Raw genomic sequence first — 1,153,433 nt, 5'->3', positions numbered from 1 at the left:
TCTGCAACCAGCTTGTTCACACAAATGGGTTTTTCTGTCTGTTATGATCGTTTCTGTTACATTAGATGCTACAAACCTGAAATGGACAAACACAGCCAGACTAAACATCTAGTTAGCTAGCTACCTAGCTAGCAAGCAAGCTTCACACTGAGGTGATACAACTACATAAAACACAACCAGTGTTGGGTTATGTTACTGCGTTACATACTGAGAAAAGCAATGTGATTTTGCTTAATCAATAAATTAAAACCCCTTTATTGGTTATATTGTCAGGACGATGTGTAGCCTACTGCACGTCTACCTTGCATTGACTCTACTGTCATTGCATAGCCGCGTTTACGGCCCATAATTCAACTCTGCAGCCTAATAACAGTAATGACAGACGCAATATATACTTTACAGCTCTTTATTATGCTAACATACTGACAGCTGTTTCAATGAAAACAATACAACACAGGCTCTTAGTCCCACCAGTGTTGCGGAGCTGTGCTCAGCTTGCAGATGCTGCTTCAAATTTGAAGTAGAGCTTGTTGCAGCTGACAATCACTTATTACTTATACGTACGTACGCAGCTACCTGCCAAGAAGTAGGTGAGAAACAGAAACAGTGCTTCGGGGAAATATGGCAAATTTTTTTGCCAGATTACTTTTTATGAATTGCAGAACTATAACGCGTTCCTTTACTTGGATAACTTTGTAATGTGTTACCATCAACACTGAATACAACACACAATACAACAGTAGTACCCCTCACTAAAGGTGGAGCAGTCCAATAGATGGTGATATTTCCTGTTTCCTGGGGGGAAATGACAAAAAGTTGAAGGAATCTTTATAACCTGAAAGATACAAGGCTTCTGGGATAAGCCCCAAACTGATGGAATCCGCTTTCCATAGTTTAAACTGTGAGTGTCTGAAAAATGTTGCAGGTGATGTTGTTGCCTGAGGGGTATGACCAAATATCCTGTAACACATAAGCAATACAGCTGCTTTTATCCACGATCTTTATCTTTTGATTACCGCCCAAATTGTGTTGCCATTGGTGAGCATCTCCCTCAGCACAACGGTTCAGTACAGCATCTGGTAAACTGCAGGTAATGCCAAACAGTGATCTCATGCTCCATCCCTTCCCCACTCGTACTTATAAATACAATATTGTGTTCTTGTTTTTTAAGCTGCCTGTTATTCACCTGCTATCTGGGGCAGAGATTCAGTGCAGAGGTCACAAACTGGACCTTCTGCACTCCTCTGCTGTGCAGCAGAATTACGACTAGAACTGGTGACAAGGCACGGCCATGACAGAGCTCAGTAGTCATTGAGAAAGCTCTCAACCTACTGCTGAGGAAACAGCTTTCCCTCCGGTTACACAAGGACCAGATGGCTTGGAGAACGGCCCCAGAATCTCACACTTACTCAACCACAAAATCCAACTGATTTCTGTATGAAATGGTTTGACTCGCCATGTCAGTTCACTGACACTGAGGATAATGTACACTCACCCACTTTATAGATACACTTGTGCCATCTAATTTAATCTAATACAGCTCTGCCGTGAACTTTTACAAAGCTTATAATTATTCAGTTGTTGCAGGTAGAAATATGGGGTGTATTAGAAACAAGTCTAGTCTTATGTAGTTCTATTTATATTTATGAATTACATTATAAAAAGGAAGAATTTATGGCAGAGTTCATGTTTAGTTTAGTTCAGTTTAAGTGTAGGTGATGTTTCTTCTCATAAATAAGTCAGCGGAGCTCCATAGAATAATGAATATAAAGGAAACATCTACCAAACACACCTAAAAAATCGTTAAGATTGTCATAAGCTGTTGCCATGTAGGGATAATTTACAGTAAGCACTTTGCTATCATGAAAAAGAACCCTGACAGGATGAGCAGGACACGAAGCGGAGGCGTTGTCTCAACCTAAAAGGGTTCCTCTGCTATCTGCGAACTGTACATTATCCCACATATCACATGGTTACTTACTAAAGAAAACAATAATATACATACATTTACATACATTTTGACTTGGAAATGCTTTTGTTAAAGCGGTAATCTCGAAGATCTTAGTTTCGTTCTCTTTGGCCGCACCTATGACGGTAAACAGTAATTGCGGGAGCACACTTCCCAGATATCCAGACAGTGTTGCATGTGTGAAGTCCACGGTTGGCTCCCTTTGTTAAGCTCACTTTCCTCATCTGAGCGTCGAATTTGAATTTTTCACTTATTTTTGAAGTTGTATCTGTAGTCATCCATCTTTTCTTTGTTCAGCCATAGTAGATTACTGTTTACTCGCAACACTTGCAGAGAGCGGAAAAGCAGCCGCTTAGCTCCGCCTACCCTCTCTGGCAGACCAACCACTGCTGGCTGATGGAAAACGCGTCACTAACTGGGCGCCACTTGTGATTTTTTTCCACCACCGACACCCAGTCTGTAATACTGCAAATGCAAAGGCTTTCATCAGTGGGCCAAAGGCTCAGTCACCAATGTGTTACCTCATTCGGCGATAGATAGTGACTTAAAAAATCTTGAAGATTATTACTTTAATTTTAAAAGGATTATATTTCTTCTGCCAAAGAAATAGTCCTTTAGACTCAGTGGTTGGAACTGCTTGAGATGGTAAACTCTAGAGCTTTTTTAAAATCACATTTCCATTGATGATGAAGTGAGACAAGGTGAACACGACCTACGTATCTATCAGTCTGTTGCCAATTTCTTTTCCATTCACCAGTCCTCAAACACTGTCATATCCCATATCATATTCCATTGAGTTTACTTTATGTACCTTCTTTAACTTGTCAATTATCAACCAGCTTTTTATGTCATATAACCCACTGTCTCTTTTCTTTTTTTCCTTCAGTAAACTGAGGCTGACATCAAATTAACTGGACTTCTGTCTGTGGATTGATATACAAATTGTGTTGCATTGTCTGCGACCAGAGCTGCATCCCAAGCAAAGGTCTGTTCCTCATAGCAGCGGTCTGCAATAGAGAAATAGCACCCCTTAGAATGCTGTAACTGACCAGATCAGAATCAAGAATTCAACAGACACATTTACTCACTTTACTTCAGCCAAACCTAACTCCAACTTTCATATTGCTATTCTAAAGGAAAGCTAAACACAATTGGCAACTGCAGAATGCTGTGTGTCTACATATGTTTGGTCGGACTCAGGCTACCAGAGTTTTGGGCTGATTTATACTTAATTCATCCCCCCAGAAAAATGGAAGAGAAATCTGCTCTGGGACGTTGGTAGTTACCAATGTTCAGCCAAGACTATCTTGTTATATGAGTGGTTTATAGATCTAGTCTCAGCTCACGGATTCATTGGGGCCGTCAGTGTTTGACATATGGATTTAAGATCTTGATTATTATGTCAGTAATACCCACAATACCTAATGAGAGAGACGTCTATAAGGAGACAGAGCCACTGACGTTTTTCCAAGCAATAAAGATTGCAGCCCCTAAGGCAAGCCGGGTTGTCGGTCTGTTTACATCTGCTTCCCTGTGAGATCAAGTGAGATTTTAAGAGATCATACGAGGTGTTACGTTACTCCCACTGGCACACACAATAATATCCTGTACTTTCAGCATTTTTGAGATTACTGAGAAAAAAATGTCTGTCAGGTTTATGAGTGATGCAACCTGATTTTTATTGTGGTTAGGGTTTTAAAACTCATGCAGTCTGAGCCCGGCCTTACCTGATCTCACATTTCCATCTCTTGCCACTCAGACTTTCTACCAAGTCCACCCTCCCTGCTTTCGGTTTATCCTCCTGGCCTACACACATACTAACACACAAGCACACAATTGCGCTCTCTCTCTCGCTTGCACAGGGACTTGATGAGACAGTGACTGCAGATGAAGGCTTGACACCAGGAAAATGTGTGTCTAACGCCCCACAGGGGATCTGGCTGTGATCAAAAATGTATCAAAGGGGGGATAAAACTTGAAACAGCAAACTTGAAAAGACCTCATCATTTTGTACCTGATCACAAAACCTTTTCTTCAGGTTTTTTGGGGGCAATGTAAGCCAACTGTTCACTAATAACAGTCACTGGTTGTCACGTTTCTCAGCTTTTACCCCAAAATGTCAGTGCCATTGTTTAAAAGCCTATTAGCCTGCATTTCAAAGTAATATTAGTCATGCAAGCTGCTGTCAACTTTCTCTCTGTGGGGTTGCCCTGATGCTTGAGTTGTCTAGGACAAACTTGCATGGGAATAGCAGGCAGTTGCTGTGACTGCATTTACTTGAATGTGAACCCAAGCTGTGCTGTCATCTCTCTTTTAGTGCCCTGTCTGTCAACATGGACAAATGCAAATATAGGTGAGCGTGCACCCAGAAACCTAGCGTAGCTGCACAAACCTCTGCTCTGGTCTGTGTTTGACTTTGCCTCGTCTCAGACCCTGCTAATGGCTATAAAGGTCATTAACATTGCGGCGCCGACCTCAGCCGACCTGCCACTGTTCGATGGGATCGCCCAGGACCTGACTTTGCTGCGGCAAGGTTAGTCAAAATCAGCATTCCTGCAGAGAACTGTTTTTCTGTTCTGACTGCGATGCATTGTTATTTCCTCTTTGACAGCATAATACCAAGAAGGTGAATCCCCGTTTGAGCAGATAGATACAAAATGCACACAGTTCAGATGTAGTTCATGTGTCCCAGAAAGGGTCCTGTGAGCTGTCAGCTAGACTTAATATTCATTGTGGTACTAAAATATACATAAACACCTCTTACCATCGCTGAAACTGGAATGCTCAGTAGAGTTAGACACCACTGCTGTCACTGCAGCTGCTGTCTAACTTGTCCCGGCCTCTTTGCCTGTCTGTCTACAAGGTTGTTTCTTTAACTCGCAGAAGGTTGTGCGCCTGGGTGTGTTTATAAACACAGGTGATGACTGATAGCCGAATGAATGGCTGTGCATTATCACTCGCAGAGCGCACGCAGGCTAAATTATTTATGCAGCTGTGATATTGCGTTTTTCTTCTCTGCTTGGTTTCTCGTCTCTCCGTGCTGTGAAAAGCAGATGGCATATTTTGAGGTGGCAGTCATGTGTGCAGAAGGATGGATAGATGGATGGGAGAATTTATCAGTCCATCCTTTTCTTTTTCTACTCGGCAAATTTACCCCTCCCTATAAATGCAACATTAAGGCTGTGTTTGTGTGTTTGCATGCACTCCTTGTCAGAGGGCAGACAGTGTGTGTGTGTGTGTGTGTGTGTGTGTGTGTGATTATGTCTGTATATATTTTTGCAGATGCAGGGGTGTGCATGTACTAGTGTCTCTTTATGTGCTAGCGTGCGTGCATGTGTGTGTGTGTGTTTTCGTGCATTCCGGTCCACACAAAGACCCAGCTAGAGTCCATTGGCTGGGTAGGAGCGCGTGCAGAGTAGTAATGAGGGCGTCATTAGTTTGGCTGGGAGGCTCCTCCACTATTAGCTAATGGATTCTCAGCCATCTGCTCTGACAGGCTCCACTGGTTACTCATTTCCACCTCGATCAGAGTGTGCTACTGGAGATGTCTCTTCTCTCTGTGTGTGTGGAGGGACTGAACTCCTCCTGCTGTGCGGTTCAACTCATCCTGTCTGTTTATCTGGCTCACTGTGAGGCAGCTGCCTGTCTGTCTCTGTTGCTGTTATGCCTCAGTCAGCATCTGTACCATTTCTTTTAACACACAGTCTACATTCTTTTTCTGTTTTCCCCTGCTTTCGCTTTAGTTTGCTTAAAATAACACTCTTCTAAAATACAAAACGAGTGTTTATTTTCTTAAATAATAAACTATAGGTGATATATTAATCTGCCAGTAATATTGGCCACATACATTAAACATCAGACTGACCATTTGAGTTTAAAATGTGTTTTTATAATAAAGCGATAGAACAGAGCAGTGTGTCTGGTCACCTTATTTTCAGTTGTCTCCTATTTATATAGTAAATTCACAGGGAAGTATATCACAGGCTAGACCCCGATCGATTTATCGGTCAGCTGATTTTATTGGCCGATATTCTTATTTCGCAGATATATCGGTATCGGCGTATATGTCCACCGATATGCTCCGATATTAATGACTTTGCAATGTTGTGAGAAAAAGCCATTACACCTCCTGACCAGCAGAGGGCGAAGTGATAACTTTGACAACATGCGAGCCACACTCTTAGGGTGTGTCCGAAACCGCATACTATCATACTAATCATACTAACCGTGACGTAAAATTGAGTATGTCATGCGTTCCCATCTCATAGTATGCAATTTTGTGTATGTGAGAAATGCAAACAGTACTACTGTTTGAGTATGTAGGAGGCAGTACGTTAGTATGCGGTTCCAGACACAGCCTTAGTCTTTCTACAAAAATACAGCTGGAGTCAAGAATGTAACCTCCACCTCACTTGTGTTTGCAACTATAAACCAGCACAATAATGACAATTACCAGCATATGCAGAACATATGTTCTGAACAGACACATTACACAATTATTTTTTGCATCTTGGAACATAAATAGCAAATTTAACAACAAACGACTGTCAGCACTAGGCGGCAGGCATGATGGGAAATGAGGACGTCCCTGTCGCTGCCAGAGTGGCCATCACAGCTGGGCAGACACAGGAGCGAAGGGAAGCATGATCTTTCCCACACAGAACGAAACACTGTGAACAACATACTCATGTTTTTTACTCCCTAATATCGGAATCGGCATCGGCCCCAAAAATCTAGTATCGGTCGGGCTCACAGGCTGTTAAATGTGCACAGGAGGAACAGGTAACATAATAGTGATGTTCACTTTCACCCAAAAAGCATAAAAGCCGGGTTGAAAACAACAAGTTCTTGAAATGTGTGACCTATCTTGTCAGCTTCACTGGGAGCTGACCTCTTTCTTCCATGCAGGTCTGATCCAGAAATAGGTTGTGGGCCTATTGCTGGTGGGTCTCCACAGGACACAAGCTGTAATAGGTTTTAAACAGACTGGCTTCGAGGGCTAGAGAGAATAAACTTGCCACCTGGGACCTGTTTGGAAAGTGAATATAAAAACCTGGTTTATTTACCTAATTTATGCAGTGGTGGGTTGCAACTGAATACATTTACTAAAGACAAGTTCTCTAGCTGACAAATTTGAAGTCTCTTACTTTATACTTCTACTCTACACTTAGTTACAGGGTGAAGTGTTGTACTCTTTACTTAGTAATTTAGTGAAAAGTCACATCTAGGGATGGGTATCGCTAGGAGTTTATCAATACCATGACGACACCAATACTGCTTATCGATACCGATACTTATGGATACTCTTACTGATACTAGTCTCCATTATTTGGTGCAAAAAAAAATAAAGCCGTCTTTATTAGGGTGCCTGATAATGTGCCTCTGGAAGGGGGGTTGTGACTGGGGTTAAGGCCTGTGAAATAGTTAAAAATAGTTTTCTGGCTGTCATGGCAACTTAAAATTCACACTTAGGCAAGCTATCCGTTACTACCGTACCTTAACCAACTGGACTTCACTGCAGTACAGTAAATCTTTTACAACACACTTGCCGACAGAGCTGCAACATTCTGCGGTTTGTTCTTGTGTCATTCAGCGATGGTGAAGGGATTTAACTTGGGTGTCTGACTTCTGTTGACGTTACCCACTGCAGATGAAGCTGGGGCTGCTGCTTTGACTGACGCTGTCCATGGGTTAAATTGGAACATAACTTAGAAGTGTTAATAACCAAAGCTAGCTAACAACAGTGACTGAATAGCTACACCATGCGTTTTGACTGCATTTTTAGTTTGGCTAACCCGTCTGCAGCAATCCCATCGAAGCCACTGGGAGTCTGAGGCAGCACTGTGGACATACTAGCAGTAATGCTAGCAATGGCATTAGCATTAGCCGCTTGTATGTGGTTGCTGGTGTTACCCCCTTTAGACGCAACTACCTTTTTACTTAAATTGCATGAAGATGCACCAGAGTTAAATTTAGCAAAGTGAGCCCAAACTATGGAACGCTTTTCTCTGTCCAACATATAGACCTAGACTTTCTTCAGCATGAGACCACAACAATGCAACATCATTGCCCGACGCCGGCGGCTTCATCATCACTATGGGACAGATGGCAGCTACATTAGAATTGTTTTGAATGAGGTCAGGTCGGTACAGTCTCGGATGTGTTGGGGTAGAGAGTTCCAGAGGGAGGGGGCAGGTATAGAGAAAGCTTCTGGTTCTGAGTGGCGGAGAGAGGAGGATTGCATCAGAGGAGCGGAGGCTGCGGGAGAGAGTGTGACGGCGGAGCGGGTCTGTGAGGTATGGAGGGGCCTGGTTATGGAGGGCTTTGTGTGTGAGAAGAAGGACGCAGGAGCAGGAGTGAGTGAGGAGGCGGGCAGCAGAGTTCTTGATGTATTGGAGCTTATTGAGGACTTTGGAGGATGAACCATATAGGGTGCTTTTGCAGTAGAAAAAGGCAGTCCTGGTGATTTGATTGGCGTCTTGTTCAAAGCTGAGGTTGCTGTCGAAAAATGACCCCAAGGTTGCGGATGTGTGGCGATGGGGACAGAGTGGAATTGTCAATGGTTAGGCAGAAGTCGTGGGTGGTTTTAGTGAGGGGTCAGATTTGTCACAGTTGAGTTGGAGGACGTTTGTTTGCATTCATGTTTTCATTTGAGTTACTCAATATTATCTTTCCTTTTGCTTCGTGGACCTCTGTGACAACGGGCAAGTTCAATGTTTGTAAGTGGTGCATGTGCGTCACGATGTCATAGTCAAGTAATGAACATGACCCGTGCATCTGCTTCATCCATACACCACAATCTAGTTGTCACATAGACAGTGTAACACAATATGAGACAATACACACACACACACACGTTCAGTATTGATCTGTCCCCGCTCTGTCATGCAGATTGGCTGTAGATTACAGCTTCTATCATCAGCTCAGAGTAAGTGTCTGTTTGACTAATAGTCTCTATTTGTATTTATCTGCCTCTATTCCCAATTCCCCCATGATCCTCTGTCTCTCTCTGTCTCTTTTAAACTGTCCATCCATTTCTCATTTACTATGAATATCACAACATCCGTCCCTGAGGGGCCCTTCCAAGAAATTACACACCCTTCACTTTGACACAGACGTGTTGGAGCATTTATCACACCTATCAAGATGCCTCGTCAACATATGATCGCATCCGCCGTCTCTGGGGGGGGCGTAGCTCAACCCACACACACACACCCACACTTAACACACATTATACACTGACTGCCAAACATCCAGATGTAACTGTCAACCCTGTGGCACTCATCTCTCTCTCACACAGACATCCACGCATAAAGTTAAGATATTACAAATCTTCACAGTTTCCTCTTCCTACTGGTTTAGCGTGGCTCCCTTGGGCACAAGTAGAACCCTTTCCTGTTTAATTGAGTGTATCGCATCATCTGCAATGGGCCTTCCCCCCTCTGATGAGTTTTAAGAGCTCCTTTGCTTTCTACCACCCCTGATGCTTTAAGGGAGTCTAGCACTGTGCGCGTGTGAGTATTCCTGAGTGTTTTAAACTGATTGGGTGGGCTAAGTGAGGAGGATTAAAGCACCAATGCAAATCATCTTGTTGACATGGAGTCTAAGAAAGTCGAAGTGAGAGAGGAACTGGCACACCTTGACATAAAGTGAGTGAATGAAATGGGGATGAGAATTTGCCTCTAGGTGTCAGGAACGCCCTGAAATGTACCAGTGAGAGTAAGGGTTTGCACTTTCCCTTCAAATAAACACCGTGTTTCCTGCACAAAGGAACCTGCCATATTTTTGGTTTCATTGGTTGGACATGTAGTAGGACTATGGGCACAGATACAAATCACAAATAATAATTGAATGGTACTACTTAGTTGAAGTTGATCAGTGTATGAATGTGTGTGTGAATGGGTGAATGTGATATGTAGTGTAAAAAGCAGCTTTGAGTAGTCGCAGCTTTGAGTAGTCGCAAAGACTAGAAAAGCGCTATACAAGTACAGTCCATTTACCATTTACGTCCCTCATGAGTGTCCACCATATGATGCATGGCCTCAGCAGAAAGATGTCTTGAAGACAAAGGAACCCCCCGGGCTACCATGTTGGGATGCTTTGGGTTACTGTCATCATCCAGGATACAAAGCCCAGTGTTTTTCCCATCTAAGTGCGTCTTGTCCTGGGTGTATGAAGTAGAGCCTCCGCTGGGAGATGATGTGGAGGCAATGCAAGCTCGCAAGCTCCAATGTCCAATGACAAAGTCATCATGAACTTTTTATCCAATAGCAAAATATCTGGCAAGGTGCATACTTAATAGAGTATACCCTTGCCTTTGGGTTGTCCTTTAGTATGCGGGTTTTTGAGTGGAAATTGTTGTACTACAGTTTCAGCACAGTCAGAGATGTTCCAATAAGAATGTTTGAAATAAGGTATCTCTTTCTTTTTGATGATTGGTTTTGGAAGATTGTGGTTGTTAGCCAGCAATGATCAAATGTTAAAAGTAAATGTGTTTGTAATCCATAGTGAAGCGTTCAAGTATTGAAGGCCACTGTTTGCAGCTCTTTATAGAATAGAAACCTTATTAATATATGTGTATGTGCATTATGGCACTATGGTTTGAGACAAGCAACACCTGATATAAGTGCCTACTATAACGTGCCCACGATCTAACGTTTCCAGGTCTTGTGTTTAAGGTTATTTTAATTCTAATGCAAGACTTACCTGTCCATCTCGCCAAAAGGGCCTGCTCTATTTTACCCTGTCCTTTTCTTGAATCTTCTTCAGAAAAGGTTGAATTTTTCTTGGTTTAGTTATAAAATAGTATGTTGTCAAGAAAATCATTCTAGCGTTTAAAACAATTAGACAGAGAAGATAGACTTACCATTTTCCCCCGACTTTATTCAGTGACAGAGGCGGCAACAAAAAGCATCTGATGTTTGGCCTTGTAGTTGCAGAGCGAGGTGATTAATATGGGACATGATTTCACAACATTTGCAGTCACCTTGTTGTCCCGAAAAAGCACCTGAATCCTTCAGTTTATTTGCCGTCTGCATAAATGACAGAAAGCTGATGCCACGCGTCTTACGCGCTCTCCAGCACATGGCCTTGGTTCTGCAAGTAAACAGCATTATGCAAGAGAAGATTTTAGTCTTTTGCTGAAATATCCACCAAAGCTAAGAAAAGGCATGTTGCAGACGACCTCTGACAGAACAAGTTTACTATTCACAGGATCTATTCTCTCCTTTGCAGACGGCTAACATTCAGTTTGTGTCCAAATCAAGAATGTTTGCTTTGCATTGGCGTGATTATGTAATAGGTCAAGTGTCAAGCATTGCACATGAAGTTTACAGTATGGGATGAGATCAGATTAAAGTAGAGTAGGAGCACTTTATGTTGATGTCATACACTGTTTGTCCTTTATTTAATGTTATTAAAAGTGTCCATGTGGATGAGATCATTGGCTCTTGCAGGCTGGCGAATGTGGCTCACTGCATTTTCTGATACATTCTATTTCAACATTTTCGCTACTTGCCGTGTAGTTGATTAACAGCATTATGTTTCTAATTTAGTCAGCATTGCCTTTCACCCATAGCTGTTGCAAATCAGTTGTAAATGAGCGTTATATCTCGGTGACTGGGTTGCCCTGGGGATGCTCTGAAAGGCGTGTATTGTCTGTTTTGTCCGTCAATTGTCTCTTTCTACTCTAACAGTGTCTCTCTTTCATGCTTTCTTTCCCTTGTCTTCCAATACTCTCTGTTTTTATTCACTGCTATGATAGTCACATATGGTGATCCAGCTTTATCTGGATGTTTTGTCTCTTTGGGCCCTGAGACAATCAAGTCACACACAGATACACCTGACTGGATGACTGGGATGTCTTGTAGTGTTTTAAATGGACCCCAGAGATATAGCACAGGCAGACAATTGTCATATGCATAAGCAGATACACACAAATGAATAAACACATTTACATTATAAGTATATGCATATGCTTATGCAACAGTATTGTATCAATGCACAGACACACTCACATGAAGACACATTCCTAGCAGGCCTCGTTTGGTTAGAAAATCTCTCTCACCTCTTTTACTCGAACCAGTTACTATATTAACATATTAATTGACAGTTACCGCTGCCACACTGTAACTGCTTGATGTTTTGATGTTACTGTAGGTCCAAGTAAGCTGCTTGAACTATATGTGATGCCTTTCAAGTGCTAAACACACACACACACACACACACACACACACACACACACACACACACACATTGATGATGATGAGAATGATGAGGAGGAGGATGATAATGAGGATGAGGATAATGAGGATAATGATGATGAGGATGATAATGAGGATAATGATGATGAGGATTATGTTGATTAGGATATTGAAGTAAATTAGGATATTGATGATGATATTGATGATGTTGATGACTTATTGTTACTTTTATTGTCACATTTAAATTGTTAACATTTATCTTAAAGATGCTTGACTTTAACTGCTTTAATTAGTCTTCCCCACTATCACTATTATTGTTGCTAATGGCTATAATAGACCTGTTGACTTCAACTGTTCCAATAACAATTGTCTATATTATTTTATTTTCTTATTTCTATGCTGTTCTTGCTAATATTCCACATTTTTACTATCATTATTATTGACATTGTAACCATAAGTCTCTATCATGCAACTCCCTCTATCCCACTTTTTGGCCCATCCTGTTGCTCTTTTTGTAAAGTGTCTTGAGATGACATTGGTTATGATTTGGGGCTATACAAATGAAATTGGATTGATTGATTGACGATGATTTTTTTGGCACTTTACCGTTGTTCCCTCCAGTCTAAATCCTTGCTTATGTTGCACTAACTCATAGATGTATGTCGCTTTGGACAAAAGCACCTGCTAAATGAAAATGTACCATTGTAACATAGTAACTGTGTTATGCATGGCCACCAATGTCTCCTCCTTTACTTCATCTCGGTGTTTAGTCACTCCCTGTAATAACTACGTGGGGTTCATAACGGGGTGGGAAGAACAAAACGAAGACAGATAAAGGAATAATTAACCCCCTATGTGTCTGAGTATTTGTATTTGTATACATCTGGAATGCATACCAAGCTAAGTGCTCATCTCTCATGTTGTGTTTCACCTGCTTAACCTCCACCTCCATTTCTGTCTCTTCTTACTCCTTTTATCTGTGAGTCTTTTATAAGTCCTCTTTGCCCTTGCTTTCTCATTCCACATTATAAAAGTGCATTGCTGCACCACATATGCAAAGGGATTGTGTGCGTGTGTGTCCCTGTGGTTCCTGCTGTAATTCTGTATGCTCTCAGCTTGTTCTAGGTTCCCAGTGTGACTCAACCTTAAAAGTCTATTTGTGTCTCTTTCTCCCTCTCTCCGTCTTCTTACTCCCCACATCTTGCTCTAAGTAACTCCTTCCTTCCTTTCATTCTCTAACAATTTTACCCGCATTTTCTCTCACTCTCCTTTATTTCACACTCAATTTTTTTTTCTCATTTTCTCCTCCGGCGTCTCTCTCAGTCCTTCCATCTTTCTCCATTTTCACTCCTCCTCTCACTTTCTCCTTACTTCACTCTCTCTCTCTCTCTCTCTCTGTCTCCTTCCATGCCTGCCATCTCTTCTTTCATTTTCTGACTCAACACCTTGCTCTTTGCATGTCTATTTCTGGTCTCTATCTTCCTCTCCCCATGCTGGCATCACCTCCCCCTGGTTCTCATTATCTGTCTCCTTCTCTTCCTCTCTCCTGCCTCTGTCTCTGCTCAGATACCTTCTATTCCCGAACCTGTCCCACCCACCCGCGTTCGTGTGTGCACACGTGCACCCAAACAGATACACACTTGCACACACAAGCACACAACGACGCACGTTTTTAAAGCCACTGCATCCTTGGACCAGTCATTTTCTTTTGTTTTTATGTTTTTGCCTCTGGGAATATGAAAAACATGCTAAAACTACTTGTTAAAAGCAAATGTTACTGCAGTGTCAAGACAAGCCTCGTAAAGGACTGTTTTCCCTCCCCTCTTGCACCAAATTGAAGGCCTTCACTGAGCGCTGAAAGATTTCTAAAACTCAAATATTTTATGATTAAAGGAAATTAAATTTGCACCAGGTTGTATTCCCATTCTTTGACGGTTGTCATCGCATCATCTGTACCCTGTCGGAAACATGTGAGGTCTTTGCTTTCAATATTATCCACCTCAGCAACTGCAGGAATCAAAAATAAAAAACGTGGAACCAGACGGCAACCTGACACTGAAGTACAGCATCTGTTCCAGAAATGTCTTTGTATTTTTATTTGAAGCGTAAATCAGTGATCCCGTCTGAAAAAAGACAGTATGTTATTTTGAATCTGCATTTAATATTTTCCTTCCTGCCTGCCCTTTGTTCATTTGCATCTCTGTTACCATGAACTTGTGTTTTTGTCACTAATGATCCCGGCGCCGTGCAGCTTGCAGACAAAGCAGAGCAGATGTTGCTCAGAATGCTGTTGGTAAATTATTGCACATTACATTTTTTGTCATTCAAACCTTTGTACCAAACAAACAAGCCAGTCGTGAGTGATATGTCTGGGCGGAAACATCTGTGTAAAAGTCTCTACGTCTCCCCCTCAGTTTGCAGTTTTGCAATTGAGAAGCTTCTTCGGTGTTGCAGTTGTAGGTCAGGGACAGAACCTATGCAATGGCAGACAAGGGTGGTGGTTCCCATTTTCAGAAGATGAATCATCACACTAGTCAGACCCTGGGAAAGAAAAGCCTCAGTAGCTGGAATGACGGATCTGTCCGATTGTCGATCGTCAGATACAGTTACCCTCGAAGGATTACTTGGGGCTCATAGGAAGTTGCTCATCCAGTCCACATGTGTTAAGTGGGCTTTGAGGCCTGTGACTGTGTCCCTCTGTGGGTTCTTTTGTGGCAAGCCTTTCGTCCTTAAACAGTGGACACAGTGGACTGTGTCGTTAGTCTTGGCAGAAAGTGAAAAGCATGTTTGCTTGGTGTTTGCCTCAGCAAGGATTGTCCCTTGTTACAGATTTTATTGGTGATATCCTTGAACAGGATTTCAGGGCACAGCTGGGAGGAGGAGAGCGTCTCTTCTTTTTTGCAGATGATGTGGTTCTGTTGGCGTCATCAAACTGTGACCTTCTGCATGCACTTGAGCAATTTGCAGATGAGTGCGATGAGTGATGAGATGAGAATCCGAACCTCCAAGTCAGAGGCCATGGTTGACTCTGTGGGAAAAAGGTTGATTGCTCCATCTGGATTTGGAGTGAGTCACTGTCTCATGCAAAAGAGTTCAGGTATCTCCTGTTCACGAGTAAGGGGGAAAAAAAGGACAACAGATTGTTACTGCATCAGCAGCAGCCCCACCCGAAGCTTTCGATTACCACTTGATCGATCTTCCAACCCTCACCACTGGACATTAGCTTTAAGAAGTGATGGGGTTCCTTTACAGAGTGGCTGAGCTCTCCTTAGAGAATGGGTAAGAGCTAAGAAAAACAGAGAGAGCTTAGAGTAGTAACTTCTACTCCTTTACATCGACGATTCAAGCATCTGATCAATATGCCTCCTGGGCGCCTTTCTTTGAAGGATTTCCAGGCCCGTGCAGTTGGTAAAAGGCTCCACTGTAGACCGAGACTGGAGGGATTACATATCTGGCCTTGAAATTTGTTTGGATCTCCCAGTAGGACTTGGAAAACAATGCTGGACAGAGAGACGTCTGGACTTAGTCTGCTGCCATCGGAAATTGTCCCCAAATAAGGATGGATGGACGGATGGAGTTTGCAAAGTCAATTTAATTATAAGTTGCACATTCAGATAAAAATGGACCAGCTGTGTGTTGAACAGCGAACGTGTCATGCAAACCTTGATGGTAAGGAAACCAGAATGTGCCTTTTCATCTGTTGCTAGACTGTTATTTCTGTATAGCTGTGTCCCAATTCGAAGGCTCCTTCAGATGCGGCCGACAAATGCGTCCTCCGTTTCCCCGGCTGCGAAGGATCCATTGGGTGCATCCTTCGCAGCCCACCATATCCCAAGATGCATTGCGTGTCACTTCAAATGAAATAGCGGACTTTTAAACAGCCAAGGAATACACTTTGAAATGTAAAGGTTTTTGGTTTCAACTCAATCAAATAACTACGAAAGGGCCCTTGAAACAAATCATCTTTAAAATAATAGGTTAACTTACTCAACGTTAGTTATGCTATCTAGTTAGCCCGCTAGCTACCTGTTGCTAGGCGACAGGAGCGGTGATCGGTGACGCAAGGGTACACCAGACCGTCTCATTTCAGTTCGGCTTTAACGGTCTACGCAGGCGTCCTCCGTGGACCGCCTCCGTCGAAGGCAGCAGGTTGGGATTGAGACACAGCTTAAATATGTGTCCCACCTTCCGTGGGCACTTAGTCACCATGCACTGTGGCTCTTTCCATATCATCTTTGCCAGTTGCCAGTAGGACAGTGGGAGTATCCACTGAACTCTATGACATGCGTCTTGGAAAGCTGTGCGGAGACAACAACCTCTTCAGCAGTGAGTGAACCGACTGAGTGCTTTCTTTCCTCATGATATCAGCCTGAACAGGCACGGATACTAGAAACACACAGCATGGTCCACACTACAGGCCATGTCCTACTGAACAAACACTTACAATACCCCACTCGTATTAAGAAATGCAACTCTTTGTCATACTACTTTTTTAACGAGTCTCAAATTTACATGAGGAAATAAAATCCTCTGTGGAAGCACCTCATGTTCAGACACGTTTATCCAGCTTCTACTGCACACACTCGAAACAGACCCTCGCTGTATAATCAGAGCATCTAAAATTATCATTTACAAAGCCTAATTTTCTTTGTCTCACTGTGCAAACCAGGATAGCAGTTTGTATTTGGCACTAGACCCACAGGGCTTTTGTTGTCAGGACTATTATAATAACATTCAGAATCTAAGTAGAAAAAATCCAGTCCGAGCACAAAAGTGGGCTACTGGTTCAGTAGCAATTTCTCATCAAGCTTAAGCTGCGCTCGTAAAGCTGCTGTGAAAATGGACTGATTTTATCCAGCATACAATAGAGAAGCTCAAATATGGTTCTTACACGATGTAAGATAACCACTCACACACTAATACAGATAAAAAAAGTTGTATTAATCTTTTTCTTACTTGTAGATGCCTCTATATCTGCTGTAGAGGCTTCCACATGTTGGGATCTTTAGGGAGCTATGGTGAGCTGTTCATGTGTGAAATGCCTGTGCTGCAGTGGTAATTCTAACGGGCCCTGAGAGTCTACTTGAAAGAATGAATACTTGACCTCAGCTACAAATACAATAAAAGTTAGTCGGATAATGTAATACGTTTATTTGAACTTGTTAGCCTTTAAAAGGGAAAATATTTTACATAGAACCTGATACATCCTACACAGTGATGAGCTTATCCATATGTTGTCCACTGCTGCTGTAAGAGCATTTTACTGTGCCCAAAGTGTTTTCAACAAACAACAATGTTCTAAATTTTTTAAATCAGACAAACTCAAAATAATGAAAATACTTTCAGCTGTCTCTCTCTCTCTCTCTCTCTCTGTCTCTCGCACATTCGTTATTTATCTTTTTACGTAGCTAAAACAACTTGTTCAGACCTGCTGTAGGATAAAATAATGTACCTAGGATTAAAAACAGATCTTATTCTGTAAAATCAGTGCAATGTTATTAGTATTACCAACTATAATATTATAGCTGTTTTGGAAATTGTAATCCCTTACACCAGCGGGCCCCAACCTTTTTAGCGCCACGGACCGGTTTAATGTCAGACAATATTTTCACGGACCGGCCTTTAAGGTGTGGCGGATAAATACAACAAAATAAAATGATACGACCGGCATAAAAACTGTGGTATTTTCTAATTATAATAATAAACGTGATTCCACTGTGTACTCGTATGCAACTTTATTAGCAGCGTCCTCGTAACATCGCGCCAACAACACAACGTGAGTAACATCCTCTCTGCCCCCTGGTCGCTATGGTAACGTTTAAACATGCCTTCAAATTAAGATACACCACAAAAACAAGTGCATGAAAAATACAACTCACCATAAAGCGTTGTTGTCTCAAACATACTTTTAAGGCCGCCGTCATTTGGGATCTCCAGCAGTTGATCTTTGGGTTGGGTTCAATTTTAGCGGTAACGTATCATGAATCACGTGCGTCAAGAGTGAGTCATAGACGGATGTAACGGAGAGAATCCGGTCATTTCTCAAAATAAAACATCGTTCAGATTCAGATAATAAATAAAACGGAAATAATGGAAGTTATTTATTCTTTCTGTGCGGCCCAGTACCAAATGACCCACGGACCAGTACCGGTCCGCGGCCCGGGGGTTGGGGACCGCTGTCTTACACCACTCCTTACTTTGTAAGTTAATAATATGATGCATTACTGCTCTACACTGTAATAATAACTTTTTCCCTACATGATAGTAATGCAGGAAATCGCCACAGCAGTTAGCTGTTTCGGTTGTGTTACACTCTCCCGCTGAGAAGATGGACGAAATGAACAACTTGCTGGTGACCACTGTGGAACATTTAGTAGTTTAAGAGCCAGATATTTCCCTCAGGAGTTGGAGACCAAAACAGAGTTATCATAGAGTGATAATTGGACGTAATTAATGCTAATGTTGATCCACATAAACTGGAGCTTGTAATGCTGCCCAGATGTGAACAAAAGAAATCAATTGATAGAGTTGTAAAGAGGGCTTGAAAACATGAAACCAAGTAAGTTCTCACTAGTTTAGTTTTGTCTGGTGCCAAATATTCCAGTTGAAAAGTTTTTCCAATAAAAATATATATAGACCTCTAACATGTTTAAGACATAGATGCACTGCAGTGCTGGGCTGGACAGTGGACACAATGCTTCTCCTATGAAAACACATGAAGGGATTTTCCCCGTCATGCCCCGGTGCTAAACAGAAAGCGATCTGAGCTCTGGCGGGTCGGAGAGGGGAGCAGAGTTCAAATACAGTTGTGCTTATACTGGTTTATTGTCAACCGGTAATGCTGTGGGGAACATACAATGACATTTGAGATAGACCTTTGAGCTCTTCTGAAAAGATTGAGAGATTTCAAGAAAGGTGGAGAGAGGCAGACAGGGAGATAGATTGAGATAGAAGTAGCATGTCGACTGAAATTGAAAGTGAAGAGTACTTTCGACACACGCACACATACAAACCGTAACCATCTGACAATCTGCTGAAGAGTGTGTGGAGGGGAGGCATCTTTCATACAGCTGTGTCCTGTTGCCCATCAGAGCTATCTGCCCCCTCCTGCTCTCCTTCTCTCAAAACCGTGTCTCTCTTTAGCCCTCACACATCATTAGCTGGAAACCCCATTGCTTTCTCCTGAGTCCTTTCTTTCTTAACAGCCTTTCTGTCTGCCCAAACTCATTCCCCTCTACACGACAGAGCGGGGGAAAGTAGCAGGAGGTTGGTGAGTCAGAGGCGAAGTGTCTGACAGCCAGCCAGGCAGCTCAAGAAATTTCTCATCCACTACCTCCTGCGTTTCCTTCCCATCCAACGCTGTCTCCTCGCTCCGTTTAGGCCCAGCGCTGCTCACTGGAGATACCAAGACCCTCAGAGGAGGGCCAAATCCCGCTTTGACTCTGCTGTTCAAATCATTGTTATGCCCTTTTTTCTACCCATTATCATTCTCCATCACCCAAACATTTTCTTATCATTTGTCTCTCCTTTTGCTTTCAAATTTGATGCCCGTGCCAGCCAGTGTTTCCACTACAGGCCCTGATCAGGCTTCCCAAGCAGCACACCGCTGGCACACAGTGCGCTCCTGGGACGCCAATCACAAATAGATATGTTACTATCGCCAAATATTCACTCAAGCAATCATTTTCCAAATACTCTACATAAAGATGCACATGGACTCAAAAACACACACCGCACCACGAGCCAACAGAGACGGTGTTTGTTTGTGCTCCTATTTTATGTCGTTTTTTTATCATCAAGTGTATCCTGTCGAGTGTTCTTTGAGGAAGCAGCTCTCTCTGTTTACACCTGTAGACTGGTTTGTTGTAGCCGGCTACTTTTCTGACACTGATTTGCCCTCGCTGTGTTTCCTCAGCTTTTACCGCTGCAGCTTGTTACTCACAGTGGAACCAGCCACACGCAGACGGCGCGTGAAGAAACACACACTGTAAAATCTGTCCATCTTTAATATTGATCTGCGCTAAGCCCGACTTCTCTATCTCTTCAAGGTCGACATTCATCCAACCTGACATCTACAAATAACATCGTCATCCTCGCTTTTGAAAAGATTAGGTTTGCACAATTTTCCTTCCTCTCATTATCTAGTTTTACTAGATGTCCATCTGATAGCGCTGTAGCTTAAGATAGCAATTCCATCAGCACTTAATTCAATGTCGTGTCTCAAAACAACGGTGGGCTCTCAACAGGTACCAGCTGAGGTCCCTCTCAAATGGATTCTCATGTTGACTCTGTTGCACATGTAAAAAAGAAGGTGTCAGCTCTGTGGTAACATCCCCATGCCCTCAAAAAGAAAAACAAACATTGTAAAAACTTGAAAGGATTTGGCGATATATTACTCATCAGTAAAAGAGAAACATAGGAATAACCCAAGGTGTTTCAGCACTGAAGCCAGGCTGACAGAAGATCATATCTCCATTGCTCGTATAGCACCCCATTGCTGACAACTTAGTGAGCTTCTTTAATGATACAATTAGTTATTAGACAAAATACTTAACCAAAGGTAATCTTGTTGTCAAGCACTGGTGGATTCATGTTGGGCCTCTGTAAATAATATAAAAAGAAGAGATGATATGATTCGGCGATATACAAATAAGAGTTGAAGGATTGATTGAAAAAACAATTGAACTTTATTTTCTCCAATCTTTCCTCAACTTTTCTAGGCTAACTTTAAAGACATCTTGATCTTGATTGTCTCTGAGACCCCGCTTAAGAAGGTCTTACCCATCGTGAGCCCCTCTTTGATCAATCTGACTTCATTAACAGGCCTTGAAGTCGATGTATATGGTAAATGGACTGTTCTTATATAGCGCTTTTTTAGTCTTGCAACCACTCAAAGCACCTTTACACTACATTCACCCATTCACACACACATTCGTGCACTGATGGCAGAGGCTGCTACGTAAAGTGCCCAACTGTCAATCAGTCATCACATTCACACACCATTGGCTATGCCACCGGGAACAAATTTGGGGTTCAGTGTCTTGCCCAAGGACACACATCAGAAATGGAGGTCGTCTGTCTGATATTTGTGCCAATTTTGAAAAAGTTAAGGCAAGAAAATCATTAAAATAGTTTCTGATACTTTAAGAGGAATATTTACTGGATTAAAGCAACATAAATGAGCTAATATTTTTAAGCTAATTTTATAGTAAAATCGTGTAGAAAATGTGTGTATATCAAATTAAATACATCATTTTGACAACGCTTCACCTTCTGACCCTGGCACGTGGGATCATTTGTCAAGTATTTAATTCACTCTAAAAGCAGGCTTAACCATGTGGTTATTTTATATACACTCATTATGTGTTAAATTACCAGAAAGCATGATATATCGTGATATATATCGTTATCAAGATATGAAAAATCCTATATCGTGATATAGGATTTTGGCCATATTGCCCAGCCCTAGTTAATACAGGGTTAAGTGGCTATATGCCAAATTTCCCCCCCATTTTTTGAGCAACATGTCCAGCAAAAAATTACTATTAGACTATTCATATTAGGGCCAGTGCAATTTGCATGTTGTCACTAAACTTCTGCTTTATTTCACACATCAAGGATCATTGAGAAATTAGTTTAATATCTTCAAAATGATGTAGCAAAAAAGAAATGTAGTAAGAATATAACGGAAAGCACTCAGAAATCACGGCTTGGACCCACTGGTGGACCCAATCAGAAAACAAAAAGTGCATCATTTACTGGACTAGTTGGTGCAAGTTTACAATTTTTCTAAACTTGGAATACCAGCTCTTTGTCTCTACTAGGGAGGGAACACACACATATGTGCTACCATCGTGACACACATACACACACACACACACACAGCCATCCATTCATCGTATTCATCCCTTTAACACCCCTTATTTCCTCACTCCTTTCCTCTGTTCCATTTCCCCACCTCTAATTGCTCTGCTGGTTTCTCTTCCTTCAAATTCATTGCCTTTCATGCCTTCCTCCTCTTATCACAGTGACTCGATATTTATCTCTGCACTGTTCTCGCTCTGATCACCTGTTCCCTTTCGCCTGCTCCCAGCTGTGTTTGTGCGCTGCATTTCACGCGCTGAGAGGAGACGGCTCTAACAGCTGAGACAAAACCACCAATCTATCTATAAATCAATCATGCCATCACCTGCTGCCACTTCTGTGTGTATGGGTGTGTGTGTGTTGCATTCAGGGACACGCCTCCATTTTTCATCAATAACTTTTTTATTGAGTTTTAACTCTCAGGTTTGTGAAGCAGCTTAGTCTTCTCGGTGTATCATCTGCTTCTCATGTGAACCGACACACAAGCGTATATGAATGTATGCGCACGTAAGCGTGTGGTTGCATATGTCTGCTTGAGCGCTCGACTGCTCCTCCTTTCAGCTCGACTTGTTTATCTCTCCCTCCTACCATTATTTGCCAAAAGGCTGAGTCCCAGAAGGGTTGTGACAGTCTTACTTGTCAAATGTGCGTTTGCATTTCCTCCTCCGTGTCTGTCTGTCTCTGTCTTTTCGTCTCTCCCTGTTGTTGGTTTGTGTCACTCACTTTAAAGAAACTATTACTTGTCTTGCTTTGAGATGGAACAGACTGGAAATACCACTGTTAGGAGACTGATAAATAGATTCCCTATTATTTACAAAATTTTGAACCTATTGTGTAGGATACTAAAATATAAAAATGTTGGCTTAAACTGACAATCTCAAAGATATCAGTTTCATTCTCTTGGGTGCCACCTAATGGCGATCTACAATAATTACAGGAGGACACTTACAATACTTACAACTTACAATTTTGGACGCTTGTGTCCAAAGCGACGTACATCTGAGAGTTAATAAAACACAAGCAACGATTGAGACAGGAGGGTACAAGTCAGTAAGAGCCAACAAACAGCTTCCAGTGCGATCAAACACTGGTGCCAACAGGAAGTGTATAGTAATAATCATCATCAGCAACATCAACAAGATCAGTATAGTCATCATGAAAATCCTAGTCAGCATAAACTACATCCTCGATGTCATCATTATCAACCGCATCAATATCATTAAGGTCAGAGGTCATAAAGAGCTGGGTCTTTAGCTTCTTTTTAAAGGTGAAAGGGACCGAGTGGAGTTTGGTAGCTCGTTCCACCACCGGGGGACGACTGAGGAGAAGAGTCTAGTTAGAGACTTAGGGCCCCTGTTGTGATGGGAGTACCAGGCGCCTTTCATTGGCAAAGCGTAGTGGGCGGGACGGAGTGTAGACCTGGATGAGGGCGTTCAGGTAGGCAGGAGTCGTTTTTGTTGCTGTTTTGTAAGCGAGCAACAGGGTTTTAATTTGATGCGAGCGGCGACTGGGAGCCAGTGGAGTGACGTGTGCCGTTTTGGGTTGATTGAAGACCAGTCGCGCTGCTGCTGGATCATCTGCAGAGGTTTGAATGTGCATGCAGGAAGGCCTGCCAGTAGGGAGCTGCAGTAATCAACGCGTGATATCACGAGAGCCTGTAGCAGCAGTTGTGTTGCACTTCTCAATTTAACCAGACCTTACCGCTGGCTCCTTTTGTTACGGTTGTAACTCTTGATTTTCCTCGCTGACGGTCGCTTTCCTTTTAAGACTGTTTGCCTTCATCTGAGCGTCGAGTTTCTTTGGATTTTCACTTTTTTTGAAGTTGTATCTGTAGTCATCCATCTTTTCTTCGCTTGTTCAGCCATAGTAGATTTCTGTTTACTCGCAACACTTGCAGAGAGCAGAAAAGCAGTCGCTTAGCTCCGCCTACCCTCTCTGGCAGACCAACCACTGCTGGCTGATGGGAAACGTGTCACTAACTGGGCGCCACTTGTGATTTTTTTCCATGAATGTCGCCACAGACACCCAGTCTGTAATTCTAATATATCCTGCAAATGCAAAGGCTTTCATCAGTGGGCCATAGGCTCAATCACCATTGTGTTACCTCATTAGATAGATAGTGACTTAACAGACATTTATTTACATGGAAATTTACTTGACATTTTACTGATTCCTAAATCACCAGTTTTGCAAGTGACCACTCCTACGTAACACAAAGGATCAAAGGACAGCACGCATACACCTTTTTAAATTGCTTTCACAAAAAAAGTGAAATCATAACTGGTGTTTACCTTTTTATTTTTCTATTAAGGAGTCTGTACTGTGTTTGATAGACCTTTAAACCCACTGTGGATGTGACAGCTCCGTCACGGCTACAAGGCTCCCACACTCGGGTGAGAATAGGAACCTGACCAGCACACTGTAGACTGTGTAAAGTCCCAGGTTTTACAACACAGTGCATTTCCAAATAGAAGACAGTTGACAGTCAAAGTGAGAATTCACTGGGTAGAAGTTGTTGTCTTCGGGGCAACAACTAAAGCTTTCCCAAAGGAAACAAACTGATGCAATTTTAGTTTCTGTCTTCCAAATCTGACAAGGCTAAGGCACAAAGACGGGCCGGGATTAATAGCTTAAAAAAGGAAAAGAAGACGGAACATTCAAGTGGCTTGATCCATTTAGCTGACAGTCTGGCTCACATAAGAAATGGAGTAAAGTGACAGCCAACAAATCAACACCATGTTTGTGTGTTTTACATGATTAAATGATGGAGGGAGAATTAAATCAAACTCATCCCGCCTGACAAACTCGCTGGCTTAAAGACGTCCCTTTCTAAATTAAATAACAAGCGCTCCACATGAACGAGCATTGACCACATGTCGTATTTATAAGTTGGCACTGAATGACAATGGGTCGTCAAACAGCCGCTGTCATCTTTTGTTTGGAAGTTAAATTAGATTGTCGCTATTATCTGTTTGTCATGTCTGCACCTTAGTTAAGTTACGTTATTTGTTCCCTCATGTGTCATTTTATTTTGAAGATCTCTCACCCTTGTCTCTGTCCCTTCCCCCGTCGTGTGCTCACCTGCTCCTGATCTGTCTCTTCCCCGGCTGTGTCTAATCGCTCCTTATTCCCTCCTGTATTTAAACCTCATGTCTCCCAGTGTCTCGTCGCCAGTTCGTTGTACCTTGCTGTCACGTTCCAGCATTCTCATTCACGTAAGCCTTGACCTCGTTTGTTTTTGTGATCTGACTCTTGCCTCACCATTTTGACACTGTGTCCTTGTAGGATTGATTACGCATGTACCGAACTTTGCCTGTTATTTAACCTTGCTTAAATCTGCTCCTGAGTCAAGTCCGAGTCTTGATACTGTTGCATTGACCATAACAAAGCATGTCACATGTCAAAGTGTCCTTGGGCAAGACACTGAACCCCAAATTGCTCCCGGAGGCATAGCCATCGGGTATGAATAGGCATAGATGTGATTGGAGATTGGCACTTGGGCCTTTGCCATCAGTGTGCGAGTGTGAAAGGATGTGACGTGTACCATATAACCCTTTTTTTCTTGGTACTCTTGCTGTCACCTTTTCATCAGCTCCTCTCTTCATGGCCCTTTCTACAGGCTGAAGTTGACCATTTACAAATGCTCGTTAGACTTCATCTTCCTGAGCTCTGTGGAGTCGCCACCGTCTGTCTGCATCCGGCTTTTCTCCGTGCGGAGGAAATGACACGAACATCAAATGTTTGCTTTTCACCTTTTATGCTATTATTGTCATTCTCATGTCGCTGTCTGCTTTCTTGAAAACTTGGAGAGAAGTTAAACTTGTTTTGTGGTTAAGTTAAGCCGTGCATATGAGAAGATACTTTTTGCTTCATAGCCATGCACTTCTTTGTATCCATGTGTTGTGTGTGTGTCTTTGATCCCAGCAGTGGGTTAGTAGAAGTTGGAATACTTTGGCAGTTCAACAAAGGCGTGTTGAAACTCTTGAACTTCTCAGTTTTTTCTCGGCATGAGGTGCTCTATTTGCATGGCTCTGGAAATATGATTCACATTGCAGCAGCACATCAAACACGACTGTGATCCCTTTTTGTATATTAACAGTGAATCAAATAGGTGCTCATAATGGCAGGAAGCACAAGTAATAATTAACCCGTGGAGATTTATTCATATTATAATAAGATTTGTATCATCTCCATGACACATGTTTGGGTGTTGTCCCTTATAGCAGTTGGGCACCAGGAATAAAAGCTGCCAAAGGGCTGGTGCTACGCTGCCAAGCGAGAAACCGTCTGGCCTTATGTACCTAACCCCAGGTGGTGTACGCGTATATGTGCACCTGACACTATATACAACCTGCCAGCCACCTGGCACCTGGCTTGCTCACACACAGTCACAAAGCTTACCAACACACACAAAATGACTTCTGTGTTTTTTATTTTTCTGAGGCAGAGGCTACGCAGCGAGACAAGAAAAAACGAAACCAAATGTACAGATATACAGTTAAAAACAATTACATACCCATTCTTAAACACATATACATACCCAGGCTGCTTCCTGTATGCCTGTGTTTGTATGTGAACTGAATGTAAAATCTCTTCCAAGTGCTGTTTAGTATAATTTATTATGCAACTGTCTTTTTTTTGTCAGCTTCCAATATGTCGTAGTAAAAGATTAGCAGTCACATCCTACATTATTTAAATACTGTTGGGCTTTGACCAGGGCCGTGCACTAATTCCCACCCAGATGTTGTCACACCACCGCCATCCTTACCATAAATTCTGTTGATAACATGGGAACTGTTTATATTCTACTGAACCACATTATTCCACAATGAAGCCACAGATTTGACCTGTTTGCATAATGCAGTCACTCACGCCTGGATCCCACAGGATCCGTGTCCCGTGCTTTCCGTCTGCGCCGCGGTTCTGGTCCATCAGACGGCGCAAGCCCTCGCCCAGAGGAAGTGTGTCTGATCTGCAGCGCAGCGGAGCGCTGGCCAAAGCAGCTGGATTCATCATAAGATCTCGGGAGAATTGCGAAATCACGCGATAACATCAATGTTACAACACACAAACAACCGTTCAGTTTGCACCTCCGAGGTTGATTATCTGCTCATTTGGAGATCATTCATGATTTCTGTGCATCTACCATGGCTGAGTACACTACTTAATTAAAAGTGTTCTTTTTTCAAGATTTCAGTGTGTTGTTGTTGTTGTGAAAACGGAAAAAACGTGAGTCTGTACCGGTCTGTACATGGTGTTTTAGTTTGAAATGACCGGACGCTGTATGCCAGTTTCGCGTGTGACTTCCTGTTTGGAACGATCTGCTCTGTTCAGCTTGGCGCGTATCTGTAGCGGAGCAGAGCGGAGAGACACTTCTGGGATGCGCCGGAGATGGACCGCAGCGCGTGCTGTGGAATCAGCAGCATTGACTTGAATGGGCGCGATCAACTCCGAAGGTCGCGGCGCACACAGAATGCACCAGAGACGGATCCTGTGGAAGTTGAGGGTCCGTGTTCAGTTGTTTAGACGAGTTCAGTCTCACTCTCAGTCTCAAAGACAGTTAGGAAGGATGCAATTATATTGCATTCAAACCGATCATACCTTTCCAGTATGTACACTTCCTAAATGTGGCATGGTTCATGCTCTACAGATTGCATCACTTTGTCTACAACAGAAATTTGCACAGAAATAATTGGAAAAGTCAAGACACGCTGAAAAGTTCCTAAATTGATAAGGCATATTATTCATGGATATTAATTTATATTAGATTTGTCTTTTTCTTTCCTTCTTTTTTTTTTTTTAAATTAAGGGCACTTATTGACTGTGGGGGCACAAGGGCAGCGGCTCAAGCCCCCCTTGGGTGCTATCTGTGCACGTGCCTGGTTTGACACTTTGTTAACAGGCCCATTAAGAGTCTGATTGACTTTGTCCAAACTCAAGTTGAGAAACGGACACAAGCCTGTAAGAAAATAAATTACAAAATAGCTTTTTCATCACAATTTCTTTTTTCGATCCTTTACCCTTCAATTTTCTGCGATGGCTTTGCTTCTGTTTTGCCTGTAATAAGTTAAAAAAAAAAAAAACTTTGATTTTCATTGTACGCGCTTAAAAGTTTTGGTTACTCAACAAAAATGAGTGACTCAAGCTTTGTTTGTTTAAAGTGTCAGCTACCTTTTGAAATTGTTATAAAAATGTTTTTGTTCAACTGATTTGACGATCTTTACTTTTGTGTTCAGCCATATTCAGTCTGTCAGTTGTGTCGTGTTGTGTAGCGTGTGCGCTTGTACCCTTTTCACCCCAGTTTACTCATTCCTCTCTCATCCCCATATGTATCAGGCTCCTCTCCCTTCCCTTCCCTCCCCTCACCCCCTGTCTCTTCTCCTGTTATCTTTTCCTTTTTTCTCCTTCCACCTTACATCTCTCACTTCGTCGTGTCATCCCTGTTACCCCCTCATGCTTTCATGTGTCTCTCTCTATTCTTACCCTTCATCCCTTATCTCTTCTGTCTTTCTCTCTCCTGTCATGCTTTCATCCCTCCCCTCTTATCCTTCCTGTCTTATCTCATCCCACTTTCCGCTCATCCTTTCATCCATTTCCCCATCTGTCAGTTTAGTTACTTTACTGACTGCTTATCAGAGACAGTTTTGCGTAAACAGTGTGCAAAATGTCACTTTCAAAACCAACCAAGCAACAGTTTCTGCCGTCAAACCACACTGAGTTTCTTTATATAAAACGGATGCAATAAGATCTAATCACCAATATCTACAACACATCTATTTATCTTTACCCTCTGTTTTTTTCCCTGCAGTGCTCCAGTTATTAAATTATGAATATAGGACACAGTTTACCCAGTTTGCTCACATTTTCTGGTTGAGGCTCTGAGGTAGGGTCAGCACCTGTGGGCACAGGTAAAAACTTCAGTGGGCCAGGATGTTCTGAAATTATCTGATAACGTCACGTGGACTGTACACGTTGGTTTGTGTGTCTGGGACGGTTCTATAGATGCACATAAATCCGCCCACATATGCACCGGCTAACGCACACACATAAAGCTTCCGATGAGCCGCCCTCCCTCGCGGTATAAGATGCAGCCATGCAAAGGTGAATGGGTGCAGGTGATGGGTGTGCATGTGCTACTTCTCTCCGTGTTTGTGTGAGCGGGAGCATCTGCCGTCCGACCACGTGGCGAGTCTGAATATAGCCTCCATCTCAGCGTCACTACAATTAGAGTAAAAGTAACGCATCGCTCCAAGGCGCCGCAATTAGGCTGAGTCACATCAGCGCTGGACAGCAGTGATGAAGGGCTATTAGAGGAGCCAGGGATGATGGACGCACTCAGCACCCCCACCAACACCTTTACCACCATCGCCATCATCACCATCCGTCGTCACTACCCCCCACCCCGTCCTCCGCATCTATCACCATTAGAACCAAACTTTCCCATGCAGCTACTCCGAGCAAGAGTCATTCTAACCTGGCAGCTCTCTCCCTGCCATTTTTCCCCCCTCTCTTTTCTGCATCTGTCTCATTTCCTGCCACCGAATCATATATATTTCGGGATAAGTGCTCTCAATGAATCTTACACCTGCTCTCCCTCTCTCTCGCTGCCTTTTCCAACTTTCTGTCCTTCATCCACTCTCCTTCCTTCTGTTCATCAGCACATCTATTCATCTTTCTCTCTCTAGTCTCTGTGAGTGCTTCGCTCCCCTTCTTCCTTCCGTTTTTTTTTTTTTTTCTCAGAGTCATGCACCTCTTTTAATAGCTCAATTTCTCTTCTTCTCTTCTTATCTTTTCCAATTTGATGCATTTCACCTGGCTTGAATCATTTTGCTCGTATTAATCTATCTCCTCCTGCCTGATGTTTTTCGTACTCTATTATTTTAACACCTCACATCAAAGCCTCTGTTTGTCTCTAAAAAATGAATATTTAACTCTCACCCGAAACAGTATTATTTTAAACCGAGAGTTTAAGGTGATGTATAGTGTCTTACAGAATTAGTAGTCGGCTCTGGGAGAAAATCCTTTTTGTTATTCACTGTAGGTTTTCTTACATAATACTTTCATCTGGTGACATTTAGTAAAACTAAGCAGTTTAAGGTCTTGTGGATTAAGTGCTGTGTTAGACTCTTTTTAATGTTTGAATGCAGTTAGTCACAGCTCAAACAGTTCACGGTTGTGATAGGGATTTGGTATCATGCTTACTAATGCTGGTTTAAAAGGCTATATTAGCCTTTATTTTTTGACATTTGTGGTATAATAAATAAAATTACAGGTGAAAAATCTCATTAAGGAGCATGGACAGATATAATGTTATTCATGTCACAATTTGAGGTTAAGCAAAAATGGACCCAGGTGCAGACTTATGATTTATTAAATAAAACAAAACGCAAAATCCAAAATGGCAGAGCAAGTGAAATACTACCTAAAACAAAAACTCTGAAACGCTTACTCAGAGAGGCCCGAAGATAATCCAGTCAGGAAACACGAGGAACAAATTCACAGGAGGAAAGACGACAGGTCACGGACATGGACAGGCACAGAAGGGAACACAGAGGCTAAATACACACAGGGCGATCAGGGACAGGTGAGACTAGTCAACACAGGTGAACACAATGAGGGCAGGGCACACAACGAAAAAGGCGGAAAACGGAACAAAGGAAGAAACTACAAAATAAAACAGGAAACACTGAACACCAAACTCTGCACTTAGAGGACTACAAAAATAAAACGGGAAACACTGAACACCAAACTCTGGACTTGGAGGACTACAAAAATAAAACAGGAAACGCTGAACACCAAACTCTGCACTTAGAGGACTACAAAGATAAAACAGGAAACACTGAACACCAAACTCTGCACTTAGAGGACTACAAAGATAAAACAGGAAACACTGAACACCAAACTCTGCACTTAGAGGACTACAAAAATAAAACGGGAAACACTGAACACCAAACTCTGGACTTGGAGGACTACAAAAATAAAACGGGAAACACTGAACACCAAACTCTGGACTTGGAGGACTACAAAAATAAAACAGGAAACGCTGAACACCAAACTCTGCACTTAGAGGACTACAAAGATAAAACAGGAAACACTGAACACCAAACTCTGCACTTAGAGGACTACAAAGATAAAACAGGAAACACTGAACACCAAACTCTGCACTTAGAGGACTACAAAAATAAAACGGGAAACACTGAACACCAAACTCTGCACTTAGAGGACTACAAAAATAAAACCGGAAACACTGAACACGTAAGTATTAGTCTTTATATTTCATAGTAGTTAATCAACAGCAGTAGCCTAGTTGCAGTAGCAGTAGGTGTAGTAAATATCTAAAAAACAGACAGAGTTTTACGATCTGGGTACGACTGTTGTTTCAACAGGATCATTGACATAAAATGCTTTCTGTTTTTCATTGCATCGGCCTACCACAAATCCTTGTATTATTATTCTGTCAGTACACTGCCGTCACTTTGTGATGCCCTGAAAACTAAGATTACTGTTATTAATACTGACTTTGTAAGCCTGGTAATTGTGAATGTCCAACTTAATTAAGGCCTCATACTAATTTAAGCAATCTATCTATTTTTTACGCCCTCTGTCCGCCATTCACCCTCATCCACCTCCTGTGTGACTGTCTCTGTGTGCTCTACCGTGGTTACACCAGGTAATGTCCTTGTTCTTCCTGTCTGACATTTTATCCTCCTCCATCACCCCTTGCCATCCGCCTTTCCATCTCCCCACACTGGAATTACCCTTATTATGATTATAGCCGTGATGATAATGATAACCACTGCAAAATTGCACTCTCTCTCTCATATCCAACACCCAGGAGATTATGATTGACTGAAAGGCTGCCTGCAAATGTTCCCGTCTCATTTTTCTGCTTTCCTCAGCCTCTCTTTGTTTCTCCCGTTTTATTTATTTTTTTGTCTTTCTCATACTGTTCTTTCTTTCTCCACTCAGGCTCACTCCCTCTCCAGCTCACCTCTTGACTCTTTTCAGTCTTTTTCAATTTTCTGGCAGTCTTTCATCTCGGTTGTTGTGCTCCTTTCAACCTCTCCTGGTCCGTCATACCTCCGCCACTTGTCCCCTGCTCTCTCCTTTCTCACTTATTTGTTCTCTTTTCCCTCCCTTCACTCTTCTCTTCTCCTGCCTTCTTATTTTACTGGAACAAAGAAATCGGATAAATTTACATATTGCATTCAGGAAACAATAATACCGTTGTCTTGCCTCTTGAATATGTGAAGTGGACTACATGATAGGCTTTATTACTCTCTGTGGGAGACGAACTGTGTCTATATATCTTGTAGTTTTATAAATAAGGAAAGTTTATACACCGATCAGCCAAACATTATGACTACTGACAGGTCCAGTGGATAGCATTGATAATCTCGTTACAATGGCACCAGTCAGTGGGTGGGAGATGTTAAACAGCAAGTGAACAAGTGAAGACAGGTTCCGCTATGGGAAGAAGGCAAGCCGGTGGAGAGCGTGATGCTTTGGTCAGTGTTCTGCTGTGAAACCTTGGGTCTTACCATTTATGTAGGATGTTACTTTGGCACGTACCACCTACCTAAACATTGTGTCAGACCAAGTACACCCCTTCATGGACATGGTATTCCCTAAAAGTAATGGTAAATGGACTGTACTTATATAGCGCTTTTCTAGTCTTTGCGACCACTCAAAGCTGCTTTTACACTACATATCACATTCACCCAAGATGTTTACATGTATCCTTGTCCAAAGAGCAACCACAAAATAACTCCAGTCCAGTCCAATCCTTACACACTTAAATATTATGAATAATTTACTTTTCTGTGGAGATGAAGTCTTTGGTCGGTGGACTGTCAGCCTACCTGTCTTCCGGTTGTCTCAAGGGTCTGTTGACACAGGACAAAATACACCATCAGTACACTGGTTCCATAAGTACTTCAGGTAAGCAGCATCCCTGTCTCTCTCTTTTGTATATCGTCTATTTTCCCACTTCCCATATCAGCTGGATATTCAGAAACACTACTCGGAGCAGTGAAATCCAATTTATCTTTAATGAAATATTTATCAACTCTATAAAAAAGGTGTGGTGCCACATATTATAATGGCTATGGAAAAACTTGTGACTCAATTGCAATCCATTGTACAGTCTTGAATGCCTTTTCAATGTCACATGGAGGTCTGGGATAGTACCTGTGGAATGGCAGACTGGGGTGGTGGTTCCTATTTTCAAAAAGGGGGACCGGAGGGTGTGCCATAACTACTGGGGTATAACACTTATACATTTATAACAACTCAGCCTTCCAGGGAAAGTTTATTCCAGGGTGCTGGAAAGGAGGCTCCGGCCGATCGTTGGACCTCATGCAGATTCCGACCCGGCAGTGGAACAGTGGACCAACTCTTTACCCTTGCAGGGCTGCTTGGGGGACCATGGGAGTTTGCTCATCCAGTTCACATGTGTTTTGTAGACTTGACAAAGGCATACGATTGTGTGTCACTGCGGGAGTATGGGGCCGTTGCTACGAACCATCTGGTCTCTGTATCACCAAAGTGAGAGTTGTGTCTGCATACTAGGTACAAAGTCAGACATGTTCCCGGTGTGTGTTGGCCTCCGCCAGGGTTGTCCCTGACTCTGTTGTGGTTCTGTTGGCTTCATCAAACTGGGACCTCCAGCAGGCATTGGGGCGGTTTGCAGCTGAGTGTGAAGTGGTTGGGATGACAGTCAGCACCTCCAAGTCTGAGGCCATGGTTCTCTGCTGGAAAACAGTGTATTGCCCCCTCCAGGTGCGGATTGAGTCTCTGCCGCAAGTGAAGGAGTTAAAGTATCTCGGGGTCTTGTTCACGACTGAGGGTAAAATGGATCGTGAGATTTACAGGATCGGTGCAGCATCAGCAGTATTGCAGGCGTTGTACCAGACCGTCGTGGTGAAGAGGGAGCTGAAGGCAAAGCTTTCAATTTACCAGTTGGTGTACGTTCCAACCCTCACCTATGGTCATGAGCTTTGGGTAGTTACCGAAAGAATGAGATCGAGGATACAAGTGGCTGAAATGATTATCCCCTGCAGGGTGTCTGGGCTCAGCCTTAGAGATTGGGTAAGGAGCTCAGACATCCGGAGGGAGTTAGGAGTAGAGCCGCTTCTCCTTCGCATCGAAAGGAGCCAGTTAAGTTGGTTCGGGCATCTAATTAGGATGCCTCCTGGGCGCCTCCCTGTGGAGGTTTTCCGGGCACATCCAACCGGGATGAGACCCTGGGGTGGACCCAGAGCTCGCTGGAGGGATTATCTCTCCCATCTGGCCTGGGAATGGAAATAGGTTCTGGTTGTCTCAGACAGTAATGATAGAGGGTTTTATTTTGGTCTGCAGTTTTTTTTCAACAACAAGCTCTCCATCATGTGCGCTCATTCTGATGCACGCTCTCCCTAATACACACACACACAACTAAGAGGTACATTTATTATTATCCTCAGACATAACTACCTGTGGCACCAACAATCGTGCCCACAGATATTAATACACTGTCCATTTTACGCATGCATGTGAGCATACAGCCATGTGATACAGCAGCAACTATAAGTAAATAAACATTTACAGCCGACCTTTCTTTGATGGTCAGCACACAGAACTTTAATAAACATAAGATCCTGTTCGGACATGACGGCGTGTCTGGAGTTTTAATAATGTGTTGCCTGCTGTGCCTCGTGTTTAAATGTTAAGTTTCGCTTCTGCTCAAAGACAGTCAATACGTAAACAACAGGCCATGTAAACTTAAAATAAATAAATACTCTGTTGGAGACAGTTTGTCTACTGGTTTTGGTGAAGAAATAGCAACATGTGGACATGCTGTAGGGTTAGACTTGTGCGCAGTCTGCTGACTGTGAGACCCGCCGCAGAGAATACGCTCTCAGGCGTTAACGATGTCCCAGGAGCAGAAATATGCAACAAAGCTTTGTTCATTTTTTTAACTGTTTAACTGCTCATTTCATTTTTCTCTCAACAACAAATAGTGTGTTTCCCAAATATAATATAATATTAAGAAAATACAACATTTTATTTAACCATTTAACTGGTAGTATTAACCGGTTAAAATTCTTAACGGTCGGTTAACGGTTAACCGGTTAAAGTGCGCATCCCTACCCCCCTTATCTATCGGATCTGTTTTCCGTCTTTTTTCTGTCATGTTTTTATAATTATAAATAAGTGTTGATTTTGTGCCTCAAAAATATGGTGAAAACAAAGCACAGAGTCTTGTATTGGTCAAATAACAGACTGAAATTCTGCTGTCAGGTCTTTTGCTCTGTTTAGGATTATTTTTCATTGCCGTACAAAGTCAAACGCAAATGATCATTGAATAATTGTTGTGCAGAGTTTAAAAAGTTTCAGGTCTTGAAACATTTGAGATCTTACCGAGGACATTACTTTTAGTAAGTGTTTGGTTTACACTCCTGGATAATGAAGATCATTTGTCAAGCTGACAAAGGTTTCGTGGTTCATTTTTCATTAGTGAGTAAGAGCTCTATGTTTTGGTAAAGCTGTTTTTGAGACACAATGGAGAACGAGACAAACGAGAAAACATACAGAATATGAGTGAAAGATTTTCATTTGGTTTTAAAGAGCAGCTAGAAAGTTGTGACCTTTTGGCTTGTGTAAAAACGTAATTACAGTCATGACTTTACAATATAGGACCCTCATTTAAAACATTAAGGCAGTGTTGATGTGTAAACCCAAACTTGTATTGTTGTAGATTTCAGGGTTTTCTCAGTTCTGATTTATTGCTTTATTGAGAAAGAACTGGTCATCTGTCCCAACAAGCCAATAGTTGTTTCATTTATTGAACACAGTGATGTCATGGTGTACAGATGGCCCCACGGATAAGATGATGGATTAAGGGATTGGCTGCGCTTTGATAATCGTTTGAGAAATCGATCAATTTTACCATCTTCGCTGACAGATTGATTAATACAGCAGGAAATACGAACGTTTTCTCGCCTTTGTGTGCGTGTAGGATGATGTTGGTCTCGAGTGTCAGAGGACCTTCTTGGCGTGGAGGGTCTCAAGAAAAATACGGCAACCCACTTAGTTCCAATGAGCCTTGTGCTTTCCCAAGATCCTATTGGCAACGTTGAAATTGCACACACGTTTAAATCGACACACAGCACAAACAATCCCCTGATACATCAAACCCCCTCAGAGTCACTTCCACCTGTCACTCTCTGTCCAGTCAATCCAGTACATTACCACAATCAATATAAAAGGTCCTCATCTGCTGTACTCTGATGTGTCTTTGCTGTTCACTGTTTGCCAGTTTTATGATTCAGGCCCAGTTTGAAGCGCCTTTGTAAAGCGCAGCGTGAGGAGCAGCTAAAAGCTTCCCTGTAGTTGAAAGAGAGAAGGCCTCTCAGCACCAGGCTCCGCTCTCTACACACTTGCTGTCAATGTGCCACTTTACCACATGCCACTGCAAATCAATAGCACCACATTACTATAGAAACAACATGGATCAACACTACACTGACAGCTTTTGTGTACAGTTTGTGCTGCAGCACACTTAGTTTGTGCATAGCTGCTGAAATGTCTTTTTACAGATGGTAATTTCCATTAACACTGACGACGATCAATGGGAAATCTGTACTGATTTTGTGAGTGAACGGTTGGCGACAATATCACTCAGATTGAACGCTGATTAAGAAAATGTAGGATACTGTGTAATTGCAGTCTAGCACACTTTATAATGCAATCAGGATTATGTGTACAAGGACTGAAGCTTCTACGACTACATAAAGTGGTGGTGGCTTTTTCGTGCTGACACCACGTTACAATGCATATGCAAAGTACCGTAGGCGAATAAGAAACGCCTTTTAAACGTGATTGATGTTGTGCAACGGTCACAGTAGAACCCATCGGTTAGCCAGCGGTTAATGATAAAGGACTTCCAGCAAAGACTTCTTTTTCTGTGCGCTGCATTGTTTACAGTCCTATTAGCAATTTAAGAAGCGACCATGTGGGGGTCTGCTGATCGTTTGGTGCGTGTCATCCCCCCACTCTTTCCTGTCTCTCATCATCTCTCCTATAAATAAAGGCAAAAGAAGCGACCATGTGTTCAGATCAAAAGTGAAGCAATATTTGCCCCTCCGGATACGTCTGCAAAACAAACGCCGTCATTTCCCGGTTCATTACATCCCCAACACAGAGGCTGCACTCTGGTTTGATACATTGGTATGAATCCAAAAAGAGATTTTCTCGTGATTCACTTTAATTAAATGGGTCTTGTGTTTGCCGAAACAACGTTTAAAATGCTTCTTTGTTGAACGGAGGTCAGATCGAGAATTTCTGATGCATTCCAGGAAGTCAGAGAAATCTTGACGCCGGCTTTCGCAACAAAGCAATACGCTAATTTGTTGCTTAAATTTTTCATGTGGAACAGATTGATAGCTGAAAATGCATGCAGATATTAGTTTTCAGAGACAAATAAAAAGTTAAATTGTCGTCAGGATGGCATTACAGCGGATTGCGTTCCACCTTCTTTTGCTCTCCACAAGAACTGTTTTTCCTTCATACACCAAAGCCTGCTGATACGTGATCAGTCAATACTTCTCTTACGACAGAAACCAGAACACTTCCCATTCTAAAATCCGGTCCCGCACCTTCTACATTTTTATTTACACTGTGCAATGCATGGGTTGGGTTAAAACAAGTATTGTTATCAGTATGTGACATTACATAAATGACAAAAGTAACGTTACATTCCTGACGATAAGTCATGCGCTCGGTCCTGTCGATTGCCCTGTGCAACATCAGGAAGATCAGACCCTACCTTTCAGAGCATGCAACACAACTGCTGCTACAGGCTCTCGTGATAGCATGCATTGATTACTGCAGCTCCCTACCGGCAGGCTTTCCTGCATGCACATTCAAACCTCTGCAGATGATCCAGAACGCAGCAGTGCGACTGGTCTTCAATCAACCCAAAACGGCACACGTCACTCCACTGCTCATATCCCTCCACTGGTCGTCGCTTACAAAACAGCAACAAAAACGGCTCCTGCCTACCTGAACGCCCTCATCCAGGTCTACACTCCATCCCGCCCACTACGCTCTGCCAGTGAAAGGCGCCTGGTGCTCCCATCACAACAGGGCCCTAAATCTCTAACTAGACTCTTCTCCTCAGTCGTCCCCCGGTGGTGGAACGAGCTACCAAACTCCACTCGGTACGCAGAGTCCCTTTCCCCTTTAAGAAGAAGCTAAAGACCCAGCTCTTTATGACCTCTGACCTTAATGATATTGATGCTGTTGATGATGATGACATCGAGGATGTAGTTTATGCTGACGAGGATTCTCATGATGATGATGACTATACTGATCTTGTTGATGTTGCTGATGATATTATTACTATACACTGCCTGTTGGCATCAGTGTGCGATCGCACTTGAAGCTGTTTGTTGGCTCTTACTGACTTCGTTCCCTCCTGTCTCGATCGTTGCTTGTGTTGTATTAACTCTCAGATGTACGTCGCTTTGGACAAAAGCGTCTGCTAAATTAAACTGTAACGTTGTAAAATGAATGAGGCAATGGGAATTTGAAAATTGGAAATTCCTAACCGCTGGCTGCAAGTCCTGTTTGTGTGACTTATCTGTCACCCCTGCCACGCTGGATTCATGTCATTCATACATGAAAAACCCACACTGACTTTCCATCTGTGTTGTTCCGTGGTGCCAACACGTGAATTAACATAATTTGTGCAACCCCCACATCGTGCTAAGAAATCATTCCACATATTTCTGTGAGTATACAAAAAAAATCCTCTTCTAGCATTCATAATGTAAGTAAGAGCCCTTTGTGAGTTGTATAAACAGCCACGCTACAGGCACAACAGGCTGGGGAAAAGTTGCAGTAGTATTTTGTGCTGTTTAAGTATTAAATCTCCGTTCACAGCATGAAAGGCAGAATTTTGCAGATACATTTTTCTTTGGCACTTGTCCCTAAAATGAGCATGATTCAATATGCATAATTTTTTCAATGGCGTGCTTGCTGTATCAGTGTGTAGGTGTGTTTTACAGTCAGTTGGGTGAGCCTGTCTATGGGTGCCAGGCGTTCCAGGTAGAGGTCATCACCGAGCAGCACGGCAAGTGGGAGTTCAGGCAAGGTGAGATCACACACGCATACCGGGGCTACGTCAGTGTTGCACAGTCACTGATGTTCGAGAAAGAACACGATTATATCTGATGTCTTCTGCTGAGGAAATCGCCCTAACCTCTGAGAAATTAAAACAAGGAAAACTGGAACCGAAGACGGAAATGAAACGAGATTAGATCAAACCATGAGCTCATACAGCTTCCATCAGTCTTCTGCAGACCAGACCACGCTACCACTCGCACCGTCTTCATGCTGCTGTGTCTTCACTACTTATTGAACTGCGATAGTTCTCTTAAAAGTAAGTGGCATTATCAAAATCATAATTAGAACAATAGTCTCTATAAAAGAATTCCATTCGTGCATAATTACAGTGAATTAAAATTGCCATGACTGTCTGAACATTAAATATTAATTGTTTCAGACCGCCTACTTATGTTGCTGATCTCCACTAAATGGAACACTTTATGCAGACGCTATTTATCACAGTTATTTGCTGTCATCTCATGTTTGGTCCCCAGCTAATAGTAGCTTTCTTCTTCAGCTTCTTTGTTCGAAACTGCAACATCAACAAAGTGACATTTTTAATGTGAAGGCAGAGGTAAGTCTTATTTATAAATCCCTTTGAGATAACCAAGCTGTCTGTTTTCCTTCAACTTTTATTTATGCACAAGGTTTTACTGAGCGATCCTGCATTTAAGCAGCAGGTAACCATGTACCTCAATCCATCAGCTCTTCTACCATTGGAGGTGTTGTGCTCCCAGGGTCCGAAATTAACTTCTTAGTCTCCCCGTCATTGGCCATGTTTTTATTGCAGGGCTTTTGCTTGTGATGGAGTATTTGTACACTCTGATATTACTCTTTTTCTTGAGGACTTATTTCACCACTGCAACAAAATAAACTTCATTAGGGCAGCTTAATAATCCACTGCACAATGAAACTTGCAGTAGTACTGATCAAGCACTCATAGCTCTCCTTCCTCTCTCATCCGACAAGCCCCTCCGTTCTGCTAGTGACCGTACTGTAGCTCAGCTGTTAGCAATAGCCTCTGCTGTCTCCTGCTAGGTGTGTCAGGTGTTTAGCTTCCCCTCGGCCTCCTGTAGTGACGGTGGTACACGTTAATACCAGGGGTCTCAAGTCTCGCGCAATGGCCGACGCATGTAAGCCAGTTCTCGCGGTCTCACGCCACACATTGTATTTCTCACGCTTAAATGCACAACACAGAATTACGTGGGGAGTGAGACCTCTGCACTGACTTCATACTATCCCGAGTTAGTGCCCAACTGCCAATCAGAAAACAATACTGTTGGATGAAACATCTCCGTCACCTCTGGCTGCTGCTGCAGGACAGGTCGTCTGCTTAAAGCAGCCTCCTTAAGTGCACTCAAACATTGTAGCAAGTCCCGTTAGTTAAAAATAGTAATCCGATGTTGAAATACGTGTTGAAATCCGCAGAATAAAAACGAATTAGCGAACTAAACGAGGTGCCATAAGGTTATATTATGATGTGTTCAAGGTCGGCTCAGAAAAATGACCATTAGGCGACAGTAAACGAAAAAAGTCATCATGGTGTGTTCAAATGCAAATTCTAGAAAAAGAAAATTTAGGTAGGCAACAATAATATAGTTGTATAGTGCACTTTAATGATAAAATTAAAGCAAATATATAAACTGATGTAAAACTTAATTTTATACAGTAATAATCACTTTTACATGGAGTAATTTATAAAGTAATTCAATAATTTGGGGTCAAAGTGTTGTCTGTTCATCTTAAAATGTAAAAGAAAACAGTTAATCAGCTTTGTGCTTGTCAATTATGAACAGTATGAAAAATTGAACTAGTTTTTAAATAGCAAAAATAATTGGGTGGGGCCGAGGGGCCTCTGGGGTGAAACTACAAAATTTTGAGTCACTGCAGCCTGAACAGATGAAATCTCACTCTGAGCTCTTGATGAAACTTGAGAGGTCTGGTTAATACTGTAAGGCTAAGTGAATCGGAAATGCGTCTCCACACCGTGGAAACTCAATAATTAGCTGCTTAGCTAGAAAGACCCCATTAGCCGGTGTGGGCTGCTAATGTCACATCAGTTCCCCATCCTGAAGCCCCTGTAGAGCCGCGGCACAACACTGGGAAGCCTGAGTGGCTGTGTGTAGCAGTAAGCAGAGGAAGCCCACGAATCGCTGCCGACTAGTTCACTTATTTAACAGCTGCTACGTTAGTAACTTACTTTCATTTCAGGCGCACCGGTGCAACCAGTGAAAGTGTAAACTCATACTTGTTAGATTGTTGACGCACTGGAGCCCTGCGCGAGCTAAATAACAGAAGCGTGAGCGCACCGATGGTGGTCAGGGTCAATTAAAGGATTGCGATACACTTATTCATGGACACACGGCAGCAACGTGCAGTCGTTGCAAAACAAAACTATGTTTTGAAGTGATGGGAGACCCGCCCCTGGCGCCTGACCTCATTTATTTTAGTCGCCAAATTAGATTTTTACCTGCATGTGGCGAATGGCGGGTGCTAATTTTGGACCTTGTGTCTGAATCCTTTCCAGTCGTCCGACTTGGTTTTAGGTGCAGTCTGTCAAATCAAAAATTTCTCCTTCTCTTTTGTAGAAGATCTGTTAAAAGACTTGCGAAATACAGTAGACACAATGACTTCCTCAATATTCTGTTAGAAATCAGGATAAAGAAGTTTGACTCCCAACTTGATGACCTGCATCTGCCTTTTTACAGTTGGTTTCTTTCAACCAAATAGTGCTCCATTTTACCCATTAATAAAAGAGGAGCACTTCTTGGTCTGTTAGTGCAATTAACCACACAGCAAGCCATGTTTTCATGAAAAATTCAATATTTGCATGAAAAATGTACCAAAGGGCACCGGCACCACAAATATGGCCAAAATGTCAAGTTGCCATTTGAGGAGCATTTTGGCTCTTCTATTTGGGCTTCATGTTTATTCAGCCCTGAAGGCTGCCGCTCGTGGACGACACTCTGTGCTGTTTTACTAAAGACTAAAGTAGCCTTAATTTCCTGGCCATGCCGTTTTCAGACCGTCATCTTGATCAACTGAACAGACATCATATGGTGCTGTAAAGACGGGATTTATAATGTTGCAAGTGTTTCTTGGCTACTTTACAAATACACTGCATGCATAAATGAAGAATCACATTGCATTAAAAAATATAAAATGATCAAAAACAGCTGTGCACACATTTAAAAGAATTCCATCTGAATTTATATTAAAATTAAATAAAATGAACCTTTAATTTCCATTTTTTGTCAATCATTTCTAATGATTAATAAACGGGACGAACTAGGACACAATAATTTCCTGCCTCCCCTTTTTACTCCTCACTTATCTTCTCCTCTCTTTGAGAATCCTGTTCTCTCTTGTTTCACACTGTTCTGACCTGTAGTCCTCAATGAGTACATTACCACAGATGAATAGCCCTGCTTGTACAACCATAATTAGAGCAGAAAATTTCATCCACTAATGTGTTTGGCTAGGTACTCACTGTGCTCACACACCAACTTCCAGGCCGTCGACACACACAGGTTTATGAAAAGGAGCACGGTATGAATCACAGTGCTGTGCTTCTAAGCTGAAGAGCCTCAGCTCTTAATGGCACTCTTCAGCTTCCCTCCAGCAGCCGTATATGAATTGTTGCCTTAACAACAAGGGATTAGATGCAGGTATTGTATATTTCTGATGCATTGTGAAGCACTTTTATAATCCTGTAGAAAAAAAAGTGTACTCACAAGTAAACTACTCACAACGTATAGGACATAAGGGTCTGCTGAGTAAAAAACAGCGCGCTCAAAAGCCTCTCGGCAGCTTTGGTTGCGAGGAAGGTTGAATGATGTCTGCCGCCCCATGGCGCCGTGCCACATTGTCGTTGTAGCTGGAAAGGCGCTGGTTCTGAAGAGCAACAATCTACAGCTATGATTAGTTACAACGTTTAGATGTAGATTCAAATTAGCAGGATGCTTTTTGATGCTCTTTTAATGTTGCTAATTGTCATTTTTATCTGCTGAAATTCAGCAGGCACTGCGACCTGATTACATGATTACATACATAACCTTCAATTTTATACTTTTATATATGTTTTGGTGTTTGCAGCCTTTGTGTGTAGGGAGTGGCCATTTTCTAATTAGGTAGGAATAATAACCTTTTAACGATAGAAGGAAAAAAGATTAAATTGAAATACACTAGTGGTCCTACATCCCTCAAATGCATGTAATTATGCCTTAAAGTTCCTCTAAGCAGCTCTTCAATATTACATTGAGGACAGTGGGTCATGTCTCACCATGAATCAGTGTGTTAATGGCTGATTGACGCTTGGTGTCGAGCAAATGAGGTCTTGTAAGCCGGGTGATGCAGCAGCACAGACCTGAGGCTCCCTGTAATTGGAAATGACAGGGTGGATGCTGTGGCAGAGAGGGTCAGCTGTCTGCACGCTGAGACATGGCACACATGCGCATGCACTCTTCATTCTCTCTTTTTCTGGTGTCACACACACACACACGCACACGCACACACACACACACACACACACACACACACACACACACACTTTCTCACAGAGCCCTGCTTTCCCTTTGCTTCTTCTGATTCACTCACTCACACTCACGGCCTGGTTGTAATTAGTGGCATAGGGTTGTGGTCACACATAATGCTGCTAATTGGGCTGGCAGGCACCATTACCCGGAGCTAATCACCATTCTCTGGGTGATGAGGCATCCTGGCCCTCTGACCACTAGCTGCTAGCACGATCCATATCACACAGCCAGAGCTCTGGGAGCCGTGCTTCACCAATTAAACTGCTAAACTTACTGACTTCGACTGTGGGTCTTTAGCATACTTTACATTATTAAGGCTGTGCTTGTGAATTGAGTTATGCTGCTTAAGGTGAGCCAGTGTTTTAATCTATGACATCTAAGCAACTGCTGGGTAGATATACTTCTGAAAGTATCCTTGAGTAAGACACTCACCTCATCGCAGGTACCACTGGAGCGGCTCAATTCACAGGGCTATAAAGACGATCATTATCTCTGTTGTTAACATGAATCAACTCTGTCAGTACCCAGTGCTATTTTAACCCAGGTCATTAATGAGTGAAATGTTAACAGTTTAAGAGAAACTTTTATTTTCGGCAGATTAAAAATCTAACGATGCAACTAGTAGCCAATCAGAGCGGCTTCTGTGCAGGGAGCAGGCTCTACAGTTAGACGAGCACTGAAGAGCAAAGAGCTGCTGCAGGGCAGCTGCGGAATCTCTGTGTGAAAAGGGCTAAAGTTAATTCAGGCATCATATATTGGCTTATTAGCTTTATTTTCTAAGTGTTCTTTTTATATGTCGCCTATATTGTCACATGAACTGAACATGGCAGTGAGTTTGTAGTAATGCCATAGCCTTTAAAGTGTTTTGAATGCTCAGTAAATGTTTCACTGTTCATTGTTGATGGTTAAGTACGACGGAGTATTAGGGCCACATTGACGAAAAAAGAATCTGTAAGATTTCGAGAATAAAGTAATAATTTTACAAAAATAAAGTCGGAATTTTATGAGAAAAAAGTCGGAATTTTATGAGAAAAAAAGGCGGAATATTACGAGAAAAAAGTCGTAATTTTAGGCTATGGTTAGCCTGTATCTTATTTTGAAGGGTAATATCAGAAGAGCAGCCAGTCGCCTGCGCTAAAATAACTAAGATCATGAGTCATTTTCAAATAAAATTATTGTTGTATTCATTTGTGAAACCTATACAAATGTATTGATATATAGCTGTTTAGTGTGCTTGCGCATTACTAGGCAGGTGATCTCACATGTTCTCGCGAGGTACATGTGTGCTATGCTTCCATGCTACCGGGTGTGTTCAATGAAGAATACATAAATACAATAAATACAGCTCCAGCTGAAGTTGTGTTAAGCATCCTGTGCAATAATTTATACATAACATAACTTTACAAGATGTCCACTGTGAAGTTATACTTCACACGTTCTTCATTTTAGTGCAGGCGGCTGCTGCTCTTTTGATATTTATAATATTTAGGCTAACAACAGTCTAAAATTACGTCTTTATTCTAATAAAATTACGACTTTATTCTCGTAATATTACGACTTTATTCTCATATTTTTACGACTTTATTCTCATAATATTATGTCTGTTTTCCCATAGTCTTTATTTTTTCTTTAATGAGGCCCTTATACTCTGTCGTAGTTAAGCAACTACTTGGTTACAGTAGTCATCTGCACCAGACCGGTCCTGTGAATGGCCCAAAAATGTCCTGCATATGCCCTCAGGTTTTAGTGGCGGGTTTTTCTTACATAAGTCTTGTCTCATTATCCTCCCTCTGACATGATTAGGCCTTTCAAAGCACTATGAAATGTATGTGGCCCATCAGAGCCTTGAGAATAGCTATCCTATGAGCGAAGCAGCCTTTGAATGGGAACGAGAGAGAAGGCAGATTTCTGTCTGAAATGAAGGTAGCCTGTACATGGCTAAACAGGGAAAGAGAGCTTTTTTCAGCTTTCCACATCAGGAGGCTTTCATTTGTGTGCCCATTAAACATGACCTTCCTCTAATTGCATTTGCAAGCCTCTCGACCAGACCTCATTTCAAATTAGGGTTTGGACGCCCTTTTCCACAATGCCTGACTTAGCTCTGGCTCACTTAAAATGTTAGGGAGCAGAAGCCTTCCGTTTTTATTGTTCTCATAATGTTATAATTTTCATAAAAATTATTCAATGTTTTTTTTAAGCGTACATTTGAACAAATGAATGTTCATGTGCTCAGGATGGGCGTTGTTATTCTTCCAGTAAGTTTTGGGTATTTCCATTTGTTATTGTTACTCAAGTAACCGTTTGCTACAGCGCACCTAGCAAGCAGGTTTCCTGGACCCTGTTTCCCAACATGTTACAGTGTTACAATTTCATTTAGCAAACGTCCACAGCAAAGGACATCTGAGAGTTAATGCAACACAAGCAACGATCGAGACAGGAGGGAACGAAAGAAACGGCTTCAAGTGCGATCGGACACTGGTGCCAACAGGCAGTGTGTAGGGCGTTTGTTTCTTTTTAATAATAATCATCATCAGCAACAAGATCAATATAGTCATCATCATCATCATCCTAGTCAGCATAAACTACATCCTCAATGTCTTCATCATCAATAGCATCAATATCATTAAGGTCAGAGGTGTTCATAAAGAGCTGGGTCTGTAGCTTCTTCTTAAAGGTGAAAGGGACTCTGCGGACTGAATGGAGTTTGGTAGCTCGTTCCACCACCGGGGGACGACTGAGGAGAAGAGTCTAGTTAGAGACTTAGGGCCCTGTTGTGATGGTAGCACCAGGCGCCTTTCACTGGCAGAGCGTAGTGTAGACCTGGATGAGGGCGTTCAGGTAGACAGGAGCCGTGAAGTGAGAAGTGGAAAGCTCTTTAGGTTTTATCCCTGTATTAACTATGTTTGTGTTTTTGTTTTTTTTGGAGACATTTTGCAGTGAAAAAGTATTTATCAAGACATTGTTCCTCATATAACCCCATGTGAAATGACACATTAGCTATAACTTACTGGCTGCTGGTCATAACTTTACAATTACCATACAGACATGAGAATTGTATCAGCCTTGTTGCCCTTAACAACAAAGAAAAAACAAACAAACACGGCTCTTATTTTAATATCAGTTGGATTGTGACTATTGCATCAATAATAATATAATAAAAACACTGTTTTAACTATTCTTAAAGATGGTCTATAACAGAGTAAGAGGCACTTGTGAACTATCATCTTTTCTAAGAGGATTCAAAGTAAGTAAAACCCAGCAAATGTAACAGGATTCGGACAAAGTGTTTCATGGTCAAATGAGTCTTTTTAATCCTCAGTACCCAACCTCAATGTACAGGAGCTTAACTGAACTTAAACTACCTGGTCAATCCAAGTGTGGATGTTAGTCGTCATTTAATAATATAATTGGGTGACCTAAAGTCTCACTCCTCAGCACAAAGAACATAGAAGAATCACAAAATCAATCTTTATCTCCTTTTACTCTGCCACTTGATTTCTGTTAATCTTCCTGAGTGGATAAAGCTCAGTCTGACTCTATTAAACACCTACTTCTGTAACAAAGGCTGTCACTCATCTGATATTGTGTGAGACAGATGCTGATGAGAGAGAGAGCGAGAGAGAGAGAGAGTGTCCATCCAGGCTGAGAGATGTAGTGAGTAAGGGGGGCAGGAGAGCAGGCTCTGTATCACCTGTTCAAGATCCTTGACACAAGGTAGAAGGTGGAGGCCATGTCTGCAGAGCTGGAGGAGGCCAAGAAGCAAGTGGCCGAGTTTTAGGAGCTGCAATAACAGCAGTAGCAGTAAGTGATGGTCTATTTGTCCATCTCTTTGCGAGTTCCAGTATAAAATATATCAACAAGTGTTGGATGGAAGTTTAGCATTTTTACATCCATGGTACCCAGAGGAAGGCTGCACGATGGTGCAGTGGTTAGTGCTGTCGCCTAACAGCTAGAAGGTTCCTGGTTCGAATCCCGGTTTGGACACAGGAGTCTGGCGTGTGGAGTTGCATGTTCTCCCAGTGCATGCATGCGTTCCCTCCAGGTGCTCCGGCTCAGATGAACTCGTTTTGGTTGTTTGCTGACTCTTAAATTGCCCGTAGGTGTGAATGTGTGCGTGATGTGGTTTTCTGCCTCTATGCGTCAGCCCTGTGATCGTGTGATTGACTGGCGACCAGTCTATAACGCCTCTCGCCCAGTAACAGCTGGGATAGGCACCAGCCTTCCTGTGACCCTGAACAAGATAAGCCGTATAGATAATGGATGTATGGATGATCCCCAGAGGATAAATCCTCATTACCTTTATCTAGCATTACCAGAAGGTCAAAGTGTGCACTTATTTAGAGAAATATCTCAACATCCACCAGCTGGATCGGCACAAAAACGAATTATGTATGCTGATGACTTTTTGACCCTGAGACTTCAGCTTTAGCATTAATGACTTTAACGTCTGCGGTAGAGGGAATGTGTAGATGAATTTGTGTACATGTTTCCCAGAGAATTAACTGTGTAAAGTGTAAAAGTATTCCCTTAAGTTTTTATTGTGTACTTTAATCAGATCAATTTAATATGTTTCACTTTGTTTAATGACCAAATACCTGCAGTTATCAACAGGGACCTGTTAGGCTCAATTCCAGATCATTATGTTAATTTGGGATTCCACCAGAGTAGCTTTGTATGACTCACAGCTGTAAAAAAAATATTTATTTATTTACCCTCTGTTTGAAAAAATCTATTTGAGCCCTTGCCCCTTTAAGGCCCCTCTCCCTAAGAACCAGGTGGCTATAGCTTTTCGGACACCTACCTCCATGAGCACCGATTAAACGTTGAAACTTGAGTAGTTCTGTGCAGAGCGGGCGGAAAACATCCGAGACAAACTGAGTGGGATGGAGCTGGACTGTCAGCTAGTTGAGCAAGAAGACTAAAAAACCTTAACTTTCTTGAACTTAACTTTACCGCAAGTCAGCAAATATTAGCCAGCTTACACGTTGAAAGAAAAGATGGTAAACATGGAAAACGTCATATTAAGTAACAACAGCTTTGTTGTTGTGCCCATGTTACCATAAGGGCCCGATCAGACAGAGCGCATTTTGCAGGCTGTAAAACGCAAGGCGCACCGCACTGCCTTTTTTGTTGAAGCCTACGGTTAAAAAAAAAGCAGCCTTTTTTTTCTACTGTTGTTAAGGCAACCACCGAATCATTAGCTGTCATTAACCTAACCATTATATTATAAACTGACAGAAGGCCCGCCTCTCCTTTCATGCGATTGGACTGTCAGAAAAACAGCAATGATGTCGGGCGCTTTACTGCTTTGAGTTGAAGTTTTTTCAACTTGAGGCATTCAGAGCGATTCCTCAAAAACGCGAGGCGCACAGAGCGAAAAAAAATGAAGGCGCTCTGCAATGCAAAAGCAGCGCGCAACAAGCATCCCACTCTTTGAAAACAATGACAAAAAAGCCCCCAGCTGCTAAAACGTGTTCTGTCTTTTCATGCTTCACCAATGTTGCCTCATCAGTAAAATGTTGCATAGACAAAGAAAGTGATTCAATGTGATAAAAGACGATAACATGTAAATGTGAATACTGTTACTTTTTTAACCATAGATTAAAATGTGCACTTACCAAGAATTGTCTTCAGTTCACATGTTTTCTGTGCTTTTCATTAGCTATGAAATCTATGAATGAAAAGAACACGACACGGATCAAGACCCGTGGCTTTCCCCCAGCGCTGGTGGAGACGGTGACGCAAGCTATCGTGATCCTCTGGGGCAAAGAGCCCACCTGGGTGGAGGCCAAGAGCCAGCTGGGCGAGAGACAGCAGCAGGATGAAGGGATGAATAAAGGAAGGAAATTGAAAGGAAAGATGCCACAGAGCCATTTGGGCTTTACAGACGGGAGACTGGGAGTGTTGCAAAGAAATACGAAGAAAATAGCCCTTAAAATGAGGACTAACACCTGATAAGTACAGTAAGAGTGTGTACAATCGCACCGTGCTGGGAGAGAAGCAGGTGGGAAAGATAGGATCCTTTGTGGTTGTTCATCCTGGAGATTATTTTTCACCAACTCATTTGCATTTAAGGACAAAATGCTGAATTTAGGCGATTATCTCTGTAGTATTAGATGCAAAAATTAGGATTGCATTCATAAAACATTCAATAAACTGGTTTATTAAATGCAGATTGCGGTTTGTGAATCTTTGCAGGAGAGACAAAAAAGGAAATGCGTGTTTTATCGTTGTCTTTTCAGTTAGCCTTAATGCTAAAGCTTTCTCTTTACACATCTCCCATATATCTGACATATTTCTTTAATATTTTGTTTGTATTTTCAGCCTACGGTTTGAGTCTTTCCAACCCCGCAAGAGGAGTAAAACCTTTTGTGTGTTTTATAGCTTGTCATAAAAAACAGGTGAATGTTTGCTGTGAAAATGTTGAGATTTAAAGTCACACATTTATTATAATATCACCTTAAATCATTTTTTTTAATTAGATGCTGCTTACGAAGAAGAGGTTTGATTTGTGGGAAATAATTTCCGCTGGTTTGCTCGTGTACAGCTGAAACGTCTCCCCTCTGACTCATTAAGCTTTGTGTTATCTTCACGATCACACGCCTGTAACGGCAGAAAACACATAAAACACAATGACAGGTGATTTGGCAACATCTCAAGAAAATTAAGGAAATATTTCTCTCCTTATGAGATCGACAGATAGAAAAAAAGACACTGTATCCCGGTCTATTCTTAATACTTTGCAGATGAGGTAAACTTTATTAAATTGTAACTAAACCTACTAAACAAGGACAATATGTTGGTCCGTATGTTAAAGATAATCATCCTGAAGGGTTTGTTTTCATTGGACAGCCACTCAGATCATAGATAACACATGCACACATGTTGCACATGTAATGCCCCTTGTTCTTAGTCTGCCTTCTCCTCAGGTACAGGAGGGGCTCACTGAATCACCGATCAGTAAATGTACACAAAGGAGGTTGTTAAGGTTCTTTGACTGAGACAAGCTGTAGTCCGGTGAGCAAACTACATCACAGACGCTTAGAAAGACCTCCACCTTCCTGCATTTGTTTTTAACAATATGACTCAATGATGTCAAACCAAAGGTACAGCCTCCTTACTGTTGGCATCAGAGTCCTCAAACATGCTGTAATATTCTGATATTTTCAGTGCTTCATACACAAACATTAGTTGCCTCCTCTTAGTAATGTAGATTTTTAACTGACTAACTTTCTTCCCTCAGGGCCGAGCTTTTAAGTACATCAAGAATATGGAGATGAAGCCTTGACACAGCTGGTCTGATAATTGGGACCGTCTAGACATCACTTTTGTTCTGTCTTTAATGTTACATTGCTGGAACGAAATCCATCCATCCATCCATAAACATAAAGACAGACATCCTTTTTTCACTCACACCCACACCTATGGGCAATATAGAGTCACCAATTAACCTAACAGCATCTCTTTGGACTGTGGGAGGAAGCCGGAGAGAACCCACGCATGCACGACGAGAACATGCAAACTCCACACAAAAAGGCCAACTTTATCCAAACCGGGTTTGAACCAGTGACCTTCTAGCTTTGAGGCAACAGCGTTAACCACTGCACCACCATGCAACCCTAGAACAAAACCATAGCATTTAAATGTACAGGAAATGAGTGTTACTGAGTGACAACTTAGAATTTCACCAAAAGATTTGTTAAGACTGAGGAATGACTGACTGAACAGACTTATGCTGAATGGGTTCCACAATAGTACTATGGACACTGTTGTGTTTGAGCAGTGTAAGGAGCAAGTCGCTTTTAGAAAGTCACAGCCTCACTGTTCTCTTTTTATTCACTCAATTTCTTTAGTGAAATTTGTCCTTGTATTGTTAATATCGATGTATCAGAGCGGGAGGAACGAACACAAAAAAGTTGAAAGCCTGAGGGCCCGATCAGACAGAACGTGTTTTAGCAGCTGGCCGTTTAGCGTCATGGCCGTTTTTTTTCTCATTGTCCAATCGGATGAAAAGAGAGACGGGCCTTCTGTCAGTTTACAATAAAACGGTTAGGCACTAACTAACGGCTAATGATTCGGTGGTTGCCTTAACAACAGTAGAAAAAAAGGCACAGCGAGCTGCTCTTTTTCTAACCGTAGGCTTCAACAAAAAAAGGCAGTGCGATGCGCCTCGCGTTTTACAGCCTGCAGAACGTGTTCCGTCTGATAGGGCCCTTACTCATCATGCCTGCTTGATTATACATACATCGAGGCATAAGCCAATCCACTTTTGTGGGAACTGTTTGCCCATTAGTCTATCGTGGGTGCCAGCTTTGCTTTACATCCAAGTCAAACTGAAGTACTTCTTTTGCTCCCTTCTTTTACATGCTAAATTAAATCCTATGTATCTTTGCCTTTTGATGCGTCATTCCTTCAATTTATGCAGTTTATACCTCCTTTAAATTTAGATTTGTGATGGATTTTCCTACTAAAGACAAAAATATGTAACACAAGTATCTCTAGAGCTGTCTTATGTATTATTTTACAGCAATTTTCACAGCCAGAAAAATGCTTAATCTAGTTCACGGTAATAGCGCAGTCAGAGAGTGAGGGAGGAAATCCGTTTACAGTTTACATGAGCTAATATAACTTGCAGCAAGTAAACGTAACAAAAACTTATTCGGGGAAAAAACAAAAAATCCCTTGTCCGTGTATTTTTAAGAAAGAAGACAACATCTCCCACTGTCTCCCACTACTTCATGATGTCATCAAACTATATCTTTGTTATAGTTTTAATTAAGAGGCCCTAAAAGCATCAGTAAAGCTCTATTCATGTGCGTGTCTGTGTCCTGTGTGTCTGCAGCTGCAACATTTGCATGCTGTGGTCTAAATCAGTGATTCTTCTTGTCAAGCACTAAACCATTTCTAGTTTACTTTAGGTGATGCAGGACAGATTACTGTGGAACAAGTTAACAGGACAGTTTGAAGCCATATCTGTGAACCAAGTGTAAAGAAGGAGGTCATCTTACCACTGAAAAAAATATTTAAAATGGATTTATATTCTCTTAACTCTAGAAACAACACAACTCCAAATGTGGAGCACCACCGGGGACGGTACTTTCCCCTGTCTTGTTCACCTTCTACACCTCTGACCTCCAGCACAACCCCCGAGCTCCGCCACATGCAGAAATACTCTGTGATCGTCGGCTGTGTCGGGAACGGACAGGAGGGGGAGTACAGGAGCCTGGTGAGGTGGTCCAAGTTGAACCATCTGCAGCTGAACACCTCCAAAGACCAAGGAGATGGTGGTGGACTTCCGAAGGAACAGGCCACACATACAGCCAGTGTCCAGATGTGAATGCTACTGGATGCCTAAATTTCCTTCGGGATCAATAAAGTATAATTCTTGACATCCTCAATTTGTTTACTACAAAAATTTCAACTGCATTTCCCCACAAATTAGCAGAACTGTAGATTTAGGATTCAGTTTGTGTCACATTATGTTCACAAAAGGTTCTGACATGTATTCTTTTTAATTCTGAATCGGTTCTTTTCGGTAGAGGTGGCTGCAAAGATGTATAATATCAAAGACAGAGAGTGCGACGGCTGGGCAAAGGAGAATGAGTTACCTCACAATTTTTTTCCACCCTGATCTTTAGGTCATGGTTCTCATCCTCCTACCTCTTTTCAGAATGTCCTTCAACTCCACAGAACCTCTTCTTTCGCTCCTTTTATTTTCTCCGGACCAATTTCTTCCCAGCGAGGGCCATTCAGACCATTTCTTCCTCTTTCGCCTTTCTGACCTTTCATTCTCTTTCTCTTTCTTTGTCACTTGGTCTTTGCTCTGCTTCATTGCTCCCACTTCTTTCAGCTGCCACTTCACAATGTAGCCACAGCGTGACATTTAGGGACAATTGAGTTGTGGCAGTTATAGATTGCGACTGCAGCGTTCGGAGTGACGTATTTGTCTAATAGCCGAGTCGTCTGTTCCTTCTGACTTGCCAATAATCAATATCCCTCTCTGTCTCTGTGTCCATCCACATACCCATCCATTATGGTAAGAGTAGTTGTAGAATTATTCCTGCAACTCCCATATAGCAAAATGCATTTAAACAGAGTACTTATCCAAAATATTAAAGTCTAATCCATCTCATGTAATTATGAACACACACATAATTAACACACCCTCTGCGGTACTTCATATTATCTTGTCTCATTGAGGATTATCCCTCATTTCAGGTCTTAATCGAATAAACACGCCTTTTTCAGTAGCGATGAAGCAAATAGCCTCTCAAAGTTCTTTTGTACGTTTGTACGGCTTGAAACAAAGCTTGCAGTTTGATATTTTGAAGCAAACATTTTCTGGTGTCTGTGACCCATGCTGAAAGAATTGACACACTGTATCAGAGCAAACCCATCATAGGAAAGATCAACTTGCTACCAGAGAGGTCAGATGTAATGGTGAAAGAATTGATGGAAGCTCGCAAGTAAGGTATGGGGAGAGGAAAAAGATGCAGTGCATGGGTCAAACAAACACGGGCCATTAACCAAGGAAACCAATATCTTATACACGTGATCGTACTAAGTGGAATACTACTAGCATGCTAATTTCAAACCATGCTAACCAACTTTCTCTAAACAGGTAGTTTTGTGCCTAAAACCAGACGCCAATCACATGTGGGGCTGATACGCATGTTGCTCTTTGCTGTTCACCTTACCCAAGTCCTCTCAGTTAATCCACCGGTCATATATGAAACATTTATATATGTTGTTCAAGAGAATCATTATGTCTATTGAACTATGGATTGGTGACTTCTTAGGGAGCTATATGCTTTAAATTGTTATATTTTGGGTACTCGGGGTCGCCTGTGTCTCAAACATATGGTGTGTTCCATTTGTACTCGGAAGTCGGAATTTTCTAGTTCCCAGTCAGATTTCAACAGGAAACGCCCCCTGAAGTCGGATTTCCGACTCGGAAAGTCGGAAAAACCTCACCAACCCTGACCTCATATCTCCGTGCATCAACAGTAAATGAAAGCTGTAGTATGAACTGTTTATTATTATTACTATAGGAAGCTTTTAATAGTGCATAAGATATTTTGCCACAAAGAATAATGTAAGAAGCACCAAAGATTTAAGAGTAATGTAAGTAGCCTATAGCTCACAGATGAAAGCCTTTACATTTACAGTATAATCACAAGTTGCGCCCAGTTAGTGACACGTTTTCCATCAGCCAGCAGTGACTGGTCTGCCAGAGAGGGTAGGCGGAGCTAAGCCGATTATTTTCCGGTTTCTGCAAGTGTTGCGAGTAAACGGTGATCTACTGTACCGGAGCTAACCATGGACGTCACACAACACTGTCTGGATATCTGGGAAGTGTGCTCCAGCAATTACTGTTGTGTCGCCATAGGTTAAAGAGAAACTGAGATCTTCAAGATTACATCTTTAAAATTAAATAACTTTTTCTGCCCTCATTGGGCACAAAATACAGCTGATGAAGGTTTTAAGTAAGGCGTGATGTTCTAATGATGCAATGGGTTCTAGAAACCCCGACCTCATATCTCCGTGCATCAACAGTAAATGAAAGCTGTAGTAGTAACTGTTTATTATCACTTCTGTCCTATTTGTGTCTCAATTAAATCAGCCGTACTCACATGTCTACAGTGTCACATGTCTACAGAGCCATAAATCATATAATAGCAATTCCAAAAATATTTTCTGTGACATGTAACAGACACATGTTTATCAGCGTGAATCTATCCACAGATCAAATAGGAACGATTATGCAACATGTAAATATGTGTTTCTATCTTTATCTTGTGTTTCTTGTCAATGGATCTGAATATTTTGCATTGATGCTGTGAGATAAATAAACTCACCTATAAAATAACCATAATTCAACCTTTTAAAAATGCGTAAAGCAAACAGGAACTGTTGACAAAATAAATGTAAAAGACATGCAAGGTCAGCTGCCCAAAGAATACGACCAAAGATTCTGAAGAGAATGACTATTTAACACGACAGGGTATTGGAGAAGTGCACTGTGGAGGTGGAGAACAGACTAGAGCAAGACTAATTTCCACTGCAGCAATGCTGACGGATGGACTAAAGGAACCTTATTTTACCCTATAAATTTTTTATTCCTAGATCCTCCAAACTATTAGCTGCTTCCCCTTTGTTCCTTTCCTCTGCCTCCCTACCCTGCGTTTGTTCCCCTCAGTCAACCTCTCCTATAAAGCTCTCTGCCGGGATCAAACTTTTAGAGCAGCTCTGACTTTGTTCGAAAGTCAGCTTTTTGTTAATATTACAGAAATAAAGCTCAGGCTTATAACTTGGTAAACAGTTTGACAGTTGAATTTGCTCTGATTTACTTTTTGTAAGTTCTACGGTTTTATTGAATCTGTCAACAATGTCTTTATCTATTTTACCATTTGTCATTTGCGTGGGACTGGGTTGTGTAGCAGGTTCAGTTTGGATGAAAAAACATCAAAGCATAACGTAAAATATTTTAAGGTTTATTGCTTGAGATTGTGTAAATGTGACATGAAAAGAAACAAACAGCAACCTGGTTTCTTTGATGAAGAAGTTTTAAGTGAATTGAGATAGAACTCGTAAAGTCATATGAAAAAGAAGAAGTTTCAGATATAACCTTTGAACTTTGGAGCATAATTGTCTTCTCTGATCTTGGTTACAATACACCATGCCTTTAAAGTTACAGAATAGTCTCTCTATGTTTTGAGCCAATAAAATATGCCTTGTCATTACAGTCTGGTTCGGCAGTCTCGACACACTCTCCCAGAAGAAAATTACAGCGCATCATTAACAGAGCATCCAAAATTACTGGCTCACCCCTACCATCCCTTGAATCACTCCACCGCAAACGGACACTGCGGAGAGCCCGCAAGATCACCTCTGATCCCACTCACCCTGCACACTATGTCTTCCAGCTATTGCCCTCTGGGAGGCGCTACAGGACAATTGCCTCCAAAACAACCCGCTTCAAAAACAGTTTCATTCCCATTCCAATAAACATTCTAAACTCTGAATGCTGAGGATTAAGCATGGCCCTTATGCATGAAACATGACAATATATCTATGTTATATGTTTAATGCTGGAACCTGTACCAAGGAGGAAACAAATTCCACCAGCCTGGCTGTGTGGTCATTAAAGAATCAAGCAATCAATCAATCTTTTGAAGAGATGCATGTCACTCCAGGACATTTTGACTTGTGAAAAAAAAGTCTTCTTGGAATCCCTTATTACTGGCTGCAAATGTCAGTAAGCTAACAGGTCAAGCAGAGACTGACTGGCATTTAGATGTACATGTATATTCATGTTAGTAAATTTAAAGATTAGAGAAAAGCGTTAACAGATTGTTGTTTTTCGATTCATGTTACTATAGGTAGCACTGTGTGTATATCTTCTGCAGGTACACGTGCCGTGGTTGGTTTGAGGCCCACGTGCTGTGCCAACTCAACACGGATGAGTCCAGCTTCTCCCTCCAAGGAAGAAACCACAAAAGATCTTGTTTGATTCTAGATAATCTTATAAGCAAACCTTTATTTCAAAGGCTTGGAACAGACTTAGTGCCCCTAAAGGCATCCTTCTGTGAATTCAAATGTAGAAATGTGTTATACTTTTCCTCCAAGACCTCCCTTCCCTCCATCATTCACACAGCTGTTGTTCGTCTTTGTCGTAGAAGTTAAAAGATCTTTTCCGTAGCTAACTACCAGGATTGTTGGGATCACTCAGCGGTTCAGATGGACAACAGTTGTCGGAGCATAATAAGCTGCCCAACTTCCACATTTCCATCCCATTTCTTCAAACTGTACCCCTCAGGTGGAACACATTGCTTTGCCACCAGTGTTGTATAAAGTGTTTGAGAGTTTTTTTCATTATTCTCCTGCTGCAGAGAGAATATTTCTCCCACTACTAACAATAAAGTTGAGGTGAAGTCAGGAGTGAGGGCAGGTGTGTGAGCTGTGTACTGGAAAGTTTCAAGGTTTTGCTGTAAGACACTGATGGTTGTGAACAACTGTATGCTTTCTGTATTTGATTAAAAAAACAATCCCCTGCAGTGTGTGTATTTTAAACCCCGGTGATGATGAATGCTCGTCTTCCTCGTCTGCCTGACAAACGAGAATCTATTCATGGCAGCTTTACCAAAAGAGGAAGGAGAGCAAGAGAGTGTGTGGGTTTGTGGATATCTGTCAGTCACTTCAGTTGCTTTATTCTATCAGAGGGAATTACATTTGACAAAGTTGAGCTCAATTTTAATGTGATCACAGGAGAATTTTGCTGCTGCCAAGATTTCTTCTCCCCTCAGAGTGGAGTGTAGTGTTTATCTAGCTAAGATAATGATGTGGGGATCATGATTCATGACTTATATTTACCCATCCAGTTTGACGAAAGTTTCAATGTTGCACACTTTGAATAAAACTACACAATAAGCCCTACTTTCTTACCTATTTATCCAAGCTATCAGCAGCGCCAGGCAGACACTACATGTACAGCAGAAAAATATTTCACTCCATAAATTAAGAATGAAGCCTCTGATGATTTATAACAAAGCCATAAAGATTTGAGACAGGAAGCCGATAAGATCACATCACATTTGCTAATCTAAAACTCTAAATGCTCGCATCATCAGGCTCCTCAGGTGCTCAGTGGCCTCGTCGTCCCACTGAGACTATCAGGCTCTGTAACACGCGGAGCATCTAATGGAGATTGTAAGGTGCCCTCTCGTAAGTTATCACTTGGACGAAGCGCCTTATCCGTTCAGGGGATCAATATGTGGAACGCCTCACCTGCAGAGCTCAAACTGGACCCTGACTGAGAGCGTTTTAAACTCAATCTGAAACCGTTTTTGAAGAGGGCTCAGTCTTGTAGTCATGTATGCTTTTGTGCTTCCTGTTTTACATCAAGTTTTATTGTAGGATATTTTGTATCCTGTATTGTTATATCTGTTTTATGGATGAGTCTGTTTTGTCTCTTGTGCATTTGTCGTTGATTTTAAGTATTTTAAAGGCCCATCTCAGGACGGGCATTGCAAATTAGCCAAGGCTATAAATGCTGTAGTGTGTCGCATCGGTTTCCTTGCTTCACACTTGTCCTTATTAGGGATGCACGATATTATCGGCACGTAATCGGTATCGACCGATATTGGCTTAAAAATGAACTGTCGGACATCGGCCAACGCGCCGATATAATTAACCGATAAAATAATGACTGCTGCGTGTTGTGGAAGTTTTTCAAAGTGTCCGAAATAGATAGCAAAACTGCTATTTGCAATGACTGTTCAGCTTCGGTGATGCGAGGAGGAGCCAAGGCAAAGTCTTTCAACACTACAAACTTGGTTAACCATCTCAAGACCCGTCACCCCGACCGTTGTAACAAATGTGAGTATCACCATTATACTGTACGCTAATTCCAATACAGAAGAGAGTTGATGATCTCTTGCCACAGCAAGACATGACTCTTGCTAAGCTGCCTGCTACCTCTTTTTGCATTGACAAAAGTAAAGCGGCCCCTAATCAGCCAATTAGCTTTATACAAGAGGACGTCTGGACCACGTATCACTCCTCCTCAGCCAGGTGTTCTACATACTGTTCATTAAAAAATCACGGTGTTTCTCTTGCTGAATCAGAATCGCTCTGTCCCACCAAGATTGGGCCATATCCTCCTTATAGTATATATTCCCGTCCTTTGTTTCCTCTCATTCCTCACCTGAACTCACCTGCTTCATATCCATTCATTTCTCCATGTTTTCTCGTATCTGCTTTCACCCTTTCTCGCTGTCGCTCCCCCAACGAGATGAATGGAAGCTTAATTGTAATGAGCACCAGAGAAAGTTGATGTTGTGAGCCTCCTGCATCAAAAGCACATCTTCTTCTGTCACCCTGTTTATTGTGAGCATCATCTGTCCCTTTGTCGAGCTGCCCCGCTCTTTAGTACTCTAAGCTGCGAGTGTCAGCTGTCATCCCATCAATCCCTGTTTCTTCTTCTGTCTTGTTTCCCTTCTCTATCCTTGCGGCTTTCTCTCCCTCTGTCGTCTCCCTCTGTTTCTGGACTGATCCTACCCTGCCACCCAACCACACTCCGCCATAAGCCTCTCTTTGATTGACTCTGATGGATAAAATAACTCCAGAGATTGTCGGTCCTGTATCACCCCTAAATTAAATTAATGTGTCATGCATGAGTCTTCTGATTCTGTTGGAACGTAGCTCACTGAGTCGCTAAATGCTAACACATTTAAGGCTACTGTTGCATCATGTTGGCTCATCCATTCTCACTCTCTTTGTCCTCTTTCCGGGTTCTGGAGGAATCTACCTGCAAGACTCCTCTGATCTTTGTTCTGTCTCCAGAGTCGGACCCCACAGGAGCCCTGCTGCAGCTGGCTGAGGCCTCTGGCATGAGCAGGCATTTACATGCTTTCTCTCTGGGTCAGTACCTGGAATCAGTTGCCATGAGCGTGGAGGGCTCAAGAGGGCATTAAGAACTGCACAAGAGCACGCTTGCTCTTTCTCCCTGCTTCTGTCTCGGATTTATTCTGTTGCTTAGCAGAGTGTTTCCCCCTCTTAACTGTTTCTTTTAGGCTCTAGTGTCATTTGCGCTTGACAAAGTGCACAAAATACTTGATGAATATTTGATTGATTTGGTTTATTCAGATGAATCTTTCACTCCCCGTATCGACCCGCTGTTTCCCTGTTCGCTCACGCTCATCAGCATGATTTGTTGCTATTTATTATACCAGTAGAGGCCTGACTGTCAGTTTCTATGGTTTGTTGCTTTTCAGACACACCTCTCTGTAACTAGGGAAATGTCACTGTCATACATCAAGCAATTTGTTTGTTTGGGGAAGTCAATTTTTATATGCTTTCTTCGATTCATTTTCATCCTTCCATGTCCTCCCTTGCCTTCGCCTCAGATGCCATATTGCCCACTGCACAAGTGGCACACAGTTAACGGCCAGCGTCATACATGCTACCTTCATAGCTGCTATGTAAGAAACAAATCATGCCCATTCTGTATTTTTAAATTGGATAAAATTAGATTTAATAAAACATACTGACCCCTCAATCCTACAGGATCCGTCTCCGGCGCGTTCTGTCTGCGCCGCCTTTCTGGTCCATCAACGGCGCGAGCCCTTGCCCACAGGAAGCGTGTCTGGTCCGCAGCGCAGCAGAGCGCTGGCCCAAGCAGCTGGATTTGCGAGATCACAATTTCGTGTGTGACTTCCTGTTTGGAATGATCTGCTCTGTTCAGCTTGACAAGTGTTTGAAGCGGCCTCCGTCAAAAATAGACCCGGCGCCGGGGCCGGGGCGCGTGCTGTGGAATCACTATCATTGACTTGAATGGGCGCGATCGACTCCGGAGGTCGGGACGCACACGGAACGCGCCGGAGATGGATCCTGTGGAATCGAAGGGTTATGGTAAAAGTCAGCTCACCAACTTGGACCAGGCTGAGGTTTGGTCACCCCATTTATACCACACACTGTACTTATTTGGCACTCCTCCCTTTTTCTCTCACTCTCACGGCGAGGGCAGGTCAGTCAAGGGCCAGGTTCGTCCTGCCAAAGCAGATGCAGTGCAGACAGCTTTTTTGAATTCTTCCGATTACACAGCTTTGCATGAGCAGTGACCTCACTTCCTGTGATATACTGTACATTGGTACTTGTACTCTCTCATTAAAGTAAAATCCTTCACATCCCCGGTAATATCGTGCATCTATTTGACAATATAGGCCCAAAAAAAATACAGAAAATTCATTTCTTCGTATTCTTATATCAAAATCCGATAATTTTTTCTTCCGGTAAAACTAAGTTTCACGCGTGCTTACGTAAGTTAGCACCAAACAATTTCAACCAATCACTCTGCAACATTTAGCCGCAGAGCACCAAGAATGCTCGCTCAGTTAGCTAGCTACTGTGCTGTGGAGAACGTCTGTCTACGCCCACTTCTCAACGATCAAATCAAATCCCTCTAATGATATGTCCCGCCTGCGCGTCCTGTTTCACTTGGAAATACGTCACGATACGGAAGCTAGATACTCTCTAAATGCTGTTTCAGCTCGACTTTGAGTTTAAATAAAGTCAAAGCAAGCGCCTACCTAAAATACATCACCTCATTTTACTCAAAACAAACGTGAGAAATGCTTTGTTGTATGTCATACCTCTTTAATGCTTCTTTTGTTTCCTCTTGTTCATCTCTTATGTTTATATTAGAAGCCTTTTCAGCACTCGATCACCAAGAGGTTCAAAAGTCCAACTTCAGACTCAAACGGAGGAGATGTGATGTCCATATCCCCAAATAGTCTTTAAACTTCCGGCTATCATCCCTCAGGGTGTGAACAAGAACGAATACAACTGTCTCCTCCTGTTTTTTTTTGCCCCCTCATCTTGTTGGAAAGGAAGAAGACTCTGCAGCTGGGCTGCTACAATTACTATGCCCTCGATGGTTTTGTATTTGACGTCAGAGCCTCATCTGGTACTATAGGAGACATTTAAGCAGTGACAGTTATTGGCATATCTGCCATCAGATAGACTGTCATCAGAGCAGTGAAGTCATCGGCGGTGACAAATGCTACAATGATCGAGTAGCTATGATGAGGTAATGGTTATGGCTGTGACAATGGAGGGGGGGTTCTATCATTGCTGACGCCTTTTGTCAGTAATCTGCACTAAAACACAATGTAGATTTAACTCGACAGAAAGGCAATTTGATACTCTGTCAGAGTGAGGGCCAGTTAGACAGAAATAATGACATTCTAGTTGAAGGCTGAATCCTACTCAGAGCCTTTATGAAAATGTATGTATCTTTTTTTTTTTCTACTGTTTTGTGGACTTTCTGCAGCTAACAATTTTGACTCGCCCTTCATCTGTACAATTAAAAGTGTCATTGATCCCTGCTGTGATGCTCCCGTACGTGAGAGATCATGCGTGGAGCCTGTGTGAGGTGATTCCCTGGGATGCACTGAAGTACCTCATCGCTGGAATCAGACATGAAGGTCGTGTCGCAGATCACCAAGATAGATGGCTTCTGAGCACGTGCATCGATGACTTCTTTGTGAGGCTGCCATTACCTTCCCCTCTTCACGTTAGACACTGTGTGACACACAGAGACACATTTTTGTACCACAGCTTAAGTTTAAGCGCATATCATTTGCATATTTATATTATGCTGGGATTATTACCCTCTAAGCAAATACTTTTAAACTACTACTTTTTATAACTTTGTCACCAGGCTTAAACTGTGCTACAGAACATATGATTAGAATAAAAGCATAAAAGTGAATTTAAAACAACACTGCTTTACTTTATATAAATGGTAAGTAAGTGTCCAAATGCATTTAGTCCAGTGACTTAAAAACACATCTGTTTTTGGAGGGAGCGCACTGCGGCTGCACTCTCTCAAAGGCCACCTCGACACCCTGCCAAAGCACCTCACGGTCACAGAGCTCCGGCACCACCAAGTGGACAATCGGAATATTGCAGCCTGGCAAATATAGACGCATTTGCACGCTGATGAACACTGACAGGAACAGTTAGTCCTTGCTTTCTTCATTTAACCACTTACAGAAATGCACACAGGCACCACACAGACATTCTCAAAAGACTCAAGGTTGGGGCGCGCTGATGGTAACAGACGTAATAGAATCACTGATTTACAAAAAGCCAGCTGAGTTGAAGGCTTCAGGATTTTTTTTTTGAGGTCACTTGGTCTAGCTTTCATGAAGTGACTGAGGTATCAACCAACAAATGACACCATAATATTTAGACTGTACCCCGGCAGCTATGATTTAACTTTTCATATTCATGCTGCAAAGAAAGGTGAGAAATCTCAAGAATGTCTGAATACTTAATTTAAATAAAAAGGTAAACATTGATTAACACGGTTGTGTCTCTGAGAAATGCCAACAGGGTGCATCATGGGCAATGTGCTTCATTACTGCTTATTAAAAAGAAAATATTGATTCATGACTGTACACGCTGTGACGACCCCCTCCCAGTCTGTCTGCCCGAAGCGTTTGCGTGGTCATTTCAGGTACTGGGAGTTGCCACGTAGGTGGAGCTGTGAGGGTCGTTAGCTGATCCTGCCCGCCTGAGCCGGACCTCCAGAAAGGCAGGAAGCTCTGCTGCGTCCTCCTCAACCTCTTTCCGTTGTTTGGTTTGCTGTATGCGTCATACAACATTTCCACTCATCCACACACTTCACACATTACGCTCATATTCTCATATCACATTAGTTATCTGATTGTTATTTTAAGTTAAATCAAATCTGTATCTGATTGCTTCATCTGTGTTTGGCCTCCCTTTTTGTTACCGGCCCTGAGCCAGGCGGTAACAACGCAATCAAATGTCTACTATTAGAGGGAGTAATGATGACAGATCTTGTGTTTGTCCCTGGTGAAGCTTGGGGAAGTAATCAAAGGCTAAGGGGTGACGTCTATTAGTTGCAATGGCTAATATTTTAGGTCTTTCTGGTGTAGCCAGCGGGAATCAGGATAACTGATATAAGACATCCAGGTCAAGACCTCCTCCTCTGTCAGCTGGTCGTTGTTTACAGACTGACGCAAGAATGGAGTTGTAGATGCAGATAACGTAATAGCGATTACTGCCTCCATGCTTGTGCATCGACACTGTACAAGAATCTCACAACACATTCCTTCTATCATTATCTTCCATACTCAGTTCTTTCAAGGCTACGTTCGTCTTTTAGTGAATTATTTTTCATATCTTAACCTGTGATTCTCTTCTTCTCATACTGACGCGCTCCTTTACTTGTTGCCGTCTTCTTTCACAGACTAGGATGAAGAAGTGCTTGGATCAATAATATTGAGGAGCTACTCTTTGGAGAATGAGTAGTATTGAATAAAACAAGACCCAAAAGCCAATGCTTAGTCAGGATTAAAGATGAAAAGAAACAAAATGAAGGTTGCAAAACAAGACAAGTTACAGCTTTGCTTACAACTAAACCCTTCTCTTTTGTAATTCAGTCTAACACCTGCAGGACTGTCTCTGCACTGACTCACTGGTCTGTTATTAAAGGTGTATTTATCCATCACTCTGCCTGGCTGCTCACATTTACACTTACACTTCTCCTCTGTCCAACTGCAGACACACACACCATTATTGGGCTCTGGCAGCATTCCAGCAGTAATTCTGTCCAAACATCCATCCTGGCTTCATTATCACCAGACCTCTTTTACAGTGTGGAGAGAAGACAGGGTGTTGTGTGCTGGGTCAAGCGGTTAGAATACGTTCTGGCTACGACTGGGTGTGTGTCTTTGTGTTAGTGTGGCTGTGAGGTCATCCAGGGCCAGTTCATCTTCTAATGTCTGATTCCAGTTATGGGCTGTGCATGAAAGTGTGTGTGCAGGTGCATGTGTATGTTTCTCTGTGAATGTGAGTATTTGAGAGTGGTTGTTTATCAGGTGAAGCCTATATAAAGTCAGCATCTATCAACTAATCTTATTGTAATAAGCAAAGTAAACCTTTCAAAGCCCCCTTGACTTGAGCTCATTGTGTCCCATGTTTCAGGGAAAGAGTTGGATGAAACCAATGACTGTATATATAGACGGACGACGCGCCTCCATCTGCTCCCATTGTACGAAAGTGAAGCCAAAATAGCCCTGTGATAGGCGCTGCCATCTTGCAATGGTGACGTCATTTGGAGCCAGAGTCTGCGCAGTAGAGATCGGCGGGTGGTGCCGCCGTAGCCACTTCCACTAACCGAAACACACACTAAACTTATCGACAAAACAGCGAGGATCCCGCACACCGGCGTGTTTAACAGCAGAACAGCTTCTTTGTGTTGGTCTGAGGTTAACGTTCACAGGTATGGAAACTTCAATGACTGTAGTGATTGTTTTAGTTACGTCCATGTGCACATCTATAGGCCAGCGGCATCATACTTGCCTTTTCAGTTCTGCTCACAAACCATTATTTTTATTCACTATGGCGGGCATCATTAACCAGGGAAACTTTGCTTGCTGGCAGGCAATCCCCGACTTTCACTTGATGTCAAAAGGAACAATTGCAACTGGTCATTTTAAAAATCTGAACCAGAGAAATATTTTCATGTTGTGAAAATGACATTTTTGATATGATAAACTCAGATAGGCAGAAACAGTCACAGCACACATGCAGGCACAAATGCAAATAAAGCAGTCAATCAAAGGGGGGTAAAGAATATTTTTATGCTAATACGCAATTTCGTCAAGCTGAAAAAGAAGAGGACAGAGAGACTTAAAGAGAAATTAACCTAGTCAAAGAAATGAATTCTAATGAGGCATTCCAGACAAGACATTTGGATTCGGTCAGCGTTGTGAAAGAAGGCCAGGACTTCCCCACTGAAAAGATCTCGAACTCCCGAATGGGAGGGGGAGAAAAACAAAAGAAAGACCGTGGAGAAAGTAAGCCAGGAGGAAGAGTGGTCCAGTAATGATAGAGAGGAAACAGGGGGGGCTGAGTTCAAGGTTGTATTCAAAGGTAAGAATTTTCTCCCGAAAGGCCCCAAACAGACTTCCTCAGGGTGTAAGAGTCTCTTTATTATTTCCATTTCTGTGTGTGTGTGTGTGTGTGTGTGTGTGTGTGTGTGTGTGTGCATGCGTGACTGGTGGTCTCTAGTTGTGTGGCGAACAGAGGGGGTAGGCAGTCAAAGCATCATGATAAATTCAAATGCAAATTAGCCTATTCACGTGCCTGGTTGTAACAAAAAATGTCAGACTATGGATATATTTTTTATGGATTCAAGCTTCAACTGAAATGAACTGGTCACAGACTAAATGCATTATTTATAATGGGGTGGTGTGAGGGAACTGGAAAGCATCCCCCTCATGAAGGTGAAAAAGAAATGCACCTTGACTGTGAAGTTGACTGTGGACACCAATACAGGAAATGCATTGTTGTTTTGTTGTCATTTGATTTGTCATTTCTCTCTTCCAGGTCTACTTCCTGTGGGCGTGTTCTCATGCAGTGCACTCATGGGAATGCGGCAACAAGGCCTCAGCAGCTGCCAGTTACCTTGTTAGGCTGAATCGATTCTCAGGGAAGAGAGTTTAGCTTTTGTTTATTTCTAGAGTTAAGGTTAATTTGTAAGTATATGTTTTAAAACGTGTGGGAGTGTCTCTGTTTCACTGTGTAATGGGAGGTGGATACTAAGGTTAGAAAGGCAGGTGAGGATAAGTGTGAGGGAAATAAAGGAGGGGGCAAGTTAAGTGTCACTTCTGCTCTGCTGCTGATGAGATGGGCCACACCTGTGAGACTCCTTTGTTAGCCAGCAGTCGGCTGCCTGTTTGGTAAGAGATGTTGGACTTGTTGTCCACTGTTTGGGGATTTGAGTAAAATTCAGAGCTCTGGAACCAAAAACCCTGCTTGTCTGATGCCCTCATTTCTACCACCACGCTTTACACCTTCATTGCTGCCTGTTTCCATCCTGTTTGTAGAGGCTCACCACCATCAAAACCCTACAGGTAGTAATTCATTTTCTAACAAATTAATGAGGATTACGTGTCTCAGAATAGGAAAACAGTCTGTTATGTGGCCATAATCCTCAGAAAGTGCCACAAATGATACAAATCTGCCTCCTTTAGCACTTTGTAAGAGGCAGTCTCTAGACTGTGATGTCTCATCGTAGGTAGCATTTTTCCGGTCCATTGAAGTAGTTTTACTTTTTGAATGAAACCGTCAAAATGTAGTATTTGCCAGTAATTCAGAGTCGGAGTCTGTGAGTTTCACAACAGCTACATTTTACGCAGACTCTTAGACTCTTCTTGCAAATCTGCATCTGTAGGAGGTTAAGATGGCATGTTTGAAATGGTAAATACACAATATGAAAACACTGAAGTTAGACAAATATGCAATTAAAGCTAGCCATCCCCCTTACATCACCCTCAAGAACCCCTTGAAGCCAAATTAATTGCTTGTTTACTTCATAAGTCCTCTTGTACTTTCATTTTTGAATGAACCTAATATTTCCCAACATGCTCTTGCTCAACTTTTTGGTTTCTAAGGATCTATCTTTGCTTTTTAAGCTAATGAAACACGCACCAACATACATATATGGATCCATTAAAAAGAATAGAGTTTGTTAGTGACTATGGAGGTAGGCAGTTTTTGTGGTAGACAGAATATAAATCTGCAAAAGCAGGAAGGAATGGAAGATGAGTCATTCAGTAAGGTCAGATGAAACAGTTTTCAAGGACTGTTGGCTGTGACAACAGTGGACCATTTCATGGTAAGAAATATTTATCACCAATAATATTTTGGGGCTACTGTCGATGCCTACAACCACACAAAGCAAGGACAACCGAAACTGCTGATATAATATTAATGCCTAGATTTGTGTGCATCATTTAGATAATCATTAATATAATCTTTAGGCCATGTGAATGAAGAGGTAACATCAGTAATGTGGCTATCCATCATGCTCTCCTCATGGCTGAACAAATGGAAGGAAACAAGGAATAAAGGAAATAAGGAAGGATGGAAGGATGGAAGGAAAGGGGGAATAAAGGAAACAAGTAAATATGTAAGGAAACTAGGAATAAAGGTATAGCAGCCATTTTTGTTGTTTTTTGTTAAAGAACTACAATTTTCAGTCGAGCTAAGATGACGCAATTACCCTGCGTCCTCATTATTAGAATGAGACACAGGTGTGTGATAAGAGGATACTGAGAAGAAATTGTTTTCCTACCGCACCGTGTGCGCGCACATACACAGGCTCGAGATATGCGCTAACATAACTTTTGAGTTTGAATATTGAAGTTTATATTGGTTAGAGTACATTAATCTGCAGGTTTGACGCGTGTATCAAACGTCTTTTCGTCCGTTTTGTGTTACTTGCATACGCTTTGCTCACTCGCATGCACTCACACCACATTCATTCTCTGCCCTGCTGCAGTCTCCGCCATAGACCTTCAATCAACCAACAACCTCAAGTAAGTGACATTGTCAAAATTCATTTTGAAGAGCTTTGAAAACAATTGGCTGTCCGGAATTAGGCGGCCATATGCTTACATTTGACTTTAAAAGCCATAAAAGTTGAAAAACATTCTGAGGACATTTCACTGGATGGATAATGACATGCTTTTTGGTGAAGGACTCAGGGAATTATATCGGACCCCGGAGCGGATTAGCGAAGTTGGGATGGGCAATACCAAACTTTAATATTTCTGTTCTCTCTGTTGGGATAATAAGCAAGCTCGGTTGGAGCACTGTAAAAAGGAATGATGGAAGGAAACTAGGAAGGATGGAAGGAAACAAGGAAGGTTGGAAGGAAACAACAAATAAGGCAAACAAGGCAGAAATGAGGAAAACCAGGAAGCAAGGAAACAGGGAAGGATGGAAGGAGATGAGGACTAAAGAAAACAAGGGAAGATGGAAGGAAGGAAACAAGAACTGAAAGCAGCACAAGAACTAAAAGACACAAGGAAGGATGGAAGGAAATGAAGAATAAAGGAAACAAGGAAGGTTGGAAGGAAACAACAAATAAGACAAACAAGGTAGGATGGAGGAAAACAAGGAAGCAAGGAAACAGGGAAGGATGGAAGGAAACAACAAAGCAAGGAAGAAAATTGGTAAAGGAATTGATAATGCACCTTGGATATCAAAATCAAATTGAGAGGTTCCAATTTAATTTACATGTGTGAATTGAACTGGCAAGCCGTTCTAAAGCACTGCAACTTTCAAGCACATTTTGGATTTTACATAAATTCATATTTTTATATATTTAACTGAATTAAATAGTGTTTGGTGATGTGAAAAGGGTGCGAAATATCCTTTTTGAAAAGTACAGTTAAGGTAAAATTTAGGACTATACTGTATTTGTTTCACAGACCTACTTCTTCCTCTTTTGTCCCTGCAACACTTTAGTCTTTCTCCCACTAGAGGGCGACCCATGACAACTATGGTTTAGTAAAGTGAAACTTTAAAGAATGCAGGAAGATGTCGGATCAGAGTTGTGATATGATAAACACAAATTATAACAAATACAAATTCAGTAGATTTCATTCAATATTTCTTAAGATGGATTCTAACACACTGGAAACACAAAACATGTCCTTATAAAAGTGACTAATTTTCAATACATAAGCCAAGTCAATAATGTATTAACATTTAAAATCTTTAATTTCAACATATGAAGCATAAGTAGGCCTTTGTGTTATTGAAATTAAATAAATCTATTTGTGTATCATATTTATTATAATTGTATGACAGTGTATTGGAGTGTAAAGCACACTAACAGCTGAATGTTGTGGTGTTTATAATGGGGTAATTCCCCAGAGCCTCCACGCGCCCTCCAACTAAGCCACGTTACCATGGAGACATGTACACTCAGCCCCAGGTTTGACTTAAGGTACGTAAAATAGACGCATTTGATGAGTAGCTATGGCAAAGACTTTTAGTAAAATTGCTTTTTATCAGAATGCTGTTGGGGCGGACCCGTAAAATAGAAGACGTTATACTTTTGCCTTCGTCGCGAGCTTCAGCGTGTGAAGACTTTCATACATGCGACTTACTTGAAAGGTGTCCAAAGTATTTGCTAGCTTGCCAACGCTACATATTTTAAGCTAGTTTTTTTTAAAAACGCATATGACCCACTTTTATACGTATGCTCCCAGTCTAATCAAGATAGACATACTGATTTGTATTACTAAACGTTCGCTACAGGTAAAGAACAAGAAAAGAAAATACGTTAACGACATGACCGTTAGAGCCGTTAAAGCTCGGAATTACAGCTTGTTTCTCGATATGTCAATGTTTTTGTATAGGCTGTCTGAGTGTGCTTACATGCCTCATTCACTACAGAAAAGTGAGTTGAAGGTTGGAAGAAATGGAAGACGAAGAAGAATACTCTAAGACCATTCGTCAGGTAAAGCTGGGTCATTGATCTCTCTTCCATTTTACTCCGTCTTCCATTAACGTTACTCTTCAATAACTTCACCATATTTGTCTGTCCCTCATTTTCTCCTATGACCCTTTTTTCTAATTTCCTTATTTCACTTTAAGATGTTTGTCCGTTGTGTGGCTCTTCCTGGTGTAACGGAGGAGTTTTGGACAGAGGAGAATCAGAGGGCTGTGGATCAATTCATTGTGGACGCCACAATCACAACCATGGTGGTCTATGTAGACAATGACCTCAAGCTGCGGGTGGAGTACTCGCTACTCATACCGGTAAAGCTAATTTTACTATGCACATTCAATCCTAAAATCCAAATACTGTTAATATTCTTTGATATACTTTTAATATACTTTTTTTTTATATGTACAGGTGGTAGAGCAGCTGTGTTATTTTAACCGCATGCCAGGAGCCATAATCACTGCAGAGACGTTTGATGCAGTTATACAATTTGGCACACTGCGGGGTAACCCCATCCAGAGCCTGCTGCATGACATGACCTGTTTGCATGCACCCGCAGTTGCCCTCCTAGCCTGCAGCCAGAAGAGCGTTATGGACAACTATGCTACCGACATGCACTGCTACCTTGCCAGTCTGTCTGGTGGGTACCTCTGAGGAAAATTAAGCGAGGCAGTTCACCTTTTAACAAGATATTGATGTTTTGCCAATATGTGTCAACCTCTGTAAAAGCGTTTTCTTGTGTTATACTCTCTATGGCTACTCACTATGATTTGATTCTGAGACTCTTTGGGGGTCTTCTCTTTATTTATTTATTTTTTCAACAATGTCTTTATTTGTGTTTTTTGAAGCATTAAAGGGTCACTTATTCTCTGTCTCACATTATAAGGGTTGTATATTTTTGTCACTCCATACCAATACAAATACAGGATGGATCATTAATTGATCCCCAGAGGCAAATGTGCTTAAGTAATTTTACTATATATATTTCTGATTTTTGCAGATGATATGTATAAGAAGCTGGGCAAGACAGTGCTATACATCCCAATGGAAGGCCTTCAGTACAGCCCTGAGCAGGCTATAAAGGACAAGAAGCTGGTGCAGAGAATGGAGAGTAAGCCTGCAGATCTTGGAGTGCCTTTATCTCTCCATCTTTCAGTTTTGAAGTTGTTTATTTTCTTTTCCCTTCCTGTAATCTTTATTTTTCCATAGCTTTATTTCTACTAAGTTTTTCTTCCTGCTATTTTAGTTGTTATGATCCACTGGACAGATCAGATCAAGGAGCTGTTAAATGATGAAGAAATTACGGAGATTTGGGACTGTGGCGTGCTGCAGGAGATAGAATTTTGGAAGAGTCGCTCTGCTAAGCTGTTGGACATCAGCCAGCAGCTGCAAAAGCCTGGTGTTAAGCACATCCAGGAGATCCTGCATCTCTCGAGGTCTATCTACAAAGATCGCTTTTGCAAACTGGCCAAGAAAATCCAGGTACAAGAAGCCTTCAGTCTAAAATAATTTCCCAACAAAGGCATAATAGACATATATGATTATAATAAAACCTTATCCATGAGATTAAAAAACAATACAGAGTCATGTTGCAAAATATTGTAGTACTGTGTGACCAAATATATCCATTCTATGCTGGCGGAAGGTAAGATTCCTTTTTACTCAATAGCCTCTTTTTTCTCACTGATGCCCACTGTGCTACCCAGTACCTTCCTGTTATTGATCCCCAAAGGGAAATTAATTGTCTGGCATCTCATCTACCATTTACTAAAGAATTAAAAGTTATTAAAAAGTTATTCAAATTTAAAAAAAAAAAATTATTAAAGGTAGTGGGTAGCAGAAAGTTGGAAAAAGGTTGATATTAAAGCTTTTATTATCAAAAACGAAGCATTGTAATTATGATTATAAATGTTAAAAGAATAATAATGGTAACTATTAAAAATGGCCATTTAATTATATTTGTGTGTGTGTGTGTGTGTGTGTTTCCCAGGATTGTTCTTTGCAAGCCCAATCGAACTTGTCCTTCCTGTCGATACTGAAGAAGCCCTGTGAAGAGCTTGCCAAGCTCGAGCCTAACCAAGTTGTTCCTAAGCTGTCTCACATTGTGAGTCTCATTCACATCATTGGGCGCAACTCAATCCACTACAACACCACAGAGAGGATCACTGGCCTTTTCCGCAAGGTACCTACATTTTACTACATCAGAGTATTGGGGACTTGTGTACTTAAACCATATTTTTTTTACTGACCCTCTTTTGTCTGACTCGGTATAAAAATGAATCTACTGCATCCTGTTTTGCAGTGAAACTCAAACTTTGGAAATGTGGTCGAACTCTGTAGTACATTTTCCCTATTAGCCTGATGCATTTCTGTAACTGGTCTCCCACTGCTTATCATTTTTGACAATTGCTATGCCTATGTGTTGCAGATCAGTAATGATGTCACTCGCCTGTGCTTCGAAAGTATCTCTTTGGACAAGATTTTTGAGGGCTATGTGTTATCCAGCAAGAAAAACCTCAATGACTGTATCCAGTGCTGCTTGTCCTGGAAGGAAATTTACCTGGACGCCTTAGGCATTCAACTCATGTAGGAAAAATCTCACTTGCATAAGTATTCTACACACTGTCATCTGAGTATGTGTTAGCTTTCAAAGATCAAAATTCATTACTTCAGGGGTGCTGTTTTAGCTCAGTTTGTAGAGCAGGCGCCCCATGTACAGAGGCTACAGTCCTCAACACACCGATCACAGGTTCGACTCCCAGTCTGCTTATCATTTGGTGCATGTCATCCCCCACTCTCTACTCCCCACATTTCTGTCAAACAGAAAAGCATTGATTTGAGAACCTGAAAGATTTGGAAGGTTTTTTAAATCATAAGCAATGCATCGTGTGCTTTAGGGCTCTTCATCCAATGGTTTGCTGCCGTAACAACTTCCTTTTTTTTTTGCTGAAAATTTTAAATTTAGTGACCGCTGTAGACCCAGTTGCAAAAAGCAGAGGTGCTTTTTTGACTCTATTCTTGTGACCAACTCTCTACCCCCTCCCCTCTTTCTCTGTCCTCCTTTTTTGTGTTATTCTCCCATTTGTCAGGTTACCAGCAACAGGGTGTCTTCCGGACCGAACCCCCATCTTTGTGGTGGTTGATGCTTTCATTCAAAGGTTCAAAGACCTTCTTGAGGTACATTTTTCCCAGTATTATCATTTCAATCTTCCCATGAAAAAACAATTGTGATGAGATTTGACTCAGGATTGTCCCACAGAAGTTTTCAGAATAAAATTGAGGCCACGTGATGCTCTTCTGGGCTTAAGTTGGCTTCTAAAATGGATCTCATCCAGTCACAGCTGCTTCCTTTATCGGTTTTTTGAACCTCTTTAAATTTAAACAAACTAATTAATTTGTCAGCATTTCTCTAACAGGTTATTGAACTTGGTTTAAAACTGAAGTTTGCTTTCAGTGTCTCATTCAAAACAATTATGCGGCCTCCAATGACATTCACTGAACATATCCATTACGATATATTTTCTTTTACTTTTGTGTCATGTCAAATGTTGTCTTGGATTTATGCCAAAGCAAAACGGCTTCTACATTAAATTTATTTAATGTAGCCTCTTTTTATTTTATTATACTTTTTATTATATTTATTTTCCTCTCGTGTTCTCCCAGATATGTGACTGCCAGTATCAGTTTGCCCGTTGGGAGGATGGTCAGCAGAGGGCCCTGCCATGCTTCAGTGGTGTCAAGGGTCCAGAGTTCACCCAGTCCCTCCTGGAGCTAGAGGGCATCTTCCACCGTGGCTTACAAAACCTGCGCTCTGTTGACAAGAGCGTCTTTGAAATCGAGAACACCATATGGTTAAAAGAATTCAACAGGTAGGTCTCTTGCTCTTTAACCAATTCAAATAAGGGCCTTATCTTACACCCGACGCATAGCAAGCAACGTAAGGCGTGTGTGTCATTTCCATTTTCCGCTGTTGTCATTTTCACACCCAGCGCCCACCTTGTGCAAATAGCAAATTCCACAGGTATTCCATTTGTGAGGTTGAAGGTCAACGTCCCTCTATCCTCTCAAAGAATGCGTTTGGCCATGACTCAAGAATTCATACGGTCATTGTGATATAACAATATCCTGGATAAACACTATTCTGAGCATTATTCATGTTGGACAAATTTGGCAAAAACATCCACTTGGACTAGTGACCCCATGTCCATACCATTTTCATGAATGCAATATCTCAGGAAACCCTGAAGATTTTACAACTGGTTAAATTTTTAGCGATAGATAAGTGGAAAGTTACCCCTTGCATCCACTACCCAACACCTGCATTTTTACCGCAGGTCAGGTCAGGTCAATTTAGGAGACTATTGAGCCTAAAAGATGCAGGGCTGGTTCACTTTTGCAGACTGGAGAAAAAACACCCTTATTTGGCCAAACATTTTGTGGCATTTCACACAATTACAATTGGAAGTGAAAAAAATGAACTGAAAAATCCTGTTAACACGAATAAAAGTTTCAGTTGCATTTTGACTTTTTGTTTACAATAAAAACTTCTCCAGAGATTTGATGGAGCCAAGTTCATCCAAATGATTTCTCTATTAAACTTTGACTCTTACTATTCACTCAGTATTCTCATGTTTAGAAAAACACAGAAAATAATTTGTTAGATCCTGACCAACATTGTGTCTCTGAAGGTGTTTAATCATCTACACAGAAAAGATCCAACATTCTATAAGTTGGAGTGGGAAACTCAATCATGACACAAAACAACGGTGTAAGTGTTTTTGTGGATCTTAGAATTAAATTCATGAGGACCTGTAAGAATCTTTCTCGGTTGCATCCATAAAATAGCATTTTACGCACATATCAATCTAAAGTCTATGTGTACCAGAAAGAAAGAAGAGGGAATGTGTCTTTGATTTTGAAGAGGTTATTGTGCGTGTGCCTCTTAAGCCCAGAGCCATTCTGATAAGAGTTACACTGAGGTGGTTTTCATAATGTGCCAAAATGAGCACCATAATTGCACTGTGCCATCAAATCAGCATCAAAACAGTGTCATGTAAGCTTCTTCTCCAACCATGGCACAAATACTGTATGTTGGTTGGTGCACATGAATTACATGAGAAAAATTGTAGGAAATCTGTTTTTTTCCTTGCACTGGCTTTGTGCGTAAAAGAAAATAGAGCCCTACATGAGTATTTGATTTTGTGCTCCTGTTCCACTGTGCTTTTGTTGTATTTATCAGCTGATCATAAGCTTATGCATTATCATATAACGGTGTGTGTATGTGTGTGTGTGTGCGCACAGGTTTTGTGAAGTAGTGACGGATCTGGAAACGGGGATGCAAAGCCTGATGACGTCAATATTTAAGATCGTGAACACAGTTGAGGAAGGAGTTCGGCTGCTGGAGATTTTTAGACCTATATCTCCTCGAGAGGTTACTCCCTCACTCTCACACACAAAAATGCTTACGCAACAAGTCAATTCTGAATTCTGTTCTTTGCTTACGGAGCTTTTCATTCCCCCTGCTCCCCCACTCAAAGCTACTCAAAGCTGCTCAGCTCAGTATTGCTCATCACTCAACTCAGATTGCGGCCTGCTATACTCAAATAAAGGCTTGTTCCTTAAAAAAGGGATGAGCTGTGCCATCTTTTAGTTTAAGACTCTAGGTAGACAACTTTAGAGATTGACAGATTGTTCCTGTTCCTTCTCTGGCTAATTTGAACACATAATATTTTTCCATTTGAAATACTACAACAACGCACCTCAACCCAAACTTATTGTTGTTGACTTGTTGTCAGTCAGACCATAAATTATGAATCGGAATTTTTTTTAATTAAACTATCAAGGTTTATGAACTTTTGAGTTTCATCTTTCTCCCTGTGTCAGACCTTCTCTTTGAGGGATGTCGCAGAATATAAGGCAACTTTTTTATCTGTAGATTTATTTATTTTTTGGTATTTTTGCCTGTAGCGATCAAGAAGCCTAAGAAAGAAAGGAAATGTGGGGAAGAGAGAAAGGGAATGACATGCAGCAAAGGGAAATAGTTTCAATCAAACCAGCAGAGCTGCAGTAAGGACTGCTCTGTACATGAGTTGCCCCAAACACCAACTATTTAAAATCTACTCTGCTCTCAATCCACAATCCTTCAGCTTCCTCCTCGCTTGCGAGGCGATCCACTGTGGTCTTTAAAGTCTTACATTTTCCTCCCTTAAGTTCTTCAAGAACCACTTGGACCACTTTAGTATAATTAGAGAAAAAAACAACTTGCAATATAAGGCTGGGTGCAAAGTTCCTACATTGTATTAAGAGTTTATTGAGAATCCACAGTTCTTGGGTTTTGCATTCAATTCAAGACCCATGCCATGCTATCTTTCTTAATTTTCCTTTATCCCAAAACAATTCATTTTCTCACTATCTTGATTATATTCTTCTCAATCCCAGGGTATTAGGAGCACCACAGAAGAGAAGGTAGAGGAGGTTTACAACATTTTTCACAAGGAGATCGAAATGGTCAAAAAGGAACTAAATAAGAAGACATGGCCTTCTCTTGACCATATACCCCCAAAAGCAGGACAGGCCCACTGGCTGAGGGCCCTCAGACATCGCTTAGAGAGACCTATGGAGGTGAGTCTATTAGACTACACAGTAATCAGTTCATTTAACCCTGCAAACTGCTTACTTCAAGTCATCGCAAAACCTATGTGTAAAGCAAAGGACTGTTGTAAAAACTATTGGCTCTGCTTCTTGGTAGGGAACCCTCCCTCTGGAGCTCCTTTCTTGACTTTCATTTTTGTCACCTTTCTCTCGCCTACAGTTGATTCAAAAGGCCCATTTCATGCATGAGTCACATAGCCACAAGCAGGTAGTTTTATCTTATGGCCAGATGGTGCAGGTCTTGGATGACCTGGTGAGGGAGACTTTCAGTATGTGGAGCCAGAAGCTGGATGTCCAGCACATGAAGAAGCTAGAGCAGCCACTCATGGTGCGCTGCAAGGACAAGATCCCCAAACTGGACCTAAACTTTGACAAGTGGGTTACACACACACTTACCCACAAAAGACACAAAGCATTTGCTTTAAAGTATACATTTCTGCAATGTCTTGTTTGCATACTGTTTATGCAAAATACCCATACTTTCTGTATTATCTCTGCATCCATGCTCACACAGGAGACATACTGTAGATACCCACAGAGATATAAAGATTTGCTCATACACCATATCATCATTACATGTACATGTGTTCTTTATAATTTTTTGTTTGTATGTTTTCTTTTCCAGCAACCTGTTGAACCTGTTCTCCGAGGTCCAGTACTGGGATCGACTTAAGTTTGAGATTCCCCAGGCTGTTATTTGTCAGGACGTGGAGGAAATCAGAGGCCTGAGAGAGAGAACATTGCTGCTGATCAGGGACTATAACAGGTTTAACACGCTCACAAACACTGAACAATGGGCATTGACACTGAACATTACATTTACAATAATATCATGATTCAGGAACTCAGCAACAGCCGCTTGTGTTTCCTGTGTGGGTGTTTGTTTGGGGTAGTGGCACATGATTTAAGCAATGGAAGGTCATGTCAATGCACTCTTGCTTTTTGTGAATTCGGTCATTTGGAAGCCTTTACTTTTTGTTGACTCTTGTAAACGTCATTGCTTTTTCTTGTCGTGCACACATATCTTTCTGTGATTTTTATTTGCTGGTCTGCAAAAACACTAAAAGTCATGCCCTTGTGTTTAGCACTGGCTTGGAGGACGGACTACTGTACAGAAGCCTGTTTTTGCAGCATTGTGACAAAATGAGACTCTATTACAAATATTCATGTGTTTTAGCATGAAGCCGAACATATATTTTATTTTCAGGAATTAGAATTTTAGCTTCTCTTAGCTGTTAAATATTTTAAATTGAAGTGATGTTGTTGTTGTAACTGACAGTTTTCCTTCCTTCAATAGCACTTAACCAGTTATAGAAACGTGTGTGTGTGTGTGTGTGTGTGTCAGGATCACCGGAATGCTGTCTCCTGACGAGTTGGGTCTGTTTCGGGAAAGAATTCGTTCCTTGGATCAGCAGATTCAGCCAGGACTGACCAGGCTCCTGTGGGTGTCTAAAGGAGTTTCAAACAATTTCATCCAACAGTGTCTCCTACACGTTGAAAAGGTTTCAACAAAGTTTATCACACATTGATATGGGCATGTTTTTTCTGTGATGTCAGTGGTGGCCTAAAGAGTCGGTAAAGGAAAGAAAAGTGAATTGAGAGATGTGTAGATTAAATCCCCTAACTGGCTGGAAATACGTGATCGCCAAGAGTCACCATCATTTGTTTTAGAGTTTGGACAGAATTGAAATAAATATATTTTCAGAGAACTAGACCAAGGTAGTTGAAAGGGCCCTCAATAGATCTGGAAACTATTCTTGGTGCAGTAAGAAACCAAATTGGATGTAGCTGCTAAGTTGCTCCTCTCCTTTCCTCTCCTCTTCTTTTCTCTTTCCTCATTTCTCTACAGGTCAAGTTGATAGTTAATGAATACAAAGTATCCAGTCTATCCATCTCCAACCTCTGTCGCCAGATCAGTGAAACATTACTGATTAGACTGGATGGAAAGACTGTGTACAGGTAGGACAGATTTGTGACTTTTTCCTCATGCATAGAATTCATAAAACAGAAATTACACAAAAAAAAAACCTGTAGTGTCCAGTCACTTCTCACGTTTTGTTTCATACATTTAAAATTATATGTATTTCTCTAAATGTGTATTCATTAAGTACAGCAAAACAAGGTGAAGTAGTTTTTTATGTATTATAACATCACACAAACAAAACTGTATTCTTCCTACAGATTTCCCTTTATTTTAATCACATGTTGAGGTAATTAACTAGAGACCTACAGACACAGTATTTTATCAGGCCACATTGCTTTCAGCTAACTGAGGATAAACAGCAAGCTTCTCCACTTCTTTACATGGTCTTAAAAGATGGACATTGGATGCAGTCTAATTGTAACTTAATGGCGCACATTGGTTTTGTTTGTTGGTTGTATCCCGCTTGTTTCTCCTTTTGCAATTTCTTAGGAACCTGGAGTTTGAAGATGACCAGAAAATTCACCAGCAAAGCCAACTCCAAATACTGCGCTCAGCACACCAGAACATTGTTGATATTATGACCCGCATTCACAGCACCTTCTCTAAGGATGGACCTGAGGTATGTACTGGGTTTTTCTGTCATTATTTCAGTATTGGTGGCATTCCATCAGTTCCTGTTTGTGCTCTATAAAAAGACACTTAACCTGGCACATTTATAGGGTTTGTTACTTAGAATTGCTCAGCCAAAATTTTCAATGGTGTGAAAACTTTTTTTAAAATTTTGGTGTTATAAGGTCCAGGAGCACTGGGGGAACTACACAGAGAAGGTGGACCACATGGTAGAGGAAGCCCTAAGGAGCAATATCAAGCAGTCCATGAAGAAACTATCCAGGGCCATCAGTGGAGACAGCAAGACATCGCCAAATCCCTTGTTCAAAGTCCTGGTAGTACTGCACCAGGCAAAACCCGAAACCACACCTAAGGTAACCACTCTTTCACTAATTAGATCATGTGACAATGATTTGTTTACTCTATGTAGAATGTGTACACTTATTTAGCCGTAATATTATGACCCGTGAAGTTAATGGCCCCTGTCAGTGGGATATGTTAGGCAGGAAGTGAACATTTTGTCCTTGAAGTTGATGTGTTGAAAGCTGGAAAAGTGTAAGGATGAGAGCGACTTTGAAAAGGGCCAGATTGTGATGGCTTGAAGACTAGGTCGGAGCATCTCCAAAACTGCAGCTCTTGTGGGGTGTCCCTGGTCTGCAGTGGTTAGTACCTACCAAAAGTGGTCCAAGGAAGGAACCGGTGACGGGGTCATGGGCAGCCAAAGCTCATTGATGCACGTGTGGTCCGATCCAACAGAACAGTTACTGTAGCTCTAAAGTTGGCGATGGTTCTGACAGGGTGCCCATGCTGACCCCTGTCCACCGCACCTACAATGGGCATGTTGGCATCAGAACTAGACCACAGACAAATGGAAGAAGGTGGCCTGGTTTGATGAGTCACTTTTTGTTTTACATTATGTGGATGGCCAGGTGCATGTGCATTGCTTACCTGGGGAAGACATGGCACCAGGAGGCGCTATGGGAAGAAGGCAAGCAGGCGGAGGCAGTGTGATGCTTTGGGCAACCTTGGGTCCTGCCATTCATGTGGATGTATGATAATGCACCCTGCAACACAGCAAAAATGGTCCAGGAATGGTTTGAGGAACATGACAAATTCCAAACTCCAAATTCTCTAGATCTCAATCCAATCGAGCATCTGTAAGACAAACAAGTCCAATCCATGGAGGCCCTACCTCACAACTTACAGAACTTAAAGGAACTGCTGCGTCTTGGTGCCAGATACCACAGCACACCTTCAGAGGTTTAGTAGAGTCCATGCTTCGATGGGTCAGGGCTGTTTGGTGGCAAAAGGGGGACCTTCACAATATTAGGAATACAAGAAAACCAAAACACATAAACATACACTTTTGTCTCCTTTGACAGATTGAGTTCTCTCCGACACTTGGAAAGCTTGCTCAGCTAGTGAACATTTTGCCTCAGCTCATTAACACCATCTCAGAATTTAAACGACTGCCTGAACTTCTCATCTGCAAACACTTACAGGGGAATCCCATACACATCAACTTGGGTGAGAACAAATCATGATCTAAACATGCTTTTAGCTTTTTAGTTCTTCGTCCATTAAAGAAAGACTACCAGTGTGCCCCTGATGTTTAAATAAAATGTTTGTACATTACAGAATTACAGGCATCGATACAACACAGTTGTATTTTCACCAATTCTATCTGTCCCTGCTTCCAAACTGGTCCCCTTTAATCCCTCAGAACAAGACGAGGAGATCAGAAAGATTCAAGCTGCAGTTGCCACAGAGATGACAGCCAATGCCAGCCACCTACAGGCCTATCTGAAGACCTGGGACAAATACAGAGATATCTGGCAGACGAACAAGGACTCTTTTATACGACGCTACCAGAGACAAAACCCAGGAGTCACCGCTTTTGATGGAGATATACAATGGTAACTTAATTTAACATCTGCCACTGTGTGCTAGAGTTAATACAAACTTTTATTAATCACCTTGAAAGCTTATTTTCACCTTTCATCCGTTGTTTACCGGCAGTTAATTTAATAAAAAATGCCCATTCACACAGACCTATAATGAAATTTTGTTTTATTGTCATAAGGCATTCCTTTAAATATGTTCACCATATTTGAAGAGGGATTCATCTCCCTTCTCTATATTTATCATTTCCTTTCCTTGGTTCATCCCCAGGTACACAGAGGAGACCAAGAGTATTGAACAGGAAGAGGCTGTATTGGCCATCCGCTTTGTCACACTGGACTGTTCACCTCTCAAGTCTTCCTTGGTGCAGCACTGCACTGAGTGGCAAACCAAGTTCACTCAGCTGCTCAGCCAAATGGCAAGCACCCGCCTGAAAGAACTTCATGCCTCATTGCAAGACAATGCCAATAGGTGGGGACTTTATTTTGTTTTTTTAAATTTTTTTACAAGCATTAGAATTGACAAAGAGGGAGAGGGGTCTCACAAAGGACAAATATTTGTGGTAGGCAAGTAAACCCTATAAACTACAGTCAGCGTGCTTTATTTACAGTTGAGGTTTTGCATGTGGAAAGCTGGCAGGTTGTATGTAGAAAAAGGGCCATAGAAACTTTTTTTTTTGTGTTCATTTGTTTTATCATCCTTATTTCTAATTTACATCTTTTATTGATGTATTTATACACAGATTGTTTGTGCTCCGGAACTTTCACACAGGGATGAATATAGCTATCAAGCTATAAGTCTGTCTTTATCAAAGAAAGTTTGTATCAAGCAGTCAATTCCTACTTTCTGTCTATATGGCTCTACATACTTTGTTGGGGAGTGGGCGGGGCTGCTCGTCCGCTGTCCTCACCTATGTCCGCAGCGTGCACCTGCTTTCAAACATGATGTCATCAGCCTCATGAGGACAGTCCTTGTAACACATTGCCCACAAAAGCGCACACTGACCTGATGCGGTCAGCCACATACTAGGTTTTGGCCTAGTCCTGTTTTCAGTGATATGCTATGACTCAAGAAACATGTGATGTCCTAAACCATGATTTGCCATTGCTGTTGCTTGTTGCCCAACACCTGCTGCAGGTTGCTGTGGTTGTTGGACTATAGGCAGGGCCACAGTGCACTGACATTTAATATTCAGAACACTTCAAACTGTCTTCACACTAAGTGTAAACGTTAACGTGGTGTGACTCTTTTTTTTGTTTTTGTTTGTATGTGATTAGGCTAAGACAACCCCCCCAGACACTGGCAGAGCTTGGTGAGAGCCTGAAGCTCTTGGAGACTCTTCAGGGCAATTTAGCCAAGACAGAGGCTCAGATTCCTCTCATCCATGACCAGTTTGCTATCCTGGACAAATATGAAGTCGCTGTGGAACAGGCAGTAAGCACCTATCTCATCAATAAACAAATGTTTACACATGCACAGTGGACATGATAAAGGATTGTATGTACAAAAAACACGTACTGTATACCAACAGTATAAAAACAGTATATGATTAACGATGACTTTACCTTTGTGTTTGCTCTGCAATGCCCCAGAGGTTTTCTTTCACGTTCACTTAGTGGAAGAAAGTTTATAAAGCATCGGCAGAGCTGCCATCATTTTTATTCAAAATTTAAAAATGTATGCAATCAGCTTTGAATTCTAATCATCAAAATCAAAAGCAGGATTGGCAATTCTCTGTGTTTTTTCTCTCCATCCCAGCCTATTTGCACAGGTCTGATGAAAACAAAGAAAACCTAGCCTACAGGAAAATCTGCTAATCTTTCAATTGTGGTCTCCACTCTTCGTTTGTGTGTGTATAGCTTAGCCATGAGTCAAAGTGACACACAGTCCTGCACGCTGTTGGCTGGAGGCTACACACCACTGCCCAAAAGTTGACACCCAAACACAGCAGCAGAATATATAGTCAAAACTCTGAATTCTCTGGGATCATGGGTACTGTATATCCACATTCAGAACATTCCTTCTCAACGTTATTCTGGTCTCTTGGTTCACCCACAGGTGCAGAATATGCGTGAGGAGCTAAATGGAGAATGGGTGTGGTTCCAGCAGGTGTTGATTGACAGTGAATACGCACTGCAAAAGCACAAGGAGAAGTTCAAGAACAGCCTCACCCTCTCCTCTGAGGAGTTAAAGAAGAAGGTCCAGAGAACTTTGCAGGAGTTCAACAGCACAGGTCCCACACTCTCTATCTTATGTTCTCTTTCATACACTCATTTAAATTATAACTTAGTGTTTCGTCCCCATTGGTACACAGGGGTGTCTTCACCTAAGAAAACAACAACACATAATGCATAAGGAACTTTGTACTGTTCTGATAAAGACATAAATAGTGGTAGTGTTCTCTATCCCTCCCATTTCTTGTACTTGTGCACTAGTTACAGAACGGACAAATCCACTGCATCCTGTCAGTAACATAAAGTAATATTTTTTAACTGCTGGTAATGTTTAGATGATGTCTGCAATCTTTCACTCGCCTCTTAATTCTTCTCCTCAAGAACTCGCTTTGTAAAGTAACTGCTTATTTAGATTTTTCAAGCCGTATCCGCAACATTACACTAGTCGGGTGTTATGTTATGGAAAACTTAATAAGAAACTGGAAGCGCTTAGATGTTTAAAGAAACACAAAATATCAAAGCATTGCCTTACCTAGGCTGTAGCTAAAAATCACAAGTGTTCTCTGTGAAAACTTTTCACTCCTTCTTTCACTTTGTTCTTCCTCTTTGGCAGTTTTGGCAGCGCCTTTTCCACTGCTCTGAACTGATTATGATACAGCGGCGCCACCTCATTGGCGTAATGCCGTAATTGCAGTTAGAAATGACAAATTGATCAAGTGCTGTCCTTGTTGGAAAACTGCGTTCTTCATAAAAAACACCCCTCCATCATCCACCAATGAGTGGTCCTCCATTCCAATGTAGCTGAAGCAAATGTGCTCTTCACGTCTGTTGTGGAGTCAATTTCAGGGACTCTGAGGCACAAGTAGGGTGTGTGTTCATTTCTTTAAAGCCTCTTGCAACTAATCTAGTTTTAGGTACAACACCATCTGGTGTTTCCTTGAGTGTGCAAACACGCCTTGTAAAAATGCATATCTGGCCCAGTGTGCTGCAGATTGTAGCATTTTGAGTGTGTTCCTGTTGCCTTTCCTGCCTTGCTGAGGATTTTCCCAGTGTGTTCTTGGCCACTACAATTATACTCGTCCAATTTTCAGACTAAAGCTGTCTTCAGGGTCAAGGGGTTTGCCATTTATAGCAATCTCTTCTTGATTGACATTTTCAGTGTCAGAAGTATTATCAGTGAGCTCAGATTCTGCAAACATGGTATGGATTTCTCCAGATTGTCTGTATCTCTCAGCACAGTTTGAGGGCCATCTACCTTTCAAAGCCTGGAGTGATGTACACGGACATAGTTGCAGCAATCCTTTACAAATATGATTGCTCCATCGTGGCTGATGACCACCTTTTCATTCTGTACAATCATTGTTTACGAAGGGCTCTTCAGATCCTCTCAGAGCATTCCGCTTCTGTAAATGCTTCACTTGCAGCCTGGAACACTGCAATGTTATTGGCTATCCAAGTGCTCATGCTGGTGCCCTCTAGAGCTGGGGGTTCAGTAGTGAGCACTGAAGGCAGGTTTGAGTTCTACCCAAATGACAGCTGTTAGGGACGTCAGGCACATCCGTTGTCTCTTGCAATTTCAATACGATTTTATTGAGTGATTATGTCTCTCTCAAAGGCTGTTGCTCCATGGCTGTTGGCTGCAGTTGTTTTCGCTACAATGTTTTTATTGTTGGATTCTCCCCCATTGTCCCTGAACAGTCTGTATGGGGGACCTTGAACACTTCAGCAGTGAATAAAGTGCTTCACGTGCTTCAGTTTGTTGTGGTGATGATGCTCCCTGCACTGAAACATGTGAAGTGGTCAATGGCATGCAGATACCATGCTGCTGGCTGTAGTTAATGCAAGTCCACAGCTACAGTTTTATTATAGGTGGAATTGTGTTTCATTCATCATCATTATTAACTTAACATGCCAGTAGTTTTTGTACTGTGTCGACCAAGGAATGTCCTTATTGCTGTAGTTTTAACTGAACTCTCCGTTTTTCCTGTGTTGTCAGGTTTTTTGTGACAGTGAGAATTTCATCCTTATTTTGGATTTCGCTTTCATCTTTATTAATATTATCTTATTTTGACACAATAATGTGTAACAAGATTACCTTGGCCTGATATAAAGTTGACCATTAAAACAACAAATAAAACACGGAACAGGAAAATGCAAAATGTGAACAGCTGAACAGGCTGAAAAAGCTTGGGCGAGTAAGGCAGCATCATGCACAGTAAGCAACAATAAGTACAAGACAAATGCAGACATTCAGCACAAGCTGTTAAAACATGACACATAAGATCACTGTACAAAAGACATGGCATAAACAGACAAGCAGCATAAATTGTTAAAACGTGACGCATAAAATCACATTGCGAAGGATGTCACACAAACAATCAAGGGCAAGCATGCAGTGGCTAAGTATGGTGGCAGGTCTGGTTGTTTTTTAGCCAGGTTTTAATATTATGTACAAAAGAGCGGTGAGACTCACTACTTTGTTTAAAGGGAGGATTTTTCAAAACTGGGAAGTTCAAGTTTGACTGGTTGCTTGAACATTGTGGCTTTGTCATTTTCAATGTCTAAAACTGCGCCTGCTCTTTTTAGAGTTTTTGCTTCATTACAATGACTTATCAACTGGACAACTTCTGTTTCAATTTGACATTTTGTCTTTCCTGTCATGGCTGGGATTTTCACTTTCTTTGTAGAATAAATAACTCTCCCATCATCAAACTTTACAGATCTTTAACTCTGTGTTTCCCCTATTTTACAGCGACCCACTCTGTGTTTGTCCATTGATGTAGTGATTGAGCCATTTTTCTCCACACAATTACAGCTGATCTTAAAGACTCAACATTGAGAATTTCTGAGTCGGACAATAATTTTTTTTTGTCTTCTGTCAGTTTTGCATGTTCATTTTTTTAGGCAATCCTTTGCCCAGTGATATGTGCTCATGGGCACATGCATTTGCATCTTGTTCTTCTCCCGTACCTGTCAAGTGGATTTGCACCCTGCTCGGTTGCTTGAGTTATAGTCATTCTGTCATCCTTATTCAAGTCCTCTGCAGCGATTTCCAGAGCACTGTTACTCGCCCTTCCAGTTAGCGACAAGGCCACTGCCAGGGCTTGCTTCTTCTCTGTAACTAGCCTCCATATTTCAGCTTAATTTTTCCAACTTTCGAAAGACTTCTTCTCGTCAAACGGTGGCGGAACTTTGTAATTGCCAGCAGCCATCCTCTGTTAGTTTAATCAATATGAAGACAAATGTGCACAAAACATACATTACTCTAACTGTTATGTCTGTATGACTCTCAATTGCCTCCTTGTCTAACTTTGTTCGTCTTTTATGATCATGTGTGTTTTCATATGATTATGTTTGTTTCTGTGATTTGTGTTTTAAATGTGTATATTTCTCCCTGTTTTCTTTGCATGTGCACATCCAGGTCCATTTGACAGTGCGCTGAGCACTGAGATGGCCTTAAATCAAATAGCAGAGCATAGCAGCCAACTGGAGGCTCTTAAGCAGGAAGAGACCACCATCCTTCATGGGCTGCGCTTCTTCAAGATGGAACAGCCCCCCAACAAAAGCATCCGCACACTGGAAAAGGTCTGCGAGGCACTGGGCTCATAGTCCTTCTATACTGCTGTCCTGCACTATACTTACAGACATAACATAATGAGCAGTTATTCCAGTTAGTTTTTTTCCCAAGTGCGAAGAAAATGACCTTATGTTTGTTCAAGTATTTGTGTCTGTATTTTTGAACAGGACATAGACCACCTGCAGCACGTCTGGGAGATCACAAAGGAATGGAATGCCAAATGGAACACCTGGAAGGTCGGTCAGTTTGCTGCGCTGCGGACGGAGAGCATGGAGAGCACAGCACAGGACATGTTTAAAAAATTCCACAAACTCCAAAGAGAACTAAAGGTCAGTTCTACTTTCTGTAATGGATACAAAGTCTTACAAGACATTACTAACATTTTTTTTTATTATTATTATTTTTATTTAGACACAAACTTTGCATAAAATGGATTGAACAGTGTCTACTAAATGTGTGGCTCTACCTCAGGATGCACACAATTCGTTGCACTTATCACCTAATGCAGGCTTCCTTAAAATAACCATGCTCTCACATTTACAGTATACATTAGTGAGGACCGGATTTCTGTTTGTTTGCAGGATAAGGAGTGGGATATAGTAAATTTCTTCAAGAACAAGATTGAGCAGTTCAAACAGATCATCCCCCTCATTGCTGATCTGAGGAACCCCGCCATGAGAGACAGGTACCAACTTAAACCCAAGTATCTGTTGTCCGTGAGCCAGGAATAATTCTCATAGTGATTTTTGGCAAGGTATATACCCCTAGTGCTAGAAAATATATGATAGCATTGCAGTGGTGGTAGCTTTCTGGGTGTTATCACTCGATTTATAACCCCATGCCAAAACACACTTTTCAAATCTATACAAAAACAGAATAAAGCAGAACATTTTTTGACCCTTTCTGCTATTTGACCACCAGATGGAGCCAGTGATCATAGTCTGAGAAATAATCACGGTTTCACAATTATTACGATTAATATGCATATGCATTAATTTCACAACATTATTAATGTACAAAATCACATGAATCACATTCTTTAGAAATGTTAATGCATTAATAATACAAGATTAACTTGATCCCAGGGTACATGTTTACTAATATGCGTAATGTGAAGTGTTTTTGTCATCAACTGTCATCTATGCCATCTTTTAATCATCTATTTTTAATAATTAATCTAATCTTACATGTGGCCTGAGAAAATCCTGACTATAATTGTTGCTTGTTTGAAGTTTTGGTAAAAATGAGCTTCTCTCATGCTATATGTAAGATTTTACATATATTCATCAATCAAATATCATGTTTTATTGCCAATGTGTGAAGGGATAGCAGAGGAACTGATAAATTGAGATCTTCCCCAACTTCCTCAATCGGCCATAACAGCCTGTTGGCTGATTTTTATGTAAAGCACTTTTTCCGGGAAACAAGAGGATGTGACGTATCTGCGAATTCGCAAGTACCTCAACTGAGAGCTCGTTCTACGCCACTACAGTCAACAGTGTGCAACACGAGACAACGCAAGCTGTGAAATGGAGACTGATAATGCCAACAAACAACCGGCACCCACAACAACACCAACACAAAGTACACACAAGAATAAAAAACAAAAAAAAGTTTTATCTAGTGAAGCCCGTCTGACCAAACAGGAATGTGATCGACGTTAGGGGGAAAACTAGAGTCAACATCGGCGGGGCATGCAAATCATCAGGACCTTTGATTGCTTTTGGGGATCAAAACAGACCCACAACTTATTGTTGTCGTAGAAACAAAACCCGCGTGCAGTGTTCTCTCACTAGGTGCAGCGTTTATTCTCTCAGCACAAGTGCTTCATCCCAGCTCTCTCCAGCCGCCCTGCCATGCCTGGCTAATGTTAGCTGATGCTTGTGATGATTTGCTGATTCGCCGGCGTAATTTGCTGTTTGGTTACAAAGCAACATGCCGGAGTCGTGCAGTGTATTTATGTTAGAGCTAGTTGGCTAACCTTAGCATGCATGTAGATGTGCAGAAAGTAAGCTGGTATTTCGATTCAGAACCATGATTTCAATGCCACTTATCTTTCAGACACTGGAAGCAGATCTGCGAAGAGCTGCAGAGCTCTTTTGACCAAACCAGCACTGAATTTACCCTGGAGAAAATGATATCTCTTGGCCTTGACAAGTATGCTGAAAAGATCTGTGAGATTTCTGGAGCCGCTAGCAAGGAACTCTCCATAGAGCAGGTCCAGTCTCTTTCTATGGTCTATGGTCATTATGTAACATCTCAGTCCCTCCCGCCTACGGGCCTGCTGTTCTTGGGCAGCAGAGCCAACTTGTGTGTCTGACTGCCAACTTTTCTCAGCATCAAACCTTAACCTGACCTATCCATACTGTATACTGTAAATGTCCATCTCTGGTGTATGCAAGCAGTAGAACTGAAAGCTAAGATTGTTTTGTGTAATTAAGAAGCTATCCATGGTAATGTATACCTTGGGGATAAGGATATGAATAGAAATGTTGCCCTCTTATTTGTCTAACTTTTTGTGTTTCATATTTAAGAGCCTGGAGGGCATCATCAAGACTTGGGAGGATACAGTGCTTGATATAGGACCCTACAAAGATGGAGGCCACTATCGGCTGAGGTGAGAAGGCGAGCCCTGAAGGCCAGGTTGGGGGATTTTGTTGTGTCGGTGGGGGAGTTCAAACTGCATCAAAGTCATAGTCATAGATTTGTGTTTTCATTATGCCATTTTGCAACGACATAGAATTATTCAATATCACAAGCTCAAAATGTCTTTTCTTACTAGAACTAGTACTAGACTTAGTCCTATACAATCAAATAAGTAATATGCATATTTAGGATTTACCCCATTATGTTTACACAGGGCAGTGAATATTCAAACACTTCTCTATATAATTTAGTCAAAATATTTAACAACAGCCTCAAAAAATGCTATCAGGGTGAATTAAACTTGGTTACGTTTGAATAAAACTGAACATAATAATCCTTACTGAGATGTCATTAATTTTAGAGATTATACAACGGTTTGGATTTAACTTAAGTCATTAGATATCTTTATTAATCTCCTTTGGAATACATTATGAGCAATCATCAGTCAGCAGTCATGTTAAATTTGTACTTCCTGTCTCTCCCAGGGGCACAGATGAGGTTTTCCAGGCCCTGGAGGACAACCAGGTTGTTTTGTCCACAATGAAGGCATCTCGGTTTGTCAAAGCATTTGAGAGAGAGGTGGACTCCTGGGAGCGCCGGTTATCCCACATTCTGGAAGTCATCGAGATGATCCTCACTGTACAACGTCCATGGATTTATCTGGAGGTACACTCTTTATACACTATATAAAACAACTTATGTATGGATTTATGGCTAGTTTTTCATTATTGTTGTTGAGAAAATTCATCTTTTTATGGAGTACACATTTGTTATCTGTCATTTTTGCTATTAGAAAGTTTGAGTTTATTTCAGGAAACTTGATGAGACTTGATTGTTTTATTCTAACACATTAAAGAGTTATTCCCACTACAGCAATCTTTCTCCGTCACTGCACTGTTCATGTTTTATTTCATTCAGAATATTTTCCAAGGCAAAGACATCAGGGAGCAGTTGCCGTCTGAGTGCAAAGAGTTTGAAGATATTAGTTCTAGTTGGAAAACCATCATGGGACAACTCCACAAGGACAACAACGCTTTGCAGGGAACACACCACCCTGGTATGAAAAACATCAACAACAAAGTTCCAGTGGAATTGAAATAGATGTTTGTTTGTTGTTATCACTTATATATTGTGCTGATTTTCACCTTCATGGTGGCATCCTATATCTGTGCCAAAAATGATATATTTTAGGTATTCTTAATTATATTCAAGTTTTTACAATGGTCATTTTGCATCCAATGAAATGCTTTCTTAAATTGTATTGCCCCTCTCCGATGACACAGGACTAGTAGAGCAACGTACAAAAGATTCAGAACAGGAACATTTTCCTTTGTTTCCTCATGACATACAATTAAACAAATATGTCTCGAATCAAATCTCTTTGTTTTGTACAGGGAGAACAAAATGCCATAAAATGGTTCAACCACATAGTAAAAAAAAGAAACAAAATACCTCTCAAAATTAGTTAAAGATTTGAAAAAAAACCACCAGTTAATGCTAAAAGGCATTTAAAGTGTATATGAATAAAGGAAATACTCAGATTTTAGCCTTCAATGCACTTTTATTCTCAGGCTTACTGGAGAAGCTATCGGAGATAAGCGCCAAGCTGGAGGATATACAGAAAGCCCTGGACATGTATCTGGAGACCAAGAGGCAGATCTTCCCAAGATTCTACTTCCTGTCTAATGATGATGTGCTGGAGATTCTCGGGCAGTCACAGAAGCCAGAAGCCATGCAACCCCACCTGAAGAAGTGTTTCGACAACATCAAGAGCTTGCAAATCGAAAAGGCAGGACACCAAAAAAAAAAAATCAAACACAGACAAAGAAACTCCAGCCAGTACTATTACTACTACTGAGATAGATTCATCTAAGGCCATTTAGTCAAGATTAGATCACTAAACACTAAACGATCAAGACAGACCAAGTCCACACATTACTGAGCTAGCTGCTAGCACCTGAAAGCTACATGGATTGCACTTAATTAACTGCAGTTATTGTCCTGTCTCAGAAATGTTTATATGCTGCCACTATATCTGTATGTCCTCTATAGGTGGGCCATACGTCAGAAGCATCCGGGATGTTCTCTGCTGATGGGGAGTATATTAAGTTCCGCATTGAAGTGAACCTGGACAGAGCAGTGGAGGTACAGCAGTGATAGTTATAATCATGATTATAAGAGTGTTATGTTATATAAACTCGAGTAACTTGATAACATTGATGCTATGTTGATGCAATAAAGAAAGCAATGGTGGAGAATATTTGCACCATTTTGTTTTGTGTCTATAAAGGTGTGGCTGTGCGATCTTGAGAAGACCATGCGTGTTACACTAAAGGACTCTCTGAAGAACTGCCTTGAGGCTCTGAGGAACAAGACAGCACAGAGAAACAAATGGGTCAAAGAATGGCCAGGACAGGTACGTCCTTCCTTCCATCTTTGGCTTTTTCCTCTTTAATGCCCACCCTGCTTTTGCGTCTTTTGCATCTAACGATCAAATTGACTGCCTGACACTAACAGCTGACATCCTCCATATTAACTGTGAATGATGATCATGAAAAGAATTGAATAGCAATTTATAAACAAGTGTTCAATAGCAATTACTTATTACCCTGTTTCTAATGGTTTTTACTGTCAAGGGGTTATGGGATATCTTGCTTTAAGGTATAAAAGCTGTTTATCCCGTAACATGTCTGTGAAGGTTCTCTGTCATCCAGGTCATGGTAATTCTAAACTTAATCCAAAAGGCAACTGGATTTGGTTGAAGTTCTTGAAGACGTTTCACCTCTCATCCGAAAGGCTTCTCCAGTTTTGTTTTGTTTTTCAATTGAAGCATTCAGTTTTTCCTAAATATGTTTTCTTCCTGTTTTAGATGCTTATCACAGCCAGGCAGATCCAGTGGACCGCTGATGTTACAAAATCTCTCACTACCAGCCAGGAGAGCTCTGACAAGTCCTCCCTTAAGTCCATGAAGAAGAAACAGGTTTGGTCAATTTTTGTTAATTACATTTTCTGAAACTTTATACGTACATTCAAATATGTCAAAGATTTTCACAAAAAAGCAAAGGAGAAATGAAAACACACTAAGAAATATTTGACTAGCCACTGTTCAGTGTGCAATGTGGCCTTCTAATTGCGAAACGTGTCAGATGACTACATTAGTCTCTCAATTGTTGGATATTTTGCTAAATCAGCAGCTATATTAGGAAGGGCAGAAAAAATATTCCCAATCCTCTATAATTTGTTTAACCTTGTACTTTGTACACCTCACACACATTTTTACTTCCTTACATCTGTTGCAGCAAACCACTGATATAATATCCTCGGTGACTTCCCTTGCCAAATAAATTTCAAAATCATTTTATCCCACTCTATAAAGTCTTTGTTCATTAACTTCCCTGGCTGGGTCTGGAACAGATACATTCACCTTGACGCTAAATTAATTTTAATCACCTCAACTTTTGAGGTGAAAAGCAATAAGACTCAATCTTCCAATAACAGACTTTATTCTAGTGAGTAATTAGATTATTATTGATGGATTACTGACTTGTGTTTTCTGGTAGATTAATTTGAAGACACTTTAATTTAATTGATTTAAATCTGTCAATTACCCATCTTCCTCTTATGGCTTTGTTTGGCCTTAAATATACAAACCTGTGTTTTTCCTACATTTATATTTAAGCAAGATTGCTGACCAGAATCTGTTTCCCAGGTCTCCATGCTTCAGAAGGATTCAGAGACAATCCGCGGCAACCTCTCTAAAGTGCTACGTCTTAAGATTGTAGCGCTTGTCACCGTGGAGGTTCATGCTCGAGATGTCATTGATAAGCTGGCCAAGGCAGGCTGCAGTGACATCAATGCCTTTGAGTGGCTCTGCCAGCTGCGGCTATACTGGGAGAAGGTATGTTCTTAGAGAGGTAGATATGAAGATAAAGAGAAAGACGGCCATAATTTCAGCAAATTTTTGTAGTGGCTTTGTAGCTTTTGCAGGTGGTTGATGATATTTTCCCTATATTAGGAAGCTGATGCATGACTCTTAATACTTCTGTAGGCTAGAAGATCATCTACTAAACTTATTTCTTTCCTGTTTATTTATTATCTATCACTAGGATGTAAATGATTGCATAATCCGACAGACCAACACACGTTTCAAGTATGGATACGAGTACCTGGGCAACTCTGGACGGCTTGTCATCACTCCACTTACTGACAGGTTGCAATCCATCAGTCAGTCAATCAGGGCACGATCCAACAAATGCACCAATAGTTCATCAATCTGTCACATTTTAGTCAATATGTAAATTTGTAATAACCAACATATTTATTATGTTTTATGTAAAAAATTCTTTGTTTTTTAATGTTTAATATTCATGCTCAGTATTGGAAAATGACAGTAGAGCAGACCTATTCTGACATAAGCAATGTTACTGTATACATACACAAACATACAAACTAACTTGGCTCTTGCATATTCACAGGTAAAAGTCAATGTAAAAAGTAAATAGTGTGCACATCTTAATGTTTCTTACAGTGGGTAGATTGGTTATTGCAATTTTGTAGACCATGAGTGGTACACAAATTCTTCTTTATTTTGAAATTATTCTGACCATATCTGTATGGTCAATGTTTGATTTGTTCAGGTGTTACATGACTCTGACCACAGCACTCCATCTCCATCGGGGGGGCTCCCCTAAAGGCCCAGCTGGCACTGGGAAGACAGAAACCGTAAAGGACTTAGGCAAAGCTCTGGGCATGTATGTTATTGTAGTCAACTGCTCTGAAGGACTAGACTACAAGTCCATGGGACGCATGTACTCAGGCCTGGCACAGGTAGGGAAAAAAATGGCTTACGATGATGATAATGATTATAATGACTGTGATGATAATGATGATGATTACTATAATTGAAATTATAACAACGATGATGATTTATACCAACCTAAGTAGAAGAATATTCTTTTTTCATACGTTTGAAAGATGCCATGTGAGTGAACATGCTGTTTGCTGTTTCTAGACACTTGGGTTGGTGAATGTGTGTTAGGGACATCATATTTTTCAGTAAGTTGTTTTCAGAACACTGCTCTCATGCTTGCCAAGTTTAAAAACGCTGTAGTTCAGAAAGTAGTAGGTTGCTCTCTCTCCATATTTGTGGTAACCATGTGCATTTTTACAATGATAGACACAAGGTCAGTGTGTGTGAAACATGGCATTTGCTTCGTTATCAGGCTAGGGAAGAAAATCAGCTATACAAAACATTTGTCTAAACTTTTCTGTTTATTCTGTTTTTAATTACCCACCCTGAATAGACGGGAGCATGGGGCTGCTTCGATGAGTTCAACCGTATCAACATCGAAGTGTTGTCGGTAGTGGCCCAGCAGATCCTCTCCATCTTGTCTGCCCTTTCTGCTAGACAAACCAAGTTCAATTTTGATGGACAGTGCATACGTCTTGTCCGGTCATGTGGAATTTTCATCACTATGAATCCCGGTAGGTAAACACTAATGTGCACCTGCACATACCTTTTAAGTCACCATATTTTAATAAAAAAATCAACGTATGAATCATACTGAGTGTTAATTTAAGCTGAAAATATTCATTGTGTTCCAGAAATAGTTTGAGACATTCTCAGTAGATGTTTTATTATTTTTGCTGTCATAACTAATTCTTAGTTTTTTCTAATTATCGCCTTTTCCCTCCATTTTTATTTTGTCCTAGGTTACGCCGGTCGTACCGAGCTTCCAGACAACCTCAAGTCCATGTTCAGACCTATCTCCATGGTGGTGCCAGACTCTACTCTAATTGCTGAGATAATACTATTTGGAGAAGGCTTCAACAACTGCAAGGTAATACCACTCAAGGGAATTTTATACTGGAAACTAGTATAAAGGATCAGATGAAAGAAGACAATAGTACAAGTAATGTTCATCTTAGTCTAAGGGATAAACTAGCATTTGTGATAGCAAATACCATTTTCTGCTTTGGGTTTAGGTAAAGGTACTTTTGTTTTGGTTGCTTTTTTATCCTGTACTAAAATCTGGTGATCTTAAACAGGCAGTCCTTGTTATTGTACTGTAGGTGTTATTCAGAAAAAGACGTTATTACTAGTGAGATGTTTGCATGGCTAATAAAATAAATATTCCACTTTACATGAAGCTATGCATACACCAATTATCACCCCTTTTATTTGTTCAAACACCTTCTTATAAGGTTGGTATTGCAATATTTGCAAATTATTTTTTTCTAAATAGATCATGTTTACATGACCAATATCAAATTTGTGATCTATTCATATAGGGAATAGTATGGGAAGTTAGCTAAATGTAAACACACTTAGTGTTTGTGTGTACGTCATTCCAACTCCGTCTCTTCTTTGTCCTCATAGCTCCTGGCTAAGAAAGTTTTCACCCTGTACTCCTTGGCAGTACAGCAGCTGTCTAAACAGGACCACTATGATTTTGGCCTGCGTGCTCTCACCTCTTTGCTTCGCTGTGCCGGAAAGAAGCGCCATTCTTGCCCGAACGTTCCTGATGAAGAAGTAGGTCTCTCTTTCTGTTTGTGCAACTCCACATATGCAAAATAGGCTCATTGGATGCCTCGATGTAAGTGAAAAAACAAACAAACAGGCTATCTGTGTAAACACATTTCACACTAATGGCAGGCTGTTGCTGAAGGTAGTAAGCCTATCAGTAAGCCTTTGTCTCTGACCTCAGATCCTGCTAATGGCTATGAAGGACATGAACATCGCCAAGCTGACGTCTACTGACCTGCCACTGTTCAATGGGATCACCCAGGACTTGTTTCCTGCTGTTGAGACACCCATTACAGACTATGGCAATGTAAGTCATTGGTAGAGATGATCCAGTCTAGCGTTAACATAAGTGTTTGCATTGACTGTATGACAGTGTTCATTCTTCTTTGATCCCAACAAACCACAACATTAATTCATTATATGTGCAAATGCATCTTCAAGAAGTGCAGTTCAGACGTAAGAGAGTTGCAGACGTTGTCCTGAGAGCTCTCACCCCCCCTCTATATTCATTGTATCTCTAATATCACTAATATAAGGTATTTCATTATGTTTGTATATGAGTGTGTGGGATATCATCATCACTGACTATCTGTCTAACTAACTGACTAACTACCATTTTCTGTGATATTGTTGCAGCTGAAGAAGGCTATAGAGGTTGAGCTTCATCAGAGTGGTTTGCAAGTGACTCCATTTGCCATGACAAAAGTCATCCAACTTTATGAGACCAAAAACTCTCGACACTCCTCCATGCTGGTGGGAAAGACTGGCAGCGCTAAGAGTGTTACCTGGAGGACCCTGCAGCGTGCTCTTACTGCCATGCACCACAAGGGAGTGCCCGGCTTCCAGTTGGTCCAGGTGGGTATGGATGGGAAAGGATTCACTGTAATTTATTAGTTAATACTGCTGGTTTATTCAAAGGGGAACATTCTGATGTCTCTTTTTGAGGGCTGATGTCCAGGTCAAATTTGCGCAAACTGGCAAATAACAGCGAATCAGGTTTATTGCCAAGCAGGTTTACACATACAAGAATTTTCTTCATGGTCTAAAGCAATGATTTCATTGTATTGAGAACATTGCTCGTGTAGAGGGCTCTAATATAATAATAGGTACACTTGCCCCCAAAGTAAAAAGTGTTAAGTGTTAATTACCCTACTGTCTACCTTTCTCCAGCTGTATTCTATTTGCTTTGTATTTGTTCCCAGAGTAAAAATGAAATTTCCAGTAAGTTAATAGCTTCCTACTAACCACTATATTTTTACCCCTGGCTCTGTCTTCTTCCTCCTTTTTCCTCTGTGCTCTGTGTATATTTATTTCCGGTGTCTCTCCTCGTACCACCCTCAACTCTCCCTCGCTTTCATTATCTTTCTCACTGTTTTGCTCTATTGCCCGTCTCTACTGAGATATTGCACCTTCTATTTCTGATTTTGTCTCATTAAGATGTTCATGAAACACAATGTACTCAACCAGAGATTAACACAAACACATGGAAAGTGGAAACCTGTTGAAAGGTGATTGCAATATCACCGTGTGCCTTTTCAAAGATTCCTCAATTATCCCAATTTCTAGGATTTTATGGATTAACCTGAAACAGAGGCCGGTGAAACAATACACTGAACAGTAATACATTTGTGAAAACATTTAAGATGATTAAGAAATTAAAAACCTGTTTCTACTCTTTTGACAGTATCATCTGCATAATAGAGGTGTTACGTGATATTGGCTGGAAAATGTAAACGAATGCAGCGTAAACATAAAAAAAACACATGTTCCAGGAAACGTATTGCTCTAATGTGTTCCTTTCATTTCAGCTTTGTAACTCAAAAACAGTATTCAGTTATGATCAGCCATTATAATGCACTTTCTTTTATCAACTTGTTTATCATTTTCTCTTTCATGACTTCGACCATGTGGCACAACAGGATTATCCTCTGAACCCCAAGGCAATGAGTCTAGGAGAGCTGTACGGAGAAAATGACCTCTCCACCAATGAGTGGACTGATGGAGTGCTTTCTACTCTCATGAGATCAGCCTGCACAGGTCCTGACTCTCAATAACACACATTGCTGCACATAAAGTATTAATAGAGACACACAAGGGACTGAAGATTCTTCCTCTGGTCATAACCACAACCCATTCCCATGTCTAAACTCCAGCACAATGATAACATATTTTACATTATCTTATAGAGAAAAGTGCCTTTAAAGAAGTAATACTAAACAATGAAGTGCTTCTTTGGTACCTTCCTCACTCTTTCTTTGCCATTATTACAACTGTCTTTTTGAATTCTCAGTAAATCATCAATTACTGGCAGAAAAATGTAATGGTGGTTTGAACGAACACACGACACTGTTGTTCCAAAATGTTTTTTTCATAATATTTCTTTAAGTGCAGTACATACACACAAGCACGTAAGAAATACAGAAGCGTACAAACTCTTTTGTTAAGACTATGGTCTTTTTGTGGTCAATGTTTTATTCTTCTTTAATAGAAATATCATCATGTTGTTGATATTTGTGTGGTTGTTTGTTTTTTTACATTTATCTTTTTAAGTAAAAAACCTGAACCTTGAACTGAACTTTTTTCTGTGCCACTCCGCACCTGTTCTCCATTCTTTAGATGAGAAACCAGACGAGAAGTGGATTGTGTTTGATGGGCCTGTTGACACACTGTGGATAGAGAGTATGAACTCTGCTATGGATGACAACAAGGTGCTCACACTCATCAATGGAGAGAGAATTTCAATGCCTGAACAGGTGAGAACAGAACTGGAAACCAGACATCTTGGCTTTTCATAGTTGGAAAAGCACACATTTCAAAAAGCTTTTTTAAATGTATTAATTGTTCAGAAGTAAACATTGTGCTAAATAATGTCAATGGATTTAAGCTGATCATCTTCAAACCTCAAGGTGTAGGCACTGTCAACTTTCATGTTTCCATATGGAAAGCAGTGCACAAACATAGTTTGTTCTGTGCACCAACTTCACATTCAACATTTAATTGCAAAAAGGCTCACATAAGAAATGTAACAAAGTCACAGCCAACAAAAATCACCACCATTCCTGTGTGCTTTATAATAATATAAGACTAATCTTTCAAACTAATGAGCTGAAAAAAGGTTAGGTTATTTCTTTGACGTTGATTTCAGTCGTCTGTAGGGTACAGAACATATCACTGAACTTAACCTTTTATAATAGCAGACATCTGGTACATATTGTTTATAATCCCAGATAAATAAATGTCTCACCTTATATTGTTGTATATTGGTAAACCAGTAACTTGATCATAATAGAAACAGTAAATATGAATTCTTTGGTCTCAGGTGTCTCTGCTTTTTGAAGTGGAGAACCTGGCAATGGCCTCTCCAGCTACTGTGTCTCGCTGTGGGATGGTCTACAACGATTACAATGATCTTGGATGGAAGCCCTTTGTTCAGTCCTGGCTAGACAAGCGGCCAAAGGTAAAGTGGACTCAGTCATAATAAATCATAGCCATAGTCTAAAAAAATGTTTACAATGTTTAAAAAATGAAATAAAATATAAATGAGAACAAAGACAGACGCTTTTGTCCAAAGCGACGTACATGAGAGATAAAGAGTTTATTAGAGGAACACTAGAAACACTCCGTTTATTCCGTTATTTTCTGGTGCCCTTCCTCTGTCATATTTTGACCTCAACATTGCTCCTTTTCTCTCCAGGCTGAAGTGGATCACTTAAAGCGTTTGTTTGAGAAATATATAGAGAGCACACTCAGCTGTAAGAAGAACAACTGTAAGGAGCCCGTTCCCATCACTGAGCTTAATGGAGTCACCTCTCTCTGTCGTCTCTATGACTCTCTAGCCACATCCAGCAATGGGGTATGAGAATAAGAGTTTCATTTCTAACCTCCATTCTACGTTCTTTTCTTTGACCTAAGCATCATTTTCTAGCACACCTTTTATGTTCATCCTAAATTGTATTGTGTGTAACTAACTGAAGACTTGTGACTGAAATACAGCCATATATTATCAATCTCTTACTGATTACATTATATAGAAAAGGCTTACAGTATCTCTAAAGAATCCCCAGTGTAAGATATGTTTTTCTCCCTTTCTCCAGGTAAATACTTCAGACACAGAAAACTTGGGTAGGATGGTGGACCTCTGGTTCGTCTTCAGCCTTATCTGGTCGGTCTGTGCCTCTGTTGATGAAGATGGACGCAGGAAGATAGATTTCTTTCTACGGGAGATTGAGGGCACCTTTCCCATCAAGGTTTGCTGTTGATAGGAAGTGACAGAGCTGTTATTCTGTTGTTTTTATTCTGGTTGTTGGTACTGGTAATTTGATACCATGACGGTTTAAAAAGTAGAAAGTGAGATATAACATTCTCTGAACTTTCCTTCAGGACACAGTTTATGAGTACTATGTGGACACCAAGAACAAAACCTGGGCTTCATTTGAAGATACACTTCCTAAGGGCTGGCGCTACAATGCCAAGTAAGTAACCAAGCTGTCCAATGTAAGCTGTTGTTGGCATGTATGTGTGAGTCTTGATGTTTTATACATCCCACTCTAACTTTTACTATCGAATCTGTAATATAAAATTATATAATATACTAATAAAATATACATTACATCTTACTCTCCCTCTGCACTCTCCTGCAGTGCTCCATTCTATAAGATTATGGTTCCCACAGTGGACACAGTTCGCTACAACTTCCTGGTCAAGGCTCTGGTGTTGGGTCAGTATCCAGTGCTGCTTACTGGGCCAGTGGGCACAGGTAAAACCTCCGTGGCCCAGAGCATCCTGCAGGGCTTGGATAACAAGTGGACTGCCCTCACTGTCAACATGTCTTCACAGGTTGTTGCCTTTGCATGGTCTGTGTGTGTCTGCGTATACCATTACATTGCTTTTGTTCTTTTAACCAGTGTGCCTTGAGACGTTTTTTTGTTAGAAATTTTGCTGATGGTTGATTTTCTTAAGTCAAATATGAGCTTTAAACGATTAAAGCGAAGTCTTTCATGGTTGAAATGGAAGGAAAAAAGTAGCCTATAATATCTTTAGTTGTCAAAACAGGGTTTGTCTTATTATAAATGTACTCCAAATGAAATGGCTCTCTTCTGTATCTTTGTCTCTTTCTCTGCGTCATCATCTCTCTCCAGACAACTTCTAATAACCTCCAGGCCATCATAGAAAGTCGCATAGAGAAGAGAACCAAAGGGGTATTTGTGCCAGCAGGTGGGAAGCGCCTGCTTTGCTTCTTGGACGACCTCAACATGCCAGCCCAAGACCTCTTTGGCTCCCAGCCACCACTGGAACTTATGCGCCTCTGGATCGACTATGGCTTCTGGTATGACCGCCAGAAACAGACTCTTAAGTTTGTCAAGGTGAGAAAGGTCATTTTGATGAGGGCAGTGGGATTAAGGATGTTTCCGCCTTTGTGGGGCCTCCTTCCTAATTGCCTCTTAATTTCCATTCTTTTTACAGTATGAGAGAATAGAGCTTTACATGTGAAAAATTTGTAATTTCATAGTTGAGCATTACTAAGAAGTCCTTAAACACAGCCGTTGTGGTGTTTGTATGTATGTGTTTCCTTCTTTAGGACATGTTTTTGTTGGCATCCATGGGGCCCCCTGGTGGAGGGAGGACTTACATTTCTAGGCGCCTACAGAGTCGATTCAACCTCATCAATATGACTTTCCCTAATGTAAGTCCTGTTGAAAATGTTCCTCCCCTCTCCAGCCAAGCCATGCCCTGTCACCACTGAGGACTAAATGTGATTTTTTTTTATTTAAAGAAGCATTTAAATTACAACTGTACTCCTTTCATCCTCTTTTCCATCTTTTTTATGTGTTTTTGTTGTGCCTCTCGACTCCTCTCTTCAACCTGCTTTTTTTGTATTGCTTCAAAAAAAGTAGACCTGACAGTTGAGATACCCTCACTCTCGAACGTGTGAAGCAGATGCAACAGACCCATATGTTTGAAATGTATTTATCTTAATGACATGGTTGTATTCTAAACAAGCTGTGCCAGAAGTGAACACCCCTATGCTATCTTTATGCAGGAGTCCCAAATCCGACGGATCTACAGTACCATGATCAACCAAAAGCTACAGGGGTTCAGGGAGGAGGTGAAGCCCATTGGAGAAATTCTGACCAAGGCCACCTTAGAACTGTATTATGCTGTTTCAGCTCGTTTTCTTCCCACTCCAGCCAAGATACACTACCTCTTCAACCTCAGGGATATCTCCAAGGTACAAATAATACATATAGATACATAGGTAAGGGTGATATAAGTAACTCTGCAAACCCATACAGACAGTATTTAAAATAAGTTAAGGAAAATATAACCAGATTAGATTTCTATTACCATTTATAATGCTTGAATACTCTGCAAATTGTAATATTAGATGACACTTGTTTGTTTCTGTTCGACCCTTTTTAGGTGTTTCAGGGTCTGCTAAGAGCTCACCCAGACTTCCATGATACCAAAAATAAGATAACTAGACTTTGGATCCATGAGTGCTTCAGGTAAGCACGTTATTTTAAACTTCATATAGCACTTCTAGCCTCCAAATGACAGTGTCATTAGGCATTATTTCTCCTTAACTGAATCTAAAGGTACTGTGTAATTAGTTGTGAATAGATTTTTAACTTATTTTAAATAAGTTAAAGGATAAAAGTGCTTTTGTTTTGCATATACTGGATCATTTTGTTGTTTTTCTTTTGTCATTAAGAGTTTTCTCAGACCGACTTGTAGATCGCAGTGACATGGAGATCTTTACTGCTCTGCTGGTTGAAAAAGTGGGCTCACTCTTTGACCTCACTTTCCACAACCTCTGCCCCAACAAACAACCTCCAATATTTGGTACATTTACTATAGTCAACACATATACACGCACCCAACAATTGACAATGACTGATTGACTAATGCCACCCAAGAAGCTATGAATGTGTTTACTGTGTTCATTTCTCTTTGTATGGATCAGGTGACTTTCTGAGTGAGTCTCGTGTGTATGAGGATCTTCTGGATGTAAAGAGACTTAAGAAGTTCATGGAAACCCAGCTTGAGGACTACAACTTGACACCTGGTGTAGTGCCCATGAGCCTGGTGCTCTTCCGTGATGCCATAGAACACAGTTAGTCAACACACCCTCATACACATATTTGAGTGAAAAATACTCTGTGCATGAAATTGTCCTAATGCATTATCCCAAAGCATCAATCCCACTTGTCACATTCTGTCCAGTCATTACCACAATTAATATAAAAGGTCCTTATCTGTTGTACTCTCATGTGTTTTCTTTGCCATCTACAGTTAGACAGTTTTATGATTCAGACACGGTATGAAACTCTTTAGTGAAGCACAGCATGAGGAGCACTTAAAATCTTCTCTGCAGCTGAAACTGAAAAAGGCTTCCCAGCAGCAGGCTTTGCTCTCTATACTCTGCTGTCAGAGTGCCATTTTACCAAATACCACTGCAAATCAATAGCACTACATTATTTTATAAACAAGTCGAAGGCCTTTAAAAGTTGGAGCATGTTAAAGAAAAACAGGGAGCAAAAGACAGAATGTACAAAATCAGGCTTAGGAACAACGTTTTCTGTCTTCAGTCCGACAGTATTTTAACAGAGATTTTTACTCTGCCAGGAAGAGAAAATCGTTAAGCTGTAGTGTGTTCTGAAAGGTTTATTCCATGAGCAAGGTCCATGACCAAGACAGCAGCATTAAAAGAATAAAAACAACAGCCTTGCATATACACAAATAACATCAAACGTCTTTTCAGAGCATTCAATGGCCAAATATTCCTCAATCCAGTTTTTATAATCTCCCATGCTATTTAAATAATCCAGTAAAAGGCTACACTGTAACTTAAAACTAGCTGTCTTCTTAAGCTTAATAAAGACAAGGAAACCAGGTCATAAAGTACACAGTGATGTGTATGGTACAATATAAAATATATATATATATAAATATACGATATAAAACTTGAGCAAGTTTAAACAATGTTTTCCTAACTGGTGGGCTAAGACAGGCCCTATGTGTATAATATAAACCAAGCAAAACCTTAAAAGACAGCCTTTCATCCACCCAAGTATCCAAGTACCCGAGGAATGATACTCTATTTCAAGTCCAAAAATATATATATATTATCCGGGTAATATTTGTGTGCTCTCTCCACAGTAACCCGTGCAGTACGTGTGATAAGTGAGCTCAGGGGCAACATGCTGCTGGTTGGTGTTGGAGGCTCTGGTAGACAGAGCCTGTCTAAGATGGCTGCCTTCATCTGTGAGTACCAAGTATTCCAGGTGGAAATCACCAAGCAGTACCGCAAACAGGAGTTCAGAGAAGGTAAGATTAACCACACACTACACTCGTATTACATGCATTCACAGATGTTCCAGAAAGCTAAAGCATGACCGAATCTAATGCATCCCAAGTGACCTTGTGGTCTGGTAATGAAAACATGGAGCGCTCAATCTGACAAAATTAAACAAGATGAAAACAAAAATGGGCTAACAAATATTCATTGATTTTCAGTGTAAGGCATCACAAGTTAAGGTCCTGGCTGATTCACCTGAGCTCTGCCTTTGTACAATCTGTTCCCCTTAACCCCATCTTCAGGCTCCTGCATTATTTTCTGTCTTTGCTTTCAGACATCAAGAAACTGTACCGTTTGACTGGTGTTGACAACAAGCCCACAGTCTTCCTGTTTAATGACACCCAGATTGTAGAAGAATCCTTCCTTGAGGACATCAATAACATCCTGAGCTCTGGAGAGGTGCCTAACCTCTACAAGCAGGATGAGTTAGTTGAGGTCAGCATTGTCTTTTTCCCCCTCCTGTTTATCCAACCATGTAACTCAAAACTCAATTACAAAAATTATCTAGGCCTTGGTTTAATTCTAAATGTTTACAGTTATTCAAATCAGAACAGGATTCTTACACAATTTAAACATTACTTATAAATATTATTTTTTAATAAGTAACATAAAGCTTCCAATATGTATTAAACTTACAGTACATACACTGAGATAATGGAAAACTTTACATCATTAAAATATATTTCAAATACATGTCTGAAGTTCTAACATGAACCTTTCGTTGTTCATCTCCAGGTATGCAATGCTCTGTCAGAGTCTGCCAGGAAAGACAATGTAGTTGAGACTCCTGATTCCTTATTCAGCTACCTGATAGAGCGCGTCAGGAACAACCTGCACATAGTTCTCTGTATGAGCCCAGTGGGAGAGCCCTTCAGGTAGAGTCTTCTATTATTTCATGTAGCTCACTGTGTCTTATAATCCCCACTTTAACAATATGTTTCTCTTCCCTCTCCCATCTCTGAGAATCTGTGTTCACTTTTCGTCAACACCCAAGTTTATGGAAAGTAACCCAGTATGATTAACATTGCAGTCTCTACAGACTGAAGAGTCCATCCATGTAGCATCCTCCTTCTATTATCTGTGTATACATTGTGTATACAAATGTATTTGCACTTGTTTAACAGACCCTGTGTCAACATTTTTTTCAGCAAATTATACCTGTTCAAAATGAAAAAATGTCTCTTTGTCAACAGAAACCGTATCCTACAGTACCCAGCGCTAGTAAACTGCGCCTCCATTGACTGGTTTTGTGAGTGGCCCAAAGATGCCCTGCTGGAGGTAGCTGAGAGGTACTTGGATGGACTGGACCTGGGCTCCTTGGAGGGGGTAACGCATCCGTGCACACACACATACATATGTAAAAAAAAAAACCAACAACATGAGGCACTGGATTTTTTTTGGAGGGGGCACTGCTTTACAAACAGCGACAATCAATGCATTTACAATAGGGACATACAATAGGATTGTTTACATTGCGTAACAGAACTGCATATGATTGTGTGTGGACAGAGAGCGTCAGATGTCGGACCCTCTTTTGCCGTTAGAACACTGTGAGAGGAGTAAACTGGTCCCGCTGTTTATTTGGTTGCCACGACTTCACGTGTGATTGATGTCCTGTGACTCCTGTCACTGTGTCAGTGCTCTTCCTCAACGAGGAGAGCGGCCGAACAACCGATTCATTTTTACTTGTTACTATTTTATTTTAATTTAATTTATTTCCAAGTTGCTGTTTAAACGTGTATAGTTATCTATCTTTTGCTGTCCAGAAATAAATTGGGATCTCATTCGACCATTTTGGTGCCAAGACAGCACATGAAAAAATGTAACACGTACATTTAAACAGCTGCTTCTATTTTATTACAAAGTCTTTCTGAAAAGTTTAGTAGAACTGTAAAAAATGTTTGAGAAAAGTAAAGTTTTGGGTACTAAACTTATGAACAAGAATTCAGAATAGATGGTAAGTAATGTGACTAGGTTGTATTCCTTTTTTACATGTACTGTGTGATGTTGTAGATCCAGACAAAGGTTGCCAGTATCTTTGTGACCACACACCAGTCGGTTGCGCAGATCTCCCAGAGGATGAGGCTGGAGCTGAGGAGACATAATTATGTAACACCCACCAACTACCTAGAGCTTGTGTCTGGATACAAAAAGTAGGAACTTTTAAACTTTCTCCTTCAATGATTCTTGCTTTTCCTTTCTTCTCCTTTCACACAACTTATAATGCCTATTGTGTGTCTTGAGAGCCACAAAGATGGTTAACAAAGATACAACTGTTTTTAAGAATCCTCTCAGTTGTACTCAATTCAACTTTTGCTCTTTTAACAGTTTTTGACTCTGAAAACATAGCTGCAAGGCTGCTTGTTGAACACACACACAATTTTAAAAGTACTTTTCTGGTCTGGCCAGTTGCCCTCCTCAATTTCTTTAAGAAGCGCAAGCCTCCTACTTTTATGGCTTGATTAAAAAAAATAGAAACAACCCTGGGTTTCCGTTTAGCACTATTATCCAGCAAAAACTCCCCATCTTCTATCTATCTACAGTATGCCTTGTTGCTAAAAACTATGTAAAACTGTATAACATCTATTTCTCTGGCAAAACCCAGACACCTGAATAAACCGGCCTTCCTCCATGATTGCTTAGCCACCATCAAAGGATGTCTATTAATGTCTATCAGTTTGTGTCTGTCTATTTATTTAATTTATTAAGATGTGATTGTCTCTGTTACAATCACCTAGTCAATCATCTGAGTGTCCATGTGTGTATGTGTTTGTGTGTCAATCTAGGCTGTTGTCAGAGAAACACAGTGAATTGGGTGAGCAGGTGAGCAAGCTGCGTAATGGCCTATTCAAGATCAGGGACACACGGGAGAAGGTGGAGGCCATGTCCGTAGAGCTGGAGGAGGCCAAGAAGCAGGTGGCCGACTTCCAGAAACAGTGTGAAGAGTTCCTGTCTGTCATTGTTCAGCAGAAGATAGAGGCTGATAAGCAGCAGAAGGTAAGCCAGTATTAATATGTGCACATATAATAAATTGATTAAAGTAATAGTTTAAGACATTTGAGTGGTTCACATCAACCATGAACTACTGGTTCATCCCAGTGCTCATCACAATTGGCTACCGAGCTCTCTTAAGACACGTCCTCCCGCCAGGTATGAATCAACTACGTCAGCATCCAGGAGGGTTCTGCTTTCATAATCAGAGCTGCACAGCTTAAGTACCTGCGCATGTGCAGTCTTCTTTTTTCTTCCTCTGTGGGAAATGTTAAAAACAGCTCCCTTTACAATGTTGCTGAACCTTCTTGTTAACATCACACAGTCCATAAAGCGCCATATTTTAGACTTATGTATGAAAAATAAAATGTCACACTTTCAACGCTAAACACGATGAGGATGCAACCACGTTATAGTGGGCTGAAAATTGGTTGTTTGATTTCACCTTTTTTTAAAACAATAATCAACGTTGAAATCCCAGTTGGTGCTCACTTGGATCCAACTACTATAGATAAGACACAGTTTACGTAAGTGTTTGATGTTTTGAAGTGTCTGATTATTGTGTCTGTCAATTAGCCGTATACCACAGTGACACATTTGTGTATGTTTGTGTGTCTTTTGTTAAGACGGTGAGTGCTAACAGTGAGAAAATCGGGACAGAAGAGGTACAGTGTAAAGCCATGGCTGAGAATGCACAGAGGGACCTAGACACGGCTCTTCCTGCCCTTGAAGAGGCCATGAAGGTAGATGTCTGTCCTGTTGATGTTAAACTTGCCAGACCCTCAGTGTGTTTGTAATTTTGTCTTTACTATATGTACTAACGTTCATTATTATGTCTTGTTGAATTATTTATTTGATACTGAATGAGTAATGAACCCTGCCCTTTCTGTATATTGCTCCCCGTGTCTTCTCCACCAATGAAAGCAGTTGGGGCTTTCTGTTCTAGTGTTGCATTATACATGACTCAGCAAGCAGTATACTCATCCACACATTCACAATTTATTGTATTTTGTTCACAAAGGCTTTGGAGTCTCTGAATAAGAAGGATATGACAGAAATCAAGTCGTATGGTCGTCCTCCAGCACTGGTAGAGACAGTAATGCAGGCTGTCATGATTCTTCTGGGCAAAGAGCCTACCTGGGCAGAGGCCAAGAGACAGCTGGGTGAGAGACGGCATAATAAAGTACAAATATAGAATGTGTAAATCGATAAGCTGAAGAAAGTTATTATTAAGTTATGATGATTGTTTTTAATAGTTAAAGATGAATAGAATAAAAAGATGTATTGGGTGGAAAAAAAAGTGAAATTAGTGTTTTTTTAACCCCTGAAATGTTTCTGGCAGGTGAGGCCAACTTCATCAATACATTAGTTAACTTTGACAGGGACAACATATCAGACCGTGTGTTGAAGAAGATTGGACGGTATTGCAGGCAGGTGGATTTCCAGCCAGAAATCATCGGCAAAGTAGCACTGGCTGCCAAGTCCCTCTGTATGTGGGTCAGAGCCATGGAGGTAAGAGGTTGTCTGGTGGCTACCAGCACACAATTACACACATGAGCACATGAGCACAAATTCATAATGAGCTGTATGCATTCGATGCATTGCTGTAGCAGCAGCTGTAGATGGCATCAGCCAAATAAAAGGACAGCAATCGCGCAATCACAAAACAAAGAGACTTGTATTTGCTATACATATATATGTATATATATATATATATATATATAAACAGGGAAAAACAAAGCAGAACTGGATACATGAATGTGTGCAATGCTCCTCCAGGTTTATGGGCGTATCTACAGGTTGGTGGAGCCAAAGCGGGCCCAACTGAACACAGCAATGGCCCAGCTAGCTGAGAAACAGGCTGCACTGGCTGAGGCCCAAAACAAACTTAGAGAGGTAAGGAGCCCATTGCATCTATCACCCTGGTAGATGTTTAGACTCTAGCTTAGGCAACTCCAATTTATATTAAAATGCAGTAGTAGTATTATAGCATGCCTAATTAACATAGAAATATCAATGTATTATTTTGATACGATAACTGTGTGTGTGTGCGTGTGTGTGAGAGCAGGTGGGAGAGAAGCTTGAGCAGCTCAAAAAGCAGCACGAAGAGAAGCTGACCATGAAGGAGAGTTTGAGGAAGAAATCCGAGGAGATGGAGGTGCAGCTGGATCGAGCTAACAAACTGGTCACTGGACTTGCTGGAGAAAGGGTCCGCTGGGAGGAGAGAGCTGCTGTAGGCCTTACACATGAACACACATACACACAACACGTACACACAACCCCATCTTTTGAAGGGGCTTGTTTAGGGCAATTTAGAAACAAACTGATTACACAACACATAACACAGATGTACATATGTATGTGTGTTTGCTTCAGGGCCTTGAAGAAAACATGGGATACCTGGTAGGAGACTGTCTGCTCGCAGCATCATTCCTCTCCTACATGGGACCCTTCCTTTCCAACTATAGAGATGAGCTGCTCGCTATCTGGATGAAGGAGGTGAGAAACACATTGAACTAACAAAACCAAAGCCACGCATACACATATGACCTCATAAAAACATATCCTGAGGTGCAGGTAATTAAAAATCCATCTATTTATTTGTACTCATTCTACTATTACTAGCGAGTCATGAAGGAGAAGTGTCCTGTTTGAATGTTAAACTGTAGTTTTTCTAACAAAACCCACCCGTTGTGCCTCCTTCTACTCTCTCTTGCTCCGTTTTTCCTCCCCTCAGGTAAGGGATTTACAGATCCCATGCACACCAGGGTTTAGTTTTGCAGCTTTTCTGTCCAGACCTACAGCAGTGAGGGACTGGAACATTCAAGGTCTGCCCTCTGACTCATTCTCTACTGAGAATGGAGTTATCGTCACCCGTGGAAACCGGTCAGTAAATGTCACGATTTCTTCAGTGTTTAAGAAAGAGACAATTTAGCTTCTTAATTTGGACTTGGTTATTTTTACTGGGCAAACCATGTTCTTCATTCTGTAAATAAAAGCTTACTTTTACTTCTTTACCCTCTGACAAGATGGCCGCTGTTGGTGGACCCTCAAGGCCAAGCTCTGAAGTGGATCAGGAATATGGAAATGGAGAGAGTAAGTTTTGACGCAGCCAATCTGTTTCTGATTCCTGTTCAATTATTGAGTTATTAGAGATCTTGACTGTAGTAAAGCTACTTAATTAAAGTTAGGCTGGGTATAATATGTCTCTGTCTTTCCTCCTGTGTGTGTGTGTCCATATGTGCAGGGTCTGAAAGTGATAGACTTTCAAATGCCAGACTACCTGCGTGTGCTGGAGAATGCCATCCAATTTGGGAATCCTGTTTTGCTGCAGAATGTCCAGGATGAGTTGGAACCCTCTCTCAACCCAGTTCTTAACAAGTCCCTGACACGGATAGGTCAGACACACACACACACAGTTAAATTCAGTGAAATATACTGTGTGCAGTGTCATAATCCATTGTGTGTATGGGTGGAAATTGTTTGCGCCTTTCACAGGCGGCAGGCTGCTGTTGAAGCTGGGTGATAAGGAGGTGGAGTACAATCCAGAGTTCCGCTTCTACATCACCACAAAGCTTTCAAACCCCCACTACACACCAGAGATTTCTACAAAGACCACCATAGTCAACTTTGCTGTCAAGGAGCAGGTCCGTGTGTGTGAATACATATGAGTCTTCTCCAAGTTTGGCTCTGGTTTATTATTTTATAGTGTGTATCTTCATTTGTGTGCACATACAGTTTGAGAGTATGAGTAGTCTGTGAATGGTATTTGTTTGTTTGGCAGGGTCTGGAAGCCCAACTACTGGGAATTGTAGTGCGTAAGGAGCGTCCAGAGCTGGAAGAACAGAAGGACTCTTTGGTGATCAGCATTGCTCTTGGAAAGAAAAGCTTGCAGGAGCTGGAGGATGAGATTCTTAGGTTGTTTAACTGACTGTTTCAGACACACTGTGACATTTCTTATTTTTCTTTACAGAGCAGAAAGTTAAGATGAAAGATCCAATCTTTTATTGACATTAGTAGTAGTCGTAATGGTAGTTGTAGCAGTTATATTGGTAGAATTTGTTCCTCTTCTTATATTTATAAGCATGTTGGCAAGATTTCTTTATATCAAAGACTTAAAATATAGAAAATTTTTTCATCATGTGACTGATCTACAACTTTAATATTTCTTTTACTGTTGCTTCTACTATTTTAAATAAACAGGCATCAAGATATATCGTTATAACTACTGTTGGTCACTTATCAGTACCTCAGTACTTTGCTTAGAACCCACCCTTTCCACCGTTAAGTCTCATCTGAAAACGTTTGTGTAGTACTTAACAACCACAAGTTGTACAATTTTAAGGTAAATTGCTTAACAGCAAACCACCAGCACCACAGCAGCCACTTTTCTGCATTTTTATCATGAAAAACTGCTTAACACTGTTTTTTAAAGCATGAAGTTAAACTTATGTGTTTGTGAAAATTTGCTTTGGTTTGTTATGCTTAGTAGGTATGGTGGCAGTATTTTGAGTTGTTACGTTGTATTAATATTGTTTTTTATGTTCTATACTCTTCTGTGTCTACTCCACAAGGCTGCTGAATGAGGCAACTTGTTCACCACTGGAGGATGTGCAGCTGGTAAACACCCTGCAGGCATCCAAAGTCACAGCCACTGAGGTTTCAGAGCAGCTAGAGAGCAGTGAACGGACCGAGATCGAGATCGACTCTGCTAGAGAGGTCAGGTGCATGGATGAATGATTGGGGAATTGGGTCATAAAACTTTTGATGGGTTTTGTTATTGTTATAATATGCTGAACGAGTAATCAACAATAATTATTAAGTTCATTTGAATATCACTTTGTGTGTGTATCTAAAAGCGCTCTCTCTTAACAGGCATATCGCCCATGTGCCCAGCGAGCCTCCATCCTCTTCTTTATCCTAAACGACATGGGCCGCATCGACCCAATGTACCAATTCTCACTGGATGCCTACATTAACCTGTTCAACCTTAGCATTAAAAACAGCAAGCACAACCACAAGCTGGAGGAACGGATAACCAACCTCAATGACTACCATACCTATGCAGTATACAGGTAAGCAAGGACGCATCAAAAGAGTCCCTTTACATAACTCATAAGGTACAACTAAGCTATTTAAGTGTACCGTGTAAAATGGTAGATGGACAAACTACACTAAGGGGGGATTCACTAAAGGATTACGCAGCTTTTGCGCCCACTAAACCTGTGCAAATGACACAAAAAGACTCATGTGGAAGCACACGCAGCACTAACAGCACTGTGCAGTGAGAGTGAAAATATTTCTGTCGGCAGAGAGTTGGCGGTAACTGCGGCACAGTATTATAAGGGCTGTCAGGCTGTGAGTTTCCACTGATCATGACACAATTCAACCTTTTTTGTGATCAAAAAATGTATTTGTCTGTAAAAACAATCTGTCAATAATATCATTATTGTCATTATTATTATAATTGAGTGGCTGCGAAACTTCATGGCCGTGTTTGCGCTTGAATATCATCAGTGCGCTTTGCTTTGTGAATCGGACCTTGAGATGGAGTTCCACGCAAATGATCAGTGATTAGTGAATTCCCCCCTTAGTGCGCTTTTCAACCAGAAACAAGCAAACAAAACATCTCACAATTTGCCTCGATCAGCCATTTAAACACAGATGGTGATGCAAGTGCCATGCAAGATCTTGGCCTGCTCATTGAGGGCAGCTGAGGTTCCGATGTCCTGCTCTAGGATGCTTTTATGTAGACTGTAGGTGCCAGGAAAACTCGGTCTACATCCTGAGGTGTATCCCTGAGATTGAAAACTGTAAGGCACACTATAACTCAAAATTGTCAAAAAATACTGACTGAGATGTATTTTAGCACAGTACATACCAAGCAATTGTGTCTTTCAAAAACACATTTAAGTCATTACATTAGTTAACTTATAAATCCTAATTGGTGTTTGATGAATCAGAAACACAGACTATATTTATTGCCATGCTCTAGCTAACAAAGTGTGTTATCCTCTGCAGGTACACGTGTCGTGGTTTGTTCGAGACCCACAAGCTACTCTTCAGCTTTCAGATGTGTGCAAAGATCCTGGAGGTGGCTGGCACACTAAACATGGATGAGTACAGCTTCTTCCTTCGAGGAGGACTTGTAAGAACACAGACAGAGACAAACACCTTGTTTCATTTAAGATAAATTAACAGCTATAAAACTTGAAAATGTAATATTTATCCTATCTTCCTTAACTACTGAAATTGTTATTATACTTGGGATATTCCTGACACTGATGAGTGATTTTATTGATTGGTTGTTCAGCTCATACTCTGATGGAAGCATAGTTTACCTACAAATTACTGATTGATGTGTTTCTAGGTACTTACTAAAGAGGATCAGATGGACAATCCCTGTACCAGCTGGCTGGCAGACTCCAGCTGGGACAACATCACAGAGCTGGATAAGCTGCCCAATTTCCATGGCATCATGAACTCCTTTGAACAGTACCCCCGAGACTGGAATCTGTGGTTCACCAGTGCTGAACCAGAGAATGCCACACTACCAGGTGTGTATGTGTTATGGGACGTTTTTCTTTTACTTTGGTACTTTTTTACTAAAGATGGTTCTCCCAACAAGCAGGACAAAGTGTTTCAATTCTTTTTTTTTCTTGTCTCAGACCACATATTTATTACATTGACAGGAAACAAGACGGGGTGTATAGACACTTCTTTGAATATGGTACATTATCATATCCATGGAGAAGACAGAAAATTATAAATGAGTATGCATCTTGTACCAATAACAGTCTAAAAGTCTAAGCCTTATATTCATTAACATGGACTCGAGTGTCAGAAGATGGCTAGTGAAAGGAGCCATAACATAACTACACATCTGGAGAGAAAGTGGTAAAAGAAAAAGGGGGAAAAGAAATAGATAGAAATCAAGTTACAGGCTTCACATGTGTGTAAATAATTACAGTGAGGTATTTGGACAAAAGGATAAAAGAAGTAACAAATGTTATTCGATGAAACATAATGGATGTTCCTTCATTTCAGTATCTTAACAAAATCTGATATCAGAGATTTGACATATAGCACCCACTTTTCCAGTGTGATAGCAATATGTCCAATTTCAGATTTAAAGAGAATGCAACCTTTTCCACCCTGTACATCTCCTCTGTTACATCTATCCAGTTTTTTCTTTGTAGGTCTGACATGCAACATCCATCTTTGGTTAGAGCCCTTTTCCCTGCTGCCCAATACATTTAACTACAGGGGGAAATATAACCTAAATATATGGTTTTGAAATCAAATGTTTTTGTGTGTTAAAAATGGTCTGAATCGCCTGAATGTATTTCTTTCCAGTAATTCTGTATGTTTTGACATTCCCAAAAAGTGGTTCAATTTCTCCGACACTGAGGGTTTCCATCATCATACTGTGCCTTCCTATAGAGAGTGATAAAGTATCCAAGATTTAATTCTGTCATCTAATTTATTAGGTGTAAAATCTGAATCATATGCTCAGAATTCAGATCTCATCCTCCAATTCTTTTTTTTTTTTACCTTTTAGGTGATTGGGAGAATAACTGTAACGAGTTTCAGAAGATGTTGATACTCAGGTCCCTGCGTCAAGACCGTGTCTCTTTGTGTGTAACCTCCTTCATTGTCAACAACCTGGGCCCTCGCTTTGTGGAGCCACCTGTTCTCGACATGAAGTCTGTGAGTGTTGAATCCATTTCATCTTTCTTCTGTCTTTAGTATTTGTTTTTAATCCTCAAATATGAATTAAACACATTTTTAATAATCAAATCTAATCTAATTGTACAAAGCTCTCCACAGTGTTCCTTAGACTTAGACTTAGACTTAGACTCAACTTTATTGATCCCTTTGGGATGACTCCCTCTGGGAAATTCAGTCTCCAGCAGCTTATACAGTACAATACAATAGGAAAGAATCAGCACACAGAGGGTAAAAAATAAAGATCAAAATATATATATCTATCGATATATATATATATATATATAAAAAAGTACAAAATTAGATAACAAAGTATATAAAATATACACTCTTAGAAAATGTACAAGTAAACCTATAAGTTCTCATGTGATTTACAACCTTTTGGCTAATTCATTCTAATTTTTTTTCCACTCTCCAGGTTGTAGAGGAATCCACCTGCAGGACTCCCCTGATCTTTGTTCTGTCTCCTGGTGTGGACCCTACCGGAGCCCTGCTGCAGCTTGCTGAGGCCTCTGGTATGAGCAAGCATTTCCATGCTCTCTCTCTGGGCCAGGGGCAGGCCCCGATTGCTAAGAGCATGATAGAGGAGGGCGTCAAGAACGGTAATGCACCATCTATGCTCTGACTGCCTGCCTGCTTTGCTGTTTCTGACATTCAAAACACTTTTTTCTTATTACGGTAAAACAACTAGACATCTCAACTTTACTCAAGCCAGCTGTTTCTGTTTCTGCCCAGGTCACTGGGTGTTCCTTGCCAACTGCCACCTCTCTCTTTCATGGATGCCTGAGTTGGACAAGCTGGTGGAGCAGCTACAGGTGCAAAAGCCCCACCCAAACTTCAGACTCTGGCTCAGCTCTTCGCCACACCCCGAGTTTCCCATTACCATCCTGCAGGCCGGCATCAAAATGACCACTGAACCACCAAAGGTGCACATGCTCATGTATATGGTTTCCAGAAACGAGGGATATGCTATAGATAAATAATATATAGGACAACAAATCCACCTTGTATGTTCTTTATATATAATACTCCTTTATATATGTTACAGTAAAATATAGTAAATCTCACAATGAATACCTGCCACAGTGTTAACACTGTCCTCTTTTGTCATCAGGGTGTAAAAGCCAACATGAAGCGTCTGTACCAGCTGGTGACTGAGGAGCAGTTCAACCGTTGCTCAAGACCCACCTTATACAGGAAGCTGCTCTTCTCCCTCTGCTTTTTCCACAGCATCCTGCTGGAAAGGAAGAAGTTTTTACAGCTGGGCTGGAACATAGTCTATGGCTTCAACAATTCTGACTTTGAGGTCAGAACTGAATGTGATACTAAAGGAAACTGTGACAAATGTTGGGGGGAAAAAAACAAGCAAAAACTGGGAAATAACACTTTTGTTAAGTCCTGTGAAGGTGTTGGTGCCGACAAATAGTATATGATACAGTCAAAATGACTGTGCTGAGGTTGTGGGTGATGTAATAGAGGTTATGAATGATGGAATTCATTCATCTTTCGTGCCATATTTGTCAGTATTCTTCTCTGAAAAATAAATACAGACTTTACTCATTGGGAAAGATTGTCAAAGACCCTGTCAGGGTGAGGGCCAGGTAGACTGATGAATATTGACAACTTAGTTCAAATGCATGAAATTGAATACTCGTCCTTAATCTGTTTCTTAAATCATCATCTTGATGCTCCTTAGGTGAGTGAAAGTCTGTTGAGTCTGTACCTGGATGGATATGAGGAGATTCCCTGGGATGCGTTGAAGTATCTCATTGCTGAGGTCAACTATGGCGGTCATGTCACAGATGACTGGGACAGACGTCTTCTAACTACATACATCAATGACTACTTCTGTGATGCTGCCATCAGCCAGCCCTTCTTCAAGTGAGACACACACACATCTTGCTATACTAGTTCCAATGTAAGCACTATAAATCTATAAAAAGAAGTTTCATTCAACAAATGTTTGTATTGTTGATGTCAGATGCAAAGAAGTTTAGATATGTTTGCCTGTAAACTTCAACACACAGAAAATTGTGGCTGCATTAAGGTGGCAGAAGCCATTCAAACTTCTAAAGTCAGCTGTCGAGAGCTCCAGCACCACCAAGTGGATGATGAGAGTACTCACCTTAACAAAAAACAATACACTGAAACGTACACTTGAGCACTGTCAAAAATCCTTAGTCCTCAGTATTGTTATATTTATTACAGGATAAATGCTGTGTCTCCTTCCTTTATGTCTGTTCATATATATATTTAAGGGACAATCTCTATATGAAAATTTAATTCATCAGCTCAAACCGTCCTATAACTGAATGGGTTAGATTGACATGTGGGAGAATGTACTGTATGTCTATAAGTAGGTTAAAATGTGCTCATGTACATTGCTCACACTGTTGGATGTATCTATTCAGAAATATTCAAAAAAGAATATGTAGATAATTTTCAGTTATTGTTATTCATTATATCAACAATTTATTAACACTACCTTTAAACATTATATGTCACTGGCTTTGTATTCTGTCTTCCCTCCTTATCTGTTAGGTTGTCCCCCTTAACCCCCTATTACATCCCCCGCGACGGTCTCCAGTCCTCATACAAGGATTATATCAGCACGCTGCCATCCACAGAGCACCCTGAGGTGTTTGGCCAGCACTCTAATGCCGACATTGCCAGCCAGATCGCGGAGACCAGGACACTGTTTGACACCCTACTCTCACTGCAGCCCCAGGTCAACAGTCCCACTGCTTCAGGAGTCAGGCCCAGTAGAGAAGATAAGGTGAGGGGGAAGCAAGGTATGGGAAGGGAGGGAGGATTCCTAAGTAATAATATGACTTCATAGAATGTTATAAGATAAGAACAACAATTTTATTTTCACACCATAGTTGGACAGTAAGGTAGAAACAATCTGTAAATGATGTACAGATACATTTCAGTATAATCATGTTGTTATAACTTTTCAAGTCTTTCTGTCTACTTTAAATATAAATATAACTCTCATTTTAGGTCACAGGCAGTAAGATCTTGATAGCACGACACAGTAAGGCCAGCGCTGCATGAAGGAAATATGACTAAATTATCTGCATACTAACACAGATGATTATCAGAATATATTCTCCAAATATGCTTAAATGATGTAGAAGTCATGTATGACATTATTTTGGTGTTAGCTTATTAATGACTTGCATAAATCATAGTGTTGATATGCAGCCAAAGCATTACTTTAGAATGGTGAGCAGGTAGCTTCACCAGAGTTAACACCCTGCAGCCAGTTGGAATCAAGTATTCACCCAGACCATGTACATACTATTATACTCCTCTCTGCACTCCAGCCCCGTCTGATAGGCGTACCAGTACATTAAGCTAATATTTAGTGGTCCCTCTGACATTAAATTGTGACTATATTTTAATGGTTGATATGATTAAATCTAACATCACAATATCACGTTACAACGCAGTAATAACAGCACTAAGGTCATGGTCAGATTTAATGTAATGAACTAGAAAGGTAGATTAAAGCTGCAGAAAGAAGTTCTTAAATTCATATATTAGATGTTAAGCAATAAGGCGACATTGTCATATAGCTTACATAAAAATGTACAACAATTCTGCAGACTTAACTATCAAGCCTTCAGTGACACCAGCAACAGTAAATACTATTATTTTATGTTAATGCTGAGGTAAGCCATATGTTCATTCAAGCGAGATTTAATATGCAAAATTTGCATGACTGATCTACAACTTCAAGATGGCTTGAAATTAAACTGTTCATGAATAAAAAACAAGACTTATTTATTTTCAAGAAATGGCCGCAATGGCCTCGTTCACTCTAAGGTTTTGATTGCTAACAAGAGTCTTAGTCTGAACTATTATAAGTCCTCCGACGCAGCTTCATTATCTGATTTTAAACCTTATTAACTATCAATATTTCTGTGCAGTGCAATTGTCTGTGTCTCATCTGCTGTTGTAAAACCTTGGTGTTTCTAGGTATTAGAGCTGTTATCAGATGTTCACGGAAAAATCCCAGCATTAATTGACTTCGAGGGCACCAGGTCGCTCCTCCAGGACGACGCCTCGCCTCTTAATGTGGTCCTGCTGCAAGAAATCCAGAGATACAACGCTCTTCTGGACACCATCAAGTATGAACATAGTGTGTGTGTGTGTGTGTGTGTGTTTGATTGTCTTTATAAGTACTGTATCTCTATGTGTATAGATGGCATTTAAAACTTTAATTTAAAAATGATTTCAAATGGCATGGGGATATGTGTGTGTTGCCTTCATGGGGTGTCAAATTTGGGCGTGTAAACCAATCACTAAAGTCTATTTGATTGCAGTGCAGAAATCTAAACAAACAAGTCATTTTCTTGGGAACCCTGCAACACAAGAAGACACAAAAAATGTAAATCAGCAACAAGCACCACAACAACAGGGAGTGGAGAAAGTCAAATTGTCTGCAAATGTCCTGGCAGCCACAACTACAGCAAACTAGAAGATTAAAAGAGTACATCATAACTCTCACTGTGTTTTTGTGTGTTAGTTCATCCCTGGTGGAGCTGGAGAGAGGGATCAAAGGCTTAGTGGTGATGTCATCCAGCTTGGAGGAGACCTTCCATTTCATCTACGACGCCCGTGTACCACCGCTGTGGGAGAAGGTGCAAGACACACATGCATACACACACACAAACAGCCACACTAACACACAATCTCACAGGGCTAACCAATGTACATAACTGCTTTAATGTATTCTCTGAACTCTGGTTATCTTTTCTCAGCTTGAGGCACTTTTAGTTTGAGAGGTGAGACTTCCTGATGCTACCTTCCTATTATCTTACCTTGATAACCTTTGGGGCGGCTGTGGCTCATTGGTAGATGATCACGCATATTAGCTGTAGTGTCCAGCGTTTTTTTCTGTTGGGCTACACCAGTTGATAATGTCACTGAGGTGTCTTCAGGCCCTCAACCCAGGCTGTGCATCCATCTACTGCAGGAAGGTCAAACAGATTATTGACACAGGAAGTATAACATATGTGAACAGTTACTTATTACACTCTTGTAGATCTTGTGAGGTTCTCTACAAATCACGTCAGGAAAAGTTGTCATATTAAAATTTAAACGTGACTATGTTCACACCTAACTTTCACACATTACGCCCACATCACTCCTGCATCACACTTCCTGTTTGTGAAAGATTTCAGTAATACTGTACTGAACTGAACTGACTCCCATTCTGAGTAGCTGCCAACAGCTGGAAGCATGAAATGACTATAGATTTGTCTCTTTTTTGCTCACTCTGTTTGTGTCTGTCCACTAGGCATATCCCTCACTGAAGCCCCTGGCAGCTTGGACCAGGGATCTTTGCCAGCGAGTCAATCAGTTTGCACGCTGGGCTGAGACGACCCAGCCCCCCAACTTGTTCTGGCTCTCTGGCTTCACCTTCCCGAACAGTTTCCTCACTGCTGTTCTGCAATCCACTGCTCGACAGCACAATGTGAGTGTTCAAATAACCCCATGCCTATGCCTGTGCAGAAAGACATTATAAGACGATGTATTATAAAACACTACAGAAGGAAACACTACTGGTTTTGTCTCGCTTGGGATTGATGGCAATACATTTGAAAGTTTATCCAGTAGAATATTATGGCCAACCCAGCCATAATACTCTGCAACATACTAACCTGCTGAACTCTCTTTTCTCACACTCTGTTGAGCCCATACATTTATCTCAGCCACAATCGATCCTACAGCCAACAACCATGAAATGTAATGTCAGACAGGAAGACACTTGAACTTATCTGATAATATGTATTTGTGCCTGTTTATTTATTTTGCAGATATCAGTGGACACGCTGTCTTGGGAGTTTATAGTTTCCACTGTAGATGACATCCACCTTCTTGACCCACCCAAGGTGACTCCTTATTATTTATTGATGCCTTTATTTAGAACCACAGACTACCATGAGTGTTATAAAAGTTAATAAAATAACTTTAAACTTGGATCCCCACAATGAAGAGCACCAGAGAGACGACTTTTTTCACACCCATGCAGCACTCCATGCATCTGCTTTTTTAATTGGCAGAAAAAGTTTTAATTTGACAGCAAGAGGCGCAACATCAGAATTTCTGTTATTGTTATTGTAACTCATAACTTTACCTCCCTGTGCTACTCAATCAGTGCACACGTCCAGCCCTTCCTGACCTCTGTGCTGCTCCCTGCTTGCTTCTTCTCAGCTTTGGCTATTTCTCTCTGCCCAAATTTTCTTTCTTCGTATGTGCATTACCCTCCTCACTCTTCTTTCTTCTACCCTTTATGTCCTTTGTTGTCCTTTGTTTCTTCCCTCCTCTTCCATCCCTTTTCCCTCTTCTTGTTGAAGTCACACTACCTAATTGGCTTGGCTGGTTTGTCATTGAAACTTTTTTTCTGTGCCTATGTCACCTCTAAACAAGCATTAGCCTTATTCTTCCCTGATTATCCCCTCCTTTTTAATCCTTGTTTTGCTGCTCATCCGCACCCACTCTTTCAGGATGGAGTATTCGTCAGAGGTTTGTACCTGGAGGGGGCTGGTTGGGACAAAAAGAACTCCTGTCTGGTGGAAGCTGAACCCATGCAGATGGTCTATCCCATCCCCACCATTAACTTCAAACCTGTGGAAAACCGCAAGAAGATGGCCAAGAGTGAGTCGTCATTCTGTTTTTCAATGAGTCAGGCCCCGTGGTGTCCCTTTGTCAACCCTGTGTCTGTATCCCTTCTGTTTGTGTTAAGGCATGTACCTCTGTCCATGCTACTACTTTCCGGTTCGATCGGGCGGGGCAGGCCGAGCTTCTTTTGTGGTCGGTGTAGAACTCAAGTCTGGAGCTGTGACCCCAGACCACTGGATCAAGAGAGGGACTGCTCTTCTCATGAGCCTGGACAACTGAAGGCCTTAAAAGCTGTGAGTGTGTTAAGGCTACAAAGCCACAACAGAGAGTAAATGACAGTTAAACCCTGTAACCTCTCTAATGCATTGCTTAATAAAAAGTATTTTTCCCATGTAAGGCTTTACAGTACATGGTCTGAGTCGCTCCTTGACACTTTGAAATTGGTCTCACACAATTCTGGTACGGTCTTTTTTCTCTTTTTGTTTATTTCTATGATGTCAGCAAACCAATAACTCACCTGTTCACAGAGGTGCGTCAGTATGTCCATGCTGATATAGACTCTAACACACATGCACTGGAAAAAGTCTCCTACTGCACAGTGTTGTTTTTCTCTCTGAAATATGGATCAAGTGTCTGTCCTCTAAGTGTCTGATGAGCTCAATGAATTTCTTTGTAATCTGATAAGCTGTCCGTTGTCATCTCTGACAAAGCATTTGACCAAAGGCAGATATTTGCAAAATATGTGCTCAATAACATCAGTGAAAATGAATGCTACAGTTAAAACAACACTGAAATGGAGGATATATCACTTCCTGGCTTTGGCACACCTTACACACCAGACAGTCCCGGAAATACAAATCAATTAATATGTTTATTTAAACAAAAGCCTGCAGTTAGTGGTAGTTTTACATCTGTAAGCCACAAGTGATATTTCTAATTTGTGAAAATTAAGATAACATAAGATTGTCCTTTACTTTACAGAGGGGAAATTCAGGTGTTGCAGCAGCACAATGACAAAAATAAACATGTAAGTAAATACAAATAAGAATTGATAAATAGATTAAATAAGAGGTGTGTATATAACTGGTACACAAGGAGGAGTCAAAGTGACGAGTCAAAGTGACTAGGAGCGGCTGTGGCTCAGTGGTCAGTCAGTCATCTTCCGTCCCTCAGTCGTACATGTCAAGTGTTAGTGTTGGGCAAGACACCAGGTATGCCAGTACACCATTAGGTATGCCTAATGGTGTGTGAATGTGATGACTGATTGATGTCAGAGGCTACATCATGCTGCAGCTATGTCAGTGTATGAATGTGAGTGTGAAAGTGCTCTGAGCAGTCGCAAGACTAGAAAAGCGCTTTGTGCAGTCCTTTTTACAGCGGTAGAGACAGATCAGATACGGTACAGTAAGTATAGTATAATATTCATATACATATACACACACAATGTATGGAGAGAGAGAGAGAACGAGAGAACGAGAATGGTAAAATGTAATAGTCTCCTTAGCAAGAAAAGTCTGCTCTGTCCCTCCCTGAAGAGGGCGTTAGTGTGAGAAACATGCAGGTCTGCTGAAACACACTTCACATCAAGCCTGAAGACTCACCTGTTCACAGCTGCTTTTTATTAAGCTATTTTAATAACTGTTCTAATTATTTATATCTGCACTGTAGCTTTTACTCCTATTTTTTTTTATATTTTGGCTTCTGTTTTAGCTTTTTAATGTCTTGTTTTATGATGTGTTTCTGAGCTGATTTTTCCTCATTAAATTGTCCTTTTTCCCAGACATTACCAGGAAAAAAACAGGAAAAATGGAGAACACACATGTAAACGGTGAAAATGTTTATTTATATGTTTAAAATATAAAGTGGGTAATACATTCAAAAAGATTTAACAAAAACAGAGGATAAGTTGGTCCACGTACCAAAGCAGGATAAGAATGGCTCAGTCTTTTAAAGATTTGTTCTGGCCTTTGCCTTTATTGGCTGGACAGTGGATAGAGATGCACATGTGGGAGGAGAGAGTGGGGATGATAAGCAGCAAAGAGTCGGAGGCCTGTGCCTCGATGCGTGAGGCGCGTGGTTTAACCACTGAGCTAAATCAATCTTTAAGCAATATCTTCAATAACTGATTTGCAAACTGATTCCATCATCATTAACACATTGTAACTTTTACAGTGTGTGATATGACAAAGAAACAAAAGCTGCGGTATATTGAAGAGGGATGAGCAGGCTGATGGTTTAAAAGGAGCTCTCGTCCACATGCTTCATGATGCCCTCGACCCAGGACAGGTTCGGATCCACACAGATGTTACGACCCTTCTTGGTGACCAGACTGAAAGGAAAGAGGCGACAATGTTAAACTGTGATATAGCGGAGTACTACAGAAGATACCTCCGTTTGATTGACCCTGCTCTGCTGGAAATGTCTGTCGCTTGGTGAAATGCCATCTTTATTTCTAATATTTATTTTTACTTACTAACACATTTTTGATCAAATGTTTTATGTCACAGAATTTCCTGTTTTGTGAAAAATCAAAATAAACGTTTAAAAAAAAAATCCATGAATTGCAATTGAATAATGAAATAATAATCACACCAATTATTATTCAATATATCTCATTAGGCCGTTGTAATAATTATTATAATAATCATAATAATGATAGTTTTTCGTATGGCACCCTGCATACAGGAAATGCAGCTTAAGGTGCTTTACAATATGGAAATCAATGCATAGAGGGCTTCACAAGGAAATAGGGTTAACATTAAAAACAAGGATACAGTGGCATAATTATAAGAAGAAAAAAAAATTATATGAACAGTAAAAAAATCTAAATAATATAAAATAGAATTCATAAGATAAAAGGTAAAATTTAAAGCCACTTTTTAAAAATAGAATAAAATAAACATCTAAATAAAATTCAAAGAATGCTAAATGAAGTGCAATCATGGACACTTACATGGCTCCAGTCTTGGGGCAGCGGTAGTCCGTCATGTAATAGGAGCGGATGAGGGTCTTGTTCACTCTCCTCGGGTAGAATTTGAAGCAGCAGTCGTCAGGGCCGATTTCGCCTGAAGAAAAACATCACAAACCACAAACATGAAGTATGATTATCACACATTAAATGTGTTTCAATAACAAAGAGTTTTCTTACTGCTGCAGAGGACGGAGGAGAGCAGGGCAGCTCCCAGCATGCACAGCAGGAGGATGTGGCTGGCCCTCATGATGAAGATATTTTTCTGGATGCGATGATGAAGATTAATAAACACACGGCTGCTCTTCACCTGCAGTGATGGGGCTTCTAAACGAAAGGTGGTGCGGTGTTCGTTTATCAAGACAAAAAAAGTGGTGTGGGAGGGGGAGCTGCTGTGGTTTCTAAAGTGCTAAGCTGTGACAGAAACTTTCCACTAGGTTTTTACAAAGGTTGAGCGGTAGACTGCAGGAAATGCAGCTGTGGTCATTTCAGATGTGCAGCTCAAAGAGTCTGAAAAACAAGAGTCTAATATTTCTGCACTCGAGTCTTATTAAAAAAAAAAAAAGGGAAAGACCCAATTACGCAATTTTTTTTTTAGTTTTTATAGCAGATAACTCTTTCTCGCACATTTTTTTTGTTTGCTATAAAGGGGAATTTAGTTTAAATAAAACGTGTCAAGTTATTGTCATTTTTTATACTTAGTTTATTTAAATAAATACATTTTATAATCAAGTTAAACTGGATTGAATCAATCTGATCGAGATCGCCAAATCTGGATTACCAGTGCTCTAAATGTGACTACACACGTTGTCCACAGGGGGCGCCAAAATCCACGCAGAATAAAGTTCCTCTAGCCCTTTTCACACTGGTCAAAAAAACCCACTAACACCCGGCTTTTTTGCTTAGTGGGAAAGGCTGCAATCGGCATTCAGAACCGGGAAATCGATCGACATTGATGGGAACACAAAACCCAGGTTGACACGCTAATCTCCGCCCCCTTTCCGGCGTGATGCTACGCTCTGTCGGTGACTTCTGCGACTCCTCGTCATCTCATCTACAAATTCTGCCCGTCTCCGTCCGAGCAGCGCTCGAACATCGTTACAAATTTGTGGGCGCCGAGTTTCATTCACAGACTGAATGAGAACTAGATACATTACAGACCTGACCACCGTAACATCTTCACTGTTAACTAACCGTATTCGGCGCGTTTGTGACGTCAGACGGTGACGCAGCAGAAAAGAGATTGAAAGGAGTATACTCACCTGGCATCATCATTTCCATACCCGCTACCTTGGGGGTGAGGTCTTCTGGGAAATGTAGGCATTCACTAGCAAGTCAAAGCTGATAAAACAAGGCGAGGGTAAAAATAAAATGTGTCCCCTAACATTAAAGTGAACAAAGGAACGCAGCGCGGCTCGTCTGTTGAATATGTACAGCTCTTTATTTTAATAAAACCGTTGTTTATATACATTTCAAGTGAGATACAGCTGCATGTTAACCCTCTGCTGTCTCCACGTTTGTCATCAGTCCTCTACAGTACACAGGTCTCTTCAGGAAACACAGAGCAGATGATGCAAAACAAACAGAACCCAAGAAATTACACATATACAGCAAAATCAACAAAACATTTTACATTTTAGATTTAAATTCGGTTGATTGACTTTTGTTTGTGTTTCCAGTGTGACAGGAAGCATGTAGTGTTGGTAGAGCTGGATAGACAGGCCAGCCTTTAATGTAACAACTAACAAGTAACTCACAGATCTCAAAGTGGGAAATTAACCACGCATACACATAAAACACACATTACAGCCGGTATAGTCAGCTGGACACTACTGAAACACAACAAAAACAAAGGATGGAAAACCGACAACCCGTTTAAACCTGTGAGCGATGACATGAAGTGATGATGCCAGGCACAACTCAAAGGCTTACATGAATGTGCAAAAAGCTTTATTGCAGTCCTGCGGTGCGTCACCACATCGGGGGAAGTGGGGAGGGGGTGGGTGCATCAGATAGAGCGATCAGAAAGTCTGCAGAGCTGATGCAGACGCTGAGACACACACACAGCAAGTTGGTTAGCAGCCACGAGGCGACCGAGGTGATGATTTACAAATGACAGGCGCTTCCTGTTTTTAAAACACAGAGCATTTAGCCTCAGGGGGCCAAATGGGTGCGTAAAAAATTTAACTCCATCACACGCAAAATCAGTAGCACAACACATCGGATGAAACAGCGACTCAAGCAAAAACAACAGGGCTTCCACTGATTTAAGATTGTCGGCTGATAAAGTCTGACAACTTCACAGACGTCGACAGCCAATAAGATTCCTATGAACTCCTATTTCATTTGATGGACAGGTCTGTGCAAAACAGGGCAAAACATATATTAAACAAACTAAATCTGATTATCAACATTGGGGTCTAGCTATGTTAAAGGAGAACTTTAGTTTTAAACCCCAGCTTATTTTGCCACAGGTCTTAATGGCAAATTAGAGCCAAAGGTTTTCGAATTGTTCTAGTTCAGTAAACCAGCTATGATGGCGGTGTACCCGATCAATGGCGGGCTCGGATTAATATTCTAAGCGTCTGACAACATCACAGAAAGGATTCCTACAGAGATAAACCGTTTTGTTTTAGAGTAGGATCCCTTTTTTGAAACCAGAGACTGCCGTTGCATCCTCTGTTCAAAGCCACCAGACTCCATTTTCAAACACACGAATAGAGGCAACAGGTGCACCAGCAACTACCGTATTCTGCAAGGTTAAAGCGAGTAAGTATGTTTGTGTTATCCTGTTACTTTGGAGTTTTCAGTTCTAAGTTTGGATCCAAAACCATGTTTGTGCAACAGACAATAACACAAACGAACTACAAGCTCCCCTGATCTGCATGAAGATAAAAGTACTGTTTTGTCAATGAAGTCTGGTGGCTTTGAAGAGAGCGATGAAACGGCTGTTTGTGGTTTCAAAAAAAGCACGTTTCTTCTTGAAATAAAGAGTCTCTCTGTAGGGACACTTCTGTCAGAGCCCGTCGTGGGTAAAAACAAGCACTTAAGCGGACACACTTTTAATACAGGACTACTGCAGCAGTGATGGCTCATTATGCAGCTGCAGGCTGAAGCAATCTACTGGAGCAATTTCAAAAGTTTTTTAAAAAGCCTCGATTCAAAATTGCAGGCCCACCTTTAACATACAACAATGCTATTTATGAAACATCCGCCTCAGCCTCGACCTAAATGCTGTCCCCACCCACGAATAGGTCAGGATGGAGCGACACATTAACCACAATGTGACTGCAGCCTCGAGGCCCCCTGACAGTGACAACCTCAGGGAACAGCAGCCACACGGTGACACGTGAGGGCCAGCTGACCACTGTTGTCATGTGCATCACTGTGACAGTCTGTCATCCTGACACCACTATTAACAACCAGCAGGTTTCATTTTCAATTAATCCTCTGATTAATCCAAACCCTCCACAATTTAACTGAATGATGATTTCAAATTGCTTATCCAACAAACCCCAAAATGCATATTTCACTATCAGGTAAGACAGAAAGCAGCACAACTTTACATTTGAGACGCTAAAACACGGTTGTGGAAGGTGCTGGTGTTCTTAATACAATATGATGTTAGCTTTTGTTGTTTTGTCGCTTCTTAAAAAGGTTAGCCATGGAGGCGATTAAGCTTCTTTCACCTTAGAAATTTGCATCAAAAATTGCACTTCATCTCTGAGTCATAACTCTGAACACGCAGGTATTTTAGACGTGAGATTATAGATTGTATATAATACGTGGACGTAGCCTGAGGGTTTGAAAAGTGCAGTCAATGCAAAAGTGTCTTATGGTCCCATTTAGAGTAAAACAGACGATACAGCAGGTTTATGATTGAGGGCGTGGCTACCTGCGATTGAAAGGTTGCTCACGGCGACCTAAAAAAGTGTCTTGTTTATTGTTCGGTTGTATCTAAAGACACTCTGAGGAGTTTTTCATTAGCCAGAATTAGCATGCACCTTGCTAACCCAGCTAGCTTTAGCTGGCGGCTTAGCATTTGATGGTAGCTAAACACTTTGGACGAAAGGGCGGAGCTGGAGAGGAGCAAACATGCTCACGTCTGTCTTGATGCAATGCAACGTGTGATGTCACTGTGGCTACGCCCACTTCTTATGTACAGTCTATGCGCTATATTCACTGCGCCTTATGCTTCAGGAGTACACATCCGTCCATCTGCTCAGAGATCAAAGAAGCAGCTCAGAATAAATACAGAACTTGCCTGAGAATCGTCACGTTATTACGTCTTCAAACTAATGCAGCGACACTTCATGCGTTGCATTTACGTGGTCCAAAATTATCTCCACATTGCCACTATATTAGCCTAACCTTCATAAGTATTGTCAAGTTCAGTTACATTGACAATATCCTAATTAATCCTTCTGTAGTGGACACACTTGTTAATCCTTCAGGTGCACAGGTAAGTACATGAATAATGCTGCAAACTCCCGCTTATGCATACATGTTTAAATCAAATGTACGCAAAGAAGGCTGAGCAACAACCCTTCATTTCACCGGTCCCGTTCGTGCCCCACCTTCCTCTGATAAATATTAAATAAATACAAACTTTAAAGACGCTCACGCTCAAACACGAACACGCTGAGATGTAGCTCAAAGGGAAGGGAGGTCCATGTCAGCAAACAGCGACACATGATTATTTACTCCAGTTTCATTGACATAAATATTCTGCAAAAACATTTGACAGGCAGCTCAGGTCCTCTTTGCAGAGGGTTTAAATTAAATGTAACAACGTGGCGCTCTCAGAGACACCAAACCTGTCGAAGGTTTTGCGCATCTTCATGGATTTTAACTCACGACAGAGATGACTTCAAGGGAATGGTTCGGAAAAACCTGCCTGTAAGGACTGAAAATCAAACTTAGGAAGGAATGACAGAAAAAAGTGCAGAATTAAAGAAAGACAGAGACACAGACACGAGCTCGAGTTCCACCTTCAATCATAGATCTGACTCCACAGACGTCGTGTTAGGACTTACTTCCCCTGACTCGTACCGATTGGCCAAATGTAAAGAAAAGCAGGTGGAGTAGTCGTGGGAAAGTGTGCTGACAGCAGAGAATTAAAGTCTAAGAGGAGGAGGTTGGTTTCCACCCTGGTAGGTGCATGTGTGGGAGTGTGTGATACATTCTTCAGCTACACTTTCCAGTCCTCTGCTGGGCCTCTGAGCAGAGGAGGGGGTGGTGGGGGATAAATAAGGCCTCGTATTCCTTTTCACACCCCCTCCCTCGCCAACGACAGATCCCCTCCAGGCTCTGTTTCGAGCAGAGGCACGGCTCTCTCAGGTCCATCCGGCCTGCCGAGTTTTTCCGGTTGAGTCCATTAGTGCGTGACGGTTCTCCTCCGAGGTGATCTTAGCTCAGCGCTTCAGCACCGGGCTGCATCGCTCCGGATCCTTCTGTAACGCCTGCAGGACCTGAAGCAGAAGAAGGGGCAAGAAAACCGATGTAAGAAATGGATTGGCCAAAAGCTGTAACGTGTAACGCTGCTTTTTAAGTACTTTGGATTGATCATGTCAAGAATGTAGGAGAATCTAATAAAAAGAACTTCAACCTACTTAAAATAAATAAATGACGCAAATTAGCGGCAGAGTTACGGGGCCCAGAGCAGAGTCCGTCTACTTGTGTTTATCAGCGTCTTTTCATTGACTAAAATCCATCCCTGCTCCTCCCCATATCGTAGATCATGTTGGGAGATGTTAGTTATTATCTTACAGTGAACTGAAGATCCTGTGCTGTGACATCAACAGTCCAGTGTGTCTTCAATTATCTTTGCTTTTGGTCTGAACTCGTTTTATCGGTCTGTGACGCCCTACCTGCCCCCACTTCCTGTTTCGGCTGGTCATGTGAACGGAGGCGATGTGCTGGAAGAGCTGCTCGGCGGGGATGAGGTCGGGCAGGCGGGTGAGGAACTGGGCCATGTGGATGAAGTCCATGCAGGTGAGGACGTCCTGGTAGAGACGCAGCAGGCCCAGCGCCGTGCGGAACAGGAACTCCTCTCCGTCTCTGCAGAACACGTCCCACACCCGACACGCCAGGTCCAGCGGCAGAGACTTACTGTACAGAGTGAAGATCCTGGAGGGAGAGAGACAGAAGCATACAACCCCAAGGCTCATTTCTGCTTCTACCAACCAGTCAAGTTTTAGTTCTCACCTATCAGGAGCTGTGTCTCAATTCGGGGGCTGCAGCCTTCGAAGGATGAGTCATTCGTAGCCTGTGTAGACGCAGAACCGAAATCTGTTCTACGGAAGATTTCCTGTTTGCATCACCAACTGGTTCCACTCTTTACCTTGCGAAACCAAAAGCAGCTCCCAGCTCCTAGCAACAGGTAGCTAGCAGGCTAACCAGCTATTTGTTTAACATTTGTATCGCAACTATCCGAGTGAGTTGAAACGAAAAACTTTGTTTCGTTTGAATTTCTGCGCAATGAATCTCGGAATACGTAGAGAGAAGGATGCACCCAATCGATCCTCCATGGCCTGGGAAAAGGAGGAAGTATTTGTCGGCCACATCTGAAGGAGCCTTCGAATTGGGACAGCCTCCGACGGGCCGCTGTGACGCAGTCTGCCTTCAGATAGTTCCTCCAAAGGATGCAGCCCCTGAATTGGGACACAGCTTGTGTTTCCAACGGAATCACAGTAACTGTGGCAAGAACAGGGGATAAACAGTATTTGTATATGGAAATTATTTTCAATATCACTAGATGTAACAGAAACTCCCTCCAGTCCTTGATTACATTTGTTATTCATTATAATACGACATTGAGTTGACCTTTCATCCTTTTTTTCATTCGTGTAAAACCTCGTCATATGACCAAAAACTTTTTTTGAGTGACCTTGACCTCTGACCTTTATCCACCAGATTCTTATCAGTTCAACCTGAGATAACTTTAAAAAAATAATAATTTTCGGAGCCTCTCCTTCGTCCTGGAATGAACAAGCTGTTTTGTCATTCAAAGGTTAGACCTTAGCCACGATTGGCTGACGGTATTAGTAGTGACTGAGTAGCCGATCCCACGTGGGGGAGTGGCCGCACTGCACTGTCGCTCCAAAATGTTGGCTATTCAGCCTTGTATGTACGAGCCAGAATCACCAGGAGGTATCAGAATGGTGAGCTGAAATCTTAGACTTGACTACAAGCTAGTGCAAGAAGGCAGCCTGAGGTGAACGACGCTGCATGATGATTGGTCGATTTCAACGAGAGCAAGGTGCTACATAGAAACCTGCAGCTGTTCTGAACGGCCCATTTCAGAGGCTGTGACTGACTGACTGAGTGAGTGGGTGAGTGACGGTTCTTTCAGAGCCTCAGAGAGCTAGAGTTGCAACATCGCAATCGCGGATCATGGCGCATATTGGACCTCCACTGACGCGACTCTCTGTCTATACGGCTCTGGACACTTTGTTCGGGGAGTAGCTGCTCCCCTGCTGCTCATCCTCTGCTACGTCCGCAGCGCGCACTTGCTGTCAAACACGATGTCATCGGCCTGATAAGGACAGTCCTTGTAACACATCGCCCACAGAAGCGCACACTGACCTGATGCGGTCAGCCACATACGAGGTTTTGACCTTTGAAATGTGAAACACATGCAAAATATGAGAATATATCCATTCAATAGATACGGCCCCTTTAACTGAAATGCTAATTTTAAAATACTTATATATTGCCCTAGCCACTCCCTTTATAAGCTGGGTGTATGCCAGTGATATGGGTAAGAGTTGATGAGTTGAAATGAAAATTTCCACTGAGAGTGGGGGGAGACCACCAACACAGACCCACAGCCCATCTTGTTTTCTCAGAAACACACCTGAATCTGAAACTGTGACGACCTTGAGAGAGCAAAGTGTTAAAACAGGATGGAACGCAAAAAGAAAGCTGTGAAATGACTTAATGGCAAGTCGTTCAGACGGGTACTTTTGAAAAGTGTGGTTTGAAAAGTGTAGTGAAGAGCAGAAGCAACGAGACAAACGGCGCAGAACGTGAAGTAAAAGAGGCGGACTCACCAGTCGATTAAATAAATATCAGGGGTCAAGTTGTTTTTCTTGAAATGTGCAAAGAGCTTTGGTAGATTTTCTTCAAAGAACACTTCAAATGCCGAGAAGTAGGTCAACATCTGTGAAGAGAGAGGAGAAGAAACAGGAGCATTAACACACAAAAACCACATTGAGTTCAATAAGCAGGGCAGTGAGTCATCTGTGGGGATGGACGAGCAACTTTTGTGGTGATTGAAAGAACTTCTTCTACAACTGCGCGATGATACATAAACACAAACTGATCAAAGGCACAGGTAGACCAACGACTCCTGTGTCTGGTGGCTTTGAAGAGCCGTGACATCCTTTTCTGGTTAAACATAAAAGGATCCTACTCTTTAAAGAGCAGCTCCAGTCATGTTTTTAGACATATGAAATGCTACGCTTATGTTTTTTCTGCACCTGCTTCCCTCATTAAAAATTCCTGAATCTGCATTGGCCCCGCCCACTATGCAAATTTCCAACCGCCCCCTCAAAACATGTCTCGGCCATCATTTAGTGGCAACTTTTCAAGCTAGCTTGAAATTTAGTAACCAGTAGTAGTAACGTTAACATTAGTAGTCAGCTGTCTCGCGCATCGCCGAAGTGGTTGCCATAGGTTGCGCATAATGATATGCATAGCGTCACCCCGTCCATTAACGGGATTGGCTCCTTAGGTTTGTGACATCACAAACCTGCCAATCTGAAAACGTGTTGTTCAGCCTGTCCTTGGTACACTGCAGTTTAAAAGCAGACAGGCCCAGCCATGGAGATGACTGCTGATGTTGTCTTGTAGCACATGGAGATGTTTACAAGGTTAGATTCTCACTAGAGGGGGTCTTTAACAAAAGGGTTCGTCTCTGCAGGGATCCTTTCTGTAATGTTGTCAGACACCACCTGAGCCTGTCAGTGGCATTTTCCCTGAACGATGAATGTAGTGGAGATAGAAACATTTTTCAAACTGAATGCTACCGCTGATCGTTATGTTTCACCCTTTTCTGACATTTTATAAAACGTGATTAAACCAGGTGATTGCTGAATGAGGTTCACCTGGTCTAAAGTGCTCAAAAACCCCAGACATGACATCTGAAGACGGAGACTGCTGTGGTTCTGCCTCACAGCAGGGATTTTGTGTTGTGTTGAGTTTGTCGGTCCTCACTAAATTATTTGGTTGTTTACATACCTTTAATAAATCCCATGTATTGAGTGCTTTAAGGTGTTTCACGTGGTTATTTCTGGGTCAGACTGTGGATAGTTCTTAGCCCCATAGGGCTGCCTTCGGTTAGGGTGTAACAATGACCTATCTATAGTGTATAGCACTGATATCCAGGAATATATATATGTGGATTTATGTGTGTGAACGTGTATGTGTGTGTACTGACAAGGCTGTGGTCGACTCTGAAGAAGGCCATCTGACAGGGCTTGTTGAGCAGGTTGGCAAAAGCTATGAAGGCATCAGCTGTGTCCAGATTCAGGATCAGCACTGCTGCGATGAACGACATTCCCTGCACCTGCACACACACACACACACACACACAGAACAAACATGTTACAACACTATTACAGGTCGGGTTGTAAGCTTGAATAACCTGTGTTATTATGAAACATACTCTGACTCAGGCAGCAAGTTAACACCTGCTGAAGCTGATAAATCTGTCATCAGAACGTCGAGCTTCAGTCGGGACACAGAGATGAGATACTGACGCAGACAGATGCAAGGAACATGCAAAAAAAACACCCTGCACTCAGAGATGGATGCATATACCGTGTGTGCAGCATCTCATGGGTTGGGGTCAGTGCAGGAAGTCACACTCATTTCTACCTCAGTTTAAACAGCGTGGGGCTAACCGCAGCATCTGACAGGCACAATGTGGCTACGAAGAGATGAAGTGTGCTTAAAGTTGCAGCATGATGCCGAGAACATTGACTTCTTAATTTCAAGTTTATGCTTCAATCTCCACGGTTTGATTCAAAAATATGACAGACAAAAAGCATCAAGAGGAGAATTCGAGAGCACAACTGGAGTCTGGAAGGAGGCGGCACAAGATTAGTAACTCTCCTGAGAGGGAAGAGGAAGGTGTGTTAAAGGTTTGCGTACTCGGAAATCACACCGACACTCTGCATGAATGTCCAAACCACAGGGCAGAGATGTAGAGAGATGATGTGCTGCAGATGTAAACATTCAGAAGGACTTGACGCTCATCTTCGACAACCACTCAGCCTGACTGCTGAGGCTCAGACCTTCTACTGTTAATAGTCATGTGCTGAACACAGTTTTGTGCTTTAGATCTGTTTCATCGCTCCTAATCTTTTTAAACATGCATGTGAATCTGCGTATGAAAGCAGAATGTGTAGGTGTAACAACCTTTCTGAGTATGTATGGGAACACAAGGAGACACAGAACCCTACCTAAGTGGAAAATGTGTTTGGCAAGTTGTTGTCAGACGACGAGGTTCCAAAATTGATTCCTACACACCTGTGTCTGATGTGACGTTAGAAACTTATTGATATAAAACTTTCATGCTGCAAAATTAATTTGAATTGAACAGTTAAACATTTGTGTGAAATGTAATTAAAATAACTAAACTAAACATAAAAGGAGTTATAGACTACTGTAATGCAGGCTAAGCAAGGTGACCCAAGCGTCCCTCTCCCCAGCAACGTTTTCCAGCTCCTCCTGGGGGATCCCGCGGTGATCCCAGGCCAGACGGCTGTTTGGACGTGCCTGGAAAACTTCCAAAGGGAGGCGCCCAGGAGGCAGCATAATCGGATGCCCGAACCACCTCAACCGACTCCTTCTGATGCGAAGGCTCTACTCCGAGTTCCCTCTGGATGTCTGAGCTCCTTACCCTATCTCTAAGGCTTTCAAAGGACCCTGCCTGCCTGCTATTGGTACATAACTAACTGTACATTATTAGTATTGTATAAAATCAATAAATACGGTAATTAAAAATTCTAACCTACCTGAATAACTATGTGCAGAACAGTTGTGAGCCATGTTGTCTTACATGCACAATTCATCATTTAACTACGGAGTCTAAGGGAGTCTAGGGAAAGCTAAATTGCTTCTGGACATAAATCCTGACCCAGAATATGCTGTCAGAGGCAAATGAGGTTCTGTTACTACAACTACTATTTAAAGCAAATCAAAACACTGCTCTGAATATGACCCTCGACACAGAACATCAAAATATTTGGATGAAGCGTGTTTGGAGTCTGAAGAACCCAACGGCTCTGACGGAGCGCAGGACATCTGATGTGTGATGTGTTTCCAGTCTGGAAGGTGAAAAGCACCTAACGTTCCTTTAATGCAGAGTGAGACGATTTACTCTCAGGCTCAGTGGAAATCAAATATGAGAAGCTGTTAGTCGTCCCAACCGCAGTCAAACTTTGGTTGCATAAGATAATAATAGACTGCGTAGGTGTTACGTGGGAGAGCCAGCTCTGTGCCCTGTCATATTTAACCTTCATAATACACAGGTAGTACTACAGTACAGCTACTCTGGCCTGTTTACAAATGGGCAAAGGAGTTTCATTCCTTACTATTTTATATTAAAATTATATTCACTTTTTTAATGCTCAAATTTTGCCCATCATTATTATTATTATGTGTAAAGTCTATTCATTGAAAAAGTGAGCGGATGAGCCACTGAATTCATCGCTTACTGTTAATCGTTACACCTGAAGTGCACGTACAGTGTAGTGTTTGAGTGACAGGCAAAACAGCACAGCCAGCTTTTATTTTGAAAAGCTACGATCGCTCTGATCCTCTGCTCTTTATTATTTCTTTAATCATTTCCTTGTCATTCAGTTTGCTACTACAATGATTAAAGCATGAGACAGGAAACAATAAATAATGTAATAACATAATTTCTGACATTTCCTGCATGCAAGTAGTTGTGTTGTGCACACAAAGGTAATAATATCTATAGAGGACTGGCCTAAGTGTTGCAGCCGCTGCTTTAAGGCTGTGTATGTTACATATTAAACAATGTTAATTCTAATAAATTTTATCTATCTGTAAATGTAATTTGTAGTTACATTCAGCTCCTTAAATGTTCTCCTAGAGCCCTATGTGCTGTATTTTGTCTTTTGTTTAATTAAATATTGACACAGAGCTACAGCGTATAAAAGAGACACATGAATCACACATGAATGAAGATCACACAGTGTTTAACCTCTTTAACTCTACCTGTGTAAGTAAACTGAAAGGGTACAACACCAGCGAGCACAAAATGTGCTGAAGTAACAGGATGTGATGCTGTGTTATGTGTGTGTGACTTACGTAGCCAACGTCTGGCCGGTAACAAGTGTATGCTCCCAGAATGCTGTGCAGCACGTCATGATATGGCCCGCCCTGATGATGAACAAAGGAGCAATGAGGACAATGGAACAAACACACACACAATTCCCGAAAAAGTTTCAGTGTTTGATTACAATCGTTACTGAATTTAAAGGCTGAATGAGACTAAGCTCGTCTCTCTGACCTGCTGGAAGATACACAAGTGTGGAAAAGTTCTCGAGATGTCCAGCTTGATCAGCTCCAGACTCGACTCCCGATCTGACGAACCAGCATCTGGAAGACGTAGCAAAAGAGACATTTTCAGAGGGGAATTTTTTTATTAGTAGTCATGGAATTACTTACGTAGATTGCTTCAGTTGGCATCTACAAAACAGGTGATGTTTGCAATAAAATTAAGCGGGCAATTCTTTCTAATATTGCCTGTTGCCACTGATATGCTCAGATTGCTATTAAAGCTATCGCTGCAGACATGTTATGGTAAGATCATTTTTATAAACCAGAAACAGCTGCTACATTGTTTTCTTTAAAGCCACCAGACTCCATTGAAAAAAACATTAATTTTACCCTGCAGAACTCAGGAGCTTCTAGTCTACCGCTGCCTTGGCTGTTTGTTTTGTTTGTGATGTTGAGTGAATTTGGCGTGTTAAATGAATACCTCATAGCTACTAAAATAAGTTTTAAACACACAATAACACAAAAAACTAAGTGATTAAGGCAGCGGTAACTCATGTTCTGCTAGGTAAAATTACTGTTTTTGTCAATGGAGTCTGGCAGCTTTGCAGAGGGCAATCTAATGGCTGTAAAAAAAATGAACAAAGATCTCTTAAGCAAGATATATTGCTGTCAGACTATTAGAATATCCATCTAGGCCTTATTTTTACAATATGAATATGGCCAACAATATGAGGAACATCCACTTAAAGTTCTGTCGTGTCTCTACCTTCAGTTTCGGGCTCTGAGGCAGGTGCTGGCATGTTCTTCCACTTCTCTTTCGCCCGGGCCAGACAGATGCTATACAGCTCTGCAGGGACACATAACAGCACAGCGCAACAGTCAATACGAGAGAAAGGCAGGGAGACAGAAGCACTGAGACGCTGAGAGGAGAACATGATGACTGGACAGAAACCGCTTCAGGTGATAAAAGAGGTTCTGCTCTTCACATCACTCTGCAGCAGCAACACTCGAGGTGATTAAAGGAAACAGATCTGCCTCCATTTTCAGAGAGACAGTCATTTTGCTGCAGTCGATTAAACCTCCCAGCGTGCGTTTTGACCTGGCATCGCCCTCTAGTGATGAGACGCTGGATGGAAATAATGAGCTTTCCGAGAAGAGCACGGAGCTCTGCACTGGTGATCTTGACCTTGTTCAGTCTCACCATCACAAGCAGATTCATATTTACTGCAGAGAGCGCAGGCCTTGCTGACCATGTGAACTGCAGTTTATAGATATCTCAGCATATATAGATAAACGGGGAATTTGGGCCCTAATTTTACATGTTTTGGGGTTTATATGACGAACAAAATGAAGGTACAGAAAGTTTTGGAATTGTTAGAGTAGACTGCTTCAGGCTGCAAAATAATCCCTGTGAGCAAATATGCAACAAAGTACCTATTATATACTATTTATTCCCCATCCATATTGACCATTTATGGCAACACTTAATGGCTACTTATAATGAATATTTATGGCAACATGTTGACAAAGTGAACCTCACCTTACATTCTGTTTCATGACTCTTCCTGGCCACGCCCTGAGGAAGAGTCATGATGAGGGTCAAAACCGGTCAGCGTTATGTCTTTGATGTTGGTGTCTTTTACGAGAGATGCCCTGATTCAACTCGGTGCGAGTGTGCCTGAAGAAAGCCAGGCGGCTTCCCTCCCTCGACAAAAAAAAAATCACTGATCGAGGCTGCAGTAGACCAGGGTTATTATAGTTAAAGAAAACTAAGACTAAAAGTAGAGTTTTCAAAAAAAACTAAATAAAACTACAACAAACAGTGCAACACGAATTTGTGAAAACACTTTGTCCTATTCTGTTTGATGAGAGACACTGGCCGAATAAGAAGAACCTAGAATGAAGATGACACAGTAACAAACTAGTTCCAGAAGGTGGCAGCAAAGCAACATAGCGGATGTCGGCTCCCGTAGAAACTCCAAAGAAGACGATACTTTATGTGCAAACTAGATTTTCTCAAAATGGCTAAAGTAGCACGCACCGTCCTATATGGAAATACTTTAACTACGACCCGGTAGTAGACAAAAGTTAATGTATCGTGATGAAGAGCAACGGCGACATTTGTGGGATGCAGCTGAAAGGGAAAAATCCCACTAATTTGAAAGTTCATCTAAGAAGCTCTCACAGAGAAGCACACGAAAAGTTCCAGCAGCAGTGGAGGGAGCAGGAGACTGCTAACGGAAGGTCACAGTCAGAGAACTGCATAACAGCTAGAGATCATATTTGATGTCATGCATCCTTTCGAGCTATAAAAACTATAATAACTCCGCAGTAGACAAGTTACTTCCATCTTCTGCAAAGTACGACTCCTATGTACTGTCACTGGAGTCGGGTGGCTTTGAAGAGATTTGGTTTAGCTCAGTTGGTAGATAACGGCTACGGTACTCGACGCACTGATCGCAGGCTCGACTCCCGTCTGCAGATCATTTGGTGCATGTCATCCCCCACTTTCTACTTTCCACATTTCCTGTCTGTCTTCAGCTGTCCTACATAATAAAGCCAATAAAAGGATCTTAAAAAACCAGAAGAACAATCTGGGCCCTTGTGCACGTGCTTTGATTGGGCGCTTTGACCCACAGCGATTGCTTTGCAGCCACTACAACCCCCTTCGGCCCCAGCTGAAGCAATCTGTTGGAGCAAATCTTAAAACCTGTTAGCTCTTTAGAACCCAAAATATGTGAAAAATAAAAAAAATAAAGCCCTGTTTTAGCAGTAATATAGATGTGTGATCAAAGTATATGAAGCCTCGGAACCAGTAGCAAATCCAGCAATGGTAGAAATGCTAGCAGTAGCATTAGCAGCAGTGATGAAACTACTTTAGGTAAAATGGGGCAAATCTGTAACTGAGCTGCTGCTTAAGAGAAGATGGACAACTTTGAAGAGCTTTGTATGTATGCGTGTGTGTGTAGAGTGATAATGAATATGCTCCATGTAAAAGGCTGAGCAGCACAAAGCAGAGTGGGCCAGCTCAGCAGTCAGCCAGCGAGTGCTTATCTGCAAGTCGCCCTGAGGAGCTTAGGCTGGGCGATTTGAAAGTGGTGCTCCCATAGAAAGTGTGTGTGTGTGTGTGTGTGTGTGTGTGTGTGTGTGTGTGTGTGTGTAATCACCATTCAGACTGGAGAACTCATTGAAATGCTGCACGTCTCTCATGTGCTGTAGGGAATCAGTGGACCATGCTCCCTCTTAAATGGACACACTCTTTCGTTCTCTATTACTGTCTCTCACTGTCTCTTATTTTTAATTATCAATTACAAAAACAGCGAGACAAATTGACTGTGTCTGTATGTGTTTAAGAAGTGTACTATCCTGTAGATCATACTGTTTTTGTTTAACAGTCACGTCACAGTCCAAATCAGGAATTTACAATGTGTAGTTTTTGCAATTAAAGCAGCTACGAGGAGTTTTTAACTTACTATTAAACATTCTCCGACAGAGACAGAACTTCTTAACAAAGAGGAAGATGGTTCTTTAACCAGAAACATCCGTTACATTGCTCTAAACACAGCCACCAGACTCCATTGACAAAAACAGTAATTTTACCTTGCAGAAAAAGAGAGTTGCTTATATCCTCCTGCCTTGGTCAGTTTATTTTTTGTGTTATTGTGTGTTAGACTTATTATGTGCTGGATCAAAAAACAAACAAATAAAGAAAAATTTACACATTAACACACGCACATACAAAAAAACTAATTGAGGCAAAGGCAGACCTGTAACAAGTAAAATATCTGTTTTTGTGAATGGAGTCTGGTGGCCGTTCCTGGTTTAAAGAAAGAGACACAGGAGGGCATTTCATTTTGTGCTCAGTGTTGCGTTGGTAACAGACGTAATGAGCCTTTTCTTCTCTTCATAAATCACACACACACACACGCACTCAGATACACAATCACTCCCATGTACCGTGTGTGATGTTGAGCTCGTTGCCCACAGCCAGGCTCCACACTTTCCCTCTGACGCTGGGGGGGATGCCCTGCCACCAGAGGTCCCTCACTCGTCGAGAGGTGCACCTGCAGGCGGGTAAAGAAGAAGAAGTTGCTTAAAATAGTTGTGAGGAAACACTTGCTTCAGAGTAAGGGAAATGATTAAGCCATACATGATTAACTCCTCGTTTATGCTTCACAATGCCCCACTTGTAATTCACAGTACTCTATTTGGATTACTTTAAAAAAAAAAATCAATGTGCTGGACGGAAAAGGAGGCAGTTACGCCTGTAAAGCAGGTTGTGTTTTGTTAATCTCTTAAATGATTTGTTGGTATTCCCTCCCGGCAGTGTTGCCCTACAGCAGCTTCTAACAAACTGCCGCTGACTTGACATCCCAATAAATCATGATGCGATGATGATTAATGTACTTGAAGGAAGAGTCTTAATAACTCTGTCTACATCTGACAGACGATTTATTATATACCTCTCACACACTTAAAGATTTCAAACAGTTTAGAATCGACACCCTCTTGCATCTAAAGACATTAAGACAGAGACTACAAGATTTGCCAAAGACGCTCGAGAGTTACTTGAGTTAGCATTAAAGCTAGCAGGCTGATAGCGGGGCCTTTGCCCCTACTTCAAACTTTCACTCACGCTAACTACTGGAGCTAACCGTGCTAACACTGTGTCCTAACCGCAAGGAGACTTTTTTGGATGCTGGATTTTCATACTTTTTGCCAAATCAGTGCATTAAATCTGACATGCGGCGCTTGGACACTTTAAAATGTTACTCAAGAAGTATTTATTTTAACTTTGTACCCACATTGTACTCCAGTTCGGCAAGATCTCCTGGTTCCAGGTCTGGGCGGCCGTGCCGATGCTCTCCTCGAGCTTGCAGCGATCCTCCAGCTGCTTTTTTCTCTTCTGAGCATCCTTCAACTCTGTACATGTGAAGAGAAAGGTGGTTGGACACAGATGAGGAGGACACCAGGCTAAAGACAGTCTGGTTGATTTCAGAACTCCAGAGAAGAGAGAAGAGTTTGTGAAAATGGCCTCACCTCTCTTCTTGGCCTGGGCCACCATCTCCTCATACTGCTGTCTGTGTTTCTGAGCCTCCTCAGCTGGCTTGGCGGGCAGATTACTGCAACACACAAACATCAACCAAGAGTTAAGGACCGTGTGTTCTCTGAGCTTTAATTACATTATTCATGGTGAGCAAGCTTGTGTGGCATAACGAGAAGAAAGACAGAGGAACAGGAGCCTATGAAGTCAATTGTATTAGTATTGTTGTGTACTGTGCCTGCATTCTTTCTGTTCTGTACACTGATTATACTGTAATGTCTTAGCCCTCATTTGTTTTATGGCCTCTCATCCAGCCCCACTGTCACTTAACATTACACAAATGTTAAGTCTCCAAATCAGGCTCTATGTGTTACATTAACGCACACTGGACTTTTTATATTGTCTGTTCACATACTTGCTTTTTGCACTCACTGATATCCTGCACATACCAGCACATCTGTACAGTTTTTAATTACACCTGTTCATACTTTGTATTACACGTATTGGTTTGTTATATTTTTATGCTCATCTTATTCTACTGAAGTTTTTTACTGTTTTTATTCTAGTTCTGTTCGAATTGTTCTGCACCAAAACACCAAACAAATTCCTTGAAAGCGTAAACCTACTTGGTAATAAACCCCAATTCTGATTCTGATAAAACAGAAAATTGAAAAAGAATATTATTTTGACAAAGAGCACTATCTTATCGATCCATACTGATGAGCTCTGACAACAAAAGGTCCTTCTCTGCCTTATTCCAGGAAGCAGAGCAGACATATTTAATCTCCTTTTCTCTTATTCTGTTTTATGCATGGAGACAAATATCAGTAAAAAATCGTGAGGGTGAAAATGATTTCAGTTTTTACACGTTTGCACACATGTTGGCAGAAATACAGTAATGGCCACTTGCAAGTAAATAAAACTTTACTATTGCAATTTTACTTTTATATTACATTTTCACTAATGATTTAATATTCCTTCTCATACTACATTATATACATGTACTGTAATATACCACACTGTATTTATTGCCACATATATTGTACTATATCTTATACCTCATATCACACTGTATAATCTCATTCTGCTAATATGTTGCTATTACTCATACATGTCACTTTATCTCATAACTGTCACTTGATTGTGACTTTAACTTGTCACTTACTCCTACCTGTATAACAGTTGTATATACCTCTTATTTTATTTTATTTATTTGATCTATTCTTATTCTTATACTGTATTTACTTACTTGCCATTTGTCTTTGTATTGCTGCAGCACCGGAATTTCCCCACTGGGAATCAATAAAGGATTATCTTATCTTATCTTATCTTGGGTATAATAACTTAATTCTTCCATTCTACAAATACAGATGGATGGTGCACTTACATTTTTACCACTGTAAGCAAATACTGCAATAAGTTTAACAGTATTTGGAGTTTTCTTAACAATGTTCACCAGCAGGGGGAGACGGTGAGGAGGGACAAAAGGTAGGAGGCTGCAGCTGAACTTTTCCAGGCATGAACTTAGATTAAACTTTGTTGTGTTCACACAGGAAATCTGATTAAATCACACTATCGTTTTCATTCACTCTGTCCCCTAACAGAAGCTTTTGTTTGTTACTACAAAGTGTAAAAAGTTAATAATCCAGGGTGGTAGAAATGAGGCTTGAGGAGGGCGATTAAACTTTCAGCAGCGCTTCTCTCTCACCGTCTAACAAGCAGGGACAGAGCGAGAGCTGGAACAATACTGAATGGAGGCTAATGATCCGACAGAGGGCTGATAAAGAAGGAATGAAGGGAAGAAGGAGACAGAAAGACAACAGAAGAGGCTTTATTGTCTGATGGAAAAGGGGAGAAGAAAAAATGTGGGCTCCTCTAACAACTCAAACATGTGACAGTGTGTCTGTTTACATACGCAGGTCTGTCCTCCAGTATAAGTGCGGTGGTGGAGAGGGGCTCAAAGTCCAGGTTTTTCCTCACACTCTTCCTGGGAGACGTCGGGTTGCCGGGTCCAGCTCTGCCACTCTTTGTTTCATATTCCTGAGAAACAAGAACACACGATTTACACGACTTAAAAGTTAAGTTAATTAAGACAGCGTTACAGGAAAAAACAAACTGTCTTGGAATATATTGAATTTCAAACAGCCGCTGGCAATTAAAGCTCTGAAAAGCTGGTGGATTTGTTGCTTAAGACTCCTTTTTCAAAGAAGTTATAGGACATGCAAGTGGCTCCAAAGCAAAACAATTCTGACCTGAAAAATACTCTTGGTCAGATGCAGACTGCTCGTATCATGTTCTAAGAAATTACGAGATTAAGGAATTGTGTGCAACACAGAGTCATTCTTGTATTTTCACTCCTGAGCCATATAGGGTCTGAATGAGTTTTGAATTTGCTCCAGTAGATTGCTTTAGTTGGCAGTCGTGAAACAGGCTTTAGATGCTGCAACACAATCCTACACCTGAAGCCTCTAAAAGTGCTCAGGTGGTTATTCTAATTACAGGAAGGATCCCTACAGAGACAGATCTTTTTGCAAAGAGCAAGATGCTCCTGAAAGCCACCAGACTTGAAAAACTGTAACTGTACCTCATAGAGCACAGATGTCGCTGCTGCCTTGATTGATGAGGTTTTTGTGTGTTATGCAAATAGTGTTTTGGTTTTGAGCAAACCATCATAAGCGCAAATGTCACAAGACAATGAAAACAAACTAAGTGAAACCTTTTGTTACATAGTTAGACGCTTATTTTGAAATCAGAAACAGCAGATTCTTCAAAGCAACCAAACTCCATTGACAAAAACAGTAATTTTACTTTGCAGAATTGAGGAGTTGCTGGTCTACTGCTGCCTTAATCAGTTACTTTGTTCGTGCTATTGTGTACCTTTGGTGTTATAGATTATAAATCCAACTCAATATTGGCGTAAAAGAAACGACAAAAACTAAAAGATGAAGGCGGTGGTGGACCAGCAGCTCCCTGTTCTGCAAGGTAAATCATTGGTTTGTCAATGGAGTCTGGTGGCTTTGAGGAGAGCGATTGTTACGGGTGTTTCTGGTTTTTAAAAAGAGGATCGTACCCTCACACGAATATGTAATATATGTATATAGGGTCCATGTTTAAAAACACAAACACAATATTCCTTGAAGTCACACAGAAACGCAGAAAATCACTTGACAGCCGTGTGACGCTGCTCTTTTGGCCTATGAGCATGTGTCAGCTGGTGTCTAATGACTCCGCTGCACCTCTGGGTGTGTGTGAAACCGGCCTACAGAAAGAGGAGGCCACGTGACTCGCCGCAGCTGAGGCCTCAGAGCAGTTTAACAAAAGGTCAACTAGCAGCTGACTAACAGGTTGTGTGTGTTTATGTGTGTGGTAGCAAACCTGACTTTCAAACCAGAAGTCAGCTTAAGGGAGGACAGATAGTTCAGAGGAGATAGTACATCTTCTAAATAGTTAATCAGGAAGCTACTGTAAATAGGGCAAGTGGAATATGAGCACAAACACGAACCAATGCGCGTCCAAAATGGCCTCCAGAGTGTGTTAATAATGCAGGCTGCAAGCAATCAGCTTAACACTGTGCTGCTGCCACAGGAACTTCCACATTGATCAGCACAGGCCACAATGCAAATAGGAAAATCTGTTCCTACACCAGGAGTGTGCGTCTTTGTGTGTGTGTACACATGGCTGTAAAGTGATGCAGCCCATGTTATTAATCTGTCTTTGTGCTGCCGCCTGCTGCACCAGAGCCCGCTCTCTATTAGGCCTTGGGGACAAATAAAGGTAATTGAATCACATTGAATTTTGTGCTCGAGGAGGACAGGGCGCAGCAGAACAAAAGTGTGAGGAGGGACATAAAAAGACATAAAGCCAGCATGAATTAATGATAATAGCCGTAACCTTGAATTATCGAGCCGTTCAGAAAGCTTAAGTTTTTACAAGATCGATAAAACAGCCAGAAGAAAAAGAAAAAGCATCAGCAGCTGTTAGCGGCTCTGCGAGGCTGTTCTGAGGCACCACGGAGCTGAAATGCTAACATGCTAACTGTCTTGCGTCTAGCACGTAATTATAACAATGTTCACCATCTTAGTTTGAAGGATTAGTCTAACATTGTTGCTCACTTTCTTTCTTGCCAAGAGCTCCACGAGAAGGTCAAAACATCTGTTAAAAATGATGCTAAGAGATTATAAGCTAAGCTTGGTATAAAACTGGTAGATGGGGGGGAAACAGCTAGCCGGGCTGCTATATTTGAATATTTTTGCCCTACTTTTGCCGCTACATTTTGGGGTGTAAATGCTTCGGTAGACGCAAAACTGGCTGAGCAGGCAGCAACTTAAAACCTGTTTGCAAAGGCGCCTGATCACAGCACAACCATGTCTGACAACATGATTGAAATGGTCCTTACAGAGATAGATCACGTTGTCAAAGAGTAAGTACTTTATTCCCAACCAGAAACTGCTCTCATTGCTCTCTTCAAAGAGACCAGACTCCACTGACAAAAACAGCAATTTTACCTCAAATAAAATGAGTTACTGGTCTACAGCTGCAGCTAGTTTGTTGGTGTTACTGTGAGACTTTAGGGGTTTAAATGGTTAGTTCAAATCCAACACAATATTTGTGTAACACTCCAGTCAGTGGAGGCAACTCCATTGTTCTTTGAGGCACAATGTTTGTCAGTGGAGTCTGTTGGCTTTAAGCAGACAGCAAAGTAACAGCCGTTTCTGGTTCCAAAAATTATGGCACTCTTAAAAGGGATGTGTGTAGGGACCGTTTCTGTAATGTTGTCAGACACTTAGAATAACAATTGAAGTCTGTCAGTGGTTAAAAACAAGAACTTTTACTTTGCTCGGATGTATTTACATTCCAAAATGTTTCCCACTTTTGTCATTTAGACAACAAAACATGTAAAAATAGGACCCGAGTTAACAATATTCCATCCTAACTAACATGTACTACTTTGTTTAATTGTACAAAAAGCAAAGAAGCAGCCATATCTACTTTGCCTTTGAATGACTCAAAACAAGCTCTGAAAGTCGTTGCAGGGCATCATCTCATCTGCACATAAAAAGGAAGCGGCTGATGTGCAAAAAAAAAAGATTAAACAAAAGAAATAGGAGGAGCAGAGTGATGTAAAAGAGGAGATGGGGAAAGCCGGAGATGAAGCGTCTCATGCGGATTGGGAAGTGATGGAGGAGGAGAGGTGGGATGAGTGAGGCAGGAAGTTCAGAGTGCTAATGGAAAACTGAGAGAGGAGGGGAGTCATGGGTGAGATGGGCAGCAGCAGGATGAGAGAAGAGCTACACAGAGGGTGAGTCACCTCTCTCTTACGTGTGTGTGTACTTTACCCTACTTTTCTTTACCGTCCAAGCAGAGGGGAGGATTCAGAGCCCGATTTAAAGGCTTTATACTGACATATGTAGCAACACAAACAAAGCTAGAGATGCCCTCAATGTTTAGGAAACACCCACGTCATTTATGAGCTTTAATACTTGGGTAAACAAAAACTGACTCAATTTGAATTTGTGTTTGGAGAGCAGAAACTTTATGGTTTATTTGTATAGCTCAATGAATTATGTCATCTACTTCCGTCAGTGACACTACACACGCTGACGCTAGCATGGACAGAGAATGGATGTCGAGATATTTGGGGAAAACCCGTCCTTATAAACTTCACAAAATGACTTGTGTTACAGTTTTGTTATTCACATTTTATCTACCATTGTACCTGCAGGTCGAGTAAAAAGGTTAGCCAGAGCTTTGCACCCTGAGACTGGATGAATACTGCAGAGACCGGGGGAGGGAGAAGAAGAGGAGAGGGAGGCAGACTTGGGGGGGAGGGGGAGAGGGGAAGAGGAAATCTGGCATCTGTTCAGCAGCTATGCAGGTGCTTGCAACAAGGTGAAACATAAGGCAGGATGAGTGTGAAGTGAAAGGGAGCAGAGAGGCTCAGACTACAGTTTCGAGCCGGTTTCTATCAGATTTAAACCTCCTGAAAATCTGAATTAAAACTCATAAAAGTATTGTACAAATGCCAAACATGTTTGATACCTTAAAATCTCAATGATAACGCCAGTATTTTAAAAGCGATACCACAAAAGCCTATGAAAGAGAAGTCTACAAGAAGATAGAGGTAATAAGCTTCCTAATCTTTATGGTTTACTTTCCACTAACACAAATGATAGTAGCAGAGCAACAACACAAAACAGAACCTGTTGTTTCCTATGTTACGAAACCCTTCCTGTCCCACTTAACGGCTTTAACTTTACTCTTTCTGCATGTTGGGTTTGAGCTTTTAGCTGGTTGAATAGCAACTGCATCCCATAATAACCTGCTGCAACAGCAACCTGCTTTGTCACGCCGGCGTTCGGTATAGTTCTTCAGTTTCCTGGTAGTGATGTAAGAGCTCTTGGCTGCACTTGACTGACTGTCATGCAGGCTGCTCTGCTAATGGCTCCTATGATTTAAAACTAGAGATACAAGGAAGCAGCAGTCTGTTACTGTTAGTAGCATCACAAAGTCTCAAATAATTATCCTAAATGCAAACTCAACTGGAGACAAATTCCTCCTGTGCTTCCTCAGATTGGTACCTATGCATCACATCCGCATGAACACACTTCTGGCTTTCTCAATCATGAAAGCTGCGAGATGAAAGGCCACAGCAGGGAGCTTGGTCTTGTTCCACTGCATGCCAAACTCAGCTTTCAACTAGAAACCGCTTTAGGCAGCCCCAGAGTATTTTTCACAGCCCCTCAAGCGCAGAATCAAGTCTGCTGTTGGCAGAAGGCAGGTGTGTTCGTCTGGCAGGTTACAGGTTCACTAATCAGTCAGTAACATTATGTACAGATGACATTAAAAGTAATAAAATAAAGTGTCCTTAAAGAGGCACCTTCACATGTTCTCAGGGTTGTCTGCACAGGTCTCCTCCTCTCCAAAACAAACTGAACCAGTGATTAAAACCAGTAAAACACTGAATACAGTACTTTCATGTTAGAAATCAGTGTTTCTCAGATGCCCTTCAGCAGACACAGGGCGTCAGGAGGGGCTGCGAGCCGAGCTGTTTGGTTGATTATTTGGATAAAGTATTGTCAATGTTGATTGTTCACAAGGTTTTTACCTGGAGCAAAATTATCCACAGGTCTCCTCTGGTGATTGAAAATGTTACGCAAACTAAATAAAGCAATCGTGTAAAAAATTGGTGTCTCTACGACGTTTTTTCGTGACACTTCAGGGGCTGTGCACCGAGCTGCCTTTTACTTTAGCTTACTAGCTGGATAAAATCCTTTATCAGTTAAAAAGATGTAGTTAAAGACCATCTCCAGTCATGTTTTAGGATATCTAAAATTCTCTGCTTGAAATAATAAATTGTGTCTGATGAGTTTGTTCTGCAAAATTCGTTTAATTCCCTTGGAAAAATCCTCCCAAGGCATCTCCTCCTTCTCCCTCAGTAAAGATTCCTGAATCAGCCGAAAACAAAACACGTCTCTGCCATCGATTAGCGGCAACTTGTTGAAGCTTAGCTAGCTCGAAATGTAGTCATTATGTGCTGAAGTGGTTGCACATAATCATACGCATAGCGTCACCACGTCCGTTAAGGGGACTGGCTCCTCAGGTTTGTGACATCACAAACCTGCCAATCTGAAAACGCGTTGTTCAGCCTGTCCTTGGTACACTGCAGACAGGCCCAGCCATGGAGATGACTGCTGATGTTGTCCCTGACATGTCTTGTAGCACATGAAAAACACCACATGGAGATGTTTACAAGGTTAAACGCTGGATTTTCACGCAAGGCTTGGGCGTCTCAGGGGTTAAAAAAGGCCTGACCTTCCTCACTACATCTCCTATATGCTCTCCACTAACATTGTTCTCTCTTAACACGTATAGATGAGGGTGTCACACTGAGAGCGCTATTTTAAAATTCATGACCACAGATTTCACCATGTTACTCTCAGCAGTGTAATGGTGCCTTCAGGTTATTTCTCATCTGAAGAGAAATCAGTCCAACATCCAGAAATGATCTGATCTCAGTGTGCCAGAAACATCTAGAACTGAAACAGAACAGTTTGTTTCTAAACAGCAACAACTGGAAAGCTTTTGGTGGTGGAGGTGTAAATTCAACCACAATGTCCTTTTATGTAGCTTCACACACATCCTTTGAACAATGAACCACATCATCAACCAACACCACTGCGTGCAGGTCGTGGAAACGCTTCACACCATGACCATATCTGGTTACACAAACAGAAAACTGCAACTGACACCCATTTAAAGACGTGATACAACACTGCTGAGGTTACTTAATATAACTGAATGAATTTCATACAGGGATTTAATTTCTATGACCTATTTTTAGGCAGCAGAAGCAGAAGAACAGTTGATTACAGTGACCACATGGGAGTCTGCTAGTTAGACTGTAATGATCTGGCAGCGTTGTGGAGACAAAATGAAGATAATGCACAATATACAGACAAACAGATGGAACTTAGAGCAGTGAAACGCTCAGATATAATCCTTTTCCTTTTCTAGAACAATCTGTTAAATGAGCCTCGTCTCTTTAACTGCAGCAGAGACAACAGCAGGAGGAAATCCCTTGACATCCTTCAAAAAGCCAAAATAGAAAAGGGACGTCGCTGTCACACTGCTGCACGTGCTTTTGTTGCACTGAGTTGGTTGAGTTACATTTAAGATCTCTAGGTTAACATCCATCTGTCAACACAAACAGAAAACCTCATTCATCTTTGTAGAGACAGAAACATCCCGACTATAATCATCCCGGCACGAAGCGCAGATCTACAACAAGCTGAAAGAGGCTATTATGTGAAACCCGAGCCGTCCTCTTCCTCCGCTGCTTCTCTTTCACGCTCCGGCTGCCGATGCCCTCTGATTCTGCCAGACAAGGAGAGAGACAGTGGGTCGCCCGCTTGTCCTCAAGGTGCAAATGCTCACTCACCATGAACGCTGCAGTTCCTTACAGACGAGCAGTCCTCCAGTGGGATGGGGGGGGGTGTTCGTTTCCAAAACCCTAGCCTAGCGTCATTGCTGCTCCTGAGGGCTCACTCGTGGCAACCGGGCACACAGGAGCGAGAAGACGAGGAGGAGGAGGTGAAAAAGGAGGGCAGAGGGACAGTCAGGCGGCCGACAGAGGGACACACCCCGCATTGGAAACGATGCAGCAGCATGATACCCCTCTATCACCTCCACCCCCCTCTGTCTCTCTCTCTGAGCAGTGACGCTACAGCAAGCTGCTCCGCATCAGGTCTATCTCTGCTGCTGCTCAGTGTGTGTGTGTGTGTGTGTGTGTGTGTCAGCAAATCAGCACCGCCGTGTGTTATTAGTCACCATCCCCGCACTGACAGAAGCTCTGCGCTCTGCTGAGTCCTGGCAGACGTTCTAATCAACCTCAGAGTAATGGATCAGGTTTCAGCTGCTCAGCTTTCCGCGCTCTTACAGCAGTGGGGATTGAATCGAGTTACACGTCTTTGCTCATTGGATGATTTTTGAGAAAGAGTGTTTGTTTGTTTTACAGCTTTTTAGTTAAAGTCAGTAGCCAAATAATCAGAAGAAAAAGGAAAGTACTTGGAAGTTCAGTTGGCAGTGAAAACAGTCAGAGAGGGAGCCGTTTGAATCTGTTTGGAGTGAGGTGCTTAAAGACGATTTACACAATAGGTGTCGCCAAAGAGAACTAGCTTGTCTTTGTTCGATGGCTTGTGACCTCCATCTTCCTCTTGATCACATTCAGGAGGTTGTGAAGGCGGTTCAGATCTGGATTGGGCTGGGCATGACATGCAGAGCGAGATGCTGATTTAATGAGCTATACATGTTGAAATTAGTTGAGCAATTTGCTATTCGGCAAAGCTTTTGTATCGTCAAAACATCTTTTCATATTCGTCAGTAATTTCGCAAATCAATCAGCAGGACTTTCTTATGGTTGAGTTTGTTTTCAATTTATTTATACACTTGAGTTTCATTTTGTGTGATAATTAGGGATGCACGATATTGGATTTTTTGCTGATATCCGATATGCCGATATTTTACAATTCATTTAGCCGATAACCGATACCGATATTTTTTTCCCGCACACCTAATTGCAGAGATCATCAACTCTCTTCTGTATTGGAATAAGCGTACAGTATAATGGTGATACTCTTATCACACACATGACGTCATCACGCTGCGCCGCGCAGGTCTTCTTCGCGCCGGGAACATTGCGCCGAGGTCGGGCATTTAATCAAGTATGCAGCCGCCCATTATTTTATCGGTTCATTATATCGCCGGATATCGGCGTGTTGGCCGATATCCGATAGTTCATTTTTAAGCCAATATCGGCCGATACCGATAATGTGCCGATAATATTGTGCATCCCTAGTGATAATGAATAAATTCTTAAAACCACAGTATGGATTATAAATGAAGACACAAAAAAGGTCAGAAGCTTGAATATCGCAACGGTAGGAGTCTGCGACTCCGGTGTGTGGGACCCAAGAGAATTCTGGGAATTCTAAAAACTGATGACTTATAATTAAAGAGAAAGTTAGTATACTATAGACGTGTTCGGACCAGACCTGAACTTATATCTTAATACATGTTTTTTGTATCTTGTTTTTCTTTTAATGTTCTTAATGCTCTGTTTTTAACTGCTTTATGTATGAATGGTGCTCTATAAATAAACTTAATTAACGCTAATTCCTGCGTACAGACTGTACAAAAAGAAGTGCTGTGATCGTGGATGTTGCAGGGACTTTGATGATTACAAATGCTACTTCCACTGATTTGATTTGTACACATATATAGAGTTATATTTTAACTTTTTCCATATGGTGGTATTCTTTATACTATGACACTATGATCGGAAAACATAGCCTTGTTTGTAATATACAGCAATCTAACGAATGCTAAAAACTTTATGGTGGTTTATCTTCAGAGTGTTGCTGATACACGGATGGTTAAAACAACCTTTGATATGATAAAATGTACTTTGTCCTTTTTATTATATAATTCTAAAACACTGTTAACAAGTTTCTTTTTACAACATGTTGATCGGAGTTCACTGCTCTGTAATTGTCATCGTCAAACAGAATTTTAGCTTCACTTCAGTGTCTCATAAAGAGCGATATGTTGTAAGCTCTGCTCAGAATGGAGACGTTTCTGAAGCAGCTTTTGGATCACTGTGACTAAACGAATTTAGACATTAAATTAGTTTTAAGGTATCGAATACCGGCACAAAACATTAACGGCCAGAAGCTTCGGCTCAATTTATGCACAGCCGTGTGCATTAGCCTTCAAACACCCTCATTTATTTCAGTCTAAAAGAGCTTTAAATGATTCATCTTTCAAATTACAACTTCTGCGGGGAATCTTTTCCATATTTAATTCCCCGTCCCCGCACTGAGACGTGTCTGGGCTGCCACACAGTCTGATTTACAGGCTCAGCAGGTCACAGAACAATTACTTCTTTAGCATTGTGCAGAGGCCTCTTGATGTACCGAAGAACCAGGTCGCCAGACTCACAGCGATGCAAAGTGGTGTAAATTACAAAATAAAAACCTGATTCACAGCGTTCCTCTGACAGGGGAAAGGTTGCAGGTGGAAATAGCACACAGGTTATTGTTCAGCTGCTATGAAGCACACTGAGCAAATAAAGCACTCCACACACACAGGGTTTACTGACTCCGCCTTCAAATGGCAGCATCAGAGGAGAGACAAAAGCGTGAAAGCCGAGCCTCGTTAGCCGACTCCTCAGGTCCAATATAAGGTTACAACCACGGAGGAGATGGACTTAAGATATTAAATACATGAGGGTGTGTACACAAGTGTTTGTTTGTGCACCTGCACCTGTGTCAGAGAGCCTTTCAATCCTAGGGGTCTGATTTCAAGATATTCAACATAACAAGCTGTTTTAAGCCAGTGTGACATGTTAAAGAGCTGGTATGTAAACCCTATGAACTGCACAATAACAGGTTTCCACAGACTCTAATTACAGGCTGCCATCCTCTGTTTTTTTTTTAACCAGTAGAGAGCTGTCGTGCTGTTTAATTGGGACCGTTTCCTGTCTGCCTTCTGTATGGAGGTGGGAGATTATAAGCGTGTTCAGGCACCAGCTGGCTATCTAACAAAGCGCTCTCAAAGACCTTGACATTTGAATTTCAGCCTGCTGAGCGACATAAACACTGCATCACACGCTGGGCGCATGTTACTGCTACACTCATGTTAGACTCTAACTCACAACAATAGAGCTATTATCAATTTAATGCTGGTCACCTGTTTGATCTGGTACTGAACTGAACTGCTAACAGCTAAAATGTCAAATACTTGCTGGTTCCGGCTTCGTAACTTTGAGGATTTGCTGCAGTCTTTGCATTTTCAACAGTTTGATGTAGAAAAAGAAAGAAGCTACTTAAAGAAATAATCTCTCATTAAAATAAATGTCTGTTAAATCACTATCTATCGCCGAGTGAGGTAACACAATGGTAAATGAGCCTATGGCCCACTGATGAAAGCCGTTGCAGTATTACAGATCGGGTGTCTGTGGCGACATGAGCGGCGCCCAGTTAGTGACGTGTTTCCCATCAGCCAGCAGTGGTTGGTCTGCCAGAGAGGGTAGGCGGAGCTAAGCGGCTGCTTTTTCGGATCTCTGCAAGTGTTGTGAGTAAACAGTAATCTACTATGGCTGAACAAACAAAGAAAAGATGGATGACTACAGATACAACTTCAACAAGAAGTGAAAATCCAAAGAAAAAGAAATAAACTCGACGCTCAGATGAAGCAAACAGTCTAAAAAGGAAAGCGACCGTCAGCGAGGAAAATAGTAGTCCAACTTTCTCAGGTAACTACATAGAAACAATATAATAATTCACAAGAAGGAACACCTCATGTTAAGTAACATACTAAACAAATGCTCTCGTGACATTGCCGGGGAATGTCAAACAATTGTCTCTGGGATAACGGTTTCTGTAATGTCACGCTGCCGTGGTTGGCAGCTGATTCTTAGCTTGAGAGCTCCATAGACGGCTCTTATTTTGAAAAACCAACTATGATTATACAAACTGCTCGGGCACCAATCACTGCTGGGAAATGTAGTAACACTCACAACATTTGCAACCATTGTTTTTACTGGATATTTACAGTGTGTTTTGGCTGTTTTGTGTTGTATGTCAAATAATTACTCTGTTCCATGTACAACAACCATGTTTGAATAACATTTTCTTGTGCTACTTTTATTTGTTTAAAACTCAGACAGTAGCTAATGGGGCTACAACCTAAACTTTACAAGAAGTTGTCAAGCTTTAGCAACATCCCACGCTTGTTGGAACTAGATAAGCAGTAGAACAACATCGATACTATTTCACAAGATTAATATTTGCTCTTGAAGAGAAATGTAGCTACAAAGCTTTCTGTAGCGCTAAGCTGCTTCTCGTGAAATAATATTTTACTTCTGGAAACTTAGCTTCAGATGCTAACTACAAGAATTTAAAAATAGTGCACATCACGTTGAAAGCAGCAGCATGTTTATGGAAATACATGCAAAACACAGCTGGAAAATGCACATGAGCAGCAACACTAACTGCTGCATCACTTCTTGTTACACGTGGCATTGCTGACAGGATCCATTATGTTTAAATAAAAATGCTACTGAGCGAGTGGCTCTCTGCTTCTCAGCATGTGTTGCTCTAAAAATAACCAGAGAACATAAATGTCACTGATGGGGAGTGCTGCGGGCATTGTGCACCTGCTATTCAAGAACACACCTGAGTGTACTCAGCTGAAGTATGCACCTTCCTGCTTAATGTAATTGATATTTACGACTAGTACTGCTCCACGAGTCATTGCATAATATTTTGTATCTGTTATCTGCTCTGAGCGAGAGTCATAATACTTATTACTTATTCTGTCCCATGGTGCAGTGATAAGCTCGGCTAAAAGGCATTAATGCACCAAGAGCCTGTTGCTTTTCCATTTGACCTTTGAACAGCTGGTGCAGCACCATTTGAATGACGCTGTAAAACAGAAAACTAAGTGCAATGCATTGGAAATGCACAAAACTTAACAATATTCACATAATTTATGTTATCTGGGGATTCAGAAAGTCAAACTTCACATTTCAGATTTTCAGTTAGATACCATCTTGCACCATCTGGCAAAGGACAAAAAAGCTGGAAAAATGAGGAGACACGTCACCACAATCATAGCACGTCACCGGCAACTGCCTGTGTGCGCACAGTGCTGATGGAGACAGAGAGCGAGAGACACGCTCTGCTGATGCTGACAGAGACGACTTCGAGCAACATGCACCGCAATAAATGACAAATCCTGATTACTGAATTACCGAGATCTGGACCTCAAGGACATCAAAGCTTGCTACAGGCTTCCTAACAAAGACGTACAGACACAAGCGCTAAAGTAGCAAACCTGTGTCTAAAGCTTAATTACGTGCAAATCACGGCAAACCCCATAGTGGCACAACAAGCCTGATTAAAGTTAAAGCTAAAGAACAGGGTAAAGTAATTAAAAAGATAACCATGTTGTATTACAGAGCTAAATTAGAAGTTTATGATGCTGCCATTAATTGCTTAACAACCTTAAACTATCTGCACTACCTGTGCATGCGGGTCATATATTTGTCAGTCTACCAGACCAAGAAGCAACTGCGGTAACAAACACAACTGAGGCCAGATAAACCAAACTCAAACACGTGGAGGGTTTGTTTTCAAGGTCGACTGTGCTCCGCTGATGGAACCTGAAAACATGTGAATCATTAGAACGTAGTTGAGTGATAATAAAATTGAATAACAAACACATTTTAAAGTGATTTTTCTATGTAAGAAGGTTAAAGAAACTGAGGAAACTTTTGGGTTCTCTTCATATCAGTGCAACTTGTTTTATAGCCTTTCTCATATGATTAAGGGTCCTAAACATCCAGCCACATAGCCCATTAAATATCAATGCTTCGAAGGACTATCTTGGATTTTAAAAAAGTCTTCATACACCACCAGAGGGGATCAGAGGAGACAACTCTTCAGGCCAAACCAAGTCAGGAAGGCAACAGTGTCTGAGACCATCCCTCAACAAATGGTCTGCAAACAAACAAACCTTTTGCTGGTTTAAAAACTAATATTGAATCAAGGGTAGAAGAAAAAACGCTGCTGAGCGGAGCTTCAGATGTGGCTGTGTAAACAAGTCAAGGTTTGCTTAAGGCAGCAGTGTGCGGCTGATTATGAGGTTGTCAGTGGAAACACTGCTGGAGTCAAACAACAAGAAAAGATGCATTTAAGGGTCGTTATTATTTCTATTTATTTAATATTCTAATAACTTATTGGAAGAAAACGTTTTGGAGTTTCTCTAATAGATTGGAGCTGTAATGTCTTAAAAGTGCGAGAAGTTTTATCACTGCATTGTTTAATAAAAGTGCAACTATGCCAGAGAGTTTTTATTACCGACCCTTTGTGGTTTTAGAGAAATCAGATCATGTTAAACATGCACCCGATTCTTTGCCTACTTTCTAACAGTAACCTGGCGTCCCGAGTGTAGCTATATGTAGCCAATAAGGTGGTCTGTGTTAATATATCATGTCCCAATGCTTTGAACCCTATAATTGTACCTTTTGTATCCTCTTGGGGTCCTTCGGGGGGGCTTCCCGTGGTGGGACTTTCCCAAACAGCTTCCAGCCTGGATCCCTCTGCTCCACTGGTCGACTGTCCTTCACCCTCCTGGCAAACAGGCTCCTGAGAGACGAAAGAAAGGACAAATAAATTAGGTCATCATACGGAAGAACAAAGAGAGCTATGATGGCAGTGTTCACTGGGTCACTGTCAGGGCCTATGGAAGCTAAGCTATGCACTCGGTTACTCAGAGTGACTTCCTCCATATCCCTCCTGTATTCATCCTGGAAGTCCAGTGTGTGTGTGCGTGTTGCTATGGCTGGTGATGGAGCGGTCAGAGAGGACAGCAACGATTGCCCGCCTCTGTTCAACAAGGCGTACAAACATTTCATAAACGAGTTCCAGGGGGTTTTACAACAGGGCCCTGTGGTGAAAGTGTGCCACGAAGGGCAACTGGCCGCTCCCACGATGCGCTCTAGGTTAGGGACAGCCTTGAAACCATCACTGAAAAAACACTGCTAATATGTGGGGCTCTATATTCTGCTTTCAATGTAGTAGGCCTATAGATGATTTAGATCAGGGGTTCCCAACCTTTTTGACTACATGGACAATGGACAGTAGCAATATATTTTGATGGACCGGGGGGGTTGACATGCATGCGCATAAATCACGGTCGCACGCCTGGAAACACAGACAGATCGTGGCTGTATTTATTCAGTGAGCAGACTGCATCTAACTTTTTAATACGGGACAAGCTGATGAGAGGGCGCGGGTCAGAGATGATCCTGATCTGTGTGTTTCTCAGGCTCTGCCCCTGAGACTTAATAGCGTTGCGATCGGTCCCCTTTATAAAGCATAAAATAAGTCTTCACACGCTGTGACTGAGATGAGCCGGAGGTGATCCACGCGTAGTTTCAGTTATCGTGCCGCGCGGGGAGGAGACAGACGTGAGGAGAGGAGCAGATATGAAGCAGACCTGTGTGTGTTTTGATGCTCATACCTGAATCAATAACGTCGGGATCCGTCCGTATTTCTGCGCACAGTTAAAGTATAAACTTCATCTCCACAGGCTGTCACATGCCCATATGCTGTGCAGCTTATATATTTCAGTGATACACACTGAGCTTTAGAGGGGCATCGGGCTTCATGATCAAAGTATCATGGGATGCGAAGCCGGGGTTGCAAGGTCCGTGGTTTTTACAGCTGAATTGGGCGACTTTTAAAGTGTCTTTAGAGGCGCGAGGCCCTGTGCGGCCGCACACTTCACACAGCCCACTCGACGGTTCTGACTGCGCGTATGTTTGGAATGTCACAGACAACTTACTGCCAGGTACCGGTCCGCGAACCGGGGGTTGGGAACCCCTGATTTAGATATTCAGATTTTAAATATTTTAGCCCAAACCTTGAACTTTTTCTATACCTGACCAAGTAGTTCGCTACCTAAACATAACCAAAATGTTTCACAAGGGACACAACAGCCCCTGGAGTGGAAGATAAACAGCATGCAGGGCTACTTCCTGCAACCAGCCTGCCCGCTCTGCGCTCAAAACCTCAATATTTTAAACGGCCTGGTGTTTCGATACCACATGCAAAGCACATGAAAGGACTTCCTCTTTTCAGCAGGGTTCGTTGTACCATTTATCCAGCGCTTCCTTTCATTTGCTCTTACTGAGCTGTTAGCAGGGGCTTTAATCAAAAGCCTGAATAGAGCCTAGCCGTGAGAAGACATGAATAACTGGTCAGATAAAAAGCCTCTTCTGACCAGGTCATGTGACATCAACCCGAGCTGTAACTTCAAAGGGTGCACATCCTGCTGTTTGTCTCTCTAGGCTGAATGTCTGCTTGATTTGGAGACTCGAACTTCAGGATTAATAGGACAGACGCCATAAAAGTAACATGAAGAAGCCTTGCAATAAACAAGTTGTGTTAAAACCACTTGGACCCTGGAGAGGAGGAGGTTGTCTCTCGATCTGACCTTTGACCTGCTGACTGCTGCACAGCCCATCCTGCCCTCTCTGGTTGTCTCCAGGGGGGTGATGACAGGAAGCAAGCTGCCAGACACTGAGCAGACGCAGCTACAAGCTACAGACTGAGGACTTAATTCACTGATAGTCGACTGTGACTGTTTTTGTATCGGTGAAGGCTTAGAGTCGGAGAACTTCACAGCTATACATTTCGTCTCTTGCTATTCATTTTTTAAAAGCAGTAATATGACAAAGTATGACAAATAATTCTGCACATTTCACTAACATCTGTGTGCTATAATAAAAAGGATAGGGAGAGCAGGGATAGGGCTCCAAATCACACGTATAGCAGTTGTGCTTCCCTGCCAATCATCCCTGTTTTCAGGTCAGAGCTCAAAGAAGTAGCCACCAGTCAAATACTACTGTCTGTTAAATGCACAAATCCCACAGAAACAGCATCAGCAGCAGTTTGAAACAAAGCACGGTTATGCATTTAAAGGTTGTTTTTTTTTTGACCGGTTAACCAACAAGATTAAAATGCACTTTTTGGATTGGTGATCAATGCAGACACTCTGCCAGCGAGTCCCCAGGTCTCAACCACAGCAATTAGCATAGTCACAAGGTTGTCAGCTGTGTGTCTGGCTGCCATACTCTATGGGGCGCCCTGGAGGAGCAACTTGTTTTGGTCGTTTCTGTACGATATGACAAACAAACAGTATCACTATAGAGACCGAAAAGCCCATTTAAGAAGGCATATCGGCCGGACACTAAATGTTGCTGGTAAGTGCTTTTTATAATTACCGGTTAAAATTCTGAACGGTTAACCGGTTAAAGTGCACATCCCGGAAACAAAGTGAACATTTATTAAAATAAACATATTTAAACGTGCAAAACAGAAACGTATCCCTGCAAGGAAATACCACAAACTCCCACAGCTAACTAGCTAACCTGGAAGTAAAGTTTGTTCATGCATTTAAAGCAAAGTGTTTGCAAAATAAAGCTTTGACAATTAGCTTTTATAGCAGATGCATTCAAAGAAAATAATTGACTGTTTGCACGTTGCAGCCCTGCACGAGCTTGTTATGCAATGGCTGCTAGAGAAAAGCAAGAGTCTGCTGCAGTGTTCCTGGTCAAAGTCAAACACCTTCACCAGCTGATCACAGCCTGCTATATGACTTATGAAACTGACTGCAGACAAACATTGACAACATCTTACTGCTGTATGTGCAGACATGAGTTTATTAGTAACAAACAAACAAAGATACAACAACCTTGTCCCTTTAGTCCTCTGAATAATTTATAAGTGAGTCATACCTAACTGTGTCTATGTCTGTGTTTGTTCAAAAAAGGTATTCATACTTGTTTGCAGTAAAAGAGCAAGCGGTTTCTGCATACAATGTTAACACCCCCCTCTTGTTCTTCATAGTGGCATGTGTCACATCACTGCTGCATTGTTTCCACTCTGCATACTGAGGCTGTATGTGCACCAAGATAATGTGGGAGGTGTTTCCTCATTGCGTGGCTGACTCAAGGGTTTAATGCAGAAGTTGGATGACACCACAGATATTAGATGCCGGCGCCGTGTAACGTGTGTTCTGACCGATTGTGAGAAAGCAACCAGCAGCTTTGTGGGGCAACTCTTTACACTACCATAAGGAGCTAACAGAAGCTGTAGCTTTAATAGTGTTTATGTCTGCTGTGATTAAAGTCGCCCGGTGACACCTGAGGAAAGGAGGAGTTTTTTATTCTGCTTAGTATTAACAGTAACGTTGATGACACATGCTCTAACTTCAAGCAGCCTTTAAGCTGGGTGTTTAAATTTCATGTCTGTGCATATTATTTTTGCGCAGATGACATTAATAACCTACTCTTAATGGCTCGTTCTCTTGCAGGGCTGGTTGTCGCCGGAATGCCGGAATACAATTAATGGCGTTATGTAATTAGGATACCCAAATAAGACTGTATTCCGTTACACTTAAGAGGTAATTAGAGAGATACATTTATTAAAAATGGGGATTATAATTTTAAAAAATTACGAAATTCCAAATCATTTTGTCTTCAAACGGGGACAATAGGAGCAACATCGTAGTACAGTGCAAGTTCTGTCTTCCAGCTGTGGATATGATGTCTTTATCGAAGGACTCGACATCTAATTTAAAGAAACATTTACAGGCAAGACCAACGGCTAACGTTAGCTGCACAGAGTTGCAGGTAAAAATGTTAGCTAACCTGTCGTCTTCCACTACTACTGCTGCTGTTTGTGACTCTGGTGACGGCCGCGGCCGGAATGGTGTGGGTAACAACAAAAGCCCCAGACTGGAATATGTTTATGGCAGTTTACTTGAAGTTTGAGTGTGAACAGCAGACTTAAAGTACATTTAAATGTACAGCTATTAATTTAAACAGGTATTCGCGCATTACAAAAGTATTGTAATTTATTTTCTCTTGTCTTTATTTGCAGATATAGTGTTGAAGTAATCCAAAAGTAACTGAACAGTTAGGTTACTTTAAAATTGTGATACTTGGATTAGGTTACCGATTACATTTTTTAACAGGTAATTCATAACTGTTTCAGAATACATTTCTTATGTAACCCTACCGACCCCGGTCGCCTTTCACACTGAGCTGAACTCAAACAAGTTCATTAACTATATTACTAAAACAAACATTTCCCATACTGCATTTTGCTCTCTCTCTCTGGTGTGTAGCTCAGCCCCTGCTCTAACACACAAGCTGCCAAGCTGAGCAACACGTTTGCTGCACAGAGCCTCACTTTTCATTTAGGTGTCAATGTCAAGAGGTCAGAGCAGCCAATCAGCCTGCAGCTTAGGCACAACTGCACTGACACCTCATCTAACAAGCAAAATTGCACTTCTCACTGCAATTTCAATGTCTATACTTGTAGAACATGTCAGACATGAAAACACTTGCTTGATTATTGATGGTCATTATCACATGTAAACTTGATGTTAAAAAAACAGGACTGGCAGCAGCAGCAGCAGCTCATTAACAGTGCTGAAACGATGTCTTTGAGAACGCCACAGGCATGCAAGCTGCAGCAGTAAAGCGAGACTGACGTCACATACAGGTAGGTAGATGTTGTAGATCAGGCATTGGAGAGTTGTGCATGTAAGAATCACGAGCAAAAATACTTGTGTGACAGCTGAGGGGGGAAAAAGTATCAAATCAGGCGCGTTGTAGCGGATACTGATCAGTAAAAAAAATGCCCTGACCGGCTACGATATCAATCTTTGAGATTGGTTTAAGACAACTCTACACGTGATGACAACGGAGCCATCTCCAGTACAACTTGGCATACTCTATCTGCTGAACAAGCACACTGAACACAGTTGTCAAACTACTATTTCCGATCAATCATGAGCATTAAAGCTATAACAGTGAAGTTATTATTAAACTTTAAAGTAAAAAAGTACAAATTTGATAACATCTAACATCAAATTTACTTATTTTTGACTTAAATAAAACCTAATAGTGTCCAAAAATATCAGTTAAGATAAACGGTAACCTGTCTGTGAACTACAGGGGAGTGATAACCTTCAGTAACCCGGTGAGCCACCATAAATACAACGCTGCATAGTTTAAAGTGCAGAGGACAGCTGAGCGCAACAGAGCCTGACTGAGACTGAACTTTGAGCACACTAAACATGAGATTTCACAGAACAGTTCATCAGTAAATATTATTTTCCGCTTTCCTGTATGCCACCAAACAAATGTGCACAAAGCAAAAAGCATGATTTGCATTCAGTCCGACCGAATGTGCCTCACCGTGACAGCTGAATGGCCGCTGCTATGGTCGACTGCTCAAGTGGAACAGCTACAAAATCCAAGAGGTGCTTGTTCTGATGTTTGATCCAACCTTTGGTTCGTGGTCAAGTCTCCCAAGAATATTTCACGACCCTTGTGTTCAGTCTTGTGTGTGCAAGAAGGTGATAAGGTGTCCCGGTTGGCTCATGTATGCTTCAGCTAACAAGTGAGGAGCCCTGGCGCTGAAATACCAAACAAGCTAGTACAAGAAGAGGGTAAGCAGAGTACACTGTGTTTTGTCCTATAATAAAAGAGTGTAGAGCTCTTTTAGTTGAACAAGAGACCAGGGTGTTTCGTCCAAAATGTTTTTCAGCACAAAAGCCACAACTTTAATTCTTATCTAATGTAATGCCTGTTTGCATACAAAAAACAAACTACAGGCAACACGTGAAGCATAAAACTACCTTTTTATGTTATCAGCTGGTTTGTGTTTTCCTACCTGTCAATGTACAGAAGAAGTGATGGGGCTGCCATCCTCAAAACCCTGATTCAAAATCCTCCTCTCCCAAAAAGCAAAAAAAAGGAGATCCAAAAACTCCTGATGAAGTCAAAGCTCTCCTTCAGTCCAGATTAAGGCCAATAGATTCCATAGTTTTAGATCCAGAGAGAAAAAGTAGTCCCACACAGACACTATGTTCAGACAGACTGTGAAGGAAGAGGCAAAGAGAGGCCTGACTTCACAGATGGGAGGGAGGAATGAGAGGAATGGGTGTGAGGAGAAGAAGTCTGAAGGGCACTGAGGGAATGAGTAACTTCTGTATGTGAGGGAGGAGCGATAACAGAGATAACGACGCAGAAGAGCAGAAGGAGGGGGAGGACTATTTAGCACATCTTAAATTAATTACTGTAGAAGAAAGTTGTGAACGACTGGGGGCCAACTTCTCTGAATCTTTTCACCCAGGTTTTGTGTGATAATGACAACCTTAGAGAAGTCCAATCAGAGCAGAGGGTGTGGAGTAAAAGTAATTGAAATCAGCAGTGATCTGTTTGACAAAGTCTAAATGGCATGGCATCTTTCAGACGGACAATCAGGAGAATCTTAGTTCAAGATAAAGTTTATGTCTGAGCAACATCCTGCAAACCAGACCTCTGCTCTTTTATGATTGCTTTAGGGCTTCAGGTGTAGACAACAGTTAGCACTGCATTGCGTACAGTCCGACTGGCAACTTGAGAACCATTGAATGGTGACGTCCAAAAGCAGACTGCGTGCGAAGATTAATTAAATCTGTGTGTGATGATCGCAGACGGTTGTCGGGATTACGTTACGGCTGATGTGTTCCGCTTCTTTAGGTTTCCACATGGACCAGCATGCAGCCAAAGCTCGCTGACACACAAGAGGACAATACTGCTCGGACTACAAACGGAAACCAGAGCACCTCCGACAACCAAAATCTTTCTTGTATGCCTATTTATTTATTTATTTATTGGAGGGAAACACCGAAGGCCATTTAAGAGACAGGACACTTGCAATTGTGCAATGTCTCAACTTAGTATTGGATAATCTTCACTACGCTACTCGTTTTTGAACAAAAGTAGAGACAATGACGTAATAGCAATTCCAACAAGTTACTACACAAGCATGCTAACAAGCTAACTTTTAGCTAGTATGATTTTTACCACGTTCATAATGGTTTTTTTAGCATTTTAGCTTCATGACGTTTGCTTTTTAGTAGGGATAGACCGATCCCTACGGCCAGGCCGATATTCGGCATTTTGACGCATATCGGCATCGTCCTTTTTTTTAAATCCGACGGCCGATAACAGATCAATTTAAAACTGGGTTACTTTGGCTCTGATGCAGCTGCGTCTCCAGCATTGTCCCACCCACAGCACTGATTGGTTACACGCAGAGCCATGGCACAGGTAACAGCCAATCAGCCGTGAAAGCTGTGCATGCAGAGTGCTCACACACACGGCGTAGAGGAGAAAAAGTTCATTTGTTTGCAAATTTTATTAAAACTTTGTTTTATTTACTTTATAAAACTTCAGGAAGTTATTTATTTATTTAAATTTTCCGTGAACTTTATAAAAGATGCTGTTGACCCTGGGAACTGTTGGAGTTTGTATTATTAAAAATTATTATTATATATAAAAATTTTGACGCCAATATTTTTACTTTTACTGCAAATGAATATCGGCTCCAAATATCGTTTATCGGCCTCCTTGACTACTAATTATCGGTATCGCTATCGGCCCTGAAAAAAAACATATCGGTCTATCTCTAATTCAAACCTTTACAGCAGAGGATGATGAGAATGTCATTAGATTTCTTATGCATTTGGTTAGACTGACATGTTGAACTTTGACCGGCTGGTGGTGCTGAAACAGAAAACGCAGTCCTCATCCTGTGGGCACTGTGGATATACAAGACAATCCATGCAGCAGTTCTTGACACAATTCAGTCTGACTGACCAACACGCCCATCCAGAGAGCCACACCACTACTGTAGACACACCATTTGTCATTATTGGCATCTCTACAATCTAATCCTCCATTTTTAAACTACATATAGTAGCACCTACTTTAATATTACATGGAAATCCTGTATATCATATATCCTGAATGTGTCCAAGTGTTCCCTCAATAAATGTCAAGGGTTTTACAGCTTAATTTTCTAAGATTTATTACCAGCTCTGTAAATCTAATAATGTTATCTAATTATAAAAGCATTTGTACAACCTTGAAGAAAACCTTGAATCTCGTCCAACCGCACGCACGCATTATATATTAACACAGCAGGGCATCAAGTTACAGCGGTGAAAATAATTTACCACCAGCAGCCTTGTCCGACATTAAAAACGTGAAAGTCTGACGAGCGGCTGGAACACCTTTTCTCACATAAGGAAACTCTGAGTAAAAACTGGAATGTGACTGAGCAGGAATCTAAAGGCCGACGTGAAGATTCTTTTTGTGGCTAAACGTGACGAATGAGTTTCAAATTCAAGGAAGTTCAAACTGACTTTGCGCAATTTTTCAGTACAATCATAATGTGCTCATCGGCTGCACCACAAACGCATCATTGTGTTTCAACGTCGACACAGCCCAAGAAAAGCACAAAACGACTGTATGTAAATGAATGATCTAAGAGGTCTTTGTGTGTAAACAGAGCCTGCTAATGAAGCATCTTGTGCCTCTGTGTGATCACTATCTACAGGTCATCTCTACAGGTCACATGCTCCTCTGGAACAATCTACAAGTCAATTTCCGGGAGGCAGACACCCTCTCTTCTTTTAAGAGTAGACTTAAAACTTTCCTCTTTGATAAAGCTTATAGTTAGGGCTGGCTCAGGCAATGGTAGCAAGGACATATGTTGTTGTTGTAACAAAAACATATGTTGTTGTTGTTGCTCTCTTTGCCTGTCTCTATCCTGCATCTCCTTCTATCCCATTTTCGGCCCATCCAGTCGAGGCAGATGGCTGTTCAACATGAGCCTGGTTCTGCTCGAGGTTTCTGCCTGTTATCTGCCAATGTGCCGAATGTCGCTAAGTGCTACTCATGGTGATTCATGTTGGGCCTCTCTTTCAATAACAGACCAAAGAGTCGGTCTGACCTGCTCTTTTTGTAAGTGTCTCGAGATAACGCTGGTTATGATTTGGCGCTATACAAATAAAATTTGATTGATTGATTGATTGATCTTACGACTAAGCTTGCTGCTCTGTTCCTCTTGCTGATTGATTAATGTTTTCCTTTATTTTAGGATATGTCTCTTAGTAAAACATTGAATGCAGCTGTCTTTAATATTTACAATCCCTTGTTTATATACAGAAGAATATCTTAACTATGACCTGAAGCTTCTGTAAATAAAATATAAGCCTTTTTTATGATGAATTTCGTTCTCTTTGGTGACACCTATGGCGAGAAACGGTTATTGCAGGAGAAGTCTACTACGATCACCAACTTACGATTCCTAATGGAGAACACAGACAACGTGCCCACACTCTTGACCTACTGATATATTTATTAGAGATAGACCGATATGGTTTTTTCAGGGCCGATACCGATTATTAGTAGTCAAGGAGGCCGATAACCGATATTTGGAGCCGATATTCATTTGCAGTAAAAGTGAAAATATTGGCGTCAAAACTTTGAATAATACAAACTCCAACACTTAACTTTGTGTAAATGCCTTTAAGCATATTTTTATTAAACAAACAAACAAAAAGCGCAGGGAGTTCCCAGGGTCAGCAGCATCTCTTATAAAGTTAACTGAAAATTTAAATAAATAAATAAATAAATAACTTCCTGAAGTTTTATAAAGTAAATAAAACAAAGTTAAATAAAATTTGCAAAGAAATTAACTCCTATCGGCCGTTGGATTAAAAAAAAATAATAATAATAATAATTTTAAAAAATTTTAAAATTTTTTTTTTAAAAAAGACCGATGCCGATATGCGTCAAAATGCCGAATATCGGCGCTGATAATCGGCCAGGCCGATAATTGGTCTATCCCTAATATTTATGAAAGACATGATGGTATGAGTGTAAATGATATCTGTGTAAGAGGAAGGAACATCAACAAACAGAGAACTGAGAAGGAAACTTGCAACAGAATAACAGCATCCTCTTCAGAGACACGGCGACTTGGGGTGACTTGACTAAGCTAGATTTATAAAGCAACTTCAGGGAGTGTCTATTTCTGTAAGGCTACAACGAGGCTTTAACTAAGGAGTCTGAATGAACAGGACAGGAAGGACCGAGAGGATAATAATATAATGAAGCTGCCAACAGTGCTCCTTTTTTACTTTAGCCACTCGTGGCACCATGTGGTTTTTTTTTTACAAAGGAAATGTTGAACATAATATCCTGATTATTAAATGTGCAGATAAACAACTAAGTGCATTTTTTTTGTTGTTTTTTGTTAGGGGCATAATTCATCTGAGACTGGAACACGTGATTGTTCACCCCATAAACAGCAGCTTGTTACCATTAGCTGTAAATGTGTTTAGGCCAAAAGATGTTTTTTTTTACAGATGAAGTCACAAAATATTTTTACTTTTAAAGAGAAATTTTCACGACGTGTCGTAAAAGCCTTTCCTTAAAGTGATAATCTCGAATATTTTCATGTAAATAAATGTCTGCTAAGTCAGCATTTATCACTGAGTGAGGTAACACAATGGTGATTGAGCCTATGGCCCACTGGTGAAAGCCTTTGCATTTGCAGTATTACAGACTGGGTGACTTTCGTGGTTTCTATCACCCAGCAGTGGTTGGTCTTCTGAGAGAGTAGGCGGAGCTAAGCGACTGCTTTTCCGCTCTCTGCAAGTGTTGCGAGTAAACAGTTATCTACTATGGCTGAACAAACAAAGAAAACATGGATGACTACAGATACAACTTCAAAAATAAACAAACTCGACTCTCAGATGAAGCAAACAGTCTAAAAAAGAAAGCGACCGTCAGCCAGGAGTTACAACCAACACTGACGCTCACCAGAGAAAGATGGACAGGCGCTCCACAGCTGAAAGGAAACACTGTTAGACTGTCCCGTGTTTTTTGTGTGAAAAATGGGAACAAAAAAGTGTTGATTATATTTCTGTTTTATGTATTCTGATTTTATGATTTATTCATTGTTTAAGTTTCCTTCTCTAAGCTTACAGGTCATCGAATCGGGCTCTGATCAGCGTCAATAAGCTGGAAGCAGCAGTAAAGTTATCCTCAGCTGTATCTGCACTTACCTGTTGAATAAGCTTGCCAGAGGTCCCAGTTTCTTTTGCCTGCCGTCCCCTTCCTGGTCCATGATACCCGACCCTGGACTCCAAAAGTCTCCGGGTCTTCCTGGTGACGATGACAGGGTCACATCTGAGAAGTGAGAGTCGTTGCCGACATCCGTCTCTAACGTCACGATGGCGCTGGAGTCAGAGGTGACGGTGAAATCCAAGATGTCTTCGTTGGAGACCGATAGCTCGGTGCTCATGCTGGACACGCTGCACACAGAGATGTCATCGCTGCGGTTCAAGACTCCGCCCCCAACGCTCATTCCCGTAGTGGTGGATAATCTGAGGGCGGGGCTGAAAAGGCGGATGGAGTCGTACCCACTGCGAGGGAAAGTGGAGGATTTCCGGATGGTGTTGCCGTCATCATCCAAAGGTAAAGTAGCAGGGGAGTCGTGAGAGGAGTCCAGGATGAGGCCTCCATCACCTGAGCGTAGGCGGCTGTGGAGGATCGGCTCCGGAGGGTTGATCTCCAGAGTCGGGATCCCTGAGTCCTGAGAAGACAGGCTGTGGCTGTCCTGGTTCAGGTCTGAGCAGCTCTTCTGGGGGCTGCTGTAGTAGATGGGGGTCGAGGAGCAGGATGGTGTGAAAGTGGGAAGGATGGGCTCGCTGTGCATGCTGGGAACATGGCAGTGGTGGCTGGTGTGATCGTGGAGGTCAGAGGCGGTCGGGTCTTTAACTACGCTGCCGTTCTCCACTATGACACCTCCGGACACACCTTCAAAAAAGAACATTTGCTTGATTTAAAAACATTTTTACGACAGTTTCTTACTCCAAGATTTAAACAACTACATAAATGGAGAGTAAAACTAGACAATAACAATATGAGAATACTGCACATTAACTATTTTTCTATATATCATGGTGCGTAGGGAGATGAATTTGCATACAAAATTCTGTCGAAACACCCTTTTATAATTGCCATAATTCCTGGTTGGAAACGGCAGCAGAAAAAAGGCAAAGAGAATTAAATAACAAACATTTCCTACAACTCCAAATCACTGAACTCAACAGAACCTGATGTAATCTATAAGGGAACCAGGACACTCTTTATTTGAACAGTCTGTGCTAGCTGCAGCACTTTCTGACCCAAACAGCCGTCATGAAACACTTCACGGCATGCATCTGAAAACAATATCCTCTTGTCTGCACTGTGAACGGCACTTCATCTTTTCCATAATATTGTATTTTCTTTATTTGTTGTCTCTTCTACAAACCGCTGACCCAAACAGCTGATCCGACACCGTGCGCTGCGTGCGCAGGCGTACAGGGGCGATGTGCAGAGTGAGACATAGTGCAGAGGAAACGGGTTGTCTGACGTCAACGTGAAGCAAAACAATAAAATACAGCGTACACTTCAACTGAAATAATGTTTGTATATTTGTAGGACTCTTTCAAAGGAGGAATTCGCCACTGGAAAAAGCAACTGCCAGTCAAAGCTGGTGTTCTCTGTAATCTATGGAAGCAATAACGTATGAAATTGCCACCATAGCTGTGGAGAAAGTTGTACAAACAGCTTGTGGTTTCTACATTCCTACAACACCCAGCATGCACTGCGCTCCTCCCTCTGAAAGGAACGGCCCAGCGAGAGAAGCTGGAGTGAAGCTGGAGTGAAATACTACCATTTTCCAGTCAAGGACATTGCTCACTACAGTCTACATTTAAACCTGACGATTTTGGACGAGACATGACATCGGAGGCGGGCGTCCTAGATTGAGGAAGTATGCTTTAGCGAGCTCCCTGGCCTCCGCCAGATGACATGTTTCACGTCGTCTGGCGGAGTTTTTGCAGGGCCCATTGGAGAAGCGGATAGCGTCCTCCAAAGGCACAGAGTGAAATTGTCTGCTGCGGTGCTTAGCTTAGCTTCCGTGTACGAACTCCGGCTTCTCCTAACAGGAGCCGTGCAGACTGTTATCTACTGTACATAGTAAACTCACTATCGATGAGTACCTTGTACAACCCCACTTCAAAAAATCCAAACTATCCCTTTAAGCTTCTGCTATTACTAAAAATTACTAGTTGCCACAGGTAATACAAGCTCAAACAATCAATTTAATTGACAATGTCGGCTCTAAGAATTCAAAATTACTAAATGTTTCTTCTAATCGATGTTGGCATCTAAGAAAATGGGTGTCGAAGCCTTGAGAGGTGAAAACTAATCCCACAGTAACCAGGCTGTAACTGGAGTCTGTGTTGTAATGTGAACTGGGCCGCTGTGAGGCTACATCACACTTTAACACCAGCTGGGAAGCTAAGCTAAAGCTAGTGTGTCTAAGCTCTCTAGCTGCACTAATCAAGCTCCTGACTCTTATGGGCCGATACATTCACTCTATCTTACAGTTAGAATAACATGGACCCTTCTTGTTATTGTTATTCTATTCTGACAGGTATATAATGTAACACAAACAGGAAGGTTAGAGGAAGTCGAGCACAAACACAGAGCTGAATGTTTGACACACAAAGCCAGATTCTTAGCTGAGCTCTAAACCCTAACCTGCGGGTGGTCATGTGAGCCCGGCTGCTAGACTTTGTCCCAAAACACAGCAACAGGTTGTTCCTGTGCCACTCTGGAAATAATCTACAACCAGAGCTGACACAATATATGACAGAATCTGTACAAACTCATTATTATTACTATAATGCACTGCTGGGAAACTGCCTAGCAAAGTTATACATTTTAATGAACATGCAGAGTCACCAGTCAGGTATTAAATCACTTAGCATTAAAACATTAGCAGGGAACCATAAGGCCACACCAACATCAACATGCGTGCTCTTGTTCTTATAAGTCGTGATTAACGCCAAGATTGTTGTTTTGTTTGCACCACCCATTTGAGTGCACAAGAAAATCTTGTTCTGCAAGTCCTTATTATCATTATTATTAATAGGCACCATGAGGAACGCAACGTCACTTTCACTGAATGTAGGAAAACTTGACAAATTTTGAAATGTTGGAAAATGCTTTACAAAGTGGTTCATAATGAGAGAGACAAAGAATGCATGGTGTAATGCACATAATACAAGGCACATGACGTGAAAAATATTGAAGTCGTCCCTGGTTTTCTGGCCTATACACTCCTAAGCCTCTCTTCAGTTCAGCTGTATTGTACTGAACACACCCAAGATATTATTTTATAAATACATCTGGTGTATTAAACTGATGCCGAATTGAAGAGTATTTTTAAATGATGACACGCCATTGTTTATTAGTTGTGTAAAGAATCAATATTCAAGGATGTATCAAACTTAAACTGTTGTTCAATGTAGTTTGGTTTGGTTTAATGTTGAATTTCAGACCTTTCAGACCTTAATTGTATGAAATGTGTCCAAAATGTAAGACGGCTTTTAAATTATTTACAAAAGGCAACACGTTTTGGTTTAACAGCTGTGGGAAGTTAATATATTCAAAGCCGGATTTAACTTAGAATACAGCTAAATGTACTTTTTGTGCTTTCATGTTCATTTCTTTTAATCTTACCTTTAGTGCATAAAATATATGCCGAATTGAAGACTGGGTTTAAATGGCTCATAAATTGCTTCCTGTTATAGTTTATCTGCTGATTAAAATTACAATATTTAAGGGAGTATTTCACTTAGCGTAACGTTAAACGCAGTTTGGCGTGGAGAAAGAACAGCTCGTGCAGAACCAGGGCAGGGAGTTCATGTGGTTTGTGTGTAAACCATGGTATACATTGAAAACCTGAGAACAGCACGTAACAGTAACCTACCACATTGGCTGTCTCTCCGGTCCTGGGTACCGTGGTGGGTCGAGTTCGCCATGCTGCAGCCGGTTGATGCTACAGGTGGGTGGCAGGTAGCCGCCGGTGGCCGGGGCGGTCCATGATGATGCTGTGAGTTACTGCTGTACCACCATCACCTCCCTGCCTCCTCAACGCAGCTTTATGTACACAGACAGCACCAGCGTAAAGTCATTAGTCGGTAAATACACTAAAACATTCACCTTTAAAGGCTGGTAAACATAAACAGCACGTTGAACTGGACTAACTCGCAAAGTGCACTTGCTCCTGACGCCAACTCACTGATTTCACGAGCGCTTCCTCAAGTGAAAGCAAATTTATTTCAAATACGAGAGACATTTTTTTTTATCTCCCAGCGTCACTACAGAAGAGAACATACTTTCCTAACACTTAGAGAATAATACAAAAAAGCATATCTTTAAGTTTATCCGGCATCGTTTACATTTCATACCTGTCTCGAAGCTTCCGCCGCCATTTTAAAACAAAGTTGTGCCGTGAGTGCGGTGTAATCGAGCCTAGACTGTTCACCATCGATGGATTCACCTGTTTGGTGACTGGACCGAAAGGCATTAATAATCGATCCCGCAACCTGTGCAGACTTATATTATGGAACGTTTTAGTAAGAAAAGTAAATACCCCGGAACAACAACTGATTCAATAGTTTTTGTTTTGTTGTGTTAACAATTCCGTTAAAGGGAGAAATGTTGGATATTTCTGTAAATATTGAGTCAAAAATTGTGTTTTTTTGTGATTCATTTTATGAATACTCGTCCTAAATGTACAAAAAGTAAAGGAGCAGGTAGAATTCAAATGTTTATTTGCAAAATATTATGGCCAAAATATCATAGTGAATGGTTGTGTGTGGTCAATATAAGAAAAGAGACCATACTTAATCATTTCACTGTAGACAATTGTTGCCATTGTAATGTAATACTATATTTTTTTTAATCGGGCAGTTAAATAATTCAGATCCTGGCCCACCTGTTCAATGAAGTAAACGCTTCTAAAAGTGTAAAGAACAGGTAGAATAAAATATATATACTGTGTAAATATATAACCAGAGCTGTATGGCCAAAATAATAGAGCATGGTTATAATTGGCAACGTCACAAAATTGAACTCTTTGGAGAAAAAAACGTGAAGAATTGTAAAACTGTCCAAACAAACATTGTCATGGCAATGTCAGACATCAATTTGATACTGACATTAATCCAAGAACACAAACTATATATTTGATTTACTTTACAATATGTCAGTACAAAAAACCCCACAAGTTTGTTAGATCGATAACCCTCAATGAATATCTACAAGATACAGCCCTAAATATATTGTACAGCTAGAGAAATGCTACATTTTGAGTAATGTTTTACAACCCAATGGTTGGATTCTGTAGTTTCAATGTTTCCTAAAATGCTTAAAAGCCTTCATTCCTAGATTATCAAGAATTAGCAGAAAAATAATGACAAAAGCCTGATGTGATAACTAAAAGCTTCCTTACGCTGCCCTCTAGTGTCAACGTGAGGTATTGGATTTATACTAAAAGACTGAGGATGCAAAAAAAGACAGGCACGTCTACAGACTGAGGTTTGGTTTATTCCTTTATTAGATGTTAAGAAAATCCACAATGAAACAAAATAATTTACTCAGGGTGTACATGAAATTAGAACAACAGAGCTACTCGGGACAGATGGGATTCAGGAACATAGAGGAAAGGAGGGGAGGGTGAAGGAGCGTCTAGGTGGGAATGAAAAGACGAGGAAGTTTTCAGTGCTGGATATGTTCTTCAGACCACAGTGCAACTGAAACTCTGCGACTCCTTTCAGTGTCGTTCCAAATGCATATATACCCTTACTGAATGCATTTTCTCGTCATATATTTGTTTTGTTTTCTTTCTTTTTTTTTAAACACACTGCCTATCAAAATGGAAGAATCAAATGAAGAAAGGTGTAATGCATTCCTTTCATCTCCTAAGTGCTTTTTTGTGACACATTCACTCACAGAATCACACACTCATAACATTCTCTCAATCACTGATTTAACCTCTTGAATATTTTTAAACTAAAATATTTTTTTAACCTAAAAGAAAAAGATGGAGTGTGATGTTTGCATGCTGCATTTTTAGAGACATTCCTTTTTTTCTCTCAGATGTCCCTCACTCAAAATCAATCAACATGCAAAATTAACTAAATGACTTCTCTCCATATATTCTTGAATGTTTACATGCGCCAAGGTATTGCATAGGACCTCTTGTGTTCCTCTCCACATTGCTTATGCAATCCACGATGGCTTACTTCTGTTTTTTTTCTCCCCCTTAAACTATAAATTAATGACAGCCACCTGTGTGGTTTGCTTTGAAAGAACTCCTGTCACTTATTTCTGCTCTACAATCAAAGAAAGATTTTTACATTAATGCATCAATGCACTGTCACAGGTCTGAGTGTAAGATTATGCATTATGCTTGTATTAAAAAATTCCTGAGTGTCTGATGACGGTCAAAGAAAGGTGACAAAGACCCTGAAGTTGGACTACCTTTCATTCAGCTACTTGGGGGTCAATTGTGGCGGCGTTGGATTGAACAAACCTTAACATACAATCTTTACATTTTTGTTTCTAAAGGAGGAAGCCTTTTTAAAAAAGCCATGGCACACCTTCACCTGCGACAGTGCATTACAGCGGGTCTGCTCACACTGCTGACATATTTTTACATTTTGAAGATAACAGAAGGATCATTTTTAGTTCTCTGTGCTTCAGTTTCTCGGGATAATGTGACAAATAGGTCACCCTGCTACCTTCCTCATAACCTTTTTAATTTTTATAAAGTATAACAAACAAAAAAACAAAACAAACAGCAGGTATTGAAAAATTCATGTTGCAATAATTAGAGCCCGACCGATAAGAAATTTTTGAGCTGGAATGAAAATAGACCTTTTCTATGTGTTTTTTTCAGACAGCTGTTTTCTTAAACAAATACATCCATTAAAGAATATTTACCAAAATACAAGATCAACCAACGTCTGCTCGGCTCTGATGCTCTGCTATATGTGCAGCAGACGGTGCTATTATTGAACTATAGAGACAGAGCGCAATTAAATCATGCCCACACCGGAGAAGAAATCAAGTCATGGCTGTTCGCTGACGTTGTATTGCGACAATTTGCCCTCTCTTAATTTTCGTTTGCTATCAAACAACAGAAGATGCTGAAAAGCTGTTGTGTCGAGACAACAGAAAAACTGAACCTTAAAATAAAAAAGTGAATACAGGCAAAGAATGCAGAATTCTAGCACTCAGTAATTTAACTAGAAAACTGTTGAGATGGAAGCTAAGCTACGCACGGCCTGGTTTTAATCGGTTTGGTTAAATGGAGATCTAAGCAACAATATTTAGTCGTTTCCTCTGATAGGCATGGACGCAAAAATAAACCTCTGACATGCTGATATCTTGCGTTTTTATTTAGTTAAAGGTATAGCGTTTCAGCAATTTGCTGCATATTGTGGAGCTTATTTTTTCCCCTAAGCTGGGTGTGACTTCAGAGTGTAGTGTATGGTCTATCAGAACATGCAGATACAGATATATCAGCCAATATGGGCCTATCACTGATATATCGGTGGGGCTCTAGCATTCATCTGCAGATGCTTCAAATTATTGTTCTTTTAAAGCACAGGGCACAAAAAGGGCCAGCCGACACACCGAGGGTTTTATAGCTTATTTGTTCAGGGTATGTCTCAAATTTAGGGGAAGCTAATGCATTTACATTTTTTTTGTGAATGTACGTCGCTGCACACATTCACATTTCTCTGAGAAACTTGTAATTACACTCATTCTGAACCAAAGCCTTCACAAGTTCTGCAGCCAACACTCACACACACACACACACACACACAGTGAGACATTACTTAATATTTCAACAAGATATATTGTAAACCAAAAAAATAAAAACACACCTCATATGGGAAAAAAAAGCATTTGTACCTTAGCGTAATTATGCTAATTATGTTTTTGGTTTGACAACTGCCTCGCCGCTTCTTTTGTTGTACATTTGTTTAGTCGCAGCATGAACAATTAACCATCTGTCAATGCTGATTTTGTCCTTTTCGTTGAGGGGACAATGGACTGAAAAGGTGCGTAGAAACGTGAGACTCAAATACCTGCAAGTATTTCTGCTTCAGTTGTTAGGGCCTGACAACTGAGAGTTTTTCTTAAAATAAAAACCAAGCCACATTAAGCAAGAAACTTTTCTCTTCTTTTCACAATTTTCAGCAAAAAGATATTCATGGAGTCTGACTTTCTGGACTACAAACGAAACTAGGCTTCCTACTTATCACAGCCGTATTATGGAACTGCAACTTCAAATTGAACATATTTATAGCACCAATAGTCTGTACCATAGAAATTACAAAAAAATAAAACAAAGTTTCATTCAGTTGCAACACGGGTGTCTGCAGAAATGGCTGTAGATGTCTTTTCATGATGGGGCTTTACTGCAAAACACAAACTTTTTTTTCTTTTTTTCCCCCTCAATTCTTTTACAGCATTGCATTTCAAGTAGATTATTAGTATTTTTTCCAACAAAACTCATTTTTGATTTCCTGTTTTTTTATTTTTAAAGGATTTTTTTTTTATTTTAGCCTCACAAACCATACTATGTCTACTACTAGCTTTTGTAAGACTATCACCATTCAAAAATCAGACTCATTTATGATAACTTTTCACACATGGGGAAGTTTAGGGATACTTAGAAGAAAGCTGCACACATTCTCTACTTCACATTCAGAAAGTCGTCCAAACAAACTATTTAAATTAAACTCTCAAATTCTTACACAACTCAAAAACCTCAACATCCTTGTTTTTATCTTTCTGAACACGAGATGGAAAGTAGAGGATGCGATAGCAGTCATTTTCACACAACGTCAGGTTCAACTAGAAAAAGAGGAGTGAGACTGGCTGGACGAACACACATGCACAACCATTCAGACACCAACAACTACCAGTATCCTACTTCAAAAGCAAAATGGTGGGAACAAAACTGACAAGGATAGAACAAAAGATTGTCCCAACTATCTAACTGTGAGACTTGAATGAGGACCAGTGTACAGAAGAATCAAATGAAACAAATTCTAAAAACGCCTAAAATGCATGTCCGCACATGGCATCACTCAAAGACAGAACATATTTTTTGAGTTTTCCTATTTTCACTCACTTTTTGTTGATCTGATTGATTACACAAGGTTTTAAGTTAGTAAATGAAAACCAGCAGGGTTATGTGTGGGGTGTTTTGGATGGGTGGTCTCAGAAAATTAGCCTACATTAGGTTTTTCCAGCTCTGAGATGACCCTGAAACTTTGCTGGTAGAGGTCCAGTCACAAAAGGAGAGGAAGGTTTCCCCTCTACGACAGGTGTCCTCTGCAAAACTGGAGTATTCAAATGTTGCTGCTCCCTGGAGAAAGAAGTCATGCAAATAGTTAGATTGTTGCACACGTTCATATACATGCTCATCCTACTCTTAACTGTACTGTTGTTTCCTTTACCTCCTACCTGATATAAGGCAACAGGCAAAGGCTCCAGTGTCTTTACAGATTTTGGGATCAAAATAACTTTTTGTACATTAAAGTTTAAAGTACAATTTTGGTATTGATGTAGATTGAAGCCCCCATCAAACTATGTTCACTAAAGCCCTTTTCACACATACGCTGCACTCCTGACTTCACCCGGGTGGGCTGCATGTGTGAACGCAAACGGACGATTTTTTGACCCGACTTCCTCCCGTCAGCGACCTAGCATCATGTTGAGAGAAAGTCCGGGTCGCCCGATGTGTGACTGCAGCAGGAAATACTCAGGAACATTCACTGCCAGCGAGTGACGGGGGGGGAAGGGAATTCTATTATAACTGTGCTTCATTCTTCTCCACCATGTGTTTTTGTTCACAAAACTACTTTAATCTGCTCACATTGCTTATCTTCAGTTATTTCTCCTCACACACCTTCACCTGCTGTACCTGCACACAGCAGCTCTTTCTGCTTCTCTCTTCCTATCCGTCTGCTCTGTTTACATTCATCATGAGCTGCACGTTTTATATTTTTCACCCGGGATCTCATTTCCACAGCAGCGGGCTAGCCGCGTGTGAGGGAGGCTCGTTGTTACATGTCCAAATGATCAAACCCGACTAATGAGTGTTTTAAATCCCAATAAAAAGGTCAGTATTGAACAGAAAACGTTGCACCTCAATCAATGCATTTACAGGAGGGACGTAACGCTTGTGTGTTTTCTGCTGAGCTTGTGGGAGATGCTGCTGCAGGTATGAGACAGACAGAACGCAAGGAACGAGTGTCCAGCAAGTTAATCAATCCTGGATGACGGTCTTTTTGACAAAACATGTCAGAATTAGGTGCAAAACATATGTTTGTTAGGATCAGAGCTTACCCTTTAAAACACCAAAGTCACACAATAATACACACAAACAAACCGGTCGGGGAAGCAGGAAACCAGCAGCTGTCTTGTTTTGGGAACTAAAATGACTGTGGTAATGTGGCACTGGGGTAATGCTATACATTGACACCTTATTGAGATGTTAAACCATTTGAGTGGCAACATTTGGATCCCGTGAGTGCTGCTGTTGTAACAGAAATGTAACATTTTCTCATTTCCATCCTGGTTTCCTTTGTTAGTGTGGCTTTAACCAGTTTAACTCAAGAATACACTGACAGTTAATGACCTCTACATTGACATTATGACTAATATTGCTCCTATGAGTTGAATGTGAAACTGATTTATTACTTAATCACCAGATGACTTTGTTTTGGAGAGGATTCCTCTGCAGATAATTTAGCTTTAGATAAAATAACTGCTTAAGGTTCATTTTGAGTTCATTTTGGTTTGCAAAGTAAACAGCCTGCTATGCTGATGCTGCTGCATCGCATACATTGATGCTGCTAAGAAACAACAGTGCAGATACTCAACTGACGAAATGTAAGTCGGGGTCTTCTCATCAAAGGTGCAACAGCTATTGCAGTTCAGCTCCAGACTTCCATTCAGTACATTATCAAAGTAACAACTCTGAGATAATAAATTGATCAATGCATGGTGCAACATTTTTAGCTTTTTGACCAGTTTTTAGCCTCTGCTCAGCAGTGGAATAGATACGCACAATAGACGTTGTTTAATTTGGGCGTGGTAGAGTTCCAGAAGTTGTATGTTGCCTCATAACAACCCTTACAACATATTTGTTGACACCAATCATATCTCTAATAGGACAAGAACAGCAACTATTTACAACAACTCTGATGTGTTGCAAGAAAGTGTGTGAATGAAAAAATAAAGCTATGTTTTACCTGTACACTGAGATCCAGGGAAAAGGGGGGAACAGAGTGTGTTCTGCCACCAGCACTCATCTTGCTGGTTGCCAGTTCCTCCCTGTCCACTTACATTTAACAAAGGGAACTAAACGACACAAATGAGAAGTGGTTAGTGTTTTTAAGTAAAAAACGGTCTGACACATCAGAGGTGGAACTCATTTTTTGGCTCCTGACTAGAAAACACTGTGTGCTCGGACAAATAGATCTGTTACAATCTGAAGCACACTGATCACAACATAATCTTTGGAGATCATTTAAAAAAACCCTCACCTCTGGCACATCTCCAACAAAGTCATAAGCGATCCCATACTTGGGGATCTGACCTGCAGGTGCAGATAAGCAGGACTGTTTTTCTCCTGAAGATTCCTCCTTTTGAATCTTGCAAACCGAGGCGCCCGTCTCTCCACCTGCATTCGAAGCAGCGGCTGCCGTTTTGCAGTCTAAGCAAATCTCTTGCTCAGCGATTGGCAGGAGGGTACTGGAACCCTCCTGTGAATCCAGAGAGGTCTGGGCACTCTTCTCCATGCCAGACTTCTTTAATCTGGGTAAGAATTTACCAGATTCCAGTTCTGACTTCCCGTAATAAGGGCCCTCACATTCTGCATCCTCCTCGAGAGGTTTGAGGTCGGCCTGAGGATCATCAAAGACGTCCACCGGCGCCAGGACGGGAAAACTCATCTCCTCTTTGTCAGTGTCAGCCTCTGAATCACTCACTCCACCAGGAGACAGCTCTGAGGCCGATATTGGTCGGAAATGAGTCCTGGGGGAAATACGGATGGCCCTGTACTGTGTCCTGTTGATGCCATATATTCTAGGGTGGAAGGCTTCATTCTCAGAGTCCGAGCAAAGAATAGATTTGGGCTTGAACCCCGGACTAAATGAGGCCATGTCCTCAGGTTCAAAGGAACACTCAACATGGAGGACTTGGGAGAAGGGATTGTTCAGGTTGAAGGATGCAAACGGATACTCTAAACCTTGCTCCTCACTATGCAAGCCTCCGTAGGATCCGAGCAAATCTTCATGGAAGATGAAGGAAAATCCCTTATTCAATCCGTCTCCGCCTCCTTTAATGGTCTGGTCACTCTGCCCAAATGACACGAGAGGCCTCCACAGGGGCTTGTGCCCAGGAGCAAAGCAGCTGCCAGTGTTCATGAACACATCTGTGCCAGTGATGGTGAGCATGTCTGAGCTAGAAGCAGAAGCAGCTGCAGCGGCACAGGTTAGCAGACTTTCTTGGGTGTCACTTGGCGGCACAACAGCCCAATTCTTATCGCCAGTTAGTGTCTTCAACTCTCCATACACCCCTCCCAGGATGAACGATGTACTCTCCTTGTCAGAGTTCAAGTCCCATGGCTTGGACGGAGTCATGTAATCCCCGGCAGCATCCACCTTGCAGAGTTTGTTTTTGGCTAAGTCCTGCTCTTCTTTCTTGCCTTCCCACAGGTGATACTCTGACCGCTGCACTGCTCTTTTCTGAGGTCCCTGAATTGGACCTCCTTTCGCCTGCACCTCCAGACAGCTGCAGCAGTAACCGCCTGACTCATCTGAGAATAGCCCATCACTCGGTTTCTCTGCCCCTTGCCTCGACATTACAGATTTGTCCTCTCCTATTGCAGTCCAAATGTCCTTTATTATCCCTGAGCTGTAGTCATCACTGTGTTGGTTTGTGTTGTCCGAAAACATGCCAGTGCTGTACTGTTTACTCTCGTCCTCTTCCAATGCTATACCACAAATGGACTCCAATTTAGATTTTTTGGTGAAGGTCTGATTGGATGGTGTATTAACACTGACCTCCTCACACTTGCGGCCTGAGTCTTCTTGCAAAAACTCCAAGATTTCGTCCTCCAGATATGTACCAGAGAGCGGAGGGATTATACAATCAATCTCTTCGTTGCCAATATGAGCAGCATCCTGTGTCGGAACATTTCCTTGCTCGTTGTCTGAACGAGTCTCCTCCGAATGTGACCATGGACTGCAAGTTCTTGTTGAAAGGTTCGAACAGTGTTCAGTTTCGTCAAAGGCACTATTTTTGGTCCATATTAGCAAACGAGACTGTTTATTAGAATGGGGGTCGAGACAGCTACTAGAATCTGTGTTGTTTTCGTGACCAACGGTGAGTGAGTCGCGGGGAAAAGGAAAAGGCGGGCTGTCATACTGCAGCTCGAAAAGAGAGAAGCAGGATGAGTTCAAACCAGATGGTTCACTGGTGGCTTCAGGAACAGGCGCCTCCTCCAGATGACCTGATAGTTTGCTCAGGGTGAATGACACACTATCAAGGAGGGGGGAGAGCCGGATGGGAGAGTCTCCTACAAAGCTTTCTCCATCTATATCTTCTGAAGTAGATGGTGAATAACATCCCCACACTTGAGCCATGGTTCCAAGATCCTCCATTAGGAATCCAACAGATCCTGAAGCGTCCTGTGAGTCTGCCCGTATTGCACTTTTCCCTTGCTGCTCAAGGCCATCTAACACTAAACAACATTCTGCCTCAACGTCTCTTTGCTCTTTGCTTTTTTGTCGAATCATGCTTAGGATCCGACTCTCTTGTATGGAGTCTGAGGCACTAGTATCCAATATGGATTGATAAATATCCACTTCATAGAAGTGAGTGAATTCAGACAGATGCTTGTCATCTAAATCTCTACTATCCTCGGGCTGAGGGCAGCTTGAGGTCCCAGTGAGTTCAGCAGTTTCATCTTCTGCCTCGCCAGGCCCTTCCACAAAGTGCCCATCCACAAATGAGCCAGCTGCTAGGTATGCTCTCTGGTAGCTCTCATTGGCAATGCAGATTCCCTGGATTCTCTCCGGCAGCCTCTCCATGTCGGCTGACAAAGCAAAGCCATCAGGTGAGTCTACCTTGCTTCGATATTTTGTTTCCAGCTTGCTTTGTCTGCTGCTGAAAGGTACAAAATACTCTGTGATGGGCTCAGTGTACCAAAGTGGCTCCTCCATGTATTCCTTTTTGTTTCTGGCCTCAACTCCGGACTCTTTTGCTTCCTTCCAGCCTGGATCTTTACGAATCTCCTTCAGCGGTCTTTTCCCCTTTTTGTAAAGCTGTGTTTGTTTGGCAGCGCCTCCGGCAGCACTGCTACTGCTCCCTCCTGCATTTCTTCGCTCCTCTTTGTCGATTACCTTCACCTGAAGCTTCACCTGCCCACTGTTGCGTGTTCTCTTGTTCTTTGCAGCCTCCCTGGATTTGTGCCTTATTCTAACTGCCTTGCTTCTGGATGACTTGGAGTCACCCTGGTTCCCACTTGAGCTTGAGCCCGCTTCACTAGAGCCAGAGGACCAGGATCTGGGTCTGTATTTGCCCTCAGATCTGTGTCTGGTCTGTCTCTTGGAGTGGACGGTAGACTTCTCCTCCGCTGCTGCACCATGGTATCTGTTTTCTTTCTCCTTCTTGCTTCGTCGCTGCTGGCCTCTCTCGTTGGTCACAGTAGTGATGGTACCACATGCCTCCGGGTTTCGCTCCTTTGCAGCCTCACCTTCGCTGTTGCAATCTTTTGGGGAGGAGGTGTCTGTGCTGGTCTGTGGGGCTGCAGAGGATGATGAACTTGAGTAAGCGCAGGCCTTAGCCTTGTTCCACACCGTCATGATCTCTTGGAGACAAACAGGTTTCTCTGACAAAGGAGGGAAGGCTTCATAATACCTGCAATAACAACAGACAGAGACAGACAAAATTTAATTTAAATACATTCATAGCAGCAGAGTTCAAATGACTATGGGTGTGTTCTGCTGCCACCATTTGTAAACACATACTCTTGGATACTTACATTTCCACCTGGTCCTTTGAAGAGGGGGACTCAGCTCGCTCTGGAGACTGGGCGCCATCAGATTTCTTTTGAATCTGTTTTTCCTCTGTAAAAAAAAAGACATGAAACTCTTAATTCTCAACATCTTTACTTCTTATTTTCTTAAATCAAAAAGTTTTAAATTTGAAAAATAAAAAGCCAAGCCGAACCTTTCTGTTTGTTTTGGAGGTCCTTTAGTTTAGAGCAAAGCTCTTCAACCAGGCTCTCAATTCCAGAGTTCTGCAAAACAAAAAGACAAGAAAGAGATTTTTGAGAACTCAAACTTAATACTATAAACAGCTGATGTCAATTTTATAACATGCAAACATGTAGTTGTCATTTGTGAACGTGACAAATAAAACTCTCCACTTGAACTATTGTTTGAAATGGACAGAGCAATCTCCAGCATAACTGACAATGATGTATGCCTTTGAATGTGAATTTTAACATTTTCATTTAACATTTTACACAGCTGAAAACTCTGTTAATCTCATTAACTGACACATATTATTACATTACAGGAATGAATGATGACACTGTCAATAACATGGTGAAGTATTATAGCCCGACTGATATAGGATTTAAGCGATTGATACCAATTTAAGAGAGATATATTGTAGGTAGGGTTGTCAAAATTTTCGTTACTTTGATACCACTTGTTTTAAAACGGTATAATCTCTGTTTATGCTCTAAACAACAATCATGCCTACACTGCCACACAACCCGCAGGAAAGTACAGGATTTTGTTTATAGGCCGAAGTCGCCCTTCATCCTGCCAACTGTGCGTGTCTGTCTGGTCCACCCTCAGTCACACCTGGAGCTCTTATACAGCAACAACACAGCGGACTGTTCTCATTCACAAAATGGCTAATTAAGACTTTTCGTGAGGTCCCTTTCACGTCTTATAAAGATGAAATCGTAGGATAGCGTCTGTTGCAGACAGAGAGCAGAGCAGAGAGACAGCCATGTTATCTTGGCGCTATGTTTTCATTTCGTCCCAACCTGAGGACTGTTGGCTGAGCTCCAGACCTCTGCCCAGTGATTGACATCCAGAAATGTCCCAAACAGGGCAGTGTAGTAAGAAAAATAGAAACACAGACGAAGGGCAGATCCTGTGCAGATACAGACACCACCTAACACTACTGGATTACGACTGATGATTAAGAGGGAATATTTTTTAATATGGGTCTATATAATATTTTTGGGAAATATCCTGCTTCATTATTATTAACAGTATTTCAAATGAGCCTCTATGTGTTAAGTGATTTTTTTTTCAGTACCAGCACTGTGTTAAGTTAGGAAATTAAAAACATTGTAGTAAAGTTTGATATAGTGACGACCCTAATTTTAGGGCACAGTTGACAGAATGAGGCTCAGGAATTTTAAGGGGGGATAGTAAGTACCCACCCTCAAAAATGTTGCCTGACAGGATCCTAAGGTAATAATGCGAAACTCCCAAAAGCTACTATGACCCTCAGTGTGACCCAAAAGAAAAAATGAAAGGCACGGGGTTGAAACAAGTCAAGCCAGCTGACTTATGACAGCTTAGGCATGCTTGGTCTATGAGTGTGCTATATTTAGCTATGGTTCAGAAATACCATCAAAAAAAATAAAGATAAAAAAGGCTGAGCACCAGCGCAAGTGATTTCTTCGTGATGTTCTAAGGATTGAACATTTACTACACATCCTGATTAGGTAATTTCTTTCTCAAATTGAGCAATATGAAGGTGAATGTCATATAAACAAGAGATAAACAAGACAAGCATGATCAAATGCTTGCTTAGGCCAAGTAAGCACTGTCAATCCAAATAGCCCCATACCAAATACCAACATTGCTGATCCTCAGTGCCAGTCCTGCCACACTCTTTAGCTCACTCACTTCCTGCTCACGCTTCCAGAAAATGATAATCCTTACCATGCCACCTGACGAAAAGCAAAGCAAAGTTCTCTCCAGCCCTGTGTTTCCTCTTGCATCATTGTGCTAATGCCGGTCAGCTGACAGCCGACCGACTCTGCTGCTCACTGCTGCAATCCTGTGCAGCGTGTGCTGGTTAAAAAATAGACCGCAGAGTCCAGTCCCCAGAGAGGAGCTCCACACTCCTCCTCTTGCCTTGCAGACCCTTCCCCCTACCCTCCCCCTAGCTAACATATTGTGTCGTTGTTAACTAGAACACACCCCCCTTACTACTTCTGGCCTCAGGTGAAAATGTCAGCAAATCTCTTAGTAGCCTTTTCAATAACATAAAGTTATGCAACACAATAAATTTAATTCTAAGTAAGGATAGCACTGTATTATGTAAATAAACACATTTAAAAACTAACCTCATTATAACCTTTCCAATGAGGACTAATTGAAGGCACCGAAATGAGATGACAACATGTACAATGACGAGCTCCCCCTGTTCAATGATTTATCCTCCCACACTGATACAGCTTCATTCAGTGTCTATTCACCGTGATTTATGCAATTAATATCTGCATGACTGCACCTTCACAAGCAACAAGGAATACAACAGAAACAAATTCCTGACATAATTAGACCAATTACACTCTCATGGCTTCTGTATTGAGAAGGCTTTTCCTTCAAACTTTCAAAAAAGAAGAGAGAAAGCTCCTTCCTAGAAAGTGTATTAGTTTAATGGTTTTATAATCTACATGAAAAATAATAATTAACACCACTCCACCATGCTTACTTCATCAGATGCAGACCGGAGGCATTGCACAGCAGCTTGCTTCTTCATTTCCTCGAGACTCAGGTCAGTCCCTCCTTTCTTCTTACTCTTGCCCCATTTCTTCCCAGTTCCCTTCTCCCAGCCCAAGAAGATGTCATTTTCCTTTAAGACAAAAATTGACAGATGTCAGTATTATAAGGACAAACAAGTGTTTAACAACATAAAAAACATTTCTATGATGGCTTAATATATCATATTGATTTGCATGCACATACAGAAAAAAGTCTTCTCAATAAATGATATAAATAAAAGAGTTATTCCGATACTAATAGGAGAAATGCCTTTGATACAACCTTAAATGCAAGTCCAGATATTGGCAAGTAAGCCGGTCTTTGTACAGATCAGATATCATATTTTTTTTAATAGGGAATCAACTCTTTGTTTCCGTGCCAAAACAGTAGCATTCACAGCAAAGAGTTCTGTTCTGCAACCAAACACTGTTCAGACTTTTGCTGAAAACATACATGTTATATTATTATTATGGTAAGACGAACTGATTTCAACTAAGTTTTGGTGCTGGTGGCACTAATACTCAGCTTGATTTTACATATTTAGGCGTTCAACATGTGTTTTTAACATGAGCCAAATTAACCGAAGAGGTCTCTCTGACGCTCTTTGGCAACACAAAAGTTTGTTTTTTTGTTTTTTTAAATCGGACTGATAATCTCGATAAAAAATGTTCTTGGGCATTACATTTCTGTATTCATTTGTTCATATTTGTTCAGAGTGTTTAATCTCAGCAAGGAAATACAATAATAATTACAATCATATAACATCAATAATATGTGATTGGTATACGTCTTTTTTATCCCTCTGGTATTGAGTTTGGTTCTCGGTATCTGCCTATTCCCAAATTCATTCAGGTACCTGAATGAGTAACAGGAATGAAGAAAAAGATACCAGTGCATGTCGAAGAGATGGAATGAAAAACTGCATAAATCAAAAGGAGGGTGTATTCACTGGTACTGTGCCATGACAGGAACGGAAGACCCATTGTTAACCTGTCCTGGTAAAGTGATGTCTTCCTCCAACATGGCTATCATATTCACACACTAACTTCCCTTTTACAATAAAACCCACTTCCCACTCATCTGACAATGCTTTAGATAAACAATGACAAAGAAGAAATGTTTGCAGCTTTTTGACTTGACTGAAATTGGAAGCCCACCTGGTCCTGCAGGTCGTAGTCGTAACTGTCATGCAGGAGAAGGCTGAGGACGTAGCGGGTGTAAATCATGGCATCAATCCCGCACTTCTCAAGCTCCTGGCCAAGCCAGCTTTGCACTGGACCCAGCGACTGGAGCAGGGACATCTCTGAGGCAGGCAGGGGGCCCACGAGGGGGTAGGGGCAAGAGAGGTTTTCAGGAGGAGCAGGACCGTCTGAATCGGTGCTCACTGGACGCATGGGACCTCAGGTGTAGGCCATTCTCAGGTGGAGCAGCATTGTGATGGGTAGTTACTGAAGGGTGGTCGGTGGAGAAGGGTACAGAGAAAGGGGTAGGCAGAACCTTAGGAAGAGGGGGCAGTCACTCCAGCAGGACGCACTGAAGGGGCTCTACATGGGGAGGCATGTAGGATGTATTTTTTTATTGCTTTGAGCAAAAAAAGGGGGGGTTTACTCGTCAGGCATGGCTTATGCTGCAAAACACAAGATGTGTTTGCGTCTCAGTTGGAAGGGTCCATACTGGGGCTACGTCTTACTTCACCGGCACAACCTGAAACAGAGAAAGCAGGAATCATTAATATATATATAATTTTATATGATTTAATAGAAAAAAGACAGGGGCACAAAAGCACAGACAGATCTTACCAAAGCATACAAGTTTGGTTCCTTATCCCAAAGGATTTTAATGACTGTTCATAGCCTTGTTTATCAAGCTAATGGGCTCCTAAGAGAGTATGAGCTCTGTAAATAACGCAGACAGCAGAAACAATAATGTCACATTATAATGATGAGCCCTCTTTTAAGTGATAAACTGGTTAACATTATTATATTGACCACACTCTACCAGACAAATTGTTTTAAAAAAGAGGATGACTAATACTAGAAACTTGAGACTTATCTATATTTTAGAAGGGAGAAATTCAATGATTACCAATAATGATGGCTTTTAGAGAATTTCTGTGCGGGAAAGAAAATATAGCCTTTCTATGTGGATTTTGCATGGATGTGCAGATATTATGGACGAAGAGAAGTATGGATCTGGCTATATTTTACCTTAAAGTATCTTAAATATATAACTTTTATTAACGCCTGACTGCCAGCAAGACTTAACAATACTCCGACAACAGGAATCTCTTCTTTACTCATTATTACATAACACTGATCATCTTTAACAACCTAAAAAAAAGCTAAAAAAAAAAATAGCTGTATAGTTTCAATTGTAAGTTATATATAACATATGTTCTGGTGTCTGCCCATAAAACAATAATAACGAGCAACTCCGTATAATTGTGCAGGCAGAGGCAGGGAAAACGCTTGCTGTCAACTGCAAGTGTGTCATATGGCAGTGGATTAGTGAACCGACGTGAAGAGCAAATGGAGGCTGCACCGATTTGATTGGCTGGCCCGGCTGTCACTCAACAATGGTATATTATAGGTTGCCCGTAAGAGACGTCAAAAGGGCAAGATAAGAAGCTTAGCTGTATACAACCATACCATCTCAGCTGTCATGTAGTTTTCGTAGAACAAAACTGCCAGATAAATGAACACAAATGTACAACAGCTGAAATGTGAGCTAGCTTCACCAATGATTGCTAAATATGGCTGACCAGTGTCTACAACCCAGCTGTTTCTTGTGTGCATACTAGCCCCGGCAGCTAGCTCGTGACTGCACTGTTCTCAACTGTATCCTGTAAGCCATTACTGAAAGCAACTACTCTGATATAGAGGAGAGCAAAATAATGCCATTTGTGCAGTGTTAACTAGTGTGCAATCTACTTTACTTCGGGTGTGATGTAACGTTGTGCAAATATGTAAGTTTTACTGACATCACATTGCTGGACAATCGAGTGCAGCGACTACAAGGCAGCCAGGGACGTTCTTGACAATTTAGTATTAAAGTCGTTGTTATGATAACATGCCACACAATCAGTGACAAATGCCGTTGCACTGACTTTTTGTATTAACGTTGGTTAGCTAGCTTCACTTTGCAGTCAAATGGCAAGGTTAGCTGGACCACCGACCTTTAGCTAATAAAGCTAAGTTAGCCAAGTTAGCATCCGAGAGCTGTTCGCCTCCTGTCATTAGCCAGTTAATATATGTTTGAACGTTTACCCAAAAGACATGAGATATTACTCTTACTGACTTAATCCTGGTGTCTTCCCGTCTACTGAAGACAAACGTTAGCAGGGTAACGTAATATGTCTGGCAGGTGAACCGCGGCTGCTTCTACACGGTGACATTAGAGCCGTTTAAAGTTAGCGAGCTAACAGCAACTCACGAGCGTTAGGCCGAATCTCAACGTTCGATCGGAAACGTAGAATTAAACCACGTCAATCGAATAGTACGTTAGCAGAGATGTCCCACTAAAATTGAAACACACGTTAGCTACCGTTAGCATTCTTGTTGTTGTGACCGAGGGGGAGGAGGCTGCCCCGGTAGGTTACCAGACGTTTTCCCTTCAAAAATGTACGCCATATCGTCACACAGCGAAAGAGTTCACTAAACACGAAACACTTAATAGACAGACAAAAACACAACAGTGCTATAAGAAAAGTCCTTGGTGGTTTGCGGGTTTACTTACCTGCCGTGCGCTGAAGTAAAGAGGAGCAGCGAAAGGGGAGCGGCTATTTCTCTCCCGCTGCCGACCCGAGCTCGAGCTCTGGAATCCGCTGCGGTAGCATCGCGTATCATGGACGCCGACAGAAATGGCGCTGTTTTCACATCCAGTGCTGCTTCAACAGCGTCAAGGAAACCGGCGACATTCCGGTTCAAGTAGCAGTAAGGTCATTCCTCGATGACAATAAATACATAGAGCCACAATGGCCGCTAACGAAAGCCAGTTTCACTCAGTGAAGGACTCCCGAATGCGCCACCCTCCGCGTTCGTATCTAGGCAACAAGACAAACCTCTGCCTTCCTACTAGCCTGGATTTGATACCTCCGCTCGGGTATTGCATCAGAAGCATAACTAGTGCTTTGTCATTTAAACTCAAACTAATGATAAGTAAAATGATGAATGATTTTGACTAGGTTAAACTCATCCTCTCTGAAAATTAAATGAGGTGTTCTCATCTGGATTTCAGTTTAGTGAAATTTATACCATAAAACCACAAAAATTACTATGACAACTATTACTATTACTACTAACCACGTAGTATCTCTAAATACAAACAATGTCGGGCTATGTATTTGGGTCATTATTATTTATTCTTTATTTATTCTGGTATTTATGCAACTTAAGTACACATTATACCCACCTAATCAACATAATCACTACATGTATAATTTTAACCCAAACAGGAATAGCATGTCTGTCCAATTGCCATTTGTATGACTAGCTTTGAGTTTAAGGCCTCTTCAACAAACAGAAGCAGTAATAACTTCTCCTAAAATGCCTTTAATGATGAGTGTGTGACCAACACTTTATCATCATATTTGATATCCCATTCAACTTTGATAGGGTAACATGACACAATAGGAAATGCTAATGTTATTGTCTGGTAGCTGGCAGGTTATGAAATATGTTATTATATAAGATATACGACCTTATGTCCCGCTAAATTTTCAATACTTTTGGTCTTTTTACTTTATGATCAACCAGGAAGTGGGGAAATGCTAACACATTTTCAGATTCCCCAGTTTTGATTTCTCAAAATCCTGGAGAATTTTTTCCCCCTAATGTGGCCCTAATACTCTGTCGTAAAATTGTCTTGGTACGCTGATTTAGTTTCTCTGGGGACATTCTGTTCTTTATTATAGACCACATTAGACCAGTCCTCCGGCAGCTTACTTTATTTTGTTTAAACTTTGAACCTAGACATACTATCACTACTTTCAGTGTTGCTCCTGTTACTGTTCTACCTCTATTAACTGCTCATATTATTACAACTTTGGTGTTACCATTATCAGTACTATTTATAGTACCACTAATCCTCAAGCGCAAATGTAACATGAACCAGCAACCTCTCCCTGGCTCTTAAAGCCTGTAGGTTACCAATAACCATAAAGTGTCTGTGTGTGTAGTATGGGGGTGGTGCTTATTATTCTGCCTGACCACCTGCCCCCAATCAGGGGTCTATAGTGGCACACTTCATCTGCCCTCTGACCCCACGGGTTATGACCTCTGGGACGAGATGAGTTGAGGCCTATTGACCAGCTGTTTGCACTCCTAGCTGTGGAACGAGTGTGAAATCTGTCCATGTGCTTATGAGAGCAAAAACAAAAGAGAGGGAGGGTGTGTGAGGGGTGTGAATGCAGTGTGTGAGTGAAACAGAATGGTGTATCCAACAGCTGACGGGGTTTAAAGCCTATAACTGTGGAACTGTAGTTTTACTACAGCTCCCAGGTTCCCTCAGGGCCAGTTTGCGGACTTATATTGAGTTCTGCCTTTATGTAAAGCCAGAGTGCTGCAGCCAAAGGCCAAACACAAATTGACCCTCTGCCGCATAGAGGTCTGATCGATGAGGAAGTTGTGTGTGGGTTTTCACCATCAATATACTGCGCAAAACATCTTTTTCATTAGGTCACGTAGTAACTAAGACTAGCAATTGTATTTCGAAAATGTCTGATTAGTAGTTAGAAATCCAAGACATGTTCATAATGTAGTTTTACTAATCGCTTTCCTAATTAAAGATACCTACAATACAATTTTACCATTAAATGTCTACTAGTAATATAAACCTTACAAGTTTATTTGTTAATTATATAACTTGATTAAAACAAGTAACTCTAACCATTGACCTCTATCCAAACTTAATAACATATATCTGAATTTCATTTTCAATTAATTATAATTCCAAGTCAACATAATGTCATTTTGACGTGTTCCAATTCTTAAAAAAGGATTGTCACAAGTATCTGTTGATTGGAACCATCCAATTTTAGATGTATGACATGACATGCTATAAATGTCCTGATATTACTGATAAATTGAATTTTTGATACTTAAAATTCATTCTAATTTTTCTAAATTGAATTATCAATATTTTAGCTTGGGATTCTAAGTAATAGGTAACTGGTATGGTAAGGCCTTTGAACATTTAATCAGTTGGGGTAATATCAGTTTAAGATGCCAATAATGATTTTGACTAGTTAGAATTCCAAGCCAAGGTGTCCATAATGATATTTTGACAAGTAGCAATCCTATACATGTTTATTAAATAAGAATATATAACTTAATTCAGACTACTCAACTTTAACCATTGGCTTCTATTCAATCTCAATCACAGATATCTATAATTAGATTTTGACGTGTTAGAATTCCAAGTTGAGGCATCCATAATGTAGACTTGACTACTTGTAATTCTTATTAATAATATATTTAACTTAATTCTCATTAGTCACATTGTTAATTATTGTTACTGACGATTCAATTTGTAGGTCCAATGATCATTGTTGATACAAATGTTACATAACAGATATCCATCCATCCATCCATCCATCCATTATCTATACTGCTTATCCTGTTCAGGGTCGCGGCGGGCTGGAGCCTATCCCAGCTGTTACTGGGCGAAAGGCAGGGTTACACCCTGGACTGGTCGCCAGTCAGTCACAGGGCAGACACACAGAGACAGACAAACTTTCGTACTCACACATATGGGCAATTTAGAGTCACCAATGAACCTAATGAGCATGTCTTCGGACTGTGGGAGGAAGCCGAAGACCCCGGCAGAACCCGGGCATGCACTGGGAGAACATGCATACTCCACACAGAAAGGCCCACTTTGTCCATAACAGATATCATAAATGGAATTCTAGAGATTTAAAATTTAAATTCTTGGACTTCACATTTGCTCTTTGCTCTGACAGCTTTCTCATTTGCCAGGGTTAATTGAGAGTCAATTTGGAGCAGATGGCACAGTTAAAAGATGCCCTGTAATCCTCTCCCAGCAAGGGGGTTAAAGGGAGATGGGGGGGAGGGAGAGGGATAAGAGGCCTCTGGGTGATTTCACTACACGGTTGTGAAAGCAAAATGTTTCCCACAAAGCTTTTGTTTTGCTTTACACCTTAGCAGAGAGTTCACATGGGGCTATCTAAGGCGATGCTGGTTATCACATGCAGGGTGGGTCATGGCAGGTAAATCCTTTATTAGTCACTGGAGCTAGATAACTATAGACATGTGGCATACTCTACACGCCTTCTTGTTTACTATGTCCCTGCTTCCTTACACTACCTCATAAGCATTTTCATACTGCCATAATTCAATTTTTTATGCTTTTATTGCCACAAAAGGCCAATACCATCCATCTGAATGTACAACACGGTTCAATAAGTAACTTTTAAGGTCCTCATGAACACTTGATTTGCAATTCTCTGACTTTCGATTTGACCATTTTTATTCAAAAGACAGTCACTCAATTCCCTTACAAGATAGTATAAAATCTTTTCACAGTGTATCATTACAATCAAATCAAGCTCCAGGATTGTCCCGAACAAGTTGTTTGTAAGTCTGTTACTACTGTGTGTAAAGCCCTTCTTAAATTCTTATAAACAATCAGCTAGTGATTTAGCAAATCTGGTTGCCCAATTAAATCATCAAGAATGTGTTAGCTATTTAAGCTTTAACTGCTGTATTTTTCTTACAGTTTTAATGTAGCAGCAATAAACTTAACAGCTTATCCTTTCTAATTGAAGGTATTTAATTTCAATATGCCAACATGGGGCTATGTCTGTTTCGGAGTATACATGCAGTTTAGAATAGGAGGGACATATCAGATGATAACCTAGGTGAAGTTTTTTGTTGATCATTTTTCTAAGTCTGTTGTGTTATATTTATGAATTGTACATTAAACTTTTGCCAGTTAACATCACAATGAAACAGCATTTTGTCAGGTATAAGGTAGACATTTCAATCAATCAATCAATCAAATTTTATTTGCATAGCGCCAATACATAACCAAAGTTATCTGAAGACACTTTACAAAAAGAGCAGGTCTAGACCGTACTCTTTGTTATGTTATTTAGAGAGAATCCACCATGAGTAGCAATTTTAACAGGCTGAAACCTCGAGCAGAACCAGACTCATGTTGAGCAACCGTCTGTCTCGACTGGTTGGGCCGCAAAGTGGGATAGAAGGAGATGCAGGATAGAGACAGGCAAAGAGAGCAACAACAACATGTGTTCTTGTTACAACACCATATGTCCTTGCTACATCAACAACAACAACTACAACATTTTTCTTTCCTTATTTATTTAAATTTGATTTAACCAGGAAAAGCCTTTTACAAGAGTGTCCTGGCCAAGACAGCAGCAGAACATAAGAATTGCCTTATAATTAAGTCTACGGTCGGACAATGCAGGCCAACCAACTCGAGCATACAGTGAGCAATGATGACTTGAATGAAGATTTGTAATAAACCTCAATGCTCCATGGTATACAATGTCCAGAGAGTGAAGTTATGAGAAGGGGCATGCATGTATAAAACATCGCCGTAGTCAATCAGTGGCATTAAAGTAGCAGCAACAAGTCTTCTTTTCGCAACATGAGTTGTTTCTGAAATAGAAGCCCAGCCGCAGCTTCAACGTCTTTACGAGTTGCTAAACATGAAGCTTAAAAGATAGCGAATCATCAAGAATCCCAGGTATTTATAAGAAGATACAGACTCAATCACATCGCCCTAAAATGTAGCAATGTCAACTATGGCAACGTAACGCTTTTGTCAGATAGCTCACTTAGCTCATTGAGAATGCCTTAACTAGCTTAGACTTCAGCTGTTGCATAACCTCCAAAAATGAATTTCAGTTTTCCTTGGGAAAGGATTTGTTAAACTAAAATCCGCTTATCCTTTGGAGTAGTTATTGATTTTTTTATTTATGCATAGAGCTATGTTGTAGCGTAATGGTAGGCTACTCATAGGCTACGGTTTAGTTTTGGAGGGAAATGCTTACCTAGGTGATGTTATTAGGTTGAACAGTCAGACTTACTGAACCTAAGATTTAGTAATTTGATGTTTGTTGTGTGGTAAAAATGTCTTTCACAATTTAAATGATTATAAAACCTAATTTTGTCAACTGTAAGGAAGATATTTTGACCAAATTTAGCTTAGTAGCCTAGCTAACATTTTGTCAGATAGCTCGTTTAGCTACAACATGTGTTAGCCACACAAAATTTACACCAGGCATAAATATTCAGTAAAGACTTTACGTTAAAAAATAACTAGTTGGTGTGATACAGTGTTTGGTGCATAAATGTCCACATAACATATGTTGTAGCTAAGTTTAAACTTACAAATAGCCAAATATGTTAAACTAGCTAACGTTGTGTGGTCATTAATTGATTGGCTATGCTAACTCATTTTAGGTATCATCATTATTCAATCATTTTTTGATTGAATAATGATGATATGAGTGATGATGAGTCTCAGATAATGTAGTTTATATTAGCTTCCTTTTTTACTCTTCAAACTTAATTAGCCGTATTGGAAAGCTACGTTTGGTTTTGCTAGTTAGCTAAGCTAGGTACACAAAAGTTACGCCTTGTGTTCTACCTTATATTGTTTTTCAGGCATGGTAAAATATTTGATTATTGTTACTAAAACTAGATTATTAGAAGAGAGCCGTGACACGCATTGCTGAGAATGTCACAAATCATGTGTTATCCAGATGATCTTTTCCCTGAACTCATGAAGCTTATTCATCACCACCACCATTATCTAGACAGTCACACGTCTGGATTCATCATATGAGAGACTGATGTATTTATATGTGTTAAACAGCAAACCATTCTGGCCTCATGTTAAGTTGACACACTTCCCAAGACGCTAATCCTTTTACAGAATTTAAATTATTGCCCCTGAAGTGACCAATCACAGCTTGAAGCATTAGATAAAGACACCAATGAGGTTCTTTTGCGGATGAATCAAAGCCCGCCCAAAACAAGGCCACATGACTTTGGTTCTTCTTTCTTGTCTGCAAAGCTGTTTACCACTGTCTGCTCCCTGTCTGGACTCTGCATGCTCGCCTGGCTGCATACATGCACACAGCCTGTTGTGACACTGACGATGTTGTTTCCTGAGCTTACTGTTACGCAATGCTTCCACTGGCTCCCTGCCAGAATACCATACCTCACCTCAGGCCATTTAGAAAGATAACCAAAACAAGCTGCAGGCTGACGCTGATGAACATAATAAATAGGTGCTGAAAAAGTACTCAGCTCGTCTGGTCTTCTTTTTTTACTTGTAACTGTGGTCATGCTGTGTCTTGCAGAGAAAAGGGAAGTGGTGAAGTTATGTGTTAGTTTGAGGATACATTTTTATAATCTTAAGTATAACAGTGGATTCATTTGTGGATTTGGATGCATTCCTTTGCAATTCTTCACTTATTTGCCTCTACTGTCTGCGGTAAAGGAACACAAAATGTGTTTTCTGTCTCTCTGCTTCACATAGATGAATCCATAATAAGCTATATGCAGAGCATGGTTTCAGCATTTAAAAAACTATCCTAGTCAATTTTATTCATAATAAACATGAAGATGCTATGTTGTGTTTCCTTTGGAATTCATTCTATTTCTCAACTTACTACAGCTTTCCAATCACTTAGTACCTCTATTCAAGTGATTAACCAGCAGTAAACAACGTCCATCATACAACGACAGTCACTGAGTTCTTACTGTTTGACCCCAATCTGACAGACTTGTGTACATTAAAAGGTCATCTCCAGTGCTAACATGTATGATCCTCTTCATCTTTGTTGAAGAAAAAGTCATTAGCACACAACCTAAAGAGGCTGATTTCTCTGTGACTTAATTATTACACCGACAGAGAAATCAATCAGTGGGTCAGTCGAGACAGATCAATCAGTCTGACGGATCAGGGCCACTGGTCTCTTCGCTACAACTAAACATAACCTGGGGGTCTAAAAGCTGCATTAAACACCACTCAACATTTGATTAGGATCAACACAAAAACTGTAAAGACAGTGGTTTTGAATATAATTCATATAATTCCATGTATATTCACAATATACACATGGGGGACATTTTCCTCTGCTGCCATACTCCTGTATTCCAGTTGCAAGTTGTACAAACATTGTGAATCTGAAAAATAATTATCATTTAACTGCTTCCACATTGACCAGCAACTGAAAAGACTATGCATAGTTAAAAGGGATAAGGTGCCATATTTCAAGTTAAAACAACTTTGAAAACTCATTAGCTCAAGTTAGAAAACAGCAAACGTTAGCATCAGCTACTTCCTAGCTGAAAAAACTCTGGGTCATGAAAATCCAACAAGATAGGGTCATGTTTCAAGTTCAAACAAGATATTTGATAACTCCAGCTCCAGATAGACACTAGCTAACATTAGCATCAACCACTTCCTTGCTAACATTGCTGTTTGATTGTGTTACATGATACAATATGAAGGGTGTAACTTATTAGCTAACATTACAGTTAGCTACTGCAGTTTTAGCATGTTAGCTTGCTTACTCGGTAGGTTATGCCGAATTTAGTTTGCCAAAAAGTAAGATAATAGAAAAAGTGCAAATTACTAGCTTACAGTACTGTTAGCTAGAAATATCAGCCTTTCCTCTTGGACTGACTTTTCCTAAATGTGTACATAACATTATTTAATAAACATATAAATATACATCCATGTAGCTATTCGCAATATATATATGGCGACCATTTTCCTCTGCTGTCATACTGCTGTGTTCTAATTGCAAGTTGTATGAACATTGTGAATCTGAATTGTGAAAAATTAATTAGCTCCAGAAAGACATTAGCTAATATTAACATCAACCACTTCCTTGCTAACATTGCTGTTTGATTGTGTTACACGATACAATATGAATGGTGTAACTTATTAGCTAACATTACAGTTAGCTACTGCAGTTTTAGCATGTTAGCTTGCTTACTCGGTAGGTTATGCCGAATTTAGTTTGCCAAAAAGTAAGATAATAGAAAAAGTGCAAATTACTAGCTTACAGTACTGTTAGCTAGAAATATCAGCTTTTCCTCTTGGACTGACTTTTCCTAAATGTGTACATAACATTATTTAATAAACATATAAATATACATCCATGTAGCTATTCGCAATATATGTATGGCGACCATTTTCCTCTGCTGTCATACTGCTGTGTTCTAATTGCAAGTTGTATGAACATTGTGAATCTGAATTGTGAAAAATTCATTAGCTCCAGAAAGACATTAGCTAATATTAGCATCAACCACTTCCTAGCAAAAAAAAAACTCAAACTGAAATGCCTATGGGTCATGAAAATCCAACAGGACAGGGGTCCATATTTCAAGTTCAAACAAGATATTTGATAACTCATTAACTCCAGATAGACATAAGCTAACATTAACATCAACCACTTCCTAGCTACTGTTTGATTGTGTTACATGATACAATAGGAATGGTGTAAATTATTAGCTAACATTACAGTTAGCTACTACAGTGTTAGCATGTTAGCTTGCTTACTAGGCAGGTTATGCTTAACTTAGTTTGCCAAAAAGTAAGATAATACGAAAAGTGCAAATTACTAGCTTATAGTACTATTAGCTATAAAATATAAGCCTTTCCTCTTGGACTGACTTTTCCTAAGTGTGTGTTTATTTCATCAGCACTTTGAACAAAGACGTAGGCTATGCATTACAGCATTTTCATGTTTCCTCCTTTTTCCTGCTCTCGAATACAAACGTCACCGTAGCTTGGCAAGTTTTTTCCCCCCTATAGAAGCTAAAACCTAGCTTTAGCTTTGAGCTAAAACCAAGGAGAAAAATGCCCCCGAAAGCCCACTTAGAGGGATATTCTTTTATTCTTTTGTTACAGCATGTTTTTGTCTACTTCAGAATCTTTTGCTTTTTAAATCCGTTTTCCCGCGGTTTCACGGAGCCCGGAGTGGCCACGGAATAAAAAAAATGTTTTACTATTTCTCATGAGAACAGTAAAAATGACTTCTTTGGCAATCGTTTATAAAAATTCAGGTCATTTAAGTGTAATCAACTAACATTATCTTACTTTATATTCTAAAACAATTCAAGACATTTAAACAATTTTTTAAAGATAAATTGAGTTAAGTGAAGAAAATTGGCTTTAAAATAAAAACAAGATCTTAACCCTTTATTATTTAAACTCCTGATTTTAAAGAATGTTGACTTTGTTCCTGATGTCAAACCAATAGAAAAATCAGGGGCATTTGGCTGCATTAAATGATTTCTATGGGTGCTAACGGCATTGCTTCCAGATACGTGCTGTCTGACAGTGAAGGCCGAGATAACTCCAACAATGTGTAAATGTGTCTGCGCTGACACACTTCTGTGGGGCTGCTGACGATAAAGAAGGACAAAGTCTCCCTGTCATGTGTTTCACTGTGCGCCTGTGTGTGTGTGTGTGTGTGTGTTGCATGTTTGTGTGTGCGTGTGTGGTGGGCGTGTGCAAGTGCTTGAATAAGACAAGAAGACAGAGAGCAGGCCTGTCTGCATTACAGAGACCCTGCTAATTTTACTTACGTCACAGACAAGTGTCTGTAAAAGCAGGAAAATGTTGATTACATCATGTGGTCACAGTCCATCCACAGAGAGCCTGTTATCAGCACAGTGCAGGCATGAATGTGCTCTCAATGCAAATAGCACGGCCTCACAGCTCACTGTTAACCTGTCTGCTGTCTGCAGACCATGAATGATTACTGACAGTCGGTTCAACAAGTTGTGCTCCCTGTTTTGTTTCTTTTTTTCTCCTGCAGCCTCTGTTTGCTTCCTTTGATCAGGGCCTGTTTAACACACAAAACACTTTTAAGAAGAGATAATTAGGTTGGGAAACCAATCGACAGAACATTTATCCATATTTTATGAGAGAAAGCTACACATTGTTTGATTGTCAGAAAACCTGGAAGTTAAGTGGCTTGTACTTGTTATATATTTATTTCAAACTCTGCCCATCCTCTATGTTATTAAAAAAATATCACTTCTTTTTTTGTAATTGTGTTTATTGTGCCTCTAAAAAGAGACTTTGAGAGACAGCAGACACGCTGGAAAATATCAAATCTTAGATCAACATGATCTTTTCTTAACTCTTATCTTAAACTAGAGTTATGCTTCTCTTAGCTGCACGTAGGCACTCATATTTCTGCCCACAACACATGCACGCAGTTGGTGTGGATAGATTCACGTGTTCACCTGTTTCTTTTAAACTTCTGCTACATTAATTTTCAGCCCGTTCACACCCTCAACTCATCAAATAAGGCAGCTTGGATAGTGACCCAAAGCTTATAGATATGACTCCGTAGGTAACTTACCTGCATAGGTTCTGGACACTGTCCTCTAGCTTAATGTTGAGAGGTGACGTTTAAGTCAGTTAGCATGGTATGAAGAGCACGAAAGTCGTCTTTGGGTAGCGATCGGATGCCATGGATGGGCTAACCAAACGAGGGTATGGTGATGTAACATATGGTCATTGGTTTTATTAGCTACGCACATACATATTATTTCTTAAGTTAGCTATGTAGATTAGCTACGAAAGTTAGCTACATAAGTTAGCTACGTAGATTAGCTACGTAAGTTAGCTATGTAGATTAGCTATGTAGATTAGCTACGTAAGTTAGCTATGTAAGTTAGCTACGTAAATTAGATATGTAAGTTAGCTAAGTAAGTTAGCTATGTAAGTTAGCTACGTAAGTCCCTGATATGTCTTACCGTTTCACATTAACAATGTGTTTATTATTGTTCATGTCCAAAACTCATAAAATGTGAAATATTTCTTGGCAAGCTTTATTTTGAAGACTAACCAGAAGTTCCTTATCAATTATCACTTACTTGATGGCTTTATTTTGAAAGTCTAATCGAATGTTGCATGTGTGTCATTGCTAACTTTAGCACGGAGCCCTGCAAGTGCAAAAATGACACTAGAGGGGTACCTATATTGTCATATTTTAAAAAATAGGATTTTACAAGCTGCTGTTTACAACAAGGTAGAGATGAGGGAGGATTTTCCAAAGTTTTAAGATGCATTTTGTGGCTATGAATCAAAGTAGATTTTTGTTTGTAGTGGAAGTATTAGTGTTTTTTTGTCTTGATTACCACTACATAAGTAAATAAAGTTCTTCCTTATGGTTTCACTTTCAGGTGCTAACATCAAATGACAAAACACATATCAAATGGGATCTTTGCCGCAAACTTGGGCTGGACAGTTAAAAAACTTGACACAAACATTTGAGTGTTGGAGCAAATAAGCTGCAAACTAACAGAAGTTTGTGTACAAGGAGCCTGTCGCACCATAATCCTGCTTATCACATGTGTAAGTCAGAGGTCACAGAGCTGAGACTCTGACTGGTATGAGCAAGGCCTGTTTGTTGTTTCTTCATCCTCGCTTTGAGACCTCAAAGCTCCCCTGTCATAATGATAAAGATAACACAACAAATCTTATCAGTAAGTTACACAAACTGTCTAAAAAGGCATGTGGTAGGTCATAAATCAGGAACCAGCCGTGCAGACAGGACTTCAATGTTTAGCGCAGACACACTCCAGCATCCTGTTTGAAAGAATCGGCCTCCGTGACACTAAGATAAAAGGAATGTGTGGTATGAGAGGAACTCCCTGCGATGTTGTTTAATCCCTGGCAACTGTTTGTTAGCCGACAAACAAACCTCCAGTCCGCACACAGTCAACAGGTCGATCAGGTTTTTTAATCACACAACCATAAACATAATTTGTAACATGGTCGCCTCCTTTTAAAATGAAAGATCGACACACAAGTTATGCCAGTCATGCATAATTATAAAGAATGACTCAGCATCTATTTCTGTAGTGAGATGTCTCACGTGGCTTTGACTGCTGCCATTTAAAGGGCAATTTCATAGACTTTAAAGCTTATAAAACTGAACTTAATTGTCTTTGCGATCATAAAGTTTGGTTTCACTTAAAGTTTAATCTTGACATTGATCACATGATGAGCACATGCTGACATTATCAAAAAGAGTGTTTTAAAATTGTTATGGTGCATGAAGCAATTTGGACCCAAGTTTTTCATTGCAACATTGCAGCACCCATAAAGGTTTAATTCACTGAAAGGCCACATAAGTAGACTATTGTCCCTTTTATGGACTGTGGACTACTTCTTTTGCACTTTTCTAGTCTTGTGACCACTCAAAGTGCACTTAGACTACATGCCACATTCAACCTTTCACACTCATATTCACTCTCTGAGTGCCAGTCTCCAATCAGGATCAATGGACATTCATATGAGCAATTTGGGGTTCAGTGTCTTGCTCATGAACACTTCAGTTTGTGACCGCAGCAGGGATCGAACTACTAACCTTCCAATTGAGAGACGACTGACTCTACCAATGAGCCACAGACGCCCCAGTTATATACTTTATAACTGTAAAGGTGAAAAAAAAATCAAGTGCAAAGTATAAACAAATCAATACAGTATGCTATGCCGTACAAATGTGTCTTGTTTGACTAACTTTTTCTTCCTTGGCCAACCCAATTTCAGGATTTGATCCAATCCAGTAGCCAAAATTGTATCAGATAACTTCTGAACAACTGGGTCTTGATGATGAAATCTATTAAATTATGAATTAAATTTTAATGAATTATTATTCCATGGCCTTAGAATTGTTTTAGCTGTTGTAAGTTGTTCTGGTCACATCAAGTGTTATCTATGGAGCTATGACGGTGTGCTGAGGCATCTGGCACCAAGACGTCAGCAGCAGAAGTTCTGTAAGATGCCAGGTGGGGCCTCCTGGATCGGACTTGTTCGTCCAGCACATCCCACAGATGCTCGATTTGATTGAGATCTGGGGAATTTGAAAGCCAAATCAACACCTTGAACTCGTGTCGTGTTCCTCAAACAATTCCTGAACCATGTTTGCAGTGTGGCAGGGCGCATTATCCTGCTGAAAGAGGCCACTGTCGTTAGAGAATACTGTTTCCATGAAGGGGTGGACTTGGTCTGCAACAACGTTTAGGTACATGGTACGTGTCAAAGTAACATCCACATGAACGGCAGGACCCAAGGTATCAGCAGAACATTGCCCAAAGCCTCGCACTGCATCCGCCGGCTTGCCTTCTTCCCGTACTGTATCCTGATGCCATGTCTTCCCCAGGTAACGGCACACACGCAGTCCAGTTCTGATGCTCACGTGGCCCATTGTGGGCGGTTTCGGCGGTGCACAGGGGTCAGCACGGGCTACACAGCCCAATACACAACAAACTGCAATGCACCTTTCTATCAGAACTTGAGCTTCAGTAGCTCTTCTGTTGGATCCGACCACACGGGCCAGCCTTCACTTCCCACGTTCATCAATGACCAGGAACACCCCACAAGAGCTGCAGTTTTGGAGATGCTCTGACCCAGTCATCTGGCCATCACAATTTGTACAAAGTTATTTTATGAATTTACTTATTCAAAAATATTACTTGCCATTTTGATTTCCCTATTATTTTGTGTATAAAGTGTGTGAATCATCAAAGTTAAAATGATCAATATTCAAACTATAAGGGAGTCAAAGTAATAGTAAACTACCATTTCAGACATACTTGAGTCCCTCGGTGAAACCCAGAGACGCCTCAGGGCACCTCCAACGACAAAAAAACACTCTGGATTTAAGTGTGAAGACAAAGAGCATCACTGTGTTTATCGCGTTTCTCCTGCTGAGAGTCAGGCCACGAGACGAGCTGGACGCCCCATCAGCTCATATGACCGGAGATGTGTGGCTCTAACACAGACTGAGGTATTCATAAGTGCTCTACCTCCTCACGTGGACCGGGCCGAGCAGCGTGTGAGTGTTAGGAGTGAACCTGACCACAAATATCTCACATTTGACACAGTTTGAAGCCTACGGGAAGACCTTTGCTCCAATATTCATCATTAATACACCTAACTAGACAACACTTTAATCTGATGATCGTGTAATTATCAGAAAGGTTTCTCTTGAAGTGGAGGCTGAATTATGTAGATGTTATTATCATATTGCATGTAGTACAGTAACAATAGGACAATGTGTTTAAAATATAGGAAAGAGGAGTAGACACACTACTGTCTACTAACGTTACTACTAATTACTACATTTCAGCTAGCTAAATTTCAACAAGTTGCCACTGAACGATGGCAGAGACGTCATTTTTTTCGCGACGGAGGGGGCTGTTGGTCATTTGCATAGTGGGCGGGGCCAATGCAGAGTCGTAAATTTTTAATGAGGGAAAAGGAGGAGACGCCTTACAAGGAAATTAAACGTGTTTTGCAGAAAAAAACATCAGAAGAATCGGTAGAAATACAGCACATCAAAGAAACTGTGAACCTTGTTGTTATCTTATCCAAATTAGTCCGTTATAATGGGAAAACCAGCTTTTTATTCCCGAGATAATAAGAAAAATAAGTCAAGATCTCGTGGAAACTACTTGTTAACACGGGGAAAACGGAGTAAATAAAATGTATGGCTGCATGTCCGCTAAGGGCTTCCGTACATAACCAAACTACAACCATTATTTTCTATTCAAGGAAAGGTAAGACCTTATCATAATGGCCTCAAAAGATGAGAAAAAAATACTTTGGCTGTTTTTGCTTTTGAGGGAAATTTGTTAGGATGTCAGTTAATTTGATTCTTCCTATTTTTTCCAGAATAAATCAATGATCTAATGTGTCTGAACTTGTCTAAACAACTGAAAGATTGACTCATTTTTCAAATGTCATATTTGTGGTTTCTTTAAATGCAGCATATTATAAACAGTGTTTCATAGTGTGTAACTTTGGGAATTGGAATAGAGCATGTGTGCATTCTTTAGCTTGATCCTCTGCCCTTTGAATGCTTTGTGCAGCAAAGTTTATTTCTATAATGAAGTAATAACACATGATAAGACAAATAAACAAATCAAAATATGCGGTGGACAACACAGCATACATTAACTCCTCATCTCGCCACACTTTTTCTTCCCACCTGTATCTCCTGACTCCAGAGCTACATCCTCCTCCACTCTGGTCACCTAATCCCCATAAGCTTTCATAATGCCCCGGACAGAGAGAGGGAGAGAGAGAGAGAGAGAGAGAGAGGAAGTGGAGAGAGGAGAGTCTGAGCTTAATGACCTTGCAAGCCGATTACAGAGCGGCCACGTTTCACAACCAGTGCCGAGCAGAGGCCTTGGACTCGGCCTGCAGACACATTAACTACAGTCACACAGAGAGGGGAGGTCATGAATGCAGACATAGCGACTCGTTTTAAATGATAATAATGAACCCCTGCAATACTTTTACTGTTTACGGAACGCTGTCTTGAATGTGTATAAATTACAGCCACTAGAGGGCAGCAGCGTTCTTTTATTGCATAACTGCCCCATCTGGAGAAAGTGTGTCACTTGGCCACCACTCTCTGCTGGTGGGCTAATAGAGTGTTGACCTGACCCACAGACAGAAAGTATCAGAGAGGTGGATTAAGAAGCAGCTGCTTCCAAAAGTTTCCACTCCATTGTTTTTCAATCTCCAAACTCCACTGTCTCTCTCCGTCTTTGTGATGCTCCCACCTCAGTCTAATCAGAGGCTGTGCTATGAAGACAGATTAAAGGGTTAGAGAGGTATGTCGAGAGTTTTAAGTATGAGGAAGTAGTAGTGTCAATAATTTATGCTTCACAAGTAACCTGCTCTAAAGGAAGTTAAGTTCAGATTTTCAGCTATTAAGAATTAAACTTTTACTAACTCTTCTTCTGACGACATTGTCGATGTACGATATAGATTCTCAGCATATATGTAAACTTGTTAAACCGTAGTGTTACATTTGTAATGCCACAGAACGAAGCACCGCAACAACAGCACCACAAGACTCTCAATGCTTCCCTGTTTCTTTCAGGTAATCCATCGTATCTATACCGCTTATCCTGTTCAGGGTCGCAAGGGGGGCTGGAGCCGATCCCAGCTGTCAATGGACGAGAGGCGGGGTCAGGGTTACAACCTTTCACGCTCGAAATCACACCTACAGGCAAATTTAGAGTCCCCATTAAACCTATTGAGCGTGCCAGGGGCTGGATGGGCTGAGAAAGTGAGAGAGGGAGATGGATAGACCATAGACTGTATGACGAATACGGCTCCTGCAGCCGTTCCGTTCGATATTAGCAGAGTAGAGGAGGATTAGTGAGAGGAGACGTAATGAAAACAATCACTACAGTCATTGAAGTTTCCATACCTGTGAGCGTTTACCTCAGACCAACACAAAGAAGCTGTTCTGCTGTTTAATACGGCGGCATGCGGGATCCTTGTTGTCTTTTTTGGCGTGTGTTTTGCTAAGCTGAAGTGGCTACGGTGGCTCCACCTGCAGATCTCTTCTGCGCAACTCTGGCTCCAAATGACGTCACCATCGCAAGATGGCAGCGTCTATCACGGAGGCTACTTTGGCATCACTTTCGTACAATAAGAGCAGATTGAGACGCGTCGTCCATCTACATACAGTTGGTGGGATAGAGACAGACAAGCAGACAGGGAGACGTTCACGCAGCAATATAAACAACCACAAATTATACAGACTTTTGGTTACAAAGCCATTAATAAACACTTCTGGTTGTGCAGCTACAAAGCAGATAGGAAAATCATTGTCCATTGAGAACATATTTAATAACTCATTTAATTTTACTCTGATTTGTCCAAAGTTTTCTCCACATATCCGCCATTACGGGACAGTTTCGGACCTACATTCAATTTTCAACCACACTGTTGAAATCATGCGTGTCATAATCGAAGTTAAAGAGTTCTACAATGTGCAGTTGTCATGTTAGAAATACACAGGATCACTAAGAGTGCATTGAGAGGTAACATACACGCATCTTCTGCAGGACTTTTTTTGCAGCTGTGTTGCTTTTCGCAGCAATAAAAAAATTTCTGTTCTTGCAGCTCTTTTGGTGTCACATAAGAGTCAGATGGCGAATTGAACACCCTTTTGATGTTTTGAACGCACACCACGCCTGAAGCAGAAAGCCTGGCCTTTTTTGTGTGTTAAACTTTCTAAATAACACACCCACTAAGGTCTGAGGCCAAATAACAACAGCATTTAGACTAGGTGCGAAATTTACACTTCAAAACTGTTGTGTAATCCCCCGTCTTTCATTTGCTGGAGTGTAATCCTCGTTGTTTTTGTGTTTATTACCTCCTGGACTTAGAAACAGCCTTCAGTGTGGCCGCTGAGATGCAACGTGGTGGCATACTTTGTGCGCATGTGGCTCATTCTGTTGCGACACACATACAAAGCCACCGCTCTGACCACTCGCTTGTGATTTTGCAAGCGTCCGCTTCTGCTGCAAAGGAACGCTGACGATGTTGCAGTCAGCTGCGTGATGAAACCCTTTCTATCTCCACTATTTCATCTTTTTTGTGTGAACATATTTGTTCAGGTCTTGTACCTTTGGTTTCACATGCAAGCCCCTTATGTTCTAGTTAAACAGGAAGGCTAGCGTGACCACCTGCAGCAGCGCCTGAAATAAACATTCTCCGTCCTACAACATTTACCACAAGAGATGTCACCATACGATGTACCGTGCAAAAGTCTGTCTGTTAATAGCTTGTGCATGTTCATTCTCCGTTGTTTTCTGCTTAACGTGTGTTAATATTCTTCTGTTTCATGAGCAAAATTCTGACATGGTTTAAACATCTTTCTTCTTTGTCTTAGTATGGCTGCGGTTAATTTTATACAGTGCATCTTGTTTATCATGTGTTGTATGTATATTTGCCTTTATACAGTTTTAACCCTAGGCGCTATAATTGCACATCTCAGGACTTGTTCATGTAGATTGCTTCAGCCAGCAGCCATGAATCGAATGTAATGACAACTAGGGGAATATGCGCTGTATTAAAGTGTTTCACAACATAACAGAGGGATTCCTACAGAGATAGACCTTTTGTCATAGAATGGGATGCTTTTTTAAAAATCAGAAACAACCATTGCGTCGCTCTTTTGAAAGCCCACCAGACTATTTACAAAAACAGTAATTTTACTTTGCAAAAAATTTAAGAATCTTTTCTACCTCTGCCATGTTACTTAGTTATTATTCTCTGATTGTATGTTACTCAGCCCAACCAGTATTGGCATCACATATCACTGCACGCCAAAACAACAAGATACAAAAAAAATGCTTGTGCCCACAGGCTGTCACTCTGATGATTACTCAAATATTGTGTTGACCCTGAACAAACCATTCTCACTAACTCCAAGCTCACCCAATAACACAAACAAAACAACCTATTGAGGCAGCAGTAGACCAACAACTCCTGTATTGTGCAGGGTAAAATTACTGTTTATGTCAATGGAGCCTGGTGGCTTTGAAGAGAGCAATGTAACAGTTGTTTCTGGTTGAAAGAGGATCTTACCTTACAGGAAGGGTCGGGTAATTAACCATTACGGGGAGTCTTTTGCCGTCATTAAAGAGGACAATCATTGGGCATGCCTACCTATCTATCTGCTACAAAAAGCTAAAGCTAGAGACAGAGGACTGTGTTTGGAGCCAGTGGCTTTGACGTTTCTCTGGTTGGATGTCAAACTCTAGTCTGCTCTTGCTTGTTTCCTTTCAGAGTTGCCAACCAAACCTTTAACAGAAATGTCTCTCTCGGCAATTCTGTTGCAGCCATTTCAGACAAGCTGTGGGCTGAAGTAGATTTTAACTTGTTGCACACACTGGTCCTTTTGACCCTAAAATTGTTAGCCCCGATTCAAATGTACAGGAAATACATTTTGAGAAAATAAAAGCAGGGGCTGACAAGAAGAGACAGACAACCTTTCATGCACACACCCACACCTACTGGCAAATTTTTTTAGAGGCACCATTTACACTGACACGCATGTCTTTGGACTGTGGGAGGAAGCCGGAGTACCCGGAGGGAACCCACATATGCATGGGGAGAACATGAAACTCCACACACAGAGGCCCACTTCCTCCAAACCGGGGTTGGAACCTTCTGGCTGTGAGGCAACAGCGCTAACCACTGAGCCACGCATGCAGCCCCTGCCATTAACTCATATTCAAAATCGTATCCTGTACAAAATATGAAAGTAGTTATTTTTTCAGCCACATTCTTTACACTTTTCTTATCAAGAGTATTTCATTCAAAGTAGTTTTTTTAGGTACAGAAATGGCTATTACTTAATGTTAAGGCAGAATGTAACAGATAGACTTTAAAATACTCAAAAGTTTATTTACACAAAATCTATACCTTGACAAAACATCCAAAATAGTCCCAAATAAGTTGTGATTGGAGGTTGTCTAAGCCCAAAAACTGTCAGGGTTTGATTGTACAAACTTTTCCATAGAGCGACAAAGAGACCGAAACTGGTACTCAAAAACTTGGATAAATGGTAAAAATAACCAATTCTCAGTGCTGTTACCACCACAGTCTGTGCAGTTATTAATCCTGAGGGATGTACGGTACCTGCGACAAAGGACCCATTTGTTCCTGCAGCATTTTGATGAGCTCATTTTTGGTTAGGGTCGAATCACTGCCCTCAACAGCAGCATATTTATTGAAGATGTCGATCAGGCGACCCATGGTACTTATCAGCTCGTTCATGTCCATGTTTGCAGGTTAAAAGGTGGCTGATGTGGTGGAGAAGGAAAATGGTTGATACACAGGTCGACAGAGCCGTAGATTGGTATGGAGCAGGGCGCAGGCACCTCCTTTTATACCCTTTGAAAAAACTGGTCAGTGATAATACGCTTTTTAAAGGTAGGTAGGTTGTGGCTCAAACTGTATCAACACTGACAACACCCAGTGTACATATTTGTACTTGTTGATTCATGCAGAGGTACTGTACTTATATAGCGCTTTTCTAGTCTTTGCGACCACTCAAAGCTGCTTTTACACTACATATCACATTCACCACATTCACCCATTCACACACTGATGGCAGAGGCTGCTACGTAAAGTGCCCAACTGTCAATCAGATACCACATTCATACCCGTTGGCTATGCCACCGGGAGCAATTTGGGGTTCAGTGTCTTGCCCAAGGACACTTCGACATGTAGCCTGAGGGAGCTGGGGATCGAACCTCCGACCTTCCGATTGAAAGACGACCGACTCTACCACTCTACTCTACCACTGAGCCACAGCCACTCATTACTGGCTCATTACTTAACCACAAAGATGGGTTAAGTAACGAGTGTCAGAGATTTAAACCCAGTGCTGCTGCATATGCAAACTGAAATGCTGCTGTGTAAGACATGAACCATAATAGGTACATGACTGTTCATTTCACACATTTTTGTTTTTTCTGGTTCCTCTGAACTGCCTTGTAGCACTACTCTGGCTGCATTAGAATTGAGAGGGAAACATTATAATATAATTTGAATTAAATTTTGCACAGAATGATTAAAAGTAATCCTTTATTGATCCCCAGGGTGGTGTATAACTTAAAGAAAATGTATCTTTAACTGTGGCCATATTTTTCACACAGTGAGAGGTCCAAATGACTTAAAGGTACAAAATGTTTTAGAAGTGCTCCAGTAGATCAGAATCAGATTCAGAATTATAATTATTATTAGCCAGGTATAATACATACAAAGAATTTGACTCTAGTTTAACTTTGCTCTCTATGTACAAGCATTTAAATATTAAACTAATATCTACAAGCCGACGTGAGACAAGCGATGCTGAAATATTTATGATTAAAAAAATATGTAATTATGTTACAGATGGGTTCATTTACACGAGGTAGATAGTTTCCAGTATTTACAGTGAAATTCCTAAATTATCTGAGGCGGAAAAGTTGTTTTTTTTTGTACTTCAGACTTGTCACTACCGACAAAATGTTTTTGGTTACCAGTTTTGGTCTCTTTATAGCGCTACGTAAAAGTCGAACAATCAAACCATGATAGTTTTTGGGCCTGGACAACCTCCAACCACTTTTATATTTTGGATGTTTAGTCAAGGTAGATTTAGTTGTAGCCATTTCTGAACCCAAAGAACTATCTTGAGCAAAATACTCTTGAAACTAAAAGTTCAAAATGTGTCTGAAGAAGGAGAATGATTGTCCTCTTTAATGACGGCAAAAGACTCCCTGTAATGGTTAATTACCCGACCCTTCCTGTAAGGTAAGATCCTCTTTCAACCAGAAACAACTGTTACATTGCTCTCTTCAAAGCCACCAGGCTCCATTGACATAAACAGTAATTTTACCCTGCACAATACAGGAGTTGTTGGTCTACTGCTGCCTCAATAGGTTGTTTTGTTTGTGTTATTGGGTGAGCTTGGAGTTAGTGAGAATGGTTTGTTCAGGGTCAACACAATATTTGAGTAATCATCAGAGCGACAGCCTGTGGGCACAAGCATTTTTTGTATCTTGTTGTTTTGGCGTGCAGTGATATGTGATGCCAATACTGGTTGGGCAAGTTCGGATTGCGAAACTGGCTGTAAATTTCGACACACTTCCTACATTATCTGAGGCTGAAAAGGTTTTTTTTGTACTTCAGATTTGTCACTACCAACAAAATGTTTCTGCTTACCAGTTTCGGTGTCTTTATTGATGGCTTGTTTGTGCGAGGTGGACAAGATTTGGTTATGTGCCTGAACCTGCACCTGCCACAACTTCTGTTCCAATGACTGAGCAGGGAGATCAAACGCTGGGGTGGGCACATTCTTGTGCAACTAGCTAGCTAGTTAGCTTTAGCTTTTTGAAGTAGAAAAGCAGATAGGTTGGTAGGCATGCCCAATGATGGCCCTCCTTTGTGACGGCAAAAGACTCCCTATAATGGTTAGTTCCCAACCCTTCCTTTATGGTAAGCATCATTATGTTGATAGTGTCATGGTTTTAGTTATACACCTGCAATATTCATTCTGGTTGCCTGCAATATTCTGTTTACTTGTTCTCCTGTCATTTCAGACCCGGTCATCCCCATCTCTCAGCTCCCCTCACCCCGCCTCCTCTCCAGTTCCACCTCCTAACCACTCCCACCTCATCTAGACAAACCACTGCACCTGTAGTTTAACCTCACCTGCTCCTCATTCCCTAATCACTCCCCACACTATTTAACATATGCTTCCCCACTCACCCTCTGCCAGATTGTCATAGTGTCTCGTACCTATACCTTCCAGCGTTTTTGTATCCTGCCTGATTACCTGTTTTTGATCCTGATCCCTCATACTTGGTTTGCCTGCCTGGATATTTTTCCTTGTAACTCTGTTGTTTCAGTAAAGAAACTATTTTTTGTGAACTCCTGTCTCTGAGTCGTGCATTTGGGTTTGTTTCTGGTTCTGACTTGTGACAGATAGACACTGAAAATAACAATCTGGGCCTGTTAGCAGCAAAAACCAAGTACTTCAAGTAGACTTAGGCTACTTTTATAGGGTGCATTTGCATCCAAGGACACCCCAAAATATTCAGGAACACAGCTCAGTTCTAAATACACAAATTCTATTTCACGTTTGGTTTTGAAGACCTAACTTACAGACTATATGTGGATAATAGCAAAAGCAATGCACAGTGTACTGTTAGTGTCTTGCATCAATGTGGTAAAAGTGGAATCCCACTGTGTAGTGGTTAACACCTCTAGCGGGTAACTGTATTTGGCATCTCAAAGTATGTGAAGTGGTTCACTGTTTTGTTCTCACCAGTTAAGGTGTGTTTCCTTATTGGACTGAAACAAGCTGACTGGATTTTAATTAAAGTCTTTCACAATCAACTGGCACCCATTAGACTAATATTTAATTACTTATTACCTAGTCATTACTTTGCCAAAACACATTAATTATGTTGCAGTTATTATCGAAATCATCCGTGTCACAAATTTAATTCAGCTTACTTTCTTCTCTGCCCACATCTGTGCTTGTGATGCTAGCTAAAGTTGCTAATGTAGCTGACGCTTCTTTTCTCTGTGTCAGCTCTGCAGCAGCAACTGTAGCACCAGTTTGCTAACACACAAACTAGCTAACATCAGTGGTAGTAGCCTACTTGCTGTGTGTTTTTCTTCTCTACTGTGTTACCATGGTATTTGTACATATAACATTAGCAAAAGGTTTTATTCTCTTATCTCTTGGCTGATTTTGTCCTGTACATGCACACAAGTGGTGTTTTTTTGTTAACAAAAAATCAAGTTCAACAAGCAAAAGTTTCAGACATTAAAAATAAATATATACAAACAATCCTGTCGCTGATGGTCTGGTTTGCTTTTGTAGGTTATATAGAGTAATCCAAATTAATTTCAGTCTGTTTCATAACCAGCAAAAAACTCCTCACAGAGGCTTTAAAGTCGAGCTGAAACGGCATTTTGAGAGTATCTAGCTTCCGTATCGTGACGTGTTTCCGAGTGAAACAGGACGTGCAGGCGGGACATATCATTAGAGGGATTTGATATGATCGTTGAGAAGTGGGCGTAGACAGATGTTCTCCACAGCGCAGTAGCTAGCTAACTGACCGCTTTGATATAAGAATACGAAGAAATGGATTTTCTGTATTTTCTTTGGCCTCATCCTGGTCATTTCACCTTGACTTCAAGAAAAATAAACACATGGTATTGAGGTATTTAGCATATCTTTCATGGCTGATAGGTCAGTGTTTTTAATGCTAGTTGAGTAGCCTACAATAATTTAACTTACAGTACGCTGACACTTTAGCACCTTGACTAAGAAGAACTAAAATCTCAGGCTAGCCATGTTCCTCTGATGTTAAGCTGTTAACAAGTCTTCCATGTTGCATTCTTATAAGCATGAGAAATCCAACAAATCACTATCCCAGCTTACCACAGTTTCTAGATTGATTAACAACTGATAAGACAACAGACGGCTCAGAACTAGAGGGATGTTGGCCCATATTTTAAGTTAAGAGAACATATTTGGTATCCTATTAGCTATTGTTTGACAGCAGCTAAGTCTAGCATTCAACTAGGGATGGTATGCTCACAGTGTGTCGTGTAACACTACCAAACCAGAAGCCAGGAAGTGGTTAAATGCTAATATTAGCTGTAACCCAAAATGGCCGCAGTGTAAACATGGTGATTTACACCAATCAGCCATAACAGTTTGACCACCTGCCTAATATTGTGTAGGTTACGCAGCCCCATATGTAACAAACTGCGATGCACTGTGTGTTCTGACCGTAGACTATATAAAAAGATGGACGACATCTTCAGCTCCCTAAAAGTGAAGCCAAAACGTTTCCAGCGCCCCCTGCTGACCGGTTGCAGTATAGGTGATAAAGCCCGCCTCCTCCATGTTAACAGATGGGACATGGGTCAAACTATGAAATCAATACACGCCAAATACATTTTTCTCACACATGGTTTCTGTCGTTATAGTTAGTTCTTATCATGCTGATTTCATTTTTCTGACAAGTTTATTTTTAATTTGTTATTTGATGCTGTTAAAAGGATGATTGACAGGTCTGATGACAAATTAGGATCCTGCAACCGATCTGTTTAGCAGAGTAGCGGAGGATCAGCCAGAGGAGATGATGTGTGGGATCGTTGCTGTTTGTTTCGGTAAGTTGGGTGTTTTGGTTAGTGGAATGGCCACGGCGGCTCCACCCGCTGATAGCTACTGCGCAGCTCTGGCTCAAAATGACGTCACCAGCGCGAGACGGCAGCACCTGTCACACAGGGATTTTTGTACTATGAGAGCAGATGATGACACGTCCTCCATCTAGTGGTCTAATGTTGTTGATTTGTATTTTAGTGTTTTGATATTATTTCCTGTTTTACCTTTTCACTTTGTCTCTCATCGCACGCATTGTCTGGAAACAAGGTGGGCCATTAAATCTAATAAGTAAAAAAGCCGACCTGCAGCATGTATTTGTGTGTCTTACAGTGTCTTACATATTTTAAGATAAGATAAGCTTTATTTAACAAACTATCAAAAGTCAGAAAGGCATTAATGTAAATCATTTGCGAATATTTAATTGTTGTCACTGACAGATAAACGTATTTGCGGTTCCCGTCACCGTCCATGCTCGCTATGAACCCTGGGTAAGTCCCTCAGGAAAGTCTGCAGATATGCGGACTCACGGAAAGTCCGTAATTTGGCGTTGTAAAGTCCGCATCAGAGCCCTCACACAATCTGTGATCTGACAGTGTCACAGCACTAAGCACTCACGCACTTACCGGGAACGCGCCTTGAAGTCCGTGAGTGTGGAGATTTGGATTGGGCCCACGTCTCTCGTGTTGGTCCACTTCCTGCCGTTGTGTTTCCCGCTTGTTTGATTACGTGCCCTGCCCTGATTGTTTTCACCTGCCCTTGATTGTCTCACCTGTGTCTGATTAGCCTCACCTCCTAGTTTATTTAGTCTCTGTGCTCCCCTGTCTGGTTGCTGGTTCATTGTCGTGCTACCCGAGGATTTTTGTCCTCTGTCCATGTGCATCTATCGTGTTAGTTTTACTCGTAGCTCCTCATGTTCCCTGGATTTGTTTGTAAGTGTTTTTTGCTCTGCCTTTTGTTTATTAAACTCATAATATCCAAGTCTGCATCTGGGTCCTCAACATTTTGTGAACAATGAACTGTGACAGACACATTTCTAACAGAACAAGCAGTAACTTTTTCAGCAATCTGAGCTAAAGCTCTTCTGTCGGATCGAACCGCACGGGTCAACCTTCACTTTTGGAAGGTGCAGACCGGAAACACCCCACAAGAGCTGTAGTTTTGGAGATGTTCTGACCCAGTCCTCCAGCCATCACAATTTGGCCCTTGTCAGAGTCGCTCACATCCTTACGCCTGCCCATTTTTCCTGTTACCAACACTTCAACTTCAAGGACAAAATGTGTGACAGGTGCCATCGTAGCGAGATAATCAATGATATTCACTTCACCTGTCAGTGCTCATAAATGTATGGCTGATGGGTGTATGTTCAGAGACAGATTTTAGCGCTAACCTCAACTTACACTTTTTTGTTTTTAATGAAAAGATTTTAACTGCATAGAAATGGTAGAAGGAAGGGAAGCATCAACACAATTCAGCGCTCCTGTATGCACTCTTTTAGTGTAAAATGAGCATGTGGGCTTTTTCTAAGCATGTTTAGGTATGACTACAAAAAGCAGTCCCAGCTAACTTTGTGCTATAAATGATGCTAACTGTGTTTAACCAACATTGTCTCGGGAATTTTTAGAAAATGAACACACAATCTAAGATGCAAACCGCATGTATAGAGAGACGAATGGTATGAATTTAATGATAGCAAAAACCTGGTCACATCAAAATGTATTTTCAGTGAGTCAGTTGCCATTTTAGAAGCTCTGTATCAGTTTTGTGGCTTGTGAGGTAAAAATCAACACAACAAGGCCGGAGAGAAACACTCCAACTGTCGCAGGCGCCTTTTCCACTTCCTGCCATTGACCTATTATGCTGCGGCCACGTGATACCACAGTTTCCACTTCAGCGTCCTCACAGTGTCTTGAAGTCATTGTGAAACTGCATCTCTGTTTAAGATCATTACCACTCGCAAAAATCGACCTCAGACTAGCTAGTAGCAATGAAGAGACACAATTAAAGCAGCTTATTTTCCTATTGTACTCTCATGCAAATAAAACTGTCTATAAATGCACACAACATGTCGGCAACGAAATGAAGTCGGACCACATATATGGATTTGACTGAGTTTATAGAAAAATATATTTAAACTCACATTAAATTATATACATAATTCAGGTAAGTAACGAATGTACATTATATACATACATTAAATGTTCAGTTTATACATTATATACATTCTGTAAGGTAGGAAACAATATTTGATCCTTATCCGCTTTCTTTGTCTTGCACGCGTTCAAAGTAATCGAAGGATTCATACACTGGTACCTGACACTGAAAAACACAGAGAAAAAAGCAATTATTACAAGCATGTATCATACCGTATGAGTATATATGACTATATCAACATATCAAACAAAAAGAGCCTGACGGTTCAGTGTGCTCAAAGATGACCTTTGTGTAGAAATTCAACAGAACACTGAGTAGGCGTTAGCGATAGGCACAATTAGCCACAAACAGGATGTCTGTTATATTTCATGATAATGTCTCAATAATGGAAGTTTCTGTTTTACAACCTTTAAGTCTCAACTCTGACATTATTTCTTTACACTGAATAACCAGAGTGGAGAGGTATTTCCGTGTGCTGTAGTTTAATCCAGTACAACAGTCTTGAATCTTAAACCCGCCAGATTTTTTATCAACTGTTCGATTGTTTCTGTCGAAGTTTATTAAGACTCATGGGGATAAAAGTGTGCAGCCGTATGCCCCAAGCAGCAACAGATTGAAACAGAAAAATTTCCCCTGCTATTGCAAATTGCTTCAAGTATCCTGTTTTTAGTGATATATACAAGATATATAAAGGTGAGATAAGCTGAATGGAATCATCTCAAACAGTGGACCTGATATTTCATAAATCTCTGTCTGAAATATAACACTTGGTGCATATTTCCAGCAATACAGCACATGTCAACCCTCAGCCCTCAAACACAATATTCAAATCTAATACAAAGCAATTCTGGAAACAGTTCGGAAAGTTTTAGTGGGTTTTTTTGAAGGCTAACTGAATTTCATTTAACTTCTCTCTATTCAACTCTAAACAGTAGATAAGACTCAGTTAGACTCACCCACTGAGAAGAGCCTCTGGAGGAGCTGGTGCTGTGTTTGTCCATTTCTGCCTCCTCAGAGTCAGTGTGGGGAACCTCGTAGATCACCCTGGCTGCTGAACTCGTGGGTCACATACATAGACACACAATAAAATGATAAGAATTGTTTCAGAAAATTCTGTATGGAAACATATATAATTGCCATTTAGGATTGAGATTTTTTTGCTATTCCAAATACTTCTGTTGGTCTCTACTCGTTTACTTCTGCTACAAGTACTACTACTGTTATTACTAAAACTACAAGAAATCTTTTGAAATACTCATCTCATTTTGTGCAGAAATAAGCGCTAAAAATATAAATATATTGTATGTCATATTCATTCTTAAGAGGTAGCGCCATTGAGCCATGAAATTCATCATCATTTTCAGCCGACATCAATGTGGCGTACCACAAGGTTCAATTCTTGTGTCAAAACAGAGAAAGCATGATGAAAACATGAAAACAGCTCCAAATGTGAGTAAACGACAGCTGAGGAGCAGAGGCGCTTGTCGACCGGCGCGGAGAAATGCGAGTCTGGTGTGAACGGAAGTGCTCCGGCTCACGCGCGATTTTCGTTGCGTGGCGCTTCGCAGCGCTTCGGCATCCAGTGTGTCCCCGGCGTTAGAATTGCCTTTGCAGACATGTGTGGTCAAAGTAATTTAAGGTTATGTGTTTTGCATGTTAACATCAAACATAAATAGGGTTCCAGTGGGGTACAGGATGGTGGGGCACAGTAACACTTGACATATAATAATACATCAGTAATGTGGGCAGTTGTGATTTAGGGCGATCCACTTTTGCGAGTCACGCGGCGCACAATCTGGGCGCAAAGTGAGGTGCAAGGTGCAAAGAGGTTGGTTTAAGTCCCTGGATTATTTATCGGTGTGTTTTTAGCATAACATGAAGGATCAGAGTGTCAGCTCTCATTCCCTTTAAGAGCCAGGTGCGGCTGCAGGCAGTCGTGTTGCTATTTACACGGCGGTCACCGTATGATATATGTTGATGCACGGATTGATGTTAAAACCACTGACCAATCCCACCATTAAAAATTAAGAGAGGCGCTTCGTACATGTACGTACGGGGCACATCAGTTTAACTTAATTAATTATCGAAATCTCCGACCATGCTGTCAGGATCAGACATGATCTTATATTTATTATAGTTTTGTGTGCTTACTATCAAAAAAAAGTCTGCTACAAATGTGTATTTACTTATTTTTGCTGCAGGATCACATGGATGTATTCTCCAGTGCGTGCGTAATGGGCACTATTGCGCCATAGTTTGTTTGCCGTAGTCACTTTCTTCGTCCTCAAGATAGCAACGCGCCCCCCATTTGCCTGACCATGCGTCATTTTACTTTCAACCATTGAAAGTAAGAAAGTTTACCATTTTCTGTAGATTGTTTGACAAACTAATACAGTCAAGAAATACTGCTGTTTTTTTAATAAAGTTTTCTTCCGTTGCTGTGACAAAATACTGTTTACTTCCAGGAAACTCCAATTCAAATTGAACAAGAATCACCTGTGTGTCTAGGTAGCACAACTGGTTAGTAAAAAAGTAGGCCCATGTGTTTTTTTTTTGCCTTTAAAATGAAACCAGCCATTTTATCATAATAAATGCATCCATTCAGTTTCTGATGAATGATTAATATCGTAGTATCGATTTTTCTTGTACCGTGTGTCCTTCGCAGAGCGCAGAAACAGAGGAGACTGATGAGGAGTAATGGAGCCAGTACAGCCAGGGAAACGATCACAGGAATAGGTAGAAGACTGCTGGCAGAATCCTCATGCTTGTCTTTTGCTGGAAAAGTAAAACACACAAATTACAATGACAATTAAGGGATTTTAGGCAAACCTTTAATGCGACACTGTCAAGCTGCCAACGTTTTTTTTCACTTACATTCTCCTGTGTTGTTCTCTGTGGTCTCTCTGTCTGTAACTGTGATGACAGTACCATCTCCTTCAACCTTAGTGTAATCTGGTATCTCCACAGAAAACCTGCAGATGTACCTTCCAGAATCCTTTCTTGTGATATTCGGAAAGGTTAAGTTCAAACAGTTGGATGTCTCTTTTTCCAGAGGTTTTTGAGAGTGATTCTTCAAGATTAAAATCTCTGTGTTAATACTTGTTCCATTTTTCAGCCAGGTAACTCTCCCTCTTTCAAACTCCCCTGTCCAGCAGCAGCTGATGTTCAATGTCTCCCCCTCCATGACAGAGACATCAGGACTCTGGGTCACAACAACTGTCCCAGATGAAACACCTATGACGAGACAGATAGTTAATCACCACATCTTTCGCACATGTAGCATCATTCAAAAGCTAAATCTAGTAAGTTAAATCAGATTTTTGCACTCGACAACCCAGTAAAGCGATGATAAGCCAACAATAAAGTAGTTGTCATATTTTTAAGCCATTTTTAACAGAAGTTTTTTTTTTATCTATGACCGTGAAAACCACAATTATATTTTGATATCTTTTGTTAGTTGTTAGTCCCTGATTTAATTATGCGTTGATCCATAATGGGCACTCCTCAGTCATTTTTTAGCTCAAATTGGTTGACGCCGTTCTCAGGACGTCATCCATGCATGCTGGTATGGTATGACGGGTGGATTATACACATCTTGAGATAATAAAGTAAGATTTCTCGGGACAAAAGGAATGATTAAATTGTGAACTTAAGGTTTCAAAAAAACAATTGTAGCACAGCAGTTCTTTTTACTTTTATTATCACACATTTATCAGCTTGGGTCAAATAATGATACTCAGGATATAGACGATGGCATGTAATCCGCATGTCAGCATCTATTCCTCGATTAATCCGAATCAGAAATACTTTATAGATCCCGGGAGGGAAATTTGGACCTTATACTAACATGATGGTGTTTTTTTTTTTGTTCGTTTTTTTGTCACTTACTTTTTAATTCTTAAAAAACATTTTTTAAGGAATGTTAGCATGGCCCTTCTCTGCTCCCGTACAATTTCCATTTTCTTTTTGGACAAATTTAAAAGTTAGAAGGACTGAAAACGTTTGTTCAAATCAAAAGATATTCCAAATGTGAAGAAAATGTTAACATATACTCTTTTGTGAGTGTTAGCCAACATGATGACATTGCAAATTTACTTACTAGTAATTTACAGAAAATAACATTAAAATAAATTTGCAAACATGGCTGTTCAGCGCCTCAATACATTTATTTTTCGACACATGTTTTAGTTCAAAAGACTGAAACCGACCAAAAATGTTTTGGTCCAATGATAAGATATTCCAAATGTAAATGTAATTATATAATCAGCATGTTACCATATACTCCTCAATAAGTACAGTATATGCTAGCGTGATTATATATATTTATTTTATGTAATGGATAAAAAAATTACATTATCTCCAAAACAACTTAAAAAAAAAAGATTGCAAGCTTGGCAGTTCCAGGCTTCCGTACAATTTCCTTTATGTTGTCTTATTTAAAAGATAAAAGGCTGCAGGGACGATAGTTCATGTTTGCCATGCCATGTATACTATTAAGCAGTTGGGGTACTCTGTCAGTCATTTGAGGAAATCAATTGTTTTTCATACAGGGTTATTTTACAAATCATGCCAATTATCTGTAACTACATTACTTTGCTTCATCCAGGTCTTACACTCACAAGGACACAGTGGGATCATATTGAGCTACCGATGGCTAAGATACAGACGTGGTTATAAACTAGTGGCAACTATCAATTTTCAATATAGAAAAAAATCAGGAAGTTAAAAGTCTAAAACCATTTTTATGGTGCAAACAGTAAGATATTAAACATTTTATCACAGGTACATACTACTGTGTAACACGTGCGGTTACATAAACTCATCTTTAAAACAGATGTGATACGAAGTCGTCATTTTTACTTACTCCAAGATGACAGTGCGCAGAAAGAGGCAAGTAGCAGACTGCTGAGTAGAAGCTTCATCTTTGCACACTGATTCACGACTGACTGCTGACACTCGTCTTTACATCTGCTCTAAGTCCTTCCCACAGACACACACACACACACACACACACTGGGCATCATCTTTTCTTCTGTGTTCCTTTTTTCTGCTGAAAAGTGTGAAAACCACATTGTGCAGCTTTGGTTCCTGTGAGTGAAATTCACAAGATTAAATCTTCTCTGTTCTCACAGTGTAGTCTCTGTTTTTTAAGCAAAACACAGAAAAACTAAAAGGATGGACGACAGAATAGACGTTGACCAGAGAAGCGGTGTTCGGCGTCAAAATGGAGGAATTAAATTAAATTTAGAGTTATAGCGCGGTTGTTTTTGACCACGTGTTTAACTATCCTTTGACTAGTCCTAAATATTAAAGATATATATTTTGTTTTTGGATAAAGTTAGTTACAAAGCATCCAGAAGTTTAACCTGCATTAAAACATTGTTTGATTAACTTTGTCCCCATGTGTATACATTTTAGTGTTATCTTCTGCATTATTCTGATGGTAATCATGGTAATAATTCTTGTCTTTACTTGTGGTTGTAACAGGAAAGGGAAGTGTTGCTGTTTGTTGTTGTGTCTTTTTCAGCCCTACCACCAGGAGTCCCCAAAGTCCAAACTTGTGGCTGTAACCGACCTCACACTACAGAGCCATGCGTTTAAATCAGGGGGTTGACACTGTGGTTTCATTCTTTTGGGGCAGCAGGGTTCTGTATGCAGGGGTGTGTCCAGGGAGGGTGGCCTAGAGCAGCAACGCTCTGATTGGCCACCTGAAAATACTAAACCATGATGAGCTATTTTCCCACTTTACCAAGCGCGGGATTTACTTTCATACAAACTTTATGGACTGTGTTGTACCGTCTTATAGTAGCTTTTGTCACATTTTACTGTAGCACAGTTTAATTTGTTGGAGATTTTTTGGGGGGGTATTTAAATGAGTAAGCGTGTAAGATTTATATTTCCACTCGTTGTGCACAGAAATATAAGAACTGTTGGTTAAGTCAATGTCAGGAGTTAACGGTATAATAAGTAGGATTTTCCTTGAAAAATAAAATACAGACTTTTACAAATATAATATAATATAAATCATCACTTATGGGCCTCTGTACATGTGTGTTGGTGAGTGTGTGTGCAGACCCTCATGAGACCCTTCCCTCTGCATCTGAGTATTTTGTATGGGTGTATATACGTGTGTGTGTATGCATGTGAAATTGTATATTGTTGTGTGTTATATTCATAATCTGTTATATCTCTTGCACTGTTTTATCTGCCGCTGTCTGTAAAGCTCTTTGGTCTGTTACGTTGTTTTAAATGTGCTATACAAATACATTTGACTTGACTTGTTTTGCGTTGCACGGGACGTTTTCAGGAGGGGGGCGCTGTTGTGGTTCCCTGAGCCAATCACAGCGAATAGGTGAGTGCGGGGAGTGGTTCACATTAGCAACTGGGCCCCATTCAGACCGGCGAACATGGCGAAAGAGCGATGCAGTTGAGTTGGCCTTCTTTCTGTTGGACAGGCAGGTGCCTCAAACCTGGTAGGAAAATAAAAATATAATATAATGCAGCATAAAGGTAATGAGGAAATATGTCTCCCAATGCAATATTTCAGGTCATCTCAGGAAACACAGGCCTTGAACTGGTTTCCATTTAACAGGATACGTGCAGCTGGAGTAATTAATACCTGTTTGGTACAGTTCCCTGACTGCAGGCTGAAAGGCTGGGCAGTGTAACTCAAGAGTGTTTGTAACATCACTTTTGTAATATAGTACTCAGGGTACAAAAAGGCTCAGGTTTGTAATAACATATATTTTTTTAGGTCAGAAGAAAACACTTACACATGTTTACATTTACATCATTTACAGGTATATTTTCATGCCAGCATTCAGAGCACAAGAGAGATTTTTCCAGTCACGTAAGAAAGAAGAGCTTCAACAGTCCACTCAGAAGGTGATGAGAGCATAAATAGCAGTTTGCAGGTTTTTTGAACATGTCTTAATAAAAGCAGCTTAATGATCAGTTTTTTTCTTCCTTAATTTATATTTTGCCTCTCTTGTCTATTCTACATCGTCACTTTCTACTTGTACTTCTCTCTCATCTCCTTCCTCTTCTTCTTCTTCTTCTTCTACTCTTTGGGTTGACTGAGTTTTAATTCCAGGAGCATCTGAAACATGAAGTCACTGATTGATTAGTCACAGTTTACTGTAACATTTAGCTACCATATGATCATAATGGATATAAAAAGGAAAGTTGTTATGTACCTTGTGTCTGTTGCTGAGCTTCCTTTCCCCACTTGTTGATGCAGAAGAAGGTTGTGATGAGAGCCAGCAACGGCAGGCACCTCAGGACATGAATCCACATGACCTCACTCTGAGAACCTGGAAGTTTAACCACAGAGACGACAGCTTGGACTGGGAGTCGGGCCTGCGATCAGTGTGTCGACAACAGTAGCCTCTGTACATGGGGCGCCTGCTCTACCAACTGAGCTAAACCAATGACTGTAGATGGACAACACGTCTCAATCTGCTCTCATTGTACAAAATTGAAGCAAAGTTGCGGCTGTAGAGATTGGTGGGTGGAGCCGCCATAGCCACTTCCGCTAACAAAAACGCACACTTAACTTACTGAAAAACCCTCCAGCAAAGATCCCACACATCAGTGTTTTTAACAGCAGAACAGCTACTTGTGTTGGTCTGAAGCAGACATTCATAGATGGGAACTTCAAGGACTGTAGTGATTGGTTTAGAGCAACAGAGCTGTCAATCATTCTTTTTACACCATCAAATAACCAATTAAAAGTAAACTTGTCCGACAAATGAACACTTGGACGTAAATCAGCATGATAAGAACTAATTATAATGTCAGAAACCATGTTTGAGAAAAATGCATTTGGCGTGTATTTTGATTTTATAGTTTGACTCATGTCCCATCTGTTAACATGGAGGAGGTGGGCTTTATGACATACTGCAGCCAGTCAGCAGGGGGCGATAGAGAGGGTTTGGCTTCACTTTTAGGGAACACTTTTAGTGCATGATTTGATTGTATTTTTTCTAATCTTACATAGTTTTCTTTGAAGCCGTATTATCAGAATTGGTTGCTCATTTTTAAAACAAACATATTGAAAGATGGTTCAAAATGTTATAATTTAATTTTACATTAAAACCTGTGTTTTTGTGATGCTCATCAGCAAGGACTAGGAGCCTGTGCACCAAGCTAAAATCTAATCAATAGCTAACGTCCTTCATTCAGTTGTAAGACAAAGTTGAAAACAGTAAAGTGATTTGAAACACCAAGAAAGTAGCCCCCTGGATGTTTTCATATGATAGGCCGTGTTCTGGAAAGTCTAATAAAAGTGTATTTTACTGGTAAACAAGTCTCATGTAGACTGATATAAAGGCTGATAAGGTCAGAGTGTCATATAACATTTTCGTACAGCACTACAATATATCATCTACATCCTGTCACAGTGTGTGTGTTGGATCACTAGTGATAAGTCACGTACCATCAGCTTTGATGTTTTCTGTGTTCTCTTGCTCTGTAACTGTGATGACAGTACCATCTCCTTCAGCCTCAGTGAAACTTGGTATCTCCACAGAAAACTTACACATGTACCTTCCTGAATCCTCTCTTGTAATATTTGTAAAGGTCAAGTACGAGCAGCTGGAGGCCTCCTTTTGCAGAGGTCCTTGAGAGGGATTCTTTGAGATGATAATCTGTGTCTTAATTTTATTTCGATTTTTCATCCAGATAACTCTCCCTCTTTCAAACTCAGCAGCAGCTGATGTTCAATGTCTCCCCCTCAGTGACAGAGACATCAGGACTCTGAGTCACAACAAGTGTGTCTGAAAACAACATTTGATACTAAATACTGCCATCAAACGGCAGCTTACAGTAATGTTAGCAAGGAGGTGTTTTTTTTTTATAATTAATTTTTTAAAATTCTTTACATTGTTTTATTTGGAGCCAAATTATCCAAAGAGGCTCCTTTCTAAAACAAACATACTTGGTTAATAAAATCTGTGTTTCTGTGAAACTGTTAAAACTGTTTTATAAATTAATTTTACGTTAAAACCTGTGTTTTTGTGATGCTCTTCGGCAAGGATTAGAAACCTGTGCGTCAAGCTCAAATTTGATCAATAGCTGACTGACATCCTTCATTCAGTTCAATGACGAAGTTACAAACAACAGTTAATTGATTTGAAATACCAAGAGAGTCGCCGCCTGGAGGTTCTTCACTCTGATGAATGTGCGTCTTACAAGTAAAACAATTCACATACCGTCATCTTTGATGTTTTCTGAGTTGTCCTCTGTGGTCTCTCTCTCTGTAACGGTGATGACAGTACCATCTCCTTCAACCTTAGTGTAATGTGGTATCTCCACAGAAAACCTGCAGATGTACCTTCCAGAATCCTCTCTTGTGATATTCAGAAAGGTAAAGTACCAACAGTTGGATGTCTCTTTTTCCAGAGGTTTTTGAGAGTTATACTTAAAGATTAAAATCTCTGTCTTAATACTTGTTCCATTTTTCAGCCAGGTAACTCTCCCTCTTTCAAACTCCCCTGTCCAGCAGCAGCTGATGTTGAATGTCTCCCCCTCAGTGACAGAGACATCAGGACTCTGAGTCACAACAAGTGAGCCTGATGAAACACCTGTGAGGAGACACAGACAAAAAACGTGACATTTTTGGCTAGCCAACGGCTGTCCTCTCTCAGGTTCTTCCCAAGCTGTAACCTCCAGGCTAGAAAATGAAGCCAACATGGAAGTGAGCGGAGTTTAGCTAATTTCTCTATCCATGACAACTACACAGAGGATTAACTTCTAGATAACTTTTTATCAAGGCTTTAAGTTATACACTGATTAAGGAAGTGGTCTCTTTGAGTGACAGGTGGGTGGTGCTAGCTACGTCAGTAACTGGACTCTCAAATGTGTTTGGGTTGTTTGTCCCATTTATTATTTCATGCAAATATCAGACAAGTATGAAGGGTTGTAGTGTGGTTAACAAGACATCCAAGAACTCTGTGCTCCCTCCTTTTTCAGACAGTGAAATAATTGTTTATTTAAGTTAGGAATAATTAGCGGGTATCCGTGTCTGTGCTCACTATTCCTGGCTTTTAAGGAGACAAAACACAAGACCAAGAGGACAAAACACAAGACCAAAGGGACAGCAGGGAAGTCTTAGGTTATATTACGTTTCCTGGTTCATGTTCAGCCACAAGCTCTCTTAGTTTTTATAGTCCAAAGAACTTGTTAGCTACAATCACAAACAGTCATATATGGAAAAAATACTCTATTTAAAAAGCTACTTGCTTAATTAGATCATGAAGTTTATATGAAAGGTTATTCATTACCATTTTTCTGACTCTGACGTGCTGCTGCTGCACGCTCAAAAATGATAAGAGCTGCTGCTAAATTAATCACTTGCTAAAGCACAAACACCACACACAATCATGTAGTCTCTTTCCACTTCTCTCAGTAATTGCATTATGATAAAAAACAAGTAAATACAAAATACTTGCTTTGTTTGAATCCTAACGCTTTTTTGTTTCCTTACAAGCATTAACTTGCTTAATGATTCCTTCTGAATAACTAGGCCTAACTTTACAATATCTTAATACAATGCTGAATAAGGAGCAAAAAATTGCAGATTAAATTCATTTTACTTACTCCAAGATGAGCGAATGCAGAGACATGAGAGTAACAGACTGATTACTAGAAGCTCCATTGTTTTACACTGCACATATCAGGCATCATCCGCTTTTTGAAACTTTTCAAAGTCCTCAAAGAAAACCACACCTCCTTAATCCACTCGATGGGTAGAGGGCAGTTACAAAGCTCCAGATGACATGAGAGATGTCACCAACTCCATAAAAGCACCTATTTATTTTCTCTTTGTATGACATATGGCAATATTTAAAGTTAAAAAATATTTGATACCAAATTAGTTACCATCAAAGGTCAGCTAATGTGTTGGTTGTGTTGTACGATACGACATGCTAACGGCGATGTTAGCAAGGAACTGGTTGAATGCTAACATTAGCTGTTGCTTGATGGTTGCTAATGGGTTATCAAATAAGTTGTTTTTACTGAGACAAGTATGCTTTTGCCTTTTCTATCGCAACCAATAGCACTATGAAACAGTAATGTTAGCATTCAGCCTCTTCCTAGCTAACAATAATATTAGCAAGGAAGTGGTTGAATGTTAGCATCAGCATTGGTCTGATGGTTGCTAATGGGTTAGCAAATATGTTGTTTTTACAGAGACAAGTGTGTTTTTTCTTTTCTATCGTAACCAATAGCACTATCAGACGATAACGTTAGCATTCAGCCTCTTCCTAGCTAAAAGTAATATTAGCATGGAGGTGGTTCAATGCTAACATCAGCATCGGTAGGATGGTGGTTAATGGGTTAGCAAATATGTTGTTTTTACAAAGCTGAGTCTGTTTTTGCCTTTCTTATCCTATTTAAACACTTTCAAAAGGTAATGTTAGCATTCAGCCTCTTCCTGCTAAAAGCAAATACAATATTAACTCTGTCCCATCCTCTAATGATGCGGTGTCAAACACGTACAGTAGCTTATTAAATATTAATAGACTATCAAATATCAAAGCTAATCCCTTTCCACTTATTGCTATATTAAAAAAAACATGTTCACAGAAGTGCTCTGCTCTGGACTGTAAGTGTCACGAGAGAAAAACAGGAAGTACAACCACAAACCACTAAAGTCTTCACACCTATGACTGAGAGCCTTTTGCAGCCCTGAGGTCCTCTTGTTTGTGACATGTAGTATTGTACAAACACAGTGACTTATTCACACTATTGATTCTTTAGTCGGTCTCTTTGGCGTCACTGTATTGACAATATTTCCTTTGGGTCTTTCCGCTTCTGTTCTGTTAGGGTTATCCTCAAGTTAAACATATTGGTTTAACAATAAAATAGAGTGAGAATTCCCAAGACAGAAAAGGTGAAAATCTGAAGGGACATCGACCCATTTCAAGTCTAAACATCATATTTGATAACATTAGCTACAATCAGAAAACAGCTCAAATTAGCCTAAAGCTACTAGTTAGCTAGGAGTTGGCTGAAAGCTAACCCCTTGATACTGTTACACAATACAGAAAGGCAAAATACAGACAACAATACAGAAAGGCAAAAATTCCTAGCTAGCCTTATGTTTGCTAGTTAGCTAGTGGTTAAGTGCTAGCATTAGTTGTTGTCTATGGTAGCTAATGGGTTATCAAATATGTTGATTTAGCTCTTTAGCTTTTGCACAATGTCCCTCCAGATTTTTACTTTCCATTTGCCTTTCATACAGGCGTTATTAAGAAGGCTTGCTTTAAGAAGCAGAATATAAACATTATTAAGAAGCAGAATGTGGACATTATATTAGCATTTAAGCTTCCCAGCCAGAACGCAACATCAGAGAACAATGGCTGCCATGTTTATACAGTGAATGACAATAGCTAACCTTCCACTGATCACAGCAACAGTAAAACAGCCTGTTACGTGGATATACACATTTATTTGCTGCATCAGGATGTAGATGAGACATCAGTACAAACATATAAATATATAGCTACAGTTAGCCTTAAAATGTTTTATGCTTTAGTCTGAATTTATCAGCAGCAAACAAACTTGCCAGGGAAACTATTGCAGCCACATAATTATGTCGATAACATTTACACCAAATACGCATAGAATTAATCCAATTTTGTGGTGGCATGTCTGGTAAACTATTGCAGAGGTCTGAATACGACATAGCAGCCAATAAACAGCTGTCATTATTAATTAATGATGACTGTGTTCCTTATACTTAAATGGTTATTCTGGTATTTTCAAACCTAGGTCTGACCAACAAGTAAAAAAGAAAAAGGTTTTGGAATAGCTCCAGTAGATTGCTACTGCCGGGCTGTGAAAAGGCTAATGGCGGCAAAGTAATCCTTGAGGACAAATGCAGCGGTCCAAAGTACATCAACTAAAAATGCTTATTTTTGCAACTAACAGGTTCAGATGGCTACCAAAAGTGTCTGACAACATAGCAGAAAGGATCCCTACAGAGATAGACCTTTTGTTAAGGTAAGAGCCTTATTTTTTTTTTTTAAACTTAAAACAGCCATAACATCGCTCTCTTCAAAGCCACCAGACTCCATTGAGAAAATCTGTAATTTAACCCTGCAGATCACGGGAGTAGCTGGTGTGTCTCTATCGGTTGGGTTGTTTTTAATTATGTAATTCTGGTGTTTTGAATGTTTATAGTTCAGATGCAGCAAATTATTTGTCACAACCTATAACAAATTTTGTCTTTAAGATATAAAATAATCACAGAGGCACCTATTCTGAAATTTCTACGTATGTAAGATATAAAAAACATAACTTTATATGTGCCAACACTTTCATCTATGCATTTAACATTAGTTTTGTTTATTAATGTTCATACATAAATGTATTTCATTATCAATTAATGATCTTAATTTAATCTTAAAATAATTTGGAAGGATTTTGGGTCATGTTATTCAATGTTCATTTTCTGTAGCCTTGCTCTAGAACAGGACTGACAGTCAGAGAGTAATGTGATGCTAAGAAATAATGCTCCAATGTGATTTAAATAATAGAGAAACCATCATCAATTCACAGTGTATAATATTGAGAGTTCAATGTCAAGGTTGTGCCAGCAGAGGGCACACTACACCAGAAAATCAGTGGTAGGCCTACCATTAGAGGAAAGCAAGTGTCCCCTAAAAACAGTATTAAGACCAATTTAACCTTTTGTGATTTTATGATGGTGATGTGATTATGTTATATGTTATGTTATATATGTTAAGACACTGGTATGCTCGAAAATTTAGACAGAAACAGAAAATAATGCATAAAGTGTCAAGGTTCAATGTTTTAACAAAAGGGGAGAGGACCCTGATGCAGACAGTGATATTTAATATAACAAAAATAACAAGGCAAAAACAAATGCTTACTGTTCAAAATCAAGGGAAACAAAAGGCAAAAGAATATCCGACCAAAAGTCCAACTAAACACAAGGAGCCACAAGGAAAATTGAAAAGAGTCCAGGTAAAAATCCACAAGAGAAAAACACCAGACAAAGGTTTTAAAAACAAATGGTTTCACGGACAAAGACAACGGACAACCTAACACTGACACAGGGGAGCACAAAGACTAAATGAACTTGGGAAGTGACGCTAATAAGACACAGGTGAGATAATCAAGAGGCAGGTGTAAACAATGGCGGGGCACGTAATCAAACACACGGGAAAACACAGAAAGGCAGACAGTGGATCATCATAAGAGACAAGCTGTCAAAGTAGGAAATGATCTTTAAATAAATATTTAACAAGACTAAATCATAACACAGAACAAACATGAAAAATGATCATCAGGCGTACTAACTAGAAAGTGTATATCCTGAAGTATTTATTAATCCAGAAACATCTACCCTCAGTTAGGCTATAACATTGAGACTATTTTTAAATGCTTTCTCACCAATCATAATGTAAAACTATGTTACTCAGTTAAGTTTTAGACGTTGTATGCCAATAATAAACAATTTAAGTGTTATATGTGCAAAAATAAGTGTTATAATAAAATTGACTCTCTTATGAAATCCAGAAATAAAAATATAAGATAAGATAAGATAGAATAGATAGAATAAAAAATAGATAGGATTCCCATCATTAACCTACACCAAACAAAACCGGCTTGTTTTTTGCACTGCAGACGAGTGGGGGAGGTGCAGTTATGGCCACCTGCCCCTTGTCAAATACATGGAGAGGAAACATAAAAAAAGCGGGGGTTAGCATGTTTTTTTTCCAGACACCGGAAGCTATTCTACTGTGACGATTCAACCATACGCTACGTAGGAGCTCACAGAGCTGATTTATAAACTGCCGTGGCCATTTGTACATTCCCGCCACGTGTATGGACGACGAATACATATAGCAGCTATAATTTCACTTTAATGTAATCATTTTGGACCATTCTGGCATCACAAGTGCTTGAATTTACCGAGGGAACATTATGAAAACACAGTGACAAGAGCAACATCTTCTTCCAAGGTGAGTCTTCCTGTCATGTTAGCTAGCACTAGGGTTATGTTCACGGATGGCACTAATGTTTTACGTGGGTAACGTCGTCTTCATTAGCTGGACAGAAGTGGTGTTTACTTCACTGTCGACATGGTGATGAAGGGAGAAAGGGGCTCTGGTTTCCTCATCTGCCTTTGGCAACGTTTGGCTTCAAATGGGGGCGTCAAACTGAGCAAGTGTATTATCAACGGGATTTAAACTTGATTTATTTAAAAAGGTACTATTATGTGCTATATTGTGCTTCTTTACTAAACGAAACAGTTGTATCGTAATGCGACATAGTGTCCCTGGCTTAATTACTATTACTATATTTTACGGAATTGTGCAAGTAATGATGATAATCCAAAACTGTCTGTGTTTCTTCCAGTAACATAGCACTATACTTATATATTTAACTCTTACTACACACGTTTTTTATCATTTGTTTTGTTCGTTTTCTTTATTCAACTTACAAAGAAACGCATATTAAGTAAACTACACAATATTGGCGCTAAAGGTACACATGTTGCTCAATCCTCAGGAAAACAACAAAATAATATCTCTATTTCTTGCATTTCTGAATGAACCATTGCCAACAAAAAGTATTATAGATAAATATTTTTCTTGTATTCTGGGCTTTCAATATAAATCACACACCACATCTTGTTAGAAATATGATCAATGACCAAAGGATGAGAACTAGTAAGGACAAATTGCTAAACACCTGTGCTAAACTGTTTGTGGTTAACTTTCTGCATGGGGTGATTGGAGATCAATTTTGAATAATTTTGAATGTCTCCATGGTAACCTTATTAATAATAAGCTTTCCATACTTTTTCCAGACTTTCTTTCATTTACAAAATGATTTTCCTGTTGTTGCTAGCTACATGGCCTTTGGCATCTCATGCGCACGTGGTCGGTGTGTCTTACTCTGGGTAAGGTTGACTAATCCCTTTGTCTCGGCTGATGAATCAGAAGCCCTCTAGGGGTATATCTGACACTTTTGTAGACTTAGACTTAGACTTAGACTCAACTTTATTGATCCCTTTGGGATGACTCCCTCTGGGAAATTCAGTCTCCAGCAGCTTATACAGTACAATACAATAGGAAAGAATCAGCACACAGAGGGTAAAAAATAAAGATCAAAATATATATATCTATCGATATATATATATAAAAAAGTACAAAATTAGATAACAAAATATATAAAATATACACTCTTAGAAAATGTACAAGTAAACAGTGGGTAATAGTTCAATTAAACTAAATTAGGTTATTGCACTGTGGTATTAGGTTATTGCACTGTGGTGAGAGATTATTGCACATTGACAGATTTTTATTGCACATATGACCCTTTGAGAAATAAATAAATATTACTATTGAATAAAAGAAGATAACTACTATTAACTTTGTGAGCTGAATTAGTGGCTACCTACTGTAAGTGGTAACGGGAAAGGTGTGGAAAAGTTGGCACACAATCAGCAGTTAATGGGAAAAGAAAATAACCCAGTAGCTGAAGTCCAAAGGTTTTTATGTGGTCTTAGTGATCTGTAAGGACATTTTCAGTGTAGGTCCACTTTGAGTTAACCTTTCTAAATCAAATCTACTTAATGAACAATGGCTGTTTTTACTAGATTTTCTCATTACGGCTTTCACAACATCAACACTCTGGAAAAAGTTTTTTAGTCTGATACTGGACTTATACCATTTTAGATTATTCTAAACAGTCACTGTGTAGTTAAATATTTAGTGTTTTATAATAGGTTTCTTTGGTCTGTATACATGTTGTTTCCCTGCAAGTATATTGTCAGAACAGTTTCCAAAAGCCTCAGTTGACATGCCAAGTAAAAAAAAAAAAAAAGGCAGATTTAAGACGATTGGTTTAGAAGATTAAGAAGATTAATTTCTGTTACTGAGAAACAAAATCCATGAGTGTGTGTTTCTTAATTACTTAAGTAACTCACACACTCCAATACCTCCAATAAGAACCCATTATGGAAATGAGTGCGTAGTGGAAAGTATAAATTAGAGTGGAGTGAGCAGGATTGAACTTTGGTAGTTCGCTGAAATGGATGACGGTTTTTCCTACAGGAAAGGAGACGCAAACACGTATTACTCTTGGGACCAGTGCACTACATTTTTAGCCTTGTGTTTCGGCAGCTGTTAAACGTCCACTTGCTGTCATCTCCCGCCTAAATACCTTCTTGAGAAGCCTTAAGCTAAACAACCGGTGTCTGCAAAGCAGCTGTATTCTAATTCATAATATAGCTTCTGGATGTAAACCTCTCTTAAGAGCTTTTGTTTGTAAACTCTTGCCTTGGAAAGCGTTCGTTCAGGACATAGACATTTTTCTCACGTTTTTCTCTGAGGAGGTGTTTTTCATGAAACAATGAGGCCACTTATCCTGTCTGCCCCGTGCATTTTGTTGTTGAAAGCAGGGGTCAAAAGAACAACAAATATGCACACAAAACAACTTGGATGTCTGAGCTATACTGTGCAGAACAATGTATGCACAGTTTGACACTAAAAGCCTGTTTTTTTTTAACATTCATTTGCTGCAGCGGGTAAAGTTTCACTGCGCCCACTTGACTGTTAGTTTTATCAAGCTGTTTGTGGGATTTTTCGGACGACACGACTTGATGCACATAAAAAGATTCTACATTTTTATAGCATCTTAATAAAAACGTACAATCAAAATCAATGCTGCAGAAACACCGATATTATATGTTATTATACTACGCTTTCTTCTTCCTTGTCTTAAGCTAGCGCCTACAGTACCCACAGTGCAACTCAGTGTGCTTATTGGTGTGTATTTGCAAGAATTTTGGATATAATGCACCTCACGATACAGGGGTTAAGACTCAATATAGTGCGACATTGTAGGCAAGGTTATAAGTCTTGTGTCTTGTGGCCTGTGTTTGTGTTTTGGCCAGCTGAGGAGCAACAAACAAAGGATTACCCTCTGACATTTTTGTCTCAGTCTGTTCTTTTAAATCACCTGACACCTCTGCTACGAGTCGAGTTCAACATTCCCAGGTCATCTGGATTCACTTACCCTGACACAGGAAATCGCACTAGTTGTCAACTTAATAAGTCAACCCAGGTTTTCTCTGAGCACGCTCACATAAAAGGATGGAGTCTGCAGTGTACGACCAGTGTACGAGCAGCACAGCGGGGGGGTTTACAAACTCGGAGCAATATATGATATAAGGAAAATATTAAGAAGTTGAAGCATAATCCAAACTAAATATGAGAATGCTTAAATCCAGGCTTATAATATCACTTTCTCGTAATAGTGAACGGGTAGATGTGAGTATCATAACACTCGTGTATTCCATAGAATTAATTGTTTGCTGATATGTGTTGTGGTGGCGACAGTTTTACCTTACGATTGGGTCCAATATACTTTATTGTTTTGGACCAAATGCATACATTTAGCTGCCTTCGCGATAAATAAATTAAATGAAATAAACAAAAACAGTAGAGAAAACAACAATCAACATGTAAGCACAAACCAATGGCAACCACAAGCGTAATAATAAAGCCCTCTGTCCTACTGATTGGGTCTTTTAGTCTCTATGTGTATGTGTACACTATGTATACATGGAGTGTATCTAAACTATAGTAGGACTGCACAGCACACACGTCAAAGGACAGGTTTTTCAAAATAAAAGCGCAGCATCGACTTTTCAATCAGCGACCCAACAGCTCAGTGACCCACTTTTGGGTCCCGATCCACCAGTTTAGAACCAGGGATCTACGGTTTAAAAAATGGGTTTGCAACAGTAAACGATCCCCCCTGTGGACAAAGCTGTACCTCCTTATCTCTCTGCTGAATTTGCACATGCTTAAGTGGTGTTTTTAATCTGTCATCCTGCTTTCTTTAACAGTCACATGTATCACTCACTTTAAAAGTTTGCCCTGGAAAATGTAAACAAAGGCAGCGTGCAGTCTGTCTCACAGGAGCTCTAACAAGAATGAACGCACAGGTCGTAAACATATTTTACCTATTCGAGCCTCTGTTACGTGTGTTTTGAGCTGCGACCTTGCATAACCCCTGCTGGGTTGACTTCACTGTGTCCTTGTTATGAACTGAACATACAGACGTCAAGCACCTGACATTTGTTGATATTAGATGTTAAGATAAAACAGTACAGCCTGTGTTGGGTTAATTCTGTTAGTTTACCTGAGGCTGTTTTCCTCTCAGTCAGATCAGAAGAACAGCGACTCGGGGGGAGCTTTTAGGTTGCAGGCAGTACGTTTATAATTGATTTTTTTTAACCATCTTAAGCTTATGACCTGCTCGTTTTTACTTCCTTAATAATGTTTTTACTGAAACAGAATGATTTATGTGACCTGTGTGTCCACATCACTTTGCCTTTGTCCCTGATGTGCTGGCTAAATATAATTAGTTCTGCTCAGCTGCCTTGAACATGCTTTCTAGTAAGGGTGTAATGACTTTTGACCGTGCGGATTTACTTTGAAAACCATGAAGGTCTCGCTGACTGTGCAACCAACTGTCTAATCGTCGGTGTGATTTCACAGAAGTGAGACTTCTGTCTTTGAGTCTATGTCACAACTGTTTGCTGTTGTAACAGGGAGTGGTTGCTTTACAAGTTTAAGAGCAACCGCCGGCAAATAGTAACCAAATACCTGCGTGTTGAAAAGTGACGAGTCATCTGAGTCAGTGGAAAAAATAATTGGTCGCAAGGCCACATCCTCTTTGGCAGCTGCGAAACAAAGCGCCTTATTTTTCCCCTTGCATGTTAGACTGGTTTTGTGGGTGTTTATGAGCTGTATTTGAGGACCTACAGCAGACGACCCGAATGTAGGTTAAATTTGAGTCCAGCTGTTATGAGCTCTCGTGTGTCTGTCCTCATCCTCAAGTTTAAACAAGTTACAACAAAACAAGTTAAAACAAACAGCTGCTGTTTACTGGTTGCAAGGCGGGTCAGTACTTTCTCAGCGGTGGTGGTGACTCTGTGGGTTTGGTTTTCTTCCCTTTCACCGTGTAATCCACTGTTTGTGTGTACGTAGGGAGTGGACTCAGATTCCAGACTAATGCACACGTTTCCCAGCATCAGGGGGCCGATTTCTATAGAAGAGCATTAGCGGCCAGGCGTAGGAATAATAAGGAGACAGGAAGGTCTTCTTTCAGAAGAAGTGCAAAGTGTAAGAAAGGATACATCAGAGGAGGATGGAGCATATTTTTTCAATTTAAGAAGTAAGCCTAAATGTTAAGAATAAAAATGTAAATATGGAGATAAAAGTTAAAGTAATAATCTCAAAGATTTTCATTTTAAATAAATGTCTTTTAAGTTGCTAGCCCTTTTTACACTGCGGTAAGCGCCGTAGCGAAGCTCCGCCGTCATGCAGCCTTTGCATAGCGTTCCAGCGTTGCGGAAGTACGGAAGCCAAACGTGGCAGAACGACCTCGCCCCACCATTCTGCCAAACGTAACAGAGGCATAATAATCCTGTCTTGAACTAGCAGTGTATAAGGGGATACTACCTATCGCTACCTAAATGAGGTAACACAATGGTGATTGAGCCTATAGCCCACTGATGAAAGCCTTTGCGTATGCAGGATCATAGACTGGGTGTCTGTGGTGGATAAACCCAAGTGGTGCCCACTTAGTGACGCGTTTTCCATCAGCCAGCAGTGGTTGGTCTGCCAGAGAGGGTAGGCGGAGCTAAGCAGCTGCTTTTCCGCTCTCTGCAAGTGTTGCGAGTAAACAGTAATCTACTATGGCTGAACAAACAAAGAAAAGATCGATGACTACAGATACAACTTTAAAAATAAACAGACTCGACGCTCAGATGAAGCAAACTGTCTAAAAAGGAAAGCGACCGTCAGCGAGGAAAATCAAGAGTTACAACCGGAGCCAACTGTGGACGTCACACATGCAACAGTCTGGATATCTGGGAAGTCAATGTCAAAGTCAAAGTCACAATGTTGAGAGTAGGTGTGGGATTCTTCAAAGGCCCAATGATACGATATTACGATTAAAACAAATCACCTTTTTAGAGTTGCAAATATATTTTTAAGTTCCTGCTGTTCTTAAGTTTTTAGAGACTTCATTTAAATGAAAAACTCAAAGGTATATGTAACATACCAGACGTCCAGGATTAAAGAACTCATTATCGGACTTCCGTGACTCCCAGACACACATAAGGCCCCTGTCTGCATTCCTCTGGACAGCCTCTACCCAGCTTCTCACGGCCTCGTGCTAGAATGCAAATGAAGTCTTGCATTACATCAGCCGTGTAGCCTCGGCATAGAAACCAAACTAGTCCCCTTGTGATGTTTGTGGATGATGCTGACCTTTCTTCTCTCTTTCTGTTTCCCTTGTAGTTTCACCAGATCTTCCTACGCCAGGATGAAGGAACGACGAGATGCTCCTCAGGACCGGTGAGTTAAAACCAGGCGAAAGTCAACAATGAAACTTTCACTTCCCGTCGTTTGCTCTCGACCAAAGTTCCTCTGATATTTTTTGCTCTCGACCACAGTTTCTGTGTGGTTTGGACATTTTGTTTCTGTTGGTAACAAGCGATGATACAAGAGTTTAAAGCTTTTCTTGATTGAATTCAAACTGCATTTCCACGTCCTCTGAGCAGTGTTTCGTCTACATTGTAATCCCTAATATTCAGTCCTGGTTGAGTTGCAGACACCCAATGCCACTGGTGTTAACTAATACTACTTGGCAGCATCTTGTTTTATTCAGCAAAGCCGATTTCTAATAACACCCTTTATTTACCCTCCACAGGGGCTGCATGGTGGGGATCGTTTTCTTCATTCTGGGCCTGGGAACGCTGCTACCATGGAACTTCTTCATGACGGCCTCATTGGTAAAAACATGACAATTACTTAACCCTTGAAATAAAAAATGTGCCACTTTGTGTGTGGTTTTTACTGCCAACTAAATGAGACAACTGATAAGAAATAAAACATTTAATCGCGTCATCATTTTCCAGTTCCTCGCAAGGAACTTGTTTGTCCGGCTCTTCACTTGCACTGCTAGTTAAACTTCTTGTACGATCACATGCCGGATGGATGATGTCAGTGTTACGGACAATAAGCTGTTTATTCCATTCAGGCGTATATTTTCAAAACAAAAAACCCCTATGGTATGTACTCTCGCTGTTGGATTTAAAAGGTCATGATCTAAAGGTTGACCTTAAATCCCCTCAGTCAGTCATATGACTGTGGGTAACCATGTGAATCAGTGCGCGTGTAAACATGTCTTCACGTGCTGGGGAGAAGCTCGCACATGCTTCTTACCTGCGACTCTGAGCACTTTGGTTCCTGCTGGAAGCTTTGCCGCTTCACAGTCAGAGCTATTTTAAGCAGCGTACTGACAGAAAATGGAGGCGTTAGAACAACTGTTAGTGTGAGGCAACGAACCAAATATGGGTAGTAGTTTTGTGAAATGCTCTTTTACGCAATACTTATCTGGCTCCTACTTATTATGAAAAATGCACTTTTAGTTAGTTTAAAGTCACTGAAGTTTGCATGTTCTCCCCGTGCATGCGTACTCGACTTTGGGGTCAAGTGTACTTGGATCTGAGCCTGGGTCCCTAATGTGAAAGCCCCTTTAGCCTCTCAAGATGTTATGTATTCGCCATTTCCCCCAGGTTCATATCACATGCGGGTTCAGAGTCCATGTTCCACACTTGCAAGATTAACTTTTGCAATCACTGTTCCAAACAAAACAGCCACAACTTTGAACAAAAAGGAGGGAATTCACAAAAGGATTGCGTGACTTGCATGACTCAGAAAGACTCCGCCTCATTCTTGAAGCACACGCAGAGGGTTGAATGCACCCCAAAGGATGCTGCAGAGCCAACCGCATCTCCTTGATCTGGTGCCGTTTGCGTGTATTGAAATGAGTCTTGCAGACATTGGGTGCGAATTTGGCCCCTTTCTATGCAGATGAGCCTCGTGGCAAAAAGCACCGAATCTATAAACACCAGCGCTAGTCGCAGTGCACAGTCAGAGTGAACTTATTGGTGGTAACTGCATGCAGAATGATAAGGGCTGTCACGCTCTGAGTTTCCAGTGATCACGACATCTCCCTCTATCCAGTCGAGGCAGATGGGTGTTCAGCGTGAGTCTGGTTCCGCTTGAGGCTTCTGCCTGTTAAAAGGAAGCTTTTCTGCCACTGTGCCAAATGTTGCCAAGTACTGCTCACGGTGGATTCATGTTGGGTCTCTCTCTAAATAGCATAACTGTTTGTGTAAAGTGTCTTGAGATAACTTTGGTTATGATTTTGCGCTATACAAATAAAATTGGACTGACAACTATTCCACTTTTTTTGTGATCAAAGAATGTACCTGTCTGTAAATACATTATGTTAACAATCATATATTGTCGTCATTATTATTATTATTATTATAATAATGGGGAGACCAATCAGTCTGGGGCTGTGCGAGGCTCAACCTTGGCACACGGGCACACTTTGTCCACATGTCTGGAGACGATCCAGCTGAACTATCATGTTCACTCTTCAAATATTAATTCCAGACCTCATTTAGTTCTACATTCAGCTCGTCTGCCAATGCTTGTTTGAATCCTGATGTGTTCAACAGAGCTCTGTTATGTAGGATCTGAATCTGAAATGTATGTAGAGCCTCTAAAAGTTACAAGGAACGTTGTTAATGCTACTTTACAGACAAACATAAAACTGTTGTCACGAGCCTTTAAGATATTAATTTATTTTGGGCAGGCATAAAGCGAGCTGCCCGTTAACAACATTGCTAACAACAAAAACAATGATTCTGGACTGGAACGACCAGCAAAGAAAACATTTTGTGAACTTATTTCTTCTTAAAACATTGTTCCTCCCCTGTCTCCTTCATCCTTAACCTTGCTAGCACCAAAGAACAGCTAGCCTGATAGATTAAGTCTTTACTGATACTTGGCCTAATGTTGCCTTTCCAGCTTCAGTTGCATACGTTACTTACAGGACCATCTTTCTTGCAGAGAAAGGCTCGACCGTTAACACAACAGAAAAGTTTAACAGACGGCCCTAAAGCTTGTAGCTTGTAACTAGAGCCCGAGCGATACTGGATTTTTGGGGCTGATTCCGATATAAGGAGTGAAAAAAATTTTCTTTTTTTTGCTTGTTAATAGACGTAATAACACATTTTTACATTTTATGTTCTCCAAAAATTCATACATTAATATCAGCTCATATCAGAGGATATATCCGCTGATACCGGTGTATCTGAGATAGGCTTATGTTGGCCGATAAAATCGGCTAACCGATATATCGGTCGGCTCTACTTGTAACGTACCAGCAGCTCCCCGTTGAGTTTTAGGGATAAAGTTTCCTCTCTACAATAAACCGACCAATGAAAGCTGACTACGACTCTTCTGATCCACCAAATGTTGGCCACTTACAGGTGGCAGCTCTGCCAGACACCCGGCTTATGATGCACTTTTATGGTTGCTACTGCAGCAAGATAAATCAGAGATAACAAAATTGTTATTGCCCTCTTTAAATTCTTTTGTGTGCTGACGCACTGTAGTGATTTCTTATCCATATTTATCTTTTTTATGTACACTTTATCACAACATTAAAAGTCTTAATTGTTTTACTTTGTTGCATATCAGATACAAAAAACAAAAGTTTTCCTTCAAGCTGCTCCAAATTCTTTTGTAATAGTCTCTTAATTTTCTGTCGAGAAATGATAAGAGAGGCCACCACTAAATGCACCAAATGTTCTTAACCAACCCAATCTGCTCTTACCCAGGTGAGCTGAATGATGAATCCCACTTGATCTCAAACTGGAGGGGCATGGTTGTTTTTTTTAATTAGCATAGGTAACACCCCTTAAACACCATAAAAGGGCAGGTGCATGTTGTGCCGTGTGCAAATCAGGCACAATGAGAAGAAGAAATGCCACCGAAAAAGGTAGTAAGAAGAGGAACTACAGCAGTAGCCAATCAACTTAAACAAAGTAAATGTGTGATCTTCCAGAGTAATGGTGTTACAGGTGCATCAAAAATGCAGCAATGGCAAAAGATCTGTGATGCTGTGAATGCCGGGTCAGCTGAGGGACGCACGGTTACTGAAATTTTGGTTTAATATGAAGATGGAAGCAAAAAAGCCAAGTGCTCCATGACACCAACTGGAGGAGGACAGGAGGAGGTGGTGATCTCGCCAACAGACCAAAGAATCCAGGAAATAATTGGAGAGGTGGCAGTGGTCCTATAATTATAATTCCCCTAAAAAAATAATAATCTAAACTGGAATTTTGGGATGCATTTTTTGTTTCTCTACATTCATAGGACAAACAATTTGTGGACTTTTTTTTCTTATTTTGATTAGAGATAGACCGATATGGTTTTTTCAGGGCTGATACCGATTATTAGTAGTCAAGGAGGCCGATAACCGATATTTGAAGCCGATATTCATTTGCAGTAAAAGTGAAAATATTGGCGTCAAAATTTTGAATAATACAAACTCAAACACTTAACTTTGTTTAAATGCCTTTAAGCATATGCATCAGAGCCAAAATAACCCAGTTTTAAATTGATCTCTTATCGTCCGTCTGATAAAAAAAAAAAAAAAAAATGGCCGATGCCGATATGCGTCAAAATGCCGAATATCGGCGCTGACAATCGGCCCGGCCGATAATCGGTCTATCCCTAATTTTGATAAGAGTGCTCTCCACCAATCGTAAAATTTTATGTTACCTGAGGGAAAAGCAAAATTAAGAAAACATTGGCGAATCCCGAAAAATCAATGGGTACGAACAAAATAAAAAAAGCAGATAAGATAAAAAATAAGTTCTTCATATATCGCTTCTTGCATGCGGCCCAGTGACACTTAAATGCCCTTTTAAAGTCTGTTTGGTTGTAGCAAACAGGTGCACACTAAGAGACTTTTTTTGTACCAGTTTTATTAAAGGAAAATCTAATACTAAATGTTGCCTTTACAACTTTTAAAAAAAATGGACAACAAAGTTATGTGTGAAAATATAAGACTTATTTAGCTTGGTTGGTTGATGTAGTAGTATGTGTTTATAACACACAACATGTTTTTGTATCTAAACTTGCAAAGGGTGGAGCGGTGCAGGACGACCTGTTTGTTATAATCCAACATCTGTCTTGCTTCTTCTTGGTTTTTCAGTATTTCCAAGGTCGCCTAAACACAACAGAATGGAGCAACGGCACAGCGGTGGTCCGTAAGGAGTACTACTTTAACAACTGGATGACCCTGCTATCCCAGCTGCCCCTGCTGCTGTTCACCCTGCTCAACTCCTTCCTCTACCAGAGGTCAGTGACCGTTTAATTAGCCTCAAAGTATGTAAGCGTCCTTACCGGGCAGTGTGCCAAAGTCCTAAGAAATGAAGGCTTTTAACTCGGAAGAATGTCACGTTTTCCCTCAATATTCAGTGAAAGTAATGAAGGTAATTAGTGTTGGACATTTGCTCGATGTGAATCCTTGACCTGAGGTAAAAGAGTATGAAAGTATAAATGACTTCAGTGGTGTTTAAGCCATAGAAAGGTGGACTTCAGCAGTGTGACGTCACCCATTCATAAACTAAAGTTTTGAAGCCTTAATTTTGGCATTTAGCCTTACGCCAGCTTGTTTTTTTTGTGGCCAGAAATGACCATATTTGGGTAAAATGATGGAGGTGATGAGGGAGTGGTTAGCAAACACATAGGTATTGGCGAACGAAGGTGCTAGCTGGGTTAGCAAGGTGCTCAGAGTACCTTTTTAGTACAGTTGAGTGCTGACATTTTTAATGATGCTGTGGTAGGGTCTTCTCAATCACAAGTGGCCTCGCCCTAAAACTTAAAGGTCCAGTTCGCTGATTTTCAACCTCAGTCCTATCATGCTATTATGGGGAGCTAATGCTATTATGGTAGAAAAAAAACACAATTCTGCTCTGCTCCGCCAGACTACGTAAAGCGCATCATGTGGCGGAGGCAAGGGAGCTTGCTAAACTACACTTCCTCAATCTAGGACGCCCGCCTCCGGGTCTGCAGATTTTGAACAAGACATGACATTGAAGTTTTTTTAGACGATCCACCAGTATATTCTTGAATTCTGTCCCGCTCTGAGCCATTGTCTGCAGCGAAAAGGGTAGTATTTCACTCCAGCGTCTCTTCCTGGGCCGTTCCTTTCAGATGGAGGGGCGCAATGCATGCTGGGTGTTGTAGGAATGTAGAATCGGCGAAACCACAAGCTGTTTGTACAACTTTCTCCACAGCTATGGCGCCAATTTCAAACATTATTGCTTCTATGGATTACAGAGAACACCAGCTTTGACTGACAGTGGCTTTTTCCAGGGGTGAACTGCTCCTTTAACTTGCTTCGAGAACTGACCCAGACCCTGATTTTACATCCACTATATACAGTCTGTGTGTGTCCAGTGTGTTCTTGGTTAAATAACTGATGTACTGTTATCTTTTGCAGGATATCGGAAGCGATACGAATCGGAGGGAGCCTTGTGTTCATCCTGCTGCTCTTCATCTTCACTGCAGTGCTTGTCAAAGTGCCTATGGAGGAAGACTGCTTCTTCTCTGTCACCATGGCAACTATCTGGTTCATTAATTGTAAGTCGGCGTGAGCGAATTTGAAAAAAGTAAAAGCCTGAAAGAAAAAGCGGCTGAGAGCGCTGCGTCTGTGTGTGAATTATAAATAAACGGTGCGTTTCCTCTGCAGCGTTCGGTGCAGTGCTGCAGGGCAGTCTGTTTGGCCTGGTGGGTCTGCTGCCTCAGAAGTATAGCGCCATCTTCATGAGCGGGCAGGGCCTCGCCGGGACCTTTGCTGCTATTGCGATGCTGATAGCCATAGGCAGTAAGCCACCCACACACACACACATGCACACATACACCATCAGGGAGCTGAATCCCCAGTTTCCTAGTAACCAAAGACATTTAAGATGACAGTTGAGCAAATGTAGTCAAATCAGCATGACGCCACCCCCCACGCAACACACTCAGCTCATGCTGTGTCCTTTTAAACACTGTTTTCATGATCTTGTCCGTCTCTCTTAAAGAATTTCTAGATGGTTAATTGTGTGTGTTTGTCCCTCAGGTGAAGCCGACTCTGAGACGGCAGCGTTGGGTTACTTCGTCACGCCGTGTGTGGGGACGCTTCTTACACTCTTCAGCTACATGCTTCTGCCCCGCCTGGTCAGTCTACACCCAGCTCTGCCACACTTCATTACCCACAATCCTCTCAACCTCACCTTCCCTACAGTATCTCCCTCTCTTTGTTAAATGTTTTGAATTATGCCTTCCATAAACCTGACATCCTCTGGAGACGAGTGCACCAGCTGGGCGAACGCCTGGGTGTAACGTTACGCCCGACTTAGAGCTGACAGTTACGACAGGCTTTAAATTGCGCCCTGTGCGCCAGCTAGACTTAAGCCCCGTTTGCGTTGCACCCGGGTGTATCTGTTACGCCGAGGATGGAGCAGGGTTAAATTTAGAAAGTCAGACTTAAACCCACGGTAAAACAAACGGTAAAAGTAACGGTCAAAGAGCTCTCCCCTCAGCGACAGCATGTGTCTAAGAAACGCGGCACTGTCCACGCCCTGCAGGTGCTGACTGCGCTCAGATTTTATGCCAGTAGGGCCTTTCAAAACACCAATCAAGACATGATAAATGTGCATCGCACAACGGCATGCTTGATTATTGTTATTATTGTTTTTGTGTGTGTTTTCTGTCTTGCTGTGAGAACATTTTTCTGTTCTACAAACAACTCTGTCTTTCCTTATTTCACAAATTTCTTTTGCTTTTCGTTTGTGTTGTGCATATCTTTTAAACAGAATTTGATGGGAGAAGTTAGCGAGTGGAGACGTGTGTTGCTTGGCAACATTCACCGCTTTTCGAGTGTTCATGTGGACGTGCATCGTAAGACCAGGCACAGCTACAACCGGTGTCGGTTAGGCTTGGTGCACTCGAATCAAGAAGTCAGTCAGACGTATTATTATTATTATTTGATTTTTCAAAGACGCTCAGGGTCACTATTTGACTACAACTAATTTGATGTTGAGATTATTTCCCATCATGCACCAGGTGGATATATGTACATAAAGAAAAACGATGAATTGAGCAGGAATAAGAGCAGCTTTTGGCCTCGTGTGTGAGCAGTGGTTTGTGTGATCTGCGGTGATTGAGGTTGAGCTAGCAGGCTGCCAGCGAGGCATTTCTTTGAAAGCTGTACTCCACAGCACGCTCTCTTCCTCTCCCCAGAGTCCCCTCCATGTTCACTATCTCAGAGATTTATTTCCTGTTTAGTGTGTTTTCATGAGCCAAAACTGAAAACATCCGATTAAAGTCAACATTTAGATTTTATCCGAAATGAATGGCTTCAGACGGATTTGCCCCCTGAGTTTTTTACCACCTTACATCAGACGGCTGAGACGACAGGAGTCAAAACTCAAGCAAAAAAGTGTCTCCACAGAGAAATGGCTTTAGCAGTGGCTTGTTAAAGGTCAACATTAGTAAAATAGTTGCACATACTTTCCTAAAATCCCACTAAACACAATCAAAGAGGTTGTAGCCCAACAGAATGATTGATTTTGAATTTGTGTGTTCTGTGTTTCCATGCAGGATTTTGCCCAGTATCATCTGAACAAAAGCAGCAAGTACGAGGCGGAAACTACAGACGGGCTGCTGAAAGGTGGGATTTTTCCTTCCACAAACTCTTCTTTTATACCTGTAGAGTTTAATGTCATCAATGTCTCCAAATTGTCTTTATTACCGCGACTCTTTGAAGTTTATGCGCTTTAAAATAAGTTTGATTAAGACAAAAAAAAAACTTGCCTGGCGGTGATTGAACATCTGAGTTTCCACCCTCGCTGTCTGGTTGAATCAAATCAATTCAGCGGAACGTTATCTCGTTAAGTGAGTTGACCCTCCAATTTATCCCATTAGAGTCCTGACAGTGCCGGAGGGACAAAGACAGAGCCTGTTAGACCCACACAGACGCCCACACAGGCTCTCTCTTAGTGTTTTCTATGAATGCTACGAAGCCCAAAGAGGAGTGCTTACTCAAAATTACTAAACCACTTCTTCAATTTCTGATAGTTACATTGTTAAACTTAATTGTTGCACTTGTTAAACAACTTAATTCAGTGAAAGTAGAGGAGTGTGGCCTTAAATTTGACGTGCACAGTTGTTACACACACGTTTCTCCTGCTACATAAATGATAAGGACCTCATTACATTTGGCGAATGAAAAACTAAACACGCCTAAGAAATATCAAAAGGGTGGCCGGCTAGAAAACCGGTTAAGTAAAACTTAAAGTTATTTGAAATTAAAATTCAGAGGTGTTTTAAGAGTCTTCACTTGTGTTTGTATGTCGTGGAGCTATAATCCAGCTAATTTAATTCTTAATTTTTCAGGATGTGAGACCGTAGTGAGATATAACCAAGGTAAGAAGCGATAAAAATAAACATCTATTCAAAAGACAAAATCAGCAACAGCTGCACACTTTAATAAACAACAAAATAACAACTAATAAGATGACAAGACCCACACATTAATACATGTTGAGTGTGTCCAAGCATGTCTGTCCTGTGTCATCATAGTTTTTACATTTCATGCTAATTCATGCTGCTGTAAGGATCGTCAGAGCATGGGCGCGACACTCATTTATAACACCTTACATCTTTAATTGCTCATAAATGTTGGGTTTTTTTGCGTTCTTTACATCTTTCTTTACATTATCGGTCGATACTCAATTATACTTTAAATCAGATACATTTTAAGTTTTCTTTTTTACTAATTAAATCTATGAAATTCCCCAATTATGAAAATGTTATATATATATATATATTTATATTTTTATATATATATATGTTTTTTTTTTAAATATATATATATATTCTTTTTTAATATTTTTATATACATATATATATATATTAAAAGTGCGTCTTATACAGCGAATTTTATGGAAGTAAAAGTAGAAGGGAGAAAAATGTTCAGTAATGGGGACTCTGCCTAACTTTTGGCCGTACTTCATTTGTTAACTTAACTAACTTTGTTTCAAAAAAAAAAAAAAATCTTTGCTCATGCTGTTATAAGCTGTGACATTAGATATTGTTCACTTTGGGTTTAATTATTCACATCTTATTTTCTATAATAAATTGAAAAACTTAGTTAGCAGACACATGTCGGTCTTACAGTGAAAAATGTCTTACTTAAATAAAAACCTCAAATACATAGAAAAAATCTATTAAGATTTTCTCAACAGGGTTGGGATCAATCGACAATGTAAAAGATGACAGTGTAAAATAACCCCAGATAAAGAGGTGCATAAAAATAACTAATTCATTAATGAATGATATTGAAAAAAACAAATCTTCTATTTATTAACATTTTTGCTGTCTTAAAATTTTAGCTCATGCTGTTTCAAGTTGTAACATCCTCACAACTTTCTTCTAAAATAATTTAAAACCCTTATGTGGTGTGTGACAGCACATGTGGGTCTTTTTGACTGAACATATCACGTATGCTTTTCTGAAAAGAACAACATTTTTTTTTGCCTTGTTACATCCTTAGCTCCTGCTGTTCTAATCTCAAAACTCGCAGTTGTTATGAAAGCAGGCACATTCAGGTTGTTTGTGTGTAAACATTACAGGTTAATAAAATCTTGGAGTAAAGGAGTAGAAAAAGTCTAAAACTTATGGCGCCCCTCCCTAATGTTAGATATATATTTTATTGCAGAGAGCGGCACAGTGGAGAACGGCAAGTTGAACGGCCACGCTAACGGCTCGACTGCTTGCGGCGCGGATGAGGCCGAGTCGGACCCAAGTTCAGACGCCACCAAGCACTCTTTCCTGTCGCAGGAGCAGAGCGAGAAGGCCTCGGTCATGGAGGTCTTCAAAAAGGTGAGCCCACCGCTTCGACTGAACGAACAATTCAAGGCGTTTAAGTCTCGTTAAATGTTTAAATTATTTTCTAACATTTTCAGATCTGGGTGATGGCGTTCTGCGTGACGTTTGTGTTCACCGTCACTCTGTCCGTCTTCCCTGCTGTCACTGCAGATGTCAGAACAACTTTTCCAAATAACAAATGGGGTATGCCCTGTCCGCCCTTCATTCAGTTAATAAATCAGCTGCATACACCCAGTACACTTCACATAAAGACATCCAGTGAGTATCTCTTGTGTCAACTGTCTTATGTGTGGATATCTTGCTGTTCTCTCCTTAGAGCGCTTCTTTATCTCTGTGTGCTGCTTCTTGATCTTCAACATTAACGACTGGCTCGGCCGGACCATCACCACATGGTTACAATGGGTGAGTTTCAAATGAGATTGTTTCTACACGTGACACCCGAAAACACTCGTACCCACACCGGCGGAAGCATAAAAAGGCGCCTATGTGTTAGGATGGTCAACTTGAGAATTTATCAACAATCAGGTGAAGGTCAACTGAAGGTCCGCAGGAAGTCTAGTCGCAGTTGCAGCCGTGCCAGCAGTAAAGTTACAAGGAGCAAAGATCTGAGAGTATCTTCACAAAAACTAAAGTTGCAACTCAGTGTGAGGTCTGCTGTAGGTTTAACCTTTGAGGTTAAAGGACCAGTTCGTCGATTGTCAACCTCAGTCCTATCATGCTGTTATGTGGAGCTAATGCCATTATGGTAGGAGAGAAATGCAGTTTCGCTCTGTGACTTTGGAGGACGCTATCCTCTTCTCCAATGGGCCCTGGAAAACCTCCGCCAGGCTACATAAAACGCGTCATCTGGCGGAGGGCAGGGAGCTCGCTAAGCAACCCTTCGTCAATCTAGGACGCCCGCCTCCGATGTCATGTCTCGTTCAAAATCGTCAGCTTTGAAATGTAGATTTTTTTAGACGATCCACCGGTATATTCTCGTTAAATTTCCGGATTCTGTACCGCTGTGAGCCGTTGCCTGCAGCAACAGCAGTATTTCATTGCAGCGTCTCTCGCTGGGCCGTTCCTTTCAAAGGGAGGGGCGCAATGCACCCTGGGTGTTGTAGGAATGTAGAATGGGCAAAACCACGAGCTGTTTGTACAACGTTCTCCACAACTATGCCGCCAATTTCAAATATTATTGCTTCTATGGATTTGAGAGAACACCAGCTTTGAGTGACAGTGGCGAACTGCTCCTTTAATAGAAAGATAAGGTCAAAAAACAACATTTAAAGGTTATTCTTGCTTATCCAAAAACACATACAGCACTCTGTGTGATGCAGGGTGACATGCAATGTTTTTAGGGAGTCTTGTATCACCATAAAAGAGTTGCTCCTACTACAACAAAAATGTTGAGTACCAGAATGGACAGGGTTTGAGTAAAAGTACTTAAAGCAACTCAAAAAACCCGTATATATTTATATTTCACCGCCCCTTCTTGCCGTCAAACAGCCCTCTCCTTGGCACTAAGTTTTTAACTGTACAACATCTATATTCCTATGAATTCTGCACACTGTTATCATTTCCAAACTTAAAAGGGATAGCACGAGTCTAACACCGTTCTGTTTGGATTTCTGCAGCCGTTTTCGATAGAAACATTTTGTTCAGTTGTTAATTCTTTTTTTTCTCACCTTATGTCTTCCTGCAGCCGTCTAAAGAGTCTCGTCTGTTCCCGGCGCTGGTCGTCTCCAGGATTGTGTTCGTCCCTCTGCTCATGCTCTGTAACGTCCAGAGTCGCTCCAACCTGCCCGTCTACTTCCCCCACGATGCTGCTTTCACTGTCATCATGGTTCTCTTTTCTCTGTCCAGCGGCTACTTCGTCTGCCTCTCCATGTCCTACGCTCCACAGTAAGTGCAAACCTTAGGCTGTGTAAAAAGATTGACGAAATGTCGGCTCCCTTTAAAGTGAAGCCAGAACCTCTCTATCGCCCCCTGCTGACTGGCTGCAGTATAGGTCATAAAGCCCGCCTCCTCCATGTTAACAGATGGGACATGAGTCAAAGTATAAACAACACATACATTTTTCTCAAACACGTTTCTGTCATTATAGTTAATTCTTATCATGCTGATTAATGTCCAAGTGTTAAGTTTATTTTTAATTAGTTATTTGACGCAATAAAAAGGGGGTGTGGCCTCATGATTGGCAGCTCTGTTGACAAATCCGGCTCCTGCAGCGTTCGGTTTCTGAGCAGCAGAGTAGAGGAGGAGCGGCGAGAGGAGACGTAACCAACACAAGAAGCTGTTCTGCTGATAGATAAGCTGACATGAGGGATCTTTGCCGGTTTATCAGTAAGTGTGTGTTTTGATTAGTGGAAGGGGGGTACGTCAATACTGTGCTACTTCTGGGCGGACTCCAAATGTGTAAGATGGCAGCGCCCGCCTTGGGGGTATTTTGTCTTCACTTTTGTACAACAAGAGGAGATGGAGACGGGTTGTCCATCTTTAAACACAGTCATTGGTGCAAACCAGTTCATCCATGATGCTGAATAGAGGCAACAGAAATCCATATCCCTCCACAATGAAAACTGTGGTCGGTGCTGTCTGGATATGATTCATGATGACTTTAATGGCTGGGTACACAATTTCATAACATCCTGTGTTTTAAGAGCATGGACTTTTTAAACTTGTGATGTTAATGTCAAGGATCCTCTAACAACAGAATGTTTAAAGTGATTAGCCTAGACTGTTGTAGTGTATAATAGAGCTGCGGATCAAATGACAACAGCTTTTAGCTATTTTGATAATCTGTTAATCTTTTCAGTGGATTTTTTCAATCAAAAATGTAAACTGCGAGTTCCAGATTCTTAAATCTACAAATGTACTGCTTATCTTTTTGTCACATTGACTCTGGGTTTGTTGAAACCCTAGTAATCTATTGCTACAGCTTAGCGCTTAGGAGAGTGATATGCACAAACTTCAAGGGACAGCTGGTGAGTTGAACAGCACAGAATTCACCATAAAAGGGGTTGTTACAATTTGATGGATCACAGCTTTAATATAAATTGTAGCTCATACTTTGGGATCTAAAAGACTTCTTGGTACAAAAAGTTTTGAAATTGCTCCAGTAGATTTCATCAGCTGACTGGGCTGTGATCGCTACAACACACGTCTACTTAAAGTGCTCTTAAGGTATTTTTCTAGATTGTTATTCTAAGTGTCTGATACATAGAAAGGGTCCCTAAAGATGTAAGATTCCTTTTTAATTTAACCAAAAACAGCTGTTAGAGCACCTTCTTCAAAGCCACCAGACTCCATTGACAAAAACAGCAATTTTATCTTGCAGAACACGGTAGTTTCTGGTTTACTGCTGCCTTGATTTTAGTGTTATTTTATGACTATGGTGTTTTTAAATGGTAAGTTCAGATCCAACACAATATTTTGGTCACACGCATGATCAAAATAAGTAACAGGTTGTGGCAGCAGTAGACGAGCAACTTAAGTGTTCTTCCATGTAAAATTACTGTTTTTGTCAATGGAGTCTGGTGGCTTAGAAGGAAGCGCTGTTTCTGGTTAAAAGAGGCATCTTACTCTTAATGAAAAGGTCCATCTCTGTAGGGATTCTTTTATAATTGTGTCTGACACTTACACCCCTTTCCCACCTAAATTTAGCACGTTGATGCAGGTTTTTCAGATCTGGGAAGACCCACACATAAATGCCGATTGTCTCTGTTCCCATTGCCGGTGGAGTAGACTCCTGTCGGTCAAGCGCTGCTTGGACAGAGACGGGCGGAATTTGTAGCAGAGATGACAAGGAGTTGCAGAAGTTACCGACGGAGCATAGCATCGCGCCGGAAAGGGGACGGAGATTAGCGTGTCGACACAGGTTTTGTGTTCCCAAGTCTGAATGCTGATTATAACCTTTCCCACTAAGCAAAAAGGCGGGTGTTAGCGGGTTTTTTGACTAGTGGGAAAGGAGCTTTAGAAGCTCAGATTCAGACCTCTTAATTATAAGGCCCAGTTTAAAAAGACTAACCCTTTAGTAAAAGCTGTAGACCGGCCTGTGACCACTTAATCTGACATGTCTGACCTTCTGCTCTCTCCTCAGGATGGTGGAGTCCAAAGACGCAGAGACTGCAGGAGCCCTGATGACTTTCTTCTTGGCTTTGGGTCTGTCTATCGGAGCTGCAATCTCCTTCCCACTCCGAGCTTGGGTCTAGTCACACATACACACACACACACACACACACACACACACACTTAGCACTCTGTGTTACGTATTTTCACACACACACCTGGAGGGGAAAATATGATATGACTCATCAGGTTTATTTTATTCCCATGCATCTGTCAGGCCCTGTTTTTGTGACAACATTGCAGCCCTGACAACCGATGACTGTGACTCTGTTGAATGGCAGCTCATAGAGCCATAGTGGCCATAAATACCTGACAGGATACTGTGTGCAACTCTGAATGAGTGCCGGCGACGTTAAATGCTGCTAACCTGAAGAAACGGGTTAGAAAAGTTCTCCTCTCTGGTCATAGGACTGGTTTATTTTGGACCTTTTCAATGTTGACATTTTTAGGATTATTTATGTTTAATTTAGGTAAGTAGACATGGACTCTCCTCAACTAATAATATGTAGATAAAGGGAAACCTTACATAGACTGATTATAGTTTACTGTCATATGCTGCAATTAAGAAAAACTATGTAAAATAGAAGTTATTTTTGCCACCTTTGTGTTTACTTGGTTTTTGAATGATTAGAGTGAATCTACATTTAGTTTAACATTATATTTTTGTTTTTATTCCTTGAAATATTCTGTATTTTCTAATGAAATAGCTCACGAGTAGAACAAACCGATACTTCTTTGTACTATTCCGACTGTATGTAACTAATGGTTATTTAATGACATGCGTTATGGGGCACAGGTGGATTACTGAACAGGCTGACTGGGAATAGGCAGGGGTCAAAGGGTTCAAAGGGTCCATTAAAAAAAAACAACACAACCAACCATTAAGTGTAGAAAATGACCACACAATGGGCCTCATTTACGAACAGCGCGTACGCACAAATCTGTGCTTGAACTGTGCGTACGCACGTTTGACGCACAAATCTGGGATTCATCAATTTGTTCTTACCTAAATTTCTTCGTACTCTGCGAACAAATGTAGAACTCCCTCAGACCATGCGTACGCACAAATGATGAAAGAAATGTCCTAGAAAATGTTAACACACCCTTTTAACTAAATGCATACTATATTAAAACTTCATTTATTGAAAAAAAAGGCTTTAATAGACAACAATAATTGAATTTACTAATGTATCCTCATAATTTATTGTCATATAATTAAAATCTTCAATTATAGCAGCTGAATTAGTTAATTAAGTTTACAACAGAGTAGACCATATGAAATGTAACACTATTAAATTGTATATTGGCCTTGCTGGAAGATATTGCTTCCCGTGCACGCTCTGGAACAGTGTGCCACAATTGTTTAAATTTCTGCTGATGGGAAATTTTTCTTTCTACCTTTTGAGGCCATCTTTCACGTTCTTTCAGCTTCTCCGTAACACCGCTCTCTTCATGTTGCACTAAACAGATGTCGTTATATAGAGAAATAGAGGCGTGGCAGTATGCTGATTGCAGATCGCGGACACGCGCCTGTCAATTTAGAATGGTTCTGACTTACTAACATACGCACGGTGGTGAGAACAAAATTGGCTGCTGCTGCTCTCTGCTGGTCGAACGACGTCAGTGCTGCAGAGTTTCATTTCACAAACTAACAACCTCAAGCATAAGACACTGACACTGAGAGGACCAGGGCAGGTGTCTTGGGATCAAGGCCAGGTGTGGATATTCCAGCAATAATGTGGAACAAAAAAAAAATGCTGACTAATTCTTGTATTAAGTATTGTATGGATACTGATATATTCTGTTTTTGTTTTTTACACATTGTAAGCAATGTGCCATGCACTCTTTGCATTGTCGTGCATAAACAACCTCACATGAATACATGTAGGAATTCAGTTATTGCTTCAGGTTTATGTAGTTATGTTTTAGCCCTAGACCCGTGTTCGCAATCACTAATCTATGTAGACTGAAACTTCTTTTTTTTTTTAATGCTCAACAAGCCTTGTATTTTATAGCCATTATATAAAGTGTGTCTCCTCAGAGGTTGTATGAGATGGTTAATCGGTTTTGTGACCGCTTCTGCTCAAATGAAATAAGGGCTGAGTCCTAATGGAGGGAGCAACATTAAACGGGACTTATTTTATTGTTGATTATTTTTCAGGTATGGCTTCATCTTTGCTGCTTTCACTTCTAATGGAAATTTTCTTCACCGTACCCCTGATTGTTCTCAATATGAACCAGACACGCATATATCGCAGAAAGGATATCTACAGAAAGACAGATGATCCCTTAATTCAACCAGAAACGGCCACTACATCCCTCCCTTCAAATCCACCAGACTCCATAGACAAAAACAGTAATTTTACCTTGCAGGACAAAGGACTGGCTTAATACCGTTGCCACAGCCGGTAAGTTTGTGTTATTGTGTGATTGAGTTTTAAATGGTTAGTTCAGATTAAACCCATTATTTGTATACCACACAATATCACAAAAAAGTATCTTAAGTGAGGCAGCAGTAGACCAGCAAGTCATGTGTTCTGTGAGGTTAAATGAGTGTTTTTGTCAATGGAGTCTGGTGACTTTGAAGTTAAGTTTCTGGGGTCTTACCCTTTGAAAAAGAAGGTCTGTCTCTGTAGGGATCATCTGTGTAACACTTGAAAAACAATAACAACAAAAAAATATATATATATTTAGGGATGCATTTGCCCTAAAGACTTGTGTTGCTGCCTTTAAATCCTGTTCGAAGGCTGCAGGCTGAATTTCCTGGAACAGTTTTTTTTAACTATTCTTCACTAAGACTCCAAATTATGTAAAATAGGGCCTTGGTTAAAAATCATAACTATTAGTATTTTTTTTTTAAATTGCGAGGTCTGCCAGTCCCAAAGTTCAAATGTAGCCAAAATTGGAACAATATCCTTTCAGCTGGAAACTGAAATAAACCATATATCCTGCAGCATGTAAATGCAGCATAAGTAAAGTAGATGATGTGATATTTTTTTTAACTTTAATTTGTTGTATGAAGAATGTTAAATAACAAGAGACTAGATATGGGTAGTTAACAGGCAGTGTACAGTAAATTGTTGCAGGTAGACAGTTTAGTCATACTCATCCTTCACACTAACAATAATAAAAACTCGTTTGAAATGGTTCATGTTGTGTTCATAATTGTAGATACAAGCTGTTGACTGACTCTTGTGGTGATAAGTCTGTGCTTGTGTTGCAAATTGAGTGAGCAGCAGCAGGAAATCATCCAACAAAGTCAACAAAAACAGGAATTAAGGCCCCTAACATGTCGTCCTGTTTACTTCATGTGTGCACACAAACGACCAGACCGTGTCTGTAAAGGGAATTCATGCCTGTGCATGTGAATATGTCTATAGATTTCACTGTCAATAAATGGCTGGTGATAACAAGATGCGTGATTGTGGTTGTTGAAATGTTCACGTGTATGATAAAGTAGAAGTAGACATACCCCTGCATCACCGATGTGTTTGACTATTGTTTTGCCATCTTGTTTTGTTGGAGCTAAAGGTGACAAGGTGACCATATTTGGACAAGAGGATTGAGCTGGAGGAGAGGAAGGGGTTGTAAAGGTTATGAACTAATGCTAGCTTGGTTAGCAAGATGCACCTGTAATTCACAGTATGCTAATTTTGGCTAGTAAGTAAAATGTACTTTCTGGAGAATCTAGGCAACCAACTCTTCAGATTGAACCAAACGCTGATTAAAGCTTCACTAGAGTTGTATTTTGTTGCACTAAGTTGTAACGTAGCCTAGTTTAAATGTAATTTCTGAGGATGGAGTTCACTCTCTACTAACTGAAGGGTTGCACCAGCTCACACTGAGACACTGGCCCAATAAAATAAAATGGCTTTGCACAATATGGGACTTTTAATAAACAATGGTTTTGTAAATCATATTTGATGTCATGCATTCTTTCATCCTACTTATTCAGCTTCTTTAAATCAAGGTTTTCCTCAGGATACCTGAAAAACTAAACTAAAAACTTAAACTAGTCAATTTTTCATAATAAAAATAAATGGACTCGTAAAACTAAACTGAAATCAAAAACCTAACAGACTAAATAAAAGATCAAAAACTAATGGAAATTTCAAAACCATAACAACTCTGGAATAAGCTAAATATACAATATGTTGTATTATAACATATTAGGAAGACAGACTAACCTCAACATAGCAGGTACCTTTGGTATAAGAGCTAGCAAAGGCTGTGAGGCGACAAATTGCTTGTTAATGCACTTTTTGTCATTGTTAGGTGTTTATTAATGTTACCTATTTTTAGACGTTAGCCTCCGCGGTATGACATGCTAATGTACAAAGACAACTGAGCACAAGATTGGCCACAGAGGTAAAAACATTATTTTTGCGTGAAACTATTATAAATGTTTGGTTTTGTGTCGACTTTTTAACCTAATTTAGGAGCTCAAGAACTTATAAGTAGCTGGTGCAACAGAAAACTGTTCCACATCGGACAAAAGCCTTGACCCTGCTCTTCAAACATGGCTTTAAAGCTGAGGTAGCAACTTTTGAGACACCACCCAAAGCAGACGATCATTTTCTGGCAATCTAGAAAAAAACAGACTGGTCATTGTGAAATCACAGACCAGGGGCCTCATTTATAAAAGAGTGCGCAGAATCTAGACTAAAACTGTCCGTACGGAGCAAACCCGGAAATGGCGTTCGCCAAATATAATTCAGATTTATTACACCGCGCGCACGCACGTCCTACGCCTGTTTCATTTTGTAAATCACAGTCCACCTGGAAAATGTGAATGAGCCTCTTATTCCGCCCTCTACACGCCCGCACTACACCATAAAAGGTCAAAGCAAAGCACTTCGTGAATGGAAATGCGTACCAAGGAGCCGGCTGATCACAGGAGGTTGTTTACGATGACTTACGGAAACGACGGAGAGGAAGACGGAGGTGATGAACTTTTTGACAGCTCGAGGTGCTTGTGACGGGGGTCACGGGGGCTGACAATAAGGTGTGGTTACAGCCTTCACGTAGTTCACCAGCGGTGAATCCATCAGCAGCATTACGCACGATATCTTTACAGAAACCACATTAATGACTTCACATTATGACTGAATGTTCTCCTCTGCTCCCGGATATTATCTGATAGAAGTTTGATCAGTGAAACACGAGCTTTTAAGTGATGAATTTGGCCTGCTCGGTGATTGGGACTGAGGATATTCACCGTGGCGGTGACAGGTGAAGGCAGAGTGTCTGAAGCAGTCAGCGCCTGATGGCACAGTCGCGATCATTGCAGTTAATTAACAATATCTTTATTAAAGCTAAAATTCATACTTGCTGCTCTAATCACAGCATTAAAAGATATTAATAAAAACTATTGACGCTCTGTTCTTCAACTCTTTAACGCTTTTTGATGTAATTTTTGGATTTCTACATCCGAGGACTCAGGAGACGGTCTCTCCTCTTCGCTCCGGGGAGTCTGTGAAGGTGAGACAAGCGCTGATCAAATAATAAGACTTTCATTTAATATTTGCTTATGTTTTTATTTTATTTTAAGGTGCTTATGGAACACGTCTCACTACAGGACGAGTACAAATAACACTGCTGGTATGATGTTTATGGTGACATGGCTCGCTCAATAACGCTTGATATTTAGTGACGATAAATGTTTGAAAGGTATCAATTTACAACCTGGCTTCAGTTCACCACCTCACCATCTGCGTCGCCAATTTCCCCTGTCTCAAATGCTCGTACGCATGGGTCAGAGCTGCCGTGGAGGACCGCACATTTTCCCGTCAAGTTTGTTTTTTATAAATTTAAATCTGAATCTTTTATAAATGAGGCCCCAGGTCATGTTTTAACGGCTTGGGTTTGGATGCTGATGTTTAGAGATTTAAATGTTGGCATGGTTGAAATTCCCTAATAGGAGATGAAGTAGACGATACCCCAAAATAAGCCCCACAACAGGAGTTTTAAAACAAATTTATTGCAAAGTTACAGTAAATCTATAAAAATCTATGCCTACCCTGAAGACCCTTGTGCAGACAACTTATCTTGTTTGTGTAGCAGTTGTACTGTGCGATGAACCAGGCAATCCGTTTATTCTGCTAGAAACAGAAACATATTAAGTATGTCACAGCCACCTTTGTGGTAGTAATACGCTCTAAAACAGCTTAAACACAGAATGATATATTCAGCTAACTGTGGGTAAATGAGCTACACCGCGGAGATTAAAGATGAAGCTACGATTTAGCTAGCAAAGCATAATAACGTCGTGAGCCTCCTCTGAGAATCAACATCATCACAAAAGCGTTTGATATTGAATTCAGTGATTCTCTGAAACATAATATATGGATAAATAGCACTTTAACCCAGAAAACGAACTTATTTTAATGTATTTTAGCAGAGCTTATTACAAACTAACAACATGGGGCGCATCCCTCGTCATGTCTGCAGTGGCGCCAGCAGAGGGCGCTCGTGTTGCAAACAAAATGCCAGTCCCAGTGTAATGCTAATGAGAATACATTATAAACATTATTTACGCAATTAAATTAGCAAATTACTGACAATATAGAGGAAAATAATGACAGATAATGGCAAGTGGAATCAATATAATAATAACAAGATAAAAAAATATTACCCTTTGGGACTTCAGAGGCTCCGTAGAATCGCACTCTGCATGTCTCGTGTTTTCTTTTGCATCATGTTGTGGCGAACCCGAAAATTGACCGGTCCACCGGGAGAGTTTTTCAAGCAACAGTGGGCTGAGTTTTTACAGTGGACGACCCAAAAAAAAAATGCCCTTGTTCCTTATCAGGGATGAAGGAGAAGTCAGCGAGATAGTGTTTGGTAAGTTTAGCACAGTTTTTATCACCAACTCTGTCAAACTAGCTTTATCTGCCATTCTTGTGCGTGCAGCTCGTTAGCTTCAGCTTGTGGAAAATTTCAGCCCAAATGGAATAATTGGATTGACTGATAGATCCTGTAAGAAGAAGACGCAAAAGCTTCCCCCTCTCAACCCTTGTGCCGTTTACAAGCCAGGTAGAGTCTGTGTCAATGTCTTGGGAAGTGATTTATCTGTAAGAACCACACACACGCTGATGGATTTATTTCCTGTATTATTTATTGAAAACCCAGCAGTCGTCAGTAATACCTGTTGTGCCCGTTCAGGCAGGCAGGGGGGGGGGGGGTAAGGAGATGTGGTAAACTAAACTAGCTGTCATTCTGTTGTCAAGAAAATCAAAGGCAAAAAAGACAAAGACAAAAAAAACACACACTCCGATATGCTACAGAATGACACCTTTGTATTGTTTCCTTATTTTTCTCTTTTAACACTTGTTTTTAAAAATGTTACACAGATGCAGAGAAAGAAAAGGAAGTGAGGAAGAAGTGTGACAGCAGCTCAGAGGGAGATCAGAAAGAAATTAAATATGAAAGATGGGTTTGGGTGTGTTTGTTTTCTCCTCTGCCAAGTGTTGCTCCGGCTTCTTTGTTGTGTAGTGAAAAGCCAACATCTCTGCAATCATCCCTTCCTCTTCTCTCTGTCGTTCTCTGCGTCTCTTCCTCCCTCCGTCCTTCTTCATCGTTTCTTTGGAGGTTGGGCTGTGCGGGGAGGAGTGACGGGCCGACCCGAGTTCATCCCTCCATACTGATACTTTGCTTTCTTCTCAGACGGCTTCAGGATCTAAGGAAAGACACAGGAAGGTCCCTTTTAAATCATAAACAAACCTTCAATTTTACCTACAAAAAACTGCATTTCTATAGTTTAAAAAAGGACTTCTAATTTCCTACCTGGAAGGAGCACATCAGGGTTTCATCCACGCTCATCATGCCACCGGCGTTGTCAAACTCTCCACAATAGTTTGGAGCCGAGAACAGAGTCACCAGCTGCCGCTTGGCAAAGAACTCATAGCCATCTTCTACCACCTGGGGGCGCCAGACACACAGTGAAAAACTTTACCACTACATAATGGTTTGTTAGAGAAGGCTTTGTGCATGGATGTTTGCTTTTTGGGAAGCCTAACCGATCATAGAAGGGAAGCCATTTGTCTCTCTTAGAAGAGGATTCTGTTTTGTCTTTTTTTTTTTAAACCTGGGCCCTATTATTAAGTATTCTGGGGTCTAAATGAAAAAAGTTTTGGAATTGCTCCAATGGATCGTTTAACCCAGCAGCTGCGAAAAGAGTTGTAATGGCTGCAGTGTAATCAATGCCATCAAATGCCCCCAATCGAAGTATGTCCACTAAAAGGCTCAGATTGACATTTTCAGTGACTAAAAAAAGGTCCTCCCACAGTCCAAAGAAATGCTCATCAGGTCAATTGGTGACTCTAAATTGCCTGTAGGTGTGTGCGTGAAAGGTTGTCTGTCTCTATGTTTCAGCCCTCTGATTGACTGGCGATCAGTCCAGGGTGTAACCCCACCTCTCGCCCAGTGACAGTTTGGATAGTCTCCAGACCCCACGCGACCCTGAACAGGATAAGTGGTATAAAAAGTGGATGGATGAATGGATTAAAAAAGGTCTATGTCTGTAGTAATCCTTTCTCTAATGTTGTCATGCTTTTTTTGCAACCAGAAACAGCTGTTGCATAGTGCTCTTCAAAGCCACCAGATTCCATTGATAAAAACGGTGTTTTTACCCTGCAGAACAAAGGAGTTGCTGGTCTATCGCTGCCTCAATCGCTTAGCTATTTGGGGCACTGTGTGGTATAAATTTAGTGTTAGATCTAAATTCTCAATTTAAAACATCAAAGTAACACAAACAAACTAACTGATCGAGAAAAGCAGTAGACCAGCAACGCCTGTGTTCAGGAAAGTAAAATCACTGTTATTTTCAATGGAGTTTGGTGGCTTTAAAGAGAGTGATGTAACGGCTGTTTCTGCTTTAAAAAAAAGGATGTTGCCAACTCAAAAAGTCCTCTCTCTGTAGGTATCCTTTCTGTAGAGTTGTCAGACATTTTGAAATTACAATCTGAGGCCGTTAGTCCAGTCCTGTTTCATTCAATTAAGATCCTTCTCAAAACTCAAATCCGTTGTCACATGCCGACCTGGGAAAAGTTATTCACACGCTGATCTTTTCTCGACTGTAACTCCCTCCTTTCCTGTATCACCCATGAATCACTCTCTCGCCTCCAACTGGTCCAGAATGCAGCAGCTAGGCTTCTTCTAACAGACGACATCACATCACTCCTATCCTAGCATCCCTCCACTGGCTCCCTGTTCGTTTTAGAATTTATTCAGATTTTACTTAAACATTTTTTAAAGCTCATTTGGGTCTTGCCCCTTAGATCCTCAGGTGGGGGCCTTATGGTCGTTCCAAAGTCGAGGCTCAAATCTAAATGTAACCGTGCTTTTTGCCATCAGGGCCCCTCGACTTCGGAGCGACCTGCTTGAGGAGATGAGGCGTGCAGACTCAGTGACGTCTTTTACATCACTTATGTGATGTCACCTTTTTAAATGCTTTTAATCCATTCATCCGTTCCTATTCTTACCTTCATTTACTGCTTTTATTTTACTTTAATATAGATATTTTTTTACTTTATTTATCTTGTAATTATTTTACTGATCCAAATCTTTTTATTTCTTTTACTCTGATGTGATATCATCTTCTTATCGTCTTTTTTACAACCTTTTATTTCTTTATCTCTTTATCTGTATTGCTTATTGCCTTACCTGCCTTTGATTCTGTTGTATCACTTTAATTGCTTCCATTTGCACTTATTCTTGTTGACCTTTCGTGTTTGCATCGAGTTCTTGCCTCGTGCTGAATTTTCTAGACGACTGTGGCCTCATTGTTGAAGGTTCTGTAATCTGTTTTGTAGTCTGTTATCTTCCTGAGTTTCGGCCTTTGCTTTGTGTGTCAAAGCACTTTGTAAACATCTGTTTCTAACCTTTAAATAAATAAAGTTCTTCTTATTATTATTATATTATAGTAACAAAAACACTTAGCGGACAAAGTTTGATCTGGTTTATTTGTAGCCACAACAGGTTGTTCTTTTTGTACCTTTTAGTCATGAAGTCCCTCAAGTATTTTAAAAACAGGGCCTAGGTTGAAAAAATATTGGAATTGGAGGTGTGTGACGTACCTGGTGGGCCCGGCAGATGAGGTCCAGGTCGTGGCGGTTGAGGAACTTGCTGACCACATCAGCTCCGAACGTGAAGGAGACGCCGCGGTCGTTCTCTCCCCAGCCCTGGACGTCTTTGTCTGGGTCCGACCACAGCAGATCACACAGGAGGCCTGGAGGGATAAACACATTAACTACATCTCATCAAACACTTCACGCTGCCCGGAGAGGAAAGTCAAACCTGATTCATCTCCATGTTTGACCCGATATCAAACATTTAAACCCGGCTCACAGCACGAAATACTCTTTGTCAAAGCAGTGCAAGTCGGTTTATGTCACATTTACATAACGTCATGCATTACAACACTTTGTCTGCCCTTGTATATACACACATTCTTCACATCCAGACACTCAGAGTCTCTGTTAAAGACCATAAGAGGATCTGAGAGACAGCTGCTGCCGGCCGAACACTGACGGCCTTATAAGGACAAGAACAACTGGGTCCAGAGAAGAGGGGGAAAGACTCCCGTGTCCTCTGGTTCACTATGACTCTAAACTACACATTTCTTAAAGGGACGTTGAAATCTAAGGAATATATGACATTATAAATACAGAGCTCAAATCCAGCTAACACAAACCGGGAGCTGTATCTTTCAACAACCTCATCGTCTTATAAACACATCTGTCCTCCCTCGGAGTGTCGTGTGAGTCTCTGTTGATATTCGGGAGAGCGGGAGGTGGTGTGCAGGCAGAGGAGGAGTCATTTCTAAGTTAAGAAAGTTGAGTTTACTCCCAGGGCTAAAAGTAGAAGCAAACCTGCGTCACTCCTGGGGATTTTTTTTGGCCGGTTAGGGTCGATTTTCTGCTCCGAGACGTTTGATAAAAACAGGCCTGGATTTGTTTTGACCATTAACCGTTCACATGTGTAACCTGATGAGACACGGTGGTAAACACTGTTCAATAAGTCAGCTGGTGGCTGAATGTAACCTTTATCACAATGGGGATGTTTGGATCAGGGCTGCAACTAAACCTTTTAGTCTTCAAACTGTGTGACTAAGGCTGATTACAATTTCTAAGAGCGAAAACTTTTGTCCAACAAAAAAGTTCAAAACCCAAATACTTTGCTATTTCCTTCTCCGTAACCTGTGCGGTATTCATGGCGAGGACAGCGGCAGTGTGCGGATGTTGTAGCAGGAAAACTTAGACAGGCTCTCCTACGCTAAGTTCAAGTAGAGTTCCTCACCACTTCAGATGTGTGCCTCTCTGCCAAGGCCCACTGACTCACACCGTCATAGCACCGACTGAAACTTCTGGCTGCCGCTTTTTGTTTACTTTCTGTGCTCCTGATGTCAGTATCGACGTGATCTCTGTGAACAGACATCTGGATACAAATGTAGAAGCTGTACTGCTCGCATATCGTGGGCTTGATCCAAACACTGAATCTCCTAAAGGCACAACAGGAAAGCCCAACAAAGTCCTGTAGAAGTTTGTCACAACAATGGCACAAACCAAGGGGCGGTAAAACAAAGGCTGTGCCGATATCATCGGTGGTGGTAGCGAAGGTCAGACAGGATCGCAAGCAGAGACCAGTTGTCTTCCACTATTTTTGATCCATGTCCGACGTCTTTCCTCTCGAGTGTTTGGCTTCGGAAAAGTGAAAAATATGACACTCCCCTCTAAACTTTGTGCATATGGAGTCTGACAGCAGATATCCTCAATTTTTGGCATTTCTCCTTGTTCTGAAAGCTTGACAGGCCTTCTGCGCCTAGTTACGGTTGCTAACGTAGAATTGGACAGTGGCCGTTCACGGGAGGGGCTTAGCGAAGGGTTAATTAATCTATTATTTGAAAAATAAATGTATCTTAAAAAGTTAGCAACCCTATTTTTACAAGCAAAATGCAGCTTCTTACATGTGAGGATTTGCTGCTTTTCTTGTCGTTTAAAACTACAAAATAAAAGTCTTTGAGTTTTGGATAGTTGGTTGAACAGTAGCAATTTCAAGACATCACTTTTGGCTCTCAGAAATTGTGATGAGCATTTTTCTTTTTCATTTTATAGACGAAAAGATTAATCGATGAATTCTAATTTAAAAAAAAAATGTAATAAATGAGTATACATATAAAGCATACTTACAGCACTGACTGATTGACCAGTCACTTTTGAGCAGGCTTTTGTTGTTGGAGTTGGATATCGATCTAACTGATAGGATGTTTTCAGGGCAGGTGTATCCATAAAAATTAGGGATTGACCGATTATCGGCGCCGATATTTGGCATTTTGACGCATATTGGCATCGGCCTTTTTTTTTTTTAATCCGACGGCCGATAAGAGTGCAGAGTGCTCACACACACGGCGGAGAGGAGAAAAAGTTCATTTCTTTGCAAATTTTATTTAACTTTGTTTTATTTACTTTATAAAACTTCAGGAAGTTATTTATTTATTTATTTAAATTTTCAGTTAACTTTATAAGAGATGCTGCTGACCCTGGGAACTCCCTGCGCTTTTTGTTTGTTGGTTTAATAAACAAATGCTTAAAGGCCTTTAAACAAAGTTAAGTGTTGGAGTTTTTTAATTATTCAAAATTTTGACACCAATATTTTCACTTTTACTGCAAATGAATATCGGCTCCAAATATCGGTTATCGGCCTCCTTGACTACTAATAATCGGTATCGGCCCTGAAAAAACCATATCGGTCTATCTCTAATAAAAACAAAACAATCTAAAGTAGATTCAGCTTTAAAGTCTAGCTCCAGTCATGTTTTAAGACATAAAATGTTCTGCTTGAAATAATAAATTCTGTCCGATATGTTTTTTCTGCAAAATACATTTAATTAATGCTAAAATGAAGGTTACAGCCGGCTCGTGCATCGCCGAAGTGGTAATGATATGCATTAACAGGATTGGCTCCTTCGGTTTGTGACGTCTCAAACCTGCTGATCTGAAAACATGGTGTTCAGCCTGTCCTTGGTACGCTGCAGTTTAAAAGCAGACAGGCCCAGCCATGAAGGTGACTGCTCATGTTGTCCCTGACATGTCTTGTAGCACATGAAGAACACCACATGGAGATGTTTACAAGGTTAAACACTTGAGTTTCACTCTTTAAGTGGCCTATAAACAAGCTCTAGCGTGATCGATATATTGGTCACCTGATCTGTCTCGGCCAATATGGGTTTATCACCGACAGATGCCTGTGCATGTTTTAAGATCTGCACAAACATAAAAAGTTACTTACTGAACATTTAATGCAGAAAACATTGTATGGAGTGATTTTAAACTGCTGTCATCCTGCAACCAAAACCCGCTCTAATGTGATGGTCAATATTACCCAGACAACAAATGCACACCCACACCAAATATCACCTTCATGGCCTACAGAAGTATAAAGTACAAGTGCCTCAAAATTGTATATTTATGCTCGAAAAAATTCCCTCTTGACAAGAGATAATCTTCCTGTGCTGACGTATGGAGAAATAAAGTGAACGTCATGACTAGACAACCACCTGGCAGAGTGTGTCATATCTGTGTGTGTGTGCGTCTGACCAACCTGTGTCAGGCACGTCTGTCGGTCTCATGATGCGTCTGATCTGCTCCATAGACTGCAGGTCCGGAGAGAGACCTGCGGGCGACACAATGACACATCAGATAGTAAATCTCTTTATAAATCTCTGTCCTGTGCCTGTGCAGGTATTAACCTGCATCCATGAACTTTCTGTGACCCATTTCCTCTGCATCAGATTAGTGAAACAGAAACACAAAAAGAGCTTAAATATGAATTAAACCCAGAAATGCAAATATCAAAACTTGTAGTTCAAAACTCCCATCTGGAAAAGTGCAGATTTAGTCAACGTGAATACCTCCGTGACAGCAGAAGATCTTCTCGTCCACGATGGCAGCGATGGGCAGGCAGTTGAAGCAGTCAGTAAACGTCTTCCACAGCTTGATGTTAAATCTGCGTTTACCTGCAGAATCAACAGGACGGCGAGTTCAGAGCCATATAAGGATATTTGAAATGATTTTACGAGCTCAATGTTGAGACAGATGTATCTGGAATAAAGTGCGCAGACCTCCTTCGCTTTGTTACAGCTTCTACTACTGGGAAGTTTATATTTCATATACTTTCAGATTGAGATTTAACATTAAATACAGAAACGTTTATAAAATACAACAGCTGTTTAAAGATTAAACCAGTGAGAAACACATGTTAATAACTTGTGAGCCCTTTCAAGAATACAGTATACTATACCATCCAGTTAGAGGTTTCAGATGTTCAGATTGTTTTGTTCTTTTAGTGTCTCTACGGATGTTTTTTAAGGTGTGTTTTTTCAACCAGAAACAGCTGTTACATCACTCTCCTCAGTGTCATTGACAATAAGGTAAGTTTACCTTTCAGAATACCTGGAGTAGCTGGTTTACAGCTGCCTCTCTCAGTTTGTATTCTTCATAGACTGTATAAAAAGGTAGACTCCCTAAAAGTGAAGCCAAACCCTCTCTATCGCCCCCTGCTGACTGGCTGCAGTATAGGTCATAAAGCCCGCCTCCTCCATGTTAACAGATGGGACATGAGTCAAACTATAAAATCAAAATACACGCCAAATACATTTTTCTCAAACATGGTTTCTGTCATTATAGTTAGTTCTTATTATGCTGATTTATGTCCAAGTGTTCATTTTATTTATAAGTTTATTTTTAATTAGTTATTTGATGCTATAAAAAGGATGATTGACAGCTCTGTTGACAAATACGGCTCCTGCAGCCGATCTGTTCCGGATGAGCAGAGCAGAGGAGGAACGGCGAGAGGAGACGTAACTAAAACAATCACTACAGACACTGAAGTTTCCATATCTGTGAACGTCTGCTTCTGTTAAACACGCCGGCGTGCGGGATCCTTTTGTCCAGTAATTTCAGCGTGTGTTTTGGTTAGCGGAAGTGGCTACGGCGGCTCCACCCGCCGATCTCTACTGCGCAACTCTGGCTCTAAATGACGTCACATTTTTCGCATCAATATAGTACAATGAGAGCAGATGGAGATGCGTCATCCATCTATATATACAGTCAATTGTATTTTAGTGTTATTGTGTGTTACACAAAGATTTTGTTGGATCCAAAACTACAATTTAAAACACTTACGTCACACAATAACACAAACTAACTAACAAATTAAGGCAGCGGAAGACTCGCATGTCCTGCAAATTAAAATGACTGTTTTTGTAAATGGAGTCTGGTGCCTTTGAAAAAGAGATAACAGCTGTTTCCTGTTAACATAAAGGTTTATATCTGTAGGGATCATATTTGTTATGTTGTAGAACACAAAGGAAAACATCTGAGCCAGTTGGTAAGCACCTTTAGTCTTTATACTCTGATCCAACAATAGGATTATGTTGCAGCAATCACGGCCTTTGTTGTGGCTGCCGGCCGAAGCCATCCAGGTTTGTGGAGGTTTGATGGACGTTTGTGGGTCTGCTTCTCTAATGCAACGCCTGTTCCGATCACGTGTTTGTGTACTGATCCGTACATAATGGAACAGAATCGACCACAATGGGAACTGAAAAATGGAACTGGCCGCACTTCAGCGTCACTAAATGATAAGAAGTAAAACTCACACTCGTCGTAGAAGCCGTAGATGCGGTTGATGGAGGCACACTCGTGGTTGCCCCTGAGCAGGAAGAAGTTCTCGGGGTATTTGATCTTGTAGGCCAGCAGCAGGCAGATGGTCTCCAGAGACTGCTTCCCTCTGTCCACGTAGTCGCCCAGGAACAGGTAGTTAGCCTCCGGGGGGAAGCCGCCATACTCGAAGAGCCTCAGCAGGTCTGTGTACTGTCCGTGGATGTCACCTGCGAATGCAGGGAGGGAGAGGAGGCCATGATTAATTGAATAAAATCGTAGAATAACAAGGCTGAATAAAACATGAGGTTACTGACCACAGATTTTGAGCGGAGCCTCCAGCTCCAGAAGGATGGGCTGACTGAGGAAGATCTCCCGGGATTTGATGCAGAGGCCGCGAACCTCGGCCTCCGTCATCTGGACGATCTTCCCTGGACGACATCCTCGCACTGGGGGAGGCAGAGGAGGGGGAGGAGAAGCATGAGTTTTATCTGCAACATTATCTAGTCTTTCGAGGCAGGATTTCGTCAACTGACAGAGGATGGAAACCTGTGTGTGTGTGTTGAACATCATTAAGTTATCAGCGTACACTGTTTGACCAAGAGTGCAGTTGTTCCCTGAGTTTTGCTGAATGTCACAAAGTCATAAAAAGCATCTCCCACAGTTTGACTTGTACATTAAATTCAAGTGAAACACGTGAGGCGGGGTTTCATCAATAGACAGGAAATAAACACACAGGCCGTTTCCATCCTCGATGTTGTCGGGGCCGTTTTTAAATGCGCTTCCTGTTGTGTAACAGAGGAAAAGGGGAGGGGGGAGTCGCTGTGGTCACAGGACAAGGGGCTAGATCAGAGTCTTCTTGTTTTAATTGCCATTAGGTGACTTATTATACTGTTTTAATTACTTTGCAAATGCACAGTGTGATCCTATTTTTTTGTTTGCACACAGTTGAGTTAAAGGGCAGAAGTTATTCATCAATCAGTTATGATCTCTTACATGTTTTTATGCATTTCCCTCACTGAGCCACATAAAGCCCATTTTTTCTAAACATAATTTTAACACAAATTATCATTTAAACATGTTTCAATAAACGTTACTAATAAATATACTTTTCAAATATGTAAAACGTTTGTCTTATTCAACTCAAAGCAACTGTACAAAACTTTGGATTTGCACAAAAAGTTTTAAAATCAAGAAACAACACAAACAAATAAGTCAATAAAAAGCTGACAAACATCAACGGCAACACACAAGGGTCACATTAAAGTCAAAAGCATTAAAGTTTGACTAACAGATGGATTACTGAGCCAGCTATAGTGGTTGGAGCACAAACAAAAATGTCTCTGCAGTTGCTTATGATTTCTTCCTCTGCAAATAAAATCAAAATGTGTAAAACTTCACACGTGAAGAGACAACAACACGTCGCTTAACCTGTTTGATGACACATGGAGCAGGTTAGGACGGCCTCATTGGGTCAGTGAGCCTTTCACTTGCTTACTTTGCTTTCAATAAGGAACTGTTGTGTGAGCAGAGGTATAAGAATATTAAAAATATGATATTTAAAAAGGAGCCTCTCCTTCCTCCTGAAACAAACAAGCTGTTTTGCCATTCAAAGGTTAGACCTTAGCCACGATTGGCTGACAGCATTTGGAGACACCACGTAGCCACACTGCACTGTCGGTCCAAAGTTGTATAAAACATGGCTGCTCTAGGATCGGTTATTCTGCCTTATATGTACGGGCCTGAATCGCCCGGAGGTATCGGAATGGTAAGTTGAAATCTTGTCGACTTGACTACAAGCTTGTGCAAGAAGGCAGCCTGAGGTGAATGACGGTGAATGACGATTGGTCGATTTCAGCGAAAGCAAGGTTCGACGAAGAAATCTGAAGCCGTTCTGAACGGCCCATTTCAGAGGCCACCTTTTTAAAAATGTCATTCTGGAAAAACACTTTTTAACTGTGAACAAAAAACACCCAAAAATGTGAAACTCATGCTAAATATGAGAATATCCATTTTAAAGATATGAGCAAAAAAAAGTTATAAAATCAAGAAACTAAATAAAAAGATAAGCAAGTTAGTCGAGTCGAGCCAACTATAGTGGATGGAGCACAAAAAGTGTCTTTGCAGTGTATTAGAGGATGAGATGGTTTTAATTTCTTCATCGGCATATTAAATCAAAGTGTGTAAAACTTCACGCATGAAGAGACAACAACACTTCGCTTAGCCTGTTTGACGACACACGGAGCAGGTTGGGACAGAATTCATCTCTATGGTTGGGCAAAAGACACCTTATTAGCACAGATTACACAAAATTATATATAAACAAACCAGAAAGAAGATCATGTAAGGCGAAAAAGCAGAAAACATTTGGGAAGAAAGAAAAGTTTTCTGTATCCTGCCGAGCTACATACTGTTCACCGTCAGCATTATAAAGTCTAAGTATGTTAAAGCGATGACATCTTTGCAAATAAAGCACTAAAAGGTTTTCAGAGCGCTAAAACATTTTGCAGAGTGGTCACCTTACAAAGTGAAAAACTTTGCAGTATTCATGAACAACACTCTCGCTTGTCAGGCACAAACTTCCACACAGAACTTCAGCGACTGTCAGCCAGATTTTACAGCTGATTCGTGCAAACCAGCAGTGACAACAAACCCCATAAATCCGCCTGTGGGATTTGCGTTTTTAACTTTCCCTGCAGTATTTCCATGTTCTGCCACTGCCCTACATTCCCCCCCCTGAGCTCAGATGAACAGCAGCGTCACAGACACCACAGAAGTGGGCCAGCGCTGACTCAGACTGCTGCTGTCAGATGACACCACACGGCAACATGATGGAAATCCTCGCAGGCCTCAAACGACACTTAATAGGCGAATCAACCAGATGAGGGCGGAGGAATCCTGCAGCTACACAGGCGGAGGAGTTCGGGCTTCAGGTGACTCCCATCTGTGCAGATCTGGAGGCATTTAAGGTCTAGCTTTAAAGGGACAACAGCAGTGTGTGCATGTGTGTGTGCAACATGAGCCTGCTGTTTCTGCCAGGAGACCTTTGACGATAAACACGCGCTCCTGTCTCGTCCGCTGCAGCCAAACACAACCTGTGATCACACACCTGAGAGGTCACTGCTGCTATATTTAGACTGAGCAAAGGTGGAGATTTTACAGGTTCAAATAAACAAGAAAAGAAGAGCCAAAAACATCACATGGAGGTTTTTTTCACTGCAGAACTGAAGGCCATCATGTCCCGGTGTGGTTTGGATACACAAACACGTTTTACTGTTGGTCTTTAAAGCAAAGGAGTGTCCACTGAAATGTGTGTGTGTGTGTCCGGAGTGATTTCACACCCCTCCCTTTCAGGCCAGTGATGACGCGTTTGCAGGTCTGTGCTGGCTCAGCTGACAAGGAGGGAGGCCTGATATAGGACGCACACACACACACACACACAGATGAACAAACATCATAATCAGAACTAGTCTCACTTGCCTGGGAGGATCCCCTTTCGTCTTACGGTTAAGTTAAAGCAGAGCTGGGAATACACACACACTTATTCCCTCACACACACACACACACACACACTCGGAGTGACCTTGACTCCAGATCGTACCACTAGGGGCTTGCGGGGAGGTATCCCAGCATCCTTTACTCTGTCACCGACGCACTGCAGCTTCCCCACTGAAGAGAAAGAGTGAGAGATACCAGGAGGTAGTACCCACATCTGATCACCATGGCAACCCGGCAAGACCAATTTTTCCCGCCTGCAAGGTGTTGGTGAGCGGGAGCTGCGTGTGTAGATGTATCTCGAGGGAGAGGGTTGAGGGGCTGATTTGCTGATAAAGTGGCATCGCCGACAACCCACGCCCTGCATACTAATGTGTAGTGAATGTGACAACAGAGGCCCGCGCACGCACACACACACACACAGTTTACTGTAGAAGCATCTCAGCTTGGAAGAAAAGGTTCTCCTATTTCCTTATTATATTCTAATATTCCTATTAGTTGAGATTTAAACATAAACAGGAAACCATAGAAGATATTTCGGGGTTTGAAGGCGTCTCGGACTAAATGTGCCTGAGTTCAAATTCTGAAATCAACAAGTATATTTTTTACCAGAAGCTTTTAGTTGTAGCTGATGCAAAAAGTTAAGTTTATTGACTTTGTCAATAACTACAAAGAGGGCTCTCTCAAGCACCAACCAGGAAGTAGGCCTGCACGAGAAAACTGCAAAGTGCGATTACGTTTTTCAATACTGCGATTAACTCATGAAGTGCGATGAATAAACAAACATTTAAGAGCGCATATTAGCTATAACTCTACTCACACTTTTTATGTCTATGTGCTAGAGATGCACGATATTGGATTTCTTGCCAATATCCGATATGCCGATATTTTACAACTCATTTAGCCGATTACCGATACCGATATTTTTTCCCCGCACACCTAATAGCAGAGATCATCAACTCTCTTCTGTATTGGAATTAGCATACAGTATAATGGTGATACTCTCATCACATGTGTTACAACGGTCGGGGTGACGGGTCTTGAGATGGTTAACCAAGTTTGTAGTGTTGAAAGACTTTGCCTTGGCTCCTCCTCGCATCACCGAAGCTGAGCAGTCATTGCAAATAGCAGTGTTGCTCTCTATTTCGGACACTTTGAAACACTTCTACACCACGGACATTTTGGCTTCTAACTCTCTCATGCGGCAGGTAGACACACATGTGACATCATCACGCTGCGCCTCGCAGGTCTTCTTTGCGCCGGGGACATTGCGCCGAGGTCGGGCATTTAATCGAGTATGCGGCAGCCCATTATTTTATCGGATAATTATATCGGCAGATATCGGCGTGTTGGCCGATATCCGATAGTTCATTTTTAAGCCAATATCGGCCGATACAACCGATAATATCGTGCATCCCTACTATGTGCTGTTCTGTTTTAAACAACACCTGTGTTTGCAACATGTCCCTAAAAGCTGTTATTTTTTGAACCACTAACAGAAACCAAATGATCTGAGGGGAGCTGACAGCTACTAAGGCGTCATCTGATTGCATAAAAACGGCTAAACCGAGGGCTCCATCCAACAGGGAAAATGTGCATGCTGAGTGAGAGAGCATGGCTTGTTAACATACAATCACTGTTGTTATTCATTCAGGCTTTATTGCTCATGCTCCTGATGATATTGTGATTTATAGCGTGACCCTACAAATACCTTCTTAATCATTGAGGTGTTTTACAGTATGTGACCAAAGACAGGGTGTCTTTCAGTGTTTTTAGTAGAAGCCTTTAAGGAGACTCAAGTCTGACCCGCTCTTACACAAAGGCTAGGAGACTACAAACTGAGGCTGTGGTGTTTGAAGACTATATCCATTTACCAGGCATGGAGGGTTTAGCTATGACTCATTGTCAAGTTGCATTAGGGGAATAGTAGGATACATTCTTTGGAGCACTTTTGAACCACACTAGGAACGAACATTCAGGATCTCTCAGCCTCTACTGAAACAAAACTCTTAAATCTGTCAATCTCAAGTCCCTTAAGATTAATTTGGAAATAAATGTTATCGATCTTTTCAATATGTTTTTAAGAAATAAAAAAAATCACTTGTACAAGCCCTGTAAATATTAATATTTGTTAGCTTTCTTAGTTATCTATGTGTTGTTGACGGCTTTCGTAGCCGAGAACACTCGCCGTAGGACTCCGAAGCAGAAGGTGGCAGTAATGCACCTCGTAAACAAAGAGAAGAAGAGTATCATCAACTACGTAACATTGTTTATGTTGTCGTTCCAGTGTAGGAAAGCTTGTGAATCGCATGATCCCAAGCCCATACAATGGAGCCGACCTTTGCACTTTGCCTACTATTAATCATATTTTGGAGAAAATCTCAAGAACGACCCTCTCACCTACATTCCTACAGTATCAGCCATGGCCGTGCAGTTCAGAGGATGATAATACAGTAGCTTTCACGCCTGACGTGTACCGTACCAGAGTACACATAAACGGATCTCGAGACCGCCTTTTAAAGCTGAGTACGGTACACAGTGTTTCACATTAATCAAATGAACTGGAATTAGGGGTCAAGTATACTTGGATCCGGGCCCGGATCCCTCATGTAAAAACCCCCTTAGGTATTAGCCTAGTAAAAACCCTGCTTCATTACACAAGAAAAATGTATAAATGTAAATGTTTATCGACAAAATATTTTGTCTTTAATTTGACCGCTTTGGCAAATAATGGCCTCCACATCGACCCTCAATTTCTGATAATGGACACCTTGTTGAGTGTTATCCTTTATAAAACTGAAAATATGTCACATAGGTTTTATTCTCTGAATGACAAATATAAAACACTGTACTGCAGCCAAATATACTCTCACTACTTGATCAGTGTCGGGGTGGAAAACGAGCCAGGTCCTTTGCTGTCTGGTTTGTGATGTTCAGCTAGCATTTCCCAGCTGGTTTACACAAGATTAGCGGAAATCTCTCCCTCCAGAATCGTCCCATTCATCTCACCTAATTTGGTCAGGGTCTTGTATCTGTCGGCCTGATCCTTTAAGTTTAGGTTTGGTCACAGTCTGATCTCTTCAGACTGAATGCTGAGTCCTTTTTCTCGCTAGATCCAAAGGAGATCACTTCAAGCAGCTTTTTCTGTCTTTCCCAGACCTCCTCTTCCTCTTCATCTATTCATCCTTGAGTTGCTTTCTTAGCTGAGCCCGCACCCCGGGGTCATCGTCCTCCTCCGCCTTGCCAGTGAACTGTGCTGACGTCAGAGGACAGATCTGCCCGGTGCCCTCCCAGAGCGGTTTTACATTCCAGACAGCTCACAGACCCCAAAGACCTAAACAGCTCTGACTGTTTGGAGCTGAGCAGCCGTACACTTGTATCTGCAATATGCATCAAAATCCTAACCTGATATCTTATTAGGTTGCAAGTTAAAAAAGAGATTAAAGGATTAAAATCAGTCTATGAAACTATTTACAGTCCAAAACTCTACATTTAATTAACTTAGTGATATTAAAGAAAAAAGAAGCAAGTAGCCACATCTGAGAAGCTGTGATCACAGAATACTTTGGGCCTGTCACCTAAACATCCATCATTTGAATTATAGTCTAATTTAAGAGGTCCAAAACTTAACTTGCACCTATTATTATTATTATTATAAACACCATTATTTTTTACAATTAAACAATTGGTGGATCAATAAATAATAAATGTTTCTGTTTTAGTCCTCAGTTGGTTGATACATTTTTTTTTAATCCTCAATATTCATAAGAAAAGGGGCGCTGGGTTAGCTCAGTTGGTCGAGCAGGCGCCCCGTGTATAGAGGCGACAGTCCTCATCGCACTGATTGCGGGTTCGACTCCCGGATTGCCGATCATTTTGTGCATGTCATCCCCCACTCTCTACTCCAATGACTGTTTATATAGATGGACGACGCATCTCCGTCTGCTCTCATTGTACGGAATTGATGCCAAAAAAGCCCCCGTGACGAGCGCTGCCATCTTGCGATGGTGACGTCATTTGGAGCCAGAGTCTAGCAGCAGAGATCGGCGGGTGACGCCGCCGTGGCCACTTCCGTTTACCAAAACACTCACTTAACTTACTGAAAAAACAGCAAGGATCTCGCACGTCAGCATATTTAACAGCAGAACAGCCACTTTGTGTTGGTCTGACGCAGACGTTCACAGATATGAAAACCTTCCTTTAGTCTCCTCTCGCCATTCGTCCTCTGCTCTGCTAATCCGGAACAGATCGGACACAGGAGCCATATTTGTCAACAGAGCTGTCAATCATCCTTTTTACATCATCAAATAACTAAAAATAAACATTTCAGAAAAACAAACACTTGGACATAAATCAGCATGATAAGAACTAACTATAATGACAGAAACCATGTTTGAGAAAAATGTATGTGGCATGTATTTTGATTTTATAGTTTGACTCATGTCCCATCTGTTAACATGAAGGAGGCGGGCTTTATGAGCTATACTGCAGCCAGTCAGCAGGGGGCGATAGAAATCTTTAGGCTTCACTTCCATCTTTTTATACACTCCATGCTCGACTCCCACACATCCTGCTGTCTATCAAATAAAGCCAAAAAGCCCAAAAAAATAAAAATAATAATTGTGCTACATTATCATGATTTTTTTAATCTAATCCTTTTTTTCCCCAAATAAAACCATTATCAAAATAAAGACTTTGTTTATTTACCCATCCACTACTATAAAGCATGTTTGCATTATATTGGGAAAAATCTGCGATATGCAGTTAAATTGTTCAAAGCTTAATTTCTGTCTATCTGCTTTCTGCATGTTTTACGCAACATGTCCGCCTGAAACCAAAAAAATTAATAAAAATTCCCACCACTAAACTGACCAATTAATGTGAGGGTAGCTGACAGCTGTTTGGGCTTCATCTGATAGCATTAAAATGGTGTGAAAGCATGGACACTATACCCAGGGCTCCATCCAAAAGGTGACATTTACACAGGCCTAGTGAGTGAGAAAGCATTTAACATTGTTGTTATGTTAACAGAAAATACTTTTTCTACTTCATGCTATAAATTCAGACTTTTGCAATGTGTTTATTGTAAATGCTCATATTGTGATAACGATAACATCTTGATTAAATTAATTGTGCAGCGCTACGATAAAGAAGAGACAGCCCATTATATCAGTTTAAAGCACAACTTCTCACTATCCTCTGTGACAGTAGTTTATACACGCAGTATAAGAAAGGAAAATAAGTTAAAGAAACGTGTAGCCTTTTAATATAAATGACATGTAGAGGGGGCAGGGGGAAGTCATCATTTCATCTGCCTGACTGTTTGAAAACCACTCACTAAGGGTCAACAAGGTCAACTATTTTCCACGTATTTAAAAGGAGCAGTGTTCACTTCAGTAGTGTGCGTGTAAGAGCCCAAGAGACGGAGGCAAAGATAAGTGGAGAACACACGGATTGCCTCTTGAAGGCATTACCATATATGGGCGTTACTGTACAGAGGAAGGAGGAAGTAGTGCGCGTCAGTCAGGACAAAGAGGGAGCGCTCGAAGGCAACAAGTCAGAGGCCAGAGCTCCGGCAGCGGGGGAAGGTTCACAACAATGCGGCTTGTCAGACCGGAGCTGCGTTCAAGAGCGTTCAAGAGCGACAAGGAAACACACGGTGATGTCAGAGCATCATCATCAGCTTAGAAACAGGAATGAGCCTATGAAACACTTTTCAGAGTTAGTTTCAACAAATTGCAAACTACATTTTCAGTAAGTCTAGTTCTTCTATTTTACAGAGGTTCTTTTTAAAAGCATATAAGATCTGTCCCTGCAGAAATTCAGTCTAAAATCGGTTGATTATAATATTTAAAAAAGATAACAAACCTAGACTTTCAATACTCTGTAAGACACACATAGTTTTGGTGATTTTATAAGCCACTTGTTGCAGCACAACAAGCTATAAACGTACACCTTGCATAATGTCTACCATCTGATAGCTTGTGGTGCAAACATGTTAGCAAACTTTTAACAAATGCAGTGCATCAGACAAACTTTACCAATAAGAATGCCACAGGGAGCTTAACTCAATTAAGCAGTTTCATGTTAAAAATCAGCATTTCTCCGATGTTTCGCAAGACACCGCGAGGCGCTGTACTTGTTGTCTCGGCAATGCTCTTAAAGGAGCAATTCGCCTCTGAAAAAAAGCCACTGTCAGTCAAAGCTGGTGTTCTCTGTAATCAATAGAAGCAATAATATTTGGAATTGGGAAAAAACTGCTCGTGGTTTCGCCCATTCCACATTCCTACAACACCCAGCGTGCATTGCGTCCCTCCCTCTGAAAGGAACGGCCCAGTGAGAGACACTTGAGTGAAATACTACCGTTTTCGCTGCAGGCAACGTCTCAGAGCGGGACAGAATCTGTAACACGACGAGAATATACCGGTGGATTGTCTAAAAAATCTTCAGGTCTGCAGCCTACATTTCAAACCTGACGATTTGAACGAGACATCGGAGGCGGTGTCCTGTCTGAAGCTGGAAACAAGGCTGAAACCATCGTTACAGTTGCCAGCTTCTACATCAAAATGAGCTGAAAGATAAACGCTACAAAGAGCTGAGGGGAACTGTATTGGGTTGGGTCTGAGGGTTTGTCACAATGCATATAGCAAATATATTGTGTTTTGGAGCTTTCATATTTTTCAGTTCAAATGGCAAGTTCAGCAAAAAGATGATTTTTGTTTTTCTCTGTTTGCCAAACAAAAATATCCAAAGGAACTTCTAATGGTTTCGAGCTGAGCCATGAATTTCAAGCAGGTATGACTGTGCATGATTTAGTCACTGCTGCACCTCACAGCACCAATAAAGATGCCCCGTCAGACCTTTTTTAGCTCTCCACCTCCATTCTCTATTCTTTCCAACTGGGCAGGAGGCCAGCCGCTCCCCTCCACTCCTCCGTCTAACCCTCTCCCACACGGGGCCGGTGGAAAACAGTGACCCCTCAGTGAACGAGAAACACAAAGTAACTCTGGCGCGGAGCGAATATTAAGGCAGAAATCCCGACTGCTATGGCATTTTCTCTGCAGGCTTTGCATTTTCTGAGGACGTTTTGTTCGCCTCTGAGTGCCCTGCGTGAATGGCCGTCTTTGTGGGGCAAAAGAAAGGGTGAAATTGAGAGGAGAGACTGGGGGAGAAGTAAACAGGAGGCATGGGTACAGGCACAGAAAGTGGGAGAGAAAGAGGAGAAAACGAGAAGTGCAGGGAAGTCGGAGTGGGGGAGACGCAGAAAGCGAGGGAGTGAATGGAAGGAGAGGGGAGGGAGGGAGGGTTTTATTGGAAAGCATTGCTGGGCAGCTGAAAAGCCAGGGTGAGATCTGTGCCATGTTTGGTGCCAGGGGGTGAGCGCTCCCCGCCACACAGGCTCCACGATTGTTGTTTCCATAACACGAGTGCCACGCCAGCAGCCCGATCGCCACGCAACACAGCCGCAGTGCTCCACGTCCGACCAAAACAAGGAGGGCGACACCGACGTAAAGAGCAACAACAACAACAGTGCTGTAAATACATCAATTTGGAAATGAGAAGTTTCTCTATCTGTTGTGTAACTCTTTGGTGCAAATGGCGGTTAGCATTTGTCGGTGTTATGATTATGAGCGGGTCCTTGGAAAATGTTCTCTCTTGTAAGAGGTTTGAGAACCCCCGAGGTAGCTAGTTTCCATAGATACCCTATGTCGTAAACAAGCCTGCTCCACACGCGTCTCACCTGCTTTTGTAAAGGAAAAACAAAAGAAATGGTGGGTGAACAAATCCAAAAAGCAAAGTTAGTTTTTTGGATGCCCGTACAAAAATAACTGCAAAGTCGGAGCTAGAAAATGTCAGGGCAAAATGCTTCGTGCAGTATAAGAGAGCAGAGGTGTAGGTGTGAGTGTGGGGAAAAGAGAGGTGGAGGAAAGTAAACAGACGCTAGTTAACATTAAAATAAGCCTACAAGAAAAACTGTAGACTGTCGTGCCTGAATAGAGAATACCTCTACTTTTGATTGTACCCTGCCGTATCCCTTAATCGTGCCGTTCTGAATTATTTAGAAGCATTTGACAACTCAGAAATTAAACTTTCCATCCTGATGTACGGAGCCGTGGTGTTGATTGTGCCACATAAAGCCTACAGGCCACCTGTGCTGGCACACCAGACAGAGGGCCTGTTGTGGCTGAAGCCCAGACCAGTGTGGGCTTAGCATGTGCCTGCTGGGAAAGCTGGGGGCCTGTAATAGCTGCTTTGCTGGATCGCAGCACACAGAAGTGCAGCACTAAAAGTAATGAGGAGCAGAAGGAGGGTCTGTTATGCAGAACACAACCATGAAACAGAAAAACACACAGTCGGTTCAGGCGAGTTTACACAAACATGCATGGAAGGAAACGTGTGTGTGTGTTTGCCGTCTGCTGTTTGAAAGCACTTCTGTAAATACTATGAAAGATGCAACATCAGCTCACACCAACTGTATTTAATCTGCTGTGAAATCTGAAACATGCTACTGAGAGATGTACCAAAACACGACAACTGATTTACAGCCAGGCAATGGTAGTATTGATTTGTTCTCACCGCAGTGACCCCACGATTAGACACCTAACCCCTAAAGACGACATGTCCTCACACCTAAAGGACAGAGTAGGTCGGTTGCCAATGTCTCCCAAAAAAGACATAAGACTGTTGGAGAGTAACAGGTGTGCTGGACAAACATGTGGAACATGAGGTTAAGGTTGTCCTATGGGAGTAGTTTGGTTGGATTAAGGCACAAAACCACCCGGTTAAGTTTAGTAAAAGATTAGCATGTTAGCTCTGTAAGGTAACTTGGTAGTATATGTTAGAATAAGTCAACATCAATCATAAAATTTAGGTTATTAATGTTGTATGAAGGAGGGTGTCCAGGGTGGAAGTCCATCCTGTTCTCTTTTGTCAAACAGCTATACTTTGTCACAGCCCTCAGCAGCTCAAAGAGATGCACAAGGTACCCTTCAGTGCTGGGGTCTCCAACAGGTAGCTTGCGAGCTAACGGTAGCTTGGGGCCTGGATTTTAGTAGCTCGTCAAGAGGTTCACAAAAAATCGGAAAACAATAACAATTGCCACTTTACTTATGTACGTAACTTAAGCATGGTAATCAACTTACTTCTGTAACTTAACTTAGCCAACTCTAATGTAAACTAATCCGTACATTAGATGCTCAAAGAATCTGCTTTAGCCGTCCAGCATGTGGGAAGTCAGGTGATGTAGCAGAAAGACCAATATAGTCTGCTTTGGGTGATGGATGGGTCCGAATACAAGACTGAAAAAGTGGAGTCATCTTATATGCGGAGTCTACAATTTAAAACGCCAATATGCGTTCAACAACAGTCGACGGCGCCACTAATCTGTGAAGCTAATGTACCCGTCATAACTGAGGCCAGCTGTCAGTCCCAACTACAGTGCCAGGGGGATGAAAGATGGAGAGACACACACGGTGATTGTCCGGAACAAAGTGGCTGAAAAGTAGGCCAAGTTAACCAACTACTGAGGCGCAGTTATGATGCCAATTTTAAGATGATGGTTATTAATGCAGTAGAGTCTCTAAACTACTATCAAGCAGCCAAGAAATACGGTGTCACAAAGCGTAATGTCCGAAGACGGCAAGCCCAAAAAGCTCACGGGCTGCCGTAGCGCCGCTTGCACCGGTGGCTGTGGAGCTCCATGCCCCGTCCTCCTGTGCAAGGGACATTACCTTGTGCGTCTAGCCCAGGGGTCTCCAACCCTGACCTTAAATGATCTGCTCGTTATCAACCAACTGAAACGTCTTAGGGGATTGATAATGCGCTAAACATTTGAATCAGGTGTGTTGGAGTACGGAGAAGCTAAAAACATGCAGGAAGGTAGCTCTAGACGAACTCACATTGCTTTTAACCCATACACACTTTAATTTTCACTTCTATTTTTGTCTTACTCTTATGTATCTTACCTTGAACTCTGCTCTACTTAAACGTAAAGAACATGAACATGGCGTAAATGCCAAAGTAATACCTGCGGCATTCAGACATTGGCACAACTTGCACCCCTGCAGCGCATGTGTGAAAGGGGCTTATGTGACGCCAAAGGGGGACTGTGATAAGAGTGTCATTATTTGATCACCTGTGATGAGAACTCTTTGGAAAGTCTTGTGTTTGACTCATCCGTCCACCATGATCTCCCCTGTAGGTGGACTTACTGGCTCCTTAAACTACTCAGCCTGACTTCCTCCTTTCCTCCTTTCAGACTTACTAAGGCCGCCTAACAAGAAATATAAATACGGGTCGTAACAAACTGCCTACACAGACAATCTGCACGTCTGTATTACCGCCTTGCTCATTGCGATGAGGACAATAATACACTCAATCCCACAACAGGTGTCATATTACTAAAGGTGTTACAGTAATGCTGTTGCTCTTCTAAATGGGCAAACTATATGCGAGTCCACTGCGTCAGAGCTTCTAGTCCTAATGTGAACCACTGACAGGACTGAACAAGTGAAGCCAACTTGTTCAGGAGACTCAACAAGCAAACATCCAGACAGATAAACACAGACACACAAATGCCATTTTAAATTACACAGACAAACGGCTTTAATATGTTCCTCTATGCCCCATTGTGCCCCTCACCTTTAAACTCTGACTCACAGGACTGGTCACAAGACAGAAAGTGACATGTCATTGTATTCAGAGTGACAAATGAAACCAGAGAGGCCAGAAAGCCGCACACTGAGGCCGCCGAGGAGCTTCAGTGATTGTAAACCATGTTGTCAGTCGATCTGGTTTAGCCTGTCAGCTCGACAACGCCTGTCAACCCCGCCACCAAACAAGGGCTGAAGGACACGTGCACTGTGAGGGCGTGTGTGTGTTTGTATCTTTAGATGTCCACACACTTTCAACCTGATCCTATACTCACAACGTATCTGCAAAATAGTAATGCAACAGGAAAACAGTCAAATTATGCTTCAAATAAACAGTTATTAGGAGTATTTGATTAACCTACATAAAGGCACACCTGTTGCAGTACTTAATCAATGTGCCGCTATTAAACTGCAGGTAAGAATAGCGACACAGAAGCAGAGCTGAAGAGCTTAGAGCTAATGTTATTAAAGCAACCAATGAAAGAAGAGAATTCTATAATTTAATTTAATATGTACTTGTTTCATTAACTTAATCTTTACCAGACAGGAGACCTGACAAGTAATTAGAACTTTAGAATGGACGTCACAAAGTTGGAGTTTTACTCCTGAATTGTTGGCACGGCTGCAACTGCGACTACTTCCTGCAGATTTTCAAATACCATGTATGACCATCATACCTTTATCCTGGAACATATCTACCATGAAGCTAAAATATATTGACATAAAGATGGACTAAGTTGTGTCCAATAGCAAAAATCTACTCAGATAAAGTTGTCTGTATTCTGATATCAATACAGTCTGATGATTATTATTTAAGCCCAAAACATGATCTTTTTATAAGCATACAAAAGCTGTGTCCCAATCCAGGGGCTGCATACTTCGAAGGCTGTGTTTTAAGGCAGATTGCGTCACAGCGGCGCTTCGAAACTGTCCCAATTCGAAGGCTCCTTCAGATGCATCCGACAAATGCGTCCTCCTCGATGGATCCACGAAGGGTGCATCCTTCGCGGCCCAATGTATCATTGAGATTCATTGGACGCCAGTATCATTAATTCATTTAAGTCATCATTCATTAAATGACATAGGCGGACTCATACGCGGCCGAAGAATAGACTTTTAAATGTAAAAGTTTTTGGTTTCAACTCAGTCGAATAGCTCGCATTACACATGTTTAATAAAAAAAAAAAACGAAAGGGCCACTTGAAACAAATTATCTTTAAAATAATAGGTTAAGTTACGTGACGTTAGTTATGCTAGCTAGTTAGCCCGCTAGCTACCTGTTGCTAGGCGACAGGAGCGGCGTTTGGTGACCCAAGTGTAAGTGCGGCAACAAGAAATCCTCCGTAGACCAGACCATCTCATTTCGGTTTGGCTTTAACATCTACGCAGGCTATGAATGGCGCATCCTCGGTAGACCGCCTCCTTCAAAGGCTGCAGGCCCTGGGTTGGGACACAGCTAAAGTAGTCATGGCGACCAAACCAAACCAAACCAAACCCTGACTTATGTTTTGTGAAGCTGTCACAGTTTTGTTGGATTAACACACCAAACCTACTTAGAAAAGATATTAAGTTAGCATTTTAACTTTAGCTTGTTCAACATGAGCAAGTTAGCATTGTCATTGTGAGCATGTTAGCTTGACAAGATAGCATTTAGCTCAAAACACTGCCTCACACAACTGCTAGCATGTCTATAGACGGAACTATTCATTAACTAACTTGCACTTAATCAATAAAACGCAATAGTGCCTATTTGATTGAAGGTTAAGCAAAAACATATTGAATGGAGTTTTAAGCATATCAAATATTTTAATGGAAAATGAATTGCCTAATTTCAAATCACAATTAAACATTTTTGAAAGGGAAAAAAAACAAACAACTGACCTGAACATCTCCTATATTACTGCAGCCCACTCCCCCTCCCGTGCGTGTGTGTGAGCGTGTGTGTGTGTGTCTAAAGGGGTCGGTTAATTTCTACCAGGAACAGCTGTGCCTGTTGACATTTAGTAGGAGATCAGAGAGCTCTCCATATGTGCGCCTCTGTTGTGCATGAGTATGTCGGTCTCTGACTGGCACCAGTCCTGATTCAAAAAGTGAGACATTTACCTCCTTCTGAAGTGGTTCAGGAAATCCTGTCATACCTTAGGAAAAATGCCTTCTATTCATTTAAAAAGGTAAAAAAGTGAGTTTGGCAAAGAGAAAACTTCCTGAGCTGCTGACAGGCCATTTAGCAGACGTCTAAATGAAATCAGGCTGTAGATGTAATCTTGTTAAGTAAACTAAGATATCAAAGGTTCATCAGGAAGCCTGTCAGAGGTTTTTTTGTGTTATCAAAAGGTCAAGACTGAAAATAAATGCAGCACCAAAGAAGACAAACTGATACACAAGCGATAGTCTGGATGGGTGTATTTTTGAATATGATTTAAACACATCATCTTTACTTAGACTAAAAGCAACTTTTGATGGCATCTTTTGTTTGCAAATATATTTTTTAAATAAGCAAATAAACTATTTAAAGTGATTTAGCAATGAGCTAGTAGACAGAAAGTTAAAAAGCATAATTCTGATAACTAAATGATCTTTTTTTTTTTCATCACCTTATTGGTTTTGTCCTGCTTCTCAGACAAAACATGTAATTTGAATATGTAAGTTGAGTTTAAGATAGGTGTGAGGAGCTATTTTAAATAGACCCAAGACTTATCAGTTAATTAAAAACAGATAGGGGTGGGAATCGCAGGGTAACTCACGATACAATACGCGATATGTGGCCCACGATGACGATAATATCACGATACACCGATAATTAATATATTGCAAGACAATCATATAGGCTAATGATAAATCACTAGATCTGATTAACTGAAGAATACATAATGCCCCTGAAAAGGTAAAGTACAGTTTTATAGTATTTATTTACAGCAATTTGGTGTCAGTTTCACAGATTTTGACAGAAAATCAGATGAACCAATGATGCGGTGAGTCAAACTGGCAGGGAAATCTGATTGGAGCGCTGTATTTCTAAAAAATTTAAATATCGATATTTGGCGCCAGCCTTTCGATAATTGAATCGTACGAGTCAGGAAGACGATATATTGCTGTATCGACATTCTGTCCCACCCCTATTAATGAGAATCAAAATAAGAAATACTTTATTAATCCCCGGGGGGAAATTCGAGGAGCTAATCAATGTTAAAAATAACCACAATGAACAGTCTTATTTTGGCCCAGCATTTGTGATCTTAAATGTTGCCAACATTAAACATATACCATTAGTGTTTAGCCTGAATCCTGCCTCATATTTTCACACCAAAAACGATCCGGTCCGATCAAAACTAGTTGTCGAAGGAAAGAGAAAGATGGTGAAAAAAATTGGATGGTTGCATACATTCACAGCTCACATCTGGAAGCCTTTAGGCCTCCATCCCTCCAATTTCCTCCTCTGAGGTTTCCTGGTCTCTGCATTAAAAAGCAACTAAATATGTAGCCTGAAAACTAGCTGCAGTAAAGCCTTACCCAGTTGACAACACAGGCTGACACACGGACACGCAAAGCAAACAAGCAGCATTATGTAACCAGCCTCAATCAATCCAGATGATTAGGTTATACTGACATGTTTACCCACAGTGTGCTCGTTCATTAGCATAAGCTCCCAAACTGTGTACGTTTCTATGGCTGTGTGATTTTTAGCACACTGAATCTGTATGTGTGTGTGTGTGACAGGCAATCGATCATAGATGTTTGTTCACCGAAGCTTCAGTGTCCGCATGTTTACTGAAGACACAGAGGGACAGTGTCTCAATGAAAGGCCAGAGACAGACAGACAGATCGGCCCATCACCTGTGTCAGGATCCCTTATTTAGCACGGCTAAGATAATCATCCACTGCTACCCAACACATAACAATGGTGAAGAAGCAACAACAATGCTTTCTTCGAAAGTACTGTGGTTTGCTTTTGCCCTGTATGAACAGATTAGGACTAACAAAACAGACATTATATCCAAACTTGCATATAAGCTACCTAAGAAGACAGAAACACACTAAGATCCCGAATTATTGTATAATACATGTGTGGAGATTGTCCAAAAGTTGTACCAAAAGTTGCATAAATGTTTAAATCTTTGTAGGATAACAACACAAATCTATGAACCGTTGGGATGGGGGGAAAAAGCAACTCTAAGATTGAATATAGTTCATACACAAATCTTAAAGTTAAAAAGTTGTTTTTTTTTATTGCTAACATGACACAAACTTAAAGTAGTCCTGTGGCTTGTGTAAACATGACCATTCAGCAGTATTCCCCACATAAACACTACAATACTGTGACAAACCTCAGCTGAGACCTCTTACGCCAAATCCCTTTGGAAAACTTGACTTTTTATCTTATGACTGCGGGAAAATGATATATATGCATGCTGGAGCCACAATTTTAGCTTGAACCAAAGACAACAGGAGTGTGCTGAAATATTCGACACACTTTATTCACCGAACTACAACTTGTTTTAAATGAAATGACAACTTATAGGACTGATAAGCTACCGCCCACCATGGTGACTTTTGTTGTTAAAAAGATTGTGGAAACATAAGCCGGGTCGTTTATATGATCGAGAAAAGTAAAAGCTTACTGCATGCCTAAATGATGACATCAGTAATGGTGTAATACAAGTATTGCGACATTATTGAAGGATAAATTTAATTTCTATAGTTAGTCCCCCCTCATACTCGGCTAGTCGGGGCAAAACAACAGTCCAGTAACTAAAAACTTTGTCACAATTCAATCAAAAATGCACACTTTAACACATACAATTCAATATAAAACAAGTTCATAGTGATGATTTGTGAAATCGTGATAACTTTACTAAAGGTGTGTCTGTGACTTGTATTATCGACAGACGGGACTGGTCCTGTCCACTCCTTCAGTACACCGGGATAAGCTAGCAAGTGACGTTAAAGCGGGTCTTTTTCTCGTTAACTCGTGTCAAAACGACACCTAAATAACCAGCGAGGCCTAAACCCGCAAACAACACGATAATCGAAATGTAGTACGGTCACAAACTCACCCTCTAAAAGCCTGGAAATCAGCGAGTCGACGTCCAACTCCCCCTCCGCCATTTCTGTAACGTACAGCTCTGCCCGCCGCAGTCTGGAGCTGGCAGGGCAGGCACCGCCTCACTGCACAGAAACGCACCGCCAACCTCCTCCCACTCACGGGCCTCCCATTTAGGACTATTATGCTGCATTCGAAGCACCTCGGATAGTCTAGCTTCTCCTTCTTCAACTTCTACTCAAACTTTGTAACAGTAAGTGGCCTTCAATGACTGTAACACTGAATTGAAGTGATAGGTACGTATATAAAGACAAAATTATGATTTTAGTTTCACTCACTAGTATTTTTTTTTCTTCCAGATTTCCTAGGGTGTAAACTATCACCACGACGTAGGATAGTGTTGATATCATACTTATCATTGTCAAGTGCACTCAGTTGGAACATTCTGAACAACTGAACAGACACATACAACAGTCACATCTTTATTATTTTCAATACGAATAAATATTGTGTTGCTAATATATTAATATCAACTGATCATGAATTACTAATGTCAAATATTTGCAATATGATCAATATGATTACGTTTCCCCATAATATGAAGCCCAGATTCCCGATTTCTTTATTGCTTTTTGTTCTTGTTTCTCTACAAGATTGTGTGAATTCCGACAGTACCTTAAGGCATCATAATAGGCAGGATTTTTGCAACAGGTTACTGTAAAATTTAAAATAACAATAATAATAATAATGATAATAATTATATTAACAATGATAATAATTATATTAACAATGATAATAATAATAATAATAATAATAGTTAGTGGCTGGGAAAATATATATATTTTTAAGCTATTATTAGTGTTCAGAAGCCAATTTCATGGACATAAGAGTAAAGTGAGTTGAAGAAAATTGTGGAAAATATAAAAATAGTTCTGATTAAGGCCAAGTCAATAAATACAAACAAGAAGAAAATGCAGTGTTTATAACGACAGCAGGTCCTGATTTGTTTGCATAAAGCGCCCTCTTCTGGTCAGAACATGTCACAATGTGGATTCTATGACAGTGAAAGTTGTTAGGATTATTTTGTGATTTTAAACTAGCAGGATTCGAGTTTCTTCATTTGAATTAATATAGTAAAAACTATTTTGTATCAAGAGTTTGGAGGCATTCATGTTTATGTCACTGGAAAAATGCGTGGGCCATTATAGCTAATGAACAGTTTAATGTGGGCCAACAGCGTAATGAAAACTTTCAGTGTAGGTCAGTTTGTGAATTACTTTTTTAATATAAACTGAAGAACACAATCCAAGCTGGATCTTGTTTACAGAAGAAAACTAACTAGTAGTTGAAAACAGACAAAAGGTGGATCGAGTCTGAAACTTTCTTCCAGGTCATGACTAAAGCCAAAAGTTATGTTGTTGCCTCTCCCACTCGCAACTTATTTTTCTGCTCCTTTCAAGTGCGTCATCTGGGTATTTCCGCGCTGTTTTGTGTGGGTGGTGGCAAATTGCATTGCAGAGGAAAGGCGACAGAGTGCAGCTGCATCAAGCTAGCAGGTGCACAAACCCGGAAACACGTCACGTTGCTCTTCAAAATAATAGCGTGAAGTTGCTTTAAAAAAACATTAGCCGTGTAACCATTATTGCTCTATAAATGCGTTAATTATTAATTCAGTCAAAGATTTTGCTTAATCTATTGTAAATTAGCATGGTACATGAAATATAACTACATTGGGGTGTACAAAGTAGGTGAAAGATAAATGAAGATCTTGAGACATATTGGCATATTTTAGACAATATATATAGATATATATGTATACATATATATACAACTCTTCATTGTGACAACACTGAATAAACTAAAAAATATCCTTACTTAAAAATTCTAATTAACTTTACTAATTTATTGTAATAATTTCAAAAGAATCAGCAAAGAAATGTGACTTAAAAATAGAGGAATTAAATAAATATCAAACTGAGTGGGAGGAGGACAAGTTCATGTAAACAGTGTAGTCATCATGTTTGCTTTGGAAAGAAAGCAGTGTTCATTACACAAAAAGTTACACAACAATCTTCAAATAGGAATCCTATTTGTGCATTGTTCTTACCGGAAACCTTGTATTATGCGTTTACACTAGCTTTACTACCTGCACAGCCTTGTACACAGATGTAGGTGGAGCAAAGCAGGCGAAAGAACAGCCCTGTCAAGAAGTTTTTAGGCTCCCCGCTGTCGCGTTTCCAGTGTTTAATATCTGAAAAAAGATAACAAAGTTACAGACTCAGAAAGGTGAAGACACAGGAGCGTGAGTCTGACTCGGACGCAGCCATGGAAGGTAAGCTGGATATATTTGCTCGGCCTGTTTACTCAGCATAGAGGCAGGAGGTGAAACTGTAAAACGAACTGTTGTGCGCACTGGGGAAAGCCCCGCTACCATTGGGTTTATGCGCTTACTGGAGGAGGCTGCCGTTCCCGGAGGTAAACTAGGGTAATGCAGGAAGTTTGGTATAATTTCAAGCTGTCATTGGTTATCTAGAGCGAACTTCAAAGTTACGTTAATTGTTTTTATTCCTCTGTGAGTGGCTATCTCACCTGGCACGGTTGAATCTAACCGTGTCAAGCTGCCAAGAGGCCTGTTGGGTTAGTCCACCTCAAGGATTTCCTTAGAGCGACGGAAAATACCAAACCTCATTCAAATATCTGTCGATTTTAATATTCTGATTGTTTATGTGAGTAAGCGTTGTAAAAAATAAAATGTCAAAGCTAAACTGTCATTGAGGATAATGTCTCTTTATATCGGCTAACATGTAACCAACTTGGTAGCATTATTAATACGTCCTATTATGGTTGGTGCACGCTGCTCCAAACCGCCCACCTTTATTCAGTAAGTGGACAAGTAATGGAAATATCACCCCATTTGTGGTGAGGTACGGGCTGTGTCGTGGGACAAATATATGCCGATGTTAATAGTTTCTTCTGCCGATGTAAAAACTGCCCACGCTCCTATTCTACATCACATGTACCTTTGCCTGCAAGTCAAAGAATATTAAATAGCACGATTTTATAATGGGGTTTGGTGCATTATAGTTTCCATTCTTTTTCCACATCAGACCGTCAGGAATAGGCTGATATTGTTTATATTAAAGGGAAAGGGGGAAGATTAATCCATGTTTCAAAAAGTCAACAGCAGTAGCAGTCATAAAGAAAACATGACGGAGCAGTGACCTCTTTGTTTTGTTAATAAGAGTGAGAGTGCCTTACATGCCACAGCTGTTTATTAATATTAGTACATTTAGGCATTTATACACGCATTTACTTTCACTTTCAAAACATCAGGCCAATATAAATAGTAATGAGTGCAAGTGAACCTTTTCTATATTCATTTACAATAATCTTAAAATAATAGCTAATATAACTTTGGACAATGAATTGGGGACTTTTTGCTTTCTGTAAGTTTGCTTTAAGGCTTGGAAGCAGGCATGTTCCAACTTGGAAAGCATCCGACCCATGCTTTTTAAATGAAACAAGTCCTACTAGCTGCTGGGTGGAGCTTTGACCACCTGATATTGTGTCACACCTGACTTCTTTATATGAATCTCAACAATTCACTAACTCAGAGCCTGAAACCAGAGCGCTGCAGCCCTCCTGCTCTTTGAGGCGGGTAATCTGATACTGATATTACACCCTGCCTGTCATTGTTTGCTCTGTTCTGCACTTCTTCTGCTTTCTGAGCTTGGCGGGTCAGTTTATGATGAGTGATTATATTTAGCTGGGAAGCCCTTGTGTCTCAGCGACCTTTGACCTCTTTGGACGCTGCACTGTTTTGTAGATTTCCACTCTGATTGTGTCACAAATGACAAACTCTTACTAAACCACAAATATGTGCTAAAAGCAGCTTTGGTTTTTGTCATCTGTGTGCAATGTGTCATGTACTGTAAATGTAAACCACTAATTGCTTTAAGCTTTTTTCTAAGTGTCCTTTTATGTCCCTACAGGTGTGTATGGATGGGGCCTGCCCCCACTCAACCAAGGTAAGATGCTGTTTCCTGTGAATTATCAGAGTCTGTAGAAATACGTGATCATATTGACTGTTTCCTGAGCAAACATTTCAACACTCTGTTCTTGAGGTCAATGTACAGGCAGCGTTTCACAATCTGTGTTTCTGTATTTTTAACAAATGTATTTAAGTCACGTTTTACTTTCAGTCCCGACAGGAAGCGCCTTCATAGAGATCATCGAGCAGCCCAAGCAGAGGGGGATGAGGTTCAGGTACAAGTGTGAGGGGCGTTCAGCGGGCAGCATCCCCGGAGAGAAGAGCAACGACACCACCAAAACCCACCCAACCATCAAGGTGAGCGCGATGCTGATTACTTAACATGTCTTCTAGCTGTAAACCATGCTATTTAGATTCAACTTTAGCATTTAAGGGTTAATAAATGCTGTAATTGTTCCGACTGTGCTGCACACTGTGCACAAAATAATCAGAAAAGGTGTCATTGAGGTCAGATTCAGTAGATGACATCGTGCGATTGCTAAACATTGCTAAAGCTGTGCAGGAAATAGGCTAAACCACAAAGGCAGATTGACACTTTCGTAACTATTTCAGAATGATGAATGAAAAAATATTATCATTTAATAATTAATTATAATAATATTCTTTAATCATGCTCCACTATCCAGCTGTTATATTTATATAGCTATATTAGGAGTATTAGGAATACAAGTTTAAAAAAAAAAGTAGAAGTATTTTTAAACTCTTTTTGAGTAACCAGAAACAGAAGTCTCGCTCTGAAATCCTGTGGCAGTTGAGATGCGTGGATTTGTTTGTTATTGTTGGAGGACTGGCAGCAAGAATATTTTTCAAAAGCCATGGCTGAATATTTCCCTTATTTCGACGATGAAGATGAGGCATTTGAATTCGATGGCCGTCCCTTTTTATTTGAGCCAGAGTATACGGATGAAGAGCCCATAAAAATTGAAGAGAGAACAAGGAGAGAGAGAGGGGTAACAGGCAGAGGAGGATAAAACACATACATTAACCTACGCTTTCTCTACACCAACACAACAATCTCTACCAGAATCTCTCCAACTCTAAGTCATGTTTCCACTGTCCTGTTCCGGTAACATCTCACCAGCCGCGGGATTTCAGAACGAGACTTCTCCTTGAGCGAGACTTCTGTTTCTGCTCAAACAAAAAGGATCTTACTCTTTAAAAAATCGATCTTTGTAGGGATTATTTCTGTAATGTTGTGGGACACCTGGAGTAACAATCTGAGCCTGTCAGCGGCAAAAACAAGCACTTTTAGTGGACGGACTTTGATTGGAGGCAATTGCCCCAGGGGATGCAGCCATTGTGGCTACGGCAGAGGCCATCTACTGGACTGATTCCCAAAGTTACTATGAGTCATTTTGACACCCAATTTTGAAAAAATAGGGCCCAGGTTAAAAAATACCGAACTTCTCCTTTAACCTACCAACGTGTAAAAAATTGTGCCCCGACTCAAAAACATGGGAATTCCCCTTTAACTTTTGGAAACTATTCCGTCCTAAAGTTTTTTTTCTGAAACTTTACCACTTCTCCTTTCACTGCTCCGGTCCTGTTGGTTGCTAGGATTCCTTCCAGCAATGATAACAGAAAATATGTAAATCATATGTATTATGAGCTGTCATATATGACAATGGGAATGGGTCCTTTGTTACATATCAGACCTATAGGTTAGATCAGTCCTCAACTCGTGGTCTAGTCGTCCTAAAATTGACATGTTCCTTGTACAGGTGCACAACTACAGCGGCCCCCTGCGTGTTCGCATCTCTCTGGTGACGAAGAACGCGCCGCACAAGCCTCACCCCCACGAACTGGTCGGGAAAGACTGCAAACACGGATATTACGAGGCCGACCTGCAGGAGAGGAGAATACACAGGTAGAGTGGAGAGTGAACAGTTGGCTCACATGTGTAAAGACACCTTGTTCTCTAGAGAAAGTAGAGGAAATGATGCGTGTTGCTGCTTCATGTGAGTGTTTAACATTACACTTAATAACCTTAGGGGAAGTGGCAGCTCAGATTTTAAACAAGGTGGCCTGTGTTTGAGATTGACTCAGATAAGGATGGATGTGTTTACTGTCACCTTGGTAAAAACAAGCCGCCAGTTTCATTCTGGGTTTCCTCTTCCTGGGTTTGGAGATGAGTAAAACATTAACAGCATAAACAGACGAAACTGAGGACGAATTTGCCTCCGCTCACTTGGCCGTCTTTCAGTCTAGAGTCCTGTATGACAATGTTTTTTTTTAAAATATTTAAACTTTATATTGCGTAATTTAGCCTATCAGTACAGAGGGGACCGCGCGTATGTGTTGAAATTCAAACAGACAGTGTGTTCTGCCCTTAACTGAAGTCTTGTGATACACAGTGAGTAAGCGTACTGGTTTTTTATTAGTCATTTGTTTTTGTGGAGATACAGATGATGCAAAAAATGTTTTATTCATTGACTGATTTTTTTTGATTAATGTCAGTTACATTACAAAAATAGAGAACAGTTGATAATATGGTACAGAAATTCCTCGTTAAATTGTTTCTTATTAGCATGCATATCAATAAGATAATGGCTCTTTGTTAGTCTTTATAAAGCACTTATTAATGCCTTATACTGCATGACCTTATTTCAAACTCCTGTATGGCCTTTATGGCAATCAGCCAAGAGTTTTCCATAAGACCAACCCTTATTGCTGCCTATTAATAGTAAGTAAGGACGTTGTTGTACATGAATTACGATCTTACTAAGCTTTGTTCTGTATGAACCTTATACTGTGGTACAACAATAAGCAAAGCATATTATGGTCATAATTCATGAACAACTTCCTAATTTTCTCTTAATAGTAGCAATAAGAAGGTTATTGAGGGAAATAAAACTTAGTTATTGGCCTTGTACTGGTAGAATACAGTCACGTAGTATAAGGGATTAATAAAATAGCTAATATATAGCTAGAATGCATGATAATGAGGCAGATATGTGTATGACTTTTGAAAGGCAGATCAATAAATCTTCGATTACAGAGTAAAAATACTTACTGGCAAAATGAAATCTTAAAAGTATCAAGGATTTACATTGTATATCCTCAACTTTGGTTGTGCACTGGAAACAAAGTATTTTTCCGCCTACACTCTGCTCCCCTAAACTGTCCTCTTAAGTTGCGGATGTGGTCAGTGGCCCACGGTGATAAAGCTTTATTATTTTAAAATGTGGTTTTTATGGGAGCCAGAGTGTCCAAAGTGTAGGTGCAAAGAAGTTTAAAACACTCGTGTTTAAACAGAAAAAGTGGGTGTTTGGCAACAGTTATGTGTTGGTACCAGAGAATATTGTCTCGCATGAAAAAATACGTAAAATCTAACTTCTACAGCTATTATGAATGAGAAAATACATGCATGCTTGTGGTTTCTCTCTGGTTTCGCTCTTATGACTGTGTGTGCTTTCAGTTTTCAGAACCTGGGCATTCAGTGCGTCAAGAAGAAGGATGTGAATGAGGCCATCGTTTGTAGGCTGCAGACCCACAATAACCCTTTCAACAGTAAGTAGCCATGCTTAAAGATGAATGTACAACACAAAGCACCTCCTGTCTTCTTGCCCTTTCTCTGTTAAATCCCTCATTATAGTGTGAAAAGTTATTGGGCAGTATGTGGTGAGTCCCTAAATGTCCTACTCAACTAAAATTACCACTAAAGCTACTAGAAATACTAGAACTTTGCAATAACCATTTTCGTTAGCTTAAATTAACTTGCAAGGCTATGTTTTCTGGCTAATGTCAAGCTAGCAACTGTTTTAAATAGATTCAATGGATAGGTAGTATCTCTACTCTATAATCACGTCTCTGTCTCCTACTATTTATAAAGCACATCATCTTTGTTGTGTTCAGAACTAGCTAGCTGGGTAGTTAGTAGTTTAGCCTTTTAGCTTTGATATTTATTGTGCGGAGAATTAGCTAACTGGGTAGTTAGCAGGTTAGCTTTCATTCTTTCTGTGTTAAAAACTAGCTTACTTGATAGTTTGCAGTTTAGCTTTTGTCTTTGTTATATTAAAAGTTAGCTAACTAGATAGTTTGTGGTTTAGTTTTCATTCTTTCTGTGTTGAAAACAAGCTAACTGGATAGTTAGCAGTTGAGCTTTTATGTTTGCTGCGTTAAGAACGGCTAAGTGGGTCGTTAGCATGGGTAATGATAGCCACTATGGCTTAATGGCTCTCTATTGAGTCCTCTCTTCAAAATATACTTTTATCAAAGAGTATTTTCTTAACCTTAACCTGATTTTTATTTTTTTTAACTGTTAAATATTTCTTTAAAAAAAAAATGTATTTCTTAATATTTTCCACCGCTGTATTGATATCTATTTTCTTTTTATTTATGATTCGTCTGTTTTATTTTGCTGCTGTTTTTCAAGTGCTCTATAAATAAAGGTTATTGTTATATAAAATCCGAAAAAAAATTATGGAAAGTCTTTCCATAGCTGAAAATCAAAAAACACAAAAGTATGTAGTTACAATAATAACCGGATGTGTAATTTGCTACTTACCCTTTACCCTGATGTCAAAATACTGATAGCCTACATATGACAGGATGCAGGGCTCTGCCAGACTGCTGTTGTTTATTGACTGATTGTGCGCCCCACCCTTTCCCTGCTGTGTCTCGGCTGCAGTTCCTGAGGCGAAGGTGTGGGAGGAGGAGTTTGACCTGAATTCAGTTCGGCTTTGCTTCCAGGCCTCTATCACTCTGCCCACAGGGGAACTAATTCCTCTGGAGCCTGTGGTATCGCAGCCCATTTATGACAACAGTGAGTGCACAACACATACACGACATACCGCTACATACATTCACAGTATTTTTGGGTTCAACTAGCTGATTTTGAATTACTGGCATTGATACTTTTGAGTAGAAGCTGCTGATATTAAGTAGAGCTGCAATTCTCATATTTTAGCTACTTAAAATAGGTTATTTTTTGTTTTTTACTCCTATTACAATATGCTGAATACATTTTGGTCAGGACATTTGAGAGTGTCATTCTGGGCTAAGGGAAACTGCTCAACATTTGTCTACGTTTTCCATCATTTAGTGGACAAAAGCTGATAAAGCTATATTGGACAATGCTAGTCTCAGTGTAAGTGAAGCCTCACTCCAGCCTAGTCATCTTCTGCAACACTGATTCCCTAAGGCACTCTTTGTTCCTCTTTGTATTTAAACTTTTCTTGTCAACCTTGACGTATTTAAAAGAATTACACAGCACAGACATCAGGTGGTTAACTGTCACTTCACAACAAGAAAAGTCTTGTGGCTGGGCCTTTTTGCATGGATTTGTCCTGTCTTCAAAAACACATATGTTTTATATAAATAAAGTGTCCCTTTTAACTCAAAAACTTGCCAAATATATATCTTTATATAGAGTATGAAAGAGAAAGTGTATAAAACTAAGTCTATCTTCTTAGAATATAGTGATTTCTAAATGTAACATCAACTGTTATTACTACTACTAAATTAAAGCTTTTTTTCAAATAAGCAGCAATCATAATAAATCAACTTAGCATACTTAGAATAGAATAAACAATAGCAATATTCTAATAGCTACATAATCAAAAATACACATGGCTGCCTAAGGCTTGTGTTATTGACTTCATTCAGCGTTAAAAAGCTGTTTGGTGTTAATACGTAGCCTGTGTGCTGTATTTATTTGTTTGTTTGCTTATTCTGTCTTACAGGGGCCCCAAACACAGCCGAGCTGAAGATCTGCAGGGTCAACCGCAACTCTGGAAGCTGCAAAGGGGGCGACGAAATCTTTCTGCTGTGTGACAAAGTGCAAAAAGGTGAAATGACAGCACTGTATGTGCATGGAAACACGCTGCACTGAACATCTACTTTCATATTTAACAACCCATAAATAGAACTCACAAATGACTAAGCAGATGCAAAATTTGAATGCATCTAAAACGGAAGAGGTGTAAAGCGATCCACACCCACAATGTATCAGTGAGAGTCATTCTGCTGACAGAACTCTGAACCTTTTTGAACAGGTTAGCTAATGTTAGATCTCTCAAAATAAAGTGTACTACGTTCTGCGATTACTGAGGTGTTCATATTTGCACACTTGGCTTCTGCGTTCTCACAGTAGAGAGGAAGAAACACATACAACCCTACAGAAACAGTACAAATGAAAGGGATATGAGTAAGACAGGTGGTAACATTTACAGAGCATTTATGAAATAAAACGGAAGGCTGCTTGAAGAAATGATACTTTGATTTTTCTTGAAGCAACAAAGTTAAGAGATACTCATTTATATCAGTATTTTACTTGACTTATAATGATTTGAGTAAATGGTAAATGGACCGTACTTATATAGCGCTTTTCTAGTCTTTGCGACCACTCAAAGCTGCTTTTACACTACATATCACATTCACACACAGATGGCAGAGGCTGCTACGTAAACTGTCAATCAGATATCACATTCATACCCGTTGGCTACGCCACCGGGAGCAATTTGGGGTTCTTGCCCAAGGACACGTCGACATGTATCCTGAGGGAGCTGGGAATCGAACCTCCGACCTTCCGATTGAAAGACGACCGATTCTACCACTGAGCCACAGCCGCCCCCGTTGTGATAGATTAAAATAAAACATTTTCCTCCCACACATGGAAAATGACATTTATAGACATTAAGCACACTTCCTCACTTTGAATACACCAACGAATAACCTAGTAGCTAATATTTATTCTTGTGTAATTAATGCACTTGAGTCAATTAATTACTTGTGCACATTGTGTTACATTTTACTATTATCCAGTAACTGTCACCTGTGGCTACAGAGGACCCGAATAAAAACGTGTGGTGCTTATATTTGGAATTATGTGTTATGTGCTATTCAACGATTATATTGTTTGTTGGAGATTTCTCTCAAAAAATTGACCTTTAAAGCTGCACTAATTCATATTTTTAGTTTAAATATAGATCCAACAACTATGTTGTTTTATTCAATATCTTTTTACAGCTTTTTTTAAGTCATTCAAAATGCAATAAATCACAAATTAAGTACTTTCATGTACATAAAAAAACAAAATATTCATTATAAAATCATTTTAAGACTCAAAAAGGAATAAAATAAATAAAATACACTGAACATCAATAAAATATAATAATGATAATAAAGTTACAAATAAATAAATAAGAAACTATATGATATAGGGGGTCAGTTTCACCTAATCTCTATTTACAGATTCTACATAGAAATGCAGAACCTGTAGGCAGGGATGTGGCTGGTTCTGGTTTCTGTTTCTAGTACGCTTGTAGTCTGAGGAATATTGACCAATCACGTATCAGCAGGCTGCGGCATATGCAGGGAAAACAGTCCATGTAGAGAGCAAAAGCAGGCGGAACATAATGCGCCGTAATGACATCTCAGCTGACGACTTAGCTTCTTATTAATCTCTACAAACGGACATCTGCCGTTCAGCGTTCAGATTTCCCAACTTACATGCATCAGAAATAATGGATCCGACCTCCGTTCAACAAACGAGCATTTTAAAAGTAGTTCCCTTCTCCGCTTGAGACAGGGGACAGACCTGACAAAGTTGATGAAGCTTGAATCATGATGCTAGCAAAGTTAAGACCTGCTAATTAATCACAAGAAAAACTTTTTCTGTTAACAATGCAGCACGCGGAAAAGGTGGTCTTGACTAGAAGTTGTTTATCGCTAACGGCTGGCTTCACGTCCGACATGTTCCCCAGAGGCTTTAATAAATCTTTAATCATAGGTGTCGTTTCTAGTGTGAAACCTCCCTAGAGTTTCGGCCTACTTAAGCACATAGTTTTTGATTTCCTGCCTACAAATTCTGCCCTTACTGATCTATGCTCTTCTGACCTTGTTTCTAGCAGCAGCAGGGAACTGGTTTAGCGTTTAGCAGCTAATGAGCCACATATTTTTATTTAGGAGTTTGTAAAGACTGAAACTGAGCTAAAAGGAGGGACAATATTGGTCTAACACTACGTGTGCTAGGTGGCCAGACACAAACCTGCAAATTACTCACCATAACATTATAATGTAATTTATCCCAGCCCAATAAAGAGATTGAATGCAGCTTTAAGTTTGCATCTCCGATAACTCATCATGCGTACAGTGCGACGTGATATTTTTGGTCATCATTTTCACACGTGAGGTTTCGTTTTGTGTCAAAGTATTTGCGTGTTATTCAATGCAAAGCAGTCATGTTGAGTGACTTTTATCACAAATCAACAGCTGTCTTCCTCTATTAGGATGTCCACTTCTCATTTATCCTCCTTTCTAATCATTTCCTAACATGCTATACGTGTAAAGTCACAATTAAGTGCTTACCACTGAGGTTACCACTTTGGGCCTCGTTAATCCATGTAATGAAAATGAAATAGATTCTTGTTTATTAATTTGTTTTTTGCAGTTACTCACGAGTTCACACCAGATGACCACCCTGCATGGGTGCTGCTGCTGTTATAAAGTCCAACCCTTAAAACTCTTAAAACTTCCTGCACCTCGTGAAAAAAAAGTTACGTACGGTTTGATCATTGCATGCACGTTGGCTATAAACTATTTGCTTTTTTGTACATGGACGTTGTGCAACGCTCCCCTGAGTAATTGATGGCTCAGCTTAGGGTGTGATTCTCACGTCATTACATCATCGTGAAAAAAGGCTGACTGACAGAAAGGATCTCTACAAATATAGACCTTTTTGTTAAAGCAAGATCCCTTCTTGAAAACACAATCAGCAGGTCACTCTCTTCAAAGCCACCAGACTCAATTGAAAAAAAACATAATTTTACCTTCAACTACTTGAAATTTCAAGGTCTACCGCTGCCTCCATCTGTTTTTGTGTTATTGTGTGACTTTGTATTCAGATGTTTGTTTGGTTCTGATACAGTATTTGTGTGACGCACAATACAACAAAATACTGAACCGTTAGAGGAAGTGATTGACCAGAAACTCCTGTGTTTTGCAAGGTAAAATAACTGTTTTTGTCAATGGAGTCTGGTGACTTTAAATTGTGCACTGTAACTGCTGTTCTTGTTTGAATGAAGCATATTACTTCTTAACAGAAAGGTCTATATCTTTTGGTATCTTTTCTCTATGACTGAGAAAATGTACTCCAATATAAGGCACTTAGAATAACAATCAAACATTGTCAGCTTCAGTATCTCCTTACGTTTCCTGTGTTCTTTTCCCCCGCAGAGGACATTGAGGTGCGTTTCTTCCAGGACTCCTGGGAGGGAAAGGGTACTTTCTCCCAGGCTGACGTTCACAGGCAGGTGGCCATTGTGTTCCGCACTCCACCATACCGCGACACAAATCTCTCCGAGCCTATAAGAGTCAAGATGCAGCTCCGCCGGCCCTCTGACCGCGAGGTCAGCGAGCCGATGGACTTCCAGTACCTGCCTGCTGACCCAGGTAAAAGGCAACCATCCTGTGTTACTGATAGAAGCTTTAACCTGAGAATATTTGTGTTTATGACTTTACAAACCCAGTCTGATCAATGCTTTTTTTTAAATGATCCTGTAGATGAGTACAGGCTGAGTGAGAAGAGGAAGCGTACAGGCGACATGTTCCAGAGCCTGAAGCTGGGGCCCATGCTGTCTAGTGGTACGTTGATTACATTTTTTCTCTCACTCTAAAATAGGGTAAAATTGTGGGGTGCAGTGTTATATGACCGTGTCTGTTTTTGAATTTCAGTGTCCATTCCACAAGATAGACGGCACATAAGCCCAGCAAGGAGAACCGTCACAGCCAAGCCTCCATCAATGAGCGCTCAAGCCAGTGAGTGTTTCATCCTTTGAAATGTTCATTTAAATGTGAGTTATAACTGCAGTAAGCAAGTTTTAGGAACAGTTGTAACTGTAGAATGTAATGGACAACTGACAGCTGAAGAAATCAAATCATTTTTCAATCAATGAGATCAATTAGAATTCTACAATTTGTGTCAAATCATTATTGTTTTAGTAAGAAGCTGCGTAATAAGAGGACTAATGTAACGATGAAGGACCCCTTCCATTTGGCATCACTGCTTCACCCTGTCAGGGTTTATACCTATATGTCTAAAAGTAAACTAACAGGTTCATAAAATTACAGAAAATTAATAAGTAACTTCAAAAATGTGAAAAAAGAATTTCTTTTTTACTGTGAAAAAATGTAATTGTTTGTTGTGTTTGTGTTGTGTGTGTCTCCAGCAGGTGTAGTGCCCCCTGGTGCCAGTGCTGCCAAACACCAGCCCCCTTACTCCTACAGTCAACCGGGCCAGCTCTTCTCTGTCCAGCCCAAAGTTGAATCCTCCCCCTCCATCTCTGCTGCAACCACAAACCAAACATGGAGGATCATGGAGAGCCTGAGCTTGGGCAACCAGCCCAAAGCCACTCCGGTGCCTAACTTCACAATGGGCCAGCCACAAGCCCCCTCCTCTTCTGCAACCACATCCACTGCCAACCAGGACTACTCAACAGTCAACCTGTCAGACCTGCATGAATTCTTCCCCAACATTTCCTCAGCCATGGCCCAGGAGCCGGCAGCTCCTCAGGGAGGCACGGCCTCCTCCCAGACCGGCAGCTCCTTCACCCTTCAGGGCCCTCAGTACCAGGTGGACTCCCCACTTTTGGGCGACGATGTCACAGAGTTTCCTAGCTTTGATGAAACCCAGGCCCGAGGCAATCTGGACAGCCTTAACATGGATGACTTTGAGGACCTTCTGAACCCCTCTCTCATGGGTGATAGTGGAAACAGCATGGTTCAAGCTGCATGCCACCAAGCTGCCTCAATCTCTGCTGCTGCCCAGAACGGTGCAGCCGCATCCCAGAACTCCTCTGACGCTGCCAACATCCCGGGAAGCACCTGGATGAATTACCCCAACAGCATCGTCAGTTTGCTCCAGAACGAGGTCATGATTGACATCGCACCCAATAACATCAACCACCGACCAGCTGTGCTGGATGAGTGTGACGAGCTGATGTCGGCCGATGAGGATCGTCTAATTTCCATTTTTAACAGCGGGAGCCAAGCCAGGTTTGTCTCAGGACACCCGACTTAAAGTTAGTCTGGTTATAAATAAAGTTTTTAAGTTTGATTGATTTTGCCACGGACAAATTCACACAGACCACTTGTATCTGCCCCTTTTAGCCTTCAGAACTTAAACACCTTTGTTACTAAAGGAACAAAGGTGGATATGAAGTGCTGAAAGAGGCAGAATGTAGGAAACTGCTCACTGTGGATATGGAAAAACCAGCAAAGACTCTTTGCAGTGTTCAATAAGTTTTTTTTTCCAGGACATATATTAAAAAAATATACAAATCATGGGATTGAACATAATCTGAAAGCATTGTCCTGCTAAGCTCATAGTAGGAATCTATCATTTACTTTTTTAACCACTGTGTCAACCTGATGTTATCCACTCACAAAGGCTTGTTTTTATTGAAACAATCACATCACAGGTCTGTTTCAGAAAGCAGGTTTAACAAACTCTGAATCTAACCCTGAACTCTGAGTTGACTTTAATCAGGGTTTTCAGTTCTAGAACAGGAGATAAGAGTTAGTTCAGTCAGCTCATAAGTGGGGAATTAAAAAAACATCAATTGACAATATTCACTTGGAGGCCATTTTCCTCTAAAATGTCTTCATTCAGGTACCTTAATGTCCACAGAAGAAGAAGGACGAAGTAGCTTGTACATTTTAATCCAAGTTAAGGATGAATCGGCAATGTTTTATATTTGAATGTAAAGACAGACGACACAGTTTCGGTCCTAACATTTATGATAACTTGGTCATAAAAGTGTAAATCAAGAAAGGAGTTCAATGTTTCGTAAACTTCCGTTTCCTTCTACTCACTTAACGTGCATTCTGATGCATAAAAATATAATCCTGTTGGAGTTATTGTCTAGGAACATGTTAAGCATGTTTTAGTTCTCTTATTTGAACAATTTTGGTAGCTGGTCAGTGTTAAGTTTGGTCTTTGGTCATATTTCTGTTCTCAGTAACCATATAATCTGATTCGGAGGTAAATCTATGCAAATTATGCCCATTACTGGTTTTATTACTTGTACTGATGTGTTATTTTGGAACCTATTACAATGTTTTAAACTTACTGAAGACCAGCAGTAACTGTAACTAGAGCATGACAAGTATATTGGATGGCAGGTATAGGCTTATCACAGGTATATCAGTATCGGCTCGTTGTTTCTTTTAAAGGTGCCTTGGTTGAGTGTCAGTATAATGTAATAATGTGTAAAGAACCAAATGAAGGTCTATGTGTAAATAATTAACAAACAAGCATCATTAATAAGTAAATGCTTATAGCAGAGAAGAGGTTCATGGAGCTTTATCATGTTTTTTGTGTCTGGAAAAATAATGTACTATGGTCTCTAATCAGTTTTCTTTTGTTATTTTATGAATAACGGCTGCAGCTAAATTTGATGTCTCTGACATGTAGTCAACCCGCTAAACTGTAGTAAAAGATGCTGTATCAAGATGAAATGTTTTATACTGATACGGTGTAAGCAGATTGTACAAAATGTTTTATTTTGCAATGATTGTAATTTTTTTTTTCCAATTCCTCAACACTTCTTGCAATAAAACCCACAACATATTAAGATGGTGTTCAAAACAGACTTTATTTGGCAACTCTGTTGTCCTGGTTCAGCTTAAACCAAAAAAAGAAAGCCAAACAAGTGGAACAAATGTAAACTGCAAAAGAGAAATTCTTCATTGGATGATATTTTTTCCTCAAATCAACAAAGAAAGGACTTCTTCAGACACCCTGTCCATCAGGTAAGTGTTATTGTGTTACAGGCAGAACCTCAAGAATAGAAATACTCATATGACTTATGAATACAATATATAAAATACAAAAAAGTGACAATACCTCAGGTCACTTTGAAACGATCATAGAATGAGAAGACTTAGTGCTTTTTTGCCAAAAAAGGAAGAACTCGAGTTCAAATTTCAACAACTGACTTTCAAAAGGATTTAAGTCATGGAGTTGTACTGCACAACCCAGCTCATGGTACACACAGTGCCTCTTTATTTACCCGTCCTGCAAAACTCCTCTTGTTCAGACAGTCTTATGTTACTTCAAGATTGGTAACTTTGTTGACAATATGGGAACGCCTGGGCACGCACTCCAGGTCAAACTTGCTTTCATATATGGTTGGACAAATCTTCCAGCGGTTGCTTCGGTAGATCCCCAGGTATGTGTACACATCTGGCTTGTAGGAGAGAGGACATTTGACCCCTGTGGCACGGATGACTGAGTCCAGCCTTATAACCTCATTCTCTTCAGTGAAGTTCTGGTTATAGGCACAAATCACCTGCTTGCCCCCTCCCTTGGGATTATGCGGGCTGACTTTAACAAGGGAGATCTTGCCATCCAGAGCTGCTCTGGCCACACACTCCCAGGCGTGGTCCAACTTGAAACCGGCGTCCAAGTGCATGAGCCACTTGCCTGAAAGCACGCTGTGATTCAGGGCCAGCTCCTTCACTGTCTGGAAGCTGACAGGCCGGCCACTGGCCAAAAGTTTCTCCCAGCTCTCCTGGAGGCCCGCAACATCCCCACCACTGGGGCAGTGGTTTGTGCCCAGCACAGCGATCCACCCCACAGGGCTACCACCTTCCTCATCACCAAACCTGTAGACCTGAGAGGGCCTGTTGCTCTCCAGCCAGCCGTCAAACTCAGACCTGGGAGTTCTTCTCGAGTCAAACACAATCCAGGGGTCCATGTCTGCAGCCATGGCTTCAGCTGCATAAGTCTCTGCAGCAAAGGGGGTCTCCACCTCGCCTTCTGCAGTGGCCTCCTCCTCCTCCATAATGCTGTCAGTATGAGGCTATTAACTGGGTCCTGGAGCGTGTTGAAAGGAGGAAGATGTTATACATTTTCATTTTAGTGCTGAAACTACCAGTGCAACAACTGTGCTAGTCTATAATATGTGTAAACCCAGGCCGAATTGGACAGCTTTATAGCCTGCGGATGTTTACAATGCTGCTAGCTAGCCTTCTACATTAGCAACACTTGTTTAACACTTAACGTCTGTAATAATTTTTTCTTTTCCAAAAACAATTAGCCACTCATTCCGTTTGTGTATCGTCTACAATTTAAAAAAAAAACATACAAATTAAAATACACATCGAATTATTTTAATTGCCTGGCTCCATGATTATTGGACCTATCCGGCTAGCTAGCCATTTCACCAACGGTCTATGTTCGTCTTAATACATTTGGAGATTCTCCACAAGATTATTTACAGCCAACTGTACCGTTCAAATGCGCGTACTATTTATGAAGACAATATAATTCACTAAAATTAATGGAAAACTTCAGGCTTGGTACCTACAGATGTGGAAGTTTGTCGCGCTTCCGCAGAGCGCTGCCTCGGGTCCTAGCTGCTGCTTCTTCTTCTTCTTTGGTGTTTAATGGCAGTTGGCAAACCAGCCCAAAGGTGCATTACCGCCACCTATTGGACTGGAGTGTGGAGCGGTAGATTGTTAGGAAAGAACAATATATGACCTAGAATAGCAAACAAAACCATCTGCGACGAGATTTATTATTTCTGTATAGTTATTTTTAATGACTGAAACCACTGACGGCGGGTAGTTGTCAGACAAAGCGATTAACTGCACGCTGCCTTTGTTTACATTTTCCAGGGCAGAAATGTAAAGTGAGTGATACATGACTGTTAAAGACTTTAGCATGTATGTGTGGACAAAAGCAACAAAGTTATAAGAGGTATGGCTTTGTCCACAGGGGGTGCCAAAATCAACTAAACCAAAAGTTCTGCACAGACAGGAGCTTTAATTACTTGACTGGAAGACTGTGAACCTTACATGATGTTTTTCCTAGTAGATTCCCCAATGTAATATGGCGTTTTTCATGACTTAGTTCTAATTTTAATTCCCTTCATTGCTCATCATACCCTTTGCAATCTATGTGTAAAACTCCATTCAACTGTCCAACAGCTGAGGTAACGTTATACTGTATTGCTTTGCCTATGGACTAAATCGCATACAACGGAAATGGCTTGTTGTTTTGATAAATTAGCTGCACAAATAATGTGGAGAAGTTATGTCGTTAATAGAAATACGACAAACACCTATTGTTGAAAGGGCTATATTTAGACATGCATCCATATGGAGTAAATAACATTTATTGATCCATGTCCGCGTAGGAAATAAGTGCTATACAAATAAAGTCTGATTGATTGATTGTTTTTATGCAATGCACCAGTCTTGCATGATTAGCTTAATTTTAACATAACTCTATTAACTTTACTAACTAACTTTATTCATGTAAAAGCAGCAGGACAGCCCATTCTTTTAGCTTTAACCCGACGGCGCTGTGACCATGCGGAACCAACCTGACTTGAAAGGTAGAAACCTGCACTCAAGTTGTCCTCGGATGCTCGGAGTTCCCGTTTTGGAAAGTCCTTCTTTCGACTTTAAGTCGTAATGTGGAAACAACGTGGAAGCAATAAAAGATGTATTATAGTTTTCTAAACTACGTAACTCTGCTAACAACTAGTTACAATCCATTACATTCGGGAAAAAAATGCCAAAAAGTACATTTCCAATACGTGAATTAATAAAACGTTTTAAACCATCAACCTAACGTTTCCTTTGTCCTGCCATGTTTTTGTGAAACATAACGTCAAATCAGTTTTCTCGGTGTGTCGGGATGCAAAGTCTTTTTCGACTTTCCCAGTAGTTGTTGGAAGTTAAGGGCGCCTTCACGTGAATTTCCCCAGTGGAGAACTCACTTTTCCGATTATTGTGGCACCACGTGAATGCAGGGAGAGAACGAGTGACGACGACGAAGTGCTAACGAGTTAGCCGGTTAGCTACCGCTATCTAAGTGTGTGTGCGCGGTGGAGGTGATTTATATATGATATAGAATAATATTTCAGGGTATATTGCGTTTTATTTTAGCGTTGCCATCCAGGTTAAATAATTATGCCCAGCAAAAAGAAGAAATACAACGCCAGATTCCCTCCGGTAAGTTCAAACTTTGCTGAACCGGTGTTAATGCTCGCTAGCGTTAGCTAACTGTGTGATGGGAAGCTAACTTCTCTAGCTAGCTTGAATGGGATTCGGCCTGTTTTGTTGCCTAGATGGCTAGCAACCAACTAGCCAACGCATTTACCACAAAATGTAAATTACCATAAAACCATTACACAAAAGTTGTTAGTATCCTCTAATTAGCCATCTTACTTTACATCATATAGATTACTGTAGTACATTTAAGGCGTTCAAGTTAGATAGCTAGCGAGTTAACTTATTAACGTTGTTTTTAGCATGACAAGCTAAGTTGAGCTATCAGTTGTCTGTAGGTGTACATTTACCAAACTTAACAGGTATTTGCAGTGTATACAAAAATCTGATCAGCATGTCCTTTTATCATGATGTTTCAAAAATATGTTGTTATATTCCTTTTATTGTGATAAAAACAATAATAATGCTAACGGGCCTTGGGTTGATGCACAGAAAGTGAAATCAAAATGACGTAATTATTGTATCAGTATATTCCCAAGCATTGATTAACTGTACATACAAACGCTAAACTAAATGTTTTCTCCTTACAGGCAAGGATTAAGAAGATTATGCAGACAGATGAAGAAATAGGCAAAGTGGCTGCAGCAGTACCTGTTATTATTTGTATCCTTCCCTGCACAAGTTCCAGGTTTTCCATCACATGCATGTGTTTTAAATGCAAAGAAGGAAGTTAAATATGTATCACCTGTGCCATTTGTGTAGTGAAGGGACTTTAAAACTAATGGCCTTATTAAGAACTCAAACAACATCATTTTAGGTAAAGTTAGCATTACATTTGCTGCTTCAGACTTAGAGTTGGTTTTGTTTTAGATGTGATGATTCGATCACAGTCAGCCCAAGCAAACTATGCCTGTTTTTAAGATTTTTGTTGTCAATGTTTTTGGCCATACCAAATGAGTGAACCTGTTTAAGTAAATGACACAAACCTTCAGCTGCACCTTCTTCTCCTTAACTGAGACATCAGCGAGAGCCCTGGAGCTTTTTTTGGAATCATTGCTTACAAAGGCCTGTCATGTCACCCAGTCTAGGAATGCGAAGACAATGACAACATCACATCTGTAAGTTTCTGTGTGTGTGTGTGTGTGTGTGTGTGTGTGTGTGTGTGTGTGTGTGTGTGTGTGTGTGTGTGTTTGTTGAAGTTTGCACTGGATAGTAACAGGAAGTCATATAAGTTGTAATATGACTTTGGATAAATGTAGCTGAGAAGGTGTTATGTCTTAATTTGGGGTATTGTGATGCTCATGTTACCTTGACAGGGATGCTGAGTTAATGTACAACACACTTTCAAAACCCCTTGTATCTGAAAGTGTCTCTGGCTATGTGTCTAGGTAATGTTACTGTGTGACTGTTGAATTGAATATCAGAAAGCAGCATACTGATTTTTAAAGTTGTGTGTTCGCAGAAAGCAATGCATCGAGCTGGAGCAACAGTTTGATTTCTTAAAAGACCTGGTGGCGACCGTGCCGGATATGCAGGGCGAGGGGGAAGAGAACCACACCGAGGGGGGAGGAGAAAAAGTCCCACGCAGGTATCTTTCTTTCTGACACACATCATGACTACCAAGGAATTACTTGGTCAACAAGTTGAGACCAGGAAGCTCAGATACTTGCACTGTCAAATCACTGTATCATGCAGCTAGAACCCTTTTCACACAGGATTACTATTATCTGGGGAGCTCTAGTAATTTCTAATCACGTGGTAGCCTATTAAACATCACTTTAGGAAGTGAAAGCTACATAGGACCATTACATTGTATCACAGGGATAATGTTGTAAATATGAGTAGAATAGATGTCGGTTAATCAGAGATGTGATTTTTCTGGATTAAATTGGAATTCAGGATTTTCTAAACTGAGGTGACCCGTGTGAATCATGCAAATTAAAAAAAAAAAGTATTTATTAAAACCAACAGCCATGTTGTGCTTGTACTTCACAGTACAAGTGACCGTTTCCCAACAACTAACGACACAAAGCTACAAAAGTATGAGCCAGATTAGCAGCTTTCCCACTGGTCAAAACCCCCGCTAACACCCGGATATTTTGCTTAGTGGGAAAGGTTACAATCGGCTTTCAGACCCGGGTCAAAGGAGTCTGCAGTAGACCCGGGTAATTATCGCCTCATCTCCGATCACCAATCATTGATGGGAACACAAAACCCGGGTGACATGCTAATCTCCGCCCCCTTTCCGGCACGATGCTATGCTCTGTCGGTAACTTCTGCTACTCTGTGTCACCTCAGCTACAAATTCCTGAGATGTATAACGGTATAATCAGGACATCGTCAATTATTTCTGTGCCTTGTAAAGTGCCCATCACATGCCTGATTAATGCACAAAACGCACCTCAGACGAGGGGGCGACTTGTTAAATCACACAAGGTCCCCAGGTAATTCTAGTCCTATCACATAGCTCTAAAGTTTGACTCATGAACCTTGTTGTCATTTCCAATTAATACATGCAACCACAGTGTTATACTGAAGACATGAATCACAAACGGTAAAAGACTCCTTATATGGACACAAAGAGGGCAACGGTTGCCTTTTCCAGGAACAACTACTAATGTAATTGGAATTGACTAAAGCAAGGTTTGTTTTGTGATTATAGATTAATTACAAAAAAGAACACCACCAGAGAACACATTTTTTCAGCTCTAGAGAACAAGAACTAATTATTCAGGACTGTAGAGAAGAAAACGCTGTATTGACTGTCAAATCAATCACTGGCACCGCAGCTGAATTGAAGCAGAGAGCTTGGCTGAGAATTACACAAATTAAATGAGCAAGAAGACTTTTTTTCACTAAAGTGTGGCTGATTCGATTGTGATTCAATTTAAAGTGGTTGTAAGCTTGGAGGATTCCGAAACTTTTTCTCAGCTGTGGGAATGAGACATACAGACGCACATCTTTGAATATAAATGCCTAAAAGTAAATTCTCCCTGTATCAGATTTATGCTGCAGGACGACTTTCAGACCAAACAACAAATATTCTGTAGACTCTTGTAGCATGACCGTGACTGAACCATCTCCAAAATCTACTTCCCACAAATGCTGAAACAGCAAGTTCTTTGCCGTAACATTGGGTTCTTCTTTGTTTTCTCTCCAGGGGTCGAAAACCAGGGTCAGGCCGCAAGAATGGAGGAGCCGGCTCCAAAGGCAAGGACAAGAAGTTGTCTGGGACAGAGTCAGAGCAAGAGGTGGGAGTTAAAGCTTGTCTTTTTGCAAGCACATAATACTTTGAGGAGAAATTATAATCATGCAGGTATTAATTTAATTGTACATCTGAGAGTTAGTACAACACAAACAACGATCAAGACAGGAAGGAACAACATGAGTAAGAGCTAAAAAGCAGTTTCAAGTCCGATCGAGCTCAGGTGCTGACAGGCAGTACACAGAGGCAATGCACAGTGTAAAGAAGCATTGATTTATTTGATCATAATCATCATCAACAACTGCGTCATTGTTGTCATCATCAGTAGCATCAATATAATGTAGTGCAGAGGTGTTCAAGAGAGTTGGATCTTTAGCTTTTTCATAAACCTTGAAAGGGACTCTGCAGACCGAATGGACTCTTGCTAGTTATTTAGGGTCCTGTTGTGATGGGAGCACCAGGTGCCTTTTATTGGCAGAGCATAGGTGCAGACTTGCTGTCTTAGTAGGTGGCTTGCTAACTACTGCCATATTATAGTTTGAGTTAGTTGGCAAAGGTGATGGATGGTTGCTATATACACGGATTAGAGTTCTCCATCGCTACGACGGTTTTCCATCAGTTTCATAATTGCAATATTTGTGGTCAGTCATTAGGATGGGAGAAGACAAATGCACAGGGCACCTAGCAAAATATGAACGTAATAAATAAAATGTATATCGGTTAATTAAAATGAGCACCAGCTTTATCAGCTGCAACAATAAAGTGGTGGACACATTAATGCATCAGTAATAACAATAATTAGGGATAGACCGATTATCTGCATTTTGACGCATATCGGCATCAGCCTTTTTTTTTTTTAATTTAAAAAAATATATATATATATTTTTTTTTTAATCCGACGGCCGATAGATCAATTTAAAACTGGGTTATTTTGGCTCTGATGCATATGCTTAAAGGCATTTAAACAAAGTTAAGTGTTTGAGTTTGTATTATTCAAAATTTTGACGCCAATATTTTCACTTTTACCGCAAATGAATATCGGCTTCAAATATCGGTTATTGGCCTCCTTGACTACTAATAATCGGTATCGTTATCGGCCCTGAAAAAACCATATCGGTCTATCTCTAACAATAATATAACATTAAATGTTATCATAAAATGTGTCATTTTACATAAAAACTACTTTTTTCTTTAGATCCAAAAATATAGTTTGCTACTTTTACTTTTACTTTCAATGCAAGACTTACACTTGTGGGAGAGTGTTACTGTACTGATAATCTAATCTCAAAATGCTCTAAAAAGCTTAATTTGCTTACTACACTAACAATGTTTTTGTTCTGGGGGAGAATACCTCCTGACACTCTTACCTATATTTTAAGTTGTATATTTAAACTGTATATACAGTTTCTAGGACACATGAAAGCAGCCACGAGTAATGTCATATCTGTTGCACTAGTTTTTTTTAATAGACTGAAAACCTTTTCGAATTACGAAGGCTCATGTGGGGCGGTCCTCTGTAACTTGTGTTTTGCTTTAATTCCTGTATATAGCAGAGGCGCTGCGATCATTCGTGCGTATAAGAGGCAACTTTAAAGACCCAGGTTGAGGTTATTTTTGTGGGGATTTTTTTGTGGGATTTTTTTTGTTCTAAGTATTCACCATGTGACAATAATTTCTCTACAAAGTGCATTGGAATTTATTATGGATATTGTTTAAAGAAACTCGACTCACTGGTGTGTTTCTTGTGCTGGAAACAGGATGACTCTGAAGACAGCGAGACAGATGGCGACGAGGAGGACGGCTCTCAGTCAAGCACAAATCTGCAGGCTACATCCAGGTTCCACAGGTAGAGACACCAACATATGTGTTTAGATACTGTATGTCCAGAGTGAGTCTAGATCCACTCGAGGCTGATTACAGGCCACATATCACAGGGTGTATTTAGAGTATACTTGTTTTACTTTGCAGCGACAGACAGGCAGAGGGCGCTGTTTTACCACAAGAAACATGGTAAAAGCATTTCTGTTTCCACACTTAGTCGAATCATGCTTTGAGATTACAGATGTTCACACTGTAAAAACGGTAATATATAATGTACTTAGAACAGTCAGTATGCTGTTCATGGACAATATGTAGTAGCAACGATCCTTAACCCTTGGAAATACACATATTGGTCTATTTAAAGTCCCAGTTTGGCTGACATGTAGTCGAGCATATATTTCATCATTTCTTGTTGGTATAAAATGGTAAAATTCCTCTGCTTGTTCCCCCGCAGCGCAAACGCACCCCCGCAGTACATGCATATGGGCAACATGGTCTCAATGGGCAACATGGCTCCAGCACAGCCCCACGGCGGCATGGCCTTCGCCCCCCACCCCTCCATGATGAGCGTCGCACCGCCTCCCCCAGCCCCCGCGCCACACAAAAACGAGGACGACGATGACGAAGACTATGACTCTTAGCTCCCTTTGCCCCCCCCCTCCTATGACACACACACACACACATACTCTTTCAACATTATTTTTTGATTTCTTAAGATGATCTTGCGGCGGGCGAAAGACTCTTCATCACAGCCCTCGGGAGCCGGCTAAGAACGAATCCGCCGCAGGAGACAGGAACCTGGTTGTATATTCTGTGTTTTAATTTTCTTTTTTTAAAAAGGTTTTATTTTATTGTAGAGGAGAATCCAACAAAGATGTTTTTTAACAAGTCGGTCGTTCTATTTTGACTATTAAAAATGGCAGTCGTCAATGTTTTTTGCCGTGAGCCCCCGCAGACCGGATAGGTGTGGTTTGTGTTTCCTGGTAGATTTTTTTTTTCTTTTGGCACTTTTCTTTCCTCCCCAATTCTCTTTAGTAAACATAATGAAGTGAACTCAAACCCTCAGGTCGGCTCAAAGAAATCTGTAAGTGCTTATCAAAGTCTTATCACAGCCTCATACAAAAGCAACAGTATTTGGACGTGTAAGAAAGGCGATCGGCTCTCGTCTTACAGAAAGGAGCTCATTGTCTCTGTTATCGATTGGCTATGAAATGCTGCTGTTCACATGTGAGCCATACTTCCCGGCTTTGTCGCGACTCGCTGCTCAGTCCAATTGTCAGGCTGTAACGTAAACAAGGAAGCAGGTGTATTTTTACTATACGTTAGCTGACCACAGCTTTTTCTTTGAATTAGTTTCTCATTTTAATTCCCGTTTTTATCAAGAGAACTGTAAACCTCTCACGACCACAGCCCTTCATATCGTCATTCATATCAGCAGGATAATGATTTACAGTGAGTTTGTTGTTGTTTTGACGCTGTGTGAGTGTATCTGCTCTGGCAGTTGTATATTATTTTTTACGACCAGTAAATTGCCCTGAATTGCCCATCAGAATGATACTGTGACTCGGACCATAACTTTGTTTTTAAAGTTGTTTGTCTCTTTTGTCCTCCCTAATTTCTCTTCTGGCCACCCCTCGATTTCTGACTAACTTTCTCCTTTATTGTCAATATTTTTTCCCCTCTTTTAGCTTGTTTTAAATCTATCAATTGAAAGCAGAGATGCGGCTCCCCATTTATGTGTCAGTCTCAGTATGAAATGTTTCCAAATAGGCAGTTGACACTGTATTGTAAACTTTTAACATTCTTTTTATTTTGTATGGGTGAAATAAAGTTCATATTTCAATTAAAAAAATCAACTCCTGTTTGGGTTTGTTGAGTGTGAAAGAGTACGAGGGCCTTTTGTAAAAAGTTAATTGAAAGATTGATTGAAGATTTTAGTTCATATTATTTTTCTTCTGTTAATAAAACTCAATTCTCTGTGTCCTCATTTTAAAGTCAGAATAAAAATTCTATTTATTATACAGATTTTTTTTAATTTTGCAAATTAAGTGATAAAACTTTTCACACTATACATTTTTCCTTGTCGATAGATAGGAATGGGATAATTTTTATGCACAGAATATTGCACAGCCATTTAAAAAAATAATAACACAAGTGCTGTGTTTGAAATGTCCCACTATACTAGCAGTACGTACTGATTTGACCTAAATGGAGTACGCAGTATGCAAACAAAAGCAAAATGTGCAGTATGCCAAAAATGCCCGGGTGTCGTACTGATTCTGAAAAAATCTCCAGTATGCATTGGACCAGTCTACCTCGCCTACTGTATCCCACAATGCAAAGCGCTGGAACGTCACAGCGGTAGTTGAAAAGATGGACAGCAGCAGATTCCAGCAGAAGGTGGCGCTATAGCTAAAGAAGCAGCGGTTATTGTTTACTTCCGCCTGGCGTAGCATACTGCAAAATTAATCTAAAAAGCTCCTCCATACAACATACTACCGCCGAACACAGTATGCAGTTTATAGCATGTAATATATAGCATGTAGTATATAGTACAGCATTTCGAACACAGCCATGGTGTGTAGAAATTGTTAATAGAGTTTAAACTCAGAATTTAGAGTGAAAGACCAAAGACAAACTAGATAAACAATGATAAGCTTCTATTATACATTTTAAAGACCAGCTCCAGTCACGTTAAATCTATTCCAGATATTTATTTTCTGCAAAATATGTTTAATTACATTGTAAAAATCCTCCCAAGAAATCTCCTCCTTCTCCCTCATTAAAAATTCCTTAGCTCTTAGCTTAGAAACGTTGCTAGCCTGAAATGTAGTAATCAGTAGCAGTAATGTAAACGTTAGAAGTCAGTAGTGAGTTTGCAAAAATGACGATGAAAATGGTTGTCTTAGGTTGCACATAATGATATGCAGTGTCACCCCATCCGTTAATGGGATTGGCTCCTTTGAGACATCTCAAACCCTGTTGAGACAACGTGTTGTTCAGCCTGTCCTTGGTACACTGCAGTTTAAAAGCAGACAGACCCAGCCGTGGAGATGACTGCTTCTGTTGTCCCTGATATGTCTTAGAGCACATGAAAAACACCACATGGAAATAAAGACAGGCTTTAAACTTCAAATTCTGACTTTATTTTTATTTATCAGATTATGGTTATTATTAGCCAGAATTTTACTTCTGCAAACAAAGTCAGGATTCAGAGTTAAAAATCAGAAATACTTCTCTGACATGTGGCCCTTATCATCTTCCATATTCATGTTTCCATTTCAGAGGTAATGGCTTGAAATCCTTTCCACATCAAGCAAAATCTGCACCCTCCTTCTCTAGCTTGTTGTTCACTAGCTGCAGAGGCAAAACCTGACTCCTGTGTCATCTCTAAGCAAAACATTTCAAGGTGCTTCCCCCGTTCATATTTCGGTTTCACAGCCGTGAAGCATCATTTGTAGTTCTGAGTCAAAGCTGTGCCTCCCTGCAGCTTTGATTTCTTCCCCCTCTTTACTTAGCAAAATATGAAGGTTTCCCATGGATGCATCTCATGTTGGCCAGTGACTCATGCAACCTGAAAGACAAGGGCTGCTATTTATCCTTAACATTGCAGCCTCCTCCTGGTATTTGCATCAGATAAGTACAAGACGGTACAGGTTAGTGGAGAGATTTTCACAGAGAGGTGATTGTTACCATCATGGACACCCACTCTACTTGGCCCTGAGTGTGTGTCCAGCCCCTTTCCTCTTCCTCCTGCCTTCTGTGTTTTTAAACAGTCCATTTTGTCGTGTAAATGCAGCCGCCTCTTTTTTTTTTTTTTTACTCCCCCTCCCATCCAACGAAGCAAGCAACCCTGAGCCGGGGCCGCAAAAACAACTGCATCCTTCCTGCACAAGCGTTGACTCAGCGGACTGTGAGGAGGGTGGGGTTTGCAGTGTGGGTTAGTGTGTATGGGCGAGGGAGGGGGGGTTGTAGGTGGTTGACTTTAGGAGGTCGGTGTCCAAACAAACGGCCGCCGTGGGGCAGGGAAGGAGAGAGGGGAGGGGGGAGCCATCAAAGGGCTAACAGAAGGAAGCACACTGTTTCCACACAGCAGCCGGCAGGGCCAAAGGTGGCTCTCTGATTCCCATCCACTCCCATGAAGCCACTGACTTTTAAGAGCTCTACGCTTCTGAAAAAAACATGGGAAAATGTGGCCAAGAGGAATTCCCTGACCTTTTTCAAGAATAAAAGCCTTTCATAGCGAGGATACTTAAAAAGCACATGTTTAAAATGCACCTTGTGTTTTAGCCTTGTACTGACGCACACCAGGAACCAACTCATTAATATCCTCTCAGATCTGTCCCCGAGGCTGTTTGTTAAACACTGTCTGAGCATTATGTGTCCCGCCTCACCACTGATGTTGATGTGTGGGATACGCAGACTTATCTGTACTAATGAACACAATAAAGTAGAGCATGCAGTTACATATTGCACGCTAAATAAATCTATATATTTAGAACTTGTTAAACATCTATGGAAGAGTATTTACTAAAATATACTGAAGAGAGATTATTTTTAACCCTGGCACTATTAATGAATCGATTTAACTCTTAACTTTATGACTTTATTCTTGGAATGCAAGATTTGTTCTCCTACCCCCCTTTTTAAAATTTCATAACGTTCTTAATACTCTTCGATAACAGGAGAAATACTTTTAAGGTCAAGATAGATTTGGCAATAAAAGTAAATTATTCAGCTTTTTGACCTTTTTATCTGTGTTCTGTTTTACATCAGAGTTGCTCTTGTTTTAATCAGTGCTTTAATTTTACTGAGGAATGTTATGGTGAAGCCAGTTTCTCCAAAGAAAAGAATAAACATAACCCTTATGTGCAATAAAGACAAACACACACAATACTTCCAACTATAACTCAACATGTAAACTTGTCTCATAGTTTTGAATAAGCATTATAGATTCCATTCCTGTTTCAAAGGAAGTGTCTTAAACCAGCATTCTACTAATTGCCAGCAGGGGGCAACTCCAGACGTCACAATGACTGTAAGTCTTTTTGAAAATGACCCTTCTTGTCACTTGTTTTAAAAGGGGCCGTATCTTTTAAATGGATATTCTCCTATTTTGCATGAGTTTCACATTTTTGGGTGTTAATTGTTCACAGTGAACTGCATAATTCCGTGTTTTTCCAGGATGACTTTTTGTAAAAAGGTCGCCTCTGAAACGGGCCGTTCAGAACAGCTGCAGGTTTTTACTTAGAACCTTGCTTTCGCTAAAATCAACCAATCATCATTCACTGTCATTCACCTTAGGCTGCCTTCTTGCACTAGCTTGTAGTCAAGTCGTTGTTAAGATGTCAACTTACCATTCCGATATCTCCTGGCGATTGTGGCACGTACACGACAAGGCCGAATGACTCCTATGTTGTGTTTGAAATGCTGTACTATATGCATACTATACACTACATGCTATATACTGCGTTCGGCAGTAGTATGTAGTATGGAGGAGCTTTTTAAATTCATTTTGCAGTATGCTACGCCAGGCGGAAGTAAACAATAACGTCACTTCTTTAGCTATAGCGCCCCCTTCTGCTGGAATCTGCCGCTGTGATGTTCCAGCGCTTTGCATTGTGGGATACAGTAGGCGAGGTAGACTGGTCCGATGCCTACCACATTTAGACCAAATCCGTACATACTGCTAGTATAGTGTGGTATTTTGAACGCTACACTAGAGTCCTAGAATCCTAGAGCAGCTATGTTTTCAACAACTTTGGAGTGACAGTGCAGTGTGGCCGCTAACTCACGTGGGATCGCACACTGACTGCGACTGAGAAGTTGTGACCTGAAAATGTCTGTATTTTTTGTTTTTTGGAAAGATTCTTTTTTGTCATTTTGCCTTTATTCAATAGGACAGCTGAAAAGAAAGTGGCAATGTGGGGAGGAGAGAGTCCAGCAGAAGAGGGGTGGAGCCTGCTATCAGTACGTCGAGGACTGTAGCCTTTGTACATGGGACAACTGCTCTATCAACTGAGCTACCAGCGCCCCATTAAGTTTGTTTAATGCCTATTTTTTCGCTAGCTGCAATTAACATCTATTACTATCACATTGAAATTCAGATGCACTTTGCTAACCAAGCTAGCGCTAGAATTTGCTGTTAGCTAGAGTGCTTGCTAACCCCCCCCGGTCCACTCCAGCTCCTCCCTCTTCTCCAAATATGGTCACGTCTTGCTCCAAAAACCAAGATGGTGGCTGCCAAAATACCCTATTAAAGGCTTCAAAATAGCAGTTTATGCTAACCATGAGAACATGTATTGAACTTTTTATGCATACATTTTCATCCATTGTTGTTTTTTCCTACCAAGTGGAATTTGGCTCCCAAAGACGCCATTATTGCTCATAATAAACAATATAAAAGAAAGACCAATTAGCAGGGGTGTTTTTCCATCAGAAAGTGGTTATTAGCAAACCAGTCATGGGAGTGAATGTTTATTAAACCTCTCTGGATTAAACTTTTAAATGAGCTACGTTTGACTTTATCTTAAGAAAACAGTAAACGTAACTTCAACAGCTCCTCCACCTCAGCGGGGGTAAGTAGGCAGTCAGATAACATAAAGAACATTAAAAGTTGTTGCTTGAACAAAAGCTTGGAACTCCTTTCTTGTTCAAAGTAACACCACATTAAAGAAAATCTTCCACAAGTGTCTCACAGAACACAAACAGCAGCACTTTATCCTCTTGACTGTGGGGACCGTTTATAATAATGTTCTGTCCTTGAGTGTTTTGACTGAATGTCACTAAGTCTCATCTGAATCAACACTAAGGAATGTATCTGTTTTTGTAGTAGCAGATATGAGTAAAGACACAGAATGTAAGCAGCAATAGATGTAGTAATTATCATTATTAAGTTATTAGAGCATCTTCCAGGAAATGGTAATTTTAATAGACAATTTGTGTCATCTACAAAACCACAGGATTTGTCTTAAATGTTTTTTTCATCTTTTTATTCCCCAAGGTTCATTAACCACCTGTTAACACAAACGTAAAGTGAGACAGAACAAACCCAAAACATGTAGGTGGAGTTTCAAAATAAAGGCCATCTCAAACTTTGCTGTATGGTCAAGAGGGATTTTTAATAAATATAAAATAACATGTATGTTTTAAAAAGGGTAGAATCACTTAAAAGCTGAAAGAAAAAACGACTATTCTGCTTATTAAAACGCTACAATAGCCAATTAGAGACCTAACACATTTTATCATTTTACTTTGAAGGCACCCACTTCCCCTTCTTTGTGATTTTTATAGCTATTTTCTGCGAACTTGACGAAGCTCCAGCGTTCTCGCTCGAAAGCAGTGTGAAGTTGGCAGCGAAATAATCATTAAAATACAGGAAACCAGAAATTAAAAAATAAAAGTCAAATGAAAACATAATGAACAGTTTGAGTGCAGATAAACAGATAATTACCAGTACATAAATACCACGTTGAAATGATTATTTTCTTTTACTTAGATGTTGAAATAACTGCTTAACTGAATAACTTGTATATAAGGGTTATGATTTGATGTATTGCAATATTAATAATTTCAATAGTTATAGTTATAGTTTTCGATTATTTTTGCATCACAACTTTTATAATAATGATAATTTCACATATAATTAATTCTAAAGCAAAACGTTTTCAAATGTTCCTAAGTATGTGTCTTTCAAACAAACAAGAAACTGTCGTCCGACTTTTATTTTGATAGTTATAACCGGAAAGATAATTAGTTATTACGCCTAACTTGACCGTTAGCTGATCATCTGACTCTTTTCCTGTTGGGAGAGAAAAAGTTTTGAAACCCCACCCTCTTTACTGACTGTAAGCATAGACGTAGAAGTGGTTCGAGGTCCTGACGAGTGAACGCCGACCGAGGAAGAGGAATATGATCACAAGTTATGATGGGGTTATTGCGCTGTTTGGATACCGATTGTAACAACGCGACCACCGAGCTGCACCGGGCCACGCGCTCAACTCCACTTAGGAAGTAACGGGATTTCTATTTTTTTAACTGCGTGTTTCTCTTTGGAAACTACAGGTTTGGATAGCTCTTCCTGTTACAAAGTCGGCGGTTCCTTAAGTTTTTAAGTTGTGGTAAAAGCCCAGCTCGTCGCGTGCTTCTGATAACAACGTTAAGTATGGATACTCTCGCGCAAAGGGATGTGGGATTTCCTGCGGGAGCTCAGCAAAGTTGCGTGCAGGAGCGGTTATTGGTGATTTGGGCTTAATATGCGAACTGGTCAGCCCTGAAACTTGTCGTAAAACACTGGTTGGCTGGACTGAATGCTCCTTTTCCTGCTATTCTTCTCCACTTCTCAGCGCTTCCTGCTTGTGGTGGCCACTGCACTTAATGGCTAAAAATACATAAAAACTCAAAATGGACAGCTAAATGTGTTGGGGAACTTTTGCTCCGCTATGAGCATTTTACAGCAAGCTTTGGACAACTTCATTTTTGTCCTTCCACACTGAGTTTTCAGAGTTAGAAATCAACAGGTGGCAATTTTGAATGAGAGCAGAGAAGAGCTAATTTCCCTTAATGAGGGGATTCAAGAGCCTCTTAAATACAAGCTAGTGAAATGATATTGTGCTCACACCACGCTTTGGGAAACCACATCACTTGAAGAAGGAGAGATTCAGTGAATACAGAGCTGCCTGTCTGAGCTTTGAAAAAAACTTAATCAAACGAAAGCAATCTCTTGACTGATTCTGCATTTTGAAATGGAGAGCTTTTGCGTTTCATGTCAAGACGAATGAAAGACACTTGTCAGTCAGTCATCTTCGATTCCTCTCCTGAAGCCCACTTGTTGGTCAAGCTTTTGAACACATTTCACTGGTCCCTGATGAACAAACAAGAAAGACAGGAAAGGGAGCGAGGCGCAATAAAGTACTCCTTTGTACTTTATTTTCAAACCCTTGGGGTGCAGAATCAGATCCAGTCAAAACATCTGCTTGAGGCTCCATGGAGCCGCTGAAGAACATATTCAGTCGGAACTGGAAAAATTTGGATCAATCACAAAAAGGGAACTTCACGAACCCTGTGTGGACCGCCTTATTCGACTATGAGGCGTCCTGTAAAGATGAGCTCACCTTGCGTAAAGGTGACCTTGTGGAAGTCCTGTCTCTGGACTCAGAGATATCAGGTGACGAGGGCTGGTGGGCGGGAAAGGTCAACAACAAGGTGGGCATCTTCCCATCAAACTATGGCTCCTTCAAGCCAAATGGATACGGGAATCTTCCAGGCAGCGCTGTGGTGGGCGAGCTCAGCCCGGCGGTGGTTGGCGAGTTTGAACCTGACGCAGTGGATTTTCGGGAGCTGAGTTTGGAGGAGGTCATTGGGGTCGGAGGGTTTGGAAAGGTGTATCGTGGTACATGGAGAGGCGGGCTGGTGGCTGTGAAGGCCGCCCGGCAAGACCCTGATGAGGACATCAGCGTAACGGCGCAGAACGTCAGGCAGGAGGCGCGTTTGTTCGCAATGCTCACCCACCCGAACATCATTGCCCTGAAAGGCGTCTGCCTGCAGGAACCCAACCTGTGCCTCATCATGGAGTATGCCTCAGGGGGGCCGCTGAGCCGGGCGCTGGCAGGGCGTCGCATCCCGCCGCATGTCCTGGTCAACTGGGCAGTGCAGATAGCCAAAGGGATGTTGTACCTGCACAGCGAGGCCATCGTCCCCGTCATCCATCGGGATCTCAAGTCCAACAACAGTAAGTCTATCAAACCTGCAGTACAATTCTTTTATCAATCAAACCAACTAATCAAATATGTCAGTGTCCGTAAGCTTTAAAATATGAAGGTATCACTTTAGCATTAGCTTTTCTTGTTTAAGGCTCTGCGGTCAAGTTAGCAATAATAAATATACAGTGTCTGGCCTAGCTTTCAAATTTAAGTTGACATGTCACCAAGCAGTAATTACAAACAAACAAAGTTGAGCGAGACTTTCAAAATAAAGCTCCTAGTCCAAGTTGGGATAGAATTGGGCACCAAAACTTCTTTGTTTGGTTTAGGAAAAAGATCGAGGTTTGGATGAAAGTCCAGCCATAATTGACTCTGCGCTCTTCTAGGACATGAAAACAAGCTTGAGAACAGAGTCCAAAAATGATGCTACAGCTTGATATTTTGAAGCACTGGGCCTCTGACCAGGCTTCTGTGACAACTTGGGAGTGTAAACAGGAAGGTCTGTCAGTGTTAGATTGATGAAAATAAATGGTACAGACATGTTTACCAGGGCCCAGTGGCAGTGATAGAACATGGTGTCCTTATTTCTATGATGGTGCTGAAGGCTCCTCATAGTGTGTACAAGGCCATATCTAGAAAATAGGCAACCGTTTTTACTCTCTCATCAACATCTCATTCGTCTCGGATCTGATATCAGGTCAATAAAGCATTAAGAAATTAGTTTAGCTCTACGAAATCACCTCCTTTTCACTTGTAGCCCAGTCATGTGACTCCCTAAAAGGTAGGACAAGGCGGCAGAGGCTGAGAGGCCTTCGAATATGTGTTGTTGATAGCATAAAATGCCACGCTTCGCTAGCAAAGGTCAGGAATTCAAGAGGAAGCCTTTCCTCTCAGCGCCGTCACAACTCACACTTTGGACTTTGATGCCTTTCGGGGGCTGTGGGGAAGTTTCGCTTCAGTGTTTCGGGTCCTCGCGGCAGACACGTAGGCATTGGACCTTGTCATTAAAGCCACACTGCAGAGAGATGTATTGCTGATAGCGCGTTCTGTCTGCCTTTCTCAGCTCTAACAGTGCTTTTAGCTAACCTAAACACCGAGCCGGCCCTCTGTTATTATCATTCTTGTGATGCAGCGTATAATCCCTGTCAGCTCTGCAGATGTAACTGTTGCGCTCCAAAAGTTTCCCAACCTCCCTCAGCTCATCCTGTGTGTTACGGCCGATCCTGATCGCCAAAGAACACCAGAGTAGAAGGAGATAGCGGTTGCTCCTTGTTTAAATGGGGACTACAAAAACATTCAGCACCGTAGCCTCTTAGACTATTATATTTGTAGAAAGCACTAGAAGGTTTTGAGGGTTTGTTTAAAGGAAGTAATAATTCCTTTCTGCCGGATTATTTTCCTTGATGATCAACCTTTCCTCTTCCCATTCCCTCACCCTCTTCTTCACCAATGTGTCCAGTTCTTTCCTGACCTTTGTCCGCTGGAAAAAAAATGTCTCCCGTAGCGCAAAAGAAAGTGGATTGTGTGTTAATATAGTGTTTGTATACGAGGCAGGCCAAAGCCAACACAATCCCTCTCTCTGTGCACCGAGAGATCATATCGCTCTCCTGCCTCCTCCTGCTTTTTTTAATTCTCCTCTGAATCTTTGTCCCTGGCCTGCCCCTACATGTCTCCATACAGCCGTAACCCTGTTGTGCCACTGAGCAATATCCTGTTGTGGCGCATGAAGAGGAGGGGGGGGGGAGAGGTTGGGGGGGTCATTTCAAAAGACGCTCTGTCAGTTTGACAATAACGTGCGGGGCTGTGAGTGAAGTGCTGACAGGTTTAACGCACAGGTGCATAAGCATCTCCGCATAAAGGGAATAGTAAAACATCTCATTCAGGGCAGTTTGGTTTGACAGAACAAAATGTACTAAAGCATCAATGGTGAACCTCGGATTATGGTGTCAGTTCCTCAGAATAATGATGCAAGTTCTTCTTTCTGAAGCTGCCATTTTGCGCCGGCGACTCTACAATCAGTCAGTGAGAAATCGGAGAAAGAGGAGGCGGAGAAACTTAACTGTAGTTTGAAGTGGACATAAGTACAAGCGGCAATAAGATGGAATATGTGTACGGAGGAGGTTAAGAGAAAGGGAATTCCCCTCTGTTTTAAAAACTACAATAACCATAAGAACTCTGCAATTAAAATGGTCCACCAGTGCGTATGTGGAATGTAATTTCAAAAGAGAGCATACCGATACAACACAAAGATATATTTATTTAAACATTAACATGCCTTTTTAAAGATCACAGGCTTCCTGCACATTCAGTGCTCCGATCGAGCTGTGCTGTGACAGGTATATTTAGCCAATTAAACATTATTCAACATAAACATGTCTTTTCAAGAAAGCTGAAGTCTGTTATACTCGGGGTGAGAATCACTCTCTCTCCGGCCAGGCTGGGATTTGAATTCTCCGGCATCATTACCACATGCCAAAAGATGCTCCGTAACCAAGTCAGCGAAGACGGAATCGCAGGGTAACTCACGATATGCGATTACGATAATATCACGATGCAGTGATTTTGCGATAATTGATATATTGCAAGACAATTAAACAATGCAAGACATTCAAAAAATTAAATATATAAACAATGTTACGGTGACTCAAATTGGCAGGGATTCAAATATCAATATTTGGTGCCAGTGATACATGTGAGAAGTCGCGAGATCACGCAAGGGCTCGTGAGACAGGCGCGGTAGTGCAGATTTTTTCATATTGAATATTAATTTTAATGACCGAATATCCGCTTTTTATTCGTTTATTCGTTTTATATATTCGAATTTAGAATATTGGTTGACAGCCCTACTATCTTCAAATGCTTTACATGCCTAGAATCTGTACGAAAGGTTGTGTACATCAATAATAACTAGGGATGCACCGATACCACTTTTTTTTAGACCAAGCACCTACATTTGGGTACTTGCCGATACCGAGTAGTGATATGAGTACTTAATATTATCATTACAGTTCTCATAATGACTTGAAAGGCATGTTTCATTTTCATCAGACGTTCCTCACTTTCTGACTGTTCCAACTGCGGCTGACTTTGTTTTTACTTACCAAACAAACACGGCACTGCCACACATTTTACTTTCGTCTAACACGTTCTGTACACATACATATACTCGCACATGAGTAAGTGCTGTCTGTGAGGACTAAGCCTCTTTCTGAAAGTGCTTCTTCTCCGCCTAACTGCCTAACTAACAGGAGTCTAACGTCAAGCCCTGAAGTGGTATTTGGGTGCGGTACTCTTCGTAGTTTATGAGTGCGAGTACTTCAGCTCTCATACCACCCGATGCTGGTATCGGTATCGGTGCATCCCTAACAGTAACCCTAATAATTAATAAATAATTTAAATAGTATCTTCAGTATTTTCAAAACTGAATAAGAACTTTAAAAACATATCGAACCAAAACAATGCTAGACATTTTTATATTTCCATCTGCAATAGAAATACAGTACGTATATTGGTAGTTTGGCTTATTGTGATATAATTTCTTGGATTATGTTAAAATGCCATCACAGGAATGTGCATGGCAAGAATGCATCCACCCTTTACTGCCTGCACTTCTTCATCACTTTTGACATTGCATGTAACGTAACATAAAACACCAACGCATGATCATTGATGACATGAAAGATGGAGGTCATAGCCAGTCTTTTACATCAATTTAAACAGGATTATGCAATAAAAAGAGACAAAAAAAGAACATTACTTTTGACTATTAGAACTGGTACAGTATGGGATTAATGTGAATATCTTACGACCTGCTTTTTTTTGCTGATTAAACATCATCTTTGAAGACAGTGCATGGTCGAACCAGAAGCTATAATTAGACTTCCACTGAAAGTAAACAGTGAACAGAAAGTTGGGGATTTTTCTCACCCTGTGCACCATGTCTTTTTTAAGACTAGTGTGTTCTAGTATCTCACAGTTATCTTAAAGAGGTTTCAGGGCTTTACAGCTCTGTAAGCCACTTCGTTCTGCAGGAAACAAAGCACATTATTACTACAGAATGTCTGCTTTGTAAATGATATGACCCTTTGTATGTGCTGTACAATTATCAGCTCTCATTTAGTATTCAAAATACTGTTGTTTTTATGAAATCATCTCATTCTCACCCACATTGGGCAACACAGACTGATAAAGACAGCGTCAGCGGCTCAAACCACAGACTTTGAACCGCGACCCACATTAGCTTTGCCGCTTCTTATCTACAAACAAGGACACATGTCTTACGATACACCTCGGCATGCAAGCAGAGCAAATGCTGAAGGAAAATATAGTGCTGACCTCAGTGGTCAGATAAAATGATAATTACTTTGTAAGCTCTTGCACATTCAACGCCGTTATACCAGCTAACGTCAAGATTGGTGCCATTGTCCCTATCCCTCAGTATTTTGCGATACAGTTACCAGTATAAATTTGTACATGTGTCTCACGTGTTTGCCTCCTCACCTGCCAATCAAGCTAAAATTTGTAGTTGACATGCGTTTTAACAGCAAAAAGCACGTCTACTTTTTGTAATTTCCAGTGGACTTTTAAGTTCCTGTGAACATTTTAAATTGAGTCCTGTTTAATTCCTCATATTTACCCGTTATCTTTCAAAACAGACGGCTAGGAAAGACTTGTGTGACAGATATTGATTGGCATTTGCCGTAGCCAATCAGCCTTTTTCACAGAATGTCACAGTAGGCAAAGCGCAGGTTTTTATAGCAGCATTAATGGTGGCTGTATTCCATTTAGCTGCTTCAATTTCCTGCTCCTGGTCGTGTGCATGCTGACTGCCTGTCATGGCTTTCCCAGACACCTGAATATAACAGAACCATTGTTAAAGTTATTATTAACACCTGTTCTTTTCCTCCTGTCAGAAGTCAAAATGTCCGCTTTGAAAAAAGCCCATAGTGCATGACAAAAGCTTTTGCTAGCATGGGATGCTAACCTGTTAGCTAGCTTGTAGCTCCTGTAACACAAGTCAGAAAATTTACACTCATTATGCAGAGACATAAAACATTTAAGAAAGTGTTACATAAGATGCAAAATTAGTTAACTCCCTCATGTGCAGTATGACGTTTTTTGTTTTCCACGACAGGACAAATTCTAAAAGATTATCACCGTTTTGTCATCGTTGGGAAAGATGTTAGCGTACCATCATTTCCTTCCCAGTTGTGATACTTGTGCAATCAGATTGACTGTTGCATAAATATAGGAACAGCTGTAGGCCTATACTTCTAAACCTGTATGGCAACGCTAGAAACTTGAACCTTGCACACAGAACTCATTTTTGATAAGATAGATAAGCCTTCTTGGTCTCACAACGGGCGAAATCTTTCAGTGGTACACCGCAGCGAGAGAAGAAGCACACAGTGGCACAGTAAAAAAATAAGAGAAGAAAAAACCCGGGCGAGAGCTAGAGAGGCGTCATTTCCTCTGTTAAATATCATCAAACTGCTGACTAAGTTTACATTTTCTTCCAACACCAAACTGTTGTTGTTTGTTGGCGAATTAAACGGACAAGGCAACGGTAGACGAGCAACTCCTGTGCTCTGAGAGGTAAAATTAAGACTTTTGTCAATGGAGTCTGGTGGCTTTGAGTAGAGTGGTTTCAAAGGCTCTCACGTTTGACACACATCTGAGCGTGTCTGTTGCAAAAATAAGGACTTTTAATGTGTGGACTTGATGTGATCACGTACATTTGCTCCAAACGGTTACGTTGCAGATTCGCGGCTGATGGCTTAAGCTGAGCAACTGCAAAACTTTTGAACACCTTAGTCAGCTAGATTCTGAAATAAAATATGAATACCTTTAATACGCCTTCAAGAGTTATTTAATTTACGTATTAACTCATCTTCTTGCTGCAGTTACGGCCTTCAAAAGCTCCTCCCGTCCAGCTGTCGTCCGTTATCTGCACAAAGCCTTCATAGACCCAAAAACAGCTATAGGCATCACCACACGCCATAAAACTGTGCAGGCCTTTAGTTAGAGCTGGTGGGGAAAGTGCCAAGCTAAGCACTTGCTGGGCTGGAACTCACAGGCCTTTTTCAGGAAGAAGCCACAGTTAGATCTTGGATCAACATGTCCTTTTTTTTCTCTTTTTTTTTTTCCACGAGTGGACAAACATCTGATACATCCCTCTACCAGCATGTTTTCATTCAGGGCCCCACACTGCAGCGCACTCATAACATCCCCTGTGTGTGTGTGTGTGTGTGTGTGTGTGTGTGTGTGTGTGTGAGTGTCCTGGGTGTGTGATATGTTTGCATGTGTGTGGTGAACTGCACTCCCGTTACCACTGCACACACACACACACACACACACAGACCGCCATTCCTCTGTTCACGAGGGGGAATCATGGGGGCAATTTAGACCTTTTAGCCAGAGAAGTGAAGTGAATGAGGGGATTTCAAACGTGATAAAAGTCCCATCATGCACCTGTATGTTGTTAAGTCTACTGTATTATCTTTTTCCATTTATAGTTTCACTGATAAGTGAGGTTATAAAGCAGTTCAGCCAGCTATTGGGTGAAAGAGCACTATAAAAGTGCTATCTTAAGATGTAGATGTAGCAGTGAAGAAAGTCATTACAGCGTGACTTTGGTCAGTTTGCCAGTCAAATCTTTTATTGGCTGCTTAAACGCTGCATCGTGTGTGTAGACCAGTTGTACGAACTAATTTAAAAGAGAATGAAGACGTTTTTTTTGTGAAACAACATGTTTTTTAACTCTTTAGTTCTAGTGCATAAACACAGCGACATATCGTGAGAAGATACAACAAGAATAAGACCCTTTAAAAGCTTAAAATGAAAACACAGTGACAGAGCAAACAAATACAAGTAGTCCAAAACAACACCAACCCCCCTCAACAGATTTCGGTACGACAAAAAATCATCACAATAGCAAGAAAAAAACAAAACCCAAAAGAGTGTATGTATGGGTATACAGGGTTTCAGGTGTGTATGTGTGTGTTTATAAATAAAATAAACAGAAAACAAGATGATCAACTGAAGCAAGATGGAGGTCAAAGGGCTGAAATATTTCAAAGATATAAAGATGATAATCTCGGGGATAAGAGGGCCATAGACAGATAGAGAAATAAAAAAAAGAGGAGAACGATGAGGAGGAATACATGAATATAAAATGCAATCTAACAAGAAAAAAAGTGAAAAGTAAAGTTAAAAGCAAAATATACAAATGATTATTTATTATCCAAATAGAATCAGCCAGCATGATAGCATATGTTTCATGCTCCAGTCATGTTTTAAGACATAGAAAATGCTCAGCTTAATAATAAATAGTCTGATATGTTTTTCTTTGTTTCATAATACGTTTAATTACCCTGTAAAAATCTTCCCAAAGCATCTCCTCCTTCTCCCTCATTAAAAATTCCAGAATCTGCATAGGCCCCGCCCACTATACACATTTCCAACCACCGCCTCTGTCGCGAAAACAAAACACGTCTCTGCCATCTTTTGCAACTTAGCTAGCTTGAAATTTGATAATGAAGATGGCGGTTACAGCTGGTTCGCACATCGCCGAAGTGGTTGCCATAGGTCGCACGTAATGATATTAACGGGATTGGCAACCTTAGGTTTGCGACGTCTCAAGCTTGCCAATCTGAAAACGTGTCCTTGGTACACTGCAGTTTAAAAACACCACATGGAGATGTTTACAAGGTTAAACACTGGATTTTCACTGGAGGGGGTTTTAATAAGCTTGTATCCAAAAAATGTTTCTTGAAACAACACTCCATGCTGCATTTAAATCATATTTAATAATCTTGTCCACTCAGATGTCCATGTTGTGACTCTTTTACTTTAGCTTCTAAAATCCAAGGTTCAGAAAAGCTTTCATAACACTGCTCAGTTTTAATCGTGCATATGGATGTATTGTTCTCTGCTGTCGTGTTGGAGCTGGAGCGGAGCAGTGGGTGGGACTTTGCTTGCCTGGGAGACCTGTCAATCAAGGATTTAACAGCCTCTTAATGATTTTAGGGATCACTGCCAAGACAAACTGTGGAATAAAAGGAGGTTTAACTCTTGGGAAAGAAAACACTGAAGCCAACGTTTTACTTTATGTCCATTAGAGGAACTTAAAACACTTATGCATTGGCTCAAACATTTAGCTTTTAAAGCTGCTGCTTATTCAAACTACAAGAGACCACCCACACAGATTTTAGAGGGCAATTCACAAACATGCAGGTTTTCTTTCATCTTTATCCATAAACATGTCAATTCATCTTTTATCTGGATACATCCAAAGAGACATGCAAGAAAAAAGATAAATCAGCTGTTAGTTCAGGTCATATGTGCCTAATGTGAGCAAGGTAGCAAAAAGTTATACTTCAATAGTTTGGCCATTTTATTTTGCCGTTATGTATTTTTCATCATCTACCCTAGAACAGGCTGCACGGGGGTGTAGTGGTTAGCGCTGTTGCCTCACAGCGATGAGGTTCCTGTTTTTTTATTAACCCTTTGAATACAAAAATACTGTAAAAGTAGAACATTTTTTATGTCTTTAGCAATTTAGCTTAAAGGTATAATAAGTAGGATTTTTCCTCGCAATTTGTCAACAACACATTCAAACTGGGCCCCTCCTCCTGGGCTCTTCGTCACCAGAAGCTCACCTTCACTCCCACCCCGCCGAGCTAACACCGACGGCATTAAGGTTACCTTTGCGTTAGGATGCTAACCACCGGTTACCGTTGCTCTAGCATGCTAACGGCTGGTTACCTTTGCGCTAGTATGCTAACCACCGGTTAGCTTGTCCTACCCGGTTTGAGGCTCCTACCTGTCCAACAGAAAGAAGGCCAACTCTGCATTGCTCTTTCATCATGTTGGCCGGTCTGAATGTTGCTGTGATTGGCTCAGGGAACCACGACAGCGCCCCTCCTGAAAACGTCCCGTGCAAAGCAAAACAACAGAATAGATGCAGAAGGGTCTCACAAGGGTCTGCACACACAGAAAATCCTACTTATTATACCTTTAAATAGAACACAAAGATGTCCTAATAAAATAATGCAAAATATCATAAATTAGATATGACAAAAAGAAAAATGGCTGCCATGTGGAACGTCTGCCATGTCTCTATTTCTTAAAACATATTGGGCTGCAAACTGTACTGTAAGTGTAGTGTGCTTTTTTGAAACATTATTGTTACGTGTCACACGGGCTATATGCTGTGATTGACTTCTGGGAGATGCAGGGAAACAGCAGGAAGCTTAAAACCAAAAGAAGGAACAGGATGTAAATAAAAATGAGACAATTCTGCATTTTACAGAAGCACACGATGAATACATTAAAATATACAGGACTCTAAAACAATGAGCGTCTGTAAACTTTACGGAACTTCCTCTCCACTTTTGATCCCGGTCCCCGTAATGAGTACATTTATTCATTAGCTAAGTGTTTTTCCCAGCAGAACCTGGAATGTCAATGCGGCAGAAAGTGCATCGTCATGAGCTAACCCATCCATAAACATGGCTGCTTGCTGACTCCCACATCTGAGGGGTGCCTGAGGGGTCCTGGCAGGGAGAGGAGGGGGTCACCTGGGGTGGAGCTCAGCTGCTCTGCTGCCGGCTCAGGCTGAGTGTCTGTGGGTGATAAGGCAGAGGGGAGTTTGCTAGCGTTAGCGCGCAGTCTGGCTGACATCCTTTTTTCCCCGCAGTCTTTGTTTTAGAAGAGACAGACAGGCAGAAAACTAAACTCCCCTCTGACTGAAGAGAAGACGAGGTCTGGAGTTTTAGGGGAAGAACTCGGCTGTAGGTTTTTCAACGCTGTTACTGACTGTACATCAAAGCTTCTAGAAGCTAATCTTAGAGTTTTTCTCTTTCATCCTAAGAATGAAAGCAAAATAGCTACACCGTTTTGCTATCACAGTGTCATGTTTTATGATACTGCATCAAAACTAGAACCAGGAGGTGATCGTTGTAGCTTAGCCTCAGCACTGGAAGGAGGGGCCAGCTAGCTTAGCAATAGTTTAAAAAAGAATAAAAACACATGCCAAATCTACTAAAATTTATATTTAATACAAAGATATGAGAAGATATTGATTATTTCATCTTATAAATGACAAAAAGCAAATAAGTGCATTTCCTTAAATGAAATATTTCTTTAAAGTCCTTCAGCAGAGCAGTGTGTCGCTCACACCCTGGGAAGATACACTGGGGACAGCCCGGGTATGTCAAAGGCTGCCAAAGCATCTATTGTGACACAATTAACATGTTTTTTATTATTCTATGGAATAGGGGCGCAGAAATGTCGTCAAAAATCATTGACTAGATCAGTTGCCAACAAATTTAATTATCGATAATAGTGGTTACGTCTTTGTGCGTGTTTTTCCATGCTGTGCGCGGACATAACATAATTTTCCAGAGCTGAATTTGCTGAGGGGTGACTCATCTCGCATCCTTACTATATCTGCTGAGAGTTGCGTAATACAGAACGGCGACCAGGACTCATCAGGTAAACAAAACGTAGCAAAATGGCGGCGACTGATGCGACACCATCGGGACCTAAATCTTCTTAAGTCTGGGAGCGTTTTACTCTCAACGCTGCAAAGTTGCCCTGCATGAGCACGTCTGTAATGCACGAGCATGTGAAGAGAGGCACGTTGGAGTTGTGTTGATTTGATTTATTTTTAATATCCGCACTTTGTCTGTCCTTGGTTTTAAATGGACAAAACGTGTCTTTATTGTTAATTAGCTTCAAGTAAGAGCTAAATAAGAGCCATTAAGTCGTTGTGCAGTTCATTATCTGATAAGTCAATTCATTGTTTTGGTAATCGATGATTGGTCCTACTATAGACGCTCTACCTCTTTCTGTACCTGTTTGTTCTGCTGTTGAAAGACGGGTCTACTGACAATCAATCCCCTTGTCAAGCAACCCCCCAATCCCTCCTGTGAATGCACTTATCATTCATTCATTTTGGTTAGAAGCTCCAACCAATGTATCAATCATCAATTTAGCTAGCTATTAACTTAATAGATGAGATTTTATAGATATATATTAATAAATTGTTTTAGTTCTTAGTCTATTTTCCAGAATACTGAATGTCATGCTGAGATTTAAAAATGAAGTGATCATTATAATAATCTCCGCCCTGTGACCTATGCCTTCACATACATGTGTGTATAAATACATGTACTGTAGGCACAAAATGAGTTGTGCCCACCCACGCTTGGTCATGAAAGCAGCAGCGTATGTGTGAGTGTGTGTAGTCAGCGCAGGATGAGTGTGGGGGCAGAACAACAGCAGGCAAAGAGGAGATAAAAAAAACAGAAACGCAGACACTGGAGAGGGTCAGAGCGGACAGGAAGTAGAGACGTTTCCAGAACTCAGCCGGAGCGAAATCTGTTGTTTTTTCCTTCTCTGGTTTGAGCCACACACGCAGATCACAAGACGGCTCCCATGCACAAAAAGACCTTCTTATCTGTTTTTGTGGAAGTGAATATTGTTATGAGGGTCAGGATATATTTATTCTGGACGGCACAATGCAAGGAATGTTCTTTGGTGTAGTAAAGGTGGCTGGTTTTGATTAAGCCGACACGTTGGAGAGGATAAGGTGGTTGCCTTTTATCCTTAAAGGAATAATATGTTCAAAAGGACTCGTTAAATATTTAAAGTTTTGTGTAGTTCAACAGTGAACTCTTCCTCCTACCTCTACCTTGTCACCTCGACCTCAAAGCATCCAGAGTCAGCCCAGTAATGACCTGTCTGAAGGAGATGTATAATGAAGGTTAAATATCAACGCGTGAGAACTGGAGGCTCGTTAATAAGTGACTGTTTTCAGGACCTCACAGGATTTTACCTGGCACCAGAGTCTTTGCACAGGGAATCATTTATAACCCCCCTCTGACAGCGCTAATGTGGATGCCCAGAAACAGAACAATAACTTGTTTGTGCGAACGCGTTAGAGGGTATCACATATTGTCTCCTGCAGATCAAAATCATGCACCAACACGATGCTGAATCTAGCCGAATCAGATCCAGGAAATGCCACCATTGAACATTTACTTTAAGGAAGATCTGTTGTCAAACATCTTTTTTGATAAAAGAATTGTTGCTTTTGTTCTCCTTGAGTTTTGGAGTCACTACAGAGACTATTTTAGGACGTCCCCCTGGGCTCAGAACTGTTGCGATGGTAATTTTACACTACAATCTGACTATTTATTGCTAGGCTTCTGTATTTGCAAGACTCTGGCGATTTACAAGACTGGCAGCTGGAATACATAACTGATTTGCTATGGAGCTGCACGGATTACAATAAGTGCTTAGTGATGCTGTACTGTGCAGGATTTTAAGGAGGCTTTCACATTAGGGACCTGGATATACTTGACCCCAAAGTCCAATACTTGGGTACAGTACGAAGGAATCGTACCGAATGTGAAAACCTAAGACTTGGACGCTGTCTCAGACTTATTTATTAATCTGTATTATTTTGTTGTATAATTCTCTGCTTGTTTTTGACACGTGACATGGCCACTGTTTGGTTATCTTTGTATTGTACTGGTCTGTATTTGTCTGTGTGTTTCTGATACCGTACTGCGTATAGAGAAGTGCGACACTCTGACGCTGTCTGATGGAGATGCGATCTTCCCCTATGTCTCTTGTATGTGTCACACAGGCCTCCCTTTTGATACTGTCTGAACTGTTTTCTGTGTATCAGAAAAGTTCAATAAAAGTATTGAGAAGAATTTGATATCACACTACATGACTATATATCGCATTAATTGCGATATTGTAAGCAAGGCGATATATTGCGGCATTTATGACTCCCTTTTTTAAAGGCATGTGTTTGAATATTTGCATTAAAAATCAGTATAATTTTTGTAGTAATCCGTACAGTATTACAACACATGGCATGGCAATACTCAAGTGAATTGCTATGTTATTACAACTTAAAGTTGTTATCACGAATCTCAGCTTCGTTCTCTTTGGCGACACCTGTGGCGATAAACGGTAATTCCAGGAGCACACCTCCCAGATGTCCACAGTTTTTTTGTGATTTTCCTCGCTAACGGTCGCTTTCCTTTTTAGACTGTTTGCCTTCATCTGAGCTTCAAATATACCTTTTAAGTTGTAAACAAGTCAACAAGTTGAACTAATATCGAGAAGAGAAGAAAAAGATTGTATTTTTATTATTTGTGCACACACTCAGTCACACACTGTACAATCCTACAGTTTATGGCAGGAGAAGAGAGACCAGAAAAACCGGATCAGTACCGGCCAATAGCAGCGCATGGAGAGTGTTTATTGTTCATATTAAATGAGTCATTTTAAGTATTAAACACACCTCACCATGCAGAGTCAGTCTCAAATGAATCAAACAGAAGGATCTTTAGGTTTAACTAATGACAGCACTGTGGTTTAGAAGGTAAACATGACATCACGACTTTATCTGTACATACATCAAATGAGGAAGAAATGCCACGTCAGGGCGATTGTAGAATCTGTTCATAGCTATCAGTGAGTCGAGGCCTGGTTTGTTAACTCACTGACGTTGCTTAATTCCTGCTCTCAGTCAACAACTTCTGAGCTGAGACGAAACTCCCGGCCGAGTGAGCGCTAGTTTCATCCTCCGCACTATGATTATGTCCTATCACTCTCTTTCTCTCTCTCGCTTTCTCTCGCTCACTCACTGGCGGCCTGGTCAGAGGTTGCCAGACTGTCTGTCAGCCTATGGCCTCGTCCCTCGGGGGACAAAGCTCCCGTTCTTCCTGGGGAAAGCCCCCACCCTGCCGGAATTCTCCCTTCGCCTACGGGTGCAGAGCAGGGAGGGGGGGGAGGCAGGAAGGTAGAGAGAGCATAGAGGTTGAACCAGTGTGGGTATTTAAAAGCCAATACAGATATGTTTTGCTTTGGACCGATATTGGGCACCTTTTGAATGTGATCGTTCCCAAGCAGAGAATCAGGATTTTTTGTAAATTCTTAGTGTTATTTGTTGTGGCCGACTAATATGGGATTTATTTTGCTATTGGGTAAATTTACAAAAACCGATAAGGCAGCCGATACAGCAAAAATTTGACCTGGAACGAAAAGTATTTTTTTGATTGTCAAATTTATTAAATTAGAAGTCATTTGTATAACTCGACTGATGTGTGATGTTTGGTTTGGTATGGGGAAAATTCACAATGACCGATATTTCAGACGATACAGGAAAAAAGAATCAAATTTAAAAGACAACTTTTTCTCTGTTGATTATCTACTACGTTTCTCCTTTTGTTAAATTACACACTGAAAACAAAACACGTCTCTGCCATCGTTTAGCGGCAACTTATTGAAACTTAGCTAGCTTGAAATGTAGTAATTAGTAGTAGTAACGTTAACATTAGTTGTCAGTAGTGAGTTTGCAAAAATTACGATGACGGTTACAGCTGGCTCGCCAAAGTGGTTGTCATAGGTTGCGCGTAATGATATGCATAGCGTCTCCCCGCCCATTAACGGGATTGGCTCCTTATGTTTGTGACATCACAAACCCTGCCAATCTGAAAACGTGTAGTTCAGCCTGTCCTTGGTACGCTGCAGTTTAAAAGCAGACAGGCCCAGCCATGGAGATGACTGCTTATATTGTCCCTTATGTATCTTGTAGCACATGAGAAAGACCACATTGAGATGTTTACAAGGTTAAACACTTGATTTTCACTGGAGGGGGTCTTTAATTATCAGACCTTGTAATGTTAGACACCGCTGGAGCGTAGTGTCTTTGTTGGCCATGTACCACTGTAAACACTACTTTATAACACGAGCAAAGAAATCACACACGTTTTGGTGAGAAATGGCTCCTGATCAAGAGATAGCTGCTAAATGTAGCTGTGTAAGCTACGGATCTCACTTAGACGTGTGGCTAGTGGTACTTTTAGATGACTTCTGCCCGGTGTCAGGCTCTGAGTACAGTGAAGTGTTGGTGTTCACGCCTCAAACAAATCAACTTAATTATTATATCATCTGAATGTATTTAAGTTGGGCTATAAAAATCTAAAATTGAGTCACATAAGCCAATATCGGCCCGATAAACTTGCACACTGATACATCAGTCCAGCTCTGAGCCCGGAGATTGTAGAGGGCGAGGAATGAAAGCATTCATGAGAAATGCGGTGAGAGATGGAGACGGAGCTCCAGCATCAAATTCTAGAGAGAACATAATTAAGTGAGGTGCAGAGTGAAGAGGCAGAGAGCGGCTTTGTGCTGCTGACTTTTGCATCTGGCATGTTACCATGACAGGGCTGGATGGTCAGGGAAAGACTGTACTGCAGCTGAAAGGTTACGGCCTCTATCACTGCATGTACTGTATGTTCGGCACCGGCCACATGTCCTTTCAAATGTCCTTGAGCAGGACGTTGACCCCGCACAGGCTTTTGCTTTTGGTATGTCCACAGCTGTGGATGTATTGCTAAGCCCCTTGAACTTGCCGTTGCTACGCCTGTCAAATGTTCCTTACGATATTAACAACAGCTGATTTAACATTAAAATTCTTAGGTAGTTTTTAAACAGTGGGTCCTTTATGAAGACAAAAGCATGTATCTCACTTAGTCACAATAGTCACAGGCAGATTTTGTCAGGTGTAGCTAGGTTGCATTTTAAGCTAACACTAGCTCCAATATTTGGTTGAAAACACTTCAATCTGTCCAGAAAATGTTACGTTTTCAGCTGACTTGTTAAAAAATAAGAAAGCAGTCTTAAATTTGCATATCCAGTTGACAAACATGATTTTATCCTGAAGAAATTGCATGGAATCAATGCTTGGTTGGCTAACGTTAGCTAAACAAGTTGGTTGAAAATTCTGGATCCTCTGGAAAGTTTTTGGTCAGTCTTTTTAAAACATGCATCTTTAAAAGCTGTCATAAGTTACGGCTATATTCACGATATTGTGCCAAAGGACTTGACTTGAAAGTAAGACTTGGTTACTAGTTTGTAAGCTAGTTAGCAGGGCATGCTAATAATTGCTGCCTACGTTTGAGTAGATAAACATGCTGTATGTTTCATTTTGCGGAGGGCAAAATTAGATATTGCCAGTTCTACTTAATTTTGTAGATGCTTACTTTAGCAATTCTATCCTTTGCTTGGTAAGTTTTCCTTCTAATTTAAGGTTGCTACTTTGCTACATGACCGTAGCAGTGGTAAGGTTTTATGTTGGTGTAGCTAGCTTGGTGTATCAAGCCAGTTGGTTGAAAAGACTGCATCCTGCCGCCACTCCTTAAACATGCACATGATGGCTACTTACATAATAGGCTCACTTACTGATTTTATAAGCTAATTAGCAAGATGTGCCAAAGATTGCAGCTAATGTTTTAGCAGATACACACTATTTTTTCGTATATTTACACCTCACCTTGTGCTTTTCCAGAGAGAAACATGAGCCATCCCAAACCATTTTGTTTTGTGGATTTGTATTTTGGCAATATTTGTATTTTTCCGCTATAAATTCCTCGAAAAACAAGGCAAATGTTGTCAGTGGAAGTTCCCTGAAACCATTTTGATTCATTTCAAATTTCACCGTTCGTTTTTACAAGAGGTTGAACTGGTTTTGCATATAAAGCTGCGTTTTATTCAACTGTTGTGAAATCCAAATAGGCCTGCGGCTGTAGTCCGTGTTTTCCCAGGATGGATACTTTATACAACGTACGTTATACTTTTATCAGTCAGGTAAGCTTGTGCTAAATCATTCCTGGAATGTCTAATGCAAAAAAAATCCCTGACACAAGGATTCTAGGTAAGCTAACTGTTGAGTCAGTCCCCGCACCAAAGTCATGTGTAGGCCGCTGCTGCGAGGAGTCACATCTGAACTGACACGCTCTTGTCTCTGAACAACAAACAATAGCAAACAGAGTCCTGTTGCTGTGGAGATCTGTCACGGTGTTATTGTGGCGACATTGTTGGTTTCGCTATCAGGAAGGCGGTCTGTCTGGGCAAGACTGATCTAGTCATGATACTCGCCGTTATCCTTGAAGGAGACTCTGTTTGCCACTTTTGTTAACACACCTCCTCAAAGTGATACCAGGTGGGCGATAAGAAAGGATGCCCTTTATTTATAAGCCCAGTACACTTCAACTTTTTAGGTCCAAACTTAATTTGTTGACTCAAATCTGGACTAACACAAGCATGCAAAATACCTCAAGCAGTTTGTGTAAGTGCTGTTTCTTTTGCTCTGAAGGGTCATTAAGGGTGTGAGTGTTTTCCCTCCACAGTACACGTAGCTTACGCAGACTTCTTGTAAACTTTTTGGTACAGTTATGAGCAGCAGACTCAGTGTTATGTGGGTCAGTATGTGTGTGTCGCAACATGCCGTCCAGTAAGAGCAGCTGACTAACACGGTACTCGTTGTCAGTGTGATGGAAGCCGTAGGAAGGAGGAGGAAGGCTGGACGGGGCTGAACTGTGGATGCACTCTGCCTCGGCTCAGGAAGTGGAAGAAGAATGTGGTCGTATGTGTGCTGAGACTGCTAAAATGCTCGTGTCGATCTGCATGTTTGTTTCTGTGCTTTGATTGCATGTGTGTGAATGCTGAGACGGTTGTGTGTACAGGTGAGGCAGCCTATTTGTCCTATCAGAGCAGAGACATTTATATGCATGGGTTATTTATTACATATGTTTGCGTAATGAAACTGTCAAACCCTGTTATATATGAGCCTGTGGGCCTTTATCATAAATCTGTGTGTGGGTGAGTGCGTGCCCAGTGGCCTGGGGCTAGGCTCTATTATTTTTCGCCTTTCCCAGCATCAGTCTGTTCTTAAAGCTCATAACATCACGGGATCGATATATTGTCTGTCAGACTCTTGACAGTTTATCCTAGGGCTACAGCTGATGTGGCCAAAACAGTTTTAAATGTCTTTACTGTTAAAAAAAAAAGAGAAGGAAACAGCCTTACAATGTGTGTGATAGAAAAGTTAAGTACAAGCTCATAAAATATGTGAACCTGATGGTTTCGTTAGGCTTCCATCATTATCAGGATAGTCCTCCACGTTTTCCAGCTTGCTTGTGACACAAATATAATCACTAGTGCATCTATTTTAGAAGCACAAAGCGGGTACAAATATACCTATCATACATTATTTGTAAATCTAAATATCAATATGTCAGGATGGCGATATATTGCCGTATTAATATCAGCATCATATCAACAAGGCCTGGTGATAGGATACTTATAAAATGTTTTAGCAACAATAAGATAACATATATTGCAATGTAGTGCCTATTTTCAGCTGCAAGTTATATCCCCAAAGAACACTTTGTCAACATCTTACATAATAAGAGGCAGTTTTCAGTCTTATCATCTCACTCCAGTGATTTTTATTGCAGCAATATGAGATTGTCAAACAGTCTAACACAGTCGTAAAAAACCTGCCATAAATGTTGCTGTTTTAAAAGATGTTAATTGTAGAAAAAGCGGGAACCTGGGAATACACGGAAGTTCACAAGCCTCCCTACAACATCTGCATGTTTGACTGCAAGCCGTCCTAAGAGTGGGTCCTTTTCTACTTTTACTTTCTATGTCACTTTACTTTTGACAACCATGTAAAGGACATCGAGGTAATCGGCTGCTCGAACAGTCGTGACGAACTTTAACTTTGGAAATAAAAAGTGCACAAGCCTTTACGTCATTAAAAGTCCCCCTGTGTGAGACCGGACACTTTACACAGACTCACTGACCATGCAGAGGATTAAGATGTTCCTCAGAAGTGGATAAATAATAAATATAATAGCTGCATATGTGATGATTAAATGCAGCTGTTTATTGATTAAGCTAACTAGCTAGTAGAATAACGTTACGTTACACAGCAGTCTTCATCACAAATATCTGGATGGTGGTCATTTATTTACCTCTATTTCTCCATTATGTTCAGGCTGTTGTAACCGATGTCTAATATGTAAAATCTGAGTAATGTTAAGATCGCCAACCCTCCACTGTGTGTGTGTGTTTGTGTGTGTGTGTGCAGGGATGTCTCACACTCTGCTGCTTGTCTGCAGCTGGGCGTTTTGCTAAAATATGGACACAGAATGTGAGCGTTAAGTGTGTGTGTGTGCGTCAGTTGTCGAGTGTAGAATGAGCCCTTTGTGTGTGCGCGCACCATTATCTATCACTCTGCTTTCTGTGCCCGGGCAGACGCTTTTAGCTGTCCCCCGTTTCGCTCCATCATATGATAACCATCAACATTCAGCATCTCCCTCTCTCTCTCTTTCTCTGTCACTGTCACCTCTGCTCGCTCCACCACAGCACCTACACTTCTCCTCCCGCCTGTCTCTCTCACTGTCTGCTGCCACGTGACCCCTCTTAACCTCAGCTTCCTAAAAATAGCGCTCTGCTTATTGTGCACAATGAACGGCAAGCGGCAAAACGAAAACAGCTCCTGCATTTTGTTTTTTAAAGAGAAGCCGTCGCCACCGGAGGCTAGTTGGCCGATACCGGCGTCACTTCCTGGAAGTGGGGTCACGGCGCAGCGAGCGAGCGCCCGGGCGGAAATAGGGGTGACTGACCGGGGCTTGTTTTCACCAGACGCTGACCGTCAGCCGGACAAAAGAAGTGGAGCAAGGGATCAGGGCCTGTTGCAGTAAATACCAGCACCCCCCTCTTACTCCACCACCTCCACCTCCCTCAGGGTTTGTGGAATTGACAGAAACAATGACTCAGCCGTAGAATGGACAGAAATTGATTTTCTGCAGAAAGGTTAAATGAGGGGGCGCATCTTTCTCCTCGTTGTGGTTGTTTTTGTTTTGGCCATCGGCTACTTGTGTTTTATTGTTTGTGACTTCTTCTGGATGCAGAAGTGGATTTGAAACTTTGTGATGGACCTACCAGGGTGCACTTTTAACCAATTTAATCAGTTGTTTGAAAAAAAATTAGGCTGTTAAGAATGTGAAGGAAAAGTCTTACTGTCTCTTTTTCGTGTCTGTCATCGTCTTACTTAAGGTGCGTTTTCGACCAAAAGTTCCAGGAACTTTTAGCTCCAGGAACTTCTCTTCAGGGAACAAGATGGTTCCTGTGGCCCATTGTTGTCTGCGTTTCCACAGCGGCCTTAAGTACCGGGAATCTTGTACAATTTCCTGTATTTTTTAATATTCCAATAAATATTGCAGAACAAACCAAAAGGTATATATATATATATATATGTGTTTTTCTCCAATATCATGCAGCCCCTGCGTGTGAAATAAAACGCTGTGAGTCCTCAACCAGTCAGAAATTATCAGCACTGCAGGCCCCGCCCTGAAAGTTCCTGGACCTTGGAAAAGTACTACCCCCAAGCAGGGACTTCCCTGGGCCTAAATTTAGACCCTGGTTCGTGCTGTCGAGTTCCTCAAAAGGTTCCTAGTTCCTTGGAAAAGTTCCTGCTGTTGAAAAGCACCTAATGAGTTCTTTCAATATAGATATCCGTGTCGGAAATGTCTAAAATGTGACATCCGGTATCTGCAAGTACGTAACTTAATGCACCGATCCCACACCGTCTTTTAGTAGCTCCTTGTTTCTTCTTCTCCAAAACAGTAGCTCATAAAGCAATAATGATATCATACGGCTGCCATGAGCAACTTATGATAAATCCTGCAAAATATCAGCAGTCTTTTTTTTCTAATCACATATTGAAAGGCTGTATTTTTTTTATTTTTAAGATAAGTAAAAACATTGAAAAAAGCTGCCTCTCTCAGTGAATGAATACGGACAGAATAGGCGGTACTTAAAGTGGCCCAGGACACGTGCGGACACACTGCCAGACATATGTGGATAAATGCGTCCCGGACCACCTCCGCATGTGGCCTGAGTGATCGGATCTGAACGCGTCCTCAGTCCGTCCTGGGTTTGGTCAGTCGCTTGTGATCACGAAAAACCACATGTTGATACCGGGTCTGAACAGGGTGTCGGATGCTCTTTTGTGGATACAGGCCATTAGAACAGGCCGCGAGCTGAGCTGCTGCTAACGTTAGCTTAGCTTGTTCCCAGTTTACTCATACACTTAACAAAAATGAAAGCATATTATTGCACTTGTATCAGAGGGGTGCTGCAGAGGTGTTACTGGAGTCTCTATATGCAAGGATAAAAGTGGTATTGAAACATCTGGTTTTACTGTATGTGGTTTTTAAGCAGAACTGGGTGCAGATATTGTTTTGCATACATTATGAAAGAACCGAGTCTCCTATTCCCTTCGATGTTCACACACACACACTCTCACACTCACACAGAGCAGACAACACAACCTCTTGTGATGCATTCCTTTGTGACGTCAAACTCGCTGCCTCTGGGCTGCGAGGCACAGCACAGGATGTATGAGAGAGAGACACAAAGAGACCACGGAGAGAGAGAGAAGCGCTCTTAAGATAAATTTCATATTTGTGCGGTTAAAGAAAAGAGAGACTGGAGATCTTTCAGAGAAAAACAGTCAAAAGAAAGAAAGAAAGAAAAAACCGGAAAAGAGCGCCAAGCCCAGAAAGTCGGAAAGTGCCTGCAAATAGCTGAAGTCCTACTTCCCTATAATAAGTCGAATTCTTTGCTGCTTCTCCTCCCTGTGTTTGACGGCCAGCCGTGCCCTGAGCGATGCCCGGCCTGCCAGCAGAAGGGGAAGAGAGGCATGGCTGCCGATCATACTGAGACATGTGATGCAGAGTCACACCGCAGCAACCCACATCCTCAGCATTATATTCTATTTTCATAGAAACAAAGCCTTCCAACACAGCATGTGGTTGCATAACACTGGCTGCTATCCAAGATGTGTTTTCTTACAGCTTATTACATTTTACAGCTTGTAATTTTATGATTTTTTTCCACTTCTGTGTTGACATCTTTGTTTTGAGAGATATTTTGCTGCTGTCAGGGGTCTGTCAATAAGATCTGAATCAGGATTTTTCTTGTGTGAGTCAGAAGAAGACGAACCACAAATTAAAAGCATTTTTCTGCAGGTTTTATGAAGCGTGTTTTTTGATAAAAGGCGTCTGAAACTGGGCTAAATATGCTCACCATCTTTTTTACAATGTTACATATTGAATATAGTTTTCTTTTTTTCAATTCTTTATTTAGTGAATGGTTGAGCTGTGCAGTTACAGAGAGCATAAAGGGTCAGCAGTGAATGATAAAACTACAGGTTTGTCTGTGTTTACTGGGGGCATCTGATTTATAAAAACTTTGGTGATTCTTTTTGGTTGAAGGTAAAATTACTGTCTGGACACTAGCAATTTCCCCCCCTTTTTTTTGGCCTTTCATGCCTTTATTATGAGAGAGAGAGAGAGAGACATTGAATAGTCTCAGAAATGGGAAGAGAGAGGGTTGATGACACACAGCAAAGAACTGAGGGTAGGAGTCGAACTCGGGGCTGCCGCATCAAGGACTGTAGCCTCTGTATATAGGTTGCACGATTTAACAGCTGGGCTAAACCAGCGCCGGACATTTACAAGTTAAGTCTCGACTGTTTTCCTCCTGTTTTGTTGAAGTTGGACTATGGCCCGGGGACGTCAAAAAACATGGCACCTTCCTACATGTATGATATTCATTTTGCTTGGGAATGACACTAAGGATTTTTTCTGCTCCGCCGTATTGTAAAAACAAGTCTAGTCAGGTCACTCTATCTATTTATATAGCACTTAAAATACAACAGTCCAATTAGATGGATTATAAACACCCTTAGTACAGGTATACACAATTACATGAGCAACTTAAGGTCACAACACATAATGTAATATAATAAAACACATGCAACACAAGCACCTTTTACACTGCCAGTTCAAGGCGGAGTGGTGGGGCGAAGTCGTTCCGCCTCTGAGCTGGCATCGGAGGTAGTAACAGAGGCGTAAGTGCAAATGGCGGAGCCGGCAGGGCGGACCAGTGGCGTGTGTATATGTGAAGCACGCGTTTGTTTACACCTCGAACGCTGTGTAAAAACACACACTGGGGTGGCTTTACGCCGGCGTTGCTTGGTGCAATGTAAAATGGCAAAGGACGCATGACGGCAGAGCTTCGTTACGGCGCTGTGGCAGAATTGCAAGAAGTGTAAAAAGGGGCTACTGAGAAGGCAAAACAAACACTGATGAAACAAACACCAGAATAAAATGCAGTAAAAGCAGAAATAAGCAAAGAGTGGACTTGATGTAAGTTACCTCGGGCACAATATGAAATTAGCCATATCAGTACTGTTTGTGGAGCTAATCCATTTAAGGCAGATTGTAAGATTATAAAATCTATTCAGTATTTCACTTGTTACCGATTGTCTTTGTTTAAGTCTAGCAGCTGTGTTTTCTACAGTCCACTGTACATACACACACTGTGCCAAAGGTTGATGTTAAAAGAAGTGTTGTCTGTAATTTGGAGGGAATGAGAGCAAAACACTCATTTTGATGATGCATTTACTGGGAATGGGAATTACTGCTTGCACGGCTTGACTGCATGCCATAGTAACACATACCTGTGTGTGTCAACATCTGCAGGATGAAATCTGTTGACTTTCGAGCATAAATTGATTTTTTTTAATAGAATTTAATTTCTATTTTTCATGTGCTACAGGGACAACATAAGCATGGGCCTGTCTGCTTTTAAACTGCAGTGTACGCTATGCATATCATTATGTGCAAACTATGGCAACCACTTCAGCGATGCGCGAGCCAGCTGTAACCGTCAGTCATTTTTGCAAACGTTGCCACTACTAATAACTTAATTGCAAGCTCGCTAAGTTTCAACAAGTTGCCATTAAACGATGGCAGAGACGTGTTCTGTTTTCGGCTTTCATTTTACCAAAGGAGAAACGTAGTGGGCGGGGCCTATGCAGATAGGGTAATATTTAATGAGGGAGAAGGAGGAGATGTCTTGGGAGAGTTTTTACAAGGTAATTAAACGTATTTTGCAGAAAACAACAGACATCATTTATTATTTCAGGCAGAACATTTTATATGTCTTAAAACATGAAGATCAGTAGAGGAAGAAAACCCAGTATGCGTAACATACAGGAGGTTATATGACATAAAAGTGACAGCAATCTAATAATCACATGATGTGTATAAATCTGTTCATTTAAGCATCAGAATGATTTGTGAATTAGGGGTCTAAAAATCTTTGCCAAACCGTTGCACAGTGTAGTGTAATCTTGATTTACCATATTTTTGGGTTATATAAAAGTTTAAAACAAAAAGCAGAAGTTTCAAAAGTTTCATAGTAAAAATAATGAATGCAAATCAGTCCTGCAAGTCAGTCCCTGCAGAACAAGAGAGAACTTTTATTTTGAAAAAAATTGTCCTACTTTTTTTGCAAGAAGTAGAAGCTAAATTAACAGAGCCCATAACCATGAATAGTTTATATTTTATAACTCCATTCAACTACAACCACTTAAAGGTTTGTTGCCTAATTACGTGTAATTGGTTTACTTTGTTCTGCATTAAACTGCATTATTGTAATTTTCTTTTACCTCAAGTGAAGTCATTTAAAACACCAAGGTTTGCCTGAGACAGAATGTAACAAGGTCTAAACTGTTTTGTCAGACTGACACATTTAAACGAGCTGCTTTTGTTTGCTGCTTTCTGTCTCTGGTTGTAATGAGGGCATATTAGGATGCACGGCGTATTTCTTTGTTGCTGTTGTTTGTTTCTCTGCTCTGAAAATATGAGAGGTTGATCAGTGATGTATTCTCAGTGCGTCCTGTGATACTTATTGTGTCTGCTGTCAACAGAAGCTGTGTATCTCCTTTGTTTCCGTTCTAAAGTCTGTGATTCGATACATTTTTACCTCCGAACAAGCCTCAGACTTTTTAGGACTGAGCGTATAGATAACAGATATAATAATGTACCTGTACCAAAATAGGAATCGCAAGAGTTATTATGTGACAGCGACGCACATCCGACACGGAAAGGTAACCATGAGCACATCAGTTGTGACATGATGGTAGTCTGCAGGTATGAGATAAGACGCAGGAAAGATGACTATCTCTGAGCTCGAAGGAAATAATGTTTTTGGGGCATTGGCTTAACAGAGTTGGCAGATTTATGTAAGCTAGTCTGAGTAATTATTTTCATATAAAGTCTGGATATTGCACTTTGTGGTGAACCCTGAGCTACAGTGATCAGAGCCTGTAACACAGGTCGAGATGGATTCCCAAATTACTGGACGTAACGTTCAGTATGGCCCTGCAAAGTGTCAATAGTAAATTAATAAATGCTTAAATAAATAAATAACGTAGGCTAAATATATAGTAAAATAAAAATGATTTAAAATACATTGGAGAAAATATGTTCCCCTCTTCTCGTGCTGTGCTTCAGGTAAAATTAACACTCTGATTTTAGGAGAACACCCATACAGGACGATGAGGAAAAAAGCATCTAAAAATTGCTTCCTCGCTTCTCATTTATAAGGTCTGTCTGAAACAGACAACCGATGTTGCTCATTTTTGTGTGGAAAAAGCATCGAATGACGTGTGCCCTTTTTTCTGCGAGCGCGCACAGAGCCTGCAGCCGAAAGCCTGGGTTAAACAGAGAAAGATCATAACCACCATCATGATACCTGTTATCTCTAACTGGTGCTTGAGGCTTTAAAATATCATGGATTTTGAGTGTCCAACAGTCTACCACACATTTTAGTTCCATGTCGTCTCTTTAATGAAAACAAAGAGTTTTTATCAACCATCTATTTTTAGCTCGTCAACGTCATGGAAAAGAGACTGTTAACCAACATAATTTGACGTGTTAATGAGATTAATACTGAATTTAAGCATTAATTTTCCAAATATTGCATGAAAATAATTATAATTAAACTAATGTTTTTTCTTATTTTCACAATAGTATTGCTTTATTTTGGCATTTCCCCTTTATTTCATACTGTTTTCATGAGCCAGTACCAGATTAAGCTAACTAGCTCTGCTCCAGTTAGCTAGGGTAACAACAATGCTCACAGTACAAAACACAAAAAACTAGCATCTCCTTTTCCTGTATTTATTTAGTTTAACAAGGCTGCACATGCTAACGACTTAGCTAGCTTACTTAACAAGCAGGGTGAAGAGCTTCCCAGTAGCTAACATTAGCTAATTTAACATTACTTGCTTGAACATTGGTTTGATTTAAAAGATGCTCCTCAGAGAAATACAACACTGTGAGGCATCAAATGACAGACTTCCTCTGTGGTTAGCCTAGTAGAGCTAGCCAATGCTGCTTAAACTAGCCCCTTAGTTACTGAGTAATAATCTAAGCTCACAACCAGCCCAGCTAGTTAGCCAGCTAGCTAGGTAGCATGTAAAGCCTTGTTAAGTTAAGTTAAGCTAACAGGAGCACGTATGTGGCTGCCTATAAGATGAGTGGTTGCTGACTAATTAAAGCAGCATTGTCATTACAAGGGCCTTAAATAAAATGTTCTTTTCATTTATTTAACGTTTAGCACTTCGAGGCTCCACAGTCCTGTAGCTGCTTCACAATAAAAGTCTGAAAGTGGTTCTAGTGGGGGGGAAAGCTTTTATCTTGTAGCAGCAGTGGTAAGAAGAAGTGTTTTGCGATTCATAACACAGCAATTACAGCAAAAGAGACTCAGGAGCTACTGACGTCTCAGCATTCATTTTAAAAATAGTGCTTCCTGTCTCCAAGCTCATGTGAAACATGCCCAACTAGATCCGGTGATGACACAGCTCGTCTCAGAGCACATCATCTCAACTTGCCATGCTGTTTGCTGAGCTGCTCGTAATAATGTTTGTTTGAAGCATTGCAGCTAATTACCTCCCAGCGATGCTGATGTTTTTAGGCATTGACATTGGTTGAGATTTATGTATTTACATTAAACAGTCAAGTTCAAACAAAGCCTGTCGAGGGATGTGAGGAAATGTGTTTGTCAGTTAGTTTGCATTGGAGGGTAGTATAACAAGAAAAAGAGGAAGTGAAAAATAAGCATTTGCTGAGTGTGTACTGAATATTTTGTCAGTTACAAGTTAACTCTACATTGTGTTCAAAACCGAGTCTTACCTGTTCGTCTCTCCTCCTTTCCTCTCTCCTTGCCCACCTGTCCTTCCCTTCTGCAGTCCTTCTGGCTCAGCCCATAGAGAACGAATGTATGGAGGGTTTGACGTTGAAGATCACAGACTTCGGCCTGGCGAGAGAGTGGCACAAAACCACCAAGATGAGCACCGCCGGCACCTACGCCTGGATGGCCCCTGAGGTCATCAAGTCCTCCACCTTTTCCAAAGGCAGCGACGTTTGGAGGTGAGTACTTCTGTAAAAGTTTCTGCGCAGTTTACAAAAGCTTGGCGAAAACAAATCCAGGAATATCAAGTGTGCAGTGTAGTTTTATGGCATTTATGTTATCAAAACGCTGTCTTGCCCTTCATAATTTCCTTGAAGGGGGACATGGATTAAGTCACAGTGTCTTAAAAGGTTGTTACTTCAACATTTTGGTAAGCTGGTTCAAATGTACTGGTGGCAATTTACTTTCTTTCTGAGAGTTAGATGAGAAGATGAAAGCCACTCTAATGTCTGCATGCTAAATTTGAAGCTAATTATAGGCTAAGCAAGCAAAGCTAATCCTCAAGTCTAACTATTCCTTAAAAGGATAAAAATAGTTTGAGGTTTTCTTTGTTGCCTGATAAGTACCACGTTGATCTGTTTGCTGGTAGAAGAGCCTGACGGGTTTTGGATTTTTGGGCCAATATTGATTTATCAGCCAAAAATGGTTTTATATGTTTAGAATTTGTTGTCTTATGTTCAAAATGAGTCTTTGTTACTGGTTGTAATGTGTCTCTGCAAACCACAGGGGCCTATGTCTTGGGTAATAACCAGGTTTTTACAATGAATGAGGTGGGAAGGGATATTCAGATTGTTATTAACGTGAGGTATCAAGGCAAGAAAGAACAAAATTAATACTTAGTAAAAAAATAAAGTAGGTTTCGCAATTTTTCTTTATGTGTTGGTGCATAATTATACATATAGAAATAAAAAGCGAGAAGTCCGCTCTCTTTGTAGATAAAATTTCTATTCTTAAAGTGTATAAATGAGTTTTATAGTCTACAGGAATGTGCAAGAAATTGCTGATTGGTCATCCAAAGGTTGACAGTAAGAAATATAAAGAAAATCTATACAGTGATAATAATTCAGTAATGTAACATAAGGGCATTTTAACACCTCCTGCTTTAATTTGAGTTATTTTCTTTTAATATCTCTGCCCAGATGCCCAGTTTGAATGACTTTTGAGTTATACAATGGAGTCAAATGGCGGTCAAAACGATTTTGAGCTTGTAAGATAATGTTCACAAATTATTTCACACTCTGCAGTTAATAATAAAGATTTTACAGAGTCTGAATCACACAAATGTCCATTTGCATGTACGAATCTGTAACGAGCTGTGAGTTACAAGCACCAATATTGACCATCCATGACCATCCAATCAGAGGAAGTTAAACTGTCCAATCAGTTAGCCTTGCAGCTAGCGCTATTACTCGCTGACTCTGCCTGGTGTGGAAGCTCTGACCACGGGGTCTGTAAGTGGCCCCCACAAAATACACCTGCAAAACCTGTTAACACAGTCATAAACTTTAATGTATGAGGACAATTTTTAAGCAGTCACAAATTAGATTCTTACATGCAATTTTTTTTTTAACATGCACACAAAACATGAAATACAACTGCCTTCTGCAGCCTCGCTGAAAAATAATTTCAACGTCGGTGTCTTTGTGTTCGGGCAGTTTGTAGCAAATCTCTGCAGCTCTACAGCAGGATAGCCGGCCTGCTGCAGGGCTCTGACAGACAACGTGATGGGGTGAAAGTGCAGAGAAGTGATGGTGGGAGACTGTGACGAAGAGATGGGGTGGCGGGGGGGGGACAGAGTGATGGATGGCAGCAAGGCCGCCGCAGCCATGTGATGGGGTCCCTTCAAAGAGCTGCTCTGTGCTTTGTTGTGGGACATGTGTACTGCACACTGTCCCATTGTCTTCAGTATAGACACAGAAGGAGGCCGCACAGCAGACCTAACCACAGCCCTTTATCTGGGAATAGCTCAGTGTGTGTGTGTGCACATATCTGTGTGTGTGTTTGGCCACATCTACACAGAAAGAGAGGAGTCCCTTGATTCTGGTTTGTGGTTTTATAATAATGACTTAAACGATTTGTTGAGCGGGGATTCGTGAAAGCTTTTAACTGCTGTGTACGAATTAGCATTGCATTGCAGTGAAGCATGCTGGGTGCTCAGAGAAAGGAAAAAACGTAATGTATTTATTTAAACAATGTACATTCATGCCTTTGCTGCATTGTGGCTATAGCAGTCGGTCTTATATGCAATGGTTTAATTTTAATCCCGTGGATTTGGACCATTTCATCCATTCCTAAATGGGTCTTTGCAGCCGCGTACAGAGCCTATGTTAAACCAATTAACTATGCTGTTACATTAACCTTTTTTGAACGTGTCCTTGAGAACACAAGAAAGGATTCTGCTATGGTGCAAGCTACTTAAAGAATTTTCTGGTACTTTAAGCAGCCCTATTTAGTAAAAGTTTACAGTTTCTAGCTTCTCTAACGAGCTGAGTGTCATCTCACTATCTCACACACATCCCCTCAGTTTCCAACTCCTGCTTGTATCCACAACAAACCCACGCAGGCTCATTTTCACAGCAATCTCTGCACAATCTGGAAAACAGCAAAATGAGCGAGTAGCAGGCAGGCGGGCGGGCAGGCAGCCGCGCTCCAAAATGAAGGGTAATCTTTGTTCTACTATTCTTTCTCATCTGTTCCCGGCCGCTTGTCTCCAAAGCCGCCACGCGGAGACGACAACCGCCTCGGGGCGAGCCGGCGAGCAGCGTTTCTGCACAGTCACAGTGTGTGGAAGTTGTAATTAAAGAACTAAATAAAAAAAGGCTGCGGCCTGTGCTCTCCACTTAGCGAGCCTCCACTGTGCGTTCAGTCAGGTCCGGGCGAGGGTTAATTGACAGTGTGGGAGATCCAAGTCCTGCGCCACGCTTCATCTTCTAGGCACACAGGGCTGCTCCCATTGTGTGGGCTCTAAAGTCCTGTGTGTGTCTGTGTGCGTTTGTGTATTTTGTGCACGTTTTGCATGCATGAGTTCACATTGCTTTGCAAGCACGTTTCATCAAGCAAAAATATTCCACTGCACAATTGTGTCTTAGTTCTGTACTGTATGACCTCTGAAAATGAAAGTGTAAGGTATAATGTGCTGAACAAAGCAAGAAGTAGAAAATAGTTACATGGAACTTCACCATAGTCAACCTGCGATGCTGTCATTTCAGGTCAAGTTCAGGGAGTAGCTGTTGAACATAGTGTTGTATTTAACTGTTAAAGGGCCAGATAACAACTGAATACTTGTGCTGGACGTGGAAATAAGCAAATATTAATCTTAACGGCTTTAAATCATAGACTGTATGAAAAGATGGACAACATGACAGCTCCCTCAATGTGAAGCCAAACTCTCTCTATCGCCCCCTGCTGACTGGCTGCAGTATAGGTCATAAAGCCCGCCTCCTCTCTGTTAACAGATGAGACATGAGTCAAACTATTAAATCAAAATACATGCCACATACATTTTTCTCAAACATGGTTTCTGTCATTATAGTTAGTTCTTATCATGCTGATTTGCGTCCAAGTGTTCATTTTTCTGAAAAGTTTATTTTTAATTAGTTATTTGATGCTGTCATAAGGATGATTGACAGCTCTGTTGACAAATCCAGCTCCTGCAGCCGATCAGTTCCGGATTAGCAGAGCAGAGGAAGAGCAGCGAGAGGAGACTTAACTAAAACAATCACTACAGTCATTGAAGTTCCCATACCTGTGAACGTTAACCTCAGACCAACACAAAGAAGCTGTTCTGCTGTTAAACACGCCGGCATGCAGGATCCTTGCTGGGTTTTTTTGGTAATTTAAGTGTGCGTTTTGGTTAGCGGAACTCCGGCTCCAAATGACATCACCATCGCAAGATGGCCGCGCCTGTCACAGGGGCTAGTTTGGCTTCAATTTGAGAGCAGATGGAGACACGTCGTCCATCTATATAAAGAGTCATTGGTTTAAATCCATACTAGTTGCCACTGAGATTCCTATCACAAGTGAAAGATGCTTTAATCTTTTAATAATTTGAATTAGAACCAGCTGTTACATTGTTCTCTTCAAACTCTTTACCTCGCAGAAATCATGAGATGCTCGTCCACTGCTGCCAAAACCAGGAAGTTAGTTTGTATTGTTGAGTGAATTTGATGTTTTAAAGATGTAGCTAAGATGCAACACAAACTAACTCACCAGTCAAGGCAGCGCTTGACAAGCACTACCCAATGGAGTCTGGTGGCTTTGAAGAAAAAGGATCTTTCCTTAAAGTATATTTTAGTAACTATGTAGTGAGACATTTTTAATAGTAACAGTCTGAACCTGTAAGTGTTCAAAACAAGCACTTTCAGTGGATGCACATTTGCTCTGAAAGATTACATTGCAGCCATGACAGCCTATTTCATAACTGCTTGCGGAAGTAACGGAACATTTCCAAAACTTATTTTTAAAATAGTTATTTAGACCACAAAATATGTCTTAAAAAATGGCCCATGTTTAAAAATATTGGCAATCCCCTTCAAAGAAAGATTCACCTTTATTATATTTAGTAGTGGAAGAACTGGACTGCAACAGCTGCAGGAAGTATAAAGGATATACTGTAGTATTTAGGATATATCCTGTGTTTAGTTTTAGTCTGGTTGTACAGTGTCATATCTTCTCTGTTTTTTTACCCCTCCAGCTACGGTGTTCTGCTGTGGGAGCTGCTAACAGGAGAGGCACCCTACAAAGGGATTGATGGACTCGCTGTCGCCTACGGAGTCGCCGTCAACAAGCTCACCCTGCCCATCCCTTCCACCTGCCCCGAACCCTTCGCTCAGCTCATGGCAGGTGAGACTGGAAATGTTATCAATGCACTTGTAGGCAGGGGTTTCTCAGTTCAGTGCTGTGAAAGAGCTCTTGCGTGACTTCAAATCGGTGTCAACCATGCCATTTCCCCAAAGCTGGGTAGAAATTGAGAAAAACAAATTCCTGTATGTTGTTAATACCGTGGCTGCGGAGAGGAAGTGTTTGTGTGCGGAAGCCACCTTGTGCAATATGTTTTTACCCTTCTTTATTTAGAGTTAAAAAACAAGCGTCACCTGGGTACTGCCGGCCTTTTATCTGCCTGGCTCATGACATACATTAGGAGTTTACAGTTCTCCCCTCTTCTCTTGGTGTCAGCTTGCTTGTTTAAAAAAAGAGATCAGTGCACAAAACCTCTGATAGCCACCTCAGAGGATTAATTAATTATCGGATTGTTTTTTGATCTCCTTGTAGGGCCCAAAGCGTCGCAGCAAATTATGCAAAACCCCCCACAGCAAGTTAATTAAGCATAACACTTTGAATAAGTGATCAGCTTGACTCTAGATTGTGCTCACACTAGTGCCTGAAGTATGTGTAAATAGAAATTAGAGGGAACGCAGAACAGTCTTTCAATATGGAGTGTAGAGTGCACAGAAACATCTACCTTTTCACCTGTGTTGAACTCTTTTTCAGTGCAAAATATAACGTCTGATGTTGACTGAGACTTCCTTCTTTCAGGTCTCTTGATTCAAAAGTGTTCAAAAGAAGGAAACAAGTGAATTTTGTTGCACATATTTTCCACTGATTTTAAGGAAACGACCTTTGATTTTTTTTTTCCCCACTTGTATTTTTCTTAATTTATTTCCTGCTCTTCTTTAGTGCACTACTTCCTCATCCTATGATGTCTGTCTCACTGTGAGGACAGCCTACAAGCTTAAAAGTTGAAGCAGTAATGGCTCTCTTTCTGAAGTGGTATCTTAGTATAAGTGTTTATCTGAATGTGTCTGACTGTGTGTGTGTGACAGAGTGCTGGGACCAGGACCCCCACCGCAGACCCAATTTCAGCTCCATCCTGGCCCAGCTGACGGCCCTGGAGCAGCAGGTGAAGGAAGAGATGCCGCAGGACTCCTTCCACTCCCTGCAGGAGGACTGGAAACTGGAGATTCAGGACATGTTCGATGAACTGCGGGCTAAAGAGAAGGTGGGAGGCAGTAGAGTCACCATTTATGTACTGCTTTTTATACATGTCTTCATTTATCTATCCAGGGTTTGCATTTGTTGTTTAATTTCGGTAATTTTGCATATAAGACACAGTCTGTTTTGGGGGTATTTTTCTAGCTATTTATTAATAAAACCGTGTATACAAGTTATTTCAACAGTATTTCAATGTATTTTCATTTGACGCACATTCAAAACACACACAAATTACAGTGTTTTTCCTCCATGTCGAGTTTGCAATCCTGCTAGCTTCCAGTGCTGTAGCTAGCAATAGCTGGCAGCCTGCAGTAACGTTGATTGTTGTGAGGGTGGTGGCTGCAATCATGACGGAGCGTGTTCGTGACGAAGCGTTAGCAAACGTTTGCAACAATTCAAAACAGCACTGCAGCATGTTGTGAATTGGAGACGTTGTAGCGGCTTGGACCCGGAAACTGTTTAATGCGGAGGTGTGACGTCACCACTTGATAACGTGGATAGCGCCACAATAACAATAACACAATAACATACCTCTCTTTGCATTTCATACTGGTGTATTTGTTGCCCTGGTATATAGGACGCAGCCCACTTTTTATTTACATATATATATACAAATATATATATATATATATATATATATATATATATATATATAGCCTTTATAAAATAGGACAGCTGAAGAGAGACAGGAAACACGGGGAGTAGAGAGTGGGGGATGACATGCACCAAATGATCGGCAGACCGGGAGTCGAACCTGCGATCAGTGCGTCGAGGACTGTAGCCTCTGTATATGGGGCGCCTGCTCTTCTGACTGAGCTAAACCAGCGCCCTGCAGCCCACTTTTTAGATGAAAAAAAAAAAAGAACTAAAAGTGCGTCTTACACATCGAATTTTACAGTAACTCTTTACAAAGATGAGCCATCAATGAACATCCTGGACGGTCCCTTAAAAGTCGACAATTCGAATCAAACGTCGAGAAGACCCAGAGTTGACTTATTCACTCAAATCTCTACATATCTCTAGTCATACTACACAGAGCAATGCAAAAGCAACAGCATGACAGACTGTACCCTTGACAAACCAAGTCTCAAAAGGAGCCTTCAGTATTCATCACTCAGGAGTTTTTTTCCTAAATTATCCACAGAGGTCTCCTCCTCTCCAAAACAAAGGGACCTGGTTATTTAAAAGAGCAAAAACTCTGGATTAAGCAGTTTCTCGTTAAAATTCAGAGTTTTTTTTCCTACACTCTTTGACGGACACAGGACGTCAGCTTGAAATGTTTGGTACTGAACAACCAAACCTGACTCGACTGACCAAATTCAAATTTCTGGGTCTAGTACATTCCTAGTATTCCCGGGCAATTTGGCCTCTAAAGGAAAAGCATAAACGTAGCAATATGTGTGGTATTTTAAAATGTATAGCTGTAGTTAATGTAAGATTCCAAGAGGAAAAAAGCCATAAACTGCATACTTTTCAGTTCCACCAACACCTTAAGATCAAACAATGTTTATTCAGACAGCAGGTGTGGGAGTTCATACTGATAACCTCCATCACACACTCCATCCTCATTTCATCCTGCTGCTTCTCCTTCCTCCTCCACTAGGAGTTGAGATGTCGCGAGGAGGAGCTGAAGCGAGCGGCCCTGGAGCAGAAGTCCCACGAAGAGTTCCTGCGGCAGCGCGAGCAGCAGCTGGCCCAGTGGGAGCAGGACGTGTTCGAGCGCGAACTCAGCCTCCTCATCCAGCACCTGAACCAGAACCAGGAGAAGCCCAACGTCAAGAAGAGGAAGGGAACGTTCAAGAAGCACAAGCTCAAGAGCAAGAACGGCGAGAAGATCAGCATGCCTCAAGGTGCGTTTGATTCAACTGTTTTTGAGTAGTTTGTCACAGATTGACTATAAACTGGATTGTGTCAGCCAGCAGTCTTGTGTATAAATCCTGTTTAAAATGCTATTTTCCATATTTACGGTGTGGAAAGCTTAAATTTGTTTATCAAAAGGATAATGTTGTACTGCCGCAACTTCAGTGCAGTGAAAAACTGGAAGGACATTAAGCCAAGTGTCAAAGTAAAACCACTTATTTGGTTACCTGTTAGCTAATATTAGAAAACAGCTAATCTCTATTGTAGGCAGGGACGTGGATTTTAGGGATTCTGTTTGTACTACGTTTGTAGTCCAATTGATATTGACCAATCACATATCAGCAGGCTGCGGTGAATGCAGGAAAAAACAGTCTGTGTGGAGAGCAAAAGCAAAAGTAATGACATCCAGGCTCCCATCCGCATCACCTGATGACAATTTACCTTCGTATTAATCTCTATAAACAGACATCTGCAGCAAGTTGAGCTAACAATCTGTAAAATCCAACCTGAGATAAATTCCCTGACACGGTGTCACTAAAGCCGTTCAGCGTTCAGATTTCTCGACTTCCTCAAATGCATCAGAAATTATGGATCCGACCTCCGTTCAACAAACGAGCATTTAACTAGCTGTTTTCAAACAGCTTACTTTAGCATTTAACTACTTTCTTGTAAACATTAACGGTTAGTAGTGGTTTGTTACAATTGCACAGCTACCTGGTTGATCTGCAACTGAAAAGATAATGTGTTGTGAAAATCATCAGTGCCATATTTGAAGGTAAAACCACGTATTTGATAACCCATTAGACACCATCAGACTACAGCTAACGTTAGCATTTAAGCACTTCCAAGCTAACGTCACTGTCTAATAGTGATTGTATCATCATGTACCACTATCAAACGGTTACAAGAAAGCAGTTAGCTGTTTTCTAACATTTGCTAACTAGTTATCACACTTTTGGTTTTACTTTGAAATTTGGCTCCATCTCCCTCCAGTTTTTCTCCAGTTGCTAATCAACTGGGACGCTGTGATATTATAGCGATTTGTCAGATACCTTGCATTAATACTATATGCAACCTGGAACGCTGCAGTACTACATTAACCTTTGGATTAAATCAATTTAGCTTCCTACCCTCAGTGTGACGTCAGAGCGGCTGCAGTTAAAACAACAGTCACAAGAGCAGCAAAGAGGAAGTGAGTGAGATAGTTTTGTGGTGCAACTTTTGATATTTCGTAGCTTGGCTGTATTAAGGGTTTCTGTCGGGGCTTGGAGGCTCATATTTAGAGGAGGAGGCTGTGAATACGTGCCACTTCCTGCTGTGATATAACATTTGAAATTGTTCATCAAAAGTGACAAAACATTTAACACTTTTATCCTGAAAAAGAGCCAGGCGTAATGCATGATGTGTTGATCCTGCAAAAGGTCGATCACAGGGCTGCTCCTGTTTTTTTCCACTTACACTCTGCTGTGTATCCTCTCCTATCACAAAGTCACACAGCCTGCTGCAGTTCACATCCAGTGTGTTTCAATGTGTGTGTGACTATATTTTGGACTGAGCAAGCATGCGTAAATGCAGTCTGTGTGTGTGTGTGTCTCTGTGTGTGTGTGTGTTGTGGTTAGGCCTTTCCCAGCAGCAGCAGGGCGGTGATGTGGTAGTGGAGGGGGGGTTGATGAGAGGGGAGAGTGAGCCAACCACGCCTCGACACTTCCTGTCCATGGACGCATTGCTGGCTGGCCTCTCTCACTTTCTCGCTCTCACTCTTTGTTTTTAGGCATCCCTCCCTCACCCGTTTTCTCTCGCTGCTCTCCCCTCCAGCTCTGGAGTCAGTGTTTTTAATCTCCCTCTAACCGTATCTCCCTTTTCTTTTTTCCCCTTCCTCTTTCCACCAATATATTTTTTTCCCTTCATCCTGTGTTGTTCTTACACTTACTTGCCTCTGGAGTAGGTTAAATATTAGCCTTAATCCTATATATTCCTAAAGCAGATATAAATAACAAAATGCTAAGGATGTTCTTATATAGGATTTAGGATTTATTTGTCACATACACAAAATGTGTGTGGTGAAGTGCAGTGTGGCATACCCTGTAGGCTGTGCTTAAAGAGTAGTGTGAAATAGAAAGGAGAAATACATACAAATGTACATATAATGTAAAATGTAATAAGTGTGGTGGCTAAATATTCACAAAAACAAATAGGCTAGGTTAGAGAGCTAGCTGAGCCTAATTGCTGTTTTTTGTGGCAGTCTTTCCAGTATAAAAGTGAATATTATTGTGTTATCAAAATCTGTCTAAAGTCAGCTTACTTAACCTAGACAAAATATCAGCTCCTATTTAAGCCATCTTGAAAGCTAGAATAGCGAAACTCTATTCATGTCAACAAGCAGGGATCTAGCTAATGCTAGTAGCTAGTGGCTTTATGTGTTAATGGAGAATTCTCAGCTTCAAACGAGTAATTAATTTTTTTAAATCAAGTCAGTAGTTTGCAAGTAGCTTGAGTCAGCTGTGTTTTGCTGAAGTAAATTTTAGCTTCTTTTGCTAGCTACCCAGAAAGCTAGTTTAGCAAGCTAATGGTACTGGTTACTACCTAATATGTGTCAGAGGGGAAATCTCTTCCTTAAAAGAGTCCCCTTTTTCATGAAAATACAAATTGCAAGTCTGTCATTTCTACTTTCTAACACTCTGTAGCTTGAGTCAGATTCATCCACCTTAGTAACATATTAGCTAACAGTGTAGCTAGCTAAGCTCAGCTAGCTTGAAAGCAAAACACAAACTATGCCAACAAGACAAATCTCGTAGCTGTTATTTGAGGAGCTATATACTGTGTGTATCAAAAGGGTCTTCCAAATAATTAGTGATTTATGCTATCAGATTACAAATCAATCAGTTATTTAGGAACATATTAAAGTAATATGAGAACACAGATAATTAATTAAAAGCAAGGAATGAAGAGAGCTGAGGGTAAAAGCACCGGGGATTGAGTGAAATAATAAAATTTTAGTGCACTTTAATTTGAGGTAATGATTCATAATTTGAGGCCATGAACGACTTACTCTGGGATATAAATAATCAGAAGATTTCCCTAATAATAGTATTGTTCTATGATATAAACAGCATGTAAGAACTAGCTTGTTACTGCTTCTACATGCTAGTATTTACTGCCAGCAGCTAATTACTAAGTTGCTCCTTTAATTAAGTGTGATATATGTTTCCTTAAGTTTACAATTTCTGCCTCTGAATTAACAAGTCATGGTAGTGTAGCTTTACTGCCTTTATTGCTTTTGAATTAAGACTTTTATTTGGATCTACTTCAAGGTTTTAATGCTTTAGCTTACTGTTGTACTATTCTGTACGTTGTTTAACAAGATACAAGTTTTGCTTTATGGTTATAAATGATAGATGCTGCCTTTTTATAAGCCTGAGGCAGAGGCTAAATTAACTCATGTAATGGTCTTACAATACAACAGCACAGCTGCTAATTAGAAAGAAAACCTGTAAAATTTAAAGACAGACTACAGACCCCTGCCAAGGCCAATAAGTGCGTCTTTTTTAATAGGCAAATTTGTAACCACTTTATACTGGATGTGTGCATTTATCGAAATATCGTTACGCTTTGTTTAAGCCTCATAATCTCAGTTGTGGATTTATTTTTTAAAATGTTCCCTCCTGACACCTCTTAGGCTCTGTGGCTTGTTATTAGCTGTCGTTAGCTAGTAGCAAGTTGTAAGAGAAGCATGCTGGTAGCTCAGGTAGTGGTTTATAGGTTTGGGTCATTAATTTCAAATATTCGAAATAGCCAATAAAAGCTATTATCTCATCTTAAAAATCGATTTTTCCATTGTTTTTACCGGCGCTTGGTCATAATGTCGTACTACCACCAGACTGTGGCTGTAGTGCATCTGAAAGCTGTTTGCTAACCGCCATTAAATATCAAAAGAAGAAGAAAACATTAGCGCCAGGTGCCGGTAAAACGGGTGTTGCGCTGTGAGATTCAGAACCGGAGAAAATGCAGACTTCTGCAGCCTTCAAAGATGGTGGCGGCGATCTCCGGATGATGAAAACGAAATGCCCATCCCTAGCAGTCATTTGCTAGGTTGAAGATGAAGCTGCCAGTCCCCACTCAAACACAGCATAGAAATTAGCCATGTATCATTTTAGGTCATAAGTTACTAATTATAGAGAAAGATTATTTAAAATGTTTTCCCCTGACACCTGACAGTCCCTGACGCTTGTTATATGTAGTATTGACTTCTAGCTGTAGCTGTAGCAGTTGCATGATGTTAGCAACAGGTAGTAGTTGCTTGCTGAGTTGAAGATGAAACGTCCAGTTCCCACCACACTGAATTTCCACTATCGTAAAAGTCAGTACAAGATGTTTAGTGGTAATAAGGAGGCTAAATAATTCATAGGAACCTTCAAAACAGCTGACAACTCTTCAATTTATGAGTGTGAAGTCAATCGAGGAAACTTGGAACCTTGTGCTTGCATTCTGTTGTCTGCCATCCAGGTGCTCTAACATCTGTTGTATATGTCTGTGTGTGTGTTTGTGTTGCAGATTTCATCCATAAGATTACGGTGCAGGCGTCCCCGGGCCTGGAGAAGAGGCGCAACTCTCCTGATTTGGGTTCGGGCTCTTCACCCTCCTTTGGCCCACGTTTCCGTGCGATCCAACGTGAGTGCAGCCATTTATCCCCCGCATAAACACACAAACGCACAGGTAGAAATGTACACAGGTGTACACATGAGTATTATTCAAGGGACATTTAGAAAGCAAAAGATGAAGTCTCATTATTGCATGCACACAAAGATGTTGCAACATTAGTTCTTTTAGTTTCCAAATTCTGCCCTTTCATGTGCTCCCAACCACCCACTCGTCTTTTTTGTCTTCCCCCGTTTCCCTGTGGGCCCCCTCTCTCGCTCTCTCTTTCTCCCCCTCCCTGCCTTACTGCTTTCTCTCTCACACACACCCTTTTCCCTTTTACACAGTCTGTTCCAGTCCAAATATTATCTGACTTCCTCTCAGCAGCGATTTTCCACTGCAGCCCTGCTGCTCTGCTCCCCCCTTAAACTGCAGCTTCCTCACTGCTGCAGTGGGGGGCGCCATTGAGCTGTATTCTCAGGCAGAAATACTACCCAGTTTTATATGCATGTAGTGGCTACAGTGCGGTTTGCTGAATTAAAAATAAGCAGGGAGGAATTCATGGCTCCAGGAGAAAGGGTTGAGAAGGGTTGCAGTAGCAGTAGAGATTTACAATACTCCTCTGTCAGGCTCTTAGACAAACGCCTGGAGATTGTTTCCCTTTGGAGGGAAATTGTAGCCAGCAGGTCATGGGGCGTCTTAATAAAACCCAAGAGGAAATTTGTGGTGTAGCAACAGGCCATGAAAGGGATTTTTTAAAACAATTACCAGCGGGTGTTGACATGAAGCACAAATTGCGGTGAAACATTTATCTGTTAAAGTGGTTAGTAAATCCTAAACATCTGCCAGCTTCATTTAGCCATCAAACAGAGGGCTGGTTTTCTTTTACTTCCTAATGACTTTCCTTAATGGCAATCACTAAGCCATGAGTGTGTCTGCCATTAAAATGTGTTTAGTGGATATTTATGCTTGCCCTCTCAGTAGCAAGCAGAGATTTATTGCCTGGGCCTCCCAAACTTATTTGTCTAGGCGACTGGCAAAGTGATGTGGATGAGTTCACAGAGCTCCATTCAACTAGATTTAAGTCTGATTAACGCACAAGTGAAGGGGGGCACAATTAAAGCTACAGAACATCCTAGAAGTATTTTGTTGTGCCATACCTATTCTAGTGTGTTAGACAGAAAATAAAAAGGAATTTCTGAACTCTGGGATTGTAATAGTTAGCATTTTAGCATCTCAGAAGCTGGTTTGTATAATTAGCTGGTAGCTTATAGATACTGCAGCCCGTGTTTATTCGTTCTGTCTGACGGGCAGGATTAGTTTTGGTTGCTGTGCTCCTCTTCTAGTCTGTTCGTCATTCCAACTCCAGTACCTGATGTATGTTTTTCAACATGTTTGTATGACGATATCTATTATAGCCATGCAGGTAGCATAGCTTTAGGGATGGCAGTGTTGGTTGGTTGGTTATTTAACCACTTTGGTTAGGACTGAAATATCTCCCCAACCTTTTAAAAGATTGGGATGAAATTTGATACAAGAGTTCCCCTCAACATTCCTGCAGTGTGACCCCCCTAATTTCCTCACTCATCCAATAAAGTATCTCAACATTTACTTGAAGGATTGAAGCAGAACTTAGCACAGATATTTCTGCCTCTATTGATGGATTGTAATAATTTAGGGGATTTTTTAAAAGCGTATTTATTCTAATTTAATTCAGGTCAAAATTCTGACTTTGCCAACACTTTATTTTTGTTTTGTGTCAACTGCAAATTTTCAGTTTCTGGGCACAGGTTTAGCTCAGCGGTTAAATCTGCAACCGTATACAGAGGCTATAGTCTTTGATGCGGCGGCCCTCGGCCCTTTCATCCCAACTCTCTCTTCCCCCATTTCCGCTACTATCCACTGTTCTTTCTCTAAAATAAAGGCATAAAAATCATAATCTAAAAACTGCTAATTTTCCAACATTAACATGCCAACACACTAAACTAACATGGCGAACAGTGATATTTCTTTTATCACACTAGAGTTCTGCCTAGTCCGACCCTAATGTCCTGTGACTGGTTACAACCAGGGTGCCGGGATGGGCTAGGCAAGACGACATCCAGGAGAGACCTTGTTCATGGTGTCCCATGTGAATCTAAATGTCAATGTTGACTTAATGTTAAAACAAACTATGGTTCTTTCATAAACCAAGATTGTATATTTTGCCTACACCTTATAAACTTGTTGCAGTTTGGTTAAAGTAAAAATCTTGAAGATTTTCATTTAAAACATTTCTGTTAAGTCACTATCTATCGCCGAATGAGGTTACACAATGGTGATTGAGCCTATGGCCCACTGATGAAAGCCTTTGCATTTGCAGTATTACAGACTGGGTGTCTGTGGCAACTTCACACAAGCGGCGCCCAGTTAGTGACGCGTTTTCCATCAGCCAGCAGTGGTTGGTCTGCCTGAGAGGGTAGGCGGAGCTAAGCGGCTGCTTTTCGGCTCTCTGCAAGTGTTGCGAGTAAACAGTAATCTACTATGGCTGAACAAACAAAGAAAAGATGGATGACTACAGATACAACTTCAACAATAGTTTGACGCCGCACATGCAACAGTGTCTGGATATCTGGGAAGTGTGCTCCCACACTTAACGTTTATCACCACAGGTGCCGCCAAAGAGAACTAAACAGAGATCTTTGAGATTACAACTTTAAGTTTAGGCACAAAGAAATGCTTTGTTTATGTTTGGAATTTGACACAGGACAAGAACAGTGGTGCAAAGCCCTAAAGGTTCTGCTTGAGGGAATGCGTACTAGCCGCAGTTAATAGTTTGATCAAAACAACAAAAGAACTGCTGAAAATCTGCATGTCAGCGTTGCCATTGTGAGCATCTTTCTTTACTGACATTGGTATTTAGCTCAATACTCCGCTGGGCTCAAGTACAGCTGCAAAGAGCCACCAGCATGACTGAGGACTCCTTTTTTTGTTGTTAAAAGTAAATGAATGTCACCTTGGTTATTAATCTGCATAATAAAAGTAACCCACTTCTCTGCATTTCCCTTTTTCAATAGCATGGGAAATATTGAGTCTGCCAAATACAGATGATCTGCTGCAGCAATATAGGGAAAATGAGCAAGCTGTGAAATATACAGAAATAATAAAAGCATTAAGATATATTTACTCTGACATGATGCAGAGGAGGATGCTGGGAAAGCGGAATTTTCTGATCTTGATGAAATTGCAAGACTGACACCGTCACCTGACTCCTGCGCTTGCTTTGTAAACATTGTGTTGGAGAGTGATTGGAGGCGATGGCCTTCAGTGCAGAAGAGGCCACAGAAATATAACAACATGTCCATTCAGAAACATGTTTACTTTTCCACGCTTCTGAAGCTGAAACGAAAGGACACGAGCGAGGGAATCACTGGACACAAGCTGCACCCGTACACACAGTGAAAGGAAATATGAGGTTTGCAGGGTGATGCAATGGCGTCTCTCCTCCTGACTAACGTGTCAGGTGTTATGTTGAGAAGGCTCCGCAAGTCTTTTTAAAGGGTTTGATGGAGTCTGCATGGTTGGAGGTGTTGTGGCAGCACGCCCGGCATTTGCATACGTGTGTGAATGAAAACCAACACGACGTTCGCGCACGCTGTGTTCGCAGTGGTGATGGGAATAGTCGGATGGGATGTGGTGCAGGAGCCAAGGAAAAAGTGTGAGAGACGCAGGTGAAATTTTAACTTTTAATAGCACTCTGAGCTTCCTCTCATCTTCTCCCTGGGTGACTTTGGCGGCTTCTTCTATCACTTTCTGCTCTGGGAAGCATTCGGGGGGGGTTTCTGATTAGACTATAGTCACAGGATGTGATGTTAACACTGTGTTTAGATTTAATTAGGAAGGCTGTGGCTCAGTGGTTGGGTCGGTCGTCTCACAATCAGAAGGTCGGGGGTTCAATCCCTGGCTGCTGCAGCCTACATGTCAAAGTGTCACTGGCTTAGATCGTGATTGGAGATTGGCATGGTCGCCTTTGCCGTTAGTGTGAAGGGTGAAGTGAGTGGTTGGAAGACTAGAAAAGCGCTATATAAGTACAGTCTATTTACCACGTATTCAAGGTCTCACTCGAGCATCTTCTTTTTGAGACAGAGCTCGGGGATGTGGTTTAAAGTCGCTCATAATCGATTACAAAGGCAACCAGAGTCCTCTTCCAGCATACGGTCAATTTCAAACAAATTGACATGGAGGTTTTTTATAGTATACAGGCAGACTTGAAGCCAGGGCTGCATCTGTATCGACCCTGGAGTCAGAGTCCTGGTTGGAGTATGAACTGGCTCTCCTCAGCTGGTTCACTTGGAGTGCCTTTCACTTGTCCCCTTGCCCTGCAACCGTTCCCTACTCGGTCGACCCCTGTCATCTGGATTGGATTGAAAACCTCCTCCTCCTCTTGGCGGTCCAGCGGTGTCAACACAAACATTTCCCCCAGCATTTGGAGCTTCAAGTCTGGGCACTAACTGAGCTAACTGGCCAACGGCAACATGTAAACAATCTGTCCATCAGGAAACTTGAAAAGCAAAGAGAGTTCAGCCGGGGAACATCAGAGGGAAAAGCAGAAAATACATAAGAGGAAAATATGATCCAAATTTACTACATTAGTGAATAAAGTATTAACTGTGTTTTGTACAGTAATCAGTGAGACGCAGCCCCCAGAAACACGCGAGTAAAGTTCATAGACTTTGAACCAGATCTGGAGGATGACGTGTCCAGCTTCTACAATAATCATATTACTTAAAGGGCCAGTTTGCCTATTTTCAACCTCAGTCCAATCATGCTATTATGTGGAGCTTAAGCCATTATGTTCGGGGAAAAAAATGCAGTTTCGCTCTGTGCCTTTGGAGGACGCTATCCGCTTCTCCAATGGGCCCTGGAAAAGCTTGCTAAACTACACTTCCTCAATCTAGGATGCCCGCCTCTGATGTCATGTCTCGTTCAAAACGGTCAGGTTTGAAATGTAGACTGCAGACCTGAAGATTTCTTTAGAATATCCACCGGTATATTCTCGCCTTTTTTCAGATTCTGTACCGCTCTGAGCCATTGCCTGCAGCGAACAATGTCCATGCCTGGTATTTCACTCCAGTGTCTCTCACTGGGCCGGTCCTTGTAGGAATGTAGAATGGGCGAAACCACAAGCTGTTTGTACAACTTTCTCCACAGCTATGGCGCCAATTTCAAATATTATTGCTTCTATCGATTACAGAGAACACCAGCTTTGACTGACAGTGGCTTTTTCCCGGGGCGAATTCCTCCTTTAATTCCAGCTTTTTTCAACTTTCAGCACAAAATTTAGTCCTGTAATTTCTCAAAACATATTTTGTGTGCGGGGCCTCTGTTGTGCAAAATTATAAAAGTAGAAAGTTTAATGAATCCTACCTTCCGCAGGAGTCAATTAAAGGTCGTTGTGTTGAGATGATTGCAGAGTCACGTCGATTTATTGGTGAAACCTGCCTTTTAAAAATGCTCACCTCATTAGAGTACGGCTAAGCAGTTTGCATACTGATGATGTGCGAGCTGATTTTAATTTCACAGTTCTTTTCTCTTGCTTTTTCTCCGCAGTCAGTCCCAGCGACAACAGCAGGACGTTTGGTCTGAGCTCGGTGTGGCCCCACGACGCCCCTTCTCTCAAACAAGCCAATGGAGACTTGAGGTTGGGCCCCCACTGGAGGCCCCAGAGCCCGAAAAGTCCCAAAAGCCCAAAAGTCCTGCGCCTCAGTCCCCAGGAAAGCAGGTACAGCAGGACTTCCCTTCTCCTTTTACATGTTGACATGTTCGGATTTTGATTGCACTAAACTTAATTCAATGTTTGTGTGCACTTTCAGTCTGTCGATGAGGGCCAAGCTCCTGGGATCAGACAGCAACGAGAACGGAGAATCTAAAGATGACTTTGAGGAGTACAGGCCCACCACGCCAACCCCTCCTGCTTCTCAGAACGGTATCTGCTGCCCTCCATCAGCAGCCTAACTGCCAGCTGCATATCTTCCATTAACCGCTGTTACGATTCACACTGACACGACTGTGAATTATAAATAAAGCTGAATGAATAATAAATGTCTCGTCTCTTTCTCCTTCTGTCTTTTTAAAATTAAAGAAAAAAAACCGTTTTCCTCTCTCTCTGCAGGCTCCTCAGTGAAGGACAGCCTGCGGCTTCCTCTACCTCAGCGAGACTCCAGCAGTGAGGAGGGGAGTTCCTCCCCGGCTGGCTCCCCTAGGCCTGAGAGGGGCTCCTTTGGTGGTCTTGTGAAGAGCACCCATCGGGCCCTGCTGGGTGGTGGCTCCCTCCTGGCCTCCGTAGGACTAGGTCGCTGCCTTGATATTCCCCCACGGGTGCCCCCTAGAACTAATGCCTCTTCCCTAGGGGACCGCACACCTTCTGAACCAGAGATCTCCTCTCCTAAGCCCCTCATTTCAGACCCCCCAGTGGTGGACGATCTTATAACTTTCTCCAACTCTGAGCTGCTCCCCAGACCGCTCTTGGATTTAGCTCTGCAGTACCAAGAACTTAAGCCGCTGCCCCTGACGCCACCTCCGCCAAACCCTCGCGAGAGGAGCGGGCACAGGACGCCACAGATGCCGCACAGTCCGCAGACCCCCAGGACCCCCCTGCAGCACGGAGGAGGCAGCCCGGGGGAGTGGACCCCGTGTTCCCATTCGACAAATGGGGAGCTTGGCTGTGAGGCCTGGGAGCACAGAGCCGACAGGAGGAGGAGGTCCAGCCAAGGCCTGCACGCCTCGCAGCTAGGTGAGCCTGACTCTGTTCTTATAAATTTAAAGGGCCATTCCCCGTGACACTGGGCTTATACATACTGTTTTAAGAAAGCCTGTGTCACTAACTCGAGGTTTACAGTTTGAAAAGAAAGTGTAATTTTACCAATCAGTCAGGGTTAAAAAAAAGATTATGAAATAATGTTTGCAAGTCAAGGTGCATAAAACTGCAGTTCTGTAACTGTCCACTTGAGGCTGGCTCCAACAGCGGGTCAGTCCCAAACGGCGACCTCCGCTGTGAAGACGGAAGTGCAAAAATCTGCAGTTCCTCGAGTGGCCACTTGAGGCTGACTTGTTTGCTTTTCCCCCGGAGAGATTACAACGGACCGTAGTGATGAGAAGACCGGTCATTTTACACTTCCTTCGCTCTACCGTCGCTAGCTCACCGGGCGAGCGAGCGGGGAGTCCGCTACTTGTTTAGTCTGATAAATAAACACCTGCTGTCAGTCACCAGCACAAGCAGAATCTCCTCTGTGAAAGTTAAACTAGCTAGACTGTCTAGCTTTGATAACTTTGGCGTTTTACAACCACTTGCTTTTCTGCAGCAACACCCTCTCATCCAAATTTGGTCACTTCAGGCTCCAGTAAACCAACATGGCGGCCATATTTCGGCTTCATTTACACAGTCGAGAAACCAGTGGGTGACGTCACAGCGGCTACGTCCTTTATTTATACAGTTTATAGTCAATCCTCATAGAGCCCCATGTTAAATAACAGCAGAAATAAACATGTTTACAGCCTGGTACAAAAAAGCAGTTTTGGTCTCTATTACTCATTTCCCCAATCATAACAACTGTAGATGGCTGAACCCATCTGCTAACATTATGTAAAGGCTTAAACTAATGCATGATAAGGGACGTGGCCACTTTGAGTGCCAGGTAAATGGTGCTTGCTGTCTGCTAGGTGTCACCTCGACTGCTTCAGCTCAATTTGTCTTTTAAAAATCCGCCAACTATATGAAAGAGCATGACAAAGTCCCCGTGGTGCCCCTTTAAATTACTGTCTCCTTCCCAGATTGGAGCCATGATTCTGTCGGTCGGTTGTTTTATCTGCATGATTCATCCACATTTTCTCAAGAGTACAAAGCATGTTTTCGGAGGCCCCACGCTGAATCCGGATCCAACTTTTCCCTTGAATAATGCAGCTCCTCAGCATGGCAACGTTCCCCCTCACAGTTCTGCTCATTTATTATTTTGCCTTTTTTTTTATAGGCGAGATCTTTCTTACACAAGGGAAGCTTCAATGCAGCACAAGCTTTTTCATTTACATCAAAGCTCGTCTGCAGCTATTTGCATATCTCAGGTAACAGCTGGCCCTCTGTATTTCACTGCTAATTCTTGCTAAGCAAAGCTAGCATCCAATCTTCTGTTGTTTTCCCTCTTTCAAGCCAGTTTTCTTTTATTGCAAAGTTGAATGCAAAACATCCGGCGGCACAGCTGAGGCCACAGAGACGGAAAATAGTGGATTCCAAATAGCTAATAATCCAATCTTGTCCTCACAACAAGCACAGGGTCTTCCTGGCCTGTGCTGCCTAGAGGTCACCAGTGTGTCTTTGTGTGTTTGCGTGGATATCTATCACACTACGACGGAGTGTTTTGGTTTTGGTAAGAGCTAGGTGCGTGACAGTGGGGTGGTAGAGCGAGTGAGAGAGAACGCAAGTGTGTGTGTGTGCACGAGGTACAGGAAGTGTCGGGGACCGGAGCAGCGGAAGAGCAGAGGATCAGTAGCCGTATAAACAACAGAACTAATGTACAGTTAAGGTATGCTGCTGGTGCGTAAAGTGACAGGAGATAGTCCAGTCCCAAGGCTAGTTACAGCTTCGGCCTTGGAGCAAAACAACAAGTCTCCACAGTGCTTTCTGACTACGGTCGGGTCGCTGAAGCAGGAAAGGTTAACAATGGCTTGGTTCTTTAGTTTCCTCTATTGGTTTGTAAACGTGAGAGCATTCTGGGACTCTGGAAAGCAGATTACTAATTTATTTGTGGGCAAGCTTCAATTTTGAATTCAATCACATCGTTACAGTTCGGACTGTTAATGTTTCGCCAGGTTCGAACGAAAAAGTGACAGCCCTATTATACGTTAACACAGTCTTTAGCGAAACCTCGGGGACTGTGAGATCTCACATATTCTCGCGAGGTTCATGTATACCTGCTTTTATGCTACCAGGTGTGTTCAATAAATATAGCTCTGGCTATTAAGCCTCCCGTGCAATCATTTACAAGTAGCCTATAACTTCACAAGATGCTCCAAGTTATTCATTTTAGCGCAGGCAGCTGGCTGCTCTTCTGATATCCCCCTTCATAATGACATATAGGCTAACAAGAGCCTAAACTTTTGTCTTTAAATAGTTCCTTGTCTTCGCTCTCTGACGCTCTTGCTGCAAGTATAGATGGCGTAACTTAATTCCAGGGTAAATTATGTATGATTAATGCTGAAAAAAAGGCTTTTTTTGTTTACTAACACCGAAAGAAAGTAGTGTTTATGGACTGTGCAGGTCCCGTTAAAGTGGTCCTTATACATCCAAACAAAAATCCCATTAACCAGAGACATGGTAAGTCCCGTGCGCACTTTTGTGTTCCAGTGTGAGCATCATTTCATTTGGAGGCTTGACAAATGTTTGCCTGCATGCCATGTGTAAAGGATGCACACGTGAGATATGATAAAAGAAGGATTAGCGTTCATATTCCTGCTGAAAATTACATGTTGAACTTAGCCTTTATCAATCGTTGTTGGGCATATTTACACTTTTGTTTTAATTCACGTAAGTATCACGCTACCAAACATGATCTGCATATCAGCCACACTTTCATTTACGAGATGTTTTTCCGAAGCATTTACACAGTTTGGAGCTGTAATGACGGGGGCGTCGGTATTGCTTGTTTGAAGAGCGAGAGCGGGCTTTACGGAGGGCTTTAAGAGTCCCCTATGGTAACATTTCACACTCTATATCTGGTCCGTTTGACTCACAAAGCCTGGGATTCTCCACAGAGAGGTTCTCACGGCTCTGCCTGCAGGTACCGAGCAGACATGCCTCGCCTGCTCTGCTTCTTACAGCCGTAATCTCACAAACGGCATGCTCTCGTTACATCGGTACATGAAAAAGGAAGGTAAACAGATAATTAAACGACAAGTGTTTTAGCTAAACATTATATTATGTTGACTGTAATGACTGGGGTGATACATAGACTGCCCCAAGGTCGCCGGCGGTGAATGTGTGCCTGAAAGAGAGAGATGAATGCCGAGGATTCCTGCTCTTGTTTTTCCTCTGCTCTCATGTGACTCCTGATTGCTCTTTCTTGTCAGCTGAAAAGCTCAGCAGCCCGTGAGAGTTGCTGTTGATGTAAATAATACCATTTGGCAGACACATCACATTCGGAAGAAGCAAATGTTCATTCGAGCTGATTTATTCTGAGTTTAATGCTCTTGTCAGCGCTAATTTACGCTCGCTGTTTGCTGTTGTCGCAGCTTTGTCAACTAGTTACACGGCGCGATGTTGTGCTTAACTTACACTAATTGCATCAGCGTTCTGTGCTCGTAATTGTCCTTCTTTTTTTTGCAACAATCATGTACCACTTTCTTCTCTTTGCACCGTTTTTGTCGTACAGGTTAATGTGCTTTGCGGGATATTAGACAGCAAATGCTTTTGAGATATGAGGAGGCTCATAAAAGAGCAGCAGGGCAACACTACAGCAGTTTGCGAGTAATTTGAAGATTAGCAATTAAAGCAGAGCAAGATGGTGAAGGGAAGGATGATGAAGAGGTTTAATATGTTGAATATTCAGGCTTCCTGCTATTGTGTGACTTTGTTTAAAGAGGAGGGGGAGCTTTACTGATCTTCCTTTTACACATAAAAGTCAGTTTACTTAGCCTGAGGATTATTACTCAGCATGTGAAAAACAGTGGTATAATTTCGTCTGCGCCTCTGAAGGAGCTTTCTAAAGTCAAGAAACATCCCTGTTAGGGTTTCGACTGAACATCTTTAGCAGGAGACCTGTGTCGTAAACGATGAGGGAATGTAACGGGCAGGGATGGTCTAATGAAGGGTGCTATCCAGTTGCATTATGGGAAATATTCCAGTGTTTTTAAACCACATGCTAGGTGCCACTGGCTCAACCTTACTTAATGCGATCACGTGATAAGAGAACGCTTCAGACTCTTTCAGTTTATAATTGTAACGTGTCGTCAGACTTACACACCATGTAACCCCTTAAACACAGCCAGTTCAAGGCGGGATTATTACGCTCCATCTTCTATGTAAAACGCACGGAGGAGGAATGGTGGGGTTAAGTCGTTGAGCCGACATCGGACGTAGTAACAGAGGCGTAACAGAGGCGTAACGGAGCTGTTAGGGCGGAACAGCGCCGTGTGTGTGCATGTAAAGCACGCACTGTTTGTTTACACCTCGCACCCGTTTTGCTTCAGCAACGCTGGAACGCTATGTAGAAACACACACTGGATCGGCTTCACGCCAGCGCTGCTTGGTCGAATTTCAAAATGGCAAAGGCTCCATGACGGCAGAGCCTCGTTACCGCCCTGAGGCGCAACTGCAGTGTAAAAAGGGCTACTGACTACCTGATACCAGGGCTTACAAGTCATGATATCTCAGCCACTGCTTGTTAGACTCTATTCGAGGTATCCGGTTACTTGTCTTTTAAAAGTCCCCATGAGTGATTAAAAAAGGCTGTAATGCTCTTTCTGTCTGTTCCTTTCAGTTCTGGACCTGCCCCTGTGCCAAGACACACAGGACCCTGACGACAAGCCATCGGTGCCCTTTTCTCTTCACCCCAACCCTGCCCTCTGGAGCCCCAAAACCCGCCGCCTGGAGGTCAGCGTCATCCCCCGTCCCCGCCCCTCCCCCATCCGCCCCCGCATCGACCCATGGAGCTTCATCTCAGCCGGCGGCGGGAACTCAGGTGGCGGCCGCAGCCCGAACCGCTCGGACGGCAACCTCCTGGGCTTTCAGCCCTCCCCTACCAACCCTTTCCACAACTGCGACCCCTTCCCCTCTCCAGACTGCGACCCCTTCGCCCTCAAGGCTGACCCGTCATGCGGCTCGGACTCGGCGTCACCATTTGACCCCTTCTCCGCTCCCTTTCCCACTTCCCGTTCTGCCCCGTGCTCCACTAATGGCTCGCCTACGCTGCCCACGTTCCGCATAGCTCCCCTCAACCCGGCCGACTCACCCCTCATCGACCTGGGCTGGGCGGCCTGCAGCAAACCCCTGGACGGCACCAAAGAGAGAGTTCATCCCCGCAGGACACTCGGGCTCAAACCCTTCAAGTCCCCGACGCAACTCAGAGACGACAGGTTCTAAATTAGTGGTTTTATCACAGGAACGCAGTCCAGGACGTCTTCCACTACTCTGTCCTTAATGAGGATCTTAACCATCACTCAACCCACTGAGGGGGGTTTCCCTTAATCATTGCAGGTGCTGTTTGTTGCCACCTTGCTGCTTTGGAAAGCAGGTAAAAGGTGGAACATTGGATCGTGGGATATCTGCCTTTGAACCAATAGCTGGTGCCCATTTCATTCTCCCTCTCTATCTCTGTTTCTCTATCCCTTTGAAGGAGCCGAACACAGATCACTCGTCCCATCTTCAGATTCTATCAGAGCGCTCATATCCCCCGCTTTCATCTCCCCCCCTACCTTTGAAGCATTGCGACAATGCAGAGGTGGATAAGGCGACTTGCACCGCTTCATCTGCTTCTACCTCGCTGCAGACTGAAAGCATTCGGGACAATGGGAAATTGGAGTGCCATATTTCGTGAAGTGTTTTTAATATATACCTGTTAATCCGGGGCGTAGGGAAAGATGCTACCAATTTGGCTTCAATTTGAAAATCAGCTTAACAATTCCCTGGAAGAAAATGTTGGACTTTTGTAAGGAAAGCTTTTCAAACGGCATCTGCCTGTTGCATTATGGGAAAAAAGCGCTCACAAAATCCAAGTCAAAACCATGACCCAGGCATTCCACTTGGAAGCAGATAACATTCCAGTCACATTCCCCGGGAAATGCCAGGGATTTGGGCAGATCATCGGGCTGGCAGGCGACACAGCACAGGAAACAAGACGAGGGAGCCCTCTGCATTCCCTTCTTATGCCAAAGAATGTGACAGTGTAAGGGGCTGGGACAAAGAGTGTTTGCAAATCAATTGTTCTTACCTCCACGGAGTGTCAGACGAGTGGGGGTTCCCAGCACAGAGAGGCCAGACAATCACAGGGAGTATTTAAATGGTAATATACTGTTCTGTGCTCACTTTCTTTCACACAGTTTCTTTTCAACGCCCGTCTGATGCTGTAGGAAGGTTCAACCAAATGCTTTCAAGTATTTGCAAATGGAAGGTTCGTTACATCGCAGGTGGTGGTCGCAGCCTTGCAGAGCCAGCCCACAAATTCACAGTGTCCCGGAACACATGATTGACGCTCTTGATTGGACAGACGTGCCATCGCTAAGCTGTCATTAGTCCCTTTATTCCAGTTCTTTAACAAATTGTTATATTAGGGATTTCCTCTGCATTGAGTGTTTAAAAAAAAAGCCAGAAACAGGATGTGAAAAGTGACATTTCCTCATTATAAAGAAATCGGAATAGTTATATGACACATGGCTGGAGTATTGCATAAAGAGGAATGGGACAGTTTAGCCCGCCTCCTTAAAAGCCCTCTTCCTTCTGATTGGCCAGTTTATTTCAGTCGACATGGTTGCAGAAGTAGAAACTTTTTGTTTACCTCATCTGAAACTTCAAGTTGAACATCAGACATTGCAGCATTTTGAAAGAAAATAAGAGAAGCATCATAGATTCCCTTTAGCAGGGACTTCCTGGATTTTACCGTCACTGCGAGGCGAGCCTGGTATATAACCCTTAGAAGACCTCATGTAGTTACATGCTTCAATTATTGTATCTTCGCAAAATATACGTTTTAAATGAGTGAGCTTTAAAGGTGGTCTATTTCCAGTCATTGTGCCAAGCTAAGCTAAGCTAAGCTAAGCTAAACGTAGAAGAGTTTGAAATGTGCAATAACAAAAAACATGCCCAATCAAACCTCAACATGTGTTCCAGACTTGTGCGCTCATGAGGTGTAGGCTGGCTTTGTAAGACTACCACAGCAAGGCTCCTAAACTCTGCTCCACGCTCTGGTTTGTTTGCCAAACAAAATCCATCCTAAACCATTTTAAAATTGCGAAAAAGAACTGGAAGGATCCTGTCGAGTCGTGATGAGATACTCCTAGAACATATACAGCAGACAAGTTCAACATTGAACGATAATGCAGGGAGAAATTAATAGTAGAGATGCTCTTGTTTTGGTGTTTTTTGACATACTTTGCGCAGGTCAAGCCCCTGAAAGAGACCCACTTACCCGAAGCCCAAACTTGCCCCGTCACCCTCGTCTTTGCTGAAGCGTAACGAGGTACAAACACCGACTGACTTCGCCTCTGACACCGTGTCACTGGAGGACAATGACGACTTTGTTCCGACGAAGAGTGAAAGCCTCGTCTCTAAAGGGGAAAGCTTTGTGATTAGCCTAATAATCCTGAAGACGAACAGAGTAGGCTGATAGCGATAATTAGCCTCTTGATAAGAGCAGAGAGCATTAACGCTCAGATATTTGGTTAATTAATTTGCCCAGACGTTCCAAAAAAAAAAATAGGCCCCCGTCTTCCCTGCAAGGTGTATCGAGCCGCTTCCTTCATCAGCTTACGTCTTGATTTAAACCCTTTTTTATGCATGAAGTTTCAAAGACAGTCTGAGCTGTCTTTCCAGCATTTTCTCCTCTGTGTTGGTACAGGCTGCTCAGCTGCTGACCGGGTGAAATCTCACCTTTTTCTTCGTCCTTCCCCCTCAGGTGATGTGGGAGATATTCGCTCTTTCTTTTTCTTCTCACTCCTACTCCTTTGCTTCCTTCTTCTGTGGGAAGTTTTCTTCAGGGCGGTTTTATCCTGAAACTGCAGAGCATTCAGCTCAGTAACAGCAAGGTTTCTATCTACTAGAAAAGGACAGATGCACTTCTATCTGTAATTACAACAAGGGCTTTATTGTATATTTATTTTGCACATGAATGTGTCTGTTTATCATCTACTGGACAACCAAGTAATACTCAACACTGACAAAGACACACAGTGCTTCAAAGCAACTTGTCAGCCAATCGCATCTTAAATGTTTGTAGCCTTCATTCGGCCACAGTGTTAGACGCTGTGACAAGCAACGCAGGAAGTACACTCGGCTTTCAAGCTAATTTGACTCGCAAACTGTGTAATTACAACCTCAGGGTCAGTCATGTGATGCACACTGGCCTACAAAGACACCTCTAAATCAGCTGAGAGATAACTTTACTGGCCTTTTAAGCTTATATTGGGAGAGAGAGGACAGTGGATAGTGTTGGAAACATGGGAGGAGAAAACGGGGACGGCCTCTGCACATGGACTAAACCGGCGCCCTGCTGAGAGATTCCAGTATTAACACTTTAATAGCCCTTATTTAAATCATCACCTCTAAACAGAAACTTACTGCTAGTCAAATCAAGAGTTGCATCACACGGGTTGGGGCCTAGCTTAGACGCTTTTCCAATCCTCTGATAATAATAATAATGACTTAATTAAGACTTAATTGCCTGATTGCTGATGCTGTAGACACAAAGGAATATGCAAGTGAATAAATAACATTCAGTAAATGATGATTATGTTACTACAGTTTAGTTCCATGTTGCGTGTATGAAGGGTACGTGTGCAAACGAGTACTTGCGAAATAAATCCTAATTGGTTACAAAATAATCGATTATATTTTTTCTACATTTTATCCAAGTAAGTTCCCTGTGTCGTGTAGGCCTATAATTGTTATCTGATAAGCTATCACGCTTGTTGCTTTCTGTGTTTTAAAAATAATCCCCATGGCAACGCACGCAGGCCGCTGTAGCTAAAGAATCCTGTGAAGAATCAGCTAAGAGCTGCTTAGCCCACATGCTAAAACTAGCCATCCCAGCGCCCTGTCGATGCCTGCAGCAGAATCAGATGGCCCTCCCAAAGCACAGCCTTATCCAGTGTAGTAGAACCCGCTGTTTGTACGCCTTGTTGAACAGAGGTGGGCAACCGTTCAGCGACAGTCTCCCTTTCCATTGCTGATTAAGTCACACGCCACCGGGTGAGCAATGTAAAGGGAGGCTGTCTCTGCATTGATTCCATTGCGCAGCTTTTGTAGACTCGACTGCATGGGGGAAAAAAACAAAACGAGCGATAACTCGAGTAATCGTTTAAGCAGTGGGACGAGTCATGGGTTAGAGAATAAGCTGAATTTCTGCATCCCTAATGAAGGGTGGTGGTCCATTTCAATATTTCAATCACTCCCCCTTGTAGCGCCGTTCACATGGGCCACTATCCGGTTGATGGCACTCCAGAAAATTAGGGAAGGGCAGTGCGAGGGACACTGACACTGTTGGAACGTGTTACATGGTCGGCAACATACCGTGTACCTTGAGCATTTAAAATATAGAGAACTAGAATATAACTAAAAAGCGACCCCAGCTCGAAGCTATAGGTTTAAAAAGAAAATGCATCTTAAGACACGTACTGTTAACTTGTAATAGAATACATTAAATTCTCTTCAGACAGATCATACAACATTTGTTCTATGTTGACCAAATCTACCTTCACGGTGTGCAGAAGTTTGAGCTTTATTACAGTACTCGTCTCTCTCAGCAGTGTTCCCTACCTTCCCTCGCTCTCCTGCCGGCTCCGCCAACATTTCACAGACGTGACAAGTGATGAGTTATTGCCTCGTCTCCTCGTGTCAACACACAAAGCCACAAGAGCTCTCCTCTGATAGTCATTAGGCTCGGATAGCTGTTATTGTCGACGGAGCTCTGCGAGGAGAGAGGAAACATGGAGGAAATTGAGATGATTGAAACGTCTGGCAGATTATTTCTGTCACAAATTCTGTGAGTGTGTCAAGTCTCCACTCCAGCCTGCCACTCATGTCTCGTCTGTTTGGTTCGCTCACTTCTAGGCTTTAATTTTTCCTTCATACCTGATGTTAAAATGTGCTACCTGTCGTTCTCCATCAAGCCGGCAAACGTCGAGTGATTTATTAAATATCACTTGCAATAACAGGAAGTCACTGTCCCTGTCGCACATGATAAAGTTATTGCCTATTGTCAGAGTTGGAGTGCGTTTCCTTTTGGAAGTGGTTCATTTAAACTCCCAGTTAAATGCACAGTGATTCTTTGACATACCTGTAAATGTATTCTTGTTTTTCAACAATAACAAAATACTTTTGCTCCTAAAGCAAAGTTTGAGTCCTGGAGAGCTGTAGTTTGGTAGCTGAGGGAATACACGGGACACATTTTAGGAAGTCTTTAGCGGAGAGGGATGTCCGATTTTGGTTTGTGGCTGTCAGATTTAAGAACCATAGCTGCCACTCGGCCGCCGCAGCTGACAGCAATAAGAAAGTCCTGATGAGTTGTTTGTGACGCTCGGCTCTTCCAGGCGTCGCCCACATCCGTCACTGCAAATCAGGGTCCCCGAGTACAAACTGACAGCGAGAAATGGAAGTGAATTCTCAGCAGGAGAGACCAATATCTGGCCACCGGTGATCCACTCTCAGCCCCACTGTGGCAGAGAGCAGGTCTGATTGGATGATCACCGTTGCCCCTAATCAGTGAATGGCAAACGGTCAATACATTACATGAATAAAAGCTAATGAGACAGCACAATGGAAGACCCCGAAGCCCTGACCCTCATCAGGAGAGAGGCCACTTGTGAGCGGTGGTTGTGTTTCAGAATTTCAGGGGTAAAAAATCAGAGCTATTATCCAGAAGATAAAAAAAACATGTAGCAAGCTGGTTATTTACAGGCTTTGTGATAGATCAAATAAGAACTTAATTTGGATATGTTTACATGCTTATTAATTAAGTGATTGCCCCTGATTAAGCTATTGATCAGCTGTAGCAGAAGTGATGTAAATGCCTTAAGGATTTGCGTGGTCTTTTGTGTTAAATAATCTAAAATAACATTAGAAATAATACCTTGTAAAGCTGCCAAATCTGCTGTTTTTAAATCAAGAATTTTAGGGCAAATACCTTCATTCTGTTGGAGGTTGACATCCCCTGATAGTTCTCATTTATGCCCCAAAACGTCCAAAATACAAACACAATATCACTGAAAGCAACAAATATGTGATAATTGCAGCACACGGGTCGTTATTGCAGGAATAAAGCACGGCAGGAAGATGGTGGATAATGGAAGTGTTTATTTCCAGTATAACGGCACGCTTGCTCTACATTATCCCACTTATTGCACAGATTATTACTAAAGAGCCCGTAATTTGACTCAATAATTTTTATTTGGAAACAATTTCAATGATTAATTTAAAAAAAAAGTAGTACATTTTTTTGTTTGGAATCGCGTCCATAGCAATGGTTAACTCTGTAACCTTAAAGTTAGCATATTTACTTCAGCCTCACCTCTCTTAAAGGTAAAGTGACACAAGTGAACAGGACCATATGAATGAAAAGGGAACCTGAGATTTTCTGCCCTGTAACTTTCAGTCTTTTGATATTTTCTAACACCACCACAGCCGATAGTGTGTTCCATCTCCAGTGTTGTCGATTTCTTGTCTTTCCTTTAACCTCTCTTGCTTTTTCTGCACTGTTCTCTTTTCTTTTTCCGTCAAGTATCAATGCTCTTTTGTTAGATTTACCAGATATGAGTGGACGTGGTCCTGAAAAGTCTGTTATCAGGACTGTGTCCGAGGCAGCAGTCTGTTATTGTCGGCAGCGTTCCGTTATTCAGAAATAACAGCCTGTTAAATCCTCAGTTCTGATTGGTCAGCACCAGCATTTGACAGAGTTTTGTAATTATTGATAATATTGTGTGCTTAATAATTAAAACAGGATGTAGAAAGAAATATAAAATTCAACAAGGATGGTGGGATAAACTCAGAACACATGTTTTTATTTTTATTGATGGAATCTCACCTTGGCGGGTCAGTCGGGAGTAAATCCTAAAACAACAAAATAGATGATCTGACATTTCAGTGGCTTTCACCCCATTTACCTTTGCTCGCTCCTGTTTGTGTTTAATTAAGTGGAGGTTACAAATGTAGCTGGTTATCAGCCTGGTTTCAGCCAGCAGTCAGCGCCACGTACACATTACTGCTCTCTGGCTCGTATTAAACCCAAACACCTGCCCAGGCCTTTGTTTGGCATTAACAGGCCGAGACTAAATGATCAAATACGACCTTTCATTGACTGTACAGGAATCGCACATCCCAATAGGGACGCGGACAAAAGCCATGTCTGCACGAGGCGCCGCCAGGTGCCTAAATTAACGCTCGGCCTCCCAAAGTGTGAATATTATTCCTCATTCTTTTCGGTCTGTGCGTCCAAGGTCACCATCTGCTGTCCTCCTTTTCTGTAACAACCAACGCGGAATGAATGAGAGCCATGAAAGGAGGGCCGGTTCGTTTCCAAGACCACAGTGACGGCTCTTGGAGAGGGCTGGCGATGTGTTTGGAAAATAAAAATGCATTTGTGTTCGAAAATGTAATTCGATTTTTTACATATACATATATATATTCACAAATCTGATTTTTGAAAGTCTATGTATCATTGCTAAAAAAGCCGTGCAAAACTGACGCAAGGGGGGATCATAGAGTGTCATATTTCTCATTTTGGTGTCAGAGAAAGTGGAAATTTGATTCTCTTGCCTCACAAAAAGTAACAAAAACATTTCAATTAAGTCAACAGTAACACTCCTGTTGTTGCCTACAGTTTCAAATGTCCAGTAATGTAACAAATGAATGCTTAAAGGACTAAAATTCCATCAAACAGACATCCAGACTAAATAGTATGTTGCTTCTGGATCAGGGCTAAGTCCCGACTGACACTTAACCTGATTAACGTCTTCCAAAGCACTAATAAAATTCAGGCTAAAGTATTTGACTTGAGCTTGAGGGTATTTACCAGCAGGTGGTCTCTTTCAGGTGCTAATGCTTGAGCTTAAATAAGTGAACTCTAAATGATCCACAGAGGCAATTTAAAATGGTTTGGATGGTACAAATCCCCATGACTCGTTGGTCACATCTCTCTCTGTGCTGTAACGGGCTTTCCCTTCTCACGGCTTCCCACCACTCGGCTAAGGACGCTCACACAAAAGGGGGGGGATATTTATAAATGGCCATCGTTTTACACACTGGATCAAACTACTTCTAGATGGCCATGGACGCAGTCTACCTTAGGATGATGGATTGATTGCTTCGAAACATTTTATAGGTTTTCACTGGAGTATTTAAGATGTATGTATGGGTGCTTCATGCGCGGCGGTAATTTTTACATTCCACTTCTTCAATTCGACCGATCATTCCTCGCCAAGCCCCGGCGTTTGTGTGGAGCAGAAAATTGAAAAGAATCGCCTCAGCTTGAAATCAAGTTATTTGTGTACATTCCAGAAAGCTCTCAAACCTAAAATCACAGTTTAATGTCCCCTTGGGGCACCCATACCGATTTTTATGTGCATAAAACTGCTCGATAGAGTGGAGGATTTTTGTCACTACTATAAAGTGGAAGACAAGTTCGACCTCCTCTCTGTCTTTGTATCTATTTGCTTTTATCGTCATTGTTCCAGATTCATTTCCATGTTTTATTTTGTGTTTTATTACAACCTAGGCGATGTGATAACGCAATCGTTGCATTGCCCTGGCAGCCATTTTTACATCTCTCTCAGTCGTCGGGCTTTGAAAATTTTATTGCATTTTTGTGAAATCTCGCACTGGGCTGGGCCTAATCAACTGTTTTTATTGTTTTGTGTGTCAAGAGGACTATTTCTGTATACAGTATGTGAAAATGTTTTTATTTCTCTTGACTATTATAATGGGTTTTAACCTGTGGAAAAAAAAAACAAAGGAAAAAGCTCAAAAAGAGATAAGACCAAATAAAATGTAACACTTCAGACTTCTTGTGACCTTTTTTCTTATCGTAGTGGACATTTTCTCTCTGTCTCTGTGGGGACTTCAGTCAACAATTGATATTTAAGGTAATTAAGTTGTATTAGTAATTTGCATGCACTTTATTGACTCACAGCCTTGTTTAGGCGCCAATTAACAGAGTACAAAACCTTTCAGCGTCCTATTATTGTCTGCTATGGAAGCCCGGAGAGGACATGCATGTAATTATCTCATTTGTTCTGTTTGCCTGTGATGCCAACTAATCATTTTTTGATCTCAACATCACAATAATTACTTCTCTGTGGCCGCGAGGAAAGCTCTGATGGTATTTGGTTAGGAAGGACAAAATTGTTATCATGTGATTTTGAGCTCCTCAGGTTTGCATCATCGTGTCTTATGACACCAAATACAAGACCAATAACAAATCAATCCGACCTGCTTTTCTGGCGCCGCTCGTCATTTCAAATGACCTTCATCTGCAAATGGATTTTATGCAACAAGGAATTTTAGACTTTCAAGTTTCCGTTTCTTTTAGCGCTTTATAAAGACAGTCTTGTAGATTTTCTGTCCGGTTATTAATGGAGACCAACCAAATAATGGTTTCGCAGAGGACGCAAGTACTTCTTTCTGATCTCTGCTGATTTGTGATTTAACAAGTACTATGTCATGCCCAAAGACTATATATAGATAGACGACATGTCTCCATCTGCTCTCATTGTACGAAATTGATGCCAAAATAGCCCCCATGGCGGGCGCTGCCATCCGCCGTACACACTCCCACTAACCAAAGCACAAACTTAACTTACCGAAAAAACAGCAAAGATCCCGCATGCAGGCGTAGTTAACAACATGAAGCAGACGGTTACAGATATGGGAACTTCAAGGACTGTAGTGATTGTTTTAGTTACGTCTCCTCTTGCCGTTCCTCCTCTACTCTACTACTCATGAACAGAACGCTGCAGGAGCCCCATTTGTCAACAGAGCTGTCAATCATGAGGGTACACCCCCTTTTGACTGCATCAAAAAATGAATTAAAAGTAAACTTGTCAGAAAGATGAACACTTGGACACAAATCAGCATGATAAGAACTAACTTTAATGACAGAAAACAACATTTAATTGGCGTGTATTTTGATTTTATAGTTTGACTCATGTCCCATCTGTTAACATGGAGGAGGCGGGCTTTATGAGCTATACTGCAGCCAGTCAGCAGGGGGTGATACAGAGGGTTTGGCTTCACTTTTACGGAGCTGTCATGCTGTCCATCTTTTTATACAATCTATGAACTAAGAAAGAAAAGACCTGCTATGATGAGGTCAGACTAGTGCAAAGCAAATTTTTCCCTTGTTTGACTCACAAGACAACAGGAGTCGATTAAATACTACTGGCGTATATCGGCCCTTTCAGAAAGTTGTGTCTCGGTTCATTACATCACTGGTGGATGCACACAGCTCCATTTATTTCACAGCCTTTTCCAGAGACTGTGTCTGGACTCACTTTCCAGGTACTTGAGGTCGAGCAGTGTGCACAATTTATTTGCACAAATATGCAAATTAGGTGGAATTGGCAAAAAGCCCATTTAGTACTCAAATGGAGCTCATATCACACGATCTACACTTTCTATCTCATTAATGATTGACTTTTTGAGTGACAAGATGTTCTCCAGCAATTCTTTTATTGTCTGTCAAGTCAATCAAATTATTACATGTCGTCATAAGTGGAGCATCAATATCTAATAGCTTTGTTTTCCAGCGTGTGGAGGCCGTTTAATCTCTAAATCAAAAGTGTCTACCTATTGGTGGCAACAGTCACGATCAAGGGATCACCAACATCATAAGGAAAATCTGTGCGAACTTAAATAGTTGAGACATTTACCTTTGGATTCAGAAGTAAACATCCATTTATACTCACTGTATCGGGGAATGTCCTTTCCGGCTTTCCATAGTCACCTCTAAAACTATATCAATCCTTCCACAGAAGCAGAAAGAAACTCTTAAAGACATCTTTTTACATCCTTCACAGTCCATAAAATGAGGATAAAACTACCACGGTTCAGTGGAAAAACAGCTCTCTCCATTAATGCGCGTATCTTCAAGGTAGCTGAAGCTGCTGTGTCAGCGGTGAGAGCGGGTGTTTTGCAGCTACATGACAGGTGTTGACATCCCCTGGCGTGTTTTCCTAAACAACACAAATCTCAGGTCACTCATGCAGACCCCTGAATGCACTCACTGTGTTTTTTTCTCGCTGTGTTAGAGCCTTGTCAGAGCAGCTGTTCTGTCTCTCTTGCAGCGTGTGCGTTGACATCTCCGGTGCAGCAGAATAGATTATGAGGGCCTCTCTGATTTTTTTTGACCCACATTAAACCTTTTAGTCCTCCAGCTCGTTAGATGTTCTTTTTTACAAGACTGGGAAGATTTTAGGTTTTAATGATGAGGGTGAATCAGTGAAACTTTCTGGAGAATTAAAAAACAGCAGAATTAAGCTGTTACTCATTTTGTTAAGCACAACCTACTCTAAAAAGAGACATATGATAAGCTGTGTACCAATCCAGGAGCTGCAGCCTTCGAAGGCAATATTTGAAAGCCTGTTGTGTCACAGCGGCGGGTCGAAGGCTGCTCCTTCAGACGCAGCTGACAAATGCGTCCTTCTTTTTCCCATCCTGACCTATCCCGAGAATCATTGCACGCCAATTCAAACGAGAAGTATTTCGTTTCAACTAAATCGAATAGCTAGTGTTACACATGTTTAAAAAACGAAAGGGCCCGTTGAAACAAAGTACGTGACGTTAGTTATGCTAGCTAGTTAGCCCGATAGCTACCTGTTGCTAGGCACGGAGCGGCGTTTGGTGACGCAAGCAGGAAATCCACCATAGACCAGACCGTCTCATTTCAGTTCGGTTTTAAGGGTCCACAAAGGCTATGAATGGCGCATCCTCCGTAGACCACCTCCTTCAAAGGATGCAGCCTCTGGATCGGGACACAGCTACTGACTGTACAAAAAGATGATCGACATGACAGCTCCCTAAAAGTGAAGCCAAACCCTCTCTATCGCCTCCTGCTGACTGGCTGCAGTATAGGTCATAAAGCCCGCCTCCTCCATGTTAACAGATGGGACATGAGTCAAACTATAAAATCAAAATACACGCCAAATAAATTTTTCTCAAACATGGTTTCTGTCATTATAGTTAGTTATTATCATGCTGATTTGTGTCCAAGTGTTCAGTTTATTTTTAATTTGTTATTTCATGCTGTAAAAAGGATGATTGACAGCTCTGTTGACAAATCCGGCTCCTGCAGCTGATCTCTTCCAGGAAGGGGCGGGACATCGTTACTGTTGCTCCACCTACAAATCTCTGCTGCACAGCCTCAGTGCAAGATGGCCGCACCCGCCTAGGGGGTATTTTGGCTTCAAATAAGTACAACGAAAGTAGATGGTGACGTGTCGTCCATCTTTATACACAATCATTGGTTGGACAATTCATCTCAGCTGGGTGAGCTGCCACTCCACATCAGACAGGCCTCTTCACTGTCGCATTTTAAATCTCTTCTTAAAACCGACCTCTTTTCTCTGGCTTTTAATACCATGTAGCGTGTTGATCTTATGTTTTTATCTTATTTTATTACTTTTACCCTTTTGTGTCCATCGTTTTATTGTGCTTCTGTTGTGTTACTTATTGTGTTTTTTATCTTGCTGTGCAGCACTTTGGGAACCCTGTGTTTGTTAAAATCGTGCTATATAAATAAAATGGATTGGATTGGATTGGATTTTTGCCACAGTTTGCACAGTTAACCTTTTTCAGCTTGAGACCAACACAAGAAGCCGTTCTGCTGCAGACTGAGCCCACCGGAGGGCTCCAACATGTTTTATCTGTAAGTTAAATCTTTTGTTTTTGGTAGAGGAAGGGGCGGGACATCAACACTGCGGCTCCGCCAGCCCATCTGCACTGCTCAGACTCTGGATCCAAATGCTCAAGATGGCAGTGCCGGCTCCAGGTGGTATTTTGGCTTCATTTTCGTACAATGAGAGGAGGTGGAGACGCGTCGTCCATCTTTATATACAGTCAATGATGCAGCCATACAGAGTTAAGGCTTTTCACACGTCTGTATATTGTTTGGTTATTAGAAAAATGTATTATTAGGCTCTGGTCTGACATAGGAAATGTACTCTGCACCCACTGGCCTTTAAAAAAGTAGTGGAATACGCCTGTAAACTAAGATATCCATCACTGATATGTAGGTGTGTTTTTATGCATCCAGACTGCAAAAAATGTCTGATATGATATGTCTTGTTTGTTTGAACACTTTGCACCAGCGCTCCTCAAACTGAAAATGGCTCGGAGGAAATTGCAGCCCATCCAGCGCAGCAGCGAGCTCACTTCAAATGTGAAATTCCTCCAGAGAGAGGTCATCATCTCAAACATGAATCTGTTTGAAGAAGGAGAGGAACAACGTGGGGAGGTTGGGTGGAGGGGAGGGGGGTGTGGACACACTGAGACATGGCTCCTCACTTTACTACAGCTCTCTCCCTTCTTATCAAGCCTGTCAGTCATGTGGATAACACAGAGAATGTGGAATCAGCGGCGTCAGCGAGGACGTGATGGAGAAACTCTCTGCAAACAGCTGACCCTCCTCCACCCGGGGAGCCAGTCTCTGAGGCTCCTGTTGCCTTGGACACGACGAGAGAGAGCCTGTGAAGTGAGGTGGGGTGGCCCTGCAGTGCCCTCACACTGAGCACTTTGTGTTTTTTCCTTTTACACGGTCAAATTAAACATATCACTCATGATTTATTTTACGGATATATTCCATTTGAATAAAGGGAACAGAATGTTTTATTACTGTATATACAGTAAGGAGAGTTTCCTCTATCCCTTAGTGAGCATACCCACAATATAACGTGTTCCTGCTTTAGGTGAAAATAAGCTAATGATAGTTTAGAAACATCTTTGCAATATAACCTTTATAAGGTAGTAATATGTCCCTGTTGTGTTTACCATCATAACCTTTGAGTAGGGGAGACCGGGGTTGGTTGTCACATTTTTTACTCTTGTGTGAATTACTCACGATGAACACATCTCACAGTGCTCAAGCTTAAGGTCTTGCCCATCACGGGGTTGGTTGTCGCTAGAGGCACATGTGTTAGCATTAATGATGGCTGCATACCATTTAGCTGCTTCAATTTCATGCTCCCGGTTGTGTTCGTGCTGACTGCCTGTCATGGCAGAACAGAACCATTGTTCAAGTTATTAATAACACCTGTGCTTTTCCTCCTGTTGGCTGTAAAGATGTCCGCTGTGAAAAAAGCCCATAGTTATCAATGGGAGTAAAAAAATAAAGTGAGTTACAACATGTGTAACTTTTTTGTTTTTTAGGCTAGAGACACCAAATCCAATCTCTTTAATACTCATCAGTGTGAGACAACCATCCCCACCTGACCTCTTGACAAAGGTTTTATGCTAGCTACCACATGGCTTTAGCTAGCTAGCTGAAACTAGGCTCAAATCAAAGCTATTAGCTTCTACTTTTTAATAAATGTTTGATTGCAAAATGACTACTCAAATTTTGTATACAATATTCTTGTGCTCCCTTGTCTTGTAGGTTCCTGGGGATCGGTGCTGCATACCACCTGCTGCTGTGGACCTGCTCGAGTGCAACAACTACTAACATCAGTCTCCCCCATAGTATCATTATTGTTGCTGCTAATGCTAATAGTAGACCTGCTGACTTCAACTGTTACAATAACTACAGCCTGTTATCATTACTATGCTTCTCTTGTTAATTTATTATTTGCTAATCTTCACACTAGTGTACCCCTGTTAAGGACATATGTTGTTGTTGCTCTCTTTGCCTGTCTCTATCCTGCATCTCCTTCTATCACATTTTTCTATCACATTTTTCGGGCCGTCCAGTCGAGCCAGATGGTTCAACTCCCACCCTCGGCCCTTTGCCATGTGTCATCCCCACTCTCTCGCCCCCTGTTTCCACCACTATCCACTGTCTGCTATCCACTGTCTGCTCTAAAATAAAGGCATAAAAAATTTAAAAAATAACCTTATTAAGCCTACAGCCAAACGATTTGGTGAAAGCAATTTTGTCGATAAAGCCTCCTATCTAAATATCAATAAAACAATAGCAACATATAGCTCCATAGCAAGGCAATCATCAATGTTAAGTAATAAGCAAGTTGTTTTATGGTAATGTCTAGCGTGACCTCATGAGACTAAGATATACTCGTACACAACTGGCTGCATCCTATAGGAAATAGTTCACATACTTGGCTTTGCACTACACGTGTTACTAAAGGATACCTCAGCTCGGGCTGTATGCAACTACCGCATGTGCAGGATGCAAACAACAGACATGGCAACACTCGAGGAGGTTACTATTATGTTCATTCTGAGACGGCAGTAAAAATGAGACAGAACACACCGTCTGCACCGCCCCCGCTCTGTTTCTCCAACATGTTCCTCCGTGCACGGTTTCCACATCGACTTCTAAAACGGAACTTATCTGTCTTTAGCTGTTTTGACAGGCATGTTGGTCGCTGTGCAGTGGCAATGACACATCGTGCAGATGTGGACTTGGTCTATCAGCTTGTCTTCAAAACTTACTGCCATTGTCCCTGCTGCTGTGTCACATCCGTTCATGTGCATGCTGCATCTTGCGTCAGATGCGGGGCACTCGGGGCAGCCATCATGCACACACAAACATGTAGTTAAAAGCAAGTATATCTCTATATAAATGTCTAAATCAGTAATAAAACAAGAGACATATTAAGCAAACAAATCAGCATGGGAAGTAGTAGTAGTTTAAAGAAACATCTCCTTTGGCTTTGAGAGGCATCAGTGGTAGGATGGCAGGATAAGACAGCACTTCAGTCTTTAGGATAGTGATTTAGACTAAAACTCAGAGGTCCCATGTTTGCCTGTAGAGTAAATCGTGTCCTGATCAGGAGGGATTACAGAAAAGAAAAGTTGTTGAATTTCAGAGCACTCGAATTGTCTACACAAGTTTGTGTAAAGTCGCGGAGCAAAGGATGAAATCCAGCAGCAGTGCTGTGCTCTTGATGACAGGTTGTTCTGCAAAGCTCCCTGCAAGAGCACAATACAGATCTCAGTGTGACAAATCTGCAGCCTTACAGTATTTCTGAGAGTCCAAGAAAGGAAAGTCATTGAACAAAAGTCGACCAGGATTTTTCACAGTGAACAATGTTCTGTGGACGGATTAACTTTTTTGGCAAGAAAAGATTTCTGTGGTACTTTTTGGGAGGAAAAGCAGCCAAAAATAAACACCCTAACATCATCCTTGTTGGCCTCGCTGTAAAACAACTCACAATCAATAAAGTTGTCGCAAGAAATACTGCATTTGATTATCAGGGACATAAACAATAGAGAGATGAATGGACGTTTACATTTGTGAGAGGCTGAGTCTTAGAGCAGGCTGATATCTTACGGTAAAGATAAGGCTCTTGGATGGTGCCGGAAACCTCAATTCATCCTAATAACCGCGACGCTCAGTTGTAATCTTCCTAACCAATCGAGAAAACATTTAACCATGGAGAAACACTCAGATATACTATATTTACACTGAGAGAAAAGGCTAAAGCTTTTTATAAGTGTTGATCTTCAAAAAATAATCGTATAATATTTTCTGTAGAGGTCCACACACATAAAGGAATTGTCAGGCCAAAGATAGCGAGGAAAAAGTCCCATTTGACAACTGCAAATTTGGCGGATAAGTGACACTGGATAATCAAGCAGCAACAATATAATTCTTACGTTTAAATGCACCACATATTCCTGTTTTGCCACTTCAACTGCAATTTTCTACTGAGCTGTTGACATGGCCAATCAAAACAAATATTCCACTAATATACACTTACAGCCGTGCACACTGTGCCATGTACCGATACAGCAAGGCCTCATAAACTAACAGAACTGACCGTTAAGTGTGCAAATTGTGGTAAAAACCCAGCTGAGATTAATTGTCCAACCAATTGACTGGATGACTAGATCTACCCCTATTGTACTTATGTGAAGCCGAAATACCCACGAAGCGGACGCTGCCATCTTGCACTGGTGGCAACGCGTCCCAGAGGCTACGCGGGACTCCCTAGAACACGGTATTTCACCTGGATGGGCGTGGCTTTGCAGGACGTAACAGTGCACGCGTCGGCAAGCTCTGTTAGCGTGGGTTAAATGCTATAATAACTTCAGCAGTTGGTTGTTGGACATAATTTAATGTCTAAATGTCAATATAGTTTAGCACTATTTAGTTGTTCATATTTTCCAGTATAACGTTATGATGGTCAATTTGAGAATTTGTCAACAGACAGGTAGAACTCATCTGAAAATCTGCAGGGAAGTCTAGTCACGCTTGTAGCCGTGCCAGCAGCACAATGAACTAGAATCTAATACCTCTGTGAATCAGTGATCACAAAGAAATAAAAAATCATCTCTGTTTGAAGTTAAAAAAAAAAAATTCCGTGTTTTTAGGGAGTAGAGATTGGCGGGTGGAGATGTAGTCACGATTGTCACGCCTCTTCCTGGAACAGATCGGCTGCAAGAGCTGTCAATCCTCCTTTTTACAGCATGAAATAACTAATTAAAAATAAACTTGTCAGAAAAATGAACACTTGGACACAAATCAGCATGATAAGAACTAACTAAAATGAAAGAAAAATGTATTTGCCGTGTGTTTTGATTTTATAGTTTGACCTATGTCCCATCTGTTAACATGGAGGAGGCGGGCTTTATGACCTATACTGCAGCCAGTCAGCAGGGGCGCTCGACTTTTGGGGAGCTGTCATGTGTCCATCTTTTTATACTCTCTGCCATACTGCGCACACAAAAATGCGGCAATAAAAACATTTATAATGTTACCATATTTACAGTAGCGTTTATAACATACCCTGCCCCTTAGAAAGAATCTCAAAAATAATGCCATACTTCCCCATTTGTTTAATTGTTGATCCCAGTAGATTGCCCTTGATTTCATATGATAGACCATCGTCCCCAGTAACGGTCGCCCTCCCACCACAGGGTGGCACTGCTGCACGCGCAAGGCGTAATCAGCACAGCGCGTGTCCTTGTTTACAATTAGAGCTCAGGTAGGTGGCTGGCTGGCTGGCTGGCTAACCAAACAGAGTTTCATACATCATGATTCAAAGTTGACATATTGAAGGAATTTAAACAAGATGATTAAACCGACCAACTAGAACAAAAACAGAGAGACGGACGTCGAAGAGGCAGATTCTGAGGATAACATCAAAGAGGTGGACTAACTGTTAGAAGCCGCTAATGAGGCCACCTGCTGTGCGCGCTCGTTCTCGTAGTTTGGACCGAAAAAAAACGGAACGAAAAACCCGGAAATAATCTTGGAGACACTGGACTGGAATGCATCGCCTTGGCGTAAGAAGAAGGAGAAGAAGTAAAGGTAAGACAGCTTGACCTGTTGTGTTTTGCTATTTGAATAAGTGTTGCAACAGGTTACTGAATGTTTTGCTAAATGGTGAGCCAGGCAGTCAGTCAAGAGTGATATTTGAAGGTGAGCCTGTGTAATTCAGGTCTGACTGAGCAGCAGGCTGATGGATTTGGATGAAAATGTGTTATGCAAGGTTAAGGGAAATAACTGGTGTGTGGTGAGCACAGTGATGTGTCTCCTCTGATGTTCCCTTGCAGACGATTGTATTTTTATAGATTCAACCCTACTGAAGTAAACTAAGCTAGGCCCAAAAAAAGTGGTCAAAGGGTTATACTTTGCCAGTGTAAAATTGCAGCTCTGTATTATAGTATTTGTCTTTTGTGTTTGGTTGCGTACAGCATGCTTTTGGTTGTTTTCTTAATCCGTTGGGATGGACACTGCAGAGATGAGCTGGTAATAAGGCCTGTGTGTGTTTCTGTGCTGGTGTGTTCATTGCTGCAATGATTTGGTATGCTACAATTATGAATTGAAGATTTATAGATGCTTTGATTAATTGCTTGTTTTAAAGGATATGAGAAAATGTTGCAAAATGACTTGGAAATTCAAGTGCCGGTCAATTTCCTTTCACAATAGTGCACATTTACAATGTTTAAGCTATTTGAGGTGCTACCAAACACCTTGTTGTTGTTGTTTGGGAACTATTACTAATGACATGCATATTTTAAAGTGGCTATAATCAATATTTTAAGGCAACAGCATCAGTGATGAACCTACTGACAGTTTTCACATGAATCTACACTGTCAGTCAAAGCTGAGGGTTATACTACGAAGCAGGATTTGCGGTTATTGAGGTAACTTCAGGGTTAACGCCGAGTTTTCGGTACTATGAAGGTGGTTCACTTCTTACCTGGTAGATCACCATGGTACCTTATGATGAACACCTACATGATGGAGCAGTGATATTATTATATTTGCACATTTACACAGCCTTCCTTTCTGCATTCAGCAGCTGCAACTGAGCAGATTTTAGTCTGGATTATGTGTCATTTCTTCATACCTTTATAAAATCATAGTTTGCTCTTAGTTTGTAAAATATGCAGATCAGCTGACGGCAGACTTGCCCGTGTTTAGATTGGTCATTTGCTCCAAATAATGCCCCTTTTATGTGAACGCGCTCATAGAAACCCTGGGTTGAGGAGTTGATAACCCGTGTCGTGTGACAGTTTAGCACAAGCTCCTTTGTTGGTTAAGTGAAGCCAGGTCAGGAAAAGATACCGTGGGTGTGTTGAACTCGCTTCGTAGTATCGGCCCATGGTGTTGTCTGTGATCGATAGAAGCAATAATATTTGAAATTGGCGCCATAGCTGTGGAGAAAGTTGTACAAACAGCTTGTGGATTCGCCCATTCTACATTCCTACAACACCCAGCATGCATTGCGCCCCTCCCTCTGAAAGGATAGCGCCCTCCAAAGGCACAGAGCGAAATTGCATTTTTTTTCTTGCCATAATGGCATTAGCTCCCCATAACCGCATGATAGGACTGAGGTTCAGCGAACTGGCCCTTTAAGACTCGATGCACATTACTTGCAAAGAGTAGTTGGGTAACATAGCTGAGCATTAAGCTGCTAAAGAGCCTGATATTATTAGTAAGATCAAGTTTAAAGCATTACAAGACAAGAAGTGCAACAGATCCTCACAATTGAGAGGCCTAAACTACTTTGAAATTAATGATCAAAATATCCAACGATTATATTATCCATCAACATATTGAATAATGCACCAAAGTGTTTCACCTCTTGAATCAAATCCAATGACTGTAGCTTGTAAACTGTTTTGAGTGTGAAGAGATGAATTTAATTTATTATTTTACCGGCAGCAAAAGAGGCACAAAAAAAGACATCTTTATAAATGTTGTCTTTGCTGTTTACATACAAGCTCCTCCATCTTTTATACTCAGCTGAGACAGCCCCGCAGCCTCCACTGCAAGACATCCATGAAATGTCAATGAACTTCCTCTATTTAAAGCTTCACGTGTAATTCAACCCAAAGCTATCCGTGCTTCGCACAGTTTCTTCAACAGGCCTCGGAAAAGCATTTTCTGCAGGTAATTCTCAGGAGGTCACAAACTCCTCTCACAGAGGGAGTGTTTATCGAATCAGCAGCCCGATGTTAAATATAAACCCAAATGAAAAGGTTCTAATTAGTTTCAGAAATACTTTCTCAAAGGCGCCTTTCTGCACTGAGAATCACAAAGTTAATATTTTCTACATATTTTATGGTTGAATTCAGGCTCTCTCTTTGGGCGATGTCTCATGAGCCGCTTCTGAAAGGGCATTAAAAGTAATGCTTTTCTATGTCTGGGTGCTTTACCGTCCATCAGTGTGTTTGGACTTGCTTTTTAAAAAATTAGGGGCTCCCGCAGCTCTGTTAAATGCTGTCGGGAGCATTTGGCTGACATGCTTTGGGTCCTCTTTAATGGAAGGTCCGTGACAGATCAATACGAGGTTTTCTGAGTGAGCAACTTCAGTGTTCTGCCGAGTAAATACACTGTTTTTCTTCATGGAGGCTTTGAAGAGAGCCATGTAATGGTTGCTTCTGGTTTAAAAAGCATCTTACATTAACAGAAAGATCCGTCTCAGTAGGCAGCCCAAACACTTTTAGTGGACATACTTTCGGTCGCGTTTGCTAGAGGTTAAATTGTAGCCATTAGAGGCCCTTTGAAGCGGCTGGTTGGCACGATCTGCTCGGGTTATTCCAAAACTTTTGAACCCCTGAAACCGTATTTTTGTAAAATAAATAAATAGAGGTAGTTTAAAAATATCAGAATGAACCTGAAATACAATAAAATGTTGGGCTGCCAGACGTATAAACATGCTATTACCCCAAAATATGACCAGAAAATAGATTTCTCCCTCCACATCTGCTGTAGTCTTGGTGCAAACTTTAAAATGTCAAACATTCACGACTCAGGTGGCCCTGTTCTGATCATAATTATGATTCCTGCAGCCTGTGCATGCCCGAGAACCCAACTATTTTCATAATAACTTAAGCCATAACATCTCTATTTCCAGCCTCTTTGTTAGAAAGTCTCAGAACCCCAGGGTTTAATTTGCAATTTGCCAATCTGATGTATGATATGTGCTCACACAGCCAAATTACACAAAGTCCTTTTGAGGGGTAACGAGTGAGCCAGTAGCCTGATAAGGCTGGCTTATAGCAAATTGACTCTGGAACAATGATGTCCCCACTGCCGTAATAATGGAAAACCAAGACATCACAAGCCAAAGATAAGAGCTCATTTTTTCAGTAATACTGAACCAAAACTCAGGAAATGAGCCAATTAGATCTACCCATTCACATCCCCACACCCAGCCAGAACACAACAGAACTTTTCTTGGATGACTAGACCTTTGATTAGTGTCATCTGACTCCAACCAAATGCACAGACTTATTTAACTAGATGTCTTTAAGTTGATCACAGTGTTCAAACTAGTATAAAATGAGCTGCAGTTTCGTTGTCTTTGGCGGCACCTATGGTGACAAACGGTAATTACGGGAGCACACTTCCTAGATATCCAGACATGTGTGACGTCCACGGTTGTAACTCTCGATTTTCTACGCTGACGGTCGCCTTCCTTTTTAGACTGTTTGCCTTCATCTGAGCGTCAAATCTGTAGTCATCCATCTTTATAGTGATATAGGCGGTTGCCTAGGGCGGCATGTTCTGGTGGGGGCGCAGGTTTGAGACGCAAACATGTTTAATGAAGCACTGATGTTAAATTAAAGCCTACTGCATGATGAAACTGTAACTTAACCTCTCTCTCTCCTCACTTCTGCTCGCATTAACCATCACTCTGCCGCTCTCTCTCTATTACTTCCTCAACCACTCACTCAGTGTGCACTTCCTGACACAAGTAACAATGAGAAAAGAGGAGAGATGCGTTCAGGTCCAGGTGGAAAAACTCAAACTCGATCTTTTGAGAGAGGGGAGGGTAAGAGGTGTTGTAATGTACGTCCTGTTATTTAATTAGCTCGCCCTACTCGTCTAATCACACGTGTGATACAGACATAATGACAGACAGCATATAAAAGAAAGGAAGGGGACGAGAGAGAGAGCAGCATGTGATGGAAAGAGAGAGAAAAGAGACAAAGAAATCTTAACAAGTTTATTGTGAGTGTCCATGAATGAAGACAAACCCTGATAATATCACAGTAAACTAATGGTAACTCGTGAATTTCACATTTTTCCAAGTCTAGTCAATAAATGTTAAATGCTAGCAGTTCAGGTACATTTTTAAATTTTCAGTGATTACTTCAATGTAAATAAAGAGTGCATAAAATTGCATCAAAACAGAGCTTTTTATAAAATGATTCCTGGGGGAGAATCCCCCCGACCCCCCTACTGGGGTCTGAGGCCCCACAATGTCCTCATATCCCAACACATTGTAGTGAGCTGGATCGATCTCTATCGCAATATCAAATCTAATGATCAGGGCTCTTCTGGATAACTGTGTTGCACACTGGCATGCAAAATATAAAACGATATTGTGTGGCAGATAAGTGATATTTTAGCATTTGCAGTTGGGGCGCCAAATTTTTTAAAGATTATGTTTTTGGTTTTTGTCTTTATTAGATTGGACAGATGAAGTGAGGCAGGAAATGTGGGGAGTAGAGAGTGAGGGATGACATGCACTAAATGCACCTGCTCTACCAACCGAGCCAAACCAGCGCCCCTTAACAGACATTTATTTGAACGAAAATCTTCGAGATAATTATTTTAAACTGTGTTCAAATTCATAATGAGATGTTGTATTACTTTTACATGTCAAAATATCTTATTAAAAATAAATAGCTTTTATTTAGAATAGTCGGGGATCTTAAAAAGTAAAATGTTTAAATGTATTGTGAAAGTTCATTTAGTATTAAACATTCGTTTTTTAATCAGTACTTTTGTTAAATTACAAAAGAGAAAGTAGAAAATAAACATCTAAAGCATGACTTTATTTATTAATATGAATCTAAAATTCATAGAAAATTAAACACACTAATTTAACTGTTAAAAATGTTTTCTGAAACTATAAATTGTACATTTTATAATAAATATACACTCATATTTTACTATTAGTTAGATTTCACTTAATGTTTAAAGCAGAAATCCACCATTATAATATTTTTTTGTGTATGGAACACTAAAGAGTCAAAGCTATTTGTCGTCTAAAGCTAAAAAAGGGGAAATATCCCTGGATCTAAAAAGATAAATGTCTCTATATGCATTTATCAGGCTGAGGAATCCAGTCGGTTCTGTGAGTGCAGATTTAACCACCAGAGGGCAGTGTGTAAGTGCACAGCCACCTCCTGGGGACAGCACATATTGGTGTGACACTCTAAGCATTAATCTATTCGATTAATTATCACTGTAGCCTTCCAATTTACCACAATCATACATTGACTGGGAATTGTATATCACCAACACCTCATGTCAGAGGTTGGTCCTGTGTCTCCTCTCCCTCACTCCTCTGCAGCTCTTCCTGACGAGCTTCTGTCAGGAACATCTCCGCACGGCGGGGCTGACTAATGATGTTTTTAGGGAGAGCCGGTCCTCCCACCGCAGAGAGCCGTGCACGTAACCGAGGAGCGCTGATTGACAGATTGAGCTCATGGAAATTACAGACAAAAGGTCTTTATGGAAATGTATGCAGAATTAAAACATTACACAGTCTCCAGTCCTCACTCCTTATCATAACCGCTGGAGTATCAACACAAGAAGAAAAGGAAGCATGAAGAAGCCTTTTTGAATCCCTGTAATTCCCACTGCTGTTCTGGGCTTTGGAAAAACACACACTTATTAGAGAGGCCTCACTTCAGACATTGTGAGGTGGTGATATTTGCTGCAGCACTGATCAAAGATTCATTTTGCAATTCGTCTCAACATGCTTCACCTGTCCCCGTGCCAAATTGCCCACTGTTCATGGTTCGCCTTTGACAAGCTTACGTGGCTACATTAAAAACTAGATCATGCGCCCTCCTCGTGCTTGATTTCACAAATAACCCGCTTCAACGGGAGCATGTCCGAGATAGGACTGTGAAGTGCGGGCCAGCAGTGCACAAACAATTACACAGCACAACGCCGCCACAAAAACCTGGCTGTTTTGTGGCACCTGATAAGAGAGCGCTGAATAAATGTGCCTGCATGCATGAAAGACTCGAGAGCGGAGAAGTGTTTGCAGGGTAAATATTGCGGCTGGCCTTCGTGCATGTGTACAGAACAATTACATGCTTCATTGTCGTGACAAAAACGGGCCGAGACAGCAGCTATTTGCTGCTTATTTAGCTTGAGAAGTCCCCAACTGTGGGGGATAAAGCTCATTGGATACTGTATGTGAGCAGCTACGCTCTGCTGCAGGCTGTTAGAAGCACAAATCTTTCCAGTGTAATTCTATAGGATGATGGATAAAGTGGACGCATGGTTTGGTCCTAGTACTCTATAGAGGATCCATTATAGATTATTAGATCTTTAGATGAACTTACTAATGGATGTGGTATAAAAATATTTGGATTAGGCAACAGTTTACAATAAGGATACCAGTGTTGTGACCAAGATCCAGCACTCGTACCTGTAGTATCCGGTCTTTATAAAGAGAAAACACAAGGTGTTAGTAGCTCTTCTAATAATGATATTATTGGCCAATTTATATAACCTGTTGAAAAAGTATGACAGCGAATTGTATCTGTATTATCTTGGCACAGACGCAGCCATGATGATGGTCTGCTCTGAGACCGTATTGAGGAGTAACGAGTACGACCGATGAGGCTTCTCTTTGGGGGCTTTGATGGTGCGGGTTGCCATAGTGAGGAGTTTGACTGACAGCCAGTCATCCACTCATGACAATCACATACCGGGGAGCTTTTTGAGTCGTCCAGTCATGATTCCCAGTTTGCTCTCCAGACATACTTGATAGTTAGACAGAAACTTGACAACATTGAATTTTACAGCTTACATTAAAACTAACGAACACACGCAAGTCATCACAAGTCAAGACTCAAGTCTCAAGTCATTAACTTGCAAGTCCAAGTCGAGTCTCAAGTCATCAAAACAGTGACTCGAGCCGACTCGAGTCCAAGTCACCAAGTCTCAAGTCCATGTCTCTGAAGGATACAAATTAAATATAATACTTATAGATAGATAATGCACAATGATTTATTTCATACTGTTGAAAAGAAATAGGAATATAAATACAAACAGTCAAGAAATCAAGACATAAATCAATCATGTACGTATTTGAAATCCAGCTTACTTGATGCATATTAATTTGTGAAGTAACTGTGAGTTAAGATTCCTTAACTGATGGTCCAGGAAGTGTAGGTCACATAATGTCATAGGACTTGATAATTAATTAACGGTGAGCAACAGATAGCAAAGATAACAAATAGCTAACGCAGATACAGCGTGCATTGAATACATGCTTTCAATATTTGTGTTAGCCCCGCATTAGTTTAGTGTTACTTCATTATTTGTGCCCTTATTCAGGGTTCCCGTGGCTCCTTAAAAAGTCTTAAAAGGTCTTAAATTAAAATCAGAAAGAGTCCGTCTGCGATCACCAATGTCTCCGTAGTAGGCGCAGTAAACAAGTCTGGGCATGTCTCCCTCACTGGTGTGTTTCGGAGGGAGTCATGCTCCATTCAGGTGCGCTTAGAAACATGACCCTTTTTTATAGCGGAGGGTTATAATGTTGCTCACTATGTTGTGGTGACATGATCCCGCTGCCTGTGACCTAGTATAGCAGAGCAGGCAGTGAAATTTGAACTGTAAAAAGAACGTCTCTCGCCTACGACTCCGTTTGCACCAAAGAGGCGTTCAAAAGAATCGGATCGTTTGCGAACGCCACAACACTAGTAACAAGTAAAAGATGCTCTTGGATGTTTACACAACACTGCAGACCTCAGGGGGTTAATATTTTGACGATCAAGGAAGCAGAAAAGTTGCAGCAACTGGCCAAAATTGCAAGGTCGAGAAAAAGTTGTGACAATTGGTTGAATTTGTGTGAATTTACGACTTTGCAACTTCCTAAAAGTGAAGTATGGCACTCTGTTACTGCACGTGGCAGGCTTCTTCAGTATAGCCTTATCTTTACTGACAGCACAGCTGAAAAATAACCTTGTCATTGCTCTCTGGCAGACAACCTGTGAGATTTTCTGTTCCTACAATCATATAGTATGCAACACAGCTACAAAATATAATTTGAAGTGCGACTGAGACTATCGAAAATATTTTTTGTGCCTCTGTCTTCTGCAACACTCTTGTTATGATATCTGTGATAAGCTAAAATCGCTCCATGCTGATCGATTTTAATTTGGAGCAAATATAAGCCTTGGTGTTAAAAAGCAGAGTGAGTTAAATAACAAAATTAAGAAGCCTGATGAAGAATATAATATCTTTGATTCTTCTAATACCAAAGTCTTAAAGTCTAAAAATAGGGAGTAAGATGATATCATCACGAGCAGCAGGCTGCACTGCTGCAGAGGGCCGATGGTGCAGTTCATTTTTCTCCCTGAGACTCTGTCCCGGTGGATTTGAGCGTCCGTGTGGTGATTCATGACCGGCAGTGGTGCGATTGAACATTTTAAGAGGAAGCAGGGGTATACAGTGCAGCGTAAAGCCTTAATAAATGGTGTTCTTAAGAGCCATTCATAGCCTGTCCTGAGCACCGGGAAATGATGACGGATCGGTTTTCTTTGCTCTGCCTCATTTCTTATCCAAATGAAATCCGGGAAGTCCATTCATCCCGTTTAGGAGATAATAAATTGGTTGAGTTGTTGGCTGTATATAGACCTCATGAGTTGACCCACCGTGCTGTGCTTACTGTGCTGGTGTCCTTTACCTTCCTCCTCTACACCTACCTGCCCCCTCCTTCACTTTGTTGTCCTCATTTCTTGTTTTTCACAAGTATCACTTAAAGCATAGTTTACAGAGGAATAGCTGAGTCATTCACATAAACAAGTGCATACATACAAACAGAATAAATGGCCAACTACACCCGGCGCTCCTCCGTCTTACTTATAAGACTTTATATATGTTTTTAGTGCTTCTCTTTGTATAAATCATCCGTTTTCTACCTCAGCTTACCTTGCTCACTGTTTCAGGGAGCTGGACCCTATCCCAGCTTTTATTTGGCAAGCCCCCATTGCATCAATACAAACACTTGTAGTACTTACAAAGCTGCATCAAGGCCACTTTTTTCCATGTTAAAATCCAGACACTTAAAACCCTAGTTATAAATTGCAACGGACACAAATTCACTGTTTATCACTGGAGGCAGAAATAAAGTTAAGTACAAAGCTAAAACCTCACATAAGCCAATTACTTTCACTTTAGGGCTTTGGAGTGCACTTTAGCTTACCTGTTTTAGAGGATACTCAAGTACACTGATTTGCAACACTGGCTGAATACGACCAAGACATTGCAGGAACATCCTTATTTCATCATTCGCAGCCATGGTTTTTCCCACTGTTTGAGTAGGGTACATAAAGGTGGTCGAGGGAGCACGTCGTCCGCCTGCTGCATGACGCTGTTTGTAGTTCGATTTCAATGTGCAAGCAGCATCGGCCTCAGGTAGCCAGCAGGAAGCAGACAGGTTACCACGAGGCAAAGCATCCTGGGATGAAAGTGAAAAACATACCGTAACATCCGGATTATAAGACGTATGGAGAAACTGTAAAAGTAACTGCAATTCAACGGCAGTCCAGTAGGTGGCGGTAATGCAGCTTTAAGCTGGTTTGCTAACCGCCATTAAAACGCAAAGTTATCATGAATTGTGCGACACTACAGCTAGCCTGTTAGCATGGAGAAGATTCAGCTTGTGCTGTGTTTGATCGTGCTTTACTGCATTACAAATGGAGAGAGCGCGAAAGCTCGCGTCTCCTACTTCCTGTTGACACACAACCTCACGCTGTGTGTGTGCTGTGGGCCTTGTCAGTACCCGATCCGTCCCGGCTGCCCGATCCATTCTGCACATGCGCATACTTATTCCTGCTTGATTTGTACCTCACATGTGAACGTTTGACGGCAGCAAGTCATTTTTTAAATAACTTTATTAACAACAAAATAACAGTACGTGGACGTTATTAGCCAACATAAAAGCACAGAAAAGTTGCACAACTGCTTGTTTTATTAACATAGATTGTTAAAAGAACTCTGTATCATACATACTAATTAGCTAATTTGGTAAAACTAGCTAATTTGACAGCCAACCCAATGACACAACTCCCTAATCTAATATTACACGCCAATTCGACCGCCAGCACGCAAACACAACTCTCTCGAGTCGAGCGATGCATGGGTGGAACAGATCGGGCAGTGTCGTAAAACAGTTTCAATTCTGCGCATGCGCTGACTTTTGCGCATGCGCAGAACGGATCGGGCAGCCGGGACGGATCGGGTACTGACAGGCCTAAACACTCCGCGGCACGTCCGCTCCGTAAAAAAAAAAAAAACACAAACCGAAAGTTCCTCACAGGAGCTTTAAAGCAGAGACACCTGTAGCAGGGTTTACGTTAAAAAAGAATCTGTGCTGGTCCATATGTGTCCTGGAAGCTTTCAAAGTTATGGACAAATGGGTGAAATTATGATTAATATATTATTAAAAACAATTGATGGGTAGGTTTTATCAAGGGTCTAGAACTGACCCGTGAAATTACTGAATTGTCCCTACCAATAATTTTGTCCAAAAATTAATACATGATGCACGTAACTGTTGAACTTTCAACCTGCGGAGGAGTCGTTTATGAGACAGCCATCACTCTATCTGTCTCTGTCCGCGCTGTCCTCAGCAGGCTCTCTCCCTGAGGGAGTGCAGTTCGTTATACACAGGGCCTACTAATATTAATAACTATAAATTAATCGGGATGCAATCGGGAAATCCCTGATGAGGGAAGCTGTCATCTCGTACGCTTGTGGCATCGATGAGAGGGGCTGGTGCTGCTGACTCGTCCTCGCCGGTAAATCCTTTGCCAAACTGACCAATAAGGGTTCGGATGGCTGGTTTAGCATATTCCTGAAGTGCCGAATGAATCAGTGATATTTCTTTTTGTTTAAAAAAGGTATTATTTTCACCTGACATTATGACTTTTACCGGTAAAAAAACGGCAATCACCGGATAATGGAATCCCTGACCTACAGACAGTGCGGATGACCATCTGCTCAACTGTGATGCTCTGCAACATGCGGCTGCAGACTACATAATAACACAATTTCTAAATCAGTATTTGTTCAGTAAGAAGGTTTCTTATGTTTGGACACAGCTGTGATCGCCCTGAATCAGATGCTTATTGGCCAATAAAATCGATCCGGCTCAGTTTGATTGTCAAAGCTTTGCTCGTGCTGAAAGAGGATCAATGTCTGAGCTGCCATCCACTCCTGTGATATAGAGGAGCGTTTCTGTCACGACGTATATTTAATTATTTATTGTTAGAATAAGTGTTTGATCCTGTAGCTCCTCACTGATGACTGTGACAGCAGACTGTACATTATATCGCTCTCATTTCACAATTAATGACTAATGAAGCTCAAATCTGTCGCCGTGTGAGCGCTGTTATTAACATGCAGGGAAGCGTGTTGTGAAACAGCGATTTAAAACAAATTTTGACTCCAGTGAGTTTAATTATGTTTGTGCTGTTATTAGCTGTAATAAGCGTACTCCGTCACGTTGGTGACAGCAGGTGGAGGAGCCCGACGGTTATACATTCTGGGAAAGCTCTCAATTTAAAAGACGGTGATGAAAATCAGGCAGATTGTAATTAAAAGCTCTCACTCCTTCATATTTTGTATTTAGCATGTGACTATCTGGTGTTTACATCTGCAGGTGAAAAACAAATGAGATCCCAGGAGATCCATCGCAAGGCTTTTATGTTTATTTCCACTTGACGGACGTGAGGCTGATAAGTGTTTTAAAGTTAAAGGACGCAGAGCTGAATAATTTGACTTTGGTTGGACTGAAGTGTGCATAAAAAAACTCACTCTAACTGCACGTTATAGCTGGAGTCAAGAGCTGTTTCTGTGAGGCTTCATCCTGGGATTTTTTACACTTTCCGAATGTATGATGAGTTTATAGGATTTACATATCCAGCGAGACACAGGTGTGAACAACAAGAGGTTTGTTAACTGTGACAATAAGAGGTGCTATGTTCCTGTGAGTGACAGCTTGCTGATGGCTAGAGGCAGTTTGTGATTTTTATTGGACACTTTGACAAAACTGACAGCGGATTTATGGGGAAAAGGCTGAGTGAAGTTCAGCTGTCACCCCTAAAAATATAATATATTCTTCTTTTTGAACTTCTTCTGTAACACTCCAAAGCTTCAGCATTACCTGATATAAACTGAAAGAGAATTAGCATGCATAAGACGTGTTAGAGTAACAAGGTAATTAATACAATTCCTGTACAAAATCATGATGCAGCTTTTTAGAAATATATCTCGATAGGCTTTGTCAGGTCTGTCTTCAAGAGGAGAAGAAAACTACTTTTAAAATGCTCGTTTGTCGAACAGAGGTCGGAGCCATCATTTCTGATGCATTCGAGAACGTTGGGAAATGTAAACGCTGAACGGCTTTCGTGACACCGCGTCAAGGGAATTTATCTCAAGTTGAATTTTAGATGGAGAACGGATTGTTAGCTGAACTTGCTGCAGATGTCTGCTTGATTAATAAGAAGCTAAATCGTCGTGTTAACTCTTGGTTCTTTAGTTGGAAGCCCAAGAACAAGTCGGAGTAATCTCTAGGTCTCAGATGATCACTTTATTCTAGTCAAAGGTAAAGTACAACAGCGCTGGACTCAGAGTGACAGAATTCTCGCAGGATCTCAGTCAGAGTGAGCCCCGATGTTCAGGTGTAGTTGACAGGTATCTTCTTGGGCTGGGTCTGCCCCATACAGAGGTTGGACTTGCACGCAACCGAGTCTCGTTGGCCAGTTATTTCTGACGTGAACAGGTCAACCACTGTTCATGGTCAGGAGCACATCTACTCCCTTTTATTCATTTTATTCGCAACTTTGAAGATAATAAGTACGAACTGTCCATGAGAACTGGAGCCTGCTGATACGTGATTAGTCAATATAACTCGGACTACAAGCGTAGTACAAACGGAAACCAGAACACTTGCCTTCCAGGAAATCCACGTCCCTGCCTACAGATTCTACTGTGTTAAAAAAAATAGATTTCTAGATTCAAATCTTTCTTGATTTGAATAATCTCTTTACAATTTATTGAATCCTGGGATCGGTGTCGTAACTAAAGCCTTTTCCTGCGTTCAAGCATTAAGCTTTAACCCTGCAGGAGACGGGAGGCAGAAGCCCTGCGAAGCGCTGAGAGATGTGTAACTCCTCCACAAGCAGCAGCCTGGCTGTTCACAGCAGAAGTGCATTTCTCTTCTCCGGTCAACAAGCGATTCTGCTCCTCTGCTCTTTTCCAATCACTCTTAGACTGACCTTTATATCATCTCTGTCTGTCTGTATGCTTTATCTGCTCGTCGTTCTAGCTCTGTGTCAACAGAACTGTAAACAAGTTGGTCAAATACATGATCAGTGGTGATGAGTTAAGTGGATAAGCAGCAATTTGATCATGTGTCAGGATGATAATCATAATCAATATTGAATTGAAGAGGGGTTCTCACTCTGGATTGAATTTATTCAGGAAATGAGTGGCAGTACCCAGCTCCAGGGAATACGAGATAATAATGAAACCATCAACATGTCTCGGGCAGCAGGCACGTAACCTCAGCTGTAGTAGTGGAGTGAGGAAAGAAGCCGCTTTGGCTGCAGACAACGCTCCCACTCTGACTTGTGAAACGCTGTGATAAACAGTCCCACAGTGAGGAAGCAGAGCAGCAGCGATACGTCTCGTTTTTTAAGGTGTAATATAACGTGGCATGCTTTTTATTTTCCTCTCTCCATTCTGCTCGTGTTCGCGATGCATTTCAATTTTATTCACTCATGCTCTTCAGTGAGACCGTCTTGTAAATATAGAAATGTTAGCTCGAGCCATTTCATCTGCCTCTGCCTGCGGTAATGTAAGTGCTAAGTAAACATAGTGATGCAGACATGGAAACAGCTTCGATCTCACACCTATTTATTAGCTCGCATGGTGATGCACAGTGACGGGATCAAGGACACCACAGAGATGCTCGTGTAAACAGATATACTTGACTGTATATATCGCACTTATATGTGAATACTCACCTACACAATCACAAGCAAATGCTTGACTTAAATACCCACAAAGTTGCATTTGTTTTTTATGGGTAATTATAAATGATAGAAACATTGATAACGATATAAATCGTCACAGTATGAAGTAACCTTGTTGGACCACGTACTAATAATCACAGAAACAGTCTCAATGAATGCACAGCCACTGTCTTCAAATAAGCATAGCAAAATTGTTAGCTTAAACTGCTAATCTCAAAGATCTCATTTTGGCTCTCTTTGGCGGCACCTGTGGCGATAAACTGTAATTGCGGGAGCACACTTCCCAGATATCCAGACAGTGCTGCATGTGTGACGTCCACGGTTGGCTCCGGTTGTAACTCTTGATTTTCCTGGCTGACGGTCGCTTTCCTTTTTAGACTGTTTGCTTCATCTGAGCGTCGAGTTTGTTTCTTTTTCTTTGGATTCTTTGAACTTTTTGAAGTTGTATCTGTAGTCATCCATCTTTTCTTTGTTTGTTCAGCCATAGTAGATTACTGTTTACTCGCAACACTTGCAGAGACCGGAAAAGCAGCCGCTTAGCTCCGCCTACCCTCTCTGGCAGACCAACCACTGCTGGCTGATGGAAAACGCGTCACTAACTGGGCGCCACTTGTGATTTTTTTACACAAAAGTCGCACCAGACACCCAGTCGGCGTTGAAAGACATTTATTAAATGAACATGATTTTGTTTGTGGTATCAATAGTAGGAAACTTTGACAGAAGGGATGAGCCCTTCCTCAGTAAACTTTTGACAGTTACCTTAAAAGACCTAATGTAGATAAACAAGGTAATCTACATAAACACAGTGAATAATAGTGTCAAACTTGACTCTGGTACTAACAAGCATGTAATACATACTGTTCACTAAACTGAAAAATGTAATGGATAATAGGATTTTTGGCCGATTGCCCATATTGAACATTGCAGATATTTTATATATTATTACAGAGAACAAGTTTTTCCTGTATTTCAATTAGTATATTATTATGCTAACATAAGTTGGACTTATACATTCAAAACAGTACCCAAAATCCCTACAGCTAAGTGTCGATACTGGCATCTGATACAGCCTGTGTGTCCAATATTATAGCTTATTAGCTTCCCCAAAAAGTGTACAGGTTTCAGGTTAATCATCGTGTGACAGTAACACACAACAATGCTAATAAAGAGTCTAAAGTTCTTTAAAGCAAGCAGAATGCATCATTATCTTTTGCATCACACCGGAATCTGACTTTAGCCTTAACAGGACGCGCATATAACAGACCATACACTTATCTGTGTGCACATGCACACACACCGCCTCAGCCCTACAACTGCCTGCTGCAAAGCATCCTAACTTTAAATTTCATTTCTTACCTCAAGTTAAAATGTGTGCGTGCAGCTGTTGATGTGTTTCAGATGTAACACTGATGTCACTGCATCCTAAAAAGCCTGTCACACACACACTCATCAGCCCAGACAGAGTGCAGCCTGGTAATGAGTGGATCCTGGTTGCGTGATAGAGCTGAAGTGTCTTCTCAGGCAGCGAGGTCAGCTGGATGCTACTTCGCTGCCAGTTTAATTAAAGCTCTATAATAGAGCCCTATCTGGAATGGCCCTTAATGAGCACCTAGTCATTCTATGTGTCCTTAATTTGTTCCACATAACTGAGGCTGTAAATAATCTCAAACTGTGAGTGATTATTGGCGGGCCGGGAGGGGGTGAGACGAGGAAAGGGATTATGGGTGGGAGGGTGTTTCAGCTCTGAGGTGCGGACAGTGCAGTTTCTGCAAGCCCTGCCCGTTGACTTTACATTCCCCAAACACAGGCACACAAGCATAAGGGATGATGGTTGCCGTGGCAACTGGGCAAAAATAGTAAGGGGAGGGATGCCGGAAGGTTCTCACACTCGCACAGACACACTCATCAACACACACACCCCTCTCAGAAGTGATTTTTTTTTTTGCAAACTCCCTCTCCGTTTGTCTCTCTGCATCTTTTGTCCCTCACCCCTCTCTCTCCTCTCTCTCTCTCTCTCTCTCCCTCCGCCGCGCGCTCTGAGGGCGTGTGTGCGTACTGTATGTGTGTCAGACGGTGTAATCCGCTGACAGCCAGATTGATAGGTAAGTGCGGTGTGTTTGTATGGCTTCATTCTGGCGGCGGCAGTTTGAAAGCAGCTACCTGTTCATCCATCATCCTCCTTTCTGCCCCGCAGTCTGGATTTTCCTCCGCAGTGACAGCCACTCTCTCATACACACACACATGCACACACACTGATGTCCCTATATATTTATAATACGCACATGCACGGGCACACCCATCCTGCCTCCTGTATAAAAACCCAATTTTGTGGCTGCACATATTTTCTCACACATGCATGCCTCTACACCAATGTGTTCACGCTGCCACAAGCAGCAAACACTCACACATAGGGACAGAAACAGACTTTAAAAGGCATCACACACATACACAAGCACGCTTGTTCTCAGTGTAGAAGGCTTCCTTAGTTTGCTCAGATCCCTCTGCCCCATTTTTAGCCCCTGCTCACCATCTTGCATCCGCTTATTCACCCTCCTCACCCCCTTCCTGTCGCATCCGCAGCTCTGCCTGGCTCCCTTCCACTTACGCTCCGCTCCTTATACATATTTGACTTGTAAATTGTGGCTCTATTTGTGTCATGCCCAAGAGGTGCTGTCAATTAGTCTAAACACCGTGACGCATCTTGTGGGGAGAGAGTGAGAGAGAGGGAGGAAAAGAAGGGAGGGTGACAGTGGTGGCAAAAGCGTAGAAAAAGAAAAGAGACGAGGAGAGACAGAATGTGCAGTAAATACAGTTCGGGAGAGACGGAGGCAAGTGGGAGTCTTTTGTCTGGTGCAGCACCATAGAGGGACCTCCCGGTGGTGGAACAGATCCCAGATCAGCGAGAGTGTCATCAGACAAAACCCTCTACTCCAACCCACTGAGCGTCTTGGCAAGAAACGCTGATCAGACAGACTCACCCCCGGAGAGAGCTGCCGAACGCAGAGGGAGTGTTTGGATTCGCAGTCGAGAGGCGGTCCAGCATATGTTCGAGGCCTGCTGGGCGAGACGTACACTCGCAGGAGGACGCAGGCACACACTCAGCGACACACGCGCCCTGTTATGAATGAGTAATTACGTGATGCGCGGTGGAAGGACATTATGCTAATTCAACAGATGTTTGGAGAATATAGAAGCAGTATCGTACAAGATAAGAAATTAAAGTAGATTAAGATAAATACACAAAACGACCTCCAACAAGAACTGTAGCTGTCAATCATTATCCTTAATCTAATTCATATTTTATTATTCCTTATTAACTGCTATATGCAAATTATACGTTCTAATTTATTATTGACCTGTAATTCATTTACATGTACCTTAACGCTGTATACAAGGCATATGCCTGGCCATTGCTATCAACATGTGCTGTTATAAAAGTGTCATTTGACAAATATTAAGTATTTTACAATCTGAATTATTTTTTTACTCTTCGAATATGTTCCAACAGCCCAACCACAAACAGCCTCAGGGAAGCTGCACTCGTTGGTTAGGCCTTCTTAAACCAGATAAGCCGGGATGCTGCTGCACAAAGTGGCCGAATTGTGATGTGAACTCTGTTGAGAACACGGCTGATTAGAGCTGGGAGCTTTATTTTATCGCCTTAGGGCTGTGCAAAAATATCACTACAGTGCAGAATCATGATATTTGTTTTCATGAGACTTTATTGATTTTTTAAAATTTAAAATGTCCTTATATTCCTCTAAGATCGCGAAGAGGCGGGATCGTGGGTGACGATTTCGGACAGCTAAATAAAGAAACATGACAGCATGGATCGGCTAATATACTGGGGCAGCAGTTATCATCTATGTGTGGGAAACACTTTGATAATATATCCGTTTGGTGACTGTTTATATGCTCTTTATTTTAGTTGGTCGTCTAGTTGGTCGTCTCTCAGATGGAAGGTTGGTGGTTCGATCCCTGACTACTGGCTACTATGGCGCAGGGAAAAGGACAAAGTTAAGACTATTGAGAGGCTGAAGGAGGCTATATCCTTGCCGAAGCCAGCTACTGATCTTGCCAATGATAAGCCAGCGCAGGTAACCGAGAGGCCGGTGGTGGTCAATGAGAAGCATTCGACCATGGCGGCAAGTAATGCGTCTGACATAGCAACCCATTGGATCGGCTACAGGCTAGGCTGGTCATTAGCTTCCTAGGCTGGTCATTAGCTTCCCAGGCCGGTGACTAGCACGCCGAAGCTAGCAACCCACTGGATCAGTTAGGCTGGTCATTAGCTAGATAAATCCCACGTGTGTCCAGTTGGTGGCAGTAACGCGGCACATCGGGCTCCAGTATGGCACTAAAATACAACAGAAGAAAATGACCAGTCAAATCATTGGCTAATGTTGCTAGCTTCGGCGTGCTAGTCGCTGGCCTGGGAAGCTAATGACCAGCCTATCCAGTAGCCGATCCATTGGGTTGCTAGCTTGTCGAAATACATGTCGAAACAGTAGACAAAGAACCCCTTAGCTTAAAGTTGGCTGTATATGTAAAGACGGAGCCATTGGGCCAGATTGGGTTCTATATTGCAGCCAGTCAGTTTCTGGCTTGAAAGGCTGTCATTATTGACTGTTCCGTCCACTTCCTGTTTCCTCCAGTTATTCAACCATAAAATATCTGGTTTGCCAAACTGTGATGTATTCCTGACATGTCCTCAAAAGACCTTTTTCACTGCACACTTTTTTTTTGTACCTTAAAAAGAAGGTAGTCCTCAAGAAAAAACTGAAATGAAGGAAGAGATGGGGCACAGCATGCAACATAGCTACCCAGCTGGTCTCAAGCCAGGGAAGTCAGGGTCTCTCACCACCTGACCAGCTAGCGCGTGGTGTGCTAAATGTGCTACCAGACTACATTCAAAAAAAGAGTGATTTTACTTTGTCTTCTGCTGCCTCAGCTGGTAAGTTCTTTGTGTTATTGTGTGAATATGATTTTAATATTTTAGTTTGCATCCAATAAAATATTTTTGTTGCACACAATAACACAAACAAACAAAACAAACAAGACAGTGATAGACCAGCAACCCCCATGTTCTATAGGTTAAATAAGTCCAACTCTCATTGGAGTCTGGTGGCTTTGAGGAAAGCGATTCAGTAGCTGTTTTAAGCTGATCTCTGTCCCTCTGTATTGTTATCACACTTACAGTAATAATCTGAACCTTTCAGTGGTAAAACAAGGACTTTTATTAAAGGGCCAGTTCGCCGATTTTCAACCTCAGTCATATCATGCTATTATGGGCAGCTAATGCCATTTTGGTTTGGCTCTGTGCCTTTGGAGGACACTATCCGCTTCTCCAATGGGCCCTGGAAAACCTCCGCCAGACTGCCCATCACCTGGCGGAGGCCAGGGAGCTTGCTAAACTACACTTCCTCAATAGGACGCCCGCCTCCGATTTCATGTCTCATTCAAAATGTACAGGTTTTAAATGTAGACTGCAGACCTGAAGTGTTTTTAGACCGGTATATTCTTGTCGTATTCCTGTCCCGCTCTGAGCCATTGCCTACAGCAAAAACGGTAGTATTTCACTCCAGCGTCTCTCGCTGGGCCGTTCCTTTTCAGAGGGAGGGGTGCAATGCATGCTGGGTGTTGTAGGAATGTAGAATGGGCATCTAGGGCGGCAATTTCAAATATTACTGGTTCTATTGATTGCAGAGAATACCAGCTTTGACTGACAGTGGCTTTTACGAGGGGCAAATTTCTCCTTTAACATTCGGGAGGATTATGTTGCTGCCATGACAGACGTTTTGCGACTGCTGACTGAGGCTATCTACAGGAGAAATTTACTACAGCTGAACCTTTACTGACCAAAACATGTAGGGCCCGAGTTCAAAAAGATTAGGATTCCCCTTTAATATTATTCTAACAAGTCTACTGTGCATTGGTCTCGTAGTTCCCTTTAAGGTTGTAATCTTCGAGCCTCAGCACAGTGTGCGTTCTGCAGGTGTCTGTGGACTTGCTTTTAACACATGGTCCCAGGTGCCTTTACACAAATCCAGGTGACAGAATGTGAAGTTTACCTGCCTGGTTGTCTTCTGGGACTTCACACAAAGTCTGCTTCTGCAGGGCCCCATCCATTGTAAAGGCTGCCTTTGGGTGCGTGATCACACACACGATTAAACACTGAACACCCCACACGCGTCCAGACACACGAGCTTCTCACAGCCCATTTGAGCTTTAACTCGGAGAGGCAAAATAAACAAATTGAGTCTGGAGCTGCATCGCTGATTCTTGCACGTGCACGGGTACACACTCAAGCACAGTGCTGATTATTTGTGTGGCAGGAGAGGCTGCTGAGATTGTGTCATAGCTGATTGTCTATCTAACCAGTGATGTCATATTGTTTGTGAAAGCCGAGCTCTCGGGCATGTTAACAAAGCTTTCAGCCTGTAGGGGGACGATGCTTCAGCTTTGTTTTGGCTTTTTTTTCATCTTTAATTTGATGAATGTCGAGCAGAGCGGGGCGGACACAAAGCTCTCCCTCTGGACGAGGTGAGGAGGTCATGGCGTTTTGCCCAGGAGTAGTTGAGATGTCCTCTCGTAGTGTGAGCCGTGCATGTGTGCACATCCCATTTTTACAGACTGGTACGTAAACGGGAGAAGCGGCCATGGGTTGCAACTCACAGCTGGAGATTGGCTGATGAAATCGGGAGGAAACACCACACTTTGCTTCCTTACCTTCACTAACCTCTGCGCCAGATTTACGACAGTGCTTTTTGATTTGAAACTGTATCTCTTTGTGTATATGCTGGTTACATCCCTGAGAGGGAGCTGCAAAGACTTTAGTCACCTGATTGTAGAGGAATCTTTTTATTATAGGGGGATGTAGATACGCACAGACTTAAAGCATAACTCACATGTATTACAAAGACAGACGATAGAACAAAAAGTTTCTGCCCCCTGCTGCCTGTTGAACTTGATTGCCTACAATTGACATCTGTTGGATTTTCTCTCATGCATTAGATCAGAAAACCTCAGGTTATGTTAGGTTAGGATCCCTCAGTCTTAATCATTCACATGGTTTTTATCGGGAGCTTAAATTATTTACAGAGGTTTCCTCTTCAAAACAAACAATACCATAACAAGGCTATTTGAAACCAATGAACGCACGGAATAAAGCAATTCAATCAGTCGCCCTTTTTATGTTGCGGTTCTGCCACAGCGCCGTAACGAAGCTCCGCCATTACTCCACCTGAACCAAGCAATGCCGCCGTAAAGCCGCCCCATTGTGTGTTTTTACACAGCGCCCCGGTGTTGCAGAGCGAAAGGCACGTGCCATGTAAACAAAAAGTGCGAGATTCACACACACACACTCACGGACAGTTCTGCCCTGCCACGCTGTTTGGCCTCTGACCCCTGATGCCGGTCCGCTTAAGAGGCAGAACAGCTTCGCCCCATTATTCCGCCTCTGTCCGTTTTACATAAAACATGAGGTGTAACAGAGGCGTAGTTATCCCGCCTTGAATTTAGGGCTGCACAATTAATCGAATATTAACCCCGATCTCGATTTTGGCTAAATAACTGATTGATGGCGAGATTTAAAATGCGTTCTGCAGTTTAGAGTGGAAGCGTTAACAACAGAGACCGGTGTTTCAGTTCAGCGAGTGACCGTGTTAACTGGCGACTTTCAGCCGAATGAGCTGCAGCAAAACGTGTGCGGGGTGTAAACAAACAGCGCGTGCTTCAAATACACGCAACAAGGTGCTGTGACGCCCTGCTGGTTTTGCAGTTTACACAGACGCCATTTCGCCTCTGATACTACCTCCGAGGCCGGCCCACAATTACGCCTCTGTGCGTTTACATAGAAGACAGAACGTAAGAGAGGCTTAATAATCCCGCCTTGAACTAGCAGTGTAAAAAGGGCTTAAGATTGCCATTGTCATAGTGTTTTGGCTGAAGTAATGGATACAAAAAATTATAAATCTGTACATTAACTCTGTCAGTGCAGTCTAATTTTATTTAATTTGTCAGGACTTTTGTCATTAGCTTATGGACATCCATAAGCCTCTTTATGGTGGACATCAGCATTCTTGGGCAACATGTATCATGTATTTCAACCTCTGCCATCTGTGCAGCATGTCGAACTGTTGCACATGGGAGCTGTGGAGTCTAGCTGTGCGGGTAATTGATTTATTTTGGCACTTTCTTGTATTTTTGTTTTTGCTACATGATTTTGCTGCAGTTCTAAAGGTCACTCCATTTCCGAGAATCCTGCCGTGTCTCTGCGAGCAGTTGTGCCCACACAGTCCTCCTAAACCCTCCCCGGCCACGCTGCTGTGTTTCCTCACAACATTCTGCTTCAGTAGTCATTTAGATATGCTTTTAATGTGTGGTGCGGGAAGTACAATTGGTCTGTCATTGAAATCAGCTGTCATTGGTGAGTGTGGATCAAATGTGATATTTTTTACGTTATATTAAAGATATATTTATTGTGGACCCAGTCAGTAACACCTGTTGGTACCTGTGTTGAAAATACTCAAACTGTGTGTTGGTTAAAAAATAATGCCCTGAAAAAATGTAGTGCCGTATGTGTTGCCAAAAAAAGCTGTCCGGAGCCGAACCTGCTCAGGAGCCGGTTAGCTGTGCATCATTTATTACCATGACGATGTACCCAGGTGTAAAGTGAACTAGATTTCTGAAAAATGGAAAGGCCCAAACACAGCTAGCTAACCCCGCTACTCTCTCTCTCTCTTTGTGATCCAGGAGGGCCCGGCAGCTCGAGACGCTGACATGCCAGTGTGTGATCCACTTCGCAGGGCTTCTTTTCCTGCAGCCTCGGCTCCCACAGATTCAGCTTGGAGGAAAAAATGTGTACGGTAAGTGATTCCTGAAAATGTTTGCTAACACCTTGTAAGGTTGGTACAATAAGCCAATGGCTTAACATGAAATGCATTTTCTCAGATAACGGCCTTTCTTTACCTCCCCTGCAGATACAGGGTGTTAGCAGAGACAGCACTTTAAAGTCAGTCAGTAAATATTATTGTACTTTCTTAAAAGCCCACCAATACATTTCTTGTTCTAACAGTTAATTAGCATTTAGGCTCATAATTTAAATGATAAAATAGTTATCAGTCTTAAAAGTGTAATGTTAAGAGTAAATCACCACTTCAACATAAGTGCACCCACCTCAGCCTCTGTCTTTTTGTCTGAAACAGGAGTAAGGTCGCGCTGACTGCATGTGGTGCTTGATTGAAGAGGTGTTGAGGACTGCACTCGAGTTGTGTGATTGCTTTTCACAGTTGGGAGCATTAGCGTGCTTTCACATATTTTATAAACCATCGACCAAACTGATTGGATACTTGTATGTATTTTCCTTTTAGAGGTGTGAAGAAGGCTGTTCAGGAAGGCTGAAATCAAACTGATGATAGTCTTGCATGTAAATTTCTGAACGTGTGTTTTTCCAAACGTCTTCATAGAAAAAAAAAGAGAGCGGAGGAAACTCATCGGAAGTGTTTTCATTCAGTATTCTCAGTTTGTTCAGCTGAAAGTAATTTATGTGTGAAATTAATCAGCAGAACAACCAGAAAAACATTTTAGAGGCTGAAACTTGTTCACTCGGTGGAATTAAATGAGGTGTTTATGGTTTTAATATACTCCTGTGGGGTCATAACCAAGCAACAGCAATAGAATAAACTTCCTGACTAAACATCTGTGAATAAACAGCTGAGCATGACCAGTGCAAAATGACCAAGACCTCTAAGATGGCATTACGTGGTTGCGGCATGTGAGCACCTAAGGCAAACAATGGTGAGCCTTGTATACCGTCTGCTACTTTCTGTCGGTGTACCTTTCTGTGCAGGTGTAGCTGTTAGAAGTAAACAGTCTGCGGCACGTCTGCTCCGTTTATGTAGCCACAGCGTTAATGTGCACCAGGATGAGGTGCTGCTGATATGGGGAATACACACACTTATAGCCACCGCACTTAACTGCACGTCTGCCTCGATCATCCCGCAGGTGCATGTTGACACTCTGCGTGCACAGCGGTCAGTTCACTCTGTGCTCTCATTAAACAGCTGCACTAATGTGATATCAGACGGACTTTTCCTGTTTTTCTATGCGTGGGAGACACTGCTATGGGTGTTGCGAGGGGAAGTAAATCTCCCTCGTGTGTGTATGAAAACTAAAACGTGTTTATCCCGGCAATGACGGTATTGCAAAATCCATGCTGTGGCAGAACGTGCCAACTGTTACCCTCTTTCCTGGCATTTGACCAGGAGTAGGGGCTTTTAAAAACATTTCACTAGTCCGCGGTCCACTAGTAACGCCAATTAGCGTGTTCTAGAATGACAGTTGCTCTGTCGCGTGTGCAGCGACTAGTGTGTAACATGTTGTTGACAGCAGTAGCTAAAGTGCCTGCAGTGATACTGATAATGGATGGAGATTACCGCCATCGGGACTGTGAATCCTAGGAGGGCTACTATATTGTGTACATTGTGGGCTTGTGGTTTCTGCTGGCACACTGGGCCAGTTAAATACTTTATCTACTGGCCCGGCTGGTTACAATCATACCGTTGGACCACCAGGCCAGTGCTTATGTCGAGCCCTGTATATGTATTTCAACATATGCTGGAACCTAAGCCCTCTGACAACCTGGGGAAAACCCTGATTATGTAGTTGTAGGTTAAAATAAGTAATCATGTCAGTTAAGTTATGTCATGTATATTTTTTTACGAAGGTGGAGAACAACTACTTGGTTATGTGTCGGTACCAAAACTACGTGGTAAGGATTACAAAAATGTTTGTGGTGATTTACTTATGTTAGTAAAGTTACATCACATACGTTTAATTATGTACTACTTGGTTTAAGTTAATGTAGTTTGTGTTAGTCATCCGTCACCCCCAACAGCCCCCTTAAGCAGACCTTCAGTCTCCAGTCTTCAGTCTTATTTGACACCAACATGTAATACCGTGTTTAAGAAGTGATGGTCATTTCACATGTTTCTGTGAGAGAACACTGCCTTGGCGTAGGATTTGACATGATCTGGTGACTGTCCTTTTGCTTCACAGGGACAGCGGTTCTCCGATGCTGATGTGTCCTTCATCAATACATGGAGTCCTTACCTGCTCCATAGAAGCTGTGCTGAGGCTGATCCAGACCTCTTTGCCAGGGTAAATGGTAAGCATGAGCTTTGTACGTCTTGGTAGAGGTAACAGTTGACAACAAGTGTTTGAGGAGCTTAATTTATCCGGCCATGGGTGAATAATAGTTAGCTTTCTGTACTCTGATAATATTTGACATTATTAAGCTGATTCCTAAGATGTCTTTGACCTTGTATTTTACAATCCAAAACCATTTCTCGACCGATTAGTGGGAACGACCCTATGCAAATTATTTTTTTATTTATATCGGACTTTCAGAATGATCGATAACATTTTCTGTCGTTTTAGTAAGATAGTAAAGAGACCACACGACACAGGTAGTAAGAAGTATATAACCAAGTGTATTCCCTCTGTTAATGTACACATATTTAGAGTCATCTCACTGGAACACTTTACAATAACATTTAGAAAGAACAGGAAGATACTGGGAGGAGTATGTTTGGAATGGAGAAAGAGAGAAACCAGACAAACATGGCAGGAGAGTCAATCGATGGAGCCTGTCAAATGAAAACGATGGCCGTCTTGTCTCCAGCCGTACGGACAAAAATAGATACAAAACAAATTTAAAAAAGAGCCCATGGAGGATGGATCGAGCCTGCTTTCTCCACGGGGTATGGGGACGTACAATCTGCCATACAGAGATAAAGGAATAGATGCAGGACAAAAAACTGATTTAGGATGACAGATGGGGGATGGATTAAAAGGAGAGGAACTTTCCCCTCCCGGAAAAGGAGAATGGGTGGTTTCATGTTCATAACCCAAATCACATTTGCTCAATTACCAAAAGAAAATACATAGAAATTTCAGTTTTCCAGAATCATATGGTCATTTTTTTCTCAAACAGGAATGGTAGTAGGGAAAACACATTTCTCTTAGTAATGGGATGAGAGTCAAATATTTAGACATTTCACAAACTTTTTTCAGGATTTTCTTTTCTTTTCATGGTACAGTTTTCTTTTTTTAATAGAGTTGAGAAAATTGGAATACTAGAGTTCTGTTGTACATCTTCCAAGGGAACTGGCGTTCACCTTTTTAATGTGTGTGTGTGCTCTTCCCACAAAGTCTGCTTTTTGTGCCCATTGGCTGCCATCAGTCCAGTCAGGCTAAGAGAGAGGAGGCGAAAGACACAGTCGCTTTTTTCAGCAGCAAGGTATCTCTCTCCACAGTGGAACTCCAGCAAGAATGAATTTCCCTAAAATGTCTCTCATTTCTCCAGAGAAAAGAATAAAAAAAAAAAGAAAAGAAAAGAGCAAACCAAAGTGGCTGAGTCTTGCAGCAAGGCATTGCGTCAGCCGTACTGTTCATGAGAGGGGTCGGGTCAGGGAAACTGGGGTTGGTGAAACTGTTCCGACGTCAGAATTCCTTAAGTCCGTCTTCGCTGCGCAGTAGCAGCATACTTTCAATTTCCTCACGTCTTAGGTCCATAGGTGTCTGCAACGTCTATACATATATTTATAATTATATAGAACAGAGTTCATCTGGTTTGCTGGAGGTTTTTTTCTGTTTTCGGTTATTAGTAACTGTAAGGACGTGACGCAGTTTCTCTGCTGGCCCACTAGGGGGTGCCTCGGAGCCCCAGAAACACATGACACAGATCTGCTGGAACAAAAGGACGACCAAGGGGTTTTTGGCCTCGACAAGTTTTTGGCGGCTAAACGTACATAGTTAGCATCCATTAGGTCGGAGCGGTGGTTTCTCACATAGTTGCTACGTTTAACGGTTGTTATGATCATCAATCATCGTCATATTTTTTAAGTTTTTTAAACTCCACAGAAAGAAAAATTTCTCTTTTTCGTAAATGAATACTACATGCTTGAAACACGGCAGAGTTTACGTTGCATCAGCTGCAGAGCACCGTAGACAAAGAGAGAAACAGAGTGCGCGAGCGAATGAGAGGAAGAGAGAGAGCGATTTGACGAGAGGGTAGAGACGTCTTACAGAGGTGGGAGAGTGTTCCTGTAAGCTGGCAGTAGTATTGATTTTAAACAGAGGGATGTTCGGTTGCTAATTGAAGCCTAGCTGGAAAAGAATATGTTGATACTGTCTAAGGTGACGGCATGCACCACAAGCTCGCCTCAAAGTGACGTACAGACCTTGACACAAATACTGATGATGGTGCTTTCTTACAGTACTCGAGATATTAAATAACCTGTCATGTGTTAATCCATCAGTCACTGTTTTATCAGCAGTTGGTATACATTGTTGGCACAGTATGTGTTGAATCTGAGGTGTAATAGCTTTTCATTACATCCACAACATTTAATCAGAAGTCAAATCAATCACAGCGCGATGCTCAAAGAACGTGATGTTGCCTTACCGCCTCCCTCTGACCAGACTAGAATTGGAAACATGTATGGCCACCTGACAATACTGAGTATGAAATGAATTACCCTCTAAGTTATGTTTGCCATTTTCCCTCTCTCTCATTCTCTCTCGTCTCTTTCCTTCTCTAAGTGCGTCTGTTGTCTGTCTCTGTGTGTCTCGGCAGCGCTCCCTCAGACGTAGTACTCTTTATCTTTGTTCTTCTTGTTCTTGGTGACCGTCTTGGCAGTGGTTGGCTGTTTCTCCTTTACCAGGGCTCCGTTGCTCTGCGTGGCTGAGTTGCTAATGTAGTTGCGGCTCTGGTCCACCTGGTAGGAGCCCTCGTCGCGGTTTCGGTACTTGTACATGGCGTAAAGCAGGATGAGAATGCAGAGGGCGGCGGCTGCCACGATGCCGACCACCATTCCTGTGGTGCTGCTGGACTGCTGCACTTCCACGGCGCCCGGGAGCCCTCTCTCTGGAGACGTGGGGTCTGGAGTGGGAACATGGGGGAAATTTGGGGGATATGTTATACCTGGGACTCTGCGGTGGCCAGGGTCTGAAGAGGGGTGGGCTGGCGGCAGCAGCACCTGGTCCCGGGTGTTCATTTTCCCGGCGGGGATATTGTTGCTACTGCTGCTGCCACCGGCAGCCGGCTTGATGCGTGGGTTGAGCTGGTCGGGATTGGCCGTTGGGGTTGAGGATAGAGGTGGGCGGTGGGAATTGGGGACGCGGGAGAAATGACGGTCTCGGGGGTTCTGGACACCACCCTCAGCGGCTGGGGGAGGAGGGAGGACAGTCCTGTCGGTGACCAGGGGGGAGTTTTTGTAATAGTCCTCGTCATCCGACTCGGTCATCTCCCCCGAGCCATACGCCGACACCTCGATGGTCTCCTCGCAGTCCTCTTGGTCCAAGGGGCAGGGGGGCCGGCCGTTTGGCAAGGGGAGGGACTCTTTGGTGGTTTCGAGCAGGGTGAGGAAAGGGCGGTAGGTAGTAGGGGGTGGGGGGATTACTGGGTAGCGGGTGGCGATGGATGGGGGGTCTAGGGAGTCCACCGTTATAATGGGCAACACTAATTCACCTCCTAGGACAAGAAAGAGACAACGAAGGAAAGAGTGTTAGAGACCACCTGAGAACGAGACCACCTTTAGGTCAACAGAAGAGAAGCAGTTCAAATTAATACAGCAACACCAGTATTAGAACAGCACTAAAGCTTAACATGAGGTTAGTTATATAAGTTTAGTTAGTCTGTTCTATTTAAAAAGTTAAAATGCTGACTAACTCTGAACTGAGCTAAAATACAAGCTGAAAGAACATTCTGCATCCTGCACCTGTTCCTGACTGCTCTGACCTACACCTACATGATATATCACTAACACAGGAAAAGTAGACTATAAATTACACTGAACAACTTAACATCTATTGTACTAAACAGCCTATCCTTCACTGCTAACTTGCTATCCTTTCCTATGCTTGCTACGCTAACGCTCAGATGTTTCTTGCTGCTGTGATTGGTTAAATAAGATAGCAAACCACGAGGTTCAGGTCACTTACATCAACAAATTGGCCGCATGATTTTTGCATGAAAAAAAAATTACAAAAAGAAAGCTGTGTAAGATTGTTCTTGGATAGTGATAAACAACTTTCCCCCCCTTCTTTACCTCCTTTCCTTTTGTTTATTTACTGGGTGGAAGATAATCAGAATCTTGTTGTATAAATCTTTTTTTTCTCATGAAAATTGTCTCAATCCCACTCCTCCCCTTAGGCATGGTTGGCTCAATTCTGATTAGCTTAATCTGTATGCAAACCCGTTAGGAGCCGCTGTAGGAAACCGATGCCCCTAATTTCTAACCAAAACTCTCAGTGCACTGAGAGACAGCATTAAACAGTACTGCTCCCTGATGCCCACTTCCCTCCCAAACACCACACATAAACACGGGGCAATGATGTCTTTCTTAAGCAGCCACTAAACACAAGTGAACACTTTGTCTTAATGAGCCAAAATCGGTTGAAAAGCTTCAGTTATGTTATCTGATTTTAGGCCACTGTGAAATGAACATCCAAATTAAATCATTGGGTGTTAATACCATTTGTTGTAATTCCAGTTGGGAGTAGTTGGAGTTAAAGGATAATTCCAGTACTTCTGAACCCAGGCCCTATTTTAATATGTCGGGGTCTAAATGACTGATGGGTACAAAACGTTTGGAGTTGCTCCAGTATGGTGCTTCAGCCGGTTGCCACAAAATACCAATGCTGATACCAATGGTGACTCCGAAGTATGTGCACTTTTGTGGGCAATGTGTCACAAGAACTGTCCGTTTGAGGCCGATGACACGTGTTTGAAAGCAGGCGCGCGCTGTACGCGGACGCAGGTGAGGACAGAGGACGAGCAGCGGAGGAGCAGCCCCGCCTACTCCCCGAACAAAGTATCCAGAGCCGTATAGGCAGAGAGTCGCGTCAGTGGAGTTCCAATATGCTCCGTGATCCGCCATTGCGATGTCGCAACTCTCTCTCTCTCTACTATGTGTAGGGCTGACCCCGGCGGTCAGCCAAATATCATGTTGATCTATTATAAAAAGGTCTATCTCTGTAGGGATCCTTTCTGTGATGCTGTCTATAAAAAGACTATAAAAATAACAATCTGGTGGTGGTACTTTTATACCCCTTTCCCACCGAAATTAGAGTGTTGATGCAGGTTTTTTAGACCCGGGAAGACCAGTGGAGTATCCTGCTGTTGGCGCCTAAAAACGCGTCAGAGACAGGGTTGGTGAACAGTAAAGATGTTACAGTGGTTAGGTCTTTATCGTATTGATTACTCATTCAGCCTGTGTATCAAACTCGGCGGCATGTCGACGATATTTGAGCGCTGCTTAAATAGAGACGGGCGGAATTCGAGATGACAAGGAGTCGCAGAAGTTACCGATGGATCATAGCATCGTGCCGGAAAGGTGGCGGAGATTAGCGTGTCGATGCAGGTTTTGTGTTCCCATCAATGCCGATCGGAGCCGAGACGATAAATACCCGGGTCGACTGCAGAGTCATTTGACCCGGGTCTGAAGGCCGATTGTAACCTTTCCTACTAAGCAAAAAAGCCGGGCTGAAGTCACCTGCTAGAACAATTTAATTTTGTTCCTTTTAGTCATTTAGATCCCAAAATATGTCCAGGTTCAGGCCCGGGTTTAGAAATACTGGGATTCTGCTTTAAGGGTTAAACATATTTGGAGTACGTTAACAGAACATGGAAGAATATCAGCTACTATAACAGTCTGTTAATACACTACATTTGACTTCATAAAACTTCACTCTTCAGTCTGGAAAGTGTGTAAGGGTCAAGTGTCAACAGTCAAGGAAACATTTGAAAAACATATCAGGGAGGGATTAGATCATGGCACATCTTTGAGGGAGAAAAAGGGAAGGTAACAGCAAAAACATGACCAAAGAAATGCCAACATCACCAGCATAAAATCATGACTCTGGCTCTTTGTTCATTGATGAGGTAAATCAGATTGACTCAGAGGTAGAGGGGGTTGGATCAGGCAGTTCGGGGATACTGGGGAGAAGTTTAAGGGGAGGTGCTGGGATTGTAAGAATTCCCCAGTGGCCTTTAATTCAGCTCAGAATGGACCCCCACAACCCTGAGCCCCCCAACCTGGTCAGTTATACAACCATACATTTTCACTCAAACATTGGCAAAGGCTTTGTTGCAAAGGGTGATGCATTGAGTTAACAAAGCCACTAAACATGTCAGTATATAAAACAACACAGTTCAGAGAAACAGGCCTTGGAATGAAGCAAAATGTGAGAGCTGTGAAGGAAAAAACTTAGTGATTCTTTCAAACCTTTACTAACTTCTTAGTTCTGTACCAGTGCTGGAAGGGCTAGTTTCCATGGCAATGATATTTCTCTCTATTATATTTTCTTTCTTTCCGCGTTTGAGGGCTGTGTTTCACCTTGAAGGCTGAGAGGACGGCAGAGCGTGGTGGCACATTTGAGGAACAAAGACCTTGTAGGATTTTGCAAGTTTAGTGCGGTCCAAAAAACCCGTCTTTTTCTTTAACTTTGACAAGTTATTTCACTAAAAACTGTTTTTCGGGACCTCTGAGATAGTTCCTCAGAGATCCAGGACATATGCCTGACTGAGGGTTAAGGACGAGATGGTAGCTTTGCTATCTTTACTTTGCCATCTGCCTGCACGGCAGAGATGCTGCAAGTGCAATTTCAAGCTTTCTACCTTCTGCTCGTTGTGCAGCCCACCAATTACTGAGGAGAAACCTCCACTCACTGTGTGCCCCACTTACATGTGGCTGACTTTGCAAATGGATGGTCTTGTTACGGTAAACACTTTCTGTATTCCTTGCAGAATTGGGAACACTGCTTTTCGGTCTAAAATCGACCAGAAGATTGCTTCAAAAGGATTGTTTAGATTGAGTTATTATAGAAGAACGTTTAAAGGATTGTTCCAACAAATCACTCGCATCACTCTGCTGTACAGCCCGAAGGGGGTATATCATCATCCCAGTGACTACCAGAAATATAATGAACCTCAGCCCTCAAACACGGAGAGCCACGTCTCAGCACCCTAGGCACATATCAAGAGAGCCATCTTTTCATTTCCTGTTGTGTGACCCAAACCCTACTGCACCCGCAGTTTAAACCAATCATGAACTTCAATTGGCTCTCCCCTTCTCCACGACTGCACCCTCTTCCCTCTGCATGCAGCTCTGATTGTTCAGCGAACACCCACAGACAGGTCGCAGACAGGCCAAGAGAGTTGACTTGAATCGTCACGAAAAAACGTTCGTTCACAGATGTGGTTTCCTGCTGAACGCTGCCAAGAACCACGGACTGATTTTAACATGTAGGACATTGATGAGGTGTAACAAGTATGGGAAATGTCTTCTGACCACTCAAAGCTGCTTTTACACTACATGTCACATTCACCCTTTCATACTCACATTCACACACTGATTGCAAAGGCTTAAGTGCTAATCTCCAATCAGATCTTTGCCCATTCATACCCCATGGCTGTGCCTTCTGGAGAAATTCGGGGTTCTGTGTCTTACCCATGGACAAATCGACATGTGACTGTAGCAGTCAGGGATCGTTCCGATTGAGAGACGCCCGACTCTGTCACCAAGCCACAGCCGCCCCAATCGGTGACATGAAGCTGATAATGAATAAATGTTGACACAGACCATGGTCACATTCCAAAGGGAACAAATAAGACCAATGTCATTTGTTTTGCGACCAAAATCTGAAGTTTTTCAAAAGCCTTAAGTCCTTGGTTCCAACTTAGGGGATTGGCTAATACCAAAACGCCCATCCCATGAGATTCTTATGTCGTGGACATGTTGTTCACCACTCTAATATATAGAACAAATCGTAGATACTACTTTGCGACGCCAACACATTGATTTAGAACGGTGGGGGTCAGTTTTGCAGAACTTATTAAGTGTGGGCATATTTGGGACACACTGCAGCAATTTGAGAATTTAGCACAGACCGTACATAACAAGCCAATGCAACAGCGAATTAAACTTGCATTATTTCTAAGTAGTAGTAGTAGTAATTTATGTATCCACTCTCTCCTCAAATATGGTCCCCTCTGGCTCTAAAAAAACAAAGATACCATGGCCAAAGCATCACTGTGGCTACGTCAACTTCTTATATCCACTGATGGTGTTCACGCAGACTAAGACATCAGTATTTGTTACACAGACGCAGGCTATGTTTTATCTTAAATCCTGCACCATGGATTGACCAGCTTTGATGCAGCCTGTGCTGAAGTATACATATAGCATGATTCCAGTGTGTGGGTGCCTCTTTTTTCAGCACAGTCATTTAAGCATTAAAGCAAAAGAGACTCAAAGATATTCTGCCTGATTGATTGAGTTTGACTCCATTGATTTGCGCATCTGAGGCGGTGGAACCAGGTTTAGCCCGAATGATGAAATTTTCTTCTTTATCTTTACCCACACGCCACTCCACATCGCTGCCAGTGTGAGTCATCCTCTCTCCATTTATTCAAAACGAGAACAGGGCAGATGGATACTGATGCATCTTCGCCGGCCGCCTAACAAACATCGTTACTCTGCCGATCACGTCGCCCCGCTCACATCCATTTGAAATATTTAGAGCAAAAAGGTTGTTTGGAGTTTGAGTGTTCTATAATTCAGCTTTGATTAGACTGCAGATGGAAAATCCAACAGCATGTCCGTGCATTATATATTTTCCAGTGTTTGCTTTTAAATCATGCAACACAATAGGTACAATTACTGCCATATAATCTGTGCAGCAGGGGAAAGAAACACATGCGACTCCATAAACTGTTTACAACTGCTGCATTTGCTGCCGTCGCTCTCAGGCACAGTGATTCATGTTGACACAAAGGGATGATGCTCTGCTCGTATCGTGTCTCGCTGAGAGTCACATATTGGCTGCAGTCAAAGTCACCTCCCTGCAGCTCATCAGCACCTGGATCGACTCCATGAAGCTGGCTGGATTTGTTTCCTGGCCCGGCCCCGTGTTTCCAGCTCACTGTGGTATAAATAAATCCCAGACATGCACAGGGAATTCAGAGATATCAAAATCTACTACTTCACCACCTCCCTGCTTTTGCTTTCTCTCTACATCTTTTTTTTTGACTACCAAGGTGCTGCGAGCAGGTATATCTGCTCCACGTCTGCTTTCTACAGTAAGCCTTCCTTTGAGTGCATTTGTTCAATCCAACAGCAAAGCCAGCTCGCTTAAAAAAAAAAAAAAAAGTGAGGAAAAAATTAAGTAAAAGAGAAACTGGGTTAGCTGGTGCAGACAAACTGTGAACCAGCGTTTCTCTACATGCTCCTGGGAGAAACTCTGATATTTATTTACAGTTTGAAGAGTGAGCAGAAAGACGCCCTGCTGAGAAAACACAGGCACGAGGGGAAAAAGAATCCATTACTCGCAAACGATAGTTTGCAGCAGAAATTCTTAATAACAAAATGCATCATTGACCAGTTTTGAAGGGAAATGGTTCCAAGGCATATGAATAATGTTGAATAATGTTTTCTGCAGATGATGGAGCACCAGGCTCGACATTCATCTTACTAATGTAAGAACTGAATCCCCTGACTTACCTCTGTGGAAGCTCTGTTTAGTCTTTATTGTTTTTACCAAATGAAGACAGCACAGTGTGAACATTAACTAAAGCAGCTGCTTTCACCTTCTTTAATACCAACCGGAAATAAATGCTATCCATTTGGCATCATTACATTGTGTGTTTGGTAATGACATCATCATGTTACATTACATCAGTGGTAGGGCTGCACGATAAATCGTTCAACCATCGCAATTGTGATGTGTGCTTGTGCAATGGTCACATCGCAGGACGTGCAATTGTGAGGCAAATTATCTGCAACATGTGAAGCTGCTACTTTGTTGTTGCTTAGTGCAAATCTACAACAAAAGTCTGCCTGATTTGACATTAGTGCGGCCCTTTATGAGAGCACAGAGCTGAGCTACAGTGTCTGTCTGTCACCTGCCTGTAAACAAGCACGTGACGCTCATCTGTGGGATGATCAAGGCAGGCTTTCAGTCATGCGTGGCGACTTTTCAGTGCGTGTATTTTCAGCGGCACCTCGTCCAGGTGCTCGTGGCTACACATACGGGCTGGTAACTGAGCGGACGTGCCGCGAACTGTTTACTTTTAGCAGCTACGCCTGCAGAGCACACAGGGCGCGAGGTTGTGTGTGTGTGTCGACAGGAAGTAAAAGTCGTGAGCTGTCGTTTCCAAAGGTTACCGTCACCGAGCTGGTCACGCTGCTAAAACATACATTTGAACACGTACGTTAGAAACGGAGGATGACATCATAACACATCAACTACTATTTCCTGTTTTTTTATATCGCAAAGAAATATCGTCAATATCAATGTCACTTTTTTCACGTATCGTGCAGCTCGAGTCAGTGTAAAACTGGGTGATATCAAGCAGGTGACTGATGGGTGGCAGATTGTTGTTGCATAATTGTGTTTAAATTGATCTGAATACAATCTGTGACAGCCAGAGCATAATTTGCCTAATTTACATAATGTGTTGGTTGTACACATATTAGGGACATGAAGCATTAGAAAATATAATTGCAGCACAACGAGCTAAAGAAAATACCAATTCAGTTGCTGTATTTCTAATGCAGATAAAATATAAAAGATGAAGTTATGGTAAGGAATTTTGTGCGTCTCTACGTTCAGAATTCCTCCCTATGAACATGTTTTGCCTATTTTGCAAAAATGTTATGTAAAACAAAAACTTCTTAATAATATCTTAATATGTAATCCAACTCCCACACTTTTAAGTCAGCATCTTATAACCCATATTTTATACTTGGTGCGATTGCCAACATTCCAGCCTCAGAGTGGCCCACATATCCCTGCGAGCGAGGACTTCCTGTTTCCTTCGCCTGCATCTTGAGACAAGAGAATAGAGTAGAGGGATGACATCTTGATTGTCATCTGCATTCATATGCAAATATAGATAAAGAGATTAAAATAAAGCTAAGTCGTCATCAAGCTTAACCCACATGGACTGTTCCTGCACCCAAACATGATTGGTTACTGCTCAGAACATAAATCTTGTGTTAATATAGATCTATAGAGAGCATTTCCACAGATAATCAAGCATTGAACCAATCACTTTAATCTATCAAGACTTGAGTGAAGTTGAGCATGCATGTTGAACTGTTTAGAGATTATCTAAAGTACACAGGTCCACGCTTCTACTATGCCAACATGTGTGATGAAGTTGGGCCGTTTTACTTGTAGAGGGACGGTTAGCTAACAGATCAATAAAGTATCACACTGACAAATAACTGACACCCAAAGCGATCGACCGATGCAGGTTTGATCCAATGTGAGCCGTGACTCACGTCGGGTGAGGGGGAGGGGGGGCTCAGCGCTCCGGGTCATCCCTCATCTATCACCCAATCTCTTAGTTTCGCTCCTCGACCTAAAAAAGAACACTCGCAGGTCGTCTCTATAGCGAGCGCGCCGTCTGATGAATTATTGAGGAGCTCCTCAAAGCTGTGATCTTGTCAAGAGTAAGACCGATATACAGCCTACAACATCCTGGGACTGATAAGTAGCTCGGAGGTATGCAAGAGAGGGAAAGTGAGGTCGTGCTGAGGTAGAGAAAAGACAAAGTGGAATATGGAGATATAAATTAAAGACATTTAATGAGCGGGGCTTGTTGTTGGAGGAGGAGATGTTAGAATATCTTCTATAACCGTGTGTTACTGTGAGAACAGAAAGTTTTAGGAGATGACGAGAAATATGGTTTTTCTGTTCACTTTGTCACTCTACTGTCCCCACTAAGTTCCATCTTTGTAATCCACTTCCTGTGTCTTGTCACCCTTCTGACGAGAGGCTCATTAACAACCCCGAGGATCCAAACCAAAAGCTTTAATTGGGTGATGTAATTAAGGCTCCCTAACAAAGTCAAAGTTTAATTAGCCTGGTGGGAAAGGCAGGAATCGTTCTCGGGAATTTCCCTCCGCTCCCTCTCTCTATTTTGCATCCTCTTCCTCCTCTCCTTTGTACCTCCTCCGTGTCTCTCTCTCTCTCCCTCCTCTCCCCTCCCCGTTTCTCCTCTCCTGCTTTGAGCGCAGAGGAACGTGACGCAAATCTCAATGAGGGTCAGTCCTTCACAGCGCAGTCCTCCTTCCAGCTCTTTCCCCGCTCATCTCTTCCTCAGGCTTTTCTCTCTCTCTCCCCGCCCTGCACTTTTGTCTATATGGCATCCACTCTGAGCTTGTCAGCAAGTGTGCGACTGCGGCTGCCCTGCAATCATTGTAAGGGGGTCATCATTTAGAGCTAGACAGCCCCAGAAAAGTTGTGGATGGAAAGCTGTTGTGAGAAAATACCCTTGAATTGGCTGTTGTGGCACTAAGGCTGCAGGTAAACATCTGTAAAGCGGATAAAGCTGCACCGGCTGTATGTACTGTAGGAAGGGCTTGTATCGATCCCCATGTATTCACAGCAGTCATATCTTGCTCAGCTGTGCTTAACATTACTTCTCCCTCCTAGAGGCAGTTCAATAACACAGAGTAATTGAAAACACAGGGAATGGGTCCTATCATACAGCGACTACAGGCCTGTGTTTGTGGAGCAGTGATGGAGAGGGGACATGTTTTTTCGGACGATGTTGATTCTTCCTCTCTTTTTTGTCCGCAGCTTTCACCGAGGCTTATCCGACCCCGCGGGCTCGCCTGGCTGGAACTCCTGTGGCATCTGGAAGGTGCGATACGGAAGCACGTGCGCGGGGCCGTGTTTGTTGTTTCTCGGGAGAGAGAGAAGTTTACACCCACAGAGCAAGAGAGAGACAAGTGTCTGTCTGGAAAGGTGAGCATGTCTGCCACTGTGTGTGTGTGTTTGTGTGGGCATACATGAGAGATGGAGAGAGAGAGAGAGAGAGAGAGAGTTGTGTTTCCCCACGGGAGATTAAGCCTGGGCATAGCATCCACCGAAAAACTCTCATTTCTCCTTTCGATAAGAAGGGAATTGAGTCTCTATTTCGGTCCCAGCCACCTACAGAGAGAAACCGCAGGAGAATGCTGCACTCGAGTTTCTCCACACAGGTTCAGATCAACACACAAACACACCGATTGCTATAATCTCCTGTCATTTACAGTCCAACATATACTCTATTCAAACCTCTAATCCCTGTTCCGGAAATAAAACTTAGCCCAGGAAAGAGACGCGCTTTCCACAGAAACAGACATAACTTTGTGTTTTCTTGTTAACTCAAAGTTTGCTCTACCCTCAGCACAATCTGGCCTTCATGTATAATTCATAATGGATCTCTGGTAAGATAGGTGATTCATTTTCAATGTTGTTATTTGCATTTATTTCTACATTAAAAAAAGAACCCCAACTGAACTTTATATGCTCCTGCTTGCTTTTTGGGTTTTTGCAGAAGCTGCTACCAAGGATGGAGATCTCCAAGGGTAAGAAAGATGCATTAATGGTGCCTAATGCAAAAAAAGTGCGTAGTGTGAAATTTAGGCTTATGTCTTAAGAAGAGGTGAGGCCAAGTATGTAAGTGGTGACGTGACATCTCTGCATTAAGCCGCTACAACGTCTCTTATTTACAATATGCCGCAGTGCTGTTTTCCCCGCAGTTATAAGGGGTGGGAAAACTAACTTGATTGTTGCTCCATCATGATTGCTGCCGCAACCCTCACAACAATCAACGTTGCCGTAGGCTGCCAGCTTCTTCTAGCTACATCACCGACTGCAAACTCGACATGGCGAAAACAGATAGTAGGCTGTAATTTGTGTGTGTTTTAAATGCAAATAAATTAAACAGTTTTTTATTAATAAATAGCTACAGAAAACCTTCTCCTCTGGGATACCCCCAAAAACAGACTGCGTCTTATATTCTGGATTTTTGAATATACTATTTATATTTCCATAAATTCTCAGGCTCCTACACAGAGATGTGAACTTGAGACTTGGTCTTGAGTTGACTCGAGTCACTGTTTTGATGACTTGCGACTTGACAAAAAATACTTGAGACTCGACTTGGACTTGCAAGTTAATGACGTGAAACTTGACTTGAGGCATGATGACTGTTAGATATAAAATGACATAATTCAATGTTGTCAAGTTTCTGTCTAACTATCAAGTACGTACGCAGCGCAAACTGGGAATCATGATTGGACGACTCAGAAAGCTCCCCATATGTGATTGTCATGATTGGATGGCTGGCTGTCAGTCAAACTCCTCGCTATGGCAACACGCAACATCAGAAGCCTCATCAGTCTTACTCGTTACTCCTCAATACACTCTCAGAGCAGACCATCATCATGGCTGCGTCTGTGCCAAGATAAAACAGATACAATTCAATGTCATACTTTTCGAACAGGTTATATAAGTTGGCCAATAATATCATTATTAGACGGGCTGCTAACACCTTGTCTTTTCTCTTTATAAAGACCGGATACTACAGGTAAGAGTGCTGGATCTTGGGTGGAAAGAAAGTGACATGACTTGGGACTTGACTTGCCTTAACTAAGGACTCGACTCGACTTGACATAACCTGTGACTTGACTTGACTCGCCCAAGAAAAAATGACTTGAGATTGATTGATTGATTCTGGAACAAAACCCTGCTCATACTCCTCTCAGAATGTCACACAAGTAAATATAATGATATTAAAACTTCTTTTCAACTGAGACTTAGAATTCATGAGATCAAAATTCCTCATTACGTACAAAGACGACGCAAATGCTAATACAGAGACGACATTGCTTGGCCTTTTGCCTCAACACAGCTCACAGCTTAGAAATTAAATGTGATCTGCAATCTGCAAATCAAGTCTGCATTAATAAACTATTTGTTATTTTAGGTGAAGGTTTGGAGAAGAACAATTTCTACTACTTTAATCCTGTCTCTATTGTAATGATTGTTATAATGGTTTTCACCCAACCCACACCACCGTCATTTAAATCTGTAATGCCGTTTAACAACAAAAATCGTATCTTAAATATGATCAAATGTGGATCTGCACATCTATTACTGTAGTAATCATTTGAATCCCACTGCTTCACACTAACATGGTTCTTGGCAGTCTTCAAAAAAGGTCAGCTTAATGGAGTTAGAAACCACAGAGAGAGCGAGTTAAAACACGCGGCCTTTAACTTCCCCCACCTGTCACGGTGTCAGAACAGTAGTTGACCCGCTGTTCACACTCGCAGCGCCTCAGCCACCGCGCCTGCCATGCTGCAGCTGTGTGCCGCACAGCACAAGCTGCGTTACCACGTGGAAACTGTCCTGCCTTGTTAAAAATCGGGGCAGGAGATTGGTGCAGCAGCTGGGTAAATGCCAGAAACTACCACTCGGCTGAGCAATTGATGGACAACAGTGCCGCTGCCTGCCTGCTGCTTTGAAAACCAATAAGAAAGGGTGCACATCTGGCCAATCAGAGCTGCATACAGAGGGAGGCGCAGTCACAAAGTGTCATAAAAGTGGAGTTAGGGTTATATCTACTTTTGCTTCTAGGCTGCACTTTGTTTCTTTTTTTTCACCAAGTGCTATGAAGACAGAACTCCCTGAGTTGACTCACCATTTCCAGGCTCACACTCCTCCAAATCTTCGTCATCGCTAGGACACTCAGCTGATGCTACCAAGAGGTCATCCGCATTCTGGAAGAGAAGAGAGAGAACGCAGAGGAGAGTCAGGACACATTTTATCTTTGTGCAGGAAACATAAAACATCCAAGAGTGTTTAGAGTCTCCGGCTGCAGACTTACACACAAGGTTAAGTCTGTAGGTTAGAAACTCTTTCTGTGAAGATTTATTTTTGAGAAGGTTTTTGTTAGTTGTAGTACATTTGTCGAAAATACGGAGGTGTGTTTGCTATATGAGTAGCACCCATGTGTATTTATGTAAGCAAAGATGTGAAGCTCTATCTGAGCAAACACCGAGCAATCAAAGAGGTGCAGCTCGTCTGTAACAGCGGGCATGCTCCATCGCGTGGGCGCGGAGGTCAGACAGAGAAAGCACTATTGCACAACGATCATTTAATTTATACTTTTGTTCTGTAGATATATTATCTGTTTCTTTATCAGGAATGTTCCTGTTTTCACTCAGCTTGTGGCAACTTCTAGAGCTCAGCTGATATATCTGTCTGCCACTAAAATGTGGGCCTGTTAGCACATGTACTACAGAAGACAATGGTTAGGCTGATTTAGAGATGGTGGCATGCATAGTTTGTCTAGCAGAACTCGCTCTACAGTTTACAATACTTCTGATAATAATGTATGATAAGACATAAGTAGAAAAGGTCTGTTCAGCCGCTATATCTGTCATCTGAAATTTTTTCCCCTTTAAAGTTGTCATCCCGAAGATCTCAGTTTTGTTCTCTTTGGCGACACCTATGGCGATAAACGGTAATTGCAGGAGCACACAGATATCCAGACAGTGTTGCATGTGTGACGTCCACGGTTGGCTCCGGTTGTAACTCTTGATTTTCCTTTTTAGACTGTTTGCTTCATCTGAGCGTCGAGTTTGTTTCTTCTTCTTTGGATTTTCACTTCTTGTTGAAGTTGTATCTGTAGTCATCCATCTTTTCTTTGTTTGTTCAGCCAAAGTAGATTACTGTTTACTCGCAACACTTGCAGAGAGCGGAAAAGCAGCCGCTTAGCTCCGCCTACCCTCTCTGGCAGACCAACCTCTGCTGGCTGATGGAAAACGCGTCACTAACTGGGCGCCACAAGTGTCGCTACAGACACCCAGTCTGTAATACTGCTAATGCAAAGGCATGGAAATCTTCGAGATTATTACTTTTAAGATCATATTGTTATTGGTCTCAAAAATGCCATAAAGGTAAGGCTGTCCTTTTTACAGTATAATGCATGTCTATATCAGGAACTCCTCTTTTTGACCCAGCTTGTAGACATTTCTCCTTTAAACGTGATAAAGGAGTAAGACGATGTGGAGTCAGTTGGTGCAGTTTAAAGGTTCTGCATGTACAGCAGGTAGAGCAGCAGGCTCTCTGGCTGAAAACAGATTAAACCGGACAAGGTCCTTCTAATTTAGCAGCCAGGGTTTGTCCGCACTCCTGCATGACTCACACAGCTGCATGTCTAGACAAACAAACCCCCCTCCCCCCTCTCTTTTTCAGCCTCTGGTTGTTATTCAAGATGGGGTCACTCGATAGAAAATGGGGGGCTTTTATCGGCCTAATTGATTCAAGCACCACAGTGCCGCTCAGCGTTTCCTCTCCGTTATAATCCACGGGCTGCCTTGTGATCATTTATTAATTACATTGTGGCAACTTTGAGTGTTCACATCACCTGGCTCTGTCAAATGGGCCTAATGATGCTGATTCTTCCGTTTCCCGGCAACATCTCCATCAAACGTGCACTTCGATTTCTGTTCCATCCATGCAATCAGCTGCCTCGGCTTTCCTAACTCAATTTAAAACAGCACATGATGAATGCTTTAAAATGCGCACTTCTTTATATTAAGTGACCGAGGACGTCAATGAAGGCCCATCGGAAGGTTTGCTCGAGGCCATAACTGACAGGAATTGCTGAAATAATCGGATGTCCTGCTGAGTGGCGCTGTTGTAATTTCGTGCAACATCTGTGACACACTTGTAAAGCCCAATTCTCACCCTCCCTCCCTCCAGCATCTAATCATCCCACAACATCAGTGGTGCCAAGTGTCATTTACTAGATGGAAAACTGTCACATGAGGCCCACTAACCCAGTGCCAATAACTGAAGGAGAAACTCCAGTTTGACCTGGCCAGAACTTTTCTCATCAGCCTCCAAGTTGAATCCACGAGGAAAGAACTTCTTATTACTCGAATCCGTCCTGACAAATCAGAGAGAGAGATCACACGCACCTGGGAGAGCAAGGGCGTAGCGTTGTGATCTTAGTTTTATAACATCCTGACACCAAATTCGGGTCAGAGCGAGACAAGCGATGACTCCGACTGTTTCATGGAAACCCTCGGTATCAAGGGGGTGAGGGGAAGAAAAAATCCCACACACATCAAAAGGAAGATCTTTTATTCTAAGCATCAAAGCGCATTATTCCACTATGATCAAAGCTGCAACACGTTGGGTAGCTCAGAGCTGTTGGAGAAATTGAAATTTGGGTTTCCGCTCGCTTGCCTTCCGCCGCCCCGGCCTGCTCCTGACTCCGCTGTATCCAGGCAGGTGCTTGAGATATTCATTAGAGCGCTGTAGTTCCTGTTAGCTTTGCCTATTGCGGTATTTATAATGTTATTACTGTGTTTGCTTAGCAGAGAATAACACCACAGGCTTAATGGGATGGTTTATTAACTACCCAAAGGAGTATGCAAATGTATATAAAATATATATGTGAGCGTGAGGTAGAAATTAGGTGGGCAGCAGTTCCTCTTACGACCATGTGACTAATATAACTGATGCTGGGCCGAGAGGTTAATTAAAAACATCGAATCACCGTCGACATCCTCTTATAGGTCTTGTGTGCTCACTGGCTGCAGTTACATATGCCCACGTATCAGCACAAATCCCTGTCCTTATAAGGAGTTGTCTGTATTTTGCCAAAGACGGCGGGTGTACTGTAGAAACAGGCAACATTTCATCTACCAAACGATGCTACAAGCCTGTTAATCTCTGCGTTTGTTACCTGTCGTTGAAAAAGCAAGCTTTGGCTGCTTGGTTGGGGAGCCAGAGCTTGAGCATCACTCTGGCTCCGCGGGTCTTTAGTTACCAGCTTTGTGTTCGCATGTTGCTTTTACAGGTGCTTGGTTATATTCCACGTTGTGTTCACAGCAATGTCTGGACACAGTTTGCACTTTACCGTTAAATTATTGTCCTTTGACGCAACAAATTTAATGTAATGTCGATATCTCCATTCCTCAAATGATGCAGGTCGCTCTGCCACTTTGCCTCATCTCTGTTTGGACTATAGCCAAGTCATGACGTGAAGCGATTGTTGCGCGTCTCTCCTTTCATAAAATTACAGCCAAAAACAAAACACATCTCTGCCATCGTTTAGTGGCAACTTATTGAAACTTAGCTAGCTTGAAATGTAGTAATTAATAGTAGTAACTTTAACGTTAGCAGTCAGTGGTGAGTTTGCAAAAATAACGTTGACGGTTATAGTTGGCTCGCCGCATCGCAGAAGTGGTTGACATAGGTTGCACATAATGATATGCATAGTGTCACCCTGTCCATTAACGGGATTGGCTCCTTAGGTTTGTGACATCACAAACCCTGCCAATCTGAAAACGTGTCTTCAGCCTGTCCTTGGTACACTGCAGTTTAAAAGCAGACAGACCCAGCCATGGAGGTGATGCTGATGTTGTCCCTGATATGTCTGTTAGCACGTGAAGAACACCACATGAAGATGTTTACAAGGTTAAACACTGGACGGGGTCTGATACCCATAATGCACATAATACAGCAAAACGACTCATGGTTAAAGCCCCTTACTCTGAACTTTAATAGGGATTATAATGGAAATTTGCATCTTGCTCGTCACTTAATTTGCTATAAAAATAACAGTCATACTGCTACATATGTGCTGCTCTTTTTTTTAGCTGTTTCCAGTGATTATCTGTGATTTTAATTAGTTTTGAGTTTCAGTAAATGGCTACGCTACAGACCACCTGCTACATGCTAAATACCCTTTTTTCCCCTCCTGTTTATTCCAAACTGCTGCTGCCATAGATATAAAAAGCAAACAGCAACACTTCCTGTGTACCACCAGCTCCTCTCCCAGCACAGAGGCACCAGACGCTGAGTATTTAGAAGAGCAAATATGAAAGATTTCACACACTGTCTGCTGCCTCTTAGCAGTTCTAAATCAATGTTAACCTCAACCTTTAATGACTGTTTGATTTATTTTACTTGACTACAAATGTGTCTGACAATTTGAGATAAATATGTATTTTTTCCCTTTACGTCACTGAACCACGTCTGTTGGATTTTCTCTGTCGGAGAGAGCGGACGAGCTTGCCAGGGCTTCAACACCTCCTCGCAAAATAGAACAAAATCCAGAATTAAAAATATTGCGTCAGACTGGGACCATCTGTATAAATGATCAATAATATCGCAGCCAACTGAACACCCTAATAAGGCTTTTATGTTTTTGTGCATATGGCACGATATTGCATATTATATCATTAAACTACGCGGATGGGTGACTCATTGGTAGTGTCTATTCATTCTCTAGCACACATCCGTAACGCTATTTCAGGCTGTTGTGACGATATACACTACGTTCAGCTAGATGCATGGTAATAATAAAGAAGGAGCTGTTAAATTGCGTGTACACTATCTGAAAAATAGATTCTTAGCAATAAAAAGCACTTTAAAAGGTGGAACTGGGCTTTTTTACGACCCTACATAAATGTCAGTCAGGAAATGCAGTTCACATTAAAGCTCGTAACATCGGAGAAGCACTCAGAGCCCTTTCGCTATCCTAAAATGGTCCCAGATAATTTATCAAATGGCCGTCTATGGCTGCCAATTTCACATCACAGAATGCTGCTATACAAGCTCATTATATGCTGAATAGGGAGGAATGTTTCCGCCAAGAGGTCTGGAGGCCAGAGATAAGATATTGAACTGAGTGGATGGCTACATCTGACATCATGGAGTCAAGTTTCATTGGTGTCACGTTTAGAGAGGAGGCACACTGAACCACACAAAGCGTTCTTCTAAATAAGTCATGCCGAGTGGGAACACTTGAGACAACGTCTGCAGAGAAGCTTTGACTGACCTTTAAGTCGGGCGAAACATGGAAGTCTCAAAACAGCTGAAAGAAAAGTGCATTTTTTGTCAGCTGGCATCAGAGCATGACTTTGATGGAGCTACGGAGGACTCATTAAGTGACTCTTTCTAAATGTTCGAAAGAAACAACAAATAAACAGGAGGCCAAACCAATTCTCTTTGAACTGGGTGTTTGCAATACAAAGTGGCATGAGTTGAGCTGTTCTCCTGTTATCAACTGTTTCACCTTGACTTCAGTCTAATTGGCTCTGCTGCGTTTACTCAAAATTAGACACATCGGACTTTTAAAGGATGGGATGGAGATGATGACAAAGGGACAAAGCATGTGCTGGTCTCAATATTCAATATTCTGAGTCTGCTTATCATGGTTGTCAGGGACAAGCTTGATTGGCTTGCTGACTGATCTCAGATACGCTTCTGTGGACATGAACAACACCGGATATAGATAATTGGCACCTTCGTGTTTTTTTGCGGCATCTTAAAAGTTTGGTGTGTAACATATGAAGTACAAGGCTTTTAAGTAGTTATTGTACAGTACACAGTTACAATAACATAAAATAGCTGACATGATGTCCTACAAGAGCAGAAATCCCATCCTACTGTGATGTAAGATACGTTCCTGGATCTACATCCCATACAGCAACCAACAAGTACAAGACCAAGTACAGCGGTAACAAAATACCAAATACTTTAAGTCATCTCTAGTTAAATTTATAGTACAGTATGTAATGACCGCAGGATTAGTGATGAGTTTAACATGCTAACAAGGTAAACTAAACTAGAACCAAGGTAAGCAATACATTTATTAAAAGATTCATAGGAACATATCTGCTTGGCTAATCATGTTGCGTGTGTACTCACTGCATCTATGTTTGCCTTCAGGGTTTCTGCAAGGAAGTTATTTTAGCTAGGAGTACAGTAGCTGTTCGTAGAAGTCCACAATGATTTATTGTTTTCACCCTAAACCATGATCTTTTCCTGAACATGACCAAGTAGTATTGGTGCCTAAACGAGGGTGACCACACGTATGAGCTCATGGTACAATTGGAATTTTCATCATTTGTTTGCTCGTTTTAACACGGCTTTGTATATCGGCATTTCCACCAATGGCGACTGAAAACAGGCACTTGCAGTGTGTGCAAAACGCAGTGGTACTTTTCGAAGGAAGCAGTAACTCTCCTGGAGCTCCTTGGAAAACGCTAACTTCCTTTTTCAGCATGACAGCTAGCCTACCTGACGTTATGCAACAGCCGCGCACCCAGATTGATTGACACATGTTCAAAGAAATCAGTATTGAACTTTGACTCGTGGAGCATTACTGATGTTTTTCTATTGGTTATACATATTTGTCGGGACATTCCTGGTCAAAACGGGACGTATGGTCACTCTAGCCTAAACTTCACCAAACAGCGACCGTTTCACAACATGAACCACACACTTAGCTAGGTTAAAGCATGAAAACTACTTGCTTAAGTTTAGGAAAAGATCATGGTTTGAGCTTTAAAAAAAATCTAGTCATTGTTGACTTTTGGTTTTACAAAGCACACAGCCATTTCCGGGGGGCAGGTGCTTTCCTGCTAGCCAATCACAGCACTATAAGGCTGAACTATACGGAGCTCAGTTCGTAGAAAAAGAAAAAAGGCCTTCCAAAGGCTGGCTCAAACTTTTAAATGAAATGCAGCAAGGTCTTTCTGCAGAACACACAGATTGCTTCTAATGATATGGGGAAAGAGCTAGACCATATCACCCCTGGAGCCTGTTATTAGGTCTTGGTATGAGGGCTGGGTTGACCCGCCTCTTCCCTCTTCCAATACGGGGGCAACAGAGCTAATTGTTGCTTACAATGATGGTGATAGCTACACTTAGTATACGTGAACAATCGTCAGACCATAAATCATAGCCTTTCACACAGATGCTAAGGAGAGACATAAATATAGGTTTATGGCGCCCTAAGTTGTTGTGCTTCTGCAGGATTTCCTTTGCATTTCATGTTCCTCCCCTCCTCCGCCTTTCACTGATATGTCTGGATGTGCTTTAATTTCCAGCATCCTACCACGTCTGGAGTTTAGTCAGCCATGTCTTCTTGGAGCAAGTCAAAATTGCAGGGCTGATTGGTCTAATAGGACTAGCCACAAAAATGTGTTATGCGACTCTCTCTCAGACTGAGTGCTGTTTGAACGTCTTAATGTGGCTGAGAGCAACAGAAGGGAACTCACGCCAAACTCTGACATTTGACCTTGCAGCTGACATTTGATTTCTTTTGCAATCTACTCGTCCAAGAAGGCCCATCTGGTTACCTGGCTGGGCTGATTAATCTTTCAGATATTGTTTTCGGCACTTTGATATATTTCAGCAACTTTAGAAAGCCAATTAAAAGTAACTGGCAATGTTCCTTCACAAGGCACCGCACTTGTTTGTCTCCCCGGCCCCATGACTCAAACACCAGCCTTCTTTTAGCTGTGTTGTGTTGTTTAAGCTGCTCTCTACAGGCCTATTAGATCAGTGATTTTCTGCAAGACAACCCATCTCAGAACTTCTTAGGCCTGTTGATGGTTACATCTTGGACAGATCTTGTCAAGTCGCCAGTGGCTGGTTTTAGAACGCCAGGCATTTCACCTGTTCCGACAGCCAATTAGCTCGCAGCAAGTTGTCAGCTGGTCAAGTCAGATACAAACTGTCAATGAGGTAGAGTTTTGTACCGGGGAAAGAGAGGATCGCCTCAACGTAATGATTGAGAAACAACCACCAGATTTGTTATGAATTCAGCCAAAGAATCATTTTTCTGTGTCTCTCTGGACACTTTGCTCTCTATATATTTGTGCAGCCCAAGCACTGCCCTTGGTCAAATGGATACAGACCCGCAACTCGATGCTTTTGCTACGTCCATGACAGGAACAGTAAGCAGACACGATCGTGTGTTGTCCAATTGGTGTAAAGACCAACGCACTGCAAATAGTAGTCTGTTTCAACACAAATCGTTTGTCGTAACTGGCCTGTAGACTCATGTAAATAAGTTCGGATAGCTTACCTGTGTGACACTGTCCCTCATGGTTGGCGAGCGCTGCTTGCGGGTGGTGGTTGTGGCCATTGTGGTGGTTGTCTCCATAATTGTGGTGGACATATCAGCCAGTGGTGTAGTGGAGGTGGTGTCAGTGGTGAGCACTGAGGGTACATCACCCACCAGCCGCAGGTTACCCTGGGTCTGGACATTGGGGTCGCCTTCAGCTGCCAGTTTAAGCACCTGCAGGCCATTGTAGTACAGGCCTGAGATCTGGCCCTGGAAGTGGCGCCCCTTCTCTCCACCGCCACCAATTTTGATGAACGCCTGGCTGTTGAAGATAGTCAACTGGCGACCTGATACGTGAGAGATAAGGAAGATGAAGAAATGACCGAGAAGAGAGAGAGGAAGTGGATGTAAGAGAAGATGAGAAACCATGAAAAGAGAGGAAGAGGAGAGAAAGGGCACAGAATACAAATCAGTCATCGCCCCTCGGTGAGCTTGCACATGAAACACAAAGTAATACACGGGCACAGTGTGAAACAGGGGAGATAGAGGGACTATTTCAATCACATGGGATTTCCTGGGCAACACTTTAGGAAGATTGGACCCTGGTTTGCTGCAGGTGGAGCCATTATGGGGCTGGGCACGTGCCACTTCCTCGGAAAGGCAGCGTGAATGTGGCAGTCAAATAAATTGCAGGGGCAGTTGCAGCTTGACCCTGAGACTGAAGGTTCACAGTGAAACGCATCTCATTTGCCCCGAGATGGAATATATTAGAACAATGCTGGGTCTGTGTCATTGACCTCCAATGCACCTGAGCTGCACAATGATAAAGTACCTCTGCCAGCAGAGGAAAAACGTCACCCCACTCTGCCATCCAAAGGAGGAAAATAAGATCCTCATTGGAAGGAAATGTTTAATTCAGCAGGGGCCGTCCCTCTCTCTGTGGTCATTACCATTCATCTGGATGGATAGATGGATGACGGGAGGATAGGGTCGACCATTTAACCAGGGCCCAATACTAATGTGTTGCCAGGATTGTGGTGAAGGGGTGGAGTGCTGACAGGTGTAGTTTTTCTCTCTGCATTTTCTCCAGCTGATGTCAGTTTGTACTTTTTCCTCCACATATTTACATCTCGTCCGTCCCTGGGGACATCCCACCACACTAGGAGGACTGATGCGAACTTTGACCCCCATTATGAGAGGATATGAGGGAAGATGGAGAGTGGAGTATTATTGCAAGCTGCTGTTGGAAGGACGTGGGTTAAAAACAGACCTCATGAGGTAATTACTAAGAAGAGAAGGAGGAAGAAGCCAAAGAGCTTTTTTTACGGATAAATCAATTCCTGTAAGGAAAGAGGCAGTGTGTTTGTTTGTGAAACAGATACTACACTAATGTGTGCATGTGAGGGAAAAATATAGACTCTCTAGAGACGGTGTGCAGCAGACCTCTGAAATGAGAGACCCCTTCAGGCCTGATAGGAGTGTATGTGTGGGTGCACGTATGCAGATTTGTTGCAGTCTTTTTACAGCAGCTTCTCCCAGTGCATATATTTGCACATGAGGACCTTATGTCATTTGCTAATACTGGCTTCTGTGTGCGTTTAACGATGACAGATGAATCCTCTGAATGTTGCTTTTGTTTCCTCTGTGGGCCAGCAAGGACAGACTTCCACTCATCAACATGGAGACACTAGGGACAGGCCAGGGTCCCATTTGTTAGCGATTAAGAGAGCTGAAAGGGTGCTTCATCTCTGTAATTATGATTTACACTGCCTATTGCCTATAGGGTGGTGCTCATTCTGTATGTGTACCCACCCAGGTGGAAGGGACTATCAGACAAATGTGGTCTATTACTGCAGATGCATGTATGTGTTGGCATTAAAACCATAAAATATGAAGTCAATGTAGACACATACTGATTTGTGGACTTCCCTTTTTGACCCTCAAGTTTGGCATCTCCATCTTGGACTCCTGGAGACCACATTTGGACGACCACATCTCGTCAATCCCCGTTAGCCGTACACTGAAGCATACCCCGCTTTATCATCTATTTTACTGTACATGGTACCAGAATTTACGAGCGAACATCATGCTGTATTGAGGAAGATTTGAAACTAGCGATCGAGTCCATAAACTCATTAGGAAATTGTAAACTCAAGTGAGAAGTCAGAATTCTTTTTGAACAACTAAAGTTGCCCCCTGCTGGCCATTAGAGGTAATGCAGATTACAGGCACTTCTGTATTAGCTTCACTTAGAAACCAAGAGGCTATGTCCAATTCTTATATACAGTGTAGTAAAACAGCATGTACAGTGTATCTCTAAGTTTTCTATAAGTGCTGGAGAGAAGAATCTATTCCACTGAGACGGGCCATTACATGCGTCATCCCATTATCAGATCATTAGGCACGTCAAGGGCCCACAAGGGAGCCAGCTCTCGTCCCTTCACTTCATAATGATGAGACTTAATGTCTGGCATATGCACTGTTGACATAATAGCTGAGTCTCACTCTATTATCTCATCGCTAAGCACGTTTGATGTGGGAGGGAAGGGAAATGGACAGATTGTGAAATCGGGGACATCAGCAAAGAAAAATACAGGAGAAATAACCATGCTAGTGTCGTACGCAGAGAACCTTGAAGCATCACACTTTGTAATGCACATTAACATTCTCAGCCCACCTTATGCCCCCCCCCCGTATCACTTTCCCAGCGTCCTTGACAAAAGGACACATACATACACACCCACACGTCAGCCCTGAGGGTCTCCCATTTCAAGCAGCCCCAGCCGGGCCCCCACTCTCCAGTAAAAAGGTGAAGGAGTGCAGAGAAGTTGGAGCCACACTTCGTCATCTAAATTCCAGTGTACGATCCCTCCTCTTGGTTTACCGGACTGATCGAGTTCCTTTTAGAAAAACGCCCAACTTCCTGTGTGTGAGCAGCAACTCCCAAAGTCAGAAGATGATCTGTGCAGACGGGACAGTTTCCTCCCGAGGAGTTTAGGGGTATTGGTGTCACAGTGACACAGTCATAAGTAAGCTATATTGACAAGAGGATTATGATGCAGAGTAGGGGGGATTAGTTATACCTCTGAAACTGTGCGCACGTGCTTCAGCATATAGTGACATTTTTTTGTCCAAGCATCCGTGGGTTGACCTATTTAATCTTGCACTTTTACAGCAGCATGTGACGACGTCCTTCTTCATTACAAAAAAAAGACGAGTCTTGAGCGCAGCAGAGCATCATTTATGTGTTCGTCCCGTCTGAGAGAGAGACTGAGCCAAAAAGGAAAGGAGAAAAAAAAGCAGAAAGGTGCCCTCTAGACTAGATGAAGGGAAATCAGTGTTTGTTTTTGGAGCTGTCTGCTCGGGATGAGACTCTAACAGGGCCTGATGAAGTTATTGTTTCAGGGTCTGCCGGGTCAAATCAAAAGTGACATGCGGTTTTAGAGCCAATTTTGTCGGCGGGCATGAGCGGGGTAGGTTGGAAGGGTGGGAGGGGGGTGTGGGGAGAGAAAGAAGCCTCCGCATGACAAGCAATCACAGCGCTTAATATGACAGAGCTGGATGTGGTGCAGCAGAGGAAAGGGTGTGTATGTGCGTATATAATGACTTATGAAATATGTCAGTGAAATGACCTTTATATGTGTGATAGTTGGCCTTTTCAAGTGGTGTGTATTCGCCCAACATTTATTTACATACGCCTTTCCCTTTGTGTGCGCTTCTACAGCTTACTGTTTGAAGTAGACAGCACAGCACACAGGGTTTGCACATTGATGAGGATCTATTGGAGCAGTTTGGTGGGGATTGGGTGGCTGCTGCCTTTGCCTCTCTCCCCAGGGTTGTTAAGGTGATAGGCACTTAATGGGTAGAGGCTTTGGATCGGACGGGAGGGGCTAGGTGGTGGTGGCGGGCAGCCAGCCACTCATTATAACAGGCATTCACGGCTGTACACAATGCCTTAATTAACCGCAATGCAGAGAGCGTAATGGTCAGGCTTCTACAATAAGCTGCTGCAGAGCTAAGACTCAAGCCGTATACATCTATCCTCCTATCTGTTTATCCCTCCATCTCTCTGTTTACCGTCCTATTAGGGCTGAGAAAAAATATCAGAATTTTCCCCTGCAAAACCTAATTAAAAGATAAATATTTAGTCGTTATTGATGAGGAATAATGATCATCCAATACCCATTGCAAGGCTGTCAGTGTTTTAGCATGGCAACAATTGCTAATTAGCGTCAGGCAGAAAGTACAGCTGAGGCTGACAGGAATGTGATTAGTTTTGCAGGTGTGTGTTCAGAAACATGGACTGTATATAAGAAGTGTGTGTAGCCACCATGAAGTCATCCACTGGTTTGCAGAGCAATGTTTTGAAGCCTCAAGTTTGACTATTTGGGCGTCGACATCTTGGATGAGAAGGTGGATCATTGTTGAGAGTTTGTGGTCCACATGGGACCAGAATTCACAAAATTAGCATCATGCTGTAATGAATACTTTAACGCAGCTATTGAGAGCATAAACCAAAGAACAACTGTCAGGCAAAGCTGGTGTTATTATTATAATATTTGGAATTGGCACCATAGCTGTGGAGAAAGTTGTTCAAACAGCTTGTGGTTTCGCCCACTCTACATTCCTACAACACCCAGCATGCATTGTGCCAGTCCCTCTGAAAGGCACGGCCCAACGGGGGCTTGGTTACATTGGGAAGTTATAGGTCTGCGCTAAAAGTCTGTTTGTTTTGTTCGTTCTTTTGACCAGAACAGTTTTTAAAACAAGAGTTCTACTAAATATATCTACAAACAAAACAAAAACAGAGGATCATGGCGTCCACCTGCGTTGTACCGAAGTCTAAGGAGAGCAAGAGGAAGAGAGACGCTGGAGTGAAATTCTACTGTTTTTTCCAATGAAGGAGATTGATCGCTGCAGGCAATGGCTCAGGGCCGTACAGAATCCAAAATATACCGGTGCATCGTCTGAAAAATCTCCGGGTCTGCAGTCTACATTTCAAACCTGACGATTTTGAACGAGACGTGAGGACGGAGATTAGCAAGTGTTTTACGTAGTCTGGCAGAGGTTTTCAAGGGCTTAGTGGAGAAGCGGATATCGTCCTCCAAAGGCACAGAGCGAAATTGCATTTTTTTCCTACCATAATGGCATTAGCTCCCCAGAATAGCATGATAGGACTATGGTTGGAAATCGATGAACTGGCCCTTTAAGTGAGATTTTTTTGGTCAACTTTTGGACAGTTTGTCTACTTTTTGCTCCCTGTTGGCTTCAAGGTAACTCTGTATTTGTTTCACTTTTAAAAGCAAGAGGCTACGTCCACTTCTTCTAAACATTCAGTGGTCATAAACCACTATATTGAACAAATTACAATTTACCCTGCAGAGGAGAGGAGAGGAGAGGAGTTGACCAAAGTTTTTACAGGTCATCCTGAGGGTTAATGGATATTCATGCATTAGTTGTTTAAATATTTTATTCTGAACCATAATGGCCAGTTTACCTCGCAGCCATGCTGTCAGAATGTCTTAACATACATATCATTTATTAACATATCAGTTAATGCTAATGACTGTCAGTATCAGAGGCTTAAACTAAATAGATTATGTGTTGTGGCATTGATCGAGCTGAAAGTCTGCACACTAATTCATGTGCTTCTTCTGCCTTTCTTTCTTAACATCATCCTTGTGTTGGCAGACATGCACTAGTTAGCATTAGCTACATGGCTACTGTCAGATTTACAAATGGCTCAGACTCCCATGGGTTCCCTTTCAACCAGAGATGACACCTCGTTAACAAACAGAAACCCAGATCAGCGGCCAGAGTCTGTTTTTAATCCCTTTCCTACATGCAAACGTTTCTATCTGAGATTGCTAAGAGACAGCTCGCCACCTGGAGTCATTAAAGTCCCATAAACTGCAGCAGGTCCATCTATATATCCATCCATCCCTCCCCAGAGATTAAAAGTTCTTTTAGTTCTGTACATTCCTCCGCCTAACTCTGTCAGTCCCTGTTACATTAAATCCATACAGTATGTTCTTATAAAGTCCATAGGGGAATATGAAATTCACAAAGTAGCACACAGTGCCCTCAAATTTGTCACAACAAAGCAGAGTAAAAATAGCTCTGGGTAATGAGGGGATATGCATAGAAGTGTGCAGGAAAGTTAGAGTGAAGAGACATATAGACGTGGAGGAGGACTCAGCAGTCACATATTGTACTTATAGTTGTTTGAATCCCAAGGCTAAGTTTCCAGAATTGATTGTAGAGGATTTTGTGTCTTATTCTGCTCTTCTCAAACTGAAAAATCGTGCTTCAGGACTGCCGCAGCTTGGTTGGTAAATCTCTTGTGCTACAGCCGAGAAATACAAAGTATCCCGCTTTTGATACTGTACTCTCTTCGCCGCTTAAAGTGGCTAAAAGAAGGTGGGCACGATTACTTCTGAAGGCATTATCGTCGACAATTAAACCCGCCTTTGGTTGGTTCACCCCGGGGTCTTAGTGGCTGATATCTTAGCAGCCGTCGTGGAGGAGGGAGAAGCGCTCTGACTTCAGTTTCCTCGCTGAATCATTGCGGTAATGACCCCTGCATGTCACAGCAGCATCTTGTGCAGCTTGAGGAGAGTGTTTATTTTTACATTTTTAATGCGCGGTGGAATGCAGGCCTCCCCCTCCTCCAAAAGTAGCTGGCAGGTGATCAATACGAAGGAAGATGCAGACTCCCTCCTACTGTATATCTCACACCGGCCTGTCATTTTCTCATGAGACTTTCCTCAGCACACAGTGATACAGTAGGAATCAGTTACATTAGCTTTGCCTGTTCAATTTGGTGATACAACTATTTGCTTGTGTTGTTTTCAGTTCAAATAAAGCTTTTCTAAGCAACTGCTTTTGAAGCGTTTAAGGTCACCGTTGTTTTAACTATATCATTAAACCAGATGCCGAATTTAAGTCATCTGAAATCAACCAGGGTGCCCGATCACGTGTCCTGGAAGCTTTCAATGTTCCGGACAAATGGGTAAAACTACGGTCAAATATTATCTACATTTATTAAGCGCAAAAACATTTGATAGGCAAGGCTATATCAACCCAATATAATTGGGTAGGGAAATTACTGAAGTGTCCCTACCAATAATTAGGTCCAAAAATTAACCGTATCACTTTCATCCTGCGGAGGAGTCGTGCACTTCACTACACGGAAATTCGTACAGCGGAACAAATGTCTCATGCTCAAATGACCACTTTATACGCAGCGTCCCTGCTGTCCACATGCACGCGCATTCTCTCTCTCCCTGAGGGAGCGCAGTTTGCTATACATACTAATATTAATTAATATATATTAATTGGGATATATTTCACTGTCATCACAGCGCTGGCATCTCGTGCCCTTGTAGCAACAGTGAGGGGGGCTGGTGCTGCTGACTCGTCCTCATCAGTAACGCCTGGATCCCACAGGATCCCACAGGATCAGTGTCCGGCGCGTTCTGTCTGCCCCGTGGTTCTGGTCCATCAGACGGCGTGAGCCCTCACCCACAGGAAGCGTGTCTGATCCGTAGCGCAGCAGAACGCTGACCCAAGCAGCTGGATTCGCGAGAGAATTGCGAAATCACGCGGTGTTTTATTTTGAAATGACCGGATGCTCTATGCTGTTTTCGTGTGTGACTTCCTGTTTGAAACGATCTGCTCTGTTCAGCTTGACGCGTGCTTGAAGCGGCCTCCGTCAAAAATAGACTCGGCGTGTATCTTTAGCGGCAGCAGCAGAGCAGAGAGACGCTTCTGGGACTCGCTGGAGACGGACAGCGGCGCGTGCTGTGGAATCACGAGCATTGACTTGTATGGGCACGATCGACTCCGGAGGTCGCGGCGCACACGGAACGCGCCAGAGTGGCATTTGAGGGTACATCCTTTGCCAAGGCAAGGCAAAGTTAAAGATGGCCATAGCTTGTCTGGTGTTGCCCATTCATTTTGGAAACGGAGGGATCTTTGCAGACTTGGCTTTGCAAATATGTAATGAACGCTAAAAGCTTTACCTTACATTGATGGCGGCTAACCTCGAAGCCCCTTTGGATGTCCTGTCTTTGCCGAAGGTTGTCTCAAAAACAGATATTTTTAAAGTGAAGCTGTAAAACCTAAAAACCTTGTGAAAGATGAACACTGAAAGGTCTTTTTATTAAGACTCTTTTGTCATCTTAACAGTCTGCCATGCTGATGATCCTGCGCTGCTCTGTGAACAATGATGTGGCTAAAACACAAAAGTGCAGGGATTCAACTGAAGTACCATTTTTGGGGCAGCCCTACAATAAAGTTACAAGAAATCCTCCCTATTAAAGAAAGACTGATTTTTTCTTTCTTTCTTCTGTGCTGGCCACAGGGCAGCTCCTGTGTTATCTATCCAAAGCCTATGAGAGTGAGACGATAAAGAAAAAAGTGGTTGGACAGGGAGTGAGAGAATGGGGACATGAGAGATGACAGGAGCAAGGGAGGATGACAGACGAGCAGGACAGAGAAAGAGCGGGGCCCGCATGAGGATAGAATGTCAAAGAGACAGAGCGAGGGCATGGAGGGAGTGGATGACGGGCTTGATAAGAAAGAACAAGAGGAATAACGCAGTTGGAGACGGTGGCTGAGGGAGAGAAAGACATACAGTAATGCACACTAGTGGGATAGTAGAAGGAACAGAAGCGAGCGAGTGAGACGAATAGCAAAGGAAGGCAAAAAGAGATACAGGAAAGCACACTGAAGGGCTTACCATGTAGAGGACATGAGTCACCTCTACTTTCCCACCCTCATTCTCAAATGCAGTCATCTAATCACACGGTTAAGCCTGTGATTGTGAGTGGTTGATAAAATGTAGCTGCTTTCATCCGAGCCTTGACTTCCTGCCGCTGTTGTTTGACCAGGAAAGATGCTCGTACAGAGGAGGAGGGTATACTTTTCCTTTTCCGTGAAGGATTGAAAAGAAAACTTGAGCTAGTTAGAAAATAGGCCTTGTGTATTTAAAAGTACAGATTGGTGACTTATTGTGTCACTATAATGGTACTTCCCCAGCTTGCCATGGTGGGGAGGCTTGTGTGCTTCCATGACTCTGATTGCAGCACCGGCGGGGGTCATACCCTCAAACGGGTTCAACCAAGCCGGGCAGGTTTCAGGGTAGAGGCCGCCAGATTGGGGTTGAGCGTGGGGCTAACACCTCCACCCCGTAAAACACCATCTTGTTACAGAACCTACGACGAATGCTAAAACCACGGGCCCGACAGTAGACTCGAGCTAACTCAATGGCATTATGACCACCCGGCATTAAAGCGTCCAACAGGAAGTCAGGAGTGCGATGGACAGTCTACTTGGGCCCAAAACAAATATCCGCCTAGAAGCGTTGAATGTCCGCACCATGTGTGAGACATCTGAACTCGCCCAGGTCATCAGTGAGCCAAAAACAACCGGGCGGAGAACTGTGATCTCGGAAGTGAAAACAGCAAACCTAACTTGGGGCGAGGCACAACATGCTGCACAGGGTAGGACCAGATGGAAGCAGATTGTTGCAGCCTTAAAAGAGGATTAAGTACGTAAGTGTTGCTAGTATTTTGTAACAGTTGGCATTAAAGGAAATCCTCTGTCTATCTGTAATTAACACTTTGTACTCTTAACGTTTATTGCGGAAAATACTGGAAAATATGACATCACAAAAAGATGTCTGACAGTTAGGAAACTGGGATTGTGAACAGAACCCCAAGTTAGTAACTGATCAAGGCAACAGTAGACCAAACCAACAGACTTTTCGCTTAACCCTAACCCTATTTATAAGGCATCACTTCCTGTGTGCATGAGGATTTTGCCAATGAAAGATCCATCCTCAGATTTAAAAGGCTTTATCTGTTGGGTACAGATTGCATCACTCCTCCTGTCTGATGTCAGTGACCACTAGAGAGCAGGACTCTATTTAGATGACTTCTTCAAGCAAAAGTAAGCTGCCCTAAAAGCTGCAGCAGAAACAGGAGTAATAGCAAGTTTCCGGTTGCAGCTTCGCATCGATGCACCGTCCTCTTCTGCTTTTTTTAAAATCTAAACAGAGAGAAACGGCTTGTCTCAGATGAGCTGTGGTTGGTAATTACAAGCTGAGCCGAGCCAAGCCGGGGGAGTGGGCTGGGCTGGGGCCACGCTCGGCTTGCTAATGCACAGATTGCTTGTCGGGGGCTGAGAAATAATGGCTACATGTATGCTACAACCTCCATGTAGGTGGAGAGGAGGGGAGGGGATGGTGGCTTGATAACGCGCTCTCACCAGGTTGAACCCCTCCCCTGGCTGTGAGAAATGAAGGAGGAGGTGTTTGTCAAAGGGAGATTGGAGGAGGGGGTCAGGAGGGGTATGGATGATCTAAGTTTACGCCACCTGCAAGGTGGGGATATGAAAAGGACTTCAGCTAGATGGAGCTGTATCTTTCTCCCTCTGCCGTCATCATTACGCCTCTCTCACACTCCTTTCACTGCTGTTATCTCACAGAGAGGAAGGATGCCATATGGTTGTGTGAGGAGCTTCTATCTGAAACTCTTAGCCGAGTCGCAGGGTGGGAGGGATGGCCCAGAATTCACCTCTGTCAATTCACTGCTTTGTAATGTGCAGAACAGAAAGTTGGACCATTTGCACGCACAGCCTTTGAGGGGTTTGTGGCCGCAAATCCTTCATGCGCCTGCAGAGTTTCTAGCATGTGTATATACAAACAAGAAGTCCATCCCATTTCCATTTTTACTCTATGCCGAAAAAAAAGAACAAGAGAGGAGGAAGTCGAAGAAGGAGCACGATTGGGATGGGGGTGGATGCTGACAAAGTCGATTATAAAGCGCTCCCAAGTTATCTCCTCGGCACAAGGCTCTCTTTGGTAATTAAGTGCATTTTGCTTTTTTTAGTCCTCAGAAGTTGGGCCGGTTTGGGTAGAACACTATGAATTAATTGTGTTTGACAATGGAGATGAGGGGCCAAATGCAGCATGAAGCCGGATTCAAAGCCTTGTGAGGCAGCTCGGAGCCCCGAGGTCCTTGAAGGCAGCTGAGGTCGCAGAGAGTCTGACGGCTCTGACTCTCGAGATAGTAAATTGGATTAAATCATATGTGAACTTCTCTCTGATCTTATATCTGTATTCGGATCTTTTATCTCAGGTGATACAGTGGTTAGGTAGGTACACTCCTCTCTCCTTTTATTCACTCCAGCTGTGACTGCGCTGTATTTAGGCTATTTCATGGTTGGGGACCATGAAATAACAGTAAAGTGTCCTTTCTTTCTCGCTGCGGAGCTGCTTTCCTCGCAGCCACTTCTCCACTCATGAGCAAGCACGTTAAAATTCAGGCCGTTTCCCCTCCAACTTCCCTCAAACATGGCCGCAATAGTGCAGCGAGATCAAATGAGAAAACAAGATAGTAACTCAGCGGGATGCAAAGCTCATCATGGGGCGGCTGAAAGACGAACGGATTTGCTCTGATGCAAGAGAATCACTGAAATGAAGCTGGGGATCACGAAGAGCAGATCTGGACCAGCGCCTGGCCTGGAGAGTTTGATTTGGGCTCTGGCCCCGCACCAAGTGGGAGGTTTGATTGCTTTTGATTAGGGAATGGGGGGAGCTCACACCAGTCCATTAAACACTGAACATTAAACCTGGTTCTCAAGCTTGCTTTTTGAGGCCGCAGAGACCCGGCGTTGTAGTACTCCTCCTCCCTTCCTCCGTGTAGCTCAGCTAAGAGCTTGATTGCAGTACTGCTGGAGAGCTGCAGCCGGAAAATCTCCTCGCCAGAGGAAAATATAAAGCCCCAATTCTTTACGAAGCTTTATCCACTTCCTTGTTCATCTGCTAAAAGGAGAAGCTAAGGGAATTGATTCTTGCTGGTTATTTGTAATCTTTATTTTCCAGAGGAGCTCCCTGATGAGATCAGGAAGCCGCAACACATTTTTATTGTTCCTAAAGAAACAGGATACACCGACCTGGGATGATGCTTGCCAAGTTTTTATTGAAGCCTGGCATCAACGGTCAAGAAGAAACAAAGCAGAATAAGGGGCAGGAAGGGAGGAGAACGAGCAGAAAACCTCGGATGACAGACCCATCACCAAGCGAGAGAAAAAGGGGGACACATCTGAACAAGTTTTGGCTGGGATAGAACTGTTGAAAACTTTTGGCACTTTGATTTTTACCCTCCATTGGCTCCCTGTAATGGCTGCCATTTTGGATTTAGTCAGCAGGCACAGAGTCGGACAGAGATGCTCACTCTGATCTGCCTCACATACAGCAGCCCAGATAGGATAAAGGCTTCAGAGTGAGACGCAGTGCCACAGCGCAGCTCTCCCCTAGGACACTGACGGCTCCAGTGACTTCCTTTAATTCCCAGTGTGATGAAAATACTGATTTGTGAGCGATTTGGGGGACTTTTTTTTGTGCACAAGTCTTGCGATTAATGGTGCTATTGTAGTACCAATGATATCTGGAAGATGGGGAGGTTTTCCATGAGATTGTACAGAATTGATGAAGCAGTAAAGGCGCTTGCAGAGGAGACCCACAGGGCATTAGTGTCATAAAATCAGCAGAACATGGAACCCCAAACCCGGTACTTGTAACTCAGCCTGGACCATTACAGGTGAATGATCCAGACTGTTTACCAAACCCAAGTCCATACACCGTTCACCCTGCATAGAAAACCACACATAGAATACATTGCAAACATGTTTCTTACTGGTGAAAACAATAAATGTTAAAGGGACCTTCATTTATGTCTCCAAACACAGTTTGTGTCAGAGATCCAGTCTTTTTTTTCAATTTGGCGTTCAGTTATTTTCTTCGTTTTAACCCTCTGAGTTTTGCGTGACATGGAAGTGGAGACAAGGGGGAAGAAAAGTTAGAGATTTGTGTCTTTTAGAAGGATTTAGAACTTTGTTAGCTTTTCGTTTAGTGTTTGTCCCAAGCGATCGCCGCAACCTGTCCAAGTTCTTCCAAATGTGGACATCGAGGTCCGAAAGGTCGAGATGATTTATAACATGGTTAGAACTGAGGGCTCTCGGAATTTGCCGCCAGCAAGAGGGAAAGCTGGAAAAGGTTCAAATGGTTGAATTCACGGGGTAGCGGTGGAAGGCAGGGGGGATCGTGGGAGAAGCCCTCAGTAGTTAGTGTGGGTGGAGTTTGATTTGCTGTTAGGTGGTTAGATTCTGCTTAGAGGTTTCTTCGCTAGCAGCTTCCTTATCAAAGCAACAAACAGCTTTAACCCTTTGAGCTCGATAAATGTCCGCTAATCCCCTCATTATCTAGACTGAAGGCTCAAACATGCAGTAAGTATCTTAGTATCCTCAAAAAGCCCTTCGCCTCTTTCGCACTTGACATGTGCACGAATGTCTTTAACGAACCAATCAAATTAACAAATAAGAAACCTTGCACATGTTTCTGATCAAAGCCCTCACTTGAGATTTGAAGGGTATTCTTTGTTTATTTCGCTTTCCTACTTTTCTCCCAGTGCTGTCATCTTAATGATTGCATGGCTGCAGCCTCATTTCAAACTATAGAAGAAAGAGAATAATACATTCAGTTTCAAACTCATTCTCTTTAGAGCTTCATAGCATGCACAAATCATTTTCTAAGTGGGTAAGTCATTTTTTATTGATCCACTTTTTCATTCAACTTTTATCTTCCAAGTCTTTTTTTTAATTCTGATTTGTGTCCTAGCTTCCCGCTGCAGAAGCGGAGGAGTCAGTTCGTATGAGCTGGAGATGAATGCAAGGAATGTTTTGTTTCCATGAAATAAATATGCATGCCCTTCATTTATCCTGGTTGCCTGTTGCATGAATTCTTTATTTTGCTCTCGGCGACAAATGTTATGTTTTAGATTCATCCTTGCATGCATACTGTTTCCAAGGAGCCCCTGGACGCTAATTAGTTACTAATGATTGAAACTCTATCTATGATAATCTCCTTTGCAACTAGAAAAGATGACGCAAACCGAGCTATCTCTGTCTCTTTGGACCTTCGCATAATCTACAACAAAGCATTTAGTTTACGCAAATATGCACTGCAAAATTAATTACTCAGCTCATTAAGCTGTGTTTATTCCTCTTTTGTTTTTTAAGAATCAACCACCTTCAGCAGCACAAACACACGGCACAAGACAAAGACAAAGAGGTTGGGACATTTGGCACTCAAAGGGTTAAAGAATCATAGCTTTGATGCGACCACATTCGGCACGAGCCGTGCCTCAGGTCGGGCGGAGAATCGCGCCCACACGCTGCAATGAATACTGAGGAAATACTTCAACAGTCCCTTTAACTTTTAGTGACTTTCATGGGGGTTTCTTTCCTTAAAAATTCAGTGACAAAGTCTTTTTTTTTTGTTTTCATGAGTGATTAAATATAGTCAACATTCAGCCAACAAAAGACACAGGAAAGAAGCAATAGGCTGTTGTGGTCAGGTTATTAGGGGGTTATGTTGGGTTATTTGGGGGGTTATTCCTCTGAAGAGATGCAGCCCCAGTTAAAGGTGCTTTAGATATGGTCCCCTTGACATGCAAATGAATAAAAATTATAATTGAATTTTAAACATGTTAAAGTCTAAAACTCAGACAGATGTATGAATGAAAACAAAGTTAATTTCCCAAAGATGCCTGATGTCCATGTTGGTTTCCAGACACAAATTTTTGTCATGATTTTTTGGATTAAAGGGGACTTACAGTTCTGCTACAGAGCCAAATCAAATTCACCCCGTTGCGTGGCACTGCACCTCTTCCAGAGTGGTGGTTAACGGTAGGTTAGGCGGTGAGATCATTAGTGGAGTTAAAGGGATTTTATTACCTTTGTCGAGTAGCCACTCGTCAACTACCCGACCGAGTCGGTATGGGATTCTTTGTCTAGCAATAGCCAGGCGCTCATTATCAAAGTTCCCTTTAAGAAATTTGGAGAAGACAAATTAAGAGACGTTACAAAAAGAATCTGGAAGCTGAAAGGTTAGAGGTTAGAAGGGCAACATGGCAAAAGTTTAGCAAGTTATGTACTTTAAATCAGCTTTAGTTAGGACAGGAAGAACTTGAGGATGTGTTTTTGGGCTGGTTTGTTTGGTTAGACATGTTAAAATCATTCTAGTTACCTTGTGTTTAAGTGTTTTATTTATTTACTTACAAGTTAAACAGATTTATGAATTATTTAGATATAGCATGATTGCATTTGTAGAAGTGCGGATGCAGTTAGCTAGAATCGCACACAGTACCAGCAAAAACAGCATTACTACATTTGAATGGATAAGGCAGGAAACACATCTCAGTATCAGCAGTAAAACATTTCACATGAGCATCACACAGTACTTAAACACATTTCATGGTTGTTTCAAGGAAGACATATTTGAGTTCCCATTGCAAGCGTTTGTGATTAGAAAATCACCACCTCATGAATCAGACAACAGCATGGCATCACTTCACTCTGAAAACGACTACTTCAACCAAAGCGAAAAGGATTTCGGGAAACTGTCAGCACTCAGGTTCATTCAGGTTTTTTTTCCTCATGCATTAATTGAGCACTTCTCAGTGGCACTTGGCAATTAGCATCACTTCATCAGCGTGTCAAAGAAGTTTCATCGCCGCTGTGCAAACTTATTATCCCTCACTTCACTTCAATCAACCTCGGGGTCATGCTGCGTACATCTCCGACGCTGCCAATGGAGACGGAGCTGGAATTAGGGGAGACGAGGGCTGATGGTGGCCGGGCTGGGGGTTTGATGAAGTGTAAGTTGGCAGCAATGTCAGAGGCTTAATTAGGAGTTATTGTCTATGTCAAAAGGCAATCTTTGCAGATTATAGGCTAAAAATCAGGCAGCTATTACTCGCACAGTGATTCCCCAAAACGGGGTCAGGGAATCCCCAGGCGTCCTTGAGGGGGGGACAAATTTCTGAGGGCGTTTCTAGAAAATGAAGAACATGCTATTATCACTAAAATTAGCTACAAATGATCCACCAACAAGCTCATGTTTAAAGTGTATTTAAAGTGTAATTACAACATTACAAGAGCACAAAGGTACCAGAATCAGCCACTGCTCTCTTCAAAGCCACCAGACTTCATTGACAAAAACAGCAATTTTTCCTTGAGTTGCTGGCCCAAAGGTTACTCAGTGGTAGAGTCGGTCATCTTTCAGTCGGAAGGTTCGATCCCCAGCTCCCTCAGTCTACATGTCTACATACTACTTGCTCCCTGTGGCCCAGCCAAGACTGATTGACAGTTGGGTACTTTACATAGCAGCCTCTGCCATCGGTGTTTGAATGGGTTAATGTGACATGTAGTGTTAAAGCAGCTTTGAGTGGTCGCACGACTAGATGGTGCGATGGTGACGTCATTTTGAGCCTGAGTTACGCAGTAGAGATCGGCGTGTGGAGCCGCCGTAGCCACATCCGCTAACCAAAACACATGCTTAAATCACCATAAAAAACAGCAAGGATCCCGCACGCTGGTTTATTTAACAGCAGAACAGCTTCTTGTGTTGGTCTGAAGCAGACGTTCACAGATATGGAACCTTCAATGACCTCTCGCCGTTCCTCCTCTACTCTGCTAATCTGGAACAGATCAGCTGCAGGAGCCGTATTCGTCAACAGAGCTGTCAATCATCCTTTTTACAGCATCAAATAACTAATTAAAAATAAACTCGTCAGAATTTTGATTTTATAGTTTGACTCATGTCCCATCTGTTAACATGGAGGAGGCGGGCTTTATGACCTATACTGCGATAGAGAGGGTTTGGCTTCACTGTTCGGGAGCTGTCATGTCGTCCATCTTTTTACACAGTCTGTGGTAGACCAGCAGCTCCCGTGTTTTGGGGAGTAAAATCGAAGGCGTCTGTCTGGTTTCTCTAATGGCTGGTTCTGTAAAAAAAAGGATCTTCCCTTAACAAAATGCTCTTTCTCTGCAGCAAACCTTTCAGCAATAATGTTCGAATAACAATCTGAGCCTGTAAGTGGCAAGAAGCACTTTTAGTTTGCAACCATCACAGCCAGTTTTGTGGCTACCAGCTAAAGCAATTGAAACTTTTTGCACTTCATTTAGACTTAAAGACTTAAAAATACCAGTATACCCCTTTAAACCCCCCCAACTATCCAAAGCACTAAAAAACAAACACACAAGATTCCTCTGAGTCTCACTGTAAAGCCAAAATGCACCGGCTTGCTTTGAAATAGATGTTCTTGTTATAAACAGTAGCTACGTTTTCCTCCAAAATCAACACTGAACAAAAAAGTCTCTGACAGAACAAAACTGCCGGCTTACAACAGAAACATTTGACAACCAATTGTAAAGCTGTGATGAAACTGTCTGCAGAGAGAGACGCGCGCTTAAAACCGAAGGAGAGTTTGGGACCAACATCTAAACAGTAAACAGGAGACGCTCTGAAGTACATCCTAACTAGTATACTTTGATTTCGCCTCCCCCCACTTCTCTGTGCTGCTGCAGTGATCTAAAATAGACCACCTCTCAGCTCTGTAGTACCTACTTCCACTCCCCAGGGGTCTCTCTACCCACGCCTGCCTGCCTGCCTGCGCAATCATGCCTCACACAGGCTGAGGAGGAGTGCGTGAATGTGCGTACTGTATATGAGCAAACACTTGTTTTTGCATGGTAAAAAAAGGGGGGACCACCATGAAAAAGATGGTGAGAATTAAAGTAAGAAAGGCACAGGCGGAAGGATGGGATGAATGCTAGTTGGCAGATAGAAGGATGGAGAAGCATATAGCAGCATGAGCATGTAAGAGTAGGTGGTTCCAGCGTACTATATGACTCAGTGTCATTCATATGCAGCACCTGTAGCTCTCTGTGTGCCGAGAGCTGACTCACAGCAGCAGGAAATGACAGACGAGGCGGTTAAATTGTTCTAGATGTTTTGATCCGTCCATAATATATATAATAGCTGGTAATTTCGTTTTTTATTGCCTGCAATAATTCCTCAATTAACCCTACAGGGGGTCGGGAAAAAACCCGAAAGGTGCAGCCTTTTTTCCCCTCCTATTTTCCCCCTGTACTTTTTAGCGATTTGGAACTGTAGTGCAAACTGTTCTAAATTAAGAGCATTTCATGTTAGTGGCACCAATTACATGCATGTGTTCACATTGCACTTAAGATTAGCTAGGTACTACTCTGCCTTCTGGAAAGGCAGTGCAGCAATTACAGTGCACCACACACACACACACACGAGTGAATCGACATGGGCACTCTGCAGCAATCACTGAATTAGGGAAGGAGAGAGGGATGCTGCATGTACGGTGAGAGGAGAGGGAACGATGGATAAAAAAGAGAGAGGGGTGTGGTGGCTGTTGAGAAAAATAACAACACGGTGAAAGAGAAATAGTGGGAGGCAGCAGTCCTTAGTGAGATGAATCAATCCTGCTTGTTCTTCTCCTCCCGCTGCAGCTGCTCTCCCGTCCCCAAATCCTGACTTAGCCTCCTCCTCCTTCCTGCTTTCTTTTCTGAATCACACCGAGGAAGCCACGGCCAGTAACGCCATCCTACGAAGGCTCCATTTTATCACGGTGATAATACATGTCAACTGGAATGACGTCCCTCTAGTGGCAGCCGTTTGAAACTGCAGCAAGGAAAGGAAACGGTAACCCTTCCGCCTCCCTTTATGGAATGTTTCCCTCCTTTTTCGCCTCCATTACTCTATTCTAATCCCTTTTTCCCGTCTTACTCACTTATTCATTCCCTCCCTCCCCTCCAACTACTCGTCTTCTCCGCTTGTCCTTCCCTTGTTCTCAAACGATCATTCATCCACACTTCATTCTGTCCTTTTTCTTACCCTCCTGCCAGAGTCCATTTCCATGCCCCATTCTCTCCTTGCACCTTTACTCCCTTGTCGCCCAACTCCCCCTTTTCCATTATTTCTTCTCCATCATTTGCTCCCTTCTTCCTCCATCTATGTCCTACTTTACTTTTGCTCTCTAATTTCTTCCCTCCTTTGCCATTACAACCGGTATTTATTTGTAATTTGTTTCTTCCCAGTTTCTCCTCATTTGCCCCCTTAAATCACTGTTTTTGTTTTGTTTACCTGCCCTTCATTTTATCCCTCCATCCTTCTTAATTGCCTGCTAACAGAGCGGCTATATTTCTAGGAGATTAAATGTGGCACAGGCGCGTCGCCTGCCTAAGTGTGTAGTGGGGACAGTTATAAATACTGAGAGTGAAGCGTGTGTACAGTATGCAAATGTCTGTGTATCCTCCTGTTCCTGGGAAACACTCCACTCCATCCAGTGAGTGATAACTTAAAAACTGAAGGAGGAATGAACAAACTAAGTGTTGTGTATCTAATCAGAACAAATCAGTGGACATTGGGGAGAAGAATGGTGGAGACTAGAATGATTTAAAGTTTAAAAAATGTACGTCGAGCCACAACAAAGTTCCGTCGGACAGGTTTTTATGTGATCTAAACACAGAAAATCTAAATTCCACTGCGTCCTGCCTGTTTGTTTGTATCTGTTTGCGCTCCACTCCTCTGAGAAATAAGTCATTCTAAATGAAACTCTGAAACTTTCCCCTTCCTCTCTCCTCCCCACCAGCTGAAGCCTGCTCTGCATGAGAATGGAGGGGGATAGATTAAACAGCTGGGCCCTTGTCTTCTCCCTCGCCGCCATTATCGCGCTCGCGCCGCTCCCAAGACTATTCCCTTCCGCTTGATGTGAGAGACGGTGAAACAATGCTATTGAACCTGGCGCTCAAGGAAATCTGATATACAAGAGAGGGAAAATAAACCAAATAAATCAAAGAGCGGCTGAGCTGAGCTGCTGAAACAGATATTTGTCTTTAATAGGCGACCTTGACTAACCGACATCAATGGCTTCCATATACTTCGTGAGTGGTGGGATCCTACCAATTAGGGAGAGAGTGTGATGATACTATTGGTTGCATTGACAGCATCACAGCAAAATTGCTGCATATGGATGCAGTAAACTGGATTGAAGCCGCTTGATGGATACAATGAAACTGCAGCTCAAACAGACATTACAAGTAAAACAGAACGGCAGCACTTTGCGTCCACATCCTCACTCAGAGCCGAGCCGAGCCTGACCTAGCTCACAGGCGGTCAAATTAGACACCGGTCAATCTCAGATGGCTGGAAATGACAGTAAAGCTAACTCAGACACAGTTCTTGCTTCTGTAGGTCACACAGAGACATCACAATTAATTTCAGTCGGTTTCATAACCAGCAAAAAAACTCCTCACAGGAGCTTCAACTTTTCAAAGTACTTTTTTTGTAGGTCCTGATGACGTTTGTGCGCGGTAAACAGAGCGAACATTTAAAACGATACGAATCATTCTTCATTTAAAAACCTCAAACATGGGCTGAAGACACGGAGAATCGTCTTCCTTCTCTGCCGTAGCCATCATTACCGCCACTAAATGAACTGTCTGGTCCTGGGTTACAGGTACTCCAACCTTTTTTCATCTGAGAGCGACTTTAAAAAAATGAAAGTGCCCACCTTCATTGTCATAAATCTGGCTAAACAGGCTAATGGCACCGAACTCCTCACGTAAGCTCAACTAGCATACGGCATAGCTGACCCGACCTGTCAATGGAGGTTGCTGCATCGTTGCTGTGATTGGTTAGGTTCAGACAAACTTGCCAAGAGCATCACCGTTTTTTTATTGACAGCTGATCGGCCTGTCCTATTATTTTGTTTGTGTATTTGATTGAATTGAAGTGGGAAGAAGCTTTCAAGGTACATTTATTGTCGTCGTATTCTTTGTGCAGAGTCTGTGAACTTCGCGAGCTACCTGTTGGAGTCCCCCGAATTATACAAACCACACGCAGAACGACACGAACAGTTTGTCTTTTGGATTTTAGAAAAGAGAAGAAGATTCATCAGCCGATTTCAGAGCAAACGTAGCGAGAAACAAGAACATTCATACAAATGTAGCGGAGTCAGAAGTACGATATTTGGCTTTCAAATGTAGTGGAAGAACAGATACTCAAATAATGTACTTAAGTGCAAGTAAATTTACTGTTACTGTCCACCCCTGCACATGACCAACTCATGAGACACAACTTACAAAATAAACTTTGCAGATGACGGACACTAAAATAAATGATCTATTATATCTGGAATTCTCTTAAGCAAAAGGCACACTGTATAACTGCTTGTCATATGGGCAAAAAGCCTGTGTATTGTAAATGTAGGTAAATAAGAATTGCTTATTTTGAACAGAATGTAAGCCATGTATGAGCTAAACCCAGCAGACTGTGAGGATGTAAACATGGGAGGCATGACACTTATCCACACTGGACATGTGCATGTGGGCAGCCAGCACGCCTGCGGCTCTCGACCCCCCCGAGGCTCTGAACGTCCACCCTGAAACACGGGTGTTGTCTCCACTCTGGAAGCCAGAAGCCTGTCTGTCCTCCCCGTGTTCGGCGCCTGGAGCATCGGCTGGATGAGCAGCCATGATGGGGCCTGTCCTCGGCAGGTATCACAGCTGCTGAGCTGGGGGCAGGGCAAGGGCACGCTGCCTGACTGGCACCTCAGGGAGACACAAAGCAAGGTGGAGGACGAGCAGGAGACCTGCGTGCCGTGCTTCGAGGGTAGAGTGTCTGTTTCTACGTCTGGATTCTAGTATCCTGATAATCCAGCATATGAATCACACACTGTTCGGCCTCGCTCTCTGTCTCCTTCTGTATCAGCGTACATGTGCACGTCTGTGTGAGCACATGTGAGTGTGCGGAGACTCTCCAAGCAGCCAACTGTATATCATGTAGCTCTGCAGGCAGCCAGATGCCCTTGTACAGGACACCCACATCGGAAATCCATCCACAAGAATGGAGATTACATTGGAGACGGTTGGCCAGCGGCCATCCAGCTCTCTCTCTCCCTCTCAGAAACCTCTCTCTGTCAGACTAGCCTCATTCCGTTTTTCATTAGGTAACTTTAGATGGATTGCTCTCATATCCACTGGGTGTCTTGATGGGGAAAGGAAACCACTGCCCTGTGCGCTGTAACCTTGTGCTACTGAACGCTTCTTTGCAGTAATTTCCATCTCATCAAGCCCGATTTGTCTGTTGTGATTTCCTAAAATGTCTTATTTCTTGATTGAGAAACGTAAAATGGAGCGACAGCCCCGAGAGGCAAGTGAGAGAAAAAATTCTGGTGTTCCATTTTCTTAATAATTTTTTTGTGTGACTTAAACTGCTAATCTCGAACATCTCAGTTTCGTTCTCTCTGGCGGCACCTGTGGCGATAAACGGTAATTGCAGGAGCACACTTCCCAGATATCCAGACAGTGCTGCATATGTGACGTCCATGGTTGGCTCCGGTTGTAACTCTTGATTTTCCTCTCTAACGGTCGCTTTCCGTTTTAGACTGTTGGCCTTCATCTGAGCTTCAAATTAGTTTATTTTTCTTTGGATTTTCACTTCTTGTTGAAGTTGTATCTGTAGTCATCCATCTTTTCTTTGTTTGTTCAGCCATAGTAGATTACTGTTTACTCACAACACTTGCAGAGACCGGAAAAGCAGCCACTTAGCTCCGCCTACCCTCTCTGGCAGACCAACCACTGCTGGCTGATGGAAAACGCGTCACTAACTGGGCGCCGTTGCAGATGCAAAGGCTTTCATCAGCGGGCCATAGGCTCAATCACAATTTTGTTACCTCATACGGCGATAGATAGAGACTTCAAGATAACTTTAAGAACAGGTGGGATAAAGTTTTTGCCGGCAGAATATTTCCAAGAGAAAAAAAAGGAAAGCATCAATGCTTGCAGTCGTATTCACAGGACGAGGTAGTGACACACTTCTGCCTCTTGTGGCCGTAAAGAGGATTACAAACACCTCTAAAAATCCTTAATTATCCAACAAAAATTTTACTTAAGGGTTTGAGTACCATGTTAAGGTTTTCTCGAAAACAATAAAAATAACTAACTAGGACAAAAAAAATAAACTTTTTTCCCACCTTACAAAAGGTGCTGTTTCACAGATGAAAAAAAAAAGATTAAAGAACTATGGAATAATTATGCAGGCAAAACATTTTTACACCTGTTCAAGACTTAGAAAATGGATCACCACATTTTTTTCAGGGCCTATAAAATAGATAATTTAAATTCAGAATTTGTCAAGTTTCCTGAGAAAAAAAAAACATGACTTTGAAAAACTCTTGAAATAAGTTTAAATAATCTTTAAGGGCTCAAACATAGAAAAAATGTTCTTTTCCAGCGTTTTTTTCATGCAGCTCTTTTAACCCAAAGATTGTAGGAAGTCGTGTTTCTTCATGTGAACCTCGTGGGAAAGAGAGAGCGATTTTACCTCCCCAACACACTGCTTTGTTCTGTGTAAATACTTTGCCCTGCGCTCGTGTCGGCATGCCTTTGAAACAGATGAGATCTCACTGTTTTAACTGCTTGCTCATCTTTCATCTATGCAGCGGTTATCAATCCAGGAAGGCACTCGCTCTTATTTCCTCCTCTCTCTCCTCTCCTTTTTCGACAGGATCCTCGCCACCTTTCATCTCGTCCACGGTGGATTTGTGCGCGGTTGGCTGCCAAAGTGAGTCGTAGAAACCCCCACCCCCCTCCACTCGTGGAAATCAAAGTTGTCACTTCTCTAATTACCTAAAGCAATCTTTTCCCTCTCCTGCTCTGCACTACTTAGCTGTGCCCCCCCCTTCTCTCTCTCCTCATCATGACTTTTTTTCCTCTGTTTCTCTGTTCTCTCTCTCCATCATCTCATAGCCACAGGCCAATAATTGGTGATACCTTCCAACTGTGCAAGATCCAATCAGAGGGAGTCGCAGAGCAACAGAGGCCCAATAAGAACCCGCAGAAAGAGGGGAAACTGTCACAGGTGACGAAAGACTGAGCTGGATGTCCTCAATTAACTTTCTCACTTCTTTTGCAGCATTTTGCTGAATGTAAAGGTGAATCAAATAAAAAGAGAAACTTTGACAAACGTCAGTGATGCGTGTTATCACATGAATGCTCTCAGAGGACGGGTGGATGCACTCTTTTAACTCTGGGGAGTTTTTAGACTCAATTCTCAAGTCAATTATCTCAACTGATGAAGGAGAAGTTTAATGTATGTGTAAATGAAGCCATCCGAATCATTGAGCTACTTCATTGTAACAGATGCACCCATAACCCGTGTCCCAATCCACGGGCGGCAGCCTTCGAAGGAGGCGGTCCACGGAGGACGCACCATTCATAGCCTGCGTAGACCGTTTAAGTCGAATTGAAATGAGACGGTCTGATCTACCCTTGCGTCACCAAATGCCACTCCTGTTGCCAAGCAACAGGTAGCTAGCAGGCTAACTAGCTAGCATAACTAACATCACTTAAGTTAACCTATTATTTTAAAGATAATTTGTTTCAGGGGCCCTTTCGTTTTCTTAAACATGTGTGACACTTGCTATTCGAGTGAATTGAAACCAAAAACTTTTACATTTTAAAGTGTATTTCTCGGCCGTTTAAAAGTTTGCCATCTTGTTTGAATTGCTGCGCAATGCATCTCTGGATATGATGGGCCGCGAAGGATGCATTTGTTGGCCGCATCTGAAGGAGCCTTCGAATTGGGACAGCCTTCGACACGCTTCTGTGACGCAATCGGCCTTCAAATACGGCCCTCGAAGGCTGCGGCCGCTGGATTGGAACACAGCTGTGGACACTGCTAACTTGTCAATCACAGATAGCCACGCCTTAAAGCTGACCCTGCTTGCGTCTGTGCTACTCTAAATGTGACCATAACTTACAAAATGAACATCATGCTGTGTTGAGCAATGCTTGAAAATAGAGGTTGAAACCATAAACTCATAAGAAAAATGTTTACCGAGGTAATAAATAAAGTTATTTTCTGGTAGACTTTCATACCATCAGACTTATATTTGCAACCCCTGAAGTTGCCCCCTGCTGGTCATTCAAAGTAATGCAGTTTCAAGGGCATTGGCTTCAACCATGGACTGTATAAAAAGATGGATGACATGACAGCTCCCTAAAAGTGAAGCCTTGAAGTTTCCATATCTGTGAACGTCTGCTTCAGACCAGCACAAGAAGCTGTTCTGCTGTTAAATATGGCAACATGCAGGATCCTTGCTGGGGTTTTTTCGGTAAGTTAAGTGTGTGTTTTGGTTAGCGGAAGTGGCTACGGTGGCTCCACCCGCCGATCTATACTGCACAGCTCTGGCTCCAAATGACGTCACCATTGCAAGATGGCAGCGCTCGTCACGGGGGATGTTTTGGCTTCAATATTAGTAGAGTATTTATGTTTTTTTGTAAGTAAATGTAGCAATACTGCCTGCATTCAAACATTTACTATAGTGAAATAAAGATCTATAAATGTAAGAGTTTTACAGCTTACTAATCTATAATGCATTCTATGTATTGCATGATTTTACAATCTAAAATCTTCATTCAGTAAAAGTAGTGAAAAAAAGTAGTAAAGAACTTCAGCACTTTGATGTAGAGGTGTTAATTCAAAATAACTTAAAGTTATGGTTTGGCAATTTTCCTCTTACAAAACCAAAAACCTCAAATCAAGTTAAAGTAGCACAAAGTTTGGCTTGATTACAGAGCTGGCCGGTATGTTGATTGCAATGATTCGACTCTGTGTATGATTCATACTTTGACCACTGCTGCTGCAACAGCGCACACTGCAATTACCTAAAGCACCCTTAGTGACAAAAAGCACAACAAGCTAAGCTAGCTCACAGGACATAGAGACGCTCCTCCTTAACAATAAGACAGAGAAGATGGTTTCCTGACACTAGGCCACGCTGTGTCCTGTGCTTCACCCTGTACACTCTTCTATCATCTTCTGCTCCGTGGATCATTAAGTCACACAGGACTGCTTTGATACTCCTCGCCTGGAGGTCCGAGCCAGTGAAGTGAAATCTAGTCCACGCTCAGCTTAAGTCCACAAGCCTCCAAGCATTTGTCTGACTGTGTTTTCTTGTATAGAGTGCACCCCTCTGCTGTCCAAATCCTGCTGCTCTCCCCTACTTTTACCATTTTAACTGGCACCGCTGAGTGCTCTCATATTGCTTTTTGCCAAAGGGAACAGGGAAAGCAGAACTTCTTGGCTGCCACAACCTCCCCTCCTCTCTTTGTCTCTTTTATCTTCAGCGCTTATTCACGGTTGGTTTTCCTTTCCCTCGAAGTGTGGAGGCCGCAACAGACAGAGATGGATATCTAGAAACAGTTGGGACAGAGAGGTGATGATAAAACGGGGCAGGAGGAAGGAAAGAGAGCAGCCGAGAGAGCTTTGTTGACCCCTTTTCTTCGACCATTTATCCGAGGAGTAAGAACATCTTAACAGCTCAGTGGGAAGAGCAGGAGATGACCTCGCTGGCACAAAGAATGCCTTCTCCTCTGTCTGCCTTTTTCCTCTCTCTAATGGTCAGCCTTCACGCTGAGCGGATCTCCTAAATGCCTTACGGAACGGAACTGGGAATGACAAAAGCCCTCTTTTTGTACTCTATCTTTCCTTCCCCGTCCTTGATTTATGCTGTGTATTAAGTAGCGTGTTGGTCTCACAGTCGCCGTGTTTGAGCGCATTTCAAGCAGCAACAGTAATTTTGTCAGTAAGTGGCAAGTGATGTGTATTATGAAATTATTCCTGGCTCCTCTAAAAACGCTACATTGTGTGTTTGTGTGCACGTGCTGCATCATAACGTACCGGCTATGTGTAATCTCCCCAGCTGTGATGCAATCCAATTTGTGAAGTGCTTATTATTCAGTAATGTGCAAAGCCTCATCCATCATCGCGGTGACAGCAGCTAGCTTCCAGCGTGCATACTGGATTCGCCCGCTACTCCCTCTCTTCATTCCTCTCCTCTGTCACTCCATCATTTCTCAGCAAAGCATCCCAAGCACTTTGCAGCAGAGTACTATTGCTTTTCCCCTGCAGTCAACCTCTCCATCCATGCATTACCACCCCACCCATCGCTACTTCCTTTGTCTAATTCTCCTGTACTGCAGCCCAGTGAGAAACTAAAGCAAAATGACAGCTTCAAAGATCGACTGCCTGTAAATACTGCGAAGAGAGAAAGGAACAGTAAGTGTGGAGGAAGATGGAGGCGCGCTGTGCGCTCTCGTTGGTCATAATGACACAGTTATGAGGCAGCAAAGTATGGTAATCGCAGCCAATACGTGGCCATGGTGACAATATAACTACTGTTGTAAAATGCATAATGATTATCCAAAGCTCAGGGGGCACCGAAATGAAGCCCAAATGCCAAGTGTGGTATAAACCCACAGGAAACGGACGGATTTTTCCAGAAGCTCCCTCCTTACTGTAATGTCATAATTTACTGTGGTGAATAACTATAATCACAAAAAGAGTTAATGTGAGGCGATTTGCAAAGATGGAAGATGATGATGGAGGGGGCGAGCGAGACAAAGCAGAGAGAAAGGTTGGCTTTAACTGAACAACAGCGTCATACACATTCACCGGCGCATCTATTCACTGGATAGAAGGTGAATGTATATACACGCATAAACGTTTATTCTAACAGGAAGGACCTTGCATAAAAAGCCACACAAAACATGCTCAGCAAAGTCAGCCATGAACACAAACACACCTCCCTGTTTCTGCCCTCATTCTTTTGGTGGCAGCAGCAGCTGAGAGGGGGGTTAATACTGTAGCAGGCCCCAACTCACTAACACCAACTCCCCCTCAAAGTGCCTGAACACCATGATCACTTAGGGGCGAGGGAAAATTGCATGGCATGAAGAATAACATATTTCTTTACAATTATGTTCTTCAAAACAAAGGTCAAAAGGTCAAACACTGTCCTCGCTGCATGATAAGCAATCATAAGCTCTCGGTGAATCATAAAGCAAAACTAAAAAAGGTAAGAACACAAAATGTTCAGGCTTCTCCCTACTGTCTTACTTGACCTGGCACGATCTTACACTGACTAATGTTCAGTTCAGTCACTTCCCTGTGACTGTGACTCTCTTCTGCTCCTGTTACAGAATAATTTAACACAAGCTAATAATTATCATTTGTGACTGTTATGTAGCAAAAGGAATAAAAGAGGGGCGCTGGTTTAGCTCGGTTGGTAGAGCAGGTGTCCCATGTACAGAGGCTATTTCCTGTCTCTCTTCTGCTGTCCTATCAAATAAAGCCAAAAAAAAAGGGCCCATAAATGAAAGCTAGCTAAATGCCAGCTACTGTGACCACAAGCACACATCACAATATGATGGTTAAACAAGAAATGATTAAATGAAGTGTAAAAGTAGAAGGTATAAAGAGGGTCAAAAGGTTCCAAAATGACAAAGTAACATCCATTACACAGCAACATATCTGTTAGCAAACCATATATACTGTTTGACGAAAACAGTCAGTTCCTACTCTCTAGTTTCCCTGCTGTCATAGTTTAAGTATTAAAGTCATAATCTCAAAGATTTTCATGTAAATAAATGTCTGTTAAGTCTCTATCTATCACCCAATGAGGTAACACAATGGTGATTGAGCCTATAGCCCACTGATGGAAGCCTTTGCATTTGCAGTATTACAGACTGGGTGTCTGTGTCGACTTTCGCGGAAACAAATCACAATCAGCGCCCAGTTAGTGACGCGTTTTCCATCTGCCAGCAGTGGTTGGTCTGCCAGAGAGGGTAGGCGGAGCTAAGCGGCTGCTTTTCCGCTCTCTGCGAGCGTTGCTAGTAAACAGTAATCTACTATGGCTGAATAAACAAAGAAAAGATGGATGACTACAGATACAACTTCAACAATAAGTGAAAATCCAAAGAAAAAGAAACAAATTCGACACGAGGAAAATCATGCAAGGCTGTCTGGATATCTGGGAGGTATGCTCCCGCAATTACCGTGTATCGCCATATGTGCCGCCGAAGAGCACGAAACTGAGATATTGGAGATTACCACTTTAAGCTAGATACCACGGCTGTCATTGTGACAATTGTTTAGCAAAAGAATCATAAAGTTTGCCTTCACCAACTACTGTGACAAAAAGTGGAGATAATGAACAAAATAATGTTAAAAGTTCAAATGTAGCAATAAATAAGAGTCAAAAGTTAGCGAGTTAGCTAGCATGAGCTGACATTAGCCATTGTGGCCTCCCACTTCCAGGACAGCTGTAGCAGCAAACAAGCGGAGACAGAACACAGTTATTCCTCATGAATTTAACTTTTATCAGTAGGAGGAAGAATGTGTCATTTCTTGCTTTAATTAAAAGTTTTTAAGAAATACTGTATGACGTGCTTAAAACCCAAGCAGACGGCTGTTTGTGTGTTAGGATTCGATAACTAGATGAGTCAGAGAGGATTATTCCAACCTAGGTCAATTGCCATATTCTAAAAGTATGAATGTTATTTTAAAGCTTCCTTTCAAAAAGAAGCTTTAGTCTGGTAACAAACCAGACGCCCTTCAGCAGTGAGATTTTATTCATTATTAGTATAAGGATGTCGTGGTGGTGTGTTTATCTGAATATGAAAATCTATTTGCTTGTGGAATCAGAAATTGTTAAAAATAAACCGCTGGAGACTTTGGCCACGTCGTATCTGCTCCTCTGTCAGCAGATGACCAGTAAATAAAGGGGATCTGGTGTGAAATGGTACAATTACAGTCCGTATGGCACTGCTGCTAACATCTGCCTGTTTATCTGTGGCCAGGTTGAGCTGCTCAGCGTGGCACAGGCGTGTTTTTATTGAGCCAGTCTGCCATTTTGGGAACGTGGGAGGTGTGGTGGGCCATTAACTGTTGCTGCAGGAGCCACCGGGGACACCTGACACTCTGGATTAGCCGGCCTGGTGCTCCTCTGACACTTTTTGTCTGTTCTCTGTCCATCAAATAAATACATGACCAGAAAAAAAAAAAAAAAAAAATGACACACACAAGATGCACCATGTCGTGCACACAGATAGACGCGTGCTCTGTTGCAACGTAGAACGAGACAACACACACACTCCCCGAGGACCACAAACATCACATCGCGGGGCATCAGGAGACGTGTTGCTTCGCCGTGGAATTTGCCTGACCCGTGACGACCATGTTTGCTGTCAACATCCTGTCTCTCCAAATCATCACCTCGCAACGGCCCTTCTGTTTATGAGGCTGCTGCTGGCGAGCCCAGGCCGGAACTGAGGCCTTGCGTGGAAAGCAATGCAAACACTTAACAAATATTTTGGCCCTCGTTATAGTGTGCATAAAAAAATGTCAGAAAAAGAAACCTGCCAATCTTTCCTATTCGATTTACATCCTCTTTTGTCCTTGTGCTGGTCCACTGGGAACTTTAACAATTCTTAGGGCACGGTCTACAAGAGGATAAATCCCAAATGTAACACTCTGTTTGCACAAAGCATCAGACAGGGCTCAAAACTGCAACGGCATCCTAGCGAGACCGCCTGATGTGGGTCACTGCAGTCCCTTTGGGGAGGGGAGATTTCACAGGGAACTGTACTTTTTTGTTGCGTTTGAGGAACCAGAAAAATGTGGCACCTGTATCAGCTAACAGAATGCTTCCCCTGTGGTATCTTTCATGATAACTTTTTCAAACTATTTCTTCTAAATCTGGCAGCATGGACGTTTTTAGATTCAGTGTTCTGCTGGGACAGCATGGCGAGGATAATGCGTAATATACGCATCAAGAACAAGAGGCGTTGTGGTAATCTGAAGATGACTAAATCTCCAAGAACTCTTTCTTTCAACAAGGGAGCCCCCTCTCTCATTTACACACATCCTATCTCAGTTAGAAGTTGCCTTCCTCACATCCCCGCACATTTGCTCTTCCCCCACGTATTCCTCCGCCCTTTTGTGCCTCTGCCTCATCCGAGGTTTTTGCTTTCCTAATGTGTAACATCTCTGTTTTCCCAGGACGCCGCCCCGCCAGACTATGATGACTGGAACCTTCAAAGCGGGTGCCGGAGCCTTCAAAGCGGGTCGCCCAAAAATAGTGCCAGTGTATCTAGCTCACATAAATGAATCAAAGCTTCTTTACACACCAGCCACGTAACAACCCCCACTTCTCCTTCATCCATTTCCTCTCCTCAGTCCTGATAACCTCCTTAAACTTTAGACGGGCTTCAGCCCCCGGCAAACAAAAACTCATCAAGTAAACTAACAAACAACAAAATAAAAGTCTTCAATCCTTGATCAGCGGAGGAAAAAGGAAAGAACTGTTTGGCACCGACAAGGCAAGGAGGGCGGAAGGGAAGAGGAAGAAATAGAATACAATATGGGCCGTGCATTCATGTTTCTTGATGAAACAAAACAGATTTGGATGATGACACTCGCTTGCCAATGTTAACAGGCTGCTCTGCTGCTATTTTCCAAATGGTTGGAGCTATTGTTAGATGAAGGCTCCTCTCTTTGGTGTGTGTGCCGTTTGAAAAGGGCTGCATTTCCATCATAATAACAACTGAAAAGACTGAACTGTCACAGGGTGCTTCCTCTCCCGGCTGCGATGCGTGCCCCTCGGTCCGGCCTTGCTGCGCTGACGGATGAGCGAGAGAATACACGTCCCTCAATGCCAAAACAAAGCCTCAAAATACGGGATCACTGCTGTGACAGAGAATGTCACAGAGCCATTGCTCCATATGTCAACCAGAGTAAATATCAGGGCCACATTAGCAGCACTCTCCCTGCTGTTTGAAACAATAGACGGTGCTTTTACACATTGGTGATGACGCATCGGCTTCGGTGCGGATGGAGATTTACAAATCAACGAGAATAAAGTCCAGAACAAAAACACTGCTGATAAAAACAGAGCTTCAAGGCTTAAGAAATTTGGTATTCAGGGTATTAGCGTTCCATGTGATCATCATCACCTAACACCAGCAGGCAGCAGAGCCTGGCTTAGCCGGGTGTTTCCCAAACTCATGACGGGTACACAAAATGTCTTCCTTTGAACAACCATGAACAAAAAGGGAAACACAATGGAGAGAGAAATAAAGTGAGAGCTTCTGCGCTACCAAAAATAGCTTCATAATTTGGGCCAAAATAGAATATCATGATTATGGTTAAACAGCGAGCGGGGGAATTAGCACGCTCCCAGCAGTGACTCATTGGGTGTTCGCCCTCGTTTAAAGTCTGCATGTGTAATGATGTTGCGTCTGTGTTTATCTTGGAGCGAAAGGCATGACTTACAAACACCTCCACATACTTCCCCAGCGTGAAGTGTCCCCCCCCTCCCTGCCTTCTGTATCCTGCCCGTTGCTCGTGATCACCAACCATACCTGACTGGCATGCTCATATTCTGCTGGCCTCGATTCAGTGCTCGCTTTCACAGCGCCACAAGCTACAATGGTAGACTAACTGCAGAGCTGGATGCTCTTAGATGGAAGATTGCTTGCCTCGGGAAGGCTGTTTGGCTCTTCCTGCTTTTTAGACCAGAACCTGACTTAATCGCCTAGAATAATGCAGGCACGCTCTAAATATGAATGTCATGATAAATAAAGCACAGCCCTCACAGAATGTTCTTTAAAAATCACTTTCAGTGAAACATGGAAGGCTGAGTCGATGAATAATATTCCAAAGCTCCTTCTTTCTCTCTCCACTGTGTTTCCCACGTTATTAAAGACTTCAATACTTTCAAGGTTCAAACAGTAAAAGCTCTCATCCCTCATCCCAGTTTCCCAGATTGGGGCCCTTGTTCCTACCTGATGGGAAGCGTTCGATGACCGGCTGGTTGTCCACCTGTAGAGTGGCGTTGCCACCACTGCGAGTGAATCGCACCACATGGTATTTGCCGTCGCTCACCATCACCGCGCTCTCCTCGATGATGATGTCGTCCGTTCCCACGTTGAAGATCACGCCGATCTTTCCCCGTTCCTGCAGACGGAGAAGATAGAGAACACCATGAGAAGAATTCTCCCACATGAACAAAATAGAAAACTTCACAATTATAAGTTAATTAAAAGTTGAATTTCTGGAGTGAGTATATCTAAAAAGTTAAACCAAGTCATAACTAGTTTTTCCTTTCCTCCCACTCTATTAAATAAGGCTGCTCTTCTCTCCATAACAAACAGCCCAGGGGTTATGTGTTAGAATGCCTATTTCACCGGCTCAATGTCACACCCTAAAATCCCTTTTACCTTAAAAATGATATTTAGTTTGATGGCAATTCAATCGACATTTCGCTAAGTCCTGCCCCCCTTGGTTATTGTTGCTACGCCTGTCAAGCTTTCGCGCCGGCATGTACATATTATGCCGTTTTCAACTATAGCAGTGAGAGATGTTCCAAGGGAAATAAAAGCTACTATCTGGAAAAATAGTTCCCAAATATCAGAGAGAAGTCAACAGAAAGGACGACAATGCACATTTGAAAGCTACGTCCAGAATATAATCTGTCAGCGGAGTGTTGAGAATGAAGAGGACATAAAAATGGAGGCAAAAGCTCGCCCGTCTCAATGCGAGCGTCAGGCACCCCACGTCTTGACAATTCATGTTAAGGATCATATACAGGGACAACAATGTTCTTGCACAGCAGGGGAAGCCAATATATTGTTTTATTTTAAGCTAATGTTTAGTTATGACTCCCTGTAACTTTCATTATCTAATATGTTGTAGCCCGTTGCTAGCAAACCTACATAATCCCACTTTTTCATTTTGTTTATATTGCTCGCGTATCGTGGGCTTGATCCAAACACTGGATCTCCTAAAGGCACAACAGAAAAGCCCAACAAAATCAAGTTTGCCTCAACAATGGCACAAACCAAGAGCTGGTAAAACAAAGGCTGTGCCGATATCATTGGTGGCGGTAGCGAAGGCCAAACAGAATTGCAAGCTGAGACCAGTTGACTGTCTTCCACAATTTTTAATCCATGTCCGACATCTCACCTCTTGACTTTTTGGCTTCGGTAAAGCGAAAAATATGACACCCCCTCTTAACTTTGGGGAAATCTGCTGTCAGACTTCCATTTGTACACAGTTTCGGCATTTATCTTTGTTCTGAAAGCTCGACAGCCATCCCGCGCCTAGTTACGGTTGCTAACGTAGGATTGGACAGTGGCCGTTCAAGGGAGGGGCTTGGCGAAGGGTCAAATATGTAACCTATGAATTAGAAAATTTAATAATTCGGTCTAGAGCATTTCAGACTCATATTATTTACTAACCGTTCCATGGATTGTCTTGGAATTTTGAGCAGGCATTCATTTTCCCAACAGGTTGACTCATGCTGTCTTTGGTGGTGCTCTGACTTTTTCTCTCCATCTTGTGCCATCATCAGTTTGAAAATTGTAAGTAGTCTAATACCATGGTTTCTGACTGAAAACCTGCAAAACTAATGAAGTACCACGAGCCTTGTCTCTACTTTGTGTTTAGTGCTAATAAGCCAATGCTAGCATGCCAATATGTCAAACTGTAAAAGCTAATTCCTACTTAAATTAGCATGTTTGTCATCCCAAGTTGCATTTAGTTCTGTACCTTAGTACATTCCTCTATCTTCTAGCTTTGTCGGTGCTACAGAGAAGGGTTGTACCACCCCAAATAGACTCGACACAAAGCCTAAAGCACATTTCATGACGTAGATGGAGCTTCTTTTGTACTCATCCGATTTGGTATGTTCATCAACACCTGCCTAGTGTGCCAAGGTTGGAGCTCGGAGCTCAATATGCGGATCCAAACAAACAAGCCATTCATTGTGTCGGTGTGTGTATGCAATTATCTGAATCAATTGAATTGCAAACAAAGCAACTAGTGTTACACTGCAATGCAATTACACTGCAGTCATCAAGCCAGAAAACCTGCCATGCTAATGCACACGATAAGGTTACTTGATGGCTGTCCTATAGCAGAAATCAAAAGATGTATCGCATGAGTCACCAAAAAGGCCCTCGCCGCCTGTAGTGTGATGACTCTGTAAGCATCACATCTCACACACATCAGCCTGGTACAGAACAGAGTGCTTGTTGAGGACTCAGGCACCTTTAGTATTCATCAACCCGCTGACCCCCTCCCCTCTCCCATCTATTAGTGTTGACAGCCGCCCACTGCTTCGAGTTTATTACAGTCAACCGCCTACTCTACTCTCATCTCCCGCCATCTCTCTGCTCTCCCTGTGCGGTTCCTGTCCTCCGTCCCAGGAAAGGTCAAAGTCATTTACAGAGTTACAGTCTGCCAGAGAGAGAAACAGGCAGAACATCGCAGACGGCACCATTACAGACAAATTCTCTGTCTGGCAGTAAATCTTCTGTCGCAGTTTTGTTCTGCACAGCCATTAGATAGCTTTTTCCCACCGCACCATTGGCATGAACACTTCCTGGTTGTCACTTCGGGTCAAGCTCATTTACACAAGGGGTCACTTTTCTGCCCATAGCAGCAACAACCCCATTGATTCAATTATCTCATTAGCTATGTGCATCTATTTCGCCACCTTCCGTACGGCCAGAAACTCAGAGGTGAACGCGAGGCTTTCGCTCGCGGCGCTTTTCAATTATTCATGGCTGATTAAGTATTTAGAAAAGGAAAATAAAACACCCCAATGTTAATAGAACTTAAAATAGCAAGTTAATTGAGTAAATAAGTGCAGAGGTTGTGCAGTTAGTTAATGAGCGGTATAATCACAGCTAAATTTATGTGCATCCCAACCAGTCTTTGGTGCTGTGTAAAGCAGTTACAGTATTCAGCCAAGGCCACAGTACGGCCACGCGCTGATGACAGCGGCGATTAGGGTATTAATTGAGCATGCTCAGATGGCGGTGGGAATGGAAGTGCTGGCGGCCATGATTAATGCCACAGAGGGGAGATATAAGAATATAAGACACAGTTGGAAAATAAGAAGAACAATTTGGCAACAAGATCTGAATGGAAGATGCATTGCAAGCAATCGTCAATTATGCATTGTGATGTCATTCACAGGTGCCACTGTACACCAGTTAGACTTAAACCAAGGAAAAATAAATGCAGAGAGTTTTTGTTGCCCTTGAAAGAGCTCATTGGAAAATAAGTTGAATGGCTTCATTGATGCTTACAAGAATATCCCAAACTGTGTCTGTAAGAAGAAAGATCCAACCATTAATATCTTGAGCTGAACTTCACACTGACAGGCTTCATCACTACAGCCAGACTTAAGCTGCGTCTCCAGCGCCTAAAAGGTTCCCGTACTCTCAAAAGGTAAAGGGTGGGCTCTGCACTACTGAGCATTAGCATTTAAAGTTACATGTTCCTCGAGTTAGGACAGAACTGGGAAATGTTTACAGACTTGATTTTAAACCTCCCAGCCTCTATTTGTAATTGTTTCACACAAGTGTACCTTATTTGATTACTTGTGTTTCCCATTTTAATCACTGAACTTACTTAATTATTATATACACAACGTTTTTTTTATGAGAATATATCCCCTGTTCAGTGATTTTAATAGCCTTTTTGTCAATGTGACGTCTGGTTCTTCAAATGCTTTGTTGCTTGTCTTTTTAATTGTTTCTGTAATTAACTCAATATCATTGTAAATGAGGGTTGCCCCCCCCAATGACCTCTCGAGTATAAATTAAGGTTGATTGATTGATTGATTGGACTAATGATTGAGTGTTTTTTTTGTATCAACTAGTTTGCCTGATCTTCACAGGTCCTCAGACCTCGGTGGATACGCAGACAACAAAGGGCTAGAGCAGTGGTTCCTAACCTGGGGTCCCTGCACCCCTTAGGGGGCCGCCAAAGATCGCTGGGGGTGCGCGAGGCTTTGTCTGCACTGAGATTGTCAAGATTAGATTTGCACGTTAAATAAAATCATTTAAGAAAACACGTCCTTGATAATCAAAAGTCTGTTCACCTATTAAAAAATATATATATTCATCCAAACACACATGTATGCACACAGATATATTTTTGATAAACGATTACATTTGCAACTAAACACTGCAGACGTCGGAGTTGGGCGTCCTAGATTGAGGAAGTGTAGTTTAGCGAGCTCCCTGGCCCCCGCCAGATGACGCGTTTTACGTCGTCTGGCGGAGGTTTAAGGTTAGGGTAAGCGTAATTAGCTCCCTGACTAAATACTACGTCATCTGGTGGAGGTTTTCCAGGGCCCAACGGAGCAGTGGATAGCATCCTCCAAAGGCACAGAGCGAACAAAGCCTTAATGGCATTAGCTCCCCATAATAGCATGATAGGACTGAGCTTGAAAATTTGCGAACTGGTCCTTTAAAGATTTAATTGTTTGTTACAGCATTTGTTTTATCTTTTCATGTCTTATGTTAATCTGAAAAGAATAAAAATGAATCAAAGTATATAAAGCACGACAGGAAATGAACACAGCTCTCCTGAAGGTCAGAACGTAGTTAAACCAGGATGAGTTTCTCAGAGTGGGTCTTGATGGGCCGCTAAATAATGATCACATTCTACAAAGAGAGTCAAACCTCTCAAACAGCAAAGTGCTTCTGAGGCACTTAATCAATTGATTCACGTGATGGACTGACCCCTTGCAGTCCTTCCGCCCGCTCTCCTGGTGCATCCTGAAACTGATATCGATTGCGAGACATGAATATGAATTCTGTCTGAAGGCGATTAGCGAGGCGCACATGAATGAGAGTGTAATCAAAGCTTTGACGAGTGATACCTTTGAGATACTACAGCAAGACAAACAAAAAGGTGAGGGTGAGTGAAATGCTTTCGGGATCATCTCCATTACAACCCACGCAGTCGGAAGCTTATAATAATCAGAACACCTTTTGCCTGGAGAATTAATTCAATTTGTCGGGGCAGAGCAGAATGAATGCACGCTATTATGACTGAAAAGCAGAAGGGAGAGTGAATTTGAGTGATATTTACAGAGAGATTAGCATTTGTGTTCCGCAACATTAGGGTTCTTCCCGGTGCCGAGGGAATGTATCGAGCCCATTACGGTGGGAAGCCGCTGGGAACCCGTGCTTTTTTAAAAATGATTTTTTGTGTAGCGGTAATGACATTTTAATGGCCATTTCCCTTAAGCGAACATATCTCTGGAAACAGAAGTTAAAAAACCCTCTTTGAATGACTGTGAGCAGTCAAGCCTGCAACATTGAAATGAAGGGACTGCTAGGTAAGTGACAATAAGCCCTGGCTGCTCTTTAAACACCACCGCTTCTAAAGTACTGCTTAGCAGCCTTTAATCTGCTGCAGCTGTCGGCTAATGTCAGGAGAGAGAGCGCTGAGTTTTTGCTCTTTTATTCAGAGGTCTTACTTTCTTTTCTGTGGGTCAATCACGGGGTAGGTGGGGGGTCCACTGTGGGCGAGAGGGAAAGAGTTCTGCTTTTTTATTTAACACATTTTCAATTATATCCTTTTATACCCTCAAGGTGCCAGATGAGGACGCCTCTTTGAGCTCCTGAATTCAGTACAAACAAACATCTTCAATGTAACTGTGGAAACAGAATTATCGTTCGAATTCTTTATTCATCCAATTTGTTAGTAAATTGGGACTCTAATTCTCTAGTCTCTCATATACCGCATCAAAACTACATCACATAAATCCCAACACGCCAGACACATGTATCAAATGCCCCTTGTTTGCCCAAGTGGTGAATTCTGGGTATTTATCCAAGCAACTTTTATCACCAAGAAAAATAGACTTGCGTCTCCTACAAGCTCAGAGAACAGTAGCTATAAGATGGAGAATGTAAACAAACTGCTTGCTAATGATCAATAAATCCAAGGACTAGATTGGGGGCAGGGCAACTGGGATAAGATTAAATGTGCAGCAGTGATTTCTGTATTTACGAGGGATTTGTGTTGTTTTTTTCCACCTAATTGCAGAGAACATCAAGTCTCCCTGTAGTGGAACTGATATCATGCCTACTCTTATTGTAGCGGCCAAAAACTGCCACACCGCAGAGATCTTGCACCCCAAGAGGTACAAAAGGTCATGTGTCTGATCACTCACGTTTCTGAGCGCACCTGAATGCAGCATTGAATGAAACACAGCAGCGAGGGAGACATGCCCGGACTTGTTTACTGCACCTACTACGGAGACGTCAGTGATCGTCGACGGACTCTTTTTATCGCGTGTGCGTCCATGAATATGTAAGTTACTTTTGCACTGATGTTTTAGTCTTTATTTGTATATTGTTGATAACTTTGCGCAGGCAGTGCGAGCGCACACTCGCGCCGAGTTAATGTCGTAGCATTACGTGAAGCTTTTTTAGGGAATCATCGAGCATTTACGCAAAATTAAAGCGTTGTTTTACTGGCGGAAATTACAGGCAGAAAAGATACTTACTTAAAATTAAATAACTCTGCCGATGCGTCATTTTCACGCCATAATCTGTATCCATAGTAATTACTATGCATCAGTATGTTTGCTTCAAAGTTTCCTTCGTTGGGTCTCATAGAAACCTCTCCTCGGATTGCTTTATGGTCTCCTGTTGCTTTAAGAATACGCTTAGCCCAGCACGAACCTGGTCGTTACCCGTTTTTTCCCTCCTTCAACTCTAAATATAATTCTTGGCAGAAACTCACTCTGGTCAAAACGAAATTCTACAGCTTTGTTGTGAACTTCTGTCTCTTCAAACTCTAAACCACCCACAGAATTGGACATGAGAACGCATAATTTCAGAGGGCGTCTGTCGGAAACACCTTCAGACTAGTTTCAACTTCATCCAAAATCAGATTTGTTTATGTTTCATCCAGTTTCATCAAGAAAGGGTTTATCGGATAAGGAATAAAAGTTAGCAGAGAGAAACTTCCTCTTGAATAATATTATAATTAATCAAGCCCAAACTTGCTGTCCTTGACAATTATCTAAGAACTCTGTACAACAAAATAAGATGTTTTTTGCAGAGCAGAAACTGCTGATCAGCTCCTCACACAACAGTAAGTTGACGGCAGAGTTTAGCAGCAAACAAGAAAAAGAAAGTTGTGTAATCCTCTCATTAGAGTCTCTCCTTCCTTTTTCTCAAAGACAAAGAAAATTGGCTTTGGAATTCCGTGCAGCAGCCACAGTGCTGGAATTACGCAGAGCATTTCCGACTGAAATATTTCAACATGACCTTGCGATGTGTGAGAGCGTGGTGAGGTAAATGCTGCCGGCGAGAGCGGAATGAGAATGAGGCCGCGCTAGAACGAGGCTGCAGTTGACGCACGCGCCCGTGTGTGTGCGTGTGTGTGTATCAGGGTTATGAGGCAGCCTCAGAGAGCTCGCGCTGATCACGCCGTGCAGGAAAGGGAAGAGGGAGCCGAGGAGGAGGAGCAAGGGGCAGAGAGAAACACGGCGCGATAAAAGGACAGAGGGAACCTTGATGATCCTCCAGGGCCTCAAGGTGCTTTGAGTTCAAAGCGTCTTTTGAAGATGTCGAGATTCTCACTCTGTTTTCTCTGAGAAAAATAGACAAAGGGGAGAATGCAATTTTGAAGGATTTGTTTCTTCATTTAATTTTTGTGCAGACAGCTCAATCATGATGCGCTTCTTCTCTAACAACCCCTCTAGCTTCATCTCCACGCGCGCATTCTTCTCCTTGATCTATTTGCATTTTCTCGAACGTCTTCCTGCATTTCCCTTTTAGATCTGATACAGAGGCGCCCAACAGTGCAAATCAGAAAGAGAAAACAACAGAGAGAGAACTGCAAGATGGACCGGGGGGTAGACTCGGGAAAGGCGCTGACAGATACACGTGCGCGTTGTTTAAATCATTTGAGGTGTTTTGCATTTTGCTGTATCAACGCGTCTCCGGAAAAACGGTCCAGAAACGAGGCTGACCGGTTCACGAATTTGCTGATGCCGATGATTCCCTTTGACAGACTGCATATTAACAGTCCTGCGGGTGGTGGGGATGCAAACTATTCATCAGCCTCGCTCTCATTTCCCCGATAATGATCTATCACTGCCTGTATCTGCTTGAGCCTAACTTGACATACCCTTGTAAGCATGCAGGGCTGCAGCATTTATGATGTTAGGAATTATCCAGTGGAGCAGCGTGGACACAGAAATTACTAATAAATGGATTTTCACTGGATGCAAAAGGGAAAGCAATTTTCTCTTCTTCTTCCTGTTCTTCCACACATATGACACTTCCACGTGACGTTTGGCAGCTTAATATTTCATATGGTGTTACAGCTGGATCTTTTTCCACTAATTTACAATTTTCACGACCGACTTGCAGTTCCACATTAATTTTTTAGCAGAGACATCCCACAGGCTTCTGCAACTGAGCCAAATACATCATCATATGCTATCTCTGCATCTCCCTTTTCGGGGTAACTCCAGCTCTGCGCGGCTAATCAGCTTGTCAACATGTACGCATGATGCCTGCGAGAGGAGATCGGCTGTGGCATCTGCTACAAGGAGTATAACAGTATAGCGGGGCTAATCTTCCACTGTGAGACTGCAGCGTTATGTAAGGAGGAATCTGCGGTTGCATAACATTCAGACTCCTCACCGGCTAAATCGCCCACTGTCCGCTCACCTAATGTCTTCAGAGCGTCTTACAGACAGAAGGAAAGACTGAGGGGCAAGAGAGTCGGGTTTTTTTCGAAGCATGAATGCCGTTGCTCGGATTTCATGTTTTATTTAAATTCCCGTCAGATGGCACACGGCTCCAGACACACAGAGCTGCATGAGCGCCGTTTCGATTTGGGCGGCAGGGGAGAAAGAGGAAGGCGGTGACAAAGCAGTCACTTTGCAGAGAGGATATGCTCCGTTTCATTTACAACACCTTCCCTCTGTTTCTGCTCTGCCAACTCATTTGTATGTGTTTGCTGTGATCTCGAGTCACCTTGAGAAAGTTGGCCTCCCATCTCTTCATCTTAATAGCACTTTATCTCCCCTCCCCGTCTTACTTCCCCCGACAAATCTGTCTTTCTTCGCCTCTTATTTTCTAGCGACAGTGGTCACGACTATCTGTTCTTTCCCGCTCTCACGGAGAATCGGATCTCATTGAAAAATTGATGAGAGATGTGTGTGTGCGTGCGTGCGTGTGTGCCTGAGTCTGAATCTCCCATCTGAGCATGACTCACGCTGGGCTTGCCCATCCGTCCCTTAGTACTCTCACACACTGGCAGTGAGCCAGAATACCGCAGAGGCAACCAACATTTATGCTGAAGAAGAAGAGCGGGAGGGAGGGAATAAATCAGCCGAAACATCATCAACTATAATCCTGATTACGCTGTCAGCTCGCACCAAAACTCTTCATTCACTCTGATCATTAGCACCGGAAAAACAACATAAACACACAGCAGTTGACTCCAGCATGATTTACACCTCTGAGACTGCTGATGGATGGCGTCCTTCAGCACAATGACCATCAGACCTGTAGGTTTGAATCCCGCCTGACCCGCCCGCTCTCGCTATAAACACAACACGCTCTCATATGCTAACATGAGAGCGTCCTTCAACGAGGTTACGCCGGGCCCCCCCGCCACACACCGCGGCCTTGTTTACAGAGCTGCGGAGAGCTGATGGACACACACACACACACACACGCGCGAGCGCGCTCAGTGGGACTTGTGCATGCGTTTGTTCTAGTGGCTGCGTTCCAGCTGATTTTACAAAGCGTGAAGTGGAGTGTTGCTGCTTTGTTTCCGATGAACAATTGAAACCATGCACAGTCTAAAGTTGGCTTTTGTGTGTATAAAGCTCATGTTTGCTTCACACCGCTGTTGTGGAACAATCGTAGAGCAAGAAATAGGCCACAAAAATCACACTAATACAGGCACCAGTGAAACATGGAGAGCTGCACACTCTGGGAGGGAATGACCATTTTCCATTCCCTGAACAAGAGGTGTATAAGAAGTGGGCTTAGCCACTGTGGCACCACCCATTGGTTCGTAAATCCCCTTTTTGAAGCCTGAAGTTCGGCATTTTGGCCGTCACCATCTTGGTTTTTTGGAACCAAAAGTGACCATATTTGGGCAAAAGGGTGGATATGAATTGTTTAGTCTCAGTCACTGGTAGCCACGCCGTAGCCCTACAGAACACCCTAATTTATAATCAATTTTATTCAAATGGGGACCATATTTTATGGAATGAACTTCATACCGTATTTACAAAGACTCAGTTCAGATTCAGTTCAAATTAGTTTACTTCATTCTTCAGATTTTCAGTTAAATAAATGTCCGTTAAGTCTCTATATCGCCGAATGAGGTAACACAATGGTGATTGAGCCTATGGCCCACTGATGAAAGCCTTTGCAATTGCAGTATTACAGACTGGGTGTCTGTGGCGACTTTCGCAGACACGTTTACCATCAGCCAGCAGTGGTTGGTCTGCCAGAGAGGGTAGGCGGAGCTAAGCAGCTGCTTTTCCACTCTCTGCAAGTGTTGTGAGTAAACAGTAATCTACTATGGCTGAACAAACAAAGAAAAGATGGATGACTACAGATACAACTTCAAAAATAAGTGAAAATCCAAAGAAAAAGAAACAAACTCGACGCTCAGATGAAGCAAACAGTCTAAAAAGGAAAGCGACCGTCAGTGAGTTACAACCGGAGCCAACCGTGGACGTCACACATGCAACACTGTCTGGATATCTGGGAAGTGTACTATTTATTGCCATATGTGTCGCCAAAGAGAACGAAAGTGAGATCTTCGAGATTACTTTGTAATTTTAAGCTTCTTGTCTGCAAACTTTATTACTGCATTACCACCTTACCACATTGGGCCAACAAGTTACAAACACTTGCACATCCAGAAGACAAGAAGCAATATTAGCATTGAAGTGGAATCCAATATTCCCTCCACTCAGTGCAACATCTTTACATTACGAATAGTCATAAGGTCTGTTGTCAAATATAGATACGTGCAGCAGAAAGCTTCTCTGACCACCTTTTATAAAGTCCCCTCTCTGCTTTGTGTTCTGGTTTTTACAGTTAAGAAGTGCTCCACTTGGAAAGAGATCAACTGGAGAGATTTTCTCTTCCTTATCAGAGGAAAAAGGATTCATCTGAAGGCGGTATTAAGGGATTAAGTCACCGTAGCACACACGAAGAATCAGCGTTCTGTAGAGCTGCGTTAAGACAAAGTAAATTTACCAAGTGAGACCTGAACGTTGAAAAGAGCAAAGACGCTTCATGTCAAGGGCCTCCTCGAAAACGCTAACCAGAGATGTATGGAGGAGATAAAGTGTGAGAGCGTCAATATAAACAAAGCAGAGAGGCACGACTGTAGAAAGGATATGATGAGAGAAACAGCAACAAGAAGTGGAGGTAAACACAAGCAGAAATGAGTATTAAAAAAAGAGCAGAATGAAGGGTAGGGAACCACGAAGCCGGAGCTGTGGAGGCGTATTCCTTGAGGCGAAGCCAGAAAAGGATCTCTGTTACCGCGGCGGTCGAGATCGATGTCCATCCGCCCACTCTTCATCCCTTTCCCAAAAAGCCTTGGAAGGCCCAGACGGCGGCAGATATTTGTCAGTTTGGGTGACTTAATACGGGACAAAGAGGCTTACAAGACCAATAAAGTTTCCCATCCGCGTCGTTTGATCCTTTTTTCCTTTTATTCAATTATCCTCCTCCTTTACCTACTCCACATAATCCTTCATCAATTCACTAAACAAGAAGATATGGCAATAATCTGCCACCAAACCTAATTATTCCGACTACCTTTCTTTGGACAAAGAGGTCTGATTGACATTTTATCAGTGCTTCAACACACACAATGCTTCTTTATGTTACTTTGTCTTGATATGACTCGTGTCTTTCTTTGCCAATTTCCAGCCCTCGGAATGGCTGCCAAAATATCCTCTCTCTTTTGGCGATTGGAATAGTAGATACTAATAAAGTCAAACAGGAAATGCGATCCAGTTATCAGGTCAGTGCTGCCTATTAGAACAATAAAGGCGTCAATATCAATGTTGCCTTTCCTCGCCAACGCACCGCCTCACCTTCAGACGTCCTCCATTATCATTTCTCTCACTTTGCCGTTTTACCTTCCCTTCGCTTTTCCGCCAGTTTCCTCAATTTTCTAATCCGCCCGCCCTCATCACCGGCGCCCTCGCGTCCCCAGAGGCTCATTACTATGTTGACTGGAGTTGCCGACATTGGTTTGGTAGCATCCAATTGATCCCGCGCGTTCTTGTGAGTGATCTGAGAGAACGAGCTGATACACGGAGGGGCTCTGGGGCCGCTGGAGAAAGGTGCAACAACTCAACAGCAAAGCACGTTTGTATATCATTCCTGCCTGGCAGCGTAAATCTAGTCAGCAAACTGTGAAATGAGATAGCTGAGTCCTTGAGTATTGTGCTTAATCTGTCTTTTGTTTAGTAGCTTTGTACAGTAATAATCCTTTCTGACATTGTACGGGTTAACTCTGTGGCGCGGTGTTAACTTTGTTTCTTACTTGATGCTTGAATTAAGCCAAAAAATGTACAAATGCGTGAATAAATTGTGCTTTTTATCCTAATGGAGACATAAGAAGCGTTTTTTAATTTGAAACCACAGATGAAATGAAACAGTGGAGCAACGTTATTCAGCACTTTCCTAATCTATAAATTCTGGGAACAGTGAGACGAGGTCTGAAGTAGACCAGAAGATAATTAGACCTGATCCAAAATGAGCTCGACCCTAGCAGACAAAACACAAGAGAGAGGACGTTAATTAACAGGAAGCCATTTTGGAAAAGTAAAACACTACAATGTCCTGAAAGTTTCCTCCAAAGATGCTGAGCCGGGTGAGTTCTCAGCAATGAGGCACGACTCCCGACGTACAGGCCTTAGACTTGGTGGTCAGCCCATCCATTTCTGCAAGAGGTCAAGCTACTGATTCTCAGTCTGAAGTATGTCCAGAGGCATTGAGTTAACTTTATTGAGTTAATGACGTGCTTCTGGGTGAATTGAAGGCGTACAAAGCACCAGGGTTCACATTCGGGCCAAAGATACATTGCCAGGATGTATAATTCATGCCTGCAACATAAACAGCATTCGTAAGTAAGGGAGAATGGTATAAAAAGCAAGAATGTGCTGGATCATACTACTCAGGACTTTCATCCAGGAGACCAGGGTTTGTGTTCGATGCTGGACCAAAAGATCAGGTAAGTAACGTTACTTTACTTCTTCTAAAAGTATCTTTAAAACACTGTAATTTAAAGACCGAAATGCTCTGCTTAAAATACATTTTCTACATTTAATTACCTTGTAAAAATCCTTCCTAGGCATCTCCTCCTTCTCCCTCATTAAAAATTCCCCACTATGGAAATTTCTAACCGCCCCCCTCCGTCTCGAAAACAAAACACGTCTCTGCCATCGTTTAGCAGCAACTTGTTCAAACTAAGCTAGCCTAAAATGTAGTAGGTTCGAAAAAATTCCAATGACGGTTACAGCTGGCTCGCCGCATTGGTTGCACATAATGATATCCATAGCGTCACCCCATCTATTAACGGGATTGGCTCCTTGGGTTTGTGACATCACAAACCCTGCCAATCTGAAAACGTGTTGTTCAGCCTGTCCTTGGTACACTGCAGTTTAAAATCAGACAGGCCCAGCCATGGAGATGACTGCTGATGTTGTCCCTGATGTGTCTTGTAGCACATGAGAAACATGTTTACAAGGTTAAACACTCGACAAAGACTTGTGTGTTGCGTGTACAAAACAGACTTTCACTTGAAATATATAAAAGTCTAAAATTGGTGCTGAAAAGAAAAATAGGGGACAAATCTATAGATTATAATTTCCTGATCTGCAGTGAGGCTCGTTGCTGAAGTAACTGATCCCACTTGGACGTCATCATTCGATCACTTTAATATAAAGCTGCCAGTGCATGCCAGACTTCAACTAAACTGCCTTTGCAAACATCCCAAATTAAATTGCATTTGAGAACACTGCCAGCCCGAAGTTATAATCTTTTAACTGTTAGATTCTGTTCATAAACTGTTGCACAAAGATTAGACTGTGCAACTTTGTAAAAACCTGGAGGGACTGAAAACAAGAGATGAGCCGGTTTGTTTGAGCAAATAGTCTGAATATTGTGTGAGAGAACGGGGCAGAGGCTCCTCCGCTGTCTCTTTTCATCTACAGTTTGAAAATACAATTTGTCATGCCTGAGTGTACTCTGCGAGAAAAAGCTGAAACGGGAGATTACTTCTTTTTGTCTTTCTCTTTTTGATGTTTTTACACTCTGACTGTGTGACTCTGTGTGTAGCTATAGGCGAGACATGTGTATTAATGTTTGTTTCAGCGCGTATGTGTGTGTGTGTGTGTTCCGGAGGAGCCGGTTCCTCTCCGTTGAGAAGAAGCGAGGCGGACAGCGGGCCGAAATTGAAGGGAATGACTGTGACCTTCGGACGAAATCAAGAGCAAAGTGTTTTCTGTCTCTATTGTTTTCTGTGCTCTTCTTCACTGAGGTTCATTTTCCTTCTTTGACTCTATTTTCCCCTCAGAACAGAGAATAAATCTGTTCCTCTTATTCCTTTACCTGTTTCCCCCTAGCCCTCTGTGTTTCCAGCCGTCCTTTGATTGTAAACAGCTTTGCTACGTACTGGAGCCTGTGGTTTGGACCGACTTAAACAGAGCACTTTCCTGGCAAGATAAAGAAACACTCTTTCAAAGTAGGAGCGGGAACATAAGTGTCAAGCTGGGCCTCCATCAAAAGACTCGAAGAAGTGTGCCGTAAAATGCAGCATGAAAAGCTATACATACTATAAGTGTTCAAACATGACCTACGCATCAGTATGCTGCAGCTGCACTCGTAACGGCCTCTTTTGATGTGGACCGGAGCCTGTCAGATGGTTGCTCAGATTGCCCTCTTTCTATCTCCTCCTTTCTCTCACTCTCTTTACTCTCTGTTCAAGCTCTCTTACCTGCCTTTTGCTTCTCCCCATCTGTTCCCCTCTCGTACTGTTTCTCTCCCATTTATCAGTCTGCCTGTTCCCTTTTTTTCCCCCTCCTGTTACTCTCTGCGGGCAGGGTGTGAGGTTAAAGCCCAGTAGAGAAGAACGGCTGCCGAGCACACGGCTAATATTTGCCCTGCGCTAAACTGAGCAAACACGGATAAAGCGAACACAATCTCTGTCTGTGTCCCTGGCTGTCTGCCTTGTTGTCCTTTCATTCTCGCCCCGTCCTTTCCGCCGCTGCTGTAGAGCTCGCCGCTGGTTAACTAACCCACACAGTGTGCACAGGTTGTTTCCAAGCAAACCACTGGCTGAGGGATAAATCTGATACCATAATCCCTGTCTGGTGTTCTTTCTACGGCGGTGTACTTATTAGGAACACCTGTGCAATCCAACAGGCCTGCAACAAACCAAAAGCTTATGTTCGCTTCATCGCAGCATTAGGAAAGTTTCCAACAATATAAGAATTAAGATCAGACAATTCTGCACGTCATGAGCAGGGCCGTGCACAGACATCTTTGGGGGCAGCGGCTCAAGCAAAATAGAGGGCAAAGGTCAGAGAGGTGAGAAAGAAGTGTTTCGCCTTTCATTAGATGAATGTGTATTTGTCTCTTCTAGCAGTGTTTATGCTGCTTCTTATGTCCCAATCAAAATGTGTTTACTGACTGATTGAAACTTTGATTTTAACACTGCAGTGCAACTGTGACCTGCCCAAACAATAATACACTTTAAGCATCACGCTTTAAAAAATAGAGAGGGGCTGACTAAAACTATAAAAACCATGCAAAATGCAACTACCTGCTTCAGAAATTATTTGCATATTTTCATGATAGAATAAACATTTGAACAAAAATTGATAGAAATAAAAAGAAAAGAAAAATTAAGGGCACTTTTCGACTCTGGGGGCACAAGGGCAGGGGCTTAAGCCCCCCTTGGGTCCTATCTGTGCACGTGCCTGCTCATGAGTTATGTCCAAGAAGTCCAAGTAGCACTGTTCTTGAAGCTGAAGATTTATTTGTTCCTCATACTGTAAGTGTGACTCTACTCTCAACATAGCCGACATAGTTAAATGTGATATAGAATACATTAAAAATCTGTTCTTGAACAGAGTCCCAAGTTCACAGAATCATCTTATATTGAAAGTTTAGTTTCACATTTCAATCTTGTGCATAAAAATAAAGGTCACTTTAGGTAAAAGTATTTATTTTTCTCTTAAAAAGAAAAAGAATGCAATCAAGGCTGATGGAGACCGATTTCCGAACACTGACGTAGTCGCGACGAGGCGACAGTTAGGTCAGACAAATCTGTTTCATTGAAGTCGAGAGCAGCATTTAAATGTCATGAGACTTTCTGTAGCTTGATTAATGCAGCCTTAATTATATTCACTGATGTAAAAAAGCACTAATTCAAAGTATTTTCGAGGCTGGAGTCGTCTTATTTGAAATGGGTCCTTACCTGGTAACCCATAACATGCCAACTCATATCATATTCCTGTGTACCAGAACACCTTCACCCCTGAGCACCTCTATTACAGACAGAACCGCTCCCTCGGGTCGTCGGACTCACATCTGTCAACTTCTGCTGAAGGGCTTGTTCTGCTGGTGACAGCACCGGCCACCTGGAGCACAGCAGGCCTCAAACCAATCTTTCCACTCTCTCCACTAGTCTGTTCAGAAAGGTAATATCTAATCCAAAACCTTGTGGGCGTCACATAATTTACTTGAAGATTCCCCCAAAATTCCACATTTGGACATCTTTCTACATGACCCAATGGGATCCCCAGAGGCTATATCAGAATAAGACTATATGATGAACATGCCGGTTCATGAGACTCCCCGTGCTGCATTGTTTACAGAAAAAGAAACTATATTTTTTTTTACATCATGATTTGTAAAAAGTCAAAATGAAGAATTGTCAGGTCTGTCCTCAAGAGGAGAAAAACGACTTTTAAATGCTCGTTTGTTGAACGGAGGATGAATCCATCATTTCTGATGCATTCGAGGAAGTCAGGAAATCTGAACGTTCAACGGCTTTCGTGACAAAGCGAGAATCTATCTCAAGTTGACTTTTGAATTGAGAACAGATTGAACGTGCTGCAGATTAACAGATTTCCTGCATACGCCGCAGCCTGCTGATACGTGATTGGTCAATATTACTCGGACTACAAGCACATTACAAACGGAAACCAGAACACTTGCCGTCTGTAAAATCCACGTCCCTATTTCTATGCAGAATCTGTAAATAGAGATTACACATGACCTTACCACAGACTGTGTATAAACAGTTGATGTTTAAGCAATGGTTTGTGATCTACCATGTGATGTTTAAGTTTTTTTCGAACGCGAACCAACGCAAATCTGCGGCGAGATTCCATACAAAGTCAATGCAATGACGCTAGTAGACATGAATTCGCATTGGGCGGCACGAATGACGCAAATGATCGCATGAAATGAAATTGAACTTCCTCGGCGAATTCGCGTCACGTGATGTAGCAAAAGCCTATCAACATCGAGATTCTCTTGACGCCGTTGGAAACCATGGAGATAAGCCCCGCTTCCTCTCCTCCATTCCGGAAGTGAAGTTTAAGTTATTTAAACGCAAATTTTGATCCGGCGATCAAACTCGCGGCAAGTAACGCAAAACGAATATTCGCCTCTAATGTAATCTAATGCACAGTAAGGACTAAACTTTTTTAAATCCCAGCGTCTGAACCAGAAAGTAAAGATGCTAACATTTATATAAACACTTTGACTTTCCTATTCCTTCAGGCTCTTGTGCTGTGTGGTATTTACAGCACATGAAGGTACTTAAAACAAGCTGAATTCCTCCACTTCACAGCTTTTTCTCAGGGAAACATAACTCACTAAAAGCACAAATGATACATTCTTTATGCTAATGTTAACGATGCTTACAGACTGCATAGCGTTCTGTGGGTTTTGTGTTTATAACTCCTGTATTTTCAAAATAAAACTGCTTTTCAGATCAATAAAGACAACAGGATTAAAAAAAGAGACAAGAGCGGCTAAAACAAATCCTGTCTGATGTGGTAAATTTGGTTTGCAGATAAACTGTCTAACAAGTGAACTGCTTAATAAAGTCAATTACTCTGACTCCTCAAACGTTGCTCAAAGGGAAGAGTAAAACTGACAAGAAATTAAAGAGGTACTCGTGTTCCCAAAATTATTTCATGCAAAAAAGCGATTATTAATCAGCGCTGTAGATGATTATGACGCCATTTATATTCTAGCTGCTAGATCAAAATAAATTGCTTGTTAAAACCTACAGAAGCATATGAAAATTCAACGAGCTATTAGAGATAGCGTTGGAGTGCTGCAGCCCATTATCTACCTGAATAACAAGAGAAACAGAAATGATAACACTTCTGAGTTAATCCTAATGAAACTGATTGTACAGTCCCAGCAACATTAACTGTCCATGCACATTAATTCTCCATAAATGTTGCAGCTTAACCTCTTTAAACTTCAGTGAAGAGGAAAACATTAGCGGCAGTTGCAGGTTAGCTGTAAACTACAGTGCATTGTTAATGGCGGCTAATGATCTCATATTCTGTATTCTCCGAGCTGAGACTTGTGCACTTTAAAAATGAAACATCTGGCACATTATCCTGCAGCAAATTGCAACAGACGATGAATAATTAAATGTATAAATTGCTTTCTTCTAACCTTTACCCCGTGTGTCGCCAGGGTGGAGTGCTTCCACAATCCACACATCATGTGGATGAAAAATTAACACTGCATTGTTGCAAGTGTTCCTGAGTACAAGAACATGCATTAAAATTGTAACATACATGCCTCACATGATATTCCATGTACATAATTTGTGCCATGAATGCCAGATGATTAAGGTGGTGTTTGTGATGTTTCAAAGGCAGAGGTAGAAACAGCCGAACGCAGCGCTCGTGTTGTGCCTGAATGCATGCAAGCGCTTTAAAAAACCCCATAGTGTTTCTTTACAAGTGACAGCTACAAAGTTGCTCATAAAGCATTGAGGCCGTCTCCTGCAGTGACGGCTGTGTGCGAGTTTTTGTTTACAAGGCGGCTTTGCAGTCTTCAAAGAGCTCTGTTTGAACCAAATGAGGAGAAAGGAGAAGAAGAGCTGTTTCGCTCCATTTTTCTTTCCCGAGACGTACAGCCGGTGATGACAGGGTGCAGGTTTTCTCTCTGGCAGAGATTACACGAGGATGAAGTGACAACGTGACAGGGCGAGACCACTGACAACCTGCTTGCACCTTCCCCGTCATTAGCAATGCTTGAGTTAATCGCTACTGAGCCCTCATACTGTCCCCGTCATTGGATACCTTGTACTGATGTTCTTAGATAAGTTTGAGGACAAGTCTGGTATAATACTGTCAAAAACCAAAACCAACAATGTTTTTAGCTGTTTTTCTGTACTTTTAAGACTCTCCAGCCCGTCTGCGGTTCTCAGCCAGCTGTATTGTTCCTGAAAAAGCCAACATATGACTTTAAGGACTAAAGACGACAGAAATATAGCTTTCTGCCAAATTCAGCTTATTTCAGCACCATGGACAGAGAACAGGGGTCTAATTATCATTTGCCATCAGTTGACACATAAAGAAAAGTATAATTATAAGATTATGGGGTACGGGATTATAAACAATGTTCTGAACACAACGCAAGGCAAAGTGGGCACAAAATATGCCGTTCCTTGTAGATTCAAAGTGCTCAATCACTCAGGCTGATTTCAGTGTTCAATAACAGTGTTCAATAATTCATTCTTGACAGGAAACGCCATGTAAGCAGGCTGTTTATCGTATCTAAAGCAAAGCTGCTGTGAAACATGGTACATAATACGTGCACAGACGCCACAGTCCTTGATGCACTCATTGCAGGTTCGACTCTCGGTCTGAGTGAGTCAAATGCGCCTAGACCTAAATCTTTCAAAATAGGTCACTGATATGTAGTTTTAGTTTTTTATTTGAAGTACTATGCATTTATTTTCAGCGGCGGATTTTGAGTATTTACGGCAGCAGAATGTCGAGTAGATGTGAAATTGAGTCAACATAAAGTTTGTTGGAGTTTTTGGACAGCAGTGGAGCTCCATGGCACAGAGGAAGAAGCTCTTCATAGACATGTACATACATAGATGGATTAGGTTTGTATTTAGAGGCGATGTCTGTACAAATAATAGTAACCCCTTTCTGTAGATACAAGAGGTAACCGTCGGGCTACTCCCTCCTCCTTTGCTTATGTTCTTTAGGTGCTGCACTGATCTAAACTCTTATTTTGAAAGGTTTTTCCATCTGATTGACAGATCGCTCCTGCTCCTGTGTGGGTGGTCAGCGTGCCAGGTGTGACCTGGCTCCCCCAGCAGGTGATAAACACTGCTGTCTCGTCCGCCGCAGGTGATGTTCCCTCTCTCGCTGTATTGCCATAGCAACCCCTGCCGTGCCCGATCCAGAGCGCTGCCGGCAGCGGCCGTCAAGCGTGATGAATCATGCGCCAAGAAAATGATAGGCCAGTGATATCGAACACTCGGGGTCTAGCTTTCAATTTGTTTCTCCCCTCATTTCTTTTATTTATTTATTTTTTACATATACTGTATGTCTGATCCGTGACACACACAAACACACCTTTAAACACACATGCACACACACGGAATAGCTGGCTATGTGCTTACTGGAACATTAAAAACAAAGAGCAGGAGTGTACACCAATTTTCTTGAAGTGCCAGTATTTATCACACATCACACACACACGCACACTACAAACACACACTCTGTTACATTTTAAACAAGTATAACACAGGTACACACAAGCATACAAACCACACATACACGTGCATGCACTAGTATCCTCTCTGCTAATACCTGCGCTTAGTGTTTCTTTACTTTCTCATTTCAAAGGCTCAGAAAGTAAATATGTATTTTCCATTAGCATGAAAACATCCTCACTTTCTAAATGCCCCCTTTAACTCAGTGTTGTGAAATCTGTAGAATCAGTAGATATTTTAATGTTATTAACTCGCTTCAACTCAAATCTTATTGGACTTCTTTTTTAACACCCTCAGATCCCCATTAGCAGCTGAAATGTTAGCCAGGGGCGCTACTTTCCATTATCTATTAATTTGTCAAATACACTCATGATTAATCGATTCATGTTTAAGACTAGCAAATGTCTCGACATTTTCCAGAGGTCAAAGTGACATCTTCAAGTTGCTTTTCTTGTCCAATCAACGGTCAAAAATCTATAAAAAATGTTTATTTACTTTCTTAAATAAAGTAAAGAAGCAAATTCCTACATTTGAGAAGCTGGAACGAGCGATGTTTGAATTTTTTGCCTCTAAAATGTCTAAAACCATTGTAATGGGCAACAGTACAGGGCATTTGTATTTATATTTGAAATAAAAAGTAGCAGGATCTTCATCCTTCGACGACCAGCTGAGCTGCAAATGTGTCTCAGCTCAAACACAGGAAACTCTGCACACAGCGCGTGTCATTTCCTCCACCTCAGACCCCCCCCCAAGCAGCAAATATCCTGTGTTATCTGCTTCTATTGTGGGCCTTGACGCCCTGCTTGTGGCTGCCGTCTGATTTCCTGTGCCAGTGGGTTAGCCCACCTCGGTCAGGTCACTGGAAGGATGCCAGCGTTAGCTGTGCGCACACATGCCCGGCTGACCTTTGAGGAGGGACGGAGGGTAAAGCAAGGAGGCCAGAGAGAGGTCACATCCCTCTGGCCTCTGGTTTGTACTCAGGCACACACGCGGGCACTTAACGAACATGATGTACAAACGGATGGGAACTGAGCTCTAGCACGGGTCATTACTGACTCCTCCTCCGTGCAACAATGATTAACATTGGTCACAGGTTGGTTAGCTTAAGGCAACAAAAGTACTTGGTTCGGCTTTAACTGTGCTACAAATAGTGGCATTACTAGTTTAACTACACTTTTAAAATGTCAATTTTTTATAAAGCTACATCAAACCAATACGCGTCTAGAAATGACAGTAATATTTTTTAAGTCTTGGGCCAAGGAGAAAGGTGCTGCTTATGATGACTTGGGAGTGAGAACGGACCAGGACTGGGTGAAATTAATCAGCTCAGATATTACACGCTGATACACTTGCACCAACAGCTGCCCTGCTGGCCTCATGGATTGTATTTATATGTGCGAGTATGAGAAATTCTCTCTTTCTCAAACACACACAAACACACGCACGCACACACAGGAGGATTTATGAGGTTGTGTTGCTGGTTATTTACAGGTAGTGCTTTGCTCTATTTACCGTCCATAACTGCGGTCTGTTGGCCTTGTTTAGCACTACTGGGGCAGAACCACTTACTGTACTATCAGAGCGTGTCTATCCCTGTGTGTGTGTGTGTGTGTGTACACAAGTGTGCATAACGCCAACCCACCTTGCAGCTACGACGCCCCCCCCCCCCCCCCTATAAATCCAACATGATTTAACGTGAGCCCTTATTTACTCTCACTGCTCGCGTGTGTCGCCTGCTTCACTGGTACAACATAAATACCACGCCACTTCTCTCGCTCAAAGGCTGAGAAGAAGAAAAAAAACAAAAACCTGAATATAAAAAAGAAATCACACATAAAATATCAATCGCACGGCACCCCAACAGCTTCCACTTCTCTCATTACCGCTACGAGGAGCATGGGAGCGCATACAAGAGCTTCCTCACTTGATACTCAGAGCCCTCGCCCGCTCGCCGCCTTTCCCTCCGAAAACCCTAACCAGACATCTTATCAGCCAATCAAGCAGACAAACCTCCCTCAGACTGCACACCTCACCACTCCCCCCAAATAAACGCCTTCAGCTGCGGCGGAGAGACGATGGATGGATGAAGAGAGGGAGGGTAAAGCGAGCAAATCGGACGAGGAGGGCAGTGGCAGAAGGACAATGAGAGGGAAAGGATTGCTTTTGTAAAACTTTCACAAGTCCACAAATACGACTGATTTAAACTCTTAAATGAACATTCACTTCTAATGTCTCCGGCTATGCTAAACGAAGACGAAGGGCATTCTAAAGTGAAGGAAGTACAGCAGTGCTTCTGCCCTTGAATCAGACTAATGTAAACTAGCTGGAGAGCTGAAATACCTTGATGTCGCATATATCAGCAGCCTGTTTCAAAGTCGTCAAATAGGACGGATTGATCTGCGGCCCAAGGCTTTCAAATATGTAGGTACCACTGTGGTGTCATTTCTGGATTCTGTCCTGTAGAAGAGAGCTAAATTCCACCTTGGGTACGTCAGTTTGTTGTTACTTAATGTACTTGCAGCAGTAAAAAGACAGAAATACAGAGGCCTCACTAAAATTATACTTATGATGGTGAGGGTTAGGTTTTTGATTCCGGTAACAGATCAGGGTTTTAGCAACTGGAAGCCTGCTCTTTGAGTAGGACAAAGGAGGGATTGACCTTGCCTTCTTAAAGGGCCAGCTCGCCAACTTTCAACCTCAGTCAGTCAGTCGTCAGGCAGATTTCTAGAAGATCCACCGGTATATTCTCGCTGTATTTCAGATTCTGTTCCGCTCTGAACCGTTGCCTGCAGCAAAACGGTAGTATTTCACTCTTGCATCTCTCGCTAAGCCGTTCCTTTTAGAGGGAGGGCGCAATGCACGCTGGGTGTTGTAGGACTGTAGAATGGGCGAAACCACAAGCTGTTTGCACAACTTTCTCCACAGCTAGGCCCCAATTTCAAATATTATTGCTTCTATTGATTACAGAGAACACCAGCTTTGACTGACGGTGGCTTTTTCCAGCGGTGAACTGCTCCTTTAAAAATGATGAGTTCTGCTTTACCTCAGTCTTATCATCAAGAAGATTCTGGTAAGTGATTTTGATGCCTCATGTCCAAAAGTCTTAAAATGTGAAATGTCTCTTTGGAGGCTTTATTTTGAAAGTCTCACCGAACCTGTTTTATTTATTATTTTTTACTTGAGCACTTTAAGTCTTACTGGATGATGCATATTGATTATTTTGGTGCCTAAACATCAAACTGCGACCGTTTTGCTAATGGCTAGATTTCTGAGGTATCACTAATTTGTACTAAAAGTATAACTGGATGATGACTGAACTTTGGGTCCCTTCATGTGCAAAACTGACGCCTTATAGGTACTTAGGTACTCATATTTTGAAGCTTGGGGCCGCTCACCAAGCTGCCCTATAAGTTGGGAGTGGGGATGGGACACAAAGACAAACACAAAAACGATTAACTCAGGTTCCTGCTGTGTGTTCTCTCTTATTCAAGGCACTGCATTTTGACCGAGTTCATGTAACACACGCGAGCATGCATGCGGAAAATTTTTACACGAGCTTGGTACGAGAGCTCATCTCCGTACGGCCTCACACACAAACAACACGGATGCGATGACAGGCCGTCGCCGTCTGTGCACTAATGTGGGCCGTGCACGGCACAGCGTGGAAATCCAAACACGCAAACATTACCTCAGTGTGTCACGCCCGGGCTCAGGGCTCAGGCACTGTGCATGCTCTCCACTGACATCCAAAGTAATTGAATTAGAGACCCATGAATAGCTAATATCCCACAATACAACAGCCTCTCTGTACGTCTGTGTTAAGGCCATGCATGGGCGATAATGTGCCGGCCGTGACTACAGTACAGTATGTGTTGTAGAAGGTGGTGCAGAAACACAAACAGCACGGCCTCATTCAGATCAGCGTCGGCTATGATGCATCACACAATAATACACTCAGCTGAGCCGATTGAGTCTCATGACAAGTGACAGGGCTTAAGAAGATGAGCGATAGGTTTTTAAAAGGACGCCAAAAAGAATAACAGCTACAGTATGGATCCCAAGGGAGGGGAGTGTGAACTGCAGAACCACGTGTGAGCTGGAGAAAAAAATGAAACAGGTATAGCCTGAGGTGATATTTGATCAAGTGGAATAACAGCATGCACGTGTTTTGGAAGTAAAAAAAGATGCAAACGAGGCTGCAATCGAAAAACTCTCTGTTTTTGTTTACCCATCCTGTGAGGTCATCCGCCGGGGTCATGTGCTCCGTTTTGATCCTCATCTGAGAAAACATGCCCTCCTGGACCGCTAGTGATCTACAGTACAAGCCTGAGCGTGTGTTTGTGTGTGCGCGCTGCAGAGATGAAGACGGGAAAAAAAGTGGGAATAGACTTGAGCCGACAACTTCGCCACCACGCATCATCGCCTATCTTACACAAGCACGTAAGCGACACCTGCCCCCCGCTGCAACAGCCACCACCCCGACACACACCACCTGCTGCCTGCTCACACGCACACGCGGATGTATTAACACAGGAACACAGGGGTACAAACAGCGTGTTTGTTTCGCTGTACGTATAAGGACCTTCTGTTGAAGGCTTTTATTTTGTAAAATGGGCACATTAATGGAAGCCTGCTTTTAGCACCAATAACAGTATCATGTTGCCCCCTGAGAGTCAAGTTGTAACCATTAACCGGCTGCTTTGACAGCCAAATATTTCAGAACATACTGTAAATGCTCCAATAAAGGATTAAAAACCCATCAAATTACCCGTGTAAGAATGACTCACAGGTTAAATAAGCATTTCATGTCATAACATCGCATAGCATAACTGTTTTAATTGTTTCTGCTTTGACGTTTTGTCAATCAGTGTTCAGTTAGTTTCAGTGAAATTCAACACTTTCCCATTAAAGGTCTGCCAGGAATGGGAGGGATTACGCCCTTCAGGAACTAAAAGGCTTTTAATGTGAAAAAATGTTTCACTGGTGGTAGCTTGAAATACATTTCAAAATTACAAAGAGATTGAATATAAAAGCCTCTTGGTTTGAAAAGTTAAGCCAACTCGGAAATGCCTTAAAGACGCCCTCCAGTGAAACTCAAGTGTTTAACCTTGTAAATATCTATTTACTATACTACTTTACGCTATGCATATCATTATGTGCAGCCTATGGCAACCACTTTGGCGATGCGTGAGCCAGCTGTAACCGTCATTGTAATTTTTGCAAACTCACTACTGACTAACGTTACTACTACTAATTACTACATTTCAAGCTAAGTTTCAACAAGTTGCCGCTACACGATGGCAGAGACGTGTTTTGTTCTCATGACGGAGCGGGCGGTTGGAAATCTGCCTAGCGGGCGGGGCCTATGCAGATTCAGGACTACAGGATGCCGTGGGAGGATGTTTACAAGGTAATGAAACATATCAGACAATTTATTATTTCAAGCAGAGCATTTTATATGTCTTAAAACATAACTGGAGCTGCTCTTTAAACCTGCATTCTTTCTGCATACCAGCAGGGGGCGACCTCACAGGAATCAAGATTTGATGGGAGTTTATGAGAAAATAGCTCACCTGATTTATAACCTCATTATACATTTTCTAAATGAGTTTATAGCTTCAATCTCTAGTTTCTAGTCTTCTTCAATACAGCATGACGTACATGAAGGTCCTTTTATTATATGAGTTAAATAGATGATAAAGGGATGCTGGTTTAGCTCAGCTGGTAGAGCAGGAGCCCCATATACAGACGCTACTGTCCTCGACACACTGATCGCAGGCTCGACTCCCCGTCAGTCGATCATTTGGTTCATGTCATCCCCCACTCTCTGCTCCCCATGTTTACTGTCTCTCTTCAGCTGTCCTGTCAAATAAAGTGTCAATGCGTATAAATCCCTTTAAACATATGACCAGTTCTGGCTCCAAAAAAACAAGATGGCGACGATCAAACAGCCAAACTGGTGTATGATTTCAGATAAAGGTAACAAGTCACTGTAGTCACTGTATTTCCACTGTCTTTCAACCACTGTGAGAAGTTTAGTTCAAAGAGGAAGAACACAAAGCCACGCTCGCGCTTGCACACATCCTTGTCCCACTTGTGAGTAGCCTACATACTCAGAAGGAAGGTGAAGGCTAATGGGAAAGCTTCAGCAAAGAGTGAAACGAGTGTATTTTGAGAGCGGGGGTGATACAAAGTGCCCAAAGGCGTATTAAAAAAAGAGGAAGGATGCAAAGAGACAAGAAGTCAATGAGCGTCTCGTCATGACCGCACTCTGCTCCCTCTCGAGCTCTCACAGAACAACAAACTTTTCTCCGGCTTGTTAATTGCGGTGGCGTTGGCAGACGTGTGTGTCTCTTTCTCATTAATCCATTTCTTAATTACAGAGCAGAAGGAAAACGCAGTATTGCTTCTGCCCAAATTTCTCCTAATGAGCCTCCCTTTATTTCTGCAGACGTCTGTCCTCTCTCTGCACCTGTGTCTGTCTCTCTCCTGTTGTTTCATGCAAGTGCCAAACACATTCTAGCCAAACTTTAGTAACATTGAGAGTTGATATGGAAATTAGCTGCATTTATATATCATTGGGGTTGATAATAAACTCTATGTAAAGTCTACATCATCATAAACAAAGCAATGCATGGCAGGCCTTCAGTGCTCATCATTCTAGAGGAGCTGAATTATCCACAGGTCTCTTTTAAAGTAACCAGGTCATTAAAGCTGGTTAGAAAAAACCAAAACAATAAAATAACTAATATATATAATATATATATACATTTTAGGTTCAGTTAATCCTTCATAGCTCTAAATAATCCACTAGGTACTTAAAGCTCCTGTGAGGAACGTACGGTTTGTGTTGATTTTGGCGCCCCCTGTGGACAAAGCCGAGCCTCTTACTCTTTGCTGATTTTGTCCTGTAGATGCTTAAGTGGTGAAAAATCGCACCCTGCTTTCTTTAACAATCATATGTATCACTCACTTTAAATGTCTGCCCTGGACAATGTGAACAAAGGCAGCGTGCAGTTAATCTCTTCGTCTGAGACCTACCCGCTCCCTGCCAGCAGTTTCAGGCATTAAAAATAATCATATAGAAATAATCAATCTTGTCGCCGATGGTCTGGTTTGCTTTTGTAGGTCATATAGAGACACCAGAATTAATTTTAGTCTTTTAAAACCAGCAAAAAATACAATTAGTTTTCATCCTTGTACATAAAACAAGACTAGGTCAAAACCTAGTATGTGGAAGCGTGGCGTGTGCGTGGCAGTTGCGGGACGTCTTGCACGAAAACAGATGAGTCTTCACAATGCTGCCGTAACACGCGCGACTCATGAGTCAAAAATGTAGAGAATAGGGGGCTCACCTATTTAAGTAAAAGCCTGATCTGGAATTCTGACTCCCCTCATTTGTGGAAGTGTTTCCCAGGCCGTTGTTGTTATTTTTTTTTTAACTTTATTTGGCTCTGAACTAACCGTCACTCACTCAGACATGTGTAGGGCTGACCCCGGCGGTCAGCCAAAAATAACACTGACATGAAACACTCAGAGAGTTGAGGTTGACAAATGTTTTATGTGCGGCTATGCAGCCGACAGCCAGCGTGCGCGTTCAAAGGCTGATTTGGCACTGAACTGAAAAGTGGAATATAGTCGAGGTAGTTTATTTTTTTGCCTATTTTTTGGGGCATTTTGCCTCTACCTATAGGACAGCTGAAGAGCGACAGAGAGTGGTGGATGAAATGCAGCAAAGGTCCGAGGGCGGGTGTTGAACCTGCAGCCCCTGCGTCGAGGAGTGTGGCATCTAGGGCACCTGTTCTTCCCACCAACCTGAACCCGCCTAATCTGATGTGACTGACTAAAGTCTGAATTGGGGCACATACATACTTTGAACACACTTTTCTTTAAATAAACACACATATAGAGGCCATACAAACAAAGTGTCTTAGCTTGAAGTGACATTAACACACCTTTCTATTATAAGCTTACTTTCTTTTCTTCGTTTGTCGGGCCGTTTATTCAAACCTTTCTTTTCTCCTTATTTATTTTAATGACTGCTTAATACAAATCTGCATAAACACCACCCAGCTGGTCGTCCTCTGCTTCTCTTTGTTCTCATTATTATTTGCGTCTCTCTTGAACTCTTGTCCTCCTCTATTTATCTCTCGTGCAGCCTCGGGCTCGGTCACTCCCCTCGTTTCTGCTCCTCTCCCCGCACTGTAAACATTAAATAAGAACTCTGCCTGCTTTGGTGGCAGAAAATAGCATTCGCAGCTCAAAGCAAACAATATATTCTTAGCTGGAAGAGTTCGTGCACTATCTTTAGTCTTTCATTCGGCTTCAGCAGACGGTTATGGATTTGCTGCATCAGTTTGCATTGTGCTATTCATTTGGTCTAATAGACGCTGAACTCAATTGATGCTGATGAGTGTGTACGCGGGTGTGTCTGTCTGTTCGCTCCTTGATCACGGAGATTAAACATAATGGAGATTGATCACTGCGGCACTGATGCAGGCAACTGATCTCATAGGTTAGTGTGTGTTTAGCAGAGTTTCTTCCACATGTCAAAGGCCTGGTGTGCATGTGTAGTAGCTGCTCGGTAAGGCTTTGACTTTTGAAAAAATGTCAGTCAGAAAGAAAAGAAAAGCAAAACACTGATAGCCGCTTCACCTTGAGTCTGTCTGAGCAGGAAATAAAGCGACCTGTGCATACAAATAAGAGCACGTAGGAGATCATGCGCTCATCATGGCAGCTGGAAATGTAATGCCCACACACACACACACACACACACACACACCGTTCTGTGAGGTGGTGACAATCCTGAGATAAAAGAGCGTACACCAGATAACCCAGCTGCCTCAGATCCTGCACCGTACTGTAAGTGTCTTGACAGTTGACAGTGCGAGTGTGTGCGTGCACGTGTGCGCTTCTTTGTTCGCGTGTCACAGATAACGTCCGCAACGGCACGATATCAAAGATGTATGTAAATGCATCGGTGGAGTGTTTTTGCCCTTCAATCTGTGTGTACTGCACGTGCTGTGATGTGTGTACGCGTAAGTGTGTGTGCGCCGCATTTAAAGGGCCTCTCTCCTTATCTTTCTATGAGGATTAGAGTGCATAAGCTAAGCCTGGGGGCTCTGATTCCGCGTATCAAACACCATCAACTATCGCTGGACGCCGACACTGAGCTCTCTATTAAAGGCCTCTCAGATCCAACAGACAGCAATCTAGCAAAGGTAATGGGCCATAGATAGCGGGCTGATTTGACGCTGCTGAAATGGGATTATTCAGCTCCATTGTGAGCGTCGGAGAAAAGGGGAAACAAATGGGCTTTATTTGTAGCTTGTGATCATTTGTCATTTTGGGTGGCGATATTTATCCACAGAGCCTCCCCATGAATGCATTGAAGGCGTTTTGAGTGTGGGTAGCCTCAATATCTAACTATGACCTCAGTGTGTGCGTTACAATGTATCTGAAAAACTGATGAATTACCTGTATTGTAGGGAGCAATTGTGTCCCCAGCGTCTCTTGCTGGGCCGTTCCTTTCAGAGGGAGGGGCGCAATGCACGCTGGGTGTTGTAGGAATATAGAATGGGCGAATCCACAAGCTGTTTGTGCAACTTTCTCCACAGCTATGGCGCCAATTTCTAATATTATTGCTTCTATCGATTACAGAGAACACCAGCTTTGACTGACAGCGGCTTTTTCCAGAGGCGAACTGCTCCTTTAAGCTCGACAGAAATGTCTGTTAAGTCACTGTCTTTTGCCAAAGGTGACTGAGCCTGTGTTCCACTTAGTAAAGCCATTTACTGGCAGTACTTTGTGGTAGTAGAAACTCTAGTCACCAGTGGTGCACATCACGCAGCAGTGGTTTGTCTGCCAGGGAGAGTAGGGAGAAGCTACTGACTCCTGTCTCTGCTGTGCTGCAAGTCAATGATAACAACTGCAGGATATGCTAGAGAGAAGAAGTGTCCACCATTGTAGACTATTTGAATTTGTAAGTGACTTCCTGCTTCACCTCTAATCTAACTCACAGTAGTAGATGTAATATAACACTCTGGAAAAAAATAAGAGAGCACACCAAAATGTCTTTAAATCAGCATCTCTCTCTCTTCATGCCTCTTCAGCCCAATCCAGATCTTATCGAACAAAGCTGCTCGAATTGAACGCCACCCAACAGCACTGTGGCAGACTGGTGGAGAGCACGCCAAGATGCATGAAAGCTGTGGTTAAAAACCAGGTTATTCACCAGATATTGATTAGTGAACTCCTCCTGAGTTAAAACATTCGTACTCTGTTGTTTAAACATGAACATGACATCTTTCCTGCATTATTTTCGTGCGTCATTTTCTGCAAATAAAGGCCTTAATTAATAATTTTGTTGTTTTCCTCACGAAATGTCAGATAATGAGCTCTTATTACTGACATGTAATTGTGCGAGTGCAACCGGATGGGGTGGTCAAATTTCCAGTAGTTATGGCAGCGACTAATTGAGGCATTTTTAAGGAAGGAAGTTGCATGAAAGAAGACGTTTACACGATATAAATCAGAAATCTGCCAATATAAGCGTCCTTCAGGGCTCCTACAGTGTCTTAAAATCAATGTGCAGAGCACTTATGAGAACTTTTACACTTCTTTCTGTACAGCTTACAACAGTTCAAAGCAGTAGGAGACTATTGAGCCATTTCTTTGTGACAGAGGGAAGCCGGAGCGCTGAAAGAAGTTGCATTCAGTGGAGGTTAAGTTGTGAACCCAGCACAGCACCTCCTACAGGGGCCAAAGTGATCTTCACATTACTGTGATTCAGGGGGTTCTTTCTTAACTTAATATTGCCTTCAAGCAACACCCGGGGCCTTCGTGCCCAAGGCGGAGAGAGAAAACAGGTCTGATTTAAAGATAGCCTTTTGGTCTAGAGAACACCTGCAGTATGACCCTTTTCATGGACAGACGATGTTTCAGAACAGATTGAGCGCAGAGACACTTCAAAAAAGAGGTGAGAAAGGAGAAGGAAAGTAAGTAGGGTGGAAGATAAGGTGAAAATGCTGGCTGTAAATCCCCCGGGGGGGGGGGGAGATGTTTTTGTGAAGCCGTCTGGGCCATAAGGGGAGGCTGACAAAAAAGATAACTCCACTCTCGTCGATGGCGCCCGTCTGGGACGAGCTCCCGCCTGATGAATATTTTAGCACAGCTGTAAAAGGTTGGTTTGCCGCGCACTAAACAACTTTTAGACGGCCTTGTTTTAGTGCATTCTGTGTTGTTTTTTTGGGAATCTTTTTATACGATGACTTAAACTGTCAGAGTGAGCGACGTGCTTTGCATCACCACTTCACTCTTACGCTAAAAAAAGTCAGAGTTTGGAGGGATTGGGACAGAGTGAGTTGGATAGAGCATTAAACCCGGGGGAATAAACGCAGAAGTCGGGGGATTTGGGTTAATTTGGACGCTAATATGCTCTCATTACTAAACTCCCAAACAATCCGAGGTTTAAACCTATATTTTTTACACTCTCTTCCAGTCTGAATGAGATAACGCAGCATGCACGCACTCTTCAAATGCTTGACTAAAATAGGCAGAGTGCGTCCTGCCTGCAGATATAAAAGGTTGCTTTGATGCAGCTCTTCCTGCACACATATTTCAGCTCAGCCTGAGTGGCCGTTAATGTGAAATTGAATGTTATTTTTCCATCTGCATTATGATTCTCCTGGGAAGCGCAGGTCCGGTGATAAATGAACAGCCACCTGGGAGATATTGAAGCCGATGGGAGCCATTTTGGCTCCATTATTCTCAATAAAAAGCAGGTCAACATGCCTCCTCTCCCTCTTGCCCCCACCTCTCTCCTCCACGTGTGTCATTAAAGGGGCCCCGGTGAGCGGAGAAGGGGAACATCATTAGCTCAGAGATGAAAGAGGGGCCGTAATGTCCTGAGAGGACTGAGAGGAGCGATGGATGGTGCTTATGAGAAATAAAAGACTCTGGATTTGTTTTGGAGTGAGAGCTCTTGTGTGTCTGCATGTGTGATCTATGAACTGAGGCGGTTGAGGAGCGTTTCGGCTGGGAGCTGTTGTTCAGAGTTTTCTCACTTCAGATGCACATTTGTGTTGAGTGAAGGGATGCTTCTGGGGATGGGAATTCCCACTCTTTTTAGCGAGCCAGAACATTTGGTTTCGACTCCCAAACAGCTTTTTATTTAGCGGAATCTTTTATCAAATATATATTTCTGCTTTGCTTTTGTTATCACACAAAAGTCTCACGATGCTCAGCTTTCAGACATGAGCCGACTCCCCTCGTTCACTCAAAGGAGCCAGACTTTGGGGCAGACTCCGTCCCAACCCAGTTACCTCTTCATACATTTAAAACACACACATCGTGCTCGGTGCATCCCCATTCAACCTGTTTGTCTTTGTTTACGGGCCTCAGCGCTGCCGCGGTTCTTTCCATCGCCTGCATGTCAGCGGTGGTGAATTGTTTTCCCTCCGCAGCCCGTCTCGCTCCGCTGTGGCTGGAGATTGGAGTCTTGACCCAACGTCTTGAGGACGCTCTCTATCTCATGCTGGCATCTGGCAGCCAATAATGAAAGCATTTGAGGTCTTCATCTCAAACCTCTTTCCCTTCCTGCCTTTCCTTTTTTTTTTAGTTTCATCTTCCTCCTCCAGAGCCTGACGTGCTGTGTCTGTCCATCAGTCTCCAGGACCCTTAACTGCATCCTCCCCGATGGAACGGTCCATCTCGCTAAAGTGTTGGCTATCAAAGAGGAGCTCTCTGTGTGGTCGACAAGTGATGGAGTGTACTATCAGTGCCAGAGCGTGCTGCACTCTACTTCTGGACACCTTCACTTTGTGCTGAGGAGCTGTCTCCTGCTGTGGCCTTCAATCTCTCACTCATTTACTGCACTCAGCCTATATGTTCTCATGCAGCATATGTGCACGTACTCTGTTAAATCTATTAGCTAAGGCTTTTGGATTACAGCCCTGATGTACATAACGTATATAATAGATCATGCTTCAGAGAGCTGCAGTAATGTCTGGCATTATTCAAAGATGCTTTCAGAATCCAGCGGACAAGCCAGCGCTGGCTGCTGACAAGCATCCTCCACGGGGAGAATATCCCAGCAGTCCCTGCATTGTACTCTTACTGAAGGAGACAGGCTACAATTGGCAGAAGACAGATCACCTGGCAAGCTGAACTCCATTCCGACTCATTTATTTACTCTGCACCTGTCTGCACTACAGAGAGCCTGCAGTTTATTCAATAACATCAGAAATACAGGCGGCTTGCTCATCCTGGACACCGTTTAAAGCATCAAAAATCTGCCTTGAAGCGAGCACAATTTCAGAGCGGTCCTGAATTATGCTGTGGTTTTAAAAGTCAGAACAGTGAATACTTTAAGCTTCGAAGGGGTGTTTATTTATTTAGCAGCTTTATCAAGCTGTCAACTGTGATCGGACAATTAAAGCATTAAGTCTCTTTTCTGAGTAACAGATGCATCTGTATAATTATTAGCTATTAGCGCATGCAAACTGTGAAACATGGAAGGGAAACGTCTCTCAAATCTGACATTTTCAAGTCGTTTCATTTCATCCTCACCCAAAACAGTTTGAGCTGATAATAATTTGAAGGATGCTCACTGCAACTAGCAAAAAGTGTTTTCTTAAATAGAGGTTATAAGCAAGCATGTCCCTTCTTAAAATAAGTTGGTGATTAGCTTTTAGTGTCAAATAATCTGTTATGTTCTAGCCAAGTGATCCACGTTGTCAAGTTCAGTAAAAACGGCGTCTTGTTGTTGGGCAACAGCTAACATGCTAGCAAGCCAGGAACATCCTTGTATAGGTCACGGTAGCTTTCTTAGCTAGCAAGGTTTTTGTAAGGAAGCTTGTTAACCAGCTTGTCAACAAGGCAGTAAAGTCAAAACAGGAAATAGCAGATAGCTACCTGCTGAAAATATACAGTAGAAGCAAAATAAGCAATCACTGGTAAATGGTTACAGGCTGACCCACCCACAGATAACTAGCTTAAAATCATTGGGTTGCCTCTGAAATCAGTCATGTAATGCAGAATTGGTCTGTTTAGACGAGCTTGTGTGACCAGAACTGTGTTGCACTCGCTAAGTTTTGTGTATGGACTGTACTTCATCATGTCATATTCACCCTTACACGCTCACATTCACACACTGACGGCAAAAGCTAAAATGCCAATCTCCAATCAGGATCAGTGCACATTCACACACCAATGGGCTTGTGTCTTGCCCAAGGACACTTCGACATGTAGACTATAACAGTCTCCATTCTACCACTGACCCACAGCCACCCCCAAATGTACTAATACTGTATTTAGCCCTTTGACAGCAGGGATAGGCTCCAGCCCCCCCAACGACCCTGAATTTATAAATAGTAACATAAACTATTAATTTCTGAATTATTTCAAAGTAAAAATTAAATGTACCACTATGACTTATCCTAACTATAGTGCAAAAGGGAATACACTTAATGAAATGACTTGATGCTATGTGGCAAAAAAGAATATTTTTTACAATAACCGAGCAGAACTCTGAGATATTCTGTGATTACCATCGACCCTCGGGGCACTTGCTGCATAATCTTAGTAACAAGTAAAGAGTTACAAATGATCTCTCTGGTACAACCACTTTTATTTTAGCAATGCATAAATTTTCTCTGGCAAGCACCGAACAGCAGAGAGACAAAGTTAGTAAATAACAAGTGAACAAAGGAGAGCATTGAGTCAGTGCTCTGCTACTCGCAGTAGGTTGGCTTTGACTGCACGGCGTCACTACGACATGAACAACTCTTGACTGAATGGTTTTGTATCTGTACGTTGGTGCGGCAGCCACGTTCCCTCGGCTTCATTTCCAAACACCTCTGTGACAGCTCCAGCTCCCAACATGTTGTGCTCCCATGTTTTGCTTATGTAATGACCCCCCACCGCCACCACCACCACCACCGCCACCACCATCACAGCCTAAATGCAATTATCATTTGGCTGACACTAAAACGCTTTTTCTCACCTTTGGCCACTCATTATGCTATTTAGAATTTCTCAACTTCAGGCGGGGGAACGGTGGGGGGAGAAAAAAGCTTTCTTTCCTTCTCCCGCTCTCCTGTCGTCCTACTTTTTCAGGGGGTGAGACGGAAAGGAAAGGAAGAAGGGAAGAGCTACAGGAGAGAGGAGAAGGGTGAAACGTTGGAGGAGGAGAGGATGCAGGAGAGGGAAGATAGAAAAAGAGAAGAGGTTCTGGGAGGATGCGATAATGAGGACAGTTAATTCAGAAGCAGGGTGTGAGAGGCAGAGATTAGCCCGCTAGCGGGGCGATGCAGTCCACAGATTTTCTGCTCTGAATGGCTGTCAGTGAGGGCTGGGGGGCTGGGACGGGCCACCGAGCCGGGAGCAGAGGAGCGACAGTTTTAATTAAGGAAATGTTTGGATAAATATATATTTCCAGGTCAACTTACACCGCGTGAGAGGCAGACAGGAGGAACAAACGGAGGGAAGAAGGATGGTGGAGTGGTTAAATGTTATCAGACTTCCTGCATATGCTTTAATATTTCAGTCTGTTCTCACTCTCAAGTCGTCTAATACGGCTCGGTCAGTGGCCCCGCATTTCTAAATGTGATGCACTAAGAATCCCTTTAGCGTTATCTTTGGAAGCGGTCCTCCAGCTTTAGAGCATGAGGAGCATGAAAGTCTGCTTTGGGTGCCAGTAGGGGGCGATGGATGGGTAAAAAAAACCATTTCATAGGAGACAGAGGATTAATGACTGTCTGAAAACACCTTTTCTGCATGTAACGTGCATACATAAGTTAAGTTACTATATGGTATGCAGGTAAAACACAAAACAAAAGAACAAGGGACTTCGGTTAAAGAAATAGGTCTAATCTCTTACTTCGGGCTTCGCTACGATCGACTTCTTAAATGGAATTTACACCGAGTGCACTGAACTGACACCGGTCGTAGCTGCGCCTAGTCTCTTGAAGTGCATCCACATGAACACTCGAAAAGCGGTGACTGTTACCAAGCAACACACGTCTCCACTCGCTAACTTCTCTCATCAAATGATTGACAGAAGATATGGATAACAACAAGTCAAGAAAAATACATTTTACGGATAGTGAAATGAGAGAACATCAATAATCAAGCATGCCATGGTTCGATGTACATTTATCATGTCTCCCTCAGTCTGTTCTGAAAGGCCCTACTGGCACAAAATCTGAGCTCAATCAGCACCTGCAGGGCGGGGACAGCGTCGCGTTTCTGGCCGACACAAACAAGGCTTAAGTCATGCTGGTGCAGAGGGCGCAATTTAAGTCCGTCCTAACTTTCAGCTCTAAGTCGGACGTAAGGTTACGACCAGGCGTACGCCCAGCTGGTGCACTCGGCTCCAGGAGACTAAGGATTTAATCCTTTGGGAAACCAATACTTAATTATTATCAAACGTACAGTAGTTTGGTTTTAAGTTTGGTTTTAAGATTTACTTACATGCAACATTAGTAAACTCAAATTATGATCTGTTTGATGTTCTTTGTTGTTTTAGTGCCTACACCTAACCAGTTACCAGAAACAGCAGTTGTTTTATTATGAAAGTCTAACTGGACATTAGTCATTTACTATTGCTCGGGGCGGCTGTGGCTCAGTGTCGGTCGTCTCTCAATTGGAAGGTCGGTGGTTCGATCCCCAGCTCACTCAGTCTACATGTTGAAGCGTCCTTGGGCAAGACACTGAGTACAGTCCATTTACCTTTTGCTAACATTACTATACTTTATTTTGAAAATCTAACTTTGTGGTTGGATATTTCTTACAGCTAACTTCGCCCGTAGTCCTGCATGTGCACACCTTTTAATGTCTCGTATTTTGTACTGTAACTTTGGTTCCTTGAAAATAATACATTTTTATTTTATCTCTTTTTGTATCCTTCCGTCCTCATTGACCTAACTGAACCTTCTCTATCTTTCTCCTCTCCTACAGTTTTGTGTTTCCTTTCCTTTTGTGACCTGCATCCACCAGTGGCAGAAAAATTGTCACCAGAAGCTGAGCCAGCTGAGCCAGCCGAGCCAGCCGTGCCCGCTGTCATCACACATGATTCTAGGACAGAAAGCAGCACGAGCCGGTCGGATGTGGGGGACATTTTTAAAGCCTGATCTTTTATTTACTGACGAGGGGGGGTGGTGTTAGATGCAGTAGATTTTAGGAAATATGCATGGTTCTTATTATTTAATTAAGGGGAGTATGAAAACACGAGTACTCTGTGTTCTGTAGTTTCTGCACTTTATGGATGCTCCTTCTACAACACACCTTCCTATAATCGCTGTTTTTTCACACGACAACTTACGACCTTTATCAGTGTTAGAGGGCAAGCGTGCGCCTCTCACACATTCCTCTACATCCCCCACTTCATCCCTTTATCTCCAGCTCAATCCCCCTCTGCTCTTCTCTGCTTATTGTCCCGGGCCTGTGCCTAAATGCAGCTCTTTCATCTTTGTTTTTATCTGTCAGATCAGTGAGGCGCTGGTCCCACTCCACACAACTCCTCAAAATATAAAGTTAGAAAGTCTCCCAAATCTGGGCAGATCAATGGATAAGGGTTGGCAGGCCTAGCTAATGGAATGCAGCTCGTGCCCTAGATTAGGATGTTTTCTTTTTCGCTTGGCTGTCCTCAAACCACCATGAAGCCATAAAAAATGTTGGTGGTGGTGGAGTGGGAGGAGGAGGAGGAGGAGGGGGTGCAAACCGCAGGCTGGTTGCTTGCTGAGACAGACAGGCAGATGGGCAGACTAACAAGCAGATAGATGGGCTTTATAAAGTATGAAAGGACTGTCAAACAGCCAGGAGAATGGCAGCGTGCTTTAACAGCAATAACAACCCTGATGATATTAATGATCTTATCTGTGTCGCTCTTTCCAAAGTTACAGCGTAAGACAATAAAAACTTTAAGAATAACAAAGCAGAACGTGTAAAAGCAATGAACTTGTCATCTCTGTGAGTGATATGCTCTGTTTGTTGGAATCAGTATCACACAAACTAACATCAAACGATGTCCTTCTTCAATGTCAAACTGTAATGATGCATGGGGAAAAGGAATATCATTATCTTGCTTTGCTTTTTAACGAAATTTAACTCAAAGGTAGCTGTAACTCGGCAGCACGATGACAATGCTGTGGCTGTAGCCCTATTCGCTCGAGACACATACTACCTGGGGACCTCGAGGTCATTTGTGATCTTAAACTTAAAGAAATCTGTCTTGTCCATCATTCTTTAAGGGAAAAACTCCTCCACCAAACAGGTCTTGTGTTGATATTAGTCCCATATGAATCTGCCTCTATTCATGCTGAGAACTACGGAGGCTGAGAAAGCTTTGACAGCATTCCGGGCCCATATTGAGACGGTTTATCTCGCCACACATCATGGTGACAGATTTGCAGAAAAAGCAAATTCAATGCATCAGAACAATCAAATCTCAGTTATATTGTGGAAGCCTATTGTAGTCACGCTATGAAGGGAAATATTACACCCAGGCTTGACGTCACATCTGGCGTATAATGTCATGTAAAATGCAGACATCTAACGCTGGTCCCCTTGGAATATGGTAAATGCACTGTACTTATTTAGCGCTTTTCATCTTCCGACCACTCAAAGCTGCTTTTACACGACATGTCACATTCATCCATTCACACACTGATGGCAAGGGCCTAAGTGCCAATCTACAATCAGTATCTATAACCCTCAAATTCCACAGGATCCGTCTCCGGCGTGCGCCACAACCTCCGGAGTCGATCGTGACCATTCAATTCAATGCTCGGGATTCCACAGCACGCGCCAAGGTCCGTCTCCAGCGGGCCTATTTTTGACGGAGGCCGCTTCAAGCACGCGTCAAGCTGAACAGAGCAGATCATTCCAAACAGGAAGTCACACACTCCCATTTTTTTTCTGTTTTCACAACAACAACACAGTGAAATATTGAAAAAAGAACACTTTTAATTAGGTAGTGTATTCAGCCATGGTAGAAGTACAAAAATCACAGAATGATCTCCAAATGAGCCGATAATCAACCTCAGAGGTGCAAACTGAACTGTTGTTTGTGTGTTGCTCTGATTAACAGTGATATTATTGCATGATTTCGCAATTCTCACACGATAATGTAGTTCTCCTGTGAATCCAGCTGCTTGGGCCAGCGCTCTGCTGCGCTGCGGATCAGACACGCTTCCTGTGGGCGAGGGCTCGCGCCGTCTGACAGACCAGAACCGTGGCACAGACGGAACGCACCGGACACGGACCGCTCTTTGTAAGGTCAGACTGAAACAGAGGACACTGGATTGTCAGAAATAGTGCCTTTTCCCCAACTGTGTGCGCGCAACTGCTGCAAGTATGGCCAGTTATGTTTGGCATAACGGCCTTATTGGACAAAGACGTTTGCAAAACCAATGGTCGTAAAATGGTGACTATACATTTTTCTGAATCGCAAAACTCCAAAATTAGTTGTTTTTATGGTGAAAATTTGATTTAATGGGCCCAATTAAAAGTGGTGGTCGCAGAGGGGGTTCAATGCAATTCATGTTTGCTGGAAAGTTTTCATTCATGATCAATTGCAAAGGATGTTACAAGAGAAACTTTGGCCGCTAGTTTTTTTGTTTCAAGTTTCATTAATGTGAGTTATTTTTACAGCCTGTCTGATCTGATAGTTCAGCTGTCTCCGTTTTGGCAAAACCCCTGATGCCTCACTTTCAGCAATGTCCCACATCAAATCAAATTATTTGGAGAGCACATCGTTGCTGTAACTATTGGAAATGATAGGAAACAACAACCAAGCTCGACTGTAATAAACTGTAGGAAGTGTTAGGTCAGCTCCCAGGACAGACTGCATGTTACTGTGTGAATGTGAAGCAGAGAGTTCCTAAAAAACATCTGACTTCCCCTGCAGAGACAAATGAACATGCAGCCAAACCCAGAAAGAGACATGCAACGAGTAATCCTCTGCAACACGAATGGACAAGCACATAGGTGTCTTTCCTCTGAGCACCGACGGGAGATGAGAAACTGAAGATCTTTATGATGTAAGAGTGAGCTGCTGAGCCCACACAGGAAGCGAGCGGACCAATAGGAAGTCCAATGGGCTTTTTCTGATTACATTTTTGCTAAATGGGATTAGAGGAGAGGGTATACGCTTGGACGCACTCCACAGAAAGCCCAGTGGAAGGAGTGGGAAACGCTCATAAAAGATGGATCTCTTTCTTTCACTCCATCTCTCTCACTTCATCTCGCCAGCTAATAGCCTTTTCAGGCATCGCGCGAGCAATGAGCGTACCGTTTCTCCTCTGCTTTGAGGCTCAGAAGTTAATAACCGCATGTGCTTGTGAGGCAGAGGTCTGTCTAAGAGCACAACAGAGAACATCAGTGCTGTTAAGACAAGCCAAAATAAAGCATCTTAATGAGAAGCACAGTCTCCTTAAAAGTTCAAATCTCACAAAGCTGATACATTTTGTACATTTTCCAACGCAAAGTCCCAAACCTCCCAAAATAGTCTTAAACAAGTTTGTTAGCTTGAGGAGACACAGGGAGAACTTTCAGAGTGAGAACTAAAAATTGTCCTCTGAGTGACTCTGAGGCTTCCGCTGTATTAATTAAAGCTAAATTAAATTTGGGAGATCAGAAAAGAACAGCATGCCTTAGTGAGCAACGCTGATGGGAGAGAAAAGACAGTTTATATAAACATTTTTGAACAGTGATTGGCAGGAATCTAGTTCAACAAAGCGTACACGATGCGACGTGTGGTGGTTAGGGGCAAAATAGTGCAAATGAGTGCCAAAACACCCCACAAGGACAACTTAGCAGTGTTAAAAATACTCTTGGGAGGGTGCACTGCATTTGTAAGAAGTATGGTCTCCAGTAGCGTTCCACACTGCGGCCATTTTCCTCTCACGTCTCAGCGTGGGAAGCTCAAATGCTGTTATAATGTAGCACTGCTGCGTTACAGGTTGTTTGTCGTATTAAATGTTGATTGAAAACGATTGAAAGGACAATAAACAGTGAAAATCTGGAGGGAAATCTGCTCATATTTCAAATTAAAACAACAGATTTGATAATCCATTAGCTACAGTCAGACTACAGCTAACGTTAGCATCCAGCCACTTATTACATAATAGCTGTGTCCCAATCCACGGGCTGCAGCCTTCGAAGGAGGCCGTCCACGGAGGATGCTCCATTCATAGCCTGCGTAGACCGTTAAAGCTGAACTGAAATGAGACAGCCGGTCTACCCTTGCGTCACCAAACACCGCTCCTGTCGCCAAGCAACAGGTAGCTACCAGGCTAACTAGCTAGCATAACTAACATAACTTAACCTCTTATTTAAAAGGTAATTTGTTTCAAGGGCCCTTTCGTTTTCTTAAACATTTGTAACACTGGCTATTCGATTGAGTTGAAACCAAAAACTTTTACATCTTAAAGTGTATTCCTCTGCAGTTTAAAAGTCCGCCATTTCATTTGAATTAGCGCGCAATGCATCTCGGGATACGGTGGGCCGCGAAGGATGCACCCGATGGATCCTTCGCGGCCGGAGAAAAGGAGGACGCATTTGTCGTCCGTGTCTGAAGGAGCCTTCGAATTGGGACAGCCTTTGACGCGTTTCTGCATAAATTCGGTTAGCTTGGAACAAATAACTTGTTAGCTAACTTAATGTTAGCTAGGAAGTGCTTGAATGCTAATGGGTAATCAAATATGTTGTTTTACTTTGAAATACGTACTTATTTCCCTCCAGATTTTCTCTATCAATTCTCTATACAGTGTAGAACCTGGAATACAGGAGCGCGATGTTATAACAGCATTTTAGAGTCCCAACCTGAGCGTGAAATCAGAGGAAAATGGCCGCCCTGTGAATATGGTGAATTAACCTGAATTTATGGCACTCTGCTGAGAAGTTCCAAAGATTTCAGCTTCTTAGTTTTCAAAGAGTGTCAAGTGCTCTGTGGTTGGAGTGGAAGGCCTCCTACTTCATGATGTCAACGTCTCAAAAAAGCCCCTCAACTACCCACAAGGATAGCTACCTACAAGGATTAAAAGGGATACAAATCGTGTGTGAAGAACACTCTCGCCAAGGTGCAAAGCCACTTGAGATTTTGATCATCATACCCAATCAAGTAAACTGCTCTTCACTGAAGAGGCTCACATTGTCTGACATGAAGTGATGATGGCAGAAGGCAGGCGGAGGCAGGGGGAAGTGGAGGGAACAGAAAATGGAAATTCTTAAAGGAAGATAACAAGGAGCGGCGACAAAAGACTCCTGGAAAGTGTAGTTGGGGAATTCAGAAGTCTGTGGCAGAGAAATTTAATAGAAAAGTGGGTAAAAGAAATCAAACTGAGAGGAAGGTTGAGTCACTTCTGGATGTAGGAAATGTGGAGCAGAGCTGAAATTTTGGGGAATATTGTGACATTTAAAGTGCAGCCTTCGTTTTTCAGTGGGTTCCACTCGTACGGATGTTACTGAAGAGTTGAATTAAGGTCTACAGTTTCAGAAGCTTTTCATTAGGCAAGAAATACTGAATATTAATTGGTTTATTAAATGATATGTATGGCATGTTAGATCTAATACTGGCTACTGTATTGGGGAGGCTGAGTCAGCCGTCTCTCAACCGGAAGGTTGGGGGCGTCCTTGGGCAAGACACTGAACTCCAAACTGCTCCCAAAGGCATAGCCATCTGCTATGAATGTGCATAGATAGTTATTGGAGATTAGCGCTTAGGCCATTGCCATCAGTGTGTGAATGTTTTTTCCGTTTTGCATCAATCTCAATTAAACACTATGATAGCTAGAGCATTCATTCTTTTCTCATTTGAAAGGCAGAATTTCCTTTTTTTGCCTCACTACATTGCATGTATGTTACGTACTATGTCGTGTCACCACGTTACATGCTGTGTTAAAGGAGCAATGCTCCTGGTAAGAGCTGCTGTCAGTCAAAGCTGGTGTTCTCTGTAATTGATTGAAGCAATAATATTTGAAATTGGCGCCATAGCTGTGGAGAAAGCTGTACAAACAGCTCGTGGTTTCGCCCATTCTACATTCCTACAACACCCAGCATGCATTGCGTGCCCTGGAGTGAAATACTACCAGTCAGAGTGGTACAGAATCCAAAATACGATGAGAATATACCGGTGGATCGCTGAAAAATACTTCAGGTCTGCAGTCTACATTTCAAACCTGACGATTTTGAACGAGACATGACATCGGAGGCGGGCGTCCTAGTTTGAGGAAGTGTAATTTAGCGAGCTCCCTGTTTTCCAGGGCTCATTGGAGAAGCAGATAGCATCCTCCAAAGGCACAAAGCGAAATTGCATCTCACCACCTGATCTAAAATCACTCATAATAGCGAGAGAATAACTTTTCAGGTTAAACAGATTTTAGAAATATGAAACATTTGAAGGTACTCAAATGAAGATCCTCATAATGACATCAAATTAAGCTAAAAAGCACCAAAAAAAGAGGTACTGGTGGACCCTCTCTCAGGCAGAGTTATACGGGTTAATCCTAAAATGTTAGTGTCGGCGACATTCCAATCTAAAAACACACCGTTACAGAAGTCAGTCACAGCCTCCATCAGCTCCACACTGCTGTCGGCTTCACATGCAGCTCCGTGCAGCTGCTTTTTGGGAGTGTGGCAGGGTAAAAGCCGGAGTAATTACCCCCAATATTTTCATATCAATATTTCCAAATCCCAGTGATATAATTTCTAACGCTGATATAAATAGTGGGTGAATTCTGTTATGAATCCAGCAAAGTGCAGCTGCTGTGCCGGGGTGATAAGATGAAGCGCTCAAATCATGTCGCTAGAATTAGTCAGCACAGCTGTCGCACTGACTGGTGAGAATGAAGCCATTATTCTCAGCCTATGGAGCGCAGATGGAGCAGAGAAATGGTGATCAGACTGTCCTGAAAATAATTTTAAAATAAAGCCGGCAAATTAACAAAGTGTTTGTTAGCCATTTATATCGAATTTTTCCCTCCATTTCTGCTTTATTTTGGTTTCATAATTAGGCTAAATCTTCGCTTTCTGTTGTGCCAATAGGCCTGCTAAATTTAGCTCAGGGCATTTGTTAGAATTTGTTGTTTAGTACATATTTGGCTCGGCCATTCACGACGCAAAAGTGTTTAAAAATGTTATTTAAAGCTGAGAACATTTGTCTGACTCAGTTTTAAATAAAGCAGCCATAAAAGATGACTGTCCCTCACATGGACCCATTTACATTTGTAATTAAAGTTATTTTCGGATCAGAAATGTAAAGTGCCCTTCAGTGTTATAAAAAGATTTTCTAGGACACCAGTTTGTGAGACAGTGACGCATTTGATGTGTTCATATCCTGCTTCACAGTGACGATTTAGAAGTATACGGAATTACTCTGTTCCTCATGTGGTGACATTTGAAGTAGTAAAATGACTTAATATTTTAACTGTGAGATGGCCACGTGATCAGGAAAGTGTGTGTTTTGTGGCCAAACCAAACTCAATATGTGAATATGCAGATATAGTGTCATATAACAATTTCTTAATGCAGTCTAATCACAAGATAGCTACATACTCTATAATGTGTGTTAGCAACATAACTGTCATGTATTACTTTTGAACATGATTAAAACAGAGCTGCACGCTGGCGCTGTCGCCTCACAGCTAGAAGGTTCCTGGTTCGAGACATAGTGGGCCTTTCTGTGTGTGGTTTGCATGTTCTCCCCGTGCGTTAGGTTCATTGGTGACTCTAAATTGCCCGTAGGTGTGAGCGTGAATCTGTCTCTACGTGTCAGCCCTGTGATTGACTGGCGATCAATCCAGGGTGTGACCCCGCCTCTCGCACAATGACAGCTTGGACAGGCTCCACCCACCCCCGCAACCCTAAAGAGGATAAGTGGAATAGATAACGGAGATAATGGATGGATCGATGATTAAAACATGAGGTAGTGGTGCACTTCAGCCTCTTGTGGCTGATTTGAGTATTACAACATCGGACACTTTTTTCTTCCACCACCCCAAAAAACAATATTTAGACATGTTTTTAGACACTAGAAGGACTAAAAGGAAGATTATGCTAGCAAAAAAAATGTTCACCTTCACACTTCAGTCTAGAGTTATCCAGTTTTGTCTCAATTGCCCCAAAGGACTTCCATATACATGTGTTTGAGGATGCAGACAGGTGTATATACCAGTGTGACTTAGCAAATTAAGTTAGAAAACATACTTTCTGTTGCTTGCCCATCTTAGTTTCAAAGTTCACACAAAAAAGCACTAAACAAAACTCTTATAAATATGTTACTGACACTAATGTGGATAAAAACAGGGAACCAGAGCATTCTCAAAAAGATCAAAACACTCCCGTCTAGCTCTGCCCCCACAGCCCTCGTTCCACCAATATTTTATGTCAGGAAATAAGAGCAGCCCTTCCCTGCCCTCACCCGCCTGGATGGTCATCATCATGACACCGAACATGTCAGCCATCTTGTTTGATAAGTAGTTTGGAGCAAAACGGGGGCAGACAAGAAACCCCTCGGCTGTGTTGTCTTTGTACTTCGGGGAAGAGCTTCTGTCAGCGCTGTAAGATTCGGGCAGCGCACTGACACAGCAGAAACATCATTTACATTTCAGGCATTTAGAAAAAGCTCCCACACTGACCGAGTGCTTCGGAGTAATTACAAAATAGTACCTGTGATGTTTGTGTAATTAGACAGACTCTCCAGGCGCATCCAGACACTCAAACGGACCTTTAAATACAGCGGACAGCATCCTGTCCCAACAGTAGACGCGGTTTACTTCATTTAAAGCAGAAGCAGCAGGAGATAAAAGATTAGTCACCCTATAATTTTCAGCTGCCATGTTCCTTTCAAATTAGTCTTGCTGGATTTGACCGCAGTTCCTGTTTAACAATTGAATACCTCGTTTGTCTGAAAAACAAACTCCAAGTGAACACTTAATTAAGGAATGTGTTTTCTGCTTTCTTCCTGCTATTCGACATCGGCATCATGAGACTTCAATCAAACTAATTGCAAACAACAGATCAGGCTAAAAGCCAACATATTAAAAACAAATCAATTAAAGAAACATCCTCTAAAGTCTGACGCAGAGGACATGCTGTGGATATTCTCTTAGAGGATTTAGTCTTTGTTTTTTAAAAGAATCATCCTCTTTTCATTTGTGTGAGCATAAAAGACGTGGTTCGTCAATTTTCCTGAAAGCCTTTCCAGGGAGTGTTTGCCATAATTATAACGTATTTATCTTCCTCGGCCACAAATCCAAGCAATGTATACCTACACATGGGAAGAGAAGCTTTAATGCTCAGTAGGAAAGGCTCATCGTTTTCTGAGTGGATGTAAATGGCATTGATATATTTATACATAATGGGATTATCACCCTTGGGGCGCCGTTCACATTTAAAGTAAGAGTTGGAAAGGTTACAGATTCACCACTGAATGAATCGTCCTAGTCTGTCTCTCCTCCTGACCCGCCATCCCGGATCCATCTATCCAAAACTATCAATCAAAGTAATTAAAAAGACATCACTGAAATGTCAATGTGCTATAATAAAGCTTATTAATGGGGCCCGAGTTATGTGTCGAAGCCGTTAAATGATGGAAGGGCAGGTGTTTGTAGCCAGAAGACGGGCGTTTAAAAAGGATCTGTGATCACTAATTGAAAGGTCCTGCAGGCTTTTATTTTGTAGCTGAGACTTAAATTGAGGAGAAATGATACCGATCAGTCGCTTCTGGTGGTTGAATGACGGAGGCGTTCAGGGGGAGGCAGGTGGGGGTAAAAGAGAGGTGGTGCACCTTTTCCAGGCCTGGCGTGCACCTCCACACATTCTCCTATCAGAACGTCCTTCACAAGAAGGGTGGGCGCCAGTGATCAGACTACCAATATCACTCTGACAGACTCAATCTGATAGAGAGAATCAGGCCTCCCACAGGAGAGGCGGAAAAGACGGGGGGGCTGAAAAAGGGGGCGATAAAGCAAAAAAAAAAAGTGAAAAGAGAGATTGACTGCAAGAACAGAGAAAAGATGATAAGACCAAAGTGCTGGGGGCAAAGTCAGGTGTTATGAAAAGGTAAATCGCTCATCAGTCCTCAGATAGACAGTTGGAGTGACTGGATGTCTCTAACTGGAGATAACTCAGTCATCATTTATTCAAATTAGACCGGACTGTGTGTGAACCCTAATGCTGCAGAAAACGTAGCATTATGACTTTATAAACCACACCCACTGGAGGGGAAATCATTCAGAGCAAGAGCTGAAATGCTAACAAAAGGCCTGCAGCTAGCTAGAGAATTCTAGTACCCCATGTCTAACAGTGTTTTCTCTATTGGGTAAGAGCAGCATTTAACTTAAAGAGGGGGTATTACGCCGTTTCACATTTTAAGACATATATAGAAATTTACAATGTTGGATGTCCAGACTAAACGTGAGTGAAGTTTCAAATCTGTAGGTAAAAGTATGTCGCAGTAATACCCTGGCTTCTCAGCTCAGTCTGCAGGCTGCTGTGAAACACAGTTTCACACAGTTTATTTTCTACACGCTTGCCTTAGCAGGCTTTGGAGAGCTGGCCAATCAGAAGTAGGCAGGCTTGTAGGGGCGGGGTTTCTTAGTTGTTTCAGGCAGGGGCTGTCTGAGGGCACCCTCCCTTTAAGAAAGAACAAAACCAGACCTTGCATAGCATCAATCTTTTCAATATGTCCTGCCAAATTAGCAGGAAGTTTCCCTACTGATACCCCACATCTAATTGTATGTATCCACTTTTGTCCACTTGCTTTTTGAAAGCTTATAAAACCTAGTTCTTGTTTCTTTACCCTGTTTGTAGACTGGAAAGGACTTAATTGCTCTATTAAGGACCCAAAGCGTAGGTAACTAGATTCCTACCACTCCTGTGTGAGCACTCAAGGGGGTAATGGCTCTCCCAATCACCTAACACCCCTATGTGTGGGACCAATATGGCTTAAACTACCAAATAAACCTAATATAGGCAACATTGTTAGAATTACAGCAAGTGGAAACCTCATTAATGGGCTTCTCTAATAATGCAATGTGTGTGCTAGTCTCTTTAAATGCACTTTCAATTTGCCTGGAGTTTTAGGATGTAACAGCCGCAGAGCCACTGAGCTGGTTGGTTGTATAAGGTTTAACACAATGACTGTGACTGCTGGATGAGTCTGTTGTTACGTGCGTGTGTGTGTTTTTGTTTGCAGGGAAACAAACACTTCCTCCGTCGCTGCTACTTTTACATTCTAATTTAATAAAAGATCTTAACCCCGAACCTCCCACGAACCAATGAGGAATTCTATGCTTTGTAAATAGCTGTTACTCATTAGGCAAGAGACATTTCATTGTGTAATAAAAGTTACTCATTCAGCCCCCACATGGTGGCGATTCAGTCGCCTATTCTGAGCCACAAACAGGATGTTATGCAAAAAGAGAGTCATTTGGTTTTACTGGAAAAGTGTGCATTGTCTGCATTTAGGTTTGACACGATATGTTATGTAGGGTTAGAGTTAGCAAACACCTACATTTTTCTCCCAAACATATACTAGCAAATACTAGTTTCCATAGGGCTCATCCTCCACACACACCTGATGCATACACAATGTTGTGCTACCCCAATTACTGCACTGGTAAATATAACCGTCCTGCAGCCAGTGCTCAAGAGGCCACAGCCAGATGATTCCATTTTGGCAGGGATTGAGGACAGGACAAAAGCATGGCGGACGGCGCCAAGCGGCATGATGGGAAAACAAGAGCCAGGAAGAGGTGGGAGGGACGGGGTGGGTGGGCACATGATGCTGCCTCACTGGCAGACCACACAATCACGAGAATGGACCTGACAGATTTAGAGCACGCTGATAAAGGTCGGACAACAGTTGGATTGTACAAAATAGAAAATACATATAATAGGACTCGACCTGCTGGGTTAAAAATACATTTACAATAAAACAACATGTGATGTCGCCTCATGCAGAGAGATATTATTCTGTACAGTAGGAGCCATTTCTATGTCAGTTGTTGGACCTTCTCCATTGTGTGCTTGTGTATTCTGCGTTTGCGCGGGCGTGACAAACGCTGCAGGGCTCTGTCATCAGGCCCTAGTGTCGACTCGCTTCTGCTCTGTAGTGACAATGGGCTCTCAAGCAGCACACATACGCATGCAAGCATTATACACAATGCTGTCCCTCTAAACTATGGATACAACACCACAGGGATGTGTAAACCAGCACACCATGAATTGCACCTACACAAATCAGCTAATGAGCTAACATTATGGATTTTCAAACCAACTATTGACTTTATTTCTGCACATGAAATGAATCTTGTCTGCACGCTCCAGTGCATGAATATAAGGCTTGAGGATATGCCAAAATATATGATCATGTTCGATATATCATTATAGTTTTTCATGCATGATATGAAATGTAATAATGCTGCCAGTTTGAAGAGCATCTTTTAAGCTGAATTATCCACAGAGGTCTTCTCCTCTTTAAAACAAATAGACCCGGTGATTTAAACTGGTAATATTAAGACTAAATAAAGCCCTTTATAATGAACATGTTCCTCAGCTTTGAAGGACAACTCGAATTATCTTGCAGAGTCAATTTAGGCCCCTTTAGTCCACATCATTTTCTAATCCGTTTTCCTTTTGCTTGCCTTTCCTTAGCTCTTAAAGGGCCAGTTCGCTGATTTTCAACCTCAGTCCTATCATGCTATTATGGGGAGCTAATGCCATTATGCTATCCTCTTCTCCAAAGGGCCCTGAAAACCTCCGCCAGACTACGTAAAACAAGTCATCTGGCGGAGGCCAGGGAGCTCGCTAAACTACACTTTGTCAATCTAGGACGCCCACCTCTGATGTCATGTCTCGTTCCAAATCGGTTTCACCAGTATATTCTCGCTGTATTTCAGATTCTGTACCGCTCTGAGCTTGGCTGCAGGAAAAATTTCACTCCAGCGTCTCTCGCTGGGCCATTCCTTTTCAGAGGGAGGGGCCCAATGCATGCTGGGTGTTGCAGGAATGTAGAATGGCTGAAACCCCGAGCTGTTTGTACAGCTTTCTCCACAGCTATGGCGCCAATTTCAAATAGTATTGCTTCTATCGATCACAGAGAACACCAGCTTTGACTGACAGTGGCTTTTTCCAGGGGTGAACTGCTCCTTTAACTGTTAGCTCAAACAATGCATTGCACTATGAAACAGGCTTGTACTTAGAGGTGCAAGCGGACGGGCTGGTCTCTTACTTATTTCCACTGGGTGCTGTTAGATCTGTCCATACTGAAGAAAAAAGTTCACAGTTAATGTTTGTTATTGATAAAAATGTTACCTTGATGCCATATTGAGATACCTATATCACCCAGCCCTACATGACTGGCTTACTTCTGTGTGAGGGGCGTAGTAACACATAGAGCGGAGCTTGCAGAATGAATATCCATATACGGGTCATATCAAATATATTTTTATAGATAAGGGAGAGTAATATAGTAACACTACAAACGCTTGACAGACGTCTTTATCTAACTCCCACTATGTCCTTTTTGGTGTCACATATTCATTGAGCCAAACACTGAAAACCAGCAACATAAAAAGGTAAATGAAGTTTAACTATATTGTAAACTTGCCATTTTCATAGCACTCCAGTTCAAAGTGGTATCATTGCTTGGTTAGTAAAAAAAATACGGCAGTGTAGATACACACAGACAGTTTAACGTCAGACGCTGATTGCTTAATCCATAGAGTGAACGTTTGGGAAACTCGATGAGATGTCCATAACCGGCATTTCCTGGCAGGCCGGCACTGAGATGTGCACTGTAAGCGTTCTTGGAAGCAATAAAGGATCGTTTCAAACATACAGCTCACTTAAAGTCGAGATTCAATTCGCACACTTCCTTATTCCCTTACATCTTCTGCCTTCCTGCAACACGTGCAAAGCATGCAGGTAGATGTCACGCACAAACAGGAATAGCAGGAGCTGCACATGCACACACACTCGAAGCAGGAGCATGCACATGCCCACGGCGCAGTCCTCCCCGACAGCTCTTATTAAAGCTTGTGTTATATCTGAGGTGGCAGCGGTGAAGTCGCAGCCCAGGGCTCATTTATTTAAGAGGGAGAATAATGAATTCTTTGTGGCATCTCATCTTCCCATCACTATTAATCTGGCTTTCTGCAGGTATCTGCACCACGATCCATACTGCATGGGCCTCCAGACTGCTGCCTCACACACTCAGATGCTTTACAGAATACAGATTTACAGCCGCTCACCCTGAGGATGCTAATTGTGTAGTTTTACAGCCGCCCCAAGATGTTAGAAAGTAACATGCATGTCTTCCTTTGCATATTGTCTCAGCGGAGTGCACAGTTATGGTTATGTTATAGCATCCGTCCATCACTGCTCCAATTTCGCTTTCGCTTCCTTTGCTCTTCCTGTTTAAGTACTGACATATGGGAATACCTGCAGCCTACTGTCGTGTCTGCCTGCCATCATTTTTCTTCCACAGCGAGCGCGACACAAACAACACACATTCCCTAAACCAATTTGTGCCACAGGCAGACGAAGAAGTAATTTAGCCTCCATTCAAAGTGTCTAAAAAGAAAGGCAGGGATTAACCACAGGCCAATTACAGAGTTGGCTTAACCCTGTCTAACTGGAACAAATACGTGGCAGCGCCCTGGCTCTTTGAACAGGCATTAAGTTGACCATCTTCAGAGGAAGGTGAATAAAAGAAGGATGGGAAAGAGTAAATGAGAAGGATGGAAGGGAAGTAAAGACAGAGGGAAGGCAAAAAAGATGGGAAGCAGGAAGGTTCGATAAAAAACAGCTGCTATGTGAACTTTTTTACTTCAGTATAACGATCTCCTCGGTATATTACACAACCTGGCCCGTCTTTAAAGAAAAATAAGAACCAGAATTGATAGTGCTGCAGCATGTCTGTGCATTGATCCTGTCTGAGTGTCGATGAACCTTTGTGCTCACAGCAAGTGGTAAAATTTTATTTTAGCCATTGGCCTGTTCTGGCCTGAAACAGCCAACGAGCTGCCGACAACAACATAGGCTTGAAATGCGGTGCTTTTTTAGCTAATGTACATTTCTATTCATATCACGCCCTACCTTGAAGTGATTGGCGACTTGGTCCCTCAGAGTTTGCCTTCATGGCTTTATGCCAGAAAGCTTTTTCATCCAGTAATACAACGGAGCTACAACTGTTTGTGTCCCGTGTAAACATCCAAAAGGACTTTGTTGTTTTAAGCTAAGCACGGATCCTTTTCTAAACGTAACCATGAAGTGTTGGTGCCTAAACCTGACCAAGCCATGGTAGTTTCACAACGTTAACCACTTAGGCCCTGTGTCTACATTGCGCCTTTTTCTGTTGCTAAGTTGCTCCTCCATGTTTGGTGGTAACCAGGGTGACGAGTGGCACCCCATCTGATTGGTTGTCTGAAAAAAAGCGGCGGTGACGACACCAGTGCCTTTCTAAAAAGGTCAGAGATTTTCAGCTCGAAGCGCTTTGAGCGGCCGCACAAAAAAGGCGGAGCACTCTTCAAAAAGAGACGCTGGGTGCAGCACATTTTCTCTAGGTGGCCGCGTACGCTCTGTCCTCATCGGGAACAACTGAAAAAAGACACTGGCGCTCAGAAAAAGGCGCTATGTGGACATGGGGTCTTAGTTGCTGTGATTTTGTAAGCAAAACAACATGGTTTGGTTTAGGAGAAGATCAAAGTGTTGTTCAAAGTATTAAGTCAAACTTGACAGTTGATTTCACACGGGACACAAACAATGGCCTCCTGGGTATGGCCTCCTATCACAGCACAGGGATACTAGCCAATCACAGCTCAATAGAGCGGGGCAAGGCAATACTCTATTAAGACAGAAAATAACACGTCTCTCTCCAATTCCCTCAACATGTCTCTTGTTGCATCTTACCTATGGAATGAGCAAACGATCAAATGCAAACATCAGTGGACTCTTAGAGACATCTATTGTGCTAGATATACGCATTGGGGGAGAACCTTTGAAGATATTGGCAGTGAGGTGAAACATGGAGCGGATCAACTCTGATAAAAGAGAGAAAACAACTGGAGAGACAGATAAAGCCGAAAGATCCAGATGTGGTGAGACAGTGTGTCGGTCAGTGACTCAAGGCAGGTTGCATCCATCCTGACTTTGATACAGACTGAAAGGCTACATGACACCCTGGCCTTGGCTGACACTAACCCACGCCGAGTGACACCGACAAGGTGAGAAAGGCCTCGTCTGAAGCCTTGCTGCGGGACAGTCTGGGCCTCGACGTGTTACAAACACACACACACAGACGAGTGACATGAAGGTCAACGACAGCTGCTCTGCAGAAGACGCTGATTCGGGCTGTGTGGGGGGATTTCTGTCTGTCTGCTTATGTTTATAACATGCACCATATTCCGGCGCTCAGAGACTGTCCAAGTCGAGCCTCTCTCTCAAACGCAGGTAATGTCCTCGCTTTGACAGTCTAGTCGGCTTATGTTTGGATGCAAGCGGAGACAGGACGGATAAAACGAGAATGTGGATGCTTTCGTCTCTTTGCTGAAATGCATAACAAGGGGCGGCACAAGAAAGGATGCATTCAGGGGCTGCTGTTTCATCAGATGTTGCTGCTTTGACATTACATGATTCCCATAAGATTCAAAGTCAACTCTCTCGACATTCCTTTCCCTCTTGCAAAATAGCTGCCGTTAAACATCCGAGAGCCCACGGCCGGCGTCTGTGACGTCACTTCCAGTAATCAGAGGGGATCAGCACCATCACAACAAGCACCGCTTATATCATCGCTAATAGCATCAAAGCAACAGACTACAGCGTGCTGCTGTAGGACACTGGGAGCAAGTTTACAGTATAATTAAAGCTTCTTTAACTTTTGTGTTTACTGAGGGAATTTCTCCACTTCACTAGCCAACAGGGAGCGCACGACGAGCGCTGCATCTTAAACGCCGATAGTAAGGAGACACTGGCATATGTTAACATCCTTTTAGAATAAAAGCAATATGGCTGCATACATTTATTAGTTTAAGTGTAAGGGAACGCACCTGGAGGATACTTTAATGAAGTGTTTAGATTCTGCAGATGGCGCTTTTCAGGGAGGCCTCCTCTGAGGACCACTGATTGTAAAACGGAATGCTTCGTCATTTATGTCTCTTGACACTTTAATGTATGATTAGGAGACTTTGCAAAAGGGTGTCGCCTTAAAGTATTTGTCCCCGTCTGTCTTAGACCGGTAGAACACTAAATACAACAGAGGTGTCTGTGTGTCTGTGACCACACCCCTCACAATACCTGGCCCTATATAACCGGCAGATTAGTGCGACCTTATCTCGCTTTATCAGTCCAGACAGGCATTAAACTTTCTAATACGGCTGAGAACCGAGCAGGGGGGGATCTCATTTTGTAAATGATTGGCTAAATGACCCAGCCGCCGCCACGGCTATGATTCCATCTTTACTGTTTCTGTTTCATTTTCATCATTCCCGGGGATAATTAAGAGCCGGGGCTCGGTAATGCTTGATGGGGAGGTGCTCACCTCCTCTCAGCTTCACAAGGAGGCATTTACACCCTTCAATGGCCAATCACGCCATCTTAGTGTTAATGTGTGGCCTCTCATTGTACTTTAACAGAGAATTAGGAATTAAGGGGTAACTTTGCCCCCTCTTCATGATATTATGATGCTTTCTAACAGATAGGGAGCATACTTAAATCTTTTCCTGCATGACGATTTGGCCCGGAGCAATACAGTCAACGCTTATTTAAAGCTGCATTACATCCAACGACCAGCAGGGGACTCCACTGTTTGCAAAAATAAGTTAGATTTTATTTAAGTCTATCAGAAAATGACCCGACTTCTCATTTGTTTTGTCACCTAAGCAAATATGTCCTAAACCGTTAATTGCCTCAATAACTACTTTCAAATTGTCTTTAAAGTTGTAATCTCGAAGATTCGTTCTCTTTAGCGCCATCTGTGGCGATAAACGGTAATTGCGGGAGCACACTTCCAAGATATCCAGACGGTGTTGCATGTGTGACGTCCACGGTTGGCTCCGGTTGTAACTCTTGATTTTCCTCACTGACACTCGCTTTCCTTTTCAGACTGTTTGCTCCATCTGAGCGTCGAGTTTCTTTTTCTTTGGATTTTCACTTCTTGTTGAAGTTGTATCTGTAGTCATCCATCTTTTCTTTGTTTGTTCAGCCATAGTAGATTACTGTTTACTCGCAACACTTGCAGAGGCCGGAAAAACAGCCGCTTAAATCCGCCTACCCTCTCTGGCAGACCAACCACTGCTGGGTGATGGAAAACGCGTCACTAACTGGGCGCCTGTCTGTAATACTGCAAATGCAAAGGCTTTCATCAGTGGGCCATAGGCTCAATCACCATTGTGTTACCTCATTCGGCGATAGATAGTGACTTAAAAGACATTTATTTGCATGAAGATCTTTGAGTTTTAACACAGCAAAGGTCCCAATTGCAGCTTAAAGTTGATGCTGTGCTTTTATTTTGAAGGACATAGGTTTCCTTTAACATGTGTACAGTAGTAGTCTAGTTTAGTTACCCTCCATGTATTCACTAATTGGGTAATCTCAGCTACAGTTACATTCCTGAAACATGACGAGCCCTAGTGGTTGCATTTATGCTGCAGTTTTTAGCATATTTAAGTAAAGGGAATATTTTCCCCTTATGCTCTGCCACCATTTTTCTTCACTACTGTACTGTTGTCTTTTGTGAGGCTGACATACTGTGATGTTTTCGCTCCGTCTCAGGTCCAAACTGCACCATTTTTCATTAAATATATTTGAGTGGTTGAAAAGAATCTGAAATTTGGGTCACGATTTGTCCCAAAAGGAGGTGGTGGTGGTTCCTGAAGCGAGGCCAACTGAGAGCCACTGCTCGATGGCATGGTATAAGATTTAAAATCTAACTTATTAAAGAGAATAAAACATTACTTACTCATGTGTTGGAGGTGTATGCACTAAAATACCATTAAGTAAGACCTGCTCTCTCTGTAGTCAGAAAAATAGTTCTTTAAATGGACCCATATACGGACAACTTAAACTCTGAATAGCGTCAGACATCTGCACGTCTCAATTACACCTAGGCTCAACCACATGCACCAGCACCACCTCTCTCTTTCTTATCATAACTCTCACCCCACCCGACACTCTTTTTATATCCATAAACACACCCACGGTCACACCGACAGGGGTCATGAGATGTGAAGGTAGGTTACATCACAAATATTATTCAGCAGGCATGTGAATCTCCTCTCTGAAAGCAATCTTCCACCAACTCCCTGATACACCTGTGCTTTACTAATCACTGAGCCAATTACCAGAATAACCTTTCCTGCTATTTGTTTCACCCGGCTGAGCACGGACAGAAAGAGACGATCGTGACTGAAATTCAGTGAAATGTGTGCACTGTTGGTTTACGTGCAGATCTGACACCCTCCCTGTACAGCTGAGTCTCACACACAGCAGCGATCATTTACTGGCATCAGGACTTGTAGGTGTATATTCAGGCTATTTGCCACACGTTTCATTTAACAACTGATTCAGTGGCTAACTTTCAGCCACCTCTGACCCCCCCCCCCTCTCAGACTGCGCCCACTCGTCCAGATTTGCACATTAAACACCGCTGGTGCTGTACCAGCTGTCTGGCCGGCTCCCTCAATCACCGAGCCAGATGTGCAGCTAATTGTGGTGGCAGGCGTGGCATCGATACCCCGCCGTGACAGCCTCCAGCATGGAGAGATTTATGAAGCATGTGTCTTTATGCGTGTTTGTGTGTGTATGTGATGTTGAGTGTGTTGCAGACTTTCCTCTAGACCCTCCAACCCCAGGGATACTGGTGTCAACAGTAATGTAACTCCGTTGAAGGTCGTGTCAGCGCTGAGCGTTCTCCATGTTAGATGAAAGAGGCATGCTAGTTTTGAGCCTTAAGCACCAACCAATGAAGGCCAGACAAAGTGCAGCGGGATCCCTCACACACAGCTGCAAACCTGGCGGGGGGGTAACCAGAGCTGAGAGGCGCCACCCACGGCCATCTGACCCAGAGAGCACTCACTGATCTGGGCCATGTTTAAACAGCAGGTGGGGGCCTCAGAATAGCTCCTGGGTGTCTGCGTCTTCTCTGGCATCACAGTACTCAGATCGTCCCTCCCAGGTGGGTTGCAGTGTGCGAGTCTGTTCCTGTGTGTGTGTGTGTGAATGAAAGAGAGAGACAGAGTCCGACTGGCCAAGAAGTGCTCGTTGTTTATGCATCTTATTTTCTCACTGATGATAATACATCTGCTGCTTTTGGAAGCAGACCGCTGTACGCCATTACATCTGTTGATTAGCTGGCGATTGCTTTTGATCAAGTGAATCCAGTGGAAGGCATTACTGATGCTCAATACATCTGCCTTATGACTGCCAGTGTAAACAGCTCTGGAACGCTGCTGTAAGCTATTGCTGTTAATCCATCAGGGAAATGGTCTGCTCTGCCTCCACTATTGCCTTTTTCTAATTATTGGGACTGCCAGCTTTGATAACTATGCCCTATCTGTCAGATGCGTATGGATTGCGCCCCGGTTGACTGAGCAAAGATTGCGTGGGGATGTAAACCAGCGAGCAGGTGGGGTAAGCAAGACGAGGGAAAAAGCTTCATTTGTCAACACAGATGACTGTGGTCTGCCTCCGCGTCCATTTATCATGCTTCAGTAGCAGTGATGTGGATCGTACAAATCTAACAAGCTTTTCTGAATGTTACACCCCACAAATGCCCTGTAGATGACTCAAAGAGCAAACTGACATCCAACCTGGTCACCAAGAGAGGGGCCTTGACTCAGCAGAGGGGCTGCGAGAAGCTAATTTTCATCTGTGTATTAATCAAACAGGCATGTGGGTTCAGCTAATTGCTCTGGGAAGGCCTCCAACAAGCACGCCTTTTTTTTTTTTCTCCTCGAGTTGGCCCAGCTCTTTGCAGAGCAGAGGAACAGCTTGACGGCTACTACCCCAGTCTTAGTTGAGTGGGATGGATCCACATGCCCGTAATAGTCACAGTTGTTTCATTCCCAATTCCACCTCTTGGCTCTGCCCATAGTTTAGGATTGTCCTTGACTGCGTGGTGGCCCGTCAGAACAGAGCTAGGGGGGTTGGGGGGGGTTCAATTTATAGCAAGGAAATGGGCCACTTGTCTGTATGAGGGAGTGAAGGTAAATGCACATTGCACAATGACGGTCCAAGTAGGATCGAAACATTGTGAGTATTGAATATTTTTGTTGAGGCATGGAGTAAATTTGCTGTGATGATGTGCGAGCCGTGAGTCAGTCATTGGAAACAAACAACTCTTCTACTGACTCGGGAGTCACGAGTCCTCATCTCCACTAAGTCATTTCATCCAAGTCTCAAGAAAGTCTTGAGTAATTTTTTCTAGGGACAGGTTATGTCAAGTTAAGGTAAATGGATGGTAAATGGACTGTGCTGATATAGCGCTTTTCTACTCTTTGCAACCATGTCACATTCACCCATTCATCATACACTGACAGCAGAGGCTGCTACATAAAGTGCCCAACTGTCAGTCAGTTAACACATTCATACCCGATGGCTATGCCACCAGGAGCAATTTGGGGTTCAGTGTCTTGCCCAAGGACACTTCGACATAGCCTGAGGGAGCTGACCCTCCGACCTTCCAACTGAAAGACGACCAACTCTACCAAGTTAAGGCAAGGTCAGTTCCAAGTCAAGTCACTTTTTTTCCACCCAACATCCAGCACTCTGACCTGCAGTATCCGGTCTTTATAAAGACAAAAGACAAGGTATTAGTAACCCGTCTAATAATGATATTATTGGCCAATTACCTGTATAACCTGTCCAAAAAGTATGACAATGACTTGTATGTGTATTATATGAAGATATATGAATTAGTCAGCTTTCTCATATTGAGAGCTCTGCTATGCCATTTCTGGGTTAGTCCTCTCCCCAACTCCCTACTCGTCTACTTATCATTACATGATTTTTTTCTTCCTGATAGTTTTTTTCTTCCGATATGGAGCTGGATTTGGTTTGGAATATTGAAAGTGATTTTCAGAAGTAATTTGCAAAAGAAGTTGTTTGAAAGAACTAAACCAGTTAAAACCAAAATGTTTCTTGGGTGTACATGTCTCCCTTTTATTGATATTCAGTGAAATAAATGTAATCAAAGCAAAAACAAATAGCTTATTTATTTAATATTCCCTCCCCATCACTTTTTGGGCTTTGTTTTGTGTGTGACGTTGTCGTCTAGCTGTCAGTATTTCGCTGTTTAAAAGTGATGACTCATGGCACAGAAGCAGCCATAATGATGGTCTGCTCTGAGACCGTGTTGAGTAGTAACGAGTACGACTGATGAGGTTTCTCTTTGGGGGCTCTGATGTTGCGTGTTGCCATAGCGAGGAGTTTGACTGACAGCCAGTCGTCTAATCATGACAGTAACTTAACAGGGAGCTTTCTGAGTCGTCCAATCATGATTCCCAGATGGCTGCGTACATACTTGATATTTAGACAGAAACTTTTTATATTTAACAGCTAACATTCAAACTTATGAACACATGCATCATCTGAGTCATCATGCCTCAAGTCAAGTCTGAGTCAAGTTCCCTGACCTGAACTCGAGATACACAAATCACTTACTCAGTCACTCACTCAGTACCAGCTCTCCCGACGCGGGTGAGGGCACACCTCGCTTTACTATCAGAAATTGATCAATCAGAGTGTCTAGAAGAGCTGCACGATTAAATTTAATCTCAATTAATGTTAGCTGCGTTCTAAATTACTTACATGACAATTTTTAAATATGTGGGCTACTTTGCCAAGATAGAGAACAATTTTCTGAAGTACAGGGCCTCAATTTGCAAAGCATTTTGGGAATTTTCTGTTTGAAATTGCATCTGAAACGATCCAACTGCACGGCCGTTTTGAGGGCTAAATGATCCCAGAAGAAACAGCACACTGTTCACTACGGGCAAAATGGAGGGGCCAAGTGGTTAGGACAAGCGGGGTAATTGGGAGTGGTCCCAAGTCTTGTAATGGACTTCTTGTGCAACCAAAATGAGCCACTGCCAAGTATCCTCTTTAACTCTACAGATACGGTAGAAAATGTCAGATTATCTGCCGCTGCGGATACATTTGCTAATCTGCCCACGTCTCTAAACGTCTCACATCACAGCTTTTGCTGAAATAAAGTCAGCACATTTCCCTTTTTGGGCGCTCTATAAAAACTGTTTCCTACCCTCATTAGAGTCAAAGTGGAGACTTCTGCCTGCCTTACTTGCACCAACTCTCCCTCAGCCCTTTTGCTACATCAGCTACAGATATAAGGGTACTTATTCAGCACATCATTCTGAAGCCTGGCTCTATGTAAGTACAAGCACTGACTCAGCAAAGAGGGAGTGGAAGAGAAGAAAAAGCGGATGAAATAAAGGCATTAGAAACACAGAGAGTGGGGAAATGAGGGAACAAATAAGAATAACTATAACCAGCTTGCAGCAGCTATCAATTCTCCCTGCCAAATTAAAATTTTAAAAGGAGCTTCAAACACTTCTAATGATGTCCACGTTCTGCAGCTCCTGGTTGCCGGATGCAATTTAAGCTCACAGCTTACTTGTGGGAGACATTTTTTCTTTGTCTTCCGCCAGAAAATTATGATCAAATTCCTTTTTCATCCAGCAGAGAAGCTTTTAATTTGCACTCAAGCAATTCGTATAGGAGGATGGAAAAGCAGAGCGGGTGTGGTTATAATCCAAATGACTGAAGGCTGTTGCTGATTCTTGCGTCTGATTGTCCCGAACCCACCGGAACAACCTGAGAAATGGCGGCAGACTCAATTCCCAGAAGCAGCAGCCAATGAATGAATGATGAACTTCCTTCTCCTCCTAAATTGTGCAGGAATAATTCGCTGGCACCAATCTTTCAATCACTTATTAGAGGTTCCTCCCCTGTGGCTTTACTTCCCCTAAATATAAAGTGTGTGCGAGCGTGCGGCTCGGTGGCTCACAGATTCCTCACTCGTCTAAATGTCATCGCTCTGACAGTTTTTTATTTTGTTGTGTTGCTGATTTCTTTTTTTTTTCACGTCTCATAAACGTGTCACAAAAGAAATGATCTTCCTCGTCTTCAGGTCCTCGATTCACGCAGCCCGTGTGAATGCAAGCTAAAGAAAACAAAAGCCTTTTTTTTTTTCATTTTTGGGAGACATTTGCAGCCTTGGCTTCTCGTGTAGATCCCCTCCGACTGACCCCCTCCCAAGGGGGAAGCGTGAGATGCTAAACGGCAGCCGAAATGAATCAAAGTCAATGAGAGCTACACTATTTTTTTCCCCCCACCCTTCCCTTTCCATCTGTGATCAAATTCAGAGCCAATTCTGACACAAAAGACACAAAAGAGGATGCGGTCGATGAATATGTGCCGTCTTGCAAACTGACAGGCAGACAGATTGTTGTTGAAAGGAGGACGAGGAGGATTGAGTGAGAAAAGAGAGCACTTAGCTGCTGCAAAATGTATGAGTATTTATGTCACAATAACTGATATCTTCATACTGTGATACCGAAACACTGAACACGCCATACATGAAAGAGTGAGGATGGATCTATACGAGGGAGTTATTGTGCGCTGACAAGTTAACCACATACATGTTTCCACACCTTTCTCCGACTCCATCACCACTTTCCCTTCAAACCGACCGAAAAAAAGAGTCTTTACAGCAGATTTACCACAGCAATACAGCAGCTGCAGCAAACGGATCCTATTTGCACCTTATCGGGCGGGATGATAGCGCATGAAAGATTCAGAAGTGAACATCCAAAGGAAGGCCTCTGCGACAGGTTTGCACAGACCTCGGGGGCCATCATGCATCGGTTATCGCAGGTCTGACAACAGGATTTCATCTCTCGGGGAAAGGGAGAGAGGGAGGCAGGACAGTCGACTTCTCTGGCTGCTCGCTGAGCTAAAACCTCAGTCGCTCATATCTGCGGGGATGGATTACTGGTGAAACTACTCCTCGACCCATGGAGGAGAAAAAATTGAAAAGAGAAGAGGTTGATGGGCTCAGTGTGAGCGATAAAGGGACATTTTCCTTTCTTGCTTTTAGATTCCATAATACTGTCTTGGTTTTGGCCACTAGAATCACCGAGTTATTGGATATTCTATTCTCTTGGCTAAGAGTTTCAAGAGTCATAATCTTCAGGGTCAAAGCAGCGATGTTGACCTCTGCAGCACTATTGTTCTGTCCGTGTTCTGCTCCTTGCTTCTCTTTCTTTCACGCAGCAAAAACTGGAAGACCAAAACTCACCAGAATTGGCAGAGGGGTGGCAAATTACATCCACTCAGTCACTTAAAACGACTCATATTTATCTCAAGGAGGGACTGTGACAGTCCAGTTTATGTTTGGGCAAATAACTATAAAATTGTTCCATCATTAGACTTCTTCTTGTTCTCTAAAATTGTTACCTTTTGCGAGTCCTAGTACAGAACAAAACCGTACAAAACCGTTGACCCAAATGTTCTGAAACGCTGTAAGGGTCGTCTACCGTAATGGCTGCAGCGTGATCCTTGCGGGCGGATGCGGCCGATCAAAGTGCCTCTCCTAAAAGTCTTTGTGTTTGCCTGAAAGGGTCACATTGTTTTGTGTCGCACAAGGATACAGAATAATGGCTACAGAGACGGAAATATTTGGGCAAGACATCAGAAACGGCAGTAACATATCTCTCTTCAAAACCACCAGACTCCACTCACAAAAACAGCGATGTTTTGTACGTCGTGCATCATGGAGCACTGAGGTTCATCACCAGTCTTAAAGCCCTTACTCATCACTGTTTCTATATGCTTGTGTTGGATGGTCTGCCTTGTCCACACGTAGACTAAAACACTGTCTATTGTAGGTATGCGTCCCTCTTACCTTCGAAACTACATCAGACAGAAGAGTGCAGGAGCTTACAAGCTTCAGTCACAGGACCTGTTTGTACCGTCTGTCCCAAAGGTCAGGACTGAACTGGGGAAAAAGGCGTTCAAGTTTGCTGCTCCCTTCACATGGAACGATTACAAAAAAGCTGCCTGTCTTGTTCATTTTTAATCTCAAGAGCTTTTTCCTGGTCAAATAAAGGTAAAATATTTTTTTTTAATGGTCACTTCCAATCCAACACATTATTTGTGTAACCCTTTTACAGACAGAAAGGATGCCAAACCACCAACATATGACCCGTAATGTGTTTGACACAAAGACACAAATTGCGTCATTTGTTCTTTTTAGTCTCCCACCTTTGCTCTTCTGTCCCCCGTCTCCTCATCCCTCTTCAGCTTCTTGTTCCCTCTCCAAGCAACGGAAATTAATTGGCAAGTGACCAAGTGCTCAAATAACAGTTAGTACTTGGCCTGTGGACCCTGCACACCAACACTCACACACAGTGCATGTGGCAGCACTTGCACACCTAATGACACGACCAAGTCTGAGCCCAGTAAATGAAAAAGAACATCGCGGCGCAGTGACTGCCGTGTTCCTGTTCTTACAGACCGACTATTATTCTTCCTTTTGTGGAACTTAACTGACTGCTGAACACCAGCTGTGCCGTCTATTAAGAGCTCTTTTATTCCTCAAAGGGAATTACAGTCGAAAAAAAGAAATGTGTTCGTCTTATCTCCGCTCCACAGTGGTCGCTTTTTAAGATCTCCACTCTCAGTTCTGACCAAATTTATGCTGACGGCTGCGCGCATTCATTCTTAATGGCGTTCATTTTCCGAACAACAAAAGCACTGAATAATGAAGTGGTCTGCCAAAAGCGGAATCGTTGATGGACCCGCAAAGTTAAGAGTGGTGACTGAGAAAGGATGCATTCATGATTGCTGCCTTGAGTAGATAACCGAGGGCTCGGAAACACAGACATGTGCGCTCTGCATGGTTGAGCAGATGTAAACATCTTTGCTGCCTCTCTTGGCCTCCGAGACATTCTATCACAGTCCATCTTCCTCTCTCCGGCTCTTTTGCTTTTCCTTCACCTCAGTCGGTTTTTCTTTGTACTTATCAGTTTCCTGCTCTACTTTCAGTCTTTCCTTTGTGTTCGGCCATGTTCAGCGTAGAACCGTCCTCCCCGAAGCACTCAACACGGAGATAAGAGCAAGAACAAATCCAGAAAAAAAAGATCTCTGGGTTTAAGCTGACCACCATTCTACGAGCTTCAAAGCAGTTCAAAGCAGGTTTCTCGGAGTCAGCACTGAAAAGTCTAACTGTGTTGGTTTTTCCTCGGAGCAACACTCAGATTTAAATTCTTCTTGTTCCAGGAAAGTGGGCCAAAAGTGATGTAGGATGCTCATTTGGTGGTCGATTGATATATTAAAGGGGGGCATGGACTCATAGCGGTTTTACAATCAATAGAAGACATAAGCTTTATTAAAAGAGTACAGAAAGTCGATGGCCAAACTTTCACTGAAAGGGCAGGGATGAATTATGGATGGGGTGCTGAATCAAACAGGAGAGGAGACGTAAGGGTCAGCCAAAGTCCAAAAAGTGTGAGCTAAAAATGCTAACAGGCAGCTTTTAATGAAACTAAGTACATAATTAGAAATGTCTTACATCAGGAATCTATGAGTTTGCATACAGGCGCTGCGGGAAATAGTTTGTTTAAGGGTAATTCTGCAATTCACGCGCGTGTCAGCACTACGAGCAGAGTTGTTTTAATGAGAGCATTCGGAGCAGTGCAGACACCTGTGCATTCACACAGAAAATTAGTGTATTAGTCACAGAGAATCATTAATAGCAGCAGCAGCAGAAAGAGTCAGTTTGGACGAATCAGAATGCAAATGAAGGCATAATTTATAAGGAGTAATGTTGGGATGGATTCAGAGTTGCGTTGAATAAATGGGGTTGTCCCGTCTGTGTTTGCCCGCCGCTTATTGCAGCGAGCGCCGGGAGGCTCAGCTAAAGTGGATCCGGAGGGAGCTGAGGGCTGGATGTGCAGCGGGTGACATTTGGAAAGGACCTCAGTGCTCGCCTCCTCAGGGCGACTCACTAAAGACAAAGTACACTGGATGAATGTACTCTTCTTTTTTCCCCCTCTCCATCTCCTCACATACTCAATGTCTATCTGCCCTTCTTTCTCCTGATTCCTTGCTTCTACTACTTCCTCGTCTTCATTTACTTGAATATTGGGATTGTTGGGATCTATTAGTATACATATTTTTCTTAAAGACCAGCTCCAGTCATGTTTTAAGACGTTTAATTACCTTGTAAAAATCCTCCCAAGGCATCTCCTCCTCCTCCCTCATTAAAGATTCCTGAATCAGCATAGTCCCCGCCCACTATGGAAATGTCAAACCGCCCCCTGCATCGCGGAAACAAAACACGTCTCTGCCATCATTCAGTGGCAACTTGTTGAAACTTAGCTAGCTTAAAATGTAGTAATTACTAGTAGTAACGTTAGCGTAGTAGTGGCTGCCAATAGGCCTTTTTCACAGTGGACAGTTTTACATCCAACAATAGGAAAAGCACAGGTATTTATAGTAGCAATAATGATGGCTGTATACCATTTAGCTGCTTCAATTTCCTGCTCCTGGTTGTGTGCATGCTGACTGCCTGTCATGGCTTTCTCAGACACCTGCATAGCACAGAACCATTGTTAAAGTTATTATTAACACCTGTGCTTTTCCTCCTGCTGCATATAAATATGTCCGCTGTGAAATGAGCCCATAGGTTGCACATAATGATATGTTTAGCGTCACCCTGTCCATTAACGGGATTGGCTCCTTCAAACCCCTGCCAATTTGAAAACGTGTAGTTCAGCCTGTCCTTGGTGCACCGCAGTTTAAAAGCAGACAGGCCCAGCCGTGGAGATGACTGCTTATGTTGTCCCTGATGAGTCTTGTAGCACGTGAGAAACACCACATGAAGATGTGTACAAGGTTAAACACTTGAGTTTCACTGGAGGGACTTTAACCTCCTTCATGTAGTAATATTAGAGTAATGTCTTTATTCCGAGGTTAAAAACACATGCAGGAAACACAACACGCTGCACATGAAATGTTAATTGACACAAGCAAAGAAGACAACACAGTCAGTGCAATGCATCTCAATGCATATGAAAACACAACGTATGCATCATGTTAGTGTATGCAGCTGTTGCAGTCTGCAGTGGTCCAAAATCCTACAAATGTTTACTATGTTCTTATCCCTGGTCATTAAATACAGATGCTTCACACGCCCCCTTTTTGGTCTCATACAGGCAGACAAGGCAGCACGTATCTATTTTCTGTTTCAATGTAAGCTTTGGTGTTTATGTTAAGGTAGCTTTAAGCAGGGTTTCCTTTGGTTAATGTTTTAAGGTATCCTTTCATACCCTTGAGCGCCTGTTTCAGGTTACTCCTTAGTGTCTACTGTAAGTTACCTTTAAGCATCCTCTTTAACATCTGCTTTAAAGCAGCAGTTTAGTTGCCGTATAAGGTGCCAGTTAGCGTCTGTCTGTAAGTCTGCTTTCATCTGTTTTACCGCGTGGTTAATGGTTGGTTTCGTTACGTTTAGAGACAAAAACTTCCTGTTAAAGTTTGGTTTAAATATGAACTAAATCCTTCACATGGGAGTTGCATCACGGTCGCCTGGGTGAAAGTTCTGCATGACCCATCCATCACCCCTGACTACAACCCTAAGCAGACCTCATTAGTGTTTCTACAACATTACCTGACCTCCCCTATGCGAGACAGCTGGAGCAGTGACTTTGGGTGTCTAATACAGCTGCAGATGGTTGCAAATTGTCTCTCAATTAAGTGGGATATATAGGAAGTACAGTTTAAATACAAACAGTGAATGAGAACAGCCTGCAGAGGTGGACAGGGGATACAAAGAAGGTGGAAGACAATGACAAGACAGAATAGAAGCAGGGTAGTTTTCTTCTTCCAGGTGATCATTAGAGGCTGGACTGAAACCGTACAGACAGGCCTGCTCTCCCGGACCCTAATAGCTTATTGATCTGGAAAGCCCATCCACCACTTTGCTCTCACAGGATACATACTGTAGCCAGTGTGAGCTACAAGTACAGTGACCTACAGGCAGTAAAGATAGCAGAGGCCACCTTGTTAACAATTATTATGTATTTTATGGACCTATCATTAGTTAGCATCACACATGTATTTAAACTATAAGCCAGGATTGCTTCTGATTTAATGATCTCAGGGTGTTCAGCTCCTGTCAGTTTCAAAAGACACACCACCATTTGATGTGTAACTCTCCTTGGACAAAAGCCTCTGCAGATGGAGGCTAGCCTAAGCGAGTCCACAAATTGGAAGGATTACATTACGATAAGTGTGCAAACCAAACTGGTGTCCTCAACTGTTACATCTCTAATGTGAGATTTCATCCATTACTTCTTAAGTGCATCTTTTTCAAGAGTCAATCAGGACTGTATCATATAGGCTGCTATTTTCTGTGAGAGTTTTAAATCACATTGCGCTTCAGACCACACATCCATCAGGTACTCTTCACCATAACACCACCACAACATTGCTTGTTCTGGTATGGGTAAGTGCAATCTCGGATCCCATCGGCGATAGTCTGACGACGATATAGCCTCTGGGGACGACGGTGAACGTGCCGGGGCGTGTTCGGTGTAGCCAGCGTTGGCGATTAACAACTTCCAGTTAACACTTCCTTTTCCGTGTGCTGCATTGTTTACAGAAAAAGAAACTTGTGATTGACTTTAATTAACGGGTCTTAAGTTTGCCGAAATTTCAACATCATCACATGGGTAATGGGTAGAAGAACCTTGTGACATTTTAGTGGCATGAAGAAAAAGTGGGACGAGTTGTAAATGGAGATGCCATGAACTAATAGAGAGTGAGGAAAGGTGCGGGTTTTTCAGATTTGCTTCCATGAACATGATGGATTTAGCATTGCAAGGCGAACAGTCATAACTGTAGAGCATTAAAGCTGGCAAGCTAATGGTGTTAGCTTTACCCGGCAAAGAGAGGGACACTATAATATATGACTAAAATAATCACTGTTTATGGCTTAATGTTTAGCAGAAGGTGTGGGGCTGAGATGTTGCTGCTAGCAAAGCATTGTAGTAAATAGAATAAGTACAGCAGAAACATCAGATAAGTTCGTTTCAACCTTAAATGTAGAGCTGGAAATTACAAAAGAAATAAAGAAGTTTATTTCTGTATGATTTTACATAGTTATGTATATCTATCTGCAGTTATTTACCCAGAAGTGACTGCTGCTGTTAGTGCAAAGTCACAGTGATTAATCCTATACAGTATGTACTTGAAATGCCTCAATCCAGTGCAGTGAAGCAAGACTTTCCAATAGTTTGTAATCAGTATAGATGTACCCTTTTGTTCCCTCAGCTGCTGCACAGTCGGCTAAATAAATTACCTTCTAATAGGCCATTTACATTTAGATCTGACAAACTAACAAAGCCACATAATGAAGTGAGGCTCGCTGCACACTTCAGCTGTATTGAGTTACTTCTTTGATTTGTGAAGTGCCTTGCATCTAAAAATCAAGACGAATGACCAAACAGGTGCGAGCTGAGGGACTGCGTAAAAATGGTCATCCGAAGAAGACTGATGTGTGCTCAGAGTTAGGCCTCCGAGGCAACGATTAAACCCACGCTGAGTGCTGCCCTCCACAAGAGTCGCCAGTCAAGTGAATGGATTTCAGTTATGAACGGTAAGATATGAAGTAGGTGGGATTTACAGGAAGGTCTAGCTCCTAATCCCCTTGTCCATCCAAAGTTAGCCACCCATGATAAAAACCTCCAAGGTAGAATCACCCCCACATTCGGCTCCCGTCCTGTCGCGCCCCCACCCCCCCACCCACAGGGACAATTAATTAGTGATGCGAAAGGGAAGGATTAATCGATATGCTGTCAGGCTCCCGCCGGCTGAGGAGAGAGACCCTGCCAAACCCACCAGGACCCGATCTCATTACTGACGGCGGCCCACGCTCCCCTTTGCGAGGCAGCTGCATTCATCAAAGCAATGCCTCCCGTTCTCCCTCAATTGTTCTCCACGCTTCATCCCTCTGTCCCTCCCTGCATGTTTGCCTTTTACCCTCTTGACAAGATGAAGGGGCGGAGGATGGAGAAGTGACACCTATTTAAAAAAAGGTGTGGGAGAGAGGGTGGGATTAATAAGGCGCTTTATGCAGAGATCCCCCATTAAGGCAAACAAAAGGCACAACATTGAGCAGGCTTTGCTGATGTATAAAGATCCAAATATTGCCAGCATAGTCTGCTCCAGTGTGTGCTTTATTCGACAGAAGGTGTGACATCTAAGACAACAGCTTCAGCGTCTAGCGTTATGTATAAGCAGTTATCACTCCCAACATGTCAAAACCTGCTCTTTGGTGATTGGCCCAATATGCTGCTCTACGTTATTGTTTTAATGTGGCGTTTAGGTCAGATAATGTAGTATAAAGAGCGCTAAGGCCCGCTTGGGGTAGCAGTAAGGGGCTACCTATGGGTCATGACTTTCATTAACGAAATCCAGGGTTCGACTCCGGCATGAAACGTATAGTACATGTTGATTTATTTTAAGAATTTGGGTTCTTTTCAACTTATGTAACATACGTAAATTATGTAATGTTCGTATGTTAGTTACATCATATATGAAGCGTTAGTTACTTGACGTAGTTGAAGTGACTTAACATAATCAAACTGCAGCTGTTTCTCATCGTTAACCACCTTTAAATGATTGCTGCATATCCAAAAGACATCTTGCACCCTTCTTCACGCTTGACGGAAGAGGCGTTGTACAAAAGGTCACGTGTCTGATCACTCACGTTTCTGAGTGCACCTGAATGCAGCATCCGCCCGAAACACGGCAGTGAGGGAGACATGCCCGGACTTGTTGTTGAGTTAATGTCGTAGAATTACGTCAAGCTTCTAGGAAATCATCGAGCATTTAAGCAGAATTAAAGCGTTGTTTTATCGGTGGGAAATATCGGCAAAAAATGACATATCTGCCGATGCCGATGTCATTTTCAAGCCATAATCCGCAGATATCGATAACGTGCCGTTAATATTGTGCATCCCGACCAAAAGTCATAAATATTTTTAGGCTACCTTTAATTTGAAAATCTAACTATACATCGCTTATCCATTATCGCTTACTTGGTACCTAGAATGTCATACTTTGAAGCCTAGCTACTTTGTTGATTTTGGAGTGAGAACGTGTTGAGTAAAATGCTTAGGGCAGCGACATTGCAAAGAAATGGTCCTTCACCATCCCTGTTGTAAGGCAGCTGATCTGAGCCTCTGTGTGTGGTAGAGTAGGGCTGCCTTTGTAAATTGTGTGGTTGTATTAAAGTAAGCACCAGGGCTTATCTTACATGTCCTGTGAAGGTGTCCTTGCAAATGTGCAAGTCTGGCAGATAGCTGGCACCTGAGAGCAGCATGTAACTCTTTTTGCTACTGACATCTAGTTAGGAGCAAAGGGGTAATGTGTGTGTGTGTTTGTGTGCATTCACACATGCATCCCTCTGTGTGCAAATGTGTGTCTGTGTTACCAGGGGGCGGCGAGTAGAGGATAAAAGCCTCTGCATCTCTCTGACAGTTTTATCCGCATCACCATCTGCCTTTATCTGACGCCAGCATCTCTTGGCTCCCCACTCACACCCTCAAAGCTCTCCATCCAGCCCGTTCCACTCGCCACTCATCTTGTCCCAGGCCGCCGTCAAACGTCAGATCACATTTTTCAACCTTATAATTAAAGAGTTGCTGGCCTGAGCCTTTGACAGATAACCTGTGGTTGTCAGGGAACGAAAAAAAGTGAGGGTGGTGCTCGTACATCCGGAAAAAAAGAGTAGGTTTTTGTCTCATTAGCAAGCACTGACACGAAAAGAGATCACGGGGAAGCTAATGAAGTCAGATACTGCACTTCACCATTTGACCGTGGGGATGCTGACCAAAAGAAGCCTGTGTTGAGAAGCATGAACACTCGACTGTGCGGTCCCTCTCTATTCCACTCCCAGTCAGCATTTGTCACATGCAGGTGGAGGGGTAAGGCTAGGGTCAAGAGGAGAAAATATAGTCCCTTTTGCTATCCCCTCTCCCTCTCTGCTCAAAGTGGACAGTTGCAGTGAAAGATGGCTCCCTAACTGGTAATCAAAGGCAGCCCTTATTTAATGCTATGAGCTGGGATCGGACAGCCAGTGATGGAGGTACTCGGCGAGGCGCGCTGTGCGCTGTGCACCGGCCCATAACTGCAGATGAGACACTTCCCACAGAGCAGTTAGTGCGACAACTTGCCAGCCGTAAATGTAATGACTGTCAAATGTGAGCGGTGCCTGTGAGAACGGCAATAAATACAAACAGACATTACTAAAAAAAAGTATATTAAAAAAGATTGTACAAGTCTGCAAGGTGCATCCAAACTGTTACAACTTTATGCAGCCATCTGTCAGGCTATTTGGAAAGTTTACGAGGAGCTCATGAAGAGAATGGCTCTGATATTTGCTCCTTTCTTCATTAATGACTCATCTCTCTGTGCATAACAAATAACCCCAATTTGCCGCTCAGGTTTCTTTTTTTTGTGCCTTTATAGCCGTGGGTGAGAACAGCTACTTGAAAGACTGAGTCTTAAGAAAGGAATATTACTTCTGTTTGGATTAAAGGACCTGCATGGTAATTTCTATTTATACCTGATGAGTCATAAAGCTGAAGATAGCTAAAGTTTTGTGCGAGGGCCCTCTAGACAAGTTAAATTTATAGTCACTTAACTCTTTTGGACAAGGGAGAATTACAAGGTATTGTAACAAACTGAAAGAACAGGCTGTTGCGAATCCCGCACATTATGGAGACCGTGAGGACTGTATTGTATTTTATTATATCAGTTACTTAAGCAAACAGAGGAATCCTGCACAGTAGTCAAAGGCAATGTAATATTGGAGTCTCTCTCTATGTATATAAATACAGCTAATGGATGCTAGCTGCCACTCTCATTGGCATTTGGCTGGCTTATTACATTCCTACTGCATGAGCCTATTTCTGTTTGTAGCTAATGTGTGATAACAATTTTGAAGCCTTTTATTCATCATTGAGCTGGAGAGGATGTTTATAGTCACACGTACAGTATGTGTTTTGAGTGTTTCTATTTCAGTAATTGATAATTAGTTTAACTCCACCTGGTGACTCTCTAATAGGAGCCCTGTAGGGGCCAATAATCATTATACAGCTATTTATACAAGGTTAAAATCCAACTAAGGCAGAACTTCTTGCATGCCCAGATTTCTAATTTGAAACCCCCCCAACTTGGACGGATCAAGGCAGCGCAAAAGAAGTGCTTGTGTTACCTTCGCTTGCGTATGATTGTGAGGAAACACATCAGACAAGACCACACAAGTGCAGCTTTCACACCACCTTCTGGTAAGGATAGGGCAGGTGTGTGTACACAACGTTCATACTGACCAGTGCACCACCTATAAAATAGTACCACACAATTGTATCACTGTTGCCAACATTAAGCTACAGGGGGACATGTTTGGGCTTCTTAGGACACGTCTTGGGTCACATGTAGACCCAGTTTTGGTGTCAAAACAGCATTTTGTGGATCATCAACAAATACTGTAGGCTGTCCCATGATGAAAGACAACACATTTATCGAATACAAATGGCATTCTTCTTTAAAAAAAATGATTGACAATAGTTTCATATGGTTTTATGGCAGAAAAGTCCCAAAAAGAAAAAAAAATGGGTTCCAAGGTCTTGCAAGGACATCTACCTTTTCCAGCAACCGCTGATGGAAGATTTAGCTATCAGCCCACCTCCATATCTGTCTGAACCTTTCATTCCCTGAATCTCACACCCCAGGCCCTGACGCTGGAAATGTCATGAAGATTGGCAAAAATGATGTCCTGACCTCCCAAATGACCATTTTTTCAGTCCTGCAGAGCTAACATCCCGTGGAAGACATTGTGGAGACGAGGGGCCATACTTAACACTAAATCAGAGACAACACTTTTTCTCTGAAGTAATACAAGTTGTCTATGTTCTTCTTTAATGGGGAATATTCAATGTTTCAATACTGACTCCAAAATTGACAAAGTTTTACAGTTCCTATCCTCGGAGACAAAAAGCTAATTGTAAGGTCCACTTAAGAAGCTCTTAAGCCCGGGAGTTTTCAAACAAGTCTCTCTTAGTTCCTCAGACGACAGATTAAGGAGTAATCACTTGACCAATGTACCTTGGATCTGGACCATGGTGTTTATAGGACAGAAGACAAGAACAGCGAACAACATTAGCTGGTTAGCAGCCAAACTCATTCACCAGGAGCCAGTGCTAAATCAGAGAATGTTGGGGAAGGCGGTACACATCCAACACCATAGACCACCGAGGGTCCAAAGATCTTGACCCTGAGCTTTCAAACAAAGCCCGCAGCCTCCAACAGAAAATGGCACTAAGTTGGGTGACTTTGACCAAAACACCTTGGAACTCACCTTAGACCATTCACATCCAAGACAAGAAAACACCCTTGAATAAAGATCAGGCTTGACCGAGGTCCAATACTTGGGAATGAATTGATGTATGATGCAAAAAACCAACCACAGTCATTGCTTATTCAAACCAATGCATAACTTGGGAGTTACGAGCTACCAACACGTTCATCTGAGCATAGTAAGTAAAATGCAAATGGTGGAGTACTCTTGAAAATATTTCCCCATTCATCCAAGAGGCTTAATGAGTTCTACCGACTCTCGGGGAGTTCTGTGGTATTTAACTTCCGTGGGAGATTAAATACAGAGGAACTCCCCACCAGTGTGCAGAACTGATGAAGTCGAATGGATGAACAGCAAATTTCATTTAAGACCAGACTGCTAATCCAGCTGTTCTTGCTTTACTAATGTTGGATATTCCCTAACCTGAACAACAGAGAATCCTAAGAGACTTATGAGCAATACTGCAAAGCAAAGACAATATGCACAGTCATGCTTGGTGTGCTCACGATGAGTCATTCCCATGGCATATTCCAAATAATGAGATCTCAAAGAACTCGCCAAATGTCAACAAGAAAGTTTTCAGCACTTTCAGACACACCCACAGTAAATAATTAGGGACGTGTATCAATGTCTTCTAAGGAGATGGTATGTGCTTTCTCAAGGACCTTGTCCTAGAACTTCTGCAATCCCAGGGTTTGATGACAGCATGTGAAGAGGATCTAGCAAGCAAAGTTGTGCCAGCTGACAGAAATGAAGGGGGTAGTGGCATTAAAGATGTGGAAGCCTAGTAAAGCAGAAAGAGAAGGATGGTTTGAGAGGTTTGGCATGTTATCATCAGTTGCGCCAACCAATGCCAATATTGGTAGTTAGATGGACAGAGAAAGAACCCATGTGGCATGTCATATCCTGTAATGACAGGAAGCTGGTATGATCATAAGGTTTGGGCCGCTGACTCAACAAAACAATCAACTTGACATTACATAAAAACTTTAGTGTGATGGTTGATGTGGAAGTAATGTCTGCTCTCAAAGTGCGGAAATCCAGGTAATCTCAGCAAAACAATACATTATCTCAGAATTGTTCATAACCACTTAAAACAGTGTTAGTGAGCATAGCAATCTTTGAAATCCCATTACAGTCCACCTAACAAGCTAACCTGGAGTGAAAAGTAAAATGCTATTTGTGAACCACTGGCCAGCGCAATGAACAAGGCCCCAGGTATTGAACCCCAAGGCCACCATCACTGTTTGAACGTAACGCTATTTTGTAGTTTGATTGGGTCCGCGAGGCCCCCATCAGGTGAGATGATATGGGGCCGTGACTCCCGGGTTCTCAGGTCTAATTTGCCTGTACTTCTCCCCTCAAAGAGAGATGGGAATAATTAACATCACCCAAACACCCACCACGGGCTGAACAGAGTCATTTAGGGGAGCGACTCGGGAGGAACGGCAGCAAATGAAATGTAATTGGAATGGGAGCAGAGGAGCCGGGCTGGTGAATCAGACTTGCTGATGTGTGTGTGTGTGTGTGAGAGAGAGAGAGAAAGAGAGAGAACGAACGGGCCAGACATGAGGGAATGAAGGAGTAAATGAAAGAAGTTAGATAGAGAAGATGCAGCTGAGAGAGGAGCAAACAAAACCTTGATTGATGAGTGATCGTGAGCAATGGGCAGATGCAAACAGAGTGGAGGCATGGCTCACCTCAAACACTTGAAAAGATGAATGTAGGTTAAGGATCAGGTTAAGGTTAGGGAAGTTAACATCTGGTGGCATATTTCCCCGGGTTTCTTGGGACAACCCAATAGCTGGAGGCTAGTGACATTTTTGTTTGTGGTGCTCACAGCATTTATAGCACACTGAAAATTCGGCAGATATACCACATTCCAGTAACTGTCTCTTGTTAGGACAGTTCTATTGGGAACTATTTCTTAAGGTTAAAAGTTGCTCCAGTAACAGAGAGGTCTGCAAAAGAAGACTGCTGCAATGAAATTCCATTAACTTCCATTGTATTTGTTGTGGTGGCAAAAGTCTCAGAGATGGTCAAACTTAAACAATCTACATGGAGAGAAACTAGAGGTCAATGAGGACATATGGGCACTTGCTATTCTATGATATGCCACTGATATTTCTATGGCCCATTGGTTTAGTCACATGTGACCTTCTAAACAACACTTTGGATCTTCAGACGCTACAGAAATGTCACAAGAAATGACAGTAATTGACCATTTAATACTTTTGAAGTTGAACTTTGCTACATCAACCCCGGCATCATTCGTCATGCCCACTGCATTACAAAATGTTATCTTCCATCCTTACAGACATTATCATTATGTAACCCGTTCATTAAGAGCATTCAAATCGGCCTTGACCTACTCGATCTACCTACCAGTCCATGCACTCTTTCACCTATCCCTCTCTCTTTCCCATCATCCCTTGCTCTGTCCCTCTCAGTTTACGCAGCAGTGGATGAGAAGTGACCTGAGGTCAACCATGTTCCTGTCGCTTCCAGGCATGGTCAGACCAAACAAATTGGGGTCAGTGGGATGTTGGAGTGGTTTGATCACACACATACGCCTTTAACACACTTGCGCAGATGGCAGAGTGTAGATCAGTGTAGACAACAGTGATAGTGTCTTATCGCTGCGTACTTTAAGATAGTGTACTGCAAGAATCCTTTCGACCAGGTGGTACAGTACAGCACTGTTGTTGTGAATCCGTTGATGTACAATTGTGTGACTCCAGCAACATGATGAGTGTAGCAGATTCACCAGGTGTGGTCGTAGTTGGCAATTAACAGAAAAGCCCCCATTAAAATGAAAATGAATGTAATATTGGGTAGAGGAAGCACAGGGGTCAATGAGACAATTAGAGCGAGCGTAAATGCATTTTTAAATGCCTGCTGTCCCTTAATTGCCATTTAAAGCTATCATTAGAGATGGTTTTAAATGACCTTTAAGCCTAACATATGAAAGCAATAAACGCAGAGATGAGGCTAATAACTAGTTTGACAGGGGATAAAGAGAAATGCTGTCGGGTGATTAGTAATTTTCTGCACACGCGGATTCCTCTACTTGACCCCTCGCCCTTTACACACGTAAAAAAATGTAAATGCCATTTGAAGAAAATTCATCAAATTCATCAGCTCTCAGACGGGATTTAACGACACCCTGTCATGAACCAAATTATAACCTTTAAGGATTGTTCCAAAACTCAAATTTTACTTTACTTTTTTTTGGATTATATTTTATTTTACCGGATTAAACCGCTCTACTCTCATATTTTTTCTCAATTGAAACTACACTTGCTGCCCTGCATCTTCAGACTGTCTTCCACAAACGATCCAACGATTGAGCCCACAGCGACATTTTGATGTCATCGTAGGTGCGCTGAGGTAAATTTCAGGATTGTGTGTCCCAAACAGAATTTTACTTTTAATTCAAACTCCTGTAATCTATTAGAGTCAATGGAAAAAACATCTTAGAACATCACCTCAGGAGTGACGCATCTTTGTTATAATGGATTACAGACATGTCTATGTTCAGATAAAACACATATATTTTAGATTTTGTCTTTACTGCTTTAAAATTAAAGCCATGACTAGATTAACTCCCTTTGCGTCCGAGGTTGTGAGTTCGATACACATAATTCAATGATATTTTTAATTTAAGTAATTCTGGCGCTGGCAGTTGTGCTGATGGACCCTCATGTATTTGTGGGTCATTCTTTCATCATCTCCATCCTCTCCCTCCTTCGTCTTCAACACGCCCGGCCCTGACTCACTGCTGAGCAGCTATTATAACAAGTATCTACTCAAGCTTCCTTAGACAGATTACCTTAGCGTACACCTGCACCCCACTTTTTAGCCGTTTCACCTTACCTAATCTCTGAACCCATCGGCTATAGTCTGATGACTGATATAGCTTCTAGGAGCTAGAATGGCAGACATGTCAGGCATGTCCGGTTTAGCCAGCGTTTAGCGCTTGGTAAATACTACTCAGACTACAAACGTACCACAAATGGAAACCAGAACACTTCCCGTACTCAATCCAGTCGCGAGCCGACAGATTACACCTTCCCAGATACTTTTCTGTCTGGGTTTTCCCCAGTGATTCATCTGCCTGAATGTAGCAAGAAAATGCATTCCCCAATCATTTGATCCCCATCAGTATCCCCGGTCTCTTACTATGTGCAGCTCCAGGTAATCTCCCAGTCCTTTGGCGCTCTCTACCCTGACCAGAACAGCCTCCTTCAGCTGCGTGCTGAAGCCCACTGCCAGCCGGTCTGCCCGTGTGCTCGGCCGGTCGTTGGGTGGCCAGGTATATGTGATGAGGGCTCCGCCTCTCCCGAAGATGTAAGTTGTCCCAGCTGCAGAATAGAGAGGAAAAAAGGTGGTTAGAATGAACACACATTTTTAGCTTCTTTGTTGAAGTATTTAGCGAGTTTGATTTCCTGCCATCTATAGGAAGCCTTCCATAGCTTTGGGGGGGGAATTGACGAAGGCTGAATCCCTGATTTTCTGTTGGATGTTACTCTTAATGTCCACTAATCCAGCAGCAGATGATCACAGTGTTCCTGAAGGCAAATAGCTAACGAGAGAGTTCGCAATGTAGCTCGCTCCATGCCAATGAGGGCTTTTAAAGTTATTCTAAATATAACCGGAAGCCACTGCAGAGCAGCACTTGAACACTATTCAAACAAAGCATGATAGATATGATTTAGTGCTTTAAATATGAGGAGGATTCATAGCACTCCAACGTCACCAACTGACAAACATCATTGGTGACGCATGTGACACATGAGACTATTCCTGGATAATAAAACAAATGTGTTACATGTGGTAGAGCAGCGTACATCATGGAGTCATGTGCAGCTTTAGCACCAGTTACTCGCACCAGCGCTGGCTGGCTGTCGCTCCCCTTTGAAGTGTTAATCCGCCGAGCCACTGCAGCTCCAGTTGCCCTCAGTTGCCTACAGATGCGGTGCATTCAAACTAGGGCAAACTGACAAACTTTGTGTTGGCTATGCTGTCACTATAAACCACCAGGCCTCAACGTCAACAAAAGAAATTCCTCAGATCTCCCTGTCAAAGAAACTTTGCCTCAACAGTATTTTGAGATCCAGCCTTAAAATAATATAACATACAGCCGGCTGGCGCGCTGAGCGGTTGCATGTTTAAACTGTAACAGAGGAGTTGGGACTTGGCTTTGCTCCAACAAGCCGGTGGTGAATGAGAAATGACGGGCGTTGGCTGTGATTAGCATAGAGTAATGAAGCCACGGTGAACTGCTCCCAACCCTGTGTGCTGTCTATCATAAATACATATTAAATACAGGCTGTGAGGGTATGAGGCAACGCATGTAGACACTTAACTTCAATCATATCTCCCAACCCACAGAACCAAGAGGTATGCCGTCGTACCTCACAGGAGGTTTGTTCTGTAATTACAAGTTAAACTCTCAATTTGTTTCTAATGACTTTAAATTCATGTTTCTGTTTTGATTTATGTTTCTTTAAATGCCAATGTATTGGTGTCTTTGGGGAAAACCACTGAATTCAGCCTACATGCAGTTTTTATAGTTGGAACTTTTCATTAAGTTCCTGTTTGCCGTGGGCCGTACTGTATGAGGGGGCTGGGAGGTTGCACTGTGTCAGTCATACTTACAAAATATTAACTTTGCTAAAATAAAATACAACGTTTACATAATTGTGTAGAATGTTTTAAGACGAGTTAATAATTTGCTATGATGGTTAATTGTAGAGTAGTCGATTTTTGGTCTCCCCAATAGGACTCCAGGGTGAGGCTTAAAATGCACAAACATATAAACTAGCAATTCAGATATGCAGCAAGCATTGAACATCGGGCTGCCTACATGCACACAAATACAGAACATTTTGTACTGCAACTACTGCAATAATGTCACAGTTTTAAGGTCAGTGGAGGGGGGCCTGAAAGGGAGTTTCCAGTCTTTGTCTACTATAGTGTTAGTGTGTACTAAAGGGGCGGCTGTGGCTCAGTGGTAGAGTCGGTCGTCTTTCAATCAGAAGATTGGGGGTTCGATCCCTCGCGTGTCGAAGTGTCCTTGGGCAAGACACTGGAAAAACACCAAAACATTAGCCTACATGGAAAGTTGCACTCTGTTGCATGTCTCATGGCTGCCACTGTTTTTCAGGGAAAATAACTAATTTCAGGTCATTTATCAAGCCTGCAAACAACAACCGTCTGGTGCTAGCAGACAATGTAACATTAGTCAGAGCTTGCAAAATGTCACCGTTTTGGCAGTATCTTACACGAGAGAATCCCAACAGCAAAACTACAATGTGTACAGTATGCAAAGCCTTCGCAACTATTGCTGCCGTAGGGGGTTAGTAGTACAGGCAGAGAGGTGTTACATAGATCATCTTTTATACCCGACAAGGGTGTTGTCTGGTTTGTGATCTGCAGAGCCTCAGTCACATATGCACGATCATGCATGCACAGCATGGGTTTCCACAGTTACCTGTGAAAGCACACACACACACACACACACACACACACTCCTGCCCTTGTTTTTTTCCATGCCCTACAAATCTCTCTCTAGGTGTGCTCCGGTTTAGAGACGATGGAAAGCAGAGGCTGTGATGACTGCAGGGCCAACAGGCCTTCAAACATCCACAACAACAGGCCACACACACTCTTAGTCATACACAGAGAACAGGCAGGCTGATAAAGAATGGAGACATGCAGGCTTCTTTCACACACACACACACACACTCCACTACTCGACACTTTCATTATCTAACAATCCGCTGGTAGCCATTCGAAATCGGCTGACACTCACACAACTCTCCTCCCTCTCTCTCTCTCCCTCTCTCTCTGTGTCTTGCTTCCTCTCCTTGGCTCTCATCATCCCTCCCTCCCTCCCAGCGGAGCTAAGCCCTCTGCTCAGCTCTTGTTGTTTTCTCGAGGCTGTATTATTTTAGCGCTGACTAATTATCGCAGCATGGCAAGGAGGGCTATAAAGAGGTTGTGTGCCAGAGGAGGGGGAAAAAAGAGAGGATGAAGAAATACAACAGGGTTGGGAGGCAGAGTGTGGAGAGGATGGTGAAGAGAAAGTTGGTGTTTTCCTCCCCCCCTCTTTCTTTCCTGTGTTTATTAAAAGAGCAGCACCGGAGCTTCGCAAAAGCTTGGTGGGAGACAGCCGAGGAGGAAGAGGAGAAAAGATTTCTAAAATGGCCGACAAACAGAGAGGGAGGGGAGCCATGTTGTGTTAGATGAGTGCAGAGCCACGAGGGGGAAAAAGGGAATGTTGATGGGAGCTGCGCATGTTGAAGGGAATTTCTACGATGTTTCATGTGGATGTCCAATTAGTTTTAATGGTAAATGTAGTCAGTTGAAACGATAAGTTCCCCTGTGCGTGCAATACTGTCAGAAAAGCTGAGTTCCACTGCTTGCACAGCCGTGTTGGAAGTGCCTACATGTACCAGGATGCACTACAGACAAACTGCGACTCAGAACTGTCAATCACGATCACAACGTAACGCTCATCAAACCCAAATGTGGTCTAGTTCCAGAAAACGCCAAGCTAGTGATGCTAAAATGCTAAATGGAGGCTTCAAAGACAGTAGCTTAGAAACAAATAGGTGGCATCACAGTAGCTATAGGTCTACTTCTTATATATGGTCTATGAGAACAACATTTTGCAGCTGCGCCCCAGAGACAGAGAAGATCAGTAGCAATGGCAGGTGTGGCAGAGAAAGCGACTGAGAAACAAGGAAGTGGTTTAGCAACCAAAATTAAACTTAAAAGGTGCACTCCACACATTTTACAGGTGAGTTTTCTTATCAGAGGGAGAAATACTCAGCTTGTCTTTTTAAAGGAGCAGTTCGCCCCTGGAAAAAGCCACTGTCAGTCAAAGCTGGTGTTCTCTGTAATCGATAGAAGCAATACTATTTGAAATTGGCGCCATAGCTGAGGAGAAAGTTGTACAAACAGCTCGTGGTTTTGCCCATTCTATATTCCTACAACACCCAAGGTGCATTGCGCCCCTCCATCTGAAGGGAATGGCCCAGCGAGAGACGGTGGAGTGTAATACTACCGTTTTTCGCGTTTTTTAATCTAAGAAATCTGCAGTCTACATTTCACACCTGACGATTTTGAACGAGACATGACATCAGAGGCAAGCGTCTTAGATTGAGGTAGTTTAGCGAGATAGAAGATGACTCGTTTTACGTCGTCTGGTGGAGGTTTTCCAGGACCCATTCGAGAAGCGGATAGCATCCTTCACAATGGCATTAGCTCAAATCGACATTGGCAAATCGACGAACTGGCCCTTTAACTTGATCCACATTATAAATAAAAGTCAGCAAATTGTGGCCATTCTTTATTTAATTTGTCTTTTGTAAGATCCTATGCAATGTTCTACGGTCCATTTAGACAAAGTTTGACTGGTCTCACTCGTTATTTCATGGCTTTTATTCTGTATTTCGAGAGCTTGTATTCCCAGGTTAAATAAAAGTTAATTTAGAAATAAATTAAAAAAAACAGCAGCAAAAGTTGTGAACTTTTATTTCCTGAAACAAATTAACGATATGTTGGTGAAAAACTCGCCCACAGCTGTGTAGTTTTAATATTATTTCCAAGTTGATTCCGGCTGTGCGAAGAGTTGAAAAAAGAGCTGAGAAATCAGCAGGTGTCCATGTTCGTGAATACAACAAATCCGATGTTCCAGGAAATAACACATTGACAAAAAAACAGATAGCCCCTTCAGCCCCCTGTTAACTGCTTAATGCTGCTGCAACACAAAATGGTATCTTCTGATTAAAAGTGATTCAGCAGATTGATGTGATGCTGTGAGAAAAAAACGATCTAAAACACCAGGGAGAAACACACTCACACAAAGCTAACAGAAACTGATATCTCACTCAGAGAGCGTCACAAATAAGACATCCAGCATGTAATTTCGCTGCATATCTTACTTGTGTAATCACAGTGAACTAACTCCCATCAATTAACACCCCTCTCATGCAGAGCGTCTTCCATATGCTTCGCCTTCCCCTGAGTGTGTCGTGCGCCTGATGCCACAGTCACACTTGTCACTTTTTACTTCTGTCTTTATCACTAGCACCTTCGCTTTACTGTTTCAAACGCAAGTGCCAAAGTTAAGCTAAAGAAAAAGAACTTCTTCACTCCACTTGGAAACTTCTCTTGTTCCAACATCCATCCAACGAGCTTTGACGCTTCCTGCTTTGATTTGTCCCGCTTGTAGTAGCCACCTGCTGCACTGTGCGCTCGCGTACGTGCCAGTGTGCGTTTGTGTGTACGTGCGCTCATCTCTCCTCTAAATGAGGAGACAAAGGAGGTGCAGAGTCTCTAATGAGAAGCCTGACAGGGTGCATCCATGTGTCACTGTTTCTCCCAGCAAACACCTGCTGCTCTGGATGAGGCACAATCTAGCGAACACTGCAATGCAACACACACTAAAAGGGGGCGAGATGGAGCGAAAAAGAGAGGGAAGAGGTGTTGATAAAAGCCGAGAAGACACGTCTGGAGGGCACTCTAACCTGGCCGTCTTCAACAGAAGAACATCAATTTGAGATTCTCTGTCTGTTGCATAAAGCACGTCACCAGGAAGGACGTCACAAGAGCTTCTACAGGGTCAGACTGGGGACAAAATTCAGCCCTGGCAAAATTCATTTGGGCTGGACCCGTTCCAAACCCGTCTCCTCATCTGTCCAACTTTATTATTTCTCTTCCTCTTTATTTGCTGCAGATGGACTGTTGTCACCGCTTCGGTGAGCAGGAGTTTGATTGGCACTGGCACCACGGATGAAAATGTTGTTTTTGAATAATAAATTTGAAGAATCAAACTCCAAACTTTTCCTCCACATTTGCACTTTCTCACTAACCCTCACCCTCCTTTCATTCAGATCTGCACTCTGTCATGATCTCTTTTGAGCGTTGCCTGATTGACCTTTGACATTAACCTAGATATATCCTAATGAAGGGGTTGGGGGAAGTAACAACGGTTGTCACTTCGAGTATAGGTAGCCTACTAAAGAATTTAGGGTCCATGTAACCTCTTTAGCACAAACATAAAAGCAGTAACTCTTTCTTAGTGAGCCCAACTATTGAGCTGGTTGTCAGAGCCGACTTTGTGAAACCAGCTTTGGCCTTGACAGCAACAGAAGAGTTTCAGGGCGCTTTCACACCTAAAGTTTGTTCGATCTGAAGCAAAGACCAGATTGTTACAAAGTTGCATTTTGCCTCGAGTTTGGTTTGTGTTCACACGGCAGCTTTTACCAGCAGACCAACAGTTTTGATGCGCGGGGAAACTGCTCTCTGATTGGTCAGAAGTTCCACATGGGAAAACTCCCTGAAGTAAACAAAGAGAGAGAGCACACTCAACATGATCACGGCCTTTAATGTTGTGTTGTTCCACAGATCGATCAGTTCTCTTCTCATTTAGTTTTTCACTGAACACTTTGAATACCTCCGTGTTTTTGCGCGTTTCCAAAAGCATTTGTGAAATTGTTTTTATTTCTTTTTCCCCGTCGCTCCTCCATGTCTGTCTCTGCAAAACTATATTTGGTCCTACTTTAGATCTGCTTGTTCTCACCAGAATCAAACCGGACCGTTCATTTGGAAACAGACTGACCCCGGCGTTCACACCAACCTGAACAAACCGCACCGAGGGGACGAAAGCTCCAGGGTTTGGTTCAATCGGACTAAACAAGGCTTGCGTGAACCCGCCCTAAGTCTGCTTTGCAAACTGGTCAGCACTGAAGTATTGTCGTCCGATTTGCTGGTATTAAACAGACTGTCCTCACTAAATAAAACGACAACCTCTGTTTTACTCTTGACAGTTTGAGGTTGACTTTGTGTTAAATATCCTACTAACAATACATATTTATAGGCTCAGTGGTTAAGGTGCAAGCCCCATGTTTAGAGGCTCTGTCCTGGACGCTGCTGCCCCGGGTTCAACTCTGACCCTCGGCCCTTTGCTGCACATCATCCTCACTCTCTCTTCCCTCACATTCCCTGTCTCTCTTCAGCTATGCTATCCAACCCATCAAGGCAAAAGCCATAAAATAATAATTAAAAAATGGGGGCTTGTTGCAATGTATGCCTTTATGTATTGTCTCGTTAAACCTGCGTTTAAAAGGTTGCATTTGTGGGCATCTGCAGACGGAAGCACGTGCAAGTCCTTGCGAACAGAAACCGTTTGACTCTAATGAAAACTGCGAGTTCAAAGTAAATCAGTGCTGCTCTGGGAGTTGTCTGCAAACAAAAACCTGGCCGGGGATGGATTTTTCTGACCTTCAGCCCGCCGTGGTCTAATCAAGCAATCTGCCTGCCCTGCTTTCACTAGAATAACAATAATGATGGAAACGCTCTGCTGCACTCATGTATTTCCCTGCCCGTCACATACACACATCCCCAAAAAAAAAAGAGGCTAAATATTTATTACTTTCGGCCAATTAGCTCTGGCACCATCGATCGGGCCAATCAATCCTACCTGTGGAGCCAGAGGTGGAGAGAATGCAAAGAGATGAATCATAAGATTGCGGGACGCCCTGTGAGTATTATTTTCATTCACACGGGCCAGCCGGTAATTTGGTTTGAAGAAGGACAGACTAAAAAATACCATTTTCCTTTGTCCGAGGATCCGTCGGAACATAATCAGAAAAGAGTCATGAATCAAAGCAGGAATGAAAAAGATATTGATTTCGATTTTTTGCACCCCCTCACGCTTTTTCTTCATTCTCTCGTCTCTATATTCAGGTGAGAGAAGAGTGTATTTAGGACTGAGTTTGGATGCTTCCTCTGCGAGGGTGCATTGATTTGGGAAAGTGAGTTCCAGGCCCCTACCGTCTACAGAGGGGAATAAACAGGTCACATTATTACACAATAAGGCCTGCGGTCAATTTTGCGGTGTCAAACGCCGGCCCAAAGTCTCATGGGAGCTGACAGCATGAAACCTACATGACAGTCTGGCGATAAAATGGAAATTTGCTGGAGAAAAAAATGAGCGATGGCGGCGATGAAGTCAAATCTTGAGAGGCAATAAGCCTCAAGGCGCACAGGCACAGCACGCCCACGGAAATATATACACACTTCTTATTTTAAACTCGCAGACAGGCTCTCAAACAATAACTCAATAACACACAGATGGTTCCTCCAACCTTCATGTATTATTGCATCAGCGCGGACTGATTTCTTTGAAGCAGTTAAGGAGAGAGACAGAGCTATTGATTCCTTTAAAACGAGAACCCTTTTCTGCTACTTTTTTTTTTGACACAACATATATTTCGGAGGCACTTACAAAGGGATGCTTAGACCGGGAGGAAAAAAAAAAGAGGCAGAGATGAGACATTTGCCAAAAGTTTCCAGACAGCTGTTGATCTTTGAAGTTGCAGAGTTACATACACACACCCTGACAAGACCTTTGAGAGCGCACACATTTCCCTGGCATTTTAAGAGTCTTTCCATCTCTTCCCATCACTTGTGCATGCACACAAACAGCCTCTGATGCGAACACTCCCTCTTCGTAGTCTAACTACCTCGTCAACATGGTCGCCCTCGCTCTGATAGCTATTTCTCAGTGGCGGTGTATCAGAAAATATAGAAATGGCATCCCAAAGATTGGCTGCATCTCAAGAGGAAATAGCAAGTCATCCCCCTCTGATGTGGCTGGATAATGTTCCTCCTCTATCTCTGCTTTCTGCAAGATTGCTTCCAAGGATGAGAGGGACCTTCCTGTTTCATGAAGTGAGACGACACTTTCACAGCAGTTTGCAGCACTTTCCAGATTCCAGTTAGGGACCACACATGATGTGTTAACCTGTTATTTTCTGGAGACATGGATTTGTTTTAAACAACAGGTTCTCACTCAAAACTTGTAAAATATAGCAGAAACCATGCTTGATATGTTGCTGTAGATACCGATCTAAAGTCACTTTTTCACAACCGGGACTTCAAGGTAAAGTTAGAAATCTGCTGCCCTTTTTATTTATTTTTTTGCCCCTGCCCCTCAAACAGCCACTGAAGGTGGTTGAAGTTGCAAAACGGCCACAGTTTGGTTAAAATGAATCAGGTTCTAAGAAATATGTCAACAATGACTATTGTTTTACAAAGGGATCAAATCCCAGTGTAGTGGATCATCTATCCATATACCCTAATTGCCACCCCATACAGACTTACACGCGCCATACTATGTCAACGGACCTCAACGGTGCATTAATTACAACAAGCAACAAGCTCAGTGGTCGAGTCAGTCGTCATTTAATCGGAAGGTTGGGGGTTCAGGGCTGCACGATGGTGCAGTGGTTACTGCTTTTGTCTCACAGAGAGAAAGTTCCTAGTTGGAACCCCTGTTCAGACAAAGTGGGCCTTTCTGTGTGGAGTTTGCATGTTCTCCCCTTGCATGCATGGGTTCTCTACGGGTACTCCGGCTTCCTCCCACAGTCCAAAGACATGCTCTTTTTACAGATATTACCATTTACAGGACAGCATTGATAAATGACCCTACCTGGATACCATAAGGCCACTGTCTAAGCTGCTGTATTTTCTGCAAAAAAAGACTTAAAGAAAGTTTCTGAAACCGACATTTTTATTATACCTGACATATCTCATCGTTTTGATTTGGTTTAACACCCGTTTCATTCCTCAAGCAATTTCAAACTGTCTTTTTTGAATCTTAGTTTGATCTCAGCAGAGTGATAAGAGCTCCAGTCTTAATTGTGTCTTCAGAGTTGCGCGGTACGAGCTGGGAGGTGGGGACACTGTGCCTCTGTAGGTTGGACTATGTTGGAGAGCAGTAATTGGACTGACCTTAAACTTGAAAAATAATTGGGCTGATTATACATATTTCACATGCTGCACGTTGCCTCGACTACATCACCAAATGCAGAGATGAAGCATCTTCCTTTGAACTGCAGTTGTAAAGTATGAAAAACCTCCTTGAGTTAAAGTATCAGCAATTAAAAAGCCTAAATCTATCTGACAACTTGTCGATGTTAGTGTACATGCCATTTAATCTTCATAATGTTATATATCAGAGTAAGAGGCCACTTAGAGCAAGCATTTAGGCAGCTAGCATTCTGTACATTTTGTACACTTAGAGACCTTCGCTTAAGAAGAACCAATGAGTTGAGATATGATCTGCTCCTAAGATCACAATGAACGTTCTTCCATCTTTGATATGCCCATTCACAACATGCTGTGCTTATTGTCATTGTTAATTGCACTGCTAGCCTGGGGAGGGCGTTGACAACCACATGCCTACCCCTGCACACTTCAACAGAACGGTGTACCACATGCAGAACTCCATCCTCTCCCTCCTCCCAGGTGCTCAGGCCTACTGCCAAACCAATCAGGCGACTCGTTGGAGTTGCAGGACTCAATGGTTGGCTAGCCTACAGCAACATCAGGCCCATGATCTCTTACAGACTTCTCATTGGTGAGCACAGCTGGTGGTACTTGTTAGACTTTCCATTGCTCAGATTGCAATGATTGTGTCTGAACATCTGCAGTTTTGTCGGCACATTCTTAGGAAACAAGACTGACGGGAGAGTCATGGATTTCCTTAAAGCTAATGGTGCTTATTTGTTTGGAAGATGATAGTAATAAGAGGGGAATAATAGCTCAGCCATCTCTTTCTAAATCAAATTACAGGCTGCAGACAAAACGGTTTCAAACTGACTTCAATGACGGAGAGTTACCCGCTCAAAGCTTCGTCTTAAAATCCCATTTTCTTCTGTCGAGCTTTAACGATCACAGTATAGATGGAGATAAGTGACAAGGAATGGTTTGTGTGTTTTGCATGACTTGCTTTACTTCATTGTTAAACATAACTTACTTACAGATTACAAAAAGACTGGAGTCTTCTCTTTATATGATGGTGTGCAGTGAGCCGTCTATGAATCATCCCTCAGACTGCCGTCTGTCAGCTTGGGATCATAATTCTACCAGCACTACTTCATACACAGCTGTACCTTTTACAATTCAGGAGGATTTAGATGTTTCCCCCATTTTGCTTTCGACACCAACAAGGTTCGTTTGAAACATTTCAAAAATGCTTGTTATGTCCCTGGAGGCGATGCTACTATCAGAGAGAGATTTTTGTACAAATACAATTTCTCAGCGAGAGTTCTGCTGATGCTCGCGTCTCTCTACAAATGTCTTTAAATGGAGGGACCCAGAGGGAGCAGCAGAGGGGAGCTAGAGGGGTTAGGCTGTGAGGGACAAGGGGAAAGGGTGATATTGGGTCATGCTTTTAGGCTGTTTTAACATCGATAAAGAAGAGAATTGTCTTTGGGAAGGTTGCAAGGCAAAGGCAGCACATCTGCCCGACATATATATCATCTAGAGAGATTATTGATCGCCGAAATACCCTCCTCTGTCTGGTAGCCTGCTCAATAGTCTGGCAAGGTTGAGACATGTCCAACAGAGCTGCTGATGGCAATTTTCAACTAACAGAGGCGATGGCTTTTTATCCACTTAAGGGGCTTTTCGACACTTCCCAGGAACTAGGAACCTTTTGAGGAACTCTGGGGTAATTGATTCACCCCCTGAAAAGTGCCTGCTTGGGGGGTTAGTACTTTCCAGGCCCAGGAAGCTTTACGGCGGGGCCTGCAGTGCTGATCGTTCCTGATTGGTCCAGCACTCGCAGCATTTTATTTCACCCACCATGTTTAAAAAGTCTGCAGCTGCAAGCTCACTGTTATTCTTGAGAGATTGTTTATGAGCGTGCTTTGAGATGGAGTCAGAGAAGACGAGGTGCAGGCCCTTTCCTGAGCATATGTGCAGAAGCGGACATCCAGCAGGATGCCTACTGGACTGGCGGTGTAGTACAGTTACTTTTATTGCTTCTCCATACGTCATTGGCCTGATTTGCATAATCTTCCCAGGACTTTAGGCAGACAACAATGGGCCACAGGAACCATTTAGTTCCTTAAAGAGAAGTTCCTTGAACTAAAAAATCCTGGTACTAATTCCTGGTGTCAGTTTCTAGTGGGATAATTGAATGTTTCATCCATTCTTTGAAAAATAGCAGCATTTTTTGACCAAATATATCAAATTGCTGGTTTGAAAGCCAATTGTCACGACTAAATTTACTCACCCTGATAATTTTTGTGTGTGTTTCCAGGGCCACTACAGAAGTGTGAAGAGGATTATGAAGCAGCGCTGTGGTAAAAGGAGTATTTCTATTCACAACAAGACAACAGCACTGAGTCACCGTGGTTAATTACTGTGCTGTCGTGCACGTAACTGTGAGGGGGATTCAATGTTGGGAGGAAGATGTGCAGAGGTGGACAGTGAAAACAGCAGAAAACAGAAAAGATCCTGGTTGTTGTGAACTGATTGAGTGTCGAACACAACCAAATTGAAACTATAAGAAAAGTTCGGAAAAGTGGGGTTGGGCGATTGGGGCTATTCCTGTAAAGCAAAGCATATAACTACGCTCTTTAATTTGGTTAGTCGCTGCATGACGTTTTCCACTGTCTGGATTTAATGTGCATTGTTCACACATGAACGCCATTTCTGTTCAACACTCTGCTCATACAAGAGGGTATCTGACACTTTAAGACCCATTACTCCCAAGCACAGGCTGCATATTCACACACAGCGACACGCATGAACACATCAAGCAGCATCTTTTCACATTAACTTTCCTAATAACATGCCAGTCAAACAGCAGCGGCAGACAGACGTGACTGTTTCAGCTTGAGGCGCTGCCCATGCGATGCCTTGTTTAATTATTGACCATGTTTGGAGGGCATTGCCACACTGACCCCACCCAAACCCACGACTGTTACCACCCAAATGCTAAGCCTGCAAAATATGGGGAAAGCAAATGACACACCATGTCTGACAGACTGTGGCTGGCGTCTATGGATGGAGGAGCTCGGAGAAAAAGGGAAGTCTGAGGAGGCACATGGACGCTGTCAAACACTGACATGTGCTGCATGAAGAAATAATAACAGACCAGCTCCGAGTAACAACCGTATTCCTCACACAAAGTCATTAAGCTGGGATGTTCTGAAAAGGTCAGACTGTTTTGTTGCTGCTAGATCTATGGGAGGACAGGTGTGTGCTTGTGTGTGTGTGTGTGCCAAGCGGGTACAAATGTGTGTACCTCTTGATAATGTTTTATAGCCACAGACCCATTAGTGTTAACACCATCCTAATTACACTGGAGGGGACTTCACAGCACATAAACAAACACCGGCTAAAGCTGGTGTTAGCCATTCCATCCCTGAAGTGGTGACCTTATGAAATGCTGGTTTAAATTGTTAAATTACATGAGCGGAAATAATTTGCATGAGCTGTGCTTACAAGGCTTTTAATGGACAGAAATGAAATGGATACAAAAAGGGAGCTTTAAAATGGTTTCATGTGCAGGAACTCAAAATTGAATTTCTGATCAAAAACCAATCGGTACAAAGAAATCTAGTTTGTTTAATACTTAACACGAACGCATACTCCTATGAATCTCCAAAGCATCCTCATCCCAAGTCAGGACATAGCAATCCTTTATCATCGTAGCTAGCTTCCTTTCAAGATACCTGTTATTTTTGTCTTACATGCGGTTAGCTCTATTGTTAGAAACCTTTTAGCATCCATTGTTTATAACTACTACCACCTTCCTGTAGGTCAATACAATATCTCAATGTTGGCTTGACCCCGGTGTCCGAGGTAAAAGTCCTGCTTTGTTTGACCCATCCAGCGACCCTGACTGTCAGCCCACATTAATTGCTTTTTCTTCTACAGCAGGGGTTCCCAACCACCTGGCCGCGGACCAGTACCGGGTCTTGAGTCGTTTAGTACCAGTTTCTGATACATTTCCAAACCTTCATCTCTCACACCAGTACAAGAGGACAAACAACGAAGAGGACTTTAATCACATCTCAATCTATCCCATTCTTCTAGATTAAAGTTAAGGGAGAATACCTGGAACTTGCCACAATCGCATCGACATATTTTCAGCTCTGACCGCCACCAAAACAAGGCTCCACAGCAGATTGGGTGTTAGAAACATGCTGCGCTTGTCACTCACAAACATAACACCATGCAACGACCACCTTGTCTACCTACCCACCCACCGTAGTCAAAATGGTTGGGAGCTCCTGATCTGATGCCTAGGAAAGTTGCTTCGACCGTCAGATGGTTAAAATTTGAGTTAGTGAAAGTCGACAGCGCTTCATGTCGACGCCGAAGGATTCTGCGTCTGTATCAGATGCCAAGGAGCGTGAAGCATCAATATTTTACGATTAAGAGATAAGCTGTAACTGAACGAGCGGTAACTCCTGTCTCCTTATGAAACCAAATCCAAATAACCACTTGATTGGATATTCTAAACCACTCTACAGTACAACTCTCAAATAAATGAACCACTTTCCAAACTACCAGAGCTTCCGAACTCCCACTGGATAAAATTAAAAGTCTTCAGCCCGCTACAAGGATGTAATGGCCTCTCGGAAATACCTCTGGTCAGAAATGGAGCGAGCAAGCCAACACCTTGCACAATCAGTTTGTCCAAACCAACTAGAGCTTCACATGTAACTGACCCCTGCAGCCCACTTCACTGGAGGTTGGAGCAACATTCTAAATGGTTCTTTAATGAAATGAGCTGAGTGCGCTGTAGAGCTCAGGTAACTTGTGGTATGAGAGGTGTAGGAGTGGTTGGAAGAACAATGCGTACGGCTGCGGGGATAACGACCTTCATTTTGGATAAAGAGAAAAGATGGTTTTAATGGATGTTGACGGAAGGACGGAGCAAGAGTTGGGGGGAGGTGATGGTGTGTGTGATTGAAGGCTACAGAAAGAGGCTGAGAGAGACCAAGGGGGATCAATGGCAAGCCTCTTCCAAGGCGCAGGAGCGCAGATCCACTCTGTTTCATTCCCCAGGACTGTATTACTCAGACTCCAGGGTATCCCACATCAAAGGCGGAGGCGGATGAAGTGGAGAGATGAAAGAACGACATAGTCTGTACTGGATGTGTGAGGTGCATGCATTAAATATTGTGTGCATGTGTGTTGAATGTGTTCAGACATGCACGTACGATGAGCCAGCGCGGGTCAGTCCCCGCAAGATTTCAGGACCCTGTGAAGCTTCTACTCTTGTTGACACATGAAAGCTGCTGGGTGGGATCGATGTTGCACGACGGCATATCCATTTTATGCCCACATAGAAGCTCCATTATGTATTCACTTAGCCATCATGAGCTTGCATCTATAAAGAGCCTTGGAAGGAAAAATGGAACAGATATAAGCCTGTGTCTTTGAAGACCAAAGGTGGTCGAGAACCCCTCTGATCTCTCGAGGCTTACAGTTAAAATCTGCCACACTTTGCTGCGGTGGTTATAACACAGAAAAGCCAAATGCTAAAATTGCTTTAAACCCAGCAGATACAGCAGGGTGTAGTTGCAAAGAAATATCCACAAGCCAGCTCTCCGAGGACCCTGGGTATGCATCTGAAATGTCAATGGTGCCTTTGTTCTCTAAAGTCGAATGATTGTAAAAGTGCCCAAATAAGCAGAGAAAGTCGTGTGAATTCTTGTCGTCTTTCCTCCCTTGTCTCACAAAGCTCGAGGGGAGTCCTGAACAGGGGCGACTGTCTGAGCACGCCTGTCACAGAGCTGATATTTCATATGCGGCGGGAGCCGGAGAGACCGTCAAGCAGAGCGAGGAATGGGAGACACTGAATAAATGACTGTCTGGACTTTCTTCAGAGAGCTCCTTCAATGGAAAAAAAATTCAAGCCGAACCAATAATGTGACGAGTCAAAAACACCCAAACACAGGAGAGAAAGAGAGCACAGAAAAGAAGATTTGCTGTGCCGTGTCTGGAACCACAACATTTAGCTAGAGGCGCGTCCCTTACTCCTTCCTATCCTCTAACTGCCTGCCTCTCTTTCCCTCATTCTCTCTTCTTAATCTTTAACCCTCCCTTTGTCCCTCCATCCTCTCTCTTTCTCTGCAGGTTGGCAGTCAAACATAGCAGGCTGTGGCCGTTACATAACAATCCATTTGTTGGCCGGTGCCGAGAGACTGCTTGGCGGCCGATGCACAAGCAGCAAGCAAATAGGGCCCTTAACTGGGGGGAATAAGAATTCACAGACGCTTGCACACAAACAAACAAACAAACACAGACTGTAAGAGGATGAAAAACAAACACTGGGGTTACTGGTGGAGGCCTTATGTTCTTCTTCGCTGGTGCGTCATGTAAGCTGAGGAGCCAACTGGACTCCCGAGCAATCTGTTGGGTTTAATAATGTTTTGCTGAAGTCAATGACACTTATCCCAATGCGCTTTAATTTGGGTTGTATACAAACACACTGAAGGCTTTTACAAATCGGAGCTTTGTGAGTATTTTGCTTAAGGAACTTACCCTGCAAGCTCATTTCATGAAAACTGCACACGCCTTCACTTTGCACATGCACGAGCCGTGAAATGTACATCTCTTGCACTTTCTTTTCCAGCATGATGTGCACAAACAAGTCATCCATTAGCTATAAATATATCTAAAGGAGAATGTATATAAGAAGTCCATGTTGTTTCTGTGTATGAAGAGAAGCCACGTAGGAACGCCTTTAACCTGCATTCTTAATAATGTCCAGCAGGAGGTGATTGTATAGAAGTCTATGATACAATGAGCCTACTTCTCACTTCATTTATTGCCTGAGTAAACATTGCTCTAAAGAGGTTATGGTCTCTATTGTTACTTTGAATCTTCTGCTTTTAAGCATGATGTTCATTTTATAAAATGGGTTGGCTATCTTATGATTGACAAGTTGCTACCATCGTGTTCAAAAGTGTTCTGACGAGTCGGCTGCTCATTTCTTGCTCAAAGATTATTTTGTTGTTGCATCCTAATTCATCTCTTAGTGAAGAATATCTGCAACTCTAACCAAGCTAGTGCCGGATATATATGGAAATGGTAAATGGACTGTACTTGTATAGTGCTTTTACACTACATGTCACATTCACCCATTCACACACTCATTCACACAATGATGGCAAAGACCACACATTCATACCGGGAGCAATTTGGGGTTCAGTGTCTTGCCCAGGGACTGTGACTTTAGTAGTCAGGAATCCAACCCCCAACCTTGCCATTGACAGACGACCCACTCTACCACTGAACCACAACCGCCCCGATATAGCTGAAAGTATTTTCAAACTCCTCGCTCCTCTTAAAGTCGAGGTGAAATAAAAAATGTCATTTTAATCCTTTTAGATCACATCCCCGGTAATATTGTGCATCTATTTGACAATATAGGCCAAAAAAAATACAGAAAATCAATTTCTTCGTATTTTTATATCAAAGTCAGATTATTTTTTCTTCCTGTAAAACTAAATTTCACACGTGCTTACGTAAGTTAGCACCAAACTATTTCAACCAATCAATCTGCAACATTTAGCCGCAGAGCACCAAGAACGCTCGGTCAGTTAGCTAGCTACTGCGCTGTGGAGAACGTCTGTCTACGCCCACTTCTCAACGATCAAATCAAATCCCTCTAATGATGTGTCCCGCCTGCACGTCCTGTTTCACTCAGAAATACGTCACAATACGAAAGCTAGATACTCTCGAAATGCCTCGACTCCAAGCTCTTGTATAAATAGATTCCCTTCCGGCTTAAAGAGCACTGGCTACCTCCACTTTTATATACAGTCTATCAAATATAGCCATGTTTATGTCTATAGTTCAAAAGCATTTGTTTTAGAGGGCTTTATTTTCCATACAACATGTAACAGTCTCCTGTTGCCTCAAGATGAAAGCAAACTCCTCAAGACAAGTCAAAAAGGGGAACTCTAATCTTTATTGTCGTTCCATAAGAAGGAAATCCAATCTTTGTGCCTAAACAAAGCCAAACTACACAGCTGTCACACTGAAAACTTGTTAATTCTCTTTTTTAATGGCTCTTTAAGACAAATGTTATTGTAAGTGTTAATGGTATCTGACCAGAAATCCTGTACGTTTTGTCTGCAGTGAAGTTAAAAGCAGAGTATTCAGAGGACTTATTAGGTAAGGAGATCGGTCGATACCACATAGGAGATACTGAGGTACAGCCTTATCAATACTGCTCACTGTACATTCACTCCACAAACTCGACAATGCAAACCAATCACGCCTCACTTGTTACCCAGCTGGACCTTTGACAAACGCTGTCCTCCATATTTAAAGTAGCAAAATGTTCATTTAGGAAGAGGCTGCACTGAGTTTAAAGGAGGCCTCTGTGTGTGTAGATGGCAGAAGGTGTTTAACTCTTTGTTCATGACTTTGCATTAACCCAAATTTATCTCCACTTACATCTCGTCATGGATTTTGCTGACTTTTCCCAGCATGCTCGGAGCGGCCTAACCTTCAAACTGCACCACTCACATGTAATTTCCTCCACTTGCAGCCTGGAGGGCTGCTTGAACCTAAGCGGTGACGATGAATACAAAGCCGCTGCATTTTCATGATGGGAAGGAACAGTAGGGAAAAACAAAGGCAAGTGTTTAGCCGCCGGCTATTTCTGAGCGTGCTGAGAATGTTTGGACAACGCATGGCAGCACTGGTGAGATGGGCCGTGGCTGTTAGGAAGCCATTAACAATTCTTAAATGTCACAATGGTGTAATTCTGTAAAGGGAGAAGAATTAATTCAGTTCTGGGAAAAAATGAACTGTGCCTCTGCGGTGCGAAGACATTTGTTCTCATTGCATGCTCATTCATGTGCCTTTAAGTACAAAGGACTGTTCACGCTTTCTCTCTAAGTGAAATGAGACAGGTTATAGAAATGAATTGGAGCCAAGATGGCTGAAAGAGACGCTTGGAGGCAAATAAAGCACAAATCTTATTGCATCTTGTCTTATTAACAGAAAAAAGGCACAGTTGCCCCCAAAACAGAAGCAGAAATGTGATTTGATGCAACCAGGCAGCCGTTCCAGTGTCCGCACACTCCAGTGGCGTCGCAGCCACCACAACGCCAGTACCTCAAACAACCCACACTCATTTCCCCGGCTCACACTTAGCGTGTACGCCGCGGCTGATGAGGGGAAATTAGACAAATAACGAATACAGTTCACCCTGGATTTCAGTCAACACATCTCAGACAACAGCCAATCTGGGGGGGGCCGCACAATGGCAAGGAAATGTATTGTTTCAGCCAGTTCTCGCTGGTAAACAAACAGCAAACATTTTCTCTGTAATTAGCTGAGCTCCGCTGCCAAAGCACGGACAGGAAGCGCTGATTACAGCGATCACAGCCATCTTCCAGAGCCTTCAAGATGTACGACATGCACGCTTTGTGAAATGATGTCGGGAAGATTCTGTACCCTGCTATCGTTTCACAGCTCTTCTCTTTCTGTGTTCTCTTACTGTCTCTATGGGCCAAGTTGATGTAACATGTTTTGGCTGGCTGAGCATAGGAGTACGGTACAAGATATCCAATCGCCTAGCTAAAAGGACACACAGGGAAGGACAGTAAAAAGAGAGTGAATCCATAGTTTAGCTGTAAATTAGTGCTATAAGCCTGAGCCACTCTCGTCCGTGCACAGTGCATCGACTCTTACAGGGTGTGGGAAATGTGATGTGAGCTCCAGCCTCGCACTAAACGATGTCTGTAAAAAAAAAAAAGGATTTGCTCAGACATCACGGCTGAATGCCCCTCTCGGCAGGACCGAAAGACGTGCCAACAACACTCAAAAAAAAGAAACTAAGAGGATAATTTTCAGACTGGAGCTGATTTTGTACACAAAAAACTCCTGCAGTACTTTCTCCCCTTCCCTCCTTTCCTTCCCCATTTCCGTTCCCTTCCCCATCACTTTCAGTCGGCAGATTAAAAAACGGGTTTCACGGATGTCAAGAAGTATTAGCTTCTTGTACGAGGCAATGAGGATACAGGGATAGACCTCCTCATCTTCTGCTCTCTCCCTCGCTCTCTCTCTTCCCCTGCATCACTCTTAGTGCTCACAAGCAGAGGCCCCCTACCTCACACTCAGTGCCAGTGCAATGATGTTCATTTAAACACACTGGGTGCCATTTTTCTTTCATGAAGCTCTGTCAACTTGTGGAGAGTAATTAGATAAGTTGCATAACATGTGCTTCCAAAAACATGGAGTTAAGAGGAACCGGGGCTCGTTTCATCGGGACTATTTCTTTAGACAAAAGTGCTTCCACTTAAAACTGTGGATTATCAAGACTAATTGGGAAGCTGTGGTTTGCAAAGATACTTCAAATGCAATCTTTTAAAGCTGCACGCTCCACACAGTGCATTTAATTCACCTCATCAGGGAAACAGAGTCATTAACAATTCATTCACAATACAAGCTGTCAGCGATACAAACAGAACAGCTCCCAGTGTGGATTTATTGAAACCTGGACGCCTTTTAATGATACTGTCAAAAGCATACCCTGCACTTATATAGGGGTGGCGCGATTAGTCGACATTGGCACAAAAATGGATGACAATTAGTTGCAAACGATATAGTCTGAAACGCTGTGCTCGGACATAACATCATTTTCCGGAGCTGAGTTTCCTGAGGGGTGAGCCATCTCACATCCTTACTATCTCTGCTGAGAGTTGAGCATGCTAAACAGCGACCGGGACGCGACAGGTAAACAAGTCATAGCAAAGCGGCGGCGGCTGATGCAACACCATCGCGTCTGAAAACTTGTCTGGGAGCATTTCTGCCTCAACGCTGCAAAGAAAAGGATCGCCTGCAGGATCTGAAAAACTGACCTTGTTGATCGCGGGAGCACGTCGGTGATGCGCGAGCATTTGAAGAGAAGGAGCTTTTTCTTCCTCCTTTTATTCATCTTTTGTATCAGTAGGAGCCAAATTATCAGCAGTTAGTTTATTAAAAGACATATTTTTAAATGAAGAACTCATATTTATCGTCTTTATTGTTAGTTAGCACACGCTTTAAAGAACCTCTGACTAAATGTAAAAGCTGAGAGCTAAATAAAAGACATTAAGTCAGCACTAAATAATGTACATGTCAGGAATGGTCTGCAACCGTTTTGGGCCATATTGGACTCATGTTGAACATCACACAAATACACGTTTGTTTTACGTGCAAAAGTTTGCTTTTTGTTTAAAGGGCCAGTGCACTGATTTTCAATCTATCATGCTATTACGGGGAGCTAATGCCATTATGGTTGAATAAGAATGCACTTCGCTCTGCGCCTTTGGAGGATGCTATTCGTTTCTCCAATGGGCCCTGGAAAACCTCCGCCAGACTATGTAAAGGAGGCCAGGGAGCTCGCTAAACTACACTTCCTTAATCGCCTCCGAGAAAGGGCGTCCCGACAGCGCGTGTCCACAAGGCTGCCAAAATGTCCCACCCTCCTCCTTATTTAGTTTTGGTCAGAAGAAGCCTCTACAACAACAATGGCGTCAGAAGATTTACAATAAATGGATGAAGAGACTTTTTACTGTGTTGTTTTAGAGTCGAGATCCAGGGCTACCTATTCAAGCCGGAATACAGCGTCGGGGAAATGCGGCTAATGGAAGAGGAAGAGGCTGAGGCAGCAGTTGAGAGCTGGCAGTGACTGGCGGTGTTTGTTGTTCCGGCAATGGAGACAGATTTGGAGTCATTATGTTGCCACAAATTTCACCGTGCACAGTTTCTGTTGGATGAGACGGCAGATGGCAGCGACGAAGGAACAATATTATGTGTGACTACCCACGCGAGCTTTGCCGCAAATATGGACAGAGGCGTGCTCCAAACTTATTTCAGGATTCCTAAAATCAACTGGAAAAAACAACCTAAGCTAGCGGGAGGGAGGGGCGCAATGGATGCTGGGTGTTGTAGGAATGTAGAATGGGCGAAACCAGGAGCTGTTTGTACAACTTCCTCCACAGCTATGACGCTAATTTCAAATATTATTGCTTCTATCGATTACAGAGAACACCAGCTTTGACTGACAGTGGCTTTTTACAGCGGCACTGCACCTGCCTTGGTCACAGAATGTATACATTGCACAGGCACATTTTTAACACACCCTGTATATACTGCCATTAAGCAACAGTCTGGGAGCCGCATAGAGTCGGGTCAAGACAGATGTGGCTTTCAGTCGTAGCCAGAGTAAAAGGCCTGTGTGAACTTGTCACAGGGGATGAAACAAGAGATCTCCCCTCTCCGCAGAGTCTCAGCCAGCGGGTGAGATTTATGGTGAGATAAGACGACGAGGAGGGAGAAGAAGAATGAGCTGGTGTCAGCCATGACACAGCCATGTTAGTAGCGGGTGCAGATGGAGCATTTTGCTCCCCATTTTCTCCCACAGCTGCTGCTCCCAGCAGGCGAAGGCTGAAGGAAGGAAGGGAAGAGACCGAAATGCATTGACAGAGACGGCTAAAACAGTGCGAAGGGAAGGAGAGGATGAAAAGAAGTGATGAAAGATTGCTAACCAGCACCTTTGCCTCTTCTTATTACTTCTCTCCCCTGCCCTTCAACTGCTGCTGCTGCTGCTAGACTCTCCTTCTTACCTCTTCCCTCACCTGCCTCAATCTCTACCCTCATGTTTCTCCCCCTCCCCTCCCCGCATCTCTTCAGAAGCCGACACAGGCCGCCACTCCGCCGGCAGGCTCGTCCGAGGTATGCGGGAGGAGGCCTCGCTGTTTCTAATGAGATACCCTCTGTGAGATTTCAAACATCCAGCGCGTCCCTTGCCTTCAGCAACACCGGCACAAAGTGGTGGACAGGGAGAGGTTAGAGCGAGGAGGGGAAGGATGGAGGGATTAGGAGGAGATGAAGCGTGAGATAGAAAAAGAGGCGCAAGACGGAGGGGGAGGCGAAGAAGGGAATCAGGCGTCCAGTAAAGTCACATCCATCCCGCTGTTTTTATTATTGTGAAAGTTTGGCGACAGCAGCACCTGCATGAAATGCTTAACATGGACGGAGCGTAAGAGCCCGAAGCCGACCATCTCTCGTGTTAAAGATGTGAGGCTGCACACCGGCTCAGAGCGGGTTCATAAGTACATGATATATCTCAAGGGCGGGACCTAATTGCGCTTGAAAAATTGATCAATGAAATCTTAAAACTAATCCTCCAGCAGGCAGACAGTGAAGACAGGCCATAACTAGGGGGCTCTCTCTGTTTAAATCTGGCTGCAGCTCCTGCTCCAAAAGAAACGAGGACCGAGAGATTTGTCTTTTCTGTTCAAATGCGACGCTCAAGCTCGAGGCTGTAGGCTACTGGAATCTTTAACAAGCCAATCTGTGTCCTGAAATGTGTCTTTCCTCAAAACAAGCAGAGAAACATCAGACGACGAGATGAAACAATAGCCGCTGATGTTCCACTGCAAATCAACTTATTACAGGAGTTCAGAGCTATTGTCTCGGTACAACTGAGGCCTTTTCGTCTTCGCCTTATTTGCTGTTGGAAAACAGAAATGCATTTTTATTGTCTGGCTCTTTCAGGGACAAAATAAGATGTATTACACAACAGAATTACATTTCAGATGCACATAAAGATGTCTCATGTATTTTGAACGCCCGGAGAGGGAGAGTGTTATTATAAAGTGGATTTGTGTGTGCAATATCAGGTGGCTTACAATGCTAAATAAAACAGTGTTTAATTATATGATCCGCGCAAGCTGGGCGAGCGCGCGCGACCGAGTGGGACGGCTTCTGTGAATAATGTAACTGCTCGCACAAGCAAACACAGAACAGAGCTGCTCCGCTCTGGAGAGGAGCAGAGAGGGGAGGTGGGGGCGGCTCTCCCTCCGGCTTCATTTGGTGAAAAGCCGCTACATGCTAATAGTAACTCTGCAAACCGCTCACTCCACAGCCATCACACGCTGTCTTCTTAACCGAATGCTTGACTTTGAAATCCTCCCGTCACTTGTGTCCCATCCTCGGCATCTCTTGCTGATTCCCCCTCCTTTCCTTTCTTTCGTGGAGCTTGTTAGCTTCGGACAACCGCTGTGCGGCCCACTCAGATCGCTGCGTAACTAGCGCAGTTGCCGGCAGGCAAATGAGGCGAGATTTAAAGCATCCTTTTGCCCGTTCCGTCCTCCCACCCCTTAGTGCATCTGGAGCTTCAAAAAGTCACTCATATTACACTAGCAAATACTGCTGTCTTTAACACTGCCCTGCAGGCCCTGAAGTATGCTAACGCCCGAGCTGTTCCCGCACAAAGGGACCACACAGGAAGTTAGAGCATCTGCTTCTTCTTCTTCTTCTTCTTCAGCGCTGACTGACTGAGGGAGAGCAGCTCACGACTATCCGAGGGGCTGAAACAAACTGAGTTTAAGTCTTATTAGCTGTTATTGCCATGGTTAATAACAACATCCCCAATCCCCTAATGTGATAAAAATATTTTGCACGGCACAGCATCAGCCCGCTCGCTACCTCGTCTACAGCCTCTTGCAATAAATCCACTTAATGCAATTTTAGAGCCTGGAACAACAGCGAGCTGTTTGCAATATAAACACGATAATACAGGTGTACACGTAGAAAACAGGGCGTATGTGGAGGAGACAGGAGTAACGCCACATGGAAGCAGTGATTTACAGTGGCACACAGTTTTGCAGTGACCTACTTTAGATTTGGCAGGAAGTGAGACAGATCTTTAATAAATGCATCGCAGGCTCACACTCTCATTTCCATGAGGTTGGTTGCAACAGCCAGAAGTCTCTCCGCTCCTTACGAGACTTCACTCATGTGGCATTCCGGAATAGTTGCTGACAGGGAACGCTAATTTAATTAAAGTGCAGGGAGGAAAGTCAAAACTGAGATTTCTCAAAGACGCTGGCATTCATGCAAACATCCCTCTGAGGAGTTGCACAAGCAGCGCGTCATCAACGCGACTGGCCGCGTTCCAGACGAGCCCTTTTCACTCATTTTCATCATTTCACTTTCTGTGTCAGCTTTCACGTGTCAAGCTCATGCTGCTGTTTTTTATCAACATATTTTAGGTCTGCAACGGAGACGAGCTGCCGTGAGCCCGGTGCATGAAAAGCTGACACAGGAGTTGAAAGGATGAAAGGAGGAGTGGGCCGATCCCTTCTAAACAACAAACAGGGGAACAAACAGCATGTGAATCAGAGGGTGACATGCACAATGAGACGGTGACAGAGTGAGAGAGCATTAATGACAAAGAGGAGAAACACAAATGTCAAACAGAGTGAGTCAGAAGATAACATTTGAGAGCATTGTGTGTGTGTGTGTGTGTGTGTGTATATCAAAGACTTTATAAATAGGGGCTACAGCCACGGTGACGTCAATGATTGGTTTCAAGTTCTGTATTTTGGTCATCGCTGTGTTTTTATTTGGCAGCCAGAAGTGACCATATTTGGACAAGAGGGAAAACTGTGTCTGTGGCTTCTTCATTAGCTGGCAACTTTTTGCTGGTTATGAAACAGACTGAAATTAATTCTGATGTCTCTATATGAGCTACAAAAGCAAAGCAGACCATCAGCGGCAAGATTGATTATTACTATATAGTTATTTTTAATGCCTGAAACCACTGGTGGGGGGTAGGTGTCAGATGAAGCGATTACCTGCAAGCTGCCTTTGTTTACATTTTCCAGGGCACAAATTTTAAGTGATACATATGACTGTTAAAGAAAGCAGAATGACATTTTTTTGGTAAGAAACCACCACTTAAGCATGAACAGGACAGAATCAGCAGAGGTAAGAGGTGAGGCTTTGTCCACAGGGGGCGCCAAAATCAACACAAACTGAAAGTTCCTCACAGGAGCTTTAACCTCTTTACGGTGGTAGCTGAGCAGGACGTGTTTATTAGCCCTATACAGCTGGGTCGCTCAAATATCCAGAGGGAGAGCGAGCGGAGGTAAAACTTAAAGTAATAATCTCAAAGATTTTCATGTAAATAAATGTCTGTTTAGTCACTATCTATCACTGAATGAGCGGCGCCCAGTTAGTGACACGTTTTCCATCAGCCAGCAGTGGTTGGTCTGCCAGAGAGGGTAGGCGGAGCTAAGCAGCTGCTTTTTCTGCTCTCTGCAAGTGTTGCGAGTAAACAGTAATCTACTATGGCTGAACAAACAAAGAAAAGATTCGTGACTACAGATACAACTTCAACGAGAAGTGAAAATCCAAAGAAAAAGAAACAAATTCGCCGCTCAGATGAAGGCAAGAGTTACAACCTGAGCCAACTGCAGACGTCACACATGCGACACTGTCTGGATATCTGGGAAGTGTGCTCCCCGCAATTACCGTTCATCGCCACAGGTGCCACCAAAGAGAACAAAATGAGATCACTTTAATTTGGGTGTTTTAACATTGTGCCTAAAGGGGATCGACTCACTGTTGGAGCCTCAAGTGGCCATAGAAGGAACTGCAGGTTTATGCACTTCTGCGTATTGGCTTCACTTCTCAGGCGGTTACTGCTGCTTGTATTAATGTAAAAAATGTCTGTTACAAAAGTTCTATACGTAAATTAGTATATGAATTAATGGCTAGACAGAAAAAGAAGAAAACTTAAATCTCCGTGTTGAATCGATCAATCAGTCAATAAGTGAGTCACACAGTCTCTCTCTGTTCCATCTCCTCTGCCTGCCCCCCCCCCCGCCTCACTCACCACAGCCCTCCACACCACTTGACTTGTCGTTAGTGTTCCACTAATCAACCAGCGCCCATTAAAATCCATTCTCTCCCGAGTGAAGGCACGCTGGTGACAGGAGCAGAGGAGGAGTGATGGAAATTGGCCTTAATAACCAGCATCACAGTGTTTGCCGCGTGTCCACGCTGAGAGAGAGGAAAACACAGAGAGCGTGCAGGAGGAGGAGGAACAATGAAAAAAAAGTACCTTACATGGAGCCAAGCACAAAAAAACACCGCTGACCTTTACAAAATGGGGACGCTTGTCAGTAAGAAAATGGTGGCTGATGCAACTAAGCCTCTAATCTAGAGGAGTCTGTGTATAAGCTGCCTCAAAAACTCAATTTACAGCGCTCAATTTCAGGGGACAAAGTGACGCGATGACTAATGTCCGACTAAATATTATGAAGGTCAAAGTAATAAATCATATCAAAGTAATAAATCACTTAATGTAGGCCGCTAAACTATCACCTCAGAGTCCTGGGGCCGGTGTGAATGTGCACTTTCAGTGGATGGACGCTGGGAACAATACTTAACAATGAAAATGCTTCACAGGTTTAGCTTAAAAAGTGTCAAAAATAAAGTTGTTATTCTCTTACAGTGACGTTAAAAGGTTCAAAAGGACATCAAAGTCCATCATCCTGCAGAATAAAACGCTGGCTCTCCGAAGCTTGCATCATCTCATTCTTCACAGAACATTAAAAAAACAAAGCCTCCCTCTTCCTTCACTCTTTGAAAGAACAGAGCGGTGACAGAGGCAGCCATTTTGTGCCTGTGTTTCCCCCCCCCGAGCATAAGTGCTGAGTGAATAAGGAGAGGACTTGGGACGGGAGCCAGGACAGCGTTTTGGCAGGCGGAGACGTCCGGGCCAATGCATGACAAATGAGTGTGTCATGCATACTGTTGAGCCCGGGCAGAGAGACCGGCCCGGCTCATCTGTTCGGTGAACACGGCACAAGTCAATTCGACTACAAAAGACCCCCTCGCTGCCGCTTCAACCCCCTCCCTCCGCTCCTTCTGTATCTGGATGAGCAAGCAAGGAGCCGTCTTTGGCTCCGAGGAGGAGGAAGAGGGACTGAGGGGATGGAGGAAAGGTGCGTGGAGTGATACTGGGAGGAAGAGATGGAATCCGAAGGCTGGCAGAGAGGGAGAGAAATGGGCAGCAGGGGAGAATGAACGGAATCAGGGAGTGACACGCACGAGGAGACGGGGATGGAGTGAGAGAGAATTAATGGCGACAGAAATGGGAGAGAATCAACAAGAGGAAGAAATGCAGCCAGAGTCACAAGTTTCAATTTGTAAGCTTCAGCCACTATTTCCCAACTCTGGGTGCTCCGATATGATTTCATGTTTTAGAAATAGTCCTCGATAGAGGCCACAACTCCATCAGAGCAGTATGCATACAGAGCAGAGCCCTTGTTCTCCACGCGACGATAAATCACCCCCTCCTGACTGTTTTATGCTCGGCGAAGCAGCAGCTTTGACGACAGTTCATTTCATGCCAATTGTTCGCCGCTTTTTCCTTTCCTCCTTACCCGCCCCTGCACCCCCCCTCAGTCAGCCCCTTCATTCTGCTCTCAGACTCCTGCATGCGTCTGATTAAAAAGCTTGCTTTGACAAGAGGCGAGACGTTGGCTGCTGCGGCAGGAAATCAATGGCAAGAAAGGCTCCCTATATTTTTGTAAGTGTGTTTAAATTTTGATTCGACCAAATAAAACGTTGCGCCTGCAGAACTGACTGCACAGTTTTCTCTTTAGTTGAAACAGGTATGCCTCATATTGCTTGTTATTTTGTTTACATTTGACCATTTAGTACTTAAATGCTTTGGCAAAACTGTTCCTGTCACTTTAATTAAATTAAAGCTTTTAAAGGAGCAGTCCTGCCCTGGAAAAAGCAACTGTCAGTGAAAGACTTCTTGTACAGTCTGTTAGTAAAATATAACGCACAGCGAGTTATGTTATATAACCCAAATTTGCATGAAAAAGTCCTTTAAAATGCATCACATCCAACACATACACAAGCTGACTGGAATGAGCTGAGGTGACACCTGGCAGACAAACCCCCATTGGTCGCTCAAAGTTACCCGACCCCTAAATATGCATAACTTAAAGGTCGTAAAGGAGCAGTTGACCCCTGGAAAACTGTCAGTCAAAGCTGGTGTTCTCTGTCATCGATAGAAGCAATAATATTCTAAATTAGCGCCATAGCTGTGGAGAAAGTTGTACAAACAGCTCGTGGTTTCGCCCATTCTACATTCCTACAACACCCAGCATGCATTGCGCCCCTCCCTCTGAAAGGAACGGCCCAGCGAGACACGCTGGAGTGAAATACTACCGCTTTAACTGCAGGCAACGACTCAGAGCGGGAAAGAATCTGAAATAGGGGTCTGCAGTCTACATTTCAAGGCTGACGATTTCGAACGAGACGTGACATCGGAGGCTGACGTCCTAGATTGAGGAAGTGTAGTTTAGCGAGCTCCCTGACCTCTGGCGGAGGTTTTAAAGGGCCCATTGGAGAAGCAGATAGCGTCCTCCAAAGTGACACAGTGAAATCGCTTTTTTTCCTACCATAATGGCATTAGCTCCCCATAATAGCATGATAGGACTGAGGTTGAACTGGCCCTTTAAATTGAATTCAGTATTTGATAATCTTCTGAACGATGAAGTAAAAACAAATGACCAATAACAAGTGTGTTGACCAGCATGACCGAAACCGCAAGATGATCACTGCTTAAAAATGGCAGCCCCTTGAAACCAACCAGACTGTTCTCTGTTCGTACAGCCTCTAAACACTCAACATCTGAGGAAACGAACACAAAGCAGGGCTCAACAGAAGATGGAAGAGTACACATGTGGCGTCCCTGCTGCTGTTAAATCACTGCTGCGCTTCACAGCTGTCTGCTTGTGTTTTCAGAACGGCTCTTCTACGTCGTGTGTTATGCGTTTGTGCTGTGCAGAATGCAGCGAGCTAAAGAGCAGATGCCGACGCTCCTGCGATGGGAGATGGTTGTAAATCTCCTCTGCAGACGGCGGACACACAACAATCCATTATCTGTGACTGCAGCTCTGATCGGCAGGTTGACCCGGGTCAAACGCTCCTCACTCCACCACTCCATTTTGTTTACAGCTTGAGTCACGGAGGCTCAGGGGTTGAAGGGTGCAAACGCATCACCTGCATTTCTTCAAGTGTTTCTGGTGAGTATTAGACATCCATTACTCGTCCATCTCAAGGAACCAGATACGCTTCTTTTTCTACAGATGTATTTATCAAGACTAAGGCAGGCAAACATGTGAGGCTTGTACATGTAAGTTGTGAACATGCCAGTGAACCGCAGCACCAGGGTCATGGTCGGCCATTGGCCAGTGTCAGCTAAATCCACATCCTATTTTTTGTAGGGTGTCCATTTTTCATGAGTACTTGTCGCCACTTGAGTGCAGCAATGTGCCAATTGATCAAGTTGAATCAGCTGCAGGGCCTATCGAACACTTAAATTGATGAGTTTGGCTGTTCAGCCAGGTAAATCAGTGCACAAGGAGACAGCAAAAAGGAGGAAACCAATGCAAACCAATGGCCCTTTCTTTTTTTATAAGCAAAGACAGTCAGGCTTGCAACGCCAGTACCATTTGCAGACTTTCATCAGACATATTTTAATTGCTGCTTTGTTTGAAGAGTTTGAGTCCAAGGTCTTCCTGTTTCCTGTGAAGCATCAGCCGCCCTTTGTCTCACAGGGTTCTTGTTTGTTAGTCTGTTCTGTCTGGGATATTTGGGGAAATACAACCTTTAGACAAAGCCAGGTTTGCTAAGGCAAGCTTGCTAATAAGTCCCTGCTAGCTCTAGTTCATGAGAGTCGTATTGATCTTTCTGTATGTGATTAAACATATCTACCAAAGAGTAAAACTATTCTTTTAAAAGCTCCCTGTTGAGTTTTTGTCCTCTAGCAGAGCTTCTTTTTCTATGAATAGATTAAGGTTTTGTCAAGCACACAGACGCACATACATGTGGGTGACACAATACACAGTCCTACCAATGGTTTCACACTTATACACAAGTGCTGATATGCCACAATATGCCGGCTAAGACACAGAAAAGATGGCTGTCATCAAGTAAATATGGGTGCCAACAATGCCAATGAAAATCAAGTGTTTAACCTTGTAAACGTCTCCATGTGGTGTTTTTCATGTGCTACAAGACATAAGCAGTCGTCTCCATGGCAGATGCAGTGTTCAGATTGGCAGGGTTTGTGATGTCACAAACCTAAGGAGCCAATCCCGTTAATGGACGGGGTGACGCTATGCATATCATGACTAATTACTACATTTCAAGCTAGCTGAGTTTCAACAAGTTGCCACTAAACGATGGCAGAGAAATGTTTTGTTTTTCGCGTCGGAGGGGGTGGTTTGAAATGTGCATAGTGGACGGGGCTTATGCAGAAAATTGAGTTTTTAATGAGGGAGAAGGAGGAGATGCCTTGGGAGGATACCTCACAATTTATTATTTCAAGTAAAGCATTTTATATGTCTTAAAACATGACTGGATGATGTTAAGTAGCCTTCAAGGATACAGACAAAGCATAAAGGTGATGACCACTATATGTACCAAAGAAACCTTCTTTAGGCCAGCCCACCAAGGCCCTCAGCTGTACTATAAGTTTTTCATGGACATACACTGAGAGCTAAGGTTGGAGGGGGAATAAAATAATTGAATATGTAAAAAGTAAAGTCTTATCTCCCTGCTCACTCTTTCTGAAGACTACTTCTAAATATTCTTTGTCCATTCAACTCCTGATATCAGCGAACCGGGGTGGAGGACAGTGGCAGCAGTGAAAAGGTCAGAATGAAAGTTGTTAGATGACGAGCTTAAAGGTGTATGTGGCCTGAGATATCCTGTTTAAAACACTTGAAAAATAAAGCGACCTACTGTATATTATTAAGGACATGAACTGTAACGCTTTCATACTCAAACCCACCAGTGGAAAAAAGGAGCAAATAGTAGCTGGATAAGGGACTCATTTAGAACGTTTTAAGAGCAGTTTAGCATTTTTTATTAATCCCTTATTGAGCATCGAGAAGTTCTTCTGAATTTTTGTGGCTAATTAAAGCAAATCCATGCCGTCTCTGGAGGGGACTGTGGGATTAAAGCTGATAAGATGACTTATTTGTACTTAAAACTCTGTCACGTGCAGCCCCTGTTGTCTTTTTTCAGTTTGCTTTTCAATTTCGCGTCTCCCTCCCCCTCGTCCCTTTCTTGAGGTTTTTAAACCCTTACAACGCAATTAACTTCTGCCTGTGTCATCTCCTCAATCAGCTCCCTCATCTAATCTCTGCTAATGCAGGTCATTGTCATTGGAGGGGGAGGCTCTTGACGGTGTCAGACGGCATAGCAAAGCACTAATGAGGCGCCGCCAAATTAAATACCTGTAACTGTAATCCCAGCAGATGGGAGGCTTAATGTAGCGTTGCCCCGAGACACATCAGCCTCGAGACGTTAGTTTGCCGACATCAGGCGCTGAGTCACCGTGTTGTCACATGACTAACCAATGAGAAATAAAACGCAGCAGGATGTGCATGCACTTGGGTAAAAGGTGAGGAGTGAATTAAGGAGGACAAAAAAAAGGAAATAAAATCCCAACGCTTTACTCCCAGCTCATCAACACAGCCCTACGCTTCAAAATACGACTATCTAGGCGCCCCTCTACTGTCTGTTTCATATCTGAAGGGCTAGGTAAGCGATTAATAAATGAGAATCATCCAGCGAGACTTTCAAAATAAAGTTTGCTGGGTAACATTTTAAATTTTGGATGTGCAACAATAATAAACAGGAAGTTAATGTTGCAAGGCCAGTTTAAAGTAGAGGACTGCATTAGGATCCATGGGACCCATAGCAGATCTTGCAGGTTGGGCGGTTTAAACTTTGCAGCGGGTGGGAGCGGGCAAAAATAAATAACTGGATTTTTGCGGGATGAAAGTTGTCGAAATTAGTCCCTTTGTGTCAATGATCACTCCGTCTTGAAATAACCTTGCTATTAAGAATTAAGTCCTCTTTGCCTACATGACTGTGAACTACTGAAACCGAGCATTGGCGTTGCCATGGATATGTATACTAGTACGACAATCATTTCGCAAAATTATATCCACAAACTAATCAAACTGTTTTGTTTAAATGCAAAGGAGGAGAACACAATTTTGTTACGTCATTACCTACAGGTATACACAGTGCAGCTCTCTTTATTAATACAATAAAATAACGTTTATTCCCTGCAGGACGAGGAGACACAAAATCAATGGAACTCTATTGTGCAGGCGGGAATGGCCAGAACTTTTGCAGGTGGTGGGCTGGAGTGGAAAACACATATTGCGGGAGCGGGCGGTAATAGTTAAATCCAACAGGAGCAGGATTAAGAAGACAGTCTCTAAAGCACTGAAACTACTCGGTTTGGTTTAGAAAAAAGACAATGCCTCTAGTACAAATAAGTACCAACATATTTACACATTTAACACATTGAATATTATGTACCTAACGTGTTACCTTACTAAAAAAGAAGTAAACTTTCTAAAAAGACTAGAGTGACATGAAAAAGATCAATGCTTTCCACAACAGATGTCTCCGGAAGATATGTCGCATCTTTTGGCCAGAAAAGATCTCACACAAAGTGTTGCAATGTGTTGCTGGAAATCAAACATCAAACGCCTCTGATGGCTTGGTCTTCAGAACGGACCATGACCGCATTCCTGAAGTAGCCTTGAGATGGACTCCATCTGGGAAGAGGAAACAAAGGGAGGCCAAAAACGACCTGGCGGAGAACTGTGATCTCAGAACTGAAAACAGCTGAGCTAACTTGGGACGAGGCACAACATGCTGCACAGGATAGAACCAGATGGAAGCAGATGGTTTGACACAGGAATCAAACTGCGATCTTGTTGTCAAAAGTGGACTCTCTCTCTCTCTCTCTCTCGTGGTATTAAACCGCCGGGCCACCGACCAAGCTGCTGTTATTTAGGAGTTAGGAGTAAGAGCGGGCTGATATCCAGACTAGTTCATGCTCATGAAACACAGAGTCACATCAGCCGTGCTCAACCACTTCACCACCTCTTTCCCCGTCAGACATGAAGAGGAAAATTCAGGTTTGAAGAGCGTGCAATCTATTGATGTCACATTAAAGGATTTTGGGGTAATGAAGTCCTTAAAGAAAGACTGAAGCATCCAGGGTCGCCCATAGCCTCCGTCATCCCAAACCGTCCTATCTAATTAATCAAAGGTTTCAGCGCAGGGACCGGCCTCGAGGTAAGTTAATTAACAACACTTTTTTTTAGCTTCAGGCTGTATTAAGTCTTTACCTCTGGAAAAAAAAAAGGAAAAAAAAGTTCTTGACTTGCCTCTGGCCCTTCAGAGGCATAAAGTGAAAAAGCCAACTGCTAATTTAGAGCTATTCAAGGGTAAGCGGATTGCACAGAGTGAGGCTCGAGGCTTAGTGCAGATTGCAGGGCAGTGTGTTTAATGCAGGAGAGATAGCCGGGTCATTTAAAGCACCACTGGAACCAGCAGCTCCACTCCCTGCAGCACCAAACCTCTGTCGTTTCTGCACGACGCCCACTCATCTGCTTTGGTCAAGCCCAGAATGTATATTTCCTCTGATCTGATCTGAACTGAAATGCAGAGAAAACAATAGCTCTCCAAGGACAACACTGCTGATGACATAGACGATGGACCTTTTAATTATGACTGACTCTAATGTCGTTTCTAAAGATACAGTCTCTGAATCTCTCTGACCTCGGTTTGCTCAGATTCGAGCAGCCCACACAGTTTTTTTTTTATCTTTGAAGAAAATGTGTGTGGGTTTTTCAGAAGTCACAGAATTAAGAGCTAAATTAAAGCTCGGGATATTTTTACGTTATTACACTTGACACCATCAGGAACATGATATCACGGAGAGAAATTGTGGTGCGCTATCGCATAAAGCGAGTGTGAGAAACTCGAGTCAGTCTGCAGTCAGGAGGATGATGAGAGCCAGCAGGATTTGAGAGCGTGTCTACAGAGAGCACCGGGAAGTCTCCAAGGACATTTCCTCCACAGGGAAACGCATGATTAAAGATGAGGGCAGGAGCACTTGTGTCTGTATGTGTTGTTCTGTTTATCATATTTTGACTGTATCAGCATTTTTTTTCAAGGCCGAACAAAGCAGGTCGTCTCCCGATGTCTCCTTTTGACTGTCAGTCATGCTGACAAATCCAACAGCTGAGGATCAGAGCAGAGAACACTTGCAATGCCTGTAATACGCATGGTCATAGAGAGAGCAGGAGATGTGCTGCATGGAGAACCAGACATCTTGTAAAAGAAGAAATCGTGCACGCTGCATAATCTGCTCAGCATCACGTTTTAAATTCACATGGACATTTCAGTCCATTAGGAAACAAGTGTAACACCAAGATAGATCATTTAATATTTCCACAGATTCTATTCTTAATGAGTGAAAGCGTGGGTGTGCAGATTTCCTACAACCTTCAAAGGATGGAAGGATTAAATGAACTTAATGCCAACTGGACCACATTTAGTCTAACCCTCAAATTCCACAGGCTCTGTCCCCGCCGCGTTCCGTGTGCGCCGCGACCTCCGGGGTCGATCACGCCCATTCAAGTCAATGCTCGTCATTCCACAGCACGCGCAGCGGTCCGTCTCCGCTTTGCTCCGCTAAAGATACGCGCCGGGTCTATTCTTGACGGAGGCCGCTTCAAGCACGCGTCAAGCTGAACAGAGCAGATCGTTCCAAACAGGAAGTCACACATGAAAACAGCATACAGCATCTATAGTTCTCCACCTCCCCATCACCGGCCAGTCTTCATCATCAGCTTCATCATCTCACCACCACTGACTCCATGGGGGATGTAGATCGATCAGCCATAACATCATGAACGGCAGGACTGCTGGTTTCCAGAAGAACATTGTCTTCCTCCCCCTTGTGCATCCTGGTGCCATGTCTTCCCCATTGTAATGACTGTTTTTCACTCCACATGTCAGTGGTCATAATGTTATGGCTGATCGGTGTATCTTACTGCTGCTCAGGGCCGACACCCTTCAATCACCATATCTCCCCGTAGAGTCCAAGCGCCAACGACTTCTGACCACGATTCATTACCACATCCTCATTGTAACAGAAATGTTCTTCCTTACTTCACTTACTGGTCTCTCCTGATTGAAATCTCAGTCCCACTTGACGACGGTCCAAAGGGACTAAAATGTAGGAGTAATAAAAAAATGTAATGCTGAGCAGGTTATGCAGTGTGTGGGATTCTCATTTCTTTTCAAGACCGCAGTAACATTTTCCCACACCTCTCTATCTGATATATTTGGATGTTCTTGTGGAACATAATAACTGGCTGATCTTTAAGATGCAAACACTGCACGACCAACGAAAACCACATTTCTGGGATATTGAAGCAGCATTACAGCGCAAACATGTGACGCAAATATAGAAAGGGCTGATGCTGAGACGTACAGTAGCTGCATGCACACGTTTTTGTCACTCGATTGAAGATTTTGGGTCAACTGTTTACATGAGGTGTGATCCATAACGCCAATGCATTTAATCAGAACAACCTGCATACTGTCTATGGAGTCTTAGTGAAAGAAAGGCGTTTACCTGGCTGTTATATACATCGTTCAAGCATAGAAGAGGGTTTAATTATGGTTAGGCTACTAAAAACGTTAACTAAGGTGAGGAAAGTAGAATCCATCCACCACCCTGATCTCCATATCTTTGAAGCTTGCATGTCTACAAAAACAGCACTCTCTGCTTCCTGACACTGCACAATAAGCGGAAGTACAAGCTGTACAGTATGAATATAACTCCTTAGGGAACTGGACTACACGCATCACAAGCTTTGATTAAACGAGCAAACAGAGGCTCTGAAATCATTAAAATATTACAGTCGTTATTTGGATCTAAAAAACGGACAATGTCTCCGTTAGTGCTGATAGAGAAGCTGCGAGACTGCAAATGAAATGTTTGCTGAAACATTAACAAGTTAGCCACAGGCGCTAAACACATTGTTAAAACTGTTGTCAGATCACTGAGATTCTATAATTTTCCTGAACGGAGCTTTCTTTGACAGCTCGGCAACCAGAGGAGTTGTTTTCTCTTCATCCCGCAACCTTAATGGCGTCTGTGAAGAACATCCTGGCTACGTGCAGAAGAGTAATCAACAATACACGGCTCGATTGCTCTCTCCCGGTTTAAGGATGTGATAGTGCTACAAGGTAACAAGGTTGTATCCAAGAGTTTTTCAGTTCAAGTATCTTTACTCTTTTAAGCCTTAAGAAAAAATATGTCTTCATCTCATTCCTGCTGCCAGACCTGTTTGGAACATCACTTTTTTCTGTATCCCAGATGTGTCCTACTTCACTCGCAGCAAAGCCCTGATCTATTATTACCTGTCTCCTGGCTTCTCAACTCTCACACGTCACCATGCTTCTAGTTTCATCCGCCCACACAATAAATAAGTTAGACTGATGTTGTGGGTGGTTAAGCTGGTAATTTGAAAGTTTTACCTGTTAACAAGACCTGAACGAGCTACAGGAAGTGCAAATATATAAATTACAACGTCACAATATCTATCGCCAGATGAGGTAACACAATGGTGATTCTCACAAGCCTCACAAGCGGCGCCCAGTTAGTGACGCGTTTTCCATCACCCAGCAGTGATTTGTCTGCCAGAGAGGGTAGGTTAATACTATTAGTTAGTATTAGGCCTAGGTTACATGAATTAATTAGCAGGTATTGTTATAAAAAGAAATGGATGACAGTGACAGGCTCGCAATGTTAGCTGTACATTGATTCATCTATGGTGAAGACGGAGAGTTAGGAAAGAGAGGATCTGGAGACGTCAGAGACAGGCTACGCCAATTTATGCTGTTTCCTGATTGGCTGAAGTGAACATCATTCCGCTCTAAAACTGCATTTGGAGATTTGACAAGTCGGATTTTTTGCAACTCCAGGCATCGGCTTCAGACGCTCTGCAACTAACCAGTTCACACGGCGGCAATTTTCTCTGCAACATTCTGAAACCGCTTCGTCGCGTTGTGAATCATTGATCTGAAGAGGCCTTAAAAGCCCTTTAAGTGGTCTGAAGACTCGAAAAGCGCTATATAAGTGCAGTCTGTTTAGCATTTTAATACGTCCACCCACTGTTACAAAATGTTCAGACTGAAAACATCAGACAAATACTTCAGGCCTTGCTCAATGCTTGCTAAAAGATAAATAAATTAACTACATTAAGGATCACCTGCCCTAGGTATTTTATTTGTATACAAACTACAGAACAGCTAGCAAGACCAAGCACCAGGACAGTACCACTGGAGGCCAATGCATTAAGCATTAGACCAGCTCAGGAGGACGAAATGGTGTGAGCATTGGTGCACTCTTTGTGTGAAGCATCACTGGGGTCTTTGGTTTGGTTGCACCGATCCCTGGTTTCTTCCTTCTGGTTGTTACAGATTCTTATGTTTGGATTTCAATTTTACAGAGAAGATTTTGCAGCACAGCTAAGCTGAAATAAAACTAAGAGTGGCTACAAAAGCAGCTGCCTCTTGTAAGTTAAGACTTTTTGCCAAATGCCAGGCTCTATAAACTCACAAATTAATCTCTTGTTCACTATCAGCCGAGGGCAGAGAGCAAAGAGTCTGTGATTAAACCGAACTAGTAGAACGCAGCGTTGTTGATTTTCTTGTGATGTCTGAGATCAGTGGCCATTTCCACCCTCCCACTCGCACTGAGTGTATTGTTGTCACCAACGAGCTAAGAGGGCATCTTCAAGAAAATGTGTAAATGATTCCAATTACAGAAAGCACTCCATCTGACCTCATGAATTTAAACAGGCTCATGTATTCCAAATAAAGCCGTTTGACAAGATCAAATGGGGAAATACAATTCAAACACACGAGCCGCCGATGTTGAGTAATACCAAAGCCATCATGCTCTTTTTATCTCGCCTCATGACGATATGTGTGTGCAGAATAACAGCACAAGACGTGCCCGCTCTGATAGGCATCATACGCGAGAGGGAGCGTAAAAGACAGCAAAGATGGTTCTCTTTATAATGAAAGAGACAAAAGGAGACGGAGGGGAATGATGAAAAGACAGAAGGGTGGAATAAAGCCAGAAAGACAGATGAGCAATTTGCCTTTGTGCTGGTGAGAGAGAGAGAGAGGGGGGAGGGTGGTGGCAGGATGCAACATGGAAATGAAGGGAGGGCGAGACAAAATCATGTGCTGTCTGTAATGCAGTCTGCTGTGAGCATTAATAAGCAACTAGTTAGGCAGGGGGAGGAAACTTAAAGAACACTGCAATCTCCTCCAACTGGTGTGATATAAATTGACCCATCAACAGCGCTGTTGTGACGGCGTGGGCTGCCCTCAGCCACACTTACAGGAGGCAATTGGCCTCCGAAAACATCTGCCAATTGCCCCATTTTATAACCACCATATGTATTAATATTGCAATGTCCCCTGACTATTAAAATATGATACATAGAGGAATAAAATTAGTTAGTGGTCGGAGAAAAAGAGACGCACAGCAATCCACGAGTCTATTAAAATTTAATGCCACCCGAGCAGACTCTCTGAAAACTTACAGTCAAGGCTTCCCCCCATTTGAGCTAAATATGTGATTAAAAGCAGGCAGCCGCCTGAGCCTGAATAACTGCCAGAACGACAGCACTGAGTTTTCCTAACTGTACAAGAGTAGCCGGCCACAGAAGAGCCTTGTACGTCCTTTACAACGGATCTACTTTACAAGCTTTCCCTTGCTTCTCAGGTGCATTGATACAGTATGTAAACCTTTGTCATTCTCATTCAAAAGGGCCAGAATCCCATTAAAAGCCTCCAGTAAGTGGAAATGCCTCACGATTGAAGAATCCTTGAAGCTCATTTTGCATCTCTTTTGTACCTGCTGCCTAAGCTTCTCACAGCAGCCTCGTCTTTTTTTTTTTCTTCCAGCAAAGAAAACGAACCAAATAACTCAATTTGACAATTTTGTGTGCAAAGAGGGATTCTGTCACTTACCTGTTTCGGTTGTTTCCAAGGCGTCGGTGGTAGCAGGAGGGAGAGCATGAGGGAGGGAGAAAAGAGAGGAAAATTCTTAGTTCAAACGCACCTCGACGAGATGTAACATTCATCACATACTGATAAATTCATCACTCATTTATCATACTTAGCCACGGCTTCTCTGTAGAGGGTGTAATAAATGCCGTCCTTTACACAAAGTCATTCATCCAGGACAAGAGACTAAATCCGAGGCACAGATCAAGAGCAGCACGTTGAATAAAAGCATCAAGGCGTGATGCAAAAGGAGCATTTTATCCAAAATATGCAGCAATATGTTTGCAATGTTGTACTCAAATCCTATTAAAATTGTATGTGGGTCACATTTAACACATTTTGCAAGATTTTCTGTGGTAAAAATACTTTTTTCAGCATAGATTACCCATACACTCCAATTTCAAGGTCTTCTGTCCTAGTTTAGGTTTGGCAGAGCGATGTATAAGCAGGGCACACACAGTCCTGTATTCTGACAGTGTCTCCGTGCCCGACTGTTGAATTGAAACATACAGCCGGTGTCTGGCGATGGAAATAGATCGCCTCGCTCTGAAGGGAGGGTCAGAGAGAGATTGAGGCTTTCCGGGTGAAATCACAGGGATAAGAAATTGGTATGAGCATTCGTTTCCTCTCCGAAAAATGCAAGTGAGGTACGAGTCTGTCCCAGTTTCCGTGCAAACACAGACGAGATACAACCAGGAATTCTGGTGTCAGACACTCGAAGTAACTCTTATTTTGCAGAAGATACAATACCATGTGGAAGTGGAAGAATATGCCATCGCCTATCCAGCTGCATAACAAAAGGCTGGTCCGCAAGACCGTTGAAAAGAATTTAGATTCTGCTGAAGTCATGTTTTTTCCCATCGCCTCGCTTTTTGCTATCTAGGTCAGCCAAGAAAGATATTGAGAGAAAGGCGGGAGGGGAAAAAGACAGTAAAGCAAAGGATGTGGTGGTGTGTAGGGTGTGTTTGCCTTTCCAATTCCTTACTTTGAGCAAAACTGCGCAGATGGACGAGCATATTGACAAAAAAAGGAAGAGGCAGCTCTCCAAATGGAAATTTGGCAAGTGGCGGAGGTTATACTTCATTGTTTATTAGCAGCTATCCTCAAAATTTCCACATCAAACGTAACTGCTTCGCTGAGCGTCATGGCCTTCTTTCAAGGTGGTGAGGAACCTGGTGAGGGAGGCGGAGGGGATGGGTGGTTGTGGTTTGGGGGTTGTGGGGGTAAATGTGCGTTTGTGGGTGTGTGATCGAGAGGAAGCCATGTTAAGAGAGTGAGAGAGATCTTCCGTCACAGAGGGTGTGGACGGGGAACTGTTCCATGTTGCACCTCTTTAATTAAACCACCATCACACACACGCACACACACACACACACACACACACAAGCATGAAAACACACACACAAACACCACCTGCTTTACTTTCCCCGCCTGCATTAATAGAATCAAGTCTGTGTGCTATCAGATACCTGCTATTTTCTCCTGCTAAATCCAATTTGCAGATATTTCCAGAATACCTCTCCACCTCCCTTCACTTCCCTCCCTTCCCTCCTCTCTCCCCTCTTCCCTCTGGTCCATCCTTCTTATCGGATTGCAAACAAACTGTCTGGCTGTGTGCGCCCTGATTAGTAACACACTGGCGTGAAGATGGGAGGGTGGAGAGGGAGAGAGGAATAAACAGAAAAGGGGATTGAGTGCATCTTTCATAATTCACTGTATTAACACAGCGGCCATTCTCCTCTTACATCAAACTCGGGCTGGGAAGCTAAAATGCTACTGTAATATTAGAATGTTGTACAAGCTGCAAACTATATTCAGACATATCATTTCATTTCACCACTCTTCTATTGATTAGCACCTTAAAAGACGACAGTAAAGAAATCTCTAGGTATATCTATATCTAAGTTAAACAATATATTTGATAACCCACACGCTATGACAGCTAAGGCTAGCATTAAACCACCTCCTAGCTAACATTACTGTTTAACAGTGTACACATTGCTGAAGGAAAGGTCTAAATTCCTAGCTAAGGGTAATGTCAGCAAGCTAATGTTAGTTTGGACAACATTAGCATTAACATTAGCATTAACATTAATGTTAACATTAATGTTAGCTAGGAATAATCTTAGCTAGGAATTTACATGTTGGCCAACGTTAAAGGCAAAGCTAGCAAACAAAAACATTAGCAAACAGTAATGTCAGCAAGCTAATGTTAGCTAGGACAACATTAGCTAGGAATAATCTTAGCTAATGTTTTCGTTTGCTAGCTTTAACGTTAGATGCCTTTAATGTTAGCTTTCAGTAAGTTAGCTATCGATAGATTATTAGCTAATTGCTGATCAATAAGTAAGTGGTGAAATGAAACTAACTTGTCAGATCCACTATCTACCTTTTTTTAAGACTTTTAACCTGGACGACAGCAGGAAGACATAACAGCATTGTTAAGCTAGCTGTGACATGCTCTAAAGGAAACTAGGGGCATGTAGGTTAGGTGGTTTTCTCTGACACCATTGAATAATCAAGTGAAAACAATTACACTAAATAAAATAATTCACCATATGCTGTGTAGTCTTCTACACAGTCTCTTGCACCTCTCTGCACTGCAGCATCATATCCCGATTTCCTCTCCAAACCAACACCCCCTCATGTTAACTTATCACCCTGCAGAGATGATACGACTCCATGCCAGGAGAGGCCCTGTGTGTCCCTGCCAGTGCCCACAGGCTTCAAAATCACAGCAAAACACCACCCAAACAAAGTGGCACCAGTGGGGCACGGCCTGCTCCATCTGTGTCATGCCAGGAGGGAACATGAAACCATAAGGGATGCTGGGATTGCTGCAGAGCCGCTACCATTTACTGGCATTTGAGAGAGAACAAGGCGGGAGGGGGGGGTGGCGTGTGTGTGCGTGCGTCTGTAAAACATGGTTAGCATGCAAATCAAGATGTTGTTTAGTGTTCATAGTGAGGAAATTATGTTAAGTGTTGGTGCATGCTGCGTTGGCAACTGGTTTTCTTGCTTATTTTAACCATTGAAAGAAATTAAATAAGAAACAAAGAGGGAAACATAGTGCTATACGTTTACAAATTGCCAATTGGCTTTAGGAAATATGTAGTGGGTCAGGTTATGCATGGGTAGTGCTCACTGGCAACCTCTTGAGAGTGATATCCTTATGGGAGGGTCCTTTTGGTAAAGTGCATTTGACAGACACAGTACGTGCAGATAAATTCAGAACAAACACGTTGCTTTGACAGTGGCACAGTGTGCATATACATTCAATGTAAACATTGTCTTGGCATGTTATTGCCAACAGGGCGGAGCAACCACAGGAGGGCTTGTGGCTGTTTAATATAGCTGGGCTAGTTTATGGATGCTTAGTGTAAACATTACGTATAAGAGAAGCATGCAATTTAAGAAACTGTCTGCTTCCATATTGCACACATTATGTCCTTCCTCGTGGGTCAGATTAAGCTTTGTGCATGGTATTTATTGTCAGTAAAGCAGAGGAAGTGCCCCTCAGAGCCCAGAGCCCAATTAAAGCTGTAAAGTGCTACAATCTAATACAAACATGTTGCAATTTAAATGTACAATCAAACCTACGTCACAATTAATAATAGTATTTGAGAAAAATATTATGACAATTCCGCTGCCTTACATATTATTGTTCATAATAGCATGAAGAGATGCGACCAGCACAGTTCTAATCGACGCCCTAGTTAGACCTTACATTTTGCTGAGGGCCTTCAATGTGTGTGCAGCACAGCATCAACTCTACATTTTTTTTATTAGCCTGTGGCTGAGTCTCCGACAGGCCGCTTCACACTCGCCTTGAGCGAACTGAGGTCACCAGCAGCGCCTCAGGTCCCTGATATCTCGCTAATGACCAGGAAATTGCTCAGCAGCTGTCCATCGCCCCTTGACATTCTCCTCTTAGCTTGCTATGCAGCTCACATCTGACATTTTGCGTACCTTTTCCACGAACACCCCCTTTCTACAGCGCCATTTACAAGCCTCCCTCTCCCCTCCCTAGCACTAGCAGACACACCCCACCCCCCCCCCCCCCCTGCTGCATCTTTATCCGTTTTAGCCACCGCTTCATGCCCGCCCCTCACCCAAGACTTTCCCGTTAAATGTCAGGAGAAGCCTTCTGGGGAGTAATGGTGTTTTCATGCCAGAGACGGAATAACTATAAACCCATTACAATGCAGCAGTAAAAGGGTGCACCATGCTCCCTCAGGGCATTAAAAATGCAATTAAATGCTAAGATGATAATAACAAACAGTGGTAATTTTGTGTCATTGCTAAGCTTTGTTCAGTGATAGCTTGCGAGGTTATGTGAACATACATCAGGACTTTTGATAACTGCAAATTCGGCAGGGTATAAAGCAGGAGGAGGAGGACAGGGAAAACCAGCACGAACACTGATTCTTCTCCACTGCTTTTGGATGTTAGTTCTTGGCCCAGGAGTCAACTTTGCCCCCCAGCTTACCTCGCTACTCGGCTGTATGTCAAGCAAAAAAAATTTGAAATGAAATAGTAATGTAGCCGGCACTCCCGTAAGAGATGAAACTAAAATGGCCTTTGTCTGTGTGTGCAGCGAGACAAAGAGAACGTCTGAGAGTGTGTGTGTGTGCATGAGAAGTAGAGGACTGTGCAGTGCGTGTGTTCTTTGAGGTGAGCTGGTTAATTATTTACGGTCTCAAACCCCCGCCACTGCCGCCACTGTGCTGGGGAGAGAGCCAGCGCCTCAGGCAAACAACCATCCTCTCTTTTTTTTTTAACTTCTCTACCTGTGTGTTTCCTGTCTCCTTCCTTCTATGCAATCGTTCTCACACCGATATCTCCCTCAACCTGTTGTAAGTGTTGTAGCAGATAGTGCAATGTGTTGATTCTCGTGATGCCTTCAAGTGCTTCTTGGAAAACTGAGCTTGGAAACAAATGGTCAGCAACAATGACAAATACTGAAGAACCAATATAAGAGAACTATCTCGCTGCTGTAAGACCAGCAAATACTAAAACAGCATTTTTGAGTAAAACAATGATTATAGACGGATTAATAGAGCGCCTCAACTGACCATTTCCCATCTATCTGTGACACCATTACAGCAAAGCACCTCTCTTTCCCTCTCTCTGCCTCACAGTTGGCACAAGAAACCCAAGAAGTGGAGGAGGAGTGACGCCGCGGTACAAAACGAGAAGTGGGGAGGCGAAGAGGCGACCAAGCGAGTCTCCATGTTTCTCTTCCAGGCCTTTGATGTGCTGGGAGACTGAAGAGAGGAGAATGTAGAGGAGGGGATGGAGAGGAGGAGGAGGAGGAGGAGGAGGAGAAGGGCAGTGCTGAGGGGTAGGTGTGTGTGTCGAGGAGTTGAGGTGGTTTCATTTCTTGCCAGCGTGAGGCTTCTCTCCCAGCAAATTGGCTCCGGCGATTGAAAGTCAGTGAGGTGAGCGAGAGGGAACAGGGAAGCTGAGGTGCCTGCGAGATGGGGCGGGAGATTTCCCAGGGCTCTTTTCACTCTCTCTCTCTACCTTCTTTTAGTTTCTATCACCCTTCTAAGCATTTTTTTTTTTTCAAGATATAATACCGCAGTAACATCATACCCCTTTCAGTGCAGGATTGAAAATAACAGAGCTCCCCAATTGGTTTTTCCTCTACAACGTTTAAGACTCATGCTGCGTTTAATAGCATCAGACAAGGATGTGCTGCAGCGCGGCCGGCTATCACCTGTTACAATATCATCTTAGTGACCAAAACCAAGCCGTGTAATTCAACGTGAACGCCTCCTTTAGGTTCTCACATAGTGGTGTAAATGCTTCTAGACATTTTAGCATGTTTTCACAAAAGGCTTCTTTGACCTTTGACCTAAAACTTCTTTAACTATATTGTCTTCTAAGGCAGTTCTACACTCCTTATCTTTTCTGCACTGCAGGATTTAAGCAAAGCTGAAGGAGTAAAAAAAACATGCAAGCAAACTTCAAATATGAATCTCCAACTTTGAATCTTCCTATCAAAGTTGTGACCTTTTACACAGCTCTTACAATCTTCTGCGCATCCCGTATTCATTTTGAAAATGTCAAACGAGGCAAACTTTAAGCAGAAATACTGTGTGGTTGGTTGTCTCAGGGGCACTTTAAATTGGAATTTGAGCAATAAAGTTAAATCTTATGTTTATTATAGCACGGTGGCATTCTGGAAATCTATATTAAATGTGAAGACTTTATAGATTATCAGTTATTTCTTCAGGGAAAACTTTTAAGTTTAAGTAAAAAGGAGGACAACAAATGTGGATACCTTTTACACATTAAGAAGCACATTTCCACTTGAAGTGATGGATACAATGATCCGAATGCATCTGCCTTTGAAGCCAGGCTTCAAAACATCACTCTGTTAGCTTATCAGCTGGTGAAGCAGCAGAGCAGCAGCTGTCCCAGCAGTGGAGGAGAGATCCTTGGTTTCAGCACCACAGACAGCTCCCCCGGGCTGCTGCAGCTTGTTCACACTCGCCAGGCCAAACACAGGTCTGGCCCGGGATAAACGCCACCACGGAGGATTGGCCACATCTCTGAGTGTTTTCAGTTCAGCAGCCTTACTCACAGATCCCTAGCATGCCTGTTATGTGTTTCCGCAGCCTGAACGAGGCCCTGGGAAAGATGACACGGCTTTTCCATTAGATGAAGTAGTAGGGTGGCATATCGAAACAACAAATCTCCATCAGCTTTGAGGCAGAATTCAGGGAAAGGAAGGCATGACTTATCCTGTTACGTGATGCTCTGAATCTTAGTCGGAAAGGGTTTGTAGCATACCACTAAGTTGCACAATCAGGGTCAGAAGGGTTGTAAACAACCCTCGGGATTAGCAAAATATATTTAGAGGAGAAATATGCAGCAAATTCATAACCCAAAGTTTTGCAAAAAATCCTCCTGGTTAGACCTGCTTCTTTTTCTACTTTGACTTTCTGTACTTCTGTCCAATCAGCGCTGATGGTTAATGCAGTAAACTGAAACAACAGATTCCTCAGTGTGTGAGACTGACTGAGAAAGCTCCTGCTCAAGGAGCCATGCCTGCGGTGCCTACATGTACCAGGATGCATTGCTCGTGAGCAGCAACGGCCTCTGCCTTCCTCCGCTCCATTTTGTTGTAACGCATGCTTTGTTTTTTTCTTCTGTTTTTTCGCTCCAAGGATGGGCGCAGCTCAGGGTATTTTTTTAAACACTGGTGCAGAACGTCCTGGCAGCTTTCAGAAAACTTCTCGCTCATCATCTGTTTGTTCTTGAGGAAGTCTGCTGCTTCAAATCTTGTCGTGTGCAGCATGTCATATAGGCAATCTAAATTCACCCTGTTGTCAAAATATGGTCACTTCTGGTTGCAAAAGAAGAAGATGGTGACAGCCAAAATGCCAAACTCGTCGGTCTACAAACTAATGTGAGCCAAGGAGGCTATGTCCACTTCTTACACCCAGTCTATGCTAGGAATACAAGCTAAATATCTAACTCACTTCCTTTGTGGAGCACGTTGACTAGCTGTTTAATCACTCATGTTTCTGTTTTAATATTAGCAGTATTACCAGGTTCAGATCTCAGCAATTAAGATAATGGTCAAAATAATCCAGAAGCTGCAGGAGGAGAGTTCTCTTCCTCTTACAAAAGAAGCTACTGAAATGTCAGTGAGGTCAAAGATCAGGCAGGGACACTCGGGGACTCGGCTTTGAACGAGAGAAAGATGATGTGTTCAACTACACGATCCAAAGTCACTTCCTGTACACGTTTCAGACACCATGGGCGTGTTTCATGCATTTTAAAAAGCGATAGGAGCTGCTGTCCTCATGCTCTCTGGTTGCCGCCTGTATTGTCTGTGTTGGCCTCATGTCTCTTTGTCTTCAGACCTCTGCACATGTAGCAACCAGCTGTTTCTCGGTCTCTCACTTAGTCGATACGTGTCTGATCTCTCCTTCTGCCCATCTGTTTGTAATTCAACACGTCTATCTCCTTGTCTTTTGCCAGACTAAACACACATTCGCACACACACATTCGCACGCATGTTCAGTTTCATTAAATAAACCAATGACAGGATATGACAAGCTCTCCCAGCTTTTTAATTTAGCGCCGGTGTCCGCCCACATCCTCAGAGAGCTGGTCTAAAACCTGTCACTGCCAACTGTCGAGGGATGACAAGGTAATTAATAGTGTTTCACTACAATGCAGCCAACTCTTTTTAGGAGCCGGATGGCCTGGATGAGCTGAAAAACAGGGAAGCGAACGGAGAGAGGAAGGATTAGGAGACAAAGATGAGCAGAAAATATCGACGGACGCAGCAGGAAGCAAGAGGAACAAAAGCAGCTAGGTAAATCAGACGGATGTCCCCTCTTGACATTAACTGCTGGATGTAGAGGATGCAGATAGAAATGTTTCAATAGAGGAACAAACACGCACAAATCAGATTCAAATTTCACCCTTTCCCGAATTTCCAAGTGATTGAAAAGCTGCCTAAAGATGAGGGTAGCTGTGGATCTTTTATGAAGCCATTAATCAGCAGTGCAAGCACCCTCAGAAATATTTAGTATCTCTAGCCCAAGCCTGTTTCATCCATCTCTCCTGATCAAGCGGTATCCAGTGATGTATAGGGAGTATATATGCACATTCTGCAGAGTTGAGAGATCAATGATGCTAAAGGGCTGTCCTCAACATATTTGATAGATCGCTGATGTCGCTCATAAAGCTGGCTGCCCAAGCTAAAACCAATTCCGCATGAGGGAGGCCGCTGGATTTTGGTGGTCTGAGGCCAAAAAGGCGTCAGCTCAAAGGAAGGTCGTAAATACAATTCACTTACGATAAAGATAGAACAACCTTGGAGTTTTACGCCACCGCCAACGAGTCAAGTTGTAGATGAAATCGATTGGTGTTTCCAACCAAATGACAGAGGGATACATTTGTATGTTGAAAGTACTTGAATGGTATAAGTTGGCATGCATTAAAGGAGCAGTTCACCTCTAGAAAAAGTTCTCTGTAATCGATAGAAGCAGTTGAAAAAGTTGTACAAACAGCTCGTGGTTTCGCCCATTCTACATTCCTACAACACCCAGCATGCATTGCACCCCTCCCTCTGACAGAAACGGCCCAGGAAGAGACGCTGGAGTGAAATACTACCATTTTCGCTGCAGGCAACGGCTCAGAGCGGTACAGAATCAGAAATACGACGAGAATATACCGGTGGATCGTCTAAAAAATCTTCAGGTCTGCAGTCTACATTTCAAACTTTTTGATTTTGAATGAGACGTCGAGGAAGCAGTTTAGCGAGCTCCCTGGCCTCCGCCAGATGACAGGGCCCATTGGAGAAGCAGATAGCATCCTCCAAAGGCACATTTTTTATTTACCACCATGGCATTAGCTCCCCAAAATAGCATGATAGGACTGAGGTTGAAAATCAGCGACCTGGCCCTTTAAGCAGGAGAGGTCCAACCACAGTCATTTACAAGACAGACAAAATAGTCGTCATTTACTCTTACAGGTCCTCTAATGAAACGCATATAGCACTGTTCTATCAGTGGCAATAAGTAATCACCACATAATGGAGGGATCATGTTCAAGAGAACGTGGTAGGCCTGGGGTTCATCCTAAGGATAAGCCCTCAAAGTGTTCCTGAGATATCGTGTGTCGCATTTTGCCATGATAATGTTTCTCTGGACACTCCTGAGATATTGCTTTTGCAAGAAAACAGATATGTGTGCACGCACAGACAGCTGGTAAATATAAAGCTCTCGGCCTCGGCAAACAAAACCATCGAAGAAAATAAACAAAAGTGGAGAAAGATACAGAATTGAAGGCTGAGAAATGCCAGTGTTATATCTCAATTGCCACAAAAGTTTCAAATGATATTGCTGGATTGCTTTGTCTTGATGTCCCATGTGGTGTGCTGACAGTGCTCAGAAACTCAATATGGGAACATTGTGTATCATAGTAATATTACAGTCTTTCCCGGCAATGACGAGAGAGATGATTTACTTACTTCCCATACCCGGGAACCATGCCCTGATTTGATTTCCACTGTGTTCTTTCATCATCCCAAATAAGATGAGAAACGTCTCTGTGGGTGAGACAAATTCGCACTTTGTTTTAGTCTTTTCACTTGAAAGAAATCAGAAGAATGTTTCACATCAAAGTTATCTGGTTTCCCTGGTGACCCCTCGAGAAAGCAAATCTCACGATGAGTCATCCTACACGTTGGAGGGACGACAGAATGGTATTGCTGATTTTGGCAAATTGACACAAAAGCAAAATTACTACATGAGTAATAAATTAATCAAAGTACTAATGCTGCTAATTTTATCATTGTGTGTGACTGCGTACACGTAGCAACCTACGTGCCTCTGACAACGTCCCCCACAGACACGCTGCGCAGGGTTGCAAACACACATCCGCGCGCACAATCTCCCCTCCAAATGTCACAACATCATTATCATGCAGTATTGATCCCGGCGAGGGTGATCCATTTGAATTCCAATCAGGATGGATGCGACAGTTCTTTGGCTGCCTCGCCGCTGCTGTCTTGGCTGGTCCCCGGCAGTAAACACGCTATCGTTAGTCTTCTCACGATCACAGATGGCCGCAAGACGCTGGAATCTCCCTCTAAAACATCCACTGATTACAACCTGAATACCTGGGCTCCCTGCGTGTGTTTGTCATGCCCCGCTAGTCACCTCCAGGCTGAATTATGTGCCTTTGTTTCAGTGGATCAACTCAGCTTAAGGATGTTTCTGATGTTTATGAGTCTGTATTCACAATGCTGAATGATGTAGCTATTTCGACTGTATGACGGCGGTTGCTGTGTCATATTTTGTAAAGAAATTGGTCATAACCTCCCCCTCTAGCCTCCCACACCACTCTCACAGCTGGGAGCCCCTCCGGGCATGTGGAACTGGCATGTGGATGGCAGAAAGGACAACACAAGCGGGGAGCTAATCATCCCCAATTACATCTTGCTGCAGCACGGAGGAGTGGCAGCCTTGTGTGTATGGCCTTGGGAACACAGTGCTAGATCATGCCATCCAACAGGCGTGATGTGTGTGACCTTTAAGCTGGCTCACACAATGCCTGTGATCAAGGTTCTTTCCCTTTTGATCAAAAGCATGTATTTAAGGCCTGACAGTTCTCTGTGCCGTGAGCATGAACTTACTTCTTCTCAGTAGCTTTTCTTTCCTCCCTCTGATCTCAATGCAAGAGCAGATAATCAGAGATAATCTCGTCTCTTCTCTCAATCACTGTGATCTTGTCTATTCATTGTCATTAGCCTGCCAGACTCCCCTGTTTCCTTCAATCAATTTTACTTTTTCAATTTTCTTTTTCTTCTCTCTCTCTCTCTCTGAGCAGAGCTTTAGCAGCACAAAGGTTCAAGCGCTCTCCTTGCCCTCCTGCCTGTCTCCTCTGTCTCCTTCAGTTCACCGCAACCTCCCAATAGCAGCCAATCACGGGCCAAATGAGATTAAACTATTGCAAGGTAACAAAACATGCACAAAAGACTCAAAAGTGAAGTCAATACCAAAGTGCCTTCAACCTGCATTCTTTCCAATGGCCTGCAGGGGGAGCCTCTGAAGAAGTCTGACAGTGTGAAACCAGATGGGAAACATTTCATGGTCTATTACGGTTTGTTTTGGTGGTATCAGTGTTTTATTGCAGTAATACAAAATGAAAACATGGTTGTAGCTCTTTTTGCTCCATTGTTAAAGTAAGGGAACACGTCAATGTGTTTTCATGTACATATAAACAATTATACTTTTTATTTGGGACTCCAAATGTATGTTTAATCAGCGTCAGAGTCTCTATGTACTATGCACTATGTGATATCAGACGGTAGAACGTGACACCAGTCATGGTGTGAAACCGGTATACCACCGACACCTCCAGCATGATGTTCATTTTGTAAATCATGGTCCCATTTAAATAGAATAGACAATAAATCAGGGTATCCTTCAGGGTGTAGCTACCTAAGTCAATGCCATGTTGGTCCTTAAACCTGATAGGGACGTAGCATCTGTCATCCAAATATGGTCCCTTCTGGTTCCAAAAAAACCCCCAACAATATTTCAGCGGACAAAATGCCGAAATGTTCAGCTTCAAGACGACACAAAATAACAAGCAGTGCCCTCCAAATGCACATTTTAATCAACACTTCTATAATTCCTTGTCAAGCCAAAGCGGCAGAGAGTTAACACTTTTCTAATTCTTTTTGACCTTTTAACAAGCTTTGTATGAAGGTAAAACCAGCTCTTCAGCTGTAGGAGAAAGTTTGCTTCACTGTGTAGTCTGCAGGTTTCATTATACAGCACATAATAGATTGGCGCCATGCAGGCTCTTTGTTCCCACCAGACTGCTTATTTTAATGAACCTTGCTTTCAGGGGAAAAATGAGAAACATTTTTGGCTTCCGTGCTACAGCTAAACTTGTGTGTTGCGGGTGACATATTGTATTTGGGTAGCAATAACAAGCTGCTAATGAAAAATGTTGGCGAGTAATGTCGGGCATATTAAAAATCAAACAACTGCGGCAGTCTGAAGCGAGGCTAACCCATAAAAAAGGAAATATGGATTGCTGCATCTGCTTTGCATCAAAGGCCGAAGCGCGGAGATTCTCATTACAGCTCCTCTTCCGTTTCATCACTTTCATCCCAAGGCCATCCACCTTCCAAACACAAGATAACGGAGGCACCCCAAATATCTCCTTTAAAGGAACTACTTAAAAATCCACAGTCAAAGAGGAACAGGGGGGCTCTGAAGAGTGTGAGGATCCTCTCAAATAATTAAGGAGTGGGCCATGCATCTCAGATAATGAGTTTCTAGCATCACTGGCTACACAGTATTCCCCTGTCTTATCACCTGCTGCTGTCACTCACTAATGAAGTTGCTATTTCCAATTACTGCTCCCTATTAGGAATCATTATTAGGCCTGGGCTGTTATTGTGGCTGCTTCTGAGGCTGGAGAGGGAGCGCGCGCGCACACTCTAACACAACACATCAGTCAAACACGGGCCTCATAATAAAAGCTGAGTTATTAAAATATTACAGAGGCTTTCAGGAAAAAAGGCGACGTGTTGGCGTCAAGCTTGTGTGAGTGCTGGGAGCGTGAGTGTACAACACTGGCATTCATAGACTGATGCACGCTCACACGGGAGAGGCAATAATGCATGTGTAGTGTGAGTCATATAATGGAACTATACTTGATTCAACATAGGGGAGACTGGGAACAGATGCGCCATTTTCTGATTGGACTAGACCGACCCATCTGTTTGCTAATGTTCTATACCATTTAAACATTACAAATCACACACTCAATATCAATTTGAATGGAATCAGTCAGGTGTTGCTACACTGATCAGGTACAGATGTTAGATGTTAGTAGAATACCAGAATTTCAAGGTTTCAGGATCTGCCCTTCATCTGCGTTTCCAGTGTTCTTACTACTCTGCTGTGTTTGGGGCATTTCTGGACGTCAATCACTGGGCAGAGGTCTGGAGCTCAGACGACAGTCTGCAGGTCGGGACGAAATGAAAACGCGACAAGGTGACATGGCTGTCTCTCCGTCTGCAACAGACGCTATCGCAAGGTAAGCATCTTTATGAGACGTGAAAGGGACTTCATGAAACGTCCATATTTACTGTTCCGTGAAGAGCGACTTCGGCCTATAATAACTAAACCCTCTACCTTCCTGCGGGGTTTACGGAGGTGTAGGCGTGTTAGTTTGTTGTTTAACCGCTGTGAAACGGCAGTCGCTCTCTTCACTTCCTGTCTATGACGCTTGACCGCAGCTGCTCTCTCTCTTCTGCTTGCGGCAGCTTTGGGTTGAAAATCTGACCGTAGATCTGTTGTGCTGTGCAGATGTTAACAACAACCCAATCAGACATGACAGGTGGACTAACTGAGCATGTGTACAAGTGACATCTATCTAGCATGTTTGCGATTGGAGGAATGAGACTTGTCGCAACCGTCCCCCGTCTCCCCTATATTTATGCTGAAGCTACAAAACTCTGGATAGATATTCCTCTGTCACTTTAAACTCCGAACCTTCTGTTAAACCTCTCTCAGTATTTACCATCATCCTATATTTAACAACAAAGTTATATAACCGAGCGGTAAAGCGGGGAGAGATCCCCCAGGATGCTGCATTTTAATCTGTCACTAAAGCTTCTGTTTCTGGGCTCATCCTTTGTTTCTCTGTCACTTTTTGAACCTCCCCGATAAACCGACCTAAAGGGCACAGTGTCGCTTTGAGTCACTTGCGCTGCAGCTATAATAGAGTTTGATAGCACAGGTTTTGTAACATAACACTCAGCCTCTTTAGAATGGTTCATGCCCCTCATATTACAACATGTACAGGAGGAGGTGCAGCGCAGGAGAGGCAGGGACAGAAGCGTCACTCTGACAGTCGAGAAGATGCGATGCAGCTGAACGGGTTAAAGTTTGATTAAGAGGCCTATTTTTATTTTCTTGGAAAAACTTTAAACGCCCTCATTCTTACTCACTCCCTCCCTCATGTGTGGGTCTACATACTGTTCTGTATGTCTATTGATCAAAGACAATAATATCTAAGCATATTCTTAAGCCTTGCTGTGATGTATGATGGTGATATTTACAAAGGGATGTAGCTGAGACCAGATCCAGTTCGCTAAATACCACATTATTTTCGCCATGGGGCCACTCTGAGCTCACGCGCAATCTGCATCTTTGATGTCATGCATCACTCATACAGATTTACTCCTTTTTTAATGTGTTTTAATTAAACTTTTAAGAGGAAAACAAGGCTGTTATTCACTCAGTGTTTTTTATCCTCCCTCCAATAGCTGAAAATTATTAGTTTGTTCATTTAAACTAAAACTCATAATTACCGTTTATGGTTTTTATTTTGATACTGGCAGCAGGACATCAACGTGAAAATAGTAATTTGATCAGCTTTTGTTGGATAAAATAGGCACTTCATTTAACTACCCACGATTCATTGCAACTGGGATGAGACATTTATAAAAACTCAATCTCGGATCCCAACGGTTACAGTGTGACGACGATAAAGCCTCCGGGGAGAGCGGTGAACATGCCGGGCGAGTACGCTTGCTTGTCGAACGGAGGTCGGATCGATCGTTTCTGATGCATACGAGGAAGTCGGGAAATCTAAACGCTGAACGGCTTTCGTGACACCGCGTCAGGGATTTGAATTTTTGATACAGAACAGATTGTCAGCTGTTAGCATGCAGATGTGTGTTTATAGAGATTAATAAGAAGCTATCGCTCGTCAGATGACGCTGATGGGAGCTGGGATGTCATTACGGCGCGTTACGTTCTGCCAGCTTTTGCTCTCCACACGGACTGTTTTTCCGGCACACGCCGCAGCCTGCTGATACGTGATTGGTCAATATTACTCGGACTACAAGCGTACTACAAACGGAAACCAGAACACTTCCCTAAAATCCACGCCCCTGCCTACAGATTCTACATTTCTTTGTAGAATCTGCAAAAACTTGACTAATAAATCATCTAATTGGCACCAAATATTTCATTTTTAAAGCCTTGAATGGACTGCCACCCCCTCCTCCTGAGCCTCTAAAAAACCTCCAGGCCCCTTAAATCACCTGAGAGGTGCTTCCTCAGGCAAGCCCCCTCGACTGTGGCCTTCCATCCTCGATCAGGTCTGCCCCCTCTGTAAAGTCTTTCAAGGCTCGCCTCAAAACATGTGAATAGGTGGCCTGTTCTTTTCTGTATTGGTTTAACTTTTTTCTGTGTTGTTTGTCATCTAATTTTTTTTTTTTACCGTTTGTACTTTAATGCATTGCACAGAACTTTGATCAGCTGCTGCCGTTTTTAAATGTGCTCTGTAATAATAATAATCATGATAATAATAAAAGACTTATAGTGTTCTTGGGAGCGATTACGTCAATTTGATCCGAATCGACTATTTCCACTGTATCCTCAGAAAGCGCGACCGCTAGGTGTGGTCTTGTGTGTGTTTGGTGCACTTGTGCTGTAGCGTGTATAAATCAGTGTTTGATCTGACCACCTGACACGTGTGATCATCACTGTCTGCAATCAGCGGCCTGTCCGCTCTGATGCTACACCTGATCAATCTCTATCCTCCGCTCTGACATGTAACATTCATTGCAGGAAGGGGTCACAGCACACGCACACACACACACACACACACACATACAAAACAGGCTGGAGGCTGGATGGTAAAAAAATATGCTTCAAACTTAGCAATCAAAGTGTCGTGCTTGCAGCAGCCATGTGCGTAGTTACTTTTTGTGCTTTATACTGTACACATATGCTCGTGCTTATGGATTTGTATCTCCTTAAAAAGCTGTTGCACTGATACTCAGCAGAGTTGCATGACCGCCAATTTTCAGTGCCAGGAAAGCAGAATAATTTGCATTAAAAGTGCACAATGTGTTGGCTGGTGGCTCCTGTATCTGTTGTTTTACACTCACAGATTTGCAAAGTCCTATTTTCCACATGCATTGTTTGACTAAAAGTAATGTGCGTCGTTTATCAGGCGGAAACAGAGCAGCGCCGTGTGCGATCCCTGCATCTCTCTCCTGCATTTAAACATTGTATTGTGCACATTAAAGAAGGCAAAGATGCGATCAGGTTGGTGTTGTGCGCGTTCTGATGGATTCACGCGATTTGCGAGACCGTTTTGCGTTGTGGTGGGAAAATTCTGCCTCTAAAAACGAGGTGTGAATATGTGCAGGGACACTAACAGGTGGAGGGAATTTAAATTAACCTGCATTCCCTATAAATCTCAGTGAAAGGTGAGAGTGCTGCAGGGGAGCTACAGTAAATTAGCAGACAAAGCATGGCTACAGAGACACGAAAACTCCGCTAATAATCAATCAACATAATGTAACTGCTTTATCACTGGAAACAAAGTGCAGTCTGCGGTTGCCGTTCATGCAGTTGCTAATCCAATATGGCGATAGCATTAACTGGGAAGAAGTCCTGGTTGCTGATAACGTAATTAGCTGCCGCTTAAGTAAGTCAGACCATAATAACATGAACAAACAGGAAGAAAAGAGCCAGCCTCAGTTTGTAAGCTGCTTTTTCATGGATGGAAATCTGCTGCAAGTGTTCCTGAGTTCAGACTGGAGAGTTTAAAAATAGACTCTCCAAATCACGTCTACAGTATCCGTGCCTTTTTTTCCCCCCGTGCTTTTGTGTTTATTATTCCATTTTATGTCACACTGTTTTTCATAGATACGACCCAGAAAGAGACGTTACCAAACCTGAAAACCAAAAAGAGCGAGGGACTAAAAGGAGAAGAGCAGTGAAAGGGAAAAGACAAAGGCGAATTCGCCTCATGAAAGAAGATCCTTGGGCGATTCAGAGTAAATGTTTCTCATTCAACTTGACACGAATACACACACTCAAACGTCTATATCGCATTCTATCACGCCAGAGCTAAAAATTGACCAAGGAGAAGTGGAAAGTAGCGCAGGAGCCGGAACGTGTCGGGTCAATGCAGCACTCTCGGAGGGTTAACGCTCTCCCTGATATTCATTCCTCCTTTGTTTAAAAGACAGAAGGGAGATGGAGTGAGAGACGAGCGGTGAACGAGGCTGTGTGACTGTAGTGATGCATGAGTGGCTATTTCTGCTCTCGGTGCCTCCACCTCCCCTGAAGGACGCGGTGGAGGATGTGGAGTGGGTGGAACGCTCAAGGAAACCAAAGAGAAGGCTGTAGGACAGAGTTGGATCAGTAAAAGACGAAGAGAATGAGCCATTAGACTTTTATTTGATTTAACCACTTTTATAGGAATAAAGAATAACAGCATTTTAAGGTATGCTTTATGAGAATACATGGCGTATCAAACCATCTGGCTTTACCACCGTTGTCAGCGTTGGCTTCCTTTAATCGTGATCTTGTTTCCTAAACCTCAACCAAGTATTTCATATTATTCCACTTGAGCTGGAGCTTTAGAAAAGTCTTGTTTAAAGCAAGACAATGCAATTAAGGAACTCGATAGTAATTTATTCATTGTGTATGCTATCGTACGTTAAGAATTAATCGAACTGCTCATTTCCACAGAGAGCACTGAATCAGTGGATCTATTTTAATTGGGTTCGTATGAGGTAACAGATGGGCGAGATTGGTGTTTGAAAGTTAGTTGTCTTACTGGGAACTCCTACTAATGTTTTATGATACCAAAATTAATGAATGTATGACTTACTCACACAGTATAAGGGCTCCCACAAGAATAGTTAGTGTGAATGAAGTTGGAAAGAAAAATTTGCCAGTTGCAATAATGCATACTACAAGGATTTTTCTGTGCATTCACTTGCTGTCAAAAAAATTGGGAAAATGCAGACTGCCAAAATTCAACTGAATACCCCCTAAAGTCGGAACAACGACAGACTTGATGGCATATTACCCAAAACATGGCCGACAAATGTAAATGTTGGATTGATGTCTGTTTCTAAGCTTCATCCAAAAGGCAACTGGACTTGGTTGAAGTTCTTGAAGACGTTTCACCTCTCACCCGAAAGGCTTCTTCAGTTCCAAACCGACCAGTGGACGGAGCTAGAGATATAAGCCTCTGTCGGTCATTAGTATGCTAATAGATGTGTAATCAAGGTAATCAACCCAGTATCACTGAGAGTCGTTAGTACCCTCTGGTGTTGATGGGTTTTTCCAGCTTAACATAGATGACTTCCTTGACACCTCCTTCAAACCAGCGGTCTTCTCTGGTTAGGATGTGAACCTTGCTGTCTTCAAAGGACAGCAGGAGGCACACCAGAGGTTTCTAACGACGCTCAGTGACAGTGGGTCAACATCTCGAGGTAACGACTCACCCTTGATTACACAACTATTAGCATACTAATGACCTACAGAGGCTTATATCTCTAGTCAGTTTGGAACTGAAGAAGCCTTTCGGATGAGAGGTGAAACGTCTTCAAGAACTTCAACAAAACCCAGTTGCCTTTTGGATGAAGTTGCATTGATGGTAAAACGACTATAATTTAATGCATTGCATTTACATTTTTGGCTCATTTGTTATTTGGAATATGGTATTAGCATGTGACCATTGGTTGTTGCCCACATAAAGTGACCGCTTTTCATAGCATAATACATCTTGTTTTATACCATCCCTGTTGATTCCAGATTACAACTGAGAGACAATGGGACATGATTGCTGGGTCAGTGTAAGCTGTTTACATCTAAGATAACACAATCAAATTTAAGAATTAAGATATCAGACAGGGTTGTCTACCTGTGAACAAATTACATTTTTCATGTTACTCACAGATTCAGAGCAATCAGTTTGAAATCTGCACTAAATTCTGCCACATTCTGTTTTTGCTCGAATGAATGATTTTAGCTTCCCATAGAAAAACCTCATTTCTGTCCAGTTGAGAAACATTTCTGAGGGAAGCACATCACATTTTTTTGACTTTTTGACAGGTTAATGGTCTGACCTAAAATATTAAGTATCAGCGTCAAATTATTGCCTCGAGGCACCTTGAAACTCGACGCTAAAATATTGATGCTGACTTTTCGAAAACCCTCCGCAATCTCAAGCAAGCACTTGTGAAGGCACGTCGGTAGTGTGTTCATGCACACCAACAAAAAAAAACACACATCCACACATTTAATCTGCAACACTCCATCTACTCCAAAGAGAAAACACTTAAACAATAAAACAGTGATTACTCTGAGCTAATTCAATAAGACCGGGCTAATCATTCGTCCCCAATCTCTTGCCCTACAACGTGTTTGAAAGAACGATGGGTGTGTCGCTGAAAGGCACCCGATGCCACCAAGGACGACTGCTTTGCTAATTTCTCAGAGGGGCCCCAGCCCATCTGCTGTGTAGCCACACCGCTGACGACAATAGGATGACCTCAGCCAAATGGAAAAGCACTACTGCTCCGTCTCCACTCCCATTTAACGCACTGACAGACACGGAAGTCTTTCGCTCTGGGGAACCAAAGTGTCCTTGTAAGCAGAGGAGAGACTGTCTTTAGAGAGAAATAAAGGAGATGCTTCTTTTTATTACCCGACGTTTCAAAAACTCCTTTAATATACAACCTCAAGTTTATAAGGCAATTATAAACTTATAAATCTGAGATGTTTCCAGGACAAGGGAAACACATTAAGCTGCCAAACTGCATGCAGCAGTCTCCATTTGATACTGTGTACGACAGCTCGTTCTCCCTTTCCTCCCGCCATCTTCTCCATGTTGGGATGTCAATACAACCTACATGCATGACTGACTCTTCCACCTCACATTGTATCATTTGCTTCTCCGGCAATTCAATAATCATTTATACCTGCGATGGCATCAGTCAAGGGGAGCTAATAACCCAGTCAATACCAGTGATGAGTGTGGCCAACACTGGGCAGCTGTGTTTGCCAGCAAAATCAATGATAGCCAAGTGTTACGATAGGTGTCCATTGAGATTGGAAGCAGCACATAATAGAGTCTAATATCCACAGCTTGTATGTTCTGGAAGAGTTGGTGGTCAAAGATTTTTGATCAGGTTTTTTCCCCCCTCTTTAGGTCTTTGTAAGTATCCTTTCTGTCAATGACTGCGCCCAGCATATAAACTACAGGCCTGGACCAGAATACAAAACACATCCTCTACAACCTTATACAGCCAAATACAAACACACATCAATAGAGATTGACCTGTGGGAAGTAGCACTTTGCTAATAAGCAGCCCACCTGTGCTTCTAATCTCCTTGTTGCCAAACCCTGTGATGAGGTGCTTTCTGAATTAGTGCCCCATTGATTTGACCTCTCCCTGCTCATCACATCATCACACCTCTTCCTTTAGTAAGCTTTGCTTTTCATCTCAACTGAGTTTCCATTTTCCTTTGGTGGTAAGGTGCTCTTGAAAAGGAATGATGGTTCGAATTAATCCAGTTGTAATAAATAGAGTTTGGTTTCTCGAGACAGTCTTTTGTAAACTAGTGCATCAGAGTGTATTTCCTTTAGCTTCTTTTATCTGTTTAGCTAGCAGCTTAGTGCTAATCAAGTTTCCCAAAGGAAGCTAATCTGAGCATCCCATTGGTTGGATCTCTCTGACATAGAACACATATGTTTGGTGTTGGTGGTTTCAGAAGAAGACGACATCATTAATCCTCGAGGGGAAATTACATTTTTGTCATGCTACGCACACAAAGGCCCGAAATGCACAGAAAGGACCCCGTGGACATGCGCTAATGAAGCAAGTGCCTTGCTCAGGGACACCTCGACAGTACCCAGGAAAGGAACTGGCACCTCTCCAGCTACCAGCCCCAATTCCACGCTTGGTCCATGACTTGAACCGGCCACCCTCTAGTTCCCAAGCCAAGTCTCTACAGAGTTACGGTCTACCTTTCATTGGAGTTAGCTTAGCACAGCTTACACCTGTTGTTTATCCTCTTATTTCCTGTTGACCTGATTGTGCAATGAATAAAAACTCCAGCCACAGACTTTAGCCACCTAAAAATTCTTGAATGCTAAGCATGCATCAGAAGCTAAATGCTAATTTAGATTCCCTCCTGCCATAAGGTGTCCTTAATTAATTCTAAGCTTGATAGCCACTCGCTCCACTGCTTAGCCGCGGTAACTTTCTGGACTTCAACAGCTTGTCTGATGGCACACTGATTAGCAAGACTGTATTTTAGACTCATTAGAAAACTTCTGCAGTCAGGGTCTTATGATGATAGTTAACAAGCTATTTCTGTGCTATGCTACAATAATCACATCATGAAATAAATAGATGTAGCTGTATTGACACATCTTTAAGCTGATTATTATACGGAAAAAATATGTTCAAAGAATATGTTGCACAGGAAACACAAAATGAATGAGTTTAATTTTAGAATTAAAAGACAGACGCAGCTATTAAGCTATATTAGGAGTGAGTGGGCACGCGTGTGCTGCGAAGAAAGAGAATCTGAGCACACTACGTGGTGGGTGGGTGTACTCCAGCAGTCCAACTGTGTTTGTGTGTTTGGCTTGCACGTGTGTTCACCCAGCACCACAGCCTCGGGGAGCCTCACCGTGGCCGAGTATACGGGGGAAAGTGAAAAGCCTGCCTCCCACGCTTACAATAGAAAGACGCAGCACTCTGTTGTGCTGGCTATTGACTTTAATGGTACATCCAGACACTTCCCCCTTCCCTAATTTCTTCACCTATGCAGAGCTATGCAAAACACACTGCTGATGCTGTCTGTACACAAGAACTGAGGCTTTAATGAAGCAGACATAGACAAAGCCTCCCGTGATTGCTTTCCCCCCGCAGAGGTTATGTGCAACTTTCCTCTCTAATCGCCTGATACTGCTCCATAAAAGCTCTATTTCAAATATGCTTTTCATCCCTTTTCTCCCCATTACCTCCTTCATCTCAAGAGATGTTCTCGGATCATTTGTCAGAGCTGTGTTCCAGCTTGAGTCTCAACAATATTGCTTCCTGCACAAGCTAGCTAAAACGTGTCCCTGCCTCCTCGTCTAAAAACTCCATGAGATCATGCTATATCTTTGCTAGCCCATGCTAATGAAAGCAACATGAATCCTCAAATTCCAATGAATTACTAGCAGTGTTGTTTAAAGTGGCATATTTTGGTGTTGTCAAAATGGAACTACAGGAAGGGAGATCAGAAGAGCAAGAGCTAACTTAAACTACAGGAAAAACAGCAAAGTAAAGGGTAGGTAAATCTAAAAGGTTAGTGAGCATGGGATGCTAACTTGTTAGCTAACTTGCGTTGACGTTGGACGCAATATTTGTAATCGCCTCTAAAAGCATGATAAGTCATCATTCTTTAATGTTACCAGGGAATAACAAACTCTGAACCACCATTAAGAATACCTACAACATTACCTTTTTCCATTGTTGGAAAATAAAAGCAAGACGTGATTAAAAAACAAACACCTATTTTGATTTCATGGGAACTTTAATGGAAGTCAGAGCAGAGAGAACCTGCAGTGCTGTGTGTATTAGCTATGGCTTTATTAGCCACCTCGGGCTGAAAACCAATGAAGTCTAAAAGTGAGGTAGCTCTGTCGGCCTGTAGCCGAGGGGAAGAGAGGGCAGCGGTGAATAATTCACCAGGAGGCTTCGGAGTTGAGTCAGTGGCAGGAGTTGAAGGGAGGACTTTGGCCAGAACTCTGCTGCGTTTGGCTGAATTATTGATGCCTCCAATCAGCAGCTGACAAGGCCCTGGGTCAGGCCCACACAAAAGCGATACATGGTAAATAAAAGAAGATGCGAGACGACAGAGCAAGGAGGCAGGTAGAGTGAAATAATAGGTGAGATATAGAGGAACATCGGGTCAAGAGGGGAGGACAGTGAGGGAGGCAACGGGACTGAACGGCTCAGATTATGATGTGCTTTCCTTCTGTGCTTTATGTACACACATCGAGCTGGGAGCTACCCCGGAGTATTTCATCTCTGCTTTTACAGTTTTCCCCATTTGCAAATCAATTTCCCTTTTTTACACCGGAACATTTCCTGGTTTATGGGAGCTATGAAGGTGAAGTATGGCTGAAGGGTAGAGGGCCCCCCTCTTTCCTCTCCCTTTCTTGGGACGGGATCAAAACCCCTTCAGGTCTAAACTGGTTGTATCTCTTACTTCTCACTTATGAAGACGTGTTCACTTCCAGCTTGTTCTTACCTGCAGCAAGACTACACAAATCTATTCCTATATGCAGCTTTTTGTCTATGAGCTTTATAATAAAATCTACACCCGTGTAATAATGGATATGATATCCTAAGCTGCTGCCTCAGTACCTCCTGGTCTCCCAAAGCACAAACTATTTTCTATACATTTCCTTCCTCCAATTGAATTTGAGGGCATGTCTATTGATTGTTGTGCTATTCTCAGCTTTTCCTCAATATCCTCACTCTGTGATCCGCCGTCCCAACCTTATTGCGTCACTGGTGTGTTCCGGACGTGAGCTGTGTCCCAATCCAGGGGCTGCAGGCTTTCGAATGAGGCGGTTCACGGAGGACGCTCCATTCATAACCTGCGTAGACCGTTAAAGCTGAACTGAAATGAGACGGTCTGGTCTACTCTTGCAACACCAAACGCTGCTCCTGTCGCCTAGCAACAGGTCTTATACATGTGTGACGCTTGCTATTCGACTGAGTTGAATCCAAAAACTTTTACATTTTAAAGTGTATTCCTCAGCCGTTTTAAAGTCCGGCATTTCGTTTGAATTAGTGCGCAATGCATCTCGGGATACGATGGATCCGCGAAGGATGCACCCGATGGATCCTGGCTTGGGAAACTGAGGATGCATTTGTCGGCCGCATCTGAAGGAGCCTTCGAATTGGGACAGCCTTCGACGCGCTTCTGTGACGCAATCGGCCTTCAAATATGGCCTTCCAAGGCTGCGGCCGCTGGATTGGGACACAGCCTTGGATAGCACGCAGAAACTGAATGCAGAATGATATGTGTTGTCATGAGGAACGGAAGGATGGAAACATGGGATTAAAGAAGTGCTATATGCCTTTAATTACTGAGCTTTGTTGAGAAAGTAATGGGAGGGAAGAAAGAGAAAATCAATCAATTTGATGTCATATAGCACCAAATCACAAAAACACTACCTCAAGATGCTTCCTCACTGACTGGCTAGACTGTAACTACCATTTTTTTTGTCAGAGACCAAAATAAATAGAGCTAATGACAGAGAGAAAACGTATGCCCAGGCTAATCAGCCAGCTGGGCTGGGCAGATACTGCCACAGTTTAATACTGTTGTGCAGTCCAGTGACAAATATGAGCTCATCCAACTAGGTCCCCAAAGAAGGCATCCACTGGAAGGTATCTACCAGCACCGACTGCTCAATTACACCTGTGCGTCTGACAGCTAACGCTAAATAGCTACATACCAGTAAAACGGGCGACATATGCAAAGTAAATGGAAAAAGGAGAAATGCTAAAATAACAATTTGAGTTCTTGTCTGACCAGGAGGTTGTTACATCACCCAACTTGTCAGGTGGTTTTAACAGTGGTAAAACTGTCTGCCTTTTTAAAAGGTTTTACAGAGCATCTGAATGTGGATGGATGACAGTGCACACAATGGCTTATGTGCCCAATTACCTTCATTGACAGGCAATTTTGCCTGGAGCTGGCAGCTATTAGCGAGCCATCACCTTCTGTTGGCAAAGACCGTTTCCAAATAAAGTTCCCCCGCAGAGATAGAGTAAGCGCACTGACCTCCAGTACACTCAATTATGGAATCATAATCCAGGACGGTGGGCAGCCCTGACTAACTTCTAATTGGTGGTCTTTTTATGTATGAGGTTGGCTTTAAGACGGAGCGACGGCGCTGTGGGGAAATCAAGGCCTCTCGGCAGGCCTGTCACTCAACCGGAATTGCTTAAGACTGAATTACTTTCCATCCTCAAACAGATTGGGCCATTGCTCTGTATTACTTCTCCACTCTTTCCATTGCCAATATGCTTTAAAGAAAAATTACAGCAGCGGTAATTAATTTTTTTATGTCGAGTGTTTAATACTGATTGATCATTCCGGAGCAAACTCAAAGACAAAAAAAAGGAAAAGGGATGCTAACAATATTACAATCTTAAATTGGCAACACTGCTGTCGTGCTTTCCGTCATAATGCAATAGGCTTCACCAGCAGGGTCAAAGTTTATCTCCTGATGCTGCACTGCTCGGCCTGTACACCAACTGGGATGGGAAACACACATCTTGTCTACCATTACAAACTTTGGTGTAATAGTAACACCTTGCACATAGTAGTGTGATTTCTAACAAGTAAAAGATGTGATACTAGAACTCAATGTACTCACAAATAACTGGAGGAGAAAAGATTTTATTGGAGGAAAATCACTATCTGTGAGCTTCCCTGCATGCAACCATCTCCCACATCACTCTTTTTTTCACTATAATGCTTTTAAGCTACCGTTAGTGTTGCAGCGTTTCTGCTGCTGACAGAAAAGGACAGGATGCACTCGCGTTTTGTGTCGATTGATCGGCTTGTTCGGGCGGATATCACCAGCTTTATGCTTTAGACGTGACTTCCCAACAATCATGGTTCTATTTGAAACCTCATAAAGTCTAAAAAGTTTTGCTCTTGAGACATTATACAACATACAGGAGGATAGTTTTTCGCGTTACAGAAAGTCCTGAAGTAATAAGCACTCCATGTTCAATTTGATGCTTCTTTCCTCTGAAATTCCCACTCCTCAAAGTTAATAGTATTTCTAGCCTGTTCACACTCCCATGTTGTCACATACGACAGCTTTTTTAGTGGCCTGACACTTAAAAATATGACACTCTCGGGTGCTCCCCTCCAGTGTCATGTCTGGAAGCTGTCCTCTGGCTTCTTGATTTTTTGTGCAGTTGAACTCAGTAATTTACAAAATTTACATAACTAACAAATGCACCTTTTTTTTTCATAACCTAACCAAGTAGTTTTGCTGCCCAAACATAACCATAATGCCAATGTCGGTTCCCATCTATAGTCGGAGACGATAAAGCCTCTGAGGACACCGGTGAATGTGCCGGGCGGCAAGCGATACATTTCCCGTCAAGACTTTCTTTTCCGCACGCTGCACTGTTCCAGAAAGAGAAACCAGCTTCTTGTGATTAACTTGTTATTAACGGGTCTTACTTTCGCCCAAATTTCAACATCATGATGCAGATTTGTAAAAAATTTAATTGTTTGTTGAACAGAGGTCGAATCGATCTGATGCATTTGAGGAAGTCGGGAAATCTCAACGGCTTTCGTAGAACCGCGTCAAGGGATTTAATCTCAAGTTAAATTTGAGATCTAGGGCGGATTGTTAGCTGTTAGCATGCAGATGTCCGTTTATAGAGATTAAAAAGAAGCTAAATCGTCGTCAGATCACGCTGATGGGAGCCGGGATGGCATTACGGCGGATTATGCCTGTTTTTCTTGCATATGGCACAGCCTGCTGATACATGATTGGTCAATATTACTCGGAGTACAAGCGGAACACTTGCCTTCCCGGAAATCCACGTCCCTGCCTACAGATTTTACTGTGTAAATAGAGATTACTATAATGCAACTGTTTTTTGCATGTGCAGAACAGATGTTAGAGAGGTATTTTAATTGTCAAATCATGAAGCATGATGTCACGTCAAGTCAAGCAGCTGTATTTCACAAGTTGGGACACTACCTTAACGTCTGCTGTACTATAGGCACATCCATTCCCATTAAACTGTGTGTCTAATCAGGATAGCAACAACAGACAAGTCACACACTTCCAAGAGAGGTTGTAGGTGATTACTTTAAGGTGAATTCTTGCAGAGACATAAGTCTGATCAATCAGTGATGGAGAAAAAGAGGAGAAACCTGTGTGGAGCCTGGCATGTTAGTGAAGAGACTGACAGACTATCAACACCGCTATCCACCAGGGAGTCGTTCTAATACACCTAACCGCCCAGCTAATGGAAACCATCAGACAAGCCAACCAGGGATGATTCCATGTATCAAGAGGAGGGTGGGAAGGCGAACGCCAACAAAATGTCAGCTTCAATCAAATGTGAATGGCAGCCTTCGGTCTTCCACTGACAGAGCTTACACTTACAATAACCCAGCCAACCTGAGCCGAGCTATTCTCATGCAGCTCACCGGCAGCCGGAGAAAAGGATGAATCCGTTTGCCACAGGTTTTTTTTTTTTTTAATGTCGTGTTTTACTCTTATCCTCCACTTTGCTACAGGGCAACTCCACTGCAGACGCTGAATAATCCGTGAAGTGCCACTTGGCAGTCTGTAACCAACTAGCTACTTGAATGTAGCCACTTAAAGCTACGCTATGGCTGAAAACAGCAGTCCTTGAAGGGAAAATCCACTTCAAAACAAAAGTACCGTATGGCAACAAGGGATTTGCTGTTTTTGTACATGAAAAACTATCATTTTGAAGTCTAATAGTTGAACAATTATCTTCATATTAAGAGTGTAATGTTGTTTCAGTTGTTTGGAATAGACTTCCCTTTTACAGCCTAGTGTCCTCCCTGCGTGTTCACTCCCCAGTGTCACAGATAAACATGGACTAAATTATTGCGCCATTATTAATTCAACTGAGGAGATTCTATTAGTCGCATGCAGTGGGGGGAACAGCTTGTTTATCAAACACCACGCTGAGCTTCAATTAGTCTAAATAGCCCAGCCTACCAAGAGATATACACCGCATTAGGCCACAGGCTGAGTCCTCCCCTCCATGTTATTCTACACGTGATAGATCTGGGTAAAGCGCAGCAATACAAAGGCCATAAAGGAGTTCATTTTCGAATTAAGCTTAGTTAATACAGCAGTGCTTCTGACATTCCCAAGTAGAGGGGACAGGTGATGACACGCACCACGTGTCTTAATGCAAAGGCCTGTGGCTCCGTCCACATGCCTTGTGGAACTCATTGCCTTGGGTTAGACGTACATACAGGTGTCGAGTATGGAAAAATAACAGTGCTGTACAGGTGGTTTTTATTATATATACTTGCAAAATGGTAATGATCTTCCTAGTCTTTGCGTGTGTTGAAGAACGATGTCAGCAAGATAGAAGCGTTTATGTTCAGTATCATTTTTCTGTCCTGATTGGTTTCACAGTCATGCGCTTCGTGTCAGTTCGTTCAAAGATTCTCCATAACAAAGATGTGTCATTACAAGCTATGCCACTTCCTGTGTCCAAAAACAATAGAACAATGATTACATGAAGATAATTTTCAAGCAAAGACAAAAGGATTCAATCAGTTTTTACTTTTGAGTCATGCTGTCCCATGGGACACCAATAGTGGAGCATGAACAGGGGAAAGAGCCATGTCCACCAACTCCTGAGAAAAGAAAATCTGGGTTGCCAGATATTGGGAGTGTGTTGCTACGACATAAACAAGTAAATTTTGTCTTGATTTGTCTGTCTGAAAATGCTATTTTTCTTGTCCAGAGGGTATTATGGCTATGAAATTGGTTCAATATTTTGTCCTGTGACTATAGGGTAAAAGGCAGTGTTGTGACCAAGTCATCTTTGCTCAGGTCCCAAGTAGGTCTCAAGTCATTTGGTCCAAGTCTCAAGCAAGTCTCAAGTCATTTTTTCTTGGGCAAGTCAAGTCAAGTCGAGTGCTTAGTTAAGGCAAGGCAAGTCCCAAATCAGTCACTTTTTTTCCACCCAAGATCCAGCACTCTTATCTTTAGTATCTGGTCTTTATAAAGAGAAAACACAAGGTGTTAGCAGCCCATCTAATCATGATATTATCGACCAATTTATATAACCTGTTCACAAAGTATGACAATACTTAATACTCTGTATTATCTTGGCACAGATGCAACCATGATGATGTTCTGCTCTGAGACCGTGTTGAGTAGTAACGAGTACGACTGATGAGGCTTCTCTTTGGGGGCTTTGATGTTGCGTGTTGCCATAGCGAGGAGTTTGACTTGCAGCCAGGCATCCAATCATGAAAACCCACGTCACACAGATACAAGAAACGACTCTCAAGTGTACAAAAGAGGAATAACAGCATCAGAATTTGATCAACCGAGATAGATAAAGATATTATTTTTCAAAGTAAAAGCCTATCAATAAATAGATTTAGGGCCAAGATGGGAGCTGATACTGCACAGAAGGAGATCCATCTTTAAACCCCTAAAATAACAAGTACAGCACAATAACAAATGAGTGTCAAAATTGAATCTCCCACAGAGGGATTAATACAGTGCTAAATTAAAATATCTTATGAACAACGGCGTGCAAAAAACATGGCTGATCAGGCCATTAAGAGTTTCATAAAGCTCTGAGCATCTCGGATGATTCCAACAAAAGAAGCGAGAATGCCATTTAGGTGAGAGCAGAGTGAATAAAAACCTCTAAATTAACCAGTCGTGACGAATCGGGTCTCTTTTGTTAGTATCCCTCTGAAGCGGTGACACAATGCACAACGACAGCGCACTTCCCTTAGGTGTGAACTGATGTCCGTGTGTAGGAGGAGCAGGTTTGCAACTAGCATATATATGGCACCTTAAATTTAATTAGCTGCAATGCGTTGCGATAAAGCTGTCAAATGTGTTGGATTCATTATATGCATGTAATGATATTGAACGCATTAACTATAAAAGATGTTTGTTTTTGTCTCTTAGTGGAGATAGACACGGAATAAAGGACAGACCAGGGGATTGTGGGTAAAATCCTGACAACCTGCCAGGTCGGCCTGATTAACAGCAGCTAATGTTTCTCATAAGAGAAGCACGGCTGCACAGAACCTTGCAGTGCACTGAGGTTAAAGTGTCATCAAAAGTTCAAACGTGTTTTTCTGCTGCTACCTCTCTTTAGCGTCCCTGAAATAGAAGCGCAGATGTTTGTGTCACGGCAGGAACAATAAGACAGGAGGCGGATTGAAAGAAAAGAGAGCCGGGAGAATGGGGGTGAAGTCAGGTGGAAAGCAACCGCTAACCGCTGGCAGGGGACCGCGCCAAGCCTTGGCCTGGTACATCAGCACGCGGATTTATAGGCTGATTTACCTCGCTCCTCGTCGCTGCATACGCCATTAAGTTTGGCTCCCTGTCCTGCCCTCCGCATCCAATTTACTCGTCACTAAATCTGTCTGTGTGGCGTTCACTGTCACTCATCTGAGTCTCTCATGCCGTAATATTGACTCTGTGCTTTCTCTATTTCTCGCCGGCCTTTCTTGACCTCAATCTTCACGGAGGAGCTCATTCTTCTGTCATTTGTGTGCTCTACATGTAAGAGGCAACACCAGGTCACATCTTTTGGGTTAATATTGTAAAGATATAACAGTTATGAGTCAAATTGGACTAATTCCAGAGTGGCAGGATCTCATCAACAAAATAGCAGGATTCCTTCTTGAACATTACATTTCCAGCAACCGCTCGGCCACCACCAATCCCAGCTCTCTCACCCCTTTCCAAGCCACCCCCAGGTGCCCTTCAGGTCCCGGCGGGGAGACTCATTACCGCGACGATGGCCCTCGCTGCTTTTTATCAAAATGAAAACGTACGAACTGCTGATTACAGAGTCCTTCTGGAAGAAAATCAATTCTCATTTGGACGGGAAACATTTGTCTTTGCGCCCGGGTGGCCCCGCGGAGGACTGACAGTGAAGTTTAAGCGTGTGAACAAGGGGGTGAGGCAGAGAGGGGGTGGGGGTAGCATGAGAGAGGACACCGTACTATGAAGGTATACTTGCGTGACAGTTGTCTGTGACATGAAACAGGAATCAGGGGAGGTGAGGAGAAAGTCCCCCATCTTTTTATCAATCGGGTGAGGACCACGAGGGGCTGAGGACCCTCAGGCAAGGCAGCGGACTGGAGCCAACATTCAGTATCTCTGTGAGTATATTAACAGAGGATTCACAGGGAGGGAAAACTCTTTGACATTTAACGTGACATTACTGCTTCGCAGAGATGCGACACCAACAAAACACTCCCAGAGAGCTTCCGAGTTTTCCCACATTTAAGTGGACAGCATGCTTGCACTCTTAAATAAGAGGTTATTCTTTCTACGTCCTTGTTTTATGTGGTTTATTAATTCCTAAAAGCTGTACACAAGGCTCGGATCGCCTGTAAAAACCCCAACATTTGAGGCCATTCTTTAAATTTTGCTGAAGTTTCCGAGAGCGAGACAATCACTCCTTCTCATCTCTAGGACTTCTTGGGGATTTGGAGGGTGAAATTAGAAAGAAATTTCTCTACATAGACGAGAAAGTGTAATTGGTATTGATCATGAGCCCTATCTGCCCCCTGCAGATACATTATGGTCATTTTGTGCAAAGTAGAAATTTCCACTTTAAGTGGCTCATTATAAAAAGAAAGAAGTCAATGAGGCACTTGGTGTTTTCATAGGGACACCCACAGAGCAGCACATACAAGACCCTCGACGGGATGGGGCTTCGCTTAGCATGACAAGACCAGCTGTAAGAGAAGCTTTTATTCTGACAGGAGAAACCACCAGATTTTATCCCTGGGTCTGAAACCATCACAACACCGGCAGCAGGGGCAGCAAAGAAGAAATAACAAAAGCAGAGACTAGACGATATGACAGCTGCATTGGTGCCAAGCACAGCGAGAGATATAGTTTGATTTTTTTTCCTTTCTCCGCTTTGGCGTTCGCTGGTTCACTTTTTCCCCTCAATTTAACTGTTGGTGGCTGAAGCACAACAGAAAAAATATTTGACAACAGAGATCTGCTGAACCGAGACCGACCTGAGCTGCCTGGCTCCTGGCGGGAGCCCTGGGTACACATTTTGAAATAGTACCTGCACACGGACACACACACAAAGGCGCGCGTGCACGAGGCTGCCAAGAAACCAGAAACATATCTAACATAGACTCTAAAACAAACTAAGGATGTCACATCTAAATGTTCCTGGCCTCTTTTAATGAATCCATTTCACACATATAACTCCCCTTTAGCTGCATTCATCCTTTATGTATTCGCCTGGTTGTAAAGGGGCCCTGGCTACATGCTTCCGACAGATCACACCAGCCAACAAACACTCCTTTAAATCTCCGGTCGTATGCATTACACTTTGACAGTGCACTTTTCTTTGCATTGGCTCCCCCCTGCCGTGAAAGTAAATGCACTTAAACGTAGGTGAAAGGGAGACAAAGAAATTCTATTGCAGCATAAATGAATAGCCGCTCTTACTTTGCACGATATACAGCGGCCTACATTTATTGCTGCCTCTCTTACCTTATCACGCCTGCGTGTGTGTGTGTGTGCAGGAGAGGAATAACAGACTAAATTGGTTGCATCGGCTTAGAGTAATAACTTATGTCTGCAGAACAGTGGGTTCAAACCTGACTATATCACAAACGAATGAACAGCGATATCGCGGGTATACTCCATTATAATGTATGTTATTAGCCCGCCGTGCATCCTGGCAAATCCAATATTTGAGTAATAACGTCTGGATGTGAGCTTGAGTCTGGCTGCTGTGTCTTAGGAATGAGGAGGTAGAGTGTTGCATGCAAGAAGAAAGTCACTGCTTTGCATAACGAGTTGCACAAGTGGTGCTTATGTTAAATGGGTGCTGAAACAAGACATTAATCATGTCATATGATAAATTGTGAAATTTGTAGGATATACTGGCTCCTCGTGTGGTTGTGTTTTATAAATCTTGACATCTAAACACCCCTCCATCGTCACCACCAGCCAAAGAGGCAAAAGTGACACATACAAAGGCAGTAATACATCTTCTTCCCTAAGATGTGTTAATCATAAGCTCCAATCAGGTCAGCCTGTTAGTCAGTCTAAAGATGCTACCTCATGTTTACAAGTGAACCTTGTTGGCTGAAATGATTTTTTAAATCAAAATTTCTTGTTCCTACACGGAGTCAAGAATGTCTTCATTTGTTTATCAGGTTTGTCCCAGAGCTGACAGGGTCCTTGTATTTGTCTTATTCACTCGTCCTCCAGGATAGTGTTTGTCTTGACTGCAGTTTTTCATCTAAGAGTTACAAGATAGTTTCCCTGGAAGCTTAGGTATTTTGCAGATTGGGTTTGGAGCTTAGTTCGTTAGTAAGGTAGAAGTAGAAGAAGTAGAAGAAGGAGAAGTAGAAGTAGAAGTAGAAGAAGAAGTAGTAGAAGAAGAAGAAGTAGTAGAAGAAGAAGTAGTAGAAGAAGAACAACAACAACAACAAGTAGAAGTAGAAGTAGTAGAATAAGAAGTACTAGAAGAAGTAGTAGTAGTAATAGTAGTAGTAGTAGTAGTAGTAGAAGAAGAAATACTTTATTACTTCAAAGTTTTCACTCTGTATTTCGGGCCTATGTTTGTGTAGCATGTTTGTAATGGTGAACATGCACAAGCAGGACCCTATGCTATAGTGAGGGGAGCTGCAAATGGACATGCGCCCCGAGCAATTGGGGGATTGGATGCCTTGCGGCACCACGACAGTGCCCAGGAAATGACACGGCACCTCTCCAGCTACCAGCCCCAATTCCATACTTGAACCTGGCTGCCCTCCGGTTCCCAAGCCAAGTCCCTACAGAGCTACTGTCTACCCAAAATAGGCCATTCTAGGTATATTAATCTTGCAGCAGTGTCTGCACATTTTATTTGACCAACATTTTCCATGATGTGAGCCTCCAAACACTTTGACTGGTCTTTAAAGGGACAGTTCAGACACTGTGTGCTGCATGCGTAGGTACACAGGGCCGTGGTGCCGAGGGAAAGGGCTGTCTGACACCAAGCAGAAGTGTTGACATAAGAAATACAGCGGAAATAGAGCGGACACTTTTATATGTAGGACTCTTGGACCCGTCTGCAGTGGTACATAGCTTAGCTGCCGAGTGGGAAAGCTGGCCGGGCTTCTCCTAACAGGGGCCGACACTGACGAGACTTACTGCTGACAAGTACCTCATACAACCCCACTTAAAAAGAGAACTATCCCTTTAAATCTCCCCGCTAAATGACTGAAAGATACAATGTGATGACAAACAGGATGAAACTACTCCAGCAGCTTCCTTTAACAGATATAACAATACATTTAAAGCTATACAGCTTTGCTATACTATGCAATTTAGAAGTTTATATGCTGTAGCTTGTAAGAGGAATGATGTAGAGAAGGGTAAAGAAAAGCAAAAACAGCGACTAGTACAAAGAATATGGAGACGTAGACATGATGGAGAGGAGGACGTTTGCCTGCATAACAGACAGCCATCACATTTCCAGAAAAATTAAGACCCAACCTCCATCCTGAATGTGTGTGTGTGTGTGTGTGTGCGTGTGTCGGATTATTTTGGGATGCTCTGAACGTGCCTTCTCCGTGGGTAACCTGCAAACACGTCGTGCGCCGTGTCATCTTTGGAATATAGAAGCTGCCAAAGCCGACTAGAACACTTGTCCTGCATCGAAATAAACAGGCAGTATGGAAAACACATTTAGCCTGAGGCGCGTACAACATCTGAATATAGACACGGTGGATTTCAGATGGTGAATATATCCAGTATAATCTCAAAATAATGAGCGAAAAAGCCTAAAAACTTTTATTCTGAAACTGTGATTACAGTTTAAAGTCTCTCAGGTGCGACTCTTTGGTGGGGAGTGGTACTCGTCCTCCTCAGCTGTTAGCTGAATGACAATATCTGTAATAACTTTATTTAAATTTCAACTATTCTTGTGAGTCCACAAACAGAGAATAAGGGAATCACTGCGGCGCACAACTCAGGACCAGCGCTGATTAAAAACAAAGATAATCCCTGTGGAAAGACATCCCACTCGGTGGCAATTTCGTGAGCACAAAGAGTTTGTTTACACTTGGTACCAGTGGTGGTGAGAGACACGGCGAGGGTACTAATAGAAAAACATATTCCAAACTACCCACATTAAGAGGACGTTATTCTTTGAATTTCAACAAGGTGAGTTCAGGTTGCCCAATTATATTTACCCAAAAATCTATAACAAGTTTTAAACTCCTTTTTACACTCTCTCTCAACAGGCAGCTAAATAGGCATATTGCTAATTATATATGTATATCAGATTACATGAATCTTTAAAAGTCTAAACTGGGTTGCATGCAACAAAAAAGCAGCAAAATTAGCATATTCTTGTCTCACGTTTTGAACACTCAAAACACAATATTGTAGTGTCTGCATGCAAAACAGGCATCCACTCATCCCCCCTCAAAGCGCCCCCCCCCCCGGCTCTAATGGACATGCTTTTGTAGAAGACACAGCGCTAATTGGACACATGAAAGGACTAGTTGCGCCCTTGCACCACCCCATCATCTTCCCTGATAGCACCTGCTGTGGCTGTCTGTGATTGATCTACACATATAGGTACAGTATGAGCTGTGCGTCAGGGAGTGTAATTTTTCATTCTGTTGCTCTTTCCTCTGACCTTTACTTCAACCGAGCGCTTTCCAGCACTAGTGGATGCACAGGAAGAAGGGATATATAAGAGGAAGAGGAGCGAGTGTGGTTGTGGATTTGGGAGAGGAAAACAGAAGGGTTCATCACCTTTCCTCTTTGCGTATCAGCGAGCAACTTCATCCGGGGTTAATTGAAAAGACGAGGATTTGATGTCGAGCCGTGCGGCCACACAGGGGGTAAAATGCTAAATGCTAATGGGCTGTGAAAATATTTATCTTTTTATGTGTTTATGTGTTTATTTATTAATCTGTTTGCTCGGTTTGTTGTTGATTTCATTTTTGAAGGGAATTCAAAATGTGCGGCTCGTACGACCATTAAGCTGCAGTAGGTTGGATTGAAAATTTAAATGTGTTTTTCCGAAGAGACAATTTTCTAAAAAGGCAATATTTTCATCTTTCCCGTTCAGACAACAAGATGTTGACTGCATCGCTATAAGCTGCAGTAAATTAAAATCTAGAGAGTGTTTGTGTTTTTATCCAAATTGAATCAAACTTTGGGGAAATAGAATGAGCAATAACTTTATATGCATACAACAAAACGTATGAATGGGTATTTCTTGCATGAATAGAAGCCAGACCTAAAGGTAAGTGTAGGTTGGACAAAAACTTAAGCACGCCAATAACACAACAGAGAGAAGGGCATGGATAAGCCACTGTCTGCAAACAAGCCAACACCTCTCAACACACTCCACTCCACGCCTGTGTAACCATCCACATGCCCAGCTGGGTTCCTGGAGGCTTTGGCTACCACAAGCAATCTGACTGGTAACAGGATCTGTTGGACCATTCTGACCCGGCGTGCCAAACCCTTGTCAACACTTGGACCATTACTTTTCCCTTTTCTCCCGCCTCGTTCCCGGCCTCGGCAGGTGCCTCCTAACATGGATGGACGGGCGGGCCGTGCGGCATGGAAACAAGCAGCCGTTTGGAAGAGAGAGGAGAGTGAAGATGACATGGTGGCAGGAGCGGGCCAGAGCTGGTAACAGTCTCTGTTGGACTCATTAGGTGGATGGATGGATGGATGGTTGGTTGGGTGATGGGATATGGAAGAAGATTTGATGGCCAGCTCCCACTTTGCCTTCTATTTATTGGACAGCTGAAGAGACAGGAAACGCTGGGAGGAGGGAGCGGGGGACAACATGCACCAAATGATCGGCAGACCGAGAGTCGAACCTGCGATCAGTGGCCTCTGCACATGAACAACCAACTGAGCCAAACCAGCGCCCCCACTTCGCCTTTCACTGTGGCGTCTAATTTGTCCCCTTCTCTTTGTCCATTGACCTCCCCCCATCATTCAATAGGATTCACAGCTGATCCCTAACCGCCTTCACAATCTGCAATAATAAGCCTGCGGTGAAAAGGAGTATGCAGCAAATATGGTAATAATTGGCACGTAGAAAATTAATGAAGTAATAAGTTGCAGACTGAGAATGAGAGAAAACTCACTAAAAAGGCTAAGCAAGAGAAGTCAAACATTTTCCCAATTACTCCTGTTGGAATCAACTAAAAAAGCTGATTATTTATGCAGCTAGAACAAAATGTACCCATCACAGTTGCACTGGAATATATGGAGGCATTTTTGCATTTTTAAATTCTGTCAATGTTGAGAATAAAGTGGAAAAATCAAACACAAAGTTAAAGTGACTTTATTGAAATGTCTGTTAAGTCACTATCTATCGCCAAATGAGGTAACACAATGCTGATTGAGCCTACGGCCCACTGATGAAAGCCTTTGCATTTGCAGTATTACAGACTGGGTGTCTGTGGGAACATTAGCGGAAAAAATCACAAGCGGCGCCCAGTTAGTGACGCGTTTTCCATCACCCAGCAGTGGTTGGTCTGCCAGAGAGGGTAGGCGGAGCTAAGCGGCTGCTTTTCCGCTCTCTGCAAGTGTTGCGAGTAAACAGTAATCTACTATGGCTGAACAAACAAAGAAAAGATTGTACAAATACAACTTCAAAAATAAGTGAAAATCCAAAGAAAAAGAAACAAACTCGACGCTCAGATGAAGGCAAACAGTCTGAAAAGGAAAGCGACCGTCAGCCAGGAAAATCAAGAGTTACAACCAGAGCCAACAGTGGACGTCTGGTTAAATTGGGACACGGCCAAAGAGAACAAAACAGAACTTTTAAAGTATACTTTTCCCCCCTAGGACTGGCAGTAGAAGTGAAAATGTATTGTTGTACTGTAATGTAATGTCCAAATGCAACATAACAAGTATCTTCCTCCACTAACTTTCCCCTTTGCCTGCCTTAGTACTCTTCTGTAAAGTTGGCAGCAGAAGTCTCACAATGGCTCAAACTAAATAAAACCTAAATGATTTTGCATAATAAAATGTTTCTGTGTTAAAATGGCCGAAATGCTCGGCACAAAAAACCTACACAGTGCAAACACGGATTGATTGTGATTCTCTGAAAGCCTCTGAAGGTCCGTGATGCAATTTTACAAACATTTCTTTTCATATCACCAAGAGAAACATGATGCATGAATATATAAGAAATCAATACTTCTTCTATTGTCAAGATGATTTCTGTAGGTTATTGAAAATGACGTTGCGATTGTGCACGTCGACAAACAATCTGAGCAGGGAATAAAAAAATCTATTTGATACTAAGCAAATAAAAAAAAAGCACAAAGACAGGAGTGATGGAGCTACCCCACAAAAACAAAGAGCAGTTTCTCAGTGGTGCATTAGACTGTTGTCACAATGTATTTGGATCATGGGTGGAAAGCTCTGCCTCGTCGAAGCCTGAGCTGTGCTAAGCAGGAAATTGTGTGTCGGGGCTGGAACAGAAGGCGCGGGAGGGCCTGTAACCGAACCTGGGGAGGTGGCATCGGTGTATGACTGGAAACAAGGCAGGAAATGACCCCCCGCCCTGGAGTCTGGGTTAGGGTTAATGAGAGACCTGTTAGAACCACCAGAGAGGGGACAGATAAGAGGGAGGCAGAAAATTACAAAGAGAGATGGAGGGTTAGCTCGCCACCTCTGACACGCTCAGGATGATAGGTGTAAGTAACTGTACAGCTTGTTATTAAGTTGCATTGCATGTGTGTTTCTCTTCAGGATACTTGTCTCTTAGGTTAGATCTTCTAGCAACCGCATAAAAGATGGTGGTGCCCAAAATGTCAAACTTGAGGCTTCAAAAGCAGCGTTCGCGGACGCCTCCATGGCTACGTCCACTTCCTATATACAGTCAGTGGTCACACTATAACCTACCTATCTGCAGTGGTTGCTAAGGTAACTACATTGAAGATTCCTCATGCATCCAGATGAAAAGCCACTTCAAAGGATTACGCTTCAAACATGCATTGCAGATTCCTTAGACGCAAAAATGTTCCGTGTTGTCCTTCATATCACTTTGCTTGTAGCAGCATGGATTCTGTTCCCTTCTGCTCAGCCACTCTAATGCTGTTTGGTCATTCGATATCTGATGCAAAAGCCAATTAGAAATCCAATTGGAGCAGCTAGATCGTCTGCACAGAGAAGCATCTGATGGCGGCGCCCAAAATGCCAAACTTGAGGCTTCAAAAGGAGGGTTCACAGACGTCACCGCAACTATGTAGTATATGGTCATAACACAACCCACCTATAGGCCTATGCGTTGGTTGTCGAGGTAATGACGCAACTACATTTAAGCGGCTCTCCATCTGGGATGCATGAGAAATCTTCAAAGGATTACGCTTCAAACATGCATTGCAGATTCCTCAGATGCAAAATGTTCTCTGTGTTCTCCTTCACACCGCTCTGCTTGTAGCAGCATGGATTCGGTTACCTTCTGCTCAGCCCCTCTAATGCAGTTTGGTCATTCGATATCTGATGCAAAAGCCAATTAGAAATCCAATTTGAGTCTACACATGTCTAAAATGTCGCTTGGATCCAATTTACAGGGTTTCTTTTTCCTTAAATGTATCTGGATATGCAAAAAACTGGATTTCGGCTGGCAGCATGAACAAGGCCTCAAACGGGGGTATAATTCAACTGACTCATTGGCTGCCCTGATACAACACTTCGAAGTATATGCATCTGCTATTATGACTAAATATGTATGTGCTTGACTTTGTATTAACACCAAGCTCCCGGCCTTCGGAATCTCTCTTAAATCTCAACTCCCAAAACACCTAACAGATAACAGAACAGAGCGGAGGGAGGCGCAGAGACTGGCGAGCATTACTGCAAAGAAAACGTCTCCATATTTATTTATACCATCAGCCCTGTGGCCTAAATATTTAGCTTCAAAGGAGGACCCTCAGAAGGAAGGCCAAGCTACCCCAGGCTCATACTCTGTACATAACATTAGTCGAATGGTAGAGGAGGAAAACACTGATTGAGGAAACGTTTGGAAAACATAATGTGGGCAGAAAGTTTAAGTCTTAACAGTGATGTCAGCTTCTGTTGGTGTGATGCAGGAAGGTGTTGCGGCCATCATTACCGCAGGAACAGCAGAAGGGGGGACTTGAAGCCTCTGGAAATTTGGCTTTAAATAGATAAGAAGTATAGTGATAAGATAAAAAGAAAAGTGAATCTAAGGTGGGCAGTGAAATTTGGGCCAAAAAACATTTGATCTCCAAGATCCAGAGTTTCATACTACTTGGCGGTACCTTATGGCGATAACAGCAACAATGGGAGTACACTTCCGAGATAACTAGGCGTCCACGGTTGGCTCCCTTTGTTACGGTTGTAACTCTTGATTTTCCTCACTGACGGTCGCTTTCCTTTTTAGTTTGCCTTCATCGGAGCGTCAAATTTGTTCCTTTTTCTTTGTATTTTCACTTATTTTTGAAGTGTATGAAGTAGCAACACTTGCCAGAAAAGCAGCCGCTTAGCTCCGCCTACTATCTCTGGCAGACCAACCACTGCTGGGTGATGGAAAACACGTCACTAACTGGGCGTCGCTTAGGATTTTTTCCACGAAAGCCGCACCAGACAACCAGTCTGTAATACTGCAAATGCAAAGGCTCTCATCAGTGGGCCATAGGCTCAATCATCATTGTTACCTCATTTGGCGGTAGAGACTTAACAGACATTTATTTAAATTCAGATATAAGAGATTATATCTTTAAACGATTCCTCATGACTGTGGAGGCGTGGTCGATCACATTTGATTGAACACAGACTCTTCCATCAGTGACATCATTTAAAAGAAGATTTTTCTGCAGGCTCTACAGGTTTGATTGACAGTAAAACAAGATGCACTGCCTTGTTTCATTTGAATATTAGCACAACTCGGCCCTGGTCATCTGAGTTGACATTATCGCCTGTGTTTTTAAAGCGTCACGCCTCATCGGTTGTTCGTGTTCTGTAAGTGTAATTAAATCGACGCATAATTATTTGGGTGTGGATTCAGGACAGCTCAGCGTTTCTCAACAACTGGCTACTGAAGTGCACCTTTTTTGCAAACGCATTAAGTTCAGCAGCCTCTCTCTTAATTAGTTACACACAAAAAACAGGAAGCGGCGAAGGTTGTTTGCTCACTTTTAATTAACTCAAAGCTGTTTCTGGGGACTTTCCTGATGGCCTTTGGATAATGGCCAGAATGTATTGAAAATACAAACCTTTATTCTACATACCAATAAGCAGACTTTATATAAGTTGTACTTGCTAATAATGACCAATGCTAAATGAGTTTATGCTGTGAAGGAGGCTAATGCTACCTCAGGCAGTTTCTTATCACTTAATTGAACAACTTTGAGGCCCTGCAGCAGAATAAGAAGGGAATGCTATAAACACATTAAAGTAATGTATGCAATTCACAATGCATACAACAACTTAAGGTTGCATATTTCTGTGGATGTATGTAGAATGCAGCTTTTGCTCATTATTATTTTTCCATCCTTCATCTCCTCCCTCTCTTCTCGTCCCATTAGACCTCTGCGATGTCTTGACTTCACACTTTCTTTCCGTAATCACGTCCTCCCTTTCTATCCTGATTCACATCGCCTTTCTTCATTCCCCTCTTCCCGTCTCTTCCTCCTTGCCTCGCTGGCTCTTTTGCTTTCTTTCCTGGCCCCGGAAAACTCATACATATACAGGTCATCGTCCCCACAGAGCGCCAAGTGCATTAAGCACAGCTTGGAAATTAATGGCCCCCGAGCAATGCAGCGGTCCCAGCATCACCACAGGCACTCTTTGGCTGAGACGGTGGGGAGACTGTTAACAGTGGTGAGACATTTGATGGAAATGGAGGTAAGTGTGTATGTACATATCTTTAAACTATAAGAGATTAGAGCCCAGTTGTAAAATAAGAGCGCCACCATTTTAGAAAGAAAGGTAGTCAATCGATAAAAACATGCCATGGCTGATGATCTTTTAGAACTCTATTTTTTGTATATTAAGTCTAAATGTAGTTTTTCTTATCATGTTTGTGTTGTATAATTTACTACTTGCACATCAACCATCAAGCAAAGTAGATTAGAGCAGTTGCTTGTTTTGTGCTATAATACTGCAGCGCCTCGCAGACACGTGGGAGACATCACCCAAATTGGATATGTCAGGAAACATCAGCGAGCGTTCAAAAGCATCTGGAGAACACTATAAATAGCCATCCATCCATAAATGATGACACTTATCTATACCAGCGTGTCACTTTCACAGCATCCAATCAAAGTGAAACTCTCTACAGGGTGTTAACACACTCCCGTGCTTTGAGGGACACACTAACTGGAGTTTTTCCATGGTGACCATTTCAATGGATGCATGACTATAGGTGGTTTGTGACAGAAACAAGTAACATATTTGGTTGTCTCTGCACAAATGTTACAATGCTGTGGGAATCCATCCATCCATTATCAATACCGCTTATCCTGTTCAGGGGAGCCGGAGCCTATCCCAGCTGTCAGAGAGATGGGGGACACCATCAACAGGTCGCCAGTCACGAATTTAACTAACGAAAGTGTCTTTGGAGGAAGTGGGAGTACCCGTAAGGAACCTACACATGCACAGGGAGAACATGCAAACTCCACACAGGGACAAGCCCTCTAGCTGTGAGGTGACAGTGCAAACCACAGAAGATTTAAGCAGGTAAGCTGCTGAGAATGTCAGCCACTTGGGGAGACAACCTTATCTTAGAAGCAGCAGAAGGTCAAGGACAGTGATTATTGCTTAAAAAGTCACACTCCACGCTGACGATGTTGTGTAATATATCACACCCATTCGGCATAAATACCTTCAGAAATAGGCGACAAATATAGAGAGAAGAAGAAGCGTTGCGTGACCTAAAGTGTAAGGGTAGCACTGGGTCATAACTGAAGACGAGAAATAGAAGCGAATGCAGGAATGGTTAAAAAAAGAACATAGGAACACGGCCCATACAGTGGGCTCACATGGGCTGGACCAAGTCAATATAAAGCCAGAGTCGGAGTTAGACATGTGATGAAATAAACATCACACTTATGAAATATGCAGGCCTAATGCGAGTGAAACGCGCTTGGCGAGCCCGGTAGCATGGCACATTAGGCTAAAGTGCTCCTTTTCTTTTTTGTGCTCCACCACCTTTATCTATGTACTTTAAACACACACACACACACACACAGAAATTCCCCCAGTCCACATTTGATTTGCCCAACTGTTTCTGAAATAACAACGAGTGATGGCAAAATGGAGCCCATTGAAAGGGAAAGTCTTTTCTGAGTGAATGAGTGTCCACAAGAACTCCCCCCTCTCTCCCCTGCATTTCCCCAGAGTCCCCTTCTGAATCTATCCAGCCAGACTGAGGCCACGGTGCTTCCATTTAAACATTATACGGGAGAATATTATAGCAAACATGACTCCCTCTCCATCATCGACTTCTTTCTTTACCCAGTCTCCTAAATTCCCTCGGCGGCAGCTCTATTTCTTACAGAAACTGAACCTTTTTTTTGGGTGTTTTGCAACCTTCCCATTTTCCCTTTGTCTCTGTTTTTCTTATCTCCATTTTTTCACTCTGCTTCTACCCGTCTCTTTTTCTCTTTCATCTAAAACACAATCAATGAGAGGAATGAGCCAAATAAGATACAAGAGTGGCACTTTAGGATAGACAACAAAACATCTTTCCATCTAAAACGGCACACACACAGACACCCACCTCACCCGCAGCAACCCAAATATGTCTGCATGTGGCTCAGAGATAGCGACAACACAAACACAGCCAGCTCTGTTCGAGCTTTCCTGAGACCGATAAACTGTCTGTTCTTTTGCCCCAAAGTGATAATTGCCTTATTAAATCATAAAAAGTGACACTTTAAGCCATCAGACGCACTCAGGAAGAGATACAACCATGAACAGATCCTTCTATTTCAAGTCGTTTGCAACGCATGCATTCAGAAACTAACGTTTTGGCAGTCAAATGTCAAGAGAGTGATTGTTGCGTGTTGACCGTCTGGGGCATAAATAAACACCCTGTTGACTTGTCGTCATTATCAGGCGTTAGCAGCATCACTAAAACGCTGGCAGAAATGGCGATGAGATTACCGGGCCTGTTGAAAGAGACGGGGCCAATTTGCCCTGCCAAATTAATCGACAAAATCAGCAAGAGCTATATGGCTGTTTGTATAGATAAGACCGCCATGCATACCCGGGTAGGACCTCGCATACATGCTTAATGCATTATAAATGTAAAATACTATAATATTAATGACACCAAGGCAGTAATGGCTGTCTTAGCTAGGAATCGCCTTCCCTTTCAAACCCCCACGCTTTCATATATAAAAAGAAAGCTAGCGTCTTAGTCACGCACACTCCTACCTCACACACATCCGACAGGTCTCAAGCTGCGAGCGTCAGCACTGTGTCAAAGGGAGATCCTTTCCCCGGTGGTAAGAGGATTGGCCGGCTAAAGACCAGCGACTTTGAAGGCTGCTGATGTCCTTACGGGGGGGCTTCGGGAACAAAGAGAGCCGAGTCAGTGCGGACGGGATGCTGAGAGAGAACCTGAACTGGGTTTAATAATCATCTTAAGTCAGCTATCCAACACAGCGGTAGGACAGGCGGCTGGTTAGCGTGCTGAGTGAAACTTTATCTGCAGGTGGGGCCTTTGCCATGAATCAATCGGCAGCAGAAGGTCATCACTTTCTTTCTTCAGGCTGTGCAGAACTACAGAGCATTCCCCACTATGTTTCTCATCTATAAAGACTTGAAAATCGCAGCAGAGAGGCATTTCTTTGTCTGTTCGACAATAACGGAATAATCAAAGAGAGCGCTTCACCTTTACACCACTTCCTCAGGTGGTATCATTTTCCAGTGAATGCCACCATCAGAGCAGAGATGAGACTCGAGCTTTTAAGACAACTGAGATGGATATCCTTCAGTATGAAATTTGTATCTGCAAGACATGAAGGTGTCCGCTGCTTTTTTTCCCACACTGTGAAGTTCAAAGGGAGGAATTTGGGAAAAAAGGCTTAGAGAAAGGAAGTGTGAATGTGGAACTTATCCTTCTAGAAGTTAAATGCAATTAATTCTGTAATTTTCCTTGTACACAACATGCACGTACGGATTCTTACTCCAGCGATCGCCGAGCTCGGCCCCACCCCACGTGCTCCTACAGATGGGTGGTTAGCGCGGCCAAGCATCGCAGGCATAAAAGAGACAGGTACAGATCCACTCCCACAGGAGCGCTGAACCATTCCTTCATGCCATGCACTGCTGAACTAACATCTTCTTTCTGTGCAAAGTGACTCCTAGCTGCATGCATATACACAAGGTCATGCATTGTATTTGAGTGGAATGGATATCTCATATTGTACGGATAAGAAGCGGTGATTATGCATGTGTTTTAAGATCCCTCAAGAACAGAACTCGCCGCTGTTTGTCTATTCCAGACCGACACCAGCAAAAGTTTCATGCGACAACTGGAGGTTTGACAGTAATTATAGTATGTAGCATTGTCGCTAGCTGTAAAATCAGAAGAGAGAGAGACGACAAGCCTTCAATTAAGACAAATATAACGTGAAGCAGAAATCATCTATGAAAAAGCTCACTTGATTCTACTACAACCCTTAGGCCCATTTTTATCCAAATACATCCAAAAATGCACGCCATTCCCACATATCCATATTTACAATTCTCCACAGATAAGACACAAGAAGGCTCACATTACACCCAGATGTGTCTCTGCAGAACACCATCTAATGTCTGCAACACAGCTCGGTGCATCCCCCATCAACCTTCCTGCTCCATATGGTTATATCCATCAACTACCTGGCCATCGATCAGCCTTGGCGTTACTTTCTTCCGTCTGCTTGCTAGGTCGAGCTCATAAAACATCCGAGACATTATTGTGCATTAGACAATAAAGATGTGCTGCAGGGAAAATCCATTAGCTTCTATAGAGAGAGGTGGCATGAATAGAAACGTCTAAGGTCTTGACTGAGATGATCCATCTTGCTCTCTTGGGCCCCAATGCGCAACAGCTTTTGTGCTTTAGGTGAGTGAACACGTGTTACAATGAGCGCCGACTTTCCCGGGGTGGATCTGCATATGAGCGCGTGGGAGAAGATAACGTCATTATACGCCTTAGCATCATTAATGCGACATGGGAGGAAGGCACTCGGAGCATTTTTCTCTCAATGTAGTTCTGCCTCTGCGACAGTTTCGGTCCCACACACACACACACACACACGCACACACACACACACTCGTGTTGTGTCTAGATGTTGTTTACAGTTTCTCACCCTGCCAGCGGTGAGGCTTCAGGACATCTGTAACTTCATTACTGAACATGACATCTTGATCACTGTAGGTTTTATGGCCTTGGATCCCACCTGGCTTTTCTCACACAATTTTACGCTTGACCAACATTTTGGTGCTAAAAAAGACATCAAGGAAACTGTTTGTAATTACCTTGTAGCAGATTTTACACGTCTCTAATAATGGTGAATCTTTGGTGTTGTGTTGCTTTTAATTAACCACATAGACGAGGAGGCTGCCAGCAGGGCTGCAGACCTTTAGTCCTGAAAAACATTTATTCATGCACGGACGGCCAACCGAGCATGCGTGCTCTTTAACAGCAATACAGTGACATTCATACAGCTCTACTGGGAGCTGCCCAGAAAGCTCAGTCTGCTAACACTGGTTAGCGCACAGATGCACTGCAACAGTTGTTTATAAGCTTCGGCTGCCTCTCCTTTGAGAGATAACATTGGTATTCTTCCTTCTCTAACACAACCAAGATTCTTTAACCTCAAGGTTAATGTGTGCGCCTACTCACTTTCACTGTCAGCTCCTATTCATCCAGCTGGCTATTCCTTCCATCGTTACTTTTGCCAATATTCCCTCTCAATGGCTCCCTGCTTCCTCCTCACTGCCGTCTTGTTCCAGCTTGAATATAAAGTCGTGTATGCTCTTCGCTGAAACAGTGGGTGGTCTCCGGGGAAGGGTGCTATTGAAAGGACAATACACTCCATCTACCTCTGGTTTATATCTTTTTAATGACCTCTTCTCCCTTTATCACAGTTTATTCATAAGGCCACATCTGGAGGAAGACTTAACATGGAATTCAAGGAGTGCCTATTGATCTAAATATATAATGTGTATACATAATGTGTAGACTATATATAGACTGGACTGTTCGGCGTATTGGAGTATTTTTAATTCATACAAAACATATTTGTGCCAATGCTTAAACCTTACGCTCAAACGGTAAGACAGAACCCCTTTATTTCCCCAGTTCCTTTGTGTGATAGGTTGCACAGAAGTCATTATTTGCTGACGATAGTTTGTTGTTCATGAACAACGCCCAAACTTCAATATCACAATTCTTGAGCCCTTTCCAAGTGGTCAGTGCTCTGTTGGATTAGGGAACAAACTGGTCAACTGGAAATCAAGTCATTACCACAGACACGCATTTCTCCTCCTTTTCACAAAGGTTGAATTGTTAAACCCCAATTAATAACTTTTGCGGCAGAAGGTTAATTGGCTTGTAATGCAGAATGGTAGGGCTATTCTAGTCCGACCACTCAAAGCACGTTTATACTACATGCACTTCGGGTGGCTGTGGCTCCGTGTCAGTCGGTCGTCTTCCAATCAGAAGGTCGGAGGTGCGATCCCCAGCTCCCTCAGTCTACATGTCAAAGTGTCCTTGAAACACTGAACCCCAAATTGCTCCCGGTGGGCCATAGCCAACGAGTATGATTGTGATAACTGATTGACAGTTGGCAGCAGCCTCTGCCATCAGTGTAAGTACAGTCCATTTACCATGTGACATGGCCCTGTAGACAGTAGAAGGGTACTGATGCCACATTGGTGGGCGGCAGGGATGACAACTGTTGGTCGCAGTGAGGGTGGTTATACTGATACCCTTTTTGGGTTCATTTCCACAGTACCCACCATTGTGCCAATAAACTGGCATTTTTGCTTTTATTGAGGTTCATCTTATGAATTCTGCCAGTAAAAGTCAGATTTCAAATGATTTACGAGGCAGTAAACACAATGGGTCGCTTGAGAACGGAGAACTTTGTCGCCTCACTGTATCCCCATGCTTCTTGTTAATTCTTTACTGCATCTGATAAAGGCAAAGAATCATAAATGTGATCGTAAACGTTTACATTATGGAAAAAACAATACAATCCATTCACTGCATGATTTAATTTAACAATGGATCAATGCTTCCCAGTGGATCAGCTGCAGCTTCAGGGCATCATTTACTGTACGTCTCTCACTTTGATTTAACAGTTTCTTTCTACCACATCCTCTTAACTCCTTCTATTCTACCAGGCACCATGTTGATTCCACAGTGGAACAGCCTTCTGTCCACAAGGCGCCATTTCAAAGGAGCTTTCATTCCCCTGATCACAACATACAGAGTTTGAATTCCCTTTCACGCTCGTGCCCCAAACTTTGACCTTTACGTCCACCATTCCATCTGTTGTGTCCCTCCCAATCACACCTTCATCTGTCTCCAGTGGCAGCTTCCATCAATCTCACTGGTCACCGTGCCTGTCTGTCTACCCCCACCACCACTCTCCTTCTGGAGACCCCTGCAAGCTGCCTTACTAACCCCCGCGTACATGCTATGAGACCCACAATCACTCGTTTTCTTTCCACTTCCTCACATTTGAAGACTCATTTATGTCTCCAGGTATCCATTACTTACTACTGAAGCAGTGTTTTTTGTATACTTACAAAATATTCAAACAGTAGAGGATAAAAAACGTGTGCTGTAGCTCATTATAAAGCAACAGTCTGTTAGGTTAACATGGCTCAGGTACGAGCGTTAGACTACAAGCTAGGTTCAACTAATGAGTAGCTGGTTTGGGATTACTCAAGAACCTACTCTGCATTTGTTGCATAGTTATTGGGAAGCAGAAGATATGCCAGTTGCATGCTAACTTCACAGAAACAATGGTTGCTGTGAGAGCCTACAGAGCCTCATTGTGGCATGATACAATGGTTGTTAACTTTAAGCACAAGTAATAGTTTGGCAAAAATATTGAACGCAAACTCAAGCATATGGTGTTTTCCAAACAGCTTGCTCTGACATCTGTGACTGTTGGAGAAAAAGTACATTGATATGTGCTGCAGTTAAATGTTGCCAAGTCCTGTAACCTCACTGACCCTTAGTAAAAGGAGGAAAAAGTTTTGAAAGTTTTAAAATAACTCTACTCGCAATTATATTTGTGGCAAGGCATGCAGCGTGAGAGATTCCAAGCTGCTGGTCTTTAAATTCCTTTAAGTTACGGCTCCTGTGCTCGACAGGTAAGTGAGGCAGCTCTCCTGAAAACCTACATTTAAAACCATCAATTTAAAAAATCACGTTCATCATAGTTGGAAGAAAACCCTCTCTAATGTCACATTTTGTAACCAGTGTGCCTTAAGTGCACGCTGTTCGGTGTTTGTGTTGCTGCCACAGCAGGTACGTGCTGTTGTGCCCTAAAATGCAGGTGCATCAGAGCAGGTGTGCACCTGCTGTGTGTGCACTGTTTGCTAACAAGAACAGACACGGATGCATAATTCCATTGCCGTGCTATGAATACACGTGTGTGTGTACACTTGGTGTACAAACAGCCAGGCCCAGTGACTGTATAATTCAGACTGCAGGATACCCGAGGGCGCAGGCCTCTCGCCTCGCTCGGTTACTCACCGGGAAAAAAGAGGGAAATACACCCCCGATGCTGTGGCAGCAAGGAAACAAATTGAGCTAAAAGGTCAATCACCCCCTACCCCTCACCTAACTTTAATTAACAAATCAGATGAAAATGCCAGGGAACCAGAGGCTATGAAAATATCACACCGTAAAGTTGCTTCTTCTGTGACACTCGGCGCTAATTGGGTAGCATTTAATAGACCAGTGAATGGGTGTTAATCATTAACTAATACACCCAGGCTTTGTTACAGTGTTGGCTCTTATGTCCTTCTTCTGTTCAGGTGAAGTTCTTGTTGCTAATATCAGCACACTGTTTGTTTCTGCCTGAACTAACATCATCTGTCAAATCACAATCATTAAATGATTAAGTGAGCTCAACAGGAAAAAGTTTGTGTGTGTTTTCAGTGCAGATTCTGCACCGACAGCCGAGCTTACCGAATAAACTTTGCAAAAAAAATCATAAACACTGCGCCTGCCAAAAGGAAATCTCTGATTTATGCTGAGACACAGCCATTAGTGAGATTGGCAATGCTCTCTGATACTCAAGTTATCCCCTCCAAACCTCCCTCATTTTTATTCGCTCTTCCATCCCCTCATCCGTTTTTCCCCGTGTCAACTTGCGTCTCAATTACCAGCAGGAGAAACAGAATCTCGCTTTTTATTTGTTTGGAGTCCCACAACAATGCCACCTAATCAGTCTGGGCTGGACTAAATGGGTTGAGGGGAAGACGGGGGAGAAAAAAACAAGAGTACTGGAATTGCATTAGCTGTAATGAGGGGAGCAGAAAATAAAGATAAAGCCTCCTTTCAGTGCAGCAGCAGACAGAAAGAGAATGGATGAAAGAAGGATCGTACAGTTAGAGATTGTGGAGGAGAGGAAACTAGAAGGATAAAAATTGATGGAGGAAACAGCGGAGGATGTACAGAGGGGGTGAGGAGATCTAAGGATATAAGGGGCATGAAGGGGTGGATGGCAAAGCTGAGAAATAAAAATGAGAAAGTGGGAGAGGAGAAAGCAGATGTCTGATTTAAAGACTCATCCTTCTGCTCTGGCACTGAGCTGCACAAAGCCAGCAAGACTGACAAAAAAGAAGATAAAGCCACAGAAAAGATGGAAGTATATTAAAGCGAAAGATCACGATTGATTGGAATGAGAAACTAAAGAAACGGAGCCAAAGGAAAATGACTCGGTGTGTGGGACACTAGATCAGGATGCTGAGACACAGTGTTTCAACCATGACGATGGAAGCTCTCAGCTGGGAGATTGCTGTCGAGTTAGCATCTGGTAATAGAACAGAGTATGCTAACTTTTTGTACGTCATTGCTTTTACTAAAGACAAGGATAATATGTTTTAAACAGTTTGTGCTTCCAAATGTGCACTTTCTGTTTGCCTAGTTACGATGTGTTTCTTGCATTAGGGTGAATTTTGGAGCATGACAGATACAACTGAGCCGATATTACAGGCCGATATGGGCCTATTACAGATATAAGCCCATGTAAAAATTTCTTGACAGAACATATAAATACATAAAGAATGCTTTCGATCAGGGGTCTACAACATGTAGCTCGCAAGCTACCCTGGATTTTAGTAGCTCGCCAAGAGGTTCACAGACTGTGTACAAAAATTCAGACGACAATTGAACCTTGAAAGCCGCTTCCCACTTCAAGTCAATCAAATTGATATAAAATACTAGGATGGGCCGATCAGCTGTCAACGTCTGAACCTGACCAATCGCAGCAATGTAGCCGCAACCTCAATCTACAGGTTGGGTCAGCTATGCCGTATGCTAGTTGAGCTAAAGTGAGGAGTTTGGTGCTGTTAGCCTGTTAAGCTAGATTTATGACAGACAATGAAGGTGGCCACGCCAAGAAAAAGCAGAAAACATACTATTTCCACGGTTTCAGTCGACAAAAGAATCAACATGGGGCGCCACCAGACATTACAGTGATGTAATGCAAGCAGCTCTTGGCCACTTTTATTATTTCAAACTCGCTCTCGGATGAAAAAAGGTTGGAGACCTCTGCTTTAGATGATTCAGAAATAGAGCAATTGCATTTTTAGACTTCATAGTTTTAGAATGGTCTGCAGCACATGTAGCATAGCATTATAGCTGAACAACCCGAGGTCCTTATACTTTAATAAAGTCATGTGTTTAAGGAAGCAGTCGACCTCTGCATCGTCATATTGATGCATAATAGGTGCACAATCATTGTAGAAAGGGCTGTTTCACTGAGGCAGCTGCCATATCAGTAAAAATATACTCCATTAAGTTTCGAAAAAATGGTTAAAATACCTTAAAATGAGTATTTATTTGATGTCAATATTATATCCCCTTGCTGTATGAAGCACTTCTAGCAAACCATTGCTATGTTGTAAACTGACTGCTCTGTGATAGAACCGTAAAGTTAACGTTCCTGATCACAAACATAACTATGAAAAGCTGCAAACACCATCAGATTCTCCATTTACAAAGACATTCCCTGGCCTTTAAAATAAATACTCATGTCTCCCCCTGAGTTAAGTACAGTACGGCAGCCTAGAGGCCCATTCAGTGGCTTTTTAACTAGGCCTGGACGGGCTCTGGTTCTCTTCAGCATGCTTCCACAGTAACAGTTCCACCAAGAGGAACCCCCCCTGGGGAGCCAATTAAGAGTGTCCGTTGTGTCGGTGACAGCTGCTCCAGCCGCAGCCCCCGAACGCCTCCCAGCTCCACTTCACTGAGGGGGAAATACTGCAGAACTGGTGGGGGAGGAGGGGACAGGACAGAGCGAGTCAGAAGGGGAGAGGGGATCAATGAAGATGGCAGTGGACCTGAAAGTATCAAGAGGCCCCGGAACACGTGATGTGGGGGGGTGAGGGTCATCGTTTGTGGCCAGGTTGTGACGTCAGCTGTGCAGGGTGAGTTTCATGAGGCTGTTGGATTAAACCATCTGTAAGGTAGATAGTTTGATGGTTCGATTATAACCTTATTGAGCTGTTAGACCAACCACTCCTTCTAAACAACCCATCATTTTCTTCCGCTGCTCGTCAATATCTCTTATTCCGTTGCACCTGCTACTGTAACAATCATTTTTCAAAGTGAATGAAGCACCAAACAAAAAAATTCTTCTTGTCAAAGACAAAAGAGAAAAGATCGCGGAGGTGAGGAGAGGCAGAGTAAGCAGTGTGATGTTTGCAGAAAACAACAATGTTCCTGAATCAGGGGGAGATTTTAATTGGAGGCCTCTGAGATAACCCTTATGATGCACATCCTCAGCAGGGGTGGTGGTTACTGCAGTGATTATGCATTCCAAGCCGCATGCGTGTCCTCCCACTTGCATACTGTATCAAGCGAGCCACGTTCCTGCCCCATTTCTTCAGGTGTTTGCTTGATTTAAGATACAGTTTCCTCCCATTAACAACAGAGTTGTTCCTGAAGAGGAGGGTAAGAAGAAAGCTTTACCATTTTTTCCCTACAGTGTTCCCACATGCTTTCTGTTCTTCACCATTGATTGCTTAATGCAACACAAAGCCTCTTGGGATTTTATTGGGTCTCGCTAATAGATTCAGCGCTGTGGCTTGCGGGGGGAAAGTGCCTGAGTGCCGTGGCCCTTTTTCTGCTACATTCTGGATTTCTTTTTTAACAATGGCTATTTTCTAAAACTTTTTGACAGGGGTGCTCAGCCTAGGTGCCACCGGCGTCAGATTCAGTCACGCTGGCAGCCCCCCGTGGGCTGGCTGCGGAATGAAAAGCTCCCTGTGTCATGTAACCGGACAAGGCAGGCCATGGCAGCACAGCACTGCATGATATACAACTTGAATGTCACCAAGTTCTTCAGGGCAGTTTTCAAATGTCTGCTCACTGTGTCCGGATTTGGCTTCACCAACTTTTGGGAAATGACTGTTTTGATCAAATTATATGACAACACTGACGGCCTGCAGGTGCCAAACACTCTGTAAGGTGAAACAAGCCCTTTCTGTGAAATACAACAATATGGTGTGTCGCTATACGTTCATCACAAATGGCGCCCAGTTAGTGACGCGTTTTCCATCAGCCAGCAGGGGTTGGTCTGCCAGAGAGGGTAGGCGGAGCTAAGCGGCTGCTTTTCCAGTCTCTGCAAGTGTTGCGAGTAAACAGTAATCTACTATGGCTGAACAAACAAAGAAAAGATGGATGACTACAGATACAATAGACGCTCTGATGAAGGCAAACTAAAAAGGAAAGCGAAGAAAACGCAGCACTGTCTGGATATCTGGGAAGTGTGCTCCCGCAATTACCAGCCATCGCCATAGGTGACGCCAAAGAGAAAAAAACAGATCTTTGAGATTATAACTTTAAGAACTTAACCAAACTGAACTCAAAACTAACTAAAAGTTGCTTATTTATTATAACCACCTTCCCTGATTGTTTCTATTTACACAGATAGTATACCTTAATCATCATACTTTGAAGTACAATGACACTGATTTGGTGTCGCTATTTGAAGTGTAGGGAGAAAGAATGTGTTCGTTGACGTATACCTGTATGGCCAGGAAAGCAGTATGTCTACAAAGCTTTTAGATCAAATCACCCCCCCTAAAAAAAAAAAAGGATTGTTGAGGTTTGAGCTGCTCCAAAAAGTGACCTCACAGAGCAGCTCCAGTCATGTTTTACGACATATAAAATGCTCTGCTTGAAATAATAAATAAATTCCTGCAAAATATGTTTAATTACCTTCTTCTGCATTGTCCCCGCAAATTTCAAACCGCCCCCTCCGTCGTGAAAACAAAACACGTCTCTGCCATCGTTTAGTGGCAACTTGTTGAAACTTAAGCTAGCTTCAAATGTAGAAATTACTGGCAGTAACGTTAACGTTAGTAGTCAGTAGTGAGTTTGCAAAAATGACGATGACGGTTACAGCTGGCTCGTACATCGCCCAAGTGGTTGCCATAGGTTACACATAATGATATGCAGAGCGTCACCGCGTCCATTAACGGGATTGGCTCCTTAGGTTTGTGACGTCTCAAACCTGCCAATCTGAAAACGTGTTGTTCAGCCTGTCCTTGGTACACTGCAGTTTGAAAGCAGACAGGCCCAGCCATGGAGACGACTGCTGATGTTAAACACTTGATTTTCACTTTAAAGTTGGTCACCGAGCTGTATTGTATAAAAAGTACTTACTTCAAATACTCTGTTACAAGTTAAAGTCTCTTCACTCAGAGTCTCCCGTGGCAGAATAATGTATGTAATCAAAGCATCACAATTATCGATGCCTTAATTTAAAAGCATCACTAACGTTGCAGCTAAGAAAAGTGGGACTAATCACAGCTACTTAATAGAAGGTTAAAGTTTTAATGCCTATTAAGAGTCAATCTCCAATTACTCTTTAGATTATGCAACTTAAAAGTGTCTTTAATGAGAAGATACAACATGATAAAGAGCCATGCTTTACCACTTAATGCGAGTTTAAATGTAGAGCTAGGTTAGGCACAACGGAGTAGCTTATAGTCGTCTGATAAAAAACCTCCCTGCAAGGGTTGTGATTCTCTGCTACTGTAATCCCTTGTCTTATTGCTTCTCCATTGTGTAAGACGTCCTTGAGTCTTGAGTAAATATGAGGAAAAGATTATCAGTTATCTCTTGCCACACCTGTAACAAGGTATCAGTTCACTTCAAGCGTGCAGAGCTTAATTCGTAATCAAATAGCAATGACACGCAGACGGAGTGGAGTGGATATTCTCCTGCCAATCAAACCTCTGCTTCGACTGTTTGTTTGGAGTGAAAGTCACCTTTCCAGACGCCTGAATGCCAGCTCCTCTGCCACCCACACACAAATACACGTGCATTATACATAACTGCACACATACCTCCTACTCTCTGCAGTGCGGGGAACCTTCTGTCACTTTCCACTCGTCAAAAGGTATTGAGGTGACACTTAACAGAGCATTTCTAAATGCAATCAATGTAATATGTGTTGCATGACTCCCTAATGAGCTTGGCAACTGATTCCATTTCACAAATTGTACTAACATGCACACAAACACAGATGCACACCAACCCGCGCGCTGCCACTTCCTACTTTTTCTTCAGCTCCCTGCCTCTTCCACAAAGCCTTACAGGAACGGCTTACGCAATGCAACACACTTCGGCCTTGTGCAGTTTTATCTGACACACTCAACATATTTACGTTGTTCGATTGTTTTCCTGCAGACCTTGGAGAATCCCACCGGCGAAGACGAAGGAATCGTTTAAATAACAAAACACCAGGTCCATGTCAGGCAGCTTAAGTCAGTCGTCCCCAGTCACATCCTCGCTTCCCCCCGCCTTTCACACTTGACAAGCCTCTGACAGCCTCCCTTCCAAAAGGGACCATCTTGTCAAATCTGACATTTGCCACCATTAAACTCCAGCCATGGCTTCTTGCTAGTTGAAAAGCTTGAACGTGTGATTAGAGGACGGGGTTCACTCATTTGATGAGCATCACCAAGCAGACAGATGATGGCGTTGAAGGTAGAGAGCGGGAGGTCTTGTAAAAAATGGAAATGCAGGGTTGTTATCTGATTGGCAGGTCTGACAGGTAATTACGGAGGGGGCGAAGTGGATGAGATGGGGGTTCTCTTTAACTGGTAAATTGCCGCGTGAGTGACAATCACGGATGCAAACTGCCCCACTCATCGAGAGGAAAGTCACGTCACCGCTGGGTAATCAACCCCACTGACATGTCAGTGCATTATTTGAGGAGAACCGTCATCCATCCATACACGTCCTTTGGTGCCATCTTGCACATATTTGCTGTCACTGCTTCTTGCACTGGCGACAGTATGAATCAAACATTTGCCCTGGTGATCCACTGGACAAAGGCACGTATCAGGTATTCCTGACGGGCTTCCTAGCTCTTGGCCTTACTCCCGCTTTCTATAAAAAGCGGAGTTGCAATAAAGAATTTCCGCAGGGATCTCATTTTCCTATGAAAGGCTTGAAATGTTTGAGTCTGGAAAAAGCAGTCCCTTCTGGAGCGGGGTCAGCTAACAATGAGAGAGGATCATAGGTGACATCCTGAGGGAGGAAGCCCGGGACGGGCTGGTCCTCTGCTGAGCCTGACAACAGTCTGATTAATACATGTGGCAGATCAGAGAGAAACAATATATAAAAGGATAGCACTCCTTTCTTTACTGCCTTCTTGTGTACTGCCGGCCCACACACCAGACATTAATCAAGGAGGAAAAGAATTGTTTTCTCTCCACGGCGCGGCACAAAAAAATAAAACTTCATCTGCGTCTGGGCCGAGGGGAGGGGTAATGTTGCGTGACATTCTCTTCATATCGCTGAGCTAGAGGTCACCTCCCGGCACTGAGAAAGAAGAGAGAGGGAGAAAAATAACGCTCTCCATCTCTCACCTGCTCGCCCACTGTGCCTGCATTCATCAATCCTCTCCCTCCTCTCTCTGTTCCTGTCCTTCCATCTATCGGGCCGTGTGTGACACATGCGCATGAGCACATATTGCTACATTTGCCTTCAAATTGACTCACACGGCTTCAACACTTTGATTATGACGCGAGCTAACCAACATTTCCTTTCATGATTACCGCAGGGAGCAAATGGAACTGCATGCGAGCCGCCTGAACATGCAAACAGCATATCAGAGCTCTTTTATCATTACCCAGCATGCCTTGGTGGTGTAATTGCGCCTTAGCTTTGACACCACACACCCAACATTTGGCAAGGTAAATTTACACCCTATAATTAATTTGATTAGTGGAGGATTAGCGAGTGAAAGGCTTCATTAAAAAGGTATGTCATTTTTAAATGTTATGAACACACTCGTGTTGAATGTTCCAACAGAAAAACACTTGTATTAAATATCACTTGTTTGCCGGAGTGGATGTGATTGCTATTTTTTTTCCTGTGTTAGACCAACAGTTACATTTGCGCAAATGGAGTGAGTCACAGTAGATTGACAGAAATACAGTGCACTTGCTTTATTTATCTCCCCGCATCAGAACTTGTGATTCATCAGCATAATTTCAGCCTCTCTGAATCACTGACATCTTACACTAAAAATAATAATGGAATCCCACATCTTCCATACGACAGTGTGACAGGATGATGTGAGCGAAAATAATGTGATGCGTTGCAGGAGCGCAAAACCTAAAAGCCTTTCAACAACAGAAAAACGCATTTCCGGTGAGTAATAGAATGTGAACACATTTTTTCCTGTGCAACAGTGCATCCATTATCTACCACTTAAAGCGCTTGACCAGTGCAAAACATCTATCTTAGGTATTTCTCCTCAATAGCTCCAACCTTTTGATCCTGAAAGTACGCCTTATGGACAATAGCCTTTACCTGTGAGTGAGAGACGATCAATACCTGCAGAGCTTTAGGTTCTCTGCGCGGTATGGGAGGCCACATCCAGAAAGGAAGATGGAGGATTCTGAATGGAGGGAGGAAACTGACAAAGCAAGACAGATGACTGACAGGTAGGGAGCACACGCTCTCAACAGGGGAAAGGATTCAAGTCAAGTGCAGTGCTGGGAACTCCACCTCTGCATACAGCCAAACACATATGAAGGCTATACATCACGCTGGCCAATCCTTGCAAAAGTACTCTTTATCTTAAGGGAAAGGAAAGAAGGTGGGAATTAAAATACGGCGGCAGCGGAATTGATTTTACCTGGACGAGATAAATGCTATGCTGGATCGCATTGGAAAAATACTAAATCATTGGCAAACAGATCAAGTCTCCGCTGCAGGAAATGTTTCTAAATGCAGCCGCGAAGACAAGCGGACGGCGGAAGGTCAAGCATGTTCGACAGCGTCTGAGAAATGGTGTCCAGGTGGAGGGCGTCTATTTGGCAGCGCCAGGATGTAGCCTTAATTAGCTTCATGCCCGCCATCCATCTACCTTGAGCCAGATACGCCTGGCTTCTGTGCATCTAAATGTCTATCTGTGTAATTCCTCAAATGCTAAATGGCTTCTGCAGCCTCCCAGAATTTATCTTGTTGCGATTTGTTTGTCTTTGACATGATGCCAGGGTGTTTGTTTGGTAACTATGGAGCAAGCAGGGCTGTAATTTGATCATTACAGGAGCCGGCATGACTAAAAATACAACCCAACAAACGCAGGGCTCACTAACGGTACTATTGTACTTTGTTCTTGTAGGATTTAGTTTCATGATGACAGTTAGTTGAAATCTAACCCAGTTTGTGGGTAAACTTAGCCTTCCATCCAAGCCTGAAAGGGCAGGACTGCGTGTGTACTGGACAGCCATTATCCTGACTGATGAATATGCAGTAAGATAGCTCGGCGCTGAAGAGAGCTCCAAGGTTTCAGGACACAAGATAAATGAGATTCAACGAGTCTAAATTACTTTGGAGAGCCAGATTCAGAGTGAATTCTCAGTGTTCGGGCGAAGTGTTCAATGCCAGTTTCGATTTATGAAGCTTAGGGGCCGTCTAGTCCTCCAGCATAAACAAATAAGCAGAGGCAATGTCATGTTTCTCCCCGTTATATTTTCCAGGAAGACATCCTACACTTAGCTGTGCTGTTTAAAAATGGGAAAATTCTGTGGAAACAATCTATTTTCAAATTCCTTGCCAGACTGAGCCTCTTAGGCCGCCCACGTGCCCTGCCATTGGCGGTCAATAATCTGCCCAATGAGGAAACATTAGCTGGCATGTGGAAGAAGAAGACGAAGTAGAGGGGGAGGTGGATAGAGTGAAGCTCTGAGAGGATGGGCGACTGAGTGATTTGCCTTACATACAGGCCATGAGATAAGCCTCTTGGTTTTCTCCTTGGCAGATAAAGGCCCCCACATTACAGTTATCGTTGCAGACAGATTATAGACTCCACTCTCTCTGTAAGTACAGGATGCCGCTGGATAGACCTTTCCCTGCACAGCTACCATTAGGAATGCTCTGCCTGCACACTTCTCCTGCGCAATCAATCTCGTTTACAGCCACTTCGAGTTATCGCTTTCACTTGACTCACCGAGTAGATATTGACCTAAACTGTTCCACCATCCCGTGAGGGAACAGGCCGCACCTGGTCCGCACCAATCTGAATGTCGTGCCCGTTCTCACTTCAAGCTCTTCAAATACAGCTGCTTGGACCGTGGACCAATGCTTGGAAGTATTGTGGTAACCCTCTCGTGTCACTTCTGGACACTGTCCTCTGGCGTATTGATAAGATGTGCCATTAAAATCTATGGACCCAGTATGAAGAGCTCTCTAGGTTTGGCAGTGCTGGCTAATGGATGGAACCAATTAGGCCAGTAATATTCTGAGGTATAGGGTAACGGATCAAGGTGACGTAAATGGTAAATGGACTGTACATTCACCCATTCACAAACTGATGGCAAAGTGCCAATCTCCAATCAGATCTACTAATTTAGGGTTCAGTGTATTGCCCAAGGACACTTTGACATGTGACTGTAGCAGCCTTCCGATTGAGAGACGACCGACTCTCTACTCTATATCTGCCAAATGGCTACACAGCCAATGCTTCTGTATCCAGACCTTTTCCACAACTCATGTTTAATGCACTGGTAAGTGATCAAGAAAAATGTCAATGCACATTTCAGTTGTGCCATGGCCAGAGGAGCGACTACTCTGAAAAGGCAGAGGTTTATGGGCTCTGTGGCGCAGAACTGTGAAGATGAGCGAGGCTTCGGTTTGGCCCCAAATGGGACCGTCACCTGGGCGCACTTCTGAATAACCTATTTCCGCAGTGAAATGACTGATGGAGCGGGATAAGACGGCAGCGGGACAGAGCAGAGAGGAGCAGAGTGGAAAGTAGCGGGGGTTCGCCTATCTTTGGTTCTGCTCCAGTAGTGCCTTGGTTCATCTCTACAGCCCCCCCAAAGGCCCTGGGGAGCAGATTTAAGTGTGTCAAGGCTCTGTGTGCAAGAAGATGAGTTAGGGCTTCAAACACACACCGTACCCAGACTCTATCACTCTCTGTAGTTCTCTCTCTCACTCTCCAACCTTCCTTTGCCTCTCCTGCTGTGCAAGCTCCCCTTCTTTTCCCTTCTCTATTAATCTCCACTCTTTCCACCATTCTTCCTCATTTCCACCAGATATGTCATCTTCCCCCTACTTCTTCCCTGGGTATGGAAGCAGCACGCAGAGATGACTTGTGGGCACATTAGGGGTAGTGGCAGGCGGAGAAGGATTGTGATGGATGCTGTGTCAGTCAGTCATCAGAGCTCTGACACAGATGTGTCAGATGAGGATGCTGGGATCTTTGAAGTTCTCTTGCACTCTGCAAAGTTACTTTCTGCCTGAATAACGCATGTGGGCGTATGCGTGTGTGTACATGTGTATTTATGTGCTATGGTGTATGCACAGCAGGAGGCTGCGTTCTGTCAAGCTCCTTTCAGAAAACCGTCATTTTCCCCGTCGTGGCGTATTATTTCAAACAGTGAAAATGCATGTCTCTGCTCAAGCAACATATCACATTCTCCCCGGTGCACTTGATCCTCTCCAGAACAACACAGTGCAGCTTCAAGGAATAATTAAGCCAAGAAATCAGCGGTCCCAAAGGACTGCAGTAAAAATAAATCACGGGCATAAAACAAGCGTAGCCAATACACTGCCCTGTCCCATGGGCTGCTTCCACTGTCAACTAGATGGTATAAACAAAGCTGACAAGGAAACCCCAGTTGACATCCTCCTCGCTGTGAGTGCTCTCAGACAAGGAATATACATTTATTTATCCGAGGCAATGCAACCTTTTTTTTCTAAACGCAAGGAGATGCAGAATGGACCCAGCTGCGCAAAGCTAGTTCAATAGATAAATGTCTAATGGTCCATGAAGTGTTCACCATAGGTGGGGAGAGATGAGACAAAGAGTGTTTTTAATGCAGCTCTGATTAGTTAGCTAACAACACTGACTTCCACTCGAGTAGATAAAACCTTTCCTAAGATATTCTCTGTAATAGATTTTTGTATAACACCATGGGACACTGGCAGATTTCTTAAACATGTGTCAAACACCAAAAAGAATTAACCAGGTGATTGACGGTACTGTGAACAGGAGTCATAATGCTTGTCTGCAGCAGCGTAACTCGTTCTGATAATCCTTTCAAGAAGCTGAAATCAAACACTTACAAAGTGGATTTAAATCATCTCCTTCATGTTGGTGAGTCAGGTTTATTGTAGATACTTTTCGTGGTTCCCTCTATGATGCAACACATCAAATAAAGTGTACAGATTTGGGGGGTTTATTTGTACGCTAGTGAGTGGATCATTGTACATTTTACAGCTTTAACAGCACTGACCAAAGAAGTGCCTCAAATTAGCAGCTTGATTTTCACTAAATTCACACAGCAGCCATTTTTCTCTTCAGACATGATCAAAAGGAGACATTTCAGAACAGCTAACATTAGCCTTCAACCAATTCCTTGCTAACAGTACATTTAATAGTGTAGTCTTGCTAACTAGTGAGTGGTTGGATGCTAATGTTAGCTGTTGTCTTACGGCTATACGCCACAGGATCTGTGTCCGCCGCGGTTATGGTCCATCAGACGGCGCCCTACCCTACAGGAGGCGTTTCTGGAGCACTGGCCCAAGCAGCTGGAATTGCGAGATCACAAGATAGCGGGAGAACTACATAATCGTGCGGGAATTGCGTGGGTCAGTACACTAATTAAAAACTACTTAAAATGGGAGTATGTACATGGTGATTAATTTTGAAATGACCGAATGCTCTGCGCTGTTTTCGTGTCTGACTTCCTGTTTGGAACGATCTGCTCTGTTCAGCTTGATGCATGCTTGACGCGGCCTCCATCAAAAACAGACCCGGCGCGTTTTAGCGGAGATGCGCCGAGACGGAACGCGGCAGACACGGATCCTGCGGGGTATAGCCGTTACAGTTCCTATAAAATAACGTTGCTTGATCTTGGAATTCTGTCTTTCAGCTGCTGATCAATCAAACAGGAATACAACATTATAACAGCATTCGAGGTTTCCCCAGTAAGTGTGATGTTTGAGGATGCTGTGTGAAAATAGTGACTGCCTAGCTGTGTCTAATAATAGTCCTGGTACAAAATGTTAAGCTCAGTTCATTCCCCCCAGCACTGCCTGTGCTCGTAGAAAGTCATGCTCTGAAATTTCTGCACAGATCAGTACAACCTTGAGCAGTATATAATATTTAGCAGTACTTTGTTGTTAAACTGTGCAGGAACTTGTTGGCCCAACTGACATCACTTGCCTCTGTAAAAGTATGTTTGTGTGAGTGTGTTCGTGTCATTGCAAAGCTGATGAAAGCGTTTCCCTCCGCCTCCTAAAGCTCCTTCGGGTTGGGCAGAGTGGCAGAGGTGGCGGTTTTTCAAAGCATCATTCATGCATAATACAAGCCACTTTGTTTATTAATGGCGAGCGCTCCCAGTGGAGACTCAAATCCTTGGCGCGGACACCCAAGTTGCACCGCTTTAATATCTGATGGCTGAATAATTAAAGCGGGCTTACATCACCACACCCTCTGAAGATCTGGCCTCCTCGTCTCTGCCGTCTACAAAGCCGAGGCGTTGCCCACGCCGCGATCTACTCCCACTGATGTGCCTGCGGTGCTTTCATGTGCCGTAGCGGGGGGAAGGTGGGTAGGAATGAGAAAACATCCCCACCGCACACTACAGAGTAACCATGTCGCCTCCCCTGAGCTGAGTGGCAACTTTTAACAGATCTCAAGGAGGAAAGCGTTTGTTGTTAAAACCCGAGAGAAACTGTGATTTAACTGCACCTGCTGCTGCAGATAAAGGCTGCAATTTAGCTGGTAAGAGTAAATAAAGTATTTCAAAATTAGATACATTACTATTTCAATACAAGACAGTCAGTTACTTGTAAATCACAGGATTGATGTCATTTAAATTCACATATGTCTGTTTGTGAAATATGGATTGGTCCAATGCTTCTCTTGCTTCAAAGCGGCATAAATCAAACTGGAGGCGGAGGAGGATCCTCACCATCTCGTTCAGGCAAAGTGCTATCTTTGCTCTCCTCACTCTGACCCTTTTATTTTAATAGAAAAACTGTGAATGGCTGCGCACGGCGGAATGCGTTCATCTAGTCCCCACGGTTGTGTATGACACCTTATTTCGTGTCAGCGGCCAAACACGCAGGAGCAAGACGGGGCGAATCAATTTGACTGGCAGGCAGAAGATGTGCTCGCTATAGCTAGCTTGTTGCATGCTGGGAGAATGCAGAGGTGATTGATAACCTGGTGTCAAACTATTATGTGCTTTATTTTGTCTTAAAGGAACAATATGTAATATATTCACTGGAATTTATCATAAAATGACCATATGTCATCAGAGATTAAGGAAACATGCGTAGTTGAATACTGGCTTCTCCGACAACAATGCTGCAGCCAGTATGTTCTCCTCCTGAAATTTCCGTCCCGGTGCAGAACGTCTGTGTGTGTTATAGCCTGCGCGATCCCGCCCACTGCCCATGTAGTCAGCCCGGGTTGCCACATATGAAACAAATTGGCGCACATGACTCGTTGCTCGTCACGCCTTGCGCTCAAGTAGGTTAGGTTAGACTAGAAGCGTAGAGGTGTGAGTGGTGGAGAGGTGAGTGAGAGAGACAGGAAGTGAGCGTGCGCATGAGTTACGAGAGAGTGTTATCGGCAACTGATAATAACACGACTGTACAATGAGGCCGTGTGTGTAATAAAGACTGAAGCGGCGCTCCCGTGTCTTGCTGCTGCTTGCTGCTGTGTGTGTTAAGTTAGCCCCGAAGCTAGCGGCAGCTTCGGCCCAGGGCAGACCGATAAGTCTCCCCTGTGCGTTCCAATCACGGTCGGCCCGCTGAAGCAGGAAAGGCTAACATTAGAAGCTGCGGAGGAGGGGGCGGGGGGAGACAACGCTCTACAATATTTTGAATTTGGACTGCAGTACCCTTTTTAGACGCTAGCTGTCAATGTTACATATTGTTCCTTTAACAACATACCCTTAAGAAATTGCACCAGAAATAAGATATACAGATAATCTTTTAGTTGTAATATTTCCACCAAAAATTTCACGAGCGTTAGATATTATTAGTTTGCTTTATCATGTCATTTGAATATAATAATTTTTTAGTTTGCAATTTTAAACTTTAGTTTTGCCTGAAAAAAAGAGGCAGTTTTGAATGTGTAGTTTTATCTTTTGAGACAACTTCTATGAAACTGTTCAGTTACACATGCTGCTGTATGTGCATGCCGGCTGCCTGTTGGCATGCTGACCTCACATTTTAGCTACAAACAGTAGCTGCCATTCTGAAATAGGCAACCACAGCCAAAACAAGAGGACGACAAGCCCACAGGGCCCACTTCAGCCCTCGCCTAGAGGTGTCAGAAGAGCACAAATACTCATGCAGGAAAGCAAGACAGCCACCAGAGAGACTCTCAAATGCCAGTGGGCTCATACATATAAACTCTGCGGAATAAACTTGGAGGGTGCCGCTGGAGTGTTTGTGGTGTCAGAAAAAACGGGGAATGTGGATTAAAACTGCTGCAGAGAGCTGCTTGATACGCCCACTCTGCTGAATTACACTTCAGAAAATGTCAAAAATGCACCAACCTGAAGCCAAGTACCAGGCAAGAGACCAAGAAGTTATTGAAAAAAGAAAACCTGTTAAACTAACTCCAGCAATGGTGGGCTCAACACTCCAAAAATCCCTGAACTAACTGAAGTGGATGACACACTCGCCCCATGTTCGGTCGTGGCAGCTTTTCTGGAAGAGCCTGGCACACTTATATGTCTCCTTTCACGGCAGCACAAAAACTCAGGTGTAAAAAAAAAAGGGGTTGGGGGGGGGGGGGGGGGGGGGGGTGAGGGGGGGTGACAGGGGCAGGACGGAAAATGTCAAACCAGCAAGCTTATCTTAACTGGCCAGAACACCTGAGGCGTCCTTTCTGTTTCCCATCACGATGTGCGTGTCCATGCATGTGCTTGCGCGCCTTGCACTTGGTGTGGAGGGAGAATAATGAATACTAATGGTGTTCTGTGAAAGAGAAGGGCTGTGACTTGATTCTCAAAGGAGAACGCTCTACATCCCTTCACACACACACACACACACACATTGCACCTGACCTCCTCCTGCAGCCCAGAGATAAAGTGGTGATTATCAAACATAGCAGCTTGCCATTAGCGCAGTAACCAGTGATAGAGGCCACTGGTAAAAGAAAAAAGGACAGGACTTGAAGAGAGGGCCACACACTGGGCTGTTTTCTCAGTAAAGACGGTGATGGACCTCGGGATTCAGAGGGCCAGCGGCCCGTCTTGTCGAGGATAGGGCGGATGGATGGGTGGAGGCAGCAGCTGACCTCATCAGTATGCGTGTGGTCAAGCCAAGCAAATAACGAGATACAGAGGAGTACAAACAGAGACTGTTCTCCGGCAGGAAGCGGAGCAGGGTTTATGAAAAAGGCTGCACATGAAAGAAGCAGGTAAAAAGAATCTAAAAGGATAATAAGGCCTGGAATAGAATGGAGGTAATATAAGTGAATAAAGACGACAAAGAACAGGAAATAGAGCGGTTCAGAAAAAACATTGACAATTGAATTAATCGGGACGGTATTAAAGGTAAAGAGATCCGTGCCAGAGATGACAATGGGAAATTTCATTCATACAAGGAGGTCAAGAATATCACTCCAATTACTTTAAGGACACTGAGCGGTAGGTCACCGTGATAACCACGGCGACCAGGTAATTAACATCAGCACACAGAGAGTCAATACGAGCCTGTGGCTGCAGGAGGTTTTACAGCACAATGTGATGTGGACACCCACTGATGCATTAATGCATATCACAACATGTTTTTATTTTTCAGTTTTAAATGTTCTTTTATTAAATCTAGCAAAGAAATATTATTGTCCTTTCACAATAAAAGCCTTTCTGCAAACAAAGCGTTGTATCAGAGATAATGTTTTGATGCTCAGGTTGCAGGTCGTGTGTATAGAAGACATCTTTGTGACACGTACATGCACACGCTACACTGGAGTAAGACGGCCCTGGTAATGTGCAAGCAGTTGTAATTACAGTCTTGTCTAAATCTTTAAATACCTGCCGTCGTTCCTTCAGCCGCTTGTTTCTACAAACACACCTGAGAGTTAATCTTCTCTTGGTTTCCTTGGTGACCAATTATAATGGGCAGGACAAGAGGAGGATGATGCTGACGAGGAGACGTTTCCAGCCGGAAATATTAAGTTATTTCTTTTGTTTGAAATAAAAATCATGCTAACTATATTTTCTGTTACCATGCATCAACAGATCTGCTAACCTAATGGAATTAATAATAAAGGTGGTAAAACCATTAAAGTGTGACTTATATGATAATGTTAAGTACAACATACAAAGTAAGGCAGAATATCCAAGTACGCAGAATATGGCGTTGAAATGGACTGATGCATTTTCACTCTTCATGAGAACAACATAAATAAATTAATAAAATTATTTATTATTAATTACTTGGGTTAGAAAATTTGTAGTTCCTGGAAATTACATCTTAAATTCAGAATGGAGTGGAAAAAATATGTAGCAAGCCACTGAGGCAAACACAAAGACACACGGCGATATTCAAATGTAATTTTTTAATGACTTGTGTCAGCTCCTTGCAGGTCTACTACTGGTGATTTGGACATGGCACTTCAGCTTAAATGATGCAAAATTGCATCCACAAATATGTCCATTGTCGTGGAAGCAATGCATGAAAGGGCTGGAATAGTCCTGTGAACGTGTCCTCATTAGAAGGCACACGTGTGTACACACCAGGCCCTTTCATGGAAGCCCCCAGTGGATATATCCTGTCCACTGCCAAGGACAAAGTGATCCACCCAGCAGTAAAATCTCTTGGAAGCCCTCCATCTTAAACATCAAAGACAGCCTGAATCAAAATTAGCTTTTTAATCCCTTTAGCCCTATGCAGCGAGGTGTTCAGGTATGGATTACCTTGCAAGGCAAACATTTTCTTTATCTCCACTCGAGAGTCGTGAAAAAGTCTGCTTAGGTGTGTGCATGTTTGCAAGCACAGATGTGTTGATAGACGAGCCATGAACTGAGCCAGGCGCACCAACAAAAGCCGGGCCGTGCCACTGGTGCGAAAGAGTGGTGATCGCACGTACAAACAAGCCCAGGGCAAAGCTCATTGGTTTATATGTGACATGATGGAGGCTGTTCACACCACAGGGCTATCTCCCTCTGTGATAGAGTGTGCCTGCGTGTACAGTAAATATCGTTAAAGGATCATGGGAAGACATTTAAGACTCATCACAAGAGAGTCGTGTCTTTGTACAAGGCCCATCACAGTCCCCACGGATCCAAGTGAGAAGCCAATATGAGCCTAGCGAGGAAGCTTGGATGCGTATGTGTGTGTGGGGTCACTTGTCACCGGGCAGACAGCCCAGTGAAATGCCACAGTTCAGCGGTCAAGACTCTCCAATTAGTTGTAATCAGAGCAATGTGTGTGAGACTTTGCAGCATCTGAATAGACAGTAATGAACTGCTTTACATATAGAGGCCTGCAATTGGTGGCTGTCTCGTACGAACAGAAAGGGCCTTCTAAAGCGGGCAGCGCTTCATCCATCACAGCGTATGATGCAACAATGGAGATCTTTAATCAGTGGCAAATGCCGGGTCCCGGGCTGTGGCCCCGTCATACTTTCTGAATACTGATACAGTATATAAGGCTTGGGTGTACTGAATGTCCTCTGTCGTTTATGGAAGTTTCTTAAAGCGATAATCTCGAAGATTTTCATTTTAATACATGTCTGTTAAGTCACTGTCTCTCGCCAAATGAGCTAACACAATGGGGATCGAGGCCCATTGATGAAAGCCTTTGCATTTGCAGTATTTCAGACTGGCTGTCTGGTGCGACTTTTGCGGAAAAAATCACAAGCAAAATTAGAATATTATAATAACTCAAAGTTTGGTCTCAAAAGTCCTCAAAATGTAACTGTTAGCTTGAAATTTGCTTAAGATGCTAGTTTCAATTTTTCTTTTTTCTTTTTATTTTGGACGATTTATTATATATATTTAGACTTTACTCTAATAGAATAGATCATAGATCTGTAATCAGCAAAGTCGTCTTTTAATCTAATGGCCTAAGATCAATTGCTCTGTCTCCACCAACGTATCGGGGGAAACTTCGTAAACCAAATCCAACTACTGATGTCCCGAAGGAAACATCACACAATTAATGCTAAAAGTTAAATGCTATTGAACATTGTCATTCTCTTAAATGAAAGGAACATGAGGTTCTAATAGATTAGGATGCAATTTTAACAACCCTGCCGGCACAAATGACGGACATCGGGAGTCTGATGCGACCGCTGCGTATTGGTAACCATCACGTTTAACACATGAAGATGATTCATCACAACAACTGAGAGATCACGGTTCTACCAACGCACACGCTAGCCAAACCCTATTTAGTCACAATATGTGGCAAACATGCAACATGCAACTTCAATTAATTTTAATTTCAGCCCGTAGGACTTCGCAAATTGCTTCGCGACATGTCTTCAATGTTGTTAAAGAGCAATCATTCTATCTGCTGTGCTGTATGTGTGTACTCATAGATAGGTGCCAGCCAGTGAGAGCAGCGAGGCCCTGCAGGAGCTCATCCAGACAGATGTAGCATAATAATGACATTGTGGGAAGAGAGCAGCAGATAAGGCCTGAGCCTTGAATCTCAGCAAGCCGATATGTTAAAACCCAGGGGTGGGTTCAGGGCCACAGCCGCGGCTTAATGGAGGATAGGTGCCTTCCTCCCTCGCAGGCAGTAACACTTGCTTGGCATACTGTGCGCAGGCAGGTGGGGGGCTTTTTAGAGGCTTTCCGAGCTGACAGGGGGCTGACCGAGCCTGTAGGAATGTTGTTTCAAACGTTGCGAAGGGTCTGCTACAGTGTTGTGACAATGATAACCAGTTGAGAAACTGTGTACAGAAAAAGGCTCGGAAACAAGTGGGCTCTTATCACTGAGTGGGGTATTAGTGCTGGTAATAAGCTGCGCCACTTGGTTGACAATACATGGAGAGCTGGTATTTCACACAAGGACCTGATACGGCACGCTGCGATGGAAGAATTTACGATGGCGATTGAAATTGACTCCTCGCACAAGAGCGAGCATCCTAATGTGCGTGCGCTGTCTTGTAGTAGATAATGAAAATGCTGGAAGTGTGCTTCGAAAAACAACACAAATGAAATGACAAACGTTTGCTGTGTAGGCGTGCATTAGAAACTGCTACAGCATAATGCAAAGGGAAAACAGAACAGCGATTACAGTCCACCAACCAACCAAATAACTTCTCCATCTTGCATTAGCTTAGCTGCTTTCCCACTCAATGTGAACTCTATGCAAGACCGTCACGCTTCCACTGTGCGAGAACACAGTAGACTGCCAGGCAGGCCTTCCCTTCGCGAGGCAAGCAGTCAATTTCTCTCGCAGGCCGATATCTTCTGACAGCCATAAATCCAGAGAAAGAGAGAGAGAGCGCCAGAGAACATTTTTATGTTAATTATGTCAATTTAAATAGCTTAGCAACTCGAAATGTGAGAGGTGCAATCCAATTATCCAAGCTAGACGGAAGGAAGGAGGCAAAATATAAAGAATGAGTTGCCATTTTAGAAGATAAAGCTGCCTTTGTACTGTTACTTCATGTTTCGTGCTGATGAACGAGCACGAGTTTACTTTAAAACAACAATATGTCTGATAAATGAGTGATCTACGTTCTGTTTCAATGCTAAAACAAACACAGAGAGGGTGCTTGCTTTCACATTGACCAGGTATTGTTAGGACCAATCCCACTGCCCCCCCTTAAGGCATCTGAAAAGGCTTATGGCTGTTCCGCTGTCAAATCCTAAAGTTCACAAGGGTTCCCTTACTGGATGTTCGAGCTCTTTGAGCACACTTTCCTCAAGTTCACATTCCTGCAGACTTCGCCTGAGGGTATAACCCACAGTTCATAGCGTTGTGACGTTAAACACGGGGGGTTCCCAGGGTAGAGAAATATACGGAAGAAGAAGTGGTACATGGGTGTTCTGTTGGACTGTTGGGCACGCTGCATTAAGTGTGATTCAAGAAAATACATGAAAGCAGAGGAATACAGGAATAGGCTATATAAGACACCTGATGAATTTTGGTGTCATCACACGCCATTCTAAACTAGCACCATTGTTAGGGTTTTAAGGAATAACTACGTTCATAAAGGCTCTCTTATTGATCCTAATCCCAATCACCGACAACACAGTCCCCAATGGTCGCCACAGAAAGGTGAACTCATCAATTTGTCATTAAGAACATTCCCTCATGTCACCTCTATGACACAGGTTAGCCCTCATTTGTGTGCTCAGCCACACTTAAACTGGGAGGACTTGTGCTTGAGCTGTGGGAGAGAACGTGGACGGCCATAAATTCAATGCAGTGCTGAGCTCTGGGGAAGAGGTTGTGCGCCGATAACGTCTATAGTGGATCACCGCAGCCAATTGGCCGCAGAAGGCTACTCCTCTGCCCACCTGAAATCTGATTGATTGATACAGATTGTAAGCTTACTGAGGCAAGAGAGACAGGCAGAGAGAGACAGACAGACAGGAAAGTAGGGCTTGTTGGAGAATCACTAAGTGGATGCAAATGGAACAACATGAGCATAAACATGCTGAGGAATCAATAAATGCTATTAACATCTCCTGTCAAAGTAATGTATATAGAGGCTGTTGAAAAGAGGAAAGGGGAAAATATACAGAGAAGAAAAACTGCAGTTGAAAAAGCTCGGGCAAGGGAACATCAAAGGAATCATCAGTGTGAAACTCTGCCTTGTCCCTGACAGCTTAGGCTAAGAACAGCGCAGCAACTGATGCACCACAGAGCACTGAGCCAAAGACATATACTGTGGAAAGTAGGACAAAATAAGGAGCGCTCAGGCAATTATCAATGGATTTTCCCCCTGTACACAATGTACCATGACACACAGCATGTGAGATTTAGCATTTCAACAACCACTTAAGAGCATTCTCTTTTAGCGGCTGCCATCATGCGTCCACGATTACTATGGGTGGTGATTACATGAATTTAAATTTGCCACAGTTCAACACATCAGTAGACCCAAGATGGCTGCTGAGCTTGAAAGGCAAGTAACAGGACCCAGCTGGCTAAGGATCTGCTGCAAAAAGCCCAGAAGGGAACGGCTTCTGGAAACATCATCTGCCAATTCAGGGACATGAATCAAGACACTGGCCTATTGGGAGCTGAGGCAGTGAGGTTGGTCGCCCAGGCCTGGCTCCTCTCAGTCTTCCCAGAGATGACAGAGATCAATAGATGGATGAACCAATTGCCTGGGCTTATGTACTCAACTTAGAGCTCATTGCCACCATAAATCAACCCCTTGAAGAGAATTAACTCCCATTGACCCCTTTAGTCCATGTCATTCCTCTAAGTCACACTCACATGTGCACTTTTGCATGTCACTCACTGGTCAATCATTAGCCAATCAGTTCCAAAGGAGAGCAGGAATAAAGCAACAGAAACAGGTGATCTTACCATGGCCCCCACGTGTAAGAAAGGGCATCCGGTTGATGGCAATGGGCACAGTACCATGCTTGTTGTGGAAGTGGTGGACGTGGTGGGTGGTACTGAGGGAGGAGGAGACTCTGGCGGCCACAGCTGGGCAGGGAAACACCAGCAGCGCCAGAGATAGTACCAGCCTGAACAGGAAGGCCGGACTGGCCCACACCACAGGTGACGCCGCCGATTGCCTGGGAACCAGTAGCAGCCCACCACCATCCACCTCCACTTCCACCTCCTGCTCCATGGGGGCGGGGTCTGAGGGAAACAGAAGGCCCCTCCCCCTCATACGACACAAACAGGAAGTAAACATCTCAAATGAATCCGGGGCCCATGATCCCCCTGCTTTCCAGCCAGGGGAGGAAAAAAATGTGAAAGAAAATGCAGATTTAAAATAAAAAACAAAAAGCCAAGAAAGAAAAAAAAAGATCCTTGTTTGAAAATCCTCCAAAAAATTGGACAGAAAAAAAAATACAAAATCCTTCCTGAAAAGAAAGACCCCAAAAAATCCTTACACCAGTCTTATGTCGATATCCAAGAGCTTCTGACGAAATCCTTGAGAACCAAAACAACTCCCACTCCTCCCTATAACAAGCAAACCTTTTATATTAAACTTAACCTCTTTTTTTTTTTAGCAGGCAACTTCCTTGGCACCCTCAAACCAAAATCGCAGCACCGATTTAGCAAACACACGACTCCATCTTAGCTCCTTGAAAAATATCTTGTGTAAAGCTCTTTGAGTTAATTTTTCGACAGGGCTTTCCTTCGCCTTGGGGAGATCTTCAGAGGGCTTCTCCACCCATAATCCAAGCCGCCATCACGAAGAAGAAGAATCCCAGCATCCCTTCTGAGCTTTTCGGAGACAACTTACACGGGGAGCAGAAGGGTAGAAAAATACATAGGAGTAAAACCAGGGGCGCAAAAGGGAGAGGCAAAGAAAGAAGAGCACAGGCAAGGGTGCTGTGATGAAGGAGCAGCCAAATTCCTGTTTCAGGGCTTCAGATCCCTGAAGGAGCTCCGAACCTTTCAGTCTGCAGCCGAGAGCGGGAAAGCAAGGCAGGCATAAATAGAATACAGGACTGGCAAGAAAAAGGGCTTGTTGAGAAGGGGGACGAAACAGTCGGTTATTTCCAAGTGCGACGTTGCTGGATTCCCTCTCCTCTTTTCTCACAAAATAAATCAATGTGGGTCATGGAATGAAAAACAGCGCCAAGAAGACACCTCAACAGGATTAAACCATAACCAAAGCTCTGAACCAGCATCAGAGTGGTTGATGTCCAGTTCAACAATCCCCCAATCCTTAGACTTGTAACAAAGCTCCGTCCTACTTGTGATTGCTCTTCACCCTTTGAGAATGTGATTCCTTTCCCTCTGCTCCTTCAAACACTGCTTTCCAGGGTGGGAGGCAGATGAGAAGCAGCCACCGGTCCTCTCGGTGGGGCTCCGACACAGGGTGCTGCCGCTGGCTTGCTGAGAGAGTCTGACGATGCTGCTGCCGCTACTGCCGCTGCTGCCTCTGCTGTGAAATTCATGCTAATTGAATCAGAAGCTGCAGCAACGAGCGCATCCTTCCTGCCCGCACAGTTCTCCCTTCTGCTTTTCCTCCGATCAAGTCAGCAAACCCCCCCCCCAGCAGCACACATGCACGGTGCTGCGCCGGGCAAGGCAAAAACCAAGAGTCAATGGCAGAAATAGAGCCAGAAGAGAAAGGTGGACGCACTCGGATCCGTTGGATGCACAGACGGTGACTATGATACATAGGGCAGAGCAGAGACAGAGAAAGAGAGAGAGAGAGTGTTTGTGTGTCTGGTCGGAGCAGCGAGAGACGGAGCGCACACGAGAGAGAGAGAGAGAGAGAGAGAGAGAGCGAGAGAGTGGGAGGGGAATGAGTGGAGAGAATTGAAGGAGAGCACGCACACAGGAATGATGGAAGGCACACACGCATGTTTGTTGTTTGCACACAGATGCAATTGCCACGTTTTTTTCCTTTAAACAAATAAGTGCGTTGCCACCGAGCACGTCCTCTGAGCAGAGCAATGACACATTTCTAAACGTCGGTGAGTGTTCGCAAGAAACACTTCAAACTGGCACAAGCACAGAATAATTCAATCAAGGATTTAAGGTCAGTTTTCTGCACGCTGAAATGTAGTTGTGGCCCCTTCATACTAAAAATTAATCATCCAGATACACTTTTACACCCAGAAAGTATCTGTGAGACATTTTTTTGAGTTTGCATCTGGGGTAACTCTAACAGCAACAACAAGATACTGTCACCGTTTGTCACCTTCAACACAGTCTGCAATAAACCTTCATCTGGTTCAGGGCTGGACGGTTTCATATCTCGTTAACGATTTATATTGTGATATAGATTGTTTTCTGGTAATTTAACAAATAATTAGTGTATATGAAATAACTGCATGTTAAAGCCTATTTTTGGATAATCCTGTGTGAATTAAGTTCTTGACAAATTAAAAAATACAGAGTATTTTCTTATTTTATTGAGAACTTTAGTGCAAACTTTACAAGTACATTTAAATAACGAAAATTTATATATATAAGTAGCCTTCAATATGAGAATGTAATGTATTGATCTCTGACAGCAATATTAACATCTCTTCCTGTAGAGCATGTCATAGGCATGGAAAGTAACACTTGATCTTTCAAAGTAAAAGCCTGATCTAACATTCTGACTCCCACTCGTTTGTTGCTTTTATTTTGAAGTGTTTCCGGGGCAGCTGTTTAGGTTTTTTTTTTTACTTTATTATTCACATTTCTCTTCTTTTTCTTTGAAGTAAAATGTAGTCATAAGTCTGACGTAGGCCTGAACCTGCTTTATGTTAGTAAAAAATTACAGCTTACGGACGTTACTACGGTGCGATCGCTCTCTCTCCCACCTTAGCTCTCTCTCTCTCCGTCTCGGCTCGTACGGTTGTTTCGCTGTCTCTTAATTAAAGTCGAGCTGAAACGGCATTTCGAGAGTATCTAGCTTCCATATCGTGACGTGTTTCCGAGTGAAACAGGACGTGCAGGCGGGACATATCATTGGAGGGATTTGATTGTTGAGAAGTGGGCGTAGACAGACGTTCTCCACAGCGCAGTAGCTAGCTAACTGACCGAGCGCTCTTGGTGCTCTGCGGCTAAATGTTGCAGATTGATTGGTTGAAATTGTTTGATGCTAACTTACGTAAGCATGCGTGAAATTTAGTTTTACCGGATGAAAAAATGATTTCGATATAAAAATACGAAGAAATGGATTTTCTGTATTTTTTTTGTCCTATATTGTCAAATAGATGCACAATATTACCGGGGATGTGATCTAAAAGGATTAAAATGAAATTTTTAATTTCACCTCGACTTTAAGGTCCCATTTCGAACGTAAATAAGATTTATAACCCACAGAGACCTTTAAAACAAAGAAACAAAACTACCTCCGGATATGGCAAACAGCCAGGTAAAGTGAAGTGAGTGATGAATGAGGGCACAACATGAGGTCAGGCCAGCCTGAATAAAATTGTATCACTTCTACAACCAGAAATTAGCCAGCACAAGGCTTTGTTGGGTAGCACTCATCAGAGCTCTTTTCAGACCGTGCGATAGTGTTTGTACCGTATACAGCTAGTCTCTCTGGATGGTCACAAGATGCTGTAAACATTTCCAGTGTCTTTTTTTTCTTGCATCCTGACCTCTTTCCTTTAATCTGTTAATCCTCTACTCTCCTCCTTTTGTCTTTTGACCCCTAGGCCCTCAAATCCACCCCCTTCATGTCTTTCATTCTCTCCTTGCAGACCAAATACAATTTTGAGCAATATTTGTCAGAAAAAGAACTTAAAGGCAGGGGACTCGTTGTTGGTACAGCAGAAAAACAAAGGGCGACAGGTGCAGTGACAGAAATCCAGCAGGAAACAAAGCAATGTGGACACTGGATTGCGAGAGGAAGAAGGGCTGAGAGTGAAAGAGTTAGAGAGAGAGAAATGGAAGGAGATTGTGCATCAGATAAATCATGGGCGATAGAGATCTCAGCTGGGACAAGAGCTCAGTGCAAGAGACAAGAAGCAAGAAAAATGACCCAAACAGGAAAAGCCAGTGCAGGTATTCTGCACTGATGGAGAGAGAAGAGTCCAGACTATTACTCATATGCTCACACACCCCTACGCACACACGCGAGCACCTCTGCCAGGTGGGGACTACCCAGGGGAGACAAGAGATGCTGCGCTTGCTGCTGTCAGGGTGAGGTAGATGTGACACCCAGGGTGACCCGACACATGTCCTGATCTTGCATCGAGGCTGAACTTTGAGGAAGGATTACAGAATGTCAAAGACGGGCCTGAATGAAAATCCATTCAAATGTGCACTGTCCAAATCCAGCAGCTTGAGCCAATTCACGTTCTTTCAGTTTCTTTCTTTTGTTTTTGGCTGCTGAGAAACAAATTGTTCTTTGCAGCTGGAGCAGGACAAAACAGTCGAGTCCACGAGGTACTGAAAGGGTACTCTCAATTTAACTGTACCTTATGAAGGTCTTTCAACATTCTTGTTATGCTACACGGACAGATGGTAGACAAAGTAACGAGCGTTCCTTATAATCCAATACAACACAATCAGATATTATGGCCCCAAACAATACTTTGAACTTTAATCAGCTCCTTTCTGCAGGTTCTTAACAAAGTCCACATAAAAAGTTAGAAACCGCCCACATTGCATATACTCAAGAACACATCTGTGCAAAAGGCAGTATTATCCACAGCGCCATTAAGTTTGACCTTTCTGTTCGGACAAGTTAATGGATGTATTAACAAAACCTTCTAAGAAGGTTGTCTCTTTGAAATGCTGCATATTTATTAGATTAACAGTAATGAAGACGTGAGTAGGAGTTGATTCCTTTCATTTCACACTCCTACTCCTCCAGGTCACTGGTCTGGAAGTAATGGTCTGCTAAGATATTTTCTAGCCTAGTTAATTGCACTTAATTGTATAGGCGTCTCTGCAGTTCAGTACAGTACTGTCCGTCCAAGCACTTATTATCATTTCTGCTTTAGTTCTTCAGAATCTAGACTTGAGCTATCTATATTTTTTTTAGTGCAGCCATTCCCTCATTTTTTACTGTGCACAGCTGCATTTCGGCAAAGAAGAGGCCATTGCCGCTTATTGTGGGAACTATAGTAAATGGATCTGCTTCCACCGGATGTGCGTAGTCAATTTTTAATGACGTATTCGATTCTCCCGTGCACCTGGTCGTCTACTTAAGACGGAGCCCTTGCATGGCCGCTTCAAGATGCATAGAGCAGATGAGCCACGCAGGAAGTAAGACGCAACAATTGCACAATGAATCTGTTATACCCCTGCGCAAACTCCCGATGTTATATTTAGACGGTGCATTGGGAAACAGCATTATTCCTTTTAAGACAAGATCTGACAAAGCTATAGAACTCGGGCAGGCAGGATGCAAAGTGTTTGAAGATCTGAGGGGATTGAAGTGCTTGGACACACGGCCATGGAGATGTGTCCTATGGATGCCGCCATCAATGGGTTACGATGGGAACATGTTTCTCAGGCTTGTAATGCTTTATAATATGAACAGGTACCTCTGATACACGTCTTGATTAGACTGATGGATTTGCCAAATAGGAAGGTAGAATTGAGAAGACATAACAGGAACAAATACAACACTAACATTTGCAGAATTACAATAACAGTACTGAAAGAATCCGCTTTACCTGACAAACCATTTTGCCACTAACTGTATCAGAAACCTTCAGCCGAAACACATTTTAAAGTCCATGTAAAATGTGCTGTTTCATTACGAGTCTGTCACTGACACTGTTTCCTTCAGAGGACAGCGTGCGAGGACTGGGAACTCATTATGAAGAAAACCACAGAGGACTGCCAACACCTGCTGCTCTGTCCCCTCCGGCACAGGAAAAACAAGGCGTACAGAGCACACAAATACACACAGGTGAACACACACGCACGCTTACTAATTGCACCACGCAGACACACGACTGTCGTGTTTGTGTCTCAGAGGTGAAAAGTCTCACACTTTAGACATTTTTTTACGAAACTACAAAAGCCCTCAGGGGAAGTGAGGTCATACATGGAGGAAGTTTTAAAAATTATTAGCTTTCTGACAGACGTGGGATCAAAGCCTCGTCTACATTCTAATCCTGAGGAAACCTTCTCGCCACTTTACACCTAATTATTACACCTCAAACACACACCTCTATGTTTAGAAGTCAAGTTAAAAGAAATGCTAATTATGCAGAGTAAATGCAGCTGTATGAAGACAGATGTATGGGTCTATATAAAGGGCGCCAGCTGCACACGACGCCCAAACAGGAAGTAGAGAGAAAGCCTGGATTTTTCCGCTGGATGAGGTCAGGAAACTAGGACAAGCTGAATCTCTTTCCTCGCGCGGCGGCGGGGGGAAGGCGAAACACAAAAAGCAAGTCATCAATTTTTAACCCCGTCTCCTGTTTGTGCTATTCAGTAGCTTTCTCCTGTTCTGAGCCCCCGATGTTAGCTGCTTATGTAAGTGCACTGTTGGGGAAACTTCCTCCAGACTGTGCTCCGATGTAGTGATGCTTATATAAGCGCGCGGCTGGATGCTGCAAATATGGAAATAACATTGCTCATCTGGAATTCAACCGGAGACGCTCAGAAGTGGTTTGGCATTGGCGCCGCTGATTGTCAAGTGTCAGCTACCAGCCAGGCTATTCATTAAGACTTTAAAGCCTTTCAAGTCTCAGCTTAGATTTCTGACAAGATGACTTTCTTAAAAGAAAGGAGTTTATCTTGCTGTAGAAATCTGCTGTTGGGTAAGTGTCTGAATCCAAACTGATACATAAAACACCTGAAGGCCAAAAGTAAATAAGAGATGATACCTGACAGAACAAATATTATTTCTAAGGCTGGGTATCGATGAGCATTTCTCAATTCGATTTGATTCCGATTCACAATGTCGATTGGTTAGGGGTATTTCAGTTACAAAATCACTGCACCTCTAACCTGGTGCATGAACAAAATGTTTCATGTTTACAATAAGACTTGACCCCAAAGAGGTTACATCATGTACTTTTTATTTAACATGACAATTGCTAATGAACTTTTTTCCAAGTTTCAGATTTTTAGTCTGTACATCTGGCTCATGTATTTGATTAAACGAACTGGGGTTCAACTTGCACAAGAAATTGGGCCATGAGATCTCATTGCGCGAAGAACAAAACCACACGAGACTAAGAGTATGGGGAAAGGCACGTATAACAACATGCTGAAAATACACTTGTGGCCAAAGACGTAACAGAGAGTAACATAAACATCAGTGCAAAACTAACTTAGATATTCATGGACGCACACGCGCTAAAAAGAGTCAGTCAGGGATCACAGAGGTCTCCGAAGTAGGTGCAGTAAACAAGTCCGGGCGTGTTTCGGGGGTATGCGCCGAGTTGTGCTGCGTTCGGGAGCGCTCAGAAACGTGAGTGATCGCGACACGTTTTTTAAACATATTTTTAAGATAAGATAAGATAGACTTAATTGATCCCCCATTGGGAGAAATTTTACTTGTTACAACAGCTCAAAGTAAAGGGAAGGGTAAAGCAAGTGATGGATAAAAAATGTACACTATGTACACCTTTCACTTATTGTGTAACGATCAAGCTCGGGATTTATTAATTGATATTGGGTCATTCAAATGAGAATTTGGTAAAACCCAGCTCTAGTTATTAAAAAAAAAGATGAGAAAATTCAAATAACCTGAGAAGCCATCGTACCTAAATGACTAAAAATGTTCTTTTAAATTGCCCATTGGAGCATTTTATGACCTTGCACTACAAACAGCAGAATTACCTTCTCAGTACTTTCCAACCTGGCCCACAAAACCACTACAAAACTGCTTAATAACAGCCATTTATAAGATACGGGAAAACTTGCCATGGTAACAAGAAACCAGCAGAGAGATGGGGTGCAAACTGTGGTCACTTGTGTCAAAGTCTGACAACTTGTACACACAACTACCCACCGCAACCTAGTTTCTAAGAGACTTTGTGGTCGGATGCTTCTTCTGCTTTTAACAGAGAACAAGACCTCGGGAGGTTTCCTGTCAGGAGAAGGTAAAAATAGATCTTTTTAAGCATCTGAACAATGGAAAACCGTTGTCTTTTGTAAAGAGGACAGTCTCAAATACACATTTACACAATAAATAAATCATGTTTATGTCATCTTAGGTGGATGTACTGTACGTATATGTCACTGTGTAGAACAAAGCCTGGCCTTTGCACTGTACAAAGACAGTAACATGAGCTTAAAGCCTGATTGTGGCTTGTAATGTGATTCATACTGTTTATTTACTTACTCTAATATGCTGCTCTAAGGGAGGTTTGGTAATTAAAATCTATTGGTTTGCCACCAACCCAGCGTCAATTATCCTGCCGGTAATCAGATGCATACATTTACCCAGCGATGCCTCCATAGAAAACCACAAAACCGAACGTAATGAATGAAAGCAAAATATGAAGCCATCTGAAGAGAGCTGCTGGGTGCATTAGAGTCGGGCGTTATGGACAAAGGAATCCACTAATAGCATTGTGGCTTCACCAGCTTTGAAAACTAAGAACATTTAGTCAAATGAATGCATCCCTATGGTGTATGACGAGAGCAGGGTTTCAAGAGCCGAGAGGGAGAATGAAAGCAAGGTTTGATGCGCTAATAAACCTCAATGCAGGAAAACGAAGAATTCAAGGGTTAGATAAAAAGATCAGGATGAAAGACGGATATGAAGAAGGTAGGAATAGTATGCTTGTAAGGGAGGGATTAAAGGGAAACATGCGTGTTGTACGCGCAAGAATCTGTGGCTCGGTAAAGAAGAGGGAGATGAGTAGCATGAGGAGGGGGTGTCTCCTGTTTCACTGCGATGAAGGAGGCAGGTTGCACACGTCTTAATCATGTGAAATGATATATCCTCGAGGGGAGAGCGAGTGAGAGAGCGAGATGGAGGAAAAAATATAAATCACTTACTCCTCTCTTTCCCCCCTTCTTCTCTTCTCATCACCATAAAAGCCATTTTCCCTGAGATTCCATTAACAATCATGCGCCGAATGACATTGTCTGCCAATCTTATGTTAGCGCTCCCTGTCCTAGTTAATTGGGTGTTTGGTAATTATAAAGATCTGATATCTGTCAGCAGGTCCGGGTGCTGAATATTTAAACGGCGCAGGTATTGCTCGCCCCTCAGGGTGCTGTAACAGCGTCTCATCAGCTGAATCAGCTCTTTTTTCAGCCGGAGTCAAAATAATTTACAGTCTTGACAACACAGGAACAGATGAGGCCGGGTTCACCCCGGGGCAGGGCGGCGGTCGATGCTCCAAACAAGCTCCCTGGTTGCTTTTTAACTGAGTGATCATGTACAGATCGCAAATAGGCCCCGGCGAAGTGAGCGGTACTTTATGGAATAAGTTTAATTTGTCAGAAATATATTGAATTCATTCCATTCGTTCTTGACACCTACAGCTGAATGGAATAAAGTTGTGATACTTTAGAGAGAGGGAAGTCGCTGGGTGTACTTCAGGCACACTTGCACCAAACCAGTGCTGTACTCGTACTGGATGCCGCCACATTGAAATGTCATGGCTCCTTTAATGACAAATAGGCCGTGTCTCAATACAAGGGCCGCATCCTTCAAAGGACGCAGCCTAGGATGCATCATTCGAAGCCTGAGTAGACCGCTACAGCCAAGCAGAAATGAAATCTGGTCTACGGAGGGTATGGAGGGTCACCAGCTGTCCCCACCCTTACCCTTGCGTCACATAGCCAGCTAGTTACCTGTTGCTAGGCCTAACTAGCTAACATAACGCCAAGTAAGTTAACTTATTATTTAAAGATAATTTGAAGTTTCAAGGCCCCATTTTTTGTATTCCTGGGCCGCTTAAGAGTCCGCCATCTTGTTTGAATTGGCGTGCAATGAATCTCGGGATACGTTGGGCCGCGAAGGTTGCACCTGATGGATCCTTCGAGGCCGAAGAGGACACATTTGTCGGCCGCATCTGAAAGAGCCTTCGAAATGGGACAGCGTTCGGCGCGACGCTCTGACGCTATGGGCCTTCAATAATCCTTCAAAGGATGCAGCCCCTGGATTGGGACACAGCTACAGTGGCATGGACACTTGAATACACCAAAGTACGTATTACTATTGCTACGTACTACATTATTGGTTGTTATGGCATACTTGTTTTGTTACTAAAGCAATACATGCATATACAACGGAACCCATACATATACATATTATACTGTACCTACATCCTTAACTAAAGGATAGAATCTCTCTCAATGAACCGAAAGCAACTTCACTCAGGACACCTACAATGCTGAGGCCATCTCTTTGCAAAGAGAGACAAACAAAGAGGTTCTGTTTCCTCCTCTGTTGCAGAAATGTAAAACAGAGGCACTTCTGCTAGACTGGAAAGCTTTCCCCATCTCTCTCTCCTCTCCTTTCCTTCTCTCCATTGCTTTTCTTCCTTCCCCTGCAGCCATCCATCCATCCATCTCTGCAGCCGAGCGCTGTGTGGTGAGTCAGCTGTCACTGTCTGTCCCTCCAGCTGTGGACCCAGCTGTCTGGGCCAGGTGGGCTCGTCTCCACCTCATCCTCCCTCATCCATGATGTCTATGAGGGGCCCCCCTCTAACCTGAAGCCAGGGCCAACTGGCCCCAGAGCGGGTTACTCTCACTGAGCCAAAACAATATGGAAAAGAAATGTTTCTGACTGAGAAGTGAAACTCTTACTGTAACCAAACTCCACGCTGCAATGCCTGTTTACTGTCATGAGCATTAGCACTGAAACAATCCACTTGTTAAAGTGATTACTCTTTGCTTTGTTGCAACTTCAGAAGGTGATTTACAGGTTTACCGGGACCTGAAAGCGGTTCCTTTCTCCGTGCCATTGTGAAGGTAATAATCAGGATACATGCTCGAAGATGGGTGGGGAGGGAGAGTGCCTGCTAAAGCTATTCCAGAATAATACTGGCTCACAGTAATCTCCTGCACACAGGGAGAAATTTTGACAAGGATTTAAGGATTTTAAATACAATTTCTATAGGCAATGAAGGACCAACAATAGCACTGGGGAGAGAGGGGGGGGGGGGGCAGAGCAGGAGAAAGAAGCAAGAAACTTAGGGGAGCAGAGAGGAGAGAGCAGGAGCAGGAGAAAGAAAGAGTCATCATCTTTCTGGGGAGCCAGATTGCAGAGCTCTAGGGTATGAGACGCCCCAGTGTTTAAAACGCCTGCTGAATCACATCTAATTTATCCAACGTGAGGAGGAACAGCGGTTAATGTGAGCGTGTGAACAAGGGTAAAAAAAAGACATCAACAAGCAGACAGACAGACACTGTACAACGGCTTATTTAAGACATAAGCCGGTTTTGACGCTCTGCTGGGGTGTATGTTCGATAAATGGAAGTGCCTATCGATTTAAAGTACAGATAGGGAGTCCTCGCTGTTATCACTGAGATTAACACCCTACAACAATAAGAAATCTGCAGGGAACAGATTGGGGGAGAGAGTTCTCTTCGCCTTATCCTGCACACAACAGATGCATGGCGTGAGCTGCAGTTTTTTATTCAATGCCTGATAGCATCCTACACGGTTTGCAAACACAGTCATAAAGGCTGATATCAAAATATAATGCAGCCGAAGCCACAAGGTTGTATTTACTAAACATTCGCAGAGGTGCTCGTGCATCTGGGTGTGTAAAAAAATACAACCTGTGCACTAAAGTGGTTTTCACGCATGGGGCTCAGGTTTTCACCGGAGATTTAAGTGAGCGTGGCATTGTAAAACGTTCTGCAGGGAGTTGCTCTGTTAATGCGCGGAACTAGGGGAGGGGCATCATGTACCTTTGTGTGCACAACCTGAAAGTGAGACATGGATTCGGCTTTCTACTGCTCACTGTGCATTCACCTGCAGACAACAGGCAGAGTCAGACAGAGACAGAAAGAAACGTTAAAGGTATAATCTCGAACTCATGAGGCCTGGTTGGTCTGCCAGAGAGGGTAGGCGGAGCTAAGCGGCTACACTTCCCGTTTCTGTAAGCATTGCGAGGAAACGGTAATCTGCTATGGCTGAACAAACAAAGAAAAGATGGATGACTACAGATACAACTTCAAAAATAAGTGAAAATCCAAAGAAAAAGAAACAAATTCGACGCTCAGATGAAGCAAACAGTCTGAAAAGGAAAGCGACCGTCAGTGAGGAAAATCAAGAGTTAGAACCGTGACAAAGGGAGCCAGCTGTAGACGTCTGGTTAAACTGGGACGTGTGCTCCTATAATTACCGCCAGTTGGCGGTGCTCGTAGTGCCGATTGTAACTTTAAAAATGCTAAAAATTTCCAATTAACACTTACAGCCAACTTATAAACAGCAGGAACAAACATTTGTGCAACAAGGCAAACCTCAGTACTCAGTCTGGTTAGCAGAAATTTCAATTTCAATTTTTATGCATAATTCAGACTTTATCCGTCTTGTTTACCTCGTCATCTGAGCCCAGTGCTCTTCATACACACGCTATAGGGTTCCTAGAGTCTCAGCATGAGACCCAGACGGGTCTTGGTATTAGACAACTTGGGGATGACAACATGGGTTACACACCGATCAGCCATAACATTATGACCACTGAGAGGTGACGCGAATAACATTGATTACTTTTTTACAGTGGCACCTTTTGACCTCAAAGTTGATGTGTGGGAAGCAGGAAAAATGGGCAAGCGTAAGGATGTGAGCGCCTTTGACAAGGGCCAAATTGTGATGGCTAGACGACTGGGTCAGAGCATCTCCAAAACTGCAGCTCTTGTGGGGTGTTCCCGGTCTGTCCAAGGAAGGAAAACCGCTGAACCATGTGTGTCGCTTACATGAGAAAGACATGGCATGATGCTTTGGACGATTTCCTTCTGGGATGTGCTGGAGGCCCCACCTTGCAACTTAAAGGACTTACAGGATCTGCTGCTAACGTCTTGGTGCCAGATACCTCAGCACACCTTCAGAGGTCTGGTGGAGTCCATGCCTCGACGGGTCAGGGCTGTTTTGGCGGCAAAAGGGGGTCCTACACAATATTTGGTAGGTGGTCATAATGTTATGGCTGATTGGTGTATAAGAATTATAGTGCATTACTTTTTGTAGATGTTTAAAACTAATTTGATGGTGAAATCTAAATATTTAAATTTAGATGGTGTATTATTACTTATTTTAATTCACAGTTACCACAGTCTGGCTGTTTTATGTATGTGAATCATTAATGCTGAATTAAATGTAAAGTTAATTTTTACAATTTGTTACTTGTTATGCTAATTTGCAAAAAATGTCCGATTCAAAGTTTTGAATTAAAACAGCAGTAAGGACTCTGTACGCTCGGAGCAGCATAAGATATGACCTGTTGATCACACACAATTAAGTGCAGTTGAAAGCAAATCGCTGTTCTAATTAGGCAACTGTACTTAGACATGATTTGAATCTCAGGTCTTAATACATCCTAACTCCTTCTGCATGCATCTTTATAAACACACTGCACTGTAGTGTGTGAGGTAATATTTAGCTGCCTTTAAGTGGATTTTTATCAACATATTAAAAGTTATATGGCTAATTCTGCACTTCTTCGGCCCTGAGCAGCAGTGACACATTACTTTGGAGTAACTACAGACAGATTCAGAGCGTCAGTAAAACACTATGTGAAGCTAAATTCTAACAGAAACGGCAGAGACATGTATTTATCCAGGCGGAAGCCCCTAAATAAGCAGAGTAAACCAGGGGATAATGTAATGCCAGACAGTATTTGTAGATCCCTGTCTGCACAGATATCAGTTTGCACAGCTTCTTGGCACTGAGTGTCCTTTTACCAGGATGACCCAATCTTCTCTTGATATTCATACCTTTCATTTTAATCCTTTCCCCCCCCCAACACCAGCTTCCAGCTTAGACTTTTTTGTAAGCTCTAGTCTTTATCATTCTCTCCCTCTGGGAGGCAGTTTGGTCATAATCCCCCTTTCTGATGTTTGCTCCTTCTTGTGTCATCTCTTATCTGTGGGAGAAACCCTTGAAATAAACACTTTCCACTGATTTCCCCTCAGCGGAAAAACATTTTCTCCCAGTTCTCTGTATACACTTTCACTTATCACTGGCAAAGTCTCAAAAAACAAGCAGAAAATATGCTTTTAGGGTATGTTTTGGGTGAATTTGTGCCTATATTGAGCATATTTCGGATGTGTTGCAGATATATGTGCGTGTGTGTTTGCTCTGTGTTGTGAGTGCAGCAGAAGTGCAGAGCCTCTGGTGCAGCAAAGCTGACTGGAATCAGGATTTCAGAGTTAATGGACGGGGTGACTGCTGCCTCCTCGATGTGTCAGCCTTCGTTACACGCTCTGCACACAGAAGCCACCGCCGCCGCTGTCCGCAACAGGGCATCACAGACGCTGAATATCTTTAAGAAAACCAAAATGCAAAGTGAATTTTGTGTATCGCAGTCTCTGATTATTTTGCTGCATGTTTTTCCCTTTAGATTAACGTGAATGTTTGCTCCTTGTGACCTGAGAGAAGCTGATCTATGACACTGCGTATGTCTAAGTGTGATTTCTGTATTTATCTTGGTATTTGCTCCAAAAATTCTCACTTGTGTTGTTTACTGCAGTCGTTACATTTCTTTGTTGTGCTCCTTATATCAAAGCCACAGAGTAACCCATGGTGCCCAGCGTGCTAAATCGTTGATGCTGTGCGACAGCAAAGACCTTGGGCTCGCTCACCCAAGTCGGGCTCCTTACAAAAGGCAGGCTTCCACATCCCAACCCCGAGTGGATTTTTCACACCGACTATTATTAGAGGTCAAGAGCAGGGAATACAGAAAGCAACAAAACCAACATTTATAGATCTATACTGCTTGGCAAACCTGGCAACCCTACAGCTCTTCGATAGAATAAGTCCCTGCAGTTAACAAATCAATGTTTAAAGGAAATTTTCTCCCACAGAGCCAACACAAACAAGGTCAAACAGGCTCCACCTCAAGTGTTTGGAGATGATTTTTACTAAACGTGGACTTTGAGGTTGAGATTGGATTTTCTGAAGTGGTGTTGCAGGAGGTTCAATACACATACTTTCAAAAGAAGATGGCGGTCAGCACTTCCCCTGTTGTGAGAAGCCGGCCAGAGTACAAACAGGGAAACTAAGTATTGCAGTGAAACATACTTAAAGGGCCAGTTCGCCAATTTTCAACCTCAGTACGATCACGCTTTTATGGGGAGCTGATGCCATTATGGTAGAAAAAAATACAATCGGCTTCTCCAATGGGCGCTGGAAAACCTCTGCCAGACTATGTAAAACGCATCATCTGGCGGAGGCCAGGGAGCTCACTAAACTACACTTCCTCAGTCTAGGATTCCCGCCTCCGATGTCACATGAAATCTGCAGTCTACATTTCAAATTGTCAGCTTTGAAATGTAGACTGCAGATTTTTTAGACAATCCACCGCTATATTCTCGTCATATTTCGGATTCTGTACCGCAGCGAGCAGTGTCCTTGACTGGAAAACGGTAGTATTTCACTCCAGCGTCTCTCACTGGGCCGTTCCTTTGAGAGGGAGGGGCGCAATGCATGCTGGGTGTTGTAGGAATGTAGAATGGGCGAAACCACAAGCTGTTTGTACAACTTTCTCCACAGCTATGGCGCCAATTTCAAATATTATTGCTTCTATCGATTACAGAGAAGCTTCGACTGACAGGGGCTTTTTCCAGGGGCAAACTGCTCCCTCCATTAAAAACGACCCAAACAAATATTTAATATCATTTTAAGTATACGCTGTATTTTGGAATATTCGTCAAACAGCCAATTTTCTTTGGCACAACATACAGAGGAATTCTATTTGGTGACCAGGAGACTCTTGGTGGCAATAAGCACGTTTCCGTCCAAACCTCGTCCATAGTGGTTCACAGATTAGCTTCTGTGTCGGTACTCTGGCCGGCTTCTCCTAACTCATACAACCCTACTTCAAAAATATGAAACCTGAAACCTTGTAAGATGGAAAGCTAACAAAAGAGGTCATACCGAGGTTGATTTTCCAAATACCTCCACTGCTTTACGGAGAGGAAAAAAAGGGGGAATATAAAAAGACACAAAGACAGACGTTAATGAACACCTTTATCCCTCATCATGCCATTCTTCCATGTTGTCTCCCTCCTCTGACAGCTGCTAGTGCTCAAGCTCAGAGGACATCCAACGCCTACAGTCCAGGCCTCCTATTGAGTTACTACAGGAGAGCTCATTAGGGATGAGGCTGATGGAGACATCAAGTTCCAGAGCTTATCTGTTGACTTGCAGCAGTGCAAGGTTGAAGGGTTAACACGTCGAGGTTATCAATAGGCAGACAGGAGGACCTGTTTCGAATATGTGAACATCACTTTCCATCATGGTATCGACTGCTGCTGCCAATCAGGACGGCTAAAAGTGCTGCGCTGCACATTTAAAGGGCCGGGAGAGGATTGAGTTCCTAATTAGAGGAGGGTGATCGGAATGACTATCAAACAATAGCACAGGAAGTTGATGAGTAAATACATTCAAGGGTGATCTTTTCAATAAATCTTTAATTCAATCTATTTTCTTCTGGCAGTGATTCTCGTGTGCTGCTCTCTTTCTCTCGCTCTCCCTTTCTCATCTTCACAGTATGAACTCAAACGAAGAGCCGTGGCACGCGGTGACATCGGCAACATGATAATTAGCCATGAAGCCGCCGTCTTTTTCTCACGCAGACTCTAACGACCGAGAGCGGCTGTATCAGTGGTTATTAAATTAAGTCATTTCAAGCCGGCAGAAAAAAGGGTGCAAACGTGTGAAAAACACTCAAATACATGCTACTGGAATAACAAACACTACAGTTATACTGCTGCTGTACAGTGCTTATGCACAATGACTCATAATATGCTCATTGACCATATATTATGAGTCAACTGTTTTCAATGCCAACACCAGCTATTGGATGTAAGTGATATAGATGCTGTTTGCCTTCCATTGGTGGGGTACTAAGCTACATGTCAACATGGAAAAACATAACCTACGTGCCCTTTGGATATATATTGTAAGAAAACTGAAGCTAAAGAATGTTCTGTGCATTTATGATACATAAGGAACACAAGCCCTCAAGTGTTGGCAAATCTAACACCATGATGGAAGATTGACACGTTAGATTTCACTGAAATACAAAGGATCATCAACAGCAACAGCCAGAGCGATGGTGTGGTAAGAATCTTCAGTGGTGAACAGGAAACTGAGCAGGTTGACATTGAGTCTTTTGGGTTGCGGTGTCAGGTGGAGGGGAATTACACGACCAGGAGCCAAACCAAAAAAGGTTCAATCATTGAAGGACAGAGCCCACAAGCATTGGACACCTCTGCAGATCTCAAACCAAGGTATATGTATTCTGGTTGGTTTCCACCACTGGATTTTGAATTAGGGGTGTAGTCCCCCAAGAGACTGTTTGCTAAACTACAACTGTACAGGTCAATCGTGCAACTTCTTATTATGACCAATAAGTTGTAAGTAGGCCAGGATGGCTTGTGGCTGAAGTTATTATGATGGAAGGAAAGGCGGAAACCCGGTGACGTAATAAGAAAATGAAGGTGCGTTTGGCGTGGTGGTCGGAGGCAATTGATGGGTAAAACGCACAGAAGACTTTCAACCAGTAGACTTTTACCAAAAGTCAACGTTGGTCACGTATGTAACCGTATGTAACGTACATTGCTTACCAATTATTCGCAATCTATGATCTTTCTTGTAAACCAAGTAGTTTTTGTTGCGTGTGAAGGATATAAATAAGCGCCTGAATAATGGGAGCCTATGCCCACCAGGAAACAAGGCAATCCTGCAGTAAAGCACGTTAGCCGGGCATGACACTGAGTAATTACGTTACATTATACTTTCATTGTCCCCTTGGGGAACAAAGTGTTGGACTCAAATTCTGCACACATTAAGCGCATTTGTTGGTCCTTCATGAAAAGATACGTATTCTTAATTTTCTGCAGTTCTTTGTCATAAAAAAGGGAATTCCATGAAAGTAGACAGAGGAAGACGGTCGCGTACTTTGCACTTAAAAACTAACAGTTCTGGCTTCTTACTTCCCAAATGAGAGATAACACTAAACTTGTGCTTTGATGCAGCACCAAGAAAACGTCCTCACCAAAGAGGGTCAATTTATAAGGATAGAAGGTTTCATTCCCAACAGAACCACACTGTCCTTGCCAACCGACTCCATCTTTCCTGCCTCTTGGAAACTTCACATCTCTTTACATGCTCTGTGCGTGACACAGCATTACTTATTCATGTGGACACAGGCCAAGTAAACACACCACATGTATGCGCTCAATAATTTAGACACAAGGAGGGCTGTGTGAGCACTTTCTAGTTGCAATCCATATTTAAAGATTTGATGAGGTGAAGACATTCATCTTTTTTCTCAGATGTTTTCTGATGATTCAACAACGATTTCTCTGACGCTACACTACAGCTGCACGACCTCTGCACTACCTTCCACAGTAACCCCATTAGATAAAGGGTAGTTGGTCAACCCAATCTCACGAAAGTTTATAAAGTCACAAAATTAGAATGCATAGATTAGATATGACTTTGAAAAACCAAAAGTGTTGGTATTACCATGACCTTTTCTGAAACCTAACCACGTAATTATGGTGCCCAAACGTAACAAAAAAAGGTTTCTAATTTAGTTATGTTAAGGCACCAAAACCACTTGATTTGGTTCACAATAAAGATCTTAGTTTTGGTTAAAATATAACATCAAGTACACTATAATTAAAAGGAATTAGTAACACTTTATGTGTGTGATGTAATTCATGTGAGCTAAAATATTTTAACTTTTACTTTTGGTATTAAACGGGACTGGAATCCCGGACTGCTAGATGAAGTATCATGTTGGTCTGACCCATCCTTTGCCCCTGAAGCCTACCCCACGATCTTTACATTAGGTCCCTAACTTCCTAAAGGCTATTGTGTTGTGGGAACAAACTACAATTCCAATCATCAATCACAATTCCATGACAATTTCGCCAATGGCCTTGAGACCGGGTTGAGTTGAAACGCATATTTAGCATGCAAAAATGCATATTGCATGTGCATGTCTGTATTTGGGGCCTTTGTGTGTGCGGCATGTTTGTAAAAACAGTGAAAAAATTCAATTTACCTTCTGGGATTAAAAATTTCTTCTTCTTCATACACCTCTGACAACCATATTGCTAGAACATTTATACTGGATGATTCTACAAACTCTGATATGGAATATCAGCCCTTCAAAATACTTAACAATACTTTTACATCACTTATTTATACAAGAAATATGCAAAGCAAATAATGTGTGGTTAAGCTTATTAACCCATCAACCACCCATATTGTAAGATCTGGGAGGCACTGATAGGCCTACAAATCGATGGTGTAAGACTTAATACTTGTCCAATGGGAACATTTTGTCATTCCTATGGATTCTTGGCCGACCCTTTTTTAAATACATTCCCAGCTGCTGCATAGTAACAGATACCGCAGCTCTAAAAGATAGCGTGTAGTAAATAAGGTTACTAAATGCACAAATCTTCTTTATTTCATTTTACAATATTCTCTGTCTTTAAAAACGAATGACTGCTAATTGGCCCCAGCTTGAATCGCATTACTTTAACATACATTGTTCTTTGGTGGATGTTACTCTCACTTCATTATAACCATAAAGGACCATGCAATCTGCCTCTATGTGATAAAATGTGATGTAAACAACATTTATGATGAGGGACGGCGTGTGTATATAAACATGAGTGTCTACATTTTTATGGGATTATTTTTTGCATATTTTATGTAGTGATGTTAGATGAAGCCTCTCCCACCATCATGCCTTACTGCTGTGGACCATAACGCAGTGCTTATCAAATGCCTGAGTCGGGTCCTGCTCATGCACTGCAAGGGTTTACTGGAATCAGGAAGTGTGTGACACTGTCTGATAAAGTCATTAGGCTTCCGCACTAATAATAGGAAATGGGCTGATGTGCCCCTTTGTTAGCCAACAGATAGGCACCACTGCTAGCATGTAACAAGAGAGGATGAATGCTTATGGAAATGAGAAAGGAACATGTAACGGAGGGTCGCTAATCTAGGAGGAATGATTGGAACTACAGAGGGGGCAGTGATATAAAAAAGGATAGGATTAATGGCGCAAAAAACGACTGAGCTGAAATTTAATCAGGGGAGGAAATGGATCACTGGGATTGGCTTGCAAGGCCTCCAACTATAGGTTATATAAATTAATATGTGAATACAACGTTGTCAACTTCAGTGCTGTCAGGGCAGTTATTCTTACTGTGTTTTCATGCATTTATCCTGGCTTCAAGTCCAAACACAGCTTTCCATCTGATGAGGCGTGATTTCATTAATCCACAGAAGCTCAGAGGGCCTGCAAACCTCTCATTTCAAATAACTAGAAATAACCTTGTGAGTTTATATGGGACGGAGAACCCTTATTTTGGTTCATTTCTTGGCTCTCTCATCTTTTTATTTTCACTCCCTTGGCCATGATTACAATGCGTACATTTAAATAATTCAATTTGCAATGCCCAACTACATAATCATATTCTTCCTTCTCTGCTGTCTCCTCTTTTTCACTGAAGCTTCATCTCCTCGGGGGCAAATTTTCTCCTCTGTCTCTCTCCTAGTTAAAAAAAGGGGCCGCTTTATTAAAGGCACACAAGTTTGATTCGATGACGATTATCCTCTCGTCTTTCTCCCTGCTTCTATTTGCCAATGCAAACTTAATACTAGCTGCTACTCCCTAGCACTTCTATGAAGGGCTATTAATTACGCCGACCCACTTGTCACCATTTATCGGTTAAGTGGCCATGCTCATTACTAATCAAAGCTGCTTTTTACTCAGCCGTAATAGACCTCTGCTTTTCCTCTTTCATACTCTGCGTTATGTTACATTAGCACTCGTTCTCAGTGGTGCAAAGCGTGTTGATGATGCGCCACGGTTTTTATTTCTTCTTTTTCTATATTAGCCCGACAGGAAGAGAGAAAATGAACTGATACGGTTACCATTGGCCTTTTCACTGTATATGTGTATCAGTCAAATCAAACAGACATGGCAAAGGCTGTTTAAAAACTAAATTTAGCTTTATGAATTTCGGTACACAAACCTTAAAAGTCAAAATCTGTGGAGACCACATTCATTGCAATTCATGTGCCATAGTGTCCACATCATTTCTAAACCACATTTTAAAGTGAAAACATTTTTTGTTACAATGTTAAATTGCATACAGGTCTGAGAATACATTAAAAAAAACATACATGCTCTACTTTGACTGTAGCGTGGCTCCTTAGGAACATATTTCATCATATGCTCGCTCAGGTTGCATGCAACTGGACTCAAGCTGTGCAATAACAATGTCATGTCATGTCTCAATAATGTAATTGTCATAATAAACAAAATTCTAGAGTGCTTGAAAAACTAGGACCATGCCTACACGTACACAGCTTTTTTTCCCTCCTTTGTTTAGGAAAAAAAACGTCCACACAAGCACGGTTAGAAAAAAAATCCAACGTCCAAATGAAAACGCAAAAACACAACAGAAATGCTGTCATGAGAATGTAACACCAACAGGCGGAGAAATAACCCGGTCAAGCAAAGAAGAAAAAGAAAATCACAGCCAATCAAAAGTCTGAAAAATCCTATTGCCGTTAGACTTCCTCGCGGGCTGCAATGGCGCGTCGGTGGACGAGTACATATATGTAAACATGTAAAAAGTCCTGTTAGCAAGGTTAGAGCATCACTGTTTTTGTCACGTCCGTCATTTTGCAAGGAATGTCGCCTCATTTGTGATGCATCACAAAGGCGATAACGGCGCACAGCCTGACGTCACGAGCCAAAAATACCATTTAACCTGTCTACACGTCTCTGTGGAAACAGAGAAAGTCATCAGCCTGGCCGGAGAAAAAGCTATGTTTTGAAATTTTCAATTACGCTTTCTCAACTCCCATTTGAGAAACAGACTACACATGTGTCCGTAGAGCTTCTGCATAGCTGGATGAGTGAAAAAATATTGGGGGAAAAAGTACTCCAAAGAACCTCATATGATCCAAGACATTAACCTATGTCCAAAACGTATTCCCAAGGGTTCACACAGAGACGCACACTCACAGAGGATTAGCGAACCTTTGCTTACACCAAACCAACACGGTTTGAGCAGGTCGGTTTTGCCACCTTTCCAATTACAGTTCAAACAAGACCTGAGAAATGTATTTCCTAGAAGGGAGAGTCAGCAGCTTTCTGTAGATGGCCTGCTTACCCACACATTACGCGCTCACCGCCCACGTTAGCATGCAAAGCAAACAATGCCGTCCTTACATGAGAAACTTCACTTAGCACTCAGTGTCCTTGCGCTGGGTTAAGTCATAGCAACAGACATGCGCTGATTGAGAATTTCTCAGACCCGTGGTGAAGGCACTTGGATTTATTATGGCCTCGCAGGACTGTCACTCTGAAGAAAACGGTGAACATATGCTATCTTGTATGGCATTTATTTTTTCCTTCAGGATTTGGCCTTTCAGATCACATTATTCTTCAGTTGCATGTGGTCTCCACAAATTGTAGACTTCCGGAACCAGTGACAGGATGCGGGAGGACAGCAAGAATCATGTGAGTGAGCAGAGAGGGAGCGACAGAGAGAGGTGGAAAATATGGCAGTCAGATTGTAGTCTGGCATCTTTGCTATTGTGCTGGCACAGCATCAACAGCCTGATGGCCAATTAGCAATAACTAGCAGGCAGGTGGACGACTATCAGTCTGCAATTTCACACACTCTCCCTTCTTTCTCCTCCGTCCTTTGCTTCTTCATACTTCCCACTCCTGTGACCACCCACTCCTTTGCACATGTCTCTGAGGGCCCGGCCCCTCCTGCAAAAAGCCAGATGGCGTTCACAGTTGTGTCAGTGTCTGTGTTTGTATGTTAGCGTGTGTGTTTGCTCCTTCTCAGACAAACCAGCCGCCGGCCCACCAGAGCTGCAGGGTTTCGCTTGAGCTATTGGCTCTGATTAAGACATGTTGGGACGTGCCAGGAAATTTACGCACACACTCATCCTCACACACACACACGCTGCTCTAATTATCGTTTTCTGAAGTTTTAACACTTGCCGGCAGTGATGTTTAATGGCGTCTGGGGAGGAGAGTGTGGGAAAAAGGAAGGCGATGGTCACATGGGACATCTTTCTTTATGTTTTTGATGTATAGTACATGATTTTTATATAAAACAACGTGTCAAAATGCAGGACAACAAGTCGCTGCTCAGCTTCGCAGACAAAAGCCTTGGGAATGGTCCGGGACCTGAAAACTGTAAAGGCGCAACACTAAAGCAGAACATTTCTATTCGCTGGTCATTCACTCTTGTGCCCTCAAGTCCTCTTTATGATTGGACTGTTTTCCGATATAATCTGTGATTTTAGAGCATAAAAGCCCGTCCCTTTTCTTCATGACTTTCTGGCACCCTGCAGCAAAGAGCAGCCATTGTACTCTCCGTTCATTAGGCCCATAAGAGGCTCATTTTAATTTTGTTTAATTTGATTTCAGTATCAGGTGCTTTAATCTGGAAATGACTTGAGGCCCAAGCAGCTACCCGTGTTGAATATTTGATCAGCGCGAGTGAACAAAATGTAGTTATTCCTCCCATGGTGGGCTCAGCAAAATCTCACAGTCGCAGCTTTTTGCTGTCCACAGAGCTGACGTCATGTGGTGGAAAGGCCCAGATATTTGATAGATGCTCTTAAGCCAACAGGGAGTACATATGTTGACTGCTAACGATGTCAGTTTGGCGGTACAACACACATCCAAGCCTATAAAAAAAGCAAAAAATGGACAGCAAAGCAGCCTAGCAGTCCAACTGTTCTAACTGACTCTGACTTAAAGAACATGGGCACTTTCTCGCCCTTGTTCTGGTCTTACACCAATCGAAGTTTCAGACACTTTCATCGTTTCAGACAAGTTCTCAGAGTGAGAATAAATTCCAAAGTTTTGCAGAAGTTAGACAGGCTCCTATTACCTCGCTCATTCAGTGCCAGGTGGTTTTGAAAGTTCCTGCTATCTTATGTTTTTTAAAGATTATTTTGGGGCATTTTTTGCCTGTGTTGGAAGGACAGCTGAAGAGAGACAAAACCTGCGGCAGCTGCGTTGATGACTGTAGCCTCTGTATATGGGGAGCCTGCTCTACCCACTGAGATAAACCAGCGCCCCAGTTCATGCTAGTTCAAGCTTCTGTGTTTACCTCATGTAAAAGTTTAAAGAAATTTCATAGAAAGAAATAGCATCCAGCTAGTGTGTAAGGCTAACCCAGCTAACATAACACACTTACACCGCAGATAACACAAACTACTGCACAGAAAAGAGTCGTGGTTATCTCTGGTAAAGTAATAGGGAGGAAAGAAATGCCTAGCTTGCATCCAGCTAGCGTGTAATGCTAACCCAGCTAACATAACACCCTTATTCACCACAGATGACACAAACCACTGTGCAGAAAAGAGCTGTGGTTATTTCTGGTAAAGTAATAGGGAGGAAATAAATGCCGAGATAGCAACCTGCTAGCCTGAACTGCTAACCTAGCTAATGTTACAGCCTGAATCACTGCGGATAGAGAAAACACTGCACACGGTCGTTTTGGCAAATAAACTGCTTCAAGTTTTGCGTCAGTGTCTGTTTTAGTGTTGTAAATGTCCACCAGGAGCATGATGGGAAAAAATGTCAACAGGAATTGTGTTGTAGTTAAAAGAGACTTTGGTTATTCAAAGTCTTTTCCATAGTTTATTCTATGTCGTCCTGTGTTGTAGGGGTTTTAAGACGATGCCTAACAAAGTGAGGTTTCTAATTTGGATTTAAGAGTTTGTTTTAGGCCACTTTAATTGGTCTTATTTGAGCCTTGACACACAAAAATTTGACAGATCCTTCCTGCCCCCATTGTGATAAACCTTGTCCGTGCATATTTACCCGCTACCTCTGTTCTTTTGCACTGGCTCTGTGACCATTAGTGCAACTCCCCCATCAGTCTAAAGACAATTCCACTCTCCTGTTCCTTTATTCCAAGGCCACTACGCACTCAATCTTGTTTTACAGGAAATAGGCATCATAATAGTACGACGCTACTCTGAATTTTCCAGCCCATTTCCTCACCTTGCCACTCTCATCTCTCAGCGCTCGTAGACAATGTTCCCTCCACCCTTCATTCTCCGTATGATCTATCGCAGCAAGTAGAGAGGAAGACTCGGCGGGATGCATACAAACAGAATTGCAGATTTGCAGCACTATGGGTGGTAGACTCATCTGTAACTACATGCATTTATAAGGATGTGTTGACTGTACGCAAAAGTACATTAAAGAGCATATCCCAGTGATGTGTAAACCTAATAATTTAAGTATCATATACATCTAAATATTATGCAGACTGATGTTTTATTCAACTTGCAATTAATAATAATGAAACGAGGAGGAGATGGCTTCCTCGTACTCCTTTGATAGCTTGATTTCTGTGCGATCTTACGAGCAGTCTAATTGAAAGCGTTTAGTTCGCTTAATTTTATTCTCTCCTCCAACATTTTCTCCGTTCTTTTAATTTTCCATCTCTAAATTGCATGTAGCAATCACGCTTCGACAGGGCCGCCTCTCCGTCTCACTAATGACAAAGTCATATTGGGCCAGACAGCTACATTTCAATCAGTAATTGTGGAGTATTTGTCGGTGATATCAATCAGACACTAGCACTGGTGCCTGTGCGATCTCATTATCATGTGGTATCAATCACACTCGGCTCCACAGTGGTGAAACATTAATCAAGGGATCGTAGGAATTATAGAGACACATAACACCCATCAAGCAGCTTAATGCACAAACTGGTTGAACATTCTTCTAAAGGACAGTTAAACATATCAATGTGTGCACAGTGCATGCTCTTTGTGTGGTGTGTCACTCTTAAGTATATGAAACTGTATCGAGCTCTGAAGCTCAATCTATAAAATCCCATTGTGCAAATCAATTAATGCAGCTCGTATTTCAATCCCAACTAAATGCAATTACAACTTTGTCAGTTAGAAGTCAGGTCAACTTAATTATCACAGTCTGAGCTTATAATCGAGGGCTCCAGTCTTAACATGAAGTTATTGAATTAATAAATGTCAAACTGATTGTCGACATTGTTGGATTATGGAGCTTAATTTTCTAACAGAATCAGCATTTGGGTTCAAATGACTCATAATAAGACCTGTATGTGCAACTCTTACACAAACTACAAACGAAGTCTAATGAAGATAGTGATCCAAAGCATGGATGCCAGTTTTAATAACATCCTCCTCTCACCCACCTCTATGACCATCTGAGTTTAATCAATTTGTGTATTTTATAATGCATTTGGCAATGAATGTTGGACTTGTTGTACAGCAGTGTATATGGTTTGGCAGGGGTATATTTTGAGCTCTGATATTAGGCTGGTTTTGTCACACAGACCTGGCAACCCTGACTGTAGCAGCGCTGTAGAAAGGTCAGAGTAAACCAATTCTACATTAAGGGAAAATAATGGTGTTGAGTTGTTGTTTAGTTCTTCAAACCAGCGCAATGTTCTTGAGCTGTGCCTGCACCAGGATGGGGCGACAGTGCCTTTGCTGAATAGCGTCAGGAGGGAAGTTGCTGGTGGAACATTTGACACGAGGTTTGAAATGGTTGAATCCCCGTCGAAAAAAATGCCACAAAAGATATAAAAAATTGTCTTAAGGCCTGCCTGATTGCATCCAAATATTTTCCAAAACTTCAGCATGTAGGTAGCTCACAAAAAGAGACCCTAACCCTACAGAATGATGCAGACTTTATCCTTAAACATGTTCTTATTTTAGTAAGTAAACTTACTGAACAGTATGTACCAGAACATTTAGACTAGAATACTGAAGGACAGCTTGTAACAGTTTTATATGGTGTTAATTCGACTTGACATAAAGCGCATTTCCTCTCGAGCCATGTCCCATGCTGTCCTGAGCACCAACAGACCCACACACATTCAATCCATATGGTGATAAACAGGACGTGAGACTAGAGAAAGTCAGGCCCTGTGGACGTGAAAGCTGCAGCGACAGGTCCTCTCTGTGTCTCCCACCACCTCCGTCCTCCTCCTCACCATCTTCCGCACCACTGGCAGAGGGAGACCTTTCCCGGCTCGCTCATGCTGCCCAGAACGTCCCCTCTGTGTGTGGGAGAGCACCTTTCCGTCGCTCTTATTTAAGTCGACTATATAGCCGTAGAAGGTAGTTAAATATCATCAAAATCAATTGCTGTCTTCCTGAACCAAACCCAGACAAATCAATATGTATGCAGCTGCTAGGGTGTGATACAATGACTGAAGGGATAGTTAGTCTTGTACTTGTGTGAAATCAATGCCCTTTTCTCGGTCAACCTGACCTACTTCTATTATGGACTCCGTGTGTGTAAGCGCTTTCTGTGTCTATTCATAATATCTGTTCATGGCTTGATAAGCATTCCTGACTGAATGCAGCAGCATGTGCGAGTCTGTGCAGCGGTGCCTGTGTACGCATCTGCTCTGCATAATGCTGACAGACAGTGAGGACCCGCTGCACACACACACAGTTATCTCCTGCATTGTTTTCTAGTCAAGTCAGATATATGCGCTGCAGCACTTCTTTCCATGGTATTCATCATATCACATGGCTTACAGATCAATCAGGGGGGCCAAATGGAGGTGATATGTATTGTATTTATTCACGAAATTACTGTCTAGACATCGGACCCAAGGAAGCGAGCGCAATGGCTGAATGCTAACCAGAGCCAGGAGGCTGTCAGTGCAAGGCGGTGTTTATCCACAGCTGAATAAAGAACCTTGTAAACACCGGGCCTCCTCTCAGTTACAGAATATTTTATATTTCAGAACAGTTTATGTTGAAAAGATGACAGCTTTTGGACACACACCTCGTATGCATGGGTGTTTCTTACATCTGTAGGCGTTTTATTCTTTGCCGTCTCAAGACAAATTAATAATGGCTGCTGTCTTAAGGAAGGTTATTTGGCTTTTTGAAGCCAAAGTTTGGACTACACTTGCATACAGTCCAATTTTATGAGGCACATTCATGTTAGGACCACCTATTTCACACCCAAATCAACGATAGCCTTCTTATTATGTAATCTACGGTCTAATGCATATCATAGTAGGCATCGAAAGGTATTAGACGTCAGTTTGAACCCAAATTAGAATTATTTTTGTTTAATTAACTCTTCTGATATTGGGTTTGTATTTGGCGCCAATATGCAAGGATAATTGTTATTTTAACAAAACGACAACATTCATGAACCAATGACAAGAAAAGTCACAGCTTTTGGAGCCATTGATGTGGGCGGAGTCAGTGAGATGTCAATCAAAGCTTGATCTGACACGCAAACACAGTTGAGAAATGGTCTAAACAGCAGAACGAGCTGCCTTCATAACTTGGGTTTGAATAGTTGTGAATGTTTATTTTCACTCTGTTTTTTGATACGTAATCATCTCGACGTTTCACATCAGCCAGCAGTGGTTGGTCTGCCAGAGAGGGTAGGCAGAGCTAAGCAGCTGCTTTTCCGCTCTCTGCGAGTGTTGCGAGTAAACAGTAATCTACTATGGCTGAACAAACAAAGAAAAGATGGATGACTACAGATACAACTTCAAAAATAAGTAAAAATCCAAAGAAAATGAAACAAACTCGACGCTCAGATGAAGGAAAGAGAGCAAGTTACAACCTGAGGCAACCGTGGACGTCACACATGCAACACTCTCTGCACTCCTGCAATTACCGTTTTTAGCCACAGGTGCCGCCAAAGACAAAACTGAGATCTCCGAGATTACAACTTCAACACCACAAACGCATTTTAATATTTGAAGCCAAATTTCCAGGGGCTTGACTGGGCTTTAATTGAGACACTGAGTCCAGTGGAAGGTGTAAGAGGTTACATGAGAGAGGAACCATGAATCCTAATATACTTCCTGGTTTTGTCCAAACAACGCTGCCCCAGTAATTAAGAATTACCTTGAATGTAATTAATGACATGGATGTCCTTCAGGAAAATTCCCCCTTGAATTCTCCACCACCAAAGGAATCCTTTTAATTTCCCATCGAGCCTGGGTCAGGAGTTATCTAAAGTATGGCGGAAGACTGATTAAACAGAGCTAGCCGGAAGTAATCACTTTGTTCCTTCTCTGCCCCCCCGTCCACTCTTTAGTAGTGTTCACGATGTGTGCCGGGCACCTGAGGAGCTCTTGACGAGACGGGGCTGATTTGCGGTGATAAGCGAGGGGAGCGGGAAAAGGGAGAGACACATTTTTCTCTGTCACTTTGCTTTCTGGGCTTCATATTTCACTGCCTCCCAGGAACCCAGAACGCCTCTTCCCCCGGCTCCTTCGCCCACCCATTACACCTTTAATCACTTCTCTCTCCCTCTTTGTCTTCCCCATCTCTAACTTTTTCCTTTTCTCCGGCCAGCTCCCTTGATGACGACTGCTTCAAATTTGCTCGATCATTATCGCTCTAAATTAGACTGGTGGGCTGAAACGCAGCCGGAGGAATCTTAAAGACGGGCAGATCTGAACAGTGGTGGTTTAAAATGGGTCTGTTCCCTTTGATTCAAAGACGAGGGTCATTCAGGGGTGACAGGTTAAGGGAGGGGGGGTCATTTACATATTAGGATGAGAGCTGCACTTCAACACAAGGCCTGGACACACACACAACAACTGCTAAATGGAACCACAGCGTGTTTGTGACTTGTTTACACGGTCATTCCTGAGCAGAAAGTCCATCCTTTGAGCTCCCCCATTTGACTTCTAGAAATCAATAGCAGCACTTTTTTCCATTTCTCTCGGCTGGTGTGTGAGCTCTCCTTTTTATGACCTGTGCTGATTTTCACATCACCTCCTTAAGTTAAAGTCCACATTAGATTCTAAGCCACAAAAGAGAGTTACTCATTTGCTACAGGTCATCCTTCCTCCTCGGACGCCTTCCCCACCTCTGTCCGTCGAGGTCATGCTTTGGGGGAGCTTCGTAAAATTGGCAGCAAGTAAAAGGACTGTAGGAGGTAATAACCAGCCACAGCGATCAGGCACAACATCCCGGCAAATAATAAGGCAGGAGGAGAGTTCAGAGCAGACCTCAACACCGCCGTCCGTTTCTTCCATTCTGTCTTTCAGGAGCTGATTCACAATCGCACACATGCAGGAAGCATCCGCCTTTACTCGCACGCGCACACATTGCAGAGCCTCAACCTACACATGTGGCGACAGACGCACAGTGTGCCTTTCTTCTGTCAATTTCTCCCAGGGACTGAAACCTGCAGCAATCATCACTGACCCCTGTGCAATCAAACAGGAGGCGTTCTTGCGAGCCTGGCTCTCTCTTTGAACATCCGACAGTACAAAGGCAAGGACTGGTGGACACGGACAGGACGGACTGAAATAAGAGGGACAGAAAGGAGAATATAAAGAGCTATTCACATCCAGTAAGCATTCTGTACACAACTATAGCAAGTACCACAATTTGATTCAATTTTTGAAATCTTTATACTGTGAACAATGTTCACCATGTGTGGCCTTAAACGACAAAGAGGTGAGTTTGACACTGGAGCTCTTGCTTTCATTGTGGTGAGAGGATTAGGCCACTCAAATCTAAGGCAAGGCTTTGGACAAATATAATCACAGATAGAGTAAAATGTTCTATCAGTCCTATCATGCTATTATGGGGAGCTAATGCCAGTATGGTAAATAAAAAATGCAATTTCGCTCTGTGCCTTTGGAGGACACTATCCGCGGAGGCCAAGGAGCTCGCTAAACTACACTTCCTCAATCTAGGATGCCTGCCTCCGATGTCTCGTTAAAAATCTGCACACCCGAAGATTTTTTAGGGCGGGTTCACACCAGGCTTGTTTAGTCCGATTGAACCGAACCCTGGAGCGTTTGTCCCCTTGATGCGGTTCGTTTAGGTGGTGTGAACGCCGGAATTAAACTCTGGTGCAGGCCAAAAGACGAGTCTTGGTCCGTTTCCAAACGAACCACGGTCCGGTTTGTCTCTGGTGAGATTTGCAGAGACACGCAACGAGATGAGTAGAGGACAGACGTGGGGGAGCAGTGAGGAAATAGAAATATCGGCTGACCAAACAATTTCACAAATGCTTGTGGAAACGCACAAAAACTAAAGGAGATGGAACTGATCGATTTGTGTCGGTTAAAAGTAAAAAACTCTGACAACAGTCAGCGATCGTGTTGGGTGTGATTGATCAGTGTGCTCTCTTGCTTTGTTTTCCCACATGGAAATTCTGACCAATCAGAGAGCAGTTTACCCGCGCATTAAAACCTTTGGTCTGCTGTTAAAGGTGCCGTGTGAACACAAACCAAACTCGAGGCAAAATGCAACTTTGTAACAATCTGGTCTTTGGTTCGGACCAAAAAAACTGACTTTAGGTGTGAATGCGCCCTTAGACGTTCCACTGGTATATTCTCATTGTGTTTCGGATTCTGCACCGCTCTGAGCCGTTGCCTGCAGAGAAAACGGTCGCATTTCACTCCAGTCTCTCTCGCTGGACCGTTCCTTTCAGAGGGAGGGGCGCAATGCATGCTGGGTGTTGTAGGAAAGTAGAATGGGCGAAACCACGAGCTGTTTGTACAACTTTCTCCACATGGCGCCAATTTCAAATATTATTGCTTCTATCGATTACAGAGAACACCAGCTTTGACTGACAGCGGCTTCTTCCAGGGGCAAATTGCTCCTTTTAGCACTTAAACCTTATTTTGCACCCGGATGCGGGAGTGAAATGTAAGAAAGTGGGCTCAGGAGGCATCATAATTACATGTGACTGCGTGGGAGTGTGTAAGCTATGCTATGCACTATATCATCAGTGTCACGCTGTCAGCATCAAAACACAACTATGAAGCCTTAAAAGTAAAATACTGAGCACCAGCTGGAATCTGATCCAAACACAGCGCAGCATTAAAGAGCGTTAAGATTTCAAAATAATTTCATGTTTTGGCTGCATGACGGAAAGAGAGGGAGCAGGAGAGATAAAGACGAGGGAGCAGGAGAGATAAAGACGAGGTAAGGTGAGAGAATCAAAGCGATGCAGTCGGAGTGGGAAGGCAGAGGAGTGAAGGCATGTGAACGAGTAGGGAAAGAACACAGAGGAGACGGTGCTGACTGTCAGAATCCCTCACCTGCAGTTTTTCCTGCCCCCTCCCCCCCGGGACCAAATGAATAAGTGAGGATAAAAAGAATAGAGAGGACCGAAGATAGAAGGGAGGATGGATTGAGAGAGAGAGCACGCATGGCCGAGCATGAAACGACACGTGCGCGGCCCTGCTGCACTGCCTAACATGAGAGATGAGCAATTGAGTGTGGAGCTTGACATCCGAACGTGGCTCCGAACCATCACCATCACCATGACCGCGGAGCAGCCAAGCAGGCCGAGGTGAGGGGCGAGGCTGCGGGCGAGGTTGGACTGATACATCATGGGAGTGATGCTGGAGATGTAGTCAAGGTCAAGGGTGAACGATGGAGTGCAGTGGGAGTTTTAATTGCAATGAGGAAGCCTAGTTAATGCCTCTAACATTAAAACATGCGAATACAGCCACAGCATGGATCCAGGGTGGCAACTGTTGTCTAGTTGCAGCGCTGGTGTTGTGATCAAAAGCTCCACCTCGTCACACGCCAAAGTGTTAATGAGCAAACCTTGAACTGCAACAAAACTGTTGATTTTCAGGCACGTGGCTTTCTGTAACACATAGTGAAGTAGAAATAGGCCCTTGATTTGACATCCGATACCTTAAGTGCCTTAAACTTGCATATTTTCACCCTCATAAGTTGCAAAAAGATGTATAAAAATGAACCTACTTCCCACTCCTATAGTAAACATCTCTTAAATGGAGCGACGCCTGCGAGCTAGTTCAGGCCAGCAACTCGAGCTGCGCTAATTATACACTTGACACGCGTAGAATGACGCGTGTCAAGTGTATAATTAGCGCAGCACCTGACAAACACCTCCTCCCAATTTGGTGCTCTATTTAAATGGAAATGGTAAACGTACTGTACTTGGGTAGCGCTTCTCTAGTCATGTGACAACTCAAAGCTGCTTTTACACATTCACACGCTGATAGCAGAGGCTGCTACATAAAGACAAATGTCAATCAGAACCGCCTCTACCACTGAGCCACAGCCGCCGCCCAGCATCAGAACTGTGCACATACATTCAGTCCCACCTGCAGGCTCTGGCTGGAGGGGGTTTGAATTTAAAATTTCTGCATGTAGTATAAATCTGCGAGGAGTGATGAGGTCGGAGCCCAGACGCCAAACACAAGCCGTGTTCTGCTGCTGCAAAATACATTTCAAATTATTGCAAATGTGAGTTGTCTGACTGAAATGAGTTCATGGTCTAAAACACTAGTTTGACGTTTCTCAATGGTTTCATTTAGAGTAAAACAGACCATGAAGTAGGGGGCGCTTTGGGATGGAGCTACCTGTGAGTGACACCAAGTTTGGTCCCTTCTAGCTCCCATAAACCAAGATGGAGATTTGCGAAAATGCAAAACTAGGTTTCACAACAGTAGTCCACCAATGGGCAACGTGAAGGTGGCTATGACCACTTAATATATACAGTCTATGGTCGAACTAACTGATTTTCTTGTGTGCAGCATCTGTCCTGGTGATGATGGACACAAGTTGGGCTTAATGATGAATTATCTCTGTTAGACGTAAGTGTTACAATTTCATTTAGTGGAGGCTTTTGTCCAAAGCAACATGCATCTGAGCATTAATACAACACGAGCAATGATCAAGACAGGAGGGTACAACGTCTGTAAGTGCCAAAAAACTGATACAAGTGCGGACACAGGTGCCGACAGGCAGTGCACATCGTCAACAAGGTCAATATAGTCATCATCATTGTCACGAATATCCTAATCAACATCAACAACATCCTCAATGTCATCCTCATCACTAACTTCAATATCATTAAGTGCGGAGGTGTTCATGAAAGAGCTTTTTCTTAAAGGTGAAAGGGACTCTGCGGACCGATTGGAGTTTGGTAACTTATTCAACCACCGGGGGACGACTGAGAAAAAGAGTCTAGGACCCTGTTGTGATGGGTTTGAAAGTCACACCCTTGAATACGTGTTGAAGATTAATTCACAGGGAGGGAGCTGAAACTGTTTGCTATCAATTTCGACATATCAATGTGAACGGTAACGATGTTCAAAAATTGGCTTTTCGCATAAGGAGCTGAGAGAGCATTGTTTTTATTTATTAGGAGTTGTTTTTCACGTCCGCTTGATGAAGTCCAAGCTCCGCTCACTTTTAGCTCTTTGTTCGTCTTTAAAAAGGCTCGCGGGAAACATTTAGCAGCAAAATCCTTTGAGCTGAGTAGTGTAGACAGGCTTGTCGGAGCTTTCTCACAGCTGATTGGTTGTTTGTCTCAACAGAATATACTTAATGGATAAAAAACTTGGAGAAGGCTCCAGTTTACTTCCTTGAAACACCAGTACAGGCGCAATACATTATGACCATTCAAGTATCTTACATCTTTATTCTCACAATATTAACTTAAGTTTGTTTGCGCAGATCTCAGAGACACATCAAAGTTGAACTCTTAGGATAAATACACATTTCACATCCTATTTTTGCAGCTGCCATGTTAGTGGAAGTGAATGAAAAGAGCATGAATGCAGAAACAACTTCAAGATGCAAAACAATCCATCACAAGCCCCTGTGACGGGTGATGTAGCTGTGCCACATGTCACAAGTAATTGACATCCCTTCAAAGTGACGTAGCGGAGCAAGGGTGTCGTGTATTTGACAAATCTGTGTTGCATCTGTCCCTTCATCTCTTCCTGCTGTCGTTAAAGACGGAGGAGCAGGAGAGAGAGAGGGAGAGAGAGAGCGGGAGGGCACATGATAAATATACTGTGCTTTCATGTCAGCTTTCACTGCTCCGCTTCTCTTCTGGTCTCCTGCACATCTTTATTTCATCACTGCCAGTCTTTACCTTTTTCAGCCTCTATTACATTTGCTCTCGCTCATTCAGTCTCAATCTGCTTCCTCTTTGTACTATCACTCCCGCTCCCCCTCCACTCTCCCCTCTCTATTTTGCTCTCAGCCTATCTTGACATTTTTTTATTTTTTTCCGAGGAGAGGTCTGAGGCCAGCTGTTGCTGTCTGATTTGAGCTGTTTCAAGTGTTCTCACAACAACAAGGGGAGATAGTGAGGGTCCTGGCAGGTGTTGACTAACAGCTGAGGGCTGTGGAGCACAGAGCAGAGGGTGAGGAAATGTTGGAGGCCAAAACAAATAGATATTTTATATCTACAGTGTAAAGAGAAAAATTACAGGAGACCAACTAGCTTCCTATAACTGAGGTTGCCCACACGTCTTCCAACCCACATCACCATAAATATTAGCTATACTATGTAACTGACTTTTTAGGCACCTTAACAACTTGGTTAGGTTTAGGAAAGAGGTGCTTTGGGTTAACATAAGTACTTACATATGTCCGCTGGTTACATACGTTACATAACTTAGGGTTAGGGTTAGTAGAAGTCAAGTTCTTCAAGAGGTCAACATTGACTGAACCAGCCATTGCACCCAACCAAGTCACCTAACTTTAACACCACATTAAAACAATAAGCTAGCGGACGCTCTCCACGAATGATAAGGGTCTCTCCTTTGATACGACCCACAGGAGCACATATAGATCCCAATTAACTCTTGCACAAACTACCTTTACAGTCTTATTTTGACAGGAACAGTTTTCAGAGTGACATTTTGCTTTTCTAACTCAATTTTAAGAATCACTGACACAATAATCTGCATAACCACCGACTTTGAAATATGTTTCTGCTGATTAGAGTTTAATGTCTTTTCATTATCATTAATATAACAGACATTATAGCAAATGTTTTGTTTTAGGTCGCTTCCTGTTCAGGTGGTAAGATTTAATGGTGGTAAGTAAGAAAGATGCTGTCTAAATTACGTGTTATCCTGGACAGTGTCTCCATGATGTGCTGGTTCAGACAGACAGTGACCGACTCATTCCCCTGAGATGCACCACAGAACGCAGGAAGTCACTCCTGCCTGTGGCCATCAGACTCTGCGACTCCTCCCTCTGAGTATCTGACACACAGACACCTATTGTAAACAGTGCACTGAACTCTTACAGTACATAAGCTGGATAATTGTGCAATATGTTGAGACATAAATACTGCCTTATACTGTTCATTTGTAAATAACTAATGTCTGTAACTTTTGCATTGTACTCTTACTTTATTCTGGCATTCATATTTTAATCACCATAGATCCACATCTCAGCATTTAATTTTTATTTCTTATTTATTGTATATATACTGTCCATATTTGATATTTATATTGCCTATATTTCTGCATGCTTCTCTCTGTGTCAGAGCAGCTGTAACGCCAGAAGGCAATGCTAAAAAACAAGTAATAACATCATAACTACTCATACATTCATTCTCAGCTAGGCCCTGAATCAAAGAAACAAATCACAACAGTCAAAGCTCTTCAAGGCGCTACCCAAGACCTGGACCGCTGTGTGCCAACTTTTCATTATGGTCATTTGGGTCTGGGTCCATTCCGTGACCACACATCTGAGGTCTGTCCACATATTTAAGAGATATAGAATAAAATATAATTAAAATAGCCATCTGAAACATGATTGAACATGTATAGTAAAAAGGGTAAAATCGAAGCCCAGATTTCTAATACCAAATTTAAATTTGTAGGTTCTGTTTTAAGACCTGATGCCGCCTTGAACTCGAGTTTATCTGCTTCGGGTCGGGCTAAATTTAGTCTGATACATGTACATTTAAAGACGTCGAATCCAATCAGATTGAGTAACAATTTGCCCGAGTGCATTAAGGTTCAGGTTGGTCATTTTGGAACCAAACCCATGGCTCTCGGTCAGTTAGGAGTCAGTGAAAGTGAGGTCAAACTTTCTCACTCAATCAAAACAAAGATTTCTTCCCCCAGCCCTTTCACCTCAAACAGATAGGAAGTCCATAAACGATGATTCCTCTGACACAAACCCATCCAACACTAAGATGGATCGGGCGAGCGGCTCCAAAAAAAAGAAGTCTAATTTTCTCCTTCGGATCAGTGTGGGCAGGAGAAGGCATTCTTGGCACATACCCTCTAATCCCTCAACCTTGTCTGCCTATATACCCACCCACTTGCTCACAGGGGTGCTGGTCCCAGCAGTGAAGGGGGGGAAATAGCTCAATCCTTACACACTCATTGTTCCTTTTCATTATTCATGGGGGCTAATGGAGGTTTGGATAGCGAGACATACTCAGGAAAAATGGGGCTGAGAGCAGGACGAGTGTTTTGTCTCACCTCTGTTTTGTCTCTTGCCCTCTCTACCGCTCTCTCTCTCTTGCTCTGCTCGCCCATCTCTCAGTCTGTCTGTGTTGCTGACGCAGGGCTTTAACAGGGTTTCAATGAGTAAGATCTCGCAGGCTGCGGTGTGAGTAATGGGACACTGAGAGCGTCTGGAATAAATAAAGGGGGGCCACCGGAACAACCCATGCCGGCCCGACTCATCCTCCACCTCACCTGCTCCCTTCTCCTCTCATTGCAATTCTAATGCCGCAGTTAGCGCGCGGATCAAAATACTCTAACTGAATTTTAATAAGACTTCCTGGAATATCATTTTTTTCAAGGAAAGTCTCTTTCTTTCAGGACTTATCTGCCATTTGCAGAGATTAAAGTTTTCATTTTCACTTTATAACTCCCTCGACTCGAACTTGATCTCAGCAGCAACCCTGTACCCGAGCTACTCTGGAATGAGTGCCGACTGCTTTCCATCCATTCCCTACATTAGGTAGAAGAAGAAAAAAAAATCTGACTAAGCAGATACTTTCTCCGCATGAATTATTCAGCGCGAAGGAGAATGCTCTGATTCGCAGTCATAATGGGAGGTCCTGAAATGGCGCGCCATCCTGCAACCCCTCATATATATTTCAGACCTTGGCAGAGCCTCTGTCATGCAAGAAGTAGCTAACCTTCCACTGTGGGGTAAACCTGTAACGGAAAATCACTGGATTTGACTGTCTTTGTCTTGGCTTGTAAGCTACTGTTGATTTGACACTCTGCATGTTGACTTTCATGAATATCAATGTGGAAACAACATATTGTTCTTGGAAGTAAGCCACATTTTAAAACATACGCGCCTGTATGTGCTGCAACATCACAGAGTGAGGCAAGATTGAAGGGTGTCCGGGGGGTATTTCTCCCCCCCATCTGCTCTCATTAGACGAGACATTTCACCACTTCCCCGAATATAGCGCATGCGAGCTGAAAAAAAGCAGCACTGGTAATTTTTTTTCCCATTCTATTAGGGAAGAAAAAGGCAGCCTCTCAGACACTTTTAAAGATGCAGCTGCGCACCATCATTTTAGCTCCCAACCTGCCATTACTATTGGCAGAATGATACATCACATCACAGTGCCTTTGGATACCTCCTTCTCTCTTCCACCCACACTCCAATACTCTCGTTTTGCAACCTATTAAATTGGCCCTGTTAGTGTTTTCCCTCTTCTCTTTCATTGCGACCAAAGACAGGATAGTCAGTCACAGAGCGGCTCGGGCTCTGATGAGGACTATCTGACTCGGAGAACACGGTGTTGTCTCTGTGTAACAGGCCGTCCTCCGGTGTAGTGCCGCTTGCTGACTCTCTGGCTTGGATAATTGCTGTCTGGATTCTTCCAGCACAGCAGATTTCTCAGAGTAATAATGAGGAAAGGAGCTGTGTGTTTGTGCCCATGCGTGTCTGTGCTTGAGTGTAGGCAGGTTGGCCGTACAGTGGGTATAAGCAGGGATACATATACAGCAGAGCAACAAAGCTAATCAAGGGATCCATTTGGGCTCCCCTAATGCAGGGAAACAAAGGACTACAGGCTACTGTTATTACACTGATTACCTGCAGGAGTAAAACCTGCCTTAGTTAATCCAGGTAGACATCAACTGTGTTCAGCATTACTTGCAATATGAAGTATGAAAACACTCATTCCACACAGCACAAGTAATTGCTTTAAATAATCTACTTAGTGAATGTTAAAGCCAACATGTTCACACCCACGAGTTGTCAGATACTCCAGCTTGGTCAATACAGGGCTCTTCTATCAAGTTAGCAATAATTAACATGCAACGTCTGTTAAGACTTTAAAAACAGTAAGCGAAAAAAGATAAACAGTCCGGTTACACTTAAAAAAAACTTGGCTGAGTTTGGATGTGAAAAAATGATTAACAGATGCAGTTTGGTTTTGTTAAGGCACCATAAGTTGTAATCTCGAAGATCTCAGTTTCGTTCTCTTTGGCGACACCTATGGCGATAAACGGTAATTGCGGGAGCACACTTCCCAGATATCCAGACAGTGTTGCATGTGTGACGTCCACGGTTGGCTCCGGTTGGCTCCGGTTGTGACTCTTGATTTTCCTTTTTAGACTGTTTGCTTCATCTGAGCGTCGAGTTTGTTTCTTTTTCTTTGGATTTTCACTTCTTGTTGAAGTTGTATCTGTAGTCATCCATCTTTTCTTTGTTTGTTCAGCCATAGTAGATTACTGTTTACTTGCAATACTTGCAGAGAGCGGAAAAGCAGCCGCTTAGCTCCGCCTACCCTCTCTGGCAGACCAAACACTGCTGGGTGATGAAAAACTCGTCACTAACTGGGCGCCGCAGGTGAGTTTTTCCGTGAAAGTCGGATTGTGTTACCTCATTCAGCGATAGATAGTGACAGAAGTCGCAATATTTTTTTTCAAAATCGTTCTGCCCTAATTTGCGCACTTTCTATGTCGCACCCAACTTCACCCGCGGTGAGAAATGACCAAAGAGAGGCACCTAGAGCGTTATATTGTTAAATGAAGGCCCACGTACAGCTGCTATGTTTGACGAGATCGGATTGTGATTGTGTGATGTAACCTTATTATCATTTTAGTCTTGCTAATAAAAGGTTTTAAATCGTGTCAGTCTCTGAAAATAAACTATAAAAGGTATATCTGAAGACGTGAGGATACTTAGAGAGTCAGAACAAACCCTGATCTCTTGTAATATCCTGCGCTGTGAGGCTAAGTGTGCTCAGTAATAGGTCTACTTTTTCGGGCTGAATCTTAAGAGCTGTTTCTATTGAACCAATATAGAGTGATGTTTGCACTTAAAATCCTCGAAAGGAAGCAAACCGATAAAACTCTTGGCTGCAGATGTTACAGTGATCACAGAATAACCTCCACAGAGGAGACAGTATAAATTAGCTGCGACCTTACCATGTCTTTGCCTTACTTTGTTATTTCCCTCTCTACCCTGCCCTGTCTCTGCATTTGTATACTCTTGTCCTCACTGTTCCTCTCATTCCAGTGTATCCATTAGTCCAAAGCTTTAGATGGGCTTGGCTAATGGGGGCCTGATTAATGGCAAGGACTCAGCTCAAAGCCATTAGCTCCCCGGCTCCTGCAGCAGAGCTGAGGGATGGAGGGAGGTGAAAGAGAGGGATAGGAAGAAGGAGGGAAGTTTAGGGCGAGGCCGAAGATAGAGCCGGCACGAGGCCAGCAGAGGAGGAGAGACAGCATGGCGGTGCAGGGAGGCTGCAGACTTTTACAGCATTATGGAAAAGTCGAAGTCACCAAGGCTGAATCTATCAGGTATCAAATTATCTCTAACAGGCACAAACTGTAGATGGAGCCTTCTGGCCCCGTAAGACCCACTAATTCCCCTGCCAGAGAAGTTCACTTTCAATCCTCTTCAGCTTAATATCATGAGATGATTTGGAAAATTTTTTAATGAAGGCTGCATTAAAAATTCATGGTACTTAAGATAGAGCTTCAACAGTCCAACCTCTCTCAGACGTCACGAGCAGAGTGACCAAAATCACGTTTGACAGATTGAGCAACAGTTAGAAGAACCTGATTCAGCAACAGTTAAAGAACATATCTGTGATTCTTGTGGATTGACAGATTTATTTTGATGACTACCCCTGGGCCCAACAGACGCCTATCCAGCTTCCGCAGATGCTCTCATCAGATCAATTTGTTTCTCCGCTTCTGACACCGCTCTGCACTTTCCTGTTGGGAGGCTTCGGTTAATGAGCACAGCGGAAAGGTTCATCCCTCCAAACTGTGCTCCGCCCAGGGCACGGGCTGTCCTGCTGCGTTACGAGACCATTCATGGAGCACATTAAAGTGATTTAGCGCGATCACAGGGCCACAAGAGTGTGACTAAGGAACATGGAGCGACTACAAAGCCAAGCACAGGGGGTAGATTGGAATAGAGCAATGCAGCATGCATAAATAATAAAGTGTGCTGCATTATTATTACCTTCCTTCCTCTATTGTGTATTGTCTCTAATCTATATTTATATGCTAATGCTGCAGACTGTGCGTGCTACTGGACACCTGGATTCCCCCGAGGGAGATAAATAAAGTGAGTGTCTTTCGAGCTGGAAGGAGAGAAGTACACTGAGCGAGAGGATTACAGAGACAATTCATCAGATGAGATAAAGAATATTTTATCACATACAGCTCTTTAAATTAGGCGTCAAAATAGTGACATAATTTCCACCGCCGACTGAGTCTCTTTCATTATTGCTCACATTGTGCTGCATATAGTCACATCAAAGCCTTCATTCCACATGCACTAAAGGAGTGATGCCTGTGCAGTGTTGGGAGGTAATAAACCTCATGTTATTAAAATAGTAGTATAACTACATTTTGCATAAGCTTGCTGGTGCTTCTACTACATTAGTGTTTGCATAGTGATACGATAGGTTTAAACTATGACAACTATGAAACCCACAATAACAGTTCAGGGATGCATCTGTCACTCATTGCATCCATGCGTGAGCGCTGCTTGCAAGCAGCCTTCCCGAATGTGTGAATATTTAGCAGATATGATGCTTTTGTTTTGAAGGGTAATAACGGAAGGAATGATTGTGCAATGGGCTGCGATTGACTGTTGCGTGAAGCATACAGTTGCAGCCTCGTGCCTCTAATATCGTGCGCAGGACATAGTTTTGCAATTCAGACCTGTTTTTGTTTTTTTTCATATGTACGATAGTTTTTGGTAAAATCTGATCATTTTAAAGCTGCAGTACGATATTGCTGTATATGTGGGCAACACTGTTTAATGCCCACTTGAACTATTCTCTACTAAGCGAGATGTCTCATTGTTTGTCACTGCATACAAAACCAACTAATAAGTTTTTCCAATGAATAGTGAGTATTATTCTTTTATTGGTTTATGTGTGATCTGTGAACAAGTGGACACTTTGTAGAATACACATAACTGAGGCATTTTCATGTGACTTTAACATATTGTATTTTGTTCTTATCATGTCCATGTCAGTTTGAATATGTAGTTCAAAAAAAGATCAAAGTAGCATTAGTCCACTACACTAGGATTCTCCCTGGGGTGACTTTGTACTCTGTACTTCAACTCCTTCCAGTAACTGGCTGACTGCTTTCAAAGTAGCTTCTCCAACACTGTCAAAGTGTCACCAAGCGCACATCGTATCTTTTAACGATTGGAATCTGAGAGAATTAGCCAACACTGTCTTGTTTGCAGGGTCAGAAAAGAAGCCGATGCACATTATTTGCTGGCCATGTTCATGTAATTTTCTACATTGGTCGTTTGATTAAGGCTGGAGAGAACTGAAGACGAACGCTCGTCCTCTCTCCTCCGCTGTAAGCACTCTTGTGCGAGAGTGGTAGTGATTGCAGTGTCACTCTCCAATGACAGGAAGGGCGCTGACATTGATTGAGGGGCTGGTACAGTGTACGCTTATATCACATTACCCAGATCACACATGAATCCATTATTGACAACGAATATGATATGGAAAGCTCCCCCCCACTCCCCCTCCTGTCCCCGTCTGTGTTTGCACAGAGCGAGGACTGATCAGGACATGCTTCTCCACACTTGGGAGCGAGTGACCCTCTATTCCTGGAAGTGATGGCAGGTTGTGAATTTTAGTATTCAGTTCCTGCGTTGTGTTTGTTATGTCATGATTCACACTTTGGAACTGATTAGAGAGCGCCTACGAATCATCACGAGAGCCATGCGGGACAAAGTGAGACAGACAGGAGTGCGCAGACAATATGGGGAGGGTCTGAACGAGCCGAGGAGAGGCTGGGAATACGAAGGGATGGATGGAAAATAAAAAGGTGTAAAATGATGCATAATACTGCTTACAACAGCTGGCAGTTTGCTGTTAACATTTTTATCTGAGGCACGAGACACATTTGGGGACCTGCGCAGGAAGGAGAATAAATGTGAAAGTGAGGGCGGGGACAATCCATCAATTTATTCTGTCCATTTGCGCAACGGCAACATCATTTCATGTGACTGCAAATCAGCACTACAAAAGGAGAGAGCCGGTCCATGCAATTCCAGGTGACACGTTAGAGCACTAATGGAAGCTTGTCGAGAGAGACGGGAATGTGTGATTGTCCAACACATACAAGTAAATTAAATAAAATCATCAGGGAGGACAAACCTATTTGAGATTAAACTGTCACATATGGTTGCCTGAATGTATACGCCAAACAATATCAACTCAGGTTATTTGTTTGGAGGTTTTGTTCCCGATAAACAATGCACTTCATGGTAGAATAAAATCATTCCAATGAATGCCAACCTAATAGAAAATGTGTTTCACAGAGATCATTAAAGTACGTAAACATGTCACCATAATGATGCTGTTTTCTCCAACAAAAAGTGCAGCAGGGACACGATAACGCAGGCTCATAGCAATTACTCCTCTCACCATGTCTTCATACTAAGATGAAAAGGGTAAAGGTTTGACCCTGGCTCTCTAACCCCTGAACACGCCGCTGTCTGATCAGGATTAATTGGCCCACCTTTTGTCTAATAACACCTGGTGAACTGATCGTCTGACATTTGTACAGACTGACAGCTCTGCTTGTTCATCTGTCTGACCTTTAGCCGTTAGCAACTTTATCCTCTGCGTAGGTCCGTCTACCTCTCTGGTTCATTATCTTGTCTGGCAACAACGACTTCTAAAAAACAAGTGCATGAGGATGAGATGGTACTCGGCAAACTTCAGAGTAGATGTGTAGCCTGACACAACATGATACAACAGGGCTTTTACATGCACACCTTTAGAGGAGAGAGGAGAACAGTCAACCTCACGAGACACCACCTGTGTGCTCGAGCAGACTAGCTTGAGATCGATGAATTAGCATGTTAAAACGAAGTGCTGTACTCCATTAAAAACACTTCACCCAAACACATTTCACAATAAGACAAGGTCTGTGAGGTTAACAAAGTGACGTTTGAACCACTATTAACAGCAGCAGTAGCAAACACTCTCTCCTCAGTGGGGTCTCTGGCCGACTGGGGCGCTGTGAATCTACAGGAACTGACCTCGTCGTAATGCAACAAGCTCTCCAAAATTACAAATACACATAAAAAATGCTACATGGTAAAAGGTATATCAAAATGTAAACAGAAATTAAAGGCAGTGTTAATTTCGTTAAAAGTTACGACGACAAATGTGCGTCAACGTTCATCTTTCCACGACGAAGACGAGCTAAAAATAGAATGTTGATAATTCAAACTCTGACACAAGTATGTTTTGTTCTCGTTAACGAGAGAGACTAAAATGTTAGCGACGCGCTGTCTGACATTCAAAATCCTTGATATTTTAAAGCCTCAAGCACCAGTTATAACGGGTATCACGGGGCGTTTTGCGCGTCATTTGGCACTTCTTCCGCACACAAAGGAGCGAACATCGGCTGCCTGCTGTCCGCCTGTTTAAATAAGAAGCGATGATGAAAAGCAATCTTTAGATGCTGTGTCCTCATTGTGCTTTTACTGTATGGATGATTTGCTGAAATTAAAGTGTTCATTTTACCTGAAGCAAACAGGTAAAAACGACAAGATGTCAACTGAAGAGAGAAAGCGTTTTGACTAAAAGTAATGACTAAAATATGATGACTTTTTATGACTAAAACTGGACTAAAGTGTGGACTAAAACTTTAAAGAGTAAGACTAAATCTAAAATAGCTGCCAAAATTAACAGTGATGAAGTTCAGGAGGTGCCTTGTTTTTTGGCAGTTATATTTGGTGTGATTGAGTGTAACATAAATGGTTATTGCTGTTAATATATGGCGCTGCTTTTTACCAAGACTTTTACCAAGGAGTCCCAATATTTGTGTCCAGTATGTTCCCGATACAGAACTTAAGTTTCATAACTTCTTTGCTCATTTTAACCCAAACCACAATGTTTTCTTGAACAAAGTTTCACGCCTGCCCATGATAATGATAATAGTGCACACGGACACAAATCTTTTTTTTTTTTTTTTTTCGGTCAGCAAAAATTCCAAACTGCTATTCAATTTGACGTATATTTTTAGTATCATTTAGGCCAAAAGCTCAATCTTTTCTTAATCTACTTAATCCCCACCCAGAGGAAGCAATCCACCATTTCAGTCAGAGAACCATGGTGTCAGACTTGGAGATGCTGACTCTGATGTGGTTAACATTTGGGACTTTGAGGAGACTTTTAAAGTAGGAAGTCAGGACAAGTCAGGAACATGATATAACTTACATCGGTTAGAATAATTGAACTTTGACTTTTGGTCTCACATTGGACCAAAACTGGTCTCTGGTTTCCTTGAACGCCACCATTTCTCTACTAAACTACATCACCTGATAATCAAAATACATTAATTTAAAGTTTGTGTAGACTGACACAGAAAAAAGGGAAATATGTGTCCACGAACACAAATCTATATTATAATTTAGTGATTATTTTGTGGGTGTAGGGGTCACTGACGATCGACCTCTCTGTCATTTGGAGGACGTGTAACAACATGATGTCATGGCTTTCAAAATGTTATAAGCAGCCATAGTTTTTCCTGATATTTATAATTGTAAACATGATGACTTACTTTAAAAACGTGTCATTGCCTCTTTAGGTCACCATACTGAGGAAGTTGATGGACAAAAACATGGACGAATGCAACATCGTCAAGTTCCGCGGCTGTTCCATAACACTTGGACCGGCGCTCGCCTTTGAGAACTTAGATATTGACTTATCGAGCTACCTTTACAAGATCAGACCTGAACCTATGATGTTAGATGACATTAGGATCATCACCAAACAGGTATGAATACAGCACCATCATTAGAAAGTACAGGTCTGTAAAACATGGTTCAGTCTCTGAAGTTATTTCTGACTTTGTGCTTGCAGCTGGCCACAGCGCTTAACGCACTGAAGAGCGTTGGGGTGATCCATACAGACATTAAGCCAGACAACATCATGCTGGTGAATCAGACACGACCCTTTAAAGTCAAGCTGATTGACTTCGGCATGGCCATGAACAGATCTGAAGCCATGCCAGAAATGGCTAGTATGCAAATTCTTTACTACAGGTAAGAACCAGATAAATGACGATTTTCAATTCATTCATTCGATTTGTGAGATGTTCTCTCTGTGTGTATTTTAAATCCTAAAATATGAAGGTGTAGCTCATTGTGATTTGTTCTTCCACAGAGCTCCAGAGATTTTTTTGGGCCTACCATTTTCAGAGGCCATTGATATGTGGGCATTGGGTCAGGTTGTTTTCAACATGCTCTTTGGTATTTTACTAATCAGAGCAAGGTCTGAATATGAAGCAGTAAGTAATTTTCTACTCGATTTTTTTTTTTGTCCACTCTTCCTAAAAGATTGAGTACAGCTTTTGTCTTGGGCTACAAACACAAGAAAGTGATTTGTCCATTGTTAAAGTTAACTTTCAGGATGATTGAGGGACATAATGTGATGTTTAGTGCTTTAGAGATCTTTGAATGTTAGCTATGGCAGTAAGTTAGCATTAGCATGTAGAGCAGACGAGAAACGAAGCGTCCCTGCTGCATTTCCTGACGTGACACTCTTTTATCTCCAGATTAAGTTAATAGTTGATCTTCTGGGTATGCCGTCTGACGATCTTCTCAACCAAGGGATAAGGGCGCGCCTCTTTTTCATAAAGACGGAGTCCGACACCTGGAGGCTTAAGGTACTAAAAGTTGTTTCATCTTTACCAGACTTTAACTTTGTTTCCATCAACTGGTTTGTGGGGAATGAGCTCATTCAACATTCACACAGTGGATATTTCCTCTGACGTCTTGCTCAGGGTGGAAAGCACAAATGTTGTTCTAATGCTGTAATCTAGTTTTGCTAATCTTATATACTTCATGAATCTATCTAATGATCATTTCACTGCGTTGCAATTGAACAGAAACTGTAGAGACAATGGACTGTTAGGAGAAAAACGTATTACTTATTACCCATTTAACAACAGATAAAGGTACAATTCAACCATTTCCTAGCCAACGTTACAGTTTGTTGTGTTACACCACAAGATAGAGAAGGTGCCACTTCCTAGCTAATGGTAACGCTGGCTAATTAACAGTAACGTTAGCAAGAAAAGGGTCGCCTACGAGTTATGAACAGAACGCATTTGCAAGCTCATTAGGACAACTCATTTAAATCAGATAACACATCACTTAACCTGTTCCTAGCTAACATGATTCGGAATTCACATCTTTCCAATCCTGTCTTATAACACTACAAAATGGTGATTTTAACGAGGACACGGCTGAATACTAATGTAGATGCTGTCAAATGGTAGCTGATGAGTTATGAAATTAGTTGTTTTAATAAGAACTTTAAAATCAATTAATTGAACTTTTCTTTTAGACACATGAGGAGTATCTGGGGAAAGTCCCTGACGGCACAGACCTTAAATGTTGTGCATTTTCCTCTCTGGATGACCTGAAAACAGTAAGTGTGAAGTTCTTTCATTTTTAGTTTAGTGTCTTTTCATGAATCATGAGGATCACTTGAATGATGGTGGATTTGACACTTGTTTCCTAAACTAGACCTATCAGAAAATAAGAAACCCCAAAGCTGACGCCTGGCAGACAGAGCAGTGCTTCGAGCTGCTCAAGGCCATGATAACGATGGATGAGAGCCAGCGGATCACTCCCCTCGGAGTCCTCAGTCATCCATTTATCACCCTTGACAACCACCAAGACGACCAAGACCTCCAAGACGAGCATGACTACCAAGACGACCAAGGCCTCCAAGACCACAAAGACGACCAAGACCAACAAGACTTCCAAGACCTCCAAGACCAACAAGACCAGTCAGCAGAGTTTTTGAGTATTTCCATGTTGGTGGACCATTTCTATTGCAGTGTTTAGAGAGGTTAAGACCTTTACATCAGACTAACAGTAATTGTTTGTACACAGGAAGCGTACAACCGATGAGGGAACCATTCCACCTCCCACAGCCCCTCAATCACCTGTGATCCAGGTCCGGCCTTCAGCAGCCGAGGACACGCTGCAGCTGGAAGATGAGGAGAGAGCCGACAGGTAAGGGACTTTTACTTTCTGAACTGTAGAATAACTGCTTCTACTTAAACATCAGAGAACTTCTACCATCTCTGTGTTGATGTGTTCATAACAATCACAGGAACAAAACTCTAACCGCGCGTGTGTGTGTTTAGTTTGCAGGACGGGCCCAACGAGACATTTGAGGTCTCATGTGACACATCTCCACCTAAATCACCAGCGATGACTTCAGAGGACAGCAAGGATGAGCAGAAGAAGCAGAAGAAGAAGAAGAAGAACATCTGCCAGCGCATCTGGTCATGGATGAAGAAGACCTTCCGCTCCAACCGGGTCGGCGTCGTTGGGAATGAGGAAGGTAAGAAGTGAAGCTCTGTGAAGGTTTATGCAGCACGATAACCGTGCTGCACAAACCTTCACAGAGCTTCTTAGGGCAGCACGGCGGCTAGGTGATTAGCACCGCGGCCTCACAGCAGAACCACTTCCTGTCTGTGTGGAGTTTGCATGTCCTCTCCGTGCAAGCGTGGGTTTCCACCGGGCACTCCGGTTTCCTCCCACAGTCATAAAAACATGCAGCTTGTAGGTCAATTGGACACTTTAAATTGCCCCTTAATCTGGTCAGAGAAGAAAAAATAAAAAGTGAATTAACAATTGAAAAAGAATTTGAACTCTGTGTTGTGACTTTAATTCAAAATAAGTGAAGAAATACACGATTTTGAACTGATTGACTGTTATTTCACTCTTTGGTAATTGAATCAATAATAATGCATCATATTTAATAAAAAGCTGATATCATTTGTGTAGAAAAACTTCAGGTGTTTTTATGTTTCCTTGTTGGACCTCCTCTCAGGTCTGTGGGGGCGTGAACAAAACGTGCTTGACTGACAGCTCTCTAATCCTTGTGTTGCCTTTGTTTTACTTTCTTTTTACAAATTGGTGAAGTCACATCCTTCCCAGCCTTTAACACCTGACCAGAGGCCTCTTAGACGCTTAACCTGCACAAATGAGACAACAGAAACTGTTGGATTTATAGTCACTTTGTCTTATTGAAGCATTTAATATTATTTACTATCTAAATAACTCATCATGCAGACATTTGAGCCTCATGGCAATAAAAAAACAAACACCAGCGCTAGCAGCCGTCTGCAGAGAGCTGGTGGAAACTGCAGTGCTGTATTTCTAAAAGGTGTCACGCTCAGACTTTCCAACCATCATGGGAACAATTCCACCTCTGTTTGACCTAAGAATCACAATTTTCACATTTTTTATTTGTAAAATCCGGGGTTACACTCGCCCCGACGGTCACACTTTCCCCGATGCTTGGAGACAGTGTGGAGCCGATACAAAGGAGCCGTTACAAAGAGTCCCAGCTTCGGACAGGCAGCCCTCCGTCCAGTGTCAAGGTACAAGGAGGCGTGTCATGCTGTCATCTTGTGTTGCATTTACTTGCACTCGGACATTGGAATTTCACTCTTGTAAATTTCCGACCAGCCTCAAATACATGAATATATACATTTGTTTTGGATGATGTTTAATGTGATCATTCAAAATTGGGGTGGCAAGACATTTTTCAAGGGTGGTAGCTGCCACTGGCCTCCGCCCTGGCCATAGGCTCAATCACCATTGTGTTACCTCATTCGGCAATAGTGACTCAACAGACATTCATTTCAAGAAAATCTTCGACATTATCACTTTAACCGGACAGATATGTTGGCAACAGGGGAAACAGCTAACCTTATGTCTAAATCTGAAAAATATCAAAATAAGAGAAAAACAAAGCTTTGGGTGTGTCAGAGATTTTTGCCACCTGCCTCCACTCCTTATGCTAAGCTGTGCTAAGTTTCAGGGGGCAGATCAAACATTTAGACATTTGTAGACAGGCAGGGGGCGCATATTAGAAAACCATTCCAAAGTGAATTTTCTCATAATATGGGACCTTTAAAAGAAGGAGCAAGAAGAAAATAATACCTCAGCTGCTTCTTTGGAACCACACACAGCTTTTACTGCACAGTCAATCGCTGCCCTCTTCCTTTTTTATTTCGTGTTGTAAAAGAGAACAACACATCAGCTCAAAACGCCAATACTGACCAATTAGGTAATCTGAGAGGGCTTTTTTGAAATGCATGAAGCTAATCACACCTCGCCTCAGAACGAGCTTACTCGGCTCGAGCGAGTAAACACGACACACACTACTCTGTGCGTCTCTATTCAAGCCGGTCCTGCATGTGTCTTTTCATTCAGAGGGAAAGCTGATTACTGTGGCTGTGTCTCAGTCTGGCAGAGAGGCTGCTTCAGTCTGCCTCTGGGCCTCTTACACAGACCCACTGACTGTTTGTCTACAGCTGCGTCTATATTGAATGTATGCGTATTTGTGCATAGACAGGCATGGGCAAGTTTAGAATAAAACATTTCCCATTATACTATGCTAAAGGGTTTTAGGGAAGCAGAGCAGCTGATATGGTGATATTGTTTTTACACTTTTACTGTTATATTTGCAAAATAAGCATCAATGATGGGCTGCACGGGGGTACCCTGGTTAGCTAGATGGTTTCTGGTTCAAATCCCGGTTCAGATTGTGTGCACGTTCTCCCCGTGCATGCGTGGGTTCCCTCTTGGTACTCCGGCTTCAGTCCAAAGACATGCTCGTTAATTGCAGACTCTAAATTGCCCTTAGGTGTGAGTGTGAAAGTTTGTCCATCTCTAGGGTGTAACCCCGCCTCTTGCCAAATGACAGCTGGGATAGACTCAATCCTGCAGGATTAGCGGTGTAGATGATGGATGGATGGATGGAAGCATCAATGACAACAACATTCATGACCATATTTAACAGAAAAGTGTCCGTGTTTCTTAGTTACTTAGTTTAGCACAGACTCTAGGTTGTACTTCAATATTGAACTGTTCAGGACAATTTAAAGTACAGGCGGTTTTTTCTGGCTACATCAATAATTTCTCCTCCAGTCTGGGTGCCCTTTCTGACAATGTGTGCAAAGAGGCCCGTAACTTAGGCCTCATTTTTGACTCAGAACTTTCATCTGACACCCAGGTGACTAATGTTACGCGGTCTTGCTTTGCCCAACTCAGACAGTTAGCCAAGATCAGGTCATTCCTTTCCCCTTCCGATTTAGAAAAGGTCACCCATGCTTTTATTTCCACCAGACTCGACTATTGTAATGCACTTTATTCCGGGAATCAGCAAGCGCAACATCCAAAGACTGCACTTACTTCAAAATGCTGCAGCCAGGCTTTTAACCAACACCAAGAGAAGCAACCACATCACACCAGTCCTTGCTGCCCTTCGCTGGCTCCCTGTGAGTTTTAGAATTGATTTTAAGATTTTATTGCTTGTTTTTAAAGCTTTAAATGGTCCGGCTCCAGCCTATATCCGTGAGCTGCTAACCCTTTATGAGCCTGACCGCTGCCTGAGATCTTCTGGCAGGGCCCTTCCAGAGGTTCCTAAATCTCGACTGGTCACAAAAGGAGACAGGTTTATTTTCAGAGATTTAAATAAAAATACTAATCCAAAGTCAATAAAATAGAAAACTTGAGTAAAGCTGAAAGCATATTTGTATATTAAAATAAGGTGACATGAAGAGGAGCATCAGTGTGAATGCTGCATGCTAAAACCCTTCAACTCTCCATATTGGACGACTAATTCCATCACCATGTAATTCATGTAATCATTGTTCAGGGACCGAGCATAATAAAACATTAATATTTAACTTTAATTCACGGCACATTCAGCTAAATGTCACTACATCTCTAACCTGAGCGATGACCCTGCTCCGTACTGTAAAAACGCACAAGGTACGACAATCATGCCACGGCAGCTTGCATAATCATAATGAATCCACATAATGGCTCCACAATTATCTCTAAGGGTCACAGATTGCTGAGGAGAGCAGGAGCACATTAAAGAGAATCACATTAAAATGGCTGTAGCTTGCGGTTAGCACGCAGAGAGAGTCTAGCTTCAAACAAATTCATTATTTAGCTGAGAATGGCCACGGAGGGGGGGAGGGGGGGGGGCACAGTAGGGGATAGGAATCACTGGAAAGCAAACATGGTGCTGGAAGGGTATTAGAGGAGAGGCAGAGCAATTAGGAGATGCTAAGAATACTGAGCGTACAGCTTGCACCAATGCACGGTTGGTGGGTGTTTATTAGCATGTGCGCATGTTTGCACACGTAAATGTGGCAAACAAGTAAGATAACACTGTGTGCAGGTTCCAGAGACGCACTTTTAACAACCAGTGGAAACTTTCCTCATCCAAAGGAATGCTCGTGATATCGCTTGGGAAACCAAAACCACCCCCGGGGCTGTAAATCTAGCCCGCAGCCACAAGCTGTGACAATTTAGGACACGGCACAAGGCACAAATTCCCCAGTCCTGCTCTGAATTATTATGTTTCAACTTCTTTGAGATCAGGGGCGGTGAGAAAATGAACCAAAAATCTTTTGGTGACGAATTGTTGCAGCAAATACAGGAGCCTAAAAATGGCATCATGGGAGAAGAGATGAGGAAGGTGGCAGAAGATGGGCCAAACAGATGACTCCTCAGTCAGCTCTTTGGTGCCATAAGTGTAAACTATTATAAACCAGGTGAAAGCTGCAGCTTTAAAAAGGCTCCAAATGGCAGTCAAAGCCTTACTGGCACTGGAGGCTCAGTGGTCTTTCTAGGCTTACATCGGAGATTTACCGCGTTGAAGAGCTGTCAAGGAAAAAAAAAAAAAAAAAAAAAGGTAGACTCCGCGAGCTGGAGTCCACGGGGAAATAGTATGTACAGTAGCAATTCCCTTCATCCCCTCACAGCCACGTAGAAGTAATTTCACAAGCGCCCCAGTTAACTTCAGACAAGTTTCTCAAGGGGAGGCTCTCAGACAGACAGAGGGGGATTTAAGATAGCTTAGCTCTCAATGATCGTATTGGAAAATCGCCCTTCTTTTCTGCACCACCAAGTCTTTACTGGGATCACCGCAAGCTGTAGTACCTTACATGGTCAATGGGAAGCACCATTATATGGAGGATTTACCGAAGCAACACACACATCAGAGTAGTCTGGCTGTACTCATCACTAATATATCATTGAGAAGTACAACTGGATAAAATCTCAAGGCTTTCACTGGAAATGAAAGACGTTTAACATCTAAGAGAAGCCAACACAGCCTCTATAGGGAACTGGTTCAGACTGGATATCCTGTCACATACCAACTTCAACCGTTACATTTGCTGCACGGTGGTGCACTGGTTGGCGATGCAGTCGGTCCGATTGCAGTGGGCCTTTCATTGCGGAGTTTGCGTGTTGGCCACGTTGGCATGCATGGACTCCCTCTGGACACTTCCTCCCACAGTCCAAAGACATGCTCGTCTCTAAAATTGCCCGAAGGTGTGAAAGTGACAGCCCTGTGATTGACTGGCAACCTTGTCCAGGGTGTGCCCCGCCTCTAGCCCAACAACAGCTGGGATAGGCTGGGTTTTGTAAATGGTTAATACAATGGGATTTATACACAAGTCAGAGCTGATTTGGTCAAACCTCTGACACAAGCCCGTTCACACTGTTTCAACACCAGAGTAAACCGGTGCACACAGCTTCAGATTAAACAATGATTGTCTGGTTTGCATCTCACACTCAGCAGCTCCACAATCCAGAGCTAAAAGGCTGCTACAAACCAAGGCATATTCTTTTTCTCCTTTCATGGCTTCTGGCATTTCATTCATTTAAATAGGTCCACATAATAGCCACAAGGCCACACACTATGGCGCTGCTAAGTAGAAGAAGTCTTCACACAATTTCACAGCAACACAACAGCAGCGAGAGCGACATTTACGCCACGATGACCGCATGTCACGGCCGAAACAAACCTATAGAAGTCATGGGAGGCTGATAAAACAGAGCTGACAATGGTCAATCTGCCTCACATAAAACCCTGCTGTAAAGATGTCTTCCAATGCTATGGATTGTTTGCCACTTAAGAAAGCTAACATGGGTTTTGCCCTGAAGGCCGACATGGCCTTTGTCGTTTTGTGTTAAGTGCAATAAGACGCACTGAAATGGAGCAGATCCAGTTAATCTGTCCACGGAAATCTATGGAAAAATGTCTTATTGCTGTTGATGCAGTAACATCACTGTTGATTGTTGCCCGAGCTTAACCCAAATCCTGTCTGTTGCATTGTCACATTAGACAAACACATTAACAAAACCAACAATAAAAATAAGAGAATCCAATTACTGGGAAGTGAAAATTGGGGTCAGACAAAGAAAGAGAGGCAGAGCCCAGCTGACCTCATGTGTCTGCACCACCACATACCAAGTTCTGCCAGTAAGCCAGCTTGCATAGAGAAGGGTTAGCAGCCCGGGGGCTTCAGGTCCCATTTGTAGAGGCACTGATCTGGGCTTTTAGTCCAGCCAGCTCAGCCTACATCCAGCCTGAGTGAGAGGGATAATCACAGAGCTTTGGATCTCCAGCACTCCCCAAGACCCTTTACATGACTCACCGTCTGCCCCGGCAAGTCGAACCAATCCCAGGCATGTCGCTGGCCGGAGCCCGCCTAATGGCAGGGTAAAAAAAAAACTTACAGATGAGTGATGAAGTCATTAAATGAAGCCGTGGGGAAGAGGGAGATTGAGGTGGGCCCCTGTGAGTGTTGCACAGGCCTTGTAATTTGTATGTGTGCATATCAGTGACAAGGGAACAAGGGTGAGGTTGAAACCCATAAGCCTGTTCGACTGTGACAGGCCACTGGATGCTTAATGGAGTTCCCGGGCAGTGCTTTACTGTGGCTACCTGAAAGTGCTTTATCGTAAGCAAAATGCAAATATGTGAATAATGTGCTGGAGGAGATTTTTCAATGCACAGGCAGCGTCGAAGCAGCAGCGAGTTTTTCCCTTTTAAGACAAAGTAAAGAGAGAGAGTTTGCGTTTAGCACCATCCATTACTGTAGAGCTCTGCAGGATGAGAAACTGCATTACCTGTGAAAACAAAGCTTTAATGGAATACTTGGTTTTTTCATCATCAAAGCGAGTCCCAACAAAAGACTGAAGAAATGTAGTAATAATGCATGACCCTGATTAGAGACACTAGATTTATTGAGGGTCATATTTAGGCGTGACTTATGCCCTGTGTCCTATTTTACAGGGCTTTTTTTAAAGGTAACCAGCCATTCGGAAACTTGGCCTGACCAATCGCGTTTTGGCAGGCTCGGATTCTTTCACCATCCAAAATAAACGGCCCCGGCTCACCACTGGAAAGCATAATCGCAGAGACGGAGAGGAGTGTAGCGGAGCAAGCAGAGGAGAGGGCAAAGAGCCAAATCAATTGGGAACCATTTCTGTGCTCTAAAATAATCATTTAACCGATGGGACTGTGGGAGAGAAAAAAAGACAAAAAACCTTGGGAATTCACAGTGAGGCGAAAAAGTGAGTCTCTTTCCAACACTTTGCTACAGAATCATGAGCACAACATGAGCCTGGATGTTATCCTGGACTCAGACTTAAATCCCACATAGAGAAGGTGACCTGAAGGTTGTTTCAAACACTGCAAAGGTTTGGCAGTTCCTATCCCAACTCCTGTTATTCTCTTTCAACTATTTCCTAAACCACCCATTGATAATCTACAATCAACTCAGAACTCTGCTGCCATATCAGCCCATTCTTAGCCAACCATTGTCTTCAGGATGGACTTTTAAGTTCTTTGACTTGTTGACGATGGTTTAAGATTGGCTTACATTATAAAGTGACTTTTTAGAATCCGTTGAGGCCTCTGAGATCGTCTGCAGCCTTTTCTAAATGCAAACTACCCAACAAATAAGATCAGGAGCCAAGTCTTTAGTTTCACTCTGCACCAAAACAATGGTAAATGGACTGTACTTGCATAGCAGTAAGTCTTCCGACCGCTCAAGGCTGCTTTAACACTACATGTCACATTCACCGATCAACACACCAATTGCCAAGGCCTTAGTGTCAATGCCCATTCATACCCAATGGCTATGCCACTGGGAGCAATTTGGAGTTCAGTGTCTTGACCAAGGATCGGACCACCAACCTTTCTGACTGAGAGACGACCGACTCCACCACTGAGCCACAGCCGGCAATGAAGCCGCTACACAAGGCTACAAGAGATGCAAACTTTACGGCCATTATAATTCAACAATTTTAAACATATTTATTTAATGTTGTGTTCCTAAGTGCCATAATTTGTCATTTATGCATTCTATTGTTCATATGCAGTCATTTGTTTTCTTCCAAATCTTCTATTGTTTTTAACAACAATCTGTTCAAGCAATCCGATGAAAAACGAGCGACACCGGCACCGAAAGTTTTATTGTGCAGTTTGCATTTGTTTTAAATTAATCTCCCGTTTCTTCACGTAGTGCTACTACCCCTGCATGAAAGTTGCAATATAATTAAAGTTTCATTTTTGTGATTAGATTTGGAAAGCTCATCTGAAGAGATGGCGGCACGCAAGGACGCTCCGGCTCTGAGCTGTCCCAAGCAGTGCAGGTTTTGCTTGTTTTGCGTGGACTTCTACTGAGCTCACTGCAAACTGAACTGAATCAGTTCACGCGTGCACTGCATCAGACTTTATGAAGTACATATACGTTTCTTTTCTGCACAACATGCCTTTCTCTCACAGGACAATAAGCCCGGTCTATAGTTTACAGATAGAGTACATCATCAACAAATCACTGTACTTTACATTATGTGTAAACAAGAGCAACTATTTGTATATTTCTGCAGACTATATTTATATCTATTCTTGTTTTATTCTGTTTTTTATCTTTATTCTTTTTTCTCTCATCTTTTTCTGCACCACGCAGCTCAGGGAGAAACTTCGCTGTGTCGCTGTCTTTCACAATGACAATAAAGACTTGAAACTTCTTAACCACAGTGTGCTCTCAGCTTGTCCACTGTTAAACTAATGAAACCATTGTTCCAAGGTTAACTAAGGTAATATCCCTACGAGGCCGCTCCACTCCACTTTCTTCCGTTCCTCTCCACCTCCATCTCTGACTTTCGTCGATGTGTCATTGGACTGTGCAGGTGAAGTTCTGTTCCGTCTTTTGTGTGCGTGGTTGACAGTCACGCTGTCAATGTCACCTCGCCCAGTGTGTTTATCGACACCACAGCAGAATCCCCGCCACTTTTTCCTCCACCTGCCTCCACACATTCAACTTTACAGGCGTCAACGTCTGGAAAAAACGAGCCATTATGGAGTGTAGCTGTCGCCCTGTGTTTGTGTGTCTGTGTGTGTGCGCACCAGAGAACAGTGGACTTACTCGCACTTGAATGACAGGCAGAATTCACTAGGACAACCACTGGAATAATGCCACAAGCTTCCAGGTTTGATGGTTAAAGTAAAACACCTTGCTCATTATAAAACAGCGTTCTTTAATTTCAAAGAGAAAACAAAAGGAGACCTTGCCTTCATCCAGGCAGTTTAGCAGTTTTTAGCTCTAAAAATCCCCAAGACTATCGGATCCTCCCTCATTACCATAGAAGGCTGAGGCTGCAAAATGTAAAAGCAGAAAATATTAACACGCTCAATATCCATTAGACCAAATAGCCCTGGGGAACTGAAAAAATGCTTATCTTTAAATAAGCTGCAAGAACTCAAGTAACTGTGACAGGCAATTTACCGATCCTAACAAAGCAAGTTTGAAACACGACACTGTAACTGTACTAGCTGCGTGACGTCTCAAACTGACATCTCTATAAATATCCCGGGAGGAGTTTGGAGGATGACTCTTTTCTGACTAGTGTTCTGTTACTCCGAGAGCGCAGAAATAATAAGAAAGGTCAATAAGAAAGGTTCGGCTGGTGGAAGCCATTGATTGGAAGCAGAGGAGAGGAAATACGAGAAAGACACTGAAAAGGGAAGAGGCCAGAGAGAGACATGGAGACGGACAGGGATGGTAGGAAGCCGATAAAAAGAGAGATTTTCAGATAGAAGTCGGTAACCTTTGACCTTTGATTCAGAATTAACATCATTGATGGAGTGTGACTTATTGCAATGTTAGACATTAACAATCATTAGGTATAAAAAATAATAATAATAAAGTGGCGTGTATGTCAAAGGTCTGCGGCAGACTGGAGCCAATGCCAGCTGTCATCGTGCGAGAGGCGGGGTTACACCCTTGACGGATCGCCTGTCAATCACAGGGCTGACACATAGAGACAGACTTTCACAACCAGTGAACCTAACGAGCATGTCTTTGGACTGTGGGAGGAAGTATCCGGCGGGAACCCACGCATGCAAACTCCACACAGAGGGGCCCACTATGTCCTTCTAGCTAACCTCCTAACCTTCTAGCTGTGAGGCGACAGCGCTAATCACTGCAGCCAAACTTACATATTTTACACAAAACTATGAATGAAATTAGATCAAAATCATATTAGTAGGAAGAGTAGTCGTAATATTTTACATAAGATATATTGGTTGAATAGATTATAACTTTAAACAGGTGTTCATGTAATCAGGTCAACACTTTGTGTATGTATTTTTGTTTGTGTCATTTTTAAATTTTTCTTTCATTTTACACTTTTTTACTTGAAGGATTAAGGATCAGTCACATTATTATATATTAGAATTTGTTTTCATTATTCTTGTATGTAATGTAATGTTCTATTGAAGCATTTATTGACATGTCTGTGAAAAGTGCAATATTAAAAAATCTCCTACCAACACTTTAAATCAGTCCCTTCAGGAAGTTGTGACATTGCGTTCCTGCGAATTCACACAAATTCAACCAATTGCCACAACTTTTTTTTTCCAACCTTGCCGCATCTGTTCTGCAAATTTGAGCAATCATCCTGCTTTCCTAAAACTTTGCAGAATTCAGGGAATTAATATTTTGAATAGAAAAGAAGCAAGTACAACACATGACTCCAATGTTATATAAAGATCAATGTAGAACAGTAAAAGTAGAACAGTGTAAATGTAATAAATAAGGTGCAGATTCTCCTTTGCACACATGAATAACATTGAATGTGCACATGCAGTACGAAATGAGAATTTCATGGCTCTTGACTGAAGTGTCATTCCGTTTTTTAACATTTTATTTGGCATCTTGACTCAGGAAATGACCAGAAGTGATGTCAGCTCGCTCAGCCAATAGATGGCTTTATTGGACCCAGTCGCTCGCAGTAGATGTGTGATGTCTTGCACAGAAAAAAAAAGCCTCAAAACATCGCAACTTTTTAAAGAAAGCATTTAAGGCTGCAACAATCACAGAAAAAGCCTGTGAAATCCTGGAAGGACTGTTTAAAGCACATTCATTCATCTAGCCTGCATGTGTTTGTAATATGGGATAAAACCATAGCAAGCGGACGCTGGTAACGAGCATACATGCAAATAAGGGAGCATGTAACAATCACCTTTAAAAAAACAATGCTCCTTCATGAGTCACTGGACCTTCAGCAATCTGAATTTCCAACCCACCAGCAGGGCAGTAACGGCATCTGGAAGCTCTGTCCTCTCCTTGTTGACTCAGTGAAGAGGCCCTCAAATACAGCTTACACTAAACGACTCCACAAAGTACATTCAGCCTAAGAGTGTAAACAGCAGCAAACTAAAACAGCTGTAAAAGTAATCGGTCATTCTGGCAGAGGGGCTTATCAGATATGGAGGACTCTTGTTAACGGGTGTATTAGCACACAGCAGATGGTGCCGGGATTGCTGCGCACTAGCTTAATGTCTGGCTGAGGAATCTGTGTGCGTGTGTTTTAAACAGCCAATTGTTCTCACTTTACAACACAAGCCAAACATACATGCACACACACGCAATGGCAGAATATGAGCATAAGTCAATAACATATTCACCCACACACAGCACGCTCTTCTTTAATTATTGGAACAGTTTTGTAGTTTATTTTGAAGGGTCATGAAAGCAGGGTGAGCTTGTTGGTTCATGTCTGTGAGGGAGCATGTGCTTTTGCACAGTGAGTGACCATCTGTCCTGTCGTGACTCAGCATTTTTGTTGCTCTCCTTTCACACAATCCTTTAACTGCAATCAGCACCCTGCCTCAAAGCAACCGGACTACATTTGTAGTTCCTCCATGTGCGATTAATATAATTTAACCCGCCCGACCCGAAACTCACTGACTCGCCCTCTAATTAATGCAGGTGATGTGCCGACTGTGAATCCCACCAGGGGCCAAATTGTCTTTGCTTTAAGAGCCGGTAAAACAAACAAATGAATAAAATAGATTGGAATTTAAAAAGAAAACATCACTCTACCTCCCACCTCAAGGCGGCCATTAATGCACACAATTTTTAAGTGGGAGAAAAGAGAAATTTAAGTGTCTGGAAATAAACCAAAATGTGGAACAAGACAAGTTTACACACTCCTCCCACATGTGCTTCATAAAACGTGTGCCTCAGTGTGTGTTCCACACAAACCTGTCTGTTTCCTATTATCTCCTTTTAACAGGGCATCTTGCACCATGTGTGAAAATGCTTTCACTTACAGTGAACAAGCCAAAAAAAACTGATAGCATTGTTACGAGTGCTGCAACAACACAGAGGCAACAATAGGTGGAAAACAGAGCAGCATTTTCCAAACTGGAACGCACAAAGAAATAAAATGTCTCTGCAGGCAGGGGGACGATATCAGACCCGAGCCTGTTTTTACCATCAGTAGAACAATGTTTGTGCCTTACAGTGTTTCTTTGTGGAAGTTTGAAAGGAGGACCGGGGTCAGGCCAAAACATGACTGAACACACACTTTTCTTCACACTGATTTTATTGCTACATTTTCCTTTATTCTTTTTTATTTCATGTCATTGCAAGTTTCTTCTTTATTCTGCTGCTAAATACATTTTATTCTATGTATCTAACTGTTAGGCTTTGTAACACTGGAATGTTTTGGAATGCTTCATTTAACTTCTTTCTGCTGCAGGCGGGATACTGGATTTGTCAGGAGAGAAAATAGAAAAAAACGGCGCAGTATGGAATCCTATTCTGATCATGTTGTGTCAGTGGATCACCATCGCCTGCGTGTTCTTGTCGGGTAAAACCTTTGGGTTCACGACCCTGGCATCTCGCCGGCACTACTTATTCTACGTCGGAACGGGCCAGAACCCAGAGCTTTGCATCCTCTACACTACTAGCAAGTATTTCACACAACTTAAATATCCAACTATCCCTTTAACTACTAACTTTTACCAGGTCAAAATACGCACGCACAAATGCATGAGCAGAAATGCATCGTTATCATGTATGAAGAGCTGCACTCTACCGTGATGTAATGCTGCTTACCCACAAGGCATGACTGTGCTACCTCACTCTGTGTCTCACATACAACTACTGAATAAAAACTACTGTAGCACAGTGATTACAATGTCTGCACAGAGCTTCAAGACACTTAAATGACAGGCCTCCAGGCATCCAGTTTTAACGAGGGAATACACACACACACACCATGCACGCGGACATGCAGCACCCACACACACACACACGTTCACACATAGACAGCCCAGCCTCGGGCGCACCGAGCCTCCAAGTACCTCTGACCTGCTGAGGTGGGCTAATCTAAGAGATCCTCTGGAAATGGAATCAATGAGTTTTTCTGCAGTCAGAAGTGAGTGAGACACAGACCTGTTCATTAGCTAAAGTTGCTAAGAATAGTAGGAGTTGGATCGAGACGGCATTGAAATTGATTTTTACTGGGTAGGGCTGGTTTGTCTTCTGCTGCAGATCTGGGACGATCCTCCTGACATCTTGATGAGGTAAAGTTAAGTATTTATATGGGTGAGTAAGTTCAAAATGCAGAGCTACCACAAGAAAAGGTGCATAAATATTGTATTCTATGACAACTAAATCTGTCAGGTTGCTGCAAACATAAACTGGGTACACGGCAGGGTCAACCTATTCATCCAAGATGGATTAGGATGTCACTATAAGATGTAAAAGACCAATAGAAAGTCATGTCTGGTGTCTGATGCTTTTGGAGTTGCAATATTGGGTAAAAAACTGTCTGTCTGCATCTCCAAATGGGTCTGAACTTTAAGTGGACAAAACACAAGTACAGTCATTTTTCATCTAAGTGCAGGAGGGCTTCCTTCGGCTGTGCTCAACCGCTTCCCTGGTGGATTTATTATCATCTGGTTTCTACAGGTGCACCCAACTCAGAATGTTGGTTGAATGCAAGTTGGCTGTTCTATTTTGAACTAAAACTATACGACTTGTTTGGTGTCACCGTTTCACCTGCAAGATGTTTCCATAAGGGGCGTCGGTTAAGCACAGCAGTTAAAGCTCGTGCCCCATGTACAGAGGCACAGCCCGAGACGCAGAGACCCCGGGTTTAACTCCAACCCTCGGGCCTTTGCTGCATGTCATCCCCACCTCATTTCTGACTCTATTCTCTGTCCTACTCTAAATATTTATTAAAAAAACATGTTTTCATAAGTGCCAGCTGTCAGCCTAACATTAAAACACGTCAAGGTCTTTCCAGGTGACTGTAAGAGGAAGCTGCCTGGCTGCCTCACAGAAAAGCGAGCAGCACTGATTCTTAACATGATACAGCTTTATTAAAGGAGCAATTCGCCCCTGGAAAAAGCCACTGTCAGTCAAAGCTGGTGTTCTCTGTAATCAATAGAACAAATAATATTTGAAATTGGCGTCATAGCTGAGGAAAAGTTGTACAAACAGCATGGTTTTGCCCAGCCTGCATTGCGCCCCTCCCTCTGAAAGGAACGGCCCAGCGAGAGATGCTGGAGTGAAATGCTACCATTTTCCAGTCAAGGACATTGATCGCTGCAGGCAATGGCTCAGAGCGGTACAGAATCTGAAATATGGCGAGAATATACCAGTGGATCATCTAAAAAATATTCAGGTCTGCAGTCTACATTTCAAACCTGATGATTTTAAACGAGACATGACATCGGAGGCGGGCATCCTAGATTGAGGACGTGTAGTTTAGTGAGCTCCTTGACCTCTGGCAGAGGTTTTGCCTGGGCCCATTGGAGAAGCGGATAGAATCCTCGTAAGGCATTTTTTTCCTTAAAATAATGGCATTATCTCCCCATAATAGCATGATCGGACTGAGGTTGCAAATCGACAAACCGACCCTTTAAGTGTTTATGGGCTCCCTTTTTTTTTGGAGAGGACGAAAGAGGCAGAAAATTTGGCTCCAGCTAAAAGTAAAGTTCACATCCTACCACGCTGTTGCTCCTGCAATGCACCGGGTACAACGATAAAGCTAAAAACGTAATTGCTGGGATTTAACTGACAAAATGCAAGTTGACTCTGGGTCCTGCTGAGCGATGATTTTTATCACTGGCTTTTGGACTGGTGTCTTCTCAAAAATGTTTCCTTCTCGGAGTGTTATGGAACTCTAAGATCCTGCCGTTTCAAGCTCTCTGGGTTGCACAAGTCCTGTAAAAACATTTTTTATGACAAAGTATGTCAGGCAGTAAAAACATGTGTTTGAGCTTCATCGCTCATCTATGCGTCCATCTGATGGAGCAATTTATCATCAGGAAAGTATTAAGATGGTAACAACATACAGTAAGGCTTCCTCAGCCCCTCCCCCATTGTCTTCCTCCTCCTCCTCCTTCTAATGCTGACAAATGGACAGAGTGTGCCAGTACTGTACTAGAGAGGTGCTGAGACACCAGCTAGTCATCCATCTGCTCTATTCCCTGGGTGCTGCCTTCACCGTGGCAGAGGTCACGTACTCGCTGGCTCATCTGTTACTAGAAAACCACACTTTCCTGACACATGCACACTTCTTTGTGGCCGCCTCACAAACTTCCTCCTCCCTCCTTCTTTACAGCTTCTTCTCTTTCTGTGGCATAGCGGTTGATGTTCTGCCATTTCCTCTCAAAAGAATATTCCACTCTGAACTACACAACACCGCCATCCACTCTCTAAACGTCTTCTTTCGAATACCTTCACGTTAGAACACACAAGAGCAAGTGGAGCTGAATTCAGCACCAGGGACAGCTCCTTCAAATGCATCTTAAGGCAGGTTCAGCATTAATGGGGATGCCACAAAATAGGAACTCCTATATCATTCAGCGTGATTATAGCAGCAAGCCAGCAACATGAGATCTGACAGGAGTTTTAAAAAATACTTTAGGAAAGAAAATAAACTTTGAAAAAGTTCTTCCTGCTGCGGTAACCTTTCTCCTACTGAGGTAGGCATGCAAGTGTGTGGGATGGTGCAGTATTGTACAGTTGGAAACGCATTTCTAATTAAGTTGTGTGTAACTTCATAATAAAGATGTTGTCATTTCTTTTCTGCTGGTTAGAAGTGGAAATATAATTATGTTTTTTATCCTTAATAATGTAGAGTGCACTTAAAAGTGAGGTCATTCGTTTGATTGATTTGATTCATTGTATAGCCATAATTATAGTATTGTTATCTTAACATTCTGCAAGTCTAGTTCATTCTGTTAAAACAAGCATAATGCAAGGTTAATGAGGTTCCACTTTAAATTATATTCATGTCACTACAAAAGCATTGAAAACCGACTTTTATTATGAAAAACAGCCTTTTAGATTGCAAGATGTAAACCTCTTTAGATTAAGCCCCCACTTGCTTTTTACTTTATTGTACTGTGAACAAAAATGTGTTGTAATATAAAAAAGTTAATCTACAGAACATCAATCTTCATCGTCATCTACAATCATATAAATGAGGTGCTGAAAGGCATTCTTTTGTTTTTCTCTTCTTGACATCGTAACATGTTTGTGCTTCCGTGGGCCCCTTTAAAATCATTTGTATCGCGCTGACGTTTGCTAATGGTTTGTTAAAGGCCGTATGAATAAATTTCCCTTGACGTTAATGAGACTTGCATTTCACATTCACTTAATTTCACTTTGCATGCGAGCCTGATACCTTAATGCATATATGCATGTGGAAAGAAATACTTCTACAGGGATTTTCACTAAGTTGTTGATCTTTGTTTTGGCAACCAATTTGTAATGTTCTCCCTGTATATCCCAACAAATTCTCTCTCTCTCTCACAGCCGCACACAGTGAACTCAGTGAGCCAGCTCCTCCTGAGTGACAGAATAATCAGTGATTAAACACTTCAGAGATGGCATCCACTGGAGAATAGATCACAAAGCACACTACACACAAGTTACAGCTGCAGTTTGTGCGTGTTTCACGTGTATCTGTGTCCAAGTATACGTGAGCGGAAGTCAGTACAAACACCTAACTCTCTGCTACAAGCAGGCCACGCTGCGAACAACAGGGGTTCTTATAAATTTGCATTCATTCTGCATTCCACACTGAAATGACATCATTAAGCTAATATTCTTATTCATAGCCATGCGTGCATCATTAGGGGTGATACCTCGTGACACACAAGTGAGATTTAGTGGGCTGACTACTGTTTTATTCCTATTTAATTATTACCTGTCTGCAGTGAGAAGAAGCAGCTAAATAAGGAGGTGCTGAGCTTTTTAACAGATTCTATGTTTAGGTAGACGCATGTGAAGAGACCGACTCGTGCATGCGCACGAACACACTGTAGAGGTGTATGAATTAAAGAAGAAAAAGCACTTATTGATTGACTCACCAGGTTAAGATGGATGACCTGGCCTGAGTGACTCCTCTGCCCTTAATGGATCCTTGTTCTGATGAATCAGTTAACCCTGAGAACATGTTCAGCATGAGGTGATGAATAACCTTGGCGCTAGGCGCCCAAATAAGCAACTTTAACTGCATATTTCATCCTCATATACCTTGGCTGTGCTGTATGTGTGGTTTAGGGGTCTTATTAGTATTCTGGGTGAGAAGGGGATCATCTGGAAAACATGCAATTGAGAGAGTGCAAAATGGCTTTCTCTTGCTCGTGCACCCACAAACTGTTATGTGCTTTCTATTTATGTCTCCCTCCCTGAGCCGCTATTACATACACTCTTGTGGTGGACCTCTTGTTTACTCTCTGACAGGCTAATTGGCATGCAATCAGTGGCTTTACCTTAGCCTCCAACATGCAACGCCAAAAAAAAAAAAAAGGAAGCAACCCCTTCAGGCACCAAACAGTGATTTCAGCCTGCATCACATGACATGTTCCTGTCAATTAGAGAGGTTGTTTTCCATGTTCAGGGGCAAGGGTGGGAATCATATGGGAAGCTCACAACACAGGGAACATGTTCTGAGTGCAGGGACTCGCTGCACGCCAGCTTGTCTCCGTCACTAAGGCTGGGACGTATTCTGGAGGGATCTTCACTACCCCTGAGAGCTGGGTTGTTGTTTTTTTTTACAGCAGGCAAACAAGTTTTGCAGCATCTTGCGGCTGTACAAATCAAAGCAAGGCACAAAAACACTTTAGGGCTGTGACTATAGGGAGTTACAAAAAAACAACAAATACGAGGAAGGTAGTGGTACCGTGTTCTAGAAGTAACCAAGCGAAAGAACTCCCTGGATATTTTACACCAGCACCTAAATTTTGTCGTCATTCAACAGAGCATGATCAACAGAACAGAGTACAGCCTGCATGAATGGATGCACATGACAGAGACGCACAGATGCACCATGTCTCCAAACCTCAAAAAAGACTGCACATCAATAATTAGTTTGTTGCTGCTGCCACCAAAAGTGTGCACAAGGTACAATCAGAAACTTCCATCAGGACCATCTGTTTTTGGCGTCCATTGATCCACACTGTTGGGATCTTCCCAAGAAATTGCAGCAGAGCTTGTTGTTACACGACTCAATCCAAGGCAAGACTTAGGTCAAAACAGATCAGGTCGAATCGTGAACTCCTGTCAAAGTGAGTACCAAGTCAAGTCTCAAGCCCTTAAAGGTTAGATCACAGGTCTTCATAAGCAGACCGCATGTCCACAGCTCTGCACTGCTGTGTTAAAACACAGTGAAAAGCTAGACACATGATCCACTACAGACATGTCACTGCAGACAGAGGTTCTTAGCACTGCCTCCAAAACGCCTGTCCATGAAGCTACATTTTTAACCAACAGGTAAGGAGTGATCAGGAGCAAGAAAGGACAATCTCAGAGTAGGTGTGCTCAAAATCTCCCTTTGAAATCCCATACGGGGTATGGAGGTGGGGCGCTGTTGACTTAAGACTTTGGCTGCATCCCAATTCCCCCATTTGGCCACACCATTTGGCCCCAACCATTAATTCTGAATGCTCCTGTTGTGTCAGGGGATGTCCATTTGCCACTTTGCTAGCAATTCACTTACTCAGACTTGCCATTTATCTTGGGCTTAGCTGGATTGACAGGACTCTTGGGACGTTCTCCAAATAATGTAAGAGATGCCATCGACAACCCGACCAACAGATTGTCATTGTCACACATCCTCTTAACATGCATGATGTGTTTGACACCAGGTCACGCCCTTTGTGCTGGTGATATATGGGGGATGTCATCAGTGTCAGCAGTAACGTGTTCATGCTCAGAGCATTAGATTTCCATCTTCACTTACCGAGCGCTAATCGGAATGACCAAACACCTGAGAAGCACATACACACCCACCACCGCCATCTGTCAGCCATCACGAAGGCACGCCGTGACCAACCGATGGATAAGATAAGTAATGGCTGATTAGCATTGCTTCCTCCCCGGTTGGCGCGGCTGCCACAGTTGGCTGAGGGGCTTGGGCGTCGGGAGGAGACGGGGGTGGGAAGGGTGAAGGCTGTTGGTGGTGGGAGGTGTCTTGTTAGGGGGCGAGAGGGAACGGTGAGTGACGTTCCAGGACATGACTCACGCAGGGCTTGACTTATGATGAGGCAGGCACCGTTAATATAACTCCTTGTGGCTGTTTACTTGCTGCAAACCACACTCTTTCACCATGCATGTCCTTCAGTCTATTTGGTGCACTACAATCCTTTTTACCAGTATCACATTTATGATCTAAAGTTAAAGGTTAAAGGTCAACTCTCCTAATCCTGATAGATATTTTATGGATAACTGGAAGTCTTTTAATACCCTTGTCTGCCACGATAGTTTTCCAAAAAGTACAAGAATTCTTCCTGGATTTGCATACAGTGTCGAACTCGCTGTGCTCTCAACTTCTCTCTGTGTGTATTGTATCTCCGCTCGCATAAATGGAATGTGAATGTCGTTGCCCACCCTTTGTAAACATCGTCTTATCGTGCTACTCCGCTAAAGCCTCTCCATTGTTTATCTCCTGCGCTGGTAATGGGACTGAGTAATTTCTCATTTGTAACAATATCAAAAAGCAATTACAGGCCTGTGACTAAAAGCCACTGAACAATGTCCACCATCAATCATCAGAGAGGAAAAAGGCAGAGCGCGCAGAGGCATTTCAACCCGCTTATTTCCCCTGCCTCTTGCTCTGGTATTTGTGCTCAGCTGAACTTGGCCCCGGCTTTATGGCTGCTTGGGTGCCACCATGAAAGGGCAAAAACCTGTTGCAGATAGCCGGCTAATTATTGGTCTTATTTACCAAGTTAAAATGTCAGTATCCGAGCGCTGGCCTCCAAATTTTGTGCTCAAACACACATTTATACTTGGCTATCATTATGTCCACAATTCTCAAAGACAGACATTGTGGTTGCATCAGCTTGTGGTTGTATCAGCTTGCACATGCATCACTTACGTTTTTAAAGACGCAGCCACATTTAAAAGGTTTCCAGTATGGAGATACAGCATTTCCAGAGGTGCTATTGACCTTTCATTCACCCGAACACAGTCCACGCCTTGGCGATATTGGAATATTAAATTCATCTTGATTGATTGTTGGCACCTCAGGCAAATATCGACACCTGCAGAACACAGCAGCTCACATTTACCGCGCGTACATGGAATTAACTTCTCAATTACGTGCAGAAAACATTCACACATTCAATGCTGGCTTCAACAGCGGGTTGCATTTTTCACATGCATCACTCTGACTTTGAAGCAGCGTTGACCGAGGGCGATTCTCCATCGATCTTCGAGGCACTATACCGTGAAAGGGAGCATCCAGTGTCTCTCAATCCATCGGCCATGTCGACGTTTTCTCAGCCCAGGGCATGTATTGACAGCGTACCCCCCTCTGCGAACCTACCAATCCTCTCTCGCTTAGACACACATATCGCCCACCCCGACGGGCCAGGTTGACGTGAGTGTCCAGTTGATCGGTAAATGTATTCGTGTCCCTCTGTGGGGATGTGTACTTGTGTACAAAGGTAACCTCCTCTTATGTCCCTTTAAGATTCCAGTCAGGCACAGAATATAGAACGCAACAGGGGGAAAAGGTGATAAGTATAAGATCATAAAGGGTTAAGGGACTGATCACAGTTAAAGAGAATGAGGTGGGTTGTTTGGGATTGACCGTGGGGGAATCTGCGTTAGATGGAACGGGCCAGGAGTGTTTCCAGTGTCAGCAGCAGAGCTTGATTCCATTAGCGGCGGTCAAAAGGTGGCAGCAATGAACACAAGGACGCTGCCTTGCCTGCAGGAAGGTCAGGTGCACACTCGCTTTCTCTCGCAAATGCACATGTAGCTACACGGACAGGCTTTTTGGAGGCACTGCTAAGAACCTCTGTCTGCTGTATACTGTCTGCAGTGATGACTATTTGATGAGATTTGATGCCAGTGTATTGTGAGCTTTATCGGAACTGGCAAGGGCACCCATGCATTTTAATGTCCTGTCTCTTTCCCACTGCTTTGCGGTTGCCGTCTCTTATTCTTGCCCCTCCTTACCATCCTCCCCTCTGGCTTAGTTTTTTTCCATTCCTCTATTGAACAAGCAAAGACAGAAGGATTATGCTGATAAATTCAACAAGCTGAAAGACTTAGTCAGAGGACACAGGAGAGAATAAGCGTCTATGTGTGTTCGAAAGAGTGCGTGTCTACACTTGTACGTCTAGGTGACGCTTGGATTGTTTATGCATTCTTGAATATGTCTCCTAACCTACATGCTTTCAGTATTCTCAGCACTTTCCTTTGTAGTCTTTGACATTGTCATCCAACATTTCCCACCGCGGCAGTACCTGTGGGAGGCGGCAAGAGGTGGCAGACTTGACCGACATAAAGTTAGAGATATAAGCTGTAAAAACAACCCACTGGTTGTTGTCATCTTGCCCGATCTGAAGGTAGCGTGTCATCTGACAAAGAACAGACTTAAAAAAAAACTTGCTGCAGCTGCAGTTGTTGATATTTTGATGCAAGACAAAGCTGCATGGAACCTTCCTGTGCCCAGCAGGGTGGAACGACAAGGATGGAAATAGATGTAAGGGAAGCAAACATATACGCCTAGTAGGTGGTGAAGAAAAGAGTAGTAATACCACAAGGTAAAAATACTACATTGAAGAAAAGTCATGCTTTTACATTATGTAATCAAGAAGATTTACTTTCAGAATTTCTCAATGCAGGAAAACGGCCCCTGTGGGTGACGCATACACCGATCAGCCTTAACAATATTACCACTGGCATTGTGATGGGTAGACGGCTGGGTCAGAGCATCTCCAAAGCTGCAGCTGTTGTGAGGTGTTCCCGCTCTGCGTTGGTACCTACCCACCAAAAGTGGCTCAAAGGAAGGAAAACCAGCGACCCATGACCCTGTCCCTTGATGCGCGTGGGAAGCGAAGGCTGACCCGTGTGGTCTGATCCAACAGAGGAGCTACTGTAGCTCAAATTGCTGAAAAAGTTAATCCTGGTTATGATAGAAAGGTGTCAGAACGCATGTGGGGCCGCATCGCCTCAGACCGGTCAGGGTGCCCACGCTGACCCCTGTCCACTGCCTAAAGCTCATATCAATCCAATAGAGAATCTGTGCTTACAGGACTTAAAGGATCTGCTGCTCACATCTTGGTGCCAGGTACCTCAGCACACCTTCAGAGGTCTAGTGGAGTCCATGACTCGATGGGTTAGGGCTGTTTTGGTGGCAAAAGGGGGACGCACAGGATATCAGGATATAGCTGATTGGTGTATATTACAGCATACATTATACTGCTGCATTCATTTGTAAAGCTGGTGACAAGCAATGTTCTCCGTTTTGCATGAAAAATATCTCATAATGGATTAATCAACTCGGCGTTGTAGCTCTACTGGTAAATTATTGGTGCTATATCATAAATTTAAAAGTGCTTCTAATGCTTTGTATGCAACAAATCACCAGTTATAGATATCAGGAAGCGCTGATGTCAAATGCAAAGAGGACATATTTTCAGATCTTTTATTAGCTGGTTTGTATTGACTGTATAAAAAGGACGACATGACAGCTCCATAAAAGTGAAATCTGCGCAATGACAGCAGATGGAGATGTGTCATCCATCTATACAATCAGTCATTGGTATTGACTCACTGTTTGTAGTTGAACGAGAGCCACACAAGTGAAAGTCATTTTATGGAAACCCTATAGATCTCTCTGCCCCTCTGTTGCTCTCTAAACATCTCTCTCTATGTCTTTTGTGCTCAATCCACTTGCTTACAACTGCCAGCGTGGTAAGTCTAAACTCAAGGGTGGAAGTTAGCGCTGCAGGTCTACGGGTCAACAAACACTCTTCACGCACACTGAGAAGGGACCAGCGGCCAAATTGACTGAGCTGAATAACAGACCACTGTCTCTCTGCTTCTACTTTCTTTCCCGTCCCTCGGGCCGCACACAATGGTTTTTGGCTTCCACAACAGCCTCGGGTACCAAAAAAGGGAAGTGATGGAAAATAAAGAGACAGCTTGACAATATTTCTCGCAGGAAGCAGGATCTACTCATGGATCTGTTTCTATCAGTGCAGGGAGGCTTTGCAAGTATACTGACTCAGTGTGTGTGTGAATCTGAATGATGTTTGCATGGCGGCATGTCAGTATCGGCATTTGCATTTCTATGGTGAAACGCAGTGGAGTCTTCACGCTCTGGCACGTCTCCATCAGAAATGAAACAGATAACCGCGTGTTAAACGAGCAGAGGTTTCCATTTGTACAAGCTCATTATCCCTGCCCTCGCTATATCTCACTCTGGCCTGGGGACAGCTGCGCTCCCAGGACATTCCTCCACAATCCTATCGCAGAATCTGCGCAATCAATATGCACTGGCTACTTTTTTAATTATGCAATTCATCCTCTCCGCATGCTGTCTACATCCCAATTTCCCCCCCCACACACACCCTCATCCCTCCATTTCTGCAGCCAGTTTCTCTTTGTTTCGACATTTTCTTTCCTTTAAATAATTATCCCCACTGTGACTAAATACACAAAAGCGAGCCGGCACACAAACACAGCCCTCGCAGCCAATGGCTAACAGTCTCATTTAGGCCTATTATTAATAATTTACTACCTGCTTGCTGGGCTAGGCTTGGCATCCTGCTGCCACTTAGTTGCCTCTAGGGTTGATTGTCATGCACAAATAAAACCTCATAGGAACTATTATGAGGGTTTAGGCACAGCAGCAAAATGTGCTACAAAGAGGGGACAAAATCACTTCATCAACAAAACAGCTAACACATATTTAGAGCGGGAGGGCGTGCAGGCATCAGAGGGATAAAGGTTGTGTGGAAAGGTGCACTTCGTTACTGATCCGGGGTCAGGAGACAATCTGCCCACTGTGAATATGATAACAGCAAATTAGACACACTGGAGAGGAACGTAGCGCAAATATATATGTTGTTGATTCTCTCTTAGAATACACTTTGATTTAAAATGTATAGTAGCTCCAGGCAAACTGCATCATACAGACATTTAATGTAATTAATTTCCTTTGCCAGTGGTTAGCCTGAGGGGGTCATGTGTTTGGTCCTGTGTGTGTGTGTGTGTGTATCCGTCCTCAGCGAATATCGCATGCTACTACTATGCATGCTACATCCACTTCATAACACCTTGATGGACCAAAGAAACAACGGTGGTGGACGGCTCCTCTCTTCTTCCCCTCGGATCAGAGGAAGCTCTCTCGCGTCGCTGTCTTGCCAATCAATCAATTGGCCGGTGTATGTTCTTCCGTATTTATGCGACAGCGGCCGGAACGTCAATGCGCGTCATAGCATCGCGCCAGAAAGGGGTCGCAGTCAAAGATTAGCGTGCCGACCCAGGTTTTGAGTTCCCATCATTGCCGATAGAAGCCGAGGCGATAATTACTGGGGTCTACTGCAGAGTTATTTGAATGCCGATAGTGACCTTTGACACTAAGCCGGGTGTTAGCGGGTTTTTTGACCTGTGGGAAAGGTTCTCTGAAGATCTAAGCAGAAGACCTTCCCGAGCTACCCAACGCCATGCATGAAACTGTGTCCAAAAGGCTAGCTTACACCCTCCTGAAAGTTGTTGGACTTTTATAAGAGAAGGTAATATGCTGAAAGTAGTTACCCACCCACCCACCAATTCATGTTGGTGGACAGACTTCTGAAGGCTAGGCTACACCATCCTTTACAAGAGGTTTTGGAGTACGTTTTCAATGGTTTAATATAATATAATGGCTGGAAATGATAAGACATTTGGACCGTGTGTATGTAGTGAAATTATAGTCGTTTCAGTCGGCCCTTTCAGAAGAGCAGTCCACTTTAGCACAAACTGCTGCACAAAAGAAGTCAGAGTGCACTGACACTCCTGGATCTCAGAAAGATGTCGAGGCTCCTCTTATTTTTTTAAAATGAAGGTGCCAACCCTACAGCACCTACTAGCATCTAAAACAGCTCCTAGTGTTATAAGATTACTGCAATTACCATATCAAACTTCTTACAGAATTCCCTTTTTATTAAAGAGTCAGTCTTAACTAGAACAAGAGAGACAGACAGATAAAGAACATTAGGTGTCAAGAGGGCAAGCCAATAAGTCATGTTTCTTGGAGCAAATCAAATAAGAGCAGAAAAGCAATCAGCTGCTGCTCTGTTCCCTTGTGACCAAATGCTGCGACTGCATGTTTGTCTCTGTGAGTGAAACCTTTTCCAAAGCAATCACGCGATCTGAAAACTGCAGAGATGTCAGGTTAAAAAGCGTGACTTCCTATCTGGGCTTTTTGAAAAAGGTGACAGAGACGCATAAGGTTATCACACTTCTTGTGGAAAAGGACAACATACGGACTAAAGTGGAGGCAAAGGCCGATCGCTGATTACCAGATATAAAGATGGGAAGCAGAGGTGACGTGAAGATGGAGATAGTGGTGTGGATAGCACTAGAGTGCCTCTCTCCTCACTTACCCTGCACACACAGATCAGTGTTACTTATCTCTCCTCCTCTTTACTTCTTTCATTCTTGCTTCATCTGAAAGTCTCTGTGTCACGCACGCACTCAGCTGCTTTATGAATGAAACTAGGGTAAAGACAAGGGTTCAAAGCTGAGTGATGTGTCAGAGCTGAGCTCATAGATTGCGTCTTCACCTTAAATCACCTGCTCTCTTTTCGCAGAAACTTTCCTCCAAACACCCATAAGATCTAAAACAGTAATACTTAATAAGTGATGCATACATTTCCTTTTTATCGCCTTCTTTTGTACCTCCTTGTCCCCCTTTACCACTGGACCATTGAGAACCACCACTCTGATTTTTCCCCCTTTTTTGTTCGGAGAATTGAACAAGGCTCTGTGGCCCCCGGGGACCCCGGCTGAAGTGCACTGTTAAATTACAAAGACACAGGAGAGGGCTCTGCCTGAGAGGTTGCGACTGGTACATGTACAGACAGAGCAGAAGCAAGGTAGAGGAAAGGAGGATGGAGCAAGGGGTGGAGGAAACAAAAAAGGGAAAGGAGTTAAGGAAAGAGAATGATGATGAGGAGAGAGGGGAAAGGAAAGACAGATGGATGGAAACCACTCAGGGAATGAGGAGGAAGCAGGGTCAAGTAAGGATACAGGAGGGGAAAGGATGGAAGGAAGAAAGAGTAGATAGATCAGAAAAATGTTGAAGGTTTTAAAGCTTTATCTGCTTGTTATCTAGAACCAAGCTGAACACGGTGGATGTGTGTGCGCGTGTGTGTCTGCTGATTGGTGTTCTCTCTCCTCCCTCCTGCTGCACTGCTGCTTTACTCCCCGGAGACCGCGGGGAGCGAGGAAACGATCTCCTCCTACAGTATGGATCCGTTCCACCTCTTCTACCTCTCTCACTCTTTTATCCTTCCTGTCTGCTTTCGCTCACGTCGACTTGTAATTTGTGGGCTTTTATTTTTTATGTTTAACGATTTGTTATCGCCATTAAAAGGCATTATGTTCATTTATTATTTAATTTAGCATCTGAAGCAGTGACCTCATTTTCTTCCCTTTCCATCCTTTGGAAATATTCACATTTTCTAAGTGATGCATCCAACAGTTATCTGTCACATAAGATACATTTATTTTGACATTTATCAGTTTTGTCGGCTTATAAAGAAATCATCGAATTTGATCATCAAAGTAGGTATGATAATTTCCCTAATGCTGCCAATACTACCCATATGCTAAGCTGTCACATCTCACTGCCTCTGAATATCTGATGTGTGGCGAGCGAGATAGAAATTGAAACTATAATCCCATGACAGTTTGCAGCAACCTTTTGATGTATGGGATGTTCAATTTAAACACAAATATGTTCTGAAACCTCATTTGCATATTTCATTTGAATTGGATACAGCTACACCATGTATATCGTTACACAACATTCATGTTCATCATGACTATAAATCCACTTAGATGTACCATAAAGTTTATGTAACAGGGTACCAAGGAGGTCCAGCTTACGTCCATCTAGAATCTAACAAAATAATCAGTCCACTTATACTGATTGTATACTTATTGATGATTTAGGATGAGATACATGTTGAAAATATTAGATCAGAAGTCTGATTTGTAACGGTTTGAAAAAAGGATGCGCCTCGAAAATAACAATAATCTGAAAATCTATTTGTTGAAGGGAAAACTGCAGTTATTATAATCGACGTTATTGTTGCTGTTGTCATCATTATCACATCAACATTGTTATAGTCGTCTTCATCGTCATCATTGTGTCATCATTGTCTTTTTTTCGTCGACACCATCGTCTTCATCAACATTATCGTCTTTGTCATCATTATTATTGTTGCCATCATTATCGGCATTATTGTCAAAGTCATTGTCGCCGTCTCCATTATTGTTGTTGTCATTATTGTCATTGTTGCCATCGTCGCTATCCTGTAGCATGCATAGTAGTAGAATCCTTATTACCGCTGTCTACGTCATTATCGTTGTCATCGTTGTCGTCATTTTCCGCGTGTTTGTCATCATCATTGTCGTGGTCGTCATTGTTGCCATCGTCGTTATCCTTATCGCCATTGTCTTTGTTGCTGCGTCGTTATTACAGACGTCATCGTTATGGTCTTCATTGTCATTATTATTTTTTTTAATTAGTATTCTTGTCGTTATTGTCGACGTCATTGTCGTCGTCATCACTATCCTCGTCGTTGCTATGGTTGCTGTTGCCGTTATTATCATCATTATCGTCGTCTTAATAATATTGTTATTATTTTTAGTCCATCGATTGCAGTTCTGAGTTTATAACTCAACTGGAGAGGTAGCATTGGACCCAAAAGTTGGCCTTTACTCCGACCATCGATACAAGAACAAGACAAGAAGGCATTAACCTAGAGAGGACCTTCCCCTTCCATCTGACTGAGCAGCTCGCATGAACCTTAACATACCACCATCCTCTACCTCCCTCTTTTGTCTGCTCTGTAAAGTAAGTGCCAGCTGAAGTTACCATACGCTTCTCACTGGCTTGTCTGCCTGTGTTCACAGTTTCACTGCTGCGATGAATCACTGCAATATGGGAGAAACAGAGAGATTGAGAGTCAGACAGACTGAAAGAGAGACACAGGCATGAAGGGAATAGAGAAAGCTGGTTCCAGTGTTGGAATATGAAAACTCATTCACAGGCGGCCTGTGCACAAGGTATTTGCAGGAACGGCAAAGCCTTGCCAATTTCAGGTAATACCCAGACTCTGTCCACATCAGAGATTACTGTTTACACCTGGCATAGAATGTCTCACGAGTGGCTACTTGTGATCGGACGAAGCCTCTCAGCTCGCATTAGGTTCCACCCGAGGAAACCTTTACTGCTGCTGAACACTTGTAGGTTCCAGGACGGTGCATCTTATCACGGAGTATAAAGCTCGTCCAAGTGTGGCTTCATCTAAACACAGAATTTCCCGGCCCTTGAATGTGGTCGGACACACATTTCAATTTACACTACAGCACATACACCCACTCTGAGTGCGGCTTAGTGTGTCCGTTAAGTGTTCGGGATGGAACCGCATGTATGCTAAGAGCTAACCACATGTGTGCTCGGATCAGCCAAGATGTACTGAGTCATAAGCGATCACGCATAGTCGCTTACAATGCAGCTTGTGTAAGGCGAACCGTCCATTTGATTTCCAACAGAGCTGTCATCGCTTATTATGGTGCCATTCATACAATCATCCATCTGTCTCTTTCTGTATCTCACACCAAAGACCCGCAGAAGAGCAGCTGCGAGACAAGGTGAGGGAGAGGCAGAGAGAACAAGTAAGACAAAGGGTGAGTAATTGATGAGAAGGGGTGAGGTGAAGTATCGCAGCAGTAAGGGGGGTCAGCCTTTTATCTTGAAGCGGAATACCTGAAGAGCGGTGACTGCACTGTGAGCTGAAAACTTCTTCAATATTTTATCGCTGCAGCGAGGCCAGGCATCAAAAGTTAGGAATCTTTTTACCTCCCTTTTTCAGTCCTTGACAGTCCCAAATGTCACCGCTGACGGGTGTAGGTGGGGTGCAAGATACTGAAACCATAAATAGAGCCACAGTGTTTTCTTCTTTTTAACTTGTGCATCTCTTTCTTTCATTCCACAGACTCTGCATTAGTAAACATCTTAAAGACACACACACTGGCAAATTTAGTCTTCAGCCTGCGGATCTCGACTTTAAGTTAATTTAAATGCAGCTGAACTTCAGACTAACTGATTCCAAAACCGATCCAGACAATTCCCAAAGCGCCGGGACTTCAAAAGGTAAAAGGAAGGATGGGAGGAGATGGCATTCCTGCTGTTTTAGCTCCGAGAATGACCGATTTATTGCTTCAAAGCAGGAGGCTCCTTTCTGCTGTGCACCGCTGCCATGTATTTACACAAGCTGTGGCTGGGCCCTCGGGGGAGGCCTGCAGGCCTGCACTTATTCCTCTACATCCATGTTTCTGCACCTCCCTTCCTTATCCCTCTTTTCGTCGCGTACCAAATTTAGAATAAGGCCACTACATAATTTGGCTTTAATTTAATGTCACATATTGGCCACGTACGTGCCTCGACCTCTGAGTGGATTGATAAAAAAAAACAACGGTTTTACTGACTAAAAGAGCAACAACAATGTGACAGTTTATAATCGAGGATTTTAACACAGATTTAGTTTACTGATATCCTGATGAGCACTTGATTAATATACATTTTATCAAATGTTTTTGGTGTCTATATTTGCAGCTACTTAAGCAGTCTTTCATCACTCCCAACTGGTCAAACATGGCAGCTTTGTCGGTGCCCCAACGTTGCAACGTGTCCTCTAGCTCATTGTTTTGATGTGCAACTGAAGTCTGGTGACATGAGCACCAACGTCTGCTTGGGGTGCTGGTTAAAGATATCATCTGAAGATATCAGTTTTGTTCTATTTGGTGGAACCTTTTGGTGATAAAAAGGAATTGCTTGCGCATACGTCCCGATTTACATCTACGGTTGGCTCTTTGTTACGGCTGTAATTCCTGATTTTCCTGGCTGACGGTCGCTTTCCTTTTTAGACTGTTTGCCTTCATCTGAGCGTCGAGTTTGTTTCTTTTTCTTTGGATTTTCACTTCTTTTTGAAGTTGTATCTGTAGTCATCCATCTTTTCTTTGTTTGTTCAGCCATAGTAGATTACTGTTTACTCGCAACACTTGCAGAGAGTGGAAAAGCAGCCGCTTAGCTCCGCCTACCCTCTCTGGCAGACCAACCACTGCTGGCTGATGGAAAACACGTCACTAACTGGGCGCCGCTTGGGATTTATTCTGTGAATGTCACCAAGGACACTCACCCCAATTTTACTTTATACTGCAAATGCAAAGGCTTTCATCAGTGGCCCTTGGCTCAATCACCATTGTGTTACCTCATTCAGAGATTATCACTTTAAGGAGCAATGGATGCTGTTATTTATATAATCTATGCATGTACCTTAGTTACATAACTGAACTAAAATATGTATATGTATGTAAGTACGTATGTTACATGTCTAAAAACTTAGAGCTTTATTTTGAAAGTCTGACCCAATAATGCTCATTTTTTATCCCCTGCTTGAATAGTTTATTGTGAAATTCTAGTCAAGTTTTTGCATATATATTTTGCCTTCCTTCACCACTGAGCCTCGCAGACACAACATACACTAAAGGGGCATCTGGACCGTCATATATTAAAGCGTGGCGTCCCTGACCAAGCTGCCCCATTTAAATTGCTGGGAGTGGGTAGTGTTGGTAAGAGCAGCAATTATATCATACATCAGGGAGGATTATAAAAAATGTGAAAATTCAGCGGCTATTATGGATTCTATTGAAATAAGGCGTTTTAATTCTGGGGGCATTATGAATCATGAGATAAGACAAACACATTGTTTTTCAATATTTATGAGGCGAGGGGGGCCTCCTTATCTCCCAGTATGCATGTGTGCATGCAAGTGTATGTAACCAAAGGGCTTCAGGATTTATACACTATTCATCAGAGTGCAAGCGACAGAGCACTGCAGCTGTATTCAATCTAGCTGCTCTTAAATGGTTTCGTGTGACCCTTCGGCCTTTCCCCAGCAGCGCATTATACTGCTGCTGACGCCGGCTCGCTGTGCAAATCAGGGGTGAGGCACCGCGCGCCTCGCCAATGAAAAATTCTGTGATATAGAATGAAACGCAGGAGAACCCCCGTCCTCGCCTTCCTGCCAGTTTCCCCAACACGCTGGCTACTGGGTAATTGATCGAAAATGAAACCAAATGAGATTGATCAGAGCTTTTGTGGTTTCTGGCTATGTGCTCGAGATGAGGAGTAATTCAGCAGCAAGATCAGAGGGAGAAGGGAGAGCTGAGATATGTGCGAGACGTGTGGGGCGGCGAGAGACTTAGAGAGAGGGAGGCGTAGAGAAAGAAGCTATTGATCACGCAAAGCTGTGCTGCCTGTCGATAGAGGCCTCTCTCCGGGGAGTGGAATGACACAAAATAGGGAGGCAATATTTATTAGGCTGTGTGTCTAAGTGTGTGTGTGTGCGCATATTTGCACACTGGGGAGATTCGCACTGATGGGCTTTTAGATCGAAACACACTTAATGCCTGTATGCAGACTACTCATGCATGCTCCATCTGTGGCAAGTAGAGAAGATAGGCCAATTTGGAAGTCTGTAAGTCTGCTATTGGAAAGTCAAGCTCGCCGTAAAACAGAAAATCAGTGAGGGAAAGCAGGGGGATATTTCTTATTGAGTAACAGCAGTATTTTATGATTTTCCATAAAGGATACACAGAAAAATAAAACTTTCGTGCTCCCAAAGCAGCTGCAAGTGTTACTAAGAGCGGAGAGGTGGAAATGTCAACCATAACTTCTGACGGGCAGGAGAAGAGTCTTCATTTTATAGATTTTATATAACTTTTGTTTTGATTGCAAAGTTATTTACACTCCCATGCTTCTTTTATATAACGCATGGTCTACAAGACTGAATGTTAGAGGCTGCCTACAAACATAATGTAACATTTATGCCAATTGAAATGAATAAAAGAAGAGACATTGTTTGGGGTTTGGAGGTAACTGGTATTGGCAGAGAGAGGAGACAATAGGAATTAGGACAGCTAAATTTAACTGTAGGAACCATGGGGGTGGGTGGTGTTGGTGGTGGGGGAGAGTGATAGGGGAAAAGAGGAGAGAGAGAGAAAAGCATTTCAAACTCTTCTCTCTTTCCTTTCACTGCATTTCAATGAGATTTAAATGGCCCTCCGGCTTATCCCACAACTGCATGTGATTTTTAATTCATTTCCCCTCGAGACAGTCATTCTCCAGCATCCGTGGGCCAGGAAGGTGAAGGGCAACCACGCTCAATGCTTTTCCAGATCAGAGTGGGGGGCACTGCTTTGTTGAGAGGGGACAGAGAGGCTTGTGAAAACATCTGTGGCAGCCATGATGGAAGAACGGCTTAGGTCGGTCGATAGCTTACTGCAAAGATGTCGTCCAGCTTTACACAAGAAGCTCCTTGTCATACCAGCCAGTCTCTTTAAGCAACCACAGATTAATATCCAGCATGGACCAACTGAACTCATGCCCACAAAGTGTGATCGGAACCTGGGCGTCATAAATGACGACAAGCTAATCTTTAAGGTGCATGTGGCCTTGATTGCTTGGTCATGTCGATTTGCCCTGTCGTCAGGAAGATCAGATCAGAGCATGCAACACAACTGCTGGTACAGGCTCTCGTAATATCACGCATTGATTCCTGCAACTCCCTACTGGCAGGCTTTCCTGCATGCACATTCAAACCTCTGCAGATTATTCAGAACGCAGCAGCGCGACTGCTCTTCAATCAACCCAAAACGGCACATATCCCTCCACTGGTTCCCAGTCGCCGCTCACATCAAATTCAAACCCCTGTTGCTCGCTTACAAAACAGCAACAAAAACCAGGCACCTGGTGCTCCCATCACAACAGGGCCCTAAGTCTCTAACTAGACTCTAATCCTCCGTCGTCCCCAGGTGGTGGAACGAGCTACCAAACTCCATTCAGTCTGCAGAGTCCCTTTCACCTTTAAGAAGAAGCTAAAGACCCAGCTCTTTATGAACACCTCTGACCTTAATGATATAGAATCTATTAGGGATATAGATGATGATGATATTGATGTTGATTATGATATTCATGATGAGGATGATGGCATTGAGCTTGTCGATGTTGTTGATGATGGTAACAAAAAAATGCTCTCTATGCCCTGTGCACTTCCTGTCGGCACCAGTGTCCGATCGCACTTGAAGCTGTTTGTTGCCTCTTACTGACTTCGTTCCCTCCTGTCTCGATCGTGGCTTGTGTTGTATTAACTTTCAGATGTACGTCGCTTTGGACAAAATAACATTACTGTAACATTGTAAAATCAAAGACTGTTAATAAGTGGACGTGATATACCATGACGTCACCAACCAGTCTATGGAACACTTTTCCGTAACACATTATTGGCTGACCACCGGGGTCAGAACTACACATGGGTCTGTATGTGACTGCTGCCTGACTAACAACAACGGCCTGGGAAACACTTCCAGATCAGGCTTTTACTTTGAAAAAGCATACCGAGGTGTTGACCTACTTTACCCTCCATGCCTGTGACTTTTACTACAGGAAGATATGTTAATATTGCTGTCAGAGATCAATAGGACTCATCACAATTCATTTCCCTTGTGTATTTTGACCAAGAACTGCTTGAGATAAAAATAGGTGAGCCTCCTATTCTCTACATTTTTGAAGCATTGTGAAGACTCATCTGTTTTCATGCATTTCAAATGAAAAAGAACATGTCCCGCAGCCGTCATGCACACGCCACGCTTACAGAGTTGCCCACAAAAGCGCACATTGACCTGATGCGGTCAGCCACATACTAGGTTTTGACCTAGTCTTGTTAGTCTTAAGTTTGACAAATAGGCCAAGGCCATTTTGGTTTGTGACCAAGAAAATGAGACATGGTTATGCCTCTGTTGTCATGGAGAGTTGGCAGAGATGGTGACGTGCAAATAAAAAGGTTTCCCCCTGAAAGCATAGCCTGAAAACAATAGGCTACGTCCACTAAATCTGTGGGTACAAAGGAAAAGCAGCACTTTAAGAGTGATGGCTGACCTAAAATTAAAACCCACCCAGTATTCCGACATAAGTATTCTCAAAAATTACCAAAAAAAACTCACTTTTGATAGCATGGTTTCCTACTCACCTGAATTTTTAAACACTGATAAGTTCCAAGACTAATACTGAGTGAATGGGATGAATAAGGACAACAAAGCACCATAAACATGAACGAGCACAGCCCGAATCAATTATTCAACAGCCCTGCTGTAAGCACATTTTCTACCATTAGAAGGGTGGAGGGGTAAAATGTGCTTTGCTGCCTTGTTTGTTTAGCTAGAGTTGGCGAAGGCTCTTTGTTGTTTGTATTTGTGTGTGTGTGTGTGTGTGTGTGTGTGTGTGTGTGTTGGGGGAGTTGCCTTAATGATGATGCAGCATTTTCTTTCACTACGTCATCCCTCTGCTCATTTCCCTCAGACCCTTATTTCTAAATGCTTTTACAGGCCTGCCTACAGTCGACACACGCCAGCTGACTGGGCGGCCTAAGCTCCTCTATTTACAAAGTACAGCCTTTTCCATGAATAATAGAGGAAGTGCCAGAGCTCTGGGTTGGAGACGAGGGATTGGGGAAGAGGTTCTGGCTTACCTCTAGCTGGTCGGGCAAGAAAAGACAGTTTCAAACACCAGATAGATACATCTGTAGCGAGTGCTCTGTCAAGCAGAGAATGCAGAGCTGGGCGTTCAGCAACAAGATGATTCATGAAGACAGGTCGTGCGGCTCCAGCTGCATCTTCCTCGGCATCCCAAACACGATTAAAATTCTCCTCCACTCACTGATGAGTGTTGGAAAACAAATTTGCTGAAACGCACATACTATCAATGTTACAGAGAGGCATTTTCAGGGAGTCAGAATGGCTGCATTCAGAGAGAAGGGGGCGGTCATCACTGCGGGTTATTAATGTGGTTTCTGCTCTGCTCAAGGACACTTGTCTACTTTGTTATGCTCATATGCCTGGCCTCAATCGATCCCTGGCCCTCCTCAGATCCACTGTGGGGCAGACTTGTGTGCCTGTGTTTGTATGTGTGTGGGCAGAAGTAAAAGAAATTCTGGAGTGATATCCAAAAAACTTTAATAAAACTAAGGCAGGGATCAGGAAAACTGGAGAGAGTTATATCAAATTCACCTCGCAAATGGAAAATACGATACATGTTAAAGACCGGAAAGTCCTAAAAAGTCCTGGTCGAACGTTTGTACTACAGCCCTGTAATTGTCTGCAAAGTACCCTCACAAACACACTATTATTGTGATGCAAAAAGTAACTTTGAGAACATGCAACCAAGACTGGACTGGAAAGAATGACCAAAGAGGTAAAGAAGACTGATCTATTCACAACTTCGTCACGGACGTGCACCGCCATGATCGCCATTGCAGCCACCACCCTAACAACAATCAACGTTACCGCAGGCTGCCAGCTACCAGTAGCTACAGCATCGGTAGCTAGCAGGATTGTAACCTCAACATGGCGAAAACAGATTATACCTTCAGTGTTGCCAGATTGGGCTGGTTTTCGCCCCATTGGGCTTTTTTTGATGACCTTGGGCTGGGGAAAACATCGTTGGGCTGGGAGATTAATTTTGGGCTGCTTCTGTCAACATTTGGCGGGATTTTGAACGACAAACAAGCTGTCATTTTATGGTGAAAAACAAAGATCTCGTGTTTTCCACTCACTCATTGTTTACAGATTTGATTGACATGAGTTGTATTCAATCCTATGAATAAAGGAGGACCTAGTTACTTTGACGTCATTATCATTGACAATGTGACAAATTTTCTTTTTACATTTCTTAAATCAGAAATATCCATTTAAGCCATATTTGATTACTAATCAATGCCTAAATGATGAATTTATTTATATTTGATTTTGGCAGTTTCATTCCTCCAGAATAAATAGGTTGGATTTTGGTGTCACATTTCATGGCAGTATTTGATCACTTTATTGTGGTTTGGCCACTACGCCGGACGCCACCACAACACCAGTTTGTATTTGGTTGTCTAACTGCACTCTTTTTGTATGTATGTACATATATAATGGTCTTACGGTTTACGCAGGTGTCTGGCAAGGTTATGATTTGGGCTGGTTTTTATTCAATTGGGCTGGAATCAGATCTTGCAACACTGCCTACCTTGATAATAAACTGAGTGCTAGCATTAGCTGATGACTTGGCGTTTCCTAAACCCTTGTTCCACCCGCCCCGTATGGACACTGCTGGCTCCAGAAAACCAAAACGGCTATGTCTGATAAATGGGTCAAGTCAGTATGGCTGCATCCACTTCTTACACACAGTCTGTGCAATGCAGCTTTGCTTTTGAGAGACTCTCAGGGCATCCAAATATAGTAACTACATCAAACACACATATGGACACGAGCACATACACTGTGTCCACATGTCTTCATCAGGTCACTGTGAGTCAAAAGGAGCACATACACTACTACTACCCCTGACTTTTCTTGTGAGACCAGCATCAATAAGGTCTCTCTCTGGACACATTGTTATAGCCGCGGCATGATAGAAAATAAATTCCATGCCAGGCTTAAACAAAAGGGGTTTGGGGATAAGCAAGAGGGGACAAAAGCCTATTAAAATGTCACAGCTTGAATCTCAGCATTGATATACACCTCGGTGTATATTAATTCTTTAGGGAAAGGGAGTGAGAGATAGTCCTGATTTATCTCCCTCTTCGGCCGCCATCATTTATCACCTCACTAGCCACCTGATTCAAGCGCGCTTTAAAATGGCCACTGTGTTTCCGCTTGGGGAATTCCATTACTGGTCTGAGGACAGAGGGGAGGATGTGTGAGGGTAGTTTTAGTCCAACAGAGTGCAGAATACGCCAGCCAGTGTTCAGGAGGGAGCCTGTTTGAACTACACTGATTTCTATCCGTGCACTTCTTACATTCACAGACTTTCACACGAGAACTGCCGACACGGACGTGAAACCGGCTTCTGTAAAACACGTTGTCAACACTTGGACGAGACAATTACAGCAGCTACATGGAACACGGGCCGATTCCAATTGAGTTCAATTAAAGGACATTTGACATGGACGTTCCATCAGAGAGAAAACTCTGAACAATTGGGGATCAGCCTCAGAAAATGTGCCGGCTCTTTCACACATATTGCATCATCATACATGTCCCAAGCATGGGCAGTTCACATGCTTTAATGTGATTCTCTAAGAGGGAGAGCTTTCAACCTAAGTTATGCGTGACTGCTTAGAGTTCTTTGAAAGTATTGCAACCACTCAATTACAATAACTCATGCCATTGATTTCCCTGTATTAAAGAGGCACTGTAGAGGCTAAAGTATCTGAGGGTTTAAATATTGGCTTCACAGGAAGAGCATGTTTTCAAAGCCTATTTTTAGCCTCTAGCTAACACGCGATCAATTGTTATTTCCGGAGAATGTGCAAACTGAGGATTCTTACTAAAAGAGTTCACGGACATGGAGTGTTAGTTGATAACATCTTTGAAGAAGAGCCTCAATCTATTCTAGTTTCACAAAATTGATCGGTAATTTGGCTTTTTGTTTGGGTTTCTTCGCCTCTAAAATCCAAAAGATTTGTTTCCTCATTTATAATTGCGGATCCCCAAAGGTTTTTAATCCTTATCAACATCTTTAACGATATGGGGATGGTGCGTATAATGAAACAAAGTAAGACAAACGTGTCTGTGTGGAACGATCTATATCTCTAATCTAATTTAACTTTTGTTATGGCTGCTATGTTTAGCATGTTAGCAGCCGTTATCATTACTGCTTCCTTTGGAGATGCAATTACCATGGAGCCAATAGAAGAAGAAACACAGCAAGACTTCTGCTACTGAAAGCCTCCCAAGCTTCCCAAGAAACAAAGCAAACATTTACAGAATATGCCACCTGAGGAATGAGATGTAGGCCAACTAACAATGTTTAACTGACCATATTTGATAACCATAAGACCATCTATACAGAAGAAGACATGAGCTCCTTGAGTCACAATCAAATCATGCAAAGTGGGAGGTATTTTCCATCCATCCATCCATTATCTTCCGCTTATCTAGGGCTGGGTTGCGGTGGCAGCAGGCTAAGCAAGCTAACTCAGGCGTCCCTCTCCCCAGCAACGTTTTCAAGTTCCTCCTGGGGGATTCTGAGGTATTCCCATGCCAGACGGGATATATAATCCCTCCAACGAGCTCTGGGTCGGTCTCAGGGTCTCCTCCCAGTTGGACGTCCCCGGAAAACCTCCAAAGGGAGACACCTAGGAGGAATTCTAATCAGATGCCCGAACCAGCTCAACTGGCTCCTTTTGATGCGAAGTAGCGGCTGTACTCCGAGCTCTCCCCGGATGTCCGAGCTCTGTACCGTATCTCTAAGGCTGAGCCCAGACACACTCCAAAGGAAACTTATATCCGCGATCTCATTCTTTCGGTCACTACCCAAAGCTCATGACAACAGGTGAGGGTTGGAACGTAGATCGACTTGTAACTCGAAAGCTTTGCCTTCAGACGCAGCTCCCTCTACTGCTGATGCTGCACCGATCCGCCCGTCCATCTCACGATCTGTTTTACCCTCACTCGTGAACAAGACCCTGAGATACTTAAACTCTTCTTTATGAGAAGAAATGTTGCTGCACACTTGTTGCCTGATGAGATATAGTCGAACTTTTACCCTGAATGAATATGTAAAAGCCTGATTAGACTTAAAAGTCCACAATTAATTTAACATCACAGAACTAGTGTTTAAATTTTTCAAGCTTTAAAAGCTTAAGCCCCGTTACCAGCAACATGGGACTGCCTCAGCCTACAGGGAGCAGCAGCGGAGAAGGGAGTCGTGGGAGTTGTAGAGGGAAAAAGAGGGCGGGTAGGTAGAGGAGTTGAGGAAGAGGACAGGATGGAAAAAGGGAAGACAAGGTGAAGAGGAGACTGTCAGCTCAACTTATCGACAGCTCAACCCCCACAGGGATAAATACAAGGAAGATGTGAGGTTGTGTGCGTGTGTGGGCGCGCATGTGTGTGTGTGCGCGTGTCAGTCCTGATGATCTACCATGTCAACTTGAGTAAAGGTCTCTCTCCGTGCTGATGCCCTAAGGTAACATTGACATTCTCAGCAGAGTTTCTTGTGTGTTAGCAGACATGTGTGTGTGTGTGTTTAGCGTCTGGAGGAGGACGATCAAGCACAGGATAGAGAGAGAATGGGGGAATTTGACTGTCTGACGAAGCAGTATTTCCTCCCACCAAATCCAATGTGTGAACACTACAGATACTCATACTGGGAGTGCAGTCATCCCTAAAGCACCGGCTACTGTTTCAGGTGGTCAGCAGTACCAGTGATAAAATGTTGTGGCGGTCTTTAATGCTAGCAAAGACAAAAGATGACTGTGGCAACACAATGGGGCATGACCAACTGCTTATTGTGTTTTCGGTCCAAAATAAAAGCAACATTTTTGCAATTTTTACATTTAGCAATAGCATGGAAAGTCAATGCAATGTTACATTTTTTTGCAGAGCTACGCAAATATTCATGCAAATTAAGATTTTGTAACTCAAGCAAGAAATTTGTGACACCGTCGCCAAAGCTTGTGTTGGAATATAGTCCACGCACATCGGAAAAACAAGCGTTCCAAAAGTTATGTTTCGCTGACCTGACGAACTTTTGCAAATCTGCTACATGATGTGAATATTCCTGCATCCTACACGTGCAGCCAACATGCTAGAGTTCCTTCAAACAGTCTCACTGAAGAGGTGAAGTCTGAACACAGCTTTATCATAATATCATTATTCAGCTCTTACTAAGCTACCCTCTTGACTTGTGCTTGTTGAAGTCTGCAGAGCTATTGTTGATAGGATTAATCTTTTTATCACTGTAACATGGGTGTTTGCTACAGTGTGGGAAATTCCACGTGATATAACTCAAGCTGAGAAGATGAATAGGCTGCGGAGAAACACAAATGCACCTGCCCTCGTACGTCACTGATCATACGACCGTAAAGGGCAGCTTTGAAAGTATGACGGAAACACATGACACAACCTTACCTGACCTTTAACCTTTTGTTATTTTATCAGTCTGAGATCGATCAATAAATACATGGACAATCTGACCTAGCACTCTGCCCCTCCTGTGCCTGTCCCGTGGAGGCTCTACACACACACACACGGTCTGCAGAGAAACACACACACGCTTTGCAGAAACGTCCTCTGGTACGTCCCTCCTGGAAATTCATTGATTGATTTTTTTCCTTTTGATATAAACCTAAACCTGTCACTGTTTTAAAGCAAGTAAAAGGCGGCATTCATTTGGTAATCATCGATCATTTTGAGCACTACAGCATTAATAACATGCCTCACCTACATGTCTGTCACGTGCTGTGAAACCTGCGTTGATTGAAGTGACGCAAGGCGATCAGATTAAAGTAGATTGTGAATTAACACTTCATCAGGTGAAGAAGAGAGTGCAATAAGAGTGTGGAAGTGAGACATAACCCACTATAGACGGGGTGCTGCAGACTGAGTAAGTCTACATTTGATGTGGTGCTCGTCACAAAAAACACTGACATACAGTATGCCAATCATCGCGTTTAATTAACTACAAAGTCTGCAATTAATTTGATAATTTTCTAAATCGCCTGAGAGCATAACACATCTACTCCACGAGTGGAAACAAATCAGAACAATAAGTGGAAATTGATCAAAAATGAGACGGCTGTAAATCTTTTAGCGCCTGCATGTGACTGCTGTGTGCGATGCTGGCACTGTGTGTGATGCAGGTGATATTTGTGAGTGCTGCATCTGCACCGCTGAATTCAATCAGGTCCAGAATATTGACACTAGCCACATGGGCGACGCTGCTATTTACATGGCGTCAACAAAGGAATTGACTAATATGAAATGTGTGAGCCGAGCGCCTGTGAGAAATAATTGCTTTCCTTGTTTCTCCCTTTTTTTTCCTAAATCATTTGATTCTCTGTCCTGAGTCCATATGTACAAATATCCCTCCCATCTCTCCTGTTCTTGTCCCAGTGTACAGTGAAAGGCTTTTGATAATGTTGGCAAGCGGCTGGAGTGTCTCAAAGCAATTACAAAGCACCATTAATCGTCCTTTAATGCACGTTGATCATCTGATCTTTAATTAAACCAAGCAAGGAGTGGAAAATGTGCTCTGGTTCAACACAAAAGTCAGCAAGAACAGAAGACTTTTTTAACCCACAGAACGCACAGACAAATAGACTTTCACATTTTTGGCTGACTGCCGGGGTCAGCCCTACACATGGGTCTGTCTGTATGTAACTGACTGAGTAACTGACGCTACTTTCAGAGCTATAGAGAGAGAGAATTGCAACATCGCAATGGCGGATCATGGAGCATATTGGACCTCCATTGAGGCAACTCTCTTTCTACATGGCTCTGGATACTTTGTTCGGGGAGTAGGCGGGGCTGCTTCTCCGCTGTCCTCACCTACACTTCGTCCGCAGCGTGCATATCCTGGGGTAGTTTCAAGTCTTTGTTTTAAAGGTTTCCGTGGGTTGGTCTTAACAGAAAATCTTATTTACATCAGAAACGGGACCTTAATTAACACACAGCGAAAACAAAGTTGTAGAAAGTCGTCAAGTCATTACCATTCCGATACCTCCTGGCGATTCTGGCTCGTACGGCCGAATAACTGATTCTAAAGCAGCTATGTTTTCTACAACTTTGGAGCGACAGTGCAGTGCGGCTGCAACGAGGCCATTCCAAACACTGTCAGCCAATCGTGACTAAGGTCTGACCTTACAATGGCAAAGCGGCTTGTTTGTTTCAGGAGGAAGGAGAGGCTCTGAAAAATAACTGAATTAAAGTATGTATACAATTTTTTAAACTTTACCAACATGATGCAAAAAGATAAGAATAATAGAAAATTGATTGCATAGCTAAAATAATTAGTGCAGGCTGTCTGTGATCCATTTCCATCAGCCAGCAGTGGTTGGTCTGCCAGAGAGGGTAGGCGGAGCTAAGCGGCTGCTTTTCCGCTCTCTGCAAGTGTTGCGAGTAAACAGTAATCTACTATGGCTGAACAAACAAAGAAAAGATGGATGACTACAGATACAACTTCAAAAAGAAGTGAAAATCCAAAGAAGAAGAAACAAACTCGATGCTCAGATGAAGCAAACAGTCTAAAAAGGAAAATCAAGAGTTAAAACCGAAGCCAACCGTGGACGTCACACATGTAACACTCTCTGCACTCCTGCAATTACCGTTTATCGCGGAAAACTGAGATCTTCGAGATTAGCACTTTAAGAGGCTTTAAATAACTGTTCTCATTACTGAACAAGTGGTGTAAATGTTCCAGGAGAGATGTTTCCACCTTGTTTTACTATATGCTGCATAAGTACTGTCTGGATGCTCTTGCCAACTGGCACAATGACTAAGAATTTCAATTAATAGCGGTGAAAAACACTTTCCAAGCCATATGTTGAGCCAAGCTCTCACCTCCACCTTCTGCCCTCAGCACTACAGGACTCAGAATATGGCCTTCCAACCTCAACCAATTCCCTTCAAGCTCTTGACATGCTGACTTCTGAAGTCCTATGTGCTTAATGCTGCCCCCCTTTTACTGGAGCCAAAATTGCCTTTGCATGCCCAAACATTATTTCATCCCCTACTCGCGCTCTCTTCTTTCCCCTGCTTTGCATCCATCCTCTCATTCCCGCGCCTTTGCTTTCGCTCGCAGTGTCTGCAAACTGGAAGATAGCTGCGACCTCTTCGGTCTCCCTCCATCTCATTTTAAAGAAGCAGCCCACGACGGAGAAGAAGAGAGGGTTCTCGTTTTGTGGGCATTAAATAAAGCGAGCCAAGTAATTATTCCGGATTCACACTGCGTTTCCGAGCCTAATGAGTCGGCGGTTAATTGCCAGGTCTGGACAGCAGCTCTTCGGGGTTGGCTTGCAAACAGCGCAGAGAGGAGATGGGAGCCGCAGAAGAGGTGGGAGGAGTGAATAACAACAATCAACAAAAATCAGATTGGAGAATATGAGCCAAAAAAAAAAAACGCTAAACAGAGACCGTCCACGGGTTTGCTTTTATGCACGACCATGCTTGTCTTTCTCCCAGAAGGCCTCTTGGGTGAAAACAGTTGATTTCCTTTATTGGATCAGGGGCTTTGAGGAGAGGTTCGCAGCTCCGCTTACTCATTCCTCCTGAGTTTGGGCTGAGTGACTTCAGCTGGTGATGGGAATCTGAGAGGGCTAAAGCCTCCCCTTAAGTCTGTCCTGATCCACGCTGTGTTGAGCTCTGAGTGCGTGTTGAAGCCGGTGTGACCTTCATCACAACACACAGCCACGCAATCGATGTTAAGCCTCAACCAAGTGCGTAACACACACTAAGGCTGGATTCATGAGGCTATTTGGCTCGGGAGTGCAGAAGCCATCTTTGATTTTCCATCTAAATTATTATTTTACCTTTTCTTCCTCCCTTTTTCTGCATTTCCAGTGACGCACCGAGCAAATGATCACCTGCGGAGCGGCTGGATAGGATGAGAGCGAATGCGTTTCTGTAATCTGGTTTCATTAAAGTTCGGTGAAGGGGAGATTGCAAGAAGGGGATAGGCGTGACCAAGGCCTGGTGAAAGCCATCAAGCCTATCAAGCATTAACAGTAGGCTAGCAAAAGCAGGGAGTACAACACTTAGCGATGCACTCACTCCTTCAGAAGTGTTGTAGTCAATTCACTTAATGCTCTGGCCGCTGTGGCATGAATGAAAGGTTGTGGTAAATGTAGCTCAAACATAAAGCTGTATTTTCTACGGAAGGACATTTTAACAGCCAGAAGCACACCTTTGCATTCAACAGAGTTTCAAAATAAAGGTATCACATTTGCACCTATTAAATGCTGAGGGGAACAGTGGAAGAAAAAAGAAGTAGAGACAATGAATTGTGAGAGGAGGCAGATGGGAATCAGCACTGCTGCAAACACACTGGCACTCTGCACTCAATTAGTATGGCTGACAGCACTATGCACCAGCAGCTGGATTCATTGTACACATGCACATGTTGTGCCAACGCCCTGCGATTGCATACAGTTAAACAAAGAATTGCACAGACGCGGCCCCCTTTTCCTCCCAGCATCCTCCTCTCCGTCTTGTTTGGTCGCTCTCTCTCCTGCTCGCGCAAACAGGGAACGAGAGGAGCTGAGACAGAAACAAAAGCCCTCGTACTGCACGCACTTACACAGCATCTCTGTCTGAGTTGGTTCCAGATGAATAAGGCAGAATACCAAGTGGCCCACTTATACGCTACGCAGAGACAAATAGACCAGTCAATCACCGCGGGCTGCTGCTGAATAACAAATGCTCTCTAGTGTGTGTGTGTAAGAGGGGGAATAAGACAAGCCTCTCCCTTTCTGTTGTTCGTTAAATGCATGTGTGCATGAACATAGTGGTACAGTATTTGCAACCACCTCCAGCTCAGATGGGAAGTGATGTGTTTTTCCGCTGTTACAGCGCCAGGTGTATCCACCGCTAATGAGAACAGAAAAGATGCTTTAGGAGGGGATACACAAAATACTATTTGATTGTACTTGTGCTGAAATGTGTCTGCCAAGATAAAGTCCTTGTGTGTGCAGAAAGGAGGAATTTTATTTGTACCAGCTCTTTCCTTCGAGCTCGCCGGCCTCTCCAGAGTGCAGCACCGCAGGCCTGTCAGAGCAAACTGACCAACAGACGGGGTCACTGAAAAGGTGCAAACAATACTATTCCACAAAATGGGAGCTGCTCCGCCGGGACCGGAGCCTCTGAATTACTTCAAAAACACAAACAGATCCAGCCACAGCGGTTTGAACTGTCGCATCGCTCGGCGGGGAACGCTACACGGGAACATGACAAATGTATTCAGCAGAAGTGAGCGTGTGCAGCTTCCCCGTTCTGCACGGGTGACCGGCGACAGTGTGAACGCTGGCTTATAGTGATCACATTCAATATAAACTTTCTGCCAATCACACTGCTGGGATCTTCCATGTCAGGTGGACCCTCATAAATAAGCAATGCCAGTGGAAAAAATAGAGTACAGTTCAGTGTGAGTCAGACATGGGGGAAATATGACAAAATTGGTTTTAAACCGCAGGGATGGCTGTGAGGAAGCTCTTAAAAATAGATTTAGGCCGTAAGTAAATATGCACGTCAAATAAAAAACTCAATCTCGTTCTGCAGGAAGGATTGTTAGAAACAATTTGCAACAAATGCATTTTTGCAGGGTCCATTTTTTCCCTATGAATATATTTCAACTGTAAAGACTAATTAGAAAATATTTTAATACACTATTAAAAAGAAACAACTTACACCCATTGTTAACCATTAGTGGATGCCCCTACGGCAAACCTATTTGAAATGAATAAAACAATACGTCTTAAAAAAACAAACATATGAATATTTGATGACGCAGAGAGGGGAGGACAAGAACACGGGAGCTTTAAATAATGCCTGAAAGAAATCCACATGTGCTCCGACGGGAGCATGACCACACCGACAGCATCAAAGCGAGCGGATACGACCGTAATAATCTCCTGTTACTTCCTGCTTCTTAACAAATCAGCTTGTTTTTCTCCTGCCGTCCGATCTGGACACTTTACAGTGTGACTGAATTCATAAGGATTCTTAGATGAAATCATTTATTACAGTACATGAGTTTAGAAGCCTGTGTAACAGTAGTTAGAAATGTATGTGACAATAAGACCGTGAAGCATAAATGGGATTCAATAATTTCAACATTAGCTTTTTAAGCGGATACACACTAAAAGATTATCAGGCCGATTTTAGGCCAAGTAAAGTCTTGATTTTTTGTTGGTTCTAAAGATTATCTTGTCAGATGTTCCTGTGCTGTGAGGGATGTTAAGAGTGTTTCTACTTCCCCCGATATGCTCGGAAGGCTCGGAATATTACACATTTATGATCCGTTATCCTGTTGTGTGGGGGGAACCCCGATGACAGCTGAGCATGCAGTCTGTGGATCGTCACGTGGAACGAAACGACAGCCAATTGGGAAGCAAGCTGACTGAAGAAGGAAGCACAACAACCGCAGCCATGGCAACAAAAGCAAACAGGGAGCATAAAGTACAGCCCATGTTCATGCCGTCTCCACCACTTCATCCACACTTAGTTTTTGGACTTTTTACAGAAAATTCAGGAGGAAAAAATAACTTTCATCGCTAATTCTTCCTGCCTGTCGTCCGCCATGTTTGTTTATAGTAAAGTCTCCGTTCACCACGAGAGTTCTGCAAGATTTCCAGTTGTGAGAGTCGGACTCTGGTCATTGGTGGATGAGTCTGTTAGTGTGTGGTGCTGTTTTGGCGTAATAGTTGCTCTCCACATACTATAAGAGCAAAACTGCTAAATCTGTGACTATATATCGTCATGTGTGCCAGGCATTATTCACCCATACTGTTATATATACCCATACCCATACATCAAACGTGCAAAGAACTACATTTTATCCCTGGTTTGATGAAGTCTCTTCTGCAGCTTAGGTAAGGGACTCAACCTCCACCACATCAAAGGTAGCAAACACGACTGGCTGACGTCCAACAGGTAATAAAAAGTCAATAGAGACAAATTACCTCGGTTTATCTCGTCTGAGATGTCAATGTGGAAAAATGCGGCACAATTGAACCTTTTGTCTGCGTGCCCTATCTCCCCCATTCAAGCGTGATTCTGCATTCATAAATAATAACTGCTGTGTCAATAATTTTGACAACCTTTCCACCCAGAGTGAAACAAATGACTCTCTGCATAAACAGAGGAAATTACACTTCATCTTTTCTCTGCTGAACAATGTTTTCCACTTCAAGCAGCACGATTAGAGTGTCATTAAGGTCGTATGTTTCGGTGTCATAGGAGGGCCGTATAAAAATCCTCTCTGTAAAAGTAGGAGATTAAATGTGGAGATATTAAGAGAAGCAAATAAAAGAATAAGTAGAGAATAGAATAAAGAATAAAATAAGCAGGAGGACCGCCTAAAGTCCGTTAAATCTCTTCAGTAACAATACAAGCAAAAGGGAAAATAAAAGAATAAAACAACTTTGGGTTTGTGTTGATTTTGGCGCCCCCTGTGGACAAAGTGGTCCCTCTTATCTCTTTGCTGATCTTGTCCTGTACGTGTGTAAGAAGTGTTTCTAAAACTAAAAATCTCACCCTGCTTTCTTTTTAACATTCAAACGCATCAGTCGCTGTGAATCTTTGCAGTGAAAAATTTAGAATTTGGTAGTGCAAAGTTAATTCCCTTATTTGACACCTACCCCCCCCGGCAGTGGTTACAGGCATTAAATATAACTATATAGAGATAATCAGTCTTGTTGCTGATGGTGTGGTTTGCTTTTGTAGCTCATAGGGAGTAACCAGAATTAATTTCAGTCTGTTTCATAACCAGCTACAAACTCCTCACAGGAGCTTTAAATGAAAAATAAATATTAAATAAAATGGTCTAGTTCATAAATAAATAAATATATAGTATTGAAATTAAAAGGCCCTCCTCAGACTCACCAGTATATAACTGTGCATGTGTAACCTGTGAGCGTTTTGACCAGTCTGTTTCATAAATGGACGGCACTTACATAGCGCTTTTCTAGTCTTCAGACCACTCAAAGCACTTTTACACTACTGGTCACATTCACCCATTCACACAGACATCCACACACTGATGGCAAAAAGTGCCAATCTGCAATCAGTATCTGTACACATTCATACCTGATGGCTATGCCATCGAGAGCAATCTGGGGTTCAGTGTCTTGCCTAAGGACTCTTTAGCATGTGACTGTAGCAGTCTGTCATCAAACCCCCAAACTTCAGCCACCCACATCACACTATTTGTTTTTAGAGCAGCATATAATCCTTACATTCATAGACACTGATACACTAAAGGCCGCTATGTTTATCTAACTTTGCCATTAAAGAAGGCCGTCCACAAACAGCAATGCGAGCAACATTGGGAGGATAAATATGCTAATTTCTTCTAAATTAGCTTTACAGCATTAGCAAGTTCTTCATTTGTCTTTCAAAATAAAATTAAAATAAGCTTCTTATTGCTTTTGTGTAACATGAAGGAGGAAGAGTGTGAATGCCTGTGAGAAAGCATGTAAGGCAGAAGCATGTGCCTGGCAGGTGTGCATAAAAAGGTGTGTGGACTGCATGTATGAACTAAATTTGTTACAGGACGGCTGCTGAGGGAGAGATAAAGAGTGAGATCATCACACGGCAGCTTCTTTTTGATTCATTTCGCTGGGCCTATTTTTGTCCCGTCTTTTGATGACATGCATCCAACACCTTTCACAAAAGCTACAAAGAGCTGCCACCCATACACCTGTTTGTTCCGGGCTCGTGCTCGTTATGAATGCAGGCGCAGGAAAGTAGGGTACGAGCTAATTCATTTCTGTGGCCACAGGAAGGTAATTACATGGAGAAACCTACAAGGAATTAAACCCTATTCAAAGCTAACCATGTCACATATGAAGGGAAAAGATCAAGGGCACATGACGAGGGAAAGAGGAAAGCTATTTCATCCTGGGTGGAGAAAAAGATGCAAGACCTCCCGACCTGGAAGATCAGTTACATACAAAATTAAAAATGCTACCCAGTATAATTAATCCTACCTTGGTTTTCACAGTCGGCGCAAGGAAGTTTCCCAGAAAGGTTCCCGAGTGCAGAAAAATGTTGAATCAGTGTATTGTGTGAGCCCGGAAAAGGCTCAAGGATACTCGGCTTCTTGTATGACGAGAAATATGGAAACGCAAGGAGAAGAAAGAGAATCGGATGAAGAGAAGGAGCCAAAAGGTAAAGTCGAGGCGGGCTCTCGGGGTCAAGAGATGAAAAGTGTTTTTTCCAAATATTCAAGTTGGCAGAAAATGAAGAGAGAAGAAGGGAAGGTCTGAAGAAGTGCAGCTGCTGCGAGGAAGGAAAGAAGGTGCTGGAATAGAAAACAGCTATAGCGTTAAAGAGGCTGACATACCGTTGTATAACACACTGTATGTACATATTCATTTATTCCAGCTGTTAGTTCAATCAAGTGGTTTTATTTTGAAGGAATTCTGACAGTAGTTATTCCTTGCATCTTATTTTGGAATGTAGGTTTAAAGGAGAAGTTCGGTATTTTCAAACCTGGGCTTTATTTTTACAAATTTGGGTGTCGAAATGAGTCATAGGAACAAAAACTTTTGGAATCAGTCCAGTTGATGGCCTCCGCCGGCTGGCTGCAACATAATCCTTTGGGGCAATTGCGCCCCATCAGAGTACGTCCACTAAAAGTGTGTTATACTAAAGTGTGTCAACCCCTCAACGAGAAAACATCACACAGGTTCCAAAAAGACGAAAGGGAGGGAAGAGTGGGCTTTAAACAGCAGCCAATGAACTCATAATACTGGTACTGTGTGTTCAGACAAATGATTAAAGAGCCGGTGTCAGTGAAGATTATCTTATAGATTTTAATGAAAGTGACTGTATGTTTTTTTTGTTCAGGCTGCTGCTGAGGCCCTTTCCTCCATCCAACACTCTCTCCAAACAGACACACATCTCTCCACAGAACACATGTTGGCATGCTCCCCGGTGCCACACACTTCTACCTGTCAACTTTGAAACCAAGACAGCAAAGCCGCTAACGCTCCCCACAGGCGGCAACACCAATGCAAGATTCAGCACCTCTCTCCTCTCCTCCCTTCATCATTCGCTCTCTACTCTCAAGGAGCGAGGGAACTCGCTTGCTTATCTCGGCGCGGCTGTCACGGCGAAAAGAGCCGTTCACGCCTTATCCTCGCTGGAGCCAAAGGAGCAACTTGCTAATCATCACCTTACTGTCAAAGCCTGCTCGTATGCTGCGCAGCTAACATGGCAGGCAACATAACAAGGGCAACAACAATCAAACGTAAACGCCAACACAAATGAAACATAGGGTGGCTTAAAGAACGGAAGGTGAGGGCGACGCAGCTTAATTCAGCACCCACCACATAATAAGCAAAGAAAGACTAGTGCAAACAAGTCTATTAGCCTGTCGCCCTGCCTGTGCCCCTGTTTAAATCAAGCCAGTGAGGAGAGCTGAATGCTAATTATAAATACACTGTGTTACCAGGCTGAGCTCTGCTACACTCTTACACACTGCACAGAAAGATACATTGAAACAGAGCTTTACAGTTTTAATACATTTTATTAATATAATATAATTCAATTGTGTAAAACAATGTAAAGTTTCTGCTATTGACAACAGCTTGGTCTGTGGCCCTGCGTTTTAAAATATGACGATTTAGGGTTTCCCTTCGTTTGGCATGTGCAATAATAGTTAAGCGATAATCAATAAGCAACATTTGGATATATTTTCAAAATAAAACTTGCCGACTAACGTTTCACATTTTATGACTTTTGGATGGTAAACAATCATGACAGGTGTTTAAAGTTGCAAAATAGTTGCAGTTTTATCGGTCCCTCAAGTTCCTTGCACGTGTGAAGTCAAGCACGTCACCAAACTCATCTTTAATATTCAAAATATTGATCCCCTAACATCTGCAATGTTGTATAAACATGTATTATATAAATGTTGAATAAAATCAGAGTGCATCTTTTACTGTTTCTTTAATATCTTTGAAGCCCTGCATTTTCTTTTCAGACAGCTGGTCAGTGTGATCGTCTCTCAAAAACTCAAAAAATAAATGCAACACTCGATGTGTTGTTGTTATTATTTATCCATGTTTCTGTGATTATAACTGTTAGCAGTGCACTTAGCCACTTAGCCCGGATGCCTTGTGTTGTCTGATTGACTGATCACAGTTCCTAGCTTTCCACAAACAGTCAGTTTGGGTCAGCGCTGACTTGAAATAGTCATTGTGCAGAGAGATAGTAATCGTCCCGTCTCTTATGAATGGTTTTAAACTGCAGCAGCAGATGAAATAAAGAGTGGAACTGTCGGCTTTGACTTTAGTGTCTTTCGAATTTTTACTTATTTGGAGTCCTATAATTAAGTAACTAACCAGTCAAGCCACTTTGCTCTCTTTATACTACATCACCCGACTTCAAAGCTAAATCTAATCAACAAGCATTTAGAAGACAGTATTTAGAAATGATGCAGGAGTTCCTACAGCTTCATTTTTTTGATGCGTTAGGCCTCTGACCAAGCTGCTGTATCTGAGGAGTTAGGAGTGAGAACAGCCTGCTCCTGAAGCCAGACAGTCCCCAGTGCAGCTTCACCTGATGTAACCCAACACTCAGCAACACAGAGTACATTCTTCCACTAGCACTGAAGCTCAGCTTATTCTGACACAATGGAAAACAGCGAGTCAATCAAACCTCACAGCCGGATTGCTTATACAATAAATCAAGATCATTTCTTTTCCACAGGGTGATTTCAGAGTCAATAAACATTCTGGTTAAGATGGAGTCATTCCAATGCAACTAGATCACACCAAAATCTAGCTTCAAAACACTACACAACAAAATAATCAGCCACTTCCATAAAACAATCAATATATTCTGACAACCTATAAAGAAACGCTTACAAACAAACAACTCACCTGGAGTAAATCTACCTCGCTCCCTCTCTGCATACTCTCCTTCCGGAACTCCCACCCTGCCAGTCGCTCAGCAGGAGGCCACATAGCCGGTACACGAGACTAAAAATCACTATTTCTCCTCACAGCATGAGCTTTAGCAGTGCCTCGGGAGCTGACAAGCCAACACCACAGTGAACTCAGAGTTTTACCATCCAAGGTGTTGCTATGGATAACATGTTAGCAACAGAATATTAAACGAGATGTGAATGTTGAGTGTCGTGCAAACGCTGTACAAGGCGATGTATTTTGGTGTGCGGAGGTGCAAACATGTCATCAGCTTCAGAAGCAATTAAAGAGCAGCAGCTTAAGTCCTAGCACCAGCTACCAATATCAACAAACAAACCACTCGCTCCAGCCATACACAGTCTCACCAAGGACGCTGTTAAAAAGGTTTCACTTACGGTCGTTGCAGAATGAACCTCCATAGGACGTCATGGTGCAGTCGCAGGTGAAGCCCTCCCACTGCTGGAGACACACCCCCTGATGGTAGCAAGACTCCTCCGTACAGGTGGTACTGGGTCCTGAGGGCATAACCGAAGAACAATTTATAGTATTTTTAGCAACCAGAAATGGGTCGGGATGTCCATGCTCTTCTTTATGCTAGCTGCGTGAGACAGAAACTGATTGTTAAAGAATTACCATATCAAATGGAGATATTTCAAAGCTCTCTAAATTATGTCTTTTCAAAAGACACCAGCGTATGAATGCAGAATCTTTGTGTTCGAATTGTTCTTTTTGTAGTCAGACTAGTATCGGCCAATTATGTTTAAGCGTTCTTTGGTTGAATGCAGGGAAACAGTCTTTGTATTGAGCTATTAAGGTGCTGTACGCATCCATCGGCTATCATCTGCAACAATTTAGCTTATTAGTTTCTCTAACGGAAATGTGAACAGATAACAGTCCAGTTGAAGAAGCCTCTCAACTTTGAAGTTGGGGCCCGAATATCTGATAGATGTAGGCTGGGGGGGAACAGAATACAAGTAACAGCTACAGAAAAAAAGAGGTAATTAGATTACAGATATATTTATTAAAAATTGATTTCTAGCAGGATTACAATTTTAGAATACATTTGAAAATGAAGATGACAAGATCTATAACATCTGGCGTCTCATTTCTAAACCGTCCGTCAGACCGTCTCTGATAATACCACGCACCTGCGTGCACACATTACGACACGTCACGACACACAAGTCTCACAACACCGCTCCTCAAAGTTGCCATCGACAGTCTGTGGCTGCCATGGCCTGTGGTGAAAAACATGCATCACCTTGTGGAAATTTCGCCAACATCTGCCTTCAAAGGAGAGTTAAAGGAAGTTCTGCCTTCCAGCTGTGTAAATGCTGTCGTTATCCAAAGAACTCGACATCTAATTCAAAGAATTTACAGGTAAGAGCGACCGCTAATGTTAGCTGCAGAGAATTCCAGTTAAAAATGTTAGCTAACCTGTCGTCTTCTACTACTACTGAAAAATAGTTTGTGACTCTGGTGATGTCCGCGGCCGGGATGGTGTGGGTAAAAACATAAGCCCCAGGCTGGAATAAGAATAAGAGTATGATGTGTGATAGGGGAACGCTCTGGATGTGACTAGAACTACAGCCAGGTAACCAGTGAACACTAAAATCGGGTTCCCTTCATATAAATGTACTTCCTGCTCATATTGGCCATTAAAACATCTCTTTCTATTATGCTTCCAGTGTAAGTGATAAGAGAGAAAAAAAGATCTATTCTGTGCAAAACTGTATTTAAAGATTTATCTGATGCTCTCACGGGGTTTCAACTGTCCAAGTCTGACAAATTAAGTGGGAATCTTACAAAGCAACAACCCCTTTCCAAGAAAATATTCCCTCTTTTGTTTAAAGCCTCTCACTGCTGCTCAATGGGGACACAGTTTTCAGAGAGAGGAACACAGTTCTTAACAAAAAAGAGTTTAACTTTGAAGGATATTCTGTTGATTTGGTTAACTAAGACGGTTAAAGCCTCAGATTAGCTTTAGATAAACTTTGCCTGTTTGTCCTCCATCAGCTACACTGAAAGTGCACTAGGAAGGATGTTTTAATGGCTTTTACGCACAGGAGGGAGGATTACAGCATACACAACTAGTTTCAGTGTGGACTAGGGATGCACGATATTGGATTTTTTGCCGATATGCCGATATTTTTCAACCCTTTTCGAAACCGATAGCCTATATTATTAAGTTTTTTTCCACCTAATTGTAGAGAACATCAAGTCTCCTCTGTAGTGGAATTGATATCATGCCTACTCTTATTGTAGTGGCCAAAAGCTGCCATACCGCAGACATCTTGCACTTTTCTTCACGCTTGACGGAAGAGGCATTGTACAAAAGGTCACGTGTGTGATCACTCACGTTTCTGAGCGCACCTGAATGCAGCATCCCCCCGAAACATGGCAGTGAGGGAGACAGGCCCGGACTTGTTTACTGCACCGCCTACAGAAACATCAGTGATCGCCGACGGACTCTTTTAATTGGGTGTGCGTCCATGAATGCGTTTATGTTACACTCTGAGTGTATTTTCGGCATGTTTGATGTTAAGTCCGGTTAAATGACAAGAATGTGAGCTAGCTAGTTAAGAGTTGTGAAAGTTGTTTAACTCATATTCATTGGCTCGAGATTTGGACTTTTTAGTCTTTATTTGTATATTGTTGCTAACTTTGCGCAGGCAGTGCGCGCGCACACTCGCACTTAGCTAATGGTTTTTTAGGGAATCATCGAGCATTTAGGTAGAATTAAAGCGCTGTGCCGATGCCAGTATGTCATTTTCAAGCCATAATATGCAGATACTGATAATGCCGAAAATATCGTGCATCCCTAATATGGACACCTGACTGCAGCTTTAAGGCATGGTTAAAAAATGCTGAGTCTAGTCTTTAATTGTGTTGTTGAAGCTTTGTTTACCAGCATCAATCAAAGATGAAACACATCTTTTGAATTTGTGTAAAAAGACAAAATATCTAGAAGTGAAGTCCAGCGCTCGTCTGAAAGAAGGAACAAGTGATTTGATTAATGCTGCTTAGGAATGTATCACGATTAAATGTGACATTAATTCAAGGTTGAAACCTGGTGTAATTGCCAGGCTAGGAGCACAATTGGCTTGTAAATTAGTTGTGCTCGAGTCAGTTTGTGTTTAGCATCTCCAGTATATCTCAGTTTATGTTTGCGCGTGCGTGTGTGTGTTTTTGCAGGGAGTGTGGGGGGCGCTCTCTCTCTCTCTCTCTCTCTCCTCCGCCTGTCATGGATGGCTGAAGACATTTTAAATTGTCAATTAGAAGCTCCACTGTTGTAATTTCTCAGAGGAATTCCAGCCACTTATTCAGATGGGTAATGGCAGAGACTGCTTTGAAAACTCATATTTCCACTTCAGATTACACATACTAGTGACCCAGCAGGCTTTGTCACATGAGCAGACATGATGTACAATATAATTCAAGAGTCTGCCTTTGTCGCCTCCTATTATTGGGAGTTAATTTGACTGATAGAAATAGAAGATAATCATTGGCTTTCTTCCAAACAAAACCTGATTTCAATGATTGTTCTCAAAATGAGACGGGGACAAAGCCGACTGATAGCATTAAGATTAGGATGCAGATCAAGTCACAGGCATGAATTGGTCTAAAAATAAGTGTGTGATGTGGCTGTCGTGTCGCTGGTGGTGGGGATTCTCATTAAAATCTCAATTAAACACAAACATTTCCAAAGACCCATGGTTCAGTGCCAGACTAATTTGTTTCCGCTTAGATAAACAGACATCTTACTGTGCCATTTACAAATGGCCCAATTAAAAAAGACCCCCGAAAACCTGCAGAAAATAAATAATAAACAAATTAGAAAATAAAGTACAATCCGTGTGAGCTTTTAGTTTCCCCTCCAAAATGTCCTCTTCAATACAATGTCAATTCCTTTCTTTCAGCTTGTTCTGTTAGTACTTCCTAAACATGCTAATTGCCCCATTAATTACTCCCTAATAAAAAGTTCCCTTGAGGAGCTAATTAAGCACATTGTCATAATTAATAACCAAGTCATGTAATCACTTCCTCTCGCTTCCTTCAGCCATCGATTGGCCAAAACTCTACCTGCCTGAGAAACCTGTTCGGGTGCCTTGGGTTTGTTGGAGCGTTGCTCTCCATCTGCCGCGTTTGCTCCGAGTGTTCGGGAAAGCCGTCAACAATATAGGAAGCAAATAATGCTATCGTCACTGTAAAAATGCAAAGTCAACACACATGTCAGCTCCCGCGCTGCCGTCACCTGTGTTTACGTCGAACAGCTGGGCTACAGCAGAAACATCTGCTCACTTCAGGACTGATCACACAACGAGTTTTGCAACCTGCGAGATGTGACACTTTACTGCTGAAGTCTACACTTACTGCTTTTAAAGAATAGTTCCAATGCAACAACCAATCAGAGCGTAAGTGTGATTTTGCTGTGAAGTAAACTGATGGATCTGCATCTTTTTTTTGGTGAGCTAGAATTCTAAACATCTCTATAAAACTACAAAGACAGAAAGCACTTGCTCTCGCTTCTGATCTTTGGTTGTTCCCAAATAGTGCTCTCAGAAAGAGAGGTTAGGGGAAGTACAACCACCGGCCGATCCAGGATATTTGTCTGGATGATGGTCCGTTTATATGGAAGCCCTAAGCAGACATGCATCCATACATTTTATTTACTCGTTTTCACGTGATAACGAGTAATTTCCAGTTTTCTCAAGATCTCGAATTACTTACGTTACCACAAGATAACCACGCTGCACCACCGCAACGTCAGATGGTCACAACTCGTATCCCCAGAGTTGCAAAAGCACAAAACAAATAGAAAAATAGGCTTAACTTACGTCATTAACTTGCCTATTATTTTGTTTTCTAGATTGCCAGAATAAAATATTCCGTCAAACAAAGTAAAAACCACGGAAAATACTCGTTATCATGTGAAAACACAGTACATAAAATGTATGGATGCATGTCCGCTTAGGGCTTCCGTACATTCAAGACTTATTTTAGGATAAACAGGGACAGTTTGAGAATCTGTTGTCAATCTTTGGGTCTAGCATCTGAATAGAAAATGGGGAAAAAAACAGCAATGATATCAGGCATTTTTCTCCTCTGAGTTTGAGTGGTTTGAACTCAACGCCTTCACAGCGCTTCTGCAAAAACACGACAGCTCCACATGTCTGACACGTGAGACCTGCCTTCAGAAAACAGCTGGAGAAAGATGCCTGTCCCGCAAAAAACAGCAGTTCAATCGAGGCCTTAGCAGCACGATGTTTGCGGGTACAAGCCTCCTGAAAGAGTCTCCGCTGCCAGGTGGCAGGATTCAGCCTTAGAGATGGGGGTAAGCAGCTCAGACATCTAGTGGGAGCTCCAAGAAGAGTCATGGTTAATCACATCGAAAGGAATCAGCGGAGATGGTTCAGGCTTCTGATAATGATGCCTTGTGGGGGCCTTCCTTTGGAGGTTTTTTGGGCAGGTCCAATTGGTAGAAGACGCCATGTTACACCCACAACACGCTGGGGGGATTACTTATTATATTATATATTATATTATCATATCTGGCCTGGGAACCCCTCTGGAACCCTCAGGGGGAGCTAAAAAATGTTGCTTGGGGAGGACATCTGGAGGAACTTGGTTAGCCTGCTGCCTCTATGAACCTGGCCCCGAGTAGGTGGAAGAAAATGGATGGACGGATTTTTTTAATGGTGCTAGAAAGGAGACAATTTTGATATAATCTTCACAATATATTTTGTTTCTCTTTTATCAGTCTTGGAAAGTGCTAAAAGAACTAATACCACCATGTATTGTTTTATAAAGATTTTCTTTCTACAGTTTTTGGCCTCATTTCCGTGCGCCTCCCCTGTTGAGCTCCTGTGAGTCAGCAACACAGTTTGTGCACCTGTTCTTCAACTCTCTCAGCCTCGGTCTCCTTCCTCTTTCCCCGTCTTGTTCTTTTGTTGCTGTAAAGCTGAGTCAGTAGAGAGTTACAAGAACAAACTCAATGTTCTGCCCTTTGTTTGTTTGGCCTCTGGTCCAGAGGGACTGGCAGCAGCCACCTATGACCACTCTGTACTCCCATTTCCCCCCAGTCCACGAGCTAACAATGACCTCAGAACCAAGTCGGTCAGGACTTTGGTAGCCTTCCATTCCCTGGAAAAGAGGGTAAATGTGTTTGTTGTACTTGCTTGTGGTACCTAGGAATTCAGATTTGGAACCAGACTGTTGTTGTTGTCGGAGAAGGTCAATCAACACTCGTAAACTATCAGATACAAACATTGTAATTTAACAGATCTGATGTCAGCGATTGGCTCTTCTGTAAGGAGTAATATTCTGAATTTGATTATTGTAGATTGGACGAGGTAAATCTGTTTTTTGATGTATTCTTGTAATATCATGAGGGGGTATGCAAATCTGCCGGCCTCAGGGTCAGGCTATTATTATTTGTCAGAGAGGTCCATCCTTCCAAGACTGGTCAATTACAACCGCTCAGCTCCCTGGCACATGCAATCATTAACTAATATTAGCATCCATTTCTTTTGCCTGAGGGAGTCAATATGATAGCTTAATGCAGTTTTAAACTGTGTTTGGAGCAAAGTAATTGTGGCGTTTAACTGTGGGCAGGTAATAAGGCTGGATGGCAGGAGAGGAGGGATGGAGGGGGAAGAGAAAAAACCTGGATCAGTGCTGCACCGAGTCGGCCAGTGAAGCCCTCTGGGAAATCAAGTCTGTGCTCTCCAACACTCAGCACGCCATTGAGACACAGTGGCAGGGGGGGTAAAGAGTAGGGTGTGTGAAAGGGGAAAAGCTACAGTAAAAATCCACTGCTATACTCAGGATTAAGTACCAGCCAGCGGAGCCATGCAGCCGGAGACGCGGTGGCGAACCCGCGCACAGCAGAGGTAAAAACACGACAAATGAAAGATTGATGAGGCAAAAGCCAATGAGGGCGGGGTGTCCCTGAGATTAGCCCCACTGACGAGAACATTAGAGGGGAGAGATGCTTCCCTCATGCAGGTTTTATGGGGCCATAGAGTGGATATACAGAGGAGCTTAGATTGTAAAGACTACCCTGAGCTGCGGCAGTTTGGACGGGGTTTCTGGTGTGTATCAGGGAATATCAGCCACATACAGATGCACTAAATTCCTGTTTTGTTGTGTCTTTATCAACAGTTCTGTGGTTCTGCAATGGAGCAGAACAGATCAGCTGACCCTTCAGCCACTGTCCAATCCTACGTTAGCAACCGTAACTAGGTGCGGGAGGATAGTGGGATAATTTAGGTTTGCTAGCAATGGGCTAAAACATGTTAGATAATGAAAGTTATAGGGAGTCATAGCTTAAAATAAAACAATATATTGACTCAGCCTGCTGTGCAAGAACATTGTTGTCCCTGTATATGATTGTCCTTCGCATGAATTGTGAAGACGTGGGGTGCCTGACGCTCGCATTGGGACCAGTGAGCTTTCGCCTCGATCTTAACATCCTCTTCGTTCTCAACACTCTCTGATATTTGGAACTATTTTTCCAGTAATGTGCTATTATTTCCCGTGGAACATCTCTCACTGTTATAGTTGAAAACGGCATATTTACATGCCGGCGCGAAAGCTTGACAGTCGTAGCAACAGTAACCAAGGGGGGAGGGACTTAGCGAAGGGTGAATTTATGGGTGAAAATGACAAAAAGAAAAAGGTACAGTGGCTCTTTAAATCGTAGCGCAAACGTGGGGCATAAAAATGTTGCTTTGAAATGTGAGCTTTCAGATGAACATCACTTTAACAGAATGTTTTGTAGCTCACAACATGCAAATAGGACCTGAAGTAGACTAAATGACAGAATGAAATTAAATTGCTCATAAAAACCGAATCCAACCCCACTCCTGAAGAGCACTCTTAATAATTATCAGTCGTCCTTTCAAACTAAGCCAAGCTTGCTGAGAAATCAATGAATATTTGGCGTTCTCTGTGAGAGTTTATCATCACTAATAAGAAGAACATTGGATTAAACTCTGGATGATAACACAACCACTTGAAATCAATGCCATCTGATGCCTGTTGATTCACCGTAGAGAGAATTGTAATTTATCTTTGAACATGAGATAAATGAACGAAGCCATTTTGGGATGTCCAACACTACATTTGACAAGGTGTGTATGTGATGGAGGCTTCCCCTCCCCCGCCAACTCACCATCGCAGCCACGTTCCACCTGACCCACCCTGTGGAGAGCATCTGCGATCAGGTCGGGGAGTCTCCCATTCAGGTCCACGGAGGCCAGACAGCCCTGGTACCCGTCCCGGGACGCAATCAGCTTGGGCAGATTGCTGTACATGTTCTTTATCACGCCACCGATGTACAGCTCTCCTGCAACGTGAACACAAAGAAAGCACGTTTAAGAAATTTAATGATTTATGGATATATTTTGTGCATGGCGTTCACCACTTACATGATGCACTGAAAATAATCAGTGGCATGTTCATATAAATAAATTATTTTCAAATGAGGAGAATTAAAGACTTTCAGACAGTAACAACTTTCATTTTAGACTTCACAGAGGTTATGATGAACATATCTAATTATGAGATCATAAAACAGCAGTTCAACATCAAAACAAAGCAAACAGAAAGAGGCGGAGTCAGTTTGAAGAAACAGTCTTGATGCTGCGGTCCTCCCGTCATCACGATAAATAATCATTTTGCTTTTATTGCTGCTGCTCTGAGCAGGAGATTTACTGTAATCAAAGTTGGTCAGTCAATAAATATTTATGATAGTACAAATGGACCTCTGCTGGACATAACAATAAAAATATCCTGATATTAAAAATGCAGCATCGCTCAATGGAGTATCACCGGGTTAGAAATGGACAATGCTGCTAAGCTCAGACCTCAACTCTAACAGAGCACACAGCATTTATTAGTCATACAAAGAATTTATATATATTGATTTGAGCTTTTTTATACCCGTGGGGCATCATTTTGCCTCAGTCTACACAGCAACTGGATGGTTTAATAATCTCATGACTACTGCTCATGCAGTATTTACAGAAGTACACTGGAGGTCTAGTAAACAGCCACCACAGCGTATAATTAAGTCTATGCTTTTCCACATTGTATCACAGAAAAATGTAAAGCCTTAAGGTGCTAAAGGTAACAAAATTGGGCGCCAGGCAAAAAGTCTCATATCAATACTCAGGGGTGCAGGTAAGGCCTACTTTCTCTGTGTACACAGCATCAGTACAAACCTCATAATCCGGTCAAATATAGTTATGAGAAGATTCTCTTAACTTTTCAAGCAAAATTCAGGACAAAAATTAAAACTATTGATGCGCACAGATTAGTTTAATCATAAAATACAAATAAAAAGCCTTAAATCAAAACAAAGATTTACATATTGCCAATAATTATTCTGCCCTCAGACTGAGTCAAAGTCTCTTATTCAAGTGAAAATTGTCCCTCAGTCTCAAAGTGTGGCTGCGGTGTGTATTGAGTGAGTCTGAGAAAAGTGAATGACGGATTAAACATGAGACACTTCCTGTATTCTTGTATCAGGGAGAGGAGACAGGGTTTTATTACTGATGGAAGGAGGAGGATTATGTCTTTGTTGACAGTTGAGATACTTCAAAGAGGGCAGTCTAACGCATTATAAGCAATGAGTGTCACCAATTTAGCACGAAGTTCCATTAAAATTATCATGAGGTAATTAAAAGTTACAATCAAACATCAAAAGGTAAAAAGAATCAAGCATCAAACCTGCTCTTGGTGTTTGCCGGCAACAGCCATCCTACAGTCGATGCAGATCAGTGTTTTTATGCTCAACAACAAACTTCATTTAAATTCAAAAGACAATAATCTAAATGGATTTAATTGTTTGGCTAGTAGTTTAAATTTGGCTGAGAACTTTTGCATCTTATTCATGCCAGTCTCTCCTGCAATGTGTCTGTGCTCACACACACACACAGTCCCTCACAGGTGTAAGCAATAATCATCCTCTCCTCTGCAGAGCCACGCCCACTCCCTCACAGGTGCCAGCAGTGCTCTGCTGTGCAGAAAAGGAGCAGTCAGCTGTTGTATTTCACCTGCTGCTACAGTATAAACTAAACCCCCTAAGCTCTCTTATCTGTAAATTGATTTATTTCAAACTCAGAGATCTACAAAATAATTCAAGATTCACTATAGTGTTATCTGATCAGCCATCTTGTGCCTAATTGTGCCTATACGGATGTTAGATGAGCAGATTGCTTTACGTCATGTACCATCAAAACCCAATGAGGGGCTGGAGCCTATCCCAGATGTCACTGGACGAGAGGCGGGGTAACACTTGGACTGATCGCCTGTCAATCACAGGGTTCACACATAGAGACAGACAACCACGCTCACCAATGAGCATGTCTTTGGACTGTGGAAGGAAGCCGGAGTAACCGGAGGGAACCCACACATGCACAGGGAGAACATGCTAACTCCACACATAAAGGCCCCCTATGTCCGAACTGGGATTCGAACCAGGAACCTTTTCAGCTGTGCGACAGCGCCTCACACCACTGTGCGGCAACCCAGTTACACGATCATTGTAAATCTTGAACTAGAAGATAACCTAGTTAAAAACTTTAAATGTGGCCTGCCATTTAAAAATTATTGCTTTTGCTGTTGATCTTGTTTTTTTTTAGAGACAGACGTGACACTATTAGGACGAGAAGGTGGATACACATTGCTTTAACGCCTATCCTGGTCTTACATCCTATGTGGGGACTTGTTAAGGGAGCCATGTCTTAAGAATGCTGCACTTTAAATGTCATGAAGTATTGATGAAGACTTGAAACGTCTGTTTGAGACCATAAACACATTAGAGAAGTGTTTACTGGGGTAATAAATCAAGGGAAAACTAAGCCCATTTTTTGGAGACTTGCAAACAATGGCCTTTTTTTCACAGCAGACATTTTGACTTCTAACAGGAGGAAAAGCACAGGCGTTACTAATAACTTTAACACTGGCTTGGTTCTATTCAGGTGTTTGAGAAAGCCATGACAGGGGCTGTGTTCGTCGTACTACATACTACATGTTATATACTGCATACTGCGTTCGGTGGTAGTATGTAGTATGGAGGAGCTTCTCAAATTAATTTCGCCCCCTTCTGCTGGAATGCTGCTGCTGTCCGTTTTTTGAACAGTGACGTTCCAGCGCTTTGCATTGTGGGATACAGTAGGCGAGGTAGACTGGTCCGATGCATACTGGAGATTTTCTCCGAATCAGTACGACATCCAGGTATGTTTGGCGAACACATTTTGCTTTTTTTTGCATACTGCGTACTACATTTAGGCCAAATCAGTGCGTACTACTAATATAGTGCGGTATTTTGAACACAGCAAGGCAGTCAGCATGCACACAACCAGGATCATGACACTGAAGCAGCTACATGGAATACAGCCATTATTAATGCGACTATAAACATCTGCGCTTTTCCTACTGTTATGCTATAAAGTCTTCAGTGAGTCGCCCCCTGCTGGACATGGTACATAATGCAGGTTCAAGGCACTTTTCAAACAAAGAGGCTACGTCCACTTCTCCAGTCTTTGACAAACATGTCCCAACAAGTCCATTTACCGACTCCTGCTCGTGCTTGTTCTATGAAAATCTGCCTTTTGATAACGAGGCCATTTCAAATTTTAATTAACATGCAAACAACATGACATTTTTTGTACTCTACAAAGAGAAATGAGGGCGCAAAAAGGGCACAAAGCGGATGTTTCCATGGTGTTGTGATAAAAGGCTAAAGGAGTTTGTCAGAATATCTGTGAATCACCTTCAGAGCGCTGTTTGTTGTTGCTCCACTGTGAAGCCGTGCAATATGAGATTCAGGTGGCAGACAGCGAGCATTACCGCCAAGAGAATTGATATTTTAAATCCAAACAGTGTGAGTGTTTTGAGGAATGCTCCTGAGAGATTTCCTCTGACAAAATGTTTGTCACCACCGAGACACAAAGAACATGTTTTGATGATTACATGATTCAAAGAAGTAGCTTAGATTTGACATGAATAGATTGAACAGAATCAAGCCGGAAGCGCCGGGAATGACATCTGGTGCTTAAGAAAAATTTATTCTGTGAGCTTGTCCATACTCTGCGCTCTTCTGGGACAGGAGCGGAATATAAACAGCAGCACTTTTTCATGAAGGGAGCACAATTTGCGAATCCTCGGCGAGATGATAAAGCTGAGTTTTGGGATATCTCGGCGCTCGAGCACAATTAAGGTCTCTTTACATTACAACATAAAAGGAAATATCCATCCACTTTTAAGCCCAATTATTTTCACTCTCTCTCTCTTTTTCCTCTCTGTTGTGCAGAGTTGTGAAGAAACTGCCAAGTGAAATTATGAAAAACACAGAGCGGCCTTTGATGTAAGTGCATATGAATAAACACGGTTTGAAATGCTTCAGGCTTTTCTCATCATCAAAACTCCTACTTTAGCCTTTATCTTTTAAGTAGGCATAAAATGAACATCCAGCAAAACCTTCCACACAGGGACGAGATCCTGCTACAAAGATAGAGACCTTCAGAGAACACTCACTCTCAGAAAAGCGGCATAATTATATTTTCACAGCTGAAAACCAGAACTTTCAACTTTAGAAGCAATGAGCCACGAGGTCAATTATATGTGGACTTTGCGTAATGGAATGAGTCAATGATGTTTGCCAACCTCTCACTAGAATTAATGAGTACTTGACACTTCATATTTCCCAGCCGGGGCTCTCAGGCGTTATAATCAATACAACAAATTCATTAGCTGTCCGACTGAGTGATGTCCTGAAATCACGTGTGTAAGAGCCATTTAGCAAATATGAAAATATCGGCATGGACTTAACGACAAACAGTGCATCCCCTGCGGAAGTCAACCGCACGTCTGAGATTCCACTTGCTAGCTGTATAGACCAGAGAGGAGAGGAAGGGAGGGCGCTGCCAGATGTACTGTAAAAATTAGTCATGCAAGTTTTGTTTTCTTCAGCCGAGTAAAGACTACAGAGAGGGGATGAATATGCAGCACACACACACACACACCCACTCCCAGAACTGGGCTGCCTTTGTGTTCACTTCAGAGTTGGATGCTATAATTTGAATTACAGATTTCTTTGGGTAAAGTTTTGATTTGCTTGTTCATTTAGGCCACGAACAGCACACAGTACAGCTTATGTAGCTTGCTCTTAAATGCATCATGGCTGCGGTGTTGGTTAATGAGAAGGGTTTGGTGAATGTTTCTGTTTTCAAGTAGTCCAATCATGGTCCTCTGAGGTCGTCGCAGCTCACTAATGAATTGCCTGGATGCTGTGAAACAAACTTAAATGCACCGACCTCCTGATTTAAATGTACGTGTAATCGAGTGTTATCCTAATTAATTATCTTATTGATTATTCGCTATATATTTTTGGTTAATATTAAAGTTATAATCTTGAAGATATCAGTTTTGTTCTCTTTGGTGGCACCTGTGGCGATAAATGGTAATTGCGGGAGCACACTTCCCAGATATCCCTGTTACATGTGTGACGTCCACGGTTGGCTTCCGGTTGTAACTTGATTTTCCTCGATTTTCCTTTGCACACAATACAATTAAAGTCATGTGAGTAAGCTGCAGCTTCAAATTGTATTTAAAGGAGCAATTTCCACCGAGAAAAATTCAGTCAAAGCTGGTGTTCTCTGTAAGCGATGGAAGCAATAATATTTGAAATTAGCACCATAGCTGTGGAGAAAGTTGTACAAACAGCTCGTGGTTTCGTCAATGCTACATTCCTACAACACCCAGCATGCATTGCGCCACTCCCTCTGAATGGAACGACCCAGAGAGGGGGTGGTTACATAGGGAAGTTATAGAGCACGAATGCACGGGGAGAACATGCAAAGGAACCTTCAGGGTGTGAGGCAACAGCGTTAACCACTGCTTAAATATAACATTCCAAATAAGATTTATAACCTTAATTTTTAAAAAGTGCTGGAAAAAAGAGTCAGAAAACTGGTTCTAACTAATATTTTAACTCCACTCAATGCTGCTAAACCAGAACTATCTGTAAATGCACACTATGGCCCAGATCCATGAGGTTACTTTTTACAACAAATTAAAGTTGCCTTAATATCGGCAAAGGAAAGAAATGTCTTCACATCTTTGTTGTTTATTGTTGCATGTTGGGATCTCTGATTGGCACTGCATGCATAAGCTGAGTGGCAAAACATAAACTAATTAAGTATCATTTCTTTTGTAATTTACTGCAGAATAATGTTACGAAATTTAAATATAGCTTTAAGCTGCCTTATTTTTCTGCTACGTATTTGTCAACTGAAAAGATTCCTCATTAAATAAGCTTTGTTTTCTTATGTAGGTCTCTAATGTCGGTGTTGCTGTAACTTGATATGCTGTGATTAATAAACACTGAACAGTAACATGTATGAGAGATATTTGAATGTGCTACTTTATACAGCCTGATCTGTGCATCATGGCTCACAGTTTCGGGGGGCTGTTCCAGGGCGTGCAGGTTAAAACGATGAGTAACCATTTTCCCCCCCAGCCACTGTGAAACTGTGTGAAACTGTATCCCGGGCCTGTCTGTGCTCCGCTGTCCCAGAAGTGATGAATGCGTGTGCAGCTGAAGAGTTCAGACCCGATCCACAAGAAGGGACCAATTACAGGCTCCCAGACACCGCAAGATACCACCACCTCCACATCTCTCCGGTTCCTATAATGACCTCTCAGGGGCTGATGAGGGGGGAGTCTGGGTGCTATGAAACAGGGCCCTGGAGATCTTCTGACAGCACAGTGTGGAAGAGCACAGTGACATAACATTTACACTGAAAAATACAGGTTTTAAAATGAAATATAGACTCTATTGATGGTATTATATGTCTTCCACAGTGTTGAAACCTCCTATATGGATTTTTTGTGTAAATGTAATCTGTGAGTCATCAGGGAGATGCTTCGATGACCTCATGACCTTTCATGGCCATTCACAGCTTATTCTTTGACTCCCAGCGAACAGGAGCACCGACGGAGCAAATATTTGTAATTATCTTTGTAGTTTACCCGCTCACTTTCTTAGAGGTGGTGTGATTCCCCCCCGGCTGTGCTATAAATATTTTTCGGTCAAAAAACGTGCTGCTTTCAGAGAAGAGAAAATCTCATAGCACCAATTTCACAGTTTTCATTATCTTTGAGTTATCTGCGACGGGGATAAATTGCATGGGTGTAAGACCCATGACACACATATTAACACCCAAAACAGTGTTTAACTTTAAGTGCATAATCTATAGAACATAATTAATGTTTTTCTGCTGTGCAAAGTTAACTTTTTTTGGAGATTAAAATGCTTAAAGCCAATAGATGTGTTAAGCTATTCGTTTGATTTGGTCAGTGCACCTTGTCAACTCAAGACAAGACCTGTATTTCATCCTCGCCTGTAATTGGCTCCCAAGTGAAGTGATGGTATTGCAGTCTTTGCCTACATCTCGCAATACTCTGATATACATTATTTATCCATCTCTAAAGTGGAGTTTGATAATGAGAGCAGGCCATGAATGCTCAATGCCCGGTGTCATCTCCAAACAATAATCAGCTCCCTCTTGCTGAATCCCTGGAGAACACAAAGTCGACCATTAACTTTCATTAAATGCTCTATTAAGACTCTCTGCCTCCTTCTCGAGTCTTCACTCTCTCCTGTCTCCTCTGTTGCTTTGCTCTCAAGCTGGCTCTAATTGACAAAGATTGAATGATTGCTGATGAGAAACACAAAAACACATGCGAACACGCACGCACATGCTGTTGGCTGTGCAAATGAATGACTGTTAGGCGGTGGCGGTGTGTGTTGTAGGCAGGGCTGTGACAATGGCAGCCAGCAGGAAGATGCAGGGATTGTGTGATTGCTAATTACAGAGGCGCTCCGATCTGCAAAGATGCCACAACAAGACGTTTGGTGCAGAGAATAAATGTTGACGCTGCTTGGGCGTTAATTGCTGATGCTAAATCATAAGTTGTATAATTATGCTGCGTCTCTGTGTTTTGGATGTGTGTTTTGTGAAAACAAATAGAATAGCAAGAGATGCTTTGAATTCTACACGGCAAAGAGGACCGAAGGCAACTAAAGCTGTAATTATTTGATTCTGTAGTGATATGTCATTTCTCAAAACAGGTGCATGCTCGCTCTTTCTCAGTTCTATTGTAACCACAGGTGGTGTAATACAAGTCTTTCTCTCTCCCTCTCCCTCTTTCTCTCTCAATGGGAAAAGCTAAGTGAGGCAGAAATCTGAAAACAAAGTAAACAATGAGTGAAAACGCTTAAGATAATTACATCTATCAATCCATCCATTTATCCATTATCTATTCCGCTTATCCCGTTCAGGGTCGCGGGGGGCAGAAGCCTATCCGAGCTGTCATTGGTAACGAGGTGAGGTTACACCCTGGAATGATCGGCAGTCAATCACAGGGCAAGATAATTGCAATGAGTTAAAATGCACTGCGTCTGTATATTTTGCATCCAGTCACCATAATCTTTTTGTATAAGTCAAAATTTGACCAAAGCCTTCTCAATTTCAAGTACACTGTTTACATATGTTTAGACAAGGGTTAATTAACCTGTCTTTTACATCTCTCACTTAGCATTTACTAATTACTGTTTTTGCATTGCAGCCTGTTTTGTGTCAATCACTGCATGTCTAAAGTGACTACTTACAACTAAATTCCCATTATGCACATGGACGTTTTAACACAGGCGGATTGAACAAAACAAAACAAACCAGAGAGGGATAAATCAAGCTGTCAGTCCCAATAGATTAACAATCAGCTCATTATTGTTTCGTTATCAACAATAAGCTGTCTAGCCATAAACGCTTTAATAGCAAAGACAAGATATGCTGCCTGAGAAGGCAATGAGCAATCACACTTTGATTCACAAAAGGTTTTAAGTGGTTATTTTTCAGCAATAGGAAATTAATTCTGATTTGCTGGAATGTGTCAAAATTGTATGGACATCTTAAAAAATAGCTACATCAACTGAACAATTTTTCTTTCTTACTATTAAAAATACAATACTTGGTTTTAAATGTAACAGTAGGATGCAAGAGTTTCCATTTTATGAGGGTGGCTAATAAAGCACCTTTTTTGTGCAACGTGACCAGACTGTCTCACAGCTGTTCTTAACATCTTTGTAAGTTAGCTTTTTAGCATCTACGAGCCACGCTAAAGCCAACTGAATCAGCAAAAAGACAACAGAGGTCACCAACTGCAGTTTAGTGGACACAGCCTGGAACGCTAACATGCTAAGTAGGCTACTAGTGAAGAATTAACTAAGCTAGCTTATCTAGACGGAAGTTTCGCAACTGTTCTTGACAAGTTAGCTTTTTAGTAGCTACGAGTCAGGCTAGCTGAATCAGCTAAGTATCAGTGAAGATCTAATACACTAAACTAGCTTATTTTGGTGCTAATATGCGTAAATGATGAAGACAGAGGAGGAGGGATGCTATAGGCTACTGTTGACACATTCAGAAACATTACATCCATTAGCATTACTGTTAACAAACACCTCGCTTTGTGTGTCTACCTGTAAAATCTATATTTTAAGGTGCGTTATTATGGTTCAATATCCCTCCATATTGCCTAACCAGTGACAGAATAATTGTTAAGTTAATATTAGCCTACTATCATGACACTTTTATTTGGGCTACACTTGCTTTGTCATAGTTGCCAAATCTGGTAAGAATTACATTTGACTTGTTGATCCATCAATCAAGTCAGTTGTATGTGTAAGCTGCTGCACTTGCAGTTAATAGACGTCATGCTTGATGTCATGCTTTACTGCATATCTTAGGTCTCTTAGCTGCTCTGTAATCAGTTATGACATTCTGTAGCCTGTTGTCTTCAAAGTATTAAAGCCACAACTAACCCCATAATGTCTCTTTAGGCGATTTCTACATCACGACAAATAAAAATGATTATTTCAATTACAAAAAAAGAAAAAGAATGAATAGTCGTTTGGCAAAATTACAATGATTCATTGACCCCAACATAATCAGCTTGTATGAGTCCCCTGCTCACTGGTGACACTTTCTGAACGATTGTATGGAGACACAGGCAGACAGGCATCATTACACACTTTCATGCTTCCATTCTCCCTCCATAAAATGCCACTCTGTATTCGCTGTCCTTTCTCTTTGCCTTGGCTGGGCCACTCCGTTTTACTTCACTTTGCTCCGTCACTATCTTTTAGTCTCCATTTCCCCGTATTTGTTTCCATCTCCCTGCCCTTTCATTTTCCATTCTCCCTCTTTGCACTCTCAATATCCTCTCCTTGTCTTTCTTTATCTCCCCTTTCTATACCTCTCCTCTTTGCTCTGCTGGATTCTACCCTGAATGATGTGTGGCGCAAATGGCAGTACAGGTCAGCTGCTCGGGCCTTTTATCTGAGTGTTTTACAATGTGCACCTGGTAAAACTGTCAGAAGTTGAATGTTCGCAGACTGCACTTTTGAATTGATGATGTCTTAAGGTGACCATTTTTTGGAGCTGTTCCATTAAAGCTGAAGTAGTGACTCAGTGAATTTCTGTTGCAGATATTACATCTTAATCTCAGTGAAAAGATTTCCAGCTGTGAATCAGACAATGTAGCTATATCCTGCGGTAAAATCCACTGCTGTCACTTACAACAACTTGTCAATTACAGCAGTGGTCTGTAGCCCTAAGCTTCAAATTATGACAACTTAAGAGGCACTTTCAGTGTCAGTTTTTAGCTGTAATAAATATGCAAAGTGGGGCTAGACTTTCAAAATAAAGCAGTCAAGTTTGTCTCAATAAAGAAGCAACTTTTTGCTACATTTTCAAAATAAAGCTTGCTGACAAAGGTGTGTGTTTGATGCTGCAAAACAACTTAACATTATGGTTTGGGTTTACAAGTGATAATGTGTGTATGCTAGTTACGTGACTTCTGTATGTTATGTAAAATGAGGTAACAATAACATGCAAGCAATAGTTACTTTATGTTGTAACCAACATACTGTACGTACGTTGTACGTTACTCACTTAAAAAGGTCTGATTTCTGTTTTATGTGGAAATCAAACCCGGTATCGTGAATGAAAGATGGATGACGCGTCTCCATTGACTCTAATTGTATGAAATTGAAGCCAAAATACCCCCGTCATGGGCGCTGCCATCTTGTGATGGTGACGTCATTTGGAGCCAGAGTTGCCCAGTAGAGATCGGCAGTTGGAGCCGCTGTAGCCACTTAACTAACCAAAACACACAATTAAATTACCGACAAAAATCCTGCAAGGATCCCACACGTCAGCATATTTAACAGCAGAACAGCTTCTTCTTGTAAGTCTGAAGCAGACGTTCACAGGTATGGAAACTTCAATGACTGTAGTGATTGTTTTAGTTACGTCTCCTCTCGCCGTTCCTCCTCTACTCTGCTAATCCGGAACGGATCGGCTGCAGGAGCTGGATTTGTCAACAGAGCTGTCAATCATCCTTTTTACAGCATGAAATAACTATTTAGAAGTAAATTTGTCAGAAAAATAAACACTCATTAATCAACATGATAAGAACTAACTATAATGACAGAAACTATGTCTGAGAAAAATATATTTGATGTGTGTTTTGATTTTATAGTTTGACTCATGTCCCATCTGTTAACATGGAGGAGGCGGGCTTTATGACCTATACTGCAGCCAGTCAGCAGGGGGCGCACAAAATGTTTCGGCTTCACTTTTATGGAGCTGTCATGCCGGCCATCTTTTTATACAGTCTATGGTTTAAACCAACCCTCCATCACCCCCGGGCCACCACCTAAGCCAACATTCTCGCTTTATACTACCTGACTTCAGCAAAGTGACAGCGTCCAGAAAAGATGCTCGTGGGATACCTACAGGGTCGTATTTATACACCTTAGGCCACAGACTGAGCTGCTGTATTTTAAGACCCTGGAGTAAAACCCTGCTGGCCTAGTGCACTGCTTTGTGCATCTGTCATGTCTGTCCTAAAAAGGACCTTTATGACGGCAGATTTAGTCAGATATCATAAGACAATGGTAAAGGGGACCTGTGATTGTGGAAAATAAACACCCCTGACATTACCCCATTCATCAGGTACCTATTATTACTCCTCGGGCCATTGCCAGGCGAGTATAGGCAGGCCAATGAGACCTCAGGGATTTATGACTGATGTGGGATGAAGCCGGTCCAAATCGCTCCCTTATAAACCTACGACTGACTGTGGTGTTTTATGTCTTAACTTTGTGTTTGTGACATTTCAAAGAATAGTAAGCATGGAGACGATTTAAACGACAATAACACCAAAAACAGCAGGAGGTAGATGGTACTTAAAGCCTTTGTGCTGTTATGCAACTCGAGTCAACTTACTTTAAAATGTTTTATATTTCACCAGCCGTCTCTTGTACGTCAACAGAATATTTTGTGAGTGTCTGTCTGTACTAACTACACTCTCTTTATCTGTCTTTTTCAGAGATGGCCCAATTTTCCCGGTCTATTCTCCCGTCAGAAATGAGTCCATCTACATTTTACCTGGCAGTTATTGAAAACAAGGCTTCTTTTCTTGGCCAATCTGTCTGGAGAGAGGTTATAAATACATCATTACAGAGCCAAAACAGACAGGTTGGAGAGTTTAATTGCCATCCTCTTGTCAGGCCTCTTCTTTGTTTGCATGGAGGAGAATTAAATGAAGTCTATGTGTGTGCGTGAGAGCTTCATTTACTTTGCATTAACCTTCATAAGAAATTCTTTGTTGTTGGCAACTGCTTTATGCGATATTGCTCTTATTATGAATTGAACAACTGCTGTCTCTTTCTATATGCATGAAGTCACCGCATAGGTCAAATTGCACTATAATATAGCAATTTAAGTTTTCTACATTTCATTTTAAAAAGTTCAGAGAGCACTGAATAAACTGTTTGTGTGCAGACACAGAGACACAAATACACCCAGAGGAAGCTCTGTCTCTATCTCGGCTCCACCTCTGGTGATGGAGCTGGCTTTTGATGAAAGGGAGAGATGAGGCGAGAGAAAAGGAAGGTGGGAAAACGGCCAAAGCTCTGAGTAATGCCATAGTAAATTGTAATGTGAGACAGGTCAGCTGGAGAAAAAAAGTTAAAACACACCGCTCTATTGCAGCACTCGAGCTACCAAACCCATCATTTATTGAAAGAGCACTGACACTGAGCAGAAAAATAGAGGGGATCGAGAAGGACATGGGAGGGAATGGGACTCTGGAATGAAAGGCAAGGCTTTATAGGACTGAGTGAAGGACCCCTATACTTGGCTGATTTATATCTGCAACTTGGCAAGACATTTGATGTTGTCCTATCGACTTATAAGAACTTATATAACAAATGGGTATAATATTTATCTAATATTGATGCAGGCTCTTTTATTGCATATTTTCTGGCGTTTCTGGGTGACTTATTAATAAGACTTAACAATTCAGAAAGGTGCTGTTAAGACATTACTAATGAGAACGACAAGAACTGCGATCATGGCAACATCTCCAACCGTGCTGATGATACAGATTATGACAAATTAATGGTGCAGTGTGGATGATTTCCACATCTCTCCCTCTGCAGGAGTGCTCTGCAACAGGCCGCAGACTGAGACGTTTATGCTATCTGACATTAGGTGCTAATCCAGTTATGCTGCATGTGATTTGTTTAGTTATTATTATGCAAATGTATCTGGGCGCTGCTTGGGAAGATCTTTATTAAACTGCATTCTTCCTCACTGTCATCCACAATCCTACAGCAGGAGCAAAATAAGGCAGAGTTTAAGCGGGAAATTGAATCAAGTAGACTTATTGTAAACACAGGTAGAGACAAATATACTCAACCTGACAGTTCTCAAATTGAGTTCTGTATTAAAGCAGATGAAGATAACTTGCGTTTGCATAAAAATTGGTATAAAAAAATACCATACCGTCCTGGCACAAAGTCAACATACTGTTCTTTAAGCCTTCAAATCTTTGCTATAAAATTATTCACCGTAAAATTTGGTGTATAAGACGCACTTTTAATACATTTTTCCATCTAAAAAGTGGGCTGCGTCCTATACACCTGTGCGACCAATATGGCAGTAGAAAATGCAGAGAGAGGTATGTTACTGTGTTGTGGTATTTCCCCCCAGACGATCCTATCCTGTTAAGTGGTGACATCACACCTCTGCGTTAAACTGTTTACGGGTCCGAGCTGCAACAACGTCTCCTATTTACAATATGCAGCAGTGCTGTTTTCCTCGCTGTTGAACGAGCTTGATTGTTGCTAACGCTTGCTAACGGATTGCTAACTCGACAACTCGATGTTTGAATGTGTTTTAAATTAAAATAAATTGAAATAGTGTTGAAATAACTTGTATACACGTTTTTATTAATACATTGCTATAGAAAACCTTTGTCCCTCTGGGATAGCCCCAAAATCAGACTGCGTCTTATATGTAGGTGCCACTTATATTCCAGATGTTACAGTAGCTAAAACTCAATAGAATTGAAATGAGCTTGTAGAAAGAAAGACATCTCATTCTATTTAAGAAAGAGATTTAAAGTGATAATCTCGAATATTTTCACTTAAATAAATGTCTGTTAAGTCCCTGTCTATGGCTGAATGAGGTAACACAATGGTGATTGAGCCTAGGGCCCACTGATGAAAGCCTGGTGTCTGGTGCGACTTTAGTTGAGTCGATGACTACAGATACAACTTCAAAAGTAAGTGAAAATCCAAAGACAAATTCGACGCTCAGATGAAGGCAAACAGTCGAAAAAGGAAAGCGACCGTCGGCGAGGAAAATCAAGAGTTACAACTGGAGCCAACCGTGGACGTCACACATGCAGCACTGTCTGGATATCTGGGAAGTGTGCTCCCGCAATTATCATCTATCACCATTGATTTTTTTTCCACACGCAGGTTTAATGGAGTAAGCACTTATCGGCTATAGCAGAAGCTTTACAGAATGCTTTCCAGCAAGTTAACTTTCAGCTCAGTCAGACCTTAAAGCATTTTAACACTCAAAGCCATTAAAGTTAAAACTTTATACTCAATGAAAGGTCAAGGAAAAGTTAGACATGTACAGTACACTGTGCACTATTTTGCCTCTAGATAGAAATCACGGTCTGTGCCGTTTCCATGGCGGCTGAAGTACGAATGAAAAGGATGCTGGACAATTAAATCCTTCTGAACGATCACATCTCTGTCTTGTCCTTCACTTGTTTGATCCGCACCATCCTCTTGTTACTCTTGCCCTAGAGATGCCTGCTTTTAAAGGCTATTCACAATGACGTGACACCATGGTGCAGCGCAATAATGAGAAGGAAAAGAGGCGGGGAAGAGAGCTGTATTCTTCTAAGATAATAGGGTAGACCCTGGCATTATGGTAATGACATTTCCTCTCCAGAAAATATAATGGAAGGACAGGAAAACCCTCAGGATGTAACAATGTATTTGTGTCGTCAGGGGAAGAATAGATGACGCTTTACGTCCGCCCTGACAGTGCTTCACTTTGAATACCTGTAAATGAAAATGTTAATGCATTGGAAAGTGTACTCGAGAGGACTGGTTGGGCGTGCATGCAGTACTGATGAGTGGCTATGATCCTGATGAGAAACAAACCAGTGTTGCCCTTACAAAAGCACCTTCAAGGCTGAGCTCTGGATAGGATGAAAGAGGGCTGTGAAAGCATTTTGTTAAGAGGAAACTCAAGAGGTTAAAGTACGCTTCTTTTTATCTGAGAATGTACGAACAATCAGCCTTTTTGCCAAAAATACCCCATAAAGCTTTGTCCTTGAGCACTGAGTCCCTTGCAACTGCAGAGCTGCTGTACTGTTGCATCTCCTTCTCTTACAGAGAAGGGTAGCAAAAGGCAAATCCAATTCGTAGTATGGGTTGTCAGGCTTAAATTATCTGTGTAAATATGCATTAAAAGTAAAGCTAACGCAGCAGTGCCTTAAACCTGGATTCTCTCTTAGGCGGGCACAGGGCGAAGAAGTCTGATCGTATAGAGTCAATGAGAAAAAGACGGTACTTCTCACTTGATTTATTACCTGAGCAAACATTTTCTGAAGGAGTTTATGGTCTCAATCTCTAGTTGTAAGTCTTCTTAAATGAAGAATGCTGTTCAGTAAGTAAAATAGATGATAAAGAAATGCTGTAGGGCGTGGCTACCTGTGATTAAGAAGCTGCTACCACATTGACCTGAATGATGCCTCGTTCAGCCTTCAAGTGTAATGAATGGTAAATGGACTGTACTTATATTGTGCTTTTCTAGTCTTCCGACCACTCGGAGCGCTTTTAAACTACATGTCCCATCTACCCTTTCAAGCACATGATGGCAGTGGCTGCCAATCTCCAATCAGGATCTAATCATTCATGCACATTCATACACCAATGGCTATGCCTTCACACTTCGACATGTAGACTGTAGCAGTCAGGGATTGAACCTGGTTGAGAGACGACCGACTTTACCACTGAGCCACAGCAGCCCCACGTAAAAGACGCTTTGATGAGTTTGCGATTAAATATCTTGGTTAGTACATTCTGTTGAATGTACAGCCTGTTCTTCACTCACAAACTACCACAAAATACCTCGCTAATTAAGCTAGCGTTAGCATTAGTTGGGATCTTAACATTTGCTAACCCCTTGCTGTCTCAAGCTCCAAGCGGTTATCCAAATATGGTCACTCCAAAATCATGACTGTGACTGCCAAAATGTCAAATGTCATTTGTAGCATTGTCACGTTGTAGCTCAAAAACATCTGTTAACATAGATCCAGTAAAACAATTTAACAAGTGCTGGGAAAGCTATTGAGAATTGCTTAGCGACTGCTTGTGTTAATGGGCTATTGTGGCAATTAGATGCAGATGTGGGTCCAATAGATAAGCCTCATGCTTATTAATTATACATGGTTGGTCATAACATTAGTATTTGTTGTGAAGGCTATATCCACAATCTCGTTTCACATATCATCATGTAGAATTGAGAGGCTCTAGGTTGGTATAAACACTTCAAAAGAAAATATATAATTAAAAACCATCGATCACATTCCAATTTACCCCCGTAATTGTAGCAAATATACTACATTGGTTAGACTGCGTGCTGTTAATCCTGGATAAAGACGACAAAATAAAAGATCTATTCAGTGATATTGACTAAGAAAATATACTCTGAACCTTAATCTACTAAAACCAACAAGGTTTTATATACGCCAAATTATTGTAAAAAATATGCCGCCAGAAATTGTACCATGATTAGGAGTGATCATCTGTCTGCCTTCACATTTGTGCAGCTGAAAAACTGAATTGAAATGCTTCCTGGACAGTAAAAACTGCTGTTGTACCTGGTCTGCTATGAAGTATGAGATTACTTTGGTTTTGTGACAGGATTAGCGCCTCGGCTAGCTTGGTTTGTAAGACACTGATACGAACCAGAGAAGAAGAAGAAAGAAACGCTTTGGGGTGATCAAACGGCTAATCTCAATTTCACCGCTGGCAAAAGCAGAGCTTGTTAAAATGTGTGCACCTGTTTTGTCTTCCTCTCCTCCTTTCTCTCTCTCTCCCTCGCCAAACCGCGCCTCCATATTGTGTTTCAATTTGTTCTGCTTTTGGTGAAAAATGGAACATGCTCAATGTCATCTCGTTACAATTCTACACAAGTGCGCCTCATTAGCAGGCATCTTCAAAAGGAAGGGACAGACACTGAATATTGTACGCCAAACTATTCCCTCCTCCCTGCATTTCCTCATCCTGAAAAACTCTTCTTTAGATTTATTCTTCTGTTGTTGTTCTTCCTCATCTCCCGACACTGAAATAATGACATTAAAATCAGTGACATTGTCATGTTTGCATCGTAAAGCTGGGTATTCCCCTCAGGGCGGACGATGTTTGTGTTTACTTCCTCATCCACTTGACCAACACTGTTCACTTTAATTTAAGCTTTACGAGACAACACGCCAGATGCAGACAGAACAGTGCTACAACAACAGTTATCTGTTTGGTTCGCTCCACTGGCTCTGATCATTTATTGCTCCAGTTTAAAGAACTGCATATTACGCTTCTGGCCTAAAAGAGATCAGTCACTAATTTTGAGCCTAAATAATTCTTCCCAAAATGTAGAAAGTACATAACTGAGATTTTAACTAATTACGGCGTTATAGGTTCAGCACAGAGCCGTACTCTTGTTGCTCAGTGCTCCTCTCACTGTAAAAAAGGATTTTTGAGATTAGTAAATTAAATCCACAAACTTTATATGCAACCCAAAATAACAAATAAATCTACTCAAAGATATCGGGCCTGTACTGCAAAGTGCACATGCGTCAACGATTGTTCTTGCCTGCAGGCCAGGGTTGGGTTAATCGGTACAACTGTCACCAGTGTTGGTGTGCCATCAGGGTTGAAAAACATTTTGCTGTGTATCATTGAAAGTATTGATATATTTATTAGTTTGATATACCATTTGTAGAACTTTAAATGTGTAGCCTGACCGCAGGCTCAACTCCCGGTCTGCTGATCATTTGGTGCATGCCATCCCCCAATCTCTACTCCCATCATTTCCTGTCTATCTTCAGCTGTCCTATAAATAAAAGCCAAAGGCCAAAAAAAAATGCTTAAAAAAAAAAAAAATGCTTAAATGTGTATTCTCTCTTGGCGGTTGCACTGGCTGACTTTCCTAAATATTAGTAAGTAAATTAACACGAGCAGGCTGATGTTTTTTGAGCATTGAATTCCCAAAAGGCTGCACGGTGGTGCAGTGGTTAGCGCTGTCACCGCACAGCTAGAAGGTTCCTAGTTCGAACCCCGGTGCAGACGTAGTGGGGCTTTCTGTGTGGAGTTTGCATGTTCTCCCCGTGCATGCGTTGGTTCCCTTCGGGTACTCTGGTTTCCTCCTGCAGTCCAAAGACATCCTCGTCAGGTTCATTGGTGAGTGTGAGCGTTGTCTGTCTCTATGTGTCAAGAGTTATTATTACTCATTTTTATTTAGTAATTAGTTGCGTAATCAAAAAAGGAATGTTAAGTAGAATTTACCTTATTTGTTTTAGTGTGTCATAGTTGTTCAATTTAGGTACACTTCACTCAAAACATACAGTAAAATTTACTCAATCAAATGAAGTGCAAATTCTTTCCTCAATTTTATTGACTAGATTCTATAGGTTGCTTTTTGTAGTGTACGGTGTTGCCATGACTTTATTAAAAATGATACACGATGCGTCCAAGGACACATATTCTCATTGGGTATAGTGAGAGAACATTCAGTAATTAACCTTACGCGTCCTTGGTAAGGTGCACTGTGTAGCACTGATGATTTAATGATCAATATATCATAGTTAAATTAATTGCGATACCTTGGCATAATTAGCGTAAACAAATGAAGACAGCTAGCCTCTGTCCACCCCGAGTGGTTTTACTGGTGCGAGTGTTCCTCCAAATGAAGACGTATCATGCACCCTAATGCTTCCTGTCACAAAGAGGATGCTGCTTATTGTTCCTGCTGTCTTTCCCCCTCAGGAGGCTGCTTGTGTTCTGGGGGATGGTGTTGTTCATGTTCTGGTAGTTGTACTAAAGCCTCTAAACAAACATGGTAATTTCTATTCTGTTCTATCCCTGCACTGAGAGATTTTTTACATCGCACTGTAGTTGAGAGTTGAAATACTTCACACTATCACAGTGAAGAAAGAAAACGCCCTGCATGTGGCAAAACGCATCACAAAGCACGGGTAACAACAGGGAACAGAATTCCTCACAATATGAGGTATCAGACAACAAGCTGACACATTCCTGCTGAGATTAATGACGTGTTTGATGATTAAGGAAATTCCTTCTATGCTTTTAAATTTATTCTTCATTGGTTTATAACTTAAACCGTGTGAAGACCTGAAGCGTAAGTAAAATTGAACCCATATTCCAGCCTCCAAAAATAAAGCCATTGTGTCTGGGTTCATAACATCTCTGAGGACTGCGTCTGGATTAAGTAGCCTGCAGCTTTCAGCTACTGGAGGTTGACCAGTTTCCAATTTGATGACGTTAGCTCGGTCAGCGTTTCCACTGCAGATCATCTGTCCAGCTATTTCTAGTGAGTGGTAGCTCTATTTCATATCGTCTCTAGCGGTCATCCAGATTTCATAGAACTTTGGCAAGCTAGCTACAGTGAAATCAATCTCGGATCCCATCTGCTACAGTATGATGACGATAAAGCCTCTGGGGACAACGGTGAACATGCCGGGCGTTCAGCCAGTGGTTAGCATGACCGACTTCCAGTCACGCCTTCCTTTTCTGCGCGCTGCAGTGTTCACAGAAAAAGAAACAGTTTTTCTTGTGCTTTACTTTAATATACCTTGGCATAATTAGCATAAACAAATGAAGGCAGCTAGCCTCTGTCCACCCTGACTGGTTTCACTGGTGCGAGTGTTTGGTCTTAAGTTTGCTGAAATTTCAACATCATGATGCAGATTGGTAAGAAGTTAAAACGCAGCTTTGTCAGGTCTGTCCTCAAGAGGAGAAAAACTACTATTAAAATGCTTGTTTCTAAACAGAGGTCGAATCGATCATTTCTGATGCATTCAAGGAAGTCGGGAAATGTTAACGCTAAACAGCTTTCGTGAATTGAGATTAATAAGAAGGTAAATCGATGTCAGATAGCTGCTGATGTGAGCCGTGATGTCATTAAGGCGCATTACGTTCTGCCTGCTTTTGCGCTGCACACAAACTTTTTTCCTGCATACACCGCAGCTTGCTGATACGTGATTGGTCAATATTACTCGGACCACAAGCGCATTACAAACGGAAACCGGAACACTTGCCATCCCTATAATCCACATCCCTGAATAGAGATTGCAGCGGTATGAATCCAAAATAAACAGACTGACTTGAAATGACTTGGTTGCAATGAACAGGTCAAAAGGTTACTGAATAACTACATTAGATGCAGATTTGTAAAAAGTTTCCATTCATGCTTTAGCAGGTGTTTCTGTAAGAGAAAACGAGCAAAAAACTTTTAAAATGCTTGTTTTTTAACTCGAGTTGAAAAAATATTTGCCCCGTGTCATTCTCATAACCCAACTGACTTTTCTCTTGCAAGACAGGGAGTATATACCGGATCAAATAATTACATTGGTTTCTTTGATAATGTATGCATTTAGTCACCTGTCAGTACGTCATGCTGAATATTACTACACATGGCTGTAATAGATAGTTTGTAGAATGGGTCATCTGTGGCTCAGTGGTGGAGTTGACCATCTCTCAATCGGAAGGTCGGCGGCTCTATCCCCAGCTCCCTCAGTCTACATGTCGGACGTGTCCTTGAATCCCAAATTGCTCCCAGTGGCAAAGCCAATGCTGTGTGTGTGATTAGTACTGATTGACAGTTAGGCACTTTACGTAGCGGCCTTCTGCCACTGGTGTACAAATGTGTGTGTGAAAGGGTGAATGTGACATGTTGAGTAAAAGCACGACAGGTTTTAGGAGGATGTTAAGAAGTTTTAGAAGGCAAATCTTATCCTGAGCTTTGGTGAAGCAGATTCAGCTGCAGATTTAGTCTGTGGCAATCTAAAAGGAAGCTTTATGTTCACTGCCCTGTCAGTAAAGGAGCGTCCAAAGAAATTAATTCTGACTGGAGTGCGAGCAAGTTGACCTGAACACGCAGTTCTAGATTGATAATGATGTGTTACATGAGTGAAACATGCATAAATGGCTGAAGAACACTAAAAGAAAATGCAAAAGAAAGATAGTTTCAGTCAGCTAAGAATAAAGCTGGAGGGAGATCTAAATAGAGATACACAGCCTATTATGATTTGGGGTATTTTCCAACCTCCATTGTTAATACTTAAGATTGTTTTTGGGTCTTCATCATGTTTTAAAGCGTCTGTGTTTGATACTTGATAAGCATCCTCAAGGCTTGCACTGTAGAATTAACAAAGCTATTTCAAGGCAAGCATATTGTAATAACTTGCTATCACTGTGTTCTGCAGGTTGTCAACAGGAGTGACAGAGCCGTATTCCCCCTATGATGTATGTTCAACATGTTGCCTTCTGAGACTTGTATTCGCTATACAAAACTCGATCCGCTGAGTGCTATCCCAGGGGGCTGTGTGTGTTGTTCCCTCACCATACTTTAGCTGACAAAAGGGGATGCCTTGAAGATTCTTTGCCTGTCCAAAAACAAAGAGACGGAAGAGACAGAGAGCACAAAACCCATTTTCTCCATTTTCTCTGGGCAATTACACAGATAAAGCTTAGAAAATTGGGTTTTTTTTCTTTGAAATGCAGGCAGCAATGGTGTTAAAACAGAGCAAAGAGATTGTGAGAAATGGCTTATTGTTGCTATTTCTTCCGTGTTTGATTTGCAAAGCTTTGTGCGTGACTGCTGAACACTCAGAAAAGCGTATATAACACACCCCGTGTGGTGTGTGTGTCTGTGTGCACGCAAAACATAAGAGGGAAGAAATATTCCGCCTATCATGTTTAGCGGAATATAGGTTTATGCATTTGTCAAGATTGTGTCTTCACCTACACACGTTCGGGTTGAATGCTCTGCTGCAGTGGCGCCGTAGTGTCTGAGCTGTGTATGATATTTTGGCATGGGAATGGTCACAGCAGAACTATAGAGCGAGGCCTGAATGCCCAATCAGACGAGGGAATTGAGAATAGAGACATATTCTCAGCACAAGTCTTCTGAGGCAAGCTATACAACTATTATTCTTCCCACAAGCACCGAGCTGCCTCAGCCTCCGGCCTCTGCAGGCACAGGGTTGTTCAGATAAAGACAAGGATGGGTTTGACACAACTATGGCCTGTGGCCACAAAAAGTCGCTCTGTGGCCAGCAGATATAACATGTAGGTGGCCGAATGTGACCAACAAGTTTTATCACCCTACTGCAAGCCGTCACCAGTGCACAAAGTTAGAGACACATCCTGATTCCTTCGAGCTAGCATGAGCAAAAGCCAATGGTTCAACTGTTGAACTTCTCCTGCAGCAAAAGAGCGGCTGCAGCAAGTGGACATTATTGTGGCTGTCTTCTTTGCCATTGATTACATCCTGTTATTCCAATTATAGGAAGAAAGACTATGTTTAAATATTTAAGATAAAGACAGCAAAGTGTTTGTCTCTTCTGCTTGGGAGTTGGATATGAAGCGGGATAAAGCACAAAACAACAGAATGCAACACCTGCAGCTTAGACTTAGACTTAGACTTAGACTCAACTAAGTAGCTTAGCAGCACACTCCCTTAAAGCCCTCCTTGACTGTCTCTTAATGGTTCTCCTGTCTAATCTCTGAGTTGATTGACAGCAGTCTCCGCCTCGACAGAAGCAATCAATCAAAAACAGAACCCCCCTAATTACAGACATCAATTACGTTCCTTTACTGTAGGGGATCACCCAGGAAGATACGCTGTAAAGAGTGCATGGATGCACAGGAGACTGGGTTTATCTATCAATCACATGCATTGCGTCATGAATACATATTATACTGCAGCTTGCTTTAATCAAAACCCCCTAAAGCAGCCGTTCATTATGTGCAGTAATTACTGATTTCTCTTCTGACATCACAGCCTTGTGAAATGAGCACACAAATAATGGACAATTACCTTCTTCTGCAAAAGTATAAGCGACAATAACATAATTAGCTGAGTTTTTGATGCATTTTATTTACACTCACATATTGTGTGAAGCCTGGCTGCTAACTGCTTAAACCCTTACATCTCATTTTTCACTCTTTATCCTCTGTGCTTCTCGCTTATGAAAGTCTGTCCTGTGTTCTGTACTCTTGTCTTTAACCCAGCTTAAGGACACTGGCCCATTGCCATTCCTCTGCAGCCCCTTCCCCCCTCTTATGATTATCCTTTTTAATTGCACTAAGCATATCCAAAGGACAAAACTTAAAAAAAAAGGCTAAGTCCGTCTATAAATTATGTCTTCCCAAAAAAGCTTGGGGCGCCTTTTGATCTTTTGACTCCTCGCAGCCTTCTGGGGCCCCGAGGGCTCCCCCTGACTTCTGATGTGTCTTACAAAACATCTCGCAGTACCCTCAAGAGCCCTCCAAACTCTGGTACATGACACGAGCAAAATCAAAGTGAATCATCCACCTAATCCTGATATTAGTACAGACAGGTGCTTGAAAGAGTTTAGCACTGGCGATAGTACCCTCTGTCCTCTGTTGTCCGCTGTCAACATCCCGAAGTCTTTCTTCCTCGTAAGCATCTCTTTCTCTTCCCTTTTGACTCTCTACTTTTATTTCCCTGCTGTCACTCTTTCTCTCCACAGGCAGCCGCTTTCAAGCGTCCAAATAACACATCAGAAAACATGGCTTCAGAGGGCTAAAGCCTGCAATTACCCGAGCTTCCAGTCCCAGTTTCCCAGCAGACCAGAGATACCTATTCACACTTAAGTGCCTTGTAACCATGGCTTTTATTTCAAGATGATACTCAAAGGCTGGGTATTTTAAAGTCAAAGAAGTAAAAGGTGTCTCCATCAAAAGATAGTCATCACATTGCGGGTAAAAGTCAAGAGTACCCAATGTGACTGTTTTTTCCAGTCACGCAGGCAGCTCAGTGGAAACACGTAAGGGAAGACAAAGGAGAGCAAAGCACAGAGGGATGAAGTATTGAGCTGTTATTGTTTTTGGTATCGTTCTGTTTTTTACCTTGGTCTGCCATGTTGGATTTAGGTCATGTCAGGATACCTATTATTAAAGGATATTGCCCTGTTCCTGTAAAGCCAACATCTGCTGGAACGGGGGCAATCATCTTTCAAGGTGAAGACGAAAGTTTAACGCAGCTGCTGCCAGGCTTTTGTTAGGTTTTAATTCAATCCCTGTCCACTCTTGTTTGGCAAGTGCATTTACACTTTGCTTTCTCTGTTTATTCTGGGCCTTTGCACTGAAAAGTTCGACAAGCACAAGCAAATTCCTGTCAGTCTTGGATTGTTGTTAAACCTAGAAAAACGGAATAAAATATACCTATAACTATAATTTGGATTTTTTTTGTAATAACAGCAATGGACAGTTAGACCTGTTACCTAAAGCCACATTTCCACCAAAGGTATCCAGGACTCTAAAGGACAGCAGGAACTTTAAAAGACTGCAGCTGCAAGCTCACTGTTATCACCGTGATTTGAGATGGAGTCAGAGAAGACTTTGCTACTAGCGTTTGTCTCCTCCAGTGTTGATTCAATTAATCCATTTGTAATGCAATAAACACGATCAAAAAAAGCACAAGTTGAATCTCCTCCATGCTAACAGGCTAAATGATAATAACGACCTGTTAATCGCTTTTCATGGTGTCAATTTTGTTGTATGGCCATCACCTTCTTTTTACCACCACCTACTGGACTGGCGTGTAGTGCAGTTACTTTATTGCTTCTCCATACATCACTGGCCTGATTTGCATAATCTTCCCGGGACTTAAAGCCGCTGTGGAAACGAAGACAACACCTGGAACTAAAAGTTCCTGGCACTTTCTGGTCGAAAAGCACCTTAACTCTGAGGGACAAAAAGTTTCTCCAGCCCATTGTTGCTTGCATTACACCCAAGGGTCTGAAGACTTGTGAAGATAAGGCAAATGTTGACGTGTGTAAAAGCCATGTGTACTCTTCAACTGAAAAAGTTCACTGCTGCAAGGCCCAAAGTCCAAAAGCCCATGTACTTGTGGAAATTACTAACCTCAGATTACGGACCTTTTGGTACCCTTCAGTGGAAACACACTGAAGTACCCCCAAAAGTCTCTAGTCCCTGAGGAAAGTTTCTGTGGTGGAAACTCAGCTTCAGATAAAGTTCCTGGCTCCCCTATAGTTGAAATGCACTTAGTTCTCCCAAAGGTTCCTCGTCCCTGGGACATTTCTTGCAGTAGAAATGCAGTTTAAGAACAACACTTCCAAATTCTTCTGGAAAAACTTACAAAAGTAAGAATTCCTCAGTGACTAAGAAAATGAATGGAAGTACAATGGACCTTTTCTAAAAGCCACATTGATTCAGAGAAGTGGGTCTAATTTAGATGGATTTGACCTGGCATGTATTCATGGCCACCTTCCAACAACACTTAAGGGACAGACCAAGGATGACGGTGGAATAGTTATTTCCTGTCAGCGGTAAGGTCTTCGGAGCGATCCATCAGACAATCTGCTCTTACCTTTGAGGTCCAGGTTTCTGGCTCCATTGGAGTGCTGAGTCACGGTGCGTGAGTCGATCTTCAGGGTGTGTACGTTGTTGGCGTCCCGGGACACCACCACGTTGTGCCACTGGTTGTCATTGAGCGGCTTGTCTGAGTTGCCCTTCATCAGCGACGGCCCGTTTCCGAGATCGAAGACGTAGTGGACGTAACTGTGAAGGGAGATATCAGAGTAAGGGACATGTGAGTGTGTCTGTGTGGTCATTCGATTTAATGCAATAGTTCTTGGAGACAAAATATTCAAAGTTATCGTCAGTCACAAAGATATCACAGAAAATTGTGACAATCAGACCTAATTTGGCTCCACTTTGGAATTCAAACTATTTTCTCTCATCATAACATGTTTCGTTCGAATGACAGACACTGATGACAGGTCACAGTCAACAACACTCAACCCTCAATTGTCATGATGAAGTGATTGGATTGAATTTCATTCCGCTCCCCTGCTTTGGCTCTGATGTTTTCATCATGCGCTCTGTCTAGGAACATAATTTTGAGGAATAAAATATCACCATCCTTTGTGGCTGCACATGAGGCCTGGGATTTCTCATTCTCACTCACTTGTTTGACATGTAAATATAGAAACCTGCTTTTGTCTCAAAGCCTCTGTTTGCCCAAAGGTAGACAAGGTGGCACAGCGCCCTCCTTCACACAAATATGGCTGCCTTTTGTCTTTCAGGTTAAGGCTATTGAGGCTGTTTCATTCAAGGTATGCGCTTTTTCTACCTCCATTCCAATTCCTTTATGTAGCCTCTTGTCTTTGTGTGACAGAGGCAGCTCAGGCTTTTGTGTTGAAACTGTGCCGAATATAGAGCACAGGAGGAAGAAAGATACACAAGCAAAAGCCTCTTTCTGATACTCTAATTATGAGCAGCTTTTAGGAAGATACAATTCTCAATTCGAACCAGTTTATTCCTGGTCTGTGCTATCTTCCTCAAGCTTTTATAGAAAATTCGCCCCTTACTTTGCCAGTCAGAGAACTGCATTGTGCTTGCAATTATGGACTAACAGTTATCTGTTATTAGTCTCCCATGAGACTAGTTTTCTAGAAAAACAGACATGGATATTTCTCCTCTTTCTGTTTCCCAACAATCTTCAACCAGCAGTTCTCAGCTGAGCTTTTAAGACGACAGATTATGATTACTCACCGGCGCACAGTAAAGTCACTTTCATCCTGCCAGCCTGATTCATAGCAGCATTAAATGACTCATTCCTCTGTGTTAACTTTAAGAGAAACACTGTCCTTTTATATTTTGTTTTGTTGCCAAGAATGAACAATTTAGAAGATAATTCATGACTATTTTCTTGGTTTGTGTGATGACCAACTGGGAACTGGAAGGAAAACTCTTAGACACAGTGCTACACTTCACATTTCACTTTTCTTGTCATTAAAGGGATAGTTTGGATTTTTGGACACGAAGTTTGGACACATGTAGGCGTAGTGATACTGGATGGTTCAAAGGAGAAAATAGTGCCAAAAAAAAGCGCAGTATGTGAAATCCTAGGATGATTTTATGTTGTAAATTGATCACCACTCGCCGGAACTACTAAGTTTGGAACCGGCTAGAACTCCGACCAAGGGACTCGGTGAGTAAGTTAATAGGTTTGCATCCACTCAGGGGCGGATCCAGAGGGGTGGCCTGGGCCCCCCTTGAAATCTGATTGGCTACCCCAAGTGCCACCCCAAAATCCTAAACTAGGATTGGCTATTTGCCTTGTCAGAGGCGGGACTTGTGTTAAAATCAACTATTTGGACTGTGTTGCAACAGGCTGCTAGTCGCGTTTCTTCCATGTCAATGTGGCAGATGTCCTTTAGTACTTTAAATTGTTATTCTGATCACACATCTTCTGTTTGAGTCCTTAAAGAATTAAGCTTAGGAAGGGTTAATTAAATGCTATTCATTAGTGAAATGAATTCTAATGCGATAAAACTCACCCTTTTACAAGCTCCACGACAATGAAGTCACTCCCGTCCCCCGAGTTGAACAGCATCAGGCCGTCGGGCGTGGTGGTTTTGAACTGAAAGAAGAGGTGCATGGAGGCGTAAGCTTGTAACGTTGCTAAAGCTAAGTAGCTGCCTTTCGTTCGAAACGTCACCGGATCTGCAATGATGTGGCGCATTCCGAAGCGGGCGTTCAGTTCGCAATAGGAGATGTCTCCGTTCTTGCACTGGTCTAGGTAGGGCAACCCGTTGAAAGTCAGGCCCTGGAGATGGCCGATGAAGTTTGAGGGCACCACAGATATGAAGCGGCGCTCGGTCATTATGCCGGTCTCGATGTTGTGGAACTCGAGACGTGTGTGGGCACCGGTCATCTGGCCTGAAAAGGTGGAGAATACAGAAACAAACAGAATGAACAAATAGTAATACAGTTATCTAATTCTCCCAGTTTGCTTATACATATATATACACCAGTGACGTGCGGTGAGGTTCATGGCTGGTGAGGCACTGACTCCATCAGAATCAGATTTACAAATATAAGAACCCAACAACAGAGTAGATTATTCACCATTTGACAGCAAGGGCTGGCTCAATTCGTGGCAGCGGCAGCGAGTAGTGGCACTTCCTGCCTTCCACTCCAGTTGCCGGTGTCTGAGGCAGCTGCCACTGACCTGCCACGGCAGTTGCTGGTGTCTACCTCACGGACACACACACACACATACACACACACTCTAACGTTGTTGCTAGCTCGCTGTCACTTACTCTGCAGCTGCGGAGTAGCATAAACATTTCTGGGCTCACCAGCGCCCCCTACGTTGAGGCAAGAACACTGCCTGCCTCACCCAGTGCCTCTTCACTGCCGTTGTAAGATCGCTGAGCAAACAGGTAACACACATATATTATATACATCAGCTAAACTATGGAAAGCCAGGGGGGCATATATTAAAAGTGTTTGAAAGTGTTTTATTGGCGACATACAGAGAGACAGTAACACGCTCTCATTGCATGGCAGAGCACAGTTTGTGAGGGATTGCGCAATCCAAGGTGAGGCTCAGCTTGCTGCTGCCTCACTGTGCGTCTCTTCCCCGTATTTGAACGGAAATGTGAAAATTCAGCGATTTTTATTAAAAAACGATCCAAATTGTTTAAGTTAAATGGAAAATCAGTTTATAGTTCAAACCATTTGATAAATATAACCATTTAATTTATCTGTTTATTATATATTTTATTTATGATGACAGGTGAGGCTCTGCCTCCCCTGCCTCTCCTGACCGCACGTCACTGATATACACACTTACTAAGATTATGTCACATTCGAACACTGTGAAAAGATTAAAGCTATTTCAGGAGGTAATATCGAATATGTTTTGATGCTCTACAAGATAAAGTCCTCAAGTTTATTCAGTGGAAACTGTATGACAAACTAAATATAATTATGGAAAGGTCATGATGATATAAAGATGCATTTACCTGTGAAGCAGATTAAACTCTATTGTTTCTGCTTTTGTAATGAGTGACAGGACATACTGGTTTGAGTATCTTAATCATTCTAATTAGCCCATAAAGTTGATTGTAGCTGACTGACAAAACAGTGTAGTTTGTGTGTGAAGTATACAGTTATATTGCAGAGCTTCACAAAGGCTTAGCCTCTTTATCTAATCTGCTGTGAAGGAAATTATAGGAGCACAAAATGATGTTGTGTTTTCTGAGAGATGTGGTGTAATGAGCTTGCCGATTTAAATGCCTCGCATGCCGTCTCCTGGCCTGGTCTGCGAGGCCTCCCTCGACACTTCCTCTCTTCTCTTTGCCGTGAACCAGTTTGTGAACCAGTGGAAACTTCACAGGGTCATTTCTACCTTCTGGCCCTCAGCGTGCCCACTCTCTTTCCAACATCTAACTCGCACCTTTTTCTCACCTCTTCCTCTCATCCTTTGTCCTGCCATCTTTTCGCCTGAGGCCACAATACTGTGAGTGTCTGTGACTCTACGTCATCTTTTGACCTTTTATCCTACACTTGCTATTTCCCTAGCAGCTGGCAGAGCCTGTACCTCTGTATTTTCTCTTTTGTGCTCAGTCTAAATTATATATATTTAATTCTTTCAGCTATCTTTTTAGATGTGCAACTTGTTTGCTCACCATTTCCAGGGTTTTAAAGGAGAAACTCATTCTCACTCCCAACTCATCAATAAGGCAGCTTGGTCTATGGCCTTAAGCTTCAAAATATGACAACCTAGTAACCACTCTAACATCCGTTTGGCACGGGCAGGGCTCCACGGTGAAGTTAGCAATGATGAATATGCAATAACTGGCGAGACTTTTAAAATAAAGCAGTCAAGTTAGGGATAATGAATAATGACAAATAAAGCTTGCCAAATAATGTTTCACATTTATGACTTTTGGCCGAGCAACAGTCATTATTACTAAGTGTTTAACCTTGTGAAAAGGTCTGCGTTTTGTTAGATGTGTAAAGTACCAAAACAACTTGGTTAGGTTTCGGAAAAAGATCATGGCTTTGGTTTAACTAACATCAACTTCAGAGGAAGTAAACTTTAAAAGAAGTCAACGTTTACTATATTTTCAGCCAGAAAAAAACCTTCTCCTGAGTGAAAGTCTTGTGTTTGTTTGGCCAGTCCAACGCCCCAGAGCGCCACCACAGGCAGGCTTTTGTGCTCTTTATGCACCCGACTTTAATACCACATTAAAACAATGAGCTAGATGACAACCTGCAGACCTGTGTTCATTTTGGCAGCAATGTTAGATTTAGTCTGAAGCACTTTTTACACTGCAGTTCAGCCTTAAGGGCGCAACGAAGCTCCGCCGTCATGAATCCTTTGCTATTTAACATTGAACCACGCTACGCCAGCGTAAAGCCGCCCCAGTGTGTGTTTTCAATCAGCGTTCCGGAAGCAAAACGTGCGCGAGGTGTAAACAAACAGCCGTTTCGCCTCTGTTACGCCTCTGTTACTACCTCCGATGCCGAGGCTCAGAGGTGGGATGACTTCGCCCAACCATTTTGCCTCCGTGCGTTCTACATAGAAGACGAAACGTAACAGAGGCGTAATAATCCCGCCTTGAACTGGCAGTGTAAAAGGGGCTAATGGGGCTAACATTTTCTCTCTTAAGAAAATATGACCCCCCGCCCCTCCCAATGAATACACAGCATCTTAAGATTACTTTTCAGCATCACTTCTCATTTAAACAGTCTGACGCTCCTTTTTCTGTGAGTGCGCACAGAGCCTGAAGCAGAAAGCCTGAGTTAGCAGAGAAAGTTCCTAACCACCTTCCTGATACCTGTTATCTCTAACTGGTGTTTGAGGCCTTAATGTATCATGGATTTTGAATGTCCGACAACCCACCACTTAAATTTTAGTCCCATCTCGTTAACGAAAACAAAATATGCGAGTCTTTAGACTTTTTATCTTCTAAGATCTATTTTTAGCTCGTCTCGTCTTCGTCGTGGAAAAAAGATCGCTGGCGAACATTTTTCATCATAATTTTCGCTAATGCAGACATGAGGCTAGATTGTGCTGTGTGTGAGATTAGGACCAAAATTGGTCATTATGGATTATTTACAGATACATAAAATAACGATTGATTTTTAATAGCAGCAATAGTCTGATATTCGCAAATAAAGACTTTTTTTTCACGGTCTAAATATCACTTTAATAATAGATGCACCACCTCCGTGTCTGATTCATTATCGTCGTAATTATTCACCTTCCACTTTCAAATGAGTAGTTCTAATGAGAAACGGCACAGCAGCTGACTTCCTGTCAGTGGATGTGTTATAGTGGGATAACACACGGAGGTTTCTGACTAGTTTTACGGTTTAATTGCCTCTTAATACAAATTAACCCCTCTGAGCACCGACTCAACTCACCTTCCACTGTGACGTTATCCACAGACAGCTGCAGGCTCTTGCCTCGTCGCACCACCTTCACCGTGTGCCACTCGTTGTCGTTCAGCTTCTGCCCCGCGAACAGTGTCTCAGGTCCTTTGCCTGTAGTAGGGGGGGGAATTCAAATCACAAACAGCACAGCGGGAAAGCTGTGTGCGCCTTCTCACGCACCCACGCACACACACACCCACCCACAGAGTTCAAACACAGTGGTTGACAGTGCTAGTGGAGGAAACCTGCATGTTTGCGAAACACTTTCACACTATGGATTCTCCCGGTATACTGGTAATGAAAGGAATCAAATATCCGGCCTGACAGACTGTAACATTGAATGTCTTCTGAGAAGCTCACAGTGTGGCAGCAGGGTGTCAGCAAAGACAGTGGGACAAATAAGTCGTTACCAGCTGCGGGAGGAGATTAGAAAATGCAGCCGACGAGGACCGGAGATTCTGTGTTTCAAACATCATGTGATGTCATGTTCTGTTTCCATGGTGCGTTTAATGTCTCACTTTAGCACGCAGATAGACTTTCTTGAAGGGCGAGACCAGAGGGTTTAACTGCCATCCTCCCTTATTTCCCTTTTTCACTCCTCTACTCTCTTCTCCTCTTCTCCCCTCTCTTGTTGTTGTTCCGCCTCTGCTACTAAAGAAAACAGATTGATGCAACAGTATATGAGGTTGCAGAGATGCTTATTAGAAGCATATTTACATAAGTAGGGAGCAGGGTATTTCTACACTGCCAGTGATAGTGCCTTATTACATCCATATTAGAACAAATTGGCGTGAGGGAGTCACAGCAGGAAACTCTGTGGATTTCAAAGACAGCAGTCATAAATCCCTCTTTAAATGCGCTCTGGTTTCTGGCCTTAAACCTGTACTGTCACTAACGGCCAGAAGAAGGTGACTCCACTGGCTGCAAAAAGAAGCTGGATTGTCTGCAGGTTTACCAAAAAATCACCCGACTTCTCAGTTACCTCAGTAAACATTTTCCAAATTAGATTTTGTTCTCAATCGCTAGTTTCAAGCCTTCCTCAATCGATACAGCTTGATGTTTATTTTGGAAAGTATGGTCCCATTTAGAGTGAAATTGACAAAAAAAAGCAGGGTTTGCTTTAGGGCGTGGCTACCTGTGATTGACACCAGGCATGTTGCAAGTAGGGGTGCGGGTAGTGTGACAGCACCCCCTTTCAACATCACCTGTCTGTCCGGGATTGTCCCAGTTTCAAGCTGGGTGTCCAGAGTCCTGGCAAATATTTGTAAAACACTAAAATGTCCCAATTTTCACCACAAGTAAAATAATAATAATAATATACTTGTTTTCAACACTTACATAGGCATTTATCATGTTCTGTCCCAGTCATTATTAGCCTGCCTAACCCAATCAAAAAACACCACGTTTCTGAATTCAACACGGACGTATCTGTATGTGTGTGAATCAATCATTGTGTCGTTGTCAGGGCCGTTGCTATGACGCTTGTGGCTGGATTTGTGATGTGTGCGCAAACCTTTGACGCGACCTCGTTAGCTAGCAAGTGGGGGCAGATTAGGCTGGTGCAATACTGCATTTGGGTTACATAAACCGTGCACACACATGACACACATGACACACATGACGCACACATACATAAATCGTGCGCACACATGACAGCTCATTTTACCTAACCCAATCAAAAAAACACCACGGTCTGAATTCAACAAGGATTTGCCTATATGTCGATCAATCAATGTGTCGTTGTCAGGGCCGTTGCTATGACGCCTGTGGCTGGATTTCTGATGCGTGCGCAAACCTTTGCGACCTGGTTAGCTAGCAAGTGGGGGCATATTAGGCTCGTGCAATACTGCATTTGGGTTACATAAGCCGTGTGCACACATGACAGCTCTTTTTGGTCAATGCAGACAAAAGGTGTAGTAGATAATAGAGTACTTGCCGAGTGTGAGATGTGCGTGACAGTGTCTGCATAACTAATCGGCCAGTGAAAGTTCTTCATTTTGCTCTCCAAATGCACCAGATTGATGCGTTCAATAAAGCACCCCCTCCTAGAAAATAGTGCCAACATCCCTGATTGACACTTCCCTAAAGAGATAGAGACCTAGCAACAAGTATCCACTCGTCCAAATAAGGTCACTTTTTGTTCTGAAAAACTGAATGGTGAGGTCTCATCTCAAGACTTTCAAAAGGGGGTTCACTAACCGATGGGTGATGTCACAGAGCCTACGTCCACTTCTATGAAAGTCTGTGAATGCATCATGACCTAGTTCGTGGGCTTAAGTCAAGATGACGTCTGGTGCTGGTTAACAGTTGTGTCAGAGTTTGCTTAAATATTCAAAATAGACCAAATGAGTGTAGGAGTGTTGCATCTGACATCAAAAAAAGGGAAATCATCCCTCACATAGCTTCAAATAGCTGAAATGAAGGCTTGCCGGTGGTGGGCGTGCACGGTGTCACGGCACCGAGGTGAAGGTAATCAGTGATAAGAGGAAAGGAGGAGGATTCTGTAAACAACAATATAATGAGGAGAGGCTTCCAGCTCGTCGGCAGCAGGGCAGACAGAAATAGCAGAACGCCGGAGGAGACCAGTCACTTCCATTAAGGAACCTTCGGTGCTCTCTGCACTTTGAGGCAGCTCTGGAGTGGAGTAAGGGCCAGTGAGGCTGGTAAATAAAGAAACCATGACTTCAAAAGACACTGGCTTTCTCACACCATTAGCACTGATGATTTGTTTATTACACATCCAATATTAGAAACCCCGCTCCACTTCCAGGCAGGCTGGCCCCTCTCTGACTGGCTGGCTAGAGCCGGAGTGTATTATACCAAGGTGCTCGAGTGGATGATATAGTACAGCCTGGCGAAATATGATTGTCCCCTTCCCAGTTGTGTGTGAAATTATTTAGTCTAGAGGAAAAAAACAGTCCCATCAATTGAAGGGCCTGCCTTGCAAGAACACACACAGGGCCGACTGGAGAATTGTTTTCCCATTTACTCCTGTTACTTTTTTATTATTTTTTCCATGGGCTTTTTGTCTTCAGCCACATGAAATTGGATCGAGAGACTTTTAACACACCCAGTGTGGAGTAAATATAAAGAAAAGGCCGGCTATATTGCTGCAGTGTGGATGCAAGTTGCAAACAAAGAGCTTAAAAAGAACGGAAAAGCCAGCTGACGCAAGATTGTAAAAGTTAGGGGAGTCTAGTGCAGCTCAAATGAATGGAAATTGCGACCCGTTAGAATAGGGCCCATGTAATATTTATTTGGTTTGGCTGCTACAGGCCGCAGGAGAGCAAGGGACACTGCTGCACACATAGCGAGAGCCATTTAACCACAACAGCTCGAAACAAAAGATATAAATGGTACTGTGGCCCAGCTAGACGAGCGACACAAAGCTGTGGGCAGAAGGGGAGAATGGGGTCAACATTTCTTTTTAAAAAAAAGCACGTTTTTATCAAAGCTATAATGACAAATTAGTCATACAGGAATATGAACTACACTGCTCCCAAGACATCTTGTGCAAATATTTCATCTATAAGGAGTCTAGCTGTGATTACAGGAAAAGGTGCAAAAGCAAAACATATATTTAAGTGCACTCTGCTCTTATTTGCCAGAGCCAGATGCTTGGCATCTTTTCTTGGCTGCAGGCTCATGAATGTTTGGGGTTCCGAGCTGTGGACACTCTCAGGGTGGAGTGAGGCTGTGCAGGTGCTTACACAGGTATGTGCTTCCAAACATACAGCAGAGCATTCGAGCTGCTTGTAGGCGGAGCTTGGGCCATCGTTTCAGAGTTCTATCAGCTCTATTTGGATGTTTACAGGTGATCTTTCCAAGTCAACTACAAACGGATTACTGAGCAGTTCTAATTTAAAAGTCGGCAAATCGCCGTATGATCTGCCAGGTCTGCTCGTGAAAAGTGACCCCAGTTTCCTTGCTGCATCTGAGGCGCAGCTTGGCTTGGAAAGCCCTCACTGCATATCAGTGATCACACGGTCTCTTCCCTGAAGCTCGAGGTTTACCGGATTGAGATGCTTTGTAACGTCGCACAGAAATGCCCACTCACACAGCCGGTGCTCGCAAGTCTCGATTGGCGTGCCTGCTGTAGCAGTGCATTCTGGGATTTGTAGTATCAGCGGTATACCCGGCAGGCCAGATATGATACACATATGATATTATCTGCCGTCACTTGATCCAATCCTGACAGCATTTTACTGTTCAAAAAAAAAAAACCAAGATGTATAAACAGGAAGTTGTGTCTTCTGTCCACATGCACACACTAGCCAGATAGAAGAGCTGCTTTTGTTCACAGGATCCACCAAAATCTGCACTAAATGAAACTTCCTCACAGCTGCTTTTACTTACACAATTTGGCACATTTCTGCACTGGCTTAATGCCCGGATCATAATGCCATCAGTGTTAATAGAGAACAAAGACTGCCTCAAAACCACATATTGATGAAGCACATGGTGTTTGGCTTGGTGTGCCCAGGTACCACGGCAAACAAAAAAAGCTGAAAGGAAGCCTCTCAGAGCTAAATGAGCTGCTAAGCCTTTAATGCAGCCACTGGCAAAGAGAAGTTCTCATTGCTGGAAAAACAAAAGGGGGACGCAAGGCTCATTAATAAAAGAGCTGGCGATTATTAAAATGCAATTAATTCTTATCCTGCCACTCGTGCCCTCTCACTTTGTCTGGGAGATTTAGCAGGGCAAAGGGCTGTGATCAGATAAACAGAAACTTCCTCTCTCTTCATCTCCCCATCTCCTTTGTTGCCTCTGCCTCTAAGCCTTTCACTTTTCTAAATGCCTCTCCTGGGAGCTGAAGAGCTGTCAGGGAGATTTCTTAACTAGTGTTAAAATAGACAGGATTGTGGATTATTTTCATTGACTCCGTCAGCGCCGCATAAATGAGAGGTGTGATGTTTGCGGGCTGTTGCATAATTACCGCCAGTCATCCATCATTGGTTGCTGTGCTCCCTCTGTAAACAGCCTTGATTAATGCAATCGGATCAATGGAACACAAGCCGTCTGCTAATGGCTGCAGGTTGTTGCCATCAGTCTCTATTCAGGCTGCGTGGATGCTGCTGCAGCAGCAGGTACTTGAGCCTGGTTGTGTAATTATTATGTGTAAAGCCCAATCAAAACAACTTCAGAGAGAAGCTGATCATCAGCTTGCAGTGGGCAAGGATGGGGATATTTCTATCATGACAATCAGGCAAAGAAAGATTAAAAATGTTTCCTTGTACTGACTGTGTAGGAGTGCAGAGATCAAGATGCACCTCATATCACTGGTGACTGTGTCGACACGCTAATCTTCTACCCCTTTCCGGTGCGATGCTATGCTTCGTCGGTAACTTCTGCAACTCCTCATCATCTCAGCTAAAGATTCCGGCCGTCTCCGCCCGAGCAGTGCTGGAACATCGTTCCAAATTTGTCGGCACCGAGTTTGACTGACTGGGTAATAAATACAATAAAGACCTAACCACCGTAACATCTTCACTGTTTACTAACCCTGTTTCCGGCACGTTCGTGATGTCAGACGGTGATGCAGCAGAAAAGAGACCGACATGAGTATACTTCACTGGCAATGGGAAAAGAGAGAATCAGGATTTATAAGAGGGTCTTCACAGGTCTGATTTCGGTGGGAAAGGGGTATTAGACTTTGTTCCCCATACTAAAACCCCATGTTTCCTTTGATACTACTAGGTAGGATTTGTTTACTAGCACTGACTTATGTTATTGGATGTGTTTCGATTCATTAAAGTGAAGCCCTTGTATGGTTTTCCTATGAAGCCTTTAGTATTTGTTTGAATACTAAAACATATTTGTTTTGTAGGAATCCTTGCATGGTCCACAGGCTGTACCTATAGTCCTGTGATGCTGGGAGGAAGTAGGAATGGTATGCTGGCCAGCTCAGAAGTTTGATCTTTCTAAAGAGCTGAAATCTCTTTAGCACTTCCGACCATATTTTCATTAAAAAAACAGCACATTGATTTCAGAGCTGCAGAACCTCATTTATTCTGCTGAGACAGCCCAAAGCTCCCAGTAAGGGTATGTCCATTAAAGATAGCTTGAGTCCTTTCCGGGGGTAGTTAATATAGAAGACAAACTGAATATGTTGCCAAGTAAAATAAATTATTTCATTCCTGTTCATCAAATGGACTCAACTCCAAGGCCTAATGTGAGAGAAAAGTTACAAAACGCCACTATTACACGTTCCTGCATGGTTCCTGCAAGAGCATTCTTTGGTCTTGGTAACATTCCCATTGTCACTCAGAATAATTCACAACTGATTCTGGCCACACAACAAAACCTAACAAGCCTTGCCATAATTGTTGTCAAGCTAACGAGTGTGACAGAGTCTGAAGCTAGCCGAAGGGCTCAAAGCCGGCCATCGAGACACGGTCAGTGCTCGCCAATGTAATAGCCACAACAACAGTGCCACAGCATGACACGGCCACAGGCCAGCAGGCTTCTGGTGCGAAAGTGGACGACGCCAGAACCCGCCATGAGTCATACAGTCATGCATGGGGGGAAAAGCAGGCCATTTGTCAGGGTCGCTCAAGCATATGTAGTTGAGCTTGTAAGGGTCAGGGGCAACTGCAGGGTGTGTCAGCGAGTCAAAGGGCCAAAACTTGCTGGGAGGGAATGAGTGTTATAATGTGTCTGAGCTAACAAGACGGTTTGTACCCAATCCCTTCAGTCACACTGGTGCACACACTGAGCTGTTGGAAGAAAAACCTACTGCACTGTGGTATGGTGAAATGCAAGGGGAGATAGTTTAGAACAGCGGTTCTCAACTGGTCTATAACCAGCAGACGGCAGCGCATAAAGGCAACTACTGCAGGGCTCATCAAGTTTCAAGAATGTAAATCTGTAGGTGGGATTATCCACACAGTGGAAACATGGAGTGTGTCTAAACTACACTACTACTGCAAGCACATCATAGTATGCACACCATGTCCTTCAAAATAAAAGCGCAGCATCGACTTTTTGCCACAACTTCTTTTTTTTCTAGCACACACCGCGACCCACTTTTGGGTCCTGACCCACCAGTTAAGAACCAGGGGTTTAGACGATCAGGTTATGTATGGTGTTGGCCGTTGTGGTGCAACGGTCAATCTGTCGCTACTGTAAGAGCGTCTGTCGCTGTTGTGTTACGATCTGTCATTATGTGTTCAGGTTTTTTTAGAGGAATTGAAACTCCAATGGAAATCAGAAGTGCTAGTAAGCATGGGATGCTAACCTTCTAGCTAGCATGTAGGTCCATTTTCTGCTCTGGTGGGTAGCTGGGAGCTCTTAAAGTCATAGAGGGGGACATAAAAAACAAGTGCAGGATGAGTTATCTCCAGTTTTTAATGTTTTCAAGGAAATTACAAATTCTACCTAAGTTTTTTGTTCATTGTTGAACCACGTATATGTCAGATAGGTATACTGTATGTCAATAGATACAAGAAATATGTGATAAATTTAAATCATTGAGAACTTTTCAGAGTATCTTATCTTGTTTTATCGTATAAGTAACACTCATTTTTTGTTTAATTCATTACTGTTGTATTGGAAAGTCTCTAATCAGCCTTCCGAAAAAGAATTGTAAGACTGAAAAGAAAAAAATCTTGTATTACAGAACAATGCTGTGCCCTGAATATGCCACAAAGTCTTTTATTTCATCTCAGCACTGACTCAACCTAACAGTGCAACCTGAGCTACTGTGTTAGTCGACTTCCATAACAGAACATCCCCTTTCACTAAAGCATTAAACCCTCTTTTTAGTAGTTTTGACAGAACCTGCCATCCTCAAGTACGGGATACAGTCGTGAAAGCCAGTTCAAGCTCTGTGATTCAAATTCCCAGCAAGAGAACATAATTATGAGGAGCTGGCGCGCTGGGCTTTTGAGGTCACAAGTCTGTGCGAAGCCACACACATTCATGCATCAACACACGCACGCGAGCGCGCACACAAGCACCCATGAGAGACAGGAAAATATAACAGTGGACTGCAGTCCAATTAAAAAGGGGCTAAAGCAAAGATCCACCCTCCTCAGCGTTTCATTCTCGGCTCAGCAGCCCCACTGTGAGGAAAGAGGGAGGACGCAGATGCTGAGTGTCGTGGAAAAAAAGAGGGCATGGGGGAAAGAGAGAGAAAGAGAGAGAGAGAGAAGGAGCAAAAAGAAAATGCAGGGAAGACGGTGGATAGCAGATGATTGAAATTGATTTTTCATGCAGAGCAGCAGAGGAGGATAAAAAAAGAGAGACCAAATGCTGACCAGGGGGAATTGCAGCGCCTGCCGTCTTTGTGGATTCATATGAAAAAGAGTGATAGGGAAAAAAAAGATGTCTCCATAAAATTCCTGCTTAGCAAGACAGACAGATGCTGTAATCAAACAGGGAGTATGGGAATGTGCGAGTTTAGGATTATTTATGTTCATGATTAGCATTTCACTACCAGGTGATGGACCTCAGGCAACCCCCTGTTGTGCACCCATCTGGGGAAGCACATTGTACATGAACACACTTTGCTATACACACACACACACACAAAAGTATGCAAATGCAGGTGCAGGTGCATACAGATTTGAATATATGTAAAGTGGATACACCTTGTGCAGGGAATATACTGCAGGACTGTTATTCTTTGTGTTGAATACCTGAATGTTGGAATCAAATGATGCAACGCTGATTTCATGCCGTGTTATTTTCTAATTATGTGGCTCTGACCTGCTCAATGTGTCGAGCAAGAATCTGCAATCTGCAATAAATCGGAAAAGATCGAGAAATGTGAGCGCATGCATGGATGCAAACACTTTGATTTCAGCAGGGGGCGACTGCACCGGCTGCAAAAGACGTCGGATTGTATAAAAGCAGAGCGGAAATGACCCGGCTTCTTGGTTGCACAGCACAATGTCCGATTTAGAGTAAACCTGAAAATAAATGAGGGTGTGTTTTAGGGTGCTTTCACACCTGACAGCTTTGGTCTTTTCTTTACTCAGAAAGTCTGGTTCGTTTGGACAGGTGAGAACACGCAAACCACCGGACAGTGGCCCGGCAGAAAAGACTGGGACTCCGTTTCCAAACTCTGGTGAGAACATAAACTTAAAGTAGGACCTAATACAGGAAGCAAACCGGCTGGGAAACTTTGCCAAAAGATTGTCAGCTTTAACTTTAATTATTTTGGCCATGATCTTGGCCATGATCTTGGCCATGCACTCAGAAGGCAAAGGCCATCCTGGAAGTCCCTCACCACCATCTTCATGCAGAGTTAAGACTTCAGCCAACAGGGAGGAGGTTCACTCACGCTCGGAGGGCCAAATCCAACAGATACCTCGGGTCATTTGTTCCATCAGCGGTTGGGTTCTTAAACAAGCTGTAGGCACTGTTGCCATTGCACATATACCAAGGACTGTTGGCTCTGTATCTATCTTGATATCCATGGGAGTTATGTATTATTTGTATGTATGTCTCCTGTCCTTGTAGTTATGTCTTTAATGATGTGTATTGCTTGTGTGTGCTACTGTGGCAAACCAAATTGCCCCTTGGGGACAATAAAGACTTTCCTATCCAATCAAAAAAACAAAAACAAAGAAAAACTGTGCATTGTGGGTTGTTAACAGGTGCTGACACTTGCAAAGACAGCCACACAGCCAGGCAGCAAGATGGGTAGAGGACAGACGTCAAGAAATGCACAAGAAGATGGAGGCATTCAAACTGTTCAGAGAAAAACTAAAGGAGAGTGGAACTGATCGATCTTCGGAACAATGTGGTTAAAAGTAAAAAGAAACTCAAACAACAAAACATTTAAGTCAGCAATCGTGTTGAGTGTGATTGTGGAGCGTGCGCGTGGAAATTCTGACCAATCAGAGAGCAGTTTCAAAACATCAGAACTCGATGTCTGCTGCTAAAAGCTGCTGTGTGAACACAAACCAAACTGCAAAATGCACATTTTAACAATGTGGTCTTTAGGTGTGAAAGCACCCTCAGGCCGTGGCTACCTCGGATTGTCAAGTCACTACCAATTGGACCGTTCAACCCGGATAGAGACGTGACAATCTATCCTGCCAACTAAATATGGTCACTTTTGGTTCCAAATAAATAAATCAAGGCTTTAAAAGAAGGAGTTCACAAAGCTATGGGTGCATCATGTAGTCTAGATTTTTTTCCAGTGGTTCGGTAACGATCGGCTACAGTACAGGATTGGAGAGCCTGTCGCCATTTCTCAGGTGTACTGTCGGTTCCAAAGGCTACGAACTGATGTCCAAATCGCATTCTCGCCTCCTAAATTTGTGTGAGATTTGTGCGTGTTTGTGTGTGCGTGTGTGCGTGTGTATGTGTGTGAGAGAAAGTGTGAGAGCTTGCTCTTCCGCTCAACCTTGCAGAGGAGCGCGGTACATGCTGTGCACAATAGAAACATCTCCCACACACAAACATGCGGCCCCGCTTTCCTGCAGCGCAAACAGACCAGTGCTCCTAATTGGACCATTGGGGGTCTGAGTGTGTGTGCGTGTGTGTGTGTGTGTGGACAGACTGAGAGAAAGTTACAAAGAGAGGGACCCGTTTTTAAAAAATCTGCTGTTCAAATGATAATTTAGGTGTTAGGTTAAAAGAGTCGTAGCTGTGATGGGTTGGAGAAGGAGGGCGTGATGGGAGGATTGCGTGTGTCCGTGTGTGTGTGCGTTGGAGAAAGTGAGATTGCCAACCGATAAAGAGAGAAATGCAGCATCAGCACGGCTGCTTTCCTGGCCAGGAAATCTGGCACAGGAACAACACAGGCGAGCTCGAAGACTCGTGTGTGTGCTTGTGCGTGTGGGTGTGTGCAGGTGATCCGGAGGACAATATGTGTGCGAATGTGCGTTTGTTACACCTGAATTATATATCGCAATTATACGGAGAACATATTGAGCTTTGAGGACTGATTCTTTGGATTTACATATTTTTTATGCTGCTTTGAGTGTGTGAATGCATGTGTGTGTTGCAGTTTATGTGCCAACCCCATGCCCCCTCTCTCCTCTGCCATCTGTGCTCCTGGCATGGCTCCTTAGTGTCGGTAATGAAGAGGAACGCCCCCCCGCCCCCACACACACACACACACACACACACACACCCTCTTCCTCTTCCTGTCTTCTCCTTGTCTGTCTCTCTAAGAATCCTTTCCTCCTTCAACATGTTCTCTTTACCCTTAAATGACTCTGCTGCCTGCAAACACACACACACACAGAAATGCACAAACAAGTGATCTTCCTCAGGTATCTCTGCTTTTTGAAACACCTCCCTGAACCGCATCTCCTCGGAATACGCTTGACTTGCTATTGATTTTTTTTTAAACACAGCCTCCCAGCGTGTTGCCTCTTAAGTTCAAACGGCTGAATGCTTTCCTCCCACCCCAATGAACAAATCCTATAAATACTGCACATCTCATTGCTGCACAGCGCGGGACCCCAGAAGTGTTCTGAAACACACACTGATAACCTGTTCCCACCCGAGATTACACATAGTTTTACACAGATTCAGACGCGCACCCAGTAACTTGACTTGAGTGTATTCTTTGGTGGCTTTACCTCAACTCATGGACTGTATGTAAGAAGCTGTTATAACCTCACTGTTAGAAAATTGAAGCACATTTAAGTGCCTTAAACTCACTTCACTGTGAAGGCCAGCAGCACAGCCACAAAAAGAAATCCAGTATTGTCTGCAAGTCCACAGAAAATGATGCTTCACTTGATGAGTTAGCTCAGTAAAAATGTTCCTCATGAGGTCTCAATTGTGAGTTAGCTAATGGTACAAGGACGGCCGATGCGTTCCGCCTCTTTTTCTGCACACAACATTAAGTTGTTTGGACACTATTTGGACTACAAACAATTACCAGCACGCTTCACACACCAAAAGCGTGTCTCTTGCACCCCAAACAACTAAATGGGGACCGCTAAAGTGCCAAACTTTTTAAAACAGTTATCCACACACTAGGGCTGTCACTTTTCAATCGAAATTCGAGATATATTGTTCGTACCTGGTGATCCAGTATCACTCCGCCTGCGGCAGGCCGGTTTCTCAGATGACGCGATTCATCAGCTCTTTCTAAGGGACGACGTTTGTTGTCACAGAGGAAACTAAATGGTGCAAATTTGTGATTTTCCTGGCTGTAGTAATAAAAAGTTCCACCGCATGTATTTCCTTTTACTGACACAGATCGTGCCCTTTGAGGTCCCATTGGATCCGTTGTTAAAGGTAAATCACTTTCATAGTTTCACGTTTACTTCAACGATTACGAGAATCAGTCAGAATCAATGTAAAGCGGCTACTATGTCGGCTTACCTGAGAAACTGGCCTGCCGCAGGCGTAGTGATACTGGATTTGTCAAGAGAGAAAATAGTGCCAAAAGAACGGCGCAGTATATGAAATCCTAGGATGATGATTTTCTGTTGAAAATGGATCACCATCGCCTGCGTGTTGTTTTTGTAGGGTGAAACCTTTGGGTTTCATGACCCTGTCCTCTCGCTGGAACTACTTTTTCTACGTTCGGAACCGGATAAAACTCCGACCACGGGACTCGGTGAGTAAGCTAATAGCTTTGCATCCACTACACTACTAGCAAGTGTTTCATACAACTTAGTGTCCAAAAATCCAATCCATCACTTTAACCTTTCTTGTTTCAGCGTCCCGACCGTAGTCAGAAAGCACAGAGGAGACTTATTGTCATTCTTCTCCAAGCCCAAGATGCAGCTAGTTTTGGGGCTAACTTTGGGGTTTATACAGCTACTGATCACTCTTTTCTCTGCTCTTCCGCTGCTGCCGACACTTCACGTAACTCATTTTTGTGCATAATAAAGCCTACAACTCCTCAAGACTCTCACCGTGCTCCTGACAGCATTCTCAACTCCTACAACACTTTTATTTGGAAACGTGCTTTAAACTAACAGCAAGTTCCAAAATAAATAATAAAAGAAAGAACAATCACATTACATCTTACTGGATGAAAATGGGGTTAAAATACTAAATACAAATATGTCTTACCTGTCTGAAAAAGTCAAACTGTATGTAGTGATAAATGTGTTACCAAATATGGCCTACGGCTACACCAGACACTTTTTATCCAACTGCCTCAACCCACATACTTTATCAAACACAACCTAAATTCAGCAGCAACCCACCTACAATACATACACCTCAATCCCTTCAGCTGTGTGATGACTACATTAGGCCACCACGTGAGGAACAAATCCAATGTATTTACTTGAAGTTCTTCGGTTTATAGTCTAATATACCATCAGCAGATTACAAATGGAGTGGAACTAAAGCGTGTCATAAGTATATTTACTGACCTAGTCTCTGCTGAAAACAAACCGCAGCCTCACACTCCATCACACCCTTGTTTATGCTCTGGACCGTTTTTGGGGGCAGTGGTTCAGGAGAGTTTTTGGACGCCATGCCTCGCCAAAGCCCAGGTCAGATGCCCTTTTCCTCATGCCCGCCTCCGATGAGTTCTCCCTCGTGCCAGCTCGGCCAGGAGCAGATGGGTTGGTTCAGCATGGCGTCACACCAGCCAGCACAGTGGCATGTCAAACAGGCGGTCGCAGGCCCGGGCATGCCAAGCACAGCCATACTGTACTGCCATATGGGGAGTGATGCATGGCCTGATTTGACCACAAATCTGAATAAATAGATACAAACATCAGAGTTTATGTGCGGATTGGAAAGTACACACACGCACGCACGCCAATGACTATTTACCAGACTGTAGTTAAGGCCTCAAACTCCCATTCTGCAAGCGCCATTGCTCACACTCATATCAACACACACACAATCCTCCCTACCCAACTGATGTCATTCCTAGCTACAGACAAGCACCATGCACTCAAACACATCCCATCAGACACTCACAATCACACACAATCCACTCTATCCATCAGACAGCAATAAAGGGCACACACACAATCCTGCACTACATTCACCAGCCCTGGCATTTGCTCTCTTTCACACACCAACACTGTCACACACACACACGCCCTCCCCTCTGTCCTCTGCAGACGGTGATGATGGCCTGTGTTTGGGAGGTTAATGGCTGTTTGCTCCTCACAACCTTCACACTTGATTACTCCAGTCGACTGGTGTCTGGACGACGGGGCCACGACTCTGGGACACTAAAGCCCTTCCTGCCGACACTCTAATATGCCGACCACGTACATTATAAATGCAAGATAGAGGACACTCAGCCGCGTGCTGTAACTGTCTCATGAAAAGCAAGGGGGATCATTCATCACTGCCTTTAACAAACAAAGAAGAAACAAAAGTATACTCTGACAGGTGGGAGAGCAGACCACGTCTCCAGGTGACATTTTTTATGAGGTAATACAGCGTGGGCTATCCACTGCATATAATTATCGTATGATTGCCATTTGAAGGTCTGGTAATGGCATGCTCTGTGGCTCATTGGGGGGAGAATTATAAAATGCATCACTGCAGATGAGCGTGTCTTTTTCTGCGGTACAGGTTCTACACATTCAAACAATGCATGACATATCTGTTCATCATAAAGGCTGCCTGCCCGGGGCGATAAATCAGCACAATCAGCCAGTGCCAACAAATGTATCTATGGAAGCCCTGAGAGGCCAGTGAGAAAAATATATAAATAATGAAGGGAAGTTAAAGTTGGATAAATGCCCAAGTATAAGTCATATAGTGACGAGTCAACACAACATAAGATTTAAAATCACACTCTTAACAAGTGTGTCGCATTCTGACTTTGTATGCTGTTACGTTGCCAAATAATTGCCAGGAGATTGTTTGGGTGGCCGTCGCTCAGCAGTAAAGTCGGTTGTCTCTCAATCGGAAGGTTGGGGGTTCGATCCCTGACTGCTACAGTCACATGTCGAAGTGTCCTTGGGCAACCCTAAATTACTCCTGGTGGCATAGCCATCGGGTATGAATGGGCATAGATCTGATTGGATATTGGCAATTAGGCCTTTGCCATCAGTGTGTGAATGTATGTGTTTGAGTGGTCGCAGACTGTCCGTTTACCATTTCTGTTAGTGCTGTATATTTAGGATTTTAAAGCCAGCACTTGGAAAACTTGCACTTCCCCATCGCAGCTGTTCAATCCACCGTTCAGTAGAGCCTCGCTTGAGACATCAAGCTCGTTCTGGCTCGCGCTCTCCCACACGGTACACGATTTTGGTTGCGCTTGCTATCTGGTCCAAACACAACACATTTTTGATCAATTTATATTTAGAAATTCTAAGTTTATATTTTATAAAACAGAAAAGTATAAGAATAGTATAATAGTCAGGAAACACAAATAGTTTTCCATACTCTTTTCTTTTTACATACTTATCCAGACCTGGAAATGACTAAAATCAAATTCCATACTGCGTGGAAACCGAGCACACGGCGAAGGGCCGAGGCTGAAAGCCGGGGCACTGAGGGCTGTGGACATGCGATTTAACAGCCGAGCTACACTGGCGCCCCATGAACTAAGACTTTAAACACTTTACCTTCCAATATACTGCACATGTAAATCCATATTTCTCAGCCCTTGACATTAAATCACTGCACTTGCATTCGAGCCTTGTGACCAATTCTGGGTTGTCAACACCTTGTCCTTTCCTGGTTTGTACCAGCATTTCTTGTCATAGTATTTCTTTTAACGAGCCTCTATTTATTTAATGATTTCCTCTTCAACACAGCTCGCTCTGCAAGGTTGCAAAAGGAATCCGCCTGTATTTTGGAGGACCATTCCAGATGTGCTACTAGGCACTTAAATGATTCACTCCTTGGAGGATGAAACACACTTTTCCAGCATTCTTGGCAGAAAAAAAGAGTTTTTTAATGAAAGAGTTCTTTTTGAGGAGAGTTCAGTTTAAGGGTTGAACATGTGTGCTTGCTTGGGTCCTTTAGAAAATGAAATACACCACACATCTTTTAGAAGTATTATTATGAATCGCACTGAAAGGTGGGTAGGTGATTTATCTGCTTTATGTGATGAGCTCTTGAGTTCACAAAGACTTATTTCACATTTTGAAAGTTAAAAATCGAACTTGTCCTGCGCTTGTATCTGACATTCAATCTGCCTGAGCACATCGACTGCCTCTGTGCAGGGTGAAAAAGTCACCTCAAACAATAGTTTATGACTTCCATGTTGGCAGTTTGCAGCCTATGGCGATGCTAAGCACAAGAAAAGTTTTGTCACTTGATTTAAATTGCTTCAAACAATATATTTTCCTAAAGGGAATAAATAGATTTGCTTTAATCCGCAGTGACAAAACGCTGCTGTTTAATTCAGAAACATGAGTTGTTTCTTTTACGTGTCTAAATCTGAATATACAGACGTACGACTGTACAAATAATGCCATATTTAGAGACCCAGGGGTGCTATTTTATGATTCATGACTAGTAAGTGTGTTAACTGCCTTCATTGGCATTCAGATTGAGAAGCGTCGTGTTCAGAAATGAGCCCAGCAACGTCGAAAATAGACACCGTGTTTGGGTTGAGCTACGTTTTCCTTCTACACTAACACAGTGTGTGTGTTTTTATATCCTTGCTCTCTTTTATTTTGCCTCAGTCACTCTGCAGGCATCATTTACCAAATGGTTATTATATACACATACCGTATGCGTGCAATGCAAGCTGAAATGACTTTTCTACTGCCGTGGAATGTGCTTTTATGAGAGGGCTGAGGGTTCTCCGACGGAGTGACCCATACGGACTTGTTATTTTTATGTAAAAGCGAACGCAGACAGCGGCGATGCTTACATAAGGCTGAAGAAGTTAATACGGTTTCTATGGCAGGAGACAGGATTTACTTTGCTCTTCAGAGTTATCAGGATAAGACCCCCTTTGACGATAATGCCATTTGGCTCCTATCTTAAGATATCAGATTTTCTATCTCAAAGGAGCGCGGGCCTATCGCTGCGGATCTAATGAAACGCTGCGTGTGTACGTGTGTGTGTGTGTGCGCCTGCCTGCATGCCATCTAAATGGCAGCTAAGATGCTGTGATATGAATGAAAGATATGAGCAGATAACGCTGATACAAACGCAGGCAGACATCTACATTTAGACCCTCCTCTCCTCCATCCTCATCTTCTCTCTCCTCACTTCTTTTCTGCTCGTCACTTTCCAGTTTTTCTTACCCTACGCGCCTTTTTCCTCGTTCTACCCTACATTTCACCACCTTTGTTCTGTCGTACTCTGCCCCCTGTAGAGTATAGCTCCTTGTTTTACTGTATGGGTTGTATCTCTAAGATTTCCTGGAGGGGTTGGAGGGATCCATTGATTAGGGTGCATGGCGGGGGATCGGCTGCGGTAAGCGGGGGGTCTGGGAGTCAGGCGAGGATGCCGTCACATGCTGACACAAGAGCGAAACAGCCCCACTGCTGCATCACACACAGGGACTAAAAAGGTGGAAGGTGGCCGAGTTTGTGTAAGATTACGAAAGTGTTTGGGAGGGGGGAAAAGAGGAATAAGAAGAAGGGAGGGGAGTGGGACACAGATTATGACCCCCAGCGACGATTATCTACGCCTGCCGCTCTGACCCCCCGTGCCAATTACAGAGATAAGGCAGCCTGTGTGTGTGTGTGTGCGCGCACGAGTGTCTGCTCTTCTTTCTCTGAAGCAAAGTGAGTGTGTGATGCTCGCTCGCATTTGTATTCACTGCTTGCTATCAGAGACCGCACACTTTCTCTTCCCCACTGTTCCCGCCCCCATCGAGGAGAGGGGGGAGGCTGGTGCTTTGGCATCTGTGACAAGATAACCTCTGTTGATAGTTTCTAGAATTGCAAATGGCCGCCGCAGGAGGACCTATTTGAGTCGGGGAAGATGTCGAGAAGACTGCAGATTGATTTGGAGAAGCGGGAAATGAATCATATATTTTACCGGTCCCCCTCCAGAATTTTAGAGCTCCCTTCGGTACTTCAAACACACCCTCCCTCTCTTTCGTTCTGCCATCTGCATCCCCCCTCCTCTCTTCCCTGCTTCTTATCGGTTTCTTTCGCCCTCGTGTTTTGTTTTTGTCCCCCCTCCCCTTCCCCACATCTGTCTCCCTCACTCTTTAGAAAAAGGTCCCGGGGGTGTGTGTGTGTGCTGATTTATGATTTGAACCACATTTTCGAGCATGCTGTGGCAGGAGGGTAAGGACCCATGGGATAGCCATCAGTCCTGCAAGGCGGTATGGGTTTCGACAGCTCCAGGCTGCTAGCGGTTCTCTCATTAGAGCCTCAGTAATGAGTCCACAGCTAACCTGTCGCCGGCGCCACGTAGCGCTGAAAGCAGGCAGGCTGATCCTGGACTGAGGCTATGCCGGCAAGGCCACATCCAAACTCAACACACAGGCCCTGCCCTCTTTGAGGCCTTTAGATCAATACATTTCACAACTCTGTTCTGTGCGCTGACAAAATTCTCTTAAATTGGGCCGTGCACACAATGTGGGAGATGTAGTAAAAACATATTGCACTGCTGTGCAAGAGCACTTCTGCAGTACACTAACTTTGTAAGTTATGTTGTGTCAACATTGATTGCAACCTCCCCGTGTCCCTTTATTGTTACTTTGTGCTTATTTAATTAGTCACTTGATTGGAGACAGAGTCATGTTGTGGTTCTTTCTATTTAAGTGCTGAATTTCTGTGCACAAGAAATTTTTCTACAATGAAGAATGTTAAAAGACCTGTTTTTAATGAGAAGCTTATAATCTGCAACATTTAGGAGGATACATATTAAAGTTGTAATCTCAGTTTCGTTCTCTTTGGCTGCACCTGTGGCGATAAATGGTAATTGCGGGAGCACACTTATATCCAGACAGTGTTGCATGTGTGACGTCCACGGTTTGCTCCGATTCGGCTCTTGCTGAACTCTTGATTTTTCTCGCTGACGGCCGCTTTACCTCATTCTGTGATATATCAGCAATCATATTGAAATGAAAATCTTCAAGATTACTACTTTAAGATCTTTTTCTAAAGTGTTTAACAAACAAGAGCTACTAATGAATCCTCATTCAGCCTTAAGAGTAATCGGTGAACCCCCTTCTTTAAGACTCGGCAGTCATCATCACTAGATATTGGTCTCACCAGAAGTTCTCCAAAGGGGCATATACCAGAAAGAGTTTTAACAGAATGCAATTACCTTGCCTCATAAGAAATTGCTGTTTTCACCATCCTGTTTAAATAGTTATACAATAAAAACACAGTAGCTATATCAATTTTAGCAACAAAAAGCCATGGCCTTTATAGCCCTCTATGTTGCCTTTGCCATTTTACATTGAACCAAGCAACATCTGCATAAAGCCGCCCCAGCATTTGGAAGCACAAGGCGTGTGACACGTGAACAAACAAGCTTCACAGACACACACACACGGAGCTGTTTACACACACTCTACACTCTGTTGCGAACTCCGATGGCGGCTCAGAGGTGGAACGACTTCGCCTCACCATTCCGACTGTGCGTTTTACGTTAAAGAGGAGGCGTAATAATCCTGCCTTGAACTGTCGATGTAAAAGGGGCTTGTGTTTCATGTCTTCATGCTGCACTTTCATTGTAGTGTAGTGTATCTGCCAACGGGCAGTCGGGTAGGACATCAGGAAACTGCCTGCACCTGAGTTAATTGGGCCTCAGCTTATTTAAGTGGCTTCCACTCTCACCTGTCTTTCCTCTCGTGCCTCCACCAGCTGGTTCGGTTTGCGTTCAACACTACACTCATCCATTCACTGCATTCATGACTGACCAAGCTAACTTAAATAATGTTTGGTTTAGATTTAGTTTTACAACAACCTGAGAGCATGTAGCAGGAAAGTTTTGTCCCTGAAGGTAAAAGGCTGTTATCTACGCTATGATGAGGTCCCAGAATGCATTGGGAAAGACAAACCTGTCCCCCTATTGTCCAACTCCCTCCATGAATAAGAGAACGCACTCTTATTTTTCTCCTCTTTATTACAAGGAGTGAAACTGCAGCCAGATTACAAGTAGATTTTTGGACATTGGTGTGGACAATCCTTATTAGACAGAAAGGGCAGGAAGTCAATCTCTCACAGTTAGCTCTAGTGAGCAGATTACCTCAGGTGTCTAAAATACAAAGAGAGCAGAGAAAGGAGGGAGACAGGAAGGACTATGTTGAGGAAAAAAACTACAATGCACAGAGCCATCCTCGTTAGACTTTCAATTTCTCAGTGTTACTTAAAACACCAGCCTCACCCTGTCCCTTGTTCTCACACGTCTCCTGTGCTTACAGCTCTTTCTTCTTTCGGTTTAACGGTGAAGAAAAGGCCTTTGACAGTCAAACAGTTGTCACAATTTAGGGTGTCAAACATCAACCAATAAAAAAATACCACTGCTTTCAACATAGCAAAATAAATGATATAAGACTAAGCTTTGTAAGGCCAGTGGTTTTCATATAACCATGGCCCATCACCTTCCCAGCATGTCCTTCAGCGAGAGTATTGCCTTTTCATTTGTGAGCACTTGGCAGTAACAGCTCTGCGGCTCATTTGTGCAATTATTTGCAGTGAGGGAAATGTGGCGGCTGAAGTGTCTCGTCTGAGTTGGTTGTAACAGTGACAAAAAATAACTGTAATATGCATCTGTTTTTTTATTTGGGATGTGCCTTTTGCATATTGCAGCTGAAAAGACTATTACAATATACATGTTACATGTTGTTATTATATTTTAAACCAGTTTAAAGTTTGAAGTTAAAGCACTTCCCAGATATCCAGACAGTGCTGCATGTGTGACGTCCACAGCTGGCTCTCTTTGTTACGATTGCAACTCTTGATTTTTCTCGCTGACAGTCGCTTGCCTTCATCTGAGCGTCAAATTTGTTTCTTTTTCTTTGGATTTTCACTTATTTTTGAAGTTGTATCTGTAGTCATCCATCTTTTCTTTGTTTGTTCAGCCATAGTAGATTACTGTTTACTCGCAACACTTGCAGAGACCGGAAAAGCAGCCGCTTAGCTCCGCCTACCCTCTCTGTCAGACCAACCACTGCTGGGTGATTGAAAACGCGTCACTAACTGGGCGCCGCTTGGGATTTTTTCCGCGACAGTCTCACCAGACACCCAGTCTGTAATACTGCAAATGCAACGGCTTTCATCAGTGGGCCATCGGCTCAGTCACCATTGTGTTACCTCATTTGGCAATAGATAGTGACTTAACCCCCTTGCCTGCAGATATCTTGCTACAAAGTTTAAACACACACAGATGCTCAGATAACATTTACCTACTTACTATCCAGACTTTGAAGTTGAGCGAGGGGCTTTTCAGGATGACCGTCGTGTAGCTCTATAAATATAGGCATTACAGGTCAGAAACATAGGTCGAGGCTGAGCCACTCACTAAAACAGATGGATACAACTGTTGGTAGCCAGTGAAGATATAGTAAAAGTCAGTGAGTGATTCTGCACCAAACCATACGTAACCTTACATTTGAACTTTGCTATCTCCCAAAGCAACAAGCATCGGAACATTTTGACAGCTACTAGCCTCAGTTCATAAATATGTCTACCAACACATAAATACTACAAAGATTAACAAAGCTACATGTCAAAGTACATCATAGTATAAGCATTAGCACACACATGTGAGCATATGCAATTGGATTTTTCCGCATGAACACACTCGCGCTCGCACATCCCAGCTAAAGTTGTGATTACATATTCCTTTGAAGTCCCTTAAAGGCTTCAAAGCATTTTATTTATTAGTTCGTTTCTGTTTAACATTTTAAGAGGCATTCGCAGTAAGACACGCAAAGAGCAAGACATGATAAAACATGTGGAAGTTAAATGAAGTGGCAGAGATATTCATGTGTTTTTTTTCCATCTTGTGCGTATTACTTGTGTGTGACAGCTCGTCTCTTCCAGGCAACTGTCTTAAAGCGAATGTGTTTACAGTGCATCATGTGTATTTGCTCTCCGGTGCTTAGCAGTGTCCTAGTATCACATAGACAACTGTTAATTACAATTAAACTTGTTAACGACTGGGAAATGTGCAATTACTTTCTGTTGTCCATCGCTGAACTAGATGATTGCTTTTAACATAAATCTATTTCTATCAAATGCTGTACCCATCTCTGGGCACGCTCAGATCTAAGGCATTATGCTAATAAAATACTCCTATTATTGGCTCATTGAATCACATTTGGCCTGGAGTTTTGGAGGATAAAATGAGCATTAAATAAAAAAGGGCTATCCTCCATTGAAGCATTAAATTGCCTTTAAAAATCAAATCCCAATCCGAGCATCTCCAAAAATAAATTTTACAGTCTAACACAGATACACTCTCCAACTTCGCAAACTGTAGGATGTGGAGGTGCTGAGGGCAACTCCTAGTGCCTACTGCATATCCATCTTTGACATCTATTTGGCGGCGATAGGATGTGATGACTCATGATTTAAGCGAGCGATTGGGAACTCATTCAAATTCAATATTTGTGTTTTTGCTGAGAAAGTAAGGGAGCCATCTGCTAGGAGACAAGTGAAAAAGGAGAAAACTGGGGGGAGATAAGAAGCCAATTCAATACAAATTAAACGGAACAAACCATCCATTCAAATCTGAAATGGCTATGACACCTGCCGTCCCTGAACACATGTAGTGTATCTGCAGGGGAAGATGGTTACAGGGTGCTTCATATTTCAATAGTCGTGACTGTGCGAATCACATGGGGGAGGAGTGTGACACCAGACAACCCGGGTGGAAGCGGATAGGTCTGAGCAGGGTGGCAGCCTCGGTGGCAGAGATATGCTGCGTTACAGTGTGTGTGGGAAAAAAAATCTTAGATACATTTCTCTGCCCACAATATGTGTCAATGGATGCATGCATCTGCTCATGCATGTGTGCGTCTGTGTTTGTGGGCGGTCGTATTGAAAGAAATGCGCTCATCTCCCGGTGCTATTAGTCATCAGAGTGCTTTTCTTGTTGCTAGATTGTATGGTTGAATAAAAAGCTAAAAATGTAGACCTTAATTCACTTATCTGGAAAATTACTTAATTATAGGATAAGGAGGAGGTCACTGTAAAAACAGTTAGTGCTAAATGAAAATCAATAGGATTTTGTGCATGCTTCCAAATGGATTGATTTCCCTATCTCAGTTTGCCTCTCGCATTTAATTTGATAACACACAGTATTTGTTTTATACTCACATAAGAGTTGTTTGCAGCATTCACTACTAATATGTTCATATACAAAACAATCTGCTATAGTTTCCCATGTTATTTGCAAATTAGTGCAATGCAAGCTAATTCCAGGAAGGGAAAAATTAGCATTAAAAAAGTAACGCGCGGTGCAAGAGCTGGTCAGAAGTATTTGTTAAAGGGCCAGTTCGCCGATTTTCCACCTCAGTCCTGTCATGCTATTAATGGGAGCTAATGCCTTTATGGTAGGGAAAAAAGTTCACTCTCGCTCTGTGCCTTTGGAGGACGCTATCCGCTTCTCCAGTTGGCTCTGGAAAACCTCCACCAGATGACACGTTTTACGTAGCCTGAGCGAGCTCGCTAAACTACACTTCCTCAATCTAGGACGCCCGCCTCCGATGTCATGTCTCGTTCAGAATGCAGACCCGAAGTGCTCCCATAATTACTGATTATTGCCAGTGGGTGGCGCTCAAGAGCACAAAAATATTAGAAAATAATATAGATAATATTCTAGATTGTATCTTTAAGATAAAACCTAACATAGTGTTTATAATCTGTTTAAAAGTGCAAACTGAATGAAAATGATCCATATACATATCAGTCAGAATAAACAGGCCGACTCAGACTGAAATTCGAATCAGTTGCAAGTTCGGAAGTTTAAAGATTTAACATTATAAGTCACTGGCTGCATGCTTTCTACCCATGCCCTCCTTTTCGATGTTAAAGAAGTAAGTTCTCAGAAAACGTCGGCTTTCAAGCTGAACTGACTTTATTTCTGACACAAACTCAAGCGGACATGAGAAATTATCTTCAGGGAGCTGATCAAACACATGCCAAAGAGATACTGCTGAATGTGTTGATGCTGAAAGGAAGTCCTGATCAATCTCACTGTTGTTCTGATTTAAGGCGTTGGTGCATGTAAACTAAACTGTATTAGACTACACCCCATGTGAACAGTGGACTCAAAACTTTGAGGTTCATTTCAACCAGAATGGGAAAAAAAATGCCCTCATGTAATCATCTTTTTCTTCAAGGACGTCCTTTCAGCTAAAAACCCACTGAGCAATATCTCTTTGGTACGTGTGTGATCCGCTCCCTTAAGATGGATATCTGACACCAACTCAGCACAGTGTTTGCAGTGAATATGTTGCTCTTTCTTGCTTAAGAGCAACAAAATATCACTTGTAATTTCAGTCCGTTTGGGCCTGTTCATTTTGTTCTCTTGGGGTTTTAAACCAATTATAATGCAATATTGGTGTCTGTGTGTGAACGGAGCTACTTAAGCCTGGAAAAGATTTTACTTTATATTAATAGCGTGTCTTACTGTGTGTTCACAGTAGGTCTGATATAGTATAGAGTCTTTAACACACGCAGGGGGAAATTCACTAAGAATGAATTGTGCCTGCTGATAGCACCATAAATTGCGCACCATTTGCCCCCGCTGTCTGCTCCGTCTCAAGGTCAGATTCACAAAGCAAACTGCACTGATGATATTCAAGCGCGAACACGCCCATAAAGTTTTGCAGATCTGTGCATTTGCGTCTGATTGTGGAGAGGAGCTGTCTGCACCTCCCCTCTCTGCTGCACTCTCATGCACTAACCTGTCGAGCCTGGACAATGCAGTAAGTCCAGACCCGACAGGTATTTCAATAGCGCCAAGAATGGCGAAGTGTTTTAGTCATTTGCACAGGTTTAGCAGGCGCAAAAGCTGCGCAATCCCTTAGTGAATCCCCCCCTCCCCCAGGATTTTAATGCTTACCAAGTTTGTTGGTTTCATTAAAAACACAGTTTCATTCAAATAAAACCATATCAGTAATTTTGAAAATCGAATTAAATTAGCTACAAAAAAATGCCAATTACTAAAATTAATGAGCAACTACCAACGTCAGGCTCGACGGCTTCATAATTAAAAGACCCTAAAAGGTTTTCTGGGAGTTTGGAACAATGTGTTCATGAGTGGGTCATGATTTTGTTCAATCTGGAACACGTGAAAAAAGGAAATAGTACGGGAAAACTGAGCTTAACAAATCCTTTGAAAGGAAATAAATGTACTCAACAAGTTTAATAGACCTCAAGGACACACACAATGTGTCTCTGTGAGTAACGGTAAACGTGAACAGAAAGGATGTGTACGTCAGAAGCTCTGTTAGGACTGTGTGGGTGTGTTTAGATCACGTCTGACTGACAATGATGGCGACATGATGGGAAAAAACACTTACATACGGTGTATGTGTTGGTGGGGGAAATAACAGAACAAGCACAAATACAAAGCCAGATACTATTACTCTAAATAAAAAGCCAATTGAAAAAATAATAGGTTTTCAGGGCGCTGCCGGTGGCACTTACTGCTTCTTTTAGTCTGGTTTGACAGATATCAAGTCTTCACTGCATGGCTATCCAATAATTCCATGTGCAGACCGGTTTTCCTGGAATACTAAATTATAGCATTGCATCCAGGTGGCACCTCACAAAGGTGCCTCAGTTTGTTCTTGACATTAACAATGACCATAGTTGAATATTTACTTAATTAATTATCATTTACTTATTTTATGTTTGTGGATGCACTTATTTATCTATTTCTAATTTTGTATTGTATAACCTTGTTGCTATTATTTTCTTATTTTACCTCCATCTATCGGCACTCTGTTTATGTCGGTTTTTGTCGGTTAAACTGACAATCTTGAAGATTTCAGTTTCGTTCTCTTGGGCGCCCCCTAATGATAGTAAATGGTAATGAGGGGCGTCTATAGTTGGCTCCCTTTGTCGCGGTTGTAACTCTTTTCCTGGCTGGCGGTCGCTTTCCGTTTCAGACTGTTTGCTTCATCTGAGCGTCGAGTTTGTTTCTTTTTCTTTGGATTTTCACTTCTTGTTGAAGTTGTATCTGTAGTCATCCATCTTTTCTTTGTTTGTTCAGACATAGTAGATTACTGTTTACTCGCAACACTTGCAGAGAGCGGAAAAGCAGCCGCTTAGCTCCGCCTACCCTCTCTGGCAGACCACTGCTGGCTGATGGAAAACGCGTCTCTAACTGGGCGCCGCTTGTGATTTTTTCCGGGAAAGTCACCACCGACAACCAGTCTGTGATACTGCAAATGCAAAGGCTTTCATCAGTGGGCCGTAGGCTCAGTCACCATTGAGTTGTCTCATTCTGCATGTGCATATCACTTTAGATGTTGAACACCAATAAAGAAATTGAAAAAAAAAAAAAAAGGGGGTGGAGGTCAAGGTTACAGGTTTCCATTTAAAGCATCAGACTTTGGGGAGAATAGGGAGGACCAGATTTTGCATCCAATAAAAGACTTGCAGACAATTTTTAACTGCTACAGTGTTTCTGCTCCCTTATCCTAAAGATTTTATCATTTTCTGCACCATCTTTCCCGAGCTATAACCATAGCAGAAAGAGTCACATTTCTCAAAAAAATACCTAAAATCTGCGATAGAGCTTTTTAACGAGCACACTTAGCAGAACACAAAGGTAACACTGTATCAAAGCCTGAAAATCGGGAGCATATTTTGACACTTCCTAGAATATGTCTAAACTTCTTTAGAGTGATTTCAGTGCCAATTATTCCAATGAAGGGTTATTTTTAGGTTTTGATTTAACAGAACCTCACAAACTGGCCTGTAATCAGTCACATTGTATCTCTTCTATGCACACAGAGTGTTTGTGTGTCTCGGTGTGTGCTGGATTGAGTGCTTGCAGGTGCATAGGCCAAAGGCTATGACATTAGCAGACGGAGTGCTCGCGCCCCACATGCTGGCCATATGTCATGCCAAATCTCATCTCATCTAGCTAAGAGAAGGTGCTGCTGGCTGCTGAAAAGCCACCTTCCAAACAGATATCATCAGTTTGACACCCTGACCCCGGCTGCAGCTGTGGGCTACAGCTCTGCTTCGCATCATATCCGTTCACATTAAGGTGGTACAGCGGGGTCACAGTGGACTGCAATAAAAACACAAGGCTGATCTTTTACTTTCTAAGTCTCACAAAGAACACCAGAGTCCAAGAAGGAAAAGACTGATATTCTGTAGGTCACAAGCTGAAATAAGTTATAGTTACAGAAAAAATGCTGCATAAAATATGAAGGAAAGTTGTGCAGAAAGTGTGGGCCCACTGTGGAACAACAGGGTATTTATAACAGTTAATGAATCATGGAATGGTTATTGAGGATTTTGTGGTCTAACTGTATTTCTTTAGATTCCCTGAGTTCAAGATGTGAAATGCTATATTGCTCCTTTGTCCTTTTCTCCCGACAGAAGTTGACTGGATCTATCTACAGGAGTCACCTTGTATTTATGTGAGCCTTTTTGCTCAAAGCTAGTATCTTAAGACATTACATTTTGATTTGTCCTCTGTTGTAGGGATAAGAGATAAGCAGTACTTAATATTATATTATATCACCCACTTAAACTTATACTGGACCAAGCCACCATGACGGTAACCACGAGCATGTGGACTACTGTTTTAAACTTTGGCGTCTTTGGTTTTTTGGTGCTTAAATGACCATATTTGATGGTGGAAACATTACTACGCCTCCAATCTTGGATCCCATCGGCTTTAGTCTGACGACGATATAGCCTCTAGGGACAACGATGAACATGCCGGGGCATGTAGCCAGCAGTTAGCGATAAGCCAAGACTTCTTATTCTGTGTGCTGCATTGTTTACAGAAAAACAGTTTTTCTTGTGATTGACTTTAATTAACAGGTCTTGCCTTTGACAAAATTTCAACATCATGATGCAGATTAGTAAAAAGTAAAAATGAAGCTTTGTCAGGTCTGTCCTCAAGAGGAGACGAAAACTACTTTTAAAATTCTCGTTTGTTGAACGGAGGTTGGATCCATCATTTCCGAGGCATTCGAGGAAGTCGGGGAAATCTAAACGCTGAACGGCTTTTGTGACATCGCGTCAAGGGAATTTGTTTCAAGTTGAATTTTAGATCTATAACTGGTTGTTAGCTGAACTTGCTGCAGATGTTTGTTTAAAGACATTAATAAGAAGCTAAATCAGATAGCCGCCTGCTTTTGCTCTCCACATGGACTGCTTTCCTGCATACGTTGCAGCCTGCTGATACGTGATTGGTCAATATTACTCGGACTACAAGCGTACTACAAACGGTAACCAGAACACTTGCTGTCCCTAAACTCAACGTCCCTGCCTACAGATTCAACATTTCTATGTAGAATCTGTAAATAGAGATTGAATGGAAGTATAGTTTACTAAATTAACGTCATGCTGTATTGAAGAAGACTTGAAACTATCATTTGAGACCAAAAACTCATTAGGAAATGTTTATTAAGGTAATACATCTCACACTGGCGCTCTGTGCAGGCCCTCATACAGCCTCTGCCTGAAACGACTCAGTCAGTTCTGTCTCTTTAAGAAACCCCGCCCACTCAGTGTTTAAGGCACACCCCCTACCCTGTGGCCGTGTTACAGAGAAGTCGGAAAAGAGTAAACTTCACTTTTTCAATTTGAAATTCTTGTCTGCTTCTCTCGTCCTTTGGAAAAGTAAACACTGATGTCTTTCCTTCACAGCAAAGAAACTTTTTCTCCAACACATTGTTGACCAACTTGACGAGCAGAGCCGTCGAGCAGAGTGGTGGAGTGAAAAACAAGATTCAGAGGCTGACTGAGCTGCTGGGTGGCCGTGTCCTTGAACTGTGCCAGGGGCAGGAAGTTATGCTGTTCCTCGGGGACTTGCCCAAATATGGAGTTCCTCTACTTTGTGATGTCACAAAGTGAAGCGTCTGGAGAAGTCTGTCTAGAAACCTGGCGTTCACAGCAGCCAAACGGGGATTACGGCAACATACTTTTACCTACAGATTTGCAACTTCACCTACGTTTAGTCTGGACATCCTACATTGTAACATCGTATGTCTTAAAATGTCAAATACCCCCTCTTTAACATTGGTGGAGACACCTCCTGGGTATAAGTATGACAAAGAACATATTAATTAGAATATGCACAAAAGAATGTAGCACTAGCAGAGCCCTAGATAATATTTGAAAGTAGGAAAGATTGTCTGTAACAATCAGCAAGGGGAGGTGCACAAAAACAGCTGTTTGTGGCTCGCAGTTCTTTCTCTCTCTCCTACTCAGCAATGCCCTGAATTATCTATAATGACTTCACAGCAAGGATAATGTGAATGAGCCCTCTCAAATATTAGTAGGCACAATTCTATCCCCCCAAAATATTGGTATGCCCTTGGCTCTGGAGGATGGGATCGACCAGCAGATGTCATGGCATTGAATAAAGTGTTGTCTGTAGCCCTGTCCTGGTTTGCCCCATGCTCCTCTCTCTTCTACACACAGTATATACTTCCCTTTCTCACACACCCTCTTTCATAAGGTGCTCTGTGTGACTCAGTGGCCATGAAGTGGGGCACAGCTGCACCAGGGTGCTCAGTTAACCAAAAAATGTAAAGGTTAAAAAAAATATTCCCCACAAATCTGCTGAAACCCGCTGTTCCAAGTCTGTGACAGATTGTTGCTCGAGCTGCACCGCTGACTAACAGCATCAATATTTAAACACAGCAACTGAATTTTAAAATGACCAAAGTGGTGTTTCCATCAGACTGGTATGAAGCAATGAAAAGCTGCAACATTCCTCACATTAAACAGACATATGTGTAATGACCTCAACCGCCATGCAATGTAAATTACAATAAAGTAGCTTCCAGGTCAGGTCTAATGAGCCTAACAGTGACATGACTAAGAGCCCCGTGGTGGGATGAAACGAAATATAATAGCTGCAGCCTCCATTTCCTCTACAATGCATGGATACTGCACAATATCTCCAGTGTGTGAGTGACATCTAGTGGTCAACCAATGGAACATCCTGAAGCATTATTTCAATGTTCTCATGGCAGTTGCTCAACACATTAAAAAAAGGAAAAGTGTAATTTGTCATATGCTGAACCCCCTCCCTGCCGAGCGGAGGCTTTTGAAGGTTTTGGTTGCACTCCATGAAGTCTGACATAAACAGCCTTCAAGTGTCTTTTAAGTGCAGAGGCGTGACGCACGTTCGGTAGAGGCAAAGAGCATACTGCGGCTGCATTTTCACCATGGGAACCTTCCACAGGGACTTAAGGGTCTTTGAGGTACTTCGCCGCAGCAACAAGGGTCTAAATAAATACCTTGGGGCTTTATTTTACCGAAAAAAGGTAACTGCTTGAGGTGTAGTACTTTCTGAAAGTACAAGGATTTTAGGGTTAAGCCCTGTAGTGTTGAGCATATCTGATTGGTGTTGCACTCACAGCATTCAAAACACCCACAGAGCAGTGATTTAACCATCTGAATGTGTTTCTGTTTCATGCACTAGTTCTTTTAAAAACAGGAAAGGTCTTAAAGCTGGTGCAGGTAAAATAAAAGAGTTATTGATGAAAACAGATGGTCTGTAATGTTAACCTGTGTAACCAGCAGTGTAGGGGGCAACACGTTACAAAGTAGTCCAGTAGAATACTTGGATTACTTTTGTGTTGTATCCAGTAACATAATGCGTTAATTCAGCAAGTCAAGTAATCTGTTATTTAGTTACTTTTTCATAGAAAGAAATCCGTTACTGGAAACAAAATTGCCGTATTTCTTTTCCCAGAAGCACTGTTTCTGTTTCTCACCTTCCTGTTTTGCAGGCAGCTGCGTACCAGCTGAAGGTAAACAGTGCGCATGCATAGCTAGCTAATTCAACTAGCGAGACAGCTCCACAACACTGGTGGGACTAAGAGCCTATGTTGTATTGTTGTCATGGAAAAAGCTGTGCCTAATACTGTACGCCTCTGCCCAGTTCACTGTCAGATTGTTAGCATAATAAAGAGCTGTAAAGGTTATACTGCGTCTGTCGTTCCTGTTATTAGGCTGCAGAGTTACAGATTATGGGACGTAAACGAGGCTATGCAATGACTATAGAGTCGATATATTGAAAGGTAGACGTACAGCAGGCTACATGCCATCCTGATACTATAACCGACACGTGTAACGAGTCGCAGTAAGCAGTAATTTTAAATTTCTGGCAACGGAAAATGTACGCAACGAGTTATTTTTAAAAGTAATGTTACCCAACAGTGGTAACCAGTGAGGCTTTTTCACACACCAGCAGACTAAGGTGGAAACACAGTACACAGCGACGGGAAGAACCATAAAGTTCCTTGAAAAAAGAAGCTCTTGGAACTACAAGTCCCTGTTTTTTTATAGTTGGAAACGAACCAATAGAGACACATTTTTACGACATAACAGAAGCATCTTTCATTGATTCTGTCACTTTAACCATTGCAAACACACACCCTGCCAACCAACCTCATCCTTCTGACTGCAAACTGGTAAGTACCTATGAGTCAACAATAAATACTAAACGAGGTAGAAAAACAATTGAAAAAGGACTATAATTTGCCTTTTGGTGCTACCTCCTCGGTTGCTGTTGATCAGTCAAGCCGCCCCGTACGTCTACCCCCATTAAGGAGAAGAAAAAGTGAGGATCACACACACACACACAGTCACAAACATTGATGCAAACATCAGGTTTTCTCCACTTTTGTCACTGCGGCTGGCGGCACTTACCTGTGGACTAGTTGTTCAATTGTCAGTGGCCATGATAGAAATAACAGTTTGCTATCATTCTGTCAGCATGGGGCAGGAAAACATTTGCTTGCTCTGAAAACAAGCAAGCACCAGGTGGTGCCGTCTCTCAGTGGATAAGCAATTAGCTTTCTGGGGGCCAGAACTACAGTTTGTCCCACATAGAAAACAAGCAACACCTGTGTGTGCAGCCGAGTGGAGCCGAGACTCAGCGCTGCATAATAGAAAATAGGAACATCCAACAGGGGAGTGTCAAGTTGCCCTTTTCTGAATGCGTTTCGGAGAAGGTTGACAGGAAAATGAATAGAATGGGTAATAAGCAGGAGAGAGGGAATGAAATAATTTTATGGCAGAGTGTGGAGGCAAGCGAGGAAGGATCGCAGGATGAAAAATCCTGATAATTATGCAAGTGAAACATTAATTAAACTATGACAGAAAAGAGGGAAAATCAAAGCAAGAGAACTTCAGGGAAAAGAAAAATACATCTCAGATCATGCACTGGAAAAAGGAGTGGGTAGGTGCATACAAATGAGGCGGGGAGAACGACACAAATGAAATAGAAATAATGGAGAAATAAAATGATGGCAGAAAGAAATTACACAGATGCTTATTCAAGGGCAGGAAAATATGGAAGAGCGGGGACGTGGGTAATGAGAGAGGTGCCAGTCATCATGAGGTCAGGACAGAGCAGAAAAAGGGCAACTGCACAGAATCAAGATGAGAAAGACAGATACATTTGAGTCAGAAAAATGGATAGAACCACTTACTGAGGCTACAGTCTATCCTGATACAATCTGGCGGGAGAGAGAGCGAAATGGTGAGATTAAAATAAAAAGAAAAGGAGAAAAAAAGGGACAGAAAGAAAGAGAGAAAGAAGAGAAAGGATAAAACAGAGAGAGAAAAAAAACATTTTACATCCTTCAAAGTACATTCTGCAGACAACCAAGCATTGCTCTGGGGCCACCATCCGGGGACAGTCTCTGAGTCAGGATCACCCTTTTCCTCCATCAGTCCCATCATCCATCCCTCCGTCCACCCGGTACCCAAAGCACAGCAGAAGGCAAGACTGACACGGTGCGCTCTTTACAGTCGATGATGCAACACGTCCATCATATTTATGCCACGCAAATTGCTTCATGAATACTTAATAAAACATTTACATGTGGTTACTGAAACGGCATTAAAATGCAAATGGTGTACTTGGAAGTATACGGGTCTCTACGGGGAGTGCAGTCATGACGTACTGCGCTATAAAGATTCATCTGTTTCAATATTTTACATCAAAAGTTAGTTTGTTTCTCTGTTTGAATCACAATAACAAAGTATAAAGCATATCATACTTGCAAACACCATGAATATATGATTAACTACATTAAAGAAGTCGGATAGAGCCGAAAAATTTAAACTGCACAAAAGTGTTCTGCCAGAATTACATGGTCTAAAAACTTCAGGTGGTTGAGGCATTGAGGCTCTTACGCTCACACCGTGCACAAACACTCTTCTCCCTGCAGCTGCCATGCGCTCACTAAAGCAGATGCACTGTCTTGCACTTTTAACTTTAAGCTTCTTTTCTCGCAATTTCGGATGCACTTGCCTTCTGCGGCACTTTGGTGCAAAACAACCCCAACAGTGTAAATGACAAGAAAGGGTGATCTGCACATCCCAGCCACCTCACGCCTTGTGCACACAAGAAATAAGACTCCACTTTCTGCTAACGGGTGTGACAAAAACATAGCAAAAGGTGTCATCGCTTTACAAGCTGGGTTATTAAAATGGTGGAGTGTTCATCCTTATATTAAAATTCATTGATTTTCTGCACCATCTAGTGGCTGTTAACGGCGTGTGCATGTGGCGGTGTGGTTGGGTTGTGGTCTCGAGCTGTCAACCGCTACAGAATAGTGGACACAAACAGCCAGGGACCAGCGTCACTCTGTAGAGAGGAAGGGGGGAAATAAAAATAGTTCCATTTACATGTATAAATGGGCCACAAGTGTTTTTTAGAAGCAGTATTTAATGTAAGGAGTGCAACTATTCCTACATCATGCATTTTTTTAATTGATATTCACTCTATATAAAGCCTGGGTGTCAAACTAGAACGTGTTACTTGTTCTGTAACAGTGTAAGCCTACACATTACACATTTAACAGGTTATCATAATTATCTTTTACTAATAAATATCATTAAGGCTCAATCTGTCTAATTATAGCTTTTTCTACTGATTAATTAGCAGGATTGTAATTATCTTAAAGATTAAAGCTTTAACAGATATTGAGCACCCCCTGCTGATTGTGGGTTAATTAATTTCCCTGCAAAGGCGCTTTGAAGATCCTGAGCGGAGCAGCAGTGTCAGTCAACTGTGTGACTTTTTTGGGGTGTCAGTTAAGCCCCATTGAAAGCAGAGGAATTGCATTGTCATGCAAATTACAGTAGTTAGTAGATTAGCCGCTTGTGTTTTGTTGGGGGACCGTTCGTAGGTCAAGCTGTGGCCCTTTGGTGAGTAAGTACAGCAACTACAGCTGTGAGCCGGTCTCTCTGGCTGTTTGATCCGAGGGCCGCAGACATACAGGCCATTGAAGGGATGAAAAGTTCCATCGTGTGAGATCTGGCCAGGTGGAGTGTCAATGAGGGACAGAAAAAGAGGTAGAAAGAACAGGTAGAGAGGTAGGAATAGAAAGAGAGAGCAGAGTTTCCACCTTCATTTATCCCTCCACCCTCCTGCCTGTCTCTGTGGTGGCTTGAACTCTGATATCCCAGGGTGCACCTCTGTCATGCTCCTCCTTTTGAACCCTGCTGAGTCTGTTCCTGTCGAGCATTCGCAAAGAACACGGACTGTATATAAGAAGTGGAGTTAGACATTGTGATGTCATTCATTAGTTCAGCATCTTCAACTCTGTCGTCCAAAAGCATTGTTAAAGCTGCTTTCCCACTGGTCAAAAAACTCGCTAACACCCGGCTTTTTTGCTTAGTGGGAAAGGTTACAATCGGCATTCAGACCCGGGTCAAACGACCTGGGTAATTATCGCCTCGGCTCCGATCGGTATTGACGGGAACACAAAACCGGTGTCCGGCGCGATGCTAAGTGCCATCGGCAACTTCTGCGACTCCATGTCAACTACAAATTCCGCCCATTTCCGTCCGAGCAGCGCTCAAACATTGTTCCAAATTTGTCGCCGCCAAGTTTGAATAAACGGACTGAATGAGTAATAGATACAATAAGGACCTAACCACCGTAACATCTTCACTGTTTACTAACCCTGTTTTGGGCGCATTTGTGACGTCGGTGACGCAGCAGAAAAGAGACTGACAGGAGTACACTTCACTGGCAATGGGAAAGGAGACAATCAGCTTCTAAAGCGTGTCTTCCTGGTTTCTGAAAAACCCGCCTCAAAGCGCTTATTTTGGTGGGAAAGGGGTAGAAGTCTCTCTTCTGGTGGAGAGCAGCCAACGACTTCAATCACGCTAGCCACGCCCTACAGCATACTTTTTGTCAACATTACTCTGAATTGGACCGTCACGTACATCGTGCTGAATTGAGGAAGACTTGAAACTAGCACTTCAGAGCTTAAACTCATGAAGAAAATGTTTACTGAGGATCTTTTTACCTGGCTTCTTTTTGCAACCAGTGGTAGCTCCCCCTGCTGGCCATCAGAAACAATGCAGGCTTAAGGCCATTATGCATTAGCTCCACATTGTGAAACCAGAGGCTACATCCACTTCTGATACACAGTCTACAGCACAGACTTCCAGGGATGGAAGGTCAGACTCATCCTCCCCAGAGCTCTAAAACCATTGCAATGACATTTTAATAAGTCAAATGGTTTGCATTCCTGCGGCCAGTTATTACAGGGAATGCATTCGCCCCTTTCTATTAAACCATTCATCTTACAAACACTGTTCTACAATTCCACTGACCTTCATCCCATTAAGACGGCTTTAAGACCTCTTTATACCGCCATGTTCTCTGAGCTAATCTGTAATTACTTATGATGTGAATTCCTTTTACCTCTAAGCACTGTTGCTGGGCAAAAGTGAAGCCCTCAGAAAAAGGGGAGTATAGCAGACTCATGAGGAGGAGCAAGACAGGGGAACAGCCACCTTTAAGCTTGTAGAGACAGGTTGGTGGGTTAAGGCTCAGGATCCAGGGCCAGGGCTGCTGTTTGAGATGGAACTTTTAACGAGAGTAGGTGCTATGGGGCTTCATGGGGGAACAAAAAGATGGGGATGAAGGCAGAGAATATGAGATTGGACCGAGGGTCAAAGAATATGGAGCACAGTATGACTGCAGGGTGGCTCCCTGCAGAGGGGGAAATGACTGCTCTGGAGATAGCTTTGCATTTTTACTCTCAGGTTTATATTCCTGCAGCAAGCACTTTGTCAGTTTGTGGAGGAGAAGTTTCTGCATTTGTACCTCAGTTTTCTTCAATAAATATCCTTTGTGCTCTGTTGGAATTAAACATTTTAACAAATATGCAAGTTTATAGCTAACTTATTAGCTTCCAAAAGAAATCTGACTTTACTGAGAGACAAATTCAGAAGCTTTTTCCCACTCGACTGTCTGAAAATGGTCATAATAATGGAGTGAAAATCAAAATGTCAACCCTTCTATGTTCAGCAGTAAATGCTAAACTACAGAGTGGAGATGAGGAGACAAGGGATGGTCAGGGAAAGGTTAGCAGGGGCATCCACGATGGATAACACTGGCCTACCGAGGTTCACAGTGAGCTTGATGCGGCCTCCGTCCAGCTCCAGCCGCAGGGTGTCCGCCGACTCCTTGGAGGTGGTGGCCATGAGCAGACCGTACGCCCGCTGAGACATGAAGCGCATTGCCACATCCTCCGCCTCCGTGTGCATGGTGACCGGCATGATGATCTTCAGGTACATGCTGCCGTCGTAACTCAGCACCGTCGCCTCTGGATAGGGGTGAGGGAGAGGACATGGGGGTGAAAGAGTGGATGACACATTAGAGAGGAAGGGATGCTTTTTAAAGTGGTCGAGACTCAGATGAACCGAGAACTTTGGAATTAAGCTCTTTTTGGATATGACAGATCAGTCGAGACAGCCAAGTTGAGGCATCGGTCAAATCAGTTAAAGAAAGGCTGCAATCACATTGAAGCTTATTAAATTATCCTATTTCTATCCTAAATTATTAACTTCCTATTTTATGTTTTCACGAAACACATCAAGTCCACTTAAAACTAGATTTGAAACAGACTTAGTCTCATAGAAAATAAAAAGAAAGTGTATCTGTATGCCATTCTGTATGTCATTACATTATATAAGTTGTTCTGTGTTATCCCCTGTTTACACCTGGCATTAACATGCATCCTTGGTGATCCGATCCGATTGTTTCAACCACCTCGGTTCTGGTCGGGGCTGCAGATGGCAGCGTGTGCATGTGTGTGTGATGGGTCCGCCTAGCCTCCATCATTCTTGCCTGAATAATTCTTTTTCACTACGCCTTGTGAAATTCCTGATTTCAAGACGTATGCCTTTGAGTAGAACATGCAGAAAAATACAGAAGAAAATGTGCATGCTCATCTCTCTTTGCTGCACTTCTTTTTAGCACTGATGGTTTATATTTAAGGGATAATGTATAGTGAGCAGGTTGTTATCGCGGAATGGAACCCTGACAGGGTGAGCAAGACTTGTCTCACCATGAAAGGTTCCTTAGCGTTTTACACGGCTATTTACTTGCAAAAACTCGTTATGAACCAACTGAAGCTTCTCAGGGGATTGATAATGAGCAAAACATCAGGTGTGTTAGAGTGCAGAGAAACCTAAAGCATGCAGGAAGGTAGCTCTCCAGGAGCGTGACACTCAGAGTGAGAGCTGTGTCCATAGCAATGGTTATCGTTATCTCTGTAGCCTTCCTAAAATAAGCTAAGCTAGCTGTTTTTACTCACATTAAAAGGAAACATTTCCACTGATGGTGAAGTAAGACAAGATGAACAGGACCGCAGGTCACTGTCAAGAGTCTGTTGACAGTTTCTTTTCCCTTCACCGTCTTTAAACACCGCCGTATCCCGTACTGTGTTCGGTTAAATGTTTACTTCATGTGCCGTCTTCAGTTTTGCAGATCTCTCTGTCGTAGCCTTCAGTTGTTGCATTATTTAACCTTTATTGCTTTCTCTCCGCTGTTATGTCTCCTTTCTTTTTTCCCTCTGTCTACAAACCAACATCAAATTTATCGGACTTCTTAGTGGCTCGACTTCTTCGGCGGATTTTTATTATTACAGTTAGTCCTCCAGATTGTGTGATTAGAGCCACATCCCTAGCAAAGGTCTGTTCTTCATAGCAACAGTCTGTTATCGAGAAATAGCAGACCTCGGAATGCCGTAATTAACCAATCAGAATCAAGTATTTAACACAGCTGTGTTATATAAAAATCATGTGTTTATGTGCAGATACATCACATGTGCAGACACATTCCAAAGCTGGGTGTGAACGGACTTCCTTACAGTTATCTGATCACCCAGGATGCGTGTTTATACCAGGTGTAAACAGGTCCCAGACCTTTCAACAGCTTCAAATGTACCAAGGACAAATATAGAATCATCTGTCAAAATAGGTGTTTCTGGATATCTACTACATAAGATCAAGGGAACACACGGTTTGAACGATGATCAAAGCCATGACTGTCTGGAAACTGAAAGAACATCACAGAGATCAAAAGACAAAACTCAATCACAGATGTTCTTGTCAGGCGTGTGAGCGGGTTTGAAAGTTTGATGACAGAGTGTGGAGTACACCCCCAAAGACATGGTCTCTTTTTGTGTCTTTGTAATCCACATTCATGTTAGCTGCCACGCCAGTTTGTTAATCCATCCATCCATTATCTATACGGCTTCTCCTGGTCACAGTCCGTACACCCAGGACAGGTCGCCAGTCAATCACAGGGCTGACACATAGAGACAGACAACCTTTCAGGCTCACACCTACGGGCAATTTAGAGTCACCGATGAACCTAACGAGCATGTCTTTGGACTGTGGGAGGAAGCCAGAGTACCTAGAGGGAACCCACGCATGCATGGGGAGAACATGCTAACTCCACACAGAGAGGCCCCCTACGTCTGACCCGGGATTCAAACCAGTAACCTTGTAGCTGTGAGGCAACAGCGCTAACCACTGCTCCATTGTGCAGCACAGGACTTCTTTGATACCTAATAACTTCTCATGAGGTGACAAATCTACCACCCTGAGCAGAAAATAAAAACATCCATTATTATAAAAAAGGTAACCGCACGAAATGTTTCTAATGAATCCAGAATCCTTCTCTCATCAAGCTTGGAAAAATGTCAACAACTACAGCGAGTCTGGTTCCCAGTACAGCCTTATTCACACGAGGTGTCGCCACAGTTAGTCTCTGGAGAATCAGCCATGCCATAAATAGACTGCTGTGTAATGTGACAGTTCCCTGAGTGCTGCTCTTATTTTTGCAGTGTGGGTCGATGTGTCACCACGGGCGAACATGAGTCACTGTCACAGGGGAACTTAAATAAGCTAGGTTTCAGAGCGAACAAATAAAATCATGCTAAAACATGCATATTCACACACACTGAGCTCGTCTTCTATAACAGACATAAAATTGTGATACAATCCCAATGCAGCATCATTCTAACGATCATTCAAAACAATCTATAGCACACAAACAGTATGAATTAACAACCTAACACCAGCTCAAAACAGCATTAATGCTTCTCATTATATGTGGCTTACAGGCATCATGTTCTGCCCTCTGGGTTTCCGTCCTCTAGTCAATATCATTGATTGTTCTTACACTCTGTTAATCTATTCACTCAGTCTGTTGACACAGAGGAATACTGTACGTGGCTGGTTTAGGAGAAAAGCAGCCTGCAGTAGCACAAACCTCCGCTAGATGTCAGAAGAGCATCACTGAAACAGCACCTGTCAGCTGAGCACCCAAAGACAAAACTGTTAAAAATATCACCCTTCAAAATAGAGACATTTCATCCTCTACCTCCACTGTCCTGATTTGAATCCAATCTCTCCTTCCCTCATTACCCTCCTTGTCCCTCAAAATCCCATACTGTCATGGCTCACTCAACCCCGCGGACGTGCAAAGACAAACCATGAAGCGAGTCGTCTGCAGCTAATTGGGATGAATCAGACGTACGTGGGGCTATTTGACTGGCTCACCTCCCCTCGCTGTTGCGTATGAGCCACCTGGGTTTGCGTGACTGGCACAGATGGCGGCAGTAGGCCTGGCTGCTCTGCCACACTGCTTCTGCTTGCCTTGATTCAACCCCTCCTCCCAACCAGCAGACCCTAATGCCACCCAGCCTCCGGTGGCATTTGGTTCGCATATACTAGCTCCCTGTGGGGCTCTTACTCCTACTATACAGCAGCTGTTTGGTTGTGTCAAATACAAGGCGGTTAGTCGTCAAATGTGTGGAAATGCTCATTCCGCTCAAATGATCATACACTTGTTTCTCTGCTCTGCTTTTATTGGACAGAGTGTACAACATGTAATGATTTAGAACATTTCATTGCTCCATGTTTTGTCCATCTGCGATCACTTCTTTATACACTGTAATGTACAATAGCTTGATTTTGAAAGGTAATTTTTTGCTTCAATGAAACAATAAGATTGTAACGATGTGCAATAATATTTAATGTGAAATTAAACTTAATGTGCTATTATATCTTTATGATAAGCAATAATAACTAAAAAAGTGTTATGTAATACATAACAAATGTTCAGCATACACTTGCACTTCGTTTTTATATATCTTTTTTATAGTATTGCTTTTGTTAGGGAAGCACAATATTGGATTTTTTGCTGATATATTCCAACCCTATTTGCAGATTGCCGATTTCGATATCGATATATTAGGCACATTTTTTTTTTCCACCTAAATACAGAGAACATCAAGTCTCCCCTGTAGTGGAACTGATATCATGCCTGCTCTAATTGTAGTGGCCATACCACAGACATCTTGCACCCTTCTTCACAAAGAGGCGTTGTACAAAAGGTCACGTGTCTGTGCGCACCTGAATGCAGCATCCCCCCGAAACACGGCAATAAGGGAGACATGCCCGGACTTGTTTACTGCACCTACTAAGGAGACCAGATCAGTGGTCGCTGACGGACTCTTATTGTTGTGTGTGCGTACATGAATATTTACCTCGGTTTTGCACTGATGTTTATGTTATACACATTTTCGGCGTGTTTGATGTTGTTAAGACCGGTCAAATGACGAGAATGTGAGCTAACTGTTAGCTAGTGAAGAGTTGTGAAAGTTAGTGAAGAAGTGAAACTTTCTGTGACTTTTTAGTCTTTGTATATTGTTTATAACTTTGCACAGGCAGTGTGCACTCTTGCACACTCACGCGGAGATAATGTCGTAGCATTATGTCAAGCTTTTTACGGGAATCATCAAGCTTCAAGGCGGAATTAAAACGTTGTTTTATCGGTGGAAAATATCAGCAGATAAATGACATATCTGCCGATGCCGATATGTAATTTTCAAGCCATTATCTGCAGATACTGATAATGTGCCGATAATATCCCTAGTATATGCATATGCATGTGTGATAGAGTGCATGTGGGAATGTAGTGAACGTTAATTAATACTAGAGCCAATATTTGTTTTAGGAAATGCACAGGAAATTCTGTTACTTGTATGACAATAAAGGCATTATATTCTATTCTATTATGTTCTTACAAAGGTTATTGTGGCAGTTTGTGTGTGCTGTTTGTGACGATACAGTTTCATTTCTTTTGTAGCATTAAGTTCGATGCAATCTCAGATCCCATCAGCTATAGTCTGATGACGATATAGCCTTTGTGGACAGCGGTGAACATGTCGGGCGTGTGCGGTGTAGCCAGCGGTTAGCTTAAACAGCTCTCCACACGGACTGTTTTTCCTGCATACGCCACAGCCTGGTGATACGTGATTGGCAATATTACTCAACAAGCGTAGTACAATGGAAACTTGTACTAAGTAACTAAAATCCACATCCAAGAGATTAAATTGGATGTTAAAAACCTTTAATAAGACCTTAAAGATCCCCATACCTATAAATAAACCCATAAATACCTTAAACACCCCTTCCTTACCTATCTCACAGTTGGTACCCAGGAACCCGGTGCCGGTGCAGTCACATATGTAGCGGTTCCAGCCCTCCTTGCACAGACCTGCATTGCCACAGGGGGCGCTGCTGCAGCGCTTCTGCAGTTCGCGGGTGCAGAAACTGCTGACGCCGAGCGCGCTCTGGATCTCTGCCAGACGGCGGACGTCGCGGCTCTTGCCGTCGATGAAGAGGTCTCGGACGCAGCCTACGTAGCCGTAGTTGAGCAGCGCTGTCCAGACCTCAGGCGGCAGGATGAGGTCGGACTTAGACTCGGGCAGCCCGCCCAGGTACATGTCACTGTCCAGGTCCAGGATTTCACTGCCCTCTGGGGAGCTGAAGGGCATGCTGCGACTGTTGACGGAGATGGATCCTAAAAGACAGAAACACAGGCATAAATTAGCAGGCAATTATTAGGCAAAGATTCACTATGTATATATATATTTTTACAATTTAATACAACCTTAATTTATTCTTAAATACATGCAAATACACATTTGCCACACTTCAGCTATGTAAACACAAAAGGGAAGCAACGTCTGTGTGTGTTTGTGTATGTCTGAGCATGCACCTTTATTCAAAGTGTGTTTTAATGACCCAAAGACACTAATTGAAGAAGTGTGTGGTCTGAATAGGTGAGTGAAGGGGTGGGTTGGGGGTCAAGTGTCTGACTGAGTGGGCAAGTAAGTGAACGGTGGGATGGGAGGGGCAGTAAGTGGACAATTTAGGGACATAGAACACAGACAGGGTGACATACAAAAGACAAAGAGAATAGATGACTGTGTGTGTATGTGCAGGAAGTGTGTGTGTGTATGTATGTGTGTGTGTGTCTAATGTGTCTGTAATAGGCTAAATGGAGGAGAAGGGAAGCAGAATGCAGCAGGGAGTGGGTGAAACAAAAGGCCCCTCTCTCGTTCTGTGATTAACGACTCCGTCTTAATTTTCTATTAAAAGCCAATTACAGCAGGAGCAGCAGTGAGATCACATGCATGCGCGCACACAAACACACACACACACAGACGTTCATTCACACCCTTCCTCATTATAAGACGTCATTAGGGGGAGATATAATGTCCAAGGTGCTCGCCCACCTACAGACCATTCATCAGACACCACAAGTTAAAGCTTGCAGATGCTGTTGTTTTTGCCCGCAAGGAGTCAAAGAAGTTGAAACATTACAACAAGGTATACAACTAAAATATGTTAAAGGTGAATTCTGGAATTTTTTAAACACAATCATCCCAATTAAAGCCACCAGACTCAGTTCATTAAAACAGCCATTTTACCTGGCAGAAACCGGGAGTTGTTGGTCTACTGCTGCCTCAACTAGTTATTTGCTTTGTATTGTTGTGTGAGCTGTTTAAAGTGTTACATCAGATCCAACACAAAAAGAACACTAACTAACTAGTTACTAGCGTAGATCAGCAACTCCTGTGTTCTATTAGGTTAAATTGCTGTTTTTGTCTGTGGAGTCTGGTGGCTTTGAAGACAGCAATAAGAACTGTTTCTGGAACGGAATCATACCTGAACAAAAAGGTCTATCTCTGTAGAAGTTCTTTATGTATTGATGTATGACATCTTGGAAAAAAATCTCCCATTATTGGACAAAAACAAAACACTTTTAGTAGACTTGAGTACTTTGATTGGTGCATTTTCCCTGACAGGTTAAGTTGCAGCCATTACTGCTGGCTGAAGCAGTCTACTTGAGCTATCCAAAAAAGAAAAAAAAGTACCTATTAGTCATTTCACCCCAAAATAGGTTAAAGAAAATAGGGTTGGATATTCAGCCTTCCAGTCGAGGCAGGTGGTTCAACATGAGCCTGGTTCTGTTTGAGGTTTCTGCCTTTCAAAAAGTTTTCCTGCCACTGTTGCCAAATATTGCTAAGTGCTGCTCATGGTGGGTCTCTCTCTAAATAATATAAAAAAAGAGTACGGTCTAGTCATATCTCAAGTGTCTTGAAATAACGTTGGTTATGATTTGGCGCTATACAAATACAATTTGATTGATGTAAAAATACCGGAATACTCCTTTAACAAATGCCACTTGACGTATCATTAATGGTATGTTTTAAAAATGTTGCCAATTCAGGTTCCTTTCTGTGACCCACAGATCTTTGACTCTATCTTTGTCCTCTTAGTCCATGAACTCTTCAAGTTTGCGACCTGTAGGGGCGCTGATTTAGCTCAGTGGGTAGAGCAGGCGCCCCGTGATTAGAGGCTACAGTCCTCAATGCACTGATCACAGGTTGACATGCACTGATCATTTGGTGCATGTCAACTCCCACTCTCTCCTCCCCCTATTTCCTGCCTCTCTTCAGCTGTGCTATATAATTGCAGCCTAAAGAAGCTATTGGAGTTGGAAATAAAACTTTCAGTCCAAGTGCACATTTTTGCTTTTGTAAAATATCGTGTAGTAGCAACAAATTATTATTTTCTGCCAAACTGCGACGACGGTAATTTGTTTACAGGTCGATGGGAAGTAAAGAAATGTTACAAATATCGGATTGACGTCATTCTGGCACTTCAAGTCAAAAAGCGGATGGTGAATGTAAAAAACAATCAGATTGCATTCAAACGGTGAATGCAGGATCAGCTGTCGGTCTCAGAAGTTTAAAGCACCACTCACCTTTCCTCCCTTCCCTCTGGAAATCCACATGGCACCATTCCCCGTCATTGACCTTCTTGTTGCTGGCCTTCAGCTTTGTTTTCCCAGAGCCCATATCAATCAGCAGGTACAAATACCCGTCCAGCAACTCCATGGCAAAGTAATCGGTCTTCAGCTCCCTGCCGGGCTTCTGCTCTTTGGGCCCCTGGGGGCGGCCATGGCTGAACAGCAGGAGGCCGCTGGGCTCCGTGGTGCGGAAGTCGAAAGAGATAGATCCAGTCTTCTTCGTGTTCCACTTGGGCAGGGAGATGTAGGACTCGGGGGTCTCGAAAGTGACAGGGTCCAGGGCTGCTACATCCTCGCAGCGGAACACCAGGTCACCGTTCAGGGTGATCTTGGGGTCGCGCTCGATTGCCAGCCGTGACAGCTCCAGCTTAAAGTCGTTGTTCTTGTAAACCACCTGAAGAGCAAAGAGACATGAAGTTGTTACAGGTTTATCATTTCTTTTTGTAATAGTGGCAGTGATGTGATTGTGGATTTAAAAATGGCATTATTGTTTCAATATGGACCTTTCTAATGCCAAAAAGCAGCTGCAACAGAAGCAAACATTCTGTCCATAACTCTGAGAGCCTGCAGATGCATCCTAATTACCCAAATTAATTTCAAGTGTCAGTTATAGAGGCTGCTGGGAAATCCTGTCAGCAAATGATGAATCAGAACATGAATGAAATGCACGACTTTCTCTTGAAACAGCAGTAACGCTGATACAACGTGCTATGGAAGCTGCTGTTTCATCTCTAACCCAGGATCCCCTAACAAGAAATTTAGGTCAGATGAGCGCTCGGTTTACTGATGTTCCAGGATTTTGTACGGAAATCCTTCACACTTTGAAAAATCAAACACTGAGCAGCCACTTGGGGCCACCGAGTTGCCTAGGGCACGCTTTTATTGACTCTACTGATGTCTGTGAGTGTTGATGTTGTGTGGGTGCACCAGAGTATCAAGCTCTGATCTGCACTGTAAAAAAAAAACTCTCAACTCTCGGTCAAATCAATAAACAGTACAAATTATTTGTTGTGGTAAAAAGCGGCACCTCAGAAACATCTCTGTGTGTGCTCAACAAATGTGAAAAAACTAAAGAGCTCCGGGGGGAAATACAGACGCAGGGGGAAGTGAACGTTGCCTACAGCTTTAATGCAAATGTCTCCAGCAGCCTTTGATGAGACACGGCTGTATTGTTACAGCTTAAAGTGTGTGTCTGCGCCTCACTGTGTGCATTCATAATGGATTAAGTGCTGAAGGCAAAGTAAATTATCCTTGTCTTTCATAGTTTTAGTTTTCCTTTTATTTGTTGAACACTCTGTAGACATCGTTTTGAGAGGCCGTCCTCAAGGTAATAGTGTGCAGCAGCTGAGGTCTCTGCGTTTGTTTGTGTGTTTACCTTCTCTCGTGATTATAGCCCTCTTCACGCTCTCTCAAACACCCACACAAACTCCCTGACAGGTAACTGAGAAGAAAAAGGACGGCTCTACATTTCTATTTTATTTTGCAGTCACAGCTAAGAGGTTATTGGTAAGTCACAGGTTTGATCCAGGCAGCAGTAGCACATTGGTAAATTGTTGAGTTAAGACACAGCAAAGCCACCGACTCTTCGCGTTTGGGGCTCTTCCTTTGAAGGGAGCAACATTTAAGTTGTTTTCTCGTAATTGTAAACTGATTAAGTACACACTATCTTATATTTTTTTACCCTCCAGATAGCCATTGATTTCCAATCCTTTTGGCAGACAATGACTACAAAGACTAGCAAAGAGTTTAAAGCTTTTTGAGCAAACAGTTAACAAAACCAAATCATTTCTGCAAGGATTCAACTTCAAGGGGAAAATTTGACGACTTAAATCTGCATCTACTGTGATAGATTTTCTTTGTATGCATGCAAACCCCCCGCTTACCCCAAGTACAAAGCAGAAGAACCGATGTTTAAAGGGTCAGTATGCCGATTTTCAATTTCAGTCCTATCATGCTATTATGGGGAGCTAATGCCATTATGGCAGGTAGAAAAATGCAACATCGCTCTGTGCCTTTGGAGGACGCTATCCGCTTCTCCAATGGGCCCTGGAAAGCCAGGGAGCTTGCTCAACTACACTTCCTCAATCTAGGACGCCCGCCTCCGATGTCATGTCTCAGGTCAGGTTTGAAATGTAGACTGCAGACCTGAAGAATTCTTAAACGATCCACCGGTATATTCTCGTCATATGTTGGATTCTGTCCCATTCTGAGTCGTTGCCTGCAGCGAAAACGGTAGTATTTCACTCCAGCATCTCTCGCTGGGCCGTTCCTTTCAGAGGGAGGGGCGCAATGCACGCTGGGTGTTGTAGGAATGTTTGGAGCTGTTTGTACATCTTTCTGCACAGCTATGGTGCTAATTTCAAATATTATTGCTTCTGTCGATTACAGAGAACACCAGCTCTGACTGATCGTCGCTTGTTCCAGGGGAGAATTGCTCCTTTAAGGGGAAAATTTGAGGACTTCAAAATGCATCTACTGATAGAATCCTTGTTTATTTATTATACATATATTTTGGCTGTATACCTGTAAACCCTGTGCTTACCCCAAGTACAAAAAAAGAACTGATGCTTAACCATCTAGGTCTGAAGTCACCATTTGCGTTTGCTTTTATTGTTTTCAGATTTGAACCACCGGCTCGTCTTGTGTGATGCAGTTCACTGTATTGGTTTTTGAATATCCAATTTCACCTGCCCGCTGCTGTCATCCTTCATCGTCTCTCACAGTTTCTCTTCCAAACATCCTCCAATCTCCAAACTCTCTCGCTCTCCCTCTCTACACATCTCTCTCGACGCCGTCTCTGTCAAACTGCACACCTACGCACAGCACAGCATGAAGCAGATATGCAGGGTTATTCTTGAACTTAAGCCGCTATTGGTTATCTCCCGTATTCACCATGCTGCTGCATGTACTGTACACCTTATAATGTTGTCATTAGCAGAGATTAGTCCTGGTAATTATCTATGATGAGGCTAAACTGGCAGCTAATAAGGCATGAGCTTGCCTGGCTTAAGGTGTTAGAAACAGAGAGGAGTAGGTGAAAAGACAGGCAGTGGGTGGGAGGAGAAGATTTGTTTAATCTATTTTTAGGACGTATTTTTGTATACCTATGCATGAGTTATCCTTTACAAAGGTTCATGCAGGATGTAGCTACATATAGGAGGCAGGAACCACTTTAAGCCAGTAAGAATCTGTAGTAGCGTTCAATAGACTGGTTTGAATACCAGCCGAAGTTTAAGCTAGCTTTTGGTCGCTAAAAGCATATTTTCTTACAGATTCAGTGAAGCCGTGAAATTCAGTGTGTGTCCCTGAGAGGATGATCCCTAATGATAATAGCTAGGTCAGTAAGCTTGATTAATACACGAGTTAATGACAGATGAAACACTGATAATGAGCAGATTTCCATTAAATCATCTGCGGTATTCTTGTTTCGGAGAATATGACACCTAATGATAACTGTGCCCTGATTGCTTCCGAAGCACCGATATCCACACTTAATTCCACTTGTAGTAAATAAATATCAAGATTCTAAAGGGGAAGTCGCTTATTTCTAACCTAATACCTGTTTTTTTACTTCCTGTGGGACAGAAATGACTTTGCCCCAGTGGATCGCGTTAGCCAGCAGTCACGAAATGACCATAATGGCGGTGATTTAACGCCTGCAGGCAAAAGTATGCTTCTAAAAGTACTTGTATTTTTCCACTGACAGGCTCAGATTGTTATTTAATAAGTCTGCAGATTGTTCTTTGATAAGTCTGACAACATTATGGGAAGAATCCCTGCAGAGCTAGAAACAGCTGTTACATCACTCTCTTCAAAGTCACCAAACTCCATTAAAAAACAGTAATTTGACATTGCATAACACGTCAGTTTCTGGTCTATGGCTAAATCGATTGCTTAGTTTGTTTACCATATGGTGTGACTGTGGTGCTTTAATGCTGCTGGCTGCAGCAATCAACTGCAGCATTTCTAAAGTTTTGTACCTAGAAGTCATTTAAACACGTATGTTAAAGAGCAGCTCCAGTCATGTTCAAGATATATAAGGCTATGCTTGAAATAATAAATGGTGTCTGATGTGTTTTTTTCTGCAAAATACGTTTAATTACCTTGAAAAAATCATCCCAATGCTTCTCCTCCTTCTCCCTCATTAATAATTCCTGAATCTGCATAGGCCCCGCCCACTACGCAAATTCCCAAACGCCCCTTCCAGCGTTAAAACAAGACGCGTCTCTGCCATCATTTAGTGGCAACTTGTTCAAACTTAGCTCGCTTGAAATGTAGTAAATGTGTTAAATTATGATGACAGTTACAGCTGGCTCGTGCAGTAGCGTCACCCCGTCCATTAACGGGATTGGCTCCTTAGGTTTGTGACATCACAAACCCTGCTAGTCTGAAACTGTGTTGTTCAGCCTGTCCTTGGTACACTGCAGTTTAAAAGCAGACAGGCCCTGCCATCGAGATGACTGCTCATGTTGTCCCTGATGTGTCTTGTAGCACATTTGAAACACCACATGGAGATGTGTACAAGGTTAAACACTTGAAGATAGAGCCCGGGTTTTAAATAGCAGTTTGGCTTGAAATAAATATTCTTATATTCGGATGGTAAAGAGATGGTGAGCCTTTACATTTTTAAATTGCATCAGATTTCCTCTATAAACATCCCTAATACTTGAAAAGGTCAGCTGTGAACTAATTTTTAGTGTAAAAGACACACTGCTGATTAGTAACTGGGAGCTGGTAGCAAAGCTTATAATGCCAAGTCTAAATCTGAACATCGGCCTGTGATAACATACATTCAGCGACACATATTTAAATAAAGGCTGCACAAGTCTTTCAACATACTAATCAACACCAAACAAGGCATGCCTCTGAGCTTTGGTCTTTTGGTCATTGATGTGCTCAAACTAGTTGATTAGGCAGAAATGGGACATCACAGCCACAAACTGAGATTATCATGACAGCTCTCAATGTCACTGACTTCTGTCAGAGGGATTTTGTTCAACATGTCAGAGCAACAATGAAGGCATGCAGCCAGAATTAGCTTGCTGTAACGTCAGCTGTGATTGGCTATTGATAGATATGTTCTTTAGATTTAGATGGCAGGTGGTAAATTGCAAACATGTCAGTTATGACCAGGCCAGTTTAGATCATGTGTGAACCTTTTACATGCGACCTCTGGTTCAATGTCAGAGCTTTTGTAATGATCGCCTTTATGTGTATTGTTTTAAAGGGCCAGTTCGCCGATTTGCGACCTCAGTCCGATCATGCTATTATGGGGAGCTAATGCCATTATGGAAGGGAAAAAAATGCTATTTGGCTCTGTGCCTTTGGAGGATGCATCCGCTTCTCAAATGGGCCCTGGAAAACCTACACCAGATGGCACATTTTACATCTGGCGGAGCTCACTAAGCTACACTTCCTCAATCTAGGACGCCTGCCTCTGATGTCATGTCTCGTTCAAAATCGTCAGCTTTGAAATGCAGACTGCAGCCATGAAAATGTTTTAGACGATCCAATGGTATATTCTTGTCGTATTTTGGATTCTGTACCGCTCTGAGCCATTGCCTGCAGCGATAAAGGGGGTATTTCACTACAGCGTCTCCTGCTGGGCCGTTCCTTTCAGAGGGAGGGGTGCAATGCATGCTGGGTGCTGTAGGAATGCAGAATGGGCGAAACCACGAGCTGCTTGTACAACTTTCTCCACAGCTATGGCGCCAATTTCAAATATTATTGCTTCTATCGATTACAGAGAACACCAGCTTTGACTGACAGCGGCTTTTTCCAGGGGTGAACTGCTCCTTTAAACAGCATTTGTTTATGTTGGTTATCATGGTAACTAAGTTAACGTAGCAACGTAACAACGTCAGATCTTGGTCAGTCAAGAGTTACTACCTGCTTGGCTTAATCTAGCTTGTTCTTTAGACTGTTGAATTTCAAAAAGGGCAAGACTTGAAAATGCTGCTGTCATTAAGTGTGTCACAAGCTACCGTTTCACAGTCACTAAAGTCTTCAAGCAAAAGAAAACAAATAGAAAAAGAGAGAAAAAGCGAGAGGTTACGAAAATCTCAAAGCAGAATGCAAAACGAGGCAAACAAATAGAAAGTAGAGGTGTTCAGCAATAAGGTAGACATACAGAGATGATGGTGATTAACAGATGAGGGTAACAGAGGGACAGAACAATGCATGTGAGCACTAAAGTGTGTGTGTGAGGCATTCAGGGACAACTGTGAAAGGTGTATCATATAATCTGTGGCTTTGTTCAAGGCAAAGGACCAAGACAATTTACGCTCAGTCAGGGGCAGGTTCTGAATAACTGCATGTACTGACTCAGCATCTCCACCAAATATGCCTCTCTTTCATATCTGTAAGCCCTTGAGGCTGTCTGGCTTTATACAGACATTTGTAATATGTCCTCCTCAGTATTGGGGAGGGCAGTTCTCGACAGCTTATCTAACGAGGCGATTCTGCTCGACAGCTTTGTCCACTTATTAAAAGAGCACTGTCAAAGGGTTTTAAAAAGTTAGAAATCTTGAGCGGAGTTAATAATGTCGAGCAGCACAGTCTTTGTGTGTTTGTTGAATTATTGTCAGCGAAATTATTTTATCATGATCAAGTTGTTTCATAAGCAGCTCCGGTCTGTGGCCCTAAGCTTCAAAATATGACCATCTAAGACTCCGTGGTCAAGTGAGCTGTAATAAATATATGACGTCCAGCTAGATTTTTTAATAAACCACTCATGTTAGCAATAAATAATTAGCATCATCAGGTGGTGTTCTTCATGTGCTACAAGACACATCAGGGACAACAGCAGCATCATCTCCATGGCTGGGCCTGTCTGCTTTTAAACTGCAGTGTACCAAGGACAGGCTGAACAACACGTTTTCAGATTGGCAGGGTTTGTGATGTCACAAACCTAAGGAGCCAATCCCGTTAATGGACGGGGTGACGCTATGCATATAATTATGTGCAACCAATGGCAACCACTTTGGCGATGTGCGAGCCAGCTGTAACCGTCATCGTAATTTTTGCAAACTCACTACTGACTACTAACGTTAACATTACTAGGACTAAATACTACATTTCAAGCTAAGTTTCAACAAGTTGCTGCTAAACGATGGCAGAGACGTGTTTTGTTTTCACGACAGAGGGGGCGGTGGAAATTTGCATAGTGGGTGGGGCCTATGCCGTTTCTGGAATTCTTAAGGAGGAGATGCCTTGGGAGGATTTTTACAAGGTAATTAAACATATTTTGCAGAAAAAAAACATATTAGACACAATTTATTATTTCAAGCAGAGCATTTTATCTCTTAAAACACAACTGGAGCTGCCAGTAAACTTCTTGAAAGAAGTCCACTTTGATTATCTGTTTAAAATCCCTGTCTCCTGGCTGAAAGTTTAGTGTCTGTTTGTCCTATCCTTTGACCCTGACTGCCGGCCAGAAGCAAACATTCACACTCTTTATTCTCTGTCACCTAGCGTCAGGGCAACATCCAAATAAATAAACAAGAGGGCAGTTTCCAGAAATGACACTTTTTGAAGAGTTGGGGCACTGACCAGGCTGCTGTTTTTGATGACTTGGGAGTGAGAATAGTCTTCGAGTGATCCTGCAAAAACCCAGGCTCAGACACGGACTGCGACTAACAGTAAAGCTGATGCTGATGCCAGAGCCTTCCTCAGGGGTGACTCCATTGATTTGTTTTGTCATTGAGAAACTCTGCAAATCTAAACCCTGCAGTTCAGCAGTACAGAAACTAATCATCATTTCTCCCTGATGGACTTGGGGTTTGAAAGTTGGAGAAGCACATATATTACGTAGAATTGCTTGATTTTGCACAAATGTTGCACAAGAATGGTAGATGAATCTTTTAAGATGTTTACATGGAGAATATTGAATACATTTGGCATCTTTAGAGACATTTACTGGCAGTTTGTGATGTACTTTCAGCAGTACTATACATTGCACTGATTGCTGTTGCCTTGGTGATAAAGAAGGAAAACTGGAAAGGGCAAAGGGCAAAGCTTTGCAGCAGCAGCACACTTCAAACTACAAGTTTCAAATAAATGTTGACCTGCGGTAGGTGGGATGTAAGTGGAAGCGATGGGCGACTCCAAAAGATTGTATTAACAAAGGTGAGTCTAGGAGGAAGCAGCAGAAGAAGAGAGAGAACATAAATATGAAGGCAGAGAGGCAGAGAGAGTGAAGGAGTGAAGGCAGGGAGGAGGGTGAGCGCATTCATCCAGTGCATGGAATCAGTCGAAGAAATCAATTTTTAATTTTGCCGTCAGGGTGGCAAAGCTGGCCTACCAACAGCGCTACTATGGACTTAATTACACAAAACTGCCCCCGAGAAAGGCAAGATGAGAGAAGGAGGAGAGCAATGATGAGAGAGGTGGGGAGACTGAGGAGGGGGAGAGACAGAGAGAGAACGACTGACACGGAGGGAGGAGTGTGAAATGGGCGATAGCAAGGTCACTGTCTGGGAGGGAGATGGAGAGGCGGAGGGGTTTTGGAGGAGAGACAGATGGTGACGTGCAGAAGAGAGGAATCTGTGGAAACAAGACTGGGGGGGAAAGAGGGAGCTGATTTCACAGCCCACCACTCTGACTGGGAGCTGAGAAAAAACATGCATACATCACACAGTGTATGATCATGGCGTGTGGGTGACTTTGAACACACACACACGTATGAGCACACACATAGCAAATAAAAACTTCATAGGGCTTCAGTGCCTCTTTTGGTGCCTTTTTACTCTTCTTCTGCTGCGCTCTTCCTTTGGATTTCTGCTGCCTGGAGGGTGCCAGCCAAGCGTATCAAAGGCGTTTGACCACGGTGGCGGCATGAAAGCCTTGCCCCGGACCATAACACCACTGATAATCCGAGCTGTGCCACTGAACTAGCACAGGATGAAACACACCGCCGTCTGCCCCCCAACCACTTACTTCCCTCTTTATTTTCAGCCACTACTACTCCTCTACCTGCCGCTCTCAGTTACTCTCTGTGCAGGTTTTCTCAGCGGCTTTCTGCGTGGTTACCTTTCTGGCTCAGTTCAGCTGATGAAGTCATTAGAGCTTGACCCCAGCTGGGAAGCTGAGCTCATAAGACTCAAAGAAAAACAGCTGAAACTACCAGTCGGCTCAGGCTTCTAGTAAGCTCAACATTCGCTCAAACACAACATCTTTCTGACCAGTAAGAACACCGTTACAAAAACTAGAGTGGGACACAGGACTAATGTGAAGGTCATATGAATCTGTCATATAAGCAACATGACATGAATATGTTGCCAAACAAAGAGGTTATGTAAGAACCAGCATCGTGGTGATTTGGGATTAGGTATCTGATCATTTTTGGAAGGTTTTTTCTTCCCTTCCTGCCTTTTTTCTGCCGTATTCCCAGTCCTTAATTATAGAGGTTGCACTGGCAATTATAAATTTGAGCTTTGACAACCTTTCGGGTGCAAATTTAGGGGGCTCAATTAGCGACAAAGCATGGAGACGGATTCACAGAGACAGAAAGCTCTGATCCATCAGAGGAGGGATATCAAAATGATTAGATGGATGTCATGCATGGCAGCGTGCTGTAAGGAGCCTCTTACGATCTGTAAACAGGCTCAACAGTTATTATGTGGAAGCCTATTAATAGTAGCATAAGGGATCAAATGATAGGATATGAAGAGCCTTGTAATCATATCCTGTGGGTAATGTCAGTAAGTTTAAGTATAACACACATTTTGCTCACATTGTGTGAATGCATCAAAGACATTAAAGCTCCTGTGATGAGTTCTTCACTGGTTATGAAACTGACTGAAATTAATTCTGATGTCTCTATATGACCTACAAAAGCAAATCAGATCATCAGTGACAAGATAGATGTTTACTATATAGTTATTTTTAATGCCTGAAACTGCTGGCGGGGGGTAGGTGTCAGATGGAGCGATTAAATGCATGCTGTTTTTGTTTACATTTTCCAGGGCAAAAATTTTAAGTGAGTGGTATGTGAGTGTTAAAGAAAGCAGGATGGGATTTATTGTTAAAAACCACCACTTTAGCATGTACAAGACAAACTCAGCAAAGAGATCAGGGGTACGGCTTTGTCCACAGGGGGCGCCAAAATCAACACAAACCAAAAGTTCCTCACAGGATCAATTAGCAAATCACTGAGGCTCCCATGCAAGGAGTACTAGATCAATGCAAGAATTTAATATCTTAAAGTTGTAATCTCGAAGATTTTGGCGGCACCTATGGCGATAAACCGTAATTGCGGGAACACCCTTTCCAGATATCCAGACAGTGTTGCATGTGTGACGTCCACGGTTGGCCCCGGTTGTAACTCTTAACAGTCGCTTTCCTTTTTAGACTGTTTGCCTTCATCTGAGCGTCAAGTTTGTGTCTTTTTCTTTGGGTTTTTTACTTATTTTTGAAGTCGTATCTGTAGTCATCGATCTTTTCTTTGTTTGTTCAGCCATAGTAGATTACTGTTTACTCGCAGCACTTGCAGAGACAGGAAAAGCAGCGGCTTAGCTCCGCCTACCCTCTCTGGCAGACCAACCACTGCTGGCTGATGGGAAACGCGTCACTAACTGGGTGACGCTTGAGATTTTTTTCCGTGAAAGTCACACAAGACACCCAGTCTGTAATACTGCAAATGCAAAGGCACATATATACGTACATATATACATCTTTAAGCCGAGTATTACGAAACCCAGAGCCAGCAGTACAAGATGGAAACGTCTCTATCTCTAACAGGCCTCTAGGAATAAAAAGCGTCATGCTGTCAGCAAACCATTTCCCTTGATTTGAGGGAAACAAGATTTCCAGATTCCTTACTTGACAAGAAAACATTTTGAAACTTGTTTTGCAGCGCTGACCCAATCCAAAGCTGAACAAAAATAGACAGCCCTTGGCAGAAGGTCAAACAGGAATGCCAATGTTTGATGTCTGCAGTAATGCCACTTCTCTCCTGGATGTTTGTCTGGAAGGCGTTCTCCTTCTCCTCTCACACACATCTCACCTTTACCTCAAAACTCGCACTTTTTCATTTACTTTCCTTTGTCTTACTTTTGTCTGCGTTTTGCAATTCATTCAAATTTGTAGCTGACAAACGCTGATACATTATTCATTGAAACATTTTCCCTTTTCGATAACATAAATATTAAAGTTGCAATTTTAATTCATTCCTTGACTTCCGGCTATTTGTTTTCTCTGTACAGCAGCTTCTCTCGCTTTGCTGCTTATTGGGAGATCTATCAAACAGTCCTAAACGCTCTGCTCTACAACCATCTGCTCTGACTTCCCCTTCCCAGCTCACATTGCTTCTTCACTTTCACCTCTGCTGTTCGCTCTCGCTATTATCTGTTTTTCTACCGTTCTCACCCCTCCTCCTCCCCTCCCCTGAGCACCGTCTGTACGTCGACTGTAAATCCAGCCTTGTCTTGATGAGAGGGAAGATAGTTAAACGCCTTGGGAAGTTTAAGACCCGCTGGGGATCCTTTCCGATAGCAACCCAAATAATGAAAATGTAATTCTGCAGGCATAATTAAGTTAGAGATAGGGCGATTACTGTGCGATCCATTAAAAGTGATGGCAAAAGTAATTACTTATTCAATCAGCGCGGTTTTATGAGGAAATGCGATGGCACCATGTTGCGTCGCCTCTATACAAGTCATTACATTTACAAGGGCATAATACTTTAAGCTGTGATTGGTCCTCTTGGCAGCTTGTTAGGCCGTGAATTAAAGCCCTGGTGGAAATAAACGTCATTTTTTTTGTCAAAGTTGAAGAAATAAAGTTTTTACAAGGCAACTGTCCTCTACATATCCATCCATTACAATGAGTGGCAGGGTATAAGTGTGTGATCCCTGCATGGATATGAATATCAACCTGATTCTGTTTGTGATTTAGCCCCATCCCACTGTGGCACGTGCATGCCTGTGGATGTGTTTGGTATGCAAGTTAAAGGGACAATATGTTGTATATTTACTGGAATTTATCATAAAATGGCCATGATACATCATCAGAGATTAAGGAAACATGCGTAGTTGAAATTCTCCGACAACAACGCTGCAGCCAGTGTGTTCTCCTCCTGAAATTTCCGTCCTGGTGCGTAACGTCTGTGTGTTTTGGCCTGCGCGATCCCGCCCACTGCCCATTTCGTCACCCCGGGTTGCCAGATATGAAACAAATTGGCGCACAGGAATCGTTGCTTGTCATTGTCAAAGCACACGTCTTGCACACGAGTAGGTTTACTGTCCTCAACCTGGCAATCCGCGTGAGCTTCGCGTTGTACTAGAAGCGTAGCGCTGTTTGGGAGCGGCTGAGTGCGTGAGTGTGAGTAGTGGAGCAAGTGAGTGAGAGAGACAGGAAGTGAGTGTGTGCGTGTGAAAGTGAATGGGGAGCGGAGCGGAGTGTTATCGGTCACTGAAAACAACAGACCGACTGCACAGTGAGGCTGTGTCTGTAATAAAGCCCGAACTCCTCAAGACTGAAGCGGCGCTCCCGTGTCTGGCTTCCTGCTCGCTGCTGTGTGTGTAAAGTGACGAGAGTTAGCCCAGAAGCTAGCGGCAGCTTCGGCCCTGGTAAGTCTCCCCTGTGCTTTCCGACCACGGTCAGACCGCTGAAGCAGGAAAGGCTTCAAATCATCGGAGGAGGGGGCGAGGGGAGACAACGCTCTCTGATATTTTGAATTTGGACCACAGTACCCTTTTTAGACGCTAGCTGTCAATGTTACATATTGCTCCTTTAAAGAGGGAGGAAATAAAAAGAGATACTGTTTGTCTGACACAAACATCAGAGTTACATCAGCACATACTGATGCCTGTGTTAGAGTCAATACAATGGTTTTAGTGTGGGCATCCTATCTTATACAGAACATAAACTATACAATCAACAGAGCCACTCACATCCTTCAGGCAGCCCATGAAGTTGTTGCTCACTGGCGATCCGGGCAGGTCGGCCGTATTGGGGCTCCCTCCGATGTAGAAGAAGTCATCGGAACCAAGCATGGTGTAATCCTCCTGGGTGTAACCAGTGGTGGTCAATATACCATCCACTGAGATGGTCACCTGGCGTAGGCATGGCCCGAAAGAGACAGATGAAAAAAGACAGAGATAGAGGAGAAATATAGAGCAGGGATAGATAGGAAACAGAGAATGACGAGAGTGGAGAGAAATTAAAGAATGAGGAGGAAAGACAAGGAAGAAATTGGATTAAACACCGGTGATAGGTGGGGCTGTCCCCTACGTGGTATCGCTTGGTTGGTTGCTTTTAGTGCAGGTCAGACTGGGGGCTTTCACTCTAGAGTGCAGTTGCTAAGAGAAAACAAGTGCTATGCTAATAGTCTAATTAGTAGCAGTGGTAGTTGAGTAACGGAAATAAGACACACTGGATTTAGTGGAATTCAAAGACATGTTAAACTGGAACCTGAAGCTGAATCAAATGTTGCACAAAGCCGAGTACAAAAACACTATTTTACAGGAAACTGTATTCTTTTTTCTATCTACTGGGCTCCATGTGATTTGCATAGCTACTCTTCTAACAAACCAGTCCTCACTCAAGGAACTACCACTAAAAAAATAAATCCCTTTTCAATATTCAATTGCCTCAAGTCTTGTCTTTTGTGCAAGGTTACACAGTCTGTGCTGCACGTTTGATCACTAAGGGAGCAGCAAGCGCCGAGCGGAATCAAACACACAGCCGGGAGCAAATAGTACGAGATAGTGTGAATTGAAATGAAGAAACAAGACTTAATATCCCCCAAAAAATAATTAAACAAGAGATTAATACAGGGTATGTTTTGCTGCTCCTCGCGGCTTTTCTAGTTGAAAGTGTTATTTTTTCCTTTAAATAGTATTTGATGTCTGTAATATTAAGCATTAGGACCTTATATTACCGGGACATGACTGACTTGAATTAAAAAAAAAAGCATGTGCAGAGACGACTCATCGACTGATCTAAAACAAGACCTCAAACGACGAGGTCAGCTGTTTTAAATGCAACACCAGACCCTACCTGGTCAGTTCAAAGAATACCTGCACGATGAATCATATGCGACTTTGCATATCCTCAACTCATTAGAATGCATCTCAAATAAAGATAAAGACTTCCTCCACTTAGTTTTTCCAGTAGCTATCACAAATAAAAGCCTTGTTTTTTCTGCATTATACTCATTACACTCTCGCAAACTGCTCTACTTCTAGAAGATGCTAATGAGTGTAATTTGGCTAATTGTATCTGCTATCAGTTCTACAGCTATGCTGCTCTGCAGACATCCTGACAAATAATGTTGTTTGATTTGGGAGGGATTATTGCAGTTAGTGACCAATTTATTGTCTAATTATCCTAATGGAGCTGGCCTGGACGAAAATGAAGCACTCATGTCTCTGATTCAACATCTGTTATCCTGCATAAATGTACACTGCTTAAACGCAGCACTGTAGGGAGCTGAGTACACAACCATCTGTTATCCATTACTTTTGCGACCTCAAAAGAGACGCTATAGCACAAGAACTGTCTCTGTTACTTCTAAGGTCCAACTTCACATTTCTATCGCTAACAATAGATTTTGCGAATGGAAATACTTAATCGTGTATGTTGGATATCGAGACACTGCTTACTGTTTTCATAAAGCATCATTTTGCACAGTTGTGCGCAGAAATAAACAAATACACCAGAAAACAAACAAACAAAAAAGCTGTAACTCAATCTGGAGAGCAGCTCCTAAAATCTGAGAAAAAAACCATAGCAACTGCACTCAACAGATCAGTCGCCCCAGCCGAGTGCTCGTCTTCTCTTTTTCTTGGCTTTTTTTAAATGTTTTTTTTGTTTCCGTACTTCCCTTCTTAACAGGGCAACTCATTTTTATGTCTGCTGTGGATAGTTGGTGAGAAAGAGCGAACGCATTGGCATGAAGAATCTGCGGTTGACAGTGCTGGTGTGCTGGGGTCATCTTTGAAGATCTCGGATAGGGCTTACAGCAAGGCAACTTCATTTGTCCAATAGTGAAGAAAAAGACCTTTCAGGTGGAAGCGGAGGAGAAAAGGGGGCACAAGTCTAACGACATATGGAGTTTCAAACGCTTGTATGGACTTCTGTTGTACCAATGGAAACCCATTTAGCAATGGAATTGCCTCTTCTCGAAAAAGGAAATAGGATGGAGAATCGAAAGGCGGATTTCAACCTGTAGTTCCCCGTCAACTAACTTGCTTAATAACATCTTATTCTTTTTTCAAAACTGGGCTCTTTGGTATTGGGGGAATATTCTGAGGGTTTTTGATGGTAGATCTTTAGGGTAGGATGTCCTTACTGGGGCTCTAAGGGGCTAGCATTGGCTAGCTGCCAGACACCTATAAAGTTCTTAGCTTAAGAGAGAAAATTTGAGATTAGCAATGTATTTGGTTTCTTTCTTTCTCTTTTTCATCCAAGATTCCTTCGCTTAAATGGCCAAAGACCTGTAGAAACCCCATTTAATCCAATGATTCATTGTTTGATCAGAGCTTGGACATAAACAGCAACAAAATCCCAAAAGACAACACGTCAACGATCCAAAAAAGCACATGCATTGTTAGCCTAAACACATATCCAAGTATATTTTTGTGAAGTAACTGGGCAATCATTTACAAGTGAGCTAGTCTTTGCAACAACCTGACTAAACACTCTTTCCACTGAGTAACATTACAGGCACTTGCATCACTGGCCAGAGGAGGGAAAGGATGCTGATACCACAGGTTGATAGTGGAATTAACCCGGTGTGACCGGTCCAGAAGCAATAGAAGAAATCCGAGGGTTTTACCATCTCAAATGACGAAATGAATGAAATGCTTTGCTAGAGAGATTTGGCTTCTTTACGTACCTTTAGGACTTAATAATTTGGAGTGGATAAAATATGGGTTAAAGAATCTACAGTAGGATAACCAAGGCCAGAACTTTGGGATTAACAGGAGCTGAGTACACCAAAAACATAACCTACATAGCAAGGATCCAGCTGTTGTAATGCTCATTCTCCAGAGCCAGAGCAAGAGGCAGCTAACAGCGGGTCACTGAAACAATTACTCTTTAGCAGTTTCACTTTGATAAAACATGACATAAGCTTCCGGTATAAGGTCCCCATGATGTTCCATTATAAGCTCCCCATGGTGTTCCTTGATACCTAATGGTAATGATAGCTTACAGGAAAAACTAAAGGTTGCTCTAATGTTGTTTCCTGTATAAAAACAATATGGATGGAAAACTATTCTCAGCGATCAGTTTCCTTCTTTGGTGTGATGCTCTAAAAATAAAGCTCAATTCATACAAAAACATGAATGAGTTAAACACATTTTTAATTCTACTGGAGTTAATACAAAGTCTAGTTCTAGGCCTGGTCCCTACATTCATGCGCACCAAAAACAAGCCACTTTCATCACTAAAAATAGGACTATTTAGATTGGAGAATGCAGATCCATTCCAAACACAACATGCTGCTTCTGTTGGATCCCTTTGTTTTTACCCAGCTGCTCTTCAAATACTTCTTTCGCCAAGTACACAGAGAAACCAAACAGACCTGGCTGGTCTTTGCTGAACTGTGTGTACCAGATTGAAATAGAAAAACACGGACTAGAGCTGTTTGCAGCCAAATATACCGCTTAATGATTCACATAGCTCTGCATTCAAATCATGAGAAGCATTTTATCCTACCCGTTCACACGCCTTGATGCTCCTGTGGTGGGCGAATGGTTTCTGTTATGTTATTAACCTCCCGTTGTATTCAATCAATGCTTCTACTTTTGTGCTTGTTACTCATACACCACCAACTGCCTACAGAATAACAAAGCTTTCAGAGGGTTTGGTGGACTAGAGCAGCTCACTGTGCGGAATCCTGTGGTGTGCTCAGCTGAGCGTGTTACCGGCTCATTGACCAGATCTGGCTCTATGACTGCGAGCCGGTGGCAACTGAACGCCCCAGATCAAGTAAACGAGGGTCAACATGATACCAACTGAGCTGGAAATTCTACTGAGCAAGCTTACCTTGCAAATAAAATATTCTGTTGAATCCAAGTAGATAACAACACTATATCCATTTTTAACTTGCTTCATGGATTTTCAGGAGTCTGGTTGCAACGTTTGTGCTGACTAGGGTAAAACTTAAACAGCAGCCTTTACTTCCATATAGAAGAGCAACAGAACCAGCCCAGGTGGTATTGGGCATACGGTTGAAAGCAAGCCTTGGAGCGGTTAGAAGCCAAATCCCAAATGTAAAAGGGGGAAAAAAGACACTTCATAGGTTTGGAAGGTATATTCTGTCAGGCCTTCAACACAAACAATGGAAAACAGCTTTGTCAGAGTACCTCACTCTTACTGCTCACACATCTTCTCTGTGGGAGAACACCTCATGTTCTACCTTCAATTCCCAAAGGTGGTCGTCATCCGGAGCGTCAAATCTTTCCTTTATTGTGAATCTGTGGTTTCTTTGTCTGACTGATACCCCACAGTATTAGGGTGCTTTCACACCTGAGCTGTTTCGTCCGTTTGAACCCTGGTGCGTTTAGCTGGATAGTCCGGTCGGTTCGGGCTGGAGTGAAAGCAATCTCGAACTTTAGTGCGGACAAAACAAACTTCATCCACCTGAAAACGAGGGTCTCGGTTTGCTTCCAAGTGGTCCAGAATTTGGTTCACTGTAGTAGCGATCCAAACCAAATATAGGAAGTGAACGAAAACACTGATCACTGTGGGTTGTTAACGGGTGCTGACACTTGCAGAGACAGCCACGCAGCAAAATGAGTAAAGGACAGATGTGGGGGAGCGACGAACAAACTAAAGGAGAATCAAACTGATTGAACTGTGGAAGAATGTCGGATAAAACTCAACAACAAAACATTAAAGTCCGCGATCGGCGTGTGCTCTCCCTCTTTGTTTACTTCAGGCGGTTTTCCCACGCAAATTCTGACCAGTCAGAAAGCAAAACTCGAGGCAAAATGCAAAATTAGAACAATTTGGTCTTTGATTCGGATCAAACAAACGGACTTTAGGTGTGAAAGCACCCTTAGTTACCATGGCCACCTACCTGTACCTATATGTATTATCACAATCCATGCATAGATGAGGCAACAAGCTTACCTTGACAATGAATCACTTACCCTTGTTGGCACTACATTCGATTAGTGTCACAGAGCTTTGTCAGGGAGAAACATGTGTTACAATATATTACGTTATACACTTGAAGGCTCATAAAAAAAACCACACACACACACAATGCTCCCAGCCATTAGCTCAGGTCAAAGTCGGTCCCACAGGAAGGAAGGATGTTGAAGAGAGAAGAGAAAGATTTCCATCAAGCGTTGGACTTCAATAGGTGTCTGGCAGCTTGTATAAGCTGGGTGGAGTTTATTCTAAGGGGGTACTCGTTCTTGCGATAGTAGATATGGAATCTGTGGTTTGGTAAAATATACCCTAAACTTTGGAGCTAAGCTTCGTCTAGGTTAGTAGAGATGCGGGAGAATTGGGAAGCTTGGGGCGAGTGCTTTTTGGCAGGATGGTGGAGAGAAAGGGGAGGAAGGTGGGGGTTCTTAAGCGGATTCCGAAAATAGTTAAAAGGGTTGGTGGGTGAACAAAATCGGTTAGTACTTTTGTAAGTAAGGGAAAGTCAGACACAAAAATGGTTGTTAGTACAGTTACAACAAAGGTTTGATTCAAACAGTAGATTAGTAACACTGTTTTAGTAAATTTAGTGATTAGTGAGGATTCTTTAAAAGTCCTCTGCAATTTGATTGCTCAAACCAGGTCCAGATTTGGACTGAATGTGTTATTTCATGTGACGAGGGTTTGTTTTGGTTAAGAGGAAACAAAATGAACCCATTCAGGCTAACAGGGTGACACACAAGCCGTGCACTTAAATGGAAAGTTGACAGGAAGAATGGGAGTGTAGGGATGGGGGGATTCCATTAGACGACACAAACAGACCAACTGTTAAAGAAGGAAAAAACGACTAGCAAGATGCAGCAAGATGGGGAAGTAGTGAGGGTGAAGGTTTAATTGCAGGGCACCACAAACACCAGACAAATGGGGAAAGGAAAAGAGCTTTCGATGTGTAGGGTTTTTTGGACAAGGATGCAACAGGAAAACCCATGTAGACACGTGTGCAACAGACGGACACGTGCTGGGCTAGAGCAGCATCTACACTCTGTGATGTGTATGCTGATGTGAGGATGTTCTAGCCTGTAGACGCATGCAAACAGGGTGCAGGAACACAACCACTGGGTACTGTGGGTACTGTCAGTTTGGAGGTGGAAGTGGGACAGGATGTGACCAATCACAGATGGAATCAACGGAAATGAGAGGGTTTTTTAAAGAATAGGGAAAATTGAGAGGGAAGCGAGGACATCCCTGTCTTGGTGAATAGAGATTAGTATTCCGATGGCAGGACGTACCGTATCAACACTATCTCTGCCCGCTATGATATATTCCAAACAGTAAAATCTGTACTCAGTCATGATTGCAGTTCTCATTATTCCTCTACCAGAATGTCTCTGCATCCCTGACGTGAAGCTCAAAATTGCTTCATCACTTTTGTCAAATTTGAGCCAAGACTGAGTGACTCACGGCCAGATAGAGTGGCTTTCCGCACACTCTCAACAGTTTTCTCCAACTCGTGTGTTATGATGGATCGGCGTAGATTTATTCCTCGAGGCGTCGATTCTCTATTCACCCAGAAAATGAAAGTCTGCCTCCCCTCTTTACTTTTTCCCCTTTTTTTGTTTCAGCAAGATATGGTGTGAGGTCATTATTCATTTTAGTAAGTTAATTTTGAAGTTAAACTGATAAAGAAGTAAACAAATAAAGAAAATAAAGAAAATTAAAGAAACAGCAAGAGGGTGTGGCTAACATGTTTTATGGCCGTATTGATTATATTAGGACAATTGATATATGTATGTATATATTTTAGCCATGATATATACATATACATATATACTCAATGCAATCTGTATATAATAAAAGAAAAAAAAGATTCTAGGGGAGGGGTTGGGGGTCAAGTCTCTTCATGCAAGGGGTGAGGCCAGTAAAGTATAAGGTATATAAGTTAGTGTTAGTGTTAATGAGGGGTCGATCGCACACAGGTTCTCTCAGGCAGTTCCTTTTACGGTCTGTATCAATGGAAAGACAGGAAGTCCAGTGAAAGCAAGTAAGACTTCTTACAAGTAAACGCTAAGGGTCGTCTACCAGTGTATATATGCAACAATATATACTACAAATAGCCTGGTAAGAGTTTTTAAATAAGATCCCACTAAGGCTCGAGTCAGAGTCTTATTTTGGCAAACTGCCCCCAGTTTGCAGCTTAATAAAAGTGTAATTGCCTTTTTATTGCCTATAATGAGCTTCATCAGTTCTCTTAGTTGGATCATTTCTGCACCCCAAGTTCAAGGGACTACTACCACATTAAAGCACTTTATTAAGTGTGTACATGTGTGAGTAAGAGAGGCAGTGTGTTCAGGTGCAGGTCTGGGAACAGCTCCATCTTGATCATAAATCAGCCCAAGGCCTCTAATGGGATCAAGCCCTCATTTGAGGCCTACTTTACAGTGAGGGTTTCGGCCACTAAATCAGGAGTTGTAAATACTCTTCACGACTCTATAAACCACAGGATGGCTGGCCTAGATAGCTGGTTGCTACCTCAAAGGCTGAACAGGTCCAGCTGAGGCGACACGGCAAGATGTGTCATAGGTTTCATCACTTTCCTTCCAACTTATGTTGTCAAAAATACTTGGGAATTGATACAAAAATCTTTCTTTTACTTCCTCTCACTGGAGTTGCCACAGTAGGGTATTTGTCTGCCCGAGAACTCTGCTGTGTACGCTCACTTCATAGGGTTTTCTAAGAAAAGAAATCAGGAGGAGAAGGGGAAGAACAAAAAAAGTAAACACTTTTCTAAAACTCAATTTGGAAAATATCTTGCATTATGATTCTTTATTTCTTCATACGGATAGTGTTTGAAGTAAAAAAAAAAAACAAGGGACAGAAAGAAAACAAATAAAAAAATCTAAATTGAAACATTTCGATATCGTTTTTGGCAGACCTCTTTGGATGAACACGTCAATCCTTTTTTTTTTTGTAGGAAAGGGAAGAACTGGATGGCAATAAAAAGCAAAAACATATATATAGAGAGGGCTAAAAGAAAAACAGAGAGGTGGAGTTTTTCAGCTACCTTGGAATTGATGGCGGATTGTACTTTCAGTAAAGCAAACAGAATAGAAAGAGGTAACGGAAAACCCAGGGCAAACCAAAGTATAAGACAATTAGAATGATATCTACCATATAATGCAGTTTGTTTACCATAGCGTGTCCAATGCCTGCGTGCTTCAGGAGAAAACAGGGGGAGGAGAAAGAAAAAAAATAATGACAAACCTTTAACTCAAGAAAACACACCTCAACCCCAAAAAAGTGGTAAAGATAAAAATAAAAAAGTCGCCTTCGGCAAAACCAGCTTCTCCGTCTAAGCAAAAATTTAATGTAATAGTAAAATATGATTGAAAAGAATGAACCTTTTCCTACTGTTTCTATAGAAAAAACATCCAAATAAAGAAATAAAGAAAGCAATCGTACAGCTATCGTGTTATAAAAGGGTCGGCTAGAAAATAAAGTACAAAACCAAAAAGGAATAAAAGGATAACAATACATTTGTTAGTATGTAAGTCGCAAGTTAAGTAGAGAAAACAACAGATGGTTCACATTCCGTGAGTGACACAGTGTTAGTTGTTGAAATTATAAAAAGGTAAGGGAAAAGAAAATTCACCAATGAAAAGAATCAAATTGGAAGAATTCTGAAGCTTGTTGTTAGTAAAAGAGACAAGAGTTAGCAAATCAACTTCCACAGGGGGGTTTGGGTAGTTTTGGAGGGGGGGTGTTTGATTTGAACGGGGAAGGAAATGAGGGAAAAGTACATTAGTATTCAGAAGTGTTCACTCTGGGAGGCTAATGTGGTCAGCGGGCTTGGCCGGCGTAGGGGTATAGTCCATTTCAAAATGGTGCTCTTTAGTACGGGGCAGGGCCAATCATGTTTTGATGTCTCGAAAAGGTGCAAATCTTTAAGCACAAATTTCCCCAAGTTGTCATTACGGGGCAACTGTGATAAATGCAGGAGAAAACCAAAAAAGAAATTATTGCATTGTGAACATGGACAATAATGGTTAATACTACACGTTTTAAAGTGTTGTGAAATCATCAGGGGCATTTAGGAAAACAGAATTCACTCAGCATATTATTGAGCATGAGAGAAAAATAGAGAACAGAAAGATGGACAGAGGCATTTCAGTGTGAGCTCTGCTTTCTGCAGCATCCTGAAAGAGACAGAAATGTTCATTCAGTCTGTTTAATGGATTTCCACAATCAGCAGCAACGCTTGCCGTACCTGAGAAGAGAAAAGCATGCGAGCTAGAACATGAAATGAATATGGGATCATGTCATACAACTCTTCATTGAATGATTCCCTCTCTGAAACATCTAAAAGCCTAACTTTGGACGACGACAGGAACAATTCAAGACGCGGCGATCAAAAATGGTCTCATTACAAACATGGCTGATCTGGTAGGCCAAAGATTCTTGTTGGCATAGGTTGTTCATTTTCCAACAATCTATATTTAAATGTAGATATAAATGTATAAACCAAGATTAACCTACATGAGACTGCATGGATTTGAGAATTCATTTCAGCTGAATTTAGTCGCCAATGCCTAATATTGATGCAAATGTCAAAGCCTAATAAACACAGGATCATGCTAAGGGCTGGGACAAAATATTGATATCGCAATATATCGCCGTTCCAACTGGTGTGTTACAATTATCGTGTTGCTGGTGGCAAATGTCGATATCTTAATTTTTTTAAAATTCTGCGCTCTAAACGGATCTCCCTGCCAATTTGAGTCACCTCATCATTTTCAATTTGTATCGAATTTGTGATAATATCGTTCTCTTGGGCCGCGTATAGCGGATTGTATCGTGAGTTACCCCGCGATTCCCACACCAAATCATGCTCAGTGCTAAAGTAAAGGTAGCAACAGTTAATTCTCTTTTTTCCCCTCAGGTCAGATGCAGTATTTGCATTTGTAAAAATAAAGAATGCTGCACTCAGTAGGTAAAATAGTCGGTGAACGCATCACAGTTCAAAGTTCTGCCTCAGAATTATGTTGAATCTGTAGCTAGTCTAAGCTAAACTAGCCTCCATTAGCATTGTACAAATGGTTAGCCCAGTAACGACTTATTTACAACAGAGTTATTATTGTACCAAATGTCCATATACATTTTTATAAGGTTATTGACGATTCTCCACCCACAGAAGGACCTGAGTACTCAAGAAATTGATCCTGTGAAATGCTCTTAAATCCGTAATGAAAGACTAAGAGATGTTTTCAATAATCACAACTGACTTTGAAATTTGAAATCTGTTTCTGACACAGGTACAAAATTGATTTGAAAAAATGTTTCTGTGGCTTAAAAAACAATTAATGTTTTTAATAAGAAAGCATTGCAATTTGACTCACAGCTCATAACTGCGCAATGGGAAAAACATCCATCTGAAAATACTGTCTCAGGCCGTGTGTGTGACATAAAGGCTCTCGTGGGTACCTGCAAGTTTGCGATCCATCACTAAGATCTCCCTTGAGTTCCCCTCCGGACGCAGTGGACATCTAGAGGACATCTCATATCTTCATCTGAGTTTTTAAATTGTCAGCTGCCGTGGGTGACATATTTGACACCAGAATTTGGGCAACAAGGGGGGCAATACCATGAGCCTCCACATCCACATTATAAAGTTAGAATCTATCCTGTTTCCATTAAAAACTCACAAGAAAGCTCTGATTAAATTGTTGAGATGCTGCTCAGTGTTTCGTGTTTGCGTAGGGGTTCACATTTGGTGAGTCAATAAGTCTGCCCTGTACTATGTACAGTAGGTACAGTGCCGTAGGTGTGTTTGTGTGTGGGATGGATTACTATGTGTCAGTGCCATCTGTGTGGGAGTTGAGCCTAAGTGGCGTACATAAACAAAGTCCTCCCCATGGGGCTAACAGGCCGATGTGAAGCTTCATGCACACCCACTCTTTGATCCGGGGCTACGGTGAAGTGCAGTCACCCGTCACCCACTTTGCCTAATGACTCCTCTTAATCCATCAATAAGGTAAATAAGATTCTATAGTGGGTGTGCATTTGCATATCCACACCGCCCGCACTCCCATGTGTGTGAGCTGACAAAAACAACAGCTGATACATCAAAGAGAAGATATGACGGGAAGCTTCAGCAATCAGGACCCAGACAATGATTAATTAAGTTCGACAAAATGTACCCTTCCAAACGTGACAATGACGGTGGCTGTTCAGAACTTATTCAAAGACACTGTGTGATACAGCAGAGGAGAAAGAAATGAGAGATTACTAAATGCAACATTTTGAATTCTGAAAGTTGTTAGATCCCTCACAGGCATTTGATGTCTGGATGTGGAGTTTATCTCCATATCAGTTCTTTGACAGAACTGCCGTGGGACGGCTGTGAAAAATTTATCCTTCAAAAGTTGCTGATGATCTTTGAAATTGCGGGATAAAATGATGGAAAGGAGCGAAAAAATGAGCGTTGGAAATGAAAGGAAGAGATTACAGTTGGATTTCTGTTTGAATAGTGTCTGCATAAGAATCGCGTGTGATGAGAGTGAACGACTGTGCCAGTCTACACAGTTCTGTGAGTAAGCAGAATACACACAAGGGCAAGTCTTTTTAGACTAGAAAGAAGTGTAGTAATCTGAGCTGTGAAGGCAACTGATGTGTAACAGTAGATATATACAAGTTCTGTGGGCATAACTATTATAGCAGTCAGACTTGAGAGGCTTGGAAACTATTAGTGCTACTCTAATGGTGTCTATTGTCAAGATCATTCTTGTAGAAAATTAAACTTTTGTTCCTGTTTGGTTATGAAACAGTAGGCAAATGGTCTGGTAACAAGATGTTTAATAGTGTTTCTGATTTTGTTGTTCCTCAAGATGTTCAAGAAACAAGCAATCTCAGCACCCATAGGCTCCTGTCTGAAGGCGATGTAGCCTCTGGGAGCGACAGTCGACTTTACAGGGCTTCCAGTGTAGCCGGAGGTTAGCGATAAAGAACTCCCAGCCAAGACTTCCGTGCGCTGACTAGTGAAGTTTCGATACAACATTCAGATGTCTGTTTATGGAGATTAATAAAAAGCTAAATCGCTGCCTGCGCAAGACTGCAAAACCCCTCTCTTCTTTATAGATATTAAAGGAGCAATGCTCCCCTGTTAAAAGCCACTGTCAGTCAAAGCTGGTGTTCTCTATAATCGATAGAAGCAATAATATTTGAAATTGGCGCCATAGCTGTGGAGAAAGTTCTCGTGGTTTCACCCATTCTACATTCCTACAACACCCAGCATGCATTGCGTCCTTCCCTTTTAAAGGAACGGCCCAGCGAGAGATCGTTTCGTTGCAGGCAAAGGCTCAGAGCGGTAGAGAATCCAAAATACGATGAGAATATACAATATAAAAACTTTGGGTCTGCAGTCTACATTTCAAACCTGATGATTCTGAACGAGACACGACATCGGAGGCGGGCGTCCTAGATTGAGAAATTGTAGTTTAGCGAGCTCCCTGGCCTCCGCTGACTGAGGTTGAAAATCGGCGCACTGGCCCTTTAAGAAGGGATGTATGCAGCAGAGACGAATCTCCCATGATTAGTGCCAAACTGAAATAGAGGGAAGACGTAGTAAGTGGAGCTTTTGGAAACACACAATCGTAAAAGAGAGTAGGAATATAAGAGTATAACAATAGACCGGCTCACCCCTTTCAGTACAACTAATTTTCCTCTCCTATAGTAAATTTCCTCTTCCGTGCATCGTACTTGTATTAACTTTGCCTCAAACAGCATGCCCCCAGCCCCTGCTGCGACGGCCCATCACCCTCTCTGTAATTGACCCATGTGGGAAAACGAAAGCTGCCGATGTTTGCTGATGGAGGGTAAAGCTCCCAGTCATGTAAACAACCACAGGCCCTGACAAACAACTTTGTGTTGCATCCCTCTCAAAGGGCCCCCTGGGCTAGGAAATCTTCATGTATTAAATATTGGGGGGATTTTGGTAGGGAGAGGAGATAGTAGCTGCTGTTACCATGGTAGTACACATTTGGTGTTTTGTAGCTTTGCATTTCACACACAGGTGAGACGTGGCTCTTTGAACTTGCGCGCAAAATCTGCAGGATGCCAGCACGAGTTGGTAAGCACGTAAAATTATGTTTTTGTTGAGTCGCTGATCTTTGACTCCCTCGTCACAGTGGACGTTACTGAACTGTGGCCACCAGCGAATAAGCTGAATAAATATTTAATGACAAAGCTGTGAAAATGATCAATGGATAGTGCAGAGGAGCCAAGATCCCTCGTCCAGATAGATTTATCATTGTAACTGAGAAAGTCCTAAGACTGATGACCGCTGTCCTATAAATTTCCAATTTAGGCCTTTAGAAATAAGCGATAAAACTGATATTATTGGACAGTATTATGGGATGGGAGGCGAGGGGAGGGGAGGGAATGGGTGTGATTTGTCATCAGGTGAAACTTACACAGTGTGAATTAACGATTCGAGACACTGTGTGTTGTAAACACTGAGTAAAAGCTTATCTTGTTGGTTGTATGAGTAAGATTATCAATAGTATTTACATGTATTGGCCTTGTTGTCTTTTCATGTATGTGTTGCGTTTCTTTGGTAACACAGGCACTCTGTAGGTGACCCTGTTAGACGGAGGCGAGTCGGCTTCAGTTCAAAATAGCTCTTTCAGGCACATTTGGTTCCGCATTCATTCCAATCATCCTCTGTTCACTCCAGTCCCCATCTTTCTATATCTGGCTCCAAGTAATGGAAACTGGCAGACAGGCTTCAGGTGCAAATATAAATGTCACTGCAATTACGGCAGAGAGAGAAGTCTGCAAACAAACAGCGTGTGAGGGTGTGTGCTTCGGTATAGGTGTGTGAGTGCAGGAAAATTGCACGAGAACATATTGTGGATTGCGATGCAGATGGTCATAATTCTCTCTCCTCCTCTGTTGTGCTTTCATCATCCCGTCTTTTCCCCATCTCTAACTGTCTGCCTTATTCTGTCATTGCACGGCAGCCCTGCCTTTCCTGTAGTCTCCATCAGGGTGTTGCTTAAATTAATGTCCATCAAGTGCAAGGATTGAAGCACACTATAGCATGTGACAGGAAAGCCTCATAATAGTCTAGTCATTTTATTTACTGCCCCGTGGATGCTTGCGTCTTAGTATAGAGTTTTTTGCCGGACACGTAGCCCGGATTAACTTGTCTATGAAAGCAGTAATTGCCCTTCTTTAGACGTAATAAACTATTCTTTTCCGACAGACAGATGGCTCCTCTTTCTAAACTAAACAATTCAATCTATTCTAAAACAGGAAAACAGAAAAGTTTTAAACTTTTATTTCAATCTCTTCACTCTTAAATTCTGATCCGGTTTGTGAGCACAGAGCTAAAGCAGGTGAACATGAATATGCATGTTTCAGAGAGAGAGAGCACCTCCAGCTGTTCTTAACAGTTTTAATTGTAAGCACAGCTTAGCTAAAGAGTGTAAAGTCCCCAAGTACCTTTTCAAAGAGTACAAATTATAAAGCCCTAACAATGGAGAAGTTATATTTTGATTGTGGTAAAATACGGAAACTAAAACATGAACTCAAACCTTGAAAATCATTGAGGTTACAGGAAATATGCACACCTAAAACAAACCGGAACAAGGCGAGTCTCTAGAATCCTTAAGAGAGAAAAAAATAATAACGATAAAAGACAGAAAAAGTTCTTATTGTATTTAAACAAATATGCTGGTATTTGGTGGTATTTGCCTACAATCATTGTCTCAACTTTCTTTAGGGTGTTATTATGCCACTGGTTTTTAAAGACCCCCTCCAGTGAAAGTCTCCATGTGTTTTTCATGTGCCACAAGACATATCAGGGACAACATAAGCATCTCAGCAGTCATCTCCATGGCTGGGCCTGTCTGCTTTTAAACTGCAGTGTACCAAGGACAGGCTGAACAACACTTTTTCAGATTGGCAGGTTTGAGACGTCACAAACCTAAGGAGCCAATCCCGTTAATGGACGGGGTGACGCTATGCATATCATTATGTGTAACCTATGGCAACCACTTTGGCGATGCGCGAGCCAGCTGTAACCGTCATCATACTTTTTGCAAACTCACTACTGACTACATTTCAAGCTAGCTAAGTTACAGAAAGTTGCCACTAAACAATGGCGTGTTTTGTTTTCGTGATGGAGGAGGCAGGATGCAGATTCGGAAACTTTTAATGAGGGAGAAGGAGGAGATGCCTTGGGAGGATTTTTACAAGGTAATTAAATGTATTTTGCAGAAAAGAACTTATCAGACACAATTTATTATTTCAAGCAGATAATTTTATATTTCTTAAACATGACTGGAATAAAAGCTTATCAATGTTTATCTAGTTTGTCTTTGGAATTTTCTTAACAAGGGCCCCAACTCTTCTCAAGTCTGACATGTATGCTCTGTTTTATGTTCTTTCTCTCAGTCTTACTTGTTTCTGTCTCACTTGCATTGTATTTCCAGTTTCCACCTGTGTGAATGCGCTAATAGTGCGGAGATTTGTTACCTGATTATAGGTCTGCGAGTCAGAGAGATGAATAAACATGAAAGTGCTGGAGCAGGTAGTAGCAAATGAGGCGGATGAGTGAGTGAGTGAGTGAGTGTGGAAATGCAGGCTGATATGCTAATGCAGTTGAAATGTGATGCAAATTAGCTTTTTTTTTTCTGTTGAGTTGCACAGAAGCTTTCGATGTTGGTATCAAACAGTTTTCTAGCATGAGGTGTGATTAGTTTGGTCAACGCACCGGGAGAATCTGTGCTAAAGGTCTTGACCTCTGATTACTTTGGGGAAAGAAACCTAGGGGAAAAAATCCTGAGGGCATATCCACGATCATTGTAACCCCCACCTCCTCTCAGCACGGCTGGAGCACATTACGAATACTTAAAATGTCATTGGCAGTAAAATGAGAAAGGATTACGGGGTGTTAGCATGTCATTATGTACATCAAACAAATCCACCATCACTGCCTGCCTTGAATAGCAATTCCTATTATCTCCATAAAAGTGTGTCGCTGTGTGCCTTGGCAAAGCTGAGCTCTCTAAATGGCATTTTTGATTTGGTCACAAGAGGTTCAATCTGTCATTATGCTAAATGCATTATACTGGCCTTATTGAAATGCTAACAAGTGAATGGTACACTATGAGCTAATCCACATGCTGCACGTATGGGAAAGGCAGATCATGCAGGCCTATGGTTCTAGAGTAGAATAACTTGAGTGATGTGTCAATCAACGAGCTTTAAGCACGGTGGTTTAACCCCATTATTTGCACTTTAACCATTTTACTGCACTTGTCTCTGCGTACAAAAGAACATAAAGTATCTGTTTGGTAAAGGGTTAATGTAACCACCTGTTTTCTGCAGCCAGGGGAGATTTACCGTAACATCTGGAATATAAGACACAGCCTGTTTTTGGGGTATCCCAGATGGAAAAAGGTTTTCTATAGCTATTTATTAATAAAATTGTGTATATAAGTTACTTCGACAACAATTTATTTTCATTTAAAACATTCAAACCTCACAAATTACAGCCTACCATCTGTTTTCACCATGTCGAGTTTGCAATCCTGAGAGCTACCGGTGCTGCAGCTAGCGGTAGCTGGCAGCCTACAGTAACGTCGACGGTTGTGAGGGTGGCGGCTGCAATGGCGATCATGACGGTGCATGTCCGTGACAAAGTGTTAGCAACGCGACATTGTAGCGGCTTGGACCCGGAAAGAGTTTAATGCGGAGGCGACAACTTTAGCTCAATCATACTGGCATTGTCTGATTAAAATACCATAACAGAGTAATATACCTCTCCGCATTTTATACTGGTATATTGATCGCATCTGTGTACAGGACGCAGCCCACTTTTTAGATGAAACAAAACTGTATTAAAAGTGCTTCTTATACACAGAATTTTACGGTACTTCCCAAAAGTATGCAGACACTTTTGCTAAGTGGGAAGCAACAATGGACCAGCCAGACAGAGTGAACATAAGAGAGAACGGGAGGGGAAGAGGAATGAGAGAGGAACTGAGTGGCTTTCTCTTAGGAATTCTAGCCGTCTCTTGGAGGAAAGTTGGATGAAAGGGGATGGGATGGAGGGATGGAGCGACGGAGGAGGAGGAGGGAGGGTAATTGCAGCTGATCATGCCTTACAGATATGGATGAAAAACAATCTGAACAAGTGAGTTAAGGAACAGACTGAGAGAGCAAGAAAGAGGAGGGGAGTGGCCCAGAATCTAGTATTGATTGAAGGGGGAGGGTTGGATGTTCTCATTCTGTCGTCTCATATGAAATAAATGGGATCAATTTCCCTGCATGCTCTGGTGATGTCTTTGTAAGAGGGATTCCAACGTGTCATAACTGAATGATGAATGAAAGAGGAAGTTTTGGAAATTCCTAAATTCTTTTAGGAGATCAGACGGCATGTGGACGAGCGTTCAGTGATAACAAATCACAAGGATTCTCCCTGATGAATCTTTCAGTCGTGACAGCGGCTCAGCTGTGACAGCGTTTCATTTTTTGGGTGGAAAGTCTTTTATTGTGAAAGGGTTTCCATTCCTCCCTAGTCTCCCTATATTAACCATAAAGTCTCTGCAAGAGTGTATGCAGGCGTAGCTTGATAACAGTGCTGTGTGCAGAATGCGAATGCATACAGTAAGGTAGCACCAAGTCCTCTTAGGTATGGGATAAAAGCATGGAGGCTGGGGGAAGTTCTGAATTTGATGGAGTGTGTTTGTGAGTGTGTGCTAAACTGCATGACTGTTTGCCTTATTGGTTTTTATCTAATGCTGTCTTGCTGCCTGTAAAGAGAGTGTGTGTTAAGTTTTATTATCCATTATTCACTGTGAGGGTGTTCTCGAGCCTCCACAGTCATAAAAACACACATGCTGCCTATGATTTCACATTGACCAGAAGTTTAAGAGTAACGTATCGCGCTTGTAGTGTAATGTGTATATTCCACAAGATGCGGAGTTGATCGCGCCCACTCTAGTCAATGCTCGTGTTTCCGCAGCACGCGCCGCGTTTCGTCTCTGACGTGTCCCAGAGGCACCTCTCTGTTCTGCTCTGCTAAAATATGTCTATTTTTTGACGCTTCTAGCACTGAACGGTTAACGGAGCAGAGCGTTCCAAACAGGAAGTTAGACACGAAAGCACTATAGCGCATCCGGTCATTTCAAAATAAAACACCATGTACAGACTCCCGTTTTTATATCCTATCACCATATGAACATTACGTCATCGCAGGTGGCTCGAGGCCAGGAGTCAATCGATCGGTCAGAGGGTCCCAGAGGTTATTGTACAACACGGGCGACGAGAAGTTTATCTCCGAGGTGCAAACTGAACTGTTGCTCTGTCTTAACATCGATGTTATCGCAGGATTTTGCAGTTCCCGCGCGATGATGTAGTTCCCCTGCGATCTTAATCTCCGCGAATCTAGTTGCTTGGGCCAGCGCTCCGCTTCGCTGCGGTCCAGAAACGCCTCCTGTAGCAGAACCACGGCGGACACGGATCATGTGTGTTTTAGACGTAAGGTAACCATCACCATAACCATTTTCACTTCGTATAAAAGCCATAATTCTGCTATTACGTGTGCTATCTACCTTCCATGTTTACATTTTTTCAGGAACACTCCTCTGCATCGGTTTTTAGGCCCTAGATGAATAAAATAGATCCACTTTGCAATACCTCAGGGGACTCTTACATGGTTACTAGTGGCCACTGCCTATTTGTAACATAATATAACAGCGTGGCCTTTGCTGAACTCGATCCGGATGCAGATCAGACCCAGCTTCCTCCAGCTGAACTGTAGTCCAGCAGCTGAGCCTAAGGGCATTAATTAGTCCATTAGCTGCTGCCAAGGTCCCACTATATGTAAAGGCAGTATGTTTGGGTGGGGCGGCACAGAGAACATCAAGGCATTCAGAAGGGGAGAGGCAGTCAGAGACAAGAGCATGACAGATGATCCTGCAGGTGAGAGAGTAAAAGGGAAGACGGGGTGACGGGGATACAAGAGGGAAAAACAGGAGAGCAATAAAAGAGATATTGAGTTCAAAGGTGTCTCTCTCGACGCTGGCTAAGCTACTGGCCCAGTTCTGTGACACAGTTGATGTTGAATCTGTTGGTTGTAAAGTCACATTGGGGAATTAAACAAAAGCTTGCTTTTGTTCTTCTTTTCGTAGTAAAGAACAAACCGCTGTCTCTCTCCCAGTCCCCCCCCAACCCCCTCCCTCCTCTCCATCCTCCTACTGCTCAGATATTCCTTTCGTCTCAGACAGCACCACTACACTTAGTTTCCCACTCTCTATCGTGCACGCAAACACACTCACCCTCGCTGCTTTTCATGAACAAACAATAACACAGACATAAAAGCGCACACTTCCTTTGCCCCGTCAACGTGCGTCTCATGTTTCCTCTGACTGCCTGCAGTGTCCTTTGGGACGCAAGTGCCTGTTAAGCTTACAGCCGGTACACTGTGATGTGAGGCTATTCTGATTGTTCCAGTGATCGCAACATGGAAAGTTAGCCCTCCGAGAATACATTAGTATACAGATTACTGTATTTCTGCAGTCCTATCTTTCCAGTAGATCGAAAGCATGGCATCCCGCTCTTATTTCCTGGCATTACCCTGCTAGAGTTTCAACCATAGGCAAAAACAAACCATTTATTTCAGAGCTGATTGAACGGTTCTTTCAAAACCTGCAAGAAAAGCTACGCTACAGTCAACAACAAATCAGTGGAGTCAAAAATCCACTTGTCATGAACAGCGGGGGATTTTTTCAACATTGTAAGTCACGGAGAAGTAACTGCTGCTTATTTTGGATGAATGAATGGCTCACTCACTTTATGGCCTTTCTATTAGCAATGTTGGTGACCGGGGCCTTCATCTACGACAGCTGCAGAGTGCACCAGGCCAATATTTGAAGCAAGCTTTTATTAGAAGCAGACCATCAGCGCACAGTTTGATTATTTCTATATAGTTATTTTTAATGCCTGAAAGCGCTGGCGGAGGGGGGGAGGTGTCAGACGAAGCGATTAACAGCAGGATGGGTCTTTTTTTGTTAAAAACCACCACTGAAGCATGTACAGGACGAAATCAGCAAAGAGACAAGAGGTACGGCTTTGTCCACAGGGGGCGCTCCCCACGAGGAAGTCTCCTTTTTTTTAATCCACTCCCACGTTCCCTTTTAAAATGAATGCATTATGTTAATATAAACCTAATGCATTAAAGGCCGTGTAGCATTTTATCAAACTTATTTCAGACTTATTTTTTGTGAAACATTTTTAGGAACGAGTTGTGGGAAACAGTTCCCATAAAGCCCCTGAAATAGAGCCAGTGTCATCTTGTAGGACCAGTATATAACTACAAAATAAACTTTACACAGCAACTAACGTTTGGACTCTTCCTCAGTTAGTAATTTAGACAGCGTTATTAAAGAAAGAAGGAATATTTACATGTCTAATCCTAAATAAGCTTGGTTTCAGAGACGCAACAGTTGTTGTGCTGGTTCTTGGTACAGCTCTGTTTGCTGGTTCAGCTTGAAGTAATACGGAGATATTTTGAACTTGCTCTACTGCAACTCTCTGCAAACCTTGAGTTGATGTCATGGCCTTTGACTTACTGTAATGACAGCATAAATGTTTTTCCAGCTGTCAATGTTAAACGTTATCGCTGTGTGTGGATTAGTTCATGTGTCTGCGGCTTCAGGGAACATCAGAGCAGGTAAAAGTTATGTTAGTTAAGTTATGCATTGTGCATGCATTAAAAGAAGGGCCTTAACTGCTAGAAGTATGCTACACTCCGTCATCTCATCCTTCATATTTGACCTATTTCCACCACGTGTTCTGTTCTGGTGCAGTGTATCAGATATGTCTATCACTCCCCGAAGAAACCCTGACATGAGGTTTCCATCTTTGTCTTTGCCCTTCCCTTTTTCTGCAGTGTGTGTAGACAGATCCCAGAGGAGGGAGAGGGCACGGATGGTCACCGGTTCTGAAGTCTACAAGATGTCCATGATGGTAGATCATCATGTCGGGCGGGGGGGCGTGAAGGAGGGATCCCTCGCTGCTTATGTGCACCAATGTTTGCACTGAATGGGGTAGAACGGATGGGGTGTGTGTGTATTGTGGGGAAAGACTTGCACCAATGAGAGGTCAAAGCAAGTGTCCTTGCCTGCCTATCAACTGCACACCACAGGGATTATCCAAACTCCTCAAACACACACCAACTGCACTTGCAGTACTCCTGAAGGCCACCAAGGGGAGCTCTGAATCTGTGATCCTCGTACAGCATGTGAGACACTCATTTCTCCCTTTCTCCTCCCCTTTCTCTCCTCTCTCTTGGCGGAGAGTCCCTATCACCTCACCTAATTCTGTCTGCTTCATTTTATGCCGCACAAAGCTGACAAATTCATACGTTTTTGTAGAGAAAGATGGCAAATATACACATACATAGGAAGAGACAGTCAGAGGGAGGGCGAGAGAGGGAGAGGGAGAGGGAGAGGCTTGTGTGAGCTCACAGGCTTTTACTTATTTTGGAGCGCACTGATGCAGCTGTGGATATGCATGACGTTGCAAGAGCCATTAAGAGCAACAGACAGAGAGTGGATGAGACTTGGGAGACCACTGGGGCTGTATGATAACCGCAGCTGGAATTCAACGCTTGTCTCGTAGACTGCAGGCTGTTTTAAAGCTAGATATGATGTGAGCTCCCAGAGGGAGAGGGCTGGCTAACAATAGAGGTGTGTTAATGCCGGTGCACTGTTTACATTTTCAAATTAAGATAGGTATTCACAGCATGTCTGTCTGTAATTATTGGTTGTCCATCATCACTTACTAGGGCTACATATATTATATAAAAATAATTATCTAATTAAGATTTTTATTATTTAATGTTGGACTAATCTGATGTGCAAAATTATCTGTGCTGGACTTTTTTTGTGCTTAAAAAAATGTCAAAGTCAGCTGAGGATGACTGTCAGTAATTACTTTTTTAAACTACTCGCACAAAAAAATGTTTTACTTTTGGAGCTTTGCATTCAGTAAGACTGTAGAATTATTATTATATCTATTTGTAGCAATCAAAAATACAGTGCGCATTATTTAGTCTTTGCTCGACTAGTAATCGCCACTTTTGTTGTCTATTACATAAGTGTTGTTTAAACTCTGCCCAGTTTTGGAAGGCGTAGTTAGTGATGTATTTGCACTTATCTTATGCTCCCTCTCTCAGCGTTGCACATTTTTGCATTACATGCATAATACTTTTTAGGGGTGGGACCAAATATGCATTCAGTGATATATAATTGTCCTGACTTGTGCAATACAATTATCGCTAGGCTGGCGCCAAATATTGATATTTTAATTAACAATGTGTCATCTTAGTTTGTGTCAAATTCTGTGAAAAACACCAAATTGCAGTGAAAAAACACATTAATCCTGCGTTTCACCTTTTTAGGGGCATTTTGTGTTTTTCAGTTTGTCAGATATTGTTCTGTTTTATTATATGATTGTGTTGCAATATATCCATTATCGCAGAATCGCTGTATCGTGATATCATCATTATTGCTTATCGTATCGTCGAGTTACCCTGCGATTCCTTTAACTGCCATATCCCATTTTCGTTATGCATAAGATACACATAATAATGTTTTAGATTTAATAGTTGTGTACCTTTGTGTGTGTGTGTGTGTGTGTGTGTATGGACTTGTGTGGATTGCCTTGTGCGTGCCTGATGTGAACCTGTGTGTGTGCTCTGGTAGGGACAGGGACCATAGGACCTGTACTTTGTGTATGTGTGTTGTGTGCGTTACAATGTGTACATTTGTGTTTCTGGATTCATTTGTTTGTTTGTATGTTGTTTTATTTATGTGTGTGTGTTTGCTTTTATCTTCTGTAAAGCACATTGAGTTCACATTTGTATGAAATGTGCTATACATATACAATTGAATTGACAAAAAGCCCAAATGTGCAGCTATGATGTGGATTCAATAGAAGAACAATACATGAACATTACATAATTTGTATATATCAATATTAAATGTAATTGATTATGGTTGAGATATTTGGCATATATAATTGTGTTAGCAATTCACAGTTACATTATTATCTGACTGTACAGGCTAATCAACAAGCACCTTTATTTTAAACTATCAAATGATTAATATATACTTGATGGATTAATAATAACTTCTAAAACAAATACTCACACATCTTAAAGTTTTTCTAGATCATTCCTGGGTGTTAAGATATAAGTACAACTGCATGTGTGAGGATATTGACTTCCTCCGACCTGCGTAAATGCATGTGTGTTCTACGAGACCTCGAAGCATGAAAGAGCTCATTGATCAGCTGGGTATCAGCCCGGCAGTAAACACAGGGTCAGAGGTGGTCAATGTCATCGATGCCTTTCTGCTGGTGTCTCTCCGTGGGGATGGCCCCGCGTAAATCTAGAGAGCTCTTTAACACTTAGGCTGCCTGTTATGTCAATTAGAGTGGTCCACTGGGCATTCCAGCTGTTATGGGAGTTAATGGAGATAGTCTGAACGGCATGACGTGGGTGGTGCATTTGTGATCAAGGCATGAACTGCAATGTTAAGTTTTAATATAACAAGACATCAACTGGTTCTCGACTAATATTATTTTAGGGGACTTGTGGGATTGGTTCGGCTCCAAATTGATTAAAATTAAGAAATGAGAAGAAATAAAAAACCCTGCAGTTAGAGCGAATATTATTGATATGCCAGTACAGAGAGTGAGACCAGCAGATAATGGCCTCTCTGTTTAGCATGTGTGTATATGAGCATGTGCTACTTTCTTGCATAATGGTCATTATGGCGCCATGGTAGGTGGGTTGGCTCACGCTGTAAATCTCTAAAATAGCGCCGGATTCCAAAACCTATTAAGCTGGTCTCCCTCTGCTGATCACACGTGTGCTCTACAGCAGAACACATTTAACCCTGACTATGTGCATGTGTGTGTCGGTGAGTGTGCGGCCATCTGCCCTTATCCTTGAGCAAGTAAAGCATGTTCTATTAAAACTCCACAAGTCGTGGACAATTCCTGTATCTAAGTTACGACTGAAATATATAGTCACATTATTGCAGTATGAAAGAAATTGCAGTCTGGTTGGTATGGAAATCTGTTCCTATAATTTAAAAGCACTTAGTTCACATTAAGAGTCACTTTCCTTTTTCCTGCGGGGATGCTTTCCTTCTGCGTCTACTGGTACAAGAGTTAGACACTATCTGCTTTTGTTTCTCTCGCTCCATCTTGAGGAGGATTTTGCAGGCGTACACAAAGAAGTTGATGCACCATCTTTGCGTTAATGCATTCACATCAGGCTTGTTTGCATTTGGGACTGCTTACAATGCCCATTATTAGGTCTGACAAGCCATTCATTCCAATAACAATTACCCAAAAAAAAAAATGTGAAGAAGCAAGCACGGCAAGTGTAAGTGAAATTGATTGTATCTCACTGCTGGTATCTGCAGCTGCCAATTGATGACCTGGCGCATCTAGAGAGTCCAGTAGCCAGGGAGTGTACTTAGTGTGCAGGTGCTTATGTGTGTATAAAACTTGGCATGCGCACACGCACACATGCATTGAGGTTGCTGGTGCTCTTTTGTTTTCCATTAGCTACGATTAAAGGTTTGTAAAGATGTGTTGGGCAATTTGTTCAGAGAGGGTTTAAGCGCATTGTCACCTTTGATAAATTAGGGTGCATTCCATTTGTGTAGCCGAGTACATTATGTGCATACATACCGAGCGAGGCACTATCTTAGCTTGTTCATTAATAACAGCACTGAGATTTGTCCTTGGTAGCACCTTTAATGTGCATACTTTCATTATGGTGTATGCTAATTGTAAATTAAAGTCTCGTTATCACTTGTACTGTGATGCGTTCACCCTTTTTCTGTAGTTGACCTTGGAATATGAGGGTGAGATGGAGCTTTGGTCATTCTCGAAGAAATGTGATTTTTAAGAAAGAAAGAAAAAGCAGCGTCAGCCTTTAACTCCAACCTAGAGAAGAGAAACTTCTGTTAAGGTGGGCTGCAAGCAACAGGGGAGGAGAAAAGGAGGGTGTGACAAACGCTTCCTGCGTGCTCCATGTGCAGAGAGAACAAAGAAAGGTAAAGATGGAGAGTCAAATATAGCAGCAGAGATAAGAGGCACCACTCCCGACTGCGGTGGCCCTGGATTACACGGGCAGTGTTTACCTGGCGCAGGTTGCGGGTGACGCGCACGTCATGCCAGGCGTTGTCGTTGAACTTGCCGTTGACGGGCTCCACGAGGGCCTCGAACGCCCCCGAGCCCAGGTTGATGACCAGCCAAACGGCGCCGCTCTTCAGGGAGAGGTTGACGTAGTCCGCCGACTTGCCGGTGTGCAGCATGAGGCCGTTGCGTTGCAGCGTGCGGAAGGAGAGCGTGATCTCGTCGGTGCTGCTCTGGATGGGCGTCAGCGACAGGTCGTAGCAGAAGAACTCGTTGCCCTTGAAGGTGGCGACCGACTCTTCCTTACCTGGAAAAAAAGAGGGGAAAAGATAAAGGCAGGTGAGTTAAAAAATACTCAATAATTGCAGGATTAACTACACGTTAACTCAAAAACAGTTGAATACACAAACTCAAAATGACTCTTTTAGTCCAGTTCATATGACTGGTATGCTGCAGCATTTTCCCTATGGGAACCACTTAAATTCCAGCGGAGTGGAAAAGTTTCAGTTTAACCCGGGTATGAATAAGCATGATTTCTTGTAAAATCCGAGCCAGTTTGAAGGTCAATCACGGGCCAAAAAGCAGCCTACACATGTCCTGTAATGACCTGAAGCCTCCAGCGCGGATGCACTTAGGATGGACTTTGCAGTAAAGTGGGAGACAGCTTGTACCTAGCAGTTAAACATGTCTTATAAATAATATTTACATATTCATGCAGTGTATTCTGGACTTTTCAATAAGGGAGAAGGAGTAGATGTGCTCTTAAGAATTTCAAACTCGTCATTTTACTTATTTTATTGGAAAAACAATATAAAGCCAAATTATAAGTAAAATTATGATTCAGGGCAGAGTATTTCTAAATCTTCTACAAGATGCCCGAGGGGGGGAACTTAATTAAAAACGTTATGAAGCCAGATTCCAGCTTTTTCAAGCCAAAAGCTCTGTTATTGAGCAGAATAACTCATTAGTACTGGTGCTGCTCAGTTTGACTTAGCATGAAACACTGAGCATTGATATAGCACTTTATCACACTCTGTGCAAAGATCACATGGGTCAAATACTTTGATATGAAGCTGATTAGCTGTGGTTATTATTTACCGCCATTATTATTTCTCATTTAGTGGCCAGGACCATTTTTTTTCCCTGGTTAAATAAAGTTTTTTTAGTTTTTATGCTAATTTCAAGATTCATATTTCACTCTGTGATACCTGTGGAGTAGCTTAGCATAATTATAATTATATAATAATAATAATTCACATCATTTTTCCCACACATCTCTGTGCTCCCTCATACAGCCTCTGCCTGAAACGCATCAGTCAGCTCTGTCTCTTGAAGAAACCCCGCCCCTACAAGCCCACTTTCTTCTGATTGGCCAGCTCTCAGCCTCCTGCTGAGGTTGCACCACTGACTGTATAAAAAGATGGACGACATGACAGCTCCCTAAAAGTGAAGCCAAACCCTCTCTGTCGCCCCCTGCTGACTGGCTGCAGTATAGGTCATAAAGCCCGCCTCCTCCATGTTAACAGATGGGTCCTGAGTCAAACCATAAAATCAAAACACACGTCAAATACATTTTTCTCAAACATGGTTTCTGTCATTATAGTTAGTTCTTATCATGCTGATTTACATCCAAGTGTTCATTTTTCTGTCAAGTTTATTCTATTTTGGTTATTTGATATTGTCAAAACAATGATTGACAGCTCTGTTGACAAATCTGGCTCCTGCAGCCAATCTGTTCCTGATTAGCAGAGTAGAGGACAAACGGCGAGAGGAAACCTAACTAAAACAAATCACTACAGTCTTTGAAGTTCACATATCTGTGAACGTCTGCTTCTGCGAACACAAGAAGCTGTTCTGCTGTTAGATACGCTGGGATCCTTGCTGTTTTATTCCCGGTAATTTAAGTTTGTGTTTTGTTGAGCGGGAGTGGCTACAGCAGCTCCACCTGCCGATCTCTACTGGGCAACTCTGGCTGCAAGTGACGTCACCATCGTAAGATGGCAGCGCCCATTGCGGGGACTATTTTGGCATCAATTTTGCACAATGAGAGCAGATGGAGACGTGTCGTCAATCTATATATGCAGTCATTGGGCTGCACTTTGTGACGTCACAAAGTCACAGCAGCCTGCAGGCTGAGCTGAGAAGCCTGGGGTTTACTCCAACATACTTTTACCTACAGATTTAAAACTTCACCCACGTTTAGTTTGGACATCCAACATTATATATGTCTTTAAATGTGAAACAGCATCATACCTCCCCTTTAAATAAAATAAATCACAACATTGATCATTGCTTTAGTGCATGCACGAGACGTATTATTGAATACTCATGGGTGATTCAGCTGATATAGAATAAAACAGTGCTATGAGAGTGTAAAATAGAAGTACTTCTATCAGAGCACATCAACTGCTGTGTAAATGGGAGGTTTTTAAATAAAGCAGCAGATGAGAAGAAGACAAAGTAGATTAAAAGAGCAACTTGACAACTTTGCCAATGCCCGTCAGTCCCGTCTGCGGCACATGGCCTCCTTCCACCGCAGTGAGCTTCATTCACGCACTCCCAGTCAAAACAGCCAGTTTGTACAATGGACACATGTCAAACAGCAGCCTAACAGCAGCAGGGGAGGACACGGGTGTGCATCTGTCAGGAACTGAACAAACACCTGCTGCAGCTGTCACAACAGAAAGTACCGATGCAACCGCTCTCCTGACAGTCACACGCCAGTCAAAGTGTGGAGCCAGTGAGCTAAGGATCAGCATTTAACTATTATTATTCTATATTACTTATATACTATTTTGATAATTTATCGTTTCAGTAATTTTCAAGGCAGATTTGCCGGATCCAGCTTGTTCCATGTGAGGTTTTGCTGCTTTTCTTTGTTTTTTAATACAGTAGAAAATAGTGTTAGAGGTTTGGTTGAACAAAAAGGCAATTTAAAGATGTCACTCTCGGCTCTGGGCGTTGACAACACCAATGAGTTTCATGTTAACTTTAAAATGAAAACACAAATCCCAAGGTTCCGAGTACGATTCATCTGCTTTGTGGGGAAAAATATAGACCTCTGGCAAAAGTAAAAATGCACACATCACTACCAATAACAATGAGATCTCTTGATTCTCAAATAACTCTTCCTCTCACCAGTTATACATATCAACTGGTTTCCCAACACCAACTGTGATCTGAAGTGACACACCACTTCCTGTGTTCGTTTGCCCCTCCTCACCTCTGTCTCCCTGGGGAGGCCGGATTGAAGAATCAGCCTCAGGTAATGAGGTTTAGACCTGAAACAGGAAAGTGAAGGGAGGGGGGAAACTCGCCAAGAGGCCTCTGTACGGGTGGATCATCAAATCTAGTTTATCCTGAAGTTCCATTTCAGCAGAATCGCTCCAAGACATCAGCGCATTTCCCCGGGGAGAGAGAGAGGCCGGGGCTGGCCGGAGGGGAGGGTGGTCCGTCGGCAGACAGATTGAAAGCCAAATCTCATGAGCGAGCGAGTTCTCCACAGGAGCAATCTTAGGTGTGAGGAGAAGAGTGGTGATGGATAATAGTGTGTCCGTTTGATGTGTGCACGCTTTGTACTGCGATATGACCGTGGACAGGTCAGTGTGTGGGAGCTTTCATAAGGCAAAGTTTATGACAGTATATTTCAACACCTCGATAAGGAATAACAGCAGCGTGGATGTCATGTGAAAAGGAAAAAGATACTTGTGCGTTAAGTGACATCCTGACTGTTGTACGTCTTACATTAAAAGCCATGATAGAGCTCCCTTTGAGACAAACGCAGCCACATAATAACGGTGCATGCACTCGCATAAAAGAAAACATTTTACGCGATGGGGAAAAAACAAGGAAGTGAGGGACAAATGGCATCCAGATAGAGACAGCTACTTAAAAGAGCATTTTGGCTGAAATCGAAATTTAGAGCAATCTCAACTGAAGTGTGAATTGTCATCGAAAAAAAAAAAAAAGGCATCAAAGGAGAGAGGAAAAGAGATGGAGGGGAAAAAATGACACGGAGGAAAAAAGCAAATCCCCCCCAAGAGAAGCCTCCCGGCGGTGCCTGTGTTGCTGATGTAGGGAGAACAAAAGCGTACCAAATGGACCACAGCAACCGTTTTCAATTATGTATTAAGTTGGACCCCTCCCAAAGTATGGGCTGTTAACGGTAAGCAACAAACAGCTTGTGATTGCTTCCATGAGCTCAGCGAGATGGAGCCACATGCAACGGAGAGAGACACGAGCTGCAAACAAAAAAGTGGCCTTTGTTTATGTCTGTTTAATGAATAGAAGGCTGAGAGGAGGAGATAAAGCTGGAGAGGATCAAGGAGTGACAGGAGAGGACGAGGGAGGTGGGGGGGCCATGTTCACTGCTGCACAGTGCCAACAATGCCCCTCAGTCAATTATTTTAAAATGGATACAATCAAATGATTTTGTTCTTGACAATAGAGACAAATTTAAATAATACAGACAAGTCGGTAATACATTCATTCAAACTGACATTGATCCATCTAATGTTGGGGGTTCAGTTCAGGCTGCAACCTACAGGGTCGTAAACTAAAGAATAGAAGTGTCAAAAACGGGCCACTTGAGGCAATTAATTTCTAAATTTGGAGCAGAAACCAGCAGGTTCACATCCTGGTAAAAACAGATTTAGTCTGTATAGCTCATCTCGATTTATCACAACTGTAAGGCGTGAATTTCTATATAACTCATAATTAGGCCTTTTAAAGTTATAATCTTGAAGGTCTCAGTTTCGTCCTCTTTGGCGACACCTTTGGCATAAAAAGTAATTGCGGGAGCACACTTCCCAGATATCCAGACAGTGCTGCATGTGTGACGTCCACGGTTGGCTCCGGTTGTAACTCTTGATTTTCCTGGCTGACGGTCGCTTTCCTTTTTAGACTGTTTGCCTTCATATTAGCGTCGAGTTTGTTTCTTTTTCTTTGGATTTTTACTTATTTTTGAAGTTGAAGTTTTTCCATGAAAGTCGCCACTGACACCCAGTCTGTATTACTGCAAACGCAAAGGCCTTCATCAGTGGGCCATCGGCTCAATCACCATTGTGTTACCTCATGCCTCATGCCTTGAGTACTTTTAATTGAATTAACAGACCCTCTGAGAAGTCTGTTTGCCAGGTTCTGTGGTGAGTGAAGTTCTTGTAGATCATTTGCAGTCACGTATCGACGCCTGCGCTCGCTATCACTCTTTCTACGCAGTGTTACAATATTCGTTGACTCCACCCTGCTGGCTGTAGTGATATTAAGATCTGTTACTTTAAGTAACGCTAACCTGGTTCATTTTCACCTGACACTCTTTCAACCGAGATGTGTGTGATGAAGCAGTGACCGAACTAAAACAATACTATTGTGAGCGAAACACAGTTAATGACATACCCAGCTAATGAATATGCCTTAAGCAACACAACATAGCTTTGCTAACCCCTCGCACACCTCCCCTCCAGCTCCACCTTCATCCAAATATCATCAATCATTCCTAAAAAAAAAAGCCAAACTCTAGACAAAACGGCCAATGGGTGATGTATGGTAACAGTGGCTATATCCATTTTTAATACACAGTCTATGGTTCGTTTAGGTAAATGCACGCCTTCCATATGCCACAGGAAGTAGATTATCTGCATGACACCACAGACAACTGGAAAAGCACTCTTCCCAGTTTCCCAGGAGAGAGGAGAAAAGACCACTTCAGCCGCAGCTTTCAACGCAAATACAACGAATAATTATTTTCTTTCTTCCTTTCTCTGAGAACACTTCAGCTCGGTTGAATATGTAATTGTCGCTATACATCTGTTACATCTACTGTACATCTCATCCCCGTGCTCCCATGGCAGCGCTGCTGTGATTACATGCCCATACAGGCTTTGGAGTAGACTTTTCACTCAGATCAAATCTCTCCTGTAAAGCCCAAGAGCCGACGCCGTAGCCAAGAGGTAAGACGAGACACACGAGCATGCAGCAGAGACTTAAGTGCTGTCAAGGTCTCAATTAACCTCACAGAAGGCCCCGACTACATTACAGAAATGACTCATTTGAAATTTAGCCACCCGTAATAGCGTCTTTATTATTAATTAAATGTTGAGTTCCTCTGGTGTTTCATTTCAATGTGGACAGACCTTTAGCATCGGGTATTTTTAGGGGTCAAAAATGATACTCCCCGCGTCTCGGCAGAGACATCTAACTAACAATTGCTTTATGACTAAGCAGATGCGATGGGGCAATCTGGTGTTTATCATCCGCCCACATGTATCCATCTAACTCCAGCAGCTTTTCATGGTGCTCACACTACAGGCTGATTCACCCGGTGTCAAAATCAGAAGGTTAGTGGTTTACAAATTGTAAAGATGAAAGAACTAAAGACAAAAAGTTAAAATGCAGCCTCAATGATTCTGATGACTTTGTTGGAGCTTTTACTGGTTTGGATGTATGAGTCATCAAATACAGCCACACCACCAGCTCTTTCTAATTAACTAAACATGAACCCTTAACCCCCACCAGCTCTTAAAGCCCTGGTAGGAAACAAAAGAAACATTTCAACCCATGAACGAGGACAATATCCTGAGGTGTAAAGAGAAGTGAAGTGAAGAAGTGCTGTTATATAGCTCTCTTCATAGCCACCAGACTCCATTGACAAAAACAGTAATTTTACCTCACAGAACACGGGAGTTGCTGATGATCTACCGCTGCCTCGATTGGTTAGTTTGTGTTATTGTGTGGTGTTTTAAAGGGTTAGTTTGGTTTTGACGTGTAACGAGGCAGCGGTAGACCAGCAAGTCCCGTGTTCTGCGAGGTAAAATGATGATGTAGCCTGGTGGCTTTGAAGAGAGCGATCTAACGGCTGTTTCTGGTTTAACAAAAAAACTTCCTTCAGTCTGAGTCAAAGATAGTGTTTCCTCCATTCAGGGTGCACTCACATTATGTGTCGGGTTAGTAGCTGCAGCTCTTCTTCGTTTGGGCACTGCTGTTTTGTTGCGATGCATGACACTTTGATATGATAATCCTGTTTTTGATGTGATGCATTGGACGGGTGTCTGGTCCAAGTCAGTTATTCTTTCTCACGATATCCGTAGATAGATATTTCACTCAGTAACGGATGGATGTAGAAATGTAGCAAATTACTTTACATCATTTAAAAAATACTTAAAGCTCCTCTGAGGAACTTTCGGTCTGTGTGCATTTTGGCACCCCCTGTGGACACTGATCTTGTCCTGTACATGTGTAAGTGTTTTTTTAATAAAAAATCTCATCCTGCTTCTTTTTTTTTCACATTCAAACGCATCACTCACTGAGAATCTTTGCCGTGGAAAATACAGAAAAAGGCAGATTTGGCAGCACAACGATTATCGCCTTGCCTGACACCTACCCCCGCCTCTAGTCACAGGCATTAAAAATAACTATAACAATATAAACAATGATGTTGCTGATGGTCTTGTTTGCTTGTGTAGCTCATATAGAGGCATCAGTGTTAACTTCAGCTTATTTCATAACGAGCTAAAAACTCCTCACAGGAGCTTTAAGTAAAAGAAGTGCCTATATTAGGAGAGGTTGGATACACATTGCTTAACCTCTACCCTTAAGTATAGCCTGCTTTATCATCTATTTTACTCTAAATGGGACCATTAGAGAACTTACAAAAAGAACATTATGCTGTGCGAGAGAAGACTTGAATCTGCTGACTGAAACCATTAACTCATTAGGAAAATGTGCAGAGGTAAAACAATCAAGTGATGCATAGGGTCATTTTTCCCATAGACTATCAATCTAACTACCTTTTGCACCTAGTGGAATGGTGTAAAGTAAAACGTCTACGCCACACCCTCTGCCTTTATACTCTTCATACACAATGGAATCAACAACCTTAACCTCCCTACCACTCCTGTCACAGTCAACCAGCAGACGCTAAGAACCCAAGGACCTCACCACAGTAGTTATGTCAAGCAGCTAACCCTCCACATCCCCTGGCCTTCAGCTGTTCTTTGAGCTACAGAGTGAAAGTGTGAGGGAGGATAAGTGACGGCGGAATAAGAGTGGAATCAATGCCACTGGCCGTCACACAATCCACATAGTCCAAACAATCCCACTCAGGCTTTACATGAGCGCTACAAGCAAGTATGGGGATGTGAACATAAGGATGCCACCCAGCCTTCTTGCAAGAGAAATGCATGGAATATAAAACAGGTGCCTCCTAACTCTTGAAAAACACAGTATTCTGAATGTTGATAAAATATCATTAGATCACAGATACAATCTGTGCTCAATGCTGCCCTAAAAGTGCCATTTTAGTCGAGTCTTTGGTGGATATTACAGTAATAAAAGTGCAGGGCGGCATGTGTTATTAAATTGGATTCAGCTCAGACTGAGAGAGAGAGAAAGCAGGTTTAATAAGATGAGCTGCATGAATAGCTCCATCCAAACTTGTGTGGTGCATTAGTCAACGCATAATGAACCTTAACATACTGCTTTTTGGCCGATTGGATTACATATTGGGAGTAATTAGGTAGTTTTAACCGGAGTTACAAAAGGGAGAATGGAATAAGATGAGATAAATAAGTGCGCTCATGTGCACTTGAAAAGATGCAAAATCCAGATGACCACATGCTGGCAAATCCACTCGTCACATCACATTACCTCGCTGTTCTTACACACACACACGTACAAACACACCCACATGTGCATGTATAGTCACCCTCTATTAGCTTCCGACGAGTGCCATCCACCCCGCAGAGAGAGTATCCGACAGCTTTGGAGAAACGATTCAACACAGAGATGAGAGGGAGCAGTGGGAAATGTACGGCGTATATGAAAGCTTTGATGCCGCTTCATGAATCAAACAGGCCTGCTGCGTCCACAGACAGCGGCTAGTGTCCCGTGTTCGCTCCGAGGCACTGTCGAAGCCCTGTGAACTGCTGGGGAAAAGGTTTGCTTATTAAATGTTAGGACAGTGTTAAAGAACTTGCACATGCTTGCAAAAATATAACAAACCCCACCATATGAAACACATAGGATATGAATATATCAACTCAACTCCTGAACACGCAACATATCCACAGCTGTTTATAAAGACTGCCGCAAATCAATGGAAAGAAATAAAGAGAACTACAACAAGCAGGAGGCACAGAAGCTGACTCCAGAAAAGGCAGACAACACAGTGAGACAGAGAAGACTTCCAGTGTCAGAGGGTGGCTGGATGAGGTGCAGAGAAACTGCTGAGCTGGGATGATTGATTGATTGCTTACATCCCTGTGCTCCTCCCCTCCCTGCTTTATGTTTCACTCCTCATGGATTTTACCTTGTTTGTCTCCCTCACACATAAATCTGAACTGTCAGCTGTCCTTAACAGAAACATATGTGGTATTCGAAGCTGGGACCAAAGGCAAAGATTTACTGGCCCTGTGCTGTGTCTGGCAGGGTCAGCCCGATGATAGCAACATGCTGTTGGTCACCAGAGAGGTATGAATGTTTAATATTTACTGCAATATAATTACTCATCCAATATCTTGTAAGCATTGAGGCTGAAATAATGTTGTTTTAATGTTCTTACTTCCAATCTGTCAACTTCTAGTCAGTGGTCTTACTCTCTCACTCAATCACTCACTCGTCCACTGAACGAGAATGGTCCTCGGGAACGATACGACCCGATTACAAACGAAAGTGGGGCGGAAGTGCGTGTTTCAGGCATGCATAGAAAGCCAATTCACAGCCGTTTAAACAACTGACAGGCGAACACAAACTAAATTATGTTTATTAATTAAGACGTTATAATGTCACCAGGTTTTGTAATGGACAAGTTGGGCTTATATTGTGATGATTTTATGAGAGGACCAGTGAATGCAACAGGAGCCATCATCGTTCATAAACGAGTGAGAGTGAGGAAGGAGCGAGTGAGTTGTTCCTTTGTCGTTACGGGTAAACAGTAGATGTCACTCACTGACTTGGTGAACGAGTCTCATGAACTAATCGTGCAGCTAAACGAGATTCAAAGATCCGAATCACTGCAAAGACCCATAACTCCATCTCTACGACTTGGTTGAGTTAAATGCAACAGATCATGGGTTTAGATTAGTACTAACATACATTATGTAACTAATATACTGTATTTGAAGGAACCAGCTGAAGTTCATTATTTAACATATGTTCTGCCACTTGAAAATAAGCCAATACTATTGGTTCACACCAAAATTCAAAACCTGGGCCAATGTTTAGCACTACTTCCTACTTTACCTGACTTAAATAACACTTCAAAACATTAGATTCAGGAAAGCGTCTGCAGATGGCGCTAGACGTGTTTTGCCACATCCTCTCTGCCGTATGAGTTAGAATAGAGACAAGGCTGTCTTAGAGTATGTCTCCTCAAGTTGGTAGGCCTTTCTTATTTGTTTGTCACCAAACCTTTAGGCATGACCAGTAAAACCCCCAACTGGATTGATGTTGCGAGATTATTGCCTAGAGATCTCGCACATTGTTAACTACCTACAGGTTACAGGTTAACTGCATGATAGAAGGTCTTGCCTTTTCAAAATGAAGCCCCTTTTTTGCAGCTGAGTGGGCTTTCAAACCAAAAACTGTTTAAAAAAACTAGAGGGTCTGCACTGGGGTTTGAATACACCACTGGGCACAGGTGAAAAGATGAACCATGATCTTGGAAGTCCAGTGTGATGAATACATTGAAAAGTTATAAGGCTTATTAGGTCTCTAAACACTCCATCGCGGTTCAGAGAGGAATTCTTTGATTGGCAGTACAAAAGCTTGTCTTTAGGCAGTGAAGTGTAGAAGAATTGAAATGTCTGGCATGACCTTGATCAGAATGTAAAAGAAAGCCATTTTGCCCAATCACCACTGCAGGACTGAAATTATATATCATAATGTAAGGTGTCTAGTAGTCGTAGGAATTATGTTATTAATGTATAACTCTTACAGCTGATCTCTGGTATGTATGCTGTTCAGAGCCCCGACCTTAGACACATTCGAGTTAGCTGTATTGGTAATTTGTGGATACATTAATGGACCTCTGCCTCCAGTCTCCGGTGGAAGCATTGACACAAGGTTGAAGTAGAGCACCATTGTTCTCTCCTTTCTCTCCACAGCTGGTCATTACTGTACGTATCGATCGCTGGACTGATTGCAGTGCTGTAATGAAGGAGCTATAATTTGCTGTCTGCCCACCTCATTTGCTGGAGGCCAAAGTTCTTTGTTGCACCGACCATTCCTCCCCTACTTAAGAGGTGATAGTTGAGCCATATAGTGAATGTGCTATCAGGCCATTCACACTGTTTCCTTTGTTCTGAGGGAGGCTGCCAAAAGAGCAGAAGTGTCAATATCAAATAACATGTCCACAGTGAAGTAATGAATGAGTCATTCAAGTTGTCTACACTGCCTTTTTTTCAGCTCTTGAGCGCTACAGACACAGCATTCAGATCTTCGTCTTGTTGAACCATGCTTTAGAACAATACATTTCAAAACATTACATTTCCTGTAGATAGAGTATATTTAAGTTGAAGAGAATATTTTTTCTAAACCTAGTCTATTACGTAAATTGATTTATTGCCTAAATTAAAGGAGAAGCTCAGTATTTTTAAACCTGGACCCTATTTTTTTTTTCAAATTTAGGTGTCGAAATGACTCATAGGAACAAATCAGATTGTTGCTCCAGGTGTCCGACAACATTACGGAAATGATCCCGACAAAGATCGTCCTTTTTTTAAAGAGTAGGATCCTTTTCGTGTAACCAGAAACAGAAGTCTCGCTCCGAAATCCCGCGGCTGGTGAGGTATTACGGGAAAAGGACGGTGGAAACGTGAGTTAGAGTTGGAGAGAGATTTTGGTGTTGGTGTTCAGAAAGCGCAGGTTAGTGTATGCGTTTTATCCTTTGCCTAAAGTAGGATTATCGCCATTATTTATCAGCCATCAGTCGCCAAGCTCTCAAAATATTGGCAACAGCCCTTATCTGTCTTTTTTCATATGGTTTAATTTTTTCACATTGCACTGCAGACTGGTAAATTGTGTCTGTTTTCCATTCAAACCATCCACTTGACTTTATTAGTAAAAGGTGTTCACAGACTTTATTCTAACCCATGACTAAGTGTGCAGGCGAAGGACATGCATTTCAAGAGCCCTTGGCATAAAAGACACTTGATTAGATTCTTTTTGCTCCTCCATCTTTAAACGTAGCTGCAGGTCACATTTTAAGAGAGCACGGTTCGTTTTAATTTAATCCCTTATGCTGTTGCTTTGATTGACAGAATTTGAAGGTCGCTGGAGGAGCGTGCAGGTGGCAAAGAAAAAAGAAAGTAAGTCTTTCCATGAAGCTGGTAAGAACAGAATTAGGCCTGATTTGCATACTAAATCTCTAATTTACTGGAAGAAAGTACTGTAGGTTTGGTTACATAGCCCTGACATTGCCACTGAAAACAAGGTGCGTCTTAGGTTGTGCAATGTCAGCACTCAGGTTTGACTCCCTCACTCACTGTCACCACTGAGAATTGACATCAAATATTTTATGATACTTTTGCCTGTCCACTTTCTCAAACTCTTCTTCTTGAGGATATTTTGACTTTATAAAGACGACTTGTTGAAGATCACAAAGTTGTCTTTCACCTTGGAAACAATCCATTTTGAAAGTGAGGACTCGTGTTCTCACCTCTATCTCTTCCGTTCTGATTTGCACTTCTTTCTCTTTCTCCTGTGTTCACTTCTTCAACCACCATCTTTCCTCTCCTACTGTGGCTCTTTGGCAGGTGACTATTATCACAGTGGAGGGGTTTTCAGTCTCCAGGCTCAACTGGGACACAAAGAAAATGTCAAGCAAACTGACACTAACGATAGCCTCATGCGCTCCTGAATGGTGGGCTCCTTAGCCGACAGGGAGCTGACTGAAAGACAGGCGAAGTGCATAATAAGCACTATTAAGTTGAGCCAGAACATGCCCTTCACTTGAGCAATACGAGACCCCCCGTCGTTAAGCTGCACTTACCCAAACATGTTGTACATGTGCCGGTATTAGTGACATGAGAATTTCTGAGATACTTTCTCTTGTAAGCTGCGGACGCTTGCCATTCGAAGGATATATTTACATCAGAGTCCAATGTTCTTTATCACAAATAAGACTCATTTAACCATGATTGTTCTGCACAGACGGCTGGCCATTCTCTGCACCAATGACGTGGGTAATGTCTGCATACGTTCACCTCAGCGAAACACAAAAGAAGCCATCTGAAACACAGAGGTATGGATTTTGTTCTTCCAACGGCTCCAGTGAGCATTGGTCAGACTTGGCTCATTAACTCGATATTGAACTGTGTGAAAATATTTCAAAAGAGACGCAAAGTCATTTAAATATCTGCACAGAGACACTTTTACAACAGCATTTGGTGTCTAAGCATCCCATATAAGATACTTAAAACGTAAACGCCTAAAGAGAAACATACAAGTTTGCACAATTTATCACAGATTACTTTTAATGAAGCCAAGAGAAAATGAAACAAAGTGTTGTTTGTTTTATGTGGGTTATTTTAATTGTGTGAGAATCCTTGGAAAATAGCCTGCAGAATTTTCCATTGTTAACTGCTTTACTTAATATGTTAATGTCATCACCAGCAGTGAAGCAGTGTATCAGCAGTGTAAAGAACATCCCAGACCAAAATAAGAAAGTCTGATATCTCCTGGGGCGGCTCAGTTATTGCTGAGCTGTATCTGACAGGACGCAGACAAAGACAAGACACTTATCCTCGTTTTACTGTCCTCCAGTGATGCCTTTGAAATGTCGACACCGATGAGGAAAGGATTCAGTTCCTTGTAGTGACTATGCCAACACGGCCATACATTCCAACAAACACAATTAGCCTATATAATGAAATTACAACGATTACAACAACTGGGAAAAAGGAAACCACTGTGTCACGTACATAATGAATGGCGCAGAGCAAATGGGGGCAAGGAACAAAGGGAAAAGTCTCGGGAGGCGCCAGGTCATTCTCTCTCCTGAAACGGTTTCAGACCACTTTGGGAAGGTCGCAGCGTCGTTTCAGAATAAACATTTTTTACTCATCTTGGACGACGAGGACTCAGGTTTGAGTCACGACCTTAGATCTCTGGGAATCATTTCTACTCCTTAAAGAGAAACCTAAAGTACTTTTGGTCGCTTCTTTAGAGGAGACATGTTCTAAATGTTATTCTTGGTCGTGCATTGAACACCCTCTACCTTGGTCTTGGCCTTAAATCATTCCTTTACACTCTGGTCTTGGTTGAGTTAGTCTTTAGGTGGTCTTGAATACAACACTTGTGCTATGTGGCTATAAAAATGAAGGAGGGTGGGTTTTTGATATTTCTAACTGCCAGGGAACGCATGCTCTGGATTCCCGGTCCTAAAAGGAAGGAGTTAGCTATGCTAAAGTTTTTCACTGTCAAGCACTGAGGCTGGTAAGCTAACGTTAGCGATTCAATTTAAATAAGCTCGTTTACAGCTGGTCTGTAAGTTGGTGTAGTTGAGTTGTTGTGGCAGTGAGATTCCTTAGTTTGGTAAATTTGGTTTATCACAGTAGTTAGCAAAGAAAGAGAAGGGACAATAGAAATTGCTAAGAAGCTCAGAGCAGTGCTTTTAATGTTTATCCTGAATTGTTACAGTTAGAGGAACAAATGACAACAGAAACAAACAAGCATTTTCTCTGCTGTTGTTCTACGGTTATCTCCAGTTATCTAACCAGAGGTGACTGTTGTTAGCAGGTCGAGCTGATTTGTTGGTTATAGGTATCAGATGAGGGTTACTTATGGGGGTAAAGTAAAAGGGAAATAGTGTGCTCCTCCCATGCGTTATGCATATGTTAAGTTGATCACTGTTAGGTCAAAAAGAAGACGCTTGGGATACCGTGTGTCACCAGCCGCCATGTGACTGATGCCCTCCCAGCATTACAATTAGCAGTGCAGAAACTACAGCGCACTGAAAACTCCTAATTGGAAAAAACTGCAGCTACACATCGGTGGCCATGAAGAAGTCGCAAAGGGAAAGACTGACAGCTAAGGGGGTGAGCAGACGCACACAGACCACAAAGGAAAAAATGACCCAAGTGTGGGTCAAATTTGAGTAAATGCCAATGTCGAGAAAGCCAATAACCAATCCAGCATGTTGAGCCACTAATAAGGCATCCTGTCAGCTGAGGAAGAGTTTTAATGAGCGAAACTTGTTGCTAAAGGCGTTTGACCTCTTGAACCTGGTATCGAAAAGCTGTGTAACTGCCCACAGAGGAGCCGGATAACACGGCTGTTTGCAGACAGGCAGATAGTTTGGTCTGAGGATATAGCACTGTGTATCCGACAACTTTTAAACTACTAAACAAATAAGGGTGACAAGTCAAAACTGCATTGTAGCAAATACCATGGGCATCTGGGAAGCCTTTCGACAACAGACTTTGTTGCCCCTCCAACAGCTTGTACCCCTCTGTGACTCCAATGGAATCCTAATGAAGCCCACAAGTGAAAAACGGTTGGTAGGAGTCAGTGTGTGTAGGTGGAAATACATATACAATGAACCATGCAGACCGCTGAGCCAAACTTTTGAAAACCTTTTTTAAACTTTTGTACTGGATCAATATTTCCACTGATATTTAAAGGTGAATGTACAACTGCATACAATGGAAGAGCATGTATAGTATGTTAACCTCTGATTGACTGGGAAACCGCTGGATAAAGTTCAACTTCTAACTCTGCAGATGTCAAATTATGAACATAACATTCAGCCTATCTGCGAGGACGTGGTGAGATAGCTGCTTTTCCAATTTAGATGAAGAGATTTCTGCTTTGGTCTAGACAAAACAATTTGCTGTCTACATTTTAAAGTGTTCTGGACAGGAAGGTAGTGTGCAGTTAAGTTAATGAGTTAGTCACATGACATTTCAAAATGCCAAAGTAGCAAATCACATGATGAACATTGTAAAGTGTGTTTTACTGCAAAAGCAGTGGTGAAAAGGTGGTTTGTAATGGGTTGTTACCAATGACCAAATATAGATAGACGCAGGTCTCCATCTGCTTTTATTGTGTGAAATTAATGCCAGTAGAGTGGAGCTGCCATAGCCACTTCTGCTAATCTAAACACACACTTGAATTACCGAAAAAACAACCCAGCAAGGATCCCGCACGCCGGCGTGTTTAACAGCAGAACAGCTTTTTTGTGTTGTTAGGTTAACGTTTACAGGTATGGAAACTTCAATGACTGTATTGATTGTTTTAGTTACATCTCCTTTCGCCGATCCTCCTCCACTCTGCTAATCCGGAAAACAGATCGCCTGCATGAGCCGGATTTGACAACAGAGCTGTCAATCATCCTTTTTACAGCATTAAATAACTAATTAAAAGTAAACTTGTCAGAAAAACGAACACTTGGACGTAAATCAGCATGATAAGAACTAACTATAATGACAGAAACCATGTTTGAGAAACATTTACGTGGCATGTTTTTTGACTTTATAGTTTGACTCATGTCCCATCTGTTGGAGGAGGCGGTCTTTATGACCTATACTGCAGCCAGTCAGCAGGGGGCGATAGAGAGGGTTTGGCTTCACTTTTAGGGAGCTGTCATGTTGTCCATCTGTTTATACAGTCAATGGTTGTTATATAAGTTATATGCCATATACAGAAATGATGTCATAGAAGAATAAATCATTACTTCTATTTAGTTAAATGTGCTTTGATTTCATTGCTAGAAATGTCCTTAACCAACTGGAACACATTGATCCTCCTCATTGAATGCTTCCACAGATCGAGGGTGAAAATGTTCAGAACTTTAAAACCGAATATAACTGTAGCTTACGTGTTAAATCGGACAGTTTGCAAAGCACCAGTTACTCATCCTCCCAGAGAGGCAGATTGCTCATCCGATGCTGGTTTGTCAGCTGTTGGTTCTGAATTATTAAGTGTGTTTGTCTCGTAAGAAGACATGCAGCAGTTTAATCTCTTTGCCTCCACTAAACCTGCAGGGGTTCTTCGTTACAAGGGCATGTTACACAAAGCGGTGTTATCTAAAGTGACAGAATAAGAACAATTTAGTTAGAATTTCACTGTAAAACCAAACGTCTGACTTGCACAGATTATTTTTTCGTTATATTTTCACAGATCATCCTTCTTGGCTGCACCCCTATTGAGTGCAATTAGATCAATACATTCTCACCTACACCTGCTACATTTACCAGCATGTAATCTTAACATGTCAAGTCAGTGTAGTTCAGTCAGTCCCCTACTGTAGATTTTGTTCAGGCCCGAACAGAGTGTGTTTGTTTGTACGCGGAGATTCCGACTCTGCAAGCACAAAGCTCTTTCAGCTCACCCTGCAGCAGGGCTCAATATTGTTAGGCCGCAGTAATCGCTCTAAAACAAGCCCATCAGGATTTCTCCTGGTGCCCCTGATTAACATGCTGCCCCTGGTTGTTCCCTGACTTCATTTAAAGTAAATGACCTCATCCTGATACATCCATCAAAATAGATATGATCAAAGGCAGACACAACAAGCTAGGGAATTGTCAAACGCAGTGGCGGCTGTACTTGTCATCTTTACGTCTCAATAATAAACGTCATTCAGTTTGCTTTGGGATATTTGACCAGAAGTCATGTTTTCATTTGTACATCTGCTAAGTATTAATATTTCTCACTCATGTAGCCCTTGTGATGTATAGGCTGATGGCACCCGGGTGCAAGTACACACATACTAACCTGAATACTTGCATCAGCGCTTGTGCACACGTACACACAACATGCTCAGCTTTTCTTAATCAACAAATGAGTTGTGTTGTTAGCTGACGCTACAGTGGCTATTGACAGTGAACTAGCAGTACGGGTGATGGGCTGTTTGTCTAATAACCAAGGCTGCATTTCAATTTCACAACTCACTGAACAGCCTGCTTAGCCTCACAAGACTGATATGACACCAGGCTTAGCAAGAGGCTTTATTTGTTTGCGGCTGCGCTGCTACTGAGGATGATAATGGCAAAAAGTCACACATTAACCTCGCGGTCTACGGCGATGACTCAGTTTGAACCAACCTTGAAACCGTTTGAACAGAGTCTTGTAAAGTTGAACGCACAAGCACAGAAATAAACCGAAAAAAAAAAAGAGCTATACCCCCTGCTTGGTCCCACGAGGGGCCCATTATATTAGTGGAGCTTGAAAGTGACTTTCCCTCTGAACACCTCCCTTTAGGCCTCGCCTGTGTGATACACGCAGACAGCACTCTATGTCTGCTCTAATTAAAGACACTAATTCACTGCCTCCCTCTGCCCCGGCCTCTCCATGTCCTCCTGCCTGTCTTGTATGTCTTACTAAGTCTGTTTCACAATCTCATACAGAGGGGCAAGCCATCAATACTTACCTGAGTGGATATTTTGTGTAGCAATATTGTATTGAGAACCAGATACACATATTGATCTTTTATTATAGAAGCTATTAAGGTAATATTACAACTACAATTTACAGATGAGTTTGACAAATTAGATCGTAATACATTTCAGTATGTCAGTTTTTCGCTAAATTTAAAGGAGCGATTCTCCTCTGGAAAAAGCCGCCGTCAGTCAAAGCTGGTGTTCTCTGTAATCGATAGACGCAATCATATTTGAAATTGGCGCCATAGCTGTGGAGAAAGTTGTACAAGCAGCTCGTGGTTCCGCTCATTCTACATTCCTACAACACCCAGCGTGCATTGTGCCCCTCCCTCTGAAAGGAACGGCCCAGCGAGAGACGCTTGAGTGAAATACTACCGCTTTCGCTGCAGACAATGGCTCAGAAATACGACGAGTATATACCGGTGTATCGTCAAAAAAATCTCTACATTTCAAACCTGACGATTTTGAACAAGACATGACATCGGAGGCGGGCGTCCTAGATTGAGGAAGTGTAGTTTAGCGAGCTCCCTGGCCTCCGCCAGATGGTGCGTTTTACGTGGTCTGGCGGAGGCTTTCCAGGGCTCATTGGAGAGGTGGATAGCGTCCTCCAAAGGCACAGAGCCAAATCGCATTTTATCCTACCATAATCGCCTTAGCTCCCCATGATAGCACGATAAAACTGAGGTTGAAAATCGCCGAACTGGCCCTTTAAGGCATGTTTTTCGGTGAGTGTATATGCTTGAAAACCCAATTTTGCTCCAATAAAAATGCTGTTCAAAAAGGTGAAATATTGCAACATGTTTTTGCAAAACTATTGCAAAATATTTCATCTCACAATTAATATCAAATCTTGCCAAAAGTATTGTGATAAAAGTGCATCGATGGGCCTCCGCTCCACCTCTATTGCACTCACTTGCTTTCGACTGAACATAAATCTGAGAGCAAATACTGTAGCTGCGGCATCACAGGGAATTTGAGATCAGAAAAAGGCTGAACCTACATTGCGAGTAAATACCCATCAGGTGTTTGCATAGCATGCAACATTCACAGAGCTCTTCTCCCCAGAAATGTTTGGCTCAGGTTTCCATGCCTGCGATTGCAGAAGAGGATACCGCCTGTGGAGGAGCAGGACCCTTTCTATCATTCGCTGTAAACGTGTGTAAAAGCTCCTCACGTGGCTGCTGCTGCTGCTGCTGCCACACAAAACAGGATCACCATATCCAGGGAAAAGATCACATCCAGCTATATTTTTATCTACTGGAAAGGAAGTCTTTGATTTTCAAATACCTAGTGAGAAGTTGGATGGCTGATCTAACGGAATAAAAGTTGCCGCTTCTTTCTTGCAGACTGCTTTCATATGAACTGCAGGGGTATGTTCTGCGTCTCAGCATCCTCTCTCCCCCTGCATCACTCATCCCCCTCCTCTCTTCTCCTCTCTCCCCCCTCCCTCCCTGTCTTCTCCCCAGTGGTCATCATTTGCTTTGGATTTAAGGACACACACATCCTCTGAAGGCAGTAAGTTAATTAGACATTGGGCCCTATCTGTCCCACTCATTCCCCGTCTCTCTCCGGCTATCTGTAGGCTTAGACGAGTATTGCTGCTTCAGTGAAACCAAACATGCACACACACACTTCCTGTGTGCAGGAGTGTGGGCAGTCGCTCAGCAAGCGGACGTGGGTGTTTTTATCATGTGTCTACTGCAGTGTGTATGTGTTCCCCCCAGGCCCGTGGGTATTTAGAGAGATTGTTGAGTTTCTTTCTAAGTGTACAATCCGTAAACAGAAGACTCCTTCTCGTCGGAGCTTGCTTAGCACTGACAACAGCGTGCGCACGTTCCGCCTTTTTCCCTTAATATGATGGCAGCCTCATCACAACCTTGTCAAATGTAGGAGACGTGACTCCGCTGTGACTCCTGTGTCAATGTCACAACTCTTTACGCCGCAGACATCTGAAGTGTTCCCCGAGGCTCAGCTAGCTAACCTTGAATGAGGAACTAAAAAGATAAGGTACGTTCAACACCGCAGGGTGGATTGTGACAACTCCAGCCGTTGTTTAAAGTGAAGAGGCAGTGACAGGCTATTGCAGTGTTGTATGTGCTCCTGTGATATTTATGGGAAACAATAAAAGTGTGGTCACAGTTAGCACTTCTTTCAAGCTGTATTTTCTGCCAACAGTGCAGTACGGTTTGAAGTTAAGTCCAAGATTGTTAATAGCAGCGGGATATAAACGCTAATTACAGTAGTTTATTTTTGCTTTTGAAACCAGGCCTTATTCTCCGTCCCAGCTCAGAAAAGAAGAGAATAATACACGCAGCCTAGAAAAGAAGCCATGCAATTTTAATTATCTTGCTACTGTAATTAAATATGTGTTTATACAGGGTTTATATTTCGACTGTTTAATGGAGCTTGCGATTAAATGTTACACCTTCTACGTGGAGTTATATGGAAACTAATACTTAACATTTTCAGAAATTGTGTTTACACAGTATCTTTATTTACTCCATTTAGTGATGAACTCATAAAGTCAGGTTTAATTCACTGGATAACAGTTGTATACTTACGCCCGGTTCATTAAGAATGCAGAAAATACAGCCTTTTCAGGTGCTTAGTGAAATAAAAAAATGCATTATAATACTTGTTGATTAAGCCTTCATTGTGCAATTGTTTTTTAAAGGTATAATAAGTAGGATTGTCCTACAAAAATAAAATATAGACCTTTACAAATATAATATAATATAAAGTATCACTTATGGGCCTCTATACCCTTGTAAGACCCTTCCCTCTGCATCTATTCTGTGTTTTTGCTTTGCATGGGACGTTTTCAGGAGGGGCGCTGTTGTAGTTCCCTGAGCCAATCACAGCGTAGAGGTGAGTGTGGGAGTGGTTCAAATTAACAACTGGGCCCAATTCAGACCGGACAACAATGCGAAAGAGCGATGCAGGGTTGGCCTTCTTCCTGCTGGACAGGTAGGAGCCTCAAACCGGGTAAGACAAGCAAAAGGTAACCGGCGGTTAGCACGCTAGCGCAAAGGCAACCGTGATGCTGTCTGTGTTCGGCGGGATGGGCATGTTCTTGCACGAGAGAGTGAGAGTGAGCTTCTTGTGACGAAGAGCCCAGGAGGAGGGACCCAGTTTGAATGTGTTGTTGACAAAATGCAGGAAAAATCCTACTTATTATTCCTTTAAGATCCGTAATAAGAGAAGCCTTTGTTAAACCTGTAAGCATAGACTGCTACTGAGCAGCGACAATTTTACACACATCTAGTGCCTAAGCTCCCATTGTTGCAACAGATACTCTTCTTGGCATTCAGTCCATTTCAGTTATAACTCCCCTATCCACAACAAAATGGAACTAAACAGCTCTGGCAAAGCCAGTAGTATTAATGCACCCTGACAGCGAACACCAGACTGGCAGTATTGGTAAGATGCTTCCCACTGAGGTCAGCTGGCGCCTGCTGCTCCACAGTTATGCTACCATGCTACTCTCTTCACTTAGACACAGAACATGCATCCCTGCTATTATTGGTTACATGGGTTGGGAGGGTGACTTGTATTCCCATACAGTTACTAATTACCTGTTCAAAAATGTAATCAGTCATCCTAATCCAAGGATCACAATATTACTTTTGGATTACTTCAACACTAAATCTTAAGACAAGAGAAAAGACATTTCAATACTTTTGTAATGCATGAATACCTGTTTAAATTTATAGTGGTAATTATGTGCATTTATATGGACTTTGTTAAGTGTGCTATTCACACTACTTCACACTCAAACTTCAAGTAAGCTTCCATAAACTTATTCCAGTCTAGAGCTTGTGTTTTTACCCACACCACCCCGTCCGCAGCCATCACAACAGTCACAAACTATTTTTCAGTAGTAGCAATAAAGGACGACAGGTTAGCTAACATTTTTAACTGGAATTCTGTGCAGCTAACGTTAGCGGTTGGTCTTACTTGTAAATGATTCTTTAAACTAGATGTCGAGGTTTAAAGGATAGGTGTCTGACCTGCTGTGGACCCTTACAGGTTCAAAAGAACACACTTCTGACCACACCAATTCACAACAGTGATGCAGTGTAAGGGCCTGATCAGACAGAACGCGTTTTAGCAGCTGGATGCTATGTTTTTTTGTCAATGTTATCAATGAGAGGGACGCTTTTGGTGCGCTGCTTTTGCGTTGCAGAGCACGTTGTTCCGCTCTGTGCGCTTTGCGTTTTACAGGAAACGCTCTGAGCGCCTCAAGTTGAAAAAACTTCAACTCAAAGCAGAAAAGCGCCAGACAACATGGGCGTTTTTTCTCATTGTCCAATGGGATGGAAGGAGAGGCGGGCCTTCTGTCAGTTTACAATATAACAGTTAGGTTAATGCTATGATTTGGTGGTTGCCTCAACAACAGTAGAAAAAAAGGCGCAGCGAGCTGCTCTTTTTTAACCATCAACAAAAAAGGCAGTGCCTACTGCAAAACGCGCTCTGCCTGATCAGGCCCTAACTTTGGGAAACTTTCAACACTGCTTTCAGTCTTGACCCTTTAAGTTAAAAATGAAACCATCAATGGTACAATGTCATTTTGGTGCAGAAACATCACCAGGTAATTTTGGTGTCTAAAACTTCTTAAGAGCTTAGTTAAGTTTAGAAACCAACACTACAGAACTTTATTAAAAAAAGGCTGAGGTTTGGGCCAATAACAGTGCAGCATTACTAGCCAATCACAGCCTGGTAGGGTGGAATTAGGTGGAACTCTAGTTGGGGAAGAAAAGCGGTTTGTAAGGTATTTGTGGCTGAAGAAGCATAAACACAACCTTTGAAAGTACAAAGGCCTAGCCACACTGTTTTGGAGGTATTCGAGGGTATCATGGATCAGACAGGAGAAGGGTACTTTCGTCTGATAGGAACACCTGTGTGTGTCGGGGTCCACACTTGTCTAAAGGGCAAAGTGGCTCCTGAAACCATTCAATTTCTCAGACAGAGGAGGGTGGATAACACTCTCTGCAACTTTGGTTTAAGAAGCCGCGTCTATGATTCTGCGGATGCCAAAAAAACTTGACATGTGGATGGATTGTACAGTTCTGTGTCAAGAGTCACAAGTGTATACCACTCGAGCAAAACCAGCAGGTGCACCGGGAGGAAAGGAGAAGAGGCTGTGTCATGATGTCAGGTATGCCTCACAATACGGGAGGAGTGGAGGAGCTTGGAAGAGGAGGAGAGCGATGTTAACAGCATGAGTCGTACATGCTATGAGAGAAAGATATCCATCTCCGCTCCCAAACTTCCCCCTACAACCAAACTCCTCTCAGCATCAATTATACAGGAGCGACGTTTCCATCACTGCCCCCCTACACCTCCCGTATCTCCCCGTCATTCATATTTCATTAATATTTCAGCACTAAGAATCCCTATCTCGCCGGCTCTCCTCCTCTCTTCTCTGCTCGCACAGCGCAAAGTGATCCAAAGGAGCTCCGACACCAATAATTAAAGAGTTATTGAAATTAGCATTGACTGGCCATCTTGTTGCTGCCGAGTGCCAGCAAAGATCCTCGCTCTGCTTTGATTGCCTAAGCTTTCTCTTCATTCTATTAAAGCCCGCTCTGCGATTGACTCAGTCGCACAGATAAACACGCACAAAGCCTGTGTCGTGCTAGCACAGAGTAGACAGAAAAGTCACGCTGTCTGGTAATTAAAGATTAAAAGTAGAGCATATTATTTGCCGTTTTTTGCACATGATATGCTTCTTAGATTCACTTCCATTTGCTTTTCTAGATTTCAAGAGACGTCCACATGAGCCCTGTGTGATGCAGCTTTTTGCAACTTCAAAATAGAGCTTAAAAAAATGTCATGTAGCATGACATCACCCACACCTGCCCACTCACGCTCTCTTCCATTAGCCATGCCAGCATTCCCACATGCTTTCCTCCTCTCTCCATATTCACAAGACTTGTCACCGCTGATTCTGTGTCCCATTTTCTACAGTAAGTCATCTCCCTCCTTCCTCGCCCCGTACACAACATCTCCCATGTTCTGAATCCCTGGTTCCCCTTGCATCCCCGCAACCTCCCCTCACTTCCTCCCTCTCGGCTCTTCTCCCCGCTGTCAAAGCCCATTCTCTCCCTTCTCCACCAGCTGCGTGGAGCAGAGGCCCGCTGTGCCAAGTGCCATTTGATTAGCCTCTTTCTGGCAGCCGCAGTAATTGTGCGGACATTTCCTCTCTTACTTCTCCTCCCCACCCACGTCCATTTCTCTCTCTCTCTTTCTCAGCTGTGTGCGGATGAATCACCATCAAAATCATCATCTAACTTGCTCTTTCTTGCATTTCCCCCCACGACACCTTCTCTCCACCAGCAGTCTCATTTGTCCCTCCCTTCTCAAGCCGTCCCCTTTTTTGTTGTCTTTTCTTCTTCCGTTATCAAACTACTCCACGAACATCCTGTCAACAAACTTGCATCTCCTCCTTAAAGGCGCGGACGCCATACGTTCCTCAGATACGAGGCAGAAAATGAATTAAGCATCTGATCACATTTAGCCCCGCGTATGCGACCAAATGAGCCGTAAGATGTGGAACTCAAAGGAAATCAGGAGAACAGGGAAGCTGAAAGAGGAGCTGTGATGTGTAGGAAAACTTTTCTCAAGTACAAACACTACGTCAGGTACAAACACCACCATGTTTCTCAGGCAGCTCAGTTTGAGGGCTCCAGGTCGGGAACAAAGAGAATCATGTGGTAAATACATAACATGTTCTCTATGCTGTAAGATACCCAGTGTTTAAGAGTGATTAACATGGAAGTTTCCATGAATTGATCACTTGGGTAGCCCCAAATATAGTTGTCTTTTTCAGAGCACTCCAAATTTTTTGTGCAGCCACTCCAAACGCTTCAAGTTGAAAATCTCGGAACTTTTCAGAAAGGCGCTGGTGTCGTCAAGGCTGCTCTTTTCAGGCAACCAATCAGATAGTGCGCCACTTGTCACCGTGGTTACCAACAAACATGGAGAAGCGACTTGTTTTGGCTGTTTCTGTCTACCTGGAGCTGTAGGAAACCCATTTGTGGGAGCAGATCAGAAAGGACACCAAATGCTGTGCTTTACCGCCCTAGTTGTTGTAAGCTTGTTGTTCGCTGTGTAGTAAGTTAAACTTGTTGTTGTCATAGAAACAAAATCTGCGTGCAGCGTTTTTTCTCTCACCGTATGTAGTGTTTTTTTTCTCTCAGTGCACAAGCGCCTCTTCCCAGCCAGCCCCAGCGCCCTGCCAGTAAAAGGCGCCATGTGTGCCTTAGTCAGCCATTTTTTAATTTATAACTAATTGCAGGGGGGCCCAAGTTGATTTGTCTTGTCTATTGTTTTATCCAAGACTCTCTCTGTAAGGAAATTGATCCGGCTGGTTTGTTATGGGAAACTTGTCTTTGCTGCTTGAGTTCGAGGAGGTGCGGCAAACACATGCTTTCCACAGGTTAAGTTACAGCATCCAGCAGAGATAAGTGTGTTCAACTGCACTGATTGGATAAAGCACATTTTCTTATACAATGCTACCAGCAACGTCCTAATAGCATTCCTCACTACCTAGCTAGTTAGTGGCTAAGAGCCATGCTAAAGCAACCACCTGTCTTAGCTAACCTGAACCAAAGATGGGAAGGGGCGGAGTTAGACTGCGTTGACATAAATGAGAACATTTGCTCTCTGCATATTGTTCTGACACATTTGGAATCACTTCGCTGTGGTTAGCAGGCTGCTGACTTCACGCGTTGCTTGAAAAAACTTTAATTTACAGGCAATGCTAAAACTTTTCAACCCAGAAATTAAACTGTATTCACTTTCCCTCCTCCAAAAGAAGATCTTGTTGGTGGCAGCCGTAGGAATAACACTATATGCCTCTGCACTTCTGCACTTTGTATGTGCTACACATGTGTATGTCTGTAAATGTGTAGAACTGCATTGTGATTATGTGAACACAAAGCGGTCCTGTGCTTCGTCTGCAAAGTGTGATAGACTGCATAATGTTGATTTCTTTTCAACTACTGTGGCTGCCATGAAGCCAGGAAGCACTTTAGAGGGGAAAAAAAGAAAGAGACGTGATGAGGTAAAGTACCTGTCTCATCAACCAGATCAAAAGTTACAAACACACAGCCAGTGAGCTGTCAGAGCGGGAAAAACTGGACCTTCAGGAGTGGAGCCAACTGTCAGCTTTCAAGAAAAGAGCAACTGCTTGACAGAGACTGTGAGCTGGATGGAGGGACTGAGTTTATTCTATGTCACAAAGATGTAATACAAATGTACAGGAAGTGAAGTGAGGAGTGTACACTGAGTGGTATGCAGCGATCTTTCAACTGGGATTTCATGCAAGAGAAGAGAAGAGGATGCAGGAGCTACTTGTTAGTGAGGGGACTGCAGGAACGGCCACTGTAGTTATGTTCAAACATTTGGTTGGTGGTGTTCATTCTTTTTAATTCTTTCATTTTTTTTAGGTAACTTTATAGATAGAAATATTTCCTCTTTTCCTTAATAAAAACACACGTTCATGTACGTCTAAATCTGAACTTCTCAACTATCATGTGACACTGAGTGTTGTTGACATGATTGACTGGAAGGGCGGCTTTGGGAGCAAGTGACGGCCGAGGGAAGCTCTGTGAGTAAGCGCTCCCTGCTTTTGTCATCTTACTTTTACGCACACGCACACACACATACAGACGTACACACAGACATGCTCACATGTGCACAAACAATGTCACCTCCTCCCTTGAGGCTCAAAACTGTACTCCTGACACACTGAGGGGCAAATACTCCCAGCAAGATTCACAGCTGTACAGATGTACAATAACTATCATATGCGTACGATATGTTTGCCCTCTGTAAGATGTTTTTTTCTGGTAAAATACGATCACTTTAAAGCTGCAGTATGATATTGCTGTGTTTTCAGTCTGGCAGCACTGACTCACAGTAATATCTACGTGAAAACGGATGGTCGAGCAAAGGTAGAAAACAAATATTTCAAGCCCCGAGTTTGTCCTACACGTATTTCAACAAACACATAAACACATCAAGGATGTGATGGGAGGAATACTTTTTCGTTCGCTGCTTCCTGCCAAAAAAATGTTAATGTATTTGAGAGGCGCCTCTTCTCCAAAGGCTGTACACAGACACGGCTCATACTCACCACCTGCATTTCTGCCACTCTGCCAGAATAATGAGGTTTACAGGCCGCTAAGTGGTGAAACAGTTTGTATAAATATGTAAAATATAAGGAAAAAAATACATAAAAAGGTGCAGCTGGAACATGGGTATTCAGCAAGTGTATACAGTATTAACCCACCCCCATTAGCTTCATCACTACCTGGATTTTACCTTGAATATTTGTAATAGCACAAGTAGCAGTAGTAAAAGCTGTTTAGCAATATCAGAGAACATAATTAGCCAGTACACCGACCAATCAATGAGCAGTCCAAGCGACTGACTGGCAGAGCCGGATACTGCTGTCTGGTGTATTCTCATGTGTCCACCCTGGCATGACCGGGCTCCTGCCAACCATCAGCGAGGAAGCCTTTTAGATGCCCAGCACTAATCGCCACCTGCCATCAGCCCCATTATCCCGTGTGCAGGCCTCCCTCTGCAGCGCCAGACAGATGCTGAACAAAGAGCACGATACGACCGCAGCAGCTATACAACTCGTTTCGTATAGTGTCTGCTCATTATGTCAACATATGCAAAACCATTTTCACAGCTGAAGGGTGGCATATAATGCTGTGATATTTAAAATGTGGCTGAGATTCAGGGGTATTTCTGAGCCTCGCCTGTTATCTCTCCCATATTTGTGAATTCAAACCACTGACTGTATGAAAAGATGGACGTCATGACAGCCCCCTAAAAGTGAAGCCAAAACATTTCGAGCGCCCCTTGCTGACTGGCTGCATTATAGGTCATAAAGCCCGCCTCCTCCATGTTAGCAGATGGGACATGAGTCAAACTATAAAAACAGAATACACACCATATACATTTTTCTGTCATTATAGTTAGTTCTAATCATGCTGATTTATGTCCAAGTGTTCATTTTTCAAGTTTATTTTTAATTAGTTATTTGATGCTGTAAAAAGGATGATTGACAGCTCTGTTGACAAATACGGCTCCTGCAGCCGATCTGTTCCGGATTAGCAGAGTGGAGGAGGAACGGCGAGAGGAGACGTAACTAAAACAATCATTTAAGTTTCCATACCTGTGAACTTTAACCTCAGACCAACACAAAGAAGCTGTTCTGCTGTTAAACACGCCGGCGTGCGGGATCCTTAAGTGTGTGTTTGGGTTAGCGGAAGTTGCTACAGCGGCGCCAAACGCCGATCTCTACTGCGCAGACTCTGGCTCCATTTGACGTCACCATCGCGGCTATTTTGGCATCACTTTCGTACAATGGGAGCAGATGGAGATGTGTCGTCCATCTATATATACAGTCATTGATTCTAACTCATAAAGCAATGCTCTTATAATGAAAATCCTGGCATTTCTACCAATGATTCCAGGTGTATACTTTAGCAATGGTGCATGGTCAGTGCAGTGCATATTAAGCAGGAATCAGACTCTGAATGCACGCTTACATAAAGCCTGGCCATGTGGGCTGCCTTCCACCATGGGAAAACAACAAGAGGTAAACTGGTAGCCATTTAAAAAAAGGCCACCCCATCCATTTTTCAGAGCGGAGAAGGCCTCACCTTTTTTTGTGTTATCCAGTGACAGCCAAAATAGGAATCAATGTGTCTGGGGCAGCGTTGGAGCCCGGCGCGTTAATGTAGAATCGATAGCTAATGTCACAGTCATTTTTCCTCATCCACCAACCAATAGAAGCCGTGAGAGAGGCGAGAGCTGGCGTGCACCACTGGGGAGTGGCTGAGGGTCAGCGGGCTGAATGAGAAAGGAGACTGCGGAGGGCATGCTGGGATTCCTCCCAAACATATTAACTCTTTTCTTTAATCTCATCCTGTCAGTCTGCCTGTGTGATCCTTGCTAAATTGAGGTTTGAGTCTGCAGCATTATGTCGAGAAAGCTGCTCCTCTCGGTGACATCACCCCAGGGTGCATTTTCATTGTGTCAGTCACAATGAGAAGTAGTTCATTTCAGGTGAAAATTACAGCAACATTTTATGTCAGGTAAAGATCACATCTTCACCTCCGGAGCTCTATGTGCAGCTCACTGAAGATGTCAAACTGAACCAAAAAAAGGGCCTGGGATTTAAAAGGAAATAATAAACAGAGAAAAATATAACAATAAAGCAGTTCCAACATAGTTGCCCTGTCTTATATCAATCCACCTATGTTGCTCTCAGGGGTCAAAGTCGTGCAGAGACTTGAAAAAGCAACACCTTCTTAACAACAAAAGAGGGCAGCTGGAGATCACATAAACACATCACACAGACAGCCAGGTCTTGTTGTGCAGCCTTGAGATTTCAGAGGAGATCATGAAAAGAATAAACAAAATTTAAATAAGTCGGCAAAATGTATGAAGCACGACACCGTGGGCAGCATAAATGCGCACACCGGCACACATTCACAATCCCTCCAAGCCACTGCTATCAGAGTCGAGGCTTCCCATAAAACCCAACTCTGTAATAATCCTCTAGTCCTTAAATATTTATGGGCCAGCGCCCACAATCCCAACACCTCTCTTTTATTATTTGTCAGCAGAAAAGATTTAGCCCTTGGAAGTCTGCTACGTGGATACATTTAGAAAATTACAGGGACCACCGCACTAAGAGGGGTAAACAAAAATCTTCAGGGTGTATAGAATTGTGAAGAAACTGGTGTTTGGCGGCAGGAAGACAAGACACCTCTCCATTGAGATTGCAGGGGAGAGGAAACATGTACTTTTTGGATGGTTTTGTGCGTTGAATGGAGGCAAACTAAGGGTTCAAAGGATTTTTGTTTTTCACCCGGCATGCTTTTATTTGAATCCCCTTTCTCAGGTGACGACAAATTGTTGAGCATGATTTTCAGACATGTCTCCATATCAATTGAGCATCTCTGCCATAGATTGCTTGTTACAGATGACATACAGCTACAGTAAATAACATTTAGTATAAAATCAGGAGGAAGCTTAACGACACGTCTCCTGAAAATGATGCCATACCCTCATATAAAGGGGAGAAGTGTGTCCGCGTGTGCATGTGCGTCCGAGTCTGCAGACATGAATGTGGCGAGGCGTGAGCATGCGCACAGAAATGTGTCTTTTGAAGTGGCCAACAGATTAAATTACTTTCGGCGTGGACGGCAGGGAGGGGCGAAATTGAGAAAATGATTAAAAAATAAATGGAAAAATGATTTCCCATTCTAGGCCCTGTCACAATGGAGGGAGAAGGCAATGGGGCGACTGCATGGTTATTTGTCTGGTTGGGGCCAAAGCATGCCTGTTGTAGCTGCTCATTATAAGACATTACCAATTTATCCTCCTCTATCTCTTCCGACCACTGCTGGCTGGGGACTCCTGGGCCAGATTTCCTAAATGAAATAATCCTAATCTCTATTCGCAGTTAATTATGTCCACAGGAAAACAATCCCGGCTAGGCCGCTGCCCTTTCAGCACGCTGAATTGGTCCTCGTGCGATACCCAGCGAGTGACCTTGAAGCGCTCGAGCTACATGCCGTTTTAAGCAAGAGGATGGATGCTTGTTTTGGAGGCTGTTTTCAGGTTTATACATAAGCTGAAAAAAAAAGAACCCTTTTCAACCTTAAACAACAACTTGAATATGGGTAATTTTGCAGCGCACAATAGCTCGACTCAAGTGGCCTCACTTCCACCTAAAACAGCCAACTGTGAACCTGAGACTCTTTCATTAGCTTCAAAGATAAACCATTAACCCTGAGCCAGATAGGTAGCATCAACAGGGAGATCACTCACACACAGAATACCCTGCTGCCCTCTCCTTGTACTGGGCCATGTACTCATCCCCCCGTTCATCTACGACTGCCCTCGTCTATTCTAATCGGCACCGGGGCCTTGGATTGCGGGTTGGGGTTGTGGACTGGATGGAATGGCTCGGTTGCCATCCATTAGGACCGAGACATAAATTGCCACATCCACACTTCACCAATCGCCACATAATTACATTTCAAAGACGTGGCGTGCGTTGACCTCCGAGAGGAGCTCAGAGCTGTAAATAACAGGTGAGGTAAATCTCCATGCTCGGAGAGCTTCATGATGTCTGGTGTGAAAATAGGTGCACGGCAGCAAAAGGTACATTTGAATGTAGAAACACAGATGTTTTAATATCTATGGAGGATGTGTGATGTATCTGCTTATGTGTGTTAAGAATTAAACTTTCTCCAGTGTTGTGTTGTCTCTCTCTGGTGTATTAGAGAAAAGGACGTTGTGGTTATTGAGCCTGATTTAGAGAGTCTCTCTTTCAAGTGTTGTCACAGTTTGGATTCTTAAGTGAATATTTATTAAAATGAGCTTTGGATTGTGACCTCTGAAATCAATATTGTTCTCTGCACTTGGTAAATCTGCCTTTAGTTTTTGAGCTCCGTCAATAGACAATCTAATTTCCCTCTGATAAATCAAGGTGACGATCTCAAGCCACCTCACTTCAGTGTGCAGTTGTTTTTGGTTGTTTTAATTGCAACTCGACATTACTGCAAAAGAGGGAAAGCCCAATGATTTTCAAGACTCAAAGTGATATAAATAAATGTCTGTTAAGTCTCTATCGCTGAATGAGGTAACAAAATGGTGACTGAGCCTATGGCCCACTGATGAAAGCCTTTGCATTTGCAGTATTACAGACTGGGTGTCTGGTGCAACTTTCGCGAAAAAAAATCCCAAGCAGCGCCCAGTTAGTGCCGCGTTTTACATCACCTAGCAGTGGTTGGTCTGCCAGAGAGGGTAGGCGGAGCTAAGCGGCTGCTTTTCCGGTCTCTAGAGTAAACAGTAATCTACTATGGCTGAACAAACAAAGAAAAGATGGATGACTACAGATACAACTTCAAAAATAATTGAAAATCCAAAGAAAAAGAAACAAACTCGACGCTCAGATGAAGCAAACAGTCGAAAAGTTATCTGTGACGTATGCCCCGCCATTGCCTTTTATCGCCATTGAGTGCCGCAAAATAGAACGAAACTGAGACCTTTGACATTATATCTTTAAATATGACACCATTTGCCAAAACACTTTGAATTTGGCAACCTACATGTCAATGCCAGTAAGCAGAACACAGTTGTCGGCAGCAATAAAACAGAGCATGTAAACAACTTACTCAGTTTGGATTTTATGTATTAAGCAGACATGTTGGATGTGCTGATATGGTTTATTTTTTAGGAGCATTCTTTGGACATGTACACAGGGCATTGAATTCTATGCGTATGAGTTTGGGCTTTAGCCATAGTAGATTACTGTTCACTCGCAACACTTGCAGAGAGCGGAAAAGCAGCCGCTTAGCTCCGCCTACCCTCTCTGGCAGACCAACCACTGCTGGCTGATGGAAAACACGTCACTAACTGGGCGCCGCTTTGCAGATGCAAAGACCTTCATCAGTGGGCCATAGGCTCAATAACTATTGTGTTACCTCATTCGGCAATAGACAGAGACTTAACCGACATTTATTTACATGAAAACCTTCAAGATTATATCTGCAAAGTTAATCATGACCTGATGGCTTCTTATTCACTGTAAATGGCACTGAAACCATCTGGAGTCGCTGTGATGAAAAAGAGCGTGGATGCTTTCATGATGTCGGCCTTTTCAAATAAAAAAGTAAGGATATGGTTTCACTGTTTCTCTATCAGCACAGCACACAGACCAAGAAAAGAAGAGAAGGAGGTTTTCCTATGTCATGATACAGTTTTCAAAGAAGCCCCACTGTAAGCCCTCCACCAGCAGCCTGTGTGTGCAGGCTGAGACAGAGCAAGGACAGCACACAGAAGGAAATATTGTTTATGTCCCGCCGCTCCCGTCCCTCCCTCCTCCCTACCTGTTCAACATCCATCAGCACCTGACAACCTTGACAGCTCAGAGAGAGATAGCACCTCAATACCACTGGGATAGGACAGGTACGGTACAAGCAGGGACTCTGTGTGTATTTGTGTGTTAATGTGTGGGTGTGTGTGTGTGCGGAAGGGGAAGGAAGGGTCATTCCTACAATCCAACACTTCACGTCCTCGTCCCACACTCACGATATGTTGACAGAGTAAGAAAAAGACACAAACAAAGAGGTGGAGAGGGCTACAGAGCACTAAGGGAACTAGACTGTGTATGTGTGCACACAAACAAACCAAATATCTTGCAAAAACAGTGCTTTGTTCGTGACACTATGCATGACTTTTACATGTATTTAGCCTTCATTTAAAGGGAGAATGGCTCCTTTAACCTGCAGTTCCTCGGGCAAGACAGGCAGCTGCGCAATTCCTCGGATTCTGAATATAAGAATAACATTTTAAAGGTGTCAACATTTGCAACACTAACAAATTGATGTACTTGCATCCAAGCCACTTAAAATCACTTCCCAATAATGTAATAATTATGGAGCCGCTCAGTAAAGACTTTGGGGACACTTAGGAATAAGTACTAAGAGACAAGACGGTAACTTTCAATACATTTTTGAAGAATGTTGATACATAGATAAGATGGAAGCAGACCAAGAATAGCCTGATCAATCAGAAAACGCCAATGACAGGGCGCTGGTTAAGCTCAGAGCAGGCGCCCCATATACAGAAGCTACAGTCCTTGACGCAGTGGCAGGTTAAACTCCCACCCTCGGCCCTCTGCTGCATGTCATTCCCCTCTCTTCTCCTAATACTTTCCTGTCCCTCTTCAAGGCAAATTATCCAACCTGAAGGCACAAAAAGCAATGGTAATTTAGGGCTTTAACAAATTAGTGATGAATCTCATGGCCTAATGGTCAGAATCTCTCGTTTCAGGCTCCGCGAACATCCATCGTCACAGTCTCGCACAGAGTCGCTAGCAGCTAGTCTCTTTTTGCAGGGCTTGTTAAAGGGCATCAGTACAAAGTAAAACACGAAAAGGTTTATTTCCTCAGAGAAGAGTAATGTAAACTTAAGACACTTCATCTTGTATTCTGTGGTTTGTATAAAAACCCACAGAACCACAGTGTGTCCCCGCTGAATAAAAAGATGGATTTGAGTTGACTGTTCCCTGCAGTTGGACAGTAAATTATACTAATTAGGGTTGTGCATGTGTTAAGGACATAAGGGGGGAAACCAGGGGCAAATGCATTAAGAATAATACTGAAAAAATGTTAGAAGAAAAAATACTACTAATAATAAAATGCCGCTCTACAACCCACTGTAACTAAAACATACATTTCAACACATGAACCCCAGAAATGAGTGCTATAATTCGGAGCAGCTACGATAACCATTTGCATCTTTCAAAGGCACAAAACAACCAACACGTCCTTTCATTGTATTTTCACACGAGAAGAAGATAAGCCACAGGGGGAAAGTTTAACACTCTGCAGCAAAATAACATCTAAAAATAACTCATATTGTACCTTTAATTATCGAAAACAAACACGCGCTTCACAAGTTCAACACGGCGCAGCAATTAGCACGGCGAGCACAAACACGTTAGAAGAGAGTAAAAAGCAGATGTGAAATCTTTGCCGAGGAAAACCCTGAGAGATCCCAGGGGAGATTTTAGAGAGGATGACCCCTCTGAGGAGGATTTCAAAGCACCTTCAGTGGGAAAAGCCAAATAAGCACGCTTGCACGCTCTGACGGGGAGACGTGGCAGAGCCATATGGACTAAATGGATTTAGCGAGAGTGGATTGAGCTGGCGTGCTGGGCAGGTGAGTACACACTCCGAAGTGAGCAGATGCTTCACAGAGGGGAGGGTGGGAGGTAGGAACATGTGATGTGTATGTGTTTCAGTTGGGTGATGAACAACACGTCCGCAACTGTGTACGTGCATGCCCACAAGGTGTGGTTTAAATGAAAGCATTTACGTGTTTGCACATGCATTCACACCCGTTCTCTCTCTGCAATAAACACTTGTGCTTAAACGCCTCGCTGAGTAAACACCAAAAACAGCTCCTGCACTCTTTAAGTGCAGTTGCCAAATCCATCACGTTAATAAACAAATATGCACCCGAACTCTGTAAGCCTTTCCGACACGGCATCCGGAAAGCCCAATCACAGCTAATAAAGGAGGCTAATGAACTCCTCTCATTATGTAGATGCTAATCATGTAACACAATCTTGTAATTTGACACACTTGATTTATGGAGGAGGACGCTCCTCCCCTCCCCCCAACACCGATACCACCATCCACCCACAATGCACCACCCTCCACACAAACTCTCTTTTAACATTAACAATCTGAGCATGTCACAGTATGAGGCGCGCAGAGCTGCAACATGCATAATGAGGTGCTTAGGCGACTTATCACACACTGAGGCGACGCAAGAGGGAGAGAGAGAGAGAACAGATCACAGTCGGAGCTGTCGATCTGCGGGGGAGAGATGACACTGTCAAGGTGACTGTCCATTGATGTTTCAGTTTATATGTGGGCATGTTTATATATATATACAAGTACACAAGCGTCACTTATTTTTTATCAGTATAAAATGAATCCCCATCCTCGAATAGGAAGTGCAACATCTGCCGGGAGGAAGTACGCCTTCAAGTGCAGCCAGTTTACATCAGTCTGTTTTAGGACTATGACAAATGTCTGCCTTTTTGTATTGCAGCACTAAATGCTTGAAAAATGATCAATACACAATCAGAAAGAGAAATATTTAAACCTTTGAAGACATACTTTGGTTTGAATAAACCTAAAATAAAGACTATGACAACCAGAGCCTTTGATTCTTCTCACAGTGATGAGCTAAGACTTGTGTCATCTTGGTGATTACATCATTACAACACATGCTGTGTATAACAGAGTGGCAGCCCTTAAGGGGTCGTGAACTGGCTGCAGGGGGTTGTTGTTTGCACAATTCTGTGTAAATGTATCTTAAATTGAAGACAAGATGGCTACATATTCATTCACCTTACGTCATTCAGTACGTAAGGTGTCAAACAAGGTGACTTTGGGCGCAGGGGGCAGGGAGATCGTCGTTTGCTTAATCCTGTTTAAAATCCCGTGTCCTCCAGATCGCCCCACCTGTTTGCCTGACCACACCCTCACTCACTCAACATCAAATAATGACAACTGCGTCTGGTGGAAAAGCAATGACTGCTTTGTGCGAGACGAACGCTCACAAGCGGTTGATGCAGGATGTCATACAGCATAAAGGCAGATCATCCTCCACCTGCAGCCTTGACTGTACTTGCTTTTGATCACTGTCAGTGCGGAAAGTGTCCTCTCTCTGCAGTTACAAAAGATTGATCACATCGCAGAAGTTAGCTAACCAGATGCTTACAGATATTTTCTGGTTTATTTCTTCTCACGCTGTGCCTCCCCTGAAACCATCGGGCGCCCCCAGGGGACTGCTGACTTATCCTGTTCAGGGTCTTGGGGGGGCTGAAGCCTATTCCAGCTGTCATTGGGCGAGAGGCGGGGTACACTCTGGACTGATCACCAGTCAATCACAGACATATAGAGAGATTTTGTTTATCCATTTGTTTTAAGGTATTCCTTTACAGTCTCATGACTGTCTCAAGCCATGGTACATGAATTATGTCCTGCTTTAGCTCCTTTGCCCTTTGAGAATTTGGGTGAAATACTGCATCAAAGCACGCTAAAAAAAAGAGCAGATTTACGTTTCATTAAATTATTTTCTTTCCTTACTTCTGTTCCCAAGTATGCCCAACTTCTACTCTTTCCCAATATGGTAAAGGGCCTGCTCTTATATTGTGCTTTTCTAGTCTTTAGATGCTCAAAGCGCTATTTTACACCGCATGTCACATTCACACACTGATGCAAAGGCTACTATGCCAATCTCCAATCACATTAATGCACCAATGTCTGTGCCTTCAGGAGCTATTTTGGGTTCAGCGTATTGCCAAAGGACACTTCGACATGACTGTAGCAGTCAGGGATCGAACCACCAACCTTCCCATTGAGAGATGTCCAACTCACTTATCTAACACTTAACAGCAACTGTCTGTTGTCAGGTTCAGGATAAAGGGACGCTACATCTGCACTGCTCTCTGTGTCAGTGAGCGAAAAGAAGACTGAAAGGTCACTTAACGCTGAAGCTGAAGGTGATGATGGTAATGATATTATTGATGATGATGATAATGAAGGTGTTGAGAAAGATAATGATGATGACAGTGGAGGAACCATTGATTATGAGCGTTTTCTTATAACGAGGGTGAAGACTGTAACAGGGACGGTGATGAAAATGGTAATAATATTAATGACAATAATCAGGATTGATTTCTGTGTTAGAGAGAAAATGTGAGTTTATTTATGAGTCACAGCCGGGAGCTTGTTTGTTGCAGCTGTAGCATAATTGAATGTATGATCTCGACCTGTCGCTACATTAAGGTTTGGGCCTCAGCACCATGTTTTAGCAGCTTAAAACAGTAATGAGAGTAGCACATAATGGCGCTCCGTGTGCGAGGGAGGAATACATTTCATCCTTTGCTAACAATCGCTATTTCATGACAAAAAACTGCATTCAGCTTTTTTATCCAATCCAGCCTCATAATCTGCTATTACAGGATCATATCCAATTTTCATGTCAACAGAGGCAGCATTATCCCACACCTTTCAATGGACTGTCACAACAGACTAGACACACACCAACGCATGTTTGCTCTGGTGGTTTCAACCTAAAGGAAAGATTTTTAATTCTAAAGATAAATATAGGATCAGTTTAATTTAAAGTGCGTCTTTTTGTCAAAATAAACAATACAATATTATAAAGACAAATCATGATAGCGTCTTTTACTTCCCAATACTGATTCCCATTTCAGTTTTGTTCAATACCAAATGTGCGAGCATTTGAAGAGAAGGCAAGTTGGACTTGTGGATGATGCAGACTCGCCCAGATCATTCGCTTCTCAACTAGCTAATGTTAGCTTGTATTCACATGAATATACCACTGTAGTGCTATAGAAAGAACCTGACGCTTCTCTCTTTTTAACATCAACTGAACGGTTACAGCCACGCTGTGTCATTCATCTTTTTCTCTCCTTCTCATCTCCTTTTCTCCTTTTATTGATCTTTTGTATCAGTAGGGTCCAAATCAGCAGCAAAGTTTTTTAAAAGACATATTTTTGAAATGAAGAAATCCTCCTATTGCTTTATTGTAAGTTAGCACATGCTTAAAGATACTTCAACTAAATGTAAAGCTGATAGCTAAATAAGAGCCATTAAATCAAGAATCGTTTCAGTAATCGATGACTAGTCGACAATGAAAATAGTCGTTAATTGCAGCCCTATTGTAAACATCACATTACATCCAATATCACCTACAAGCATACATATATGTTGTGTGGCGTGGCTCAGTAAAATAAAGGAATCCTAACCTTAAAAAGCAGAGGCGTCCTGTGTCCACAGAAGAATCTAACTGCTTTATTTGGAGGTGTAACCGGCTTTAACTATTAGAACTTTTCATTAGTTATAGCCATAATATATATTACTGATGTGTAGGCTACAGTTCTGGAGAAGATGTTGATCTTGTTGGGAACCGATATGGTATTGGATCACTACATTGATTGGTGTACCCGCCTCAGCAGGCTGCCACATTTAAGGCGGTGTTGGAGGCCTTTCCGATCATTGTACTCTATCATGGTATCAATGTTATGTAGGCCTTTGATTAAAAAAATATAATACAGTTCTGAATGAATGTATGGCAACTTTACTGGTCCATACAGCGAGTGCTTCAAACGCAGCGCTGTTCCGCCCAGCTGGCTCCACTGTTTACACAGACGCCGTTTCGTCTCTGGTGCCGGCTCAGAGGCGGAATGACTTCGCCCAACCATTACGCCTCCGCCGCCTTTAATGCAAAGCTAAGACCATTTAGAAAGATTAAATCTGATTAAAGACCGGAGGGTGGCAGTAGTCCAAGACGTAGTTCACAGAGGAAGTTTTAAAAAAAGAGTTGGACAGTTGGAACGGTCACACAGACTGAGGTCATCTAGATCCAGTCAGAAAAACTGTGATTCTAATGAGTAAGCTTTCTTTTCTTTTATCTGTCCAACTCACCTTAAGAAGCTGGCACAAATGACATATACATAAGTGTGTGTGTGAATGTGTGTGTTTGGAGAGAAAACAACGAGACAGGTAAGCCTCTGAAGATGGACTTACAGGAAAAAAAGCGAGCGAACAATTCAAAGCCCCTCGCTCAGTCACAGGCAGAGGAATGAAAACCGCGTTTGTTTCGACACACAAAGCCGCTCTGTCTGTGTTAATGAGGATATGAATAGGATTGTCATGGAGTCAATATCAAGCACACCCTTTTATCTACAGTGTGCTGGAAATTTGTGTCATTGCTGCCATTGTGCTGATATCTTGTTATGTCCCCATTAGAGAAGCATTGAGCAGAGATAGCGTATAGACTTTATGTTGCCTTTATTAAACTGGCACTGCGTCCTCCATGTTTGATGAAATATAACCGTGCATTATAATAGATTGATGTTGTATTGTGACGTAAAGTGTAGCTATATCAAATTGTTGATCTCAGCCGCTGCAGCAGCTACAAGGGGATCAATTCATTCAAAGCAAATAGATTAGAAGAATACTTCTTAGTAGGACAGGGCAATGTAACTAATATATGTTTGGAGGGTTGCATTTTGTGTAAGGTTGACTTTCCAAATTAATTCGCCTGACCACAAACCAGTGCATATGCATGCAACAGTGCCATTACTACACTGAAATGCTTTGATTTTACTAGAATTCAAAGGAAACAACTCTTTATATCAACTCATTTTATAGAGTAGCTTTGTTACAAGGCAACATATTAGAGGCCATAACGTCAAGCCTCACAAAAGCGTGATATATAATTGTTCTGTATGTGTATGAAGGGGCTGCACGGTGCAGCAGTGGTCAGCGCCGTAGCCTCACAGCTACAGGGTTCATAGTTCAAATATTTGTTTGGACGTAGGGGGCCTCTCTGTGTGTTGTTCTCCCTGTGCATGCGTGGGTTCCCTCCAGGTACTCCGGCTTCCTCCCACAGTCCAAAGACATGTCCACTAGGTTCACTGGTAAGTCTAAAAGTGCCCGTAGGTATGAGTGTGAAACGTTGTCTGTGTCTATGTGTCAGTCCTGTGATTGACTGCCGATCAGTCCAGGGTGTTCCCCCGCCTCTCGCCCAATGACAGCTTGGATAGGCTCTAGTCCTCCCGCGACCCTGAACAGGATAAGCGGTATAGATAATGGATGGATGGACGTATCAAACTTATGGCCTCTATTAATGGGAAACTGGGAAACACATTTTTTCCCAGGCCATAGATCACTAATTGGACATGTTACATACGACCCTCTTGTTGCCAAGGATATCAAAGTAAAATAAATATATATATTATTCAAAGTATCTAAGATTACTAATGTTTAATGTATTACTAGTGAAACCCAATAACAGATAGTGTTACATTTTTGTTTCAGACAGTTGTAGCAGGTTGTACCACAGAGGGGAATGTTTGTTATTCCTTTCTCTACTATTATTTTCTGGCCATATTTTTCTGTATTGGAAAGCTGAGATGTGTTTTGAATCTCTTTTAAGAGAATACACACAATTGTATCTGCTTCAACCCTGCTTCAAACTGCAGGCGAGGCTGCTGCTCCTAATGAGCTAAAGCTATCTTCAACAAGTTACAACACTAACATATCATATGTTTAACTCAACGTGTGAAGCAGGGTATTTATACTTCCCATGGACTACATCCATACTAAAATTATTGTGGTAGAAAATGCTCCAGCTAAATGAGCTGCAGTTGTAAAACAGTGCAGGTTACATGCACAAGCATGCAGAACATGGGCTTAACACCGAATCAAACTGTGTGTGTGTGTTTCAAGTGCGCATTTCATAGTTTGGTTCAAAACAAAAGTATGCTTCTGAAGTTTGTTTCCTACAAATGCGTCTGTTCTGTAACAAACATATTCAGACATCAGGTGTAAATTCACTAGAAAGCTGCAAACACTACAGTGAGTCAGTCCCAGCGTTAACTGTTTTTCTGTGTACAACACACTGGCACCTGCAGAGAGGCAGGCTTGGCAGCAGGCCCGACGCACAGCAAAATCTCTGGAGTGCCGATGCCAGGCAGTGGCATGGACACCCAATCACCATGGAGACAGGGTCCTGACTGGGAGGCAGGCAATATCACAGCCATGGAAAAATGCATAATGGTGAAATAAAGAGAGGGAGATAATAAAACAGAGGAAACAACAGAGACTGTGGGAGATTCACTGCAGTTTGCTTCTACAGTACATGCATACTTCCTCTTTATTTTAGAGGCTTTCCATGAACTTGACTATACATAGTCATCAGCACACATCTGTCAGAGTGACCTATGACACACGCTTGAAGTTTGCGTAGTCATATCCCCTGTAGACACCACAAACCGGCTGCCAAACATCTACAGCCAAAAACATTCTGCAGTTCCAGCAAGCTCGATTCTGGCTTTTTATGTAATATCAAATACCCTGCTTTGACCATTGTGCTTTATAGAACACAATTCTGCACCAAGCGATTCAGCACCATGGAGAGTGCCAAAATAAGCAGGTTTGAATTTCTAAATTTGTATACATGTTTCTCTCTTAGACAGGAACACTTGTTATCTATAATTTAAGTTTAGAATGAAGTTTAAACATTCATAGCATCCTGAGTGTGATTTCTTCACCTTCCTAATCTGCCTCTAAATGTGACTTGTTTTATAAAACACAGCTGCCATGCAAAAATAGGTTTTTATAAGATCCATTTTCATTATAAACAAGACAAGTTACTTTGCATTTACAACCTCTAAACAATAAAGCAGTTTTATGGAGCGATATAAAACAACAACAAAGAAAATAAAGCTCACAGTTTCAGTTGGGCCAAAGAGAAACAAAAAGTCTTTGATAGAAAGAGGTACAAAAGCTGACTGGAATTTACCAATCCTTTTAATACACGCATATTGGTAACTCTGTGATCAAACCCTGGTCATTTAAATGCATGCAAGCATGTAAATGTGTCACTGTTTCATCACAACAGCCGAAGCCTGCGGTTAAAGACTATAATTTTCTTGCTGCATTCACAACAAAACAGCTTTCAAGTTGTTTGCTATCAGCGTGGTTACTCAGTCACTGACATTAAAAAAAAGGGATGTTCGGTTACAACGCCAATCCCTCTGTGATGTACAGCAGCACTTCATATTGTTAAATATTCAAAAGCATATGCCTGAGCGCTGCCTGGCTTGTGTTGTTAACATACAGCATGTCATTCTGAAAACAGACATAAAAAGAGATGCGTTTTATACTGTACGCATATACTTTTTATAACGCACTCATAGTGTGCAAAGTGCCAGCTGTGCAGCTTAAAAAACGCTCCCCAGAGGAGGACGCTGCGCGAGCCAAGGTCAACAACACTGTAAACCAAAGCACAAAACAACAACAAAACGTAGACTCATTGTACCGTAAAAAGAGAGCAGGGATTATTATAAGTTGTGAAATAAAGAAAGTGAGAAAAGTGAATTAATTTTGAGAACTGGAGAAGAAGGAGAACCTGACTGTACTTTAAAGTCAGAGAATATTGCATGGACTTTGGTTTGCTTGGACTTTTAAAACAAGTAAGACAGTAAAAAAGCACAAAAAGAAAAAGAGCATTATTAAGTTTAACTGTGAAGCATCCCTTTAACATCCCCTTTAACAATCCCTGCTAAATAAAGTATTGATTTTTTTCCACCATCATCATCACTAACACCATCGTAACCACACTGGAAGATTTTAATCAATTATGCATACACTATTCAAACACGATCTGAACATTTCTAATTGCCTCCCCACTGATCTCCATGGCAACAAAAGCTCCACAGCCGACCCCCCCCCCTCCTACAATCAGACCTCATTCCCTCCCTGAGCTGTAATTTCCCCCATTAACTCTAAATCAGATGCTGAAAAAAAAAGCAAGTAATGACCTCATCCATTTTTAATAATGCTTAACTAAGGGTGCATTTTTCTGTCTGCCCAGCAAACAGACTCAGTCTCTCTTCAGTGTGTCTGAACCTGCGCAGTGTGTTAACAGCATGCTTGTTTGTTTTCAGACAACAGCTTGGATTGAAGTGAGAAAAACAGAAGTGGAAGATTTCGTCAAAAATATCTCTGAGGAGAGAAGCTGAATTAAATATTCAAATGAAGTTTGATCATGCTTTGGTGAAGAGAGTCTTTGTGGAAGGACAGTGTGCATCAAGTGATTTAAAAAGATCGCCCACAGTTCCTTTTATTATTTGTTCATTGTTTGTACCTTCATTGTTTTTCTCTTTATGCAAAAGTAGTACCACTTTTTAGTTCGCTAAAAACTCCAAGGTGAAAATATGTTGGCAGAAAACACTTCCCTAGTCTCCTCTTGAAGCCTTCACTTGTTCGACGATGTGCATGAATGTAACTCTGTGTTTGCACTGAAGGCCAGGGTTCCCAAACTTGAAATGCAAAGGAAAATAAAGTATAAAGTATGAAGTGGGTAAACTTTTTACTGAATCAAACCTGATGTACAGGGTTTTCCTCAGGTTTTCAGAGGGCTTACGTGCTAACTAGGCTCCGGAGCGAGACGGGGGTTAAGTCATAATTTTTTTTACATGGTTTTGGCTCATTATCCTTTAATGAATGAAAATATATGTGGGTTACCTTAACTTGTACACATAGGAAGAATAAACATGTTGAAATACATCTACAGGGCTCGACATAAGCACTAGCCAGGTCTAAGTGGGTATATTCTGTGATACTACAACTGCATTGTAATGTGTGTGCAGTAATGAACAGGGAGAGTGAGAGAAAAGAAGAGGAAGCATGTACTGTGTGTGTTCGAGCGTGTGCCTCTACAGTCTTCCATTTGTAGCTGTGTGATTTTTCTCCTGCCCTTCCTTTCATCTTATTGAACGCACACTGACATTTACACAAACCCAGCAGCCCCCATCCGTCCGCTCACCTACACTCTTACATCATGAAGGCATCTAAGCAGTACATGGCTGCTAACAAGCTCTCCCCCTGGCTCTGAGTGTTGATTAGGCCAGCTAGTCAATAAAAACCACAGCCAGAGCCCAGGCGTGCCACACACACTCAGGTGTCTTTTATCAGCCTCTCTCCAGCCTTCAGCTTCACCAGCAGTCAATAGCTGGAAGAGACTAATCCATAACTGCAGCAGCCGCAGCAGCAGGGTGTCTGAAGTGTGCCCGCATGATTAAGAGTGAACAGTCGAGCGGCGTTAGCACCAACATCTGCCGTGCCGCGAGCGACACTTGTGTCCCGATATCGTAAACAGGTCGGGCCGTAAAGAAAACAGATAAATGGGCTTCGGATTGCACGCACACACAAGTGTGAAAAGCACATTTTCACATAAGACACATACATGTGGCTCATTTGACACGCAGCTGGAGAAGTGTCAGGGCCGCGCAGATAAATGCTCGCCCCGCAGTACGTGGAATCCGTTGGCGTTGCATTCGAGGATGAAAAACTCGCACTGACACCTAAAACGCAGACATGTGCACACACGCTGCGGTGGTGTGTGCACACTAATTAACACGCACGCAGAGAGTGTGAAGGCTTCTCAGCATACTGCCCTCAAAACACCACCTCCACACAGAGACAGTTTTTCCCTACAAACACATATGCACATATAAGAACACAAACACACATAACATCTGTTTCACTTGCCTCCATTCTCCGTCTAACACTTCAGGAAGTAAATAATACCTCGAGTTGTAAAAGCATAATATGTTTTAAAAAAATAACTTGTTACATTTATGCCGGAAGATATCTCACTGCCAAAGTTTGTGCACACTGTAGTCGCCTTAAATGTTCAGTTGTTGTAATACAACTCAGTCAAAGCTCTTTTCTCGATGTACCATTAAAATCAACATGTTGTTTTTTCAATGCAAGTTTTAGTGTTGGTTCAAGTTCAATGAAAGCAGCAAACCTGGTTAATGAAGGCTCACATGCTGTTAAGTGTTAAAACCTGCCTGCTAGCTCACAATGCTAACTAGGCTTATTTTACGGCCACAGATAAACCAAAACGCTGCACCAACACAAGCAGCAAAAGCTCCTTTGCTCCAAGTTTTCTTTTAAATGTCCAACAGGAGCAGGATGGGAATTATTTTCAACAGGAATGTTACAACAATGTTACAATTTCATTTAGCAGATGCTTTTGTCCAAAGTGACCTAAAGAGAGTTAATACAACACAAGCAGCGATCGAGACAGGAGGGGGCGGAGTCAGTAAGAGCCAACAAACAGCTTCAAGTGCGATCGGACACTGATGCCGACAGGAAGTGTATAGGTTTTTGTTTTTTTAATAATAATAATCATCATCAGCAACATCAACAAGATCAGTATAGTCATCATCATCATCATGAAAATCCTTGTCAGCATAAACTACATCCTCTATGTCATCATCATCAGCAGCATCACTATGATTAAGGTGAAAGGGTGAAAGGGTTTCGTACTACAAACTGGGGACTACAGAGGTGAAGAGTCTAGTTAGAGACTTAGGGTCCTGTTGTGATGGGAGTATCAGGCACCTTTCATTGGCACAGCGTAGTGGGCGGGACGGAGTGTAGCCCTGGATGAGGGCGTTCAGGTAGGCAGGAGACGTTTTTGTTGCTGTTTTGGAAGCGAGCGACAGGGTTTGAATTTGATGCGAGCGGCGACTGGGAGCCAGTGGAGGGATATGAGCCGTGTAGGACATGTGCAGATGTAGTGTTTCAAAAAGTGATTTTGCAAGACGCCCAGTCTTAAAATGGTATAATCTATGACTCATTTAGATGTGATCGGGTGTCGGGCGTTAGGGTTTACATTTGGTCAGCAAAAGATTCAAGCACCACATATACTGCAAACAAGGTTTGCTCTGCTACTTAAAATATCCTTCTTTTATGTTTGTTGAACTTGAAACAAATGTTTTGTTTTGAAATTTAATGTGAACATCTCTAATTGCAATTCCAACAACAAAAAAAAACCTTTGGTGGATTAAAAAAATAATTGCTAACATTAATTTACTCACACCAAACACACTGATAGATGGAGGTGGAGATGAAAAGCAGCATGTTGCTGCCCCTTAAAAATGGTGCAGTGGGTCATCCCACCGCACCTCGGGGTGTAATAGAGTTTGCTGCATGCTGCACAGACGCCCCTGGCTGTGATCACTGTGCCCTCTGTGAGTGTGAGCCCAGCATGTGAGAGCTGTGTTTCTGTGTCTGTGCATCTGTGTAAAGCACCGCCGCCTGCCCGCGTGATGGATGCACCTCTTTGTAGCACAGGTTAGAAGGCATCCTTGATGGGATAGGCCAACTGTTCATCACTCCCCAGCCTCTACCTCTCTCCCGCCTCTCCTCCCCTCGCTCCCCTCCGCACCTCCATTCATTCTCCCCTTCCCTCTCCAGCTGTACATGACGAATGGCCTACACAAGAAATGCGCTCTCCGATATCTACCCATTTTTCCCTCGCCACAAGCGTTTCTTCACCCTTTCATCTGATTGCTTCTTTTTCTTCCTCTACCTCTTTTTACGCCATCCTCAGCCATCCATCTCTCATGGAAGGTCAGTGGTTAATGAATCTCCAATGTTTTTCATTTAGTTTCAATCTATAGCCTGACAAGTTAGAGCTGCTTTTGCTGAACTAAGCCGAATTACTTACCTTTGTTCGGCTACGCCAGAGGTAGTTTAGAGAACACTTTCTTATCAGTTGGGGGCTTTGTTTGGACTTATTTATCGACACCTCTGAGCCTGGTTCTTTGTGCATTCAGCTAGATTCTTTAATTATTGATTCATCAACAACAGACAATGATTATTAGAGAACTTTGGCTTGAATGCATCTGAACAGAGCTTCAATATCGCACGTACGTCTTGATTATCTCAGCACACATCCGCTGCGATGTGTCGGTCGAACAGCATTAATCTGTGTTTACCCTGAGCTGCCAGAGAAGATGCCCTGGGATTTATGCACACTCTCGCTTCCTCACTTCGCTTTAACTGCTCCTTCCGCTGCTACTCATCCACTTATGTAACCAGCGAGATGTTAAGTGAAACGCATTAGGGTTCAGCATCACACCTAGCCATTACCGCTGGAGCTTGTTGTGGGTTCACTTTTCACTCAGGCGATGAGTGGAAAAAACAGCAGCAGCAGCATCCAAATTACCACGCGCCGAAGCCAAAGAAAACATCTTCCGGGATGGAGACGGGGGCCGTCAGCAGGCTCGTTAATGGGGGCGACTTGATAAACGGAGTAATTCATCATCAATTTCCTCAGCGAGGCACTGCGGAGACAAATTCTCCGCTCTTCTGGCGTGCGGGGGGGGGGGGGGCGCCCTGTCCTTGATGATTAATTTGAATAAACACAGCAACATCAACATTAATGTTGATTGCTGATTAAGTTCAGATCCATTATGTTCCCCCAACTGAGATGCCCCCCTCCATTTCTCTTTATTCTTCCATTTCTCTCCATCAACTAGTCATCATCCCCGTCTCATTTTCTCTACCCACATCTTAAATCAACCATCCGGGGGGATTGCCTGGAGGGTTTGTTAGCATCAGGTGCTAAAAGGTTTTGTAGCGAGGCAGTTAGCAAAAGACTGAGGCTGGATAATAAGCTATAAACATTCTGCTGTCTGATAACGACTGATTCAATAACTACAGCACGCCTTATTACATATTCTAGGCGACCTAACGGGCTAATGCGCTAGTTGGCACATTCCTTTGTTTATCCTCTGCCAACTGACTGAACTGCAGAGAAAACAAGCCAGGCGAATACAAGAAGCTAACAATACACTGTATCTTGATGTGAATAAAGCTACATAGTTGCCCTGGATTAGTGCTCGTCTAGTGGACTCTGAATCCTGTTTGTGACAACAAAGCATGCTCTATAAGGATTTATGCTACATGGATAAGGCCGACTTATACACATCCCAAAGGGCCGACACAAAGCATATCCACCAATGCATAGAAGAATTCACAAAAGACTTCATTTGAAGGAAAAATGTGTCCTCATGTAGACGTGTTTTTGTGCAGTACAAAACCGAGATTAGAGTCATCGAATGCGTCGCCCTGAAGCTGCTAAAAACAAACACATATGTCATTAAAACCAATATTACTCCTTCTGAGAAGCCAAAAGGAAGGCTGAGTAATACCAGCAGTCGCGCAGTAAAAGCTAACCGCGCTGAAAATGTGCACAGAAGGAATATAGCCTTTTACAATGGCGGCACAGTACTGACAGACAGACAAATCAAATGGGTTAACCGCAGACCAAAAGGTGGACATAAACCTTAGTCTGTATCCGTACAGGAACACTCAAAGCTGCCAGTGATGATGTGAAAGAGGAAGGAAAGACTTTTATTGTATGTGTGCATTTAAGCTAATGCACACAGGATGACGATCACAAGACTTAATCAACTGTTAATTAACCGACCATCCAATTATGAGATATTTCACAGCCGGGGATTAGGCATATCTGAGGTAGTTAGACATGTGATCACTATTCCATACAGTAAATCACCCCCTCCTTTCTTTATATAACGCCACATATCATCTCTTCCCTCGCTCTGCCGTTCCGAACCGAGGTATTTCATGAGGCAATGAGAGTGCATCCTTCAAAGTAGCTCCAGCGCCGTTAATAGTAGTGAGCTGCGTTTGAGCGGCTATTTAAATCAACCGTGATGTGCCGTCTGCGTCCCCTGTTTATCACCCTGTCATGTGGCAGCTAGTGCTGATCACTAGGACCAAAACATGATCTCTTCCTGACACTAAAGCCTCCGCGGGTTCTTAATCTCCTGGGTTAGCCCACCCCGTGACAGCCCGAGTGTCGCTGTGCATACAAATCGCCCGCTCCGCTCCGCTCTCATCCCGACAGGTAGATAAGTGGCTCTGGCTACAGCTGCAGACAGACAACTTTTATTAGGGTTTCAAGGCAAAGACGAGTGGCTCAGGGGCCGTGAAAAGGTCACGGCAATTTGGATTCACCGCCTACAGAGAGCCTCTTGCAGCATATGCAGGAGGATATATGTTGTATATGCACAACCTTGCACACACACATCATTCAGAGTCCAGCACTTGCAGATACAGCTGCACACTAAAAGCACACAAATTCCACATGATTTCCTGAGTGCTCTGAAACAGGAAGAGACGCCCTAAGAAGTGTAATTGTGGTGTTGCCATGACAATGGCTGCGACCAGAGAGTCAAGATGTGCCCCAAGCCCTAATGAGCTGCATGGGCCGACACGGAGGGCAACGAGGAGAACACTGCATACATATGAGCTCAAAAACACTGATGAGCACATGAGTACATACATGCATACACACATGTACCAGAGGCCTCCTCGTTCTGCTTCTGTGTGTGTGAAGGCACTCATCTTGATAAAACACATGCTCTGTATTTAGGTCAAACCACCAACCATGCTTGCTTTGAACTAAACTAATTTCAACTCTGATGCATGTAATTCATCACATGCTCCATCATGCATGCATGCATACATAAACTGCGCCCTTAAAAAGGTAAATTAGGCTGCAGCAGTAGCCTCAGGCGTTGGCCTTTATAAGGCAGGAGCGATGCAATGTGATTACAGACCAGTATTTGGCAGTGCCTCAGACTGGATGCTGTTTGTGATGTAAGACCAGGTCCTGCAGAGTCAGACCACCTGTGGTGTGCAGAGTTAATATCCAATCTCCCACACACTTTTATTCTGTGGCCGACGCTATAGGCTCTACAAAGACTGATGATTTATGCTGAGTAAATGCTGTTTCTGTATGCACAGTTGGCTAACAAAACTGTGAGGAAACTTCAGAGAATACAAAAATGCGTTTTAAAAGAATACGGTGCGAGCAGAGCAGGGATTTTAACAAAAAAACAATACATCAGCATTTTTTTTACTTCATTTACTCAGTGAGTAGTACTCATTTTCTTTTATTTCGACTGCGTTGGCCTTTTGCAGGAGAAATCCCCAAGCAATTAAATTGGTCTCAACAGAGCCTCCTTTCGATTTTCCATCCGAGCACTGGTGAAATGCCAGATTTCCAATAGTTACATACCGAAGCTGCACAGCGGTAAGAGCTGAGCGGTCTAATCATTATTATGTAGAACAATGTGTCAAATTGCGATGTCAAAAAGCTGAATAAAACAGAAAGCACTATTACCTTGGGATTGATCGACTATCAAGGACATCAAAAACAAAATTAAATGGAGACATTCAACAAACATGCTACAGTCCTGCTACAGTGAAGCGGCGGCCCCGGGGTTTGACTCCCACCCCCCTGCTGCCTGTCATCGCCGCTCTCTCCACTTAGTTCACAGATTTTCAACCTCAGTCCCATCATGCTATTATGGGGAGCTAATGCCATCATGGAAAAAAATGCAGTTTCGCTCTGTGCCTTTGGAGGATGCTATCTGCTTCTCCAAAGGGCACTGGAAAACCTCTGAAAGACTACGTAAAATGCATCTTGTGGCGGAGGCCAGGGAGCTCGCTAAACTACACTTCCTCAATCTAGGACGCCCGCCTCCGATGTCATGTCTCGTTCAAAATCGTCAGCTTTGAAATGTAGACTGCAGACCTGGAGATTTTTTAGACGATCCACTGGTTATTGTATTTCAGATCCTGTCCCGCTCTGAGCCATTGCCTGCAGCAAAAACCGTAGTATTTCACTCCAGCGTCTCTCGCTGGGCCGTTCCTTTCAGAGGGAGGGGCGCAATGCATGCTGGGTGTTGTAGGAATGTTGAATGGGGCGGCACCACAAGCTGTCTTTACAACTTTCTCCACAGCTATGGCGCCAATTCAAAATATTATTGCTTCTGTCAATTACGGAGAACACCAGCTTTGACTGACAGCGGCTTTTACCAGAGGCGAACTGCTCCTTTAGGTTAGCAATTATTGACATAGGCATTTAAATTAGTAAGCCGACTTAAGTGCAGTTTTTTATCCTCCCTCACATGGTGCATATTAAAAGATCTTTTTGGGGATGACAAATATTTGAATAACAAATATTCAGTGTTTTATTCTACATGAAGCGAAGTGTTTGCATAACAATATAGGAGAATCACTGCTCTCCTCCTCTACCTCTGTAAGAATGAAATATATATGGATGCACTGGGGCAAAAGTTTATGCATAAAAATACATCATCAATGCAATCAGCAGACTTATCCCTGAAAGCTGTCCAAAACACTGGGGCTAAATTTAGCCATGGAGAACACCCTAATCAAATCAAGCACAGACTAACGGAGACTAAAAATGTACTACTCCTTTTTTTCTAAGAGCTCAGCCAGACGGGATGAGCGTGGCCTCGGGCCATACGAAAGTCTTAAGATATAGAGAGGCATCGCTTTATTCTCACAACTCCAATCAAAATCCAATTCCAGAGTCCATGTTGTGTGCCACAGTTATATTTCTATACCCATTATCAGTGTAATGGAGAGACACAATGACAGCCATGGTGAGGCTGCTGTATGTCCCACATGTGCACTACATAAGACATGTTAAATCTCTGGCACACAGTAAAGGGAAACTCCACTTCAATTTTACTATAGCGGGTCCCGAAGCTGTTTTAATGTCTTAATCAAACGCAGAGTTCAGGCAGGGGAGTAAGCATTTTTCCCCCAAAATAACAGTGCAGGAAAAAGGCTGTGTGTGTAGAATTTCTCCATATGGGTGTATTCAGCACTACCATAACAGCTACAGCATGAATTACATCGCTTACACGACCTTAAGGTTGTACAGATTTTATGGATATGAAGCATTTAAAGACCCTCCAACAATTTACATCCCTATAAGCCAAAATATCAATGTAGGAACTCTTCTCTACTGCAGATTAAACTTTTAAAACGCCTCTGCACTCACGCTCATAAAGTGTGTAGGACTACTGAGTTAATGTGTCTACATTCAGAATTGTTTTGTGGGTTTATTTTGCAGCGTTTCATGAAAATCTGTTTTTAATAGTGGAGTAACGGATCATAGTTTATCCCCGATCCGTACGGGGTTATTCCCCACAGTTAGGAAGTCATGTGATCCGCGGACTGATGCAAAGTTTATCATCATGAAGTAAAATACGTTTTTTGGCTGCCTCTCAATCCTCATGCAGAGTTGCAATGAAAAGACACAAGACTGAGTGTTGTGTTTGACTCTGTTATGATCAGAGGTGTCGTGCAGACGTGAACGATACTGCATAGATGCCGTGGCAGAGCCTGATCACAACAGTTTTTAAGGAAAAAAAAGTGCACTGCAAGACTGGGTGGGAAATAAGTTTAAATCTGGATATTCGACAACTTAAACGAGCTTTACCACGATGCTTGAGAATGGCGATTTCATGGTGCCTGTGTTATATTTTTACGGAGAAGTGCAGGGTATTCGCTCTTCTCTTCACTCTCACTGCGTCGACATTTTATTTTGGAGGAACTAGCTGGTGGTTGCTTGTGATAACAATCGGCACGTAACTTCGCCCCACAGCCCGCTGTGGCCCGGTACCCTTCTTACACAAAGTTAGATTCATAACGCTCACAGTTTGTTTTATTGCCTATGACTTAAACTGCAATTGTAATGCCGGTGTAGCCTCCAAAAAAAATACACACGTACGCGGTGAACGCTGAGCGTATTAAATGTAGCCACTGCTGCCCTGTAAACACCTTGTTTTTGTAGATTATAGCACACTTGTAATGCACGAGACTACAGAGGGATTTATGTTACAGATATTAAAACTATGCAGCTTTTAATAATTAAAATAATTTCTTTACATTACGCTGGATCTAGAAACGCTATTCAGTTTGGATGAAGAGTGACAGTCACAGAGGAGAAATATGATCCAATCTATGACTCAAAAACTGTGACACGATCTGAAGCATGGGTTAACAGTAGTGATCTGTTACAACCCTACTTTTTAATGACACAGTTTTAATACTTTTCTATCAGTTATCATGGTTTAACAACTTAAAACTTTTAGGTTAGGTTGTAAAGATTATCGGGAATTAAACATTTTAAGACATCAACATAAGTCGAAATAACTAATGAAATATCTGCACTGGTGGATCATTCCTATCGCAGAGTTGTAAGGGTTAAACCATGTGTGCTGATATGAAACAGCTCATGTGATGTACAGACCATAACGCTTCCTTTACAACATACAGAAATGTATTTGAAGTTGTCAGGGGCGACCCAGGGTTTAATGCAGCTTTAAATTAAATCCTCCTACACGTACTCTGGCAGGAAAATAGGACACACTAAATATGAATAAAGACGGTGTCACGAACGTGTGCTTGTATGATTATTAGACATGACTGCAGACAGTCAAAGCTCTGATGAAAAGCACTATCAGATGGGGGATGTTGTTGTATCCATTGCCCAGCAGCAGCACCTTTTATTTCCAGCATGTGGTGTTAATTAAATCAGATAGCAAGTATGCTCTCCTGCCCACCTCCAGCCCTCTGCTGCTCTCCTACCCTCCTCTTCAACCCTGCCAAGCGATAAAGCCGCTTCACCCTCCTGCCATCCTCTCCTCCTCCTCCTCCTTCTCTCTCTCTCTCTGTGCCTATCCACTTTCTCTCTCTCTATCCATCTGTCCACCCACACAAGCTTCCTACCTGCATTTTTTTCATTCACTTAACCTCAGACATAATACAGGTTTCATATTGTCGTCTTGCTGGATGAATTCATGACGCCTGTAGGTTAGAGTTTCTGCTTTTTCATCAAATATTTGCACATTTGTTGCGTGCACGGAAGCTTTCTCTGCGGAGGATCCATACTGGTGTGATTGAAAGATAGAATGGCACACGAGGTGCACATTTACCAACAGTGATTACTGTTTGAACTAGGCACTGGAGGATAATACGGTCCTTTTATTATAAATAAATATACAGTATGAATCTAAGTATAAAAGGCCTGATTACTCTGAAAATGCACAAAGAATAAAAACCTGCGTTCTCTCCTCTTTTACATCTTTAGCTTTAAACTTCTTAGACTACAAACAAAACGCGTAATCAGACGTTCTAAATAAAACCTCACATTAACAGAAAATCATTCCCAGGTCACGTCTCTACAGGAAGCTCTGCTTACCCAATGAAATGCAGACTCCTCATCGCTAGTGCGTTTGATGTCTGAGCTCTCTGCCGTCTAATTTATGGAGAAGATGATAAATGTCTTCTTTTCATTCTGCCCAAATGTCCACCTTTAATTAAATTGTCCTCTTTTAGACACAACAGAGCAGTGACATGTCTCTTTGACATTCTGTAAAAACAGAATATTCTAAGAATAATCCTATACAGAGAGGGAAATGACAGTCTGAAGGGAGGAGAGATGACGTCTTCTTCTAGAAACATGATTGTGATAATAAAAGCAAACTTCCTGTCAAAATGCTCCGCGTCCGTGCATTGCTACCTGGATGCCCGTAGATTGGTGAGGCAGCTGAACAGATCCATCAAGTACAAATGTCTTGCAGTGTCTGGGTGTGTTCTGAAGTTGGTGAAGCTAAGTGAAAAGCCTCATTAGCTCTGAAACTTTCAACACATGCCGACTCAAAAGGCGCAAACACTACAACACTCTGACTAGGCTACATTTAATTAGAGGTACAGTTTGACTGAATGTCTAAATGTCTCTAAATGGGTCAGGCCATAAAAGAAAAATAATCTTTGTTATGGATTTAAGTTATGACCAAATTCCTAATGGCAGCACAAAAAAAAGGACATCCGAGTGTGGAGTGACGCTGAGCCAAAGGGGCAGCTGTTAGGTGCGAGAGAGGACAATGTCCCTGATGGGGCTCCGTTTGCGAGTGTGTGTTTTCATACTGACCCGTTCTAATCATGACAAACAGGGCCAACACTCATCTATCACTCTGTCTGGCTCAGTGTGTGCGAATCGTGCAGGTCGCACCACCTGCTGCAGGTGGAGGCGGCGTAGAGTGGCGGGCAGCGGTCAGATACCGAGCACTCAGTCCCGGCTGCGTTACATCTGTCGGCGTCCTCTAAGCTTACAAACAGACCCATCAGTTCTCCGTCCTTCACTCTGACCTCAGCTTGTACTCAGCTCACAGAGCAGGGAGGGAGATACTGCTGCAGTCATAGTCCAATAGTTCAGTAGTTCAATTTGATATCGTTTGCATTCAAACAGGCAGTTTTCGTGTTATAATTTAAAATTAAAAACAACTATTTTTAAGGTCACTTCAGCCGGAGCAGCCGCAGACCAACGACTTTTAAAGTTGATAAAAAATACATACAAGACATTTCAGATCATGTTTCATCTGGTCGGGTTGCTAAAATTGGCGAAGCAAGCTCTGTAGCTCGAGCAATGCTAGCAAACGACAGCAAAGTTAACAGCAGTTTCCGAGCCTTTTTATTAAACAGTTCTGTTAATAAGGTAGGCCTACGGTATCCTTGGACAGTAAAGTTAGCGTCATTAAAGTTACAGTGAAAATTACAGTGTGAAGGTGTAGCTAACTTGTGTGATTATTGAGTTGACTGTAGCCGCAAATGGGAAGAGTTACTGAACCAGATAATTGCAGTGTGTAATTCATGCACATATCAACAATTAACTATCATAATCATCATCATTTACTTGGGTACTTTAATTTATTTAAGAAAAATGAGAACCTGCTGAGTTTTCCTTTTGCACCAAGCTGCAAAGAAAGTTGAAGCGTGATGTGTTGGCTTTAAACTGTTTGACATTGCACTTCCTTTAATGTGACTTTAACACATGCACTGCCAATGGCAATGCTGAAACAATATATCGTGCAGCCGTAATGCACAGCACTTTCCACAACCGTTAAACTGTTCTGTAGCTCACATAATGTACGGAATACATTGCCCACAAGTCCACCTTTCTTAAAGGGGAAGGCTCGGCATGGAACACTTCAGATATGTCTTACAGACGCACATAAGAGATGCAGGTCCTGGATGGATTTTCATTGGGTAAGGTTGGGATTACTTTTAGGGGGCAGCCATAACTTCAGCACTGACTTTTCAAAGTATCTCCTGATCACAAACTGTGCAATATAAAAACAAATCCCTATGTGTCCCTGTTATTAGCCACCAGGGGTTGAAATTACATGTATACAAAGGAAGGCAAACATTTACTTGAAAGAAAAAAAGAACACTGCGAGAGCCTGACAAAATGAAAAATCTCAACAGCCACCCACCCACTGACAAACACAACAAACCCCAATCTGGAGTGGTTCCTGAGGAGGATGTTGACGGCCTCCCCTGCCATCTCCATCACAACAACACAAAGTCACAAAGTCCGCTCTGGCAGCAATCACTGGCCGAGTGGCTCGAATCAAAGCGCTATTGTTAGTCCAAAACCACAATCAGAGTTGTATTGTCAGCAGCCCTGTCGGACAAAAAGGCCCGTCGCTCCAACAATTAAAAGCCTTTGGACATGAGCTGCAGCGTTTGTAACGCTGGTTCAAACACAGACGAGCTTTTCTGTGGACGACAATGAAAGAATCCATCTGAGGTGGCCTTGCTGTGAACAATTCCAATGGAATGGACTCTGCTGCTTTCAACAGTGAAGCGTGCACAGTAACGAAGCGGCTCTGAAGACTGTTGGTGTGTCTGCACGGCAAGGAGAAGGAGTTTCATGAAGAAGTTGAAAGGTGCGGCAGAGCAACAAATTATTTTACACACAATTTAATCTGAGAGTGGATTTAGAGTATAGTGTGCTAATACACCAGGGAAACCAAGAACGCCAGCAGTAACTATGTTTGAAAAAGTTCCACAACACAAAACTATTTGATTTTTTTGTAGTGAAATTATTTGGTTTGTACCTAAAGTTTGATGTTTTCTAGGCATACATGTTAAATTGCAATAATTTGTTCAGAAATGTATATGACTTTTAATTGTGTGCATCTGTGTAACTAACGCAGTAATTCTTTAAAACACAAGACAGTCATGTGATGAAGGATCCTTTGAAATGATGAAGCTGGCTGACGACACTGTTACGTGGGGAAAAAAACAAGTGATTGCCAGAGAAAAAGTTGGCTCAGGAAAAATAACTCATCAGTCAGTTATAGATTAACTTATAGATATACTAAGACTAATAGGCTTACATTATATTTATTGACCTACGGCAATCACTTCTCCTCGATTTTTTTTGTAACGTGAGATCAACCTTTACATTTGACCAGGTACTTTCACAAAGCGGATTCAGCTGCTGCTGCGAGCGGCTCTCCCTCATCTTGTAGCAGCCTGTTGAGGTGGCTCTGTGCAGCCTCTGTTTTACTCTCTGGGATGAACTGAACATGCCTGAACCGCGGATCTAGCATAAAGGCCACAATTGGGATGGATTAGGTCCGCTTATCAGGCACAATTTGGGCCGAGTTTCCAACTGCTGTTGAACTGTGTTTTTAAAGGGGACATACTTTAGCTATGCAATCAGTTTTCTATTATTCTATTGTGGTTTTGAAAGGTTAGACATTAGCCACAACCGCGTAGCTCCTCCCCTCACTTGTGCGATCCCACGTGGGGGAGCGGCCGCACTGCAAAGTTGTAGAAAACACGGCTGCTCTCGGATCGGTTATTCTGCCTTATATGTACGAGCCAGAATCGCCAGGAGGTGTCGGAATGGTGAGCTGAAACCTTGACAACGACTTGACTACAAGCTAGAGCAAGAGCGCAGCCTGAGGTATACGATGGTGAATGACGATTGGTGAAAGGCCGCAGCACTGGAATCAGCTGTTTCACCAGCTTTGGAAGAAAACAACAGAACAAAACTAAATAAAAGTCACTAATATGTCTTCTTTGAATTCCCCCTCAGCTCTGTCAAGTTTCCTAGAATAACAACAAGTACATGATATGAGTATTTAATGCTTTGATGTTCTTGTCACAGCGTGCTTAATAAATAAAGACACAGTTGAAACTGGCACTGTGGATTTTCTTGTAGAAGACCGGCAGCACGTTGTTCAACAGCTCATCTGCTCATTATTTCCATTTTTTTGCTGCTTTTGATGTGTATTGTTCACTGTTTTATATCCTTTATATGTTTGCATTTTCTTCTATTTCGTCCAGAGCTCCATCGTAATTCTGTTTTAATCCAGTTCCAATTTAATAGATACTTGTCGAGGCAAACAAAAGGAATTCATATAGATAAGAGTGGCATCGCGGGAGGATGACATGTTGTTCACAATCAGAGCAGCAGATTCAGATTCAGCGCCTCTCTCGCCAGGCTGATTACAGAGTGTTTACCATGGTGATTACATGGAAAGCAGAGGATGTCAGCGTGCAAAGGAAAGAGCATGAGGTGGACGAGTGCTCGGTTCAAAAGGATGTTTGTCTTTTTTGAGCGTCAGAAAAAGATTAATTTATTTAAACCAATTTAAAGTTCGCTGTTGAAAAACAATCAAAGAAAAGATAAGGAATCACCGACCTTGCTGTTGACAGCACTTAGAGGGCACTTAACACCTCCAAGCTGCTCAATCCTCTTACCTTTTTATTTGTTAGAAAATGTTTCACGGTTTTCATTTATTTACATGTTTTTCTGCATCAGCGTGAAAGTGGTAAACAATAACCCTGATCTGCTGGTTGCCAGTTGTGAGAGAATGCTTAAATCCCCTGCAGTAATATTTGGGCTCTATAATGTGTTACAGTCTATTGACCATTTGACCTATAGTTCGTCACATTTTAAGTGAAGGTCTGCATCTATCATCTGACTTTGCTTGGCATTGTAAGGTGTTGTAATTCATGTCAAATGTGGAACACAACAAATTTATACCTGACGTGGAAGTTATGGATAGTTACCTTTAGATTTGTCTTATTTATATCTTGAAAACAGGTTCCATATTGCACACTAATGACAGTCAAATTATGGTGGACATTCTGTGACAGCATCAAAAAAGATATGTCATTGATAACGTTCTAAAATTCAGTCACGGATACATTCTGTTACCATAATAACGCTAACAACCAGCTGTGCCACTCACTGTGCAGGTGCACGTTAGCCGCTATTTGGAGCGGCTAACTCTCCGCTAAAGAAGTTGGCGATGCAGATCAACAATAACACTCTCTAATATGCCGAAAAATGCTGCAGCAAATGACGTGAGGCAATACATACAGCAGCCCATTGCAGAATGCAAATGCATAGTGGCATTGCAGTCGGCCTAAATTTGCTACACCTAGCCTTTCTGACCTCATGTGAATAGCACAGGACAGGGCAGCATTGCACTGCACCTCTACGATAAATAACATCAACCTGATTTGATTCACACTTTGTTTTTTTTTAGCAGGCAGTACAAGGCAATTTGGCAGGAGCATATAAAGAAAATAGTTAAGTGTCGGCAGCTGGGGGGAGGCTGAAAAGTACTGTTAACGGCTCGGGGATGATAGAAAGGCCTGGCAAAGGGTTTTAAACATGTTGGACCAAAAGCCTAACATATGCACGTGGTCAGCTGGGGCATGCTGACACCTGTTACAAGCACTGCTTCTGTCTGGAAATGTCCTTGCAAGTTGAATGTTGGTGTAGTGTGCTTTGTGAAGAACCTTGACGATGAATGCACCAGGCATAGTGTGTTACTCCATTTGAAAGAATACGACCTGGGAGTTGCCATCTCAGAGACGCAGTGGGGGACAGATTTGAAGAGCCAACTTTGTCGCAGATTTAAGATACAATGTGCTTTTGATTTTAAGTGAGTGTAAGGAGTTTCAGATTCGGGGGGAATTGGGGAAGTGCTTCAGTATGAAGTGCCTGATTTGATAAAGATGGCTAGTGGGCAAATTATATTTAACTGAAAGGGACTAAAAGGGGGGGAAAAGGTTACAAGGCCATCGGCTGACCAGATGCGAAAGTATTTCATCCGTACTTAATGGGGCAAACAGTGAGAACTGCTTTCCTTTTCCTCCAGCAGAAGAGGTGGCAATGCCCCCGTATTATTGCTTTACTGCAATATTATTATATACACAAGATATTACACTCAATAAAAACAGTGTTATTATATTAGCAGCCAATTCAATTTGTCAGGCGTATATATCCCAACCTCATGTTCGACATTACGTCTTTGATATTAAACCATCTCGTGAAGATTTATTCTACACTTCCATCTCCATTCACTGAACATCAATAAACTGAAATTCATGCAAATTGTTCCCAAACTGTAGATAGTGAATTGCATTGTGGACATCTGGGAGTATCAGTGCGAGTGTCTGCAGAGAAAAATCCCAGAAATGCGACCATTGCTATTCACTGTGCATCTCTGAAACAATGAAAATCAGGCAATATAGGTGCAAATGTGCCCGTCTCTGCACCATCCGCACAGCTGTAACCCCCCCATACAAACACACGCTCACAAGCACACAATGATGAAGATGTTGTGTAAGCCGGATGGAAGGTCGTCCACTCTTAGGCTCATTAAAGCATGTTACACAGTAAAGGCTGTTTGTCACCGGGGCCCCTGTGAATCAGAGCGGTCCTTGGTTACACCCTCAGGCATTTATCAAAGGTCCCGTGGGTGGCACGGTGTCCTTGGAAGAGAATTCATTCCAAAGGGTGAAGTGCACGCTAGAGGTCAACTGCAGATATATCCATGTATTGTTCCGGTTACTATCATGTACAAACCGGAAACACAAAGCAAGAGTAAGAAGGAACTAAAGTATAAACTCGAAGGATACCCTGTGATTAAATGTTTGTCCAAGCAAAGTACAAAGAATTGGCAAAAATACGGATTATCTTTTGAACTTTTAAAATACAAAATTTTTAAGCCACGACTGTTGGTTTAAGCATCTCAGCCTCTTTTTCTTTTATTGTTCTGCTGACAAGAACTTTGGTGCACACTCAGCAGCTCATTTGTTTCTTCTCATTATTTTTCCACTTCACATTCCATTACTCGAACGCTTCCCGAGCTGTGTTCATCACAAGAGGACGGCAATTGCCATAAAGCACGGCACGCTGGAAAATGTTTTCTCGCTGCGGCAAATTGAGTTATAAAATGTGGGTAAAAGTGGTTAAAACTAGATTAGCATGGGTATGTTGAATTGAAAATATTCAATGAGAAAAAATGCAAACCAATGCAAAAAAATAAAAAAAACCTGCTTGGGAAAGCAGTTGGGGAAAAAACAAAGATACTAAACCATCCAGCAGATTATTTTAAATCCTTAGTGAATGGACATCAGCAGGGGCAACGGGGCTCGATTTTTAATCAAAAATAAAAATGACAACAGCTAGAACCCCTTTGTTTTTTGTGCAGCCAATAATAAAGACAAATGGCTTCATTATGTCATATGACATGCTGTTAAAAAAGGACGTAAACATGTGCAGGCTACGAAAACTGAAACATGTCAATACATAAAATGACTTCTGGTGAATTAAGAAATATTTTGTTCATGTTTCTACACATAGAATTGATCTGAATTTCTGTTTATTTAGCAAAATCTGATGAAAATAAGCGCAGTGGTGCAGTGGTTAGTTTCCTAGTTCCAGTCCTGGTTCGGACAAAGTGGTGTTTGCATGTTCTCCCCGTGCATGCGTGGGTTCCCTCCGGGCACTCCGGCTTCCTCCCACATGTGAGAGTGAGCACGAAAGGTTGTCTGTCTCTATGTGTCAGACCTGTGATTGACTTGCGACCTGTCCAGGGTGTAACTGCCTCTCGCCCGATGACAGCTGGGATCGGCTCCAGCCCCACACGCGACCCTGAACAGGATAAGCGGTATAGATAATGGATGGATGGATGGATGGATGGACAAATTGAATGTTTTATTGACTTACATAACCTTTGAGATAAGGTTGTACATATGCTATTAAAGAGCGGGTATTATGCTGTGTCACATTTTAAGACATATATATAATGCTACAATGTTGGACGTCCAGACTAAAAGTGGGTGAAGTTCCAAATCTGTCTGTAAAAGTATGTTGGAGTAATCCCCAGGTTTCTCAGCTCAGTCCGCAGGCTGCTGTGAACGCCAGGTTTGTGCAGCCTCAGCAGGCTTCGGACGGCCGGCCAATCAGAAGAAAGCGGGCTTGTAGGCGCGGGGTTTCTTAAAGGGACAGAGCTGACTGAGTCGTTTCAGGCAGAGACTGTGTGAGGGCCTGCACAGAGCACCAGTGTGAGAAAAATGATCCGTTTTTTTAACTGTAAATTATGCTAAGCTACTCCGCAGGTATCACAGTGAAACATAAAGCTTGAAATTAGCATAATATCCCCCTTTAAGCAATTGAAAATACTCTTAAGAAATGACATCACAATAAGCAACAATACCAATGAAGGCAACTGCAGACTCATCTCTATGGAAAGGGGTAAAACAGCATCTCCGTCTGCTTCAACTGCTTTCATGAGAGTGAGTTGTCACCACCTATACAGTGTTTGATTGGTTCTCTTGTTTGGCTGCAGAAGCAATGAAGAACAATTTAAATATATCAATCTCTGCAGCGCCGTCACCGAAGTCAGATTTGGCCTTTATATTGTTCTCCATATTGTGTCCAACAGCTGGCAGCCACACAAATCTGAGTGCATATCAAAACCCTGGGAATGTGTCGTCCCAGCGAATCAGCTTCGCTACACAAATCAAATCAAACAAGGGGGGCTGCTGGGAGTGGACACGAGCTTTCTTTCTTTTTTTTTTTATTACTGGCAATCCTAATGTGAAGAGGGACACAAACACCTGTCAGCGCTCGACAACCACAGCGCAGCCTGTTTTGAATTCCAGCCGAGGCGGTGATGGGGCCGGAGCAAAATGGAGCTATATCGCTGTCAGAGGCTGTCAACGCTTTAATAACCGAAATCCTCTGTCGTTTCTCGCACGCTGACAAGAATGCAGATATTTCCTTCGTCTATTTGTCTTCTCCTCCTTTCTCCAGTGGCACCATCTGCATACCTACGGGACACTTCCCTTTTTTATGTCACCCCCCTTTAAGATTAATGAAGTAATTGTTGTCCCTCCCCCCTTCTGTTGTTCCTTTTCACGTTTTTACTTCTCCGTCAGCTTCCTCCAAATTCACCGAGCACTTACTCTCTTTTTCCTCCTTTCCTCCCTCACTCGCCCATCTCGCTCTCCTCTGATCTGTGAGGCAGCTCATGTCTCTTAAGTCACCCTAATCTTACAACATCAGCTCTGTAATGCGTCTCATTATGAGTGGTGGGCATGGCAATCAGAGTTATAAACCCCTCGCTCTCCTCCAAACCCTCGCCTCCCTTAAATCCACTTTAATTCTAGCTCCTGAGTGCTGTACGCGGGGGTGTGGGGGTTTCTTATGTATTCAAGGCCAAGACTCCACAATTCAGCATGCGCACGCTTCAAACTACACACCGCTCGTCCTGATTCCGAGCACACTGATAAAGATGAAGATGCTCCTTGAACATACGGATTATGTCTTCTCCGTAAATCTGCATCTTTCACACCTCAAAATTAGGTGACGTCCTATTTCTCATGCTGCGAACAGACTGCACAGGATTTGCGCTCGCAGATAAGTAAAGCTCACAGCCAGAGACAATGTCTTAAGCTATCGCTGGTGTTCTGCAGGCTGTTAACCACATGCATTTTCATTTAATTATCATATCCTGTGTTTTTTTAGCATCCACAGTCCTCCATATGGCTCATTCTCCCGTGTGACAAAAGGTAAATAAAGCTTTTTGTCTGTGCGCAGTGTCTGCGTCTTCCTCTCCAGGAGCTAGTGCTAATTAAAAGACACATGAAAGGAAGAAAGGGTGGAAAGGAAGAAAGAGGATAACCATGGAGGAAGGAGAGAATGCGTGAGTGCTCCTAAGTGAGGGGGTGTTTGTACTGTGAGATGGGCAATGCTCTGTCTGTGTTTATTACAGCGTAGACAACCGCATACTTGTACTCTAATTGCATTTCTGCCTCACCTTCTGTCATTTAACACCATCTATCATGTTACGTGTGATCACGTGGCTCGTAAATCAAGCCTGCTTTAGAGTTTGAGGGGGAAAAAAGAGGTGGATTGTGAGGGAGGTACGTCAAACTCCACGTATCAGCAGTGACTTTGCTGTGCTGCTTGATAAAATGGCAAATCCGCCACCAGAATCGATGTTTATGAAATAAAGTTAACTCACGCTGGGCGGCCAAGATTGGATATTGAATATTCTCGTCGCTGTCCTAAACTCGATACTGCAGCGTGGAAGGTTACACACTCAGAAGGCTGTAAGATGTCACGTAGTAAAACAAAACAAACACTTTTTTTTTGCAGTAGAACGACTTATTTGTGGGTGATTTTTTGATTTTCAAATTAAGAGTACTTCATTTAAACTCTAAATACACAGCAGGTTTTTGTTTTCTTCACATTCCACTTTGGAGACCAAAGTCACACACAAACGCACACATCTCTCCTAAAGCACTGTCCCTTTCGTTAATTCAGGGGTTCCCAATCCCCGATCCGCGAAACCCAACAGATGTCTGTAACATTCCAAACATACGCAGAGTCAGAACCGTTGCCTGGGCTGTGTGAAGTGTGCAACCGCACAGGGCCTCACGCCTCTGAAGACACTTCAAAAGTAAAGCCCAATTCAGCTGGAAAAAGCACGGACCTGGCAACTCTGGCTTCCCATGAAACTTTGCTCATGAAGCCTGATGCCCCTCTAAAGCTCTGGGTCACTGAAATATATGAACTACACAGCATATGTTCATATGACAGATGTGGAGACGAAGTTTATACCCTAACTGTGCGTAGAAATACGAACGGATCACAACGTTATTGATTCAGGTATGATCATCAAAACACACACAGGTCTGTGTCATATCCGCTCCTCTCCTAACGTCTGTCTCCTTCCCTCGCGGCATGATAACTCTGTTAGTCAAATCTCTGCGTAACATTATGTCAACGTGTTCCACGAATAAGTGAAATAAAACACGTTGATATTAGTTTAAAAATCATGAGTATAGTCATTTCTTTGTGGCATTGAACATTGACTTTAACTGTTCACCAACAGACTCATACTTCATACTCTTTCTACCTGCCTCAGCCAAAAATCCATCAAACGTCTGCAGCTTGTTGCAGCAGCAACAATTTGAACTGTCACTAACTTAAGAGACAATATCACTCCTGTTTTAGCTCACCTGCACTGGCTACCAGTAAGTTTTAGAATTGATTTTAGATTGTACTGACTGCTTTTTAAGGCACAGATAGGTCTGGCCCCCGGATATATTTCTAACCTTACGTTTTTATTTGCCGACTCGAGCTTAAGATCCTCTGACAATGCCCTTTTATTTGTCCCGCAGTCCAGGCTCAGGACAAAAGGTGACTGTCGTCTCTGTCGGGGCACCTGCCGGAGGAAATTAAGCTGCACAATCAGTCTCATCTTTTAAGTCTCAAAACACACTTTTATAAACGGGCTTTTATGTATATCATCTTTTAGTTCCCTTTACTCTGATCTTGTGTAATATTTTAGCCAACACTTGTTTTTATCTCCGACTGATGTGTTTTTAGCTGTACCTGTCTACCTCGCATGTAACCCATGATTTGACCTTTTCCTTGTTATTTACAGAGCTCTTTGCTCACTAAAGCCACACAGTTTGTTGCTTTCAGTCTCTGTACTCTCTGTATTTAATGTAGGAGTGGCTTTGTGCTTGTTTGGGTGGTGAGAAAAGCAGAGAAAGGAGGCAGTAGGATCATCCCCAAAATCAAAATTAAATGGCGAGCACACATGATTACGTCAAGAGTACAAACTAGTCAGCTGTGAACAGGCGTTAGCGCTGCATTCCCCTTTTTCTAAATGACATCTTCCAGATTGTGAAAAACTGACGTGGAATCTTTTTTTGGCTCAATTCATCGGCAGTGACACAAAAGCCTTGAAAAATTAGAGGAGGGACACGCTGAGGCTGAGAAGAGAGGAAGTGTTGCATAACTGTCTCGTCCAAATTATGCCTCTCAGGATGTACGCTTTACACTGAAATTAAAAGAGACTGGAAGAGAGAGAGGTGGTGAGATAAAATATGAAAAATCAAACACACTGACGCAGAGCACTGTCTGATATTTATGCTGTCTTTATGTTTTGGATTCGTTGTAACAGCCGGTTTCATAACCTGAAGTAGGCTGTCTGTATGTTGTCTGTCAATAGTGGTAGGCATGGAAATGATGACGATTTAAAGGGCCAGTTCGCCGATTTCCTCCTCAATCTAGGACGCCCACCTCCGATGTCATGTCTCGTTCAAAATCGTCAGGTTTGAAATGTAGCCTGCAGAATTTTTTGAGGATCCAACGGTATATTCTCGTTGCCTGCAGTCGCATCCAATCCAGTTGCATCCAATTTCAAATATTATTGCTTCTATGGATTACAGAGAACACCAGCTTTGTCTGACAGCGGCTTTTACCAGGGGCGAACTGCTCCTTTAAAGTTAAACAGTTTTATTAAACTTGTTTACTGACTGGACCAGGTTGGAAGTTGTGCATAAAATATGTTGCGTTGTTTTTGATTTCTTTCCAATTGAGACAAATGTATAAAAGACATGGACGGTGGTTTTGAGCCTAATTTTGTTTTGTGGTCGTGGCAATTTGATTTTTTTTGGAGCAAAAAGTGGCCATACTCAAAGGGTGGATCATGAGTGTACTGCATTATGACCTGCTGCCCCTCTTGATTGACAGGTTGATAGCAACTCATCAATCACTGTTTGCTTCGACCTGATAGCACACTCATGCTGTGTAGAAAAAGATTTGAGACCATAAACTCGTTAGAAAAATGTTTGCTAAGTGATAAGTTGGGTCATTTTCCTCATAGAGTTCTCTACAGTCTGCTCCCTGCTGGCCATTGGGAAAAATACTGTAGGTTTGAGGCTCTCCTTTATATGTCCAATTATTACACGGCGTAGAGAGGCATACCCACATTAATTAAAGGACACAAACACAGAGAGTTCAGAGGAGGGAGAAGAAAGGACAGGCAGTAAAGAAAATGTGAAAGATGGTGATTATTTCTGTCATGTACATATTTTAAGCATAGTGAGCAAATGTCACACTATGGATACTGGGAGCTGCAGTGCTGTCTTAATACGTGAATACACAGTATCTCTCTATATATGTGTGTGTGTGTGTGTGTGTGTGTGTGTGTGTGGGCACGGTGTAGGCACCGGCAGGATGACGCACTTTTATGATGTCATCTGTCCTCTGGAACAGATTGGATTTAATTGGTCAGTCGTTTCACAGCCGCATGGCTTCTTTTAACAAGCACCTCTATCAATCACACACACACACACACGCACACATGTACACGCACACATGTACACGCACAGAGGTTCTAGTAAAAACTCAATCATCTCTGCTGCAGAGTGGAATATACTCCACATCGCACTACACTCAGTGAAGTACACAAAATTTAGCGTGAGTGATTCATATCAAACTGTACGAGGACTCTTACAGCTCACACACACACACACATATATATATCTACCCACATAAATGACATCGTCTCTTCCTCGCTCTATAAACACACACTCTTGCAGGTATAGCCCCTCTTGTTCCCACAATGCTCACTGAAGCCTTTACAGCATGAATCCCATTGTGACTGCGCAGTGATATATCAACCTTAGCCTCGTAGCCCGGCTGTGTCCTACCCCAGAGCAAACCCTGTGTTCTGATAGTTTGCAGGCCTTATAGTAGCACTGATAACACTCTGGGTCTACCAGCCCCCCATTTATCACCTCAAAGTACCAGCTCGCTGGACGCTTTCGTCCACAGCTTCAGCACAGGACTGCTGAGGAAGAGACGGGAAGTGGGGGTTGCACTGCTATCAGTTCTTTCTCATGGTAAAGATGCACCGAGGACAAAGTTATCATGGGAATATGTGCCAACGTGTCTTCTGACCTTTTGTCATCATATCCTCCTGCATCTGAGTTTCATGTCTGCTACCCACCATCCCTTAGGTTGATAAAAAATAGGAGAAATTAGCAGCTTATCTGCAGCAGCTGTAAATGTCCAAACAAAGGGAGCTCCTCATCCTCGGAGCAGAGGACGAGATCAACCACCATAAAAAGAATATTATTATTCTTATTCTTATTATTGTTATTATTGTTAGAAAGCAATGTTGCTGCCACTGCATAAGTCATAGACACACCAGACCTAAGGAGTTGCTGCAGAACATGTCAACTGTTTTCTTCCTTAATGTCAGTATCACACATTGGCAACCACACACTCGGGCAGCAATGTCCAAGCGACGTTTGGTTCAGGGACGGGCTTTTTTTATGTCATGATCGCTGTATAAAACCATGACATGAGTGCAGGAAATTAAGGGTGTCTTTGGTGCCTATGTCTTCTGCCTTTCTCCCTCCCTTTATATACTCGTACTGGACAATATACTGCAGGCTGCAGACCACTCACAGAACACCACTCTGATGGAGAGATACTGTACATGGAGCATTGAGGGGCTGCGATGAAATCCTCTGCCAGCCACTGACATCTAAACATCCATCCAGCAAACATTCACACTCTGTGCGGGATCACAAGCCAGGAAACCAGGGTCCCATCAAACCGCAGCTCGTCCCCCATAAAGCAGCAGAGCAGCGATGCAGCGGCCTCAGCCACACGAACAACTGGGCTCCTGGCTCTTGTAGCGGTGGCTGTGGAGTACGTTTCTGCTGCTTTATGAGCTGGGACATAATATAAACCTGGCTGCTGAGACGGTGGAACACATCCTTTTTCGAAACCCATTGTGTCTTATCATACAAGGTAATAGAGATGGGCTGTGCAGTGCTTAAAAAGTGGAGGAAGTACAACTTTAACAACTGGAACCTTTTTCTGGGAGACTTTTAAATTGAATCTGAGTTGCCAAACGGGTTTCGCTGCACTAAAAAAGAACATCACAAACATCCCAGCATTATAGCACGCCAAGCTTTACAAGGAGTAAGTTCTAATGCACCAAACAACAGTGCAGGTCAGAGCTGCATCCATTTATTATAGTTATGAAGGCTGTGATCTGATAATCAGTTTCATGTTCATGTTCATGCACCGTTAACACAAGCTGCACTAATGGGAGTAATGAAAATCCAAGCAGTGAAACAAACAGCCATCATGAAAGACTTAAAACCTGTTTAACAGAACATTTACATAATTTAAAGGAACAACATGTTGAAATTTCCATCCCGGTGCGGAACGTCTGTGTGTGTTTTAGCCTGCGTGATCCCGCCCACTGCCCATGTAGTCACCCCAGGTTGCCAGATATGAAACAAATTGGCGCACCAGACTCGTTGCTTGTCATTGACAAAGCGCACGTCTTGCACTCGATTATGTTCAGTGTCCTCAACCTGGCAACCCGCGTGAGCTTCGTGTTGTACTAGAAGCGTAGCTCTGTTTGGGAATAGCTGAGTGTGTGAGTGTGGGTGGTCGAGCAAGTGAGTGAGAGAGACAGGAAGTGAGTGTGTGCGCATGAGAGTGAACGGGAATCAGGGATCGGAGCGGATCAGCGCAGAGTGTTATCGGTAACTGAAAACAACAAACCGACTGCACAGTCAGGCTGTGTGTGTAACAAAGCCACGTACTCCTCAAGACTGAAGCGGCGCTCCCGTGTCTTGCTTCCTGCTCGCTGCTGTGTGCGTAAAGTGACGGGAGTTAGCCCCGAAGCTAGCGGCAGCTTCAGCCCCGGGGCAGACCGATAAGTCTCCCCTCTGCGCTGAAGCAGGAAAGGCTAACATTAGAATCTGCGGAGCAGGGGGCGGAGGGAGACAACGCTCTCCAATATTTTGAATTCGGACTGCAGTACCCTTTTTAGACTCCAGCTAGAAAACGTTTCTGCAGGACCAAAAACATGTGCATATGTGTGGAAATGCTGGTGGTAAAGGGCATCAATAGTCCACATATGGATCATTTGTCTTTACATACAACCGCTCGTGTATGTGTTATGCTTCAGCTCAGAGAATACCGGAAGCATGCAGCAAAAAAGTATGCGTGTTGGTTCATATCCAGACAGTTTGATTCATGGGCCTCATCCCTCCTATTGGGTTCCCTATCGATCAGAGCGGCTGTGGGCTGCAGCTGACTGCGGCCTGGGAACCACGGTGCTGTTATAACTAACAGATACACAGTGGCTACAGCAGGCCGGGATCTCTGGGCCCCAGGGCCTTAACCATGGGTGGGGGTGGAGCTGAATGTGTTGTTGTTGAAATTATGCAATGATTAATGTAGTGGTGCAATCGCATGGGATCAGATGGAATTGTTGACATCAATCAGGAACTGAGGGTGCTGCAGAAGTCAAATAAATATGCAGAAATACTAAATATTAAAACCTCATTGTTTGTAGCATAATCATACCAAAATTTCTCTTATTGCACAAATAATATAACACACACAGCCATTCATCTCCATCTTAAGGTTTGTAAAATACTTTTTAATAACTCTTCTCTCAGGCTAACCTTTGTATATTTGTCCACGATGCTTCTTTCCTGTGTGTGACAGGAGTAGGATATGTATTACTGTCTGTGCACCAGTAAAAGGACAGAATCTGATTTTAACACCCGCACAGGTCAGATCAGATCTCTGCTGCTGCAAAACATAATCTGATAGCATCCTTACACTTCAGTTTATGCAAGTGAGAAAAACAGGTAGAGAGGGTGTTTGCGAAGCGGCTAGATGTGCCACAAGCTCAGTGTCCTGTCAGGATGATGTATGAACTATCGGCGTTGCTGTGATATTCTGGAAGTTCCCACAAACAAGAAACACACAAGCACACACACAGAGTATCGATGCCAGAATAAGAGTACAGAGACCAGTGCTTTAAATACTCAATACTTCCACAGAACGCTGTGTAAATCTCTTCAGCCCAGTTAATACCACTGCCACACTCTTAATGATTAGCTGTAATCTTGCAGGGGATAAAATATAGCCGACATTTAAAACAGTATGAATAAAAGAGAAAAGAATGTATAGTTAAATGTGTGCACACGACATGACAGCTCCCTACAAGTGAAGCCAAACCCTCTCTATCGCCGCCTGCTGACTGGCTGCAGTATAGGTCATAAAGCCCGCCTCCTCCATGTTAACAGATGGGACATGAGTCAAACTATAAAATCAGAATACACGTCAAATACATTTCATTATCATGCTGATTTATGTCAAAGTGTTCATTTTTCTGACAAGTTTACTTTTCATTAGCTTTTTGATGCTGTAAAAAGGGGGTGTAACCTCATGATTGACAGCTCTGTTGACAAATACGGCTCCTCAAGCATTCTGAGTAGCAGAGAAGAGGAGGAACGGCGAGAGGAGACGTCACTAAAACTAACACTACGGTCATTGAAATTTCCATAGCTGTGAATATTTGCTTCAGACCAACACAACAAGCTGTTCTGCTGTTAAATTAGCTGATATGCTTACATCATTACCGCGGCTCCACCAGCCGATCTCTACTGCGTCTCTGGCTCCAAAAGACGTCACCAGAGCAAAATGGCAGCGCCCGTATCGGGGGTATTTTGGATCAATTTTTGTACAATGAGAGTAGATGGAGATCATCTTCCGTGCTAGCGTCGTAGCTTCAGCATTTATTAATGTCAGCTGTGTAATTTTGAAACTTTAGAGTCAATGTGATGGACAGTTTTGATCTTGATAGCTTTTTTTTCTTTAAAAATATATTAAAATACTGTATTACATTTATCCTAAAGGTATAATAAGTAGGATTTTTCCTTGCATTTTGTCAACACATTCAAACTGGGCCCCTCCTCCTGGGCTCTTCGTCACCAGAAGCTCACTCTCACTCTCTCATGCGAGAACACGCCCACCCCGCCGAGCTAACACCGTGTAGTGCAAGTTCTCTCTTGCTGTGTCACAGTCCTTTAATGAAGCATTCGGTTAATAATCATACTATTCTAAATGCAAATATATAAACAAAGCCACAGTCAACTCAGCTCATTGGAGTGTGTCCCAAGGTTTACATCCTGTCTCTGTGGAATGTTGAAACTAGTGGGGGAGAGGGTTGTAACCCCCGCTCTCTGATTCCATTAGTGTCCACTTTGATCAAGAGCAGAGCTAACGGTCTTGCTCTGTTCCTGGTACGGTCACCTGACCAGGTCAGGCCTGGACCAGGCACATCCTGGTGCCACGCTACGACCAACAGCATCACGGTTACCTTTGCGCTAGCATGCTAACTGCCGGGGGAAGGGTTTCACAAGGGTCTGCACACACACTCACCAACACACATGTATAGAGGCCCATAAGTGATGATTTATATTATATTTGTGAAAGTGCATATTCTATTTTTCTTCCTATTTATTATATCTTTAAGTAAAGCTGACACAAATAATGTGCAAGATGTTCTTAAAGCGTCTTCAACATAACACAAGGAAGGAATATAATCAAGTTAGGGAATTCATTTAAATTTACTGATAGGCTGAAAGTGCACGGATGTGTATGTGTGTGATTCTGTGTGTTAATGTATGCCGTTGGCCCTGGGCAGTACCCAGCAACAGCTGTTGGTAATAAGCGCTGGCTGTTAATGAACGTCCCCTCTAAGCTGCGGAGCTGCAGGGCACTGAGGCTCGTCCGCAGCAGCGGCCTGGGCCTGCACTTAGCAAACACCCCTGCTGCTCCCATAATGCAACCACATCACTCTGCCCTTTTATTCCTCTCATATGAGCTCCTTCTCTGCCCCCCTCATGGAGTCAAATCTAGCTAATAGATCTGCAATGAGGCTGCCGAGCACTGTGATGAAGTTGGGCTCGACACAAACGTTAAAGGACGTTATGGAAATCGATGCCAATGAGGAAACATGATCAGGGACGTTTGTGTTACTTAAAAATGAGCTGAAAGAGAGGTCACGATGGAAGGATGTGTGTGTTTTGAGTTGATAGTCACAATACCTCACATTTCTGCAACTGTCTTACATGACTGTGTGCACAAAAAAACAACTCTTACACACCGAGCTCACCTCCTTGACATGCTTTGTTCTCCCTGCACCTTTCATCTCTGTGTATTGTTTTTCCCTGAGTCTTTCTTTCAAATATCTTGAAACACAATCTCTGTTTCCCAGGAGATGCAGGTTTTCCTCACCGTGTACAGTGTGTCACAGCCTTTTTGCAAGTTAAAGAATCTCCAGACTACCTTAGAAACGACACCTCTGTCACAAAATCAACATATTTACTTCTACAAATTCGAGCTAATTAGTGAAAACAGGAAGTGAGTCTCTTTTTAAGAGAAGGAAATCAAAAGTGAGTGTTGGGGGTCTGTGAAACTTCTCTTTGATTTGAGGATTAGAGCTGTGGACTGCTCATCGCTGTCTTAACAATTACTCTGAGGCTAATGGAAGCCGATGCCGTTAATCTTCACACGCTGGAACCGATGTGGATCTAGCAGAACTCTTCATCTTTCATTCCCGGTGTGTAGTCTCACGCTGCTCGGCTGAATACACTAAGCCCAGCGATCACACACCATCAACACACCGTCATTTATAACAATCCAACGCAATTTCTCAGCGGTCGAGATATTACAGTTTAATTTATTCGTTTGAGACGAGACAGAGATAAAATATAACGGCGGCAGGTTTGACTGATTGCCGTGTCAGGGGTTTCTCCAGCATCCAAAAAGGCAGAAAGTCAGCAGAGCAGTTACAGAGTCACTGTCAGCAACGTCAACAGTTTACAAGTCAGGATTTATTATCATTAGTGCTAATGATGTCATTTCTAAGCCTCACCATAACTACACTGAATATACAGCCAGACATTTATGGAGTTATATGCTGGGAGAAAGGGTCAAGCAAGCAATCTTTTTCTACCTAACATTAACCTTATGAAAATAGACTTGAGGGCCGTGTGTATAATGCTCTTTAAGTGATTCAAAATAAGGGCCATTATTATGTTATTTGCAGTGTGAAACCAGGCTGCGGACAGCAATCTACACAGACAACATGTTTGTTTAAATACCGTATTTGTACGAATATAAGACAGCCATGATTATAAGACAACCCCCCTTTTCAAGACGGCCCGCCACGGCCAAATTATTGCCACCGCTGCTTCAGATTTCTATAACGTGTCCTGAAATTGTGGCGATGCCTGCTCGCCCGCTCTCCTCGTTGAGGAAGAGCCCTGAAACAGTGACATGAAGTCATGGCAACCAAATTAACAACAGCGGGACCAGTTTACTCCTCTCACAGTGTTCTAACGGCAGAAGAGGGTCCGACATCTGACGCTCTCCGTCCACCCACAATCATATACAGTTCTGTTAGGCAATGTTAACAATCCTATTATGTAACTCTGTATGTCCCTACTATGAATGCATTGATTGTCGCTGTTTATAAACCTTAAAAAAGGTGCATGTCATTTGGTAACGATCGATTGTTTTGATCGCTAAGTCAAAAATAACGACCCTCGTGCACAGGCGGCTCACGTGCTGTGAGAACTGAATTGCGAGAGAAAATATTTAACTTTTGTGACTTATTGGCTAATCCCGCTGAGAGCGCAGGAGGACTGGACACTAAGCACCGCAGGACTACAGTGCTAAAGTGGCCTGCAATCTTTTTGGGCTCAGCATTTTTGGAAATTACACTCTGTCACAACAATTATCTTAAAATTAGCATCTTAACTCTGCCTCAGTTATTAGTTAACTTGGCCGACTTGTAAGCCATTTGCTCCTGACAATCACCGTGTCTCAGCAGCTTTCATCCCCCTGGCTCTGTAGCTGTGAGTGACGGCTGGCCTCAGTCATGAGGGGTACACTCGCTGTATAGGTAAGTGGTCTACTGTTGTGAACGTATGATGGCATTTAAAACTCTAGACCCCGAATATAAGACGATCCCACTTTTTCAGGTGTCTCTCAAGGGACAAAAACCCATCTCATATTCAGATCAATACAGTAATTCAGTTTAAATTGATATCATAAAAAGTATGAAAGTGAGCATAATAATCAGAACATAATGACACCACAATATGCAACAATACCAATCTTAGCACTATATTTATGGAAAATTTTCATCACTCATAGAGTGGTAAAGAAATTGATGTTCATATTTCTACATGCAGAATGTTCTGGATCAGTTTGTTCTTTGTGCTTATTTAGCTAAATATAAATATGTTCCAAAAAGACCTGTATCACCTGAAGAGACTCCAAGAAAGGACATTAAAATAAGCAAAAAACAACAACAATGTAGGCACATCTGCTCGAGTTCTACATTAGAGACTGTTTTCACACCTGGACACCGAGAAGTCAATGACCCGAGCACCTGTCATCACACCAGCTCCAGCCAGAAAGACAGGAACAATAACAACAAAGGCAGCATACTGTACTGGAAAAACTGAGACTTTTAAAGAATGCATATATGACAAGAGGAATAAGGGAAAGAGACATTTAACCATAAACGTAATCTAGCTAACTCAGACTAAGATCAAGTCCGCGTGGATGGATACCAGTGCCAGAGGAGTTTAACTGAGAAGTAGTCCCACAAAAGCCGCCCGTGTGGTATTAATTGGAAGACAAATCATTATTACTTCCGCGTCACATTTCAGAATCTATAAATCTATATAACCATGCGTTCTTCCACATAAGCAGGTCCAGGTTTCCGCTAATTAAGCCACCGCTGAGTTAAGACACAGCGGAGCAGAAAATGGCATAAACGGTGCCTCAAATGGAGCAAATGAGTGGCCGCTTAATTGTAGTGAGTTAAACCGGTTCCCTGTGGTAGAGGATGAGAGCCGGACGCCTTGAGTAGTAATTATCTCAGGTAGCTATCTCATTACCGTCCTCCTCTAGTATGTAAATGTGGCCACAGGCTCCGTTGTTACATTGTTGTAGGGCCGTTTTGTCGGGCTCTTCTGAGGCAGTGCTGTTTATCACCAGGCAGGGAAAATAACTTAAGTACTGGTTGCATTTGCAGGGATAATGGACTGTTTTTATTGTCTTGGTCTTCACGTTTGTGGCTGCTGTAGAAGACTTGTTCAATTAAGGAGCCGGGTCGCGGCTATCAAACAGAACATTGCCTCAGTGAGCAGCATTTTAATGATCAAGGTGATGAAAGAAAGTCGTAAATTAGGAAAGTTATGAACCCATTCATGGTTTGTAGCGGGGGTTTTCTACATGCCTGCATTAGATCAGAATAAAACCTTTGTAATGACTTGAATTCAAAAATAAGTCTAGATTTTGGGAGTCAAAAAAGAGCTATGACAGAATTAAAAAATAGATTCATGGGGGTTTGTCTGACTAGTGAACAAAACAATATGTTCTACTAAGTGCCGCCCAGCACGGAGCCTGAATCCCTCATTTTCACCTCCAAATTGTACATGTGTAATTCACTGAATTCTCGGTACCATGAGTGGCGAGCTGGCCAATCCCACTGCAGCGTCAGCTTGAAGAGGCTTCTGCTGGCTCCCACTAGCCTGAGGTTGGCATTCAAGGGAGGAAGAGAGAGATGCTAATCATCTGAGCTGAGGAGAACAAGGCTTCAGAGAGACAGAGACAGACAGAGAGATGACAGACAGAAAGATGTCTCTGTCTCTGCCAATGCCATTTTATGGAGTCAGAATGAGATTCAGTAATGGGATAAGGATCTCTGCTTGTAGTGTGCCTGCCAGCCTTTACATCTGAGGACAACAATTACCTCTGCCACTACCTGCCGCATATGCCTGGCAGGGAAAAGAAGGAAAAAAAGAGGTTGACTGTCTAAAAAAACAGCGCTATTTACTTCCTGCAGTGATGTTTTTTGCAACAGATTGTCGAGTTCTTTTGCTGACGGGGAGCTAGTTTTGACATTTTCCCCCGTAGGAAATTTGAGCAGCATATATTAAACTTGACAAATCTCAGGGGAGTTAATCTCACACATCTGGTCCAATTTATGGAAGTATGGGTGCAACAACATTAGACCGCACCTTAGTCAATAAAGAAGATAGGACAAAGATGGGGCTGCTATCACAGGCTGTTAATGACTTTAGCGTATGGATGTGCAAGGAAATCTGGATACAGCATCAGCGGTGGATCCCCATTCATTCCAATGAAAGCTGCTTAGTGGTGCATGAAGCCAAAAAAGTGTGACTACATTACCCAGATCTTCCATAAAGCTTCGGCATCAATGGGCTCTAGAGCTAGCGCAATAGCCCCAATCCCTTTGGCTCTGATTTGTTGTGTGTAGATGATGATGATTTACCGTAAAATTCAGTGTATAAGACGCACTTTGAAATAGTTTATTTTCATCTAAAAAGTGGGCTGCGTCAGTGACCAACATACCAGTAAAAAATGCAGAGAGATGTATGGTGTTATGGTATTTTACCCAGTTGTTAAGTAGTGACGTCACACCTCTGCATTAAACTGTTTCCGGTTCCAAGCCTCTACAGCGTCGCCTATTTACAATATGCAGCAGTGCTGTTTTCCTCGCTGAAAACTAACTTGATTGTTGCGGACGCTTCGTCACGGACATGCACCGTCATGGTCGGCATTGCAGTCAGCATTACATAAGGCTGCCAGCTACTGCTAGCTAACGCACCGGGAGCTAGCAGGATTGCAAACTCAACGTGGTGAAAGCAGATGGCAGGCTGTAAATCGTGTTTTGAATGTGTTTTAAATGAAAATGAACGGTGTGACTTATATTACAGATTATACGGTAAATAAGGGATACTTAGATTTATGTACAGAGAAGTTGCTTTACAATAAAAAAGGTGATTTGCAGGCAACATAAGTAAACAGGGAAAATTATTTTTGGGCAAGTGTGCACCATGTAACAAACCCAGAAGTCTTAATTATCCAGTGTGGACCCTGTGCCAATTGGCTTTCAAAACATGGCACACTTCCTGGGGGCTTGTTGCTGCACTGCAAAACGTGACTTTTGCAAAGTAATCTTAATAAAAATCTGATTAAAGCACGTAGTCATTGTTGTACGCTGTAATGCATGCAGGACAAATCAATCACATAATGTATGAGCTGCTCAGAATTTATATAATTGCAGGTTTGTGCCATTAAACAAAAAAAAAACTGCACACGTGCCAGAACCATGTTGCATGGCAGACTGACACAGACGCAGCCTGTATCTCAAATGCAAAACTGAATTATCTCCCACTTCTTTGCCTTGTGGTCTTAATGAAGATGAAACTCAATTTGCACGGGCCTCGCAGATCAAATTTTAATTACTTTTTTTTTTATTCCTTCCTCTCTCTGGATTTTGCTTCCTGCCGGGGAAGTAAGAGAGGGGTGTGGCATTTTAGTATCTGTCCCTACTCTCCACAGCACCCCAGGGCGAACATGCCCCTCACCAGACCTCCAGACCCCACCCGCTTTCAGAGTGCCGCAGACAGACACAATGCCACATCAGTATTCAGAGGACATCAGATCCTTGGGCCAAACACTCACTGGACAAGCTTGTCAAAACCACAGACACACACACACACACACACAAAACTATTTACATATAAGGATCCAGAGACATGCTTGAATTATCACACCTCACAGGGAAACATTTCCACCATGGGATTGGTTCCAAATATTTTTATCATGACTGTCTGAAAACAGCTGCACTTTTTTCTCATTACACTCCACACATTCTGCTCGGCTGTAGATTACTGTTTGCAATTCCTAATGCACAGTAGGTACTGCAGCGAGACAAAGCTAATTATTAGCAGGCAAGCGATAACACTGACACATCACTAAAGCGGGAGTCTGTAGCTGCAGAGCGCTAAGTTTTAAACTCATCTCGTTTTCTTACTGTTTATGTGAGGTCTTGATACGTCCCATTAGTCCGTCCATCTCCGCTCCCCCTCCTACTTCAGCCCTATCCCTCACTCATGTCTTCCACACCCACTGATTCCAAATGATATGCTGATAGAAAGCCACCGTAGTGTGACATGTCAGCATATTTACAGATAAAGCCTCCGTGCTGCGTTTTAATAAATGACTTAATGGTCCAGAGAACGTGGGGCCCTGAACATAACAACACGCAGAGTGAAATAGAATGCAGCCATAACTTTGTATTTCCCTCTCATAACTTACATGAATGGGGAGGTCATTTTTGAAACGTAGTACAGTGTGGAGTAGCTAGCTAAAAGAAAGTGAGCCATTAAAAGAATTGCACGTCGGAATTGCTACCAAAAGCCTCATTCAGACACGGGAGGCACTCGAGCACACTGATTGAAAGTCTGATAGGTGTAGCGTTAAAATCCACTTCAGGCCAAGGAACAAATAATGGGTGAAAACTGTAAAACAGCACGAGTCTTTGGCTGGAAGCCATACCTCTCATTCTGAATCCCTACATGAGTCACTTTCACAGACGTCAGGAACTTGACGGCGAAACAGCGTTTGAACAATGTACTACAGTACAATGGTAAATGGACCGTACTTCTATAGCGCTTTTCTAGTCTTGCGACCACTCAAAGATGCTTTTACACTTCATGTCACGTTCACCCATTCACACACACACATTCACAATCAGATCTGCTTGCAAACAGAAATATTCAACCCCCCAAAGACTGTAAAGAGAGCCACATTTTACTTTGGATGACTTCCTTATCAGTTGAGGGATACATAAGAAAACAGGATATTTTGTTAATATAGTCATGTCACTATTATTCAACCCATTTATAATACGGCTGTTTTTAAAACCTTCTGAAAGTTGTTATGGCCTTAAGTGCAACACAGCTGCTGGAACAGTCTCTCGGGATATCACGCATTGATTCCTGCAACTCCCTACTGGCAGGCCTGCACGCACATTCAAACCTCTGCAGATGATCCAGAACGCAGCAGCGCGACTGGTCTTCAATCAACCCAAAACGGCACATGTTGCTCCTCTGCTCATATCCCTCCACTGGCTCCCAGTCGCCGCTCACATCAAATTCAAACCCTGTTGTTAGCTTACAAAACAGCAACAAAAATGGCTCCTGCCAACCTGAACGCCCTCATCCAGGTCTACACTCCGTCCCGCGCACTACGCTCTGCCAATGAAAGGCACCTGGTGCTCCCATCACAACAGGGCCCTAAGTCTCTAACTACACTCTTCGCCTCAGTCGTCCCCAGGTGGTCGAACGAGCTACCAAACTGCATTTGGTCCGCGGAGTCCCTTTCACCTTTAAGACCCAGCTCTTTATGAACACCTCTGACCTTAATGATATAATAATGAGCTCTATTTTGTTTCAGCTGTGTTGCATGCACCCATGAAGGTGTGCAAGGTGAGTTGCAAACATGGGTAAGACAACGGAGCTTTCACAAAAACAGAGAGGAAATTATTTCATTGCACCTGAAGGGCAGTGGGTACAAGAAGATGTAACATTCCAACTGACACCAATGGGAGCTTTATAAGGAAGTTTAAAATGTATGGAACGGTTGCAAACCTGCCCCGCTGTGGGAGAAAGCCCTTCAGGACAACTAAGCAAAAACCGTGTTACAGGATGACCTGGTGAAGGCCGGGACAAAAGCTTCAGTGGCAACTGTACGGCGAGCACTGAATAAACACGGGCTTCATGGCCGGACTCCACTATCGACCAAGAAGAACATTAAGAAGAAAACATTACACAATGATTCATTTTTCTTCTGAACTAAACGTTACGTTCTCAAAGTAACTCGATTCACATCACAATGGCTTTCAAGGTGCGGGGGTTGAATATGTCTGATTCCAGCTGTAGATCCATTCATAGCAATTGAGCCGATTGAGAGACGACCGACTCTACCACTGAGCCACAGCCGCCCTGTCTCCAAACTGTCTCGTCATTCATTGAAACATTTGAAATTCAATAAGCTTCAATACACAGTGCAAACAAATGAAAGGTAAAATAGCAGACGATATCAAACAGCTGCATTGCATAACCAATGAAAAGCTCAGCAGTGATTTCTATTTCAAAGTAAAGTTCCATTATTGATCTTGCATGTTAATGTCAACACATACCTAAATGCACTGTGTAATTAAGACAGGCTGTATCTATGCATTCGCTCTAAAAGACCAGGCAGAAGGTAGGGAAAGAAGAGGACTTACCGACTTGAGATGAGTCACCTGTAGGGGAAGAGAAAAAAAGAGAGAAAAAGAAAAGATGGATCAGTTCAAAGAGCAAAGCAAAATGTCACTCGAGAGCACCTGCTCACCGACAAACACAGCAAAATTAGATACAATACACAGGGAGAAATAGAAAAGTCAGACTGCAATTAGCATCAGGAATCTACATGAGTGCTACTCCACAGATAAGCCCAAACACGGAGCTGCTAATTGAGACGGTGGAGGAAAACAACTAACAGGACTGTTCAGAAAGCAGCGCTCTTATTTTCTTTAGAAAAGGTCAAAAGAGGACTTCTCAGGCAAACAGCGAACTTCTTGGCATTCACTTTCCATTTCTCTCTTCTGTGCAAATAACTCCTCCCAGGACTCAAACTCATTAAAAAAAATACTGTTGTGGTGCTCTTAGAAAAATATTCTCCCCTGTATTTACCCTGTTTGTGACTTCTAAAACGGCAGATTGTCCAATTAAGCAAGATTTTTTTTCTTCAACAAAAGCAACCTTGCCCACAGAATAAAAATAATAATGCATGTTTTTTTAAAAAGGAATAACTCAAGGTAAGAAAAAAAAGGGACAACCAATTATAAACACCAAGAATCCAAAAACTCAGCGGCACAAACGTGTAAATAATTACTTTTAACAAAAAATGGTGCAATGTCACAGGAAAGAAATCATTCTCTTCCCTTTACCTCCTGAAAGAATGACATGGCACGTTTGGTACACACTTTACAACATGCACGGTTACTGTTGCAGTCACAAATAGAGTCATAGCCAACCTGACAGCAAGAGGAAGAAAGAGTAGGAGGGGAGGGGTATGAAGTATAAAGAAATGCTAAAATACAGCCCAAGTATCTCACCCCTCTGCTCAGTAAAAAGAGGGAACAGCCTGGCTCAAACTGCTTTTGGTTTTCGTCCAATGCTCAATAAATGGTTCCAAAAAGTTTTTAATAAACATGCATAATTTTCATCTGAAATATTGATCAGAGCTGTCAGGTCAAACTCCTAATTAAAGATTGGAGTTGCTCCATCAGTTGGCAGGTGTTAAGTATTGAAAAGTGTATAAAGTAGGTTTAAAGATCAATGAAAAGGTGGAGGGGGCATCCAATTAACTCGTGCAGAGAAAAACTTTCATGTTTTTTTTTTAACAGGGAAGTTTAGGAGTGGCATTTCTGTGCATGCAGCAAAATCCTGTGATGTATGAATGAGCCTCTTGGCCAAATGAGGGCACTTGTAACATCAGACAAGTCGCACGTTGCAGAATTACTGTATTTTGTAGTAGTTTTCTGCGCTTAAAAGGCAGACCGCATCGTTTGTGATGTGTGATAAGACGGCTTTGAAGATAATTACTTTTTATGGTTCAGTTTTTGGTTTACCTTGAAGGACATAAAATAAATCGTTAGGGGCAGAAGATGACACTGTGTCTTGCATAGATGGGGCGACGCCTGCGAGCTAGTTCATGCAGGCAACTTGAGCTGCACCGATTCCACACTTGACATGCGTCACTCTCCACAATCACAAACACTTCTTAGGCGGTCTATTTAATGCCTGGCCCACACTAAAAGATTTTTTAAATGTTAACAGATGTTAATTTAACAGTTTTGCTCCTATAGTATGTGGAGAGCAACGATTACGCCAAAACAGCACACCACACACTGACAGATTCATTCATCAACAACCAGAGTCCAACTCCCACAGCTGGAAATCTCACAGAATCTCTGATGGTCACTCTAACAGCTAACAATCTGTTCTAGATCTAAAATTCAACTTGAGATAAATTCCCTGGCGCTGTGTCACGAAAGCCATTCAGATTTCCCGAATTCCTCAAATGCATCAGAAATGATATTTCCGACCGGTCTCTTAAGTTGGATGTGGATTTTAGGGAGTGGCAAGTGTTCTGGTTTCCATTTGTACTACGCTTGTCGAGTAATTTTGACCAATCACGTATCAGCACACTGCGGCGTACCCAGGAAAATAATAATAATAATAATAGTAATCTCTATAAACAGACATCTGCATGCTAACCGCTAACAATCCGTTCTGGATCTAAAATTTAACTTGAGATAAATTCCCTTGACGCTGTGTCAAACATTCAGCATTCAGATTTCCCGACTTCCTCGAATGCATCAGATCGATCTGACCTCCGTTCAACAAACGAGCTTTAAAAGTAGTTTTCTTCTCCTCTTGAGAACGACCTGACAAAGCTGCATTTTTACTTTTTACTAATCTGCATCATGATGTTGAAATTTCTGCAAGACCCGTTTATTAAAGTCAATCACAAGAAAAAAACGTTTTCTTTGTCTGTAAACAATGCAGCACGCGGAAAAGGAAATCGTTTATTGCTACATGCACGGGCATGTTCACCATTGTGCCCAGAGGCTATATCGCCAGACTATAGCCGATGCGATCCGAGATTGGCCCAATTGTAATTCCATGTAAGTCCAAGGATGGACTGTCATATCCTTAGTTGTATGTCCACTACCCTTCGGTATCTAACAGAAGCTTCTTCAGTCACAACACATGTAGCAGAGCAGGAATCCCAGCCAGAGCAGAAAGAGCACAGGGCTCTTTGCTCTTGTTCTACAGTCCAGGCACAAGCGCTCAGACAGAGCTTAAACGTCCACAGTGCTGGATGAAGGCGACGGCAGAAAAGGTGCCAAAGGAATGAACACAATCAATAGGCCCTGGTCTCCGAGGCCTTGTTTGTTAATATCCTGGATTCTGACAAGGATATCTCCAGGTCCCTCCTGCCCTGCCTGCTCCGACATCAACAAACATGCTGTAGACACATGGGGTTAGAGCCAATGACGGGGACAAGTAGGAAGCGAGTGTGTGTGTGAGAGCGAGAGAGGCAAGGAGGCAAAGATAGCAAATGAAGAGATAGTTGGTCAAACATAGCTCATCTATCATGCCTTCCTGCTTCTCCCAGGCCACAGCGCGCACACCTGAAAAGAAAGATGTACAGAGCAACATGCGTGCTCCCGTGTAATATGTCATGGCAGCTGTGTACAAATATAAAGTAATGGCAGGCTATCTTTGTAGTGTGGGACAGAGCTGAGGTGACCATGTTTTATAGATGATATATCATTCTGGAGAGCTGATAGGGGGCAGGGGCAGAGCTGTAAAGTCTCCAGTGACCCCTGTAGTATAGTAAATAACCCCAGCTGGATGCCGACAACTGTTTGGTGCTCAGTATTTCATGACAGTAACATATCGAGGCCAATCTAGTGAGCAGGAACAATGCCAGCAACTTCTGTGTCTCCTTTTCGCAGGTCTACTCATATTTTTACACCCTCTTTACACTGTTTGATACCCCTTATTGCCCCCAACACCAAAGTGCCATCAATGGAGAACCCGACTGGAAAACCACCCCTGACCCCCTCCCCCGCCAACAAACCCCTTTTCTTTTTCGGCGACACAGTCTCACAGCCGGGAAGCAGTGACCCCTGTCTGCTGTCGATTTACTTTCCATCTCTTACCACACCGTCCACACCTCTCTCTCTCTTTCTCTCTCTGCTCGGCTCAGCTGTCAACCTTTCTCAACCATAAATGCAGAGAGAGAGAGAGAGAGAGAGGGGAGCGTGGAGGGAACAAAAGGAGAAGAGCATTACAAGGACACGTTAAGGGCAGCCGTGCTCGTCCACGTTTAAGGTCACCAAAAATAAAAAGGAAACAAAGAAACACACACATAAAAGCATATGGGCAAAATAGTTAGCTAACTCTTATCTCTATATATTTTCAATTGCATTATTTTTGGTATAAGACGGCAAAATATGTCTGTAAATTACTTACAGTTGTTAACTTGATTCCTTTAGAGGACAAATCAGTGTTAGCAGCCAATGTAATCTTAGTTATTATGTTGCGGTTAAGCTCAGACGAAGAGTCAGGAAACAGACGAAGCAAGATATGCCAACGTCACCAAAATAATTACACAGACTAACAGTCAGACTAGGTACAGCTGTGACCAATACTGTTACAGATGGCTCTGTTCCAATGATTAGACTTGTTATTTGCTTTTTGATCAATATCTCATGATCAAAAAATGCTCACTGCACAGTGTGTCTTCAAGGAAGAAGATTGTCAATTGCCGTTTATTAAAAGGCATTTCAGGAAAGGCTTCTTAATTCTTCTAAAGCAGAGTGGCTTGTTATTTTTTGGTTATTAGTTATTGATTACACAGCAGATTACAAGCCTGACATCTTTTTTCACTTTGTTTTGCTGCACTTCTGTTTGAAAAGTTTAAACACTCAAAATGAGGCAGGTCTACTGTTAACACCTGCACTCATCAGGTGAATTTACCATGTTAGCATGGCGGCCATTTTCCTCTGATGTCACACTCAAATGCTGTTATCGACAAATAGTTATTATTCCACTGCTTTAATGAAATAGCAATGAATATTTTAAATGGTAAATGGACTGTACTTACATCGTGCTTTACTAATCTTCCAACTATTCAAAGCTGCTTTTACACTACATGTCACATTCACCCATTCACACTCACACTAACACACTGATGGTAAAGGCCTAAGTGGCAATCTTCAATCAGGGTTCTATGCCCATTCATACCCGAGGGCTATGCTACTGGGAGCAACTTGGGGTTCAGTGTCTTGCCCAAGGACAGTTGTGAATGTAGCAGTCGGGGATCGAACCCCCAACCTTTCCGATTGAGAGACGACCGACTCTACCACTGAGCCGCAGCCAACATATCTGCTAGCGTTAGAAACATTGCTAATGTTAACATTCAACCACTTCCTGGATAGCGATACTGTGTTGAACTGACATTGAATAATTAAAGTGGACTTGCATGGGGAGATCATTAACGTGTGGTTAGCAGAATGTAACGGTGATGTTAGCGAGGAAGTGGTTGAATTATACATTAGCAGGTGTCCAATTGTTGCAAATGCGGGTTCTTACTGTGAAATAAGATGCACCACCGGATCTTAACTTTAATACTATTTCTTGTCATCATTTGCTACAGGTGAAACAATAATATGTTAATATGGCTTGCAACCTAGAACGCAAGCAGTACAACAACATGCAGCCATTGAGCTTCCTACCCTGAGTGTGACATCATAAGAAAATTGCAGCCAAAATACTAAATTCAGACTTAATCAAACTGTTTACACAAAACTGAGTGTGCAAACAAAAATTGAAGATCTTTTTAAATTCATTACTGAGTGAGGAGGCATTGCCATTATTAAGCTGCACTCATTTTGCTTTGCAGCAAACGTGCACCCCCCAAGATAATGTATGCTTTCAGAGCTTCTTCTGATAAACCCATATGAGAGTTAAAACAGAGAGAATGTGGGTATGAGGCAACATCAAGAACAACATATTAAGATTAAATGATTTAAGCCTGAAACTTCAACTCGGCATGACTCCTATCTGAACTGTCTCAGTATTAATATTTCATCCCACCACCCTGAAAACAAACTGCTGCTGCGCTCTCTTGTAATGCGAATACAACGATGGAAGTTTGACAAATGTGTTTCTAGCATCTGCACAGAGATAACAATGCCATGCTTCTATGGACGTGGGAAAGATGATTGTGCATTTACTGCATTGTGGGGGAAAATCTATACTCATACTCTCACACAGAGGTGACAGCCAACTGCTGGAATGACTTTGTGCTTATTTTCTACAGCGGTAAGCAAACAAGGGAAAACTGTTGGCATGCAGCCCTGATAAAGATCTTATTACTGGTGGATTTTACCTAATAAGCTAAATGAATAGTAACTGTAGCCCACAGCACTGTGCTTCGTTGAGTTGCGCAAGAAATATAATACCCTGAAATCTCATGCTAGAGGTTCACCACAGACCGTGACCACCTGAGCGTGCGTTACACTACGGAAATGGCCCCCAGGACAGCTTTTACTGGAAACCAAATAACGCTATGCTTGTGGAGATTGGTAATCAAATGCATAATTTCCCTGAATGCAACATAAAACTGTGAAATTAAATTTTGTGAATGTGGTGAAATAAACATCTTAATTGGTGAAGGAAAGACCCTCAGGGGACTCTTCATAAGCACCATGCAGGAGGATGAGAGATATCATGCTGAGGAGAAGTAACTGTTTGGTAAGAACAATAATACAATTTAGCGCAAAACATGGCTGCTCATCTGCATCACCCCTCGATCCCACGGCACCCATCTCCGGCGCGTCCGTCTTTGCCTTGTTTCTGGTCCGTCAACGGCGCGAGCCCTCACCCACAGGATGCGTGTCTGGTCCGCAGCGCAGCGGAGCGCTGGCCCAAGCAGCTGGATTCACGAGATCACAAGATCGCGGGAGAACTACATTATCGCGCGAGAATTGAGAAATCACGCGACAACATCAATGCTAACAGAGCAACACACAAACTACAGTTCAGTTTGCACATCCGAGGTTGATTATCTGCTCATTTGGAAATCATTCTGTGATTATTGTGCTTCTACCATGGAGGAGTACACTACTTAATTAAAAGTGTTCTTTTTTCGAGATTTCAGTGCGTTGATCTTAAAATAAAAGAAAAAAAACGGGAGTCTGTACAAGGTGTTTTATTTTGAAATGATCGGATGCTGTATGCTGCTTTCATGTGTGACTTCCTGTTTGGAATGATCTGCTCTGTTGAGCTTGACACGTGTTTGAAGCGGCCTCCGTCAAGAATAGACCCGGCTTGATTCTTTAGCGGAGCACAGTGGAGAGACCCTTCTGGGACGCGCCGGAGACGGACCGCGGCGCGTGCTGTGGAATCACAATCATTGACTTGAATGGGCGCGCTCGACTCCGGAGGTCGCGGCGCACACGGAACGCGCCGGAGACGGATCCTGTGAAATCGAAGGGTAAGGCCTGTGTTTGTTTATCAACGAGATGACAAGGATTAAAAGTGACTTTCAAACAATAGCATATAATATAATTTCTCTGCGGAAAGTTCAGTACAGAGAGATAATAACTTCCAGAGTGTTTGATTAATTTTCTGTCAGTCAATGTTCACATGATATAAATAAAACACATTTCTATTCAATTTATTCATCAATATTAAATCAAAGTAGAAGCAATATGCTGTTCCCTGCATTTTTCTCTGTGGCATCATTGACCAGCAGTCAGATATCCAGCTGAACTATATAACATCCCCAGTGGGGATTCAATACAACATCATAATGATTACAAGCTGTAGTTGCTAAAGTTTAACAAAGTATGGAATCGAGCCGAGTGCTAGGAACATGATGTGCCTTAGCTACCATATTTTGGAGTTTTTTGAGTCAGTAACAAGGCAACAAGTTCAGCATGTGACATCCAGTGCCCCTGTGTAATCTTGCCTTACGCTGTACCTGAGAAGTAATCATCCACGGTCCTGCCGACCAAACAGCGCTGTGCTTAAACTTTACTTTCCTACTTCTTTGCATGTGTGCGTATGCCAACTATATAAATGCAAATAAAACATGGCAGAATGAGCTCAAATTGTTCAAGATATTTCATTTGTGCCACTCTGACTGCTGAGAGCTGAAAAAGGTGTCAGTGAGAGACACGGACTGAGGTTGTCTCTTGGCTCATGTTACAATTGGGAACATGAACATGAGCTGTACGCCTGAACACAGCAGTGCAAAACTTCAAAAGATTTTACTCTCAGAAAGTCGGGAATTCCTGCCGATGCCAAGAGTTTAATGAAGCTCCTCAGTGGTGTTATTCGTTAAAAGGTACCCACTGGTGTGTGGGAAAAGTTACTAAAATACCCTGCATAGCAATGAAGTGTAAGGATGAGTCAAAACTTATGCTACCCATACTCTCAGGGAATAACGCACTCCTTGAATAAGAGATAAATGAAGATAAATTCCCGAACATTAGCTTCCTTTCTGCCTCTTTATCTCTGCTTTGTTGTTTCTCTTCATCAATCTCTCACTACTGCTTTTACCTTAATCTCTCTACTTCTGTCAACTCTATAGATATCCATTTGTGCAATAGGGGCCCACATTGCAGTCTACAATTTTCTGATAGGAGCATAACACTTTTTGTAAGGATAAAAGCCAAGTAAAAGTAAAACACTGCTGTAGAAGTGTAATTACTTTAAAATGATTTATGTCCTCGACAAGTAGAGAGGGTGGGGGTGGGGGGGGTTCACCTCAGGAAAGGTTGCCTTCATTGAAAAAAGTAATTGGTAAGCAACCCAATTTGATCCCATGCAGGGTCAGTCTTTATAAAGGCTAGGCCAGTAGGCCAAGCATGCACTTACTCGGTGTGCACAGCTCAAACATTTAGCACATTTTGACTGCCTTGGTATTACAATTTAATCCGGAAAAACGTTGTGGAAAATTGGATAGAATGGTAATTACAGTAATATAATCATAACCCTGAGAATGAAGTTGATACACCAGTTTTATCTTCACAACTCAAGTGCTGATACTTGGTAATTGGCCTTGACATCAAGAGCACCCGGCTAACCAGAGAGGGTGCTCTGAAACAAAGGTACCTCTGCCAATGATGTACCCATGCTCAACCAAAACCAAGCCAACCAGGGATGGGTGTGTTGACTCAAGACGCGGATAAGCCAGTGGTCACGTTGATCTCCCTTTGTCCTGTTGGCATAATTAAACCACTAAAAAAAAAAAAGAGCTCACTCTGTAAATCCGCAGATTAAGTCCCAGGATTTGGAAGCAGCTCTAAACCGACCGCATGAGGCCAAAAGGACCACTTCAACCATAGTTAACAATAAGAACATACGGTGAAGAGTTATAATGGGAACCAAGCTGAATTCTGGGGGCAGTAACACATTTGCCATCCCTGGACCCAGAACAATGGCCAATATCTCCCCCTAAGATTGCCTCAGCTGCTTTTCAAGTGCAACCCAGAGCCAGGAATGTGATTAAAGAGCAAAGGCTCATGAAGACAGCACCACTGCTCTGAGGTCCCACAGGCCAGCCAATCCCCAAGGCTGTTCAGAATTCCCAGTGGCTGTACCCTCATGCAGGCAATATTCCAAGGATATTCCAAAGGCCTGAAGCCTGTGGAAAGGCCATGCATAATTGCATGCTTACTGACTTGGTAAGTAAAATTTCCCTGGATCTAATTTGAGGCATTTTCTGATTCAATTGCCCGATCAGCATTACATCATTTTAAGTGCCTTCCAACAAGGTTACAAATCACGGCGACATAATTCTGCTTTATGACGTCACAATTTTAAGGGAACAATTGGCCCATGGAAAAAGCCAGTCAGTCAAAGCTGGTGATTTTGAAATTGGAGCCATAGCTGTGGAGAAAGTTGTACAAACAGCTTGTGGTTTCTCCCATTCTACATTCCTACAACACCCAGCATGCACTGTGCCCCTCCCTCTGAAAGGAACAGCCCAGCGAGAGACGCTGGAGTGAAATATTACGAGGAGGACATTGATGTCTGCAGGTAGTGGCTCAGAGCGGTACAGAATCGGAAATGCGAATATACCGGTGGATCGTCTAAAAAATGTTCAGGTCTGCAGTCTACATTTCAAACCTGGTTATTTTACGAGACATGACATCGGAGGCGGGCGTCTTAGATTGAGGAAGTGTAGTTTACCAAGCTCCCTGGCCTCCCCCAGATGCCAGGTTTCACGTAGTCTGGCGGAGGTTTTCCAGGGCCAACTGGAGAAGCGGATAGCGTCCTCCAAAGGCATTTTTTTCCTACCATAACGTCATCAGCTCCCCATAATAGCAAGATAAGACTGAGGTTGAAAATCGGCCAACTGGCCCTTTAAAGGTTTGGCAAAAAAACAACTTAGTTAGGGGAAGGATGAATCTTTCAATTAAAAGTACTATTTATTTAAAGCTAAAGAAACATGGTTTTGGTTAAAATAACTATTGTGTGAGGTTGAAGGTCTATTGCCATAATTCAACATGGTCAAAGCTAAGAATTGATTATGGTCATTGTAAGAATATTAATACTGCTAACTTGGAAGCAGGAAACCAGTAGCGGTCTCCTTTATTAAAGCCATTTTCTTGAGCATCCATCAGCCCCAGCCTCTTCCCATATATACTTAGTGATTCTATTTCAATGTCAAATTACTTCCTTCTTTGCCCTCTTTCTATGTTGCTGGAGGGCTTTGTCATTCTGACTGAGACATATGTCATTTTGGGGCCTTGGGAAAGATTCTGCATTTCTTCCTTTGGGAACAGTTTCAATTATTGCTTCGCTGTTGGCTATAAAAACCAACTTCTGAAAAGTTTAATTACACATATCAATCTCAAATCATTCTCCCACATTTGAGAAAAGGATCACTGTCATCAGTGTTCCCTCGTGGCTATAAATACCTTACAGTCAAAGTGTGTGAATAAGAATCCAGAGGAGAGAAAAAATGTAAGCAAGAGATGAACAAGTAAGAGATTTAACTGGCAGCAGCATATGGCTGATGGATGAGTTGTCTTCCCATTAACATACTGACCGGCTCTTTCCATGGCAAGGATCGTCAGAGTCTGACCCCTTTGCCCTATCCTTGCTTTTCTGGTCAAGGGAAGCACTAGCAAACAATAGCATACTGATGTGGCTCTAATCATATCATCCTCTCTCACCCTAGTCTCTCTTTAACTCACCTCTGGGATTTTTGTGCTTTAGGAGTTAAGAAATAATCTTTTGATAACATTTCAGGGTCGTCAATAGAATCCCAAGAATCCAACTGGGGTTTACTTATACAAGTGCCACCACGGGCAGTGCAAGGTGGGGAAACAAATAGGAGAGGAGGACTGTATCAGTGCAGCTTTGCCAAAGACGTCATTGTGAATAGTGTCGTTGTAAGCCGTATGTAGGCCTGTAATATGGTATCCAATTAAATGTATGGAGTAGCCATTTGAATCCTTGTTAAAATGAGGAACTTTAACACTCAAGTTAAACGTACCTTTTCATCATGTGCTGAGCTTAGCGGACTTTGTTACAAATTTAAGGAATAGGGTTTGTGTGTTTATTCACATGCCAAAATGTTTGTTTTTGATGCAAGGGCAGCATCGTGCACACTGTTTCACACTCAAAAGAGTCATCCAATTAGGCAACAAAGAAATTGGTGCCACCAGTAAACAACAATAGCAGAGCTAACAAGCAGACCCACCAATCAAAGAAATGATAAACTGCATGTATAATTAATCGGGAACAAGCAAGAGAAAGCGTCGTCTGCAGTGTTACCAGTATCCATCCGACAGCACACACGAAGACATGAGGATAATGGCATTTATTATGTGTTAAATTATAATGGGCCTTATGCAAAAATCTAAAAGTCTAAAATAGATCTAAGGATATCGTGGCATTCAGTGACTTTCATGTCATATGAAAAATATTTGGTTTCGAAGCATTAAGGCACAATAAGTGGGTTTTTACTGTGCTGGTGTATGTATCTGCAGACGCCCTGCCCTTTGCCTGTACATTCTTATTTTGCTCTATTACTGGGCATCAACCTGTGTGCAGGATATCGGCACATATGGCCGAACTCTTACAATAATATTGACCACGCCTTCACCCTACGCCTTCACCTTATGCCTTTACCTTACGCCTTCAACCCCAGCCTCTTTCACAAAGCCATAGCCGGCAGGATGATGAAGTCTGGCTTCAGCGAAACGTAATTGCAATGAAATAATAAGAAATAATACAAACATAAAGTCTTGTTTCTCTAATTCGTTGCTTTGTTCTTGCTAATTCTGCTCCCTGCAATCATTGGCTCTTTCTTTCTTGCTGGACCACCTATGCTGTCCCTTTAGCTCATTGAGCTGGGGAGGATGGGCCATCTTTAAATGGAGTGTTTACTAACAGCAATCGACAAATCTTTCTGATTAATCCTTTAAGTCGATTTTCTCTCCACTCTTTCCCCCCCACTTCATTGAAACAGAGGTTATACTCTTTAGATAAAGACGGGCGAAGACTTGAGGAAAAGCCTGATTACTGACACCTACATATAAGCCTTAGAAGGAAAGGTCACTGCAGATCAATACAGTGTGAATTAAATGCTATGGCTTTCGTAGTCACCAGATCTCAACCCACAGGACACCTAAGGTAGACTTTTGACCAACAGACCCATCAAGCAGCATCATCGACACATCAGAGGAGGACATATCTTTTGTCAGAATTGTCTTCTATCCCTCAGGTAGCCTTCCAAACACTTAAAGCACCTTAAAGAGTTCTGGCAGCTCTTGATGGCCCAATAACTGACTAACTCAATTTGTATTGGTTTATCTTTCAATTTATCAGCCATCTGTAAATTTAATGTGATTTTTTAAGTTGATTTATTACAAACAATAACAATTTCAACCAATCCTCCTTCATCCAAAGGAGGCGGGAGAAAGCTCTGTTGCCAGGTAACAGTGACACCGTTGATCGACTCGGCAGGGCTGATGGCTAGAGTGGTTTTCTGAGGAACCATTGGTCCTTTGGACCGTCTGCAGCCGGCAGCTTGAGTGGCTCTCCCAGGAGAAAATAAGACTGTAGTAACTGTCATCATAGCCCTATTTGAGAGCAGTGTGGGATAGAAAGATTTTGCTGTTGCTAAAAGTATAATAAAATGGGGTTTGAGAAGAAAAAATAGGATAGTGTATGGATATGGAAAAAAACATATCTGTATTTTGGGAGGAAGAATAAGGCGAGAAAGTTTTTTCCAACCCTTTTTGCCCATTTCGATACCGATATATTAGGCATGTTTTTTTTCCACCCTATTGAAGAACATCAAGTCTCTCCTGTAGTGGAATTGATATCAAGCCTACTCTTACTGTAGTGGCCAAAAACTGCCGTACATCTTGCATCCTTCTTCGCACCTGACGGAAGAGGTGTTGTACAAAAGGTCCATGTCTGATCGCTCACGTTTCTGAGCACATCTGAATGCAGCATCCCCCCGAAACATGGCAGCGAGGGAGACATGCCCCGACTTGTTTACAACTACAACGGAGACAACAGTGTTCGCCGACGGATTGTCGTGTGCTTCCATGAATATTAATTCTGCTTATTTGATGTTGTACGTCAGTTAAAATGACAAGAATGTGAGCTAACTGTTAGCTAGTTAAGAGTTGTGAAAGTTTTTTAACTTCTATTCAGTGGCTCGAGTTTTCACTGAAGCATTTAGGCAGAATTAAAGCGTTGTTTTATCGGCGAAAAATATCGACAGAAAAATCATGCCGATATGTCAGTTCGGTTATATAACTTTGTGCCTTTTATAAGGTAAGGATTGAATTAATAATTGCGGTAAGTATAAATGGCTTCCGTCTAATTTAAAACATTTGTACTGAATTTAGAGAGCTGAGTGTTTCATACAATCAGAAATATATTACACATCCTCTGTAGTCGAGTGTGGTTTGCATGCTTCATGCTTGCTGTGCATCCCAGTACAGTGACCTTGAGGGTGCTCATCTGTGATATAACATTGTATCTCATAGTTGAAGGGTTGGATTGTGTATTTGAAGCATTGGTCAAACACTAGCTTCAAGCACAAACATACACACACTCATACACACTGATCCCCTTCTCCTCGTGCGTCTGCACATCTCTTTCCAGGACCACAGTCCTTGCTCTAATCCCCTGGACTGGATGCTGAGGCTGCAGCCTGGTAATTCACCAAATCCCCTTCTGCTACCCTCAGCCCATACCTCTCCTCTCTGGTGTCAAGTGCTCCTTGACAGTACACATGCAAACAAACACATGCTTACATACAAACATGCACATCCACTTATAAGCATGCAAACACATATCCATTTTATTCCCCCAGCTTTCACTGCGAACACTATTTCCTTTGCTTGCAGTAAAAGAGCGACTTATTTTCCAGGGTTTGCAGTTGATGAATTGTCGTTTACAGCCTAGCATAAGCTTAGGTCTGCTTTCTGCCTCTTTCTTTAGTAATAAGCTCCTCTTTATATCTCTAACTGTCACAGGAAGAGCATCCACATTTGATCGCTGATTTCATTAAACGCTTTGTTTTTTTCCTCGCGAAACACGAAAGTGCTCCCGGATTTGCCATTAGCGAGTCCCCACAAGAACAATGTGTAATTTCAACCTGCCATCGAAACTGTCTGAGCGTGTCACTCAAGAGTAAAATGCGGACGCTAAACACTAGATACGACTTGAAATGTTTTGCTTTCTCGGAAAATGGAGATAACAAACAAGGATAAGTGATAAAATGGGGAAAGCAAGAGAGATATTTTCTTATCCACACGTCAGTATTAAAATGCCAGTCATCTTGCGAGATGCTTTGTTCATCCAAAGGACAATTGTGCGACAATAAAACAGAAAGAAAACTGTATTTAAGGAGGTAATATGTTGTATACAAACAAAACAATTGTAAGCTGATATAATTACTCTATAATTCCTGGAGGCAGAGCGCACTTCACACGATATAAACATCACACATTACTGTCGAACATTTCAGTTTTTCTGTGATGGCATCACATTACGTGTTGCAAGATTATTGCAATGCCTCGAAATTAGCACCTTTAATTGTTTCATTTTGTTAGATGGTTATTATGTGTATGATAAACTGGTTTAATCAGTTTCTCTGTTGGATATGAACCACAGTCTTCCAGCTCATTTGAGCAGTTGGGAAAGGATCCTGATCGGGGCAGAGAGTGACATAAGTAATTTGCAGGATGCCTGCGACACACTTCTTGAAGTGTCCAGCCAATTGCACAAAGGCGACGAGAGGAGGAAGATAAAGGAGAGATGAATGGTATTAAGATGATGTCTGTAAAAGGGAAAATGAAGGACTTGGCACAGTGTGACTTGTCTTTGCGTTAGGGTAAAAGAGCGACATGAAGGGCACTTTGAAGGCTCTCCTGGGTCCACCAAAGCAGCGACATTCAAGCTTTTCTGCTTTGTGAGGGGTTAGAAAGGCGACTTTGTGAACGCTGGAGTGGCCCGCTATCAAGGCCTCCACTCTGTGCCTTTATGATTACTGCTCTTGTTCTGTTAGATGTGATTGGACAAACGCTGTAATGCTCTATCCGAGTTAATGGTCTGTGGTTACTGTTGCCAAGCCCTGCTGCTTGATTAAATTACTCTCTTATTAGTATTAGTTGATTAATCTACCAATTAATAGGCTGGGTCAAAGTGATTGTAAGTGAGACTTTGTATAACAGCTCACTTACAAATGGTGGAGTTATATGGTATTAACACCATGCAGAGTTAATGTTATACCTTTATGCCATACAGGACCAAGTGTTATAGCTGATTTTCTTAAAAACAAACTATTCTTTTAATGGGTGGGAGTACACGGAGGAAACCCACACATGCACAGGGAGAACATGCAAACCGTACAGAGACAGGGCCCCTACGTCTAAACCGGAGTAGGACCATGATTTTAAAGAGGGTGTTAAAGAGGGGAGTTTTTTTTAACTGTAAATTATGCTCAGCTACTCCACAGGTATCACAGAGTGAAATGTGAAGCTTGAAATCAGCATTATACCCCCCATTTAATAATGTAATAGGACTGCAAAGCTATATATCAGCTGAGTAGTATTTAAACAAAGTTACTTCCTTTGAAAAAGTTGATTAAGTCGTAGTTTGGCTATAATATTCTGAGTTGAAAATATGCAGACTTATGAACAGTTAGGCTCTGAGTCCACATGTTGAGTTTTCAACTCGAAGCGCTCGGAGGGGCCGCACAATAAAGGCGGGGCGCTCTGACAAAAAGACGCTGGGTGCAGCATTTTTTCTCTAGACGGCCGGGTACGCTCTGTCCTCTCATTGGGAACAATTGAAAAAAAGATGGTGGCACTCAGAAAAAGGCGCTATGTGAACGGCTTTTTTGTCATTGTTTCAAAGACAGGGACGCTTTTTGTGCGCTGCTTTTGTGTTGCAGAGCGCCTCACGTTTTTCCGCTCTGTGCGCATCGCGTTTTTGAGGAAATGCTCTGAGCGCCTCGAGTTGAAAAAACTTTAACTCAAAGCAGAAAAGCACCCGACATCATGGGCGTTTTTTCTCATTGTCCAATCAGATAAAAGGAGAGGCGGGCCTTCTGTCAGTTTACAATATCATGGTTAGGTTAATGAGAGCTATGATTCGGTGGTTGCCTTAACAGCAGTAGAAAAAAAAGGCGCCGCGGCTGATCGGGCCCTTAGAAGGCAGTCAAACTACTACTACTGCCAACCCAAGCTGACTTGTTGTAAATGAAGAGGTGAAAGTTTTATAAGTTTAATAATAGTCACATTAACTTGTTGATAACTGTTACTACTTCATATCCACAAGAAGCTCGAGGGGAGTGTAATATTTAAAAAAGGGCAACTGAATTTTTGAAAACCTATTGACCTATTTTTTATAAAACCCATTATATTCTCTTTGTGCCTTTGGTGAAAATCGAGAGCACATTACATTACCATATTTCTGAATAACAATCGGAGTGATACTCTCCATTTAAAACAATAAAATACATATTCAGCTAAGTAAGACCAAATTATGATTTGGAAGCATAGTTAGCAAAGAGCTTCGCAAAGTGAGACCTGAAATAAGAGACTCAATAAGTGTCAGTCATGCTTGAAGGCTATTGATCTCCCTCAGCCACATGAGAGTAGTTAATGTTTTAGAGTTGTTATAAGTGTTTAGGGAACGCTTGTTGCTCCGTTTATCTTTAACTGCTTCAGTGGAGGACATTTTTGTTTGGAAGGTTCCTTTTCTTTATCATATTTACAACATATATGAAGTGAAAGACTGACTTTCTGTTGAAGTTAAATTACGCCTTTTAATCACAACCGTTTTTAAGTAACTCTATGAGACGCATTTGACCATTTACTGGAACATAATAGTTGTGAAAATCTTTTAAGATGCAAGTGTGCAGGAGAGGAGAAGACGACTCACAGGTCCAGAAAAGGCTAATGTCATAAAAGCCCGATGAGCTTATCCCGAAGCCGAAAAGAAGAGGAGGGACGGGGGATTGGGGGGCAGAAACGGAATAATTAAGAAGTGGATGCAGGGCAGGAATTATGGGATAAACGGAGTACAGAAGGCATCAACCCAAATCTACTTAACTTGCACACAGCATAAAGAAGAAGAAAAAAAGCCTCATCTTTGTAGTGAGTGTTCTTTAAAAGGTTCAAAAAGGTTCATATATTAATCCGTTCCTTTACTGTGGGGGTTTCATTACAGTGTTCAAGTGAATATTTACCTCTGATGGAGACACTGTGATCTCCTTTAGTGTTTAAAGTCATTTCAGCTACATTTGTTTAACCAATTTGGGATTCCCTCAGCGCCGTAGTGTGAAAGTATTCGAGCTGTTCTTTTACACTACTGATCTTTCCGTTTGCAGAAGTCTCATGAGCCTTATGTAACAGGTATTTTCCTAATCTGTTATCGGGCCCTGTGTGCAGATAATAGTACTACTGGTAAGTTAAAGGTGTCTTTTTTATATTTGTGAGGATTCCCTTCGTTGTTTGCACACATTCAATCTCGGATCCCATCGGCTATAGTCTGACGGCGATGTAGCCTCTGGGGACAACGGTGAACATGCCGGGCGTGTAGCCAGCGGTTAGCGATAAACCACTTCCTTTTCTGTGTGCTGCATTGTTTACGGAAAAAGAACCCGTTTTTCGGGTCCAACCTTACCGAAATTTCAACATCATGATGCAGATTAGTAAAAAGTCAAAATGAATTATTATTATTATTTATGTTTTGGGCTTTTTTAGTGCCTTTATTTTCAGAGAGAGGACAGAGGATAGTGGCTGAAATGGGGGAGGAGAGGGTGGGGATGACACGCGGCAAAGGGCCGAGGGCGAGAGTTGAACCTAGGGCTGCCCCATCAAGGACCACAGCCCCTGTACGTGGCCGCCGATCCAACCGCTGAGCCAAACCGGCACCCGAGGACTCAACCTTTAAAATGCTCGTTTGTTGAACGGAGGTTGGATCGATCATTTCTGATGCATTCGAGGAAGTCGGGAAACCTAAAGGCTGAACGGCTTTTGTGACACAGCGTCAAAGGAATTTTTCTCAAGCTGAAATTTAGATATAGAACGGATTGTTAGCTGTTAGCAGTAGAAGCTAAATCGTTGTCAGACAGCCACTGATGGGAGCCGGGATGTCACTGCGGCACATTACACATACGCCACAGCCTGCTGATTTGATTGGTCAATACTATCGTCCCTGCCTGCAGATTCTACATTTCTATGTAGAGTTTAGCACACATTAAATGTCAGCTGTGTGTTTCAATGTATGATGCTGGTGATTTTTTTTTGTTAATGTTTAAACTCAAGTCTTGGACATTTGCTGATATTGCAGTGTGTCGTAAAAAAAATAAAAATAAAGGATGTTTATGTAAATTAAAAGATACATGCCTTAAATGTGTGGTTGGATCCTCCCTTACACTGCCTTTGCAAAGCTCAATAACCAGGCTTCCTCTTTTGTAGAAGATGAGGAAATTAGTATTGATGCCCCTGTCATAATTTTGCTTGAAAAAACACTAAGCTGTAGGAAAACGTACCTCCGAAAATACTCAACCCACTCCCCATTTATCATGTAACCAGGCTCAGGGTAAGAAGATGATTAATGGTAAAGAATGAAGAAGGAGTTTGAGAAGCAATTTCCCAATTTCAGTATAAGGTTAAGACCGGGCGAGAATAAATGCCACGTCATAAATTTTAAATTGTAACTTTTTCTTTGTTTCTGAGAAAGTAATAAAGGTTATTGATTAATTTTCAGAAGCCTTTTCTTATCTTCACATGACATTTAGCTCCAGTGGAGACACAACTTACATCAACTTTGCTGTGCCTTTAGAGTCAAACTACACTCAGATTAATGCTTCATTTATAAGAAATCAAAAGTATGTTCTGCATTAATGATGCTGATCTGATGATTGACTGTGGCTATGAGAAGGCACTGCCAGCCTCACATCCAGCCTTACTTTATCATTGATGCTTTCTCTAAGAAGCTGGCAATTAACCATTTCACACTGTGCATGTCTTCAATTACTTATCATATACCAGTATGAATATTTAGGGGGGAAGCCAGATAGATACAGATGCCTGCAGTCAGATATAGAGATAAAGAGGAAGTGGGAATGACTTTGCAAATAAATCATTTACAAACACACAGATTTGAATGAGCAAAGCTTGTGCAGTGTTTTACTCTAAATTTCCTCAGGAGGGCATTGTTGTAAAAATCTATACCCTCACAGAGAGGCCCTTTGAGATGTGTGCAGGTGAAACGAGGAGAGCTACCTGTGGAAGCAGGGCTGTTTGCATGATTTTCTTAGGATTTAAAAGGATCTGCGTTTGAGTAAAATTACATGTATTAGCCAGCACATCAGTTTTGACAGCACTGAAAACCCCAGAACTGCAAGAGAAGATCTCAGAGCTCATAGACTATTCTGTTTGCACATAATGTCACAGGCATACTAATATGTAATGTGATTCTTCAGTGGTTAAATTTGGCTGTTTTAAAAGGGAATACACTTGATAAATCAGAGGGATGAAAAATGCTTGCAAACTGGCGTTGGGAATTGGGGATGCAAATCATGCACATGGAGAAATAGCTATTATATCTTATTCATGACTACCATTGTGGCGCCTACAGCCACATGGAAACGTTTGAGCCACTTACACAGTGCGTCTTTTGTTCTCATCTGACATAAAAGCACACAGCCAACATGAAGGCCCTTTCTTCAGCCTAATGGCTCCAATTGATGTCATCTTTCTTTCAAACCCTGTGCTCACCCAGTTCCCGATACCCCTGCCCATTCCCCCCTATTTCTCTCCGTAATATCTCCTTCCTCTCGTGCTTGCTGAGAAATTAAGTCTTTGTTTTGATCTGCTCCTGTAATTTGATATTTCTTGTGTGATGTCAGCTAAGGAAGCGTCCGTCGCGCTGACATTTGGAGCAGCGGTCATTAGTTATGCACTTGATCAGAGCCGGCAACACAAATGGTCCCCCCCTGCTCCTTTTCCTCTCCTCCTCCCCACCAAGCTTACCTGCTCAGTGCATTGCAGCTTCAAACAAGGGCTCTAATGTTATTCCACTTGCCTCATTGCCTCCGCCTGTATGCTCCGGCGAGCACAAAACCACCCGCTGCCCTGCGAATTCTCTAAATTAGCAAGGGGCAATATTGAGGTGGAGTATTTTGCCGGTGTTAAAAAAAAAATAGTGACATACAAAAAGGCTGTGATTTCCGTTTTATTGGCTTTTCTATTCAATTGCAAGAAAAGTGAGTGTGTTCTCTAAGGGAAATATGCTCTGGGATAAAGTTGCCTTTCTTCATTCAAGAACACAATACAATAGGTAAGAAAGGTGACTTTTTAATCTTTCAACTACTGATTAGTACATGCACTTAGCTATTGTACCTGTGACAAAACCTGGTAATGTAAGATAGTGGTGGAACCAGCTAATGCATTGTTAACATTTCTTTACAAAATGAGAAACTTCCAGTAACCTTGGTGAGGGATTCTGCTGTCTGCTTTAATCGACAGCACACGGCTCTGAAAGCACTCCAGACAGTTGGCGTCGGCTTCTTATCTTAACTAGGGGGAATTATTTTGGTTCACCAAGCTTCAGTAATATGTTAAAACCTTTCACTTCACAAATCATCTGCCCAATTAAGCCCATTTGGAGATAAGATAGGTAGCTTTGATCAGCCCCACAAAAAGAGTCATTTGGAGGACGCGGCCGTTGTGAATCATTTCTCAAATGTTTGGGGAGGAAATACAAACTGTGCCGCTTCAGCTGTGAAAGGTCGCGACCTGCAGCATGCAGGGATATGTCTCTGCCTGCTTAGAGAGCTGCGACATTGTGTTTGGAGGGTGCGGTTTTGAGACTGCACTACCATCATTACACTGCATTGTCACACTATTCCCAGATTTAATGTATATTTTTAAAATGACACCTGTGAGGAGTTTTTATCTGGTTATGAAACAGACTTAATTCTGATTACTCTATATGACCTGCAAAAGCAAACCATACCACCGGCGACAACAGTGATTATTTTTATATAGTTCGTTTTAATGGCAGAAACTGCTGGCGGAGGGTAGGTGTCAGGAGAAGTGATTAAAGGTAAAGTTCGCCATTTTTAAATCTGGGACCTTTTTTATTTTTTTGTGCAAACTTGAGGGTTGACATGACTCATAGGAACAAAAACTTTTGAATCAATGTCGATGGCCTCGGCTGTAGATGCGATAGCGGCCACAATGGCTGCAACATAATCCCTTGGGGCAATTGCGCCCGATCAAAGTACGTCCACTAAAAGTGCTTGTTTTTATCACTGACAGGCTCAGATTGTTGCTCCAACATTACGGAAATGATCCCTGCAAAGATCGGCCTTTAAGAGTAAGAACTTTTGTGTGTAAACAGAAACAGAAGTCTCGCTCTGAAATCTTGCGGCTGGTGAGATGTTACCTGAACAGGACGGTAGAAACGTGAGTTAGAGCTGGAGAGACATTTTGGTAGAGATTGTTGTGTTGATTTACAGACAGTGTAGGTTAGTGTATTTGTTTTATACTCCTCTGCCTGTTGCCCTTCTCTCTCTCTCTCTCCTCGTTCTATCTTCAATTTCGATGAGCTCTGTATACTCTGGCTCAAATGTCATGCAATTAATTTCACCACCCGCGAGATGGGGCGCAATTGCCCAAGGGGATTATGTTGCAGCCATTGTGGCCGTATGTACTTGCCGATTCCAAAAGTTTTTGTTCCTATGAGTCATTTCGACACCCAAATTCGTAAAAATAGGGCCCAGGTTTAAAATTACCGAACTTCTCCTTTAACTGCACGCTGCCTTTGTTTACATTCTCCAGCGCAAATATTAAAAGTGGGTGATACATTTGACTGTTAAGGAAAGCAGGATGACCTTTTTTTAAAAACGCTACTTAAGCATGTACAGGAAAAAATCAGCAAAGAGATAAGGGGTACGGCTTTGTCCACAGGGGGCGCCAAAATCAACACAAACACAAAGTTCCTCACAGGAGCTTTAAATAAGAATTTCTTTTGTAAAAGGCTCAACAGGGTTTAGATATTTTGTTTTACAGTTATTGTAGCAAGCATTATAATTTGAGTTTTTAACATTAGTAACTTTCTCTGATACTCATTTTTTTAAGCATTTCAATGCAATTTCTTTCTCTTGTTTCTAATTCCATAGTCTTTACCAGTGTGTTAATAAAAAGTATTAACTGGTACCTACATAGTTTCACGACACATTTATAGAGATAATTAATTTTTTATGTCAAACCTATCCCGTCGACTTTGCTGTTGGCTCACAGTAGCACAGTTCGCACCCTTAGTTTAATAATGGACATGCATGAGCCAATCGTACATGGACTGTCCTCTGACTCGTGGGGATAAAACTTCCAACCTTTCGTATACCTAATTATTAAAATGACATGCAGTGTAGGGATTACAGGAGGTGAACGAGGAGCAAGGTTTTTGAAGAGTGTGAATATCTTCTAATTAGCCATCTGACTGAAGTACTCCGAGGGGAAAGATGGAGTGCAGCCACAGGGAGGTACATGATAGGCCAGGTGGGGCATATATCCTGTAATCGCACCTAATGTGCGCTTCAAAGATGTCACATGTAGCAGTGTGATCTTTAGTCACTGTGTGTCATTACATTTACTTTCATGGTACATTTGCAGTTCTTTCTGTGTGCAATGTTACAGAGAAATGTGTGACCATTAAAGCTGAACTTGGCAACCGTGAGAATTAAAATTGCAATTCAGACATCTGTAATGTGAAGTGGATAGCTGCACACTTTACAGTCTGAGGAATGATTACATGCCACACAGACGGAATAAGAGAAGTCCTGGTTTCTCAAGCTGCAGCACTTTCTGCTTTTTAATAGAAACATTTAGATTTTGCTTTTCAAGTACAGATTGGAACCCCCTGTGTGCAGAGAAGCTCTTTCCACCTGCCTGACACGATGTTATTTTGCTGATAAGAGCATTGCATGTTTTGTCATTGAGCTTTGGCAAGATTTTTGCTGCTTCTAAGAATTTAAGTTAGGCCTCCTACATGGTGGGCAAAGGTACCACCCACTTCAGTCGCCACTCGACTGGGCTTCAAAGAACCAATATCATTATAATACAGTCAGACAGCAGAGGTTGAAACTATTATTTTAATCAGGAAGCTTTCTCATGTTTTTCCCCCACACACTTGGCAAGAATATTACCACTCAGCTATTAACTATTTATTTATCAAGCCATTTACTTGCTTTAAGTGATCATCTCGACGTTTTTCATTTAAATAAATGTCTGTTAAGTCTCTACCTATTGCCAAATGAGGTAACACAATGGTGATTGAGCTGATGGCCCACTGATGAAAGCCTTTGCATTTGCAGTATTATAGACTGGGTGACTTTCGTGGAAACGAAAAGCGAAGCGGCTGCTTTTCTCAAGGAACTCTGTGCCTATACATTAACCCGTTTATTAAACGAGTTATGAAATCTATAATTTGACACAAAATATTGATTCGTAAATGGTTTTATCAATTTAAGAATCATTATATTTGCGTTTAAAAAAAAACATCTGTTACACTCACAGTGAGAGCTGCATCCATAGCAACGGTTTACTCTAAAATGAGCTAAGCTAGCTGTCATTACTCACATTAAATGGCCACTGACGGTGAAGTAACACAAGGTACTGCAGGAATCTGCGCAGCCTACGATTTTTGCATCGTTTAACCTTTATTGCTTTCTCTCCGCTGTTTTCATCTCTTTTCTGTCTTCCCCTCTGTAAACAGCCGACGTCAAATTTACCGGACTTCTTTTGGCGGATTGATATGATTACAGTCCTCTGGATTGTGTGATTAGCGCCGAATCCCTAGCAACGGTCTGTTCTTCATAGCAACGGCCTGCTGTAGAGAAACAGCAGACCTCGGAATCATTATCAGAATGAAGTATTTAACCCAGCTGTGTAATAAAGTAAAGTAACATACATGCAGATAGCTAATTACACATTCTTGACGACAGGCCAAAATACACAAACGTCTAACGACTTCCTTGTGTCAGTGGCCCCTGTCCCTGCAGTTGTTACGCCCCCTGTTCCTGCACAACTATCTGGCCAATCACTCTCAGGGAAATGTGTGTGGCACATAAAAAGTGTCTTAATTCAATTCATTAATTCATTAATGGTTGCATTAGTCTGTCCATTTGCTTCTGTGTGATAAATCTTAAGAATATGATAAGAAACCATGTTAGCTGAGCATCTACTTTTATGCATATTTGTCTTATCGTTTTGTTTGGAAGGGTGATATAGTTGCTGCATGTGGTTTTTATTCATTATACATAAATATTTTGTGGTTACAGAAGGAATCAAAACCACAAATGAGCCCATTTAAAAGGGGTCCATCATTGCTATTTGGACATTAAAGTGAGCTAGAGGTACCAGCTGTGGCTAACACATATATATATTTTAGGTAAATAGAACATAACGTTAAAATATGTGTGCAGTAAAGCAGAGCTGATACATTCTTGCACATAAGACGACATAAAGGAGCTGTTTCTAGGCGCTGGTTTGACTCAGTTGGCCTTGCCTCTGTTCTCTACCGTTTTAAATCCCTACATATCTTAATAATGTTCCTCCAAATCCCCTTATTCAATTATAGCAGCCTCTAATACATGTGTCAACATGTTCCATTAGTCCGTCCTCCTCTCCCACCAAAGAGATTAGCTCTCCCTTCTTTCTTTTTATTTACTAAATGCAGAAATATCATTTCCCCAGGACAGAGGGAGAGAAACTGTGAAAGAGAGAGTGATTATTTTTGTTCATTACATTTCATTCTAGTCAGCCAGCCGGAGCTCCTTTTTTTTTCCCACCCTGAAAAGACTATTAAATATGCGGCCTAAAATTTACTTATTCAGCTTTCAATTTTGCTGCGGTCTACATTTTAATGCTCGGAGAACATTAGAGAGAGTGTGCAGCTAAGAGCGAGGTTTTAACTCTTGGCTCTCTAAAGTCGTCGCCTGAAACGCTTTTATCACAGCGTTCATGAGTTTTATGCAATCGAACAATGCTAAGACTGTGGAAATTAGATATGAAGCGGGGCTGCTTCATCTCTATAAGTACAGATGACTGTATGTGTGTCATGGAAGGGGATGATTAATTCCATGAGTGTGCGATCCCTTTGATGTTCCTCGTGGTAATTGCTGGGAGTTCCTGGTCCCTGAAGGGTTTTACAGAAGCTTCTGTATTATTGAACTGAGTGGGAGAGTATGGAGGCAATGTGGAGGCACGGACATGATTAGACATTACACTACAAGCATGCTCTGTGGATTTTTCCCTGTGCCACTACAATCATGCAGAGCCGGAGCGGTGGAAAGCAAGGGCTCACTGGTCATTATCATTCTACTCCTGTTACACTCATCTCCTGATGGGCCTCATCTCTCCGCACCCTCCCCTCCTTCCCCGTCCCCTTCTCTATTTCCACATATCCCTGTCTTCATCAGTTTCCCCTCGCCGCCTGATTTCGTGTCTCTGGGGAGTAGACGGGGACAGAGAAAGGGAGACGGAAAGAAACACAGAGATAGAGAGAAGGAAGGAGATGAAAGAGTAAGATGGAAACAGGCAGAAATGGACAGAAGAAACAGGAGGGTTGTTTATATCTCACATTCGTCTTTGGCTGCGCTTGTAATAGCAACACCTTTGGCCTGCAGGCTCCTAGCGCATATATGTTACAGTGTACATGCTGCTGATGCTACTTCCTCAACCCTCTTTCATCCGACTTCTCCAGCCCTCACTCTCTCATCTGTAATTATACAGTGTGTAATCGCTCTCTTTTCCTTATGACTCCCAACCTATACCTCATATTTTTTTATTATTTAACAGCCTTACCCTCTATTTCTATACGTCTCCCTCAGTACTTCAGCTACTCTCTCATACACTCCTCCATCCCCCCTCCCACCGTTATACTTCCTCCATCTCCTCCTGCCCCTGGTGACCTTAATTACAACATGTAAAAACCTGACCTGGATCCAATTTCCAGTCTGCGGCCACACAGCCCTAAGATTAATGCCCCAGGGGCCAAATTCAATTAAGCTCCCTTCTAAATAAGGACTACAAATGTTTTTAAAAAGGGCGATAGAACAATAGGGTCACTCCATTGAATCTTAAAAACGCAGTGGGGATAAAGGTTCACACAATTAAAGAAAGAGGGGCGAAGGACACAGCTACCTGACTGAGTTTAGTGTTCTGCACCAAGGTGAGGCATACAATGTGTTCAAGGCCTTAATGACCTCTATCCATCAGTGGGTCAGTAGGGTTTGATATATTTGGTTTCCTTAGTAACGGTAAGTAAATCACTGCCTAAGAGTGTCCATCCTTTCTAGAAACACGGGCATTTTTATTGAATTATGTTTTGTTGTGTTTTTTTTTAAAGGAGCAGTTCTCCCCTGGAAAAAGCCGCTGTCAGTCAAAGCTGGTGTTCTCTGTAATCGATAGAAGCAATAATATTTGAAATTGGTGCCATAGCTGTGGAGAAAGCTGTACAAACAGCTCGTGGTTTCGCCCATTCTACATTCCTACAACACCCAGCGTGCAGTGCACCCCTCCCTCTGAAAGGCAACGGCTCAGAGCGGTGCAGAATCTGAAATACGACGAGAATATACCGGTGGATCGTCTAAATCAATCTTCAGGTCTGCAGTCTATATTTCAAAGCTGATGATTTTGAACGAGACATGACGTCGGAGGCGGGCGTCCTAGATTGAGGAAGTCTAGTTTAGTGAGCTCCCTGGCCTCCGCCAGATGACGTGTTTTACGTCGTCTGGCGGAGGTTTTCCAGGGTCCATTGGGGAAGTGGATAGCGTCCTCGAAAGGCCCAGAGCGCGCTTGCATTTTTTCTCTACCATAATGGCATTAGCTCCCCATGATATTATGATAGGACTGAGGTTGAAAATCGGCAAACTGGGCCTTTAAGCAGAAAGTGTCATTATCTCTGTTTGACTAATATCTATAGAGGTCATCTGCCAAAGAAAAGGTTAACACAAGTCAGCGAGGGCATCAGTAAAGTTTTCATCAATGCTCCATGTGCCCCAGAGTGCTCTTTAGGGTTGTAGGAACAGAGTATGACTATAAAATTACCCAAAAAGCAGAGGAGCACAGTGCATGCTTTTATGGATGGAATATGCATCAGAAAGAGTTTGATTAGATTTGTTAAACTTATTGATTATGAAACACACACTGTATTAAGTAGGTCTTGGGGCTTTGAATTCAGCCTGTGCAGTTAGAAATGATGAAGCTACACTCGTTGTCTCGTAGAGTGTTGCAGGCCTTCTGGCATCTGAAATTAATAGTCCTTCATCTTGGTTAACTTTTAAATGAACTCTACATAGTATTAATTTTCCATGCAGTAGAGTGGTACTGGCTGTCCAGTAGCTGTGGGTCTCAGGTGCAAGGTGCATAACTGGAAGATTTATCTACAGACAATATTTAATATAAAATAAGCAGTGCCTTTGTAATCATTGGATTTACTCCTGACCTCGAGGTCAGTGAACAAGTAGAAGAGACATTCTAATAAATGTCTGCTACTCCTCTGCAGCTTTCTAGCACAGTTTATGTCCTGGATCATATATTTTTTTTCCAGTATGCATAAGTCTGCATATAATATCCTACTTGATCGTAGGTGTTGTTTTGTGCACTATTGCAGCCTTCTTCTGTCGTGTATGCTACGTTTGGATGAGAAAAAAAGTCACCGATTTCAAATCATAAACATTAAACATGTTCAATATTTACCGTCTGATATGAGTGGGGGGAACCTGGAGGACAGTCAAGCACGCACTCTGTGGATTGTCATGTGGAACGAAACGATAGCCAATCAGGAAGCTAGCTGACTGAAGGAGGAAGCACAACGACGGCAACAATGGCGGCAAAAGCAAACGGGGAGCATAAAGTAACATGTACAGCCCGTGTTCGCGCCGTCTCCACCAGTTTGTTCTTTTTTCTTCCTGAAGTGCAAAAACTATCATCACCAGTTCTTCCTGCCCGTCGTCCCCCATGTTTGTTTACTCTAAGGTCTCGTTTGACCGCGTGAGATTTAGTGAGATTTCCAGCTGTGAGATATCTTAATTCTGTGTTGGGTTTGATCAAGTTGGAATGCATCTTATTTTGAGGTACTTTTATTTCCTTTGCCCTCAAACAGATCTGACACATTGTATCGTGATAGTAAGTACACAACCCTCGGGTGGTTCAAGTTATCTGTGTGACATTGACACTCTTGTTTTTAATGCTCACGAATTAGTGCAGGAAAGAACTGCAATAGCTGCCAGTTTAGACTGAAGTAAGTTTTGAAACATGACTTGAGGGGTCTTTAAACTAACGCTAAGTCAGGATCAACCGACAGACCGCCGCGGGCTGTGTTCAATACCGATTTTTCCCTACTGGAGTGATATGGCACATATTGTTGTCGTACTGCGACAATCTGTGTTTTCATTACAAATGAGTATTCATGAGCCAGCCCACACTGTTTACATCCTGCTTGTAAATACTGCCTTCAGCCAGGCGTATTTAAGTCAAGGTGGATTGATTGGATCGGAAGAGACAGAGAGGACAATAGAGAAGGTGTCATTTTAAATTACTATGTTTAACTTTCAGAGGATTGCTGCTGCTAGAAACACAAGTAATTCAACGTTTTCACACTCCCACGCCTGCATCCTGACAATTCATCTTCCACACAGGAGCATTTTGGTTTGGATTGAGTTTTGTTATCGGTCAAGGTAGTGTGTGGTCGGAAAAAAACGCCTATAATGAGATCATTTGTTGTGTGAACAGCAGAGTGTGTGTGTGTGTGTGTGTGTGTCCATTCTGTAGAAAAGTGGGAGTTTGCTGTGTGTATGATGTGACCTGTCAGTTTCTCTAAGTGAGGCTGCCAATAATGAGGCGTGACTAGCCTGGGAAACACAATGCAGGCCTCCGATCAATCTGGGAGAGGCGGGCAGAGGGACCGGGACTGTCACACACCTCGCACTCTGTCATTCGCGTCACCCAAGGGACCCAGTGAAGGTCATGCAGGGTAGCCTCAGTCCAGCCCTGTCAATCAGCATTACAGTCATGATTGAGATTACGACATTAACGAGGATTAACACGTACATTGTTGACCTTAAATACGGATTCTGATTTTTCTGATATTCTATGATTGACAACGTTAATAGGACAGAATTTTTGGCTTCCCATCAGTGTCATAAAGTCATTTTACAACATCTTTGTTTTGCGAAAAGGGCATAAATGGCAGCTTAATAAATATATTTATCGGCCGTATCATAACTTTGTTTTGGAGTGAAAGAAACTGACACTGCGATGATAATAATAATACAGCAGCACTGATAATCTGAAGCCACAGCGGCCCCACAGCCACAGATCTCCTCATCCCAGGCTTTTCTCTTTAAAGCTGCAAGGACTGTGTGCAGCAGATTCAGGCTGCTGTAGAGCTCCATCCATTTTAGCCCGCTGCTGCGTCAGGAGAAATTGCTGCCTGTGTGAGGACTTCTGTCATCCCGGCCTAATGTCTCTGCAGCAGCCTCGCAGGCTTCAAGCCAGACAGGCCAACATGCCCGGGCTTCTGAACGGGCCAGACGAGGTCACTGAAAAAATCCTAAATGATCATCCTTTGGGAAGCACATTGAGGAAAGAACATTTTACCTGAAACTTAAAAAGTGTAGAAGAATTTTGATTTGTAAGAACACAGAACAACAAGGTCATATTAGATGGATTCTTTTTGGTCTTGTCACTGTCTCAAGGAAATGTTTTCTGTTCCTTTCAAAGTATTTTTGTTGCCGTGGTGCAGCCTTTGCCTGAGGTACCTCGATAAACTGTATCTGTCGAGTGTTTATTTCCCTGATCTGTCAGTCTTTAGATGGATTACTTTAATTAATTACTCTTATTGGCTTTTTGATGCAGGGCTTCCGCTGCCACTCTGCGTTTCACTGCTGTTGCCATTGTTTGTGTTGTCTCGCTGTCTGTGGCGCTGAGCCCCTGCTCTTACTCACACATAAGAGCGGTGTCTCAATTCAGGAGCTGAATCCTTCAAAAGGATGCTGTACACGAAGGCCGAACTGAGACGGTCTGGTCTATGAAGGGTTTCCTGTTTGCGTCACCAGCCCTTACCCTCGCGTCACTAAGCACCGCTCCTGTTCCCTAGCAACAGGTAGCTAGTTTTCTAACAAGCTAATATAACTAACGTCACGTAACTTAACTTTTATTTAATAATAATCTTAAAGATAATTTGAAGTTTGAAGGCCCCGTTTAACATTTGTATCTCTAGTTTGAGTTGAAACCAAAAACTTTTTCATTTAAAGTGTATCTTGTTTGAATTGGCGTGCAATGAAGCCAGCTATTGAATAGAGAGTTGGAAAGTTGGCAGTGCTGCATCGTAGTTAGAAATACCTTGGTCAGCCCTGATACCCACCTATTAGAGTGTATCGGATAAACATTCATTTAAATATTAATTTGGTTTCCGCTTTTTGTTTCATTTAATTTTCTAGTGATAGCTTAAAAAGTTATACTTAAAAAATATATATGAGATTTATAGTACAGAAGTCCTAAGTGGACATTCATCAACACATTTTATTTACTTCATTTGCCCGCGGTAATGAGTATTTGTGGTTGTTTTCCTCGTGATCTCGACTTATCTTTCTCGTTATCGAGATGACAAAGCTGGTTTTCTGGTGAGAACGGGATCATTTCCTGGTGATCTTGAAAGCAAAACTACGGAAGCCCTCAGCGGACATACATGCCTACATTTTACTTACTCCGTTTTCCCGTGGTAATGAGTAATTTGTGGTTGTTTTCCTCAAGATCTCGACTTATAAAACAACGCTGGTTTTCTCGTGAGAACGTGATCATTTTCTGTCGCTCTAGAAAACAAAACAACAGGCTGGTCACTGAGATATTACAGACCAGGACATGTCATGCTGCCACTGCCCACACTAATGAGGTAAGTTAGGCCTGTTTCTATGTTTGTTCTGTGCTTTTGAAACTCCGGGGATACGAGTTACGATCATCTAATGTTACGGTGGTGCACTGTTATTAACTCGAGATAACGAGATAAATTAACCGAGATCTCGAGAAAACAACCGGAAATGTCAAATAAATAAAAAGGTTTGGATGCATGTCCGCTTAGGGCTTCCGTACAAAAAGAGCCCCTCTAGATTCAGTTTGTTCATGTGCAGAGATCCACAGTCAGTAGGACGATAATAAATAAGCAACATGGCGTTAAAGTTTAGAAGTAAAGAGACCGATAAGTAATTCTCAATTAGGCTTTTAAAAAAAAGATATTTCAGATACATTTTACATTTATCTGTATGAATCAGTTGCACTTTATAACCAAAACAACCGATTTATGACCTATCCTTCTATATTTACTCTATTGTTGTGGCTTTAAGAACCCTTAAAAAATAGCGATTATAGAGTTATCACTAATTATCACTTAAGACCTAATCCTGCTGCCACACAGCCTCAGCCTGTAGTCGCCTCAGCAGTGTTGAACCCTGTTGCTGCCCACTCAAATTACAGAAAACCATCGCTGCAGGACAGCAGACATGACGGTGACCATTCGCTGTCAGATGTAACCTAATAATTTGGGCGGCATGACAGATGAAAGGTCTCACCTCTTCAGATAACAGCATAGAGGTGTCTTTCAGCGAGACAGATTTCACTGTGAAGCAAATTGTTGCTGAAAATGAGCGTCAACGTTTCACTTTTTTTATTTATATGATCTCAGTGGTTTTATGGGGCTTAGATTATCAAGGAGTTGTTTATTGTACAAATGAAGAGCCACTATTAAGTTGGATTATTTAGAAGTCTTTCTTAAGCGCAGGGATAAGTTTAGTGAATGCATCATTTTAGATGGTGGTTTTTTTTTTTTTACTTGTTTGCCAAGAAAAAAGCTCCATCCCAATTCCACCCACTTGGCCTTACCCCTAGTTTTGGAGTGTCCTTGACTGGGCAGTGAGCTTTCAGAAGGGAGCACACATGCAACACTGTCTGGATATCTGGGAAGTGTGCTCCTGCAATTACCGTTTATTGCGATAGGTGCCGCCAAAGAGATCTTTGGGATTACGACTTTAAATACTGCATACATGCAACGTTTTTCCCCCAAAATGTTTGTTATAATGATCTGATTACATTTTATTTTGCATTAACAGAAAACTAAGATATTTAAACAATTATTCTCTCCCTTCACCTGTAACCAAGTTCCATGTTTGCAAAGCATTCTGGGAATTTTATTCTGCTGTACCTCTCCATTTAAAGTCTGGATCAGTGAACACCCATTTAGAGAGCCGTTGTGAGGCACTAGCTACGATCCCCAAAAGAAACAGGACCCCTCTGCGGGAGCACTAAAACAGGAGATGGGCCAATCAGTAGAGCTGGGAGAGTTGGGATGCCACCAATGTTATGGTGGAAGAACAGATAACACTTGGTTTGTCTGAACAATCATGACAAGGAAAAACATAATTTTAATATAATTTGTTGCCTTGAGTTACTTTAATTTTCAACATAATTGTTTTTATTTGCTGCTCCCTCTCCCTCTCGCTCTCTCTCAGCCGTTTAATATTGAACCAACATTAATCTTTTGTATTGATGCCATCTCCCCCGCTGCTCTGTCACATGTTAATGAAACACTCTCTGTTTGAAAACTGTGGGTATGTCTTTTGATTCCGGCGTGTCAGGCCACGGCCAGCGTGTGATGTACTTCACTCCGTGTTTATTTCCGTTTTGATATCTGCACGTGTATTTGCTCATACATGTAGGCATGCAAAGTCCTTTTTTCAGTCCCGGTGTAAAATCAGAGGAGAGAGAGGTGACGCCGGTGTCACACTTGTACTGAGCTTCTCTGCACTCCTCAGTGTGTTTAAATAGCTCAGACCAAACACAGAGGCATAGGACTCTATAAACTGGCCTCACTGAGCTCAGACAGAGATGGCTATCTTGACCTGGACCTAGTCTATTACATTCGAGGTTAGATACAGATCAGGCTGGATATTCCCTTCATTTTCCCCCCCAGTATCTCCAAGGAGATCTACATTAAAGCTGCCAAGAGACAATCTCCCAGGGCCTGGTTAATTTGATTCCCAGTATGCATCGAGCCGGCCTCTCCAAAAGAGGAGGTGGCGTTGGCGACGGGGGACTTCATTCACATTGGAACCAAATGGTCCGTGGGCTAAAGCGTCTGCAGTTCAGAAGCCAGGGGACTGGAAATGTTGAGCCATTAACTCAACAGTTTTCTCTATTGTTGGAAACAGCAGTTTTATCTATTTAAAGCACCTTAATTAGTCGGTTAGAGCTGGAACACCTTGAGAACATGTTTATACCAAAGAGACGCCTCGGCCAAGGAAAAAGGCTGCATCTATATTTACATAGAGCATGATGAAAACAACACAATAATAAGGATGTAACTAGGCATATACATCAATGACAATAACCGTGCAGTGTTATGGGGGAATTATTATTCAGCTGTAGATATTTTCAGCAAACAAAAGCAAAATACAGAATCTCTATTGATTTTAATTTTAAAGATTAAATAAGTACACTACTTAATTTATTCATAAGAATGCACATTCCCTCGGGACTGTCCTCTCCAGACTCTGACGAGATAAGCTCGATGAAAAAAGCAGTCAGATCAAGGTGAGCTTCAAAACTGCCCCTATCATTGCCATTGCTTCTAAACCTGATCACAACGAATGTTTGAAGAAAACATTAAAGGAGCAAATGTTTATAAAAGGGCAAATGAACAATCGGATCACTCTGTTGAATCTTAAAAACGCAGTGGGGATAAAGGTTCACACAATTAAAGAAAGAGGGGCGAAGGACACAGCTACCTGACTGAGTTTAGTGTTCTGCACCAAGGTGAGGCAGACAATGTGTTCAAGGCCTTAATGACCTCTATCCATCAGTGGGTCAGTAGGTTTTGATATATTTGGTTTCCTTAGTAACTGTAAGTAAATCACTGCCCACGAGTGTCCATCCTTTCTAGAAACACATGGGCATTTTTATTGAATCATGTTTTGTGTTTTTTTAAAGGAGCAGTTCGCCCCCGGAAAAAGCCGCTGTCCGTCAAAGCTGGTGTTCTCTGTAAGAAGCAATAATATTTGGAATTGGTGGCATAGCTGTGGAGAAAGTTGTCAAAACAGCTTGTGGGTTCGCTGTTCTACATTCCTACAACACCCAGCATGCATTGCGCCCCTCCCTCTGAAAGGAACGGCCCAGCGAGAGATGCTGGAGTGAAATGCTACCGTTTTCACAGCAGGCAACAGCTCAGAGCGGTACAGAATCGGAAATATGTCGAGAATATACTGGTGGATCGTCTAAAACATCTTCAGGTCTGTAGTCTACATTTCAAACCTGACGATTTTGAACAAGACATGACATCGGAGGCGGGCGTCCTAGATTGAGGAAGTGTAGTTTAGCGAGCTCCCTGGCCTCCGCCAGACGTTTCACGTCACCTGGCGGAGGTTTTCCAGGGCCCATTGGAGAAGCAGATAGCGTCCTCCAAAGGCATTTTTTTCCAACCACAATAGCATGATAGGACTGAGGTTGAAAATTGGCAAACTGGCCCTTTAAGGTCAGCAGTGTAATACCTTCAGGATAATCTTGCAATAGCTTTTTTTCCCGTTTGTTTATTTATTTTTTCTTCCTCCCAACAGTTCCCCCAAAATAGTTTACCTACAGAATTTCAAGGTTTAAAATGTAAAAAGCCGCCTCACATCTCATTGAAATTAAACACAATTTCAGTGTTTTTTCCACCTCCAAACGTTTGTCTTTCCCCAATAAAACCAGAAATGTACATCCTTTTTATTCTAAGTCAGAAAAAAACACACATCGGGTGTTTATCCAAAACTGTAATTCATTCAAATTACTTTGATTGGTGATAATTATAATTCCTTTCTGCCAAATGCTCTTCTTTAATGATTACTATTCATTGTTAAATGTAATCTATTGCTTTCCAAGCATGTGGCCGAACGTGTGTGGTTGGCAGCAGGCATGCAGACGGGCAGATAGAGATCAGCGGGGACTGAAGCCTGGGGTTTGTCCTTCCTGCAGCTGTGAAGGACAGCCTTGGGTTTGAGAGGAGACCGACATTGATTTTCTTGGCCTGGTTATGTGACGGCTGAGACACCTGCCTCTGATCGTTAACATTGAAAACCTTTTCTTTTATTGAAAACATGGCTGCCCTGACACACACATGTGAGCTAACACAGTGATTTTTAAGAAAGATGCCAGGGAAGCTGAGAGGTGCCTAAATCCTCCAGCGAAAAATCGTCTAATCCGCTAACATGTCACACCTTCCTGCCTTTACCAAATAGGTTTATTGATTGTTTTCTTTTAAGATGCTTTTTGGGTCCGTTCGCTGGGAACAAACACTGTTAATTCTGGCTACAGGCTGTTCGATATAAACGGCTGGCTAGGCAGTGTTTGATGAGACTCGCATAATCAGCTACTTTACTTTGTACTCTGATTACATGGAATCCATCCCCCAGGTTATTTTTTATTTCCTTCTTTAGCCTTTATTTAAGTAGCATGAGTTAGCCTTGATAAGGAAAATAACAGATGGGAAAAATACATATCTTAGCACCTGTATTATAGTTGTTATTTTTCTTTAAACATGGCAGTTGTAAGGAAAAATAAAGCCGGGGAAATGGGATGCAAGATGAAAGATTACATTTTAATTCCAATTCTTTTACTTCCACAATGCCGACCCCCCTTCTCTCTTACACAGAAAATACTTCATTTATTTATCTATTTTTCCAGCCACCTTTTAAGTTTAGACCCCGCTACTTGTGAGGAAAGAGTTGACAGGGAACACAGCGATGCCCTGGACACGGTGGCTCGGAGCCTGGATGTCTGATGTGGAGATCAGGGCGTGTCTCGGGGGACTTGATGGAGATGCATTGATGCTCTAATGTCAGATTTCCAATTCTTCCGGTATGTTCTATTATCCCGGTGTGTGCTCATCTAGAGGCCGGAGCAAACAGTCAGTCGGGTTTTGGGATGGACTGCCGACCGGGATCAGAGTTAAATGGCAGCAGGTTGTAGGAGATGCTATATGGAGGCAGAGAAGAGGCTGCATAGAGATGAAGGGATTACGGGTGCTATTCATCTGCTGGTGGCAGAGACAGTCTGCTGGGGGTAGAGATATATATTCTGCCTTTGTGTTCGACCATATAGGAGAAATGGACTGGTATACGTCCTGTTGGATGATTCGGTGGTTAAAAAGATGGTTTGTGCAATTGAGAGGAACAATTTGACACAATTTTTCTCCTGGGACGAGAGCTGGAGCAGAGCTACAGTTTAATACATGTCTGATTGGCCGCAGGGCAAGGGTTTGGTTGTTATGTTGGCAGATATTCACCCTGACTTGATGTCATATTTCACGTAAACTGTGCATTTGTCAGTTGTGAGATACACGTTACAGGACGAGAGAAAAAAAGCAACCTTATTCCTTAGCCGGAGTGAATGCTAGGTTTTACTTTATAGCTACAATCAAACCATTATTTTCTAGAGAAATCAGAAGCTTCTAATATATTCAACAGCAAAAGAACACTTAAAATTGGAAATATTCCACTTTCCAAGAAGTACGGTTGAGACAAAATATCAATACAGCAATACATCTCTATTCTGGCGCCATATACCAATATTTTTATTAAGAAATATTTGGTGCTGTAAACAGATTTGCCTGCAATTTTGACTAACAGCGTCATTACTTCTTGACTCTTCGTGGTGGTGCTTACGACAGGAATGAGGGTAACATGAATGGAAATTAATTGGCTGAAGAAGTTGACAGCAGGAGAAAAGAAGAACACGACGACGACAGCGGGATAATGTTGGGACAGCGGTGAAAAGAAGTTAAGAGATGTGTCAGCGTGTCTGACCTCAAGGGGAGTAGATTCAAGGGACACATTGTATTAATCCGATATCGCGATGTATCATTATATGATTGTCTTGCAATATATCAATTATCGCAGAATCGCTGCATTGTGATATTATCGTTATCGTGGGCGACGTATCGCATATCGTATCATAAGTTACCCTGCGATTCCCACCCCTACCCAGAAGCCACCCTGACGTAGTCAAACTTGTTGTTTTAAAGCTAAACATACTGAATGTATGTAATTGTGAGATAGAGATAAGCAGCTAATTTGATAGGCAGTAACCGTTAACATTGGCACTGTGTTTTGTTTGAAACATTTAATTTACCAAAATGGCAGCACAGTTTTACAGCTCGACTTATCAATTTATCGACATACATTCTGTGTTTGTCACACAATGTGAAGCAGCAACTGTTTACTGAAAGTACTGGTAACGATGATCGGTTGTAATGTGCGTTAAATACTTGATTCTGATTGGTTGATTGCAGCATTCCGAGGTCTGCCATTTCTCGATAACAGACGGTTATGAAGAACAGACCGTTGTTATGGATTCGGCTCTAATCATGATAGGTCGAGGTCTGCTATTTCTCGATAACAGACCGTTATGAAGAAACGACCGTTGCTATGGATTCGGCTCTCATCACATGATCCAGAGGACTTGTCTCATTATCCCTAACATATATTCTGTAGACTCACATACTTGTTTAGTAAAAGTTAAGCTTGTGATAACATCGTATTTAGTACTATCTATCTGACTGACACTGCTGATGTCAACCAAAGCTTTTCTATAGGGACACTTCATATTGAGATTATATTCAATTTCTTTTTAAGATCTTAAAACGAGTACTTCACAAAAATTCGACATAGTATCGACTGGTAGTATCTCAGGCACCATTTTAACAGCAGTGGTAAAAGTGAGAAGCACAGAACTTACTTTTCCGAGACAAATTTAAACACTTAGTGCAAATCATCGAACGCAGAGGCTTGGAGTTTAATGATAGACGCTGCAGTTGACTTTGATATTTGCTGCTGCGTTGTAATTTCCTCACAGCAGTAATTGAAGCCTGATCTCAGCCTGCTAATTAAACTTACAATGATGATTAACTATAAAGAGTTCTGTTATATGTATGAAATATAAACTCTGTTCTACATGACTCATATTTCTTTTTCTGAAGTTAAATCGCAAAAAAATTAAGACACAGATTTGGCTGATTTTAATGCCTGTTCTTTATAATACACTCAAAGGTGATGGATGGTTCAAACCACCAACCAAAACCAAGCCAGGTCTGGATTTGCTGATAATAACCTGTTCAGCATCTTGAGATGATTGACAACTTGAGATTAACCAGTAAAACAGAGTGTAGGCCCGAGTCAAGGGAAATGGGTTGTAGATTGACAAGAGAGGAGGCTCTCTATCCACACCAGTAAAGGTCAGAACATCCACTAGCTGCTGAACTTGCTCACTTCCTTTCTCTCTTTTGAACTTTCCTCTTAACATTTTTTTTTTGTCCATGGACGGTCCTCAGTGGGAGGCCAGAGGCAGAAAATGTCAGAGAATGTGGAGGACATATCTGTGAGTGCTGGTAAATAGTCAGACTGGAGCTTGGTGTGCGGTTTAACGTTCATGTTGGCTGCTGGAGTAAAGAAAATTAAGCAAATTTCACATAGAAAATCTGTTAAACACCTTCTTTGAAGATGATATCAAAAGCACGAAAGATCAGAAGATGGAAATAACGTTTGAGAGAGAGAGAGAAGTGTGCTGTGGCAGAGATTAAACAGCTGTGGTGGAAGAAGGTGCACAAAAAATAGCATCACAAATATCATCCAGTGTTCAGAGCATCAAAACAATTGCAGACACATTTTATCATGAAGAAGAAGTCAAACACATTTCATTTAAGAACTGTAGCCCTTCAAAAAGTCTGAATGCCAAACAATGGGAATGTCAGCAGAGTGGTGATGAGAAACTCTGCACATTCGGAAACACTTTGACCTTGAAGTGTTAGTGAATGGAAGTCTGGACACATTTTGCTTTTGTTATTTTTGACCAGCAAACACGTTTCCAATAGAATCAGCACTTTTTCTTTTTCTCCCATGTTTTTTCTGTTGTTTAAACCCAAGCAGAAGGGATAGCAGAAAAGTGTTACCTTCAGCCCCTGGTTCAGGTCGTCGGGGTCAAAGGTGGTCAGAGGTGAAGGTCCAGGACGTGAGCCATAGGACAGGACAAGGGGTGGGACACGGATTGGTGGAGGTCACAGAGAAGCACAAAGACATGGCGGCGGGGAGAGGGAGGAGAAGCAGGAGTCACAAACAAAAATAAATGAGATGTGGAGGGAGAGTAAGAAGGGGGCAGCAACAGGGGAGGATGTTCAAAGGGTCAAGAAGACAAGGGAGGATTTGGGAGGAAATGGAGGGAAATGGCACCAAGAGAAGGCAAAAAAGCAGAGGAGGAAATCGTGAGGGAAAGCGGCAGTTTCCAGGGGTTGGGGGCAGAGAGGCTGAGTCAATTCCTCTAAAAAAAACCAGAACCAAAATAAAAAAGGAATGAACCCATACCTTGGTCGTTTAACGTCAGGTGCGCCAGACCTTGAAAGGGAAAAAACAGAAAAAAAGAACAGAAAGAGGAAGAAAAGAAGGTCATAAAAGGCACGGGAAGAAAAAAAGCATTGTCACAACGTTGGACTGCAGTTTGTGACAGACATCCTGGGGCAGACTTGGATGTCAGAGTTCAAATCAAAGGTAAAAAACGAGAAAGAGAGATAGAGAGAGAGAAAGAGAGAGCGAATAGTAACAGAAAACAAGCAAACACTTCTTGAGTGAGGTGTGGGGGGTTAGAAAAAAAAGCATTTTCATTTGGCGCAACCCCCGAAGGCTATTGCTCTCACAAATGCTTTTTTTTCCTCTGAAGTACTTATGGAACACACAGAGAACTGTTTGGCAGAAAAGGCTTGAACTGAATTCCTAATTTCTTACTGTACTCAAATCACACACAAAAAAAAGCATCAGAGCTCTGCAAGGTCTCACACAGCGAAGGGTCAGAGATCAACCTGGAAAGACGCTACAGGATAAAATGTTCTGTGTTGCCTGTGAAAACCCAGAGCCAGGAATTATTCCAACACAGATGTGAGAACACAACATCGCAGAAGCATCCCAGACCGTATCTAGCTTACTGGAGGCTATAGTGCACATATCTTGCCAAAAACTGCAGATCAATTCGGCAGAAAAGACCACGATGACCTGCTGCATTTCTTAGTAAACAACATCTCAGTAACATCGAGTAGCCTGACAAAACCAAGCAAACCCATTCACACACTTTTGCAACCCATTTAAGCAATACATTCAAAAGCATTCACAACATTCAAACGTCAGTGTGAAGTTGATAACAAGAGCTTTTTGGTTCATCTTTGGAAATACAATCAGAAAAATGTTCAGGTGCTGATGTGTCAAAACCAAACATGTTGCACTTTTCTGTCGGCACCACGAAGTTCTGGTGAAACTCAGTCGCTACTCAGTCGTCTCCACAGAAGTAGCAACCTGGCCTACAGAAGCTGCACTATTACCGCCCTTTCAAAGGTCGATCCTTACTGGAGTGAAAAATTGTTAAAACCAAACAGAAAGACTCTATTGTCTTTAAAAGAGCTTTTTGCACAAGTGTTAATGATGCATGACAAGCACTCACCGGCCACTTCATTAGGTACACCTGAAGATCTAATGTGATGCAATACACCAGCTCATCCATAAGATTTGCTATCATGTTGCCTGTAATGTGCAGGCTTTTTTCTAAGCTGTGGTAGAGGTGTTCAATTCAATGAAACTTCAGCGTCAAGGTGACGATTGGTGGTGGGGCTGTACTGAGCTGCATTATATTCAGAGGTGTTTCTAATACTCTGGCCCCCTCATGTATGTAAATAAGGAGGACAAAAATTAGAGACACATCTCAATATAATTTAGTTCAGTGCAGCACCACCATTAACTACGGCCTCAGTTAGGGATGCACCGATACCACTTTTTTTCAGACCAATAGTACTTACATTTGGGTACTTGCCGATACCGAGCACCAATATGAGTATTAAATAATATCATTACAGTTCTCATAATGACTTTAAAAACATTTCATCAGATGTTCCTCATTTTCTGACTGTAACAAATTAAATAAACATTATGATGCAACTGCAACCTGACATTTTAACACTCAACTTTGCTTCTCCACCTACCTGCTTAACTAACGGGAGGCTAACGTCAAGCCATTATGTGGTGTTCGGGTGCAGTACTCATCATAGTATGAATACGAGTACTTACCGCCCGATACTGGTATCGGTATCGGTGCATCCTTAGCCTCAGTGATAAACATAATTGAATTTACACGACTCTCAACACAACAAAAGTCAACAAAAACTTCATAAGAGCAGAATCCGTGGCAGTGCTGTTGTATTGACCTGCATTAGATTTTTCAGGTGTACCTAATGTGGTGGCCCGTGAGTGTATACCGGGGCCGGTAAATTAATGGCCAGTATTTGCCTACATGTTGTCTGCACCTATGTGATTACTTGCACCATGAGCTTAAAAAAGCAGCTGTTTGTCTTGCACACGACACTCGTACTTCATTGTTTATTGTTTACAAATAATTGTAATGTATATGATTTATTCTGCAAGCGTTCAAAAGGCTTTGGAATATTAAATAATGCATTAAATAGGTTTATAAAAAAAGATATTATTGGTTATCTCATCCTAATTGGCCATGAAAAGCAGGTAATTATTTGTTAGTGCTGTAGGCTGAAACACATCAGTATTGTGCATCCCTAATAAGAGTGTGTAAACATGCACACTGCTGTCTAATCTACGGTAAATGAAATGCAGCATTTATATGTTTACAACCACGTCACATACATCTCAATAAAACATCATTTCCAGCATCCACACAGCACCTGCTTTGGGAAGCTGGTGTACAAGGTTCATCACGTAAAAAGAAAAAGCCGTGCAGGTGGGAAAAAACAACAACAAAATATCTGCTCAAACACCATCGCTGGCAGGGGTCATGCACTGAAACAAACACACACAAACATGTCTTCTGGAGAAATATTCTTGGAAGCAAACCGTAAACTGAAAAATAGAACTGGAAGAAAAATGAAACACGGTCTTAACTGTAGCCCAAAGCGAGGTTTATACCCAAATAAACCGAATGGCTAAAGCAAATTGGATTCAACCCCAGGCAGCACAGAATATCAACCACATTATGTGTGCTGGACGAGAATCCTTTCAAGCAGACCTGTCTTTTCTTTATCAATAACATTTCAAACAGGAGGCTCTTGGCACAGCCGTCAAACAGCTCAATCAAAATAAGCCTCGCTTTACTTCTTTTTGAAATCATTCAGGAACAGGAGTCCAACATGCACACAAACAAAGCTACAAAAACATCTAAAACACTGGTTGAAGGATATGAATGAAAAATTAGAATTAACAATCAAGCATATACGACAAATTTGGATATATTGCCTTGATGTTTGAGATTAATACAAAAAGTAACTTTGACCTTTGCCAAAGAGGTAAATGTATCCTGTGCACATTGTCTTCTGCAGCTGTTGGTGTTCAAATTAAAGCTCTTTTATATCGAAGATGTGCAGCTTATGGCATAACTCAGACGTCGTAAGGTGACTCAATACACTTTCACTTCTCTTGAATCAAGAATGTGCTAAAATACAGATTGTAGCAGCAGCAAAAAGGAGAGACAGCCTTTAAATGAGCACTGATTAAGGGGAAAACATCCGCTTCCATGCGCAGCAAATGAACCAGGGTTTGTCTCTGTGAGGCCTGTGTATCGACATTTAGACTGTGGACGGGCTAACTGATATTCTGGACAGCTAACGCTGCCTAAACATTAAGTCTCAGCCTGCTTTTTATGCAGGTAAACAAGAAAGAGATAGAAGCTAATGTCTCCGAGCACAAATGAACAGCAGACTAACAGACTAGCTGACACATCTCTACCACCACCAGCAGGCAGGTGAATCAGGATGCTACGACTCTGCAAGCTCAAATGACTCTTGACAACAAGCTGTTCCTATTGTTCTCTTTCTTAATAACATCTGTGATTCAGGGGCAGAGGAAATGTACAGGCAGAGTGTTTTATTTATCTGCCTGCAGTCCGTTTCCTGCCGGCCCTTTGCAGGGAGTCCAATCATTCTCACTCTGCATCCCTCTGTTTTTGTTCCCTTGCTCATAATCCATTAAGGAGATAAGGCGAAGGCTCCTGCAATGAAACAGAACGGTGCTGTCGCTGCATACCAAATCATTCAAATACACCCCGCACCCCCACCCAGGCCACGTTCAGCTCAGGGAGGCGAAAACACACAGGTGAAGAAGGTGGGGAAACACAAGGAAAGATGGCGCCTTCTCAGCCAGCGTTAACCAGAAATGTTGTGCGCAGCATGGCGGCAAAGCAGAGCCAACAAAATCAATCAGAAGGAGAAATTTATTCCGAGGTATCATATCAGGAAATTAGAAGTTTTGATTTAAATCAAGCAAAACGCCAAACTTTTCCTACAACATATCTCCCAAACAGAGACACACACACACGCAGCCAGTTCCACATATTATGATGTCTTGGCAGAAGCACGACACTCCTAGCGAGCCAGATTGTGTTTAGGATGTGACGGCCTTTACAAGCAAGTGGTTTGAGATTGAGAAGAGGCTGCACGACTGCAAATGTAAATCACTGATCACATCTGAATACATCGGGCATCAGGAAAAGCTCCATCTCTCTTAATGTCCATTCTGCATCAATATCGGAGCACAAATCAAATCATCACAGCATCGCCTGCCACATATACAGGGACCGCGGCGAAATCCGAGCTCAAGCTACGAGTCTCCACATCTCCTTGACATCTGAGCATCTGATTGCATCCTTCATTCCGCGGCGAGTACAGATGGGAGTGCCTAACGGAACCAGCAGTGATTGCAGAGTGGCTCCGATTGGCTGGCGATGATTGAGTGGCAGATGGAGCCGGGTCATAATTCTGTCATTAGGAGGAGACGTGCTTACGTCTTATCTGGCTCACTCCCCTTCTCCTCCGTTTCCACTACGTTCCTTCCACTTTGTCTTCGCTCCCCTTCTCCACATCCAGCCCTGCGCCGGCCATCTGCCTCCTAATCTTTCCTTCCTCATCTGCAGAGTTCTTCCGCTCAGCTTTCAGGTCTGATGAACACGAGCCATTATTGTTTTGCAAACTAGCGATTTCATTCAAATGGATGTTGGTGACTCAAATACCAGGGTTCTCCCGGAAACAGGCTGCTAAAAACAGACAGGCAATTTCAACCAGGGATACATACACAGAAATATATATCTGAAATATTGTCTTAGTCCAAACTCTGTCACACATAGCTGTAGTCAGTGGACCTGGGCTTCAAAATATGATGATCCAGGTACCCATCTAGCGTCAGTTTGGAACGTGCAGGGCTCGGCAGTCAGATAAGTAATAAAAAAAATGCAAAGTGTCGTGTCAGACTTTCAAAATGAAGCCATTTAAGTAACCTTAACATGGGGTGCTGATTTAGCTCAGTTGATAGAGCAGGCCCCCCTTGGCCCTCGACGCACTGATCGCAGGTTGGACTCCCGGTCTGCCGATCATTTGGTGCAAGTCATCCCCAACTCTCTACTCCCCACATTTCCCGCCTCTCTTCAGCCGTCCTATAAATAAAAGGCAAAAAGCCGAAAAAATAATCTTTTAAAAAAAGTAACCTTAACATTTAATAAAACTTTATTTGTTAGGTTTAGCTGTCAAAATGACTTGGTTGAAACCTCAACTGTGATCTTATATCCTAAACCTAACCCAGTGCTTAAAGCTCCCCTCCAGTGACATCAAGTGTTTAACCTTGTAAACATCTCCATGTGGCGTCTTCATGTGCTACAAGACATATCAGGGACAACATCAGCAGTCATCTCCATGGCTGGGCCTGTCTGCTTTTAAGCAGTGTACCAAGGACAGGCTGAACAACACGTTTTCAGATTGGCAGGGTTTGTGATGTCACAAACCTAAGGAGCCAATCCCGTTAATGGACGGGGTGACGCTATGCATATCATTATGTGCAACCTATGGCAACCACTTCAGCAATGTGTGAGCCAGCTGTAACCGTCATTGTCATTTTTGCAAATGTTGCTACTGCTAATTACTACATTTCAAGCTAGCTAAGTTTCAACAAGTTGCCACTAAACGATGGCAGAGACGTGTTTTGTTTTCATGACAGAGGGGGCGGTTGGAAATTTGCATAGTGGGCGAGGCCTATGCAGATTCAGGAATTTTTAATGAGGGAGAAGGAGGAGATGCTTTGGGAGGATTTTTACACAGTAATTAAATGTATTTTGCAGAAATAAAACATTTTATATGTCTTAAACCTGTAACCTGGTACATCATGTGACGTTAAACCAAGTCAATATCTTAAAAGAAGTCACCATTGAGAATTTGGTACACGTGGGAATCAAACCCTGGTGTCACGAATAAAAGATCTGTGTTTGTTTGGCCCATCAAGCGCCCAGATCATCATTCAACATCACGCCTACACTGGAGGGGTACTACTTCTTCATATTGTGAAGCGATGGCCACTGATCAGCCGCCGTGTTTGACATCTTGGGAGGGAAACAGGCGGTTATCAGAGAATGATGGTTAAATGAATCTATTACTTTGCTCATACTGTGAGCAAGATGAACTGTGAGCGGTTATGACTTCTCACTCGGACACACACGTCTTGGTAGGTGTAATGTATTCAGAAAATTTCAGAATTTTTTAAAGCAATGTCTTCGAATGACCTTGAAGATATTGATCCATCACAAAGTCCGCAGATTATGATGATCATCCTACACGCGCGCACACGAGCAGATGTGCTCGGCCTCTGGACGACAGCGACAACACACGACTGAACGGGACAGAGAAAAATGGGAGTCATCATCATTATCCCTATTCTTCCCACTCCGCACTTCTTCTCCTCTCACTTCCTCTATCCCTCGTTCATCAGATGGACACAGAGTCAGACGGAAGAATGTGTTTGCTTCTCAAACCCCCTGTGGAGCAGGGACGGCATGTTAAATAGCATCCCCCTCCAAGGACTCTCAGCAGCATATGGTCACCGTACTCCCCGCGCCTTCTGAAAGCACCAGCCATACTGACACATAAGCTTCTTCTTTACTAGCACAGCCGGAAATGATAGCCACACAACAGCAGTTAGGATATATTTCTGACAACACTGCCTTTGATGACTTTAGAGGGAGCAAGAATTACTTAAGAGCAGGAAGTATCCAAGTGTATAAAAGTCATGAAGTATAAAATAAGAACAATAAACGGTTTTATGTGCAGCTTATTGCTGGGCGCACCCCTCGGCACGAGATATAAAACAGCACAATATCCAAAACGTTTGACGCATCCACAAATCAGCGGCTTTTACTGGGCCTGGGCACAGATAAAGTTTCACAGCGTAATCATCGCTGCACGTCTCCCGCTGCCAAAAAGAGCAGGCGTGGCCCTCTGGGCCTCGGAAACAAACCAGGGCAATTTGTGAAAACACGTGATTAAAAGATGTCGGAGAACGCTTCTGAGTAAATGTGACTAATATTCATCTCTGTGGGCTGATCTATAATGCATAGTGTCTTTGCACAGATGAAGTAATATAGAAACTGTAGCAGAATTTAAAGGGCTTTAATAATGCATTGTGGGTATCTGTTCTATGAAAGAGGAAAAGATAGTGGGAGGTAAGGGGCTTAGAAGACTTGGACAATCTCACAGAGAGTTATAGATCGATGTTAAAGGCTTCCATGTCTTTTAGTGTTTTTAATTATTAACACAGAGCTCGCCCCACTTTCAAACACAAGAAATATGTTCTGTACTTTAACATCAAGTGGAATCATGTCTAAATCTTCTTCATTGGGTCAACCAGCACACTGAGCGTGCGTCATACACTACAGAGCTCTGTGATTTATTCAAACGTGCAGATACAAAGCAGACACGGTCTCGTGCATCCCAGGAAGCAGCAGCTTTGAATGCGTGGCGATGAGAACATGTCGTACCGTCTGTTTCCCAGATTACAAAGTAGCCTGATCGGCCCTCGCCCTGGTTTCCGCTTTCATTGTGTTGGAGGACATTTGCATCAAGTTGAGTTTTTTATCTTTTACCCCGTAGTGCTGCTTGGCCCATTTTAAATATCTGAAACTAAGCAGGTGGCTGCAATAAAAGGTCCCACTCACAATAAATACCAGCCTATTGCTGTCCCAGCTTCTGGGTCCGTATGTGTGACTGGCTCGTTACATTCACACGCTCCGACTTGATTATAATGTGTAGAACATGCTGTACGTTCTATGAAATGTCCGCTCACTGCTCTGCTGAACATCAAAATACAAGAATAGCAAGGCACTGACACTTACACAAATTGCTAAATCAAGACAGAAGCTTTGGTTAATAGGTCGCTTTTTTTCAGCGCAGAAACTGAGTCAGTGTTCCTTCAAAGACTGCGCCTGGCTGTACAGTATAAACACCCAGTCTGCAGGTCACTGCAGTGTCGTCTATTTTGCACGTGCAGTACACTGGAGAAAAGCATGGCTGCTTAAAGCTACAGTACGCAACATTAAGAGTTTGGTTAAAATAACTCATTTTGATCACTGCATTTCCTTAACAATATTAAACTGAAATGATTGCTGATCTGTGACTGCGAGCGTCCGCCCCTTTGTATTTAGTTTGTTTGTCCAGTCTGAATCAAACAACCAATCAGAGTTAGCTTTCCACGTAACTAGCCAACCTGCCTGCACAAAATTGTGTCAGCAGCGTGCATGCAGGGGTTGTGTCAGTCAGGAGCTATGGCAACTTGCGGTAAATTTCCCGTTCCTCCTTTGCCAACAACGGCATACACTGCTAAAGAAGCAAAAAGAAGGAAGACCATGGAGGAGGAAACAGCTACAAAGAGAGCCTTAAATAAAAAGAGGATCAGATGAGTGTAAGGGAAGAGCGATGCAGAGGCGCCCTTGTCCTTCTTGACAGGTAACAGTAGCTCTTCTGGTAACAGCTAGCACTAAGCTCCAACACCTCCAGGTAAAAAGGTGGTCCCCACCAAGAATCATAATGATAACTTTAGTCGTATTTGAACATTTTGCCAGCAATAAAGTGGCACTCTCTCTCTCCTTGCCTCGGTGCTGCAGAGAGACGTACCGCACAACGGCTGTGCAGCACACACCAGTTGCAAAATGCGCGTGCATGTTTGATGTAGCGGAGTGATACAGAGAGGCAGAAGGTTTTTTACATTAGAATGTTCATGTTGCTTTTACGTTTGTTTGGATTTGGGTGTACTACAAAAGCAGCACAAAGTCAAACATTCAGAACGGGTCGAAAAGCAGCAGCTTAGGTTAAGGCATGAACTTAAGATCAAGCCTTAGGTTGTCAATCAAGCAAATAAATACCATCTAACACAAGACACAGAGGTAGTATCATAAGCCTCACGACAGATGTATCCTGCAATAGTAGTGCAGACGCTCTACCTTGAATGTTACAATATGCACTAGAGTCCTTTGCTTACATTGCGACACAGATCTAAAACTACTCGTTTAATCACAATGAAGGAAAGAGCACAAAGCTTTAATTCGAAGCAAAAGCATTAATGCATTTGAGCAACAGAGAATCAAAGGATATTTTACACTGGCTGTACATTTAATGGAGTATGAGCAATGTGCAAATGTCACAATACATTAGTGCGTATATATGATGTGCCTCTCTGTGTGTTAATAATGACAGTGACACAAAGAGCATTACTGTAAGATGCAGGGATTACCTGTGAACATATACAGGTGACATCCACACATTATTCTGTGTTGGATTCAGAGCATTAAAGCCTGAATATACAGAGAAGTCTAAACACACGTTTATTTCCTGGTGTGCCGTGTTTTTTTCTGGCAGAATAGCCCAGATTCTCAAGGTTTCTGAATAAAAAATGCGCTCCATCTACAGCAGTACAGACCTCTCTTCTGGTGGGTGTGTGTGTTGGCGTACACATGCATTTGATTTCCTTGGAAATACCACAGGGAACTGTTGACCCCAGGCGAGGCACTTAAGCTGAGCGAGTGAAGCATTAAATCTTTATGGTCACTTTCCACTTTACGCAGCAGCAACAGCCATCATCTGTCAGGAGCGATGCACTGAGTTGTTTGGAAGCCTGTCAAAGGACGTGATTTACTATTCAAAGTTACAATAAGAAAGAGACATGCTACATAATTAAGACTGCACATGCTAAGGAATGCAGAGAATATTGAAGCTAATGCTAAACAACTCTGTTGTTTTAGACTGCATTATTTAACATATAAAACTTGAACATTTAATATGTAAGGGATTACCCAGACGCTAAACACTTTAAGCGTTGTTTTAGTGGCTTGATAACTGTCTCCTCAATACGTCGGGAGGTCTTAGTTAAATCTTACAAAGAAAATATCTCAAATCAAGATATTTTTCACCCCCAAATCTGCTAATTAACTGCATAAGACTGAGCAATTCCCTTTGACTCACACATTTTGTTCATTAAAACACAGCTAATATGTCATGGGATATGTCTGGGAAAATAAATCAGAGCGTCTCGGAGATTGGTGAGGGGGAGAGATCTGAACAGTTGCCGCTCCATCTTAATTACACAGTTCATAAATAAATTGGACCTCCATATGTCGAGCTGGAGGATTTGAACTGATTTCATGATTTAGCCATTGCAGCTAACACGCAGCAGGGCCGTTGGTGGGTTCTTCACTTAGGGTAATTTAGAAAAGACAGTCAAAAGACACTCAGAGGAGCCGCAGTGTTTTACTAGGTTTTACACAAACCCCACTGCGTTCACTTCAAAACGGCAGAGCTCAAGCAGCACTGGAGCAAAATGTGAATGAAAGCACAGTGAGCATCCTCGTGTAAGAGTGCATCTATCTGGAGTTTCTGTCCTGCATGAGCCAAGCTGGGTTCATCTCGCGATAACCAATAAACTCCATGTCTGACCTCTATTTTCCTTTCATTTATGAGGTCAAAACTAATTATTAGTCCCCACCGAGATCTACTGTCCTCTCTCGTAGTATCCATCTGTCCTTCCTCTCCTTTTCCTAATCTTCCACTGCCAGTTCTGCAGATGCATCCTGCAGCCATTCCCCCGCTCCATCCGCCCTCTTTCCTCAGTCAATTTCCTGGAATGAATGCCTCTGATTGCCACTTCTGGACTGTACTCATTAGGGAAGCTGAAACGGGGAGTGAGCAACAAAATGCATGCACGCTGTCCTTTACAGTTTTTCCCTTATTCCTGGGATGTTGGGAGCTGTAATTTTCCACACCCGATGTAGTATGCAGAGACCGGAATCATGGATGGAAGGAAGAAAGGAAGGAAGGCAGTCTTCGAGTGGATGATTAGCACATGCAAGCCTCCCCTTTCATATGTACAAATCAGAGAAATACCTCAACCCCGGCACACACACAGCCTACGCTGAGCTGCGAGCATCATGCCAATAACCCTTTTGAACAATTGTTGCAGTCTCTCCCTAACAGGAAGGGGTTGCTTACTAATAATCGCAGATGGGTTAAATGTATCCGTGCGCCTGGCTATCAACCTTTGGAGAAAAAAACTAACAGACTAGAATTGCCCTTTAGCTTTTAAACTGTCTAGGCCATTTGTTATTCCTATTATCTACAGGATTCACACCACTCAACAGCAAAACAGTGTCTGGCCAATCTGCTCCCACAAATTGGATTATCCGTCTCTGTTATGATCATTTCTGTGTGACAAATAAAAAAAATGAGGAGCGGACACAACCAGAAAGAGCTGTCAATAAGTTTCAACTCGACGAGCTCAGAGTGTCTGCAGCACTTGTTTGAGTTAGTAACTCTAATGCCTGTTTGGCATCTGTGAAAATGAGTCTCTTTTGCATTTAGACTGGTATGGATGACGTGACAAAATCAAAACACAAACTGGGCGATAATATATGTGATTATTAGAGACTACATTTTTATATAGCAACACATTTTGGTTACAGATGTATAAATGTTTTTGGATCTGGATTTATCTTGCCTGGATTTGACAAGAAGGCGTACAACTTCATTTTACAAAAAGGGCCTTAAATATTTTATCATAGCAATGCACAATTAGCCCGTGGCAGTTGTAGTGTTCCAACACAAGAGATGATACTTGAATGTGCTCAAGCAACAAAAGCTGTTTACTATCTGTGGTATGAATCTTTATAAATGTTACATAAAAATAAAAATGTGTAAATTGCAATTTAAGTTGCAGTATTTCTCTTATTTTGCAATATGGAGAAGAATTACCATAAAATCTGGAATATAAGAGGCAGTCTGTTTTTGGGGGTATCCCAAAGGGAAAAGGATTTTCTACAGCTATGTATTAATAAAAATGTTTATATGAGTTATTTCAACACAAGTTCAATTTATTTTATTTAAAACACAATCAAAACACACACAATTTATAGCCTACCATCTGTTTTTCACCATGTCGAGTTTGCAATCCCGCTAGCTACCGCCCATTGTAACGTTGTGAGGGTATTGGTTGCACTGGCGATCATGACACAATGTTGCCAATTGTTTTCCAATGAAAGTAGCTAGCACTAGCTCCAAAAGTCGCCAGATGACGTCATACGCTAATTTGCATATTGGTGACATCATCACGTATTCATTTGCATAAATCTCTGTGGTTGTGAGCAAATGCAGCCCGCTGCCCCAGGCCAGCCCCGCCCGCCCCCTGACTGCCTGCGCAGTGCTGCTGCGCACAGGGCAAGAGGAGAGAGGAGAGAGAGCAACTCGGAGCTGCTGGCAGAGGAGCCGTGAACTGTGATTACTCTGAGCAGCATACATGGGAATGAATTATAATATAATACATTTCACTGGTCGCAAAATACGTCGCTAGTCGCTTTTTTGAATATAAGTCACTGCGAGGGTCTGAAAAGTCGGTAAATCTAGTGAGAAAGTCGCTGAGTTGGCAACACTGTCATGACGTCGCATGTCTATTACGCCGCATGTCCGTGACAAAGCGTTAGCTAGCTTATAGCGTGCGTCTTAGACTGCATCCGCCCCTTTGCCGTCACAGTAGGAGTGACAATCTAATATTAATAAAAGGGAAGACTTTCAAAGAATCCTGCATATATCTGCAAAAATACAACATCATGCTTCTATTAGACATACACTATGATAACTATCTGCTGTTATTAGTGACAGGTCTTAAGTATCAATACTATGAAAAAGACACATTGCTCCAAAATCAAGGAGCTCACACAAGAAATGATCGACCTTCACCAGTAACAGGAAGCTTTAGCTCCAGAGTGTAACAAATGACTTGTACAGGCAGATATAAGTTGGAATCATTGCCACTCCTGTTAAAAAAGTAAGCCCATGTCAGTGAGATAAAGTACAAAGAACAACAAAATACTCAGGTCCTCTGAGCCATGAAGCTCAAGTCAGAGGCAAAGTAATCTGCAGGGACATTAGTGCAAAATAGCACCTTGCCTTGAGCGTCTGTAGATGTTTAATGTTTCATTTTGACAATTTTCTCCCTTCAGCTGGTTTTAGTAGCACACATCCTGTTCCTCTCCACTAACAGCACGGCGGTGAACTGTAGTTTCATGTGAGGGAAAAAAATAAAATCTTAATGACTTTTCCTGGAAATGTGGCTTCCCGTGAGGTTTCGTCAGGGCGACTTCCTGTCTTGTGTCAGAGGGTGGGTCTCAGCAGGTAACTGCAACAACATCCCATAATGGAAAATTAATGTCTTCCAACTGAGACGACGCGCTAACTTCATTTAGCTCATTGGGCTGGGTAAACACCATTAGACCATGGAAGCTGCAGTGCTCCTGGAAGTTGAGTCATTTGAGAGAGAGTTGGGTAATTATGGCAAAATTAATGGAAATTGTGTAACAAATGTATTCATAATTCATGAGCCTATTTTCTGAGGCGGGGATCGTCTTTGTCAGAAAGCGAGACGCAGCTTGATTTAACTGAGATTGGAAAGTCCCTACTGGTGCATCCCTCTGACTAACAACAGCATAATGGTGTCTTTCTTTGCTGCACAGTGGTGAAGAAAATGGTTCTGCAAAAGTTGCTTGAGCAGGCTCCTCAGCAAGTTTTAATTATAGAAGTTTTAGGACAATCAGGTGAATTAACCAATTGATTTTTTAACACACTGACTTTAAAAAAGGACAATGCACCAGGGCTCGACATAAGCACTGGCCCGGTGGTCCGACGGTATGTTTGTAACCCCCCGGGCCAGTAGATAAAGCATTTAACTGGCTCAGTGTGCCAGCAGGATGCACAAGCCCACAATGTACACGATATAGTAGCCCTCCCGAGATTCACAGTCCCGATGGGATTGATTACTTTCTAGGTGGAATCCCGCGGTAATCTCCATCCGATGTCAGCATCACTGCAGACACTTTGGCTACTGCTGTCAACAACATGTTACATGCTAGTTGCTGCACTCGCTAATAGACGTTAGCAAGCTACCGCAGACTAGTAAAAAATTTTCAAAACCCCCTACTCCTGGTCAAATGCCAGAAACAGGGCAACAGTTGAAAAAAAGCAGAGTGCACTTGACTATGAAAAAAAGAGGAAACGATAGGTATAGTGGTATCAATAATGCCACCAGACGTGGAATTTGCAATACCATCATTACCGGGATAAACACACACGTTTTCGTACACACACAAGGGAGATTTAATCCCCCGCTGTGCATGCAGAGTCTGTGTGTCACCTGCCTGCGGAATGATCGAGGCAGAGGTGCAGTTATGCGCGGTGGCCATAAGTGTGTGTATTCCCGTTGTCAGCGGCACCACGTCCTGGTGCACGTTAACGCCGTGGCTACATTCACAGAGCGGACGTGCATGCGGACTGTTTACTTCTAACGGCTACACCTGCAGCAAACACACAGCGTGAGTTTTTAATAGTTCCACAATTGAACACATTACACCCTTACATAAGGAGAAAGAAAATGTGATGTTAAAATAATACTGAAATAACAAATTATTTCAGGGACAGTGAATTTGGAAAGTTACTGGCTGTTGTGCTCATTGCCAACACCTGTGCACTTTGTATTTTTACAAGAAAATGAAGAATGAAGTGTGTTTTAAAGTTATTGTTTTTTTTATTCCTGTCAAGCGAGAACGAGTGTTTGTGCGCTCAGTTCATGGAAAATGCCAAAGAGAAATGGCAGACAAAGGTGGAAAGAAACGAGAAGTTGTCTTAATACAAAAAGAAAAGAAAGCGTCACTCTCTGTCTCTTTTAAAGGTGAAGACGTGCCATCAAATGGCAGAGCTCAGCCTAAATTAAGGAAACAACGAACCTCAAGTTGTTTTCTCCCTGACACACAACAGTATCTCGTTTAGTTTCAGCCGCTGAGCAAAAAGCCCTGCTGCTTGCTTTCATCCCGCCAAACTCTAATTAGGCAAACTGAACAAATACCAGCGAGAGAGAAGTCCTCTGCATATTCAAACAAAGGGGCTCCTGAGTTCGAGCGAGCAGAAGGAGCTAAAGAGAGGGAGAAGGAGCGGAGAGAGCTGATCACAAGAAAATTAAACGGCACTGAACCTTGTAAACAAATATTTCAACAATGTTAAACACAATGTAGGAGTCGTCTGGTGCCGCTGTGCTGTGAAATAGCCAAGCTCGGTCTGAAATGGGGTTTCACGTACGCTGCACACTGAGAGAACCTCTGCTAAAGAGACAGAAAACAAATACAAAGCATCGAGTACGCCAGCGCGTGCATATTTGTGAAGGGGTATCATTAAAGCAATCATTATACAATGAGTTTAATACAAAAGGTTACACATGAATGTAACCAGTGGAGCAGATTGAGGCTTTGTCTTAAGAGTGCAACCCATCTTCTGCCTTTGCCTTCATTAATAATTCTTCCGTCAGCGATGTGGAGTGTGCCACCTTGAAGCGTTCCTCCGAAATATATCCGTTACTGTAGCCGGCCTAAAAACATTTCGGTGCAAGAGAAAGCACCGACACAAATCCATTTCTTTTCCCTCAACACTACTGAATTGTTTTCTCCCCAACTTTTCTTTCTCCTGAAAGTCACTCATCACTTTTCCGGCCTTCTGTGGACAGATGCATGGGATGCTGCAGTCCGAGCCTTGTTGGCATGGCAACCGGCTCCTGCATCTTTTCCGCCATACTGGGTTCTGTGTTCACGTTCTGCTTCGCATTCCTCCTCTCTTTGTAGACTCCATTTTTCTAACCTAACCTCTACCGACTCCTTTGCAGTTGTCCCTCTTCTTTTTTTTTTTTGGACGTGGCCTCTCTGTCGAGCTCCCTTCTGTCTCTGCAAGCAATTAAGCCCGCCATTGTGTGTGCCTATTACAGTATCCACCTAAATACATAATGCTCAGCTCTTAAAAGTCAAGAGGGATTTGCATTCGAACAAGGTTATAAAACCAGATAAGAGAATGCAGTAATTATATCGAGGGTGCGTTTGAATCAGTAATGATATTCACAGAAGATACTGTGTCCTGGTTCGCTGCCCACAGAGGTAAACTCAGCAGAGATGCAGGTACAAGACAAGAAGGGGAAAAAACTTCATAAATCTCTGAATTGGCTTGTGGGGGTAAATCTTTTTTTTATATAGTCAGGAATCCTGTAGCCCATTAAGTCCAAATTGCGTAGGTTGTATAGTTTAACTGTAAGCATTCGTCAGCATACATAACAACACCGATGAAGTGCAGACGAGTGGAACCAACACAGGCCTGCATTCATTTGCATTTTATTGCATTGTTATCATATAAAAACACTAAGTAGGAAACGGAGTTGTAAAAAAGCTAACTCAAGGGAACAAGAGTATATTTAGGGTCTGTTCTTTGTATTTGGTGCTACAGATGTAGTAAAACATATTAATTATTATATCAATTTCTCATGTTAAACAGAACAGAAACAGTTTGTCGTGTCCTGTTACCCCGAGGAGCCAACAACAGCCCCGTGTTATCTCACTGTGTGCATGTGTGTTTGCATGTGCAAAGGTGCAACTCTGCCTTGGGATTTTACACTGTACACAAGGTAATTATTCTCATTGCTACTGCCGCCAAAGCCCTCACCACCACCACCACCACAGCGTTGGCTAGCGCTCACACAGTGCAGGATTGCTCAATCAGATAGGGCTGTTATGCTAGGCTCCACTGATCCCATCTGTCACGACTTCATCCACGGATCCGCCGTGCTGTTTTTAAACCCCACGACAGCTCTTTAAGAAAACCACTCAATCTGTTCTCTGGGCTATTTTTGCATCCTTCGCGTTTTTTTTGTTTTTTATTCACTCAAAGAGCGTGAAAGGGAATCATAGAGCAGCAGGTTGCTCGACACAAAGGGAGAGTTTGTCCCACCCACACTGATTTGTGATCCCACCCCTCTCCGCCCTCCAACCATTACCTCCACCTCCACAGAGGGATCTGGCGCCTCATCACAGGGACCGGGGGCTGCCTGAGCCACCACATATTTGGCACTCAACGGCCTTATCCCCTCCATGGCAGGCGTTCCTAGCAGTGTGTGTCTGTGGCTGAAAAAGCAGTCGCCGCTGAATCAGCTCATCCCCGGGGAGCCCAGAGGAAACTGGATTAGTGGCTCATAAACCCACATGAGAGAGAGAGAGACCCCGAAATGTGGTGCCTTTATGCTTCACTGTCCCTAGTAGCAGGGGGTCATTATGTGGTCACAAGTTGAAGAGGGCAGATAGGACACTCATAAAGGCAGCTACTACAAAAAGATTTCTTTATTGCAGGCTTGTTGTCGATATTAGCAAGGCTTTAAAAACTATGTTCCTTTTTTGTTAAAGAAAAACAGATTTGTTATGTTGGACATGAAGTGTGTGTTCGGTCTTCTATGGGTAAATAAACTTTGGCAGGGAGTGATGCGGTTTATTTGGACCTTAAATGTTAGCATCAATACTGGGTGTCACTGTGCCTGAAAGACAAAAAGAAAGAGCGCGATGAACACATGACAAAAGAAGCACCAGCTCTGCTCTTGATATAAGTACAGTCCCTGTGCAGCGCAGTGTAAAAACACCAAAGCCACTGCTGGTTAGCAGTAAAGATATCGTGAAAATCTGAAAAAACAAGCTTCCTGAGGATTACCGCTCTAATCCATGATACTCTATGAATGCTAATGTGCCGGCTCGAGGCACAAAGAACTCAAATCCCCCGCGGCCCTCCGCTGCTCTCCTTTGCTTATTAAAAGTTCTTATTATGTGACACTAAAAAAAAGATTGATTCTGGTGATCCACGGGAGCGATAACATAAGGATGTGTTAATAGTCAGTAAGTGTGCACTGCTGCGCCAGGGTTAGATTAAGACCACAGCTGAGGACGTGACATGAGGTCGGCAGGGATCAGTCGGGATCCCCTTGTATCGCAGAAACAAAAAACACTCGCTGACATGCAGAGTTTATTCACATTGTCTGAGATGGTAACTCTCTCTTTTTCTCCCTGGCTATCTACTGTCAAGTCCAACAAACTGGCAACAAAGTCAATGAACTGCTAAATCCAATTATTTGCAATTATCCACTGTGTCTTCTACCAAAGAAAGGAGCCTATCTGACCAGGGAGGAAGGGGAAATTGAAAAGGAAGTGATTTCCTCAATGGGATACTCTCTTTTGGCAATGAATTGCTCTCTGGTGGGGCTGGAGAGGCCCGGGTGTGGCCTGTGTGCATGCATCTGCTTACCAATTGTCAGTGTTTACACAGAAAAATATAAGTTACAACAGAAGATGGTCGCAGTCACAGTTCAACTCTAACTGTAAATACTGCTGTGTATTTCACACCAAAATGTTTACAGATCAATAGCACGACTTGCCTTAAAGGAGAAGTTTGATATTTTTAAACCTGGGCTCTGTTTTTACAAATGTAGTTGTCGAAATTACTCGAAGGAACAAAAACTTTCTGAATCGGTGCAGTCGATGGCCTCCGCCGTAGCCGCGATACGGCCGCAATGGCTGCAACATAATCCAGGGGCAACTGCACCCGATCAAAATACTCAGATTGTTGCTCCAGGTGTCCGACAACATTACGAAAATGATCCCTACGAAGATGGTCCAATAAATGGTAACAGCCATCAAATTCGAATGCCTCATTTTCATTGTTGAAATCAGGTAAATATTCAGCCATGGCTTTTGAGATATATTCCTGCTGGCAGTCCTCTACGAAAACAAATCCTTTCCAACTCTAACTCACGTTTCCACCGTCCTGTTCAGGTAACATCTCACCACCGGCGAGATTTCAGAGCGAGACTTCTGTTTCTGGTTACATAAAAAGGATCTTACTCTTTAAGGACGATCTTTATAGAGATCATTTCAGTATCCGTATTCCATGTTGTTGGACACCTGGAGTAACAATCTGAGCCTGTCAGTGGTAAAAACAAGCATTTTTAGTGGAAGGACTTTGATTGGGCGCAGTTGCCCCTGGGGATTGTGTTGCAGCCACATTGCTGCCATGTCAGAGGCCGTCTACTGGACCGATTTTGCTCCTATGAGTCATTTCGACACACAAATTTGTAAAAAATAGGGCCCAGGTTTAAAAGTACCGAACTTCTCCAGCATAAAATACGATATAAAAACCGATGTACTGTGTTTAATTCAAAGAATACATCAGATACACAATATAAGTTTTAAACTACAGTCAAACAAGCTGGTGTATAAGAAATGGCCCATATTACAGTGATCCAGATCAATCAATTTCCATATTAGTTCCTGTAATTAAAACTAATTGCTCGGCTAAATAAGGCACCTGAAAGTGGGATAAAGATTGATATCAGCTGTAGAGGAATGGATCTGCCTTGGAAAAAGAGTCAGGCAGTCAAATCAATAACTGTTTCTGAGTATTTCATCAGTGTCAGTAACAAAAGCGTATAATTAGAGCTGCCTCAGAAATACCAAAATCAATCAGGAGCTGTTTCTTTTTTCTGCTTTTTTCCACGCGCAGGCTTATCACTGACAATTCAACCGTTTTGTGTGTGTTCTTTTTAGTTAACAAGGTGGTAGAGTTTCCTCGTCTGCATGCCAATTCCCCCCCGACGCTGCCTCCATGTGAGATTGTGGTCTGTTTGCATTCACCTCCCATACTGCCCCCGTCCTCCTTTCCCTTCCTGCACCTTAAGCAGCTCTGCATTTACTGCAAGCGAGGGGAGCTCAGAGAGGAGGCGAAAGAGTGATCAGTGTCATCTCCACTTCATTTCTATGATCAACGGCGCCTCTCGGGGCTCCAACCAACGGATCTGGGTACCCGGCACTTCTGAACAGGCGCCATCTGCCACTGCCATCCCCATGGCAGAGCGGCAAGCTGGGGCTTGGGTGGAGAATATGAGCGTATACGTGTGTGTGAGCGTATCACCCTGACTTACTGGGTTGGGTGATACATATTGATGAGCATCTGTGCTTACGGGGAGCACTCTTGTAGAGATGCTTTTAGTGTTTTCACGCAGGAGTGGAGTAGTGCAACTCAACAGGTGTATGTGTGCATATGTTTGCGATGTGTGTGTATGTCTGCTACCTAAGATTACAAAGGAGGAACTTACAATCAAGCAACAACAACACACCCGAGTGCTGCAATTACCTGATATCAAAAAGATTGATCAACTCAAAAAGTGGAGTACAATGACATGACATAGCCAACAGGCCCGCTGCCTCACCAAAAAGGGCGCAGAAACGTGGCTGGATAGTTAACATAGAGGAGACTTCAGGGAGCTGTAAGCCACTTCACACACAAGGGCTGTAACAGAACATAAAGCCATAGTTGCTTGCTTGCTGTTTGTACAAATTGTTAGCGCAACGTCAGTTAGCTGAGGTGTAACAGTGAGTGGGGAGAAGGGAGTTGCATGGCTAGCGGCCTGCTTATGCAGCTAATGCTATGGCCTGCACACATGAGGGCGGCTGCAGCCAAAGGCTAGTTACTTTTTGCTTTACTGCTTGTTAATCTTTGAATTGGCACCAGGTGCATGATGGGAAATAATCTCAGCAGTAATGTAGACAATAGGCAAAGAATCCTTTTGAAGTTTTCTAAACACAATTCAAAGAAACATTGCATCCAACTAAATTTTGACAGTAATTTCAAATCTGAATTTCATCTTATGCTACTTTCAGTCGGGAGCAAGATGCTGGCAGAAATGTTAGAAAAACACTTTTCAAATGATCCAAGGACTTACTTTGAATTTTGTGTGTGGAGGTCTCCGTGTCATTTGTTTAAGCATGGACAATGTGCACGTGTGTGGGTGTTTGTGTGCATGTGTGCGGCCTCTCCTCCTTATCTCCTTCAGCCAGGCCACTCTGCCAACATACACTCCAAAGAGCCCCTAGTTGTCATTCAAGGCGTCACACAGCCCAGAAAAATGTCACCATAAGGAGAAGAGGAGAGACAAAGACGGAGAAATACACAAAGACTGCTGTGGGGTTTGAAGCTCCACAACCCCCCCTGTTACATCAGTGGGGTTCTGTTATCTCTTGTTATACCACGTTCTGCCCGCAGAACCGCCCACGCATACACTCACACAGAGCTTTTTGTGGTGCGTGCCATAGCAACTAAAAGGGTGTCTGAATGTACTGTTGTGACAGTGTAAGAGGACGTTAAGTGGAGGGTTCAAGTTCAAAACATGTGCTCGAAAGTAGCGAGAGCAGAAAGTTTCACAGGTTGTAATTATGCAAATATAATGTGAGAATTCAGGAAGAAAAGTGCTCCCAGAGGTCCCAGAGAAAATGCATCATATACTGCCTGAAATGAAGAGAGGTCAGAGAACATTATATGTTCTTAGCGTACAGAGAGGGTGCATGTCTTTAGAACTAAACACAGTATATTGCTGAAATGTAAATATAAAGCTTCCTTAAATAGCAATTGAAACCTGCAGGCAGAATACTGTTCTTGACTGTTTCTTGCTTTTAAAATGTGACTGACCGACCTTTAATGAATTCATTTGAATTGAGAGGAGAATGGCAACTTGCCAATCTCTCCGTAGTGAGTGGAAGAACAAAGGTTTTTCTTTGTTGGCATTCTGCAGCTCAGCAACAGGTGTTTATGTTTTATTCTTTTCCAGGATAAAGTGTGATTTATCAGTTATACTTTTGTTATCAACCATGTTCAGCACGTCTGAGGCTTATAAATGTAGGTGTTTGCAGAGTTAAATACAGTGAATGTACACATAGGTATGGAGACTACTAGGGCTGCATGATAGTGGAAAAAATTGGAGAACTTTTTGTTCTGTGATATTTATTGCAATTTGAAAAAAATAATTATAGCATACCAGATAAATGCAGTGTGCTTTCATATGCATATACAATTAACGATCATACTAATTATTATTTGAGACTTTTAAATAGTGAGAGACCGGTCGGCAGATTAGTCGGGTTAATGACATTTTGACATAATAGATGTCTGAGCTCACAAGGCCGATTAAACTAAATATGTGTGCAAACACAGGCAGCCTCGTCTGTGTGGCTGGCTTGAAGCATGCGCTTCACCCAGTCTGCTGCAGGTGCTGTCTCTACACAGTCTACACTCACTTCCCATAACAAACCTGCCAGATGTCACCTGCATACGTCACACATAAGGCCACCGTTCTTAAAGGGGAAGGCTCCGCCGTTAAACATCTAACTCAATAACTACAATAGTGTTGTTTATTTATCTTTTATGTAATTTTACACATTTTCATTCTCTCTCAAGTGCATTTAACTCAGATGAAGCGACTCGTTTCTTTATAAAATAAATACAAACAGTTGTGTTACTTATACGGTACGTCATCAACCATTTATAACAGTGTTCAAATGTATGTTTAATCAGCGTGATCAGCTCGGCGATGGTAAGTTTGGGAAACGAACGCTCACCGCCTCCTACTTCCTGTCGACACACAACTCCACGCCCTGTGTGCGCTGCAGGTGTGGCCGCTAAGAGTAAACACTCTGAGGCACGTCCGCTCCGTTACCTGCCTGTTTATGTAGCCAAAGCGTTAACGAGCACCGGGACGAGGTGCCGCTGATAACGGCAATACACACACTGAAAAGCCGCCATGTATAACTAAAACGTCCTGCTGCGCACACCGCAATTGTGCTGGTAAGCAGATTTATCGCACAGCCCTAGAGACTACAATAATGGCTCGACAACAAAAATTTTACAATTATATACCAGACACAACTGAGCCTCACCCTCACGCTGAAAGCCTCCTCAGATTTAAATTGGAAATCTAATCATGTACATACATGTGTTCAAAGTGGAAAAGACTCCCTAGCTTTATCTCTTTTTATCTCTCCCTCTGTGACACACACGCACAAGGAGCAGAGTTATTTACCACAGATACTTATCTCCCAGGTTCTAGCCGAATGGCATTTGTGCGATTACCATCCTGTGGCAGCTGACAGCCGGCGTGGTGACAACGCCACGGTGACGAGTGGACGGCATCATAAATAATGACTGCCATCCATTCCGACTGTCAGGACGAGCGGCGTCTCATAACGGGCCGAGAAGGGAAGAAAAACACAAACATATGCTCGCACACAGAGACAGTGATTTATGACCCTTTTACCTTATGTGAGCAGGTGCATAGGCAAAGACCAACACACACACTCGTTTAGAGAGTATTCACACACAAAACAGACAGAAAAAAAAACGTATACAGAAAGGGGGTAGTGTGGCTTAAACCCATGTTTCTCATATCATCCATTCACGCAAAATTTGCTCCAGAATTTCACATTCTTGGTTAAAAACGACACACACAAGGAGACAGCAAACACATCAGAGCAATCTCCTTTCAGTTCCAGCTTCAAAAACAACACTTTTCTATCAAATATGTGAGGAAAATAATCGTTTTTGAAGCGGCGAAAAGACAAAAAAAAGCCACACAATGGCCCGAAACATCCATTTGTTGTGAATCTATATTTTGAACACATTCCGACGCTGCCGTCGTGCCCTCTTGAAAGCCTCCATCTCCTTTCTACTGCAGGAATAGATTGAAACATTCCATGTTTGTGGCTGATTTGACTTGACGGACAGTTCCATTACAATCTCACTCAGTCTCTGGTGTATGCATATGCGTGCGCGCGCGTGTGCGCGTAAAACCCACCATCTGTTCGCAGACGCAAGTTGTTAAAGGGGAGTTGTACCTGTGATGCAAGATGCGAGTGTTTTGCTGAAGCACTTCCTTTCAGAATGTTTTCCTCGTTTTGGGATGCTAAACACATCACGGCAGATAACAGAGAGTGGTAGTTATGATGATTATCTTGTAATTTCACTGTGGAATATTTTTTAAACAACACACTTGAGCTGATTGTGCTTATCTCTGCTCGGTTAAAGACACAGACCTGTGTGAGAGCATGTACGCGCAATCACACGCTGGAAAACTGCTTACAAACCCTGCATGATGTATGCATCTCATTTCTGTGTCTCCACTGGGTGCTAACGCTCTGAGTGTTCCAAACAATCTCTTCATTGCAGAAGCTATTTTGATATATATCTATTCTGAGATGGATTCTCAGAGATGAACTGCCAAAATTATTAAAAAAGACAGCTGTGTTTTTTCATATTTTCATGATGTGTACACCTTTGGATTATCTTTAATTGAAGCATCTGCTTGAATTTAAATCAAGAAAGCGACTTCGCTGGCTCAGAAAGAAGATATGAGTTTTTTATGTTGTCTGTTCATTGGAGTTTTTTTTGTTCATCTGTGTGACAGATTTATTAAATTCATGCAGACCTGCATTGTAGGTGGGATGTCGTAATACACTGCCTGGCCCAAAAAAAACAGTCGCACACTAATAATCCGTATGACCACCTTCGGCTTTCCGTCCAGAGTTGGATTAATTTTTCGCCAAGATCTGGTATTGATGATGTGAGAATCGGGCCGCTGCGTAAAGTCGTCTCCAGCACATCCCAAAGATGCTCAATGGGGTTAAGGTCTGGACTCTGTGGTGGCCAATCCATGTGTGAAAATGATGCCTCATGCTCCCTGAACTCTTTCACAATTTGAGCCCGATGAATCGTGGCATTGTCATCTTGGAATATGCCCGTGCCATCAGGGAAGGAAAAACTCCACTGATAGAAAAACCTGGTCATTCAGTATATTCAGGTTGACCTCATTTCTTGGGTTGCTGAACCTGGAGCTGACCAACTGAAACAACCCCAGATCATAACACTGCCCCCGCAGGCTTGTACGGTAGGCACTAGGCATGAGGGGTGCGTCACTTCATCCACCTCTGATGCGCCCATCACTCTGGAACAGGGTCAATCGGGACTCATCAGACCACGTGACCTTTTTTCCATTGCTCCAGAGTCTAATCTTTACACACCCTAGCAAATTGAACCCTTTCTTCTGATTAGCCTCACTGATGAGCGGTTTTCTTTAGGCTACACGGCTGTTTAGTCCCAATCCCTTGAGTTCTCCTCGCGTTGTGCGTGTGGAAATGCTCTTACTTTCACTATTAAACATAGCCGTGAGTTCTAACGTTTCAGTGATTGCCGATCACGATCATTCAAGATTTTTTCCCGACCACATTTCGTCCTTGAAGATGATGGTTCACCGCCATCCTTCCAGAGTTTAAAAAAGCGTTGGACAGTAGTTTCAGCATCTCCTTAGTCTTAGTCTTTTCTTTGCTTGCTGCAGGCCAATAATTCTTCTGAAACAGAGTCACATCTTTGAGAAGCTACTCACTGCATCAGTTTGGGTTAAATAACTTGTTGCATATTAATCACTGCAGCAATTTTCCAACGGAAGCTCGTACCTACTTCCCGAGTTAAATCCAGGTGGTGACTTTTATTTAGCCAGGCGCTGTATTTTGTAGCAGTCTTTGTAGCACACATCCGTGCGGTTCAGCTTTTTGCTTTTCACGCTGATTCTCTAACCTCCCGTCGGTGACACATGGGGGAGGAAAACAACATCAGGAGTGGGACACTTTTGGCTGCTGTGTGAACAAAGCATACTTTTCCCTAATGATGGCTCCTCTCGAGCAACATGCTGTCAGGGCAGGCCTGCAGCCAACAGGGAAGCGATAAGATAAGAAACTGTTTATACAGCAGAGCAGAATAAATCCTACGGTAAGGACCTCACAGTGGCCCGGTGTGTCAGATTGCCAAGTTGTACTGATCTTTGTCAATGCGTGGGGGGGTTATTATCCTGCTGTGGGTAGCGGCTCACCCTGCAAACCAAACACCACCTCTCCGTCTCTACGGCCCACATAGCAAGTGGTTAAGGAGAGCCCTCACCTGCGTCTCAGTGGGAGAAGCCTCTCCAGTGTTCTGCCTCCTCTCCTCCATTCTTCTACCTGTCAATGCTGCCAGATTTTTCACTATATAATCAAAGAAAATTGGGTCAAAAGTCAAGGCCGCGATGTGTGGGTACATCCAGGGAAATGTCTGGCCTCATTGTGTTCAGTGTGTCATTAATGAAATTGAAAAAAATGTAGATGTATTCACTCCGGAAAGCTGTTGAATAACCATACGAATATGGATGAGTTTCTGCGCTCGCCTTGCAATCAAAAAGATGCGGCGCTGCATGTGTCGGTTTGCAAAATAGAGACACCCACGGTGTCTGCACCACTTCTGATTGACTCCTAACTCTTTCAGACTTGGAAGCATTAGAGGAAGCCACTCCGACAATAAATGCTTTAAAGACACAATAGAGAATACATGAATTCATTTGCTAAGGAGGTGATTTTCCTATTCACAGAGTAAGTGTGGGCTGATTGCAGCCACACAATGAATATTCACATCTGAAATCAAAATGGCTGTGTGGGCTTTCAGGAGGCTGCGCTCTCTCTAATAGGATTCAGATCTATAGGTTCGTCTACATGCGATTGATTTGACGCTCGCTCCATCAGGCTGAGAGGGTGGAACATATCTAAGGTCAGGTAACATGGGGTAGTAATTGCCTTAATCAGGCCACAGGTCTCCGTCAGCGACGACTGAGGTGGACTTTATTTGAGAAGCACAGGGTAATTGCGCACTCGCGGTGTGTGAGATTTGCCCTGCACTTTGTATTAGTGTCCATTAGCTATTGATTGCTCAGTGTGAGAAGAGGAAATTGAGAGACACTCGAAATAAATGCTGTAAAAGTCCTCAAGTACAATTTCATTAAAAAGTTTCTCATGTTATATATGTGAAGACATTCACTTAGTAGAACATTTAACTCTGTTATTAACAGCAAACAGAACCCGGCATCTGGAATGAATGGATTTTCTCAAGTTATCAAAGTGAATTGAGTTTGTTCAGCAAGCAAGCGAAGTTTACATGAACACATTTCTACTCTGCATGGTGAAATTGACTGTGGCATTTGGGATGATGAAAGTACTGACTATCAGTAGCTGTATGAAGTGAGCAACATCACAGGGCCTCGTGCCTCTAAAGGGCCTCACAGAGGGTCCGCAGCAACACTTCAAAAGTTGCCCAACTCCAGGAGAAAACCACAAACCTGGCAACCCTGGCTTTGCATCCTGCATTTTTGTTTTGCAGTACATAATATTTTCAAGACTGTTGAAACCTAACAATGACCTAAAGTAGTGCACGCTCCATCTGGGAGGAGATGAAGGAGAAGGGAAAACGATGTCGACCGCACGTGAGCGCAACAGATTCTGTAACAATGAGTCGGGTGCTGAGAAAAGGAAATTTCAAGATATGATCTCAAAGATTTCATTTAAATAAATCACTATCGCCGAATGAGGTAACACAATGGTCATTGAGCCTATGGCCCACTGATGAAAGCCTTTGCATTTGCAGTGTCACAGACTGGGTGTCTGTGGCGGCGCCCAGTTAGTGACGCGTTTTCCATCAGCCAGCAGTGGTTGGTCTGCCAGAGAGGGTAGGCGGAGCTAAGCGGCTGCTTTTCCGGTCGCTGCAAGTGTTGCGAGTAAACAGTAATCTACTATGGCTGAACAAACAAAGAAAAGATGGAGGACTACAGATACAACTTCAACAAGAAGTGAAAATCCAAAGAAAAAGAAACAAAGTCGACGCTCAGATGAAGCAAACAGTCTAAAAAGGAAAGCGAAAATCAAGAGTTACAGCTGTAGACGTCTGGTTATCTGGGACGTGTACTCCCGCAACTGCCTTTTATCACCATGAGGTGCCGCCAAAGAGAACGAAACTGAGATCTTTGAGATTATCATTTTAAAAAAGGAACAATTTATTAAATCACTGTGAGGATCGCTGGATAAATTTGTCAACATGTGAACACGGGTCTTGCACACCAAGCTCGCACAGGGCCTCGCACCCCCCCTGTGACGGCTCTGGTGACCATTTCATGTAGTGACAGGTCCTTGTATTAACAATTCCAACTAAAGTCTGACTCTTAGTGTCTAGAAAAGTTAGCTTCCACCACTGAGCATTTGACTTTGGTGAAATTCAGAGACTTTTGCACCATGAATAAAAGAAATGTTAAAATAAGAAAGATGTGCTTATGAATGCATCCAATGATTACCTCCATCACCTGGTTTCCCAAAGTCACCATTCTAAAAGTGTATGTAAATGTAATGAATGTCTTCATTGCCCATTGCAGGCTCGACTACACAACCTTATCCAGACAGCAGTTGTTACAAAAGTTGTGTGAGAGTTATGCTAGCCGTCTACCCGCTGCCATGGCAGACACATTTGAGGAACATTTTAAATGCTTCTTAATGGCCTATAATAGCTTCTGTCTTGCCATTACACCAACACTTCACAGCAGCTGGGGAAATCTTGAGAGAGCACTTCTGCCTTTGCAGGAAATCAAAGTTCACAGCAATGCATGGAGACGATAAAACAGCAGAAAAGCACAGTCAAAGTGAGCCGCTGTCAAAGTAAAGAACAAGGGACAGAAGCTGGAGGCATGTTTATATAAGGATCTTGCGTCGTCATTTATAATAATTGTCTTTGCTTTGCCTTCCATGAAATAAAGGGAAATGAAGCGAAGAAAAACTTCAAGCTGGCCAGCATCACCCTTGAATAAAGCCCAGCTAATTTGGGAACTAAAACCTCTGGATGTTTCATTTTTTCCGATGACTCACATCCGAGCACAATTTCCTGGATGTTTGATGAGCAGAACGGCTGCAGCGAATACCTAAACATAAAAGAAATGATTCAAAATGACTCCTTCCCCTTCCAGATTGGAGCCAGGCAGCCAAAATCGACAGTTGTGTTTGAGCCAGAGCCATGCTTCTACGATTTAGCGCAAAAAACACAAGGAACAAAACATGCCTCGGGGCCACAGAAATGCAACGTATTGAAAATTAAGTAGAGTGCAACTGAATGCTTATGCAGTTTGTTGCAAGTTGTAGTAATCAATAAAAAAGCTATTTACGGCTCCGTTGGGGTTTGTGGAGCTATTTAAAACTTGCATATGGACTCAGCACATTATAACAGGATAAGGACATAATGAAATAAGCATTATAACCAGTGTTGGGTTTAACGCAGTAATGTAACGCATTATAAGTTCAGGTTGTAGTTGTCCTACAGAAGCTCTTCTACCTTGCACACTCCCACAGTGCATGCAGCGCGCACAACAATCGCTTGACCTCACGTCCTATACACGACCTACAACCTTCGAGGGATGGAGATATTGACATCACTATAAATTTGTTGCGCAAAAGGACAATTATTTCACCTGTAGAAGCAACTTGCAAACACAAAGCTGGTAACTCAAGACCCCAGGTACCAGAGTGATGCTCAAGCCGAGTGCATGCCGACCCCAACCAAGCAGCCGAAGCTTGCTTTTCAACAACAGGTAACAAACGCAGAGATTAACAGGCTTGTAGCATCATATCTAGTCCGTCTTTCAGAAACATACTCATCAAGAGATTGTGCTGATACCTGGCGTAAGGTTTAACGTTATATTATTAACTGGCAATTATGTGTCAATGCATCTCACTTAAAGCCCCTGTGAAGAGTTTTCTGCTGGTGATGAAACAGACGTCCGATGTCTCTATGCGGCCTACAAAAGCAAACCTGACCATCAGCGTCAAGACTGATTATTTCTATAGTTAGATTTAATGCCTGAAACTGCTGATAGGTGTCAGATGAAGCGATTAACTGCAAGCTGCCTTTGTTTACATTTTCCAGGGCAAACATTTAAAGTGATTGATACATATATTAAAGAAAGCAGGATGAGATTTTTCGTTAAACAAGACTAGGTCAAAACCTCATATGTGGCTGACCGCATCAGGTCAATGGGACTGTCCTTATGAGGCCGATGACGGGTTTGAAAGCAGGTGTGCGCTGCGGACGTAGGTGAGGACAGCAGCGGCCCCATCTACTCCCCGAACAAAGTATCCAGAGCCGCATAGACAGAGAGTCGCATCAGTGGAGGTCCAATATGCGACATGATCCACCATTTTGATGTCGCAACTCTCTCTGACCCCGGCAGCACGCCAAAAACACCACTTAAGCATGTACAGGACAAAATCAGCAAAGAGATAAGATGTACGGCTTTGTCCACAGGGGGCGCCACAATCAACACAAAGCAAAAGTTCCTCACAGGAGCTTTAAGTTTCCATTCGTCACATGCAATCATTCGGGCACAATCACAGTGACGACTCTGGGATGCAAAAGTAATTTAACGAGTAGTGTAACAAATTACTTTCCACAGGCAGTAATTCAGTAAAGTAATGTATTACTTTTTAAAGAAGTGACGAGTAACAACCCGACACTGATTATAACAAAGAAGACATCTCGGGTATGAATACTTTAAAGTACACAGCAGTGAAACATCTCATCTATTTTACTGTGTGTTCTATTTTATTAGAATGCATTATGGATCCTCAGACTACACCTCGAGTGAAGTGTTAGCAGTCTGTATGAGCTGTATTGGATTTCTGTCAGCGCGCATATCAACCAATTCATTTCTTATGTGGTGAGCTCGGGGCCACACAGTCAGGGGTGTGATAAAAGAAATGGGACAGAGGGAGAGAGAGCGAGCGTGTGTGTGTGTGTGAGTCAGAGTTGGGTTTATTTGGAGTGTCTGTGGATATGAAAACTAGGACAAACAAAGAGAGGAAGAGGAATAAGGAAATCCAGAAAACATGCATTAATGTACAGACGCCTTGATACGAAGCCGCTGAACTGTGCTGCTCCACGCATGAACCTCCCCAAATAGCGTCCTCGATGGCAGAAGTAAGTTGCTCCTCATTGACATGAATATACTGTAGGTACATCTGCAGCGTGAACATGCACACGCCCACGCCTGCCTCCAGGATGAAGAGAGACGTATTTATGATTTTTATAGCATCCATTATTTGCACAGGGGTAAAGAAATGTCATGAAATATTTATTAGGTGTCTGATGTCATTTCATGGAGAGAGAAAAGGAAGGAAGAGATGCAGTAGGACAGAGGAAATAGTGCAAGCAGGGACCAGAAAAGAAACCGAGCACGTAGAAGGGAGGGAGGATGTGTCATCGCCTGCTTTTGACTGATGCCTCTTTTTATTAAAAACACCAATGGGCTTTTCCGCACAGAGCTCGGAATGAATAAGCAGGGAAGCGGAGTTGTGAGCTCTTGTACTCTGCTGTCTTCCTCTTCAACCTAAAAAAACGACTCGGCTCACGGCTTCCCCCCTTTCTCTGACGTCAGCCTCCTCACTGTTGGCTGCACTGTGGGGACGGGGGGTTGCCTGTGATGGAGGGTTATACGCCGGCTTGTACGTGTATGAGAGACTGGAGAGGACAGCCCCGTTCAGGGCAGCAGAGCGACTGTCTATGAGGAGCTATATAGCTCTTTGTTTAAACTACGGCTTTAACCGACGCATCAGATTTGGCTGTTCAATAAGAAGCTTCCAATATTTACTCATACTCACCACGATAAAGTCCTCTGTGAGCCTTACGGGTCTCATTTTTCACCTGCTAGACGCGAGCCAGCTGTTGACTGGATAGCAAAATACTTTCTTAGTGTTTCAAGTCACATCACTTCTATTCTTTAACAAGATCACTCAGCTGGATGATTGATTTAGGTTTACTAGTGAGCTTAAGTTTAGCCCCATATACAGAGGCTATAATCCGCGACTCCCGCCCTTGGCCCCTGTGCTGCATGTCATCCCCTATTCTCTTCTCCCAATAATTCCTCACTCTTAAGCTGTTCTATCAATAAAGGCGAAATTAGCCAAAAAAATGTCTTCTTGAAAATAGGGTTAGCAACAGCTCACAGCTCCTACACCCCCACAGAGGAGCATCGGAGAGCTTTTCAACTTGAAACGGCTTGATGCAGTATTAATAACAGTGTGTTATAAAAGTTTAAATACAGGGCTCTTAAGATAAAGAAGAAAAAAAAACTTTTAAGCAATGACAGCTGAAGGAAACCTAAAAACATTCTTAGCACCTACAAAAAAAAGAGAGCAGCTTGGAGCCGTCCGCAGATGTCACGTCTGCTGAAGTCAAAACGCAGACTGCTCTCAGGGAACTGCGTCATTCGGTGTTTGTACAAGTTTTAATCATCAGGGCAGTTTGTTTTGGAGAGGAGGAAGCCTCTGTGGATATAACCGCTCGTGGTAAAAACATCATAACTAAAGGGACAATTATGAGGGAGTGTAATGACGCAACTTCAAAAAGGGTGGCATTTAAAGCGTGACTGACATGATTGGCTCAAAGGTGTATCAATCAAATCCTGAACTGGGAAACACCTGAAAAGTCCAACACAATAATTGACCATCTCTGTTCATGAGCGTATTCTTTCAGCTTCTGAGCCCAGCAGAATATAAGAACAGGCTTCAGTGGTTTAAAAAAGAATACTATAGTAGGTTATATAGAGACAAAAAGAGCATAAGATAGAGTCTTGAGTTTCTATAAAATATTGTGTGGCATTGCTGGATAGGGCGTGAGATCCAGGGAAGCCTTCAAATTCCCTAGATTTGGACCTATAAAAAAAAAAAAAAAAATTGTGTGTGTTTTTTTTCCTGCCAAATACGTTTAATTACCTTTAATTACCTTTAATTCCCCAATCTGCATAGGCCCCGCCCACTATGCAAATTTCCGACCGCCCCCTCCGTCCTGCAAACAAAACACGTCTCTGCCATCGTTTAGTGGCAACTTAGCTAGCTTGAAATGTAGCAATTAGTAGTAGTAATGTCTGTATTTTGGGCGAATCACAAGCACACAAACTTATTTTGAATGATTTATCTTGTGTGTATTTGTCCAGGACAGCACACGAGTCCATGGACACCACACTGGCAGTTAGAAACCAAAAGCAATGAGCCCTCGACCAGAAAGTCTCACAAAGAAATATTTTGAAAATTACACTCCCTCCCTCCGAAGCATCGCTGCTACATAATTCAAAAGAGACAATTCCTTTTGAGGGTTTGGTAGCTCAGGTCATTTAAAAACAGCTAATTCAACGGCTGCAGCACAGAGCTCGTTTTCATGTCCTAAAGTCGGAACGCTGTGTGAACAGCTCTTACACAGGAGCAAATCTACTCGCTGACAGAGACACAGAGGCTAATGACCCTGCGAGATCCTGCCCCAGCGTACTTTACACGTTCTGCCAGCCATAGTCGTGCACAAGCAGCTCTCAAACAGCCCCGTGTCCAGCAAAGCACTACAATAAGACTGTGGCGTCTGAGATTTATGCTTGTTATTTATGTGATCCTTTCACCCACAAGAGCCTGCGAGAGAAAGTAGAGCCAACAAGGTGCTTCTCGTACAAGCAGACATTTCAAAAGGGACCAAAGACGCACACACACACACACTGCTGTGATGTCGCCGAACACTGGCTCAAAGAGAACCGCTCGTCAATGTTGTTGTGGTTTCTGCTGCAGAACTGAGCTGCTTATTACCTTTCACGACATTCACTTGTTTCCATGGCAGAAGAAGTTGAGTCACATCTATTAGACTTGCTTTATGAGTGGGATAAACAGTGCACCTGTTCCTTTGGAGATTCAGCGCCTCAGATGTGCTAATCTGTGCTGCCTAGGGAAAGTAGTCTTGACAGGAGTTTAGCAGCTGTGGATATGAAGTGCACAGTTCACTATGGAGAACACTAATGGCTTCTAATAGCACAGGATTATTGTAGGGTGAAGTCTTGAAAAAAGAAACACAGGGGGGAAGGAGAGCCCTGCTGGGGCCTAAAATGGTGACAATAATTAAACAGGGAAATAGCAATAACAAGATACACCATTGTGGTTGTCCTCCGTCTCCCATTAAGATTGTTGTGGCGGTAAATAGCAGGTAAATTGGTCTCTTCAGGGTCTTTGGGATTGTTTAGTGGACTAATGGCTAGTGTGGCCGTCTGCTAACTTCTGATATACTTGTTTAAAAATTCAAATTAATTACCAGTGTTGCAGCTAGATGCCATATTTCCTGCTCTGTTAACAGTGCCTCCTACACTTTATCTTACGACAGCAAACATGATTAACATAAAGAAAAGCTGAGAGAATAATGGCAAGAGAAAGAGAAAGACGAGCAGTAAAATATTGTCTCTGCTGTCCATTCATTGCACATTACAAAGATTTCCTAGTGTTGAGTTAAAAGTATTGAGTGTGCCATTGCAACAACCCTCCACACCGCCTTTAAGTGGAGGACAAGGAGTCCTTCCTGTTCCTTTTTGAACACTGGTCGATGATTCAGGGAACAAGGGTCAATATGAATTTGGTGAAATTAGAGCAGAAACTAAAGCAGCAGTTTGCTGGCACTCAGTAGCGCTGGAAAGCTTCAACATGGCTGCCTTGTTTGACTCTGACTTTGAGTTATTTAGCGCCAGTTACAAGAGAGATGTCAATGCCAAAGAGACATTCTCGAGCGCTTGCTTTCAGGGGCTGGTGGGGAAGCACCGGACAAAGAACCAGTCCAAACTTTGTTGGACTGTGGTCATTTATTTCATCCACCTGTCTGCGTGCTGGAAATGAAAACAGGTTGGCAACATGGGGGCCTGAAGGGCAACAGGCCCAGAGTGGGCATGTGTCTGCCTGTCAGACATTGGTTGGACCAGCATCAGTCAATACTGTCATGGTGCCCAATAAACAGCGGCAGGCAATGACACGAGCATGAGGGAGTGAGGGGAAAGTGCAAAAGGAGAACGACAACATGTGTGGTAGTAGTATAATATTATAATTGAGTTGTGGGGGCCGTTAAAATACATTTGGTAGGGTAGGTAGTATCAGCTTAGGGTTAGGGTTACCCCCTACTCTAGCCTAAGTCTCCCTTCTTCCTTACTCTCTCTTCTCTCCTCATGGAAGTGAGGAAGAAGGGGGAGGTAGAGCGTACAGCCCATTCTGGCGGGGGTAAGTGCTAGCCCTGGACAGGGCACCTCACCCTGGCTCTTCCTTCCCCGTCTTCTTTCTAACACACCTCTCTCTACAAACTCTTCTCTCTATCCCTCTCTCTCTATTTTTAAGTCCCGAGCACCAACAGGTCACATTTTAGGTATATGTGCTCTGTGCCTCATGAAACTGTGCACACGTGTCTGGTCTGAGGTCATGGGCCTTTGCCGTCGGCAACATGGCTTCAAAGCGCTCCCGAGAAAATTTCAAAAAGGCTTCCCCATAGTGGTTACTTTCACCTAGGTCTATGAAATTTCGTAGGTATATTTATGGGGTCAAGACCCACAAAAAAGCCTCTTGCACCCATACCTCAAACCCAACAGGAAGTCAGCCATTTTGCTTTGAATGTCTCTTATGTGTTTTATTCAAAAACATTATTGTAGTATCAGTGTTGTCAATACCTGGAGATCGCATGGAGGTACCTGTGTCTGTTGAAGTTGGCAATGCTGCTTGGGTTGCGGTGACCACTAAGGGCCACGTGGTAGGTTAATTATAAGTATTGGGATGAGGACATAAGGGGAGGGGTTTCTTCACTGAGTGCTTATCCTTATCATTAGGGCAGAAGTATCTTGCGTTCAATTCAAATTCCTTTACACCGAGTATTAAAGGGACGAGTATCCAGGACTCAAAAAAACAGCAAACTTGATTAAGATGTAGATCAAATGCAACACAAAGTACACTGCCGTAAACTAACAGTCCAGCACACAAACTACAGCACCCAGTTTAACCAACACCCTCCAAAATAGCTTTAATAAAAAGTGAAAATCACAACCCTCTGACCTTTAACCTAGCTGATGTGATCCTATCCTGATATATCATTTATAATAACCAGCTCAATGTCTGTATGCTAATCTCAGTGTTATTTGTAACAGGCAGGAGTCAGACGCTCTGATTTCTACGCCCTTAACGTCAGAGCCGCTCCGCTGACCTCATTTACGGATCCACATTCTCTTTAATGCGGTGCTGCCCTGCAGAAACGGGGTCTCGCTCATAAAAATCTGAGGTTTACAGGTTGACTCTGAAATTGAGCGTAACACAGCTCAGTGCAGCCATGATCTACCCCTCTGCGGAGTCGATATGTGAGCAGAGCGCGGCATTGATCAGTTATTATAACCTATCTTTAGAACGGCCGAATGACAGCGTGGAAGGTTCTCCGCTGATTACTTTACTCTGGTGCGGTTGTCCTGGAGACAAAGTGTTTCTCCTGTGAAGGGGGTTAATAGCATTAGTTCACAGATCAGGTGGCTGCCTGAACAACCAAACAATAATAACGACAGGAAATCAATCATGCCATTACCTAATCAGAGTTCTCTTTACATAGAAAGAAAAAAAAAAACACAGAGGTGAAAAAAAAAAAAATCAACCTTTTCCGTGCCTGCGTAAACACAGCTATTATCCGGGTAAATAATTATTCACAGTGTGTGTGAATGTTGATTACAGCTTCCCCCCGTTGTGTGGAATGGGGAGGGAGACATTCACTCATCAAATATGGATGAAATGGATGTTGATACTTTCTATCATGGCACTTAATCATGGCCTTCAGTAAACAGGCAGGACAGGCGGGATGTTGTATCGGGACTGTAGCGGCTTGGTCGGCAGGTAAACGTTGGCTGGTTTTTGGCTTGGTGACGATGATCTTGCTCATGTTCACAAGGATTGTTTAGGACAGGATAGGCACTTGTCATTGCATAAAAGAATACAACAAAACTTTGTTTGGCAGCAATCCTGTACATGCGTTAAAAACTGTTTTTTAGGGTGCCGGTTTGGCTTCGGGGTAAAATCAGGCGACCATATACAGAGGCTATCGTCGTCAATGCGGCGGCCCCGGGTTCAACTCCCGCCCTCTGCCCTTTGCAGCGTGTCATCCCCCTCTCTCTCATCCCGTTTCCGGCTCTATCCACTATCCTCTCTTCAAATAAAGGCATAAAAAGCCAATAAAATAATCTTAAAAACATGTCCCTTGCAGTGGATGAAAGTTTCATTACAATTCATGATACATTTTTATGTCCTCTGATCATTCTTCTTATTTAATGAATATTGCCACTCAAGACTTTACGCTTGGTGTTCAAGGCTGATATTATCTGTTTTAAGCAAACTTTTTATACTTGACATTTTGAATAAAAAAGTGCGCTTTCAATAATTTCTTGACTGATGTTCATATCTTCTTAACTTCTGACAGCTCGATTTCTAACTTTTCCTCAGTAAATTTCAACAAACTGTTTGAAATGTTGCCTAAATTGCTGCTCTGTTTTCCTGAAGTATCTTAAAGTAAGTGAAGATTTATCTTTCATTACTACTAAAAAAATGTGTTTACTAAAATACCAATCTGTTTGACGTGTTCTGTTGGCCACACCCTTGTGTGTATTGCATAGGCTGTATAAAAAGATGGACGACATGACAGCTCTCTATAAGTGAAGCCAAACCCTCTCTACTGGCTGCAGTATAGGTCATAAAGCCCGCCTCCTCCATGTTAACATGGGACATGAGTCAGACTATAAAATGAAAATACACGGCAAATACATTTTTCTCAAACATGGTTTCTGTCATTATAGTTAGTTCTTATCATGCTGATTTATGTCCCAGTGTTAATTTTTCTGACAAGTTTACTTTTAATTATTTGATGGTATAAAAAGGATGATTGACAGCTCTGTTAACAAAGACAGCTCCTGCAGCCGATCTGTTCTTGATTAGCAGAGTAGAGGAGGAACAGTGAGAGGAGATGTAACTAAAACAATCACTGCAGTCATTGAAGTTCACATATCTGTTAACGTCTGCTTCAGAACAACACAAGAAGCTGCTATGCTGTTAAACACGCTGTCGTGCAAGATCCTTGCTGTTTTTTTCAGTTATTAAAGTGTGTGTTTTGGTTAGCAGAAGTGGCAACGGCGGCTCCACCTGCAGATCTCTACAGCGCAAACTCTGGCTCCAAATGACGTCACCATCGCAAGATGGCAGCGCCCGTCATGGGGGCTATTCTGGCATCAATTTCGTACAATGAGAGCAGATGGAGACGCATCATCTTTAAGAGAGGAGAGAGTGTTACTCATGCCTAACACCGCTACAGGCTGCCACAGTCAGAAAAAAGCTGACCTCCGATGACAGTTGTGTGTGCGTTTGTCCGTACGCAGCACTGTCACCCTGTGTGCACAGTGCTGGGCACAATGACACTCACAGGCCTACAATCCCCTTACTTAGCAATATGTTTATCACCCTGCCATAGATTTCCGCTCAAGCTGGATGATGAGTTGGAGCCCGCTGCAAACAGGCACACACCCAATTACAGCACGAGTTTAGCATGCAGGACTCATCGACCCACAGAGCACAGGCAGACACGAAACACAGACAGTGGAGGGTGGGGGGGGGGACCTGTATAACCAGAGTGGCTAACCCCTTGATCCACACTTGATCTCCGCTTGTCTTCAAAAGGCGGGATCAGTGTCAGGCTAAGGTCAGAAAGTAAATGCAAGGGGCCTATTGGGAGGAGGGATGAGTTTTAGCTCTCAAATACAAGATATGAACAAGTTCAGGCGGAGGACAAATTGGCGAGTAGAATGGAAGGCAGGGGATGAGGGGTATTTTTGATCACAAGTAAACAAAGAGAAACAAACCTGCTTGTTTATGGGCTGATGGGTTAGATCTATTTGGTTAGTACTGCATGCAAAGCTGACATAGAAGCACATTTTCTCTTTTCTACAGATATCACAGAACATATAACCTCGCTTTCTTTCCACAGACACGTGACCTCTGAACCTTAAATTAATCGTTTACCTCCTAACTGCCACTTTATAGCTTATGTTGCGGAACTTTCTTTTCCTTAATCTCCCACCGCATCCATCCAACTCTTTTCAACTGTTTCTGAAATACAAAACAGACATCAGACTATGGAGTCAAATAACAGCTCGCAGTTGTTTCTAACTTTGTAACTGCATAAAAACATTGTCAACGCACATTCAAGTTTGTGAATTTGTAAATAAGTTTTGCAGGTGCAGAAATATTTTGTGCACTTAACTATTATTACTACTATTATTGATGGAAAAGAGGGAGACGAGGCAGTGAATTTATTAACTATAAGACGTTGTAATGTTAGACACTGCTGGAGGAGAATGTCTTTGCTGGCCTTGCACTGCTGACTGCTGTGCAAAAACACAACTTTATAACATAAGCACAGCTTTTGTTGAGAAATGGCTCCTGATCCACTGCTACATGTAGCTTCTGTCAGCCTAAAGCTAGTGCTACTTTTACAAGACTCTCCCCGTTGTCGGGGTCTGAGCTCAGAGGTGTGTTGGCGTTACGTCCACTAATTACCTCAGGGGTTTCAGAAGTTCAGAGTTATCTGGCCCGCAGGGGAAGACACAGCCGGGGCTTTACCAACACAGTCCCTGAGACCAACAGAGCTCAGTTTGAGCACAGGAAAGACTGTAGCGCAGTGTTTTTCTTCGGTGCATCAGCGGGCTTCCCCCATCGAACCCCCACTCAGGTCTACAGAGATGGGCACAAACTGATATCCAACCTCCCTCTCACTCATCTCCCATCCCCACCATGTCTTAATCACCCTCGGTGTCAGAGTCCAGTTTAGCCTCACTGTAAATATCCTGGCAACTGACTGACTGACTGAGTACTTTCACAGCCGTAGAGAGAGACAGTTGCGACATTGCAATGGCTGATCATGGAGCATATTGGACCTCCACTGACGCGACTCTGTCTATACGGGTCTGGATACTTTGTTCGGGGAGTAGGCGGGGCTGCTCCTCCGCTGCTCGCCTGCTGTCCTCACTTACGTCCGCAGCGCGCAGCTGCTTTCAAACACGTTGTCATCACCCTCATCAGGACAGTCCATGTAACACATTGCCCACAAAAGCGCACATTGTCCTGATGTGGTCAGCCACATAATAGGTTTTGACCTAGTCTTGTTTTCACATGCACACAAAATATCATAAATACAACTGTGAGCTGTGACATTTCATTTGTGAGTTCAAAATCTATTTGACCTTTATTTGGCTCCATTACAGACACTCAGCTGCCTTGAAATTTCCTGATTTCTTGGCTAAAGTCAACTAGACAATCATACGTGTGGGCGTCTGTGGCTCAGAGGTAGAGCTTGTTGAATGTGGGTGAATGATGAGCTTATTCGTGCCCTTGTATGGCACTAAATTAGTGTGTGTGTGAATGGATGAATGTGACATGTAGTGTACAAGCGACTTGAGGGGACTGAAGACTAGAATGTCTACTATCACGGCAATAAGATTCAGCACTATAAGAAAAAAACTGAGCTGTGAGGATGTACGAATGTGTTACCTCACAGTTGGAGTCTTTAACAAACATAACTGTGTGGCTTGTTACGGAGTTACTACAAAGTTTCACTCTCAGGGTTCTGAAAAAGTGCAACAGCAGTCACACATACACAGAAAGCAGCCTCGAATGATAATTACTATTGAGGAATAACTTATGCTTACTGAATGCAGTGGTGTTTATTTTAAAAAGCCATTACGTAAGGTAATGAGTATGCGTAGACTCTGGGGGCCAGCAGCTTAGTGTTTACTCTGCTTTAAAAGGGTGCTGCTTGCATTTGGACTCATTATAAGCCGCTCTGTATTCTGGGTAAAAGTAGATGATAGTAATTCAAGGATCTGTGATGTATGGACTGAATTAAGGCAGTGATTCACGAAGGATGCGCAGCAGACTACTGTAGAGGATTTTTCAAATGTATTTCTGCTTGAAAGGATCGACCTACAGTTCACCTGTAAGGAAAAGCTTTTAGCAGGAACACACCATATGGCCGTTTGTTTTGTTTTTGTATTGCATTTGATGAGTCGCTAAAGGCCAGTTTTCACAAGGGTGTGAATCACTTGTAGTTACTGAACTTTGCGATGAAAATAGATCAAAATACTAAGCGTCATGTCTGCCCACCTTAGTCTGAAGTCAGAGGTCTATGACAGTATGGCCGGGCTCCGACTAGAGGTGCATCACAAGCATAAGGAGAAACTACTTTCCACCTCATGTCTCATACGACATCCCGTGATCTCACCAGGAAGCAGATGCAAACAAACTTTCACACCTGACAGCTTTGGTTCAGACTTTACTCGGTTCGTTTGCACAAGTGAGAACGCGCATTAGAACTCCACTCGGTCCGCTAGAAAAGACGGGACTCAGTCCGGTTTGAAATCTAGTGAGAACATAAAGGGACTTAAAGCAGGACCTAATACAGGAAGCAAACCAAAAAACTGTGCATTGTGGGTTGTTAACGGGTGCTGACACTTGCAGAGACAGCAATGCAGCCAGGCAGCAAGATGAGGACAGACGTGGGGAGCGATGAGGAGATAAAAAAATATGGGCTGACCAAACAATTTCACAAAAGCTTTTGGAAACGCTCAAGAACACGGAGGCATTCAAACTATTCAGGGAGAAACTGGAGGAGAGTGAAGCTGATCGATCTGTGGAACAATGCTGGTAAAAGAAAAAGAAAAACTCGCGATCGTGTTGAGTGTGATCGATCAGTGTGCTCACTCTCTTTGTTTATTTCAAGAGTTTGCACACATGGAAATTCTGACCAATCAGAAAGCTTTTGGTCTGCTGGTAAAAACTGCCGTCTGCAAATGCAACTTTGATCAAACAATCGGACTTTGGGTGTGAAAGCACCCTGACAACAACCTGTTGTGCTGTTGGTGTACAGTTAGAAATAACAAAAGCATATGGCTGAATGGGTCTGGATGAGCAAACAGGCAGGGGAAACCCCCATAAAATGGGTTGTCAATTCAAGATCAGCCCTGTTAGTTTTCTGTCAATAGTAGCATGCAAGCTAATGTTAGCCTCAGGGCTAGAATGTTGAAGGTTGCTTTGCATCGAAGTCAGCAGCTCCGTCTACTTCTCTCCCTCTATAGTGAGTCCCAGTGAGTGTGCAAGCCTTTCTGGAGGTTTAACACTGGATCTTAAAGCCCTAAACGTCGGCCCCAGACCAGATTGCTCCTCCAAGTGTCGCTCTAAACATCATGTGGTCTGAGCTCGGCTTAACAGAGACAAACAAAAGTCTTGAATGTGGGACGGGGACCGGAAAGGGCAGGTACCCTGTGGACAAGGTGGAAAAAGGAAGGTGGAGGTATATGGGGATAGAGCTTTGGCTTAGCATGGCTGCCACGTTCACTACTCTGACAACTAATTTGCCCTAACATTTCAGCAAAAAGGTCAGACAACCCTCTGCCAAAGTTTATGAATAGTGTATGGGGGCTCTGTCTGACAGAGAGAAGAAACAGCGAACAAGGCAGGTAGAAGGTCTCTTCATTGACTTGGCTTTAGAGAGAGGAGGGAGGCTGCTCTTGTCAGAGTCCAGATGGGAGCTGCTCTATATCCTCTAAATCAGGAGTGCAGTTCTGACCTTATCTTATTCAACTGGGCAACTTGCTCAAGGCGGTGAATACCTCTCTCTAGTGCCTGCAGATTTCACAATAGCACCTTTGACAGTGGTAAAGAATTAAACTGTAAAACACACACACGCACAAAGAAGGATTCCTCGATTATAATAAATTCTCCCTCCCTGCAGAAGCAATATCCTTAGGCAGTTTATGGTTCCGCCTTTGGTCCTCCAGGATGTAAATAAATGTGCTTTCACACACACTGCTCTATTTTCATATCTTAAGGGAACTGAGGACACAGCACATTCAGAGACTTACTTTTACTTGAAGTTGTGGCTCTGACAGTAGGGGAAGTGTACTCCCAATGAAAGAGGAAGTGCCTGGACTCAATTTTAACAGCCAGCAGTACTTTCCACCTACACTGCTCCTGAGAGCCAAAGAAGGTCAGAACTCACACGTGGAAAGAGGCGAGCGAAGGCTCAAACGTCTCCAGATGAAGTCAAATAAAGGATCGAAACGTGTAAAAAATAACCACACAAATGGGACCCCCTCTTTTCTGTCAAATGTGAGATTTCCAGCACCAACGCAAAGTTAGGGAGTTACAAAGAAAGCCTCTAAAACAAATCTAAATAAAGTATTACGCTGTTTAATAAAATGTCATAGAGCACACTGTAACTCCTTCAGAGAAGTGGCCGTGCAGAAACAGCTGTACATTTACAGTGCAGCACAGACGCTGCACATTAAGCTACAAGATTAATGTTGCTCGTCTGTCCTCCCACATGTTCCTGTTTTACTGTCTCCTAAGCCCTTCACATGGCTCCAGAGTTACTCTTCCTTAGCAGTCATTCAGACCATGGTCCACATGAAAACACCCAATTCCCAGAATGCTTTTTGTCCAGATGGGCCGAGCCAGCGACACTTGTTCAATTAAAGGCATCAGGGGAGACCTAACCACTTCATTATCTGCAAGCTGGCCCCACATTGATCAGCCTGTCTGGGACCACTCACAGCTTGGGTGACAGATTAATCTGGGCCCTGCACATGCACAAACTGTGTCTTTTCACGCACACGCATACGCTCCCTGACGTTCACATACTCAGTCTATTACAGAGGGATGTTAATACACTCTGGATTCTCCACAGGTGGAAGCATGTTTATTTGTCTGTCTGGAGTCAGCAGAAGACAAAACAAAAGGTAGAAGGCAGAGTTTCTGGGGGATTGGATCGGTTTCATTCATTGCCAACTGTCAAGCCATGAAAACAAATGGCTGTCTTTCTTTCGGTTTCCTTGTGAAACCTGCAGAAATTAAATTGCTGGGATAGATTTACAGGCCCAATCTGGAGCACGAGCTTAGTCACCACCTGTAGCATCAAGATTGGTACAGCGCTCTCTTTCTACATGTTCATTTTGCAGGAGTGATGACTCAGACGATCCAGGAAAAGAGACTGTCTGACGTGTTGATATAAGGACTCATGGTCTGACTTCCAAACAGAAGTGGTACCAGGCCAGTATGGGGCACTGACACATCACCTCATAGAGGGCTTCTGTTTGATGACCGGTCCGGTCATGTATTACCTTCAAAGCAAAAAGCTATATGTCTTAGCTGATGCTATATAACATAATTAACTATCAGTTTTACAGACTGGGTGTCTGAGCCGACTTTTTCGGAAAAAAATCGCAAGCCCCGTCCAGTTAGTGGCGCGTTTTCCATCAGCCAGCAGTGGTTGGTCTGCCAGAGAGGGTAGGTGGAGCTAAGCGGCTGCTTTTCCGCTCTCTAGAGTAAACAGTAATCTACTGTGGCTGAACAAACAAAGAAAAGGTCGATGACTACAGAAACAACTTCAAAAATATCTGAAAATCCAAAGAAAAAGAAACAAATTCCACACTCCGATGAAGGCAAACAGTCTCAAAAGGAAAGCGACCGTCAGCCAGGAAAATCAAGAGTTAACCGTGGACGTCACACATGCAACACTGTCTGGATATCCGTGTGCTCCCGCAATTACTATTCATCGTCATAGGTGCCGCCAAAAAGAACGAAACTGAGATCTTTGAGATCAAAACTTTCTTGAACAGAGAACACTGTTGCTGAGTGACTGCCCCAAATACTGGACCAGCCATTGGTTGATAAGAAAAGTGTACTAAGACCAAGTTTTCATTGGGCAGTTAGCCGCAGAGAAAAGTCTCCAACTCCATTGGAAAGCCGTTTTCTATGGGTCTGTGAAACCTGTCTATAGGGTTTCCTAATGAACCTAATGTGAGTAAAAGAGAAGTACAAGGACATACCACTGACACAACACAAAAAAGGGTAGATAGAAGCTTTCAGATAAGCTCAGGTTTGATGATAGCGCTTGTGAGAAGGGCTGTTTCTTTTGAATAAGGCTGCCAAGACGTCTCATGATCATTCTACACAGCAGAGTAATGTGTTACTAGTTAGCAGCTACAGGCCGGGCTAAAGCCAGTGTGTTCAGCCTAAAGACATCAGAGGTCTTCAGTGTGGAGGACCAAAGGAGGAAAAAACATTCGTTCACGGCCCTGGAAATGAATGACATGATTATATCGATATCTTAAACATGTAACGGAGAGCTGACTACAGAAATCTATAGTCTGACGCAGGCCTTGTGCCCACCATAAGACGCACACTGGATAGCATGGTCACGTGGTGTAAAATAGCACTTTGTGGATGACACTGGCTTAGTTGACAAAATGAAACCCTGGCCTCGCTGAGGAGTCATTAACAGTGAATCCTAGTGAAGTATCTAGGCCACGTCTCCTTGCACTGAAACCGCCTGCTGGTTTGACGCCTCAGCTCTTGAGATTTTGCCCCCAACTCCTCCTCTTCCTCACCCCGTCTCTTGTCTCTTATGTTCTATCCCTATGTATGCGCTTCTTCCTCTCTTTGCACGTTTCTCCCTGACCCCCATCTCCTCATAACCCCTGTCCTTCCTTCCCCCTCTCATGTGATCACATGAGACAGCGAGCAGGGCAGACGTGAGACAGCCCGCTGAGGGAGCACTGAGGGTGTGTGGCATAAAAGCTCCTCCTCCGTGGCCCTCAGAGAACCAGAGAGGCGACAGATAAATAAATAGGATCTGTAGGGAGTGAGGCTTTGTGGCAGCTGCTGAACAAATTTATGGTGTTTTTGATAACAACTCATCATAGCAGTTAGGCCACACTGACAGCGAGAGGGGGAAAAGCAGTGAGGAGCCCTGTCGGCAGGGATGTTGTAAAAGCTAGCTTAACTATTCATTTTTCTCAGAGATGTCTGTTTAGTTTAATCACAAGCTGAGCTGCAAATGCACTCATGAGGCCCCAAAAAGCCTAAGAACTATTAGCTGAACAAACTTAGCCAATAAATCCAGGTTAAGCTGCTTGACGAGGTCGATCACGCCGATGAAAATTGATGCCTTATATGAACTTTTGACGCAGGCTGAGTTCACTCCAGCTCACGATGAAGATGGGGAGTTGGAGCTATGAGCAGCACACATTCATCAAACAGTGATGACTTCATTTTTTTGTAAAAACTTTTAATCAATGCCAAAAAAAAGAGAAAAAACGAGCCAAAGAAACTTAAGCGAGACATATTTATTAAAGCAGTAGTTTGCCAATGCTGGCAGGAGCCAGACTGTGATAAATGAAGAAAAGTGTTGTTGTACAGTTTGCTGAGGTGTTGACTTTGTAATTTTGTCATCTTGAGTTTGAATCCAGCATGGACTCATTTTTCAGTGTTACTGTTAAGCCGTCTAGAGCAGCAGAAACTCCCTAACTATTACCTGAACACGCGTGGGCTGCAGTATAAAAGTAATGATGAGCAATCAGTTCCTATTCCTACCGTCCTTTACTGCTTTTATTCTATTTTGATTATTTTATTTCATTTAACCTATTTATTTATCTTTTATTGACCCCAATCTTTTTTATCTCTTTCCCTCTGATGTGATGTCATCTTTTTATCATCTTTTTATAACCTTTTATTTCTTCATTCATCTCCTTGTTTGTATTGCTCCTTGCTCTACCTGCCTTTGTTTCTGTTTTTTTAATTTGCACTTATTCTTGTTGACCTTTTGTGTTTGCATTGAGTTCTTGCCTTTTGTTGAATGTTCTAGACTACTCTCTGTCTGGCCTCATTGTTGAAAGTTATGTAATCAGTTTTGCATTCTGTTGTCTTCTAGAGTTTGATTTGTCTGTCAAAGCACTTTGTAAACATCTGGTTTTAAAGGCGCCACAGATTATACATAGCTTCATATCTGTACATCAAACGATGTACATTTGACCATATAAGTGTAGTAAAGTTTAAACAAGGGATCAAATAATTGGGAGTTGACAAAATACGTCATATTAAGGCATGGATGTATCATGTATGATGTGTACACCAAGCAAATTTTAGGGGCCATATTTGTATCTACATTGTTTACGGATGGAGTAAGCTTTAAAAGGCGGGCTCCCTATGCAGAGTAAAAACTGACTAAACCTGAGACTTTGCAGGTTTTAGTGAAAAGTTAGACCTAAGGATGGTTCTGGGCTTATATTAAATTGTCAAAAGTGGTTATACATACATAAATAAAATAGTGGAGAAGGCAGAGGAGAAACACTTTGATATGAGAAGCTGTCAAAATGAATGAGACAGACTTACATCTGAATTCTGGACTCACCTTGTCAGCTCGAGTTTAAAGATATTTAGTTAAGGAGGGATTAAGGAGATATTACTTTTTTCACATTTCTTTTTATCATGTATATAGTTTCCTTTTGTCTCGTCAGTCAAGTGTTGGTGGACCTGGAATAGGCCTAACAGTTATCAGCAGAAGCTAACACACGTGTCTGCAGGGGGTCTACAAGGATGCCAAGTTTATACTGTCAGGTTTGGTCTGGTTCTGAGGGATGACTGCGAGCCTTGCAATTACTAAGGATGGGTCATGAATTTCAAATCTTCTAATTGTCATTAAGTTATAAAAAATTGAAAAGTTCACGCAAATATCATCTATCAAATATCCGGTTTAGCTCAGCAGTTACATCTGTGACCATGTACAGAGGCTATCGTCCTCGATGCGGCGGCCTTGGGTTCAACTCCCATCCTTGGCCCTTTGCAGCGTCATCCCCCACTCTCTCTTCCCCTGTTTCCGACACTGTCCACTGCTCTCTGTCAATAAAGGCATAAAAGGCCAAAAAAATGATCTAAAAAAATAAAAGTAAATAAATATATATATACATTTTTCTTTTTTTTTTTCATTGTTTTTACCGGTGTAAAAATAAAGTGCAAACTCTGCAGTGTATCATAAGTCTACAACAGCCACGCACAGTATGACAGTAAGAGACGTGATTCATGTCTGTGTATTATACAGGGAAGATGAGTGTGTTATGCTCTTTATGTAATATATGTGAAAGGTGGATGTGTATAATTTGATCCTTTTTTTCCTTCTCATACACATGAAGGTCAAAGGTTAAGGTCAGCTATAGTGCTGCAACCCCTCAGCTGATAGGGATCTGGTGTCTTGCTGAAGGACGTCTCTGCAGCTTGCAGCTTACTTCAGTAATGTTTGTTCCGCCTCAAGAGATGGGTTTTAAGTTTAAGGGCAAATTACACCGTATTTATTTTTGAAAGTAACTGAATTGAACTTGAAAAGCAAAAGGCTGTCAGTCTAAAGAAAAAAGAAACAACTAATATACAGAGAGGACTGCTAAAGATGAAAAACACTTGATAAAAGAGGGGAGGGGTAGAAATGAAAAGGAGGATGACGCATGAGGAAAACATATTCTCCAATCTACCCTTCCTTAATCCCAGAAGAATATCATTTTACATTGAAGCGAGGGGATGTCCTCAGAGGCAAAACAAGCTCACTCAAGTGTTACTATTTTCCCATTACCAAATGGAGGGAGGGATGAGGAGAGAATAGCTCTATTCCCCATTTCCCTTCTTTTATTGGTCACTCACTCATCTCGCTGGCCTATTGATCTCAATTTAAGCAGACCGTTTCTCTCCGCACTGTCTCGGTGCCACGACAGACCTTCATACATAATTGTACGCCTGCTAAATTAATGTTGGACAACAAATAAAGGCCAAAAAAAATTGGAAATGGAAGATATTTGCTTTAGACAGAGGGAGTGACTCAGGCAGTGGGACTGAATTTGCACAACAGTTTGGTATTAGTAGTCGGAGGGTTTGGGCCTTAGACAAGCTTAAGAGATGGGAAAACACAGCATGATACATGCATTCGAACTGATGCGTACACATAGGGCTGCCAAATCTGGCTTTTGAGGAACCAAAAAACACGCACGTACGTGAAAGACAAATGTGGCAGTAACCACTTTCCTCAACCTTTCGGCTTAGAAGCCGGATGGAAGCGAGAGTGAGTGCGAGTGCTTTTATTTTCTCAGCACACGCTGTCGGCCGGGGGACGGGCAGGAGATGGACTTTTCGCCGGGCTCTGCCCAAATGCAATCTCTCACAGTGTCACCTGGCCAGCAAGGGCTCTTAGCTTTGCAGTCAGTGGCATTTCATGGCATAATTGAATTCAGAAAAGGCTGCAGGTACACAACAGGAGCGTTCTAACACCCTGGAAATAATGGAAAGTTTTGTGAGCAGAGAGAAAACAGTATGCAGCAGTGAGTCTTGACTGGACAAATCTGATGATGAAAGTAACAGCGGGTGGAGAACAGAAATGTGTCAGCTTCTGCATGCCGGTGTACACCCACACATGCATATCTCAATGTGAACTGTGGTTACTTTTTAAAGCATAATACGACCTATCCTGACATGAGCCTCGGCTCAGGCTGTGTTCTGATGTCTCTTTAAAAGTGTTCATTGAAATCAGATTAGTTTTGATTAGATGTAACTGTTTGGAACGGATGAGTTCTCAGGACAATGCACATGGTTAAGAGTTAAAAGATCTCTGTCATCAATTGCACCAGCATCATTAGCATAGCAGAGCACAGAACAGTTGCAAATGGACCAAAGTCGAGACAGTCAATTTGGCTCCAGTGGAAGTGTCAGAGTGAACTTCTGACAGCTCCATTTTACATCAGCTTATTTATTTGTTTTAAATTTGTGGGATTTAATTTAATGGCCAGCCTCTTCAGTCTGCAGAGATTCAAAGGGGACTGAAAAGATCATAATTACACCTTCACGTGTTAATTAACATAATCTGCTTTCAATGGGGCTTAAACTGCACTTTTGCACAGCTGTCGGTGCTGCTGGGGAAGGTTAAGCTACCTTGTACGTTGGTTACAATAATCTCTAATGATAGTGTCAGACATTAAGAGCTTCTTAAAGAATAAGGTCACAGCTTTGTTAAGAAAACTGATGCTAAGACTAAAGTCTTAAGGTGCTGCCTTTGAATGTTTTCTAATATGCCGGCAAATAAGTCATCCACTTCAATTACATTAGAGAGCTGCAAAAACAAGTCATACTCTAAATGTCAGTGCATGTGGGCAGCAGTAAATACACCTCTTCTTTCTTTGCTTTTCTCTCCAGTCCACGCTATATAGCCTTTAATAACCAAGTAAAGCTGCATTGCACAGCTTCCTGTAGAAGCAACTCCCCAATAAGCCTCTTAGCTACAAGCCATAAGTTATCTATCAGAACAGGGAGGAAGGTGACTGAGATGTGGAAGAGAGGACAGAAAAGAGAGCGGGGGGAAGTGGTAGAAGGAAAGGAGGATGGAGATGTTTAGAGAACAGATACAGTAGGAGGCAAGACAAAACCACACATGGGATTGATGAGACAGGGATGAAGCTAGAGAAAGGTGTAGGGATGGAGAGGAGGGGAGGGAAAATATAGAGTGAGAGCTGTAAAGGGATCGAATAGAGAGGAGGATTACTAAGACTGCTTCCCTGACCGGGCATAAATTAGTTGGTGAATGCGGCCCAACGAGAGACATAGCAATATAAACTCCAAATACCCCATAACCCCAAAGTCCACGGGGGAAATGGTTTTTTTTCCTGTTTTAAAAGCAACACAGGCACAGAGGTGCACAACACATTTTCATTTAAGTACACAGCAGAAAGGAATACTTTGAAGAAAGCGACGAAATCTCTTCCAAAGCTCACTATGGTGTGTCATTGTAATACAGGAGAAGTGCTGAAGCTACAGCTTGTGAGTGGAGGGAAGAGAGTCAACTATAGGCGGCTGATTCTGTCTGTCAGCTCAAAGCCTGTCTCAGGTACTGTAACGATTCAAAATAATCCAGCTATGGGAATGATTTGAGCATCATCAAGCATCATCATAACAAAGTTAAGATAATATTTATATATTAACATGTTTTCACTCATCTCGGGCAATTATAGACAACCTAGGTACACCTCAGGGTTCAGCATGTGCAGGGCTCTGCAGTCAAGTTAGCAGTAACGGATTAGCAATGTCCATGACGGTATGTTTGTAACCCCCCGGGCCAGTAGATAAAGCATTTAACTGGCCCGGTGTGCCGGTAGGAACCACAAGCCCACAATGTACACGATATAGTTGCCCTCCCAGGATTCACAGCCCCGATGGACGGGACTGATTACTCTCTACGCAGAATCCTGCGGTAATCTCCATCAAATGTCAGCCTCACTGCAGGGGCTTTGGCTACCGCTGTCAACAACACGTTACACGCTAGTCGCTGCACTGGCAACAGAGCAACTGTAATTCTAGAACACGCTAATTGGCGTTAGCAAGCTGCCGCGGACTAGTGAAATGTTTTTAAAAGCCTCTACTCCTGGTCAAATGCCAGGAAAAAGAGCAACGGTTGAAAAAAAAGCTGAGTGCAAAAGAAAAGTCCGCCTGATATCACAGCTTTGTATGAGAGCAGAGTGAACTGACCGCTGTGCATGCAGAGTCTGTGGTTCACCTGTCTGTAAACTGTGAACATGCACCTGCAGAATGATGGAGGCAGACGTGCAGTTACATGCAGTGGCTATACGTTTGTGTGTATTCCCGGTGCACGATAACGCTGTGGCTACATAAACAGACCGTTCAAGGAGCGGACGTGGCGCTTACACCTGCAGCGCACACACAGCGTGAGGTTGTGAACTTTTTACGATCATTCGGCTTTGGTGCGCTGCGCCTTAGCCTTTATATGGCACAGAAAACCCTGCTTAAGTTACATAACTAACATGGAAGAAAGTAACTCACAAAAATAAGTCACTGACTATTGGTTGAACGAGAATCAACCCCTGGCCTCTGGTTAAAAGTATGTTTGTTTGTACTATCTAGTCCTTCCATTATAACCCCAAGCTCTCCTCTTACTACGTCACCTGACTTCCATGACACACTAAAACAATACGCTGGAGGACATACTTTGGAGATAACAGTCGAGGGGTACCTACAGTGTCATATTTTAAAGCCCTGGGCCACTGACCAAGCTGCCATATTTGTGGAGCTAGGGGTAAGAGCTGGCTGTACATGTATAGATATATTGGGTAAAGGCTCAGCTAGGGAATATGGAGCAATTTAAAAGTTTTGCAGTGCAGTTCTAGGCTGCAATTGCAAAAGAAAAACTCAAGCAGTGCAGCTAAATCTGGCAAACCTAATGTTCTCCTTCACACACACACAAACACACAAACAGCAGAGCTCCAGGCCGTGCATTGTCCAATTCATTTCTCTCTCCATCACAGCAAACAGTTTCGCCTGTGGCCACGCGTGTTGACACTGAAGCATCCGGAGTTTCTCACAAGTGGACGCCCACTCCATCCCTTTAGACTTTGTTATCGCGGAGCAGAAAAATAGAAGGAGAGAAAGGAGCGCGAGCTGAGTGGGGTGAAATTAACGTCTTGTGAGAACAGGCATGGCTGGACTCTGGCTCCTCCAGGACCTGAGGATGCTTTATCTCACCGCAACATCTGGCAGAAGCCGGGCAGGCTGCAGCAACATCAAGGCATCCCACTGTCCAAAGGCTCTCGAGCAATTTCAGAGCTGAAGAAAGACACCATTCAGTTTTGTTCAACCTTCCACCCCTTGGTTATATTCCCCTTCCATTGAGGTTACTGTGCGTTTGTTTATATGCAGTCTATTCTTTTCAAGTGCTTGTGAGTAAAGAGCTAGCCAGCAATCTTCCAAAATCGATAGCTTTGTTTGAACGCTACAAATCTCCTGTGCGTTCAATGAAAAATGCAGAGTTAAGCTTTATTGATCGAAAACAATGAACAAATAGCGTTGTTATGCTATCCCTTTGTATAAATAAATGCCCATCATTCTCAATGGCTTTTGCTATGTATCATTTTTTGGCAAGACCACAAACTGTTTCCATCACCCAGGTGGTCAGCCTTTTAGCCTGTAGCATTCCAAACAACAGCAGCAGTTAGAATTTGACTTGGGATTATGTACAAGCACAAATTGTTCCAGAAACAAACCAAATCTGGGTTAATACCACAGTGACATCAGTACATTTAATATTTGCTTCACTCTTTGTTTTCTCCTTCTGTTGCCCTGACGCACACACATTCAGTAAACATCCAAGTTTGTCCGTCTATAATTTTGTTTTATTCTTCTGAGCAAATAATGACAAAATCCATAATCTAGTTTCGATGATCCCAAGTAATCTCCCATAACTACAGGCCCCACTCAAATCCATAATCCTTTATCTCTAGCCAACATCAAACTATTTTTTTTTACTCCGGGGAAAAGAAAAAAATGTTATTGCCCTCCAAAGGGGGAGATTAAGTTGGAGGTCTGCGTGGCTCAGAGAGAAAAGATCATTAGCCTTGATCAGATTGATTAAGATCAGCCTGGGCAGCTCAGAACATCCCTCACCCAAACAAAGCACCAGGTCACGAAATCCATCAGCCAGCCTCAGAGGCCGGCCACGCTGACCAGGGTTAGTTTGGATCAGTTACTGTCCAGTTGTTCATATAAGCTGTGTTTCTCTCTGTTGTGTTCATGGTCATGGTCCGTCAGGCCATCAGCTGGAGGAAAAGTAGTTAGTAGTTAAGAATTGGAATTATTGTTGTTTTGGGTCCATTTCAGAAACAGGCCGTTCATGAATGCTCTGTTTGACGTTTACATTAGTATTATCAAAGCAATACTAGTGTTACACTTCAGTGTTCCTGGGTTAAAGTCCTGCTTCTTTTGACCCATCTAAGGGGGGGACTCACACTGATAGCTCCATAAATTGCGCATCATTTGCCCCCGCTATCTGCTCCGTCTGAAGGATCCCCAAAGCAAATTGCACTGATGATATTCAAGCGCAAACACGCCCATAAAATTTCACAGATCCGTGCAGTTTGCTCTTGTTTTGTGTCTGATTGTGGAGAGGAGCGGTCTGCTGTCCGCTCTCTGCTGCGGGGTGCTGCGCTCTCTGGCATCAGTTGAGCTCACACTGACGGATCTCAACTCCATGCACAGATCGATGATGAGCAGGGAGAGGAGGGGGCAGCTCTTTGAACAGTTTACTGTAAAGTCCAGACTCTACACGTGTTTACTAGTTTACCTATTTGAACCGAGCTTTATTGTTTAAACGAGCGTGCAACAGCAGATCGTCTAAATAATAATCCCCGTCTTGTGTAAAGGGCTCCAAAGTGAGCCCGTGTGCCGGGGTTGAGCCTGGACTGATTGATCTCCGGATTATAAAAATAATGACAATATAATAATGACAGATTGTTTTGACCGACAAATACATTCTTTGATCATACAGAAGATGGAATTGTCACCATGATCACTGACAACTCAGAGCTTAACAGCCCTTATAATACTGCGCTGCAGTTCCCACCAGCTCTCAGCAGGCGGTATACTTTCACACTAACTGCGCGGTGCTGTTAGCGCTGCTGTTTGTGAATTAGGTGCTTTTTGCCACAAGGCTCATTTGCATAGAATGGGGCTAAATTTGCCCCAAATGTTTGCATAGTGACGGCACCGAAGCACAGGGACGCTGTTTGCTCTGCAGCACACTGGGGTGCATTCAACCCTCTGCGTGTGCTTGGAGAATGAGGCTTTTTGTGTCATTTGCACAGGTTTAGCAGGCGCAAAAGCTGCGCAATCCTTTAGTGAATTCCCCCCTAAATGTGTCCAAAAGACCTCCTCACGGTTATGTGGGTATTATACAAACAAAAGTGCATTATTTTACCTAGGTATATAAAAACAGTGAATGATTTTTTGTCTTTGCCAACCACTCTAAGCACTACAAACACAGTCGGATGCAATAATGTGTTCAATGCCATGCACAAGGACACCTAGTTAACAGTTGGTCGTTTTAACCCCCTGGATCTATTTGAAAAAGACAATGAGCCATTCATCTCTTCCAACTTACTACCACTGCCTTCAGCTTCAGTGCACTTTCTTGCTTGTTCAGGAGCCCAGCAATGAGGTAAACCTTTGCTTACATAATGCAACTATACATCACACATGCAGTCCTCCAGGGAGAGGACATGCTTGGCTAGTATACAGATGGCAACGCGCGGCTGGCTCGCCGGTAGAAACAGGTCAGTGTCGCAGGCGGATCATCAATCGCGGCCCTACAGTGTAAGAATGAGGGCCACCGGCCACCTTCCAGGGGCATCGGCCTCTCTGGGGTTTTTAGTGTCTCTCTACATCATCAATCTCAACCAACTTTTGAACACATGGTCAGCGACAGTAATTAGAGCAAATACGTTCACAGGGAAAGCCTAAAAATAGGAGAGAGGAGTGAAGTAGCACCCCGAGGGTTCCACATGAGAGATTATGAGCCATTAAATAAATCTATCGAGCTGTCTTGTTGATACACAACACATTGGAAACTGGGGACACAACTTCCTGTTTTTAATTAAATGACATGACTGCAGAGAGTACAAATTAATCAGGTGAAAGCATTTACATGTTAAGAGTTTCAGACACTACTCTAACGCTGGAGTATGTTTTTGAGTCACAATAAATTCTTTTTAAATGCATTAAAAAACCCAAGGGATAGTTCGTATCAGAGTTATGGTGCTGCAGGAGAAAACACCTAGACCTCTGCACAAGGAGAGGTTGTCCCCTCTTAAATAGCTGGAAGCACGCATAATAAAAAGGTAACTTGACCGAAAACACACGCCCTTGCCAAGTGCAAAGAAATATCTGTGGAATAAACTTCAAATCAGGAAGAAAAAACTCAAACTCAGAGGTTAGGTCCAGGTGACATTGAGTTACCGTACAAACAACAGCCAGCAATCGTTGGTGGGGCACTACTTTGTTCTATAACTCTGAGCTCTACACGTGTACACATGTGGAGAGTCTGGTTCAACCTTCGCAACATAGTAAAACCATCTCTCTCCATCACCCCCCTCTACTCGATCTCTCTCTAAGCTTTCTGCCCCTCACCACACTCCACATCAAACTGGAGGGGCTACTCAGTCAGACAGAGTTATGCGATTGCCACCATTGATTCCTGTTCCCTACCTTCCCCCTGACATTTTCCCATCAAGGGCTTCAGTGGTGCTGACACGGGTCTCGGCTGCAAGGGCGCTCACACAGACATGTACACACACACATACGGCTGTGACGCTATGCTTGCATCTCTCGTGTATGAACAAACTGGGAAAATGTTCAATCTCGGCGCGCATACATTCTACATCCACAAACACAGACCAGGATTCGAAGGGAGTTCACTGGGTTAGCTGATAACAATGACATATGCCACACGTCCAATATGCAGCAAGATAAACAACTCATGCTCGGTATAAAGACTGAGAAATAAATGCAGCATTAACTTCTACAGCTTTAAAGAAAACCTGGAGCAAAAGGACGTTTGTCAAAGTGATTTCCCCTGCTGGTGCTGAATGTGTGATAGGTAATCCATCACTTTACACTCAACACAGAGGAAACGCAACTTCAAAACATTCAAATACAGGCACACACAATCAAACCAGTTCACTACTCAATGCATACATTCGTAAAATCTTGCTTTTGTGGATCTGAGTGTCTAATTTGACAGACAAACAGAGAAAGTAAACAAGAGGATGAACCTCGTTCTGAGCAAACTGAGACAGACAAGCTAAGAATGATCTATCCATGAAGTCTGCTGCATCCAGCACCGCTTTAGTGCCTGGCCCAGGGGCTAATGAGGCCCCTCAGGGGCCCTAACAGGCATCCTTGGCTCACCTTTGTTGGAGATAGTACAGGTAGAAGGAAAGCAGGAATCTCAAAATCCCCATGTCATATCGTGTTAACTTTGACAAAACCTTGTTAACTGGTAAATTGACTCAAGATTGCCAAGCTGTCTTGACATTGTTCCCTTTAAGTGCATCAATATATTCCTGATTGAAATATGCAACCATATGCTTCTATCCATAGAGATAAACCGCATCAAAACAAAACAAAATTAAAACAGACAAGATAGAATAAACAAGAGGTAAAACAGGGACAATTTTGGAAGTTCATCAATCACGTTTGTCTTATTAAGAAACTGTAATTTAGGCCCCCTGGAAGTCACTTTTAACCGCAGTCCAAACTGACAATGCCCCTCCCCAGAGGGAGGGCACACAGCATTAACAGGCAGCCAGCATCAGCATCCATGACAGCATTGAGGGAAGCCATCAGAGGGCCTGGATAGCAAAGCATCAGTCTTACCTTCAACAGCATACTCTTCAGCTGCAGGGGAGGGTCCACAGGGAATGCATGGGAGAGGGAGAGAAAAAGAGACAAGAGCAAACTCATTAGATGCCACTTTTCTTCTAATACGTGTCTCCCTATTTGTTTCTATCAAACAAAGTCTTTATGACATAAATATCTAAATAAGACGGCCCATAAGGCTTGGAGACTTGGCAGCGAAACAACATTAAAAAAACATCAGATTACACATTCAAGGCAGCATTCTGACATGCTTAAAAGCAATTGGACAAATAATTTCTCACACACACAAATTGCTCTCTAAAAGGAAGCTCCAGTAGGAGTGTGGAGAACCCTCAGCCAGCATACTGTAACCACACTACCTCCCATAGGGAACAGTGGGCTTCAGTCAAAGAGAATCCCCAACTGAGAGACACTGACTCTCTCGCAGTTCTCTCTGGCTTAATGATACAGTGAGGGGGAGTCAAAGGGATCGGGCTCCAGCAGGACGCTTTACTTAAAAAAACTACCCTAGAGCAGCACAGGCCAATCTGTAATGCGAGAAAGTAAAACTGCAGCAGCCTGCCACTCTGGAAACCCCATGTTGGACTGATGAGGCACTACCCCAGAATGTAAAACAGCCCCTAGCTTGGCAGGGCTTCCCTGTGGAGAGCTTGGCATTTTGATCTGCTTCTGTGGCTGCTGGGCCTGGGTCTTCATGGAACACTGCTGTATTAAGCCGTAGCATGGTCAATAATGTTTTAATGTGACTCCACACTGCACTGGCTGTGTTTGTCTGGTACAGTGTTTTAGTCAGAGCATCATCAGCTGAGCAACGGCAATATACAATTTTGAAAACTACCACCTGTGTGGTTTTTAAAGGGCAAATCTTTGTGTATATGGTCCATATAATTCCCATGTATTAGGAAGCATATATTACAGTTCCTTTAAGCATTGAAATCTGAAGAGAACAGCAGCCATTTGGGGGCCCAACTTTCCTTAAAAGTAAGCGACTGAACCTTATGCATGCAAATCTTATCTGCGGAGGAGCTCTGTACTATCTTGGGCCTAAACAATGATTTTATAGGTAACTGAAACCACAGCGATAACAGAGATATCATATTCTCTTTTCCTGCTGCCCCCTCCACGCAGAGCGAGGGCAACCACACATCAGCAATGTATTCTTGGACATGAAGAATGTCAGTGCATGGTTCTAGAAATATCAGCACGTTCTCCGGCTCTGTTTGAGAAGCAAAGTTGGTCCATGACGAGGCAAACGGCATCAGTTTTAAGGTACCATTCAGAATTCAAGGCCTCTTCTCTCCCTTTCAAACACACATTTAGGTCTGTTTTAGTTTGTTTCATTCTTTAGTGACACATGATTGAAGAGAAATGGTGTGTTTGGTTTATAGGTAAAAACACTACTTGGTTAAGTTTGGGAAACACATGGTGTGAGTTCAAATAAAAACTTTATGTTGACTTTTAGCTTCACATGGGAGTCGAACCCTGGTCTGACGTACTTGTTTGACCGATCCATGACTCTGGAACGCCACTCCAAGCAGACTATGGTTTCGCTCAAGCGGCAACCTCCCGTGTTAAAAAATGAAACCAAAAAACTGCAGTTCCAGAAAACAAGAAATAACATTACAGCAGAAACAAACATGTTTACAGCCTGGTACAAAAACAGTTTTATTATAAATAGCCAATTTTACTCTTCAAGATAACTGGGTTTTTATAACACGCCCGTTTAAATGATATTAAGCCTTAAATCATAGGGGCTGGCTCACTTGAGTGACAGGTGGATACTGCTGGCTGTCTGCTAGACGTCAACACACACACAGTCACTGAACTGAACTTTGACTGTTCTTGTTGTTGGAGCCTTTTGGGGATTTTTTCATTCTAAACTTGGACAAATATCTTAGTGTGATTCATGGAACTTGCTCCAGCTTCTCGGTGAGTTAAATGCTAGTATTATTGTACTGATAAAGTTTGAGCACTAAGTAGCAGGTGATGTGTTTGCTATACCTGGCTTGTTAGCCTGTTCAGTGTTTATCAAACATTTATTTAATCGTCGGCCAGTAAATAGGAGACAGAAGTTGTTCACTTTTCCCCAGAGAGATTACAGCGGACCGTAGTCATGAGAAGACTGGTTATTTTAACTTTCCTGTGTCGTTCACCCGCCATTATCTCACCTCATCTCTCTCTGCTACTTCTTTAGCCTGATAAATAAACACCTGCAGTCAGTCACCACCACAAACTGAATCTCCTCCGTGGAAGTTAAACTAGCTCATTCATGAGCTCATGGATCAGACACAGACTGTTTGGTAAAAAAACGGAAGTTGTCAAAGCTACTCGCTTTTCTGCAGCGCCACCCTCTCATCCAAATTTGGTCACTTCAGGCTCCAGTAAACCAACATGGCGGCGGCCAAATTTCAGCTTCATTTCCGCAGTTGAGAAACCAAAGGGTGACGTCACTACATCCATTATTTATACAGTCTATGGTTTTGTCTACAACGTTGCATTCCTCTGCCTCACATAGGACCTCCAAAATGGCTCATGATACTCTTTGCTATATATCTACTATAGTGCTATTACTTTTTTGTACACATAAGTATGAACAGTGAATGACACAACCGAATGATGGGCCCACTGTTCATCCTTGCAGCCTGTCACAAGTGCCATCAAACCATTACCATTACTGCAGCAGATTAAGCCTCTCTTTGACAGTACACAGCATAGGGTGCTTTTTAAACAGCCACAAGGATACCAGCATTCAGAGTGAAAGCTGGACTGACCGACAGAGCGTGTGCCAAGCAGAAGCATTGGACGCGTGTTCGTCTGATGTAGCGGTTGTTTATATAATCACTGGCCATGACTCTGCATTTCCTCTCGTCTCATCTCTGATCACAGTCCATCATCCTCTCTTTAAATGTGCTCTCTCTTATCCCTCCCGAGCCGGAGCAAAGGCTGTTTGAAGTACACTGGAGGTTGTTTATATCATCATCGGCCATGACTCTGCCTTAAACCGCCACTTATCTCGCTACAGAGTCTCTAATCCGGTCTTTCTTTGCCGTCCATGTGTTTGTCAGAACATAGTTTCATGTGTCCTCCAATAACATAGATGGAAAGTGCTTCTGTGCAGACATGAAGAGACGGAAAACCAAAAACACATTTTAGTTAGTTCTGAAACACTAAAACGAATGTTTTGATGGAGTTTTATTTAGACTCAACTCATGAGTAATAGAGCTGTCTTCAGACTCTCCCCGTCTTTTGTAAGTAGTAAACACATTCATTTTCCCCATTATGCTCCACTTAAAAGGCAAAGACACATTTTTTAAAAGAAACAAGACAACTGAAAATGGGTATAATTTTAAGAAATGGACGTGTTTTTGAATGTAAAAGATAAATTAAAAAAAACACGACTTGAAATGAAATATACACTCACGGGCCTTCATTAGGTACACCTGTCCAACTGCTTGTTAACGCACATATCAAATCAGCCAATCACATGGCAGCAACTCAACACATTTAGACATGTAGACACCGTCAAGGCGATCTGCTGAAGTTCAAACCGAGCATCACAATGGGGAAGAAAGGTGATTAAAGTGACTTTGAACGTGGCACGGTTGTTGATTTGTATTTCAGAAACTGCTCATCTTCTGGGATTTTCACAGACAACCATCTCTAGGGTTTGCAGAGAATGGACCGGAAAATATCCGATAAGTGACAGTTCTCTGGGCAGAAAAGTGTCTTGTTGATGGCAGAGGTCGGAGGAGGAAGGCCAGGCTGGCTCGAGCTGATAGAGAGGCAACAGTAACTCAAATAACCACTCGTTACAACCAAGGTATGCAGAGGAGCATCTCTGAACGCACAGCACGTCCAACCTTGAAGCAGATCGACTCAAACTGGTTTCTTGAACATGACAATGAGTTGGCCTCCACAGTCACCAGATCTCAATCCAACGGAGCGCCTTTGGGATGTGGTGGAACGGGAGATTCGCATCATGGAAGTGCAGCCGACAAATCTGCAGCAACTGCATGATGCCATCACGTCAATATGAATTAAAATCTCTGAGGAATGTTTCCAGCACCTTGTTGAATCTATGCCACGAAGATAAAGGCAGTTGTGAAAGCAAAAGGTGGTCCAACCCGGTACGAGCGAGGGGTGAACACCTCTGGTGTTTCAGCGAACAACATTCAAGCTTTATATCTTGTCTATGTTTTTGTCACACTCTCCACATTCCCCTAATTTCTTATGTCTGAACATTAAGATTCATCACTCAAGAAGTGAAGTTAAAGGAAATGGAGAGCACCACTAATTGTTAGATCCATACCATTTCAAGGTTGGCTCTCATGTGATAGATATTCTTCTTGAGTGTGAGTGAGCACAGTGTTTCACACTGGGAATAGTTGTGTAATCTGGCCTCAGGGAAGACGTTCGATTTCAGTCAGACACTTGGTGGGATACACTCCATCTCTCCAAGCGTGTCCCTTTTATCCCATTGATAGTTTCCAGTCGTCTTTACCACCCATTACCTTTATCCCAGAGCTGTTTTCCATTAGGGTGTTTCCCACATAGCCTCAGGCTTTCAGCTCCACTGGGATCCCCGTCTTTGCAATGTACTTTGTGATTCATACTGGAATGTGAAGAACGCTTTTCAGGGGAAACACTGTCTTGGATAAAAAGAGAAATACAATTTTTTACCTATTCCACCCAATGGGAGGGCAAAAGAAAACTGAAAGCACACAAAGTTGCTGGTTTAAATTGACAGCCTGTAAAATGTGACATTTATTTCAAATATCTCTAAACGGGTGTGCAAAACCTCCAGCAATGGCAGTAAAATTAATCAAGGAGACAGTCGGAGGGTAGAGAAAGAAGAAATCAGACGTGGGCTGCAATAAAATAAATAAATAAAAAAAATAGCAAAGTAAAATTCGGATGGAAGCAGTGGAGAAGCTGGATTTCTTCACCAATGAATCCCCGAGGGCTTTGGAGGCAAATGAGAGACTTTTCAGACCTAATCCTCACACAGCTAACTAAAGGATTTACCGAGAGGAGAAAAGCATGCCTGCATTGAAAAACAACCCCTTCTCTATCACTATCCTCCCATTTTCCTGCACATGAAGAAGCCACACAATTAACTGTCAGCTGGAGACAAAGAGACCATGGATGAGCCTGAAAGTCATTTAGCAAATGTTGCACAGCACATGACTCCATGTAAATATGCATCACATAGTGCACAGTTACGACATTTTAACTGCACGTTTTATAACAATAAATTCATAAAAAGACTTCTGGACTTAAATATATGAAATATACATTGATAAAGAAATGCAGCCTTTGAAATCAACCACTGTGCGTGCTGTGACAAACTGAGATCTGTTCTGACTCTTGACTTTAAAATAAATAACAATCATCTATTCTTTTCAGAATAATCTTCTCATTATAGATAAAAAGGGCTAAAGCACAGCAAGTCCTCACAGAGGGAGTTCAAGCTCAACATCACAGGCAGCATGAAAGTGGCTGCATGATTTGCATGCGCTTCTCCAGCTGAGTGCAGACACCGGAGAGATGCAGACATTAATCACCTGCACGCTCCAACACAGTGTTACTACATTTTATGAACTAGCCACAAACAGTGAAATACACAGTAGGGTGTGTTTGTTGTGTTTCTTTCTTTCTTCTCATTTTTAATAACAGTAATTCAAAACCTCTCTTTGTTTTCTTGAAATAAATTGTATTAATGGATGAAATGAAAGAACAAAATATGAGTGCACTGATATTAATACCCCTTTCCCACCCAAATGAACACGCTGACGAAGGATTTTCAGACCTGATCTATTACTCATTGAGTTTGTGTATCAAACTCGGCGCTGACAAATTTGGAACAAAGTTTGAGCGCTGTTCGGACGGAGACGGGCAGAATTTGTACCGACGGAGCATAGCATCGCGCCGGAAAGGGGGCGGAGATTACCGTGTCGACACAGGTTTTGTATTCCCATCGATCGAAGCCGAGGCGGTAATTACCCAGGTCTACTGCAGTCATTTGACCCGGGTCTGAATGCCTAATGTAGCCTTTCCCACTAAGCAAAAAAGACGGGTGTTAGCAGGTGTTAGTGGGTTTTTGGACCAGTGGGAAAGCGGCTTTAGTGATGCTAATCTACTGTTAGGTCAGGAGTAAAATTTTACCTTGAGGGTAGCTCACCGTATCCAACATAATTAAGTATGAAACACATTTTAAAATTAACTGAGTGTTGAGTGAAGTAACAGCTTTAGTCAACTTGCATTTACTTTTTTTCCTCAGATACAAAACAGTGATTCATTGGACTTGAATTAATAACTGAGACACGTATTGGATCACACAATTATTACCTCCAACAAAGATGTAATAACCAGAGGGCCGCGTGTCATGTTGTCTACAGACAAAACTTTTAATTGCAATGATGTTGCATTTAATTGTATTTGACTGCCAGGTACTTTTTTAATCTGGTGAAATCTGGTGCACTCACAATTCAAGGCCCGAAATCTTTTCAGAAACGGAGCCATTGCAGAAACATGATGTAACTTTTGTCAACTTAAGTCCATCCTTAATTATACATTATACATCATATTTCCTCAACTATAGGAAGGTATGACAGAAATGGTGATGACTATGTTTTAATAGTCAAGAATCTGAATTAAGCTCAATAAAGATCTCTGCAAACCGCCACACTTTCGCCGTAGCTTCCACAACTGAAAACGTCGAAGGCCCCAAACTGTACAAGTGTACCAAGTTTCATGCTCTCATATAAATGTAACTATTACTTTCTAGTTTAATGAGCCCACCCTACTCATTTAAAGTTAAAATACTGATTCTCCAGTTCAGGGAAAGAGTTGCTCTGACACACAGTGATTAAACGAATCTGTGTTACAGCAATCCTGTTGACTTTGAGGTGCAGTATTTTTCTGACCGGACATTATTATTACTATCATTATTATTATTATTTAATGTTAATTTTATCATTAATATATCATCACACAGTGACGTGGAAATTGGAGACTAAAAAAGTAATTTAAAAAAAAATCTTTAGAATAATCGATAAATTAGTCGTTCAAATATATAACCTGGGCTTATGTGTGTAATGTATGTAAGGTAAACTATACTAGCTGTGTTCTGATCTTAAAAAATATAGTATTTTATGTATATACTGTAAATATTGTGTCCACAAAGTGCTTTGCTCAGTGAATGGCTCCATCTGGTTTCTAGCAGCAGTTTCCTCCCTGTGCTTTGAAGCTCAAATGTTGCATGAAGTAAAAAAAAATGTCACCAGAGTGAAAACTGAAGCAACATTTTCTTTGGATCCACAGTATACAAACAATGCCTGGTTAAATTGAAGCGTGACTGTTTAAACTCTTTTAGGCAAAAACTGCAAACAAATAGGCCTCACACTGCCGTGCTAATAACCAACAGAGAAACAAAGATATTAGCATTTTATTAGAAACTTTAAATGCAAACCTGCTCTTGTACGTTACTCTATTAGAGTGGAACGATTTTGAAAGTCTGCTATTTTGGCCTGCAGAGCGTCACTCAGATTTGAAAAGGCAAGAGGGATAAGAGAAAAAGCCCTTTATATGCAAGCTTATTTGACATGACTTCAGTGAGGCATTGAGGAAAGGAGAAGACAACATTAGTGAATAACAGCGACAGGAGGAGCATAGAGAAGTCAGGCAGACGGATAGAAATATGTGCACACACACACACTCGCTCTGCAGCCTGTTCCCTCCCTCTTTACATTCTAATCAGAGCGAAGCTTTGTCCTGAACTCTCGCACATTGTCAGAAACTTCCTCGCTGACTGACAAGCTAATCCGCAAGACATGGCCTTTGCAGATTTCACACCAAATCTCGACAGCGAAACACAAAACTTCCTTCCGACGAATGGGCAAATGTAGTTGAGGCTTTCTAATCCTGATAAAGAAAAAAATAAGCAAATTGACTGATTTATCTTGCAGCAACACAACATATACAGTGTTTCCCATTTATAACAGGATGTCAGGAAGTGGAAGAGAGAAATGGGGTCAAATGGAAAGGATTAGGGAGATGCCACCTAATGTATATAAGGTTTACTTCACGGAAGAGTGAGAGGCGTTTCCCAGCTCAGGTGTTAAGGAATAATAATAAAGCAGTAAAAATAAGTAAATATTTTTGATGGAAAAATGTGTAATGGTGGGGCTGCACGTTAGCACTGTTGCCTCACAGCTAGAAGGTTCATAGTTCGAACCCTGGTTCGGTCAAAGCGGGCCTTTCTGTGTGGAGTTCGCATGTTCTCCCCGTGCATGCGTGGGTTTCCTCCAGGTACTCCGGCTTCCTCCCACAGTCCAAAGACATGCTTGTTAGGTTCATTGATGACTCTTAATTCCCCGTAGGTGTGAATATGGGCGTGAAAGGTTGTCTCGATTATCCCTTTCCCACCGAAATTTGCGTGCTGAAAGTTTTTCAGACCTGAGAAGACCCGCTAATAAATGCTAATTGTCTCTTTTCCCATTGCCAGTGGAGTAACCTGCTTTGGGTCTATTTTCTGCTGTGCTCACATCTGACATGTCACAAACGTGCCGGAGACTGGGTTAGTGAATAGAAGATGAAGATGTAACGGTGCTTAGGTCTTTATTGTATCTATTCCTCATTCAGTCTGTTTATCAAACTCGACGCCAACAAATTGGAACGAAGTTCGAGCGCTGCTCGGACGGAGACGGGCCGAATTTGTACCGTGTCGACCTGGGTTTTGTGTTTCCACCAATGCCGATTGGAGCCGAGGTGATAACTACCCGGGTCTACTGCAGAGTCATTTGACCTGGGTCTGAGTGCCGATTGTAGCCTGTCCCACGAAGCAAAAAAGCCGGGTGTTAGCGGGTTTTTTGACCAGTGGGAAAGGGGCCTTTGACTGACTGCAGATCAGGGTGTACCCCGCCTCTCGCCCAGTGACAGCTGGGAAAGCCTCCAGCCCCCTGCGACCCTCAGTATAAGCGGTATATAAAATAGATGGATGGATGGAAATATGTAATAGAAACAAAAATATTGCATCTCTCTCATGCAGAAGATTAAAAGAGATGTGGGAAAAAAACAATTCAATCCCAGCTTGTGTAACTCTTGTAAAGGTTACGGTGCTTCCTAGCTGGTTAGTTTCAAGCTCACAGCAGTATCCGGTGCATGTTTTTTTTGACTGTCTATATTTTGCATAGTACAAACAGCCCGCATTTGTTAGCAGCCATTGCGGTTCATTTTGCCTGGGAGGGAACCTGAGGCAGCTCTGCAGAGGTGGTAATGTTTTTGGTTTGATTCGTTTGTTAAAGATGAGCCATGAAGCACGGAACAAGAGATCAGGTTTCGGTGCAGATCAAGACATTTGTAACGGTTTTATTAACACAATGTGACGGCCGCTTTCAAAATATTCACCCTATTCTAACAAACTTTTTTGCCCGTCATTGTGCATATCCGATCTGGATACCAATTTTGAATGCAACACTTGTGTCTATTGGATTTAGTAGATTGTTCCGCCAAGGCAGAGCTCTTATAGAAACTTTCATGCATATATACTACACCCGGAGTACTGTAACCTCTCATGGTGCTGAGTCATAAAGCAAAAGCAGGTTTGAGAAGGAGGTCAGGGAGAGGTAATAACTGGAGAAATGAATGGGGGTGCACCGCCACTGCCAATGTCATCACAGCTCTGAGAGTTAGAGTTAGACGACAGGGACAAACAATGGATGACTTCTATCAGGTCCCTCAGACAGAAACAAAGACAAAGAGCTTTGTTTAAACTGAGTCAGCTTTAATGTGTGTATTATTAGCTCAATGTAAAGCAGTTTTACCATACTCTGTGAGAAGGCAGCGCCGCATTTGGAATATGTTGGGGTTTTTTTTCATAAGAAAACAACAATGATGTGTTTCAGCAGGGGAGAGCAAAACAGAACGCATTGCAAACAGTTCAAATGAGACACGGGCTAATTAGGAGGAGATGATCGCTCGTCTAATAGGAGCCGACTGGGGAGAGCAGGCAGAAAGACGGTAACGGAAGACAATTTGTTGATGTTTGAAAAGATATGGGCGTGCAGGGGTGGGGGAGTTATCAGAAACATGAGATTATACAAACTAATCTGTTCTGTGAAGAGCAGCAGTAATAAAAAAGGGTTTCCGAGGTCAAATCTAACTTGAAACATCGTTCCACTTAAAGGCAACCTTTATAGGATGCTACAGGGACGTTTAGAAAGTGACTTGATTAAATAGATGGCTGTCAGGTGATTGACAAGCTGAACGTAACACACAGCACTAATATTAAAACACTCAACCCAAACAATAAAAGAGAAAAGAAAATGGAAACGTTGACTAAATCACTTGAAGGCTGTATGTTTACTGTGTGTTCTCAGGCTCTGTCGATTCTCAAGTATTTCTCGGGCTCTGTATTTTCAGAACTTTTGAAATGGTTTTTCACAATAGCCAAGGATGGATGGCAGAAAATGGCTCCTTTTGAAGGTAATAAAATGAGCCTTGATGTCTCAGACTACGCTGACTTTGTGGAGACGGCAAGAGGAAGCAAGCAGGCCACGGACGGAGACAACAGTTAGTATTTTTCACAGATTAAATGCACTGCACGTGTGTGGCATAGGGAGCTTAAAAACATTATTAAAATGTGTACAAGTAGGGCTGTCACGGTAACAGCATGACCGCCATACCGCGGTTATGTGATGCCAATTGCAGGGTGGACCCAGTGACCATCATCACCGCTATTTTTAAAAAATAATATCATCGACCCAGTGATGTTGCTAGGTACGCATCCTGCGTCTCTGGCGCATTCAAAGCTAAAAGGATGCAGGAAACTCACTATCCATGTGTCCCAGGGAAGCACCTCATCTTTCCCATAACGATACATTCGTTTAAACAATCACAGTAACCAGAAAAATAAACCTGGCTGTCAGAGCACCGCTGTTTCAACCCTCTGCACATCTAATAGGTGCAGACGAGCCTGTGCGCAGTCTCACGTCATGCTATTTTAGCCGTACAACAACCAGCCAGTCACCCCGGATTTCATTTCAACAATGGGTATCGTTAAGAGTGTAATAGTATCACTACTCTTATTGATACTGCTTAACTATCCGGTACTTTAACGGTATTCTCATGGGTTTGTTTTGTTATTTTTTAAGAGAAAAAACAGAATGAATTAAAATAAACAATTATTCCTAGCAAAAGAAACTGCAATGTTTAGAACAGATCACGATTACAGACTCTAATGTTGTGATGATGGAAATATAGAACAAATCTGGCTGGCTCGTAGTGGGCGGGGCAACAGCGTCCAGTGAGTAGTGTGGCGCATGTCTCTGCCTGTATATGAGGCCCTTCAGACAGCTGTTTGGACAGATCGCTCGTGTTTCCTAGTGTTATTGCACAAGCATTGTAGGCAACGACACTGGTGAAGCGTCACCTCACTTTTGAACGTTTAGTTCTCTCCACCATCGTCACGAGCAGGATCCCTTGTGTGCGTGTGCGTGCACGTCTGTGTATGTCCGCGCTGTAGCGTGTGTGAGAGAGAGAACTTAGGGCAGTTACCGCCGAATCGCAAGAGGGCGTTAGCGTTTCATGGCGGTTAGAACAATCCAGTACCGTGACAGCCCTACAACGACACAATAGGACGATTTTGAGTGCGTGTGTGTAACCAATGAGTGTGTCTTTCACCCGTCAAGCCTTGGCCTGGCTTGGCTGCCTTCCTGTCCATTAGGGCTCTCCAGCCTTGCAGAGTTAATGATGTTTGATTTTCAATCCGGCTCATTTGTCACTGCATTTAACCTTGATTTTAAACTCCACTGAAGTTTGGATTAATATCACTCATGTGTCACCGCAATTAGATTCTTAAGTAATGACTAGAGCTCTGATAACTCAAAGATTAATTCATTTCTATGCAATATTTCCAGAGGGCGAGGAGTGAAGTGTTGTGCTTTGAATCACTGACGGCTCTGTGTAGCTTTCAAAAAAAAAGAAGAAATAATTCCTACATTTCCCAGAAAGCCTTTCTACAACAACTCAACAACATAATGCTGCAGGTTGTATGTGTCGGGGGGGAGACGGCGAGCAACAGTGGAGCATATTAAGTTTCATCTCATGAAGTTAAAGTGAGCACTGCACCACAGCAGCCAAACAAAGCATGCAGAGCATTCTGGTCTATTAAGGCTGCTGTCAGTGGGGTGTTTCTGCCTCTTCTACAGCACAATGATTTTCTCCCTGTGTGAATGCTCAACACCGCTGTAAAATGGCAGCTCTAGTAGGATCGAGAAAGCTCCTTTTCTTTGATAATGTGCGGCTGAAACCAAAAATCTGTTATTATCTTAGATAACTAAAGGTTTTTCTCTGCAATTAAAAGTGTCTCAACACGGCAAAATATACTGATACCTATACCTAAGACACATTCTATTTATTTTCTGTACATCTACAAATGTCTGATTTTTTGTACAAAAAGTCAATTGAGTTCTTGTACTCCAACTAATCCCTGTTGAAGGTGACCTAAAGAGACCTGAAATCTCTGTCTATGATCATGAACTAATCAAATGACAGGAAGAGATCATGTTTCTTTGTTCCCTCACAATCAAATCCTCTGTCAGATTATTTCTTCCAAAGAATAAAACAAAGGTTAGATTAGATTAAAAATGCGCAAACATGCAAGGCTGTGTTCAGAAGGCTGGAGAACATTTCTGTTCTCTAAATCAGCATTTAATCTAGTACACGGGGTTATATTATTTTTACCGGAGGTACTTTATGTTCACTACTTAGCCTGTGTAGCCTTTTTTTCCCTCAACAGATAAACAAACAGGAGTGCTGTTCATGAACTTCATGAGTGTTTATATAATGAACCAAATATCTACACCCAACCTTTAACAACTGTGCACATAGCAGGTGTTATACCTGATAAATAATGATCTTAAATGTGCTACAGAACATGAATAAATAAGCACTAATCTTGCCTTTTTGTGTTGCTTGAGATCAAGTTTAACCAATCACGTATCCGCAGGCTGCGGCATTTGCAGGAAATACAGTCCGTTTGGAGAGCAAAAGCAGGCGTAATGCGCCGTAACATCCCAGCTCCCATCAGCGGCTATCTGACGACGATTTAGCTTCTTATAAATCTCTAATAACCAGACATCTGCAGCAAGTTCAGCTAACAATCTGTTCTAGATCTAAAATTTCAGACTTGAGATAAATTCCCTGACGCGGTGTCACAAGCCGTTCAGATTTCCCGACTTCCTCGAATGCATCAGAAATGATGGATCCGACCTCCGTTCAACAAACGAGCATTTTAAAAGTAGTTTTCTTCTCCTCTTGAGGACAGACCTGACAAAGCTTCAGTTTTACTTTTTACAAATCTGCATCATGATGTTGAAATTTCGTCAAAGTTAAGACCCGTTAATTAAAGTCAATCACAAGAAAAACAGGTTATTTTTCTGTAACTTTGCAGCACGCGGAAAAGGAAGTCTTGACTGGAAGTCGTTTATCTCTAACCGCTGGCTACACACCTGTCAGACTTCAGCTGATGGGATCTGAGATTGGGGCACATTAGATTAGACATTGCAAATTTAAGTTAAAATAACTTCCTGTTTCATGATGAAACATCAAAATTTGGGAATTGATAAACATCCTAGAAGGAGTTTGTTAAAGTACAAGCCCTTTATATAACCCAAAATATACTACGTTTTACTATTAATTCACAATGGCTGACTTCCTGTCACCATGAAAACAGATTGGCCAAAAATTAAATCATTGGCCTTCAGGCAACTGCTCTCAAGCACAGAAGTGAGTCCCAGTCGAACGGAGGGAAATTATTCTTACAGAGAGCAACAGCAGGCCTGTAATAAAGCCAACACTTCCAAAAAGTCTGAGACAGGAGATGGCACCAAGACAGCTTGCGAGGATAATCTGTGTGAAGTCACCGCCTATTTGAAGCCACTCTGAGCCATCAGCAGCGATTACACATGAACTTTTAGTGTGGCTGCCACACTTTGGAGATTTGACTTTTTTAAGTTTCATTCACGCGCTCAGTCTGTATGACTGCTGTAAAGAAAAAGTCAAGCGACTCATCTAACGTCAAAGCGCCGCGGTGACATTTCACCCTCTGGGCTCGGCGTCTCAAGTCTCTCCCCCTGTGGCAAAGACACGCTGCAAAGTCGTTTCTACGCGTAGCTCTGAAGTTAGAGTTTCACTAATGGTGGAAGTTCTTTTTCAAGCTGGTTTCCAAGTGATAAAAATATGTTCACTTATGATCCTCTGAGGGGGTTTGGATAACAAGGACCAGCAATAAACGTAGTTAAGAACGGTAGATCCACATAATTGGTGTCACTACCTGTTAACTGGCAGCCACTCAGATACGGAGAGCGAAGACACATCAACATGCATTACCTGACATGTTTGATGCTCCGCTTCTCCAGCTAACCCCTGACTGAGTGGGCTGATGCTGCTCCTATCATGGGCTCTTTTGTGATTTAATGATGCGGTGCTATCATGTTTAATTCAGCGACGTAGATGTCTTTCTATTCATTAGAAAATTAATTATTTGACACATGGTGCAAAAAAAGTTAAATATATAATGAATCCATCACTTTGCATTTACTCCTGTGTTAACAAATAAAGCGCTATGGAACATGCCTGTCATAAGACTTTTTATTTTGTGTATAATTGCTGCAGGAAGGTCAGTGGAGGCGAGCAGCGGGACGGGAGGAGGTGGTCTGACAGTTCATCGATGATAGCAGCACATTAGTATCGACACCAAGAACTCACTGGGGAGAGCAAATCTTATCTTTGCAAAGCTAGGAAGACAGGGGAGATGGGAGTGAGGGGGGAGATAATGGGAAAAGAGAGGAGTGGGAGAGGGAGGGAGGGGGAGTACAGAAGGGAAGGGCGAGGGAGATATGAGATGTAAGAAACCTTGGCAGAAGGCTTATCTCTTATTTGAAATAAGAAGCAGGATGAGACTGAGGGCTGTTGTTTCAGGGTGGGGTGTTGAATGGAAATCTGCACAGTTTGATGAAAATAAGTCATGCAGGAAAACTTTGAAAGTTGAAATGAAAAGTTTTTGGTGCAATATTTCTTATTTTTTTGGGTCATATAGTTGTTTGATAGTTTGACTGGTGGTGTGTGTAATTGGCCCAATGTAGACAACAGATTCCATGTCCAGACTATTCGAGAACAGCTGCCGTGGAGTTTCAAGCCACCTTGAGGAGTTGTGTTTTTTGGCACTGTGATTACCCATGTGGATAGAGCATCAGTGTTTGCCATTAGAGCGAGTGTATCTTATCAAAAAAGATTCTCATCTCACATCCGAGAGCTTCTTCTGCTTTGAAGGAAGAGACTGAAAGAACATAGTGGTGTACCAAAAAAACATCTGGTTGCAATGTGTGTAGTTTAAGATGTTACATGGCCAGTAAATAAACAGTGTGTCACGTCTTCAAACTCCACTGTAACATTCATCAAACTGCTTATGATCTATGGTAAGTAGAAACTCATGATACGATTATATTCTCTGCACGTACATGCAAAACCAGTTACTGTCTCGGGTATGTACTCCATGGAGAAAATCATGAATCATTTGATTTTCCAACAGTTTGAAAACTGAATCAACAAAGTGAGGTTCTTACGTAAAGTTGTTTGCTTTACATCTTCCTAAAGATCGTAGATTAGGGCATCGTAGGAAATCATAGATTGTATACCACTGATCGTTCAAGGCGGGATTGTTACGCCTCTGCTACATTCCATCTTCTTTGTAGAACGCATAGAGGCAGAGTGGTGGGGTGAAGTCGTTCGGCCTCTGAGCCGCATCGGAGGTAGTAACAGCGGCGCAACAGAGTCAGTGTAAACAGTGGAGCAGGCGGGGCTTAACAGCACTGTGTGTGTGTTTACACGTTTTGCTTCCGCACAACATAAAAAAACACACACTGGGGCGGCTTTACGCTGGAGTTGCTTGGTCCAATGTACAATGGCAAAGGCGGTGTGATGGCGGAGCTTTGTTAGCAGAACCGCAGTGAAAAAAGGGCTAGTGTTTCACACTATACTTGTGCAGGCCACCTAGTATATTAACCACAGCAAAAGTATATCTCACAACCAAATGTATCACACAACAATGCAACTAGTGGACAATCTCCTCTTGTGGAACTGCCCTTACTGCTAACCATGAGAAGAGTTTACAGACACTTGCACATGCTCAAACTAGAACAAAGAGAGAGTTCTCTGGTATAACACCCCTCCTGTAAATACCTATATATACATACTAGTTGTGTTGCATCCTTTTCTGTTTAATGTAAGCCTATATGGAGTTGTCAACAAGCCTGCTCCATAGGCAGCGGCTCTAGCAGACTAAAGCATGTTGTTGTGAGTGAACACAAAAATAAGGTGAAAAATTAAATGGAATGTATATATTGACATATTATTAAGACATATCTGTTCATGTTTTGGTTGAATGAGTTTGCATTATTCAGCAAAATGTGATTAAAAAAACCTTTATTAACACTAGCCTTAAGCTCAGGTTTCTCTTGGATTCTATGAAGCATTTGAAAACACTCCAAGAAATGACAATAAGCAAAATACCAATGTAGTAGGCGCAGGCAAAATATTTCTAATGCAGAGTTCAAAGGGTTAATCAGTCAAGGATGACTTGAGAGGAAGCTAATGTGTCATACTCAGCGTGCGTGGTATGAATCACTGGAAGGGCTTTTAACAAGAGCTAAAAAAAATGTGACCCAGTTCAACTCTTGTTAAGTGATGACGCGTTCAGGCTCCGATACCACAGACTTCTTGTGTAACATCCTGGTGCTTTAAATGCCACCTGCAGCTACAAACGCCTACACCTCGCCAAAACCTAGGATTATAGATTGGCAGTAGAAGGCAGTACAATAAAAAAAACACTATATGATTGTCGGGAGACACAGTAAGAAGACGTTTTACCAGGGAGTTTGTATTTTAACTTTGGGAAACACGAGGTATCTCTTCTTTGTGCACTACAGGAAACACTGTTGTTTGACCGGGGGAGCTGACACTCAAAGAAGCTTTTAAGTAGTGCTGCTCTGCATTTTAAATGTATATCGGCTGTCAGAATACTTTTGTAAAGACATGAAAGCGTGGCGTACGATAATACAGTGTGAGTATCAGTCTCGGTGGACATCCAAGAATTTGTCAGGAAGAATGCCAGAGAAAGAAGAGAGAAAAAATCATGCACAAAGTAGTGACAAGGCAGCCTGGAAGACCAACCACATGCAAGATTGAAGAGGGGCGAGGAAAACAAACAAGCCAAGAGTGAAAAACAGAGTGGGGGTGATAAAAAGGAGGGGTTTGGGGGGGGGGGGGGGGGGGGGGGGGGGGGGAATCTCTTAATCTCTCCCTCGCTCTCTGTGGCTATGTTTGTTTTGTGCTGGTTTTGGCCTCAAGTCGCCCGTCGATCCCCTCGTAAATTGCCTGTGTCGATCCGGCCTTACAAGCTTCCGCACACTCCCCGAGTCCCTGTTAAAATGGTCACGCCAATAAAAGCCCATTCACTTGTAATGAATTGAGAGGGAAGCTAAAGACTAAAGGGGCTGATTTAGTGACAATTGTTGATGATCCTCGATTGAGTTAGGATTGAGCCAGCCAGTCTCTCCAGTCCTGCAACATGCCTGGTATTGTCAGGGATTTCTGAAGGGAAGAGAACGCTGCCAATTCCTGTTCCTTCTCATCCGATCCTGAAATAGACTTCTAGACAATGTACAGTATAAAGAACACCTTAATCTAGCTGCTGTAAATAAATCTTATGTTCATTGTGATGAGCTGGATTCTGCCATGTGACTTCAGACGATACAAAGCGGCTGCAGACATAAAAGAGAATTACAAAGCGGTTGAAGGCTCCGCCAACCAGTCACGTTGCAGCTTACAAACACCACTGTGGCCACAATGTATTTTCTTATTTCAAATATTTGAAAGAATAAATTTCCAGGAAGTGGTCGCAGCACAATTATTAACAGGAGGGAGATGATAGCACAAAACGTCCCTGTCCCTCTCTCGTCCCTCACAGCATGTGATCATCAGTAGACCGATCTAGTGGCTGCAGAATGAACATGTACTTGAAGGGAGATTATCCACCAACCAATCTCTGACAGGGTATTTCTCTCTGACGGATAAAACTGAGATTGAGTTCACAAGAAGAGGACAATTGTGAGGTCACAGTGACCTTGACCTTTGACCACCATTTGTAATTAGTTCACCCTCATGTCCAAGTGGACATTGTTGCCAAATTTGAAGATATTCCTCCGCTTGCACAAGATGCGTTATTTCCCCCAGGAGATTATGATGTCAGTTAAAGGGCCAGTTCACTGATTTTCAGCCTCAGTCCTGTCATGCTATTATGGGGAGCTAATGCCATTATGGTAGGGAAAAAAAGCAATTTCGCTCTGTGCTTTTGGAGAACCTACACTTCCTCAATCTAGGACGCCCGCCTTCGATTTCATGTCTCGTTCAAAATCGTCAGGTTTGAAGTGTAGACTGCAGACCTGAAGATTTTTTAGACGATCCACCGGTATATTCTCATTGTATTTCGGATTCTGTACCGCTCTGAGACGTTGCCTGCAGAGAAAACGGTAGTATTTCACTCCAGCGTATCTCGCTGGGCCGTTCCTTTCAGAGGGAGGGGCGCAATGCACGCTGGGTGTTGTAGGAATGTAGAATGGGCCAAACCACCAGCTGTTTGTACAACTTTCTCCACAGCTATGGCGCCAGTTTCAAATATTATTGCTTCTATCGATTACAGAGAACACCAGCTTTGACTGACAGGGGCTTAGACTTTTTAATATTAAATATGTACTATAACAATCACCATCATTGTATCTTTTTTGAGACATTTGTGTGTAATTATGTTAAAATAGGTGTACGCATTGTTTCGTGTTCTGGCCAAAACACATTTTTATTAAAGATCACAGTGACCTTTGACCTTTACATTTTAAACAGTTCAACCAGAGTCCAAGTGTGTGTCACAGTTTGAAGATATTCCCTCCTGGCTACCCTGAGATATCGCTTTTATAAGAATCAGACATCCCGTTCGTAGCTTGCCGTCTAATGCCAACTGTCAAATTAAAACAACACAGCATATTCCAATTATAGGGGTCGTCGTGACAATAGCTCAGTCCCTGCCGTTCTGATAACCTCCTGTTGCAGTCATGGTAGGGTAATGACAGCCAAATCCTGCGGGGCTTCATTGTGAGTAAACTGCTGATGCTTTAATCTGCAGGTAAGCTGTTGTAACGCTCACATCCCTGCTCTTCATCCTCTGCCTCAAAACCATTAACGTTCAGCATGGGACTATTGCAAAACACCATGAAACCCCCCCTCTGCTTCCCCCCCAGAGCCGATTACAGCTGTGAGGTCAAGAGAAGCTAATGTGACTTTGTCTGGAACTGCCCCGCGTGGCCCCGAGGCCCCTGGATTACATGGACGAGGGGATTCAGAAATGGAAAAGTACACAGTGAAAGAATTAAATACAAAGTAGGCAGACGGGGATAAACATGTTTTTCTTTGTTTTCAGAAGCTAAAGAAAGAGCAAAATCTTATGAACACAGTTGAGCTGGAGTATTGATTTGTTTCTCTGCAGCTTTGAAAGATGAGGTGTTTTGTGCACAACAATGTGCTGGAGAGAAAGAACACCTATCATTTTCCTTTCAGGCTGGGGAGAACGGTTTTCCTCTCTGACCGCAAACACGCGAAGAAAGAAGCAAATAAAGGACATGGTCAATCAGACGTTTGATTTCTGATTATAATAAAAAAAAGAATACAGACAATGTACATGGCAATGATCTGTTCTTTTCTTTTATCAGCAGCACACCAACTGAATTTCTATTTCCTGTGAGTTTAATGGTGTTGGTCACAGCATGGGATTCGGCAAAGATATAAGTAGAGATTATATATAAGGCGAAATAACCATAATTGTAATGTTCTGGCTGTACTAACAATCTACTCACATGCCTTATATTTTCAGCCTTACACGTGCCTGCTATAATAAAACAGTTTTTCAATACAGAAAAACAAGTAGTGAGAAAGTCTGCAACTGAAGCACATGTGAGTCTCAGTTCTTTCAGCGTTAGCTAAGGTTGTTACAAGGCTACATACTTTTCTTACGGAAAAATTAGAAGTGGGAAACACTGGGTAACTCACAATATCATACGATATGCTATCACGATACAGCGATTCTGCGAGAATTGATATATTACAAGACAATCACATAATGGTACGTCACAATATCTGATTAACTGAAGTTGTTCACTGAAGATGGCTGAAGGTGACGTGCAGAATGAATGTATTTGGGTGTCAGTTTCACAGATTTTGACACAAATTGAGATAAACAATGATGCGGTGACTCAAAGGGGAGATCCGCTTAGAGCGCCAAATTTTGTTTGAATAAAAATATCAATATTTGGTGCCAGCGATACGATAATTGTATCACACCAGTCGGGTCAATGATATATTGAGATAGATATGTTGTCCCACCTCTATAGCAAATCAACAATATTTCAATATTCAACTGTTTGTTTGTTTTTTGTTGTTTTTCTTTTTACATCTACTGAGGATGTATGACGAAGTATTAGGGCCCCATTGAGGGGAAAAAGATTAAGAGAATAAAGTCATAATATTACGAGAATAAAGTCATAATTTTACGAGACAAAAAGTCATACCTTTTGGGGCATTTACTGTATGTCAACATCTAATTAAACACAGAGTATTGGCCAATAATCAACCAATGCTCAGAAAGACAGTCATTAGAGACTAGAACTTGTAAAAATGTCATGTTAGAACTACGCGTACTGACAGAGTACAGAAACATGAGGAGAAAATGTACTTAATTTTCTGCTAAAATCATTTTCAAACATCCATTTCCTGTAAAGTGGATGACTCTAGTTGATATTTCCCAGGAGTGTTTGGTACTACATTGGCCACGAGCCAATGTGAAGACGTCATGATGGCATTTAACTAGCAAGAAAAAAGTGCTCTTACAGCTTACAGTTCTGGTTTGCAAGTCACAAAGATATAAGTTATATTATAATAATATTATAAGTTTCCTAGAAAGTTCTCTTACTGAGAAAAAAGGAGGAAAGAAAAATCGGTGCATGATGAAAACAACTTTCAACCTGAAGTCACACAGACAGCATCTTGAGGATACCGAACCCCATCATAGCACATGCTGCAGTGTCCTGGTCTGACCAAATTTGGAGTGAATGCAATAATTAATACACATCTCTTTCAAACCTGTGGCTGCTTACCTGCTGAAAAGGTCAAATTACTTTACATAAGGGACAACAATAAAACACACTATGTTCCTAGCCTTTATACTTCAATCACATTAATCATTTGAACCATCATAAATGACCTCCTGGTTTCATCAACTGCCATCAAATTGGATAAAAGAAAACCTTCAGGCTGCAGGCAAAACACATAATAAATAAGCTACATGAGCTGCTGCTGTTAGTAAAAGGTCACATACAGGGATTCTAAGTGGTCACTACAACTGCTGCATTACAGCACTGCAAGTCCACTATTTATCTGTAGTTCACGCCCAAAGAAAGAGATGTGAAAGGTGTTGGCACAAGTGTGAAAATAAAATGCTGAGCTTTCACGAACAATCATCTTTAAAGAGGCTGTGTCTTTGACAGTTAGAGAGACAGAGAAAAATCTTTAAAGTGTGGAGACTGCAGAAAAAGAAAGTACCAGCTCAGTGAGTTTGAACCTGTCCAAATAATGCCAATGTCAAAACGATTGCTTCACAGTTTCAACACCTAGTCAACCGCCTCTCCAGGTGTCAATGTGCGTCTAACTCAGCGCTGTGCCCAAGATTCTCCCGTCTTTGTGAAAATATGTAGTCGCAAACTAAACAATGCAAAGAATATGTGAAGTTTTTGGAAAACAGTTGGTAGCCTTGGGCGCTCCATCACCTGCCTCCTTCTCTGTGTGTCTGTGTCTGTATGTGTGTGGGTTGACCTACATTATCTCAATGTGTGCTAATGTGCGTGTCTATTCAGGTTTGAGTTTGATGTTCCACTGCACACATGATCATTTAGAAATGAAGAGAGATATTTTATGGAAGTTTGTCCCAGCAGCAGCTTGTTCCCCTGTAGAGATAAAGTGACCTGGTAACACACCTGTTGTCCTGCATGGAGATGATCAGGGCTGCTACAGATCGAGAAGTGAAACAGGCTTGTCTGAACAATCTGAAACAGATCACCTCTAATACAGTGAGGCCATTCAAACCAATAATATTTTTTAACAAGAAACCCTAGCTAGGCGGCAGCTTTTCCGGTCTCTGCAAGTGTTGCGAGTAAACAGTAATCTACTATGGCTGAACACTCAAAGGAAAGATGACTACAGATACAACTTCAAAAAAAAGTGAAAATCCAAAGAAAAAGAAACAAATTCGACGCTCAGATGAAGCAAACAGTCTGAGAAGGAAAATCAAGAGTTACAACCAGAGCCAACCGTGGACGTCACACATGCAACACTGTCTGGATATCTGGGAAGTGTGCTCCTGCAATTACCGTTTATTGCCACAGGTGCCACCAAAGAGAACGAAACTGAGATGTTCGAGATTACAACTTTAAGTGTAAAATGTGTCTATGTGAATGAATGATTCAATGTTTTAATCATATTGAGTCCTGATGTCTATCAACATAAAAGAAAATGGTAAAGAAATGAAAGAAAATGCATATAATTATCAACATCTGTGCACTTTTTTCATTGTAATGTTAGCTTTTAGCATACAGAAATACTGTACAATCTAACATCTGAAGTCATGTATGAAATAGTCAATATGAACCAACACTTGGATAACAAACACATTTATATTTTTAAATTGCTTACAATTATATCCTTTTTTTTTTTGTCTTTTTGTTTGTCTTTTAATTTTGTAATTTTGTAACTGTGTTTTGTATTTGCTGCTGCCTATCTTGGCCAGGACTCCCTTGAAAAAGAGGCTCTTAATCTCAATGGGATTTCTCCTGGTTAAATAAAGGTTCAATAAGAAATTAAAACAAAATATGTAATGAATTTGTTAATGTCATGTTGGGTTGTGATGCGACAGAGCTGTGCCTCGATGTTGCACCTGTTTCTCTTAGAACAAACTTTGCTCTCAGCTACCTTCACATCCAACACTGATGACCTTTGTGGAACATAATAAATAAATCCATACGACAGAAAAACACTAATGTATGATGAGTGGAGTTATGTAGACACAGCTTTTCTTCCCAAAATCAATTTCAAATAAATGTTTAATTCTGAAAGCTTCTTCACTTAGAGCAGCTGTATCAAAAGGGACATGAAATCTTCACCATCTGTTGCACAATTAAACTAAATAGTTCAAAAACAACCATGCACCTTGTTCACCTTCAGGTCTTTACTAAAGAAGGATAGATCACGAGTTTAACAACCACCGGAGACATCTTCAGGTTCTGTAGAGAGCATGCATTGGACGAGAGTGTTGGATGCTTTGACATTACCTTACAGAACATATAGTTTTCTGAAAAGGTCAGCACAACAGGGCCCGTGCAGGTTCATAGACTCGGAGACTGGGTGAGAGAGTGAAAAGGCAGAGAAGAAGAGCGAGGGCATCTGCTTTGACCTAGACAGGGAATAAACAAACAAACAGCCTGCCAGGCTATCAGCACACACGGCGAACAAACAGCGAGGCTGACAAATCTCCCTCATATCTATGGAAGCGAGCCAGGTATCACACAGGTTAGAAAGGTGAGGTGTCGGAACAACATAAGGCTGGTGCTGATGTGACTTTGGAGCAAATCCTTTCAATCTTATCCGTATGATAACCTTCTTTTCTCTCATTAATTCTCTGATTACACACATGCTTCGAATCGAGAAAAAAAAAGAATGATGTCTCGGCTTCACCGCCCACACTGAATGACTTCCTCATCCTGAAGGTTGGAGACATATCAGACCAAAGAGGTGATTCAACTGAGTGAGCATTGATTACTGTTTTAAGGAGAGCCTTACCTCATTCACCTCTTACAACTGTAACATCAGGTATCATTCATCATTTATGCCTCCTCGTGCTAATGACATCCAGTGAAACCCATACTTGCCCACTGTCAATAATATATGGGAGCAGAGGGCTGGTGTCCAATTATGTCCAGCGCAGAGTCTTTAATGTGGAGCTGGGTGTGTGCAGCTTCTGCTGAGCACTGCACCAAGCACATTTCACTAATTAGTTCCTTCTTCTCAGGTCGAAATTAAGCTAATTACTGAAATCAGTTCATGTTGTGTGGCTGCAGTGGAAACTTTCTTTCCCTTTGTTAGCACAACCCTACCAGAGCCGAGTCTTCTGTCAGCAAGAGATGAGCAGCCTCCCTCGGCATTTAGCAGCTAATAAGTGACAAGTGTGAGCTCTGTGATTGCTCGTTTCTATTAAGCAATGTGTGGAGAAAGCCGGCGCAATAAGTTGCCGTTTATTATTGTACTTCCTCGCCAATAGGCAATGATTGGGCCGATGAATAAAAGGTCAGAGCAGCAGTAAAATTCTCTGATACCGCATCGCCCCATCACGTGAGGAAATCTGCTCAGAAGCTCAGAGGAGACAAAGATTGCGCACAGGTTAGCGTGCATACAGAAAGACCTCACCTCGCAAAACCCACCAGGGGGCTACCTCAATCTCCTTGAAAGGTCACCTGCCAATAATGTGCGGTTAAGTCTCAGAGCCACGTGAGCTCTCCATTATTATTTTTCGGTTCCACTCCACCACTGTTTATTGTAATTTCATTAGCTCAATCTCTGTTATTCTAATTACACAGACATCTTTTGCAGCAAATAAAAGTTAATGAGCTTTTATGAAAATGGCTTGACGTGACCTTTTTACTTATTCATTTATATCCCCCCCCCCACCTCCTCCTGTCCCTGTCAAATTGCACTGCGGAAGGTCCCCCGATATCGTGGGATTGTGAGGAATGGACACACCCCTTTTAAACACACACACACTGCCAAAAAAACACTTTCTACAATCAACATCAATGACTCTTTTTCTCCCGCCGCGTTTTCCATAGATCATTTAGCCTTGTCATCCATAAATCTGCAAAATGCCCTTTTCAAGCTGCTCATAAACACCCTCATAGATCTCCAAAAATGCCACCGCACTCTGAGGAGAGAGCTGTTTGTGGTAGTGAGCCCACAGCGGCTCAGCTCCCCGCAGCCGGGAAGTGATGAATGTCAGAATGAATGTGTAAATTACAGTCTGCCGGGCAAGGCCGATGGGTTCTGGGTTGAGGTGTCCAAATTAACAAGCAAGATTTTGATCAAGCGGGATAGATGTGGACAAAATATATTTTTATACGGCCTAAAATCTCTTTATAGTTCGGCTTGGAGGAACCTTACTCTACCCTGTTGTTCCTTGGGCTGAACAGTTGTTAATCTATTGGAGAGGTCCAAGTTTTTATTGGTCAGTCGGTCAGAGAAAAAAACGCTCCCTTCCTTCAGGAGCAGTAGTGCTCTCCGAGTGTTATAAGCCAAGCCGTCCCCTTTAAGGAAAGTGGCCTTGTGGGTAATGTATGCATATGACGTAGTCTGGAGGGTTTGTCATGGAAAGTGAGTCTCTTTGTGTTAGTACAAAGGAAGTGTGAGGTTCTACGTCAGACACTGTGAAGCACATGCTTTCCATTGGTCGTGTAGTTACAGCAGTCAGTCACAAGGTGTTGAGATATAATGATAATAATAATTATTATTATTTTAGTCTAGAAAATTTCAACAAAAGGCAAGAACACAATCATAAAGTATAAGGTCAATAAGAATAAACGCAAATAAAAACAACGAAAGCGATAAGACAGTTAGACCGAAGAAAGGAACTTAAAACAATAAAGATTACGAAAAGATGAAAGAATAAAAGCAACAAAGGATGATAAAAAGATTATCAGAAGACAACATGAACGATATGAATCAGGTTCAAGTAATGCGGTTGTTGAAAGGACCAAGTATTGTGTTTGTTACGATGACTGAATATAGCACTCGTTATCATTCTTAGGTAGTTGGGTAAGCTAGTAAGCAGCTATGATCCGATGACGATGAAGTCTGAAAATATATAAATAAAATATATATTTACATTATTAACTTTAAAACAAAACTCGATGAAGGGCTTGAACAACAACTATTTAGTTGACAAGGAATATCTTCAGTTTGGGGTAACTGTATTGTTCTACATAGTTGTCTAAAAAGTTTCGTTCTCTTTGGCGGCACCTATGGTGATAAACAGTAATTGCGGGAGCACACTTCTCAGCTATCCAGACAGTGCTGCATGTGTGATGTCCACGGTTGGCTCCAGTTGTAACTCTTGATTTTCCTCACTGACGGTCACTTTCCTTTTCAGACTGTTTGCCTTCATCTGAGCGTCGAATTTGTTTCTTTTTCTTTGGATTTTCACTTGTTAGGGTTTTTTTTAAAGATATATTTTTTTGGCTTTTGCCTTTATTAGATAGGACAGATGAAGTGAGACAGGAAATGTGGGGAGTAGAGAGTGGGGGTTGACATGCACCAAACGAATCGGCAGGCCGGGAGTCAAGCCTGCGATCAGTGCGTCGAGGACTGAAGCCTCTGCATAAGGGGCGCCTGCTCTACCAACTGAGCTAAACCAGCGCTGCATTTTCACTTATTTTTGAAGTTGTATCTGTAGTCACCAATCTATTCTTTGTTTGTTCAGCCATAGTAGATTACTGTTTACTCACAACACTTGCAGAGAGCGGAAAAGCAGCCACTTAGCTCCGCCTACCCTCTCTGGCAGACCAACCACTGCTGGCTGATGGAAAACGCATCACTAACCGGGCGCCACTTGAGATTTTTTCTGTCATACCAGACACCCAGTCTGTAATACTGTAAATGCAAAGGCTTTCATCAGTGGGCCATCGGCTCAATCACCATTGTGTTGCCTCATTCGGCGATAAATAGTGACTTAACAGACATTTATTTAAATGTTTGAGATTATTACTTTAAAACATAATTTTTTTCAGCACTTGAATTCAAATAAATTCCTGAAGCCTGAAACATATTCATATTTAGATTATTAACTGAAAAAAAACTTGCAACAACTACTCAACGAGGAAAACCTTTAGTTTGGGGTAACCTTAGTTGTAACTGTATTGTTCTACATTCATGTATAAAACATTATATGACTCACATAATATATTCTGGGTCTGACGATGTGGGAAGATTACTTTTTTTATTACTGGCGGGTAATGAAGGGAGTACAAACAGTATCTGAGTCATTCGTGTAATGTTTAATATTGAGTAATATCAAGTGAATACTGAAGATAAACGTCATCAATTCTTTACCAATAAAGCACTGAGCCCTAACTCAACAGAGAGAAATATTGCCAAAAAGAAAACATCCGCTATCTAATCCCCTTTGCCTCCCTGAATTAGTCATACACTGAATTACTGCTATCAAAATCATTATGTGGCCCAGTGGATGGCTCTGAGGTTTATTAGCCTGCTCTTTGCTAGCAAGGGCTCCATTATCTTATTGCCTCTAATGTCAAAAAATAAGGGGGTAAGGTGGGCGACGGCTGCTGCTGCTTTGGGCAACTGCATTCAACTCAAGAGAGCTGGAAATCCAATATTGCCGGGAAGATAGATGTGGAGGAGAAAAGATAGATCTTAACTTGAAAGCTATTACAATTTCTATTGTTTTTCAATGGTGATGTAAATTACCTCCAGCAGCTTCCAGCGCAGTTTTGCATTCCATAATTCATGTTTGTTGCACGGGGAATCAAGTAATAACAACTTTATGCGTACAGCACTGCTCTCAAACTATATTTACAACTTCATAATCGAGACAAACTGCACACACACAACCAGGCAAGTAAAAACCAGTGATACCGTCATAAAGGTGAAAGTTGAGTAAAAGATGATGGTAATAACGTTACTCTGAGTGTTGCTTTGTGCCTCGGGTAAACATGGGGGACTTTTCTGTGGTCTTCATTTTAGTATGAAGCACATTCAACAAAGCAGGATATGAGATTCAGTCTAGACTGTGGTTTGCCCTTGCTTCAATTTGATTTGCTCGGCTTTCAAAGGCTGAGTAACTCAGAGCTATTACATGTCATCACCTGTCGTTTTTATGCCCGTGAATCATCTTTGCACTTTGTTCAGAATAAATTCTAACTCTTAATGAAACGCATAACCTTTCGCCTGTGAGGGGAATTAGTCTGGCAATGTCAGTCATGTAAGTGCAGTAATTTGAGGACATGTTGAAATACATCAGAAAATACTTCTGACCCGCTTTGATGAACCCTGTACTGATTAAATAAATGATTCACACAAGTTCACCCAAAAAAAATCTTATTGTGAACACAGCCGGAGACGTGTTCGCGGGGTGATTCACGCCCACGTCCAAGAAAACCAAAGAAAGAAAGATCACAGAGGCAGACGGCACAAACTTCAAACCGCAGCTTTCTCTGTTAAGGTCAACAACTGCGGCATTGCACCAGAAAATCATCAGAAAATACAGCAAACAATCACAACTTCAAAGGCCCTGTTTTGTGAAAATGTCTCTTTAAAACAACCTGCAGATTCGTGGTGCACAAAGTTTACCTGTCTGCTGGACAGTGGCTTTGTTAGAAATGTCTCTCTGGGTTTCTAAATGGAGTGCATTGTGTTTCCTGACACAGAGTGTGGGTGAAATGTGCTCCATCCACAGCACAGCAGAAAAGGCTGAATGTGTCTGATGGAATGACTTTTGGCCTGTGGCGCTACTGTACCAAAAAGAAGACTGCAGCTCTGGCTAGTGATTCAGGACATCCATTTCTGCTTAGATTTATGCATTATTGTCCCGAACCAACCCCTGACCTCGTCTCCAGCCCCTCGCTGTCCCTCATCTGACTGAAACATTCATCATTCCCTTATGTGGAAGGGGAAACGGGAGCATAGGCTATTCTCCACCCCTGAATGAGAATGTAGTCATTGAAGTATAGGCAGGAAATACTGAGGGGAGAAGTTTGGGGAGGGGGGTATATAGCGAGCCTTTTTTTCTGTCTTGTTCACCAGAGTGAGAAGAGACAGCGTGCAGATTTGTACATGAGAAAGAGGGTCAGTGAGTCACTAAATAGGAGGGCTTCATGGTATGCACAGCAGGAGGAGGCACTGTTGTAATACATGTAGGATGAGAAAGTGTGATGACAGCTGGGATGTCAAAGACACAATGAGAACATTTCTGCCGAAACCAGGCCGAAGATTTCAGAGACAGCAGCATGCAGTGGGGGGCCAAGTGAGCTCATCAATCCAAATGAGCACAGAGTTTCACAACATAAACTAGGGATGGGCATTATAAATATTCTATTTTTAAAAAATCAGATATTCAGTTAACCTCGCTACAACAAAAAAACAGTGTAGCACACAACACGCGAGTCGCTGTTTGCTACTCACACAGGGACGCACAGTAGCGCTCTTCCTCATAAGGAAAAATGAGAGACGGCGAGCTTTTGTTTCACTCATCTCCTCACATCATGATAATGCTTTCGCCGATCCGGTGATGCCGGAAGACGAGGACGAGCTCACCGCTGCCTCCACACATGCCTGCCTCACCTCAGGGAGATTTCCTGCTCGAGCCCTGCGTGGGCCAAAAACAGCCAGAGAGCGACAACAAGCTTTCCATCTCGCGCACTCATTCTGATGCGCACTCTCTCTAATACATGCAGAAACGGACACACACTCACAGAACTAAGAGGTACAGGCTAGCTTAGATACATATTGCACCAAAAAAATCTAAAGGAGAAACATGAACACAATATTTTGTAAGTAATTTCCACTATGTACATGTTTAAAGACCAGCTCCAGGAATGTTTTACCCCATGTTTATCTTGTGAACATCCTCCCAAGGCATTTCCTCCTACCTCATTAAAACTTCCTGAATCTGCATAGTCCCCGCCCACTATGCTAATTTCAACCCGCCCCCTCCGTCGTGAAGACAAATCACATCTCTGCCATTGTTTAGTGGCAACTTGTTGAAACTTAGCTCACTTGAAATGTAGTAATAAGTAGGAGTAACGTTGACGTTAATAGTCAGTAGTGAGTTTGCAAAAATTACGATGACGGTTACAGCTGGCTGGCGCATCACCCAAATGGTTGCCATAGGTTACACATAACAATATGCATAGCGTCACCCCGTCCATTAACGGGATTGGCTCCTGAGGTTTGGGACGTCTCAAACCACCACATGGAGATGTTTACAAGGTTAAACACTGGATTTTCACTGGAGGGGGTCTTTAAGTTTTTGTCATATGCTCAATTCTTGCAATAGAAATACATTGCCTACACTGGTATTCATGCTTATTATGATGCCATAGAGTATCTGAATTAACATGGTGCCAAGTGCAACAACTAATAAGCCAATTGTTTTGAGGGATCAAACCCAGCTTGCCTGCTTATTCGTGGACCTGTCTGTCCGCTTGGAAAAATAGACTTATTTTCTGTGAAGAATTGTCTCTGATGTGACAACTTGAACTCGGGGCAGGACTTACAGGATACCTAGAACTGGCACTCATGCTCACCCCTGACTCTCAGAGATGAGAGAGTCGAGCGGCTCTGTGAGCTACTGATGTGTCACAGACAAATCACTGCGAGGGAAAGTTAACTGGACTTGAGGCTCGCTGCCAAAAACCTTAGAACAAAAGAAGGGCTTCGGAGGAAACAGAACAGAAGGGAGTTGACTGGTCTCTCCTCTGTTCGCCTCCTCCGCCTCATAGCCACTTTCACACTCCAAAAAGCTTGATCACTCATGTATGCAGGTCAGACAGAGTCAAGCGTATAGTAGATGTTTTAGCAGCTAAGGCCCCGAAGCATGGGGTGTTAGAATTTACTATTTTTACCAGCTGGTAAGCGTTTTGGACTTTCTCACTTATCCTGCCTTTTTCCGTCCGTCTGCTGCCAGTGTTTAGTGCGATCACGGAGTTTGGGGCTGCTTCACAAATGGAATTCTTGGAGAGTAATGAGGTTATGATTACCTTTGGCAATGGCACCTGGACTTTTAAGATGCAGGTGAAACAGCAGCTGGGCTCTCAGCTGGGCACCGCGTGCTGGCTAATATCAACGTGTGAAAGCAGGAGAACAATGGAGCTTCCTGGGCACGGCGATCAAATATTAAAAAGCAGCCTGATTTCTGGTTTCTCAATAATTCATGTCACCGTAATTGTTTCTCAACATTAATTATCCATGGAGAGGACCACTACACTGATTTTACATGTTTGGCCCATTTTTTTTACAAGTCCCAATCTGCTGTTGTTTTGGCCTGGATACAAGACTAGCCTCATAACAAGTGGGAAAATCATTGTGTTTGAGCCAATACTATCTGTTACATTACAAGGATAGTTTTCCAAATTACCATAATTTCTCAAATAGTGGGCGGGGCCTTTATTTATCTTAGCTACCAGGCTTTTATATGAAGCAGGCGTATGTCAGATACATGTGGTCGTATTTTAATATGAGGCCTCATTGTTCTGTTTGCGCTTGTACCGGATTCTTTTCAGATCACTGTTAAAGCTCTAAGCTAGATCTAAAATTCAACTTTAGATAAATTCCCCTGACACGAAAGCCGCTCAGCGTTCAGATTTCCCGACTTCCTTGAATGCATCATATCGATCCGAAAAGAGTATTTTAAAAGTAGTTTTCTTCTCCTCTTGAGGACAGACCTGACAAAGCTCCATTTTGACTTTTTACTCATCTGAATCACAATGTTGTAATTTCGGCAAAGGCGAGACCCGTTAATAAAGTCAATCACAAGAAAAATTGAGCCAGCTTCTGTTATTTGAGAATTTACGGTATAACAAATTCTTAGATCGACTTCCCACCTTCCTGTTTTTCGCTGTTTTTGTGCCGTCATTTTAGCATATACCTGCATGCCCTGCACAAACACACAAAGCCACACCTGTACTAGATTTTGTCAAGCGCAGGGGGAGCAACAGTGTGCGGTCAGCAATACCTGCAGCATTTCACGGCAGGCCTTTCCAAGCAGCGGAGGAGTCCAGACTTTGTTATTTCCACCTCGGTGGTATTCTACCTGCTCACTGGCCTGCGCCTGTCCCTGCTGTCTGCCACCTGTGCGGTGCAACAACACACACACACACACACTCACACAGCACTGCACACACATCAGAGGAAAACCAGGCCATATCACAGTAGTAACCTGGCTGAAAACAGACGGAGTAAACAGATCCATCTCTGGCTCATCTGTGCCCACTTTAGAGTAGGTGTGCGTCTGTCCCTGTGTGCGTGTATAAGACTCTATTTGGATTTATATAATCAATGTGTCTCACTGGTAAAAATCCAGCACAGTCATAGCTCAACATTAGCATTCCAGTGGGAGAGGATTAAAAGATAATACCAGTTTGATCATTCATTAAAAGCAATGTGGGTGAGACTACTGTGTCTTCTTGCCATTGAAGTATCATGGGAATATCCTATTTTTGGTCCAAATCGTGTCTGCTCACATTAAGTGTGCTCTTTACTCTCAGGGGCTAAAACAGCCTCTGTGTCATTAGCAGCACAAATAAAATGTGGAATTAATCTTAACACCCATCTGCCCTTATTTATCAGAATCATCCGGGGAGGCATTATGAGATGCCTGCGTCACGGTTTAGCCTTTGTCACCATGGATGTCTTATTAAGGGCTGGATATCAGACCCAACTTGGCAGCGATTTAGCCCAACAACAATTTCTTGCTGCTGGGTTTACTCTCGGGGTATGCAGCCCATAAAAGACTCACAACAGTGTTTCACGTTCTTGCCCAGTCTGCGAGTTCCTGCTCGGCCGTTACACTTCATGTTTTGATGACTTTACAGATTTTCATTTAAATAAATGTCTCCTAAGTCGCTATCTATCGCCGAATGAGGTAACACAATGGTGATTGAGCCTTTGGCCCACTGATGAAAGCCTTACTCTGCAAGTGATGCGAGTAAACAGTAATCTACTATGGCTGAACAAACAAAGAAAAGATGGATGACTACAGATACAACTTCAACAATAAGTGAAAATCTAAAGAGAAAGAAACAAACTCGACGCTCAGATGAAGCAAACAGTCTGAAAAGGAAAGCGACCGTCAGCGAGGAAAATCAAGAGTTACAACTGCAACAAAGACAGTCAAACATGGACGTCTGGTTATCTGGGATGTGTTCTCCCACCATTGGTGCCCCCAAAGAAAATGAAACTGAGACCTTTAAGATTATAACTTTAAGTCTGCTTGAGGAAAGTTTTAGAAACATAAAAACTTCATAGATCAGACAATAACAACTGTTATCAAACATTGTTGATCGCTGATGTTTGAGGTGTACTTTAATCATTCAAGACGTCTTTTAAAATGGTGGCCTACGGGTCAGATGGTGATTGTAGCAGCAACTGTTAGCCACGAATGGCTACAAGGCAAAATTGTATGTTGTTTTTTGGGATTGTTTTATACATAAGCCAAGATCACCCATTTTGTGCACATAAAATTGTGCTGAAGTGAAGCAGATGTCTGGGAGGCAGACTGCACAGGAAGTTCCGAGTCACTACGATCTCAGTGCTCTAAGTAGCAATGAAAAGCTAAAGAAAAGAGCAGAAGATCCTCAGTCACACATTATAAAAAAGACATACAGGTAGGCTTAGGTAAGACAAATTTTGTAAGTATTACATGGATTACAGTATCAGCTTCAATCAATCCTTTCCACTTCATATTTGACCGAAGCTTTGTGTCATCATGCCGGATCGTGTAGCTAAAAAGTCCACCAGGGAAGATAATCCACTCTCTTGTCTGTACAAGCTGGCATCCCTCCACTTTTCTGTGTTCGGGGTGAAATAAAGAGGGTCAGATTTATTGGTATTCAATCACGCACTAAAGCAACGGTCGTTCCTGGTGATTGCTTTCAGGTAAAGTGACTGTCAGGACTTCTGCCTATAGAAGCTCGGAGAGCAGAGGAAATGAAATCACACTAAAGCCAACCCTGCCTTTTCATCACAATAAAAAGAGGGGCTGGTATTATCCTCCAGCAAAGGAAAAGGGAGAGGTGAACTGTCGGGGAGTAATAGACCTGATGTGGTAAAGTGTTGAAAAGGTCAGTGCATCTTCTAGAGTTAAGCCAGGGAGAACAGCCCCAGTGACAATAGAGTAATAGCATTTTTAAGCTTGATCAGACATGTGAACAGCAGAGCTTTTTCCCCCTCTTGTGATTTCTTTCATCCCTCCTCTATGCGCTCTCTCTTGTTCTTGCATCTGTATTCATGAGCTAAGTCTTTAACCACGCAGTCTCATTTTACAATATTTCACAATTTACAATTGATACTGGTGACTTTGTATGACTTTGTTGCTCTGGTGGACCTAAATTAAACCAAGGCTTAACAACAAGCATTAGCAGCAAACGCATGGCTTAGTGGAATACAGAGACAACAGCTGGCAGGGAAAATGGGACTAGGAGCTATGCCTATTGTGTAAACTTGGCATGAACTCCGGGAATAACAAGATTAACCCTATTTTCACATGAACTATCTTTTCTCCATTTACAGTGAAATCGTGTAATTCCTAACATCCGGGATGACCTCTAATCTGATTCCACTCTTGGGTCCAAGTCATCCCCAAGCAATAGGCCTACTCAGGAGAGAGGAGAAGATAAAGGGTGACCATTATCACCAGCACACACTGCCCCTGGCATTGCACCAGTTGCAATTAGTGTACTATATGTCCTTTTCAGGCTCCGACAGTCAAAAAGCCCTTTAATGAGAAGGCTGTGAGTCAATATTTACCGTCCCTGCTCGGCTGGTGAGCAGTGACGCCAGAGGATGTGTGTCAATGTGTTTGTGTGTTTATGGAAATGTGTGATTAAGTCCTTTTGCTGAAGAAGGATGGCTGTGAACAAATGCGGTGCTACGTTCTGATGACTGCTCGGAAAGCATGGAGAGATTGAATAATTACAATAATCATTTCGGAATGTGAAAAGTAGTCTGTTTTCTTGCATCGCATTATGGCATCATCTTACTGACGCTGATGAAACTGAAAACTGTGATTAAATGTCCGTGCCCGTGTGCTGAAACGTTATGTAATTGGGGGGACCGGATGTACAGGGAAGAACAAGTTAATTGTCTTGACGCAAACATTGCGAGACAATCACTTTGTACCCTCTTGAGTTGTTCCTTTTTTTGTGGATATTTCCACACCATCTGTCAACCTGCCTGTGAGACACAGCGACGCCATGCTGAAAGCCACGCCACTGAAGCCTCTCGCAAACTGAGCCTCCCCACATACGTCCCCTGATTGCGATTCTAGGCATTCCAGGAGACAGCAGAATCTACAAGCTGGCACCACTATACGCTGCCCCCCAGGATTAACAGTGTGCCCCTCAAGCTGTTCCGTTTTCCCTGACAAATATCACCCTGGGCAATCCATCACACACATTAGCCCATTCTTCAGGCATTTGGATGGTTTTTCACTACTGTTGCCACAGTGTTTTGTCTCGCAGCCTCTTTCTGGCCACCAATGAGCCAAAGTACCCTCTCTCCATCCCCATATGTATTCTGTAATGTCATCCAACTAGACTGCTTCTCCTGTGTTATCTGAAGCTCCTCTTTAAGTCGCAGCTGTATTACCAATAATGTGACACCTTTAGATACTAAAGGTTTAGCATTTCTGCAGCCATGGGGTTGCAGTGATCTTTATCAATCACTGTCCTGTTTGCTGTAAATCAATATACTTGGTGGGAAGGGAAATAAGTAGAGATTGATACTGATACCAATTTCAGATGGTATTTCCTACTTTTCCCCCACGCCACTGCAAGGCTCTGGACACTCCTCCGGCAGAGGCACCGGCCCCCGCTCCAGCGCTGCTGAGCCGTGCCGGTCGGGTGATGCGGGCCCCGACACGTTGACTTCTCTGTCTGTTTTGGTGAACCCTGTGGGGGATGTATGTAGCAGACCCTACAGGACATACTTCCCCAGAGCTTGTCGGTATGTTCAGCACAGACTGTTGTTGTGGGACTCCTAGTGTTATTGGACTCTGACTCGCTCCCTTTAAGGAGGCGTAGTGCCACAATGGTGTGTAGGTGAAGAGAGGATGTGGGTGTGTGTGGATAAACGGCCATGTTTACTGGTCGTGTTAATCCCAGCGACTCGTACGCCATTTCTAAATCACCCCAAGGATTATTTTCTGCATTACATCTACCGATACCAATATATATGTGATACGTCCATATTGGCCAAATGATATCTGTCGAAAGATATTGGTCGAGCTCTAGAAACAGTGCTTGTGAACCAGGTTATTGGCCCACACAGAGTACATGCCGAGTTTAATCGTAGTTTAGTGAGAAAAGGAAGGGAATCGAAATCTTCTACTCCAAATGGACAGATTGTGTCAGATTACCACAGCTCTTCGTTAAGCCTCGTTATTTTATTAAAAGAAACCCTCAAGCAAATTGTAACAGTGTAAAGTAAATAAATAAATAAATAAATAAAGCAGTAGAAGTTTTATCCTTGATGTTGCTAAGTCTCACTCAGCAGCGAGGTGGGAGAGCTCTGATGAGCCACAAGCACAAGCAGCTTGCAACTTGAGTGACGGCATTACAGCAGCAGGCACATCAGCAATCAGACCTCATTTCCTAGTAATTTGGTGTCGCCGACGCTGTATTAACTCCATAGGTGGCCCTGTCTGTTTGGAAGGTGAAAAAATAATGAATAAATATCATAGAACGAGCAGTGTTCGCAGGAGATCCATAAAGTAATAATGAATGCCTTCCTGTTAGTTCAGATATGAGCAGTGATGGCACCTTAGCTCCTGTAGGTAGTCTCCAATAGCCGATTTGATTCCCACATGTTGTTATCAAGGCCTCTCTGCTACATGCTTGAGTGTAGAGCAGGGTATTCTGCACCTGTCGAGAGTGTCTCAAGTCACACAATCAGTCGTCGCTATGCAGAACCTTCTTCGTTCAAATATCAATATTGTCTTACAAGAGTAGCAGGGGTCTTCAGCTGCTGAAGGGAGGGGGATTACAGTCCTCTTTTGAAGCTCAGCTGGCAGGTGTTATTGAAGTCGATTCCCTAGAAGAGAGGAGCGACTGAGGAATTGTGAGGAGTTCGTGTTGCCAACACTCCTCCATGCTTTCACACCCTTTTCACCCTGCTGTTTGTTTCCCCCCAACCTTTCCTCCCCTTGCTCCCCGTGTATCTCGTCTCGGGCTCGGTGCACAAACACGCTGTCCGGGGGAAGGCCACAGGGGGTCACCTGATGCATGGAGTCGCGAGGATCTCTTATCAGTCACACTACAGTCGGTCATTGTTTTCACCAGCAGATCGAGGTTACAGAGCCAAACTGGCCGACAGCCAGGGAGGCGATGTGTGTCGAGAAGGAAAATGTAGTTGCTGCAGCAGATATAGTGTATGAAAGCAGAACACTAGGATATAAAAAGACAGAACTCCAGAAGTACAAGGCAGTAATTATCGAACAATGAAAGCAATGAACTATAAATATTTGATGTAGGACAGTACATAATGTATGCTACACTATCTGCTGTAATAGCGGGTATGGAACAGATATTGATTTCAAACATTTGTGTTCTTTTTTTAAAGATTAAAGTGTTCTAATAAAAAGTGTGAGTAATATAGAACGTTATCAGAGCTAAAGATTACTTGATATCTGACTTAGGCTTGGAAGGACGAAGCTACAGTGCAGCACTTAAACCTGCAATAATGCACAAAAGACTACGAGTTTTATTCCCAAGAACACCTTGACGAGTATGTATGTGTCCCTTTTTGTTTTCCACATTGTGTAATGGCCTTTTAACTTCATTAAAAATAACTCTAATAAAAGGATTCCTTTGTAATGGATTTCTTTATAAGTGCATCTTTTAGACTAGCATCCTAGCTTACATGACCAGTGGTGTACTCAAGGAAGGGGGAAAGGGGGGCAATCGTTCCCCGCTGGTGCCCCCATTAGTGCTGTCAAAATTGGCCCAAAATAAGGTTTAATAAGAAAACACAGGTTTGATTATGTCAACAGAAACATGCCTTTTAAAAAACATCAACATACCTACATCTGTCTGTTATGCTGGGAGTGAGACCCTCTCTCTCTTTCTCTGGCCGGGCTGGGATTTACATTATCCAGCATCATTACCGCACGCCACACAGTTGTTGTTTTAGCTTGTTTCAGCTCGACTAAAGTTAATTATTAACATAGCATAGTATAAAGTGACGCTGAGATGCATTCAAGGATAACCAAGAGTGCGTGCGAGGGCGTAAGAGACAGCCGCGGTAGTGCAGATTTTTTCCACAACGAATATTAATTTTAATATCCGAATATCCGTTTTTTTATTTATTAATTCAGTTATATATTCGAATTTAGAATATTCGCTGACAGCCCTAGCCCTCATGTTTGAAAGTGCCCTCTGGGTGCCTCTGCAGTGGATAAATGATACACAAGTGTGTGGAGACCATGTGCCCTCATGGGATGCCTCTATAGTTGAAAATGCCCCTGTTTTTGTTGTGTTTTTTTAAATATACCTCTTTAAAAAACTGTTGTGTGGAAGCATGATTTTACCTCATTTTCATTCCTAGTTGAAGCCTGAAAACTCCATTGTGGAGTTTGTTAGCATGTTCAAAAGTTAGCATGTACAATTAAACGTATCTTTAAAAAGAGAAAGCAAACATAGGTCTGTCTTCTTACAGACACAGACAGAGAGAGAGAAATGATTGACTCACGACAAACATCAGTGTTACATGTGATTAGAAACAGGGCAGGCTCCTGCTCATGTACTAATTGACACGTGTTTTTCATTACGGAGGTGCAGTAGTTGTACTCGCATAATAAAACATTCTAATCCAAACCAGAGTTTGCTTTCACCATGCACTGTTTCACGTCACTACTTTCTGCACACTGGTGCCCAATGGCACACAGCTGGCGCCGTGTTTATGTTTTTTTGCCCCTGTCCCTCAAACAGCCTGAACACGCCACTGTTCATGACTTAAGACTTTTACCAAGACCATTTAAATGTGCTTAATTTCCAATTAGAACAGAACATGTAGCATTTGGATCTACCTGAGTATTACCTCAAGTTGCAAAATGATTGTAATAAATCCAAAGGCTGCACAAGGACAGGTTTCTGTACAGAGGCAGGGCCTCACATGTGGCAGGATGCAGGAGCAGATATTGAAATTGAACATGTCTGAGTGTGGGGCTAATAATACCCTCCTTTCTGGTGTGTGCAGCCTCCTGGGAGCCGCCTGTCTGTTAATTAACAGCATACACAAATAGTCTGGAGACCTTGAAGGTAAAAGAAAAAAAAAAAATCAAGCGTAATTGCATAAAGCTTTTCTCCCGACACTCAAAAATCTATGTATATGAAATTTAAAGCCATTGATGCGAGTACATTAGGACACTGATGCTGCATAGCTAACAGAGTAAAAACAAGCCTTCAGAGGATCGCTTATTGATTTGCTTTGTTGTTACATTAGAAAAGCTGCCTAATGTATTCCTGCAGTGTGTTGGACTGCATGTACTGCATCTACTTTTTAAAAATCGTCCAATACAAGTCTGCAAATTGTCAATTTATGCTGTGCATCTGCAAATGTTGTATACTGGGATTGTATTACAAGGTGACGCCGCGAAAAAATACAAAACATCACAAGGGTTAACCTCACAGAGTATGTTTGTTTTACTGTTCCTTCTGCCGCTGAGCCATAATGGAGACGGACGGCAAGTGACATGTGACAGGTAAACCTGAGCTGGACCTCTGGCACGCTTTTCCACTTGTAGAGTGACAGCAGGGGTAGAGAGCAAGCTTGAATTGTGTGCGACGGCTGCTCACACTGGCATGGACCTTCAAGTCAGTAAAGACTCGACTAAGAAAAGGGTGAGGAAGGTGGTAGACTAGAAACATCAGATTGACACCCTCCCTGGAAGCAATCTGCTTGATTGCACGTCAGCCAACCGACGTGCTACATAAATATACTTTGAGCATGCTGAACACTTTGAGGCTTTCAGTCAGGTAACTTAACCTCAGGCTTAAATCCATTAATGCCTGCTTTTTGCTTCTGCAAGAAGAAGCAGTCTGCATTAAAGTATTCTTACGGTAAGAATGAGCAGGAATAAGGGGATTAGGGACTTAAGGGAGTCACTCATCTGGAGCAGTTGTTACAGGGATCTTTTCTCGCTTTAAATGCAACCAAGACCAGGTTATGAAAAAGACTACCTCTGAATGTGTTACTTGGATTGTACATTAACATACGGTCTTCTTTTCTGAGATCATGATAGCAAGACGAAAGAAGACAACATGGCGAGAATCAGAATGAGATAAGAGTGTAGCGCAACATCCTTTGATCCAAAAAAAAAAAGAGCAAGTGAGGAATAGAGGGCACCCATGCCTAAATAGTGGATTTTCGCCCTGCTGTCTGTTCGAGAAAGCTGGGAATCTATCAACAGGAGAATGGAAGCCCGGGAGCATGTGTCCTTTGAACTTGGGATTGCTCAGCCAGCAAAAAGCCATGACTACAGAGTCGAGAGGAGAGAGAAAAAAGAATGAGTGGGCGATGGGTAAAGGGTGAGTAAAAAAAGTTAGAACGACGGGGAGATACAGAAGGATGACTAGAAAGCGACAGTGCAGATGTTTATTTAATGTGTTGGATATAAAGATCTGCAAAGGGTCGGCTGAATTTGTGCTTCTGCGGGAAAATGTAATTTTGTTCAGTCCTTGCATCAGGATCAAACAGCTCGAAGAATAGCCTAACACTTGTGCAAAAAATGGATATGATAAACTTCTACATAGTACACACCAGGGTTTCCGTTTGAAAGAATCTGTGCTGGTCCACGTGTCCTGGAAGCTTTCAATGTTCTGGACAAATGGGTGAAATTACGGTCAAATAAAAACAATTGATAGGCAGGCTATATCAAGAGCGTAGAATTTCAACCTGCGGAGGAGTCGTGCATGAAACAGCCATCCTTGTCTGTCACTGCAAACAAGGACTCCCGTCCACAGTTCACAGGGGCCGAGTGCACCTGCCTGGCGTAAAAAAATAGGTCTTATCTCTTACGTCCGAATAAGCTATGACCGACTTCTTGATTGGAATCCGAGTGCAGCAGGTTTAACTGACACCGGTCGTAGCTGCGCCCGGTCTCATGATGCGCGTGAACACTTGAAAAGCGGTGACTGTTACCAAGCAATGAGGATGAAGAAACATAAATAATCAAGCATGTCGATGTCCGATGTAAATTTTCATATCTCCCTCTGTGTTTTGAAAAGCCCTACTGGCACAAAATCAGAGCTCAATCAGCACCTGCAGGGCGGGGACAGCGCCGCGTTCCTGTCAAACACATGCTGCAGTTAAGGGGAGAGCTCTTTGATTCATTCAAACAGGACCTGTCTGTCAAAAAGAAACCTGTCGATCAACTTACTGTCTTGATCGTGGATGAGTCTCTTGTTTTAATGCCCTTTTATTTAAGTCTAATCTAAGTCTAAATGGTGCACAGGGCGTAATTTAAAGTCTGTAAAATATATTATTTTCAGCAGACATTATGAGCGGTGGATTTATAATATGCCGGTAAAAGAACGGCAATTACCAGATAACAGAAAACCCCAGGTACACACCAGTGTTGTAGTCGAGTCCAGTTACAATCTAACTGTTGTTTATTAGGTTTTCCGGGAGAAAATACTCTTGTGATAACTTTTAAAGGAGTGTGCTTTAATTGTTACTTTTATGTGGTTCAGTCCTCATACTTTGTTATGGATTTAATAGTTAGGTTTAGATGAAGAGCTGCAATTTACTTCCAAAGTACTGGAAGTTTCCTCTGCTAGATATATTTTTAGCACTATTTGTTTCTCATTTTTAGTTGTTATGGTGAACATTTTTAAACTTGTATTTAACTCCTTATTATTCCAATATATGTACAATACACTGACTAACTTTATTCGGGTAGGTCTGCTATAATTAAGTCTATTATTACTTTTACTAGTGCTGTGACTTGACGGGGAATGTACCAGTGAACCTTCTAACAACAAACTTTAGCAACATATTTCTGTAGTTTCCACATCAGTGCCCACAGGTTTCCCCAACAATAACAACCTGAGATTGAGGGAATTTCTAATTGGGGAAGAAAAGCAAAATAGACAGCCACTATGATAGAAAGATTACGGCAGCACTTTATAAACACCAAATCCCAACAGCACACAGCAGCAGCAGAAGGGCTGTAACACAGCAGCTTTGATTAACTCCCAACAAAATCTCAGCAATCAGATCCAATGGAGACTTGAAGCATGGAGGGCTTCATTAGAATTTCAGTGTAATTGGTTAGCGGAGGCAAAAAAAGACAAGGCTGGGAATCTTTCAGCCTGTGTCGTCAGAGCGTCAGACGTATTGCTGATAAGGTTATCTCTGGAACCTCTTCAGGCAGCTGTACAGGGGACAACCCCCTCATTAGCACTATACTTATTTATGTATACAGGACAAGCTAATTGGGAGTTCAATTATCAAGCAGTGAGCCGCCTCCTCTGCCCAACCGCACACTCACCCCAGACTCGCTCCACCTCCCCCCTCTGTGGTTGCCAATGGGGAGATAGCGCAATTATCACCATGATGTATGAGTCTCCTCGGTGTCCTCTGCTCTTTGCCCCAGCCCCGTTCTGTCACCGTGCCAGCCCAACAACAGCTTTACCAGTAAAATCCAACATCCCGCCTCACTCAACTCACATGTTGGTACGTTTAATGTACTAGAATATTCCAACATTGATGAGGCATTGAAATTGGTATCAATTAGACTGTTCTTGTATTCTGCATTTCATGCCATCGGGGTAGATTTGCTGGGAAATCTTCTGGAAAACTTTATTGCCAAAGGAGTGTTTCTGTTACAGCAGAAACAGAAGGAAGCATTATTCTTTTCTGCGAAAATCAGCTAAGGATTGCAAGCAATAGCAGATGATGAAATGAGAGAAAAGCTGACAGGAAATTAGCAACCAATATATTATCACCTTCTGTTGAGGTGAGAAAACTTTTGACTTTGAACAGGAGGAAGCAGACAACACAAACCACACAACTGGGAAATGGATGCTAGAAACGGTGCCAGTGATCATTTGGCAGGTATAAGTGGAATTAAGAGATATGCAAAGTTGAAAAGCATTCACAGTTTTAATGGCTGCTGATACCTACATTAAACATATACAATTTTCCCACCGAAATTGGCGCGTTGACGCAGGCTTTTCAGACCCGGTAAGACCCGCTTATAGATGCCAGGAGTATACTCCTGTCGGTCTGTTTTCTGCTGCGTCACCGTCTGACGTCACAAACGCGACTTTTGGAATTTGAAGGAGCCGCAGAAGTTACCGACATAGCATAGCATCGTGCTGGAAACGGGGCAGAGATTAGCGTGTCAACCCGGGTTTTATGTTCCCATCAATGTCGATGCCGAGGCGATAATTACCCGGGTCGACTGCATAATAATTTGACCCGGGTCTGAATGCCGATTTCCAATTAAGCAACCAAGGTGTTAGCGAGTTTAGCGGCTTTAAATTGAGAGGGGAAAAGTAATTCCAAAGTCGCATTTGAGCTTCTCTTTTATCTGAATGTTATTTATTATCAAAAAAAGAGTGAAGTGTTAGCTAAACGTGATGTGGCAGCATGGGTGTTGCGGTGTTAAGAGGGGTGTTGAGCCCTTATCGTTTTTGAATTACAACAGCTGATAAATCCAGATTACTCCGGCCTGTCGGAGAAAATAGCATCTGTTCATGGCAGGCCGTGTTAAAACATCTCTGCAGGCTATAAAAAGGACAGTGTGTGTTTGAAGCTGACGCCTTCACTCCCTGAACGCAGCTCTGTCTCACTCCCTCTTGCAGCAGGAGGTCCGCCTGAGGTCAAAGCTTCCTTCTCGAGAGTAAGAGGGGGGGGCTGCCTTCCAGACATGCAGGGCGCAGTCCGGTTAACTGCGGGGCCCCTCAGGGAACCAGGTTTCTGCTTTATTCCATCATATATAATAAAAAGTGATGATGAAAGTGAATTGCAGAGTAGTGAGCTGTAATGAGCTAAGCAGCTGTTTTTGAACGCTGCGCTATATGGCGCTGCCAAGTGGAAAAGAGCTGCTGCATCAACCTTTTTTCCTCATAAATGGTGATTTAGTGTTTATGCCACTGCCAGAGAACGGGCAGGGAATGTGGACGGGTAACATCCAATTTAATAAGACATGCCAGTTATTTCCTGTCACAAGCTAAAAAAACATAACTACATTTACTCCGACGCTGTGCAGCTGATTTGGTAAGGGAACATTACTTTTCGAATGCAAGCCATAACAGACTGCTGACCCAAGAGAGCAATCAATGTGATGTAGCGTTAGCATGAATATTAATTTTTACAACTGATAATCGTTCCAAGTGTACAGAGAATGTATATACATTACACTGTACATTCTGTATGCCCAGGTCAGAGAAGCACATGAGCAGAGCAGCAGCAGCGTGTCAGTGTCTACACAAGATGAGTTCAGGCACAGTGCTGTGTGTGGGTCACTGATGCTTTTGCAGCACTTTAAAGCCCAAGGCTTTAGGTTTCAAATTGTTGAGAATTAAGTGGAACTTTTCAGTATTGTAGCCGTGCACTAGAAAAAAATAAATCTATTCACATTTTGAGAATAAAGTCAAATGTCCAAATATTAATTCAAAAATTCTTCCTCTGATTTTTTAATATTATCTAGCATTCCATTTATTCCGTTTTGTTGTGCTCTCGACATCACTGAAAATGAGTGCATGCCCTCGAGACTGAATGAAATAAACAAAATTGAATGAAATGAGTGATTCCTCGAGATTTAAATAAAGGTCGAAAAATGAAAGTCAAGCCATATTCATAATAGGGCTGTCACTTTCACAGGCTTCTCAGCTCAGTCTGCAGGCTGCTGTGAACGCCAGGTTTCACAGTGTTTTCTACACGCTGCACTTGTGACGTCACAAAGTGCAGCCTCAGCAGGCTTTGGAGAGCTGGCCAATCAGAAGGAAGTGGGGGCGGGGTTTCTTAAAGGGGACAGAGCTGACTACAGAGGCTGTATAAGTGCCTGCACAGAGTACCAGCGTGACAAAAATAATCAGTTTTTTAAACTGTAAATTATGCTAAGCTAATCCACAGGTATCACAGTGAAATATGAAGCTTATCCTTCGGTGTGCAACAACACTGACTTTTCAGCCTTGAGTTAAGTTACTCCTAGACGACATAAATCTCAGTCACACTGGAAATTGCCACCATCTGACCTTCCAAAATCAATATGAAAGTAATTAAATGCACTGACTGGTGCATTTGCAAATTGATACAGTGAAATTACCAGAGAGATCAATACATTCAATATATGCTGATTTAAGGCGTAGTTTTATTGTGGAGTTCCTTACAAGAAAAAGTGTATCCCTTGTTTCTTTGGCCGGATCAATATGTTGTTTTCACTGAATTCTAAAGCAGCAACCGGCCGCTGAGCTTTTACCGTTTTAACAGCTCCAGTCAGCAGAATACAGCAATTTAATGGCCATTAAAAAAATACAAACATCATGACACATAGCTTTAACGTCAGGTGCAAAGCCGGCCTCATGTCAACCTGAAAGAGCGTTCACAGTTTGTTGAGTAAATGAACGTATTAATATCACAGCAGTCTTTCTCACAAATTAATTTAACCTCTAATTACCCTGCCTGAGAGCTCATAGCTGCCTTGCCCCGCGCTGCCATTTGGGGGTCAATGGAGAACAAAGCCGGGGTCAGCATCAATTATAAAAACAATGGCCCACGGAGGCACATAGCGGCTTTAATTACAACCCCTAATGGAAAAAGGCCTGTCCGCAACTACTTCAAAATGCAAGCTAATGGGAACAGAATCTATGATTATAGTGGGGAAGGTGCACCGTCACACATGCGGCACATTATGCACATTAAGTTTAAGTTGCTGGCTTTTCTGTGAGATTCAATGACATATTTGTGAGATAATAACTGTATTTTGTGTTGGTAATGGAGGTTAGTTTCAAAAATTCTGACTGTGATATTCCCTTTTTTTTTTAATTCATTTTCATCCTGCCAGAACACCCTCTCACTTCACCTGAACAACATTAGTGTAAATGAGCTAAAATGCTAAAACCTGTCAGTGACATGGATGAAGGGTGCTAACAGCCGAGTGAGATCACTGGTATTCAAATGAACACAACAGGAGACAGACACTCTACAAAGGGAGCAGAGGGATGATGCTGGAGGCAGATGAGATGGCACAACCTCCTTAAATTTCAAAACCTCAGCTGTCATACTAAATTCCCAGATTTCACTGATTCCACTTTGGGCTCACATCAATCATTACAGAAGGATTGCAAAAGTCTGGTAGACAATATTTTTGTTGTAAATCAGACCTTTGTGGCTAAAAGCTGCAATTTGTCCAAACTGCACTCCGGGCTGTCACGGCGTGGATGTTGAGTGTGCATCTTCTGAGAAGATTCAGGCAACACAATGTGGCTGAGATCACGCGGCTAAAGTTTGGCTCTCTTCCTTTCCATCTCAGCTTCAGGCAGACTTGAAAGCAACTTCTTTGTCAAGCTCCATTCTCTGCTGGTCTGCTCTAATGTGTACATCAAAGCCTGACACTACCAAAGCCTTGTATTCATGAGCGTACAGCAGCTATCAGTAACAAGGACGGCAAACAAAACCAACAACGCTATGAGCATGTCACTCTGGCTCAGCTTCTTGTCCAACTTACTGCTAATAATGTTGACATTGTACTCGAGATTGTGTGTATCTAAATTTTATTCCCTGCTTTTAATCAAACCTTTGTTTTTTTTCCAAGCTTTAGAACACTAGAGAAAATATTTTACAGGATTGTTTTAATATTGGCTTTGAGGTATGACTTTGGCATCTAAATGCTGTTGAGATGCTTTCAAAGACCAGCTCCAGTCATGTTTTAAGACATATAAAAGTCTTTGCTTGAAATAATAAATTGTGTGTGATATGGTTAATTAGCTTGTAAAAATCCTCCCAAGGCATCTCCTCCTTCCCCCTCATTAAAAATTGCAGAATCTGCATAGTCCCCGCCCACGATGCACATTTCCAATCGCCCCCTCAATCGTGAAAACGAACCACGTCTCTGCCATCGTTTAGTGGCAACTTGTTGAAACTTAGCTAGCTTGAAATTGAGTAATTAGTAGTAATAACGTTAGCAGCAAGTAGTGACTTTGCAAGAATGAGGACGGTTACAGCTGGTTCGCACATCGCCGAAGTGGTTGCACATAATGACATGCAGAGCATCAGCCCGTCCATTAACAGGATTGGCTCCTTACGTTTGTGATGTCACAAACATGCCAATCTGAAAACATGTTGTTCAGCCTGTCCTTGGTACACTGCAGTTTAAAAGCAGACAGGCCCAGCCATGGAGATGACTGCATACACTTGATTTTCACGGGAGGGGGGTCTTTAATCAAACCTTTAGTGTTCTAAAGCACAGACAAAAAGCATAGAGAAAATATTTTACAGTATTTTTCAAATATTGACTCTAAATGTTGTTGAGATGCTTTTAAGCATATTAGATTAAATTTAATACGAAGCCAAATTGTCAGCCTTTAACATGGTTTTGATTGGGGTGGCTTTATGTTGCATTAAAATTCACTGAATATCAAATATTATCTTTAATCCAGAAATGTGCCTATTAAACAACATATTATCACACTACATTTACATATTGACATTTAACGTCTTCCGTGGCTCTCTGTGAAGGATGGATAGGTCTCGTTTGTCCTGCAATTCTGTATAATTATCCGGTGTACATGACACACACGTGTTTCATTTATTTATTAATTTCTTCTGTAAAAGCCCATTAGCTATTGTTTTGGTGAATCACATCCCAGTGCCACTTTTCCACCCACATGTGTTCGGGCTGTTTTGGCATCTTTCCCTATAAACAGTTTCTCTGCTAATGAGCTGCTGCTCTGAGTGGCAGCCGCGCTGGATTCATTTTTCAACTGAAAGGATACATTTCAGACAAGCAAAAGTCAATATGCTGTTATTACAGTACCCAAAATTCAACTTAACTTTAAGTAACTGTTCTAATCTTTACAGAGCGTACTCTTGTTTGTACAAGAACTACTTTTTAATACGACTATAAAACCAAAGACAACTGTGCACCGCTTTTACGGTGGAACAACAGGAGTAACAGGAACTACATTTTAAAGGGTCAACTTTTTAATAGATGCACTTTTTAAATTATATTCTACTTGTTCTTTTAGTTACATATTTTAGAGTAAGTTACGGTGTCCTCATTTATATGAATTAATCTCATTGCATGTTATTTATTCTTATATTAGCACAGCTGGTGGATAACGGCAGATTCATTTTACTGTGCTTGTACTTGCTGCAACTACATGTGACCCTTGACCCTTGATTCTATTTTTAAGAATCTGGCAATACTCCCAAATGAGAATACAGGGGTTACGATTGAATATATTGTGTTATTGAAAGTAAGGTGATATAGTAGGGCTGTGACGGTACAAAATTTTCTAACTGTGGTGAAACACCAACGACCCTTTGTGATTCAGCAGTTAACCGCCGCCCCAGCCCGTCACATGAACAGCCAACTTCCTGTCCCTCACTGTGGAGTACATTTCTTTATCCTTCATCCTGATCAAATGACAGTCACGTGCTGTGGTTCCACGCGCTGTGGTTCCACGCGCTGTGGTTCCACACGCTGTGGTTCCACACGCTGTGGTTCCACACGCACATATTAGTGCTGATTGTTTACCTTCTTCCTCCAGCCGCTACGCATACCGACCTTTTTAGACATCGGTTCAGTTTTACTTTTTCTTTCACTCATTTGGGTTCAATGGAGAAGTGTCTTGCCTCACTGCTGCTCCTCCTGATTTTTGTTCCTCAAACATGATGCGTGACAGCATTCAGGTCCTGCTGCTTTCTCTGTGCTGCCATAGCGACTTGTAAATGTGAGGTGTGGCGTTTGAGGGAAGGGGGAAAAAAACGGTGCTTCACTGCTAATATTGGACTTTTTTTATTAAGTCTTCACATTTTATTTCAGTTTCAGTTAATTTATTGAACCTGGGCTTTTAAGTAGGTAAGCTATAGGTCTATGATATTAAAAAAGCAGTGATAACAGTCACTGGGTCCACCCTGCAGCTTACGTCACACAACCGTGGTATTGCGGTCATGCGGTTACAGACTCAGCCTTACAATATAGTGCGCAAATACCATGTTTTCTTCCCAAGACCGATTCTGATACCCAGAGGTGAGTATTTGACGTTCCCCTCATTACATCTAGAAAATATACACCATTAATAACAACAAAAAGGAATGTTGCTAACATTTTATTTGGTTAGAAATACACCGTTATGATATTTCTTTTTGGGAGGTTAATGCATGATAGGGTTGACGCAATGAATGGCGTACTCACGATACCTGAGGCTACATTTTAGGCTGTACTGGAGACAGATACTGATACTGGTTAGATACTAATACTGATAGCAAAACAGTACAATAATGATGTGTACAGTAGTGTTGCTGAGATCTGTTCACAGCATAATATTAAGGGATGGTATATTATGGCCTTACATGTTTTCCATTGGGCAAATTATCCGACAGCTTCATTTGTTTTTCACCCAGAGAGCGCTCTGGCTTCATTGTCAACATTTCCTTGACAACATGTGTCAGAGGAAGCTGGAAATTATTCGTTATTGGTTTTGCTAAATATTTGTTTATTGTGGCCAAGGCGTGTCTCTGAAGTCGAGCATCAGCTAAATGCCCAAATGATCAAGTAGCACATCATGAATCATCCAGAACCAGACACGTGAATAAATTGGGAGTGCCACATCCCATCATTAAAAATGTTGCCATGAAAAGATGCGTCTTCCTGTCTGAAGTGAGCAGACAGCAGCCTTTAAAAAGAAGCTTTCCTTTGACATGGCCCCTTCACCACAGAGCTAGCACAGCGAGACATGGATGTGTTAGTACAGACATCTAAAGTGTTTTAAAAACCCACTGAAAGGAGAGAGAGAGAGAGAGAGAGAGAGAGAGAGGGACCTTTACATTCCTTCCCACGTGTTAAATAAAAGAATAAATACACGGCTGCACTCGCAGCCAGCCATAATGACCCAATTAACAGCCCTCAAACCAGAGAACATCTCTGAAAATAAATTAACACTGAGCAAATGAATACCCTCACGCCGTCTCTCTCCTAGTTCTCCTCTCCATTTCTCACTGTTGATCAGCCTGATGTCCTCTTGTTCTGTTTCCCTCCTCTTACCTTCATCTCCATTCTCTCCCTCTATCCAACTCTCTCTCTCTCTCTCTCCATTTCAAAAGGACAAATGTTTCCTGCAGTCACTGTAGCACTGCATTGGTATTCTGCTCTCAATTTAGCCGAGAGCCAGGCAGCGGTATCTGCTTCCAGCAACCACACAGCAATCTGACACAGAGCACACAGAGAGGGGGAGAAAAGGCTCGAAGAATTAAAAGGAACTGAGAAATATGAGAGACGGCGAGAAAAGCAGAGACGGGCAGACCCGTATGGCCGTCCAGCTTTCTGTGCTACAGGGTCTCTAAACAGAAATAACTCTTACACAAGAAATGAAGGATTCTGCATTTGTTTGACTTCTTCAGAGAGCGAAACACGAAACAATACACCTACTCGAGCTGTTAGAGACTGTTCAAGACGTTCTTCATCAAAACAACTTAAAGGCTTTGATCTAAATTGTGGCTGCATGCCGCTGTTATTCTTATGACTTCACATCTATCAAAAGCAATGCTCCAACAGAAATTTGAACAAAATAATTGTTTGGGCTGATTTCCTTTTCAGCGCTGTCAAAGCTTATCTGCGAGTGCCACAAAAATGCAAGGCTTCAAACAATTGGCACATAACTGCTGGCAAAGTAGTTATCTACCGTTTGAAGATTCAGTAATTACAAGTCATTTCATCACACAGAACAAGGTAGCAGCCACAGAGTCTATTGATTATCATGGAGGTTGCAAAGCAGTATTAATAGTACATATTATAATAGCAAAATCTGGAGATAATGTAGGATGAAGGGCTTTTTCCCCCCTATTACAAAAGATCAAGAGAGAGCAAGCAATTTCTGATGGCTGCATAGGGAATGAGATAATTCACAAGCAAGGTGAGGAGATGCAGACAGTTTGAGAGAAAGAGTGGTGGGGGATAAGTGCAGGAGGAGAGGCGGGAGAGGGAAGTGCTGACAGCGGGTAAAGGTGAAAGAGAGATAAGTGGAGTAAGGGAGTGAACTCAGGAGAGAAAGAGAGGGAGGGGGAGGGAGGTAAAGAGAGATGGAAAGCCCAGATAGCCTTGAGAGGAGAAGGTAGGAGGCGGGTGAAGGAAATGCTTCAGGAATAAAAGAAACAGAGAGATGGATGAACGTGAAGGAGAAGGGGGAAAAAAACCATAGATATGGAAATGGGATGTGTCAGTGAAGGAGGGAGCCGAAAGTGTATAACAGAACAGAGTTTGACATGAGCTGACAGCACGGGAGCACATCCCAAGAGCAAATGGAGGCAAAAGCAGAGTGAACACCAGAGACAATAGGCAAGAGGAAGACAAAACATAAGGAGAGTTAAAAAGCAGAGCTACAGTGTGGGATTTTGCATATTAAATATCCATTTCAGATATTCAGCACCTTTGATGTTAAGTATTGTTTTGTGTGTTTAAATCCCAGCCACATTCAAAGTAGCACCTGTGCCATGTCTCAAACGCTTGTGTGAGTCACATATTGTCGAGGAAAGCGTTTTGTTTTTTTCAGTTAAACAACTCAATCTGTCAGACATGGAAACTTTTGTGACAACAGAAGACCGTTAAAAGCAAAACTCAAGACTTAAGTAGCCTTTTCAGAAAGCCTGTCACCATCTGGGTCTGCAAATCAATTATTAAACCCTACTAGAACAAAGACCATCCCAGTCCCCTTTAAAGTAGCACCTGTGCCATGTCTAAAACTCTTGTATGAGTCACACGATCTCTCAATCTGTCAAGAAAAGAAATGCAGACTGAAAGACCCTGAAAGACTTTTCCGAAAGGCCCCTTACCCTCACCAGGTCTACACCTCAATCATTAAATCCGTCAAGGCCGTAGACATTACACTACAAAGAAATGAGTCACATGTGACTCTTCAAGACACTTCCTAAACTCCTGACTGTAACCTCTAGGTCTCAAAAGCCAAGCAGATTCAAGTCGGTAGAGCAGGTACAGTATGACGGTGTCTTACCTTCCTTGCAGTACTTCCCTCTGTAGCGGGTGTGGGTGCAGTCGCAGTGAACTTCTCCATACTGAATAGAACAAAACCCTCCATTGAAGCACGGGTTCTGTTTGGTGCAGAGGTACTCCAGGTCACTTTGGATGCCTTGGCTATTTAGCAAGGTAGGAGGCATGTCCCCCACCTTTAGATTGGAGATCAAACCAAGGAAGGGTGGCTCGTATTTAACCGTGCTGGACGTCAGTGCTGAGAGGCGCACATCAGGCGGGATCCCGCCCACGAACAGGTCACTGACCACTGCCATCTCCTTCCTCTTGGACTTGACCTCGGCCACTTTTGTCTCGCCATCGACCATCAGGAGGGTCTCACGGAAGTTGCGGGTTAGCAAGACCATGTGCCAGCGGTCGTCGTTCACCCGTGTCTCCATGTGCAAAGTGGCCGGCTCGGCGCAGTGGATGGCAAAACGCAGCTGTAGGCGCCCGCCAGCGATCAGCAGCTCCAAGAAGTCACAGTTGCCGCCATCATCCAGGTAGAGTACCAAGGCTTTGCTGATGTTGGTCTTGAGGCTGAAGCTCAGCTCGCCCACTGATCCAGCTTCCCAGCGTCCGTAACGTGCCCACTGGCCAGGCGCCCCGCCAAATTCCAGCATCTTCACTGTAGTGAGAAGGCTCAGGAGGGCCAGGGGCCACAAGGGCCAACACAGGAATCTTAAGCCCCTTGTCATGCTCAAAGTTCCCAAGGTACCCCTTCTCTGCTTGATGCCCTATAGGTGTGACGAATTGCTGAAGTAAACACTAGCTTCTCTGTGGCGAACAGTTTTTATATGTAAACAACAATTATTATATATCACTTGGAACGGGGATATAAAGCTCACTGGGTAGAGCGATCCTCACAGGGCCTCTACTCCAATTTTCCTGGCGATTCAGCAGTTTTTTCCACTTCTCTCTGATGCTCTAATTCTTGTCCTTATCCTGACTCTCTCCTTCGTCTCTCCATCAGTTGGTGCCTCTGGGACTTGGAGGAAAGGAATGAGGAATAGCGGGAGAGTAAAAGAGGGGGGAATATGATAATTTCAACACAGCCGTTTCTTCAAAAGCCTCTTGGTGTATCCTGGACTGAAAATAGAATCTGCGTCTGTAGAAATCCAGATCTCAGTGCAATTTCCAGGAAATTTGAGCTGCCGCCAGAAGCTTGGGGGGGGGAAGAGTTATCCGATTGTGATCTTTCTTTAACGGGAGTTGCTAGCAGAAGAAAAGGAGCAGAAGAGGAATCCGTCGAGTGCGGGTATCAGAGCTTGCTGGTGTCTGCTGGAGCCCACGATGCATTCATGGTTTCAGCGTAAACCCAGCCTTCTCCTGGCAATTACAGACCAGGAAGCTTTAAGCAGGTATGGTGCCCATCATTATGGTGGCAGGAGGGGATCTGGAAGAAACACACACAAAAATATATATATAAGTTACATTCAGTTACAGTTTTAGCACATTTCATGACCCATTTTAAGGTCATCAGCAATTACACTCTTTACATGTTACGTAATTCCTTGTATCTTTCATCTACTTTGCTGTTGCCTCCAGTTTCAGACACCGTGTACTATATTTAATAATCCCTGCACTCGCCTCAGCTTAAAGCTGACACTTCAGAAAAGAAGTTTGTCTGGAGCCAAGCAATAAATAAGCTTTCTGGGTTTTCCATGGCTCCACACTTCCCAGAGCGGCCCGAGCAATATGACTGTCTTATTTCATCTGCTCCCTCTCAGTCACGTCAGAAGATGTGTCAGGCACGTACTGGACCTTAACATAATGCTTTCATATTCAGTGAACAGAGCTGTCTTACATTCACACTTCTTGGCCAATCAGCAATAGAGAGGATTTGATAAATCACACCCTTTTAAAGTCTCACAAGCACACTATGGACATGCATATGCACACATGCACATCATTAAATCAAATGAAACTGAGAGTTAAGTGCTGCAGAGTCAATAGCTATCTGAATAGCCCGCCTTGACCCTGGGGCTCGGCCTAATCCCTCGCCATTATTTCTTGAGTGCAATCTAATTTCCATCACAGACAGTCTACAATTAAAGAAAGGCTCGCTCCTGCTCATGCTCCCTTGTGCTACCATGCCTGGCTTCAACGTGACAACACTGGTGCTAGCCTACAAGCAGGGGAGGTGGAAAATGTTGGATAAATACAGACGGACTGAGAGAGGGAGAGAGAGAGAAGGCGGCATAATCATGTTCTCAGAGGGGCGAGGCTTAATGTCGATGGAGAACGCTGAAGGAGGACAGAGGGGACAGAGAGCTGTGAGAAACACAAGAGGGAGGAGGGCAAATAATATGAGGGCTATTTCTCTTGGTGATGTTAATAGGAGAAAGTAGTGCTGTCTTCAGTATGATGGTCACCCTGGGAAGCACAGTAAACCTCATTATTAAGGGCCTCAGAAAATAGAAAAATTAAAACACAAAAAAATAAAATGGAATCTGGACAAATGCACCGACTCATTCACTGGGGTATCTGTGCCTTAAAATATGCCGTTTGCTTCAAATTTTTCATGGTGTCACTTTGTCCGGCTGACAGCTTGTATAGGACTTGCACAGCTGACCTCGCCGCCACTTTTACTTGCAACATTTAAACGGTTTCGTCTGGATGCGAATCTTGGGCCTGAACTGGGCTTTAGCTGTCTCAGAGGGCCTCTTGGACATGAGTAGATGTTTTTGGAGCTAAAGAGGAATGATTAAAAGTCTTCAGCTTCAGTCTTTAGTGTTAAAAACCACTGACCAAGCCAGAAATCTGGGTGTAGTCATGGACTCAGTCCGACTTTTTAATTGTTTTAATGTGGCTTTAAAAATTCAGGTCTACTATCACCTCAAGAATACATGTTATGTCTCAGCAGGATGTGGAAAAACTGGTCCATGCATTTATCCTCAGTCGACTCGATTGCTGTAACAGTGTCTTTACAGGTCTCCCTAAAAAAATCACTCAGACAACTGCAGCTGATTCACAACGCTGCTGCTCGAGTCCTCAGTAACACCAAGAGAGTAGCTCAGATCACTCTGTACAATGGCTCCCTGTCTGTCAGAGAATAGACTTCGATATACTACTGCTGGTTTACAAAGCGCTGAACGGTCGAGGGCCAAAATACATCTGTGATCTACTGACACGGTACGAACCATCCCGACCCCTCAGGTCGTCAGGGACAGGTCTTCTTTCTGTCCCCAGAGTCAGAACCAAACATGGAGGAGCAGCGTTCAGTTTTTATGCTCCGTATATCTGGAACAAACTCCCAGAGACATGCAGGTCTGCTGAAACACTCAGACTCAGCTGCCTTTTATTAAACTATTCTAATACATTTATTTTAATAACTGTTCTAATTATTTATATCTGCACTGCAGCTTTTACTCTTATTTTTGTATATTTTGGCTTCTGTTGTAGCGGTTTATATTTTATCTTCACTTTGCTTTTTAATGTCTTGTTTTATGATGCGTTTCTTTGCTTTTGTTGTTCTGTGTAAAAGCACTTTGAATTGTCTTGTTGCTGAAATGTGCTATATAAATAAGCTTGCCTTGCCTTGCGTGTGAGTGTGCGTTGGAGCTGAGCCCCACCAACGTAGTGAGCGGAAGAAAAAAGGAGGGCAAGAGCATTAAAACATTCATAATTTATCTGTTAATGACGTTTGAGGAAGCCTTGATTATTATAAATCGCATCAACCTTTTGGCAAAGTCGAATTATTCCACACTTTACAGATGCTTCCATCCGAGTTCCATCCATGTTTTTCTAATAATGGTTGGTATTCAAGCATTTCTGCTTCGGCAACTGACAGCAACATTTCCCAACGGATTATTAGAAACAACAGAACTGTGCAAAAATGGTTACTAACATCAGCAACTCTGCCTTTTTAAAAACATTATATTTCACAGCAGCCAAATATTACAACTCTGAAAACACACGCATGGTGGCCTCATAGTAAATTACTTGTCAAGTGATTTGACAGCTATTACAAAAGGTGAAACAGTCATTGTCCTTAATGGCATTCACCCCAGCCTCCTTGACCACACCAATATACTGTATTAACACATGAGTCAGCCTCAGCTTTGGAAGATAATGTCAGCTTGCAGCATCTGTGACATAACATTTTAACTGATTGTTATGATAGGCTGTAGTGGTTTATAGATGAAGGTCTTCAACACATAGGCGTGGTTTAGGTAGGTAAGAGGAAGGATTAGAACTGACATCACACTTGGGGGTGGTGGCATTGACCCATTAGCCGATTTCAGTCGCACTTGGGGAGAGAGGTCTTTTGGTGTGGTTTGGACGGACAACAAAGAAGACGCCCAAGGCAAGACATCGCAGACTTTGACGCACACCTTACCACCATACACTCTCATTTACACCTTTTAAAACTGAACTACATAGAAGAACAGGCTGGCCAACTGCACGGACGGAACTGCACCCAACGGTGTTTCAGAGGAGTCGCCCGGGCCGAGTGAGCTGGTCGTGAGGAATGGTGAATGGGCTGTATTTATAGACAACATGTCTGTGAAGTTTTTAGTCATCCGGGTCATGGTAATTCTAAGCTTAAACCAAAAGGCAACTGGACTTGGTTGAAGTTCTTAAAGTCGTTTCTTCTTCTTCGCGGAAGAAGCCTGTTGGATAAGAGGTGTAACGTCTTCAAGAACTTCAACCAAGTCCGGTTGCCTTTTGGAATACACTTAGAAATGAGCTGTGTTTATCTAGCTCTTTTATAGCGCTTTTACACTGCATGTCATATTCACACTCACATTCACATACTGATGGCAAAGGCCTAAGTGCCAATCACCAATGAGACCTATGCCCACTCATACCCGATGGCTATGCCTTCAGGAGCAATGTGGGGTTCAGTGTCTTGCCCAAGGACATTTCAACATCTGACAGTGGCAGTCAGGGATCTAACCCCCAACCTTCCGATTGAGAGACGACCAACAAACGTGGGGGGGCCTGGCGATGGTTCAACTGCAAAAAAAATACATATAGGAAAGCTTCCATAGGTCACATCTCCAAGTCTAACGCAACACGTAGGGAGAGGCACTTGGTTACGGGCTTGCTAGTCTTAGATAACCATAGGATTTACCACGAGACTGGTTTAGTGTCGCCGCGTAACACAGATAGAAAATAGTGCTAAAATAATTAAATACACTGCAAGAGTAGCTTATGAGCTTTTTTTAAACATTTTTTCTACCAGCCTCCTTCCTCAATTTCAGCACGACACATGATCATCTGTCTACTGAGTGAATAGTTAACTAAAATAAGCAGTGAAATAAGGGTTTCACCTTTTACACATTTACAGTCTTATATCAACACAGCTTTAACTAATTGTAATTGACTTACTGTATCTCAGACTTGCTCAATGTGAGACCCTGTCAGACAAAATGTCTTTAAGCACCACATGCCTCCAGCAGTGATAGAACCAGGGCTGGTATATTTTGGTCCCAGAGTGTCAGACCCCGATCTGTTTCTTCTCTCGTTTGCACACACACTCTCAAATACACATGCGCATGTTGCTGTAAATTAGCAGGCACGATTCTCAGGGTTCATTAACAGCCGTCCTGAGACATGTTCGGATACACATCTGGATGGGAGCATTGTGATGTGAATTTAAACAGGCAGGGAGAAATGTAAACCTAATCATACGGACGCAGAAATCCATCCCAATTATATGCAGACATAATACATACCTCCTCCCACCATGACATTGTTTTAATTGTCATGTGAAACATCAACAAAGACATAACAAAACCCTTGAACACTTTGGGACCAAAAGAATTGTATTTTGTGAACAATATGAGAGCTCACGCTTATTTAATCAACCATTCTTTTACCCACATGTGTGTTCCCTATGGGTAAATAGATTTGGAAGATTCCCTAGCCAAATTGAATATTCATCAAGTTATTTCTGTCTGGTTGGGGACTCTCCCCCACCACAGAAAGAAGCAGCGTTATCAGAGTGCTGTGTTTATAAAGGTTTACTATGTTGTGGTTCACTGTATCCTCTGTGCATTGTGTTGCTAGTTATAGGGGGTATTGGTGGGCTTGCCTGATGGTACTATTAAATCCCAAGGACGCTGAGGAAACATAACAAGCCTCAAGAGATGACTAGAGCTCCGTGGGCTGTGCTGTGCGAGTGTGTGGGGATGTGATTGGTTGAAGCCGCATGTGCAGCTGTCTGCATTCAGCAAAGCAACCGTCCTTGTGTGACAGTGTGGTGTTCATCTGGACGGTGTATACTCAGTGCCAGTTTGAGTGTCTATATTTATGCTTGTATTTGGGATTATGATTTTTGTCACAGTTGTAGTCCACAGTGTCTCCTCTACAGTACTTGGCTGCAGCATTGTTTTACAAATGACATCTTAGATCCAGCTTAGGTCCAGTCTCAATCCAAAAATAACATGTTTGCCTTTTTTTTTTCTCTTCCAACTGCTAGCGTGACTTCCATCTGCCTCGATTCTCTCCTCAAGAAAAAGGACAGCTCTCTCGCTCTCAGTGCTTGGCGGAGCTGCAGCAGAGCTGGGCAACTTGACTGAAAGAGCAATCTGTGCCCAGGCTCGTACACCCTGACCCGACTACTTGTCCAACTGAAGCTCTGCAACCCTCAGGATAACTGCATGTTCATGCGAGCCACCACCGACCCATTTCCTCACATCATCCCATGGGGAACGTTGGCACCATGATGACAGAAACTCTGCTCTGACTCTATAACAGTATTTCGCTTCATCCACACTGCAGTGGAAACTAACCCACTTATTATTTTTACTCCCTCATGTGTGACAAAGATCAAATGTTCTCGAATCTATGACGGCGACAAAAAATAACCTCAAAGTTTAGGATTTTTTTTCTGTGTCAAAAAATGTCTTTTATCAGTTATCTGGGTTCTCCAACTGGAATGACTTGCAACGGCTGTTGCAGAAAAGGCCGTGTTAAATCATTTATGTGAGCCAGTTGTAGAAGGGGAAACCAGCTGGTAACATTTGACATTTGATCGGTAAATGGACTGTACTTATGTAGCCCCTTTCTAGTCTTCTGACCACTCAAAGTGCTTTTACAATACATGTCACATTCACCCATTCACACACATATTCATGCACTGATAGCAAAGGCCTAAGTGCCAATCACCAATATCAATGCCCCATTTATAGCCAATGGCTTTCCCTCGGGAGCAATTCAGGGTTCAGTGTCTTGCCTAAGGACACTTTGACATGTGACTGTAGCAGTCAGGGATCAAACCACCACCACTGAGCCACAGCTGCCCCAACTGGTACTTAAGGTTAAGTCCAATTTCAAGCAAATCTTAAAGACCAGCTCCAATCATGTTTTACGTTATTACCTTGCAAAAATCCTCCCAAGGCATCTCCTCCGTCTCCCTCATTAAAAAATCCTGAATCTGCAAAGTCCCCGTCCACTATGCAAATTTCCAACTGCCCCCTCCATCGCACACCCGTAGCTCACAGAAAGTTAGTAATTAGCAGTAGTAATGTTAACATTAGTAGTCAGTAATGACTTTGCAAAAATTACAATGACATGATATGCATAGCGTCACCCCATCAATTAATTGGCTCCTTAGGTTTGTGACATCACAAACCCTGCCAATCTGAAAACGTGCTGTTCAGCCTGTCCTTGGTACACTGCAGTTTAAAAGCAGACAGGCCCGTTAAAACATACAGCATTTTGGCAACTATGTAAAAGGAGTCATGAAGGCTATTAATGTGATTGTACTTCTATCAATGGTTGGATGCGTTTCGGTGTGCTACTCTGCACATTTTCGATGTAGAAAAAGCGGTTTTGCAGAGCATGCCTCGCCATAAATGTGTGTGTTTTCATGTTGAATGCGTCTCTTGCAGAGCTCCGCCTTGCCCCAAGGTCTTCAGATTCCCCGCAGACCAGACTACACCTGTTGTGTGAAGCTGTGCCAGGTTTCTGTAGAAGTCTGGTTTGTATACTTCACTGCCAACCAGTGCTACACACCAGTGCTGCTCGGTGGTGTGTGTACTTTGCTTTTTTTTCCCCCTCCTAAAGCGCGACACCTTATTTACAATAGTAAATATGACACTGAAACACTTTGAGTGCGATAAAACGGCTGAAGCGTATGAAATATTTATACAGGACAATAATCTAGACAAAGGATAATAGAGGTGGAGCTAACACAAATATTTACACATGCAAATAGTTTTCTATGCACAAATACACCTACGCATGCATTACACACAGTTTCCACATGCAAACAAGCCGACACACACACACACACACTATATCCAGTCAGACAGGAGCCATTAATCCTGGCCTGTGAGAGGCTCAGCAGTGTACCATCCGTCAGCATGAGGCTGCCGCTGCTGCCGCTGCTGTGCTCTAATTAACCAGAGAGGCATGCTGAGCCACTTTTAATATTCCTGGTCAAGATGGAGAACAGGGATTTGAAACAAGAAGTGAGGGGGGAAGAAGTAGCAAACTGCAACATGGGAAGAGCAGGCAGCTGCTGTGACATTTAGAATATCAAAGATGAAGGGGAGGAGGGATGGAAGGGCAGGTTTTTCGCATTTCCAAGGCAGCTGTAAATAAACCTTTGTGTGTTTCAATGGCCTAATTAAAACCAGGCAGCAAATACAAAACTTTTTTGTCAGGCTATTCCTGGCATGTCCTCGGGTAAAGTCAGAGTGGTTTCACATGAGATTGCAAATTAGCAAAAATGTCAGTAATGTGAGTGCAATTCTACAATTTGAAATCAAATGCAGAGGAAAGTTACTGACAGGAAATCTCGTCGTCAAATGCATCATTACAAGTTTGCTGTATTTAATGAATCAGTAATTGTTCAGTCAGGTGTGTGCGTGTTACATTCTCGAGGGCCGCAGCAGTGCATCCGTCCCACTAGAAAGCTCTGACTGTCTGACTATACTGGAAAGCAGCTCTAGGATGAGGAGAGGGATTTATGACTCAGGGATTGAGGGAAGGAGGAATTACAAAGACCGCACAAAGGAAGAAAACCTGCATTTCAAAAGATGTAATTCAGCAGACTGCACCTTGAAGAAGAACTACTCAGTAATGCAAAATCTGCGCTCAATGACACAAAGTCCATACACCACGTGAGCGAACACAGAGGTGAGCGTGCTTTTATTCTACATCAGACTACAGCCTTTGATCAGCCTTGTCAGTTGTAAGCCACTAGTGACTAGCTCTGGCTGCTGGTGCTAACTGCATTTAGCCCTGATGAGGAGATGCTAATGAAACAGATCAGGGGCTTTAGCCTTAGCGTTAGCTCTGTAAAAGCCAGATTAATAATGACTTTAGCGGGACGTCTGGATGCTCTTTTTTCCCTGACACCTTGACAGCGTGAATCAAGAGGAGTAAATGAATTTGCTCTACAAGCTGAAATGTTGTGAGGATAAAAAAGAGAAGGGAGTCATACAAGGCGAGTAAAAATTAGGGATGCACAATACTGGATTTTTTGCAGATATTTTCCAACCCTTTCGATAAAGATATATTAGGCACGTTTTTTTCCACCTCATTGCAGAGAACATCAAGTCTCCCCTGTAGTGGAATTGCCTACTCTTACTGTAGTGATGAAAAAACTGACCTACCGCAGACATCTTGCACCCTTCTTCACGTTTGACGGAAGAGGCGTACAAAAGGTCATGTGTCTGTCACTCACATTTCTGAGTGCGCCTGAATGCAGCATCACCCCCAAAACACAGCAGTGAGGGAGACATGCCGGACCTGTTCACAGTGATCGCTGACGGATCATTAATATGTAAGTCAGTTTTGCACTGATGTTTATGTTACATTCTGTTCGTGTTGGCTCTGTCCGCGAGTGTTTGAAGTTGTTAAGTCCAGTAAAATGACGAGAATGTGAGCTAACTGTCAGCTAGTTTAGAGTTGTGAGTTTCTGTGACTTTTTAGTCTTTATTTGTATATTGTTGATAACTTTGCGCAGGCAATGCGCGTGCACACTCGCACAGAGTTAATGTTAATTGGTTCTTCATTAACAGGTCACCAGACAGCCTCTCACAAAAAACATCAGGATACAATAAAGAAATTGACACATGAAGGCAAACGGGGCCACACATCCTGCATAAGCAGAAGAGGCTAGAAGTAATTTACAAAGACATTATCACGTCTCTAATCAAGCCGACAAAATGGCCGACAAAGGGAGACAGCAGAGGAGATAGGAGGCAGAGAGACTAAGCATGAGGGACAAAAATGAAGGAGGAAAAAAACAGCAAGAGGACGACAGTGACACTTAGCCTGCGATGCTACTTGAAACGCAATCATGCAACGACACGCGCACTCACACGCACATCATCCTGAACACGACGGCTGCATGAGATCATGCATGCCATCAGCTGGAATCATCACGCTGCAGTGTAATGTACCAATCATGTTCTGAGACAGAGAGACTGTCAGAGAGTTTCTGCACACGTACTGTTACATTAACCGTAACACAGTGTATGGCTGCCTGCTCATCCGAGCTCTAAACACCCCTTCCGCTTGTCCTTTCTTCCTCCTTTTGCCTCCCTGTTTGACACTAACCTCCCCATAATGCCTCTTATTTCGCACCCCACCTCTCCCTCCTCGCACTCCCTCTCTCTTTAACACCCCTCTTTAGGTTTATCCAGCCATCCATCACCATCCCACTTTGATTCAGCCTACCTTCAGCACTGCACGAGCAAGAGAGCTTATGGACTACAGGTGCGGCAGCGCTGAAAGTGTAAATCCAAATGTGTGAGACATACAGCATGCTGAAGCAGGATGAATTGGGGTTTTTGTTTGCGCCCCGGGTTAAGCTGGCTTGTTATCACCGTTGTGTGGGATATCACGGTTTGCCACTGGAGTGAAGAAGTTAAAAAATATCGTATTTTCAGTTCCTTCAGGGGAAAAAAATTGCATCTGTGTTGAGCATGATCCATGTGTACACACGAGAGCATCAAATCAGAGATGATGCATGTGAGAGTGCAATTAAAAGCAGGCGTCTACAGTTTGTTTACAAAATAAGATATCTCTATGCGCTGTTTTCCTCCTCTTTCCTTGAGTGAGATACCGAAACCCGTACCTGTTCATTCGTCCTAAGCTGCTGTGCATGTGTAAAATGTAAAATGTTTGCTGGCGGCGTGTGGGAATCTGGGCGATTAGTTGTGTGTGCGAGTATGTGTGTACCCAGCAGCATGCGTGTGGCTGTCTTGGTGCCTGGAGATGTTTTGGTAGGAAGCACAAGGCTCACTGGCCAGGCCTCGAGACTCTCTCGTTCCAATTAACCAGCCCAGCAGCCTGCAGCTCTACTGGCCTTATCTGGGAGAGAAGAGAGACACAGAAAGAGAGGGGGGGGGGGGTTGGACGAGTGAGACAGGAGGTAGGAAAGACAGAGAGGGTTGGGAGGCAACAGAAAGAAGAAAGCGAGGCTCGAGAGCGAGGAGAGGAGAGGAGAAAAATTCGCTCCACAGTCATCTCTGCCAGGCGGTGCTTCTGCAGATGTCGGCTTGCTCACTATCTTGCAACTCCTACCCCTTCACACAAACACATACACAGACTCTTTCCTCCCCTCTTTCCTTCATCTTCTCCACATCAGACGAAAAAGAACCTTCATCGTCAAAACAAAGACCTGTCTGCGCCTCAGTGTGGGGAGCAAGGAACTGATAGTGCAATGTTTTCTTCCTAAAATAAACAACACCTTTGTCAGCCGCACACTGTCAATATAGACACCAGGCCTTTTCTATCATTATTGTCAACAAAAGGGTGGGAAAGGACACTCATTCAGAAGCAGCCACTTGTTGTACGCCGGGCAGCATAAAGGCCGAATGAGACAACTCTGTAAAAATGTCAAACTCACTTCATCCAATTTTATTGTGCCGCAAATGGAAAAAGAGTGAAAATTGATTTTAAAAAGGAAGAGGGGTAATGTTCAAATTTACACATTTCAAAATATTTATAAAGCCTGATTTTTAATGTGCTGGTTATTGTTTTGTCAGGGATTGTTGCTCCTGAATAACTAATGAATAGTGTGAAAACTGCGTCTCTTCTAGGGAGGGGCAATTAATTTAAATATTATAGGAAGTGCACGATGGCAGAGTACTAGGGCTGCACAACACTGGAAAAAACTGACATTGCTTTTGTTCTGCAATATGTATTGTGATTTTAAATAATACAGGAAATTATGCCACATAATTGCAGTGTGTTTTTATGTACATATAAACAATTAATAATCATACTTGTCATTATTTGGGACTCTTCTGTCTATTTTCTCCTTACAAAACAAAACCCACTCCTACTTTTACCACATATGGTTCAGTGACTCTGACACCCGCATGAAAAAGTTGAGAGTTCAGGAGGAGCAACACATTTTTTGTGGGCTGCGGTTGCTCTACTTATACGATATGTCATCTGCCATTTTTAATGGTGTTCAAAAGTATGTTGAATCAGCTTGATCAGCCCCCGTGACAATAACTTTTGGAAACAAAATCTCGCCGTCTACTTCCCGTCGACAAACACAGGTGTAGCCGCTAAAAGTAAACTCTCTGCGACGGATCCGCTCCGTTACCAGCCCGTATACGTAGCCACAGCATTAACGAGCACCGGGACGTTGCGTGCTTGTTTATAGGCAGGTGATACAGACTCTGCAGCACAGCTGTCAGTGCACTCTCTGATCTCATAAAGCGCTGCACTAATGTGATATCTGATGTATTTTCACGTCAGCTGACGTCAGAGATAATGTCTGCGGGATGATCGAGGCTCCGTTACGTGGGTTGGCTTATCAGTTAGTGTATTCCCATCGACAGCGTCACCTCGTTCCGGTGCCGGTTAACGCTGTGGTTACACAAACATACATGACACAGAGCAGACGTGCTGCCACAGTGGCGAAACCTGCAGCACACACACGTTGTTAGGTTGTGTGTGCCGACAGAAAGCGGGAGACGTGAGTTTTAGTGCTTGTTTACAGTTTACAGGCAGGTGACACACAGACTCAGCTCTCTGTGTGCGCTGTTGAAGAGCTGCACTAATGTGATATCAGACAGACTTTTCCCGTGGATTAGTCACTGAAAACAAGAAACAGGAGATTTTTCGTTTGCATCAAGCAACAAAAAAGTAGCAGCTTGACGTATTTCCCTTAATCTGCTTTTTCACGTCTTACAATGTGACTATTGCACATGCCCATCACAACTGCGATTGTTAAACAGTACATAGTGCAGCCCTACCAAGTGCTATATCAAGATGTCGAAAGCTGCAATTTTTGATCAAAGAAAACAGTGTGACAGTATTTTCCTTATGTACTGTAGTGCTGCGAAGATGCCCTTTCCCACAATGCCCTTTTACACAAATCATCTGAAAAGATCAACTAACAATTTGACAGCTCGGTAGGAATGAAATCTATACTTGATTAGGACTCGTCCTCATCTTTTTGCAATACTTTATCCGCTGTTATTTCACTCCACATCAGTGATTTTCAGCCGGTTGTTGTGTCTCCTTTGAGGGCTCCTGTTGCCGTGTTGTTGCACAACTTCCTTTTTGGAAATCTACATCTCAATAAGTCACACACATCAGTCAACATTTTTCTAAGACTAGTATGGATCTTGCCTTTGCATACAGCAGCCTACTATTGTGTTTGCCTCTCAAACACAACCATTATACTTGAGATCACATCTTGAAAATTCCACTGACACATAAAAGGGGCCATTAGCAGCTGTATATATATGGTGGCAGCCTTCCAATCTTTCCTGCATGCTAATTGGGGGATGGCAGGTGCAATTAGAGGCCATTTCTGGCTCCTGAGTGGCCAGTGACGAGAAGCTTTTCAGCAGCAGCCATCATCTTATAAGAGGGCAGCAAGCACAGAGAGGCTAGGAAAGGAACACGGACACCACTAATATATTTTGAGCCCACCAGGAAGTAGAGTTACAGTGTTGGGATGAATGATTAACCCTTTTTGGCCGAGAGAGGCAAGTAGAAGAATTATTAGTCCACTTTTTCTATATTCATTTTCTGTGACCGTATTTGATGTAGTTTTGATGTACATTTGCAAGACTTTATGTTTGAGTTGGAGACGATGTGACTTAAAAGGAGGGAAACCATGACCATATAGGGGCTTTCAAAAAGTGAGTACATACTGGGATGGCAGTAATCAAACATTAAGCAAGGAACTGAAGACAAAAACCGTGAAGTCTTTATCTGGACGACATTTTTTGCACACAGAGGACAGATGAACAGTGGACAGATAAAAAGCTGCTGAAGGCCTTTATTGAAGTTGGCTGGGAGATGTGAGCAAAATCCTATATCACAATATAGAATTTTTCATATCTTGATAAAGATATATATCACGATATATCATGTTTTCTGGTTATTAAACACTACATTAGTCTATATGAAATAAACACATGGTAAAGCCAGGATAATCCTGTGTGAATTAAATACCTGACAAATAAAAAGAAGTGAGTTTCCGTTTCCCTGAGTCCTCTCCTGCACGTTAATTTCCATGTTAATAAACAGCACCTCTCTCTATGGTTCGCTCCAGGTTCACTCTCACGTGCAAGGATTAGGCTAGAACATAATGGTGTCAAAATTGCCATAAAGCAGTTAAGCCGCTGGTTTTGTGACAAAAAACCCCACACACAAGACATTTTCATATTGTTTAAACGTTATATATCGTCATATTGCCCAGCCCTAATTGCAAGGTTAATATGAATGATTTTTAATGTCTAAACTGGAATAGTTTATTTTTTTTCATTGAGGTTACAAAAACACAACCTCTAAAAAATTTGGAATAAATGGGTCAAACTTAAAACTTCAATGCAAGCAGGCTTTTATGTTCCCGTCTCTTTCTTAATGAGAAAAGTGGAATAGCTGCACTTTTATTAAAAAGTGTTATGAGCACACGTTAGCAATTTAAGTAGTAAAAATTAAGACTAATTAATGTACAAGGACATATATTAGGCTGTGGCTCAGTGGTAGAGTCGGTCGTCTCTTAATTGGAAGGTTGGTGGTTCGATCCCTGACTGCTACAGTCACGTGTTGAAGTGTCCTTCAAGACACTGAACCCCGCTTTGCTCCCGATGGTACAGCCATCAGGTATGAATGGGCATAGATACTAATAAGAGATTAGCACTTAGGCCTTTGTCATCAATGGGTCATTGTGAGTGTGAATGAGGGTATGCAAGTTAATATAGACCTATATGTGTGTAGACATGTTGAGCATGTATGTTGAAGTGCATGACTAAGTGGATGACATAGTTAGGGCGTCCTTTCTGTGGATATGCACATACTGTACTTTATATAAAGACTTGGAAAGTGTTTTATGTTATACATAAAAAAGGTTTTCACACACTAGTACTGGTTTAAATACCTGGACACACACATACTTCATGGTTGTGCATGGTCTGGTTTTGGCGCACCTTTACACACATCGCTTCTTGCCTATTTTGCTCTGTGAAACTGAAACCAAAAGCCACCACTCACGCAAATAACATTCCCTTTCAGCCTGAGCTAGTTTCACAAAAAGATTTCTTAATTTGTGTCCACATTAAGGTGCTCCACCCACTCGCCAACAATGAATTATGGAAGGATCAGTCAGGAGAAATGAGGGGGAAAGCAGATAGAAAGAAAAGGAGGCGAGATAGAGACGGAGAGGGGAGGGGACGCTGAGGCGCACATAGCAATTGAGAGCGAATTGGCTGTGGTAAATGACAGTCGATTACCATCTTAAATATACTGTCAAAAAGCAATTTGCTTCGCTCATGCTACGGGCCTGATATTTGCACCTTATTAGGGAAGCTGCCCTATATTTTGCAAAGCCAACCTCCCAACCTCCCCGAGCTTCCATTTACCCATAAGCCACCAGTGTACCTGTCGTAGGATGGAGGACAGACAGCATTCTTCTTAGAGTGAAAAGGCCCCGTGAATAGAACCAGAGACAGAAGGCTGAAAGCTATGAGAAAAGCCTGTAATGTTACCACAATTAAAACACAGAGACTAAATGGGCCTTGGGAGTGTTTTTGACGCTCATCACGATAATGGACGGGGTGTTTAAAAGGATCTAAAATGCCCTTTTATACAGCGAATGTGGGTACAGTTTTACTCAGCAGTGTTATAATAGCAACATGTTTAATTCAGACAAAAAGGTGTCAAGAAGGGAATAAAGATGGGAATTAAGATTCTTTCAGCTGTCATAAAAGACCATTAGAGACAAATCTTATTCGAAGGAAACGCGCAATTATTACCGACCTCTTTAATGTTTATTGGCTTTTAAACCTCATCCTTTGTAAACTCAGCGGGTAGGAGGCACATCAACTCTGAAACTTTAAGAGGATATCACAGAAACCGCAAGATTTGTAAATGGAATTGACATTTCAATATCCCCGCTCCGGCTGATGGAGGGTCACACTGCTGCAAACATTTCAGAGGAATCAAAAGAAAGGAAAAGCACGCTGGGGACCTGGGGACCGACAGAAGCAATAAACCGGGCTCTGGATATTCCACTGAACGCTCCAACTTAGCGATTTCCATCGGCATTACGGCGCCAATATGATTACTAAGAGTCAAGGCCCAGTGATATCTGCAGCAGGTGAGCAATGTGTTTAATTTCACAGACCTTGTAGACTCGCTGAGCTCATTATTGGCCTCTCAATTCACTCAGTGCACTTCCTATGGTGGCATATTGATCTGGGCAATATGGTTGAAAGCAGTGTCTTACAAAAGACCTCTCACCCAGCTCCTCTCTTATGCACTCTGTAGTATCAAGTCCTCTCTCCCCCTTCCCTTTCTTCTCTTGAGGAGGAAAAGAGGAAGTAACTAAGAATAACTGATGAAAAATGGAGCTGACGCCACTCTGAAAACATTGATTCAGGCTTCCTTTAGTTCAGCTCTAAATCTGAGGGAGCGGGAACATGCACAGGCATGCGGTGTCGCTTTGTGACTCAGAACAAAAAAAGTGGCAAGAATTCGGTTTGAAAAGATATGAGGTGACACGCAGCTTTGTGCGTGCACGTACACAAACACGATACAGACACACACACACACACACACACACACACACACACACAGGGAGCTGTGAAAAAGGGGGACAGAATATGCACGTATTTGCAAGCCCCTGGGCAGAAGTAGGTTAGGCAGAAGAGAGAGGAGAGAAGACACAGGCTGGATTGGGGGGGCGGGGGGGGGGGGGGGGCTGCAGTTGAAAATAAAGGATCAGATTATGTAAGCGCTACTTATGCTCACACTCTTTCTAAAAAAGTGTGCAAAGAAATAAAGGAGGAGTTCTTTGAGCGTCCAACCAGAGCTTGCATCCTCCTCCCAACAGCCTCAGTGGGGATATTCCAGACAGGATAAATTATGACCCAAAGATAAAATAATATTACACCGGCTGCCTCTGAGGCCAATTGAAACCACTCAGTGCCTCAGGATTTATCACCGAAACCAAATAGAAAGGCTAAAAAACATTGGTTCAGCTGATCAATACAAAATGCATCAGCTATGACCTTGTAAAATTGGTCCGTATAGGAGACTGTGTGGCTGCTGTCTCAGGTGTGTTTGTTAAGTTAGGCAACAATGCTTTGTTTTTCATGCCTTTATTGGGAGAGGACAGTGTTGGAAACAGGGGAAGAGAGTGGGGATGACACGCGGGAAAGGGCCGAGGGCGATAGTTGAACCCGGGGGCGCCCCAACGAGGACTATAGCCTCTGTATTTAATCACTGATTTAACCGCTGAGCTGAACTGGCGCCTAGTTACGCAACAATGTTGATAATCATGCAAGCTTATGTGCAATATGTCCGCTGGTTGGGCTTTACTTTTGTGTAATGCATTGGCAGTGCCCCTCAAATTTATAGAGGATATCCCCCCTTTTTGAAAAACACATATTAAGTAAAATAAATAAAACACATCTCAAGTAGGATTATATCGCTAAGCAGATAATCAACATTTTACCATCAATTAGCCTACATTCTGAGTAACCAGCGTGAACCTGACAGGACTTTGTGTGTGTTTGCACGAGTGCAGCTATGAGATGAGACTTCGATGAAACTTTAATGACTCCAGTGGGAAATTGGGTCACTGTAACTGAAAATGTATTAATAAAAACAGCCAAGAAAAAAAATAGCTCATAAATATTGATGTATTAAAAAAACATATGCAACAACAATTTCCTCCAACAAAGCATACCAGCTTTAGAAAAAGCATCTCTGCCCTGTAGCAAGGTTTACAAACTGCTTCGCTTTCATTAAAGACATCGCTGGGCTACAATAAAGGGAGCCGGTGAAACAATGTTCCAACTAAAAAGGATCCCACAAATGAAGGCTTATAAATCTTTATACGCACATTCACACCAATTCGCACAGATTATTATACACAATAAAAACTACTATCTCTCTGTGAGATGTTAACAGCACAGAGCCACCTGTGAATGTTAAAGCCAGGCACCACTGGGTAATCACCTCTGTCCAGGCTGCAGTTCAGTCAACCATATGGCAAACGCTGCCCATCCACCACAGCTAAAGCAGACATAATGCCGCTGTAATGATAACAATGCATGTGCGTTCTTACATGCAAATACAGCAGCGTTCGTGAGAAGGTCTTAATACTCGTGCAAAAGAAACGCAAAGTTTAACAGGCTCTGATTTGCTGTCCTGTCTACTACTCGTTCATACAGATATCATTTAGCAAAGACAGAACGATTTTGTCCATGAACCATAAAACGCTAAGGAGCTAATTGAAATTGTCCAGACTTAAATCCACTGGAAACTGATAACAAAAGCCTTCTAACAGTGTGATGTAGGCTCAGAAAGCATCTCAAAAGCATCCTACATTATTTAAATCCAAATTCAGAATCTGCCATTTCATACCAATCTTAAGGATAATAAAATAACAGCTATACGGCTGTAAATACCAAACATGAACATAGTCCATGAGTGGTTATTAATGGCCACGGTAAGGGCAATGGTGACTGACCCAGGTGTTCAGTTCTGGACCCCGGAAGTCTATTATCGAGCTGTGGGAGTTAAGTTACACAGTAAAGGTCTTTTCAAATGGGGGGCGATTGACGCACCTTGTCATTCACTTTCAATGAGAGGCGAGCGGGCAGGTAGGGAGGCGCAGGCAATCTGACAGGCGGAGCGACAAGCGAACGCAATCCCGTGAAATTGTCGGCGTCATGCTCATCTCACATACACGCCCGCCCGCTGCCAGAGTTGAATGTTCTTGAACTTTCTTCTATGTGACGAGCTGTGATAACCACAAAAGCAACGGTTGAGACACTGCTGTGTGTGAGTTCCCAGAGATATATAACCACTTTGTAAACAGTTACCGGGACATACGGCAGAGCCTCGGTGTAAGACTGGATGCATCAGGTAATGTATCGTTACTTTTAACTTAAGCCAGGCTACACGTTACGTTAGTTGGTAACAGTTTAGTTACAACCATGCTAATTTAGCTAGTTATAGACTATAGAGAAAATACAGTTGTACCGACAGGGAAGCAGTAGTAAGGAAGCCGTTTCCATGGTTACCACACCTAGAGCGCCTGCCGTTTACTCGCAGAGCGCTTGTGCGCCTGACTATTCACATGAGATCCAAGCGGGTACGCAGGCGGAGTGTTGCCCCTCGTCTAAAAAGACTTAAAACAGCACTAGCTAATGCTCCAGAGGCATCATCTGGCATTGTATTATCGATAGCTTACTATGCTAAATACTAACCATGATATGGAGAACAAAGCCGCCTGTGACTCACAAACCAGTGACATTTCAGATGGCAGGGCTCCTGATTCTGACTCAGACGACTCAAACATAATGCTGAGTGTCGTATGCAGCGTTAATGTGTTTGGAGACGGTGAGGTGTCAATTAAAATATGTTCTGCCACACCTACACAGTCATGAGAAATGGTTGTTAAAGCAAAATGAGCTGTTTTATTAGCAAAGTTTTCTACCAGTGATGAACAAGTATATTAAATCAGAATTTTGTGGATGCTTCGAGACCAAACTTTGATATCACATATATTTTAATAAATCTCAAGGCAAATGTCTAGAGGCTTAAAAAAACACACCTAACTCTTCTTCCTCTCAAGTCTATTCCTCCACCTTCATCTCCCTTACCCACTGCTGTTTGTGCTTGTACTTTTGCTGCCTGACTCTTGTTGTTGTAGGTTATTTTTCTGCTTAGTCAAACAGAGGCGAAATGTCATGTTGGCATCTTTCTACTGTGGTCTGTACATAAAGTGTCGCTGTCAAAGAGAGTTTCGGAAGGTATTTGGAGGATAAGTGACATGTTGCCCGCAGGCCACGCCGATGGATTTTGTCAAGTTGCTGCACGTCAGAAAAACTGAAAAAAAGGATTAAAAACAGAAAAATGGACCGTGGCTGTCACACTTAGGGTGTGCAGTGGCTTCGGTTCTGCATGTCGAGTGTTATCTGACTTTGACGCGATTCATCAGAGTTGTTTGCAGTCCTCAGCGCACCCTCTGCTGCAGAAGCGTTCCCTCAGTCTACTCCCCCTCCCTCTTTGAATATGAAAGCATTCCATCATATATCATTCATCACACTCCATTTGCTATTTCATGTACGTCTATTTCAATGTCCCAAAATACCCCCACCCGCCCCCTGTATTCTGTCATGTTCTCATCTGGCCTCCCACTGTGTTTACCATCTTAAGTGCCTAATAACCACTGTTAAGCCCAAACAACAATAGTGGAAGAAATGGAGGAGCCAACTGGGGCAACAGCGAACAGAAACAACACTCCTTTCTCAACCATAAACAGGAGAGTACAGTAGGGAATGTGGGGGAGGAGGGGGGGGAGCAAGGGACACGTAAAAGCCCGCTGATATACAGGAAATATTCTGTGACTGTGGATCTATGTTGATGGCTTCCCAGGCACGTGTGAAGGATGTGGCGAGGACTTGAAACACAGAGTCACACATTGGACAACAAAAGCAACAATAACCCAGCTTTGAGGATAAGCATGGAAGACAGTGGTGGTAAAGGGAAGAAGAAAGAGGAGGACACTGGAGATGGTGCAAGTACAAGTGTATGGGGAGCTCTGGGTGCCAGAATACAGTCTTACAGCAAACTGGGCCATGGACACGGCAAGTCGGGCTGTCTACTGCATGAAAATGGGAACATGCATGTCTGACCAAGTGTACATCTCCGAGCATTCATACTACACAGAGCGGCACACGGCTATTGTATATGTATGTGTGTCCCTGTTGCATATTATGCAACCAGGTGAAGGGACTTGGACGTGCGCCTTGCATGCGTTCAAAAAACATGCCCGCGTATTGAGGCACACAATATGGAGCATTGTGGCGAGGAATGCGAGAGATAATGGAGAAAGCCGGGGCCGTGTTGGGAGCTGCAAGGTAAGAGGAACCGAGCGGGGAGAGAACATCCAATTCAATTTCGAAACGGCGCCGGCTCAGAGTACAAACACAAAGGCTTCATTACAGGCAGATCCCTGTTGAAGGCTGGAGCTAATTCACTGTCTTCGAGCGCGAGGAGGGGACGGGAGGAAAGGAAGGCCGGGGCAGGGAGAGAGGGAGCGGCAGGGAGGTCGGCCAGGAAAAGAGATGAGGTGACATACGGAGGGAAAAGAGAGGGAAAGACCCAGCAGCCGTTTGTATGCACTGAGGGAAGGAGAGAGTTCAATACCAATGGCGCCACTGAGAGCATACTAATGCCCTATTAGAATGGAGCACAGGGCAGAAGAGTAATGACTGCCATTAATGCGTTCTACACACATGTGAGAAGCATGAAAATAAACATGGTGCAAGCAGAGGCATGTTATTGCATGCGTAAATCGTGTTACACATTAAGTGATCAACAGTATGAGAAGGTGATTGGTGGCCTGTAGTGCATTGGAGGGGCTAAAGATACGCTGTTGGTTGATAAACACAGAATGAGATAACGTCTCCTACTTAATGGTAACATCCATCCAGTCATGTAAAAGTAATGTGTGTTCATGTGAGTGCAAATGAGGACGTATAAGGAGTAGACAATGCTATGGACAGGTCGTTTTCAGGAGGGGCGCTGTTGTGGTTCCCTGAGCAAGTCACAGCGTACAGGTGAGTGTGGGAGCGGTTCAAATAAGCAACTGGGCCCCATTCAGACCGGTGAACATGGCGAAAGACCGATGCTCAGTCGGCCTTCTTTCTGTCGGACAGGTAGGTGCCTCAAACCGGGTAGGACAAGCTAACCTGCGGTAAGCGCAAAGGTAACCATGACGCTGTCGGTGTGAGCTCGGCGGGGTGGGCGCATTCTCGCACAAGAGAGAGTGAGAGTGAGCTTCTGGTGATGGAAAGCTCAGGAGGAGGGGCCCAGTTTGAATGCAAGGAAAAATCCTACTTGTTATACCTTTAACCCTTTAATGTCTTTCCTCTTGTCTTTATTTTTAGATTTAGTATTGAAGTAATCTGAATGTAACTGAAAATAATCAGTTGTGTTGCTTTAAAATGGTGATACTTGGATTAGATTAGAACAGGCAATTAGTTTCTGTATCAGAATACATAACCCAATAAGTAACCCTCCCAACCCTGTTAAACACTACTGTGAATGCAGCAACCAAAGTGAAATGGTGTTGATTAAAAACTCAACAAATCCAACATTAAAACATGTTTCAAACATCTGTTGGCTGGTGCACTAGACTGTTTGACTTTGAGACACGTGTGTCTAACAAATTCGTGAATATAATAATTAATATTTTTGGCTTTTGTCAGTGTGTCTGTGTAAGACCCACAAAGAGGATGCATTAGGTCTTCTAATGGATTCTCATGTAGTCAATCAACAATGCGAAATATCCGGCAATTGTCTTACTGAAGAATCCATTGATCTACTCACACGAGAGACTCTCGTCAGCTGGCAACCAAAGACGCTTCGTAATAATGCTATTAGTTTCATGAATCAACGTTTACCCGCAGTGGACGCTGTGGAAGTGTGTGTCTGTTTGTGTGAGAGCAGGCGAGAGCAGCCTTTTGCTAATGGTTGAAGGTCAGTGGATGCAGACTCCCCTCCTCTCCCCTCGTCCCATTCTCCCCCCACCTGACACAAGCCGTGATGCCCTGAAGCACAACGACACTGCAGAGGTGTCTGCCATGTATATACACACATTTTTACACACACACACACACACACACACACACACACACACACACACACACACACACACACACACACACACACACACAGCTGGGCACAAGCACGAGGGGCAGGCAGGACACTGAGGTTTGTGGTCCCAGGTGAGATGCATCTCTGCTGGGTGTGAATCAAGCTGTGGCTGGGGGACAGGACGATTAAAGAAAGAAAGAAAATGAGAGAAAGAGAGAGGGAGAAAGAGAAAACGAACGAGAGAGGCAGAGAAGAGTGTCAGAGCAGATTAAAAATGTATGGCTTTGCTCTTCGCTGGAGTAACAATGAGTGTCCTCATTCGTTGTCTGTCACCTCTAGGAACTCATGGGACGGAGCGGAGGAGGGAAAGGAGGAGAGGAATGGAGCCAAAACAGGGGATGTACCTGGAGGAAGCAACCAAAGAAAGGAGAGGTAGAGGAGATCTGTGAACTGTGCAGGGCGTGAAAAGGTGGGGAGGGATTCACATCAGACTTTGAAAGTGTGGGCCAAGAAAGTTCAGCTGGGTTGGATCATAATGACCTCTATAGCTCAACTGATCTCCAACACACAGAGATTAATTAAGAAAGGGACCATCCAGAGAGTGTAAAAGTCTGGCGTTCATCCAGGTCTCTCCATATTGAACTACATAAAGTGTGTTGAAATGTATGGCCAGATCTAAAATGGATCAGTTGAAGACATTCAGCCCATGAAAAGCATCATTAAGGGACACGACCTTTGCAAATCACCACTTGCACTCTGACAACGACTCGTCAAAACACTTTGCACTCAGAGTGAATATGATCGGCGTGGCAGGAGAGCAAACACCACCTCCTGCAAAAAGCTTGTATGGTTGCCGGCACAATCGGTACATCACAAAGAAAAACCGATGCTGAGAAGAAAAAGGGGTGACAGGTGACAACAATCATCTGGGAGACTCTCCGCGGCGACCTTGACAAAAAGGAGGATGTGATCTGTAGCGTGATGAAAAAGTTCCCCTTCAGTGAGCAAAACGGATGGAAAAATAAAAGGAAAGAGAAGAAGGGAAGGATGGATGAGCGAGGAGTTACATGAGTGCATCCAAACAGCTTTTTTAATTGTGTGTGGGGGGAGAGCCGAGGCCACCGCTGTAAATAACCTGTGCGCGGCTGAAACCCTCCCCAGAGAAAGGTGAGTACTTGACGTAGGTGCAGACGTGTCAGCGTGGATGTGTTTGGGGAGTTGCAGTGACCTGGTGAGGCTGCGAGGTGAAAATGACGGGGATAAGGGCACACATTAAGCCTCTACACCCGCAACCCCTCCCTCTCCTCCTGTGTGTCACCTTCCCACTCATGATTACTGCTGACAGTGTGGCATTAGTTGACTTCTGCAGCACTTCAGACACTAAATAAAACCACCTTTGGCCCAACTGATCCCATTTGTTCATCATCAGTTAAGACCAACTAAAGGCCTAATTCAATTGTGGGCCTGTGTTGACGGATATATGACGGAGTATATAATCATTATGAATAAATTATCAATGTTTAATAAAATATAAACAGCGCAGCCAGCTGAATCTTTTTGAAGATACAACCATGAATAGTGTATCGCACATTTTAAAGCCTTTTAGGGACTTTTGGAAGAAAACAGATGCATGCATGCAAAACATGTCAAAAGTGGAATAAACATTTTCATGTAAATAAATGTCTGTTAAGTCACTATCTATCGCCCAATGAGGTAACACAATGGTGATTGAGCCTATGCCCCACTGATGAAACTGGGTGACTGGGTGTCTGGTGCGACTTTTGCAGAAAAAAAATCACAGTTAGTGACGCGTTTTTCATCAGCCAGCAGTGGTTGGTCTGCCAAAGAGGGTAGGCGGAGCTAAGCGGCTGCTTTTCCAGTCTCTACAAGTGTTACAAGCAAACAGTCTAAAAAGGAAAGCGACCGTCAGCGAGGAAAATCAAGAGTTACAGCCGGAGCCAACCGTGGACGTCACACATGGAACACTGTCTGGATATCTGGGAAGTGTGCTTCCGCAATTACCGTTTATCACCATAAGGTGCCCCCGAAGAGAATGAGATCTTCGAGATTACCACTTTAATTACTTAAATACCAACGAAATATCAACAAACACTTGATGAAAGACACATTTGCAGAGTTTTACCATAGTTAAGCCAATTAATTGATGGACTGAACTCTTTTGGTCGGGGTTTTTTAAAGCAAAAATACCAAACATTTTGAAACAAATTGAGAAATTGCTTCTTTTCTTGATCTTACATTTCTGTTAACTGATTATTTTGGGGGTTTGGACTTCTGATCAGACAGAAACAAGCAGCAGCAGCTTCCTGAGATTCTTCCCAAAGCCATATCAGAGCAAAAACAGTTTATCACTCTGCTCTTAGATTCATTACTGGAGATCCCCACAACCCTCAATGTATTCTGTGTAACAAAGTTGGTTGGTCTTCTCTAATGCAGAGGCATGATGAACCCTTGTATCTTTGTATCTATGAATCCCTTATTGGACATTCACCGCCCTACATATCTTCCGTCTTATTTCCCTCGCCATTACTCTGAACTTGGAAAGTCCGCCTTTAGTTTTTGTGCTCCAAACATGTGGACTTACTTGCAACTAGGCCTGGCAATACGACAACATATATAATGTTAAAACAATATGAAAATGTCTATCGTATGTGTTTTTCTGTATCGTCTCTATTGTGACGTCACAAAACCAGCGGCTGAACTGCTTTACGGCAATTTCTACGTCATTATGACAATGCTTTACGTTCTAATCCTTGCAATCCAGTCCAGAAAAGGACTCGGGCTCAGCCCAAGCGAAAACAGAAACTCAGCCTAAATATTTGTAGAAAAAAACCCTACTAATTCACACAGGATTGTCCAAAAATAAGCTTTACCGTGTGGTTATTTCATATAATAATTTGTTAAATGACCAGAAAACACAACATATTGTGATGTTATTGAGATGTGAAAATTCCTATATCGTGTTATACGTAGGATTTTGGCCATATCGCCCAGCCCTACGTACAACACACTCTCAGTTATCGTTAAATTTTACTCCCCTTAAATCAATATCATATTGGTCTCAACAATCACAAAGATCAAGCTCTGGTACAAACCTCAGAATCACTAAGTATAAGCAACATTCTTCAATATGTTCTTATATGAAGGACCTCTAACTTTACCTGAAGTTAGCGTTCAGGCTTTGTAATACTGACTCTAACTTGTTATCAGTTTATAAGCAGTAATTTAAAATCTTAAGATAATCCCATTTTAAACATTGTTATGTGCCACTGAAATGGTTCTGCAACCGTACACATCAAAATCCCAGAAGCGCAACAACAATAGGGATTAGCAGATGCTCTTTGACCGAGGTCTGATGGGTCTTAACCTCTTAGACTGAGCCACAGAAGCTTTACCGAGTGCAGGGCAGATTGTAAGAAAGCTCTTAAATCCTACATTACGGATCATATTCCTCTGGGATTTAATGAATTAAGTAATAGAGACAGATAGAGGGAGAAGTGAGAGTTTGTGTAGTCAATGCATTAATAGTCTAGTGTGTATCAAGTGTGGATTAAGCTTGGCAGATCTTTATAACCACAGAATGAAGGCAAGGTCAGGGAAGTTGAAATCTGCAACACCTGACACAGAATCTCACACACACACACACACACACCAGGTTATCACCATGTCAAATCTATTAGATAGGACGTCATAATGTGCCACCAGACTCTCACGTATCTTTTTGATAATATATTTGATATTTTCAATCCGCACTGTCTCAAGGCTACAAGTTAAAGCACTCTGTGAAAGATGGCGTTTTTAAAGCAGGAGATATATATTTTTTACTGTGATATAACTTTAAAATATTCAATATTTTTTCTAGGCCATATCACAAAGCTCTATCTGCAAATGTAAGGTTATATCGGATTCCTAAGTTCAGTTAAGGACAGCGCTTTGTCATTCAGAAAAGTATCCGTAGGAAATTTCCCGTCACTTTCATCCTGCCAGTCACACAATGGCACATCAGCGAGATCTGTGGCCAGTGTGTGCATGAGGGAAGCCGTGAAAATGGGAATCTCACCGGATCCTTGGCCTCTAATGAGCCGAGGTGTCTTGCATATCCAATCAAGCCTGTCTCCAGTAATGGGGTCCAATGACACCTGTAGGACACTGAGGCATCACTATGAGCCAGGAGCAGTAAAGCTAAAAGGAGTGGACAACCAGCTCGACACGGATCAATGTGTGTTTCTTTAGCTGGGAAATGACAAATGTCACGGTCGCACAGGAGCTGGAAATGAAGACCCCGAACGCAGCTTTGCTTTGCATGACATTTGGCAATAGATTGGCAACAGTCGGACACCTAATATTGAGAAAAATCATACTAAGTAACACGTTCAAATGGCAGAGAAACCTAACAAAGTTTGATGTTCAGGAAATATATTTGGGCTTTTTCAGAACTGCGTAGGATCAGATTAATAAATAACTTGCCGCCGTTACCGCTCTTTGAAGTGAGCCGGATCTTATCGCTCTGTTCTTTTCATATTTCTTTTTTTTCAGGGGGCGGAGGTTACTAGGTTTAGGGTTAGGGTTAAAATGTACAAGAAAACAGCAGAATAATGTAGGAACAATTAATCAACGTCATTGATTTGCCAATAATTTATGACACAACTCTGTCTGACTACAGAGATGTCAACAAAAAAACCTGGTGGAGGGTTATAATGTTGCTCATCGTCGGCACTATGTTGTGGTGACATGATTTCGCTGCACGTGATCTAGTATAGGGGAGTTGCAGTTGAAAAAAGCTGCCTGTGGTTAATTCAGCGTAAAGGGGAGAGGATGTCGGGCAGGCAGTGAAATCTGTGCACAACTATATAGAATGGCTCTCGTCTACCACTCGGTTCGCATCAAAAGAATCGGATCGTTCGAGAACGTCACAACACTAATAACAAGAAGAGTGCATGGCTTATCATCTCGTGTTCTTCAAATGGCTTCTTGCCAAAATAACACTGAATATTAAATGGACTGTATTTCTATAGCGCTTTTCTAGTTTTGCGACCACTCAAAGCTGCTTTTCCACTACATGACACATTCACACACGCACACTGACAGCAGAGGCTGCTACCTAAAGTGCCCAATTGTCAATCAGTTATCACATTCATACCTGATGGCTATGCCACCAGGAGCAATTAGGGGTTCAGTGTCTTGCCCAAGGACACTTCGACATGTAGCCTGAGGGAGCTGGGGATCGAACCTCTGACCTTCCAACTGAAAGACTCTACCACTGAGCCACAGCCGCCCCAAATTACACATAAATAATAAAGAGAAATGGTGCCTCTTTTAGTGTCAAATTAGATGCTTTCTGCCTACATGCTCCTCCTCTGAGACAAACTTACATAACCAACATCCATATGGAATGGACTGTTGTATTTTAAGTGCCTGACAGCTACTTAAAGGCCGACATTATGTTCACATGTGGCTCCAGTGGGAGCCAAACCCCTAACTCTGAGTTAACATGGCCCACTGAACCCAAAGAGCGATAGGACCAGACACAGAAAGAGGAGTCTTGGAAAGTACATACAACCTAGATGTTTTATTTTGTCTTTTTATAGAAGGTCAAACATTTTGGCTGCTGCTGTGTCTGTCTGGTAGTGTTTTCACTTTGCTTTGTTGGAAGATAACCCGAACTGTAGGTGAGAATAGCTCAAAGCATGTGTTTTAGGCTTTGCAGAAATACTACCTGACTCCGCTGTGGCCTATTGGAAGAAAAACAATTCACTTTGGAATTAGGAAATACAAACAATGTTGAACCACCAATGAAGTGTTAGATTAGAATAGTGATGGCCTGTAGCTTGCATGACCCAAACCTCGCTGAGGAATACAGCCAAGAGCGGGTTACAAACTGTGGGGGAAGACCAGAGGTATTCTGAGCCAGAACAGCTTCTTTTCACTCGTCTGTGCAGCGAAGGCTGCCAAAGGAGGCTATGCTGATTCAGGTGAGGTGAGGACGAGTTCTGCCTTCCAGAAGTTTGTGCCTGTACTTCCTCCTACTCAGTCTCATTGTTTCTTTTCAGTCTTTTTCCTTTTTGGCAAGCACAACCGCTGTGTGTGGAGGTATAGCTCTTGGTCCACCCTGATTCTATGAGAAAGAGATGGTAACCTTGGATTGAGTGAAAGCGCGGAGACTTGGAAAGAAATCACACATGCTTGGAAAAAAATCAACTAACCATATTTCCAAAATAGAATAATATCATGAAGGGATTTAAAACTACAAATCTTTAAGTCTAAGTAATACATGGAGACTTATTATGCAAAGAAATGATATAATCTGGGGAGAAATCCTCTTTGGCAGACCAGAAAATCATCAGCATGCAATCTGAATTCCAGTATTTTTTAAGGAAGTCATTAAAAGTATTTACAGATAGCATGACTTCTATGCCCATTAACTAAAATGCTATGCATATAATGTTAATTCTGCAGTACTTTGCAAATTCTACAAAACATGCTGTCGGATAAGTCTGGGTAAATGTGGGATGTTTTAACAAACAAGTCTTTTCAAATACATATCTGTGGTTTGAAGGGTGACAGTTTGCAGAGTTTAATGATTCTCACTGTGGCAGCAGTTTTAGAAGAATAGTAGGATGGCGAATGGCTTTTTGACACAAAGTAATTAGCTATTTCTTTCTCATATATCGCAGAAACAGATTTCTCAAAACTTTAGAGAGAGCACAAGGGCAGAAAATGATTTTCACAATGAAATTGCCTCTTTTTGCTCAGCTTGAGGGTACTCAGGCCACAATTTAAATCATCATCATCATGCTGAGGTCACCAGGAGTCAACTCGATATTTGTCAATCAAATTCTGAAACTCATTATGTATATTTCTTTTAGCTGTGTCTGTGTTCACAAAGCAACAGCAAGGCAGGCTGGAGCCTTTACAGAGTCCCTTCAGCGTGCATCGTTCACAAGGTTTTTATCAGGAACAAAACTGTCACAGATCCCGTCCTCTCCGAAACACACAAATCGGTGATTAGAACCCGAAAAAAGACATGATACAGCAGTTTCATGCTTAAAGGGCCTGACACCTGTTGAGTGGGGTGTCAGGTCCTACCAGCTGAGCTGCTGCTGATAGGTATAGTTGAAAACGACGGTCACTTGTCTGTGTTGCCCGTAGCCGGCGCTAATGGAAGACTCTGGTAAATATGCATCTTAAAAGGGAAAATATAAGACTAATAAAAGGAGTATGATGCAGAGCAGAGCTGAGAAAAAAGAAAGAATAGTCATAGCTCCGTATTTAACAGCAAAGTCCAATTCAATGACAAAATTAAGAGACTGGTACCTTTACTAAATCCTTCCAGCTTTAAAGCTGCTGGCTACACGAAATCCTACTTCCCTTTTGATGGCATCCTTTGAGACACGTACAGAGTGCGTCCCCTCAGGTTTTAAGAAGAAGAAGAGATACTTTATTTATCCCCATCTTTACTTGAACAAACTAAGATACACAACAAGAGTGACTTACTCTACATCGACATCATCATGTCAACACCAATGCCACCTCGTGAAATTGACCATGCTTATTGCCGCACTATATGCTGCCATGGCTGATATGAAACAAAGACAAGGTGGGCTGGCAAGGAGGTGAAGGACTGAGGGAGAATAAAAAGGGCAGCCTGGAGGCGAGAAGAGGAGCCAAGACGGGCAAAGGAGATGTGGAAGATTAACGATGCCAGCTCCAACTGGATGAAAAAATATGGCCGCTGTCGGGTTTGCATTGGGGAGGAGTGCCAGAGGCACAGATATACACCCGCTGATTCTGACCTAGAGGCAAGGGTCAGAGCTGACAGTATAGCAACAGTCCTCAGGGGCCCTCTTCCTCAGCCTTCGTCATCATCTGCAGAGTAACTCACAGCAATATGACCTTTCAAGAAAAGCAGTCGGTCTTACCTAACTAACCTCCATCTGTCTGTGATAGATCTTTGCCCATCAGCTGTCATTAAAAACCACAGTGCGACCACGATTCCTTTGAAATGATGTGATCGAGGATGATATGAGGTTAGACATCACATTTCAGCGTAATTGCCGTTTGACTTCTTACCCCTCGCATGTTTGGTTAGAAGCACTGAGAATAAATCATTAGTGAAGGAGGGAAACACGATTTCATGGAAGCTGCAGCTTCCTTGGGAATGGAGGTGAGGGAGGTGCTCAATCGATTGATCACTGCCTTTGAAGCTGATGGACTCGATTAATTATTAAACAGGATCTTTTAACGAGGTAAAGTGCCTTGACTGGAGGCCACAAAGCCAGGCCATAAAGCTATGTATAGCCTGTCTGTCCTGGAGAATAATGAATACTAAAATTATCAATATGCATTTTTCGAGTGCACAGAGCAGCGCCTCTGGACATCAGGGTCAATGCTTGTACCTGCAAATGTTTCATTAACCTTTGACCCCCAAGTGGGCCAGTTATTTAGGAGAGACATTAGCCAAGGGCAATGATGATTTTAAATATACTGCAGGGGCAGTATGTGTGGGACTGTGCCAGAAGGTATGCATGCATGTGAGCATCTTTTTCTCCCTCGACATATATTTTCAAGCATTATTTGCCACATAGCATGTCATATTTTAAGATTGAATGAATGTGTAGGATCTGATGAGGTTAAGCTACACGAAGACTTCTTTACCATAGCCCACAAGATTATTTCTTTATGTAAGAAAGGAGTGAGCAATGATCAGCTAGTGAATAAGTGCAACATTAATCCTATGGCCTGAAGTCAACATAAGTTGGCATGGCTCCGTGTGTCCCTTGCTTGCACAACTGGATTACCCACACATGCACTCTGACAGTCATGGCTAACAATAGCACAATATTCAATAATCCTTTTCTCCATTGCTCTGCCCGACTTCTTTCACTCTCCGCTGCGTTCCCTTTCTTCAGCAATCTCTCGGTACGTCATATCTATTCCGTTTTCTGGTCGTATCCCAGCCGCATGGATGGGGGCCATTCCAGAAAATGGAAGTCAGACAAAGAGAAGGGAGCATAAGTGAGGGAGCAATGTAATTGCACAACAACAAAAGGGGGTTGTGTTTGGCTTTAATGGCATGGGGGCTTCTAAAGAACATAATTAAGGCATTTTCACCTCGCTTTCAGCACTTAATTGTGGCAGACTGGCACAATACCTGACTGCACAAAAGATGTGTGGAGGAGGCGGTGGTTTTTTTCCTACCACTGGGTTTAGCAGAAATCTGGACTGAGGTTTAATTATAAAACAAGTGTTGTTGTTGATGTTTTTACGACATAACCGAATTACAAATATCCCCGCTGCACATTGTTTTGAATAAGGCGTTTCTTTAAAAAAGGGCAGCTCTCCAATAGAAGACAAAACTACACACTTGTACTTATAACCCCTAAAACAAAGATGTATTTGGAAGTTGCCCACTAAGCAAGCAACGTCTAAAAGGTTATGAAATGTTCATCTATAAATACACACATACACCCCCAGTGAGGCTTCCTCTTTCAATCTGCTATACAAAGCCCAGGCAGAGATAAGTTTGAAGATACCGATCTCAAGTTTCCATTCCATCTCTTGTCCATCCAGGGGTCACCTTTGCCCAAACACACAACTACACACACACAAACACACACACGGCACTTCTCTCAGACCTCACTGTTATCCTTAAATCTCAGTTTAACCCCTCGATCAGTCCTATCCTTTCCAATAGCCCTTCTAAGAAGTTAATCAATAAGACAATGCTAATGCTAACAGAAGAGGATTTGCCCTACTCCAAGTCCTGTCCTTCTAAATCCACTTCAATAACAATGAGGTAAAAGCACTCTATGGAGGGAGCGTCAGGGGAAACACTGTTTATATTTCCAGCTGATTCCTTATTTTCTGTATTTTATATCTTTGTCATATGAAAGTAATTCTTTTGGACTTTTGACTGTAGTTAAAGAAAAATAAAGATTCTCAAATTGCGCTCTGGAAGACTTCAATTCTGACATCTAATAGATTATAAAAATGATAATAAATCCCAGAAGAGCGTGCAATAATGAAAAAAATATGATAAAAAATAATCCTTATTTGAACACCTGTTTGTAGCTTAAATTGGAAATTTTAATTTCCAATAGTCCACATCTGATTTCAAACCAATCAAAAGACCACGTCACCTGCTCTGAATACGAATGTCGTCAGAGCTGAAATAGTCGAGCTCACACTTCCAGCCTAATTGACCTTCTTTCACTTGCACTTTCCCGAACACGCTGCCACCACAACAGTGAGTTTAGTTAATTGAAAAAGAGACGGCGAGCAGGTTGAAAGAAATCATTAGATATAATGAGAGAAGAGTCTGTCCGCACAATTATAGCTTTAATTAAAGCCAGGGAGGGCGCCAGAGGCAGTGGGGCCGCCGGCCAATAAATGTATAGGTTATCTTCCAGGTAAAGCGTGAAAGGGCTGGTCAGGCCTGTATGTGTGTGCACATGATCAAACAACGTACAGGGGAAAACGACAACAACACCTGATGCATGATGCAGCTGGTTTAGTTAAAGATATTTGTTCATATAAATGTCTGTTAAGTCACTATCTGTCACCGAATGAGGTAACACAATGGTGATTGAGCCTATGGCCCACTGATGAAAGCCTTTGCATGTGCAGTATTACAGACTGGGTGCCTGTGGCGACATTCGCAGAAAAAAATCACAAGCGGCACCCAGTTAGTGACGCATTTTTTATCACCAAGCAGCGGTTGGTCTGCCAGAGAGGGTAGGCGGAGCAAAGCGACCGTCAGCGAAGAAAATAAGGAAACAAGCGGAGCCAACCGTGGACATCACACATGTTTGGATATCTTGGGGGAAGTGTGCTCCCGCAACTAGCTACCGTTTATCGCCAGAGAGAACAAAACTAAAGTCTTTAGGATTAGCACTTGGTGATGGTGAGACATTGTAAGTGTTTGTGTTTGCATGGTCGCCCTTTCTGATAACCCAGTGGGCCTTTACGATGAGTAAAACCAGGGATGTGCAATAATGTTCAATATTCTGTGACATTATAACGTGATAAATTAATACTGAACATTGCATATTAGCTTTAAGCATGTGATACAAATGTAAGACAAATCCAAAAATGCCTCATCTAACCTTTGCCCTCTGTTGCTTTCACACTTCTCTGCATCCATCATCGATGGGCCTTGTGGTTTTGAGGTAATTTTGAGACTCCTTGCTTAAAATTTGCCCCGCTGTTGCGCCTGCATTTCCAAATGAAGCAACTTTAGGGCAGCATCAAAAATCTCCATGCTAATGAGCTCAACCCCTAGGTAGGCATCATCATCACAGCTCCAATGATCACCTTCTTTTCCAAGAGTATTTGACTATCTCCTTCTTCAATTAAGAACCATTATAACAAGCATAACTCTAAAAGTAAAACCATTAGCACCAGCAACTCGTCTGGGATTAATATCTGATTTTACAGCAGTAATGTACTAATATTTTCAGACTGATAAAAGCTTTACCTGTAATAAACTTTGTTGTCTTTCGTTGCACACAGCTCTCCCTCCATCTCTTTACACTTCTGTTTGGAAACCATTGTGCGGTTTGTTGCAACACGTTTTAACATGCAGCTATAATTTCACAGGCATCTGTTCCATTATTTTTCAACGTCTTCTGTGATTATAAAATTATGTGTGTAGGTGTTAAATTAAACGTAGGCATTACAAAAATATGGACTGAATTAACATATCCAGAATTGTACGTCCCTTGATGTATTTTTTGATATGTCACTTAATTTGTTTGTTTTATTTAATTGCTTCATGATAAACAACCATTCATCCATTATTGATGACTCATATTTTTATGAAGCTCATCATACTAATTGTCAAGGGTGTTAATGTAAGTCTTCTGTGATTTTCTGTTCAACAAATAGTCATCACCACCTACCGTCTACAAAAGGAGTGATTTAGTGAAGGCTTTTGTGATGATGGGCAACACAAAAAAAGATGGAGGAATATTCTGTGCTTTGGTTTTAAGCAAAAAGCTGATTAGAGCATCGTGGGAGGCAGCAGTGGGAGCCCGCCAAGGTCTCCAAAAGCCACCACAACACAAGCTGAAAACTGAGTGCCCAAGCAAAATAGGGATCAAAACTATGGATCAAGCCACTATGAAGATAACTGAAGTGCAAATTACTAATTGGTCTCTGCTGTAATGAGAAGATTATAGTAAGAGATTTGCATCCTGGAGGAAATCAACAAGATGCTCAACAAACTGACAGACATCACTGAATCCTGCTCGGGTGATGTAAACGTGAAAGTCTCCACTTCAAACGTTTGTTGTGTTCGTACATAAGGATGACTGATGACAAATGATCAATGCAGGCAGTTGCCTCCATAACAACGGGCTATTTTCTAGGTTTGTCTTTGCTTCAATATGATATTCAATCAGTCACACTTACTTTGCTAAAATATGCCCACACGTCTGAGCCTCGAAACCCATCCATCATGACTCAAGCCCTTAGAATGTAAGCAGAACAAAATCCCGAAACACGAACAACAACAAAATGTTCAGACAGCCAGACATAGAAAAAAAGTTTTTAAAAAAGTAATTTTCGAGCAAGTACATTTTTAAATTCCAATAAGCTGAATGGATGTACGTGAACCAAGTCGCCAGGATC

At 42.5% G+C, this 1,153,433-nt stretch overlaps 12 protein-coding genes and 1 long non-coding RNA gene across 30 annotated transcripts; 5 read left to right on the top strand and 8 right to left on the bottom strand.

The window, feature by feature from the left end:
• Positions 1-70,536: 70,536 nt before the first annotated feature.
• Positions 70,537-122,562, top strand: dnah2 (dynein, axonemal, heavy chain 2). The gene is made up of 87 exons (XM_069672709.1): positions 70,537-70,575; positions 70,713-70,875; positions 70,967-71,203; positions 71,564-71,674; positions 71,810-72,045; positions 72,554-72,745; positions 72,992-73,149; positions 73,653-73,740; positions 74,227-74,432; positions 75,865-75,994; positions 77,002-77,184; positions 77,375-77,589; positions 77,840-77,980; positions 78,560-78,716; positions 79,064-79,173; positions 79,628-79,757; positions 79,933-80,121; positions 81,130-81,274; positions 81,471-81,663; positions 81,920-82,120; positions 82,927-83,083; positions 83,708-83,882; positions 87,245-87,408; positions 87,568-87,729; positions 87,982-88,085; positions 89,462-89,618; positions 89,935-90,017; positions 90,532-90,712; positions 90,965-91,103; positions 91,618-91,835; positions 92,099-92,191; positions 92,337-92,462; positions 92,916-93,026; positions 93,756-93,944; positions 94,153-94,256; positions 94,684-94,873; positions 95,350-95,530; positions 95,759-95,886; positions 96,426-96,578; positions 96,754-96,879; positions 97,209-97,427; positions 98,492-98,609; positions 99,189-99,325; positions 99,892-100,029; positions 100,267-100,425; positions 100,667-100,819; positions 100,953-101,044; positions 101,213-101,408; positions 101,711-101,935; positions 102,151-102,255; positions 102,613-102,801; positions 102,993-103,078; positions 103,285-103,415; positions 103,537-103,686; positions 104,733-104,900; positions 105,206-105,366; positions 105,667-105,806; positions 106,125-106,257; positions 106,945-107,084; positions 107,718-107,928; positions 108,549-108,665; positions 108,944-109,085; positions 109,265-109,434; positions 109,702-109,818; positions 109,991-110,155; positions 110,299-110,421; positions 110,660-110,808; positions 110,952-111,018; positions 111,170-111,320; positions 111,421-111,569; positions 111,707-111,840; positions 112,497-112,641; positions 112,798-112,997; positions 113,944-114,070; positions 114,293-114,479; positions 115,484-115,632; positions 116,069-116,252; positions 116,386-116,576; positions 116,765-116,956; positions 117,347-117,531; positions 118,192-118,426; positions 119,635-119,786; positions 120,185-120,299; positions 120,959-121,135; positions 121,479-121,553; positions 122,169-122,319; positions 122,408-122,562. The coding sequence occupies exons 1-87, from the start codon at positions 70,537-70,539 to the stop codon at positions 122,560-122,562; spliced, it is 13,320 nt and encodes a 4,439-aa protein (XP_069528810.1).
• A 1,545-nt stretch (positions 122,563-124,107) lies between these two features.
• Positions 124,108-125,620, bottom strand: ccl36.1 (chemokine (C-C motif) ligand 36, duplicate 1). The gene is made up of 3 exons (XM_069672463.1): positions 125,432-125,620; positions 125,237-125,348; positions 124,108-124,612 (listed from the first exon to the last, which is right to left on the bottom strand). The coding sequence occupies exons 1-3, from the start codon at positions 125,499-125,501 to the stop codon at positions 124,519-124,521; spliced, it is 276 nt and encodes a 91-aa protein (XP_069528564.1). The 5' UTR covers positions 125,502-125,620; the 3' UTR covers positions 124,108-124,518.
• Positions 125,621-128,410: 2,790 nt separating this feature from the next.
• On the bottom strand, positions 128,411-174,146 carry tbc1d14 (TBC1 domain family, member 14). 2 transcript variants are annotated; one of them, XM_069672276.1, is made up of 15 exons: positions 174,123-174,146; positions 173,642-173,811; positions 169,878-170,631; positions 158,416-158,539; positions 144,748-144,872; positions 142,829-142,911; positions 142,594-142,711; positions 141,746-141,852; positions 138,555-138,635; positions 137,799-137,887; positions 137,597-137,668; positions 134,694-134,822; positions 133,306-133,415; positions 131,122-131,380; positions 128,411-130,722 (listed from the first exon to the last, which is right to left on the bottom strand). In XM_069672276.1, the coding sequence occupies exons 2-15, from the start codon at positions 173,691-173,693 to the stop codon at positions 130,666-130,668; spliced, it is 2,160 nt and encodes a 719-aa protein (XP_069528377.1). In that variant the 5' UTR covers positions 173,694-173,811; positions 174,123-174,146; the 3' UTR covers positions 128,411-130,665. The 2 variants fall into 2 exon arrangements, with proteins under 2 accessions (XP_069528377.1, XP_069528378.1); XM_069672277.1 differs by lacking the exons at positions 169,878-170,631; positions 173,642-173,811; positions 174,123-174,146 and adding an exon at positions 164,645-164,856.
• Positions 174,147-175,260: 1,114 nt separating this feature from the next.
• On the bottom strand, positions 175,261-191,420 carry kiaa0232 (KIAA0232 ortholog). 2 transcript variants are annotated; one of them, XM_069671970.1, is made up of 8 exons: positions 191,289-191,420; positions 188,711-189,257; positions 187,504-187,644; positions 184,981-185,050; positions 184,793-184,877; positions 181,290-184,668; positions 180,996-181,104; positions 175,261-179,104 (listed from the first exon to the last, which is right to left on the bottom strand). In XM_069671970.1, the coding sequence occupies exons 2-8, from the start codon at positions 188,945-188,947 to the stop codon at positions 179,088-179,090; spliced, it is 4,038 nt and encodes a 1,345-aa protein (XP_069528071.1). In that variant the 5' UTR covers positions 188,948-189,257; positions 191,289-191,420; the 3' UTR covers positions 175,261-179,087. The 2 variants fall into 2 exon arrangements, with proteins under 2 accessions (XP_069528071.1, XP_069528072.1); XM_069671971.1 differs by lacking the exon at positions 191,289-191,420 and adding an exon at positions 190,851-190,886.
• Positions 191,421-218,193: 26,773 nt separating this feature from the next.
• Positions 218,194-223,157, bottom strand: LOC138601005 (uncharacterized). 2 transcript variants are annotated; one of them, XM_069672572.1, is made up of 5 exons: positions 223,094-223,157; positions 221,104-221,463; positions 220,879-221,004; positions 219,186-219,280; positions 218,194-218,394 (listed from the first exon to the last, which is right to left on the bottom strand). In XM_069672572.1, the coding sequence occupies exons 1-5, from the start codon at positions 223,149-223,151 to the stop codon at positions 218,329-218,331; spliced, it is 705 nt and encodes a 234-aa protein (XP_069528673.1). In that variant the 5' UTR covers positions 223,152-223,157; the 3' UTR covers positions 218,194-218,328. The 2 variants fall into 2 exon arrangements, with proteins under 2 accessions (XP_069528673.1, XP_069528674.1); XM_069672573.1 differs by having other exon boundaries at positions 220,879-220,998.
• A 1,815-nt stretch (positions 223,158-224,972) lies between these two features.
• LOC138601266 (uncharacterized) lies at positions 224,973-227,560 on the bottom strand. The gene is made up of 3 exons (XR_011308789.1): positions 227,442-227,560; positions 225,426-225,542; positions 224,973-225,328 (listed from the first exon to the last, which is right to left on the bottom strand). It is a non-coding gene; the product is annotated as an uncharacterized lncRNA (long non-coding RNA).
• Positions 227,561-232,997: 5,437 nt separating this feature from the next.
• LOC138600642 (equilibrative nucleoside transporter 2-like) lies at positions 232,998-258,127 on the top strand. 2 transcript variants are annotated; one of them, XM_069672106.1, is made up of 14 exons: positions 232,998-233,225; positions 239,589-239,645; positions 240,001-240,082; positions 244,372-244,517; positions 245,665-245,804; positions 245,914-246,048; positions 246,289-246,386; positions 247,812-247,881; positions 248,607-248,636; positions 249,931-250,094; positions 250,178-250,283; positions 250,417-250,502; positions 251,785-251,984; positions 254,182-258,127. In XM_069672106.1, the coding sequence occupies exons 2-14, from the start codon at positions 239,614-239,616 to the stop codon at positions 254,291-254,293; spliced, it is 1,401 nt and encodes a 466-aa protein (XP_069528207.1). In that variant the 5' UTR covers positions 232,998-233,225; positions 239,589-239,613; the 3' UTR covers positions 254,294-258,127. The 2 variants fall into 2 exon arrangements, with proteins under 2 accessions (XP_069528207.1, XP_069528210.1); XM_069672109.1 differs by lacking the exon at positions 248,607-248,636.
• Positions 258,128-261,309: 3,182 nt separating this feature from the next.
• Positions 261,310-289,176, bottom strand: LOC138600412 (serine/threonine-protein phosphatase PP1-beta catalytic subunit). The gene is made up of 8 exons (XM_069671832.1): positions 289,068-289,176; positions 270,184-270,315; positions 269,866-270,096; positions 268,120-268,224; positions 267,810-267,881; positions 264,287-264,438; positions 261,996-262,130; positions 261,310-261,888 (listed from the first exon to the last, which is right to left on the bottom strand). The coding sequence occupies exons 1-8, from the start codon at positions 289,117-289,119 to the stop codon at positions 261,784-261,786; spliced, it is 984 nt and encodes a 327-aa protein (XP_069527933.1). The 5' UTR covers positions 289,120-289,176; the 3' UTR covers positions 261,310-261,783.
• Positions 289,177-291,250: 2,074 nt separating this feature from the next.
• rela (v-rel avian reticuloendotheliosis viral oncogene homolog A) lies at positions 291,251-305,680 on the top strand. Of its 2 annotated transcripts, none has more exons than XM_069672263.1 (11): positions 291,251-291,386; positions 293,047-293,082; positions 293,257-293,402; positions 294,827-294,972; positions 296,524-296,615; positions 297,736-297,870; positions 298,790-298,894; positions 302,283-302,498; positions 302,610-302,690; positions 302,781-302,864; positions 303,278-305,680. In XM_069672263.1, the coding sequence occupies exons 1-11, from the start codon at positions 291,380-291,382 to the stop codon at positions 304,123-304,125; spliced, it is 1,896 nt and encodes a 631-aa protein (XP_069528364.1). In that variant the 5' UTR covers positions 291,251-291,379; the 3' UTR covers positions 304,126-305,680. The 2 variants fall into 2 exon arrangements, with proteins under 2 accessions (XP_069528364.1, XP_069528363.1); XM_069672262.1 differs by having other exon boundaries at positions 303,275-305,680.
• Positions 305,677-307,492, bottom strand: cunh11orf68 (chromosome unknown C11orf68 homolog). Of its 2 annotated transcripts, none has more exons than XM_069672264.1 (2): positions 307,418-307,492; positions 305,677-306,924 (listed from the first exon to the last, which is right to left on the bottom strand). In XM_069672264.1, exon 2 carries the CDS (start codon positions 306,890-306,892, stop codon positions 306,152-306,154), a length of 741 nt encoding a protein of 246 aa, XP_069528365.1. In that variant the 5' UTR covers positions 306,893-306,924; positions 307,418-307,492; the 3' UTR covers positions 305,677-306,151. The 2 variants fall into 2 exon arrangements, with proteins under 2 accessions (XP_069528365.1, XP_069528366.1); XM_069672265.1 differs by having other exon boundaries at positions 307,414-307,480.
• Positions 307,493-308,886: 1,394 nt separating this feature from the next.
• drap1 (DR1-associated protein 1 (negative cofactor 2 alpha)) lies at positions 308,887-315,922 on the top strand. 2 transcript variants are annotated; one of them, XM_069672373.1, is made up of 8 exons: positions 308,887-309,071; positions 309,659-309,731; positions 310,093-310,186; positions 310,531-310,656; positions 312,229-312,319; positions 314,031-314,119; positions 314,242-314,283; positions 314,549-315,922. In XM_069672373.1, the coding sequence occupies exons 1-8, from the start codon at positions 309,030-309,032 to the stop codon at positions 314,733-314,735; spliced, it is 744 nt and encodes a 247-aa protein (XP_069528474.1). In that variant the 5' UTR covers positions 308,887-309,029; the 3' UTR covers positions 314,736-315,922. The 2 variants fall into 2 exon arrangements, with proteins under 2 accessions (XP_069528474.1, XP_069528475.1); XM_069672374.1 differs by lacking the exon at positions 314,242-314,283.
• Positions 315,923-322,624: 6,702 nt separating this feature from the next.
• Positions 322,625-383,999, top strand: LOC138600562 (mitogen-activated protein kinase kinase kinase 11). The gene is made up of 10 exons (XM_069672017.1): positions 322,625-323,824; positions 350,785-350,965; positions 355,480-355,628; positions 356,609-356,784; positions 358,381-358,627; positions 363,189-363,305; positions 368,862-369,033; positions 369,125-369,237; positions 369,424-370,044; positions 374,780-383,999. The coding sequence occupies exons 1-10, from the start codon at positions 323,080-323,082 to the stop codon at positions 375,379-375,381; spliced, it is 3,123 nt and encodes a 1,040-aa protein (XP_069528118.1). The 5' UTR covers positions 322,625-323,079; the 3' UTR covers positions 375,382-383,999.
• A 35,122-nt stretch (positions 384,000-419,121) lies between these two features.
• nrxn2b (neurexin 2b) lies at positions 419,122-1,118,529 on the bottom strand. Of its 11 annotated transcripts, none has more exons than XM_069671763.1 (22): positions 1,117,714-1,118,529; positions 1,114,719-1,114,765; positions 916,850-916,862; positions 888,616-888,917; positions 863,176-863,337; positions 850,238-850,676; positions 847,601-847,984; positions 842,226-842,429; positions 838,287-838,313; positions 805,847-805,966; positions 801,964-802,345; positions 799,989-800,179; positions 774,056-774,229; positions 766,275-766,394; positions 553,393-553,574; positions 474,947-475,118; positions 457,178-457,267; positions 442,406-442,722; positions 434,198-434,276; positions 426,394-426,405; positions 423,243-423,257; positions 419,122-421,573 (listed from the first exon to the last, which is right to left on the bottom strand). In XM_069671763.1, exons 1-22 carry the CDS (start codon positions 1,118,423-1,118,425, stop codon positions 421,296-421,298), a joined length of 4,422 nt encoding a protein of 1,473 aa, XP_069527864.1. In that variant the 5' UTR covers positions 1,118,426-1,118,529; the 3' UTR covers positions 419,122-421,295. The 11 variants fall into 11 exon arrangements, with proteins under 11 accessions (XP_069527864.1, XP_069527857.1, XP_069527858.1 ...); XM_069671756.1 differs by lacking the exons at positions 423,243-423,257; positions 426,394-426,405; positions 916,850-916,862; positions 1,114,719-1,114,765 and adding exons at positions 871,556-871,600; positions 969,773-969,790; positions 1,009,057-1,009,086; positions 1,065,539-1,065,559 and having other exon boundaries at positions 419,122-422,185; positions 442,397-442,722; XM_069671757.1 differs by lacking the exons at positions 423,243-423,257; positions 426,394-426,405; positions 916,850-916,862; positions 1,114,719-1,114,765 and adding exons at positions 871,577-871,600; positions 969,773-969,790; positions 1,009,057-1,009,086; positions 1,065,539-1,065,559 and having other exon boundaries at positions 419,122-422,185; positions 442,397-442,722.
• Positions 1,118,530-1,153,433: the final 34,904 nt, after the last annotated feature.

This window comes from Semicossyphus pulcher, unplaced genomic scaffold (genome assembly GCF_022749685.1).
Source record: "Semicossyphus pulcher isolate SPU_LCO1_2020_fin unplaced genomic scaffold, fSemPul1.0.p SCAF_21, whole genome shotgun sequence".
In the NCBI taxonomy this organism is placed as follows: Eukaryota; Metazoa; Chordata; class Actinopteri; order Labriformes; family Labridae; genus Semicossyphus; species Semicossyphus pulcher.
The sequence above is the reverse complement of the archived record's forward strand: the minus strand, read 5'-3'. Positions and strand labels throughout refer to the sequence as shown.

Coding starts and splice junctions, on each gene's coding strand:
- LOC138600642 (XM_069672106.1), top strand. CDS start 239,614: ATGAAGGAACGACGAGATGCTCCTCAGGACCG. Junction 244,518..245,664: donor AACTCCTTCCTCTACCAGAG/GTCAGTGACCGT, acceptor TATCTTTTGCAG/GATATCGGAAGCGATACGAA. Junction 250,284..250,416: donor TTTTCCAAATAACAAATGGG/GTATGCCCTGTC, acceptor TTCTCTCCTTAG/AGCGCTTCTTTATCTCTGTG.
- rela (XM_069672262.1), top strand. Junction 293,083..293,256: donor CCTGCCCCCACTCAACCAAG/GTAAGATGCTGT, acceptor TTTTACTTTCAG/TCCCGACAGGAAGCGCCTTC. Junction 298,895..302,282: donor GTGTGACAAAGTGCAAAAAG/GTGAAATGACAG, acceptor TTTCCCCCGCAG/AGGACATTGAGGTGCGTTTC.
- cunh11orf68 (XM_069672264.1), bottom strand. CDS start 306,892: ATGGAGGAGGAGGAGGCCACTGCAGAAGGCGAGGTGGAGACCCCCTTT.
- kiaa0232 (XM_069671970.1), bottom strand. CDS start 188,947: ATGCGTCCAGTGAGCACCGATTCAGACGGTCCTGCTCCTCCTGAAAAC. Junction 185,051..187,503: donor TCCGGTCTGCATCTGATGAA/GTAAGCATGGTG, acceptor TTTGTTTTGCAG/AACTCTGGAATTGAGAGCCT. Junction 184,878..184,980: donor CCTCCAAAACAAACAGAAAG/GTTCGGCTTGGC, acceptor TTTTTTTTACAG/AGGAAAAACAGATTCAAAAG.
- ccl36.1 (XM_069672463.1), bottom strand. CDS start 125,501: ATGAGGGCCAGCCACATCCTCCTGCTGTGCATGCTGGGAGCTGCCCTG. Junction 125,349..125,431: donor CTCCTCCGTCCTCTGCAGCA/GTAAGAAAACTC, acceptor GTTTTTCTTCAG/GCGAAATCGGCCCTGACGAC. Junction 124,613..125,236: donor TGCCCCAAGACTGGAGCCAT/GTAAGTGTCCAT, acceptor CTTTCCTTTCAG/TCTGGTCACCAAGAAGGGTC.
- nrxn2b (XM_069671756.1), bottom strand. CDS start 1,118,425: ATGACAAGGGGCTTAAGATTCCTGTGTTGGCCCTTGTGGCCCCTGGCC. Junction 1,065,560..1,117,713: donor AGGGAAGTACTGCAAGGAAG/GTAAGACACCGT, acceptor CCTCCCCTGCAG/CTGAAGAGTATGCTGTTGAA. Junction 871,601..888,615: donor TCACCCGCAACCTGCGCCAG/GTAAACACTGCC, acceptor TTTCTCCTGAAG/CACGCAGGCATTGGACACGC.
- LOC138601005 (XM_069672572.1), bottom strand. CDS start 223,151: ATGAAGCTTCTACTCAGCAGTCTGCTACTTGCCTCTTTCTGCGCACTG. Junction 221,005..221,103: donor AGAGAACAACACAGGAGAAT/GTAAGTGAAAAA, acceptor TTACTTTTCCAG/CAAAAGACAAGCATGAGGAT. Junction 219,281..220,878: donor CGCTCTGCGAAGGACACACG/GTACAAGAAAAA, acceptor CCACGAGTTCAG/CAGCCAGGGTGATCTACGAG.
- LOC138600562 (XM_069672017.1), top strand. CDS start 323,080: ATGGAGCCGCTGAAGAACATATTCAGTCGGAACTGGAAAAATTTGGAT. Junction 358,628..363,188: donor GAAGATCAGCATGCCTCAAG/GTGCGTTTGATT, acceptor TTTGTGTTGCAG/ATTTCATCCATAAGATTACG. Junction 369,034..369,124: donor CTCAGTCCCCAGGAAAGCAG/GTACAGCAGGAC, acceptor GTGCACTTTCAG/TCTGTCGATGAGGGCCAAGC.
- dnah2 (XM_069672709.1), top strand. CDS start 70,537: ATGGAAGACGAAGAAGAATACTCTAAGACCATTCGTCAG. Junction 78,717..79,063: donor GTCTCCTACACGTTGAAAAG/GTTTCAACAAAG, acceptor ATTTCTCTACAG/GTCAAGTTGATAGTTAATGA. Junction 103,079..103,284: donor TGGATCCATGAGTGCTTCAG/GTAAGCACGTTA, acceptor TTTGTCATTAAG/AGTTTTCTCAGACCGACTTG.
- drap1 (XM_069672373.1), top strand. CDS start 309,030: ATGCCCAGCAAAAAGAAGAAATACAACGCCAGATTCCCTCCG. Junction 309,732..310,092: donor AGCAGTACCTGTTATTATTT/GTATCCTTCCCT, acceptor CTGAGACATCAG/CGAGAGCCCTGGAGCTTTTT. Junction 310,187..310,530: donor ACAATGACAACATCACATCT/GTAAGTTTCTGT, acceptor GTGTGTTCGCAG/AAAGCAATGCATCGAGCTGG.
- LOC138600412 (XM_069671832.1), bottom strand. CDS start 289,119: ATGGCGGAGGGGGAGTTGGACGTCGACTCGCTGATTTCCAGGCTTTTA. Junction 264,439..267,809: donor GACAGACGTGCCTGACACAG/GTTGGTCAGACG, acceptor TTATCCCTCCAG/GCCTCCTGTGTGATCTGCTG. Junction 261,889..261,995: donor CCCTGATGTGCTCCTTCCAG/GTAGGAAATTAG, acceptor GTCTTTCCTTAG/ATCCTGAAGCCGTCTGAGAA.
- tbc1d14 (XM_069672276.1), bottom strand. CDS start 173,693: ATGGCGAACTCGACCCACCACGGTACCCAGGACCGGAGAGACAGCCAA. Junction 142,712..142,828: donor GGCCCAGGCCAAGAAGAGAG/GTGAGGCCATTT, acceptor TCACATGTACAG/AGTTGAAGGATGCTCAGAAG. Junction 137,888..138,554: donor CTCAGAGCCCGAAACTGAAG/GTAGAGACACGA, acceptor TACGTCTTCCAG/ATGCTGGTTCGTCAGATCGG.